Source organism: Schistocerca nitens, chromosome 1 (assembly GCF_023898315.1).
Source record: "Schistocerca nitens isolate TAMUIC-IGC-003100 chromosome 1, iqSchNite1.1, whole genome shotgun sequence".
Taxonomy (NCBI): domain Eukaryota; kingdom Metazoa; phylum Arthropoda; class Insecta; order Orthoptera; family Acrididae; genus Schistocerca; species Schistocerca nitens.
In genome coordinates this window covers 753,120,706-754,274,138 of record NC_064614.1, presented here as the reverse complement: position 1 = coordinate 754,274,138, position 1,153,433 = coordinate 753,120,706, and the positions used below count along the sequence as shown (strand labels likewise).

Genomic DNA, 1,153,433 nt, shown 5'->3' with positions numbered 1-1,153,433 from the left:
CCATTCTGTTCATAGTAGCGCCCCCGCATTCCTATTTTCTTATTCATTGTTAAACCCACTCCGTCCCTTTCGACTTTGTATTTATAACCCTGTATTCACCTGATCAGAAGTACTGTTCCTCCTGTCAACGAACACAATTTTCCACTATATCTGACTTCAACCTCTCCATTTTTCTTCATAAATTTTATAATCTACCTGTCCGATTCGTATAATGCCAGTTTTGTTTCTCCTGATAACGACGTCCTCCTGAATAGACTCCGCCCTGAGATCAGGATGGGGGACTATTTTACCTCCGGAATATTTTATCCAAGAAAATGCCATCATCATTTAACCATACAGCAGAGCTACATGTCCTCGGGAAAAATTGCGGCTGTAGTTTCCCCTTGCTTTCAGCCGTTCACAGTACCAGCACAGCAAGGCCGTTTTGGTTGATCTTACATGGACAGATCAGTCACTCGTCCAGGCTGTTGCCCCTGCAACTACTGAAAAGGCTGCTGCCCCTCTTCAGGAACCACACATTTGTCTGGCCCCTCGACAGATACACCTCCGTTGTGGTTGCACCTGCGGTACAGAGATAGAGTTTTCATTAATCAGCGGGTATAATGCACCCAGGGGCCAAGAGGTTTTCTTGCAGACCTTTTTAATGCGTTGTCTCCAGATCAGTTGGCGACCATGGTTAACTTCTACGTATTTTACTACCTGCGTCCATTGTATAGGTGCACCGAAAGGAGTGGTGTTCCTTAATTGCGATGTTCGTCTCTTCGATAAAAGTAGCGCTTGACGTTTTTCAGCACCGAATTCAATGCGCCAGTCTGCTGCCCATTGACGAAACCTTCTCGGATTTCCAGCCACGAAATTTTACCTTGCCACCCGCGGGACAATGGTTCAAATGGCTCTGAGCACTATGGGACTTAACATCTATGGTCATCAGTCCCCTAGAACTTAGAAATACTTAAACCTAACTAACCTAAGGACATCACACAACACCCAGTCATCACGAGGCAGAGAAAATCCCTGACCCCGCCGGGATTCGAACCCGGGAACCCGGGCGTGGGAAGCGAGAACGCTACCGCACGACCACGAGCTGCGGACCCCGGGGGACAGTCCGGGAAGATTTCATCAGCAAGATACACCAGAAAGTCTACATCACTGCCACCCACTGACGAAACCTTTTCTGACTTCAGCGGAATTTCAAAGCGGCCAGCCGGGCAGATGCCAGAGGAGATTTCTTCAGCAAGATACACTGGGAAGTCTACATTCACCGCTGCCCATTGACGACATCATCCAATAATGACATCCGGAGGGAAGCCCGAGAGAATTTCGTCAGCATGATACACCAGGAAAGTCTACGTTCTCTGCCGCTCATTGTACAGGTAATTGAAGAGACCCTCAAGTCGCCCTATATCTCTTGGAGCCATCTGATTCTGACGAATAGCGCTGTGTCGTCGACGTAAATGTATTCATTGACTTTTGGGGATGTAGCAAGATCAACTGTTAAACGCTGTAGACTACAGGGCACCCGACTGACCTCTGTGGAACTCCACCGCGTACTTCTCTGACTACTGAGTCGATACTGTCGACCCTTTCGATGAAGGTGAGACCACTAAGCTAGTCAGCAAGTAGCTGTCGGCGGCTGTGGCGGGCCATATACGGCCGGCTGGTGGTAGGTTGCTAGCGAGATGCGTAGTACCTCTTGCAGCGCCCCGCTTCTGGCGTTTCGTAGTGCATGCTGAGCGAAATATCAAAATTCCGCCTTGATCGCTGTATCGCTGCATACTACAAGAAATCCTTGTGGTGATGAAACAGTTCTTTAGTTAGACTGTTTTATGTTCAATAAATCAATTGTGCGATTTCTATCGAAACAATGTGGAACGAGTCGGTCTACAATCTGTATTGGTGAGGTGGCGAAGATATACTTCGTTATGTGGTTTTAGGTTTATGATGTGGTCTTGACTCACTGTACCCGTATCAGATGTAAGATAGTGGGTACCAAAGCTGTTCATATGTGATTTAAAGCACATGGTGTTTACGAAAATATTTCTTGACTGGCGATTGTACTGTTTTTACATAAACTTGATTTGTTTGTGCCCTGAAGTGTCTGATTCTTTCTGTAACTGAAGTACATGAGAACATATGACTACAGTAAAATGCTCTGAAAATTTTCCTTTTTATGGAAAATTCTGACTCAAAAAATAATTTGTAATGCTATCTGGCCACGATTTCACAAATATATTCAAGAGCATGGATGCTTACATTATGCAACGGAAAGAATTGGGAAGGGGGGGGGGGGGGGGGGAGAGGCCTACAGGAACATCTGAATGAATTTCTTTTCATGACCTAATTGGTTGAAAGTATAAGTGATCTTCATTATAGGTAGATCAAGTTCTATGAAGATGTCAGCCTCAGTCTGATAGCGTAACACCTGGATGAGGTATAATAACCACATCGCACATAATCTGGTAAACAGTAAGTACTCTCGCAGTCTTACTTTCTGACCTATAACGGCGCAAAAAGAAATTGAAAAAGGCTTCTATTGATCGCGGTTTGATTGCTCACGGATTAATATTTCTGCTGAAGGCATCTTTCACAGGAAAGCTTATGATCAAATTAAATACAGATTCAAGAGTAAAAACACAGACCACAGACATTTGTGCAATCGAATTTTAACATGGATTCCATTAAGTGACTGAGGAAGGAAAATAAATTGTAGATATTTTACTTAAATTCCAGATTACTGAGACTCAGTTTAGATTTAACAACAAAATAAAGATTACACTTGGCCTATGATGGAGCACGTGGTACACGGGGCCATGATATACAAAAAAAAATTGAAGAAAGAAAAATTTTAGACGCGTCAGCAAGTCCTGAACAAATTTAAATTAACGGGAAGCTTATGTAACTAGTACACCTGCAATAGGGATCAGTTGGTGAAAAACCACCAATATTGCACCAACCGAAGTCTGCCTCTTTAAACAATGGAAGTTAATTTAGAATATGGGCGAAGGCACATTTAAAGAGCTGATAACACTGCAAACACAGTGTTGCGCCTAGCTGCAAATGCAAGGCACCAACTCCCCGTAACCCTTGTAACTCGTTGCATGAGAATGGACATCACAGTGTAAACTGAGGGCAAATACACAATATCCATAAGCAAACTGTCACAGCAATCGTCTGTGTTTGCAGTTTATTTCGAAAACAATTATCTATATAGTCCTCATTTCGCTCTCATAGCGCCAGTCCCCGGAAATATACTACATACGAAACATTTAATAGTCATAGAATAAAAAATAATTATCTGTAACTTCAGTTCAACAGAAAACAAGTCACAAATGCACAAGTCATCTCTGAACACAAACACATCGATTTTGCTCCAAACTATTCGTACTTCCTGTCGTAATGCCTGCTATTGATACGTATACAGAGCTTAGCACTCAGTACCGAGGTGACAGCCGCGATACCTCTGAGCAAGAACATCGCAACCGGAGTGGGTCTTCCGCACAACCACGCGTTTTCTGGCTATCCTATAAGACATCTATGAAAGAACTTGGGAGCGAGCATAGGATTTTGTTAGTCAAATCACAACTACTTGTCTGGACCCTATGCGTACGCAGCACATAAATTCTGTAATACCAGGAAGTTACATCAGATTTTCGATATTCTCTGCAGAAATCCTCTGAATGAAATCTTGTTGCTCCTAACAGAATGGTTATGAAATAATCGCAAGAACTTCTATTGGAGAACTTCGGGACATTCTTATTATGTTCCCAGAACTGGTTGAAATTCTACTATGTTCCTCACTCTCTTTTAGTAAACAAAATACGAGCTCACGGAAAACCAGACTCCCTTTTGTGAATTTTTAGCGGACATTATGTCGTTTGTATCGTGGCTATGCCGTCGCATGTAAAAAATTGCTTAGGGAGTACCTGAATGGCGTGTCATGTGCCCGTTTCTGTTATTTACGAGGGGGGCTCAATAAGTAATGCAACACATTATTTTTCTCAGCCATTTTCAATTGAAAAATGTGTAATTTGTTGTGGGACATGGTGGAGTGTTCCCACCAGTCTCTACAGTATCATGAAGTCCCGATAGGTGGTGGCGCCATATGTACCCTTCAGAATAGCGTCTTTAACGGAGTTACGTGCCAAACAGAGAGCTGCCATTGAGTTTCTTTTGGCACAAAACCAGAGCATCGCAGATATTCATAGGCGCTTACAGAATGTCTACGGAGACCTGGCAGTGAACAAAAGAACGGTGAGTCGTTGGGCGAGGCGTGTGCCATCATGGCAACAAGGTCGCGTAAACCCGCCGGATATCCCGCATGCCGGTCGGGCGCACACACCTGTGACTCCTGCAATATCAAAACGTTCGGACACTCTCATTCGACATGATCGAGGATCACAATAAAATACCTCGCTGCTCTCCTGGACGTCTCTATTGGTAGTGCTGACATGGTCGACTACCACTTGAGGTACTAAATGGTGTCTGCCCTCTGGATTCCCCGCCGCCTAACAGAGCAGCGAAGGACCATCTGTGCGCAATTTCTTTGGCGTTACGTGGCTGACCGTGAAAATTTTTTTGTCGCACATCGTCACAGGCGGCGAAGGATGTGTTTATCACTTCGACCGGAAACAAAATGGCAATCCATAGAGTGGCGCCACACTGCCTGACCTCCAAAGGTGTAAAGCCGCACCCTCAGCCAGTACGTCATGACGAATGTCGTCTGGGATTTCGAAGGGGTCCTCCCTCATGGTGATCTGAAGTTTGTTGTGCTACAGTCAGAAAATTGAAGAGACGACTTGAGCGTGTTCGCCCCCAGAAGCGTTGTAAGTTGGCTGCTTCCGTGTTGGCAGCACTGTGTAGCGTTTTGCATTGGATCTCTGACTGCGCTTTCTTTGTAAGAGACTCTGTGGCTGGTTGGACTCGTTGTTGGAAGTTAATCGCCAGTAGTGTTGGACCGTTGGAAGTTAGTCGCCAGCAGTGATGGAAGTACTGTTGGGCTGTTGGAGGTGAACAGCCGGCAGTGATGGATGTTAGATGTGAGAAGTTAGCCTTGATGGAGGGTAGAGGTCTGAAGTGTTAGCGTAGGCTAACGATCTGTACATGTTCGACTTGGCGACTGAATATTGTTCATGATTGTATATCTTTGTACTATATGTCAATGACGATTTGTAGTCGTGTCCGAAGTGGATGTCACATGATTAAGATAAAAAAATACATTATTTGGTTTGCAACAAAATCTTTCCTTTGCTAACCACATGCCTATTAGTAGTTAGTGGCCTTAGTAGTTAGAATATTTTATTTAGCTGGCAGTATTGACGCTCGCTGTATTGCAGTAGTTCGTGTAATGAAGATGTGAGGTAAGTGCTTCAGGAAATGTATAGCTTATTGTTAAGATTTCTTTTTAGTCAGGGCCATTCTTTGGAATTAATTATTTGAAGTCAGGTTGTAATTTTTTTGAGCAGTCAGATTCCGTTGCTCTAGAATATTGTAGGTCAGTGTTGACATGATAAGACAAAGTAAAGAAAAGTAGGTTCACTTGCATTCAATTTCACTCAGCAGTTTAAGTAAAATATTTTAATAAAGTAGTTTCAAAGTGCAAACGAACTTCTTCTTCCCCATGGTAACGGAAGGCCTCACAGGACTCGTCACGTCCGAGAGGGACTCACAACACTTTTTTCTTCCTCATACACCCTAGGGTTCGGATCTCCTATCTTCTGACATTCATTTGTTTGGCTCAATGAATGACGCTCTTTGAGGGAAGCAGTACGGGATGATGGGCAGGTTATTGATGGAGCAAGACGTTAGCTCCGATGTCGACCAGTAGAGTGGTACCACATGGCGATACAGGCCCTCCCAGTAAGACGGCGTAAGAACGTCGCATTGAACGGAGATTATGTTGAAAAAGAGTTCTGTAGCAAAATAATCGTGAATAATGTGGTGTCACCGCCTGACACCACACTTGCTAGGTGGTAGCCTTTAAATCGGCCTCGGTCCGTTAGTATACGTCGGACCCGCGTGTCGCCACTATCAGTGATTGCAGACCGAGCGCCGCCACACGGCAGGTCTAGTCTAGAGAGACTCCCTAGCACTCGCCCCAGTTGTACAGCCGACTTTGCTAATGATGGTTCACTGTCTACATACGCTCTCATGTGCAGAGACAACAGTTTAGCATAGCCTTCAGCTACGTCATTTGCTACAACCTAGCTAGGCGCCATATTCAGTTACTATAATCTTCCAGAATGTATTCTGAACAGATAATATTGTGAATCATGTACCGTCAAGAGCGACGTTCATCATTAATGGATTAAAGTTAAGTATCAAACTAATTACGTCCGCTTTCTGAATTCTCATTCCTTGTCATGTTCCAGACCTCACGTCAGTATAGTTCTTCCCTCCTCACGCTAGCTTGCTTGAGCTAAAACGCGTGCATTTCGGCCTCCACTCGTAACAAGGTGTTGGCTCTTCTGCTAACACAAAATATAATATGGTGTAATGGAACCCTAAATCAAATCAATCCGCGTTCAGAAAAAAATATGTTGCGTTGCATATTGAACGCCCCTCATATAAATGGTCAACCGAAATTTGTGCATATTTCACCTTTTTTCTTCTTTTTCTTGTGCGTTTGTCCCACATCGGCGCAGGATTGGTATTAGTACTTACGGATGGCGATGATGATGAGGTCCCATACTCCGAGGAGCGTAGGGGACAATGCGGAAGACCCCCACCGCCGACTAGGCAAATGGATGTGGCATGGTTAATTTAAAGTGTGGACGTATGCTGTTCCTGTCGATACCCCGTTAGTACCCGGCACAGAATATGTGACTCTGACTATCTGCGAGCAGTGTTAGTCATATCAAGGTGAGAGAAAGTTCTCGAAATATTTGCAAATCGTGTAGCTGAGGAGGGACTTTGGTACCAGACAGGTACTCACCTAGTGGGATGTGGGGAACCATTTAAAAATCACATCCAGGCTGGCCGATACACCGACCCTCCACGTTAAAGCCTCGTCGAGGAAGTGACGCTTTAACACGCAATGCTATCCGGGTGGGTGATTTCTTGCATATTAAGAGTACAAAAATATGTCTAACAAAACTTCGTCCCGTGGATGTATTTGGTGGAAAATGCGCATAAAAGAAAGACGACTTGGCAACACTGTATCACATGTGCAACAGATACCTTTGTTCAGTAGCGCACAGGTGTGGGATACTTAAGGCCGAAAGTAAATTGCACATTGTATGTCACTGCGAAGCAACATAGCTCAAAGAAACTTGGTCCGCACTTGGAAAGAACTGATACAGAATAATGCAGGAGATAACTGAAAAAATTACGCAAAGAGATGAACAGAAATGAGATTTTTGTGTTGCTGAGAAGTTCCTGTGATTCGGCATTCCATTCCTGCACCAGCGCGACTGAGAACTGCTGGATGGTCTTTGCTGCAATACGTTTCCTCACCGCACCCCACACGTGTCCGATCGGATTTAAGTCGGGACAACGACCAGGCCAGTCTATTCGCCGAATATCATGTCGTTCCAAGAGCTCTTCCATCTGCGCTGTTCGATGCGGTCGCGCGCCGTTATCCATAAAAATGAGGTCAGGTCTGAAAGCGCCCCTGAGAAAACGCACGGAGAAGAGTACAGTGTCACAATAACCTTGACTGGTGAGTTTACCGTGTTCAAAGATTAGGAGCTCAGTACGCCCACACCATAACACCTGGACCACCAAAACGATCATGTTCGACAGTACCGGACGTACACTCATGTCGCCAGAGATGGGAGCTCGTTGTGCATCCAGGAAGATTGTCGGACATGATCAGTTTGGTGGTCCAGGTCTTATGGTGTGGGGAAGAGTAATGTTACATGGGCATGATGATGAAGTCCCATACTCTTTGACAGAGCGTAGGGGAACGATGCGGGAGGCCCACACTGCCGTACTGGGCAAGGTCCTAGTGGAGGTGGTTTGCCATTGCCTTCCTCGAACCGCAATCGGGATGGGTGATTATGATGAAGACGACACAACAACACCCAGTCATCTCGAGGCAGGTGAAAACCCCTGACCCCGCCGGGAATCGAACACGGGACCCCGTGCTCGGGGAGCGAGAACGCTACCGCGAGACCACGAGCTGCGGACACATGGGCATACTGGCCTTCTAATCTTTGAACAGGGGACACACACCAGTCAATGTTGTTGTGGCAGCGTACTCCTTCTTTTCGGGGTGCTTGAGGCCACAAGTTTATTTTTATGGATGACGATGTAACATAGAACAGCGCAGTTGGGGGAGCTCTTGGAACAAGAGGATATTTCGCGATTGGACCACAAGAACTGCTTATTAACCTCGAAGCCAGCATGGGAACATGTTGTATAGCACGCATTGCCGTCCGTGGTCATCATCACACATCATAGTAAGGAGAACCGTGCCCCTCCCCTCCCTTCTCTAATGTCTAGGAGAACGTTATAAATGGGGGTGACTTCAAAATAACTACTGTCCTTGAATAAAAGTCTCATTTCTGTCTATCTCATTGCGTGCTCCTTTCAGTTACCTTCTGTTCTGTATTGTACTGTACTGCACTGTAGCAGTTCTTTCTATGTATCGCTCAAGTTTCATCGAGCTTGGCAGTGACAGATTATACGAAATTACTTCCTTCCTTACGTTTTATACACCAGTGTACGTAAAAGGGCTGCATAGTTGCCGGCACGGCATCTCAGCGTGTTCGATCAGGATGAAGCGGTTCAGTTGAATCCGCTTGAACGTTAGCCGTATTTGGCGCCCTGGTATAGTGACAGTGATTAGTCCACTTGATATTTCATTGTGTCGAAGCTACACGTAGCCCCTGGAAAAGATAAGAACTGTCTTGCTTGCTTATTCAACCAATCACAGCCCACTTAATTCCCCCTTTAATCCAGTTAATCCACAAATGTTTGTGAGTGAGTGGAAGGGAGGACGAGAGCATTTGAAATATGCCTCCAAAGCCTTGAGCGTTCATAGAGCCATAGGATAACGTTACCAACTTAACTTTATAAATGGGAAGCACATGGACCAGAGAGTTCCGCTCAGTGACAGAGACTGAAGTTAGACTAGTACTTCACAGGAATGCAGACGGTAATTCGCGTCTCTTCTAATGGGAACTGGAAGGTTCGAGCGGCCGGCCGGAGTGGCAGAGCGGTTCTAGGCGCTACAGTCTGGAACCGCGCGACCGCTACGGTCGCAGGTTCGAATCCTGCCTCGGGCATGGATGTGTGTGATGTCCTTAGGTTAGTTAGGTTTAAGTAGTTCTAAGTTCTAGGGGACTGATGATCTCAGCAGTTAAGTCCCATTGTGCTCAGAGCCATTTGAACGATTCGAACGAGAGCGCCTCCCTCAGTCTTTTGTTGGGCCCTTTATAGGCGACTCTCTGATGGAATCGACAAAGGTATTAGTTTTGCTTCCTCTTACAAGGGAACCTCCCCATCGCACCCCCCTCAGATTTAGTTATAAGTTGGCACAGTGGATAGGCCTTGAAAAACTGAACACAGATCAATCGAGAAAACAGGAAGAAGTTGTGTGGAACTATGTAAAAAATAAGCAAAAATATACAAACTGAGTAGTCTATGCGCAAGATGAGCAACATCAAGGATAGCATGAACTCAGGAGCGCCGTGGTCCCGTGGTTAGCGTAAGCAACTGCGGAACGAGAGGTCCTTGGTTCAATTCTTCCCTCGGTTGAAAAGTTTAATTTCTTTATTTTCGGAAAGTTATGATTTGTCCGTTCGTCCATTGACGTCTCTGTTCACTGTAATAAGTTTAGTGTCTGTGTTTTGCGACCGCACCGCAAAACCGTGCGATTAGTAGACGAAAGGACGTGCCTCTCCAATGGGAACCGAAAACATTTGGTCGCAAGGTCATAGGTCAACCGAATCCTCCACAGGAAAACACGTCTGATATATTCCATACGACACTGGTGAAGGCAAGTGCGTCACATGACAGGAATGTTGTCCACCCACCTAACTTGTACACTTGGCGAATGGGTAAAACGATTCTTCTACCTTGCCCGATTTAGGTTTTCTTGTGGATGTGATAATCACTCCCAAAAAAGTGATGAAAACATAAGAGTCTGTCACATAAACTGCAACAAATGAATGCAACAGTTTCACAGTCGCACAGTTTTCCCTGTGCTCTGTCAAAACATATGTTTTTAACGTTTTCAAATTTTTCCGTGTGTAGACCGTCAAATCCTGCTTATGTCCAAGCAAATGTGAACATGTCCTGGTATTTTGGAGAGCGAAGTTGATTATGTATGAGTGCCGGAACTTTGATAATTGTCTGAAAATAAAAAATTAAACTTTCCATTCCAGGGTAGACTTGAACCAAGGACCTCTCGTTCCGGAGTTGCTCACGCTAACCACGGGACCACGCCGCTCCTGAGTTCACAGTGACCTTGATGTTGCCTATCTTGTGCATAGACTACTCAGTTTGTATATTTTGCTTATTTTTTACATAGTCCCACACAACTTCTTCCTGTTTCCTCGATTGATCTGTGTTCAGTTTTTCAAGGCCTATCCACTGTGCAAACTTATAACTAAATCTGAGGGGGGTGCGATGGGGAGGCTCCCTTGTAAGTAGAGACTATGGTTAATTTCGTTTAGGCTAGTGATTTACTATTCACTTTTTTCTGCTCTAACTAACATTATGCATTTTCTAGTTATACCATTTCTTGATGTTAGCGTAATTTCTGACCTTCAGTCCACCACGTGTCCCATGCTCCGATGCTTTGCATTTTGTAGATATTAAAATAATAAACCCAATGAATACCCATGTGGGTACAGGATTTTTGTCCAATTGTTAATGTAACTTTTGGTTTTCAGTGAACATAGGTCCTGCATTTTCCTGCTATGGTTAAATGGTGTTATTTATATTGTGAAACTCAAACAAACAAAAAACCGAACCTGACGAATAGCAGTACATCTGCGGGCTTTCTGAGTGTTTCTAATTTTACAAATTTTTACTGATAGTATAATGTTTGGTCTTTGGCCCACTATGTGCTTTGAATCCGTTTACTATGGTTGCATGGTCCTAAACACATAATAGAACACAAAATTCTGAGTGTAACATGTAGCTACTCGTGCGGAAAATTTCTCTTAGTTTCTGATTTTTATATTTTTATGCCTTTTTACGCGATGGTCGTCGACACATCACCCCACACCCTACATGCACCTGACGCACGCCCCTGGTATTTCCGATTGCTCTCTAATAAATTCAGTGACAGTAATTTGTAGATATAAATGTTGTTGGGTTCCTGTATGCGTCTGTATGCAAGTGAATTGAGTTACCTCCGCTCCCCCTCCCACACTGCCGCCCACTTCCTGAAACTGGCTGTGTTCGCTTATGTTTCCTCATATTTCTACCGATTGTCCTTGCCTAAGTGCGTGTTAAGGGATTGCATTATGATTAATTTCACATAGAATTCATTTGTTTGTCGGACAGTGCACCTTCCTAGACCATGTGCATGATGAGGTGTAGAGAGGCGTTTTTTCATGTTATATCTATGAGAATCTTCATTCTTGCATAATAAAAATATATTGTGGTAGATGAACCTCATTTCTACTGAAAGGCACAGCATATTGCACGATACCATTTCCCATGCACTATGTGCAAGCCCCAGAATGCTAATCTGTATGACGCTCATGTGCGTTACGTGAATAAAGACAGATTCACGATTAGGAAACGATTTAATGAGGTTTTCCCGTCTCAAGGTTTCAAAAAATCTTTATTTAGCATATTTTGATTCCTTAAAGCCTTAATAACGTGTGATCAAAAGTATTATTTGAACTTCAAAATCGCTCATACGCCCGCTCTAGCCGTTCTCGACGCTTGGGTGGTTTGCGATTACGGCCGATATCTCATTCCCTGTAGAGCTATTGTAATGCTCTAGGTCCAAGAAAATATCGATATCACTGTTGTCCTTGTCCACCATATGTCTAGTATATACGCTTTCGACAAAAGTGAGAGGAAAAAAGCGGTTACGGCGACAATCCGCAACACGATTACTGTTCTGAAAGGTGGTGTAAGTCGAAGAGAGCTGAGATTAGCGGAACAGCGGATACTTTTGATCACAAGCCATCACTGAGGAGTGAAGTTACTGAAACCATTGCTGATGTGTACAAACATCTGACTGACGACAGTCTGATGATGCCTTGAAGCCTATACGCAATGAAGAAGTGAATTCATTAATTTGGACTTATGCTCCAAAACACTTGTTTTCGAGTGTACAAGTCGTCCATATTGCCAACAATTGGGGCCGCGTCAATTTTGAAAACGGATAGAAGGGTGCCCTGTGTAACGTAAAAGTCATGGGAGCCGTTGTCGGCACCACGGCTTGCTCATTCGCCACGAAAAGGGACGAGAAACGCCTCAAGCATTCGGTCTGACGCTCGTTCGACAGCAGCGTAGAGGTTAGAAACGCGGCAGTAGAGACTCCTGCTTTACAAAATGAGGTCTTCTAAGAACTGGAAGGTTTACTGCATGGCCCAGGAATAGCAGATCAATAATAAGATGAATCATTTTAAGTTACATACACAAAAATCGAAGTAAAAATGTTAAAAGCTTATTTCTTGAGACTTCGTTTTTCAAACTGATTCGTATAGTTAAAAAAAAAAAAAAAAAGCTACTCGGTAATACTGGATGCCGTTTTGGATTTAATAAAATAGATACTTGTCATTTTGGCGTGAACCTAAAAAATATACATTTTTCGTAATGTTTGTTGTTTATTGACATTTAAAGACTAAAAAATAGGTCTACTATTTTCAGTACCTACTTTTTCAAGTGGCTGCCGTTGTGAAATTCACTTCAGGAAATTTGATTTTCGACACAGAGAATTTATTTCTGGTAATGTACATATCTTTAATTTTGATTGCAGACCTAATACTTCACCCGCTTAGTTGCGATATCAGCGCAGAGGTATTTTGGCCGACATTTTATGGTACATAAGCTCATCAATTTACCAGCCAAAAATTGTTTACGTAGTATTTAAGATATGTACTGCTGACTGTTGATAAAAATTGGTATGGAAAAATGGTGTTTTGCGGAAAAAAAGTTGAAGGTAAGCATAAAATAAGATTCCCAGACAGAAAAATCCCCTTAATGGGCTTGATATTAACGTGTCGATCATAGTATTACCTTTTTTCTCCACCAACTGCCTGTCGAAGAAGAAGTTTCTTCTTAGTTATGCATTGCGCATAAAGAAAATAAAGTAAACTAAACTCCGTCCGAGCAAGTCTTCAAAGACGCTAACGGTACTGACCGACCGCCGTGTCATCCTCAGATATAGGCTTCTCTAGATGCGGATGTGGAGAGGCATATGGTCATCACACCACCCCCGCGGCCGTTGTTAGTTTTCGTGGCCGGAGCCGCTACTTCTCAATCGAGCAGCTCCTCAATTTGCCTCACAAGGGCTGAGTGCATCCCGGTTGCCAACAGCGCTCGGCAGACCGGAAGGTCACCCATCTAAGTACTAGCCAAGCCCGACAGCGCTTCACTTCGGTGATCTAACAGGAACCGTTGTTACCACTGCGGCAAAGTCGTTGCTTGCATAAAAAATAATAATATTCCCCTTAATTAATGGACCAGTTCAGCAGCTTGAACTTAATTAACCTGAGGTGCCTGTGCGGCTCTGGATGCGACGTAGAAGAACTAAATACTTTACAAAACAATCACAGAGGACCGAGAAAACATAAATAACCACCATCAATAATTAAACATCCCTTTTCCAGTGGACTGGCCGCCGTCTGTAATTACAAAAAAAATACTGGAAACAAAGAATTAGTGCAGTGGGTATAATTTACGTTAAGATACTTCAGTTAGATTCCGGACCTAGGGTTTTTTTTTTCTTTTCTTTCCTAGAGCGTATGCTATCTGGCTTCGTAATTATTATGCAGGAGTTAAAGCAGGTCTTATACAAAATGCATGCAGTTATTTAATACTAACACAGAATAGAGAGAGCGAGGTGGCGCAATGGTTAACTTGCTGGGCTCGCATTCGGGAAGACGACTGTTCAAACCTGCGCCCGGCCTTCCTGATTCAGATTTTCCGTGATTTTCCTCAATCGCTTTAGGCAAATTCTGGGATGGTTCCTTTGAAAGGGCACGGCCGACTTCTTTCTCCATCCTTCCCAAGTCCGATGGGACCGATGACCTCACTGTTTGGTCCCTTCACACAAACCAACCAATAAACCAGAAATAAGAGTACAGTCGCTTTATTATTATTATTATTTCGCATATAAAGGCTTATTTTGAATTCAAATGTTTCTCTGTTGGCTTCCGTGCAGTGTCTTTTGAATGACTGCCGTACGTCCGGTGGAGGATAAATTGGACACTTGCGAAAAGTTAATGAAAATTTTCGTTCTAAACGTAACTGTAAAAAGTACCTCAATCTTGTATGTGCATGCATGAAAAAGACACGGACATCCACTGCTAAATAAGAAACAGTTCTATACTTTTCCCAAGCATTATAACAGCATCTACGAATGGTATTGTACTTTACAAAACCTCTTGTTTTTTTTTTCTTTCTTTTTTCTATGCGGCAGACAAGAGTCTATGGCTAGTTTAGTTATACTGGGCTTGTATACACGAGGGACAAAACAGAGTTTCCTACCCAGCAATGCGCAGCTGGGGCGCTCACTGCACGTCACGTGCATATTTAATGTTGCATCGAGTTTGACGTTGTCGTAGGCGGAAAGTTTCTCATCGAACGCTAGAAACGTCCGGGACAACGTCGGCCGCGACCTCTAACAAAAACTGGTGTAGAAGCTATAGTGTTCATGTTGTGAGTAATTAATCTTACAATAAGAGCCACAAAGAGTGTGGGATGTCAGCAGCTAATCTGACATCCCTACCATGCAGTGTTTCGAGAGCTTGCCTTTTAAGAGCCCAACTCAGTCTAGGACACAGTAGTAGTAGACCCATACTCAGGCGGAGCTGCTTTTAAACTGACATCGAACAAATCTTACTTTATGTTTAACATGGATTTCCTAAACAACTTAAAATGAGCACCATGGTAGTTTCCTTAAGAAGAACAACACGGCCATTCAGATGATGTAGAGGTTCAACTTAAAAGATCAGGGCACCGACAGGAAATTAAACTCCAAAAGAAGCTTGTCCGTTGTAGACAGTGGAGAACTCCATGACTATGTATTAAAGGTCAAACAAGTACTTATAGATAAGACATTCGAGTCACGAAATATTTACCTTATTTTCACACTCTAATGTTCGATAACTTTCAGTCTCATCTCCTGAGTGGCGTGCACAGGTTTTGTTTTTTTTTTTTTTTTTTTTTTTTTTGGCTAGGCAGTAGTGCGAGGTGTCCTTATGAACACTCATCAGCCGACGTGCAGGCAGGAAAATCAGCTATCAAGATATTAGCAGTAAATATTCAGAGTGTTCGGAATGAAGTTCCTGAATTTACTGCCCTCCAGGAAGCGTGTGGCTCGCCAAATTATTCTCGGGACTGAGACCTGGCTGAACCCTGAGATAGGAAGTTCTGAAATACACTCCTGGAAATTGAAATAAGAACACCGTGAATTCATTGTCCCAGGAAGGGGAAACTTTATTGACGCATTCCTGGGGTCAGATACATCACATGATCACACTGACAGAACCACAGGCACATAGACACAGGCAACAGAGCATGCACAATGTCGGCACTAGTACAGTGTATATCCACCTTTCGCAGCAATGCAGGCTGCTATTCTCCCATGGAGACGATCGTAGAGATGCTGGATGTAGTCCTGTGGAACGGCTTGCCATGCCATTTCCACCTGGCGCCTCAGTTGGACCAGCGTTCGTGCTGGACGTGCAGACCGCGTGAGACGACGCTTCATCCAGTCCCAAACATGCTCAATGGGGGACAGATCCGGAGATCTTGCTGGCCAGGGTAGTTGACTTACACCTTCTAGAGCACGTTGGGTGGCACGGGATACATGCGGACGTGCATTGTCCTGTTGGAACAGCAAGTTCCCTTGCCGGTCTAGGAATGGTAGAACGATGGGTTCGATGACGGTTTGGATGTACCGTGCACTATTCAGTGTCCCCTCGACGATCACCAGTGGTGTACGGCCAGTGTAGGAGATCGCTCCCCACACCATGATGCCGGGTGTTGGCCCTGTGTGCCTCGGTCGTATGCAGTCCTGATTGTGGCGCTCACCTGCACGGCGCCAAACACGCATACGACCATCATTGGCACCAAGGCAGAAGCGACTCTCATCGCTGAAGACGACACGTCTCCTTTCGTCCCTCCATTCACGCCTGTCGCGACACCACTGGAGGCGGGCTGCACGATGTTGGGGCGTGAGTGGAAGACGGCCTAACGGTGTGCGGGACCGTAGCCCAGCTTCATGGAGACGGTTGCGAATGGTCCTCGCCGATACCCCAGGAGCAACAGTGTCCCTAATTTGCTGGGAAGTGGCGGTGCGGTCCCCTACGGCACTGCGTAGGATCCTACGGTCTTGGCGTGCATCCGTGCGTCGCTGCGGTCCGGTCCCAGGTCGACGGGCACGTGCACCTTCCGCCGACCACTGGCGACAACATCGATGTACTGTGGAGACCTCACGCCCCACGTGTTGAGCAATTCGGCGGTACGTCCACCCGGCCTCCCGCATGCCCACTATACGCCCTCGCTCAAAGTCCGTCAACTGCACATACGGTTCACGTCCACGCTGTCGCGGCATGCTACCAGTGTTAAAGACTGCGATGGAGCTCCGTATGCCACGGCAAACTGGCTGACACTGACGGCGGCGGTGCACAAATGCTGCGCAGCTAGCGCCATTCGACGGCCAACACCGCGGGTCCTGGTGTGTCCGCTGTGCCGTGCGTGTGATCATTGCTTGTACAGCCCTCTCGCAGTGTCCGGAGCAAGTATGGTGGGTCTGACACACCGGTGTCAATGTGTTCTTTTTTCCATTTCCAGGAGTGTATTTAGTGAGGGTTGGAACATGTATCGGAAAGACAGATTAGACACCGTAGGAGGTGGTGTCTTCATTGCAGTTGACAAAAATACTGCGTCTACTGAGGTCGAAGTAGAGTGTGATTGTGAAGTTATCTGGACACGTTTAACAGGGCTAGGGGAAATAAAGTTAATTGTGGGGTGTTATTATCGGCCACCAGGTTCCACCGTGACAGTTCTAGAATAATTCAAAGGGAGTCTACATTCTGTATCGCAGAAGTACCCGGATCATGCTATATTAGTCGGAGGCGACTTAAACCTACTTGGTTCAAACGGCTCTGAGCACTATGGGACTTAACTTCTGAAGTCATCAGTCCCCTAGAACTTAGAACTACTTAAACCTAACCAACCTATGGACATCACACACATCCATGCCTGAGGCAGGATTCGAACCTGCGACCGTAGCGCTCGCGCGGTTCCAGACTGTAGCGCCTAGAACCGCTCGGCCACCCCGGCCGGCTCAACCTATTTATTATAGACTGGGATGTCTATGGATTCATTACAGGTGGTACAGACAAGCCGTCGTGTGAATTACTTTTGAACACACTATCCGAAAACTGTCTTGAGCAGCTAAATAGACAGCCAACACGTAATGGAAATATTTTAGATCTGGTAGCCACGAACAGACCAGACCTCATCGACGGTGTCAGTGTTGAGACAGGGATTAGTGATCATGATGTTGTCATTACGACTATGGTTACGAAAGTTAAAAAGTCGGTCAAGAAGGCTAGGAGAGTATTCTTACTAGAAAGAGCAGATAAGCAGTTGTTAGCATCCCAATTAGTAAATGAAACGACTTCATTTACTTCCGGTACGATGGACGTGGCAGAATTATGGGCAAATTTTAAACACATTGCAAATCACGCATTGGAGAAGTATGTCCCGAAAAAGTTGGTTACGGACGGAAAAGACCCACCGTGGTTTAACCGCGCAATTCGGAGAATGCTCAGGAAGCAAAGGCAGTTGCACTCGCGGTACAAGAAAGATCGGGAGAATGAGGACAGGCAAAAGTTAGTAGAGATTCGTGCTGCTGGAAAAAGAGCGATGCGCGAAGCATTCAACCAACACCACCGTCATACGAGCATATGGGATTGGTTCCCAAGTATGTGAGGGGCTCGAAGACTTCTTAAGTAATAGAATCCAGTACGTTGTCCTCGATGGTGAGTGTTCATCGGAGGTGAGGGTATCATCTGGAGTGCCCCGGGGAAGTGTGGTAGGTCCGCTGTTGTTTTCTATCTACATAAATGATCTTTTGGATAGGGTGGATAGCAATGTGCGGCTGTTTGCTGATAATGCTGTGGTGTACGGGAAGGTGTCGTCGTTGAGTGACTGTAGGAGGATACAAGATGACTTGGACAGGATTTGTGATTGGTGTAAAGAATGGCAGCTAACTCTAAATATAGATAAATGTAAATTAATGCAGATGAATAGGAAAAAGAATCCCGTAATGTTTGAATATGCCATTAGTAGTGTAGCGCTTGACAGAGTCACGTCGATTAAATATTTGGGCGTAACATTGCAGAGCGATATGAAGTGGGACAAGCATGTAATGGCAGTTGTGGGGAAGGCAGATAGTCGTTTTCGGTTCATTGGTAGAATTTTGGGAAGATGTGATGTGGTTCATCTGTAAAGGAGACCGCTTATAAAACACTAATACGACCTATTCTTGAGTACTGATCGAGCGTTTGGGATCCCTATCAGGTCGGATTGAGGGAGGACATAGAAGCAATTCAGAGGCGGGCTGCTAGATTTGTTACTGGTAGGTTTGATCATCACGCGAGTGTTACGGAAATGCTTCAGGAAGTCGGGTGGGAGTCTCTAGAGGAAAGGAGGCGTTCTTTTCGTGAATCGCTACTGAGGAAATTTAGAGAACCAGCATTTGAGGCTGACTGCAGTACAATTTTACTGCCGCCAACTTACATTTCGCGGAAAGACCACAAAGATAAGATAAGAGAGATTAGGGCTCGTACAGAGGCATATAGATAGTCTTTTTTTTCCCTCGTTCTGTTTGGGAGTGGAACAGGGAGAGAAGATGCTAGTTGTGGTACGAGGTACCCTCCGCCACGCACCGTATGGTGGATTGCGGAGTATGTATGTAGATGTAGATGTAGATGAGTATGCATGCAGAAGTTTACTTACTAATATTTTCAGCGTGACGTTGGTACAAGTGTTTTCTTAACTTCGACAAAGAGACAGGAAACATTTTAAAGAATTACTTTGTGTGTTATATCTGTGGTAAGCTGTGTTGAAAAACACCTGACCGGATAGTAGCCGGCACGGTAGCTCAGCGTGTTCGCTCAGACGGCTGGTTGCCCTCTGTAATTAAAAATCTGAATAAACGAATCGAAGATCAACATGAACGGATGTCAGAAAAAAAAGGCCGATAGTTGTGGGTGTTAACACACGGGACGAATAGGCACCCAGGTCCCGCCCCGGTTACATGATTCGCAATCATTTAGAAAACTTTCGCTCACTTTCACAAGCATAACACTACACGCAGACAGTTGGAGTGCATGTATTACGTCCCAGGGGGTGGGGGTGGAGATGGGGGCGCGGGTAACGGGCTGGGGACAAAAGGGGTATGCGGCCATCCCTTGCACTAACCACGCTACATATGTATATAACCAGGCCAACCTTGCACCGAATCAGAACAAAAGCACAAAACAAAGAAGAAACGAAAAACAAGACTTTGTGTCCAAATCAAATTTCTTTACTTCGTACGGCAGCGTAAATGAAAATGTTGTTAGCATCCAACTGGCAGTATCTATTGTCATTGCGTATCACCACGATCATTCAACATTTCCTACAGCACAACTGGAATCTCGAGGTCTCAAGGTGTTGCCAACTTGCAGGCGCCTCAGACTACGTTACAGGTTTTCTCTGTAAAACTTCATTTTTAAAATTGTCCATAAAGGTGGGAGTGTGTCGTCGAGTGCTTTGCCGAATGTTGGGGTCTTACAGGGGGTTTACTCACGGCTGTGTCTCTTACATACCCACCCACCCCCCCTCCAACCCTCAATCACTATATCGTTCGTTGTAAAGTTTAATGAGTTTCGCTGATCTCATTCATTGGCCACAGTATATTATCCATTCATTGGGTACTACAAACTTGCGGTGAATTAGGTTTGCTAAAGCCCACACTCAAGATAAGTGCCTGAGCCAGCGGTGTTGCAGATTAACTGAAGCATGGTGCAGGGAATGGCAATTGAATCTCAATGTAGACAAGTGTAATGTGCTGCGAATACATAGAAAGATAGATCCCTTATCATTTAGCTACAAAATAGCAGGTCAGCAACTGGAAGCAGTTAACTCCATAAATTATCTGGGAGTACGCATTAGGAGTGATTTAAAATGGAATGATCATATAAAGTTGATCGTCGGTAAAGCAGATGCCAGACTTAGATTCATTGGAAGAATCCTAAGGAAATGCAATCCGAAAACAAAGGAAGTAGGTTACAGTACGCTTGTTCGCCCACTGCTTGAATACTGCTCAGCAGTGTGGGATCCGTACCAGATAGGGTTGATAGAAGAGATAGAGAAGATCCAACGGAGAGCAGCGCGCTTCGCTACAGGATCATTTAGTAATCGCGAAAGCGTTACGGAGATGATAGATAAACTCCAGTGGAAGACTCTGCAGGAGAGACGCTCAGTAGCTCGGTACGGGCTTTTGTTAAAGTTTCGAGAACATAACTTCACCGAAGAGTCAAGCAGTATATTGCTCCCTCCTACGTATATCTCGCGAAGAGACCATGAGGATAAAATCAGAGAGATTAGAGCCCACACAGAAGCATACCGACAATCCTTCTTTCTACGAACAATACGAGACTGGAATAGAAGGGAGAACCGATAGAGGTACTCAGGGTACCTTCCGCCACACACCGTCAGGTGGCTTGCGGAGTATGGATGTAGATGTAGATGTAGAAGCTTCGGCTAGTCCCTATCACGATACAACTTTATAGCTTAACACACGATTTGCAGACGACGTTTCTCAGACTTGCGATCATGATAGGAACAGCATTCAAACAGCACGAATATCAACCTCAAGCGCCAACATTTTAGTGAACACCCGTGTGTCGTAGGGAAAACAAATATCTACGAACTACCTGATCAAGTTTCAAAGAACTTAGTAGGATGACTATGACGACAACGGCCGATATTTCGACAGGTGCACAACCCGTAAATTTCAAGGCAAAACTGTCGGTTATTTATGACATGGTCAAACAAAACGTAATAACAGTTTTAGAAACAAGACCAAAGGAAAGTGGAACGGCTAGGCAAAGTTCAGGAAACAAACTTTCACTCTTTAGTTGACACACTTTATTTAGACAAGACCCAAGATTTTTCAGTTGAAAAAATTCCCACTGTCTTCCAATTCATAAGATGAATTTTAACCACCAAAATTTACACTTTTCTCTCAGTTAATAGCAACAATTTAAAAAAAAGTGTTTTGACCATTTAAAAAAGACAACCTTTTAAGAGTCACCACCAACAAATACTTTTAAGGCAAACTTTGAATTATAGTATGTATGATACTTAAGAAAATCTTACAATTTTTTTCAGTTAAGAAACAAGAAGAAAACTCTTAAAGTATTAATCATTGGAGAGAAAGAGAGAAAAGCCTTTGAGAGCCCCTGACCAAAGTACACATTCAAGGCAAGGTTTCAGTTATGTATAATTGCTTTACGTGACTCTTGATTCGGTGAGTCGCCTCCCAAGCCACCGTCCCTCGGTTGTCGCAGGTGCGGGCGTCCTTCCACCCCGTCAGACCATCGTCGTCTTCTACAGGCCATGGCCCTCACGCTGGCAAAACTAGAACACACTAAGTCACCGGTTAACGGCCAGTTCCTTACCACTAGTCTAGAAGTAATTTCAATAAACACACACGAGAGAGAAATATAAGTCCGGCGAAATAACAAAGTACTTTTGTAAAACCACAGTCAATATTGCAACGCGAAGATAACAGGGGCTCAAAAGCCAAAGGGCAGAAACCAAGGCCCGCAACTCCACGAAGCCGTATCGAACCAAAACACCACAAGGATGTTACAGAGACCAAGATCAACCCAAGAGGAGCCCAACAGATGCAAAGGTTAAAGCAAAGAGCTGCCCAGCGTAGGTCAGTTCGGAGGAGGTAGCAACTCGCACAGTTCACAGGTGGAATTAATGAAATGAAATGTCGTGTGGCTTGCTCCTCCCGTCGGGTAGACCGGTCGGCTGGTGCAAGTCTTTTTTGAGTTGACGCCACTTCGGCGACTTGCTCGTTGATGGGGATGAGATGATGATGATGAAGACAACACAACACCCAGTCCCTGAGCAAAGAAAACCTCCAACCAAGCCGGGAATCGAACCTGGGCCCCTTAGCATGCATTCCGTCTCGCTGACCACTCAGCAATAGATAATTATATACACCCATTATCTCGAATATGTTGGGAAGTATCCAGAATAAATCACCTGTCGGGCCTTCCGATGAATTGGATAATTATAACACAATCGCCAGCAAGGCGACACTATCCAGGCTCAATCTTTCAGGAATTCACATAAGCAGACGGCTAACCGATAAGTCAGAGTTTGTAACTAGGATCAAAATTTGTGTCCGGGATCACAGCACTACAGCGATTCCACCAGATAAAGTTAGAGATGATTGAGTAGTGGAAAAACGACCAGTACGGGCGAAGACCCCCTTCTACCAGATACAAACATCTGTGGGCCTCTTGTTCTGAAAAACGATGGCGCCGTCTCCTGTCTGTTCTGGCGGCCGCTGTCACTTTCGTCCAGCCGGAGCCACTCCATCCGACTGCCGGGCATCGATCGCTCCGTCCGCCGTACCGCCGATTGCGTCCTCCAGCGGCCGCCGTCGCTGAACTCGAGCTGCCGCTGCAAGGCGAGCGTCTCTACCACAACAAAAACATCTCAGAAGCGAACAAACAAAGGACAGACCGAAAATTCTAAGGAAGCTGTGCCGTATGGTACAACCTCCTGTGCCCAAGCCACAGAAACGCCCTCCCCCTTTTGCTGTGTTGTGTGACTAGGGAGGTGGCTAGTTCTCCTTAATATGGGAGACGTGAACCCTGGACAGCCTACCCGATTCAAGATTGCTCACAGTCAACTTGGCTGGACCCTGCACTCGGACGTTCTCAAAGGAATTCAAAAACTGGGGTACTAACTTACTAGAATAGACCTTCCCCTGTTCTGGTTAACATTAGGGATACGTGTAAAAACCCGAGCACTTACCTTTCCCATAAACTCTTTACGTTCCTTATTATAACGATCGGCCAACATCTGATGGTTCCGCTGAATATTTCGTTCCTATTCTCCTGCGTTACCTTAGCGTCGATACGCTCGGGAAGCAGATCGTTAACCGACCACAAGTTGAACAGAATATAATTAACTTGACAGACCAACACAAGATAAGCAGGGGTAGCATTCAATCACTCGTTATGGTCCGTATTAAAGGCAAAATTTAGCCACCCCATGGAGCGGTCCCATTTACTCTGCAAATTACAGCGGAACGCAATAAGATCCATTTTCAAATTGTAGTTGACATGTTTCGCTAAAGATGGTTGAGGATGATAGGGGTAGTTGTGACATGGCGGATAGCCAACTCAAAACAAAATCTCCTGAAGCCCTTAGATTTAGGGCGGCCGGTGTGGCCGAGCGGCTCTAAGCGCCTCAGTCCGGAACCGCGCGACTGCTACAGTCGCAGGTTCGAATCCTGCCTCGGGCATGGATGTGTCTGATGTCCTTAGGTTAGTTAGGTTTAAGTAGTTCTAACTTCTAGGGGACTGATGACCTCAGCTGTTAAGTCCCATAGTGCTCAGAGCCATTTTTAACCTTAGATTAAAAAGCCTGTGAGTTGTAGCTGAATAAACACCTTGGCGGGCCAAAGATGGAAATTATAATTGGGGCCATAAGCCCGCGACTAGGAATTAACCAATAGAAGCGTGAGAGGGCGTCCAGCACCTCAAGCACGTACTGGTTACCATCAGGACCGCATGGCAAAGGACCAATACAGTCTATAAACCACTTATCCATGGGATAAGTTTCCCTATCGGATTTCAGAAGACCTTTACCAGGGCTACAATTAGCTTTTCACACTTACCATCAGCCGAACATCCTTGTATAAGGAAGGCCAAGACACATGGCGCCTAATATTAGCGATAGTTTTGTGGGCACCTAGATGCCCTCCAACCATTATATGATGAAAATATCGGAAACAGTCTGCACAAGCTGATTGGGCAATCAGATCTGAAAACCACCTGACTCCACCCCATGACAACAAACTTGGCCTTTATGGATGAGATGAACAGCCACTTATTCTTAATGGTCTTAATCCTGGTATTACTGCCCTGTCCTTGCCTGAGATCCCCGAAAATTTCTGGGACTTCGAATAGTACCCTGCCTACACAATCCTCCAGACCGGAATATTTCTCCGACTGCAGAACCCCAACCTCAGACATCCTACTCAGCGCGTAGGCCACTTCATTGTCGGTGCCACGAATATGCTTCACCTTGAACTGGAAAGCCGAAATTTGGACGGTCCAGCGAGCTATACCACCCATCTTACATGAGAGCGCCAACGCCCAACTGAGGGACTAATTATTAGTTTCAAGCAAGAATTCGCGATGCTCAAGTAAAACCTAAATTTTCTAAAGCGAAAAGCACTAATAGCGGCTCTCATGCGTAGACAGAACCCTGAAGCTTTGCCGAGGAGAATCTTTTAGACACATAGGCCACTAGTCTACGTTCCCCTTCCTGCTCTCGGAGGAGGACTGCCACTACACCACAAGTAGATGCGTCAGTTTGGACCACAAAGGGCAACTCGAAGTTTGGTATAGCCAGAATGGGCAAGTTGTTACGAGCCTGCTTAATAGCTTCGAAGAATGCCTGGTGAGTGTGATCCCAACGGAAATTAACTCCTTTCCTGCGTGGTTCATTAAGAGGGGCGGCCAATTGTACGAAGTTACTCAGATATTTCCGGGAATAGTTGGCCATCCTAATGAATCTGGCAACCCCGTTTTTACCTACAGGAGGGGAAAATTTTTGGAGATCCTTCGTACGCTCGTGATCTATCCTAACCCCTCCTGCAGAGACTAAATGGCGTATAAAGGTATTCTGTCGGCGCGCTAAGGTGCTCTTAGAAGGTTTCACGGTCAATACTGCCCCCCACCCCACCCTAAAGCTCTTCAAAGATGGGGCTCTAGATAACGAGATCGTTCAAATAGTTGTATACACACTTAAATTTTAAGTCGCCGAGCACCCAGTCCAGCAACCTAGATAAAACAGCAAAAAATGGCTCTGAGCGCTATGGGACTTAACTTCTGAGGTCATCAGTCCCCTAGAACTTAGAACAGCTTAAACCTAACTAAGCTAAGGACATCACAAACATCCATGCCCGAGGCAGGATTCGAACCTGCGACCGTAGCAGCCACGCGATTCCAGACTGTAGCGCCTAGAACTACTCGGCCACCCCGGCCGGCAGATAAAACAGCAACTCTTGTCAACAGACCAAATGGAACTCTGTTAAATTCAAAGAATTTACAATCAGTGCAGAAGGCGGTAACGTGCTTGGAATCCTCCGACAGCGGCAGTTGGTAACAGGCTTGGTTCAAATCCAAAACGGTGGAATACTTTGCTCCAGATATCCATCCGGAATAACGAACTGCAAGATAACCTTTTCGTTCACCAACCTGTAATCAGCTACTGGTTGGTACTCTCCCTTACTAACCTTATGAACCAAGAACACAGGTGGCGCGTAGGGGGAGGTAGAAGGTCTTGTGACCCCTTCACGCAAATTACCGCCTATCAGGGGAAAATTGTGGTTAGAGTTAGTAACAGGTGTAATCTGGGAGGGGTATTTGCAGGAATTTGCATTGGAAAAGGAGGTGGAAGGTATGGAGATGGAGAGAGGGTGGGACACAACGGTTAAGGCATGGCAACATGAAGGGGGTAGAAAGGATAGGAGACACCAGAGGTTGAGGGGAATCGAAGTGAGACAATGTTCGGCATTCAGATGTTTTCAAGGAAAAGGAGAAGATGTGGGAAGGGGATGAGGTCACATACAATCCATGTGGAGGATGGGAGGCAGATATGAAAAGTGAGGCGAAGTGGATGGCATTTAAGGTTTGGAGGGCTTTATAGAATCAGGGTGGGGTGGAAATGCAGGTGATGCTGGCATAGCAAAGGATGGGGTGGATCAAGGATTTGTAGATGTGAAGGATGGTAGCAGGAAGCAGTCCCCATATCCAGCCAGACAGGAGTTTCAGAAGGCAGAGTATACTGTGGGCTTTGTGTTGGATCGTAAGGGGATGGGGAGTCCAGGTGAGATGATGGTTGAGCGTGAGGCCAAGGTGTTTCAGGGTAGCAGTGAGCTTGATAAAATGACTATAAATGGTAAGGTAAAATTAATTGAGCTGGAAAGAGGGGATGCTGCGTCCTATGAGGATTGCCTGGGTCTTGAAATGGTTGATGTTAAGGAGCCACAGGTTTCACCAAGTAGTGAACTGGTCGAGGTGGGCTTGAAGGGTACTTTGGGATCGTTGAAAGAAGAGATAGAGGACCAGGAAGGTGGTGTCATCAGCAAACTGGAGGAGGTGAACAGATGGGGGAGGTTTGGGCATATCTGCAGTATATGGTAGATAGAGTTGATGGGAAAGGACAGAGCCTTGGGGCATGCCCATGGTGGGATAAAATGTATGGAAGTTGGTATTGTGGATAGTGACATAGGAAAGATGACAGGAGAGGAAGGATGCAGCGAGATGGACAAAATTGATAGGAAGGGCGTAGGTTTGGAGATTAAAGAGGAGTCTGGAATGCCATACCCCATCATAGGCGATCTGGAGGTCGAAAGAAACAAAAATTGCAGAACGACCGGAATGAAGTTGGAGGGAAAGAAAACTGATAAATTTAAGGAGCTGTCATTACCAGAGAAGGAGGGCCAGAAGCCACACTGGGTAAGGGGAAGGGGGTGGGGGGTGGTGCTCATTGAGGTGGTCATGAATATGTTGGGAGAGGACAGGCTCGAAGAAATTACTGAACATGGAGGTAATGCAGATGGTATGATAGGAGGGGGTGTCAGAAGAGAGTTTGTTGAGTTGAAAGAACAACAGGAAGCTCAAAGTCTTCCAAAGGTCAGGGTAAAATCCAGTGGAGAGGATGATGTTATACAAGGTAGCAAGGACAGTTAGGAAGGAGGGGGTATTCCTTGAGGTGACAGTAGGTGGTGCAGTCATGACCAAGGGCTGTGTTGCCTTTGGAGAGGAGTATGAGTTTGATGTATGTGCTGTAATGGGAGAAATATCAGGGGATGAGTGGCGGGATATAGGTATCAGGATGGTGGGGAAGAGGTAATAATGAAAGTGAGGATGGAGAAGGCCTCAAAAGGGTAGAAAGCAAAATGGTTAGCCTTACTGAGGTTGTCAGGGAAGGGGTCGCTATGATGGAAAAGGGGGTATGCAGTGTGAGATGACTACCAGTAAGATGGTGGAAGGCAGACCAGTAGTTTGAGGCGTTGACAGGGAGGGTGATGTCAGTCATGTACATGTCTGGCGCCAGTCACAGTGTTTCTTTGCTGTTAATTGCCAGTGGTGGGGGAGTGTATCCTGGTCACAGTTGTGAAGTAAGTAGTGAGGAAGCCTGTGGGATTCACAGAGAAGAAGGATGGGATTTGAAGAAGAGTAGGATGGTGAGGGTGAATAATTTTGGTAGGAATGTGGTCCTTTATCGCGTCAGTGACGATCTTCTTGAGGGAGGATGAGGTATGGGTGACATCAGTACATCAGTGGGATGCTGATAGGTAAGTGGTTGGCTTTCGACCTGGGTGGCTATGGATTCCCAGTAAGTATCCCAGTCAGCTCAGCAGTAGTCATGGATGAAGTTCGTAGTGGCAACATGCAGGGGGAGGAGGTGGGTGATGGGCTGAGGAGCTGATGAGAAGGATCGGGAGGTGGTGGCTCCCAGTAGGGTCTAGGACTTCTGCAGTAGTACGAACAAGGACGTTGGGGGAATCAAGGATGACATCAGGGGTGAAGTCACTCACAGGATGGGTTTGCTGTTGGAGGTGAACAATGTCAATGTAGAGGGTGCCCAGGAACTGATGCCAGCGCCGAAGGGTGTCAGGGACATGGCTGTGGATGCTGAAGTCTGCAGCAATCAAATAGGTAGGAGAGCAGTTGCTGGATGGACATAGATTGCTGCACAGGTGACAGTGAGGGAGGAAAAAAGACGCTGAGGGTGAGGTGTTCGGTCAGGTCATTGAGCAGGGGCTGTGGCCAGATAGAGATATGCTTGAGGTGGCCGTTAGCAACCCACCTTGCACTAGGGGAAGGCGATTATCAGTGCAGTGAAGGAGATAGGGAGAGGTGTGGACAACTTGGTGAAGCTGTAGGAAGATTTCATTAAGGTCGACCTGGTGCTGGACCAGGTATGCAGCAAGAGGTATTTGTTGGCAGGGAAGGGGCTGATGTTTTGATAGAGGTGGCACACCAGAGTGGAGAGGGGGGAAGGGAGTGGAGGGAGGAGGAGAGAGGCTTAAATGAGGGTGTCGAGGTGGGTAAGGTGAAGTGGGCCTGGTTGTGAAAGTAGGTGGCGTAGGTGTTCAAATGGAAGATTGAGCAAGCGGCATGGGCAATCTGCTGAAAGGGGTGGGGACGTTGGAATGGGTGGTTGTTCTGGAGGACAATGGTGAGGAAATGCGTGATGTCTTCAGCCGTACGGTGTGGACAGATGTAATGGGACGAATAGGGCAGTGAGCTTGGGATTGGTAGGTGGGGGTTTTGCCTTGCATTTGTGGGAGTAGCTGGGATGGACTTCGTTGCAGATCATCGTCTGGAAGGGGTATTTGCTGTAATTTGCATTGGTAAAGGAGGTGGAAGGTGTGGAGATGGAGAGAGGGTGTGACACAACCCAACAGGGAAGAAATAGAGAAGATCATCAAAGACCCTAAGAACAAGGCCCAGGGGAAGATGGTACAGTTGTAGAAATATGGAAGTACGTAGATGACCAGTCCCTGCAGAGTATCATCCAGTTCATTCAGAACATTTGGAGAACAGAGGTCTTGCCAGAGGGATGGACCTCAGCCATGATCCATCCACTACACAAGAAAGAAACTAAGAACGACCTCAAAAACTACAGAGGCATCTCCTTGTTGTTTATAACCTACAAGATTTCTAAAGCCCTGCAAAATAGTCACCAAATAGCTAGACTTCCAGCTAGGTGGATACCAGGCTGGTTTCCATGCAAGTCGGTCCTACACAGAACAGATTCAAAAACTCAAGCCCATCCTCTCATATAGGAGCCGAGGGGGACGCCCCTGGGTAGCCATTATAGTAGACTGCCAAAAGGCATATGAATCAATAGATCGACAGACCCTCTTTTCTACTCTGTGAAAACTAGGCCGAGATGGGAACTCTACCAGACTGAACCAAGCTACCCTGAAGAACACCAGCTCCAAAGTCAAGTTCTGGGGTGAACTCTCTGTGAGCTTTCCCATCCAGACAGGAGTCAGGCAGGGGGCCTCTATTGCATCCTCTTCAACTGTGTTCTCGAGAAAATCGTTAGAGGATGGACATCCACATCGTCATCAGAAGTGGGACTGAAGCTTGGGTACAAGAAAGACAACCTCAATGTACCCGGTCTAGCGTTTGCTGACGATCTCACCCTATTCAACAGCTTAGAGGAGGCTACTCACCAACTGCAGAGCCTCTACACTATTGCTGCAAAAACCGGATTGAAGGTCAACATACAGAAGACAGAGTTCATCACCATTATCAAGCAGGCTTCTTCTACAATCCCACTAGGGAACAATACTATCTGTTAAGTTCCTGCAGTCAAGTACTTGGCATCATGGATCTCAGCAAGTGAGAGCGAAACCTTGACCATAGACGCCAGGTGCACCAAGTTAGAAAGGGCCTATCATTCCTGTAAGAACATCTATACTTCCAAGTACCTATCCACGAACATAAACCTGAAGCACTACAACTCGATAGTAAAACCCTCTACACCCCATGCCCCTGAGTGCCTCTTGATGAATCGAAAGGGCCCACTAAAGAAACTACAACTTAAAGGGAGGAAGATCCTGAAGCGAATACTAGGACCCATAAGAGAAGAAGATGGTACCTACAGAATCAGGCACAATAACGAGCTCTACGAACATCAGGAAAACAGTCACATGTATGAGGAAAAGGCGACAGACTTTCTATGGGAACATGACCCGCCTGAATCACTCCAGGCTCACCAACAGGATCCTCACAGAGACAAGTAGGGGAAAGTTGTCCAAAGCCAAGTGGATCACCTCTGTTAAATCAGACTTAGAGGAACTGCAGATCCCATTAAAGACAACCGAGAACAGAACTCAGTACCGACAGGCCATCCTGCAGGGTGTCTTCCCATTGTCTCTCTCAAGCAAGAAGTGTGCAGGCACCACCAGACCTAAGTGGATGGATGAAACGAAGCAGGCTGACGGCCAGAAGATGAAGGCATATCGGGCCAAGAAAAAGAAGAAGATCCTAGTTGAGAGTTAAGACGAGCCCCCTGGTCCCTAGTAGGCCGAAACGAATTGCAAATACTTAACCTTTTGTAGTATTGATATAATCACATTCTTTGTACGTCTGTTGTTACACAGACAGTAGTGTGTGGCAGACAATCTGGCTATGTGCTTGGTTTGAAAAGGATGGAAGCTGGTCTGCCGTGGAGCAACATTATTTACAAGAGGATTTGTAATAATATGTTTCGAAGAAAAATTTTGAGGAAATAAGATGATATGACTGCAAGAATGATAAAGACAATTTTTAAGGTAATGCAGTATTTTTATATCTGTCAGTTTGTAGTGCCTTATTGTAAGACCATTGTGTGTGGTTTAAGTTTGCTGTAGAAATTTTTTAGTGAAGCAAATGGACTTGTCTGATAGTTGAAACAAGTGTCAATGAAAGTACTTGTACACAGGACAGTTGTAAGAAATATTTTTCTAAATTGTCTAGGTGTGATAACTTTTTGAAAAGGAGAATTTTTGTCATGGCTTAGTGAAGCACAGTTAAACTTGGAGCCTTGTTCTCATTTATCAGTCGTTTAGTTCCTCATTTTGAATTTTTTACTTTCATGACTGTTTGCATTCTCGCATTGTACATCGCGAGTTTGTACTGAGAAGTACTTTTATAAATATCGATAAGATACCGTCTTGTACTGCACATAGTATGTACGGAAAATGAAATCTGACTTTTGACAGTCTCGTCATTATCTTAATAGTAACAGTTTGCAGAACAGACGAGCGTTCCGTGCACACAGGTATGCCAATAAACTTAATTACCTTCTCATGTCCACTGTAAAGCACAGTGACTGTCAGAGTGCACTTGTGAAAAAAATATCATATCCGCTCAGAGACTTAATACTAGTAGAAGATTTCAGTAAAGTTCTATCTTTTGAATTTTCAAGCAGCTTTATCAGAAAGTTAGATGCGTTAATTTTTATGTTTATTTGCTCTTAATTACAATAACAGTTCTGGTACAGTGATTGTTTACAAGAAAAAGATAAAGATTTGTAATAGTCAGGGCCACTATTTTAATCCGAGTCATTTGTTTTGCAGTCAGATAGCATACGTAAATTTCATAAAACGGATTGCTTTTCCGCAGACGAGTTGTTCGATGTACCGGCTAGGCTGGATTTCGCATCGTGTAGCGTGAGCTCCGCATATTTCGGTTCAAAATTTAATTTCCACATAGATCTGTTGCCCTGCACCGAAATTTACATATTTGCATACCAAAATAATTTTTTTATATTTTTCAGACAACAACCAGACACTTACAAACATGAGTTTAGAAGTTTAACATTAAACTTTTAACGTTCTCTGCTGAATAGGCGGTGAAAGGATTATGGGGGAAACACCGACCAGAAGAAAATACAGGTTGATCGGACACGCGTTAAGATTTTGGATAAAATAACTTTGGATATTGGGCAGCGTCATGTGTCAAGATATCGGGGAATAACATCCATGAGGGATCCGTAGAGGACAAATTATTAAAAGAGGTAAGATTGTACAAAATTGAGGACGTAAATCATACTCTAATAGTGTAGGTGAGTTTCTTTTATTAGGAATGTGGAATTGAATTAAATTGTATATATTGATCATTTGATTTATTCATCATCCCGCAACTTAAAAATTATGACAAAAATGCATAACTCTCAATTATATTTCATAAAGGCATCCTGTGGCAACACAGTTACTTGATACAACCTGTGCGAACGCAAATCTGTTAATCTGACATGGGGGTCGGGGTGAAAGTTGAAAATATGTCGCTTAAGTATTGAGTGGTCGTCTTGGAATGAGTTAGTAAAGGATAGAATTGCTGAAGGCAGCACTTAGAATTATGGAGAATAGTACCTCGCCACTTTTTCGTAATTTGGAAGCCAACGTTTCCTGGCTTGCAAGATGACTCGTTAGAGTGAAGCTCTAAGATGTTAAAGTTGTAAACTGATTTGACTTTCCCTACACCTCATGCAGAAGCAGTTTGGTTTTACCATATTATAGCTACTGGGGTGGAAGAAATACTGCGACCTCAATCTGCAGCGGCACCAGTGTCCTTCCTTTTAAGTTGACATCAAAGTTGAAGATCTATGATGTAGAAGCCAAGACGAGTAAAAGAGGTCTTACTTTCTTTCTTTTTTCGACGGCATCTGCCAAGGAAGGCTTGCTTTACTGCGTTTTTCGTTACAAGTTAGAAAAGTTGATTGACTGCATTCTATTTCCTACCAGTTCCGAGTGCTAAAAAAGCATCTACGAGAGTGCAGGTCGCCTTCGCTGGGCTATGTTTAACTCGATTAACCAGTGAGATTCTTCCTAACAGTTTCCTTGGAAAGAAGTTGTTCCTCACTGTTTCTGTTTCTTTCTTCGGACAGTAAAGGAGTTTCCTTTCGGCATTGCGGTGCTCTCAGCCGGTCTTGGAAAAGTTCCTGATTAACCAGCATTCATATTTCTTATCTTCTTAGAGAAAGTATTTTTCTTTCTTTTTGCCTAAGAGCCGTGCATTCAGCGACATCCAGCGGTTTTCAAATACCGAGAGCTTTCTTTTCACCTGCCCGATAACGATCTCTGGTGTCCGTGCCAAAGTCGTGCCTGCGTTCGATAGACAATAGTGCTTTCTGCTAAGGTTCCTGTTTACTCCGTATCAAATGTTCTTGCAGGGGATCAATACTGGAAGCTCTCCCTGTTCCGGAATTCATACGGCGGTGCTGCAGGGCGTCAGAGAAAGCTCTGCCGGCCCTCGTCCATTGTGTGACTGCCATCCCTCATGAGGAAGAAGCACAATGGGGTGTTCAGTTGACTGTCCGTTTCGTCTAGTTTGCTTCAAAACGTTTTCTTACTTCCAAACAACATGCAAGATAATTTTTATACTACTGCAAGTAATGATCACTCGTAAAGTTAGGATCAATTAATTTTGCAGATTGAGGGTGGGTCTCTAATTTGAATTTTGTGAATCTGCGTGTGTTGCTGGTCTGTTCTGAAAAATGATGCTGTAACAATATGAAGAGATTGGCTCAGGAGAGAAAATCGTGGCTGGTCTCATCAAACCATTCAGGAGACCACATCGCTGGGTAAGAATGTATAATTATACCACTTGTACCTATTTGAGCACCTCCATCGTCATCGCCCAATTAATATTCTGTGAGTATTGAGAGCATTATAGGTGGAGCACAAGCTCTGACTGGGGAAAGACTAAGAGAGAACCGACTGCAACCTTGCTGGAAGAACAAACCTGTCATTCACCTTACCTGCGTAGAACAACCAAGGGAATCCTAATTCTGGATGGCAAGACGGTGACTACAACTCTGATACATCCATATACGATTTTTTTCCCTTTATTGGATTTCGGTTCCCCCTGAATGGGGCAGGCTGGCAGAAGCTTAGTACGCTGCTCTTCAGCCTACAGAATTTTTAAAACGTATGAAGATAAGAAACAATAAATGCAGGCGATAAAACGGTGACGCATATTGTAAAATGGAGGAAAATTGTGGAAAGTTAAAACATAAAACAAATGGTGGGCGATGGTAATAAAATACAGACAGAGAAAATAGTAGACAGACAATTAAAAAAACACGGTGACAGTCTGGTTTCTGCTCGCAAGAGATATAAAAATCACACCCAGCGATAGTATGATGTCCGTTCGCAACACTTCGGAAAAGGTGCACAACACTTAACAATCACTGGAAACACTGCACTAAAATGTCGGCACGAAGATGACACACCACAGGCAAGGGCAGATTGGGGGGAGGGGACCTGGACGGATGAGCGGGTAAAAAGGGGAGGAGAGGAAAAACGAAGGGGGGGGGGAACCGACGGAGGGAGAGGACTCAGAAAGGGGGGAGCAGGGCAGACACGAGAGGGAATGGGGAAGGGCAGAAGAAGGAAACGCAAAAGGACTCAGGGGAGAGGAGGGAGGCAGAGAGAGGGTAGGTGGGTAAAAAACGGGATGGAAGGGGGGGGGGCAAGAGGGAGCCTGGGAAAAGGGTAGAGGAAAGGAGGGGAAGGTGAGGATCAGAGTTGATAGGAGGGATGAATGGAGGGAGAGAGGACATCATCCGGGAAGGGGAGTTGACGGAAGCCACCTTGGGAAAGTAGATGAAGGGTGTAGAGATGGAGGGTAGGGGGGACACAACAGTGAAGGCGGGGCAGAGGGCGGGGGTTGGAGCGGAGAGGAGCAACCAGGGGGTGAGGGGGATCAAGGCGGCGGGAGGTATAGAGTAGGTGGATATGTTCGAGGAATAGGAGCAGATGGGGGAAAGGAATCAGTTTGTATCCAAATACGACTCCAATAGTTAATAATAAGGCCGTATTTCCCTAAGTTGGAAGTGAGATTTTGGTATTATGCATGATGAATGCAAGGCTGTAGTTGTTAAATTCAATGTTAAAGTGAAAAATCACCCAACTTCCACAAAGCAACAACTATTCATGTGCATGGTCCGTATTCCTTCAGGAAAGAAACTCCCAGATACAAACACATATATAGCGCGACGGAGCGCCTCATGTGCACAGGAGAGTTTCTACACGCCACTACTGGAGAGTGGTTACGTACGTCAGAGCAGAGTGCCGCTCAGCCCACTCTGCCGTGATTGCCGAAGAGAATGCTGTAGCACCGTCTCACTACAAAGCAAGCAGTGCGAGAGTTTTAGTAGACAGACCTACGTAACAAACTTTAGAGTCAATTGTACTTTGAGACAGGAGACTATTATCTTGTACTATATCAAGTGATTTCGATACTTTTTTCTCAGTTTAGTATACCTCCTTTCTGTTTTCATCCTAAGAAGTACACAGACATTCATGTGGACATGAATTATTACAAAGTTAAACAATGGAAAATCTAGATAGGAATATCAACAATGTAGGAAAAGACAGATTACTACTTACCGTAAAGATAACACGCTAAGTTGCAGACAGGCACAATTAAAAGAAACTTACACATAAAATTTCGGCCTGAGCCTTCGTCGGAAAAAGAGAAGTATACACTATTCATTCACACAAGCAAGCACACCTCACGCACATACGACCGCCAGTTGCTGCAGAATCTACATTTTCCTACATTGCTATTACAAAGTTAAGTATTTCATCTTGCTCAAGTTACAATAAAGTGGTCCAATATTTTGTGCGTGTTATAGTATCAACTCGGCCTCCTCCTGAACAAAATCTAAGAGTCCACCACAGTGCCAACAAGTGCTTTTTAGTCTGGACAATAAACAGTATGACTATAATTATAGTAGCCAACCAGAGATCGATTTTATAAGAGATCTGTTATAATACCAGTTGCTATCAAACTGACTACACACACGAACTGCATATGCTGATTTCTTTTATTGTTGTTTACCAAATGGACAAAAGACGTTGAGGCTTGTTTTGGGACGACATGGTCACAAGGGAAGTGACCATGAATTTTTAATATTTTTATACACACAGCTTCACAAAAAAAGGGAATCACTCAAAAGACATGGTAGGATAACGATATAATTTTGTACACATACACACCATTGGCGGGTATGTGCTGTAAATATTAGAATTGCAACCAGAATACGTTAGTGTTATTCATGTTTAGTGTTGTTACCAGGACTGGTAGGGTATATGAAGGGAGTGAGCAGCGTCATATTTTGAGCGATCAAAGTGAAGGACGCGGAGATGCCGCATACTAGCCTGAGACAACGTTACAAGAGACCTGGCACGATTTCAAAGGTACCTCATTGTGAGTCTCCGTTTGACCATATGGTCGAATAGTGCGCTATTCAGCTTCGTGGGGCCTTCGGATGTGACGAGGCCCGATGTTTAATGAACAAAGTAAGAGCATATGGACTATCAGACCAATTTTGTGATTGGATTGAAGAGTTCCTAGATAACAGAACGCAGCATGTCATTCTCAATGGAGAGAAGTCTTCCGAAGTAAGAGTGATTTCAGGTGTGCCGCAGGGGAGTGTCATAGGACCGTTGCTATTCACAATATACATAAATGACCTTGTGGATGACATCGGAAGTTCACTGAGGCTTTTTGCAGATGATGCTGTGGTGTATCGAGGGGTTGTAACAATGGAAAATTGTACTGAAATGCAGGAGGATCTGCAGCGAATTGACGCATGGTGCAGGGAATGGCAATTGAATCTCAATGTAGACAAGTGTAATGTGCTGCGAATACATAGAAAGATAGATCCCGTATCATTTAGCTACAAAATAGCAGGTCAGCAACTGGAAGCAGTTAACTCCATAAATTATCTGGGAGTACGCATTAGGAGTGATTTAAAATGGAATGATCATATAAAGTTTATCGTCGGTAAAGCAGATGCCAGACTGAGATTCGTTGGAAGAATCCTAAGCAAATGCAATCCGAAAACAAAGGAAGTAGGTTACAGTACGCTTGTTCGCCCACTGCTTGAATACTGCTCAGCAGTGTGGGATCCGTACCAGATAGGGTTCATAGAAGAGATAGAGAAGATCCAACGGAGAGCAGCGCGCTTCGTTACAGGATCATTTAGTAATCGCGAAAGCGTTACGGAGATGATAGATAAACTCCAGTGGAAGACTCTGCAGGAGAGACGCTCAGTAGCTTGGTACGGGCTTTTGTTAAAGTTTCGAGAACATACCTTCACCGAAGAGTCAAGCAGTATATTGCTCCCTCCTACGTATATCTCGCGAAGAGACCATGAGGATAAAATCAGAGAGATTAGAGCCCACACAGAAGCATACCGACAATCCTTCTTTCTACGAACAATACGAGACTGGAATAGAAGGGAGAACCGATAGAGGTACTCAGGGTACCCTCCGCCACACACCGTCAGGTGGCTTGCGGAGTATGGATGTGGATGTAGATGTAGACGGGAACGTGACGGCAGGCATACTCGTCAAGTCTCTAGTGGACTACGTCTGATTACTACAAGGGAGGATCGCCATATTGTGCACCAGCTAAATCGTAGCCTCTGCACATTTGCACATGCCATCCGAGAACAAGAAATGGACTCCATGCGACATTTTGTGTCATTTAGCGTCTTTGACCGGAGGCAAGCAGCAGTTGGACTAGGGAATTATCGTGTGTCACTAAAACCACAATACACCGGCTTCGTTTCGAGCGAGTCCCTGACCAAATAACATCGACTGCTGACGAATGGTATCGCATTGTGTTCAGCGATGGACACGCTGCATGACCACTATCAGAGAATATGCTGGCGACGTTGGGAAAGTCCCATCTTCCAATGTTTTGGAGAGGCACGTGCTATTCCTGACGCCGTGGTGTGGGGAGCCATCGGATATGACCTCAGGTCACGGCTGGTAGTGACTGAGGGAACTCTGACGGCACAACGATATGGCACAGACATCCTGCGTCCTTACGTGTTACCTCTCGTGCCGCACTGTCGTGGTGCCATTTTTCAAATGGGCAGTGCTTTTCCACAGATGGAACGTGTCTCTATGAATTGTCTGTGTGATCTTGAGGTACTCCCATCGACAGCAGAATCCCCAGATCCATCCCCCATGGAATATGTGGGACCAGTTCGGACGTCAGCTCTGCGTCAGTGCCGGAATCCAGGATATCAAGGACCATTTACAACAGCTGTGTGCCAGCTTCATTAAGGAGGCTAATCATGATGGGTATCTGCTGTCAACGTCTATTTGATATGTAGTTTTTCAGGACGTGTTCTAGAAGCGTGAGGAGGTGTGGGATTTGAAATGGTCAACACATGTAGGAGGCCTGGAGGAAGTTTGACGTAGTATCAAATACAAGTCACGCGAGGCACTTTGCCTTCGTTAAAAAGTTTGTGAGGCTCGCTAACAACTACAATACTCTTCAAGTTGTTACGCCACCTGTTTTTCTAGTTAGTAGTTGATAGATTAGTATTGATCGTGCAGTTACAGGCTGAACAATGCCGTGACGAAGGCGCAAGAGCAGCAATAATTTTCCAGAATATAGGGTGTAGCATGAATGTATGGTCAAACTTCAGGAAACGTTACTCACGCTCAGAGGAAGAAAATACGTTGTACGGACATGTATCTGGAAACGCTTTCTTTCCAAGCTAGAGCCCAGTTTCAACAGAATAATCATCTGCTTCGAAATGTTGCCTCATCTGTGAACGCCACATTTGCACTATAATGGGGGTTGACACATCGTTGAATTACCCATTCGCAGAAATGCACCCTCATACCGGAGGTTTCGAGTCCTCCCTCGGGCATGGATGTGTGTGTTTTTCTTAGCATAAGCTAGTTTAAGTTAGTTTAAGTAGTGTGTAAATCTAGGGACTGATGACCTAATCACTTTGGTCCATTATGAATTCACAAACATATGAACAGTTTTGTAGAAATGCACTCGTGCAGGAAAACCAGCTTCTGATAGTCCTTGCATACACTGTGCGTGGTACGGATATGGAAGGTTCTCATGTTGCACTCTCCGGACAATCATGTAGTCAATATTATTAGTTGCGCTGACGCGGTAGTGTGCATAAACTGTACTAAGAAGTTTCATCTCCATTTGAGGTACCCTCATCCTTCTAGGCCTCCCCCAATCGTGAGTAGTAAGGTTAAACATCCCAAGCTCCCTAAGAGGATGATTAATTACTTCAAAAGTCCCCTTGTCGGGGCACCGTCGTTCTGGAAATATCTCCGATACAGACGTTGAACGCCACGGCCATTACCGCCTGCTAATAATTACAGAAAATGGTCATCTGCGAACTCAGAGTTTGTGTGCATTTCCATTACACTGTACTGGAAACCAAGACCGTGATGAACGCTATACCGCCTCTGACCTGAGTTTACCGTTCTTTCTTTCCTCATTATCTATTACAGATAATAATATGAATTCCCCTGTACAGGCAGTACCTCATTCCTTGTGGGCCATTTCTCCACACAATCGTCGTCTCGTCTGTCTCCGCTTTATGCGCAGTTGCAAGGCTTGTACAAAAAATTGTAGGCAGTTACAATCAAGTAGCCGGGGCACCAAATTATTAACAGATTACTGGAGAGCGAAATGTTTATAGGGATGCTCGTTTACATTTCTAAATATTGGTTTATGGTGTGCTTGAAGGATTATGGCGGACTAGAGTCCTTCACAGATCAAGATATTCTAGCATGTAAAGTGTTTGGCATTACTGAGGCAACGGAATTAGTACAAAATGAAGCATTTGGAGCAATATCGACAGAGAAACCAGTGTCATTGAGAAGAGGAAGAAAGAGCAAAGTCAATGTAAATGAAACACAACGGGTTATTGAAGTAATGACAGGTGAGTAATAGGAAAAGTACAGGAGTAAAAAGACATTGGTCAGATATCGCTGAAGCTAGTTTGGGGATAATAATGAGTACGAATAACTGCCTTACTGTTTGTCTAAAGACACGGATAAATCAGGAGAAAGAGCTAAGTGTGTAATGAAACCACATTTCTGTAGTTGGGGCCGCCTGTATAGAAAGTTAAGTATAAGGTTTCTTGTGACGTTCGTTCGGTAGTTTCTCGGTCAGCACGTGGCCCTTGAAATGCGCAGCAGGCAGGCCAACGGTGCATGACGGTCGCCGTGGCGACGACACCGCTTACCACCCCACACCGCAGGACGCCACCATCAATCACTCGCCACATTGTCTCCAGTATGTAGAGCAATGCACTTTGCAAAATGAGGAGAAGGCACCCGCCCCACCTCCAGCGGTATCGATCTGTTTACGCGTGGCGAAAGGCGATAGTGCGGCGCGGGCTGTCAAGTGTCAGCGAGTCAGACAATCCGCCAAGAGGATCGGGCTGGACGCAAGGCCCTGCACGGCACCCAGACAACGGGCGCCCCATCAATGACGAACTGACAGCGTGGCTCTCCATTACGCCTGAGAGCGAACTAGCTGCTTCAGTCAAACGGAAGGGGAATATCTGCTCCGGTCTCCAGGAAAGAGTTTAGTTACCTTTGTTACATTGTTCATTCGAAACATTGAAAGGTAACAACAGTTGCTTTCTGGTCATAACGTTTTTAGAAGGAAAGATAAGCAATCGTAGAATTTTTGACTCGCACGCCAATGCGCAGGTGTCATGAATATGTCGTGACGATTTAAAATTTGTAACATATCGGGATTCGAACCCAGATGTGCTTTTCGGGGGCTTCACTATTAGGCTACCTGAGCACACCACCGGGTCTCATTCAAACTTCAATTGTCACTGAAGCTGCCACCTACAATTCGGAACACTACTACCAGAGGATCTCCCATACAATATGTGGAATTGAACAACTGGTGGAATGGATCAAGTAATCATGCCAAAATATATTATAGAGAGAAGGAGGAGAGAAGGGAGAGACACACACACACACAGAGAGAGAGAGAGAGAGAGAGAGAGAGAGAGAGAGAGAGAGAGAGGAGAGAGGAGACGCAGTAGTGGCCCTGGTTGAGAGGCATATATCAAATTCACAATATGTACTGGACGTCACTATTACAGGTGTGAACGAAAGGGGCGAGTAGAACACAGTAAAACAAGCAAATAATCCTAATAAACATACACTGATCTGCCACATACCTAATACCCGGTATGCCCACCTTTGGCATGGATAACTGCAACGACGGCGTCGTGGCATGGAAGCAATGAGACCTTGGTAGGTCGCTAGAGGGAGTTGGTACAACATCTGCACAAACGAGTCACCTAATTCTCGTAAATTATGGGGAGACGGGCGATGAGCTCTGACTCCATGTTCATTCACATACGAAATGTATTACATCAGGAGGGTTGGGGAGCCAGACACCAATTGGAGCTCGCCACTGTGTTCCTCCAATCACTTCATAACACACCTGGCCTTGTGACATGGCGCATTATCATGCTGAAATACGTGACTGCCACAGGGAAACATGATCGTCGTGAAGAGGTGTACGTAGTGCCGCTATATGATACACACTGACCATCATGGTTCCTTCCACGAGCTCCTCTGGACTCATGAATGTCCACATGAATGATGCCCAGAGCACAATGGAGCCACTGGCAGATTGTCTCTGTCGTGCAGTACAGGTGTCAAGGAGATGGTCTCCTGGAATACGATAGATTCTCGCCTCTCATCAGCATGATGATGAAGCTATCGGGATTCATCAATCCACACTACACTCTGGCATTGCGCCAACGTCCAGTGCCAATGGTCACGTGACCATTTCAGTTCATTGCCGATGTCATTGGCAAATGCATGGGTCTTTGGCTGTGGAGGCCCATCGTTAGGAGTGGTTGATGCACTGTGTGTTTAGACACATTTGTACTCTGCCCAGCATTAAAGACTGAGGTCAGTTCAGTCACAGTTCGGTGTCTAGGTTGTCTGTCCAGGCTACGATGTCTGACATCTGTAATTAGAGGTGATTGCCAACCCCACGACATCTGGACGTGGTTTCACAATGGTTACGCCATGTGCTGAAGACACTCACCACAGCACTCCTCGAACACCAGACAAATCGTGCAGTTTCTGAAATGGTCATGCCAAGCCTCTGGGCCCTGACTGTCTGCCCTTGGTCAAACCGAGATAGTCCACACACCTTCCCCATTCTACACACAGACAGTACTCTCACTGATATTACGTTCACCGTGCGTGTGTCTGACAAGCAGTCATTCCTCGCCAGGCGACGCCGCTGTTCCCTGGGCGAGTTTGTGTCGATAATAAGTGTTCATAATGATTTGGCTAATCAGTGCAGGTCCAGAAACCATTTCTGATGATTATGTTCTTTATGGCGAAAGTACACATATGTGGTACTTGCATGATCGTACACTGGCACACTATCATGTGGCTGTTTGGGAATATGTACCACAAATCATCTACAAAATGTGTATTGGTCGTGGCTCACTAGTACCATGGTCGCCCACCCGAGATCCCTATTTGAAATCGTCACATCTTTTAATGTGAGGATATTTAAAACCTTTGGTGTATTACACTCCTGTTACGTCGATGAATTCCAGGAACATATTTTGATGATTGTCAACGCATTCAGAACACGCCTGGGATTTTCGAACATGTCCAGGGATCGTTGAGGAGACGTGCTGAAGCCTGCCCATACATGATCCGTAGCCATGGGAAATAATTCTTGTAATATATTTGTCCTCTAGTGCATATCTGCAGTCCAAATCCTCGGGGATTCTGTTACAATGAGTTCATGAATTCAGCCCTAATATGCTATATTGGGGAAATCAGTGGTTTCGCCACCTACTTCTATTACGATTATTTGCTTGCTTCAGTCTCCTCTATTCGCCAATTTAGTTTGTATCTATAATAGTCAAATACCCTTTATATGCTGAATGTCACATATATCAATGAAATAAATCTGCTGTTGCATATGTATCTACAATCACATATCTGTTCTGTTTTATCTCCAGATGCAATTCATTCTTTCCTACAATAATTTCAATTGATTCCCAGATCTTGACGTATGAGGGTTGAAACTTTAACAGTGGCAACTATTTATTTACAACTGAAACACAATGGATGCATGTTACAAAGTCTTATTGTACTTCAAAACCAGTTACCAGTATTTTGTATAACCTGTTCCCAATGACGTGGAATCGCAATATACCTTTAGCAGATACAGCTGTGTTGGCCGGCCGCTGGTGGCCGAGCGGTTCTGCCGCTACAGTCTGGAACCGCGCGACCGCTACGGTCGCAGGTTCGAATCCTGCCTCGGGCATGGATGTGTGTGTTGTCCGTAGGTTAGTTAGGTTTAAGTAGTTCTAAGTTCTAGGGGACTTATGACCTCAGCAGTTGAGTCCCATAGTGCTCAGAGCCATTTGAACAGCTGTGTTGTCAGTTGGAATGGGCCGGTCTATTGCATGACGAATCTCTGTAATAGTTCTTAAGTAAACGCCAAGAAGCGCTCCCTCTTTCTTAGGAATCAAGTCGAAGTCATAAGGCTTAAGTCCAGGAAGTATGTTGGACGGTCCAGCACGTCCCAGCCCCAGTGATTGAAAAATCACTTTGAGCCTTCACTGTGTCCTGCAAAATGATATGTGGCTTCCGCAGAAAGTAACGTTGCTTATCTGCTTATTCCCAAAACTGGTTGCAAGTTTTGTTTCAAAAATGAACAGTAATACTGTTGTGTATTAGTTGTAAGGAAGAGGTAGGCTACAGGTGGTGTGGCAAGGGTCGTCATAGGAAAGCTGACCAGGAGTAGAAACGATTATTGAACAGGTTAGCACAGTAAACAAAAGATTTACTTAATTTGTATTTCTCCAAGAGAACGAAGACTCATTAGAAATATTGCAGCAAGAAATATCGTCCACATCTCAGTGTCATAAAGCATGAACGACAGTGCCCAAGCCATAACCAGGCAGTGTCTCCGTAATGTCACGAAGCGAAGAGGCTCCAACTGCAAGTGGGGTGAGTGGCTGCCGCTGGCCGTCCTATATTGCGGCGGCCGAGGGCGCCCATGGTACAGAGATGCTGGAGGCGTGGCTCAGTGGCACACAGCATTGGGTCCACCAGACCTCATGCGACTGTTATCTGAGTCTGGTGGAAATTTGCAATTCGCTACGAACTTTGACGCCTGTGCAATGGTATCAATACATGATACCACAAATATAGCACATTGATGGTCTGGTGTTGGGGAGTGGTACGCATTAGAATAACACCATTGTAGTCACTACAAGAATCCTTATAATTTTCACAGTGCTGTTGTTCTGACAAACTTTCCAGTATCGTGGTGATCTGTAATGACGCATTTCTCAAATGATTTGGCTCACATCTAATCCCCCATAATGACAAGGTATCAGAAAACCTCTCGTTCACAGACATAGTGCTCCAAGTGGGTATTGGCAGTGTCGTATCATAACCATTTCTGCATTAAATCGCTAGGAATCCATCGTGGTGGTTTTGTTTCTCATGCCCAGGCATTTCTTCAGAATCTGAGGTATAGTTATAAGCGTTAATCCTGTCTTTCGGCCAGCTCACGAATCGTTTGGTGTAATCAATTTCCAGTTGTCAGGATCTGTCATCGCTCGGCATTCTAAGGGAATTTTTGAGAAAATTTGTACAATTTTGCGCTCTGTGAATGTCTGTATAAAGCAACTCGAGATAAACTGCAGAAAAGAAAGAATAATTATGGTTCACTATGAGGTCAATATAGATGAAGCAACAAAACTACGATTGAAGAGGATAAGAAGTCAAATTGACCGTGACCCTTTCAAGGGAAGCAGCGCAGAATTCGTCTGAATCTGTTTTGGGGTATTACAGAAAATGTAAATCTGTCCCGAGTTGCGGTTTCGAAACGCACTCCTCCTGAATGCTACACTAGTTCGTTAACCTTCGTGCCACCTCCGACGGTAAAATGAACTGTCTTCTAATTTTCTATGACGGATGTTACATCCTCTTCCACGTCGTCTATCCACCGCTTTCGTGGCCTTCCTCTCTGTCTTCTCCCACTTAGCCGGCCGAAGTGGCCGTGCGGTTAGAGGCGCTGCAGTCTGGAACCGCAAGACCGCTACGGTCGCAGGTTCGAATCCTGCCTCGGGCATGGATGTTTGTGATGTCCTTAGGTTAGTTAGGTTGAACTAGTTCTAAGTTCTAGGGGACTAATGACCTCAGAAGTTGAGTCCCATAGTGCTCAGAGCCATTTGAACCATTTTTTTCTCCCACTTATTTGTTTGGAAGCAAACCCAGTATCTACACGCTTATCCGACTATAGTACATTGTGAGCCAATTAACCAACAAGTACAAGCCAGACCAAATCAGTGCCGATGTTTCCTCCAGCAAGAGCAGTCATCTTAGAGCCCCTTATACTCGATCCCAGTTGTAGTGCCACAGTCTCCAGGTGACTTGCTGATGGAAATTGCAGCGACACGCCTCCTACACTGTCACTTCTTAGTGGGTGGATTACATTCCCTTCAAAATCCATGCAAATCAATTTGAGCCTGACTTATTCTTCTGCTTTAGCTCACTGACCTGTCTGTGTTTGGGTTGCCTCCCTTAAGATTCCAGCAGATTAATCTGACCCCCACGTATGCATTCTTCTTCAGTTCACTCCACATGCTTACGGCTAGCGTCGGGTAAGCGTGCAGGTACTGGATTTGCTTCTAAATAAATAACTGCAGTACGCAAATGCGTACTATCATGTGGATGTATTCTGTTCTAGATGGAATACAATATCATGGTCAGTCCACTACCGAAGAGGGCGTGGGTGAAAAAATGATTAAACCCCGAGTGCTTCCCTACTCTTGTAATATCTCTAAGTTGTTCTTCGAGATGTGAGGCTGTTGCACCAACGTAAATGATTCAGTGGATGTTGTATGTGTTGGAAGCTCTGTGATACTGTTAGAACTGTATTATGGAAGTATATCCCAAATGAAAATCTAGTGATGTATTTCTCATGAAACATTATGCTGTAAGTGAAGACTCCGATACCATTATGCCGTCGCATACCTAACGTGGTGATCACTGGAATACTATAAAGGAGATTAGGACAGGTACAGGTACATATTTATAGACAACCATTCGATGTCGATGAATTGCAGATGTATCAGAGTTTCTTTGTGCATTCCTTGTACAGTAAGGGTGCGGTAGTAAGGCTTCCTTGCCCATTAAAAAGCTGTATCTGACAATGTGATCAAGTACCAGCTTTTCTCAGAAACGGGTAGATACATCAAGTTAAAATTTATGTCTCATACTAAGATATACGGTCCCTTAACAGAGTAATCCCCTTAAGCTTCAAAGTCATTGTAATCAAAAGATACGGCCATTTATGTCACAAATTTTGGTATCTGCAAACTCACTCATCAAAACTTACAGGGTACTTACTGTTGACCTAGAAGCACGAAACTTGGCAAGCAGCAAGCTTTCACAGTAAAAGTAAAGGGAAAAAACCGAAAATTATTAATTTGTAATTATATCGCACGTAAAACGTCTTTTTGCTATTTGTTATCCGACTGTCCATCTGTCCGCCGTCTGTTAAGGCACATTCTTCTCATGAAGGACTGGACGTATGAAGCTAAAATTTATGTCACAATCTAAGGTTTAAGGTCCCTTGGCATAAGGTTCCAAGTCAATGCAACCAAAAGGTACCGCCATTTATGTCACACGTTTTGATTCTTACAAACTCACTGATTAAAACCTGTAGTGTATTTCCTGTTAATCTAGAGACATTAAATTTAACAAGAAGCAAGCTTCTAAGTACAAGTAAAGGAAAAGATCTGAAAATTGAGAGTTTGTAATTATACTACTTTTTTTGCCATTTGTTGTCCGTCTGTCTGTCCGTCTGTTAAGAACTCTTTTTCTCAGTATGGATAGACGTATCAAGCTGAAATTTTTGTCAAATACTAAACTTTACGGTCCTTTCACGTTGTAAAAAAATTGAGCTTCTACGTAAATGCAGTTAAAAGATACGGCCATTTACGTCACATATTTTGATATCTTGGCGTTATTGATATCGATAATAGGCTAAAATCGTTGAAAATCTCAATTCCGGGGATGGATGAACTATCTATATAAGTAACTAACTTCGCACAGAACCCCTCGGTGCACGAGTCGAACTCTTACTTCTCCGGATTTTTCTTTTCTTTTCAGGTGCTATTGCCATTGTGGAAGAGGTTTAGTAAATTGAAATAGCAATTTCCCATTAGCTTCGTCACTAACCTCGCATCTTAATATGCTTAAAAAAACAGAATTATCATGTTGTTGTTGTTTTTTTTTTTTTTTTTTTTTTTTTTTTTTTTTTTTTTTTGGAAACGCTACATTTAACTGAGCTTCTGTCGCCGTCCAGAGCTTTTGTACCATAACACGGACTCTCTATCAGGCGATAGTGCACACTTGCTTCTAGCCTAATCTTTAACTTTTCGAAGACACAGTAATAATATAATGCAGCAGCATCACTTTAGAGCAGATTACTTACCCATTTTTTTCTCAGTTCAATAATGGTTCAAATGGCTCTGAGCACTATGGGACTTAACACCTGAGGTCATCTGTCCCCTAGAACTTAGAACTACTTAAACCTAACTAACCTAAGGACATCACACACATCCATGCCCGAGGCAGGATTCGAACCTGCGTCCGTAGCGGTCGCGCGATTCCAGACTGAAGGGCCTAGAACCGCTCGGCCACATCGGCCGGTTTTTTCTCAGTAATCTGAAAGAACTGTATCAGTATTCAATTACCATGACAGGTTATTATGACAGGGTCGGCTACTATACGCTCTGTGTTTACTTACATATATTAGTTTCAGTCATGAGACGTAACGCTCGTGTATTAAAGTGACGAATGCAATGCATGTACCTCAGACGCCACTAAACACTGTTCATTGTTAATATAACGTTGTGATTCGCATACGTACAGGAGAGAGGCCACAGTCTACAATCTCAGTCCGCTTGTGGTTTTTTCTGGAAGATCATCGAGGAGCTTGTAATGCATCCGGAACATCACTTAGGCCAGCTTGAGGCTGGATTAAGGGGCCTTAACTACGACCCGCAGGGCCAGACATTCCGACAGTGACCGTGTGCCTGTCCTCCAAAGTATGGTTTGTGGTTCCGCTTAACATGCCTTTTACCACCTCTATGCCAAATACCGCAACACCTCGAACGCGCGTGACAGTGTTTTGGTTTCTCTGGCGCTGGTAAGGTAAGTATACATTGCGATGTGTGGTTAGCACTTGTAAGCGCGCTGTTGACAAGTTCTCACTTTTCGCGCTGTGCTAACGTTCGTTCAGGGTGGTCGCGGCACTACGTACCAGAAGCCACGAGCCGTGTTTACTGTTTGTTTCTCACGCTTCATATAATGTCCACAAATATGGGCTACGACTCTCTTTTATCCCTTTTTTATTGGCATTTGGTTCTTAAGATCGTACAGCCATTGTATTTACTAATTGATAGCTGCACGTTACAGTCATCGTTCGTGTGTTGAAAATGAGCTACATTTAATTTTGAAGATCAAGTCTTTAGAACACATCTTTTAGTGAACCAGCTACATAACGCTAGAGGAATTAACACAAGTTAAAACACAGATTTATGTAACACATATTACAACAATACAAGATGTCATCACACGAATAATTTCAGTATAAATTAAATACACTTAAATTACTTTTCATTTATATGAATGATTTCTGTTAGAAGTGGCGCATCATTGCCGTTGAAACTGAAATACTTTCTATGCGCACTAGACATGTAATGAACTGAATTGCTGCATTTGCTTTTTTCATGCCAGCTGCAAGATAACAACAGATGGTTTAGATCTCCGACCGACTCCTTGTCACAGTCACAAACGAACGCTACATTGTCTTGATTCTGCACAGGTGATATGGAAAACGCCCATATTATTATCCTTTATGCTAATCGTGACGATGTTTCGTTTTGAAAAATTGTGATCGTTGAACCAGGTCTTGGTATTTTATGGTAATTACTGTTTCCACTGACTTGTCGCCAATTGTGAAATCGGACAGTAGAGTATCTTTTCACCTATTTATGCGCATAATGTTAATCAGCTGTCATCCCTGCATCAAACTTCAATATTTCCGTGAGCTATGGCAACTTTTTAGCACGGTGAAGTAACTTCTGCTAATTTGTTTTATTGAAGACGTAACCATTGTACATATCCATGATCATTTCCGCCATTTAACTGACGTTTAAAATCTATACGCCTTCCCGAGGCGGTTCTGGTACCCTCAGCCTCCACTTTACGATGCAGCGACGTTACCCCGCTTAATAGCACAACATAATCCATTATAAATTACTCACTCTGCCCTAAGGATGCAAGGGCGGAGGAGGGGATCCAGTGTGCCACACGTCCTTCGGTCGCTCAGCCTCGTTGCGTTTTGCACTCCCTTCTTTGTCTATAATTCGTAAATTATGACATAATTCGTCAACAAATTATTTTTTGCTGTAGTCATGTGAACTCTCTAGATCATTTTATCGACTAAAATGGTTTAAAGTGCGTCATACTGAGCTGTTGTTAAAAACAATAACTTTGAATGTTGAATAGTGGACGGTTTGCCACCGCTTTCTAAAAGGCATGGAGGTGCAGCGTAAATGCTTATCTTGTTTTATAAGAGAAGACAAAAACAGTGTGAATAACGCTTGAACGATAGACCTTGCTTCCGTGTCTCAACGATACAGAGAGCCGTACTAAAGGTACAACCGCAACGGAGGGGTGTCCGTGGATCGGCTGACTAACACTTGATTCCTCAAGATGGGCAGCAGCCTTCACAGTAGTTGCAGAGGCAACAGTGTGGATAATTAACTGATCAGGCTTGTGACATTCACTAACATGAACTTGCTGTTCTGGTTCTGCTAATAGTTGAAAGCAAGGAGTAATTACAGTCTTTATTTTCCCGACGGTTTGGAGACAGACTGTATCGCTTAATGATGATGTCATCCACTTGAACAAAATATTCCGGAGGTAAAAATATGCCTCCCATTGGCATATCAGGGCGGGGACTACTCAGGAGGATGTCGTCAGCAAGAAAAATAAAGCTGTCTTTCTATAGAACGGAGAATGAAATGTTCGATCCCGTAATCGGGTAGGTAGGTTAGAAAATTTAAAAAGAGGAAATGCTTAGGTTGAAGTGGGGAATTACTGAAGTGCAGTGACAGAAAGAATAGGACATCTGGTCAGTTCAGTACAGAGTTACCAAAACTAAATCAAATAGGGGTAACGAAGGGATAGGTGTAATAATGAATAAGAAAATAGAAAAGCTGGCAAGCTACTATGAACACCCTGCTGAACGCATTGTCATAGCCAACAGAGGTTCGATACCAGCAGCTACCACAGTAGTACAAGTTTGTATGTCATCTAGCTCCTCAGATAATGGAGAGATAGAAAGAGTGTATGATGAGGTGAAGGAAATTCTTCAGATGGTTTAGGGACCGAAAATTTAATTGCGATGGGTGCCTGGAATTCGATTGCAGGAAAAGTATGAGAAGGAAAAACAGGTGGACTTGGACTGCTGGAAAGGAAGAAACAGAAAGCCGCCTGCTAGAACTTCCGCAGAGCATAATTCAATCATTTCTAACACTTGGTTTGAGAATCATTAAAGAAGAAATCTAAAAAGGAGATTGACAGAAAGTGCAAAATGGCTCAGCAGGAAGTACTAGAGCAGAAAAGCAAGGCTGTGTGTAGAAGCATGCAAGAGAGATAGATGCCACTTGATTATATTATATTACTTTCGGATCATATATATATATATATATATATATATATATATATATATATATATATATATATATATCTGAACAGTCAAAGGTTCTGTGTCTGTGATACAATACACAGAACCTTTGACTGTTCAGAGATATCACTAAACCCGCCGCAAGATACAAACAACCATGCATGAGCAGCGCCTATTAGACGGAGGGGGTCCGACAGCCGATCCTGTTCATTCATCACCAGCAAGGAGGTACAGGGTTCGTGTTGTCTGTAATTCAACAATGCCTAGACGGTCAATACCACAGTTCGATCGTGTCCACATTGTTACTTTGTGCCAAAAAGGGCTCTTAACAAGGGAAGTGTCCACGTGTCTCGGAGTGAACCAAAGCGATGTTGTTCGGACATGGAGGAGGTACAGAGAGACAGGAACTGTCGATGATTTGCCTCGCTCAGACCGCCCAATGGCTAATACTGCAGTAGATGACCGCTACCTACGGATTATGGCTCTGAGGAACCCTGACAACAACGCCACCACGTTGAATAATGGTTTTCGTGCAGCCACAGGACGTCGTGTTACGACTCAAAATGTGCGCAATAGGCTGCATGATGCGCAACTTCACTCCTGACGTCCATGCGAGGTCCTTCGATACAACCACGACACCATGCAGATGGGCCCAACAGAATGACGAATGGACCGCTCAGGATTGGCACCACATTCTCTTCACCGATGTGTGTCGCGTATGCCTTCAACCAGACAATCGTCGGAGACGTGTTTGGAGGCAACCCGGCCAGGTTAACGCCTTAGACACACTTTCCAGCGAGTGCAGCAAGGTGGAGGTTCCTTGCTGTTTTGGGGTGGCATTGTGCGGGGCCGACGTACGCCCCTGGTGGTCATGGAAAGCGCCGTAACGGCTGTATGATACGTAATGCCATCCTCCGACCGATAGTGCAACCATATCGGCAGCATACTGGCGAGGCGTTCGTCTTCTTGGACGATAATTCGCGCCCCCATCGTGCACATCTTGTGAATGACTTCATTCAAGACAACGACATCGCGCGACTAGAGTGGCCAGCATATTCTCCAGACATGGATCACTGGGGTAGATTGAAAAGGGCTGTTTATGGAAGTCGTGGCCCAGCAACCACTCTAAGGATCTACGCCGAATCGCCGTTGAGGAGTGGAAAAATCTGGACCAACAGTGCCTTGATGAAGTTGTGGATAGTATGCCACAACGAATACAGACACGCATCAATGCAAGAGGACGTGCACTGGGTATTGGAGGTACCGGTGTATACAGGAATCTGGACCACCACCTCTGAACGTCTTGCTGTATGGTGGTGCAACATGCAATGTGTGATTTTCATGAGCAAAAAAAGGGCGGAAATGATGTTTATGGCCGGCCAGAGTGGCCGAGCGGTTCTAGGCGCAATAGTCTGGAACCGCGCGACCGCTACGGTTGCAGGCTCGAATCCTGCCTCGGGCATGGATGTGTGTGATGTCCTTAGGTTAGTTAGGTTTAAGTAGTTCTAAGTTCTAGGGGACTGATGACCTTAGAAGTTGAGTCCCATAGTGCTCAGAGCCATTTGAACCAATTTGATGTTTATGTTTATCTCTATTCCAATTTTCTGTGCAGGTTGCGGAACTCTCGGAACCGAGTTGATGGAAAACATGATTCAAAAGTAACATGATTTTTGTTTCTCTTAAAGAATCTTTATTATTCATCAAAATCAACTTTGTCCCTTCAAATTAATCCCCCTCAAATAGAAAATGATCAGTCAGAACATTATGAGAACCTACCTAATAGCTGGTATGTCCCCCTTTGTCACAGATAACTGCGATGACGCGTCGTGGTGTGGAAGCAACAAGGCCTTCGTTATAAGTACCTGGAGGGAGTTGGTACCACGTTTGCACACACAAGTCAACTAATTCCCGTAGATTACAGAGAAAGGGACGATGAGCTCTGACGCGGGGGTTCAGATCTGGCGAGTTGGGAGGGGGGGGGGGGGGGGCAGACATCAATTGGAACTCACCACTGTGTTTCTCGAAACACTCCATCACTTTCCTGGCCTTGTGACATGGCGCATTACCTTTTTGAAAAATGCCGCTCCCGTCGTGAAACTGCTCGTCATGAAGAGGCGTTCGTGGTCTGCAACTAGTGTACCATACTCCTTGGCCGTCATGGTGCCTTGCACGAGATCCACATTGGCATACGCAAGGGTCGTCGGCTGCGGAGGCCCATCGTTAGGTGCACTGTGTGTTCAGGTACACTTGTATTCTGATCATCATTAAAATCTGATGTTAGTTCTGCCACAGTTCGCCGTCTCTCCTATTTTACCAGTCTGCCCAGCCTACGACGTCCGACATCTGTAATGAAGGGTGGCAGCCCAACCCCACGACGTCCGGGTGTGATTCCACCTTGGTTTCACACCAGGTGTTGAGGACACTCACCACAGATCTCCTCGAACACCCGATTAGTCGTGCAGTTTCCAAAATCCTCGTGCCGAGCCGCCGGGTCATGAAAATCTGCCCTCGATCAAACTCAGACAGATCGCGCACCTTTCTCAGTCTACACACGGACAACATCCTCATTGATACTACGCACACGTGTGCCTGACCAGCAGTCATTCCTCGCCAAGTAATGGGTTTATATCGATAGTAGATCGGTAGACATAATGTTTTGTCTGATCAGTGTAATATACTTGCGTCTGGACTTTTTCCAATCTTGGAAGCACTTCTGGAACTCACTTTTCGTTATTATGTTCAGCTCCTTCAGTAAATCTGTTTTTATCTCATCAGTAGTGGCAAATCGACGTCCCTTCATGGTTCTCTTCACTGCTCGGGAGTAGAAAGAAGTTGGTCCGGCGAGTTGGTGGCTGAGGCAACATTACGATTCTCTCTTTTTTTTCCAAAAAATCACGAACAAGCATTGAGGTGTGAGCGGGAGCATTATCATGATGCAGCTTCCGCGAGTGGTTTTTCCACAATTCTTATAGTTTTATTCGGACGGCTTCACGAAAACGGTGCACAACTTCCAGGTAGTATTCCTTAATGACCATACTTCCATAAGGCAGGAACTCATGATCCACTATCTCATTGTAACCGAAGAAAACAGTGAGAAGAACGATTATGGTTCAAATGGCTCTAAGCACTATGAGACTTAAACATCAGAGGTCATCAGTCCCATAGACTTAGAACTACACTCCTGGAAATTGAAATAAGAACACCGTGAATTCATTGTCCCAGGAAGGGGAAACTTTATTGACACATTCCTGGGGTCAGATACATCACATGATCACACTGACAGAACCACAGGCACATAGACACAGGCAACAGAGCATGCACAATGTCGGCACTAGTACAGTGTATATCCACCTTTCGCAGCAATGCAGGCTGCTATTCTCCCATGGAGACGATCGTAGAGATGCTGGATGTAGTCCTGTGGAACGGCTTGCCATGCCATTTCCACCTGGCGCCTCAGTTGGACCAGCGTTCGTGCTGGACGTGCAGACCGCGTGAGACGACGCTTCATCCAGTCCCAAACATGCTCAATGGGGGACAGATCCGGAGATCTTGCTGGCCAGGGTAGTTGACTTACACATTCTAGAGCACGTTGGGTGGCACGGGATACATGCGGACGTGCATTGTCCTGTTGGAACAGCAAGTTCCCTTGCCGGTCTAGGAATGGTAGAACGATGGGCTCGATGACGGTTTGGATGTACCGTGCACTATTCAGTGTCCCCTCGACGATCACCAGTGGTGTACGGCCAGTGTAGGAGATCGCTCCCCACACCATGATGCCGGGTGTTGGCCCTGTGTGCCTCTGTCGTATGCAGTCCTGATTGTGGCGCTCACCTGCACGGCGCCAAACACGCATACGACCATCATTGGCACCAAGGCAGAAGCGACTCTCATCGCTGAAGACGACACGTCTCCATTCGTCCCTCCATTCACGCCTGTCGCGACACCACTGGAGGCGGGCTGCACGATGTTGGGGCGAGAGCGGAAGACAGCCTAACGGTGTGCGGGACCGTAGCCCAGCTTCATGGAGACGGTTGCGAATGGTCCTCGCCGATACCCCAGGAGCAACAGTGTCCCTAATTTGCTGGGAAGTGACGGTGCGGTCCCCTACGGCACTGCGTAGGATCCTACGGTCTTGGCGTGCATCCGTGCGTCGCTGCGGTCCGGTCCCAGGTCGACGGGCACGTGCACCTTCCGCCGACCACTGGCGACAACATCGATGTACTGTGGAGACCTCACGCCCCACGTGTTGAGCAATTCGGCGGTACGTCCACCCGGCCTCCCGCATGCCCACTATACGCCCTCGCTCAAAGTCCGTCAACTGCACATACGGTTCACGTCCACGCTGTCGCGGCATGCTACCAGTGTTAAAGACTGCGATGGAGCTCCGTATGCCACGGCAAACTGGCTGACACTGACGGCGGCGGTGCACAAATGCTGCGCAGCTAGCGCCATTCGACGGCCAACATCGCGGTTCCTGGTGTGTCCGCTGTGCCGTGCGTGTGATCATTGCTTGTACAGCCCTCTCGCAGTGTCCGGAGCAAGTATGGTGGGTCTGACACACCGGTGTCAATGTGTTCTTTTTTCCATTTCCAGGAGTGCACTTAAACCTAACTAACCTACGGATATCACAAACAGCCATGCCCGATGCAGGATTCGAACCTGCGACAGTAGCAGCAGCGCGGTTTCGGACGGAAGCGCCTAGAACGGCCACAACGGCCGGCGCAAGAACGATTACATGTGATCGAATTTGTGGAATTTCTTTCGGTCTTGGCTCGTCAAGCAGTTTCCATTAGGACGATTTTGCCTTGGTTTTGACGTCGTACCCGTACCTCTGTGTTTCGTCACCTGTTATAACCTTCTTTAGAAGTTCTGGATCGTTGTCAACATCTTTCTGCAATTCCTGAGCGATGTCTACGTGACGTTATTTTTGGTCTAACTTTAACAATTTTGGAACAAATTTTGCTGCTACACGTTTCATGCCCCAAGACATCTGACAAAACTTGCTTGGCAAGAGCCAAAGGATATGCCAAAATCATCAGAAACCTCTCACATGGTGACTCGGCGATTTTGCTGAAGCATTTTCTTTAATTTTTCCACACTATCATCAGTAATTGATGTTCTAGGCCGTCCAGGGCGGTCGTCGTCTTCAATGTTCTCTCGACCCTCTTTGAAACGTTTATATCACTCGCAAACTCTTTTCTTAGTAGATTCACCAAAAGCCACAGAAAAGCGGTGTTGCACCTTATTCCATTCTTCAAGCAAAATTAAATGCTAATTTTTTGATTCATCTTTTTCAAAAGTAAAAATTCGTCAAGGACTGGAAAAGTCCTATACCTTTTCAACTATCATCAATAAACTACAAACTCAAAACAGCTGAAAATGCAAGCGTACGTCAGAAACATATGTACCAACAAGATAAAAAATTCTGAATATCAGACATATATAAAGCTCACGATATTAAAAAATTCCCAATACTTTTTGATCACAACTCATATATATACTGTTGTAGGGACTGTAAGAACGAAACAAAATTGAAGACTTCGTTATAGAAAGAAAAGAGAGATGAAGATAAAATGGGAGATATGATACTGTGAGAAGAATTCAAAAGAGCACTGAAAGGCCTAAGTGGAAACAGGGCGCCTGGAGTAGACAACATTCCATTTAGAATTATTGAGGTACTTGGGAGAGCCAGCCATCACAGAACTATTCCACCTGATGTGCAAGATATGTTGAAAGGTGGCTACACTGAGCCACAGCGCCAGAGATCGCTAGAGAGCATTGTTCCGCCGCCTCCACGGGAAGTGATTATTGGGATGTCGTAGTAGTCAGTGCTTGTCCAGGACTCGTAGTAGTCAGTTCGTGTTCAGATGTGCTAGTAGAGAGTGCTTGCTGAGATGTGATACTGAAAAGTTCTTGTTGAGATGTGGTAATAGCGAGTCGGTGTGGAGATATATTGTAATTATGAGAGTGATTTTGGTCAATATATGAAGGTAACGAAACTTGATTTATTTTTCATTATTTCCATGTTTTAAATAATGCGTCATTACAGGTTCAGTCAACAAAGCATCTGGCTTGTGTTCTTGTATTAGAGTGTAATTCTGGTTTTCTTGAGTAATTATGGTATTCTTATTTTCTTTAATTAATTCAGTATAAATGATATTTATAAATTCTTGTGTTATTGAAGAAGAACCGTGCCAGATGCGTACGTTGAGTCATACTTCCACACACAGAACAGTTATACTTGTGCTTTGGTTTCATAGGTTTTATAGTTGCTGGGGACTTAATTAATTAATTGTGTTAATGAAAATTTCCATTTCATTCTTTGTTATTGTTCTATGCAGTCAGATAGCGTAATAATACTAGTCAGGGCCAACCGGTACGAGACTTCGTAATCGGACAGACAGCTACTAAAGCAGAAATTAAAATTATTTGCATTTCATTTTTAATAAAGCCCCCATGCACGTGGCGACCACTGCTTCGGATCGTCCCTTGGAATTCTTCTGATTGTAAAAATAGTAGACAGTAGTATTGTTGTAGTAATTTGTAGTTTAGTAATTGTAGTCTATATTGCATGTGTAGATTTGGTAATTGGCATTCTTCTAATGGTATTTTTTTTTTCTTCTCTGAATTTGATTTGTTGTCTTGTATACGCGTTTGACGATTTAGTGCAATTATTTCAATTGTTCGTTAATCGTGTTTGAGGGAAACATTTCGAGTGAATGGTATTGTTGGAGATAACGAGTCATTGTGTATAATTTCCGTACAGTGACGAGTTTTGTATGTTTTGTAAATGATTACGCGATCGATGAAAAAGGCAAAAATGATGGATAGTGAGAATGACGAAATTGTTAACATGGCGAACTCGCCAACAGAGGAAAACAGTATCATGAATAATGAAGTGGAAAACAATTTAATAAGTCGGGAAAATAGTCCGGAACCATTTCAAAATTTTTCTCAATCAGGAAATTCACAGAATACGAGATTAACGATAGAAGATTCTGAAATAGTATCGAACACAGATAGCATTACAGCTATGACGAAGGAAACTGGTTTTGCGGGAAATGTTAGGGGCGAAAAGAATTTTGAAACACTTAACACGGAGCAGTTGATGAGTGCAATATTAAATTTGGGATCACGGTTCGACTCACTAGACTCACAGATAGGAACAATTAAAACTGAGATGGGAGCAATGGGAACACGGTTAGACTCACAAGGATCTGAATTAAAAACAGAGATAGGAACAATCAAAACTGAGATGGGAACAATGGAAACACGGTTAGATTCACGAATAGGGACATGTTTCAAAAACATGAAAGATGAATTAAAGAAAGAAATCAGAGAAGAAGTACAACCGATTTTGAATTCTCACAATAATAGATTAATTGCAATAGAGATTAGACAAAGGGAACAGGATAGAGAACAGGAAGAAAGAGATCGCGTGATAGTACAAAAATTTTCAGAGTTAAATTTACAACGTGCACACGATAAGGAAGAGATATTTGAGAGAATCGAGGAATCCGTACCAAATGACAGAATAAATAATCTAACACAACAATATGAACAGTTAACTACCAAATGTGACAACACTGAAACCCGAGTCGCGACACTTACGGAAGACGTAGGTAAACAGAAAGAAAGAATAGGTGACTTATCGGAAAGAGTTGAGGAGATTTCAGATAAATTGACAAATCTTAGTTTACATGGGGACAGAGATTCAGATGATACAGCTCCATTACCATTTGCAGAAACCGAAGAGTACCAGGACATAAATAAGCATGTTGAAAATCAGGGAAAATTTAATGAACGCGTTAAAAGGGAAGTTGAGGCATTAAAAAAGCAAGTCAAACAAATTGAAGGCGAAATCGTAGGAAAAGACGGCAAAAGAAATTTAGAATACGGGATGCAACAAGAGAGCGCCAGGCGCGCGAACTTGACAATAATCGACATTGGGACTGGGACAGACGCGGTAGGTCTTTGTCGCCACGAGGCGAAAACTTTGACTATAAACACTTTTTGACTGTTCGGAAATTTAAGATCTTTTGCAATTCTAGGAATGACATACGTCCATGTTCATGGTTGGATCGATTTACGTGCGCACTTCCGCCAGATTTGCCACTGAGTCACAAACTGAAATTTATGTGCAGCTATTAATGTCCTCAGGGGATTCACTACACTAAGTGAATATGTGCCGTAGCGTTCACAGGGCCCCGAGCTGTAGTGGTGCTATTTCCCTTTTAGTTTTCTGCACCGCTGCCTACTCTTTTACTATTCTTTGCAGCTATAAAAACAATTCTTCTACTATCCATCTACCTAGACAGTAGGTAAAGAATAACCAGATTTGACTGTTTTACCCAAACGTGACTTCGGAAATTACTATTTGGACTTACTATATTTTTTGCAGCATTCATTCGTAGTTTAAATGAAATTTTACCTGTTTATCTTCGTGACAATATTACTTCTTATGTTGACGACATTCTTATTGCTAAACGTTCTTGGAGTGAGCACAACAAAATTTTGGATTCAGTATTACGTATTTTTGCACGAGTTGGCATGACATTGAACTTGGAAAAATCAGAATTTGGTCGTTCTCAGGTGAAATTTCTCGGTCACATTATTTCTACAGAAGGTATTCTCCCTGATCCAGAGAAACTAGACGCTATTCGTAATTATGCTGTTCCTACCACAAAACGTGATGTTCGTAGTTTCCTTGGTGTCTGTAATTTTCTTAGACGCTTTGTTAGATTGGACAATTTGGCCACACCTCGTTTATGTGAACTATCTGGAAAGAAATCTAATTGGTGTTGGGATGAGGAAGCTCAATCAGAATTTGAACAACTTCGTGATGCTTTAGTTGCTGCTCCACTTCTTTCACATCCGGATCTATCTAAAGATTTTTGTTTGGCGACGGACTCATCATACAAAGGCCTAGGTGCACATTTATTTCAAGAGATAGAAGAAGACGGCGTTGTAGTACAGAAGACTATTGCATTTGGAAGTCGTGTTCTCTCTAAATCAGAGAAGAATTATTCGATTACGGAACTTGAAGCTTTGGCTGTTGTTTGGGCTTTCACAAAATTTCGCACATTTTTGTTTGGCAGACATACTAAGGTTTACACCGATCATCGAGCTCTGGAATTTCTTATGTCAACAAAATTAACTCATGGAAGATTGTCACGATGGGCGTTGTACCTACAGGAATTTGATTTTAGTATTGTTTACATACAGGGATCTTCAAATATTGTTGCTGATGCTTTATCACGTGCACCTATGGGTTTGAAACAAAGTGCTGAAGAGGACTGCAAAGAAAACCATTATTGTTTGATGTACATTCAAGGTGTTGCGTTTGAGAACTTTATTTCGTCTTCGCTCCAGGACATCGCTAAGGAGCAAATTAAGGATCCAATCTGGAAGGACATTAAGGAGAAGTGGAGGAGAAAGGAAAGCGTAGCGATTAGACAGCATTATTTAGTTCGCAATGACATTCTTTTTAAACGGAAATCGGTCGACAACTCTGTTTGGTTAGTTTGTATTCCTGATGAGTGGGTCAATAAATTGATTTGGTACACACATTTCAGTTATGCGCACTTTGGTCCCAGAAAATGCTTTCATAAATTACGAGAAAATTGCTACTTCAGTAATATGGAAAAACGTATTCGATCTGTTCTTGCCAAATGCAAATTATGTCAAAAGGCTAAGCCGCCAACAGTTTCTCACAGAGCACCGTTGTTTCCTATCATTCCAGCGAAATTAAAGGAGATGGCTGCAGTCGATTTGTTCGGTCCAGTGGTTCGTTCTACTAATGGTTTTGCGTACATTTTCGTAGCAGTGGAATTGACATCAAAATATGTGTGTTTTACACCTTTACGCAAAGCAACAGCTCGTTCAGTATCTAATGCTTTCATCAAACATTTTCTTAAAGAAGTGGGTCATGTTGATAAGGTTATATCAGATAATGGATCACAGTTTCGCTCTAAAATTTGGCTTTGTACTCTACGGCGTCGGAAGATTAAACCAATTTTCATTTCACTTTTCACCCTCAATCTAATGCATCAGAGAGATGGATGAAGGAAATCAATAAATTGTGCCGTCTTTATTGTCATCAGAATCACAGAACTTGGGATCAGTATCTTCATATTTTTCAAAACATTCTGAATGAACTTCCTAATGACTCAACTTCTTTACCGCCTCTATTGATATTAAAAAATAAAGTACCAACAAATCGCATTTCTGAAATCGTTCCTTTTCCGCCTTCACGGAAACTGCGGCATTCTGAAGTTGTCAACCTGGCTCTACGAAATATTGCGTCTGCGGCTGCTAGAAGAGAGAAATCAGCGAAACGTCCTGGTCGTTTAAAAATCTTGTCAGTTGGCCAGAAGGTGTTAATTAAGTCCCACCGTTTGTCTCATAAAGGAAAAGGCTTGTGTCGCAAATTTTTTCTGCTTTATAACGGTCCATATAGAGTTCGCAAAATTATTCATGATAACACTGTTGAAGTAGAAACTCTTAAATCACGACGCTCTAAAGGAATACATCATATATCAAACGTAAAAATTTTTGTGGAATGACCTACTTGTGAGAAACCAACAGTTTACGTAAACATGGAGAGAGTACAAGGATACCGCGCTGTGTTTTGGCGGCGGCACATACTCAAAGCAACAGTCAGTCTGCGCGCCGCACAAGGCAGTCGTTGACCGCAAACAATCACTTCCTACGTCATGCGCCTACAGCTGATCGAGCGCTCAGTGCGAATGCACTGACAGACGTAAATAAATACACAGTTTAATTTCTCCGAATAAATTCTGTATAAAGCTATAAGGACTTCATAAATTATGTTATTAACGTTCAGTATTTTTCAGGATACGGTTGTATAAAGTATTTAAGACCTTCAGGTAAATTCTGTGCGTGTCCGACGTTAAGACGACTTGCTTTGGAGAAAATTTTCAGGAAGAAGGTCATTTCGAAGATGAAACTAATAAACTAAAAAGGGTAACTATTAATTGAGTTTATTTTTCAGGTAACATAATTTCACTTAGGTACGTACTTTAGACGTAATTTGCTGCTCGCGATTACGTGACTCATACTTTGTGCTAAATTTTATGTTCTATGAATTTACTTGTGAAGCGACGTGCTTGTGTACATTTACTGATTTTGACAATTATTGATTAATGAACAGTGTTATTACTTGCGTATATTATGCATCGCTTGGCTGCTATGCTTTTTCACTGACGTCATTTTTTTTTTATTATGTGCCAGCTGTGCTTATTTATTTAAATTATAATTGTCACCTGATTAATTGTGCTGATGTGGTTAGATATGTAAGTTATACTTTGTGATTTATCTGCTTGCGCCTTCATGTGTACTTATTAAGATTACATATGAACATTTATTTGCTTATGTCGATGTGATGCTAATGACCTGTTTATTGTGTAAGGCATGTTTGCTGCTGTGCGTATGGATTGCATATTTACACATTTCTGTTTTGTTGTCATAACTACTCTTCAATCTAGTATATAGAAATGCTGATGTACAGTGTACGAACATAGAGTTTAGGTTACACTGTGGTATTAATAATAGATTGTTCGCTTGGCAGAGCCTCGTTGTAAGAATTGTGCTGCATCCACTTGTTGACATTCTGTTCTCTACTGGTATATTTACTCGATATTGCATGTATTGCTTACGCTCAGTGCCTGATATTTTAAGATAGGAATAAGAACTGCTATAATCCAACGAACGACATTAGTACAAGAAACTTCATAGAAGTCACATGAGCTGGAGGTTTTATGGAAGCTGTATAAATTTATGCTAATAGGAAGGAAGCTAACGACATGACACACCAACATTAGGTTTAGACCATTGACAGTTATTACACTGCATCCTTCGTGAGCAATTGAAATAAGAAGTGACACTTGACACAAAAAATACTCCACATGTTTGTTTCTGCTATGATTCTTGAAGTGGTGTACACACTGTGAAATATTATGATCATTCACACTCCGTAATCGTACTTAATTACTGAGAGTTATTCGAACTAAAGTCTGTTAGAGGTCATGTATGCATTTCTTTTATTTAATGATGGACAAGGAACCAAAATGTATCTTATAATTTATAATGAGTAGAAAATTTGGGTCAGATGGATTACACAGAGGTTGTGTGTGGACACTGAGTCTTCGGATTGTATGGGATGATGAATTGAAGTTGCACTAGGATTTTGTCTGTACTTGTTCGAGGAGACTGACTAGAGGAAAGAGTTGTTATGGAAGTGAAATGATATTGGTGCTGAGGTTTATATGTATCGACGTATTATTGAGGTATTGAGATTATGTGAAGTTGATGATTATTCGAGTTTCGTGGACAAGAGGTAAGGTAAATGAGGTATTATTGAAGTATTAAGATTAAGTGATGATTATTGGAGTTTTGGTGGATAAGAGGTAAAGTAAGTGAGGAGCATATTTTTTTTTTTTTGTTGGTCCATATGGAACAAGGAGGATGAAGATGGCAGACTAGAACACTCAAGTAGAAAGAAGATTGCCTACACACACACTTTGTTAAATCAATAAGCAGTATACACTTTTTTTTTGAAGAGAGGAAGTATTTGCATATCTTGGCTCACTGACAGTTGTTCAGCAACAGTACATTTTGATCTGGCTTGGCAAACATTGGTCTTGACATGATGACTATGACGTTGACTAACTATTATTGACTGTTATACATTGCTGCCACTACTACTTGATACACATGATGAACATTAAATTTTGACAGAATTGCATTTACACAGTTAACACTATTCAATTACACAGTAGCACTAATGTGGATGAAAGATGAGTGAGTGTGTTTTGTGTGTTTTCCTTTTATAATCCCAGAGAAGTGATCCCAACCTATCTCCTAAATATTATTTCACTTGTTTGTTGTGGCTTGCACTGACACCCATAAATATTATAGGTTAACTGTTATTGTGTACTGTAATAGTTAATGTGACAATTAACTGATATCATTTGTGTGTTTATTATGATTTGTATGTTTAGTGTAAGAGCATTGATTATATTTTGTTAAAGAAATTGTATGTGCATTCAAACTATTGTTCATGACTGAACTGTCTCAGTAGTTATGGTGAATAGTATGGACTGTTACTTGCACCTTTTCTACATGATTGGTGCTACAAGGATATGTTTAATTTCTGCTGATGAACTGTGTGATCAGTGATTGTAAAAAAAATTATGGACTGTTACTTGTACCTTTTCTACAATATTGGTGCCACTAGGACATGTTTAATTTCTGCTTATAAACTCTGATGAACAGTGTGATCAGTGACAGTGTATTTTATGGAACTGCTTCTGCTGAGAAATGTGACTTGTTGCTGTGTGTACCTGCTCAACATTGCTGGGTACCACTGATGGACTGCTTCTACTGAAATGGTGTTACTTGTTGATGTCTGCACCTGCTCAACATTGCTGGGTGCCACTGATGGACTGTTTCTACTGAAAAGATGTCACCTGTTGCTGTGTGTACCTGCTCAACATTGCTGGGTACCACTGATGGACTGTTTCTACTGAAAAGATGTCACCTGTTGCTGTGTGTACCTGCTCAACATTGCTGGGTGCCACTGATGGACTGCTTCTACTGAAAAGATGTCACCTGTTGATGTCTGCACCTACTCAACATTGCTGGGTGCCACTGATGGATTGCTTCTACTGAAATGAAGTCACCTGTTGCTGTGTGTACCTGATCAACATTGCTGGTGCCACTAATGGACTGCTTCTACTGAAATGGTGTTACTTGTTGGTGTCTGCACCTACTCAACATTGCTGGGTGCCACTGATGGACTGCTTCTAGTGAAAAGATGTGACCTGTTGATGTCTGCACCTGCTCAACATTGCTGGGTGCCACTGATGGATTGCTTCTACTGAAATGAAGTCACCTGTTGCTGTGTGCACCTGATCAACATTGCGGGTGCCACTGATGGACTGCTTCTATTGAAAAAATGTTACTTGTTGGTATTTGCACCTGTTGACCATTGCTGGGTGCTACTGCTGGAACTGTCAACTGCTTATTCTTGGGCTATGGAAAGCGTTTATGAGAATATTTGTATAAACTGATTTTTTGTGTATTACTGTTTGTGGAAAGTTATGAGACTCTTACCTGCACATATTCGTCATTGCTGACGCTATTGATTGAACTGTTTAACCACATGATACTTGTGTAAACTGTTATGTAAAGTCACATGTATGAAAGAATTTGTATTGCTTACTGTATTTTATATATTAGGTTATTGAAAGGTCAGTGCAAAGCCAAAATTTTATCTAGTTATATGATATTTACGTATTAATATTATCTTTTATTTTTGTCTGTATTTTTTTGACGAATTTGGTGGTATTTTCACCACCAATGCTGGCAAAAATACCATCAAATTCCAGCCGTGGAGGAAGGGCATATGAAAGGTGGCTACACTGAGCCACAGCGCCAGAGATCGCTAGAGAGCATTGTTCCGCCGCCTCCACGGGAAGTGATTATTGGGATGTCGTAGTAGTCAGTGCTTGTCCAGGACTCGTAGTAGTCAGTTCGTGTTCAGATGTGCTAGTAGAGAGTGCTTGCTGAGATGTGATACTGAAAAGTTCTTGTTGAGATGTGGTAATAGCGAGTCGGTGTGGAGATATATTGTAATTATGAGAGTGATTTTGGTCAATATATGAAGGTAACGAAACTTGATTTATTTTTCATTATTTCCATGTTTTAAATAATGCGTCATTACAGGTTCAGTCAACAAAGCATCTGGCTTGTGTTCTTGTATTAGAGTGTAATTCTGGTTTTCTTGAGTAATTATGGTATTCTTATTTTCTTTAATTAATTCAGTATAAATGATATTTATAAATTCTTGTGTTATTGAAGAAGAACCGTGCCAGATGCGTACGTTGAGTCATACTTCCACACACAGAACAGTTATACTTGTGCTTTGGTTTCATAGGTTTTATAGTTGCTGGGGACTTAATTAATTAATTGTGTTAATGAAAATTTCCATTTCATTCTTTGTTATTGTTCTATGCAGTCAGATAGCGTAATAATACTAGTCAGGGCCAACCGGTACGAGACTTCGTAATCGGACAGACAGCTACTAAAGCAGAAATTAAAATTATTTGCATTTCATTTTTAATAAAGCCCCCATGCAATGTGAAGACCTCGGCTGTAAACAATGGTAAGCGACAGTCGATGAGAAACAGTGTTATTGCATGTAAAACATGGTACGTAATATACTTTAGTTGACAGGTCCACAATAAACCGAGAAATGGCAGCTCTGTCTCAAATTTCAGATTCTCGCTAATGACAACGTTGTCAGGATGTGTACATGTAATAGTGGTAGGTGCCAAAACATGACTGCCAGTAGTAATGCGGTATTAGTGCCATGAAAATCATTTTCACAGTTTACGCGAATTTACGTGACAGGGTGATGACAGAAATGTTAAGGGCCATTCTTAACATTGTCTACATGCTGTATTTTTAAGGTGATAGCTAAAATTAATTTTATGTTGTGCTGAATCGTGGATTAGTTTTTGAGATTGTTATACTTCATTACTGCAAAAATGGTTGACGTAAAACTTAGCATCAACAACTGAAACAATTCGGACCTGTTAAATTTGTATTTTTAGAGGTTTCGCGATAATGTTTCGTTAATTCGCCCAGTAAGCAAATAGTGGTAATTCAGTGCTAATCCATGTTAAGCATACTCAGTTCACAAGTAAACAACTACCCATTACAGAATTTTTAAGAATAAAATTTTGGCTATAATTTACCATTTCATAAGCACGTCGTTACTATAAATATATTTGAAAACAATGACTTATCTGAATAAAAAAAGTCATTGCATTTATTTGAAGAGGCGACAAAAGGTGCTGACAAATTTCCGTCCACACCGGTGCCATTAGTGGACGAAATGTCCGATAAAACTACATTGGATGGCTCCAGGGCCAGGCGACTTGTTCATAGATCCAACCTGGATAACATCATGGATTGCGTCCTCCATGACGTAGGCAAGCAGATCCATCTTTGCATCCCCAGGAACCGAGCAAGAGAAGAGTCAGGTGGCGACTGTAATGTTGGCAGCGTGGTGACCTTGTTCAGAGTACAGCATAACATAACGTGTTTGGAGCGCAGGCGCTATATCGCGTTGGGTATCTGAGCGCCATCCATCGTTCTGCTATTTCATAGTACATAGATGGACGTTCCTGCGCTAACCTGACTTGTGAGTGTGCGCCCCGACCATACCTCCTTCAAGGTGACGGCGAGACAGGGACGTGAGCTGTGCCTTGGTACGATTCACCATTGGCTAGAGCTCTAGCGAATGCGGGTACATTCCTGGAGAATGGTGAAATAGTAATACTGGATTCGTCGCCATCACGCCGCGACCTCCCTTCCACAACCCTTCCACAACCTCCCTTCCACAAGGCCTTGAGGAAGAAAGGCATTGCGCAGAACACTCACCACGTCAGGGCAGACGATACGCATCACAGCGCCGACGATAAGCTGTCCATGTGGTCTCCATGATCTGCCGACAGTCGGGTGAAGTAAAATGGATTGTGTTCAGTTTCCATTTTCTGTGGCGGCGCCACACCCTTTAGCAACAGGCTGATGGCACATGGTCAGATGGCACATGATGCGTCATGATCAGCGAACGAAACAGGCCAGAATTCAGGAGCCTGCACCCCACTGACAATATCGCGGGAGATATAAACACGACCGAGGCCGCTGGAAGAATGGCTAGTAAGACGTGTAAACCCCAGACGATCACCAGGAGCATGCTCCCAAGAATCTACAAACTGGAGGTGTTGGAGAGTTGCCACTAGCAACCCGCAGTTGGTCTTTGGGCGCCTGGGTGGCGTTGAAATCGCCTCCCATAATTAATGAATCCTGCCCACCCAGGAAGAGAGGCTTGGCTGCCACGGAGAAGAAAGTGAAACGTTCACGGCGGCGACCCAAACCAGATCTCGCACAGGCACTGATGATCCTGACGCCACTAACGAGGGAGCGATAGCTCTGGCATTAGGGAGACAGGCAACTGTATCAGCGGAGATATCGTCACATAGGAGAATCGACACCCGACTACCAGTAGTGGAAGCAAGGGAGACGCGTGCCATAAAACCAAGGGGAGTACAAAAGGTTGCCACATGCACCTTCTGAAGGAGGGCAACGTCAATGTCTGCAGCACACAGCATTTCACGGAGCAAAGCCACTTTGTGGCCTACTCGAATGGTATTGACATTGACCATGACTATGTGATATGTTTGAAAAGCTGCTATCGTCAGGGGGACAGGCGATTCAAACAATGGGGAAATACAGAGAGCTCCCTGTTAGGCCCCCATGGTAGGGCACAGCACTGTGATGGGGAGGGAGCCGACCCCACCAAGGTAGCTCCAGCGCTCTGTACAGAACGTCCATCCTCAGCATCGATGTCGTCCACCCAGGAAACAGACGTCTCACGGGGCCGGTTCAGTGGAACACTATCAGAGGTGTGTCCACAGGTAGCGTCAAGCACAGGAGGGGAGGCAGCCGCATCAGGGGCAGGCAGGGGAAGATCGGTGTCCATAGGTAGATGCTGACTGGCGTCGGAGGAGTGGAAAGGCGTCGCACCGTCAGGTGCCAGGGCGTTAGAGGACAATGTATCACCGATAGGAGGGTCATCCTGTGCACACATCTAATGGAGGCAGCCTTCAGAAGGGGTACTGCGTTGTCTCTTTCGTTTCCTCCGCGACCGCTTCTACCTAACACGCTGTTCCGTGTCGGATGGCTGGCCGCTGTCGTCCGAAATGTGGCCAGATGGAAGAAAAGCGGAGGTCGGTACTGCTCCATGATCAACAGCCATGGGGCCGGGACAGACGGCTTTTGTCTGTTGATGGCCATCCTCTGCTGGTACTGCCACCGGCGGCAGTGTAGGACAGAGACGCAAAACGTCCATCGCGCTGTCGAGAGGAGTCGATGCCGATGCCGGCTGATTCAGAGTGGGTGCAGCAGGCAGCCCTGCCGCCGGTGCATAAGACAGGGGTAACACAGCGGGCGCCGCTGGGAGGGCGACGTCTCCGATCGGCGTCTGAATCAGTCTACGTAGGAGACATTTGGAACGGACATGGCCTTCCTGGCCACAACTTGAACAAGTGAGCGGCTGGCCATCGTACATGACGATAGAGCTGCAGCCAGCAATTACTAATTAGGAAGGCATGTGTTTCCTAAGTTCACTTTTTATCTGATGGAAACCACTGAGAACACAATATGTTTCGAACATCTGCCACGTTTCAGCATCGTGACTGACGACGTTGCCGAAAGCTTTAAAGTCAGCCACCACAACGTCCAACGGAACCTCAAACGGGAGTTCGAAAACACTCACGTTCGGAGGTCAAAATCAGCGTAATCAACCACGAACGCCCTACATGCCCGTCAGAGTATCGGAACTTGAGATCGTTAAAATGGAGCTGCGCAATGTCGGCGCACAGCTGTTCATCCGCCAGCTATATGTACACAGTGGTACTAAGGGTCGAGAATTTAATTCCGAGAACATCTTGCGGCGGCAGATGTATTTCGTCCCGTATAAACGCGCAACTTCAAACGCTTTTGGTCGTTCATGATCCAAAGGAAACGTTAATTTAATCGTGGCTTGGCGACAGGAAAACGCCATGATGGTCGTTGACTTCGGACACGAAGACAAGCCGCTACGCTGAAGTAAACAAATGTGCGCTCGCTCGCAAGCAGTACAAGAGACGAGACACAAAGAAGGCGTGCTCGCCTCGTCACCGCCGAAAGCAGACTTATCCAGAAACTACTAATGTAGTGCCCGTTAACTTCATTATTTGCGACATGTCGCCGATTCCCGCAAGAGATCATTGGTCGTCTCGTCTTAAATATATATATGTGGTGTCTGTTCTTTCTGACATATCCGAATGAACAGACGAACAAGGCTAAACGGCCAGTGAACTCTTCAGTGCAGACGCACTCAGACACTACATTCGTAGTGTGTGGGTAGGTTGAGAATTTGGGTCTGACGGGAGGAGTGCTAGCGTAGTCCGTGCAGTTGCGATGACCATTGTATCTGGATGGCTCAGTGGCACCGGCAAGGTAGTTCAGCGTGTTCGGTCAGAGAGCTGGCTGATGTCTGCAATAAAAAACTGTGTGAAGAGATGAACAACGAACTTCAACGGATGTCATGTGACGTCTGCTACGACAAAATACAACGATGAAAATGAAAAAAAGAAAAAGGACAGAGCATCTACCTATTAAGCAGCAGACCCGTGTTCGAATTCTCGTCCAGCAGAAATTTTCAAGATTCTCCATTGATATCAATCAATGCGCGCTCGCAGCCAGTGTCTGCAATTCTTTTACCTCTTAAGAGTACTAAATCGAATTGTGGAGAAAAAAAATTATGGGACAACTTGACCTAAAGGAAGGTTTCAGTTGACTGAACCCATCCTGAAGCATCAAGGAGTAGTGAGTTTGGTACAGAGGGAAGTGCGAAGGACTTTTTAAATAAAATATTACTTGAGAGATGTGTTTAGAAAGAGGATATTTAAAAAAACCTCTTTCTTCGTCTTGTAGGACGACCGAGAACCAGCATTATGATTGTAACTTAATCTTCGAGTATAATTCAGGAGATCCGTTTGATTTAATTCTGCTGTCAGGCAGCAGTGGTCGTACTTAGACGGTTATTTGGACCGACATTAACACTTTAATAAATATGGATTACTTCCACTTAAGTCAGTATAAAATACGTTGGTGTGCAAACTTAACGACGAAAGTAACGTCCCATGATGTGTCACTACGAACTATAGCTCGATGAAACTTGGAATAAACATAGAAAGAAGGTAAATGAAAGAAGTAGCCAATGAGACGAAAAGAAGTGACAGTTTTATTCAAGGTCAATAATTAGATTGCAGTCGTCGCGGTTTATGATGTTCTCCTGGACAGAACAAAAGACAACACATACTTCTGAACAGGATGTAGCCACCGTGGACGGTTTAATGCTTGCTCTGCGACGTGCTCGCACGTTGGTCACAAGACTGGTTGAGGGGTTCTTCTGGAAGGGTGTTCCATTGCTCCACCAGCGCTGATTACAGTTGCTGTATGGACGTTAGTGCATGTGGACGTGCTGTAATCTCCCGCACGCGCTCGATGGAATTCAAGTCGGGGGACGACCAGGCCAGTGAATTAGATTTCGAGGCCAGTATGCCCATGCAATATTATGGCTCTCCACACCATAATACCTGGGCAATCGAAACGATCATATTGGACAATGCTAGACGCACCTTCGTATGGCATGAGGTGGGAACACGTAATGCACGTAGAAACATTGTCGAACATGGTCATTTTGGTGGTTCAGGTACTACGTTGTGGGGAGGCATAATATTGCGTGGACGTACGGATGTCGAAATTTTTGAATATGGTCTACTCTACGGTCAACGTTATTATGATAATTACTCCATGGGTGTCTTTTCAGGGGTGCATTCAGCCTTGACTTCATTTTTGGGAATGACAGGGCGTGACCACGTCGAACGGTGCAGGTACAGGAGCTCTGGGCACGAGAAGATACTCGCCGAATTGACTGGCCTGCCCTTTACCCCACCTTAAAGTCCATAGAGCCGTGTGCGATGCTTTCGGCAGACGCGCTGCACCATGTCCACATGCACCAATGATCATGCAGCAGTTGTCAATAGAGATGGGTCGTTCGCGAACTAACGGGTCCAAAGGAACGGTTCACCAATATGAACGGAACGAGCGAGGAACGAATTCTAAGGAACGGTCATTCATAGTTCACTTCGTTCGCGGCTTTCTACTTATAAGTTCCCGGGAACGGGATACGGTCGGCCTCGTTCCCGCAAAGGCACGTCGGCCGGTCTCGTTCCAGCCTCGGTTCCGTTCCCGTCTGTCTCGGTCTCGGTCTCGCTCGGCCGGACTCGTCCTTCACGTGGCCACTCACCGCATTTCCACTGCCGACTGCTCATAGTTAGTTCAGTATCGAGTGGTTGTTCGTTTCGTTCGCTTCTCACGCCCATTCTAGATCCGTTTCAAATCTCTTCTGAACTCTTGGTTCAAATGACTCTGAGCACTATGGGAGTTAACATCTGAGGTCATCAGTCCGCTAGAACTTAGAACTACTTAAACCTAACTAACCTAAGGACATCACACACATCCATGCCCGAGGCAGGATTCGAACCTGCGACCGTAGCGGTCGCGCGGATCCAGTCTGAAGCGCCTAGAACCGCTCGGCCACTCCGGCCGCCTTCTGAATTCTGAACTTCTGGTTCTTTTCGTATTCTATTCAGCGTCCACGACCGGTAATTAAAATGTATTTTATGATTACGTAAATTACATAAAAATTACGTGATATGTAATACATACATCTTTTCAGGTAAAAAAAACGGCGTATCAGCTTACTTCACTATTTCGATAAACAGCAGAAGAAATACTTGTAAAAATGCAAGATTTTTTTTTTATTACACATGCAGAGGACGTCGGCGCGGCACACACAGTATGTTCATTGTTATGGAAGGCAGACAGAATCACAGCCGAATGAAGCCCGCTCTTCGTAATCGAGTGTATGGTGTCACATTTTGTAAAGAGAATATGATAACTCCTCCAATATTTTTTCAGTGGAACAGGGTGGCGCACGAAAAATCGGCTCCGAGTACTAGACTGCTCATTGTCGCTTACCAACCGTCATCTATTGTTTCGAAGTTGTTTGCATTAGCTTATTTGTTATTTCTGCGCTGCCTACTTATAACATGTTTATCTATTCTGCTCGTGGCGGTCAACAAATCGTGCGTAATTGGCGAACAGTCTGTACTCAGAACCGGGTTTTTCGTGTGCCACTTTATATTATTTCACTGCAATCAGCCACATAACACTACAGTTGGCTAAACGAGATGTTTTGCAGAAACACGAAAATTACAAGTGTGTGAGAATCTTGTTTTGAATAAAAACTCTGTACTCCCAGGGGGTAGGCAAGTGCCCCCTCTTGGCGCCTTCCATCTTCTGTCGCCTATGCTACTAATTTTCAGTTTTTCATAAGAACCATATACAGGGTGTTTCAAAAATGACCGGTATATTTGAAACGGCAATAAAAACTAAACGAGCAGCGATAGAAATACACCGTTTGTTGCAATATGCTTGGGACAACAGTACATTTTCAGGCGGATAAATTTTCGAAATTACAGTAGTTACAATTTTCAACAACAGATGGCGCTGCAAGTGATGTGAAAGATATAGAAGACAACGCAGTCTCTGGGTGCACCATTCTGTACGTCGTCTTTCTGCTGTAAGCGTGTGCTGTTCACAACGTGCAAGTGTGCTGTGGACAACATGGTTTATTCCTTAGAACAGAGGATTTTTCTGGTGTTGGAATTCCACCGCCTAGAACACAGTGTTGTTGCAACAAGACGAAGTTTTCAACGGAGGTTTAATGTAACCAAAGGACCGAAAAGCGATACAATAAAGGATCTGTTTGAAAAATTTCAACGGACTGGGAACGTGACGGATGAACGTGCTGGAAAGGTAGGGCGACCGCGTACGGCAACCACAGAGGGCAACGCGCAGCTAGTGCAGCAGGTGATCCAACAGCGGCCTCGGGTTTCCGTTCGCCGTGTTGCAGCTGCGGTCCAAATGACGCCAACGTCCACGTATCGTCTCATGCGCCAGAGTTTACACCTCTATCCATACAAAATTCAAACGCGGCAACCCCTCAGCGCCGCTACCATTGCTGCACGAGAGACATTCGCTAACGATATAGTGCACAGGATTGATGACGGCGATATGCATGTGGGCAGCATTTGGTTTACTGACGAAGCTTATTTTTACCTGGACGGCTTCGTCAATAAACAGAACTGGCGCATATGGGGAACCGAAAAGCCCCATGTTGCAGTCCCATCGTCCCTGCATCCTCAAAAAGTACTGGTCTGGGCCGCCATTTCTTCCAAAGGAATCATTGGCCCATTTTTCAGATCCGAAACGATTACTGCATCACGCTATCTGGACATTCTTCGTGAATTTGTGGCGGTACAAACTGCCTTAGACGACACTGCGAACACCTCGTGGTTTATGCAAGATGGTGCCCGGCCACATCGCACGGCCGACGTCTTTAATTTCCTGAATGAATATTTCGATGATCGTGTGATTGCTTTGGGCTATCCGAAACATACAGGAGGCGGCGTGGATTGGCCTCCCTATTCGCCAGACATGAACCCCTGTGACTTCTTTCTGTGGGGACACTTGAAAGACCAGGTGTACCGCCAGAATCCAGAAACAATTGAACAGCTGAAGCAGTACACCTCATCTGCATGTGAAGCCATTCAGCCAGACACGTTGTCAAAGGTTTCGGGTAATTGCATTCAGAGACTACGCCATATTATTGCTACGCATGGTGGATATGTGGAAAATATCGTACTATAGAGTTTCCCAGACCGCAGCGCCATCTGTTGTTGACAATTGTAACTACTGTAATTTCGAAAGTTTGTCTGGCTGAAAATGTACTGTTGTCCCTAGCATATTGCAACAAACGGTGTATTTCTATCGCTGCTCGTTTAGTTTGTATTGCCGTTTCAAATATACCGGTCATTTTTGAAACACCCTGTACCAAGCACAATGAACGACGAACGAGTAAAAATGGACGGTTCCCAAAAAAGAGCGATCACCAGTGAACTAGTTCCCAAGGATGAACGAGCTTGCCCATCTCTAGTTGTCAACCGCACTGGTGGAAGAATGGAGCGGCCTACCACAGGAACTGCTTACCAACATTGTGGCCAGCAGGGGAGCATGCTCCAGAACACGCAGTGCCGTAGTTGGTGACCACACAGTCTACTAAGAACAATGTTCAGCCTTTTGTAATGTCTAGGGGTCCATCACGAATCGCCATGACTTGTGTGTAATTATTGTCTTTGAATAAAAGTTTCGTTTCTGTTCGTCTCATTACGTACTTCTTTCAGTTACCTTCTGTACTACACTGTAGCAGTTCTGTCTGTGTTTGGTCCAAGTTTCATCAAGCTATGTTACTCGGCAGTTAACGCCATTGCATATTCAAAGCTGAAGTCCTGAGTCAATACTCCAATACATTCTGCTTACAGTAAGAGCAACTCCTGGACCAGCCAGAATTCCCACTGCTCACTGATTCATCAGAACCCAAAAGAGGAAAGACAGTAGACAGAATAACTTCTAAAACAAGCACAGGGAACTGCACTGTTTTGTCCTATATGAGCGGGAAACATATAAATAGATACAAAAATTCTCAAGTAGACAGAATAATTCCTCACTAATCAATTCGATAATTTTTATAAAAATTTAAATGGGTCGTTTTAAGGTGACTAATTTTACGATCGGTGTACTAATGATTATCCCGTTACAGTAATCAAACAGCCCGTTCTTAAAATGTTTCCAATGTAAGAACCAGTCCCGTGTACTTTAATTTGCAGTACGTAGCAGCAGCAGCAGCAGCGTTCGGGCAGCCACAGAATACGATACGCCCACATCTGCCTATGTCGATAACTCGCCAGGGCACGTAAACAAGCAAACCGGAGCAGCTGTGGCCACGTGGCACGGCAGCACAAAATTGCCGTTTCCAGTCTGTGGCGGCCACGGGCGCAGACACTGCCTGCTGTCTCCCAACGCTCAAGCAAAAAGGGGAGTTCCCCATGGGCATACCCTATATGCTCTCCCGTTGCCCTCGAGTATTTTAGCAGTTGTGTTGTATTTCATGTAACATAGAAAGTAGTAGCGTAATTATTTCTAACAGATGCAGTAAATAAAAGTTCCAAGTCCAGACCCTGACAACATTTATCCAGTATTCCGCAGTGTATACCTTAGCAATAGAGCCTTCTTTAACACCTATTATTAATGGCTCGCCCATACTGTGAGGTATATCGAAGATTGCGACGACTCATTCAATGGCTCAGGCGAAAAACTGTGATATTTCAAACAAATTGCCAAATGAAAATTTTATTGTTCAGGTCCTCTGAAGTACTTCTGGTATTCACAATTTTTATCCTTTTTAGGATTCTATACGTCAATCGGAAGTTAAGGAGTTCTGCTACCTAAGCAGAGAAATAGTACACGAGGGACGGAGCAAGGAGGGCGTAAAAAGCAGACTGTCACTGATCAAAAGAGCATTTACACACATTTGAACATTTCAGATCGTCATGGTCGAGTCCAAGCAGTAGCAAAATAGCAAATAAGACTAGACATATTTTCGTAAACATAATTCTGATTTTTCAAAACTCGGGTTTGTGTATTCTGGTGCCTAGGCAGAGCCTGTGCCTCAGTGTGCGATTTGTTTCGAAACGCTATTCAATGGATTTATGAAACTGTCAAAACTTGAAAGGCGTCCTTCAACTAAAAACGCTGAACGTGTAGGAAAGTCTCTTGATTTCTTTCAAGTCATCAAAAAAAAAATTTTCCTTATGAACTATCGTTGTTAATTGCAAAGAAGGGGGTCAGCTTACACTGTGAGAGAAGAATTTAGTGTACCTGCAGCAAAAATAAAAAGTAATGATTTGTTTGATGAGAAATGTACACAAAAAATAACTGAAATTCTGTTATCAAATAAAACCGTGAAGAAAAGGATTAATGAAATGTTGGAAAACACGAGAAAATCTGTCATTACTGCTTTGAAACAAAGCAAATATTTTTCGCTGCAGCTTCATAAGGGTACAGAGTTTGTTCGCCAGGCAAATTTATTAGTTATTGGCCGAAATGATTTGAATGCCAATACCTAAGAAGAACTGTTGTTTCGCTCATATTCTCCGACAAAAACAATTGGCGAAGAGATTCTCAAATTTATTGGCAAATTTACGAAAGAAAGTGTGTAAGTTTGACAACTGATTGGTGCACGTGCTATTTCTGTAATTCGTATCACCTTGGTCTCCATAGTTGGTCAGTTGTTTCCTTGGTTCAGTTGACACATTGCAGCATACACAGAGGCCCTCGGAGTTACACGTCCCAAAACCCCATGACGATGCAGTAGAAATCGTCAACTTTATTAAAGCAAGGCATAAAAACTCGAGACAGATTCGTGTTTTACGTCATGAAATGGACAGTGAACATACAAAGCTTTTACTGCACTATTAAGTTCAACGGCTGTCGAGGCGTGAAGCATTTCCAAGATTTTATTTGTGGGTGGAGACTGGGATGGAAAACTTGACAGTTCCTGCCTAGACTGTGTGACCGAAAAAAGCTGGTTCACAGGTTGACATATCAGGCGGATAATTTCGGTAACCTGAACTCTGCAGAGCAAGGACGTTCACAAGATTTTTGTGCAAGACATAGCAGAAGCAATAATAAAACACTTCCGAGATGGACTCAAAAAGTTAACTAAGATTCTTTAGACGTTTGTTCACTCTTACATGATTTTCTGGAAACTAACGCTTCAAAATTGACAAATCAATATCTACACCAATGATAGTACATTTTTGTACACATAAAATAAGCTTTCTACTTTACAAGAAGCGAAAGGCGCACACTAAAGTGAACAAATTTTGTGCATTCTCAGGAGCCATAACCAAAGTTTATAAATCGACATAGATGTATGATGCCGTACGGTAGAGAATTCAGCCGCTTTCCTTTGCTACCTATAGTGAAAAGCATTGAATTGTCGACCAATTTCGTAATACAAACGTAGGAAGGAAATGGTTTAGTGACGTGTTGTTGCCATATCTTGCACAAAGCTCTACAAAGCAACATCCTGCCCACAATTACTTAAATTGTTCAATTCCAAAATAATAATTCGTATACAGCCTATAAATTTCATACTGAGCTCACTTCCAGGAACGCCCTTTCGATAGTTTGTAGGTGGTGGTGGTGGAGGGGGGGGGGGGGGGGGAGCGGACCTAAACCTGAAGGATGGAGTATTTTTAATATTTTGGAAGACGAACAGCGACCATAAATAATGTTCCAGTTACGACATAGTTAAAAACCTACGTAATACTGACTTAATCATTTTTTAAGCAAATCGCCTGACTACAATATATTTTTCCTTTGAGAGCTAGGGTCCCCTCCCCCTTCTTGCCCCTAGGTAAAGACGCCATTGCTCACTTCAGCGAGTGCGGTGAGTGGGTAAGAAGCGATGTGGAGGGAAGTGTCCCGTGCAGTGCTGGCAACATACTTTCTGTACTGCGTACCGTAGATGGGAAGGATTGCCAGCAGTGGAAGAAGGCACGAAGTATATTGATATCTACCGACGTGTACCGAGGCGACCTTGAACGCTTGCGCTGATTTACAAAATTCGCGAAATTACTCATATTCCGCACTTTTGGCATAATTCATATGAAACAACTTCAGTAAAGGGTGCTATCATGCGATTCACTGTAATACACTCCTGGAAATTGAAATAAGAACACCGTGAATTCATTGTCCCAGGAAGGGGAAACTTTATTGACACATTCCTGGGGTCAGATACATCACATGATCACACTGACAGAACCACAGGCACATAGACACAGGCAACAGAGCATGCACAATGTCGGCACTAGTACAGTGTATATCCACCTTTCGCAGCAATGCAGGCTGCTATTCTCCCATGGAGACGATCGTAGAGATGCTGGATGTAGTCCTGTGACGGCTTGCCATGCCATTTCCACCTGGCGCCTCGGTTGGACCAGCGTTCGTGCTGGACGTGCAGACCGCGTGAGACGACGCTTCATCCAGTCCCAAACATGCTCAATGGGGGACAGATCCGGAGATCTTGCTGGCCAGGGTAGTTGACGTACGCCTTCTAGAGCACGTTGGGTGGCACGGGATACATGCGGACGTGCATTGTCGTGTTGGAACAGCAAGTTCCCTTGCCGGTCTAGGAATGGTAGAACGATGGGTTCGATGACGGTTTGGATGTACCGTGCACTATTCAGTGTCCCCTCGACGATCACCAGTGGTGTACGGCCAGTGTAGGAGATCGCTCCCCACACCATGATGCCGGGTGTTGGCCCTGTGTGCCTCTGTCGTATGCAGTCCTGATTGTGGCGCTCACCTGCACGGCGCCAAACACGCATACGACTATCATTGGCACCAAGGCAGAAGCGACTCTCATCGCTGAAGACGACACGTCTCCATTCGTCCCTCCATTCACGCCTGTCGCGACACCACTGGAGGCGGGCTGCACGATGTTGGGGCGTGAGCGGAAGACGGCCTAACGGTGTGCGGGACCGTAGCCCAGCTTCATGGAGACGGTTGCGAATGGTCCTCGCCGATACCCCAGGAGCAACAGTGTCCCTAATTTGCCGGGAAGTGGCGGTGCGGTCCCCTACGGCACTGCGTAGGATCCTACGGTCTTGGCGTGCATCCGTGCGTCGCTGCGGTCCGGTCCCAGGTCGACGGGCACGTGCACCTTCCGCCGACCACTGGCGACAACATCGATGTACTGTGGAGACCTCACGCCCCACGTGTTGAGCAATTCGGCGGTACGTCCACCCGGCCTCCCGCATGCCCACTATACGCCCTCGCTCAAAGTCCGTCAACTGCACATACGGTTCACGTCCACGCTGTCGCGGCATGCTACCAGTGTTAAAGACTGCGATGGAGCTCCGTATGCCACGGCAAACTGGCTGACACTGAAGGTGGCGGTGCACAAATGCTGCGCAGCTAACGCCATTCGACAGCCAACACCGCGGTTCCTGGTGTGTCCGCTGTGCCGTGCGTGTGATCATTGCTTGTACAGCCCTCTCGCAGTGTCCGGATTAAGTATGGTGGGTCTGACACACCGGTGTCAATGTGTTCTTTTTTCCATTTCCAGGAGTGTATATGCACTGAAGCCAGGAAAAATGGTATAATATGCGCCGTAAATATCTACATACATTCTATTATATAGAAAAACTCATAAAAATATGCATTTGCTCGCCAAAAGATTAAAACATGCAAATATGCATGCAGCATGCATTTGCATAGAAATCTGAGCTCTAGTTATAAGAAACTCCTATCATTGAGACCAGTTAAACACAATGGCGAGCGAAATTTCCAGTTAACTTCATGAGAAGTGTATACCGGCATGTCATGGTGAACTTTAAAACGTAACAGTATCTACTGGTAGCGTGTGAATGAATGATGTGTGCTGTAAGACGATGGTGATACATTCGGTGCTGTAAGGGGGACAATGCCGCCTAGGATGGGCGCCTCATCTGCGTCATCACCTGTCCCGAGTGAGGACAACCATATGGCTGCGTAGAGGCCCACACTGCAACAGACGATCGCCGAGACTTCACTGCCACAAGTCGGCTGAGACAACATGCGTAAGTTGAGACAGGCACGTTGTTTTTATGAGTCGTCTATTAGAATTTGGCATAAGCCTAAGAAGAGCTGAGTCCTCAGCACGACTGACTGCCATTTTTGAGGAACCCAGATGCGGTTCCGGGTACTGTCAGGGAGTTTTCCCTTGTTGGGAGAACTGGTACGGCTCCACTCAGCCCAGTGATACCAAGTGAGGGGCTACTTGAATGAAAAATAGTGGCACCATGTCTGTTAACCTGACAATGGCTGGAAGAGCCCCGTGCTGACGTCACATCCCTACGTACCGCATCTAGATGATGCCATTTCTTGAGGATAACACGGCGGTCGTGTCCAGATTGACCCCTCTGTGGCCAGAACGGAAGTGCTTCCTCGTTCATAGCAGTAGATGGATGTAGTTAATACAGGTTGTAAGTTTGTAAGGGAGTGAAATGTAGTAGATAAACAGTTCAGATAAGAATGATTCCCAAATGTAATGCTGCAAAATAATGATGGGTACATCTGATAACTAATGAGGAGGTACCGAATCCTTAGGAGGATCCTCAGCACTGCTGGCTGCCAAGTGGCGAACCCGAGTTCTACTCTGCATCCAGATAACGCCATTGACTGAGGATGACACGGCGGTCGTTGTGCCCTAGTGACCAGTCTGTGACCATAATGGCAGTGCTTTCATACGCTACTTCAAAGTAGTAGACAGATAAGTTTGTAACGAAGTGAAATATGGGAACGATAAACAGTTCAGAAAAGAAGAGAATATATGCTTCCCAGATGTGATGCTGGAAAAGAGTGATGGGTAGCTATGATAGCTAATGAGGAGGTACTGAATCGAACTGGAGAAAAAAGAAATTTATAATACAATCTGACTTAAAGAAGATATCGGTTGAAAGGACAGATCCTGTGACACCAAGGAATTAATTTGCCAGTGGAGGGAAATGTTTAGGAGGGTGGGGGAGGTTTGAGGGCGGGGGGAATTGGGAATTGTGTAGGGATGTCTGCGCTCGAGTACAGTGAGCAGGTTCAAATGGATGTAGGTTACAGGGAGTCACACCTAGTGATTACGTGGCTGGCGACCACGGGGCCCCGAGCTGAGTCCTGGCATTGCTTCCACTTACTTATGCCAGGCTCCTCACTTTTATCTTTCCTATCTGGCCACCCCCGGCCAGCTCTTGTTCTTTTCCGACCCTGACGCGATTAGGTTCGAGGGCTAGGAGTCTTTCATTTTCCAACCTATACTTCTCATGCAGCGTCTGACCCGGAGCGGGCGGCTGTAAAAGGCGTCTGTATCCCATGTTAGGGGCGGCCTCCAGAACTGCGGAAGGCAACGGAATACCACCGCAGATTATCTTCCCTGCATAATGCAGTCTCCATTTTATGCACAAAAAATGGCTTCCTCTCATGTTAAATCAGTGTCCGGAGGTAAAATAGTCCCCCATTCGGATCTCCGGGGGGGGGGGGGGGGGGGAAACTTGAAAGGAGGCAAAAAATCAAAACGAGAATTGGTACCTGGAATGTCAGAACTCTACTACTAGCAGGAAAACTAGAAAACCTTAAAAGAGAAATGGAAAAGAATCATATGGACCTCGTAGGAGTTGCTGAGGTAAGATGGAATCAACATGGAGAGTTGCAGTCAGATGAATATGTATTGTACTACTCAGGAGGAGAAGTAAAAGGAATTAATGGAGTAGGAATGATTATGACAAAGGAATTGGCTAAATGTGTGGAATATATAGACTAAGCAAATGATCGGGTTATTGGTGTAAGGCTGAAAGGAGCACAAAAAGATTTACTGATTGTTCAGGTGTATGTGCCAACTTCAGAACATGATGACTAAATTGTAGAGGAAACGTACAATGTAATAGAGAGAATAATGGACGAAAATAAAAAATGCTGCATAATAGTAATGGGAGACTGGAACGCCATTGTGGGAGAAGGGAAAGAAGGAAACATAGTAGGCAGTCATGGTCTTAAAAAGAGAAATGACAGAGGTGAATGGTTAATTGACTTCTGCAGGGAAAGGCAGCTGATAGCGGCAAACACATGGTTCAAGAACCACAAGAGGAGGCTCTACACTTGGAAATCACCAGGGGATAAATATAGAAACCAAATCGATTTTATACTGGTAGAAGAAAGATACAGGGATGGAATCAAGAAAGTGCACACATTACCAGGTGCAGATATTAATAGTGACCACAACTTACTTATGGCAGAAATAGAAATAAGAATGAAAAAACTGAAGAAGGCGACCCTGGTGAAGAAGTGGGATTTAGAGAAGATAAGATCCAACAAAGAACAAATTACAGAAATGCTGTCTCGGGACTTTCTAAACACATTACGAGACAAAGAAGCACCTGATAATGCCAACGAGTACTGGAATATGCTGAAAGAAGGAATCATTAAAGCAGGACAGCAAAATATAGGATATGTAAAAGGGAAAAGGTCAAAAAAACCATGGGTCACACAAGAAATGATTTCCAAGATGGAGGAGAGAAGAAAATTGAAAAACAAGAACACTGAAGATGCAAGAAAGATATACCGAAGGTTAAATAATGAAATGCGAAGAGAAACAGAGCAGGCTAGGATAAAATGGCTAAAAGAGGAATGTGATGAAATTGAAGAACTGGACAGGAAGGGAAGATACGACTTAGTATACAACAGAGTAAAGACTATGACATGGGAACAAAACAGAGCAGGAAGTGCTATTATGGAAATTTTGAGTAAAGACGAAGAGGTAGTGTACAAAGATCGTGACGATGTCCTCCAGAGATGGGAAGAATATAAAAAAGAGCTATATGACACAAATAGCAAACCAGAAACTCTGGAACTTGAATCACACAACAGTGTAAGTGATGACGAGATAGGACCGACCATCATAATGGAAGAAGTAAAGTCTGCCATAGCTGCAATGAAAAATGGCAAAGCGAGGGGTACAGATACAATACCGGGAGAAATACTAAAATGCTTGAACCACGATGGAATAAGAGAAATAATGAGGTTATGTAATAAGATATATGACAGTGGTGAATGGCCTGAGGACTTTCTGACAACAGTAATGATTCCATTACCGAAAAAACAAGGAACCAAGAAATACAGCGAGCACAGGACAATAAGTCTCATTTCACATGCAGCCAAAGTAATGTTAAGAATAATGAATAAAAGACCTGAAAAAGTAATGGAGGAGAATGTTGGCGAGGAGCAGTTTGGCTTTAGACGGAATACGGGCACCAGAGATGCAATAGGGCTCCTACGAATCTTGGGAGAAAGGTGTATTGAAAAAGGAAGAGACCTATATATGTGCTTCATCGATCTAGAAAAGGCATTTGACAATGTGGTTTGGGACAAGCTGGCGACTATAATGAGGGAAAAGAGAGTGGACTAGAAAACCAGAAGACTTATAAATTCATTATATCTTAATCAAAAAGTTTCAGTTAAAGTGAGAGGAGAAAGTACAAACTGGATCAGACTAGGGAAAGGAGTAAGACAAGGATGCTGTTTATCACCTACTCTTTTCAACCTCTACTTGGAAAATATGATTGACCAATGCTCATTAGATGACAAAGGAGTAGAAATGGGAGGAAGAAGAGTAGGGTGGTTGAGATTTGCTGATGACATGGTCCTTCTAGCCACAGGGGAAAAAGAATTACAGGATTTGGTGGACACCATTGCAACTAACAGAAAAAAATATGGAATGAAAATTAACACAAATAAAACAAAAGTATTGGCACTAGGAGGAAATAAGGAAATAAAAATTATGCTGGATGGAGAAACACTAGAACAGGTGCAAAATTTTAAGTATCTTGGAAGCAGGATAGACACCGACTGGAAGTGCACCACAGAAATTAAAACAAGGATAGCAATGGCAAAAGAGGCGTTTTATAAGAAAAGGAGAATCTTCTGCAGCGGTCTGGACAGAGAACTCAGAAAGAGACTCATAAAATGTCTTGTATGGAGTGTTCTTCTATATGGCGCTGAAACATGGACTATGAGGAAAAAAGACCGAGAAAGGCTGGAGGCTTTTGAGATCTGGACATGGCGAAAGATGGAAAGAATAAGTTGGATGCACAAAGTAAAAAATGAAGAGGTACTGAGAAGAGTGGGAGAGAAAAGACAGTTACTAGATGTAATAAAGAGAAGAAAAAGAAATTGGATTGGGCATATACAGGGTGTTTCAAAAATGACCGGTATATTTGAAACGGCAATAATAACTAAACAAGCAGCGATAGAAATACGCCGTTTGTTGCAATATGCTTGGGACAACAATACATTTTCAGCCAGACAAACTTTCGAAATTACAGTAGTTACAATTTTCAACAACAGATGGCGCTGCGGTCTGGGAAACTCTATAGTACGATATTTTCCACATATCCACCATGCGTAGCAATAATATGGCGTAGTCTCTGAATGAAATCACCCGAAACCTTTGACAACGTGTCTGGCGGAATGGCTTCACATGCAGATGAGATGTACTGCTTCAGCTGTTCAATTGTTTCTGGATTCTGGCGGTACACCTGGTCTTTCAAGTGTCCCCACAGAAAGAAGTCACAGGGGTTCATGTCTGGCGAATAGGGAGGCCAATCCACGCCGCCTCCTGTATGTTTCGGATAGCCCAAAGCAATCACACGATCATCGAAATATTCATTCAGGAAATTAAAGACGTCGGCCGTGCGATGTGGCCGGGCACCATCTTGCATAAACCACGAGGTGTTCGCAGTGTCGTCTAAGGCAGTTTGTACCGCCACAAATTCACGAAGAATGTCCAGATAGCGTGATGCAGTAATCGTTTCGGATCTGAAAAATGGGCCAATGATTCCTTTGGAAGAAATGGCGGCCCAGACCAGTACTTTTTGAGGATGCAGGGACGATGGGACTGCAACATGGGGCTTTTCGGTTCCCCATATGCGCCAGTTCTGTTTATTGACGAAGCCGTCCAGGTAAAAATAAGCTTCGTCAGTAAACCAAATGCTGCCCACATGCATATCGCCGTCATCAATCCTGTGCACTATATCGTTAGCGAATGTCTCTCGTGCAGCAATGGTAGCGGCGCTGAGGGGTTGCCGCGTTTGAATTTTGTATGGATGAGACGATACGTGGACGTTGGCGTCATTTGGACCGCAGCTGCAACACGGCGAACGGAAACCCGAGGCCGCTGTTGGATCACCTGCTGCACTAGCTGCGCGTTGCCCTCTGTGGTCGCCGTATGCGGTCGCCCTACCTTTCCAGCACGTTCATCCGTCACGTTCCCAGTCCGTTGAAATTTTTCAAACAGATCCTTTATTGTATCGCTTTTCGGTCCTTTGGTTACATTAAACCTCCGTTGAAAACTTCGTCTTGTTGCAACAACACTGTGTTCTAGGCGGTGGAATTCCAACACCAGAAAAATCCTCTGTTCTAAGGAATAAACCATGTTGTCTACAGCACACTTGCACGTTGTGAACAGCACACGCTTACAGCAGAAAGACGACGTACAGAATGGCGCACCCACAGACTGCGTTGTCTACTATATCTTTCACATCACTTGCAGCGCCATCTGTTGTTGAAAATTGTAACTACTGTAATTTCGAAAGTTTGTCCGCCTGAAAATGTACTGTTGTCCCAAGCATATTGCAACAAACGGTGTATTTCTATCGCTGCTCGTTTAGTTTTTATTGCCGTTTCAAATATACCGGTCATTTTTGAAACACCCTGTATTAAGAAAGAATGACGGACTGATAAAAAGAGTTTTAGAAGGTTATGTACAAGGGAAAAGGAAGCGAGGAAGGAAGAGATTCCAGATACTGGATGGACGGTACAACATACAGCAGCCTTAAGAAGGAAGCAATGGATCGCAGAAAATGGAGAGACAAATAATATAGTAGATAACTGATGATGATACAGGAGTGATGCGTGGATGAGGAGGCTTGCACAGAGTAGACTAGCGTGGAGAGCTCCATCTAACCAGTCATAGAATCTGCTCAAAAAGGCCGAACCATAAAAAGCTCGCTACGATGTGGCAATGTTTGATACCAAGACTGCGTAGGCTGTCGCTGGGCTGGGTATGACTCGGAGTTTATTCCTGGAATGAAGACTGTCTTTTCTCATCCTTCTGTCTCCACTGTTTCTTTTCTTTCCTCTTATTGTAATTAGCAAATATTGGTTAGTATTTCAAGTTTGGTTAATTCTTTTGTCTTTATTACTATATTTGCTTATGTGGCTAGGTATCTATGTTTTCCATAACGATAATATCTATATCGTAAATAATTTTAAGGAATCGGCAAATGCAAATGAATTTTACTCACGTTGTAAACACGAACTTTTACAAAACAAAAAAAAGGTGACTGTTCGAAATAAATTCAGATTTCCTAGCGACCTTCGCCGAGGACATAATTTGAGGCATCATTTAGACAAGTATTCTTGGAAAAATTTGTGAGAAAACTGGTCTATAAATAGCTACATTCGGAACGAGGTATATAGGTACCATCTTGGATACTTCTAAATCACTAGAAAAAAATTTTGGAAGAATAACAGTACTTCAAAAATTCAAATATATTGGAGAAATTATAGAAATCAGCAGGTTAAATAAGATGCAAATGGCACACAGCCAGACAGATATAAAATTTCTAAGAATATTTACAGGAAAATATGAATGTCCATAAAGGCAAATTCGGGCATTATATCACTGTAATAAGATCTCAAGCCATATACGCACCGGCATCCATTGCGTTTTTCAGATCGGGAGAGATGGTGAAAATACAGACAAAAAATGAAATAAAAATTCTTCTAAAACCTTTGGGGTCAAAAACTGATCAAAATGGAAAATGCGTAATAACAAACAACAAAGATGTCTATAGCAACATGAAAAAATTTGAATCCATTTAAAAAAAACGTGCCAGTTTCTTCATATGTATAAACAGCATAGAGGAAACAGATTAACTAACAAACATTTCGATACTTCAACAACAAAAAGAAGAAAAACAAGTAGATGAATGAAACAGAAAATCCTAGAAGAAAGGAATGTTTCTGAACAAAACAGTCGAAACAGAAAATTTCAGAACTAAAATTAAGAACGTAGAACCTTCACCGAGGATCAAATGAAACGTAGGTGAGGAAGAATGAAACAAATGTTGGGAAGAAAGCAAAGAAAGCATAAATAATTGTTTTACGTGGTCTACACCCGGTCCGACTCAAAATAAAGAAAAGAAGGAGGAGAAGATGAATCGATCTAGCTTAATTCAAGGTGCCTGAGGGTTCTTGAGTTCCAAATGATGTCGTTATAAACTTCTCCAAGAACGAAAAAGCACATACAACGGACAAGTAATGCCTTGTGGGCCTAATGTACTACTTTTTGTTGCCTTTGAAATACGTGGCTACTGAAGATAGGCTACAATTAATGTCTGTGGAAAAATAGCAGCAAATATTTATACACTCATGCTCATAAATTAAAGATAATTGCAGAATGTGGTGCCACACAACGTGGCACTACACAAAAATGGCGCTAATAGCATAGGCACATAGGGAACACACACGACACAGATCTGAAAGTCCACAGTATTCGTGATAAGTTGAGAAAACCGTCCCGAAACACATGTGCTACAAATCGCCACTGTTTCCTGAACATGTACCCCGACATCAATATGGAATTCGATCACCATACTCACGTACACAGGCCGCACATCGGGTTGGCATACTCTGGATCAGGTGGTCGAGCAGCTGATGGGGTACAGCCCCCCATTCTTGCAACAGTGCCTGTCGGAGCTTTTGAAGTGTCCTAGGGGTTTGAAGACATGCAGCGATACGTCGACCGAGAGCATCCCAGACTTGCTCGATGGGGTTTAGGTCTGGAGAATAGGCAGGCCATTCCATTTACTTGTTATCTTCTGTTTCAAGGTACTCCACGATGGCAGCTCGGTGGGGCTGTGCGTTATCATCCATCAGGAGGAAGGTGCACCCCTGAAAAGGCGGACGTACTGGTGCAAAATGACGTCCCGATACACCTGACCTGTTACAGTTCCTCTGTCAAAGACATGTAGGGGTGTACGTGCATCAATCATAATCGCACCCAACACCATCAAACTACGACCTCCATACAGGTCCCTTTCAAGGATATTAAGGGGTCGGTATCTGGTTCCTGGTTCACGCCAGATGAAAACCCGGCGAGAATCACTGTTCAGACTATACCTGAACTCGTCTGTGAACATAACCTGGGACCACTGTTCCAATGACTATGTACTGTGTTCTTGACAACAGGCTTTACGGGCTCTCCTGTAACCAGGGGTCAGTGGAATACACCTTGCAAGTCTCCGGGCGAATAAACCATGTCTGTTCAGTCGTCTGTAGACTGTGTGTCTGGAGACAATTGTTCCAGTGGCTGTGGTAAGGTCCCGAGCAAAGCTACCTGAGCCGGCCGAAGTGGCCGTGCGGTTAAAGGCGCTGCAGTCTGGAACCGCAAGGCCGCTACGGTCGCAGGTTCGAATCCTGCCTCGGGCATGGGTGTTTGTGATGTCCTTAGGTTAGTTAGGTTTAACTAGTTCTAAGTTCTAGGGGACTAATGACCTCAGCAGTTGAGTCCCATAGTGCTCAGAGCCATTTTTGAAAGCTACCTGCAGTACTCCGTGGCCGTCTGCGGGCACTGACGGTGGGATATCGGTCTTCTTGTGGTGTTGTACATTGTGGACCTCCCGTACTGTAGCGCCTGGACACGTTTCCTGTCTGCTGGAATCGTTGCCATTATCTTGAGATCACACTTTGTGGCACACGGATGGCCCGTAATACGACCTGCTGTGTTTGACCAACCTCCACTCGCACTAGTATTCTACCCCTCACAACGTCATCGGTATGTGTTCTTTGAGCCATTTTTAACACACAGTCACCATTAGCACGTCTGAAAACGTCTGCACACGTACTAGCTGCACCGTACTCTGACATGCACAAACACACCTCTGCGTATGTAGACTGCAGCCAGCACCACCGTGCGACGACCGCAGATCAAATGCACCACATGGCCATACCCCGAGGTGATTTAAACCCGCAAACCGCCGACCAGAGTGTTGTTTCACCATGTATCAGAATTATCCTTAATTTATGAGCATGAGTGTAGTTCGAGGTCTAAGCGGATAAGCAAAAGTATCTGCGTCCAAAGTCCCTTATCTTCTTCCACAAGTTTTTTAATTCATATTGGTGGAAATATAGCAAAATATTAGAACGATTTAAAGTACTTTAGCCCGTTCGTTACGCAGGAACTCTGACGGTAGGCTTGCGCCTGGCCTCAATTTTTGTCACCTGAAGTCGGACCTCGTAATTCACATTCCATAGACTATGAGCGAAAACGCCGAGCATCAAGTCTTCAAGAAAAACATTGACAGCATCACTAATTTCATACCGAACGTGATTTATCTCTTAACTGATAAACAAACCGACTGTCAAGCGCAGATTTCAATGGATAGAGTGTCCTGGAACAACCTTCAACTCGCTCTCTGTTAGCTGACAGTAATAGACATAAATGATTCAACTGCTACTACGATGGAAGTAGACCGTGCAGTGTCTCATCAAAAGTATCCGAGCACCCCTATATAATTTAAAAATGACCAGTAGACGTCACAAGAGACGGGCTAGTCAGCATAAAAGGAGGCGCAGAGTACTGTGTAGTCAGTAGAGAAACAGTAACAGCAGAATTGGTCGGCCAGGACAGCTCATCGACTTCGAACGTGGACTAGTCACCGTAGGTCACATGAGCAAGAGATCCATCAGGGGCCTTTCAGCCCTTTCGCCCAAGGCATAGGTTCCTGATGCGATTGCTAAGGGCGAACGCGAAGGAACAACCACAGCCGAACCGAGACCAGACAGAGCTCACGTATTGAGGGACAGGGACGGTCGAAAACTGCGGAAGGTGGTTGTAAAAGTCGAATGAAACCAGCAGAAGGAATCTCTCGTGGGTTCCATAGTGCTACCAGCAGTTAAGCTAACTCAGGAAGTTAAAATGAATGGGATGCAATGATTCAGCACTTCCTCATAAGCCACACGTTTCTGTAATCAGTACCAAACGACGCTTGAGGTGCCTAAACAGCGATGCCACTGGACAGTAGATGACGGGAACCGAGTCATGAGTCACGCTGTACCCTGTGGCAATCCGACGAAAGGGTTTTATTTTGGGGAATGCCTGGGGAACGTTACGTGCCATCATACACTGAAGAGCCAATGAATCTGTCAACCTGCCTAATAGCGTATAAGGCTCCAGAGAGTACGCAGAAATGCCGCAACACGACGTGGCATGGGATCGACTAACGTCTGAAGTAGTGCTGGAGGGAACTGATCCTATGAATCCTTCAGGGCTGTCCATAAATAGGTAAGAGTACGAGAGGTGGAGATCTCTTCTGAACAGCATGCTGCAAGGCATCCCATTTATGCTCAATAATTTTCATGTCTGAGGAGTTTGGTGGGAAGCGGAAGTGTTTAAACTCAGAAGAGTGTTCCTCAAGCCACTCTGTAGCAATTATGGACCTGTGTGATTTCGCATTGTCCTGCTGGAATTTCCCAAGTCCATCGGAATGCACAATGGACATGAATAGATGCAGGTGATCACACCGGATGCTTACGTATATGTCACCTGCCAGAGTAGTATCTAGACGTATCAGGGGTCCCATATCACTCCAAATGCACATGCCCCACACCATCATAGAGTGTCCACCAGTTTGCACAGTTCCCTGCTGACATGCAGGGTCCATGGATTCATGAAGCTATCCCCATACCCCATACACGTCCATCCACTCGATACAATTTGAAACGAGACTCGGCCGACCAAGCAACGTGTTGCCAGTCATCAACACTCCAATGTCGGTGTTGACAGGCCCAGGCGTGGTGCAAAGCTTTGTGTCGTCACTCATAAAGGACACACGAGGGGTCCATCGGCCCCGAAAGCCCATATCGATGATGTTACGTTGAATGGTTCACACGCTGACACTTTTCGATGGCCCAGCATTGAAATATGCAGCAATTTGAGGAAGGGTTGCACTTCTGTCAAGTTGAACGATTCTCTTCAGTCGTCGTTGGTCCCGTTCTTGCACGATCTTTTTCTGGTTGCAGCGATGTCGGAGATTTGATGTTTTACCGGATTCCTGATATTAACGGTACACTCGTGAAATGGTCGTACGAAAAAATCCCCACTTCATCGCTACCTCGGATATACTGTGTCCCATCGCTCGTGCCTCGACTATAACGTCACGTTCACCCTCACTTAAATCTTGATAACTTGCCATTGCAGCAGCAGTAACCGATCTAACAACTGAGCCAGGTACTAGTTTTCTTATACAGGTATTGCCGACCGCAGCGTCGGATTCTGCATGTTTACATATTCTGTATTTGAATACACATACCTACACCAGTTCGTCTGGCGCTTCATTGTAGTAGCAGCAGTGAATTACAGAGGAGCTGGTGTTAATTCTGTGGGTGTTTTCCTAGTTAGGGTGCGGTCTACGTATTGCGCTTAAAAATGTTTAATGCACACTGTCATAAAGCAGCCTGTATGAGGCAATGTTCGTGGAGAAAAACAGTCCTGAAATAGACTAGCCTGCCCAGAGACGCGGCTTGGGCCTAGTGGAAAACCTTTGCGATGGGTTCTGGTTTGGGCTCCTGAAGGACAATGGGCTGATTTTCCTCCATAGAAATTCAGACATCTCATTGAAAGTTCCCCCAGCACAGTTCAAGCCATAATAAAAGCAAAAGGTGCACGCACTCCACTTTAATGTCCACTAACAGGTGTCCAGATCGATTTGATCAGATATTGTTGCGCAACTGTGCATAAAATCATTAAGGAGACAGAGGAGATCCGTATCAGTTTGGACTTTTACCCTTGAAGTCAGTATTACAGCGTATACCAGTGGGTATATCGGCAGATCCCATGCGCCCATACCTTTGTTTTTAGTGAATTCTCACCTCTTCATTTTCTATTATCCTCCTTATTCGATTCCGATACTAGTATAATTTGTTAATGAAGCCATAAATAGCTAACCGTGAATACGGCAAATGCGTGAGAAAGGACTGGTGACTTTGCCTAACTAAAGTAGTCCCACGCCCATACTTCGAGCAAGAGTAGAATACCTAACTTTGTTAAGTTATACAACAGGTCTAACAGGGGAAAGGAATCAATATGGACACGAAGAGCTCGTACAGACAGATATTTTTACCACAGCGATGGAATGCAACCTACTTCTGTGCACGTCGCCCAGCCATTATAAGTGTAATTTCAAGATTTTCTTTAATACCATATAAGTTTTCCAGTTAACTACGGTCTACGTACCGAGGTAGGACCGTCGTCCCTGCTGAAGTCGTTTGTTCCCCTGAAATGCTGACAAATAATCTATCTCCTGTGTAGCACGAGGGACAGTCATAATGTGTTAATTATCATCCCGAAAAATATAAAGTTACGTAATTAACTTTTGTTTGTCTCTCCAGGCCTTTCATACAGTGGAAATGGGTTGCGTCATTTGTTATGTCGCCTCTAGCGGCGTGATGCGATGCTGTGCGAAGGCCCGCAGATATGTACTTGCAAACAAACAAAAGAGCTCTCATTTTTTGAGCTGATAACTAAAACTTCACGACTACACTCGTAGATGTGTGTAGCCAACGAGGGACTTGGGGGAGGACCACGTTCCTGTTACCAGGAACCAAGGGCGTACCCAGAATCTGAACTGGGGGGGGGGGGGGGAGGTGGTGGTGGTGGTTAGTGTTTAACGTCCCGTCGACAACGAGGTCATTAGAGACGGAGCGCAAGCTCGGGTTAGGGAAGGATTGGAAAGGAAATCGGCCGTGCCCTTTCAAAGGAACCATCCCGGCATTTGCCTGAAACGATTTAGGGAAATCACGGAAAAGCTAAATCAGGATGGCTGGAGACGGAATTGAACCGTCGTCCTCCCGAATGCGAGTCCAGTGTGCTAACCACTGCGCCACCTCGCTCGGTATGGGGGGGGGGAGGGGGAGGGGAGGGGCAGGTCATATTAGTCTCAGGAAACAAGGACTCGAGACAACATACAGCACTTCTTATTAAATAAAACAGTAAACTAGTGAAAAACTGCTTTCAATAAACATTTAAAATATAAGAATGCACTTGTTTAAAAAAAAACTTTTTAGTTCAGTAATATTCTAGGATTTGCCGACAGTAACATGCCGAAGACGAAAAAATTACTCCCGGATCTGCGCGAACGAGTTCAAATATCTTCTAAGGGGGGGGGGGGGGCTGCTGCCCCCCCCCCTGCCCCTCGCTGGGTACGCCCATGCCAGGAACCGTAGAGGAGTATCCTACAGGCCGGCCGCTCTCTCTTCTATGCCACTCAGCTGTGTAGGAAACGCTTCCTTCTTTTCTCCTAGAAGGTTCTGGTCCTGTATGTTTAAAGTCACTCTTCAAATGCGAATAATTCGAAAGCCGTCTGCTATAGACATTGAAAGCTGTGATCCCTGTCTCAAAGATCGTTAGCCGCAGTATCATGAAACAACACAAAGCCAAATTGTAGGTAAAGGGGAAAATGAAACCACCCTCTTTGGTCAATAAACGAATGTATAATCATAGAAGACGAGTGAGTGCAAGCTCGTTCATTTCTCCCAATTTTTAAGTAACTGATCGTCGAGTTAGAGCCCCATGCCCAACGAAAACACTGTCACTTTTTTTTAGTCATGTGGCATGCCATGAATTTCTCTCATATGCCAATCTTTTCATCTCGGAATAGCATTTGCAACCTACATCCTCAACTGAATGGGTGAAAATCATAATAGTATAAGTAGCATAGAGTATATTGTGAGAAAAAGACCTTAAACATTTCAGTGTTTATATAAAGTCACAGGTAATACAAAATGAAACAAAAGATTTATACAAATTTTTACACTTGAGGGACATATACATCATAAGTAGCTGAAGGTCTTACCATAAAGTTCACTTGTACCATTATGGTTTCAAAATGTCTTCATAAAATGTCACTTGTATTACTACGCCTTTAAAGAATAAACTCTTTCCTCTTACTCGCTTTCTTTCACTTCATCACTGTCACAGTTGTTAGGGTAGCACTCTTCATCACCAGGCTGTGCAGTGTACTGTGGAAAGTGTAAAAGATGATGCTGACCTCTGCCACGACCACGAGGACGACAACAAGGGCGACCACGACGTTCTGTTTGGTTTCCTGGTGAGCTCTGAATCGGTATTAGATTGTTATAGAAGTTGTGGTACACTGGAGGGATAAACTGTAACAACGACGTCAAGTCATCAGTTTTTGCTTGCTTTAAACATACTGGCCCATGTCGAAGTAGTGGAAGTTGTTCAGGTATTGTTCCAGACCTACATGGACGTGCAAGATTTACTTTTCGAAATTGTATGTCTTCATTCAGTGCCTTCTTCATGAAAAAAGCTTTTGGTTCAGCTTTTCTGTATTGCATCCATCCCAGTGTCAACCAGTTAACCTTTTGCTTCTCGGTATCTATTTTCCTGTTGATGAGAAGTTTTTCAGTTGGTTCTGTAGACAGGAAATCATCTTGCTTCATTTATTTCACATGAAATATCACCCTGGCATTTTCTACAAGCTTCATCCAATCTTGTGGCACAAATATGAACCGGGTTTGCTGTTTCTTCCTCTCAATGTGAGAAAAATCAGCATCATTTTCAAGGTAACTACGTCCAGGCACGAGGAACTTATGATCAAAAATTTCTATAGAAGTATGAGCAACAATATAGAGCCAAAATCAGGCTATTTTTTGATTTCTCCAGGATAATGACAGTAATTTGTGTTTTTGACCTTTTCCAGTTTTGTTGCCGGCCCTGGTGGTCTAGCGGTTCTAGGCGCGCAGTCCGGAACCGCGTGACTGCTACGGTCGCAGGTTCGAATCCTGCCTCGGGCATGGATGTGTGTGATGTAGTTAGGTTTAAGTAGTTCTAAGTTCTAGGGGACTGATGACCACAAATGTTAAGTCCCATAGTGCTCAGAGCCATTTGAACCCAACCAGTTTTGTTTTCGGTGTCTTGGTTTGGCAGTTGAAATACATTTCACTATGAAGGACGTTTGTTGTTGCCAAGAACCAGTTTTCCAAACCCCTCATGGATAGTTCTTCACCTTTCTTCTGTGAAAGTCTTGCATTCATTTTGCAGATATGTTGAAATGGCTGGATGACTCTTGCATGCATAATTTATCCTGTTGTAGATTATATTCTTGTTCAAAATTTTCAAATGTGTGTGAAATTTTATGGGACTTAACTGCTAAGGTTATCAGTCCCTAAGCTTACACACTACTTAACCTAAATTGTCCTAAGGACGAACACACACACCCATGCCTGAGGGAGAACTCGAACCTCCGCCGGGATCATCCACACAGTCCATGACTGCAGCGCCTTAGAACGCTCGGCTTATATTCTTGTCCAAGGTTTCTTAGTCGTTTTCTTTTATTCACTTTCCATGAATCCCCGTTCCCTTTTCTCTTTTTGAAACAATGTTTTCTTGATTTTTTTTCTTGAGGGGCTTCTCTACCCACGACTTTTCTACTGTGTATACATTTTTTTATTGCTAGGGCTTTTTCTGGCTTGCTATAATCTTTGTTTTCGTTGGAAGATGTGCATCTGGACAGAAAAGAAAATATACCACTGAAGCATCGATATAAAGCAAATATCTATATAAAAATCAGTTTCATGGATAACATTCCCATAATAATCTCGTCGTTTTGGTGTATGTAATTGTGTTAAAGGAATGCTAACGTACCTAAAAAAAGTTAAGCATTTCTGTGACATAATGGTACAAGAGACAATATTTTCATGACTATTTTTCACGTGGAATATAATTTTTTGACAGCAAGGAGAAGTCGTTGTGCTGGTTTTCTGTGTGCTTATCTATTAAAAAATAGTTTAAGAGAGTTCTACTGCCACAAAAGTCATTGAAAATTTCAAAACAAAACCTTACATAGTCACTGAAATGTAACACAAAATGCTTGAACTTCAGTTACCTTGAACAGGAACATAATCTTCGTCTGCGACTGAATCATCATCTGATAAATCTTCATCGGTCGTTTCTGAACGACACTGATACCTTGAAAGGTAGAACTATTCATTTCTGATCGAGATTTCGTCAGTAATTGAGAGCCTACATCGCGATTCTTTGGAGCGTCCGCCATGTTGTTGCTTGTACAGTCCTGACACTACCTATCTATTGTGATTCAATAAATGTAATTATACCATCTTGGGGTTGAAGCTCTTTTTTCCGTGTTTGCTTTAACAATACGTATCATTTTGGATAGGATCCGCCATTAGCAAAACACAATTTTGTTTTTTAACCCAAACATATTTCACTGCAGTTGCAGCATCTTCAGTGGGTTTTTATTTTTCATCTTTCTACCACATGGCGTGGTTTTTCTTATGTGTTGTGTTTCTACAGTGACTGTTTTGTTCCACAGTTTGTCATCTGCAACCACTTATACATTTTCTTTTTCCTCGTCTTCATCACTGTCAAACACTATACAGGGTGATTCAAAAAGAATACCACAACTTTAAAAACGTGTATTTAATGAAAGAAACATAATATAACCTTCTGTTATACATCATTACAAAGAGTATTTAAAAAGGTTTTTTTTTCACTCAAAAACAAGTTCAGAGATGTTCAATATGGCCCCCTCCAGACACACGAGCAATATCAACCCGATACTCCAACTCGTTCCACACTCTCTGTAGCATATCAGGCGTAACAGTTTGGATAGCTGCTGTTATTTCTCGTTTCAAATCATCAATGGTGGCTGGGAGAGGTGGCCGAAACACCATATCCTTAACATACCCCCATAAGAAAAAATCGCAGGGGGTAAGATCAGGGCTTCTTGGAGGCCAGTGATGAAGTGCTCTGTCACGGGCTGCCTGGCGGCCGATCCATAGCCTCGGGTAGTTGACGTTCAGGTAGTTACGGACAGATAAGTGCCAACTTCGTTCGAAATGCACGCTGAACAACTGTTGTCGATTCACTTCTGCCGTACTCAATAACACAAAAAGCTTTCTGTTGAGCGGTCGCCATCTTAGCATCAACTGACGCTGACGCCTAGTCAACAGCGCCTCAAGCGAACAAATGTACAACTAAATGAAACTTTATAACTCCCTTAATTCGCCGACAGATAGTGCTTAGCTCTGTTTTTTGTCGTTGCAGAGTTTTAAATTCCTAAAGTTGTGGTATTCTTTTTGAATCACCCTGTATATTGAGCTGCCACTTTTACGGCTGGTAAACAATGAGACAGTGACAGTGGCAACTCAGTATATAGTGTTCGACAGTGATTGAGCTGAGGAAAACGAAAACGTTAAGTGGTTGCAGATGACAAACTGTGGAACAAAACAGTCACTGTAGAAACACAACACATCAGGAAAACCACACCATGTGGTAAAAAGATGAAAAATAAAAGCCCACTGAAGATGCTGCAACTGCAGTGAAACATGTTTGGGTTAAAAAACAAAACTGTGTTTTGCTAATGGCGGACCCTATCCAAAAACATACGTAATTATACCAGATGCGGATAGATGGCAGACGTTAACAGAAGGCACCTGAATCTTTGTGCCACTGACAAGTATCCCTTCTTTCGTGGTCGAAAGTGCACTTTACTCAGTTTTGCAAAAAATGTCACTTATACCGTTATGGTTCCCACCAGTTCAATTATTTGTTGCATGTATCCCAATCTCGGTCTTCCTCATCGGTTTTTAACTGACACAGTCCACTCTACTACCGTGGAAGTTGTTCCCTGCTGTCTTAACAGACGTCCTATCATTCTGTCCTTCTGTGTTTTCCTCATAGTCCTTTTCCGCCAATTCTCTGCAGAACCTCTTCATTCTTTACCTTATCGGTCCAACCAGTTGTCACAATTCTTCTGTAGCATCACATCTCTAATGCTTCAATTGTCTTTTGTTCTGGTTTTTCCACAGTCCACGTTTTACTACCTTACAATTCTGTGCTCCAAATGTACATTTTCAGAAATTTCTTTCTGAAATTAAGGCTTGCGTTTCATACTAGTACACTTCTCTTGACCAGGAATCCCCCCTTTATCAGAGCTAGCCTGCTTTTCAAGTCCTCCTTGCTCCATGCGTCATTTGCTATTTCACTGCCTAGGTAGCAGAATTTCTTAACTTCGTCTGCTTCGTGAGTCCCAATTCTGATGTCAAGTTTCTCGCTGTTCTCATTTCTGCTACTTCTCATTACTTTCGAGTATGATTTACTCCCAATCCATATTCTGCACTTGATATGCTGTTCACTTCCTTCAACATTTCCTGTCATTCTCCTTCATTTTCACTGAGGATAGCTGTTTCATCAGCGAATCCTACATTGATATCCTTTCACGTTGAATTTTAATCCCGCTCTTGAACTTGTCTTTTATTTCCGTCATTGCTTCTTCAATGTATATGTTGAACGGCAGTGACGAAAGACAACATCCCCATCTTATACCCCTTTTAATCGAGCATTTTGTTCTTGGTGTTCCAGTCATACTGTTACCTCTTGGTTCTTCTACATACTGAATATTACCCGCCTTCCACTAGAGCATATTCATATTTTTCTCTGAACTTCAAACGCTTTTTCCAGGTCAGCAAATTTTATGAAAGTGTCTTTATTTTTCTTCAGTCTTACTTGCATTATCAACGGCAACGTCAGGACTGTTTCTCTGGCACCTCTATCTTTCCTAAAGCCAGACTGATAGTCGTCTAATAGGTCCTCAATTTTATTTTCCATTCTTCTGTATATAATTTTTGTCAGCAACTTGGACGCCTGACCTGTTATGCTTATTTTGCGATAATTCTCGAACTTGTCGGCCCTTGCAATCTTCAGAATAATGTGTATGATGTTTTTCCAAAGGTCTGATCGTATATCGCCAGTCTCACACCAGTGTGAATAATCCTTTTGTTGCCACTTCCTCCAACGATTTTAGAAATCCCGATGGGATGTTATCCAGCCCTTCTGCCTTATTTTATCTTAAGTCTTCCAAAGCTCTTTTAAATTCTGATTCTAATATTGGATTCCCTATCTCTTCCGTACCGACTCCTGTTTCCTCCTCTACAAGTCACCAGTCAAGCCCTCTCCCTCATAGACGCCTTTAATGTACTCTTTTCACTAGTCTGCTCTCTCCTCTGCATTTAACAGTGAAATTCTCGATGCACTCTTAATGTCACAGCCCTTGCTTTTAATTTCACAGAAGGTTGCCTTGACTTTTCTGTATGCTGTATTAGTCCTTCCGACAATCACTTCTTTTTCGTATTTTTGATGCAGACATTTCGCCTTATCTTCCTTGCACTTCCTATTTATTTCATTCCTAAGTGACTAGTATTTCTGTATGCCCGAATTTACTTCTTTCGACGATCAACTAATTTCTTCTCTTACCAATGCTTTCCTCGCAATTAGGCCTACCTTCTGTTTAACCTTGTTTTTCTTTCCAGGTTCTTGGATTGCCATTTTTAGATATGTCTTTTCCTCTTCAACAGAACTACCTACTGTGTTATTCACTATGGTAGTATCTATAGCCTCAGAGAACGTCAAGCGTGTCTCTTCATTCCTTAGTATTTCCGTATCCCAGTTCTTTGCGCATGATTCTTCCTGACTAGTCTCTTAAACTTCAGTCTACTCTTTGTCATTACTAAACTGTGATCTGAGTATATCTGCTGCTGGTTACGCCTTACAATCCAGTATCTCATTTCGGAATCCGTCTGACCACGACGTAATCTAACTTAAATCTTCCTGTATCTCCCGACCTATTCCAATTATACCTCCTCCTCTTGTTATTCTTGAACAGAGTATTCGCTATTACTAGCTGAAATTTGTGCAGAACTCAGTTAGTGTTTCTCCTCTCTCATTCGTACTACCAAGCCCATATTTTCCTGTAACGTTTTCTTCTATTCCTTCCCCTACATCTGCATTCCTATCCTCCATGACTATTAAATTTTCATCTTTTAGGTACTGAATTAACCGTTCAGTATCCTCATATTCTTTCACAAAATAGTGGCAGAAATGAAACAACATTGCGTAGTGGTATGTGGCAGTCATGTCATAATATTTTTGATAGTACGTGATAATATGTGCATCAAATAAGCACTTGCACATTTCACAGGACATATAGTCTCTCTTCTGCCTGCTAGAATATTTTCATCTCTGGCTGAGAAACACAAAGGCTTGTGCTAAGCAAGTCACTTAAACTTTGAAATTATCCATTCAGTGGTATCGTTTGATGCAGAGAATCAGCAAGATCCCGCATGGCTGGAAGGAGACACACTCTCCACTTCCACCTGCTGCCATGAAAACGCTCTGGTTTCGCTGCTGGGACATGCTGCACAATCTGGTGTGTCATTGAAACGTCCAGGATTAGGGTTAGATAGTTGCTTACTTGAACAGCCTTTGTTTACCGGTAATTAGACGTTGTGTGGTTTTTCAGATTTACCCACACAAGGTACTCGGATTTCGCGTGTCTGGCGTTGAAATGTGATTGCGGTATTTCGGAATCAATATTCATTTTATATTCATTCACCCAAGTATGTAAGCAGTTTGTTCCATTGCTTTTCCACTCATTAAATAATATTATGTGCTTGAACATGAATATAGGACTTTTTATTTATTTATTTATTTATTTATTTATTGTCTGTGTGGTCACGTAAAGTCATGTGTCCGTTGAAGGGCATTTGTACCCAAAATATGAGACTTTGTATTCTTTTCTGCATAAACTTAGCAAGCTTATTCACTACTCACACAATTTTCGAATCTTGTGACGTCATTTTCCAATCGTCTGATCTTTGATTTAACTCTTACATGTGCTCACATCTGAATTACATTCAGTTTCATTCTACAGTGTGGTTATAATTAATCTACATGAAAAATGAGTGAGAGTAGGACAATGAAACTTTGTGGAAACATTTTTAAGGACACTCAAAAGAGAAATAACGAATAAATCATTGAAAGATATATACTTTAATTAGTTAAAGTCGAATCTCCGTTGTGTATAGTTCTGTAGTGGTGTTGCTGAAGGGTGACTCTGTCATATAAAATATTACCTGACAGATTGAAGTAAGAAGTGGTATTCCAGGATATGAAAATAGACTCACTGTGCACGTTTTGTACATTCCACGGTTCATTGTTCGAAAGGTGATGTACAATTGTGAAATGGTATATCTAATGGGCTTCCAGTCTGTCGTGGATGCAGATGCTCATCACACTGAGTAACGTTTGTAAACTGGGATGTAAACGAGGTACACAATTAACTAAAGTTACCCTTTGCATGCAAGAATGTTCAAAGGAAGTTTGCGTCGTAATCAGGATAATACAGACACTGCAATATCGTATTACAGAAGAATGTTATACGTACATTTGAGCCAAATTTTAATCTTATGTGTCGCAGTGAGAGGCAGTTGGATAGTTTCGAAAAAGTGATAATTTAATTCTGTTGCGCACTGTGCATTCTAGTAACATATTGAACTTTCTGTAAAGCTGTAATTCGTTAAAATTGCATTAAAATTTTGTTACTAAGTAGGATGGAATGGTTTTGAGTACGATGCTGTTCCTACCTAGAGAGGAAATCTGAATAACAAAACACTGAAATACTATTTTACATAATTTGCCACATTCAATGCTGCGCACACTCAGCGACGCTCAACCAACTCTGCCATGCAATGCACACATTAGAGCGTTGGTATAGGCAGCTCTAGTCGAGTGATACGAAGCTGGAACACAGCTGCGTCGTCTGCAGGGCATTCAGAATAAGGTTCTACCAATCATAAGCCCTCCTCCCCGATGCACATGAATTACCGACATTTACAGTGAACTCGGCCTCTAGCATCACGTGACAGTATTCAGCTATTACGCAACTGTGCAGGAACTTGATACCTTTGAATAATCCCGTCATTCTCAACCTGCAGAGTTATGACCACAGCCATAGTTGGCAACATAAGGGGCCACAAACAAACTTTTTCGTTAGGATAACCTAACCGCTTATGGCAAACTCAAACCTAATAACACAGACAAGGCGACGTCGGCGAGCCACTGTTCATTAGTCAATCTGTCTGAACGTGCCAGCTGCGCTCTAGCATCTGGATGCAACAGGAAAGATGATAACAGGCAAAACACTGACAAAACTCACACACACCAACTGCACTGAGGACCTATTTTATAATTCATTTAACGACTTAGATTATGCCTTTGGCACGTTACAGGAAAGTGGTCACTGCTGTTGCCCCAGGTTCGATTCCTCCCTCGGGCATGGGTGTGTGTGTTTGTCCTTAGGATAATTTAGGTTAGGTAGTGTGTAAGCTTAGGGACTGATGACCTTAGCAGTTAAGTCCCGTAAGATTTCAGAGACATCTGAACATCTGTTGCCCCAGGAAACATCGTCAGTAGTTGCCAACAAGAATAACACAATGCCTGGCAATCAGCGGAAGCACCCAGAAGGAGAGGCTGAAACGAAAAGAAAATTGACAGTTTGAGACGGTAGCTGATGTTGTTTCAATGATTGAAAAATCGAGTCGGATTCATAAGAAACTTGGCAGTGTGAGCCCACGTTGCAAGATTACACTGAACTTGTGATGGGTTTTGGAAGGCGACAGGCGAAGCTGAGTTTACACCCTGACAGCAGTCACTTTCGCTATTAAGCCTTCCACTTGACTACCTGGCCTGTGCATCTGCTAAATTGCTTTTGCCCTTTGACTGTGTTTGTTGGTGATAGCCTACGTTAGGGATTCCCACATTTATCAGAGTCTGAATGAACTTGAATGCTGAAATAACATTAAAGAAGTTGGGGCCCTGTCATTATTTTAGTCACTGTTTGTGAGTGATTAATAGATCTACACAGGACTGATATTTTATAAAAGTTATGGCACTAGTTTATTGATTAAAATAGGACAAAACATACACATTAAGCGTGGTGTCAAATAAACATGAACTGATGGCAGTAAAAATATGCCACAAACAGTTAACACATCCCTGGGCGGAGGCTGGTTGGCAAAGACTAAGGTTTGTCTGATTGAACTATTTACTCTGGCTCAAAACATGGATAACGCAATCTGAAATTACCAACACTGAATAGACTTCGATTGATTTTATTCTAAAAGAAAATGGCTCTGAGCGCTATGGGACTTAACATCTGAGGTCATCAGTCCCCTAGAATTTAGAACTACTTAAATCTAACTAACCTAAGGACACCACATGCCCGAGGCAGGATTCGAACCTGCGACCGTAGCGGTCGCGTGATTCCAGACTGAAGCGCCTAGAACCGCTCCGCCACATCAGCCGGCCGATTTTGTTCTTCACAGGAGTTATACTATGTTGGTGCAGCTGAGGACAAGTAGCGAGACTGTGATGCTGTTTCCTCTAACAAGTCGGAGAAGCAATACAATGCCCCTTTCCTCGATGTGTGGTGCTGTCTCAGGTGACGGTTGTGGTTCAAATGTCTGCAGAGCAGTGATGTGCGGCTCCTGCAATTCTCTATTGTGGGCACGAAATATGCAAAGTCGAGGCTGGCGATCTGTTAGACGGATAGCAATTACTCTCTAATGGAGCTCTGAAATCTCGGCAGATTTCAACGCGTGACCATTTCGCCGATTATACCATGGACCAATCTGACTCGCTTATACGGCAGTGCACACAAGGAGTTAAAATGACAAGGCGACAGACTTGTCATAAATCAGACAGCCCTCGACACAACGAGTTGTCCGAGATGACTGAGGTCTAAACTGTCAGTACAGCTAAGTGCTCATCACAGGCTACCCAGTCAAGACTGGAATCCTCTCCAGGCCGGAGTCCGAATTAGAAGACCCGTTTTTTGCTCTCCTCACCTTCGATCAAACCTCAGTAGACTCCACAAAAGCACTTCCACAACTGTCCCCACAATGGTTTTGTGCCAATCACAAGAATCCACAAGCTCCATGTTTCCCCTCTAAAACGTCTGCTCGTGTGTGTGTGTGTGTGTGTGTGTGTGTGTGTGTGTGTGTGTGTGTCTACCTGTTGTCAATTTTTGACAAAGGCCTTGTCGGCCGAAAGCTTATTGTGTGGCAGTCTTTTTGTTGTGCCTATCTGTGACGTAGTATCTCCGCTATATGCTGAGTAGCAACTTTCCTTTTGATGATATTGTTACAAAATATAAATTGTATTTTATGAGGAATAAAAATTAGTTGACCGCCGTTTTATTTCCTGTTCGAAGTGATGAACCCATGTTTCATCGCCCGTAACGATGTTCGACAAAAAAATTATGACGATCAGCCTCGCAATGTGCAAACAACTCTGCACAGATGGTCCTTGTATGCTCTTTATGCCCGCCCCGAAAGCTGAGTGATCAGCGTGGCGGATTGCCGTCCTACGGGCCCGGGTTCGATTCCCGGCTGGATCGGGGATTTTCTTCGCTCTGGGACTGGGTGTTGTGTTGTCTTCATCATCATTTCATCCCCAACCGGCGCGCAGGTCGCCTAATGTGGCGTCGAATGTAATAAGACCTACACCTAGGCGGCTGGACCTGCCCCGTAAGGGGCCTCCCGGCCAATGGTGCCAAACGCTCATTTATGCTCTTTATGGTCTTTCGTTAGGCGGCGAGGAACCAGCGGGTACACACCCTTGAGCACCCCAAATGGTGGACGAGCGTTTCAGCACTACCAGAAGAGACGTCCAGATGAGCAGCGATGCGTTTGTTTGTGATCCCTCGATCACCTCGAAGGAGAGAATCAGCACGTTCCAACACTGCAGGAGTCACAGCTGTGTGCGGTCGGCCGGCAAGCGGGAGATCATTCTTATTTGCGCGACCTTGTTGCGATGATGACAGACGCCGCGCCCAACGACTCGCCGTGCCTTTGTTAACTGTCAGGTCCAGAGACATTCTACAGGCGTCTATGCATGTCTGGCAGGGTCTAGTTTTCCCCCAAAAGAAACTCAATGACAACTTCCTGCCTTGAATGCACGCCCCTTGCAGACGCCAGTTTGAAGGTTCTTTATAGCTCCACCACCTACCGTAACTTCATGAAACCATAGGGGCTGACTATAGGGGCCGATGCTAGGATGTTCCACAATGTCGCACAACAAATTCTGCATTTTTTAACCGAAAATGGCCGAGAAAAGAAACTGTTACATTGCATATTAAACGCCTCCCGTATTTCATTCACGCAGCTTGTTTCAGGCTTTCTCCTTACCTTCTGCGTAGTATTCCAGTGACCTCCCAATAACAATTTTTGGCACATTCACTGAATTGTCTTTAGGCCGGCACGGTAGCTCAGCGTGTTCGGTCAGAGGGCTTAGCTACCCTCTGCAATTTAAAAAAAAAATAACTGAGTGAACGGATCAATGAATAACGTGAACGGGTGTTATGAGACGTCCGCCACGAACAAGTTCAACGAACAATATAGAACAAAATGAGATCAACAAAAAAAGTGGTCAGCGCGTAGGAATGTCATGCCTAATGACCCGGGTTCGACTCCCGGGTGGGTCGGAGATTTTTTTCCGTGCAGGTTCTGGATTTTTGTTGTCCTTATCATCATCCTTTCATCCCTATCGACACGCAAGTCGCCGAAGTGGCGTCAACTCGAAAGACTTGCACCAGGCGAACGTTCTGCCCGACGGGAGGCCCTAGCCACACGGCATTTCCATTTACCGTATTTCATTCACGCAGCTCGTTTCAGGCTTTCTCCTTACCTTCTGCGTAGTATTCCAGTGGCCTCCCAATAACAATTTTTTACACATTCGCTGGATTGTCTTTGTTGTTAGCTACGGTCTGTCGGGATATCTTTTGCGCGCACAACTCAACAATTGTTTTTGCATTCCCTTCTACCCTATCCATAAAGAAGCCAAGTATCTAGTTTCTCTTGGTTTTTGAAAGACTTTTATTTTTTTTTTTCAAACTAACGAGCACTCGATACACATTAACGACACAAAACAGAATAAAAGCAATACATCGTCTGTGTCCTGCTTATACCGGTATCATGGCGGTGCAGTACTCTGTGTCCTCCATATCCGACGTGGCGTATTTCCTTATATCAGTACGGAAACTGGAAATTTGTGGTAAGTTCCTATGGGACCAAACTGCTAAGTTCATCGGTCCCTAGGCTTACACCTTTCTTAATATAACTTAAACTAACTTAGGTTAAGGACAACACAGACACCCATGCCCGAGAGAGAACTCGAATCTCCGACGGGGGAAGCCGTATATCAGTATGAAGTCACGAACTTCCGCATAAGACGTAGTTGGTCTCATAGTCAAAACAGAAAAATCGTGAATTACGAGTATTTTAATTTCTAACTGGATTTTTAGGGGTGAACCGCCGTTGAATTCAATTTAACTGAATTACCCTTTATGTAAATAAAGGACATCACACACATCCATGCCCGAGGTAGGACTCGAACCTGCGACCTTAGCGGTCGCGCGGTTCCAGACTGAAGTGCCTAGAGCTCCTCGGCCACACCGACCGGCGGAAATCACAGATCCAGTCACATAACTGAGACGATATTCCATAAGCACGTAATTTCACTACAATCCGCTTGTATGGTATAGTGTCAAAAGCCTTCCGGAAATCCAGAAATACGGAATCCATTTGAAATCCCTTGTCAATAGCAGTCAATATTTCGTGTGAGTAAAGAGCTAGTTGTGTTTCACAGGAACGTTATTTTCTAAATCCGTATTGACTGTGTGTCAACAGACCATTATCTTTGAGGTAATTCGTAATGTTCTAACATAGCACATGTTCCAAAATTCTGCTACATATCGATGTTAATGATATGGCCTGTATATTAGTGGATTACTCCTAGTACGTTTCTTGAATATTGGTGTGACCTGTGCAACTTTCCAGTCTCTGGGTACGAATCTTTCGTGGAGCGAACGGTTGTATATGATTGTTAAGTATAGAGTTGTTGCATCAGCATACTCTGAAAGGAACCTAATTGATATACAGTCTGGACCAGAAGACTTGCTGTGTATGAACATTCTCCCAATACTAATTCGTCAAAACTGAGAGAGAAAATAATAAGAACTGTGGTGTTGTGAAAACTTTACGACTGTACAAAGATGAAAAGGTCATTCGAACGATGGAAGTATAAAATCGTGCAACGATGTTATTCGATTAATTTTCCGGTTCATGGATCACTTTACTGCTGACCTTTTGGAAGTGTATGACAGCTGCAGCAAATGTATTCACTGACCGGAAACACACTAATGACAGAATAATTACGCAGGAACGTTTTAATGCACACCACGTTCAGAACCAGGGGAAATAAACAGCGTAGAACTGACAAACAGTCCCATGCGAACGCAATTTCACACTGCGCACGTCCGTTTCAGAAACGGATATCTGCACAAACGGAGAGAGGCGATAAAAGTTCTGTGGTCCACGAACGCAATGTGATCAAATACGGTTCTGTATAGCGTAAGCGGGCTACTGTTCTAGGAGAGTGGACTACCAACTCCGATTTAATGAAACTGTGCCATGATACCCACTGAAGTGACAAAAGTCGAGGGATACGTCCTAATATCGTGCCAGAACTCCTTTTGTCCAGCGTAGTGTATCAGCTCGACGTGGCATGGACTCAACAAGTCGTTTGAAGTCCCCTGCAGAAATATTGAGCCATGCTGCCTCCATAGCCGTCCAGGAATGCTGGTGCAGGATTTTGTGCACGGAGTGATCTCTCGATTTTATCTAATAAATTTTCGATGTGACTCTTGTCGGGCGGTCTGGGTGGCCGAACCATTTGCTCGAATTGTTCATAATGTTGTTCGAGCCAGTCGTAAACAATTGTGTGGCCCGGTGACATGGCGCATTGTCATTCATAAAAATGCCATCGTTGTTTGGGAATATCGAGTTCACCAATACCGAACATAACCATTTACAGTTAATGATTGGTTCAGTAGGACGAGAGCACCAAGTCCGTTCCATGTAAACACATCCCACACCTTTACAGAGCCACCACCAGCTTGCACAGTGCCTTGTTGTCAACTTGGGTCTATGGCTTCGTGGGGTCTGCGCCATACTTGACAGCTACACCATCAGCTCTTATCAACTGCAATCGGGACTCATCTGACCACACCACGTTTCTCCAGTCATCTGGGATCTAACTGATATGGCAAGAGCCCAGAAGATGCCCTACAGGCAATGTCGTGCTATTAGTTTAGGCACGCGCATCAATCGCCTACTAACATAGCCCACTACCGTCTAATTTGGCCGCATTGTCCTAACAGATGCGTACGTCGTTCTTCCCGCATTGATTTCTGCGATTATTTCACGTCTGTTAGCACTGACAACTTTACGCAAACGCCACTGCTCTCAGTCATTAAGGGGGGTTGTACGTCAAACGGACCGACTTATAGCAGGAGAGGCACCACAGGACATTTTAATTTCCACTGTCTATACTTTTACAAATAAATTCATAAAAATTTGTCAGCATGACCAAGACGTATTCAAGATTCAAACTGATAGCAGTGGACGTTGAAAAACATAACAAAAGCAATTTGTTTTATATGTGAAATTCGACCATTTTTTCCGTTATCATTGGCTGCATTAATTGCTTTAGGAACACTTTTCTTCATAAGTAAGAGAAATTCTTCAATGAATTTCCCACAGCATACAAATCATACTTAAAGGAGTATTAAACTCTAGAATTTATTTAATTTATGAAAAATGATTAAGTTATTACATTTTAAACTTCATGTTTAGAAAGCGTAGCTATTAGGGTATAAAGAATCGAGCTTAGGGGCTCAGGCATGCATTGGTGCCGCCATTTTGTCTGCTTCTTGAACCAGAGAACATGACGGGGTCTCGAGTTTCAGAAATGCTGAAGATCGGCTGGCTACGTGCCGCAGATTGACTCACTGAGCTACGGCAAGCCGCACCTACCTGTGACGTAGCGACCGCGGGACTCGCGAAACTTCACCGATGCGGAGAGCTGGTGTGCGACCGCATACACCCTCTGAGGGACTTCGGCCGACGTACTGCAAACGGTCTACGAACCGGCTGCGGGATGCGAGCCCTCCTGGCCTCCTAGCCAGCAAGACGTCTTTCGGCCATCGTCTTGGTCGATCCCTGGCAAAGAGACCGGGGTATGCTGCTCGGCAATGAGCCTCTGGTCTCGGCTACTACACCCAAGCGCACGTCATGTGGAACCACGAGTAAGCGCTAGGATGAGTAGCAAGCAAGACTCCTGAGGACCAGGGCAGACCACGCTTGTTCTTCACCGCTGGCGGAGCGAACGGCAACGCTTGCTTGTGGGCTGCTCGGCATCACTGTAACTGTCGCCCGCGACTCAGGACAAGGGACGTCACTGGTGCATTGGGATGTCGATTCATTCCGTGATCGACAGTGTTAGTAAGCAAACAGTCCGTCCTTGGGGATGGCCTGGAGTGCTGTATAACGCTGCTTGCATAAACACGCCAATACTACCAATGTTTGACTGTACACCCGGGTCTAAATCTGCCCTCTTCCTTACCATTGCTCTGAGCCATCCTGAGACATAGCAGCCCAGAATAGGCCGAGTCGTTACACTTTGGAGTACTTAGGTATGGAAATGACTATCTGCTCATAATTCTTCTCCAAGTTATTTAAATAATGATGTGTTGTGAAAGAACTGAGGATGAGATTAGTGTTAAACGTCCCGTCGATAATGAGGTCATTCGGGAAGGATAGGGAAGGAAATCGGTCGTGGCCCTTTACAGGAACCATCCCGGCATTTCCAGAATGAGATTTTCACTCTGCAGCGGAGTGTGCGCTGATATGAAACTTCCTGGCAGATTAAAACTGTGTGCCCGACCGAGACTCGAACTCGGGACCTATTGCCTTTCACGGGCAAGTGCTCTACCATCTGAGCTACCGAAGCACAACTCACGCCCGGTCCTCACAGCTTTACTTCTGCCAGTATCTCGTCTCCTACCTTCCAAACTTTGCGGAAGCTCTCCTGCGAACCTTTCAGAACTAGCACTCCTGAAAGAAAGGATACTGCGGAGACATGGCTTAGCCACAGCCTGGGGGATGTTTCCAGAATGAGATTTTCACTCTGCAGCGGAGTGTGCGCTGATATGAAACTTCCTGGCAGATTAAAACTGTGTGCCCGACCGAGACTCGAACTCGGGACCCAAGTTCGAGTCTCGGGCGGGCACACAGTTGGAAGTTTCATCCCGGCATTTGCCTGAAGCGATTTAGGGAAATCACGGAAAACCTAAATCAGGATGACCGGATGCGTGATTGAACCGTCGCCCTCCCAAATGCGAGTCCAATGTGCTAAGCGAAAGAACTGAATGTACAAGAAACATTACGGAGTGCTGAGACCAGCGATGCATTGCGTTTTTTAAGTATTTCATGGTAAATATATACACACCGTAGAAAGTCTGCCGCAGTAGTTTTGCATTCATTAACCGACGACAAAATGTACCTTTAAGCTTCAAAATTTCCTTACAAATAACAACAATTACCATTCATATGGGAAAACAAGGTGAAATAAGAATTACTTCATCATCTGTACTATTTGCCATCATTAACAGACAAAAGGAGATGCCTTGCAGCACAGTCTTATTGTGATCCTTGTAACACACTCTTTTTACCAGGTTCTAGCTAAAAATGTGCGATTAACATAGTCGTAGATTACAAGTCTGTGTTACATTCAATCAAATTCTTTGAGTGTGTACTTATCTTGTTGGTTTCGACGACATTTCTGTATCAGTTCAGTGTTAATTGCGGTGCATAATATTAATTGCTTCACTGCATAAACCCTAGGAGTCAATGTGAATAATTTAAACCAACACACAGTTTGCTTTTGTGTTAATGTTTATTCTGTTCCAGAACATTCGTACAATGCACATCTGACTTTACAGATAACGAAGGGGAGACCGGGGCACATTATCCATAGGGGCAAGTTTTCCAACTCGCTTTAGTTTCGAAACAAACCGGTAGATGGTACCACCGGCGATACTGTAGGAAGTAGCAAAAAAGCACGCTTCATTTACGAAAGTTTGAGTGTTGTACCAGCATTCACATTGTCGGCAGGGCTGTTTTCGTCATTTTTTCAAAGGTGAGTAAACTTTCACGTTTTCATTGAAACTTAAAATAAAAATACTAGCTTTTAAACTTATTATTTTGACATTGCACGCACTGAAAGCGGGTTTCTTTCTTTAGGTAACTGTGCATTTGTTTTGTAAATAGCTTACACGGTTACTCATGGTTGTAGTGTTATAGTTCCGAATATGGCGAGAGGGCACGTTTTCGGAGAGCATACGGGGCACATATTCCTGCACGTGTCTCGTTGGAAAACGTGCCCCGGCCTAGAACATTTGGTATTATTATTTTAAATATGTATTTGTTGTATAATAAATTCTGTCAATTAGCCCACTTTCAAATAGTTAATTGCAAATTTTTTTTTACAGACTTAAAATGGTCAGCAATCATAAAAAGAAGATCGACAGAGCCTCGTACACTCCTGAAGCAATAAATGCTGTTCTATTAGCAATTAGAGGCAGGTGCCGTGTCATAAAGGCATCCATGGACTTCAATATTCACGTAGGACTCTGAATAATTACTGGTTGAAATTCCGTCCCTCAGACAATCCCCCTCTACCAGTGCAATCAACAGCTGTGATCCCGCCGCCTCCACTGACAGAACTATCTTATCGGATTGGAATCGCCTGTCCCAGACTTGCCACAAGCAGAAGAAACAGTGCCAGAAATAGACCTACCACTGCCACAAGTAGCACCACTCGCAAGGCCTCCACCAAACACACTGACAATAGGATATGCAAAACCATGGCGTATAAGTACACTTCGCACCCACACTAACGTAGTAAGAAAGCTCACATATATATATATATATATATATATATATATATATATATATATATAAGTTACAATTTCCTTTTTAAATATTAAATTTCTTATACACTTTGGGTTTGTTTATACAGGTTTCCACTCATGAACAAGAGCAAATGCTCGTTCAGTATCTCATGAAGGTTTCTGACATCTATTTTGGGCTTACTCCCAAAGAAGTCAGGCGATTTGCCTATACGTATGCTCTTGCATACAAGCGAAAAGTTCCAGAAAACTGGACAGTAAATGAAATGGCAGGGTCTGACTGGTTCATCTCGTTTTTAAAAGGAAACCGTCAAATTTCAATCAGAACTCCTCAAGCCACCAGCATGTCTCGAGCCACCAGTTTCAACAGGACAAACGTTGATATGTTTTGTAATAATTTGACAAATGTACTGAAGCGCTCAAACTTTGGACATAATGACATATGGAATATGGACGAAACAGGGACAACCATGGTTCAAAAGCCAAACAGAGTAGTTGGACGTCGTGGCTTTAAACAAATAGGTAAATTAACCTCAGCAGAAAGAGGAACATTGGTGACGGCAGCAGTTTCTGTAAACGCTGCAGGAAACGCCATCCCACCATTTCTAATTTTCCTCAGAGTGAAATTTCTTCAACACTTTCTATGTAATGGCCCTTCTGGATGTGACGGTGATGCGAACCCATCTGGCTGGCTGATGGAAAAAAGTTTTGTTAAGTTCGCCTTGCACTTTGTAAATTATGCGCGTTGTTCTGTAACACGACTAAGTCTGCTTCTTCTGGACAATCATGATTCCCATCTGTCAGCAGAAGCACTGGACTATTTCAAAGATAACGGTGTCACATTGTTGTCTTTCCCACCTCACTGCAGCCATAAGCTGCAGCCCTTAGATCGCAGTGTGTTTGGGCCCCTCAAAAAGCAAATTAACACAGCTTGTGATGCATAGGTGTGCACAAACAAAAGACCTATGACAGTTTATGACATCGCATCTATTTTGGCAAGAGCTGCGCCGCAGGCGTTAACACTAGTCAATATAATGGCAGGTTTTAAAGCTTCAGGAATTTTCCCACTTCATCCTGAAATTTTTGCAGACTCAGATTTTATGCCATCCTACTTTACAGACAGACCAGCTCCTACTTTATCAAATTCTGAATGCCCTATCAGTCCTGGACTGGATTCAAACTTGCCAGCCTCCATTCGAACCCACCGAATTCATCAACCCCTACTACACCAACACAGACTAGCATTTCCGAAGAAGCTGTTCCCTTGAGTTCTACAAAGACCTTTCCTCTTGCTTGTCAAGAAGGCGTTCCTTTTACATCCACACAAACTTCACCAACACCAGAAAAAATTAGGCCTTTTGAGAAGGTGGCACCTAGGAAACAAACACGACATGGAAGGAAAAAAAGGAAGTCAGCTGTATTGACTGATACTCCAATTAAAAATCAGCTGAAAATCGAAAACGATTTATCTAAAAAAAGGAAACTGCAAAAGGAAGCAAATAACAGAGATGAGAAAAAACAAAAATGAATCCCAGCCAGGAAACAGTTCGTATCATCCTCTTCAAATGTAAAAGGCAGTAAAACAAAATCTCACAAAGGTATTGAAGGTCTAAACTCCACTGATGATGAAGAAGATGAAGACTGTTTATGCATTTATTGCCTTGAGTCTTGTCTAAAGCAAATGAAAAGTGGGTACAGTACACGAAATGCAAGAAATGGGCGCATGAACACTGTACGAAAGGGAATATTGCATTTTTTGTTTGCTTACATTGTGATTCAGACAATAAGTATTAGTATTGTTAACAAAATGTCTGTATTTGTAAAATATTTAAGTGACATATTCTGTAAAACCTTTACGTAGCATTTGTTTTTGTTTAATGTGGCTACTTTTGCTATCCTTCTTTCATAATGTATTGTAAATTCACAGTAAAAATACATATTCAGTGAAATCAAGATAGTTATCTCTGTTTTACCATTTAAAGTATAGTTGGAAAATTTGCCCCTGTACATTTTAAGTAACCTGGAAATCTTGCCCCGCATACATGGCAAATTTTCCAATGCAACATGGTCAGACAAAATCATTTGCTGCCAAGAAGGATATTTACAATTTTCAAAAATATTTGTACAAGACTGTAGATTAAGGTGTAGGAAATACAATGATCCGCTGTTTACCTCAAAACTTATAAAAATAAAAAGTACAAAAATACAAATGTAAAAAGATGGAAAACGTGCCCCTTTTTCCCCTACTCGAACTAACTGGAAAAAAATGCCACTCAACTTCCATCCCCGAAATCTTATGTTCACTGCTTACATAGTTTCTTAACAATACAAGTTTTTTGAAAGTATTGTTCAACAAAGTCACATTATTTGAGTTACAGCTAAAATCGCCTGTTTCATAAGAAATTAAAACTACAGTTTTAAAGATAATAAATGTCTGGTTATAACAAATGTGATTTCTAAAATTGCTTTCCAAATTTTGTATCAAAACGCTACTAGAGATATGTGAGGAACAATACTTGATACAAAATAGTTAATATGTCGTTAATTACAACAGGAATTTTAATGCTAAGATATTCTGGAGTACTTTTCACAATGTGGAAATAGATTTTGAGACTCAAATTTTACGTAATAATCTCGTTTTGACCAAATGATCGAAATAATAGTGTGTTTATGACAGAAAGTTCTAGAACTCGTAATTACAAAACTAACTACGATGAAGTTGATTTGAGCTTTTATAGAAACATAATCTCTTAAGAGCGAACGTAACTTTCAGTTTATCAGTTAGCCAGAAATCTACTCAAAACATTAATTTTCACGTTTTATGAAATAATGGTATTTTGACAGTTAATTTCCCGTTTAATTAATGAACTGATTTTAACACTAACATTTATTCGTGATTATTGTCTCATAGTTACACAAATGAAATAGTTAGTTTTACTGTAATTTCGTGAAATTGATGGTTACAATAATATATTTTTCTACTAATTAAAGATTCCTGCTAACTGTATTTAAATGAGCTGCAGTTGACTGAATGGGTGTGTTACGTTTTATACATTTCATGTACAATGCTACTTGATACTATGCAGAGCACTGAAAGTTGTATTTTAACATTTCCTGTACTGTAAAATGTGTATTATATAATACATAAAAGCGTGGCATCGAACATAAAAGGCTCCTCATAGTATGTCCTATCACAGTCTCCTGGTGGCTTCCTTCAGAAGAACTGGGCAACGTATTAGAAATGAGATATCAGTAAAGGTCGCATTGCGGGTCTCCTGGAGGTGTCCTAGTGAATAATAGCCCCTACATAATGGAGCTGGTGTTTCAGTAACGTCATATTGTCGTTTTACTGGAGGCTTTCTTCCACAGTATTGACCAAAGTACCGAGAGCGAAGTATTAACACTGTCTTATTGTGGGTTTTCGGGAACATCCGCTATGAAGGATTGCCCAGCATTGTGGAAGTATGGTATCAGCTGTGTATCAGTGATGATGGTCCAAGGTTAGTACACCTACCCATCACTCCAATTTTCGACTCTAGTGGAGTGTACAGTCACCCCCTGATAGTATGATAGACACATCGTAATTTACAGCTAACATAGCAACCAGAGTATCAGCTAGGGCCACCAGATACTGTCTGTTTGGAGCTGGTTTACAAGCAAGACCTCATATTACAGCAGAGCTCTGAGTAGCTCATCGCTCCTGTCTCTGTACAGAAGGCTGTGTTAGAGGTATGAATGGCGCAAAGTTGCATTTAGTGATCACCGCACTTTTTTTTTCTTTTGTGTCTGTAAGAGAGATATTTGTCATTCGACACAGCTGGGAGTTCTACTGGCACATGAACTGCGTGCAGTTGGCTCTTTTCCTTAACACAAAGATTTGTGTGATCCATTTTGTTGTCAGCGGTTCCATAGGCCACATTTCACTGAGGTTGCGTTGCAGAAACTATAATGCCTCTGATGGAAATTGTGCCACCACAGTTAATCCTAGGGATGGTACTAGAGGTTTGCTTCACTGCCTGTTGAAATTCGTCATTGTAATGGTGGTAAATACAAAGTGATCCTTCGCCGTGAGATCGAACGTAATTATTGGAGGATTAACAGAAGTTGGGGCAATTGTAACCGCAATATATTCTTTCCATTACGCAAATTATTCTCTGATGTCTTAACATTTTCCTATCACCTTGCCCATTCTTCTACTTAGTGTTTTCCACATATTCGCTTCCTCGCCGATTCTGTGGCGAATATCCTCACTTACTGTCTGTCAATCCGCTGAATTTCCAACTTCTTTCTACAGCACTGTAAGTCAAATTCTTCGATTCTCTTCTATTCCAGTTTTCCGATAGTATTAATCCTTAAGTATAATACCAGGAAACTTCTTTGACTAAGAAAATCTCTCTTTACGTGTGCTAATCTGCTTCTAATATTTTTGGTTATTCCGCTTCCAAAAGACATCAGAAGTTCTTCTTTTCGTTTTAAAACGCTCCTAACTACTGCCTTCTTCTGACTAACCATCACGGCTGCTACTGGATTAGTTAACTTTGTTTCACAAGATGTAATCAAATTCAAAAATCGCTGATGTGAATACGTGAACGTTCTAGCATAACTAAATAGGATAGCAAAATTCAGTACTCTCCCCACACAGTCTATAACACACTAATAGTAAGACATTGCTTTATCGTGATCAGTACTGATAACTTTAATGCACAATGTATCCACGATAAAACCTTATAATCAAAGGTAACCCAAAGTACAACGGCCGCTTTTGATAGATTCAGCTCAACACAGGATATTTCAAACCTGAATGAATATACCTATGGAGCTACTTTGGAACTAGCTTTCCTCTAACGACTGACTGGGACGAACAAAGCGATAAACTCACACGTTCGCGTACACTCGCATAAATACCTATCACAGACATACACATACACAAATATAAATGCACAAACACATGAGGCTCCATTGGAATAATGATTATTAAGAAATTAATGGTTGATTATTGAAAATGGATACGTGGTTACGTATATCAGTAACATTTGCTATAGCGTTATGCAAGGAGCACGTGAATAGATATGTTTACTGATGGGTATTAGGTGTTCGGTGTTTCGTAAGAACGCAATAACAAAATAATTGTTATTGTAAGTTTTAGTTATGTAAGAATGTGCAAAGCTTAACAAGGTTATAGCAGTGTGGAGTGACACCACAAAGAATGACAAAGCACCTGAACGAATGCTAAGATCAGGATTACTGTCGATTGCATTTTTAATTCCTTATTTGAATCACCTATAGTCCAAACTTCTCGACAGTATCTACAAAATCTATTACAGTAATGACAAGGTCATCGTAAATTATCTATTTTTATATCGACTGTACTAGGAAAACATGATAATATGAACACAATCTTAAGCTGTTCTAGTTATAAGGTACACTTTCAAAATTCTAGCCGCGAGAGAGAATTCAGTGCTGCTAATGTAATAGACGGACTATGAAATATTGTTAATTATTTCTATTAAGAAGAGTTAACGTTGTTTTTCTGATTTAGTCCACACTTACTCAATGATTGGTTAAATATTCTCTTGCCATACGATGTAAAACGAAGATAAAAGCTGGGTGATAAACTCTGAAGCGCAGAAATGGCTCACCACAGGAAGAAAGAAAGAAATTTTGATTGCTGGTGACTTTAATACAGATTTTCTAATGCAATCTTCCAGTAAACATTCACTGCAGTTAGTAATGTTGTCTTTCAATCTAACTCACACTGCAAACTTTCCAACTAGGATCACTAAATCCTCAAGAACAGCCATTGATAACATTTTATAGACAAATCAAAGAAACAAAATCATATCATAAAACCTGTTATAAATGGACTATCAGATCATGACATGCAGCTCCTTGTTTTAGATGTAAATTCTAAGCAGATTATCAAGACTGCTAAATCTGAGTACAGGAGAGTAGTCAATCAACGAAAAAATGAGTGTTTTAGAAAACTGCTCAAACATATGAACTGGAAAGATGTTTATAGTGCTCATGACATGAATGAAAAGTATAACACATTCATCAACAATGTCAGTACCATGTTTGAAAACTGTTTTCCTCTAAAAGTTACTCAAATTAAAGAGAAGTCTATAATAAAACCATGGATTACACAAGGAATAAAGATTTCCTGTAAGACAAAAAGGAAAATGTATCTGTTGACCAAGAATAGCTCCAATGCTGATGATTTAGCTAAATACAAGGAATACTGTAAAACATTAAAAAAAGTAATTCAGATGTCTAAACAAATGCACTACGAGAAGAAGATAGCAATGTCAGGGAACAAAATAAAAACAATATGGGATATAGTGAAAGAGCAGACTGGTAGAACCAGAAACGAACAGGAGCAAATAGCACTAAGGGTAGATGACACATTAGTAACTGATGGGCATAGTGTGGCAAATCTATTTAACAAGCACTTTATATCCGTTACTGATAGAATGGGACTTTCAGGATCAGTAAATAATGCCCTTGAATATCTGAAACTAGCCTTCACAAATAGCTTCAAGTACATGAATATATCACTCACTTCACCAAAAGAAATAACGTCCATAATAAAATCTTTATAAACAAAGCATTCTAGTGGGTACGATGAAATATCAACAAAGTTAATTAAGGCATGTTCTTGTGAGTTTAGTACAATTCTAAGTTACTTGTGTAACCAGTCAATTATAACTGGGACATTTCCTGACTGGCTAAAATATGCAGATGTTAAGTCTCTATTCAAGAAAGGGGATAAAGAGATACCATCAAACTACAGTCTGATTTCACTTTTGCCAGCATTCTCAAAAATTTTAGAAAAAGTAATGTACTGGCAGCTGCTCAACCATCTGACCACAAATAACATATTATCAAGAACACAGTTTGGATTTCTGAAGGGTTCTGATATCGAGAAGGCTATTTACACCTACAGTGAAAATGTACTTAATTCATTAAATAACAAATTACAAGCAGCAGGTATTTTCTGTGATTTGTCAAAGGCATTTGATTGTGTGAACCACAACATCCTTTTAAGTAAATTAGAATTCTATGGTGTCACGGGCAGTGCTGCAAAATGGTTCAAGTCATACCTCACTAACAGGAAACAAAGGGTGTCAGTGCAAGGGACTAGTGAATTAAGTCATGAGTCATCATCAGAATGGGAAGAAATTACATGTGGTGTCCCACAAGGATCCATCTTAGGGCCATTGCTTTTTCTTGTGTACATTAATGATCTCTCATCAGTTACACTGCCAGAAGCAGAGTTCGTTTTGTTTGCAGATGACACAAGTATTGCAATAAATAGTATGATAGTATGTCAAGTGTAGTTCTAGAAAGATCTGCTAATGATATTTTCATGGATATTAATAAATGGTTTAAAGCCAACACACTGACATTAAACTTCGAAAAGACTCACTATATGCAATTCAGAACCTGTAAGAGGTTTCCACCCAGGATATGCATAAAATACGAAGAAGAGCAGATAGAAGAGGTTGACAGTCTTAAATTCCTGGGATTACAACTTGATAATAAATTCAGTTGGGAAGAGCACACCACAGAACTGCAGAAACGCCTTAAGAAATCTGTATTTGCAATTCGAGTGTTAGCAGACACAGGCGACATAAAAATGTAAAAGCTTGCATACTTTGCCTACTTTCATTCCATTATGTCATATGTTATAATATTTTGGGGTAACTCTTCAAGTCAAACAAAAGTTTTCAGAGTCCAAAAGCGTGTAATACGTATTATTTGTGGAGTAAATTCAAGGACGTCCTGTAGAAACCTCTTCAAAGAACTGGGTATACTAACTACTACCTCTCAGTATATTTACTCATTAATGAAATTTGTCCTAAATAATATATCTCTTTTTCCAACAAACAGCTCAGTTCATACATACAATACCAGGAACAAAAATGATCTGCACAAGGACTTAAAAGCAGTTACTTTAGTTCAAAAAGGGGTCCACTACTCAGGAACACTCATCTTCAATAAGTTGCCAGTAAACATAAAAAATTTAGTTACAAATGAAGATCAGTTTAAAAGGAGCCTGCAAGACTTACTAGTGGCCAACTCCTTCTACTCCATTGACGAATTTTTTAGTAGAAACAAATGATGTATTGTATATATTCATACTATTAGTATTGTTATTTAAGCTTTAAAAAAAATTTTGACATGTTCCACATCCACACGAAAACTAATCTAATCTAATCTAATCTAACCTTTTGTTGTACTCATGGAAGTAAAAAGAGAAGGGAGTTGTCATTACGTCACAAACTTGAATCGGACATCTTACATAGCCCAAAACATTTATGCCTCTATGGTTCACCTCGGTGCTATTCCCCGTGATCTTACTCTCACGTGCCCGTGCTCAGTTTCGACCGTCGGGGATCTCTATCGACTTTTGTAGTCGTATCCCAGATAGCATCTGGTGCTTTGATTGAGTGGAGACGTAACTGTTTCATCATGAATGACAGTTCGCGTCGTTTACAGGGTTGACAGTAGATTCGATTGTAATCTAAAATTTAAAGGAATCATATTTCATTATTAAGTGGAATCAGTCAAGCAATATTTTCTTTTATATACATGAATTATGGCTGCACTGTTTGCTTTTATCCTTGCCTGCGTTTTTTATTGCCTTCCAAACCGCAAACGCTCTCGACATCCGAGCCACACTGTATCAACGGCCGCGTCCCCGCTACGTGACTGGTCTGGTTGTCGGTGCAGTATCTCATCACCTAAATTCCTTCCACCGATGATTATTTATTGTTCGCATTTCCACCCTCCTTGGTTAGAATAGCAGGAGACAGAGGTCCTGTGTGTGTGAGTTTTGTGTGTGATTGCATGCAAGTGTGCGTATGTGCGTTTTACTTCTTTTCTGAAAAAGGCTTTGCCGAAAATTTGGGTGGACTCTTCGTTGAGCCCGCCTGCTGCTTGGCGTGTGAATAGTGATCTAACTGCTTCACAGTAGTTATTCTTCGTGAGGTATGTTGTTGATAATCCAACGCACTTCAGCAGAAACAATGACGCACATAATTATAATACCAGAAGAAGAAAAGGACATTCATTACGTCACATTGACGTTTTCTGTAGCACAAACAAGGGTTCACAATGCTGCAACCAAAAGTTTTGATCGCTTAACCAGTGATATAAAATGTCGGACAGACAGAAAGGTAAAAATTGAAATTAAACTGAAAACGACTGTCTTTGACAACCTCTCCTATTGCGCAGAAGACTATCTGTTATTGTAATGTGTAACTGTAGATGACTAGGAATTACTAACACTTGTCCGTCTTCCATTAAAAACAACAAAAACTAATAAGTAATCAGTATGGCGGCATATTTAGAATAAATTTGAAGCTAACGTAAAATCACACGTTACACATCAGTAAGATTTACCGTGCAATTGATACATGGAGCATGAAAATAACTATTGGTATATCACAAAGCATGGTAAGACTTTTATATTTTGAAATCCCCAAAAAGAAATTTAAAAGCAAAATGCGTCAGATTATCAACGTATACATTTCAGTTGTAATATGTTTAATTATTCCTGAAAAACTGACAGTTGCTGTTGAGAAATATTCTGGGGAAAGAAACAAACAGGCTACTGTTGAAAGGTAAGTCTATAGATCACACAGGTTAAGCTATCATAACTAAAAAAATTACTTACATACATGTTAAAGTAAAATATCCATTTTACGGGAACTAAGCGTTTCAGATTATGTCTTAATCACATTTATAATATTACACAATGCTATATTTTGAAAAGTTATATCATTTTTTTGTCCTGTAAACAGTTATTATTGGTCACACACTGAATGACACGTCATAAGTAAGATTTCAACTCTTCTATTCTGCATGGACGTACACTTCTATACAGTTCAGTTTCTTTGATATTTCAATAATCGTTCACTTTGTTGAGAAGCTCAAAATACGATAGCATGCCGTGCCCTTCCCTCACTGCACACGTTTATGGGCTAGCAAAGATCACGCAGGTGATTTTTTTTGCAAACTTGAACATTAAAAACTTTGTGCATACGAGTTGAAAGCTAAAACTATAACGAACAACAAGCAGTACCAGTAAGCAAACAAGCATTGGTTTCGGAGTTCCAGCTTCATTTGCTATCGGTACAAATATAGTAAAAGTCGAATTAAATGGATTACGAAAGCATGCTTTTCACATCACTTTGTTTTCTTCGTGGTTATTGCAAATGTATTAAAAAAAAAACAAGTTACATTAATCAGGTCAAATGTGGCGTATTCAAATGGTTCAAATGGCTCTGAGCACTATGGGACTTAACTGCTGAGGTCATCAGTCCCCTAGAACTTAGAACTACTTAAGCCTAACTAACCTAAGGACATCACACACATCCATGCCCGAGGCAGGATTCGAACCTGCGACCATAGCGGTCACGCGGTTCCAGACTGTAGCGCCTAGAACCGCTCGGCCACTCTGGCCGGCTGTGGCGTATTAATAGAGTAAATACGCCCTTAAAGAACAGAAAAACTAAGAAATTACCTTCCTGACACTATGTTATACAGTAAGCACTGTAACTTTTAGTATTTAAGACTGTCGTTGTGGGTACACGACAGAAATAATGAACAAGAATCAATTGTAAACAGTAGTTTTCTAATGTTTTGGGCTGTGTAAGATGACGGCAGGCCCGGTCCACTCTGGCTTCAGAACAACATACAGCCAAAGTTACACTGTGGTACAGCGTTAAGTCCACAGTGCCATCTCCGTTCTTTTTTTTTTTACATCCCTGGCTCTATACGGTTGTACCACAGTAAAGGAAAACTCTTTGTTGCCATCACAACGCAGCTGTTCTTTGAAATTCGCTGGACTACAGGAAAATAGTAGTTGCTTCATCTTGCCAATAAAGAAATTATTAATTACTATAGTCGAAATAAAATTTCTGCAGCTGTTTTGGAGTGCAACTCTGTCATAAACACTTACTGTAAAAGTTTAAAACTGTTTCTGAGTAGGACGTGGTAATGGTTACCTAGGTGTTAAGTATATTTATTTAGAAAAAGGTAAATTAAAATACCTCTGTCTTCACACAGTGAAAACATTCATGGTACACAACTAACTGACTATTGTTGACCAGTAAAAATATAATAATCATTGTTGGGCTCCCTATCGACACAGTCAGTACCGTCGCCATAAATGTACCACAATCCGCCTTCTTACATTTATATTGTAATCAAATTAAATTGAACAGTCCTCGAAATTTTATAAATTAATCCTTGCTCAAAGATATGGTAAAAATGTCTGCTACGTTGCTTTCTGAATCTATTTTACAAATATCTACAATTCCATTCATATAACATCCATTCACATAATGGTGGTGTACTTCAACATACTTAGGTCTGTTAGACTTTGCATCAAAAACATTCAAAATATCTTGAATTAACATGATATTTTGACAATGTTACATATCCACAAAAAGTAGAAAAATTTGTAACACTTCTTTCTTTCTTACATTTCCAAAATACCACGTTTCAAAGTAATCTGATTGCATAGCCAGATGTGGACTTACGATCTACAGAATCAACTGCCCAATCCGCATCTACAAAATAATCTAAGAAATTAATATTTTCAGCTCTTTCTCATGTTAACTTCAGACCTTTTGTTTAATGCAAATACACTGAGGGAAAAAATCGCAGCATGAAGAAGGGATGGTCGACATAAATGAAAGTTGATAGGCGTGTTTCTACACTTGGAAGATGATGATTACTCAAATTTCGCGCCAGTCGCATATGAATGGTGCTAGTAGCGTCGCTATGAAAATGCAAATCAGGTTTGCTTTGAATACAAGCTGTGACGGTCGTGAGCGTTAGTTAACTTTGAGATTCAACGTGGTAAGGCGACAAAGACGCCATTATCAGCACCTCACTGAGTTTGAGCGAGATCGAGTAACAGGACTACCAGAAGCTGGATGTTCCCTCTACGATATTGCAGAATGACTTGGCAGGAATGCAAAGACTGTACAATATTGCTGGAAGCAGAGTGTCACGGGGATGTACGGTCGCAAGAAGACCTGGCCCCATATGGCCGCGTGGCACTACCAAGAGGAAGACCATAGTGTACGACATATGGCTCTGGCGCATCGTTATGCGTCTGTAGCAGAAATTTGAGCATTACTTGGCACCACAGTCACACAACGAACTGCTACAAATCGTTTACTTCAAGGAAAGCTCCGATTCAGACGCCCTCTACCGTGTATTCCACTGGCCCTAAACCACCGCCATTTGCAGCTTCAGTGGTGTCACCCGACAGCCCATTGGAGGGCAGGGTGGAGGTCTGTTGTATTTTCTGATGAAAGTTTGTTATGCCTCGGTGCCAGAGACGGCTGTCTGTTGGTTACAAGGTCGGTTGAAGGCCAGCGACCATCCTGTTTGCGAGCTGGACGCTCTGGACCTATACCTGGAGTTAAGGTCTGGGATGCGATTTCGTATCACAGCAGGAGCAATCTCCTGATTATCCCACGCACCCTGACTGCAAATTTGTACATTAGTTAGGTGATTCCACATGTGCTGCCATTCACGAACAGCATTCCATGGGGTGTTTTCCAACAGGATAACGCTCGCCTACATACCGCTATTGTAACCCAACATGCTCTACAGGGTGTCGACATATTGCCTTGGCCTCCTTTATCACCATATCTCTCTCTACTCGAGTGCATATGGTACATCATCAGTCGGTATCTGCAGCGTCATCCACGACTAGAACTAACCGTCCCTGCACTGACCAATCAGGTGCAACAGGCGTGGAAATTCATTATACAAAGTGACATCTGGCACCTGCACAAAGGAAAGGTTTATGCTAGCGCTCAACATTCTGGAGGTTACACTGGTTACTAATGTACCAACATTTCACATTTCCAATGGCGTATCTCGCGCTTACGTTAACCTGTGATATTTCAATGTTAAATCACGTAAATATCTTACCTGGACAAATGTATTCCCAAAATTTCATTACTCTACATTAACCATCTTTTGGTGTTACAATTATTCCGTCAGTGTACACCTAAAGCATACTTAAAGTGAGTATCGTTGTAACAGTTAAAAAATCTACTCAATTGGTCCGCACTGTAGCGTATCTAGCCGTGCTCCTGAGCTAATGTACAGGAGAGCACCTATCAGGTTCCTGTAATTTCATATTGTGCTACTTCTAGCTTCAAATTTACTTCCAGTGGAGTACTGTACTTTGATTATTCAATTGATATTTCTTAACTAGAGATTCAATACAGATTTCCTGATTCACAGTCATTACGTTCTTTCCATAACTGTAATTAACATTTATCCCAAGACAGATCTTTACTTCGCCTAAGGCTTCCATATGAAATCGGTTGGATAAGAGATTTTTTTTATTTTTTGTATTTTCCCTTTACTTTTTCAACAGATTAGCAAATCATCATTAAATTAACATTTATCCCAAGACAGATCTTTACTTCGCCTAAGGCTTCCATATGAAATCGGTTGGATAAGAGATTCTTTTTATTTTTTGTATTTTCCCTTTACTTTTTCAACAGATTAGCATATCATCAACACATACAATTATGTAGATCATATAATTTGCCGTCATCAACATAAGTAGGCAGTTATCGTATTCACTTTCTTCAAACAATCGCACCATGCTCTAGGACTTTCTCCTCAAGCCATATAATGCCTCAAATAACTTACAGACTCTGCCTGTTACACCCTTGTATCCAGAAGGTTGCTTCACATAAATTTCTGAGAAAACTTTACCGTTAAGAAATGTAATATGCACATCCATTTTTTCTAAATTTTTAAACCTTTTTGACTAGATAATGACAACAAAACTTCGAATGTTTGTGTCATAACAACTAGCGAATAAATAACATCATAACATCCACAGTTTCTGTTTGTTGAAATTCCTTTACAACTAATCTTGCTTTACAAGTGTTAACCGATAGTGTTGTAAAAACCCACTTTTCATCAAGAACGTTTAAACTCACTGGTTTAGTTACTAGTTTCCATGTTTTATTTTTATTTAAACTTCCGATTTTCTTGTCCATTGCTAGCTTCCAAATTTCTGACTCATTACTGTTCACCGCTTCCTCAGCAAATCATCCCAAGACTTCAGACCAGTTAGCCTTTTGAATCACCTTTATAAACTGTTCGAACGTATGATTGCCGCGCGGGATTAGCCGAGCGGTCTAAGGCGCTGCAGTCATGGACTATGCGGCTGGTCCCGGCAGAGGTTCGAGTCCTCCCTCGGGCATGGGTGTGTGTGTTTGTCCTTAGGATAATTTAGGTTAAGTAGTGTGTAAGCTTAGGGACTGATGACCTTAGCAGTTAAGTCCTATAAGATTTCACACACATTTGAACATTTTTTTGAACGTATGATTCTGAATAGAATCCTACCAGTAATAGACCCTCTTCTCATACCCGAACAAGCAGGATTTCGACCAAACAGAAGCTGCAAGGGCAACTTTTGTATCTCGATCAGTCTATAGAGGATGGCTTTGAGAGCCGACAAGTAACGGTCGTGGTCTTCAGGGGTCTCACAGCAGCGTATGATACTGTCCATCATCGGTTACTCCATGCAAAATTATACAATATGATCAAGAACCTTCACCGAGTTAGACTAATCAGCTCCCTCCCCCAAAACCGTAGGTTTTTTTGTTGAATTTCAAGGACAACGCAGTCGCTGCAGAGTGCAGAAAAATTGTCTACCTCAGGAAAGGGTCTTGGCTCAACTTCTCTTTAACATTTATACCAACGACCAGCTACTGACCCCGCTCATGAGGAGATTCTTACATGCAGATGACCTAGCACTTGCTACGCAGAACTTATGCTTCGAAACAGTCGAAAGAAACATGACAACAGCACTAAGAACACTGTCAAGCTACTACACTCGGAACCAACTCAGACCAAACCCTTCGAAGACACAAGTGTGTGCCTTTCATCTAAGGAACAGGGAAGCTAATCGTGAGCTACATGTTGAATCGTCAGGCATCCAGTTGCAGCATCATCATGCCCCTAAATACTTCGAAGTCACTCTCGATAGAACTCTGACATTCAAAACCCACTGCAAGAACACCAAAATGAAAAATTCCACTCGAAACAACCTAATTCGCAATCTAGCGGGGACACACTAGGGCTCACATCCACAAACTATTCGCTCTTCGGCAATGGCACTGTGATTTTCTACTGCCGAATATGCTTCCCCAGCCTGGTACAGGTCATCTCAAGCCAGACAAGTAGACACTGCCCTCAATGAAACCTGCAGGTTGATCACAGGTTGCTTGTGATCTATCCCAACCGATAAGCTCTACTACCTGGCTGGAACAGCGCCACTATGGGTACGCAGAGCAGTGGCTGCTAAGAAGGAGAGACTGTAAGTGGAACAGGACAGTGCCCATCCACTGCACGGACATAATCCACCACAGCAACGGCTGAGATCGCGAAAGAGCTTCCTGAGGACATCCGAGAAGCCCTCCATTTCACCAGAGAAGGCAAGGCTGCAGTTATGGAAGAAGACGACGCCTCACCTGTGCGAATGGATGACAGAAACTGAAGAACTATCACCTGGACACAACGAGAGCTGGCTGGTGTGGAAATCTTTAAACAGATTACGATCAGGAGTTGGACGATCCAGAGACAACCTGAAGAGATGGGACTTCATAACAAAAGACACGTCCTGTGATTGTGGACAAGGACAAACCACAAGACTCATGTTTCAGTGCCCTTTGTGCCCTACATCCTGCACGAAGAATGATCTCCTGCAAGCCACTCCAAGCGCCTTGGAGGTTGCAAAGTGCTGGGCACTCGTAATATAAATACAATTTGACGTGTATGGCCACTGTAAATTTTTATGTTTCTGACTTGAGAATAATAATAACCGCTTCCTCAAAATTTTCTGGGCTCTCAGCACAACGAAAGCGTATGTAAATGAATTTACACACAACATTATCATTAAATCCATCAGGCATTCAACGTTCTCTAGTTGACCTTCTCAACTCTTGTTACTGTTTTCGTTTTCTTGGGCACCTTTCGATGCCCATTTCTTCCATTTGCTCAATTGCTGATTTATTGTCTATGCTTTTGCACTCAGTATCCTGAAAATGTTCTCTCTCCGAATCAGTCTCTTAATACAATTACTTCTGAAGTCATCTTCCACAATATCAACATGTCTGGCCATGGTAAGTTTGTTGTTAATTAATATTCTGTACCCCATTTCACTGTACCTTATTAAAATTCCCTAGTCTGCTTTACGATCCCACTTTGCCTTTCTCAGCTGCTTTGGCACACGCACAAAAATTCAATTTCTACACAACTTTAAATGTTTAACATTGTGTTTCTTCCCAAACAATATCTCATAAGGAGTCTTCCTTTCAATAGTATTACCTTAAGTTCTGTTTCTAAAGTATGCAGCTGCACAAACAATTTTAGGCCCAAATCTCCCATCTACTTTCATCTCAGCTAACAGACATCTTGACATATCCATAACTGACCTATCGTATCATTGAGATATACCATTTAATTCATCTACATAGGGAGGAAATATATTTAAAATGATTCGTTTCTGTCTTATAGACTGCTACACATCTGAATTTAAATATAGTTTTCCACTGTCACATTTCAGTTGTTTAATAGTTTTAGCAGTTAAATTTTCATTTTGATTAACACATTCAGCAAAACAATCATAAACTTGAGTTTTAGTTTTGACAGTGTAGACTCCAGTTGCTTTGCTATAATCATCAATAAGTAAAAAATTAGCTTTCTCCAAGCAATCCATGAGCGAGACCTAATCAAATCAGTATGAATAATCTCTAATGTTTCTTTTGTTGTGCTTTTATTGTTTTTCAAAGGTAAATTGTGCATTTTGTGTTCAATACAAACTTCAGACACATTTCAACAGCTGGGTCGATAAATATTGCGTAGGCATCTTTATAATCTCAACAATGATGTTTGCACAACTACGTCTTTTTATGGCAGATCGTCTGTTATATTAATTTTAACACTACATGTATCTAACTTTGGTCCTTATGCTGCTAAAGCTCACTTTTGAAATAATTACCAGTTCGACACACAAAACAATGTCGGTTTCTATTTGTATCACAGCTCACATCTACCAAAATGAACACGAAAAATAAGTCAGTATGCTGGTGTATTTACGTCCTCTTGATGAGATTGCTCTGTGTACTAGATTGTTCTAGGTATTGTCAGCTTTTTCTTGCCGATGTCTTCTGCAATGATCTTGAAATTGGTAGATCTTCTCTCTCGTAATTCTAGGTTGCTCTGTTTCTTCTCTTCTTCGTAGTCTTCACCATTTGCGTTATCCTCTTCAGCATTGACATTCGTAATAAAATAATCTCCTGGAAATATTTGTAAGTTAATACAACAATGGCGATATAGTCACTTTCTAGAAGGTTCCCGGTTCTTCTAGTCTCTCCCTGTAAATTAATACACTGTATATGAGATCTCTAATATCCACCATTACTGAAACAGATCTCCCTTCCATCAAAATATGTAGTTTTTCCACTAATTAACTTTATGCTCGCACCTATCCATCCAAGTACATCAGCATCCTGCTATCGACTGTTCTCATCTACTGTTACTTCCATGCTGACAATGTTTTACATACACAAAATATTACAACTGTAATATATAGCAATGAAGAAATGGTGACTAAGTACAAGTTCATTAGTACTGACTGTAAACTAAACCAACAAGTGCACAAAAATCCCCCCAAAACTTCATTTTATCCTGCAGTCCAAATTTAAAGTAGTAACAACTATAATTTCAAGTAGTGAAGATGAGCCCCACACGTTCCTGGAATACGGAGACAATAAAAAAGGTTCAATAGCTGCAGAAACGCTTGCTGACAGACTAAATATAAGAAATAAAAGCACCTAACACGAGCTTAGAAATGATACAATAAGACTTCCAAGGAGGCTAACTTAACAGATAACACTCCATCACATAAGTATATTTCGAGATAGCGTAAACTTGAACTTCCACAATGAGAACCACAGGCCAGGTGCCCAACCGATGTTCCCATCAAACACCACCGTGACGTCTGTCTCTCTCTCTCTCTCTCTCTTCCTGTCTGTCTGTCTGTCTGTCTCTCTCTCTCTCTCTCTCTCTCTCTCTCTCTCTCTCTCTCTCTCGGTACACTGCTGTGAAGGAACCCACACCATGGGTAGAAATCACTTGTGTATAGTCAGTCCAGTCTTCACAGGAAACACGACATAAGGCACCATTTGCCCACTGAGCACAGGAACTGATGTCGCATTCTTATGACCAGACGAAATTGCTACTGACCAGCCATAGCTGTGTGTTCTTTGATTGGTCTGGGAGATGGCTCATTGGAACTACAAGAAATTAAATTTTAGTTCATTTTATTTCATGAATGATAAAAAGATTTACTTAACTTGATGCAGTCCTTGGCCATAGGAGTGCTTGAATATTTACAAGTGTCATTAACTATTAAAGCATCTCTTGTTATTCTGATTAACAAGCCCTTGTCTTGAAGTGCAACGCTCATCGTTTACGAAAGTACATTTCCGTCTGATATTTGACTAACTGTTTAGTTCTACTCGATGATGTTGGCTGCTTCAGCTGACATCACGAACTAGGCACAGCGCTTCCATGCTCGGCTCTGTATTGACCTCAGTGCGAGGATGCTGCTGCACTGAGAAAGGGGGCGTGTCTTCTTTAGCCGCTCCAATCCGTCGCTGCGGATTACAGCGAGACATTGCTAACGTCTCTAGTATCGACGCGTGTTGCCGACTGTGGTGTGGCACCGCAATCTTTGGATGATACCATAGGTGTGCTGACAGCAAATTTCCGCTAGTCGCTAGCTCAGGCCTGGCAATCATACCAGGCTGTCTCGCTGCTAGGTATACATTACATTTTCACACTCTCCGAGTCTGAGTGGCTCCACGCAATGTGAAGGTACTTTTTCATCTGACAATGGCTGCATGATAGTTTTGACAGACACAAATCGCGTCTAATGTAAACAGTCAAGTATTTATATCAGCTATACTGGGTGGAGAAAAATTGTGTCACGAAATTTTAACCCTGGATAGCTGAGGCCAGTAGGAACCAAAATTACTAGTGTTGTGTAGGTCGCCAACGCACAATTTTTAAACTACAGAAACTTGGTGCCACGCTCTCCGATCGGCCACGAGGTTGCCCTGTTTCCGGATGTTCTGGATAACGCAGGACCGCGAATGTTCTGCCTGCCGGAGATCGCGATGTATCCAAGGCGACCCGCACGTTCGGTGGTAGCGCGCCAGCCTTCCACTCTGGAGGCAAATCCGCCGCGGTCCCGACACATCCATTGTAGTTTCATGATAAGTCGTACCGGGAACAAACCAGTCAACAGCTGTTAGTTCGGGTACAGAAAGTCTTCTACGAATTGTGTCGCCCCTGAAAACGGCCTTTTTTTGTAGCTAGGACATTATTTACTTGAAGCAGTTGCTCGAACTGGCGACCCTTGGTAACGTCGAACGATGTTTTGCCGAACTCTTTCAAAGATTCCTGGCACTGCCCTGATGTGATCGACGGCTTGTTGAACGCGATCTATTAATTCCTCTTCGTTTCCAGGTCGTTCGCGTCTGGGTGGTTGAACTAGAACCTTGAAGAATCCCCACAGGAAAAAGTTCGGTGGCTTGAGCTCTGGTGATCGCGGGGGCCATGTCCTACGAGCACCTCTGCCAATTACCCAGCCGTGGAAGAGTTCATTTAAATATTCGCGCACAGCACGGCTGTTATGTGCGGGCGCCCCATCATGCTGCAACCACAGAGGAAACGTATGTTCAAGGGAACATCTTCCAGCAGGCCGGGTAGAGTTTCTTGCAAAAATTGAAGGTAATTTGCCTTGGTAAGTCGAAGAGATAGACGGACCAGCCCAATCAGATGGTCACCTACAATGCCTGCCCAAATGTTGAGCGAGAATCGTTCCTGGTGTCCGTGGACGTACGTGACGTGTTGTAAAGGCCATCCCGATGAAGGTGCATTCATCGGTAAACAACACAACGGCGGGGAAGTCTGGATCTCGTGTAACACATCGCAGAAACCACCGGCAAAAACATAGCCTGTGTTCATAGTACACCACAGGATTTAGGTCTTGGACAGGGTGGTAACTTAATGGAAGCTGGCCGTCATTCCTCTAAACCTCCCAGACTAACCGATGAGTGACCCCCATGTCGTGTCCAACCGCTTGAGTACTTGTCGTAGGTGCTTCCTCGAAGTGCTCGAGAACAGTCTCTTCAAATTCAGCATCCCGTCGTATTCGAGGTCTACCAGAATCACCATGATATCCTGCTAACGAGCGTGCTTCGCCAAGTCACCGGTAATGAAATGCATTGTGAACCGGGAGTCCCCCATTTGTGGAAGTTCGGCCGCCGAGGGCAAGTACTTATTGCATTCGACGCCACATTGGGCGACTTGCGAGTCGGAGATGGGGATGAAATGATGATGAGGACAACACGACACCCAGTCACTGAGCGGAGAAAATCTCCTGCTCCAGCCGGGAATCGAACTCGGGCCGCCGGCCGGAGTGGCCGAGCGGTTCTGGGCGCTTCATTCTGGAACCGCGCGACCGCTGCGGTCGCAGATTCGAGTCCTGCCTCGGGCATGGATGTGTGTGATGTCCTTAGGTTAGTTAGGTTTACGTAGTTCTAAGTTCTAGGGGACTGATGACCTCCGCTGTTAAGTCCCATGGAGCTCAGAGCCATTTGAACCATTTTTGAACCCGGGTCCCTTGGCGTGGCATTCCGCCGCGTTGACTACTCAGCTAATGGGGGCGGACAAGTCGTCGGTGAACTGTAGTAAACGTTTGCGAGTGTGGGTGGCGTCTTGCTGGGTACCGTTCCTCATACAACCGTCGAGCGTCATGCGCATTACCGTCGGCTAGTCCATAAACAAAAACCATATCCCGTCGTTCTTCAAACGAATACTCTGACGCCGTGCTGACTGTATGGCCAAATCGCAGGTAACGTGTGTCTGCTCCGAAGCGAAGTTTACGTGTGAATGCCTCTGACGTGAGGGGGAGACAAACAGCAAGACCTATTCGACACGTGTGCGTATCACGTTGGGGCAGTGACGGGGCGAGGGACGTTTGTATGTGTAAACCGACAACCATAGCGCTGCCGGTCAACGAACGGCAACAGGGCAATCCCACGGCCAATCGGAGCGCGTGGCGCCAAGTTTCTGTAGTTTAAAAATGGTGCATTGTCGACCTACTCAACATTAGTAATTTTGGTTCCTGCTGGCATCAGCTATCCGGGGTTAAAATTTCGTGTCACAGTTTTTCTCCACCCTGCATATAGGACGATCCAGCTGCCCCTATGCATGGAGTTTCCGCAACCTGCAACACCACCATCATGAGGAGGGTGTTTCATATTCACTTGCTTGCTACGTGCAAGAAAACTGAACGGGACATTTTTATATCAAATTTAATGTAGTACTTCGATGCGTTTTCGCTAGAGGCCGTAGTATTCTAAACATTCAAGAAAAACGTGTAAAAGTGGCCTTCAAAGGCGTTTTTTTCGAATAACTCGAAAACGTGGCCTCCAGTACAAAATTTAACTGCATTAAATCTCCTACGAAACGGTCGATTTCTTTTTTTTTTTCTGTAGGACTTACAGTTCACGCGTAGCGAGTGAACGAATATGAAAATCTCGCACGTGGTTCTCGAAGGTACTGCGAGTTGCATAAAATCTATCGGCATGAGGAGCAGAATTACCCTTTATATTTCTATCAACAGCGATATTTTATTTTATTTTTACTTATTACGACTTTTGGTCTTAAGGCCATACAGCCATCTATCAGTGTTATGGAGTTTTACGGAATAAGAGTGCATTTATCAAAGAATTACATAAATATTTTTAAGACTACGATATTATTTTGATGAAGGAGAGTTGGTATAGTAGGTAAGTAATGGTTGATAGTATCGGATTTGGTGTTGTATGAAATCGATTTGCTGACCTGCATACAGTTTACACTGTAAATTATGTGACTGATCTCCCTTATCGTAATTCCATCACATTCGCAATGAGGGTTATCTCAAACGCGTATTTGATGTAAATGGCTATAGAATGATCCACGATTAAATATCATGCGAATTATGGATGGAACTTATAAATTTTTATTCGCCTTAATTGTGTGGGATTGAGGGAATATTTGGCTGTAATTCTCCATAATATTTCCCTTTGATGGATATTAACAAATGATAGCCTTGTCCCCATCGAAGTCTCATTCTTCTATATAGTCTAGGCCTTGGGTCTGATGACGGTAATAAGTTTTTTTTTAAAAGTGTCGTTTTGAGCGGCGGTTTTCGTTGAGCCAGCGACCATTTCATTATTTTCAGGGTTAGCATGTGCTCTGAATCACGTAAATTCTATCTTCTTTCCGAGATATTCGTTTTCTTTGTTAGCTTTCATGACATCCATTACTAATGGATTAGTTTTCCTGAGAGTGGCAGGTGTGTGTATATCTTGGAGTAAGGTTCTGCAATCCGTTAAAATCAAAATGCCTCCAATTAGGGCTTCTGTGAATATTTAACAGCTGCTGGTATAGCTCTAACTTCTGACGAAAACTGAAGTATCAGTTCTTTGTGACCTGTGCTTGGGCATAGGAACCCGTGTCCCACTCTGCCATTATCTGGGGTTTCGGAGGCGTCAGTATAAATACGGAAATATTCCAGGATATTATCAGCAGTGCAGGTTTTTGCTTTCTGCTCCGGTATCCGATTTTTTGGAAAAAACGTATCTACTGATATTGTTTCACTATAATGACAGCCTGAATTAGAATATGTTGATTTTATTGGGAGTTTACATAGAATATCCTTTAAACCTAATGATATTGTACTTAATTCTGCCTGTAGGGCAGCATTTATTTTCTGTCTGTTCATGTCTTCTCCATACGATCCGTTTACTTTCTGTATCAGTGGGTTGTCAATTCCGGAAAGTCTTTTTAACGATATGTATCGGCACATCTATACTAATGGATATGAACATTGCTTTTTTGCAAGTTCTGACCGGCCCAACAGATATCGCAGAATTTGGCTGCTCATCTACTTTTCTGGCACTGACAAGGGAACCTCCCCATCGCACCCCCCTCAGATTTAGTTATAAGTTGGCACAGTGGATAGGCCTTGAAAAACTGAACACAGATCAATCGAGAAAACAGGAAGAAGTTGTATGGAACTATGAAAAAAATAAGCGAAATATACAAACTGAGCAGTCCATGCGCAAGATAGGCAACATCAATGACAATTTGAAATCACGTGCGTCGTGGTCCCGTGGTTAGCGTGAGCAACTACGGAACGAGAGGTCCTTGGTTCTAGTCTTCCCTCGAGTGAAAATTTTACTTTCTCTATTTTCGCAAAGTTATGATCTGTCCGTTCGTTCATTGACGTCTGTGTTCACTGTAATAAGTTTGGTGTCTGTGTTTTGCGACCGCACCGCAAAACCGTACGAATAGTAGACGAAAGGACGTGCCTCTCCAATGCCTCTCTACTAATCGCACGGTTTTGCGGTGCGGTTGCAAAACACAGACATTAAACTTATTACAGTGAACACAGACGTCAATGAACGAACGGACAGATCATAACTTTGCGAAAATAAAGAAAATAAAATTTTCACTCGACGGAAGACTTCAACCAAGGACCTCTCGTTCCGCAGCTGCTCACGCTAACCACGGGACCACGGCGCTCCTGCGCGCACAGTCTCCATAATGTTGGGTATCTACAACATGAACTACTCAGTTTGTATATTTCGCTTATTTTTTTTCATAGTTCCATACAACTTCTTCCTGTTTTCTCGATTTATCTGTGTTCAGTTTTTCAAGGCCTATCCACTGCGCCAAGTTATAACTAAATCTGAGGGGGGTGCGATGGGGAGGTTCCCTTGTGAGTAATAAGTGTAAAGTGAACAGGGGTGACAAAAAAGAGTGGTTAAAAGCTGAAGTTCTACATCTACATCTACATACATACTCCGCAAGCCACCGGACGACGTGTGGCGGAGGGTACCTTGAGTACCTCTATCGGTTCTCCCTTCTATTCCAGTCTCGTATTGTTCGTCGAAAGAAAGACTGTCGGTATGCATCTGTGTGGGCTCTAATCTCTCTGATTTTATTTTCATGGTCTCTTCAAGAGATACACGTAGGAGGGAGCAATATACTGCTTGACTCCTCGGTGAAGGTATGTTCTTGAAACTTCAACAAAAGCCCGTACAGAGCAACTGAGCGTCTCTCCTGCAGAGTCTTCCACTGGAGTTTATCTATCATCTCCGTAACTCTTTCGCGATTAGTAAATGATCCTGTAACGAAGCGCACTGCTCTCTCTTGGATCTTCTCCATCTCTTCTATCAACCCTATCTGGTACGGAAATCACACTCGTGAACAGTATTCAAGCAGTGGGCGAACAAGTGTACTGTAATCTACTTCCTTTCCTTCTACTTTACCGACGATCAACTTTATATGATCATTCCATTTTAAATCACTCCTAATGCGTACTCCCAGATAATTTATGGAATTAACTGCTTCCAGTTGCTGACCTGCTATAATGTAGCTAAAGGATAAGGGATCTTTCTTTCTATGTATCCGCAGCACATTACACTTGTCTACATTGAGATTCAATTGCCATTCCCTGCACCATGCGTCAATTCGCTGCAGATCCTCCTGCATTTCAGTACAATTTACCATTATTACAACCTCTCGTTATACCACAGCATCATCCGCAAAAAGCCTCAGTGAACTTCCGATGTTATCCACAAGGTCATTTATGTATATTGTGAATAGCAACGGTCCTACGACACTCCCCTCCGGCACAACTGAAATCACTGTTACTTCGGAAGACTTCTCTCCATTGAGAATGACATGCTGCGTTCTGTTATCTAGGAACTCTTCAATCCAATCACACAAATGGTCTGATAGTCCATATGCTCTTACTTTGTTCATTAAACGACTGTGGGGAACTGTTTCGAACGCCTTGCGAATGTCAAGAAACACGGCATCTACCTGGGAAACCGTGTCTATGGCCCTCTGAGTCTCGTGGACGAATAGCGCGAGCTGGGTTCACACGATCGTCTTTTTCGAAACCCATGCTGATTCCTGCAGAGCAGATTTCTAGTCTCCAGAAAAGTCATTATACTCGAACATAATACGTGTTCCAAAATTCTACAACTGATTGACGTTAGAGATATAGGTCTATAGTTCTGTACATCTGTTCGACGTCCCTTCTTGAAAACGGGGATGACCTGTGCCGTTTTCCAATCCTTTGGATCCGTACGCTCTTCTAGAGACCTACGGTACACCGCTGCAAGAAGGGGGGCAAGTTCCTTCGCGTACTCTGTGTAAAATCGAACTGGTATCCCATCAGGTCCAGCGGCCTTTCCTCTTTTGAGCGATTTTAATTGTTTCTCTATCCCTCTGTCGTCTATTTCGATATCTACCATTTTGTCATATGTGCGACAATCTAGAGAAGGAACTACAGTGCAGTCTTCCTCTGTGAAACAGCTTTGGAAAAAGACATTTAGTATTTCAGCCTTTAGTCTGTCATCCTCTGTTTCAGTACCATTTTGGTCACAGAGTGTCAGGACATTTTGTTTTGATCCACCTACCGCTTTGACATAAGACCAAAATTTCGTAGGATTTTCTGCCACATAGAACTTTACTTTCGAATTCATTGAACGCCTCTCGCATAGCCCTCCTCACACTACATTTCGCTTCGCGTAATTTTTGTTCGTCTGCAAGGCTTTGGCTATATTTATATTTGCTGTGAAGTTCCCTTCGCTTCCGCAGCAGTTTTCTAACTCGGTTGTTGTACCACTGTGGCTCTTTTCCATCTCTTACGATCTTGCTTGGCACATACTCATCTAATGCATATTGTACGATGGTTTTGAATTTTGTCCATTAATCGTCAACACTATCTGTACTTGAGACAAAACCTTTGTGTTAAGCCGTCAAGTACTCTGAAATCCGATTTTTGTCACTTTTGCTAAACAGAAAAATCTTCCTACCTTTTTTAATATTTCTGTTTACGGCTGAAATCTTCGATGCAGTAACCGCTATATGATCGCTGATTCCTTGTTCTGCGTTAACTGTTTCAAATAGTTCGGCTCTGTTTGTCACCAGAAGGTCTAATATGTTATCGCCACGAGTCGGTTCTCTGTTTAACTGCTCAAGGTAGTTTTCAGGTAAAGCATTTAAAAAAATTTCACTGGAAGTTGAAGAATTAATTAATATGTACCACAGTATACCTGGACTATGAGACGTTACATGCAAGAGTTATAAAGACTCAGTGAAGAAACATAATGTCTTAACTGGAATGGCAAAATAATTTAGTACTATCGTAGACGAGATTCAAACAAAAATTCGTAACTTAAGAAATCAATCTAACAGCAAATTTAAAAACAAAAAATTCAAACACAAAAGCCGTTCAGGATAATGAAGAATTGCATGTAGTTGATTTTTCGAATTGTCAGGCAATTCGGGACAAATCTAGAGCCACCAAAAACCTTAGGATGTTTCAAACTGACTGATGCTGAAAGTACCTTTTCACTTATTCAATAAAATTGTTTTAATGTTATCTACTTTTGATGCTGATATAATTGGCCTCTCTTGCTTCAGGAAGAATGGGGTTTATTGTACTTTTGCTATTCTGAATAAATAACTTAGGCTTGTGTAGCAAACATCTGCAAACGTATAATGCCCAGTCTCAAACAATATGCGTTTAATAAACATTTCATGAAATAAAATTCTATTTTATCAAATAGTGATAGTACCCACATACCTGATGCTAAAAATCGCAAACTTACGAGTTCTTCTGTTACGCTACTAGCTTTTCTGAATTTAGTATCTTGCTTTGATACACGCACACCAATTTTACAAGAAAGCTTTTCGAAATCAGCTGGTTTTATAAATTTAAAAAAAACTGTAAAACTGTACTGTGTCCTCAATACGGACCTCAAACATTTATTGACTGCAGGCACCGAAATTTTCACGTCTTGAAATTCTCTCTCGAACTCACATAGAACGTTGTTTCTTCTTTTCTGACATTTATAGAATAACTAAATAGGCCGTGATTTTGAGTTTTGATACTTTCCACATGGCAAGCAGAATGCAACAGCTTCACGACTTCAGTACACTTTTGTATGCATCATGCAATAACTGTCAGATGTAAATGTACCTGCGACAACGAAATGACGCAAGTCTGTGACAGTTACTGATTTTGCTCAAAACAATGAATATATCGGTACTGCCTGCTGGTAATGAAGACCGAAATATATGAGCATAGGGTCCCGAATCTATTAGATCGGACGACGTTCCAAAAACTAAGCACGGACCCGACACAGCGGATCATACGGAATACGAATCGGTTAATCAAGGCGTCTTCTCTCTCGGCGGACATACAGAGGAACCTGTGCAACACGAAAGCCCAACCTTCTCGGCTGTATGGAGTACCAAATATCCGTAAGAATAATGTCCCAATGCGACCGATTGTTAGCGCTCCTGGCCCACCGACCTATAACTGGAAAAAAACTTGGCCTCTCTGCACCAGCCGCAATTGAGAAGGTCTGACACATACGTAAAGGGCTCAGAAGAAGCTGAAGAAACTAAAACTTGGACCAAACAACATCCTGGTCAGCGTTGATGTTCTTTCTTCATTTACCAAAGTCTCACTCAATGATTCTTTGGAGTATATTGCTTCCATTCTCCTGAAAGGCATCACCCAGCTGTTTCATGCATATCTCACCACGAGCTATTTCATTCGGAATGGTAACTTCAACAAACAGCTGGAAGGCGTCGCCATGGGTAGTCTACATAGTCCAGCGGCGACCAATTTCTTTATGGTACATTTAGAAGCACAGGCGCTGGACTTGGTACCATGTAAACCAACGGTGTGATACAGATACGTCGACGATACCTTCGTTGTGTGGCGCCATGGTGAGGAAAACAACTTGGTGACTTCCTAAGAAACCTGAACCGTCTCCATGCCAAGATAAAATTCACCACGGATGTAGAATATCACCAACAGCTACCCTTTCTAGACGTGCTAGTTTGGGGGGTGATGGTGAAAACAAAGAACATTGCGTATATTGGAAACCAACACACACAAACCAATATTTGCACAAACTGTTAAATCACCGTTTGAACCAGAAAAGAGGCATCGTTAATACGCTAGTAACGCGAGGAAGATGCGTATGTGAGGCGTAGCACCTCAGATATAAGATGCAACGCCTAAAAATGGTTCTGAGGAGCAATGGGTACTCCACTAGTTACACGAGAAATGTCACAGAATCAGACACACGGTGAAGTGACGCATCAGAACAAGAAATGTCAGGTACGGCCTTTCTGCAATGCATTCCCGGAGTGACAGACAAGACTGGCCGTATATTGTGAAAACATGGCGTAAAGACTATTTATAAACCGACAAAAAAGAAGATCAAAAAGTGTCTCAGATCGAAAAAGGAGAAAAGGGATCTATTTGCAATGTCGGGAGTATACCGCATACCATGCAAATGTGGAAAAGTCACTTTAGAATGACTGGACGATCAGTCACTGGACGTAAGTGGCATTGCAGATTAGAACAGGTACAGAAATCGGCCGTGGTGAAGCACACGCTGAGTGAGACCGAACGAGTAGCAAATTTCACCGACACGGAAGATATTGCTATAGAGAATAGCTATCACACCTGCTCATTCAGGGAAGCTACAGAAATACACAGGTATGACAATAGCTTCAACAAGAAAGAAGAAAGACTAAATGTAAACGGATCCTGGATTTCCGTGCTCCAGCGAACGATTGTTGCAGGTAGTAAGGGGAGAACAGCAACGGTAATGACCACCGAAAAGCCCTTGGTTGTTGGCGCCCCATGTACAAACAATCTGCGGCCGCAACCTCGACTCCAGTCCACCACCAGCAATGGAGGGTGAAACTTTGACAATGTTAGCCACTCGTGCTGGAAAAACGTCAGAAAAATATCATCAAACGAACGTCGGCCGAAAAACCCGAGACAGAAGTCAAGAGCCAATTTGTCAAGTGTTGATAGCTCAGCCAACTAAAACACTGAAGAGTGGTTTCAGTTGAAAGAACGAATGCATCGTTCAACCGAATGGGAAATTACAGACTGGCTTCACTTGAAAAGAAAGAATTAGTAATTCAGTCAATATGCAAAAATAAACCAGACTGAAGTGACTGTTTTGGGTTGTTCCCGTGGAATGGTTACATTTAAAATAAATGACTGCATATTTCAACCTACAGGTAAAACTACAATCAAATGAGTTGATTGTTATACAACTAACGACTGAATCTGTTGTTTTCATTCGCATGAATCTGTTGTTTTCATTTGGCTGTTCCCATCACTAGCACTGTCCGGTTGGCCCATTGGTCATTAAATTTGCTCCAAACCTTAGAGGGTCGAATGATGAGAGCAATTAAGTTAGTTAAAGATAGAAGTTTTGTAGTAATTAAGTTAGTTAAAACGTTAAGGAATCGTTGGAGACAGAAGTCGTATGTGTGTTATATTCTGTTGTGAAACTCATGGTATGGTACCGTCATGAGGGTGACTTGGTGGGGGGTCATGTTAAGAACATGAAGGATAACACAGTGCCACCTTCCAGCAGATGACGTGACAAAAAGCAGCTTGCCGCACATTACGATGTCAACGTCGAGGGGAGGAAGAACCGCAAACATCAGTGGCAGTAAGCCGTATTTAAGCACCGGCAGCCAACTAGTCAAAATCGACTATCATGAGACACTGGAGTGACGCAGAGCCTATGTCACTCAGCACTGCTACCATTTCGGAATCGTCTCTGTCATTGCTCATCATAATAGTCACCCTCGTAATGCAGGTCGTCGCCTAGGAGGCACCAGAGTGACGCCGCCGCTGTAATTATCATCCTCACTATCGTCAGACGCCGTCAACAGACAGAATCTTGTAATGGAAGTCATTGCCTGGGGTACGTTGTGGTAACGTAGTGTCACCATAATCCTGGGACGCTGACTCAACAAACGCCGTGACCAGGCCCAGAGCGAGCGACCCTGGCTTGCCGAGCCGGCCGGAGTGGCCGTGCGGTTCTAGGCGCTACAGTCAGGAGCCGAGCGACCGCTACGGTCGCAGGTTCGAATCCTGCCTCGAGCATGGATGTGTGTGATGTCCTTAGGTTAGTTAGGTTTAAGTAGTTCTAAGTTCTAGGCGACTCATGACCTCAGAAGTTAAGTCGCATAGTGCTCAGAGCCATTTGAACCATTTGAGCCTGGCTTGCCGATGTCAGCCAGCCGCCTCCAGGGATGGTCGCAGAGACAGGTCACTGACCTGTCCCACTGCCGCCACCGCCACGCCCCTAAGCCGCTACCATTAAACAGAGGCCCGCAGCGCGTGGCTGCAGCCGTCGTGGCATGACCCTGCAAAGCTGTAGCACTGCAACGGATTCCAGTTGCGCCAGCGCTGCTACAGTCGCAGCAGAGGGCACAAGCTGAGCGTCCATCGTCCACCATTTTCATATTACAAACGGAAGCAAACCTCTCCCAGAGAAACGACAACCAATGTACAGCAGTTGATCAATAAATGTTGACATTCTGTCGTCAGGAGCCATCTGTGGTAACACCTCCACCATCCTCTCCCTCATGCCCAGCAGAGAACCCACGTTCGAATCCGGCGAAGGGTAGTGGAGTCTCTTGCCTGTTTACAGTACCTTTGAGTGTCGTATATCTCACCACTCTGCATGCTGGAGATTTGATTCACTGCAAAATTCCTCTACTAGCTAAGTGTCTTGAGCCCACTTACAGTCCACTAAATGCCCTTTCTTACTACGGAACCTGCGAGACTCACAGTAACACGCGAGATTGTACGGTTTCATGGCTATGGATCAGTCAACTACGTGAGCTAAAGATTATTATTTAATTGCATACACTCTTGTACTCATACAGGAAGGAAATAGGTAGCATCCTGGTTAAAAGAACTATTCGTTTATTTGTCTAGGACGAATTAGGAAAATCGCAGTAAATCTAAATGTAGTTGGTTTGATGGGGATTTCAGCTGCTACCCTCCCAATGAGAGTCCATCGTCTTAAACACCGTGCCACCTCAAGCACAGATCCAGGTAGACTTCAAACTTATGTTCACTCTTCAACAAATGTATTACCTGATATATGCAAAACAAAGCTAAATATTTAATGATTTAATATTGACATACAGCTTTTATGATAATCTGCTTAAGAAGCCCCTGATGATCTTCAGTGCTGTGTCAACGTTTTTGGACAGAGTTCTTTTCCTGCTGAGGAAGTTTGTGGGCCATGTTCGTCTCTGCTTTTTGTTGGATTTAGTTAACAGACTTCTGTCGAAGCAATGCTAATACAACAATACGTTATCTGACAGCTCATCTGTTTCTACACTACTGGCCATTAAAATTGCTACACCAAGAAGAAATTCAGATGATAAACGGGTATTCATTGGACAAATGTGTTATACTAGAACTGACATGTGATTACATGTTCACCCAATTTGGGTGCATAGATCCTGAGAAATGAGTACCCAGAACAACCACCTCTGGCCATAATAACGGCCTTGATACGCCTGGTCAATGAGTCAAACAGAGCTTGGATGGCGTGTACAGGTACAGCTGCCCATGCAGCTTCAACACGATATCACAGTTCATCAAGAGTAGTGACTGGCGTATTGTGACGAGCCAGTTGCTCGGCCACCATTGACCAGACGTTTTCAATTGGTGAGAGATCTTGGGAATGTGCTGGCCAGGGCAGCAATCGAACATTTTCTGTATCCAGAAAGGCCAGTACAGGACCTGCAACATGCGGTCGTGCATTATCCTGCTGAAACGTAGGGTTTCGCAAGGATCGAATGAACGGTAGAGCCACGGGTCGTAACACGTCTGAAATCTAACGCCGAGTGTTCAAAGTGCCGTCAATGTGAACAAGAGGTGATCGAGACATGTAACCAATGGCACCCCATACCATCACGCCGGGTGTTACGCCAGTATGGCGATGACGAATACACGCTTGCAATGTGCGTTCACCGCGATGTCGCCAAACACGGATGCGACCATCATGATGCTGTAAACAGAACCCGGATTCATCCGAAAAAATAACGTTTTGCCATTCGTGCACCCAGGTTCGTCGTTGAGTACACCATCGCAGGCGCTCCTGTCTGTGATGCAGCGTCAAGGGTAACCGCAGCCATGGTCTCCGAGCTGATAGTCCATGCTGCTGCAAACGTCGTCGAACTGCTCGTACAGATGGTTGTTGTCTTGCAAACGTCCCCATCTGTTGACTCAGGGATCGAGATGTGGCTGCACGATCCGTTACAGCCATGCGGATAAATGCCTGTCATCTCGACTGCTAGTGATATGAGGACGTTGGGATCCAGCACGGCGTTCCGTATTACCCTCCCGAACCCACCGATTCCATATTCTGCTAACAGTCATTGGATCTCGACCAACGCGAGCAGGAATGTCGCGATACGATAAACCGCAATCGCCATAGGATACAATCCGACCTTTATCAAAGTCGGAAACGTGATGGTACGCATTTCTCCTCCTTACACGAGGCATCACAACAACGTTTCACCAGGCAACGCCGGTCAACTGTTGTTTGTGTATGAGAAACCGGTTGGAAACTTTCCTCATGTCAGCACGTTGTAGGTGTCGCCACCGGAGCCAACCTTGTGTGAATGCTCTGAAAAGCTAATCATTTGCATATCACAGCATCTTCTTCCTGTCGGTTAAATTTCGTGTCTGTAGCACGTCATCTTCGTGGTGTAGTAATTTTAATGGCCAGTAGTGTACATTTGTCTCACAAAGCTGAAACGCTAACCACTTGAACGCCATGAATTCTAAGATCTGGCACCTACGCACAGATGCAGCAGTTACATAATAAACTCTTAAAACTTCTCTTGCGATTATTTCGGAATTGCCAGAATAGTGCGGCTTACTACTTGCTTATTATGCTGTTTTAATGGCCTTCTAAAGTTGTACAAAGTTTGAAGCAAATCCGTTATCCCAACGATGTGGCCTCACCTTGTGAGTTGCATCGAACTTGGTAATATTGTTCGAGAGAAGTGTTCCCGACTAATGACGAGCCAACAGAAGCTAAATGGCTGACGAGAGAGAAGTTGCAAGTACGAGGGCCGTTCAGAAAGTAACCTCCGGTTGATTTAAAAAAATACACCAAGTTAAATAAAAATATTTTAATATATACATCTTAAAACTACATCTTTGCACTATTTTTCTACATAGTCTCCATAGCGATTGAGGCACTTATCGTATCTCTTCACAAGCTTTGAAATTCCTTCTGCATAAAAATCACCCGCTTGTGCCTGGAGCCAGCCTGTGACCGCATCTTTGAGCTCTTCGTCGTCATCAAACCGCTGTGACCCGAGCCATTTCTTCAAATGCATGAAGAGGTGATAATCACTTGGCGCCAGGTCTGGGCTGTAAGGTGGATGGTTGATAACGTCCCACTTGAAGGACTCAAGAAGGGCCGTTGTTCTGCGAGCAGAGTGAGGACGGGCGTTATCGTGCAAAAAAACGATACCGGAAGTCAGCATACCACGGCGTTTGTTCTGTATAGCCCGTCGTAACTTTTTTATTGTTTCACAGTACACGTCTTGATTAATGGTCGTACCACGTTCCATGAATTCAACCAACAACACCCCTTTGGCATCCCAAAACACCGTTGCCATCAGTTTTCTGGCAGAAAAATCTTGCGAGGCTTTTCTTGGTTTGGTAGGCGAATTTGAATGTGCCCACATCTTTGATTGTTCTTTTGTCTCAGGGTTCACGTACTTAATCCAGGTTTCGTCACCGGTCACGATTCTGTTTAACAATGGTTCTCCTTCGTCCTCATAACGTGACAGAAAGTCTAATGCAGAGGCCATTCTTTGAGTTTTGTGGTGGTCGGTAAGAATTTTGGGCACCCATCGTGCACAGAACTTACGGTAACCCAATCTTGCTGTCACTATCTCGTACAAGAGAGTCTTAGAAATCTGTGGAAAACCAGTAGACAGCTCCGACATTGAGAAACGTCGATTTTCACGAACTTTTGCATCAACTGTCTGAACGAGTTCGTCAGTCACCAATGATGGTCTACCACTCCTCTCTTCATCATGAACATTTTCTCGTCCACTTTTAAATAAACGTACCCATTCACGGACAACTCCTTCACTCATAACTCTTGGTCCGTACACGGCACAAAGCTCACGATGAATAGCTGCTGCAGAATATCCTTTGGCTGTAAAAAACCTTATGACAGCACGCACTTCACATTTGGCGGGGTTTTCTATTGCAGCACACATTTCAAACTGCCACAAAAACTAAACTAGCGCAGGTACGACGTTCACTCGACCACGGCTTGATGCCGACTGACCTGTTGAGTGCGTGAACGCACAGATGGCGTCGCTACTCCCCCCACAACCCGCACTGTGACCAATCGGAGGTTACTTTCTGAACCGCCCTCGTAATAGGGAGATGGTGTTGCTGGTGCAATTTTCATACCAAACTGGTGTGGTTCAAATGGCTCTGAGCACTATGGGACTCAACTGCTGTGGTCATAAGTCCCCTAGAACTTAGAACTACTTAAACCTAACTAACCTAAGGACAGCACACAACACCCAGCCATCACGAGGCAGAGAAAATCCCTGACCCCGCCGGGAATCGAACCCGGGAACCCGGGCGTGGGAAGCGAGAACGCTACCGCACGACCACGAGATGCGGGCCAAACTGGTGTGCAAATTAATTAAACTGACCAATTAATCACCCCATCCAACATCGTCCACCCCAACCCCCTCCCGCGGATGACATCATGTGTTTTCCTCAGCCGACATATGGGTCCCCGCCTACCTGCGGGAATTTCGAATTCTAGCGGGAATTTCGAATTTTAATGGCAGTTTCAGAATTTCCAATTTGGGGGGAATTTCTTTGTCCCAGGGCTGTGCTGTCGTCCCCCGCCCCCTCCCCCCTCATCCGGAGGAATTTGCAGGAAATTAAATATAGTGGTGCCCTTTCTGAGACTCGAGCTCTGGTCCTTCTGGACAGAAATCCCAAGTGCAGCCCCCCCCCCCCCCCCGCCCCCTCCCAACATATGGAACGTATCCAGATGCAAGACAGAAAAGTTATGTTGGTGTAATTTATTTATTTTGTTGTGGAAACTGAAGTAGAGATCGGTCCTAATTACGTAATTTGCCATAAATATCGGTTCTAATTACACAATTATATGCATAACGCATATACACAAGGACTGCCTAAAATAGCAGTACAGCTCAAAAGTTGATGATTTCATACGCTGGGAAAAAAATTTCACAGTACGACTCAAAAGTTGTGGCAGACGTACTCAAACTGTACCCTTCACCTACAAGCTAGCAGGAAAAAGGGTAGGGTGTAAGGTAACGTCTTTATTTTTTTGGTGGGAAATATATTCAACTGATGAGATGCTGGTTTTTGAGAGAGAGTAGTTTAATAACAGTATTACCTGTAAGCATACAGCTGAAGACTGTATCTGTCACTTTTTGACATCAGAGTCTGCTTCAAACGCCTTCCCGACCATCACCCTGCAGCACAGGTAATCGAAGCCAACACACGCTACCACAACTGATGGAAAATGCAGCACTGTTCTAATTACACATCGAAATTGTCGTGAAATAACAAAAGACAAGAGCAAAACGTTTCATGTGATCTGTTAAGCGTATTCTTAGAAAGAATGGACCCTGGAACAATAACGAATTGCCGGAGAACTCTCCTGATCGCTTTTTCAAAAGTCCACTGGTTGTAAAACAGGAAGCCCTCGACTTAAAGGAACCGCAGACCCTGGAGCAGCCTCCCACCTATCTGCTTGCAGTGCCTTCAGTACAATACGTCCCCGACGAGCACGTAGCTGGGTGGTCACCATTATCGACGGCTACAAAAGCTATACATACAGCAGAGCAAGAAAGAAGTACCACAAAATACGGGGAATTGAGGTGAGTTGGGGGTACCCGGACACTCAAGACCGAGAAAAGCTTAAAAATTATCCTTTGGCTGCATTCACGTTTAACCCTCCCCCTTTCCTGTAAACTATGTGCGTTTTCGATACACATACCCAACAAAGGCGACGTAAGTATTATACAGAGATGCCATATTAAAACAGGCAAAACGTATGTATCCCATTCCTTAACTGTCTTTTCACACATGCAATCGAATATGGATATTACCGAATTCTGGCTGGTTCTCACACACAATGTTATTCCTTAAGTATTAAGAAGAAGAATCAATGTGTTAATCATACTTAAGCCATTCCGTATGTGTTCTGTAGGAGAGTGGACCGAGTGTGAAGAGTGTGTAGTCATGAGATGTGATGCTATATTACCCTACACATGAGTATAATTAGCTAACATCAGACCAGGATTTCGTTCTGCAAGAGGAGTGCTAGCAGAGCTATGGCGTTGCTACTGTAAATGGCAATAAGACTGTTACATCTCCTTTGACTATTGATCATGGTTCTTACTCCCTCATAAGACGTTGCTGCTTCTTCACGTGCATATTCTTTCAGCAAGGTGTGGGCGGTACCTCAATGTATCAGCTATATAAAACATTCATGTCGGGTTTTCTTTCCTCTGTTTCTTAGTGAGACATAACCACATCCGGCAAAACCGATACTAGCACGTCCTACATGGGAAGTGTGATTGAGGGTACGTACGTTTCCAACTTAAAACAACGTATAAAATCCATTAACTTCCTAAGAGACAGAACAGCAGTCTCCAGACTTTCTTCTAGTTGGTTTTTAAGCAGCTCGAGCAGTGGATATACACTGACGATGCCTTCCTAGGACACCAGGATAGTGTAGAAGGAAGTAGTTTTATCATTTTAAATGTTGTCACCGTATTTGTTTGGGGTGTGAGGTGGTTGTATGTCTGATGTTGGACAAATATATATGGCATTAGAGTATTAAGAGCGTTGCATTCCACACGACTAATACATTAGAAACCTTATGGCTCTAACAATATAGCATTTTTAGGTGCAGAACCATGTAACCACCAAAGTTTGTGTTTATACTCCACCATCATTTCTCTCATGTCAGTACCTTCCTGATACTGACTGCAAACAGTTGAATAGTGCCTCAGAATTGACAGCACGGTTGATTTACGTAAATTTTTCAAACTCCAGCCATCTGGAGCTCCATCACGTGTAAACCACATGTTTCTTCTTAACCATCCATTCTATCTCCGCAACACTCTCGTGTCTACCATACCCCAATAACGGGTTATACCCTCCTCGATGCACATGCATCTGGAGAGATCTTATGCTTTTGGATGGGTGCTGTGGGTGAGTTTGGTGTTGCAAGGAGGATTAGTCAAGGACAGTGTGGGAGGGGTCTGTCAACCTCCGACTCGATCCTACGAATGTGAGAATACTCTGTGACGCCCATCCACACAGGGAAAGATGGCCAGTCACAATCGTAAATTCTGCACTATGATCAATGAACTGGAAATATGTAGATAACCTAATTGCACCGCTATAGTCGCTGTCTGGTATACTGTGGTGTATATGGCTGAATTGGCATGCTACACAGTCACCTATCTGCATTCGCAATCTAGCATATGATAATTGCACAGTAGTGGAGGGGTAATTTAATGATGATTCAGAAACCGGAAGACATTCTGCTGTGTCAGTGGCTGGCATTGAAATTACGGAACAACTGGTAAAATTGCTAAAACTGATTTCACTGTCAACTGCACTGTGTACTACTGTACATTGCCCCATATCAACAGTGTCTTTCTCATCCGTCCATCCACTGGTACGCTGTTGATTATCACATAATGATTGAGTGACACCACTTAGTAGAGATGGAGGGAGCCTTGGCGGAACACTCGATATCTGCTACTTCTCACTGTGGAGCATGGGATTAAATATAGAGGTCATCACCTTCAGACAGTTGTTTGGAAGTGTTCGCCAATGCTGCAGACTCGTCGTATTTCCATATGCTGCGATGCCTTCCACATGTTTTTATTTGTTCTTTTTCTTTTTTTGTCAATAACATCTTTTTATATCTACTACCTCCTAAGTGTTGTGAACAGCACCTTCCGGCAATGGTCAACATTGGAACGGTAATCATGTACATGACTGCAAAATGAGGAAACAATGCTCTTCAAAATAGAACACTGAACCATCTGCTACCCTGTTGCTGTGAAAGATGAGATTAACTGTATTGGTCATCACCTTTGGATAGTTGTTGGAAATGCTCTACAATGCCGCAAACTCTTCCAGTTTCCATATGTTGCAATGTCTTCCACATTTTTGTCAATGAGAAATATCAACTCTGTGTTTCATTTCTGCTGACCTGTGTATTGAGAGAGCTGCATAGTTTACACTATGTGATGTTCAGCTTTCTGTGAGAACCAATGGATCGAAACGTGTTACTGTCAGTTTAGCAGCTGACACAGACCTTGAAGTCAAGGTAGGAAAACGAAGTGCATGGTGGTGTACAAAGCTGTAGTCGTACACTGCTTGGATGTGTTACAGAAAAAAAACTGATTATGATGGACTAATACACGAACCCTCTCTTATGATTGATAGTCTGTTTGATATGGTCTTGCTCCAGTAGAGTCGACAACATTTGATGCAGATCTGTGCAGGCGACTTCGAGCACTGGCTACATGCTCCAATGGAGCAATATGTAAATATGCAATATGCTTCATGTCAACCAAAAAATAGGTGTTGGCTCAAGTCCCGTGTTATTTCTTACTTCATAACCACTAATTATAAAGTAGACACAACTTGAATTATGGCTTATTATGGAACCTAGAAATGACAGTGTTTCTCCCGACATGTGAGTAGATTGTGTGGAACAGGGGGTGATGATCAAATTGCTTACAAAACTAGGAGACAAGAATCTGTTGTATGATAGAAACTTTATAGACATGTTGTTATAGGGGAATTATGGAGCAAAATCTTCAAATGTAAGCATGCAGACAGTAATTGGTTTCGATGTGATGGAAGAGAGAGGGACACAGTAAAATCTTATAGGGGGTTCTACTACAAGAAACGCTCTCACGATATGTTTCATAAACGACAGTGTGATATAGCATCGCACTGGTAAAATCGGACCTGCCATAGTGTACAAAACAGCAACGTCATCTTGAATCACAGCTTCTTGTTGTTGAATGTAAAATGATTGAGTTTTTTCCGACATGTGAGCAAATGGCGTGAAAGGCTGTATTCTGTAATGTTATTTCACGTGTCTGAACTATTTGTAATACATACGTCCATGGCAGTTTACTTACAGACATTGATTTGAACATGGGAGGTGCTCTCAGGTCGTGTAATTTGTCCATCAGGCAGAAATACATTGCTTAACGTAGATTTTTTTCTTCTGAGTTTAAATTCTCGCTTTTTCTTTACACTGATGACGCTTCCGAAATAACGAGGAAATTCTGTGGTGATTAGTAGTTTTCGCAGTAATATAGTGGAAGCTTTTGCCTGATCTTACACGGGGTGGACATGTCTCTAGAGTCTGGTCATCTGTAATTGATGGTGGTGCACTTTGTTGGATGTTGTCGCAAAATAATGAGATGCGTTTTGCTCATAAAACTAAATGAAAATAGACTGCTCCAATTTCTGGGAAAGATGAGATTTATTATCATCACACTTGTGTTTTCCTTTTTAATAGATACTTGATTATAAGAGACACATTGATGTTAAATACAGATGTTAGGATGCAGTGTTTTTCCCCCTCAGAACGGCGTGCGCTTGCTGGCTGGGCTATCAGAGGTGTGGTGGGCGATTTCCATAGGAGGTCGCCGTTGTTATTTTAGACAAAAAGCATGTGGTCAGGATAGCCCTCATTTATCTCGGTTTTGTTCTGATGGATGCTGGTGTTACGCTCTATTGTATGTGTAGCTTTTGTTAGCGTCGATAATGCTGACCGTCCAGCCATGTGCTCATTGGGGATGTATTGTAGTGAAGACTCTGTAACTAGATTGATAGGAGGTTGGTCTGGAGTCTGCGGTCGCCTTAGGCAGATGGCTTCCTGTTTTCCAACCAATGGACGTTGGAAAAAGCGATCAGAAGAGTTCTCTAGAATTTCGTTGTTGTTCCAGGGGGAGTCCAGCCGTCCCAAGAAATACGTTTAACAGATTGCATGAAAGCCTCATTCTTCCCTTTTGTCTGTCAGTGACTGATTTCCGCAGACTGGAGACAGTATATCAGTGCCACCAAAACGATCTCTCTGTAGACCACCAGCATCAAGATAGAACAGGCCTCTACCCCTACCTGTGGTGAGGAGAGAGAGGAATAGAAGATGCAAGAGGGATGGGGTAAGACTACCTCCAAGCTGGTTATTTATGAGTGCCCATTAAGCAAGACACAGCTGCAACTGCTGCCGCTCTGCAATCTTCTGCCGGCCGGAGTGACCGAGCGGTTATAGTCGCTTCAGTCGGGAACCGCGCGATCGCTACGGTCGCAGGTTCGAATCCTGCCTCGGGCATGGATGTGTGTGATGTCCTTAGGTTAGATAGGTTTAAGTAGTTCTAAGTTCTAGGGGACTGATGACCTCAGATGTTAAGTCCCATAGTGCTCAGAGCCATTTGAACCATTTTTTGCAATCTTCTAGGGTCAGTTATTGCAGCAGATGTGTTATTATGTTCATTTTTTCCCAATCCCCCCCACATGTGTTACATTATGTCCAATTGACTATGAGTGCTGGTGTTTTCACGGCACATTCAATGTGTAATTAGAAAAGCGATGCATTTTCCATCAGTTGTGGTAGCGTGTATTGGCTTCAATTACCTGGGCTGCAGGGTGGTTGTGGAGCAGGCGTTTGTAGCGAACTCTTACGTCAAAAAGTGATAGATACAGTCCTCAGGTGTATACTTACGGGTAATACTCTTATTAAATTCATCTCTGAACAAAACCAACATCTCACCAGTTGAAAATATTTCCCAGCAAAAAAATAAAGGTAGTACCTTACAACCCAGCCTTTTTCCTGCTAGCTTGTAGGTGAAGGGTACAGTTGAGTAAGTCTGCCACTAGTTTCTAGTCGTACTGTGAAATTTTTTCCCAGCAGGATAACTCCAGTTCGAGTGCTCCCTCAGGCATGGGTGTGCGTGTGTTGTTCCTAGTATAAGTTATTTTAAGTAGTGTGTAAGTCTAGGGACCGATGACCTCAGCAGTTTGGTCCATTAAAAATTCACACACATTTGAAAAAAAATTTTAATCTGCAGACACAGGTTTCAAGAACGGGGGATAGGCTTGGAAAGCCCAAGTGAAACGTCGATAAATAATACAGTGAAGTACAATATGAGAGAATATGATAGTAATATAACATTAATCGTTATTTATTGATGACATTATCATTCAGACACGGAAAACAAAACTCAAAAGGTATCTACTAAATCGAATGAATGCAGTTTTCCCGCATGTACAATAAATCTCCAGGGTTTCTAGAGGAAAACAAAGGTCGTTGACAGTTTGAAAAATTTATCTTTCTTCCTTTGATTGTAAACCAAGTGTAACGCAACGTTTTCGTAAATATCGGTGCCGAAAGTTCGTGATGTACATTTGAATGTATTTTAATAGCATCTTCACGAGAAACAGTTCCTCGTTCGTCAATCAAATTTTAAAAAGTTTAAGGCGGTTGATAAAGTTTTGGAGTTGCTACAGAAATAAGAATCGCATAATATTTGTTGCAATAATAAAAATTCAATAAAATTTCATGCCGATACGTGTGTCTTTTCATCACATTACATTTCAAATGTAGTATGTGCGAAACTATAAGACTAGTCTTGAAAAAAATATATAAAAGAACAAGACCCAGCGAAACACCGATTATGGACTTCGAACACTAACCGCATCACCACTGCCAGCTTCCCGTGATCCAAATGTCGTCGCCTCCCCTTGACAATAGACGGTACATTTCGTTCGCCAGGTCCTGTAATTATTTTTCAAAACCTTCTTTAAATTGTGGTCCACAATGTTGATACGTTGTACAGAAGACATTTTATGGCACCAAACTTTGCTATTAAGCAACACCTTCTTTTGTTTGGAGTCGTTTCGGTATAGAAACGTCATTTGACATACGAGTACTTTAGAGCTCAAAATGGTGTAAACCACCTACCCACAACTGGAAGGTACTGCATCGAATCATATATTTCTAACACTGTAGAAGCAAGGTGGTTCATGTCTTGATTACCACATAAACTGGTGTTACTGTGCCATGATTGATGGCAAGTTCAGATTCCTGCCCACTTGCTGGAGTGCCGAATAATATGATGGCACTGCGGTCACGTAGAGGACGTGGCTAGGACACTGCGGCCTGTGGACAGCACCAAGGCGCACAGTGGGCCAACTCGCATCGAAACCTGGACAGAATAGGAAAAAAAAGTGTTGCACGTTCCGACTTTTGCCCGATGCAAACTTGTGTAGAATGCACTGGTGCATACTTCCCCACTGGTACGATGTCATTCCAGTCTCAAATCGTTAAGATACATACCGTGACAGTTAACGGTAAACAGTGAATCGGACAACGACACATTTTTCAGATATTGAAATGAATACCATTAGCTGCATAGAGGCACTGGTATAAGTCAAGGGGGACAGTTGAAAATGTGGGCCCCGACCGAGACTCGAACCCGGGATCTGCTGCTTACATGGCAGACGCTCCATCCATCTTTTTTTTTCATTTTGTTCGTCGTTGATCGTTGTGTTTGGTCATTGCGGACGTCACGTGACATCCGTCGAAGTTCGTTTGTTGATCTTTCCACTCAGTTTTTTTATTACAGTGACCAACCGACTCTCTGACCGAACACGCTGAGCTACCGTGCCGGCTTCCATCTGAGCCACCGAGGACACAGAGGAGAGTGCGACTGCAGGGGCGTATCTCTGGCACGCCTCCCGTGAGACCCACATTCGCAACTTATTGTCCCGCACTATATTCATAGTACCCCTGCCCATTATACTCATTACTCATGGCGTTACAGCCGATTCCCGTAAGAGTTCGGGCACTGTTTGTGCATCCGCACAGAAGAGGATGGTCAAATGGCTAGTGAACCTTAACTATATATGTATGAAGATGGTATCTGTTCTTCCTTTAAAAAGGTCACACAAACAATATCTGAAAATATATATGAAGATGGTATCTGTTCTTTCAGACATGTCCGATCATCTTCTTCTGTGTGGATGCACAAACAGTGCCCGAACTCTTATGGGAATCGGCAGTAACGCCACGAGTAATGAGTATAATGGGCAGGGGCACTATGAATATAGTGCGGGACAATAAGTTGCCAATGTGGGTCTCACGGGAGGCGTGCCAGAGATACGTCCCTGCAGTCTCACGATCCTCTATGTCCTCGGTGGCTCAGCTGGATAGAGCGTCTGCCATGTAAACAGCAGATCTCGGGTTCGAGTCCCGGTCGGCACTCACATTTTCAACTCTCCTCGTTGACTTATATCAACGCCTGTAGGCAGCTAAGGGTATGTAATTTCATTCTAACGAGCTGCATGGTCACCGATGGTATCTGTTCTTCCCGACATATCTGAAAGAACAGATACCATCTTCATATGTATTATCAGATATTGTTGTGTGACCTTTTTAATACATGACAGTGATCCTGCCTAGTTCTCAGGATGAAACGACATGAGTAGCACCCTAGAAGGTATGGTTACAATTTTAACTGGTGTAAGGACATATATCGGCGTAGAACTATCGATATTATCTGAAAACATTGACTACAAAATTTCGTCTGCGTGGCTTCACTTTTGTAAGTGGCTCTCCTCCTACATTAATAGTGTAGTTAAAGAGTTCAGATGTATATGCGTGCGTCTATTTGCACTTTTCTAGTGGACGATCATTTTTCTACAGTGCGGCAGTGCCACACGATATAATGAGTTCCTCCTTATTGCAATTACCACAAAACCGTTATCTGCACATAAAAGGTTATTATAGTTTTCTGTAGAATTCTTAGGTAGCTATTAGAAATTGTGGTCATTATTTCTTTTTCGAAAATAGGCAAATAATTTTTTTTTACAAAATTAAAATCTTTCCGAGTAACAATGTTTTTTTTCGCGAAATGCTGCATAACTATTTAAATTTTGTACAGAGAGCTCTAGAACTAAAACGTATCTATCAAGAACTATGTAAAAGAAGTATATTTCTCGAAAATCGAGTGGCAGTTTCACTGGTCCCACAATGTCCTGCAATAATGCCCGATGCCAACATCAGTCCACATTGTTCTGATGCTCACATATGCCATAATCGAAGCTGCGCCGCTGCCGATTGGTAGGCTGTCTGAAGATTCGCAGGAAGTTCGAATTAAGGACGGTCGGCATTATCAACGAAGTTTTTACGCGCTAATAATCTCATGAGGAAACGATACACGTCATATTCCATCGCCTTCTGGCATCTTCGGATCCATTCACTTCAATAGTCCATAAAATGACAAACGAAGAAAATAAACAGATGCCACCTGAGTTAAAAGATCTGCTTTTTGAACCATCCCCCAGTGGACGATCCGTCAGCGACCCTCTTGCAAGCAATAATGGCACAAGTGACGAATTTAACTATGATTTCGATTGCAAAATGTAAAATATCGAATAAAACATTTCAGCGTGGCAATTTTGACTTATATTTCGTTGTCAGCGACCTCACAATACTTTATACCCGAGATTTACATCGAAGCTGCTAAATTAATAAATTTTTTGCTCCTTCACATTGGCTCCACCATTTTGAATTTTGTAATTCCGACATCTGATTCCTAATCAGCAGTCCAAAGAACATATAAAGAACACTGTTTTGTACGATATTATACCCATTTTGCTGTATGTACAGGTTTTCAAGTGATTTGGCCCACTATGCGCAGAACCAAGCTGGGACCGCATGTGCTGGGGAAGGGAATCTGGGGCCGATCAGCAGGGGAGGTGTCGACAAAAAATTGCAACATTTAAAGATAATTAAAGTAGACCAAACAGATAATTGCAGCATCCAAGAAGAAATCTTGGGAAGACTTTGGAAACAGTTTGGAGACTTTGGGTCAAGCTGCTGGAAAACCATTCTGGAGTGTAATCAGCAGTCTTCGAAAAGGTGGTAAGAAGGAAATGACAAGTATTTTGGACAGGTCAGGAAAACTGCTGGTGAATCCAGTTGATGCCTTGGGCAGATGGAGGGAATATTTTGAAGAGTTGCTAAATGTAGGTGAAAATACGATCAATAATGTTTCAGATTTCGATGTACAATGGGATAGGAATGATGATGGAAATAGGATCACATTTGAGGAAGTGGAGAAAATGGTCAATAGAGTGCAGTGCAATACAAATACAGTGGAATGTCAGGTCTTAAATGGCTACACAGGATAATTGAAATGGCGTGGGAGTCGGGACAGGTTCCATCAGACTGGATGAAAGCAGTAATCACACCAATCTTTAAACATGGAAACAGAAAAGATTGTAATAACTACAGAGGTATTTCTTTAATCAGCGTTGTGGGTAAAACCTTCTCAGGTATTGTTGAAAGGAAAGTGCGAGAATTAGTTGAGGACAAATTGGATGAAAATCAGTGTGGGTTTAGGCATCTTAGAGGTTGTCAGGACCAGATCTTTAGCTTGCGGCAAATAATGGAGAAGTGTTACGAGTGGAACAGGGAATTGTATCTATGCTTTATAGATCTAGAAAAGGCATATGACCGGGTTCCTAGGAGGAAGTTATTGTCTGTTCTACGAGATTATGGAATAGGAGGCAAACATTTGCAAGCAATTAAAGGTCTTTACATAGATAGTCAGGCAGCAGTTAGAGTTGACGGTAAATTGAGTTCATGGTTCAGAGTAGTTTCAGGGGTAAGACAAGGCTGCAACCTGTCTCCACTGTTGTTCATATTATTTATGGATCATATGTTGGAAACTGGCTGGGTGAGATTAAGATATGTGAACACAAAATAAGCAGTCTCGCATATGCGGATGACTTAGTTGTGATGGCAGATTCGATTGAAAGTTTGCAAAGTAATATTTCAGAGCTAGATCAGGAATGTAAGGACTATGGTATGAAGATTAGCATCTCCAAAACGAAAGTAATGTCAGTGGGGAAGAGATATAAACGTATTGAGTGCCAAATAGGAGGAACAAAGTTAGAACAGGTTTCAAGTAGTTAGGATGCATATTCTCACAGGATGGCAACATAGTGAAAGAACTGGAAGCGAGGTGTAGCAAAGCTAATGCAGTGAGCGCTCAACTACGATCTACTCTCTTCTGCAAGAAGGAAGTCAGTACCAAGACCAAGTTATCTGTGCACCGTTCAATCTTTCGACCAACTTTGTTGTATGGGAGCGAAAGCTGGGTGGATTCAGGTTATGATAACAATAAGATTGAGGTTACGATATAAAAGTAGCTAGGATTATTGCAGGTACTAGTAGATGGGAACAATGACAGGAGGGTGTGCACAATGAGGAAATCAAAGAAAAACTGGGAATGAACTCTATATATTTAGCAGTCAGGGCGAACAGGCTTAGATGGTGGGGTCATGTTACACGCATGGGAGAAGCAAGGTTACCCAAGAGACACATGGGTTCAGCAGTAGAGGGTAGGAGGCGTCGGGGTAGACCAAGGAGAAGGTACCTGGATTCGGTTAGGAATGATTTTGAAGTAATAGGCGTAACATCAGAAGAGGCACCCATGTTAGCACAGAATAGGGGATCATGGAGGAATTTTGTAAGGGGGACTATGCTCCAGACTGAACGCTGAAAGGCATAATCAGTCTTAAATGATGATGATAATGATGGTGATGATAAAGTAGAGTAATGAAATTTTGGGAAAACATTTGTCAAAGTAACATATTTAAGTGATTAACATTGCAAGATCACAGGTTAATGTAAGAGTGAGATAAGCAGTTGCAAATGTGAAATATTGGTACATTAATTATCATTACAATCGCCAAAATGTTCAATACGAGCAGGCAGAGGTGCATTCATTGTATTGCACAGATGCCGGATGTCAGTTTGTGGGATGGAGTTGCATGTCTGTTGTACGTGGCCAGTCACTACAAGGACGGTTAAACAGAGTTGCCGTCCGATGACGATTCGTACGTGCTCGATTGGAGAGAGATATGGTGATCAAGCAGGCCAAGGCAACATGTCGACACTCTGTAGAGTAAATTAGGTTACAGCAGCGGTATGTGGGCGAGCGTCATCCACTTGGTAAACACCCACTGGAATACTGTTCGTGAATGGCAGCACAACAGTTCGAATCATCAGAGTGACGTACAAATTTGCAATAAGGATGCGTGGGATAACCAGGAGTGTGCTTCTGCTGTCATACGAAATCGCACCCCACACCCTAACTCCAGGTGCAGGTCCAGAGTGTCTGGCAAACCGACAGGTTGGTTGCAGGCCCTCAGCTGGTCTCCTTCTAACTGACACATGGCCATCACTGGCACCGAGGCAGAACAGCATTCATAAGAAAACACAACAGACATTCATCCTGACTTCGAAAGAGTTCTCGCTTGACACTGTTGAAGTCACGAATAGCGGGGTTTAGGGTCAGTGGAATGCACTCAACAGGGCGTCTGGCTCGGAGCTGTCCTCGAAGTATTGTGTCACTGTGGTGCCAACTGCTGTTCAAATTGCTGCTGGAGATGCAGTATGATACGACAAAGCCATACGCCGAACACGATGGTCTTCCCTGTCTGTAGTGCCACATTGCCACCCGGAGCCCGGTCTTCTTGTGGCCGTACGGTCTCGTAACTACCGATGCCAACATGTACAGTATCGCAGTTCACCACTGACACCTTTCGTCAACAACCTGTGGTACCCGGTCACAGCACCACTCCAAAAGCAGTTGCTTGCATTGTGGTGTTAATGGCTTCCAACGCATTGGGTGGTAACTCCCTAGTCCAGTTGCTCCTTGTCTCCATTCAGTGGTCTGGGAAGACACAGGACGTCGCTATGTGTCCATTATTTGTTCTCAGATGGAGGTGCAGATGTGAATTAGTTATGATGTGCTTGGTGCACAAAATGGTGAGCCTCCTTCGTTGTATGTACAGTATTGCAGTGCCTGTGTTGTTCAAAAGTATGATGCAATGTTCCTTCGGACATGCAGGCATGTCTTCCACGACCATTGGATGGAGACAAGGAGCAAGTGGACTAGGTAGTTACCACCCGATGCGTAGGCTGCCATTAACACCACAATGCAAGCAACTGCTTTTGGAGTGGTGCTGTGTCTGGGTACCACGGACTGTTGACGAAAGGGGTCTGATTGTGTTCAGTGATGAACTGCGGTTCTGCGCTACCCTGGTTGACCACTGCCGACGAGTATGGTGACGATCTGGGTGGAGGTCTCATACTTCCAGTGTTTTGACACAGCAGTGTTACTCCTGGTGCCATGCTGTGGGAAGACATTGGGTATGACTTCAGGTCACAGTTGGTAGTGATTAAGGGAACTCTGATGACACAACAGTGCATGATGGATATCCTGTTAGCTCATTGGCTACCCCTCATGTAACAGCATCTCGATGCCATTTTTCAACGGAATTTCCCGCTTGTAGCGAGCCGTCGCCTTACCATTAAGCCATCGGAGCATACCTCACGGCCAGTCCCAAACTACCGTAAGTCGTCAACCATGTGTCTACAACCTGCACTCATACATCCATTACGTATATTTCCATACAGGAGAGACATTTTCGGGGAGATATTGGGGAGGGGGTGGGGGGTGGGGGGGGTAAGGACGTCAAACGGGCCCACCTGGCGGAGGAGAGGCACCACAGGACATTTTAATTTCCACTCTCTATACTTTTACAAACAAATTCATAAAACTTTGTCAGAATGACCAGGAAGGATTCCGGATTCAGACTCATAGCAGTGGAAGTTCAAAAAAATGACAAAATAATTTTTTTTACACGTGAAATTTATCATTTTTTCACTTACTATTGGCTGCATTTGTTGCTATAGGTACACTTTTCTTCATAAGTAAGCGAGCTTCTTCGATGAATTTTGCACAGCATACAAATCATATTTACAGGTGCATGAAACTCTATAATTTAGTTAATTTATGAAAAATTGAATGAGCTGTTACATTTTAAACTTCATGTTTAGAAAAAAACTCAGACTTTATAGTTAATCATCGCAATTTTTAGCACTGGTTTGAATAGATTCGGAAAATTCTAGAGTTTCATACACCTGTATGTATGGTTTGCATGCTGTCAAAATTCATCGATGAACTCTCTTACTTGATTGTGTGTATGTGTAGGAAGTTACACTGGCTGCTTCACCTCGTTTGTCAGGCAACGTAATTCCTCTGTCAGCCACGCGGGATTAGCCGAACGGTCAGGGGCGCTGCAGTGATGGACTTGCGGCTCGTCCCGGCGGAGGTTCGAGTCCTCCCTCGGGCATGGGTGTGTGTCTTTGTCCTTAGGATAATTTAGGTTAAGTAGTGTGTAAGCTTAGAGACTGATGACCTTAGCAGTTGAGTCCCATAAGATTTCGCACACATTTGGACATTTGAATTCCTCTGTCAGAGAGTTTCCAAGAGTTCCTGGCGATGACTGTTTCGGTGCTGTAGGCCTGTCCGCAGAGGGAAGGAACCACAGATGAATATCTCCGCCCTCCTTACAGATCGCATCTAACATGGTGCGTTGTTGACGATGCGAGATCACTAGTTTGACGACGTAGTACCACTAATATGTAACACAGTCCTGTTCACTGAAGCAAGACCACTTACATTCTCTGGAACTGGCTAGTGGGCTATTCTCGGGAACGATGCACACTCGAGTACATCTCGTTTTTCCTACAGTTTCGCTTCTATTGCCGCAATGTCATAATTATAATGTTCTTGTGCATTTATTCAAGATACATATTTTCATCTAAATACTGTTTTTAACACCACTCTCGCCAACAGCACTCATTGTACAGGGGACCTAATAACAACTTGTTAACACGTAAAAGAACGCATTACATCCGATATTTTTTGGGGCTCTCATATTTTTCTCACTTTAGCCAAAAGCACGCAATGGCCCATCAAAAAAAATCATTTCGCTTTTCTGTTTTGAAGAGTTTCGGCCTTTCTGGGACACATGCTGAATACCGATTTGGCAAAAAAATTTAGCCAAAAAAAGTATTGCAGGAAAATATTTCGAGGCTATTTTTACGACACAAGAACGAAATTAAGGAACGTATCCGTTTATTGGCGCTTACCTTTTACGAAAAATAATCTCCCTTCCCATATTAACGATCCATGTAACGTTTCGGGTGTACTTGTTAATATTTCCGTAGAGCGAGTTCTGCCTCGGCCATGTCGAAGGGCGTTGCATGCATATTGTCTAAAACTGGCAGAAGGAAACGTCAATATCTCATTGATCAGACACCGATATTTACGTAAGAGTACCTTCACCGAACGACGGTGTGTTAGGTTAGTACCCACGAGTTCATGCTGCCCATTTTACGCGTATATCCAACGCCACTTTTACAATGATCTTCTTTCGTGAGTATGAATTTTTTGATAAATCTACTGGTAAGTGGCAGACTAGAAAACCGGAGTTAGCCGTAGCTAGTTAATGTGGACTGCATTCCGGGTTTTAGTTTGAATATGTGAATATACACAGTTGAACCACGACCATACTACTCACTGAACTACAAGCGAGTGGGATTTTTGGACGGATAACCGCAAGTGTACACCATAACTCAGACCAGAGCTGTAAAATTCCTGATTGGTACTTGCTTTACTATTTATTTTTTTAAATCTTCGTTTACTGTTCAACGTTTGATCAGTATAATGGTAGCTGACGAATGATCACTTGTTCTCGTTTAAGGTAGCTCAAAAGAGTAAGAATCCGTGACGCTGACTGAATAACGGTACTGATTTCTGCCTGCTATTGTAAATCGAATAGGGAAAAGGGTATTGACCACTGAGCTTAAACGCAGCCATAACAAAATCATCATTCCACACTCGTATTTAAATCAGTACTTCTCAGAGCATGTAAGAAGGTGTTCGGTTCTCTCTGTATATGCATACCGGGATGTACTGCCATGACGTACCTCTGAGAAGATTCAGAATAGGCTAACAGAATTCCACTTGATACAGAAAAGAATATACTGAATTAACCAAAACACATCTGAAACGTCTTCGAGAGAATGTGAGTCAGTATTACGTAAATATGACTACAGAAATGACTGAAAAAGATAGGAGTGTGATGAAGAGAAACGACATTTATTTTGGGTGGAGATAAATTCTCAACAGTTAAGATGACAAATGTTACTAACAGCGAAAACTAACAAAAGGGTCGAGATTCTGAAAGCATTCGAAGGTTTCCTGGAATGCTTTAACGGTTCAAAAGCAGAATCGGAAAGAAACAGAAATAATGACATTCTGGAGGTAAGCCAGATCAGGTGCATGAAGATAGATGGAACTAAATACGGTTATGTGGAGGCTGCATTTAATAAAACGAAAGAGCACGAAGTACAAGACATCCTAGCTTCGCCGCCAGGCACTGAGAAATACATTTCTATCAACACGCTCTTGTAACGCGCTTGTCGCTGTCTGAAACAAAGCGACTAGAAGAATTCAGCGACCGCACACTGTCCCAACCACTATGGCGTCTTCACACTGTGGCAGGTAAGATATATTGCCCTAAATACACCATCTGATCAAAAGCATTCAGAACTTATTAGTGGACATTAACATGGGGTCCTCCCTTCGCCTTTATGACAGCTAGAACTTCGCTGGGGTCAGTTTCAATGCTTTGTCTGAATGTAAGAGGGGTACGGGAACCAACTCTTCCTCAAAAGCCGAAACGGAAAAGATAGTGATGTTGGACCCTGGAGTCCGGAGCGAGGTAGACGTTCTAACTCATCCCAAAGGTGTTCCATTGGGTTCAGTTCGGGGCTCTGTGCAGGCCACGTTTCGGGAATGTTATGGTCCACAAACCATTGCCTCACAGATACTGTTTCATTTCGGGAATGTTATGGTCCACAAACCATTGCCTCACAGATACTGTTTCATGACAGGATGTAATGTCGTGCTGATAATGTCTCCAAACCGTTCCTCTGCTGGACACAGTACACTACGCGAGTCAATCGGAGACACGCCTGTATGAAAACAAGATAGCTACCGAGAACCTGCGAAGTGTCAATGACGCTAACAAAACATTATTAGAGTTCAATAATTCATTCCCAATGTATACGAGTTGTCGTTCTACTAGACCAGTCTTAGCCGTTGCTCATTAAGATGTTTGTTGGATTGTAGCTGACGTCTGCCGATTAGCTCCGCAGTTGCACACCCAGGTGAAGTTGAGCAACCCCAGTACCACGGCGGGTTGGAGGCGAGCAGCTGCGCCCATTCCCCAGCGTGAAGTGGTCTCAGACTGGCTGTTTGAGAGTCCTCGGTCCCACTCCAAATTCCGCGATGACCCTCGAGAACCCTCCGCGATGTACCTGGTGTATGTAGTTGTGTTGGTCGGTTGACCTCCTTCCTACCCATGGTAGGTTTCAGCACCGGGAGATGCCTGATCATTGAACAGCACCATGGACCCCAAGAGGCCCTGGTGCTGGCTTCAGCACTGAAGTTCAGTTCTGGCAGCACACTGCCATGTGATGCTATTGGAAGACAGTCGGTTTCCCGATCAGTAGAAGGTAAGCAGTGAGCAGCATGCACTTCATCAGATGAAGGTCATCATTTTGATTATGCCTTCAGCTAGTTCACAGACTGTACTGGAGCATCTAGGGTATAGATTCACTACAGCATTGTAATCATGGAATGGTGTGCTATTACTATGAATGCCATTGATCCCAATGATCAACTCACCATAACACCTGGAATGCTGGAGTATTTAAGGGGAGCTAGCGTGAGGCTGTGATGCAAGACTCAGTTCATAATGACTACATGTGTTCTTCTTATTGTGCTATATTCACTTGACAGGCTGTTAACTGTTGTGTCAGTTTAAAACTTTGTGCTATTGTGAAAGAGAGAAATTTTCTTGCATCATGTCATACGAGCTAACCAATATGCTTGTATGTTTGCCCCACTTCCTTCTGCTGAATGCGTACCCTCACTCAACATATGTTGTCACTTGCATGACTTGAGTTTGCCTGTGGCAATGTCAATGAGTTTTAATAAAAGGTTCTAATACACTGAGGAGCAAAAGAAACTGGTACACCTGCCTAATCTCATGTAGGGTCCCGTGAGCACACAGAAGTGCCGCAACATCACGTGGCATGGACTCGATTAATGTCTGAAGTAGTGCGGGGGTGACTGACTGGTGCCACTCTGTAACAACTCTGTACGTGTGGGGTGTCGCACTGTGCATCGGAATGCAAAATGGACATGAATGGATCCAGGAGATCAGACAGGATGCTTATGTACATGTCACCTGTCAGAGTCGTATCTAGGTGTATCAGGGCCGCATATCACTCCAACTGCACCCGCCCCCCCCCCCCCACCCCCCCCCACCCCCCACACACCATTAGAGTCTCCACCAGCTTGAACAGTCCAATGCTCACATGCAGGGTCCATGGATTGATGAGGTTGTCTCCATACCCATACACTTCCATCCACTCAATACAATTTGAAACGAGACTCGTCCAACCAGGCAACATGTTTCCAGTCATCAACAGTCCAGTGTCGGTGTTGACGGACCAGGGCGAGGCATAAAGCTTTGTGTCGTCATCAAGGATACATGAGTGTGTCTTCTGCTCCAGAAGCCCATATCGATGATGTTTCGTTGAATGGTCCGCGCGGTGACACTTGTCGATGGCCCTGAGTTGAAATCTGCAGCAATTTACGTAAGGGTTGCATTTCTGTCACGTTGAACGGTTCTCTCCAGTCGTCGTTGGACCCGTTCTTACAGGATCATTTTTCGGCCGTAGCGATGTCGGAGATGTGATGTTTTGGCGGATTCCTGATATTAACGTTACACTCGTGAAATGGTCGTACGGGAGAATCCCCATTTCATCGCTCTCTCGGAGATGCTATGTCCCATCTCTCGTGTGCCGACTGTAACACCACGTTCAAACCCACTTAAGTCTTTATAAGCTGCCATTGTAGCAGCAGGAACCGATCTAGCAAGTGCGCCAGACGCTTGTTGTCTTATACACGCGTTGCCGATCGCAACACCATATTCTGCCTGTATACATGTCTCTGTGTTAGAATACGCATGCCTATACCAGTTTCTTTGGCCCTTCAGTGTGTCTACCCCTTACTATTCTGTGCTGTACATCATAGCGCTGTAAAATGTGCTCATATCCTTCTGCATTCAGTTTTCTGAAGTAATGGGACCACACCCAACCACAATAAACATGTCCATATCGCAATGCAACCTCCTCTGTATCTGACTCTTGGCACTACACATGATGGTAAGTAAAGTTCTCCAGGAATTCGCCAAGCCCAAACCCTTCCATCGGATTGCATTAGTGTATAGTGTGATTCATCAGTCCAAATCACTCGTTTCTAGTCATTCACTGTCCAGTGGCGCTGCTCTATACATTATCTCACGCATCATTTAGCACTGACTACAGAAAGGAGTGGGTTATGAGGAGCTGCTCGACCACTGCATCCTATACTTTTTAATTCCTTACGAACAGTCACTGTTCTGGCTGGACTGCTGTTAGTACTTTGGGACTCAAAAGTGATTCCTTCCGTTGACATCAGCCGATTTTTTGCAACCATTCTTTGCAACTTTCGACAGTCCCTGTCGGTCAGTGCATGAAGTGTGTCTGGTCTTGGTTTAGCTGTGGTGGTTCCTTCAAAATCACATCACAAACCATCGACTTGGGTAGCTTTAGAAGGTTTTGAAACTCACCTGATTACTCAGATGAACTTGCAATATCTAGTCCACATTTGAAGTCACTGAGCTCTCTTGCTTGACACATTTTGCTGTTACCACTTCTCTGCTGGCAACACAATACTCTACGCTTGCTTTTATACTGGGTGGATCCACTTCACATGACATCTAGTGGTCAATTCCGCGTTACATATGAGTGTCAAGGTACTAATGATTAGACTCTGATCGCTGGTATCACAGAAAATTTGGAGCTTCAGCACAGCAATTTGGATCACTCTGAGACAGGGAAAACGCCACCAGAAATGAGCACCAACTGTGGCGAGTTTCACACTAGACACTCTTCGATTATTCACGAAAGAGCCATCTACCAAACTACAATTCCTCATTCATATCCTATATGTTAATATCTCAGTGGAAGATATTTTTCAATTTCCAGTGCCCACAACAATATGTTCATTATGCCATTTCTCAGGCCTGACCACACTAAATGGCATATCAGAGTGAATTCAGTACAATAACAGCCCTTTCAGCATCCTGCATTGGAAATACCTTGGACCTCTTTACACACAGTATCATCCTGGCCTGCAATATTTCTAAAGGAAGTGTCGCCAAAGTTTTGTAAGCTGGGCTGCAAGATCGTAGTTTAAAATTCGATCTTTTAAGTGCTCTATATTTAGTGTTCCTCGGCGGAATTGTGCAACACATCGAAACCCGCACTGAGGAGTTACCCAGTGACCATTTGAGTGGCTTGAAACGTCTGTCCAAGCTACTCAGAACCTCGTTGTCCACACTGTTACTACAGGTCCGCTCAAAACCAAACGCTGCTCTTCATAATGCGATTTCTCAATACCCCCAGTAAACTTGTCCTTGATTGACGGCAAGACTATTGGCACCAGAATTCACCTTCTTACCTAAAACAGCACTTTTTCATTCCGCTCAGGCATCTGTTTAAGATAAATAAGCTAAACTGCTAGCATGTCACTGAGGAGACTTTGTTCCTCATACACCATTTGTGAAACGAAATCGATATCTGTGTGTGTAATTGGTAGTTTTCATTTAAAAATGTAATATATGTATGGTCCAAGTCATCAAATGAAATTGTTAAGAATGAAAACAAGTCACTCAAGGATATGCAATTAAAACTGACTCGATTTTTAAAAGGGTGCTAGTCAAATAACAATAAGTAATTGTGGTAGCCTACCGGACTACCAGCCACGCGACAGGGGACGGCCGACGCCACCAACAGCGGCCGCTAGGAAGGGACACCGAGGCCGAGTGCGCAGGCGTATTCAGCACCACCTGCCACACGCGTCTTTATAGGAAATCGTCACGCGGTGCTCGTTCTCTTCACTCAGGCTTTGCGTGCATTTCGCTTTATCGTGGAGCTGTTTGTAACTGTCTTGCCACACGACAATCCGAACACTGTACTTGTGAAACTTTGTACTTGTGAACATAGGGTAGTTGCCAACACTGCGCCGACGCGGACTCTTCGAGTATTTGCTGCAATAAATAATTATAAAAGGCGTTGTAATTAAGCTGTTTTTAAACGTTTACAGTTGTCATAACTATAATCTAAGTGTTGTTAAACTAGTGGAAGTGTTAGTGAAGAGTAAAATAAGATTAAACGGGGTAAGAAGCGTATTTTTCTTCTCGCGCCTGTGGCACGAATCCTAGGCCTAATTTCACGCGCGCGAATCGTAAGTAAGCAGTGAATTAAACTTATAGGTAAACGTTTCCAGTTGGTATAAATATAAGTGTTGTTACATTAGCGGAAGTGTTAATGAAGTGTTAAAGAAGATTAAACGGGCCGGCCGCGGTGGCCGTGCGGTTCTGGCGCTGCAGTCCGGAACCGCGGGGCTGCTGCGGTCGCAGGTTAGAATCCTGCCTCGGGCATGGGTGTGTGTGATGTCCTTAGGTTAGTTAGGTTTAAGAAGTTCTAAGTTCTAGGGGACTTATGACCTAAGATGCTGAGTCCCATAGTGCTCAGAGCCATTTGAACCATTTGATTAAACGGGATAAGAAATTTATTTTCCTTCTCGCGCCTATAGCACGGATTTCAGGCTTAATTTCACGCGCGCGTATCGTAAGTAAACAGTGACTTCATACTTATATGTAATCACCAGTTTTTTTAATCAGTACTCTTTCAATTTATTTCCAACCGCCTGAATAGTTTCTAGGGTCCTTTGTTTACGTTTTAGTCACTACTTAAATCAGCTTATACGATTTCTGTTTTTACCATGAGTGAGAAGTGTGTGACATGCCGTAGGATCGTCAGTTCCGGGGTGTGGTGTGATGGGTGCTGTAGTATCTTTCATTGGGGCGAATGTAGTGGCGTAGGAAATGGGGACATAAATTAGGCTCACCAGTGGTATTGTAGCATCTGCAGTAGAGATAGGAAAATACTGGAACAGGAGGGGAAAATTGCAGCTCTTCAAGCTGACTTAGACAAGGAAGGAGAGGATCTGGACAGGTTAAAGAGGGAGAAGGGTGAACAGAGATGGGAAGTGGCAACAGGTAATAGGGAGAACAGGCAAAGGAGAGCATAAGACAGCTTTGCCATAAATCTTGAAAATAGATTTGACCTGTTGCCTCAGTCAGACTCTGATGAGCCTCATGTAGCTGAAGCTGTAGAAAGGGCACAACAAGGACTTGAAAAGGGTAGGGAAATTTGTAAAGAGAAAGAAAGTTCTCTTGTTAGATAGCTCCCATGGTAGAGGTGTTGGCCAACTACTGCAGGAAAATCTAGGTCCAAAGTACCAGGTCACAAACATTTTCAAGCCTAGTGCAGATCTGGGTCAGGTAACACAGGATGTAGGTTCTTTATGCAAGGACTTCACAAAGGAGGATGCCGTGGTTATAGTGGGTGGTCCGGAAAATAGCACTGGCAGAGACTCTGAATATTCCATAGAGAGTCACCTGGTGAAGATAGCATCAACAACGAAGCATACGAGTGTGGGATTTGTGTCTGTGTTGAGACGCCATGATCGGCCTCATTTCAACTCTTCCGTCGGAAGGGTGAACTTGGAGCTGGAGTGGCTGCTTAGGATGGATATAGGGTCCCATATTGGTTTGATTCCTGTTGCTGCTATCGATAGGTGGGACTACACTAGGCATGGCCTTCGCTTCAATAGAAAAGGGAAGGGAAAACTGTCTGGGTTGATTGCAGAAAACTTAAGGGGGGACACTGTCACAAGTGGTAAAATACCAGTGGTCACAGGTGTCAGAGGGATGCCTTTTTTAGGATAGGGAAGGGGGAAAGAAAATGAGTTTTAAGAGAGATTGGCAGACACACTCAGTTTGAGAAAACAAATGAACAGGAGTCAGATTTTAGCATACAGCCTCCATTTAAACAATGTTTAACAGAAAGTAATGAGAACCTGCCAGTTCATCTCCGCCAAAGCAGTTATAATCCCATTAGTATGCAGTGTCAGTTATCTTTATTACACTAGAACATTACGGGACTCAGAAATAATGTTGACGAACTACTCATTTCTTTTTGTTGTTGTTGTTGTTGTGGTCTTCAGTCCTGAGACTGGTTTGATGCAGCTCTCCATGCTACTCTATCCTGTGCCAGCTTCTTCATCTCCTAGGACCTACTGCAACCTACATCCTTGTGAATCTGCTTAGTGTATTCATCTCTTGGTCTCCCTCTACAATTTTTACCCTCCACACTGCCCTCCAATACTAAATTGGTGATCCCTTTATGCATCAGAACGTGTCCTACCAACCGATCCCTTCTTCTGGTCAAGTTGTGCCACAAACTCCTCTTCTCCCCAATCCTATTCAATACTTCCTCATTAGTTATGTGATCTATCCATCTGATCTTCTGGTCGTGCGGTAGCGTTCTCGCTTCCCACGCCCGGGTTCCCGGGTTCGATTCCCGGCGGGGTCAGGGATTTCCTCTGCCTCGTGATGACTGGGTGTTGTGTGCTGTCCTTAGGTTAGTTAGGTTTAAGTAGTTCTAAGTTCTAGGGGACTGATGACCATAGCTGTTAAGTCCCATAGTGCTCCGAGCCATCTGATCTTCAGCATTCTTCTGTAGCACCACATTTCGAAAGCTTCTATTCTCTTCTTGTCCATGCTAGTTATCGTCCATGTTTCACTTCCATACATGGCTACACTCCATACAAATACTTTCAGAAATGACTTCCTGACACTTAAATCTATACTCGATGTTAACAAATTTCTCTTCTTCAGAAATGCTTTCCTTGCCATTGCCAGTCTACATTTTATATCCTCTCTACTTCGACCACCATCAGTTATTTTGCTCCCCAAATAGCAAAACTCCTTTACTACTTTAAGTGTCTCATTTCCTAATCTAATTCCCTCAGCATCACCCGACTTAATTCGACTACATTCCATTATCCTCGTTTTGCTTTTGTAGATGTTCAACTTATATCCTCCTTTCAAGACGCTATCCATTCCATTCAACTGTTCTTCTAAGTCCTTTGCTGTCTCTGACAGAATTACAATGTCATCGGCGAACCTCAAAGTTTTTATTTCTTCTCCATGGATTTTAATACCGCCTCCGAATTTTTCTTTTGTTTCCTTCACTGCTTGCTCAATATACAGATTGAATAACATCGGGGAGAGGTTACAACCCTGTCTCACTCCCTTCCCAATCACTGCTTCCCTTTCATGTCCCTCGACTCTTATAACTGCCATCTGGTTTCTGTACAAATTGTAAATAGCCTTCCGCTCCCTGTATTTTACCCCTGCCACCTTCAGAATTTGAAAGAGAGTATTCCAGTTAACATTGTCAAAAGCTTTCTCTAAGTCTACAAATGCTAGAAACGTAGGTTTGCCTTTCCTTAATCCTTCTTCTAAGATAATTCGTAAGGTCAGTATTGCCTCACGTGTCCCAGTATTTCTACGGAATCCAAACTGATCTTCCCCGAGGTCGGCTTCTACTAGTTTTTCCATTCGTCTGTAAAGAATTCGTGTTAGTATTTTGCAGCTGTGGCTTATTAAACTGATAGTTCGGTAATTTTCACATCTGTCAACACCTGCTTTCTTTGGGATTGGAATTATTATATTCTTCTTGAAGTCTGAGGATATTTCGCCTGTTTCATACATCTTGCTCACCAGATGGTAGAGGTTTGTCAGGACTGGCTCTCCCAAGGCCGTCAGTAGTTCCAATGGAATGTTGTCTACTCCGGGGGCCTTGTTTCGACTCAGGTCTTTCAGTGCTCTCTCAAACTCTTCACTCAGTATCGTATCTTCCATTTCATCTTCATCTATATCCTCTTCCATTTCCATAATATTGTCCTCAAGTACATCGCACTTGTATAGCCTGTATTGATGAAATGAATTCATCTAACCAAATTGATACAATCTGCCTCTCTGAACATCAAGTGACCACTGGTATAGATATGTTAGACATTTCACGATTTAAACTAGCTTCCTACTTCTGCAGAGTAGATATGGATGGAGAGGAGTAGCCACGTTTATTGAAAACTGCCATAAATTCAAGAACATTGCCATTAATAACTTCTGTTTAGAGCAGCATCTAGAAGCATGTGCTACAGAAGTAGAGTTACATAACAGATCCTATATAATAGTAACTATTTACCGAGCACCTACAGGAAATTATTATCTATTCATAAGTCATCTAGAAGCTCTTTTGGGTTATTTAACAGAAAGAAACAAAGAAATTTTGATTGCTGGTGACTTTAATACAGATTTTCTAACGCAATCTTCCAGTAAACATTTACTGCAGTTAGTAATGTTGTCTTTCAATCTAACTCACACCGTAAACTTTCCAACTAGGATCACTAAATCCTCAAGGACAGCCATTGATAACATTTTATAGACAATCAAAGGAATAAAATCATATCATAAAACCTGTAATAAATGGACTATCAGATCATGACATGCAACTCATTGTTTTAGATGTAAATTCTAAGCAGATTACTAAGACTGCTAAATCTGAGTACAGGAGAGTAGTCTATCAACGAAAAATTGAGTGTTTTAGAAAACTGCTCAAACATATGAACTGGAAAGATGTTTATAGTGCTCATGACATGAATGAAAAATATAACACATTCATGAACAATGTCGGTACCATGTTTGAAAACTGTTTTCCTCTAAAAGTTTCTCAAATTAAACAGAAGTCTATAATAAAACCATGGATTACATAAGGAATAAAGATTTCCTGTAAGACAAAAAGGAAAATGTATCTATCGACCAAGAATATCTCCAGTGTTGATGATATAGCTAAATACAAGGAATACTGTAAAATATTTAAAAAAGTAATTCAGGCATCTAAACAAATGCACTATGAGAAGAAGATAGCAATGTCAGGGAACAAAATAAAAACAATATGGGATATAGTGAAAGAGGAGACTGGTAGAACCAGAAAGGAACAGGAGCAAATAGCATTAAGGGTAGATGACACATTAGTAACTGATGGGCATAGTGTGGCAAAACTATTTAACAAGTGCTTTATACCCGTTACTGATAGAATGGGATTGTCAGGATCAATAAATAATGCCCTTGAATATCTGAAACTAGCCTTTACAAGTAGCTTCAGGTACATGAATATGTCACTCACTTCACCAAAAGAAATAACTTCCATAATAAAATCTTTAAAAACAAAGCATTCTAGTGGTTACGATGAAATATCAACAAAGTTAATTAAGGCATGTTCTTGTGATCTAAGTTACTTGTGTAACCAGTCAATTATAAGTGGGACATTTCCTGACTGGCTAAAATATGCAGATGTTGAGCCTCTATTCAAGAAAGGGGATAAAGAGATACCATCAAACTACAGTCTGATTTCACTTTTGCCAGCATTCTCAAAAATTTTAGAAAAAGTAATGTACAGGCAGCTGCTCAACCATATGACCACAAATAACATATTATCAAGAACACAGTTTGGATTTCTGAAGGGTTCTGATATCAAGAAAGCTATTTACACCTACAGTGGAAATGTACTTAATTCATTAAATAACAAGTCACAAGCAGCAGGTATTTTCTGTGATTTGCCAAAGGCATTTGATTGTGTGAACCACAACATCCTTTTAAATAAATTAGAATTCTATGGTGTCACGGGCAGTGCTGCAAAATGGTTCAAGTCATGCCTCTCTAAAAGGAAACAAAGGGTGTCAGTGCAAGGGAGTAGTGAATTAAGTCATCAGTCATCATCAGAATGGGAAGAAATTACATGTGGTGTCCCACAAGGATCCATCTTAGGGCCATTGCTTTTTCTTGTGTACATTAATGTTCTCCCATCAGTTACACTGCCAGAAACAGAGTTCGTTTTGTTCGCAGATGACACAAGTATTGCAATAAATAGTATGTAGAGTGTAGTTCTAGAAAGATCTGCTAATGATATTTTCATGGATATTAATAAATGGTTTTAAGCCAACTCACTGACATTAAATTTCGAAAAGACTCACTATATGCAATTCAGAACCTGTAAGATGTTTCCACCCAGCATATGCATAAAGTATGAAGAAGAGCAGATAGAAGAGGTTGACAGTCTTAAATTCCTGGGATTACAACTTGATAATAAATTCAGTTGGGAGGAGCACACCACAGAACTGCAGAAATGCCTTAACAAATCTGTATTTGCAATTCGAGTGTTAGCAGACATAGGCGACATAAAAAAGTAAAAGCTTGCATACTTTTCCTACTTTCATTCCATAATGTCATATGGAATAATATTTTGGGGTGACTATTCAAACAAAAGTTTTCAGAGCCCAAAATCGTGTAATACGTATTATTTGTGGAGAAAATTCACAGACGCCCTATAGAAACCTCTTCAAAGAACTGGGCATACTAACTACTGACTCTCAGTACATTTACTCCTTAATGAAATTTGTCCTAAGTAATATATCTCTTTTTCCAACAAACAGCTCAGTTCATACATACAATACCAGGAACTAAAATGATCTGCACAAGGACTTAAAAGCACTTACTTTAGTTCAAAAAGGGGTCCACTACTTAGGAACACTCATCTTCAATAATTTGCCAGCAAACATAAAAAATTTAGTTACAAATAAAGATCAGTTTAAAAGGAGCCTGAAAGACTTACTAGTGGCCAACTCCTCCTACTCTATTGACGAATTTTTAATAGAAACAAATGATGTATTGTATACACTCATACTATTAGTATTGTTATTTCAGCTTAAAAAATGATGTATTGTATATACCCATACTATTAGTATTGTTATTTCAGCTGAAAAAAATTGACATGTTCCACATCCACGAGGATCTCCTCATCACGGATGGATGGAACGAAAAACTAATCTAATCTAATCTAGAAAACATACTTGTTCTAGAAGTGACCGTGCGTTTCCTTACCGAGTGTGTCGATGGAAGTCGTGCTCCAACGATTTCTTCAACAGCAGTTAGATGAGCAGAAACAGCAGGAAACTTTGAAGTTAGAGGAGCAGAAACGTCAGGAGGCGTTATTGTCAGCGTCATTTTTCCGGCATTCGGTTGCGAATCCGTCGCCATTTCCTCCGTATGACGAATCGGTGGAGGAGTGACAGACATACGAGACACGTCTCAGACATTTCGTCGCGTTCTAGGTTAGGGATCCAGCCGTGGCAAAATCCTCTTTCCCATCTACATCTCGCCTAATACATACCGGCTTTTCTGCACACTACCTTTCCTCACGGGACCGGTGCAGCAGATTTTTTATGAAATGTGTCATTTGTTATCTACCTCCTTTCACCGCCACTGCCACGTCATTGTATCCCATGTGGAGTCTTATCAGCGTCGTAAACAACCGAACCAACCCTACGGCTCATGGACGGCTGAACTGCAAGGGCTTAGTAGGAAACGTCATTCTGTGGCTCTGCTACAGAAGGGATCGTATGCTGCATTGATGGCTGGCTCTGAGCACTATGGGACTTAACTTCTGAGGTCATCAGTCCCCTAGAACTTAGAACTACTTAAACCTAACTAGCCTAAGGACATCACATACACCCATGCCTGAGGCAGCATTCGAACCTGCGACCGTAGCGGTCGCGCGGTTCCAGACTGTCTGCATTGATGATTTGGGACACAATTATTCGGGGATCTCGAGATAAGGAAGTGCGTCAAAAAGATTTATAACTTGAAGACCCTTCTCTGCGAGCTGTTTTAAAATCAGCTCAATCCTTTGACGCCTCTCACACCTTGAGCTCATGGTTAGATTTTGCGGGCTACATGGTGGCTATTGTTTCAGACCCGGAAAAGGAAGCCGATATAGCTGAAGAAGCAAATGCGCAACCACAGGGTGCAAACACCACCTCCATCTGACTCAGTCTTGCAAACAAACAAAGCAATCTTAGCCCCTCGACTGGCGTTTCTTTCCACCGTGCCTGGGACGTTTTCGAAGACTTGTCAGAGATGACTGCTGCGATAGGTGGGACAGTGCGAGGCAAGCCGGAAGTAAAGACGTATCACGTCAGTCTGTCGTGCTTGGGATAAATAACACACGCCACGTCAGAACCTATTGGACATTAATGTGATTTCGTGGGAATCCTAAAACCCGGGAGTGTCTCCTCAGAAACTGTTCACCACACTCAATTCCTGCGACAATAAGTTCAGACAGAAGTCGACACAGGCTCCTTGCAACCATCTTAAACTTTCAAACATAACTCCAGCTGGGGGCGCCTCTCCTGAAATACAGAGTTCGGTGCCTGGTGACATATGACAAGTAAAACATTCTACATAAACGACAAATCACGATTACGGCATCGCACAAACAGGTCGTACACCACTTCACCTTCACTGTGGTTAACAACATGGATACAGACAACCTTTTCAGCCTCGATGCTTCCTCGGCTTTCAGATTTGTCATCAAAGACTCCACCCACCTAGTCTCAGAGCAAAGGCCACTTCAAGACTTGGATGACCTCAGTAAGCAATACTCTGAGATCTCCTCTGGGGTCTTACCAAAGCGAGGAGGTCTGTGACTCACATCACCTTAAAGCAGTCAGCATGCTCCTACTTTTTGTGCCTGCAACCTGCGGCCCTCACATTGTGGGAGGCTATTACACATAAACTAAACGGTTTGACAGCCTTGGACATCATTGAACCTGTGTCTGCGAGTAAGTGGGTGGCACCATTAGATATCGTAAAACAGCCATTGGGAAAACAGTGCCTGTATGGAGATTTCAGGTCTACAGTCAACACTTACTCCATTCCCTTTTATTGCTTGAAGAAGGGTAGTAAATTTCAAGAATCTATCTCTCTTATGCTTACTTAAAACTACCTTTGTCTGCAGCTCGTGGTCGTGCGGTAGCGTTCTCGCTTCCCACGCCCGGGTTCCCGGGTTCGATTCCCGGCGGGGTCAGGGATTTTCTCTGCCTCGTGATGACTGGGTGTTGTGTTCTGTCCTTAGGTTAGTTAGGTTTAAGTAGTTCTAAGTTCTAGGGGACTGATGACCATAGATGTTAAGTCGCATAGTGCTCAGAGCCATTTGAACCATTTTTTTGGAACTACCTTTGGAAGTACAGTCACAGAAAGACCTCGTAGTCAAGACGCTGCATGGGTCATATAGGTTCAAACGTTTAGTTTCCGAGGTAACTAATGTCCCCGCCATTTTCCAAAGATTCCTTCAACAACAGCTATAGGATGTCCTGGGAGGCATAAATTACCTTGATGACATTGTGACGAAGGGATCTATTAAGGCAAACACTTAGCAAACTTGCTGCAGCTGTTTCACACCCTCCAGTCTGCAGGACTCAAGTGCGATCTTGCGACATCAGTTGTTTTTCAGTCGCCAGTGAAATATCTAGAAGACATTATCTCCGGCAGTGGTATTTAACTAGCACAAAATTTGGTCAGAACCATCACTGCACTTCCTCAACCAAGGAATCTAAAGGAGTTCCAGTCTTTCTTTTGGAAGGCAGCAACAGGGAAGTAACCGACTTTGTGACTTTTACGAGTTCCTAACCAGGAGCAAATTTTATAATGTCATCTGTGTGCTTTAATAGTTTAGTTCCTTGAGTTTCTGCGTGTTAATTTAATACCTAATAGCCACAGTTCCCGCGTTTTCGTTTGCGTCCGAATGTAAATCGATTTTGTGATATATTAAAGTTTCTAATCAGGGACGAATTATCTAGTTTCACCTGAGTGCTTCGGTAGTTAGGTTTTTGTAATCTCCGCGTATTAATCTAATTTATTAGACACAGTTCCTGCGTTTCCGTCAGTGTCTACAATAGAGTTGCACAGCAGTGCCGATAGCCCGTTTATCTGCATAGTTTAGTTTTACACCATCTTTAGTATGGACAAGGACTGCGATTGTTGTGTACGGATGCGAGCCGAGTTGGTGACTCTTCGCTCTCAACTTCAGGCTGTGATGGCTTCGGTTACACAGCTTGAGGCTGCAGTGGATGGACACCATTGTTGTGGGCCGGCCGTGGGAACCCAACGGACGTCCAGCACGTCAGAGTTCTCAGATCGGTCCTCACCGGTGACTAGCCCAGTTACTGCTCGCGCTGATGTTGACCCCTCACCTGTGGTCGAGTGGGAGGCCGCCCCAGGGAGTAGCAGACGGCGAAAAACTTCCCAGGCAGCCGCACGTGACGCCTCCCCAGTTTGTCTCACAAACAGGTTCCAGGTGCTGTCTATGGCTGATACTGTCGCTGAACCAGATGCTGTCGCCTGTCCTGTTTCAGAGGAAACCTCTCAGCCTGCAAGATCCAGTCAAACACTGAGGGTGGGATTATTGACAGCTGGGAGCTCCAACGTTAGGAGCGTTATGGTGTCCCTTAGGGACATGGCTGCCAAGAAGGGAAAGAAAACCAATGTGCACTACGTGTGCATACCATGTGGAGTCATTCCAGATGCAGAACGGGTCCTCTCGGATGCTATGAAGAGCTCACGTCGGTACCAATGATGTGTGGCACATTAGATCAGAAGATACGCAAGAAATGTTCAAATGTGTGTGAATTCCTAAAGGACCATACTGCTTAGGTCATCGGTCCCTAGACTTACACACTACTTAAACTAACTTATACTAAGAACAACACACACACACACACCCATGCCCGAGGGAGGACTCGAACCTCGGGCGGGAGGGGCCGCGCAGTCCGTGATATGACGCCTCAAGCCGCGCGGCCAGAAGAGATTCTTTCTGGTTTCGAGCGGCTAACAGAAGTGGTAAAGGCTGCCAGTCTTGCTTGAGAGATGAAAGCAGAGCTGACCATTTGCAGCATAGTCGACACGACCGATTTCGGACCTCTGCTGCAGAGCCGAGTGGAGGGTCTGAATCAGAGGCTCAGACGGTTCTGCGACAATGTAGGCTGCAGATTCCCTGACTTGCGCCAAAGTTGGATGGGTTTCGGGTTCCGGTGAATAGGTCAGATGTCGACTATACGCAGGAGACGGCTACACGGGTAGCAGGGGCTGTGTGGCGTGGACTGGGCGGTGTTTTAGGTCGGAGGGTCTCGGGAAAACACAAGAAGGGCTTCAGTCACAAAGGGTGCAGGCCGAACACAGGAAGAGCGTAGATACGGGAACCATCGATATAACAGTTGTAAATTGTCGTAGCTGTGTTAGGATTTACCAGAGCTCCAAGCGCTTATAGATAGCACTGATGGTCAAATCGTTATAGGCACTGAAAGATGGCTAAAGCCGGAGATATGCTCAGCGGAAATTTTTGCGAAGAGCCTAACGGTGTTCCGAAAGGATAGGCTAAACACGGTTAGCGGTGGCGTGTTTGTTGCTGTTAGAAGTAATCTTGTCGCGAAATTGAAGTAGATAGTTCCTGTGAGTTAATATGGGCAGAGTTCATTGTTGGCAACAGGAATAAAATAATAACTGAATCCTTTTCGGTAAAAGTATTCAATAATACAGTTGCTGAAAGGTTCAGAGGAAGCTTGAGTTTGATTTCCAACACTTAACCGACTCATACGATTATCGTTGGTGGAAACTTTAATTTACCCTCGATATGTTTGCGAAAATGCATGTTTAATTCCGGAGGTACGCATAAAATATCATCCGAAATTGTGCTAAACGCATTCTCTGAAAATTATTTCGAGCAGTTATTTCATGATCCCACGCGTATAGTAGTGAAAACAGTCAATAACGAGCATCAAATCGGATACAGGGATTCGTGGACGCAGGGTTGTCGTAGCGAGATTTAATATTGTAGGCCCCAAATCCTCCAAAAATAAACGAAAAATATGCCTCTTCAAAAAACCAGATAAAATGGCTCTGAGCACTATGGGACTTAACTTCTAAGGTCATCAGTCCCCTAGAACTTAGAACTACTTAAACCTAACTAACCTAAGGACATCACACACAGCCATGCCCGAGGCAGGATTCGAACCTGCGACCGTAGCAGTCGCGCGGTTCCAGACTGTAGCGCCTTTAACCGCTTGGCCACTCCGGCCGGCAAACCAGATAAAAATTCACTTGACGTCTTCCTGAGAGACAATCTCCTCTCCTTCCAAATTTTAATGTATAAGTGTAGACCAGATGTGGCTTGAATTCAAAGAAATAGTATCAGCAGTAACTGAGAGATTTATATCAAATAAATTAACAAACGACGGAGCTGATCCTCCTTGGTACACAAAACGGGTTAGAACACTGTTGCAGAAACAACGAAACAAACATCCCAAATTTAAACAGACGCAAAATCCCCAAGACTGGACTTCAATGCGAGATGCTTGTAACAGTTTCCACAACAAAACTTTGTCTCGAAACCTGGCAGAAAGTCCAAAGAGATTCTGGTCATATGTAAAGTATGTTAGCGGCAAGAAACAATCAATGCCTCCTCTGCGCGATAGCAATGGAGATACTATAGAAGACAGTGCTGCCAAAACAGTGTTACTGAACACAGCCTTCCGAAATGCCTTCACAAAAGAAGACGAAGTAAATACTCCAGAATTCGAATCAAGAACAAATGTCAACGTTAGTAACGTAGAAGTAAATATCCTCGGAGTAGTGACGCAACTTAACCACTTAATAAAAGCAAGTCTTCTGGTCCAGACTGTATACCAATTATGTTACTTTCAGAGTATGCAGATGCATTAACTCCATACTTAACAATCATATACAAACGTTCACTCGACGAAAAATCCGTACCCAAAGACTGGAAAGTTGCACAGGTCACACACCAGTATTCAAAAAAGGTAGTAAGAGGAATCCACTAAATTACAGGCCCATATCATTAACGTCGATATGCAGCACGATTTTGGAACATATATTGTGTTCGAACATTATGAATTACCTCGAAGAAAACGGTCAGTTGACACACAGTCAGCGTGGGTTTAAAAAACATCTTTCTTGTGAAACACAACTAGCTCTTTATTCGAATGAAGTGTTGAGTGTTACTGATAAGGCACTTCAGATCGATTCCGTATTTCTGGATTTCCGGAAGGCTTTTGACACTGTACCACACAAGCGGCTTCTAGTGAAAATGCGTGCTTATGGAATATCGTCTCAGTTATGTTACTGCATTTGTGATTTCCTGTCAGTGAGGCCACAGTTAGTAGAAATTGATGCACAGTCATCGAGTAAAACAGAAGTGATTTCTGGGGTTCCCCAAGGTAGTGTTATAGGTCCTTTGCTGTTCCTTATCTATGTAAACGATTTGGGAGACAATTTGAGCAGCCGTCTTGGATTGTTTGCAGATGACGCTGTCGTTTATCGACTAATAAAGTCATCAGAAGACCAAAACTAATTGCAAAACGATTTAGGAAAGATATCTGAATGGTGCGAAAATTGACAATTGACCCTAAATTAAGTAAAGTGCGAGGTCATCCACATGAGTGCTAAAAGGAATTCGTTAAACATCGGTTACACGATAAATCAGTCAAATCTAAAGGACGTAAATTCAACTAAATACCTAGGAATTACAGTTACGAACAACTTCAATTGTAACACATAGAAAATGATGTGGCGAAGGCTAACCAAAGACTGCGTTTTATTGGCAGGACACTTAGAAAATATAACAGATCTACTAAGGAGACTGCTACACTACGCTTGTCCGTCCTCGTTTAGAATACTGCTGAGCGGTGTGGAATCCTTACCAGTTAGGACTAACGGAGTTCATTGAAAAAGTTCAAAGCAGGATAGCACGTTTGGTATTATCGCGAAATATAGGAGAGAGTGTCACTGAAATCATACAGGATTTGGGGTGGACATCATTAAAAGAAAAGCGTTTTTCGTTACGACGGAACCTTCTCACGAAATTCCAGTCACCAACTTTCTCCTCAAATGCAAAAATATTTTGTTGACACCGACCTACGTAGGGAGAAACAATCACCACGAAAAAATAAGGAAAACCACAGTTTGCACGGAAAGATATAGGTGTTCGTTCTTTCCGCGCGCTATACGAGACTGGAATCATAGAAAACTGTGAAGGTAGTTCGATGAACCCTCTGCCAGACACATAAATGTAATTTGCAGAGCATCCATGTAGATGTAGATGTACTACGGCAAATTTATCCCATGTGTGCATCTGTTGCACAACCCCTAAACAATCTGTGAAAGAAAGGCATCCCTTTCGTAAGGTCAGGAGCGTTGAAACAGGCTTTCAAATCTTTGAAGCCGGCTCTCACGCTGGACCCTTATTCTGCCACATTTCAACCGGGTAAACAGTTGGTGGTGGTGGCCGAAGCCTCTGAAAATGGCCGGGGGGCCCTTCTGGTTCACAGGGATGTGGGCCATTCAGAAGATCTGATCGTTTTCACATCAGAGACGCTCAATGCCACGCAAATAGGTATTCGCAAAGCGAGAAGGAAGCCTTTGCTGTTATCTTCATACTGAATAAATTCCATGTTTTCCTAGAGAGAACGAAGTTTCTGCTCATTGTGGATCATAAGCAGTGTGGTCCAGCAGTGAAGCTACCTGAGAGGACTACCCACCACCTGCAGCGTTGAGCGCTTTTTCTCACAATTTACCATTACGAAATTCACTTCCACAATACCACACAACATTTCAAAGCAGCCACCCTTTCTCATTTCCCAATGGGACCCTACCAGAGTTCGACCAATACGAGATCTTGTGCTTCCATCTGCTTGCTGAGCCCCAACAGACACTGGAGGCTTTCCCTATCCTGGCGATCCATGTGACAGCAGCATTGGCGAAAAACACCATCTTACAACAGGTGAGGTGGTACATCCAACAGAGCTGACCCAACCACTTTCCAGGTCTGGACTCCAACCCATTCTCCATGTTTTCACCTTCACCACAGGCTCATACCAGTGGATGGAATTATCTTCCTCACCACTCACCAGCGGTCTCCCTGAATCGTCCCACAAGAACCTTTATGCCTGACAGTACTACACCTCCTGCAAAAAGGTCACAGGGGAGCCTCACACACTAAACTGCTCCCCAGCGCCATGTGTACTAGCCAGGCATAGACCAGCAGATCGAGCGTTTGTTCACAGCTGTCCTAAGTGTTAACAACAACAGATGATGCCCCACCAGGCATCCTCTTCCTCTCACACATGGGAACGGATTCATGTCAACTTTGTGGGACCCTTCCTGAATATTACCCAGCTGATTGTCATCGAAGTATACATACATTTTTCGTTCATGGTAAACTATTGGTCCATGAGTGAGGAAGCTACAGTCGCTGTGCTCTGCAGAATCTTCGCTATTGATGGTCTTCCTCAAGCGCTGGTGTCTGATAATGGTACATATTCCATTTCCAGACTTTCAGCAAGCTATGTCACTACAATGATGTTCACCAACTGCTGTCACCGCCTTCTCACTTCTAGTTAAATGGTGAGGCTGAGAGACTCATTTGCACAGATGCAGAAATACATGGCCATTGCTTCTCCAAATGAGGCTCTTACATCTTCTTTGAGTTCAAACAGGTCAACTCTGATAGGGGAGAAGAGACCAGTGGAACTTTTCCTTGGCTGTCAGCTCTGCACACTTTCGATCTTATGCTGCTGTCAACTGTGGGGCCATCTGCGGTGCTATCTCCCCATTTCCAGCTGGGCAACTGTGCGTGGGTGTGGAGGTTTGGACGCCAGGACAGACGTATTCTGGTGATCGTCTGGCCACAGTGGAGCTGTCTTGGGTTCACTCCAGCTACAGAGCACTGGGCACTGATGCACCATCAAAACCAGCTGTGCATGTCGCAGGGAATCTAACCATCCCCTCTTTCGGACCCTACAGTGCTTGCCCGCCATGACATCCTTGTCGCCCGTCATTTCTCCACCATTACACCCTCTGCTCTCTCCCCTCCTGCTTCCAGGTTGTTTCTGCCTTCAAACTGTTCACTCTGCATGACACCCATAATGCTGGGACCCAGTGTAGACATGGTGTAGCCTCCCCTTCCCACAGCAGAGGCACAGTGACCTAACTGCCCTGCTGAGTGTGGACTTTCTGGCCATACACTTCTGTCCACATTGAACGGCAGATGGTGAGACTGGAGAGGCCATCTGACACCCCCATCAGTGTGGTTCAGGACATTGCCAGGACATATGGTCAGACATGGGTCACCACACTGAGATATAGCTTGTTGTTTCCCCAAGGACAAAGGGATGTGGCAAACCAATGTACTGCCATCTAGGCATCAGGCAATACCTAACGTCTCTGACAGTGGCTACTTGGAAGAGGCATGGTGGCCGAGTGGCAGTGCATAATGACTGCGCAAGTGCATCCAGTGCCATTTGCCACATGTGGACATCTGGCAGAAAAAGGACGTTAAAGAGTGGCAAACTGGCAACACTGTAACCAAATGTGTGGTAACTACCTCCGTCAGCACAAATTAGTCGTGCTGTACAGTTGGTGCAGTGAAAAGTGTTTTGGGTTAGTGTGAAGGTCGATGGTTCGATACTGGGTTGAGGCATATGTTTGTTATTTGGTACATGTAGTCCAGGCGGTATGGAAGCTGGCATCTTAATCGTCAACAGCGATTCCAGCGGGTCCTCTAGAATACATTTGCACTTACATATTACAATCGCGGAAATGGAAGATGGGTCAGCTTTGAAAGGAACCCTTTCCACGTCGTGGGCGTGGATTTATTCGTACCATTTCGTCTACTAGATACGAAACCTGTTTTCTTTGTACCATCTTCCAATGGTCCCATAGATTAGTCCCAACTATTTTTATTGCCTCGTTCATGTCCATTACATTTCGTTAGGACCATACGCTACCAGTAAGACTAGCAACGAGCTTTGCAAATAATGTCCAAACTCGATTACTATTTGTATGTGTTATCAGCATTGTCCCACTAATTATGCCTTTCAACACAGTCTGGTGACCGCATGCTGTTTAGTACGTATCTCAATGCATTATTATTATCATCCTTTTCTCAGACGTTATGTCTGGTTAAAAATGGAAAGTGACGCGGACCTTGATCAAGCGTGACTTCCTTTTAACTGTACGGTATATGTTACATTGCATTTAGGAACTTTCGGGTAATGGAACATGTATCAATAATTACAGATTTCTGTAGTTGTATATACAAGTTTGGATGCAGCTGTACTGCGTTGATGTACTGGTGGATATTGCGTGGTATGACTCCTGTAGTTGAAAGTGTAATTGGTATGTCAACTTTATCCTGATGCCACATGTCCTTGACTTCCTCAGACAGTTGGATGTATTTTTCAATTTTTTCTCCTGTTTTCTTCTGTATATTTGTTGTATTGGGTATGGATATTTCTATTAGTTGTGTTAATTTCTTCTTTTTATTGGTGAGTATGATGTCAGGTTTGTTATGTGGTGTTGTTTTATCTGTTATAATGGTTCTGTTCCAGTATAATTTGTATTCACCATTCTCCAGTACATTTTGTAGTGCATACTTGTATGTGGGAACGTGTTGTTTTATTAGTTTATGTTGTATGGCAAGTTGTTGATGTATTATTTTTGCTACATTGTCATGTCTTCTGGGGTATTCTGTATTTGCTAGTATTGTACATCCGCTTGTGATGTGATCTACTGTTTCTACTTGTTGTTTGCAAAGTCTGCATTTATCTGTTGTGGTATTGGGGTCTTTAATAATATGCTTGCTGTAATATCTGGTGTTTATTGTTTGATCCTGTATTCCGATCATGAATCCTTCCGTCTCACTGTATATATTGCCTTTTCTTAGCCAAGTGTTGGATGCGTCATGATCGATGTGTGGCTGTGTTAGATGATACGGGTGCTTGCCATGTAGTGTTTTCTTTTTCCAATTTACTTTCTTCGTATCTGTTGATGTTATGTGATCTAAAGGGTTGTAGAAGTGGTTATGAAATTGCAGTGGTGTGGCAGATGTATTTATATGAGTGATTGCTTTGTGTATTTTGCTAGTGTCTGCTCGTTCTATAAAGAATTTTCTTAAATATTATTATTATTATTATTTCTTTCCTTTCTCAGACCTTAGGTCTGGTTCGAAATGAAAGTGACGCGGACCTTGATCAAGCGTGACTTCCTTTTAACTGTACGGTATATGTTATATTGCGTTTAGGAACTTTCGGGTGATTGAACATGTATCAATAATCACGGATTTCTGTAGTTGTATATATGTGTTTGGATGTAGCTGTATTGCATTGATGTACTGGTGGATATTGTGTGGTATGACTCCTGTAGTTGATACTATAATTGGTATGATGTCAACTTTATCCTGATGCCACATGTCTTTGACTTCCTCAGCCAGTTGGATGTATTTTTCAATTTTTTCTCCTGTTTTCTTTTGTATATTTGTTGTATTGGGTATGGATATTTCGATTAGTTGTGTTAATTTCTTCTTTTTATTGGTGAGTATGATGTCAGGTTTGTTATGTGGCGTTGTTTTATCTGTTATAATGGTTCTGTTCCAGTATAATTTGTATTCATCATTCTCCAGTACATTTTGTGGTGCATACTTGTATGTAGGAACTTGTTGTTTTAAAAGTTTATGTTGTAAGGCAAGCTGTTGATGTATTATTTTTGCGACATTGTCATGTCTTCTGGGGTATTCTGTATTTGCTAGTATTGTACATCCGCTTGTGATGTGATCTACTGTTTCTATTTGTTGTTTACAAAGTCTGCATTTATCTGTTGTGGTATTGGGATCTTTAATAATATGCTTGCTGTAATACCTGGTGTTTATTGTTTGATCCTGTATTGCAATCATGAATCCTTCTGTCTCACTGTATATATTGCCTTTTCTTAGCCATGTGTTGGATGCGTCTTGATCGATGTGTGGCTGTGTTAGATGATACGGGTGCTTGCCATGAAGTGTTTTCTTTTTCCAATTTACTTTCTTCGTATCTGTTGATGTTATGTGGTCTAACGGGTTGTAGAGGTGGTTATGAAATTGTAGTGGTGTAGCCGATGTATTTATATGAGTGATTGCTTTGTGTATTTTGCTAGTTTCTGCTCGTTCTAGAAAGAATTTTCTTAAATTGTCTACCTGTCCATAATGTAGGTTTTTTATATCGATAAATCCCCTTCCTCCTTCCTTTCTGCTTAATGTGAATCTTTCTGTTGCTGAATGTATGTGATGTATTCTATATTTATGGCATTGTGATCGTGTAAGTGTATTGAGTGCTTCTAGGTCTGTGTTACTCCATTTCACTACTCCAAATGAGTAGGTCAATATTGGTATGGCATAAGTATTTATAGCTTTGGTCTTGTTTCTTGCTGTCAATTCTGTTTTCAGTATTTTTGTTAGTCTTTGTCTATATTTTTCTTTTAGTTCTTCTTTAATAATTGTATTATCTATTCCTATTTTTTGTCTGTATCCTAGATATTTATAGGCATCTGTTTTTTCCATCGCTTCTATGCAGTCGCTGTGGTTATCCAATATGTAATCTTCTTGTTTAGTGTGTTTTCCCTTGACTATGCTATTTTTCTTACATTTGTCTGTTCCAAACGCCATACTTATATCATTGCTGAATACTTCTGTTATCTTTAGTAATTGGTTGAGTTGTTGATTTGTTGCTGCCAGTAGTTTTAGATCATCCATGTATAGCAAATGTGTGATTTTGTGTGGGTATGTTCCAGTAATATTGTATCCATAATTTGTATTATTTAGCATGTTGGATAGTGGGTTCAGAGCAAGGCAGAACCAGAAAGGACTTAATGAGTCTCCTTGGTATATTCCACGCTTAATCTGTATTGGCTGTGATGTGATATTATCTGAATTTGTTTGGATATTAAGTGTGGTTTTCCAGTTTTTCATTACTATGTTTAGGAACTGTATCAATTTAGGATCTACTTTGTATATTTCCAAAATTTGTAGTAACCATGAGTGGGGTACACTATCAAAAGCTTTTTGGTAATCAATGTACGCGTAGTGTAGAGACCTTTGTTTAGTTTTAGCTTGATATGTCACCTCTGCATCTATTATCAGTTGCTCTTTACATCCTCGCGCTCCTTTGCAGCAGCCTTTTTGTTCTTCATTTATAATTTTGTTCTGTGTTGTATGTGTCATTAATTTCTGTGTAATGACTGAAGTTAATATTTTGTAGATTGTTGGTAGGCATGTTATGGGGCGATATTTAGCTGGGTTTGCTGTGTCTGCTTGATCTTTAGGTTTCAGATAAGTTATTCCATGTGTAAGTGTATCAGGGAATATGTATGGGTCTGCAATGTAACTGTTAAATAATTTAGTTAGATGTGAATGTGTTGAGGTGAACTTCTTTAGCCAGAAATTTGCTATTTTATCATTTCCAGGGGCTTTCCAATTGTGCATAGAATTAATTGCTCGGGTGACTTCATGTTGCAAAATTATCACTTCAGGCATTTGTGGTATCATCTTGTATGTATCTGTTTCTGCTTGTATCCACCGTGCATGCCTGTTATGTTGTACCGGGTTTGACCATATGCTGCTCCAGAAGTGTTCCATGTCTCTTATGTTTGGTGGATTGTCTATTTTTATGTGTGTGTTATCTATTGTTTGGTAAAATTTCTTTTGGTTTGTGTTGAATGTTTGGTTTTGTTTCCTTCTATTTTCACTTTTTTTGTATCTTCTAAGTCGTTTCGCCAAAGCTTGTAATTTTTGCTTCTTTTCATCTAATTGCTCTATTGCTTCTTGTTGTGAGATTTTACCTAACCTTTTTCGTTTTTTGTCTGATATTTCATTTCTTATAATTGTGTTAACTGTCCGATGTCTTTTCTCAGTTTTTCTATTCTGATCTGTAGCCTGTGTTGCCATGCTGGTTTTGTGGGTTTCTTCTGTGTGTTGGTTGGTTCTGATATCTGCCTAGTGTGTATATTTAGTGTAGTGAGTGCTCCTACATAAACCAGTAGTTGTAACTCTTCCATAGTTGTGTATTCATTTATTTTGTTGTGTATGATTGTGTTGATAGTTTTTATTGTTGTTTCGACTTGTGGGCTATTTGGTGGTCTATGCAAGAATGGTCTAATGTCTGTATTTGTGTCTTTGTATTCTATATATGTCAACTGAAATTTTTCTTCTATATCTAACATGTGTGTCACTTCGTGTTCTATTTGTGCTTGTGCTGGTGGCTGTCTTAAAATTTCATTTTCCTCTGATTGTTTAATTGATGCGTGTTGTTCTTTGTTTGTTTGCTCTGGGATGTTTGAGTCCATTACTGTATTTTCTTCTTCTTCTAATTGCACATTATTTTGTTCCAGTATTTGTTGTACTTGTTGTTTGATGTTTTCTAATTCTGACTGGGGTATCCTGTTATTTTTTATTATTACACGAATCTGATCAGCTAGACGTTGTTCTGTTAAAAATTTTAATTCTGGGTATCTGGTAATAAATGTTGTGTATACTTGTGATCTGTATCCAGTTGTGTTGGTTCCTAGGTTTGTTGCTTGGTAATAACAGAACATGAGGTGTCGATTAACTTCATCTGACCATCTCATCCTCTGTCTTTGTTTTCCTTCTAGGGTGGTTATTTATTATTATTATTATTATTATTATTATTATTATTCTATCAGTGGGACTGTGGAAACATCACGTCAATTGCCGTTAGGGAAACAGTGTAACTCCAAACCGAATATTCCACAATTAGCTGTGTCAGGATGAATCATGCAGAACAATCTCTGTCAGAGGTATAATGCGCGTCAGGTGTAACAGCCCGCAGAACTGATGGCGTTTTTATACAGACAGGGGCTAGTTGCGAGTGGAGCAGCGCGCCTGACAGCCTCCAATATACAAGCATACACGTATCGAATTTTCTCATTGTAAACCTGTAAACCAGCGTGGCAGACGTATGACATACACAAACGATGAATATGTGGATATGATTCTGGTACTTGGTGCATCTGATAACCGGGCTGGTTCAAATGGTTCAAATTGCTCTGAGCACTATGGGACTCAACATCTGTGGTCATAAGTCCCATAGAACTTAGAACTACTTAAACCTAACTAACCTAAGGACATCACACACATCCATGCCCGAGGCAGGATTCGAACCTGCGACCGTAGCAGTCGCGCGGTTCCTGACTGAGCGCCTAGAACCGCTAGACCACCGCGGCCTAACCGGGCTGGTATTGCCACTCGTGAATGTGCTGATAGATATCCTCGTCGACGCCATCCAGATAAAAATGTGTTTCGTCGTCTGGAGCTGCGCCTTCGGGAGTCAGGTTCTCTCCTTCCACCATCGTGTGACAGAGGCCATCCACGGACTTGCCGTACTCCAGCTACTGAGGAAGCTATTCTGCAGGTCATACACCAAGAATCTCAGCAAAATACACGTAACGTAGCAAGGCAGTCGCATGTCTCGCAACGCGCGGTCATTAAGGTGCTGCACGAGCATGGGCTGCACCCCCATCATCATGCTTTCGTGCAACACGTGCAACCTGCAGATCGCCATCGGCGGATGCAATTCTATGAATGGTTCCAACAACAACAGGATGCCAACGATGACTTCGTGAACCCCGTAATACGGCCAGATGAAGCAGCGTTCACTCGTGAGGGTGTCTTCAATATGCACAATGCCCACCATTGGTGTGAGGTTAACCAGCACGTCACCCGCGACCGTGGATACCAAATTCACTTTAGTATCAACGTCTGCGCCGGGATATTGGGCGACAGGTGCCTGATGCGCTGGAAGATGTTCCACTACATGTTCGGCAGAGGATATGGTTCCAAGATGATGGTGCACCTCCACACGCTGGAATTAATGTGCGACAGTATTTGGACAGAACATCTCCAGGAAAATGGCACAGACGTGGAGGGAGCAGTTGTATGGCCACTCCATTTACCTGACCTAAATCCCCTGGATTTGTTCCTGTGGGGACACCTGAAGGAGTTCGTGTACTCTACTCCGCTGACGAATGTGGAAAGATTGGTAGCGCGTATTCATGCTGCTCTTGTTACTGTGGACGCAGCTTTGCTGCGAAGGGTCCAGAGCTGTATGATCCGGCAGGTTGCGTAATGTTTGGACATGCAGCGATGTCGCTTTGGGCATCTGTTGTTCTGAGGACAACGTATTCTGTTGTGGAGGTTATGCGATCATTAATATGAACATTATTACTGTCACTGGTTGCTAATGTGTGACATCTGAGCACTCATATTACATGTAGTATAAATGACAAGTAGATGCTGTGTTATTGTACTGTGCTATCATCTTTAGCATCTCGAAATTGCCACTGTTTTTGTAGCTATTCTGTCCTATGACAGGTCATTTGTTTCAACTGTCTATTTCTTATTTATCTAACCACGCATTTCTCATGCTCAGCGTTACAAAATGTAAATATAGGATACATGTGACCTAAGAACCTAATCAACGGTGTATATTACAGTATGAAATGTCAGATCAAATAAAAAAAATGCGCCCCAATCCAGGATTGAATGCTCGACTTTCTGCATGCTAACGCAAAACTCTGTTCACTGCACCATCTATACAGCACGATTACTATGCGCTGACAGAGGTAGTTACAATGTGGTTACAATGTTGCCTGACTGTCATTCTTTAAAGTTCTTTTTCTGACGGATGTACTCTCCGGACGAAATTTTGTGAGAGACATTTTTTTATTATTGACGGGTGAGGAGTTGCGCTGTGAAGCCCGAGTGAGTGAATTTCGCTTCACTTTGCATATCAAATCGTACGTAAATTCATGGTTGAACATTTAAGCAAGTGTAAAAAAGACAACTTTATTTTGTCGTGTATGCTGGAAAAAACCATTCAAATGTATATTGCAGCGTCTTGCTATCTTGTTGAGCAGTTCTGAGCTATGAAGTGCTATTTCGATGCGATTCCAGTGAAATAGACTGCTGTGCGATGCAGAGTTTCGTCTGCCGTCTTGCCAGCCAAGCTCCGAAGATCCTTACACCAAATGAAAATAAAACCGAGACTGGGAATTTATACTACTGTATGCTCTCGTGCCCTAAGGTAAGGTCATTTCTCTCTTCCCTTTGTTCACCAAGCTGTGCATAATCTAAAACAGTCAAAGAAATCCATGGTTGCGGTTTCTCTATCAACAACTGGCACACAAAATTTTCTTTTAACTGTAATATATTTGTGATCTCCAGCTCAAGGACCCAAACGTACTGGAATGTGTAACCTACGGAATTCACTGCTCTGTTTCAGCTGTCATATGAAATGTGTGGAAGTGACTAGCCAAACTAATACACAGTCAATTAAGAACAATATTTCCCTCAAATATTATCAATTCGTTTACTATTAAACATTATAAAGATTCATGTTTCTGTATTTGCAGCTAACAAAATAAAAATGCTGCTGCTATAGCAGTATCCACAGTCACACAACGAAAAAATATTCATAGTCACACTTATTCACACTACATTCGTAAAACAAAATAAACAAGCACCATCCTCTGTAATCTGAGAGTCATTACAAAAAAGAAAAAACCCTAAATTACTATATTAACAAGACACTAGAACAAGTTCAAACAAACAACCCACATGATACCCCCAAATACCCGTGAACACACCACAGGAATAAAATTTCTCCGCACATTATAACCTACAAATTAGTATTGTTACTTGTCACCTATAAACTTCACCAAACTGTCAATCAGCAACCATACACTGGTATAGCCGCCACCATGCACCAAGACTTTGGTATATTCTGAAGCAAAGTATATATATATATATATATATATATATATATATATATATATATATATATATATATATATATATATATACTCCTGGAAATGGAAAAAAGAACACATTGACACCGGTGTGTCAGACCCACCATACTTACTCCGGACACTGCGAGAGGGCTGTACAAGCAATGATCACACGCACGGCACAGCGGACACACCAGGAACCGTGGTGTTGGCCGTCGAATGGCGCTAGCTGCGCAGCATTTGTGCACCGCCGCCGTCAGTGTCAGCCAGTTTGCCGTGGCATACGGAGCTCCATCGCAGTCTTTAACACTGGTAGCATGCCGCGACAGCGTGGACGTGAACCGTAGGTGCAGTTGACGGACTTTGAGCGAGGGCGTATAGTGGGCATGCGGGAGGCCGGGTGGACGTACCGCCGAATTGCTCAACACGTGGGGCGTGAGGTCTCCACAGTACATCGATGTTGTCGCCAGTGGTCGGCGGAAGGTGCACGTGCCCGTCGACCTGGGACCGGACCGCAGCGACGCACGGATGCACGCCAAGACCGTAGGATCCTACGCAGTGCCGTAGGGGACCGCACCGTCACTTCCCAGCAAATTAGGGACACTGTTGCTCCTGGGGTATCGGCGAGGACCATTCGCAACCGTCTCCATGAAGCTGGGCTACGGTCCCGCACACCGTTAGGCCGTCTTCCGCTCACGCCCCAACATCGTGCAGCCCGCCTCCAGTGGTGTCGCGACAGGCGTGAATGGAGGGACGAATGGAGACGTGTCGTCTTCAGCGATGAGAGTCGCTTCTGCCTTGGTGCCAATGATGGTCGTATGCGTGTTTGGCGCCGTGCAGGTGAGCGCCACAATCAGGACTGCATACGACCGAGGCACACAGGGCCAACACCCGGCATCATGGTGTGGGGAGCGATCTCCTACACTGGCCGTACACCACTGGTGATCGTCGAGGGGACACTGAATAGTGCACGGTACATCCAAACCGTCATCGAACCCATCGTTCTACCATTCCTAGACCGGCAAGGGAACTTGCTGTTCCAACAGGACAATGCACGTCCGCATGTATCCCGTGCCACCCAACGTGCTCTAGAAGGTGTAAGTCAACTACCCTGGCCAGCAAGATCTCCGGATCTGTCCCCCATTGAGCATGTTTGGGACTGGATGAAGCGTCGTCTCACGCGGTCTGCACGTCCAGCACGAACGCTGGTCCAACTGAGGCGCCAGGTGGAAATGGCATGGCAAGCCGTTCCACAGGACTACACATCCAGCATCTCTACGATCGTCTCCATAGGAGAATAGCAGCCTGCATTGCTGCGAAAGGTGGATATACACTGTACTAGTGCCGACATTGTGCATGCTCTGTTGCCTGTGTCTATGTGCCTGTGGTTCTGTCAGTGTGATCATGTGATGTATCTGACCCCAGGAATGCGTCAATAAAGTTTCCCCTTCCTGGGACAATGAATTCACGGTGTTCTTATTTCAATTTCCAGGAGTGTATATTAGGTTAAAGAAGAAGGTATAATATATGTTTATGAACAACCACCTTTTTGCAGATGACTTTACCTTGTTTCTAGATCACGTAGATAAAGTTTGAGAACATATGGAAGAACTTACTAAAGCAAGTTTGAAAGAAGTCCGAAAATCAATTGTAATCAGACTAAAATAAAATACAACCAACACATCGAGAAAAAGTAACCCGAATTAACAATAAATAATAGAACTTGTTGATGATTTTATGTTCTAGGGCAACATAAGACAATGACTGGAAAAGAAACAAACCCAAAAGTGCACATGGCCTGAGGTGCAAATTAAACAGAGTTTTCCAAGTGAAGCTTTCTATGTGTGTGAATGGAAAGCTTAAAATGAGAGTTTACAATCAATACGGATTATCTGTTATGACTCATAGCAGCGAGAAATGAAAACCATTCAAAAACTGTGAATTTCTCGGCGAGAAAGTCCAGAGATGTATACTGAGAATTACTTTAAGAGGCAGAAATACAAATAAATGTATCAGGAAGCAGACTGAAGTGATAGACTTAATTATGGACTGCAATGGAAATAAAGTGAATATTGGTAGGACATGTAGCATGATGAATGGATCATAGGCTAAAGGAGAAACTTCTGCCCTGGTCTCTTAAGAGATAGACACAATCGTGACAATTACCTAATGGGAGTTGGACAGATGGCATTAGAAGAAAACAAGAGTAACATGGATCCATATAAATGTTACTGAATAGAGTAAAAGACATCAACAGTTTTAGGGGGACTAACAATAATTTGGTTTTCTTTGAAGAACTATCATTCAGTCTCCAACACTGATAAATGCACATTGTAACACATTCTACCTCATTACTAAAAACTATCAAATACACACATCAAAAAAAGTTTTGCATCACCTCGTTTCGGAGAGTTCTGGAACCTGTATAGAAAATTGGAATAGAGATCAACATAAATATCATTTTCGCCCTTTTTATTGCTAATGAAAACAACACATTACATGTTGTACCATCATACTGCGACACCTTCAGAGGTGGTATTCCAGGCTGCTGTACACACCGGTACCATATATTCGTCGTGGCATACTATCCACAAGTTCATCAAGGCACTGTCCAGATTTACCCACTCCTCAACGGCGATTCGGCGTAGATCCCTCAGAGTGGTTGGTGGGTCACATCGTCCATAAATAGCCCTTTTCAATTATCCCAGGCATGTTCGATAGTGTTCATGTGTGGAGAAAATGCTGGACACTGTAGTCGAGCGATGTCGTTATGCTGAATGAAATCATTCACAAGATATACACGATTGGGGCGCGAATTGTCGTCCATGAAGACGAATGCCTCGCCAATATTCTGTCGATATGGCTGCACTATCGGTCAGAGGACAGAATTCACGTGTCTTACAGCCGTTCCGGCGCCTTCCATGACCACCAGCAGCGTACGTCGGCCCCAAAACAGCAGGGATCCTCCACCTTGCAGGACAGTGTGTCTAAGGCGTTCAGCCTGACCGGGTTGCCTTCAATCACGTCTCGAACGATTGTCTGGTTGAAGGCATATGTGACACTCACTAGTGAAGAGACCGTGATGCCAATACTGAGCGTTCCGTTCGGCATGTTGTTGGGTCCATCTGTACCGTGCTGCATGATGTCGTGTTTGCAACGATGGACCTCGCCATGGACGTCGGGAATGAAGTTGCGCATCATGCAGGCTACTGCACACAGTTTGAGTCGTAACACGATGTCCTGTGACTACACGAAAAGCATTATTCAACATGGTGGCGTTGCTGTCAGGGTTCCCCCGCGCCATAATCCGTAGGTAACAGTCATCCACTGCAGTAGTAGCCCTTGGACGGTCTGAGCGACGGATGTGATCGATAGTTATTGTCTCTCTGTATCTCCTCCATGTCCGAACAACATCACTTTGGTTCACTCCGAGACGTCTGGACACTTCCCTTGTTGAGACCCCTTCCAAGCACGAAGTAACAATGCGGACGCGATCGAACCGCGGTATTGACCGTCTAAGCATGGTTGAACTACAGACAACACGAGCCATGTACCTCCTTCCTGGTAGAATGACTGGAACTGATCGGCTGTCGGACCCCCTCCGTCTAATGGGCGCTGCTCATCCATGGTTATTTACATATTTGGGCGGATTTAGTGACATCTCTGAACAGTCAAAGGAACCGTGTCTGTGACACAATATCCACATTCAACGTCTATCTTCAGGAGTTCTTGGAGCTGGGGTGATGCAAAACTTCTTTTGATGTGTGTACATAGCCGATATAAGACACCTGTGTCATTTGTCTTATACACAATAGTACACAGGGTGTTGACAATTATGTACAGCTTGTTGCTAATGTTTTTCTAATTTTCATGATTGCTGATTTTTAATTTTTCTAAAAGTTCTGTGTCCACGCAGTATTTGTAGCTGTGGATGATAATCCACATGACGACGCTCTTCTTCATATTCTTCTTCTTCTACTATTACTACTACTACGATACATGTTTTTGTGGTTGAATCGTCTCTGACAGCTTTGTGTACAAAAAATGGTTCAAATGGCTCTGAGCACTATGGGACTTAACATCTAAGGTCATCAGTCCCCTAGAACTTAGAACTACTTACACCTACCTAACCTAAGGACATCACACACATCCATGCCCGAGGCAGGATTCGAACCTGCGACCGTAGCGGTCGCGCGATTGCAGACTAAAGCGCCTAGAACCGCTCGGCCACAACGGCCGGCGCTCTGTGTACACTGATGGAAAAAAATCATAACACCAAGGATAAGTCGTGCGACATTAACGAAAGACGGTGTTTCTACATCTGAAAGACGATTTCTGTTCAAATTTCGCGCCAGTCGCATAAGAGTGGCGCTGATAGCGTCACTATGAAGAAGCTAATCAGATTTGTATTATATACACGCTATAAAGGTCGTCAGCGTTAATTACCTTTGAGACTGGACTTGGTATGGGCGTAACGCACAGCACAAAACGTACCCTTATTATCGTACTTGACAATACTCGAGACAACTTGGCTGCAGTCCCACGTGAAACGGAAATCCGCTCCAGCAAACGCCGAAGAACACATAGTGCAATGTTTACATCAGGTTTATTTTTATGATGGACGCATTATTCGGAAACTTCTAACAAAACAAACTACTGCATACCATGTGTAAAAGAAAGCACAGAGAGGGTGGTATAACGAACAATACTGATGCCCGGGGCACGACACACTATTCCCCCCCGCCCTGCTACTCTGTGATCGGCGTACGAAACTACACTTTATTGGCGATCCCTCCCCTCCCCCCCTCCCGAAACAGTTACAGTAATATAATATATAGAATTTACTCTACCAATAACAATATTTTCCAGGCAATCTCGTTTGTCTTGGAGACCATTTGGCACCCCTCTGCAAGTGCCGCCTGTGCCATGTTTGACCTCCCTTGGCGTCCCCCCCTCCCCACGCTACGTCAGTGCACGGGGATATAGACTGACAGGTGCAGAATGAAACGCTTTTGGCCATGAAGTGACCAATGAGTGAAGCCTTCAATGACTACCGTAACAAGATATTATCGAATGATCCATCACAACATCCAAAGGAATTATGGTCATGTGTAAATGCTGTTGTGGCATCAAGGTCCAGACACTCAAGGTTGACACATGAACTGAAATTAAGAGTATCAAAGCAAAAACAGAAATGCTGAACTCTGTTTTCAAATATTCGTTTATTAACGAAAATCCACTTCACGGCTGAGAGACCTAGATATTAGAGCCAGTGCCACTGAGAAACAGCTAAAATCATTTAAATTGAAAAAAGCTCCAAGCCCTGATGGAAGCTCTGTCATGTTTTATACAGCATTTGTGACTACATTAGCGCCTCTTTTAATCATACAACCCCCCCCCCCCCTAAAAAAAGTGCAAAGTAGTTGGAAGCTAGCGTAGGCCACACTTATCTACAAAAGGTTTAGTGGAAATGGTCCACAAAGTTACTGGCATTGCAGAATCTTAGAACATAATAAGGTAACTCAAACAGAATGACCTCTTCCATCACCATAACGAAAGCTGAAAACATGTCATGGGAAACCAAACTTGCACTTTTCTCACATAACATCCTGAAAGCAGTAAGGTAAATGAAGATATATTTGACTCACATGCATGTTTATGAAAAGATGTACAATTATGGGAGGTATCAAGCAAAATTTGTGGCTGTATTGGGGATTTCTTGTAGGTACGACACAGCATGTTACCTTGGATGGAGAGTTATTGATAGATCTAGCAGTTACTTCAGATGTGCCCCAGGATACAGTTTGAACACCTTCGCTATCACTGTTGTATATTAATGCCCTTACAGACAATATTAACAAGAACCTCAGACTTTTTGAGGATGACGCAATTGTCTGTAATGAAGTATTGCCCTAAAAAATGCTGCTCAAATATGCAGACAGATCTCAATACAAATTCAAAGTGCTGCAAGGATTGGAAACTTACTTTGAATGTTCAGAAATGTAAGACAGTGCACTTCATAAGACAAAAAACCTAATGTTGTATCACTACAATACCATTGAGTCACAACTGGAACCAGTTAACGTATGTAAATATCCCAGTCTAACAACTCACTGGAATATGAAATGAAATGATCACATGGACTAATCCCTAGGTAAAGTGGATGGCAAACTTCAGTTTGCTGGTAGGATACTAGGAAAATGCACTCAGGCTACACAAGACACTAGTTAAAAATACCTGTGCGACCCATACTTTAATATTACTAAAGTGTGAGGGATCCATACCAAAAAGGATTAACAGAAAATGAAACGTTGTGTGGCTAGGGCCTCTTGTCGGGTAAACCGATCGCCTGGTGCAAGTCCTTTGAGCTGACGCCACTTCGGCGACTTGTGCGTTGATGGGGATGATACTGAACATATACAAAGAAGCTCATCATGAATAGTCACATGTATGTTTGATTCATGGGAGAGAATCAGGGCGATACTGGAATGAACTGAACTGGGAGATACGTGAAAATAAACACAAACTACCCCATTAAAGCCTACTTACAAAGTATGAAGCAACATTTTTACGTGAGGGATCTAGGAGTATGCTGCAACCCCCATGTGCAGCTCCCAAAGGTATTGCGAAGTTAACATTACATTAACTTCAGTGTGGTCAGAGACGTTTAAGCAATCATTCTTCCTGCATTTCATACACAAATGGAATGGGAAGAAACCCTAATAAATGGTACAATGGGGAATACCAACTGCCATGCCCTTCACAGCACTTTTGCAGTGTACAGATGTAGAAATATTGACACTTGGCTAGAGTCATGATTCACCTATAGTCAATATGTTGCCACTACTTTTAACATTGAAAAAGCTGTTCAATGACAACTCGAAGAAATTCTTTCTAAGTTCCAAATCAGTATCAAAATCATGAAAAATTTAGCTCTACTGCACTTTCTATGGTAGGATATTAATTTTTCTTTCAATAGCTGTCAGTTATAAGGAACACTGCTAGTGTTGTTTCAGTCCAATCTGTTCTATGTACAGTTAAAAAATAATGCCTATAAGCTTCTGATTCACTTCCTAAATGTAAATCATTAAAGAATAAAATGACTTTAAACAATTACCTTCTCTTGGGCAAGGAGGGGGGGGGAGTAGGAAATGTCTTTCAAGATTTGAGGAGCAGCTCATTAATCCAATACAATTTATATCACACACTGTAGAAGACTCCATTACCTGACTAACAGATTGTTAAGTTATTGGTGGAATGTAAACAATGGAAAGATTTACAGTAATGACTCATCATATAGTTGAGGTATCATGTCTGTAAAGGAGTCTGAGAGATACAGTCATATGCCACAATTTCTTCAAAATTAATTTCTCATGCTATGACATCATTAATGGTTCCCTCTTCATCTTCTGTTGAAAATGTTCCACCTTTCTACAGCAGATGGCAGGACACAACAGTAATTTTATACTCCCCTTAAAGGCAAGGAATTGTAAGTGCCCAAGAAGAGGAGACAGAGGAAGAACCCAGCATTGATAGGTATCATAACAGGCAATTTTGTCCAATACTTGAAGAACAGGAGGAGTAGTTTTATACTCTGCCAGTTGGTGATATTTTCACAGGATACAGTCACAAGCCACAACATGTAGCTCAGGATTGTCTGAAGCGTTTTGCATATTCAATGAATATTTGTTGATGACAATAATGGAAATGAAGAGTACAACCCATTTTGGTACTGACAGTGATGAAGCTTGGCATCCATAGCGGCATAATTCCAGGACAGGTGACATTTCTGTAAGTACACAGAAGTGTTTATTACTGATAACCATTGTTCAGTATGTTTCTCTTAACCTTGCTTACATATTTGAGCATTGTCTTTTGTGTTAATCAGAAAACTTTAATGACTGTTTAATCCTGTAATACAGTTTTAATGATGACAGCCTCGTAAAAGTATTTTTATCATGAATGTCATTTCAAAAGTATGCAACTTTTTGTGTGGCTTACGACTGTATCTCACACAAGTTATGAGACTATTTTGATCTTCATATTACAACTTGAAGCAATCTATTCTCGAAATGTACTTTATTCACATCTGGAGATCCCATTTGTTTCAGTGAAGCCATTTGATTTGAGGGAGTCTGAAGATTCCTTCACAAGGTAACCTTGAAGCACTGTTCTTCAAATAGAAGAGCCCTCGCATCAGTGGATATTCATGGTTAAAAAGGGAAGAAAGGCTTGCTGAATAAGTGCTACACAAAACTATTTGGGTTAGCAGAAACCATTTTCCATTCTTTTTCGGACTGGCATATGAAACTTTAATGCCCAGAATACTTACATGATGAGCTGCATAAAAATGGTGTCGAAAAAGAGGTTTGTTTCAGTTTTTATACATGGATATACTGATGTCTTACAAAGCTGTTTCATTTGGATCTATTTCATCTTTCTTTCATAGCTATCCAAAAACGACTACCAAGAAAAGCCCCTATCATATAATGTGAAAGTATATGGAATGGAAGTCAAGATTTGCAAGGAAACTTTCTTAAGGGTTCATGTTCAACAGACAAATGTGAGAAAAGAGGAATTTACAATAGTAAATAATGATGGGTTCCTCAATGCCAAAAGACGGAGATGTTTGAATACTACACTTTTGTGTACCAATTTGTGTAAAAAAATAATAATAACAATATTAAAATATTTGCATCAGAAACTGAAATATGAATTATAATATTTTCTTTTCTTTCAGCTAAATGTAGGGGGGGGATCAACAAAGATTTCAAGAAGTAGTTGCACAAAGTGTCAGATATTTTCCGATTACTCATTAAAATAGACAAAAAACTTAAAGTGTATCTGGAATATGATCTCATAACTGAATCCTTACTTTGAGGCAAATACTCAAAATACTGGGAAGAAATGCATGTTCCTATTGTATCTGAAACCAAATTCAGAGAAATTTTTGTATGTGAATTTAACTTAGGCTCCAAACTACCAAAAAGTGACACCTGTTCAAAATGTCATTTGTGTCTAATGGCAATGAATAACCAAACTTATATGCACCAGAAGCTATAAAAAAGAAACAATAGATTTAACTACATCTCAGAAAGGCTGTCAGTGAGAAAAATATGATTGCATCTTTAGCTGCTCTGGATGAAGGGAATCCAAAAGACCATGAAGTCTTAGAAATGGACATGTAACATATATTCCCCACACCTAAACTAACAGCTGGTTCAGCATTTTACAAGAGGAAAACATGGACATATAACTATGGTACCCATGACTGTGGATCAAATAAGATATATCTGTGGAGTAAGAGATGAAGGAAGCAGCTCAGAAGTTGGAAGCTGCATGATAAAACACTTTGTGGTAACTTACCTTCAAACATATCACCTCCACGTACTGACAGGTAACTGCAAGGGAAGGCAAAGAATTGGGCTTTTATTGTTTTGGAGAGGTCTTTCATTGTTACCAAATGATTTTAATCTGTTCAGCATTATTCCCCAGTGGTTAGTCACATGAGACACTCTTGCTATTGTGACTTGGCCATCACTGAAGTATATGCAAGAAACAGATGTCCAGAATCATACATGCCAGATGAATGGAGGGGAAGTAGTAAAATGTGCTAGTCCAAAAAAATTCATTATGGCCACAATGGAAAGTAGAAGTCTGCAGAAGTTTGTGATAATTATTAAAGCCACAAATCTCAAAACCTACCTTAGTCACTTCTGGAAATCCCATTCATTTCAGTAAAGCGACTCAGTTTAAGTTTGAATCTGAAAATTCCTTCATGCTGTGTACAAAGAACTGCTTTACAAACACAGGAGCCCACACATTACTGGATACTCAAATCATGAGAAAAGGAATGCCTGTTAACCAGACCAATTTCAGAATGCCATTTCTGATTAACTGTGGGGGGGGGGGGGGGGGGGGACCCTGATGACTATCTCCCATAGTGATCTGTTACAAATATAAAAAGTGTAAAAATTATAAAAACGAATTACTGGTAATTGGTTGCAAATTCACATTTTGTGCTCTAAATTATTTTCAGGGAGACACATTCATAAGCCCCTATTGACTACATCTTAATTACAATGACTCTAAAATTAATATTACATATAAAGAGAGTTAAGTATTTCATAACACATTTTGCAAGATATTAAGATATCATTTAAGACAGGTTCTCATGGGATGTGAATATGGATGTGTGCCATGCTTACATACTTTCTGTTGTGCCACAACTGGAGAGACATCACCATTCACAAATCATGGAGAGTTCACATGGACTGAAGTGCCAACAGAAGCGCGATTCAGTTGCTCGTGCAAAGTCGGCCATGAATGAGCTCCTTAGGTTAGTGTTGTTTAACGTTCCGTCGACAATCAGGTCATTAGAGACGGAGCGCAAGCTCGGGTTAGGGAAAGATGGGGAAGGAAATCGGCCGTGCCTTTTCAAAGGAACCATCCCGGCATTCGCCTGAAACGATTTAGGGAAATCACGGAAAACCTAAATCAGGATGGCTGGAGACGGGATGGAACCGTCGTCCTCCCGAATGTGAGTCCAAATGAGCTCCTTATTGAAAGCTATGCTGCGGTGAGTTTGGTTTTTGCTGTTACTTTGGCACAGTGAATGAAACAGTTGGTGGCACCGCAGGAAAAATGGAAGAAAAGCAATGGTGAGTTAGGAACTGGATACTTCAAAGACACCTGGAAGCACATAAATTGGTTGACATGTAAGTCATTATTACCCTGAAGATTTCAAAAATTTATGACAAATGTCTCAAGCTCAGTTTGATTACCTTTTGGAATGTGTTCTGTCATTGATTTCAAAATCAGATAGGAATATCAGAGAAACAGTAAAAGCAAAAATTATACTTCAAGTAACTCAGTGTTCCAAAAATTGAAATTAGTAAATTTGTAACTGAAACCTGCAACATGGTCAACAAGGCACTTAAGGAATTCATAGGATAATTACAATAATTAACAATAATATAAAAAAGACAACTTTTTAATTTGGGTGCATTTTTATTATTTTATTTGAATTTCCAACATGGTAATGTATTGTAGGTCTAAGCATTTAAAGAACAGAAAGAAATAACAACATGAAAAGGTTGATTAACATAATAATATTGGGCGTTAAAAAAATTACCAGTATTTAAAAGGACAGTAATCTTTCTTCTATTAATAAAAATAAGATCGACCTATAAATTTGTAAATAAATATTCATCTGAGAGATCATCATTCATATTTGACTTTCTTCTATTTGGTAGTGTTTTCTGGTTGGAGGGAGTTGGCGGTGGCAACATTTCGTTTTGTTATTTGTGATGTAATTGCCTTTTGAAGCCTCTTGGCAATTGGAGGTATAATACTGCATAGCACTGACACAACATATTTCCAAAACAGTCGTAGGAGTCTTCTTGGTTGATTATTGCAAAGCAATTTGACTTTTGTCAATCACACCCAGGGGAAAAAGAAAAGAAAAAAGAAAGACTGGGAGGTTCTATGATGCATTTTGCATGGTCTCAACCAAGATCTTCAACGGAACTTAAATCTGCAGATAGGGATTGTGATTGCTCCAGTTGTGATTGTTCATTTGACTTCCTTGGTGACACCTCCAATGAAAACATTTTGTTTCAGGCATTGGTAACTTCAGTCAAAAGGAAAAACACAGAATATGGGTTTAGAGAGTTGTGGAACCAGGCTGTGTAGGAGCTCTGGATGGAGCACACTTCGTCTTTCGTGCTCTTCTCACTACTGGGTCTGATATTACAATTACGAAAGTAGCACCAGTATTTTATTACTAGATTTAGCTGGTTCCAAATACTGTTTCCTGTATGTTGATTTAGGGGATAATGGTAAAAGTTCTGATGGAGGTATATTTCAAAACAGCTCACTGTACAATGCTCTGAGACAGATTCCCTTGCAATGCCAAAAGATTTTGTTACTGTAAGAGATCACACATTTACGATAAAAAGGTACTAGACGAAACTTTACATTCAGCATAAGATGTCTCAACAAGAAAGAGTCTACAGCTATCGAGTTTAAAGCACTCTTAAGAGTTGTAGAAAATACTTTCAGCATACTTGTGAGTAAATTCAGTGTGTTTGAAACACCAATACCTCTAAACATACAGTTGGTGGACAAAGTAGTAATAGCCAGCTGTACAGTGCCTGATTGGCTATGGAAAGCAAATCCCACCTTTATCTCATGGGGTTTAACTGACTGAGGATGAAAGCCATCATATTTTCCCTGAACTGTGGAGTAAACAAGAAATTATGGGCCTATGGAAACTTCCTCAAACTGCCCAAAGACATCAATATTGATAGGCACAACAAATTCTGTATAAATACTGTGATTAATAATGAAGGTACTGTGCCATGGCGAAGTATACTACTCAATGACATTCCAAATAGAGAACTGTAGAGCACATCAGTGTCAGCATTGTGATCAATTAATTTGTACAAGTTCAACTTCAATTTGCATGTGTTGCAAAATAAATGCATTGGTACATATATTTTATAACAATATGAATTTAATGTTTATAGTGCTAACTTCTGTCATATTAAAAAAAAAAGTGGTACAATTTGTCTAGTATACCAACTATTTTGTATGATTATTATAAAACTTCTTGTAAAAAGAAGAAAGTAACAATTTTGAAAACACGTGAAGTTTTAAAAATGAAAACAAACTTTTATTTCATGTAGCCGATCTGATAGTGTGGGCCACTGCTGAATGAATGGGAGAAAGAAAAAATTCATCTTTTCAAATCCAGAAGGCATTTGGTTTATAAACATCGTCAGTGCCAGTTCCAGCTCCAGACCAATCAATTTTGGCTATTTTTTCCAATTCTTGACAATGATAACTACTCAAACTTTTTAAATTTTGCAATTATTCCTTTTGGTCACAATCCTGGAATTTGGAGCCCATCACTCTCGGTCTCTGTATTCTTCACTTCTTACATCATTCAAGACTTGCTCAGCAGTGTTAAATTCCAGAAATGGTCAAGTTTCACATTTTGCAACTTGATCACGATTCTTAATGGCACTAGTCATCATCTTGTTGATAATTTCACTAGATGGTGCAGCCACAGAAGAGGCTAACTCTCAAGTGAAAATTAAATGTCTGATTTGAGGCATTGGCCCCCACACCTGCCTGTGACATCAGAGTCAAACTCCCAGCCCTCTGTTCACACAGTTTCATGACTGTATGCCTCATGCTGGCATTTCACACTCCTTGGGAATGCAGAATTAGAGTACAAAGAAAGTTTCTATTTTGTCTTAAACTGTGGTGTATTGGTATAACACACAAGAAGAGTGTGACAGTTGATACCAGAAGTACCATGGATGACCATCCAGAGCAGGAACATCTGTGTGTGCAAATCAAATACTGCTCGTGAGAATCCCGAGCCCTGGAGCAGCAGTACCACCACCAGGAAGAGAGACGCACGCTTAAGTAACCATGCACGAACACAGGTTTTGAGTTGCAAGTTGCAAGTCATTCTGAGATTTGCTATGGTATTCCTGCAGATCATTTGTCATGTCTTCAAGCTGTCGAGTGAGATACAAGCAGTGGCCAACAAACAGAACAGTGAATAGAATTATCATGTATGGACAGAGACCACCTTCGAAAAGATTTAACAGTGTACTGTTGGTTTGGAACTGTTATTCGAAAAGTACGTCAAGACAGAAGTTTAGTTTTTATCCAACTTAAGTTCAGGGAGCACGATTTAGTTTGTGTTCATGGAACTGCAGTCAATGCAGGACAGATATGCTAAACCTGTGTTCAACAATTGCTATAACCAGTGTTACTTATGTTGAATAATACATTTTACTACTCACTATTATGTGTCATTTTCATTGTGTGTGTGCCGCCCTAGAAACCAAGCATCCATCCTAGCACCTTTATTAATCTTTTCAATTGCAGCAAGATTTTCATCAAAGTGGACACTCCCAGCCCACAACACAGCTAACTTGCTGCATCTCAAAATAGTTACAAGTGGTTATAACTCTCTCTCTCTCTCTCTCTCTCTCTCTCTCTCTCTGTGTCTGTCTGTCTATCTGTGTGTGTGGGGGGGGGGCTGCCTGGTGGAGTGAGCAAAGGTAGAAAGGGGGATGGTTGGGAGGAGGGACCAGGGGGGGGGGGGGTGACAGCTGGGAGGGATAGGCACCAGGTGCAGTGTGCCATTTTTAGTCTATTAACACTGATACACATGTCATGTACAATATTCTCTTCTCTTCAAACATTATGACATTTCATAGGTAACTATGGATACGAAAAAGAACACTACACAAAAATCTTTTATATTGGATGGACCTTTTTTTATTACAAAATTTTAATGCAATTTTTGGCATTCATTATTCAAAAGGCACTTGTACAACAAGACTTATAAAAAATGAACTCACTTAAACATTCCAGTAAAAATAAAATCCACAGGACACTGCTACACAGTCTTTTGAGCATTTATCTTGTGTATAACATCATTATCATAAGTTCTGATACATTTTTACTGCGGGGCAGCAAAGCTACCTACTTAACAACAGGACGGTCTCACTACTTCCTAACTGACATTCTGTTATCAGTGTGACAATATCTTTTACGATAGTGTTTAATGTTTCTTTACAAACAATTACATCACATTTTCACATATCATCCATATTTGAAGAAATACAGTTCACATAGTTTAGCAATTCAAGCATCCCTTAACTAGTTGCACAGATCTGATACAACAACAACATGGTTACTAAAGCAAAAGAAGAGCTAGGACAAATATTAAAATTTTAAATTCTTTCAGGGAACAAAAGCTAAGCATAAAAACATCAACAGTCTACTGAAAGAACAGATTTATCTTTATACCATATAAAATCACATATAAAATATTTACGTTCATAAATATGAAGCCACAGGAAGAACTATAATTCCATTTATTCCCTGAGCCCTCTCTGATCATCATCACATTACATAAATCAATACTGCACAAAATAACCCATATCTTTGAATATCTCTCTATGGTAACATTCTCATCAACATTACACCCAGTCATTCCATGTTTACCTCATTATGCTATCATAACAATGTATCATTTTACATTGGGTAAGTACAATTGAGATAAGGTTGTCTCATTTTCCAAGATTCTCTGACTAGCATTTACAACATATTCTCAGCCTCAAGATTCTCCTCCTGCAGTTATCTTCTACAGCTATGTAAGGTTTCTTTGGCAGATCTTCATTCTGTGCTATCATATAGCAGGTAAGGTGCGTTTTTCTTCCATTGTCAGCTCTGGATGCCACACGTCAACAATAAGCACTAATCTTGTTGTTGTTCCATTATGCCACACTTCATGTTCAAAACTATCATCAAATATAAAAAGCTTCCCCTCTTCCCATGTTCTGCAAAAGAAAAGCACAAGAAATATGCCTCAGGAAGATGCCATAACCATGAAGTCAGAATACTACCTCGACATACATCTCTTGAATTGTTTCAAGAAGTATTATTAAAAATAATCAGTTTCCTAACAGTGGATGGACTGTTTATTACAGGCATGTTCATATGGTCTACAAAATTCTGTTCAAATGCTGCCCCATGGGGAAAGTGCACTCGTGCCCACACCTTATTGCATTTGCAGGCAGGCGCAGACAGTGTAAGTTACCTGCCACATGCCCATATTGCAAGCTCTCTACAGATACACGAGCTGCTTAGCAACCCCTGCCCGATATGCATGGCTAATGGAGTACAGCCACATACTCTAAAGCCTGGCTGCAATACTTCTCACGCATCAGCCATTTGCCCATCCCTCTCCAACTGTGTCTGTGCCCACCAATGGGCTCATGAATTGGTGCAGCCCAGTCTGTAAGAAGGTAAAAACAGCGGACATGGAGAGAACGTATAATAAAACAGAACACCTACAGTTGTCCTTACGATGTTATTTTTATATGACTACCACTTTCAGTGCTTCAGTACACCATCTTCAGGCCTCAACTGTTGCTGAGAGGCTGAATTCCAATCATACACAATTCCATCAGTGTCCAATATCCATGAACTGATTTTTGCAGACTACCTGTAACAACAATGCTGTGTCTCCAACCACCAACTACTTAGTTGTTAGTTGATGGTTGGAGAGACATCATCATTGTCAACATAGTATATGAAAACCAGCTTAAAGATGTTGGCCACCTACTGAATTGTGTATACGATTGGAGTTAACCCCCTCAGTGTTAGTCAAGGCCTGAAGATAGTGTACCGAAGAACTGAAAGTGGTAGTCATACAATAAATAACGTCCTAAGGACAGTTGTAGATGTTCCATTTTATTAGATAAGTGAACGGCCAAAGTCCCTCAAACCTACAATCAAAAAGATGAACATACAAAGGAGACAACAGGTCGATCAATCCCTCGATTCTGATGAATTTCAGCACACTAGTTGGGGTCACTTTAAAGTAATTCCTGTGAAAGGGTTTACGAGGTCTGTTCAAAAAATTCCAGAACTTTGTCCACAAATTTTTTCTACATTTATCTTTTACTTATTGTGCATGATCTCCTTCAAAATACTCGCTTCCACAATTGATAGAACACTCCCAACACTGTGTCCACTTCCGGAAACAGTCTTGTAACGCCTCTTGCTGGATAAGTGAAGTGTTGTCTGTGAATGTTGTTTAAACTCTTCTATTGTCACAAATCTTCGCCCTTTCAATGGGTTATCAACCTTGGAAATAGAAGTCTGTAAGGGCCAGGTCTGGAGAGCAGGAGGATGAGGCAGCACAGTGATTTAGTTTTTATGCTATAGCCGCACAGTGATTTAGTTTTTATGCTATAGCCATGCACCAATAAGGATGAAGGTGCGAGCGAGTTATCGTGATGCAAGAGCCATGAATTGTCTCATCACATTTCAGGACATTTCCTTCTCAAATTTTCTTGCGAGCATTGCAACATGTCCCAATAGTAACATCAATAACAGTTTGTCCCTGTGGCATGAATTCACAGTGAACTAATCCTTCAAAGTCAAAGAAAACTGTCAGCATGGCTTGACATTTCACCTGACCTAATGAGCTATTTTGGTCTTGGAGAACCTTTCCAGACCCATTGTGAAGACTGAATCTTGGACTCGACATCATAACCGTAGACCCATGTCCCATCACCAGTTATCGTTCTCTTGGAACATCTCATTCTCATTCGCGCAATAAAAAAGCTTTTCACAGATTGCGAGGCAAAGATCTTTCTGGTCTTGACTCAAGAGCTGTGGTACATACTTAGTGGCAATACAATGCATTCCAAGACGCCGTGCCAGGATGTCATGACATATATCAACAGAAATGTTACATTCTTCTGCAATCTCTCAGACAGTCTTCGATTGGTACACACAATTTGGTTGATGTTCTTGACAGGAACATCGTTGGTAGATGTCCAAGGGCATCCTGGACAAAGGTCATCTTTAATTTCATCCAGGCATTTTTACAGAAGGTGAATCATTCGTAACACTAAATATGGCTTAAGCACTCATTACCATAGGCTTCCTGCACCAGTTAGTGGGTCTCTGTGAAGATTTTCTCGAGTTTCATGCAAATTTTAATGCAGATGCGTTGCTCTACTAACTCTGCTGTCTCAAAGTTTGCAAAAGGTGCGACAACATTTGACTCAATACAGCACTCAACAATAACTAACAGACATGCAACAATAAAACTTCCAGCACTTACACATTAAACACATGCATGTGCAGGGATGCCAACTGCATTTCACTCCAACACATCTTTTGTGCCAAATTATGAATGTTCCAGAATTTTTTGAACATACTTCCTATGTCAATGTGCTTCTGTTTACAGAAAAATTGTGTCAAAGAAGGATCAGCTTTATGCCACGTGGGAAAGTTAATGCTTCAGACCAGACAGAATGTCAAGAAGACTAAAAAATATGAAATTTTTAATGTACCAGGCCTTTAATCTACTAATCACCAAGAAATCTACGAAATAGTTATTCTGATCCACTGCAGACATATTAGCTGAGAAATGCCCTTATTAACTGGGACAATGGCCAACTAGTTCAGATTTGCCACCTTCCATACACTTGGATTCAAATGACACTTACTCCAATAGTTTTTACATAAAAATCCAGTTTTACAATGATATTAAACATGTTGTACACATGCCGACTCCTTTCAACAACAACACTTTAGTTAATCGAACACTGGATGCATATCAGAATAGTATAGACATTGTGAAACTTACACAATTAGGATCCATGGGAATGCAAATATGAATTACTACGGTGTATAGAAGAGCTAAGCAGTCAAGAGAACTACATACAATGGACAGGCAGAATATCAACATTTATTTCAAATATACCACACACTTTTAATACGACAGGCAATAGTAAAGACATCACACAGAATCTGCTCAGATTGTTAGCACTTACAACAGCAACACAGAGGAAAAATCACAAAAAGACAGGGGCCAGGGGCCATGGGAGATTTGTTTGTATGCTACATAATATTGTTGGGGCAGAAAGAAAATTTAATGGACTAAAGAAAATGAGTGATAATTTCATTATATACCATTCTAATATTACTATGTGCACTTACAATACAGCTACATTTATAAACCTTTCTATCCAATGAGAAATAGTCACAAGTGACAGTATTTTTTGTGATTCACAAAGATATGCAAATATTCTGATATGTTATTGTACAAGCAAAACTAAAGAAAAAAGTTCATGTAAACATAGGTCTGCAAATGTTTAGTTATGGAGTTACAGCTACTAAAAGTTTTTGCCTCAAATTTAGCGACTTTGCTAATATGAAGCCATCACAAAAACTGTATGAGGTTAAAGTAAAGCACGATTTCCATTCATTTTGTTGTTACTGATTTGGGGAATCCAATAAAACATGTCCCAGACGTATATCTGCAGTAGTTTTCCAGAACACCCAGAGAAGCAAAGAAGTAATTTCATAAAAATTTTAATTTATCAATTACTTGGCCCAATTTGTTTTTTAAATTCCAGACAATTGGACACAGATTTCAACAGAACTTTTAGATAATTTAATTTTGGAAAAATGATGGTAATAACGTTAACTGGAACTGTATGAATGCATCAGATAATCTGCTTTTATTAATACCATTCATGTTAAACTGGAGAAAACAAAGCCCAGTGTTAAGAAAGTTGTACAGTGTACATACAATTTCACAACACATTCACAATAAAAGTTCAAAAATGTCTCCACCAAGTTCAATGCATATAGCTGCATGTGTATGAGATTTTGTTGCCCATTTTAGTTTCACAGGGTTGTTCTTAATTCCATCTATTACACTCACAATGTGAGCAAGTAATGACCCATGTGTATTGACTTCATCCGCATAAACTACGTCTTTCATCCATCCCCATACACAAAAATTCATTGGTGTTAAATCAGATGATGTGGGTGGCCACAGACATGTAGCACCACAACCAATCCATTTCTGGGGAAAATGTTCATTTAAATGTGTTGTAACGGTGTTGGTGAAAATGTGGAGCTGCGCCGTCAAGTTGAAAATACATCTGCAATCACGCAGCACGTGTAACATCTTTGAGCAAGTGGGGCATTTCTTCTTGAAGGAATTTTAAGTAAATCTTGTCAGTTCGACATCCTGGGAAAATGAACGATCCAATTAAGTGTGTATTGATTATACCACACCACACATTTATGCTAAATTGCTGCTGGAAATTGTGTTGCACTGTTGCCTGTGGGTTTGCTTCACACCACATGTGTTCATTATGTAAACTGTTTATACCATCCTGAGTAAACTGTGCCTCATCAGTAAATAGCATGTATTTGTGTAACTGTCGATTAGTATTTAATCAGTTGCACAACTTCAAGTGAAAGGGCAGGATCTCCCGGATGTAAATGATGCACTTTTTGTTTATGGTAAGGATACAGATTATTGTACTTCAGTGTACACCATACCTTAGACTGTGAAATGCCTAATCATTGAGAGATACATCGTGTACTGGTACCCGGGCTACGTTGAACAGCACTCATTATATCCTCATCATCGTCTTCACATATCGAGCGCTCATACTGATTATGAACTCTAGGTAGAGCACCTGTCTCCTTTAACATTTGAAATACTCCACTAATGGTTCGTGCATTCGGAATCCTCTGAGTTGGATTACAGCCATTGCATTGCCATCACATTTGCCATAAATAAACACCATATTGGCTTATTCCTCTGTCGTAAATTTGAAAGGCATCCTTATTTCATAAACAAAATACAGCACTTACTATGTGGTTTCACTTAAATACACTGTTGTTACTATGTTCTTTCACTGAACAACACAGGAAACTAACTCTTTTCAACGTTAGGAAACAACTGAAACAACTCACTAATGGTTGCCAACAATGACAAACGTTTCTGCATTCTTAATCGAAAGTAAACAAATGTACTAGTATAATAATCTTTGCTTCTCTGGATGTTCTGTAAAATTACTGCAGATACATGTCTGGGACATGTTTATTAGATTCATCAGATCAATAACAACAAAATATGTGGAAATCGTTCTTTACTTTAACCTCGTACAGCTTTGAAATGGCTTCATATTAGCCAAGTTGCTAAATTTCAGGCAAAAACTTTTATTAGCCCTAACTCCATAAAAACATTTGCAGAACTGTGTTTATATGAACTTTTTTCTTTAGTTTTACTTGGAGGATAACATATTAAAATATTTGCATGAATCACCCTGCATATGGTAGAACAGGAGAGGAAACAGACAGCGGGTATGACATTCACAAATCAAAGAGTATGTAGCATGTGTGGGGCATACGAGCACACACACGCACTCAAACACATACACTGAAGGTGAAAAATTAGAAGAACTAACTGTTCTAAAGTATACTGGAAAGGAATCTACATCTACATATATACTCTGCTAGCCACCAAGTGGTGTGTGGCGGTGGGCACAATTCGCGCCAAAGTCATATCCCCCCCCCCCCTCTGTTCCACTAGCAGATTCTGCGAGGGAAAAAAAGACTGTCTGAACGCCTCAGTACGAGCTCTTATTTCCCTTATCTTTGAATGATGATCATTATGTGATTTAAAAGTTGGTAGTAATAATATATGCTCTACATCCTCGGTGAAGATTGGATTTCGGAATTTAGTGAGCAGCCCTTCTGTTTAGCGCGTTGTCTATCTGCAAGTCCCACTTCAAACTTTCTACGAGATTTGTAATGCTCTCGCGATGGCTAAATGTACGTCACGAATCTTGCCACTCTTCTTTGGACCTTCTCCATCTCTTGAATCAGACCCAAGTGGTAAGGGTCCCACACAGACAAACAATACTCTAAGACTGGACGAACTAACGTATTATAAACTATTTCCCTTGTTGAAGGACTGCATCGGTTCAGGATTCTACCAATAAACCACAACCTAGAGTTCGCCTTACGTGTTACTTGTGTAATCTGATCATTCCATTTGAGAACATTTCGAATAGCCACACCCAAATACTCGACTGATGTTACCGCTTCCAAAGACTGATCATTTATTTTGTACTCGTACAATACTGGGGATTGAAGAATGAGAGCAAGTAAAATACTACAATAGAGTCCCATGACTACGCTAAAAACTGAAGAACCAGCCACCCAGCAACTCACTAAAATGTTTATTTCAGTGCAGTCACCCACAAAATTTTGAAATATGTATCCCACATGTCGCAGATTAGCTCTTCATTGACTGTGAGGTCCAGAAATTAAACTGCGTTATTAAAACTTTCAACTGTCCCGCACCATTTCTGTTCAATAAATAAACATTTGAACGGAACACAGATTGGTGTATCATCCAAAAATTTGAAACTGCTATATTCTGTTCACTGTTTCAGTCTCCCTCCCCACCCCCACCCAAATGCAACGAGTGTGTCACTGTAAGAACAGAGAACGACAAAAAGATGCAGAAAGGATAAACGGGTTTCTCAAATCAAAAAAATTCTGACAAAACTTCACCACAGACATAGGAGTCTACTAAAATTACGATATTTATAAAATGGATTCAGGGTTTTCAAACAAATTATGTATACCTCGTCTCATCAGCAACCCTTATGAATGTATTCTTTGGCACAACAAGTCCAAGATGAGCACGTAGACGGCAATTGGTTGGTCCACAGTGAGGCCACACATGAGTACCTGGGTCCATAACACTGAACTTCACCTGCCCCCGACGACAGTCTCTTGCGGCAGGAAAGTCTTCAATTAATTTGCAAGTCACTGGAGCTTTGGCACAATTTGTTGGAACCTTCCGGCCTGAAACATGTTCCACAAAATCATATTCCAGATCCTGACATCACACAATAAATGTATAACATACACTAGACGGGGTTTGTGAGCATTATGAAAATCAATACAACTTCATTACTGTTTTTAGGTGGCATACAACTGCTTTCTCTTTCTTTCATCAATACAAAAAATGAAGCCCTTTTCTGCCTGGCATAATTATTATTATTGGTAGTCAGCCACAAAAGTGTGTTTTTTTATTTTCAAAGACCAAACATCCCAGACATAAAACTAAGATTGTTGCATCAATAATTATTGTTCAACATTAAGTCCACTTAAACCTGTTTGCAAATTGTAAGTGTTCCAAAGAAGACAAGAAGGTTCACAATTTTGGAAAACACCTTTATGAGATCATTTCTAATAACACTTTTAAATTTTAGGTACTCTACTTCATAAATAATACTTCTAAAACCCCATGTGGTTAGTAACTAAAGAAAAACAAACACTTGTCTTGCACCTATAAACTGCCTCTTGCACTCAGTTTCAATTTATATTCACAAAACCAACATCAATAACTAAGAGATAATAAGTACAAAGTCTTTGTATCGCTCAATAAATTTGCAAAAATCTTCAGCAAATAGATTTCATGTACGTTGACAACTACGATTTAACTAAATCGTCACCTCATCTTCATTTCTTCTGCTTATTCTTTCCTCAGTGCTAATGTCAAAGTTTCAAATCACAGTACGGCTAAGATACTTTTCAATATTTTCACACACCTTACACTAGTATCTGACCTAGTAAGTACTGACAATTTATTTATAAAAATTAAGAGATGGTGTGTGTGTGTGTGTGTGTGTGTGTGTGTGTGTGTGTGTGTGTGCCAGGAAGAAATCATTCGAAAAACATGCTCGCACGCATGCATGCACCTTCAAACGACAGGAGGAAATTAACAATGAAGAAAGAAAGAAGACTAGGGTTTAATGTTCAGTTGACAATGAGGCCACTGAAGATGGAGTATGAAGTTCAAGTTCACCTCTCTCTCTCTCTCTCTCTCTCTCTCTCTCTCTCTCTCAAAAAGGAGAGAGAGAGAGAGAGAGAGAGAGAGAGAGAGAGAGAGAGAGAGAGAGTTCAACAACCTTTATCAAGGTCTGAAAATTTCATTCAATGAATAAATAAATAATAATAGTAATAGGACAGGTTCTCTCTTTTCTACAAAATAAATACTCATTCATCAATTAAAATTCCTTTTAAGTTAACAACTAATTAAAGGAAAACTATGTACAATTAGAGAAATGATGATAATGAGGAACTATTTCCCAATGCAATACAAGCAGCAACAATATCATATCATCTTGAAAGGTTTCTTCTTGCCATTTAACCAACTCTGTTTGGGCCTGTGTTATGCTACATCAACATCTTTAGTAGTGCACAAAGTTGACAAAAGAGCAATCACTAGCAATCTTTCTTCATTTTTTTTCCTAAAACTGTCCAATATAGAGACTACTGAAATAGTTTTGGAATATAGCAACATTTATTTTATATCTGCAGAATAATTAACACAACAATGAACATTTCAATGCTTAAAAGAACGAGACAAAGAAAGAAATCTCTCTTCAAAATATTTTTAAAAACTGACTTTTGGCAGGTACAAACCTCCACTGTGTCCTCGCTTACGTATATAAAGAGGTGCAAGTTTTGTGAGATTCACATTATACATCCTCTTGGCCTGTCAGACATTTCAAAGGGCAGATGTAGCCTCTGACCACAATTTATTGATTATGAACTGCAGCTAAAAACTAAAGAACTTTCAAAGAGGAAGGAAATGGGATGTGGATATATTGGCAGAACCAGAAGTTTTAAAGGAGGCATTAAGCAACAACTGACACACAGGAAACAGGCATACAAGAAGACAATCTGGTAGCTTTGAGAAAAGATATAGAGAAGGGAACAGAGGATTAAATAGGTAAAAAGATAACGACTAGCGGAAATTGTTTGATAACAGAGGTGACATTGCATTTGACTGATGAAATGAGAAAGTATAAAAATATAATAAATGAAGTACGTGAAACGAAATACAGATGTATAAAAAAGTGAGAGAGACAGAAAGGGCAAAATGGCTAAGTAGGAATGGCTAGAGGACATATGCAAGGCTGTAAAAGCGTATGTAACTAAAGGAAAGATACATGCTTCCTACTATGGGGAAATTAAAGAGGCTTTTGGAGAAACGACGCAGCAGTATGATTATCGAGAGCTCATATGGCAAGCCAGTACTAATCAAAGAGGGGAAAAATGAAAGCTGGATGGAATATGTAGAAGGGCATTATTAAAGGAAGGGAAGAGGAAGTAGCTGAAGATGAGATGGGTGATATGATACTGTGAGAAGAATGACAGAACACTGAAGAATCTAAGTCAAAATATGGCCATTATGAAGATGACATGCCCTTGGAAATATTTCGATCCTTGGAAAAGCCAGTCATGACTAAACTATTTCATCTGGTGTGCAAGATGTAAGAGACAGGAAACATACCCTCAGACTGTAATAATAAGAAGAATGTAAGAATTCAAATTCCAAGCAATGCTTGAGCTAACAAAGGTGAATATTACTGACACAAAAGTTTAATACATCTGGGCTGCACAATGGAAAAACTGGTATAAGCAGACCTTGGGGAAGATCAGTTTGGGTTCTGTAGAAATGTAAGAATATGTGAAGCCTTATTGGCCCTATGGTTCGTCTTAGAAGGGCGAATAAAGGAAGGTAAACATACACTTATAGTAATTGCAGATCTATACATAGTTTTTGACAATGTTGACCGGATTACACACCCTCTGAAATTATGAAGGTAGCATGGATAAAATACAGAGGACAAAATTTTGTATACATCATGTAAAGAAGCCAGACTACTGTTATAGAAGTCTAAGGATATGAAAGTGAAGCAGTGGATTCGAAGGGAGTGAGGGTGGTAGACTATCCCAGATGTTATTCAATGCGTACATTGAGCAAGCAGCAATGGAAACCAAGGAGTAATTTGAGAAGAGGATTAAAGTTTAGAGAGAAGAAATAAAAATTTGGAATTTTTTATGATAATGTAATTCTCTCCAAGATGACAAATGACTTGGAAGAGCAGTTGGATGCAGTGGATGGTGTGTAGTTGAAATGAGGGTGTTAAGATAAACAACAACAAAAGTAAAACAACAGGCAAGGAATGTAGTTGAATTAAGGGTACAGGATGCTTATAAATGGAGGAAAAATTGGAATTTTTTAATGACTTAATTACATTCTATAGTCTTTCCTGATTACATTGATATATAAATTATACGGTTTCAAATGAAAAGTAACCTGAATGAGATTTTCACTCTGCAGCGGAGTGTGCGCTGATATGAAACTTCCTGGCAGATTAAAACTGTGTGCCCGACCGAGACTCGAACTCGGGACCTTTGCCTTTCGCGGGCAAGTGCTCTACCAACTGAGCTACCGAAGCACGACTCACGCCCGGTACTCACAGCTTTACTTCTGCCAGTATCTCGTCTCCCACCTTCCAAACTTTACAGAAGCTCTTCTGCGAACCTTGCAGAACTAGCACTCCTGAAAGAAAGGATATAGCGGAGACATGGCTTAGCCACAGCCTGGGGGATGTTTCCAGAATGAGATTTTCACTCTGCAGCGGAGTGTGCGCTGATATGAAACTTCCTGGCAGATTAAAACTGTGTGCCCGACCGAGACTCGAACTCGGGACCTTTGCCTTTCGCGGGCAAGTGCTCTACCAACTGAGCTACCGAAGCACGACTCACGCCCGGTACTCACAGCTTTACTTCTGCCAGTATCTCGTCTCCCACCTTCCAAACTTTACAGAAGCTCTTCTGCGAACCTTGCAGAACTAGCACTCCTGAAAGAAAGGATATAGCGGAGACATGGCTTAGCCACAGCCTGGGGGATGTTTCCAGAATGAGATTGTCACTCTGCAGCGGAGTGTGCGCTGATATGAAACTTCCTGGCAGATTAAAACTGAGTGCCCGACCGAGACTCGAACTCGGGACCCTTGCCTTTCGCGGGCAAGTGCTCTACCAACTCAGCTACCGAAGCACGACTCACGCCCGGTACTCACAGCTTTACTTCTGACAGTACCTCGTCTCCTACCTTCCAAAATTTTCATATCAGCGCACACTCCGCTGCAGAGTGAAAACCTCATTCTGGAAACATCTCCCAGGCTATGGCTAAGCCATGTCTCCGCAATATCCTTTCTTTCATGAGTGCTAGTTCTGCAAGGTTCGCAGGAGCGCTTCTGTAAAGTTTGGAAGGTAGGAGACGAGGTACTGGCAGAAGTAAAGCTGTGAGTACCGGGCGTGAGTCGTGCTTCGGTAGCTCAGTTGGTAGAGCACTTGCCCGCGAAAGGCAAGGGTCCCGAGTTCGAGTCTCCGTCGGGCACACAGTTTTAATCTGCCAGGAAGTTTCATATCAGCGCACATTCCGCTGCAGAGTGACAATCTCATTCTGGAAACATCCCCCAGGCTGTGGCTAAGCCATGTCTCCGCAATATCTTTTCTTTCAGGAGTGCTAGTTCTGCAAGGTTCGCAGGAGAGCTTCTGTAAAGTTTGGAAGGTAGGAGACGAGGTACTGGCAGAAGTAAAGCTGTGAGTACCGGGCGTGAGTCGTGCTTCGGTAGCTCAGTTGGTAGAGCACTTGCCCGCGAAAGGCAAGGGTCCCGAGTTCGAGTCTCCGTCGGGCACACAGTTTTAATCTGCCAGGAAGTTTCCTATCAGCACACACTCCACTGCAGAGTGAAAATCTCATTCTGGAAACATCCCCCAGGCTGTGGCTAAGCCATGTCTCCGCAATATCCTTTCTTTCAGGAGTGCTAGTTCTGCAAGGTTCGCAGGAGAGCTTCTGTAAAGTTTGGAAGGTAGGAGACAAGGTACTGGCAGAAGTAAAGCTGTGAGTACCGGGCGTGAGTCGTGCTTCGGTAGCTCAGTTGGTAGAGCACTTGCCCGCGAAAAGCAAGGGTCCCGAGTTCGAGTCTCGGTCGGGCACACAGTTTTGATCTGCCAGGAAGTTTCATATCAGCGCACACTCCGCTGCAGAGTGAAAATCTCATTCTGGAAACATCCCCCAGGCTGTGGCTAAGCCATGTCTCCGCAATATCCTTTCTTTCAGGAGTGCTAGTTCTGCAAGGTTCGCAGGAGAGCTTCTGTAAAGTTTGGAAGGTAGGAGACGAGGTACTGGCAGAAGTAAAGCTGTGAGTACCGGGCGTGAGTCGTGCTTTGGTAGCTCAGTTGGTAGAGCACTTGCCCGCGAAAGGCAAGGGTCCCGAGTTCGAGTCTCGGTCGGGCACACAGTTTTAATCTGCAAGGAAGTTTCGAAAAGTAACCTATATATACCAAGTTTTAAAGTTACGGTCATGTATGCTGCCACAACCTCTTTACTTCTATTACAGAAACCAGTATTATTTTGAAAAGAACTGTGAACTGTCTGTTTCCAGCGATTATACGTACGATACATTGTATATGTTGGTAACAGTGCAGGTTTCTAGTGTCTGTAAATGATTATCTTTGTTAATATTTACTTCTGTGTCACTGAAGCAGTATGTTCATGTGTTACTGGATGTTGGTTGCCCAAGTGCTACACATACTTGTGGAAGTACATATCCTTTAGTGTGCAACAAATATGAACTATACCATGCATCAAGGAATTCAACAAAAGGAAATTCTGTGGTAACCAGTTCACAAACAAAGCAAGCCACACTGTTGAAAGTAACCTATGTATCAGTTCTTCAGGGAAGAAACTCCCACATGGCACATCTCCTAGTGATTCAAATTTTTGTTTTAACAATGACACTGTTTGTAACGGATTTGTTGTTGTTGATGTGAGCATCTTATCTTCTTTGGTAAAGGAAGTGGCGAAACGTAAACAATGTGATGGTGTACGCTGTCTGAGAATAACTGAACAACAAAGTAGCAGGAAGGGTTTAGTGTCAAAATTAGTTGTCCTGTGTAGATTCTGTAATAAATCTACCTCGAAAATGACTTCAAACATTGTGCATAATCCCTATGATGTGAATTTGAAGTTAGTGTATGCAATGTGCGCAATAGGAAAAGGGGGGAAAAAACTGCTCAAACATTTTGTGGTTGGATGGACCTTCCTCTTACTCCCTGTAGGTTCCAAAAGTACATAAAAATACGTTTAGGTGCCTTAACGGTTGGGTCGAAAGCATCTATGAAACATGCAGTGGAAGAAACTGTAAATATTAGTGGAACCAGGGACATTGCTGTTGTACTTGATGGGACATGCAACGTCGAGGACATCGTTCCTTGAATGGTGTTGTAAGTGCTACTTCTCTGGAGAATGTTGATGTTGAGTGCTTATCTAAATACTGCCACACCTGCCATGGTAACACTGAAGGACATACTGAACATCAGTGTTCTAAGAATTGTGATGGTTGCAGTGGAGGTATGGAGTGTGATGGAGCTCTAAAAATATTTCAGAGGTCGGTGCCAATTTATAATGTTAGATACACGAAGTACTTAGGCGATGGAGACTCTAAAGCTTCCAATAACATTAATGGGTTTAATGTTTATGGTGATACATTGGTAACAAAACTGGAGGGTTGTGGACATGTGCAGAAGAGGATGGGTGCTAGATTGAGGAAGCTACGAAGAGAAATGAAAGGAAAGTTGCTATCTGATAGAAAATCTGTGTCTGGCCAAGGCAGATTGACAGAAACTAAAATAGACCTTCTTCAGAGTTATTATGGACTGGTCAGTAGACAAACTGCATCTCTGAATAACGTTACAGGAATGAGAAAAGTTGTATGGGCCACCTACTTTCATAAGTTGTCCACAGATGACCACCCTGTTCACAGACTTTGCCCTAAAGGAGCAGATTCTTGGTGTAGTTACCAAAAAGCAAAAGAAAGTGGTCAAATATACCATCATATGCATTCTCTTCCTGAGCCTATTATGAATGAAGAAAAACCAATTTTTAGAGACCTGAGTGACCCTGTTTTGCTTTGTAAATGTCTTCATGGGGCACTCAGAATACAAATTCAAGTTTCAACCACTGCATATGGGAAAGATAACCCAAGAATGTTTTTGTAGGACTAAATACATTAAAAGTTGGTGTACTAGATGCAGTGATATATTTCAATGATGGAGTGATAGGAAGGTTGGAAGTCCTGAGAAATTTAGGCATAAAATGTGGCTCTAATATGGAAGATCAATTGCTTGCGTGTGTCAGACAATAGGTGGATGAAGCTGAAAGATTCGCTCTTCAAGTTACCAACGAAGCAAGAGAGTGCTAAAAGGAATGCCAAGAGGAAGCCTGAAGATGAAGGAATGCTGCAGGATGAAGATTTTGCTTCAGGAATGTTCTGAGGCACAATTTAAAGCTTGAAGAATCTTCATTAGCAATTTCCTGCAAGTTGTATTTTTCAGGATTCAGGTACAAATATTTCCAAAAGTTTATAAAGCATTGCTCTGATTTTTTCTGTAACTTGCAATAGTCCATACTTATGTAGTAGACCTACGCTTTATTGCAAAATCAACTAAATCATACAAAAAATAACAGTCTTATTAGATTAAAAAAATTATAAAAATTAAAATGTAAGATGTGATATTTTTAATCCTTATAATATACATAATATGTGGAATCAAACAGGTCTAGTACCTCAGCCATCATGTCATGCATATCTGGTAAAAATTTTATCTCCAAATGTATAACATTGGATTAAATGGTACCTCAATTTGCGAAAGCATTTGGGGGGGGGGGGGGGGGGGAGCATCAATTTCTTTGTAATTTCTTTAATAACACAAAGCAGGTTCAAAAATATTCACAATACTTCTAATTTGTTTAGAAAGTGTGCGTTACCTGATATCAACAAAAAATTCCATAAAACATGTACATTATAAACAGTGCCTGGAAGAAATAGGTGTTGAATTTTACATAATATTGAGCCGGAAAAGTACCCTGTATCCTTAAACCAGGTGATGCTGAATGAATTGCACTATGAAATGAGATAATAAAAGTAAATCACTTTTGCTATTTGGACAGAAAAATAACTGATGATGGCCAAATAAGACAGGATATAAAAATGCGAACTGCCAACAGTAAGAAAAACATTTCTGAAAAAGAAGAATTTGTTAACACTGAATATAAATTAAAGCGTTCAGAAGTATTTTCTGGAGGTATTTGCATGGAGTTTACCAATGTACAAAAGTGAAACATGTATGATAAGCAGTTCAGACGTGAAGAGAATAGAAGCTCCTGAAATGTAGTGCTGTAGAAGAGCTCTGGAGACTAGATGGGTAGACCAAGTAACTAATGAAAAGGTACAGAATCCAATTTAGGAAAAAAGAAATTAAATGCAAGACATGACTAAAAGAAGGGAATGCTTGATAGGACACATCTTAAGACATCACATAATCATCAATCTTGTAATGGTGGGAACTGCGGAGGTACAAATCGTAGAGAAAAACCAAGAGATGAATACAGTAAGTCAGTTGAAATGGATATAGAATGCAGAAAGCAGGTTCAAATGGATGTTGAATACAGTAAGTATGTTCAAGTAGATGCAGAATACAGTAACCAGGATCAAATGGATGTAGAATGCAAAGTTCTTAAAAAATGGAGAGGCTTGCACAGAATAGACCAGTGTGGAGAGCTCTGTCAAACTGATCGTTGGACTGAAGACGACGACAACAACAACATCTACGTACATACTCTGCAAACCACTGTTTACTTACTCACCCTTAAGAGAATGCTCCTGAGGTAGTAAATAAATGGTCTAAAAGCTCGATACCATGATGAAGAATGGCACAACAGACCCTTCTGACAATGTTTACACCACAATAGCAGATTCTAACTACCTTGCCTTTCAATTGTAGGCCACTGTTGTATCACTGTACTCATGATTTCAAGAACTATGAGATCGTTCCTCTACTGGAGTAGCGGAGTATGTGTAGCACGCACATATGGAATTTTTAGGTTAGAGAAATCCCTCCATGGGGCCAATAACATTCCTTCTGGGTCCAGACAAAATAGCATCATCATAGCAGATCGGAGAAAAAAATATTAATATAGTATCAATTAACTGCAGGAGTGTTTATGGAAAGCTTCCAGAACTGATCTCTCTTAAAAACAGTAACAATGCTCATATAGTACGTGGGACAGAAAGATGGCTGAAACCAATGGTTAATAGCAATGGTATTCTAAACCCCAACTGGAATGTTTGTTGCAAAGTTAGGTTGAATGCTAGTGATGGGAGCATGTTGATAACTATAAAAATATGATAATATCTCTTGAGATTAGTACAGACACAGAATATGAAATAATTCGAATGAAGGTAAGAGTTCAAGATGGATCCAACATGGTTGTAGGATGCTTTTATAGACCTTCTGCAACAGTAGTGACAGGACGGTTGAGGGGAAACTTTGAGAATATTTAAGTTTTAGGTCGAGATTTTAACTTGCCTACCATAGATTGGCAGGCTCAAGTGATTACGTTGGGTAGAAGGGACAGAATCGTGAAATTGTTGTAAGTGCTTTATCTGAAAATTACCTTAAGCAGTTAATCAGATAACCAACTTGTGAAGATAACCTCTTAGACCTGCTAGTGACAAATAGATCCAAACTTTTCAACTCCATTAGTAAGATAGGGGATCAGTGATCATAAGACCAGTACAGCATCACTAAATACGGCTGTAAATAAGAATACAAAGAACAGGAAGATCTTCCTGCTTAGCAGAGCATCAAGAGACAGATTTCGGATTACCTGACAGGTCTCTCAAAAATGTCACTCCAGCACTGACAATGTTGAGCACCAATGGACAAAGCTCAAGAGAATCATACAAAACATTTTAGACAAGTATGTCCTGAGCAAAATTTTAAGGGATGGACGACAACAGAGCTTCACTGCAAATTTAAACATAGCCAATGCCTCACAGAAAGTAAAACTCTAGCTATCATCTTGAAAGAAAATCCTTAGAAGTTCTGGTCTTACATTAGATCAGTAAATGGATTGAAGCCTGTCCAGATACACTGTGCCCATAAAGGCACTGAAACAGACAATGACACAGAAAAGCCCACAGAGGAAGACCTCACTGTAGTTCTTCCTTTGAATCTTTGCACAAACGACAAAAATGACCGATATCAAAGTAAGTAATCAAGGGATAGAAAAGCAACTTAAATCGTTCAGCAGGGGAAGGCCAATGAACCTAACTCGATATCAGTTTGGTTCAACACGGAGGTAAGCGAAAGAACTTTAGCTTCTTCTAGTAGTGGCATACTCTAGGTCTCTTGAGGAGCGAAGAACTCCTAATTATTGCAAAAAAAGCACATCGCTCCCATTTTCAAAAAGGGTTGTCAAACAGATGCACAAGTGCATTTGAAAATGAGAATAAACTCTTGTGCTAAGCATGAAAAAATAAATAACTGGTGCAGTTTTTCATTATTTGAACCAATATACTGCTTCCTCCTACATAAAAGTTAGCTCACAAAAAGACCACGAAGATAAAATTAGAGACATTCGAATGGACACTTACAAGCAATCTTTCTTCCCGTGAACCACTGGGAAAAGGAGGATGTGACACTGATACATGATGTACCCTCTACCACAGACCCTGTAAGGTGATTTGAAGTATTGATGTACATATAGCTATACATGCATCTTCAATTTGAAACTCCAATATATTTGTTGGGGTATTATGGTACAGAAGCTATGTTTTACTACCAATAAGAATGCTATTTATCTAATGAAATGAACCATTTTCAGGCTTTTTTAAACAGTTAGTTGTATCACAAAATGATTCACCTGGTCCTCTGCCACAGCATGCAAGACCCAAGAAGAACTATAGTGTGATTTAACAGAACAGTTAATTACAGATGCAGATAGCCAGAAGTATTTGTCTACACTGCCTGCTTTCACAAGTTCCTGAAATGAGGCAACATTTTCTCAAGTGCGGAATGAAGGTTGATCTCACTTGGAGAGGTCTGAAACTGGAACCCACCAATTTCAACGAACTTCAGCGTACTTTCTGAAGACCACTCTGAAGAGACTCCTATTAAAGGTTTCCGATCATTACGCTTACTTAAAGAAAAAGTCAGGGTAAAGTCATGGTGCAGCTTGTGTTTCAGACCAGGTGGAGTAGATAGAATGCAGACAAAAGTAAGGAAACATTATTTTTGCAAATACATTGATAAGCCAGAACATTATGACCACCTAGCTAATATGTAACAGCCACTGTGTCCACTTCCAGCATGGACAACGGCGGCGACGCATTGTGGTACAGAAGCAAAAAGGCCTTAAGGTTGCTGGAGGAAGTTGGCACCATACCTGAAGAGTCAAGTCACCGAACTCCCGTAAATTCTGGAGGGGGGGGGGGGAGGGGGGGGGGGTGACGGGCTCTGACACCACATTCAATCACATCCCAAGTGATTGATTTCGATTGGGTTCAGATTTGGTGAGTTGGGGGGGCCAGCACATCAACTGAAACTCACCATTCTGTTCCTCAAACCACTCCATCGCACCCCTGGCCTTGTGACATGGCTCATTATATTGCTGAAAAATGCCACTGTCATCGGGAAACGTAATCACCAAGAAGGAGTGTATGTGGTCTGCAATCAGTGTACAATACTCCTTGGCTGTCATGGTGCCTTGTACGAGCTCCACTGGACCCATGGATGCCCACATGAATGTCCTACAGAGAATAATGGAGCCACTGCCAGCTTGTCTCCATCCCACAGTACAGGTGTAAAGGAGCTGTTCCTCTGCAAGACAACAATTTGCACCTTCCCATCAGCATAATGAAGAAGATATTGGGACTCATCAGACCATACACTGTTCTCCCACAGCGCCAATGTCCAGTCTGATGGTCATGTGCTCCTTTCAGTCATAGCTGTGAATTTGTGGTGTTAACATTGGCCCACACATGGGTCATCAGCTGCAGAGGTCCATTGTTAGGAGTGTTTGGTGCACTGTGTGTTCAGACAAACTTGAATTCTGCCCAACATTAAAGTCAATGTTAGTTACACCACTGTTCACCAACTGTCCTGTTTTACCAATCTTCCCAGCCTATGACATCTGACACCTTTATTGAAGGATGGCCATCCAACCCCACAACGTCTGGACATGGTTTCACGTCGATTTCGCCATGTGTTGAAAACTCTCACTACAACACTCCTCGAACATCGACACGCAAGTCGCCGAAGTGGCGTCAACTCGAAAGACTTGCACCAGGCGAACGGTCTACCCGATGGGAGGCCCTAGCCACACGGCATTTACATTTACATTTTTACTCCTCGAACACCCAATAAGTTGTGAAGTTTCTGAAATACTTGTGCTAAGCCTCCGGGCCATCATAATCTGACTATTCTACACACAGACAGCACGCTCACACTGACATCACATTCACTGTGTGTGTGTCTTAACTAGCCGCCATTCCTCGTCAAGCAATGTTGTAGTAGTAGTAGTAGTAGTAGTAGTAGTAGTAGCAGCAGCAGCAGCAGCAGCAGCTTTATTCATCCGTAGATCTCTTTTTGCAAGGATACAGGACATGTCAAAATATTTACAAATTTAGATCAATTTAAAATAAGCTAATTCATATACACATATATTTACGGACTTCTAGTTAGAGACAATCAATAGATTTACTCTTGGTAGACAATACTTTTTTTTACAAATAACATATTAAATAATGTAATGCCACATTGTTCACTTATATCTCACAATCAGTCACTGCACACACTATACACACATTGTTTCATAACACTGCACACACTATGCACACACTATACACACATTGTTTCATAACACTTCACTCACTACACACACACACACACACACACACACACACACACACACACACACACACCTGCTGAATGATTAGTATACTGAGCAGGAGAGTATATAAATCATTTTTCAAGATATAACACAGGTCCAGAAATGCACATGAATGCTATTTATTAGGTTGTCTGTGCACTGACTTTACACTCATGGCCAGTCAGTTGTGTAACTAATTAAGATACCAAACTAATTAGGATACCAAATATTGTTTTTTTTCCAGATTTGCCATTTGAAAAATGCAGTCAACTTACATTCCAGAGTAAATTATTGCTATTGATGTCAACAGTTTTATTTTGTGTAACAGATGAACTTTAGCGTTGCTTCAAATTTACAGATGTAGCATTGGCAATTGAGGTCACATGCAGATTTATTCTGGAGAAGTTTGAAGGGTTGGAAAGGTAATAATGACACTATCTTGGCTCAGAACTAGGATGAATGTTGGGAGAGGAATCGTGAGTGGGCAGCAAATTTCTTCGTGCTGCCAACTGTGGGATTGTACACAGAAACTTATGCTTTTTATGAGCATAAACAATGTTTAAATTGCAGTTTGCTTGAATCCCTTAGTAATTGGAATTGAACTGTCTTTAAAACTGGATCAATACTCATCAATAGAATACATTTGTGCAGGAGACGGTAAAATCTATACATGATCAAGTGGCGTGTTTGGTACTGCAATATTGTCAATGTTCACCATGAGGTATGATGGGAATGAAAGAGAGTGTGCAGCTACTGGTTCTTGACAGCCAATGAGAGAGCAGTGGGCAGAAAACATGTGTGGAAGCAAGAGACAAAAGAATACTGTAACATCCTCACTTATGTGCTCGGAAAAATAGGCTGTGTTCTCAGGTCCCACAGTAACTGCATTCTTGAAAATGACAAATTTTTGGGAGATACAGTCAAATATGTGTGACCACCAACATTATAAATTTTACTGATTCCAATTTTACTTGCAGCAATTTAAACTTTGCTATTAGGTCCCACCCTAAACTCCATCTTGGGGCTCTCAGCATATTCGGAAGGGAGAGATAAATATTTGTGACAACTAAAGTGATAAATTTCATTTCATTCCTTCTCATTATATAGAAATAAATTGCCTCCTCCTCCTCTGACCATGTCCCCCAGTGATTTTTATTATTATTGCTGCTATTGTTATTATTATTACTATTATTATTAAAAATGGTGACACCACAGACAGATGGCTCAGATAGTAAGCAAAAAAGGATTAAAGTGAAGATAAAAATTAATGTAAATCATCTATTTTTTTTTATTTCGTTTCTCATTGAATTACCAAAATGTAAACACTAGATTGCATAAGTTTGGAACAGACATAATCTTAACTTTTTTAGGCAGATACTTTATATCAATACAGGACTTGGTAATTTTGATTATCTGCAATACGTTAAACGTAAGATTTTCTCAAGGAGACCCTTATGAAAATGGGTTCGGATCGTCTTATATTCTGGATTCAGGATTGTCTGGTACTTGGGTAGTACAATATTTCTGGATAAGTGCACCTCTTGAAAATTTACCATGCATAAAATTTCCTGCAAAAAATTGTAATATGTTATCACTCTTCTTATATTCTATGGAAAGTTTTACAGTTTCCTTTTTCCATTTCTCATAATCAGTATTTTGCCAGTTATAAAATATACACTGAAGAGCCAAAGAAACTGGTACACATGCCTAATATCGTGTAGGACCCCCCACGAGAATGCAGAAGTGCCACAACGCAGTGTGGGTAGGACTCAACTGATGTCTAAGTAGTGCCGGAGGGAACTGAAGCCATGAATCCTGCAGGGCTGTCCGTAAATCCATAAGAGTACGAGCGGGTGGAGATCTTTTCTGAACAGCACGTTGCAAGGCATCACAGATATACTCAATAATGTTCGTGTCTGGGGAGTTTAGTGGCCAGTGGGAGGGTTTAAATTCAGAAGAGTGTTCCTGGAGCCACCTACACCAATTCTGGATGTGTGGAGTGCCGCATTGTCGTGCTGGAATTGCCCATGTCTGCCTGAATGCACAGTGCACATGAAGGGTTGTGTTGTGTACATAGTTCTGCGTAGTCAGCGTGTACACAACTTTCCCATTAGAGCGCGCCCCGCTAAGCACAACAGCGTAGGCGCAGCGCTCTTCCATCTACGCACTACGAGATGGCGCTGTCTTAGAGACGGACCAAATTCTGCTTCCGCCGATCCGTGTCTTAATATGTAACGCAGCCAACAAGATTGCTGCTAACGTAGAACCTTTTCTCCTCGCGGATCACACTCGCGCAGTGATAACTGAATGCTCGAGGTATTACAACGAATGTACAGACCTCCGATTAGTCAGTCTGCATCAGTCTGCATTAGTCTATAGTCAAGTTTCAGTCTGCACCTAATAAGATTATCATATTCCTGTACATAGCCATGAAGAGAAATGTATAGACACTTTGTCAAGTATCAGAGATATGTGAGAATAAGATTAAAGTACCAAGACCAAAGGGACTTCAGATTGTCAATTGCAAACAGCATCCAGAATCAAGTAACGTAATGTCCATGATTTTTATTATTTTAATAAATGTGTGTGAAAATTAATCAAGTTCTGTTTAAAGTTGGTCACCATCAATCTGCTACTCTAAGCGTGCAAGTGGCATTTCTATCGTCTGACCTAACGGCAGAAGATGAACACGCCACGATAAGACCACGAGACATATTGCTGACACTCGCCTACTTCATTAGAGCGACAAGTCAAATAATCTGATGGTGTGTGTACCGAAGGTCTTACAGTACGCACACCACAGGTTGCAAGTGACCAGAAAGGATGCTTACGTACGTGTCACCTGTCAGTCATATCTGGACATATCAGTGGTCCCATTCCACTCCAACTGCACAAGCCCCAAACCATGACAGAGCCTCCACCAGCTTCAACAGTTCCCTGCTGACATGCAGGGGCCATAGACTCACGAGGTGGTCGCCATACCCATACACATCTATCTGCTCGATAAAATGTGGACTGAGACTCATCCGACCAGGCAACATGTTTCCAGTCATCAACAGACCAATGTCGGTGCTGACAGGCCCAGGCAAGTTGTAAAGCTTTGTGTTGTGCAGTCATCAAGGGTACACGAGTAGCCCTTCGGCTCCAAAAGCCCATACTGATGTTGTTTTGTTGAACTGTTCCCATGCTGACACTTGTTGATGGCCCAGCATTGAAATCTGCAGCAATTTGTGGAAGGGCTGCACTTCTGTCAACGTTGAATGATTCTCTTAAGTTGTTGTTGGTTGCATTCTTGCAAGATATTTTTCCAACTACAGCAATGTCAGAGCAGCTATGTCAGAGATTTGAGTTTTACCAGATCCCTGATATTCACAGTATGCTTGTGAAATGCTCGTACGGGAAATCCCCACTTCATCACGAACTCGGAGACGTTGGGTATCATCGCTCGTGCACCGACTGCAGCACCACTTTCAAGCTTACTGAAATCTTGATAACCTGCCACTTTAGCAGCAGTAACCAATCTACCAACTGCTCCAGCCAATTGTTGCATTATATACAGGATGTATATGCAGACAAGTAAAAAAAATTCCCAGATTCCCCAGTTAAAAATACATTTTCTTCCAGGTGAAAATACACTTTCTCTGTGTGAAGTGACAGTATACTTTTCCTCGAAACTGTAAAACTTATCAATCCTTTGAATGGTTATGGTTATATACACCGGCGTAGAATTTCGTGGCCCTTTACAAAACAAAATGCAGTATGTAAAAAAAAAAATTTGGAAAGATCTTTGATGTGCCGCAACATGTACGTTGCATATTTTCAGGTTACGAAAGTATAAATTTGAATTCCACCAAACAGCGCACGTTACTTTCCAAAGCATTGAAATTGAGATTGCAATGCGCTTTTGTAAGCCAGTCACAGGTCATGTCACGTGAGCTCGCCAGTCGATGACAGCAGATACTCAGAGCATAGGACATGTGATGATGTCAGTAAATAGCATTATCACTTAAGTAGCACGTACACACAAATTGGAAAAGTTAATGGTTTAAATTAATATACATAGTGTTGCTACAAGAAAAGCACAGCTTTCACATATAATACTGCTCTCTAAGATTAATAAGCTGCAAGAGAAGCTAAGCTTTCACACGTAATCATGATCTTTTTTGTGCTTGTTATACTTTCAGATACATCACACAAATGTACCAGTAAAATTTTTAATAATGACATAAATGTCTGATCTTCTGAGCTCAAAATTTTTCTAAATGGTCGTCCTCAAAGATTTGATATTTAAATGAGAGTCAAACGCACTGTGATTTAAGAAATTCATTGTAAATTCTCGCACACAGTTCAGCTTGCATAAAAGGAAACTTACTTTGCAAGTAACACTTTTCAAACAACCATTCACAATACTTGCCCGTGACCTGTTAGAAACAAGTCCGTTTCAGCAGTTGCCAGATAGTACCAGATAACAGGAGTCACCGCGCTTGTGCAGGCTACGTTGATGCAGGAAGCCGGTCTGTTCATACGTGTGAAACATTAAAAGATCTTACATTATGTCGTAAATGAAACAAGACATCAGAGGATACTCCGACAGCATCGGAATTTCACGAACCACAATAAAATGCATAATTTGGCTGACAGTGCACATTCGTATGTCCAGATTCGGATGTAAATTTTCTTGGTGTACAAGTACTGTATTATCTCATGTTTGGTTCTTTATTATGGCATAATGCCATACGTGCTATAGGATGAAAATATGCACTTTTGAAATGCAGTGCACAGTTGAAACTAGCCAATAGTGTCGAATTAAACACTTCGTTTCAAATAAATTAACTGCCTGAGCAGAAAAGATTAATAAAAGCAAAAATTTCTTCTTGGCAAACATAAAATAACTTCATTTCTCTGCAAGGAGGTTAATGCTTGACCGTCAGAAAGGTGGCAATAAAATCTGTATCCAATAACATATTTTAGCATTCCATAATTAAGTGAACGAATTTTAATTCACTTGATAGCTCCCGGCCACAGAAATCCATTTTGTTTTCATTTGACATAAAGAGCACTGAACGAAGAGGAAACAGCAAAATCAGTAAACTTAAACATAGGTCACTTGGAAACTATCCACCTCCCCATTACAATTCAGACCGCTCTGTGCATCAGCCCTGGATCAATGATATTTTCGAAGCGGCTTTATTCCGCTCAGCACGCATAGCCCCGTCCCCTTCTGTCTGCAAGAAAGTTTATTTCTAGATGTGATGGGGATTCCCCTGGCGGAGACATGACATCCACTATGCACACATTCAAAATTCAACTCAAGATTCATTCAGAATTTCAAAAATATTCAAAAACCAACAGGGTTGAGTTTGAAAATCATATAAATAATCAATAGACCAACATGTGCTGAATACTAGGCGCTTTGTGAAACAATGTTTTTTCCCCCCTCAAGAATATGAATTGCCACCCCCCTCCCCCGAAATTGTCGCCCGGGGCAGATACCCCAGTTTGCCCCCAGTGAATCTGGCAGATTTTCCACGCCAGTAAAATTTTTTTGGATAGCATCTTGCTGTTACTGCTTATACAGCTAACAGCCACACTTCAGTAGCCAGAAGCACAGCTCAACTGCGCATGTGCATGAGCCTGATCGTAACTGCTAAAACTAATCTAATGTAAACAGTTGTGATGTCACGCTCACTGGAGGGAATCTCTGTTATGAAGCATTGCACACAGTCTTCCTAAAGCCTTTGACACATTTTGCTGTTGGCAGACGCGTGTATGAGCACTGTGTTTCGTTGTTGTATAAGGCGCATTTCCTTTGCAACTTAAGTTTTATTTTCGTTTTTTTCTCTCGTTCATGTTTTATTTTCTCCCAGATGAAAAAATTTCTGGGTATTTCCCAGGTCTCCCAGTTGTCCCAGGTCGTATACACCCTGTGCATAGGTGTTGCTGACCTCAGTGCCATATTCTGCCTGTTTACATGTCCCTGTATGCAAATACACATGCCTATACCAATTTCTTTGGCGCTGCAGTGTATTTGCTTCAAGAATGCATTTTGTCCTAGGCGCTAAGGAGGAAAAATGAATCTTGTCATTCAGAAAGAAGGTCAAAACACATAGTGGCATTCATTCATTCATTCATTCATCACTAACATACTTTGTAGGTTGTATCTTATAAATTTCAACTTAGATTTTATACTTCAAGGTCTATAATTTGTTTACCTCTGGCAAACAATTCTAACTGCTTCCATTTGCCGGAATCCTTCAGATTTTCTGCTTCATCTCTGAATAAATTTTTATTTTTATCATACAGTGCCTTCACACCTTCATCTTTTATCTGCTTCCAATTCTCCTCCAGTTTCCTGCAAACAAACTTGAAAGCATATTTCTGTGGGAATACAGCTGCATTATTTGTTTACTCCTTAGAACAACGAACATACCTGAAGTATGGTGCATAAGTGGTCTCCTCTCGTGTCCACCAAGGCTGAGCACGAAGCCTGTCTACATTGTAGAGTGACCTCTGATATTTAGACAGAAACAAACCTTCCCTAACACCAAGTTCATTTACCTGAAATCAGAATTTTATGATATAAAATAGGTCGGCTGAATTCTTAGAAATTTTTTTTTTGCAACAACAGAATTAAGAATATTTCACAACTGTTCACATCTTGTGTGTTCGATTAATCATTTAAACTTACTTCCATTGCTTCCTTCCTTCGACCAAGACGCATAAGTGCATCTCCCAACTGAAAGAAAAAACGTCCATCTATAGTTCCAGGTTCCCGGGTGGCAATTCCCTCCTGTAGGTATCTGACAGCTTTTGTCATGTTGTAATTCCCAGTCTTCAAGATAAATCCATAATGTACTTGGGCAAATCCATTCTTTGGCCATTTCTGCAAGACATTCTCTAATACTTGTTTTGCTTCTGGGCTCCTACACAGTATAAAATAAAAATGGTCACTTTGTATGTACAATTAAAAGACGTAGAAAAAGTAAGATTTTTGTGGCTCTTAATACAGTGAAACATGTGGCTTACTGAATGGACAACACTACTCAACGAAAATATGAAACAACATTTACTGGTCTCAGCAAAGCACAAAAACTTCCTGGCAGATTAAAACTGTGTGCCCGACCGAGACTCGAACTCGGGACCTTTGCCTTTCGCGGGCAAGTGCTCTACCATCTGAGCTACCGAAGCACGACTCACGCCCGGTACTCACAGCTTTACTTCTGCCAGTATCTCGTCTCCTACCTTCCAAACTTTCTGGAATGGTTTATATTGTTTGCAAAGTGAGGTTCCAACAATGTGAATGTCCTACTTTTATAGCATACATAATTGTAACACTACATGAAAGTCCAACTGCTTCCAAATTTATAGCCTGTTTTCTCCTACACAATCTTTTACAACCAGTATGGAGACCAATGATAAAACCCATTGCAACACTGGCTACTGGAAGATTTTTGTTTAATGTTTTTCCAGTCTAACCTGCATACGTCAATATCTTGATGCTTTCTTTTCCATTTATACTTCTGAATTTCTCCCTCTTCATCATTCTGGGTATAATACACTATGTCATCAAAGTTTCCGTACACCTGGCTGAAAATGACTTACAAGTCCACAGTGCCCTCCATCGGTAATTCTGGAGTTCAATATGGCGTCGGCCCACCCTTAGCCTTGATGACAGCTTCCACTCTTGCAGGCATATGTTCAATCAGGTACTGGAAGGTTTCTTGGGTGAATGGTAGCCCATTCCTCACGGAGTGCTGCACTGGGGAGAGGTATCGATCAGTCAGTGAGGCCTGGTATGAAGTCAGCGTTCCAAAACATGTTCTACAGGATTCAGGTCAGGACTCTTTGCAGGCCAGTCCATTACAGGGATGTTATTGTCGAGTAACCACTCTGCCACAGGCTGTGCATTATGAACAGCTGCTCGATTGTTTTGAAAGACGCAATCGCCATCCCCGAATTGCTCTTCCACAGTGGGAAGCAAGAAGATGCTTAAAAATGTAGGCCTGTGCTGTGATAGTGCCATGCAAAACAACAAGGGGTGCAAGCCCCCTCCATGTAAAACATGACCACACCACCGCCTTCCAAATTTACTGTTGGCACTACACACACTGGCAGATGACGTTCAACATGCATTTGCCACACCCACATCTTGGCATCAGATCGCCACATTGTGTACTACGATTCATCACTCCACACATTTTTCCACTGTTCAATTGTCTAAAGTTTACTCCTTACACCAAGCGAGGTGTCGTTCGGCATTTACTGGCATGATGTGTGGCTTATGAGCAGCTGCTCAACCATGAAATCCAAGTTTTCTCACCTCCTGCCTAATTGTCATAGTACTTGCAGTGGATCCTTATGCAGTTTGGAATTCCTGTGTGATGGTCTGGATGGATGTCTGCCTATTACACATTACAACCCTCTTCAACTGTCGGCGGTCTCTTGTCAGTCAACAGACGAGTTCGGCCTGTATGGTTTTGTGCTGTACGTGCCCCTTCACTTTTCCACTTCACTATCACACTGGAAACAGTGGACCTAGGGATGTTTAGGAGTGTCGAAATCTCGTGTACAGACATGTGAAACAAGTGACACCCTATCACCTGACCACGTTCTACCAGGTGAACCGGTATGAAATGAGCGTTTTTTTGTGAAAATAAAACACTAATTTTGAATTGAAAAGTGAAAACATTTTATTCAAAGTACTGACCCACACGCCAACAGAAATGTTCGTCTTTTGAAGCAAACCAATCAGACACCCAATTTTCGACTTCTTCATAGGAATCGAAGTGTTCCTCAGCCAATGCGTGTCCCACTGATGAAAACAAATGGTAGTCAGAAGGGGCCAAGTCTGGTGAACATGGCGGGTGGGGTAGCAGCTCCCAGCCAAGTGTTTTGATTGCATCCTGAACCAGTTTTGCTATGTGTGCAGGTGCATTGTCATGTAAAAAAAATACTTTGCCATGTCTTCTGGCCCACTCTGGTCTTTTTTCGATCAATGCATAGTTCAAAATGATCATTTGTTGTCTGTAGCGATTAGTATTCACAGTTTCACCGGGTTTTAGATGCTCATGATACACCACACCTTTCTGATCCTACCAAACACAGAGCATTGTCTTCTTGCCAAATCGATCTGGTTTTGCAGTCGATGTTGATGGTTGTCCCACATTAACCCACAATTTTTCCTGTTTATGCTTCTTAAAATAAATCCATTTTTCATCGCCAGTAACAATTCAATGCAAAATTGATTTTCTTTCATGTCTTTGAAGCAGAATTTGACTAATGGTTTTTCAGTTTTCCATCTGTCTTTCATTCAATTCATGTGGCACCCATTTTCCACACTTTTGGATCTTTCCCATAGCTTTCACACGGTCAGAAATTGTTTGTTGTGCAACATTTAGCATTTCTGCCATTTGCTTCTGACTCAAAGTATCATCTTCATCCAATATTTCTTGCAATTCGGCGTGTTCGAACTTTTTTGGTGGTCTTCCACGTTCTTCATTTCTTACACCTAAATCATTATTTCTGAACCGTTTAAGCCATCTTTTGCATGTTGCTTCTGATAGAGCACGATCATCATATGCCTCGACAAGCATTTGATGCGACTCTGCAGCACTTTTTTTCAAATGAAAACAAAAATTTAATGCTTTCCGCAAATCATCACTTTCTGGTACAAAATTCGACATTGTTAACACGATGAAAACATATGATGTTTTTTGTTCCATGACTTTATGTATATCAAATATAAAAGATAAATAAATAAATAAATAAATTAAGGCTCGTTCACAACAAATTTTCCCTATCGACACATTTGTATCTTAACGCTCATTTCATACCGGTACACCTGCTAAGTCTGTAAGTTTCGCGGAGTGCCCCATTCTGCTCTCTTATGATGTCTAATGAATACTGAGGTTGCTGACATGGAGTACCTGGCAGGAGGTGGCAGCACAATGCACCTAATATAGAAATCGATTGTTTTTGGGGGAGTCCAGATACTTTTGATCACATTGTGTATATTGAAGCAATATGTCCTTGTGTACCTATTCCACTGTCAAAAATTTATTCTACACATCCTTAAAATCTTTATCTTCATCTCTGATATCTAAAACTTCTCCCAATGTGTGAAATCTTTTCCTTTGGGTACACTTCTTGAGATTGTTCCTTCTTTCATGTATTACACTATTCCTATTACCTTCTGCTTTTTTTTGGCCATTTTAGTTTTATGTGAAAGTAAGCTTTCTCAACAAATGTCGCAGCTGAAATCTTTTTGAGTTAGCTGCCAAGTAACAGCATCATTTTGAAGCACTAGTACACGCTCCCTACTTGTCACCCAAAAGCAAAGTTAAACTGTTTGCTAGTTAAATGTGGACTGCAGCTAGTGAACTAGGACAATCAAATTAATTTATTTCAGAGGTAAGCAACATAAAATTTTCACAACTTATGTAAATTTGCAGAAAAACTCAAGCACATGTGAACCCGTTAAAAATTATGGTGTTAAATTTAAAGTGTTCACATAGCAGAAACTCTTACCACACTTCACATACAATAAAACTACAACACCATGATGATCACTGAATACCTGAAAAGGAAACATTACCAACTTCATTTTATATCTTGAGGAGAAAAAAAGGACATATGCAAGATATCACTTCTGACAACTGATCCCACATGTAATTTGTGCCATGATTCTGATAGCATGCAGTTATGATCTTCTGAAAGTACAGCTTATAAACATTCCAAGTGCACCCGTTGTTTTTCAGCTGTGCCACCACACAACAGCCACCTAATGCCCAAGTGTGAAGTGCTGTGCAATGGAGTGGCAACGTTTTACAATTTAATCATGCCAATGATGTTTAAGAGTAGCAGATCTCGTGCACATGTACTTCGTTTTTTCAGTGGCAGCTTGAAAAGCCAAAGCAAAAATGCACAACAGCGAAGTTAATACAGTAATTCAATATCATTAAACTATTACTTTAATGACACGTTCACTTAAACTGCATTTGTAAGTCTCAACACTAACAGAGCTCACGCACTAGCTACAGGTTATGAACTGCACAGTTTGACATAGTAAAAGAAGTATGTTACCGATGTCAAACAGTGTTTCACAAACCTCTTACTCCACTATATGGTACTTCACTCTATGGTATTAGATAGCTGCAGTGGAGCAGGTCAACTGGCAAACAACCATTGTGAATGAAAGTTTGGAAGCTGTACTTTTATGAGAGATAAAGACATTTAAGTCCAATTTCAGTACTTTCAATTTAGCATATTTGTAATACTTAGGGAATTACTCCTTTGTTGAAGAAGAGCAGCAGTCCTGCTGCAGCCCATGGGTGATTTAAGACAGTGTTAAAAAGATGTATGTATATTTAACAGTGCCTAAATCAGCCATAGGCTGGAGCAAGATTGCCATCCTTTTTCCACAAATCTGAGTATTAAAAATACGGTCAACGATTGCAATTGCAGAAATTGGACATACACCATGTAACAAAGCAGGTGGACTCCCACCCTTCCCCTTCCACCCTTCTGCCTGAAGGAGCCACTAGCTCCAAAGCTTGCTCAATTACAATCTTTTATGTGTGCTCTGGCACCGGGTAAGTAGATTTTTTCATCTATACTGTAACAATATATTTATTTTGTTATTCCTAGTTATAGCACATTTATACAGCTAACATTGGAAATATGTTAATAACTTTTGCATTCATTTAGTTTCAGAGTAATTAGCATTATTATCAAAAATATTGTTATTGAAGTTGGATCCCATATTTTGGAAAAATAGATAGCTAATTCAGTAGCTATTATTATTGTTTCTCAAAGTTCACATTCGGAAGACTCTCTCTCCAATAATCAATCAGGAATGTTAATGTTTAATAGTAATTTGTAAAAAGACAATGGACAACAATATCTGAGGGTGCTGTTAATGATTGTAAACTTATAAAAGGAACATATCAGGAGCTATTTTACTCACTGTGTGGAAGGGTATAATGTGAGTAGCATCTGTCTAAAAATGTATCACAGACAAGTTAGCATAAATTACAATTTGTGCTATGTGCAGAGTTTATCTAAATTTTGCATCCAGGAGATATTTCTGTAATTCAGCGACTGTTTGGAGTAACAGACTGTGAACTTGCAATAAATCTCAAAAACCGTGTTAAGCTTCAATAATGCATTCCGCAAACTGTGACAATAGTACTGAACTGTGAACTGTGCTATTTCCAAATTATTCTTACTGAGCACAGCATTTTCATTTTGAAATGACAACATACTGGAAGGAAAGTGTAATTAATAAGTGAATCAATGATAAACTTGCCACAAAAAAACTATTGGGTCACTTGAGTGTCAAATTACTTCACTTGAACAATCATTATTATAGAACATCAGTCGAGTGTAATATGTGGCTACCCTTTATCTGTGCATAAATTATAGTGAATGAGAGACTATCTGGCCATGAACAGTAGTGGACAACAGCATTTGAAATAGCCTACTTTTGACAATCACTTTTCAGCCAGATTCAGTGGATGTACAGCTACTGGACGCAAATTAGCACAGGTAAACAGGGTAATGTTACGACCTCTCTTATTGTCAGGTTCACCATTATGTTTACATACCTACATACTAGAAATATCGATTGTTTAATTTAATCAGGCATGTTGTTTTACGTTAAATGAATTATGCTAGCTCCAAATCAGAAGATACTGCTGATGTCTACTGACACATATGGTTTCATTCATCAACTTTTTATATTCTGACACTGGCTTTGAACTGCACCAAAACCTAAAAAATCTCATACAAGAAATAAATAATGTTTACCTGTTAATCATTAAGTATGTCACAGCAAGCTGATTTTGATAAGCTGGGTCATCTGGAAACCTTGCTATCAACAATTTATGAATTGGGACAGCTCTTGCATGTACACCTGGAAAACTTCCTACATAAGTGATCATTGAAATCATACATTATATTTTTACCTATTAAGCAGTCAACATTTACCTCTGAAACGCATCCTGTCAATGCAGCGTTCAGCAGCTAAAATGAAGAGTTTGTCTTTTACACTGCTCAGTCCCGATGTCACCTTTTTGTAAGCATCAATAGCTTGTTCCAAAATGAAGTTACTCTTCTTCTTTGCAGCAAGCTGATCAAGGGCAGTGGCTTTTCCATACCAGGCTCTGGGTGAATTTGGGTGTGATTTTAGGATTGTATCGTATCTATGAATGGCAACCTCAGGATTCTGGTCTCAGAGAAGTTCAGGGAAAGAGATCAAAATTTTAACATCCAGGAAAGGATAAGACTTAAGTGATTTGAAGTGAACATATCAAATGAAACAAAATCAGAATGTTAGTAATCACACCACTGATATAGCATACAGCAAAAATTAGGAAACAAAACAACATGCATTTGCATTTCTGCTTAAGATCATCCTGATTGTAGCTCTGTAGATAATACTGTTAACAAAGATCATAAAATGCTCTTAAGTTAAAGGAAAAAGCAATATCTGCCAGAGGCTCTTCACAAAATCCCTAAGTAAGTATCCTAGAGCAGTAAACACACCTTAAACAATATATAATATGGTCTTGTTTGTGGGTGCTTAAAAATAAGTTTAAAAAGTGTGTTGACTACAAAAGGTTACTAAAGCAATTTTACCATACAAAAATCATCAAAAAACTTAAACACACATTTTTCCTACTCATATGAGAAATCAATTACAATATTATTGACACACTAAATATTAAAAAATATCCTATAAGTAAATAATTATAATTTAATGAGTGTATCATCAATACAATGTACAAACACTAGCATAAAAAAATATCCGATATCATTTCTTATTCTCTTGACTGCTTCTATCAATGCCACTGACAATCTCACACACACACACACACACACACACACACACACACACACACACACACTAAATGGACATGCAATGGAACTAGTCAACTTTGTATGACTGCGTCTGCAGGATTTGTCTAGCTAATAAGAAAGAAGCAAAGACATTACTGCAAATTTAGTGGCATGCCACACACGTAAATGCCCATGTAAATATGTAAGTAATGATTAAAAACCAACTAAAAAATAAACAAAAACTGCTCCAATTGCACTGACAGCAATGTGTTACTCACACATAATGATACTTTTTGTACAATATTAAGAGGGATTCAACTGTGAATCAAGGTCTTAAACTAATACAAAGCAAATGTTAAAAAGCAAATGGGAGAGGGACAATGTCAGGAAAGAATAAGATAAGAGACGGAAACATTGGGTTAGAAGTTTAGATCCTACAACAAAAGAAAAAAGAAGACTTGTTTTATATCTTGTAAACAACACAGAAACAGAAAAAAACTACTCTTTGAAATTATGGAATCTAAAAATGCTAAATAAAGGTTTACAGCAGAAATATGCTCCATATCAATGCAAACAGATATTGTAAATCAATTTAAACGATAAGCCCTTTCTTCTAATTATGAAATTATCATCCAACATGACAACATTACAAGTGAAGTTGTTCATGCAAGTGGGCCATGATATCACAAATTGAGTCACAGTGACTTCTCGTTTCATCAAAAATGTGTTGAGGTTTTGGGCTTAACGAAAACTATTGGGAATTTCATGAATGGGTGCCACTTCAGACCCAAACTCAAAAGAACTAGAGGTGCATCTTTTTCATGAAAGAAGATGTGACAGTAACTGTGTTCTTGCATGTATATTGCAAACTGCTACACAGTTTCTTCAGCCCAGTCTGGATGAAATTGCCTTAACGTATGGTTTCAGGAGAATATTACCGTCCCACATACTTTTTATTTACTCTCCCTTCTCAAAGACATTACAAATAATTATATGATCCTATGGGGTGACATCGATTGGCTGGTCTGGTCACCTGATTCGAAAACATTAACTGTTTTTTCACTGTGAGAACACCTAAAAGCCTGGTTATCTGACACACAACCCTGCAACTATTACTGTTCATTGCCCCACTGCCACAGAACCCATGGTGATCCAAAAAGCCATTTGTTCTGCTATTTACTTCAATGCTGTGTTATTTGTGATCAATGTCTTTAATCTTTGATATTTGCTAAACAAATGACATGTTTGTTAACAACAAAATGGGTGTGTCATTTTGTTTGATATTTTTAATACACTTCAATATTTCCTGCGGCATGATGCATTATGTTCTGAAGTAAAAAAACAGGTATATAAATAATTAAATATAGCACCATCGACCCAAGTCATGTTCATTCCACTCGCAACTAATCAAGAAGTGAGACACTTGCACAACTATTATAACCTTTGGATACTAACCCAAAAGAAAAGTTTTAGAAACCATAACAGACGTAACACAGAATGTACTGATGTACCTGATCCACAAAAGCTCTTTCTCTGAGGAAGAGGAAGGTATTAAATTAAAGATAAGATGTTTTTACAGTAAAATATAACTGCTTAAAGATAAACGCTGTGTGTGTGTGCATGAGAGAGAGAGAGAGAGAGAGAGAGAGAGAGATAGATATTGATGATAATGATGATGATCGGGTTGTGGGGCGCTCAACTACACGGTCATCAGTGCCCGGTACAAAGTCCCAACAGTCTCACGGTCCAACAGTCTCACGGTCCAACAGTCTCACGGTCCAACAGTCTCACGGTCCAACAGTCTCACGGTCCAACAGTCTCACGGTCCAACAGTCTCACGGTCCAACAGTCTCACGGTCCAACAGTCTCACGGTCCAACAGTCTCACGGTCCAACAGTCTCACAGTCCAACAGTCTCACAGTCCAACAGTCTCACAGTCCAACAGTCTCACAGTCTCACAGTCTCACAGTCTCACAGTCTCACAGTCTCACAGTCCAACAGTCTCACAGTCCAACAGTCTCACAGTCCAACAGTCTCACAGTCCAACAGTCTCACAGTCCAACAGTCTCACAGTCCAACAGTCTCACAGTCCAACAGTCTCACAGTCCAACAGTCTCACAGTCCAACAGTCTCACAGTCCAACAGTCTCACAGTCCAACAGTCTCACAGTCCAACAGTCTCACAGTCCAACAGTCTCACAGTCCAACAGTCTCACAGTCCAACAGTCTCACAGTCCAACAGTCTCACAGTCCAACAGTCTCACAGTCCAACAGTCTCACAGTCCAACAGTCTCACAGTCCAACAGTCTCACAGTCCAACAGTCTCACAGTCCAACAGTCTCACAGTCCAACAGTCTCACAGTCCAACAGTCTCACAGTCCAACAGTCTCACAGTCCAACAGTCTCACAGTCCAACAGTCTCACAGTCCAACAGTCTCACAGTCCAACAGTCTCACAGTCCAACAGTCTCACAGTCCAACAGTCTCACAGTCCAACAGTCTCACAGTCCAACAGTCTCACAGTCCAACAGTCTCACAGTCCAACAGTCTCACAGTCCAACAGTCTCACAGTCCAACAGTCTCACAGTCCAACAGTCTCACAGTCCAACAGTCTCACAGTCCAACAGTCTCACAGTCCAACAGTCTCACAGTCCAACAGTCTCACAGTCCAACAGTCTCACAGTCCAACAGTCTCACAGTCCAACAGTCTCACAGTCCAACAGTCTCACAGTCCAACAGTCTCACAGTCCAACAGTCTCACAGTCCAACAGTCTCACAGTCCAACAGTCTCACAGTCCAACAGTCTCACAGTCCAACAGTCTCACAGTCCAACAGTCTCACAGTCCAACAGTCTCACAGTCCAACAGTCTCACAGTCCAACAGTCTCACAGTCCAACAGTCTCACAGTCCAACAGTCTCACAGTCCAACAGTCTCACAGTCCAACAGTCTCACAGTCCAACAGTCTCACAGTCCAACAGTCTCACAGTCCAACAGTCTCACAGTCCAACAGTCTCACAGTCCAACAGTCTCACAGTCCAACAGTCTCACAGTCCAACAGTCTCACAGTCCAACAGTCTCACAGTCCAACAGTCTCACAGTCCAACAGTCTCACAGTCCAACAGTCTCACAGTCCAACAGTCTCACAGTCCAACAGTCTCACAGTCCAACAGTCTCACAGTCCAACAGTCTCACAGTCCAACAGTCTCACAGTCCAACAGTCTCACAGTCCAACAGTCTCACAGTCCAACAGTCTCACAGTCCAACAGTCTCACAGTCCAACAGTCTCACAGTCCAACAGTCTCACAGTCCAACAGTCTCACAGTCCAACAGTCTCACAGTCCAACAGTCTCACAGTCCAACAGTCTCACAGTCCAACAGTCTCACAGTCCAACAGTCTCACAGTCCAACAGTCTCACAGTCCAACAGTCTCACAGTCCAACAGTCTCACAGTCCAACAGTCTCACAGTCCAACAGTCTCACAGTCCAACAGTCTCACAGTCCAACAGTCTCACAGTCCAACAGTCTCACAGTCCAACAGTCTCACAGTCCAACAGTCTCACAGTCCAACAGTCTCACAGTCCAACAGTCTCACAGTCCAACAGTCTCACAGTCCAACAGTCTCACAGTCCAACAGTCTCACAGTCCAACAGTCTCACAGTCCAACAGTCTCACAGTCCAACAGTCTCACAGTCCAACAGTCTCACAGTCCAACAGTCTCACAGTCCAACAGTCTCACAGTCCAACAGTCTCACAGTCCAACAGTCTCACAGTCCAACAGTCTCACAGTCCAACAGTCTCACAGTCCAACAGTCTCACAGTCCAACAGTCTCACAGTCCAACAGTCTCACAGTCCAACAGTCTCACAGTCCAACAGTCTCACAGTCCAACAGTCTCACAGTCCAACAGTCTCACAGTCCAACAGTCTCACAGTCCAACAGTCTCACAGTCCAACAGTCTCACAGTCCAACAGTCTCACAGTCCAACAGTCTCACAGTCCAACAGTCTCACAGTCCAACAGTCTCACAGTCCAACAGTCTCACAGTCCAACAGTCTCACAGTCCAACAGTCTCACAGTCCAACAGTCTCACAGTCCAACAGTCTCACAGTCCAACAGTCTCACAGTCCAACAGTCTCACAGTCCAACAGTCTCACAGTCCAACAGTCTCACAGTCCAACTGTCTCACAGTCCAACTGTCTCACAGTCCAACTGTCTCACAGTCCAACTGTCTCACAGTCCAACTGTCTCACAGTCCAACTGTCTCACAGTCCAACTGTCTCACAGTCCAACTGTCTCACAGTCCAACTGTCTCACAGTCCAACTGTCTCACAGTCCAACTGTCTCACAGTCCAACTGTCTCACAGTCCAACTGTCTCACAGTCCAACTGTCTCACAGTCCAACTGTCTCACAGTCCAACTGTCTCACAGTCCAACTGTCTCACAGTCCAACTGTCTCACAGTCCAACTGTCTCACAGTCCAACTGTCTCACAGTCCAACTGTCTCACAGTCCAACTGTCTCACAGTCCAACTGTCTCACAGTCCAACTGTCTCACAGTCCAACTGTCTCACAGTCCAACTGTCTCACAGTCCAACTGTCTCACAGTCCAACTGTCTCACAGTCCAACTGTCTCACAGTCCAACTGTCTCACAGTCCAACTGTCTCACAGTCCAACTGTCTCACAGTCCAACTGTCTCACAGTCCAACTGTCTCACAGTCCAACTGTCTCACAGTCCAACTGTCTCACAGTCCAACTGTCTCACAGTCCAACTGTCTCACAGTCCAACTGTCTCACAGTCCAACTGTCTCACAGTCCAACTGTCTCACAGTCCAACTGTCTCACAGTCCAACTGTCTCACAGTCCAACTGTCTCACAGTCCAACTGTCTCACAGTCCAATTTTTTTTTTCACAGTCCACTCTACCCACTGCCACGAGAGCAAAACACAGCGAGATATCTGGACTTTTATTTTTCTTTTACATTGTTTGTAAATGGTGAAGCAGTATTTTATGGGTGGTATCCTCTAGATTTGCAATACTCCTCCTCCTCCTCCTCCACTACTATGTACGAGAGCGGTTCAGAAAGTAACCTCCGATTGGTCACAGTGTGGGTTGTGGGGGGAGTAGCGACGCCATCTGTGCGTTCACGCACTCAACAGGTCAGTCGGCATCAAGCCGTGGTCGAGTGAACGTCGTACCTGCGCTAGTTTAGTTTTTGTGGCAGTTTGAAATGTGTGCTGCAATAGAAAACCCCGCCAAATGTGAAGTGCGTGCTGTCATAAGGTTTTTTACAGCCAAAGGATATTCTGCAGCAGCTATTCATCGTGAGCTTTGTGCCGTGTACGGACCAAGAGTTATGAGTGAAGGAGTTGTCCGTGAATGGGTACGTTTATTTAAAAGTGGACGAGAAAACGTTCATGATGAAGAGAGGAGTGGTAGACCATCATTGGTGACTGACGAACTCGTTCAGACAGTTGATGCAAAAGTTCGTGAAAATCGACGTTTCTCAATGTCGGAGTTGTCTACTGGTTTTCCACAGATTTCTAAGACTCTCTTGTACGAGATAGTGACAGCAAGATTGGGTTACCGTAAGTTCTGTGCACGATGGGTGCCCAAAATTCTTACCGACCACCACAAACTCAAAGAATGGCCTCTGCATTAGACTTTCTGTCACATTATGAGGACGAAGGAGAACCATTGTTAAACAGAATCGTGACCGGTGACGAAACCTGGGTTAAGTACGTGAACCCTGAGACAAAAGAACAATCAAAGATGTGGGCACATTCAAATTCGCCTACCAAACCAAGAAAAGCCTCGCAAGATTTTTCTGCCAAAAAACTGATGGCAACGGTGTTTTGGGATGCCAAAGGGGTGTTGTTGGTTGAATTCATGGAACGTGGTACGACCATTAATCAAGACGTATACTGTGAAACAATAAAAAAGTTACGACGGGCTATACAGAACAAACGCCGTGGTATGCTGACTTCCGGTATCGTTTTTTTGCACGATAACGCCCGTCCTCACTCTGCTCGCAGAACAACGGCCCTTCTTGAGTTCTTCAAGTGGGACGTTATCAACCATCCACCTTACAGCCCAGACCTGGCGCCAAGTGATTATCACCTCTTCATGCATTTGAAGAAATGGCTCGGGTCACAGCGGTTTGATGACGACGAAGAGCTCCAAGATGCGGTCACAGGCTGGCTCCAGGCACAAGCGGGTGATTTTTATGCAGAAGGAATTTCAAAGCTTGTGAAGAGATACGATAAGTGCCTCAATCGCTATGGAGACTATGTAGAAATATAGTGCGAAGATGTAGTTGTAAGATGTATATATTAAAATATTTTTATTTAACTTGGTGTATTTTTTTAAATCAACCGGAGGTTACTTTCTGAACGGCCCTCGTATAACTGCGAAGTTCTTATGACTTCCTACTCTCCCATTCTCAAAAGTTAATCACATTGCAGCTAACATACTTCAGCATAGAGCGACATGTAGATACTGTCTATAGCACCAAAAACTATTTGTTTGCTCTGCAACTCCTATTGATCTAAAGATGTTCAGTAACTGGAAAAACAATTATCACCGGGGAAACTTAAGACCATGAACTGTCATAAAAGAATTTCAGTCCTAAGTACTGTTCTTCCTTACATTCCCCAGAATGATTATCACAAGGCTGAAAATTTCCAAAGGAAACATTACAAGAGCTACAAGATGATTTTGGTCACCACTGTGGGGTGGCTATGCCTTCACTGCATTCAAGTGAACCAATACACGTGATACATGAAATGTATTCGCAGTTGCAAATACGGACAACCATCAGCTGTGTAACTGAATGATATCAATGAAAATTTGTGCCAGTCGAGGACTCTAACCAGGATTTACAATACACAAGATGCTTTTAAGCTGTTGGAGACCACAGGTCACTTATATCAAAAAATAGAAAATATTACTGAATATTCTCTGAAATACTGACATTTGAGATAAGGCTTGCTCTATATTGTGGAAGTGGCAGTAGCTTTGTGAACTTATACAGTAAAATAGGAAAGAATTTAAGCACTATCCTTAAGACACAACTTCATATCTAGTTTTACAGGGTGTACATGCAAAGGAAAAAAAAATTCCCAAATTTTTCCTGGATAAAAATATACTTTTTACCGGATGAAAGTGCACATTTTTCTGGATTAAAATATCCCTCAGAACTGTAAAACTTATCAATTTCTTGAGTGGTAAATGTTTAAACACCACTTCCCGGCACTTTATGAAACCTAGCAAAAAAATAACACATTTTGGAAAATTCTTTGATGCGCAGCAACATGTACGCTGCATATTTTCATATTACGGAAGTATAAATATGAATTCTACAAAACACAGCGTGTTAGTTTCTGAAGCACTGAAATCCAGATTGTGATCTGCTTATGTCACCCAATCATAGATCACATCATCTTATCACAGCAGCAAATGAATGTAGGTATTCAGACCATAGGATACCTGATGTAGTAACCAATAGCTACATCGCTGTTAAGTAGAGCAGATACACTAATAGGAAAATTTTTGGTTTAAATTAATTGACGTGTAGTATAGCTACAAGAAAAGTTTTGCGAATGTTACCCTTTAAGATATATCGAACACAGCCATGCCAGTAAAAGTTTAAATGATGACATAAATTTCTTGTCTTCCGGGTCCGAAATTCTTCTAAGTGGCTGGTCTTCAAAATGTTAAGCTCTGAATGAGAGTCAATCACACTGTGATTTAACAAATTCATTGCACATTCTCACACATAACATAACTCATCTTGCCTAAACGGAAATTTACTTTAAGAGTAACATTTCTCACACCGCCACTTGGAATATTTTCCCACAACCTGTTAGAAGTGTAAACTTTTGTGACATCACACTCATCAAAAGCAGATGTTATGAAGTATTGCATAGTCTTTGTCCCGAAGTCTTGGATACAATTTGCTGTTGGCAAGCACTTATGCACACAACAGCAAGCACTTATGTGCACACAGTGTTTTGTAGTAAGTTTTGCGTTGGTGTTTCTCTATCGTTTTATGTTTTATTGCTGCAGCATTATTGTACAGTAATGGGCTAAAGTAAAATTCTTTGTTAGAATATCAGTTCTTATCAGTCAAAATTACAAAAATTTAAATCAAAAGACAATGAAAAATTCCTGGAATTCTAAAAAATTCCCAGTTTTCTCCCAAATGAAAAATTTCCCAGGTTTTCCCCAGATTTCCCAGGCGTATACACCCTCTTTTATGTTACAGACAAAAGGTCTGTATTTTAATATTTTCCATTATATGGATTAGAGTTAGCAAGTATTAAGTCATCCATTATATTTATTTATCATACAACCACATTAAAACAATGAAAACACACAACAGAGAATTTCAGGAATCACACTCTCACCATCTGACAGTCCATTTTCCAGCATAAGCTGGTTATCCGATTGGCAAGAACAGTCCTCATCCTTCATCCTAATGGATATTCAGATGACATTGCACTTCACAACTACTATCTGGAATGATGGCTTTTTGTCCAAATGGTTTAACTCAGTAACAGCTGTTTCACACGTCAAAGTGCACCTGTTTAAGGATTTGGGTATGTACAATCAGAAGACGTGAATGTGACTCTTGAAACAATTTTCTGTGCATTTTCATTGTTTTAAAATGGTTGGGTGCTAAATAAATGTAATGAAAAATTCTAAAATATGTTTTCCTCTTAATTCAGCACACATGCCAGGTTTAACTTCTAGCTTGAAGGACAGGCGTGTTGGAGTCTCTGCTTACCGACAACTTGAAATGTACTCATGAACTTGCCATATGAAAATGGAAGTGATAGCTCAAAACTGCTCAAGGCGGTAAAATAAAGCTGTTTAAAAGTATTTATGGCTGGTTGCATTATCCATCAAATAACAGCCAAGAAGAACAACAAGATCCAGGATGAATACGGTAACATTTGTTGAAGATTTGTATTCATGTCACACACTGGTTCCCTACCACTGTGTGGTAGAATACTATCACTGGGAAGTGTAGTTTGACTCTCACCATAAGCTTACAGTTATCTAGTTTCAATAATGTTCCGAATGTTATTTTCTACATGTTCATCTGTTGGCATTTGTAATGCACTAGTGACTTGTGCATCACTGTCATAAGGACCACATCAAGATAACAATACCTTCAGAAAACCATCCATCATGCTTGGGATAGGCCTTTATTAGTTGTTCTTCAGAAAGGTGTATAATAGACAATAGTTAAAACTTAGGCCACCAAGAGACTATTCCAAGCATGTAGACTGGGAAGCAATGGCAGAGCCCACATTTATGGAGTGAAGATTCAGTTTAATGATCTGAGGTCATTTAGAGACTGAGCTCAGGCTGGGATTAGGGAAGGAGAGTGACCATGCCCTTAAAAGGTACCACCCTTGCATTCTTCTTAAGTGAATAAGGAAAAAAATACAAAAAAACTATAAATACTGTCAGTATCATAATTTCGACACCTTTCTTACCATATTAGAGCAAGTGCTTATTGAGACCCAGCTGTACACTTCTCCTTGTCTCAAACTGACCAGTGCGTTCTTAATTCAGTCCAACTTATCAACTTCATATGAAAGTGTTCGAAGTTTGTGTTGCTATATACATTGTTATCCAAGCAAAATAGTACCCAATAAAAACTCTGTCTGATAAGTCTTTCATATGTCGGACTTAAGAAAGGTATTAGATGTTAAACTTTTCCCCTATCACTAATTATTCTGTTCCCAGAGGTGGAGCACTGCTCTCTTGTGAAATGGATGCAACACGCAGTCACAAATCTCAGACACACTTCTACCCTTGCACATAATAACAACAATGCAACTCAAGTTCTGAAGAAAGTTGTTTACTGTAGCTTAGAGTTCATTGAACCTTACAGGCAGTTAAAATTGTTGCTTTAAGAGTTATTACTCAAAGCTTGATAGTTAAGTTTACCTCTTCTGCATCATCATCAGCCCCGTCCAAATCTTCAATGATGTGCCAGTCATCATCATTAGTTATATCAGCCTTGGAATAAACCTAGAGACGGGAATAATTATGTAAATGTAGCATAGTAGACATCCAAAAAACGTATTTCTTGACAAAGTATAACTAAAAGAGATTTACATTATTTTATACCTACCACATCTGTACTAAAATCAATTTTCTATGCATAAAGTACACACAAATTTTCTGATAATTCTTTCCCATAACTGTACTTCTCATAACCTTATGTAAATGTGGCATGAAAGCAAACAACAGAAGACTGATACGGCCTCAAAAATAAAATGTAAAGTAGGATGTAACTTTCTGGAAGTTTGCCTTCAACATGTAACTTCAGTTGGCATTAAGGGACTAAACAGTGAGGTCCTCAGACCCCTCTGTCAAAAGAGTTCCTCTGGAATTAGCAGCATCAGGCAGAAATTTGATGCCAGAGCTGAGAAATAACTGAAAGAGAAGTATATGGGTCAGGCCAGTGCATATGTCAGACCAGACGAAGGCTCATACATGGCTCGTCTGTGGCAAGAGAAACTCCATCACATCTGATTCCCCACCAGCCCCATTAAGAGGGGAGACAAATACAGAATAAGGAATGCCTACTAGCTGGGACATTCATAATTGTTAAAGAGAGAAGGCTAAACATGAATCACTTGGGCCAAAAATAACAAAACAAGGTGAGAGAAATAATCAGCTCAGTACATGGGGGGGGGGGGGGGGGCCTCCAGGCAAGTGACAGCCGGGGCTTTGCACGTGATGGGGGTCGTTACTCCCACAATCTTTTATAGTGGAAATGTTGCTATTCAACAGAGCACAATTGCATCTAAAAGCAATTAAAATAAAGGAAAAGAGTGGTGACCATGCCAGCTGGCAAGTGAGGGAGGGGTTAGGAAACCTCAGACCCCACATGTGACAGGAGACGAAACTACCCTAACCACGCCAGCCCACCCTGGAAGTAGTTTCACATGTTTTACCTGAGAACAAAAATCAAAAACATCGTACCTGAGAATAAATATAAAAAACATCATGGGTGAGAATAAAAATCAATTTCAAAGAGAAAAAGGAGAGCCAATTCAACTTCCTGTGAGTTGCCCATAAACATTAGAGGCAAAGAAGGTGGAAGACCATGTCTGGCATAGAGAGTCAGCTCCAGGATGTGAGCTACTGTTGGTAAGGCTCTGCAACAACAACTTGAGTGTGGCTCCAAACATAAACTTGGTATAAGAGGTGACACAGGGTGGTGGATTCCTTCCAGGAGAAATGGAAGGAGTGTTAGATGGCAATAGTCTCCTTGGTAGTGCACAGTTTATCAAAGGAGGCAATAGCCCACCAGATGTTGTTCCATCTCAGAGTTAGAAGTGATCTTCTTTGCAACCAAACAATTGCACCTGGGATGGTCAAAGAAAATGTGAGAGATGTAAAAGCATATGCTGTTCTATCCACAGTTTTAGAATAGTCAGTGCAAACGAATGTAGTGCCTCAATACTCCTGAGGAATAGATAGAAACAGATGCCAAAAGTTCAGGGGGCAACCACCTTTAGGTCCTTGAACATATCAGTCCTGTTTGTAGTCTGTGTACTAAGTAAGAGGGGTTGTGAAGGAAAATATTTTTGAGGCAGGCAGAGATACTGGCAGATGGCCTTGTCAACTGTGGATCGTTACTCCTGGAAACCACAACAATACAGAGACCAAAGGCTCCATGATTCGAGAGCCCATCCTTTCAAGCAAATTGCTTAGCGAGTATATTCCTGAGGCTAGTCACACAGTAGCTATTGATGAACATTGAGTTTTTACCTGGTCTACAGATTGGTACGATGATACTATCTCAAAACTGCAAAGGAAAACCATCTTCTAGCCAAATGTGGTTGAACACTGTAGTGATTTGAGAATTTCTGTGTAAATTCTAGAACCACTCATCAGCCTTGTACTGTCTCAAACACAATATACTAGATACGAGTGTGGGATGGTAAAATACTACCTACTATGCGTACCATGTTTGTGCGTGCAGGTTTAAAATCAGTCGCGGGAAGAAAGTAGATGCAGTGGTCAAACGGCACCGACCATTACCTGACAGGGCAATCCATAGATGTGTTAGTGGGTGTGTGTATGGAAGAACCATGGAATCCATATGCAGCTTTGTGCTTATTGTGTCACTGACTAGTGTTATGTGAAACAAGACCAGTTGAAAAAGTACTCATATAGACTCTTGACTCAGCCTTGTTAAAGGCAAGACTTTTTTTCAGTCTCCTTTTTTGAAAGTCATGGTGTCGAAAAAGACTTTCTTTAGAATGTAAATAAATTTATTTCTAACATACAACTGTACAAGAGACTTACTGAAGTTACATATTATGTTGAAAGTGAGAATTTTTATTGTGCTTGAAAGTCAAATACATCGTTGATTGACGAAACGTAAAGTTTGTATGGCTACTTATTTCACTAGTAGAAAGAGGCTTGGAAGTTCCTGTAACTAGTGTTATTCGACAGAGAAGAAGTCAAGAGAGTTTCCAGCAGCCTGCTATCCAGTGAAGAGGAGTGGCTGCAAACCCCAAGTAAGTCATCTTGTAAAGAAGTGGAATGTGGTTTGGGGAAATAAATCAGTATAACCCAGACCCACACTCACACTAAGTCATCAGAACATTAGAACGTGGCGCCCTGTGTGTGTGTGGGTGGTGGTGGTGGGGGGGGGGGGGGGGGGGGATTTTCAGTCAAAAATGAGAAAAGAAGCTGTTATGTGTTACCTTAGCAACCAAACATAATACGACAAGGGATTTACTATGGAGAAAAATTTGAATGAAAAATGGTGAAGACATGAAAAATTCACAATGATAAAACAGCAAAGAAGAAATACGCATGGAACGTTTCAACCAAGAAGATCCAGTGCGGAGAGTACACAGCTCTCACACAAGTCGCGGGGACGCAGACGCGGAAACCAACGTCCATCCGACACCGGTGGCACCAGCTGCAGTTCACCAGTGCTGACCTGCCTGCACATCCGCTCACCTATGCTACGAGAATTCTACGCCGGGTGAGCATGAAACAAAACTTCATTACTTTAGTACGAACTGGTACAATTGTAGAGTGAACTTTATTTGTGTAGTTCTCTTATTTAAAGTTAGTTTTAAATGCTTACAAACGCTAAAGCATACAAGAGTATGGAAAATATACAACATGTTGGGGAAACTCAAGACCTAGCTATGGCCATGAAAATTAGCAAAGAAGTGCCTGACTGGGCTGAGTTGGTAAATTTAATCACAGCTCAAAGTGTGACTCTAAGTAAAAAATGGAAATAAGCGTTTGGCATCATTGGCCAGGAGACCCCTTGCAGGGTACGTCCGGCCGCCTTGGTGCATGTCTTATTACATTCGACGCCTCATTGGGCAACCTGTGCACCAGATGGGGATGAAATGATGATGAAGACAGCACAACACCAAGTCCCTGAGCAGAGAAAATCCCCGATCCAGCCGGGAATCGAACCTGGGCCCATAGGACGGCAATCCGTCATGCTGACCACTCAGCTATTGGGGCGGACACTCTAAGTAAAGAACTAGGCTTAGTAAATTCTCAATTAAATACCCAGAGTGAAGCTTTAAATGCTCAGAGGGAAACTCTACATATCCAAACGACAAATTTAGGTTTGTTAAGTGCCAAGGTCGACTCTCAAAGCGAAGAATTTAGTAATCCATGCGAAGGAATGGGCACTTTGAAAACAGTTCGATGCTGTAAGTACTAAAGCAGAGAATTCAAAAGCAGATCTAAAGAATGAGTTGACAAACTCTTGGACTACTCACATTTATCATCTGTTTACCGACATTAGTCAGAAACAGAATGATACCTTTCAGGATTTGTCGGAAAGGTTAGAACTTACAATTGAGAACAATTGTAATAGTGTAGAATTAGAACATATTGAAAAGTTAGGAGCCTTTGAAAAAATGTACAATATTAAGTATAATGATGTAAGGCATGGGTTGTATACTTTGCAAGAGTGTGTAGATAAGCAGAATGAGTTAATGCGAGTCATTCAGTCGCAAAGTACAGGTGTCAACCCACGGGTAGATAATGTAGAAAGAAATTTCAAAGAGAAAATAGCTAACTCTGATATTATAAATGTAATTAGTTTGGAGGAACAGTGTGGGGAAATTATAGATTGAAAAGTTGCCGAGAGAATAACATCCAGTAATGTATCGCCTATCCCTTCTTCTGAACTTAATGTTACCATGAAGGGTATAGACGACCTGTAGAAAGAAATTAAGCTTATCCAAGATAAAGTAGAAAAAAGGGTACCTTCACCTAACATTGTGTGAACTATAATCCATTCATCATCAAGAATAAACCTGATGTAAACATTGAACTATGTATTCTTCCGCGTTTGCTGGAACCTCATTGGATTTCTGTTTCACTTGGGACTGCTGGCAAGCTGTCTCGAGTACTTTCAAGTACGATAATAAGGGTACCTTTTGTGCTGTATGTTATGCGCACATCAACTTAGCAATATTATGGGACAACAGCGTGCATTGAACTTTGGACAGCACTGACCGCAGACGAGCAGAGGATCAATACAGCTTCGAATGTCTTCTAATTTTTAAGCAGAATGAAATAATACACTGAAAAGCTCCCACAATACGCAGCTTAGACGACTGGACGAAAACCGCAACACGTTATTGTGTTTAGCTAATGTACTAATTACGTAATTAAACTCAAGAATGATGAAAATTCCTGACCGAACCACAGGGTAATTTTTCTGCATTAAGCTGTGTGTAACGTAAGAGAGTGTTGAAGGATTTCACCATATAGTTAAATATTGAAGCCACTGAAGGTATTACTTATAGCCAGTCGTCTGGTAATCTCTTAGCTCCTTCCTTATCCGAATCCGAGAAATACATTTCATTTCTGGAAGTGTCACATGCTACGTTGTTAATGAGCCTATCAACAACAGAATCCACAAAACCAACCAAGAGCAGCATTTTCTCTTCATTTATGACGAGTCGTTCTATATCCCGCCAGCATTTGGCAGTGACGTGTGAAAAAGCTGTGTGTGTGTTAGTTCCAGTATGCCTGGGAGCATAACAGACTTGTTACTTCTCAGTCCAAATCTCTCAGCTTGGCTCCAGATCAGTTCTGTTGGGTTCATAATGTAATGGTGCAGTAGCAAATGTAAAACTGCAGTATTTGTATGATGTGCTCGATGCTGCGAAAATGATTGTTTTTCGTGTTTCTACGATACTCATCTATCCCTGTGGTATAAAACGATGGACATAGTCCAAACAAAGAGGATTTGGTTATTCATTTTTGCCTTAAAATCGAAATTGTTATGTTTTCTTAATTTAAACAACTTTTATGAACAGTCTTTCATAAAACTTTGATAATTAAGAATTTGTATTTGAAATGCAAACAGAAATTTCGCGTCTAATATGTAATTAGAAACAAGACGACGTACATTACTTATAAAAAATGATGAGTTTTACGAGATGCAGGTATTTCAAACTGAACAAGAAAAAAGAATGACAAGGGATATTGGAACCAACGCACGAATAACCGCCTCGACATCATATCTCGTCACCCTACCGACTGCGCTACACATACAATGTGGATTTATTAGTCAACTGCATTACACCCTTAAATTTATGAAAAACATTAAGAACAGCCTATTTCTCGGTACTTTTTCACCGTGTTCCATGCGCACATTCCACTACGGAACAGAAAGCAGCCTCAGCCATTTTCATACTACGCATTAACAGCGTGACAATAAGAGCACAATGCTGCGGAGGCTGTGACTGTACAAGATTTTTGTAATAAAAACTACATAGCTACAGCATGATTAAGAAAAACGTCTATGGCTGTTAATACATTTGAATATCTTAAAGTTTCATTTAACGTAACTTAGTAATAATATATCTAATACGTAAGTAGGACCTACTTCCAGGGGCATAACACCACCAGTGCAGGTGTGCTACGGCTTCTAACCAATCATCACGTTTGTGTTTGTTTACATTAGGTTTATTCTAATGATGAAAGGGATTATAGTGAAGCTGTGACTGATTTACAATGGAGAGCTAACTCAGGGTTATCGAGACAATTCCCTAAATTTAAGCCGGACAGAGATGTACATCCAACCCATTTCTTAGAAAGGTTTAACCAAGCATTACCAAAAAATTGGGAAGATTCTAAGAAGATCGAATTTTCTGTGGGGTATCTTCTAGGGGATGCCTTAGAATGGGGTACAGTAAATATTGAGAATTTTTCCTCTTGGGAAGACTTTAAAACCAAATTTAAAGAGAAATACTGGTCTTCCAGTGCTCAAGAAAAGTTGGTTATCAGATCCACGGGACCCAAAATATTACAATAATACTTGGGGTACTATGAGGAAATATCTCGATTGGAATTTAACATGAGCAAAGTATTTAGATAAACCCATGGAAGAAGAGGGATTGGTATGTATTTTAATTAGACGATTGCCCATTTATGCGAGAAAAGATTGGAAAATGGTAGAAGAGTTGTTGTCTTTTGTTGATGCACTTGATGCAATAAATAAGGACTGCAACGAAACTTTACACCAAAGTGAAAGTTAGAACTATAAAATGAATAGCGGGAATAATTTTAAAAGGCATGAGGCAAACTTATCAAAAGTACAACAGTGCAATAAGAAAAGTTGTAACGGTAATTATCAAAAGAAGCATCCACATTCAAATTTAGAGCCAGTAACTTCTCAAGAATTTGTACCGAGTAACCAAAAGACACAAAATAGGAATGTAGTACCTAGCGCCCAGGTCGTGGACATATATTAGGAGGCCCTATTCCATATAAGTATGTCAACTTTACGCACAAAATACCCACAAAGGAATGGTTGTTGCTTGAAGAACCAAGCTTAGCTACTAATAACCCACAACCTATAATAGCAGGTACAGTGGAAAATTCAGAGGTTAACATATTTATAGATTTGAGAAGTGAGGTATATTTATCTCAAATGCATTTTATAATTCGAAACAGAATAAACAGTACATACCGTATTGCCAGTGACTGGAGTATACATAATTGGGATAACGGGAACAAAAAGTAAACTTGTAAGATACGAAACTCAGGTGAACTGCAGTATTGGAAATATGTTATTTAGTCAAATGCTGTTGATAGAGAATATTAATAGAGACGTACTGTTTGGTTTGGATTGGTTGTTAGAGTTTAAAGTTATCTCAACCTTTGACGAACATCATCTTTGTTTTGCTAAAGGTGGCAGTAGATGCTGGACACCTTTTGTAACAAATAGTCACTTTGAGGAACAAACAACGGAGCACCAGTGTCCAAGATTAACAGCTACAGCACAATTATCACCAAAAATCGATAATGTTGATCAAGGAACACATCTAACTGATATACAAGACTATCAACAAAGACGAGATTTGTATAAAATTTTAATGGAGTACGAAGTGGTATTTACCAATTGTCCAGGTAATATCAGCGACTATATTTGTATGTTCAAAATCAAAGTTGACACCCCATTCTTTTGCAAACCATATCCAATACCAGTGAGTTTGAAGGAAGCAGTTCGGGACGAGATTAACAAAATCATTGATAATAATATTATAGAAGGAAGTTCCATTGTAATGAATGATCGTCTAGTAGTGGTGAAGAAAGCTACAGGCAGGGTACGATTAGTCTTAGATGCTCATACATTGAATCGACATACAGATACGGAGAGGGACCGGCCAATTAATACTGATGAATTGTTATCCAAATTTGAAAAGGCAAGATTCTTTAGCACGATGGATTTATCCTTTCTGATGAGTAGTTGATTACTACACAGCAGGTTGATGTGCCGGATGCTTTTCCTACAGGAATACAATATCAAGAAACGATACGTAAAAGGTTCCGAAAATATAGTACCTGGTGCATTATTGAGGATACCCACAAGAATGGATGACTTGAAACGTACAGAAGGGCCTGGCGTTATTTTTGCCATTAATTTTATGTCAGCAGAATATCTGAACATCACGGTAAAAAGAGATGGTTCAAAGAATAACAGAGAATATCCATCATGATCCTTATTTCACAGAAATATTTTCTGTGTGTATCCATAACACATTACCTCCTAATCAATTGGTAAAATGGAAAATTGTAGATCATAACTTGTTTTGGAGAGGCAGTGTAACATCACAGCATTGGCGTTTGTGTATTCCGAAGACGAACTTGTATAGTATATTCACACAATATGGACACTTCAGAATCAAAAAATGCATATCTCATATGAATAAATGTTATTATTTCAAGAAACTAGGGCATAAAATAGTGTCTTTGATTAGAACCTGTGAAACTTGCCAGAAAGTAAAAGAGAGTAATACTCACGTGAAATACAGAATGTATCCTATTAGCCCTAAGTCATTAACACAACCTTACAGAAGCAGATTTCTTTGGACCAATTCCACAAGGAAAGGGAGGAGTATCATGCATTTTGGTTATCATAGAATGCTGGACAAAATATGTAAAACCATATCCTATTAAGAGAGCAAATACGCAGTCAGTTGTACACTGTTTACAACAATACTTTCTAGAAGTAGGTAAACCAAAAATGGTTTCTTACAGACCACAGAATGGACCACAATTTGTGAGCAACAAAGTTAGATAATTCCTAGCACGGGTAAGTATTCGGCAAGTGTTAATATCCAGTTATAACCCGCTATCAAATACGTCTGAACGGGCAATGAAGGAAATTGGGAAACTGTCATACATACTGCCTTGAAAAAAACATACTTCGTGGACAACGAAAATTAAGGACTCTGAACTTATCCTAAATGAATTACCCCATTTATCAACTGGGAGGACACCTTTAGATGTTGTAGGAAAACCTTTTGTAGGAGAACCTTTAATTAAGAATTTTAATTGGCCTGAACAACCTAGTGTCAATTAAGAAGTAAATCAGGAAATAATTTCTAAAAATTTGATTGAAAGGGTGATACGAAGAGTAAGCAAGCATAACAGAACCAAGTTGATAACCTGGTTCTTATAAGACATCATCTTCCCACCTCGAATCTGAAGAAAAAGACTCACAAGTTATTCAAAAATATGAAGGACCGTACCAGGTACAAACGGTGACCCATCTTAAGACGTTATTTTTAGTAGACCCCACAACTGGATTAGAAAAGGGGAAATACAATGGAAAGGATGTAAAATTGTATATCCCTCAGGGATGTTAACATTCTGAGTTAACGGGCAGAGTGGCGACCATCAGATCCCAAGTTGTTTTCAGTGTTTCTTCCAAAATAGTTTTCCTGCACTGAATTCCTTTAAAATCTAAAACTATCCTATAATCTTACTGCTAAAAATTAAAAAAAAAAAAAAAGAAACTGGATATGACCATAAACCCCCCCATGAACCATGGACCTTGCCGTTGGTGGGGAGGCTTGCGTGCCTCAGCGATACAGATGGCCGTACCGTAGGTGCAACCACAACGGAGGGGTATCTGTTGAGAGGCCAGACAAACATGTGGTTCCTGAAGAGGGGCAGCAGCCTTTTCAGTAGTTGCAGGGGCAACAGTCTGGATGATTGACTGATCTGGCCCTGTAACAATAACCAAAACAGCCTTGCTGTTGTGGTACTGCGAACGGCTGAAAGCAAGGGGAAACTACAGCCGTATTTTTTCCCGAGGACATGCAGCTTTAATGTATGATTAAATGATGATGGCGTCCTCTTGGGTAAAATATTCCGGAGGTAAAATAGTCCCCCATTCGGATCTCCGGGCGGGGACTACTCAGGAGGACGTCGTTATCAGGAGAAAGAAAACTGGCGTTCTAGGGATCGGAGCGTGGAATGTCAGATCCCTTAATCGGGCAGGTAGGTTAGAAAATTTAAAAAGGGAAATGGATAGGTTAAAGTTAGATATAGTGGGAATTAGTGAAGTTCGGTGGCAGGAGGAACAAGACTTTTGGTCAGCTGAATACAGGGTTATAAATACAAAATCAAATAGAGGTAATGCAGGAGTAGGTTTAATAATGAATAAAAAAATAGGAGTCCGGGTTAGCTACTACAAACAGAATAGTGAACCCATTATTGTGGCCAAGATAGACACGAAGCCCACACCCACTACAGTAGTACAAGTTTATATGCCAACTAGCTCTGCAGATGATGAAGAAATAGATGAAATGTATGACGAGATAAAAGAAATTATTCAGGTAGTGAAGGGAGCCGAAAATTTAATAGTCATGGGTGACTGGAATTCGTCAGTAGGAAAAGGGAGAGAAGGAAACATAGTAGGTGAATATGGATTGGGGGGAAGAAATGAAAGAGGAAGCCGCCTTGTAGAATTTTGCACAGAGCATAACTTAATCATAGCTAACACTTGGTTCAAGAATCATAAAAGAAGGTTGTATACCTGGAAGAATCCTGGAGATACTAAAAGGTATCAGATAGATTATATAATGGTAAGACAGAGATTTAGGAACCAGGTTTTAAATTGTAAGACATTTCCAGGGGCAGATGTGGATGCTGACCACAATCTATTGGTTATGAACTGCAGATTGAAACTGAAGAAACTGCAAAAAGGTGGGAATTTAAGGAGATGGGACCTGGATAAACTGAAAGTACCAGAGGTTGTACAGAGTTTCAGGGAGAGCATAAGGGAACAATTGACAGGAATGGGGGAAAGAAATACAGTAGAAGAAGAATGGGTAGCTCTGAGGGATGAAGTAGTGAAGGCAGCAGACGATCAAGTAGGTAAAAAGACGAGGGCTAATAGAAATCCTTGGGCAACAGAAGCAATATTGAATTTAATTGATGAAAGGAGAAAATATAAAAATGCAGTAAATGAAGCAGGCAAAAAGGAATACAAACGTCTCAAAAATGAGATCGACAGCAAGTGCAAAATGGCTAAGCAGGGATGGCTACAGGACAAATGTAAGGATGTAGAGGCTTGTCTCACTAGGGGTAAGATAGATACTGCCTACAGGAAAATTAAAGAGACCTTTGGAGAACAGAGAACCACTTGTATGAATATCAAGAGCTCAGATGGAAACCCAGTTCTAAGCAAAGAAGGGAAGGCAGAAAGTTGGAAGGAGTATATAGAGGGTTTATACAAGGGCAATGTACTTGAGGACAGTATTATGGAAATGGAAGAGGATGTAGATGAAGACGAAATGGGAGATAAGATACTGCGTGAAGAGTTTGACAGAGCACTGAAAGACCTGAGTCGAAACAAGGCCCCGGGAGTAGACAACATTCCATTAGAACTACTGATGGCCTTGGGAGAGCCAGTCATGACAAAACTCTACCATCTGGTGAGCAAGATGTATGAGACAGGCGAAATACCCTCAGACTTCAAGAAGAATATAATAATTCCAATCCCAAAGAAAGCAGGTGTTGACAGCTGTGAAAATTACCGAACTATCAATTTAATAAGTCACAGCTGCAAAATACTAACGCAAATTCTTTACAGACGAATGGAACAACTGGTAGAAGCCGACCTCGGGGAAGATCAGTTTGGATTCCATAGAAATGTTGGAACACGTGAGGCAATACTAACCGTACGACTTATCTTAGAAGAAAGATTAAGAAAAGGCAAACCTACGTTTCTAGCATTTGTAGACTTAGAGAAAGCTTTTGACAATGTTAACTGGAATACTCTCTTTCAAACTCTGAAGGTGGCAGGGGTAAAATACAGGGAGCGAAAGGCTATTTACAATTTGTACAGAAACCAGATGGCAGTTATAAGAGTCGAGGGGCATGAAAGGGAAGCAGTGGTTGGGAAAGGAGTGAGACAGGGTTGTAGCCTCTCCCCGATGTTATTCAATCTGTATATTGAGCAAGCAGTAAAGGAAACAAAAGAAAAATTTGGAGTAGGTATTAAAATTCATGGAGAAGAAGTAAAAACTTTGAGGTTCGCCGATGACATTGTAATTCTGTCAGAGACAGCAAAGGACTTGGAAGAGCTGTTGAACGGAATGGACAGTGTCTTGAAAGGAGGATATAAGATGAACATCAACAAAAGCAAAACGAGGATAATGGAATGTAGTCAAATTAAATCGGGTGATGCTGAGGGAATTAGATTAGGAAATGAGACACTTAAAGTAGTAAAGGAGTTTTGCTATTTAGGGAGTAAAATAACTGATGATGGTCGAAGTAGAGAGGATATAAAATGTAGACTGGCAATGGCAAGGAAATCGTTTCTGAAGAAGAAAAATTTGTTAACATCGAGTATAGATTTAAGTGTCAGGAAGTCGTTTCTGAAAGTATTTGTATGGAGTGTAGCCATATATGGAAGTGAAACATGGACGATAACTAGTTTGGACAAGAAGAGAATAGAAGCTTTCGAAATGTGGTGCTACAGAAGAATGCTGAAGATAAGGTGGGTAGATCACGTAACTAATGAGGAGGTATTGAATAGGATTGGGGAGAAGAGAAGTTTGTGGCACAACTTGACTGGAAGAAGGGATCGGTTGGTTGGACATGTTTTGAGGCATCAAGGAATCACAAATTTAGCATTGGAGGGCAGCGTGGAGGGTAAAAATCGTAGAGGGAGACCAAGAGATGAATACACTAAGCAGATTCAGAAGGATGTAGGTTGCAGTAGGTACTGGGAGATGAAGAAGCTTGCACAGGATAGAGTAGCATGGAGAGCTGCATCAAACCAGTCTCAGGACTGAAGACCACAACAACAACACAACAACAATGACCATAAAATAGAGAATAACTTAAGAGAATCAAAAAAAGTTATGTGTAGATGAAATACATTGAATGGAATATTATGCTTGTGGAAAATATAATATGATGTGACTAACTGAGCAACTGTTATACCCAAGTGTATAGCTTTTCTATTTTGTATAAAGTATTTTATACCTTATATGAGATGTGATATAGATGGGAGGGTTTGTATAAATTTTGAAAGGGGTGGGTATTGTAGCTAAAAGCGTGATTTACAAGAACAAATAAATCTTCTTTCTCTTCTTCAATCCTAGCAACCACATCTGATTTTCCCTTTCTTACTTCTAATCTTGAGGACCTGTATATCTTTTTATAAACTTCTATCACTGAAGTGCTTCCTCATTTCCGTGGTTACTAATAACCTACATTTCATCTTTAGATAAGAAGGCCAAAGAATCAGACTACATGAACTTACATCCACATATACACAAATATACACTTCTACGCAAACATTAAATTATATAAGACAAAGCCTGTCACGATGTGAGAACCGCCAGGTATTGTAGGCGGAAAAGGTGTGTAGCACATATATGGGGGGTTATGACAGTTCTACATCGAATACACATAAGAAGAGGTGCACATACATAATGAACAACTATAAAGTAGCAATGAGTAATGGGAGTAGAATTAGTCAGGTTGATCACTAACCAATGTCAGTGCAATAAAAACTCTGATGAATTGAAGGATAGTGGAATGTAAGTAGAATATATAGAGGTAATATCTAATGAAAGTGTAGAAGTTGATAAGTAGAGGAGGACTCTAGGGAGTGAATGATATATTAAAGAATGAATGTGAAGTTTAAAATAGATTTATAGCTTTACCAGAAGATACTTAATTATGGTACACATAGAAATGTATATTAGGGTAATGAACCATGAGGTCTACATAGAAAGGATAAGGGGGAGTACCCAGCATTCACTAGGTATAAAGGGCAGACGTACCTGCACGGAGATAGGATGATTTGTGTCCTAAAAAATAGAGATGTTTAGTAAGGGGCGTACCTGCCAGAATGGAAAGAGGAAGTGGTCTCATAAGGTCAATCCACAAGCAAGGAATAGGTGCTGATCCTGGGAGAAAGGGACAGTATCGTGACAAAAGTCATAAATTTTATAGAAATTATTCTGGAAAGTGTAAATTCTATGAACGACTAGCATTATTATGTTTCGTGGAAGTAAATGAGTGTCAAAAGAACACTTTCACTTCTCTCGAGTTCCTCCAAGCTACAAATAATGAAAATAGTACATACTAGGAAAAAGGTAGTACAAAAGATAAGAATAGAAAAAAGATTACTCATGTGTTCTAAACACATGAAGTTTGCGACTGAAAAAAAATTAAAGAAAAGAAATAAAGTCCTCACAATTACTAAATATTAGTAAAGCTGACAAAAACAATGAATAAATGCTCATGTCTTAACAACAAAGTAAAATAAGAAAAGGGTAGAGAAAAAATAAATGAAAGATTGTGTAAGAAAGGACAGAATTGTTACTCAAAGGAAAGATATGTATATAAACATATGTAAGAAATGCATACTGTTATGATATGAATTGTTGTTATGAGTGATGTTATGTGACTAATGATTACATATAAAATATCACGTGTTCAGTCGGGGGGGGGGGGGGGGGGGAATATGTAGTAATTTGAGAATTTTTGTGTAAATTCTAGAACCACTCAGCATTCTACCACCTCAAACACACGATATTCTAGATATGAGTGTGGGATGGTAAAATACTACCTACTGCGCGTCACGTTTGTGTGTGCAGATTTAAAATCAGTCGCAGGAAGAAAGTAGATGCAGTGGTCAAAAAGCACCGACCATTACCTGACAGGGCAATCCATAGATGTGTTAGTGGGTGTATGTATGGAAGAACCATGGAATCCATATGCAGCTTTGTGCTTATTGTGTCACTGACTACTGTTATGTGAAACAAGACCAGTTGAAAAAGTACTCATATAGACTCTTGCTCAGCCTTGTTAGAGGCAAGAGTTTTTTTCAGTCTCCTTTTTTGAAAGTCATGATGTCTAAATAGACTTTCTTTCGAATGTAAATAAATTTTTTTCTAACATACAACTGTACGAGATACTTACTGAAGTTACATACTATGTTGAAAGTGAGAATTTTTACTGTGCATGAAAGTCAAATACATCATTGATTGACAAAACATAAAGTTTGTATGGCTACTTATTTCATTAGTAGAAAGAGGCTTGAACATTCCTGTAACTAGTGTTATTCGACAGAGAAGAAGTCAAGAGAGTTTCCAGCAGCCGACTATCCAGTAAAGAGGAGTGGCTACAAACCCCAAGTAAGTCATCTTGTAAAGAAGTGGAATGTGGTTTGGGGAAATAAATCAGTATAACCCAGACCCACGCTCACACCTTAAGTCGTCAAAACGTTAGACTGTTTACTGCATACAATGGGGGAACATTTCGGGGATGATGATTGTTTGTATTAGCATGAAATGCACCCTGTCATAAAGCAGCATCTGTGAGGCAAAGGTTTGTGGACAGTAAGATTCACAAACTGCACTGGCCTGTCCAGAGTCCCAACCTGAGCCCAATGAAACACCTTTATGATGAGTTAGAACATAGACTTCTGCCCAGACTCCAGGATACCGCATCACTACCTTCTTCGATTTTGGCTCTTTAAGCATGGACTGCCAATCCTCCACAGACATTCAAACAACTCTTTGAAAGTGTCTCCAGCAGGGTTCAAGGTGTCAAAAGTGAAGACTGCACACACCCCATAATAATGTTCATTAATTGGTGTCTGGATACTTTGGATCAGATAGTGTACTTTGTGTCAGTTCTCGTTTATGGTTTGAAGACCTTTACACCACACGGAATTCATGGGACAAATGAGACTCATGAAAACTATGAACCAAATTACTAGAAAGGACAAGATAAAAAATAAGATGAACAGGAATATAGCCAGCTTTGAAATCCCTATTATTATAGTACGGGCAGCGTAAGAAGATCACCAATAGTTGCTGATGGCTGAGCATGGCAGCTATGCGCGTCTGTCTCAACCAATCACATATTGTGTTTTTGTAAACATCTCTATGGTTATTCTGAGAAGCTGACATTCACGCATCTATGATACCTGTTCTGTTCAATGTCACCACCTGCCATCATGGTGCATATGGTCTGAAGATGGTTACTATTTGACTAAAACTGGTTGCCATTTTGTAATAAATGTTCTATTGCAATCTAGACTTACTTCATTTTATTTTAATAGATCATGATGGAGGTGGTATTATTATTATTATTATTATTATTATTATTATTATTATTATTATTATTATTATTTGTAGCTGCAAATTGTAACAAATCGCAATAATCACTGCAAAATTTGTGTGCATACGGACGAAATCCGATGAGTGAAGATATTGCCAATGTTATCATTTATTTATGAGAGAAAGGAAACATGTTCATGATGATGATGATGATGTTTATTATGATGATAACATAAGTTGCCATCCGTCTGTAGTCAAAAAAAGAGATGCTACAGAAAAGTACAAAAAATGTTGTGAAAAACAGCATTTCATGATGTCTCCATCAATCAGTTTTCTGCAGATTTCTGTGAGATGGTGAGTAAACAATTAAGGTACAACAAGTTTTGTGCTCGTTTGATTCCAAAATTTATATGGTAGAATTTTATGTAGAAGAAAATTACCAATCCATCAAGAGATATGATATATGCTTGAATCTAAGCTGCAATTATGTAAAGAAGTACTATAAAAATAGTTTTACTACTTTTAATCCATTGGCTTTAGTTATTCCAGTATTTTATTTCTTTATAGCCTTATGAAGGTTGCTTTTCAGATAGCCCTCATACATAGCAGACAGAATGCATTGGAATCTGCAGCATTTTTAAAATTTGGATAACTAGTATGAAGTTGTTAGCTCTTTGTAATGTACCTTTTTATGTCACTTTGTGCAGAATAGAATAGGTATTTATGCAAACACACTCCTTTTAACGCTTGCATTCACTCTTGCACTAAAATCCAATTCGGCAACTGAACTGAGTGTTCATTCTAATACTTGTTAAATCCTTAAGCAATTTTACATTGTTGATGTTGCACCAAATAATATAATACAATTAGAAAACACTCATATAGCTCAAAATAGCTACGGTAAGCAGGGATGGCTAGAGGACAAATGTAAGGATGTAGAGGCGTATATCACTAGGGGTAAGATAGATACTGCCTACAGGAAAATTAAACAGGTCTATGGAGAAAAGAGAATCACTTGTATGAATATCAAGAGCTCAGATGAAAACCAAGTTCTAAGCAAAGAGGGGAAAGCAGAAAGGTGGAAGGAGTATATAGAGGGTCTATACAAGGGTAAGGTTCTTGAGGACAATATTATGGAAACTGAAGAGGATGAAGATGAAATGGGAGATATGATACTGCGTGAAGAGTTTGACAGAGCACTGAAAGACTTGAGTTGAAACAAGGCCCCGGGAGTACAAAACATTCCATTAAAACTACTGGTAACCTCGGTTGAGCCAGTCCTGACAAAACTTTACCATCTGGTAAGCAAGATGTATGAGACGGGCAAAATAACCTCAGACTTAGAAGAATATAATAATTCCAATCCCAAAGAAAGCAGGTGTTGACAGATGTGAAAATTACCGAAACATCAGTTTAATAAGTCATGGCTGCAAAATACTAACGCAAATTCTTTACAGACGAATGGAAAAACTGGTGGAAGCTGACGTGGGGGAAATCAGTTTGGATTCCGTAGAAATGTTGGAACATGTGAGGCATTACTGACCCTACAACTTATCTTAGAAAATAGATTAAGGAAAGGCAAACCTACGTTTCTAGCATTTGTAGACTTAGAGAAAACTTTTGACAATATTGACTGGAATACTCTCTTTCAAATTCTGAAGGTGGCAGGGGTAAAATACAGGGAGCGAAAGGCTATTTACAATTTGTACCGAAACCAGATGGCAGTTATAAGAGTCTAAGGGCATGAAAGGGAAGCAGTGGTTGAGAAGGGAGTGGGACAGAGTTGTAGCCTATCCCCAATGTTATTCAATCTGTATGCTGAGCAAGCAGTAAAGGAAACAAAAGAAAAATTTGGAGTAGGAATTAAAATCCACAGAGAAGAAATAAAAACTTTGAGGTTTGCCGACGACATTGTAATTCTGTCAGAGACAGCAAAGGACCTGGAAGAGCAGCTGAACGGAATGGACAGTGTCTTGAAAGGAGGATATAAGATGAACATAAATAAATGCAAAATGAGGATAATGGAATGTAGTCGAATTAAATCGGGTGAAGCTGAGGGAATTAGATCAGGAAATGAGATGCTTAAAGTAGTAAAGGAGTTTTGCTATTTGGGAAGCAAAATAACTGATGATGGCTGAAGTAGAGAGGATATAAAATGTAGACTGGCAATGGCAAGGAAAACGTTTCTGAAGAAGAGAAATTTGTTAACATCGAGTATAGATATAAGTGTCAGGAAGTCATTTCTGAAAGTATTTGTATGGAGTGTAACCACGTATGGAAGTGAATCATGGACGATAAATAGTTTAGACAAGAAGAGAATAGAAGCTTTCAAAATGTGGTGCTACAGAAGAATGCTGAAGATTAGATGGGTAGATCACTTAACTAATGAGGAGGTATTGAATAGAATAGGGGAGAAGAGGAGTTTGTGGCACAACTTGACAAGAAGAAGGGACCGGTTGGTAGGACATATTCTGAGGCATCAAGGGATCACCAATTTAGTATTGGAGGGCAGTGTGGAGGGTAAAAATCATAGAGGGAGACCGAGAGTTGAATACACTAAACAGATTCAGGTGGATGTAGTTAGCAGTAGGTACTGGGAGATGAAGAAGCTTGCATAGGATAGAGTAGCATGGAGAGCTGCATCAAACCAGTCTGTGGACTGAACAACAACAACAAAGAAACATATCCACCCCCCCCCCCTCCAACATTAAAATGTATATATTTTGACAGGGTAACACTTATTGTATGTCTTACTGTGAAATAAAGGACTCACCTGTGCATTTTGTCCACCCATGTTCTTTGGTATTTTGCTTTTCACTACAGGAATCTCTTTGTCACTTCCAGATTCATCATCTTCTTCTCTCTGCAATTTCCTTGTCTTTGGAACTATAGAAACAAAATATGTTTACTGAATTTGAAGGTTTTGAAATAAAAAATACAGAAAAATGAAAAGAATGTTAATTTTTAAAATGCTAATTTATGCAGAAACAAGTAGAGCCCTGTTTTATTGATCTATTTAACTAAACAGGAAAACCATTTTAACAATCCTTACGCAACTGTAACTAAAAAAATTAAAGAAAGTACAGTCAATGGTACTGACGCTGGTAGTATTTAAAATTTTCCCCAAGACTGTCATCTTCAGAATCGAGCTCTCCTGCATCTTCCTCTTCAGGTTCCTCCTCTTCCTTTCCTCCAGCAAGCATTTCACCTTCTTCATGATTTCCAGATTCTTGTTCCACAGATGCTATTCTCTGTTCCTTCTGAGTATCTACTACAAATTTTCGGGGTGATGTGTCTTCAGTGTCTGGAGTTGTGGAGATCTTACACAAAATAACCAACACTATGACAAGATGACTAAACTTCACCTAAGTTTACACATAATAGTTAAACAAATGTACATAAGTTTATTTTCATGCTTACAGCAACATACACTTCAGAAATAAGTGATTACTTACAGAGAAGAAAATTTGACAGAAGAAATTTCATCTCCATTAAGATACCATGTACATCACATTGGACAAAAAGTTAGTCCCTCCCCGCAGGAGACTTCACAATAATACTGTTTAACATTGTATCCAGTCTTAATAATAGCCTCATTCAGTGAGGAAGGTATTCCACAAATTTGTTCAGGTATATCACACACAGCTGAAGCCACTCATTGATGATTAAATCTCATAAAGGTATGAGGGTGGTTTGAAAAGTTCTCAGAACAGAATACAAAAAAGTACTAACATCACTGAAACTTGTTTTCATTTTTCAATGTAGTCTCCTTGTAGACTAATGAACTTGGTCAACAATGTTCCATCTCGAAAAAGATTTTCCTCCAGGCCTGCAAAATAGTTGATAACTCCGACTATCAATTCTTCATTTGAAGTGAATCTTCGTCCACCATGAAAAATTTTCAATTTTGGAAAGAGATGGAAGTCTGACGGAGTCATATCAGGTGAATAAGGCGGGTGTTGCATCAATTCATACCTTAGTTAGTGTAATATTGCCATGGAGACGGCACATGCGTGTGGGCGTGCATTGTCTTGATAGAAGATGACTTTCTTCCTTGCTAAACCTGGGCTTTTTTCACGTATCTTTTGTTGCAATTTGTCCAGGAGGTTAGCATAGTACTCTCCAGTAATTGTTTGCCCAGTAGGTAGATAATTTACAAACAGAATCCCCTTCGCATGCCAGAAAACTGATGCCATGACCTTTCCTGCCGAAGGAATTGTCATATGATGGCAGAGAATCAGCACGTTTCCACTGCTTTGACAGTTGTTTTGTCTCTGGGGTATAGTAGTGCACCCAAGTTTCATCTGTGGTCACAAAACAGAGCAAAAAATCTTGTTCGTTTCTCCTGAAACAGGTCAAACATTGTTCTGGTATGTACATTCTCATGCGTTTTTTATCCAGCGACAAGAGTCATGGCACCCATGTTGTAGATAATTTTTTTATTTCTAATTCTTATGTTACAGTGTGATATACCATTCACATGACATCCGGCAAGCGTGAACAATTTCACGCACTTTCAATCAGCGATCATCCATGATCATTTTGTGCACATCTTAGCCTGTCACTGCGCAGATCATCATCTAAGCTCTCCCGACCAAATTTAAATTCATTTGTCCACTTGGCAACAGCTGAATATGAAAAAGCAGAGCACCCAGTGTATTCTGGAAATCGGCATGAATGTCCTTTGCTTTCATACCTTTCTTTATGACGTACTTAATCATTGCTCGAATCTCGATTTTTTCCATCTTCGCAAATCACTATGCAGGAACAACAACAGAACCGTCACTGCCACAGCTCTCTTCTAAGAGCATTGACATGGTACGCGTTTACAGGCAACAGTACAACAAATATCACATGAACAACTTGTTGTGCTAGCACTGACCTCTCATGGTGATTCCGAGAACTTTTCAAACCACACTCATACCAAACTTTGGGGATGTTGATTTTTACATTTCACCCTATGATCCAATTGTCTCAACCAGTTTCTATAGGGTTAAGATCAAACGATTTTGTCGTTCAACTGAGGGGCAGTAGGAAGCCTGAGCATCCATAAAACCAGGAAGGCTTGTGTGAAGTCCTGTGAAAATGACTGTCTTTTATGGGAAGACAGGAGTGTCACAGCATACCCGTCACGAAGATGTAAACGGAAGAGTAACACTTTATCATCATGAAATTGAAATACTCATCCTCATTTCACTATCAAGATACATAAAACAACAGTAAAAATATAATAGGACTATTTCCGGTCTGAGCAACACCCTCCACACACTATGCCTTTTTGGCCAGTCAGTGCATTTGACTCCTTGCGGCCCGTTAAAAAAAAAAAAAAAAAAAAAAAAAAAAAAAATACATTGGCACAGTGTGAAACTAGTGTCTGGTCCCTCAAGCTCTTTTTACGACCACTGTTCTCATAGTGAGTGGCTTGTCTGCAAATGGTACAGTATTCTTTGTAGACATTTTGGAAAGTGTGTTATAACAACAGAAATTTCATTTATGGTCTCTCATAGACACATCCAAATACAATAACTCCTTTCTGCAATTTTACCATGTTGATCCACCTTACTGCACTAATTCGATACAACCAAATGTCACATACATATTGTTTCACTGATGTCGCTTATTTCAGTACTGGAGGGTCAATTGACCACCTAATAGCAGTCCTGTACCATCTACACGTTATTTTAAGAGGAAGATTAATGTTCTGTACAGTGATGTCAGTAATTTTTTCCTTATATTATGTTTCCCTGTTTTTAACTTTTTTTACGGAGCAACTTTTTACCACAGGTCTCAAAAGGAATTTTTATAGAGTTGTCTTATGGAAACAAAAAAACAACAACAACTTAACAGCTCTTGAAATATATCACAAAATTTGCACCTTACAAGCAATGTGATAAATACACAGTACCTTAATGTACCCATGAAAATATTTTACAAAATAAATGTAGGCTATTCCTCCAACCAAAAAACATATAAAGCATAAAATGAAACAGAAGAGATACAGAAACACTCAGTATAACTTTCACAGTACCCAAACCAAAATAAATATGTTAAGTTTTTCTTGTATTAGTTATGCAGTAACACACCAAGCAAGGGCAAAGTTTTTATTACATTACGCAAGGGGGAAATAATAGAAAATACAGAAGAGGAGCTATAATCAGTCTCTACCTCAGCCTACACAGTAATCACTTTTCAACTGACACAGTAAGTATACAGCCATAAGAATGGTATGTTGGCTAACATGATAGTGATAACACAAACAATGAATTAAGGAAATAAATATTTTAAAAAATCCAACAAACACCATGCCATTTCTAATTAAATGTACTGAATGCTTGCTCAATAAGATCACTAACAATCCTTACATTTCCTTTTTTCCAAACCCTGCTGTAATGAATTCATGCACTAATGTGATGGGTTAAATACCAAGTTTCTTACTTGGGTCTTCTGGAAAGAAGCTTAGGACACTGTTTATCATATGAATGAGAATTTAAGTTTATCAAATTCCTAGGTGGTTTTTATATTTAAACAGGTTGCAGCCGCACCCTCCCTTAAATTTTATTTCTATGTTGCTCCCAAACCTTAACAAGAAATACATGTCTTTCCATTTTTATTGATATTACTTTGAATTGGTGCATATGAAAGGTGCCAAATAATATGCTTTAGTTGGCCACAAAACAGCACAGCGCAATGGGTTTACCAAACTTCAATGACTGATAAAAGGTAACTTAGCATTTTTTCAGATGACCAACTACAGAAAAATGCAAAATAAAGAACAGCAGCTGATGAATTTAAATAACAGGAGAAGTGTCTTTTAACAATATATGTACCACCAAATCTTTTCATAAGGATCACTAAGTACTGATTTCAGTAATTTTATCAAAACAGCAAATGTGTGCACACTGATGAGCTGAAACATTATGGCCACCGCCCATTGTAGAACTGAGTGCTGGCTGGTGACATTGTGGGCACGTGACACAGCTAGGAAACTGCTTAAGCAGAGCAGAGCTGAATAGGGAATCACAGGAACAATGACACAGGCTGCAAATGGGGGAACATCAGTGACATAAGTGACTTTGACAAAGGGCAGATTGTTATTTTGCAGTATTTGGGAACAGGGGTCTCTGACATGGTGATGCTGGTGTTTGCAAGCTACTGACATAAGCATCCATTGAAAGTAGCTTAAGGATGGTGAAACCATGAATACCTTACTTTACGGACTATAAGAAGCACCTTAATTTTTAAACAATTTTTTAAAAATTACATTTTTACAATTTTTTTATCAGACTGCAAACCCAGACTAAAAAATATTTTAGTTTATAAAACCAAACTGACATATAAAATCCGTGAAAACCATCATTCGATCTTCCTTCTCCACCTCGTCGTCATCATCTATGTGGTTTTCATATGTAAGATATGCTTCACTGCCATTGAGAGCATTACTTAAGCTCCACTTCTTGAAAGATTTAATGATAATTTCTTGTCTCACTCTAGACCCATGCTTTATCCACTGACGCACTTGTTTGATTGTAGGTCATTTTAAAGCTCCCTTTGGTGTGGATTCATGTTCGGTTTCATCCATCATCCATTTGTTCCATTCCTATCTCACATACACTTCTAATGGTTTATTTGTCGATACATCACAAGGTTGCAATTGTGAAGTAAGTCCTCTCTTAATAACAGAAAGCTCTGTATTTCCCTGCCTCAGTTTCTCTTTCACAGAATTTTTCAGATGACTACTAAACTGATCTACCACAAGAAGAGAACTCTTCTTCAATAAAGCACTTTTCCTTCTCTTCCACACTGTTAATCCATAATTTCACACCAACCTCGTCCATTCAAACCCTTTTCACGTACTAGCAGTATTTCAGACGATTCTGGCATTGTTTTGCGCTTAAAAATGACCATTGGATTAAGTTTAGTACTGTCAGCACAACATGAAAGGGCAAGAGTGTCGTGCATTTTTTCATGTCCATTTCTTTCATGGTTACAGTTTTAGCACCTTTCATGGCAAGTTCTGTAGCTCGGGTTATCAGATGTTAGGAGTTTCGTCCCTATTCGCTGTTTGGCTTCATTCCCCACTGGTTTTCTTTTAATGTTGAATAATAAAGTGATAGAAAGATAACATTTTCTCTTCATATTCTTGTGGCATTTTGCTGATATATTTTGGTTTAGGTTCGCATGCTAAGCACATGGCGCTTCATAAATCTGTAGCACCAACCAAGTTCACCCTTGAAGTCTTATCTTCTACTGTAGTGCTAGCTTATGAGCTTTTAATCAAATCATTTTTGTATTAATTCCAATGCCATTTTGATAGCGTTCTTGAATCCATTTCAATAAGTCATCTAGTTCTGACCGTTTTGCATTCAGTACTCTACATGCACATATAGTCTTCCTGTTTTTGTTTTTAAAGTTGTTCTTCACCAGCCCACTAATGGCGAATGGTTTTTAACTGTTTGGTGAGGTCCAAAATGCCACTCAGCTGCTCTGTTTCCACGCTGTTCTGCATATGTTATTACTTTCAATTTATAGCCCACACCACATGAATACCTTTTATTTTTTCCATTACGAAACTAGCTACTAACAACAATATTGTACTGTTACCAATAATAGAAATCACTTTCAATTCAAGATCACTGGCACTGCAGAATGCAATGAACCATCATAGGCTACACAATTATCTGTGTTTGTGATAGTTGGCCAGGAGGGAGACAGTGTTGGCAAGCTTACAAATCCCTGCAACTCGTGCTCGTTGCATTGCTGCGCTGCTACCGCCAGTTGAATCAATGTTGCCCATTAGAGATACGTTTCCCACGGCATCGAATATATGGCAGTTTTTAAGACTGGCAGGAATTTTAAATAAAATACATTTTTATATTAATTTAGGGTATAATAAGGACCTGAATTTCAGAGGCAATCTTCTGAAGAAAAAAGTGTGTCTTTTAGTCCATAAAATACAGTAAGTGAAAATAAATTCAACAATGGAAAATCCAGGATACAATGTAAGAATATCATGAACGAAGGCCTTGTTGACTGGAAGCTCGTTTTACAACAGTCTTCTTGTTGTGTCTACCTGCGACTCAGCAGATGAGTAGCAATTATCCTTTTCATAATATTGGTACATGAGAAGAGCTGGATGTCCATAGCTCACCACAAACATGGAGGCTGGATGCTTGCTCGCACTGTGAAGGGGATAGGCAACAATCTACAGCAGATATGAGGACAGAGTACAATGCTGATGCAGTAACAAGTGTTTCACAGCACACTGTTCAGCAGAAATCATTAAACGTAAGGCTCCCTTTTTATTTCCATTATGACCCAACATCATCAATTACATTTGCAGTGTGAACAGGATTAATCAAGATTAGACAGTGAAACAGTGGAAATGTGTTGCCTTGCCAGATGACTCACGTTTCTTGTTACACCAGAATAGTTGTGTAGTCCAGATACATTGTCATCCATGCAAGTGGCTGCTCTAAACATGCAACGTGTAATGGACGCAGTCTGCCTGGGCCAGTGTAATGCTGCTGGGAACTTGCACTGGGCTTCAATGGGACCTGCAGAAGTAACTGAAGGCACCATTATGCCTGAGGACTATGTGAACATTATTGCAAACCAACTCCATCCCTTCATGCTTGATGTCTTCTACAACAGCAAGATAACCATCCATGTCGAAAAGCCAGAATCATTCTTTGGTGAACTGAGGAGCACGATGTCTATGTCTTTGTGACCAAATTCAGTTATCTAAATGCAAGAGAACACATCTGGTATGCTACTGGGTGACAGCTCTCCACCCACAAACCACCAGCCCTTAATTTACAGTAATTATGTGACTTGTGCATAGGTATCTGGTGTCACACACTCAGGGAAACGTATCGAGAAACTGTTAAGTGTGTGACACAGAATTGTTACTGTATTGCGTTCTACAGGTGGACCAATGCACTATTAAGAAGGTGGTTACAATGTGTTGGTACATTGGTGTATTTTACAGTACTTCACTCACTGAGTTTTAGGGATGATTACTTGAGTAAATGAACACTGTTATACTCATTTATTCCACATGTATTAAAAGTGAAACAGTAGAACTTTGTACCTCAATACAAACAAAGTGTTGCTATATCCTTGGTAAACAGATATCTGTTGTTGTTATACCACACGACAAATCAAGAGTAGGGCCTATATGTAAGGACAGGAAAACTCAATGAAAACAATAATACAGAAAATTGGAATTTCCTTGCAAAATTACACGAAATCAGTGATTTTTATGAAATATCATGAAATGTGCTTTTCCTGTATTAAAAAAAGTTGTAAACCTGAGAACAAGTTTTTCCAACATTCATAAGTTATCGCTATTGAATGTTGAACTGCTTTTTGCCTCCTTTTTTCCTCTTGGGTGAGGTTTGTGTATAATTTTACAAAGACAGTTCATAATAACAATGACATGATGTCAAAAGTAACACCAAAATTGGCAAAAAAAAAAAAAAATATAATGGCAAAAAAGAAACAGCTAAACTGTAAAAAAAAAAAAAAAAATAACAGCTAAACTGGCAACAAAATACTACCAAATTTGAAAAAAAAAAAAGATAGCACCATATTTGGCACAAGAATAACACCGTATTTGGCACAAAAAACCACCAAATGTGGCCTTACTATAGAACAATTTTTCCTATCCACACCCAAATGTCAAATACCATTATATGAAAGATGTGACCAAGAGATGTCTGTATTTAAACTTTTACAGTAGTAACATACATGACAATCTGTGTACTGTGAGACTCACATGACAATATGTGTACTGTGAGATGAACATCGAATTGAACATCACAAATAATTTACAGTCACTATGCATATCACTGATAAAAAGGTAAACAATATATGCAATGATGATGGATATACACCCAAATACTGGTTTTGCTTTTAAACATTTTAAGTGCAGCTAACAGTCTTCACAAGTGGCATTTAACAAATATTTACAAGCTGCAGAGCACAGAGCATTCTAAATTTTTATGTAAAAAAAAAAAAAAAAAAAAAAAAAAAAAAAAAAAAAAAAAAAAAATACAAATTTAAAACATCTCCCAAATTTGTACGTCATACCAACAGTCCCTAGCCTAAAAAGAAGTTGAGAACTTCTGCAATAGACAATGTTAAATGATCGCGTACACACATTTTTAAGTAAGGAAGAGGAATGAGTGATCATACACAAAAATACCTTAATGTGAAAGATTAAAACAAAAAAAATATGAAAACAACATCAACTGAGAAGATGCAGTGAAACACATCTATACCACCTTTGACAAGCCTCTCATCACTATCTGCAATCGTTACCTTAAATTATCCCAAACCTTCCCATTCATCCCATACTACAAAACACACATGAAGTTCCAATCAGTGATACATGAGCAGTTACGACACTAAACATACGTCAGCTAAAAAAGGGTACATAATTTTGGAGATATGACAGTATGTGTTCCAAAAGTGTGTACAAAAATCATTAACTGAAGGACCCATGTTGCACATGTTTACAACTGTGGTAAATGCATGTCGTCTTGAACTTTTATATAAATTTGGTAGATAAGAAAGAATGCCATTAGCATCTCGATACTCTAATCATGAGAAGAAAGTGGTCTACAGAAACATAAGCCACAGGGAGAGGGTAAAACAATAATATTGTGGTATATTCAAAGTTTTAGAAATTGAGACTGTGTGTCACTAAGTTAACAGCAATACTATTATACGGATCACTTTACAGCTTACAAAAATAAACAGTAGTTCATTGCGAAGAACAGCCAGTTGTGACTGCCAGCAGACACCCTGCAAGCATCTGTCAGCTCATTCTATAATGAACCTTTTAACAAATTTTATAGGTGTTAAAAAGTTTGATGTTTGCAGTGAGAATCTGGAAGTTTTTAGATCTAAATTCCAAGAACTGAGAAAGTTCATTGATTGCCGTTCAAGAACATTTTTCCACAGAAGCAACTTTACATTTGGTGCCACCTCCTCCCCCTTGTCCACCCTTAACCCTTGTACACTTTCACTCACGTCAATTTTCATTTCTAATTGCTGGGCACACTGTAATAGTAACCTTACACTTGGACATCCCTCTCAGCTTGGTACCCCAAGCAGTTGCCACTAATAAATTGTGGTTCTTTACAGAAATCTTACAGCTGCGGCACTTGTGGTGACCCTCTTAGCTTGGTGCCCCAAGTAACAGCTACTGTTGCTTGGGACTTAAACTAGCCCTGATTGCTCGTCAACAGTCCTCAAAGAGTTCACAATTATACTCAATTTCAATTGGCACATCACAGCTGTCAGAATACAACGAAAATTCAATTTGTACAACCATATAACATACCATATCAAATGCACCAATAGTGCTTTGTCCTCCTGGCTGTTTTAAATGATGATGAAAGACTGTAAATGAAATTGTGAATTTACTAATGACTGAATGTAGGAATACGAACAAAGATTTTTCATTGTTTCACTTGTTCACTAAATATTCAAATTCCTACTCCCAATGTGCACAGAAATAATCCAGCGTTTCTAAGAACTATTAACTTGACAATTAAACTGTTTAATTCAAAGAATACTGGTCACAATACTCAAGTCTTTTCACAATTAAGAAGATGATTAAAATGTAAGAGTTTCTAAATTTTAGTGCCATTCAGCACATAAAGAGCAAGCATTTAGTGACATTCCTACCCATGCATAGCACTTCATACAGTGAGCAGCCATTATGATAATGCAGAAGAGATTAGTGTTGAGTGCCTTAACCACATTTTACTAAATACAATGGATTGTTCACGTGTCAAAGAAAATTTCACAATACATTCCTGTAACCTGGCTAGTGCACTCACATATGCCATCTACTTCTTGGTTTCAATGGAGAGATATTTGCAGCACACAACTTTATAATGAGAGAACTCTTTTTTTCAGGCAAGGTTTGGGAACAGAGAGACTTTTTTCTCCCCATAAATACCTCAAGTAATTTAACCGACAGGATGCCAGTAGATAAAGAAGGTAGGCTTTATCCACTTAAAATACTACACCAATAAATAAGAGTTTAAAGTGAAACTGTTCCCTTTTTAAAGGTTTGTTTGGACTCCACAGTGCTCAGCTAGGCACATTCCTGCTGGAGGCAGTGTTTCCTTATTTTACTCTGTGATCACGCAGAAGTGCCGCAGAACGACATGGCATGGATATAACTAATGTCTGACATAGTGGTAGAGGGAACTGATACCATGAATACTGCAGGGCTATCATAATTCTGTAAGAGTGCGAGTGGTTGGAGATTTCTTCTGAACAGCATGTTGCAAGGTATCCCAGATATGCTCAATAACGTTCATGTCTGGGGAGTCTGGTGGCCAGCGGAAGCGTTTAAACTCTGAAGAGTGTTCCTGACGTCACTCTGTAGCAATTCTGGACGTGCTGTCTAGCTGGAATTGCCTAAGTATATCAGAATGTGCAATGGACATGAATGGATATAGGTGATCAGACAGGACACTTATGTACATGTCACCTGTCAAGAGTTGTATCTAGATGTATCAGGGGTCCCATACCACACACTGTTACTACACGCTCATCTGCTCCACACAATCTGAAACGAACCCATCCGACCAAGCAACATGTTTCCAGTCATTAACAGTCCAACATCAGTGTTGACGGGCTCACGCGAGGCGTAAAGCTTTGTGTCATGCAGTCATCAAGGGTAAACAAGTGAACCCACAGCTTTGAAAGCCCATATCACTGATGTTTTGTTGAATGGTTCACACACAGACACTTGTTGATGGCCTAGCATTGAAATCTGCAGCAATTTGCGGAAGGGTTGCACTTCTGTCATGTTGAACGATTCTCCTCAGTCATCGTAGGTCCTGTTCTTGCAGGTTCTTTTTCCAGCTGCAGTGATGTTGGAGATTTAATGTTTTACCAGATTCCCAATATTCATGGTACACTCATGAAATGGTCGTATGGGAAAATCCCTACTTTATTGCTACCTCACTCAGGCGCCTGGTACAACACCACTTTCAAACTCAATCTTGATAACCTGCCACTGTAGTAGCAGTAACCTATGTAACAATTGTGACACACACACTTGTCATCTTATATAGACACTGCTGACCACAGCGCCATATTCTGCCTGTTTACATATCTCTGTACTTGAATACGCATGTATATACCAGTTTCTTTGGAGCAAACCAGGGTGCAACTTGGACATTTTTCAGTATTATAGATCACAGCCAGATATGAAAGAAATAACCACTGACAGTGAAAGGATCCTAGAGTCAACTGAGGATTGAACCCGAAACCTTTTGGTTAGTAACTCACTGTGCACTAAGCCACAGAGTATAACACACTCATATTAACACTGATGTTGGGCTTGGTTTGCACAAGTAAAGTGACCAGCAACAAAATGAAGCCATATCATCTCTATTTATTGCCTCTTTATCTATGTGGCCACTGAGCATGCAGACCACATAAAGTAGGGATTGTCGCGACTTCATTACAGCGCTTTTTGTTTATGCATTACGCAAAGACAAACTTAAGTGTTAAACATATTTGCCTTTTTTACATATTTGTTTCACTGCAACTGCAGTGGTTACTGTTGCTGTTATGGTTGCAAAGACAAATTTGTGAAAAGAGGAACAGCAATTTTTCATAAGAAACTACCACACAGCTCTAGTTATAGCTACCACAGGCACTTTATATATTGAAAGACAATAAGACAGAGCATAATGAAGTCATAGCATTGTGTCTTACGAAATAGAAGACAGATTTAATGGTGAGAGAGAGTACGCTTAAGTCGATTCATTGCATGTACACGCATTTTGAGCAGTGCTACCATGCATGTAAGATTTTTACCCAACAATCTTACGAAGATTCACAAACCAATACATTTATTACAAATTAGTCACAATAGGAAGCTGGACCTAATAAGCAGGTAACATTTAATGAAAAAAGATTTTAAAAATTGTACCAGAAAATTTCAACAGAAGAACTTTGTTTCTAAAAATTTCAAAGTGTGCTCAAAACACTTCATACAAAAATGTTTTGATACAGAGAACTTTGTAAGTGGGTGTAGGGGAAGACTGCAGTAATGAGGCACAGAAATCAGACCAATATAATAAAGAAACCACAATCTCATTTTTGCAACTTTGGTAGCATTCAGATTATTGTCATCACGGTTTCATTAACATCTGTAAAACATTAGTATTAAAATGCCATCTAACTTCTACATATGTATAATTCTGTTCACTCTCCTTGAATGCAGTCACAGTGAACTTTCATTTAATAGATGCTGCTGAAAAGACTTAAATTTTGCAAGGGGCAATGTAATTGTAAAAATGTTTGTGCAAACTAGTTCTATGAGAGTGTGTAGATGAGAATGAAATTTCTTTCTTTTGGTGTTAGTTTCCTATGTTGTAGATTTATTCAACATCACAAATTTTTTACTTGTTATTTACTCTATTATGTAGTCACATTTGTGTACAAAATGCACAAAATAAATACATTAAAATGTTGAATGTTTTTTAAAGAGAAAAATTAATAAAGAAAAATGTCCATAACCAATTCATACGTTTGAATTCTCAAACACTTTCTCACGGAAATCTACAAGATGATTTACCTCTGATTGTCACAGAAATTGTAGTAATTAAAACCTTAAAAAACTATGAAGCTTGTGAAGAAGATTCTATTACAGCAAAATTTTTAAAAATGGTATCTAATGAAATAAAACACGAGCTAAAATTAATATTTAGAGAAATCCTGAAAACAAAAAATCCCAGAAGATGGGAAGGTAGCCTTTATATGCTCACTACAAAAGAAAGGCAATATACAAGACATTAACAACACAGAGGAATTTGTTTTCTACAAGTTGCATACAAAATATTTTGCAAGATTTTACTAAAGAGGGTAGAAACAACACTGGACAGCCATTTAGGTGAATATCAAAATGGTTTCTGGAAGGGTAAATCATGTTCTGAAGCAATATTTAAATTGAAGTCACTCATTCGCCACAGCTTACTGAAGTTTAAAGATACTGTGGTAATGTTTGTCGACTTCAAAATAATATAATCTGAGAATATGGTGTAAAGTCTAAACTAGCAAACTTAATTCCTGACAAACTTACAGACACAAAATCTAAAGTGAAATTTATGGGAGAAATGTTTCATGCCTTTGAAATAAACACAGGTGTACGACAAGGCGATGACCTATCACAAATTCTTTTAAAATCTGTTTGAGGGGGGGGGGGGGGAAGAAGTAAGAATTTTGAATGAAAAACTGACTGAATGTAAGATTTCAACAGTAAGGTTGGGAAGAGGCAACAAAAATATTGGAATAAATTGTCTTGAATTTGCAGATGACTTTCCTATGCTTTCTAAAAATGTGACACCTGCTGTAACAAAATTTAATCTTTCTGAAGGAATAGCCAGTAGGATCGGCTTAAGAATTTCTACAAAGAGAATCAAGTTTCTTTACTAACATTAAAAATGCCGAAATTTCCGGAAACAGATTCACCAAACTGAAAAGGTTAAAATATTTAAATATCTTTGGGAGATAATCCAAGAAAATGGTCTAGAAAAAATAGAAAGAGCATATGTACAACCAAATACTTTTGCAACAAAAAATGCCTGTCTAAAAATGCAAAAAATGGCATTACAATGTAGTAGCAAAGCCAGTATGGGCAGAAACAGTCTGTTACGAGGTTGCATGGTAGCTTGTGCTGAGAAATAATTGCTACGAAAAAATATCAATATGTTGTGCTGTTTCCAAGTTAATTAGCATTTAACTTAGCCCATGAGGCCATTGTGCATGCAAATTTAAGTGGTCAACCAGAAACAATTAATGTCGGTTTTTTCACAGCTAGATGTAGCATTAAACTGTAATTTACATAAATTAGAAACACTGGAAAGGTGAATCACTATGAAAATATTAGGCCCATGGAAAACTGTGAAAGGTTGGAAATTAAGTACTAATGATGAAATTTATCAGAACACAGAAAACATATCAGAAGTAATGAGAAAAAGATAACTAGTATTTTCTAAACCTTTATATCGAATTTCAGATAATAGATTAACCAAGAAGATCTTCATTTATCTGTGGGAAAACACTTCAACAACGAGTTGGATCCATGAAGTAAAAAAATGATTTAGAAAAAAAAATGCTGTACAAACAATTGACAGAAGTGGTCAGGGTAAAAGTATTGAATACGGAAGGATTCCAAGGTAGAAGAGATGGGGGGAAAAACTATGTTTTTCCAAATACTCAATGGCACTGGTATCTTATGTGGCCTTTTTTGCATTGCTACTGTGGCTTAATTCATTAGAACAGAGAATCGGCAATACGATAAATGGCAATACCAATTTTTTAAAACTAGGTTTGCTATACCTTTCTTTCCTATAGCAAAAAACATAACGACATCTCAGTTGTGACACCTATTGTAACAATTAATTGCTCTTGAATTTGCTCTTCAAAGCTCTAAGTCAAGTTCGTTCTAGGTATTTAATGCTAATACCTATCAATGAATGCACAAAGTCCACACTAATTTTGAATGGCATCTCTCTGTAATAGTTATGTAATTATATTCAAAATCTGCAGACCACTTATGGACAAACCTTATGCCATACTGAAGGGCTGTGACCTGAGAGGCAATGTATGTTGATAACAAAAATTCTGTTTTGCAACTCTTAACTCTCACTCCAGGGAGATATTTACTTTGTTCTATACAGTCTGAATCCAAGCAACAGAACAAATTTCCATCATCAGTATTTGGTTGGGGAGGTGAGTGAAGGTGGTGAAGTTCAGTTCCTCATCACCACATTATGTGCCAATGACCTTGATTAAATTCTGAACCTTTCTGTTGTATCTCATGTCTTTTCACAGCTAGTTTTACATTTTGGGTGATAGGCTTTGGGCAAATACTCATATGGACTGAGGGTAAGTACTATTATTGACATTATTCTGTGCACTGGATAGGGGCATTAAGCTTTCCAATCTCCTTGACACTACAACTAATGTGCCATGTGTTAGCACATCACCACCACCACCACCACCACCACCACCACCAGCAGCAGCAGAAGCACAAGCACAACACTAAAGAGTATGAATAATTAATTCTGAGCACTCTCACTTTACAAAGGAAGTGTGTACAATGGCTACAAAGAAGGAACACCAAAGCAGTTAAGGTAGCTGAAATTGGAAAGGGGAGCATAGCTAAGAAAGTCACATAACATCATATTTATTGGCATGTATCACACAATTGTAACTGGCAGATTGATAAGAAACATAAAAGATTTTATTTGTCAAGAAGCTAAACATTTACTTGAAATAATGTGCAGTATGTTATCTTATGAAATACTCTGAAAATAGAAGCTGCTGTGTTTTCATATATTTTTCCCTCATTCATCATTGAAGACCAAGTATGTAGCAGTAATGAAGTACTTAAAATACAGTGGACTGGAACAGCCTGTAGCAAAGGTCTGGATACTGTGACCATTGCAGCTTTTGATATTTAGCTACTGCAGTACTGGTACACTAGAAATTATGTAACATGTTCACACGTTGCCCTTGTAAAGTGTGCATATTGTTTAATTCCACTGTGTTTTGATCACTTCACAGGAACTCCACATTCAATGTCAAGAGAAAGCAAATGTGTGGCTTTCTGTGAAATAATTTCTGATTTCTGATTCTAGTGAATCTGCTGGTCATAACTGTCTGGTAGATGGTACTGTCCATTCAGCAACATGTGGTTCTGGAATCTTTAGATTTGTTAACCTTCAAATAATAATTGTGCACAAATGCAATGTATTACAAATTAATGTCCTTAATGAGTGGTAAAACATACATATCTCTGTTATTTGAAAACATCATTTTCTTCAGTTTTGGCCATTTGAACTGGGTACTTCCCTTATTAGTTGTCATTACATAACTTTAGAAAGTACTCTGTCTAACCCATGGCAAAAAATGTTCTCTCATTCTCTGCCAAACAAATTGTAAATTAATTCATTTTGCACCATTATTTCCCACTGAACAGTGTTAAATAAATAATCTCTGTCAAGACAATTTCAACTTCATCACAATTTGCTTTCAAAGTCACTTATAATTTTTTCAATGTTGCTGATCCTCAGTGAAACCAAGAAATTATAAGGCAAAAATGAGAGTTCACTGCAACTACAGCTGTTTACAGATGACAAAATGGGAATTACATTACAAGCATTGGTTACCAAATTAATTCTTTGCTGTTACACAATCCACTCTAATTGTTCTGGAAATGTTAAAACAAAATTTAGTGTGGGAAAGTCTTATTACTCCCAATTTCAAATAATTCCATTACAGTTGAATAAGGTAGCAAAATTAAAATTCATCAAGTTCTCTGAGAGTAAACACAAGAACTCTTTATGCAAGAAAATGTATAATTTCTGGCAAAGCAACACGATTACATTTAGTTAATCCAACTGTCTGACAATATAAATTCAAGCCAGGGACAGAACAAAAAATAAAAGTCAAATGCAAAGTTCTACATAGCTATACTGAAACCACAGAAATCTGATGGCAAGTTTCTCCTTACTTTGGAACCTTGGCCTTTGTTTCCTAAAATTTCTTCTTCATCTTCTGGATCTTCATTGTCAATGTCATCTTCATCATCAATTGGTTCATCCTCATCATCATCATCATCATCATCATCAAGATCTCTTTCATCATCATCCTCCTCCTCCTCCTCTTCTTCTTCTTCCTGCTCATCTTCATCAGATTCAATGTCACTTCCTTCAGGAGTGTGTTCATGATATTTTTTCAGAAGTTCCTCAAAACTCTGCTGCTTGTAAGGTTTTTCTTCACTGAAAGGCTTTTCATCTCTGTGGGAAGCCTTGAAAGCATTCTCAGCTTTATATACATTTTGTTTGAAAATAAATTCCTCCTGGCCATCATCACTATCTTCTTCACTTGGCACAGAAGATTCCGATTCTAAATAGTCAGTAAAAGATTCTTTTCTTAACTTAAAATTGCCATTCTCCAATACAGCACACTACATTTATATAAGAAAAATTGAATTTCGTTTTCTTCTTAATATGTACCATTACATGGAGAATGAAACCCAAATTTTATGTTAGCTGCTATACATTCAAATTTTTATATTATAGACAGGTTCACAAAATTTACAAATATTATTTCACAACTGTGACTATCAAACCCTTCAGCAGCACATTACCGTGAAATTTATGTTCAATAAATGGGCCGCATGGTAGATGTGGTAACTATTCTCACTTCAACTTTTTTAGTACTGTCTTCCTCAGTTGCATGTAATATTACGGTATATTGATAAATTTTACTTATGGACCGTCTGACAGCAACTGAATAAAACACAATTTTAGTGCCATATGCGTTTCGCCTTTATTTTCTGCAAGTCATCATCATTGGCAGATTGTGTGGACAATTTCTTACATACTACGCTCCTGTTGCATTTTTGGTGTTGTTGTTGTTGTTGTTCTTCTTATGAATGCCAATTTGCGGTTTTTTTCCCACATTCCACAGCACATATAAGTTCATAATCTGTGTAATGTGGGGAAAAACCGCAAACTGGCATTCATAAGAACACCAAAAATGCAACAGGAGCGTAATATGTAAGAAATTGTCCACGCAATCTGCCACTGATGATGCCTTGCAGAAAAATTGGGTTTCATTCAGTTGCTGTCGGACGGCCCATAAGTAAAAATAATCAATATACCGTGCTATTCTCACTATTTTCTATTCCATTATGTGATTACACTAAAAAGTACATGCTTAACTCAAAAATTGCAGCAATTCTCTTCTTAATGATGGATACAGGTATTGTTTGCCCTGAGTTACTATGCCTCCTTTTTGTAAGCCTATGAATACGAACTGAAATTTGATATTGACATTTTCCTGAAAGGCCTGAGCAACAGAATTTTATAAAAAATTGTAGCTCACAGCATTTTTGATTTCTTCCCTTGATTATATTTTCCACCAGTTCATTCCTTGTTATCTCATTCTGCATTAGACACACAAAATTAGGGTTTCACTAAACAAGGTGCAATATTTCAATTAAGCAAAAGAAAGAAAGAAATGAGTCAAGTCAAAAAAGATAAGAGAAAACAATTTTTGACAAGCTGAATTACTTCACTGGAAACGAAGCCAAAGTGAAAATTTCAATGTACAGTGGTACAGCATAAGCTTCAATCATATATTTCAGAAAATAAACAAACATGTTTCACTTTCCAACAGATGTTGCCCATAAAGAATTTTTATTTAAAATGCCCTACAGAACCAGTAAATAATTTTTAATGTTTTGATAAGTTAGAGTAACAATATATTTTTTTAAAAAATTATTTAATTACAGATTACAATACAGAACATAGGGTTTGTTCCCAGAACAATGCAGGTTCTTTATATAGCTGCTAAAGGCACATGAAGTAAACAATGAACTGCAAGGAACTGAAAGATGGGTTCCTTTCTATATAGCAAGAGGGGGAAAATGGAAGGACACAACTCCTAGCAATGGGATGATCACTAAAGAATGCCACACAAATAAGCCAGAAAAGGAAGTAAGAGATGACACAACATGCATCAGTAACAAATATTAGCCTATTTTCATATATGGAAGTTCTGTTGTGTGTACTATGGTCTTTACTCCCTTGTTGTGGGTAAAGGTAAAATTGGAGAAATCTGAGTTGATACAGAGGCTTACCCACAATCCTTCTTACCACAAACCATTGCAACTGGAAAAGGAATAGGTAAGCAACAGTAGTACACAAAGTACCCCAAGCAACACACCATTAGTATGCCTTGCAGACTACAGATGTAGATGATTTTGCATTAATTATAGATATAGCAATTATCAGCCTCCATCCTCTCCGCATGCTACCCTTATTTAATTACAATGGGTATGTATTCAAAATAGTCATTGGAAGTATCAGCTTCTCCACACTGACAAAAATAGATAGTGGATCATTCCTTAGAAACGATTTTGCAGTGACACTGTGGAGTAATTCAGGATTTAACTGAGAGCAGATGGAACAGAGAAGCTCCACATGCCAGGTAAGTTCTGCGTAGACCCAGTCTTGTGGAAGCCAGATAAGAATTGTGATAGATAAATTCACAGCAGAGTGCAGATAAATGGAAAGAGTTAATATTTATTTATTCAACCAATTTAGTCTGAAATGGATTATTTAACAAGTAAGATTCACTCTATGCAGCAACATCATTCACACTGGATGGCAGCAAATGGGATTAAAAACAGGTAAATGGAAGAACTCCAGTTACACATGAATTTAAAAGTGAAATTATTGGTATGACGATTAACCTACACAGCATATATACCATACATGAAAATTACAATTTGCCTCTACTGTGTGAATTAGCACAGTTACGACACAAGGGGGTGGGGTGGGGGGGTGGGAGGGGGGGGTAATGTCATAGGACTACGTGGAAGTTACATAATGAAAGTTGCCAATATAGAGAATCATTTGAAAGACTTCGCTGTATAGAACAGGAAAGGCCACATTAGTCAAAACAGACAAAGTATTGGAGACAGAACACACAACAGAAATAGTAAACGTTTTCAGGAGCTCCAATGCTGTAAATAATATATGTAAGATCTATCATTAAACCCTTTTTCATTGCACTCTCAGACAGAGGTTTTTCAGATGGAAAGTGTTAACAACAAATCACTAGAAAAGTGGATCAATGTCTGGAAACTGGAGGCAAAAGTGTCAACTTCAGAATTTCAAATGGAAAATGACACAAAGAATTGTTGAACACAGCTTCTGCCAGAAACATTTACTGGTTTTTTGCACCAATTCAATGGTACTATTAAAAATTCCAATACAAGTTAAACATTTCCTTTTATGAACAATTAGTGACTCACTCCAGCTTTGCATGGGTAGGACTACGTATCTGCGTCTATACGGCCTGTCTGGCATGGCAGTAATTTTGGCTATGGGCCACTGTATACAGTTACAATTAAAATTCGGAGAACAACATTAGGTAAGTGAATATAAACTCCAAATTTTAGTATAACTTAAATGATTTAAGCAGCATGCACCAGGAAAGTTGTCAGGATAGCTGACTTAATCAACAATCATCATCACAGTTCAGTGAATTTGTGTGTAACAGGTTTTGTCTAAATTGGGCCATCTTCAAATCCAAAATATGTTTTGATGATGTTATGTTGGTGATAGCTATAATACTCTACATATTTTAGATCTGAAAATGGTTTAATTCACACAAACGTGAGTGCAACAATAAAAATGTTTAAGCAAGACTGCACTTTGCTTATAAAATTATAAAACAAGATTACTGTTAGGCGTGGTAACAAAAGAATTAGCTGTTATGCAACAAACTGTCTCCATATGTGTTTGTGATTTTGACATAAAATAAAAAATAATATTTTTTACCTTTATAAAAATGTTCTGATTCATACATTATTACCGGGGGAAACATTTTCTGGTTTCTAACGAAGTTTAACGAATGTTCAAATTGTTTTCTCTACTGTCCTCTGGACAGTACTACGTCTGTAAATTCAGTCAGTCATTACAGTTTGCACTTTTTGATACTGTAGATTAAGTCTTTTATCCACTTCAATAATTTACTGTCAAGCTAAAAAATTGTATTGACTGTGTGTCGCAGCTACAGAAAATTAATCCTGGTATACAGTGGCAAAAACATGAGAATGTTTTTTGTTATAGTTCATAAAGAAAAAAATAATACTACTAAAAAAACTATAAAAACTGCAAAAATATTTAGCTAAAATAGATAGTGGAAGGGGAAAAATGTCTTGCTGCAATATAGAAGGATACTTTAAACAGATCCATTACCCAAAAAAATGTCTGTTTCAATAATATTAGGAAAATGATAGATTGCTACTCACCATAAAGATGATCCGTTGAATTGCGGACAGGCTCAACAAAAAGACTGTTACATATTACAGCTTTCAGCCACAGCCTTGTTCATCAAATAAAATACACACACACACACACACACACACACACACACACTTACACAAGCAATCGTGCCTCAAGCGCACACAACTGCCAACACTGGCAGCTACAACTGGAGCTGCTGGTGGTAGCGGTCATGTGTGATTGAGAAGTGCTGGTCAATGTGGGTGTTTTATTTGATGAGGAAGGCCATGGCTGAAAGCTATAATGTGTAAAAGTCTCTTTGTTAAGCCTGTCTGCAACTCAAGGGTCATATTTACAGTGAGCAGCAATCTATCCTTGTCATAATATTGCTGATACTCCAGCCTGGAATTTCCAGGTTTACAACTTCTATGTCATTCCGTAAGTGTTTATCAGCTCCTCAATGCAAGGAAGATTCTTTCATATTATAAAATCAACTGAATGCACCAAAATACTTTGCAGATCCAAACTGTTCAGTTTTGATAGTTGTATTCATCATCAATACTAATTCTGCACAACCTTTCAACTTGAAATTTGAGCGTGTCTTACCTCAATACCTTTATTTTCCACCCCTTCCTTGTGAGGGAGACAACTGGAAGACAAAGTATACTGACAGTGCACAAATTGCAATGATATTACAAAAGTAAGGACAAGGAGTTAACTATCCCCACCTCCCATACCAGAGTGAGGAAATGTAAGGCTCATGCAGTCTAAACAAGCAATCTGCAGTGCATCTGTCATCATGGAGGAGAATGTTTTGGAAGATAAGCTGTTTTACAACAAACTGTTCTCCACACGTCTGTAAATTGGGTTACATAGAAGACAACCCACATACATGACTATCCACCAAATGAGATGATCAGTTATGATAGCAGAGGACACAGGAACATCTTAAGCAGACCCTGAACTAACTGAAATGAAACATGCCTAAATACACTTACTTATAAGGCAACATCTGATCAACTGAAGGACACATTGTAAGATACAATATGGTATTGCCCTGCCTGTGTTGTTACGCATGATGCAAAGTTGCTTTGGATACACACAAGTCTGAAGGCATTTTGGAGACTATAGCAGTTATGAAGTATATGAAATGTATTCGTAATAGCAAATATGGGCAACCGTTAGTTTATAATAGACAGACCACAATGAAAATCTCGGCCAGACTCTGACCCGAATCTGGCTTTCCCATTTATCATGAAATTTCATCTTATCATTAGGCTACCTGAGCACACTCAACAGTCAGACTCAAAGTTCCGGAAGCTGTCAGCCATGTTTCTACTCAACCTGCACTCTTACGCTCATTATGTATATTCCCATACAGAGGCGAATTTCAATTAAAACATGTCCCCTTTACGGGGAATATGCATAACAACATATTGAAGTTTGGGTCTGGAACATTGCCAAACACATTCTAGCAGTTTGAAATAAGACATTTGCAACTTTTTATCAATTTTTTTACCACGCACAGGAAAAACATTTTCCTCATTTGTATCAAGAAAATGAGCTTTATTCCTCCACAACAAGTCACCTGTAACACGCTACCTACTAGAGATTTCCTTGACGTAATGCATCCTCTTTAAATTGTTCTCTTTTAACTCCTTCAAGTCATCAAACAAACTACAGACAGCTTCAGAAACAGAAAGAAGGGTTGGTTACATTAATCGCTACATGGGTTCAATAAAACGTAGTGGCAATGCTGCCGTAACATGAAGGGTGTGCATCACATGGCATGCCAGCTGTCTGTATCTGATAGCAGAAGGTCAGTTGAAGAAATGCAGTGAGCAGTGACGGCTGTGTTTGAGTCAGTTGCTGTGAGTACTGACTGAAGGTGTGGAATGCCCATCCAAGTGCCCTAACAGTATGTTTAGGAACGTGAAGTATGTGCAAGGATTAATACTGAAGTGGTACGCGCTCTGAGCATGCAACAATGTTTCTTTCTGACATTGCATCCCATTGACATTCAGGACAATGCACGATGCCATACAACAAACTGTGCAGGATCTCCAATGTACGCAGGGGTGGGAACTACTGGAACATTCACCGTATTCACCTGACATGAGTCCGTGCGATTACGACCTGTTTGCCAAAATGAAGTAGCCCTTTCGTGGCACATGCTACAATACAAGAGAAGACATCATCTGTGCAACAGAGATGGATACGCTGATGGTGTATGACACCTTCCATCTATATGGGGGAAGGTGATTGAGATCCAGGCCAATTATATTGGTGGATTTAATACAAAGGACTTCTGTCAGTAACATCTGGTATAAATTATAACTGTGCTGCCACTACTTTTTATCCAATACGTGTACGCATAAACACGCTGAGCATACATTGGCATTTTGCTTCCTGGAGAGATCTATTACAAGAACCTTTTGGTTGGTCCCAATTGTTATGCCCTTAATGTCATTCTGTAATGTTTTTGTTACATCGTCCCTCCTCCTTGTGTACAATGCACTTACTACGACTGAATTATCAGAGATAATTCTGCCCACGTTTGCACAAAAAATTCTAGCTAAAAGTAAGAAGTTTTTACTAACAAGGCTTAAAAAATATAAACCACAAAATAGCACCATTAACAGCAAATTCACCTTCCAATTCTCTTTGGGGCGAATCGTGTACTAAATCATCTGGTAACAACGTTTGTCTGCGAGTTATATATTCACTAGATAAGTAACTGCTTTCCTCAGAATCCTTTTCAGTTTCTGTTTCCAGAAGAATCTGTGGAATCTGTTTTGATATCTGTTGCTGTTCCATCTGTGGTACAGTTTGTGAAGCATCTGAAGTATCGGGTGCTGCAAGATTCTCATCTGTAAAACCACACATTATCTGAACCAGAAAGATACGGCATTAAGACAGCCAAATCATTTTGTGCCATACATTACTAGTACACTAGCTAAAACTTATTCATACATACAAACATCTCACAAATAAAAAATTACATATTATTTGCATGAATAAAATTCCAATTCAACAAAAAAGGAAACCATATGCTGTTATGATAAAAATAAGTTCAAAATTGTACACAGTTTAATGATCAGACCAGCAGTAGTGGAAACAAAATCTGAGGGGCTCAAAGAATGACATTTACCAAATACTCTATGTTCCTGAAGATACCTTTACCTAGCTAACAGTCTTCCAATTACACACTGGTGGTTAGGCTTAAATTTCACATTTCTGCTGGGTCTGCAGTCATTACTGAATATTCCTTTGATTTGCAAAGTAATTTGCATACTTGTTTATGAATTTCTTATTTCAGTTAAATCTGAATGCACAATTTATAAATTAATTACATTCAAGAACTCCCTGTCAACACCAAAATATCATCGTCTTGCTCTCAAGGTGTTTTTTTTCCTCTTGCATACAAATTACAAATAAGCACAGAGATTATGGCCATAAAAATTAGCAGATTAAATGCATTAAAAACAGGCAGACATGCTGAGTGCAATCTCAATTTCTTTTCTCACAAGAACATAATTGTATTGTTAGAAAATATAAATTTGTATGTCAGTATGCACAATAAGATTATCACACAAAACATCATTTACACAAAAATGTAAGATACATTTTCTGACAGTATTCTTTAAACATTATGTTTGTGTGAATGCATACAAAACAGTTTACATTACAGCTAACATGGTAGCTGAAAAACATAAGAATGTAACACTGGTTCCTCACAAACAAACAGGCATTTCTTTTAGGCTTCAACTCATACAAAATGAAGCACCAATGCTAGTACAACAAGTATTTGCATACTTTTCACAGAAATATTCTTGGCGTTCAATTTCTTTTTGTTAGAACAATACTAAGATCTCTACTAACACAAGCTTAGTCTATGCTATTTCAAAAAAGTGCTGGGAAATGCAGTGCAATGTTAGTACATTTAATTGTCATGCTGACAGTGTAAAATACCGACCAGAGTTCCATTTTTTAACAAGTACCACGTGTGCTACAATCACTAGCGCCACTCCCACGCCAAACTTAAGTGCCACTGTGAACATATATATATATATATATATAAGGTTTTGTGAGATTTGTGATTCAATTGTGCAAAAGAGGTTCAATATCATTATCACAATTTTAAGAGCTTTAAGAATCTAAGCTGAAACATACTTAGATAGGGAAATGCTACAATGGCTCTGACAAATTCATTAGATTTTGTTTACATTTATTTTTTATTCATTAAACACTGTCAGCTAGAGGTGTAGTACATTGCATTTCCCCACTTTAACAAAACTTTTCATTAATAACAGTCAAAAGCAATTATTAAAATCTAGCTGTTTTCACACGATGCCCAATTTAAAGTAGAAGTACAAGACTCATTATATTACAACAAATTTTCTTCTCCTAAAAACACATGTAACAAAAACAGATGAACAATAATATTTAGGCAAAGGTGAAATTACCCATTAGCTGTGAAAAAAAAATATTAATAAGTGTGGACACAATATACTCCAATGAAAAGCATTCATTATTGTGGGTGTATGCACTAAAATTCAATATATGTAAAAATATAACACTGTAAAACTAATATGTACAAGGTAAAGTATGCCACATTCGTCAACAACACTCACCAAGCAGTGTTCGTGTCCAGAGGAGGTATAGTGTTTCCCAAGTTACTACACTCTTTCGCTTGGTACACTACTGAAACATTTTGCGCATTTCTCAACCAATATACTTCTTTTAAATGAAGCAGCTCCATGAAGTCTTTATAAAGTGATCATTTAATGTCTGACTTGCTTAGTTTTACCTCATTCAGAATTCTTGTTTGTGAGTAATGAAGTAGAAGCAGTAGCTATGAAAATATTGGTTAGCATGGAAAACGGGACATCATGTTCCATACCTTCCACAATACTCTGCTATTTTATTTTCTGTACATATCAAAAAGTGGTCACATATATGGGGTGAGGCAGCTGTAACAAGAACTCCAAACTATATCCAGAATGAATACACATATCGAAGTATGGTATTCAATGCATTATAGCAGACAATTAGGTGAATTTTCTGATGCATGCATATAATTTTTAATGTTTATGGTTCCTGAATTATGACACCAACTTGGCATTGGGAAAATCCTTCAAACAACAAATCCTTAGCACATGGAAAATAATCAAATAGTGACATCTACTCTGCTGTACCAAACTGAAGCAAAATTGACATCTACTCTGCTGTACCAAACTGAAGCAAACATTTCACTCAGGTACGATCTGTGTTTTTATTACAATATTAAGGAAAGTATAGTTGCTACTCATACAGCGGAGATGCTGAGTCACAGATAGGCATAACAAAAAACTGTCAGAAAATAAGCTTCCGGCCAACAAGGCCTTCATCAGAAACAAACGCACACGCGCCTGCACACGCACACGCAAAACCACAATATTTGGATGTTATTTTGTCTGTGTTGCTAAGATTCGTGAGAATGCAGACCATTGTATGCTTTGCCTACAACTGATCCAACAAACGAATGAACTGTTAAGAAGGTCGGCAACATCTGTGCAGAATGATGATATGCCGAAACTGTTTAGGGAACAAAGATGTGATGCTGTTCAACGAAGTCAGGAGGATCAACACAGAGTGTGGCTTCCATTCTGCAGCGCACCAACTCGTAGAGTCCTAAACAGGCAAGAAATCACGCCACTCTACTAGCAGCCAGGACTATTAAAGAAATGACACAAATTCTTTAAGATAACCTAGAGTACCAGGGATTTACAATATTCTTGTGAGTGTGGCCTCAGTTATGTGGGCTTGTCCACCGGATCTGTGCATGATCACTGTGTTTACCATCAGTGTCATCTTAAATACATGAATCTTGGAAGGGGGGGGGGGGGGGGGAAATCAGCAGTGGCCTACCCTACCACAGCCTGTTAAATGAACACCAGGTTTTATCTGAACAAATGAGAATTCTTGCTCACACACTGAACTACTGGCACTCTGTAATCATGGAAGCAGCTGAAATCTATGTGAAAACAACTTTAGTAGACACACCAGTTACACACTTTACAATGCTTCGGAGTGTGCACTTGATACAGAAAGAGCACATAGAAGACTTCTCATAGTTTACTGCCCAATGTACTGCAAGCAACATTGGACAGACAAAGAGAGAGAGAGAGAGAGAGAGAGAGAGAGAGAGAGAGAGAGAGAGAGAGCATAACCTATGGGTATAGGGGGCACCTCCTGAAGAGGCACCATTTCTTTGATGTCAACATGAGATAAACCAGCCACTCAGACGCCGTCCTCTGCGTACAAAAGTAGGAGCTTCACCATTTTCACAAGTCAGACTTAGCCCCTGAAGACGATGATAGAGGCTATCAGCAAAAGCTAAGTACTTTATCTGAATTTGATGCAGTAAGTCAACAAACACCTTTTTACCCAATGACTCATCACAGAAGACCGGAGATTTTTTTTTTTTTATATGCAGACCACGAAGAATTGGTATAATCAGGATACCTTTGAGCATACAACTACATTGTAAGCCTATGTAGTAAATGAAAACCATATCCATTTTTTTATTGTTTTATACACAGCGAAACTCTGAACTTCAAGAAAAAGTCATCCGGCTCCTACAACAGCAGATTGATGATCTACAGACCCGCAGATAAACACATTAACTGTACCTTAGTTACGTGTTTGATACAGTAAGGTACATTTGTGGTACCTCTTTTCCTAATAGTGGCACAGTAGTTCGTTGTGCTGTTGTCTTGTAACTACAAGATTACATTCCAAAAGCATTACGTCATTAAAATTCCCTTTTGGAAGACCTTGTCAATGTCAGAAGAAAGAACATAGCTACATTCAAATAACAACAACAAAAAACTTGTGTTAAGTCAGAACATTTGCTGCATTGATCATTACAGCTCAGCGAAAACCACACCTTCATTTATTTACTCAGTCTAGATATATTTGGGGTTGTCTGTCTTAGAATACACCCTTAGCTTGTGTTCAACGTCTAAGTTTTTGTGTGTGTATTCGTTCGGTAAATCCCCTCTGTTTCAAGTTTACCTATTTTCATTTCCAATTCACCATATTTATACATACAGCTTCTCCTCATCTCAATATTTTGGCCCATGTTGTGTGTCCTTTGTTATATCATTTTAGTTGCTCACACATTCAGACGAACACACAGTGAAATTACAATCCTTTTTTAAGTTATAAAACAAACATAAAATTACGGATAGAAAGAATATCTGTCTGATATTTACCTTCAGGAGGCAAAATTACAATAATGCAGATACATTTAAACATAAAAACTCTGATCCCAGCTTTTATGAGGATGAGAGCAAGGGCGTAAACACAACCTGTGGGTCCTATCTAACCCTTGGGTTTGAGTGACCTACAGTTTCTTTCTAAACTTTCTCATCCTATCCCTCTTCCCTCCCTCTGGAAGGAATCAACAGTTATAAAAGCTATGTTAGTGTTTTCACTTTAAATGTGTATAAGCAGGTATTGGAAAACCACTTTCTGAAAAGAATTACTGTCCATCCACTCTGTCTCTCTGTAATTTTATACAAGGGTAAATCAAATAGAAATGGGATTTTTGTTCCTGAGTATCACCAGATGGTAGCACCGGATCCCCACTTCAAGTATTGTTGGGTGGGGCAGTTAGGAGAGGGGAGAGTTGGCTGCTACACACTTCCAAAAGATTCATCAGTAATGCTAATAATGCCCAAGCAACCGGTACAACACTTCGCAACACACAATTATAACATTTCTTGCTCGTGATGGAATTCAAGCGACTGAAATTTTCCACAGGCTGACTGCACAGTTCAGTTATCAAATATTGTCAAGGATGCATATGTATGCCTGTCATAAAGAGTTCAAGGGAGGATGAAGATGTGTGGAAAATTAGCAACACGATCGCCGTCCTCAGATCAGCATTACAGACAAAAACATTTGTGCAGTTCTAGACGTTCTTGAAGGTGATCAGTGGACAAGAATATCAGAAATAGCAGAACAGGTCAGAATAATTTATGAAAGCTGTCACGTAATATCACAAATTCCCTACAGTTCTGCAAGTTGTGTTCCAGTAGGGTCTCTCGCCTTTTGACTGAAAATCAATAGCTGAGACATTTTGAGATCTGTCGGAGGCTTACAGAGATGTTTACGAAAGGAGGTCATGCATTCCTGAGCCAGATCGTCATCTGCAACAAACCACGTGCATCCACCATTACACTCCTGAATTTAAACAAGTCAGTAAGGAGTGGAGGAGGAAAGGTGAGAGAGCCCAAGTAAAAGCCAAAACTTGACTCTCAGCTAGTAAAGTACTTTCAACCATATTTTTTTCTCCAACAAGACATTTTGCTCTTTGATTATTTGTATGAGGAATGCACAATCAATGCTGCACATTACTTAGAGCTGTCAAAGAAGGTGAGGGACACATATCAATCATCACAAAAAGAGAAGACCACCCAATTCAACAGGTCATCCTTCTCCACAACAATGCCAGGCATCATACTGCAACCCTGTCTCCAAACTACAGGAAATTCACTGGTCTCATCCTTGCAACAAGGACCAATTGCCCTGCAATTTCCATTCCTTTGGACCACTTAAAGCAACTCTAAAGGGCACTAATTTGAAAATGATGAGGGTGTGGAGGAGTTTGTGTGCAATTGGCTCCTGATGTGACCAATTACAGTCTACAATGGCACGATAAAAAACCTTCTTTCATACTGGGAAAAATGTATTTGTAAAGCAGGAAATTTTGAGGAAAAATACATATTAACGGCCTTTTCACTTTCAATAAATGCTGTTTTTAATCAAATTCCATTTATACATGGTGTTTCATAAGAGCGTGTAAAAATTTAATAGGACATAGAGGATGCTCCACTGCACGATTTGAAGTAGGAAACCAGTGTCGCAGAAGCCAGCTTGAGATAATAGGAATAAAATCTCATTAATGTGTGCTTTTTTATTTACATTAGCTAACTGCAAATATCATCACTGACAACGAATGTACCATTTGTACTGTATCTTACAAAATGTGCTGAAACTGATGGCCATCAGCCTCAGTGCAAGCATGACATCGGCAAACAACATTCTGACGCAGCCTCACAAATATCCCTGGTTTGTTTTGAATCACATCAAAGGCAGCCACAATTCTGGCAAGTAATTCCATCTCCATATCCATTGGGGCCTCATACACAAGTAATTTTAGATATCCTCATTGGAAATAATCAAGGAGATTCAGGTTAGGTGACTTTGCAGGCTGTGGAATAGGACCTCCCCTTTCAATCCAGCAACCAGGAAATACTGTACCGGTACTGCTCCATCGTATTGCACTGCACATCTCTGAAAAGCACTGGGTAATGAATGGGCCAGTCTTTGATTCATAGCACATTCTGTCATGGAACAATGGTATTTACATACAACACAACAGAGCCACCTTATGGACAAGTAAAGTAAACAAAACTTGGGTCAAGACTTCCTAGTAGTCAGGCTTGTCATTCTCCTTTCCTTGCAGGAAATATGGAATGTACATGTCAAACAGCATAGTACATTTTAACTTTTACACATGTTAATTGTAAATCAGCTGGAAAACAGTAATGCTAGACAAAGTAGACAAGTTTACTTCCATATCTCCTTAAGCTGGCTTCTCTGAGCCCAGGTTCCTCATCTCAAATTGTTCAGTGGATCATTCTCTGTGTCCTGTTACATTTTTGCAGGCTCACCCTCAGTTTTCTCACATGAATTTTCCTTATAATAAAAATACAATTCCATATAAGGAAAAAACCTGAGCTCTCAAAAGATAATCATCTTCTGGATTATGTAAATAAGTAACGGAAAATGGAGCAAAATTACTATATATAATACATTCTAAATGCAATACAATGCACACATCAAGAAAGCTATGCACTGATAACCCAAAAAATTATGACCACTGCCAACAGCCTTGCCACAGTTGCAACACCAGTTCCCATCACGCTGTTGGGTTTGGCTAGCACTTGAATGGGTCACCATTGCGATCTGTCTAGTGCTGTTAGCAAGCGGAATCCACTCAACCCTTGTCATGCTAATAGATGAGCTAACTGGTGTAGAAATAGTGACATCGGTTGCAAAAGCTGACAATGGCCAGGAGAGCTGTGTGCTGACCACATGCCACTGCATATCTGCATCCGATGATGTCGGAGGGCTGAGGACGACATGGCGGCCAGTTACTACCATTGGGCCTTCAAGGCCTGTTCGGACGGTATTTGTTTTTTATTATGACCACTGCCCACCACGAAGTTGGATGCTGCCTGGTGGCGTTACGGGCATGCAATGCGGTAACAAAAGTATGTATGCAGATCAGACATGGATGGGGGATCACCCAAGTGAAAGTACGGGCTGCAAATGCAGAAATCCACTGAGATAAGTGACTCTGACAATGGACAGATTATTATTACTATTATTATTACTTCTTTCTTTTCTCAGACGTTATGTCTGGTCAAAAATGGAAAGTGACGCGGACCTTGATCAAGCGTGACTTCCTTTTAACTGTACGGTATATGTTATATTGCATTTAGGAGCTTTCGGGTAATTGAACATGTATCAATAATTACGGATTTCTGTAGTTGTATATATAAGTTTGGATGTAGCTGTATTGCATTGATGTACTGGTGGATATTATGTGGTATGACTTCTGTAGTTGATAGTATAATTTGTATAATGTCAACTTTATCCTGATGCCACATGTCCTTGACTTCCTCAGCCAGTTGAATGTATTTTTCAATTTTTTCTCCTGTTTTCTTTTGTATATTTGTTGTATTGGGTAAGGATATTTCGATTAGTTGTGTCAATTTCTTCTTTTTATTGGTGAGTATGATGTCAGGTTTGTTATGTGGTGGTGTTTTATCTGTTATAATGGTTCTGTTCCAGTATAATTTGTATTCATCATTCTCCAGTACATTTTGTGGTGCATACTTGTATGTGGGAACATGTTGTTTTATAAGTTTATGTTGTAAGGCAAGCTGTTGATGTATTATTTTTGCTACATTGTCATGTCTTCTGGGGTATTCTGTATTTGCTAGTATTGTACATCCGCTTGTGATGTGATCTACTGTTTCTATTTGTTGTTTGCAAAGTCTGCATTTATCTGTTGTGGTATTGGGATCTTTAATAATATGCTTGCTGTAATATCTGGTGTTTATTGTTTGATCCTGTATTGCAATCATGAATCCTTCCGTCTCACTGTATATATTGCCTTTTCTTAGCCAAGTGTTGGATGCGTCATGATCGATGTGTGGGTGTGTTAGATGATACGGGTGCTTGCCATGTAGTGTTTTCTTTTTCCAATTTACTTTCTTCATATCTGTTGATGTTATGTGATCTAAAGGGTTGTAGAAGTGGTTATGAAATTGCAGTGGTGTAGCCGATGTATTTATATGAGTGATTGCTTTGTGTATTTTGCTAGTTTCTGCTCGTTCTAGAAAGAATTTTCTTAAATTGTCTACCTGTCCATAATGTAGGTTTTTTATGTCGATAAATCCCCTTCCTCCTTCCTTTCTGCTTAATGTGAATCTTTCTGTTGCTGAATGTATGTGATGTATTCTATATTTGTGGCATTGTGATCGTGTAAGTGTATTGAGTGCTTCTAGGTCTGTGTTACTCCATTTCACTACTCCAAATGAGTAGGTCAATATTGGTATAGCATAAGTATTTATAGCTTTTGTCTTGTTTCTTGCTGTCAATTCTGTTTTCAGTATTTTTGTTAGTCTTTGTCTATATTTTTCTTTTAGTTCTTCTTTAATAATTGTATTATCTATTCCTATTTTTTGTCTGTATCCTAGATATTTATAGGCATCTGTTTTTTCCATCGCTTCTATGCAGTCGCTGTGGTTATCCAATATGTAATCTTCTTGTTTAGTGTGTTTTCCCTTGACTATGCTATTTTTCTTACATTTGTCTGTTCCAAAAGCCATGTTTATATCATTGCTGAATACTTCTGTTATCTTTAGTAATTGGTCGAGTTGTTGATTTGTTGCTGCCAGTAGTTTTAGATCATCCATGTATAGCAAATGTGTGAGTATGTTCCAGTAATATTGTATCCATAATTTGTATTATTTAGGATGTTGGATAGTGGGTTCAGAGCAAGGCAGAACCAGAAAGGACTTAATGAGTCTCCTTGGTATATTCCATGCTTAATCTGTATTGGCTGTGATGTGATATTATTTGAATTTGTTTGGATATTAAGTGTGGTTTTCCAATTTTTCATTACTATGTTTAGGAACAGTATCAATTTAGGATCTACTTTGTATATTTCCAATATTTGTAGTAACCATGAGTGGGGTACACTATCAAAAGCTTTTTGGTAATCAATGTATGCGTAGTGTAGCGACCTTTGTTTAGTTTTAGCTTGATATGTCACCTCTGTATCTATTATCAGTTGCTCTTTACATCCTCGTGCTCCTTTGCAACAGCCTTTTTGTTCTTCATTTATAATTTTGTTCTGTGTTTTATGTGTCAGTAATTTCTGTGTAATGATTGAAGTTAATATTTTGTATATTGTTGGTAGGCATGTTATGGGGCGATATTTAGCTGGGTTTGCAGTGTCTGCTTGATCTCTAGGTTTCAGATAAGTTATTCCTTGTGTAAGTGTATCAGGGAATGTGTATGGGTCTGCAATGTAACTGTTAAATAATTTGCACCGAGCGAGGTGGCGCAGTGGTTAGACACTGGACTCGCATTCGGGATGACGATGGTTCAATCCCGCGTCCGGCCGTCCTGATTTAGGTTTTCCGTGATTTCCCTAAATCCCTCCAGGCAAATGCCAGGATGGTTCCTCTGAAAGGGCACGGCCGACTTCCTTCCCCATCCTTCCGTAATCCGATGGGACCGATGACCACGCTGTCTGGTCTCCTTCCCCAACCAACCAACCAACCAACCATTAGTTACATAATTTAGTTAGATGTGAATGTGTTGAGGTGAACTTCTTTAGCCAGAAATTTGCTATTTTATCTTTTCCAGGGGCTTTCCAATTGTGAGTAGAATTAATTGCTTGGGTGACTTCATGTTGCAAAATTATCATTTCAGGCATTTGTGGTATCATCTTGTATGTGTCTGTTTCTGCTTGTATCCACCATGCATGCCTATTATGTTGTACCGGGTTTGACCATATGTTGCTCCAGAAGTGTTCCATGTCTGTTATGTTTGGTGGATTGTCTATTTTAATGTGTGTGTTATGTATTGTCTGGTAAAATTTCTTTTGGTTTGTGTTGAATGTTTGGTTTTGTTTCCTTCTATTTTCTCTTTTTTTTTTGTATCTTCTAAGTCGTTTGGCCAATGCTTGTAATTTCTGCTTCTTTACATCTAATTGCTCTATCGCTTCTTGTTGAGAGATTTTACCTAACCTTTTTTGTTATTATTACTATTATTATTATTATGCAAACCCTGTGAAAGATATCTCAAACAATGAAGTAGCTCCAATGTTCACATACTACTGTCGTGAGCATCTATGAAATGAGGTAGGACAGTGAAACTACCATTACGTGCTAAATGGTTGGAAATCTGCTGAAAAAGCACAATGCTGATGCACACATAAGTATTTTAGAGCACGTCATTCATTGCACATTGTTGAACATGGAGCTGCGAAGCAAACAACGACTACATGTTCGGGACTGGGATCATTGGGGTTCGACTGTCAATCAATGGAAACTTGTTGGCTCTTCGGGTGAATCTCATTTTTGCTACACTAGGTCAACGGTCGTCTCCACAAATACGTTCATCGAGGTGAATGACGGCTTGAAACGTGCAGCATGCTACAGACACAGGTTGGTGGGAGCAGTATTATAGTATTGGAGACATTCTCTTGTGCTTGCATGGAACCTGTGGTAGTAATCAAAGACATGCTGACAGCTGAGAACCACCTGTACCTCTTCATGCTTGATGTCTTCCCTGACGGCAACCTCATCTTTCAGCAGTATAATTTTCCATGTCTTAGAGCCAGAGCAGTGCTACAGTGGTTTGAGGAGCATTATAGTGAACTCTCATTTACGTCTTGGTGACCAAATTCACCTGACGTAAACCCTATGGAACCCATCTGGGTTGCTATCTGGCATCATCACTGCGTACGCAAATCAGCAGCCAATTATTTATGCATATTACATGAGCTGTGTGTTGACAACTGATGCTACATACCTCCACAAACCTACCAACAAACTTTCAGATCCCAGATACATGGACTCAGTGATTTATTTCATTCCAAAGACGGACAAACAAGCTATTAAGCAGGTGGCCATAATGTTTTATGTTATCAGTGTATATGGACACATACTCTTCAAAACAACGATGTGACTGTATCTACCATCTTCCCCTCTGTATGTACTGATTGATTTTAAAAAATCTTGAGTTCGCTCTATGAAGTTAAATTTGTCTTTAATTGTATGTGTTTCAAAATGTTACTGATGCAGTGGAGAATTTACATAAATGAGGCACTAATATAAAGTACGACATTACTGATCTCATTTTTGTCTGAAATTGCTACACGCACCTAACCAATACAATATTTTGATAGCTACTACTTTACTGTGTCACTTCTGTATCAGGAAGTTATCTGTGCGATTAACTGGAGCTACTGTGGGCTCACTAGCTATGACCCCATTATATACCTGATAAATTATCACTCTGCATGGTCTTTTCTTTGCCTGCCCTTTCAGAAAATGTTGTGGTTTTCAGTCCAAAGGCTGGTTTGATGCAGCTCTCCATGCTACTCTATCTTGTGCAAGCTTCTTCATTTCCCAGTACCTACTCCAACTTTCATCCTTCTGAATCTGTTCAGTGATTCAACTCTTGGTCTCCCTCTAGGATTTTCACCCTCCATGCTTCCTTCCAATACTAAACTGATGATCCCTTGATGCCCCATGCCCTACCAACCAATCCCTTCTTCTAGTCAGGTTGTACCACAAATTCCTCTTCGCCCCAATACTATTAAGTATCTCCTCATTAGTTATGTGATGTACCCATCTAATCTTCAGCATTCTCCTGTAGCACTACATTTTAAAACCTTCTATTCTCTTCTTGTCTAAACTGTTTATCCTCCATGTTTCACTTCCATATATGGCTACATTCCATACAAATACTTTCAGAAAGGATTCCCTAACACTTAAATCTACACTAGGTGTAAACAAATTTCTCTTCTTCAGAAACGCTTTCCTTGCCATTGCCAGTCTACATTTTATATCCTCTCTACTTCGACCATCATCAGTTATTTTGCTCCCCAAATAGCAAAATTCATCTACTACTAATTCCCTCAGCATCACCTGATTTAATTTGACTACAGTCCGCCCCCGGTAGCTGAGTGGTCAGCGCGACCGACTGTCAATCCAAAGGGCCCGGGTTCGATTCCCGGCTGGGTCGGAGATTTTCTCCGCTCAGGGGCTGGGTGTTGTGTTGTCCTAATCATCATCATTTCATCCCCATCGACGCGCAAGTCGCCGAAGTGGCGTCAAATCGAAAGACTTGCACCAGGCGAACGGTCTACCCGACGGGAGGCCCTCGTCACACGACATTTCATTTCATTTGACTACTTTCCATTATCCTCATTTTGCTTTTGTTGTTGTTCATCTTATCCCCACCTTTCAAGATATTGTCCATTCCATTCAACTGCTGTTCCAAGCCCTTTGCTGTCTGCGACAGGATTACAATGTCATCGGCAAACCTCAACGTCTTTATTTCTTCTCCCTGGATTGTAATTCCTACTCTAAATTTTTCTCGTGGTTCCTATACTGCTTGCTCAATATACAGATTGAATAACATCGGGGATAAGCTACAACCCTGTCTCACTCCCTTCCCAACCACTGCTTCCCTTTTGTGCCTGTTGACTCTTATAACTTCCATCTGGTTTCTGTAGAAATTGTAAATAGCCTTTCACTCCATGTGTATTACCCCTGCCACCGTTAGAAATTTTCAAGTGAGTATTCCAGTCAATATTTAAGAAAATATTTGCAGTATTTTATCAATTGTTTTTACATACAAAATTCGTAGTAACAGCACACACCCACATTGATTTGATAGCGTCTCTCAAAATCTTTCCACGAAAACTATAGAATGATCAAAATAATTTCAATTATTTTTAATTACAAATGATAAAATTTTAATACAACACTCATTCGTCTCAAACAAACAATTTCTTACATCAATCAATACCCATTTTAAATTATAACATTTATCTACAATAGGCGAACAGAAATTGTGGTATGTTCTGTATAAATTAGCATTTTTTTATATTTTTATATTTTTGTGATGTTAGTTCTAATAAAAAAAACAACTTCTGACATTATAGGAAGTGAATTAAACAAGCACATAAATGTACTACTGTTCAGTACCAATGTCTGTAGCAAAATCCAAGATGTTATATTTGCTTTCACTGTAAATTATCAAAAACATCAAAAATAAACTTCTTACATATTTCAATTAATTGGTAACTGATTGTTAGACTGATAAAAAAGTTAATATTTGCAACTATCAAATACCACATGAAGCATTTATTACTCACAAGGACAGTGATACCCGAAGAGAATTAGTGACGTGGAAAAAAAATTAACATAATGAAGAAAATGAGCATTTGCTCACAACAGAATTCAAGGTGCTTAATATTCGAACAGAAATATTTATATCCACAGAAAATATACATAAAAACCATTCGTACACTTTCAAGAATAGCCTTCTCTATCCTCCTAAGCTCCATAACAAGCATGCCAAGTCCTTTATCAACATCTCATGGTATATTACGCCATTCACAATGCAGTCTCCTGTGACTAACATTTTCTGTCTGCCCTTCATACTTTGTCAGTTTGTGACTGTTACAGTTCCATATTTTTGTACTGCTGTGTGTTAATGTTTATTTTCTTCTTTTGTTCTTTATGACCTCCATTTACATTTTATTTCCACTTTTACCCTTCGTCAATGGCTAACTGACTGCCTGTTTCATATTGAAGTGATGTGCGTGTAAGAGGGGGAGTTGTGAGGTACTGTGCAGTAGGAAGGAGTAGTGTAGCATGTGACAACAGCCAACATGTTATTCTGCTACTTTAGAATTAATTCTTGGTGGCATGAAGTTTTATGTTAATAAGTGATAGCACTAGTTTTCCAAGCAAACTGCTCAATATAAATTATGCACCACCCACATTTCTGTTAAAATGTGTAGTCTTAGATCCAAGGTATCGATAATAAAAAATTATTTTCCTGTAAACAAAAGAAAGATAGAACAGAACAGTAATCAAAAATAAAGGCAGTCTGTTCAAAAATACATCTATGTGAAACCAAACCCTGCTGCTGGGTAACAGTCAATACCATTTGTTCCATCCTGCGCACTTCCTTAGCATGCTGATCACATTGTTCATAACTGATATCTAGCAGTCCAAGTTGCCATGTGGAGACAGTTGCGTACTGTCTAGGTCAACACTATCCTCCTAGCGGACAAAAAAATGCCAGCAAACAGTTCTGTTGCATTCTCCTTGGAGTACCTCTCAACTGTAATTAGCAGGCAACAGTCGTTAAACAGTGTTTTTAGCCTCAAGTGACCACTATGAGGCAAATCTTCAATGTTTTGTGGTTCACATTAGTGGTGAAATGTTTGAATAACATCCATGTGATAAACATCATTTCAGCAGGAAACTTTCCATGTTGAGAGCCCTTGTAAACTGACAATGCCTGCTCAGTTTAAGCTACAAATGAAACTTGAAAGAACAATGGCAGACTGAACAGTGCAAAATACCTGTACTGGCCCATCGATAATTGGATAGACAGTCTGATGTACTGAACTGCACTGAGAATAACGTCCTTGTACATGTACCACCATTAAAGAGGTGCCTGTATGTAACTATTTTCTCTTGTTGAAACAGAACTGTGAAAGAAGTTTCAAGTAAAAGAAAAAAACTCAAACTATGGAATTCATGAAGATGGAGCAGATCTATTTTTGATGTAATTGGATAGATAAAAAATCTACTTACCAAACAGCGGCAAGACAACACCACGAATAAAGGTTAAGGAGATTTGTAAGCTTCAGGAGCCAGCGGCTCCTCCACTTGGCAAAAGGGATAAAGAGGGATGAAGAAAAAGTACACGTGAGGTTTAGAAAATGTGGAGTGTCTGGAAAACTCTCCCAGAAACACAAGTCAGAAGAGACTTACCGACTGGGATGTAGGGGGTAGCAGGGAGGGGGAATAGACAAGTCAGGAAATAAAAGATAAAGAAAACTAAAATGAAGTGGAGAGGGAAATAGTACTGAGAAGAAACACCACGCCAAATAAATTGACGTAAATTAATGCCAAGTGGGTGGCGACAACTAAGGACGCGCCATAATGCTGGTTCCTTCCTGAGAGGTTCTAAGAAATTAGTATCTGGATGAAAACCCCACACAGTTTGTGTAGCGAAACATACACCATCATAATTGTCATGTTGTAAAGTATGCTCTGGAACAGGATACTTTGTGTTGCTGGTGTATATCCTCTGTCTATGTCCACTTGATGCAGCTCTCCATACTACTCTATCCTGTGCAAGCCTCTTCATCTCTGAATAACTACTGCTACCTACATCCTTCTGAATCTGCTTAGCGTACTCATCTCGGTCTCCTTTATGACTTTTACCCTACATGCTTCACTCCAGTACTAAATTGGTGATCCCTTGATGCCTCAGAATGTGTCCTACCAACCAATACCTTCTTCTAGTCAGGTTGTACCACAAATTCCTCTTCTCCCCCATTCTATTCAGACTTCCTCATTAGTTACATGGTCTACCCATCTAATCTTCAGCATTCTTCTGTAGCACCACATTTTGAAAGCTTCTATTCTCTTCTTGTCTACACTGTTTATCGTCCATGTTTCACTTCCATACCTTGCTACACTCCATACACATAATTTCAGAAAGGACTTCCTAGCACTTAAATATATACTTGATGTTAACTTAAATATATTCTTGAAATTAACAAATTTCTCTTCTTCAGAAATGCTTTCCTTGACATTGCCAGTCTACATTTTATATCATCCTTACTTCGACCATGATCAGTTATTTTGCTCCCCAAACAGCAATACTCGTTTACTACTTTAATTGTCATTTCCTAACCTAATTCCCTCAGCATCACCTGATTAAATTTGACTACAGTCCATTATCCTTGTTTTGTTTTTGTTTATGTTCATCTTATATCCTCCTTTCAAGACACTGCCCATTCCGTTCAGCTGCTCTTTCAGGTCCTTTGCCGTCTCTGACACGAGTTACAATGTCATCAGCAAACCTCAACGTTTTTATTTCTTCTCCATGGATTTTAACTCTTACTCAATTTTGCTTTTGTTTCCTTTACTGCTTGCTCAATATACAGACTGAATAACATTAGAGGTAGGCTACAGCCCTATCTCAATCCCTTCTCAACCACTACCTCCCTTTCATGCCCCTCGACATTCACAACTGCCATCTGGTTTCTGTACAAATCGTAAATAGCCTTTCGCTCCCTGTATTTCACCCCTGATACCTTCAGAATTTGAAAGAGAGTATTCCAATTAACGTTGTCAAAAGCTTTCTCTATGTCTACAAATGCTAGAAATGTAGGTTTCCCTTTCCTTTACCTATCTTCTAAGATAAGTCGTAGGGCCAGTACAGGCTCGCGTTCAAACATTTCTACGGAATCCAAACCGATCTCCCCAAAGGTCTGCTTCTAACAGTTTTTCTATTCATCTGTAAATAATTCGTATTAGTATTTTGCCACCATGACTTATTAAACTGATAGTTAGGTAATTTTCAGTTTTCTACATCTGCTTTCTTTAGGATTTGAATTATTAAATTCTTCTTGAGATCCAAGGGTATTTCACCTGTCTCATACATCTTGATCACCAGATTGAAAAGTTTCATTATGGCTGGCTCTCCCAAGGTTATCAGTAGTTCTGTAGCCTAAGTCGAAACAAGACCTCAAGAGTAGACAACGTTGTCTACTCTCGAGGTCTTGTTTCGACTTAGGTCTTTCAGTGCTCTGTCAAATTCCTCACACAGTATCATATCTCCCATTTCATCTTCATCTACATCCTTTTCCATTTCCATAATATTGTCCTCAGGTACATCACCCTTGCATAGACCATTTATGTACTCCTTCCACCTTTCTGCTTTCCCTTCTTTGCTTAGGACAGGTTTTCCATCTGAGCTCTTGATATTCATACACGTGGTTCTCTTTTCTCCAAACTTCTCTTTAATTTTCCTCTAGGCAGTATCAATCTTACCCCTAGTGATACATGCTTCTACATCCTTACATTTTTTCTGTAGCCATCTCTGCTTAGCCATTTTGCACTTCCTGTCGATCTCAGAAATGAGACGTTTGTATTGCTTTTCACCTGCTTTATTTCCTACATTTTTATATTTTCTCCTTTCACCAATTAAATTAATTCTCTCTTCTGTTTCCAAAGATTTCTACCAGCCATTGGCTTTTTACCTACTTGATCCTCTGCTGCCTTTACTATTTCATCTCTCAAAGCTACCCATTCTTCTTCTACTGTATTTCTTATCCCTGTTCTTGTCAATCGTTCCCTAATACTCTCTCCGAAACTCTCTACAACCTGTTTCTCTCAGATTGTCCAGGTCCTATACCTTTTTGCAGTTTTAATCTACAGTTCAGAACCAATAAATTGTGGTCAGAGTCCACATCTGCCCCTGGAAATGGTTTACAACGTAAAGCATAGATCCTAAAATCTGTCCTACCATTATATACTCTATCTGAAACATTCCAACGCCTCTAGGCCTCTTCCATGTCCACAACCTTCTTTCATGATTCTTAAACCACGAGTTAGCTATGATAAAGTTATACCCAGTGCAAAATTCTACCTGGCAGCTTCCCCTTTCATTCCTTACCCCCAGTCCATATTTACCTAGTAGTTTTCCTTCTCTTCCTTTTCCTACGGTCGCATTCCAGTCCCCCAGAACTATTAAATTTTCATCTCCCTTAACTATCTGAATAATTTCTTTTATCACGTCATACATTTCTTCAATCTCTTCACTTGCGGAGCTAGTTGGCATATCAACTTGTACTACTGTGGTAGGTGTGGGCTTCGTGTCTACCTTGGCTACAATAATGCGTTCACTACAGTGTTCATAGTATCTTATCCGCACTCTTATTTTTTTATTCATTATTAAACCCACTCCTGCATTACTATTATTTTACCTTGGAAGTCATATCAATGTAAAAGACCAAACAATGTTACGTAACAGCTGGTAAATGACATCAGTTGTTTCACATGTGGATCTGCCTTTGATAGCGCACGTTTTGCCAGTAGCAGGGCTGGTGTTTGTAGTGGTAGGAGGGTGCACAGACAAGCCTTACAATGCGAATGGTCGATCCCAGAGATAACATTTGGGGGAGGGTACATTCCCTACCACATAGCCTTGGCATTCAAGGCAACAGTACTTTTTCAGATGCAGACACGTTACAGCAGTACACCATCATTCTTACCTCTGCTTTTACTGGATGTACTTACCCCACCAGCCTATTTGAGAAACAGACTTACCACACCATCCCATCCAATCCTAGTACTGCTGATCCCTTAAAAAAAAAAACAATGTAGGAGTACACTTCTCAGTCAGTATTATCGTGGTCTTTACTATATTAATCAGCTACTTCGGCGAAGGCTATGGCATTCCTGAAATCATGCCCTGAAGTGAGATCAATTCTGTACAACGTTTAATGTTTTGCCCACGCCTAAAATAGACCCCCTCCCCCCTCCTCAAACAAGAAAAAAAGCCATACAAATCTCTGCAGTATCCTGGTCAGGCACTATGCTCCTTCTGCACCCATTTTCCTACCTTATGGTTCCCAGCCCTGTGACAGTCCCCACTGTAAGACTTGCCCTATGCACCCTCCTACCACCAATGAACCAACCCTGTAACTGGCAGAACATACACATCAAAGGCAGAGCCACATGCAAAACGACAAAGGTCATGTACCAGATGTTAAGTAAACACTTTTTGGCCTTTTATATTGATATGACTACCATCAAATTATCAGTCAGGGTTGTTTTGGGGGAGGAGACCAAACAGCAAGGTCATCAGTCTCACCGGGTTAGGGATGGATGAGGAATGAAGTCTGCCAAGTCCTTTTCAAAGAAACTGTCCCCCGGCATTTGCCTGAATCGATTTAGGGAAATCACGGAAAACCTAAATCAGGATGGCAGGACACGGGATTGAACCGTTGTCCTCCCGAATGCGAGTCCAGTGTGCTAACCACTGTGCCACCTCACTTGGTTTATCAGTCAGGATGAATGGACACAGACAGAGGGTATACTCTGGCAACCCGTAATATCCTGTTGCAGAGTACACTTTACCACATGACAGTCATGACCTCCATCTCTGTTTCACCACATATGCCATTTGGATTTTTTTCCTCCAGACACTGGCTTCTAACAACTTTGCAGGTAGAACTGCAATTAAAACATGTCCTTGCTTCTCGTCACCAACTGGATTTAATTTATGTTAATTTCTTCAGTCTCAGAATTTCTTTTCAGTAACTATTCCTTTGTTCACTCCCTGTTAGTTTTCTATATCTTATCTTCTGAACTGTCTATTTTTGCTCACCTACTATCTGTCTTACTTATTACCTTCTCTTCCATCTCTAAGTTATCAGATTTTCACATCTCAGCCTGTGCAGTCCTTAACAATCAGTATTTCCTTCTCATCCCATCTGGGACAACTTTCTCGAACTCTCCTCATTTCCTAAAGTCTTGCCAGTCCTTTTTCTTCATCTCTTTTCCTTCCACTTCAACTCTTCTGCCAGAGGAAGGAGCCACTGGCTCCAAAAGCCTGAAAATCTCCTTAACCTTCATATGTGAGTGTGTGCTCCTGCCACCGTTTGGTGAGTAGGTTGTTTTATTTACCCTGTCGTCATATTTTTCAAAAACTGAAAACTGATATTTTCGTCGATACATTAAATGTATTTTCAAGAAATTTATGCTTCTTTTGAGAGAGAGAGAGAGAGAGAGAGAGAGAGAGAGAGAGAGCGCTACTTCCAATTTTTGTACCACCAAATGTAGCTGCTTCACAGACCATTTATTTTGATCATTGGTTGGTACAAATTTATGACAAATAAAAAGCTTAAAAAAGAGAAGTTCTATAAAATTTCTGTGCACACAACTCCCCTAAAAAGTATACTACTTCCAGAATGAGATTTTCACTCTGCAGCGGAGTGTGCGCTGATATGAAACTTCCTGGCAGATTAAAACTGTGTGCCCGACCGAGACTCGAACTCGGGACCTTTGCCTTTCGCGGGCAAGTGCTCTACCAACTGCAGGAGAGCTTCTGTAAAGTTTGGAAGGTAGGAGACGAGGTACTGGCAGAAGTAAAGCTGTGAGTACCGGGCGTGAGTCGTGCTTCGGTAGCTCAGTTGGTAGAGCACTTGCCCGCGAAAGGCAAAGGTCCCGAGTTCGAGTCTCGGTCGGGCACACAGTTTTAATCTGCCAGGAAGTTTCAAGTATACTACTATTTAATCAGTGGACAGTTAAGTCCTCAGTTAAGCCTTACATTAAGTCCTCAACACTGAACACCAATGACTAAGAGTAATGCCTTATGTTATGCCAATTATCCCACTACAAACATTTACATCTATGTTAACTCCAGTCCCAATCAAGACTCTGCTTGTTGTGAAGAATTCATGGTACTCAACTTCTGCAGAGTCTACTGCCACACTAATTGCGAATTTTTTTGTCATTTTAGTTATGTTCCAAAATATTACATAAAATATCAGGATTAACACGGTACTCTCACTCATAAGAAAGGTTTATGCAAGGAATATATTCACTTATCAGAATTTCTACATTATCTTGTACTAAGTATCATGAGGTACCACCAAAAGAAGGAAATTAGGAACCACCAATGTACCACACAGGACATCAGCAATCCCTACATATTCACAAAGCATCTGAAACTTACCTCCAGATGGCTCAGGTTCATCTTCTTCCTCCTCTTCCTCCACAGGCTTATCCTGTGTCATTTTGCTTCTTTTAATTTCATCTCCAACCTACAAACACATCAAGGAAATCCTTATGCTACTGATAAATATTTCTGTATCATAAATTCCAACTCATGGATATGCTAATAGAGTAAGTCTTTTCAAAATAAGTAGCACATGGAAAAATTAAAACATGTTATGATTAAATAATGTAATGACTCTGTGCAAAATGGACGATTGTTTTGCTACTTGTCTCATTTACAAGTTTTTTCAGAATTTAGTTCATTAACTAACCACTAAATTTACCTGACAGTCTGATTATGGTATAAAGAGACTCGTTCTCTTAATTACGATTATGAGTGGTTCCTCCCTTTTTGGCATTTCATGTTCCTTTAATATTTAAATTTTCAGTTGACTATATTTGGCTAGAATATACATTCAACTTTGAATCTTGTCCAGTCATATTTGCTCAATTTTCATGGCACTTTTTGAAATGCTATTTGAACATAACTCAGAATGTTCAATATAAGAGACTTCAACTTTTTCCCCAACCTAACTGAAAAACGTGATAGTTTGAAAACACTGTCAGTATCAGTCTGTAAAATATCACAGACACCCTATTACACACAGTGAATCCCATTATCTGTAATACACGAAGCTCACTGGATACAGTGTACTGATCTCATGAAAGAAAATAAACAAAATGTTTGTTTTAAGTACAAGGGTGATTCGGTAAGTCTTGTAAATTTCAACAAAAGAATGGAACATTTTTGTTGCGCTTTCATGATTTGCAACCTTGATTGTTCCAAGGCTCATATAAAGCATTTCAACAATGTACAGCATTGTTGACAGCCATCTGAATTGGTTAGTGTACATCCAGTGCAATTGAAAATGGAGAAAACATAGTTTCAAGTTGTTATTAAACATTATCATTTGAACGGTTGAGCAGTTACACTAACCAAGCCACAGTTGGATGAATTTCAAGCGGAATCTGTACCATCATAATTTATTTTTGTATCAATGAATTTAAACATGGTCAGACAAGCACCAAAGATGAAATGGACTCCGGCATTCTCACCAAGGGCACCACAAAGGAAACCATGAAGTCGTAATGCAAGACTGTCACATAAATGTTCGGGAGAGTGCTGAGACTACAGGCACTTCAGCTGAGCAATTGCATAAAATTCCACATGCAGAACTGGCTACGAAGAAGCTAAGTGCGGGTTGGGAGCCACAATTAATCATAGGCAACCAAATGTGCATGCCGGATGCACAGTTGTATTTGAATGTTGTGCCGACAACATTTAAATACAATGTCTGGCCATGCTTAATCACAATCTGCAAGACTTTTTGCACTGATTTATGACTGTTGATGAAATCTGGATCATAATTACACACCAGAGTCAAAACAATGGACAAAGAATGGTGAAAGTGCACTAAAGAAGGAAAAGACCATTTTGTCAGCTGGTAAGTTGATGGTAACTGTTTTTTGGGTTACCAATGAATTAGCCTCACAGATTTCTTGGATGAAGACAGAGCCACAACTGGACTCTATTATGCTTCATTTTTGGATCATTTGAAACTTGTGTTGGCTGGAAAAAAAAAAGACCAAGGTTGTCACACAAACAAGTGAAATTTCATCTGGATAATGCACCATCCCACACATCAGCGATAACAATGGCTAAAGTGCATGAATTGGGCTTTGAATTGGCTCCTCATCCATCCTATTCACCAAACTTAGCCCCAAAACACTTCTTCCTGTTCTCCAACTTAAAACTTTGGCTTTCTGGGAAGAAATTTTTATTAAATGAAGAAGTGACATTTGCACTCAACAAGTACTTTGTAGAAATTGGCCAATTTCATTTTTCTGATGGGATGAAAATCTTGCAGGATTGTTCCAAGCGCATATCCCTCAAAGGAGACTATGTCAAGAAGTTAAGAGTGTTGTTTTCAAAACAGACATTTTTTCCATGCTTTTTTTACCAGGATTTCATACAAACCTTGCAGGAATGGGAATCTATCTTGCTTGCGTGTCTCAAGAAGAATATGCTTGTTCTCAAAAATCTCTTACAGTATCTAAGGACAAAGTGAATAGTGCTATACTAATGTGAGCATATGCAAATCATAAAATATATTACCATTAGATATTTTCTCCACAGCACAAAGCACTGAGTTTACTTAATACAACCACAGTTTCATTTTCATGAAGTCCACTGAGGGCAGTGTAGCTACTAGGAGTTTTTTTCAGTATTTCTGAAATTTATTCCAGTAACAATGCCTGTTGTTCTAATAATAACAGTTTCTCCATGAAGCTACATACAAAATTTATTTTGTTACTCTGTATACAATCAATTTTGAGGCCATACAGTCTTCCAGCAGGCATCACACACACACACACACAAAAAAAAAAAAGTGCCATAAAAATCACTAGTCCTCCTCCAAAACAGGAGGATGCCAAAGAAAATCAGCCACTGTGATGAAAACAGCATGCTGCAAGTTCCACATGTCGTCGTCATATGCCCAGAAGAGCAATAAGTCAAAATTAATTAGATGTCTTATGCTGTGTTTAGATGATATGAGAAATGAGTGGCACACTGAATTCAATACTTTGTCTGATTGCCTTGGGTGCAGCCCCATTTTGGAGGCACACTCTTATTTGTGGCATTATTTTTTAGTCAACATTATTGGAATAGTCTGTATGTGAACTGCATTTCAAAATATATTTTGTGATAACTGCATGGAGAAACTGACACCATTACTAGAATAAATCACATTTCCTGTTTAGACTTCAGATTTAACCTGAAGAACTGCTTATTTAGAAACAGAAATAACGTACAATCAACCCCAATTTAAATGATCCTCAGAAACAAACTTAATTTAAAGGTTTTAATAAATGAAGTTGTATATTACCCTTTCTTTGAGTCATTCTACGTTTTGTGTTTCTTTCATCCTAAAACTTATTTATAGACATTTAGTCGATGAAGACAAACACACAATTTACAGTACAAATGCAGACCCGAATAAAACCAATATGACTTCAAAGCAACTGAAATTTGTTCTATAAATTTCACTTCTTTCAACATTACAGTTTATTTTCCGAAACCCCAAGGCCCAAAATTTCCTTTAGGTAGTCATCAATATAGGCTAAAAATACTGAACTCAATAAAAATAATTGACACGTCTCCTAGCCTGGTGAAAGCATTTCTGCTAGATACCTAATCAGTGTCATTTCTTCCACATATTTTCATGTTCTCACAAGATAAGAGTGTGCGCCATTCCAGACTTCTCTTGCATCAGATAAATGTAAGGTGGTAAACAAGAACTAAATGTCAGATTTTTGCCTCGGTGAATGACGACATTGAAACGCAGGCAGCCTATAATCCTCTCAGAACTTACCTATTTACACCATTCGCATGATCCGTCTCGAACTAAATTATACAATTTTTTTCTTATGCACTTTATTGCGCTGCAGACCTAAAAGCTTGTACATATATCACTCACTACTAATAGAAGGCAAGATCTCATTGACACTGAGCAATGGGCCAGCTGTCTTTGTGCTGCATAACTGTTATGTAAAAAGAGATCTTACTTTCTCTATAGTATGTAGGTATCTTTTTTGAGGAAAGCATTCAGAATTTCCTGGGCATCGCAATAACTCCACTATCACTTCTCATCACTACTTGGTGCTGAATCAAAATGGTGGACTGTGGGTGTAACTGATATTAAAACTATTTATCTACATCTAGTACAAAAGCCTTTGTACACAGCAGAGCGTACTTCATATCATGACTACATACCCATGTTGTGTTAACATAGAAAGTTAAACATAGCTACTTGGACATCTCTAAGTGCTTAGTGCCTCTTATAGCACTCTAATGTCCCTAACGCAAAATGCAATATTAAAAGTTATTCGTACTTTGCATGAATATTGATTCTCTAAATTTACAGAACAGCTTATTGTTACAGCAAATTTAAAGATACTCTCATCTAAGACCCCTGAGCACTTCCACTGTACTTTTGTAATGACTAAATCAGTTTTAACACTGATGAGTCTTCTACCTGATCATCTTCGCAGATGTGTTGGAGTTCACCATAATCCTCAGAAAAGATCTAAATCTCCCAATCCATATTTGCTATATCCGATTCCAAAGGCTCATTTCAATTTATAAGATAACCCCATATGCCTGACTGTTTTGACAAGTAAGAGATTTGCCCATATCATAATTGGAGACTATGGGATTTGTTTCTCCTGTTTAACATTATTTTGTATCTTATAACACTTAAGTCACACATACAGGTTGAGAAAATAAGCAGTTGTATAATGCCTTCTTGGGATGCACTCAATATTACATAGGTTTATGGTAAGCACTCACTATAAATAGGTATGGATTTTTCAAGTCATTTACAAATTTAGGATTATACTGGGTGCCACTGCATCTTACTTGACAAAATAGAATGGTACTGCATCTAATGCCTTTTTGGAAGTCTAGGAAGGTGCATGTACCTACTAAGCTCACATTCACAGTTTTTTATGATTGCTATGTGAAGAGAGTTATTGAAAAAACAAAGCATCCCATTTCATCACACTACCTGGCCCCAAGCTACAGCACTATTATGTATTCTGAAATGACTGATCGTAACAGCTTTGCTGATACTCCATAAATGAGGTCAACTGTTTGCACAATTTTTGTACATGTCCAGAAAGAACAAAGAATGGTTTTGGATCTCTACTGTTGTTGATGCTGACTGAGCAATGTTTCAATTTGTAGTTCACAGTAATCCATTTTTACAGTTGCTTTTCAGATAAATCCTCTTTCTTCATAGACTATTACTTCCAAGATGCAAAACTGAGTCATCAGTAACAATTAAATTTTGACTTATTTCACTGGGTTTTAGTGTACCATCACAAGTAAACTGATCAGAATCGTACTACACTTACATCTGCATACAAACTTGGCACACACTGCACAGTGTCTTGGAATGGGTATGCTATCGAACTCCATTCTTGCAATGAGCGAGAGGGAAAAGTCAGTCTTTACACTTCTGCATGTACTCTAATCTCTCATATCTTATTCTCATGATCCCTACACAATTTACAAGATGATGGTAGCAGACAAAATAATAAATAGTTAAATTTTCATTTCTTCCAGATATTTCCATTTCAGTTCACTGAGAAACCTGTTACACTTCCACATGAGTTATACAACTAAATTAAAGATTTAAGCAGTGCAATTCTGAATAAGTTTGATGTCTGCTGCCATACTTACTTGGTAAAGGCTCCACAAACATTAAAGAAATGTTCTAGAACCAGATGTACTAGCATGCTGTCTGTTATGTTAGCAATGCACTTTGCCAGAATGCTTCTAATTTTTGTTTTCCATTTCCCTTCACTAATAAATATTTGACATTTTAAAATCATTTCATGATATATTTAAAATATGTGACATTTTCCAAATCTACATCAGTAAAATTGTAATCAAACACTATCACATTATTCCTATTTGTTAGGGACATTATATTGCATTTACCCACATTTAAGTTAGCTGCCACTGATTTACATCAAGCAGAAACTTTGTTCACGTCTCTGCATTTTCTTATGGGTGTCAACAAAAATAAGGTAAACACTGGAGACAGATACTTCTTTGTCTTGTGGAAGAACAATAGTTTTCATGATAACTACAGACAAACCACCTAATAACCAGCCCAGAACACAAATCAATGTCCCTATGAGGACTACACCATTTACAGTTGTGTAAATACTCTCAATAAAAATAATTACATTTCTGGAATGTAGAAAAGAGTCAAAATTCCTTAGAAATCATGTTTCTCCTCTAAGCAAGTAACAACAGACATTGCACTCAATTGTATTCACCTAACTACAAGATGTACTCTGGCACTATGTCAACAAATACATACATGTACTAATCAGCTTCTGTATACTTAGTTCTGTGCCCGTCTTAATACATACAGGGTCACACACTTCTGTATTCAATTTAGATCATCAAACTATGGCCAATGTAACACAAATTACTTGGTCAGATCTACAACATTAGTTCGATATTGGTTATAATTGATTTTTTTTTTCCCAATCTTCATTTAACTTTGGTTGAAAATACGGGAAATTATTTCTATCCATAACACAACTGCTTTCTCTGCTCCTCCTACTAACTGCCTCCTCTTCACATAGGTTTTTGTTTTAAACATTTCATTGCTTGCTACACACACACACACACACACACACACACACACACACACACACACACACAATTTTATGTTTACCTACCTCAATAGTTTTTGAACTGCTTCTAAATACAGCAGGAAACAGAGTAGCTGTTATAGTTCGGCTCGAGTTGACTAAGGTGGAATTCATATACACCACAATTAACAAAATTTTTCTGGTATTTTGCAGCACAAACTAACTTCTCACATATATTTCTGCATACCTCAATTAACACGATCTTTAAATACATTTTGTGATATTTCAATTCCATTTATTATTTTCACTTAGCTTAGTAATATAATAAACGTAGCAAGTGTTACTTTCTACATGCCATCCACGTCTTTTCCCAAACTGGAAAAAGTGAGGACATCTGAAATATTTTTCACTGTCCCCCGTCCATGGAAACTCCTCTCCATTTCCTTTGCATTTTTGAACATGTCATTATTATATCAAATATTTTCAGTATTCCTGCCATGTAAAACTAGAATAGAAATTCAAACGATCTTTCAATGATAACCTAGACAGTCTTTCTTACGAACAACTGACTGTTGTCATGCTGCCACAGCTTGTGTCAGTGTCTGCAATGGTAACTGTAGCCGTTAAAACAAATTTTATCCTAATCTGGTGTGTCAAGAACACCAATAATATTTTATGCAAAAATGCAACTGCAAGGAACTTTTCTGCCCCACATAATTATCAGAGTGTTTAATGGACCAAGAGACATAAGCCACCATTTTACACACCAAACAGGCAACTGCTTGGGGTGTCTAACTGCAAGATTTGTATACAGTGTGTACCACACAATTACTGTAGGAAATTGACATGTGTGAAAGTGTATGAGGGGAAAAGGGAAAGGGGGTGGGGGTGAAGCACCAAATGATAAGTCGGTTGTCGGGAAAAATATTCTCAAACTGGCTTCAATGTTTATGTCTCCATTTCATGCATGTATTGAACTGTGCTTGTATCCAGGCAAAGGACAGAAGATTTGGGTTTAATAAATCACCAATGACACAGCCAGTATAAACCAAACACACTAAGCAAGTCCTCCATCGTGAAACAGAAAACAGGTGGAGGTGGTGGAAAGAGTAGCAATGAGCTGAAAGTAGAGATTCCAAATTCCACAATATGCTTGAAGAGTATAATACATACCATTCTGGGGATGAAGCAATACCAGTAATACCATACAGGCATCCGTATCTGAGTTGTCAGTTAAACTACTACTGAAACTGTCACACCATCAGCAGTGTGAAGGAGCACAGTGTCACTACAGACTGAGTTTAGGACATAAACGCAAACTCTACCTGACAGTCTATTATAGTCGCTACGGTTCCTTTAATATTCCTTATAGCCACGGAGGGCAGGGGTCCACATTGCCGGGAACCAGGTTTCCTGGAGGGTAATGCAGATAGCAGGTGTAAAGCTTAACAGTTGCCGTAGCTCAGCCAGGCAGTGGAAGAAACCGCCGCAATTCCACTGGAGGATGACATCATCGTAAGACTGGGAAGGCATGGAACATTCAATGAGGTAGTTTACACCTCATAAGAGTCACCTGCTGCCACTGACTTATTGCCTGAGCAGTCTATATCCATTGTGTCTGAAGGTCTGGCGAGATACAGGTGCTCAGCGGACGCCAAAATCTCCACCCCATCCTCAGATGCAGAGGTTGTAGGTAGCGGTGGTGTGGGTGCCACCACAATTTCATTGTATCTTAGGGGTTTTCTTTCTGGATTTATCTCCCTGCTCCTTGGGTTTCCCTGGCTGGGAGGACTTCACTGGCTCAGTCTCTGGGACTGAGGATGAGCGTGAAGCCCTATGACCAGCTGCTTTTGGGCTCTTCAGCCACTGGCGGGTGTCATTTTTCTCACTAGCAGAAACCTGGGAAGGGAGTGACCGAAGGAACCCCTTCCTAGCGAAAGAAGTCGAAGAAGACTTATGCTTCTCCAACTTAGAAGTGGGGACGGACGTCCCCCATTAAAAACGAAAGGCATCTAGAAGTATTTTCCAACCAGGATGGCACTGGAACCATTCAGATGGCATTACTGGCAATTTTTGTGCAGTTCCGCCTTTTTATGGGCATTGCCTCTAACGAATAGTACTAAAGAAACTTGACCCTGTGGGACCATTAGATGATGTGCTGTTCCCTTTGTGGCAAACAGGTAACACAAGTGGACTTTGTACATGTTAGAATTCTCTGTAACAATAATTAACTTTACACTGGGTTTTGTCTCTCATTGGTTTTGATTTGGCTTCTTAGACATTATTAAAGTCTATGACAACCCTGCCTTAAGAAGACTGTGTTTATTTCAGTCAACTGCATCCAGAGATTATGTAATGAAGTTATTAAGTAGCGTTAGTGTCAGAGTCAATACTATAAAGCTGCAACAAAAATAAAACTTCATACAACATCCATTTCCATTTCATTTTCATTACACTCTTAACTACGTCTTCCACTCCAGTTCATTATCTAATCTATTTTTTTGTCTGTCTGTCCTAGTAAAGTCCATCATGCAACTCACCAGAGAGACTAATTTTTTAATGGTTCTAACACTAAGTCCATCTATCACTACCGCGCTGTGTTAAGTCAAAGCAGGTAATACACAACACTGTTTCCAACACACTGGAAGCTTAGTTTTGAAAATATTTAGTTTACGAGAAATACTCCGGGCCACTGTTCTTCTTCTGTAAACACATTCTTCTAGTAATCACATTCAGAGGCTTACATAAAAAAATGTCAACTGGTTCTACGACTTAAATGTTAATTTGCACTATTGTCTTTTCACTGGATCTGCTATAAGTTATTTTTGTCTTATTCTAATTTATTTCCCATTAGATTTTCAAATTTGAGGAATTCAGCTGTTCTACCCATTAAGGAAACATCTAAACTTGAGGTAGATAGTACAATGTATTCCACAAAGCGGATTATTCAGGTACATTCTCTTAACACACATTTTCCCCTTTGGTTTCCACAGTTAATAAGGGGCATGTGAACTTCTTTGTCGGCGGCTGAGAATTATTTTGGCAATATGGAATATCCTCCTCTGATTCCCTCTTTACTTCTGAATTCCAAAGGAAATTTGACTTTAAAAATCTACCGTTACAAGGAAATAGCACAAATAGTCATTACTTACCTTCAGGAGTTGATATTCCAAGCACTGCTGATAGCTGTTTACTAAGGGAGGAAAGAGGAATAAGTGGAAAAAAGAGGTAGGGCACTCAATCCAATTGATGGGGACCTATTTGTTGTGAGGATGGGGGACATATGGGGGGAGAGGGGGTGCCTAAATTTATCTGTGTTGCAATTCACTGATTACATAAAACTTTTCTCACTCCACAATACTCACATTAACTTTAATACTGTTGGTACTGCTCAACATACCAGCTGAAGTTAAGTGATCACTTACTCTAAAAAATATAGAAATATGACTAGAGAGGCGAACTGTGGTAGCAAATTATTGACAAAATTGCAAGAACTTAGAGAATAGAGTAAATTCAAGTTAGTAAGTAAGTACTAACTTACAAAACGAATGTAAGCTAGTTGTCTGACTCTTAGGGTGTAAAAGATTATGATCTACAGCATCAGCAATACTGGATGTAAACCACGCAAAAGCAACTTAAATCCCAGGGGTACTGGTTGGGGAAGAAAGCTCATGGTTTTTATCTCACAAATGCCGGTTCAGGCTCATGTGCAAACAACTGTATGAAGATCTAGCCTTTTGTTAGCACTTGATTAAAAAGAAAAAACTCAGGAGGATGGGAGAGGCTGGATGGAAACTGGTCACATCCATTGAGATGTGCTATATAAGTTCAAGGATCACACCCTGCAACCGTTCATCAGAATGGGACCTCATTTGTGAAGAATTAAAAATTGCATGCTTCTCTAAAACTTTAAAAATATTAATGTGATGCAGGGTGGTGGCATAGCATAGTGGTTAAGATATATTCCTCACATGCAGAGGGTTGTGGGTTTGAATCTTATCAGGCACTCTGAATTTTTTTAATTTTTAAATTTCTATTGAAATGATTTTGACCATTATTTTTATTCCATTAATTGGTTTGGATGTAGCTTTTTTTAATTATTACTGTTATTGTTTCTAATACTTTTCTGCATCATTTTCATCATCATAATTTATTTGCTTTCTATTTTTTCCTATAACTCTGTCTTCATTTGGAATCTTTGTGGACACGATTTTAATAATTTTCATTTACCTGTGATAATATTTAAACATTAGACATTCTCTCTATCTGTTAAAAAAAAGGGGGGGGGGGAGGTTGAGTAGCAGACATGCACAAAACTACTGCCGGACATGTGAGCTTTAGGCCAAAAGGTCCTCTAATGCAGGAAACGCGCACGCGCACGCGCACGCGCACGCGCACGCGCACGCGCACGCGCACGCGCACGCGCACGCGCACGCGCACACGCACACGCGCACGCACACACACACACACACACACACACACATGCAAGCACAACTCGAGCCTTTTTGTTGTGACTGATGTGATTCAACACCTATTCTACACTCCTTGAAATTGAAATAAGAACACCGTGAATTCATTGTCCCAGGAAGGGGAAACTTTATTGACACATTCCTGGGGTCAGATACATCACATGATCACACTGACAGAACCACAGGCACATAGACACAGGCAACAGAGCATGCACAATGTCGGCACTAGTACAATGTATATCCACCTTTCGCAGCAATGCAGGCTGCTATTCTCCCATGGAGACGATCGTAGAGATGCTGGATGTAGTCCTGTGGAACGGCTTGCCATGCCATTTCCACCTGGCACCTCAGTTGGACCAGCGTTCATGCTGGACGTGCAGACCGCGTGAGACGACGCTTCATCCAGTCCCAAACATGCTCAATGGGGGACATATCCGGAGATCTTGCTGGCCAGGGTAGTTGACTTACACCTTCTAGAGCACGTTGGGTGGCACGGGATACATGCGGACGTGCATTGTCCTGTTAGAACAGCAAGTTCCCTTGCCGGTCTAGGAATGGTAGAACGATGGGTTCGATGACGGTTTGGATGTACCGTGCACTATTCAGTGTCCCCTCGACGATCACCAGTGGTGTACGGCCAGTGTAGGAGATCGCTCCCCACACCATGATGCCAGGTGTTGGCCCTGTGTGCCTCGGTCGTATGCAGTCCTGATTGTGGCGCTCACCTGCACGGCGCCAAACACGCATACGACCATCATTGGTACCAAGGCAGAAGCGACTCTCATCGCTGAAGACGACACGTCTCCATTCGTCCCTCCATTCACGCCTGTCGCGACACCACTGGAGGCGGGCTGCACGATGTTGGGGCGTGAGCGGAAGACGGCCTAACGGTGTGCGGGACCGTAGCCCAGTTTCATGGAGACGGTTGCGAATGGTCCTCGCCGATACCCCAGGAGCAACAGTGTCCCTAATTTGCTGGGAAGTGGCGGTGCGGTCCCCTACGGCACTGCGTAGGATCCTACGGTCTTGGCGTGCATCCGTGCGTCGCTGCGGTCCGGTCCCAGGTCGACGGGCACGTGCACCTTCCGCCGACCACTGGCGATAACATCGATGTACTGTGGAGACCTCACTCCCCACGTGTTGAGCAATTCGGCGGTACGTCCACCCGGCCTCCCGCATGCCCACTATACGCCCTCGCTCAAAGTCCGTGAACTGCACATACGGTTCACGTCCACGCTGTCGCGGCATGCTACCAGTGTTAAAGACTGCGATGGAGCTCCGTATGCCACGGCAAACTGGCTGACACTGACGGCGGCGGTGCACAAATGCTGCGCAGCTAGCGCCATTCGACGGCCAACACCGCGGGTCCTGGTGTGTCCGCTGTGCCGTGCGTGTGATCATTGCTTGTACAGCCCTCTCGCAGTGTCCGGAGCAAGTATGGTGGGTCTGACACACCGGTGTCAATGTGTTCTTTTTTCCATTTCCAGGAGTGTATATGGCGAACAGCAATCTATCCTTTCATCAATTTTCAATTGTTTGATTAAAAAACAAAATATGAAATAATCTGTTTACATTGGCTCTGGAATGATGTCAAAAATGTATTTTCCATTGCAAGATGTAATTTTTTTTGGATGGTAATTGTTAGTGTAACATTTAAAACAAACTTTTGGTGCACTATGGCCAAAATAATGCAGATGAAGACTTTAATGAAAGAAAAGAGTTACAAATAAAATGAAATTGAGGGAAAATGAGAAACAAATAATGAATGCTATAAAATGGATGAAAAAGTTAAATCATAAAAGTGAAGAAGTTAAATCATAAAAGTGAAGAAGTTAAATCATAAAAGTGAAGAAGTTAAATCATAAAAGTGAAGAAGTTAAATCATAAAAGTGAAGAAGTTAATACATAAAAATACTTAAAATCATATGGACAAACATTAAAAATGAAAAAAGAATGATAAAAAGCACTGTCACTACAATGAAGAAAATGACACTACAAAAGATTAGAAATAAAAAAATTGGAAGCACCTAACGGAATTTGAACATACAACCTTTTGCATGTCAGGAATGTATTTTAACCACTACACTAGGCGGCCATTCTGCGTGACAGTACTTTTTTTAAAAAAAAAGAGCTACAGACCAAGCCGTTCCATCACACACAGGCACCCTGATGTGCATTTCAGTTCACTCATGGGCAAGCGCAGGTATTGTAGGCAACTCATCAGACAGTCCAATTGCTTGTGTTCTGCATGTGCGCAACTTGCTTGGCTGTTAATGCTTACAAATAGATAAAACAATCCTGTAAAATACTAACACAGTAATAGTGGTGAGCCGCTCAGTGTCACATTGATTAAATGTCTAGGCTTGACATTGCAAAGCAGTAAAAATTAGAACGAGAATGTTAAGAGTGATTGTAGGGAAGGCAGGTAGTTGACGTTTGTTTATTGGGAGAATTCTAGGGAAGTGTGGCTTATCTATAAAGCAGACCACATACACAACACTTGTGCAACCTACTCTTAAGTACTGCTTAACTGTTTGTGATCTCCATAAAGGTAACACAAAATGAAGACATTGAAGTAATTCAGAGGTGTGCTGCTAAATTTGTTACCATCAGATTTGATGAACATGGGACTATTACGGAAATGAATATGAATCCCTGAAGAGAAGAAAATGTTCTTTTCGCAAAGCATATTGAAAAATTTTAAAGAACTAGCATTTGCTACATACTGCAGCATGATGCTGCAAAGAGAAGAGAAATCAGAGCTTGTATGGCAAAATGTAGACAGCTGTTTTTCCCCTTTAACAATTTAAGAGAGGAACAGGGAAGAGAATGACAAGCAGTGGTATGGCACCCTCTGCCACGCACCATATACTGGTTGCAGAATAGTTAGATGTATAGATTTAAAAGAAAGGAGGAGGAGAGGAGATGGGAAGGAGGATAAATTTATCTCTAGAAACTGGCCCACCTCTAATTCTAACAAAGATGGTGAGAAAAATTACACAGTTCTGCAATTGTTCAGAAGTGCAGTGCTTGTAATGCATTGTACTATACAGGCAACTGTTAGTTGTATGAGAACGCATAATCACAGTTAATATAGAAGAGATCCGAAACAACTTTTTCACCTCTGTCTGAAACTTCGTGTCTCTTAGGCCAATCAATTAAAATTTTATTGCAAGATAAAAGCACAAAAATGATCAATTTAATAACACAAACAACTTTCTGTTAATCTCTTACCCACTAATCAAAATGGGGGAAAGCATAGTAACAAAATTTAATTTTTCTGATGCAAAGTGTATCAAAATACGATATTCATGCACATGCATTGGTGGAGAAATTTTTCTGCCTAGCATACTGCAATGAAATGATCAAGGTCAGCAAATCAAATGTAATTTTTTTTGCCTCTGGTTAGAAAGTTAACAACATTATTATGGGCATGTTAGGAGTAAGTTCAAAATTTATTGCACAACTTGTTACACACTAAACATGTTAAGTCTCAAATGAGACCAGTCTCAATACATGTATATAAAAAATAACACGTTCAGAGATCCACAACCATTTTTCCATATAAAAAAGTAGAAATACTTCACAGCCTTCCAATGTATCACCAAATACAATATAATAGTTACAAAAGTATCTGTGTGTGTGTGTGTGTGTGTGTGTGTGTGTGTGTGTGTGTGTGTGTGTTTGTTGCACACACTATTACTTTACCATATCTGAATCACGCTGAGATGGAACCGCTTCTTTCTTTGAAGCCCTTTCACTTTCTGGCTGTGTAACTTCATTTTCTATTTGCTTTGGAGCAACTTTCTGACCATGTGAAGGCTGTTTAGTGTTTGAATTCACCGGTTTATTACTGCTATTTTCTATATAATCTGGTCGATTCTCACTTGTTGAGGTGGATCTTACTTCCTTGTCTCTAATGGTTTTGCGACTAGAAGCACTTTGAACATTGGGTTTAAATTCCTGATTCTTGGAACTATCACCTTCATCTCTTACCGAGTGCTTTAATGTTGACTCTGGCACTGCTGCTGACACTTTTGTGTCTGTGGGTTTAGAAGGGTATGCGTTGCTCTCAGGTGGTGTATAATCGTTGCCGCTTCTTTTCCTTGCAGCATTTACGTCACCATTCTTTTCGGGTGTCCTGTTTTTTGTATAGTCAGCACTTGCTTTCTTAGCTTTCACAGTGGAAACTGTCACAGGTACTTCACTATTCCCATCTCTAGATGTTTTCCCAGTGGCTGAGGAACTAGCTTTCTGCTTCTCCACATTCACATTTGACTCCCTAGAATCCTCATGCACTTGAGCTGCATTAGAATCTTTAGCAACAACATGATTTGCTGTTTCAGTATGGTGATCTAATTTTGATGTAAATTGCTCATTTTCCTTTTCTCGATTGGAAGGATGGCCATTTTCATGCAAATTTTCCATTCTCTTCTCCATCAATTTCTTTTCGCTATGGCTAACTTTCACTTGCTTGATCTGGGCATTCAAACTGCCACTTTCCTTTATAGTTGACTCAACTCCTACACTTTCTTTTTCTTTACTATTACTAGCTGCTTTAGCTTTACCAAAAGATTCTGACTTTCCTGCAGCTGCTAATTTACCATGTGCATCTGTTTTCAAATCAGGTAGTTTCACAGAGTCATCAGTAATAGTTTGGGCATCTTTTGCATCAAACTTGCTGTTTTTGACACCAAAAGCTGATGCACTATGCACTGATTTTGAGCGCTGGTTGTCTTTACTTTCCAGTGGCTTTTTTCCTTCTTCAGTTGACTTGTCAACATGAGGAGACTTTGAAACAGAAACTCTGTCATTTGAATCTAGTTTTGTTGGAGATGATTGTTCAGTAACTTTATGCACTGTGCCAGATTTCTCAAGTTTTGAAGAATGCTCTATTTTGTCACCAATCCGAGATGCCTTGGGGGGAGAATGTACTCCATCAGACAGTACATCTTTATCTTTGAAATTCTTCCCTCCTGAAACAGTAGGTTTGGAAGGCTTTGTGGGCAAAGGTTCATGTTTTAAGGTTGGGCCTGCATCATCTTTCTGCTTCTTTGGTAGGGTAGCTTCAGAAGGGCCATCCTTAGTGGCCCCTACACTAACTTTTTGCTTTTTTGATGGTGAGACTTTGGATGTAGTGACATCTTCAGCTTTCTGGCCCTGACCAGTTTCACCAGGTCCTGATGGAAAGCCATTGTTCTTCACTGCAGACTGTTCAGTGGAATGGGTGTGACCTTTACTCTTCAATGCAGGCTGTTCCTGAGAATGTAGTGCCTCACGTTTCTCATGTTTTGCTGCAATTGGTTTTTCCTTCGCCCCTTTCTGCTTCACAGCTGCCTGATGAGCCTTCAATTTTGCTTGACCCTGGTCCTGGCTTTTCTGTTGTTCATGGGGCTTTTGTCCAACTGTAAATGTGCTTGTGCCTTCCACAGGTTTGGTTGTCTCTGACACCTGATCAAAGGAAATGTGCAGTTTTTTTAATAAAGCTTCAAAAACAAAACATTCAAGTTAAATTATCTCTTAATGCCACACAATGACAATACCAATACAATAAGATACACTAAATTAAATAAACATGCGAAAGTATTACAAGAAAATATTAAGTTTCAATATTATTAGGTTCCATACAAGCAATGTCAATGAATTAATAAGTGATATAAAACAATTCTGGCATTAAACATTCAAAAATATAGTAAAACTAACAGCAGCATGCAAGGACGCACTCAGATCTGTCTCAAAAACAAGCACACAAAAACAACAAAAATTAGTTAATTTAATAACTGACAGTACTTAGGATTACTGTCAGCAACCCACATTCATCTAATTTTATACTTTGTTATATGCTGGAACAGTGAATAAAGGGGCAAACAACTGTTAGTAAACATATTTTTAAACTTTTATGTCACATGTTATATGAAGTTGAGCAAACTACACAAGTTGATTCACTTATGACAATATAACAAACAAACCTCGTGTTTTAGAGACGCACTATTATAGAAGGTGTACTCAGAATGGTTGGAACCTTACCCAATAAAAGTCAAGGTCAGGATGACGTCGTCTTCTGTAACTTATTTTTATTACACAATGAAAACTTCATTTTAATCAACAGCAAACTGACACCTACCACAACAAAGCAACGGAAAACCTACTGCTAATATATTTTCCGGCTCAGAATTTGGCAAGTACAAGATTCTTTGTTATTACATACAAGCCACACATGCAAATGCTCAGTTTTTTTTTTTCCCAGTGAGATCATACTATACGATATGCAACTGACTCATAATATGACACAGAAGGAACCTGCACTGGAGATGCGGATAAAAACATAGTTGAAGTATCCTAACTAGGTCATACTGGGACAACAGTAATACAACACCGACAAGTATCTCTGTCGTACCTCCCAACACAACAGGGAGAGCCAATAGCTCCATGAAACAGTCTCGTATGATATGAGCGTCTGCAGCTCGTGGTCTTGCCATAGTGTCCTCACTTCCCACGCACTGGGTCCCGGGTTCGGTTCCTGGCAGGGTCAGAAATTTTTCCCTGCCTCGGGATGACAGGGTGTTTTGTCGTCTTCACCACCACCACCACCACAACCACCACCACCCTGGTCGGAGGAAGGCAATGGCAAACAACCTCCACTAGGACTTTGCCTAGTCAGCGGTGCGGGTTTCCCGCATCGTCCCCTATGCTCTTCGCAGTATGGGACATCATCATCATCATCATCATCATCATCATCATACGAGGGGAGGAGAGAACCAGGTCGAGATAGTTATGAGAGCGAAGGCTGTACTGCAAAGATTCATCCCATCTGCATAGTTGAGAAAAGCTGGTAGTGGAATGGAGCATCCTCGTAGCCCAGGTTGTGAAGCAGCCATAAAAAATTGAGCATGTTGTGCTCAGATGCATGTTGTGTCACTGGTGGTCAACTTGGTTCTTGGGCACAATTTAGCTATGGCCATTCATTCTGGTGAACAGCTAGTTGGTGGTCATGCCCACATAAATGCTTTGCAGAAATTGCAACATGGTTGGTATATGACATGGCTGCTTTCACAGATGCCCTGGCCACTGATGGGATACGGTAAGGCCTACTGCTGTCGACATTGCTCAGAACTGTGTTGTTGTTGTTGTTGTTGTTGTTGTTGTTGACGAGGACACCTGTCTTCTTGTGATTCTGACTGCTTCAGCCCCATTGTATCCCCAACATTTTTCAACTGAAGACAGACAAGGCGATTTAGTCTGCTGGATGGGTAAATCAGGCAGGTCTTGCACTTGGGCCTGCCAAAGGGATAGGATCCCTCTGGCAAAAGGTTAAGAATGAAAGTGGTATAGGTATGGGTGAAGGTGTTGTGTAGGTTGGGTGGGGAACAGAATACCAATTTAGGAGGGATGGGAAGGATCTTGGGTAGGATGTCCCTCACGGCTAGATAATCAATGCCCTGGCGATGGATATGGTTTAGTTGTTCCAGTTCAGAGTGGAATTGGGTGATGCAGGGATGCTCCTTTGTAGCTAATTCTTGAGGGTTTACAAGAAGATTAGGGATGTGTAAGGATATGGCACAGGAAATCTGTTTGTGGACTAGATTTGGTAAGGGGAATGGGAGGAGGAGGGTGCCTGTCTGTGAGTACCTCATGAGACCTTCAGCACACTGGGAAACGGGTTCCTCGTCACTGTATATATGCTTCCAGAATGAGATTTTCACTCTGCAGCGTAGTTGCGCTGATATGAAACTTCTTGGCAGATTAAAACTGTGTGCCGGACCGAGACTTGAACTCAGGACCTTTGCCTTTCACGGGCAAGTGCTCTACCAACTGAACTACCCAAGCACGACTCATGCCCCGTCCTCACAGCTTTACTTCTGCCAGTACCTCATCTCCTACCTTCCAAACTTTACAGAAGCTCTCCTGCGAACCTTGCAGAACTAACACTCCTGAAAGAAAGGATATTGCGGAATTGGTAGAACACTTGCCCGCGAAAGGCAAAGGTCCTGAGTTCAAGTCTCGGTCTGGCACACAGTTTTAATCTGCCAGGAAGTTGCATATATGCTGTTTACTTGTGGTCAGACTTGAACTCAGGACCTTTGCCTTTCACGGGCAAGTGCTCTACCAACTGAACTACCCAAGCACGACTCATGCCCCGTCCTCACAGCTTTACTTCTGCCAGTACCTCATCTCCTACCTTCCAAACTTTACAGAAGCTCTCCTGCGAACCTTGCAGAACTAACACTCCTGAAAGAAAGGATATTGCGGAATTGGTAGAACACTTGCCCGCGAAAGGCAAAGGTCCTGAGTTCAAGTCTCGGTCTGGCACACAGTTTTAATCTGCCAGGAAGTTGCATATATGCTGTTTACTTGTGGTCAGGTGGTATGGGAGCAATTTTTAGGTATGGAAGGGATGACAGCTGCCAAAAGTGCGGTACTCTTTGTTGTCAGTGGGTCTGATATGGACAGAGGTGTGGGTAGTACCATCAAAGACGTGGAGGTTGACATCAAGAAAGGTATATGTAGGGTTGAAGAGGACCAGATGAAGTGGATGGGAGTGAAGATGTTGGACTTGTGGAGAAATGAGGATAAGGTGTCTTAGCCCTGCGTCCAGATAATGTAGAAGGAATGTTGGGAGGTTAAGAAGATTCTCTCTACATGGCCCGTATAAAGTTGCATGTGGATGCCCATGGCTGTGCCCCAGATTTGTTTATATACTTTCCCTTAAAGGAAAAGTAGTTTTGGGTCAGGATATATTATGTAATGTATACGAGGAATGAGAAAGTGGGTTTGGAATTTGAAGGACATTGGTAGAGAGCCTTTGAAAGTGGCAAGGCCATAGGCATGAAGGATACTGGTGTACAGGGAAGAGGCAGCAATGCTGATAGAGCCGGGTAAGGGTGTGGGGAATGGTGGAGAGTTGGTAAAGGAAGAGGCTAGTGTCTTTGATGTGACAGGCAAAGCTTTGGTCAACTGGTTGGATGAGTCATTCTGACTCACTACTTCTCCTTTGAGGGGAAGGTATCAGCACATATGCAACAGCTCATGTTACCAATGTGTTCCGAAATGGCATGAATAAAAATGGTATTTTTGGGGGGTTTATATCTCAGGTTCTGTGGTGATTGGAGGGTAGGGTTAAGTTATCTGGATAACGCTTGGACTCGCAACCATTTGTATATCCAATAGAAGTATTGCATTACTTTAACTAGCCTACAGCACAGGGTCATAATTTGAATAGTATACACTTTCCAGCTATGGCAAATGGAGCAAATTGGTTGACTGTTTCTTGTATGATGCCTCTTAAGGGTCTTATGGAGGCACCATTCAGTCCATGGGCAGTTTCTAAGGGGGATATATAATAGAGGGAAACATTCCACGTGGGAAAAATATATGTAAATATGTCTGCTTGTGTCTGTATATGTGTGGATGGATATGTGCGTGTGTGCGCGAGTGTATACCTGTCCTTTTTTCCCCCCTAAGGTAAGTCTTTCCGCTCCCAGGTTTGGAATGACTCCTTACCCTCTCCCTTAAAACCCACATCCTTTCGTCTTTCCCTCTCCTTCCCCTCTTTCCTGATGAGGCAACAGTTTGTTGCGAAAGCTTGAATTTTGTGTGTATGTTTGTGTGTCTATCGACCTGCCAGCGCTTTCGTTCGTTAAGTCACATCATCTTTGTATATATGGGAAACATTCCACGTGGGAAAAATATATCTAAAAACAAAGATGATGTGACTTACCAAACGAAAGCGCTGGCAGGTCGATAGACACACAAACACACACACAAAATTCAAGCTTTCGCAACAAACTGTTGCCTCATCAGGAAAGAGGGAAAGACTAAAGGATGTGGGTTTTAAGGGAGAGGGTAAGGAGTCATTCCAATCCCGGGAGCGGCAAGACTTACCTTTGGGGGGGGGAAAAAAAAAAATCAGCATTTCCTCTCTCACGTCTCCGTTCTCCACAACAGCCTAAAATATTCCCGTAACTCTGCCACCAACCGTGTTGCAAACCATCTGTTTTTTGTGCCACTTATAACTCATTCAATAACATCAAATGTCAAAAGGAAGAAAATGGGACAAAGTCAGGAACTTAGAATCGAGGTAAAACTTACTAGGAAGAAATATAAAATTGGGGAATTTTTAGCATTGATCTTGTGGGTCTTTCACAGGTGGTACAAATTTTTGGTGTAGAATCATGAAAAATGTAAAATCTGAGAATGCAACATCGAAGTTCCACTGTAAAAGGTGTTTCAAAACGAATGACCTGATTTTGGACGGTAATAATTACAAAACATGGGACCTGTCAGCAAGGAAATGTGTGTTGTTTGAATGGGCATGGCATATAGTTTCTGAAAAATCAGCCGTTAGATGTCAGTCAATGCATCTTCTCAGTTTGCAGTCAGTCAGAAGTAAGATGGCATCCACTTAACAGAACGCGTTTTGTTTGCTGCCGTTTGCAAAGAGTCAGTCAGTGATTTCCGTCCAGGATCCTTTTTGTCAGCATTTTGGCACTGAACTGCCTGCACCTAAAACATCCAGATATAGCCAATATGAAGATACAGGACGCTTGAGCAAAGGTGAGAGTCTAGAGCAACCTCGCACAGCAAAACACAGTGACCAGAATGATTCATCTTTAAATACTGTGGAATTGCCTTTTTTCACAACTTCAGGAAGACTCTGATGACTTCATATTCTAACAGGATGGAGTTCCACCAAAATGGCACAACAAAAGTCAGTTTTTCAATGACACTCTGCCTCAATGCTGGATAGGTGCATGGGACTCAGACACACTGCCCTACATTCTTGGCCTCCAAGTTCTTCAGACATGACCCTATGCAATTTTTTCTTGTGGGGATATGTGAAGGAAAGCGTGTTCATCACCCCTTTACCTCATAACATAGAAGATGTGAACAACAGAATAACAGTCGCCGTAACTTTTGTAAAAGCAGATACATTGTGTCAAGTTTATGACCAATTTAGCTGTCGTCTAAATGTTGTCCGTGATGCTACTGGTGGAGACATAAAAATTTTATAATAGCATAGCATAGCTAAAACTTTAAGATTTCTCGTGTTTTTTGCAGTTCTTCCCATGCTTGTAGTATGTTTTCATCAATAAACATGGAGTCACTCTTTTTGAAACATCCTGTATTTTTGGCACATGTGAACTTTTGTCACTTCAGTATTAGGTTACTGCACTCAATCATTATCATATCATATAATATCAACCGAGCATAGTATCTGACTATCCATTTTACCTGTACTATAATTGAAGTAAATGATACAAGAACTGGCCATAAATTTTAGTTCACACACCAGTCAAAATGTAATCACAACGTGTGACCTTTGAATCTGGTGTAGACCATATTAATGGCATAGCCTATTTTCAACACTCATTTTTCAGCCGTTTCAATGGAGGAGCAGCTATTGAGTGCACATTTGTGCAGGTGAATACAGTTACAATACATATTCTGAAAAAACACTGTTTAACTGTTTAGCAGCAAAGTGTTTAATTTATCCTTTGATGTATTTACAAAAACATAACAACATGTCTGGATGCTGCTTTTAATTTGGCACAACATCAAAAGTACTTGTCAACGGTAGATTGTCGAACAACTTACAAATTCGCCGCTCTGTGAGACAGGGATGTCCGTTATCGACAATACTGTACACTTTAGCATTAGAACCTTTGTTGTTCGGGCTGCAACACCGCCTCACGGGGTTGTCTCTTGGTGGCTTCACTTTTAAATGCACTGTGTATGCTGATGATCTGATGTTAACTCTTTGTGACGAAAATGATGCTCGCAGAGACTTGGATTGGTTAGCCACTTATGGTGAAGCTTCAGGGAGTTGTATAAATGTACATTAATCGATGGCTTTGAATATTGGCACTGGGCTGACACTTCAAGTGTCGTCCCACTTTTGACTGTGCGATAAAATCCGCTGTCTTGGTATCGACTTCACGGGCAACATCTCACGCACGACGACCATTAACTATCGGAGCCTCTTGCAACACATCCAGACTGGACTTGTGGATCGTCATCTTTGAATTTGGTGTCAGGTAATTCTGAACACATCCAAATTTATTTCGAGCATAGAACCGAAATTTACAGAAGTTAACTATTGTTATTCTGAAAGCCTACACAAAATTTCACAGCAATTGGTAAACAGGAAATAACTTCATTAATTCACAGGTTGGTGTGCAATTTAAAAAGCCTGCTATCATGTTGCTTGTTGTATTGCTTCATCAATAACACGAGTGTCACACAGAATTCAGGCGAATTTTATAACAAACTGTCGCATCGTATATCATATCACATCACATCAGTAGGAACACTGCCTTATTTGTTTACCGTATTTACTCGAATCTAAGCCACACCTGAAAAATGACTCGAAATAAAGGAAAAAAGAAATTTCCCGAATGTAAGCTGCACCTGAAATTTGAGACTCGAAATTCAAGAGCAGAGAAAAGTTTTAGGCCGCAGCTCCAAATCGAAACAAAGTTGGTCCATTGGAATATAAGACACAATTTAGGTCGAATGAATGACGATACAGCTACAGTAGTTTGGTTCGAGTCGTAAACTTATCAGTTAAACTTTACCAGGTAGCCATTGCTATGTGTGAGGCACTCCGTCCGTATTTATACGGGTACCCTTCCTTTTTCACGTTCTTCGTCTGGTTTGAATCGATTGCTTATTTTGCTTTGATCTGATAAGTGCCGTTTTCTTTGTTATAGGTGTTTACGTCACTCTAAGCTGTAAATGCATTACTGTACTGTGTCATGCATTGTTTGTCGCATTCTGATAGTGCGTATTATTTACGGCCTGTCGCAGCTCGGGGCATGGTTTGCTTTTGTGCGCGCAAAAAAAAAAAAAAAAAAGGGAAGAAGAAGAAGAAAGAGAGAGAGAGGGGGGGGGGAATCGTCTCATTAGCGAAACAACGGCAAGAGACTGCTATTTGTTGTTACTTACACTGCTGCTTTCTTTGATAATGATCAACAAGAACCAAATAATAGACTGCGGGTGAACGAGAGTTACTCGAAAATTTTTCTCCGTTTGAAAATCTTTGCGGCCGCTTTTTTAGTACATCAAATTCTGCACAGAAATTAGTCATCTTAGATTTAAAAATTTAGTCAGTTGCCGTGCTTCATTTCTGACTGTATCACTATTAGGCATAAGAATAATACGAATATAAACATGACACGATACGTATATTCTTCCGCATTTACTGCTGTCTCACTCTAGTTTCGTAGTTTATTAGGCAGACAGGATTTAAATGAGATAGCAGCAAACACGAAAGAATACATGGCAAAATGTTTATATTCGTATTATTCTTATGGTGAGGAGAATACTGCATGTGATTCACATTTCATTACGTTCCTATTAGCAACCATCTCTTCTCACAGGTAGGAAAAAATTCAGAACATAGAGTTGGCCCTATTGACAAACATCCCAAACAGTCTTGCCAGTCGGATTTTCGTAGCACATTGAAATTCTGCTACATTCGAAGATGAACAATACGGAATTTGTATTTACTTCGTTGGATGAATGAATCATTCATTCGTTGGATAATGTATGAAAATGCAGTGGTCGAAACTCGGGGCGGAAAAAAAAAAAAAGCTCGTCTTCCACCTTTTTTTTTTTTTTTAATTTATTTACTGACGCAGAGGTTTTGGCGCCGGTATTTATCTTTGTGCCTACAAAGCATGCCTGTGTAGCGCTACATATATTCGACGACAGAAGTTAGTTGTGGCGGCACCTACCAACATTTTTCAGAACTTCCGCTTCCTTTGCACTCGATTCTAAGCCGCAGGCGGTTTTTTGGATTACAAAAACCGGAAAAAAGTGCGGCTTAGATTCGAGTAAATACGGTACTGTGGAATGTTATAACTGTACCCACATGAACATACAGACCAGCTTTGCAAGTCTTGACACTGTCTGAATGTATCATGTCCCCATTTCAATTCTGCATTGTGGGACATGACATGAGCACATTTTCATGGTGATTTTGGATGATGAATCTTGTTAAACTAAAAGAAAAAAAAAAAAAAACTACGTAATCCAAATGTCACAGAAGTAGTAGGTGTATACACCACTGTCCAGATCCTCAATTTCTTCCTAGTGTGTTTGATGTAACATATTTCAGGGACTCAGCTATACACATCTTTCCATTACTCAGCACAATATTTCAACAACTAGACACCTATGTCAATACTACAAGCAATGGAAAATCCAGGATGGAATGTAACAATATTATGGAAAGGAAAGTTGCTACTCACCATATGATGGAGATGCAGAGTCGCAGATAAGCACAACAAAAAGACTGACACAAATGAGCTTTCGGCCAGTAAGGCCTTCATCAAAAATAGATCACACACACACACACACACACACACACACACAATTCCAGTCTCTGACAGTGTGGCTTCAGTTGCCAGAGACTGCAGTCATGTGTGTGTGAGTTGAGTGGAGAGAGAGAGAGAGAGAGAGAGAGAGAGAGAGAGAGAGTCTGTGTGTTTTTCACAAAGGTCTTATTGGCCAAAAGCTCATCTGTGATAGTCTTTTTGTTGTGCCTATCTCTGACTCACCATCTCCGCTAAATGGTGAGTAGCAACTTTCCTTTTCATAATATCAGTACTACAAGCTATATTCTAAACACATTCACAGTGAATGGACTCGAGACTAGATGTTTTTGCCAAACATGAGCACAAATTCAGCATCTGGGTACCTCTTTAGGAAGGTCATGCAAGAACAACAAATCATCCAACTATTACCCTGCCTTCCACCTTTAAGCTCTCAGGTTTTCAAATCTCATCCAGCGCAGTCCCCAACAATCAATCTCTCCTCCTCATCCCATCCAGTAAGTCTCCCCTGACACAGGGTTCTGGGTGACTTTTCTAAACTGTATCCCTTTTCCTAAACATCTCCAGTCCTTTTCCTTCACTCCTCTTCCTGCCCCTTCAACTCTTGTGCCAGAAGGAGCCACTGCTTCCGAAACCTTGAAAAAGTTAAACCCTTTTGTGTGTGTGTGTGTGTGTGTGTGTTCCCCTGCCGCCGCTTGGTGAGTGGATTTTTTTATCTATCCCTCTACATCATAAATCATGATTTTATTTCAGACACAGAGCACCTCGACTATGAGATGAATCATCTCACTATGACGTTTAGATGGAACGTGTGTGTGTGTGTGTGTGTAGTTTTTCCATGATATGTGATCGCTTGATCGCTGTCGAGAAAATCAAAACACAATGCCATTCAACAAAGCCAAGAGGACCAACATGCAATGTGGCTTCCATTCTGCAATGCAACAGCTACTAAGATATGTAGAGACCTAAACAGGTGAAGAATCAGAACGTTGTTTCACTCACCCAAGAAAATTATAGAAATGGTGTGACATGTTAAAAATAATTGCAGGCTGGGTGTGTCAAGGATTTATAATATTCCTCACATGTGTGGCAGAAGTTACGGAGGCCAGTCTATACAGACTGTTCCTTTTTGCTATGTTGAACATCTACATCACCTGAAGCACAGGAATACTGAAAAATTGTGTGTGGCTGAACACAGCCTGTTAAATAAAAACAAGATTATGTTTCAACATTTGAGAATTCTGGCCCATGCTTCCAACTATTAGGACTTATTAGAGAAGCAGTAGAAATTAGACTTGAGATGAGAACTTCAAGAGAGACATCAGTTATGAACTTAGCAATGCACAGATGCGCACACTTGAAAGAAAGAGCCAGATGAAGATTTCTTTAGCTTACCACATGATGTGAGTGACGGAGTTGTTAGCAATGCTGGACAGATTGCATAAACCATCATCTATGCAAATTGATGGCGCCACCTCAGTATGCACCATTTATGTGATGTCGACATAACAATCCAGCCAATTGGATACCTTCGCTTGGGTATAAAGTGGGAGCCTCACCAGTTTCATGGCAGTCAGACGTGACCCCTGAATACTATGATGGAGGTAATTATCAAAAGCTTGGGATGTTACCCAAATTTGATGTGGCAAGTTTACCAAGATCTTTTTATCCAAGGATAGCCAAATTAGAAACCAAGTATCTAACTACTACAAACCAAGTTTCTAAATACTACAAACCAAGTATCTTTCTTGCCAGAAAATTTTTTAAGCATTGTAACAATGCTAGTAGATCAGTAATCTTTGGAAAAAGCAGTAGATACTCTGCACAATTAATGGATACAATTTTACAAATTTCCCATCTAAAGTCATAGATTATGTAAAAAGGAAGTCTCTGACAATTTGATGCTCATACCAGGCCCAAAAGCAACCATGTGATAATTTGCAAGGGATGGGGGTAGTGGGGTAAACTGGGAGGCAGATGGGCAGTGTGAAGTATTTTTAATATTTTGGAAGGCAAATGGCAACTTTTAAGTAGCCATAAAGAAGTTCCAGTTCCAACACTGTTATAGACCTGCGTAATAGCGTCTTAAATCATTTTCTTGAAAAAAAAATCTGATTACACTATATATTTCCCTTCCCCTGAGAGTTGGAGGGGGCGAGGGGGAGATTGCCCCACACTTGCCCTCAGATATGGACGACCTTGATCAGACCGTCAGACTGGGGCCTTTATTTTCACATATGGCTGCACAGGAATGTATTTACGAGCTGTCACAAACTACAGCTCATCCATACCCTTTCCTTGCTAAGGATGTAGAGTTGCACTGCTCTTACTCCCACACTCATCTCCCTACTGTATACTGCATTCACCTAATGTAGACTTCTGGTCGAGAGAATACTAAGTTATAAATACAAAATCAAATAAGGATAATGCAGCAGTAGGTTTAATAAAGAATAAAAAACATAACTGCGGATATGCTACTACGAACAGCATAGTGAACGTATTATTGTAGCCAGGATAGACATGAAGCCCACACCTACCACAGTGGTAAAAGTTTGTGCGCCAACTAGCTCTGCAGATAAAAGAGATTGAAGAAATGTATGATTTGATAAAGGAAATTATTCTGATACTTAAAGGAGATGAAAATTTAATAGTCATGGAGGACTGGAATTCGATAGTAGGAAAAAGAAGAGAAGGGAAAGTAGTAGGTGAATATGGATTGGGATAAGGAATAGAAAGGAAACCACGAGGTAGAATTCTGCACAGAGCATAACTTTATCATAGCTAACAGTTGGTTTAAGAATCATGAAAGAAGGCTGTATACATGGAAAAGGCCTGGTAAAAAGACAATGGCTAGTACAAATGCTTGGTAACAGAAGAAATACTGAATTTAATTGATGAAAGGAGAAAATATAAAAATGTAGGAAATGAAGCAGCTGAAAAGGAATACAAACGTCTCAGAAATGAGATCGACAGGAAGTCCAGATGGTTAGAGGGCAAATGTAAGGATGTAGAAGCAGTGATAAGATTGATACTGCCGAAAGTAAAATTAAAGAGACCTTTGGAGAAAAGAGCACCACGTGTATGAATATCAAGAGCTCAGATGGAAAACCTGTCCTAAGCAAACAAGGGAAAGCAGAAAGGTGGAAGGAGTATATAAATGGTATACACAAGGGCGATGTACTTGCAGGCAATATTATGGAAACAGAAGAGGACACACATAAAGATGAAAAGAGAGAGATGATACTGTGTGAAGAATTTGACAGACCACTGAAAGACCTAAGTTGGAATAAGGCCCAGGGAGCAGACAACGTTCCATTAGAACTACCGATAGCATTGGGAGAGCTAGCAGCTTTAACAAAACTCTTCCATCTGGTGAGCAAGATGTATTGAGACACGTGAAATACCCTCAGGCTTCAAGAAGAATATATTAATTCCAATCCCAAAGAAAGCAGGTGTCGACAAGTGTGAAAATTACTGAACTATGATTTTAAAAAGACACAGTTGCAAAATACTAATACGAATACGTTTCTTGCATTTGTAGACATAGAGAAAGTTTTGACAAAGTTGATTGGAATACTCTCTTTCAAATTCTGAAAGTGACAGCGGTGAAACAAAGGGAATGAAAGGATACCTACAATTTGTATAGAAGCCAGATGACAGTTGTGGGAGTGGAGGGGCATGAAAGTGAAGCAGTGATTGGAAACCGAGTGAGACAGGGTTGTAGACTATCTCCAATGTTATTCAATCTGTATATTGAGCAAGCAGTAAAGGAAATAAAAGAAAAATTTAGAGTAGGAATTAAAATCCATGGAGAAGAAATAAAAATGTTGGAGAAACATGGATGATAAACAGTGTAGACAAGAAGAGAATAGAAGCTTTTGAAATGTGGTGCTACAAAAGAATGCTGAAGATTAAATGGGTAGATCGTGTAACTAATGAGGAGGTCTGAATAGAATTGGGGAGAAGAGGAATTTGTGGCACAACTTGACTAGAAGAAGGAATTGGTTGGTAGGTCACATTCTGAGGCATAAAGGGCCCACCAATTTAATAATGGAGGGAAGCTTGGAGGGTAAAAATCATAGAGGGAGACGAAGAGATGAATACATTAAGCAGATTCAGAAGAATGTAGGTTGCAGTAGTTATTCAGAAACTAAGGGGCTTGCAGAGGATAGAGTAGCATGGAGAGCTGCATCAAACTAGTCTCCGGACTGAAGACGACAACCACCACCAGCACAACAACAACAACAACAACAACAACAACAACAGATGTGAGATAGCAGCTGGCATACGTGTCCCCAACAGTGATAAGATCAATTTATAGTACAGCAGGTCACATGGTAATGTTGAGCTGCCACACTGTTGCTGATCTACATGTGATTACTCTTCTCAGAGCTAGTATACATCCACACTGTTGAGCACTGTGGATCAGCCTGGATTGCTGTGGTTTTACCTGAATCAAGGCATTAACTGCAGTGCTGTTAAATAGTGGCATATGACAAAAATATATATAAAAACAAATGTCTGCTTGTGTCTGTATATGTGCGGATGGATATATGTGTGTGTGTGTGGGCGCGAGTGTATACCTGTCCTTTTTCCCCCCCTAAGGTAAGTCTTTCCGCTCCCGGGATTGGAATGACTCCTTACCCTCTCCCTTAAAACCCACATCCTTTCGTCTTTCCCTCTCCTTCCCTCTTTCCTGATGAAGCAGCCGTGGGTTGCGAAAGCTTGAATTTTGTGTGTGTGTGTGTGTGTGTGTGTGTGTGTGTGTGTGTGTGTGTTTGTGTGTGTCTCTATCAACATACCAACACTTTCGACAAACACATTGAGCTCTTATACCTTGCTCTTCCATGTCTGACTTTGCCAATGCAAGATCTGGCAACATTCTTGCAGCCATGCCTAAGATATCATACCAGTTACACCCACAAACATGGTAGCTAGCTCTAAGTTGATCAGCAGTAGACTAGTGATATACTGCACTCAAAAACTATAAATAAAGTACACGGCAGTAGTATAATAAACGCCTTACACATAATATAAAATATAGGACTATCAATTGTTGAGTGTTTTTTTCAAAACTTGATGAACACAACAGATACAGTTTTCGTGATATGAGATTTTTTTCATTTTCACCTAGGTAGATATGTCTGAGCACTTGAATTTTGCATGCCTACTAGATCTCACTGACTTTAATAAACAGCTTTAATGAAATATATTAAAATTTAATTTTTGTAACAATATATTAAGGTGTGATTTTTCCGTTTTTTCAAAAGACGATAAATCCTTGTAATTACTGCTGGTATCAGTTATGTTGCCTTCTTTAATTTCAGCCGGCCGAAGTGGCCGTGCGGTTAAAGGCGCTGCAGTCTGGAATCGCAAGACCGCTACGGTCGCAGGTTCGAATCCTGCCTCGGGCATGGATGTTTGTGATGTCCTTAGGTTAGTTAGGTTTAACTAGTTCTAAGTTCTAGGGGACTAATGACCTCAGCAGTTGAGTCCCATAGTGCTCAGAGCCATTTGAACCTTTAATTTCACGTATTTTTTCCACAACAAATATTTTTATGTGCTTTATATCCCTGCACTGTTGTAATGTGCATAATGTTGCTTATATTATTATATATAGCAATTTTAGTATATAGTTTTTGATGTTATTGAGAACAAAATCAATAAAAATAGAAATACAGAGGCATAATACAATGATATCAGTAATAACTATTTTAACACAATTGTTTAGCTTATATCATTATTGCCAGTACTACACAAAGTATGTTATGAATAACACAATGTTGCAATCACATTGTCATTGTGAAGTTTACCCCCTTACATCTATACATTATTCACCTAAGACATCTTTGTAAAACTCCTTTGCATCCTCTGGAATTTCAAAATACTTTAGCAAGGCAGAAACATCTTTCTTTTTTCTTTTATTTACCATATTTTGTTTTGGCAAAAGGGTTGGATGGCATGGTTTCTTCCATCTCAGGATGTCAATTTGCACTCGATTGCAAGAGTGCATATCACTGACACATTAACAATTTTCTTTGCTTTCTTGTATGAGATGACACACTGGTTGTTCATTTTGCATAATAGCTTGGATTGGAATACAGTCCAATCTATGTTTAGAGCTTTCTGAGTACCATGCTCTTCTAAAATATTGTAATGATCTTTAGGAGACAAGATCCTTTTTCTTTCTGTAAGACTTCCCAATTCTACCAACACTCGATCAGGCGGCATGTAGCTATGGCCACAAATAAGGATGTAGTGAAAAATATTATTGAATTTTGTGCTCTTTTCCAAGAATGCTGTAAGCATCGCTATCAGATTAGGCAGCAAAACCGAAGCAGTTTGAAGGCATCCTCTTGACAATTCTGTCTCCAACCAGGATAATCAAACTTGTCTAGCACAGAAAACCTCACTGACTGAAAGTTTTGGAATAGGATGGTTTTGTTGCATGTCAAAGCAAATCTTAATGACAGTAGGATTATCTTCCTTCATTATGTCATAAAACAACTTTGCACAAATTTTATGTAGTGTGTCTAGTTTGTTTTTCATTCTTCTTCTGCAGACATGTTCCAGCTTTTATTTCCATTAAACCAACCCTACAAGTGTATCAGGTATCGGTATGAAGTGTCCTGAATGATAGACTGTGATCTTTGCAAAATATACAATGGTATTTTGATAAGGAGCATTGTTTCACTTCAAAATATTGTCTTTCTTCACAGAATCTCTTGAGCATTTTATTGACTGTGAGATCTGAAGGCAAATAACCTCTCTTAAGACATCCCTCTTCCATGGTGGCTCGCTCTGCATTTACAGTTGTTTATATCATTCTTAATGTCAATAGTTGCCTCCTTTTGATCCCGTCCTGGTCTGTCACTGCCTCGCCTTTCCTTTGGCAACCTTACTCCTTCATGGAACCTGCTTGCTAGGTAGGATAACCTGTCCTTTGTCATGCCAGGTACTCCTAGGAAAGTGGCAGCACGAACAGGCAATGCTCCACTATTCCTTTTTCTAATGGTATACTTCAGTGTTACTTTTTTCTTCCTTTTTGCATTCTGGGCGTCCACTACTCTGCACTGAGGTGAAGAAATTTTAAAAGAAACTTATGTTGATATATTTTATTTAATGTCATGAGATCAAGAAAGTGGGAAATCTCTTATTAGCAGAGTTCAGCAGCTTTGCATTCTTTCATTCCTGTAGCTTTTTAAGGCAAAACCTCAAGTCCATGTTTGTATTTAATGATAGCTTCCTTTTTACACGTTTTGCTTTGCATTTCAGGCCGATGTAAGCTGTTCTTGAATTGGGATTCTTTCCCATTGGAACATTCTTTGACCTGCATGCCATTTTCTGAAACAAGAATCATGATCAATTCTGCTTCCGCTTGCAATACTTCTTTCAATACTACTTTCAATAGACGTACACTTGAGTGTCAAGTGAATACTTGTCTAAAAGTAAGCTGCAGCTGTTCCAATGACAATGAAATCTGGCTGCAACACTATTCCCACCAGTAAATATTGTTACTAAAATGAGTAACATCGCTTAAGGCAACCAGTATACTCCAATACTGTTAACTGGTTGCTGCAGAGAGAGAGCCGAGACACAAGAGGGTAATTATATTGCATTTGTCAACTTTTGCTATAACAGTAAGAACACATATAACATGTTTTGCTAAAACCTTATGATTTGGAGTGTTCGTATGCACGGCAGTAGTCTACTTTTTCTAAAACTTTGTTCAGGGTTTGATGTAAAAGGACAACATTATGCCGTTACCATATATCAAGCTTTGAAAAAACACTCCTCAATTTTTACACCTATATTTTCATTCCCTAATTTTCCACACAAACACAGCAGATAAAAATTCTACATCTAATCACTTACAAAACTGTAATTAATTGGTGGCAGTGTGAAGAATTAATCCAATCTTAACCACAGTTGAAGGCAAACAAAGTGTTAAGCACACCAACAAAAATTATGTAGTTCTTCAATTGAGACATCATATGTCATTTACGTACACTGACTGTGGTATTTAAAAAAATTTTCACTGAAGGTTTTGTTAAAATTTGTTGGTGTAATTTGTTTCAAAGCTACAGCAAAATTTCTGGTTCAGTGGTAGTACCCTGCATAGTGCTAAGTCAGGTTATGAATTAGATAGTGAAGTCTCTTAATGCTTGCCTATAGTGTTCACTACATGTCTCTCAACCACCACATTGTAGGCATCACAAAACACATCTGCAATTGGCACCAGCATGAACACTGCTACTACTCATGATGTGATGATCTGTGGGAACAAGAGTGCCTCGAAGTGAGGGACAATAACTTACAGTCAATAAACACAATAAGCTCCTTCTGTGATTTCCATTGCATAAGGCAAGGTTTAGTGTTTTGACCCACTTCCTCTGATACATAGATTTCTTTTCAACTGAAATGTAGATTCCTTCTCAGAAGAAGAACCCACTAATGTGCACTGCTTAGGGGATGTATAGGTATTAGCATGCAACATTTTGTAAGAATTTACATTATTTGCAGTGAAACACAGCTGAATTTCAGTGAACATGTGGCACATTCTTCAGGTGGTGACACACGAAGTGTCAAATAACTAGCTTTTTTCGTCTTTCTTCTCATATAAAACTAAACATATTGGGAAGAAACTATTAGCACATTTCTCAAAAATGGTTTTAACATACAGATTTTATAATTACTCAATTTTGTAGCTCTATTTCCTCCTTAATGTCTATGTGTACTCAACTTTTTTTAGCATTTCTGTATCTTACTGTTATTGTGGAGTTTGCTATTGGACTGTGCAATATGGTTCAAATGGCTCTAAGCACTATGGGACTCAACAGCTGCGGTCTCCAGTCCCCTAGACTTACAACTACGTAAACCTAACTAACCTAAAGACATCATACACATCCATGCCCGAAGCAGGATTCGAACCTGCGACCGTAGCAGCCGCGTGGTTCCGGACTGAAGCACCTAGAGCTGCTCGGCCACAGAAGCCGGGTGTGAAATATGTTTGATATGAAGAATTAAATACTGATTTGAGGCTACTAATGACCATTCACATATACACCCTTAGCTTAAAACAACAAAAAATTAACCATCAATGACAGATTAAACACAATGCATAAAGCTACGATGTATTAAGTGATACATACTCCATTGATGACTTTCTTAGTACAACCAACTGATGTGCGTAAGTTACTAAAGTGCGCGTCATTTATGTTGGCGGCCGAGTTTAGGTTTGTTCTGCGCATCTGACGTCAAAAAATACAGTCAGCCAATGAACAGAGAACGACGTTGCCAGATCTTGACTGCAGAGCAGAGCACGGACGAGTGTCTTCAGTTTTAGAAACGTTCAGACATAAAAAAATAAGAGAACAAAAGCAATGTCTTGATAGCAGACTTTGTTTTTTGAAAGTTTGGAAAAACCATTCTTTATACCAATTGCTTCATTTTCTATTAATTAATTAAACCAAACAAGCAATAAGACTCTTAATTCAGGCGATAGCAAGGAAAGGTGTTTGTATCAATTTCACGAACCGCTTTTTCGCAATAAAGAACAGTGGTAATTGTTTATTTCCTATTGTACTTCGACGAAGTGCGAGTAATTCATAGGCATACCAACAGTGTTTGTCAGAATTTTGCGTGAGCTGTTATAGTCCTTACGGAGAGACATACCAGGACGAGCTGCGCTAGCGTAACGGTTAAGGCGTTGGGTTAGTAAGCTAAAGGTAAAGAGTTCAAACCTCGTGTGATGCTAAATATTTTTTTATTTTAAAACAATATCGAAGTGTCTTACTTCATGAATTTTATTCGTTTGAATGCAATTTTTTGAAATTTCTAGTGCTTTGTCTCTTCATTAACCATTTCGCTGCTGCAGTCACGTGCTCCCCGCATTCCGCGCTGTGCGCGATTTTGTCATCACTGCACTGGTCGCCTGTGCAGACACATGGTGTTCCCACTGCTTTGACACACTTTACCTTCCCCCCATAAATGACTTAATTTTGTTTCGATGTTCAACCCAGTTATTGTGCAGCATTAAATGTAGTAAACCATTGCACGAAATTTTGAAGAGTTTGCAGAGGTTAAAGTCCATATGGTATACTTTCCGTATGGTCGATTTTAGTTGCCACAATGTTGAGAATGAAATGTGGACAAGGTACCTAAATTTCATATAAAATTTACTGTATAACAATATCTCATTTAATTTAAGTACCACATAGGTGTCGTATGTAATATTGAGAAATATTCCGTCTTTCGCAACTGTAATAAAAGTTTTTTTTACACCGGGCGCGTTTGGCTTTATTTTAAAGCACTTCAGTCAGTCAAAGGAAGTGGGGGGAAGGTATCAGTCAAGAAGATGTGTAAAAATCTAATTTTTGGGCCAAATAGTTTTTGTGGAATCGAATGATAAGTGTGTCAAAGCAGTCGGAAACACCATGTGTCAGCACAGGCGAGCAGTGCAGTGACAAAATCGCGCACAGCGCGGAATGCGGGGAGCACGTCTCTGTAGCAGCGAAAGGGTTAATGTGGCCGTGGTGGCTTTACTTCATAAACTGCGCGCTCCCCCCTAAACGTAAGCTTGCGAACTATACTATACTATGGCGCTGTTTCTCTTGGCGCGTGCGTCGTGTGCAACTGGCAACGCAGCAATCTCCCGCGTCTGGGCGGGCATGCGCGAGCCGCCAAGATAAAAGAATTCAACTATAATAATATCAAATACTGTATTTGTTCCATATCCATGACGACCATTTCACGAGGGATCTGTGGAAGGTACATTAGCATATTTCTTTTTGTTTGTAAGTATTTATTTTGTATTCTTGTTTTTCCAGCATGTTCTACATCCTGGAGGATCTCCCCACCATCACTCCATTGAAACAAAAGACAACCTATACAAATTTACCTACATACAGGTCTCACATTTGAGTTTAGACCTCTGCCATTTATAGGCAATTTTCTATCAAGTGGAGTATCCTAATTATGTCCATGAGACTCTCCCACACTGTTCCATCTTTAAGTCAATCTATGATCTATGACTGCGTGCTGCAAGTCCTTACTCCAGCTTTCTCAACCTTTCAGTCTTCTCGAACCAATTTTCCATCATACTTTATATATTAATGCATATTATTCTTGTCAGCAGCTTTGATTCATGAGCTATTAAGCCAATTGTGTAATAATTATCACACTTTCTGGCTCTCTCACTATTCGAAATTGTGTGGATGATGTTTTTCCAGACGTCAGAAGGTATATCACCAGATTATATAAACTACACAAGAACGTGAATAGTCGTTTTGTTGCCACTTCACACAATGATTTTAGAAATTCTGATGTAATGTTATACATCACTTCTGCCTTATTCAATCTTAAGTCTTCCCATGCTCTTTTAAATTCTGATTATAATACCGGACCCCCTCTCTCTTCTATACTTACTTCTGTTCCTCCTCCTATGTCATCAGACAAGTCTTTCCCCTAATACAGGCCTTCCACCTATCTGCGCTCTCCTCTGTGTTTAACAGTTGGTCTCCCATTGCACTCTTAATGGTACCACCCTTGTTTTTAATTCCAGGTTATTTTGACTTTTCTGTATGCTGAGTCAGTCCTTCCAACAATCTTTTTTTTCTCGATTTCTTCATGTTTTTCCTGCAAGCATTTCATCTTAGCTTCCTTGCACTTCTGTACTCCTGAATTTCACTGAGCACTTTTGTACTTTCTTCTTTCAACTGAAGTATCTTTCCAACTTCTGTGATTGCCGTTTTTAGAGGTGTCCACCCCTCTTCAACCCAACTGCCTACTGAGCTATTCCTTATCACAGTATCAATTGCCTCTGAGAACTTTGGGCGTATCTCTTAATTCCTTAGTACTTCTGTATTTCACTTCTTTGTGCATTGATTCTTCCTGACTAGTCTCAAACTTCAGCCTACTCTTATCTTTACTAAATTGTAATCTAAGTCTATAATTGCTCCTGGGTATGCCTTACAATCCAGTAACTGATATCAGAATCTCCGCCTAACTGTGACACAATGTAGCTGAAAAATTCCTGTATCTCCTAGCATTTTCAAAGTATATCACACGTCCCCTTGTGATTCACTATTACTAGCTGAAATTTATTTACTATATTACTAGAAAATCAGCAGCAGTTGAAAGATATTCATTTGTCTCTGAATGCTGCCAATATCTCTGCATCTTACATTTGTCACTCCAGCTTTAATATAGCCACAGATAATGGGGCCAGCACAGCAAGAAGCAGTTGATGCTGCCTTCCACTCACTGCTCCTCTCCCCATGGTATCCCTAATGAAGTGTCACGGCATGCTTCCTACTTTCCTGACAACCACCATTAAACAAGAGTTACCATGCTCTAACAGTACAGCCCCTTGAAACAACATGCAGAAGTTTTTAGAGCAATGTAGAAAGAATAATGTGCTTGTATTCAAAATGTTTTAAGTAAACATAACTAATTCAACACATATGGTAAGAACATAAATTCACTGCTCCAGTCTTGTTTCTTTTGTGTTAAACATTTTTCAGTGAGCACAAGAGCAAGCCTGAGCACACTGTTCATTTAAACAGACTTTATCAATTTTGATGCACACCGTCACATGTAAGAATATGGTTCAACTAATGGCAGTTGTCTAGTAATACACAACTACACGTAATTCTTCAGTTAATGGAAGCAGTCTTCTTTGTGTTGTTTCAAATAAGTGCCTTGTTTTTATCATTTACAAAAACATCAACCATCCTAGCAATAACTCGAAATTGTTTGGACAAGTCACTGAAAACTTTGATCAGGATGTCCACAGCGGAGCTAGAACCACATTAATATGCCTCAAATAAAAGTGCTAAGTCACAATTCACTGAGCCACACTGCCACTGCAGAATATGCCCTCAAATTCCAACAGATGATGCATCATGCCTGTATTCAAATACATCATGCAACTGAATCTTAAAACAGACTGACTAAAGAACAAAGTGTTGGAAAATATAAACTGTTCACAAATTTTTTAAAAAAGAAAAATAGACTAAGCAGCTTAAAGCTTTTATCATCACCTTAATGTTAACTGCCATCCAAACAAAGTATTAGTTAATTTGTACACTCTCTTCTTTTAATGTACACTAATCTTCTTTTAACATGATACAAAAGATTCATTTCTCAGTCAAACAAATATACCCACTTTCTGCAGCCAAATTTTAGCACTGCTAACTCTACAATGCTGGGAGATGTTGAGACTGCAATGCTTGTTTTACTCAAACTATCTATGTATCAGAATGCTCCCATATTATGACCTTTATTGCTGGAATGTGACTACTGAATTTTCTGCGAATCCAGACTGGTTCAAACATTTCAAGAATAAGAGTGGCACAGTGTTAAAAAATTACAGCTCTGAAGCTAATCAAGTTTTAACAATCATGACCATAGATTGGTTGCAGTCTATGAAGCCTTCAGCACTAGGAATATGATGTACAAGATGTATTCAACACCAATACTGGTTCATTTCGCTGCTGCTTACCCAATAAATCTTTACTGTTTAAAGAACAGTTGTGTTAATGGAAGAAAAATCTCTAAGGAAAGTACTACGGAATTTTCAGGATGCTGTCGGCATACATCTGAGAAAATACCATTATTTGTCTTGGGGAAATAAATTATAAAAACTAGCTGTCAGGAAAAATCAAACAATGGAAAATCCAGGATGGACTGTAACAACACAATGGAAAGGATGGTTGCTACTCACCATATGGCAGAGATGAGATGCAGAAAAGCACAACAGAAAGACTGTCGGAAAACACACACACACACACACACACACACACACACACAGTCTCTGGCAGCTGGAGTCAGACATGGAGTCAGATTCACTTGGGGTGGAGCTAATTGGTCGAAAGCTAATTTTCCAACAGTCTTTTTTGTTGTGACTTTCTGTGAATCAGCATCTTTGCTATTTGGTGAGTAGCAACTACCCCTTTCATTATACTGATAAAGACAAGCAGAAACAAGGTAAACACAAAATTGTGGATTGTGGCCCCTGTGTTTCCAACTGAATTCATAACATGGACAAGTAATTTTCTTGATAAAATCTTAAACTGCAAATACTGTCTCCAACAGTAAGTTAAAAGATATAAATGTTATACTATTGTCTTCAAACACCTTTGTTTTACAACCATACGATCAAGCCATTATAAAAAGCTTGGAATTTCTTTATCCAAAGAAATTACTCTGAAAATATTCACTTGCAATTGAAGAGAAACAAGATTTGTGTTTCAATCTCTTAGGTGCACTATGTATCTTGGCACTCTGAAAGGAATTTGGTGATATCAAAGGTAAAAAAATTGTTTTTGCCATGCGTGACTTCTATAACCAGATTATTTGGTGCCTCAAGAACAGACTGACACTGAAAAGATGCCAACATATAATGAAAGCTCTGGGAATGCTTCAGTCTTAGAAGGCTTGGCCTACAGTATCACCGGGTGAATTTGTTGCAGTCATAATAATAATGACGACGATGATGACATGTACACAGTACCAACTATGACAAAGACTTTTGGCTACTGTCTGTAACTCAAAACATAGCACGATGAATTTGACACAGAAATAAATTTGGCCATTCTTGTACGAATTACATTAAAAGAAGTGTGACATCACGAAAAGTATGCACAACTTCAAGGAGTATCAAGTATTATCTGATCGGTCACAAAACGGAAACCGCAGTGAAAATCAAAAATGTTTTATATGCAAGAGTTAGCCACAGCTTCGAGCTACTTCTCTACATATATGCCACTGCAACTGAGATATTTGTCATAGCACTGTACCATCTTTCCAATACCCTTGTCATAGATGGCAGCCACCTGTGCTTTCTGCCGATTCTCTCCACTGATCTGCATTTTGTTGTCTGTAACAAAATTTTGTCTCCATAGCCAGCAGTTCATGTGAGTAGAGTTAACACTTGGAGGGGGCAGGAAGGGAGCCAATTACAGGCTGTACTGTGGTTGATCAAACACTTCCCATCAAAAACGTTGCAGGAGTGTCCTCATTGCCTCTGCAGTATTGCAGTCAAAAATAATCATGAACAAGTGCAGTGACGTTATGCGGGCTGAATGAAATCAGGAGCACTCATACTTGGCGGGAGAGATTTTTTTCTAGGAATCTTTATGTCCTCAGAACTGAAATAAGCAAAGCAAAATGACCGAGAAGCATACTAGAGACACTGTCCAACATACCTATGCAAAGCTTCATAGGATTTTTACTGTAGTTTCCATTTCACAACCGATTGGACCTTTCTTTCCAAATTGCCCTGGTATTTAGATAAGCTTTCAAATGACACAATAAATAAAACAATAAACGATACTGAACAATTTATTGAAAATTTGTAGCTGAAAACACTGTAAAACCAAATTATAGAGTTTAACAAACAACAACAACAACAACAACAACAACAACAATAATAATAAAACGGGGTGTTTCCATATTGTGTGTGCAAAAATTTAACAGGACACAGAGGATGCTCCATTGAACCATTTGAGGTAGGGAACCTGGGGGTCAGAGAAGCCAGCTTTCAGGACGAAATAGGAATAAAATCTCATTACTGTGCAGTTTTTTATTTACATTAGCTAACTGCAAATATCATCAACACAATGAACTTACCATTTATACTATATCTTACCAAATATGCTGAAACTGATGGCTATCAATCTCAATGCAAGGATGACATCGGTGAACAAGATTCTGACGCTCCCTGACAAATATCCCTGGTGTGTTTTGAATCACATCATAGGCAGCTTCAATTCTGACAACTAATTCCATCTCCATATCCACTACGGTCTCGTACAGAAGTGGCTCTAGATATCCCCATAGTAAAAAAAGTGATTCAGGTCAGGTGACCTCACAGGCCATGGAATAGGACTGCCCCTTCCAATCCAGTGATCCGAAAATACAGCATTGAGACGGTTCAGGACATCCACACTGAAGTGAGGCGGTGCCCCGACATGTAATATCCACATCCTTTCACGGACAGCAATGGGTACGTCCTCCAAAAACTCAGGTAGAACTCTTTCCACGAACATTAAGTACCAGTGGCATTTCAGATGTCCAGGTAGAATATATGACTATTCCTACTGTTCGAAATACCATCACGATCAAATGAGGTCTCGCCAGTGAAAAGCACGATTTGGAAGAAATCTGGTCGATCAATCCATAATTGGAGTAACCAATGACACAATGAGACCCTTGGTACAAAGTCAGTCACAAGCATTGCATGGACTCATTGTGGGTGGTATGGGTGTAATTGTTGTTTGTGGGGTCGCCACACACTAGCATGTGCAGTGTGTATTTCATGTGCAATACAACAGGTACTTGTAGTGGGGTCCAGTGCAACATGTTCCAGCACCACCACTTTGAAATCTGGTGTGTGAATGGTCCTCATGCAGCCAGGTCCCTCAGTTCTTCTTTCCAATGAACCAGTTTCCCGCATTCATCAATCGAAAGAAATAAACACTCATCATTACAGATGATGCCTGTTAGGAAATCATTCCCTGTACAGCCTTTCAGCAGCAAGAGCACTGCAACATACTTCCCCATACACAAGGTGCATGTCAGCAAATTCTGCAAAACTGCACCAGTACTGCTCCATCATATTGTACTGTAGTTCTTTGATAGCACTGAGTAATGAATGGGTCTGTTATTGATTCACAGCAAATTCTGTCATGGGACAATGAATACAACAGACACCTCACAGGAAAGTAAAGCAAACAAAACCTGCATCATGACTTTTTCTTGTTAACTTGCAGAAAATAAATAATGTACACATATGTGTAAACTTGTATACATGTTAGTTGTAAATAAGCTGGAAAATAGAAATGTTAGACAAAGCAGCAGACAAGTTTACTTCCATATCTCCTTAAGCTGGCTTCTCTGACCCCTGGTTCCCTACCTCAAAACTGTTAAGTGGAGCATTCTCTATGCAATATGTACATACACACAAGTCTAAACTTTAGCAGGAAATTTAATTACCATACTGTAATAAAACTTTGCTTGCTCTAAAAAAACAGTTATCTTCTCCATCAACACATCATCCAACATTAAATTCTTTTAACATGAAAAATATTTCAATCCATTCGTTGTCGTCGTCGTTAGGCCTGTAATCTACCAGGAACACAGAATCCTACATCACAAGAACAATTCTGACGGTATTTGAAACTGATAGCACATATTGCTGCAGATGACAATGTTAACAATACAGTGTTTCACTCCCAGATGATGTAAGTGGTCAATATGAAGGAAAGTTTCTCATTATAACAAGTCAAAATAACAGAAGGGGTGCAAAAATAAATAAAACTTACATCCAATTTTAGTATCCAAGGTGTGAAAAGCTCAGCTGACAGGTTTGGACAATCTCATTACTATTATTGGCACTTCAATTATTGTCCCAAGAAGCTACTGGAAAAATTAACTGATTTTCTATCAAAATATTTCAAAGTTTAGAGCTCAAACTGACAGTTCGTGGAAGCAAGTGACAGGGACATTATTTTTCAGTTTATCAAGAAAGATGTGTTGAAACAGAGCACGTATGAAACATCTCATCATGTAAAATGTTTTGAAAACAGTGTGCCTCTTGTTTCCATGTACAAACTAGATAAAACACTAAAAAGTAATGCGTATGTCTAAGATCAGCATCAAATCAGTTTTTAAGAAATAAGCTTTATCATATTATAGCACTTCAAGGTTAAGTTAACAAACCTCCTCCTCCTGTTTCCGTCTTGGCACATCAGCCTCTTCTTCACTGACTGCTTTGATCTTCTTTTCATGAACACCAGTGACTTTCTGTTGTTTATCTATTATCTCATCTCTTCTTCCTCTATTATCTGCAATAAAATACATATGTAACTTGCATGACATAATTTTTAAAAAAAAAATCATACTGTAACTATTATCTTGCCTCTTCCCAGTTCTCACAGGCAATGACTGTGAACAGCAACTCTAGGTACATATATGCATCTCTTTCAGGGAATCCAAGTTATATGTGGGCAATCAGTAAAGTGGAAGAATAAGAATTATCACTGTACAGGTATAACTCGGTATGAATCTGATCACTGAAAGACACACTATTTCTGAATTCTATATTAAAAACAGGTAAATAAAGGAAATTCATAAGCAAAGCTCTATACTTGTGTCAACAAAAGGTATTGATACTTAATATCATCTAACAATAACAATGAAAATTTCCATCTACAGTACACGTAAAAGAGATATACATTCGCTCTTGAAGATAAACAAGGACTAATAATAACAATTCCTTATTTTGTATCTTCAAGATCATGTGATCAAAAGTCTCCGGACACCCAGAAAAACATATGTTTTTCATATCAGGTGCGCTGTGTTACCACCTACTGCCAGGTACTCCAAATCAGTGACCTCAGTAGTCATTAGACATTGTGAGAGAGCAGAATAGGACGCTCCACGGAACTCACGGACTTCGAATGTGGTCAGGTGATTGGGTGTCACTTGTGTCATGTCTGTACACAAGATTTCCACACTCCTAAACATCCCTAGGTCCACTCTTTCTGATGTGATAGTGTAGCAGAAATGTGAAGGAACACGTACAGCACAAAAGTGTGCAGGCCGATCTCGTCTGTTGAGTGACAGACTGTCAACAGTTGAAGAGGGCCGCAATTTGTAATAGGCAGACATCACATCTATCCAGATCAGCACACAGGAAATCCAAACTGCATCAGTATCCACAGGAAGTACTACGACAGTTAGGCGGAAGGTGAGAAAACTTTGATTTTATGGTCAAGCAGCTGCTCATAAGCCACACATCACGCCGGTAAATGCCAAACACCACCTCGTTTGGTGTAAGGAGCATAAACAATGGACGATTGAACAGTGGCAAAACGTTGCGTGGAGTGACGAATCACGGTACACAATGTGGCGATCCGATGGCAGGGTGTGGGTATGGCGAACACCTGGTGAACGTCATCTGCTTTTGTGTAGTACCAACAGTAAAATTTGGAGGCGGCAGGGTTTATGGTGTGGTCACATCTTTCATGGAGTCAGCTTGCACCCCCTTGTTGTTTTGCATGGCACTATCACAGCACAGACCTACATTGATGTTTTAAGTACCTTCTTGCTTCCCACTGTTGAAGAGCAATTCGGGAATGGCCATTGTATCTTTCAACATGATTGAGCACCTGTTCATAATGCACGGCCTGTGGCGGAGTGGTTACACAACAGTAACATCCCTGTAATGGAATGGCCTGCACGAAGTCCTGACCTGAATCCTATAGAACACCTTTGGAACATTTTGGAACACTGACTTCGTGCCAGGCCTCACCTCTCCTCAGTGCAGCACTCCATACAAAATGGGCTGCCATTTCCGAAAGAAACCTTCCAGCACTTGATTGAACGTATGCCTGCGAGAGCGGAAGCTATCATCAAGGCTAATGGTGGGCCAACACCATACTGAATTCCAGCATTACCAATGGACGGCACCGCGAACTTGAGTCATTTTCACCCAGGTGGCTGGATACTTTTGATCAAATAGTGTAACTTTATCAATGTGATAGTAGTTCCATTTTTGAATGTTCTTTTCTGTACCACAAAATTGTAAATGTTGTATTTTAATGCTAGTGAAAAAAAAATTAAGAAATCCTAATATACGATGTCTTCAGTATTACTCTTGGAATAGGACTCAATAAGCTTGGTATGATGGCAAAAATTAGAGCAAGATCACAGATTCTGCCTTGTGCCTATAAGATAACTTTGATAAATTGTATGTAGGTTAGCATCTTTCATCACAGAAAAAGAAAATGAACAGTCAAAAATATAGCCATGCATTTTTTTTAAAAAATGTAACATTTAGACAATCTTCTTTTTCTTTACAACTGAAAAAATTTTTGTATTTGTTATAATGTGCATGCCCTATAAAAACAATAAACAATTCAACAAAATATCTCTCTCTCTCTCTCTCTCTCTCTCTCTCTCTCTCTCTCTCTCTCTCTCTCTCTCTCTCTCAGAAACTTCCACTTTTCATTAACACTGCACAAATGTGTGTGTTACATTATTAGGATTAGTAAAATAAAAAAAAAAAAGCGCAAAATGGTTTGATGAATGCATTTGTTAGTATTTGTTTGTCTACCTCATTGATGTTCTACTGCCAAAAACAACCAGGAAGTGAGGTGTCATCACAAAATCCAAACAAGCTTACAACTTGAGCATCAATTCAAAATTTGCTCCTTGAGAGGAACTGTGCTGCAAATTTTTGGAAGTAACAACACAAAGTTCTTGTTCTACCTCCAGCTGAAAGCTCCACGAGGGGGAAAAAAAAAAAAAATGAAAGCTGTATACACATGTTAATTTGTTAATCCACTCCTTTATGTAAATTACCTCCCTCGTCATCTTCTTCACTTTCAGTTACTCCTGGAATTTCACTTAAAAGATCATCTATCTCATCTGACTCGTGCTGATAAGCAGGTGTCTTTCTGTCTTCTTCATCTTCATCATCGTCTAGCTGAAATTGCAGCTAATGAAGTATAATGATATAACAGCTATGTATGTTTCCATCAAATTTTTTGACACAGAACAAACCTCTTCCCTTCCAGATTCTTCATCTTCCTCTTCATCCTCCTCTTCCGCATCACCCTTCTCTGCTTCTATATCCTCTTCACTTTTTCCATGTTCATACACATTTTCATCACTTCCCTCCTCCTCCTCCTCCTCCTCCTCCTCCTCCTCCTCTTCTTCTTCTTCTTCATCATCATCATCTCTGTCTTCAATTTCATTTTCATCTGCCTCCTCACTTTCTTCATCCTCTAATTTATCTGCTTCTTCATCCTCATCTTCCTCTTCCTCTTCTGCACTTTTTGTTTCCTCCTCTTCACTTCCCTTTGCTCCTACTTCTTCATCATCATCTTCATGTTGTTGTTCTTTTGAGGCGGCTTCCTCGCTTAAGTGTTCTTCCTCTTCTGCACTTTCGTTTTCGTGTTCTTCAGACTCTGTAGAATACCCTAGTTAAGTATTTTCCTTATCCTTCAATTACGTAGCATAAAATTAGTGAAAAACATGTCACAATTTAAATACAACAGTACTAAACAGCAAAACACAGACAAAAGAAACACAATGAAGTTCTAGATGAAGAAATGCATTCGCAAATTGTGAACACAGATGTACAGATGGTCAACGACACACGAAAATTTGTGCCAGACCAGGACTCGAACCTGGTCTTCCCGCTCAACCCAAGCAGTCATCTAAACCACTCTGGTTATCTGTGCACACCTACCAGAATGATTAATTTTCCAAATGTCAGTGTTCACTTGTAAAAACTATAGAGAGTTTCAGCAAATCAATCATGATGTGCAAATTAACGATATCCATCCAATCCAGGTAACAAGTAAAAGCAAAAATTTTGAGATACGATTACTTTAACCATTGTAATCATGGATTGAATTTTTATTTGCTCACAAATATGGATGTTGCCAAGGTGAACATGACATTTGTATGTCATATAATTACAATACACCACTAGAATTATTATACAATAATATCCTATGCAATAAATGAAATCAATTCTATACTTATCCCATTATTCAGGGAAGAGAAGAGGAAATGTTCATCAGAATTTAACAATTCTTGACTTAGAAACCACACATGCATGCAATGTTGGTACTCGATTATGTCAAGTATCTATGTTAAATATCTTTGAGGACAAGTAGTTGGAGAGAAAGTCTCACTACCAAAACAGCAAATAAAATTAACAGGTGACATTAAACCAACATTTTCAAGAATTTCAGTGAGAATAGTGAACAAATTAGTGGTGTTATCGCCAAAAGGTATTTCACTAATTTTTCTTCTTTTAAACCATGAAACTGCTTTTTAATTTTCTCACTACCTTTCCTCTTCCTTTATTATTATTTAAGAACAAGAACTATCTTCTCCCATTATCTTACATCTCTGGTGAACTCAGATTCTGAAGAACTTAAGACTTCCCTTTTACCTCTACAAACTTCTGAACAACTTAAGATTTTTCTTTTACTTCTATAAAATCTCCTAACTATTCTTTTCTCCATGTTGCCACAGTTACATAGTTTGAAAGCAGGCCTAGAGCTTTTGTAACTTTAAATTCCACGAAAGGATGTCTTTTACATTACAGCAGCATCTGTAACTCTTACGTAATCTGTCCCCTTTCTTTTCTTTATTACTCTGCTTACATAAAGACGAATCATTCAGCTATTGCACGACAATAATGTTTAACACATGATGCAGTTGTAACCAAAACTAAACATTATACCCAACTCAAGGCAAGCTATCAACAGAATCTGAAACAGAATGTCAAACTAAATAATTATTTAAATGCTATCATTGCAAATGCAACTGTTTCACTGAATGTGAAGTATGTACAGCTGTTTTTATTCAACACCCAATAACAAAAGTGACAACTGGGTACTAAGTGGACACTTTAATGTGGTTTTCAGTCTTTCCATGGAATAACTTCTAGTCTGAAGCAGATAAAACAATACTGAGCATGCTGTTCCAGCACCTGATTCAATATTTCTATTGCATTTGTATTCTTGACCTTGAACTTAAAACACACTGTTACAATCAAAACTGAAAGTAAGAGCAAGAAAAAGTCATCAAAAGATCTATTTAGTCTTTTCTTATTACGATTTGAACAACCACTCTATGTAAGAATAGAAATATTTATTCACGGAAACATAACAAAAACTGATGTTACCTCCAAGCTCCTGTTCACCACTTTCTGTTACATCTGCATGTTCATCATGCTTAACAGGCGTTTCCAACCAGCCATCAAACGTAGGAGCCCATTTTGAGACAGGAACTAGTGTTTCGTCTGGAATAAATAACAAAAATGAGAAATATGTGACTTAACTACAACATTTAAGGGTGTGGCTACAGTTGCCTTAGACTGCGGCCGTGTGTGTGTGTGTGTGTGTGTGTTTGATGAAAGATTTATTTGGACAAGTCTTTTTGTTGTGCTTATCTGCGACTCAATTAGTAGCAACTTTCCTTTTCATAATACTGTTACATTCTGTCCCAGATTTTCCATTGTCTGATTAACTTTTAAGAAAGCAATATTTACATTTTAGTTGTGTTAGAAGCATATCCCAATCAGATCTCCAAATCTTAGGCCAAATACAGGTGCTTGAAGATCAGTGAATGGCAATCCTGGGTATAAAACACAGATTTACTTCATCCAATAAGCACACTGCAAAAATTTAACAAATTTGGCCCCTAAACTAGTTCCAATTTTATTTACACATAGTACTGAATTTGCTAGGAACAGTTATTATATTGAGACTTAAGAATCGTTCTCAACTGTGTGCCAGACCACAACTTCAGCCCAGCATCATTCCCTTCACAGGCACTGCAGTCCAAGCAAGACTGTCGACCTGCACTGACTGCATCATTTCTGCTAATACCTGTCTGCTACTGTAAACAACCTTTAGGCTTTGGCTAATCTATTTTTAAACAATATCCTTTCTTCCAGGAGAGCAAGGTACATAGGAGAGCTTCAGTAAAGTATCAGAGGTAGAGGAGAGGTACTGACAGTCTTGAAGCTGCGAGGGCAGGTCATAGGTCACATCCGGATAGTTGTCAGAAAGGGCATTTCTTGCAAAAGGCAAGGTTCTGGGTTTGAATCTCAGTCCAGAACACACTATTTTATGAGGATGATCCCAAAAGTAAGGCCTCCAAAGTTCCTGAGCTGCAGGGAAACTGTTTGATTGCTGTTGGTCACACTGTTTTTCTTGTTCCCTCCACTCACTACAGGAACTGCTGGAGCTTTCAGTCTTGGCTTGTCAGCCAGTTGTAATGGAGCTCCCATTAGCCCCAACTGCCAGGTGGAAGTTCGAGCAGTTATTTGGTATTCAAGTGCAAAGGGCATTAAATCAACTGACATTCATTGACATTTGTTGGAAGTTATGGAGAGTCATGTAAGGATGTCAAAGATGTCTGCAAGTAGTGCAGAGTTTGCAGGTGGTCATATTGAAATTCATGATGAGGAGGCCATCCATTTCCAAGAGACAATCACAAGGCTCAACAAATCGGGCTTCAAGATCAGCAGATCACTCTCGATGAGCTCTGCAATGGTGTTCCTCAGTTTCTTGAGGAAACATTCACTGGACTTTGACTGATGCATTTGAATTTTGGAAGACATACAAAAAATGGGTTCCAAGAATGTTGACAGAAGACCACAAACTTCACCGCTTTGAAACTTCCTGCCAATTTCTTCAATGCTATGAGGATGAAAAAAAGACAACCTTTTGGATTCAATAGTCATGCATGACGAAATCTAGGCTTTCCACTTCAACCTGAGACCAAACAATGGTCACATTAGTGGCAGCATTCCGATTCACCCCAGCCGCGAAAATTCAAAAGAACAGTCTACCAATAAAGTAATGGCAACTGCGTTTTGCAATCAGAAGGGGATATTGTAGATACACTTAATGGTATCTAATACAACAACAAATGCCGACAAGTATTGCCAGACACTAAAAAAACACAGACACGTGACTCAGAACCATAAGCATCTCCAGAGCAACAGTTTGGATGGGACATCATCACTGCCCATTCACCATACAGCCCAGAGTTAGTGCCCTGCGAATACCACTTGTTTCCCAAGTTGAAAGAACACTTTGCTGGAAGGCGCTTCAGTGATGATGATGATGAAATTTATTTGCTTATCCTCTTCTAATATATCGCCTTGAAATGGTTTTATTCAGCAGAGCACAGCGGACGCACCACCAGCAGAAGCAGTTTCTGTTTATACACAGGATTTAGTTTAGTTCTTGTCTCTCATGCTTCTGCAAAGAAGTTAATTGTAATAGGGACTACACCTGTCATGTGTGGATTCAGGAGGAATTTGGCACTGCTCGTAAAAAGCTGCAAGCTTTGTTGGCCACAAGCTGTGTTGGCTTCAGGCTGCTGCCAGTGGCTGTGAATGCTTTGGCATCTCTGGAGCCTACAGTGTCACTTAGCACCCTTGAAGTTGCAGTGTCTTTATTTGCTTACTGTGGCGTATTGATACTTGCCCAACGGTGCATGACCCCCCCACCCATGCATGAGCATCTATGGGATGGTCCTAGAACTAGCCTCGTTTATAAATGGTAACAATGTCCACACAACACTAGGGAGGCAAAGCTGACAAACCAGATAGTAATGACATTCTACATTTAGATTGGAATGTACATTGCAAAGATGGGTTGAACACCAACAGTGAAGATGGGTTTACAGTCATAAAAGGTGTGATAATATCTAGTGAGGTTAGTACAAATCCCAAAATATGGGTGAAACCAAGCATTAAATGTGGATTAAACATGGCCATCGGATGTTTTTATAGACTTCCTGGCTCGGGAGAAGTAGTGGTGGAACATCTGTGGTTAAAATTGTAGGATCTTTCACATCCTAACTAAATGACTTAGTCATGCTAAAATATGAGGTGGTGATTTTCAAGTCACAGATTCAAGTGAATAGAATGGGTAGCAGGGACAGGGAATCACGTGACATTGTTCTAATTGCCCTATCCTTACCCTGAGCATCTAATTACATAAATGACTGGTGAAAACAACATATAAGCTCTCCTGGTCACCAACAGGCCTGAAATTTTCGACTCAGTTCAGTGAAAAATGAAATAGTGATCATACAGCTATTACAGCATCACTGATGTAGTTGTACATAGAAATATAAAGGAAGATACTTCTGCTTCCAATTTCAGACAACCCAAACAATGAACATGAAAATGTCACCTCCAGCACTGACAATGACGAGCATCAATAGACAAAATTTGACAGTGTGGTACAATACTCTTTAGAGATGTATGCGGCAAGCAAAGTTGTGAGGGATAAGAAAGACTCAACACGGTTCGACAGCTGTGTAAGAAATTCGCTACAAAAGCAGAGAGAGCTTCACTGTAAATAGCCAAAACATTTAGACAAAAAATTGATTAACAGATCAAAGCCACCTGTCCCGACACATTGCCACCATAATGGCAGCGAAAGAGACGATGACTGGGAGAAGGCTGAAACACTAAATGTCTTTTTCAAAACTCTTTCACTAAGGTCATGTCCTATGTAAACACGAGAAGGAACCAAAAGCTCGTGGCGGCTGGATACACAACACTCCAGAGCAGTACAGTGAGAAGCTCAGATGTCCTGTGTGCAAGTGACCATCTCCTGCTACAAGATGGCTACCTAAAGCCGTTGTTTCTATAAACGGCACCGCTGAACTGTTTAATACTGTAGCTCAAGAGTAAGGCTACAAAATTAGCTTTACTTAGGAAAATACAGCGAAAAGGAATGCTGTGCATAAAATTTACAAAGGGATGAACCTTCATGGAGAATTTCATTATTTATATAATCTACTATGAAGATCACCAGACAATTTCTTTGAATACACGTGAATGAGCAAAGGAGCATTTGACTACTTCATCAATAAATTAATGTGTAATGTTTTTTACATAATCAAGAACTTTTAGCAGCCAATAAATGCGAAAGAATGACTGACTACCTTAAATACGAAAGAATGAGCACAGCACTTGAGAGCTAGGCATGGTCTAAGAGTACAGCACTCTGTTTGCAATTGCGGTTGATATGAGGGCCTCGGTTCAGTCCCGACTACTTATATTTCAACTGACTCAGCTACACTTCTGTATACTAGTTTTTGTTTTCACTGCATCACTAAGTATCTTTATAAAGTCTTGCCAAAGTACTTGATCTTTAATTGTATACACACCTATCCCAGTATATCACACACATTAAATTCCTAATCAAATACAATGAACAACAATGAAATTTTACGGACATTTGAGTGTTGTGAACGTAATTCATCAGCAGTCAATGTTAAATCCAAGTAATTCATGGAAACTAAATAATCTGTAAAGTAAAGTATCCAAAGTTTTGAAAAGAAAGTCAAACATTTTGTGAAATGGTTTGTCTAAAAGTGTGAAATAAAAAAATTTGGGAATCATTTGATGCACTCCATTTTTTATTCATGACTTCGGCCATCATCCAAAGGCACGTCGAATATTCCTCTAATCTTTTTATTTCTTTTACACAAATCATTTCACAAAATATTTGACTGATTTCTTTCATTTTTTATTTTCAAGTTCTATTCAGAAAGCATGATCTTATTGACAACTCATTTGCCTTCCTAATGTCTTTCGTTCTTGAAACTCCTAACTTTGGTACTTGATTCAAAGGAAGAATTTTTGACATTTAAATATTGCTGCAATGTATCTTTTTATGTGCAAAATAGTTAGCCCTTTAAGAGACGAACTTTCTGACACTTTATTTACATATCTTGCAGCAGCTTTTCATGAAATATTTCAGTTTTCCTTCAACTTAGTAATTAAGTTTTCCTTGATTACTGTGATAACTACCAAGCAATTAAATATTTTCATGCAAAACTAAACCTCACACTGTTTGCTTTGACACCCTGTTGGCCTATTTCTCTCTCTTTGTTTGGCTATGAAAATTTGGGCAAAACCTCACTGTGTAAATTACAGGGAGTTTTCACTCTGCTCACACGTTTGACAAAAACATATCAAGTGCTAACCATACGATAAAATAGTCCTTTCTGCATGCTGTAATTTCCACGAAACATCATTTCAGTATCTCATACTGTTTACAAGATACGATGATTTTTAAGACAACTTGATGATTCACGATACGCAGGAAAGGATTCACAAGCACCATGAGCTACCTGTCTGCTGATGTAACAACCAATATCTCAAAAACGAAAAGAGATATCATTCTGCTCTCAACCTCAAATACAATTTAGATATATTGGTTACATTTCATATGCAATAATGTATGGTCTCAAATGAACTGTACGGAAAGTCTACACAATGTGATTTTATATCTGCAAACACTTAAAAATTTTGTGCAGCCATATACCCCGTTTCGTGCAGCACAGTAACTATGACGAATAACTAAAATAAATTCAGACTTTTATCAAGCAAAGCTATTGAGTTGTAAGAGCGGAAGAATCAAATTTTTTCACCAAATAGTTTTCTTAAAATTGGATGACAAATATTTCATAGCTGCCGGCACATCCACCCCATTGCTTTGCAGAGAAAACTCTTAGCTGTCGCTCTCACTGTCACATGCGCTGCAGCAATGAGATTCAAACACACCTGAATTCAAACACTGCTAGTTTAGCAGAGGACAAGCGGCACCATGGTCATCACCCACATAGGACACTTCTGTGACCATACCTGTGGTGGTGTTATGTCATCTGTCATTTATGTAGGATGCGGTCTAAGGAAGATTGTACTATAGGTTCTCCTAGAAATCGTCTCACGTACATCAAGATGACACATCAAACTAAATGATCATGAGAGAGAAAAGCAATTGAAACTGCTCAAAAGAGGAAAGGCCACTGCACCTGTTGGCATATCAATTCGATTCAACACACTGTATGCAAAAGAACTAGCTCCTCTTCTAGCAGCAGTGTACTGTAGGTCACTGAAGGAGCAAAGCATTCCAAATTATTGGAAAATAGCACGGGTCTCTCTTATTTGCAAGAACGGTTGTTGAACAGACTTTAGTCCTGTATCTCTAAAATCGGTCCACTATAGAATTCTGAAACACTTTATACTTGTTTACTATGAAATATGAGGAGGCCAAAGTTCTCCCATGTGGGACTCAATATGGGTTTTGAAAACAATGATCATGTGAAACTCAGCTCAGTTTATTCGCCCACAAGATCCAAAAAGCTGTATATCATGGCGCCCAGCTTGGTGCCACGTTCCTTGACTTCTGTGAGGTTTCTGAATCAATTCTCCATGTCACCTAATAAACAAAATACAAGTGTACAGAATAAAAGACCATTTGTGCGACTGAATTTTCCAGCAAACAAGAAACATCATGTCTTTCTGAACAGAGATAAATCTTCAGAGGTAAAAGTAACTTCAGGGGTGCCACAAGGGAGTTTCATAAGACCATTACTTTTCATAATATATTTAAATCACCTAACAGATAATGTCTGATGTGTCGTGAAGCTTTTTGAGGATGATGCTGTTGTATATAGAGAAGATTCAATGCCAGATAATTGTAGCAAAATACACAAAGGCCTGTAGAGGATCAAGGCTTGGTGCAGGGGTTGTCAACTGACCCTCCACATAAACAAATGTAACGTATTGTGGTTGTTTTGAGTCATCAGTCTTCTGACTGGTTTGATGCAGTCCGCAACGAATCTCTCTCCTGTGCCAACCTTCTCAACTCAGATAAGTACGCACAATCTACATCCTTACTTATTTGCAGGATGTATCCCCACTCTGTCTTCCTGCTGGATCAGGATTTGAACCCAGATTTCCAGCTTATCATTAGGCTATATTGAAACACGCTTGCCCAGAAAAGCAGCTTTCATTAAAATGTCACCCCTGCAAGGGAAAATACAGAACGGATGTGCGAGTATAGGATGTAGACACGTGGCTGATGACATACGAAGTTTGGATCTGGCCGTGAGTCATGCTCAGATAGCCAAATGGTAAGGTGACCGCTCGCAATAAGTGGAAAATCCAGGTGCAAGTCCAAGTCCAGGACGTATTTTCGGTGTTGTCATTCCATATTCGCAACTTTGAATATGTTTCATGTATTTTGTGACGGCTATAGTCACCACAGTGCCATGAAGAAACTTTACTTCATAATTCGGAACAACACAGGCATTGCACTAACGTACATCTGAAATGCTGCTACTCTCATCTGTTCCGGTTTTCCCACCGTCCACGTTTCACTACCATATGATGCTGCACTCCAAATGCACATTCTCAGAAATTTTTTCCTCAAAGTAAGATATATGTTTGATACCAGTAGACTTCTCCTGGCTACAAATGCCCTTTTTGCCTGTGCTAATCCTCTTTTTATGCCCTCGTTGCTCCATCACGAATTACTTACATTGCTGCCTAGGTAGCAGAATTCCTTAAATTCATCTACTTCATGATTAAAAATTCTCACGTTAAGTTTCTCACTGTTCGTATTTCTGCAACTACTCATTATTTACGTCTTTCTTCAATTTACTCTCAAACCATATTCTGTTCTCATAACGTTGTTCATTCCATTCAACAGATATGGTAATCTTTCACTTTCACTGAGTGATAGCAATATTGTTGCAGAAGAAGATGAGTAGCTCCGTGGCGTAGTGGTTATGATACTAAACTGTTGCATGGAGGGTCGCGATTACAAAACTCAGCTGTATAGTACAATTTCAATTTCCATATTCAGTTCAAGTACATTCTAGAAGTATCCACAAATGTCAAGAAAAATTGTACTGGAATATTCTGTAGCTGTATATATACTGTATGCGTTCTGGCTGGAGGCAGTTCACTCCGCGCTCTTGTATGTGCAAGTGCTGAATAAACCTTCGTTAAGTGAAGTTAATGTTCGTCATTCATCTAATCACACCTTCTTCTAAGTGACATTATTCTGGGAGAGACGCTGCGTATTGGAACTTGTGATAGCGCACATTATCGACGACACAGTGGCTCCCATTAGGCCACGACAGAGTTGCCGTTTACGTGGCCAGCAACCAGAGTTAAAGCCATATTCAACAGATTGCAATCTATCAGAGACAGAAGAAGAAAATGACGTTACGTTACGATGACAGCAACTGTGTGCCGCCACATGAGACATCCTTCCGGGTTCTCTGGTGACGATGCCCAAGAACCAAACATGTGGCTGAAGGTATATGAGCGTATAGCCAAATTTAACAAATGGGATGACACTGTGTGTTTGGCTAACATATTTTTCTACTTGGAGGGCACTGCCAAGCAATGGTATGAGAACAACGAGGAGAAGTTGGGAAGTATGCCAGGTGGAACTGCTGAAATATTTTGGCAACACAGAACGACAGAAGTGCAAGATTGAAGATAAATTAAAGCGCAGGCCACAGCGTCCAGGAGAAACTACAGCATCCTACATTCAAGACATCTTGGAGCTGTGTAGTAAAATAGTGGATCCTAGAATGAAGGAGGAAGATAAGGTAGAACATCTCATGAAGGGTGTTGCTGAGGACGTTTATCAAGCCCTACTCCTGACAGAGGTTTCGACAGCAGACAATTTCATAAAATGGTGCAAGTATATCGAGAAAATGCATCAAAAAAGAATTACACGCAAGAAGTTTGGACGGCCTCCAAGCGTCATATTGATGTCTGTGATGGAAGAAACAACTGATTTCACAAGTGTTTTTCGTCAGATAGTGATCGAGGAAGATCAAAATGCACGGCGGGCAAAAAACCGAGACGCTTCAAGAGGTCAGTGGAACAGACATTGAACCCAATCTCTCGTCCTTCATTTCCCTTTAAAATGGTGAAAAAGTCTAAGCCCAGGCAGAGTTATCTTCCTACAATGACGCACGAGGAACCTGTTTGGGCACCAAGGAAGACTGACGTCTGGAAGATCCAAGATAACCAACCAGTATGTTTCCACTGTGGATGACCAGGACAAGTGGTGCGCTATTGTCGAGAAAGGCAGCGGATATTTGAAGACACCCACGCTAGAAGACAGCAGACCGATCTTAGCCGACGACAACTTCGGGACGGCAAAGATGAACAAGAAGATGTAGGTGCAGGACAACGTAGTTCACCATCGCCGCAAGTTAGCTGCAGGAGAGGACACTCCCCGACACATCGATCAATGTCTCCATTATCGTTTAGAAGCTCCAGCCGATCACCTAGCCAGCGCAACCTGGGAAACTAAAGGGTGCAACCTTCCTTGGAGGTGAGGCCGCCGAAGAGAAAAATCCTCTGCCGCTGATCACTACAAAAATGATAGAAAACTACGTCGATATCCTCATGGATGGCCGACCAGCCCAAGCTCTTATAGACTCTGGAGCATCATATTCAGTCATTTCAGAGAAGTACCATTGCCAGTTGCAGAAAACTGTATTCGTCGACAGCAAAACATCTCTGCTGAAGGTGGCTAATGGGAAATACGTAACACCTACAGGAAGATGTACCATTTGTGTGCGTGTAAGTGGCCATACAGTCCTTAGAATTCATCGTCTTACATGAGTGTAGTCATGACATCATTCTCGGATGGAACTTTTTGAAAGCTTCTCATGCAATTATAGATTGTGGTTGCTCTTAAGATTATGCTAGACGAGATGAGATACTGTGGACAGGAAGCTGCACATCAGAGTGTATGGAGAGTATGTGTTCTGGATGAAGTGATCATTCCTGCAGTCAGCGCTAGAAAAGTAACTGTCACATGTCATGCCATGCATCAACCCATGGATCTTGTAGTGGAATGTAAGAGAAGCATACCACTGAGGAATAACTTTGTCATCCCAGCCTGTGTCGTCTCATTTAAGAACGGATTCAGTAAATTGTGGACACTTAACTGTCGCTGAGAACCGCAGATCCTTCCAAGATGCATGTGCGTAGCAAACGATGAACCGTTAATTGAAGAACAGCTGACCCTCATAGAAACCTCCCATGCCAAGTCTGTGGGCGAAATTAGTGCTACCACTACTAGACAAGATGATCTAGCTCAACTATCACCAGATCTCACTAAGGAACAACAGAAGAAGCTACTCGCCATTCTTCAAGAGTTCTCTGAATGCTTCAATCCACAGGCGAAGACCAAATTAGACAAATCGATGGTGAAGCACCGCATTAGCACTGGAGACCATCAACCAAAAAAGCCAAAGAGCATACCATGTGTCAGCAACGGAACGTCAAATAATTCCATGGTCGTCACTAGTGCTCCCTGTCAGGAAGAAGGATAGCAGTTGGCACTTTTGTGTTGATTACAGGAAGCTTAAAACAATAACTAAAAAGGACGTTTACCCTCTTCCACGAATTGACAATACACTAGATTGTCTGAAGGGGGCTATGTTTTTCTCAACCGTGGACATGTACTCGGGATACTGGCAAATCGAAGTAGATGAGGCTGATCGTGAGAAAACAGCATTCATCACCCCTGAGGGCCTGTACGAGTTTAAGGTAATGCCGTTTGGCTTGTGTAACGCACCAGCAACATTTGAACAGGTGATGGATAATCTTCTATGTCAATAGTATTCTCAGACATTTGACGAACATATACAAAGACTGAGGGCTGTTCTTAAGTGTCTCCAACAAGGCGGACGTAAACTTAATCCAAGAAAGTGTCTCTTTGGAGCAAAAGAAATCAAAATACTTGGACACCTTGTATCAAACGAAGGTGTGCAGCCAGACCCAGAAAAGGTGAGATCTATAACGGAATTTCCTACTCCTAAAAGTATTAGAGGTGTAAGAAGCTTCCTCAGATTATGTTCTTATTACCGTCATTTCCTCAAAGACTTTTGCATCAAAGCCAGGCCACTCGAAGGGTTGTTAAAAGCTGATGCTAAATTTATCTGGGGTGGTGCTCAACACAATTCTTTCGGTGTTCTGCGAAAAGCTCTGACGACTGAACCTGTAGTTTGTCTATAGGATGAGAGAGCATCTACAAACTACACACAATGCCAGCGGGTATGGGATCCATGCTGTTCTGGTGCAAATTTCGGATGGAAAAGAGAAGGTTATAGCCTATGCTTCTAGGACACTAACAAAAGCCGAGAGAAACTACTCAACTACTGAAAGTGAATGTCTTGGTGTGATCTGGGCCATGTGCAAATTTCGACAGTATCTGTATTTGTTACAGACCATCATTCACTTTGTTGGTTGACAGGTATTAAGGATCCAACAGGACGACTCGCCAGGTGGGCACTACGCCTTCAAGAGTATGATATTACCATAATGTACAAAAGTGGAAGAAAACAACAAGATGCCGACTGTCTCTCAAGAAACCCTGTGCAAGACCAAAAAATGGCTCTGAGCACTATGGGATTTAACTACTGAGGTTATCAGTCCCCTAGAACTTTGCCCCGCATCACACACATCCATGACCGAGGCAGGATTCGAACCTGCGACCGTAGTGGTTGCGCAGTTCCAGACTGGAGTGCCTAGAACTGCTTGGCCACACCAGCCGGCTGTGCAAGGCCATCAAGACTTTGATGAAGATAGTGGCTGTATCGCTGCACTCCAAGATCTCTTTGCTGAGCAGGAGGACGATGCCAAGATATCTCAAATTATGCTTGTCTTAAATTGGTCAGAGTATGTGAAAGGACAATTTAAGGTAGTTAATGGATTACTTTGCAAGAAAAACTTTGATCCGTTTGGAAAGAGGTGGCTACCAGTGATTCCTAAACACAAGAAATTCCATGACTCACCTGAGGCCCGACATCTAGGATTTAGTAAGACATATGATAGTACCCGCAATAGATTTTTCTGGCCAGGTTTATTTATGAGTGTCCGTCACTACGTGTCGCACTGTCGAGAGTGCCAGAGGAGAAATGCAGTTCCTCAGAAATCACCTGGCCGATTCATACCAATTACATCAGCCGAAACGCCTTTCCATCGTGTTAGGATTGATCTCCTCAGACGATTTCCTACGTCTGCTAGTGGCAATAGATGGATTACTGTTTGCACTGATTATCTGACATGCTATGCCATTACAAAAGCCGCGCAAACAGCCGAAGCGTCCGAGGTAGCCAAATTCATCATGCCCCCAAGGTCATTAATTACAGATCGAGGGAAAGCTTTTCCAATTGAAGCTTGTAACAGAGATAAACCATCGGTGCAACATTACTCATCACATGATGACTGCCTACCATCCACAAATTAATGGGCTTACTGAACACCTTGGCCGACATGCTATCAATGTTCGTCAGTGTTGAGCAGAGCAACTGGGACAAGGTGCTACCTTTCGTGACGTTTGCCTACAACACCGCCAAACATGACACCACAGGATTTACACCATTTTTCCTGGTGCTTGGTCATAAGGCAACTATGGCGATGGACACTGTATTCCCGTTACATCCTGATGACGTGGACGATGACTACGTCAGCCAGGTGTTAACCAGAGATGAGGGAACTCAGCAGTTAGCTCGACTCCGCATGCTGCAAGCTAAAAAAAACCATCGCCAATGGTATGACGCGAACCACCAGCCTGGTGACCTCGTTTGGATCTTCACTCCTGTTCGGAAGGTTGGTCTCACTGAGAAGCTCCTCAGGCACTACTTTGGACTTTATATGGTTGTAAGACAGTTGTCTGATGTTACTTTTGAAGTTGAAGATTTTGACCCTGACACAAGATAATGAAAGATCAGAGATACGGTTCACGTCCTTCGAATGAAGCCCTATAAGGATCCTGCAACCCAGGGTAGAAGCTCCAGCGACAGGCAACAAGTGGAAAGGTGACCAAGAGCACAGAGGAGGAAAAAAAAAAAATTTCTAAGAGGATCACCGCCAGGGCGAGAATCAGTTATCAGGAGTTGGAGTATGCAGGACCGATGACTCGTTCCCACACTAGGAGGACGTAACACCGAGACCCTGTTCTGTTAAGGAGGGAGCATGTCGCAGAAGAAGCTGAGTAGCTCTGTGGTGTAGATACTAAACTGCTGCGTGGAGGGTCGTGAGTTCAAAACTCAGCTGGATAGTACAATTTTAATTTCTATATTCGGTTTGAGTACATTCTAGAAGTATCCACAAATATGAAGAATCATTTTACTGGAATGTTCTGTAGCTGTATATATACTGTATGCGTTCTGGCTGAGGCAGTTCGCTCTGTGCTCTTGAATGTGCAAATGCTGAATAAACCTTCATTAAGTGAAGTAGTGTTCATCATTCATCTAATTACACCTTCTTCTTCATGACAATATTATCAACGAATCTTAACAATGATATCCTTTCCATCTTCAGTTTTAATCCCACTCTTTAACCTTTTACTTTACTTCCGTCACTGCTTCTTTGATTTAAGGATTGAACACTAGGGGTGAAAGAACACATCCCTAGTCTTAAACCCTTTTTAATCTGAGCACTTCATTCTTTGCCTTCCACCGTTATTATTCCTTCTTGGTTCTTGCACAGATTGTATAATGCCCATCTTTTCCCGTAGCTCAACCCTATTTTTCTCAGAATTTTGAACATCTTACACCATTTTATATTGTCGAACGGTCTATTTTTCTTCAGTCTTGGTTTCATTATCAAACACAAAGTCAGAACTGCCTCTCTGGTGCCTTTACCTTTCCTAAAGCCAAACTGATAATCTAACAGATCCTCAATTTTCTTTTCCATTCTTCTGTGTATTATTCTTGCCAGCAACTTGGACATACGAGCTATTAAGCTGATTGTGCAACAATGCTCACACTTTTTGCCTCTTACAACCTTCGAAATTGTGTGGATGATGTTTTACCAGAGACATGGTCAGTCACAGTAGCCCAGACAAGGAAGATGGAAGTGGCAGAAATGAGGATCCTGAGGTAGATGTGAGGGGTAACAAGGAAGGACAGGATTAGAAATGAATGTGTTAGAGGAGCTGTGAAAATGGGACTCATGGGGAAAAAGATACAAGAGAGCAGACTAAGGTGGTACGCACACTTCAGAGAAAAGGGGAAGAGTATATCGGAAACAGAGTTTAAGACATACTGATTGAAGGAGAGAGAAGGAGAGGAAGACCGAAGATGAGGTGGAAGTACAAGATATCTGGGGACCTAAGGGAGAAAGGATGGAAGAAGGAAGAGGCAATGGATTGAGTAGTATGGAGGAGAAGGATACAGAAGAGCAATGCCGAACCTACGTGACGTGGGACAAGGTCACGAAGAAGAAGAAGAAGAAGAAGAAGAAGAAGATTTTTTACCAAAACTCAGAAGGTAGATCGCCAGATTATATATTCTACACAAGAACATGAATAGTCTTTTGTTGCCACTTCACACAACTATTTTAGAAATTCTGGTGGAATCTAACTTATCACTTCTGCCTTATTCAATCTTAAGTCTTCCGAAGCTCTTTTAAATTCTGATTCTAATACCAGATGGCCTATCTCTTGTATACTGACTCCTGTTTCTTCTTCTATGTCATTAAACTAGTCGTCCCCCTAAGATAGGTCTTGAATGTACGCTTTCCACCTATCCACTCTCTCCTCTATGTTTAACAATTGGACTCCCATCGCACTCTTAACCTGGCGTGAACGAGGTCGGGAATGTCGTATCCGAGGTGTTTTGAAGTGCTGATTATTGAATGTCACTGTTGCCACACACATCTTTCTGTCACGGCAGCTGGAGGTAAGGGAAAAGTGGGCAAGATGCAGTATTGAGATGATTATTGTGCGTCGGAGGCAGATACATGTGTGCAAAAGTGACTACGGTACGTCACACCCTACCTTGTAGTTGGTGTTACATTTCTGAGATATATAGTTATGTATAGTATTCTTTGATTTATTTTTAGATTTTATCTTTTTCAAGATGTCTTATGAAGGAAATGAACATCGGCTACAAGAACTACTAGAAGAAGTTTCAATACTCCAGAATGAGATTTTCACTCTGCAGCGGAGTGTGCGCTGATATGAAACTTCCTGGCAGATTAAAACTGTGTGCCCGACCGAGACTCGAACTCGGGACCTTTGCCTTTCGCGGGCAAGTGCTCTACCAACTGAGCTACCGAAGCACGACTCACGCCCGGTCCCCCAGGCTGTGGCTAAGCCATGTCTCCGCAATATCCTTTCTTTCAGGAGTGCTAGTTCTGCAAGGTTCGCAGGAGAGCTTCTGTAAAGTTTGGAAAGTTAGGAGACGAGATACTGGCAGAAGTAAAGCTGTGAGACCGGGCGTGAGTCGTGCTTCGGTAGCTCAGTTGGCAGAGCACTTGCCCGCGAAAGGCAAAGGTCCCGAGTTCGAGTCTCGGTCGGGCACACAGTTTTAATCTGCCAGGAAGTTTCAGTTTCAATACTGTTCAAATGCTAGTTTCTGTGACTCTGAAGTGAAGAAGAGATTGACAAAGTTTTTCAAAGAACTGAAGACAGTGATTCAGAGCAAGAGGGTATTTTGTATGAATCAGAAAAGCCAAAATCTGATTTCACTGACAATCTGGCTCCTGTAAGATATATTTTTGATAATTTTGTTGAAAATATTTAACAACACTATAAGCCATATGAGAACCTTACTATTGATAAGATACTGTTATCTTTCCAAGGGAGATGTCCCATCCATGTATACATGCCAAACAAACCAGCCAAATAGGGCATAAAAATGCTCTTGTAGATGTGGAGACATTCTATATCCTCAAACTGAAAGTATACTTGGGAAAACAACCATCAGGACGTTACCAGCTTTCTTCAGTAATAAAGCATATGATATTGTAAACTGTTTTGTGGAGCCAATAATGAAAACAAATAGGAATTTGATGTTCGATAATTGGTTTACTAGTTACCCCTTATGAGCCATTTCTTGCCAAACATTCACTGACTTCTGTCGGCACAGTCTGTAAAAAACAAGACAAGTGTACCTGAGATTTGCAAAAAAGTATATAGTTCTTGATTTCCGTTCCAGAATGACATTACATTGGTGTCCAATATATATCTCATTTATGATGTTGTCCGCAACGTCAAACATTGGCCTAAGACAATTTTTTATGGTATACTCAATATGGCTGCCATAAATGCAATCACAGTCTACAGAGAAAATAACAAGTGCCGAGATTTCATTCATAATTAAGGTTTGAATCTGATAAATGACAGTCTTCGCATTTGACCAGAAAACTTACACCTTCCAAGGAAAATTCGAAAGAGGACTGCTGATCAACTGGGAGAAACTTCATCACAAGTTCTTTTTCTTTTATTAAGGAAAAAAAAAAATTTAGATCTACATTTACATTACATATATACTCCACTAGCCACTAAGCGGTGTGTGGCAGAGGGCACAATTTGCGCCAAAGTCTTATTTCCCCCCGTCTGTTCCACTCACGGATAGCGCGAGGGAAAAAAGACTGTCTGAACGCCTCAGTACGGGCTCTAAGACTATGTCAGGTGTAATGACTGTACTGGAAAAAAGAAAGACAGGAAAACAAAACTTTGTTGTTCTAAGTGTGAGAAGCCAATATGTATGGAGCACACGATTTTTATGTGTGGAGAATGTGCTGATTCGTAGGTGCTGAACTAATTGATCGCATAAGACCTTTTATTTTCTTTTTCTGTTTTATAATTAGAAGAAAATATCACAATGTTAATCAAAGAAACTGTAATTTTGTTCGAATTTTGTACAAAAAACGTTAGAACTTCTGAAACTTTTACTTTTTTGAGAAAATATACATACTCCACTATTTCACCACAAAAAAGTTTTTATATCTTAAGCATAGTATTTTACTTACTCATCTTGTTTAAGAGACTCCATTATTAATATCCCAAGTAAATAAAAAATACTTAAAACACGAGTATACTATCAAAAATTCATCATCAGAGTTTCGGATATCTCATACCCACCTCACAGCTGGTGTAACAATTTCTCACCTATTCACACCAGGTTAATGTCACCACCCTTTTTTTTAATTCCACAGGAGGTTGTTTTGACTTTTCTGTATGCTGAGTCGGTCCTTCGAACAATCATTTTTTCCTCAATTTTTTCACATTTTTCCTGCAACAATTTCACCTTAGCTTCCTTGCACTTCCTGTTGATTTCATTCCTAAATAACTTTTATTTCTGTATTCCTAAATTTCCATGAGCATTTTTGTACATCCTTCTTTCACTGATCAACTGAAGTATTTCTTTTATTACCCACAGTTTCTTCATTTACCATCTATGTGCCTATATTTTTCTTTCAAACTTCTGTGACTGCTTTTTTTTTTTTATGTCCACTCATATTCAACGTAACTGCCTACTGAGCTATTCCTTACTGCTTCTGTATCCCACTTCTTTGTGCATTGATTCTTCCCGACTAGTCCCTTAAACATCAGCCTTCTCTTCATCTTTACTAAATTGTGATCTAAGTCTGTATCTGCTCCTGGGTATGTCTTACAATCCAGTATCTGATTTAGTGATCTCTGCATGACTGTGGCATAATCTAACTGAAATCTCATCATATTTTCCAAGCATACCTCCTCCTCCCATTAATCTTAAGTGGAGTACTTGCTATTACTAGCTGAAATTTATTGCAAAACTCAATCTTTCTCCTCTCTCATTCCTAGTAACAAGAGCCCTATTCTCCGGTAACCCTTCCTTCTCTCCTTCCCTCACAACCACATTCAAATCCTCCACGAATTTTAGATTTTCATCTCCCTTTAGGTCCTGAATTATCCATTCTATATCCTCATATACTTTCTCTATCTCTTCATCTTCGTCTTCGTCTTGCAACGTCGGCACGTATACCTGAACTACCACTGTTGGTGTAGCAGGGTGTATACGTGGGCAAAGAAAAAAACTCCCAGATTTCCCGGTTAAAAATACACTTTCTGCCGGGTGACAGGATATTTTCCCTTATCAATCCTATGAATGGTTATGGTCTTATACACAGGCGTACAATTTGCTGGCACTTTAGAAAACAAAACTCAGGGGAAAAAAGACACGTTTTGGAAACATCTTTAATGTGCAGCAATATGTATGCTGCGTATTTTCGTAATATGAAAGTATACACTGGAATTCCACCAAACACCGTATGTTACTTTCTGAATCATTGAAATCGAGATTTTTGTGTGCTTTTGTAGGCCGTTTGTAGCTCATGTCACGTGATCTCGCCAGTCGATGACCGGATATTCAGAGCATAGGACAAGTGATGTAGTCAGCCAACAGCAACATCACTGTTAAGTAGCACGAACACACAAACAGGGAAAGTTAATAGTTTAAATAAATAGACATAGTGTTGCAACAAGAAAAGCAAAGCTTTCACATATAATACTGGTCCTAAGCTGCAAGAGAAGCTAAGCTTTCTTATATACTGCTGATCTTTTCTGCACATATTACACTTTAAGATATATCACACAAATGTGCCAGTAAAATTTTTAACAATGACATAAATGTCTGATCTTCAGGGTTCGAAATTCTTCTAAATGGCACATCATCAAAGAGTTGATTTTTAAATGAGAGTCAAACGCTCAGTGATTCAATAAATTCATGATACATTCTTGCACATAGTCCAACTTATGTAAAAGGATATTTACGTTTAAAGTAACACTTTTCAAACCACTATTCGCAATATTTTCCCGCGACCTGTTAGAAATAGGTTCGTTTCAGCAGTTGCCAGAGAGCGCAAATACCAGGCAACACTGCGCTTCGGTAGCTATCATGACGTAGGAAGCCCGTATGTATGTGAATGTAAAACATTGAGAGATCATATATTATGTCATAAAAGAAATAAGACATCAGAGGATACTGCAAGAACATCGGAATTTCGTGAACAATACTAAAATGTGCACATTTAAAGTGCATACTTAAAGTGCACATTTGTATGTCTGGATTCCCGATGAAGCAGACCTCGACCTGATATTAAGCTTTTCAGTGGGGTTTTCAGGATGTAAATTTTCTTGGAGCACTGGTACTGTATTATATCATGTTTGGTTCTTTATTATGACATAATGCCATGTGTGCTAGAAAATGTAAACGTGCACTTGAAATTATGCGAACAGTTGAAACTAGCCAGTACTGTGGAATTAAACATTTCGTTTCAAATACATTGACTACCTCTGCGGAAAAGTTTAACAAAAGCCAAATTTCTTTAGCAGACAGACAAAAATAACTTCACTGTTCCGCAAGGCGATTAATGCTTGACTGTCAGAATGGTGGAAATAAAATAGAATCTGAAACTAATGACAGATTTAGCCTTCCGTAACTGTAATTATGTGAATGTGTTTTAATTCACTTGATAGCTCCCGGCCACAGATATCCGTTTTGTTTTCATTGACGTGAGAGTAAATAAGGGGAAACAGCAAAATCACTACATGTAAACACGGGTCATGTGGAGACTACCCACTATAAATCAGACTGCTCTGCACATCAGCCCCGGATCTACGACATTTGCGAACCGAGTAAAAAAAAAAAAAAAAAAGAATTTTCAAAATATGTTCATCTTGTAACGCACATCTTTCTGAAAAGTCTGAAACATAACACACATGTATTCGAGTTAATCTAAGACATATTATTTGGTCTTAAGTATGCCAAAGTGCAGTGCCACGCCTCTTCATAAAGCAATTTCTACCGCACGTCCAAACTATATTCAGGTGAGTGGAACTTGAAATGTCCTGTGGTGCCTCTGCTGCTCCCAGACGGCTGCTTGAACAGCCTGCCCCTTTTTTTGAAGAAAAAAAAACAAAAAAAAAAAAAAAAAAAAAAAAAAAAAAAAAAAAAAAAAAAAAAAACAACTCACAAATAATAGCGGATGGGATTATTTGTAATCGAGAGAACAAGAACTCATCAGAAAATTTGACTTGCTGTTTTGTATGACATAAAATTAAATATAGGCTACATAAAATCAATACTGACAAGAGATAAGCAAGAAATTACACATTTCTTCAAACCTTAGCTCCTAGCATTGTTTCTCTCTAATCTTGCTATAGCTTTACATGGCGTGCTTTCCTTTCTGCGAAAGAATCTATTACCTCATCAAAGTTCGTCAAACGTTTTGCTACATGAAAAATCGAAATGTCGTTATCTAATACTGAAAAAGGTGTTAATACAAATAATACCCAAGACCGGTGTGGTTTCTCGACCTTATTACATCTGTTTTGTCACTGTCTGCTAGATAAAACAAAATAGGCCTTTCTAATATGGCAGCAATTTTGTAACACACCAAATAAACGAGACTGTTTTGGCAAAAATGGCCATTTTTATAACACTACAGAATATAATCCACGAAGTACCAATATCAAATACCTATTAGGCCTACTACAAGCAAAAAGCTTTATGTTAGGAAATAGTTTCACATTTCATTCATACGCACCAGCTTCTCAAGCATGAGATCGAAAAGTAATATTACGAAATTTTTGTATAAATTTGGAATCGTCTTATTCTTCCATAATTTGTGTGATGTCCCCGTTTGTTCTCCTTCCTCGTTCTAACAATCTTGCCATCACCAATTCTGTAGTTATTGCTGCCATTGTCAAAAATTGTTCGCTGATTAACTTCACTAACCCTGTCAGAATCCCAGGTTTAGTTTTCCCGCGATTATTTTCCGGTTTGGCGTTATTACGTGTTCGAACAACACGTTTTCCGTGTTACTTCCAGAACAGAACTTACACATCTGCTAGCCGGGGACTGTACAACTGGTCCTTACTAGTGTAGCGATCTGGCCAAAAATTTTGTCAAAATTTCATTTTCTTGGATACACCGAGAAGATAATATGTAATCTTTCTCACCTGTTATTCCTGTTAGTCGTTTATTTCCATTCTGGTAGTCTGAATCTATGGATTTCGCTAGTAACTATAACAATGCTGATTATTCGCAAAACCAATCAACCACATAATCACACAGCGATTGGCATTCATCCTTTCGGCTTTACTCCCTCAGCTCATATTGTCCCGCCCCTTTTGTCTGCGGAAAGTTTATTTATAGATGCGACAAGTATTTTCCTGACAGAGATATCACATACACTATGCATGCATTCAAAAGTCAACTTATGATTCATTCAGAAATCAACTTAAAATGTGTTCAAAAACCAACAGGGAAGTGTTTCAAAATCATATGAATAATCTATAGAGAAGCGTGCGCTGGATGCTATGCGCTTTGTGAAACAAGTTTTTTTTCTTCAAGAATATGAATTTGGTGCCCCCTTTTCCCGGTAGCATCTGGCTGCTTGCTGCGACTGCTTGCACAGCCAACAGCCACTTTCCTGTAGCCAGGAATTACTCCAATGTGACTCAACTGCGCATGCTAATGAGCCCGCGCGTAACTGCTAAAACAAATCGAATGTAAACAGTTGTGACTTCACACTCATTGGAGGCAATTTGTTGTTATGCAGCACTGCATAGTCTTTCTAAAGCCTTTGACACATTTTCAATTGGCAGACGCTTGCATGAGCACTGTGTGTCGTCGTTGTATATGGCGCATTCCTTTGCAATTTAAGTTATTTTCGTTTTTTCTCTCGTTTATGTTTTATTGTTGAAATATTATTCTGCAGTAGTGGGATACAGTAATATCCTTTGTTAGAGTATCGGTTCTTACCAGTCAAAATTACAAAAATTATCTGAAAACTCAAACAATGAAAAATTCCCAGAATTCTAAAAATATCCCAGGTTTTTCCCGGTTTTCTCCTGGATGAAAAAATTCCCGGGATTTTCCCGGATCTCCCAGCTGTCCCGGGTTGTATACGCCGTGTTTGTTTGCTGTCGATTCTGATAACAGCCAACCTATCACTGAACTGTTCACTGTAATTCACTCTGCCCTACTCCCTTTATACCATTTTCTGCTGCTGTTGATACTACCCTATACTCTTCTGACCAGAAATCCTTGTCTTCCTTCCATTTCATTTCACTGACCCCCAATATATCTAGATTGAGCATTAGCATTTCCCTTTTCTGGTTTTCTAGCTTCCCTACAACATTCAAATTTCTGTCATTCCACACCATAACTAGTAGAATGTTATCCTTTTGTTGGTTATTCATTCTTTTTCTCATGGTCACCCCTTCCTTGACAGTCCCCTACAGGAGATCTGAATGGAGGAATAGTCCAAAATCTTTTGGCAATGGAGAGCTCATCAGAAAGTCGTTTCTGAAAGTATTTGTACAGAGTGTAGCCACGTATGGAAGTGAAACATGAACAATAAATAGTTTGGACAAGAAGCAAATAGAAGCTTTTGAAATGTGGTGCTACAGAACAATTGGGGAGAAAGGGAGTTTGTGGCATAACTTGACTACAAGAAGGGATCAGTTGGTAGGACAGGTTCTAAGGCATCAAAGGATCACCAATTTAGTATTAGAGAGCAGCATAGAGGGTAAAAATCATAGAGGGAGACTAAGAGATGAATACACTAAGCAGATTCAGAAGAATGTAGGTTGCAGTAGGTACTGGGAGATGAAGCAGCTTGCACAGGATAGAGTAGCATGGAGAGCTACATCAAACCAGTGTTAAGACTGAATACCACAACAATAACAACATCCAAAGTGACGTGATTTTGACAAGATGTGGTTCATACAAGATGGAGCTCGACCCCGTCGAAGCAGGAGAGGAGCACTGGGGACCGCATTCTGGCTTTGCGGTACCCAGAGGCCACTGGCTTGAGTCTCGACTGGCCGCCATATTCTCCAGATCTGAATATGTGCTACTCCTTTTTGTAGGCTATATTAAAGACAAGGTGTACAGCAATAACGTGAAAACCATTGCTGAGCTGAAAACAGCTATTCAGGAGGTCATCAACAGCATCGATGTTCTGACACTTCAGCAAGTCATGCAGGATTTTGCTATTCATCTGTACCAAATCATTGCCAATGATGGCAGGAATATCGAACATGTCATAACCTAAATCCAAATACCTGTAGTGACATTTACATGTTGAAAGAGTGTATGCATACCATAGTTTGTAACTAATTTACATTTTTTCCTCCATATAGTTCAATAATTGTCACCCTGTATGTACATCAAACCCCAATGGCAGACACTACAAGAGAGACACTGTACATCACGGAGAGGTGTACAGTTGAATTATTGGAATATGTTCCCTGAAGACTTATGCAACTTTACTTCCACCCATATGTCCACACAAAATGACCGTGAGACAATGAGATAAATTCCAACTTATAAGAAGGAAGACAAAGTGTTTCTTCCCATACACCACTCATTACTGGAACAGGAAAGGAGATAAACCACAGTGGTACTGGAAGCACCTTCTGCCACATACTGACAGTTGATTGGCGAGCATAGATGTAGGTGGAATACAAATGTTACTCTTAAACTTTAGCAGAATAGCACCAGCAAGGAGGAGCACTATCAGGAATCTAACAGTGGGGTGTACAGCCCCACACAATGAGGGTATCTGCACCTGGACTGGGTTATTTCACAGGAAATTACACTAGCTCTGACCAGGTAAGAGTCTACACAGCTGAAAGGTGAAAGCCCCCTATAAATTTGATAGCTAGACTTTTCACCATGGAGCTGTACTAAACACCACTGCAAAAGATACACTTCCTCATTGGTACTTTCCAATGATATACTGAAACACTGTAAGAAAAGTTAGATTTCTACTTACCGTAAAGGTAAAACACCATGTTGCAGACAGGCACAATTAAAAAACACTTACACATACAATTTCAGCCATAGCCTTATCAGAAGAAGAGAAACACACATCATTCATTCACAAGCAATCACGCCTCACACACACAACTCGCAACTCCAGCAGCTTGAACCATATATGTAAGATTAAAATATTGGCAACTAACAAATAGATGACAATCAACACTTCACAGACATAAAATTAACGCATCCATAGAGATTTTTATGTATTATTTATTATTAGATACCCAACTGCAATTTGATGAGTAATTTAATCCTCGTTTGAAATATGATAACTCCAAAGTTTAACTCTGTAACTGTTAACAGAAAGCTACATTATGTGATCCCTTTCACATCTACACTGATACCATGCAAAATGTGATACAATAGTTACTCATCTTTGGTCCGAAAATCATAAACTGCTTATTCTGTAGCTCTTTTGTTAAGTGAAATTTTGGTCACTTCAACATAAGTCCCTTTCCCCATTTGCCCTATGCTGATCCGAAGATTGCCGGACTTTTCTTGCTTAAGCTCACGATAGTGACAGTCTCCCTGTCTCCAACAACCTTGTGACTACTGGGACAACCGATTGGAGATACACCCTCTGCCCCACGCAACAGGGAGATGGGGGGTGGGGAAGACAGGGATGGAGGGAGGGAGCAAACTCATTTTAACACTAGAAAGACTTAATCTCAGATTTTTCAGAAACATCCACAACCTGTCACTTAAACAGCAAATTATAAAACAAGAATATCTTCACCACATCTGGAAATTACGTGAAGTCAGCTGCTTGTGCTAAATAATAAAAGCTTTTCAATGGTTCAACACAATGAAGCCTAGTTTTACTTGTGTTTCTCAATACAAGAATGATAGGAGATTTTTATAAAATGAAGAATCTAAAATACCATCTACTGCTTTGTGTCAATGATGGCACTTCAGCTACATTCTGATACTTAGAAAATGTTCCAGAGTAAACTCAAGTGGCAGCACAATGGCCAAGAACATCAGAGCAGAGAAGGCAGTGAGATGACGTCAGTCAATAGTCCGCTGACCAACCCCTCTCTAGGTCGGCAATGAGACATTAGCGCCCTCTGCATGAAGAGGACATTAGTGCCACAGCGCCTGGCCGTGGCCCAGTTGAAGACAAGCTATCCTACAAACACTACAGCAGGACTTAGGAACTATATTGTTTCAGTTGTGTTACAAATTGTATACACTGAAGAGACTGCTTATTTGTCTGCCACCCATTGCTTGCTGTATTTAATGAAAGTTAAGTGTTGACAATTATCGTAATAAAAATTCATTAATATGATTTGCTTGAATTGTTGTCCAGCGATCCAAGAAAGCAGGTTTCCTAGGTACTCTACATTAGACGAGTGGGCAGAACATAACATAAAAAGCATTTTTTTCAAAAATAAGCATATGATTCAAAATGATATACAAGGTGCAACAATAAGTAACGAGACTTTTTTTTTTGCAAGATGTGGCAACCCTGCAGTCTTGCATAGGCACAATATCTTTAACCTTGGTCTATAAGTTGCTTCTAGTCCAAGCGGCACATCAATGCAACTGCTCAGTCGTGAGTTGTCCTGAAATAAGTTAACACGTGTTTGTGTCTAGTCACGGAAATGGAAACGCATAATACTGTGCAACGGTATGCCATTTCTTTTTGCATTAAATTGGGTGAAAACATGACAACAACTTGGTGTAAGCTTCAGAAGGTTTTTGAGAGGAGGTTATATCAACAGCTCAAGTTTTTCATTGGCATAAAATGTTTAGTGAAGGCAGAACGAATGTTGAAGATGAAGATTGCAGTGGACGACCATGCATGCTTATGTGCTTCTTTGATTCCAAGGGAATTGTTCATAAAGAGTGGGTGCCTCCTGGACAAACAGGTAACCGATATTACTACAAAGAGTAAAAAGAGTTCTTCGTGTCCGGGCCAACATTGCTGATAATTGGATTTTGCATCACGATAATGCGTCATCCCATACCGTTCTGTCAGTACAGCAATTTTTAACCTCAAAACAAATTTCAGTTCTACCACAGCCACTTTATTCACCAGATATCGCTCCGTGTGACTTTTTTCTATATCCAAGAGTCAAAACGGCAGTCAAGGGACACCATTTTGAAACAACACAAGATGTCCTAAAAGCTGTGATGGAGGTCTTTGAGGATATTACAGAAGGTGAGTTCCAGAAATGTTACCAGCAATGGCAGAAGTGCTGGAAAAAGTGTGTACAATCAGAAGGGAACTACTTTGAAGGAGACAACACTAAACTTGACTAAAATGGTAAGCAACCTTTCTTTTTTTTTTTTTCCAGATCAGTCTCATTACTTTATTGTCACATCTCGTACATTCAGTGCTATCAGCTATAGATATCGGATACAGATAACAGTTTACATTACTGCTTTCTCAAAAGCATAAAACATACCATCAGCAGATCCACGGTACTCGAACACCACCAATCCAATCATGACAAGTAACACAGAGGAAAGAAGGAAGAAAAGTATCTTGGCACAAATATTTCCTCCTGTGCTGGCATCTTTGTGGACATGCAGCTGCTCATCACTAGAAAAGCTTGTTGGTATTTCTTCAGAATCTTCTGGAACAAAACAAAGACATTGCTCTAATTCTATGAATAGAGAGCAGTGCAGGGGAAACTGTACGAGAAATTCTCCTCAAATTCTGTTTTCAGATCTACTTTAAGTGGATTTTAAGAAACATTTCTTATTAGAGTGTGTCCACCAAATTAAAGCTGGCATAGAAACAAAATGGAACGCACTTCATGGGAATCGCAGCAGCCTCTTCCTACTTTCTACATACTTGTTCATCCACAAAGGAAATTATACAATTCTCTTAGCATGTATATTCAAAATATTTACAGTAAATACAATTCCGCCTCTGCCACAGGGTCCATTACAGCTTTTGAAACATTAATCTGACATCTTCAGTCACTGTAATGCAGAGCTTTGCAACCACACAGGAGAGGATAAGCCAGAAGCCTCCAATTTTATTCAATCACTGAACCATGAAGCTCACAAGGGAACCTCCCCATCGCACCCCCCTCAGATTTAGTTATAAGTTGGCACAGGGATAGGCCTTGAAAAACTGAACACAGATCAATCGAGAAAACAGGAAGAAGTTGTCTGGAACTATGAAAAAAATAAGCAAAATATACAAAATGAGTAGTGCATGCGCAAGGTAGGCAACATCAAGGAATGTGTAAGCTTACGAGCGCCGTGGTCCCATGGTTAGCGTGAGCAGCTGCGGAATGACAGGTCCTTGGTTCAAATCTTCTCTCGAGTGAAAAGTTTAATTTTTTATTTTCAGATAATTATCAAAGTTCAGGCACTCACACATAATCAACTTCGCTCTTCAAAATTCCAGGACATGTTCAGATTTGCTTGGACATATACAGGATTTGACGGTCTACGCACGGAAACATTTGAAAACGTAAAAAACATATGTTTTGACAGAGCACAGGGAAAACTGTGCGACTGTGAAACTGTTGCATTCATTTGATGAAGTTTATGTGACAAACTCCTATGTTTTCCATCACTTTTTTGGGAGTGATTATCACATCCACAAGAAAACCTAAATCGGGTAAGGTAGAAGAATCTTTTTACCCATTCGCCAAGTGTGCAAGTTAGGTAGGTCGACAACATATTCCTGTCATGTGACGCACATGCCGTCACCAGTATCGTAAAGAATATATCAGACATGTTTTCCTGTGGAGGGATCGGTTGACCTATGACCTTGCGATCAAATGTTTTCGGTTCCTATTGGAGAGGCACGTCCTTTCGTCTACTAATCGCACGGTTTTGCGGTGTGGTCGCAAAACACAGACACTAAACTTATTACAGTGAACAGAGGCGTCAATGAATGAACGGACAGATCGTTACTTTGCGAAAATAAAAAAAAGTAAAATTTTCACTCGAGGGAGGACTCGAACCAAGGACCTTCCGTTCCGCAGTTGCTCACTCTAACCACGAGACCACGGTGCTCGTCAGCTAATACTGTCCTTCATGTTGCCTATCTGATACATGGACTACTCAGTTTGTATATTTTGCTTATTTTTTCATAGTTCCACACAACTTCTTCCTGTTTTCTCGATTGATCTGTGTTCAGTTTTTCAAGGCCTATCCACTGTGTCAATTTATAACTAAATCTGAGGGGGGTTCGATGGGGAGGTTCCCTTGTCAGTATCAAAGCCGATACACTGCACACACAGTGCAGCTTGCCGTACTGCCTCCCGAAATCAAACCACTCAACTAAATTGTAGTCTGGCAGCTCACCCTTTTGTCATGTAGTAGTTATTCTTCACATTAAAATGCCTGGAGATTCTCCAAGACTGGCAGTATTTAAAAAAGGACAAATTAGCAGAGATGGAATTGTGTTTATTGTAATTCATAAATATCACAGTGAAGTCACAAATGGATAAGCTTACCAAATATTTATATTAAACAACAGTTTTCCACATTTGCTCTTAAGAGCTTGATACAGTATCCTTATACTTTCAACTGATGTAACTATAATGCTTCCTACACCATTTTTGGAGGTTACTGACCCGTCAACCCATCCCACCCCATATTTTGTATTGGATATAATAGCACTGAATAACTGACAGAGTAATACTTGTAAGGGAAATAGTAAATTTTATATGAAATCCATTTGTAATATTTAATACAATCAGACCATAACTCCACCAAATACAAGCATAGTCCACTATAGACAATTTCAAACAATGTTGTTAATACACCATTTGTTAACAGACTTACGCAGTGTCATTTATCACATGTTCACTATCTACTAATGTATCTCAGCACAGTTTGCAGTCTACTGATAGGGCTAGGAACTTCAAATCCTGTGACCACCAAGAAAAATCTTTACTTTCTGAAAGATATAACCGCCATTTGGCTGTATAACAGGGTTTATTTCACAATCTAGATTTCAGCCTTAGGCCTTTATCAAGTGTTACAAGTATTATAAATCATTAGACTTGAGTAGAACCCAAGTCATTATCAAAACATGTATCTTTGGTTACATAAACCAATATTGTCGAAATAAATGCGAGAACATTTGTGAAATGTGCTAATTTACTGGCAATTAGCATTACTCAGTTGATATGGTCATGGAGAAAAAGACCAAATGACAAGTTCTAAACTTGCCACACTGTGTCCAAGCAGCCACTTACAAACATAAATGAAACTATGATCATTACACAAATGTTCTCGCATTTATTTCAACAAAATTGGTTTATATAACTGAGGGTACATGTTTTCATGGTGTCTTGGGATCTACTCAAGTCTAATGATTATACAGTAAAAAAATGGCAAATCTACAGAGTCGTTTAAGTCCAGTTTGTAGCCCCATCCCATCCTCAACCCCACTCCAGTACAGTTCCCAACAAGGACTGATGGCTATCGAGCAACAGTCATTAACAAATTGTTCTCCAACTAAATATTTTCATGACTTTTATCTAATAGAAACAGGAAATGGCTTAGTTGACCACAGTGATCAATGTCGATATTTAAACCAGGTGAGTGGCTAGGTTCATGTGGTATATCTTTAATAATAATAATAATAATAATAATAATAATTAAAAGTGGATAACGAGAACATAATAAAATCTAATATGGTGTTTAGAGAAGTGTAGTGGAAGAACATAGATCTTCTGGTGAAACATTGAAGTCTTTCTTAAACACACTCCTTTAGTTTTTTTTAATTGTTTCCCTAAAATAAAACAGAGTAAAATTAAACATGAACAGGGGCAAGAAATGGATACAGTATCTTATACTATAGAGAAACTTTGCCCAATTGAGAGGAGACAAATTACTCCAGAGATAAAAAATTACAAAAACATACCATCTATTTTCAATAAAGTGCAACACAAACTATGCACAAACAGTAAAATACGACAAGAATAAAGTAAAGATCATCTGTGGCATTACAAACGAACAAAGAAACCCTATAATAAATACGAAAGTGCTCATGTAAATATTAAGCTAACAATAAATGATGAACAACAGTTATTTACTGTAAAAGAATCTAATTTAGCTTGTGTGAGCATATAATATAAAAGATAATTATTAATGTAGTCTCCTACTGTTCACACACTCTTGAAGACATATAGTCCACTGGCTGATGGGGGGCTAGGTGAAATGAGACAAATAAATGCTCAACCAGTGGTGACCATTTACCTTCACAGTTAACATAACCGGACTTTGTTAGCAGACAGCACCGAGTCTTGCATGTTGTCTGCTTTTGATATGGAAGCATATGTAACATGGGGAGGTAACAATATGCTAACACCTCAGCACAGCAAAGACAACACAGCATGGTAACAACAATGCCAGTGTGCACTACACTGTGTGTTGGGCAAAGATTGGTAGTAACCCAAAATAAGTGAATACTGGTCCAAACTCTTACACTACCTTGCAACTTCTGCCGATTCTGGCACTTCCATTAACTACTGGCATAATTAGTACAACTACTTCACTTGTTAACAAGTATTTTTAATACTTCCATAGTCCAGATGATTCTCCATTTTGAGACCCACAGAAGCCAATGACTGACTGATTCAGTCAATCAATCAATCAATGTGAGCATAGCTATACACGTAAATGCCACCTTTAATGACCAACATACTCCTCCACTGCAAACTTCTGTGTGTCAGGATGATTACTGACCACCACCTCATTTCAAAACTATCTACAGCATAAAGAAGTATTATTAATTTTGAACCACCACAGCATGAATGATTCATTATTGGCAGTATAATAAAATTGTTGTCTTGCAATTACTTCTCATGGGAAGAAGGTGGCTTTGTCAATATAAGTGCCACAGTGCAAATCCAAAAGTATTGGGTTCAATGCTCAGTACTAGGATTTTTCTGTAATTTATTGCATCCTCCAGGTCAGGCAGTGATTTGTCAACATGCAAAATGCCATGATGCACCAGGGTTTGGAGGCCACATTCATCTGTATGTTCTCCCATTAATGGCTGAGTAAGCCAGTTCAAAAGTAGGAGAAGGAAGGCAAAAGCATCTAATAAGATCACACTAGTGAAGCACTGCAGTACTCAAACCAATTCTGTGGTGAGGTTTGCTTCACTGGTTTTACTATCTTTTTCACATTTCCTGACACCACTAAACTGTTACCTTCCTCAGCACCTTGTCTCCTTAAATATCTGAAAATAACAGAAAGACGGAGCAAAATACTGTGTATTAAATGTCAGGTATCACCTTCAAGTAACAAACAGCACACCTCACTCCTACAAAATAAACTATACATGGGCGAGTAATATGTTAAATACTAAAAAAACAAATAAGTAAATAAAGATTACATGGGTTTATGATTTATCACAACTATGTTTTAGTAGACTAATTATTATTGGATTATTTGTGTGAATAACTGCAAACAAATATAACAGCATGTTATTGGTTTTGGGTGTAACTATCTTAGTTCCAGCTTCAACCCCAAACGAAATATGTTTAGCAAGTCTCTTTGCCAGTAAATGCAGATCATTTCTCATCATTATATCAGAAACGTTGGGAAGCCATATGTTGCAACATTCCTAAATTTCATGTACTATTTTCTAATCAGTCTCTTAGGAAGCCTTTGCCCACCACTGCCCCAGGCACATTCTTTCAATGTTCCTGGAGGGTGTCATCTTCCTTTCTTGAGGAGACTGTTTCAATGCTCACTTTGGTTGTCACTAATCCAGGGAGACACCAAAAGCAATCAAAGCAATTGTGAATAAAGGAGTACTTTTTCAAATAGATCATGTGCTTCAATTTGACAATATCAAATTTCACTGTAAATGGATACGTTGTCTCAATCACTCTTCAAGAGAATACAACAATAAGTATGGACTGATATGTTTGATACTGTCCTGCAAAGTTTCCACAAAGTAATTTTGGCAGCAGCGGATGATGGAAGATATAGATGGGATCTTGTTCCAGCAAAACAATTTTTTTGCTCACAGGACAACCAAAACATAAGCACTTACTGACAAGATCTGATTCTACTGACTTTCCGTAATCACTTCACAGCCCTGAATTGTCATGAAGTGCTTGCTTTATTTTCTCAAAAAACATATTGTGCTGGCATACACCTTCACCAGCACACCAGTTGGCAATAGGGAACATTGTATAGCAGGCGCTGAACTGAGTGCGCCAATGGCAAGGGGAGACCACAGCCTGCCCGCAGGCTACACACTGAAAATGCCACCTGGGCAGCATGCATATAGCCTGCCACGGTCAACCGAGCTGCTCAATCTCAGCACATCGCATTGGGACTCAGTTTGCACTGCACCTGAATACACTGCATTGTGCTCTAATCTTCCACAATGACAGTCATTGCCTCACACCGTAGCAGGTTGTGAAGGAACATTAGGCATTGTATATAGTTGTCATAAGGACACGGACAAGATTCAAAATTAGTACATGTTATTTGATTGTTCTTAACCACAGAACTTCAGACTTGGCATCCCTGAAGTTAAGTACTCAATTGGTTCCTGCAATAAAGAGTATTTTAACCACGTGTGCATTTTGTGTTGTGAGAGAGGAAATCAGCCACCCACCATCCTCTCCTCATCCAGCCAGGAACCACAAAACATTACAAGAGGGCACAGCCACAAAATGTGGTGACAAGTCTGATCAACAAGTTTTGTTTGCTTTACCTGTATTCTAGGTTGCTGCAGGGGAGCTGTCATTAAAGTGACTATTTGCTAATTTGTTCTTGTTGTTGCATGTATTACACGAGGGGAGCTGCAGACCTAATCTCGTTCTCTTACTGGAAGCTTTTTACATTGTTTTTCTATTTCTATTTTCATATTTTGCTGTGATTTGTTAGCATTAGAATGGCTACCCCACCGCCTCCTCCTCCACCGCAGCCACAGGACTGCTCTTGCTCTGGAACTCAGATTTTTCAGTTTCAGAACCAGCAAATTGCCACATTGCTGTCTACTGTACAAAAATTGGTTGCCGCAAAAGCTGCGTCGCCTGCCCAACCAACCGATCTAACAAGTGCCACTAAACAACATCTCCCCATTTTGGTACTTTGATGGAAAAAAAGAGGAATGGCTTTAATATCTCGCCCAGTTCCAGGCCCACTGTCAAGTCCATTGAAATCAAGGTACTGTGAAATCTCATTATTTCCTGTCCATTCGCTTAATTCAAAAACTCTTCCCTATGCCCTCTCCTATGAAGAACTAGTAGGTGCATTACGTCAGTATTACGAACAGCAGATTCAGGTTGCAGCAGCCTTAACAAAAAGCCGGTACAGCAAAGTCAGTGGTATACTAATTTACAACAAGGAAGCATAAATTAAAGTGTAGTTGTGGCAACTTTTACAGTGACATGATGATCAGTTACAATGTCCCTGATGGCAGAATTAGAGACGATTCCCAAATTCTCAGATCCTTCGCCCCAACAAGTGTTGCAAATATTACAACAATTTGATTCCAGCACCATAGCCACTGATGAATTTGACCAGGTTCCGATTTGTCGGGTCAAGTCACCTCTTGTCCATGACTGCCCCACTCAGTCACCACGAGTGCGCAGACAACCTAGTAAACAAGTAGCCAGGCCTGTACATCTACTTTTTGCCCTTGCTGTTTTGCTCTCCATAAGTGGCACGACTGTCCATAGTGCAACGCAACATGTTACTCATGTGGAAAGCAAGGCCATGTCCAGGCAGTTTGCTTGCAATGGCAAAAGAATGTCAATTCTGTCCGTTCTCGCAACAACAGGTCTCATGCACATTCTGTGACTGCAATGTTTTCAAAATCTCGCCCAGTGCAATGCGACGCCTTTCCAACAAACTATTTGTAACACCGTAAATTGCTGGCCATCTTGTTGACTTTTAATCGGACACAGGTGTTTCTGTAACTTTGCTTAATTATGCCACTTACAAAGAGTTAGGCTGAGCACACCTGTCAAAATCTAGCATGGACCTCATTGCATAAAAGCGACAGGAAATTCCAGTACTTGAACGGTGTAGTTTGCCTGCAAACTTACAAATTTCACGCTAGGACAGTGAAATTCACTTGTGTTGCAATCATGAGACAGTGAAAATATTTTTGGCTTTGATTCATTTGACTTGTTTGGCCTTAGCATCCAAGACAACATACTTTCAGTGACTGCTTTTAATCCAAAAGGCAGAGTAGCTAGTTTGCTTCAGTAATTTCCTGAACTATTTTCTGACTGACTTGGAAAAACATAATTTTGTAGCACACATTACCCTGAAAGATATGCACTGCGTAAGTTTTTTCCGGTCTCAGCCTGTTTCCATTGCTTTATGAGACAAAGGAGCCAGTGAATTAAAAGAATTGCAAGATAATGGTGTGATTGCTCCAACACAATCTAGTCAGTGGGGAAGCCCATTGGTTTTGATGCCCAAGCCTTCTGTTCAAATTCGCATTTGTCATCTGCCCCATGAGTCTACTGCTTTTCTTCCCCCCCTCACCGATTCATGGCCTCACGGGGCCATGCAGCCTATGTAGCTGCCTGCCGGTGAAGTCAAGGCACCCCACGATGAGCCAATGGTCATCACACCCTCCCCTACATCACCACCTCTCTTTGACCTGGTGGACCTGGACCTGCCATTGTTGGCGTCGTCATCGTCCCAGGAAACATCCTCAGGACTGGATGTGTATCCTGAGCAGTGTTTTCTGGAAGACGTTCCTCTGCTCTTGCAAGTCAGATGGCAGGGTACGGCTGGGAGTACACCTTCCTCCACAGCTACGGCTCCCGGCTCGTATCTATGTGCAGCTTCTTGCCTCCCCCCTTTGTCATTCACATCTGCAATACATGACAACGCTGTGGCATTTTGGAAGGGGGGGGGGGGGGAGGAGGAGGATGTGCTGGTGTATGATTTCACCAGCACACCTGTCAGCAGTAGGAAACATTAACACTGTATAGCCAGCACTGAACTGAGTGCACCTATGACAAAAGAAGACCAAGAGACAACATCAGGATATGCACTGATAACGCCCCTTGGGCAGCGTGCTTATAGGCTGCTGACCTAGCTGCTCAATCTCAGTACCTCAGTATGTCACATTGGGACTCAGTTCGCATTGCACCTCAATATGTCACACTGTGCTCTAGTGTGCCACAGTGATTATATATATATATATATATATATATATATATATATATATATATATATATATATATATATATATATATATATATATATATATATTTTTTTTTTTTTTTTTTTTTTTTTTTTTTTTTTTTTTGTGGTTTTAGGGCGCACAACGTCAACGGTCATTAGCGCCCAGACTACTTTAGGAATGCACCGCGAGTCACAAGTTTAAAACAGCAATGAAACGGAAAACACGATGAGACATACTGACAGGCATAGGATTAAAAAAGAAAACAGCATAATCAAATGTCCTTTGAGAGGGTTGTCAAATTGATAAAATGAAGAACGCGAGCAGCTGCTCGTGGGTCATCCGCTAAAATGTCTTCTACAGTACATGGCAGGCCAAGATCGAGACGCAGGGTGTTAAAATCCGGACACGACGTTAAAATGTGGCGGACCGTCAGCAAGTGCCCACATGGGCAGAACGGCGCCGGCGCAGCCGTCAGCAGATGGCGATGGCTGAACCGGCAGTGGCCAATTCGCAACCGGGCCAAAACTACCTCCTCCCGCCGAGAAGGGCGTGAGGAGGACGTCCAAGCCACGGGAAGAGCTTTCAAGGCCCGAAGCTTGTTGTCTGGAAGTGCAGCCCAATCGGCATGCCACAGCGATACAATGCGCCGACAAATTACCCTGCTACAATCTGACGAAGGGACACAACAAGAAGCTGTCCGAGGCTGGAGGACCGCAGCCTTGGCCGCGGCATCTGCAGCTTCGTTCCCAGGGATACCGACATGGCCAGGAACCCACATAAAGCTAACCGGAGAACCGACGTCCACCAGCTGCTGAAGAGAGCGTTGGATCCGGTGCACGAAAGGGTGAACCGGGTACGGATCACCGAGGCTCTGGATAGCGCTCAGGGAATCGGAGCAGATGACATATGCAGAATGTCGGTGGCGGCAGATGTAAAGGACAGCCTGGTAGAGGGCAAAGAGCTCAGCTGTGAAGACCGAACAATGGCCATGGAGCCGATATTGGAAACTTTGTGCCCCGACAATAAAAGAACACCCGACCCCGTCATTGGTCTTAGAGCCATCTGCATAAATGAAGGTCATATTAATGAACTTCGAACGAAGTTCGACAAAACGGGAGCGGTAGACTGAACCGGGGGTAACCTCCTTCGGGAGCGAGCAGAGGTCAAGGTGGACGCGAACCTGAGCCTAGAGCCAAAGTGGCGTGTGGCTCTCGCCCACTCGAAAGGTTGCAGGGAGTGAAAAATTAAGGTGTTGAAGGAGGCGACGAAAGCGAACTCCAGGGGGTAGCAGGGCGGAGACATACAACCCGTATTGACTGTCGAGAGAGTCATCAAAAAAGGAACGATAAGACGGGTGGTCGGGCATTGCCAGTAGCCGACAGGCATACCGACAAAGCAGTATATCACGCCGGTAGGTGAGTGGCAACTCACCAGCGTCAGCATGAAGACTCTCGACGGGACTAGTATAAAACGCTCCGATCGCAAGACGTAAACCCCGATGTTGTATGGAGTTGAGGCGGCGTAAGATGGATGGCCGTGCAGAGGAGTATACGAAGCTCCCATAATCCAGCTTGGAGCGGACGATCGACCGATATAGGCGAAGTAGGACGGTTCGATCCGCTCCTCACGACATACCACTGAGAACACGGAGGACATTGAGAGAACGGGTACAACGGGCAGCCAAATAAGACACATGTGGAGACCAACTAAGTTTCCTGTCAAATGTAAGACCTAAAAATTTTGTTGTCTCCACGAATGGGAGAGCAACGGGACCGAGTCGTAAGGACGGTGGGAGAAACTCTTTGTAGCGCCAGAAGTTAATACAGACCGTCTTCTCGGCAGAAAAATGGAAGCCATTGGCGACACTCCATGAGTAAAGACGGTCAAGAGAACGCTGAAGACAGCGCTCCAGGAAACACGTACGCTGCGCGCTGCAATAGATGGTAAAATCGTCCACGAAAAGGGAGCCTGATACATCAGCTGGGAGGCAATCCATTATTGGACTGATCGCTATGGCGAAGAGAGCGACGCTCAAAACTGAGCCCTGTGGCACCCCATTCTCCTGGCGAAAGGTGTCTGACAGGACAGAACCCACACGTACCCTGAACTGTCGATCCATTAAAAAGGAACGAATAAAAAGAGGGAGGCGACCGCGAAGGCCCCATGTATACATGGTGCGGAGAATGCCCGCCCTCCAACAGGTGTCGTAAGCCTTCTCCAAATCAAAGAACACAGCCGCGGTCGGGCACTTCCGCAAGAAGTTATTCATAATGAAGGTCGACAAGGTAACCAGATGGTCAACAGCACACCGGCACCTACGACATCCACATTGTACATTGGTAAGGAGGCGTCGAGACTCGAGCAGCCAAACCAATCGAGAGTTAACCATTCGCTCCATCACTTTACAGACACAGCTGGTAAGCGAGATGCTCCCTGCCGCCGTTGGATAAGCAGCTGCAGCAGCAAGTCGTATACTCCTAGCTCACTCATTTCTTACATAGTTTAATTCTTAATTTCTTTGAGTGTTTTTGGTACTTGCATTGTTTGATACATAAATTTCGGGCGTATTATAGTATTTGCGAGTTGTAGCATCGCGTTTTAGTACCTGAATAGTGTAAAATCGCGTAGTCTCCTTCCGCTGCCGAGCAGTGTGTCAGCAGTGCGTTAGTAGCAGCATTACTGCATTTACTAGGCAAGCTTGTATTTTAATAACCGTTTAAATTTTGTCGATTTGTTTGCGCTCTCTGTAGATTAGTTCAGACGTTCTTTGCAAAACAGTTTTTAGCATGGATAGGGACTGCAACTGCTGTGTTCGGATGCAGGCTGAGTTGGCATCCCTTCACTCCCAGCTTCAGGCAGTGTTGGCTTCGGTCACACAGCTTGAGGCTGTTGCCAATGGGCATCACTGTGGGGGTCCGGATGGGGGTTTGTCGGGGATGGCCAGCTCGTCCCACGCATCCCCCGATCGGACTAAGACTGTGGTTACCCGGGATACTGCCCGCATTGAGGCTGATCCCTCACCTGTGGTAGAGTGGGAGGTCGTCTCAAGGTGTGGCAGGGGGCGAAAGACATTCCGGAGGGCTGAACGGAAGGCCTCTCCCGTTTGTCTGACGAACCGGTTTCAGGTTCTGTCTCAGGCTGATACTGATCTTCGGCCTGACATGGCTGCTTGTCCTGTTCCAGAGGTTGCCCCTCAGTCTGCAAGATCCGGGCGGTCGCAGAGGGTGGGCTTACTGGTAGTTGGGAGCTCCAACGTCAGGCGCGTAATGGGGCCCCTTAGAGAAATGGCAGCAAGAGAGGGGAAGAAAACCAATGTGCACTCCGTGTGCATACCGGGGGGAGTCATTCCAGATGTGGAAAGGATCCTTCCGGATGCCATGAAGGGTACAGGGTGCACCCATCTGCAGGTGGTCGCTCATGTCGGCACCAATGATGTGTGTCGCTATGGATCGGAGGAAATCCTCTCTGGCTTCCGACGGCTATCTGATTTGGTGAAGACTGCCAGTCTCGCTAGCGGGATGAAAGCAGAGCTCACCATCTGCAGCATCGTCGACAGGACTGACTGCGGACCTTTGGTACAGAGCCGAGTGGAGGGTCTGAATCAGAGGCTGAGACGGTTCTGCGACAGTGTGGGCTGCAGATTCCTCGACTTGCGCCATAGGGTGGTGGGGTTTCGGGTTCCGCTGGATAGGTCAGGAGTCCACTACACGCAGCAAGCGGCTACACGGGTAGCAGGGGTTGTGTGGCGTGGACTGGGCGGTTTTTTAGGTTAGATGGCCTCGGGCAAGTACAGAAAGGGAAACAGCCTCAAAGGGTGCGGAGCAAAGTCAGGACATGCGGGGACCAAGCAGCAATCGGTATTGTAATTGTAAACTGTCGAAGCTGCGTTGGTAAAGTACCGGAACTTCAAGCGCTGATAGAAAGCACCGAAGCTGAAATCGTTATAGGTACAGAGAGCTGGCTTAAGCCAGAGATAAATTCTGCCGAAATTTTTACAGAGGTACAGACGGTGTTTAGGAAGGATAGATTGCATGCAACCGGTGGTGGAGTGTTTGTCGCTGTTAGTAGTAGTTTATCCTGTAGTGAAGTAGAAGTGGATAGTTCCTGTGAATTATTATGGGTGGAGGTTACACTCAACAACCGAGCTGGGTTAATAATTGGCTCCTTTTACCGACCTCCCGACTCAGCAGCGTTAGTGGCAGAACAACTGAGAGAAAATTTGGAATACATTTCGCATAAATTTCCTCAGCATGTTATAGTCTTAGGTGGAGATTTCAATTTACCAGATATAGACTGGGACACTCAGATGTTTAGGACAGGTGGTAGGGACAGAGCATCGAGTGACATTATACTGAGTGCACTATCCGAAAATTACCTCGAGCAATTAAACAGAGAACCGACTCGTGGAGATAACATCTTGGACCTACTGATAACAAACAGACCCGAACTTCTCGACTCTGTAAGTGCAGAACAGGGAATCAGTGATCATAAGGCCGTTGTAGCATCCCTGAATATGGAAGTTAATAGGAATATAAAAAAAGGGAGGAAGGTTTATCTGTTTAGCAAGAGTAATAGAAGGCAGATTTCAGACCACCTAACAGATCAAAACGAAAATTTCTGTTCCGACACTGATAATGTTGAGTGTTTATGGAAAAAGTTCAAGGCAATCGTAAAATGCGTTTTAGACAGGTACGTGCCGAGTAAAACTGTGAGGGACGGGAAAAACCCACCGTGGTACAACAACAAAGTTAGGAAACTACTGCGAAAGCAAAGAGAGCTTCACTCCAAGTTTAAACGCAGCCAAAACCTCTCAGACAAACAGAAGCTAAGCGATGTCAAAGTTAGCGTAAGGAGGGCTATGCGAGAAGCGTTCAGTGAATTCGAAAGTAAAATTCTATGTACAGACTTGACAGAAAATCCTAGGAAGTTCTGGTCTTACGTTAAATCAGTAAGTGGCTCGAAACAGCATATCCAGACACTCCGGGATGATGATGGCATTGAAACAGAGGATGACACGCGTAAAGCTGAAATACTAAACACCTTTTTCCAAAGCTGTTTCACAGAGGAAGACCGCACTGCAGTTCCTTCTCTAAATCCTCGCACAAACGAAAAAATGGCTGACATCGAAATAAGTGTCCAAGGAATAGAAAAGCAACTGGAATCACTCAACAGAGGAAAGTCCACTGGACCTGACGGGATACCAATTCGATTCTACACAGAGTACGCGAAAGAACTTGCCCCCCTTCTAACAGCCGTGTACCGCAAGTCTCTAGAGGAACGGAGGGTTCCAAATGATTGGAAAAGAGCACAGGTAGTCCCAGTCTTCAAGAAGGGTCGTCGAGAAGATGCGCGAAACTATAGACCTATATCTCTGACGTCGATCTGTTGTAGAATTTTAGAACATGTTTTTTGCTCGAGTATCATGTCGTTTTTGGAAACCCAGAATCTACTATGTAGGAATCAACATGGATTCCGGAAACAGCGATCGTGTGAGACCCAACTCGCGTTATTTGTTCATGAGACCCAGAAAATATTAGATACAGGCTCCCAGGTAGATGCTGTTTTTCTTGACTTCCGGAAGGCGTTCGATACAGTTCCGCACTGTCGCCTGATAAACAAAGTAAGAGCCTACGGAATATCAGACCAGCTGTGTGGCTGGATTGAAGAGTTTTTAGCAAACAGAACACAGCATGCTGTTATCAATGGAGAGACGTCTACAGACGTTAAGGTAACCTCTGGCGCGCCACAGGGAAGTGTTATGGGACCATTGCTTTTCACAATATATATAAATGACCTAGTAGATAGTGTCGGAAGTTCCATGCGGCTTTTCGCGGATGATGCTGTAGTATACAGAGAAGTTGTAGCATTAGAAAATTGTAGCGAAATGCAGGAAGATCTGCAGCGGATAGGCACTTGGTGCAGGGAGTGGCAACTGTCCCTTAACATACACAAATGTAATGTATTGCGAATACATAGAAAGAAGGATCCTTTATTGTATGATTATATGATAGCGGAACAAACACTGGTAGCAGTTACTTCTGTAAAATATCTGGGAGTATGCGTGCGGAACGATTTGAAGTGGAATGATCATATAAAATTAATTGTTGGTAAGGCGGGTACCAGGTTGAGATTCATTGGGAGAGTGCTTAGAAAATGTAGTCCAGCAACAAAGGAGGTGGCTTACAAAACACTCGTTCGACCTATACTTGAGTATTGCTCATCAGTGTGGGATCCGTACCAGATCGGGTTGACGGAGGAGATAGAGAAGATCCAAAGAAGAGCGGCGCGTTTCGTCACAGGGTTATTTGGTAACCGTGATAGCGTTACGGAGATGTTTAATAAACTCAAGTGGCAGACTCTGCAAGAGAGGCGCTCTGCATCGCGGTGTAGCTTGCTCGCCAGGTTTCGAGAGGGTGCGTTTCTGGATGAGGTATCGAGTATATTGCTTCCCCCTACTTATACCTCCCGAGGAGATCACGAATGTAAAATTAGAGAGATTAGAGCGCGCACGGAGGCTTTCAGACAGTCGTTCTTCCCGCGAACCATACACGACTGGAACAGGAAAGGGAGGTAATGACAGTGGCACGTAAAGTGCCCTCCGCCACACACCGTTGGGTGGCTTGCGGAGTATGAATGTAGATGTAGATGTAGAGTCGATAACTGAAAGGCAAGTGCTTGTCCTTCCCCGGCTTAGGAATCGCGACAACAATAGACTCGCGCCAGCATGCGGGAACATGTCCCTCAATCCAGATGCGATTGTAAGTACGAAGAAGAAAACCTTTACCCGCAGGAGAAAGGTTCTTCAGCATCTGAATATGAATAGAATCAGGCCCTGGATCGGAGGACCGTGATCGGCCAAGTGCGTTTTCGAGTTCCCGCATGGTGAATGGGGCATTATAACTTTCACGATTCGAGGAGCGGAAGTTAGGTGGCCTAGCCTCCTCTGCCTGTTTGCGGGGGAGGAAGGCAGGGTGGTAATGAGCGGAGCTCGAAACCTCTGCGAAAAAGCGGCCGAAGGCATTGGAGACAGCCTCAGGGGCCACAAGGACGTCATTCGCGACCGTCAAGCCAGAAACTCGTGAGTGGACCTTAGTGCCAGATAGCCGGCGCAGGCTACCCCAGACCACAGAAGAAGGAGTAAAACTGTTGAAGGTGCTTGTGAAAGCAGCCCAGCTGGCTTTCTTGCTTTCTTTAATAATACGACGACACTGTGCACGTAATCGTTTATAATTGATACAATTCGCCACTGTAGGGTGGCGTTTAAAGGTGCGTAAAGCACGTCGACGAGCACATAAAGCGTCTCTACATGCTGCGGTCCACCAGGGGACCGGTACGCGACGTGGAGAAGAAGTAGAGTGAGGGATGGAATATTCAGCAGCGGTGAGAATGACTTCCGTGAGGTGTGCGACCTGACTATCGCAGCTTGGGAATGTTTGATCCTGAAAGGTCGCCCTGGAAGAGAAGAGCCCCCAGTCTGCTTTGGAGATGTTCCAACTAGATGAGCACGGAGAGGGGGTATGCTGCAGGAGATGGATAACACACGGGAAGTGGTCGCTCGAATATGTATCAGAAAGTGCATACCACTCGAACCGGCGTGCAAGTTGGGGAGTACATATAGAGAGATCTAAATGGGAATAGGTGTGAGATGTGTCCGAAAGAAAAGTAGGGGCGCCAGTATTGAGGCAGACAAGATTGAGCTGGTTGAAAAGGTCTGCTAACAGGGAGCCCCTCGGGCAGGATGCTGGAGAGCCCCAAGGGGATGGTGGGCATTGAAGTCTCCAGTTAACAAAAATGGTGCAGGTAGCTGAGCAGTAAGTTGCATCATGTCTGCCCTGGTAACGGCAGACGACGATGGAGTGTAAACGGTACAAATGGAAAATGTAAAAGTGGGGAGAGTAATGCGGATAGCAACTGCCTGCAGGCCGGTATGCAACGTGATGGGATCGTAGTAAATATCATCCCGGACCAGCAACATAACCCCTCCATGAGCTGGGATACCTACCGCAGGGGGTAGGTCAAAACGCACAGAGGTGTAGTGTGCCAAGGCAATTTGATCGCATGGGCGTAGCTTCGTTTCCTGGAGGGCTACGACGAGCGGACGGTGCAAGCGGAGCAGCAACTTCAAGTCCTCTCGGTTGGAGTGAATGCTGCGAATATTCCAGTGAATAAGTGCCATCGTAAGAAAAAAAAAAGGGAAGATGAAAAAGGGGTCACCTCGAAGGCCGCTGAGGGCCTGGCTTCGAGCGAGCACTGCCGCCGCTATCAGTAGAGAGAGAGAGAGAGAGAGAGAGAGAGAGAGAGAGAGAGAGAGAGAGAGAGAGAGGACAGTGTCTCAAACGCCGAGGCGGAGACCAGAGAAGGCAAGGAGAAGAAGGCAATGAGAAGGCAAGGAGAAGAAGGCAATGAGAAGGCAAGGAGAAGAAGGCAATGAGAAGGCAAGGAGATTATGCAGGGGAAAGAGTAAGGAAGACAGTGAGGTGGAGAAGAGCAAAGAAAGGAACCAACCAAAGGAAGGAAGAAACGAGAAGTGAAAAAGCAAAATGACCGCAAATAGAGGTCGTGGAACCGTCCGTCTCCGGACGCAGGCGCTAACTACCCCCTTGAGGGGGAGGGACTCCTTTTAGTCGCCTCTTACGACAGGCAGGAATACCTCGGGCCTATTCTTACCCCGGACCCGCAGGGGGGCCCACAGTGATAATCGTCGCCTCGCACCTTAGCAAGGTGTGAGGGAACATCAGTCATTGTATGTAGTTGTGATATGGACAAAGACAAGATTCAAGCATTAGTACATTTTATTTGATTGCTCTTAACCAGAGAACTTCAAACTGGACATCACTGAAGTTAAGTACTCAAGTGGTTCCTGTAATGAAATGTATTTTTTCCATATGTGCATTTTGTTTTGTAGTGAGATGAAACTGGCCACCCACCTGTCACACCACCCTCTCCGCATCCACCCAGCAAACAAAACTTTACAAGTGGGCACAGCCACAACACACATAACTTCTTTAGTCAGTTATTTGCACACAAATTTAAGCCATGTCCATTGAGAAAAGGTGTAAGTAAGATTTTGTAAAAGCAAGAGTTTGTACAACTACCTTAAAACTTACAAAGTGGGTCTCCTGCTACGTAAAACAACACAATTGGAGAGGATCTTACTACAGAAATTCCACTCATTCACACAACATGTAAGTAAAACTAGTGTCAGTGGCTCAAACAACCCAGATCTACATCCCTGTATATACATTACAAACATGATCGGTTCAAATGGCTCTGAACACTATGGGACTTAACATCAGTCCCCTAGAACTTAGAACTAATTAAACCTAACAAACCTAAGGACATCACACACATCCATGCCCGAGGCAGGATTTGAACCTGTGACCGTAGCGGTAGCACGGTTCCAGAGTGAAGTGCCTAGAACCGCTCGGCCACACTGGCTGGCACAAACATGATCGACAGTGCTTTGCACCATTAAGTCATTTCCTTTCTTGGCCACTCGTAAATGGAGCGAGAGAATAACTGCATTCGATATGCTCCTGTTACAAACTCCAACTTCTCTTATCCTGTCTTCACAATCCTGAAGCGAGATGTGCGTTGGTGGCAACAGAACAGTTGAAGGATGTCAATGATAAAATTCGCTGATGACACAGCCATTCTCACAAGGAGAGGTCCCCAGCAGAGATAAAAACTTTTTAAACAATCTACACGGTGATGTAGGTTAAGGTACAAGTAATCACACCGTGCAATCATTCACCTTGGTGGGCCCTTGTTTGCAAGTAATCGATGAGAAAAAAAAAAATGGGTTGTGTGTCATGTTCTACAGCTTTAAAAATAGTAACAATTTACGAACTAGTTATATAGTATAATGGTTAAGGTACTGACCCCACATGCAAAACGTTTCCAGTTCGAATCTTGTCATGTACAGTCTTAGACATAAAAACTGACCGCCGGCCGGCCGCCACAGATGCAAAGTGTGAGTCGTTCACTTAAGGTGGCCAATAAAACTGTCCGCCCCTGACAACTCCAAGTCCAGCCATCTGCACAACCTGGCAACACTGTAAGACGCAGAAGTGTTGTCTACTTCCGAGATGTTGTCGGGTTGTGTGAGCCCACAGTCTAGTGATAATTGTTGTGCATTCTAAACTTATAGTCGCCTGTTCGCGTCCAACTGTATTTTATTTTTATTTTTTTACCACACTTCGGTCCTCGTATAAAGCTATGAGTCTGATTGCAGGACAGCTCGTGGCTGCGTCGCGATCAGAACAGCTTACGCTTGAGCGTTTCCTCATGCTGCAGCGGCTACCGGCCACCATCCAGACGCCACCCGCCGCCTGAAATTCGGCGCCGCCCATGTGAAAGCAGCGCGACACTGTCAGTGTATGTATCAACTGTCATTTTCGAATTTGAGGTTCTAGTTATATAGCAGTTAAGCATTGGATTTTGCATACTTGAAAACCATGAACTACAGTTAAGCACTGTAAAACTGAGTCGCAAATGGAAATAGGTGTAACATCTGCAACACAATAGTTACTTTTGGTATAACAGAGGGATGAATGCAGAGGAGGCAGCTAGAAAGATTTGAACTGTGTGTAGAGCGAGTGCTTTTGGGAGAAATACACCAGATTGTTCTGGCATGAATGATTTTCCACATTAAGGAAATCTCAACTACTGATATATGTGATGGATTACCATTTAACCTTTGCATTCAACAGGCAAAGTGCAGAAGTCTGGTATAGGAGTACTGCATGCTCTAATTCGAGGGGGAGGGGGGGGATCAATGGAGTGACTATTATTGAATGTTATCAGGTCGCTCATTGAGCATTCCTATGCAGTACTGTTACTGGTGACGTGTTATGATGCCTTTATCGTTAACTTCTTAAGAAGAAATGAAACGCTGAACCCCACCAAAAGATGTAAACTCGAGCAAAGAGTAGTGTGAACATTATATTTTACATCTTATAGCTCCAAAAGTGTGGTTTGGGCTACGAATTCCATCCCAAGGGGTGTGTGCATCACAGCTGGAATTTGTTGCCAACAGTTGACACCTTTCGGTCGCAGTGTAAGAAAATCGAGCAACAAAACTACATCACCTGTGCTACTGCATGATAACGCACTCTACTGATTTGAGAAACAAAACTATCCAGGAGATTGATAGGAAAGTCGTCTCTCAGGCACTTGTATTGATAGGGAAGTCCTCTCTCAAGCACTTGTCTCTCTCACCATATACTTGTAAAATTTTACCTTTCCCGCTCTTGATCGATCAACCGTCAAGGCAATTCATTTCTGGATGAAAATACCCTTAAAACTACACTGGTTTAATGACATCGTTAGAACCATTAGGTTTCTACGGGCGTAGAATTTGTAAACTGCTTTAGCATTGTCAGATTGTTTTAGATATCGTGAAAGAAAATTCTGCTGCTGATTAATTTCTCTTTGATGATTACTGTTCCGTTCAGTAAACTAATGAAAAACACAATTAAAATATTCACTATACTAATATAAATTAAATTCAGCTTACTACAGAAACATCACGACGGCAGTCTATCTTAAGAAAGCAATGAGTATCTGTAAGACGATTGAGCCTATTTTATGACGAATTAGTAGGATATTACCGACTTTTGACTTCGAAAAGATCTGTATTTACTTCATTTCCTGTGTCATTCGCAAGTATTATGAAAATGTGGCAGTTCATAGATAAAATTACGTATTAACAACAACAACAAATATGTCAGCAGAAAACAAAAGTGCCATTATGAATTTCGCAGTACAGTAAGGTTTTCGCTCTGACGCTTAAGGGTTACTGAAAGCAGCAAGACGAATTTTGCTCGAGCGTTGTCTTAAGATTCCCTCACTGAGTTTTTATCTGCCTGCTTGTAGCTCTGCTAAAAAAGAATTAAAAATCTGGTTTTCAGCGAGTCTCGAAAGGCGAACGAAAGCAGTTTGCATCAACCAGATAGAGAATATGTGGGCGGAGGTAACAAGGTCATTGCCATGTGGACCTACAAATGCAAGCGACCTTTGGACAAATATAGAAAACGTGTAGTGGGAAGCAAACCATCATGCTACACTATCGACAACTTAATGAAATCAATGCCCCTATGCCTTCGAGAAATCTTGCGTAATGATGGTGCGTGGGTTGGTTACTAAAAGTATACTCGTCGACAAAACCCATGTGGACAATTATCTGATAATCGGTCAACTTTTGCTTTGTCGCAGCTCTTTAGCATAAGCTGGCCGCGGTGGCCATGCGGTTCTAGGCGCTTCAGTCCGGAACCGCGGGCCTGCTACGGTCGCAGGTTCGAATCCTGCCTCAGGCATGGATGTGTGTGATGTCCTTAGGTTAGTAAGGTTTAAGTAGTTCTAAGTCCTAGGGGACTGATGACCTCAGAAGTTAAGTCCCATAGTGCTCCGAGCCATTTATTTTCTTTAGCATACAAGTCCATTTACTTTCAGTCTCCTCCTTACAAATCTTGCAATGCAAAGTATTGAAAAATCTCACCCACTCGACTCCAACTGAGGAATTGATTGGTGCATGTGTCGTTCAACACACAGTATTCGTCACCCTCACTGGAATCAATGACTGTGTGTGTGTGTGTGTGTGTGTGTGTGTGTGTGTGTGTGTGTGTGTGTGTGTGTGTGTGTGTGTGTTTTCGTGTTCATGCACAATCTGAATCAATACTATTAACATTAGAGAGACAACCAACAATAAATATTGCATCAAATATGACTGTAAAGTGTTTTAATGTGACGGAAAGTTACAAACTGAATTTTTACCCAACCCACATCCTGCATATCACGTTGATTAAGTAAGATGTATTAACTGCATAGTATCGTTAGCAGAGACAGTGCGCTCTTGTTGTCAAGGCTCGCGACAAGTGCAGCGATTAGCAGTATCCAATGCTGCCACAATTTGTTTATGTTGGTTGAGCGTGGACACTGCAGCAGACGCTTCGCCATGAGCAGAAAGAAATCACCTTGGCTCTGACTGCAGTGAACGGACATCACTGCCTGCGTGTTCTTATAGTAACCAACGTTAGACTCTACTCACAGGTGCCATTGAGCAATTGCAATGGGTATCATGTCATTGGTCATCAGAATATTAACCAGTGATGAAATGTCCACTCTATTTGAATCCCAAGAAAAAAGGAACCTTCTCACAAAGGAGTGTGAGGTGATATCAAAATTTATCCAACATACAAAAATTAACTGCAGAGCTTCCTTGTACACAGTAGTAGCACACATGGAAATATGTCTTGGGATCATATATTTCATTTCCTCTTCTCGTATCAACATCCTTGTTTTAGTATGAAGTGAGTAAATAAACACGAAATAGTTCCTGAGAAGCAGCTCTTTAGCATAAGCTGGCCGCGGTGGCCATGCGGTTCTAGGCGCTTCAGTCCGGAACCGCGGGCCTGCTACGGTCGCAGGTTCGAATCCTGCCTCGGGCATGGATGTGTCGGGACACAGCAGCCAACCACTCTAACACCTATCTACACACGCTCCTCGTCAGAAGCGAATTCCCATCTTTGCCGCATACCACATGCACGGCACCTCCACCCCCTCCCCCCTCGTCTGTCATTATTATTCCACTCGCTCGCGGCCACACTGTATTCCCGCGAGGGATGACGTGTGCCTAGCACTGAAAACTTTTGATGACCCGTCGAGACCCGAATAATTATACTGGATGGTTCAGAAATAATAGTAAATATTGTAGGAGGTAGCAGTATAGACAAATTGCAGAAAAAATGCCATATAACATACGTCCAATTTTTATGGCGTACATATAGCTGGGTTCAATGCATTTTCGTTTCGTATGTTGGTCCTTACAGGACCCAGTTGTCTACACTTCCTTGAAAATGAGCTTCCAGCGTTATTGGAAGATGTTCATTTGGCTACAAGAATGTGTGTGTTCCTCCAGCATGACGGGGCTCCTGCACAATCAAGTCCTCAGGTGACACATCATCCAAACCTAACATTTCCCGAAGATGGATCAGTAGATGTGGGCACTTTTCTTGGCCTTCAAGGTCCCCAGACCTTATCTCTTTGGATTTTTGCCTGCGGGGATGGTTAAAGGCAAAGTCTACAAAGAAAAAGGAAACCCATGAGCCAATTTGATCGTTTGGATTATGAATAATGCAGCCCTCATAAAAGAACGTAAAGACGACCTCAGAAGAGCTACACATGGTGTTATCAAGAGAAGTGAAATGTGCATTGAAGTTGGTGGGGGAATTTTTAAAAATCAACTTTGAACGTCCTCATTCGCCCTTGCTTTGAGTTTGTTAGGATTACGTACTAACAGTTGTATCTCTGTACTCAAAAAGTGGACGCATCTATATGGAATTTTTTTATGCAATTTGTCTGTACTACCACCTGCTAAAACATGTACCATTCCTCCTGAAACACCCTTAATATGGATATATGTGTGGTGTCTGTTCTTTCGGACATGTCTGAAAGAAAACACACTATGAATCCGGGCTTGAACCTGGTCGGGTGCAAATTTTTGTCTGACGCCGTTGTTCTATTTTAACGCCAATGACAGCCTGGACATCTGTCCTTCGATATTTAATTGATTAACAAGGCTGTCTATTTTGATTCGTAATGTCTGTTCTTTTGGAAATGTCAGAAAGAAACCTGCTTCTTTCTGCCCCAGCCTATGCTACAGCAATGATTGATTGCTCACATTCTTGATACCTCACTGGACGTTCTACTGCAACTGTAGCCAAACATTCAAATCCCGTTGAAAAATTATGTTTCAAGTAGATGGTTTTGGTCCTCCCCTACTCTCATTGAAAACGATCACAACGAAATTAAGTATAGGAATCCCATGACCCCTTGAGTTCATACTGCGGTGCTGTGCAGATGGAATTTGTCAGATTCCACTAATTATGACTGCATTATTAATTCTTGGTTTGCAGGCACTTTTCTGCCGCATACGTAACTGTTTTCTGAATGTTACAGCTGGAAGAATAGAAACATCAAATTTTCACCACATGGAATGTTCTAATTCCCCTCAAGTCTTCATGTTTCAAGCAAAGGCAGAATATCCGTCAGAAAAGCTGACAACAATAAGCCAGGCCATGCCTGTCTTCTGGAGGATGTGCAAATGACAGTGATCTCAATAACAATACTGTACATCGAAGATATGTTGCCAACTCAAACACTGGAGAAGCTCCAAAATTGCGAATCGTGTCTGGTGAATACACTTTCAAGGTTTCGGTCCGATTAAGACAGGAAAACACAAATAACTGGTTCAAATGGTTCAAATGGCTCTGAGCACTATGGGACTTAACATCTATGGTCATCAGTCCCCTAGAACTTAGAACTACTTAAACCTAACTAACCTAAGGACAGCACACAACACCCAGCCATCACGAGGCAGAGAAAATCCCTGACCCCGCCAGGAATCGAACCCGGGAACCCGGGCGTGGGAAGCGAGAACGCTACCGCACGACCACGAGATGCGGGCCACAAATAACTGTTGCAGTTATTAATTTATGACATTTAGTTTGCTTTCAGTGCATCGATGTATTACAAGTAACTGCACTCTAGCCCCTAAACCTAGTTACAGAAATGCGAATAAGACTCACTGAAATATAATGAGGATCTTGCGGCCCTTGCCACCAGCAACTTTGAGACGCAGCTATAATCACTTCCGAGTTCACTCACACAACACATCAGCTGGTATCCTTCCTGGCAGTATAACTGAAACTTGGGAACAGCGCAGAATGTGTTTGGCAACTCTGTGACTGACAAGTTACTTCCTTGATGGCACAGAACTATCCTGCTAAATTCACTTGACATTATCGTGTCATTTCAATTGAATACTGTAGGTGAATTTCTCTTGAGATGTGGCATAAAGATATCAGTTAATGCATCTGAGTCAACGAAAGTCGTTCCACACGGGAAATACAACTACTCTTGTCTCTTATGTTGCGATTTATCTGCCATAGCAGCTACTGAGCCAACAAGTTCACCAAATACACCGCATGTGTTCGCTAGCTCCTAGGTAACGTTCTTGCCTCTCAGGTGCACGCTGCTGCTGTTTGCCCTTCGAGACTCGCTGATAGCTACGTTTTTTTATTATTTTGTAGCAGAGCTACAAGCAGGCAGATACAAACTCAATAAGGGAATCTTAAAAAAGGAAGATATAAGATGAACATCAACAAAAGCAAAACGAGGATAATGGAATGTAGTCGAATTAAGTCGGGTGATGCTGAGGGAATTAGATTAGGAAATGAGACACTTAAAGTAGTAAAGGATATATATATATATATATATATATATATATATATATATATATATATATATATATATATATATATATATATTTATTTTTTTTTTAAGGGCGCAAAACTGGTATGGTCATTAGCGCCCAGCCTGTGACTTAGGAAATAGTAAAAAAAAAACGAAACTGAAAAGCAGCAGCAATGGGAACAAAGTCATAAAATTGGAGAAACTAAAAGCAGAAGGAAGGCTTAAAAATCCACTACAGAAAAGGGGTTGGTTGTCCCCAAAAAAAGCTTCAAATGACTGACGTCATTTCACTAGCACTAATAAACTGGAGAACGCGGTCGGCTGAGCGTGTGTCATCTGCTAAAATCGACGATAGATCAGGCAATAGCTGTAGACGGGCGCGTAACGGATTAAAATAGGGGCATTCAATTAAAAGGTGTCTTACCGTCCACAGCTGAGAGCAGTGGGGACAGAGTGGGGGAGGATCGCCGCTTAAAAGATGTCGATGGCTAAAAAGACAGTGCCCTATCCGGAGTCGAGTTAAAATTACCTCCTCCCGACGACGCGTTCGGGAGGAAGAAGTCCAAGCGCAAGGAAGAGCTTTCACTTCCCGCAATTTATTATTGGGAAGTGTTGACCAATGCGCATGCCATAAATGAGCAACTTTGCGACATAAACCGCTCCGTAGATCGGTGAAGGGAAGCGACTGAATAGCTGGCCGAGGAAGAGAGACTGCAGCCTTGGCCGCTATATCGGCCGCCTCATTCCCACAGATACCAGCGTGTCCCGGGAGCCAGAGGAACGCCACCGAGACGCCCCCCAGATGGAGCAAGCGCAGACAGTCCTGAATCTGGTGGACCAGAGGGTGCACAGGGTAAAGAGCTTGGAGACTCAGGAGAGAGCTGAGAGAATCTGAGCAGATAACGTACTGTATCCGCCGATGGCGGCGGATGTAGTGGACAGCCTGGAGAACAGCGTAAAGCTCCGCAGTATACACCGAACACTGGTCGGGAAGCCGAAATTGATTTGGGGTGTCGCCAACAATATAGGCACTCCCTACACCTAACGATGTTTTCGAGCCGTCGGTGTAAATAAATGTGGCGTCCGTCATTTGTGCACATAGAGCAGCAAATGCCCGACGACAAACAAGTGTAGGGGTACCATCCTTGGGAAATCGACAAAGGTCACGGAGCAGGCAGATCCGGGGACGGAGCCAAGGCGGTGCTGTACCCGAAGTTGTCAAAAAGGTTTTAGGAAAGCGGAAGGAAAGAGAATGGAGCAGTTGACGGAAGCGGACTCCCGGGGGTAGTAGGGAGGAGGAGCGGCCAGCATACCCTACATCAAATGAGGCGTCGAAAAAAAGGGCATGGGCTGGATTAGCAGGCATGGAAGACAGATGGCTAGCATAACGACTTAGAAGGACCGCTCGCCGATTGGGCAACGGAGGTTCAGCAGTCTCAGCATAAAGGCTTTCCACAGGGCTAGTGTAAAAAGCTCCAGACACTAAACTTAATCCACGGTGGTGGATAGAGTCGAGACGCCGAAGAATAGACGGCCGAGCAGAGGAGTAGACTATGCTTCCATAATCCAATTTCGAGCGCACTAAGGCGCGATAGAGGCGGAGAAGGACCACTCGGTCCGCTCCCCAGGAGGTACCATTCAGGACACGGAGGGTGTTAAGCGATCGCAGACAGCGAGCCGAAAGATAGGAAACGTGGGAGGACCAGCACAGTTTTCTGTCAAACGTAAGACCCAAGAATTTAGCGACGTCTGAAAACGGAAGGTTGACAAGTCCTAGATGTAAGGAGGGCGGAAGAAACTCCTTACGTCGCCAAAAATTAACACAAACGGTCTTACTGGGAGAGAAACGGAAGCCTGTTTCGATGCTCCAAGAGTGGAGGCGATCGAGACATCCTTGAAGACGTCGTTCAAGAAGGCTGGTCCGTTGAGAGCTGTAGTAGATCGCAAAATCATCCACAAAGAGGGAGCCCGAGACATCGGGAAGGAGACAATCCATAATTGGATTTATAGCGATGGCAAACAGTACAACACTCAGCACGGAGCCCTGGGGTACCCCGTTTTCTTGGGAGGAAGTGCGGGAGAGAGTAGTGTTCACCTGCACCCTAAATGTGCACTCTGCCATAAATTCGCGAAGAAAAAGGGGCAGCCGGCCTCGAAAGCCCCAAGAGAACAGTGTGCGGAGGATGCCTGTCCTCCAACAGGTATCGTATGCTCGCTCCAGATCAAAAAATATTGCTACCGTTTGGCGTTTCCGGAGAAAAATGTTCATGATATAAGTGGAGAGAGCAACAAGATGGTCAACTGCAGAACGATGCTTTCGGAATCCGCATTGGGCAGGTGTTAAAAGACTGCGGGATTCCAGCCACCACGCTAAACGGTAATTCACCATACGCTCCAAAACCTTACAGACACTACTCGTGAGAGAAATGGGGCGATAGCTAGAGGGGAGATGTTTGTCCTTTCCAGGTTTCGGAACAGGAACGACGATAGCTTCCCGCCATCGTCTGGGAAAAGTACTGTCGGTCCAAATTCGATTATAAAGGCAAAGGAGGTAACGCAGACTATGGGTTGATAAATGCAGCAACATTTGGACGTGGATACCATCTGGTCCTGGGGCGGAGGAGCGAGAAGAAGAGAGTGCATGTTGGAGTTCCCGCAAGGAGAAAACTGTATTGTAGCTTTCGCGATTTTGAGAGGAGAAAGCAAGGGGTCGCACTTCCGCTGCACGTTTCTTCGGGAGAAACGCTGGCGGGTAATTTGAAGAGCTCGAAATCTCGGCAAAGTGCTGACCCAACGAGTTAGAAATGGCGACGGGGTCCACTAGTGTATCATGCGCGACAGTGAGCCCAGAGACCGGGGAGAAACTAGGCGCGCCTGAGAAACGTCGAAGCCGACTCCAAACTTCCAAGGAGGGAGTGAAGGTGTTAAATGAGCTAATAAAGAATTTCCAGCTTGCCTTCTTGCTATCGCGGATGACACGACGGCATCGCGCTTGTAGCTGCTTATAGCGGATACAGTTGGCCAAAGTAGGATGGTGGCGGAAAACGCGGAGAGCATGTCGCCGCTCACGTAGTGCATCACGGCATGCCTCGTTCCACCAAGGAACTGGGGGGCGCCGGGGCAATTCGGAGGTGCGAGGTATTGAATGTTCCGCAGCTGTAAGAATAACGTCGGTAATATGTGTGACCTCATCGTCGACGCTGGGAAAGTGACGGTCATCGAATGTCGCTAGAGACGAAAAAAGTGTCCAATCGGCTTGAGCAAACTTCCAGCGTCGCGGGCGCATATATGGCCGTTGAGGCTGCAGTCTAAGGACACATGGAAAGTGGTCACTCGAGTGTGTATCATCAAGGGCGAACCATTCGAAGCGCCGAGCTAGCGGAACAGTACCGACCGCAAGGTCCAAATGAGATAAATTTGCCGTGGAGGCAAACCAAAACGTAGGGACCCCAGTGTTGAGGCAAACTAGATCTGCTTGGTGGAAGACGTCTAGCAATAGTGAGCCACGTGGACAAGGATGTGGAGATCCCCAAAGCGGGTGGTGGGCATTGAAGTCCCCAACCAGCAAATATGGGGGTGGAAGCTGACCAAGAAGATGAAGGAGATCAGCTCGTGCCATTGGTGTGGACGATGGAATGTATACAGTACAAAGAGAGAACGTGTATCCGGAAAGGGAAAGACGGACGGCGACAGCTTGGAAGGAAGTGTTTAAATGGATTGGGTGATAATGGACAGTTTCATGGAGAAGAATCATGAGTCCTCCATGTGCTGGAGTGCCTTCAACAGAGGGGAGATCATATCGGACAGACTGAAAATGAGGGAGAACAAAGCGGTCATGGGGACGCAGCTTTGTTTCCTGAAGACAGAAGATGACCGGCGAGTAGGATTGTAAGAGGATCGACAATTCATCCCGATTGGCTCGAATACCGCGGATATTCCAGTGGATAATGGACATAGGGTGAACAGAAAATGGAGGAATGTGACCAAGGTCGCTGTCAACTCAACGACTGCTCTGAGCTTGCGACCGACAGCATGGAATGGCAGTCAGCCGAAGGCAGAAGATCCTAATCCATAGGTTGGTCAGGAGCAGCTCCTGCCACCAGCGACCGGCCGGTTGATCGGCCGCCAGCAGTGCGCCTCGGCGACACAGAAGACGGCCGAGGGCGACTTCCGCCAGGTGGTGCTGTAGATGGGACACCCCTTGGCGGAGAAGGAGAGGAACTGGGTTTCTTTGTAGCCTTCTTGGAAGTATAATGTTTAGAGGAAGGAGGAACCGATGGTTGGGAAGTTGCCGTACGTAAAAACTCTTCACGAGTATGCTCTTTTTTCGAAGTCTTGGTGTCTGACTTTTGGGCTCGAGATTTAGCAGAACTCGACAAAGGGTGAGCCAGGGAGTGGGCAGGCGAAAGTGGTGAGGTTGAACGGGCGATCTTTGCGCTGGCCGATCTGACGACCGTGGCACTAAAGGTAAGGTCGCAAGTCTGCGTGGCCGCCTCCTTTGTTGGCCGAGGAGAAGCAAGGACAGTGCTGTAGTTTCCTTTCTGAGGCACGGTGGGCTGTCGACTGGCGAATAATTTTCGAGCAGCAAAGGTCGACACCTTTTCCTTTACTCTAATTTCCTGGATGAGCTTTTCGTCCTTAAAAACGGGACAATCTCGAGAGGAAGCGGCGTGGTCACCCATACAGTTGATGCAGCGAGGGGATGGAGGTGGACAAGCACCCTCATGGGCATCCCAGCCACACGTAACACATTTGGCCGGATTGGAACAGGACTGGCTGGTGTGATTGAACCGCTGGCACCGATAGCAACGCGTAGGGTTCGGGATGTAAGGGCGAACGGAAATTATCTCATAGCCTGCTTTGATTTTCGATGGTAGTTGAACTTTGTCAAATGTCAAGAAGACAGTGCGGGTTGGAATGATGTTCGTGTCAACCCTTTTCATAACCCAATGAACAGCCGTTACGCCCTGGTCAGACAGGTAGTGCTGAATTTCTTCGTCAGACAGTCCATCGAGGGAGCATGTATAAACGACTCCACGCGAGAAATTTAAGGTACGGTGCGGTTCCACCCGGACAGGGAAGGTATATAGTAGTGACGTACGCAGCAATTTTTGTGCCTGGAGGGCACTGACTGTTTCTAACAACAGGGTGCCATTCCGTAATCTGGAACAAGACTTTACAGGACCTGCAATTGCGTCGACACCTTTCTGAATAATGAAAGGGTTGACCGTGGAGAAGTCGTGACCTTCGTCAGACCGAGAAACAACAAGGAACTGTGGCAACGATGGAAGAACTGACTGTGGTTGAGACTCGGTGAACTTACGTTTGTGAGCAGACATAGTGGAAGGTGAGGAAACCATTGCGGAAGAATCCCCCATGATTACCAGCGTCTCCGATGGCGCGCTCCTCCCTTGTGGGGGCCCTCTCTGAGGGCACTCCCGCCTTAGGTGATTGTTCACACCGCAGGTCACACCTCCCGACAAACGGACGGAGGGACCAATCGGCACTTTCGGAAGGTATCAGCTCGGGTAATCACCCCTCCCTGGGCCTGGCCGTTACCAGGGGCTACGTACGTGTCCTACCTGTCTACCCGGGGCGGGGAATTACGCGTTACCCCGTCACCGGCTACGCATGGAAGTGCGTGGGTTGGCCTTCAGACACGCACAGGGAAGAAGAGAAAGGGAAAGGAAAGGAAAGAAGAGAGGTCTCAAACGCCGCAGCGGAGAAGGTAGAGAGAAGAGGTAAGGAAAAGAGAAGGACAAAGGAAGGATGAAGACTTACAAGCAAGGAAGGAAGGCGAAGAATGTAGTATATGTACAAGCGTCCGTCTCCGGACGTAGGCACAAACCATAACCCCAGAGAAAGGGAAAGAAAGAGCCAGAGGTGAAGGGGAGGGGGGGTGGCGAAGATGGGGGATGGGGAAGGAAGCGGAAAGGGAAGGTATGCAGCCCGGAAAGGAAGGAAGGCCACATCAGCTCGGGGTCCCGTGCTCGCTACGCACGTATCCACAAAAGAGTTGTGGATCCCCTGGGGGGCTGAAAGTATTTGTATGGAGTGTAGCCATGTATGGAAGTGAAACATGGACGATAAATAGTTTGGACAAGAAGAGAATAGAAGCTTTCGAAATGTGGTGCTACAGAAGAATGCTGAAGATTAAATGGGTAGATCACATAACAAATGAGGAAGTATTAAATAGGATTGGGGAGAAGAGAAGTTTGTGGCACAGCTTGACGAGAAGAAGGGATCAGTTGGTAGGACATGTTCTGAGGCATCAAGGGATCACCAATTTAGCATTGGATGGCAGCGTGGAGGATAAAAATCGTAGAGGGAGACCAAGAGATGAATATACTAAGCAGATTCAGAAGGATGTAGGTTGCAGTAGGTACTGGGAGATGAAGAAGCTTGCACAGGATAGAGTAGCATGGAGAGCTGCATCAAACCAGTATCAGGACTGAAGACCACAACAACAACAAGATAACGCTCGAGCAAAATTCATCTTGCTACTTTTAGTAACCCTTAGTGTCGAAGCGAAAACCTTACTGTACTGCGAAATTCATACTGCCACTTTTGTTTTCTGCCGACATTTTTTCTTGTAGTTAATACGTAATTTTATCTATGAACTGCCACATTTTCATAATACTTACGAATGACACAGGAAATGAAGTAAATACAGATCTTTTCGAAGTCAAAAGTCTGTAATATCCTACTAATTCGTTTTAAAATAGGCTCAATCGTCTTACAGATACTTATTGCTTTATTAAGATAGACTGCCGTCGTGATGTTTCTGTAGTAAGCTGAATTTAATTTATATTAGTATAGTGAATATTTTAATTAAGTTTTTCATTAGTTTACTGAACGCAACAGTAATCATCAAAGAGAAATTAATTAGCAGCAGAATTTTCTTTCACGATATCTAAAACAATCTGACAATGCTAAAGCAGTTTACAAATTCTACGCCCGTAGAAACCTAATGGTTCTAATGATGTCATTAAACCAGTGTAGTTTTAAGGGTATTTTCATCCAGAAATGAATTGCCTTGACGGTTGATCGATCAAGAGCGGGAAAGGTAAAATTTTACAAGTATATGATGCGAGAGACAAGTGCTTGAGAGAGGACTTCCCTATCAATACAAGTGCCTGAGAGACGACTTTCCTATCAATCTCCTGGATAGTTTTGTTTCTCAAATCAGTAGAGTGCGTTATCATGCAGTAGCACAGGTGATGTAGTTTTGTTGCTCTATTTTCTTACACTGCGACCGAAAGGTGTCAACTGTTGGCAACAAATTCCAGCTGTGATGCACACACCCCTTGGGATGGAATTTGTAGCCCAAAACACAGTTTTGGAGCTGTAACATGTAAAATATAATGTTCACACTACTCTTTGCTCGAGTTTACGTCTTTTGGTGGGGTTCAGCCTTTCATTTCTTCTTAAGAAGTTAACGATAAAGGCATCATAACACGTCAACAGTAACAGTACTGCATAGGAATGCTCAATGAGCGACCTGATAACATTCAATAATAGTCACTCCACCGATTTTTGTTGTTTTGAATTAGAGCATGCAGTACTTGCACACCAGATTTCTGAACTTTGCCTGTTGAATACAAATGTCACATGATGGTTAAATGGTAATCCATCACATATATCAGCAGTCGAGACTTCCTCAGGGTGTATACGTGGACAAGGAAAAAAAAATCCTGGATTTTTCCTGGATTTCCCGGTTAAAAATACACTTTCTCCCAGGTAACAGTATATTTTCCCTTATCAATCGTTTGAATGGTTATGGTTTTATACACGGGCGTACATTTTCCCGGCCAACAGCAAAATCGCTTGTTAAGTAGCACGAACACACAAACAGGAAAAGTTAATAATTTAAATTAATATACATACTGTTGCAACAAGAAAAGCAAAGCTTTCACATATAATATTGGTCCTAAGCTGCAAGAGAAGCTAAGCTTTCTTATATACTGCTGATCTTTTCTGCACATATTGCACTTTAAGAGATATCACACAAATGTGCCAGTAAAATTTTTAATAATGTCATAAATTTCTGATCTTCAGGGTTTGAAATTCTTCTAAATGGTTCTTCATCAAAGAGTTGATTTTTAAATGAGAGTCAAACGCTCTGTGATTTAATAAATTCATGGTACATTCTTGCACATAGTCCAACTTATGTAAAAGGATATTTACTTTGAAATTAACGCTTTTCAAACCACTATTCGCAATATTTTCCCATGACCTGTTAGAAATAGGTTCGTTTCTGCAGTTGCCAGAGAGCGCAAATACCAGGCGACATCGCGCTTCGGTAGCTATCATGACGTAGGAAGCCCGTATGTATTGTACGTGTAAAATATTAAAAGATCGTACATTATTTCATAAAAGAAACAAGACATCAGAGGATACTCCAAGAGCATCTGAATTTCGTTAACCATACTAAAATGTACACATTTAAAGTGCATACTTAAAGTGCACATTTTTAAGTCCAGATTCCCAATGAAGTAGACCTCGACCTGATAATAAGCTTTTCAGTGTGGTTTTCGGGATGTAAATTTTCTTGGAGCACCAGTACTGTATTATATCATGTCTGGTTCTTTATCATGGCATAATGCCATACATGCTAGAAAATTAAAACTGGCACTTGAAATGCAGTGAACAGTTGAAACTAATCAGTACTGTGGAATTAAACATTTCTTTTCAAATACTGTTCCGCAAGGCGATTAATGCTTGCCTGTCAGAAAGGTGGAAATAAAATAAAATCTGGAACTAATGACATCATTCAGCCTTCTGTAATTATGTGAAAGTGTTTTAATTCACATGATAGTTCGAGGCCACAGATATCCACGTTTTGTTTTCATTTGATGTGAGAGTAAACGAAGGGGAAACAGCAAAATCACTAATGTAAACACGGGTCACGTGGAGACTACCCACTATAACTCAGACTGCTCTGCGCATCAGCCACGGATCTACGACATTTGCGAACCGGATCAATACTAAAAAAAAAAAAATCGAACTTTCAAAATATGTTCATCTTGTAGCGCACTTCTTTCTGAAAAGTATGAAACATAAAACATATGTATTCGAGGAAATGTAATCATTATTTGGTCATTTGCAACAAATGACTAGAAAAGATTACATTTAAACCAATTAACTGAACAAAAGTAATGATCAAAGTCATTTTGATGTTGTTGTTGTTGTTGTTGTCGTCTTCAGTCCTGAGACTGGTTTGATGCAGCTCTCCATGCTACTCTATCCTGTGCAAGCTTCTTCATCTCCCAGTACCTACTGCAACCTACATCCTTCTTAATCTGCTTAGTGTATTCATGTCTTGGTCTCCCTCTATGATTTTTACCCTCCACGCTGCCCTCCAATGCTAAATTTTTGATCCCTTGATGCCTCAGAACATGTCCTACAAACCGGTCCCTTCTTTTTGTCAAGTTGTGCCACAAGCTCCTCATCTCCCCAATTCTATTCAATACTTCATCATTAGTTATGTGATCTACCCATTTAATCTTCAGCATTCTTCTGTAGTACCACATTTCGAAAGCTTCTATTCTCTTCTTGTCTAAACTATTTATCGTCCATGTTTCACTTCCATACATGGCTACACTCCATACAAATACTTTCAGAAATGACTTCCTGACACTTAAATCTATACTCGATGTTAACAAATTTCTCTTCTTCAGAAACGCTTTCCTTGCCATTGCCAGTCTACATTTTATATCCTCTCTACTTCGACCATCATCAGTTATTTTGCTCCCCAAATAGCAAAACTCCTTTACTACTTTAAGTGTCTAATATCCTAATCTAATTCCCTCAGCATCACCCGACTTAATTCGACTACATTCCATTATCCTCGTTTTGCTTTTGTTGATGTTCATCTTATATCCTCCTTTCAACACCCTATCCATTCCGTTCAATTGCTCTTCCAAGTCCTTTGCTGTCTCTGATAGAATTACAATGTCATCGGCGAATATCAAAGTTTTTATTTCTTCTCCCTGGATTTTAATACCTACCCCGAATTTTTCTTTTGTTTCCTTTACTGCTTGCTCAATGTACAGATTGAATAACATCGGGGAGAGACTACAAGCCTGTCTCACTCCCTTCCCAACCACTGCTTCCCTTTCATACCCCTCGACTCTTATAACTGCCATCTGGTTTCTGTACAAATTGTAAATAGCCTTTCGCTCCCTGTATTTTACCCCTGCCACCTTCAGAATTTGAAAGAGTGTATTCCAGTCAACATTGTCAAAAGCTTTCTACAAATGCTAGAAACGTAGGTTTGCCCTTCCTTAATCTAGCTTCTAAGATATGTCGTAGGGTCAGTATTGCCTCACGTGTTCCGATATTTCTACGGAATCCAAACTGATCTTCCCCGAGGTCAGCTGCTACTAGTTTTTCCATTCGTCTGTAAAGAATTCATGTTAGTATTTTGCACCTGTGACTTATTAAACTGATAGTTTGGTAATTTTCACATCTGTCAACACCTGCTTTCTTTGGGATTGGAATTATTATATTCTTCTTGAAGTCTGAGGGTATTTCGCCTGTTTCATACATCTTTCTCACCAGATGGTAGAGTTTTGTCAGGACTGGCTCTCCCAAGGCCGTCAGTAGTTCCAATGGAATGTTGTCTACTCCCGGGGCCTTGTTTCGACTCAGGTCTTTCACTGCTCTGTCAAACTCTTCACGCAATATCGTATCTACCATTTCATCTTCATCTACATCCTCTTCATTTCCATAATATTGTCCTGAAGTACATCACCCTTGTACAGACCCTCTATATACTCCTTCCACTTTTCTGCTTTCCCTTCTTTGCTACGAACTGGGTTTCCATCTGAGCTCTTGATATTCGTACAAGTGGCTCTCTTTTCTTCAAAGGTCTCTTTAATTTTCCTGTAGGCAGTATCTATCTTGCCCCTAGTGAGATAAGCCTCTACATCCTTACATTTGTCCTCTAGCCATCCCTGCTTAGCCATTTTGCATTTCCTGTCGATCTCATTTCTGAGACGTTTGTATTCCTTTTTGCTTGCTTCATTTACTGCGTTTTTATGTTTTCTCCTTTCATCAATTAAATTCAATATTTCTTCTGTTACCCAAGGATTTCTACTAGCCCTCGTCTTTTTACCTACTTGATCCTCTGCTGCCTTCACTACTTCATCCCTCAGAGCTACCCATTCTTCTTCTACTGTATTTCTTTTCCCCATTCCTGTCAATTGATCCCTTATGCTCTCCCTGTAACTCTGTACAACCTCTGGTTTAGTCAGTTTACCCAGGTCCCATCTCCTTAAATTCCCACCTTTTAGCAGTTTCTTCAGTTTTAATCTACAGTTCATAACCAATAGATTGTGGTCAGAGTCCACATCTGCCCCTGGAAATGTCTTACAACTTCAAACCTGGTTCCTGAATCTCTGCCTTACCATTATATAATCTATCTGATGCCTTCTAGTATCTCCAGGATTCTTCCATGTATACAACCTTCTTTTATGATTCTTGAACCAAGTGTTAGCTATGATTAAGTTGTGCTCTGTGCAAAATTCCACCAGGCGGCTTCCTCTCATTTCTCTACCCCAATCCATATTCACCCACTATGTTTCCCTCTCTCCCTTGTCCTACTGTCGAATTCCAGTCACCCATGACAAATTTTCGTCTCCCTTCACTACCTGAATAATTTCTTTTATCTTTTATCTTGCAGTAGCCACCAGAAAGATCGCGGGAGAGGGCACGCGAGAATTCGGACACGACCTCTGCCGGCATAACAACAACAACAACAACAACAACAACAACAACAACTCCGGCAGCACGGGCCGTGCCCAGTCCATTAACATCGGGCATGCCTAGGACACAGTCCCGGTCTACGCTAAGTGGAGTGCGACGTAAACGTGAACAGTGTTACTACACAATTGGCGACGAGTAGGGTCGTTCTTTCGCGTGTTGCGTCGTCGTTCCGGTTTCGCAGCTTCTCCACAGCATGGAGGATTTGGTGTGGGTTTTGGTTGCGCAGCAGACGGAGCTCATGGCCACCATGAAACAAGTGCTTCCGGCGTTGCTCTCCACGCCGTCTGCTCCGGCGCAGTTCCCTCCTCCCTTACCCCGTATGATGAGACGGCGGAGGATTGGGACGCATATGAACATCGCCTTCGGCAGCATTTCCAGGCGTTTCATGTTGCCGATGCGGAGGTATGTCGTGCTCTCTTCTTGTCTTGGATATCTCCCTCGCTGTATCAAGTTTTGCGGCAGCTAGCGCCATTGCAGGAACCCTCGTCCTTGTCTTTTGACGCCTTGTGTTCATTGCTGTCTTCATATTATCGCCGCCGCACGCATGTTGTGGCGGCTAGGGTCGAGTTCTATCAATGCAAGAAACAGCCCTATCAGTCTTACCGGGCGTGGGCCGCTACCCTGCACGGTCTTAGTCACAAGTGTCATTTTGTCACGGAGCAGTCGCGAGAGTCGTATGCCCACGTTATGGTAAGCGATGTCATTGTTCGTTCGGCCCCTGATAGGGAGGTCCGGCACCGGGCCCTGCAGTTAGAAGACCCTTCCCTCGAGGAAGTCCTGTCCATTGCTCAATCGTATGAAGTCTCTCAAGCCGCAGGTCAACAGCTGGAAGCGTGGTGCGACGTCGCGGAGGTCCTCACGTTATTACATGTGGGGCACTGGGGTGTTTCCCATACTAAAACCTTGGCTCGCAGACATGTGTACTGGCCCGGTATTGACAGAGAAATTGAGCACTTGGTGGCCGCCTGTTCCCAGTGTGCGAGCCAACAAGCATCTCCCAGGGCAGCGTTCTCTTCATGGCCGCCGGCAACCCAGGCATGGGAACGTGTTCACATCGATTTTGCGGGCCTGTTTCTCAATGGCTTTTGGCTCATTGTCATTGATGCTTATTCCCGATTCCCATATGTGGTTCGCTGCTCCTCAACCACTTCGGAAGTTGCAGTCCAGGCTCTAGCAAAAATCTTTTCTGTGGAAGGTCTGCCAATCACCCTGGTCTCGGACAATGGACCGCATTTTATTTCGCCGACCTTCCAGGATCTTTGTAGGTGCTTCGGTATTCGGCACGTTTGCTCTCCCCCCTTCCATCCACAATCGAATGGGGAAGCCGAGCGCATGGTGCGCACATTTAAGACGCAGATGAAAAAGTATGTGCAAGAATTTCCTGCCGAGGAAGCATTGAAGTTTTTCTTGACGGCATACCGGACCACACCAATGGGAGAACGCAGCCCCGCAGAGCTCCTCCATGGGTGTCAACCTAGGACTCTGCTGCACCTCCTCCGGCCTGGTCCTCGCCAGTCTTCACAAAACGGAGTACCTGGCTTTCCACTGGGTATGTCGGTCTGGGCCCGTGGGTTTGGTCGCAATCCACGTTGGATACCGGCGGTGGTCCTGCGCCGAAATGGCCGCCGGCTCTATACCTTGCAGGCGGGGGACCGGGTGGTATGTCGTCACCAAAATCAGCTACGTCCACATTCGGGCACCCACCCTCCTTCCTCTCGGACACCGGCTTCCCCATTACCGGCGCCTGTGTTGGTTTCACAAGTGACGTTACCTCCTCTCCCCGCTGTGACTCTGCCACACTGCGATGGTTCTCAGCCTTGGCAGCCTCCAGTAGCTCCAGCACCGGCATCGCCATCATTCAAGATGCCTCAGCGAGAGCCGGCCCCCCTAGCAGGCTCGGTTTCTCAGGAGGCTGGTTCACCTGTGGTCGTCCCATCCCCTTCGTCCCCGCCACTGGGTCTTGCCCCTCCCAAGGTGGAACAGGATCCGGAGTTCGACAGCTTGTCGCCCGTTCTGTCCCAGGCTCCGGTTGTGGGACGACGGGGGCCTCTTCGTATGGGTCACTTCCAGCCGTATTCGAAGGTTCCGGCTCGAGGGTTGGCAGATCCCCTCGACTCCGGCCATCCAATGGATGTGGAGGTCATCGCTCCTGCCCGACGCTCCATCTTCCGACGCAGTGGATCACAGTGGCTTCACCCCCCGAAGGAGGAGGAGTGCAGTAGCCACCAGAAAGATCGCGGGAGGCGCACATTGGCACGGCGCGTCATGGACGGTAGTTGCCGCAAGTAGAGTCCCGTCCACCAGAGGGCACGCGAGAATTCGGACGCGACCTCTGCCGGCATAACAACAACAACAACAACAACAACTCCGGCAGCACGGGCCGTGCCCAGTCAGTTAACATCGGGCATGCCTAGGACACAGTCCCGGTCTACGCTAAGTGGAGAGCGACGTAAACGTGAACAGTGTTACTACATATCTCGTCATACATTTCATCAATTTCTTCATCATCTGCAGAGCTAGTTGGCATATAAACTTGTACTACTGTGGTAGGCATGGGCTTCGTATCTATCTTGGCCACAATAATGCGTTCACTATGCTGTTTGTAGTAGCTTACCCGCACTCCAATTTTATTATTCATTATTAAACCTACTCCTGCATTACGCCTATTTGATTTTGCATTTATAACCCTGTATTCACCTGAGCAAAAGTATTGTTCCTCCTGCCACCGAACTTCACTAATTCCCACTATATCTAACTTTAACCTATCCATTTCCCTTTTTAAATTTTCTAACCTACCTGCCCGATTAAGGGATCTGACATTCCACGCTCCGATTCGTAGAACGTCCTCTTGAGTAGTCCCCGCCCGGAGATCCAAATGGGGGACTATTTTACATCCGGAATATTTTACCCAAGAGGACGCCATCATCATTTAACCATACAGTAAAGCTGCATGCCCTCGGGAAAAATTACGGCTGTAGTTTCCCCTTGCTTTCAGCCGTTCACAGTACCAGCACAGGAAGACCGTTTTGGTTAGTGTTACAAGGCCAGATCAGTCAATCATCCAGACTGTTGCTCCTGCAACTACTAAAAAGGCTGCTGCCCCTCTTCAGGAACCAGATGTTTGTCTGGCCTCTCAACAGATACCTCTCCGTTGTGGTTGCACCTACGGTACGGCCATCTGTATTTGAGGCTAATGTCTTTCAGTGAGTTGGTTGCATTTCTTATAATTGAGAAGGCTATTATTTCTAACTTGGCTTTTGTTATTTTTAGATGTAAACAGTGGGTTATTTGTAGTAGGAGGGCATATCTTGACAAAATATTTAGAAAAGATGGGCCAGAGCATTTAAATAGGGGTCATGTAGCATGCTCCGATCATTTTGTAGATAAGGATTTCAGGAACAAGAATTTACTAAACCATGGGTAAGAAATGCTTGTAAAGCAATAAAATGGCTATATTTAATACCTGCCCAATGATTTGTTACATTACTACTCTTACATATAACATTTTTTCTCCTCGTTTCAGTATTTGTCCTGGCCCTGTTCCTTCAGTTTTGACTGATAGAAAGGAAAGTAATTTCAGACTAAGAGGAAGTGGAGAGACAATAATCAATTGCGGATATTCAAGCTGAAGTGGACGATGGTGTCATCTCCAAAGTGAAAAATAGTGCGAAAAATGTTTCCCACTAATTTTAAAGTGCAGAATGTTACAGAAAAGAGTATCACGACAGAAAGGAGTCATAACCTAACCTAACCTAACCTAGTGCTCCGGAATCCGAGCTGAGTATTTGAAAATGCAAAGCAATGAAGTGCAACACTGGTAAAAGCAATGTTTCTCATGATGTGGCAGGCAAGTATATCAACCTACAGGAAATTATGAAAAATTGGAAACCTAATGGAAGAAGGTATACAGAACAAGAAAGGAGCTTTGCTTTGGTTCTTCATTTCTGTTCACCGAAATTGTACAGGTTTTTGCAGGAATATTTTGTTTACCTACTCCAAGAACACTGAGGAGCAAGTTGCACAATTCAGAGATTAAGCCAGTAGCTTATTGCTTGATTTGTTACGACTAAAAGCTGAAAAAATGAAACCAGAGGAAAAATATTGTGCCAGTAGTATTTGATGAAATGTTACTTAAGTCACTGTTGACTTACAGAGCACAAATGACTTATTCAAAAGTTCTGAGGACACTGATGTAGAACATTTTGGTTCAGATTCAGAATAATGCTCTAATATCTAAAACTTTAGTTTGTGATCAAGGTATAAACAATGTAAAAATGAGAAAACTCTTGGCAATTAAGTCATAAAATCCATTTATTGAAGTGAATGGAGAAAAAGTAGTATTTTTTTCTGTGATGCTCTTCACTTACTCAAGTCAGTGAGTAATAATCTCAAGAAATAGGACTTTCAGTGGAAAGGAAAAGTCTATAGTTGGACTCACATTGAAGAATTTTATAAGAAAGACTGAGTAGTTGTACCTAGACTTGCCCCCAAGCTCACAAAACTATGCATCACACTCCCTCCATTCTCACCACATGAGAATGTGTTTAGCAGTGAGAACACTAAGCCACTATGTTGCTTGTGGTATTCGAGTACATGTGAGATTTGGGTCTTTCCCACCCTCAGCTGCTGTTATAGCTGATTTCACTGAAATGTGTGATAGCCTATTTGACATTTTCAATTTATCAAAATGTAGCAATCTCAAACAGTATACAAAACCACTTTGCAGAGATTCTAAACATTTATAGAAACTGTTGGAAATTCGGGAAAATTTAAAGCGACTATTTGTTCTTAATAATGGAAAAATCCACAGTGGATTCAAGGTTGGATTGGTAATATCACTGCTCTAAAGTCCTTGTGGTCAGAATTAAATTAATGGTTTAATTTTAAACTTCTTTTTACCAGAAGAGTGACACAGGATTGTATTGAAAATTTATTTGCCATAGGGGCAACAATGTTACCCTGGATGCATCAAAATTTCGCAGTGCTCTTAGGACAGTTATGATAAACAGCTTGTTATCTCCACAAACTAGTAACTGTGAATTCAATGTTGCAGCATTTCTTATTACACAGAAAGATCTGCAGATGAGGAACCTCACAGTTTGTGTGAATAGTAAGTCTATCTGTAATGTAGCCACTGATGGAGTTAAAGATGCCGTAGATGCTGCACAAAGAAACTGCAAATAATTATTTTATTTGTTGGGCCATAAGTAGAATTGAACACAATGAGTGTAAAATTGCTCTAATATCAACTGAACAAAATTATCATGACCCAGACACCTATCATGAAACAAGCAAAATGTTTTTCCCGATGAATGTGTAGAATTCTTGCCTTATACAATGTCTGGCATTTTCAGGAGTCATTTAGCAAATTTTTATTGGAATGCACTTGTGAAATAGAAACAAAGTGGTCCATAGACTGATGAGTCAATGTGCTGCTGTAGAGGGTGTTTGCAAAAATTGTTTCCTCTTAATGGTCAACAAATACCTTTCAGTGGTAATTAAAGCATATGTAAATAAAATAAAAGACTCTTCTGTATCACAGTCATCGAAAAATAATGTCAAAGTGCAGAAAATTGTGCATGTGTGATGAGATAACTTTTGTAAGATGTCATTTGTAAGTAGTGATATAGTCTCACATTCCGTTCTCTGGCGAATAAAATTGTTTATTCCGCAGCAAACATATTTCCTTTATGCCAAGAGTCCCAACTTAAGATTCATTAAATGCCTTATTGTGCCCATTACTTTACTTATGAGAGCCAAATCCAACACATCTCATACTTCATTTCATGCATGTATTACGTGCTAGCAAGCGATCGAAATATAGTTATCATTTCGAGCCACTAGATGTCACCACTGTACGCTGTCTCATGCGAAACTAATGCATTATTGCAAAAGTATCCACTATTATATTTACAGGCTATTTGGTTATACTTAAATATACTAATTTGATAACCTTCCATCAGTGGCAATGAAACAGACAGTGGATGCACTTACTTAACATGACCCTTTCCCATCACAGCAAAATGTATTTTGGTTTCAGGTGCGCGTGTCAATTAGCAGAAGACTCATTAAAGTTTTTATTTTATTAGAAAGCTTACAATCTTTGGGATTATTTAAGACCAAAATCAGGCTGCCGGCAGTTGGAGAAATGTGATATAACCATTTTTCCATAACCTCGCAATTTTTTTGAAATCGAACATTGACGTACATTAAGCTTTTCTAAAAATTTTCGTTGTAGCTTTCCTGCTTCAAGAATTGGATATCTGATAAGTATATGCCTTACTTAAATTCTGAAAAAAATTCCAGATCAAAAGCTTGATAAACACCAGAGTTATGGGCATTTATGCAAATAAGTACCATTTTGCATTGACATTCTTGCAGAGCCCAGTTATCAAAATATCACTACATTTAAAATTCAATATAAAATAAAGTTGTAGTCTGACACCAAAAAGATTTTGCAGAAGTTCCTATGTTATAAGTAAAAGCAAATGTGCAAAGTTTTGTGAAAATCTGAGATAGGTTACAAACCATTTAATTATTTTGTATTTTACCATGGAATTGTAGCATATTCCTACCGTCATTACTTAAAGTTGGTTCTTGAAGCTCTGATAGTAGAATCTCTCTTGATAGTCCATCTTCAACAGTCTGCCAGTTCAGTTTCTTCAGCATCACTGTAACTCTCTCCCACATGTCCAACAAACCAGTGACTATTCATACTGTCCTCTGTAAACGTTCATATCCCCCATTAGTCCTATCTGGCACAGGTCCCAGACATTTGTGCAATATTCTATAACTGGTTGCCTAAATGATCGTAAGCAATCTCCCTTGTAGATTGAGTGTACTTCCCCAGTATTCCAGGAATAAATCAAAGTCTACCATTTGTCTTAACTACAACTGAGCCTCTATGATCATTCAATTTAATATCCCTACAGACTGTTACACCAAGGTATTTGAGTTGGCCAATTCCAACCGTGACCCACTAATATTATGGTCATAGTGTAATATGTATTTTTCGGTTTGTGAAGTGCACAATTTTACATTTCTTAATGTTTAAAGCAAGTTTCCAATCTCTGCACCACTTTGATATCTTATCAAGATTTGACAGTATTTATGCACCTTCTATCAGATAGTACTTCATTACACACAAATGCATCATCTGCAAGAAGTCTGAGGTTACTATTAATATTGTCCACAACATCAATAATGTACAACATGAATACTAAGGATCCCAACACTCTTTCCTGGGACATACCCGAAGTTTATTTTACATTTGATGATGACTCTCCATCCAAGATAACATGCTATGTCCTCTCCATCAAAAAATCCTCGATCCAGTCACAAATTTCACTTGGTACCCCATATGAAAGAACTTTTGACAAACAACGTAAGTGTGGTACTGACTCAAATGCCTCCCAATATCAAGAAATACTGCATCTACCTGACTACCTCGATCCAAAGCTTTCAGTATGTCATGTGAGAAAAGTGTGAGTTATGTTTCACATGACCGATGTTTTTAGAAAACATGCTGGTTGGCTGGGAAGAGCTCACTCTGTTCAAGGCACCTCTATGTTTCAGCTCAGAATATGTTCGAAGATTCTACAACAAACCAATGTCAAGGATATTTGACAGTAGTTTTGTGGATTACTTCTACTACCTTTCGTGTAGATGTGTGTGACTTGTGCTTTTTTCCAAGAACTGGGCACAGTTTTTTGTTTAAGGGATCTACGATAGATTATAGTTACAAGATGGGCTAACTCAGCCACAAATTCAGTATAGAATCTGACAGGGATTCCACTGGGCCCTGGAGCTTTGCTCAAATTTTAACAATTTCAGCTGTTTCTCAACAACACTAATTTCACTAATCTTTTCAGTGGTTCAAGGATTCAATAGTGGCAATTTTCCTGGGTTTTTCTTTATAAAAGAACATTTGAAATTAGAGTTAAGCATTTCATCTTTTCCTTTGCTACCCTCCAGTTCAGTTCCTGTCTCATTCGCTAGGCACAGGACACTAACTTTCATGCCACTGATAGCCTTTACATGTGATCAGAATTTCTTTGGGTTTTGTGAAAGATCATTCGACAATATTCTGCTACTGCAGTCACTCAAGTCTGCACGCATTGCTCTCTTGACAGCCTAACGTGTTTCATTCAGTAGCTCTATCTATAGTCCTATGGTTTGTTTAGTGGTCTCTGTTTCTCTAGAAGTTTCTTTATGGCGACTGTATACTATGGAGGGTCCCTCCCATTAGGAACTATTCTACTGGGTACGTATCTACCCAGTGCATTGTCAACTATTCTTTTACTCTTGAGCCATAGTTCCTCTACATGCTCCTGCCCTGTGCCGAAAGTTTCAAGTTCCTAATTGAGATATGACACCACTGTGGTCCCCCCCCCCCCAAGTTTACTGAGCACATACATCTTTCGGCTTGTTTTAGTTGCCCTTTGTACTATGGTAATTATTGCTGCCACAACTGCATCACAATCAGTAATATCAGCTTCGATGTGGACATCCTCAAAGAGCTCAGGTCCATTTGTTGCCATTAGATCCAACATATTTCCATCATGAGAGGTATTTGAACTATTTGTTCTGCATACTTTTGAGAGAATGCATTTACTAATGTTGCACAGGATGTCTCATCAAGCTATCCACTTACATGACATAACCTATTATATTCTAATAAATTTAATTGTACTCTGCACCTGTCCAATAGCCAACATGGAGGCCTAATAAGACCCTGCATAAAACCTATGTACTTGTAAGTCAAGTCCATCAGATGCTGGTTTGCGCGAATCACAAACTACCTCGCTGCTCTTGGGCCTGTCATTTACAAACATCCCTTATCTAGATAGAACTAATTTCTGTCCCATGGCTGCAGAATGGAACAAAACTCGTATCCATGTCACATATAAGAAGCAAGTTCCTCAAGGAGAGTGACAGTTCTGTAGCCTCAGCCCGGAGGCTTAACTTGTCAGCTTTATGTCTTCAAATACCTTCAGGTATTAAGAATTCTGTAAATACTGAAAATGTTTGAGAGGAGACGCCAAATTACCAAATGAAAGTTTTACAAGACTGTGACAGACAGAAGGGCTCTGTGAGTCCCTTAACACCCCCCCCCCCCCCCCCCCCAAAGACCACACTGTTTCATTCACGCATTTAGAGTGCTTCAAGTGATCTTGTTTACCTAATTACGTTAAATAATATTTACTAAAGTAAATTATTTCTTTGTTTTCCATTTGGCCAGTAGCAACTACAACTAAGTGTTTCATTTTCTATTTGCCTTTATATGTGTGTGGAGGAAACCTGTACAAAATACTGGCAATGTACAGTAAGTCTCTGCAAGGTTTGTGTGCCATCTCTTAAAAAAACAATAAAATGCATTTTGTTCTACCATGCGATTAATGCTCAGAGATATCAAATCCAATGCAATTACATTATGAAAAGTACTTCAGCAAGTTCACAATTAAATTGTTCAGATTTTCCTTATCCTAATTTATACCAATGATCTGTGTATCTTTATAAGATGAATAACAGAAGATGCATTGATTCATAAAATCAAGGTCAGAGAGTCATGAGGATTTGCTTACTCATGTTGGGGTCACCAAACCATTAACATTTAGAGAAATAGCAGTTTGCAGAAAAAAAAGCTGTTTGCAGCTGACAGTACTCAAGGGAAAATTGGGGCAGTGGAGACTCAATGATCCTCAGCATCACTGATATTCACCAAAGTATGTTTGAGTTTTTTTTTTATCTTTACATATGTAATGCTCTCACAAGCAGGCAATACAACAATACTCAGATAAAATAATATACCACATACCATAATGGTATGGCAACCCGTTTCAAAAACTTTCACACAGTTAATGGAGGAACACCATATCTCTCAATGACAAAATGTTCAATTATCTTTTCTGGAACTCGTTCATACAACTCTGTAATTCACTTCCATGCAAAATTCGTAGAAAGTGGAGTGGAGTGTACCATGTTTCCCACTAGCCATAGACAGAAGACCCGCCAGAATAATGTAAACCACCAGGCTATCACTGTGCAAACAACGTCCATTCGTTCGCATGAGAGAGAGATCTTTTTATTTCTGATTAGGCTACTTTTGTAACCTATTATGTGGTTTTTTCCCTCTTAAAATATCGTTTATGTACACGCAGAAAAGACATCCAATGTAAAAAAAATATATACCTTACGAAAGACATCAGCGCAGAAACACACTCACCATAACTATCATTATCAGCGATTCAGATGATAAGGAACCTAAAGTGGGTGACAATGATGCAATTTATGAAATACTTTGGATTTTTGGGAAATTACCTTAAAATTAAAAGAGCATGTGTACTATTTTACTTAAATGACAAGAATCTACAAAATGTAACAACACACGTGCATCAATACACAATGCTTACATTTACATTGAATGTAAATAAGTTACAATTGCAAATTTCTGCAAACTGTCTCTTCTCTTCAATATAGAACACAGTACAGATGGCAAGATAAAAATATTACATATTGACTATCTCCTATTGTATTATGACCATCACTGGCAATGGAAACAGAAGCAGCAGCAGCAGCTTCGCAACTATCACATACAAAACGAATGTTTTTTCCTAGTTTCAATTTTTTATGAATCATTTATTTTCTTCAAGAATTAGTTAAGATATTGCAGAGGGGAAAAAACTTTCCTCGCAGTCAAATGAACATTAACTTCAGCTGACTGTGGAAAGTCTGTAGCAGAAATAATACCTTCATAATGAACTACTTCATGTGCTGCCACTCAAGAATTAATCTGATACATTGTGTATGTGTACCATATATTACCACATGCTGACCCACATCCATCCTTCAATGTGACACCCCAAATGTTCAGCCATAATTTACAAAGGACTGGATTTAGGACTTTTTAGAAGGAAATAGCAACTGACACAGCTAACACTTATGTACTGTAAGCAAAAGGGTATAGCCACATTCTTTCAAATCAAACCTGCGTCAGCTGTTTGTGTTAGATAAATATCAGCATACTATCAAACTGTAGAATAGAATGCATTACAATTTACAATATAAAACTTAATCCCAAGCAGACTAAACTTTAAAATAACAAGATGATTTTTGCAAATTACTCAACTCTAAAGAAATTTCTGACGGTAGTTTATTACAGAGTTAGTGTATCATAACCGAAAAGAACTATACATATTCTCATTGGTTTTCCAGCCATATTTTTTTATTCGTACTAGAGAGTATTTTAAATTTTACACACTCTGCTTCATCCTTTAAAGAAACAGGGCACCAGGTTTTCACTGTTTACTATGAAACATTTCTCCAAACTACATGGAATTGCACTTGAGATTCATGAATGACAAAGTTAAATAAATGTACCAATATATGCATTTAAATTCACACTTCACTTCATAGCTTCATAGTGTAGAACAGGAAATTTAAGTAGGCCAACCCCATGGTCACTTTTTGTGTGCACCAACAAGCTGGATATATGCCAAGTGTTACATGACAATTAACATTTATCTATGCTAATAAATATGAATTTCTTCTTTAGTATAATTCCTACATTGCTTCAAGTAGCATACTTCCCACTTTTTGTTAAGGGCAAAAATAGATCTTTTCCCCCCTCCACCAGGACAGTAAAACGTAGCCAAGCCTTGGCCCAGCTGAAGAGCTGGGTTGCCTGGCTCAGCTCTATTGCCTCACAATCAGGTGTTTATTAATAGCTCACATACTACTACAACTTTCTCCATATTAAAAGCCCAATGTATTATACCCCAGTGAAAATTAAAAAATGTTTATCTGACTTATAAGACATTCATGTAAGTTGTATGAGCCCAATAACTCCTCTAGGTTATGAATATCAGTAGGTATGATCTCTCTCAATAAAGTAATATAATACATGGTAATTAATAATGACCAACAAGGCCAGTAAAGTGAAGCATCTTAAGATTAACAAAAATCAGTGTTACTGTGGTTCCAGAAATATTTAATTTCGTAGAAACATTTATTACATTATATTGCACAGACAAATTTCAGGACAATCTTTCATATCAAATTTTATGAAATGGCATTATAAAATAGTTATTTTGAATGGTTTTCTTCCTACAGTTCACGAAATTGTGAGCGAGAAGAAAGAGCAAAGACGAAGATTATTTCGAGATTACTAATTCTTCCCTTCAAAGGAAATTCCCATAATAAAAGTTTTGCTAATCAATTGAACACATGGGAAATGTTTATGATCCCGTAGCCGCATAACTCGGCCAAGTATATAAGCCGAAAAGTAACTATGTCGCGATGGCGTCAGTAGTAATATAAAGGAAACATACAAGGTAGAAACCACACAGGCGACAACAGCTGCAACGATTTGAGGAATTCCGAATGCATTAAATATCGTTTGGAGTGTCAATAAAACACGGGTACACTTAGAAAACATTCAGCTGCTGCAAATACAAAAGCAATGTGGTGACGCTGAGGGGTCATTAGACTACCCCGGCATCTAAGGCAGTAATCAATCTGGTACAGAAAAAACTCTTTTCCCAGATGAAGCTGGTCTATTTTGTCAATTACATACTATTACGTACTGAACAAAACAGAGAAGTACGGCACGTGTCGAAATTCTATCAAGTTCAAGGTATTTTTAGCAAGCCAACATAATGTGCTTGTCTCTCGCACATGTAAAACAATGCCGGTGGACATGCTGCGTGCTCTGCTCTGACGCGCAACATATCTCCTGATAGCTCTCGTAACGCATAGTAGTATTGCTGCAAGTTTTTAAATGTTGTTGAGGTGTACTAGCATCTGTCACCACTGATTAAAGCGAAATTCCGTTCATTAAATCGCACCATACTCGCTGATACCAGATGGCACGTTCTCACCTTTTTTTCTTCTTTTCTCCTTCCGCTTCCTTGGTTGCACATCCCCTGACATTATTAACTGCTACTAACGCAATTGTTTCACTAGGGCTGAAACACTATGCCAACAATCCTCACTTCGTCATTTCTTTCGCTTTTGGCGTTCGCCGAGCATGTAGCCAAAGATTACTATTTATAGAGCAAGGATAGTTGTACGAATAGTAAACTGCATTTTCATGAACACTTCGACTGATAGCAATTGGTGCTCTTTAATATTAAATAGAGGAATGTGCATAAATTTCAGAATCCATTTAAATTGGTCTGTTTACATAAAATTGAGATTTGAATTTGCTATCAAACATTTTTTTGCAAAAATTGGATTTATCGCAAGTAACTTTCTTTCTGCAATGCTATTTCTTCCAATTTTGTAATCAGTTAGAGCTTTTACAGTAATTCGTATTCACTTAAACTTACAAACGACGTTTTCATGATCGGCAAACGGAAGAAAGACTTAAAACAAAGATCATCTATGCACGGACAGCAGGAGTCAGGTTGTAGGGGGATAATGTTGTGTTTATATTTCCATTGTGTGACAAGATAATGTGTGGGGTGGATGCAACAGGTGAAATGAGAGTATTTCGCATGGGGATGTTTATTCACGAATTTGACTGATTAGTGTCATGGGAATTTGTACGCGGAGATATTTTCTACTGACAATATGCATTTTACAATTGGTGAGTGAAAGTATGTAATAACCGTAGCTCTGTTAAGTGCTAAATACATGTTGCGTAATTAATAAAATATTGCTAGAGCCGTATCTGTTAAAGTAATTGCAAGATAACGCACAGCTATTAGAAAAGCTTGTGGCTATATAGTTTGTTGACCGTAACATTTTGATAAAGTGTTTTGTCCCTTTTCTCATCTAATACCTATTAAAACACTTGGGTTATGATTATGCGTCCTTTGTACAGAGTTTTTCTGGTTCATATTTCTAATGTTTTATTTCTTAACTACTATGCTAGGTGAAATTAATAGTAGTCTGTCCTTTTCCTTCGAGCTAAGTTATGGGCACCCAAAATTTCAAGTTTTTATTTCTCCTGTGGTTCAAATCAATACAATCACTTGCACATTTGATATGATATTTCATTACAACGTACACATACAAGTAAAATGCAGTACACGTAACAAACAGTATTTCTGTATTTGGTATATGAAACGATAATGAAAATATTACTTTAAACATGACAGCTTTACTTAGAAAGCTAACACATAAGAAGACCACAGCTGTGTAATCGGAAACCATGTGCAGTGAGAAAGAACATATGTCAAGAGAAATACAATTTTGTTTCCAGAAATTCAGCAACAGAATAGAAACTGCGGTTTCGTAGAAGCATCTCCACCTTGAGTGCAAGTTTCCTGTGAGCCCCTATGGAGATGTCCACATAAAGTAATATCAATATCAGTTTCATTGTCCATTTTCAGTAAATGTTAAACATGCCAACGCCGTCTCCCTGCTTTGACCCACGACAACATTAAAATAAATCACTCATTGAAATCTAGCTTTTGTTAAATATTTGCCACATTCTCGTGGCACACCTTTTCTGTTTGCAACCAAGTTGTAATCTTCTAAATGAGTCTGTTTGTTCATGCTTTTGCAGCCATCAAATGACTGTTATCCAAAGGATGGTGGTACATGGATTTTCTTAGCTTCATAAGATAGCCTAATAATTCTTTGGCACCAGTGGCCAGCCTTCTGGAAAGCTAATGTCTACCAATAGAAACTGGTTGTTATAGTATCTTTGATAATGCTAGCCACAGTCACCAAACAAACATTATAAGTGAAAACACTAAAAATAGTGAATAATAATCTGGGCTCATTGTACATTTGGTCACAACTCGATTCTGCGATATATTTGTGTAAAATATTTGATACTTCCTCTCCATTTAGTTTACTGGCAAATAAATCTTAAGTCTACGTCTACATGCAGTGGACAATTATGTTTGTTGAATGTGTTGTGATCTTGGTGGTCGTAATTTTGCCTCTAAACAATGTAGTCAGCATCACTAGCATAGTAGGCTTAGGTTTTAATTAACCCGAGTTTCTCCTGGCATATACAGTGTTCAAAATACTTATGGGAATGCGGCCAGGTGATGTCATAGACAACTGCCCATATTGAATAGGTGACCCTCCTGTCATTTTCAAGACAAAACTGTGAACTTGTGTAAGTTGCTTGAAGGAAGGTTTTAACATATTATATAGTTTTCTCATTATCATGGATATTGTACTGTATTCCTTCTGTGAACAATACTATCCACTCTTCCAATTCTCATTAAGTAAGTGGAAATTATTTTCCATAAACTCACAGAAAAATTATATATTAGTCAGTCACCATCATCAGTTTCCACTCCAGAGCTTGGATGTGGTTCTCAAATACTCTCCACTTGTTTGTGCACATACCGTTCTACGCTGGGGCTATATCCCAGCTGTGATTTCTCTCCCTTCTATATCCTCGCCCATTTGGTCCAGCCATCTACTCCTTGGTGTTCCTACCAGTCATCCAGTAATCACTCTGGTATGTAGCCATTGTTTTGCTATCCTTCCCTCATCCAATTATTTGACTTAGGCTAACCATCTCAAACGGGCATATTTTTGCCAAGGATGTGTGAACTCTACCTTTTTTCCCTTATTTTTCATTTCTTACCATGTTCTTCCTACCTTCCTGGAGCATAGTTTGTAGGAAATCCATTTCTGCACTCGCGGTTTGTTGCCTACCTATTTGGTTGTTGTGCAGGTTTCTAGGCCATATGTTATTATGGGGATAAATAATGACTGAAGGAGAGTCTGTGTTTTGATCTTAAGGGGACTAGTTTATTCCAGAGCAGATTCCAAACTCGAATAATGCACACAAGATATTTTTAGCTGTACGCTGTTTCCAGCTGCGTATCTTCAAACTTTATTTTTCCTTTCCCATTCTGCCAGACAGTTGGCATTTCAACAGCTCTTGATCTAAATCTGCACTTATTCTGTGCAAACCACCGTGAGGCACATGGAAAGGGGTACGTCCCATTGTACCAGTTATTTTCTTCCTGTTGCATTCACATATGGAGTGAGGAAGAATTAATAACCTTTCTTGGGATGGTTTACATAGAGTTTAAAGAGTCTTCCAGTTCATTTCCTTCAGTATATCTGTGACAGTCTCCCACAGATTAAACAAACCTGTGAACATTCGTGCTGCCCTTCTCTGTATACGCTCAATATCCCCCGTTAGTCCCATACACTTGAGCAATATTCTAGGATGGGCCACAAGAATGATTTGTAAGCAATCTCATTAGTAGCTGATTGTGCTTCCTCAGTATTCTACTAATAAACCAAACCTGCTTCACCCACAACTGAACCTATGTGATCGTTTCATTTCATATCCCTACAAGGTGTTAAACACAGGTATGTGTAAAGTGCAAAATATTACATCCCTGAATATTTAAAGGAAGTTGTCAATCTGTGCAACACTTTGAAATATTACCAAGATCTGATTGAATATTTATGCAGCTTCTTTCAGACTGTATTTCATGATAGATAACTGCATCATCTGCAAAATGCCTGATTTTTACTATTAATATTGTCTGCAAGTTCATTCATATACAACATAAACAGCAAGGGTCTCAACACACTTCCCTGGGGCACACCCGAAGTTACTTCTAGACCTGATGACTCTCCATCCAAGATAACATGCTGAGTCCTCCATACCAAAAAGTCCTCAATCCAGTCGCACATTTCACTTGATTTTACTATTAACATTGTCAGCAAGGTCATTAATGTAAAACATAAACAGCAAGGGTCCCAACACACTTCCTTCGGACTCACCCGAAGTTACTTCTACATCTGATGACCCTCCATCCAAGGTAACATGCTGCATCCTCCCTACCAAAAAGTCACAAATCCAGTCACAAATTTCACTAAATCCAGTTACAAATTTCACTTGATACCCCATACGATCCTACTTTTGATTATGTAAACCTTGGTGTGGTACTTAGTCAAATGCTTTTTAGAAATTGAGAAATACTGCATATACCTGACTGCTGTGATCCACGGCTTTCAGGGTGTCATGTGAGAAAAGTGAGAGCTGGGTTTCACATCTTTTATGTTTCAAAAATCCATGCTGGTTGGCATGGAGGAGGTCATTCTGTTTGAGATACCTTATGTTTGAGCTGAGAATATGCTCTAAGATTCTACAACAATGTCAAGGATAATGGATGCTAGATTAGATTAGATTAATACTAGTTCCATGGATCATGAATACGATATTTCGTAATGATGTGGAACGAGTCAAATTTTCCAATATGTGACATAATAAAGTTAATTTAACAACATACTTAGGTTAATATAACAACTTTTTTATTTTTGTATTTTTTTTTACTATATATTTTTTAATTTATATCTAAAAATTCCTCTATGGAGTAGAAGCAGTTGTCATTCAGAAATTCTTTTAATTTCTTCTTAAATACTTGTTGGTTATCTGCCAGACTTTTGATACTATTTGGTAAGTGACCAAAGACTTTAGTGGCAGTATAATTCACCCCTTTCTGTGCCAAAGTTAGATTTAATCTTGAATAGTGAAGATCATCCTTTCTCCTAGTATTGTAGTTATGCACACTGCTATTACTTTTGAATTGGGTTTGGTTGTTAATAACGAATTTCATAAGAGAGTATATATACTGAGAAGCTACTGTGAATATCCCTAGATCCTTAAATAAATGTCTGCAGGATGATCTTGGGTGGACTCCGGCTATTATTCTGATTACACGCTTTTGTGCAATAAATACTTTATTCCTCAGTGATGAATTACCCCAAAATATGATACCATATGAAAGCAATGAGTAAAAATAGTCGTAGTAAGCTAATTTACTAAGATGTTTATCACCAATCTCTTTTTGTATTGCTTCTACTACCCTTCTTGTAGATAGGTGTGATCTGTGCTTTTTCCCCTTCTTGTAGATAGGTGTGATCTGTGCTTTTTCCAAGAACTGGGTATGGTTTTTTTGTTCGAGGGATCTATGATTGATTATAGTTAGAAAAGGGGCTAACTCGGTGACAAATTCAGTAAAGACTGTAACAAGGCTTACATGGCACCTTGGAGCTGTGTTCAGTTTTAACAATGTCAGCTGTTTCTCAACACCACTGACACTGATACTTATTTCATTCATCTTTTCAGTGGTACAAGGATTAAATTGGGCCATTTCTACTGGGATTTCCTTTGTAAAGGAACAGCATTGCAGCTTGTGCTTTGCTACCCTCAATTTCAGTTTCTGTCTCATTCACTAGGGACTGTACACTAACTTTGGTGCCACAAACTTGGTTTAGTTATTGTTAATCTGTGCTCTTTGAGGTGCCCATTCCATATTTGTGAGTAACCACATTTAAAACTTCCTGCATTTATCTTTCTATTGATGATAATTTGTGGTTGTAGAACCATTGTTTCATGTTTTGAATTTATTACTTCAGCCCTTGTAAGCCACAAGCTTGTGTCTTTTCGTTGTGTAACATTATTTCTGATGAATAATAATAGGTATAAACTAATTATATTATGTTTACATTAAAAACAAAGTTCCTCTTGGCCAAAACTTTATGCTTGTGCTGTGTTATTGTTTCAGGTTTCAACAGTTGAACGTCAAGTTTTCGACTTCTTGGGTTACATGTGGGCACCAATTCTTGCAAATTTTTTTCATATAATATTTGTCATATTTGGATTTTTTGGTGCTTTTCAGTACAGATCAAAGTATCTTATAACGGTAAGTCACATTGTTAAATTTTTGCTTTCTGCCCTCTCTCTCACACACACACACACACACACACACACACACACACACACACACACACACACACACACACATTCTGCCGTTTTCTTAAATTAATTAGGAAAGACGTTGTAATGCTGCCTGTGGAAAGGACATTGCTGATTTTCTTCACCTCAGCTTTTACTCTTCTCTAATGACAACAGTGTTGACATTAAATACTTATATTAATTACAACAGTGCAGGTTTAAATTGCTTTGTAGGCTTCAGAAATTGAGATTTAGCTGGACAGACATTATGGTGAACATTGCCACCAGAGAGATTCATCAGCTTGATGCAGATGGTTATTACTCCATGAAACGGTAACATGTGGCTACAGAACCTCATCTCTGGACATATGAGCATCTACAGTTTTGCTGTGACATCTACTAAAGGTGTTGAGAACAGCACATCTGTTCAGCATACCACTTTCCGAAAGCAGGATACTATCACAAGCATACTGTACTGTTTCCACAATGTGTCTGTTATTATAGTAAACACTACTTTTCTTCCAGTTGCCACCCCATCTCCCCTATCCCCTCATAGGTCTCACAGTTTTTTTGAGAATACAGAACTGGAAAACATAAGGTCCTAACCTTTCCCATGTCACAAATCTAATGTTCAACTATTCTTTTACTCCCCCATGCAGTGTTATGCGATGGATAGGTTGGTATTCCCACATAGAGGAGGCAATGGGTTGCAGACAAGATTGTTAAAATAGTTAGTTACAAGAATGTAAGTGAAGTCTTCCTTCTGGGGTAGGGAAAAAAAACACACACTCATAAGGTCACTGTATGTGGGTACTGGGGACCGACTGCAGGCTTCCTCATTGTGCCCATCTGTGACTCAGTGCCTCATCTATGTGGCAAGGTGCAGTCTAGCCTTTTCATAATATCATCAGAAAGAAAACTATACCCGGGCCGCTGAAACATGTCACTTCAAGGTCACTCCCTAAGCGCTGTAGAGTTGGTAGTACAACTAACAAACAAGTGAGGAACCGGAGGCGCCATGTCTTCTGAACCAATAACAGCACCGAACAAAAGCCGGTTCCGGCGTCGGCGCTACCACGTTGCCGGTTTCCGTGTAAACATGGTATGTTAGTGCATGAATGCCTGCTGTTGTTGTGTTACCGCCATGATTGCAGTTTTTGTTTGTTAAACAATGTCACGGACGCGTGAGTTTTACAAGCAAGAAGAAGAATTTGTTTCTGTTCATGGGCATGCGTCGATTCCTGTCGATAAAGTTTTAGAGCGTACCATGAAAACTCTAGGACTCGGTGGAAGAACAGTTATAAGGATGTAAACAGTGTGGAAGAAAGCCCCTGTGGAAGAAACAGTGTGTTTTTAAGTACTCTGGGCAAGAAAAAAAGCTGCCTTGTCCTGTTACAGATATTGATTCTTTCCAATCCAATGCAATTCATCACACATATACAGATACTATAAAAGGAAAGAATACCCACAATAGCGAAGTTGCTAATTTCATTAAAGAAAGTGAACTTTTCTCAGGGGGAAAACGTCACTTAAGATGATATTAAAAAGTATTGGCTTCCGTTTTAAAAAGTTAGATGGACGAAAACTGTTACTAGAAAAAGCTCATGTCGTTGCAGCTTGTACCATTTTCTTACACAAAATTGTAGGAAAGGCCATACACTCAGTCATTTGGTTAGGCGAAACCTGGGTCAACGCTGGAGAATCAGTTGAGAAATGCAGGATTTTCAAACGGCTTTGTGTCTGAAGGACTTCTAGTTTTTCCATCGAAAAAAACTGGTGACTATCATGAGGATATGGACTACCCACGGTTTCTACAGTGGTTTAAAAATTTGTTTCTCCAGTTTAATGTTCCAACAGTTTTGTGATGGACAATGCACGATACCATTCCATGATTTTAGATAAAACTCCAACCACTAGTGACCGTAAAAGAAACTATGGTGCACTGATTGCAGGCGAGAGACATTGCTGTGGATATGAGCATGACAAAGCTGCTGTTATACCCGCTCGTGAAACAAAATAAGCCTGTGACACCTAAATACATTGTAGATGAAATTGCCAGCAAACAGGGTCACTTGGTAATTAGGCTATTGCCTTATCACTGCCATTTTAATCCAATTTAATTGGTTTGGAGCGAAGTGAAGGCATACATTAGAAGTAACAACAAGACTTTTAGTATAACAAAAGTGGAGAGACTGCTATGTGAAGGTCTTGCTACTGTAGACGCCACCTCAAGGAGGAAAAAAGTAGACCATGTTGCTAAACTGATACGAGAAGCACGTACTATAGATGGTATTATAAATGAAAACGAACAATTAATGATTTCTCTTGATGATGATGATGATGATGACAAAGAAAACAGATTTGGTGCCGATTCCGATGATAGTGAAGAAGAACTGGATGGAATTGCGCCATTGACATCGTAAACTGGTGAGTGTAAATGTATACAGAATTAATTCTTTTTCTTTCTGAGTGTGGATAGCGTGTTATTTGGTATGCTTAGATTTACATTATTATACAATGTCTTACATGCAGCTTTACTGTAACAATTTGGAACGACTTTTCATTGATATTGTCTTTAACTTCTGGTGTTTTTATTTCCCAGTTTCATATACCATCAACCGCTTGGTCTCCGTCTTCATTCTCTCCTTGGTAGGAAAATGTACTTTGTTGCACTTATGTATAAAGTTTGATTGTTTCTTACATTTACAAAACATACTTCAGAGTTGTGGGCGTGTGTGGTGGCAGCTGCAGCTATTGCAACCTCGCAGTTGCAGTGTAGCCAACCACACGTGAGCTATCAAGTGACATGTTTCACCGGCCCGGGTATAGATTTCAATGCAAAGACCTAAAACCTGACAGCATCCCCCTCAAATCATGCCATGGGGATGAGAGCCAGACAAGAAGAAATGGAACAGACAATTTTCACAGTTCATGATATATTCCGGAACTGATAGACAGTCTTCTGCAACAAAAAAGCCATCGTTTTCCACTGAAAATATTGAGAGTATGTTTGGAGAGGCCACTGAAATTGAGAATATGAGAAGTGGATCATTGATGGTAAAAACTTTGAAAGCTAACCAGTCACATGCACTTCAGGCTTGTCACAAGCTTGCAAATACATCAGTCACCATCAGTCCTCATAACAAAATTGAAGGAATTGATGGTATTAACTTCCATCGGGACCTAACATCACAAACGGATGAAGAACTGCATGCAAACTTCGAGCTGTGCTGAAAACATTTTGTTCACCACATTCAGAACAAACTCGAGGAGAATAGGTTGTACACTGGTCCATTTATCCCAGTCATCAGTTGAAATGTTCTACTTGAGAAGGTTAAGGCTACATTGATAGGTGTGATGTCAAACCCTGTTTTCTGTCACCTGAGAGAGAAATTAGTTGCCTGAGGTTGAGTTGTGTGTCCACCCAGTGTACTGTGGGCATGCTGTAAGGCATCAAATGCAAGAGCAACCATGTGAGCAACTGCTTTCATGTGTAAACTGCCCCAGAAAGTCACACCTTTACCTCCTTTTCACTGGAATGTCCACTGTAAAAGAGATAGAAGATCCATAAATACAAAGTACTATGTAGCCTGTTACAGAAAGATTGTAGGAAGAAATATGAAGAACTGCACCCTATCAACACAGCAACTTTGCGAACGTAGACAATTCATACCTATTGACTTTTTAAAATTACTTAATAGTTGACGTCTGTCACTTTCGTGTTACGGTGTTTTGCCATGTCGGCTGCCGGCTACCCCGCTCACTCGTAGGTGACAGACAAACACAGCAAGTCACTTCACAAATGCTGTTAATGTGTAACACAGGGTAATGTTGGAAGTGGCCGCCACAAGGCATGTTAGAAATGCGAAATGCCCTGTTAACAGCTGATTTGAAGTGATCAGTGATTGAACAGTGGTAGGAGACACATTTTATAGCCCTGAATTTAAACTCGTGTCATAAGTTAACCACAGCCTTGTGATGTGAAATGTATCCGAGAAAGTGGTGTATGTGGCAGAACTAAATTCACGATCTCTTTCTTCATATCTGTTAAAGCTAACCTCTAAAAGCAAACTCAAGACACAAAAGTTAAGTTTCAGCGCTAAAAGCCAACTATAAGCTCTCGTTATCATTTGTTACTTGAAACTATCCACTCGCTGGCTATGTGAGCTGCCACATTACAAACCATTGAGCAGTCGTCGTTGGTACTTGGCTACAGATTATACGAGGATGAGTCAAATGAAAACCTTAAATTTGTAATTACAAATTGAAATATCACGCCGTTATCCTGAAGGTTGGTAAGCGTGCAGAATGGCCTGTAGGTGGCAGCATAGTGCAGATGCACACATACCGTCTTAGTGTCAGTATAAAGATGGCCGCCCCACTTGTGACTTGCACCAGGGAAGAACAACATTCTGTTATTCAGTTTTTGCGTAGTGAAGGTGTGAAACCTATTGAAATCCATCGATGAATGAAGGTTCAGTACTGTGATGCATGTTTGTCACAGAAGCAGGTCTACAAATGGAGTAGGAAGTTAGCAGATGATGCTCCTCGTCCAGGTGAGGCACAATGAGTTGTGACTCCACAGAACATTGCAGCAGTTGAAGCCATAGTGAAGGAAAACTACCGAGTGACAGTGAATGACATGTTTACAGATTAGTCATGGGTCAGCACACCACATTGTGCATGATGTGCTCCAGTTTCACAAAGTGTCTGCAAGTTGGGTGTCACTGCAGCTGACTCCTGAAATGAGAGAACAACATGTTGATGCTTGTGAAGAACTACTTCGGCACTTTGAACGAGAAGGTGATGGCTTCCTTGCAAGAATCGTTACTGGGTACGAAACCCGGGTTCACTTCCACCAACCAGAAATGAGAGCGAGCAAGGAATGGCGCCATTCCTCATCACCTAAACCAAAGAAGTTTCGAACAGAACCATCAGCAGGGAAGGTTATGCTGACACTCTTTTGGGATGAAAAAGGCGTCATTTTGGAACATTACATGCCTAGAGGAACCACTGTCACCAGTGCATCATACACAGATCTCCTAAAAAATCATCTGCGGCCTGCAATCAAATCAAAGCGACGTAGATTGCTGTCAGCAGGTGTCCTTTTGCAACATGACAATGCAAGGCCCCACACTGCCTGTAAAACAGTTGCAACAATCACAGACCTGCATTCTGAGTGTCTTCCTCATCCACCACACTCACCAGACCTTGCCCCAAGTGATTTCCATATGTTTGGACCACTCAGACGCAATGGGAGGAAAGAAGTTCCATTCTGATGAAGAGGTATGCCACGCAGTTCATGAGTGGTTGTGCGGACTACCAAAAGAATTTTTTTCTAAAGGAATTTATCCACTTTGTAAGCACTGGAGGACTTGCATTGAGCGTGGGGGAGATTTTGTTGAAAAGTGATACAGCTTAGTACCACTTCTGCACAATAAATAATATTTAAAAAAATATTTGAAGTTTCATTTGACTCACCCTCGTAGATGACACAGGTAGATTCCTAAAAAAAGAGTGATGTGTAGAAAAATAAGAGCAAATAAAAAAAGTCAGTACAATGATGAAAATGACATAGTAAAGGATTATAACTAAAAAATACATTTAAACCAATTACTTCAGTAAAAATGATCAAACTCTTTTGATTCAATTCAGAAATAAAAAAATTTCACAGTGTTTGATCAGCTTTGAACTTATGACTTTCAACGTGGCAGATTAATATGCTAACAATTCTGCTAAAGTACAACACTGACAGAGTCAATATATATTTACTGTGACCACTCATTTGCAATGAAGAATTGCAGCCTTCAAAAACTTGATTTCCCACAATGTCTTAACAAAGCTTATCCAATGTAAGCCGATCCTTGTAATTATAACAACAGCGTATGTGAAACTGAATCATATCTTGTACAAAAGTATCCAATAGTGTTTAGTTACTGCTGTGTGTATGAAATGTGTGTTTCATTAGCGTCGTTAGGTGTATATGTTGTGTGGGTGTGGTCATCATGTAAGATGAAATTTGAAGTGAAGGTGCCAGACCCATGATTTGGGATCCAAACACATCAAGAAAGAATGCCAGACAGGGAATTGGAAGTGAACCGACCAATTGTTGTGACAGTTCGGCAGCAGTGAATGGTTTGGGTGTGTCATTGAATGCTGTGACTGTAGGAAACCAGTTCCAATGCATGAAGTGTCAATTATCAAGCAATTTATATCAGACTACAGTATGATGATAAGGTCTCAAACAAATTATTAACCCTAGCAACATGCTAAAGCCCATTTTCTGGTTCAGAGAAATGATGTAGCTTCCTCGCCCCCCCAAATCCTTATTACTCTTGGTGACCACCTCACTGGCGCAGCTGGACATGCCTCGATTTCCTCCAGCGTCACCAGACATAATGCCTGCCACAGTGTCCCATCCAAGAAGGAAACAGATGCACATCCTAATCCCAACCACTGGCTGAAAGAGCCAGAAGTCATGAGTCATAGACAGAAATGTCCTCTTCTGTCCCAGAAGAAAAGTCTCATTAACCAAAACCTCAAAGTGTCAAAAAGGAAAACTCAGAAGTGAACCTGGATTGGGCAGTACCAGTGGATCCAGTCCTCATTCCTCTATGAATACTGATGTAGGACAACACTCTAAAGTGGAACTTTAACCACTAGAAAAGTAAGCTGTACTTCCTTTACCATTTGATGCTATTCTGGACCGAAATCTGACGTTCTTAAAATGGAATTGTAATATATACCATCACCACCTGACTGAATCCTGCAAGCTCATATTAAAAACTGTAATGCGTACTGTAAAAATTGTGCTAATATTGATAGAGTATCTGGAGGCATATACATGCTCATACATTTGGATATCTTCAGCAAGCAAGTGTCCCTCAGTACTGCATTTAGCTGTGATAGGCAGTGTTCATCTGTCTGTTACAATATCTTCTTTCCCACAAACAGTATGTATCTTTGACAAACTGATGGACAAGTGGATCATCTGCCTCCACACCTCAATCTACAACAGACTTAAATGCCCTCAGTCCTCTGAGGATCAGCAGAAATATTTAACAATGTCCAAGTAACAGATTAATTACATTCTGAACTTTAACTCAGCCAGTTTAACTGTGGAAATCTACCACTCTTTAGTACAGCCCTTAGGACATACTTGCGATAGATATTAAACTATGCAATCCGGGCATCTCAACTTTGATCCAGTGGAACACCCACAAGGTCATCTGTGACAGTGACCACTCCATCCCAAACCACAGATCCTTTTAGATTGCAAGCTCATGATGAAATCTTCCAACATATCATTTTCCACTCAGCAAGTTCAGCAGTAGAATTCAGCTAATCAGAGCTAGTTAGTGCACTATCTCAGTGCCGAGGTACATTACCATGGCTGGACAGAATCCACAATCAGGTGATAAAACAACATAAAGGAGAGAGCTAAACACACATCATTGAAACTTTTAACCATATATGCAAGAGGGGGTTTTCTCCTACCAGTGGCAAGAAAGTACCATAGTACTCCCTCTGAAGAAAGGGAAGAACTCGCACCTATTACACAGCTGTAGACCAATAAGCCTGACAAACAGATTGTGCAAGCCATTTGAAATAATGATAAACCAGCAATTTGTGTGGTGCCTTGAGTCACACAGGCTCCCATTCCCATAATAATGAGACTTCTGTGAATTCTGATCCACCACTGGTCATCTGGTGTGCTTGGTCTTTGCAATTAGAGATGCATTTGCACATTTCTACCCATTAATCACTGTGCTCTGTGGACTACACCTAGCATCTGACACCACCGTCATATCCTTTCCACATTCCGCAGATGGGCTTTCTGTGGCCACTAGCTGATAGTTACCAAGACATTCATATTTCTGCTACTCTCCAGTGTCTGGACTGGAGCAAACCAGAGCAAATGACATATACAAGATAAGTGTTTCACAGGAATTGCACCAGAGTATCGCAATCTTCGTCATCACAGTCAATGGGCTAGCATGTGTTGTGGGCACCATGGTCTCACCAGCTCTATAAATAGGCTATTTCTACCTACACTACAGTGCCACATTAATGCATGCTGCTGAACGCCAGCTCCAGAGAGCTATTCAAAAGGAACAAGACTGGGTCCAGAAACATGACCATGAATTCTCTCCATCAAAAACTCGAATCATGTATTTCTGTAGGCTTAGAACAGCCAATCCTCATCTTGTGGTCTAACTGAATAATCAGGTACCACAACTGGCTGAATAACACCACCTCCAGGGTCTTCTCATGAAAAGCAAACTGACACTGTTGTCACATGTATACCAACTGAAAATAACTGCATGATGCCCAACATGCTATGGTTCCTCAGTAGCATCAACTGGTAACAGATCACACAGTTCTCAAAAGATTTTACATGTCACTAGTGCCCTCATATTTGAACTTAGTGTCTTGCATATGGATCCACAGCTCCATCAGTATTACACTTGCTCAACCCTGTCCACCAGAGTAGCATGAGGCAGTGACTGGAGTTTTTTGCAAGAGCTGCATCAAAGTCTTCTAGCAGAGGCTAGTGTCCCACTACGGAGAGTCCGGCACAAACTTCTACTCTCAGATTACACAGTAACAGTTCTCCAGATGCCCAATCACCTGTGTCACTCATTTATTTTTCGCCATCAACTGTAAAGGCTCTTTACAATCCAACCCGGAGCAGGCAACCAGCATGGATGTGATTGAATGCTCTGAGGAACAACTTCTAACTTTCTGTGCTGGTATGTGCAAGATTCTCTCTTCCTGATGTACTTCCATGGTGAGTAATGCAGCCTGTAATATGTCTAGACCTGACCCAGAAGTCATAGGAGAACACCAATCTATTAGCTGTTTCACTCAGTTCTCAATGACTACCCCAACTCTCAAACTATCTGCACTGAGGCTCCAGAATTAACCGCTGAGTGGCTTTTGGTTTTGTTTACAGCTGTGGCTCTGAAAAATTCTCTACCGAACATGTGTAGTGGCTTTCTGTGCAACTTACTGCAGTCAGCCAGGTCCAGTGCCACACACAAACTTGGTAGAGTGAGAGCTTCCTACTATGCTGCAATTCAATGAGCTGTTCACAAACTGTTGACCAATGTTACATGCACAATTTACTTGTATACAACCTTCAAGATTAGTTAGCAGAGTTTCACAATGCTCTCACCCACATCACATTCATTTGATCACCAAACTATGTGGGCATTTCAGGAAATGAATTGGCTGATCAGAAGGCCAAGCAAGCAACATCAGAAAAACTGCTAGACCTTAGAATCCCCACCACAGATGTATGATCCCAACTAAGAAACCTAATCCTAAAAGGATGGGAAGAGGAGTGGCAAACTGTAATAGCTTTTATATGTATTACGTCCAGTTAAGGGAACCAAAGCCACATAGAGGATCCCTCAAAGAGCTTCTTGGAAAGAATTAGTCTTCCTATGCAGACTATGCATTGACAACTCCCAGCCAAGCATAATATTATTCTGAAAGCAACAGACTCGCCCTGAGGTATATGTGGTGCTCTGCTGACAGAAGTCCATATATTTGGGGCATGCTCTGCTCATGCCAACGTGAGTGAGTATTAATGAAATTGGACTCCTCCTTAAATTTCTTCTCACAGAAAATGAGACAGCCGTCAAATGAACCCTGCATTTTATAAGAAAATGCTGTTGTTATAATAAACTATGCTGGTATAATAGGGGACGGGCATAAAGCGACCCCCCCCCCCCCCGCCCCCTCCCCTGGAGTTTCAGCCTGTAGGGGCCACCAACCTGGCTCCCCACCCCCAAACCCAGATATTAACATAATATCTGATGGCCAGGCATCCTACTTGTCACCCTACACATTGGATCTGCTCTGACATTGCCACAGCAATTTGTGGTGTCATGAACAGAAAACCATCATCTCTTTCCTTAGCATCATTGACAACTTTTAAACATTTGGTCAATGAAGGGACTGTTGACATTGCAGTTTGGTCCCATAAAACAACAACAACAATAATAAGACTGCTGACCAGTGGAATATGTACCATATTGCTTTGCCAGGAAGAACAACTGGCAAGCTCTTACCGCCAAAGCAATGTTTTAAGTTAATCCCAAGGAGTGGTGAAAGATGTTATTGCCAGTATTATATATCCCCATTTCTTCACCCCCTCCCAACACCACCTCCCTCACACTGGAAACCTGTGCCATATCTGTCAGAAGAAATAGCTGCAACTCTCAAGAGTGTGCAGAAGACGCTAAAATGACAGAAATGATATCCTTCTACAGGACATTTAATTACATTTAAAGGACTTTGAGTGAAGGTGTGGTTTTTGATAAAGAACCAAAAGTAATTGTGTTGGGAACAGTCTGTATTATCTATGAGAGTGTGCATCCTTTTGTCTAGAGTATTTGCAGCCACAACAGTTACCAGCACCTTTGTCAACAGTGATACTCATAGTGATACCTCTGCAATGACTGAACATTTTATGACAAACTTTGTCAAAGATTCTGCATGCAGCAACTACCATTTCCTGACTCATAAATTCCTGGTGGCATAAAACGATCTATCTTTCCATGTGCAACACCTGCAATTGTACATTTAGTGAATGGAAGCTCTGGAGAGCTTTTAGCAGGGTGTAGATATCTCCTGGACCCAATAAAATACACAACCAAGACCTTTAACATCTTTTAATGACATATTTAAAACACACACACACACACACACACACACACAAATATATTTTCAGCCGTATACAGCAAGAAAGGGAAGTGAATTTCCTTCAGTGGTGTAGAATGGTCAGTCGAAGACTGTGTTGGTGCCTGAAAGCCAGAGCACATCCATTGCTATTCATATTCAAACCAGCTTTTGGGTTTTCTATTCCACCAGAGATCATCTGATGCATCTGGAATCTGCAGTGCAGAGTGCTTTCATGCACCATCAACACCTGATCACCATATTTTTGATTTACAAAAGATGTGTGATACTGTCTTGTGCCATCACATTCTGTCTACACTACACGGGTATTTTTCAGCATTGCTTACCAGTTTTTCTGCAGAAGGTTTTTATTGCTTCAACTATTCCAGGTTAGTTTAACTCTTGGGAACTTGTTTGTACAAGAGAATAGGATCCCTCAGGGTTTGATTTTGAGGGTTCCCTCTTTGCAGTTAATAATATAGTGGCCACCATGGTTCCCAGTTTCACCCTCACTGTACACAGTTGACTTTTGTTTACACACAGTTCCACATCATTGTGCACCACAGTATATCAACATTTCTTGTACATAAACTCTGATCGTACACTTTTGACAGCTCAGGACTGTGCATCCTCAACCAGAACTGTACCTAGGTAATCAGTTACCTGAAATAGCTGAAAATTTTAGAGTTTTACTGCTTTTATTTGATGATAATGTAACATTATCACCCCACATGCTAGCTAAAGGCAACTTGCTGGAGGAAACTTGACACCCTCTGATCCTCAGCAACACTGCTCGGAGAGATGACCACACAGTTCTTCCGTGATTCCTCAAAGGTTTTATTTTATCCTTCTTGATTTATGGATTGGCAGTATCACCAGTGCTAAACTTGTTAGTCTTTGTCCTCCATAGTGGTGTGCGGTTAGCTTCTGTCCAAGCTCAAAGACCCCTGGAGAGCCTCCTGGTGGAAATGGGTACTCTACCATTGAGGATCTGACATCAGCAACTCTAAGCAAACTGTGTACTCACAGTTTGTCAGGTCTCTATCCTCCCATGAAGCTCCCCCCTGCGGGTCCGGGGTTTAGAATAGGCCCAAGGTATTCCTGCCTGTCGTAAGAGGCGACTGAAAGGAGTTTCACGCGTTTTGGCCTTTATGTGATGGTCCCCTGTAGGGTCTGACCACCATTCTTCAAAAATTTCCTGAAGAGCGAGCCAATTGGGGAAGGGCTCCTTACATGGTGCATTGTGTCCATCGTGCATTGAAATCTTTAGCCCACTTTCTCGTCATCACATTTTAGTCCCATTGATTCTCCATCTCTTGGGCGAGGACACTTTGGTACGTTTTCTACCATGCACTAGGCAGTGTTGCTTTCTGTGTCACCGAAGACCATGGACGTCCTTGAACTTGATATCCAGCACGATAGCCAGTCCATTGTGGTGGGGCCGCCATGTACCCTGTTGGTTGTAGCCCCTTACCACACAGAGGTTAACTCCCCACATATGATGTATGCCGAGGGGTAGATGCCCATCCCCCTGGGGCATCGAGACTCCCAGCAATGGTCATCCTGCCAGGTGGCTTTTGCTGCGACTGGATGACGGCCATGGGGAGGTCCCCTGGTCGGAGTGGGTGGCATCAGGGCGGATGACATGCGATGAAGCATACTCCATCATCACTTGCTGGTGGCAAAACACCAGCAGTCTCTAAGCGTTCACAAGCTCAATTCAACGCACAGAAGTATAACCCCAAATCGTTCCCCTCTCTGGCCACACCATGGCAGGAACGTCAGGCTAAGGATGGCAGCGGATCTTACTCGCCGCGGTACCTGGTATGTTGGGGAGTCTTTCACAATGATGAAACCTCAGTTTTTTGTTGAGCATTTAGAGGAAAAGTATGGGGAGGTGGAGGGATTGTCCAAAATGAGGTCCGGGTCAGTCTTGATCAGAACGGCATCATCTGCCCAGTCACGGATGTTACTCGCTTGTAACAAGCTGGGGGATGTTTCTGTAACCATCACACCCCATAAGAGCTTAAGTATGGTCCAGGGTATCATATTTCACAGGGACCTTCTTTTGCAGTCTGACGATGAGCTGCACGCCAATTTAGAGTGGCGAGGTGTACATTTTGTCTGGCGTCTCCACTGGGGTCCAAGGGATAACCAGGTTGCCACCAGTGCCCTTCGTCTTGGCCTGCGAGGGTGATTCATTGCCCGAGAAGGTCAAAGTGATGGTCTACCGCTGTGATTTAAAGCCCTATATCCCTCCCCCAATGCAGTGCTTTAAGTGCTGGAAGTTTGGCCATATGTCTTCCCACTGTACTTCCAGCGTCACATGTCGAGATTGCGGATGCCCATCACACCCCAATACTCCATGTGCCCTGCCTCCCATCTGTGTCAACTGTGTAGAGCACCATTCACCTTGCTCACCAGACTGCAGGATTCTCCAGAAAGAAAGAAAGAAAAATCGTGGAGTACAAGACCCTGGACTGATTGACCTACACTGAGGCTAAGAGAAAATTGGAATACCTGCATCCTGTACCTATGATATGGTCTTACGCCGTCACTACGACAGTCTGGCCCCATCAGCTCCGTCAACCTCAGTCACCTCTCATAGCTGGAAGACAACACCTGCCCCCTAAATGGTGGAGGGCATTTCCCTCCCTGTTGCTCCTGCACCATCTACTTTGGAAGTAACACCCCCCTCCCCCCCCCCCCAACCATAGGGAACGTCTGTCCCCACTTATAAGCCAGGGAAGTGTTAAGTCTTTTTCGGCTTCTCTCACTAGGAAATGGTCCCTTGGGTCACTCACTTCCCAGATTTCTGCTAGTGGGAAAGATGATACCTGCCAGTGGCTGAAGAGCCCAAATGCAGCTGGTTGTAGGGCTTCACGCTCATCCTCAGTCCCAGAGACTGAGTCAGTGAAGTCCTCCCAGCCAGTGAAACCCAAGGAGCAGCGAGAGAAATCCAAAAAAAGACCCCTAAGACCAAGGGAATTGTGGTGGCACCCACACCACTGCTACCTGCAAGCTCTGTGACTGAGGATGAGGAGGAGATTCTGGTGTCCGCTGAGGACCTAGATCTCGACAGACCCTCGGACACAATGGATATAGACTGCTCAGGCAATAAGTCGGTGGCAGCAGCTTACTCTGAGGCATAAACTGACTCTTGAATGAATGTTCCATGACTTCCCAGTCTCACGATGACGTCATCCTCCAGTTGAATTACGGCGGTTTCTTCCACCGCCGCCTGAGTTATGGCAGCTTTACACCTGATATCTGCATTGCCCTCCAGGAAACCTGGTTCCCAGCAGTGCGGACCTCTGCCCTCTGTGACTATAAGGGATATTACAGGAACCATAGTGACTATAATAGTGTCAGGTGGATTTGCGTTCATGTCCTAAACTCGGTCTGTAGTGAAACTGTGCCCCTTCAAACCCCTCTTGGAGTTGTGGCTGTCAGAATAAGGACGACGCAGGAAATAAATATCTGCAATGTATATCTTCCTCCAGATGGTGCAGTACCCCCGATTGTATTAGCTGCACTGATTGATCAACTCCCTAAACCTTTCCTACTTTGGGAGACTTTAACGCCCGTAACCCCTTGTGGGGTGGCACTGTGCTTACTGGCCGAGGCACAGATATCAAAATTTTACTGTCTCAGTTCGACCTCTGGTTCTTAAATACTGGGGCTTCCACACATTTCAGTGTGGCTCATGGTAGTTACTCGGCCATTGATTTATCAATTTGCAGCCCAGGACTTCTCCCATCTATCCACTGGAGAGCACATGACTACGTTTGGGGTAGTGACCACTTCCCCATCTTCCTGTCACTGCCCCAGCATCAAGTCCGGACCGGGAAACTTTCACCACTGCTGTCGCCTTTGAATCTCCCCGCACAGGAACATAAATGTGGTGGTTTAGCAGATGACTACAACAATTGTTTCTGAGGCAGAAAATGCGATCCCTCATTCTTTAAGGTGTCCCCGGCATAAGGCAGGCCCTTGGTGGTCGCCGGAACTCGCTGAAGCAATTAAGGAGTGTCGGTGAGCTCTACAGTGGCATAAGTGGCACCCTTCCCTGGAGCACCTCATAGCCTTCAAACGGCTCTGTACCCGCCTTTGCCAACTTATCAAATGATGGAAGCAGCATGTTGGGAGAATACTTCTTGACCATTGGGTGGCATACGTCACCTTCTCAAGTCTGAGAAAAGATAGTCTTTTTGAGTACCAGATCCCAACAGGTGTTCCCAGTGTTATCATAAATGGCGTGTTGTCTACCGATGCACGACTGCCGAGCACTTTGCTCAAGCCTCTGCGTCGGGGAATTACCCCCAGCCTTTCGCACTCTCAAACGGCGGCTGGAAGGGAAAGTCCTCTCATTCACTACACACCACAGTTAATCCTGTAATGCCACATTTATAGAGAGGGAGCACCTCAGTGCCCTTGCACATTGCCCCAACACAGCTCCTGGGCAAGATCGGATCCACAGTCAGATGATAAAACGTCTCTCATCTGACTACCAGTGACATCGGCTCATCATCTTCAAACGGATCTGGTGCGATGGCATCTTTCCATCGCAATGGCGGGAGAGCACCATCATAACGGTGCTCAAACCTGGTAAAAACTCGCTTGATGTGGATAGCTATCGGCCCATCAACTTCACAAATGTTCTTCGTAAGCTGCTGGAACGTATAGTGTGTCGGCGGTTGGATTGGGTCCTGGAGTCAGCTGGCCTAATGGCTCCATGTCAGGGTGGCTTCTGCCAGGGTTGCTCTACCACTGATAATCTTGTGTCCCTTGAGTCTGCCATCTGAACAGCCTTTTCCAGACGCCAACACCTGGTTGCCGCCTTTTTTGACTTACGTAAAGCATACGACGTGACCTGGCGACATCATATCCTTGCCACATTATACAAGTCGGGTCTCCGGAACCGCTCCCAATTTTATCCAAAACTTCCTGTCATTCCTTGTCCAAGTTGTTGCCTCCCATAGTTCCATCCATATCCAGGAGAATGGAGTCCCGCAGGGCTCTGTATTGAGTGTTTCTCTATTTTTAGCGGCCATTAACGGTCTAGCAGCAGCTGTCAGACTCTCTGTCTCTCCTTGTCCATATGCAGACGACTTCTGCATTTCGTACTGCTACTCCAGTACTGTTGTTGCTGAGCAGCGCCTCCAGGGAGCCATCCCCAAGGTGCAGTCATGGGCTCTAGCCCGTGGCTTCCAGTTTTCTGCCATGATGACTTGTGTCATGCATTTCTGTCGGCATTGTACCGTTCATCTGGAACCAGCACTTTACCTTAATGATGACCCACTCACTGTAGTGGAGACGTGCCGATTCTGAGGTCTGGTTTTTCATGTCGTTGGGTTTGGCTTCCTCATCTTTGTCAGCTTAAACTGAAATGTTGGCAGCACCTCAATGCCCTTCACTGCCTGAGCAACACCAATTGGAGTGCAGATCACTGTACACTGCTGCAGCTCTACAGAGCCCTTTTTTGACAATGGGAGTGTGATTCATTTTTCGGTGGTGCCCTCAGCATTGCGTTTCCTCGACCCATTGCACCATTGCAGAGTTCGACTATTGACGGGAGCTTTTAGGACGAGTCCGGTGACAAGCGTACTGGTGGAGGCTGGAGCCCCTCCATTGAAGATCAGACACAACTGCTTGCCAGTTACGTTGCACACATTCATAGCTCTTCTGAACTTCCTAATTACAGTTTTCTTTTCCCAACCATGGTGGTTCACCTCCTGCATAGGCAGCCCAGGTCATGGCTAGTGATTGCGGTTTGTGTGCGATCGCTTCAGTCTGAACTGGAGTCCTTCCCTTTACCACTTCTCCTCGAGGTCCATTCATGTACACCTCCATGTGGTAACTGTAGCTTGAAGCTTTGCCTGGACCTTTTGCGTGGCCCTAAGGACTCCGTTAAACCAGCGGCTTTCCGCTGTCACTTAGTCTCGATTGTTGAAGTGTTCCGGGGCTCTGAAGTGGTTTACACTGACTGCTCGATGGCTGATGGTAATGTTTGCTTCGTCCGTGTCCACAGAGGCCGTATTGAACAGCATTCCTTGCCCGATGGCTGCAGTGTATTCACTGCAGAGCTGGTGGCCATATCTCGTGCACTTCAGTATATCCGTTCATGCCCCGAGGAATCGTTTCTTCTGTGTACTGACTCCATGAGCAGCCTGCAAGCTATCGACCAGTGCTATCTTTGCCTTCCTTTGGTGGCGTCCGTCCAGGAGTCCATCTATGCCCAGGACTGGTCCCCTCTTTCAGTGGTGTTTGTGTGGACTTCAGGACACTTCGGAATCCCAGACAATGAACTTGCTGGCCAAACAGGCTATACGGAAACCGCTTCTGGAGATGGGCACCTCTGAACCTGACCTGTGTTCTGGCTTACGCCGCAGGGTTTTTCGGCATTTGGAGGCGAAATGGCATAACAATACGCACAACAAACTGCGTGTCATTAAGGAGACTATGAATGTGTGGAAGTCTTCCATGCGGGCCTCTTGCAGGGAATCAGTTGTCCTCTGCCGTCTCTGCATTGTCCACTCTTGGGTGACCCACGGTTACTTCCTGCACCGTGAAGACCCGCCTCAATGTCGGTGCGGCGCCCAGTTGACAGTGGCTCATATTCTGGTGCACAGTCCCACTTTGACTGCCCAGCGATGAAATTTTGGGTTACCGGATTCATTGCCACTCATTTTATCTAACACCACCTCCTTGGCTGATTTAGTTTTATGTTTCATTCGTAAGGGTAAGTTTTATCATTAAATCTAAGTTTTAGCATATGTCATTTGTCCCTCTGTGTCCTCCACCCTAGTGCTTTTGGGGTGGAGGTTTTAATGTGTTGCAGTGTTGCTGGCTTCTCCTTTTTATTCTCGTGGTCGGCCAGCCATTGTAATCTGCTTTCTTGGTTTACACTCTTCTGTTTCTAGCATCTCTCTGTTTTCTTGTCCTCTTTTGTTACTGTTCATTGCCTTTTCTTCATTCTTGTGGTTTTTCCTTTCTTTCTGTTTTGTGTTATATGTCTCGTCTGTTCTATTCTCACACTTGTGGCGTTGTTTTATAAGGAAAAAGGGGCCGATGACCTCGTAGTTTGATCCCTGCCTCCCTCCTTTAAACCAACCAACCAACCAACCACCCATGAAGCTAGCCTCTGTTTCGCAGCCAAGAGTTGAGCTTATTTGACCAGTTGGGATGTGACCATAGGCTCTACGCAAGGACCTCCATTTACCCTGTCTAGTCTGTATAGAGACACACTTTCTAGGTATCCCTTGTGGTTGGTATGGCCTGTTTCCATAAGCTTAAGGAAATACTAGAATCGGCAGTTCTCAACCTCCTCGTCTTTTCTTTGTTCATTCTTAACCTAGTGTTTCTAGTTACCTAAGTATTACAGTTTTTAGCCACAACAACCAAGTCAAAGATCTTGGAACAGTTTATCCTTCTTTTCTCATTTCACACCATCGTTTTATGTGAATTTTCTGTGGAAGAAGGGACTAAAAATCTGTTTAGTCCTATTAAACCTACTGCCATCATGTAATCAACTTTCCACACAAATGTGTGATCAGAAAATATGGCAGAAACTCTGTTTTGGTCATTCCATCTCTGCACTGGGTGGAATTCATTGCCATACATCTGATATACCCACCAGCTATAGGGGTGGCTCTGCTGACGTTTAACTGTGAAGTTCATTGCGTGGTTTAATTGGTTTCAGAGTGTCAGTTATGTTCAATAGCCTTACAAAAAATTAATTATAAAGTGCATTACAAGTAAATACACTCTGCTGAAAACTATAAAAATATGTTGCTAACTTATGTACAGTATAATATGAAAGTGATACCATGGAATTTACCTTGGCCTAGTGGAATGTTTCTTGGCCTGCGGCTGTGGTGTAATGTGTTGCAGAGTTTTCTTAATTTTTGGTAGGACTTTTGAAAATGATAGGTAAATTCAAACTAGTTTAGCTGCTAAAACATTTTGTGCAAGTCTTTGCTGCTTGGATCCTTACAGAAATTTGCTCATTGCTGCTCTTTGCCAGTAATATGCCACACACAAACAGCATTGAATTTCATTGCTGAGATAAGATTAGATACCTGGCTAGTGGAGGGATTATTCTTAATCAATCATCCACTTCCTTATTGATAAACATTTCTTGTGTCTGGGGTCCATCTCCAAACCCTGGAAATGACGCTTAGTGTCTCATTCAAAACTCCAGATTGTGGTTCTGTGTCTGGCCTCCTTGAAGATCTGCTAAAATGGTGCACTGCAAAACAAGATCCAAATGGAATTACGTTTAAAACTTCAATAGATTGCACTTAGCTCACAGTAACATAAGTACACAAGAAAATCTTATCTAGTGACTGACTTGCGCATGTACAGATTTGTCCATGTTGCCACTGTGCAATCCCTGGTGGTTAAGCATATTTTCATTGCATTCAGTGGAATCTACATACAGTAGCTAATGGTGTTTTATGTATAAGTACTTTTCTGTGTATTTGTATATAGGCAAATGCTATCTAACTACACTTCCCGGACAACAGTTGAAGCACACAGAAGATGGGGTCTATGCCAGAATAATTTTGTACACGTTCATACCATCAGCAGACATACATGATTAGAGTTGCAATTCTCTGTTACAGGTAGAGTGGTTAACAGAATGCAGTGTTGCTGCTACTACAAGGCCCATTAGGGTCATGAACAGTGTCAGATGAGTGATCACACTGAAGGACACAGATGTCACATATCGTGTGAGACAACAATATCAGCACCTGACAAAGTTTGGAAGGGGCATCATTGTGGTTCTCCATTTGGCCAGGTAGTCGAATAATGCAATATCCAATTTTTGGAGCATTCAGATGTGGCAGTGGGCCCAGTTTCCTATTTCATAGGAACACGAGGACAGGCAAACTCGTTTTAAAGGTTCCATCTACCAAGTCTGACAGCCACAAGGGAAGATTGTCATGTTGTTCATAAAGTACATCATAAGCCCCTTCATATCTGCACCTACCACCCGAGAAAAAATAATGTACTCCATACGACAATCTGTACTATCCTGCATAACCCTCTGCGAGTCCAGGGGTTAGAATAGGCCCAAGGTATTCCTGCCGGTTGTAAGTGGCAACTAAAAGGAGTCTCACAAGTTTCGGCCTTTGTTATGGTCCTCTGTAGGGTTTGACCTCTATTTTTCAAAATGTTTTCGAAGAGCGAGCCAATTGGGGGAGGGCACCTTACATGGTGCATCATGTCCATCATGCATTGAGATCTTTAGCGTCACATTGCAGTCCCACTCATTTTCCATCTCTTCGGTGAGGACACCTTTCTGGGTGTGTTTTCCACCATGCACTATGCAATGTCGCTTTCCGCGCCGACGATGACCATGGACTTCTTTACACCTCATATCCAGCATGGTAGCCAGTCTGTTGTGGTGGGGCCGCCATGTACCCTGTTGGTTGTAGCCCCCTGACAACACAGGGATCGCTCTGCTGATGCCAGCACAGTTAGTTCCCCATGTATGCCATGGAGTAGATGCTCGTCTCCCTGGGGCCCTGACAATGACCGTCCTGCCAGGTGGACGTTGCTGAGGTAGGGTGGTGCCAGTGGGGAGGGCCCCTGGTTGGAGTGGATGGCATGAAGGCGGATGACACACCTTGAAACGTAGTATGTCATCTCTTGCTGGTGGTCCACCACCAGCAGTCTCTAAGCGGGCAAAGTCTAACTTCAATGCTAAGAAATATGACCCCAAATCATTCCACTCCCTGGCCACACCGTGGGAGGAATGCCAGGCTAAGGATGGCAGCAAAGCTTATTCGCCACGGTGCCTTATATGTACGAGAGTTCATGGGGACGCTTTCATGTCCATGAAGCCTCAGTTTTTTGTGGAGCATTTGAAGGACAAGTTCGGGGAGATGGAGGGATTGTCCAAAATGCACTCTGGGTCGATCTTGATAAAAACAGCATCCTCTTCCCTGTCATGGGCATTATTCACGTGTGACAAGTTGGGGGATGTTTCTATTACCATCACGCCCCATAAGAACTTAAAATGGTCCAGGGTATTATATTGTTTCGCAGTCTGACAATAAGCTGTGCGCAAGTTTAGAGTGACGAGGTGTTCACTTTGTCCATCGGGGTCCGAGGGATAATCAGGTTGCCACAGGTGCCTTCATATTGGCCTTTCATGGTGACACATTGCCCGAGAACGTCAAGATGATGGTCTACCGCTGTGATTTAAAACCATATATCTCTCCCCCAATTCGGTGCTTTAAGTGCTAGTAGTTCGGCCATATGTCTTCCCGTTGTACTTTCAGCATGACATGTCGAGAATGTGGATGTCCACCACATCCCAATACTCCATATGCCCCACCTCCCATCTATGTCAACTGCAGAGAGCATCATTCATCTTGCTCGCCAGACTGCAGGATTTTACAGAAAGAGAGGAAAATCGTGGAATATAAGACCCTGGACTGACTGATCTACACTGAGGCTAAGAGGAATCCTGTGGATGTGATCTCCTCTTATGCCGCTGCTAAGAGAACAGTTGTTGCCCCATCAGTTCTTCGAATACCTGTCACCCCTCAGAACCGGAAGTCTACACCTGCTTCAGGAGCAACACCCCCTCAGCGATTGGGGATATCAGTTCCCACCTCTGAGCCAGAGCAGCGTAAGTCTTCTTCGGCTACTCTCGCTAGGACCTCCCAGGTATCCGCTTGCAAGAAAGATGACAACCACCAGTGGCTGAAGAGCCCAAAAGCAGTTGGTTGTAGGGCTTCATGCTCATCCTCTGTCCCATAGACGGAATCAGTGAAGTCCGCCCAGCCAGGGAAACAAAGAGCAGCGAGAGAAATCCAGAAAGGTCACCAAGACCAAGGGAATTGCAGTGGCACCCACACCACCGCTACCTCAAGCTTTGCGTCTGAGGATGAGGTGGAGATTCTGGCGTCCGCTGAGGACCTAGATCTCACCGGACCCCCAGATACAATGGCTATAGACTGCTCAGGCATAAGTCGGTGGCAGCAGGTGACCCTGAAGCATAAACTGCCTCATTGAATGTTCCATGCCTTCTCAGTCTCACAATGATGTCATGCTCAAGTTGAGTTGCGGCGGTTATTTCCATTGCCTGGCTGAGCCACAGCAACTGTTAAGCTTTACACATGCTTTCTGCATTGCCCACCAGTAATCCTGGTTCCTGGCAATGCGGACCTCTGCCCTCCACAGCTGTAAGGGATATTACGGGAACCATAGTGACCATAAGCGAGTGGAGTTTGCGTTCATGTCCTAAACTCAGCCTGTAGTGAAACTGTGCCCCTTCAAACCCCTCTTCAAGCTGTCGCTGTCAGAATAAGGATGACACAGGAAATAACTGTCTGCAGTGTATATCTTCCTCCAGATGGTGCAGTACTCCTGAATGTATTAGCTGCACTGATTAATCAACTCCCTAAACCTTTCCTACTTTTGGGTGGTTTTAAGGCCCATAACCCCTTGTAGGGTGGCACCGTGCTTACTGGCCAAGCATAGATGTCGAAACTTCACTGTTTGAGTTTGACCTCTGCCTCTTAAATACTGGGGCTGCTACACATTTCAGTGTGGCTCATGGTAGTCACTCAGCCCTTGATTTATCAATTTGCAGCCCACGACTTTTCCCATCTATCCACTGGAGAGCACATGACGACCTGTGTGGTAATGACCACTTCCCCATCTTTCCGTCACTGCCCTGGTGTCAGGCTCATGGACCTGCCCAGATGGGCTGTAAACAAGGCAGACTGGGAAACTTTCACCTCTGCTGTCACTGTTGACTCTCTCCCACATGGTAACATTGACATGATGGTTGAGTAGGTGACAACAATCATTTCTACGGCAGAAAACGCGATCCCTCACTCTCTATGGATCCCCCGGCAAAAGGAAGTCCCTTGGCGGTCGCTGGAAGTCGCTGAAGCAATTAAGGAGCATCAGCGAGCTCTACAGTGGCCTAAGCGGCACCCATCCCTGGAGCACCTCATAGCCTTTAAACGGCTCCATTCCCACATGCGCAAACTTATCAAACGACGTCAGCAGGAGTGGGGAGAGAGATTTCTTGACCATTGGGTGGCATAGGTCACCTTCCCGAGTCTGGGCAAAGATCAAACGTGTTTTCAGATACCAGACCCCAACAGGTGTTCCTGGTGTTAGTATAAATGGCATGTTATCTACCGACGCAAACACGATTGCCAAGCACTTTGCTGAACACTATGCTTGAGCCTCTGTGTCGGTGAACTAACCCCCGCCCCCCAGCTTTTCGTACCCTAAAATGGTGGATGGAAGAGACTCCTCTCATTCACTGCACATCACAGTGAACCCTATACCGCTTCATTTACAGGGTAGGAGTTTGTCAGTGCCCTTGTACATTCCCCATCACAGCTCCTGGGCCAGATCGGATCCACAGTCAGGTGCTTAAACATCTCTCATCTGACTACCAGCGACATCTCCTCGTCATCTTCAACTGGATCTTTCCATCGCAATGGCGGGATAGCACCATCATACCAGTGCTCAAACCTGGCAAATACCCACTTGATGTGGATAGCTACCGGCCCATCAACCTCGCAAACATTCTTTGTAAGCTGCTAGAATGTATGGTGTGTCGATGGTTATTATGGTCCTGGAGTCAGGTGGCCTACTGGCTCCATTCCAGGGTGGTTTGCACCAGGGTCACTCTACCACTGATAACCTTGTGTCCCTTGAGTCTGCCACCCGAACAACCTTTTCCAGATGCCTACACCTTGTTACAGTCTTTTTCAATGTACAGAAAGCATACGACACGACCTGGCAACATCATACCCTTGCCACATTGTATGAGTGGGGTCTCAGAGGCCCGCTCCCAATTTTTATCCAAAATTTCCTGTCACTCTAGACTTTTGATGTCCAAGTTGGTGCCTCCCATAGTCTCCCCCCCCCCCCCCCCCCCCCCTCCCCATACCCAGGAGAATGGGGTCCCGCAGTGCTCTGTTTTGAATGTTTCTCTATTTTTAGTGGCCATTAATTGCCTAGCAGCAGCTATAGGGCCGTCTGTCTAACCTTCTCTGTATGCAAACTACTTCTGCATTTCATACTGCACCACCAGTACTGATGTTGCTGAGTGGTGCCTACAGGGAGCCATCCACAAGGCGCAGTCATGGACTATAGCCCACAGTTTCCAGTTTTCATCCACAAAGTATTGTGTTATGCACTTCTATCAGCATCATACGGTTCATCTGGAACCACCCCTTTACCTTAATGATGATTCACTCACTGTAGCAGAGACAAATCGATTCTTAGGACAGGTTTTCGCCGCCCGATTGACTTAGGTTCTTCACCATCTTCAGCTTAAGTGGAAGTGCTGGGAGCACCTCAATGCCATCCGCTGGCTGAGCAACACCAGTTGTGGTGCAGATTGCTCTACGCTGATTCAGCTCTACAGAGCCGTTGTTCAATCCCACCTTGACTATGGGACTGTGGTTTATTGTTCGGCGGTGCACTCAGCATTGCTTTTACTCGACCCAGTGCACCACAGTGGTGTTTGACTAGCTTCGGGAGATTTTAGGACGAGTCCAGTGACTAGCATCCTGGTTGAGGCTGAAGTCCCTCCATTGAAGGTTCAGTGTGCACAACTGCTCACCAGTTACGTTGCACACATTTGTAGTTCTCCTGCACATCTGAATTACTGTCTCCTTTTCCCACCCATCTCCCGCATCGGTGGCCCTTATCAGGGCTTACAATTGCAGTTTGTGTCCGATCCCTTCTATCCAAACTGGAGTCCTTGCCTTTACCACCTATACTTGAGGTCCATTCAAGTACACCTCCATGGCGCATACATAGGCTGCGGCTTTGTCTGGACCTTTCACATGGCCCTAATGACTCTGTTAACCCATTCCTTGCCCAATGGCTGCTGTGTTCACACTGCAGGGCTGGTGGCTAAATCTCATGCTCTTGAGCACATCCGTTCATGCCATGGGGAGTCGTTTCTTCTGTGTAATGACTCCTTGAGCAGCCTACAAGCTATCGACCAGTGCTACCCTGGTCATCCTTTGGTTGTGACCATCCAGGAGTCCATCTATGCCCTGGAATGGTCCAGTCATCCAGTAGTGTTTGTCTGGACCCCAGGCCATGTTGGCATCCCACACAACGAATTTGCCAACAAGTTGGCCAAACAGGCTACGCGGAAACTGCTTATGGAGACTGGCTTCCCTGCAACTGACCTGCGTTCAGTACTACACCGCAAGGTTTTGCGTCTTTTGGAGACAGAATGGCATAACCTTATACGCACAACAAATTGCATGCCATTAAGGAGACCAAGAATGTGTGGAAGACCTCCATGCGGCCTCTTGCAGGGACTTTGTAGTTCTCTGTCGGCTCTGCATTGGCCACGCTTGCATGATACATGGATACCTCCAGCGCCATGATGACCCACCCCAGTGTCAGTGCGGCGCCCAGCTGACAGTGACCCATATCTTGGTGAGCTATCCTTCTTTGGCTGGCCTGCGATGGACTCTTCAGTTACTGGACTCGTTGCCATTAATTTTAGCTGACAACAACTCATCGTCTAATTTAGTTTTATGTTTTATACATGATGGTGAGTTTTATCATTCTCTATAAGTTTTAGCGTATGTTGTTTGGCCCTTTGTCGCCTCCACTCTGATGCTTTTAGGCTGTATGTTTTAATGTGTTGCAGAGTGGCTGGCTTTTCCTATTTATTCTTGTGATCGGCCAGCCAAGGTCATCTGCTCTCTTGTTTTTATCCCTTCTACCTGTTTCTTGCTTCTCTGTGGTTTTCCTTTCCTGTTTTGTCCATAGTAGTGTTGGTTGTCCTACTCGTGTTCTTCTGGTTTTTAGTTTCTCTTATTGTGCTGTACATCTCCTTTCTATTCTTCTTTCTCTTGTGTAATTATTTTTCTGGGAACAAGGGACCGTTGACCTCGCAGTTTGGTCCCTCCCCCTTTTTTTACACCAACCAACCTATCCTTCATAATTGATCAAAGACTAGCAGCAGCTGGACTGTGGAATTTCTGTCCTGTGCACAGGCTGTCACTAACACCAAAACATAAACAGCTGTGTTTGGAATAGTGACGTGACTGGAAAGCATGGACTTCTCGTGAAAGCACCAGGTTTAAATCCTGCCTTGGGCATGGATGTGTGTGATGTCCTTAGATTAGTTAGGTTTAAGTAGTTATAAGTTCTAGGGGACTGATGAGCTCAGATGTTAAGTCCCATAGTGCCCAGAGCCTTTGAACCATTTTTGAAAGCACAACATAGTGTTCAGTGAATAATCACGGTTCTGCACTATCCCTGATAACCATTGTCAATGAACATGGTGGCATCCTGGGAAGATGTCCCATTCATTCAACATTTTGGAAAGGCAGAGTGTTACCCGTGGCATCATTGTGTGGCGAGCCATCGGGTGCGACTTCATGTCGCTACTGATAGTGATTGAGGAAATCTTGATGGCACATTGTTACGTCATGAACATCCTCCGTACTCGTGTTTTACCACTCGTGCAACAGTATCGTGATACCGTTTTGCATCAGGACAGTGCTCATGAGTGTTGGCATGAGTCTCTCTCAACTGCCTGTATGAAGTTGAGGTACTCCAGTGGCCAGCAAAATCCTCAGATCCCTCCCTAATAGAACATGCGTAGGACCATCTCGGACAGAACTTGCGTTGAACCATCTCGGTCATCAACTCCATCCCAGTGCCAGTATCCCAGTTGTGGGCTAGCTGGCCTCAGGAGAAGATACAATGGCTTTGACACCCTTCCTGACTGAATCAGTGCGTGATGCACTCAGGCCAGAGTAGATGCAATGTTATACTGTTAAGTGAGCTCATACTGCCAATTTCTTTACAAATTTGAACAGATTTTGACTCGTTGATCTAACATAACATACCTTCTCAATGCATGAAGTTTGTTTGTTTTCTGGTTCACTTCTGAGTGCTTCGCATTTTTGTCAGGCAGTGTACTTTCACTGCAACACAACTTTCTCAATTAATAAAAAAGTCCAATAAATTAAAAACCATAAATGTACTCTTTTTCAGTATACTGTTTGGAATATAGTGTGGATTGGCTGGAATGTATTCATCATCTGCTTCTACCTTGGCATTGGCATATTGGACAAAGTGAGTATATATTCTTATTAAAGAAACACATCCAGCTTTATTCTTGAAGCTCAGTTAGTCAGATTCAGATAAGTTGCATATTTTATGGCTTATGGTTGCTATTGTGTTGCCAAACAGACCAGTAACATTCCTGCTTGAATTACCATATTACTTCCATGTTTCTTAGCGTTGGCAACAGACTCTTAATCTATTTATATGTATGACCACCTTTCATCTCCATTGTTTGTTAATGTTATAAATGATTGTATTTTCCTGGTTTTTCCTTTGTCATATTCAGTACTTCAGTTACATCAGTTTACCCAGCACATTTGAGATGCTTCAGCTGCACAGTTCACCCACCTTCTCATATTTGTTTCTGTTTTTGTGTTTTTTGTGGACATAATCTTTTCACTCATTCTTTTTACCAAATTCTGAATGGCACTATGCTTTAGATTCTACAGAATACTATAGTTAACAGAACAAATTGAGTAGAACCACTTGTTATTTCACATTTGTTACATGATGCCAGCACTCGCAGAATGTGTTTTTGCCTGCTGTTTTCAGCAACTATTAATTAGGCTACCAGCAGTGCCTGGTAATCATAATCATGTTTACATTCCACATTGCAAGTGTAGTGACACTTTGTTGTGTTGGGTTAGCAGTGGTGGACAGTCTTCGTGTAACTTTGAGAAGTCTGACTGAAGGAACTAAGTTCCAAGGCATGAAGTGTCAACTAAATAAAAGTTTAAGTAGTTTGAATCATACAAAAGAATTTGCTGAGTCATTAATTCACTGCCTAGAGTACTATCAGCTTCCATAGGATCTTACCTGGCAAAGCGATCTGTTTAAATGCAAGTTTTAAGTTGAGATGCCAAACAAGGTGGTACAGAGGTTGACACCAAACTTGTATGTGGGAGGAAAAGGCTTAAACCTCTATCCATCCATATTTAGATTTGTGTGTTGCTTAACTCTGTTAAGGCAAATACTGGGATGGTTTCATTGATGATGCCACAGCTGATCTTGCTTTCATGGATCTTGCTTTTCCACATAAATATAGAAATAGCACAGCAGCTGGCTGGTATGTTAGTTTATTGGCTTTTAAGTGATAGACACAAAAAATGTTTTCCATAAGTAAATTTAAAATTAGGCAAAATAACAGATATTATGATTTTTAAGAACAACAACAGTTTTCATGAATCTGTGTTCTTAAGTTTTTCCCAGTTTTTTACACAAACTGGGAAATAAATTATGGTGTTTTTGAGTAATAAATAAATTCTGTGAACATGTTTTCAGGTAAGAAGTTGTAAAGAAAGCATGTAATTATGTTGATAACAGGAATCAGAATGAATGTTAAATTTTTATTGCAATCTGTAATGCCATGTTACATTTGAATCTTTTACACTCAGTGATATTTTACTTTTCGAAGTGTCAGTCATTTTCTGTGTACATTGGTTTGGAAATATGTTCATGCCCCCTCCCCCACATTATCAAAAACTTTAGCACATAACTAAACTGTAGAATGAAAGACTTTCCTTGGAACACTTATTTTAAAATGATGAAAGATGTATCATATTTGTGTGTGTGTGTGTGTGTGTGTGTGTGTGTGTGTGTGTGTGTGTGTGTGTGTGTGTGTTTGAATGGTGAAGGAATTCATGGTGCATCGATCACTAGTGCGACCCACAATCCCTTCTCAAATAAAAAAGCAAACTATCCACAGTGGGGTAGACACTAGTTACAAAACATACTTCCCCTGCATGACTCCTCTCCATTGTGGCACTTGCTTAGCCTGCACACTGCAACCCCATTTAAAATCAGCCAAGCTGGAATGTGTGCACTATACTTACTGTTAGTAACCCACTTGATTGCTGCTCTCCTTACTTCTGAACTGGGAAAAATCGGAAGTGCTTCATGTCTAACCACAGCCATTAGATTAGATTAAATTCACTTTCATTCCAATTGATCCGTAGTGAATAGGTCCTCCAGGATGTGGAACATGTCAGAAAAACAATAATACGTGACAAATATTTACAACTGAAACAAATAAGCTAATGTACCTTCCACAGGTCCCAAGTGGAATGATCGTCATTCTTTTAATGAACACTATATGAAAGAATCATTTTACAAACACTAATGCACTGAATTTAAAATAAAAAAGGGATTTTTTTATTCATGAGGTAGTAAACATGTAATAGAACTACTACAGTACTTATTTACAATGAACACATTACTGCACTGAAATGGTGCAGAAGTTATATTGTGCTACACACACACACACACACACACACACACACACACACACACACACACACCAGCGCGCGCGCGCGCAAATCAGTTGGTTCTACTGAGAAATTCATCAATGGAGTTGAAGGAGTTGGCCACCAATAAATCCTTTAGGCTTCTCTCAGACTGAATTTCATTGGTTGGTAAGCTTTTTGTGGCTGCTGGCAAGTTATTTAAAATGTGTGTTCCTGAATAATGCACACCTTTTTGTACAAGAGTAAGTGACTTTAAATTCTTGTGAAGATTATTCTTATTTCTAGTATTGATTCGATGAATTGAGGTGTTAGTTTGAAAAAGTGATATATATTTTAATGACAAATTTCATTAAGGAATAAATGTATTGGGAAGCAGTAGTTAGTATCCCTAGTTCCCTAGATAGGCTTCTGCAGGATGTTCTCAAGTTCACACCACATATAACCCTTACTGCATGTTTTTGTGCCTGGAAAACTTTAGCTTGGCTTGATGAACTACCCCAAAAAATAATTCCATATGACATTATGGAATGAAAGTAAGCATAGTATGCCAGCATTTTCTTTTTTGTATCTTCTATGTCTGACACAATTCGCATTGCAAATAGAGATTTCTTAAGATGCTTCAGCAGTTCTGTGGTGTGCTCCTCCCACTTGAATTTATTATCAAGCTGTAACCCCAAGAATTTAACACTGTCCAGTTCTTCTATCTGATTGTCATCGTATGTTAGGCACATACTCGTGGGACACCCTTTACAAGTTCTGAACTGCATGTAGAGTGTGTTTTTTTTTTTTTTTCTCCAAATTTTAGTGACAAAGAATTTGCTAGGAACCAGTGATTAATGCCCACAAATATTTTATATTTTATTAGCCTATCTTTCTAAGACTACACTTGATTTGCTATTTATTGCAATGTTTGTATCATTGGCAAACAAAACAAACTTGGCATCTGATAATGTTACTGATGAAAGGTCATTGATATACACAAGAAAAAGTAAGGGCCCTAACTTGGAACCTTGTGGGACCCCACATGTAATTAGTTCCCAGTTGGATGATGCCTGATAGTTTCATACATGTCTCTTTCCTAATAAACGCCCCCTTGATGGTGGGGGGGGGGGGGGGGCATTTCCTTCCATGTTGCTCCTGCACCAACTGCTTCGGGAGCAACACCCCCCCCCCCCCCCCCAACCATCGGGGACGTCTGTCCCCACTTCTAAGCTGGAGAAGCATAAGTCTTCTTCGGCTTCTCTCACTAGGAATGGGTCCCTTGTGTCACTCCCTTCCCAAGTTTTCCTCTAGTGGGAAAGATGACACCCGCTAGTGCCTGAAGAGTCCAAAAACAGCTGGTTATAGGGCTTCACACTCATCCTCAGTCCCGGAGGCTGAGTCAGTGAAGTCCTCCCAGCCAGGGAAACCCAAAGAGCAGCAAGAGAAATCCAGAAAGAAAACCCCCTAAGGCCAATGAAATTGTGGTAGCACCCACACCACCGCTACCTACAACCTCTGCATCTGAGGATGGGGTGGAGATGTTGGCATCTGCTGAGCACCTATATCTTGCCATACCCTCAGACACAATGGATATAGACTGTTCAGGCAATAAATTGGTGGCAGCAGGTGACTCCGAGGCGTAAACTGCCTCATTGAATGTTCATGCCTTCCCAGTCTCACGATGTCATCCTCCAGTGTAATTGCGGCGGTTTTTTCCACCACCTGGCTGAGCTGCGGCAGCTGTTAACCTTTACACCTGCTATCTGCATTGCCCTCCAGGAAACCTGGTTCCCAGCAATGCGGACCCCTGCCCTCTGCGGCTATAAGGGATATTACAGAAACCATAGAGACTATAATATAGTGTCAGGTGGAGTTTGTGTTTATGTCCTAAACTCGGTCTTCAGTGAACATGTGCCCCTTCAAACACCTCTTTAAGCTGTGGCTGTCAGAATAAGGATGACACAGGAAATAACTGTCTGCAATTTATATTTTCCTCCAGATGGTGCAGTACTCCTGAAAGTATTAGCTGCACTGATTGATCAACTCCCTAAACCTTTCCTACTTTTGGGAGATTTTAACGCTCATAACCCCTTGTAGGGTGGTACCATGCTTACTGGCAGAGGCAGAGATGTCGAAACTTCACTGTCACAATTCAACCTCTGCCACTTAAATACTGGGACCGCCACACATTTCAGTGTGGCTCATGGTAGTCACTCGGCCCTTGATTTATCAATTTGCAGCCCACGACTTTTCCCATCTATCCACTGGAGAGCACATGATGACCTGTGTGGTAGTGACCACTTCCCCATCTTCCTGTCACTGCCCCGGCATCAGGCAGATGGGCTTTGAACAAGGTGGACTGGGAACTTTCACCTCTGCTGTCACCGCTGAATCTCCCCAACACGGTAACATTGATGTGATGGTTGAGCAGGTGACTAGCACAATTGTTGCTGCAGCAGAAAACGTGATCCCTCGCTCTTTAGGGTGCCCGAGGTGTAAGGCAGACCCTTGGTAGTCGCCGGAAGTCACTGAAGCAATTAAGGAGTGTCAGCGAGCTCTACAGCGGCCTAAGCAGCACCCTTTCCTGGAGCACCTCATAGCCTTTAAACGGCTCTGTGCCCGTGGGCATTACCTTATCAAACAATGGAAGGAGGAGTGTTGGGAGAGATAAGTCTCCACCATTGGGTGCCACACGTCACCTTCCCAAGTCTGGGCAAAGATCAAATGTCTTTTTGGGTACCAGGCCCCAACAGCTGTCCCCAGTGTTACCATAAATGGCGAGTTATGTACCGACGCAAACGCGATTGGCAAGCACTTTGCCGAGCACTTTGCTCGAGCCTCTGCGTTGGAGAATTACCCCACAGCCTTTCGCACACTCAAACGGCAGCTGGAAGGGAATGTCCTCTCATTCACTACACTCTGCCCAATTTACAGAGTGGGAGCTCCTCAGTGCCCCTGCGCATTGCCCCGACACAGCTCCTGGGCCTGATCGCATCCACAGCCAGATGATTAAACATCTCTCACCTGGCTACAAGCAACAACTTCTCATCATCTTCAACCGGATCTGGTGTGATGGCGTCTTTCCATCACAATGGCGGGAGAGCACCATCGTTGTGGTGCTGAAACGCTGTAAAAACCTGCTTGAAGTGGATAGCTATCGGTCCATGAGCCTCGCCAACGTTCTTTATAAGCTGCTGGAACATATGGTATGCCGGCGGTTGGGTTGGGTCCTGGAGTCACGTGGCCTGCTGGCTCCATGTCAGGGCTGCTTCTGCCAGGGTTGCTCTACCACTGATAATCTTATGTCCATCGAGTCTGCCATCCGAACAGCCTTTTCCAGACGGAAACACCTGATTGCAGTCTTTTTTACTTATGTAAAGCATACAAAAAACACGACCTGGTAACGACATATCCTTGCCACATTGTATGAGTGGGGTCTCTGGGGAGAACTCCCAATTTTTATCCAAAGCTTCCTGTTGCTCGTACTTTCCGTCTCCAAGTTGGTGACTCCCATAGTTTCATCCATATCCAGGAGAATGGAGTCCCGCAGGGCTCTGTATTGAGTGTCACTCTATTTTTAGTGGCCATTAACAATCTAGTAGCAGCTGTCGGACCTCTGCGTCTCACCTTCTCTGTATGCAGGCGACTTCTGCATTTCGTACTGTTGCTCCAGTACTGTTGTTGCTGAGCGGCGCCTCCAGGGAGCCATCCACAAGGCGCAGTCGTGGGCTCTAACCCACAGCTTCCAGTTTTCAGCCACAAAGTTGTGTGTCATGCACTTCTGTTGGCGTCATACCGTTCATCCGGAACCCACACTTTACCTTAATGACGATCCACTCTCCTGAGACTCGATTGACTTGGCTCCCTCATCTTCGTCAGCTTAAGCGTAAGTGCTGGCAGCACCTCAATGCCCTCCATTGCCTGAGCAACACCAATTGGGGTGCAGATCGCTATATGCTGCTGCAGCTCTACAGATCCCTTGTCCAATCCTGAATTTACTATGGGAATGTGGTTTATGGTTCGGCAGTGCCTTCAGCATTACATTTACTCGACCCTGTGCACCACTGTGGGGTTCGATTAGCAACAGGAGCTTTTAGGACAAGTCCAGTGATGAGCTTACTGGTGGAGGCTGGTGTCCCTCCACTGCAGATCAGATGTGCACAACTGCTTGCCAGTTACGCAGCACACATTCATAGTTCACCTGAGCATCCGAATTACCATCTCCTTTTCCTGCCTGCAGCAGTCCATCGGCGGCCCAGATCAAGGCTAACGATTGCAGTTCACTTGTGGTCCCTTCCCTCCAAACTGCAGTCCTTCCCTTTACCACCTCTACTTGCAGTCCGTTCACATACGCCTTCATGGTGTACGCCTCGGCCGCAGCTTCGTCTGGACCTTTTGCATGGCTCTAAGGACCCCGTTAACATCGCCGCTCTCCGGTGTCCCTTCCTCTCGATTCTTGACGTGTACTGGGGCTCTGAAGTGGTTTACACAGGCGGCTCAGTGAGTGATGGTCATGTAGGCTTCGCATATGTTCATGGAGGACATATTCAGCAGCACTCCTTGCCAGTTGGCTGCAGTGTTTTTGCTGCAGAGCTGGCAGCCACTTCTCGTGCTCTTGGATACATCTGCCCGTGCCCTGGTGAGTCGTTTCTCCTGTGTACTGACTCATTGAGCAGCCTACAAGCTATCGACCAGTGCTACCCTCGCCACCCTCTGGTAGCGTCCATTCAGGAGTCCATCTATACCTGGGAACAGGCCCGCCGTTCTGTGGTGTTTGTGTGGACACCAGCACACATCAGAATCCCTGACAACGAACTCGCAGACAGGCTGGCCAAACATGCAACACAGAGTCCGCTTCTGGAGATACGCATCTCCGAAGCTGACCTGCGTTCTGTCTTTCTTACACCGCAGGGTTTTCCGGTTTTGGGAGACAGAATGGCATAACAGCACGCACAACAAACTGCGTGTCATTAAGGAGACTATGAATGTGTGGAAGTCTTACATGCAGGCCTCTCGCAGGAATCAGTTGTTCTCTGCCAGCTCCGCATTGGCCGTACGTGGCTGACACATTGTTACCTACTCCGTCACGAGGACCCAGCTCAGTGTCGCCGTAGCTCCCAAATGACAGTCGTCCACCTCTTGCTGGACTGCCCACTTCTAGCCACTCTGCAGCAGTATTTTAACTTTCCCAGTGCCCTGCCTTTGGTGTTGGGTGACAATGCCTCCACAGCAGCTTTAGTTTTATGTTTTATCCATGAGAGTGGGTTTTATACTACTATGTAGGTTTTAATGCATGTCCTTTGTCCCTCTGTGTCCTCCACCATAGTGCTTTTAGGGTGGAGGTTTTAATGTGTTGCAGAGTGGCTGGCTTTCCCTTTTTATTCTGGTGATTGGCCAGCCACTGTAACCTGCTTTCATGTTTTACTCTCTTCTGTTTCTAACGTCTCTCTGTTGTTTTCTTGTCCTCTTTTTGTTCCTATTAGTGTTTGTTGGCTTCCCTTAGTTCTTGTGGCTTTTCCTTTCTTTTCGTTTTGTATTATATGTCTCATCCGGGGTTTTTTTATTTTTATTTTTTTTATTTTTTTCCACGCTTGTGGCATTGTTTTATTAGGAACAAGGGACCCATGACCTGGTAGTTCGGTCACTTCTCCCACCTTTAAACCAACCAACCTTCTGGTCCCTCCACTACACCCACTTTGGGAGCATTTGCTCCCCACCTGCAGGGAACACTGTTCCCCTTCCCCCAGCCAGACACACCTCATCTTCCTCCGGGCTGATGCCAGCTGGTGGCTGAAGGAACCACAGATTGCTGGCTGTCGGACTTCTCATTCCTCCTCCTATACCTGAAACCATGGAATGTAGTCGAATTAAGTCAGGTGATGCTGAGGGAATTAGATTAGGAAATGAGAAAGTAGTAAAGGAGTTTTGCTATTTGGGGAGCAAAATAACTGATGAGGGTCGAAGAAGAGTGGATGTAAAATGTAGACTGGCAATGGCAAGTAAAGCGTTTCTGAAGAAGAGGAATTTGTTAACATCGAGTATAGATTTAAGTGTCAGGAAGTCGTTTCTGAAAGTATTTGCAGGGAGTGTAGCCATGTATGGAAGTGAAACATGGGCGATAAATAGTTTATACAAGAAGAGAATAGAAGCTTTCGAAATGTGGTGCTACAGAAGAATGCTGAAGATTAGATGGGTAGATCACGTAACTAATGAGGAGGTATTGAATAGAATAGGGGAGAAGAGGAGTTTGTGGCACAACTTGACAAGAAGAAGGGACCCGTTGGCAGGGCATGTTCTGAGGCATCAAGGGATCATAAATTTAGCATTGGAGGGCAGCGTGGAGGGTAAAAATCGTAGAGGGAGACAAAGAGATGAATACACTAAGCAGATTCAGAAGGGTGTAGGTTGCAGTAAGTACTGGGAGATGAAGAAGCTTGCACAGGATAGAGTAGCATGGAGAGCTGCATCAAACCAGTCTCAGGACTGAAGACCACAACAACAACAAACCTGAAACCATTTCAGGGAAACCTTCTCAGTCCTCTTCTTCTAAGGAGAAGAGGGACAAGAAGTACAGAAAGAAGTCCTCTTAAGACAAAGGAAACTTCAGTGACCCCCATGCCACTGAACTCTGCGTGTACCCCTTCCTTGCCCAATGTGGAGATCCCGGTGGTTCCTGAGGCACCAGATCTCCCCAGACAATCTGTCACAGAACCTGAGTCAGTGAATTCCCTGACATCTCAACCGGTGGCAGTACAAGAGTGTGGGTCATAATACCCCCCTCCCCCCCCCCCCCCCCCACACACACACCACTGCCAGTTGCTTCATGCCCCCACAGTATTCAGTCTCATCCTTCAGTGGAATTGTAACTGACCTTTCCACCACCTGGCTGAGCTATGGCAGCTTTTAAGCACATACGCTGCATTCTGTATTGCCAACCAGGAAACATGAATTCTGGTGCCCCGCACACAGTTCTGTGGGACACACGGGACTCATTTAGTCATCGATCTCTCCTTTTGTAGTCCTGGTCTTCTCCACTGGAGGGCACATGATGATCTGTATGGTGGTAATAAGTTCGCGATCTTCCTGTGCTTCCCTCATCGTTGCTCCCCTGGAGACCCACCCAGATGGGTTCTCCATAATAGGTTCACCTCTGCTTTTGTCTTTAGCTACCTATCGCAAGATAGTATTGATGCGGCTGTTCATCTTAAAACAGCAGTCAACCAAACCATCTGCTCTTTCTTGGGATCCCCCTGTTGGAAGACTGTAATCTGGTGGACCCCAGAGATCACAGCAGCCATTAGAGATTATAGGTGAATTCTCCAGGGTCCTTCACTGGAGCACATCATTGGCTTTACATGACTCTGTGCTTGTGTTCGCTACCTCATAAAACAGCAAAAGCAATGGTACATTTCCGCTATTGGATCACGTACCTCTGCATCACAGAGTCACAACCATCCATAGATGATGCCATTTATGTTGATCCAAAGGCTGTTGCCAAGCATTTTGCTCGACATAACCCTCGCGCATCTGCATCTTGAGAACTACCAGCCCTCCTTTCAGATCAGGAAACAGCCAGAGGAGTGAATGTGGTTAACTTTTATTACTCATCACCTAGAGCTATATAATCCTCCTTTCAGTGAAGCTCTTCATTGTCCTAGTCCATTGCCCTGATATGGCCCCAGGGCCGGACCACATTCACAACCAAATGCTGAAACATCTGTCAGTGGCACAAGCCGCGACATTGTCGCGAATAAAACAGTGACCCGTATGTACAGTAAGTTTCCTTTAATTTATGTCTAAGGTCACAAACTTTTTCTTAACAGTTTACCGGTTTCAGTCTATAATTACCATCATCAGATCTGCAGCAAAAAATGGGAAAAAACGCAAATACACTTGCAGATTGTCTACAGCTTAAAAACAATAAATAGACCATGCAAAATCAGCACCAGCATCGTCAAATATATATAAATAACATCATATGCACGAGTCATGTTGTCAGTAGCTCTACTGTTCAAAACAAGCTGCCATACAGTAGCCACAAGATGTTTGTGTTGTAAGTTCAACAGATGTCGCTAATGTAGGCATACACTAGTTTTCAGTCATTAATGGAACAGCGTAAAATAAAGGGGGATACAATAGTTGAAGTCTGTAATGAGCATATAAAGTATAAAAGGCATTACAGTAATAAAAAACAATGGAATAGAACACAACAAAAGTCAGATTGTTAAAAAGAGGAAGAGGTAAGAGACAGTAGTTGACATATGCTCAAGTACCAATATTCTAGATAATGACATAAGTAATAAACACCTTTGATAATGCACAGAATTAATATTAAAAAACTATAAAACAAATTGCTTAAGAAGCCACAATAAAACAAAACATAGTGATGCACATAATCAGCAACCTCTGTTAACACTAACGCCAGAATTTCACATAGGTGAGAAGTGGTTGGAGGAACGTGACTGCCAGAGAGAGGGTCCCTCATATCCTGTGGCACTCCGTTTCAAGAAAAGAATGATAAAGCTCCGTAACAGTACATGACCAACATTATCTAGTTAATGTAGTATATGAAAAGAACAGAGAAGGAACAAGAAAATACTAGAGTCATGCGTAAAACGTATGAAAACGAAGTAAACATGTGAGACACTCGATACTAGGTGAAACTATCAACAACTATATATAACAGAGGTGTTCAGTGATTAAAGTAAAACATTGTCAAACAAAGCAAAGCAGGTATTGTGCACAAAGTTACTCTGCCAGTTAAGCATTTTTGTTGGTTCTTTCTTTTTGCTTTATAGATTTCAAGCTCCTCTAACAAATTAAGAGCACGCTCTTGATAGTTTCCCCTAACTATCGTGTCCTTTTCCTTCCCACAACGGTGACCCAGAACTGGGTTTACAATTGCTCAATGCCTCCAGTGTCTCTGTTCAGAACTGCAACTTCCTCTGCTGTTGCCTCTGGTCAGGGAGACATCATATCTGCCCCCATGGCTTGTGCCCCAATGTCGGATTTACCTCGAAGTCTCCATTAGTCCAAAAGATTCCGTTGAGCCCATAAATTTTCACCATCTGTTCTTGGCTGTCCTTGAGAAGCATCCATGTTCGGAAGCAGTATTCACCGATGCCTCAGCAGTCAATGGATGAACAGGCTTTGTATAAACACATGCATAGTTTAGTAAACTCCATTCTCTGCAGCATGGCTGCAGTGTCTTCAGAGCTGAATAGACTTCCATTAAATTAGCCCTTAGCTGTGTTCACTTTTGCACTGGCAGGAGTATCCTACTATGTAGTGAATATAATAGAGGGAAACATTCCACGTGGGAAAAATATATCTAAAAACAAAGATGATGTGACTTACCAAACGAAAGCGCTGGCACGTCGATAGACACACAAACATCCGCACAAAATTCTAGCTTTCGCAACCAATGTTTGCTTCGTCAGGAAAGAGGGAAGGAGAGGGAAAGACGAAAGGATGTGGGTTTTAAGGGAGAGGGTAAGGAGTCATTCCAATCCCGGGAGCGGAAAGACTTACCTTGGGGGGGGGGGGGGGGGGGGGAAGAACGTGTATACACTCGCGCGCCCACACACACACACACACACACACACACACACACACACACACACACACATATTAAAGGGCAAAAATGCGCGCGCGCGAGTGTATACCAGTCCTTTTTTCCCCCTAAGGTAAGTCTTTCCGCTCCCGGGATTGGAATGACTCCTTACCCTCTCCCTTAAAACCCACATCCTTTAGTCTTTCCCTCTTTCCTGATGAAGCAACCATCGGTTGCGAAAGCTAGAATTTTGTGTGTATGTTTGTGTTTGTTTGTGTGTCTATCGATGTGCCAGCGCTTTCGTTTGGTAAGTCATATCATCTTTGTTTCTACTATGTAGTGACTTCCTTAGCAGCCTTCAGGCTATAAATACGTGCTATTCTCCTCACCCATTGGTTACCTCTATCCAGGATCTTGTCTCAGACCACTTTCAATCTGGGCAGCCAGTCGTTTTCGTTTAGACCCCCGGTCATGTTGGGATTTTGGAAAATTAATGAGCTGACTGATTGGGTTGGGCAAGCAGGGCACAAGGATGCTGATTCTGGAAATGGGGATCCCACAACCAAACCTTCGATTTGTTTATATGCCATCAATGTCTGGAACTCCCCAAACAAACTAACTGAGAACAATTAAGGAGACCACAACAATGTGGCAGTCTTCCCTGCATGCTTCTCAGAGGGGGTGCGAAGTCCACCTGATAGTGGCCCGCTTACTCATAGACTACCCTAATTTGGCTGCTTTGAGGCAGCATCTTAATTTTCCTGACACTCTCCTTCTGGTGCTAGCAGAGGACGCCAACTCGACTGGACTGGTGGGAAGTTTTGCCCGCGATAGTGGTTTCTATTCATCTCTGTAAGGCAGGGCTTTTTGTTGCCTTGGATGCCTATGGAGTTGCTGGGGCACCCCTCTTTGTGTGCCCCCGCCTTCCCCTGGGGTCTCTTGGCAGCCCTTGGTGGGTGGCCCAGCCTGGTATATGCCCTTTCCACTTTTTTACTGTCTTTATTTTTTCATTTCTTGGTTGTAATGCCTTGTCTTGACTGATCTTTTAACGACTTGCCTGTGCTGTATTTTTTTATCTGTTTTTTATTGTGTTAGCTACACTTAGACTTTCCAGGATTTGCCTTTCGCTTCCTTCCTTTGATGACTGCTCGTGGTTTGCCACTTACTGGGTGAAGGGACTGATGATCTTGCAGTTTAGTTCCTTTCATTCGAAACAAACAAACCAGCCAACCAACCAAGTATGCCTAAGAACCTGCTCAACAATAGATTATTGGTGTTAACTTGCATATTGCAACTACATTGACAAAATGTACAGTGCTTTTGGAATGGAATGAAACATTTGCAGTGCCCGTGCATCACACTTCTGACCCCTCGTGACCCTCCCACATTCTTATCTTTGTTCATTATTCTTTGTTTAATTTAGTAGCTATTCTGGACTATTATATTTCAATTTAGGAATTTCTGGCAGTTGATTGTTGCAGTGAGATAGCATTCTCTTGTAAATTTTTAACAAAGAGCAACTGTAGCTATACTAGGGAGCAGCGAAACTGGTGGATGGAGGGGCAAATGTAAAAGATATCCCCCTTTATCTTGCACACTTCCCTCATTACTGTTCTCTCCTTACACATCAGTCATCGCAAGTTGGAAGCCTCGGGGTGCTCTTGTCGAGACAAACCTGCCAACGTATTGCCAAGCTACAGCAGCGTGAATGAAGCACAGTGTTTCCATATTAACCATGTTAACAATATATTTTCTTTCAGTAATTGTTGCTTCCTGCAGTGTGGCCTGGATGGCACCTGTGGCAGAAATGACACTGTGGTACTAGAGTACTTGTCAAGCCAATCTAAGCCAAAGGCTTCTAATTGTCACTTCAAAATGAAGGGAAGGTGTAGTGTGGGAGAATGGACATGTGCATCCAGTTACCACTGTTGCTGCTGCCTAGTACAATATCATTTCGAACTTTAAATAGTTCTGGTTTCCTGTAGGTAACATAAATCCTCCATAATTAATATAAATATCCTTATGCTGCTTAAGCATACTGTAATCACTTAATGGGATAAAATAATTGTAGATATCTTTCTCGTGCATTCGTTTTGTCTTAGTTTAATATTTTACCCTCTGTTTAGAAAATTTGATGATTATTTGGAAAAGTAGTAAATATGTTCAAAAGTATACATAATTTTGCTCAGAATTTATTACTAGAAATCTTCCCTCTAGCTGTTCTGAAGTGCATGCATTGAAACTCCCTATGTAACAACACTCCAAACCCTTCATCATTCATGTATAGTCACTTCTTTTGTTTAGTGAATTGCAAGCTGAATTGTTTGTTTCAGGCACATCATAAAAATACATCAATTTCTGGAAACTGCCATCAGTCTGCATGATTGTAAATTTTTATTTCAACATAGTATTGAAATTGTGTGAAGGAAAATCATCAAAGAAAATATAGAGATGAAATTTAAGATAAAAATGTGGCCTTGGTATCATATAAAGTAACTGCTTACACATGTTTAGAAGATAAAATTAGTAATAGTGTAGATAATTCTTTCTTTTGTTATTTCATTCTTTTCTCTCTTCCATCATTTTAAATGCTTTCTTTCGCTATTTCTTCATTTTCTTATCCAGTGAACTTTTAAACTTCTCTTTGTTGTGTAAAAGATTTTTTCAAAACCTGTGAATCATTTACTCTAGGTGGCATGGGTTCTCAGCCAAATTTGAAAACTGCAGATGAGATAATGTTCTTATTTTAAGTTTTCATTTACTACTGTTGTTAGTGTGCCAAAGTTGTTAAGTGGACCCTGCTCAAGAAAAGATTATTTCAGTGCACTGTATACACTAAAGTGCCAAAGAAACTGGTATAGGCATGCTTATTCAAATACAGATATATGTAAAGAGGCAGAATATGGTGCTGCAGTCGGCAACATCTATATAAAGCAAAGAGTGTCTGGCACAGTTGTTAGATCAGTTACTGCTGCTACAATGGCAGGTTATCAAGATTAAATGAGTCTGAACGCGGATTTATAGTCGGCGCATGAGCGATGCGACACAGCATCTCCGAGGTAGCGATGAAGTGGGGATTTTCCCATATGACTATTTCATGAGTGTACTGTGAATATCAGGAATCCACTAAAACATCTAATCTCCGACATCACTGCAATCGGAAAATATCCTGCAATAATGGTACCAATGAGTACTGAATAGAATCGTTCAGTGTGATAGAAGTGCAGCCCTTCCACAAATTGCTGCAGATTTCAATGCTGGGTCATCAGCAAGTGTCAGTGTCCAAACCATTCAACAAAACAACATTGATATGGGCTTTCAGAGCCGAAGGCCCACTTGTGTTCTCTTGATGACTGCACGACACAAACCTTTACAAATTGCCTGGGCCCGTCAACACTGACATTGGACTGTTGATGACTGGAAACACGTTGCCTGGTTGGATGAGTCTCATTTCAAATTATTTCGAGCAGATGGATGTGTACGGGTATGGAGACAACCTGATGAATCCATGGACTCTGCACGACAGCAGGGGACTGTTCAAAGTGGTGGAGGCTCTGTAATGGTGTGGGGCAGTTGGAGTGATATGGAACCCCTAATATGTCTAGATATGACTCTGACAGGTGGCACGTACATAAGCATCGTGTTTGATCACCTGCATCCATTCATGTCCATAGTGCGTTCCGACGAATTTGCAACAGGACAGTGTGACATCCCACTTGTCTAGAATTGCTACGGAATGTCTTCAAGAACAGTCTTCTAAGTTTAAACACTTCTGCTGGCCACCATACTCCCCAAACATGAACATTATTGAGCATATCTGGGATGCCTTGCAAAATGCTGTTCAGAGGAGATCTCCACCCCATAGTACTCTTACAGATTTACGGACAGCCCTGCACAATTCATGGGAACAGTTCCCTCCAGAACTACTTCAGTCATTAGTCGAGTCCATGCCACATTGTGTTGCGGCACTTCTGCATGCTTGCTAGGGCCCTACACGATATTAGGCAGGTGTACAAATTTCTTTGGCTCCTCAGTGTATTTCTTACATATTACGTCTGGAAACCAGGACTGCTACCATTGACACCAACAAAAGCTGTTGGAGTAAAAATTTTTGGGTATCATGACAATTAGGGAAAAAGAGAGAATAAAGCACTCAGACTGCAGGTGCAAGTGAATGAAATCAAGTGCAACAGAAGAAACAAATTCAAACAGCATAATGATGTTGTTGCTAGCTGTGTAGATACTCTTAGTGGATAACGTAAAGAAAAAAACGAACAAATTTAGTAATATAACTGCTTACTTAATATACTCTTTTGCTATTAAATTGTAGTTAAGCTGCTGATTAATAAGTTTGGCATTCTTCCAGGATAGTGATGTGTTAAATCTTGGAACTGGCAGTGTTAGCTGGTGGGAGGTAAATGGAGCTGGTTGCAAACCTGTTTATCCCACAAATCTTACTGCTGAGGACACTGATGTATTTCGACCTCTAAGACCAGAATATGTTCCTGGTTGTTTCCTTGACTATCAGTATGTAGAAATCTTGCATGCTTCGGTGCAGTGTTTATTAGCGGTAAGTAGTTTAACAGTTGACAATGAGCTACTCATAAAATGAAAGAAAGAAATTTTGAAAAGAAGGTCCTGGAAGAGAATTAAATGATATTTTTAGTAGCATATAACTAACTCCACAACACATATTGTAGAATTGTTGAAAACCATTTCATTCTCTATCTTTTAAATAAATATTGTTATTCCTATTATGTTGAATTGCATAGTCAAAGTAATTCTGACCTTGCCAATTGTTGACACATTGAGAAGCAATGAGTACTGCTTGCCTCTTTGTGTGTCTGACATAATCTTTAATATAACCAGCTGGTGCACTTTGTTTAAAACTTCAGTAAATTGCAGATGTCATTACCTATTAAGTTATAGACTATTAACGTAGTCTGTTATTATGGAATCCACAGATTCGGTGCATATCCAAACAATAAAGAAAGTGATTTATTTGGTATGTGTGTGTCTCAAACGTTTTATCAATTTAAAATTGTAAATGAGTTCTTGACATACTCAGTTATGTAATTTTATTCAGTTGCACTATTTTAATGATAAATCCGTGTCAGTTCTAACCTTTCTTTCCCCTCCAGTCAGTCTTCTGGCTTTGTTTTATGCAGCCCACCTTGAACTCCCACACCAACCTCTTTATCTCATAGTAGCATTTGCACCCACTATTCTCAGGCCCATATGTCTTCCTGTGTTACCCTCTACAGCCTGTAAGCTACTACCTATTAACCTCTAACCAGGTGTTATTTTGGTCCACCTTCAAATGTGTGGGCTGTATCGAGAGCGAGTTCACAAACTTTAAGTGATAGTTGTAGGGTAACAGATAAGTTGTCAAGTACAAAAGAAATTTGAGTTTATTTTGTTGGTACCATAAAACATCCATTGTGACAGTTAATACCTTAAATGACATTGTGCCACTACCAAAGCCAGCCCTGCATCTAATATAATAAACACCTCAGGCCAGTGCAGCTTGCTAAACACGCATTCACTTTAAACATTGTTCTATACAATCACACCCCAAGTACCTCAGTTCTTTTTTTCTAGTTTTCTCATAATGGTTCACTACCTTATGTTGTTCTACTCCAAATGTATATTCTCAGAAATTTATTCTTCAAATTAAGGGTGATCTTTGTTACCTAGTAGACTTGTTTTGGCCAGAAATCCTTTCCTTGCTTGTGCTAGTCTGCTTTTTATTTCCTTCTTGCTTTATCCATCATTTTCATACAATCTTTGCGTGTGCTGCTTTGCTTTTTATGTCCTTGTGTTTGGTCTGTCCTGTATTATTTTGCCTCCAAGGGAACAGAATTCCTTCACTCCATATATTAAATGGCCCCAAATTTTGATATTAACTTCATCACTAATCTCATTTCTGCTATTCTTCATTATTTTAATCTATTTTCAGGTTACACTCAGCCCACAATATATTGGCGTTATACTTTTCATTCAATTTTACAGACCCTGCAGTTTTTCATTTTGACTGAGGATAGCTATGTCAGCAGTAACTCTTATCAATTGTATCCTTTCAATCTGAATTTTAATCCCACTCCTGGATGTTTGTTTTATTTCTATCATAACTTTTCTGAAGTAAAGAATGTACAGACGTATCCCTGTCTTCCACCATTTCTAATCCAAGCACTTAAAAAATCTTGGAAAACCACAGGAGTATTTTAAATTCTGGGAATTGTTCATTGTTTTCATTTTGAGTTAAATTTTTATAATTTGGCTGGTAAGAACTCATACTCTAACAAAGAATTTTGCTTTATCCCACTACTGCAGCATTAAAACATAAATGAGAGAATAACACCAATATACAACTTTAGATGCAAAAGAACACAATGCTTTCACAAACATCTGTGGACAGCAAAGTCAAAGGCTTCGTAAGTTGCATATATGTGGGCAGATAAAAGCAGTCGGTCACTGATAGTTGGTGGCATGGAAATCCCAAGCAGTCTGATGGATCGTAATGATTCGCGCGTGCAATATGGCTGACTGTCTGGTTAACAGCGGAGTGTGGCAGTATGGCAGAGACTCGTTTCTGTATTTATTAGGCATGATTGTGCAGTTTTGTTTCATTTTTCTTCACCCACATTGGGTAAGAAATTTACATTAGAATTTAAATTATCCAGAGAACACAAAGTGCTCTGAGAAGTGAAATGGAAGCCAGAGTTGCCATTTATATTGAAAAGTAATACAAAATACAGTCTCTGATTTTGCAGTGATTAGCATTTTGAAGCTTTTGCTACAGAAGTAAAAATGATGGGAAGTTTATAGTTTTGATACAATGGGCTCCCTCTTGTGATTCTGAGTTATTTATGAAATAATTATATGCATTATTAAAGTTATTAACTTCTGAAGAGAATGTCATATGTTCCTACTGAAATGATAAGGTGACATTTTAATTTAAATGTGCAGGACACATCTATTACACAGTTATACTCAGATCTCTTATCATTTCATGTAATCTAACTCTTTTACACAATTTATAACAAGAGATACAGTAATCAGTAGTGCTGCTATTGAAGACATCTCTACAGACACTGAGTAAATTGTGTAACTACAAGACTAATGAATAAAAAGAAATTCAGGACTGATATACGTAAAATGAATTGTATTGACACACTGGAAAGATGTATGTTTAATAAATTATAGTTCTCATGTATTTTAAATTTGTTTTCCAAGTATTCCTGGGAAACGGAAATCAGCTGCAACTGCTGCTAAACATAGCTGTTTATTTTCCATAGCAGAATATCTCAATACAGTGACATTCATAATACTTATTGAAATTGCTTGGCAAATCGCTCATGTGTGGGGTGTCAGGCCAAGCGATTGGTTACAAGATACATTGCATTCGATGGATCACTTGATCCATTACTTGTTTGTGGAAACTTAACAGGTTGCAGAAAATATTACAAATGGTAGTATGAAAATGCAAATATCCTTTTACACAAGATGAATTGTGTTATGTGTGAGAATGTAAAATGAATTTCTTAAATCCCAGATCATTTGGCCCTCATTCAGAGCTTAACATTTTGAGGACGAGCCACATCGAAAAATTTCAGACCCAGAAGACAAAAAATACATATCTTTCAGACAACACCACATACAAAGTTTGCCAAGGTAATCCCATTCCTGATGTCCAGGCGGAGCTCCAAGGAATCCTCAGAACCTTAGGCCCCCTACAAAACCTTTCAGCTGACTCCATCAACCTCCTGACCCCACCGACACCCCGCACCCCTACCTTCTACCTTCTTCCTAAAATTCACAAACCCAATCATCCCGGCCGCCCCATTGTAGCTGGTTACCAAGCCCCCACAGAACGTATCTCTGCCTACGTAGATCAACACCTTCAACCCATTACATGCAGTCTCCCATCCTTCATCAAAGACACCAACCACTTTCTCGAACGCCTGGAATCCTTACCCAATCTATTACCCCCGGAAACCATCCTTGTAACCATTGATGCCACTTCTTTATACACAAATATTCCGCACGTCCAGGGCCTCGCTGCAATGGAGCACTTCCTTTCACGCCGATCACCTGCCACCCTACCTAAAACCTCCCCCCTGCAGGTTCGGGGGTTAGAATAGGCCCGCGGTATTCCTGCCTGTTGTAAGAGGCGACTAAAAGGAGTTTCAACCGTTTCGGCCTTCCATGTGATGGTCCCCCTTGGGGTTTGACCTCCATTTTTCAAAATTCTACAGAAGTACGAGCCTTTTGGGGAAGGACGCCTTATGTGGTGTACCACTGGTCCTCAGTGCACTAAGACCTTGGCACTCAGCATTGTACCGGCGTTGTAACCATACCCATTATTCCTCAAATTAGGCCTAAACGCCTGATGGGTTGTACAAGTTGCGCCCATAGTGCATCCCCATCTGCACCTACGATCATGATGGACTTTCCATGGCACCAGAAATCCAGCACAGTAGCCAGCCCGTTGTGGTGGGGTCGTCATGTACCCTCTAGGTTGTAGCCCCCTGACAACACAGGGATCGTACTGCCGATACCTGAGCTGCACCCTCCCCACGTCGGCCAAGGAGTAGATGCCCGTCTCCTTGGGGCATCAGGACTCCCGGCAACGGTCATCCTGCCAGGTGGCCCTTGCTGAGGCTGGGTGGCACCCGTGGGGAGAGCCCCTGGTCGGAGTGGGTGGTATCGGGGCGGGCGTTTCGCAGATGAAACGTCAACACGTATCAGGTCGCTCTGTGGCCGAGTCTTTCAAAAGGAAAGGTACTGTTTCTAGTTCTGGTTCTCCTGCCCTTTCCCCCTTGGCCACTCCCTGGGAGGAGGGACAGGCCTGCCGGCTTGGGGCGAAGTACTTCCCCCGCTATTTGGTCTGTTCTCGAACCGATGGGGGGACGTTCGCCACCTCCAAGCCCATGTTCTTTGTTCAGCACATTGAGGACATCTTCGGGGAAATCGAGGCTCTCAGTAAGATGCGTTAGGGGTCCGTTCTTATAAAGACCACCTCTGCCACACAGTCGGCGGCGCTTCAGGCGTGCGACCGCCTAGGGGACATCCCAGTGTCCATTGTCCCACATCTGGCACTAAATAGGACGCAGGGGGGTTATTTTTCATCGGGACCTCCTGCTGCAATCTGATGAGGAGCTCAGGGCCAACCTGGAGCGCCGAGGCGTGCATTTCGTCCGGCGAGTCCAGCGCGGCCCCAAAGACCGTCGCATCGACACTGGGGCCTTTATCCTCGCCTTCGAGGGGGACGTTCTCCCGGAGAAGGTAAAGGTGATGTGCTACCGGTGCGACGTGCGACCTTATGTCCCGCCTCCTATGCGCTGTTTTCGGTGTTTGCGCTTTGGGCACATGTCGTCACGGTGTGAGGCTGAGCCCCTTTGTGGCGATTGTGGACGTCCTCTTCGTGAGGAACATACATGCGCCCCACCACCTCGGTGCGTTAATTGTCCTGGCATCCACTCACCTATCCTCAGACTGCCCCGCATATCAGAAGGAGAAGAAGATACAAAAACTCAAAACTTTGGATCGTCCCTCTTATTCCGAGGCCAGGAGGAAGTATGACCGCCTCCATCCCGTGCCGTTGACCACTTCGTTTGCCTCAGTTGTGTCCACTCCTTCCGCGGTATCCTCACCCCTATCCTGTCCCCCCTCCGCCTCCTCCCTCCATCCGGGGTCTCTGCCTCCGCCTCCCAAATCCCTCCCTTCCCAATCCTCCTCCCCCGTGGCCCCTGCCCCCTCTGCCCCAGGGGCCACCCTTCCCCCACCCCCCCCGTCCCCCCCCTCCCCCCGCCTGAGAAGCGATCCTCTTCTCAGGCGTCCATCGGGGAAACGTTCCGGACCCCAGCTTCCGAGGTCCGGCATTCCAAAACGGACCCCGCACGTGAGGACCTTCTTCGGGTCCAGCCCACCATCCCTGCGCCTTCTCGGACTTCCAAGAAGGCCTCCAAGAAGAAGTCTCTATCCCCCTCTCCACACCGGCACGTTTCGTCTGACGCTCCATCCGTGAGTCGCTGCTCCCGGCCGTCCTCAGTTTCGCCGGGACGCTCTGCTGCCAGGCGCCCAGCTGGCCTCTCGTCGGCAAATGATGCTGCCCCTCCTACACAACCAGGGACAGCGGCCGCAGCTGGCGACGACTCGATGGAACAGGATCCGCCTCCCGCCGGTTTTAGCGTTGTTCCCTCGAAACCTGGCCCTTTTTTGACTAGCGATGGCCTTGTTACATTGGAACATAAGAGGTATTCAATCTAATCGGGAGGAATTACAACTGCTCCTCTGCCTGCACTGTCCGCTCGTCCTTGGTCTCCAGGAAACCAAGTTGCGCCCGACTGATCGTATTGCCTTTACCCACTATACCTCGGAGCCGTATGACCTCACCCCTGTGGACGGTATCCCAGCTCATGGTGGGGTCATGTTGCTCGTTCGGGACGATGTCTATTACCATCCCATCCCATTGACCACCCCAATCCAAGCAATAGCTGTCCGTATTACTCTTTCTGCTTTTACTTTTTCAGTTTGTACCATCTACACTCCATCGTCATCTGCTGTTAGTCGGGCTGACATGATGCACCTGATTGTTCAGCTTCCCCCGCCGTTTTTATTGTTTGGCGACTTCAGTGCCCATCATCCCCTTTGGGGCTCTCCTGCATCCTCTCGGACTCTACTCATACCTACTCCCACTTGGACCTTTCGATCTGTTCTACCACTCTTGCCCGTCGGTTCGAGTGGTATGTCCTTTCTGACACCTATTCGAGCGACCACTTCCCGTGTGTCGTTCGTCTCCTGCACCACACCCCATCCCCACGTCCTTCGAGCTGGAACATACCGAAAGCTGACTGGGGACTTTACTCCTCCTTGGCGACCTTTCCGGACCACGATTTTCTCAGTTGTGACTGTCAGGTCGAATACCTCACGGCTGTTATCATCAATGCTGCCGAACGTTCCATTCCTCGTACTACCTCTTCTTCACGTCGCATTTCCGTCCCCTGGTGGAACGAGGCTTGTAGAGACGCTATCCGTGTTCGACGACATGCTTTACGCACCTTTCGCCGCCGTCCTACGTTGGCGAATTGTATTGGATACAAACGACTCCGAGCGCAATGCCGTAGAGTTATCAAAGACAGCAAAAAAGCTTGTTGGGCCTCTTTCACCAGCTCCTTTAACAGTTTTACTCCCTCTTCTGTCGTATGGGGTGGCCTGCGCCGGCTGTCGGGCATTAAGGCCCACTCCTCGGTACCTGGCCTGACCTCAGGTAATGAGGTCCTCATTGATCCTGTGGCTGTCTCCAACGCCTTCGGCCGGTTTTTCGCGGAGGTTTCAAGCTCCGCCCATTACCACCCTGCCTTCCTTCCCAGGAAAGAGGCAGAAGAGGCTCGGCGACCTTCCTTCCACTCACTGAATCTGGAAACTTATAATGCCCCCTTTACTATGCGGGAACTCGAACGTGCGCTTGCACTGTCCCGGTCCTCTGCTCCGGGGCCAGATGCCATTCACGTTCAGATGCTGGCACACCTTTCTCCGGCGGGCAAAAGCTTCCTTCTTCGTACCTACAATCGCGTCTGGACCGAAGGTCAGGTCCCCATGCGTTGGTGTGACGCCGTCGTTGTTCCTATACCCAAACCCGGGAAGGATAGACACCTTCCTTGTAGTTACCGCCCCATTTCTCTTACAAGCTGTGTCTGTAAGGTGATGGAGCGCATGGTTAATGCTCGGTTAGTTTGGATTCTTGAATCTCGACGGCTACTTACCAATGTCCAATGCAGTTTTTGTCGCCGCCGCTCCGCTGTTGACCACCTTGTGACCTTGTCGACATTCATCATGAACGACTTTTTGCGAAGGCGCCAAACGGTAGCCGTGTTCTTCGATTTGGAGAAGGCTTATGATACCTGTTGGAGAGGAGGTATCCTCCGCACTATGCACAGGTGGGGCCTACGCGGTCGACTGCCCCTTTTTATTGATTCCTTTTTAATGGATCGAAAGTTTAGGGTACGTGTGGGTTCCGTATTGTCAGACGTCTTCCTCCAGGAGAACGGAGTGCCTCAGGGCTCAGTCTTGAGCGTAGCCCTTTTTGCCATCGCAATCAATCCAATTATGGATTGCATTCCACCTAATGTCTCAGGCTCTCTCTTTGTCAATGACTTCGCGATCTACTGCAGTGCCCAGAGACCAAGCCTCCTGGAGCGCTGCCTTCAGCGTTGTCTAGACAGCCTATACTCATGGAGTGTGGCAAATGGCTTCCGGTTCTCTGAAGAGAAGACGGTTTGTATCAACTTTTGGCGATATAAAGCGTTCCTTCCGCCATCCTTACATCTCGGTCCCGTTGTTCTCCCATTCGTGTAAACAACTAAGTTTCTAGGGCTCATGTTGGACAGGAAACTGTGTTGGTCTCCGCATGTCTCTTATTTGGCAGCCCGTTGTACACGTTCCCTTAATGTCCTCAGAGTTCTTAGTGGTTCATCTTGGGGAGCGGATCGCACTGTACTGCTTCGCTTGTATCGGTCCATAGATTGAAGCTGGATTATGGGAGCTTCGTCTACTCGTCTGCTCGGCCATCCCTCTTACGCCGTCTCAACTCCATCCACCATCAGGGGTTACGTCTTGCGACCGGAGCCTTCTACACTAGTCCTGTCGAGAGTCTTTATGCTGAAGCTGCTGAATTACCATTGACCTACCGGCGCGACATACTGCTGTGTCGGTATGCCTGCCGGCTGTTGTCTACGCCCGACCACCCCTCTTAAGAGTCCTTCTTCGCCGATTCTCTCAACCGTCAGTACGGGTTGTATGTGTCTGCCCTGCTGCCCCCCGGAGTCCGCTTCCGTCGCCTGCTTCGACAATTGGATTTTGCCCTCCTTACCACCTTCAGAGAGGGTGAGAGCCCGACACCACCTTGGCTCCAGGCTCTGGTTCATATTTATCTCGACCTCAGCTCACTCCCGATGGAGGGAACTCCGGCTGCAGTGTATTGCTCACGGTTTGTCGAACTTCGTGCTCGACTTGCCGGTCACACCTTTATTTATACCGATGGCTCCAAAACTGTCGATGGTGTCGGCTGTGCCTTTGTCGTCGGGGCCGCCAACTTTAAATACCGGCTCCTTGACCAATGTTCCAGCTTTACGGCTGAGCTTTTTGCTCTCCATCAGGCCGTTCAGTATGCCCGCCGCCACCGCCATTCATCGTATGTACTCTGTTCTGACTCACTCAGTGCTCTTCAGAGCCTTGGAGCTCCCTATCCGATCCATCCCTTGGCTCAAAGGATACAGCAGTCCCTCCATTCTTTCGCTGATAATGGTTCTCCTGTCAGCTTTCTGTGGGTTCCCGGACATGTAGGAGTGCCTGGGAATGAGGCTGCGGATGCTGCAGCCAAGGCTGCAGTCCTCCTGCCTCGGCCAGCCTCCCATTGTGTCCCGTCATCTGACGTTCGTGGGGATGTTTGTAAGAGGCTTGTGTCATTGTGGTGGGATGCTTGGTCATCCCTCCAAGGAAACAAGCTCCGGGTGGTAAAACCGCTCCCAACTGCTTGGACAACCTCCTCCCGACCATCTCGGCGAGAGGAGGTCCTTCTGACCAGGTTGCGGATTGGGCATTGCCGGTTTAGCCACTGCTACCTGCTCTCCGGTGACGCAGCCCCGCAGTGCCCTTGTGGTCAGGCATTAACAGTGCGCCATGTTTTATTGTCGTGTCCCCGCTTTAGTCAATCTCGTGTTGTCCTGTCCCTGCCATCTACTTTACCGGATATTTTAGCTGATGACGCTTGAGCAGCTGCTCGTGTTCTGCGTTTTATAACTTTGACTGGCTTGTCCAAAGACATCTAACCTTTTTACTTATTTTATCTACATCTTTGTTAGTTCTTTCTGGTGTCCCCCCCTCCCCATGAGTTTTACTAGATTCCCTGTGCTCTAACAACAGTGACTGGGCGCTAATGACCTCAGTAGTTGAGCGCCCTTAAACCCCACAAAAAAAAAAATAAATAAATAAATAAATTACCTAAAACCTCTTTCCTCATTACCTTAGCCGGCTTCATCTTGACCCTCAACTTCTTCACTTTCAAAGGCCAGACATACCAACAATTAAAGGGAACAGCCATGGGTACCAGGATGGCCCCCCTCGTACGCCAACCTATTCATGGGTCACTTAGAGGAAGCCTTCTTGGTTACCCAGGCCTGCCAACCCAAAGTTTGGTACAGATTTATTGGTGACATCTTCATGATCTGGACCCACAGTGAAGAAGAACTCCAGAATTTCCTCTCCAACCTCAACTCCTTTGGTTCCATCAGATTCACCTGGTCCTACTCCAAATCCCATGCCACTTTCCTTGACGTTGACCTCCATCTGTGCAATGGCCAGCTTCACACGTCCATCCACATCAAACCCACCAACAAGCAACAGTACCTCCATTATGACAGCTGCCACCCATTCCACAAGAAACGGTCCCTTCCCTACAGCCTAGGTCTTCGTGGCAAACGAATCTGCTCCAGTCCGGAATCCCTGAACCATTACACCAACAACCTGACAACAGCCTTCACATCCCGCAACTACCCTCCCGACCTGGTACAGAAGCAAATAACCAGAGCCACTTCCTCATCCCCTCAAACCCAGAACCTCCCACAGAAGAACCACAAAAGTGCCCCACTTGTGACAGGATACTTTCCGGGACTGGACCAGACTCTGAATGTGGCTCTCCAGCAGGGATACGACTTCCTCAAATCCTGCCCTGAAATGAGATCCATCCTTCATGAAATCCTCCCCACTCCACCAAGAGTGTCTTTCCGCCGTCCACCTAACCTTCGTAACCTCTTAGTTCATCCCTATGAAATCCCCAAACCACCTTCCTTACCCTCTGGCTCCTACCCTTGTAACCACCCCCGGTGTAAAACCTGTCCAATGCACCCTCCCACCACCACCTACTCCAGTCCTGTAACCCAGAAGGTGTACACGATCAAAGGCAGAGCCACGTGTGAAAGCACCCACGTGATTTACCAACTGACCTGCCTACACTGTGAAGCTTTCTATGTGGGAATGACCAGCAACAAACTGTCCATTCGCATGAATGGACACAGGCAGACAGTGTTTGTTGGTAATGAGGATCACCCTGTGGCTAAACATGCCTTGGTGCACGGCCAGCACATCTTGGCACAGTGTTACACCGTCCGGGTTATCTGGATACTTCCCACTAACACCAACCTATCCGAACTCCGGAGATGGGAACTTGCTCTTCAATATATCCTCTCTTCCCGTTACCCACCAGGCCTCAATCTCCGCTAATTTCAAGTTGCCGCCACTCATGCCTCACCTGTCAGTCAACATCATCTTTGCCTCTTCACTTCTGCCTCGACTGACATCTCTGCCCAAACTCTTTGTCTTTAAATATGTCTGCTTGTGTCTGTATATGTGTGGATGGATATGTGTGTGTGTGCGAGTGTATACCTGTCCTTTTTTCCCCCTAAGGTAAGTCTTTCCGCTCCCGGGATTGGAATGACTCCTTACCCTCCCCCTAAAACCCACATCCTTTCGTCTTTGCCTCTTTCCTGATGAAGCAACAGTTTGTTGCGAGAGCTTGAATGTCTTGTGTATGTTTGTGTTTGTTTGTGTGTCTATCGACCTGCCAGCACTTTCGTTTGGTGATTTAAAATTTTGCTGGCACATTTATGTTTGATAGATCTTAAAGTGGGAGACACGGTAAAAATGATCAATATCATATGTGAAAGCTTAGTTTTTCTTGTACTTATACTGTATGTATATTAATGTAAACCATTAACTTTTAACTGTATGCAAGTTTGCGCTACTTATCAGTGATGTTGCTATTGGCTGACTACATCACATGTCCTATGCATCATTTGATGACACTCATATTTATACTTTCATAATACAAAAATGGAACTCATTACTGTGCATCAAATATTTTATGCTGTTGGATAATACTTTACCATTCATTCAAAGGATCGATGTTTTACAGTCCCGAGGGAAAGTAGGTTGTTGCTTAACATGAAAGGGTTTTTTTTCACCTAGGGATAAGGCGCTTTTTTCACCCAGGGAGAAAGTGCTTTTTTAACTGTTAAATCAAGAGAGAGACCGGGAATTTTGTTTTCTTGTCTGTGTATATCCCCAATTATTTTTCTACCTAGTTTTATACATATGATCTGTTATTCATCTTTCTCTGTAATTTACACACATTTTCCTAAGAATTTCAAACATCTTGCACCATTTTACATTGTCAAACATTTCTTTTAGGTCCGCAAATCCTTTGAACATTTCTTTTTTTATGGTGCTGCTTACATTATCAAGTGTAACGTTAAAACTAACTTCCTGTTCCCTTTGCCTTTCCTAAAGCCAGAGTGTAGTCATCAAATATATCTTCAAATTTTCTTTTCCTTTTTTTCTGTTTATTATTCTTCTGTGACATGTTACTGAGTCTGGAAGTTAGATTTTTTATAAATATTATCTATGTAATGTCATTATGATAAATGCATATTGCAAAAAATCTAATATTTTCCATGGAAATTTTATTTTATTTTTTATTTGCAGGTTCTTGGCACAGTTGGTGGCATATTTGTTTGCCATATTCTCTATGAAGATGATGATAGTTGTAAGTACAAACTAGAATTGCTATTTTTTAGACATTGTTGGTATGTGTATGTATTGATAGTAGTGTAAGTTACTGCATTGTATGTGGTTTTAAAAAAAAAAAAAAAAAAAAAAAAAAGCTGCAAAACATTTTAAAGTTATTTGTAAGTGTTCTGTTGATACTAGCACCACTTTAATGTCCAAGTTACACAAGCTGCCACTTGGGGCGCTAAGGTGACAGTGCCACCAGAGGTGCCACTACTGAAAGATTTCCATACAGGACATATCGCAAATAGTAGCGACCACTTGGGACATCAGACTGAAAGGGGCATCTAAGTGGAAGATTTGTATACAGTGTGTATCACAATTAACTGGAAACAGACACAGGTGAAAGTGTAAGAAAGATTTTTTTTAGGGGGGGGGGGGGGTTTGCTGAATGAGAAATTGCTGGTGTGGGGAAAATGTTGTCAAACTGGTCATGGTTGACATAGAAAGTTTTGTTCTGGATTACCAAAAGTAACTGTTAATAAGGGGACCTGTAGAATTTTTTTGTAATAAGCCACATGGGCTTATAAACTAATACAATGAAATTTTATTACAATCATCAGAAACAATTTAGTACCTGCAAACATTCATGTCACCCACTTACAGTTCACATTGCAAAGGCACTGCACCATCTTGTGTCAAAGGGAACATGAACACCTCGATGACTTCTGGAGTTCAGTAATATCAGTAATAAGCCTGGTAATCAGTCATGTGTATTAAACTGTCTCTACAGGGAGAGAAGTCTTGTTCTTTTTCCAGTAACTTATCATTTCTTTTACATGTGATAATGATTTCTGTATGTGAAAAGTACAGAGTTGCACCTTGTTTCAGAGTCCATGTTAAATTGTAGATTCGCCAATAGTTGACTGTCGGCCAATTCAAAGGCCAGAGGAAGGCAAGGGCTTGCCACATCTGACAAGACCATGTCTAGTAAGGAACTGCAGTGTTCCAAACCAACCTTCATATTGTGTGAAGACAACTGTAAGAGCTCCTTTTTACAAAAATCAGGCTGAAATTGATTAAAACTGCATTAATCTAATTTGCGTATTTATATGGGTGACCACATACAATATTTTTCAAAGTTGGATTTGATAGGGGAGACAATATCACTATAATGTTGGCACTCAGCCGTACATATTTGTTAGTTGATGTCTTCATCTTACTTCATTTAGGCCATAAGCCCAAGTGTGTGCTTGTACACCACGAGTCTTCACTGTTGATAACCCAAGACTTAGTCAGCAACAAAGCAGTTATTCTTCTTTTGCAGTGCATGAATACTTTGTGTAATAGTAAAAACTGTAGGAGAGCTTGTAGTAAATGTTCACTGATAGTGATTTCAGCAGGAGGGTTTGGAGTGAAGGTGTTTGACCTTTGATAACTTTTTGTTTGATTTCGTGATTTAGAACATCTGGCTTCAGTTTTTATATTAGTTAGAAAATCACAGCTGGCTGAGATAGGATATCAAAATGGTAGTAAGACTAGCCAAGAATAATTGTTCCTGAAATGGATCACAAAAGGGGAAATGCTTGTATTGACCGTGATTATGATGATGGTGAAATTTATTATTATTATTATTATTATTATTATTATTATTGTGGTGGTGGTGGTGGTGGTGGTGGTGGTGGTGGTGGTGACAATAATAGTGGTGAGAGGTGACAGGGTGGTATTAATTATAACAGTTAAGTGGAATATCAGAAATAGTTACAGAAAAATAGGGGAAACTTTGGCAACAGAGTTGTTATCACTCTGTGTGATATGTATTTGCACCAACACGAAGCATAAATACACAATCACAGTGTATCAAAGGTAAGTTTGAAGCTGATCAGTGGAATTTGATTACATATGCCATCTAGCAGAAAAGTTTATGTGCTTGTTAAACAGCAAAAAATGCATATGGGAATCTGGATGTTGAGCTTCTCATGAAATATCAGTCTAAAGGTGCAGTGACACAAATTTTTGTGGCAGAGTTGCATTATGTCATATAGGAAAGGGATGTGTTGGGATTCAGTCTATAAGTAGAGTTAGTCATCAAAACCAGTGTAAGTTTTGTACAGAGTTCACAGAAATCGGTGCGGTTTCTGACCCAATACTTGTAATAATTAAAATCAAGTGATAAGTATTCTGTGGAAGCAAAAACCCTAAATCATACATCTGAGAAGACACATTAAGGCAATCACCAAAAAATGTCATATAGTACCTGCTTATGCTTGCTGAGAATGAGGCTACTGGTTGGACATCTGTTGTTTTGCATATGGCCAGTGTATGAGGTGCATTGAAGTTCTAAGGCCTCCGATTTTTTTTCTAATTAACTACTCACCCGAAATCGATGAATCTGGCATTACTTCTCGACGTAATCGCCCTGCAGACGTACACATTTTTCAAAACGCTGACGCCATGATTCCATGGCAGTGGCGAAGGCTTCTTTAGGAGTCTGTTTTGACCACTGGAAAATCGCTGAGGCAATAGCAGCACCGCTGGTAAATGTGCGGCCACGGAGAGTGTCTTTCATTGTTGGAAAAGCCAAAAGTCACTAGGAGCCAGGTCAGGTGAGTAGGGAGCATGAGGAATCACTTCAAAGTTGTTATCACGAAGAAACTGTTACGTAATGTTAGCTCGATGTGCAGGTGCGTTGTCTTGGTGAAACAGCACACGCGCAGCCATTCCCGGACGTTTTTGTTGCAGTGCAGGAAGGAATTTGTTCTTCAAAACATTTTTGTAGGATGCACCTGTTACCGTAATGCCCTTTGGAACGCAATGGGTAAGGATTACGCCCTCGCTGTCCCAGAACATGGACAACATCATTTTTTCAGCACTGGCGGTTTCCCGAAATTTTTTTGGTGGCGGTGAATCTGTGTGCTTCCATTGAGCTGACTGGTGCTTTGTTTCTGGATTGAAAAATGGCATCCACGTCTCATCCATTGTCACAACCGATGAAAAGAAAGTCCCATTCATGCTGTCGTTGCGCGTCAACATTGCTTGGCAACATGCCACACGGGCAGCCATGTGGTCATCCATCAGCATTCATGGCACCCACCTGGATGACACTTTTCGCATTTTCAGGTCGTCATGCAGGATTGTGTGCACAGAACCCACAGAAATGCCAACTCTGGTGGCGATCCCCCAAAACAATTCTCTCCAGTTTCTCGATCATGTCGTCAGACCGGCTTGTGCGAGCGCGAGGTTGTTTTGGTTTGTTGTCACACGATGTTCTGCCTTCATTAAACTGTCGCACCCACGAACACACTTTCGACACATCCATAACTCCATCACCACATGTCTCCTTCAACTGTTGATGAATTTCAATTGGTTTCACACCACTCAAATTCAGAAAACGGATGATTGCACGCTGTTCAAGTAAGGAAAACTTCGCCATTTTAAGTATTTAAAACAGTTCTCATTCTCGCCGCTGGCGGTAAAATTCCATCTGCCGTATGGTGCTGCCATCTCTAGGACGTATTGACAATGAACGCGGCCTCATTTTAAAACAATGCGCATGTTTCTATCTCTTTCCAGTCCTGAGAAAAAAAATCGGAGGCCTTAGAACTTGAATGTACCTCGTAGAACTTCAAAGTTCACACTTTGATTTTATTATAAGCTCCTGTATCTGTGGTCACAGTTGAAAAATTTGTAGCCTTAAATAACACTTAATAATTGTAATCACTTTGTACATCAATATATGAACATTTGCAATCTGATAGAGCTTTGATAAATAATCATGCAATAGAACCATCAGTGAGTTTTTCAGGCACCAACTCTTCAGTACCAATATATTGCTACAGCTTTATTGTTATTTTTTATTTATTTTTTACAGCAGTTATCACTACTTTTTAAACAGTGTGCAGACCTTCAGTCTCAAGGATGCCCCTTGTGTAGGTCTCATCATTTCTACATGTAATCATTTCAGCCTTCACTAATTTGTAGCCTCACAGTGTTAACAATTCATTTTCTTTAATCACACTGTTATGAGTGATAAAATCATATTGTAAACTAGGCATTTGAACACATTCATGGTTTCATTATGCTTCTGTAGTACAGAAGGTCATTCACCATTACCTTTTCCTTTCTTCTTCTGAAAATATAGTGATTTTGTCATAATGCGTCATTAGTTACACCTGGAAAATTATTTCAGTTTGCTAATTTGGGTATAAGGAAGTATAACTAATTAATATTACAAAATAGGAAGAGCCAGAACAGGATTAACAAAATCAGATAACAGGCACTGAATACTTTGCTTCCCAAGATAAAGAAGAATTCCTTTGAAGGATTTAAGGAGTAAGAAGGAACTATAAATCACTCTAAAGTTATGAATGGTGGTATTGTCATGTCAGTTTTTCATTTGTCTGCACCACCTCAGTTGTTTTTGCAAACAGTTGGCAAGCAATCACTCCTCTTCCATTACTAATAAAATGGGCTACATTTTTATTTCTTTTAATTTAACTGTTATTTTAAAATTACTTCCTCTTTTTGTGACTGTTTTATCTTAAATTATTAATGATTTATTTAAAGTTTGCTAACTAAATGCAGTGACCCAGTTAAGTCCGTGTTGCCCCCTTTTCTTTTGCTGTTGGTATTTGTGTTCATACAAAATGAATTTAAGTTTTGGTATTTAGCCTGTTTCAGATAATTTTGTATTGTTTCCATCTTTCATTTTATATATTTGTTTTCAGTTGATTTTCTGGGTGCTTTTGAGAACAAGAGTCCCCAGCACTTGGCCCTGAGGCCCATGTACGTAAGCCCTGACTACGAGCCTGTCCCAGTGCACTACTTACAACACCCTGCCACACTGTCCTGGCAACTAATGCACAAAAAGACAAAAACTGTTCTGCAGCAAGGTCCTGATAGGATACGTGTTTGTAGATCTCTCTCTTCTGTTCATAACAAAAATGTGGAAACAAATAAATCTGCAGAAAAACTGAGACCAAAGTCAGTTCATGTGCCAATGCACAACTCTGACTACTAACAAAATTTTGTTACATTTTGCTTCAGATTTAACTGTCTTAGTCACTGCTGTTTACATGTTTTTATCGCATCTCTGAAAGAGTGGCACTTGTTTAGTGGAACATATATTGTGTGGAAGTGTGATTACAACAGCTAAATTTAAGAATGTTGACAACTGCTTTAAATTTTAAGCAGTATGATATGTTACATCAGAAAATTGTGTGGGTATAGATAATAATTGTGCAACTTCCTTGTCATATTAGGACAACTCTATAACAGCATGCTTCAGAAAAAAATCCTTTGAAATGGAATAAAAGTTTTAAAGTAAAATTTGTTGTCTCTGTCTTGAGCTTTGTGTTAAATAATATTAGTTGGCTGTTTGTTGCCTGGTCTTAATTATCTTATGGTACAGTTTAGAGACATTGAGAGTTTTCTGTGTTGTGGAAGATGTATCTTCTAGAATATTCGTAAAGTGACTAAATAACAAAATGCCTGTAAGGAGGAAAATTACTTTATGATCTTTTGGGTTGTATGGTGCCATTTGTATAAATATCAGAAACAAAAATGTTATCTTCCATTATTCTGCTCATGCAGATTAATGTCAAGTATTATCCTTTACAGTACAAAAATTTAGAAAAAAGTTACAAAAGCATCATTTTGGGGCACTTGCATTGATGAAATAATGAGGATTTCCTAGTTCAGGTAGATGTGTTCTGTGTTTTTTGTGTTATATAGTTTTTGGTGCTTATTAGTAATATTGTACATTTACTGCATCAGAATGTTTCCTTTTTTTGCTCCCTCTCCTGGAAAGTTGATGGATCATTTCTGCTTTTAATGTGACACAGAAGCAATTGTCTTCTACATTAAACTATATTCTATTTTTTTCAAAAACTTCTCTCTGTACATGTCACAGTTCAGTCATAATGGTGCTCTTATCATTCCAGATGAAGTATTCTTCTATTCAGAAATAAAAGAATAGAAAATTGTCAATTATTTGTTTTATATATTAAGAGAATATAAGTGTAAATAAGAAAGAAAGAAAGGAAAACTTGCTTTTACTCCTAATTGCCTTTCAGATAAGTAACTATTTTTATAGAGTTTTGCTCACAGCAGGACTATATTATACATGCCTTGTGCCTCAAGCATAGTTTTGGCAGATATCATCGTGAAACATTTCTTTATGGGGCTTCTGTTTGGTATTATTATAGCTATAGAGATTGGTGATACATGAAAGGTACCACCTGTCTGTAATTAACTCAGTTCTGGAGAGAGAGAGAAAAAAACTCTTATTTCTACTGTTACAACTATAAATATTTTTGTGCAGTGGTAGCAGAGAAAGCTTATGGTATAATGTATTAACTTTAGTAGTTAGTGTTTAACCTAACACCTGTTGAATGTTTGTTCAATACATGATTAGTAGTTCCATAGTTAATAGTTTCCATTATAGTGATCTGATTAACTGGCAGGCATGGAATTGTATCTTCATTGCAAAATGCTTATGCACTTTGTCTCTGTGAATCACAGTTTTGCATTGCTCTGTTTTACTAGTGTGCTAGCTCTAAATTCCCATTTGTAAACTTTATTGTATAAAGTTCAAGGAAAATTTGAATTTTCAGCCCATATCCTATGTGTTTAACAAATGCTGTTACAGATTTGCACCTGCTGTACAAGATAACAAAATTTCTAAATATTTTTCCTGCAGCAACTTATGTACTGATTAGAGTTCTACATTTTATGTTACAGTTTAATAAATTCAAAAATTTTCTGTGATAATCGTACATTACAGAAATATAGCATTATGTACTGAATAATGTATGGATTTCATTTTAAAATAATTCGTTAAACAGAGACCTGAGAAATGTGGAAGCTGTTTGTATAACTGTTAAGTCAGTACTGGATATTCAGATGCAAAACCAGTTATAATCAGGTGTATGTATTATTAGGTCTATGCTATGCCAAAAGTCTTTGCACACAATAAGTTACTCTTCCATTAAAATGTTTACTACAATTCATGTGTCATTTCAGTTTTAATATTATGTGCTTTGACTGCAAGGAACAAGCACTTTAAAATTGTTGAGGCATTTCAGTATCCATAAAATCTGGAGATCTTTCTCCAAACAATATCTTTTACATTACAGAACAGTATAATCATATATATTGTATTGTAAGTGTTATTTGATGTGTATGTCAGAAATTACTAATACTTGAAGTTTGCAGTAGATAGTTCCTAATTTTCATGCATGTCCTGCTGTACATATTAGGCATGTTATATAATTTTTCCCCCCTTCAGTATGGCTGCAATGAGTTATGTAGCATGAATTCTTTCCATCGTGATCCGGCAGTCCATACTGTGCTGCTGTAGAGTAGTGTGGCGTTTTAGTCATTTATATTTTCAATATATACTGCACAATGAAGTTTCATTATAGTAAACCTTTTCTTATACTTTCTACTACTTCTGTTGTACAAAGCTGTAAGAAATTTCCTACATAACTGGTTAATAAAATGACTTACTGGTGCTACATTCTTGTCTTATTATTCTAACCCTTTTTTTCCATCACACACTAATTTTCAGTTCTTGTTTGTGATTGTTCTTCAATGTGCAGCCAGCATTTTTATTTTAGCTTCTGATAGCATGGTAACTATTACGGAATCAGTGTGCTTAATGCTTGCTTCTTTACTAATATGCTGATTAATGTCTCTTTCATATAGGAGAAGAGCTGTTAATTTTTACTTATGTGGTGTAAACGACTTCTGACCGCCCCCTCCCATATCTCTCTCTCTCTCTCTCTCTCTCTCTCTCTCTCTCTCTCTCTCTCTCTCTCTCTCTCTCCCCCTCTCTCCCCCCCCCCCCTCCCTCTCTCCCTCCCCTCCCCCTCACCCACCCACCCACTCACTCACTCACTCACTCCCCCTCCTTAAAATGTGATGACTATTGGCCTTCATCATTGATTTATGGCTGATTATTTCGATAGTTTATGTTATGTGAATCTGTTAAGTGGTAAATCTTTGCAGTTACAAATTCTGCTGTGTCGTTCACTTTAAAATGTCAGTAGTAGATATTATTCAAATCTGTAAAATAGGAAATCCTTGTAGTTACAGATTCTGCTATTGTCATTCACTTAAAAAAAGAACACACAATAATCTTTGTGTACATGGTTATTTCACTTCAGTGACTTATGTTTTTGTTTCCATTTTTCAGCCCAAGTTAACAGTTCCTATGGAAAGAAAGCAAATAATGGAAACCGAAACTCTCTTTATTCAATTGAATTTAGTTCTCCAGATAATAATGCAGATGACAGTGTAGAATATGATGAAACAGGTCAGAATGGTAACTCACACTTATCAGCTCCACAACTCTCTCCACGTCCCATGACCCCACGCAGAGTGAAACGCCGTAGTGTAATTTCGCGTGGTTCCACCGGCCGTAACTCACAGCAAGATAAACGGGGTAGTGTGAGGCATGGAAACACAGTGCGCTCCTCAGTTAGATCTTCAGGACGGCGGCCAAAACTGCAACACCAGAACCCTGTGACTCGTTTAATAGAGCAGCAGCAGAGTCTGCAGCAACAACAGGCTCTGGGAGACTCATCCACATCAAATGATTCTCATCGATTGAACATGTTCGACCCTGCATCCTCTCAAGCAGACTTGTTAAACAGCTCACAGTGGCGGAAGACTGCTGGTCACACAAACCCCTTGTATCAGCAGAGTTCTATGCAGTCATTAAATGAGGAAGAAGATTCATTCAACAGACCACCTTCAGCAAGATCGAGTTACTCAAACTATCATGGAACACGTCCCATCAGTTGTTATGTAGGTTCAAGTGGAATGAATTCTTATTATGTGCCAGGACAAGCAACAGCTCAAGTACCTGTCATAAATACACACCGCCGTAGCAATCGGTCAATACCAAAAAGTAGCAGACCAAGTACTGAATTTTTGAGTTGTGGTCCACCAGCGTATCAGTTGCAAGGTGCCATAGACTCTGAAACTGTTATATAATTTTTTTCTTTTAGCACAAAAAATGTAAAGCAAGCCTTCACTGCCAGAAACAAATGTGCCTCTTGTAACTGGATGTTGTGAAAAGTTAAAATTTTATTTCTCTATGGAACTGTGTACTGCAATTATTCACACAAAGTGCTCTTGTATGTGATTGATTTGTATATGCTGTGTGTACAGTTTGATAAATATTTGGCTCATCATACATATATTTTGGAGCATTATTTGAAGATTTGTGGTTTATTTAAAATAACTGAATCACATATAACACAACAGTGCTGAGTAATATTTTGTGCCTTTCTAGTCAGCTATTGAATGTAGTGTTTTGTACGTGAGCATACCATCATATGTTATATGTGATGGCTAACCCTCATTAGGCTGTTGCTGGTAAATTCTAGTTTTCACGCGTCTCGGGAAAACTCCTTCATGTAAAATGTTACGTTTGGGAATCATTTTACAAGGTATGAAGGTGGAACTGTTAAATATGTAATTTGCTTTGGAAGCAATAAATTCAAAAACTTACTTTTAATACATTTTTCAGACATTGTTATTGAAGCTGTAAATATGCCATAAAGCACCAGGTTTGAGTAACTTCTGTTCATTGGCAGTGTCAAATTCAACTTGGCCAGCAGTGTCAGCAAATGTAGAAGTAAATTTTGAGGTCACACTTGCAACATAATTTTCAGGAATGTATAGTTGGACCGTTCTTTTCTAGCTGTTGTTTACAAATTTTTATTAAATGCTTCCATCCGTCATATTCCCCAAATCCAAGAAGCAGCTCGCTGTATGTTCTGCAAGTTGGATTCAACCGACAGTGATCCCTTATGATCTGACTACTTACTAATGAATGCGACAGAACCCGACAAACCACAATTTTTTTATGTTTGTTTTAATTTTTCTTCTGGGTATTTTATTTTTAACATATTACTGCACTCTCAACAAACAATGAGAAAATAGCTTTCAGTTTATCCTTAACACTGATATTACAGGCTATAATTTTGACTGTTAAAGATTTCCACTTCCTTGTGAATGGATGTTACTGCTCTTCAAACCAAGTCTCTGCTCCCGGGATTTTTATATCGTTACTGGAGATGGTGCTGCAAGGACTGTCAATTAGTGTCGGACCCAATTTCTGCTTTTTTTCATTCATCAAATGTTTCTGTTCATCTGTCACAGTATCAATTTAGAATCCACATTATCTTCTTAACAACAAAGGCCTAATACTTTTAAAAGGTCCATAAAATGCATTTCTTACATCTGAAGCAATTTTTATACATTTTGACAGCCTGAAACACTGATAGTTGGTTCTGGTGAGAAGAAAGCAACTTAATAAATAGTTAGTAGTAATAAGGCTGAAAAGATTTATTTTCATAACCAGCTTTGAAACTTTCTGACAACTTTGGATGACGCATATATTTATTATAACATCACTTTACATAACACAGACAAATATAACAATTTCTAGAATTGGGAAAATTTTACAATGGCCTTGATCATATTAAAAGACTGATTTTTCAAAATATGATTGAAAACTATTATTGCGATTGTGAGAAGTTGAATGAAAAATTTGATCAGTTTTTGTATTAGTTGTACAAATATCAGAAATAAAACGTATTTGTGGAAACTGTTACTATAACTGCATCAGTCCCTCAGAGGTTTTTATCTATCTTTCCAAAACTTCTTTCAAACCACTTCAGCTCATCACCCTACAAAGTTTATTAAGTAATCATAAGTTTGTTATTCTACACATCTTATATCACATGGTGCATGTAATTTGTGGATCAGATACGTTGCGCTGTTTATTTTTATTCATCTAAGGATGACATGTTGTGTTAGTAGAATGAAACACAGCAACACAAAATATAAATGCACACAGAATTCATAAATGTACCCCATGAATATGAAAGGTGATAGGCCTAGCCTTGAAGGAACCATCCTGGAATTTACGTGAAATGATTTAGGAAAACCACAGAAAACCCAAATCAGTACGGCCGGACAGAATAAACTCCATCCTCCCGAATATGGAGGTCAGTATCTTAATAGCTGCACCACCTTACTCGTTACTCCATATTATACAATGTTCTTTGATTTACATCCAATTTGTGTCACCACACACACTAAAGACACCTGATGATGACTTCTGAATTATGAAGGTGGCGCTGTGCCCCTTGTGCTAACTCCAGTCTGTTTGACTCCAGGACCAGAAACATTCAACTATGCTCCATGTTTGTCTTCCTGTCCTCCCCTCTGTCTACCTAAAAAACTGAGTCAGCATTCCCCCCACCCGACGAGTGGGATACTGAACTCTGGAGAAGACAAGACATTACTATCATGCACCTTGTATCTTGATATAAGATTTTCTTTTAAAAACAGTAAACTGTGATAATGTATTTAAATGTGACAAGATGTTGTAGTTATCTCCTTTCATCATTAATCATTACATTGAGTCCTGCAAGTGATCTTTGATTGTGTAATATACGCATTACTTATGAAGAAAGTTTTAGCTGCCTTTTTGAACAGATGTATTTTAGTAATCTCTTTCATTTCCTTGGACAGTTTATTATACTATTTTATTCTCTGAGGGAATGTGCTTCTTAGTCTGTTTTTCCCTGGTAAATATAATTCCTAACTAGCTATTATTCCATGATGATGTATGGAACTAATTACTGATATATCCCCTAATTTGCTTAACAGATTGGTAGATGTTCTCACTTGGTGCAGTAAGGATGCCATATTTTTTTAAACAGCCCCTTACAATGAGCCCTACTACTACTACTACTACTACTACTACTACTAGCTAAAAATTAAGTGTACATAGTAGTAAAGTCTTTCTTTCTCATCGCAGCTGATAAATCTCTTCTGATCCGAGGTTCTGGGCTACTTTTCTGTAACTCTTCCCATTTCCTAAATCTGGTCAGTCCAGATCTTTCCTTCCCCTGCAATCGTTCTGTCAGGAGGAGGAACCACTGGCTACTTAAGCTTGCACATTTCCTTAACTTTTCACCTAACGCTGCTTGAAGGGTAGACTCTTTTGTCCATCCATTCAAAAAATGATTATTTCCGTTGATGTATTATTTCAAGATACTCAGTTATTCTTGAGAATGAACACACAAGTGAAATTGGCCTGTAGTTTCCTATACTTGACCTATTACCTCACGTATAGGGACAATTTGTGCATGCTTTAGGTACGTGGAAAAAATACTTGAATTGAAGGAGTCATTTATTATGTTTGTTCATAGGGCTTGTGTGTTGTCCATGCACTCTTTCAGAACAGACTCTGGAACCTTATCTATACCTGCTGACCGATTTTTTTAGTTACTGTTTTGTCTTCATGATTTTAAGTTCTGTTGTGAGAAATATCATCACTGTGCCTGCTGTGACATTGTGTGCACTACACGTGTTTTAAGAAGATTTTGCTGCAACTTTTCTGCAGTGCTAGATAAATAGTCACAAAATTTGCCCGATGATTTTACTACTATTCTACACCCGTGTTTGACTTTTGTGTTGTTATGCTTGTCTACCTTTTCCAGTTCCTTGATTTGTGACATATTATACTACTTTGCTTTTATTTTATGCATCATATATTATTTTGTCATTGGGTGATTTTCTTCAGAGCAATCAGTACACCAACCGAGTATTTTCTTCATTTTACTCAGTATTACAAAAGAGCTAAAGAATGATACTTTTTTTAACTTGGATGGAAAACCACAAGAGGATGCACAGACTAAAGTTACAGATGAGACGTAGGAAAATGAGCTATAAGTTAAAAAGATCTATTCGGAGATGAGCAATACTGATTTGAAACCAGTTACGGACTGATCAATAAAAATCATAATTTTACTGGTGCAATTTTATTAACATATTCCACTTTGAAAATGTCACGGCATCCCACTGTGTAAAAATTAAATCTAAAGATGTACGTACCAGGTCACATAATGTGACTACACTGCGTCATCCTTTGAAATAAGTGTAAAATAATGATCTGTGCGCAAAAAGGAAAAGAATTATTTGGTTGTAAGACAATGCTGACATATCTCTCTAACTCTACACATAATCACTTAAGATACTGGAACTCACTCTGTAGTTAGGCCTAATGATATGTCTCAGAGATACATATGAAAACTAGGCAGTTAAATATATGTACTAACTAAGAAACATGTAAGTAAGGCTGTGATTTCCAAATGAAATTTCATATACTGAATATAGTTATTCGAATTTATCTGCCAATGAGTATATTTACAACATGCAGCTCGTAGTATGAAGTATCAAATCTTGTTAGTAGGTCTTATTATTTTCATTGAATAATGAACATGTACCATTGTATTTGACAGTGATTGTTCACTACATTTTTTGTCTGTCTTCCATAAATAGAAAGCTATGTGCCTATTATTAAAAAAAAAAAAAAAAAGATTTTTGAACTGTACTTGCCACTTAATTTGTAACTGAGTAGTGAGAATATATTTGTGGCATTTTTGTTGTGAAAAAGTGTTTAAACCTTGTATCATGAAAGTGTGTTAAGTGTTCCTGTACACACCAAAATTCTACAAATAGCATTTTGTATCTGTATTAATGTACATACAGTAAAAGTTGTGTAATAATATGTGATGACTCGCAGGAGAAATGTTCTCTGTAAATGGAATGTGTGCAGTTATTTTTGTTGTGTGAGTGGGTACTGTTTTGGCAGAAAGTTCTAAGTTTTTTGGAGACATTTCTAGGAAATAATTAAAGTGTTTTAAATTCAGAATATAATTAATAAAGTACAGTGACAGTGGTTTCAATACCAACACCTTTGCTTGCAAAATTTTACGTCAGTAATTTTTGGTACCCAGGGAAGATATTAAAACATTCCATACAAGATATGATTTGTTGATTGTTTTTTAAATTGTAGAAATGAGATTGTGTAATACCTTAAGCTGTTTCATAGCTTATTCTTTACTGTGAGTTCATTGAAAGACTATTATCTAGCACAATTTTTTTAATTAAACAATGGACAATCCAGGAAGGAATGTAACCGTATTATGAAAAGAAAAGTTGCTACTCACCAAATAGTGGAGATGCTGAGTTGCAGATAGGCACAACAAAAAGACTCTTACAATATAAGCTTTTGGCTAACTAGACCAGAGGCTGCAGAGAGAGAGAGAGAGAGAGAGAGAGAGAGAGAGAGAGTGTGTGTGTGTGTGTGTGTGTGTGTGTGTGTGTGTGTGTGTGTGTGTGTGTGTCTCGCCTATTTTCAACAAAGGCCTTATTGGCCAAAATTGTGTACTGTGACAGTCTTTTTGTTGTGCCTATCTGTGACTCGGCATCTCTGCGATAAGGTGAGTAGCAAATTTTCTTTACAAATTTTTACTAACATGTTAATTTCCTAAAGGCAATTGGTGGACATAGCAGAATTTCATGCCTGATGCCGTGTGCCTGTTGGCGACCACATTTTTTTCGCAGAAACCAGTACACACCCTGAGTATTTATTTTACTTTAATTAATATTGCAGCAGGGCTAAAGAATGACACTTTTTTTAACTTGGTCGCAAAACCATGAGAGGGTGGACAGACTAAAGTTACAGATGACACGCAGGAAAATAAGCTATAAGTTAAACAGATCGGTTTGAAGATGAACAGTATTGATGTGAAACCAATTATGGATCAGTAAATAAAAATCATAATGTTACTACTGCATTTTATTTACTATTCCACTCTGAACATGTCATTGAGTCTCACTGTGGAAAAAATAAATCTAAAGATGTACTTGTCATGTCACATAGTGTGTCAGTCTTTGAGATAAGTGCATAACGACGTTCTGCAAGCAAAAGAATTATTATTTTGTTGTAAGACAGTGCTAATGGTATCTCTGTATCTGTACACATAATCACTTATGATACTGAAACTGACTCTGTAGTTAGGCTTAATGATAAGTCTCAGAGGTAAATAGGAAAACTGGTCAGTTATGTATATGTACTAAATGAGACACATCTAAGTTAGGCTGCAATTTCTCGATGAAATTTCATATACTGAATTTAGCTATTCGAATGTTTCTGCCAATGAGCATATTTATATGCAGCTCTGTTAGTATGAAATGTCAAATCTTGTGTGTAGTTCTTACTAGTTTCATTGAATAATCAGCGTGTACTGTGAAATTTGACAGCGATTGTTGTTCATCACACTGTTTAGTACAGCATTTCTCTTGATGCCATGTAAAGTGTAAAGTTGCAAAAAATTAACTACAAAACAATGAACAGGATATTATTCCCAACTCTGCCCAGAAATACAAATTAATGAACTGTATTGCACTATATACTATCCTAAACATAGTGTAGCATTTCGTCACCTGTGGGTGCTGGGCGTCAGATGCGAATCTTTGCAGTGTCTGCCAGCAGCCTTAATGCAGACAGTATGTTAATAGCAAGAGTGACAAATATATAACATGTTGACAAAAATATATTATTTACAGCTGTGTGACTAAACATCAATTATAAATATTATATGCACTTTTTATATTTTTATGTAACTGTTGTTATTAACAGAAATCAATCTTCTTGAAATCAGGTGCACAATAAGGAATAAATTAAAGAGCAACCTAAGGTATTACATTATGCCATATCTACAAATCTATGCAAGTGTTCCTTTAGCCACCATTACAGAGTAAAGTTAATGGCACAAACTAACAGTGTACAAGAAATACTTAGATTCAGTTACTTTTTTCTCTTTCTGCTGATTTAATGAGGTGTTGACGCACTGCTTAGCTCAGTTTCACTCAAATCACTGATCTGAGATTGTGCCCTTACTTCCACAGACACAAAACTCAATATATCTCTCTCTCTCTCTCTCTCTCTCTCTCTCTCTCTCTCTCACACACACACACACACACACACACACACACACACACACATATATATTCATCCTTAATGTGAGGAAAGCAGAAAACATAGCACATCTCAGCAATTTATCTCTTATTATGACAGATATTTTCTTTAAAATATGCACAAGTTAAAATATAGCTTCAGCGTTACTGGACATCCTCTTCTGACGGCTACAGTTGAGACCTGTTGATGCCAGTTCATTTTATTCTTGAGAAATTTTGTGTAATGCTACAATGACCATAGCAAAATGTGCACTCTTCCCCCTGCTCCCAAAGGAAGTCTGTTTTTCATTCAGTAGCACACATCAAAGCAGGTATTAATCTATAGAATATAGGAATTTTGTTTCCTCACTGAATATTGATTGTTGCATTATTCGAATGGTATACTGCAGCTGCAATTGCTCTAGTACCATAAACAAAAAACTCCTATAATTCAATGTATTTGTTACTTGTGACTACATTTGTTCTTAATATCATTTATCACGACTACCGTGAGGCCTCTGGCTTCTTTACAGTCAACATATCAAAGTAATTATATTGAGAACATGAAACTGGACGTCTTGCCTGGTGCATAAAAAAGCTAGTTGCAACTGGTAACCAAGGTATGTGAGAACAGTGCAAAAGTTCAAAAGAACTGATAATATTTACACAGACGTGGCAAGTCAGATTGTTGTTTACAACAACGACAAAAGTTATACACTAGTACGACAAAAAAGTTTCTGTAAGTTCAGAATTTGTAAGGTAATGTTCTTTGACACTGTAAGAAGAAAACTTGTAATCTAGCACACATGAAGTGGTTCACCATATGTCAAACACGTAGGCAGTCTGTGGCCTTTGGCATTATGTTTCAGTGCATGACTCTTTATTTGAATGTTAGAACATCTGAATTATTCTAAGTTCTTTGCTTTTTTCAATGTTGACTGTGATAATCAAAGTGGCTGCATGCTGTGCTTGATTAATTGCATTATATAACATGTGCATGTCTAAACATTATCTTTGATTTAGGAAGTCTTAAAAGGCACAAAAAGTACAGAACTGTGATTTGAGTAACACAGTGAGTGTAAGCATTAATATTACAATCTCATCCTGCTTTAATTTCAATATTTGTACATAGCAAAAAGACACTGCTCATTTAATAACCAAAGTAGTGTACCAGGAATATACATATTTTCCAGCAATTACTGAAAATTTATAACATCCTGTTTTGTAGCATATTTATTTCTCTGTGTACTATGTGAATTTTATTTGCATGAGCCAGCATGAATATTCTTTATATTCATTGGTGCAGTAAACACATTGTTACAGCTTTTCACTATTTTTGGGCTTTATTGATGGAAATAATACTGTTTAGTCATTGTGGTGAAATCTGTATCTTGTCCCTAAAAAAAATCTACTTTGAATGTTACTTATTTCTTCAGTAGAGTTTGTGTCGGTAATTGGTAGTTTTTAATAGTGCTTTGTCAAAGAGTATGATGGTTCAGTATGTTTGTGAATGGCAAATAAAACTTTTTAGGCTAATTTTGTACCATGAGTACTATTGTTGTTTTGTTCTTTGCTCACATAAGTTTTCTGCATATCAGTATACATTACATTAAATAAGATGCCCACCAAACTTTCTTTTTCTCTGATGAGAATTGAACTGTTCATATTAGAGACCATTACCTCAATACCGATACATAATTTTTTCTCAGGCTGTTAAATGTTTAACATTAGTACATTTAGTTATAGAAGAATATTATTATTATTTTTACTTCAATGTTTTTATTAATACTGGGAATGGCCTTACAATGAGAGCTGGTAATTACTCACCTAATTTATTTTTCTAGCAGGCAATGATGGTTGATCTCATTGGTTTTATATATATAATAGAGGGAAATATTCCACGTAGGAAAAATATATCTAAAAACAAAGATGATGTGATTTACCAAATGAAAGTGCTGGCAGGTCGACAGACACACAAACGAACACAAACATACACACAAAATTCAAGCTTTCGCAACAAACTGTTGCCTCATCAGGAAAGAGGGAAGGAGAGGGAAAGACGAAAGGATGTGGGTTTTAAGGGAGAGGGTAAGGAGTCATTCCAATCCCGGGAGCGGAAAGACTTACCTTAGGGGGAAAAAGGACAGGTATACACTCGCACACACACACATATCCATCCACACATATACAGACACAAGCAGACATATTTAAAGTTTGGGCAGAGATGTCAGTCGAGGTGGAAGTGAAGAGGCAAAGATGATGTTGAATGACAGGTGAGGTATGAGTGGCGGCAACTTGAAATTAGTGGAGATTGAGGCCTGGTGGGTAACGGGAAGAGAGGATATATTGAAGAGCAAGTTCCCATCTCCAGAGTTCGGATAGGTTGGTGTTGGTGGGAAGTATCCAGATAACCCGGACGGTGTAACACTGTGCCAAGATGTGCTGGCCGTGCACCAAGGCATGTTTAGCCACAGGGTGATCCTCATTACCAACAAACACTGTCTGCCTGTGTCCATTCATGCGAATGGACAGTTTGTTGCTGGTCATTCCCACATAGAATGCATCACAGTGTAGGCAGGTCAGTTGGTAGATCACGTGGGTGCTTTCACACGTGGCTCTGCCTTTGATCGTGTACACCCTCCGGGTTACAGGACTGGAGTAGGTGGTGGTGGGAGGGTGCATGGGACAGGTTTTACACCGGGGGCGGTTACAAGGGTAGGAGCCAGAGGGTAGGGAAGGTGGTTTGGGGATTTCATAGGGATGAACTAAGAGGTTACGAAGGTTAGGTGGACGGCGGAAAGACTCTTGGTGGAGTGGGGAGGATTTCATGAAGGATGGATCTCATTTCAGGGCAGGATTTGAGGAAGTCGTATCCCTGCTGGAGAGCCACATTCAGAATCTGATCCAGTCCCGGAAAGTATCCTGTCACAAGTGGGGCACTTTTGTGGTTCTTCTGTGGGAGGTTCTGGATTTGAGAGGATGAGGAAGTGGCTCTGGTTATTTGCTTCTGTACCAGGTCAGGAGGGTAGTTGCGGGATACGAAAGCTGTTGTCAGGTTGTTGGTGTAATGGTTCAGGGATTCCGGACTGGAGCAGATTCGTTTGCCACGAAGACCTAGGCTGTAGGGAAGGGACCGTTTGACGTGGAATGGGTGGCAGCTGTCGTAATGGAGGTACTGTTGCTCGTTGGTGGGTTTGATGTGGACGGACGTGTGAAGCTGGCCATTGGACAGGTGGAGGTCAACATCAAGGAAAGTGGCATGGGATTTGGAGTAGGACCAGGTGAATCTGATGGAACCAACAACTCCTTTGGTTCCATCAGATTCACCTGGTCCTACTCCAAATCCCATGCCACTTTCCTTGATGTTGACCTCCACCTGTCCAATGGCCAGCTTCACACGTCCGTCCACATCAAACCCACCAACAAGCAACAGTACCTCCATTACGACAGCTGCCACCCATTCCACGTCAAACGGTCCCTTCCCTACAGCCTAGGTCTTCGTGGCAAACGAATCTGCTCCAGTCCGGAATCCCTGAACCATTACACCAACAACCTGACAACAGCTTTCGTATCCCGCAACTACCCTCCTGACCTGGTACAGAAGCAAATAACCAGAGCCACTTCCTCATCCTCTCAAATCCAGAACCTCCCACAGAAGAACCACAAAAGTGCCCCACTTGTGACAGGATACTTTCCGGGACTGGATCAGATTCTGAATGTGGCTCTCCAGCAGGGATACGACTTCCTCAAATCCTGCCCTGAAATGAGATCCATCCTTCATGAAATCCTCCCCACTCCACCAAGAGTGTCTTTCCGCCGTCCACCTAACCTTCGTAACCTCTTAGTTCATCCCTATGAAATCCCCAAACCACCTTCCCTACCCTCTGGCTCCTACCCTTGTAACCGCCCCCGGTGTAAAACCTGTCCCATGCACCCTCCCACCACCACCTACTCCAGTCCTGTAACCCGGAGGGTGTACACGATCAAAGGCAGAGCCACCTGTGAAAGCACCCACGTGATCTACTAACTGACCTGCCTACACTGTGATGCATTCTATGTGGGAATGACCAGCAACAAACTGTCCATTCACATGAATGGACACAGGCAGACAGTGTTTGTTGGTAATGAGGATCACCCTGTGGCTAAACATGCCTTGGTGCACGGCCAGCACATCTTGGCACAGTGTTACACCGTCCGGGTTATCTGGATACTTCCCACCAACACCAACCTATCCGAACTCTGGAGATGGGAACTTGCTCTTCAATATATCCTCTCTTCCCGTTACCCACCAGGCCTCAATCTCCGCTAATTTCAAGTTGCCGCCACTCATACCTCACCTGTCATTCAACATCATCTTTGCCTCTTCACTTCCACCTCGACTGACATCTCTGCCCAAACTTTAAATATGTCTGCTTGTGTCTGTATATGTGTGGATGGATATGTGTGTGTGTGCGAGTGTATACCTGTCCTTTTTCCCCCTAAGGTAAGTCTTTCCGCTCCCGGGATTGGAATGACTCCTTACCCTCTCCCTTAAAACCCACATCCTTTCGTCTTTCCCTCTCCTTCCCTCTTTCCTGATGAGGCAACAGTTTGTTGCGAAAGCTTGAATTTTGTGTGTATGTTTGTGTTCGTTTGTGTGTCTGTCGACCTGCCAGCAGTTTCATTTGGTAAGTCACATCATCTTGTTATAGTTTTTGTGTGCAAATTGCATATGAAAAGTAACTGCTTGTCTGTTGTACAAAATAGTTATCAATAATGTGTAACAGATATATTGCCTGTTGGCTTTCATTTCAGAATCTTCAGAAGGCATTTGTTTAATGAATTTTCTGGAATTTCGCCATCATGACTAGCTGACAGTGTCAAACATTCACCCTCTATTGCAGGTGGCAAACTGAAGTAGAGCCTGTGTCCAGTGGTTATATACACTAGCCCTGCCAATGTCTGAGGACCTTTTCCTAGTAATTACGACTGGTTTCCTCTTGTCATCTGTAACATTCATTTGCTGCAATGCAAGGATGCAGAATCTGTTTATTTTGAGGATTTGTTAAAATGTTGTGATGGTTATGAATTTCAAAGGTTTCCCTGAACAGACAGACATGTTAGCTCTTCTCCACAATATAAAATTACATATCAATCAATTTTATTCCACGGTTGGTCTCTCACAGCATGTGCTCCACCTGTATCAACCTCCATTACCATGGCTCACTGTATGACATCGACTATGAAATAAAATCTGCTGACACATGGGCTCCCATTATGGAGAACAGCTACCATGCCAGTTTGTCCAGAGAAGCCATTGAAATTAATAAGTATGTCATTAGTTAAGAAAGGAGGCGTCCTCAAGATAAATGGATCCAAGATTTCTGTGGTGCAGCAAACAACAATTGCAGCTAACGTGGTCAGAACTATAGCAGTAATCACCAGGTAAAGGCTATCAGACATTCTTGCAGGAAGTGTATGTAAGTATTGGCCGTACCTTTGCCTCCAGTCTGCCATCAGCAATGGAGGGTGGATCTTCGCTAATGCCAGCCATTTGTGTTGGCGATACATCACTTTTACTTAAACTTATGGACTGACTTTTTACAGTTTCATAAACATTTTATTTTTATCTGTTATTATTTTTATGTTGTAATTTGATTTACTGACACATTCCATGACCTTGGGGATTTGCTCCTCAGTTTGGTCCTACGGAACTTGAGACATGTAAATAAAAAAAATAAGAAAAACGATAAATCAGAAAAGTGATTAAACACAACTCTGCCTAAGATCCGGAAACTAAATCAACAGACAATATGTCAAAAAGTGGCCACTGAAGCCTCAATAATTTTGTAATTCTTTAACTGTTAGATTATCTCAGGCTCTTGTACTCCTCACAGTGTGGTAGCCACACACTGTTCATCGGCACGCTCTGTATTTGCTTAATCCTTTTGGAGACAGAGGTGCACATATCAAGTCCCTTGCATTATATTTTTATGGTTCGTAGGAAGGTATTATTTATCTGCTAATTCTGAAAGCTTTTTTTGTCATTTCTCTCTGATAAATATTTTTAGTTTATGACTTGTCATGGTGGAATTTGTTCAGTTCAATAATTGTACATCATTAGAAATGGGAATATCTACCGCAAAAATTAGGTAAGGGCAACTCGTGAACCTCATATGGTATTAAGTAAAATTGGAAATAATATTTGTTGTGTTATTTATTTTACTTATCACTATAATTCTCCACAATCAGTCTTAAAATTACTGATAAATATCTTCTCTCAAAAGCCAAAGAAATTACTGTCATTCTGATACTGAAGATTTAGCCAAAGGAATGTGTATGAAGCTTAATGCTGTACAGCTGGGGAAGTCAAGAAGAAAAATTGTGTTTTAATCTCTCGAGAGGCTCTATTGCAGTCACTGAAACCATAAAACTGACAATGTGAACATGGTTGCGTGTAATTAGTGACACTTTATACATTCACATGTATGCCATCAGACATTTTCATCTTGTGATAATCGTTGACATGGCTCCAGTGATGTACTGAATTATAATAGTGTCGTACACAATTCCTAAGTTAAGGCATTGTTTCTGTATTGGTTAAAATTTAAATTGAAGGGAAAAGGTCGGAGTTATATGGTGCATTGGTACTGGGATTCTGAGAGATGGATTCAGATTAATTTTTTGCAACATATGAGAGTTTGTCATAGCAAGATTTACTGTGAATATGGCATAGAAATTTGATCTCAGGAATTTTAGTCTCAGCTAAATGACATCCATCATAGCTGAATAAATACAGTGTTTGTTTATTTTCATTATGTGTAGGTTCTATTTATGCTAAATTTGTGTGTCTCTGTAATAATACTGTTATTTTATATTATTTTTAATCCCTGGAACTGTGAAAATATATGACACACATTTGTTAAATTACAGTTGTTATCCAATCATTAAAAGATCATAGATTTACAAAGATGTAGTATTATTTTAAAAGATACCATAAAAATATTCAAAAGTCAGCTGAAATTTGTGATTCTGATCTTGATCGCTGTTGCTGACTTTGACAATTCTAAAGTAAATAAGAGGTTCACTTTTTCATAGTGCATTTGTAGTCAGTCTGCATTAATGTTATGGTAATTACTCAAAATATAATGCCTTCATAAAAGAAAGACTGCATTTATTCACTTGAATATTTTGTATTTGGGATGAATCACATAAGATGTAACCTGCCTTTTATTTAATGAACATTTTAAGATATTTAAATATTTGCAGCAAATGATACCACAAAAATGGCAGACAATTTTGTTGCATGGTTGATACTCCTAATTCATTTATCAGCCAAGATTTGAAGGAAGTGTGTTTTTTAATGGAAATATGTACTTTTAAACAGCATTAAGAAATTCTTGAATAAGACAGTTTTAGTGATGTAATGTTTGTTAATATTGATGCTGAAACTTTTTGCAAAAATATGCAAGAAATGCACTAAAATTGAAAGGCAAGGGGCCAGAAATGGCTTTGCGATGTAAACACTGTTTAATGGGGCTATACAAGGTGTCTAACCAACTTGTATATGTGCTCTCCTCGTGGCAAATGCAGTATCTAGTCGGTGTTCTGGTTCGGTCAAAATCCATCCTAACATGTCAATATAAACTGTTTCAATAACTGCCGTTATTGTTGCCCACCAGATGCAGTATGTTTTGGCTTGTCATCTGGTTTGATTCACTGTAGCAATTGCAGTTTGTACAGAAAAAGGTGACTACACTTTCAGAGTACCTGGTGCAGTCCCTTTGTGCCATTTGAACTGACTTCTGTGTTGAATGCTGGAAAACCTGTTGAAATCTCTATGTATCTTTGTCACTTTCTCCTTGACTTGCCTACTGGGTGCTTCAAATCCACACCCCCTGTTTCTTATGGATGGCCAAGACATTGGTGGTTGCACATAACACATTCCAAAATTTCTCTGAATTTGGATGTCTGACTGTGTTTCAATAAGCCTAACCACACCCTGTTCCTTTTCCTATGCATACTTCATTCTTCAATTCCTTTGTGGTGGTCCTACCTCCCTGCAACAACAAAGAAAAATCTTTTTTCAGTTATGTTGCTTATGTCATGCAGAAAGGCAAAATATATTTTATTCATTACTTTATATTTAAAAAAACTTTGTATAAGCGATGCTGAACAGCTTTTAGAAAGGTCAGAAACTGCATTGCAAAATATAATGCTATACTTCTGTTTTATTGACAATCAATTTCGACCCAACATCGGACCACCTTCGGGTCTCCTGCACCATAAGGAGAAAATTTATTTTCTCCTTTTGGCGCAGGGTACTCAAAGGTGGTCCAATGTTGGATCAAAGTCTATTGTCTTCAATAAAAATAGTAGCAGAGCTGTATATTTTACAATTCAATTCATAACTTTACTTTTTTCTCTAAGTTAATCACAAGTCGAGTTATATGATGCTGGAGTTGTAAAGTACGTTTCAAAACAGCCTGTATTTCTTCTTGGCCCTGCTTTATAGAACATAGATATAGAATCATTTAAGATTGTCGTAAATGGAACTATGTGCTGATTTCTAGCATGTTGGAAGGAGCTTAGGAATGTGTGCACAAATTCATGTTTAAGTGAACAGGTTTCGTGGAAACAAGTAAACAGCCAAAAGGCTTGATACAACAGCAGTACTTGGTATGAGAGACTCGCTTGGCAGAGTTTACATCAAAGCAGCCAATTCTGGCTGCCTTTCCTTTCAATTTGAGCACATTTCTTATATATTTTGTGCAAAACATTTCAATGTCAAAATAAACAACCTTTACATAGCTGTATTTGTCTTTTCAAGAGCTTTTGAATGCCATTAAAACCTAGGAGTATTAACAATACAACAAAGTTATGTGTCTCTGCATACTATCTTTTGGCAAAAACTCAATTTTGTGTTCTGTGTGTGTGTGTGTGTGTGTGTGTGTGTGGAGAGAGAGAGAGAGAGAGAGAGAGAGCGAGCGAGATTTCCAATAATTGCTGTTACCCAGATTTCTTCCCACAACAATGTAAACAGTGAGTGAATTCCATGTGATTTGTTGTTGAATGGTATGAAGAGATAAGAAGATACATCTTCTGCTCTCTCCAGGAGGCCCTGGTGGAGGTAGCTACCAGTAGATATATCTTCTTTTGTAACAGTATATTTTGGATTACTGGAAGGAGTGCTTGTACAGTACAGTTTTTGTTTGTGTTGTGGGGTAAATACAGGAAAGGAAAGATTGGAAGCAGGCAGCCTCATACAGCCCTCCTCTTGAAGAACCTTAAACTTAATGTCCATGTCTGATGGACATATTACCGTAACAATTGTTCTGTATTCTCATGACATGGGCAGTGATGGAGAGCTGTGAATTTTAATTCAGACAGTTGGCAAACTTTTTAAAAATGTCAGGAAATTTTAGTAGATAATCCGTTTTTAAGAGTTTTGTATTGTTCGGAATTGTTTCCTGTCATTGAAGGCCTAATTTGAAAGATATCAAGAACTACTAGCTTTAAAATTCCCATATGCAACTGTACCACATTGTGTTAGATACTGATACTGATGCAGACCATTCCATGTATCAGAACACAGTTGAAATCACACTAGGTCGTCTTTGACAGGATCTCACTACACTTGAGATAGGTTTGTTGAGTCTTTCTGCTTTCAAATACTTGAGTGTCTCATGTCCAAGAAATATGCAAGAAGTCTAAATCTGGAAAATCAAAGCAGGTTAGTGTAGTCTTGTTGCCATTTAATAGTGTGATGGTGCACACACAACTGTGGAGATACCCTCACATTCATTTATCCCAATGTTGTTTTTAAACAAAGTGTGTTTCTCGCAGTCACTTTTGTGTGAGTGCTGCATAGGTAAAATGTAAGATATGCTTATTGGTCTGCACTATGTATCTTATTGCTAAGTTTCAACAAAATGTCTGACAGTGTCTTATATCAATTGAAGAAATAGTCTTTCTGGAAAAATTAGTCTTTGAAATAATCCTGATATACCTTCAGAATATAGGCTTTATATCTGCCCCCACAGTGTGGTACTTGCACTGTTGCATGTTTTATGTGAGGTACAGATTTTGTTGTGGTCATAAAGTTCAAGCCCAGAATATGCACAGTAAGCTCCTACTATAAAGACATGTATTGTTTCTTTGTTTCGGTGTCATAAGACAACCACTATGTACCAAAATATGTTTATTTCACTTTAATGAATAACAACTATACTTCACAAGATCTATAGCATAATAAAATTCATAGATCTGTCATTCAAACTCATAAATCTTAATTTAATAGAGAGAAGTATTTCTAGCTTGCAGTGAAATAGGCTACAGATATTTGTGGTGACACTTCCTGCTTAACATGCTGTCACTCTCCTACTCATTGACTAATACTCAGTAATGTCTTTCATTATAGTTTGTGCAAAGGTTGTTCACATCATTTTTAGTTAGAGAAATGTACAATATGAACACCCTTCCCCTTTCTTCACAGACTATGGAACTTCACATTTGGAGTGATTGCATGCCTCGGCAGTACAGATTTCCTGGTAACATGCTACTCTACTGTTTCATTTTATGATGATGCCATTTTCTGAGGTAAAATATTCCAGATGTAAAACAGTCCCCCTAATTGGATATCCAGGTCAGGATTATTCAGGAGGAAGTTGTCATAAGAAAAAAATCAAGTATTGTGTTCTATTGATCGGAAAGTGACAATTCTGTTATGAGTATAAGATACAGAAAAAATCTGGTTATCAATTCGATGTTTAATATGAGCCAGCATTCCATTTTCTTGTATATTAATCCAACACTATTTTTGTCCTCCTCTCCTCAGTATATTACCTCTGTTCAAAATCTTTTTTTCCTCTAAACTTCGCATAGTCCTAAAACATTAATGTGTGTGGCTTCATTTCTCTTATCTAATTTTCCAGTTTTATCCATCTGTACATCATTCTTAAATGCCACAGTCCTAGTCTCAATCACCGAGCGAGGTGGCGCAGTGGTTAGATACTGGACTCGCATTCGGGAGGACGACGGTTCAATCCCGCGTCCGGCCATCCTGATTTAGGTTTTCCGTGATTTCCCTAAATCGCTCCAGGCAAATGCCGGGATGGTTCCTTTCAAAGGGCACGGCCGACTTCCTTCCCCATCCTTCCCTAATCCGATGAGACCGATGACCTCGCTGTCTGGTCTCCTTCCCCAAACCAACCAACCAACCAATCCTAGTCTCAATCCAGATAAAAAAAAAAAAGCACTCCGTCTTCAGGCCACGAGTGGCCTACCGGGACCATCCGACTGCCGTGTCATCCTCAGAGGAGGATGCAGATAGGAGGGGCGTGGGGTCAGCACACCGCTCTCCCGGTCGTTATGATGGTATTCTTCACTGAAGCCGCTACTATTCGGTCGAGTAGCTCCTCAATTGGCATCACGAGACTGAGTGCACCCCGAAAAATGGCAACAGCACATGGCGGCTGGATGGTCACCCATCCAAGTGCCGGCCACGCCCAACAGCACTTAACTTCGCTGATCTCACGGGAACCGGTGTACCCACTGCGGCAGGGCCGTTGCACCTCAATCCAGATGCTCTCTTTTATTTCCTTCATTATTTTCAAAGACATGACACTGTACTCCTGAAAAAGTACCCACTTACAGGTAGGGAGTATGTTTATAATTGTAGTATTAGTCTTCTCAGAACCTGCCCTGATTATGAGATTCCTCTAGGGGGAAAAAGGATTCCAGCAGGCTTTTCAACGCAATTGTTACCTATTGCTTTCCACACCATATGCTGTTGATCTTGGTAAGTCCATGTGCCCTTAGAAATGATCACCGCACATCATTGGCTGCTAGTACAATATTTGCACAGGTTTTGTCACCCCGCCTCTCTACTACATGGATATGGCATAAGAATTTTCCCTTCTTTGAATCTAGGACTGTTCCACCATTTCGTACACACACTAGAACTTCTCAGTGACAGTGCAGTCAGCTGTTTTTGCACCGTGTGCAGCAGATTCAAGATTAAAAACTCCGCCCTTGGCGTAGTCATTGACATCTCTGTGGTCTGGTTGCCCTGACTTACACACAAGCTAATGACATACACTAACAATGAGTAGTTGATTTTGACTAGAAAGTCACTCGTGTCAAACAGGCTTAAAAATGAGTTAGTGGGTAGTCTTCAACGGAGTGAGCTACTCAGCTGTGATCTACTGGACATAGGCGACAGTATGAAGGTGTAAACTTAAAACTGCCTTGTGCCTGTGGAACTAGGCTGTGTCTCGTTGCCTCATGCATAGTTGTCACTGTGCGGCACCAATGACAGCTAGATGGACTGTGGAGGTCAGCAGTTTCCTTGGAGTCGACTGCTGGCAGCACTCAGGCTTGCTGTTGTGGTTGATGTTGCCCTTTGCAGAAACGTGAGTGACTTCCAAGATGGACAAGTTTATTGAGAAGGAACTTTCTGGACCTAAGAAGAGAGCTAAGGCAGATGAAATAAAATAGTTGTCAACCTGCTGTAATGAGAATACCACAACCTGAGTAGAAAATGAGCCACTGAAGTTAGAACTATAGAAAATTACGCCATTTTAATGCCTAGGCATGGGCAGTGTAGTTGAGAAACAAATGAATAATGCCAACAAAATTAATATAGCAAGTAAAAAATGAGCAATACTTTTTTTTCTTGTAGTGTAAAATCAGTGATGATGTGAAATGGTGCAACAGATATTAACTGCTGTCGCCAGTTGTCACCCCAAAAAAAGGGAAAATCTGCCTGACACAGACACACGAAACTAAAAATATAGTTACTGGGAATAGCTTCAATAGATGACACTGCAAATTAACTAAACTGCAGCACCCCCTAACTTTTGATCTTCCCAATGAGAGGAATCACCTCAAAATAATGTAGAAATGGCATTCATAAAGTTTTAGTTATCTCCATTCTGAAATTTAAGTATGCAGTTAATTTGCAGCACATGCTTGTACTACAGGTACATAATGAAATCCCCACAACAAATTGCTGTAGCACACCGCTGGAGGGTCAAAAGCAAAATAAACAGCCCACTGACAAAGTGCAATAAAATAAAAACTGGCCAGGTACGAGTAAGACTCACGCACTGTGGCTTCTGTACAAACTTAATTAAGTATACAGGGTGTTCATTTTAAGTAAAGACATTGAAATATCTTGGAAACTACACATCAGATAAAAAAAAGTTATAATTGCAATTTCTGTGTCTCAGAGGGGGACATACAATGGTTCCACACTCGACCCGCCACCCCATCCCATGTGTGGGTGGTGAGCAGCTGTGAAATCTTCAATGGCAATCCCCATTTTTTATTGCAAATTACTATTCTACAGCAGAACCTGCATACATTTTGTCTGAAATATTTTCTTTGCTTCGTCACAGAAGGTGGGAAATGGGTGCACAATCATAATTTACAACATGCTACTCAATGGGCCTTGAAACTCGAATAGCACATGGGACCCCACCTCCAGGCCAGTATTTTATAACTTCTAATAGGAAACCCCATTTGCAACATTGTATTCCTGTAACATATTGTACAGGGGACTAGATGCACCATTGTGGCCATGTAGCAAACAACAACACAGATAGTACACTGCAAAAAATTGTGGCTCTAAACATTACAATACTTGTGCAGTGTTTATTTCATGCACACATACCTATAATCTGAAGAGCCAACGTGCAAGTGAATGTAGAATTTTGCAACCACAGAAGGAAACATTTAAATTATCCTGATTTATAGTGCTCTCATTCGTTCTTTTACAAGGTTGTGGACGCCTTTATGTCTGATGGCAGTGCACAGACTGGTAAAAGGAAATGAAGCAAACATGTTACAGGAGAAGCTAATGAAATAGCTGTACTAGATGTAAGGCACCACAACCCACGGGTAAGCGCGCAGCAATTGCACCGCAATTTCAGTATGTCTACAGGTAGTATAGTCACAATGCTGCATCGTTGTAAGTACCACCCATACCGCATGTCACTACTTCAAGAACTTCATGATGCCAATTTCCATAACCAGGTAGTGCTTTGTGAAAGAGCACATTAACAATCACAAATTATCCTGAGGTTCTTCACCAAGGTAGTGTTTTCTAATGAGTACATTCACAAACATGTTAGTGTTAATGTCAGTTCACACTGGTTGTCATGTTGCATCCCGTCTCGTCCCATCAAAACTTTCTACAATGCATTTCAAATGGTGGCATCCACACTGGCTGTCCTGTCTCATCATGTCATGGCACCATCAAGGTTTCTCGGCAAGAAAGTTTTGACATCTGACGTCATCCATCTGTTGTTGATCACGATTCCCAAGCTCATTTCCTCCCAATATACAGCCATTCACAAATCTCCATATTTCATTTCGTTGTGGCTTTAGTGTTTAATTTCTTATTTCTTTTGTTAAAATGTATAATAAATGATGGAAGATTAATTGAGGCAGTGAAGCAGCAGTCTGAATTGTATGATGTGAACATACTAAATTACTTGTCCTCTAACACATTTATAAAGTGGATTTTTATACATACCAGTATGGTAGTTAATATTTTACAATGAAATGCATGAAGTTTACCTGCAACTTGAGGTGAAAAAAGTACTGTGGGTAGAATCAGATTGATTAGAAGGTGGAATTTATTGTATTGTATTAATTGATCCAAGTAATCGTAATGGTGTACAATTTGCACATATGGAATTGGACAAGTCAGCAAACATTTTTAAAAGTAATCAATTTTTACAATTTTAATCATTTCATGAAAATTTGTTCAATATAACGAAAAGGTAATAGACATCACAAGGTACTTCCATTTGTTAGGTGGGTTGTAACTTCTTATTATTATATGATTAAATGCAATGGAACATAGTGAGAAAAAATTGAATAAATACAGTCCAGTATATTATCTACTTGAAGGAAACATGCACTATAATCAGGCCTAAGTGATCAGTTATTAATAAATTAGATATCATTTCATACCTTTTTCAAAAAAATCATTTACTGTGTAAAGTTTTGCCCCAAAAGAATTTTTTTTAATGTACATGTGTAAACTTGATTTTTTTATTTGTTTATTTTTATTATTATTATTATTTTTTCGACTACTAAGTTGTTATACATCTGAATCCCAACATGTTGGACACTTTTTTGGTAACAAGTTGTTCTGGTCTTAATCATATGTAGGTCAGACTGCTGTCTTGTTTCATAACTACGAATGTGTTCATTTAATATTAATGGGCTGTCTTTGCTTAATAGGTAGGTTTTAACAAGTGATATAATACTATAAATGTAAACAGATGGTAGTGGCATAATGCCAAGTTTCTTGAAATGTTGCCTGCATGATTCATTACATCCATCTCAGATGACATATTATGTGTATTGTCTTAAAAAAAAAAAAAGGAAAAGAAAGGAAAAAGGGGGGTGGGGGTATCTCTGTTGCAGTGTGAGTTCTCCCAGAATATGATCCCATACTGTAGTATGGATTGAAAGTAAAAATAATATATTTGTGTAAGGACTTATTTGGTGACTGATTTGCTGAATATAACATACTGTTGGCAGAGTATTTGAGATATAAGTGAAATGACTGTTCCATTTAAGATTTTCTTCAAGCCATATACCAAGAAACTTAATGGAGTTCACAGTGGATAGCTCTTGGTTGTTTAGGAGCAAGTCAGATATTTCTCATTTTTGAGATGAGAGGCTGAAACTTATGTATGTTGTTTTTTGCACATTTATGATGAGATTGTTCTCGTTGAACCATTCACTCAGTGATGACATAAGTGGTGTAATCTTTTGATCATGGCCAGTTTTGTCTGTGCCTGCTACCAGCATACTTTTGCCATCTGCAAATAGTGTAGCATTCCCTGAAGTAAGGTTTTTGTTTATGTCATCAATATATAGCAAAAACAGTATGGCCCCCAGAATTGAGCCTTGTGGTATACTATATTTAGAGGCATTTTCTCAGAGCAGTGCACAGTGCACTGATGAACATGAGTACTCTTTTTTTCAAATTTCATTTCAACTTTTACACTCCATTTGACAGACATGATTCTAACTGTTGGTTTGTGGTTCCTCTCACACCTTTATTAGCTGACTTTCTAAGGAGTATGGTGTGATCAATAATGTCAAAAGCTTTAGACACAAAAAAAATTACCAGTGGTAATTTCTTTATCATCTAATGATTTTAAGGTTCTGTTGAGATATTCATACACTGCTGATGTTGTTGTTTTAGCTTTTCTAAATCCATGCTGGTACTCCAGTATTAAAGAGAATCTGTTAATAAAACATTCTAATCTGGTGTAAAACGATTTCTCAAATATTTTTGAAAATGTGCTGAGCTGTGCTATTGGACTATAATTAGCTACATCATTTTCTGGTCCCTTTTTGTGGAGTGGGTAACTTTAGCAATCTTTAGGGGGTCAGGGAAAAGTCCATTATTAAAGGATGCATTAATTATAAGAGTTAAGGGTTCTACAATGTATTCCCCACAATTCTTTACAATAAAATCTGGTAAGGCATCACTGCCACTGGATTATTTATTTTTTAGTCTTTTTATAACAGTGAGCACTTTAGTGTTTGAGGCAATCTGTATATTTTCAGGCCTTTGTAGCATTTCACATAGGAATGGTCTGTATGAAACCTTCAGACACTGAAGTTGTTAGTTTAAATATGTATTTGTGACAGGCTTATTTATTGTTAATTAGCTATCTCTGTTGTATGTGAAACTCTTTTGCAGGCCAAATACGGGATGCAAAGAAAACCAATAAATCTTGAAGGGAAAGGTATTGAGGGAGACATAACTATTGCACAAATATTTGCATCAGACTCATGAAACTTAACCTTGACAAACCAATTTTTCACAGGACATGATGGCAGCTCATAACACTGCATTTCTTTTAGTAATTTTGGGTGCAATTTGACATAATAAACAAAAAAAATGATGCTTCGAATTTCTAAAATGTAAAATGCAGATTCCTCTTCCTCGACTTCATTGTATAGGGTGCGAAATTCCCTTTCTGAACCAAGTAATGATATTTCTCAGATTGACACTCTTTTTTGAGTTGTTTTGCACATCTGTCTTCCTTTTTTAATATACAAGCGATCCCTGCAAGCTGCAAACAATTTGAGTCCAATAAATGTCATTTTTGTACAAACATGGACTCAGATATCCGTCTATATAGGCTACCATGCACTTCACACATAAAAAACAGTTGAAAATCATCTTGCGAAGATAGCTGTTCCCTCAAAAAGAATAAAAAAAACAGTTAAGGACAACCAAATGAGTTGAGATCATGTGACTTGAATTGACTTGACATGTCATGACATGATGGGCAGCAGCATGAATACACGTTGATGTGATGGTGCTGTGATGGGACGGTGCTGTGATGGCCAGTGTGAATTGGTCTTCAACTGGCATAACAGGCATTATTAGAAGGTAGTCAATCCCCATTGATTATGGCAAGTTGACTATCAATATCCTTGGTTGGTTAATGCATGGTATGGCAGCATGGAGAACAGACTCACTGATTTGTATTTTATCAATGTCATTTTGAATGGACACAAATATTGAACATTTTTGAAACAAGAACTACTGGTACTACCACAGGATGTTGTGCTGGATGTTCGACAACATATGTGGTTTCAACATGACGATTGCCCAACACATTATGCAATTGAAGCACTGAAAGTGTTAGACCATGCTTAATTAGTTGGTAGATTGACAGAAGTGGCCCTATTGATTGGCTCGCTGTGTCACCAGATTTGTCATCACCAGATTTCTTTCTGTGAGGGTATTTAAAAGATAAGGCACACCAGCAAGTGCAAACAGGCTGTGAAGACATGGTCGACTGCATCGGAAAGAACTGTGCTGACAGTCTTGCAGATATGCTTTTGTTCTATGTACAGCCATTAGAAAAGGGGATCACTAAATGTTTTGTCTGCAGGTTGTGGTCTAGTGGCTAGCATTGCCGCCTCTGGATCACAGGATCCTGGGTTCGATTCCTGGTCGGGTTGAGGATTTTTTCTGCTCAGGGACTGGGAGTTTGTGTTGTCCTCATCATTTCATCATCATTCATGAATGTGGCGAGATTGGACTGTGTAAAGATTGAGACTTTGTACAGACACTGTTAATCACGCAGGTGAGTGCCCCACAAACCAAACATTGTCATCTCTAAGTGTATTGAAGTTGGCAGTACTATGTTTGAATACTTACTCTAATTGTAAAAGCAGAGTAGCGTTCATCTCAAGCCACAGGCACAGTGACATGTCAATTAGTCCCTTGTTCAATATTTTGGAGGAACGCAATGTTGCAAATGAGGTTTCCAATTAGAAGTTATGAAATATTGGCCTGTCCTATCCTTGCAGTATGGAGGTGGGACCCAACATGCCATTGGATATTCAAGGGCCAATGAGGAGCATGTCATAAGTTACGATTGTGTGCCAGTTTTATTCCTCCTGTTACAGTGCCATCTGTGGCAAAACAAAGAAAACGCTTCAGACAAAATACATGTAGATTTTGCTGTAGAACTTCAATATGCAGAAAAAACGGGGTTAACACTGAAGATTTCAAAGTACCCCCTGCTACCCATGGATGGGATGGGATGGGAGGGGGTGGGGGATGTAAAATGGTAAAATAGTGTAAGTGTGGTATCATTGGATGTCCTTTTCGAGACAAACAAATTGGAATTATAACTATTTTGATATGGTGCATAGTTTTCAAGATATTTCAATTGCCTCAGTTAAAATGAACGGCCTGTGTAACAGGTCATTCATTCTGGGAATTAAGTATGTTGACAATTTTTGCCTGCTATCAACACTGATACTGGAAATATATCAGTCTCATGGATTCCAAGACTTTCAAGAATGTTTTGACCTCAAGTTTGAAGTCAGATTGCAAGCAAAAAAGAACTATGCCTATTTTTGTTTTACATGATTACAAATCAACATTTTTCTGATTTTTTTAGTTTATTTGTCTGTGATACCTTGCTTTTTGCCAAATTTCATGATTTTAGGTCAACAGGAAGTACATGATTGGCTTTGATAAGTGATTTTGTGAGTTTCAAAATATGTGACACAAGTGGCCATATCTTTTGATTGCATTGACTTGGGAGCTTCACTTTTTTCACTGCCAGTGGACTGTGACCCTTAATATGCAACATAAATTTCAATTTCATAAGTCTATCCATTCCTGAGAAAAAGAGTGTACTGAGTGAGGTGGCACAGTGGTTAGTACACTGGACTTGCATTCCATGTCCAGTCATTCTGATTTAGGTTTTCTGTACTTTCCCTAAATTGCTTCAGGTAAATGCCAGGATGGTTCCTTTGATAGGGCATGGGCAACTTACTTCCCCTTCCTTCCCTAAACCAATGGGACTGCTTACCTTGCTGTTTGGTTTCCTCCCCTGAATCAATCAACGAACCAAAAAGGTTTTTGAACAGTCAGATAGATGTGTATAACAAACAATGCCAGAGGTGAAATAAGTTACAAGTGACAGATAAAAACTCTAGGACTGACCTGGGAGTGTTGTTTGCTAATTTGTTAATTGCATTTGAAAAGTAACAATCAATGCTGATTTGGTGGCAGTGTGCAGCAACAATGACAGGGCATAGGTGGTGCACACGCTTCCAGTGTAGTGAAACAAGTCAGAATGAAGCGGAAAACAATATCTTTGTGGAGAACCACGACTCGCTAGAGAAGTGGTAATCAAAGGTGTAGTACTAACGGGTTATGGCAGTAAGGAGCAGGCTGTTGCAGGAGCAAAGCTGCCAAAATCTCACGATAACGTTACAGGAAGCTAACTAAATAAAATGTTGCGGGAAGCTGTTCATGGGGATGTTTCTGCTTTGCATCAGCATCCCACCTCATTCTGCACATAATGTATTCAGACATGCCGTTTCTCTGAGCTTCCAAATTTTGCTTCAACCCCTGCAGTCTCATGATAAGGCACCCGGTAACTGTTTCCTCTTTTCTCACATGAAGAAACCATTGGTTGGAAGGCATTTCTGGAATGACAGTGAGATCATTTTCAGGGTGGAATATTTCCTGAGCAACTTATTTATAAGGTCAAATACTTTGGAAAGGACCAAAAACAACCCACAGATCAGTTCCTTGTCCTCAATAGCTTTGTAAACAAGTTTTAGGAAATTGAAGAGAGTCATTTGTGTAGAACCATGGACCTTGCCGTTGGTGGGGAGGCTTGCGTGCCTCAACGATACAGATAGCCGTACCGTAGGTGCAACCACAACGGAGGGGTATCTGTTGAGAGGCCAGACAAACATGTGGTTCCTGAAGAGGGGCAGCAGCCTTTTCAGTAGTTGCAGGGGCAACAGTCTCGATGATTGACTGATCTGGCCTTGTAACACTAACCAAAACGGCCTTGCTGTGCTGGTACTGCGAACGGCTGAAAGCAAGGGGAAACTACAGCCGTAATTTTTCCCGAGGGCATGCAGCTTTACTGTATGGTTAAATGATGATGGCGTCCTCTTGGGTAAAATATTCCGGAGGTAAAATAGTCCCCCATTCGGATCTCCGGGCGGGGACTACTCAAGAGGACGTCATTATCGGGAAAAAGAAAACTGGCATTCTACGGATCGGAGCGTGGAATGTCAGATCCCTTAATCAGGCAGGTAGGTTAGAAAATTTAAAAAGGGAAATGGATAGGTTAAAGTTAGATATAGTTGGAATTAGTGAAGTTCGGTGCCAGGAGGAACAAGACTTATGGCCAGGTGAATACAGGGTTATAAATACAAAATCAAATAGGGGTAATGCAGGAGTAGGTTTAATAATGAATAAAAAAATAGGAGTGCAGGTAAGCTACTACAAACAGCATAGTGAACGTATTATAGTGGCCAAGATAGACACGAAGCCCATGCCTACTACAGTAGTACAAGTTTATATGCCAACTGGCTCTGCAGATGATGAAGAAATTGAAGAAATGTATGATGAGATAAAAGAAATTATTCAGGTAGTGAAGGGAGACGAAAATTTAATAGTCATGGGTGACTGGAATTCGACAGTAGGAAATGGAGAGAAGGAAACATAGGTGAATATGGATTGGGGCTAAGAAATGAAAGAGGAAGCCGTCTGGTAGAATTTTGCACAGAGCATAACTTAATCATAGCTAACACTTGGTTCAAGAATCATAAAAGAAGGTTGTAGACATGGAAGAATCCTGGAGATACTAAAAGGTATCAGATAGATTATATAATGGTAAGACAGAGATTTAGGAACCAGGTTTTAAATTGTAGGACATTTCCAGGGGCAGATGGTGACTCTGACCACAATCTATTGGTTATGAACTGTAGATTAAAACTGAAGAAATTGCAAAAAGGTGGGAATTTAAGGAGATGGGACCTGAATAAACTGATTAAACCAGAGGTTGTACAGAGTTTCAGGGACAGCATAAGGGAACAATTGACAGGAATGGGGGAAAGAAATACAGTAGAAGACGAATGGGCAGCTCTGAGGGATGAAGTAGTGAAGGCAGCAGAGGATCAAGTAGGTAAAAAGACGAGGGCTAGTAGAAATCCTTGGGTAACAGAAGAAATATTGAATTTAATTGATAAAAGGAGAAAATATAAAAATGCAGTAAATGAAGCAGGCAAAAAGGAATACAAAGTCTCAAAAATGAGATCGACAGGAAGTGCAAAATGGCTAATCAGGCATGGCTAGAGGACAAATGTAAGGATGTAGAGGCTTATCTCACTAGGGGTAAGATAGATACAGCCTACAGGAAAATTAAACAGACTTTTGGAGAAAAGAGAGCCACTTGTATGAATATCAAGAGCTCAGATGGAAACCCAGTTCTAAGCAAAGAGGGGAAAGCAGAAAGGTGGAAGGAGTATATAGAGGGTCTATACAAGGGCGATGTACTTGAGGACAATATTATGGAAATGGAAGAGGATGTAGATGAAGACGAAATGGGAGATAAGATACTGCGTGAAGAGTTTGACAGAGCAGTGAAAGACCTGAGACGAAACAAGGCCCCGGGAATAGAACACATTTCATTAGAACTACTTATGGCCTTGAGAGAGCCAGTCCTGACAAAACTCTACCATCTGGTGAGCAAGATGTACGAGACATGCGAAATACCCTCAGACTTCAAGAAGAATATAATAATTCCAATCCCAAAGAAAGCAGGTGTTGACAGATGTGAAAATTACCGAACTATCAGTTTAATAAGTCACAGCTACAAAATACTAACATGAATTATTTACAGACAAATGGAAAAACTGGTAGAAGCCAACCTCGGGGAAAATCAGTTTGGATTCCGTAGAAATGTTGGAACACGTGAGGCAATACTGACCTTACGACTTATCTTAGAAGACAGATTAAGGAAAGGCAAACCTACATTTCTAGCATTTGTAGACTTAGAGAAAGATTTTGAAAATGTTGACTGGAATACTCTCTTTCAAATTCTAAAGGTGGCAGGGGTAAAATACAGGGAGCGAAAGGCTATTTAGAATTTGTACAGAAAGCAGATGGCAGTTATAATAGTGGAGGGGCATGAAAGGGAAGCAATGGTTGGGAAGGGAGTGAGACAGGGTTGTAGTCTCTCCCCGATGTTGTATATTGAGCAAGCAGTAAAGGAAACAAAAGAAAAATTTGGAGTAGGTATTAAAATCCAGGGAGAAGAAATAAAAACTTTGAGGTTCGCCGATGACATTGCAATTCTGTCAGAGACAGCAAAGGACTTGGAAGAGCAGTTGAAAGGAATGGACAGTGTCTTGAAAGGAGGATATAAGATGAACATCAACAAAAGCAAAACAAGGATAATGGAATGTAGCCGAATTAAGTCAGGTGATGCTGAAGGAATTAGATTAGGAAATGAGACACTTTAAGCAGTAAAGGAGTTTTGCTATTTGGGGAGCAAAATAACTGATGATGGTCGAAGTAGAGAGGATATAAAATGTAGACTGGCAATGGCAAGGAAAGCGTTTCTGAAGAAGAGAAGTTTGTTAACATTGAGTATAGATTTAAGTGTCAGGAAGTCGTTTCTGAAAGTATTTGTATGGAGTGTAGCCATGTATGGAAGTGAAACATGGACAATAAATAGTTTGGACAAGAAGAGAATAGAAGCTTTCGAAATGTGGTGCTACAGAAGAATGCTGAAGATTAGGTGGGTAGATCACGTAACTAATGAGGAGGTATTGAATAGGATTGGGGAGAAGAGAATTTTGTGGCACAACTTGACTAGAAGAAGGGATCGGTTGGTAGGACATGTTTTGAGGCATCAAGGGATCACAAATTTAGCATTGGAGGGCAGCGTGGAGGGTAAAAATCGTAGAGGGAGACCAATAGATGAATACACTAAGCAGATTTAGAAGGATGTAGGTTGCAGTAGGTACTGGGAGATGAAGGAGCTTGCACAGGATAGATTAGCATGGAGAGCTGCATCAAACCAGTCTCAGGACTGAAGACCACAACAACAACAAGATTTGTGTAGACTTGCATTTTCTGAAATCATTCTATGCATTTACAAGAATTTTATTTATGTTTGGGAAGTCTAGCAATCTGTCATATATTATTCTTTCAATTATTTTTGAAAATACAGATAATAATGATAGTGGTCTGACATTTTTGATGTCAAACTTGTCACCACTTTTATAAACTGGTATTACTGTTGACTGCTTAAGTTTACTTGGAAACACGCCAGTTGCAATGGATTCATTGATTATGTCCAAAAGTTGAGAGACAACATTATCAGTACTATATTTAATAATTTTGTCAGAGATACCGTCAAATCCGCAGGTCATTTTACTCTTTAGTTTGCTGACAGCCATTTGTACTTCTTTGGGTGTTACAGGATATAGGTAAATTGTCCTTTCATTTACTGGAGTTATTACCTTTGTCTTTGGATTATATTTAGTGATTATCAGGTTTTGGGTCACATTAATATAATGATTATTAAATATATTAGCTATTAGAAGTGGATCATCAACAATTTCATTTCTGTGTTTTATAGTGATTTTATTACTTGCATTTTCATGTTTGCCTGTATGATTATTAATAACTTTCCACATAGATTTCATTTTGTTGTTAACCCTTCTGATATATGAATCATTGTGCTTCTTTGTTGCAGCAACTATAGCTTTCCTGTGCCTTTTCCTATAACACTTTACATATGGATTCAAGGTAGTATTTTGATTTGCACACTTATATAGCATTCTAAGACTTTTTGATGACTCTTTGATTTCACTTGTTATCCATGAATTTGATTTTTTTCTTTATTTTAATTCTCTTCAGATCATAGCAGTATCTCTAATTTGACAAGAACTTGTTGAATTTTATATCTACAGAACTATTGGTTTCCATGTTCCAGTTTACATTTTTTAACATTAGATGAAAGACCCTAATGCTGTCATCATTAATTAATGTTCTCTCAATATGCTGCCTGTTGTCACTTTTCTCATGAGATTTACCTAAAGTCAATTTAATTGTCTGATGATCAGAGTAACCTGTATCCAATATCTCAGATTTAAAGCCACATTTTGATTTGTCAGTGAATATTTGGTCTATAATGCTTTCACTTTTACTGACGTATCTGGCGGTGTTGTCTACACACACGTCCATATTGTATGTTTTTGTAGATTAACCAGTTTCTGCCCCTTTTTACAGTTGTCCTCGAAATTAACATTGAAATCCCCAAGCACAGTTATGTATTTTGACTGACTATTTAGATAGTTCAGAAGGTTTTCCAAATTTTCAGACAACAATTCAAAATTGCCAGATGGGGACCTATATATACATGCAATTATAATTCTACTATCTGTTAGTTCACATAAACAACATTCAAAATATTTTTCAATATAGCAGACATTTTTAAATCTAATTTCCTTTGATTTAATGTCTGTTCTTACATATATACATGTTCCACCCCCTCTGTATGTTTCCCTGCAAAAGCTGCTGGTCAACTGGGAGTCTGAAATCCCAAGTGTTGCTTTTCCAAACTACATACAGGTACTGCAGTCCAAAGGATCTATGTGTCTCTCACAGTGCATTCATGTCTGTCACCCAGAGATTCTCTCTATCCTCCTTATTTTGTACCATCCAACAGAGAAGGTTCCTGTGTTGTTATGTGATACATTATTTTTCTGCTTTTTTTTTTTTTTTTTTTTTTTTTGCCCCCACTACGACTTCGAGGTTAGTGTCAAGTGCTGAACCAATATTAACATGTCTCAATCCATTGGCTCTCACAGAAAGCTGGACATCACATAGTGTAAACTATGCTGCTGCTACCACAACACACGTGATGACTGAAATAAAAGAGAGAGGCAGTGTTTCTTATTCACAAAAATGTAGAAGACATCACAACATATGGAAACTGGAAAGTTTGTGGCATTGTGGAGCGTTTCCAAACAGCTATCCAAAGGTAATTGATGACTTGTACTTTTAAACTCATCTTTCACAGTGATGTGGTAGCAGATGTCACAGTGTTCTGCTTTTATTGATTCCTCATATTGCAGTCATGTACGTGATCACTGTTTCATGCAGGCCGTCCCCAGAAGATGTTGCTCTCACCAAGACTTTCTCTCTATGTCAAACAAGTGATATCAACCAATCATTACATGGTAATCAACAGTATACTAATGGACGGATGGGATGGAGAAGACACTGTGCTGTAAGAAGCACCACAGTTGATAGTGCGATCATTTGTAGGACTTTTATCAGTTTTCCTGTAATTTCAATGCAGACCAATGATGCAGCAGCATGCTTCCAAATTTCTGTATCATTTCTAAACCACTCCTCCACTTCTTTGTGAGTACCATATAGTAGATTGTGAATGTAGATAGATGACTGTACAATACGCCCATTCACGGTTAATTCTCGAACATATCTAAAATGTATACCAGAGAGTGTTCTATACCTATCTACATACTTCCAGCACTGCAATCACAGTCCATAATTTATGATTATGATTACCCATCTTCCCCATGTGGATGGGAATTACAGAGTATTCTCACATTCATAGAATAAATTTGGAGCCCGAAAGATCTCCCTGCATTGTCTTTGACCAATCCTCCGTGCAGCACTGCCACCACTTTAATTTGCAGCTGATCAAAAGTAGGAGGATACTATATGCACTACATTCCGTATCTCGTGAAGGAGTAGAGCGAGCTGAGTCTGTAAGTGCTGTTCAGCGAAGATTGTTCTGCACCAGTCTTACTCACGGTGTCCATCTAAGTGCATAAGATTTCTCCAGATTTGTGCATGTCGAGGATGTTAGCACCCCTTACAATGTATAATAGATGTGAGAGCATTGTGATGATATACCAGATGGTTAAGAAGAAACATGTGGTTTTATGCATGATGAAGCTCCAACGGATAGAGTTTGAAACATTTTACGTAAATCAACTATGCTATCAGTTTTAAAACATTGTTCTGGTATTTGGTGCCCATGCCAAGAAGATATGAAAAGACAGAAATAATCGTAGAAGATAAACACAATTCAAAGGCTAATCAGTTCTGCTCTTATACACATTATAACACTAGAGCATTGCACTTTCCAACCTGTTGGTCGTATGAAATGCAATGCTGTCACTATGCCAATGTAAGAAATATAGCTCTAGCACATGACATACATGCTCCCTGCAAGTCTCTCTATGATAAACTATGGTGGAAAACTGTAAAGTGATAAAATTACTACCGTTCACACCAAAGAAAACATGGATTCCTTGTAACACAAACACTACATAGGTTTCCAGAAGTGTATGACGCCTGCTGTTTATGAAGTTCACGCCAATTACGGTTCAGAAATTATGATATGTTGACAATAGTCCCTTAAAATGATCGTCGACAGTCGAAAATGCATACGAAGAAAGAGCAACATCTTACAAGGAAATAAACATCACGATCAGTAGCCAGAGGAGATGTAACAGTCTTATTGCAGTTTTACCACCGCCCCTGGTAACCTTCCTCTTTCTCACAGAAGTCGTGTTTTGATTCTAGGTTGTACTCTTCATGTGTCGGATAACATTGTGGCAGAAAAAGCTGAGTAGCACCGTGGTGTAGTGGTTGTGATACTAAACTGTGGCATGGAGGGTTGTGAGTTCAAAACTCACCTGGACTGTACAGTTTTAATTTCTATACTCGGTTCGAGTACGTTCTAGAAGTACCCACAAATTGAAGAATCATTGTACTAGAATATTCTGTAGCTGTATATATAAAGTATGTGTTCTGGCTGGAAGCAATGCGCTCTGCTCTCTTGTATGTGCAAGTGCAGAATAAACTTTCGTCATTCATCTAATTACACCTTCTTCTAAGTGACATTATTCTGGTGGAGACGCTGGGTATTGGAACTTGTGATAGCGCACATTATCGACGGTGGCTCCCATCAGGCCACTTCAGAGCTGCCATTTACGTGGCGAGAAACACTAGTTCGGGCCATATTCAACAGATAGCAATCTACCGGAGACAGAAGAAGAAGAGGACGTTACGATGACAGAAACTGTGTGCCACCACATGAGACAGCCTTCCAGGTTCTCTGGTGACAATGGCCAAGATCCAAACAAGTGGATAAAGGTATATGAGCGTACAGTCAAATTTAACAAATGGGATGACACCGTCTGTTTAGGTAATGTATTTTTCTATTTGGAGGGCACTACCAAGCAATGGTATGAGAACAACGAGGAGACGTTAACAAGCTGGGAGGTTTTCTAGGCGGAACTGCGCAAGTATTTTGGCGACACACAACGACAGAAGTGCAAGGCTGAAGATAAATTAAAGTGCAGGGCACAGCGTCCAGGAGAAACTACAGCGTCCTACATTCAAGACGTCTTGGAGCTGTGTGAAATAGTGGATCCTAGAATGAAGGAGGAAGATAAGGCTGAATACCTCATGAAGGGTGTTGCTGAGGACATGTATCAAGCCCTACTCCTGAAGGAGGCTTCAACAGCAGACGACTTCATAAAATGTTGCCAGTATATCGAGAAAATGCATCAAAAAAGAAATACACACAAGAAGTTTGAATGGCTTCCAAACGTCGTATCGATGTCTGTGATAGAGGAAGCAACTTATTTCACAAGTGTTCTTCGTCAGATAGTGAGAGAGGAAGTTCAGAAGGCACTTGTACTGCATGGCGAGCAAGAAACCGAGACGCTTCAAGAGGTCATAAGGGAGGAAGTGGAACAGACATTGAACCCAATCTCTCGTCCTTCATTTCCCTTTAAAACGGTGAAAAGTCGAGACCCAGGCGGAGTTACGTCCCTACAATGTCACATGAGGAACTTGTTTGGGCACCAAGGAAGACTGACGTCTGGAAGACCCAGGATAACCAGCCAGTATGTTTCCACTGTGGACGACCGGGACATGTGGTGCACTATTGTCCAGAAAGGCGGCGGATATTTGATGACGCCCGCGCCAGAAGACAGCAGACCAACCTTAGCCGACATCAACTCTGGGATGACGAAGATGAACAAGATGATATGGGTGTAGGACGACGTAGGTCACCATTGCCGCAAGCTAGCACCTGGAGAGGACGCTCCCCAACACGCCGATCAAGGTCTCCATCACCCTTTAGAAGCTCCAGCCGATCACCTAGCCACCCCAAGAAGTACCGTTGCCAGTTGCAGAAAACTGTATTCGTCGACAACAAAAGATCTCTGCTGAAGGTGGCTAATGGGAAATACGTAAAACCTACAGGAAGATATACCATTTGTGTGCGTATAAGTGGCCAAACACAGCCCTTAGAATTCATCGTCTTACATGAGTGTAATCATGACATCATTCTCGGATGGGACTTTTTGAAAGCTTCTCAGGCAATTATAGATTGTGGTCGCTCTTAAGATTATGCTAGACGAGATGAGATACTGTGGACAGGAAGATGCGCATCAGAGTGTATGAAGAGTGTGTGTTCTGGATGAAGTGATCATTCCTGCAGTCAGCGCTAGAAAAGTAACTGTCACGTGTCATGCCATGCATCAACCCATGGATCTTGTAGTGGAATGTAAGAGAAGCATACCACTGAAGAATAACTTGGTCATCCCAGCCTGTGTCGTCTCGTTTAAGAACGGATTCAGTAAATTGTGGACACTTAACTGTCGCAGAGAACAGAAGATCCTTCCAAGACGCATGTGCGTCGCAAACGCTGAACCGTTAATTGAAGAACAGCTGACCCTCATAGAAACCTCCCATGCCGAGTCTGTGCACGAAATTGGCGCTACCACTTCTAGACAAGATCTTCTAGCTGGACTATCACCAGATCTCACTAAGGAACAACAGAAGAAGCTACTCGCCATTCTTCAAGAGTTCTCTGAATGCTTCAATCCGCAGGTGAAGACCAAATTAGACAAATAGACGGTGAAGCACCGGATTAGCACTGGAGACCATCAACCAATAAGCCAGAGAGCATACCATGTGTCAGCAACGGAACGTCGAATAATTCGCGACGAGGTAGAGAAAATTATGAAGAATGACATCAATTAGCCTTCGCAGAGCCCATGGTCGTCACCAGTGGTCTTTGTCAGGAAGAAGGATGGCAGTTGGTGCTTTTGTGTTGATTACAGGAAACTTAATAAGATAACTAAAAAGGACGTTTACCCTATTCCACGAATTTACAATAGGCTACACTAGATTATCTGAAGAGGGCTAAGTTTTCCTCAACCATGGACATGTACTCAGGATAGTGGCAAATCGAAGTAGATGAGGCTGATCGTGAGAAAACTGCATTCATCACCCCTGAGGGCCTGTATGAGTTTAAGATAAGGCCGTTTAGTTTGTGCAATGTACCAGCAACTTTGAACGGATGATGGATAATCTTCTACGTCACCTGAAGTGGACGATGTGTCTTCGTTATTTAGATGACATTACAGTGTTCTCAGAGATATCTGATGAACATATACAATGACTGAGGGCCGTTCTTAAGTGTCTCCAACAAAGCGGACTGAAACTTAATCCAAGAAAGTGTCTCTTTGGAGCAAAAGAAATCGAAATACTTGGACACCTTGTGTCAAACGAAGGTGTGCGGCCAGACCCGGAAAAGGTGAGATCTATAACGGAATATCCTATTCCTAAAAGTATTACAGGTGTGAGAACCTTCCTCGGATTATGTTCTTATTACTGTCATATTATCAAAGACTTTTGCATCAAAGCCAGGCCACTCCAAGAGTTTTTAAAAGCTGATGCTAAATTTATCTGGGGTGGTGCTCAACAAGATTCTGATGACTGACCCTAAAATTGATCTGTATGATGAGAGAACACCTTCAGAACTACACACAGATGCCAATGGGTATGGGATCGGTGTTGTTCTGGGGCAAATTTCGGATGGAAAAGAGAAGATTATAGACTATGCTTCTAGGACACTTACAAAAGCTGAGAGAAACTACTCATCTAGAAGAGAATATCTTGCTGTGATCTGGGCCATGTGCAAATTTCGACAGTATCTCTATGGAAGGCCACTCACAGTTGTTACAGACCTTCATTCACTTTGTTGGTTGACAGGTCTTAAGGATCCAACAGGACGACTCGCCAGTGGGCACTACATATTCAAGATTATGACATTACCATAGTGTACACAAGTGGAAGAAAACAACAAGTTGCCGACTGCCTCTCGAGAAACCCTGCGCAAGACCATCAAGACTTTGATGAAGATAGTGACTGTCTCGCTGCTCTCCAGGATCTCTTTGTTGAGCAGAAGAAGGACGCCAAGATATCTCAAATTATGCTTGCCTTAAATCGGTCAGAGGATGTGAAAGAACAATTTAAGGTAGTTAATGGATTACTTTGCAAGTTAAACTTTGATCCGTTTGGAAAGAGGTGGCTACCAGTGATTCCTAAACACATGCGCATAGATGTTCTACAGAAATTCCATGACACACCTGAGACCGGATATTTAGGATTTATTAAGACATACGATAGACTCCACAATAGATTTTTCTGGCCAGGTTTATTTAGGAGTGACCGTTATTATGTGTCGCACTGTAGAGAGTGCCAGAGGAGAAAGGCAGTTCCTCAGAAACCACCTAGCCGAGTCATAACAATTCCACCGGCCGAAACGCCTTCCCGGGGGGTTGGGACTGACCTCCTAGGACGAATTCCAACGTCTGCTAGTGGCTATAGATGGATTATTGTTTGTACTGATTATCTGACACAAAAGCCGTGAAAACAGCCGAAGCATTCGAGGTAGCCAGATTCATCGTGGAAGACATTGTATTAAAACACGGTGCCCCAAGGTCGTTAATTATGGATCGGGGGAAAGTTTTTCAATCGAATCTTGTGACAGAGATAAACCGTCGGTGCAACATTACTCATCACATGACGACTGCCTACCATCCACAAACTAACGGGCTTACTGAATGCCTTGATAAGATCTTGGTTGACATGCTATCAATGTTCTACAACACCGCCAAACAAGACACCACAGGATTTACGCCATTTTTCCTGGTGCATGGGCGTGCGGCAACTACGATGATGGACACTGTTTCCGTTACATCCTGATGACGTGGACGATGACTACATCGGGCAGGTGTTAACCAGAATTGAGGAAGCTCGGCAGTAAGCTCGACTCCGCACACTGCAGGCTCAAGAAAACGATCGCCGAAGGTATGACGCGAGCCACCGCCCTGTTGTCTACCAGCCTGGTGACGTCGTCTGGATCTTCACTCCCGTTCGGAAGGTTGGTCTCTCTGAGAAGCTCCTCAGGCTCTGCTTTGGACCTTATAAGGTTATAAAACAGTTGTCTGATGTTACTTATGAAGTGAAGATTTCGACCCTGACACAAGATGAAAAAAGATCAGAGATACGGTCCACATCCTTTGAATGAAGCCCTGTAAGGATCCTGCAACCCAGGGTAAATTCAAAGCTCTAGCGACACGTAACAAGCGGAAAGGTGACGAAGAGCGTAGCGGAAAAGGAAGTTCTAAGAAGATCACCGTCGGGGCGAACATCAGTCATCAGGAGTCGGAGTATGCAGGACCAATGACTTCGTTCCCGGACTAGGACGACGTAACACCGAGACGCTGTTCTCTTAAGGAGGGAGCAATGTCGCAGAAGAAGCTGAGTAGTACCATGATGTAGTAGTTATGATACTAAACTGTTGCGTGGAGAGTTGTGAGTTCAAAACTCACCTGGACTGTACAATTTTAATTGCTATATTCGGTTCAAGTACATTCTAGACGCATATGTAAATGTCAAGAATCATTGTACTGGAATGTTCTGTAGCTATATATATATATATATATATATATATATATATATATATATATATATATATATATATATATATATATATCCACTATTAAGGCGTATATATGTAGCATCAGTCTATTCTCCTCCTCCTGAACATCAATTTTATCGATTTTGCTCAGTACTCATTTCATGCTGTTTTCCTCTTATTTTATGTATACTCAGTTAGTTTCTGTAATTGTACTAGGTTTTCGCAATTTTACATATTTCATCAAATTTCCCTTAATGTTCGCATATTTCACGTCAATGTTTCGTGATTATACCAGGTTTTCCTCGAATTTTGCCCGTTTTATGTCATTTTTCACATTTTCCATAGTTTTCCACATGTATATGGGCAGATTGCTGATGTACCGATGTGCTGTTTCATTTTTTATGAGAATATTTAAGCGTCTTATACACCAACCTAATAACAAATCGTAAGGCTTGCCCTCTTCCCGATGATCCACATGCATGCATTTTGGACAAGACGAACATGAAAAGTATAGTAACAGTCACTTTGTAACGATATGAAACTGAAGACGCGATTTATGTCCAAGATGTGATAGAGAAATGGAGTACTTCACATACATCTTCTTTCGTCTAGAGGTGGGTGTTGAAATAGGTTTTCCATCGTTGAACATGATTCATCACATATGCCTTAAAACCCCTGTGCTGACTGTGGTGTGAAGACGTTCGCTGTTAACGACTGCAGGTAGATAGCGCTCAAAGTCACACACAGAACAGAATTGTATACAAGTTGATCGCAAGTTATACCACACAACTGATGCGTCCCGAGAGAACAACAGAAAGAATGGTTAAATGCGCGATAAATGACTGGCAGCAACGTCTCTATCTTTCTAGAATGCATTGTCGAACTACCAATTAAATCATACCTCGCTTTAAAGACAGCAGTCAACTCGCATGTATCATTATTACCTCAATAGTCGTACAGTAGACTGTTGTTAAAAAACCACACAGTAACTGTTCTGCAAGGTATTTGTTAGCTGACACCGCATAGTTGTGATTGGTGGAGAGTATCAAGAAACACATTGTAAATACTGATTGCTACTGTTTAAAAAACCTAAGTAGTCTTCCACAGGGTCAAACCCGTGGTCCATTCTGTAGCTGTATATTGCAGTCACCACAGCTGGTAATACAGTGCTCTGCAGGTATGGACACTATAAAAATTTAATTGGTAGTTGCCGATAACTTTGAAGTCACACCTAGGATTGTGATACGACATATATAAATTCATTTCTCTTCATTTGGTGATCATCCACGTTAAACATTCTATTCCAACCGTCTTATTGCTGTCGACGAAAAGTAACTGTTTCCCTGGGTCCCAGTGTTTGCATGTGAACTTTTTCTCATATTTCTGTCGTATACTTGTTGCTATGTACAAGAACTTTCCTGTACCAAGCAGAAAACATGCAATACTACCTCATTCCACCTCAATTTCCACCGCATTTTGGCGTGTTTTCCCTTTTATACGTATTTTCCGTCATTTTTCGTAATTTTATCGATTTTATTTCTCTTTTGCCAATGCGATCATCACATCACTTCTCGCCACATATTCTAAAATTGCTTGTAAATTTAGTACATTTGTCAACACCCAGAGCAAATGCACTATTTTTCTGGTCAGATGGGATTGTATAGCACTGTACTCGAATGCATCCAGTCACCTCCAACCACATATTCTACAATTGCAGTGTGTTTGCTCTGTTTTCAGTATGTCTGTGCCTGTGCCATGAATGGCGCCCACAACAGTACATTGTCCCATATTGATGGTGTCTTTTCCATTACATCCATCCACTGGTATGCTGTTGATTACCACGTAATGATTAACTGATAGCACTTGCTGGAGATGGAGAAACAGTCTTGGTGGGAGCAACACCTTCCAAGGATGGTTTGCATGAAACAATGATCCCATAAATGACTGCAATATTAGGAATCAATCAAAACGGAACACTGAGACGTCTGCTACCACGTCACTGTGACAGATAAGTTTAAATGTAGATGTTATCAGTCACCTTTGGGTAGCTGTTTGAAAGCGTTCCACAATGCCACAAACTTTCCAGTTTCAATCTGTTGTTATGTCTTCTACATTTTAGTTAATAAGAACCACCCTCATATCATGGAGATTAAAATTCAAGGTGAAAGGATATCAATGACATGATTTGCTGATGACATTGCTATCCTGAGTGAAGATGAAGAAGAATTACATGATATGCTGAATAGAATGAACAATCTAATAAGTACAGAATACGGACTGAGAGTACACTGAAGAAAGTCAAAAGTTATGAGAAGTAGAAGAAATGAGAACTGCGAGAAACTCAAGGATTGATAGTCACAAAGTAGATGAAGTTAATTAATTCTGTTACCTAGGCAGCAAAATAACCAATGATGGATGGAGCAAAGAGGGTATCAAAAGCAGACTAGCACTTGCAGAAGGGCATTCCTGGCCAAGAGAAGTCTACTAGTATCAAACATAGGACTTAATTCGAGGAAGAAATTTCTGAAAATGTACGTCTGGAGCACAGCATTGTATGGTAGTGAAACATGGACAGTGAGTAAACGGGAACAGGAGAGAATCAAAGCATTTGAGATATGGTGCTACAGGCAAATCTTGAAAATTAGGTGGACTGATAAGCTAAGGAATGAGAAGGTTTCGCACAGAATCAGAGAGGAAAGGAATATGTGGAAAACGCTGAGAAGGAGAAGGGACAGGATGAAGATAGATGACCTAAAAAAAAAGCCACCTCCATCTTTTATTTTAGTCATCGTGTGTGTTGTGGGAACAGCAGCTTAGTTACACCGTGTGATCTCCAGCTTTCTGTGAGAGCCAAAGGATCGAGAAATGTTAATATTGGTTTAGCACTTGACACAGACCTCGAAGCCGTGGTGGAAACAAAATGTATGGTGGTGTGCAAAGCTGTAATCATACACTGATTGGATGTGTTACAACAGAAAAAATAATGTATCAAATGACGATGCAGGAACCCTGTCTTGCAACTGATAGTCTGTGACATATGGTCCTCCTACAGTACAGGTGATGAAATTTTACACTTGTCTGTGCAAGCGACTTAAATCACTGGCCACCTGCTCCAATGGACCAAAACATGTATATTTAATGGGACCATCATTTACTGTCAGTGTCAACATGCAAGCTTTGTTTCCCAACAATCAGGAGAGGGAGAATGTGTGGGTGACGCACATGAATGTACTGTGAGAGACACAGGGTTCCTTCAGACTGCAGTAACTGTAAGCAGTTTGGAGAGGCAACACAATGCAGTAGCAAAATCCTCATCCTTTTCCCAGTTCCTGTATGATGTGGAATCTTACTAATCTTCCTGATAACTGCTCGTACTGTCTTTTCTACTGCCTGGTGTTGCAGGAGAAACCTTCATTTGGTGCTGGCATTACACATTGTAGACGGTTGGCGGAGCTACGACATGTTCTCATTTCCACTGGGTGGTTAAAACATGGTACTGTCACATAAACTCACCTCACCCAGTTTCTTCACGGGTTGCAGAAGGTGGTAGATATAGTACTTTCTGACATCTGCTCAATTTCAACTTAAATTGGAATGATCACATGGACAAAGCTATAGGGAGGACAGGGCAAAGACTACGGAACAGTTACAAGATGCAGAGGGACTGTATAAAACACTATGCTGGAGTTTTGCTGTGTGGGGTCCTAAGCAGATGGATTCGAAAAGGGGAATACGGTAAACTCGTCTGGTGCTGTTCAATCCACGCACATGCGAGTACACTGCAAACTGTGTGCACATTGCCTTGTCCTGTTGGTAGATGCTGTTGTGCTAATGAAAAACAAACTGCGTGTAGGGGTGGGTGGACATGGCCCCCTGGATAGATGTGTACTTGTGTTGATCCAGTGTGCCTTCCAGAATGACGAGATTACACAGAGAATGCCACAAGAACATTCCTCAGACCATAATGCTCCCTCCTTGTTTTCTTTCAGTTGTTTCGCGCTGCCACGCCAGTGGCCATGTCTGATGGAGCACGGATTCATCTGAAGATCCCACTTGTTGCCACTCAGCCTTTGTCATCAATGAACAGTAGTCAGTACGGGTGCATGAAGAAGGTGCCTGCTGCAGATGCCCATACTCAGCAGTGTTCATTGAACAGTCGTTGAGCAGACACTGTTGTCCCTTGGTTCATCCAAGCGGTCAGTTGCTCAACAATTGGACGTCTATTCGCCTGTATACATTTCCGCTGCCATCTTTCACCCCTGTCACCTATATGGTCCATTATGCACCACAGTTGCCTCGTCGTCAGTTTTGGATAGCACCATTTTGCCATGCATGTTATACTTTAACCAAGGCAGCAAGTGAACAGTTAACAAACTTGGCCGTTTCGGAAATGCTGCCATCTTGGCCTGAAAGCAATCTTCATGCCCTTTTGGACGTCACAAAAATCGTTCCATTTCCGCATTACAACAACTGCACTGTTCTCCGTGTCACCCCAGAGACGCTTTATATACCCTCGACTGCTGGTGCTGCCACCTGCCGGCTGTGAGCGGTTATTGCATGCTGACGTCGAACATAGGCGGTGGCCTCATTAATGTGACTTAACTGTGTAATATTAATAATATAATTAATTTTTTGCCAAATAAAAAAAGAACACAAAGTTACACCAAAGAAAGATTTGTCACTGTTGCATTGTCACTGTGGCGCCAAAACAGTCTGCACTTTTATTCTTTTCCTTTGTGGCTTAAAATTATTTTCACAATGATCTTATTCCATCAGGATAATAGTTACTGACTAATGCGTACTCTTCATTTTCGTCTTCTATATTTAACCTTGTGGTTAACTGTGCACATAAGGTTCCACGTCTCCAATGGGCCTAACAACACAGAAACTGGACGGTGGTGAATGGAGTTGTGTACTGTTGACCGACAAATCATGAGTTTCACCCTTTTTAAATGATGCCAGGCGGTGAGTGCATTCATGGCCCAGTGAGGTATTTAACGCGCACTATCTTGAGATTTTAGTTCAGGTCAGAGATGGTTCTGGTGTTTTGAGGTGATTTTCTTGGCATAACTTGGCCCTACTAATTCATGTTACGATCAACGTGAACCGGGATGTATATTTCAACATTTTCGATGACCAAGGTTTGCCCTTTCTTCTACATCTTCACTGTGAGCATTCTGTTGACGCTCTCGAGATGACATCAGCTGTGTTCTCAGAGCTGCGTGCATACATTCTTGGTTTGACGAACGTTTATCTCTCTATCCCAGATCGCTTAGACCGATAAGTCACCCGACGTTAATACCATGAAACATGTCTGCGACTTTCTGGAACAGCGAGTGACAAACAGCAACCAACTTTCCAACCATTTGGTACCTCTGAGGCATATAAGAGGTCTGTTCAAAAAATTTCTGAACTTTGTCCACAAAATTTTTCTGATCTTATATTTTACTTATTGCGAATAGTCTTCTTCGAAATACTCCCCTCTACAACTGATATGCCACTCCAACGTTGTTTCTACTTCTGGAAGCAGTCTTGGTACTGCTCCTGCCGGATCGCGCAAAGCGACGTCTGCGAATTTTCTCTCATCTCGTCTATCTTTCCAAATCTTCGTCCTTTCAACGGGTTTGCACTTTGGAAATAAAAGAGTCCGCAGGGGCCAGGTCTGGAGAATACGGAGGATGAGGCAGCATAGTGATTTAGCCTTCTGTGCAGTAGTCACGCGCCAACAGGGATGAATGTGCGGTTGCATTGTCGTGACAAGAGCCATGAATTGTCTCGCCATATTTCACACCGTTCCCTTCTCACATTTTCCCGCAGGCGTCGCAACACGTCCCGATAGTACCATCCATTAACAGTTTGTCTCTGTGGCACGAGTTCATGACATCCCTCAAAGTCAAAGAAAGCTATCAGCATGGCTCTGACATTTGATCTGACCTGACGAGCTTTTTTGGATCTTGTAGAAACTTTCCCGACCTATTGTGAAGACTGAACCTTGGTTTCAACATCGTAAACGTAGACCCACGTCTCATCACCAGTTATGATATTCTTAAGGAACATTTCGTTCTCATCTGGGCGATCCAAAAGCTCTTCACAGAGTGCAAGCAAAGGTCATTCTCGTCTTGACTCATGAGCTGTGGAACGAACTTGGCGGCAACACGATGCATTCCAAGATGCTGTGTTAGGAAATGTTACATTCTTTTGCAATCTCTCGGGGATTTCGTTCCTGACGTCGACGGTAGAGGTCGAAGGGCGTCCTAAACGAGGGTCATATTTAACTTCCATCCGGCCATTTTTAAACCGTGTGAACCAATCATAACACCGAGTACAGCTTAAGCACTCATCACCGTAGGATTCCTGCATCCTTTGGTGTGTGTCTGTAAAGGTTTCCTTGAGTTTCACGCAAAATTTAATGCAGACGTGTTTCTCCTCTAACTCGGCCACCTCGAAATTCGCAAACTGTGTGACAACCTTCTACTCAATACAGCACTGAACATTGACTAACAGACGTACAACACTGAAACTTCCGACAGTTACACATTAAACAGAGGCATGTGCAGGGATGCGAACAGCATTTCGCTCAAACAAACCATTGGCGGGAAATTACGATTGTTCCGGAATTTTTGAACAGACCTCGGATATATATCTGCGAGTTGTTTACAGATCTTGCTCCCATTTCTCGTAAACCAAGCCTCTTGAGCGTTGTATAATTCTTCTTTCTAATTTCTTCGTTGCGTATCCTCTTTTACTTGATTTTTCCGTTCTGCTCAAGGTCTTTTTCTTTTGTATGGAGCTTGCCACTACGTTTTTCGGCCATCGTTCGTCCTCTAATCTCGTCACATGCGCGTACCATTTTAAAAGCCTTTTTCCATCTCTTTGGTGCTGTACGTGGAAGCTTTGATTCACTTCCTGATTTCTTAATTTGTGGTCTTATCTCGGCTTGAAACTTTACAACTTCTCAGAAAATCCATTTGCATTGCTTCAAGTCTTCTGTCTTGTACTGCTTTGTTCTATTGATTCGTATAACCTTTCTTAGTCTTTTTCTTAATTTTATCTGACCAGAAGATGGAATTCAGCTCACTGACTGCTTATTTGGCTTGTGTTGTCCTCTGCCTTTTTTCCTGTTTACTAGAACCGTGATCCGAGATTATAGCTCCCAGATATTTATACTTTTGGCATGCCTCAATAGTATGGCCATCTATGAAGACATCATGATGTTTACTTGCTATAGAAAGATATTTTATTTTGGAAAAATTTATTGTTAGTCCAACTTGATTGTTTGTTTCTAAGATTTTCTTCGTTATCTACTCAATCATAGTCATTTGCAGCAAATATACACCGAAGCGCCAAAGAAACTGGTATAGGCATGCATATTCAGATACAGACGCATACATATGACAACAAGTGTCTGGCGTAGTCGTTAGATCGGTTACTGCTGCTACTATGGCAGATTATCAATATTTAAGTGCCAATGATTTTTTTGTGGTAAGTTACTATGGGATCAAATTGCTGAGGTCACCGGCCTCTAGGTTTACACACTACTTACGCTAAGGGCAACACACACACACACACACACACACACACCCATGCCCGAGAGAGGACTCGAACCTCCGACGGGGGAAGCCGCGCGAACTGTGGCAAGACGCCTTGGACTAAACTTCTACCCCGCGCGGCTAGAGTTTCTACGTGGTGTTATAGTCGGCGCATGAGCGATGGGACACAGCACCTTCGAGGTAGTAATGAAGTGGGGATTTTCCCGTACGATAGTTTCACGAGTGTACCATGCATCTCAGGAATTCGCTAAAATATCAAATCCCAACATCGCTGCGGCCGGGGAAAAAAAAAAAAAAAATCCTGCAAGGACGGGGCTAACAACGACTGAAGAGAATCGTTCAGGGCCATCAACAAGTGTCAGCGTGCGCACCATTCAACGAAACATTATCGATATGGGCTTTCGGAGCCGAAGGCCCAATCATGTACCCTTGATGACTGCACAACGCAAAGCTTTATGCCTCGCCTGGGCCCGTCAACACCGACAGTGGACTGTTGATGACTGGAAACATGTTGCCTGGCCAGACGAGTCTCGTTTCAAATTGTATCGAGCGGACGAAGGTATATGGGTATGGTGACAACCTCATGAATCCAGGGACCCTGCACGTTCAAGCTGGTGGAGGCTCTGTAATGGTGTGGGGCGTATGCAGTGTTGGGGTGATATGGAGCCCCCGATACATCTAGATATAACTCTGACAGATGACACGTACATAAGCATCCTATCTGATCTGCCACATCCATTTGTGCCCATTGTGATTCCGCCCGACTTGGGCAATTCCTGCAGGACAATGCAACATCACACACGACCAGAATTGAACATATCTGGGATGCCTTGCAAAGTGCTATTCAGAAGATATCTCCACTACCTCGTACTCTTACGGATTTATGGACACCTCTGCAGGATATATGGTGTCAGTTCCCTCCAGCATTACTTCAGACATTAATCGTGTCCATGCCACGTCGTATTACGGCACTTCTGCGCCCAGGCGGGGGGCCTAATCGATATTATGCAGGTGTATCACTTTCTTTGGTTCTTCAGTGTAATTTGATCATCGGTGAATAGTAAATTTGATATTAAATCCCCATCTATGTCTAGACCCATTCCTCCACACTTTTTCATTCTTTCTTGAAGAAGTTTCTTCAGATAAAACTTAAACAGTGTAGGTCCTATACAGCATCCTTGTCTATGGCCTCTGGGTAATCGTATTACTTGGAAGATATCTTTTCCTATTTTTAATTCTTGTCTGTAATCCCTGTAAACTTTTTTAACTGGAGCAACTTTTATCTTATTTACTGCGGTCTCGTCGAGATTTTAATGCAACGCTGCCATATGCTTTTTGTAAAGCTATGAAAATCACTCATGTATCACCTCTTCCCCTCCTCTTCTTTTTTTTCTCTTTTATAGTAAATACATTATCTACACACATCGGCCTACGCTGGAGTTACTCCGTTCTTCTCCTATTATGATTTCATTCTCCAGAAGTCCTTTTATAATTCGACCATACTTCCCTCTGATGCAGTAATGCTAATGCCTCTTAGTTGTTGCAATCTTTGTTTTATCCTTTCTTATTAAGTAGTATCGAGTAGGCGTTTTTCATTCTTTTGGGGTTCTTCTTGTTTAATCAGACACTTGTTAAAGATCAAGTCAATTGTTTTTTGTGTGTCTTCTGCTGTGTTCTTTATCACCTCAATGGAAATTTCTCCTGGACATATAGATTTTCCATTTTCCGTTTTTTTTAAAGTGATTGTGTAGTTCCTTTAGACACACCAGGCACTATCCCCTCCTTAAATGTTGGTATTCTGCCAATAGGATCTCTTCCTCTAGCTTCTGTTAACAAATTTTCATAGTACTTCACACATTATTTGTATTGTTCTTCTTCTCTTTTCTTGCCGGCCGTGGTGGCCGAGCGGTTCTAGTCGCTTCAGTCTGGAACAGCGAGACCACTACGGTCGCAGGTTCAAATCCTGCCTCGGGTATGGATGTGTGTGATGTCCTTAGGTTAGTTAGGTTTAAGTAGTTCTAAGTTCTAGGGGACTGATGACCCTAGATGTGAAGTCCCATAGTGCTCAGAGCCATTTTTTCTCTTTTCTTGGTTGTACACTATCTTCCAGGCGCTTTTTGATTTCATTCTTCCTATATGTCTCTCTGCTTCCTCACATTTACTTTTCCAGAATTAATTTTTCGCTTTTATTATCATTTTTTCACCTCTCTTCTGACTATAACCTACAGTTTCCAATGGCTAACTTTCTTCAATATGCCTTCCATTTCAAGCCTGCTGCTCGATACCCTAATGCCACCAGTTGTTGTGGTACCTGAATTTAGGTATCAAACCCCTTGAGGAATTCTGGATTATACTTTCGTTCTTCAACGGCACTGTTAGCGTTTCGAGTGTTCTCTGTTTCTTTGTTTCGATGTTTTTTTTTAATATTTAAAGAAAATTTCCGTGTAGCAGCGAATGATCAGTATTACATTCGTTCCTCTATACACTCTTACATCCGTAGTCTGAAGTTGGAATCTTTGCCTTAATATAATGTAGTACACACTAACACAAAAAAGACGCCCCACGAAGGAATTATTCGAATGGGACAGAAAGCAGTAGGTGTATGTACATGTACAGGCAAACTAATGATTTCAATTTCAGAAAAAACTGGGTGATTTATTCCAGAGAAAGAGCTTCGAAATTGAGCTAGTCAGTAATGCACTGGTCAGCTCTGTCCCTTATGCAAGAAGTTATCCGACTTGGCATTGATTGATGGAATTGCTGGATGTCCTCTTGAGAGAAATCGTACCAAATTTTATCCAACTGGCGCGTTTGATCGTCAAAACCCCGAAGTGGTTGTATGGCTGTGCCTGTAGTGTTCTGAACGTTCTCAGTTGGGGAGAGATCCGATTACTGGTGACCTATGTGGGTGGGCATTACCTTGCTGAAATTTAAATCCAGGATGTCCTACCGTGAAGGGCGGCAAAACGGGGCGCAGAAAACGCCAACGGACCGCACACTGCGCTGTAAGGGTGCTGCAGATGTCAAGCAAAGGGATCCTGCAATGAAGAGAAATGGCACCCCAGACGATCACTCCTGATTGTCAGGTCATATGGCGAGCGACAGCCAGGTCTGTATCCCACTGCCTCCTGGTGCGTCTTCAGACACATCTTCGGCCAGCTGTCTCATCAACTGCAGTAGAATTCTCCTTACTGATGACTCCCACTTCGAATTGAGCCTCGATGACGAATGAGCACGTGTCCGAAGACGCCCCGGATAGCATCGTGATACCAACCTGCCTGGAATTAGATTTCCTCAAGATAACTCCTAATCACACGTGGCGAGAGTCCCTATTGCTTGCCTTCGTGCTTGCCAAACTCTACCTTGGCCAGCAAGCTCATCGGATCTCTCCCCAATTGAGAACGTTCAGAGCATTAAGAGCAGGGACCTCCAACCATCTCGAGATTTTGACGATTAAACGTGCCAACTGGACAAAATTTGGTACTATAACCCTGAAGATGACATTCAACAAGTCTATCAAGCAGTGTCAAGTGGAATAACTGCTTGCGTAATGTCCAGAGGTGGAACGATGTGTTATTAACTTGCTCAATTTGTGTAGCTCTTTCTCTTGAATAAATCATCCTATTTTTCTGAAACTGTGATCATTTGTTTGCTGTACATGTACATCACAGATAACGAATCCCATCCCATTCAGATAATTCCTTCGTGGTCAGTTTTTTTTCCTTCCTTTTTTCTAAGAATGTATTATGGTCCTAAGATGACATGTAGGTTGTGGATCTAATCGGAAAAGAGTGGCTTAACTGTATATCGCAGTAGTCTAGTATCCTCAGTTGCTTCAGTCACATTGTTCTCAGTAATCAGCACCTTCTTTACACACAGCCTTCTGGGCGATTTCGGTTGGTCGAGATTCGACTAAATTTGGATTAAAACGTCATTGGCCACCATCCAGCCCAATGACACCGAATACTGCGCTAATACAAGCGTTTTCAGTTATTTTTGCATGTCATTCTTTTCCCACCTTCAGCTCCACACCTATGGGTGCTAGGGATGTAATAAGCCCACAGTTGTTATTTCGAGGTTGCAAGTCATATGAATATCAAGTTTCGATTGGAACTGTTCCAGTCACTATTTTTTATTGTCAACCTCTTTCTTCCGATACACACTTTCATGCGTTGCTAACTGTGTCTCACCCCAAGAGTATTTATTTAATGTGTACCTCGTTTGGGTGAAGTTACACCAGAGGCTCCAGAGGTATGCTACAGAACACACACACACACACACACACACACACACACATACAGGTTACGGGCGATTTCCTATCCTGTCCTTCCTTGTTCAAATCGAGGTTGTGCTTCGTCCATAATGACCTTCGTGGATGGCATAACGATTTTACTGAAATTCTATCCCTGAAGCCGGAACTTCGCACCAGTTGCAGCGTAGGGGCAACAAAAAACCGATTTTCAATATTTCCCGTAATTGTTGACCGAATTTTAAACTTTATAATGCTGTCATTGGCTGCTCATTAAGATTTATATAATTATGTTAAAGATTTAACACAAGAACACACGTGTTACAGATATAAACCGTGAGTTTGTCTTAAGGCAGAGTAACTGATGATGCGAGAATAGACGGACTTCATTCTCCCAGAATTTGAGAATGAGACCACTTAGTGATTTCCAGAAAAGATTACACATAGTTCAAGCCATTACGAAATTCTTTTACGCCGGCACCTCCACAAATTGATGAAAAGAAAGACGTTTATCGCTTACTACAGTTTCGCTGTTCATGTAGTAAACTTCAGTATCGGGCACTTCTTTACTACTAAGTCTATTTGCAACATAATTAGCAGACAGTATCCACATACAAAGCTCAATGTGCGTATATGATTGTACGACACGTATTTCAGGATATATGACATCATAAACATTTAGATGCGTGAGAAACCAGCTTTTGCGTAAAATGGAGCGCAAATTGCCCAGTTTACATTCATCTAGCGTTTCATAATGAGAGCACTTACCGACTTCCAACAACTTTAAGCATAATTTCAAATCTTTCCTAAACTTTTTCTCGCTTACATGCTTAAACGCAAATATTCAACATATTAACTCATTTGTAAAGTAATCAGACGTTTAAAGCTGTTTTATAGATGGGAGTTCAATTCCTTTAAAGGATCTGGGGTTTACTGGTTGAACCCTAATCTCCGTCTTTTTACATCTATTTTCATACATATGTGTTACATGCGTTGTTAAATGCCTTACGTAGAGAAAGGAGTAAAGGAAACTAAGGATAAATTTGAGAAATAACCGTACAGAGAGGAAAAGTAAAATTTTTAAGGTGTGCCGATGGATAGAGAATTCTGTTGGAGACGGCAAAGAACATGGAAGACGAGTTGAATGGGGTAGATAGTGTCCCTAAAAAGGGCTTAAGATGAATATCAACAAAAGTAAAAAGAGGGTACTGAATTGATGCTGAGGGACGGCCAGTTTACATAGGATATAAAAAGCGAAATGACAACAGCCAGGAAAGCTTTCCTGAAAAAGGGAGTTATCGAATGTAAACTTAACTTTCAGGAAGTTTTTTTCTGAAATAGTTGTCTGGAGTGTGGCCTTACGCGGAAATGAAATGTGGACGATGAGCAGTACAGGTAGGAAGAGACTAGAAGCTTTTGAAATGTGGTGCTACGGAAGTGTGCTGAAGATTAGACGGGTAAATTGGATAACGAATGAAATTGGGCAGAATCGAGTCTTGGAGGAAAGATATTTACGGCAAAAGGTGACAAAAGGAAGGGGCAGGTCGACGGGACACATCCTAACGTATCAAGGAATAGTTAAGTCGATAATGGAGAGAAGGGTGAAGGTTAAAAGCTGTAGAGGGAGCCGATAGCTCGACTATTGTAACCAGGTTCAGACGGATGAATGTTGCAGTAACTGTACAGACATGAAGCAAACCAGTCTTCAGAATGAAGACCGCAATACAATATCGACAAGTGTTTGCCTACTGCAGTATCGTTGTTCTAATAGCTTTCGCCTTTGGCAAGACGAAAATAAAACGATGAGATGTTCTCGCAGCTGCAGAGCAGCAGCCAAATAAACTCGGAATGCTTGATTCCGCGGAGAGCCTCACAGCTTTTTAGAGAACTTAGCACGGCTGTGATAAAGTTCACCGGCGTCTGCTAACTGCTTCAGCCTGAACACGAAACTCGCTTTCAATTTCGATATTTCCACTGTCTTCCCGCGAGGCTGATATCAGTCAAATTGATGGAATACAGTTTTTTGAAACGATCGGGAGACTAATGTTACCAATTCCTAAGACCTTTGATGATGTGGGCCTAACCAAGGTTTTGAAATTTTAGTTGCACCGTGAGGCGTTCTACACTTCCAGGTGACCATAGATCAGTTCAAAAAAATGGCTCTGAGCAGTATGGGACTTAACTTCTGAGGTCATCAGTCCCCTAGAACTTAGAACTACTTAAACCTAACTAACCTAAGGACAGCACACACATTCATGCCCGAGGCAAGATTCGAACCTGCGACCGTAGCGGTCGCGCGGCTCCGGACTGTAGCGCCTAGAACCGCTCGGCCACTCGGCCGGTCATAGATCAGTTCAAAACATTTTTTTTTTTTTAGATAACTGTCAACACCATCGATATGCTTGGAGAAATGCAAGATAAACTCTGTGCTGTCTTACAATACATTTATTCACTTCCAGTTTCGATCATGGACCATCTCCAAAGTGAAAAAATATCTACTGTAGCAACTTCACATGGCATACATGCTATTTAACCAACCAGAAAAGTATACGCTATTCCCGACTCGAAAACATAAGAAAACTGATGCTTAACTCCATAACACAGGCTTAACCAAGCCGAAAACAATGTTGATAACATGAAAACCTCTAAGAGCAGTAAGTGCGCAACACCATTGCTCAGGCACGTCCCTCGAAATCACTGTAATAAATGTCGCACGCTATCTGATCTGCATAACGCAGTAGTTCACTATCATGGACATCCTATAAATTGTATCGAGCATCCTTGAAACGCTCAAACACCAGTTTTAGCAGCAACTGCGCCTTATTCTCTCTTGAATATCAGGAGTTTTCCTTATGAACTACACGGTCTTATTGCTCCGAACTTATTCGAAATCTGTTCATAATATATATATATTTTTTTTTATTATGCTGTGGATGATCTTCCATGCTTCCATGTACGTAATTATATTTAGTATCCGCTTTTTGGACAACGATTGTCTTTTACTACGTTTCACTGGAGACGGGATTTGTGGCTTCCTGTCCGACGAGGACTACATGACTCGACACTTGTTTCAATATCACTTATTAAGCACGTATCGTCGACACTGTACTCCTCATGTACATTGTCCGCACAGTCGGGCGTATACGACACCACACATTCCACTGGCTCATCTTGCAGAAACGCTAATATTTCACATGGCATACTTTCTCACTCTGAGAAATTCCTTGGGTTCCTTTCTGGCGAAACATCAACTTCGGCAACTGTTGTTGTAGATATAATGCAATGTTTGCTTTGTTTATTTTTGCCACTGCTCTGCCTTGTATCATCACCATTAGCGCTGTAGCACTGTTGCGAGTTACTCGTCGACTAAGCAGTTCAACTATGCTCCTTAGTCTGATGCTGTGCTCACCATTGGGTACCTCCAGTCCCGCCCCTGTAACCATGAACAGCCTATACTGCGGTTGCTCGGTAGACAAAATGTGGAGCATCGAATGGCGCAAACATCATTGGCCTTATGCGACCTCGCACTGAAGAGGTTCCTTGTTAGTTGTTGACAATAAATGTCAGTGATGATGGTTACACCTCGGGGAAGCAATTGGTAGTACAGCACACCGACGCTCTTCCAGCAGATTCATACCATTATCTTCTGTGGATGTCCGCAGTTCTTTGAACGGGGAGTTGCTGCTTTTTTTTGTGCTCAACCATTCCTTTGTTTTCCGTGTTGTTGTTGTTGTGGTCTTCAGTTCTGAGACTGGTTTGATGCAGCTCTCCATGCTACTCTATCCTGTGCAAGCTTCTTCATCTCCCAGTACCTACTGCAACCTACATCCTTCTGAATCTGCTTGGTGTATTCATGTCCTCGTCTCCCTCTACGATTTTTACCCTCCACGCTGCCCTCCAATGCTAAATTGGTGATCCCTTGATGCCTCAGAACATGTCCTACCAACCGATCCCTTCTTCTAGTCAAGTTGTGCCACAAACTTCTCTTCTCCCCAATCCTATTCAATACTTCCTCATTAGTTATGTGATCTACCCATCTAATCTTCAGCCTTCTTCTGTAGCACCACATTTCGAAAGCTTCTATTCTCTTCTTGTCCAAACTATTTATCGTCCATGTTTCACTTCCATACATGGCTACACTCCATACAAATACTTTCAGAAATGACTTCCTGACACTTAAATCTATACTCGATGTTAACAAATTTCTCTTCTTCAGAAACGCTTTCCTTGCCATTGCGAGTCTACATTTTATTACCTCTCTACTTCGATCAGCATCAGTTATTTTGCTCCCCAAATAGCAAAACTCCTTTACTACTTTAAGTGTCTCATTTCCTAATCAAATACCCTCAGCATCTCCCGACTTAATTCGACTACATTCCCTTATCCTCGTTTACTTTTGTTGATGTTCATCTTATATCCTCCTTTCAAGACACTATCCATTCCTTTCAACTGCTCTTCCAAGTCCTTTGCTGTCTCTGACAGAATTACAATGTCATCGGCGAACCTCAAAGTTTTTATTTCTTCTCCATGGATTTTAATATCTACTCCGAATTTTTCTTTTGTTTCCTTCACTGCTTGCTCAATATACAGATTGAATAACATCGGAGAGAAGCTACAACCCTGTCTCACTCCCTTCCCAACCATTGCTTCCCTTTCATGCCCCTCAACTCTTATAACTGCCATTTGGTTTCTGTACAAATTGTAAATAGCCTTTCGTTCCCTGTATTTTACCCCTGCCACCTTCAGAATCTGAAAGAGAGTATTCCAGTCAACATTGTCAAAAGCTTTCTCTAAGTCTACAAATGCTAGAAACGTAGGTTTGTCTTTTCTTAATCTTTCTTCTAAGATAAGTCTTAAGGTCAGTATTGCCTCACGTGTTCCAACATTTCTACGGAATCCAAACTGATTTTCCCCGAGGTCGGCTTCTACCAGTTTTTCCATTTGTCTGTAAATAATTCAAGTTAGTATTTTGCAGCTGTGACTTATTAAACTGATAGTTCGGTAATTTTCACATCTGTCAACACCTGATTTCTTTGGGATTGGAATTATTATATTCTTCTTGAAGTCTGAGGGTGTTTTCCGTATGTTGGCATAAAGACACCATTTCTCGTCACCAGTAGTGCTACAGTATAGGAACAGTCGGCGTTGTTCACGAGCCAACTGATGACGTACAATCAGAAATGTACATAAGGCAAACCGCTTGTTTCTGTAATTTTGGTTTATAGAATGCATTACTCGTACACCCGATTTTTGACCCTGCCCCAGTGCATACAATTGTCGCACGATGGTGGAATAATCACTGTTCGTCACATCTGCCATTTCTCGAGTACGCTGACTTAGATCATTGTGGATTAATGCATTTAAACGACCTTCATCAAACCCCAAGGTCTTCCTGAACGTGTAGAGTCACTAATGTCAAAAAGATCGTACTTAAGCGACAAAACAATTTTTTGCAGTAATCTGTCCAATCGAATTATCGGCATACACGTTGCAAATGTTTCTGGCTGCCTCAACTGCCGTCACCCCTATATTAAACTCAAACAAAAGATGTCGGAAATGTTCCGATTTCTCCACTTGTAACTTTAGTTTCTAGCGTTCACAGCTCCACTGATATGTAAACTCAAATTGCAACAGTGAACTACAAATAAAAAATGGAAATCGATGAATAAATACATAACAACCGGAGTATCAACATGCAAAACAAATATGCTACGAACATGTGCCCCAATCTAATATTACATTAAAAAACTAACTGTGGTTGGTTTGCTTTTGAGATCATTTGCTGCTGAGCCACAAGAACCGCTGTTTTGCTTTCAAAACCATTTGCAACGTACTAAAGAGTTTGGGAAGCGATTAATACACCAGATGATTTGGAGATAGAGATACTCTCTCTGCCTACTTGCTTTGAATTAAAGTAACGCCGTTTTCAATAAATAGATAATGCACGACAAGTCAAATGCAGGACTGTGATTCGTGAACTCAATTTTTGGCAGAAAGTGATATTTTTTTTAGGCGTGCATGGCGATCACCCTCTGTTCATTCCTCTCGGTAGCATCTTTTACAAAAAGTAGCTCCAGATCTTGAGTTCGCATGTCTGCACTTAACCGGTACTTTCAATTCCTGAACTGGTGTCCGCGCCATGTTTGACAGTCACTTGATTTATTAGAACTTGTCTGTTTTGTACGAGTTTCTTTCCGTCACAAGCTGGAGAGGACATGCGACGCAACAGGCGCGTCCTGAAATGTGGAAACATCCGGTAGGAACTGGCTGCGTGGATGAAGCAAGAGTCTTGCAGTCTTGTGCGAAGGTCGCCATATTTTTTTCTCAGCGGGCCGGATAAGTGACAAAATGACGAGTGCAGGGCGTATCTTCATTCTATACAATACTTGAATGCTACAACGAAATCTCTGGGAGGAGAGACGAAAAAGTAAGTTCAGCATTCCGTGTTAATCGTGGGTGCGTGTCACCCAGTACACAAAAAACAAACACAGGAAACACATTTATTAACTAGACAGTTATCAAAGGAGGCAACATTAACAAATACACTACGGAAAAAAATCACAACACAGGAAGGAGTTGTGCGATAATCATCTTGGGGTTGAAGCTCTTTTTTCCATGTTTGCTTTAACAATACATATGTTTTTGTATAGGGTCCGCTCAGCTCTCTGCAATGGAACTCTGTTCTCCGCCCTCAAAGAATTATTAGACAAGTCCAACCTCCACACACCCACACACAAAAAAATCCTCAAACATACTGTCACTCTCTCTCTCTCTCTCTCTCTCTCTCTCTCTCTCTCTCTCTCTCTCTTTCCCTTCTTTTCACACACAACACACACACACAAAAAGTACTTGTAATAATGATAATAATAAAAATAATAATAATGAAAAATCCTCGAACCTGCTCTCTCTCTCTCTCTCTCTCTCTCTCTCACACACACACACACACACACACACACACGCGCGCAAATGCACAGACACCTCTCAAAAATTCAGAACAACTGCCAGGAACACCGCCAACTGTTCCACCATCAGCCATCTTGTTTTTACACTTTCAACTGTTCCACTGTACGCCATGTTTCATTTTACAGCTAGTAAACAGTGACAGTGACAGCTCAATATATAGTGTTTGACAGTGATCAAGATGAGGGAAAAGAAAATGTAAGTGAAACATAATGTAAACAGACACACGCACATAGAACTACTTAATTTCAGGTGTAGAAATAAAAATTTTCAAATCGTAATTTTGGCTTAAACAATTTATCTACTTTAATGTGTAAGTGGTTGCAGATGACAAACTGTGAAACAAAACAATCACTGTAGGAACACAATACATCAGAAAGACCACACTGTGTGGTAAAAAGGTATGAATTCATAATTTTATGTGTTTTTTCAAATATCTGTAATTACGATTTAAAAACTAATAGTTACATGTATACAAACAGTAAAGAACATTCTTTATCTTCAACACCCATAAAATAAAAGCCCACTGAAGATGCTGCAACTGCAGTGAAACATGTTTGGGTTAAAAAACAAAATTGTGTTTTGCTAAAGATGGACCCTATCCAAACACATATGTAGAGTTGTGCGATATTAACGAAACTTGGTACGGGTGCTTCTACATCTGAAAGATATGTCTATTCCAATTTCGCACCAGCCGCTAAGAGTGGCGCTAGTAACGTCACTATGAGGATTCAATTCAGGTTTGCATTAAAGACACGCTGTAACGGTAGTGAGCGTTAGTTTCCTTTGAGATTGGATATGGTCAGTTGATGTTAGTCACGAATGCCTTTAAGGCGACAAAGACGCCTCACTGAGTTTGAACGAGGTCATGTGATAGGGCTATGAAAAACTGGATGTTCCTTCTACGATAATGCAGAAAAACTTGATAGGAATGTAGGCACTGCACATGATTGCTGGCAGTGGTGGTCACGAGAGTGTACGGTCGCAAGAAGATGACTTGCAGTTAAAAATTGAGGACGATTGTCTTATAACAACACTCATCTTCTCCAATGTAACCATTTTCTGTCTGTTTCAAGGTCAACACAAACGATGTTCATATCTGGGGAAGGAAGAAGCCACATACGCTGACGGAAAATCAGCTTGTTTCTCCATAAGTGAACGTTTCAGTACGGTGTCGGTCGAGAAAGTGTGCGGTCCGTTTTTCTTCGAACGAATGGTGATGGGTAACTCATTTCGAGACATGTTGGAAACCTGGCTGTTATCCCAGCCGAATAATATTTATGATGATTACGTTTTGCAACTGGATGGTGCTTCATCCCATTTTAACATCTGTGCACGAGAACTTCTTAATCGTGTTCTTCACCAACGCTGTATTGGACACACTGCAATGACAGACATTAGCCTGCCCCCAGGTCACTCCATTCGCTATATGTAACACCCCTGCTATTTCTCTCTGCGGAGGCTTGTGAAAGGCCGAGTTTATGTACCGCCAGTGCCTACGTCCCTTGAGGAAGTGAGTAAGCGGATACAGCATGCACTCCAGACCATCATGGAAGACACGCTACATCGTGAGACCAAGGGTGCACATATTGAAGGATTGTGATTAATGCACTACTAAGAGGGAAGATCATGGTGTTGGGCGTATGACTCTGGCGCATCGTACTGCGTCTGCAGCAGAAACCTGAACAGCAGCTGGCATCACAGTGACGCAATGAACTGTTACTTCAAGGACAGCTCCGAACCAGACGCTCTTTAGCGTGCATTCCACTGTCCCAAACCACCGTCATTTGCAACGTCAGTGGTGCCAAACTAGACCTCACTGGAGGGCCAAATGGAAGTCTTTTTGCCTTTTCTGATGAAAGCTGTTTCTGCCTCGGTGCCAGTGATGGCCTTGTGTTGGTTAGAAAGAGGCCACTTAAGGGCCTGCAACCAACCTGCCTTCGTGCAAGGCTCACTGGACTGACACCTGGCGTTATGGACTGGGGTGTGATTTCGCATGACAGCAAGAGCACTCTCGTGGTTATCCCACGCACCCTGAGTGCAGATTTGTATGTCAGTCTGGTGGTTCGACCTGTTGTGCTGCCAGTCAAGTATAGCCTTCCAGGGAGTTTACGAACACGATAGCGGTCGCCCGCATACCACCTTCGTAGCCGAACATGCTACGCAGTGTGTCGACATGTTGCCTTGGCCTGCTCAGTCACCAGATCCGTCTCCAGCTGATCACATCGTGGGATGACAACTCCGGCATCATCCACAAACGGCATTAACCGTCCCTGTACTGACCAACGAATACAACAGGTGTGGAACTCCATTCCACAAAAACTGACTCCAGCACCTGTACATCACAATGCCTGCACGTTTGGATGCTTACGTTCAACATTCTGGCGGTTACACCGGTTGTAATGTGCCATCATTTTACAGTTGCAATGGCTTACCTCGCGCTTACATTAAACTGTCATCTTGCAATATCACTTAAATATGTTACCTAGACAAATGTATTCTCGAAATTTCAGTACTCTACATAAATTATTTTTTAGTATTGCGATTTTTTCCGTCAGTGAAGATATTTACATCAGACCTAGTGTGCACACATCCGAATCTCACAAACTAAGTAGCAAAAAACGTTAATGATAGCTGTGAAACTGACGCTTGGCTACCAAGATGTTTTCAATGCTTGGTTTGGTATTGTAGCATCCAATCAAAATAATTGCTTTCAAATATTCATCAGTCAGTGTCTGTTGATTTGCTCTGTTCACATTTTATGTCTCAAAATGTTTACTATCAGACATAAGTTGTTCCAAACACTGACGTCATACCAGCGACAAATTTCTTTAGTTTCTAAAACTCAGCATCATACGAGTATAAGAACTTAGGAAATTCAACAATTTCTCATTCTCTTTCTTCTCTTTCAACAAGTCAGTTGCTTCCAAATCAATGAGCTCCAACTGTAGTTACAATCAAATGGATTTTGGAACAGAAGGATGTCAAAAATGGTTCAAATGGCTATAAGCACTGTGGGACTTAACATCTGAGGTCATCAGTCCCCTAGACTTAGAACTACTTAAACCTAACTAACCTAAGGACATCACACACAACCATGCTCGAGACAGGATTCGAGCATGCGACCGTAGCAGCAGCGCGGTTCCGTAGGATCTCACAGCTGTGGATCAGCGGTATCTGTTTCCGTGAAAAAAATCTACATGTTTCGTTTAAAGCTAGTGAAAACGAAACAGAAATTTGATCGCAGCTGAGCACCTCACTTCCGTGTGACAAGGCAGGCCACATAATTCAGAAACAATTTCTTCGAGAAAAACATGGAAATGAAGGCTACTGAGTGCATGTCCGTGAATTAAGTTTACACCAGAAACGACTGGTTTCAGTACGTTGGTGATGTACGATGCAGTGGATGAACAGAGCGCCCGGAACTTGCGAATCTTCCAACAGAGTCATCATCTGCTCCACCAGACCCTTCCTCATTCCAGCCACATTTATTGCTGCATCAACTCTAACACCACGAAGCTCGTTCCACTGAACGTTATAGTCTGACAAATTCGTTTGCATTTCCATGAAAATGTCTTCTCCAATTGTTGTTCCACGCATGCTGAAAACGCATAGCAACTCTTCCATTATCTTAAAGTCTAATTTGACATCACGAATGAACACATAAAGTTCTAACGAACCCGGGATATCAGTAGACTCATCAAGAAACAGAAAGTACCACGGGGAGTTCCCAGCTTTCTCGCGAATCTGCAACACTATGTTCTCTCCAATTTTTTTTTCCTGTTCTCCGCACAACTGAACTTGCCGAAAGGCTGATACTTGCAAACAAATCGACTTTATTAGGACACAAGTCATTTGCTGCTCCCATCATATACTCTTTGATGAAGCTGCCATCGGTAAACGGTTATTCTTGTTCAGCCATGATGCGCTCTGTTTTGTAACTTATTCGAGTGACAGAATCATTTACAGCAAACTTTCTCGTGAAAAGATTTCTTTGGGTTTTTAAATTACGTTTCATGATCTCATATTTCTCAGAGCATAACTTTCCAGAAGACTTTGAATATATTGACAGATGTTTAGTTTCATAGTGATGCCGAAGACTACATTCTTTCAAAATGACATCACTTTCGCTGCATGTTACATAAGTAGTTTTCTAGTCCTTTGTTTACACAAAGAAGTAGTTTACTGGTTACCTATTCTGCATATGAAAAGGCGACACACGACATCCATTTTCCACTTCTTAGTAGTCAACAATGAAACGTGACGTTAACGGGGTCTGAAAATGAAAGACATGGACTCATAAACATTGTTAAAACCTTGGGATCGCGCGAAATAAACAATCATTATGGTAAACAAAAATATCTAGATACAATAATTTAAAATTAAACATGGTAAATTTAAGGCACGTAGCAGCCAGGAGGTGTCTGCTCATGTGAAGATCTCCTAGTATTCTAAATATGATATTTAAATTTAAGTTGTATTACGGGGTCTCGTATTCCCTATGTTTCATCAACGAAAATCAGGTATCAGGTATCTGCCGGGCACCAGATTATCGATATTACCGAGAGTTCCACCAACGAAATTTTCTCCAGGGATCAATCGAGTGACATCGTCGTTGTAAGGAAAGAGTAGAAGGAAAAATTACGATTAGGAAACTCGGTTGATTCAGTTGACGCAGTCGCTCGACTGATCACACGACAAGATTTCTTCGAGAGACCGTCTTTTTCACGTAGAGGCAAGAAGACGAAGAAATCTACCATCTGTGGGGTTAAAATCGAGAGCAGGTTGCATCTTTGAAACTAGGATAGCAAAACGACATACCTGGAAGTTGTTTGTCGATGGGAGAAAGTTATTTTACGTTCAGAAGCTGGGAAGCGAGGAGAACTGCATCCCGTCTCGATCAAGACAGTCTGTAACAAAAAGAGGAACAATCTTTCAGCAATGTTCCCAGACTGCTTCGTTACAGGAATCTGAAAAGGCATCTTTAGAATAATCTTGATTGAGTGTGAAACAAACAAGAGTTAGAAATGAGATACATCAGGCCTTAAGTTTGTGCCAAAGAAACGTTGTGAGCCTGAGCAATATTCCAGCACTACTACGTAAAGAGCAACGTGACTTCCCGTAGTAATGACACTTTAGACTTTGACACAAGTGATGTGATCGTGTGACATTGTTGAAAGAGAGGCCCCAATCGGTGAAATTCAGCCGCCGGGTTGCAAGTCTTATTTCAATTGATATCAAATTGGTCGACTTGGGTCTCGATGGTGTTGAGATGATGATGACAACACAACACCTTACCACTCAGCTACGCAGGTGGACTTCGAAACAAGTGTTTGGCTATTAAAACCCGGTAAAGCGAACTGAAGACCTGGTCAGGGTTGCAGCATCGTCACGTTTATGCCCGAGATGCACGGAGGTAAGGTACTATATAGTAACCGAGTAGACTCTAGTATTTGTCCAAGTGCTGCCAGGTGCTACACGCCTATCTGCGCCACAGAATTAATCGTCCAGTTAGAAGAAAAAGAAGCGAGTTGTTCAGCATATTTATGTTACCCTAGCTTCTCGCGACAGTATCTGTAAAACTATACTATCTGATCAAAAGTATCCGGACGCCTATTAGTGGACGTTAATATACGGTGTTTCCACCCTTCGCTTTTACGGCGGCTTGAACTCCTCTTCCAGGGACATCTTCAGTGAGCGGACAAAAACGCCAGCCCTTTCTTCCTCAAGAGCCGAAACAAAAGAAGTTACTGATGTTGGACGCTGGTATCTAGAGGAAAGTCGAAGTTCTAACTCATCCGAAAAGTGTTCCACTGGATTCGGGTCTGTACTCCAGGCAAGCCAGCACATTTCCACAAACCTTTGCGTCGCAGATGCTGCTTTATGAAAGGTTATATTGTCATACTAATACAAATAATCACAGTCTCCGGACTGTTCCCCTACTGTCCGCAGCACACAATGGTGTGAAAATGTGTTTATAACCTTCTGCGTTTCAAATTGTCTTAAGCGGAATAAAGGTGACCACACCCCAACTGCAAAAATCAACCTTATACCGCAATACTACCTCCTCCGTACTTCACTTCTGGCTCCACACATGATGGCAGGCAACGTTCTCCAAGCATTCGTCAAACTCAAGCCTTTCCATCCGATTTCATCAGGGTACAGCGTGATTCATCAATCCAAATCACTCATTCCCAGTGACGTTGCTCTTTATGCCACACCATGCGTCGCTTAGCATTAATTGCATTGAAGAGCCAGAGACACTGGTACACTTCCCTATATCGTGTAGGGCCCCAGCGAGCACGCAGAAGTGCCGCAACACGACGTGGCATGGACTCGACTAACGTCCAAAGTAGTGCTGGAGGGAACTGACACCATGAACCCTGCAGGGCTGTCCATAAATCCGTAAGAGCACGAAGGGGTGGAGATCTCTTCTGAACAGCACGTTGCAAGGCATCCCAGGTATGCTCAATAATCTTCGTGTCTGGGGAGTTTGGTGGCCAGCGAAAGTGTTTAAACTCCGAAGATTGTTCCTGGAGCCACTCTGAAGCAATTCTGGACGGGGGGGGGGGGGGGGGGGGGTCGCATTGTGCTGCTGGAATTGCCCAAGTCCGTCGGAATGCACAATGGACATAAATGGATGCAGGTGATCAGACTGGATGCTTACGTATGTGTCACCTGTCAGAGTCGTATCTAGACGTATCAGGGGTCCCATATCACTTCAACTGCACACACCTCGTACTATTACAGATCCTTCACCAGCTTGAACAGTCCCCTGCTGACGTGCAGGGTCCATGGATTCATGAGGTTGTCACCATACCCGTACACGTCCATTTGCTCGATACAATTTGGAATGAGACTTGTTCAACCAGGTAACATGTTTCCAGTCATCAACAGTCCAATGTCGGTGGTGAAGGGGCCAATGGGAGGCTTTAAGCTTCGTGTCGTGCAGTCATCAAGGGTACACGAGTGGGCCTTCGGTTCCGAAACCCCATTTCGAAGGTGTTTCGTTGAATGGCTCGCACGCTGACACTGGTTGATGGCCCAGCGTTGAAATCTGCAGCAATTTGAGGAAGGGCTGCACTTCTGTCAAGTTTGACACGTATCTTCAGTCGTCATTGGTCCCGTTCTTGCTGGATCTTTTCCCGGACGCAGCTATGTCGGAGAGTTGATGTTTTAGCTGATTCCTGATATTCAGCGTACACTTGTGAAACGGTCGTACGGGAAAATCCCCACTACATGGCTGCCTTGGAGATGCTGTGTCCCATCGATCATGCGCCGACTATAATACCACGTTCAAACTCACTTAAATCTTGATAAACTGCCATTGTAGCAGCAGTAACCGATCTAACAACTACGCCAGACACTTGTAGTCTTACGTAGGCGTTGCCGCAGAGCCGTATTCTGCCTGTTTACATGTATCTGTATTTGAATGCGCATGCCTATACCAGCTCTTTGGCGCTTTAGTGTATTTACTAAGAGCTGCTCGACCATAGTAGCCCGTTCCTTTTAACTTCCTATGCACAAGTCATGGTTCTAGCTGGACCGCTGGTAGCACTTTGGAAGTCACGAGTGATTCCTTCCGCTGATTTAATGCGATTTTTGACAACTACCAATCTGCAATGCTGGTCGGTCCCCGTCCACCAGTAAATGAGGTCTTTTCCGCTGATGGTTTAGCTGTGGTTGTTCCGTTGTGTTTCCACTCCATAAATACACCTGAAACTGTCGACCTGGACAGCTTTAGAATGATTTAAATGTCCGTGATGGATCTGTTACGCAGGTGACATCCAACGACTAGTCCACGTCCAAAGTCACTAAGCTCACCTGACCAACTCACTCTGCTGTTACAGCTTCTCTACTGACAACACGATATTCCTCATCTCCTTACAGTGATCAGTTCCGCAGTAGTGTCCGGATATTTTAGAGTGAACTCCCACGGCAATGTTGATATCTTCCTCAGATGGACCTGTCGATTTGTCGTCTGTCGTTCCAGACACAGATGATGACAAAGAGCCTCACGCCACGGCCCGCATATACAGTAATTAAACATTGATCGGTTCATTGTTTGACAATGCTTCTGGCACTCAGCAAGTACTTATTCAGATGTAATGCATATGAATCCACGATTCGTCTAAGTAAAACAATGGCTGATTTAATTCAGATGCTTCAGTTTTTCGTAATATTCTAATGTCGTCTTGTTTGCACATGATAATTGGTTGAATCTGACACGCTTCAAAACCAAAATCCCGCACATAGAACAAATTTTCTCAGAGCTTCCTTGCTAGCCTAGAAGTCCATCTCCAAGTGATAAAAGCCATGAAATTTCTGCAAAGTTGGTATAGCCTTGTATTGCTCATATCATAGAAATTGACACGTAATAAAACATTTTATCCATATCGTCAATGAAATACACCGACGAAAAAAAATGGCAGCACCAAAAAATAATTAATGTAGAGTAATCAAATTTTGGAAATACATTTCACTAGGTAAGATATTTAAGTGATTACCATCGCAAAATCATGGGTTAACGTAAACCCGAGATAAGTCATTGCAAATGTGAAATGGTGGTACATTAATAACGGGTGTAACCGTCAGAATGTTGAATGGAAACAGGCAAACGTGATGCATTGTGTTGTACAGGTGCCGGATGTCAGTGTGTGGGATGGAGTTCCATGCCATTTGCACTTGATTGGTCCGTACAAGGACAGTGAATTCTCTTTACGGGTGACGGTGGAGTTGTCATCCAACGATGTCCGATAGGTATACTCGAATGGAGACAGATCTGCTGATCAAGTAGGCCAAGGTAATATGTTGATGCTCTGTAGAGCATGTTGGGTTACAACAGCAGTATGTGGGCGAACGCTTTCATATTGGAAAACGCCTCCTGGTATGTTGCCCATGAATGGCAGCATAACAGGTCGAACCACCAGACTAACGTACAAATTTGCAATCAGGGTGGGTGGATAACCACGAGAGAACTCCTACTGTCATACGAAATCACACCCTACACCATAACTCCAGGTGCAGGTTCAGTTTGTCTAGCAAGCAAACAGTGTAGTTGCAGGCTCTCAACGGGCCTGTTCCTAATTAAGACACAGTCATTATGGTACCGAGGCAGAACCAGCTTTCATCAGAAAACACAACAGACCTCCACCCTGCCCTCCAATGGGCTGTCGCTTGACACCACTTGACTCGAAAAGGGCGGTGGTTTGGGGTCAGCGGACCGCACGCTACATGGCGACTGGTTCTGAGTTGTCATTCAAGTAACCGATTTGTAACAGTTCATTGTGTCACATTGGTACAAACGTTGCTCGAATTGCTGCTGCAGATGCAGTATAATGTGCCAGAGCCGTACACCGAACACGGTCGTCTATCCTCTCGGCAGCACTACATAGCTGACCAGAACCCAGTCTTATTGCGCCCGTACATTCTCGTGGCCACTGCTATCAGCCGTCATGTACAGTGGTTACATTCCTGCCAAGTCTTTCTGCCGTACCGCAGAAGCTAGATACAGCTTTTCGTAGCTCTGTTACACGACCTCGTTCAAACTCAGTGAGGTACTGATACCTGTCGCCTTAAAGGCATTCTTGATTAACATCACCTCACCACACTCACTCTCAAAGGTAACAAAGACTCACGACCGTTACAGCGTGTATTTAATGCAAACCTGATTTGCGTCCTCACTGTGGCACTACTAGCGCCACTCCTATGTGACCGGCTTGAGTGTTGAATAAACATCACATTTCAGATATAAAAACACGCCTTGCAACTTTCGTTTATGTCGCACAACTCCTCTTGGTGTTGAGATTTTTTCCCGTCGGTATATTTTATTGTGTGCACTTCACTTGTTTGTCTTTGGGCTGGGTACTTGAATTCCACTCACCTCGGAATTGTGTCCATCCTTCTACAATTTACGTACTACCTGATAACTTGGCTCCTTGCACTCTCTGTCGTCGGCTGTGTCTGCACTGTTCTCCATCCTCATCACCAATAAATGTATGTAATTTCATTAAGAGCAACCTCTTACGCCTTTTTGTGAAAACTTTGTCTGCGAATACTTTCTGTACTGGTACTGCGAGGTGTAAACGTGTAGCCGGCCGTTGTAGCCGAGCGGTTCTAGGCGCTTCAGTCTGGAACAGCGCGACCGCTACGGTCGCAGGTTCGAATCCTGCCTCGGGCATGGATGTGCGTGATATCCTTAGATTAGTTAGGTTTAAGTATTTCAAGTTCTAGGGGACTGAAAACCTCAAATATTAAGTCCCACAGTGCTCAGAGCCATTTGAACCATTTGTAAACATGTACCACTTTGAACTGGCATATCTCTGTACCTAGGCACATGGGCAAGTACGTTCCCACTACGGTCTGGTCTTCGCCTCACTTTGCCGAGTAAAATATACTGGGTGACTCAACTGTCCGTACCTGTGGGTTTTATGCAATCTGCAACATTTTCAGAATCCACGTGCAAGATTTTCATATTCTCTCGCTGGTTACGTGCAACCTATTAGTCCTATAGGGGAAATGAACAGTATCTTTGTGTAGGATATTTAATGTTGTTAAATTTTGTAATGGGATACGTTTTCCCTGGAGGCCACGGTTTACGAGTTATTCGAGAAAAACTAGTTTGAGGGTCACTTTTATACGTCTTCCTCGAATAATTCGAAAACTACGGACTCTAGGAAAACGTATCACACTACAAATTTTACTACATTACATTTCCTATATAAAGGCCCTGTACATTTTTTCGGTAGGACTAGTAGTTTGCGTGTAGCGAGCAAAAGAATATAAAAATCTTGCGCCTGTTATTAGCTGATGTTGCAGGTTGCATAAAACCCATATGTAGCGAATGCTGAATTACACTGTGTGCACGATGTTTCAAACATACTTTTTATAAATTTTGGGGAAATGTTCTTTATACCAACCCAGGAAAAAAGCTCATAGAAACGTATGTCCGGAAATACTTCATTTTTGAGTCATTAATCAAAGTTTACAATTTATGGGACTGGAGCTCGTAAAGACATAAATTCATAATAATTACTCGAAATGTCTTCATCTTGCTTCTAAGGACACATGGAATCGTCGAATAATGGACTGTCACATACTTCCAAATACTCCCTGGCGTTTTCGAATGGCTTCCGAGGCTTCCATGTCGATGAAGAGTTCTGCATCTGTTTGGTCTGCGGCATAGAGCAGTTGTTTAAGTGGCACCCGACGATAATAATCCAGAGGACTGAGGTCAGAAGAACATGCAGGCTACGGAACTGATCCTCCTCTGCCTATCCATCTGTCGTGATAGATACCAGCCTGTGCATCCAGAACAACGGGACTCAAATGTGCTGGAGTTCCATCATGCATAAAACACATGTTTCTCTTTATGTGCAGCTGTACATCTTCTAGAAAGTCATGGAGGGTGCCCTGAATGAAGTCCTTGTAGACAGCACCTGTACTGTGTACTGGGGTAACATATGGCCCTACCAGACAGTCACCTAAAATTCCAGCCCAAATGTTAATCTTAAACTGATGTCGATGTCAAGCCTGCACTGTAGCATGGCGATTTCGATCGGCTCATACGTGTTGATTGTGGAAATTTGTTATTTCATCTCTTCCAAACGTTGTGTCATCTGTAAACAAAAATGAGGAGACAAACGACGGATTGGCATTGACCGGCGGGCGTAAGATCCTGCTCCCGTTGAAAATGATACAGATGCATGAATTGCTCGTGAACTATCCTCCATGCTGAATTTGGAGATTTACCATACGGCAGAGCCACTTGTCTTACATTGATACCTGGCTCTTCCTCGACAACCCGTAGGACATGCTTTTCCTGGTCAGGCATACGAGCGACACGTGATCTTCCGTGGTCAATAGTCTGTGGTGCTACAGATCCTGTGTCACCGGTGCGATGGCACACGATAGCAAAGTCTGAATGACTCAGCTATCTTTGGTGTGGGAATACCGTCTGATACATGCTCGGAGCCCCATGTCCATTAACATTCAAGTGATTGCACATGAAAAATATATCTGTCTGCTTATGAAATGAAACTCTGCCATGTCTGAATGGAGCACTTCCAGTTAACTCATTACCTGTAGTACATGTACACAAGGACACGTTGAAGACAGATGCGTGAGAGAATGTAAACAACTCTCCCTGGCAACAAAACGCCGTCTAGGACACAATGAATAAAATGGGTGCATAAATAAGTGAAGTTGCTGGGTTGTACCTGGAAAGCCGTTGAACGCCGATTTTCATCAATAACTCGAAAACCAAGGATTTTTGGAAATATGTTTATATGAACTTTTTCTCTTGTTTTGGTGTAAGGAATAAGTTCTTAAAGTCTGTAAAAGTATTTGTTGCGACAAATTTAGCGGGATTGTAGAGGGTGTCTTGAGCAACAAATTAAAGGTAGGAATCCATGCCCGAAAATGTCATCCAACAATGCCACATGAATGCGCTGTTCTGTTCTTGGCTGAATGATGACTTCAGACATGGGTTTCCATCTGTAGTTTATTTTTCTCCTGTATACCGATAAACATTGGAGATTTTAAAGATGTTCCAGGAGAAAAATAAACTGTGATTTGAAACCCATGTCCAAAACTGTCATCCACCAAGGCAACAGAGAATCACATTCATAGGAATCAAAACCTTTCTACACAGCAGCTATCTCCATCTTCCCCACTGGCTATCGTGGCAATCAGCCACGATCACTGAATAACAAACAACACTGCGAAACGCTCTAGCTACAGTCGGTTAGCGGACATGTCACATTTACTGCCAAAGGGGTGGCCTAGTAGTAGGCGCTGGCGCCTATAACTTCGGCGCTCCCTAGCGCTGTTGAATGACGTTCTGGATACAGATTTCGCTCCTCGATTTTTTCTTCAAGAAGGTCTCTACGAGCCCTCGAAATTTGTCACAACATTTCTGGGACACCTCGTATATATTGTTATTGTTTGTGTAGCAGTGGTCTTAATCCAAAGACTGGATTGATGATGTTTTCCATTTGGGCCTTTCCCATGCAAGCCTCTTCATCTCTCTATGGCTATTGCAACCTACATCCTGTTGAACCTGCTTGCAGTAGTAATGCCTTGGTCTCCATTTATGAATTTCACCCACTCACTTCTTTCCATTACCAAATTGACTCTTGCTTGATGCCTCAGTGTGTATCCTATCAACCGATCCCTTCTTTTAGTCACATTGTACCATAACGAACTTTTTTCGCCAGTTCAGTTTGGTAAATCGTCGTTAGTTGTTTGATCTATCACTGTTACTCTGTAGTGCCACTTTTGAAAAGTTTATATTCTCTTGCTGTTTATCCTGCTTTTCATTTCCACATAAGTCTACATTCCAAACAACTTAAGAAAAGACTTCCTAATATTTACATTTGTATTAGATTTTAACAAATTTCTCTGTATCAGGAACAGTTTCCTTGCTTTTTCCCTCTATATTTTCTATCCTCCGCTGCAGAGTGAAAATCTCATTCTGGAAACGTCCCCCAGGCTGTGGCTAAGCCATGTCTCCGCAGTATCCTTTCTTTCAGGAGTGCTAGTTCTGCAAGGTTCGCAGGAGAGCTTCTGTAAAGTTTGGAAGGTAGGAGACGAGATACTGGCAGAAGTAAAGCTGTGAGGACAGGGCGTGAGTCGTGCTTCGGTAGCTCAGATGGTAGAGCACTTGCCCGCGAAAGGCAAAGGTCCCGAGTTCGAGTCTCGGTCGGGCACACAGTGTTAATCTGCCATGAAGTTTCATATCAGCGCACACTCTGCTGCAGAGTGAAAATCTCATTCTAGAATAGATGCTTCTGAAAACTTGTGTTTTTGCTTGTACATTAGGTGGACAGATTGTGTAACTAATGAAAAGTTACCGAAATGAATCAGGAAGAAAAGATCTTCATGGTATAATTTGACTACAAGAGGGGATAGACAGCTTGAATGGTATTATTTGCAATGGAGGGAATTAGAGGGCTAGAAATTGGATAGGGAGACGAAGGCTTGAATATACTAAACAGGTTCAAGTGGATGTATGTTGCAGTAGTTTTTCGGAAATGAAGAAGCCTGCACAGATCTGGAGAGCTGCAGCAAAGCAATCTTCCGACTGAAGACTACATCTTCAGAGTGCAAGTGCCAGAAGGAGTCAAATCAAAAAGTGAAGATCAATTCCTGGACCTCCTGGAAACAGCGGCAAAACATTCACACGCTGTTTACTGCGTTTGACGCAGAGGAGAGCTGAGTTAAGGTGCAAGACACGTACGCGTTGGTGACGGTCGTTGCTTCACTAGTTAGTACTCGTCCAGTGCCGGCCGGAGTGGCTGTGCGGTTCTAGGCGCTGCAGTCTGGAGCCGAGCGACCGCTACGGTCGCAGGTTCGAATCCTGCCTCGGGCATGGCTGTGTGTGATGTCCTTAGGTTAGTTAGGTTTAATTAGTTCTACGTTCTAGGCGACTGATGACCTCAGAAGTTAAGTCGCATAGTGCTCAGAGCCATTTGAACCATTTTTACTCGTCCAGTACTCCGAAGCAGCAGTCTATGGCGGAAAGGAGTGACACATGGAATTTCCAGTTACAGATGTTTTAAAAGTTATTGAATCAGTAAACAGAGAGAAGTGAAACATAGAATGGCCACAAACCTGCAAATACAAAGGCAAAGATTATGCCAAAGTGAATCCAGTGCTGATTACTAACTTCTAACAAGAGAAACATCGCTGTTACAAAAGACTCACGAACACTATAAGGCGCCCACATTCAACAACGGCTGTTACTGGAAGCATCTACATCGCCTTGGTCTGGTCGCATCCCAATTCTGCGACTGTGGTGAAGAACCGGATGTCAGTCATATCTTTTACGGCTGCACCAACAGATACAGCCCTACAAGTAACCTCCTGTGGTCTCTGGCCACCATCAGTTACTGTTTGCCGACATGGGTCATCGTAGTGGTCTGTTGAAAGATTTTAGAATGTATTGCATTTTATATTGCTTTTTCTTGGAAGAGCAGGTTGTCATGATTAGACGAAACCAGAAACGTCCAACCATAGCTGTGGGTTCTGTGATTGTTCTCGGAGGGGGCTCATGGGAACTACAACATACGAAATATTAGTTCTCTTTATTACGAAAATGATAAAAAGATTTACTGAACTTGATACAATCCTTTGCACAGGAGAACTTGATTATTTACAACCGTTACAGACTATTAAAGCATCACCAGGTGCACTAATTACCAAACTGTTCTATTGAGGTACAATGTTCAACTTTTACAAAAGTACATTTCCATCTGAGGTATGAATAACTTAGTAGTGCTACACGATAATGATGACTGCTTCAACTGAGGTCACGAACTGGGCAGAGCGCTTCTATGTTCGGCTTTGTATTGACCTCTGTGCGAGGGAGCTGCTATGCTCAGCGAGAGCCTCTCCCATTTGTCACTGCGGATTGCAGCGAGACATCGCTAATGTCTGTAATATCGATGTACGTTGCCGTCTTTGATGTGGCACAGCGATCTTTGGACGATACCTCAAGGTCAACCTTCAGTATGATTTTATGTTTGTGTAGATATACAACGTGTTAAATCCAGTGTGTACATTGCTCTTCAATGTGTTAAACTTTACTTGTATGATAATGGTTGTATGAGTCCTGCTCAGACGCCAAAACGAAAAAAAAATTTAAAAAATATACAGTATTCCCCCAGCAGCAAGTACAGTTGTATTCGGAGTCAAGTAGTATCAACATGAAACGTCGTTCCACAAGGAAACATTAAAAGCCTGTATTGTGGAGGCAATTCTGACGTTGGAAACAAGACTAAAGAAAAATCAAGACATGATCACATGATTTGTAGACCTGGAAAAAGCGTTAGACGATATAAAATGGTGCAAGATGTTCGAAATTCTGAAAAAAGTAGGGGTAAGCTATAGGGAGAGACGGGTCAAATACAATATGTACAACAGCCAAGAGGGAATAATAAGTGTGGACAACTAAGAACGAAGTGCTCGTATTAAAAAAGTGTAAGACAAGAATGTAGCTACAATGTTCAATCTGTACATCGAGGAAGCAATGATGGAAAAAAATGAAATGTTCAGGACTGGAATTAAAATGCAAGGTGAAAGGATATCAATGATACGATTCGCTGATGACATTGCTATCTTGAGTGAAAGTGCAGAAGAACTACATGATCTGCTGAACGCAATGAACAGTCTAATGAGTACGGAGTATGGACTGAGAGTAAATCGAAGAGAGACGAAGGTAATGAGAAGTAGTAGAAATGTGAACATGTGAACAGCTGGAAACTTAACGTCAGGATTGATGGTCACAAAGTAGATGAAGTTAGGGAACTCTGCTACCTAGGCAGTAAAATAACCAGTGACGGACGGAGCAAGGAGGACATCAAAAGCAGACTGGCAACGGCAAAAAGGGCATTCCTGGTTAAGATAAGTCTACTAATATCAAATATCCGCCTTACTTTGAGGAAGAAATTTCTGAGAATGTACGCCTGGAGTGCGGCATTGCATGGTAGTGAAACATGCAGTGTGGGAAAACCGGAATAGAAGAGAATCGAAGCATTAGAAATGTGGTGATACAGACGAATGTTGAAAATTAGGTGAACTGCTAAGGTAAAGAATGAGAAGGTTCTGCACAAAATCAGAGAGGAAAGGAACATGTGGAAAACACTGATAAGGAGAAGGGACAGGATGATAGGACATCTGTTAAGACATGAGGGAATGACTTCCATGGTACTAAAGGGAGCTGTAGACGGCAAAAACTGCAGAGGAAGACAGATATTGGAATACCTCCATTTAACATACCTCTTCCTAAAATTTCCACAGTCTATAAGTTGTCCTACCCCTTTGTCTACATGGTGACTTCAGGAACTACAGGAGATTCAAATTTATAGTCCGAGGTCGTTAACAAGTACGAACAGTCTGGTACTTAACTCATATCGATGGTTGCGTTGTTGTCTTCGTGAAGTCTAGAGATGATTCCACTGCGAAATTCCCGCGGTTTTCTTTGTATTTGGATGAGCTTAACTGGTTTGTAGGGCGACGAGGTATTTTGATTTTTAGAGAGCAAGCGTTACATTAGTTTTGCACATCGCTATTTAATTCATTTATTCAAATTTAACACTTCTACACTAATATGAAATAAGACATTATATTCCACAATCCATGCATGCCATGCATGGATTGTGTGTCACTGTGGAATAAATTATATCTAATGCACACATCATAATAAAATTTCCAGTTCTGAAATTTAGTAATAAAATTGGTTTCCCAAGTGATCTTAGTTATATATATACTCCCCATAATATACAATTTGAAGGTTACTTTGGCTGTATTGAGTAATAAGTGTAATGGACTTATAGCTAACTGGCACCTTATATTTAATGCAGAGCCGTGTTAAGATGGTAGATAATTATATAGTATATGTATAAACTCAAGTTTACTTTAGTAGTACTGACTTAATGCATCTTAGTTAAACTCACTCTTATGATGGCAGAAAACATTGTCAGCGGTATCTTTAGAATACAGGGTGATTCAAAAAGAATACCACAACTTTAAAAATGTGTATTTAATGAAAGAAACATAATATAACCTTCTGTTATACATCATTACAAAGAGTATTTAAAAAGGTTTTTTTTTCACTCAAAAACAAGTTCAGAGATGTTCAATATGGCCCCCTCCAGACACACGAGCAATATCAACCCGATACTCCAACTCGTTCCACACTCTCTGTAGCATATCAGGCGTAACAGTTTGGATAGCTGCTGTTATTTCTCGTTTCAAATCATCAATGGTGGCTGGGAGAGGTGGCCGAAACACCATATACTTAACATACCCCCATAAGAAAAAATCGCAGGGGGTAAGATCAGGGCCTCTTGGAGGCCAGTGATGAAGTGCTCTGTCACGGGCTGCCTGGCGGCCGATCCATCGCCTCGGGTAGTTGACGTTCAGGTAGTTACGGACAGATAAGTGCCAATGTGGTGGCGCTCCATCCTGCTGAAATATGAATTGTTGTGCTTCTTGTTCGAGCTGAGGGAACAGCCAATTCTCTAACATCTCCAGATACTGTAGTCCAGTTACAGTAGCACCTTCGAAGAAAAAGGGACCAAAAACTTTATTGGCTGAAATGGCACAGAAAACGTTCACCTTAGGCGAGTCACGTTCATACTGAGTTGTTTCCCGCGGATTCTCAGTGCCCCATATACAGACATTGTGACGGTTGACTTTCCCATTAGTGTGGAAAGTTGCTTCATCACTAAACACAATCTTTGAAACGAAAGATTCATCTGTTTCCAATTGAGCAAGGATAAAATCACAGAAATCGATTCTTTTAATCTTATCAGCTGCAGACAGTGCTTGAACCAATTTCAGACGATAAGGTTTCATAACTAACCTTTTTCGTAGGACTCTCCATACAGTTGATTGTGGAATTTGCAGCTCTCTGCTAGCTCTGCGAGTCGATTTTCCTGGGCTGCGAACAAATGCTTGCTGGATGCGTGCTACATTTTCATCACTCGTTCTCGGCCGTCCAGAACTTTTCCCTTTGCGCAAACACCCATTCTCTGTAAACTGTTTATACCAACGTTTAATACACCACCTATCACGAGGTTTAACACCATACTTCGTTCGAAATGCACGCTGAACAACTGTCGTCGATTCACTTCTGCCGTACTCAATAACACAAAAAGCTTTCTGTTGGGCAGTCGCCATCTTAGCATCAACTGATGCTGACGCCTAGTCAACAGCGCCTCAAGCGAACAAATGTACAACTAAATGAAACTTTATAGCTCCCTTAATTCGCCGACAGATAGTGCTTAGCTCTGCCTTTTGTCGTTGCAGAGTTTTAAATTCCTAAAGTTGTGGTATTCTTTTTGAATCACCCTGTATATTAAGTGAACTGTGGAATGAAGGCATCTCTCACAATCTTTTAATATAAGTTTTTCAGTAAAATACCTTATGGCATGGCTTGTGCCCAAAACAACCATTAGATCTAAAGAAATCATTTTAATCTTTAGATTATCAGACATACCAGGAACAAGATTGTCAGAGCACTGTTGTAAGAAGCCTACAGGGTGTAAATTATCACAAGGAAAACTTTTTACAGGTGAATTACTCCACACACTTCCACCATTCATAAATAAATTTCTAGACACAAAATTATCTTGCATTTCAGTGAATCTCTTGTCTATTGTCCTTAAATTACGTGTTACAGACTCTTGTATCTTATTTTATTCAGCATCTAAGGAATTAACTTTTGATTCTGTATCTAGAATTAATTTGTCTACCATCTCCTCCACAGTTCTTTGAGCTGAGGTTACCCTTTCAATCTCTTTCCCTTGACTTGAGCTAACTGTGGCTAATTTATTTTCTAATATCACAAACTTATTTTCTATAGCCTCAATTTTGGAGTTCACGCCCTTCAAACTTTCTTCTAATTGAAGTTTTAAATTTGAGATCTCTTCTTTCAGTACATCACCGTTGCTTTTAATTTTTGCTTCCAGCGATTCACTAGCTAAGTTTAATTTCGCTTCTAGCGATTCACTGGATGCATTTATTTTCGATTCTAGGAATTCACTATTTGAATTCATTGCCATTGTTAATTCTGACTGCATTTGTCCCATTCTGGCAAAGAGTAACCTTACCCAGTCCTGTTGATCCGGTTTTCTTTCGGTTTGTGAGTCATCTGGATCGTTACTTACACCACACACGTTCGAATCTAACATTTCTCCCACTTCCTTTTTAATTTCTTCTGATAGCGTCATTATGACACCACGTGTTTGGACACAGTCTTGACGAAAAGTTTAAAACAAAGAAGAATTGTACTTATCTTTTCACACCACGACGTCGATCACAGGTCCACCTCTCCGATAAGCCAGCATTTTGTTGGTTCTCACACTACTTTTTCTGGTCCAGGAAACGTGTTCAATGTTATTCATGTTTTACGAATTATAAAGTTTGTGATGTCCTGCAAACAAAGCACAATTAGTCTCATCGCACTTAACTGTAATATCCCGGACGAGCCTCCAAGTTTCACAGACCTCTTCCTAAAATTTCCACAGTCTATAAGTTGTCCTACTCCTTTGTTCACATGGTGACTTCAGGAACTACAGGAGATTCAAATTTATAGTCCGAGGTCGTTAACAAGTACGAACAGTCTGGTACTTAACTCATCGATGGCTGCGTTGTTGTCTTCGTGAAGTCTAGAGGTGATTCCACTGCGAAGTTCCCGCGGTTTTCTTTGTATTTGGATGAGACTAACTGGTTTGTAGGGCGACGAGGTATTTTGATTTTTAGAGAGCAAGCGTTACATTAGTTTTGCACATCGCTATTTAATTCATTTATTCAAATTTAACACTTCTACACTAATATGATAAGACATTGTTTTCCACCACATCTGTATCATCCCTCCAACCCCCGCTCCAGATCAAAAGACCGCCAACCACCTCTTCCAAAGATCCACCTCCTTCCTGCGTGACCAAACATAACAGTCTCTTAGTTGCTAAACTCGCAGTCAAAGGCTATATTTACATAAAACATTACACGTAAAGAAATTACAGACATACATGATTTTACGTTCTGTTATATCCAGCAAATAATTGAGGACGTAGGTTGCAAGTGCTACTCTGAGATGAAGAGGTTAGCACAGTAGAGAAATTTGTGGCGGGCCGCATCAAACCAGTCAGAAGACTGATGACAAAAAAAAAAAAAAAAAAAAATGTGGATGTTACAAGGTATAAGTCTCGTGTCACAGGCTGTGTGTAAGCCTTACCAGTTCTTGGCACGTACTGATGCTGTATTGCTCCGCATATTTAATCCTTTGCATCAGATGGGACATATACCGACGGGATCTCCTTCCTTCGTAAAGACACTTTTACGGTATCCTTATATTTCATAAAGTGTAGATAATAATTACGTATTTAGTAGCTTGTATTTATTTACAGTTTATGATATCTATCTAAAAAAATTAGCAGCCTATGTGATTTTCACACGATTCAGACGGAAAGTACATATCACCAACAAACAGATATCGCTTCCTTTCATTCCTTTGAACCGTCTAACACATCATATGCGCTTTCTGCCATAAAACAGCATAGATATAAAACCATCTGTTGTACTCTGGAGAGAATAAATAGTTATTCGAAAGTGCAGTCACCAACAGATTATTACTTTTACCTCTCTGTATCCAAACCTGTATCATAGGTTTCATAGGTGTTAGGCTAATACGGTGACACTCACTGCACATAAACATTTTCTACTTTCTCCGCAGTTTTAGAGTTCTATTTTGGTCGCTACTGGCTGCAAGGATCTCCACTTGGTCCATTGCGTCAGTCCGACCTCACATTCCATTATTGTATTTTATGTTCTATTTTTGCCACTTACGCTGTTCCTGTAATGATATCATCACTCGGTCTGTATTCCTCTGATTCTCCACATGTCAATCAGAGTATTCATTTCATTCCCGCGACGGATGAGGTTTGGATGTCATACTTATACAAAGATTAATACTCATTTCTCTGTATTATTGACATCCTCATGATAGTTTTGTAAACACATTCATTTATTGTGAGAGTTTGTTCTTCGTAGCAAAATATTCCGAACATTCATCCACCCATTCGAAACTGCTTATAATTTTTCATCCTATGGCATAGTTTTCACCCATTAAAGATCAATAGAAAATGTATTGTTCCTGTAAGTTATGAACTTAAATTTCCAAGCCTTCGCTCAAGCGATTCCTCTTACTCCCATGTTGTGTAGTTGGAATTATTTATGTCGATTGTCCGTTCTCTATTTGAAAGTTTTTCTCAGTCTTCTAATTTTTTTCCAAGGCAATTGCTTTATCTTCCACATAACAAAATTTCATCATCAGGTACATCCTCTCTTATATTTTCTGTTATGCAGGCATCGCTATATTAAATACGATGTGTCTGGTAGGATAGATCATTAAAGGCAATTTTCACTTTGCAGCATTTTTTTTTCAAAACCATCTTCTATAACAAATCTGGACTGTTTCTCCTTTTGTACGAGGGTGTGATGAAAAGTAACGCCTCCAAATTTTTTACATAAAAACTCTTAAGGCTATTTAAATGAAACAAAATTTATTAACATTCTACATCTTTATTCTTCATGCCTACATAGTTATTTCTCAACATAGTCAACTTGGCAACAAACACATTTCTCCCAATAAGGGACCAGTTTGTTGATGTCGTCACTGTAGAATGTTTGATTTCGTTGATGGAGCCACAACTTCACCTCTGTTCGTACCACTTCTTCACTAGTGAAGTCCTCCAAGGCGTTCTTTAAGTTATGGAAACACATGGAAATCGGATAGAGCCACGTCGGAACTGTATGGCGAATGACCACTGTAGATGTCGCGGCGCTCGTGTGTGATCTTGCATTATCACGCTAAAGGAGACGATACTCCATGTGGGTTGGAAACGCAATTACAGCACGATGTTTCTCAAGCCTGATATAGTTATGTTACTCAGCGCCATGTTACACGCTACAATTCGGAGTCCTCTAGCGTCAGAGGGCTTGAAATATGTAGACATCAACAATAAAGTAGAATGTTAATAACGTTTCTTTTATTTAAAAAGCTGTTAGAATTTTCACATAAAAACGCAGGATTTCTTTTCAGCACGCCCTCGTATTTCTTGTACCACTTAGACGCTGTGATAGTTTTGTTATTTTATATATCTTTCAATTTTTGTCTGCAGAATATAGTCATATGCCTTATTCTATCAAATCTATGAAAATAAACTTTTTTTAACATATTCTGTCAGCATGTCTAAAACTATACTAAAACGATGAGAACCATCTCCGAGGGAGTACACAGTAAGATCTGTATCGCAAAGGTGATCAGCCATCGTGTTTTACCTTCACAGAGAATGTCAGACGAACGAAATTCGGTAGTTATGGAAGATACTGTAATCTAATAAAAAGTCATCAGGGACGTTAATTATGTGGATAACCTAGTACTGCTCAAAAGCCAGCAAAAAAGTTTGCAATGCATTGTCTTGTGAACAAAAGCTTACTTGGGCAAATCATAAGCAACGATAACATCAGGCCATAAAGATACCTGCAAACTTCATAGGGAGGTAAGCAACAGAAAATACTGACCACTCCAAAGACTTAGGTACCCTGTTTGCGGAAGATATCGCATTGCAAAGGCTGTATTAATAAGGAAGAGGCAACTGATGACTACCAGGCTGGATCTGGAAGTACAAAAGCTATTACTAAAGAGCTTTATTTGCAGTATTGTTCGTATGGTTCGGAAACAATGAGTGAAAGGGAAGGGGGTATATGGAAAATTTCGAAATCTGATGTTAGAAAAATGGAAAAGGTAATATGGACAAATAATATCTCAAATGAGGAGATGGTGAAGAAAGTTGATAAAGGAAAGTCGACTTTGTTATTTTTCATTTAATAAAATGTTCAAATGTGTGTGACTCCCTAAGGGACCAAACTGCTGAGGTCATCAGTCCCTAGATTTACACACTACTTAAACTAACTTAGCAGAACAACACACACACCCATGACCGAGGGAGGACTCTACCCTCCGCCGGGAGGGGCCGCACAATCTGTGACATGGCGCCTCAAACCTCGCAGCTTCATTTAATATAAGTGAACTGGAAACATAACGGAAAGGATATTAGCTGAAGGAAGACTGAATGAGACTTGCAGTACTATGTGATTAACGAGGAAATGAATTTAAACGAAGCTTAGGCTTGTTGACAAACAAAGCCCGAACAAAGATCAAATGCGAGTAGAAATAGGAATGCGAGAACCGTTCTCTGAATTCTAAAAATGGTTCAAATGGCTCTGAGCACTATGGGACTCAACTGCTGTGGTCATAAGTCCCCTAGAACTTAGAACTACTTAAACCTAACTAACCTAAGGACAGCACACAACACCCAGCCATCACGAGGCAGAGAAAATCCCTGACCCCGCCGGGAATCGAACCCGGGAACCCGGGCGTGGGAAGCGAGAACGCTACGGCACGACCACGAGATGCGGGCTCTGAATTCTAAAGTGAAATTTTGACCAGGGATCAGCTGACACTTTATTTGTTGCTGTCTTATGTAAAGTCAGTAATTCGATGGAAATAAAATACTCAGACATTCAGTGATAATACTGACGCTCAAATCTAGACTAAAAGGAAGAACGCCAAAATACTGATTTCTATCGTCCATGTTTGTTCCATCGTGCAAGATCTCACTAAGGTTTCTGCTGACAGTCGCCGCTTGAGTGACACATATTGAGATAAATGATCGCGAAACAAAAATTCAATACTAACCGTTCAGCAGAGGAAAGACGATTGGACCTGATGCGACGCGTATACAGTTCTGTATACATTAAGCGAAAGAATTTGTTCCCCTTCTAATAGCAATTTATCGTAGGGCATTGGAGCAATGAAGTGTTCTAAGCGATCAGAAAGAGACACAGATCGTTCCCGTTTTCAAAAAGGGTCGTTGCACAAATGCGAATCACGTAAGACAAATATGACCCACATAAATCAGTTTTGGAATTACAGAACACATTTTACGATCGTATGTTATGATACTTTCGTAGACCGAAAATCTCCTCTGTGGGAATCAACACTGATTCCACAAACAGCGATTTTGTGAAATCACCGCCCTCTGTTCGTCTAAGAAACCCAAAAGGCAGCAATAACCAGCGCTTAGGTTCTTCGCTTCCGGAAGGCATCGACACAGCTCTGTCCTGTTACATAGGGACGAAAAAGGAAGTTATGAAATGTTGGATCAGCTTGTCGTTTAGTTGAGGAACTTGTAGATAACAGAATGTGGCATGTCGTTCTTAATGGGGACAAACTGTCAAATGTTAAAGTAACTCCAAGGGAGTTCTATAAGGCCGTCCGTTACGTTCACAATATTTATAAATGATGTAAGCGAGAAATGGATCTGTTAGATCTCTTTCATATAATTTGCCTCGTTATCGAGTTGTTTCACTGCCTTTGGCTATATGTTTGAGACAGTAGCCAGCCTCGAGGAAGGAAAAGAGTTTTGTTCCTATATCCAAATCCTGTTTGTGAAAGCGAATCGATGATAAATTTGTGTGCATGGTTTAACTTACAGGTGACAGGAATTAGTAGCCTTCTAGGCCACGTTCGCCAGTCTTTGGGGTGTAGCAAATAAGCAGAGAAGTTAAACTGTGCCAGCAGGGCGGGTTGCATTGATCAAGTGTATACTGATAAATTGGGGAGGGCGCATAAGTTCTCTTTGAATCTCATTTCCTCCCACCTCACCCTCCTCCGCCACTGCTTCTTGGACGGCATACTCTCTTCTTGCTGACGCGAGGTGAGGCAGAGTTTTTACGATTCACTCTGCAATGGTACAGTGAAGGTATTGGAATGTTATTTAAGCTCTGGTATCATAGATCGATACCATCCTCACCAGCGTCTCACAGCTGGCAATGCAAAACAGAGTGCGATTTGTGCTTTTACCAGTAAGGGGGGATGTCTTGGGGGTTAGTATAATTACGTATGTTACTAGCTTGGACCGTGGCGTTACCCATGGTTAAACAGTTATTTATAAATAGATGTTAATGCCGAAACTCACTATTCACGCGTATGCACTGTCAGAAAAGCTATCCCTTGTTATATCTTTAAAAGTACATTATTGGTAAAGTTTATTTACAAAATCATCTACATACAGCTATACGATGGGAATTCAAAAAGTAAAGCACATTTGTGAAAAGCTGTACTTATTCTGATGATATAAAACTGAAACATGCGTTATTTTTCTATGAAACCTCCCTAGACTTCAATGCAGTTTTCCCGACGTTTTATGAGTTTTTTTTTTTCATCAGAAAATACGTTTTTCGGTTGCATCTGTAACCAATTTTGCACCGCAGCAGTGACGTCTTCATCACTTTCTAATCTTCTTCCCTGTAGTGCTTCCATTAAAGGTCCAAACATGTGAAAATCACTTGGGGCCAGGTCTGTACTGTATGGTGGATGTTCCAGCACCTCGAATCTCAACTCCTTTATTGCGTCGGCTGTCCGTTTGGCAGAATGTGGGCGAGCGTTATCTTGCTGCAGGGTGACACCTCTTTACAGTTTTCTACGTCGTTTGGATCTGATTGCAGGTTTTAGTTTCGTACGCAACACATCACAGCCACCATAAAATACAGACCTAGCTCTAAAGCCTCGTTTACGCTGGGGCGATGTCTTGCAACATTGTGGCATGCTACGGAAATGTGGCGTGCGTCGTCTTGTAGCATGCTACAACAGGCAACATCTGGTGGCGTATGTTGCATGCGGCAGGTTAATTTATACCAAAGCAACAGAATTTGTGCCACACGTGTGTCGGTCTTGCAGTATAAAGGATGATAAAGTATCGCAGCGGCGACCTACTTGGTACTTGCACGTGCAGCTAACAACGGAAATGAAAACCAAAGGAAAATAAAACGATGGTGGAAGAGAAGAGCATTTAAAGAAGGTCCACAGTATCCTAGGAATTAGAAGTAGACGATGGTGCGTTATTTAGTAATATGTGCTTTCGTCCCAGGCGCGTTAGTCCGTGCCATACCGTTGCCAAAAGGTGGCCTAACGGTGAATGTTCGCACAGATACCGGGCCGGTCACCACCCTGTGTCAGGGCCCGGGGTGGGTCTTTCAGCCAGCAGCTCACCCAACTCTGCGGTACGACTGCTGCGGTATGACTGCCACACAACTTCCCTCGCAAGCTAGCAAGTAAACGGATTACGACGCACCTTAGACGAAAGCAATAATGACAACATGAGAATGATGATTTGGTTCTAAATGTTTTGAAATGCTTAACTACTACATAACACTTTTTCAAAATTAATAAGCAAACATATTAATAGTATTAATAGTAAGACTATATTAAAAACTTTCAGTGTTCGGCTCCACAAATTTAATTTATATGTAAAGTTTTACTCCAGTGCGTGAGAAATAAACATCCCAGGTTGGGATGCATAAACTAAAGCCAGAGGAGGGGATGGTCTGATGCAGAGGGGGGGAAATCCCCCCATCCCCCCCCCCCTTGCAAATCGCACACTGATGGAAATGCACGTTTCCGACAGACGCCGATAGCGTTCGCGCGGGGACCCGGCGGATCCAGTGGTGAGCGCCCGCTGCGCCACACCCTCAGCAGTTCCAACCACGGGTGCCCTCTGCCGCCACGATGTAGGACGGCCTGCAGCTGCTATACGGCCCATCTCAGACGCGAGCTTCACCCACTGACTGTTCGCTCGTGCATTAGTAGCGGGAGACTCACACTACACGATGCTCTTATTTTGTTTCTTGTAATAGCTGGACTTTATTGCCGTTTGTTCTTTTGCAAAGTTTCTTCACAAAACTTGGAGAAAGCCACAAATTAAGTAAAACTCCTGTTTACTGTGTTTACATGTTCATTAATCATTTCTGCTCATGTCCATCTTCCCTATGACTATAGCTGCTGTGCCACTCTATAATGTTAATCGATCTTTATTTAATATTATCGGTTACTTACTGTTTTCATTTTTGTTTATTGTGTATGATTTAACTGCTTACACGCCTCATGAGAGTTTTCCGAATGTTTCAGTTGCCATGTATTGTCAGTTTAAATCTTTGGAAAAATTGCAGAATCGCATCGCCTTACCAGGCGGTCTGCATACCAAGACTGCTTATTGTAAACTGGGTCCATTAACGAAGATTCTTTTAGTACCTGTAGAGTACGTGATTCTAATTCGCTTACGTTAATCCTGACGGGTAAAAACTTCAGTAAATTTTGTTTTCTGTAAAGAGCAGCACTGACGTCATGTCAAATAATTTTTTTTGAGGGGTGGTGGGGGTGGGGGTGGTGGAGGTAAATGGGTTTTTACTGGCAGTTTCCACTCCTAGCTCCTCGCTTTCTGCCTTACCATTTACGAAGTGAAGACAAAATTATTCCACTCTAATGCCAGTAGCAAGTAGTAAATCGTGTGGAAAATAGCCGCATGATTCGTTAGCAATCAAAAGGGGAAATGCGCCTTCCGGTTCTTCGACGGAAGTGGCGTGTGTGTATCTTTTGTGAGTGTGTATTTTTGCTTTCGTAGTCGTTCATCTTCGAAATTCGTCTCGTAGTACTCTCCTCAAGTCTCCCCTCTCTGCTTCAATGCTTCAACCTTCTTGTCGTTAATCTTCTCGCCCCCTTTCTTCCTCTACCCCCCCTTTCCCCCCCCCCCCCCCTCCTCGCTACTAACACTGGAGCTCATTACAGGCTAACAGGGAGCTCTTTGAGTCTGTGACGAGGCACGGTGCCGTTGCTCAACTAATTAGCGACTGATTGCCGATAGCGGATCCTGTACAACGTTAAGGACGTCGCTGATGGAATCGGCGCGCTGCCGGGCTGCCACCTATCCGAAAATAAACCAGCGGGTTCGTTCTGGTAGTGTTTCTCCCCTTAGACAAGGAAAACGATCTAGGTTCGTTTAAATGCATCTGAGTGTAATGAACATCTAGAACAATAACACTGGCAACAAAAACTAAGAAATTTAGCCTGCATATAATTTTTTTGTCGTCGGCAAAGGAAAGAAAGCAAATCAATAATTGTAATATGTTTCAGTGCCGTTTATCTTGTACGTAAGAACTGCTATTACTTGTATTTTGTACTGAACTATTATTATTTTTTAAATGTTTCGCCTAATAGTTTTACACATCTTCAGTGGTCTACAAGCTGAAGACGCCTAAAACACTAAGTGAAATATTTATGCCTAAAGGAAATAGTAAAAATTTAGTGTAAAAGACGAGTAATTGAGACACTGAGAAACATAAGGGCCCAAAGCACAGACACAAAGTTCTGGGAAAAATACATGTTCCTGAAAATCAAATTTACTGGCACATCAACTTGTTTTTTACCCAAGTCTACACATCTTATATTTCCTACAAAAACTATGTACCCACTTCATGTTACGAAACTTCAATTAATATTTAGGATTATTAATGTTAATGCATAAAATTTTCATATATTGACTAGTGGCAATAGTTTATTTTTGACAGTTGTTTAGTTTGTAATTAATCTGAAATTATAACCACAGCATAAAGAACCTTTGCATTAACCACATTCTCTGGTTTGAGGTTAAGGCAAAAATGTCTGTTTCGCCAAGCATGCAGTAGTAAATTTGTTAAGTCGTGTGTTTCACGATTGATGTAGTAGTTTTGTTAAGTCTTTGTGTTTCATGGTTGATATTTCCCTTCAATCTACGTACCTGGGCGCTAGATTTCGCAAGCCATCTGCAAACTGAGGTGAAATAACAAATTATGCTCTTTCTCTATGTGGCCTGCCACGACTCCATTGAAGAATATATTACTTTAAACAGCATTTCATGGCAACTTGCTGAAAACGTCTTCATTGTAAAATTTCTGAAATGTACATTGTTACCATGAACATCACCTTTTTGTTTGGTAGTGAGGTCGGCAATCCTCGGCGTCCATTTTACAAACTGGAATGCTGAAACCATGGAACGTGAGGTTACGTTGGAGCATAACTTCAAGAACTTCCAGTTTTTATGAAGAAATGGGTGTCGGTGCAGCCAGTGGACATTCCTACGGTAATGACAATTTGTGCATTAGTCCCACATGGAAGTGAACATCAGAGAAATGGGTGGACAGCTTTCGGCAAATGATCATGAATAGAGTGTAGGAGTACGGCACTGATAAAGCTGGTTCATCCTAAGATCAAGAGATGTCAGAAGCATGCATTCGTGCTACAATCTCAAAACCGACAACGGTGCGCTTTAGGACCTTATGGTTACCAGCTCCGCAATTTTATTCTTGTCTGTAAGATAAACAGCATTGACACAGCAACTGAGAATGAAATTCTGCAAATATCAGTAGTGTAATATATGTCATGTCGGTCCAGTTTACATCAAATACAATACTGGAAACACAATGACCGCTCATGACAATGGTGGTCTTCAAAAGACAGATGTGAATGTGGAGATGTGGATACATCACATCATATTGTTTATAGTGTCCTCTAAACGGTGATATTAGGGGCATCAATGTTGTAGATGTGGACCTTCGCTGTGCATTAAGAGTCCCTGCTTTCTGGGCAGCTGTACACAACATTGCTACCACCGACGTCAGCAAGGGATGAGGATGCGGGAAGGGGACAAGAGGATCACTTGCCTGTGTTGTAAGCTGGACTGCAGACTTATTCACTATAGCATTCTTACGCATTTCAAAAACAATTGTCTACGATGCCACGAAACCGCAGATAAGCATTTCTGAATGGATTGGGAAACTTTGTGTCTTCAGTAGCACTAAATAGCTTGTGGTTGTTTGATTGGCAGCTAATTCATGGCATACCATACCGTTTCTCTGGCATGGTGGCAGGGTTTGCACTGTTTTTCAGTCACAAGCTAATGCAAAGCTATACACAACACTGTCGAAATACTTACAGAGTGCTCGTAAAATCCTTATCGAGCTTCAGAAAGAGGCAGTTCTTACCACCCAACAGAAAGTAAAATTGGCTGCAGTGTATCTGCCCGAAATCCATATCCAGTCTCCAAATGGTCTCTTTTCCTTGCTGCATATCTCAATCATAACAATAGTTTATTATTTGTGTATGAACAAACAGCCGGACAACAAACTTATCCTATAAAGGTTCCGTTTTTACCGATGATGATACGGAACCTTAAAAATGAAAAAAAGTGAAGGATACTGTCGTGGTGAAAAAATGGGATGTAGAGAATACAGATTAGGGAAACTGAGATTTATGGACTGCTTCACTTGAGCTTACTAACAAATTACGAGATTAAGAACCACCTAATAATGTCAACGAGTATTGGAATATGCAATGAAGATGGAAGAAAGGTTTACCGAAGGGTGAATAACGTACTGCTTAGTGCAACAGAGCGGGCTAGGTAAAAAAATCGCTTAAGGGAGAATGCGACGCAACTAAAAAAAAAAAGAAAATGGAGAGGAAAGAAAGATGTGATTTATTGTACAACTTCAAACAAAACAGACCGGGAAATGTTACTACGGAGATTCTCAGTTAAGACGAAAATATAGTGTACAAAAATCTCTAGCGCGCCCTCCAGAGAAGGAAGGACTGTTTAAAAGGCCTATGTGACACGAATTACAATCCAACAACTTGGAAGTTAGGTCCTTGAACATTGTGGATGATGATGAGAAAGAACAAACAGCCACAGTGTAAGAACTAGAGTGCAATAGCTGCAATGAAAAATTGGGAAAGCAGTAGGTATACTTATGATACCAAGAGAAACAGTAAAATATTTGAACCAAGGAGTACGAGAAATATTGACGCTATATAACAAAATATATGACAGTAATGAATGGTCAGAGGGCTTACAACAACAGCAATAAAAAAAAAAATGTCGTGTTACTAGGGCCTCCCGTCGGGTAGACCGTTCGCTGGGTGCAAGTCTTTCGATGTGACGCCACTTCGGCGACTTGCGTGTCGATGGGGATGAAATGATGATGATTAGGACAACACAACACCCAGTCCCTGAGCAGAGAATATCTCCGTCCCAGCCGGGAATCGAACCCGGGCCCTTAGGATTGACATTCTGTCGCGCTGATCATTCAGCTACCAGGGACGGACAACAGCAGTGATTCAGTACCAATGGAACAAGGAACCAAGAAATGCAGTGAGCACAGAACAAATGGCTCTGAGCACTATGGGACTTAACATCTGAGGTCATCAGTCCCCTAGAACTTAGAACTACTTAAACATAACTAACCCAAGGACATCACACACATCCATGCCCGAGGCAGGATTCGAACCTGCGACCGTAGCAGTCGCGCGGTTCCGGACAACAGCGCCTAGAACCGCATGGCCACCGAGGCCGGCTAGCACAGAACAACTAGCCTCAAAAAATGTTCAAATGTGTGTGAATTTCTAAGGGATCAAACTGCTGAGGTCATCGGTCCCTAGACTTACACACTACTTAAACTAACTTATGCTGAACAACGCACACACCCATACCCGAGGGAGGACTCGAACCTCCGACGGGAGGGGCCGCGCAGTCAGTGACATGAAAACTAGCCTTATTTCACATGTAGCCAAAGTTACGTTAAGAACCGTTAACGAAAGACTAGAGAAGCTAATGGAGGAGAATATGGCTGAGGATAAACTTGATTTTGGATGGAATACAGGCACAAGAGATGCAGGTGGACTCATGCGATTTTTCGGAGAGAGATTATTGAAATGGGAAGGAATCTATAATATACAGGACGGTCACAAACAGACTGGAAAGCTTGTGAAGATGTTGCAGGGCAGGCTGTGCTGAGAATAACTGTTAAGAAAAAAATTCGATACGTTACGCCCTTTCAGAGTTAATTATCACTGAAGGTAGCCAATCAGGCCGTCGCGTGCACAATTCAAGTGGCCCGCCAATTACAATTATTGTCATTTGTTCTCAGAGTGTAGATGATAGCGCACGAGAGTGTTCAGCCTTTGGTTCGATTTCGATCCTTACTACTATCCCACGTCCGACTCTTTCATCGCTTTCTTGTTCCGTTTTACGAAACCGAACGAAAAACACGTTTGGCGACCGCTTGAATTTGCGCGCGCAACGGACTGATTGGCTAAATTCAACGTTAATTCGGAAATGGCGCAACGTATCAGATTTTTCTTAACAAGGCAGTCGATAAAGCGACTTGCCATAAGCTTGCAATTATGATGAGGGAAAAGAGAATGGACTGAAATATCAGAAGACTTATAAGATCATTATATTTAAATAAAAATAGTGAAAGTGAGTGGAGAGACTGCTGTCTGTCTCTTATCTTTTTCCATTTGTACGTAGAAAATATGATTGACCACTGCCCACTGGAAGACAAGCGGGTAAATCCTGGGGGAAAAGGGGGGGGGGGGGGGAGGGAAGAAGAATATGATGTTTGAGGTTTGCAGACAACGTGATCCTTCTAGCAATAGATGAAAAAGAAAAATTTGTAGTCAGGGCAGCCAAACCCTGGATATATCACTTTGAAGATAAAACAGCTTCAGCCGGAAGTGTTATATTAATAAGCGCGATCGGTTCCGCAGCAGTTTAGCTGCGTCATCAGGTGCAATAAAATTGTCACGCTCTGTTCAGAAAAGAGAATGGGATAATCCAGTGTTCATCGTTAGCTTACCATGAACGCTGCGTTATCCCATTCTCTTTTCTGATCAAAGCATGACTTGATTTTATTGCACCTGATAATGACGCTAAAATGCTGCTGAACGTGTCGTGATAATAAATAAAGTGCTTACAGCGGAAGCTGTTTTATCTTCGAGATGAAAAAGAATTACAGGATACAGTGGATACACTGAAGCCAAAGGAAAGTGTTATGGCGTGAAAATCAGTACGAAGAATAATGGCTCTAAGAAGAGATAAAAGATCAAAGATAATACTGAATGGAGAAATATTGGAACTTGTGCAAAACTGTAAATACCTCGGAAGCAGGACAGAAATCGAGTGGAAGAGATGCTCAGGAATTAAAACCTGGACAACAATGGCGAGAAAGGCGTTTTGTAAGAAAAGGAGAATTTTCTGCAGCAACATAGACAAAGGTTTGGAGAAAAGGAGGTTCTTAAGGAGGTTCTTAAGATGTGCATATGGCGGAGAGGATGGAAAGAATAATTTGGAACGATAGGGTGAAAAATGAGGAGGCACTGAGAAGAGTGGGAGAGTAAAAACAAGTCCTGAATGTAATAAAAAAAAAGGAGAAGAAACTGGATTGGGCACACAGAGACATGGACGTTTATAAAAAAAATTGTCTTAGTTGGATGTGTGGAAGGGAACAGAAGGCGAGCGCGAGCGCGAGTTTCTCAACCTAGGTGATGTAACGGAGGCAGCTTGTACAGCAACGTTAAGAAGGAATCAATAGATCATAGGATATGGAGACAGAAAGTTCCTGCTAATATAGCAGAAAATTGACTACGATGATGAACATTTGTGAATATTGTTTAGATACATTTTCTATTCTGCCCCCTATGAACTATAAACCTCGCCGTCGGTAAGGAGGCTTTCGTGCCTCAGCCGTACCGTAGGTACAACCACAACGGAGGGGTGTCTGTTGAGAGGCCAGACAAACGTGTGGTTCCTGAAGATGGGCAGCAGCCTTTCCAGAAGTTTCAGGAGCAACAGTCTGGATGACTGATTGAGCTGGCTTTGTAACATTAACCAAAATGGCGTTGCTGCGCTGGTACTGCGAACGGCTGAAAACAAGGGGAAACTACAGTCGTAATTTTTCCCGAGGACATGCAGCTCTGCTGTATAGTTAAATGATTATGGCATCCTCTTGGGTAAAATATTCCAGAGGTAAAATAGTCCCCCATTCGGATCTCCGGGCGGGGAATACTCAGGAGGACGTCGTTATCATGAAAAACAAAACTAGCGTTCTACGGATCGGAGCGAGCAATGTCAGATCGCTTAATCGGGCAGGTAGGTTAGAAAATTTAAAAAGGGAAATGGATAGATTAAAGTTAGATACAGTGGGAATTAGAGAAGTTCGGTGGCAGAGGAAACAAGTCTTCTGGTCAGGTTTTAAATACAAAATCAAATAGGGATAATGCTGCAGTAGGTTTAATAATGAACAGAAAACAGGAACGCGGATAAACTACTATGAACAGCATAGTTGACGTATTATTGTAGCCAAGATAGACACGAAGTCCGCACGCACCGCAGTAGTACAAGTTTATATGCCAACTAGCTCCGAAGATGAGGAGGAGATTGAGGAAATGTATGATGAGATAAAAGAAATTATTCAGATAGTTAAGGGAGACAAAAATTTAATAGTCATGGAGACTGGAATTTGATAGTAGGGAAAGGAAGAAAGGAAAAGTAGTAGATGAATACGGACTGGGGGGACAGATTAAAAGAGGAAGCTGCATGGTAGAATTTTGCACAGAGCATAATTTAATCATAATAACACTTGGCTTAAGAATCACGAAAGAAGGTTGTATACGTGTAAAAGACCTGGAGACACCGGAAGGTTTTGGAAATTGTAAGACATTTCCAGGGGCAGATGTGGACTCTGATAACAATTTATTAGTTATGAATTTCAGATTTAAACTGAGGAAACTGCAGAAAGGCAAGAATTTAAAGAGATGGGACATGGATAAACTGAAGAAACCACAGGTTATAGAGAATTTCAGAGGAAGCATTAGCGAGTGACTGAGAGGAACAGGGAAAGAAATGCAGTAGAAAAAGAATGGGTAGCATTGAGAGATGAAATAATGAAGGCAGCAGAGGATCAAGTAGGTAAAAAGACAGGGGATAGTAGAAATCCTTGGGTAACCCAAGAGATACTGAATTTAATCGATGGAAGGAGAAAATATAAAAATGCAATAAATGAAGCAGGCGAAACGGAATACAAAAGACTAAAAAATGAGATCTATAGGAAGTGCAAAATTGATATGCAAGAATGGTTCAAATGGCTCTGAGCACTATGGGACTCAACTGCTGAGGTCATTAGTCCCCTAGAACTTAGAACTAGTTAAACCTAACTAACCTAAGGACATCACAAACATCCATGCCCGAGGCAGGATTCGAACCTGCGACCGTAGCGGTCTTGCGGTTCCAGACTGCAGCGCCTTTAACCGCACGGCCACTTCGGCCGGCTGCAAGAATGGCTAGAGGACAAATGTAAGTATGTAGAAGCAAATATCACTAGGGGTAAGATAGATGATGCCTACAGGGAAATTAAAGAGGCCTTTGGACAAAAGAGAACCACCTGTATGAATATTAAGAGCTCAGATGGAAAACCAGTTCTAAGCAAAGAAGGGTAAGCAGAAAGGTAGAGGGAGTATGCAGAGGGTCTATAAAACGGAGATATACTTGAGGGCAATATTATGGAAATGGAAGAGAACGCAGACGAAGATGAGAAGAGAGATATGATACTGCACAAGAGTTTGACAAAGCACAGAAACCCATAACTCGAAACAAGGTCCTGGGAGTAGACAACAGTCCATTAGAGCTACTTATAGCCTTGCGAGAGGCACCTATGACAAAATTCTTCCTTCTGGTGAGTAAGATGTAAGATACAGGCAAAATATCCTCAGACTTCAAGAAGAATATGATAATTCCAATTCCAAAGAAAGTAGGTGCTGATAGCTGTGAAAATTACCGAACTGTACAGGTATAAGTCGACCTCGGAAGGGATCAGTTTTCATTCCGGAGAAATTTAGGAACACACGAGGAAATACTCACCCTACTGCTTCTCATGGAAGATAGATTAACGAAAGGCAAACCTACTTTTGTAGCATTTGTAGACTTAGAGAGGGCTTTTGACAGTGACGACTGCAACACTCTCTTTCAAATTCTAAGGGTGGCAGGGGTAAAACACTGGAAGCGAAAAGCTATTTAGAATTTGTACAGAAACCAGATGGCAGTTATAAGAGCCGAGGGGCACGAAAGGAAAGCAGTGGTTGAGAAGGGAGTGAGACAGGATTGTAGCCTCCCCCCATTGTTATACAATCTGTATATTGAGAAAGCAGTAAAGTAAACTCAAGAAAAATTTGGAGACGGAATTAGAGCCCAGGGAGGAGAAATAAAAACTCTGAGGTTTGCCGATGACATTGTAATTCTGTCAGAAACAGCAAACGACCTGGAAGAGCAACTGAACGGAGTGGACTGCGTCTTGGAAGGAGGATATAAGATGAACATCAAGAAAAGCAAAACGAGGATAATGGAATGTAGTCGAATTGAGACCCTTAACGTAGTATAAGGGGCGTTCAAAAAGAAACGAGCCGGAGGAATAACAGAAACCAGTACCTGTATGTTAGAAGTATTGACCCTGGCTGTTGAGACACTTGTCCCACTGTGGCACAAGACGGTGAATGACTGTCTCATAAAATTCCCGGGGCTGCGATATTAACCAGTTCCGCACGTACAGCTGTACGTCGACGTCCAAGGTAAAACGTTTGCCCCTATACTGACGTTCTTCATTGACCGAGATGGCCTCTTCTGATTCACTTCCTACAGCACGGGACAACAGTGAATGCCCAGCGTTACTCGCAAATCTTGACCAACCTTCGCCATGTGATCCAATGAAAACGAGCAGACAATCTCGCCCGTGGGGTCATTCTGCTCCATGAGAATGCAAAGCCTCATACGGCCAACACAGTCGCGGCACTCCTGCAGAAATTCAAATGGGAGGCTCTCAACCACCCTCCATACAGTCCGGACTTATCTCCTTCTGATTATGCCATTTTTGGTCCCCCTAAAAAGGCTCTGAGGGGCAAACGATTCACCTCGAACGACAACGTCCAGCTGTAAGTGCGGAATTGGCTAACATCGCAGATACGAGAGTTTTATGGGCCAGCCATTCACCGCCTTGTGTCACAGTGGGACAATTATCTTAACATCCACAGTCAATACTTCTAACATGCAGGTAGTGGTTTCTGTAATTATGCCTCCAGCCTGTTTCTTTTTGAACGCCCCTTATAGATTAGTTTTGATCTTTGGGAAGCAAAATACACACATCAAAACAAGTTTTGCATCACCTCGGTTCCGATAGTTCCAAAACTTGTACAGAAAATTGGAATAGAGATCAACATAAACATCATTTCCGCCCTTTCTATTGCTCATGAAAACCACGCATTGCATGTTGTACTACCATACAGCGAGACCTTCAGAGGTGGTGGTCCAGACTGCGATACAACCAGTACTTCTAATACCCAGTAGCACGTCCTCTTGCATTGTTGCATGCCAGTATTCGCAATGGCGAACTTAGATACCCAAGGGTCCTGAGCCGGCCATCATAGAACTCGAGTCGCCGCGTTGCCAGTTGTTTTATTATGCACTAAGTTTTAGTCTAGAATTAATCTCAGAACTGGTGAAGACTTATGTGTACTTTACACATGAGTCGTGACTGTACGATTTGATGTTATTGTATTTTATTTTACTTGTAATCGGGTTGCATTGAAGGTGCCTCCCCGAAAATTGCGACAGCAAGACACAAACGAGGACCGCAATCGGGCGCACCCCGGGCAACGCTGATCTATCAGCGGCTAATCCTTCAACAACCGGAACGGACTTCTGAGAAAATGAAGACCAATAAGACCCTACCCAAACGGTCTTTACTATGGCCACTTGTGATGATGTCGGTCAGTACCTTGGAAGCTCTCTCCCAGTATTATGAGGCAAACCACCTAAGGCCGAACCCTTCCAAGACGCAGGTCTGTGCATTCCACTTAAAGAACAGGGAGGCAAATCGTGCATTAAATGTAATAGGGAGAGGTGAACGTCTCGAGCATTGTAAAACGCCCAAATATCTTGGTGTCACGTTGGATCGCACACTGACCTATAAATATCATTGTAATGCCACAAGGGAAAAAGTCACATCTAGAAACAACATCATCAGGAAACTAACCAGCGGATCCTGGGGTGCAAACCCAAAAGTCCTGAGAACTTCAGCCCTTGCGCTCAGTGTGTCAGATGCGGAATACGCCGCTCCATTATGGTCTGCATCAACACAAGCGAGAAAAGTTGATGTCGCGGTGAATGAAATGGCACGGATTGTTACCGGATGCTTGAGGCCAACCCCAGTGCACAAGATGTACTTAATCATGGGAATCGCACCGCCCAACATACGACGTGACATCGCTGCCGAAGCCGAAAAAACCAAGCAAGAAAAGGACATGCGTCACCCTTTATATGGACACCAGCCTGCTCACCGACGGCTTTGTTCGAGGAAGAGTTTCCTGTCACGTACCCGAGCCCTGGAAGGGGCGGCTGCAGAGAATCGTTTGAAAAGGTGGGAAATCGACCTGAGAAACCCTCATAAAAAATGTAAAAGAAGAACTGGCGCCTGGTGGAGACCTACCATACACAGTCTGGAGAACTCTAAACCGTATGAGGGTAGAAGTGCCAAAGTGCAAGACAAACCTGCAGCAATGGGGTTTCCTAAAAGAGAATGAGAACACTCTCTGTCTGTGTGGCTCTTTCCAGGATCCTCTACACCTGCTTATCTGTCCGTATTTAGACCAGCCCTGCACAATGAATGACTTATGGGAGGCAAATGACAAGGCCATATTGGCTGCTGATTTTTGGAAGTCTGAAGTATAGTTCCGGACACGGAAGGTAAGTAAGTTAGACTAGTAATCAGGAAGGCTGAAAAACACGAAGAGAGAAACGAAGAGCCATAAAACGATGTGATACGTTTAAGTGCAGTTAGACACGGTGAAATGAGACGTGAAGACGTCGCAATCCATTACTCAGGTGAAAGGGGGCGGCATTGTCATTAGCGTTGTAGTTCGAAATGCAGGGCAGATCGAGTACAGAAAGAAATGTATTAGGAAGATAAATTAATTGTTCTCAGAACAGGAATAATACCGAAGGATCTATTAATAGTCCAGGCGTGCAAACCAATATCCTCTTACAACGAGGAAGTACAAGAGCGAACGTGAGAACGCACCGAAGGTCTACTAGCGGAAGACTGGTGCCGGATTATAATGCAGCTTGGAATGCTGCGATAGGAGAAGACAGCAAAGGAAGTATTGTAGGAAAATATGGATCGGAAAGACGAAACGAGAGTGGAGAAAGGTTAATTGAATCGGGAAACAGAAACGTTGGTCGCTAATACAGGGTTTGCAAACCACATATGGCGGCGCTATATATGGATTTCACCAGGAGATGGTACTTGATGCCAAACAGATTATATTTTGGTGAATAATAGATGCAGGAACGCAATGAAAAACTCTCATGGGTTACCAGAAGCTGCCGGCCGTTGTGGCCGAGCGGTTCTCGGCGCTTCAGTCCGGAACCGCGCTGCTGCTACGGTCGCAGCTCCGAATCCTGCCTCGGGCATGGGTGTGTGTGATGTCCTTAGGTTAATTGGCTCTGAGCACTATGGGACTCAACTGCTGAGGTTATTAGTCCCCTAGAACTTAGAACTAGTTAAACCTAACTAACCTAAGGACATCACAAACATCCATGCCCGAGGCAGGATTCGAACCTGCGACCGTAGCGGTCTTGCGGTTCCAGACCCTTAGGTTAATTAGGCTTAAGTAGGTGACTGATGACCTCAGATGTTAAGTCCCATAGTGCTTAGAGCCATTTGAACATTTTTTGTTACCAGAAGCTGACATTAAAAGCTATCGCGTGGTAATCATGATGCAAATGAGCATAACATCGAAGAAAGTGAAAGAGGCATACAAAATGAAGACACGGAACTTAGAAAGAATAAGAGAACAAAGAATGATAGCACTGGGAGAGAAGACAGACCGAACCATAAAAGAAGGAAGAAAGAAGTTTAGGAAATATGGACTAAAATCAAAATTGTTACAACGAAAATGGCTGACGAAGAAATAGGATATTTCCGAGGGACAGAGCAAAGGGATGGACATCACACACATCCATGCCCGAGGCAGGATTCGAACCTGCGACCGTAGCAGTTCCGCGGTTCCGGACTGCAGCACCTAGAACCGCACGGCCACCGCGGCCGGCAAGGGATCATTAGTAACAACAGAAATGGTAAAGAAAATATTAAAAAAAGAAGTCGCGAATAGTCTGAAAATGTACGAAAGACTGAATAATTAGTTGAGAAGTGAGACATAAAAAGCCACAGAATGCTTATTCTTAGAAATTTATTTACTTTTTTATTTATATTTATTTTTATACAATAGATCTTACCAACTAAAAGGTCGTGGTAGCGAAATTACTGGCTGAAAGGGCAAGCAAACTAAGAATCCCATCCACTGTTTTGATTGCTTCAACCATCGTCATGTCTCACTCTAGTCGGCAGATATCGGAAGCTTTAGCTCACATGTCATACTTTTTGCTTCAGCAGCCGTTCGCCGATCTTTGAGCTTCTTAAAACCGTGGCAAAATTGCATATGAGTTTGAACATAAGCGAGCTGCGTAGGCGACATGCTGCGTGAACCGAGTGCACTGTTGCTGTGTAGCCCATTGTGTGTTCGGTAGTTGTAATTGCTGTAATGCTACCAGGACGAGATGACGCCGTGACAACAGCAAGTGTTTAGAATCGTCAGCCAAGACAGAGGCAACTTTCTCCTTGTCAGAGAATAGATCACGAGGAATAGGTCCGCAGTTCGTGGTCCAATGGCCCAATCGGCCTTTGGAAGTGGTGAGGTGCACACGCTTTGTTTGCGTCTCGGCTGTTGTGCTGCTTGCGAGTGAGTGCGCGTTTGTTTACTTCCGCCGGCCGAAGTGGCCGCGCGGTTCTGGCGCTGCAGTCCGGAACCGCGAGACCGCTACGGTTGCAGGTTCGAATCCTGCCTCGGGCATGGATGTGTGTGATGTCCTTAGGTTAGTTAGGTTTAACTAGTTCTAAGTTCTAGGGGACTAATGACCTCAGCAGTTGAGTCCCATAGTGCTCAGAGCCATTTTTTTTTTTTTTTTTTTTTTTTTTTGTTTACTTCCGTGTAGTAGCTTGTTTCAGGGTCCGACTTCATTGACCGTCGTGGCGTTTTCTTACCGCCAAGCCACGATCAAATTAACTTTTCCATTAGATCACGAACGACCGAAGGCGTATGAAGTTGAACGTTTTATACGGGATGAAATGCGTCTCCCACCACAAGACGTTCTCGGAACACATTTTTCGATCCTCAGTACTACTGTGAATATAAAGCTGGCAAATGACGAGCTGTGCGCCGACGCTGTTTAGATACTCTGACGGACATACAGGGACTGAAGTGGTTGATCACGCTCGTGTTGGCCTCCGACGGTTGCGGGTTTTCGAGCTCCCCGTTCGAAGTACCGTCGGACGCTATGGTGGCCACTTTTAAACCTTACGATAACGTCGTCAGTCACGTGGCTGAAACGTGGAAGACGCTCGAAACGTAGCTTCTACATCTGCATCTACATTTATACTCCGCAAGCCACCCAACGGTGTGTGGCGGAGGGCACTTTACGTGCCACTGTCATTACCTCCCTTTTCTGTTCCAGTCGCGTACTGTCTGAAAGCCTCCGTGCGCGCTCGAATCTCTCTAATTTTACATTCGTGATCTCCTCGGGAGGTATAAGTAGGGGGAAGCAATATATTCGATACCTCATCCAGAAACGCACCCTCTCGAAACCTGGCGAGCAAGCTACATCGCGATGCAGAGCGCCTCTCTTGCAGAGTTTTGCCACTTGAGTTTGCTAAACAACTCCGTAACGCTATCACGGTTACCAAATAACCCTGTGACGAAACGCGCCGCTCTTCTTTGGATCTTCTCTATCTCCTCCGTCAACCCGATCTGGTACGGATCCCACACTGATGAGCAATACTCAAGTATACGTCGAACGAGTGTTTTGTAAGCCACCTCCTTTGTTGATGGACTACATTTTCTAAGGACTCCCCCAATGAATCTCAACCTGGTACCCGCCTTACCAACAATTAATTTTATATGATCGTTCCACTTCAAATTGTTCCGCACACATACTCCCAGATATTTTACAGAAGTAACTGCTACCAGTGTTTGTTCCGCTATCATATAATCATACAATAAAGGATCCTTCTTTCTATGTATTCGCAATACATTACATTTGTCTATGTTAAGGGTCAGTTGCCACTCCCTGCACCAAGTGCATAGCCGGCCGAAGTGGCCGTGCGGTTAAAGGCGCTGCAGTCTGGAACCGCAAGTCCGCTACGGTCGCAGGTTCGAATCCTGCCTCGGGCATGGATGTTTGTGATGTCCTTAGGTTAGTTAGGTTTAACTAGTTCTAAGTTCTAGGGGACTAATGACCTCAGCAGTTGAGTCCCATAGTGCTCAGAGCCATTTGAACCATTTGAACCAAGTGCATATCCGCTGCAGATCTTCCTGCATTTCGCTGCAATTTTCTAATGCTGCAACTTCTCTGTATACTACAGCATCATCCGCGAAAAGCCGCATGGAACTTCCGACACTATCTACTAGGTCATTTATATATATTGTGAAAAGCAATGGTCCCATAACACTCCCCTGTGGCACGCCAGAGGTTACTTTAACGTCTGTCGACGTCTCTCCATTGATAACAACATGCTGTGTTCTCTTTGCTAAAAACTCTTCAATCCAGCCACACAGCTGGTCTGATATTCCGTAGGCTCTTACTTTGTTTATCAGGCGACAGTGCGGCACTGTATCGAACGCCTTCCGGAAGTCAAGGAAAATAGCATCTACCTGGGAGCCTGTATCTAATATTTTCTGGGTCTCATGAACAAATAAAGCGAATTGAGTCTCACATGATCGCTGTTTCTGGAATCTATGTTGATTCCTACAGAGTAGATTCTGGGTTTCCAAAAACGACATGATACTCGAGCAAAAAACATGTCCTAAAATTCTACAACAGATCGACGTCAGAGATATAGGTCTATAGTTTTGCGCATCTGCTCGACGACCCTTCTTGAAGACTGGGACTACCTGTGCTCTTTTCCAATCATTTGGAACCTTCCGTTCCTCTAGAGACTTGCGGTACACGGCTGTTAGAAGGGGGTCAAGTTCTTTCGCGTACTCTGTGTAGAATCGAATTGGTATCCCGTCAGGTCCAGTGGACTTTCCTCTGTTGAGTGATTCCAGTTGCTTTTCTATTCCTTGGACACTTATTTCAATGTCAACTATTTTTTCGTTTGTGCGAGGATTTAGGGAAGGAACTGCAGTGCGGTCTTCCTCTGTGAAACAGCTTTGGAAAAAGGTGTTTAGTATTTCAGCTTTACGCGTGTCATCCTCTGTTTCAATGCCATCATCATCCCGGAGTGTCTGGATATGCTGTTTCGAGCCACTTACTGGTTTAACGTAAGACCAGAACTTCCTAGGATTTTCTGTCAAGTCGGTACATAGAATTTTACTTTCTAATTCACTGAACTCTTCACGCATAGCCCTCCTTACGCTAACTTTGACATCGTTTAGCTTCTGTTTGTCTGAGAGGTTTTGGCTGCGTTTAAACTTGGAGTGAAGCTCTCTTTGCTTTCGCAGTAGTTTCCTAACTTTGTTGTTGAACCACGGTGGGTTTTTCCCGTCCCTCACAGTTTTACTCGGCACGTACCTGTCTAAAACGAATTTTACGATTGCCTTAAACTTTTTCCATAAACACTCAACATTGTCAGTGCCGGAACGGAAATTTTCATTTTGATCTGTTAGGTAGTCTGAAATCTGCCTTCTATTACTCTTGGTAAACAGATAAACCTTCCTCCTATTTCTTATATTCCTATTAACTTCCATATTCAGGGATGCTGCAACGGCCTTATGATCACTGATTCCCTGTTCTGCACTTACAGAGTCCAAAAGTTCGGGTCTGTTTGTTATCTCGAGGTAATTTTCGGATAGTGCACTCAGTATAATGTCACTCGATGCTCTGTCCCTACCACCCGCCCTAAACATCTGAGTGACCCAGTCTATATCTGGTAAATTGAAATCTCCACCTAAGACTATAACATGCTGAGAAAATTTATGTGAAATGTATTCCAGATTTTCCCTCAGTTGTTCTGCCACTAATGCTGCTGAGTCGGGAGGTCGGTAAAAGGAGCCAATTATTAACCTAGCTCGGTTGTTGAGTGTAACCTCCACCCATAATAATTCGCAGGAACTATCCACTTCTACTTCACTACAGGATAAACTACTACTAACAGCGACAAACACGCCACCACCGGTTGCATGCAATCTATCCTTTCTAAACACCGTCCGTGCCTTTGTAAAAATTTCGGCAGAATTTATCTCTGGCTTCAGCCAGCTTTCTGTACCTATAAAGATTTCAGCTTCGGTGCTTTCTATCAGCGCTTGAAGTTCCGGTACTTTACCAATGCAGCTTCGACAGTTTACAATTACAATACCGATTGCTGCTTGGTCCCCGCATGTCCTGACTTTGCCCCGCACCCTTTGAGGCTGTCGCCCTTTCTGTACTTGCCCGAGGCCATCTAACCTAAAAAACCGCCCAGTCCACTCCACACAACCCCTGCTACCCGTGTAGCCGCTTGCTGTGTGTAGTGGACTCCTGACCTATCCAGCGGAACCCGAAACCCCACCACCCTATGGCGCAAGTCGAGGAATCTGCAGCCCACACGGTCGCAGAACCGTCTCAGCCTCTGATTCAGACCCTCCACTCGGCTCTGTACCAAAGGTCCGCAGTCAGTCCTGTCGACGATGCTGCAGATGGTGAGCTCTGCTTTCATCCCGCTAGCGAGACTGGCAGTCTTCACCAAATCAGATAGCCGCCGGAAGCCAGAGAGGATTTCCTCTGATCCATAGCGACACACATCATTGGTGCCAACATGAGCGACCACCTGCAGATGGGTGCACCCTGTACCCTTCATGGCATCCGGAAGGACCCTTTCCACATCTGGAATGACTCCCCCCGGTATGCACACGGAGTGCACATTGGTTTTCTTCCCCTCTCTTGCTTGTCCTCAATGGTGTCCGTAAGTCACGCATTGAACTACGGAAATACGTGCCTTCCTACTTGGTTATTGCCGGCTGCAGGGCTGTCGTCACGTACGATGGCCAGCCGCGCACCTGTTCAGGTTTTGGCCAGGAAGGCCGAGTTCGTTCTGAGTGTCTCCGACGTAGAGTGGTTCAGACGCCGATCGGAGACGCCGCATCTCCAGCAACGCCCAGTGTGTTACCTCTGTCTTACGTGTCTGCGGCGGCGCTGCCCGCTACACCCCCTCTGAATCAGTCGGTACCGGAGTCGGCTCCCCTCGACGACGCGATGGACGTTTCGCCTGTCTCTCCTACACCCCTGCCGGAGGCAATACGAATGAACGACGACCGTCAGCAGGTACAAGCTGTCTGTCCCGACCCCATGGTTGTTGACCATGGAACCGTACCTACCTCCGCCTTTCTGACATCTGGCCACATGTTGGATGATAGCCGCCCGCCATCCGACACGCAACAGCATGTTAGGAAGTAACGGTCGCCGAGGAAACGGAAGAAACAACGCTGTATCCCTTCTGATGACTGCGTCAATCGGATGTGTGCACAGGATGACGAGCCTGCTACTGATGGTGCAAGTCCTCTGGCGCCCTGACACTTGACGACGCGACGTCCTTCCCTGCCTCCATCTCCAGTCAGCGTCCACCTCCGCACACCGACCTTCCCCTGCCTGCGTCGGATGCGGTTGCCTCCCTTTCTGTGTCTGACGCTACCTGTGGTCCACCTCTGCTAATGTTCCACTGAACCGGCCCGATGAGACGTGTGTCTTCTGGGCGCACGACATCGATGCTGAGGATGAACATTCTGGAGGTGAACAGAACGATGGACCCCCCTTAGTGAGATCCGCTCCCTACCCATCACAGCGATGCGCCCTTCCGTGGGGGCCTAACAGGGAGTTCCCTGTTCTTCCCCCGTGTTTGAATCATCTGTACTCCTGGCGATGGCTGCTTTCCAGACTTATCGCATAGCAACGGCCAATGTCAACATAATTCTCGTACGCCACGAACTGGCTTTACTCCATTACATGCTGTATGCCGCGGACATTGACGCAGCTCTCCTTCAGGAGGTGCATGTGGTAGTGGGGGGGGGGGGGGGGGCGATCCTATTACTTGAAGGTAACTTCGCTGAGGCAGTTGCCTATCTCCGTAATGCCAGAGGTTTGATGGCTCTCACGTTTAGTGGCTTCAGGATCGTCAACATCTATGGGCCATGTGGTTCTGGTCGCCACCTCAGCCTAATAGATTCTTGGCAGCATGTTCATGGCGATCGTCCGGGGTTTACGCATTTCACTAGCCATTCTTCCAACCTATTCTATCGTGTTTACATCTCTCGCGATATTATCAGTGCGGTGCAGGCTGCTGAAGTCTGGCCCATTGCGTTCTCTGACCATAACGCATATATCTGCGTCATCAGTCTCTGCCGCCAAAGGATATGGCATGACCGCGGACCACGGAAACCGAACACGATCCACCTTACTTCACTCGACTGCCGTGGCTGCTTGTCGTCGACGCCGTGATGCTTATCAGTCTGTTCTGTAATGGTGGGTGCTCTGTGCGAAGCCTGCTCTCCGCAAGACCTTGGTTGGTTACGGAAGGGAGATTGCGGTGTGGCGGCGACGGACTCAGGAAATGTACTATGATGCCGTATTCGCAAGAGCAACAGGCGATGGAGAATCGCGCCAAGGCACAGCTCACGTCCCTCTCTCGCCGCCACCTTGAAGGAGGTATGGTCAGGGCGTGCACGCACGATGGGTTAGTGCAAGAGCGTCCATCTACGTATTACGACATAGCGGAACGACGTCACCGTCTGAGAAATTTGATTAATGTTCGTACGACTGATGATGGGCAGCGTTTTGATATCGGGTCTGCCTTCCATGCACATTATGATACGCTGTACTCTGAACAACGTCACTGCCCCGCCAACATTACGGCGGTTCCAGACTCTCCTTTCCCTTGCTTCCCGTGGATGCGACGTTTGATCTGACTGCTAACGTCACGGAGGACGAAGTCCATGACGCTATCCAGGTGGGTTACGCAGAGGTCACCTGGCCCTGACGGCCTCCCAATGGAGTTTTATCGGACATTCCCTCCCCTTGTGGTGCCAGTGTGGACGGAAATTTGTCAGGACCCTATGTCACCTTTCGTGCTAATTCCAGACGGTTTCTTCGATGGTTTCCTCATTCTCATCCACAAGCCTCGGGGTACCTCACGGATATGCGCTTACTGCCCGTTGACGTTACTCAACAGCGATACAAAGATCTTCACCCGTCTGTTGGCTGCGCGACTTAAACGGACAGCTCGATACGTGGTTTCCCCCAATCAAACCTCTTTGGGAAGTACCAGTAACATCTGCATTGCCCTCTGCTGCTATCAGGACAAAATCGCTCTTGCTCACGCTCGTCGTATGCCTGGGCGTTTGGCAGCTCTTCAGCCAGGCGTTCGATCGAGTCGATCACGACTTCTTGGAAGGGATGTTCCGCAATATGCGCTGTCCTGATACTATCATCTACATAGTAATGCGTGTCTTTTGCAAAGCTACTACTCAGGTACTCTACAATGGCTGTTTAGTCCTCCCATCTCGATCCGTCGATCAGTGCGTCAAGGCTGCCCGCTCTCTGCCCTGTTGTACGCATTCGCCATGAAACCGTTGCTATGCGGCCTCCGTCAACGTCTCTCTCGGATGTCTCTCGGTGACCATGTATTCAGTTGCACTGCATATGCAGACGATCTCGTCATCGTTCTTCGTAGCCGTGCTGAGGTCAGGGAGTCACTGGCAAGCTTCTGGTAGCTGTCTTAACGTCTGCAAATCGAGCGCCATGGCTACAGGTGCGGGAATTCCTGCAGACAGCGCTCCTCCTTTGCGTGTAGCTGATACTCTCCGGTGCTTAGGACTCGATTTCGCAAGTGATCTCAGGGGACAATTGCCCTCAGCTGCCGACGTCTATTTCCACAACTACGAGCTGGCTTAGATCACCGTTTACGAGCACTCGATTTGCAACGCACACAATACGTAAATGTATATTTGGCGTCACATATTCGCCATGTCAGAAGCTTGAACGTGGTAGGGAAACTAGAAAATCTGAAAAGGAAAATGCAAAGGCTCAATCTAGATATAGTAGGGGTCAGTTAAGTGAAAATAAGACAATGATTTCTAGTCAGATGAGCATAGGGTAATATCAACAGCAGCAGAAAATGGTATAACAGGAGTAGGATTCGCTATGAATAGGAAGGTGGGGCAGAGAGTGTGTTACTGTGAACAGTTCAGTGACAGGGTTGTTCTTATCAGAATCTACAGCTAACCAACACCGACAACGATAGTTTAGGTATACATGCCGACGTCGCAAGCTGAAGATGAAGAGATAGAGAAAGTGAAACAGTAATACAGTATGTAACGGGGGATGAAAATCTAATAGCCATAGGGGACTGGAATGCAGTTGTAGGGGAACGAGTAGGAGAACATGTGCTTGGGACAAGAAATGAGAGAGGAGAAAGACTAATTGAGTTCTGTAACATGTTTCAGCTAGTAACAGCGAATACCTTGCTGAAGAATCACAGGAGGAGGAGCTATACTTGGAAAAGGCCGGGTGATATGTCAAGATTTCAGTTACATTACATCATGGTCAGACAGAGATTCCGAAATCAGATGCTGGATTGCAAGGCGTACACAGGAGCAGATATAGACTCTCTGCCCCACCTTCCTATTCATAGCGAATCCTACTCCTGTTATACCTTTTTCTGCTGCTGTTGATATTACCCTATGCTCATCTGACTAGAAGGCGTACACAGGAGCAGATATAGACTCAGATCACAATCTAGTAGTGATGAAGAGTAGGCTGAAGTTCAAGACATTAGTCAGAAAGAATCAATACGCAAAGAAGTGAAATACGGAAGTACTAAAGAAGAACGAGATACGCCTGAAGTTCTCTAAGGCTATAGATACAGCAATAAGGAATAGCTCAGTAGGCATTACAGTTGAAGAGGAATGGACATCTCTAAAAAGAGCCATCACAGACGTTGGGAAGGAAAACTTAGGTACAAAGAAGGTAGCTGCAAAGAAACCATGGGTAAAAGAAGAAATACTTCAGTTGATTGATGAAAGGAGGAAGTACAAAAATGTTCCAGGAAACTCAGGAATACAGAAATACAAGTCGCTGAGGAATGAAATAAATAGGAAGTGCAGAGAAGCTAAGATGAAATGGCTGCAGGAAAAATGTGAAGACATCGAAAAAGAAATGGTTCTCGGAAGGACAGACTCAGCATACAGGAAATTCAAAACAACCTTTGGTGACATTAAAAGCAAGGGTGGTAACATTAAGAGTGCATCGGGAATTCCACTGTTAAATGCAGTGGAAAGAGCGGATAAGTGGAGAGAATACCTTGAAAGCCTCTATGAGCGGGAAGATTTGTCTCATGTGATAGAAGAAGAAACAGGAGTCGATTTAGAAGAGATAGGGGATTCAGTATTAGAATCAGTATTTTAAAAAAGCTTTGGCGGACTTAAGGTCGCCGGCCGCGGTGGTCTCGCGGTTCTAGGAACGCAGTCCGGAACCGTGCGACTGCTACGGTCGTAGGTTCGAATCCTGCCTCGGGCATGGATGTGTGTGATGTCCTTAGGTTAGGTTTAAGTAGTTCTAAGTTCTAGGGGACTGATAACCATAGCAGTTGAGTCCCATAGTGCTCAGAGCCATTTGAACCATTTTTTTGACTTAAGGTCAAATAAGGCAGAACGGATAGATAACATTCCATCAGAATTTCTAAAATCATTGAGGGAAGTGGCAACTATTCACGTTGGTGTGTAGAATGTATGAGTCTGGCGACATACCATCTGACTTTCGGAGAAGCATCATCCACACAATTCCGAAGACGGCAAGAGCTGACAAGTGCGAGAATTATCGCACTATCAGCTTAACAGCTCATGCATCAAAATTGCTTACAAGAATAATGTACAGAAGAATTGAAAAGAAAATTGAGGATGCGCTAGATGACGATTAGTTTGGTTTTAGGAAAAGTAAAGACACGAGAGAGGCAATTCTGACGTTGCAGTATTAACTGCAACAACTGAAACAAGCCAAAGAAAAATCAAGACACGTTCATAGGATTTGTCGACCCGGAAAAAAGGAATGTAAAGTAGTGCAAGATGTTCGAAATTCTGAAGAAGTAGGGGTAAGTTATAGGAAGAGACGGGTCATATACAATATGTACAACAGCCAAGAGAATAAAATGAGTGCTAAAAGGAATCCGTTAAACCTCGATTACACGATAAATCAGTCGAATCGAAAGGCCGTAAATTCAACTAAATACCTAGGAATTACAGTTATAAACAGTTTACAGAAGACAAAGAAAATGTTGTGGGGAAGGCTAACCAAAGACTGCGTTTTAATAGCAGGACACTTAGAAAATGTAACAATTCTACTAAAGAGACTGCCTGCACTACACTTTTCCCTCCTCTCTTTAGAGTACTGCTGCGCTGTATGAGATCCTTACCAGATAGGACTGACGAAGTACATCGAGAAAGTTCAAAGAAGGACGGCACGTTTTGTATTATCGCGAAATAAGGGAGAGAATGTCACGGAAATGATACCGGATTTGTGGTGGGCATCATTAAAACGAAGGCGTTTCTCATTACGCTGGGAACTTCTCACGAAATTTCAATTACCAACCTTCTCCTCCGAATGTGGAAGTATTTTTTTGACGCCAGCTTACATAGGGAGAAACTATCATCATAATCGTAGAATAAGGGAAATCAGAACCCGCACGGAAAGATATAGGTGTTCGTTTCTTCCGCGCGCTGTTCGAGATTGAAATAACGGAGAAATATTGGGAAGTTGGTTCGATGAACCCTCTGCCAGGCACGTAAGTGTGATTTGCGGAGTATCCATGAAGATGTGAATATAGGTCTGACGGTTTGTTCCACTTCGTACTGCTCGTGGAAAGACAAGAGACGTAATTGTAAAATGTGTGTTGCCTCTAATTGTCCAAGCAAGTGTTTCTCTGTCCCTTTGGTAGTCACCACTTTCCTCTTTATCATGAATATACGCACCTACCTACCAGCCACTGACTTTCAGAAATATCGCTTGCATAAACAGCAGCCGTTACGATTCTGATAGTCTTTCTACACACCTACCTCTCTTTGCGCACAGCCCATTAGTACGTTCAACAACGATATACTCCCAGGCAAACGTGGAACATTTGTAAAATACTTGCACAAAAGAAAACTGCATCACAACACTTTTTTCTGAGTTAAACAGGATATACTAAAAAGGACGTACGTCGTTATGCTGTTTCTATCAAATTTTATCAGTATAATTTTAATCTTAAAGAGTAGTTCTACAAAGCGAAATCAAAATAACATTACAACCCATCGAAGTACTAAGGCAACGGCGTGCATTGGAACTAATGGGAGAAGCAGTACAAAACTTTTTACTGAGTTCTTGGCTCCCTGTTTCTGAATGGACAAGCCTTTTGACAGTTCCAACTCTGACGATCAGACAGTAATGTATGCATTACTCATGTAAGTAGTTGTTGAGGGATGCGTTACATTTTGCCGTGCTGAGTTCGAGCTGTGGTCTGAATGTACCACAACGCCTGTAGGAAAAGAAAGGCCTCTATCCAGAATGAAGGAAGAAGTTTGACGCAAACGAAAGACACGCGAACTTGTAACATTCACATCCCCCCCCGCCCGCCCCCCCCGCCCCCCCCCCCCCCCCCCCCATACACAACCCGCCTCTCTGGCAGTTTTGTGTTGGGTAGAACTTGCTACCCTCAGTCCCCATAAACTTGCCTGACAGGACTGAACGAAAATTTCACACGCATTATATCAACGACCCTTTATTGATGGAGAGTGTTGAGGCCCCCTTTGTGAAGCTAATTAATGTTAATTAAACTCAAACTGAAATTAAAGTACTAACAGCCTAGACAACCAGTTGGCGCTGTTTTAGCTCTGCGGCGAATATAACAGACGGGCCTGCAAAGCAGCGCAGATCATGTTCTCAGCAGGTCTCATGGGTATTCTGGGAACAGTGACGTTATGGACCTGCCTCCCGCCGACGAGAGTGTAGCCGAATCGCTAATGGATATTGTATTGATCAGAAGGGGCGTGCAGAGGTCTCGCCAGCGACAGCACAAGGGCCTTACTACCGAATCGTTCCGTTAATACTGGGGCTAGCACGCCAAGGTTATCTCGTGTGTATGTCAAGGTTATATGCTGCACACGCCAGTTTGCGACACAAATTGCATTCTACCCGTAGTACTAAACTACTGGCCATTAAAATTGCTACACCATGAAGATGACGTGCTACAGACGCGAAATTTAACGGACAGGAAGAAGATGCTGTGATATGCAAATGATTAGCTTTTCAGAGCATTCACACAAGGTTGGCGCTGATGGCGACACCTACAACGTGCTGACATGAGGAAAGTTTCCAACCGATTTCTCATACACAAACAACAGTTGACAGGCGTTGCCTGGTGAAACGATGTTGTGATGCCTCGTGTAAGGAGGACAAATGCGTACCATCACGTTTCTGACTTTGATAAAGGTTGGATTGTAGCCTATCGCGATTGCGGTTTATCGTATCGCGACATTGCTGCTCGCGTTGGTCGAGATCCAATGACTGTTAGCAGAATATGGAATCGGTGGGTTCAGGAGGGTAATACAGAACGCCGTGCTGGATCCCAACGGCCTCGTATCACTAGCAGTCGAGATGACAGGCATCTTATCCGCATGGCTATAACGGATCGTACAGACACGTCTCGATTCCTTAGTCAACAGATGGGGACGTTTGCAAGACAACAACCATCTGCACGAACAGTTCGACAACGTTTGCAGCAACATGGACTATCAGCTCGGAGACCATGGCTGCGGTTATCCTTGACGCTGCATCACAGACAGAAGCGCCTGCGATGGTGTACTCAACGACGAACCTGTGTGCACGAACGGCAAAACGCTATTTTTTCGGATGAATCCAGGTTATGTTTACAGCATCATGATGGTCGCATCCGTGTTTGGCGACATCGCGGTGAACGCACATTGGAAGCGTGTATTCGTCATCGTCATACTGGCGTTATCACCCGGCGTGATGGTATGGGGTGCCATTGGTTACACGTCTCGGTCACCTCTTGTTCGCATTGACGGCACTTTGAACAGTGGACGTTACATTTCAGACGTGTTACGACCCGTGGCTCTACCATTCATTCGATCCCTGCAAAACCCTACATTTCAGCAGGATAATGCACGACCGCATGTTGCAGGTCCTGTACGGGCCTTTCTGGATACGGAAAATGTTCGACTTTTGCCCTGGCCAGCACATTCTCCAGATCTCTCACCAACTGAAAACGTCTGGTCAATGGTGGCCGAGCAACTGGCTCGTCACAATATGCCAGTCACTACTCTTGATGAACTGTGGCGTCGTGTTGAAGCTGCATGGACAGCTGTACCTGTACATGCCATCCAAGCTCTGTTTGAGTCAATATCCAGGCGTATAAAAACCGTTATTATGGCCTGAGGTGGTTGTTCTGGGTACTGATTTCTCAGGATCTATGCACCCAAATTGCGTGAAAATGTAATCAAATGGTTCAAATGACTCTGAGCACTATGGGACTTAACATCTGTGGTCATCAGTCCCCTAGAACGTAGAACTACTTAAACCTAACTAACCTAAGGACATCACACACATCCATGCCCGAGGCAGGATTCGAACCTGCGACCGTAGCAGTCGCGCGGTTCCGGACTGGGCGCCTAGAACCGCTAGACCACCGCGGCCGGCAAAATGTAATCACATGTCAGTTCTAGTATAATATATTTGTCCAATGAATACCCGTTTATCATCTGCATTTCTTCTAGGTGTAGCAATTTTAATGGCCAGTAGTGTATTTAGGAGTCAAGATGTGGCTAGGTTAGTGTACGTACCAAACGAACACGTGCAAGACAGGAATAAATGGCGGGGAGTGTTAGGAAAATGGAGGCTCGAGGTAAGCAACAGGTGAAAGGTCTGAAAATATCAGAGAAAAAAATCAGAGAAGAAAAGTAGAAGCAGGGAAAAAAAGAGAGGACTGTAAATACATGTGCCTCCCATAAGCCACATTAAATGTTGAAAACATTTTGTAATCATTTAAACATTGAATAATTGTAATTAGTCCGCAGCTCGTGGTCGTGCGGTAGCGTTCTCGCTTCCCATGCCCGGGTTCCCTGGTTCGATTCCCGGCGGGGTCAGGAATTTTCTCTGCCTCGTGATGACTGGGTGTTGTGTGCTGTCCTTAGGTTAGTTAGGTTTAAGTAGTTCTAAGTTCTAGGGGACTGATGACCATAGATGTTAAGTCCCATAGTGCTCAGAGCCATTTGAACCATTTTTTTTTTTAATTGTAATTCTTATACCAGTGATAATGTTTGTGCCGGCTGCCATGTGTGTAGACTTTTGTCTCTCTGAATAAACAGAGCCGTTGCCGAGAGTGCGCCAGCTTGAAGGGTGTCTAGACTTCGGAGTAACATGTTAAGGGACCTGACTGGTGCTTGTTGGGGATCTAATGCAAACGCCTTGAGAACTACAGCACAAGCACTTGTGTACCCTGACGAATCCTGTTCTCCTCTCTTGAGTAGAAATCGCCATGTCAAAAAAATAGATAACATTAATGATGCAATGAAGATCGTGCCACCATACTCGCTGACGATCATCATACGAAGAAGTGCAGGACTGTGATTTCTCACTGAAGAAAACGCATAGTCATTCGTCAGCACATCCTGCACACGGCACTACTCTAAACGCCGCCATTTGTGTTGTGGTGTTAACGGCAACCTGTACATTGAACGGCAATTCTCCAAGTACGCCTGTTACTGGTCTCCAAACAATGTGAAGGATGACACATAATGTTGCAAGGATCCTTCACCTGTTCTCGAATGGCAGGCGCGGATATGAACAGTTTACGATGCGCTTGGTGCACAATATCCCGATTCTCCCTTCTAGTGGTCAGACATGGTCGACCGTAATCTTGAGGACGAGTATGCCTGCCGTCACATTTCCAGTGCATTCCAGCATCAGGCCATTGTCACATCCGAATGCTTCACAAAACTGGATATTGCGCGGTTCGGCCAGCCGGCCAAATGGAGACCCACTACGAGGCCCCTGTCAAACTCTGTCAGGTGCTGATAATTCCATGGGCGGCATTCCCGTGATATTCACAGTGATCACTCGTTGTCTGACGCAGTTCACGCCAGTTATATACCCTACCAAGCCTGGTAATAATACTTAGCATGAACAATACTAATGCATTATGGTGGCCATTCTAATTGTCGCGGAGAACTGCAACTCTTATTCATTTATATAACCATCAAAGGTGGGTAAATATACGAAGTTACATTGACATCTGACCATGTCTTCTGGGTGCTTCAGATTTTTTTGTCAGACAACGTATATGAAGGGCTTATTTCAATAGTGGTACAAGTCCATTTTTGTTCACTCTGAGATACAGAGTCCTAAAGTTAAATGAGCCCTGAAAGATCTGCAGTTGAGATACCAGAAACATATGGCTTCTTGCTAGAGATGAACCTTTCTTTCTGTTGGTTTGGATCATGGATTTCAGAAGCATTATAGGCAGAAAAGTGGAGGTAATGGACATGTACCACTATTGAAATAAGCCCTTCATATATTCTTGTGGCAGGATAAGCTAAACCCGTTCTCGCAGTGGTGCTGTTCTCAAATACCCCAATTCGGGTTGAAGTGTTCGGAAGTCATTAGTGGAAATATTGTTAGCAATGAAAGTTTGAGTCAAGCTCGGATACAGAATCAAACAGCCTCATGGCTGGATTGGTTCATGTTCCTGGGCGCCAAATGTCAGTCGTAATAATTTTTTTTCTGGGTTTGTGACGGCGTTGTCAATATACAGGGTGAGTCACCTAAAGTTACCGCTGGATATATTTCGTAAACCACATCAAATACTGACGAACCGATTCCACAGACCGAACGTGAGGAGAGGGGCTAGTGTAATTGTTTAATACAAACCATACAAAAATGCACGGATGTATGTTTTTTAACACAAACCTACGTTTTTTTAAATGGAACCCCGTTAGTTTTGTTAGCGCATCTGAACATATAAACAATTACGTAATCAGTGCCGTTTGTTGCATTGTAAAATGTTAATTACATCCGGAGATATTGTAACCTAAAGTTGACGCTTGAGTACCACTCCTCCGCTGTTCGAGCGTGTGATCGAAGAGCACCGAATTACGTAGGGATCCAAAGGGAACGGTGATGGACCTTAGGTACAGAAGAGACTGGAACAGCACATTACGTCCACATGCTAACACCTTTTTATTGGTCTTTTTCACTGACGCACATGTACATTACCATGAGGGGTGAGGTACACGTACACACGTGGTTTCCGTTTTCAATTACGGAGTGGAATAGAGTGTGTCCCGACATGTCAGGCCAATAGATGTTCAATGTGGTGGCCATCATTTGCTGCACACAATTACAATCTCTGGCGTAATGAATGTCGTACACGCCGCAGTACATCTGGTGTAATGTCGCCGCAGGCTGCCACAATACGTTGTTTCATATCCTCTGGGGTTGTAGGCACATCACGGTACACATTCTCCTTTAACGTACCCCACAGAAAGAAGTCCAGAGGTGTAAGATCAGGAGAACGGGCTGGCCAATTTATGCGTCCTCCACGTCCTATGAAACGCCCGTCGACCATCCTGTCAAGGGTCAGCCTAGTGTTAATTGCGGAATGTGCAGGTGCACCATCATGCTGATACCACATACGTCGACGCGTTTCCAGTGGGACATTTTCGAGCAACGTTGGCAGATCATTCTGTAGAAACGCGATGTATGTTGCAGTGCTCTCCGATACACACGATCGAACAGCGGAGGAGTGGTACTCAAGCGTCAACTTTAGGTTACAATATCTCCGGATGTAATTAACATTTTACAATGCAACAAACGGCACTGATTACGTATTTGTTTATATGTTCAGATGTGCTAACAAAACTAACGTGGATCCATTTTTAAAAACGTAGGTTTGTGTTAAAAAACATACTTCCGTGCATTTTTGTATGGTTTGAATTAAACAATTACACTAGCCTCTCTCCTTACGTTCGGTCTGTGGAATCGGTTCGTCAGTATTTGATGTGGTTTACGAAATATATCCAGCGGTAACGTTAGGCGACTCACCCTGTACAACGGCCGCGAAAGCCTACTTTATTGTCAGTCGTTTAATTTGTATGTGGCTTTATTTCATTCAGTATTTTATATTCTTTATAATAACAACTCTGGATGTATTGAACTTTCAGACTCATCTGCAGCAGCAACAGTGGATCATACAACTATGTGACAGAAAATACGTTGAACTGTACCAAACTTTATAATAATCTTCCTTGGTATGCATAAACGGGTAATTTAAGGTATAACCTTACAGCGCAAACAAATATTTTAATCCCTAAGACAGAACATTTTTTAAATTTTTTAGGTATTACGAATATTATTTCTACGAACTAAGTTCTTTAAGTTTGATTAATGAACCACCTGCTTGATTTGCAATGAACAAGAATTTTAATTTATTTTTGGAAACACATGATTCTGTTTTCACACTGAACAACTCAAGATAGAAGAACGTTCCAGTTTTCCAGGGAAAAAGCCTTACAAACCATAAATGCCTCAGAGTATACGCCTGTGAGGCCAGAAATTTTGCAAAAATGTGAGAAAATAGTAGTAAAAAGCAAGAAACCTCGGTTTGCGTCCTCGCCTGACACACGTTTTCAGTTGCCACTAAATCTTCATTACAGTAATTCTGAACGGTTTTCACTAAATTTCATGTCATTTATTTATTTCATTCTCATTGACTCTACAGTCATTTCATTACACGGAGTTTAAATTCAATTTGTCCACTGTGTTACCTACATCATGAAGCTCAGCAATGGGAGAGGGCCAGTCTGCATCGAGGGTTCGAAAGGAGGGATGGAAGAATAAGATGTAATACCTTGTCTACGATGACGTCATTAGTGACTGGGCACAAGTTCGGATTCGGGAAGGACAACGAAGGAAATCGGCCATTTCCTTTCTGATTTAGGGAAATCGTGGAACTCCTGAATTTGGATGGCTACGCGGGTATCTGACCTGTTGTTTTCCAAAATATGAGCATAGTGTCCTATCACCTTGCCACCTCGGTCGATCTCCATTGTTTGACCCCATCAGAAGAGGGATAATCACGCCACTGCGTCGGCTCAAACTCTGCGGAAAGCACAAATGTCTCAGACTGAAATGGCAAGACGTATGGTAGAGCACTGCAGGTGCCCTGAAAAGCGGTGCGCTCTTCGCTTGGCTGCAATTTGCGAGAAACAGGGTAAATCAGCTTCAAATAGATCGGCAGAAGTTGCCGGTACTCCCGCCCCTAATGGTCACCTGGCACTCATTCGGCTGAGTATGCTGGCGCATAGGTTGTACATCCACAGTGCGATGGACTGCTTTCCTTATTCACCACTAGCTCTCGCACTTTCCCGCCTCTGTAGCTGAGTGTCAGCGCGGCTGATTGTTATGCGGAGGACCCTGATTCAATTCCCGGTACTGCCTGAGGTGCTACTCTACCGATATATAGCGGTTGCAGGGTCAAGGAGCCCGACAACCCGACAACGACCGAGACAGCAGTGTGCTCACCGCATGCCCCTTCATGTCGCATCCGAAAACGCCATTGTCAGACACGGAGACGGTGGTCGGTCGTTCCAAATTGGTCCGACTAGGACCAGAACGCGGAACTTTACCTTATCTTACCTCACTCCTCGCGCTTGTTGTGACTTAGTTATCTGTCACGTTTCCTCATCCGTGTGGTAGACCACAAGCTAGTTGCGTCGCACTCGTCTAATGGTCTCCCAGGTGAACACGAGTGAGGAAACTACGGGCCGAGTCAAGTCTAGCTGCTGCAGAAGCTAATGACGGAAAAGGAGTGTCACTCACACACAGAGATGGTGCTCTAATGGATGTTGTCTTTCTGCTTCCCATCATGCTTCAGCTCGTTATACCGTAATGGCGCTGACAAAAGCCTGATAGATTGCCTTGGGGACGAGTACGGCAGGCAAAGTGTTTCCCGTCTAGATACATCTGCTATTACACATCCTATCTATTTTGGAAATTTGAACAGCAATCGCTTCATCAGGGAGATTTTTTTACCGCTCGAATAAGTGTCTCTCCTTGAGGGTGGTCAAATGCGTTGAGGAATGTGCTCCTCGAGAAATGACGCGTACCATTACCTCACCTGCCCACACATTCGGCTGACACTAAGTCCATTAAAGATCTGTGGTACATGGTTAATGGGATATTTGTTCTGACAGCATCTGCGTCCGTAGACTAGCTCACTAGTGGTCATTGCATGGAGGCTCTCAGTTTGAAAAAAAAAATTGGTTCAAATGGCTCTGAGCACTATGGGACTTAACTTCTGAGGTCATCAGTCCCCTAGAACTTAGAACTACTTAAACCTAACTAACCTAAGGACATCACACACATCCATTCCCGAGGCAGGATTCGAACGTGCGACCGTAGCAGCAGCGCGGTTCCGGACTGAAGCGCCTAGAACCGCTCGACCACCGCGACCGGCTCAGTTTGAAGGTAGATGGTTCAAACACTGGGGACCACCAGTAAAAGACTGATTACATGGTTGGTGTAACGTTCCTGGTCAACAAATTTTGTGCCAATATTCTCGACTAAAATCCAGAGACCTTTCTCCGCAGAATCTCATGATGTGAGGACATATGACACTGTTTATGATGATCTGCACTTACAATAGCGACATTAAGCTCGGCAGTTCCCTTAGTGCCATTTGAGAGGAGTAGGCTATCTGCTGACAACAGGTTTCACCTTCACCCTTTTTTCATCATCATACAACACAAACATGACCCCACACTACACATACACCCAATAGCATCACCTAAACTCAATAAATACTCGTAAGGTACAACTCTTGTACATTGTGTAAAAAGGGGCAGTTGTGCATAGGAAGATAACCGTTTCTAATTAGGTGGGTGAACTCCTCGGAATCTTCCACCAACGTCACACGATTCTTTCCTTTATTGTTCTCACAGTTCTGCAGCACTCTCTATTGTTGTTTCTAGACGTGAGTACCATGGATGCAGATTCCTCAAGAATGTATACAGATTCTCTTAGATTCCATACTTCGACATTCACAGGCTTTGATTGCAGCACACGAGGACTTTGCACAATATTTTAGCAAGTATCTATCTGCATTTCCGTAATCCTAATAGTTTGTCTATTATCATGTACGTAATTCACGATGTGAAATTCATTTCAGCGGCATGTATTTTCTTGGTGTTGCAATTTTCATAAATGTTGTACAATAAATGCAGCATTTTTTGTGTACGTCAAAAGTTTTTGACATTAATGACTGGTCTCCTGAAACTGTCAAGGGTAAACTTCAGGGAGTGACGGGTTATCAATGACGTCTACAGAAACAAGACTGCAGTTCTAAGAGTCGAAGGATACGAAGTAACCGCGCGACCGCTACGGTCGCAGGTTCGAATCCTGCCTCGGGCATGGATGTGTGTGATGTCCTTAGGTTAGTTAGGTTTAAGTAGTTCTAAGTTCTAGGGAACTGATGACCTTAGAAGTTAAGTCCCATAGTGCTCAGAGCCATTTTTTTTTGACACGAAGTATGCAATAATTGAGGAGAGACAGAGGTGTGGTTACCGCCTACGTCCCTTCCTATGCTGTTCAGTCAGTATTTAGAACAAACAAACAAAAGAGAAACTAAGAAGAAACTTGCAATGGAATTTATAACCCAGGGAGAAGAAATAAAAACTCTTACGCTTGCCATTGATATTGTAATTCTGTCGGAGTCGGCAAAGGACTAGGAAAATCGGTTGAACGAAATGGACATAAATAAAAGGAAAACATGGATAATCGAGTGTAGTCGAATCAAGTCGGGCAATGCTGAGACAGATTGTGGATCGAGACGCTCAGAGTGGTAGACGAGTTCTGTTATTTGTGCAGCAAAATAACAGATGACGGCAGAAGTAACGTTGAAATAATGAACTGTAGAATGTACAAGAAGAGGTTGCCTGATAAAGAGGAATATGTTAATATCGAATATAAATTCTGGTTTCAGAAAACCATTTCTGAAACCATCTCTTTTCTTTGTAGTATAGCCTTGTAAGGAAGTGAAATGTGGATGTTAAACAGTACAGTCAAGAAGAGGATACAAGTTTTGAAATCTGGTGTTACAGTACAGTAAGGTTGAAGGTTTTTTATACAAATATAAACACAATTATTTAATGATAGAATGGATAAGTACAATCAGTTGTTATATTCCTGAACGTTTATCTTTTTCATCTGCTACGTCCAAACTGGACTTGGAAGAGCAGTTGAACAAAATGGATAATATCTCGAAAAGAGGTTGCAAGATGAACGTCCTAAGTCGAATCAGATCACATGTTTCTGAGGAATTTAAATTAGGCCAATAAACACGAAAAGTATTACACAAGTTTTGATATTTGGACAGCAAAATAACTGACGATAGCAGAAATAACAGGATATAAAATGCAGACAAGCAGAAGCAAGAAAAGGAAGTCTAGAAAACAGAAACATGTTCCATCAAATATAAACTGAAGTATTAGGTACTCTTTTCTGAAAGATCTTACTTGAAATTCAGCCATTTATAGAAGTGAAATGTGGACAATAAACTCTACATAAAAGAAGATAGTAGAAACTTTTGAAGTATGGTGCTACAGAAGATTACTGGTGATTAAATACAGTAGATACACGGAGAAACTGAGGAAGTGAGTCTGTATCGAGGGGCGGGGGAAGTGGGAGGGGGAGCTTGACTAAAATAAGGGATAGGATACATTGCGAGGCGTCAAGTGATAGTTTGGTAATGAAAGGAAGTGGTGGGATTCAAACTGCAAAGGGAGGCCAAGGTTTCAATAACACTGTGGAGTATCGCCTCAGCTGTACGACTGAATTCGTGATTTCCTTTCAGGAACCTCACAGTTCGTAGTAATTGACCGAAAGTGGTCGAATAAAACAGAAGTGACATCCGGCGACCCCAATGAAGTGTTATAGGCCCTCTGCCGCTCATAATCTATAAAAATAATTTAAGAGATAATCGAGAAGCCATCTTAGATTTTTTGGAGATTATGCTCTCGTATATCATCTAGTAAAGTCATCCAAAGATAAAAACTAATTGCAAAATGATTCAGACAAGCTACCTGTATGGTACGAGCAGTGGCAAGTGACCTAAATAATGGAAAGTGTGAGGTCATCCACATGAGTAGTAAATGGAATCTGTTACATTCTTGTTACATTATAAATCACACAGATATAAAAACTGTCAGTTCAGCTAAATAGCTAGGGATTACGATTATAAACAACTTAAACTGAAACGATCATATATATAATGTTGTGGGGAAGGCGAACCAAAGACTGTGTTTTTAGAACACCCAACAAGTCCAGTAGACTGCTACAACACGATTGTCCATCTGCTAGAGTCTTGTTGTGCGGTATGGGATTCTATCAGATAATAAGACTGTGTTTTTAGAACATCCAACAAATCCAGTAGACTGCCTACAACACGATTGTCCATCTGCTAGAGTCTTGTTGTGCGGTATGGGATTCTATCAGATAATATTGACAGAGAACATAGAAAAAGTTCAAAGTCTGGCAGCTCGTTTTATATCATCGCGAAATAGAGGAGAGAATGTCACGTGCATGGTACACGAGATGATGTGGCGATCATTAAAGCAAAGGCGTTTATCGTTGCGGCGATATCTTTTCACGAAATTTCGATTCACAACTTTCTCCCTCCGAATGGGAAAATATGCTGTTGTCGTCCACATGCATAGGGAGAAATGATCATTTTAAGAAAATAAGAGAAATCAAAGCTCGTACGGAAAGCTCTCAGTGTCCGTTTTTCGCGCGCGTCGTTCTAAGAGTGGAACAGTAAAGATATAGTGTGAAAGTGGTTCGATGAAGCCTTTGCCAGGCATTTGAGCGTGAATTGCAGAGTAGTCATTTAGATGTAGATGTAGAATACAACATGCAGATACAGATGGACGTGAAGTGCAGTAGTGATGCAGATATGAAGAGACTAGTACAACTAACGTGGATAACAGCATCACAACAGCCTTCGGACTGAAGGCCCCAATAACATAGTTATTCACCTTGCCACTACTTAACCGTTCAATTACAAAAAAAAGGCTGCTCTCTATTCTTCAATAAGTCCACTCATGTTGTAGAAAATTTTCTCAGCATCAGAATCTCTAGGGGCAAAGCATCTCCCACGAAGACAAAAGAATATCGCGCCCTTGTAATTAGCAAACTTTTCTGTTTTTATGAGACTTTTTCACTTTTTAACTACGTAAATCAGCGAAGCGCCACGTTTACCTCCGAGCGACATCTACATCTACATGGATACTCTGCAAATGACATTTAAGTGTCTGGCGGAGGGTTCATCGAACCACCTTCACAATTCTCTATTATTCCAATCTCGTATAGCGCGCGGAAAGAACGAACACTTATATATTTCCGTACGAGCTCTGATTTCGCTTATTTTATCATGGCGATCGTTTCTCCCTATGTAGGTCGGTGTCAACAAAATATTTTCGCATTCGGAGAAGAAAGTCGGTGATTGGAATTTCGTTAGAATATTCCGTCGCAACGAAAACACCTTTCTTTTAATGATGTCCAGTCCAAATCTTCTATCATTTCAGTGTCACACTCTCCCATATTTCCCGATAATACAAAACGCGGTGCCCCTCTCTGAACTTTTTCGATGTACTCCGTCAGTCCTACCTGGTGAGGATCCCACACCGCGCAGCAGTATTCTAAAAGAGGACGGACAGGCGTAGTGTAGGCAGTCTCTTTAGTAGATCTGTTACATTTTCTAAGTGTCCTGCCAATAAAACGCAGCCTTTGCTAAGCCGTCCCCATAACATTTGCTATGTGTTCCTTACAATTTAAGTTGTTCGTAGCTGCAATTCCTATGTATTTAGTTGAATTTTCGGCCTTTAGATATGACTGATTTATCGGGTAACCGAAGTTTAACGAATTCCTTTTAGCACTCTTATGGATGACCTCACACTTTTCTTTATTTAGGATCAACTGCCAATTTTCGTACCATTCAGATATCTTTTCTAAATCGTTTTGCAATTTGTTTTGATCTACTGATAACTTTATTAGCGAGGTGGTGCTAATTTTAAAGAGTCTAAGGGATTTGACAAGAGCAAGGAATTTTCCTTCCAAAACTCTCCTTTAACTGATAAGCTCTCCTCTAACTGTCAGAATGTTCCGACTTTAACGGCTTCCGTGGTGGAGGTGTTACTTTTAAACTGTATTCCTTCATTCATTTCTAAGCATTTCCAAAACTAGGTGAAGTGTATAAAGATTTCAGTGTTCTAGCTGTTGGCATCGCTCTGCTCACTTTGAAGCAACATCGTTGATTCCATTTTAATCTTATATTACAGTAAACAAAATTAGTATCCGATTCGACTACGTCAGATACATTCCGCCTGACTCCCTGAGTCAATTTAGACGTGTGTCTATTTACAGAAGTACATGAGTTCACACTCAGTTCCCCCGTCGTCGTGAAGACAGAGATAGTGCTATATCTTTAATCATTTCACCGTCGTAGCTGACGAAGGAACACTGGAGATACACGCAGTACCCTGTTATGCTTATCAAGCTCAGTTTCATCGTGAGTTTCTTGCGCAGCAAATAGGCCCGCGTGGCTTGGAAAGCACTTGTCAGTCCTACTCAGAAAGGGGGTGAGGAGGCGGATGGCCAGAATTAGAGACCAACACCGCTGACGTCAATCTCTTGCAGGATCACAGAGCACGCAGTGACGTTCCTGGAGGAAAACATAATTCTCTTGAAGAATCAACTCAGGTTCAGGAAAACCCACTCGTGTACAACACAGCTTCCTTTATTCACAAATGATGGCTTCCAAACAGGTGAAGAGGAAAATTCGGTCTTCTTAGAGTTTCAAAAGGAGTTCCACACTGTAGAATATTGCCCAAGAGACGATCAGGCGACTATCTCGATGAATTTTTAACAGACAGAAGCCAGTATGCTGTACTGGATGGTGAATGTTGAATAGAAACCGAGAAACCGAGGTAACATCTTGTGAGGTGCCCCACACGAAGCATAACAGGACTTCTAATGTTCTCAATGCACGCAAATTATTTGTCATATATGGTAAGCAGCACTACTCAGTTAATTGGTTAGTTTTACGTTCTATGGATCACTTAACACGATAAATTGCAATGACGTGGAACAAGTCGTTTTACATTCACATCGCAAATTGATTTGTAAATATGGCTACATGCTGAACACTTATAAGCTCTTTTTACTTTGTGTACTTTAATATACAGTATAGATGTGAGTTAGTAATTCCTACCCACCGCGTTTTACACGCTTCAATAATAGAAATTCTCTTACGGGATAGAAGGAATTGTCAAGGAGAAATTTTTTCAGTTTGTTTTCAGATTTTACTTTCCTGTCTGTTAGACATTTTATATCACGGGGTAAGTGATCAAAAATTCTTGTGGCAGTATTTGTGCATCCCTTTTTGTTCTAAAGACAAATTTAATGTGGAGTAATGAATGTCATTTTTCCTTCTGGTACTGAACTTATGTGCGTCATTGTTACTTTTGAATTTTAGTGTATTATTTATAACAAACTTCACAAGGGAATAAATATACTATGAAGCAGTAGCCAGAATCCCTAACTCCTTGAACAGATGTCTAATAAGATGATAGTGTGTGAGCACCACATATTATTCTTACAACACGTTTTGAGTAGTGAAGACTTTCTTTCTTAAAAATGACTTATTCCAGAAAATTATTCCGTATGACATTATTGAATAAAAATGTGCAAAAAATGCCAGTTAACTGATTTGTTCTCCACAAGATTTGCAACATTGTCTTAATTGCAAATGTGTCTGATTGGTTGGTTGGTTTGGGGAAGGAGACCAGACAGAGAGGTCATCGGTCTCATCGGATTAGGGAAGGACGGGGAAGGAAGTCGGCCGTGCCCTTTGAAAGGAACCATCCCGGCATTTGCCTGGAGTGATTTAGGGAAATCACGGAAAACCTAAATCAGGATGGCCGGACGCGGGATTGAACCGTCGTCCTCCCGAATGCGAGTCCAGTGTCTAACCACTGCGCCACCTCGCTCGGTAAATGTGTCTGAACTAAGTCGTTTTAGGAGTTCCAAAATGTGCTTTTTTCCAGTTTAAATTCTCATCATTATAAACACCTAAGAATTTTGAAGTTTTTATCAAATTTATTACTTACTCACCATGTGTTTTACTTATCGTTGGTGAAGTACCTCTAGATGTGCAGAACTGAATATGTTGTCTTTTTAAAATTGAGGATAAGACCATTCGCAGAAAACCAGTCAATGGTACATTTAAGAACATTGTTTACCATTTCTTCTCTTTCTTTATGTACGCTTGGTTTGATTATAATACTAGCGTCATCTGAAAAAAGAACTAATTCTGTTTATTGTGTATTAGATGGAAGATAGTTTACATATATGAGGAACGATAGTGGACCTGAGATTGAGCCTTGTGGAACCCCATACGTGATCTCTCCACAGTCAGAATTACGTCCCCAAACTATATTCGTTTAATTACTAAGTAAAACTTCCTGCAATTTTTTGTAGGTCATACATAACATTATCCATTCGTTGCCTGCCCACCAATCCCATAAAACTTCAATTTGCCTAGGAGAGCACTGTGATTAAAACTGTCAAATGTCTTAGATAAGTCGCAGGCAAAACCAGTCGGCGTTATTTTATTATTTAATGTTCGTAAAATTTGGTGAGTGATGAAATAAATGACATTCTCAGTAGAGAAACTCTTCCGAAACCCAAACTGTGATTTGCTGAGGATATTATGTTGCTAAGGCGCGCTGCTACTCTAGAATATACAACCTTCTGAAAAATGTTGGAAAGTGAAACTGTTCGGTACAAGATTGCATGGTGAAAGAAAATTGACAAAGACTGCCAAAATATTTCTAATTGGTCTAATGGATGGCAGCGCCCTTTAAATATGGAATAATGCTTGATAACATCTATAGCTAAGAGGGAAAAAAATCATGCTATCCGATTATTGAGAGTGCAGGGTGGAATCAACTTCCAGATGTGCCTCATGTCAGCAGCTTGTGTTCTGAGACCAACCTCAGTTCCTACAGGCGGCTGTTGGAACTGGTGACACTGCTGGGCTCGCTCGCGGAGTGCAAACGGAGCTTACGATTTGCTGAATCGTACCCAGAGCCGATTGAGGTCTTTTAGTTTGGTGCCGAATGGAGGGCCTCAAACGTAGGCTCTTCGATTCTGTGATAGCTGCAGATTTCTGGAGCTGCCAATACGCAACAAGCAAAATCAGATAGCGTACAAGTTAGCTACATTTCCAATGGTAGGATTTTAACAGTAAATTGGCAAGGCATTCATTACGAAATTCCTGAATCCACTATCCTACAGGAAAACTGGCGCAGTCAAATTGGACTCCAACCGAGAAGATTGGAACCCGATGTAGATAGCTCCAAAATATTTTACGAGGTGTCGAACGTATATCGAAAAGCCGTGTTAGACATCAAAGGAAAGTGACTGTTCACCGTAATCGACAAAAATATTTCTGCTAGAGAGGTCGAAATTCTATCTGACTAAAGTTATCAGGACGCGAGTAACCGTCCTAGGTGAACTCAATCATCGTATGTTTTCACTGCCCACTCGACTCCATTAACAGTTATGAAATCGTTCAAAGAAAATATTCGCGAAGTGGCGTGGGAGTACTTTGAATGTGCAGTTGGAGACGACTTGAAGTAACCTAGTATACACGGCTCAGCCAAAACATCATGGCCACCTGCTTAACAGATTGTTTGTCTATCTCTGGAACGAAATACATCACTGATTCTGCGTATCAGGGAACCTACAGTTTGTCGGTAGGTTTGCGGAGGTATATGGGGTTAGATTTCTATGCACAAGTCATGTAATTCGCATAAATAACAGGCCGCTGATTTGTGTACGCGGTGATGATCCCCGATAGCTACCGAGATGGGTTCCAAAGGATTTACATCAGGCGAATTTGGTCGCCGAGACATCAACGTGAGTTCATTATAATGCTCCTCAAACCACTGTAACATCCTGGCTCCGATACACCGACAGTTATACTGCAGAAAGATGACATCGCCAACGGGGAAGACATCAGTCATGAAGGGAACCAGGTGGTTCGAAGATGGCAGCGTGTCTTTGATTATTACCACAGGTCCCATGCATACGCAGGAGAATGTCTCCCACAGCATACTACTGCTACCACCATCCTACGTCTGTGGGGCGCTGCACTTTTCGAGCCGCTGTTCACTTCGATGACGGCGTTTGTCGAGATGTCCAGCGACCTAATGCAACAAAAATGTGATTAACCCAAAGATCCAAAGGGTTTCCATTCATCGATGGTTGAATCCTGATGGTACCGTGCCCACTGTAATAGTAATTGACGATGTCGTTGGGTTATCATGTGAATACACAGGAGTAGTCTGCTGCAGAGCTCCATACTCAACACTGCACGATGAATAGTGTGCTCAGAAACACTTTTGCATGTATCAGCAGTGTGCTCTTTCAGTAGAGATGCCATAGATCACCATCTGTCTTACTTTACAGAGCAGATAAGCCTCTGAACCCAACATTCTGTGGAGATAGATATCCAACCATTTAGCACTTAGTTGTAGTTGCACTATCCTTCTACCTCTTTCCATAGATGGTCACGACAGTAGCAAGTTAACGTTCGACCAGCTTCTCCGTTTTCGAGATATTCCTTCACAGACTCTGTGTAATAATAACCTGCCCTTTATCAAAGTCGCTTACCCATACGGATTTCCCCATTTGCAGCGCATATTTCCACTAGGGTTATCCCCTCTCTGTGTCTGCTCCACTTGCATACTTTTGTTACTGCGTCATGTGCCCACATCGCCATGAAGCAGCATTCATTGTCGTGATGGGCAGTGAATGGTAGGACAAAGGAGATTCTGCTGGATTTTGTTTGTGGGGTTGTGTACATTCAGGGACAAGCATACAATCAGGAGCAAACCCATTGCTCTGATAACTGATTTCTGATCCCCTGGGGATAATCAGTCCTTCTGAGAAACCCCCATCCATCATCTCTTCCCCTACCCCTCTGCAAAGTCCCCAACTTTCCCCCTCTCCCTCGCTGAGCAGAGGACGCTGGGAGAAGCAAGAAGGAATGGGGAGGTTGCTTCTCCCAGCGTCCTCTACTGATGGTATTGTGAACTAACTTAGTCAGTATCTGCACAGCATCACGAGCATGTAGAGCATCTGCTTTCATTGACCTGGTGAGCAAAGCATGTGTTTTGGAGCAAAATAGGAAGTGAGTCTGGTATCAAATTTTAAAGGGAGCTGACATCCAGTATCATACATTCCTCAGTAGGTGACAGGCACCTCCCAGTCCAGCGCTCGACACTTGAAGTGTTGCCACTGGTTCGGCACATGTGATGTGATATGGTCACAAAAAGACGCATTTGAGAGGTTTTTTTTTTTTTTGCCAGATATGTTTAGCGCGAACTGTAAAAGTGTAATTATGTGCGTTGAGTGTTTTACTCGTATGTTGATGTCGATTTAATGATAGTATTCCTTGTGCGATTGGAAAAAAGCGATCTATTTACATACTTAATTACTTCTTTTCGATGTATTTTACAAGACTTGCATCTTCCAAAATTTAATAAACAGTAGAGAATAATGAGCTTTTCTCGTCAAATAAAAAGCTCCAACCTCTGCAAATTGGTATGCAAATTTAATTTTATAAGACAACAATATATTATTATTATACTCTCTGCAGTGTAACTACACTGTCGCGGGATATTTCCAGTCCAGCGCAAACTGAGCGATTTTTCCTGCCAGCTTTTTCTGAGTAGGTGGGGAGGGAGAGGGAGAGGGGTGGGGTGGTGGGGGAGAAGGGAGAGGTGCAACGTCTTCTGGTGGTGGTATTGTGTACTAGCTCAGTCGATCTCTGTATGTCAAGATGAGCACATGCAAGAAAATTTTCCTACAGCTCCAATCTACAACACTGTAACTATGTAATTATGACATTTAGTTGCTGGACGTGAGCTTTTCACTGACCAACTCCTGAAAATCGAATTTAATAAATGAACAGTATATCGTCCGCTATACAACTGACATTGATTTCAATTTTGTATCATGAGATTCATCCTCTGCAGCATTGACTGTGCCTTTTTACCAGCAGTTTCCAGATGGGGAAGGGACTGGGAGTGGGAGGAGAGGAGAGCTGAGGATTTACACATGGGGAGGGGTTCATTAATTTATCAATTTAATTAGTCAGTTAATGTGATATCAAAAATGTGCTTGTATAGGTGAGGGGGAGGGGGGAGGTTGGGGATTTTGCTGGGGTATGGGGAGGAGGGGAAGGGGTAAGTGGTTTTTCAGAGGGATTCATTATCCACAGGGGTCATAAATCAACCCCCAGGGGGTCATAAATGAGTTACCAGAACAATAGGTTTGCTCCTGAATGTATGCTTGCCTCTGAATATATGTAACCCACAAAAAAAAAGTACCAGAACCCCTTTGTCTTACCACTGTAGTGGTCATAATGTTTTGACTTACCAGTGTAGACTGGGAGATCGTTAGTCACGTTGGAGGTGGTACGGATAGTCCTGTGAAGTAGTTCTGAAAGCTTTCACGGAAATCTGTCTTGAGCAACTAGAGTGACTACCTATGCACAATGGAAATATTTAATACTTCGTAACTTCAGATATGTCTGACCTTATCTAACCTGTCAGTACAGGGACAGGAATTGACGATCAAGTTGTCACGATGGCTACTAAAATTAATACGTCCATAATGAAGACTAGGACAGCCTTTAAGCTGGAAAAAACAGCTAAGCAGTTGTCAGCATCCTACGTAGAATGTGAATGAATGCTATTTAGATCCATTTAAACTGATTATAAATTGCGCTCTGGAGAAGTATGTGCCGATTAAGTGGATTAAGGATGGTAAATGCTGAGATAAAAGAGATTGTTGTACTCTCGATTCGATTAGGGTTGCCAAAGTATCGACAGGCTAAAGGTATTAGATATTCGCCCATCTACAAAACAGTCGAGGCGCAAAGCATATACGTTAACCAAACATCTTCCGAGAATCCTTCAAAATTCTGGTCTTACATAAAATCACTAACCGGATTGAAGGCTTCTAATAAGTCACTCGCAGATCAGTATGGTTTGGCAATAGACGACAGAATAGGGATTAACTTGCATTCATCGCGTATCTCTCACCCTGCTGAAAGTCCCGAGAGACTGACAAAACGCGCAGGTGACTCCTGTATATAAGAAAGGTGAAACAACGGACCCGCAAAATCCAGTACCTTAACGACGGTTTGCTGCAGAATTCTTGAACATATTCTAAGTTCGAATATAATAAATTTCCTTGAGGGAGAAGAGCTTGCATCCACAAAATAACGGGGGTTTAGATTGCATCGCTCGTGCAAAACTCAACCTGCCCTTTTCTTGCACGATTCCTGCGAACCATTGGCGAAGGTCAACCAGTAGATTCCACGTTTCTATATTTCCGAAAAGCGTTACACACAGTGCCATAGTGCAGAATGTTAACGAAGGTCCGAGCATAAAGAATAGATTATAAGACATGTGGCCCAGAGACTTTTTGAATAATCGGTCCCAGTACGTTGACCTGGACCGCTAGTGTTCGTAGGAGATAAAGGTACCGTCAGGAGTGCCAGGAAAGTGTGATACGACCTCTCTTGTGTATACACACGGTAAACGATCTGAAGGATCTGGGATGGTAAAACAGTTAAGATCCTTAGACACCAGGAAGGCATCTGGCCCAGACGGTATCCCCATAATATTATATGTTGACTATGCTATAAATATGGCATCATTCTTATCCCCTGAATGGGGTGACTTCAACAGAAACAAGCGTAACTTCAGGCATGCCCCAGGGCAGCGTAATAGCTCCGCTGCTTTTTACGATTTACATAAACGATCTGGTTGATGGTATTCACAGCTGCATTAGACTGTTTGCCGATGATGCTGTGGTCTACAGGAAACTAGTATCACACGGAAGTTGTGAACAAATCAATGAGGATTTGCAGAAAATAAATGCGTAGTGTAATGACAGGCAGTTATCTCTCAATATTAGTAAGTGTAACCCGCTGCGTATAACAAGGCGAAAATCCCCATTAATGTACGAGTACAAAATAAATGCCCAGTCTTTGGAAGCGGTAACATCCGTCAAGTACCTGGGTGTAACTATTCGAAGTGATCTCAAATGGAATGATCAGATTACACAAGTAGCGGGCAAGGTGAAGTATAGATTGCTGTTTATTGGTAGAATCCTGAAGCGATGCAATCCTTCAACAAAGGAAATTGCTTACAATACGTTAGTTCGTCCAGTTTTAGAGTATTGTTCGTCTGTATGGAACCCTTACCTGTTGGGTCTGATTCAACAGATTGAGAAGGTCCAGAGACGAACAGCAAGATCCGTGACTGGTACATTTAGCCATCGCAAGAGCGTTACAAATCTCATAGAAAGTTTGAAGTGGGATACACCTGCAGATAGACGACGCACTAAACGGAAGGGGCTGCTCACTAAATTCCGAAATCCGATCTTCGCCGAGGATGTAGAGCATATATTATTACCACCAACTTTCAATTCGCGCAATGATTGACATTCAAAGATAATGGCAATTAGAGCTCGTACTGAGGCGTTCAGACAGTCGTTTTTCCCTCGTGCGATTTGCGAGTGGAACAGAGGGGGGTAAATTTGACTTTGGCGCAAATTGTGCACTCCGCCACACACCGCTTGGTGGCTACCGGAGTATATATGTAGATGTAGATGTAGATATAGAAGGATAGAGTGAGCAGCAATGTGCGGCTGTTTCCTCATGACGCTTGCGCGTACGGCAAGATGTCGTCGAGTGACTCTAGGAGGATCACAGATTTTGCCAAAATTTTTAGTTGGTGCCAAGAATGACGACTTGCTCTAAATGTGGGAAAATGTAAGTTAATGAAGATGAGTGGGAGAAACAACCTTGTAATGTTAGAATACACTATTAGAGGTGTTCTGCTTGACACAGTCAATCGATTAAATACCCAGGCGTAAAGTTGCAAAGCAACGTGAAGTGGAACTAACATGAAAGGTTGGGCGTAGGGATGGTCGACTTTGGTTCATCGGGAGAACCTTAGGAAAATACAGTTCATCTATAAAAGAGACCGCGTACAGAGTAGTTGTGCGGCGCATTCTTGAGTACTGCTCGAGTGTTTGGACCCCCATTAGGTTGGATTAAAGGAAGACGTCGAAGCAGGTCTGAGGAGTGTTGCTAGATTTGTTGTCGGTATGTTCGATCAACACGCGAGTATTACGGAAATGGTCTGTGAACTCAAATGGGAATTCCTGGAAGGAAGACCTTTTCGCCGAACACTCTTCAACAAATTTAGAGAACCGGCATTTCCGACAGACTGCATAATTAGCCGACTGCCACCAACAAACGTATCGCGTAATTACCCCAAAGAAAAGATAAGAGAAATGAAGGGTCATACGAGACATGTAGACAGTCGTTTTCTTCTCGCCCCAATTGCGAGTGAAACCGGAATGGAAATGACTAGCTGTGATACAGTGTGTTCTCTGATCTTGATTTATTCAATGGTAATACTAAGAAGCGATATGGAATGGGACGGATAGGTAAAATTTCTAGTAGGCAAAGCGAACAGAAGAAATGTGTTGAAAAACTTCTTGGAAAGGGCGTTAAATTTGTATAAACGGCGTACAAGATGCTACTGCGATCAATTCTGGGGTATTGCTCTAGCGTTTGGACTCCTTATCGAGGATGTGTGACAACATACGCCGGAAGAATCCAGAAAGGCGCTGCATGGATTCTAACAGGTCGGTAGTTCATACAAAAAATGTAGCAATGATACTCGGGAAACGTTAAGTGGGAATCTCTGGAAGAAACGTGTCGTTGTTCTCGCGGTATGCTGCTGGGTAAAGTTGGGGAACCTGTATACAAATAAAACCTGCTCCAACAACACTGCTGTTTGCACCGTTAATCTCACGTACGAATTACCAGAATAATATAACAAGAGATTAGGACGTTTACACAAGCATATAGGAATTAATTTTTCTCTCGATGAATACGAGAATAAAATGAGACGGAAAAGCAGTAAAATATTGAATCGAAGTATCCTTGCTATGCCTGACGTTTTGCGGAGAATATCTGAAGATTGAGTAGATGCGTGTGTGTGTGTGACCTTTCCCCCCCCCCCCCCCCCCCCCGCTCCACCCCCTAGCTGGATTTGTATCGGGAAAATGAATGTGGTCTCTCTTTGTGTGGACGTGCAGGGATATGTGATGGGATGGTCAATAGTCGTCTCGTATCGAGCGGCCGTGTCGCTAGGGACTGTTGCGCCGTGCCAAGCACGCCCGCCCTGCACTGCGACTTAGGGAAACGAACGTACGACTGACCGGCATAATCTCATTTCCACCTTCAAGAAATGAATCACAATATGAAATAAATCGCGACGTCGCAACCCATTCGTTTCCGTATTAATCGGGACTATCGATCGTCCTGCATTACGGTAAAATAAACACTGAAGTGACAAAAGTCTTGGGATACGTCCTAATATCGTGTCGGGCCACTTTTGTCACACGTAGTGCAGCGACACGACGTGGCATGGACTCAACAAGTCGTTGGAAGACCCATGCAGAAAGGAGCCACGCTGCCACAATAGCCGTCCATGACAGCGAATATGTTTCCGGTGCATGGTTTTGTGCCCGAACTGACCTCTCGATTATGTCTCATAAATGTTCGATAGGATTCATGTCAGTTGATCTGGGTGGCCAAATCAATGCAGAATGTTTTTCAGACCAATCACGAACTATTGTGGCCCAGTGATATGGCGCATTGTCATCCCTAAAAAAATCCTTCTTTGTTTGGGAACATGAAGTCTATGAATGGTTACAAATGGTCTCCAAGCAGTCAAACATAACCGAGAACCCAGTCGATTCCACGTAAACACAGCCCACGCCATTATGGAGCTACCACCAGCTAGTACAGAGCCATATTGACAACTTGTGCCCATAGCTTCGTGGGGTCTGCGCCACAGTCGAACTCTATCATTAGCTCTTACCAACAGAGATCGGGACTCATCTGACCAAATCACGGTTTTCCACTCTTCTAATGTCCAATCAACATCGCCACGAGCCCAGGAGAGGCGCTGCAAGGGATATCGTGCTGTTAGCAAAGGACTCGCATCGGTCGTCTGCTGCCACAGCCCATTACGCTAAATGTCGTCACACTGTCCTCGCGGACACGTCCATCGTATGTCCCACATTGATTTCTGCTGTTATTTCACGCAGTGTCGCTTGTGTGTTAACACTGATAACTCTCTACAAAGGCCACTGCTCCCAGTCTGTAAGGGTAAGCCGCCGGCCACTGTGGTGTCTATGGTGAGAGGTAATGCCTGAAATTTGGTATTCTCGGCACATTCTTGACGCTGTGAATCTCGGAGTATTGAATTCAAAAAATGGTTCAAATGGCTCTGAGCACTATGGGACTTAACATCTATGGTCATCAGTCCCCTAGAACTTAGAACTACTTAAACCTAACTAACCTAAGGACATCACACAACACCCAGTCATCACGAGGCAGGGAAAATCCCTGACCCCGCCGGGAATCGAACCCGGGAACCCGGACGTGGGAAGCAAGAACGCTACCGCACGACTACGAGCTGCGGACAGTATTGAATTCCCTAACGCTTTTCCGCAATGGAATGTCCCATGCGTCTAGCTCCAATTACCTATCCCGTTCAAAGTCTGTTAATTACCGTCGTGCGGCGATAATCACGTCGGAAATCTGTTTACATGATTGAACTGCGAACAAATGATAGCTCCGCCAATGCACAGCTCTTTTACACCTCCTCGTGTGCGCGGTACTAGCGCCATCTGTATATGTGCATATTGCTATACCATGACTTTTTGTCACCTCAGTGTAATTTCTCAAGGATGTCCGATTCGAAATTTAACCAACAGATACCTTAATGTAGAGGTAAAAAAAAATGATGCCAAAAAACTAGATGTTCCCGTTACTAATCATAAAAATTAGAATTGTTTTGTTTCGTTAATTCATCGGAAATGGCATCAAAATTGGTGTTCTGACACACTTGGATGACAACAGACCTGAAGCTAAGGATTGAAAAAATATCAGAAATGCTTAATCCCGGTGACATATGTTACCATAATTCTCGCACCACTGTAAAGTTGAGTAGCATGTATATACATATTAGTATCAGTGGCAGAAACGACTGAAATTGATAGACTTGAACAAGGCGCCAGAGGATGACGGTATCCCTACCACATTCTTTACAGAATACGTAAATGAGTAGGTTCATATCTAAGCCAAAATATATTGTAGGTCCTTAGAAGGAAATCGCAGATCAGTCTAGGGATGGGAAAAACTGACCATTTAAAATCGATAGCGCTATTTTAGTTCTGATCAACCTGTATTTTTCGGTATTTGTTTGGTCTCGGTTATAACAGGTATTTTTTATTTATTGCTAATGGCCGAATAAAGAAAACTAAGTATCAATAACCCATAGCAGCAGTGCTATGGTCTACATCAGGGAAGCGTCTTGGCTCCACTTCTCTTCAACATTTATACCAACGACCGGCCATTGACCCCAGACACAAGGAAATTCTTATATGCAGATGACGTAGCCCTTGCTACGCAGAGCTCATGCTTTGAAAGAGTGGAAAGAAACCTGACAACAGCACTTAGAACACTGTCAAGCTACTACAATCGGAACCAACTCAGACCAAACCCTTCGAAGACAAAAGTGTGTGCCTTTCATCTAAGGAACAGGGAAGCTAATCGTGAGCTACATATTGCATGGTCAGGCATCCAACTCCAGCATCATCACGAACGTAAATACTTGGGAGTCACTCTCCATAGAACTCTGACATTCAAAACTCACTGAAAGAATACCAAAATGAAAATCTCCGCTCGAAACAACTTAATTCGCAAACTAGTGGGGACACAGTGGGGATCACATCCCCAAACTACTCGCTGTTCTGCAATGGCACTGTGCATTTTCTACTGCCGAATATGCTTCTTCAGACTGGTACAGGTCATCTCATGCCAGACAAGTAGACATTGCTCTCACCGAAACCTGCAGGTTGATCACAGGTTGCTTAAGAGCTACACCAACTGACAAGCTCTACTGCCTGGCTGGAATAGCGCCACCATGGGTACGCAGAACAGTGGCTGCCAACAAGGAGAGACTGAAAGTGGAGCAGGACAGTGGCCATCCACTGCACGGGCATAAATCCACCACAGCAACGGCTGAGATCGCGAAAGAGCTTCCTGACAACACCCGAGAAGCTCACCATTTCACCAGAGAAGGCAAGGCTGGAGTTACGGAAGAAGTCGACGCCTCACCTGCAGACGCCAGAAGCTGAAGAACTACCACCTGGACACAACGAGAGCTGGCTGGTGTGGAAATCTTTAAACCGATTACGATCAGGAGTTGGACGATCCAGAGACAACCCGAAGAGATGGGGCTTCATAACAGAAGGATACATCCTGTGATTGTGGACAAGAACAAACCACAAGCCACATGCTCCAGTGCCTTTTGTGCCCTACATCCTGCACGAAGATTGATCTCCTGCAAGCCACTCCAAACGCCTTGGAGGTTGCAAAGTACTGGGCACATGTAATATAAATACAATATATATATATATATATATATATATATATATATATATATATATATATATATATATATATATATATATATATTGATGTGTATGGCTACTGTAAATTTGTATGTTTCTGACTTGAAAATAAAAGTGCTATAATGTTACGTTTCTAAATAAACATTTAAAAAAAAGGAGTAATTTTCATTTGCAAAATTTGCGTTGATTTGAAATACTGCTTTATTATCGAAACTAGGAAGACAAATAGAAACATGGCATAAGACTTGGTACAGCATTGCTGAGCCAATAATGTCCCTGTTGCCGTGTGTCTTGGCTTAAGATGCTGTTGTACGTGCGGTTTGCAAGACTTGTCCCCGCCTGGTGGTCTATACGGTAGTTTCTTGCTGTGTTTACCGGACATAAGTTGTATGGCGGAATGGCAGCAACCCTAGTCTGGAGATACTTTTACGAAGTGACGTAGCAGTGAAGTACAATACTTCATTTCCTTTAAAAGATTAAAGATTTGTCTGTCATTTCTATGATATAGTAAAAGAGAAAGGAAATTATGGTAACAGTAATAAATAAAAAACTTAACAACAGTTCATTCATACTATACAATCAAAATAGAAGGTAGCTGATCTGCCGCCGATGTCCACACAACATGCCCTTATCTGCGTTTAGCTCTCGTAAACGGGTAAGTGGCTATTAGTAATTCCTGAACAGTAGTACGATCCACGAATCCAACATGATTTTTGAGCAGTGTTTCAAAGAACTGGATTCAATAGGAGAGTACGGGTAATTTTTTGTAGTATTCAGCCACTTCGAGAAAAGCAGCAAACAGTGGACGGACTACATTTTCTTTTAATTCTCTATTTAATTTAATATTTTGAATCTATGTTTCCTGAAACTGGGTGGGTCAAAATTTTTCATTATATCTTCAATTTCTACCTTTGTTACAGGAAATAATAGGAACAAAACACCGAAAATCGGTAATTTCAGAAACCGGTTATTTTGAGCGGTTTTAACAGTCAAGTTAAAATGGCAAGTAAACGACCGATATAATTGAAAACCGTTTGTTTCAGCGATAACTGCCCAGTCTGAAGAAAGGTAGCAGTTTCCTACTTATATTGTTGAGTGATGGCAACGTAAATGACAACTCTTCGATTTCAATCGAGGATCTACATCTACATCTACATGATTACTTCGTTATTCACAATAAAGTGCATGGTAGAGGGTTCAATGAACCACCTTCAAGCTGTCTCTCTACGGTTCCACTCTCGAACGGAGCGCGAAAAAAACGAGCACTTAAATTTTTCGGTGCGACCCCTGATTGCTCTTATTTTATCGTGATGATCATTTCTCCCTATGTAGGTGGGTGCCAACAGAATGTATCCGCAATCGGAGGAGAAAACTGGTGATTGAAATTTCATGAGAAGATCCTGTCGCAACCAAAAACGCCTTTGTTTTAATGATTGCCACTCTAATTCACGTATCATGTCTGTGGCACTATCTCCCCTATTTCGCGTTAGTATAAAACGAACCTCCCTTCTTTGTACTTTCTCGATGGCATCCGTCACTCCTAACTGGTGCGGACCCCACACCGCACAGCAATACTCCAGAATAGGGCGGACAAGCGGGGTGTAAGCAGTCTCTTTAGTAGACCTGTTGCACGTTGTAAGTGTTCTGCCGATGAATCGCAGTTTTGGTTTGCTCTACCCACAACATTATCTATGTGATCGTTCCAATGTAGGTTATTTGTAATTGTAATCCCTAAGTATTTAGTTGAATTTACAGCATTCAAATTTGTGTGACTTATCGCGTAATCGAAATTTAGTGGATTTCGTTTAGTACTCATGTGAATAACTTCACACTTTTCTTTATTCAGGGTCAATTGCCACTTTTCGCAACATACAGATATCTTATCTAAATCATTTTGTAATTCATTTTGGTCATCTGGTAACTTTACAAGACGGTAAATGACAGCATCATGTGCAAACAATCTGAGACTGTCTCCTACAGTATATCGTTAATATAGATCAGGAACAATAAAGGGCCTATAATACTTCCGTGGGAACGCCGGATATTATTTCTGTTTTACTCGATGACTTTCCGTCTATTACTACGAACTGCGACCTTTCTGACGGGAAATCACGAATTCAATCGCACAACTGAGGCGATATTTCCTAGGTACGCAGTTTGGTTAGAAGACACTTGTGAGGGACGGTGTCGAAAGCCTTCTGGAAATCTAACAATATGGAATCAATTTTACATCCCCTGTCGATATAACTCATTACATCATGAATATAAAGAGCTAGTTGTGTTTCACAAGAACGATGTTTTCTGAATCCGTGCTATGTGTCAATAAATGGTTTTCTTCGAGGTAATTCGTAACGTTCGAACACGGTATATGTTCCAAAATCCTACTGCAAATCGACGTTAGTGATATGGGCCTGTAATTCAGAGGATTACTCCTATTTCCCTTTTTGGGTATTAGTGTGACTTGAGCAATTTTCCAGTTTTTAGGTACGGATCTTCCTGTGAGCGAACGGTTGTATATAATTGCTAAATGTGGAGCTATTGTATCAGCATACCCTGAGAGGAACCTGACTGGTATACAATCTGGACCAGAAGCCTTGCCTTTATTAAGTGATTTAAGCTGCTTTGCGATACCAAGGATATCTACTTCTATGTTTCTCATCATGGCAGTTGTTTTTGATTGGAATTCAGGAATATTTACTTCCTTTTCTTTGGTGTGGGAGTTTCGGAAAACGGTGTTTAATAATTCTGTTTTAGTAGCACTGTCCTCAGTGACTTCACCGTTGTTATTGCGCACTGAAGGTGTTGATTGCGACTTGTCACTGGTGTGATCTATGTATGACCAGAATCTCTTTGGGTTTCCTGCCAGATTTCGAGACAGAGTCTCGTTGTGGAAATTATTAAAAGCATCTCGCATTGAAGTATGCGCTATATTTCGAACTTCTGTAAAACTTTGCCAGTCTTCGGGATTTTGCGTTATTTTAAATTTGGCATGCTTTTTTTCGCTGCTTCTGCAACAGCGATCTGACCCGTTTGTGTACCATGGGGGATCAGTACCATCACTTATTAATTTAAGTGGTATACATCTCTCAATTGCTGTCGATACTATCTCTTTGAAATCATTCCACAACTTTTCTACCCTCACATGGCCAGATCGGAAGGAGTGAAGACTGTCTCTTACAACGGCGTTAAGAGCATTTTTATCAACTTTTTTAAAATAGATAGACTTTGCGTTTCTTTTTGATGGTTGTAGGTGTTGCAGCATTCATCCTAGCGGCAACTGCCTTGTGATCCGCTAATCCCCGTATTCGTCACGATACTCACTATTTGTCCAGGGTTATTTGTTGCTAAGAGGTCAAGTATGCTTTCCCAACCATTTACGCTTCGAGTGGGCTCATGAACTAATTGTTCAAAATAATTTCCTGAGAAAGCATTCAGTACAATTTCGGATGACTTTTATGCCTGCCGCCGACTTTAAACGTGTAATTTTTCCAGCATATCGAGGGTAGATTGAAGTCACCACCGCCTATATCTGTATTTAAGTGGTATACATCTCTCAATTGCTGTCGATACTATCTCTTTGAAATCATTCCACGACTTTTCTACCCTCACATGGCCAGATCGGAAGGAGTGAAGACTGTCTCTTACAACGGCGTTAAGAGCATTTTTATCAACTTTTTTTAAATAGGTACTATTTGAAATGAGACTCAAATTGTCTTTGAACTTTTCAGCAACTATATCTTCTGAGTCGGAGGGTCGGTAAAACGATCCAATTTTAGTCCGATTGTCAAGTATAACCTCTACCCACACTATTCTAGTGCTACATAAGTAATGAGAAGAATTTGTGATGTGTACGGGGATGAAGCATTTGCTGAAAGAACTGCACGAACGTGTTTCTTTTCGTTTCCGACAAGAAAAATTTGACTTGTGTGATGAGCCACCTTCTGGAAGACCTCTTTTTGGTGAAAACTGCCAAAACCAGTTGGTTCACAATAATCCTCGACAAGCAACGCGAGAATTGGCACAAATTATGGAACGCGACCGGACAACCATTGTGAGTCATTTACATCCATTGGGTAAGGTGCAAAAATTGGCTGTTTATTTAACACACGTGTTAAGTGACACCAACAAAGATATGCAAATAACCAAATGTTCATGTTACTGGCTCTTTGCCGTTTGGGTTGCCGTAACCAACGCCATTCATTGGGAATATAGCAACAGGTAACGAGAAATAGCGTCAGTATTTGAACTTAAAGAGGAGGAAAGAATGTCTCAGCCCATCTAAAAAAACAACGCCCAGTGCGAAGGATTGTGCATATCCTCAGATGATCAAATTGTCCGCTTGGTGGAACCAAACTGGCATTCTTCATTATGAACTGCTACCAAAAAATAAAACGGTAAAAGCTGCTTATACTGAACTGCTAAGACAAGTCGCTGATGCCATTGAAAACAAAACACCGAGTAAACCTGCGTTGGTACTTGACATTAATGCACTCCCACTTGCAGCCAGAATCACCGGAGATGCGACTGCTGAACTTTGGGAACCGCTTCGTCACCCTCTATATTCACCAGGCTTAGTCTCTTCCATGGGCGGCCATATGAATAGTATGCAGGGGGGGGGGCGACAAGACATGGAGTATGGAGTATTTTTAATATTTTGGAAGACAAATGGTGACTTGTAAGTAGCCATAAAAAGTTCCAGTTCCGATCCCGTTTAAAACCTGCGTAATACCTAATTTTTCGTTTCAAATGGCTCTGAGCACCATGGGACTTAACTTCTGAGGTCATCAGTCCCCTAGAACTTAGAACTACTTAAACCTAACTAACCTAAGGACATCACACACATCCATGCCCGAGGCAGAATTCGAACCTGCGAACGTAACGGTCGCACGATTCAAGACTGAAGCGCCTAGAACCGCTCGGCCACCCCGGCCGGGTTTTTCATTTCTCTGATAGATAGTGGGGGGGGGGGGGGGGGAGGGGTGTCCCCCTTGCCACGGAATGACGAAATGTGGGTCCCCTTTTCCCCTTCTGATTATCATCTTTTCCAGTCTCTCTCCAATAACATTCAGCGACAAGCGTTTCATGATGAAGCATCTCTTAGTAACTGGATAACATATTTTTTCAATTCTAATCCGCAGTAGTTCTACAGGAGAAGCATAAATCTCATATCTCAACGACGGCAGGCAGTCATTGACAAAGATAGCGATTACGTCACTGAGTAGTGTATCAGTCTTGTTATTTGTATTGTATTATGATATAATTGAGTGTATTTGTACTAATGAAATGATATCATGACTGTAAAAACGGTGCCACCGAATATACTTCTTTTAATTGAAGCGATAACGCCTAGAAACTGAAGTATATCCAGAACAAAAAAAAATGGCTCTGAGCACTATGGGACTTAACACTTAGGTCATCAATCCCCTAGAACTTAGAACTAGTTAAACCTAACTAACACATAACCATGCCCGAGGCAGGATTCGAACCTGCGACCGTAGCAGTCGCGCGGTTCCGGACTGCGCGCCTAGAACCGCGAGACCACCGCGGCCTGCTATCCAGAACAGGTGCAAGGTTAGTGGAAAACTAGAAGCTCCTCCTCCAGTCGTCAGTGCCAGTTATCTGGTTGAGTTGATCAACGATTCAGATTGTGACGTGCACAAACATCGATTACTGCTCAGATACTAGCTTCTAGTTGTTCTGTGTTTTCTAGCTCCTTCGCACTCCGCCTGCGGGCCTGCTGGATCAATAGGTCTGGCGATAGCAACGCCGCTGTTACGAGAGCTTCAGTAATATGCAACTATTAGTCTTTAACGAGTGGGTTATCGCAGATAGGATACGTTTCTCATAATACCTATTTAGCTCACAGTGTAAGATATACTTACCGTGAGGATAAGTAAATAAAATCAAAATATGTTCAAGAAATGTTTCAAATGAATTGACCTGATTGTATAGAAAACCAAACCACACGATGGTGCCGACTCAACAATCATATCTCAAAATGTAGTATAGCACAGCAGCAATGAGGTCTCGCTATTGCTACCAGGTGAACGAAGTACTTGATAGTTCGAAACGTCTTAGACAACATATCTTCAGTAGCTCTATTTACTGGGGAGTAACTCCATGGCTTTCGCACTCTGAAATTACGGTAGTATAACTTTCATGTCCATACAGTGGACAAACACTTCGGTTACCTGAACTTCCTGGAAGATGAAAACTCTGTGCCAGGCCGGGACTCGAACCCGGAAATTTGACTTCCGCGGGCAGTGCTCTTACCAAGTGACCTATTCAAGTACAACTGTGGACCTGCTCTCACAGCCGATCTTCCCCAGTATCGCTGCTCCTGTGCGAAATTTGGAAGGTAGGAGAAAGGTATTAGTGGAAGTAAGGTTGCGAGGGCAGGTAGTTAGCCGCTTCTGGATAGCTCAGTGGGTAAGTGTATTGCCCGAGGAAGTCAATGTTCCGGATTGGAGCCTCGCTCCGGCACACGGTTTGTCTGCCAGGATGCTTCGAGACTGCGCGGTGGAAGATTCATTCTGTATGTTGCCTACCTTTCAGTGAGAAGCTCCGGCGGAATCTGCACATTAAAACGCTACTAAAAAGTGTGCAAGAGTACTAAATTACGTTCGGCGAACCGTGGCAAGGCGCCTAAGACAGCACGGATACCCCGCGCGGCGAATTGTTACGCCAACCACTCGCGGTAAGCGAGAAATCCGGATTCGAGTCCCATTCCGGTACAAATTTTCAATATCGTCATTCAGTTCTACAGTTGGAGGTTGCCTGTATTCGCAACTGCAGATACACTTCCTGTAATAGCTTTGCTCTCGCTCTGCCATCTACTGGGTGTAAATGAATGAACCACTTCCTCATGTACGACGGTCAGTATCGCAGTACGAAATTCTTATAAAGCGAGAGCAGCTTACGGGAGAAAAGCTTTTAGTGAATCTTCAAAAGCTAACCAAAGGTTGTTTTAGCTCCACTCTCTCGCAGCTTATCTTTTACAAACATACTACATTTAGTTCTACACAGCAATTACAATTACACCAACAATTAGTGTAGCTTATTAACAAGTGTCAATAAATGTGGCAGATCGTGACCTATTGTAGTGTGTACATACTGATGAAAACTTGAAGTGGAAGAAAAGTGTTCAAAAGTATCCGGACAGCCTTATGTCAAACGGAAGGCACGCGAGGAGTACTGTGTTGTCAATAGAGGTACAGTAACAGCAGAATGGGTCGGTCAGCAGAGTTCGGACGTGAATTAGTCATTGGGTGTCACCTGAGAAACAGTGCCATTAGGAACATTTCAACCCTTCTGAAGTTGCCCAGGTCGACTATGGGCTTTGTGATTGTAAAGTAGAGACGCGAAGAAACAACCACAACTAAACCAAGACCAGACAGTCCACATGTATTGACAGGCAGGCGGCGCCTTCGAGCGTTAAGGAAGGTGGTTGTAAAAAATCGCATAAAATCAGCAAAAGGAATCACTCGTCAGCTCGAAAGTGCTACCGGCAATCCAGCTAGCACAGTGACTGTGCGTAAGGACTTAAAAGGAATGAGTTGCAATGGTCGAGCTTCTCCTAATAAGCCAGACATTTTTGTAGTCAGTGCTAACCGACGCTTGAAGTTGGAGTAAACAGTGACGCCACTGGACAGTGGATGACTGGAAACGAGTGATTTGAAGTAATGAAGTGCGCTATACCCTGTGGCAACCCGACGGAAGGGTTTGGGTTTGGCGACTGCCTGGAGAACGTTACCTGCCGACTTGTGTAGTGCCAACAGCGAAGCATGGAGAAGGTGGTGTTACGGTCTGGGTGTGGTTTTCGAGGTTAGTGTTTGGCCCCTTACTGCGATTAAGAAAACGCTAAATGCGAACATTACATTTCACAACACTGTGTACTGGGTAGAATAGAAGGACACTTAAGAGGGATCAATTGTTTTTAACAGCATGACAGTGCACCCTGTCGTAAAGCAGCATCTGCCAGGCAACTGTTGGTGGACAATAACGTTCTTGAAGTGGATTGGCCTGCCCAGAATCCCGCCCTGAACCTAATGGAACACTTTTGGGGCGAATTAGAATATCGACTTCGCTTCATACCTCAGCATTTAACATCACTACTTTCTCTCTCGTCCGCAGCTCGTGGTTCAGTGGCTAGCATTGCTGCCTCTGTATCATGGAACATAGATCTTGGAACATACTTTGTGTTCAGACATAATGACTTTTCTAGACTCTGAGAAGCTCATCTGCAGAAACCAGCACGGTTTTAGGAAGCACCGGTCATGCGAGACACAGTTGGCCCTCTGTGCCATGATATACAACAGGCTCTAGATACTGCCTCCGAGGTCGATGCCATATTTCTCGACTTTCGAAAGGCGTTCGACTCAGTTCCGCACTGCCGGCCGAAGTGGCCGTGCGGTTAAAGGCGCTGCAGTCTGGAACCGCAAGACCGCTACGGTCGCAGGTTCGAATCCTGCCTCGGGCATGGATGTTTGTGATGTCCTTAGGTTAGTTAGGTTTAACTAGTTCTAAGTTCTAGGGGACTAATGACCTCAGCAGTTGAGTCCCATAGTGCTCAGAGCCATTTGAACCATTTAGTTCCGCACTGTCGCTTGCTCCAAAAAGTGCGCGCTTACGGTCTATCTGATGACATATACCGTTGGATAGAAAATTTTCTGACACACAGGGAGCAGTGTGTCGTCTTGAACGGGGTGACTTCAACAGATACAAGCGTAACTTCAGGTGTGCCCCGGGGCAGCGTAATAGTTCCGTTGCTTTTTACGATTTACACATACGGTCTGGTTGATGGTATTGGCAGCGGCCTGAGACTGTTTGCCGATGATGCTGTAGTCTACAGGAAATTAGTGTCACATGAAAGTTGTGAACAAATCAATGAGGATTTGCAGAAAATAAATGCCTGGTGTAATGACTGGAGCCGGCCGGAGTGGCCGAGCGGTTTTGGGCGCTACAGTCTGGAACCGCGCGACCGCTACGGCCGCAGGTTCGAATCCTGCCTCGGGCACTGATGTGTGTGATGTCCTTATGTTAGTTAGGTTTAAGTAATTCTAAGTTCTAGGGGACTGATGATCTCAGAAGTTAAGTCCCATAGTGCTCAGAGCCAATCTGTAATGACTGGCAATTATCTCTCAATATTAGTAAGTGTAAACTACTGCGCATAACAAGGCAAAAAACCCCATTAATTTACGAGTAAAAAATAAATGCTCAGTCTTTGGAAGCGGTAACGTCCGTCAAGTATCTGGGTGTGACCATTCGAAATGATATCAAATGGAATGATCATACACAAGTAACGGGTAAGGCGAACTCTAGATCGCGGTTTATTGGTAGAATCCTGAAGCGATGCAGTCCTTCAACAAAGGAAGTAGCTTACAATGCGTTAGTTCGTCCAGTCTTGGAGTGTTGTTCGTCTGTATGGGACCCTTACCAGTTGGGTATAATTCAAGAGATTGAGAAGGTCCAGAGAAGAGCGGCAAGAATCGTGACTGGTACCTTTAGCCATCGCGAGAGCGTTACAAATCTCATAGAAAGTTTGAAGTGGGACAAACTTGCAGATAGACGGCGCGCTAAACAGAAGGGGCTACTCACTAAATTTCGAAATCCGATCTTCACCGAGGATGTAGAGCATATATTATTACCACAAACTTTAAAATGTGCAATGGATACCATTCAAAGATAAGGGAAATAAGAGCTCGCACTGAGGCGTTCAGACAGTCGTTTTTCCCTCGCGCGATCCGTGAGTGGAAAAGAGGGAGGGAAATATGATTTTGGCGCGAATTGTGCCGTCCGCCACACAACACTTGGTGGCTAGCGGAGTATATATGTAGATGTAGATGGGGTCCCGGTTTCGATTCCCGGCAGGGTTGAGGATTTTCTCTGCGCGGGGACTGGATGTTAGTGTTGTCCGCAGCTCGTGGTCGTGCGGTAGCGTTCTCGCTTCCCACGCCCGGGTTCCCGGATTCGATTCCCGGCGGGGTCAGGGATTTTCTCTGCCTCGTGATGACTGGGTGTTGTGTGATGTCCTTAGGTTAGTTAGGTTTAAGTAGTTCTAAGTTCTAGGGGACTGATGACCATAGCTGTTAAGTCCCATAGTGCTCAGAGTCATTTGAACCATTTGAACCAAGTGTTGTCCTCATCATTTCAGCATCACCGTCATTCCTGACAGTGGCTAGATTGGACTGTGTAAAAATTGGGAATTTGTACGGGCGCTGATGACGGCGCAGTTGAGCGCCCACAAACCAATCATCATCATCATCATTATTATCACTACCTCCTCTAGTTTCGGCTCTCGAGAAAGAGTAGTTTGCCATTCCTCCACAGATATTCTGACATGTTATTGAATCGGTCTCCAGTAGAGTCCAAGCTGTTGTAAAGACGAATGGTGGATACACACATGTTAACATTCATTAATAGGTGTCCATATACTTTTGAGTAAATAGCGTATTATTGAGCTACTCAATCAACTAAGTTGAGCAATTTGTGCTCTTCATATATTTAATAGTTTTATAAACTAAAAAAAAAGTCAGAGCATATTTTCATGTGCGCCCATGTTCAGAAAACACAGCTTGAACGACTAAATGTAGAACGTTCGTATTCAGAGAAAATATACATCGGTATGTTCTGCGAAAATGATTAGCCATTGAGTCACCTCGTTTCAGCATGTGTCCTGTTGCCTAGTAGGCGCAGGGTCCTCCATGGGCCTTGATAACTCGTTCCAAACGTGATGTTGTTGTTGTGGTCTTCAGTCCAGAGACTGGTTTGATGCAGCTCTCCATGTTACTCTATCCTGTGCAGGCTTCTTCATCTCCCAGTACTTACTGCAACCTGTAACCTCCCCACACAATAATATTAATGAAAATGGACCATGAACCAAGCGTAAACTCCCCACAAAATTAATAATTAAATCAATTTCTAAAGTATTGTAACCTCTGAACAAAATTAGCTCCCATTTATAATCTGTGTGCAAAAATACATTCACATTTAATGTAACCTCAAAATTCAATTCGTAAATCCGCAAATAATAATAAAAAATTAGTAACCTGGTAAATTTTATGAGGACAGCAGCGCTGCCCTTCGGCCCTGTATTCTGAATAAAAAAGCAAAAATTCTTACCTCAAAAAAAAAAACTGCAAATATATCTGCTCTTATGTAGAAATTTATTGACACAGCTTCGTGCAATGATGGCGTATATTTTTGTTTGATTCTTGGAAGGAATGATCATGCATTGGAAATATTCTTTAAATTGAAATGAATGCTTTTCTTTAATAAAGTTACTTTATATTGTAAAAATTATTATTGGGGCATTTTTTTGGAACAAATTAAATGACAATTAATATACATTACTAGATATGCGCAAGGCTGCTTCTTTACCTTCTACAATAATACCCATCCTGCAGAGTCCTGACCAGAGTCCCGAGCAGAGCAGACAGCCGACACGCGCCGACTCCCGCAGACTCAAGACTACTGCTTACTAGCACGGACAGAAGACTACAGCCGACTCGCGACAAGCAACAACTAACGACATACTACTCTCTGGTCAGAGACTCTGTCATGCCTCGCCCATCGCCGGAAACGCATACGTCTTACATAACCCTCCACTGGGGGGGGGGGGGGGGGGGCAAAAATTTGGCAGCGATGGTGAATCAATTGGACTTCCCATGAGCAACAAATTTTTCTTAATTAACTAAGTTTACAATCACAGAATAGGAAAAAAGAACACATTGACACCGGTGTGTCAGACCCATCATACTTGCTCCGGACACTGCGAGAGGGCTGTACAAGCAATGATCACACGCACGGCACAGCGGACACACCAGGAACCGCGGTGTTGGCCGTCGAATGGCGCTAGCTGCGCAGCATTTGTGCACCGCCGCCGTCAGTGTCAGCCAGTTTGCCGTGGCATACGGAGCTCCATCGCAGTCTTTAACACTGGTAGCATGCCGCGACAGCGTGGACGTGAACCGTATGTGCAGTTGACGGACTTTGAGCGAGGGCGTATAGTGGGCATGCGGGAGGTCGGGTGGACGTACCGCAGAATTGCTCAACACGTGGGGCGTGAGGCCTCCACAGTACATCGATGTTGTCGCCAGTGGTCGGCGGAAGGTGCACGTGCCCGTCGACCTGGGACCGGACCGCAGCGACGCACGGATGCACGCCAAGACCGTAGGATCCTACGCAGTGCCGTAGGGGACCGCACCGCCACTTCCCAGCAAATTAGGGACACTGTTGCTCCTGGGGTATCGGCGAGGACCATTCGCAACCGTCTCCATGAAGCTGGGCTACGGTCCCGCACACCGTTAGGCCGTCTTCCGCTCACGCCCCAACATCGTGCAGCCCGCCTCCAGTGGTGTCGCGACAGGCGTGAATGGAGGGATGAATGGAGACGTGTCGTCTTCAGCGATGAGAGTCGCTTCTGCCTTGGTGCCAATGATGGTCGTATGCGTGTTTGGCGCCGTGCAGGTGAGCGCCACAATCAGGACTGCATACGACCGAGGCACACAGGGCCAACACCCGGCATCATGGTGTGGGGAGCGATCTCCTACACTGGCCGTACACCACTGGTGATCGTCGAGGGGACACTGAATAGTGCACGGTACATCCAAACCGTCATCGAACCCATCGTTCTACCATTCCTAGACCGGCAAGGGAACTTGCTGTTCCAACAGGACAATGCACGTCCGCATGTATCCCGTGCCACCCAACGTGCTCTAGAAAGTGTAAGTCAACTACCCTGGCCAGCAAGATCTCCGGATTTGTCCCCCATTGTGCATGTTTGGGACTGGATGAAGCGTCGTCTCACGCGGTCTGCACGTCCGGCACGAACGCTGGTCCAACTGAGGCGCCAGGTGGAAATGGCATGGCAAGCCGTTCCACAGGACTACATCCAGCATCTCTACGATCGTCTCCATGGGAGAATAGCAGCCTGCATTGCTGCGAAAGGTGGATATACACTGTACTAGTGCCGACATTGTGCATGCTCTGTTGCCTGTGTCTATGTGCCTGTGGTTCTGTCAGTGTGATGATGTGATGTATCTGACCCCAGGAATGTGTCAATAAAGTTTCCCCTTCCTGGGACAATGAATTCACGGTGTTCTTATTTCAATTTCCAGGAGTGTATATATGCAGAACATGAAATAAAATATAGTGCACATGCACAGAGTACAGAACATAATGAGTACAAATCATATTAACAAATGACAAAAGTGCACACGCACTGTAATTCACAACATATCAGCAAATCACAAAATGTATATGCAATGAATACAAATCATGTTAACAAAATGACAAAAGTGCACACGCACTGTAGTACAGAACATACCAGGAAATCACAAAATGTATACATAATGAGTACAAATCATATTAACAAATGGCATAAAGTGCACACGCACTGTAAAACTCTTTAGCATTTTTACAACAAATAAACATATCAAGGAGTGAAATAAAGTGCACACGCACTATAGAAGTCTTTAGCATTTTTACATAACATATCATGGAGTGAAATAAAGTGCACACGCACTGTATAAGTCTTTATCATTTTACAAGAATTTAAACGAATTGTATAAGTGTTTACCATTTTACAATAACTAGGAAAGGAATGGGAAGGATTGCGTCATGGTTGTAGCACTGTAGGTTGCACGCAGCTGCATTGAAAGTCCATATCTTTCTACAGAAGCACAACACCAAGTGAGACAATCTGAAGTTCTTTTCCTTGAAGTATTAATCAGTGTAGCCAAGACACTGAAATGTCGTAATAATATTCCATGTTATCCTTTTGGTAGTACATTAGGTACACCAAACAGTGGGACCATAATAACATCTCCATCGCTCAAGGTGGTGGACAGCATGTCGTGTCAACACCACGTTCTTGTAAAGTACACCAACGTAGAATTAGTGCAAAAACCAAATATAGTGCTCCATGATCATGAGGATAGACAGGACAAACGGATATTGCAGTAATTTCTGGTAATTAGGTCAGAAGGTGAAGGACATTAAGTCACATACTAGTCTTCATTGAGAATTACACTAGTCTAACAACTGATTTGAGTAATTGGTGGTACTCATCGCCCAGTTACTGAACATTTCTGTACCATGTATGAAGTATTACAGAATAATGTTCATAAATTATCTGTTTACAGAGAACATTGGCACTCATTGGCCAGTTACAAAACATATAGCAAGTATTGAATAGTACAAAACATTTTTCATCATTCAAGTGACATACGACATATTAAAAAATAATTATTGGCACTCATTGGCCAGTTACAAGGTATTCATATAGTTTTACAAAACATTATTCAGTATTATTCAGAAGTTACCATTCAAAATGAGAGTCAATTATTGGCATAGCATTTATAGAGTATAACAAAATATTATTTACAGAAATTATGGGCATAGTATTTATGCATTATTACAAAGCATCATTCAGTATTACTCAGAACTGATCATTCCAGTGACATAGGACATATTGAAAATGTAACATACTATAACTATTATTCAAGGTCTGTGACTAGAAAACATTATTCAGTATTACTCAGAATTCATCATTCAAATGACATATTACTCAGAACTGATCATTCCAGTGACATAGGACATATTGGAAATGTAACATACTGTAACTATTATTCAACGTCTGTGACTAGAAACATTACTCAGAATTACTCAGAACTCTCCTTTCTTTTGTGCTAGCATTGCATTGCGTTGAGATCGATAATTAATTACTGGGGCATAACAATATTTGCTTTTGAGTTATTGCTGCAAATGAAGATGTGTAACGTCATTCGTCATGAGTCAGCTGTAGCAAGGTTATGAAACAAATAGAGTATATGTGATCACATTCATAAATGGCACAGGTTTAATGACCAACTGCTTATAGCACATTAATTTCATGAACAATTTCTCCTGCAAAAAATACAAAAATGAATTATTAAACTGAAAGAAGAAACGCATTTTATGCTGAAAAGTAGTGAACTTCGAATTAACAGGTAGTGAAATGTGTAAAAAATATATATGTTCTCTAGCTGTCCTTTCCAAAACCTTCAGTCATCATACCATGCGACATAAGACATACTGTCAAAACGAACTGCAACAAATACTTAAATAACTACATAGCATAAATACATAAACTTCAACATTATCCTCATCTGCAAAGAAAAACTTCATTATCCATATCATCATAACTCCATTATTATCATCACCTGTAAAGAAAAACTTCATTATCCATATTAGCATATTCCTCATCATTATTCATCACCATTCATTATCATCTGCAAAAAAGTCACTTCATTATTCATTATGCAACTATTCCTTATTTCTAGCATATTTCATCACTAAAACTAAGATGTGTAGTTCTGTCTGACAGCCTGCATCAATCGCCTCGTATTCTGAAAGAAAAAATTAGTTAAGACTGCTATTCTACGATGTGTATAGTATATTCTTGTTAATGCTTGTTAATTCTGATCTATTTACTCTTCGTCACGAGGTATTGCATCTTCTTTCGTTCATTCCGAAGGTGAAATTCCCATTTCTGTTTAATTTTATTTCTTTTACACGTTATTGCTTTCTGAAAATGATGAACAAAGATTAATGTCTTGCATTTAAATCATATACCCACTAAATAAAAACTGGTTTATAGTAACATAATTGAGCATACAGCATAGCATGACAGAAAACGTAATATGTCAAAAAAATAGATAGTGTGCAGGTGCAAAAAATGTACACAGAGTATCACAATGTAGCAGCAAAAAAAAAAAAAAAAAATGTAAAATAGTCACGATGTTGAGCTATCATAAGGCAAAAATGTCAAAGTCAACTGGTGTTTGTTATATCTTAAATATTTCATAGTGCATACAAACAAAACAGGAAAACAATCATACATACATGAAAAATGGAAAATATGCACGGTCTGATATATAATGACAAGAAATGTGACCTTCTTTGTGTTCAGCTTGTATGTTGTGTAGTTAATAGAGGCGAGAATTGTAGACTTTAATGGAGAGAGAATTTAATAAAATTAATATGTCACTATATAGAATTCCATAATTATTCATAAGATACGTAAGTTTATCTGGAAAAATGTGCACGGTCTGATGTGTAACGACAAGAAAAGCGACCTGCTAACCTTACCTTACTGGGCACTTGCCAAGAAGCAATACGATAATCATCAGTAAGTGTTCATGTGAATATAATTGCATAAGTGGTCATAAAAAAATTAGGAAATGGCATTACAGTGTGATAAATCATAAAGTATGTTCATTCAATAAAAGGTTTGATGTTGGAGACGTGGTGGTTCCCTTTGGTTTTTCTGGTTCTCAAAGTTTCGATGTGTACTACATTGGGGTGAGGAATGCTGCGAATTCGATATGGACCTGCGTATAGAAGCTCAAATATACTGCATCTACTCTTTCCTCTGTTGGATAAATAGTGTGTACGTACTAATATTTTCTGTCCAATGTGAAAGTCACGGCGTGTACAAACCTGTTTTTGCTGTCTTCTCCGGCGCTCTGCGGCACGTTTGATGTTGTTCAGCGCAATGTCAATTATTTCATGGTATCGTAGTCGACGAGATGTAGGAAAGGTTACTAATTCTTTAATTTTGTTAGGTGGTTCAACATTTTTCAGTATAATAGACGGAGATAGCATAGTAGATTCATTTGGTATGGAATTAATTACATCCTGGAATGAATGTATGTGTCCCAATCAATATGTTTTTTATGGCAGTATATTCTACACAGTTTACCAATTTCTTTCATTAATCGTTCACAAGGGTTCGAAGAAGCATGGTACCTGGATATATAGATCGGAGAAATGTTTCTAACTCGCAACATACGTGTCCATATAGCAGATCGAAACTGTGATCCATTGTCGGAAATTACTTTCAACACATGCCCTACATGAAATAAAAAATGTTTTACAAATGCTTTCGAAACAGTTTTAGCAGTAGCTTTGCGTAACGGAGTGAAGGTAACAAATTTTGAACTGAGTTCAACAGCGACAAAGATGTAGCAAAAACCTCTATTAGTTCTGGGAATCGGACCAAAAATGTCTACAGCGGCCATATGTCTCAATTTAACAGGTACAATGGGATGTAACGGAGGAACATGTGAAGTCGTGTCTGATTTAGCTTTCTGGCAGATTTTACATGACGCTAAAACTCGTCGTATACGTTTCTCCATGTTGGCAAAATAACAGTTCTGTCTCAGTATAAGAAAACATTTTCTGGCTCCGTAATGTGCGTAACTTAAATGAGTATACCAGATTAATTTGTTAACAAGTTCGTCAGGAATGCAGAATAACCAATTGTTGCTGTCAGGATGAGAGCGGCGAAACAGAATATTATTGCATACAGTGTAATGGTTTCTAATGGTAACATTATTCCTATCTTGCCAAAGGTGTTTAATTTCTTTCCACACGTTGTCTTTACTCTGCTCGTGTGCTATGTCTTGTAATGACGACGAAATGAAATTTTCAAATGCAACTTGTTGAATGTACATGACGCTGAAATTTGTTTTGCAGAAGTTGGTTGCGATGTCTTGCTGATTGTTGCTGAGAGAACGGGATAGTGCGTCTGCTACAATATTTTGTGTACCGGGAATGTGAACAATTGTAAAATTAAATTCCAGCAAATAAAGTTTCCATCTACTTAATCTGTCGTGTGTAAATTTAGCCGAAAGTAAAAATTGTATCGCTCTATGATCTGTGTAAACGGTAGTGTCTTCCATAAAGAAAATGCCGAAATCTCGTAAAAGCCCATACAACACATAATGTTTCAAGTTCTGTAACAGAATAATTGCGTTCAGCAAGTGACAGAATGCGACTTGCAAAAGCGATGTTTTTAATTACTGTACAACCATCATCTTCAATTTCCTGAAAAATATGTACGCCTACAGCGGTGTTAGAACTGTCGGTGGCAATGGAAAAATTTCTGGTAAGATCTGGGTGCGATAAAAGTGGTGCATTCAACAAGGCTTGTTTCAAATAACATTTTCGTGAACAAGATTCTGTGTATCTGAAGTATTCCTTACGTTGCTGGAAGATGCAACCTGTACTTGTATCTAGTCAAATTCTATCTGATGCGCTATTATTTTCAGGAGGATGCTGTGGCATTTCCACTATTTGTACTGTTCTGTTATTTCTTCCTGACTTATTACGTTCGGGATGATATCTACTGTCTGGTTCATTCATGATAATATGTTGTTGCTGATGTTCTTGCTGCTGGTAAGACCGACTGTTATTAAATGTACGCTGAAAATTGTGCTAATTATTTTTACGTCTGTCATGATAGTGATTTCTATACGGCGCGTTGCGATACGAGTTAAAATGATGTGTTTTCTGTACGTAGTTATTTCCTTGTTGCTGTGCGTTACTATTTGTTGGAGCTGACGCTATACGTGCAGGCGGCGAAACATTAAAGCTTGGTTGACCTTGTACGCTACATTGTTGGTTAGGTATGCTAACCGGTTGGCTTTCATGCTGTTGCGGAGAAAAACGTCTATTGTTACCAAAATGTGTTTGCGACTGCTGAAAATTTTGTACATGCTGATGATTACACTTCTTTCATTAAAATTACGGTGGTAGTTCTGGAGTCTCTAATGAAAATTGTCACTTTCGGTAAAATTTGTCATATCGGGTTTTCTTTACACGTTTCTTAATTCTAGATAGAGCAATAGTTGAAGAGTTGTTTTAATACACTCCTGGAAATGGAAAAAAGAACACATTGACACCGGTGTGTCAGACCCACCATACTTGCTCCGGACACTGTGAGAGGGCTGTACAAGCAATGATCACACGCACGGCACAGCGGACACACCAGGAACCGCGGTGTTGGCCGTCGAATGGCGCTAGCTGCGCAGCATTTGTGCACCGCCGCCGTCAGTGTCAGCCAGTTTGCCGTGGCATACGGAGCTCCATCGCAGTCTTTAACACTGGTAGCATGCCGCGACAGCGTGGACGTGAACCGTATGTGCAGTTGACGGACTTTGAGCGAGGGCGTATAGTGGGCATGCGGGAGGCCGGGTGGACGTACCGCCGAATTGCTCAACACGTGGGGCGTGAGGTCTCCACAGTACATCGATGTTGTCGCCAGTGATCGACGGAAGGTGCACGTGCCCGTCGACCTGGGACCGGACCGCAGCGACGCACGGATGCACGCCAAGACCGTAGGATCCTACGCAGTGCCGTAGGGGACCGCACCGCCACTTCCCAGCAAATTAGGGACACTGTTGCTCCTGGGGTATCGGCGAGGAACATTCGCAACCGTCTCCATGAAGCTGGGCTACGGTCCCGCACACCGTTAGGCCGTCTTCCGCTCACGCCCCAACATCGTGCAGCCCACCTCCAGTGGTGTCGCGACAGGCGTGAATGGAGGGACGAATGGAGACGTGTCGTCTTCAGCGATGAGAGTCGCTTCTGCCTTGGTGCCAATGATGGTCGTATGCGTGTTTGGCGCCGTGCAGGTGAGCGCCACAATCAGGACTGCATACGACCGAGGCACACAGGGCCAACACCCGGCATCATGGTGTGGGGAGCGATCTCCTACACTGGCCGTACACCACTGGTGATCGTCGAGGGGACACTGAATAGTGCACGGTACATCCAAACCGTCATCGAACCCATCGTTCTACCATTCCTAGATCGGCAAGGGAACTTGCTGTTCCAACAGGACAATGCACGTCCGCATGTATCCCGTGCCACCCAACGTGCTCTAGAAGGTGTAAGTCAACTACCCTGGCCAGCAAGATCTCCGGATCTGTCCCCCATTGTGCATGTTTGGGACTGGATGAAGCGTCGTCTCACGCGGTCTGCACGTCCAGCACGAACACTGGTCCAACTGAGGCGCCAGGTGGAAATGGCATGGCAAGCCGTTCCACAGGACTACATCCAGCATCTCTACGATCGTCTCCATGGGAGAATAGCAGCCTGCATTGCTGCGAAAGGTGGATATACACTGTACTAGTGCTGACATTGTGCATGCTCTGTTGCCTGTGTCTATGTGCCTGTGGTTCTGTCAGTGTGATGATGTGATGTATCTGGCCCCAGGAATGTGTCAATAAAGTTTCCCCTTCCTGGGACAATGAATTCACGGTGTTCTTATTTCAATTTCCAGGAGTGTAGATATAAAGGATAGTAGAAGAGGAGGCAGCAGTGCAGAAAACTAAAGACGAAATAGCACTACTACGGCTCGGGTCCCTGTGCACGCTACGGCACATATTCTTTAAAGCGTAATTAATACCCTGAGGTCAATTACGCGCTGCAAATAAATTTTAGTTTTTTGCGTTACAGGCAATGGCGGTGAAAGTACAAAAATAAATTGACGTGTCCAGTTCAAAGTGTGTACCTGTGCTCTGTCATTTTTAAATATCTTAAATTTTCTCACTGATAGAAAATGTTTCTAATCAAAATTATCGTCTCTGTATGTCTGAACAGGTTCACGATTGTATGAGAATCTATTTGTCTGTGACTGTTCGGAATCTAAGTCACGTACTCTCTGTAAATTACCTAAATTATACTGGCTGTGTGAGTGTGACAAATGTTCAGAAAGTGGCGTCTGCTGTGATGTGTTAAACGCTGAAACATTTTTCATCTCTGTTACCTCTTGCTGTAAAGTTGACAATTTTCTACGTAATGTATTATTGGACGAATCTATCTCACTGATCGTCTGCTGTAAATTTTGGAATTCAGGTGTCTGATTAAACGAAATCGGTGAAGTATCGTCTGATTTGCTGTCATTATTACTTTCAATAACGTCAATACGACTGGCCAATTCATCATTTTTTTCAGTCAGTATTTTTACCTGATCATCATTTTTAGTGTCACACACATTAGTTTGTTTTTGTATTTTACGTGTGGTTTCGTTCAATTTTTTAACGTCTGCTTTGATGGCATCGGAATCATGTATTAGTTCTAATTGTTCAAGTCTGTCGGTCATTGTCTGAAAATCTACTGTGTGTGTGTGTCTGTTTTTGTTTTAAGATCGGAAATTTCATCACGCAATTCAGTTTTCAACTGTTTGATAATATTAATTTCGTCCGATACTGTAGCAATATTGTTGTCTACGTATGTTTTTGCTTTCGTAAACAATTTACGTTTATCTTCCTGTCTCTGTGCGGTAATTGTTTCCATGACTTGTCGCTTTACTTTATTCTGTTCCGGTATGAATTTACGGTAACGCGTTTCACTGTTTTGTAGGTGGTGATTAAAACGTTCATCAATTTGACTGTTCTGTTGGTCGAATTTCGCGTCTACTTTTACATCCAGTGTGCGTGAAAGTTCTGCTGACATTAATTTAAACTCGTCGCGTAACTGTGTTGCGTTTTCAGAGCATTGTTTACCGACTGCACTAATTTCGTCTCTAAGTGATTCTGTTGTAGCTGTTTGCATATTCCTTAATTCTTGAGCAACAGATCTAATTTCTTCACTACTTTTCCTAGCACAAGCCTCAATTTCCACACGTAATTGTTCTTTAGTATCATGACATTGCACGGCAACGGCTGTAATCTGTTCGCTAAGCTGTCTGGAATTGTTGTCTAATTTTTCATTAAGGGTGTCATGTTTTTCATTAAGTTGTTTGAAATTTTCATTCTTAAACTGTAGCAATACTGCCATAATTTGATCCAAGCCAAAATTAGCAACTCTATTTTCTATGCTGTGTGCTGGTGTATCTGCATTTGTCACGTTTTCTGTAACCATTTGGTCATTCTGTGATTCTCGAAAAGGGTTCCCAATCGGATGTGCACTGTTAGTCACTACCTCGGAATCAAATAAATCTGTCGTATTTTGAGTACACTGTTCATTTTCGTTAGAAAAATTCATCTGTTCACTATGCAAATTTTGCAAACTGGGTGTGTTAAGCTGGGCAGCGTTCATTGTAACAGAACGTCCCGCGTCATCCATTGTCATTAAATTAACAGACGACACAATTGAATTTATTTGCTCATCACTAGGATCAAAATCAATATTAGTGGTCGGTACGCACTGATTGTCTGTAAATGGAGGATTGTCATCATTACACTGAGTGTCGCAAGTACTATCGGACAAATTATTCGAGTCGGCTATTTCACTTATTACACATCGCGATGTACTGTTAACAGTTTTTCGCGGCATTTTCACTAATCAAAATTAAGCACAAATGAAACAAGCACAATGCAAAATGCAACAAACACAATTACAACAAAGAGCAACAAATTGCCGATGATCTGTGAAAGAAAGAGTGACAAATTAGTAAATGCGTTGCGCCAGATGCAAACTACATTTAAGTAAATAAGAGCAGATATATGACTACTTCTCAGAAGATTCACAAAGAAATACGATCCTGGCCGGATGTCGCCAAGTGTAACCTCCCCACACAATAATATTAATGAAAATGGACCATGAACCAAGCGTAAACTCCCCACAAAATTAATAATTAAATCAATTTTTAAAGTATTGTAACCTCTGAACAAAATTAGCTCCCATTTATAATCTGTGTGCAAAAATACATTCACATTTAATGTAACCTCAAAATTCAATTCGTAAATCCGCAAATAATAATAAAAAATTAGTAACCTGGTAAATTTTATGAGGACAGCAGCGCTGCCCTTCGGCCCTGTATTCTGAATAAAAAAGCAAAAATTCTTACCTCAAAAAAAAAACTGCAAATATATCTGCTCTTATGTAGAAATTTATTGACACAGCTTCGTGCAATGCTGGCGTATATTTTTGTTTGATTCTTGGAAGGAATGATCATGCATTGGAAATATTCTTTAAATTGAAATGAATGCTTTTCTTTAATAAAGTTACTTTATATTGTAAAAATTATTATTGGGGCATTTTTTTGGAACAAATTAAATGACAATTAATATACATTACTAGATATGCGCAAGGCTGCTTCTTTACCTTCTACAATAATACCCATCCTGCAGAGTCCTGACCAGAGTCCCGAGCAGAGCAGACAGCCGACACGCGCCGACTCACGCAGACTCAAGACTACTGCTTACTAGCACGGACAGAAGACTAAAGCCGACTCGCGACAAGCAACAACTAACGACATACTACTCTCTGGTCAGAGACTCTGTCATGCCTCGCCCATCGCCGGCAACGCACACGTCTTACAAACCTATAACCTTCTGAATCTGCTTAGTGTATTCATCTCTTGGTCTCCCTCTACGAGTTTTACCCTCCACGCTGCCCTCCAATACTAAATTGGTGATCCCCTGAAGCCTCAGAATGTGTCCTACCAACTGATTCCTTCTTCTAGTCAAGTTGTGCCACAAACTCCTCTTCTCCCCAATTCTGTTTAGTACCTCCTCATTAGTTACATGATCTACCCATCTAATCTTCAGCATTCTTCTGTAGCACCACATTTCGAAAGCTTCTATTCTCTTCTTGTCCAAACTATTTACCATCCATGTTTCACTTCCATACGTGGCTACACTCCACACAAATGTAATATAAGGCACGAATGGCGTCCTGTGGTATAGCCATCCATCATATCATTCACATAGGGCACACTGGCCACAGTGCCCTGGACACCCACCAACTGTGCTTTGTGGTTGTACCCAACAGCACCCCACGCCATAAAACCTTGAGCTGGCGCCGTATATCTTGTGCTAACGCAGTCACTACGATGCCGCTAATAGGATTGGGGAGAAGAGAAGTTTGTGGCACAACTTGACTAGAAGAAGGGACCGGTTGGTAGGACATGTTCTGAGGCATCAAGGGATCACAAATTTAGCATTGGAGGGCAGCGTGGAAGGTAAAAATTGTAGAGGGAGACCAAGAGATGAATACACTAAACAGGTTCAGAAGGATGTAGGTTGCAGTAGGTACTGGGAGATGAAGAGGCTTGCACAGGATAGAGTAGCATGGAGACGACGATGCCGCTACCCCTGATTGTGGTGAACCAAAATGCGGCCATCATTTTCAAACAAACAGAAACTGGGTTCGCCCGAAAACAATATCTAACGCCTTTCCAGTCCCCAGTGACGTCATTCCACACACCATTGCAGTCTAGCACGTTTCTGCACACTCGTCAAAGGTAGGCGGAGATGTGGACGAACACACGTAACCCACGCTGTAATAAACGGCGACGTACTGTCACCCCGATAGTGTACGATGTGTTACGCTGTTCCATTGTTGCGCAAGAGCCGAGGAGAACGCAGATCTGTCCTGCAATGCCATTCGGATGAGGTTTAGATCTTCTCGTCACGCTCTACGGCCTTCGGTGAACCATTATGCACAAACCCGTTGCGCTCCCGAAACACTTTGTCCCACACGAGCAGCAGCTTCCCGGATGGATGCATCACGTTCTCTCATGCCAATAATGGGCCCTCTTTCAAACTCACTATTTGACGATACGGTTCGCGCATGCGTCTGCGCGGCATCCTTTGGTTTATAACGACAGCGAGAGCCGCAGTCATATTTTGCCGGTATGGGGTGTTGCGCCGCGATATCGATGTTGACTTCATATACAACCGTTCGCTCGACGAAAGATCCGTACCCAAAGACTGGAAAGTTGCACAGGTCACACCAATATTCAAGAAAGGTAGTAGAAGTAATCCACTAAATTACAGGCCCATATCGTTAACGTCGATATGCAGCAGGATTTTGGAACATACATTGTGTTCGAACATTATCAATTACCTCGAAGAAAACGGTCTATTGACACGCAGTCAACATGGGTTTAGAAAACATCGTTCCTATGAAACACAGCTAGCTCTTTAATCACATGAAATGTTGAGTGCTACTGACAAGGGATTTCAGATCGATTCAGTATTTCTGCATTTCCGGAAGGCTTTTGACACTACTACACAAGCGGCTCGTAGTGAAATTGCGTGCTTATGGAATATCACCTCAGTTATGTGACTGGATTTGTGATTTCCTGTCAGAGAGGTCATAGTTCGTAGTAATTGATGGAAAGTCATCGAGTAAAACAGAAGTGATTTTTGGCGTTTCCCAAGGTAGTGTTATAGCCCCTTTGCTGTTACTTATCTATACAAACGATTTTGGAGACAATCTGAGCAACCGTCTCTCGTTGTTTGCAGATGACGCTGTTGTTTATTGACTAATAAAGTCATCAGAAGATCAAAACAAACTGCAAAACGATTTAGAAAAGATATGTGAATGGTGCGAAAAGTAGCAGTTGACCCTAAATAACGAAAAGTGTGAGGTCATCCACATTAGTGCTAAAAGGAATTCGTTAAACTTCGGTTACCCGATAAATCAGTCTAATCTAAAGGCCGAAAATTCAACCAAATAACTAGGTATTACAATTACGAACAACTAAAATTGGATGGAACACATAGAAAATGTTGTGGGGAAGGCTAACCAAAGACTGCGTTTTATCGGCAGGACACTTAGAAAATGTAACAGACCTACTAAGGAGACTGCCTACACTACGCTTGTCCGTCCTCTTTTAGAATACTGCTGCGCGGTGTGGGATCCTTACCAGATAGGACTGACGGAGTACATCGAAAAAGTTCAAAGAAAGGCAGCATGTTTTATAATATCGCGAAATATGGGAGAGAGAGTAACAGAAATAATGCGGGATTTGGGCTGGAAATCATTAAAAGAAAGGCGTTTTTCGTTGCGACGGAATATTCTCACGAAATTCCAGTCGCCAACTCTCTCTCCGAATGCGAAAATATTTTGTTATCACCGACCTACATAGGGAGGGACGATCACCACGATAAAATAAGGGAAATCGGAGCTCGTACGGAAAGATATAGATGTTCATTCTTTCCGCTCGCTATACGAGATTGTAATAATAGAGAACTGTGAAGGTGGTTCGATGAACCCTCTGCCAGGCACTTAAATGTGATTTGCAGAGTATCCATGTAGATGTAGATGTAAACCTTCATCTCGTGGGCCGACACGGTTCAAATGCTGATCATTTCTGCAGAACATACTAATGTTCCTGTGCTGTGAATCTGAGTGCCCTATCTTTAGTCGTTCAAGGTGTTCTGTTTTTTTTCTGAACAGGGGTGTATTTACGTCTTACCCGTATTAGAGGACTTCAAAAAGTAAGTTACACGTTATTATGGCAAGCCAAGTATATTGAAGGCCAGCATATTGAGCGCTTCACTACACTACGCAGGACACAGATACATGGATGGCACTGTTTTCCAGTATAATCACAAAGTGTCTGTAAACAAAGGTCAGAACGTTCTACCTTTCGTTCAATTTCTTGACGACGGAAATCCGCCTCTCGGTCACGGAGCCATTCGAATACTGCTGTATGGGCGTCCTCATTGTCAGGAAATCTGCGATTACTGCGAATCAGTTCCTCGATTGCCTGCTTATTGTGGTTTGTAGCCGATGTCGATGATATTCTTTCCCGATTATCATCACCCAAGTTTGTGCGGTCTTGGTCAATTGCGGCTGGATGCAAAATTTCACGGTGGATCGGTTTGCAGTCTTTTGGCCACAAGAATCATACTGTCACGCGTACTTCGAGTTCGGAGTACGTTTCCAGTTGCCGTACCATTTCACTCCCACACTGTGAATCATCTGTTATCCGTGTTGCAGCGCAAGTGTGTCTGCGATAAACGCAGAAGGTGTATTCTCTTCTGAGAGTGCGCCACTCTTCTTGCGTAATAGACTTTGCGTGGGAGGAAATGTGTAACTTACTTCTTGAAGGGCCCTCGTAGTCGTCTGGATTAACTTATCACGTAGAAAGAAAATACTGTCTGCACAAAAGTTAGCAGTGAGAATAATAGACGGTGTTCACCGGCACTCGTCTCGTAGACAGCACGCATAAACTATGGCAGTTCTCGTGTGCACCCAATATGAAGGCCAAATATTCAGCAACAGCAGTTTCATGCCTGCCCGACGAAAGAGGGACCGTCCCGAGTTTTATTCTAAGCGATTAAATCTTGATTAGCCAGAGGGGATTTGAATTCCCGTTCTCTCGAATGCGATTCCACTGTCTTGCCGCTGTGCCACCTGGCTCGATGCATCTGCTGAGGAAAAAATCAGACATCTTGAATAATTTGCTAGTGATTGATGGATCCCGTTTCCACGCGACGGATATCTCAGAACGCGTAACATACGATAAAGGCTTCCGATAAACTGAATGAATCGCCGTTGTATAATCTGAAAGTGGAATATTACTGGAGATCCTGCATCTTAGAGACTGTAAGCTTGTATTACTTTGGAAACAATCATTACAAAACTGTGACTGGGAACTCAGAACGTGTTCCGAAGTTTTGTTGATCTAAACTTAACGGTGGCTTCATTGTATAACAACAAGTAAAGTGTACCAGTTTCATGAGGATCACATAGTTGCAGGTATCAGAATTTGAAGCAATCAGATAAGGTGTACCTCAAGGCTGTGTTTTGTGTCATCTGTTGTTGCTGATACAAATAAATACTATACCATACATACATAGTCGAAGGTGCAAATTATATTCTTTTTGAAGATGATAGAAACACAGAAATAAAAAGTTGTACCAGTCCTCTTGCTGGAAAGCCAGCTAACGAAATATCTGAAAACTGACAGATAGTTCAAGGCGAACCGATTACCATTAAATTTTGAGAAGACTTATTACATTCAATTCAACAACTCTAATGGAACTCCACGAGCTATAAACAATGAACTACAAGAAGTTGAAAACTTTACGTTTTGGGTATCCACATAGATTACAACCTAAATTATAAGATGCACAAACTCTTATAATTAAGGAAACATCTTACTTGGATTACATTTGCAGTATACGTGATTGCACCTATAGATAATTTAAAAATGGAAGTAGTTTATTCTGCAAATTTTCATTCATTTTTTGGGGAAAGTTATTTTACAAGGATTGTATTTTGCAGATATAAAAATGGTTCAAATGGCTCTGAGCACTATGGGACTTAACATCTATGGTCATCATTCCCCTAGAACTTAGAGCTACTTAAACCTAACTAACCTAAGGACACCACACACATCCATGCCCGAGGCAGGATTCGAACTTGCGACCGTAGCGGTCACGCGGTTCCAGACTGAAGCGCCTAGAACCGCACGGCCACACCGGCCGGCCTTGTAGATATAGACCCGTGCTACAAAAATTATATCCAGCGTTGGTTCTAGAATATCCTGCAGATACATCTTTAAAGAAGCTCAGTATTTAGACAAATGCTTCACAGCACTTTTATTCATTGATCTCATTTTCTGTTACCAATATCAAACTTTTCTCAAAAAACAGTGTAATGCACGATTACGACACTAGGGCCAAAAAAAATCTACAAAATTTCAAGGACTGACATTAGTACAGGAAAGAGACGGAGACATGGGTAAACATATATTCAACACCGTGTCAGACAAAGTAAATGCTGTGCAGATAATGGTCTGTTTCAGACTGAATTAAAGAACTTACTGTTGGGCAGGTCCTTCTATTCATATGCATAGTACCTTTACAGAAATTCGTAAGTATTCATGCATGGGTTATTTCCTAGTTAGCTACAGTACTTTAATATATCTTCCTGTTTTGTCGTTTTAGAGTATTTCACTTAGATACGCATCCTCGGCTTCTTTCCATATCCCAGAGACCACTCTATGCAGAATCCTTTCAATACGACTAAATTCAATGTCTAAGTTGTCCGTTACTCATAGAATGAGCGTAGATGAGCAGATGCAGGAATTCTGCATAGAAGTTCTAGGCAATGTCCTAGTGGAGGAGGTTTGCCGTTACCTTCCTCTGGCCCTTTATGAAATGCCAGGTGTGTATCTGTGTGTCAAGTGTGTGTGCAATGTTGGCTTTGTGTTGTTATGGAGGGAAGCGAAGGGAGAGGGTCAAACATGGTGCCGGCACATAGCTTACGCCTCTCGAAAAGCACCAAAGGGGCTGCCGAGCTTACCTTCCCCACCAGACGGACGGATTGCTGTCAACAGTGCCACATACCCTGACTTCACGAGACACTCCGAAGTGGTTTGTAATTTAATCCATGTCACTGGCGCGGAGACTGGTTATCAGGAACTTTACGCCACCACCTCTCCTCCTCATGTTGGCCAAAACCTGGCAGTGAAAATTTTGCACCATCAAGATTCGACGTAGGGACGGCGGTTATCGCTGAAACAACCGGGTTTCGGTTATATCTGTTTTCTTCCGCTCTAGTTTAACATAACAGTTAAAATAGCTCAAAATAACTTGTTTCTGAAATAGCCGAATTTCGTTTTTTCGTTGTTCCAGTAATAGTCGTAGGCTTCTTCTTCTTCTGTAGTGGTCAATCCAAGGATTGGTTTGCAACAGCTACAATGGCAGCTTGTCTCCTTTCTGTGCGTCTTTCAGCTTTTCTCTTCATTTCTTTATAGGTGTTACATCCCACATCTTTCACGATTTGATCCATGTACCTCAGTCGTGGTCTTTTTTCTTGGTATTTTTCCCTCGACATATCCCTCTATGATTGTGTTCAGGAGTCGTAGGCACCGAAGAGAAAAATTCTATGACTCCCTCGGCCTTTTTCCTTGTCAGTTTCAAAAATAGCTCTGAGCACTATGGGACCTACCTTCTGAGGTCATCAGTTCCCTAGAACTTAGAACTACTTAACACTAACTAACCTAAGGAACTCACACACATCCATGCCCGAGGCAGGATTCAAACCTGCGACCGTAGCGGTCGCGCGGTTCCGGACTGTAGCGCCTAGAACCGCTCGGCCACTCCTGCCGGCTTTGTCAGTTTCAAGATACCTTGAAGCATAACATCAAATAAAACAGGTAAGTAAAAGAAAACTGTTCGTTCTTTTCTGGAAAAATAATGAGAGGTTAAACTCCGCCGCGCGGGATTAGCCGAGCGGTCTCTCGGTTTCTCCCATTCCTAATTCGGAGCGGCGTACTTCCAAATCGCGTGACATCGCACAAGCGTGCGTTTACCGACTTCGGCTACGGAGGACAAACGCACGTCATTTTCAGCAGTGTGGAGAAATAGATCGTATGAAATGAATCTTTCTACTGAAAAAAAAGTTTGCTAATTTGAACTAAATGCTGAAATTTGTGCCCTCATAGTTTGTACCTGGCTTTTTAAGTTCTTATGCCATTCGCAGTGAGTGTATGCCGAGCGTGACAGATGTACGGGTTACAAAGCTAAAAAATTTATTTTATAATTTGTGAATGTAGACTTGCCCAGCGTAAATTGCTGATCGAAATCGCTCGAGTTTCCAACTGGGTGGCGGATTTGCAAATCCTCGAGGTTTCGACTAGTGTCATTTTCATCTACTTCCAGCAAGATGCCGAGAATTTGAGAGGGCTCCTTATTTGAGGGTGGCCATCATCAGTGAAAGGAGTTCGACACTGGTACAGCGATATATTGTATCTTCACAGATCTACATCTACATCAATATTCCGCAAGCTGCCTGATGGTCTGTGGTGGAGAATACTTCTCGTGCCACTAAACTGTTCCCCCTTCCCTGTTCGATGCGCGAATGGGCAGGTAAGAAGAATGATTGTCGATAAGCCTCTATATTAGCTCTAATTTCTCGAATTCTTCACAACCTGGTCAGTTCGCTAGAAGTTAATTAAGTTAATGTTGAACCTTTGTCGTCCAGTACAAATTTCTGAGTTCTGTTAGTAAAAAATTAATCGAACAAGTGGCATGACGAATTGCTGGAAACAGTGTCACCGTAAAATATCTAGCAGGAACTATCCAGAGCGACGGCAAGTGGAATGACCACATAAAACAAATGGTAGGAGAAACAGATGAGATTCGTAGGAAGAAAAAAAAATTGGTTCAAATGGCTCTGAGCACTATGGGACTTAACATCTATGGCCATCAGTCCCCTAGAAGTTAGAACTACTTAAACCTTACTAACCTAAGGACATCACATAACACCCAGTCATCACGAGGCAGAGAAAATCCCTGACCCCGCCGGCAATCGAACCCGGGAACCCGGGCGCGGGAAGCGAGAACGCTACCGCACGACCAAGAGCTGCGGACGATTCGTAGGAAGAATCTTAAGGAAATGTAACTCTTACACGAAGGAAGTTGCTTATAAGGCGATTATTTGACCGATTCGTGAGTATTGCTTTTCAATATGGGATCTTTAGCAGGTAGGAGTGGAAAAAGAGAGAGAAGATCCAACGAAGAGCGGCACGTTTCGTCACGGGGTCGTTTAGTCGGCGCTCGAGCGTTACCGCGATCCTCAACAAACGTTACAAAAGAGGTGTTGAGCATCACGGAGAAGTGAAACTTTCAGACACTACTTTCCGGGAATAGTCGGACAACATATAATTTTCTCCCACATCTAGTTTACCAGATTAATCTGGTGAACTACGCTCCCCCACACCCTCCAGGAAAGTATGCTATCACTAAATATAAACGAGCTATCAGGAAGGGTCAGCAGATCTATGAAATTGTTCTCTGACGACATTGTCTACACCAGTGGTCGTCAAACTGCTGCCCGGATCAAGTATTTGACCTGCACGCGGTTAAAGCCGTATGTTATTAAAAAAATGCACCTAGCATCTAACATCCGAATACAAAAACATCAACTAACGTTAAAAGCTTCTTGAGGGTATAGTCTTTCTGCTCAGCGACAAACAAAATTGTTGTTTTAATTGACGTTAATGAATTGGGCCTTGAGTTTAGTGCAGTTGCTCACTTACCTCAGGGGCAGAGAGGTAAGTAACGCGACCACTTGAAGGTTAGAGGATGTGATGGGGGCAGGGGGAATGTTTTATTGTTTTTCTTCCAGTGCTGATAACGCACGGGCGTGAGCGGCACATACCGATAAGCTGCTATGATACAAATCTCAAACAGTCGTAACAGGGATTTGTGAATGTGCGTTACAGAGACGTTCATCTTCAGATGTGGTACATATTTGTAGCAAGTGGAATGAAATTAAGTTAAGGCTGTCGTAATACAGCGCAATGAGTAGAAGAAAATATGCGTTCAAAGCATTTAGCAAATATTTGTGATGGAGTCTGATGCTGCATAATGCATTTAAGTATAAGTACACTGACGGAAAAAAACTGCAACACCAGGAAGGAGTCGTGCGACGTAAACGAAAGGTGATGACTATTCAAATTTCGCACCATCGATAGGAATGGCGGTAGTAGCGCCACTATGTGGATGCAAATCAAGTTTGCTTTAAGTACAAGCTGTAGTGATCGTGAGCGTTAGTTACCTTTGATTCTGGACGTGGTGAGTTTGTCAGTCAAGAATGCCTTTAAGGCGACAAAAACACCCTTATCAACACCTCACGAGGTCGTGTAATAGGGCTGCGAGGAGCTGGATGTTCCTTCTGTGATACTGCAGAAATATTTTGCAGTAATGTAGCTACTGTACGTGATTGCTGGCAGCGGTGGTCACGAGAATGTACGGTCGCGAGATGACCGAGCTACGGATGGCCACGTGGCATTACCGGGAGGGAAGACCATCGTGTTCGGCGCATGGCTCTGGCGCGTAGCACAGCATCTGCAGCAGCAGTCTGAGCACCAATTGGTATCACAGTGACAAACTGTACTGCTACAAATCTGTTATTTCGAGGTCAGCCCCGAGACAAACGATCTGTGGCGTGCATTCCACTGATTCAAATCACTACTATCTCCAACTTCAGTGGTGTCAAGCGAGAGATTGCTGGAGGACAGTATGGAGGTCTGTTGCGTTTTCTGATGAAAGCTGGTTCTGTCTCGCTGCCAGTGATGACCATGTGCAGAGAAAATAACCCTATAGTATCCGATTACAACTTAGTGGTAATTCTGGAGCACATCGCATTGTTTAAATATCCGAGGGTAAATCTAAGAAGCGACATGAAATTGGACGAACACGTAAAATTGGTAATCACCAAGGCGAATGGAGAAACTGACAGGTTGGAAGCGTGCTAGGAAAGTGCAATGCTCCACTGAAGTAAATCGAATGCAATACGCTGCTGCCGCGCGGGATTAGCCGAGCGGTCTAAGGCGCTGCAGTCATGGACTGTGCGGCTGGTCCCGGCGGAGGTTAGAGTCCTCCCTTGGGCAGGGGTGTGTGTGTTTTTCCTTGGGATAATTTAGGTTAAGTAGTGTGTAAGCTTAGGGACTGATGACCTTAGCAGTTAAGTCCCATAAGATGTCACACACATTTGAACATTTTTGAACAATACGCTGCTGCGACTAATCTACTCGTAGTTCAGCGTATTGCTCCTGAGTTTGATAAGTCCTTGTCAAATTTACATGACAGCAGACTTGGTATGAATTCAGAGACGCAGTACTGGAGTCGTGACAGGTCAGTGTAACGCATACGAAAATTAAAACAGGCATGCTCGAGGAACTTAAATGAGAAACTTTGGAAGATAAGTAACGTTGCTCTCGCGGTATCGTTTTATCTAAATGTAGAGAACCTGTGTCCGAAGGGGATGTTGCGAGAATTATGCAGCCATTATCATACGAGGGTGATTTGATAAGTTTGCTAAATTTCCATGAATATAGGAACATTTTTGCTTCATGGTTGGTAAGCTTGATTATTCCAAAGATCGTACAAAGAATTTCAACAAGGCACAGCGTACAGTTGATTGTTGACGGCAGTCTGAATTGTTAGTGTGTCGACTGCGATTGAAAATGGAGAAAATCGAGTTTCGTGATGTTATTAAACATTTTCATTCGAAGGGATGAAATGCTTCACAAATCAAGACAGACTTGGATGCAGTTCACGCGTACTCAACACTATCAATGAAAACCATTTACTTTTGGATTAATACATTTAAACGTGATCGGACAGACAATGAAGACGAAGCGCGCTCCAGGCGTCCATCTGAGATCACCACAAAGGAAACCACTGACAGAATCCATGAGATGGTAATGGAAGACTGCCGAATAAAAATTCACGAGACTGCTAAGACTATAGGCATCTCAACTGAGCGAGTGCATAATGAAATGATCGTATGGCATTGTTGGCCAGGATGTCCCAGTCAGGTTCGGCCGCCAAGTGCAAGTATTTCTTCAGTTGCCGCCACACTGGGTAACTTGCGGCCGGTGATGAGGATGTGATGACGAGAACAACACAACACCTAGTCGCCGAGTGGAGAAAATCTCCAACCCGGCCGAAAATCGAACCCGGGCCCTGTGCATGGGGGCAAGCACGTTACCACCTAGCTAAGCAAGCGGACAGCGAGTGTATAATACCCTGGCAAAGAACTGGCTGTGAAGATGATGTGTGCAAGGTGGGTGAAGCGACTGCTCACCGTCGACCAAAAGCGCATTCGGCACAACATTTCAGCACAGTGTCTGGCGATGTTTAGTCTCAATCCGTAAGACTTTTTGCCGGATTTGCGACTGTTGATGAAACCGGGATCCATATTTGCACACTAGAGTCCAAACGGCAGTCAAAACAATGGACAAAAGCTGATGAAAGTGTACTGAAAAGGAGAAGATCGTCTTGTCGACTGATAAGATGATGGCCGCCTCCTTCTTATTTTTATTTTATTTATTTATTCATTTATTTTGAGATTCGCAAGTAATAATTCTCATAGAGTACTTGAAAACAGGCAGAACCTTAACTGGACCCAGCAATGCTTACTTGTTGGATCGTTCAAAACTTGCGTTTGCTCAAAAAATACCAAAGTTGGCAATCAACAAAAATGCTTTTTCACCAGAATACTGCACCATCCCACACATCAGCGATAATAACGGCGAAAGTGCATAAACTGTGCTTTGAAGTGATTCCTCTTCCACCCTGTGGTGGTCTGGTGAACACCAGACTTAGCCCTAGGTGACTTCTTTCTGTTCCCTAATTTGAAACTTTAGCTTGCTGGGAAGAAATTTTCATCAAATGAGGAAGTGATAGTAACAGTAAACGAGTATTTTTAGGACTTGACAGATTCTTTTTTTCCGATGGGATGTAAAAGCTGGAGGAGCGCTGTACCAATTGTATGTCCCTCAAAGGAGACTATGTCGAGAATTAAGGAGAGTTGTTTGTGACACAAACATTTTTTCATGCTTTTTTACCAGACTTACCTAACTATCCTCGTATATCTTGTCCAGGGACCAAGAGAAAAAGGTAAAGAGAACGCAAGGGCACATACAGGTGAGTCTAAACAGTCATTTTACTTCTCTCAATATGCGACTGGGATGGGACAGATATGAAGTGCTTGCTCTTCCCCACGCACTCTACACTAGTTTGCCGAGCGTATATACAGGTGCACATTTAGGTATAGGAGAGACATCCTTCATGCATAGACACTTAGACAGCAGACGAGTACAGGTCATCCAGATGAAACCTCCCTCATTTCCAGATGCAACTAAAAAAAGAAACTGAGATTTTGAGACTTATGATTTTATTCGCATGTGTTATTTTCTCGGCAGATGTGGTACATATTTCAGAATAAAATTCAGTCGTCAGTTGCACGACTAGGAAATTAATTTCGCTCTACCGGTTTCAACAGATTAATCTGTCACCTTTACAAGTTTAATACTGTTTAGTACAACTTGACTGTACATAAATGTGATTCAATTTGTGTGCATCATTACCACATATAATATGTACATTTTTGGATACGTGTGGCATTGTGCTTCTTTGAAGAAGATATTCACTTCTGTTAAACCAATATTAAGCTTCTGAAGATGACAGATTAATCTGTTGAAACCGTTAAAGCGAAATAAATTTTCTAATTGTGTAACTGACGACTGAATTTTATTTTGACACATAGGTACTTGCGGTCTGCGACATCGTGTAAAGCATGTTGAAAAGTATTGTGCAGAATTTTTCTACACAATTCCTTTGTTTTCTTCCGCGTGCTAAGTGTTTGCCAGAAATGACTTCACCTCAGCAGATAACCCAACGCTTGGTGTGGTAAGCGGAAACGAAATCACTCGTTGCTGTCCAAAGAATTTCCGACCTGGACTTCAAAGGCGATTAAGGCTTCGTACCCCACAAGTTTCTACGCTGGGAAAAATTGTGCGTTTGGAGAGGAAAAATTTAAGTATTTCGTAGGGTAGTAGGGTGTGACTGCATTTATCGGTCCCTATGGGAAGTACGCATGGAGAATATGTCGGAATGGATGTTGGGGAGGTGGGAAGGAAGCAGGAGTTTGGGCTGTTAGTACGACTATAATGTGAAGGAGAAAATGGGTAGGTAAAAGTGGGGATGTAAGGAGAATGGTTTGAGCCCTCATGAGATGGAATAGGCAGAACGATATGAAATGCAACCAGCCTGTAAGTAGTGTAGTAGGGAAGACGAATGGTCGACTTTGATTTATTGGTAGAATTTTAGGAAACTGTGGTTCATCAGTAAATGAGACCGCATATAGGACACTAGTGCGACTTATTCTTGAGTACTGCTATAGTGTTTGGGATCCCCAGCAGGTTGGCTTAAAGGAAGACATCGAAGCAATTCAGAAGCCGGCTGCTAGATTTGTTACTGGTAGGTTCAACCAACACGCAAGTGATACGGTGATGCTTCGGAACTTAAATGGATATCGCTGGAGGGGGTGGGGGGGGGGGAGGGGGGGGGACGGCGACGTTCTTTTCGAGGAACGCTATTGAGAAAATTTAAAGAACAGGCATCGGAAGCAGATGTAGATGGGGAGTTGGTATAGTTGGTAGGCTGGGTAAACAGCGGTGCGAATATTATTGCCTTGGAGAGGAAGACGATCGAATTTTCGTCGGGAGAGGATGTGCGATTCCATGTAGGTGCCGGTACAGAAGCGGCAGTCTACTAAGATTGGAAATTAGAAGAGAAACAAGTGTGCGGGTCGTGTGGGCTGTTCAGAGGTGTCCAGTGTGAGTGAGGAAAGGTGGGAATTTTAAGATATGGTAGAGAACACATGTGTAGAAAGGTGAAAGGATGCCGAAACAGACGCGGAGTGTATGGCATTCAAGGCTTTGAAGGGAATGACAGTGCGGTTGCATAATGTAGACACTTTTTGTGTAGATTTGAGTGATAACTGAGAACAAGAAAATACACTCCTGGAAATGGAAAAAAGAACACATTGACACCGGTGTGTCAGACCCACCATACTTGCTCCGGACACTGCGAGAGGGCTGTACAAGCAATGATCACACGCACGGCACAGCGGACACACCAGGACCCGCGGTGTTGGCCGTCGAATGGCGCTAGCTGCGCAGCATTTGTGCACCGCCGCCGTCAGTGTCAGCCAGTTTGCCGTGGCATACGGAGCTCCATCGCAGTCTTTAACACTGGTAGCATGCCGCGACAGCGTGGACGTGAACCGTATGTGCAGTTGACGGACTTTGAGCGAGGGCGTATAGTGGGCATGCGGGAGGCCGGGTGGACGTACCGCCGAATTGCTCAACACGTGGGGCGTGAGGTCTCCACAGTACATCGATGTTGTCGCCAGTGGTCGGCGGAAGGTGCACGTGCCCGTCGACCTGAGACCGGACCGCAGCGACGCACGGATGCACGCCAAGACCGTAGGATCCTACGCAGTGCCGTAGGGGACCGCACCGCCACTTCCCAGCAAATTAGAGACACTGTTGCTCCTGGGGTATCGGCGAGGACCATTCGCAACCGTCTCCATGAAGCTGGGCTACGGTCCCGCACACCGTTAGGCCGTCTTCCGCTCACGCCCCAACATCGTGCAGCCCGCCTCCAGTGGTGTCGCGACAGGCGTGAATGGAGGGACGAATGGAGACGTGTCGTCTTCAGCGATGAGAGTCGCTTCTGCCTTGGTGCCAATGATGGTCGTATGCGTGTTTGGCGCCGTGCAGGTGAGCGCCACAATCAGGACTGCATACGACCGAGGCACACAGGGCCAACACCCGGCATCATGGTGTGGGGAGCGATCTTCTACACTGGCCGTACACCACTGGTGATCGTCGAGGGGACACTGAATAGTGCACGGTACATCCAAACCGTCATCGAACCCATCGTTCTACCATTCCTAGACCGGCAAGGGAACTTGCTGTTCCAACAGGACAATGCACGTCCGCATGTATCCCGTGCCACCCAACGTGCTCTAGAAGGTGTAAGTCAACTACCCTGGCCAGCAAGATCTCCGGATCTGTCCCCCATTGAGCATGTTTGGGACTGGATGAAGCGTCGTCTCACGCGGTCTGCACGTCCAGCACGAACGCTGGTCCAACTGAGGCGCCAGGTGGAAATGGCATGGCAAGCCGTTCCACAGGACTACATCCAGCATCTCTACGATCGTCTCCATGGGAGAATAGCAGCCTGCATTGCTGCGAAAGGTGGATATACACTGTACTAGTGCCGACATTGTGCATGCTCTGTTGCCTGTGTCTATGTGCCTGTGGTTCTGTCAGTGTGATCATGTGATGTATCTGACCCCAGGAATGTGTCAATAAAGTTTCCCCTTCCTGGGACAATGAATTCACGGTGTTCTTATTTCAATTTCCAGGAGTGTATTTCAGTTATAAATCAGAGAATTATACTCAGCCTTTATGTAGACTATAATCATTGTGAAGAAAGAAAAGGGAAATAGTATGTTGAACATAGCTGTTCTCGTCGCCTGCGAATAAAATGTATCGATGTTTCTTTTTCCCGCGGCGTTTAATACGTTTTGTACGAGCTCGCCCATGATACAAATTCTTGGTACCCAGAGAACAAGTGCCTCAAAATCGGCTTTGCAACAGGCAACGTTAAATCTTCTTCGTCCTGCGAAATGACTGTCCTCGCTCTCTTATTCAGCTTCTTTTTTTTTCCTAGGCTTGTCGCATTTCATCTATACAAGGACTAGCTAGCCGCCCGGGTGGCAGAGCGTTTCTAGGCGCTACAGTCTGGAACCGCGCGATCGCTACGGTCGCAGGTTCGAATCCTGCCTCGAGCATGGATGTGTGTGATGTCCTTAGGTTAGTTAGGTTTAAGTAGTTCTAAGTTCTGGGGGACTGATGACCTCAAAAGTTAAGTCCCATAGTGCTCAGAGCCATTTAAAAAGGACGTAAGTCTTCTTTTTAAATGTAAAAGTAAACATCACTCCTTACAAATTGTTACACACCGATATTTGTAAAAAATGGTTCAAATGGTTCTGAGCACTATGGGACTTAACTGCTGAGGTCATCAGTCCCCTAGAACTTAGAACTACTTAAATCTAACTAACCTAAGGACATCACACACATCCATGCCCGAGGCAGGATTCGAACCTGCGACCGTAGCGGAAGCGCGGTTCCAGACTGTAGCGCCTAGAACCGCTCGGCCACCCCGGCCGGCACCGATATTTTTATTTTGTATTTTCGGTTATGACTCTCAGATATTTCAGCCATTATGTACCCATTTAGTCAAATGTACAATCTTTAGTTTCTTAATATTTAATTCTTTGACTATGAATTTTCTTTCAAAAACATTAATTTATGGTTATTTTAATTAATGTCTTAGTTGTAGGTAACGCGTGAAAAGAATATTTGCCGTCATTTCATTTCCCAAGAGTGTTCGGGGGTACTGGGGCATGCAGGGTTATTCATAAGTACAGCCAGGGATTCAGAAGACGAAAGCGCATCAGTGTCAGAGAACCTCTCCAACTTTGTAACGCACACTACACGTGCTCATTACGGGCTTCATTTGTAATGCAAGCGTCATTTGTGGGTGCATGTCGTTGACGCAATGTGTCCGGGAAGGTGCGAAGGCAGCCCGCTTTGTGAATCTGCTAATTGCGTTGCCTATCTGCTGGTGAGAACTAATTCGATGTGACACTGCGGAGACGAAGATTAACAACGAAACACCCTGTGGGTGCGAGCTGCAATTATAAGAATTCTTCTAACCCTTAGTAGGCTTCCCTTTACCAGCGGGACATTGACCATTGATACATAGCAATAACATGCGACACATTCCAACTGTTTGGCTGATAACCTATCGTGGGACACATGAGTCCCATTGGTAGTCTAAAGGTTAAAGCGAAGCCCTTTACTTTTAAATCTTATCAAGATATGACTGAATATTTGGACAGCTTTTTACGGATAGTATTTCTTATAAGTGCGCTGCCTGTGAAAATATGAAGCTAGAAAAACGTAAACGTGGACACCACTCGGGCTTTAGGCCTTAGCGCTGTTCCGAATGGCCGACTGCTGCCTTCAAGGCAGTACGCCGAGAGGACGATCGTGATACCTGCGATCAGCACGTCGCCAGTTCCTTCAGCCGTTATTGCCAGTAGGTGAATTCTGATGATGTCGATGCTCCTTTATTCAAGCAGCTTCCCATTTGGCTTCACAAGGCTGAATGGATCCGTTCCATACCTTGCTATCTCAGAAGACATCTGAGAAAGTCCTGGGAATCAAACCAAGTCCTTAGCCAAAAGAGAGGGGGGGAGTCCACACGGTCCGGACCCACCTCCCTATCATCTAAATGAAATTATACACAAGCTGGCTGCCGTGTCGTGAAATTGATAGATATTTTGATTTTCAGACATACGACAAGAAAGGGATACGCACTATAGTTAATAAGCAAGGCCAATGTTAGATTTAAGGTGGGGGGGGGGGGGAAGTAACGAAAATGTAAACATTTATTTAAAAAATCATTACAGCCATATTTATTAATGTACAAATCTAAAATTTTGCATGTGTAAAGCAAACGAGTTGTGTTTTAACGGAAAAATATAATAAAATATGCAGCATTAATATTTTGCCAGAAGTTTGAAATTTTAATTTCTTATTGTGTTTTTCATAAAAAGACATAACTCAAATTCTAATCATGCAATTAATCTGAAAATTTTATTGTAGTGTCCTGAGAAGGTTATAAGACCACTGAACTACAAAAAAATGGCTCTGAGCACTATGGGACTCAACTGCTGTGGTCATAAGTCCACTGAACTACATTTATTAATTCATGATACAAACTGAATCATTAACAGAGTTTTTAATTTTGCACATTCAAAATTAACTTTTTTTCTACATGCAATCATCTACAAATCAGATTGTAAGGGCAGGATATCGTATTTTTTTTAGTTCCAGGGAGACAGCAACACGTTGCGAACAGTTCCTGAAAATTTCATAGCATTAGCGCATATACTTTTTGAGAAAAGGCTTCTAATAACGTAAAAATGTAAAACAGAGAAAATAAGGTTCAAAGATTTTCTTCTCATATTTCTACATGTAATAAGCTTACCTCAATTTTAAAATCCTCCGTGCTGATACTTCTCATACTCCAAGTTTCTCTTCTCTCCTCTTCGAATCTGCCTGGCCTGCATTTGCAGGTAAGACACTGATCTGTTAGCTTTCTTCAATGGTGTAAAATACTTTTGTTGTAAACATACGAGGATCTATACCAGCTCTCTTCAGCACTTCAATTCTGCCATTATTTCCGTTATTGTATCATAAAACTGCAGCACAGACACCTATTTTGAGTACTTCAAGTCCACAGAATGTCCTTTTTGAGCATCCAATCCAAATTAAATTATTGAGGCTTTCATTTGCATTTTGTGTCTTTCTGTGAAGACATTTCCTCAGTAAATCAGGGTTTGCAAGACACCTGAATGTGGGTTTAATTGCGTTCATAACAGGTTCTGGTAATAATAATGGCTTGTGACGAGGGCCTTCCGTTTAGATTAGATTAGATTAGTTTTTCGTTCCATAGATCCATGCTGAGGAGATCCTCGTAGATGTGGAACATGTCAACTTTTTTTTTTTTAGCTGAAATAACAATACTAATAGAATGAATATATACAATACATTATTTGTTTCTATTAAAAAATTCGTCTATGGAGTAGAAGGAGTTGGCCGCTAGAAAGTCTTTCAGGCTCCTTTTAAATTGATCTTTATTTCTCACTAACTTTTTTATGTTTGCTGGCAAATTATTGAAGATGAGTGTTCCTGAGTAGTGGACCCCTTTTTGAACTAAAGTAAGTGCTTTTAAGTCTTTGTGCAGATCATTTTTGTTCCTGGTATTTTATGTATGAACTGAGCTGTTTGTTGGAAAAAGAGATATATTATTTAGGACAAATTTCATTAAGGAGTAAATATACTGAGAGGCAGTGGTTAGTATACCCAGTTCTTTGAAGAGGTTTCTACATGACGTCCGTGAATTTACTCCACAAATAATACGTATTACACGCTTTTGGACTCTGAAAACTTTTGTTTGACTTGAAGAGTTACCCCAAAATATTATACCGAATGACATTATGGAATGAAAGTAGGCAAAGTATGCAAGCTTTTTCATTTTTATGTCGCCTGTGTCTGCTAACACTCGAATTGCAAATACAGATTTGTTAAGGCGTTTCTGCAGTTCTGTGGTGTGCTCCTCCCAACTGAATTTATTATCAAGTTGTAATCCCAGGAATTTAAGACTGTCAACCTCTTCTATCTGCTCTTCTTCATACTTTATGCATATGCTGGGTGGAAACCTCTTACAGGTTCTGAATTGCATGTAGTGAGTCTTTTCAAAGTTTAATGTCAATGAGTTGGCTTTAAACCATTTATTAATATCCATGAAAATATCATTGGCACATCTTTCTAGAACTACACTCGACATACTATTTATTGCAATACTTGTGTCATCTGCAAACAAAACGAACTCTGCTTCTGGCAGTGTAACTGATGATAGATCATTAATGTACACAAGTAAAAGCAATGGCCCTAAGATGGATCCTTGTGGGACACCACATGTAATTTCTTCCCATTCTCATGATGACTGATGACTTAATTCACTAGTCCCTTGTACTGACACCCTTTGTTTCCTGTTAGCTAGGTATGACTTGAACCATTTTGCAGCACTGCCCGTGACACCATAGAATTCTAATTTATTTAAAAGGATGTTGTGGTTCACACAATCAAATGCCTTTGACAAATCACAGAAAATACCTGCTGTTTGTAATTTGTTGTTTAATGAATTAAGTACATTTTCACTGTAGGTGTAAATAGCCTTCTCAATATCAGAACCCTTCAGAAATCCAAACTGTGTTCTTGATAATATGTTGTTTGTGGTCAGATGGTTGAGAAGCTGCCTGTACATTACTTTTTCTAAAATTTTTGAGAATGCTGGCAAAAGTGAAATGCCTTAATTAACTTTGTTGATATTTCATCATAACCACTAGAATGCTTTGTTTTCAAATATTTTATTATGGAAGTTATTTCTTTTGGTGAAGTGAGTGACATATTCATGTAGCTGAAGCTATTTGTAAAGGCTAGTTTCAGATATTCAAGGGCATTATTTACTGATCCTGACAATCCTATTCTATCAGTAACGGATATAAAGTACTTGTTAAATAGATTTGCCACACTATGCCCATCGGTTACTAATGTGTCATCTACCCTTAATGCTATTTGCTCCTGTTCCTTTCTGGTTCTACCAGTCTGCTCTTTCGCTATATCCCATATTGTTTTTATTTTGTTCCCTGACATTGCTATCTTCTTCTCGTAGTGCATTTGCTTAGATGTCTGAATTACTTTTTTTAAATATTTTACAGTATTCCTTGTATTTAGCTAAATCATCAGTATTGGAGCTATTCTTGGTTGACAGATACATTTTCCTTTTTGTCTTACAGGAAATCTTTATTCCTTGTGTAATCCATGGTTTTATTATAGACTTCTGTTTAATTTGAGTAACTTATAGAGGAAAACAGTTTTCAAACATGGTACTGACATTGTTCATGAATGTATTATATTTTTCATTCATGTCATGGGCACTATAACATCTTTCCAGTTCATATCTTTGAGCAGTTTTCTAAAACACTCAATTTTTGGTTGACTGACTACTCTCCTGTACTCAGATTTAGCAGTCTTGATAATCTGCTCAGAATTTACATCTAAAACAAGGAGCTGCATGTTATGATCTGATAGTCCATTTATTACAGGTTTTATGATATGATTTTGTTCCTTTGATTTGTCTATAAAAATGTTATCAATGGCTGTCCTTGAGGATTTTGTGATCCTAGTTGGAAAGTTTACAGTGTGAGTTAGATCGAAAGACAACATTACTAACTGCAGTAAATGTTTACTGGAAGATTGCATTAGAAAATCTGTATTAAAGTCACCAGCAATCAAAATTTCTTTGTTTCTTCCTGTTAAGCAACCCAAAAGAGCTTCTAGATGATTTATGAATAGATTATAATATGCTGCAGGTGCTCGGTAAATAGTTACTATTATATAGGATCTGTTATGGAACTCTACTTCTGTTGCACATGCTTCTAGATGCTGGTCTAAACAGAATTTATTAATGTCAATGTTCTTGAATTTATGGCAGTTTTTAATAAATGTGGCAACTCCTCCTCCATCCATATCTACTCTGCAGAAGTAGGAAGCTAGCTTAAATCCTGAAATGTCTAACATATCTATGCCAGTGGTCACTTGATGTTCAGAGAGGCAGATTATGTCAATTTGGTTAGATGAATTCATTTCATCAATACAAATGAGTAGTTCATCAATTTTATTTCTGAGTCCCGGAATGTTCTGGTGTAATAAAGATAACTGATACTGCATACTAATGGGATTATAACTATTTTGGTGAAGATGAACTGGCAGTTTCTGATTACTTTCTGTTAAACATTGTTTAAATGGAATCTGTATGCTAAAATCTGACTCCTGTTCATCTGTTTCCTCAAACTGAGTGTGTCTGCCAACCTCTCTTAAAACTCGTTTTCTTTCTCCCTTCCCTATCCTAAAAAAGGCATCCCTTTGACACCTGTGACCACTGGTATTTTACCACTTGTGACAGTGCCCCCCCCTTACGTTTTCTGCAATCAACCCAGACAGTCTAGTAGACCGCTCGCCTGGTGCAAGTCTATCGATTTGACGCCACATCGGCGAGCTGCGCGTCGATGGGGATGAAATGATGATGATTAGGACAACACAACACCCAGTCCCTGAGCGGAGAAAATCTCCGACCCAGCTGGGAATCGAACACGGGCCGTTAGGATTGACAGTCTGTCGCGCTGACCAATCAGCTACCGGGGGCGGACGGTTCTGGTAAAGAGTGTTTATGTGAATACGTCTCATTTCTGTTGTTGAACTTACGCCAATCGTCTTTCGGACACAGATTGTGCAATGGTGTCTGGTCACTGGATAATTTGTGGAATAAAAATTGCCCACACAGCACGCCTCATTGCCTCTAAATTATGTGCGTTTTTCCTGATAGCTCTCCCATAAGATAAGTGAAGAGAATCAATTTATTTCAGAGTCAGCCTGCCTTTTCCTCCCAGTGGTTTTCCATCCTCAAGTACTTCACCTTTCTTCTCTTTCAGCAAGCGACGAAGCCTACCCCCATGCCTCTTTTGGATGTGGGCAACACATTCCAACTTTTCTATTGTAGTATTATACGGATTATTATCTGTTACAGCTTTGAACGAAGAGGAGTCCCCTTCACCAAGGTATTTAGTATATCTAACACCATACTGGTCCTCAGAGCTGGAGGACATCCTCACAACTGCAGCAGCCTCCATGCCCCCACTTGAGCCACTATATTTTCTAGAGCATGCTTCTGGATGCTTTTCTTGTGCAGTTTCCCACTGTTTTCATTGTTGGACATTTCCCTTGGTCCACACTGGTGACAGTATGTAGACATAATTTCTACATCTTAAACTGTAACTGAGTCAATACCATTAACAGATGCAACTCCATAAAGAGATGTGTGACCCCTTTTCATCCAGGTCCCATCTACAGACACACACAGGCCAGTAACAGTTGTAGGTGATTCACTGTCATGTATATCTGCCCCAGGATCAATTTCGTTTTGGTTTATTTCCACCAATTCCTCCACTGCTTTCTTCATAGAAACTTTGGCAGTATCACATACAGCATCAGACATTTCTTTAATTACTTTTTCAAACCTTGAACATAGTGGAGGCATTTTCAGAAAACCACGCAATAAATTACCTCCTTCCTTGCCCTGTCCAAGACATCTCAGAGCATATGCTAACCTAAAATTACTTTCATAGGTACCAGTGTCAGTTTTTATGGAGGAGAAAAACAAAAATTCATAGCCACACGAACTACAAATTCATCATTAAGTCCCACATCCGAGGAGTTAAAGATGCAAGGAGAATGAGGTGTGACCATGACGGAAGTACCACAGTCTAAAAATTGTATCTCAAGTCAAAAAACTAACAATTCTTAATCTATAGAACATTGCACACGGAGTAATAGCACAGGTTTTTTGAACATGAAAAACAAATAGAGTGCTTGAGACAAAAATGCAGTTTTGTCGTGTGTTTTGGGCACGTTTTTGTAGTTACTAATGAATAAGAGTAGTTCAGCCAAATTTCAGAAAGACGTCTTAATCGGTGTGTCCACAATCCATTTCGTCAGCCAGAGACACAGTGTATCTCACACACGACAAAACGACATGTCTGTTTCAAATGTCCGCCACTTCATTATTTTTTTCAGATTTCAAAAACCCTTCTATTACTCGATACGCAATATCCTACAGCTCAAAAAAAGTTTTTTGTTTTTTGATTCCACATAAGATTTGCAGAGTGCAAGACTTCCGTCATGGACACACCTCATTTTGGACAGGGGAATTTTAACTCCTTAGATAGCGGGCTTAATGATGACTGAATTTCTTTTAAAAAATGCGAAAATATTGTCCAAGAATCAATAAATAATGTACAAAAAATTTCCGTTGATTGCTTCGTAAAAATCCCTGATTTTATAGGATGACTGAGAAGAACGGATCCTTCAAGTTAATTTGAATACTACGATTCCAAAGAGATTCGAAAAACGTCTTCCTTATTCTTAAACTCAGGACGAAAATTTTATTGAGTTTTTTTTTTGTTTTTGTTTTTTGAAACAGAAGAGTTCAGCTGATGAAAACAAGGCAGCAATTTTTTTTCAGCATGTCTCTCGCAGCTGAAATGCTCTCAGCGTTTTTAGGTGACTGTGAAGTAATAACACTTGAGTACAGAGACAGAATATGTCATGACATTTTATAGAACTCATTGGATCCTTACAACACTGTTCCAGTTGTTATCTTGCTTTGTCCTCTCTTATTTTTTATTTATTCAGACCTTTTTTCAGTACTAAAAATTGGTCGTTTATGCACTTTCTCCTCTGTGTTACCTAACACCGTTTTAGTTGTGTCCATTGGTTCTCTGTAATAGTATTTCTCTTCAGTCAATGTTATTTGTGATATTTAAATGGCGTTAGAGCCCTCCTTGTCGGTGTTAACAGCATAATAGCCTTAATCGGCTATTAAAATTGCATATCCCTCTGGGTACTATCAAATACCGAAACCTCGTGTCAATACGTTGAACGGTTCACGAAATAAAAGGGGTACAAGTTGTAGGTGATTCACCGTGCATATGTAGATGTGGAGGCTAGATACGCAAAAAGTAAAGCTAAATGCGACAATTGGAGAAGACGACGGCGTACTCCCGTCACCCCAGCCGAATTCCAGGACTTCGCCTGGAATGACGCTGCCCTGTCTAGCACCCGTCTGTCTCCAGACCCGCCCCCGACAACCGCCAATCGATGTCCGCCAGCGGCGCGTGCGCCCTGGGCGCAGCGCCAGGCCGTCTGCTCGCAAAGATGGAGCCGCGCACTCCCTAAGGGCGGTCGTCGCTGCCGGCACCTGTTCCTGTTCCCCCACAGACAAGACAATAAGAGCTCAGGGTCACCCACGCCACGCACTAGATCGCTGTGCCTACGACGCATCCCACGTTCTTGCGATGTATGGCATGAGCGGCGCGTGCCATTCGGGAGTACTTCGGGCCACCGCGAGGAACGTCGTCTGCGGCTGTACCGACTACTTTTGGCTTTGCCCCCCGCAGCTCGCCGCACGCCGGCACATCGCCTCCCTCCCAGCAAGCGACCGCCCGGGATACGAACCGCGGCTTTTGTCGAGGAAGACCTGCGCGGCGAGAATAAACGGACTGTTGCAGTACCACACTACGCCGGTGAGTGTGCCAATTGGCCGCCGTTTGCATAGCGTTCTACTTCCCCCGCATGCCGATTTCATATGTGCGTGTAATTACTATATATATATATATATATAGTGTGTGTGTTTCTCTGTTTGTCTGTGCGTGTCAGTGCTCTCTGCTGCTTCGTAGTTGCCAGCAGCACTGACCGAGCCGAACTGCTGCCGTAACATCGTCCTCGCCTCGCGTGTTGATCTCGTCAACCTGCGCAAATCGTCCCACCCGGGAGCTGAGATTTATAAATAGCACCGAGGTTAATATAGTCGGCGCCAGCCGGTCATTTGCAGGAGGACAGGGCAGGAGTACGACTGCCCCGCCGCGTTTCGCAACGGTGGTTTCGAAACGGCTACACAGCATCCGTTTTCTGCTAAAAATTCTTCACTGCCAACTACAGCTCTACAGTACAGTCCCTTTAACATGTGTGTCTTCGCCTCTGTCTTCCTCTATCACGCGCTGATAAGGGCACCGTGAGACCTGCTATAAATTTTACGAGATAGCGTTATTCGTATTCCGCGAAATGTGCTGCGGTCCGATTTTCTCTGTAATGTAAGTTTAAATGCGATAAAAAGTCTTCAGATTTTATTCTTTTGTTAGAATATTTCTTTTAATTTCTTTAGTGTCTCATCAGCTACAAAGTCCTTTGAGACATACGAGTAATTATTTAATCACGATGGAATAAATAAAAATTTAAAACAATAAGTTTACGGTGCGTAAAGTGTTTAGGCGTACTAATTGCGCAAGTTCGTTGAAACATATATAATATAGGCCTGCACAGCCTAGTCCCCCATTCTTTATCTTTTCAGGACATTTCCTGAGACCACTCAGCATCTTTTGATCTTTCCGAACGCCGAATTTAAAGAAGGTAAATTTTATGCAGGCAGACCTTAAGGTCTCAGTGACATCGAAGTGGTCGTGGTGACCTCACTGTTGCAAAGAAAGTTACCTGGTAGTAAGAAAAGACTAATTTCGTCACTGAAGAAATGTAAGCAGTCTTTCCTAACAATTTTTGTTGCTTCACCCTTACATTTCTTTAGCTCTCAATTACCGTCTTTGTAATGAAGTATCATATTTTGTCACGGTATACGCAAATATGTTTAAAAAGCGTCTTATCCTGTCACTACGGTTATCATCGTACTACCATTACTACGACGCGAACACAGTCTGGTCTGTATAATAGAATTCACAAGCTCTGTGCAGCTTAAAAGAGAGATCAAATTGTTTTGTCCGGGCGCTATGTATACGATAGTCACGAATTGTATCGATTAAGGGTGCCACTATTGATTAGCCGCTCGAGGCGTCGATTAAACTTGTTGCAGCGTTAGGCTTGCGCTGTTTCATTCGTGAAAAATGGACAGACATGCTACGAACTTCCATGTAAATGTCAGCATAGCGTTCAGCAGTACTAATTGTGGCATTCCGCATGGCGTTGCAGCCGCATAGGGCAATGCTTGGAATATATTCCAGGTTGTGCCTTCATTTTATGAATTAATTTTTCCCTGAGTCACCCGCATGATAGATTCTTGTCGAGTGGCACTTAGCCTGTTATAAACAACAGCAAACACTTTTAAGAGTTTATGATTGTCGTTTCCATCCCAGCTTCACAATTTTTCATTTTCGTATGTAGTAACACGAACGGTAGCATTCACTAGGGCAACAATTGTAACGAATCACAGAACGAAGAAGTCTTCGTTTCTTCATAATTTTTGTCGTTCTGTGAATATTATACTATACATGTTATATATACTAATGTATGAGGAAGACGATGTATTACCATATACATCCATGCAAGAAGAGATCTACCGATGAATAAAGCTACTACTACTACTGCGCGATCAGACTGTTGAGTTGTGTAATAATGCCTGGTAATTCGTGCTTTTCTTATAGAGTTGCTTTGAATATTGAGCTTTGCCTATATAGTTCGCAAAAATCCGTTATCATTTTTTGCATATTCTCATGTTCGTTTACATACGGAATGTTTATTGGTTCGTGCCCCCAGCCCCCCCCCCCTCCCCCTCCCTCCTCAAAGATGATTTTAAATTTGTTTTGTAATATGACACAGTATTATCTGTACAACTTCTGTACTGTTGAATTTTAAATCGTTCATATCACTTAGCTCGCCCTCAGAAGTAAATAAGAAACGCATATTAGTATTTGCAGTAACCAAATGCAAGCAGGAACAGTAACAGAAGTTTTTCTTGTTGTCTACTTATGAAGTGGGAATGTGTCATGTCGCTATAGTACATGAAAATGCAATGCATTGTTTTCCATTCTGTCACATAGCATAATTTACTTTAGCAGTGAGTCTTCTTCAGCTCTACCTCCCATCTTTTATTAAGATAGAGACTTGCATGTATCCTTGTGGTTATTTCTCTTGAATTCTTACAGTTATGAAGAAGCCTTATCTACCCTGCAATTTCATAAAAGTTTGTATTATCAATATCCAGACTTTTACTAATGCAGTATCCAGAGTTTGAATAATGTGGTCAAGGTATTGGCCTTCTTCATACATAAAATTATTAAGTAATTCGAATGAATTCCGTGTTTCTTTATAAACTCAATGCTTTATAGACTCACAAAGAGCAATTTTTAATTGCAACAGAATTAACATACTAAACATTTTCCTGTCCCAGTGCACAATAAGTCAAGCAGCTCACATAGTTACAACAGCACTATTTCTTAATGGTAAACTGGATAGCAAAATTAAATGATCCAAGCATAAGGTGGATAAATCTGAACAAAGCTGTTGTTATTCTCATGTAAAACACCAACTGTACACATTGAATAATTTATAAGTGTTATTTACACAGTTTTTGCTCCAGAATAAGCTCCTTGAAAACCAGTTTGCAAGACAACTCTGTACAAGTACAAAACTTTGACAATGAGGATGGCAGAAGTGAGACATTAATCTTCTCTATACCATATTGATAGAAGGTACAGGGGTATTAGCTGGTCAGCATTGATGAAAGACAACTTTTTCCCATCTGCTGCACTTGATGGTGTTACTTTTATATGTTACTGATTGTAAAGCTAGATAACTTCATCTTCAGGCGGTTGGATGCTTGAATCAGTCAAGATCAGAAACTCATGCTGTCTCCTACAAACACAAGGTATTCTAATTCAGTCTTCATGTACCTGTACAAGCCTAATTTGAGGATATACTGCAACTGTATAGTTATACATAATATGAGGTAAGACAGAGCTCTCAAAACCAGATTTTAAACAGAAGTACATTTCCAGGGGCAGATATGGACTCTGACCATAATTTATTAGTTATGAACTTCATATGAAAAGCAAAGTAACTACAGAAAGTTGGACCCAGATATACTGAAAGAACCAAAGATCGTTGAGAGCATTAAAGGGGCATTAAATAATGGTTGACATAAATGCTGGAAAGGAATACAATGAAAGGTGAATTGGTAACTTTGAGAGATAAAATAGTAAAGACAGGGAAGGATCAAGTAGCAAGAAAGACAAGGCCCATTAGAAATAGTTGGATGACATACAAGATATTCAATTTAACTGATGAAGCAGGAAAGTATGAACATGCAGCAATTGAAGTGTGGTAGATGGTATACAGATATTTGTAAACTAATATTGACAATAAGTGCTAAATGGATAGGCAGGAATGGCTAGCAGCATGTATGACCAGGAGAAAGATAGATATTGCCTATGAGAAAATTAAAGAGCCCATTGAAGGAAAGAGAAACAAATGTATTGGCAGCAATAGCTCAGATAGAAAGGCAGTAATAAGCAAAGAAGAAAAAGCTGAGAGGTGGAAGGAGTCTATTGCACTACACAAGAGAAAAGAAACTTCAGGACAGTATTACAGAAAAAGAACAGTTAGTAGATGAGATGATAGATATGATACTGCAAGAAGAGTTTAACAGAGACCTAACTCAAAACAAAGCCCTTGAAGCAGAACACATTCCATCAGAATTACTGACATCATTGGAAGAGCAAGAAAAATGTAAGTTTTTGAAAACAGCCGCAAGTCGCCCTTTGCATTTTTTGTTTACCGGTTTTGCTCTTGAAATGAACAACAGCATCATCAAAATATACAGTTTAAAGTTGGCTGACAGAATTAAAGGTTGCATTTAAAGTTGGCTGACAGCTCTGAAGATTAAACTGGCTGTACTATCGTACTTAAACGTAACGTTTAAAGTATAGTAATGAAAGAAGTATTCATCCTGTTGTGCAAAGAATATAAGTTCCAATTCCAAAGATAGTAGGTCTGACAAGTGTGGATATTATAGAACCAGTGATTTACTCAGCTGTAGTTGCAAAATATTGATATAAATTATTACCAGAGCAGTGGAAAAACTGATAGAAGCTAGCATCGAGGAGATCAACTTGAGTTCCAGAGAAGTGTAAGAACCTATGAGACAGTACTGACATTACAGCTTACATTAGAAGATAGATTAATGAAAGTCAAACCTATGTTTATGACACTTGTAGATTGAGAAAAAGCTCTTGACAATGTTGACTAGTATGCACTTTTAAATTCTGAAGGTAGCAGAGGTAAAATATAGGAAGTTAAAGGTTATTTACAGCTTGTAGTAGAACTAGACTGGAGTTACAAGATTTAAAGGACTTGGAGGGGGAGCAGTTGTTGAGAGAGAATGGACATTGTTGAGTCTGTACATTAATCAAGCATTAAATCAAACCAAGGAGAAATGTGGAAAGCAAATTAAAGTACAGGGAAAAGAAATAAAAACTTCACAGCCTTTGCTGAGGCAGCAAAGGGCTTGGGTGAGCAGTTGAATGGAATGTATAGTGTCATGGAAAGAGGTTATGAGAACATAAATAAAAGTAAAATGGGATGTAGTTTAATTAAATTGGGTGCTGCTGAGGAAATATAGATTAGGAAATTAGACACTGAAAGCAGTAGCTTAGTTTTTCTATTTGGGGAGCAGAATAACTGATGATGGCCAAATGGAATGTGGTTTAATTGAATCAGGTGTTACTGAGGAAATCGTCAGATACTAAAAGCAGTAGATTAGTTTTGCTGTTTGGGGCAGGAAAACAGCTGATGATGGTTGAACTTGAGAGGATATACAATGTAGACCAGCGACAGCATTTCTGAAAAAGAGAAATCTGTCAATATGTAGAATAAATTTAAGTATTAAGAAGCCTTTTCTGAAAGTATTTGTGTGGAGTGTAGCCACATATGGAACTGTAACATGGACAGTGAAAAGTTCACACAAGAAGAAAATTGAAGCTTTTTAAATTCAGTACTACTTAAGAATGCTGAAGATTAGATAGATAGATTGAATAATTAATGAAGAGGTATCAAATCGGATTGGCAAAAACAGAAATTTATGGTAACGCATGACTAAAAAGAAGGGATTGGTTAATAAGAAACATCATGAGGCATTAGAGAATCACCGATTTCGTAATGGAGGGAGTGTATCATTAATTGTAGAGGGAGACCAAAACTTGAATACAGTAAGCAGGTTCTGATGAACAGAGGTTGCACTAGTTATGTAGATGAATGGGCGCTCACAGGGCAGATTGCTACAGTCAACTAGACTTCAGATTGCAGACCACAACAGGTGTTGTAACTATGTAATTTTTCAAGTTAAGATAGTACACATGTATTAGAAAACCAAACCTTGGATTTGTATGAGACAGTACAAGTTTCCAGCTCATGAGTGATCCATGCACCCAGTCAAGGTATCTGCAAATTAAGCTATCTAGCTTTGAAATCAGTCAATGTAAAACTTAAGTCCAATATATACAATTGAAGGAAAATAATAAGAAATGTGGGTTATCAGAAATGATTAAAAACCTTGAAAATATCCAAAGAGACTGTTGAAGGTAGTATTGATTTGAGCAAGGCAGGAATGTAGGTATCCTACCAGCAAGTCAATTAAAAAAAGGCGTAATTAAGAATATGATTCAAAGAGGTGGAATAGGCACATAATACAACAACAGTTGTTGCTGAAAACTATAGATGAAGGTTTGGTGGAAGGAAAAACATCTTTCAGGGGCAGACCTAGATGTGTATATAAAGCATGTAAGGCAGATTCTAGATTAAGTAGGGTGCAGCAGTTACACTGAAAACAAGAGGCTAGCCGGCTAGCAACAGGTACATAGAACTGCATCAAACCAACCTTAGGGCCAATGACTGAAATGATTCCAGTTTGTAGGACCTACTAGTTCTCAACTGTAGTAGCGTTCTCATTCCACAGAGTTGTTGAAACTGAGATCTGTGAAAAATTTTTACTGTTATACCATATTTTTAACTTTGTTTGCATGAAGTGCTTTTTTATAAAGCTCTCTTAATTGTAAGTTAGGTTATAGGTACGATCCATCCATATCTAGTGTTTAGTATGGAATTTTCTAAGCTGGTCTGGAAGTTTGCAACAGGTTGTCAGTAAACATTAAGCAGGGAACTGAAAATCCCAATATGTTAAAAAAAGTAAAAGAATACCTCATTAGCCACTACTTATACAATTTATGAGAATGTTTAGACTCATTATGTAAATTTCACATAACTCTAGTATCTGTATTGGCTGCATCCTGGCATTGTCAGTACATATATATATATATATAGTTGATTGTGGTTCATGTAAAGTAAATGCTTCGTGTGAGTATTATATAAAAACAGCACATAAGTAGTTTAAGAGGAGAAACAGCAGCTTTTTTCAAAGTATCTGTTTTACTCACAGTACACAGTTATGAAGTACTCAAATTGTGAGTCCCGTAATTGTCAGTGTGAGTTGATTAGCACTAGGCATAATTTGCTGTTAGTATACTTTAAAGAAATAGCTAGCAGTAGTTGCTCCTACCTGTTAGTTTATAAATAATTCTTGCACCAGTGAAAAGATGAATGAAATAGATAATATTGTCAGCGGTAATGAGAAACAGCTGGGCTCAATGGAATCCCTGTTAAATTCTATACCCAATTCATCGCTGAGTTAGCCCCTCTGTCAACTGTAATCTATCGTAGATCCCTCAACAGTAAACTGTGCCCAGTAGTGTGAAGAAATCACAGGTCACACTTGTCTACAAGAAGGGTAGCAGGCGTGATCCACCAAACTACTATCCAAAATCCATGACACCTATTTGTCGCAGAATCCTAGAACGTATTCTGAGCTCAAACATAATGAGGTATCTCAAACAAAATGAACTCCTCCATGCCAAGCACCTGGGATTTTGGAAACATAGATCATGGGAAACTCAACTCACACTTTTGTCAACTGATATCCTGAAAGCCATGTATCAAGGCAGCATTTGACTCTGTATCACACCAACTCTTTTTATCCAAAGTACAATTATATGAGGTATCAGATGAAACATGACTGGATTGAGGATTTATTGGTAGGGAGGATTCAGCATGTTATCTTGGATGGAGACTCATTGACAGATGTAGAAGTAACTTTGGATGTACCCCAGGGAAGTGTGTTGGGTCCCTTGCTGTTCTATTTGTGTATTAATGACCTTGCATACAATATTAATAGTAACCTCAGACTCTTCGCAGATGATGCAGTTATCTACAATGAAGTGCAGTCTGAACAAAGCTGCAAAAATATCCAGTCAGACTTTGATAAGATTTCAAAGTGGTGCAGAGATCTTCTGTTATGTTCTCTAGGTACTTGAAATTTTCCTCTTTCTTTAGTAATTGCCCTCTTTTATTTGTATCCATTTGTACTCTTCTCTTATTCCCCACTGTCACCATCACTTCAAACTGCTATACAGTAAATTTCAATCCATATTATCCTACCACTTCCTCCCAAACACTTAGCCTATCTTGTATATCTCTTTTCCATTTCCCCACACATTAAACCATCTTCAAATACCGTTGCTTCCATATTTTCATCTCCTATTCACACTGCAACTCTTGTCATTCTCTCATTCCCAATGGTCATGAAAAGTAGGGGGGTAGTGCACTCCCTTCATCCAGCATATTTTTCTGTTCAAACCAGTCTGTCACTCTCCTCCTACTTTCACACAACTCAGAATTCCTTCATAAATTTCCTTCATTTTTATCGTAGACAGCCTTCCAATTTCTCTTTTGGAATGGTTTGTGTTTACATCTGTGACCACAAGGGGAACAGCACACCTATTAATATGCCACCAATCATGATGAATACCACCAATCATGATGAATAGTGCTTTATTAAGTCACTGAACATGGAGCATGAATCACAAGAAAATGACTGTCTCTGTTTGATAATAAGAACTAAATAAAGAGTCACTTTTGACGATGAGAAATTAGGTTGGCACTGTATCTGCTAATAGGAACCTTATCTCATTGTCAAGAAGTGAATCTTTATGTAGTTCTTATCATCAAGCAGTGACTTGTCATTTTCTCGTTATTTATGCTCCATGTTCAGTGACACAATAAAGCACTACTCATCACAATCGATGGCATATCAATAAGCATCACGGATGTAAATGGAAACCATTCATAAATCAGGAATTGAAAGGGTGTCTAAGATAAGAATGAAGGAAATGTGTGGAAGAAGTCTGAGTTGTGTAAAAGTAGGAGCAGAGAAGACAGACTGGTTTGAACAGAAAAATGTGTTGAAGCAAGGGAGTGCACTATCCTCCCTACTTTTTATGTCCATTATGGATGAGATAATGACAAGAGTGGGTGTGTGAATAGGAGATGAAAATATGGTGTTTGCAGGTGATTTGATGTCCTTTCACGAATGGTTTCTGTTTACATCCGTGACCACAAGGGGAACAACACACTTATTGATGTACCACTGGTTGTGATGAATAGTGCTTTATTATTCATTGAATATGGAGCATGAATAACAAGAAAATGACAGTCTTTGTTTGATGATAAGAATTAATAAAGAGCCACTTCTTGACAATGAGAAATAAGGTTAGCACTGTCTCTGCTAATAGGAAGTTCGCACAGATTATATGTTTGATCACTGAAATAGGAAATTTCTCCTAATGTCCATGAATGCTAAGTACCACAAGGCAACCATCAGTAATAAGCAGTGACTCCACCTGTTGGTGGCTGAGGGGACCAAAGAACATAAGGTAGGCAATGCCAGCAAGGCCGCAGTTGGCAGGTGAGCAGTGGCTGCACAGTGATGGTCTAGTGGCTCGTGGAACACATGGAGTTGGACCCGTGAGGCTGGGGCCAATGGCAGGCAACAACCACTTGATGCAATGGTGAGGTGACTCAGGGGCATGCTGTAGGTAGAGTCCTTCAAGACTGTGATCATTGGTACTACTGCATGGCTTCTTGTGGAGACAGGTGGTGTCCAGGATGAGAGCTCGGCGAGGACTGTGTAGCTATATGTTTGGCGGCTGGTTATACATGTTTGGTTTCCAGGAGGCCCTTGACTGGTGTAGAAAAACATTTCCATGATTTTGGCACTGCCTGGAGTGATGCTGGTGTCACTACATTGTACATAAATTTCCACAAGTCTGTCGGTAAATATGCCTGTATTTACAGACAGTAGATGTGGAGCCTCTAGTTTTTATTACAAGTGGTCAGGTTGTACTGAGACAATTGGTGGCAGACTGAATGTGTTGTACATTTGAATTTTGATGGGATACCACACCAGGATACCACATTTCCCAGATCATGCTTCTTTCCACATTATTATTCACCTTCCCTATGTTCAGAAAAACCATTACTAAATTATTTCTGTATTCATAGTGTCTCTCTTGAAGTTGCCTTACACTAAAAATTAGATCAGCTGTTCACTTTCCTAGTATAAACTCATAATTTTCCTTGGTCGGCTCTCCTACTATTGTCTGTACTCCCTTTTCCAGAATATTCTCAAATACCTCAGCAACATGACACATCAATGTCATTTCCCTATAATTTTAGTGTAGTTTCCTGCATCCCTTCATAAAATTGGCACTACGATTCCTTCTTTCCAATCTTCAGGTGTCCATCTTCCGTTTCACCATCTCCACAGTTACTTCATCCAGCCCAGGTGCTTTTCCCCCTTTCATGGTCTTTATTGCTTCCTCTACTTATGTGTAGGTTAGGTCCATCTCAACATTCTCTACTTTTCCTGGCTCCTAATTTTTCTCTTCTACATTTCCATTGTGGCTTAAGAACCCTTCAAACTGTTCCATCCACATCTACTTTGATTTCCTGCACATTCTCAACTTTGTTTCCTTCTTTATTGATCATCCTGGAATTTTTTATTCTGCCCCTATTCTTAGCCTTAACCATCTTATAGAGGGCCTTCTTAGTCCCCTTAGTGTTCTCTTCCCTCACTTTTGTCCACTCTTCCATGCTTTTCATCTCCTGCTACGAATCTCTTAGCCTCCATTTTCTTCACACTGTGTTCTTTTATTACTTCCTATGTTCTCTCCTGAAACCATATGTGGAATACTTCATTTTTCTTTGGAAGTTCCTCCCTTACTCTATCACTCCACGAGAGTTTTGCTTTCTGCCCAGATACTTGTCCTCTTTTTGTGGTCTTAAGGGAAATTATTATTATTATTATTATTATTATTACTGTTATCATTATTACTGAAGCAGGATGAATGTGAAACAAATTATTCATTGAATTGAGACACTTTCACAGACTCCAGTTTAATAATATGTTGTAATACATATGGCATTCAGTATGTTTATCAGTTAAACAATTATTCAAACCAGACCTGACAGCAACAAAATATAAATCAAAGAAGAAAAATAAGTGATATCAACATTATTTTTAAAATACTTTGCCATTCCAGTCCAGTTTAAAATTTAATTTCCATAACATTGTATCCTGATGTATCTTCTTTTCCCTAGTTCTGTAGTCTCAAGTCAGACAGTCCATAGTCAGGCAATGAACATTAGGATAATTAGTTTCCAATGAAGGTTGATTGCTGTTATTGCTGTTACCTTCCTGAGAGCTGCTGCAAAATATAAGTCCTGTATCTCTATAGTGTGTGGATGATTGCAATAAGTGTTTGTGCATTCTAGTATTCTGTTATGCATGAGTATGTCATCAAAGTTTTGTGATAATGAAACTTTGTTTTGGCATGGAGCCTGTTCTTCCTAAATAGTACCAAGAGGAATACTGAGCAATGTCCACAACATATGTATGGATCCCGATGAATGGTATCAACATGCTCTTATTCCATGAAACACTGTGGAAAAATGTGGGAATTAACTTAGGATATTGGCACAAAGTTTAGTGACCCGGAGTTTTATATGACTACATCTTCTCTTGCTGGCCAAACATTTTGTGAGTCTGCAACTACTATGAATCAAGGCACAAAGGAATTAAAGACTTAGCTGCCAGTGGGCACTGATCAATTGAAAATTTGCACCAGATTGGATTCGAAGCTGGGTCTCCTGCTTACTATACAGATGCAATGACCGCCATGCCATCTGGACATAGTGGTCATTGCAACTCCACAGACTACCCCAGCACACCTCCCATCAGACCCAAATTCTCCATTTATCCACACACTTCTGATGTAGTGCCCCTAGCATATTATCCTCATTACTCATGGCATTACGTCAGTTCACAGCTTGGTGTGCATCTGCACTGAAGGGATCATTGATTGTCCTCACCTTAATTATGTATATGGTGTCTGTCCTTTCAGACAGTCCAAAAGAACAGAAGGTGAGGATGACACATCTGCCTAATAAGCAGAAGATCTGAGTTCAAACACCAGTCTGCTAAAAATTTTCATCTTTCTCCATTGATTTAAATCAATGCCCACTGACAGCTAATATCTTTAATTCCTTTGTGTCTAAGTTTATTTCCATCACCACAATTTGAACAGGCTACCTCTGAGTCATATCCAACAACACTAACATTCATCAGCAGTTTCATCTATGTAGATTGTAACAAAGATTTAGGTTAACAAATATTTCCATTCTTGCCCTCTAGTTTTAAAATAGGAATATAAGCATTAAAATCTGAAAGTTAAGCTGGTGTTTATTTGTTCAGATTTCTGGAACTGTACAAATGTTAACTGTTTGCAAGCAGGCTTGGAATTTTAACTCTCCCAAAATAAAACAAATATGTGACATATAAATTAAAAACTATTGCATGGGCTCCACCGTTTCCTGTTAGGATTTGCTGCTACGTCATGACGTTTGTAACGAATAGAAACTACATTCATTCTAAATTTAATCAAACAATGGAAATTCCAGTAGGAATATCAGCAATGTAGAAAACTACAGATTGCTACTTACCGTAAGAAGGTATGTAAAGTTGCAAACAGGTACAATTGAAAGACACTGTTTTAATTGTGCCTGTCTGCAACTTGACTTGTCTCCTTTGTGGTAAGTAGCAATCTGTTTTTCCTACATTGTTCATTCTCAATTTATTTTTCAGTTGTAGCCTATATTACATAAAAATAAAATGTTTTCCAAGTTCAGTGTAACGTAACTAAGACAGGACACCCGAAATATATCCAGAATGATAAAACGTATTAATGTGCAGTTTTCACTATGTTATAGAGCTGACAATGTTTTGAACTTTGTGATTGACATTAGTAATTTTTAACTTTTGTAGATACCATATGACCACAATGAGAAAATTTGAAAAATTAGAGCTGATTCAGAGGTTTATTGACAATCATTCCCCTCACATGCCATTCACAAATGGAAGAGCACAGGGTCATCCATTAGTGGTATCAGAACTACCCTCCACCACACACCTTCAGGTAGCTTGTGGAGTATTGTTACATATACAGACATCTACACTGATTTTTATTTTTATGAACTATATGTATGTTTTTTCTGTGTTATTGGAATGAACCTTCAAAGAGGACTACAGGGAGGTAATATGTGGAGAGCTTTATCAAATAATAATAACATTACAGTGCAAGAAAGCTTTGTGCCACCAGCAAGAGAAGAGGCCTACTGTACCAAATTTAAGCAAACCCCATAGCTCACATGTAGTTTATGTGTTTACCTGTGCACTTGAAGACTATCAGACTGTGCTCTGGTGTGACAGTGATCAGACAACTTGCTTGTGAAACTATTCAAACTTTCATAATGTATAGTCCAGTAGATGACACCAAACTGTTACGATGGCAGTGCAGTTGTGTACTGAAAGATATCCTCATCATGCCCAGCCTGCCCAACTGGTCTTTGCAAACATCATTTTTAAAAATTCAGGTAAATGGAAGTGTGAAGAATAAAATATGCCAAAGATAAAGAACAGCAACCAAAGATGTCATTTTAGAAGCAGAAACAAACAATCCACTTGTAACTACAAAGCATCTTGAATGTGCGAGTGGAATCAGCAAAAAAGGACTGTTCTGTTAATACTACGATTCAACATATTTCATGCTTTTCACATTTGGCTCCTTGTCAGTGATTTTCAAAATCGGTTCTAGTTCTCTATTTAGTGCTATGGAAACTAAAAAGAGATGTGATGTTTCTACACAAGGTTCTGTTTATGGATGAAAAGTACACACATCAAACAAAGTTTTGTATCACCTCAGTTCCGAGAGTTCTGGAACCCGTACAGAAAATTGGAGTGGAGATCAACGTAAACATCATTTCCACCCTTTTTATTGCTCATGAAAACCACACATTGCATGTTGTACCACCATACAGTGAGACCTTCAGAGGTGGTGGTCCAGATTGCTGTACACACCAGTACCTCTAATACCCAGTGGCACATCCTCTCACATTGATGGATGCCTGTATTCGTCTTGACATGCTATCCACAAGTTCATCAAGGCACTGCTGGTCCAGATTGTTTCACTCCTCAATGGCGATTCAGAGTAGATCCCTCAGAGTGGTTGGTGGGTCATGTCGTCCATAAACAGCCCTTTTCAATCTATCCCAGGCATGTTCAATAGTGTTCATGTCTGGAGAAATTGCTGGCCACTCTAGTCGAGCAGTGTTGTTATCCTGAAGGAAGTCATTCACAAGGTGCATGATGGGGACGCAGATTGTCATCCATCAAGACGAATGCCTCACCAATATGCTGCCAATATGGTTGCACTATCAGTCATAGGATGGCATTCACATATCATACAGCCATTACATTGCCTTCCTTGACCACCAGCAGTGTACGTTGGCCTCACCTAATTCCACCCCAAAACAGCAGGGAATCTCCACATTGCTGTACTTGGTGGACAGTGTATCTAAGGCATTCAGCCTGACCAGGTTGCCTCCAAACACATCTTCGATGATTGTCTGGTTGACGGCATATGCAACACTCAATGGTGAAGAGAACATGATGCCAGTCCTGAGCAGTCCAATTGGCATGTGATGGGCCCATCTATATCATGCTGCATGGTGTTGTGGTTGCAAAGATGGACTGGGGCATGGACATTGGGAGTGAAGTTGTGCATCATGAAGCCTATTGCACACAGTCTGAGTCGTAACACGACATCCTGTGGCTGCACAAAAAGCATTATGCAACATGGTGGCGTTGCTGTCAGGGTTCCTCTGAGCCATAATCTGTAAGTAGCAGTCATCCACTGCAGTAGTAGCCCTTGGGGGGTGGGGGGGGGGCTCGGGGGGGGGGGGGGGGGGCTGAGCATCAACAGTTCCTGCCTCTCTGTATCTCCTCCATGTCCGAACGGCATCATTTTGGTTCACTATGAGACGCCTGGACACTTCACTTGTTGAGAGCCCTTCCTGGCACATAGTAACAATGCAGACATGATAGAACCACAGAATTGACCATCTAGACATGGTTGAACTACAGACAACATGAGCCGTGTTCCTCTTTCCTGGTGGAATGACTGAAACTGATTGGCTGTTGGACCCCCTCCATCTAATAGGAGCTGCTCATGCATGGTTGTTTACATCTTTGGGTGGGTTTAGTGATATCTCTGAAAAGTCAAAGGGACTGTGTCTGTGATACAATATCCACAGTTAATGTCTATCTTCAGGAGTTCTAGCCGGCCGAAGTGGCCGTGCGGTTAAAGGCGCTGCAGTCTGGAACCGCAAGACCGCTACGGTCGCAGGTTCGAATCCTGCCTCGGGCATGGATGTTTGTGATGTCCTTAGGTTAGTTAGGTTTAACTAGTTCTAAGTTCTAGGGGACTAATGACCTCAGCAGTTGAGTCCCATAGTGCTCAGAGCCATTTCATTTTCAGGAGTTCTAGGAACTGGGCTAATGCAAAACTATTTTTCATGTGTGTAGTGTACAAATTACGGGCTAGTCATTCATCACAACATACACTACTGCTGGTTGAAAGAAATGGATAAACAACAATCTTGGTCTCTTACCACATGGTTTGGGCTTTTTAGAATCATTTCATTGGCCCCCATTTTGTTGATGGAGCTCAAAATAGGCATACATGTCTTCAGTTCAAGAGGTGTGGTCCCAGCTGAAGGAGAAGCTATCCACTCTGGGATGAAACAGTGAGCTGCAGAGCTCTGCGAGCCATGTTCATCAGATACACAGGGGCAGTGGCATGCATAACCAGCATCACCTGCTGCAGTCAGCAGGATGGCTGTAGCTGGCAGGGACTGCACACTGTGGTAGATGTATGACTGCCCCTTCGAGGCTGTTGGCACAACTCAGGCCATGGAATACAGCACAGGGAAGGGCAGTACTCTAACTGTATCCTCCAGCATGATCGATGTTGTAGGCTTGTGCCCATTCTGGATGATGATCAGCATTCATGGAAGCTTCCAGGAACTGGTGCACAGCAACTGAGAGACCGGGATGCCTCAAGCCTGGCCTTGAACATGTGTACCACTAGAGAGGTGGCTGCCAGCAGGAGGTAGTCACCCTGAAGGAGACCCAGCAGTTCAAAGGTATTAAGTTGTCCGCATGTGATCCCCAGACAGGCCTGCTGCTACTGAAGATGAATTCCCTGGTTGGCTAGATACCTCATCAAGCACTGCAGTAGTCTCTATCTTGAACTCAGCAGGTGGAGACAGCAGTGGTTGGCATCATGTACACCTCGATATGGTCATGTACACAGTACATCAACAAGCACCTAAGAACAACTGAGTACATCTGAGAATGAGGGTCTGATTTGTGGGAGTATTTGTCAAAGTCTGCTGGCCAGTACTTCTCTGGTAGCAGCATCCCACTTTGGAAGAGATAACGGGTCATAGTAGCCGGGTACTGCCCCTGAGTGGTGATGACTATTGTTGTTTAATCAGCTCCTGAATTAGCCTAGCTAAAGCTGCAGTGTTGTCCAGCTTCACCCTTCAGAGGCACAGGCTAGCTTCTTCCACTTCATCAGCTTCCTGAAGCAGTGCTCTTGCGCTCTGAATACATCATCTTACTTCGTGGTGTGTGCTCATCACAGTGACAGAAAGTGTCTCCCTATGTCATTTTGCTGCATTGGCGGTAGACAGTTCAATGCATCTGACTAGGATATGGTGCAACAGTATGTACCAAAGCTCAAAGCCACCATTTTCATTACTTGATACATCAATGACAATAATAAATACATGAACTTTACCTAAGTCACATGTTTGCTTGTGGTTTTTTTACGACCTCTTCTCATTATAGTGGGAAAGTGACATTGTTGCCTTGTTACTGTCTGATCAAGTTCCACACATGTTGTTTCACTGAAGTTCTCGTTCAAGGCATTTTCCAGTCATGTGAAAGAGTATATAGTTAAGAAAGTAAAGATTGGTGTCATAACTTGGTATCTATAAACGTTAAAAATTACACATGTGCACTAGAAAATTGGATGCATTGTCTGTTATTACTTAGCAAACACAGCAGATTGAAGAAATTAATCATTTAAAATATATTTGGGGTGGCCTGTTTTAGCTGGCTCACTCTATATACTCCATAAGCATTCAACACACATTTCCTTAGTTTGAGATTTGGGTATGCTATGATCATGTTAACAGATGTTTGCAGTGAACAACATAAAACAAATTCTTCAATTACAACAATTTCAAACAGCTGAAAAATTAACAGAACAAATGGCAATAGGTATGATGATACTGATGAGAATCTTGAAACTGAGTGGCAGCAGTCTGAGTTAGTTTGTTTTGGTTGTGTAACTATGATTTGTGGCTTCTGAATTTTAGAAACTATGAAATGTGTCATTGTGTTCACATGCTGCCTGTAATCTCCCTTCCCCAATATTTTTTGCTCATCGTTCATTTCATCTGTTTAGTTTATGATGATTGGACATGGGTAAGGGATGGTTAACAGGAACACATTTCACACAGAATCTGACTGTATTCCCTAAACAGAAACATATCTTTTTCATTTATGAATATTAAAATTCCTAAAATTTAGGTGCAAAAATGTTACTTTTAAAGGGTAACAGTACATAACATTTCACTTCTTTTATTGGCAAGTAACACACTTCCTAACAATGCCTAAGTCCAACCATCCTCATATTAACTGTTATATTTATTCCATATTCATAAGTTTTCCATTACAGTACTGCTTTTCCAAATTAATCCTTCATGCTATGACAGCCAACCATAGACTTTATAACTGTTAAAAAAAAATTATTTAAAAAAATAAAAAAAGCGTGTTTTGCCAACAGATTCTAACGACTAAGAATAATGATACTGATTTATCCACTGATTTCATAGGTAATGACATGCATTCTCTGTGAATAAAATGAATAATCCCTCACTGTTGCTCTACCATTTGATGGACAACTTCCAAGCTCATATTTTATCACATCAGCAAACTGTTCAAACATTTTTTGGTGCAACTAAACTGCACGTGGTCATTGGTTGTATGTAATAGCAAAACAATGCCCCTGCTGGAAAAAAGGCATGCTCAGCTGTGAAAGTTCCATAGAACAGGTGATGCTACTATCAATATAATGAAATAATTATGCAATGAGCATGAAATATGAAAGGAATACATTCCACTACCAGTACAAGAAAATTACTGATTGCATTGTTACATGCTGTTTTCAGTTGGAAAAAATAAAAAAATAAAAAAAATAAAAATCTATGCTGGTGAAGAATTAACTGCACAGTACACCGAGGTGATGAAAGTCATGGGATACCTCCTAATATCATGTTGGACATCATTTTGCCCAACATAATGCAGCAACTCGATGTGACATGGACTCAAGAAGTTGTTGGAAGTCCCCTGCAGAAATATTGGGCCAAGCTGCTCTTATTTGCGAAATTGTTGTCAGTGCAGGATTGTGTGCATGAGCAGACCTCTCAATTATGTCCCATAAATGTTCAATGGGATTCATGTTGGGTGGTTTGGGTGGCCAAATTGTACAGAATGTTCTTCAAACCAGTCGCAAACAATTGTGGCCCAGTGACATGGCACATTGTCATCTATAAAAATTCCATTGTTCTTTGGGAACATGTAGACCATGAATGGCTGCAAATGGTCTACAAATAGCTGAACATAGTCATTACCAGTCAATAATCAATTCAGTTAGAGCAGAGGATTCAGTCCATTCCATGTAAAACTGGCCACACCATTATGGAACCACCACCAGCTTGCACAGTGCCTTGTTGAAAACCTGGGTCCATGGCTCTGTGGGGTCTAGACCACACTCAAACTCTACCATCAGCTCTTAGCAACTGAAATAGGGACTCATCTGACCAGACCATGGTTTTACAATCATCTGTGGTTCGTCCGATATGATCATGAGCTCAGAAGAGGCACTGCAGGCAATGTTGTACTGTTAGCAAAGGCACTCGGGTCGGTTGTCTGCTGCCATTGCCCATTTACACCAAATTTTGCCACACTGACCTAACAGATATGTTCATTGTATGTCCCACAATGATTTCTGCAATTATTTCATGCAGTCTTGCTAGTCTTTCAGCACTGACAACTCTATACAAATGCCGCAGCTTTAAGTCATTAAGTAAAGGCCATTGGTCACTGTGTTGTCTGTGGTGAGAGGTAAGGCCTGAAATTTGGTATTCTTGGCACACTCTTGACACTGTGGATCTCAGAATATTGAATTTACTGACAATTTCTGAAATGGAATGTCCCATACATCTAGTGTCAATTACCATTCAGTGTTCAGAGTCTCTTACTTTACATTTTGCAACCATGATCATGTCAGAAACCTTTTCACATGAATCATCTAAATAAAAATGAGAGCTCCGCCAGTGCAATTCCCTTTTTTACCTTGTTTGCTTGGTACCACTACCATTTATAGAAGTGTATGTTGCTACCACATGACATTTGTCACCTCAGTGTTTGATATAATCTTTTGAAAAAATGCTTTTAAACAATACCTCGGAAAGAGAATTTAATGAGTAATGTAAAAATAGGGTACAATAAGGGGTTTGAACAATGGAGCATATCAAAATTATGTGCTGCCTTTCATACACTGGCACATATTTAGCCCAGTGTGGTGTGTTATGTTGAATGAGATACTGAGGAAGTCAGCAAACCATCTTCGGCATTTTCTTTCCTGCACAGAAAGGTTACAAAAGTGAATAGGGTCACCTCAGACAAACTGGAATTTCCATTTTGTGGTAGTTTCCTTGTAGAAGCAGACATTATGCTAAAGATGGTGGCAGTATTCCACTGGGTAAACTGGCAGCCAGAGTGGTTAATTGTATCTGTAAACACATCATTAGTTATGTGGTTGCCAATGACTCTACAGTTCAAGATAATGTACATGTACCACCTTACTCTGAGCCCAGCCTCTTTTTTCACATCTGTGTCTCACCGTCAATAGACCAACTGTGGCATGTGGCAACCATTGCTTTTATGGAGGAAGAAAATTTTAAGTACTGTAGATTGGCACACTGTAATATTCATGGATAACGTGTGCTGGTGAATAAAATGATATAGAGAAAGTGAAGAATCCAGTAGATGGATAAAATACAGTTTTAAACATGATGATTTTAGGAACTAAAACAGTGATGGCTGTTTTAAGTAAACTATTTTGTTAAAAAACAGCTCAAACAATAATTGCTTGTGATCACCTATTGGCTTCATTAAAATCATCATGACATTGCTTTACACTGAAAAAAGGAAAGTGTTGGCAGATGAACAAAACCAAATTTGAACTTACTTTTTCAAAACATTGACTTTAAAAGAAATATGAAAATGCATGATGTATAAAACAGCATTACATTGTTAACTGTCTGCCACCATTGCTGAGTGATCAGTTTGTCTGATTGCCAATTGGAGGACCTGGTTTCAATTCCCATTACTGCCAGCAATTTTTTCTTGGTTGAGGGCTTAGAATAGGGTGCACTCAATCTCCTCTGCACGTACTCAATGAATTAGTTTTAGACTGTGGTCCAGCAAAGTTACACCTGCATCTAAAGATCATTCTAGAGGTATCTATCACTTGCTGAGGTGACATGAGACAACTGCTGATACAGTAGAAGCCACAGTTACTAATAGCTATTGTGGCTGGGAAGATGTGCCCACTTTGGATAACCGGATGGTAATTGAATACTGTAGTTTAAAGGTGCAGTCATTAAGAATTAATATATGCAGTTTAATATAATTTGCTGTTTGGTTTTGCTCATTTGGCCCATATTTTTGTTGTAATAAAACCCTCCAAGGACACGTTTCAGCAGATGAACAGGAACTGAAATTTGCTATGTTCTAACAACAGTCCAGGATAATGAATTAATGAACACATTGTAACAATATATTAGTTTAGGTGCATTGCAATGAAACACTATATAACATATGCCAGAACTGCATATGCAGCTTTATGCTGGCTACAGGAGGCTGAAGAGAAAAGCTGACATGCAACAGTTAAGAAGAGGTTCTTTGATGAACATTGAGACTACTGATTATGTTTACTAAGGACAGTATCAATCATAACTGACAAAATGTAAAACGTTCTGATGATTCAGTGCTTTCTCCAGTAAATAAAGATTCAGTATGAGAATACTGGTCATAAGGAGTCTGTTTTGGCCTGAAATATAATGAAGAATAGTTCTTCAATGGCAGTGTGGGGCTGATTGTAATTCCTTGGAGTTGTAATGCTTCACAGGATGAACTGTTGCCTTGGTACTGCATAATATGCTCATATAATGAGTAATGCTACTATCCCATCTGTGTGACAACTGCACATTGTTGTGGCCTCTCTCTGGGCTCAATGGCTTTGTGTGTATAAGTGCTGATATGGATGCAGTTATGTTGTGTATGACACGTGGATTCATAAGAAAAGAAATGAGGAGGTTAGCTGCAGAACTGGTGAAGAACAGACTATGTGGAAAACACTAACTAAAAGAAGGGATAGTGTGACAGGTTATGTATGAAGATATCAGGAAATAACTCCAATGATTTTAGAGGAAGTTATAGAGTGCAAAAATTATAGTGGAAGAGTGAGATTGGAATAGATAATTGAGGACATTAGGTGTGACCTGAAGAGACTGGCTCAGGAGAGGGAATCATGGCAAGCATCATCAAAACATTCAAAGAACTGATAAGGGGGGAGGGGAGAGCTATTATATCTGTGGACACTATATTGATACTTCTAACACCCTGGGATCCTTTGACATACTTTTTCAATCAATTTTATTCCCTCCACCCCCTCCCCCACACTCCCCCCCCCCCACCTCCACTTAGAACTAGTTGAAAGTCTACCTGTTTTCTGTAGTTGCATCAGTGAAATTGCATGACTCAGTGTGTAATGTATCAGCTACGAAAGCAACCTCTCCACTGCTGCAATGAATGACAGTGGCAGTGTTAACATGATCAGTGTTATTTTGTCACAAAGAAGCAACATTCCAGAACATAATTGTTTTAATTAATTTTATAAATATGTCTATTTTGCCTGTTTTCTTCACTGTTAACAAAAAATTCCTGAGGAAACATAATTGCATGAGATGTCCATATATAGCATAAATTTAGTGGGACTAATGATAAAGAAGTGCAAAAAATAAATGATTAAGTGAAAAAGTATTACACAAGATACTGTACCTTAAATCTCAGCTATTAGGAACATCTTCTTCCACAACTAAATAGGAAAAGAGTGGAAAGTAGTATGGAAAGAGGTAAAAATCTCAAGTTGCTCATTATAAGACATTAAATGGGAAATATACAGTATTTATTTCCCTTTTGTTTATTTATTACTCAGTCAGTCTTCGACTGTTCTTGACTTGTTGGCCTGTTTTCTGTTCCAGAATGTTAGTTTGGGTTTTTATGATTCTGTTTTGTCTTTGCTGTAACAGTCATTGCACTTTATTTGTGAGGCACATACTGGGAGAAGCATTTGAGGCATAGGTGCTGTTTGTTATCGATATACATAGTTTATTATTAGATCATCTGAAATTTTAACATGATTTTGTAAATGCATCCAGCTTTTCTATAATTTAATTTGCTGTCTTGTTTTTAAATCTTGTTTCCAAATTATACACAGAAATCTTCTATTTTATTGCCTGTGTAAATTGTTTCAGAAATTACAAAGACATCACATTGCAAAAGTTTTTACCCCAGTTGAAGAATTTCAAAAGTATAACCCAGAGACAGGGCAACTTCAATCCAGGTAACTAATGTATATAGCTCAATACCTTTGAAGTTTTTGAGGAAATTATTATTGTGTAGTAGTGTTGTAGAAGTATTCCTTTATATTTAGTTTTATGGTGCATGAGAAAGAGCTGGTATTGGTATTGATAACATTTCAAATGATGAGAGAGAAATGTCTCATCCATAGCAACTGACAAATTACAGCTGTTCTGATTCTGTATACATGATTGACTGCGTAACAATCAACTAAAATTCCTCAGGGAAGAGCCTTCTACTGAAAATTGCAGGTGCCTGTGATACTGAAAAATTAAGAAAGTGTGTGGAAACCATTACTGAGAATGATGTGTAAAAGTTTTTTGCATTTTAATATTTTGCTAGAGTGATCTCACCACATTATTACAGAGATTAGCAAATCTGATTGAAGAAAGCATCTTCAAGACTGAAGAGTTTGCAATCTACCTGCTCTAATGAAAACAATTCACAGATAAAGTTATAGATTAAACACATTATCAGCGAGTATGGTGGTGATGTGGAGAGAGGCCCCATTCTTCCATTATTCTGGAGAAGCACAGTAGTGTTACTCCTGGCATGGCTTTATGGTGTGGAGAGGTATGACTTCTAGTGGCAGCTGGTAGTGATTGAGGGAACTGTGGCAACACAACAGTAGGACACAGACCTCCTGCATCCTTGTGTGTTTTCCTCTCAGCTGACAGCATCTTGGAGCAGTTTTTCAAGAGGATGATGCTCATCCACATGTGACACATGTCTCTGTGAACTGCCTGTGTGATTTTGAGCTATTTCCATGCCCAGCAAGATCCACAGATCTTTCCCTGATAGAACCTGAGTTGGACCAGCTCCGATGTCAACTCCATCATAGTACCAATATCCAGGATATCAAGGACCAGTTACAGTAGTTGTGCACCAGCTTACCTCAGGAGAGGATACAACACAGGGTGACAATTCTGCTGGAAAACCTGAAATTTTTAGGGAATTACATTTTACCTGGAAAAAACAGGAAATTTCAGCTAATTTCTGGATTTTCATGAAATCTCAGGGAATACTGTATCTTTAATCTGGCACTGAAATTTAATTTTATTGAGTTTTATAAATCACAAATTTTATAAGACTTAATATTTCAAAGTGTGTTAATTGTATGATAATATTACCACATAAATTATCGATGTTTAAAAACTGTGGTTAAACTACCTTTTATGGGTAGTATATCTCATCTGAGAGGAAAGAAACATCATTATTGTTTTTGTATCCCCTCCTGCCCCCCGGCTCTCCATTAATTTATCAGGAGCTTCTTGACATCATCTTTCTCCTCACACCTCGAATTCTGAGGGATCCTGTAACAGCTTTATGACACCCGCTGTAACCAAATCAGTGCATGCATCCTGGCCAGATGCAATGAAACATCATACTGAAAAGAGGGCTTACTCTGTCAAGTTCTCTGAAAATTTGACTTGATTTAGTAATAAATGACATAATATCACATACCCTCTCAACCCATAAAGTTTCATTTTGTTTCCTCCTTCCCTTCTGGTGCTTCACTTTTTTATGTAGGGCAGTGTACATCTGAGGGAGAGCTAGAGGAAACTGTACATACATCTGTGTGTCAACAACTGTGAATACATCTTAGTTGCCAGATGCAACCAAAATGCCTTGTGGCTTCAAAATTGATAGGTGTGAAATGGGAAACAATAAATACAGCTGAATGAATGAAAAAATAGAAAGAATCAGAAAATAACATCCAGTATTTGCATGATCACTGCACTCTGCATCAAAGTAATTTCTTATTTCAGACTGTGCACAACTACAGTCAAATTCACAACCTCCTTCTCAGATTGTACTACGAGGCTAGTGTGAAAAGTTCTCAGGGTGGAATGGAAAAAAGACTTACCTCAGTGAAACTTTTTTATTTTTCAGTGTAGTCTCCTGGTACACTAATGCACTTCATCCAGTGATATTCCAATGCCTTGATCCCATCTTCAAAATTAGATTCCCCCAGGCCTGTAAAATACCTGTCAACTTCAGCTGTCAATTCTTCATTTAAAATGAATCTTCATCCATGAAGAAGAACTTTGAGTTTGAGGAAGAGATGCAAGTCTGATGCAGCCAATCCAGGCAAATTAAGTAGTTGTGACAACAAGTTGTATCTTAGTTCATGTATTTTTTTCATGGCAGTTACACTTCTGTGTAGGCCTTACTTTCTTCCTTGCTAAATCTGCCCTTTTTTCATGTGTCTGTTTCTGTAGTTGGTTCAGGAGGCTAGCATAGTATTGTGCCACAACAGTTTGACTAGTGAGAAGATAATTTATCATTAGAACCAATTTTCCATTCCAGAAAACTGACACCATCCAAGATGACTGACTGGCACAGAAAGCATTGTTCGTTGTTCTGACAATGAGTCGAACACTGGGCAGACATTTACATTTTGATGCACTTCTGATCCTGCGTTAAGAATTGTGCACCCATCCAGAAGATCATTTTATAATCTCTGACTCCACTGTTAAAATGTGATATGGGCATTCAGACGACATCCATCAGCTTCAGGAATTTCTTGTAATTTCAGTTGGCAATTCTTCATGACCATTTTAAGCACTTTTGCAATAATTTCTGGGTAGTGTCACGTCTTAGGCGACCACTATGCAGATCACCATCTAACTTGTCCTGAGTAAATTTAAACTCATTTGTTCACTTCGCAACAGTTGAATTTGAAAGAAAAGCAGATTCCCTTGCTTTCATACTACTATTTATGAAGTACATAGTCACTGCTCAAATCTCAGTTTCTTTCATCATCACAAATCACTACACAGGAACAACAGAGAGATGTCTGCACCACAGATCTCTCCTCAGAGCACTGACACATCAGATGCTTACTCAAGAAGAATGACCTTTTTTTTGTGTGGGAACCTCATTTCACTAGTGCTGATAGCTGATGGTGATTCTGCATACTTTTAAAAGTGCCCTTGTATTTTGGTAAATGTTTCACAGATACAAGCATTTATCTCCTCTTCCAGAGTTACCAACTGACACTTTTTTATGTTGCTTTACCACTACTTTTTAACTACTGTTGCACCTGTTTCCTGCATTCTGTTCAGATGTATTCAGTAATCCTCCCAAGTCAGCAAAGTGTTCACAAGATCACTTTAATTTCTTTATTGTTTTGACAGTATTCTCTTCCTAGCTGGGTGGGCATATTTTTAATTTCAATCTACTTCAGTCCAAGTTGGCATGTCTTTTCTTGTTTGCAATCATATTCTTAAGTTTTGGCTTTCATCACTACTTATTTTCTTTTCATCCTTTTTGTACATGTTTACTGAATTAGATGTGATTTTTGCTGTGATAAAAGGAAAAGTTATATTGAACTGTAATTGTTCCTCATTTTTATTTTTCCAGTATCTTTAATGAATTCAGATAATTATCCTAGCTTTTATCTTTGGCTTATTTGACAATCTGAGGTACATTATAAGATTTGTTGTCATTACTTATGTCTGAATTGAATACACAACAGTTTTTGCTCATATCACCACTTAAATTTGAAATGGAACCGAAACAGTGTCCACTTCAGTACTTTAATTTGCTGTGAGGATGGTAAATGAGTTGCAGCAGATTGTGTAAGTGATCTTAATCTACAATGAGAAATAGAAACAGCCACCCAGTAGAAACATGTGTTAAGGAAATGGGAAACAGAATGGGGAAGAAGGAAGTTGAGGACAAAGATAAATTTTAAAAAAAGATAGATAGATAGATACATACATACATACAAGGACAAAGAAAGATGTATGAATGAAAGAATACACAGCCATAAATAAATGTATATGGATATGGAAAATAAGAAAAGGTGGAGCTCAGTGGCAGTGAAAGAAGGAGGATATATGAATATTTAAAATTATGAGTTAAATACTGAAGACAGAATTGATAAACGGGACTAGGAAAAAACTGAGCCTTAATGAGCATCAGAAGACAATTTTGTGGGAGAAAGCATATGATGATTTTTCAAACACTGATGCTGAGCTGTGGCATAGCATGTCATATGACATGATATTTTCTTTATTTTGTCTGTTATGCTGATTGCAGAACTGGCAGACTGAAACTTGTAGCTGTGCCATTAATTGTATCTGGGTAGTAAGAGCATTGCCTGGAAATACATGAATCTGGGTTTGAGTCCTGCAACAGTTTTTTTTAATTTCCCAAAACATTTCAGTTTGTCAAACATTCCACTTCAGAGCATAAAATTCATTCTAGGAACAACTCTTAGGCTGTGACTAAGTCATCCTCTGCCATACCTTTTGTCTCAAGGATTAATTCAGCGGAATGTGGAATGTAGGAGAAAACTACCAGCAGACTGAAACTTTGAGCCAGGCTTATACTATTGTATAGCGGAGTCAGTTAACTGCTTCTATTCCATTGATGAATTTCTCCTTAAAAATGGTAGCCAGAACAAAGTGTAGTAGCTTGAGAAGGACTAAAAAGAATGCTAACACTAATCATGTATATATATCCTATAAACTGACTCATTCCATATCATTTTGATAAAAGAATCATTCAAATGATCTATGTAACATGTGCCTGATGACTAGCAGACTAGGCTATTCATTTATGTGACAGCATGTTTGAACATTTGTAGTGGGAAACTGCCAGAGATACCTGTAACATCAGCATGCAAATTTATATTACAGAAAATGTGACAAATGAAATTAACTTTTGTGACTCTTCTTTTATACACTCTTGATTCAAAAATGTATGGTATTACTAATGAAAGTAGCCTGATTCTAGAAGACTTCAGAATTATTCATTCTGTGGGGAGAAGGGTAGGGGGGAAGTGGGAGAGAGAGAGCAGGGGGAGGAAAGGAGGAATGTTCGGGGAATTGAAGCTGTAGAAATAGATTTGAAGCTATGAAGATGGAATACCTGTAACATAAGATTCTGTACAGAATTTGCAACTGAGTTAGCCCCTCTCTTAGCCAGTACTGATTCCTAGAACAAAAGACTGTTCTCTGTGTTTGGAAGAAATATAGGCCACACCGGTCTACAAGAAGGGGAGCAAAAGGTGATCTACAAAACTACCATGCAATGTCCTTGACATCCATTTGTTGTAGAATCATAGAAGATATTCTGAGATGGAACATAATGAGATTTCTAAAACAGAGCAACCTCCTCCATGCCAACCAACATGGCTTCCAAAAAAAAAAGTGCTTGTATGAAACTCAACTCACACTTTTCTCACATACTGTATCCATAGATCAAGGCAGTCACGTAGATGCAGTATTTATTGACTTCCAAAAACCACTGCTCATTTAAAAAAGTACAATCCTGTGGTGTACCTAAAGCAATTTGTATCTAGAATGGGCTCTGAGAGAAGCAATGAAGATTATGGTGCCAATACTACTTGGCAAATTTTTGCAACAGTGGTTTATTTTTAAAATTATACTGGGTTTCAGTGTTATATCTGGTATCATGACTGTGAACTTTTTTGACTTGTTTTCATAGAGATTCAATTTTTTACTAATAAAATGTGTGGGAGAGAATACGTATTGGGGAGCAAGTGTAAGTATTTCAACTGCCTCGACAGTCTGTAGCAAAGCATTGCTTACTCTACATATGATTATTATTATGGTTTTCTTGAACAATGAGTAAGCAGTTTTCCCAGAAAAGATTCCATATGACATTACAGAGTGAAAACATTGTATTTTTCCTTTTGTGCCACAAGCAAAACAGAATGCTATGAAATAAATGACAGAAATATGCACTTCATCATCCAAGAGATGACACAGTGTTTCGCTATCCTCACAAATACATTTCATTATTTTCTCCCACTATAGCTACAGCACAATAATGCTTGCACCTTCTTGGACAATACGTGAGTTTCTGTTTCTCTTTACAAGTCAGAACAGTATTCTGCAGACTAGGAGCTGCCTGATACCAAAAGAAATGTTTTTGTGTGCTAGACTCATTATATGAGCTTGTGCCAACAATGTCCTTCAGCTGACGTGTGGTGCCATCCTGTACTGAAGCTCTCTCACTGAACCAACAAAAACATGTTTATTCTATGTGTTCTTAAGTGTTCATGGCCAAAGGTAATCCATATTATACTTCACAGGAAATCCATCATTATTTTAAGAGGTAGCAAGAGCTGAAATAATGTACGCCTGTATCACAACTACAATATTTGACAAAATAAATAGAACTAAAAATTTGTCAACAGATATCATAACAGTGCTTTATTGTGCACAGTCAAACAAATAAGGACTGTCATGAACAGTCATTAAACCATGTAACACACATGTGTGTGAATAACTAACTGAATTATTATCTTTAGCTCTTGAAACAAATATATAAATCTTTCAGTCATAGAAAATATTTGAGTATATTACTTTTTGTATACGTAGTATGTGAACAATATAAATTAATGTATCATATTTTGTAATATAGAATCTCCTGTACCACATACAAGTTGGAGAACATTCCATAAGTTCAAATAAGATATAAGGGGCACAAGCTGTGTGGAGTCAGATGCTCTAAAAACGTGGACAAACATGTTTGTTTACTGGCATTTTAGCAGGAGCAAAACAGATATTTCCAGACATACTCGAGTCAGTATCTTTAAAGCCTTACTCCAGCTAGCAACTACAGCTTGCCAGTTCCATAAGTTACAACCATCTGGTGTGGGCATAATAATCTGAAATAGAATATTTGTGGAGGGCATTTGAATAAACCATGGGCGGGCACACTAATGGATCAGACCGCTTTGTGAAATTACTTGCTCGGTTTCTTAGGTAATGAAAGACTTTTGGTAGTTGTAAGAAACAGGTTTGTAGTTAATAAGGTGTATTTCACTATGTACCATTTTAACCATGCATTTCCCACCAAACAAAGTAAGTACAAAGGCATTTTGGTGAGAATGGAAGTATGTTTTTGACCTTATATGATGTGTGCTGTCAGGTTTGGTTTACAGTCCTATTTCAGTAGACAATAATCATAGCACTTGAGTGACAGCAGTAACTAATTATATATCAAGGCCAACCCCTGTGTTCTGTTCTGTCCTGTTTAGAACACTGATCAATTCTTAGAATGCATCATTGCAAAAAATACTAGCTTTTAAACAGATTACTGGTTCTCTATCACTGTTAAAATTTCCTTAAAGTTAATAACACAGTAATGTTAAAACATAATTGTATCTTTTTATGCTTCTATTAATAATAATATTTTGTTTCCCATGTATCTAACACTCTCTAGAGGATTGTCTTTCATCCATGATACCAGTTACATCTATATGTAAGTAAAAAAATAATTGTAAAAGAAATGTGTTGGCATAAAAATGAGCCTTTCTAGACAGCTTCCAGCATGTTTTAAATAGCATTCAAAATATTAACTCTTCCACATATAGTGTCAGTTGCAGTAGAAGTCTGTGTGTACGTAAAAAGTTGATGACACAGAAACAAAAACAGGTGTTGGTGTTAGAGTCTCTAGACATTTTTCAGCATGTTAGACTGTTGTAACAGAACATTAGCAATTGTACATAGATTTTCAGTTTCAGTCACCTTCTGAGTGACAAGTAAATTATTAAAAATGTATTAAGATGTTTGACGATGACTTTCTGGCCAGTTCTCTGCATGTTAGATCGTAGTCACTATATTAAATGTTATACATAGATTTTTAGTCGCAAGAGATAACTCTAAGTAAAGAATAAGAACAGCCTTTAGACATACAACTTTATGCATGTTATATTACTTATGTAAAAAATCAGCTGTGTGTGATGATCTTTTAATTTCCAGTAGACATAGCATTTGAGAAACTGAGAGTACTGTACAAAGTTATTGCTAATTCAGTTTTTGGCACCAGAATAAAAGAACCAAAACAATTTAATGTCAGTGTTTTAATTTCAGAAGTTTAATATTTTTGGTTCTTCACCTTGAAATAATTTATTACAAACGCAAACAGTGTTAGTGGCAATTTATTTCCTGTGCTGTTATCTGTTTCTTTATAGCAGATAATTTTTTTGTAGCCAGCATGTCTTAGATGTTTCAAGCTAAGTAATGCTTGTACACATGTTACTGCTATTTTAATTATACTTTTAAAAGACAAGAACAATATCTAAAATTATTCACAGGGAGTGGTCAGTAATGCAGTTATCATTTCTTATGATATTAGCCTAAAGAATATGAATATTTTAAAATTAAAAATTTCTTGTGTAAAGTGTAATCAGTCAACTATATTATTTAGTGAACATTTAAATCTTTTTAATGACTCTGTGATTTATTATGATATAGTGTACAATTGTCCTCAACTTAAAAGATCAGTTGAAACACTGCATGGTTTTACAGGGCAAAGTCTCACTGAACATGGTATGCTATTACCTTTTTCCAACACTGGAAATGACTGACACAACTGGTTATAGGGAACCTAAAGCTTAATTTCACCCCAAACCACAAAACCACATCTATGATACAACTGTACTTTATCCTTAATTTTTCACTGGGAATCTGTTGGCATATTTTAGAAATACAATGATTTTGGAAACATAGAAAAATTTTTATTTAGAAAACCTTAAAACAACTTGATAGTGACTTCTCACAGATACTTCAGGTTTTCAAACAATGGAAAATCCAGGATGGCCATATAGTGAGATGCTGAGTCGCAGATAGGCACAACAAAAAGACAAATAAATAAAGCTCTCGGCCATTAAGGCCTTCGTCAACAGCAGATGTTGATACATAAAAAAAAGAAAAAAAAACACACACACACACAAAAATGCAACTCACACACATGACCGCAGTCTCAGACAACTGAAACCACACTTTCAGTTGCCTGAGACTGCAGTCCTGCGTGGGAGTAGCGTTTTCACACACACGTGCACGCACCGCGTCTATTGTTGACGAAGGCCTTAATGGCCGAAAGCCTTATTTATTTGTGGCAGTCTTTTTGTTGTGCCTACCTGCGACTGAGCATCTCCACTATACTGTGAGTAGCAACTTTTCTTTTCATAATATCAATACTTCTGATTTTGTTCTTTACCTTTTTTGTTTTTGTTTCGTCACCTATTTTCTGTTATTCCTCTTGAGTTATGTTAAACATAAAGTGCACTTGTGAGATAAGTTTATTTATTATCATTTCCATTACTTGTGCTACATGTTAGCATCTTCTGCAACTATGACCTTGACCTGCTTCTCCAAACTACAGGTATTTATGTTGATCCTGTTTTATGCAACTTCACATAGTAAATTGGAAAAAAACCCTCTTTCAATGACCAGTTAAATCAGTTCCTCATTGATTTAAAAAACAAAAAAACATGTAATTGTTGCATATGTGAAATACCTATATTTCACCTGTAATCATTCTTATGCCATAGTCAGAGACATTAGGCATAACATGCAAAAAGCACTAGAACTTCTCAATGTATCATTCTAAGACAGTCCTACTGTCACAGCATTTAATTAATGAAACATGGCTGTTTCAGCTAATTCAGACATTTAAGCAGACCTGCATTCTGAATGGTGTGGATGTTAGGAAAGCTCTTTATTGCCAGTGATCTCTTTTGTGTCAATCTTTCTATGTTTCAGAAATAATACAGAGGCAGCAGGAATGTTACAATAGATTTTTTTTTGGGGGGGGGGGGGGGGGCAAAAAATCTATTGAACCTTCCTGCTGCCTCTGTATTATTTTTTGTACTGTATTTTTTGGAGTAAAAAATCTATTGTAGCCTTCCTGCTGCCTTAAAACCATGGCCATATCTACTTGGTTTGAAACTTCCCACTCCTATTGTTAATACATTCTTCCTCAATTTTACTGTTATGTGCTACACAGAAAATATAACATTGAATGTTAATTTATTTTCAGTTTTCAACATTTTTCCTCAGTTTATATGAATCTTACTAATCCATTTTGTTGCTGAGATTTCTACATGTTCATATTTTCCATTCCTTTCATTTCTTTGTGAGGTAATGGAGGAAAATAATGTATAAATTAGATTTTTAAGAAAATAAAGTACCAGTAGACGTAATTTTTTGAAATCTTGTTAGCAGACGAATTCACAACATGTGTCTATTCATTATTAAAGCTATACAATACAAAGATTGTATCCATAACAGTTTCTCAGTTTTAGAATAGGTTCATAATTTGAGTTTTATGAGTAAAATATGTTAAAAATCCATTTTACCATTCTTGCACTCTGCAGGAAGACAGACAGACAGAGAGGGTGGGGAGAATGTCAGGATATTGTGATTCAATTTCATTGGCTTTATTTATAGCGCCAGAGCTCTCTGGAGTCAGATGCATTATGCATCTTTGATTGGTGTCAAGTGAGTAGTGGTGTAACAGACAGATATGAAAGCTATTGGTTTAAGTTAATATGAACTTGTTCATGGCCTATATTAGATGTGACATGATCAATATAAGATGACATGCTTGTAAGTTACATAATTCAGGATGATGGACAAGGTATCACTCAGTCTCTGAGTTGTTGCTGTAGAGGACACATGGATATACGTGATTTCATACAGGACTGTCTTTGCAGTGCTCGTGACCAGGATCAAGCAAAGAATGCTGAAGATGTTCTCTTTGACATGTTCAAGAGTGAAGAAAATGACCTGCTTCCAATTGGAAAATTCCTTGCTGTAAGTGCTGAAAACGTGGCATATTCTTCACCCATATTGTTTTACATCTCTTAAAGAAGGCTTTTAGTGTTTATTTTTCACAGACAAAAATGAAAGAAAAATGCTGCCACTTTTGTGACTCTTAAATATAAGTTTGTGTGTTGCTTTTTGCCAAAAATAATGATATAGTGCCTGGTGGGATACTATATGTTAGCAAGAATACGTTATTCTTATTGAAAATAAATTTAATTACACTATTTAACTTTTTATGGTTTGCTCATATGTAAAGCACGCTAAATGTGTTTAACTTCACCATCTTAAATTTAATTTTATACATACAAGACTATTCTTTTTCTCAGTTGAAATCACTGCTGATATTGGTCATGGACTAAATATAAAAGTACAAGACATAATAAAAGACACGTTTCAATTTCAGTTTGATGATACTGGAAAAGTTCTACTATTTCTCATTGTACGACGAATAATACACATCTGTGGAATTAAAATATTTTGACTTGATTACCACAGACTTCAGATAGCAACACTACACCTTTAGATGAATCTTTCACCTATTAGTGCAATGTACTCTGATAATGAATAAACCGTGATGACATATACAAACTATCTGCTACATGAGGATTTGAACATAGGTTCTTGACTTTTCCAATGTGATTCAATTGTTGGCATGAGGTGCTTTAATATGGGTAATAAACAAATAATGTAGACTTTAATATTGTTATCCATTTTCAGTAAATTGTATTGAATGCTACTGAGTTATAACAAAAAATAGTCCTGTACCAATTTAGCACCTAATTCTGCAACTGTTTCTTTTCTAAAGTTCAAGTACACCCAGTTAATAGTTTGAACTGAGCTGCTGTTTGTATAGGTAATTTCATCTGCAGCAGAGCAGTACCCCTAGCTGCCACTATTACCCAGTATGATTACTGTGTGCATTGGCAGTTAATTGTCTGGTAACAGACATATTATTATCAGATATCTACTCAAAGCAGCAAAAATAATTAACAGATACTGAATAAACATCAGTTGGAGCAAACTTGACTGACCTACAACTTTTTTCAAGAAATGGGGTACAAGTAAATAAGACTCAAATGAAACGGCAATTGCGAATAAGGACTACTGTCAGCTGCCACTGAAAATTTGTGCCAGACCAGGATTCAAACCTGATTTTCTGCGGGTGGTCGCCTTTCCATTTGGCTATCCATGCATGACTCATGGCCAGACCCAAACTTCCATATGTTGTCAGCCATGCATCGACGACCCGAACTCATACATCCATTATATTTTATTCCCATACAGGTCAGACATTGTACTTGAAAGTTGCTTCCCCAGTATTGGCAGATAAATATGATATTGCAGTGCTTGTGTTATTCTGATTACAGTGCATGCATGCCAAAAGGATCTTTGCATCGTAACCAGAATAACGCAGGCATCATAATATCATATTTAACTGCCGATACTGAGCAAGTGACATTCAACTCCAATGTCTGACCTGTATGGGAAGATAGGTAATGGATGTACAAGTTCAGGTTGTAGACGCATGGTTGACGATATATGAAAGTTTGGGTCCAGCCATGAGTTGTTCATAGATAGCCAAATGGCAAGGTGACCGCTTGTGCTAAGAAGAAAATCAAGGTTCAAGTCCTGGTCCAGCAAAAATTTTCATTGTTGTCATTCCATTCTACAACTGACAGTAGTCCTTATTCACAAATTCATTTGATGTATTTCATAATGGCTGTGGTCACTGCAATGCCTGTTCCTTTGGACATGCATTCATCATAATCAGAATACACAGCATGCATGCATGTCCAAAGAAACTTTGCATTGTAAGCAGAATACATGGCCACTGCTAGCGTATAAATAAGATAGAAGTAAGTGAGAGGTACAATAGTGTTATACATGGTGGAGGGGGAAAATCACACAAACTGTAAGAAAACCTTAGTAAATAACATTATTGCTTCTGAGATTCAGCTCTGTTTTGTTAACTTAACTCAGTCCCAGTTGTGGTTTGGTATATAAAGACTTATTTTTTTCTCTCATATGTTAGTATCATCATATATGTGACATACTATGGCTTTAATTTTTATGTGTACTGTCAACAAATTTTGCTCACATCACTGAAATCTGGTAATGAATAATATACGCCTTTTTAAAAATAAGATTTTGCATTTCAAATGACACCATTCATTAACAGGTTTGAAAAAGACACCATTTTCTTCTATATATGTGTGTTACTAATCCATACTTAAAGCTGCAGCACCCCACAAAAAAAAAAAAAAAAAAAAAAAAAAAAAAAAAAAAAAACACTTTTAAATTTAATTAAGTTTTTTGATGTCTGGATGGATAATAGGATAAAACAGAATGAATATGTTGGTAATATAACATAGAAACTTAAAGATAGTTGTACATAGAGGACTTTCTCAACCCTTTCTCAATCTCTCATTGCATTCAAGAGTGTAACCAGGATTGGACTTGAGTTAAGGGTTGGCGAATAACGGAACAGTTTTGAGATTTCACAATGAATGGTTCTAGGAACACTTGCTGATAGCTGGTAATCTTTACCTATTTCGCCTTTTTGCAAAATGAAATTGAATTGATACATTTGTCTATGTTGTGGAGCAGGATTTGTGTTCAGTTTGTGAATATCATGATTGTGTTGATCTATATATGAAAATGCTAGCCTATTTTGTATACCTCCATGCCCTGTTCCCATGCAGGATGATTTTCTGTGATAATCCAGTTATGACCAGTAAAAATATTTATTCAGCAATTCTCCCAGCGCTTAGTGCAGGTACTCAGGGTAATGGAACACACCCATGTGCTGACATTGACAGAGGACAAATGTAAACATAAGCAGAATGCACACCCATCATTCCATCAACCATCGTCAGTTGAAGAGTTGTGTGAGTAGAATGTACACCAACGAAAAGAAGGTAGAAATGCTACTCATCTATGGGGAATGTAAGTTGGCAGAACAGTAACTGCATACTGTTTTCTTATGTATGAGTACATTTAGAACAGTAGTTTAGTCCTTTTAAATACTGTTGTGTAGATTAGGCATACAGTAAAGGCTGTCATTCCTACAAACTGCATCGACATAATGTTTCTTTTATTGTTGTTGTTGAAGGTAAGCAAAATGTTATGCAGGCAGTGGAACTGTACAGAGAGTGATATCCTGACAAGAACCCACCTTCCCGATAGATGTTTTCTCATGTTGTTGTGATGCTTCAGGAAATGGGAAGTTTCAACCCACGACAACACAGTCGTTGTAGCACTCGCACAGACGAAGCTGCCACAGTTACTGTTCTCACTTCCATTGCTATGAATCCACATGTGAGCACACAAGAGCTTGAACACAAGGTTGGCATTCTTAAAACCAGTGTACATCATATTCTTACACGTCACCAGTTCCATCCTTACGATGTATATCTACATCAAGAATTGCATGGGAATGGTTTCCAGAATCATCTACAGTTCTCTCAGTTGGCACAGCAGCAAATCCTCGCCAACCCAAACTTCTTCTCCAATGTTCTATTTACTGATGAATTTTCTTTCTCAAACAGAGGACAGGTAAATACAAGGACAACCCAAGATGGCTTAGACAGGTGGAACATCAGCGTCAATGGAGAGTTAACATCTGGTGTGGGATGCTTGGTACTACAATTGTTGGCCCTTATTTCATCAATGGTAGTCTAAATGGCACAGTGTATGTCAACTTCCTCAGGCAAATTCTTCCTCCTCTTCTGTATGAAGTGCCGCTAAGAACCAGAATGCTTATGTGGTATCAACACGATGGCTGTCCAACACATAATGCCTCGCGTGCACGTTGTGTTCTGTACTGAAGGTATCCTACCAGGTCTCCTGCTAGGTCTCCTGATTTAAATCCTCTGGACTTTTTACTTTAGGGATGCATTAAAGACGTTGTCTATCGCGATATTCTAACAACTCCGGAGGACATGCAGGAACGTATCGCGCTTGCTTGTAATTCTCTTCAGCAGGCAACACTGGAAGCAGTAAATAATTCTTTCATCCAATGAGTGCAGCAGTGTATTGGTGTCCTGTGTCACCACTTTCAGCACCTTTGAATGTTCTACTCCTGGGAAATGGTGCAGGAGAGTCAAAGTCAAATGATTTTACTTGGTTTTCATTTGTTTTCTGACAACTCCAGCAAATGGACGAGTTTGTGCTCCTTGGCTCCAAGTCAATGTTGTGTTATGTAATTAATAACATTGTGTTTCAGTGAATGGTAAACTGTGATACATTTTTGAATGTGTCTTTAGGAGAGGAAATGAATTCCAAATAACAAATACAGGGTTCCATTTAAAAAAGTCATACCGCTGTTCATATCTTCGTAAAAAACAAAGCTACAATGAAGGCAGTCATGCTGATTGATGTCCCCCTGATGGCTAAAGAACATTTGCTTGAAACATTTTGCAATTTGCATCTGGAAAAACAGTTATTTAGGGTGGTCAAGATAAATGGGACACCCTGTATATACACTTTACATCAATATTAACCACTCCCTGTCCTATTCCATTCATATTCCATTCAAAAGATTATATGACATCATTCATAACTTCAGGTCTTTAATCTTTTTCTTGCGATTCTTAGTTACAATGGAGACAGTAGAATTATTGCACTGTCTAACTTGAATATTGTTTTTCTATTGTTTGTACACCAAGGCATCATGAGAACAATGTCACCCTCCTTCCAGTGATTCCCTCATAATTTACCTGAGTATTCATGTTGCATTTTGACATAGGCTCTGCTAATCAGTCATAATCCCAGTAGCATACATCTGAATTCTCTCACTATATATTGTGAGCCATACTTGTTAGATGCCAATTTTTGAAGCAGCAGTCCACTATAGACCACACTAATTTCTCATCTACAGTTTCCTTAATACATGCGCTACACTTTACCAGTATCCTTCAATAAATGTAATTTTCCATTCAGTGTCCCCCACTACTGATTCCACTTGTTTATTCCATTTTGCATCATTTTGTAGTATTTCCTCAAGGTTTTAGAGCAATGTGATGAGCTCTTGACGATTACAGCTTATGTTGTAATGAGATTATTTCTTTTTTGCGAGCATTGCCTTTCATTTATCCATCTTTCAAGAGAGCTGCCAAGCAGTAGACCAAGTGGAAATACCTTGTAAGTCAGTATGTATTTCTTTTTTGATTATCTACTGACAAAAGCTGTCTGTAGACAACAATGGACAATCTAAGAATGCTACTCACCATATCTGATAATTTATTTTATGTATGTTGAGAACACTGGTGCTCTTATTACACTTTCATCGACACATCAGGTATTACTTTTGTTTCTGTTGAATATTTGTCCTCCAGTTTAGTTACCAGTCTACAATGTGGAATATCTTATAGAAATTGAAGAAGACTGAATCCAATTCTTCACCTGAATGCTACTGTATGTATGTGATGTCACGTGTCTAACAAATGAATTGTGTTTCACATAAGTAGTATTTCATGAAACCACTATGCTTCTTTGAACGAAGCTACTTCTTGTGAGTAATTACATTATATTAGACTTTAGAATGACCTCTAGGACTCTGCAATGGGTGAATGTTAGGAATATTGGTCTGCAATTCTGTGCATCCATTCCTTTATGTCTCTTATAAACACAGGTTACAGACACTTTACCGCTTTTGGGACTGTTTTCTTCACAAGAGATTTTTTGGAAAAATAAACTAATAAAGTATTTAATTCCTCAGTGTATACAATTTTCAATTTAAGGACCATCAAGTATGACTGAGTTTTTAAAGCGTAATATATTATTTCAGACTTCTGTATGTTGTCTTGTGTTTCATCACCAATATAATCAAAGATAGACTGGATGAAAAGATTGAATGTATTCAACAACTCTACATGAGATATAAGTTCCTGGAACTTCCTGAAAGATATTTTGCCAATGAGTTTACACCTAACTCTTCTTAAAGATATATGTGTTGCTGTTAAGTCTTCTCTGTCAGTCTCGTGATGTTTTCTTTTGAAGTGAGAGTGTAGCTTTCTCTGTATGATACTGATATACAAAAGTAAGCATTATCATATTTCATTACCTCACTTGATATATATAGTGCAATTTATTAAATATTTGAGCTTTGACCATAACTTGTCAGAATTGACCTAAATATTCCCATTTTGTCTTTTAAGTAGGGTACTACCAATTATCAAACACAAGTACTCTCCCAACCTTCCTCAAATACTCCTCATTAAGTGCTTTCTCCAAGGTGATTTTGTTGATTAGATATGTTTGCAGCTGTAAGATCTAAAATATTTGTCTCATAGGTAGGCTGTCTGAATAGTTGTTCTAGTTGCCCTTATTGCCAATGAAGTGTGTGTTGTGTTCCACTCAGTACTAGACAAATTAAAATGACCCTTACTACTACCATATATTTGAAGTCTTCCCACGGTATTGAAATTAGGCTGTTTAAAAATGAAACTATACCAACATGTCTGAATCTGCATTGAAAATCAAAACCTACCTTTCTATTTCCTATCATTACTAAAAATTCTGATTTTTTAAAACAATGGCATGTCAGCTATGTAAACTGTTTTAGACATCAGCAAAGTACAATAAATTATCCCAAAAACAGGCTAATGTTAGTTAGTTTTTTAATGTAATACATAGACGCAGTTTATAACTACTTTGTTTTCCAATTGTAGTTCTTGAACCATCTTGCATCCTCAAAAGTTCTCCTCTTGGTGAAATTTGAAGAACATAGCAAATGTAGGAGTAAAACCCAAGATACTGTAGTTGGTGGTCATGTTTGCGTGAGATGTGATTGCTTGTGTGTGTGTGTGTGTGTGTGTGTGTGTGTGTGTGTGTGTGTGTGTGTGTGTGTAGGAGTAAATCAGGCAGTCTCTAACAATTGTAAGCAAATTGAAGATGACTATTAGAAGTCATTAATATTGACTTTTCTTTGTTTTGTCTTAATCATCGATTACATATTTATTTACAGTTGGAAACATCTAAATTTACAGGTGACGTATGATGTAGTACATATAAATTTATTGGCAAAATGCAACATATGAGATAATAATAATAATTCCATGTGGCTTAACTGTCTGGTGCAAGTCTTTCAATTGGACACCACTTCAGTGACTTGCATGTCCCTAACCTACAGTTTGATGTGGAATCTGAACCACGTCATTCCTGGTAAATCTTCATATCATTGAGAGGAGTTGGCTGGGTTAAAGACTGACTAAAATGTTCTATGGCCTGATTGGGATTCAGTGCTGTGACTATTCAATTTCCAGGCACCTCTAGACCACAAGCCTCAACAATGCATGAGATGCAATAGAGAAATACACATGCCCAGAACTTCCCAGTAAGTTTCAGGGTAGCTTGCAAGAGACCATTCTTTATACAAAATGTTTGCAACAGAGGGCACTGGTCATGTGACTTGCAGTTTATTGTTGTCCAAAATCACAATTTTCTTTGTCCATATAGAAGCCCAATTTTGTAGTGCTCTCCTTGCATCTTCCTGCATGTGATCATAGCCTAGCTAGCATTTTCAACATAAGACAGGTTTCATTGTATCCACTACAATTGGACCTTGTGGTAAAGCACATGCATGGAAACCAAGAGGTCGAAAGATCGAATTCTGGTTAAAACATGGAAAATTTTCAGTGTGCCTTTAATGTAACCTTCACTTTTAAATTATGTGAAGATTCATCAGGAACAAAGTATGGTTCCGTTTCCATGTTAGAGTGTAGGTCCGTTTTCCACAGGAGGATTGCTGGGGGAGTTAGAGGCACACAACTTACCAAAGATACATCAAACTGAAAGACTGCATTGGTCCATTGAGCAATATGAAATTATTATTGTTATTATTATTATTATTCTGTCCACTGGGTAGCTGTGTCACTGCTGTCAACCATCAATGGAAGTGCCGTTCCTTCTCCACACTTGTAGTATTGCACACTCACATGATGTGGCAAGCTTCTTAAATGATTCCAAAATGCTGTTCTGGAAAGTGAACTATTACTGAGGAGGAATGTGTCTATGCAACAAAAGGGTACTGTTCATTTTTTACTCTAATTCTTTGCTTACTGTTAGCTGCTTCTCTTTGTACAAGGAGAAGTGGTTACACTCTTTGAGAGGTCATGTGGTTTTATTTGATTCCAAAATCCAGTTAAATGAACAACAGAATTAGCAGTGTGAGCAAAATACTGGCCCCTTCTTTTGATATTTTCTAATGTTGAGTGGGAGTCTGCTGTAAAGTTTAACACCAATATGGCTCACTGCCTTTGTGTTGGATCTTTTTGTTCTTTGCATTGCTGTGCTATTTTTGATGTTGCAACTATGAAAGTTTGCATTTTTCTGAAAATAAAACATATTTGTGTGTGATCATTTCAACTCTAATAATTTACATATGTGTGCTAATATGTATATTAAGCTGTGTCTACAGTGGAACATTGCTCCTGGATGCTTAACATTTTGGTTACTCATTGTAGCCATTTTTCTGCTTCACTGCAACAATGATATATATTTACACATTTGATAAAAAAATATACTGACAGATGTTATTTTGTACAGTTTCACTTGAAAATCTGTCAACTTGTCACCTACTCTGAGTCACTTAAAAACGTTTGCAAAGAGTATGGCATCCATCCCATAAAAAAGTTCTGAGTCATGAGTCGATATTTAGTTATGCAGATCTGTGTTACAATGGAAGAAGCATTAATCTTACATTTAATGTGCCAGTACAGTAACATCTCCACTTATTCTGTAATATAAAACAACTTGTACTTATTGCTTGTTTTATTTAATTGGATAGATAAAATAATCTACTCACCAAGTGGTGGCGGAACACACACATAAAAGATTGTTGCGACTGACAAGCTACAGTCTGACTGAATCAGTCTTTCCTTCTCATCCTATATGGTAATCCTCCCTTGACCCGCAGTTCTGGATGACTTTCCCAAAATTTACCTCTTTTCCTAGACCTGTCCGTCCTTTTCCTTCACTCTTCTTCCTTCTCCTTCAACCCCTCTACCTGAAGAAGGAGCCACTGGCTCTGAAAGCTTGCCAATTACAACAGTTTTTTATGTGTGTGTTCTGCCGCCGCTTGGTGAGTAGAGTCTTTAACTATCCAATTAAATAATTTTATCAATAATTGATTGTTTTTATTGCTTGTTTTGTAAGAAAGACAATTATAAATGATTGTATGGTGAAAGACAGATTTAATGATACACTGAGGTGACAAAAGCCATAGGATACCTCCTGATATGTCGGACCTCCTTTTGCCCAGCGTAATGCAGCAGCTTGAAGTGTCATGGACTCAACTAGCCACTGGATCTCTCTTGCAGAAATATTGAGCTATGCTACCTCTGTATTGCAATATTGTTGGCAGCACGGGATTTTTGTGCACTGTTTCAAGGGATTCATGTTGGGCAATCTGGGAGGCCAAATTGTTCATTTGAATTGTCCAGAATGTTTTCCAAATCAATCGTGAACAATTGTGGCCCATTAATATGGCTCTGTCATCCATAAAAATTCCATGGTTGTTTTGGGAACATGGAGTCATGAATCATGTCAAAGTCCCAAATATAACTGAGGATCTAGTCCATTCCATGTAAACACAGCCTACACCATTATGGAGCCACCACCAGTTTGAACAGTGCTTTTTTGACAAGCTCGGTCTATGGCTCTGTGCCACACTCAAACCCTACTGCCATGCTCGAACCTCAGCATCAACTCTTACCAACTGAAATCAGGATTCATATGACTAGGCCACGGATTTCCAGTCATCTAGGATCCAACCGATATGGTCACAAGCCAGGAGAGGCACTGCAGGCAAAGTCGTGCTCTTAACAAAGGCTCTCATGATGGGTCACCTGCTGCCATAACCCATTAATTCCAAATATTGCCACAATATTCTAACAGCTACATTCACCATACATCCCACACTGATTTGCATGGTTGTTTCTTGCAGCATTGCTTGTCTGTTAGCACTGACAACTCTATGCAAATGCCATAGCTCTTGGTCTTTAAGTGAAGGCCATCGGCCACTGCATTGTTGTCGTGAGAGGTAATGCCTGAAATTTGGCGTTCTCAGCGCACTCTTGATACTGTGGATCTCAGAATATTGAATTCTCTAACAATTTCAAAAATTGAATGTTCCATTCACCTAGCTCCAACTACCATTCAGCACCCAAAGAGTGTTAATTCCCACTGTGCAGCCATAATCATGTTGGAAACCTTTTCACATGAATCACCTGAGTACAAACAACAGCCCCAGCAAATCACTGTGTATGCAATATAGACACCATGTGTACATGTTCGTATCGCTATCCCATGAATTTTGTCACCTCAGTATAAAATACAAAGCAATAACCAAACAAATTAAAGAAATCTCAAACATTCATAAATTTGTAGGCACTGCGAAGTACAGGCCTGCGGAAGACTGATCCTCGACTATCAGAGCTTATGGATAACTTGAAACAAGTACACAGGAAATCAGGAATGGAAGGAGGATCACCAGAAACTTTAAAACTTGATAGAGAGACTTTTAGGAGGTATGAAATCATCAGATTTACAATATTATAGAAAACAGAAATTAAGGGAGATATTTATGAATGAATGCGTTGTAGACACTTTATCTTAAATTATTACTTTTTTGCAGTGTCATCTCGGCAAACATAGTGCTTATTTCAAGAGCTTTCAGGCATCAGTTTGTTATACCAGATTTTCAAGGATATACAAAATATATTGAAGATTTTTACTGGAAATGCAAAACAAACACAGAAGGGAAGGTAAGCTCATGTCAGATAAATTAAATGAGTTCTCAATTAGTATGATGTGTATACTTCTGTCCCACTCATCAAGGTTTTTTTGAAAAATGCAAGGGAATTGGCGAAAATGGCCTTATGTTTCATTGTGGTTGTACTAGCTACTGCATCCTTTGGCTTTTTAATGTGCTTTTAGAAGCACAAATTATTGTGAACTAAGTTGCTGAAAAGATTTGAGTTGTACAAATTATTTGCAGTTGTATATAAGCTTGCAATTCTCTTCCCTTCATTACAGTTTGTGTGTTCTACCTGGATCAGAAATCCATATCACTCTTACGCTCTTCATTGTATCTATAATTGATGTTACACTCCTTGTGTACACACAGCTCTTGTTTTGTGTGTACTGTACTTACGTTTATCTCACTTCACAAAATTGTCAGAAACAACATAAAAATTTGTGATGCAATATGGTCTGATCACTATGATTTTTTTGAAGATGTAGTAGCATTGATTGCAATTTTATAAAGAAATTATGTTGAAAATTAATGTCAGAATATAGTTAGTTATGTGTTCAGTGAATCATAAATGTGACTTTTTGTCATGATATTCTCTCTCTCCCTCTCTTAAACACACACACTCATATTACAATACTTTTAGAAACTCTTCTATGGAGCAGAAAGAGTTGTCAAGTAGATGTGGTTTCAGTTTGTGTTTGAGGTTAATTTTATTAAATGTCAATGATAGAAAATTTGCCATCATCTTAGAAGCAAACAATAAGTAGATTGCAGAAAACTAGGTCCATGGTTTTTTCAGCTTTTGAATTAAACATTTGTTATCTGATAGCAGGGATGAGTGTAGAATGACATACAGTAAGATCAATTCTACAGTAAGATCAGTTGTACAGTAAATTTTGTGTGCATCACTCTCTCAGTTATTGGAAAAAGAATGCTTAATTTAAAAGTTAAAATAAATGTCACTTCTATTAATTATACATTTTATAACATTAGACATTGCATCTGTGGGATATGCATTACCAATTTTATAATATACATAATGTGCAATTTGTCAGAAATATAGGCACATTTAGGTGTGTTACTTCTAAAATGATAAAATTGTAATGCTTGGATATGTAAAACAAGATTTATCAAAAATTTTCATACTTAGATGCCTAGGACATGATTTATGAAAAACTCCAATGAATGAAAAATGTCAGGACTAGGTACTTATTTCTCTTACTGAGGATGAATAAATTTGTGACTGTGAGCATAAGGAAATCCCATAGCCACTGGTTCCATGCTAGGCTTCACCTCCATGTTAAAACAAGAGCTTACATATTTCTGCAGGACAGCCAACAAATTGAGCACAGGCCGTCAGAATTGCTGTTATGGAGAAAAGAATAAATTACTTCCTATTTGATGAAGAAAATAAGGAAGTGCTACCATTTCTTATTAAATTGATGATAAATATCGTTATATAGAAATGAGCATTTGTTGTAACAAATTTTCTATTTCTTAGAGGATGTCTACAATAATGACAAACAGAAGTAACTTCTCTTGCTTTTAATGCTGTTTTGACTCCCTTCATGTCGTTTCCACACCTTAGTGAAGTAAGTTTTTTGAACACTGGAAACACAACTGAGACCAAGCTAAAACAAAAAGAATGTGCAAAAGCTACTGAACACTAGAGAAAGCCCACTTAGATTATCTTATATTTTTGGAAAGCATTTGACACTGTGCTCCACTGCAGGCTGTTAATGAAGGTCCAAGCATATGGAAAAGGTTCCCACATATGACTGCCTTCTGGCCTGAAGACTTCTTAATCAGTAGAACCCAGTATGTTGGCCTTGGCAGCGAGTGTTCATCAGAGACAAGGGTATTGTCAGGAGTGCCTGAGGGAAATGTGATAGGATCCCTCTTGTTCTCAATAGACAATAAATGACTTGACATAGTGTGAGCTGTGCCCTACAACTGTTTGCTGATGACTCTGTGGTATACAGGAAAGTATCATTTTTAAGTGACTGTAGAAGGATAAAACAGTTATGAAAAGAATGGACTGCTACTCACTAAAAAGATGAGACACTACAGACAGTTGCAACAAAAACATAGTTACACACCGAGCTTTGGGCCAGAGCCTTCTTCAGGAAAGAAAGGAAAACACACACCTTCACACAAGAAGGCAAACTTCATGCACACATGACCACTATCTCTGACTGCTCTGGCCAGACAGCAACTGTTGCACTGAATGAAACCAGCAGTCAGGGAAGGGGGAGGGATCACAGGGTTCAGGTCAGCACAGGGGGCAGGGGAGTGGGGGTTTGGGGGGGGAGGGGGGGGGGGGAAGAGCACTGTCTGCCACAGACAGTGGTTCAGGCCAAGATAATATCAGAAGCAGAGAATATGTCATAAGGATAACTTCCATCTGTGCAGTTCCAAAAATCTGGTGGTAGAGTGGAGGATCCAGATAGCATGGCTTGTGAAGAAGCCATTAAAATAGAGCATGTTGTGTTCTGCTGCATGTTGTGCCACAGGGTAGTCTCCTTTGCTCTTGGATATAGCATGTGGGTGGCTATTCATCCTGGTGGCATCTGGTTGGTGGTAATATTAATATAAAAAGCTGTGATTTGATTCCACAAGAGCTGATATATAGCATGACTGATTTCACAGGTGGCCCAGCCTCTGATGGGATAGGATAATCCTGTGACAGAATTGGAATAGGGAGTGCTGGGTGGGTGGATTGGGCAGGTCTTACACCTCAGACTTCTACAGGGTTATGATCCCTGTGGCAAGGTGCTGGGATTGGAGTGGCATAGGGATGGATGAGGATGTTGTAGAGGTTGAGTGGGGTCTTGCATAGAATGTCTCTCATTTCAGGACATGATGAAGAATGTGGTTCAGTTGTTCTAGTCCAGGGTGGTATTGGGTGACAAAGGGGCACGCCTCTTCGTGGGGTTGGTGAGAGTATTAGGGGTGGGGGGGGGATATGACACAGGAACTCTATTTATAGACTAATTCTGTGTGATAGTATCTGCCTGTGAAGGCCTTTGTGAGTGAGACCTTTAGCATGCTGGGCAAGGGAGTTCTTGTTACAGCAGATACACAATTCTCAAGTAACCAGGCTGCATGGGAGAGATTTTTGGTGTGGAAGGGGTAGCAGCTGTTGGAATGCAGGCACTGTTGGTGCTTGGTGGGTTTAATGTGGACAGAAATTGACATCCGGCAAGGTGACATACCAGGTTGAGGGGGACTGGGTGAAACAGACAAGAGAGAAGGTGTTGAAGGTGTGAAAGAATGAGGACGGGGTGTCTTGGCCCTGAGTCCAGATCATGAAGATCTCATCAATGAACCTGAGGCGTTTGAGGTTTTGAGAGACTAGGAAGGTTTCCTCTAGATGGCCATAAGCAGGTTGACATGGGAGTGTGCCATGGAGGTGCCCATGGCTGTGCTGAGGATTTGTTTGTATATATTCCCTTCAAAGGAGAAGTAGTGGCATATTAGGATAAAGATGTTGTTGTTGTTGTGGTCTTCAGTCCTGAGACTGGTTTGATGCAGCTCTCCATGCTAATCTATCCTGTGCAAGCTCCTTCATCTCCCAGTACCTACTGCAACCTACATCCTTCTGAATCTGCTTAGTGTATTCATCTCTTGGTCTCCCTCTACGATTTTTATCCTCCACGCTGCCCTCCAATGCTAAATTTGTGATCCCTTGTGCCTCAGGACATGTCCTACCAACCGATCCCTTCTTCTAGTCAAGTTGTACCACAAGCATCTCTTCTCCCCAATCCTATTCATTACCTCCTCATTAGTTACATGATCTACCCACCTAATCTTCAACATTCTTCTGTAGCACCACATTTCGAAAGCTTCTATTCTCTTCTTGTCCAAACTATTTATTGTCCATGTTTCACTTCCATACATGGCTACACTCCATACAAATACTTTCAGAAACGACTTCTTGACACTTAAATCTATACTCGATGTTAACAAACTTCTCTTCTTCAGAAACGCTTTCCTTGCCATTGCCAGTCTACATTTTATATCCTCTCTACTTCGACCATCATCAGTTATTTTGCTCCCCAAATAGCAGAACTCCTTTACTACTTTAAGTGACTCATTTCTTAATCTAATTCCCTCAGTATCACCCGACTTAATTCGACTACGTTCCATTATCCTCGTTTTACTTTTGTTGATGTTCATCTTATATCCTCCTTTCAAGACACTGTCCATTCCGTTCAACTGCTCTTCCAAGTTCTTAGCTGTCTCTGACAGAATTACAATGTCATCGGCGAACCTCAAAGTTTTTATTTCTTCTCCCTGGATTTTAATACCTACTCCAAATTTTTCTTTTGTTTCCTTTACTGCTTGCTCAATATACAGATTGAATACATTGGGGAGAGGCTACAACCCTGTCTCACTCCCTTCCCAACCACTGTTTCCCTTTCATGCCCCTCGACTCTTATAACTGCCATCTGGTTTCTGTATAAATTGTAAATAGCCTTTCACTCCCTGTATTTTACCCCTGCCACCTTTAGAATTTGAAAGAGAGTATTCCAGTCAACATTGTCAAAAGCTTTCTCTAAGTCTACAAATGCTAGAAATGTAGGTTTGCCTTTCCTTAATCTTTCTTCTAAGTTAAGTCGTAAGGTCAGTATTGCCTCACGTGTTCCAACATTTCTACGGAATCCAAACTGATCTTCCCCGAGGTCCGCTTCTACCAGTTTTTCCATTCGTCTGTAAATAATTCGCATTAGTATTTTGCAGCTGTGGCTTATTAAACTGATAGTTTGGTAATTTTCACATCTGTCAACACCGGCTTTCTTTGGGATTGGAATTATTATATTCTTCTTGAAGTCTGAGGGTATTTTGCATGTCTCATACATGTTGCTCACCAGATGGTAGAGTTTTGTCAGGACTGGCTCTCCCAAGGCCGTCAGTAGTTCTAATGGAATGTTGTCTACTCCCGGGGCCTTGTTTCAACTCAGGTCTTTTAGTGCTCTGTCAAACTCTTCATGTAGTATCTTACCTCCCATTTCATCTTCATCTACATCCTCTTCCATTTCCATAATATTGTCCTCAAGAACATCGCCCCTGTATAGACCTTCTACATACTCCTTCCACCTAGAACTGGGTTTCCATCTGAGCTCTTGATATTCATGCAAGTGGTTCTCTTTTCTCCAAAGGTCTCTTTAATTTTCCTGTAGGCAGTATCTATCTTACCCCTAGTGAGATAAGCCTCTACATCCTTACATTTGTCCTCTAGCCATGCCTGCTTAGCCATTTTGCACTTCCTGTCGATCTCATTTTTGAGACGTTTGTATTCCTTTTTGCCTGCTTCATTTACTGCATTTTTATATTTTCTCCTTTCATCAATTAAATTCAATATTTCTTCTGTTACCCAAGGATTTCTACTAGCCCTCGTCTTTTTACCTACTTGATCCTCTGCTGCCTTCACTACTTCCTCCCTCAGAGTTACCCATTCATCTTCTACTGTATTTCTTTCCCCCATTCCTGTCAATTGTTCCCCTATGCTGACCCTGAAACTCTGTACAACCTCTGGTTTAGTCAGTTTATCCAAGTCCCATCTTCTTAAATTCCCACCTTTTTGCAATTTCTTCAGTTTTAATCTAGAGTTCATAACCAATAGATTGTGGTCAGAGTCCACATCTGCCCCTGGAAATGTCCTACAATTTAAAACCTGGTTCCTAAATCTCTGTCTTACCATTATATAATCTATCTGATACCTTTTAGTATCTCCAGGATTCTTCCATGTATACAACCTTCTTTTATTATTCTTGAACCAAGTGTTCGCTATGATTAAGTTATGCTGTGTGCAAAATTCTACCAGGCGGCTTCCTCTTTCATTTCTTACCCCCAATCCATATTCACCTACTATGTTTCCTTCTCTCCCTTTTCCTACTGTCGAATTCCAGTCACCCATGACTATTAAATTTTTGTCTCTCTTCACTACCTGAATAATTTCTTTTATCTCATCATACATTTCTTCAATTTCTTCATCATCTGCAGAGCTAGTTGGCATATAAACTTATACTACTGTAGTAGGCATGGGCTTCGTGTCTATCTTGGCCACAATAATACGTTCACTATGCTGTTTGTAGTAGCTTACCCGCACTCCTATTTTTTTATTCACTATTAAACCTACTCCTGCGTTACCCCTATTTGATTTTGTATTTATAACCCTGTATTCACCTGACCAGAAGTCTTGTACCTCCTGCCACCGAACTTCAATAATTCCCACTATATCTAACTTTAACCTATCCATTTCCCTTTTTAAATTTTCTAACCTACCTGCCTGATTGAGGGATCTGACATTCCACGCTCCGATCCGTAGAATGCCAGTTTTCTTTCTCCTGATAACGACGTCCTCTTAAGTAGTCCCTGCCCGGAGATCTGAATGGGGGACTATTTTACCTCTGGAATATTTTACCCAAGAGGACACCATCATCATTTAACCATACAGTAAAGCTGCATGCCCTTGGGAAAAATTACGGCTGTAGTTTCCCCTTGCTTTCAGCCGTTCGCAGTACCACAACAGCAAGGATAAAGATAGTAAGGTATATATGGCATGAAGTTGTGGGCATGGAATCAGAGGGGCATTGGGAGAGGTAGTGTTCCATAGTGGCAAGACCATGGGCATGAGGGATGTTGGTGTGTAAGGAGTGCTGTCAACAGTGACGAGTAGGGATTCAGGAGGTAAAGGGGTGGGAGTGGTGGAGAATTGGTGAAGGAAGTGGTTGATATCTTTGACATAGGAAGCTAGATTTTGGGCATTTGGCTGAAGGAGCTGGTCAATGTGGGAAAAAATTCTTTTAGTGGAGGTGCAATAATCAGCTACAATGAGGCATCCAGGATTTTCACATTTGTGGATTTTGGGGAGCATGGAGAACGTCAGCGTACAGGTGTCATAAGGGTTAGAAGGGAAAGGGATTCAGGGTAGAGGTTCTGGAAAGGTCCTAAGGCTTTAAGCAAGGACTGTAGGTTATGTTGGACATCAGGGGTGGGATACAGGATGGGATCGCTCTGTCAGAATTTTCAGGTGGACGAGTCAGACAATTGGCTGAGGCCTTCTGCCAGGGAGTCACTGTGATTCATAATGACAGTGGTAGAACCCTTGTCTGCAAGTAGAATTATTAGGTGAGCATCTCTTTTGAGGCTGTGAATGGCAATTCTTCCTTCTGCTGAAAGGTTAGTGTTCTTAGGAATGGACTTGGGGAAGGATGGTGAGGCCAGGTTGGAGGCAAAGAATTTCGGGAAGGTGACCAGGGAGTGGTTAGGTGGGAGAGGAGGAGGTTCACAGTTGGATGGTGTAATGAACTTGGAGAGGCAGGGTTCAATTCTGAGATTAGATTGGCTTTGGATGGAGGAATTGGTGGCAAAGAAGTGTTTACATTCCAGAGATTGGAAAGAGAATAAGTCTTTGACAAGTTCAGCTTGGTTAAATTTGGGTGTAGGGTTGAAAGTGAGGCCTTTGGATAGGACTGAAACTTCTGTGGGGCTGAGGACTTTGGGGCGAATGTTATCATTTTGTTCAGGGATTGTTTCAGCTCTGGATTTAGTGAAATGTTGGTAGGGAGTTTTGCAGGATGCGACAAGTTGAAAAGGTCTACCAGGCAGGGTCTGGGGCTATGAGAGATTGGTGAGGAGAAACACTGTGGGTAGGATAAGGGTTAATAGGACATCGAGGTGGCAGTAGGATGTCAGCATGTTGGATAACGTATGGAGATGGTGTCTGGAATGCTCTTCCAGTTGCTGGAGAGCAAGGGATTCCATTTCAGAGGTGTGATGTATGTATTAGGGATTTCACTGTAGAGGCATCTTGTGAAGGGAGTGGAGATGGTGCTGAGATGACTGTGCCATGGAAGTGTGTTTTTGAAGTACCAGGTTTGTGCGGGACAGGGACTGGCAGAATCTGAAAAGGAGAAGGTCATTCTGAAAGGAAGGGAGGGATCCAGGGAAAGGAATGTTTTTGGTTAGGCCATATGGAGGGATTACATGGTTTAGGCAGCATTTAAGGTACAGGTTATGGGATTGTGTCTTAGCCGGGGAAAGGGATACTTTTCTGAACTGCTGCAGAAAGTTGGAGCAAGGGTTCATTCTTGCAAGGTCATCACCATATGCTGATCCATACATGCCAATGACGTCTGTATTTGTGTACACTTGTGTTGTAATGTACCAGAAAACAATTGTGCAATTAACATTAATAAACAGTTATGAGCTCACCAAGTGCCTAATGATAATTTGAACAGTTAATGCAAGTGAGCAATGAAGTGAGTTTAATATCAATAAAAGCAATAATTTGAGTCACATATCAACATCATTGTTGTTGTAATGGAAGACCAAAGACTGGCATTTAACCTCAAAAGTGAGGGGGCATTCAGAACATTTCGTGTAAGAAATTATTTCATGTGGCATGCAAGTATGTTCTGTTTCTGTCTGTGTCTTTTCCCCGTGATTAATGTGTTATGAAGAGTATTATAAAATGAGATCTAACATGGAAATGAAGTGTTTCCAGACTAATGGTGATGTAACATTTCATCCTATTCTCTGTTTGAGGAATATGTTCTGAAAGTCTAACCATACCTCTCCATTACAGTAGCTCAAAAATAATGACACCTCTGTGTTGTTATATGTATCTCTGTTTCATGCATCATTCAGCTACATGTGGATAGTTGCCTTCCCTCTCTTTTATTTATATAAACAGAAGAAAGAGAGAGAACTGAAATTAACTTGTACAGTATTTGCAGAAATTACCTGCCACCATTAACAGATAACTCTAGGTGTGATTCTGTTGCAGAGGCAAATATATATGTATTTCTTATTAAAGTATGATTAAAACATTAAAAAGCAGACATTCAATGAAAGTGATATTAATATTATTTGTCCTGTAGTAACATAATGGAAATTTTTTTATAATTCATCTTTTATTTTTAAATCTTGTGTGAAAATTTTGTATGCTTTTACTGCCATTAATGTACTTTTGTGTCATATTTCTTGAAAAATTATGTTGTGATACAGTTAAACAGAAGTTAATTACAATGATATACATATTTTTAAAAAGGTGGCCAGCTATATTCCACAGTTAGCAAGAATGAATCCTGATTATTGGGGAGTCAGTGTGTGCACAATAGATGGACAGAGATTCTCAATAGGTGATGTCAATATACCATTCACTTTACAGTCTTGTAGGTAAGTTGAAAGTATATTTTACAAACGGTAGCATAAGGTCCAATCACCTTAATGTGACCACCACCTATATTCGATATCAGTGTGCAATAACCATTCACAGATGACAGGTGGCAGCACTAGTGTGGAGGGCATATGAAGCTTGCCAGGAGCTTACAGGAAACAGTGCAATCATGGTCATAATGTGGAAACAGAATGATTTATCTGACATTCAAATTCAAGCCAAGAGTGGAAGTATTTCCTAAATTGTCTAAGGTTGTAAACAGTTTGTGTGCTGCCTTGGTTAAAGTATACCATGCATGGCAAAAAGGCACTATCCAAAACTGGCAGTGAGGCAAAGGCCACAGATGACAGGGTGTGAACAACGGCTGTGGAAATGTGTACGGGCAAACAGGCATGCAACTGTTGAGCGGATGACCACCCAAACGAACCTGGGAGCTATCAACAGTGTCTCTTCAATAACCATTCAGTGAATGCTGCTGAATATGGGCCACCACACCTGGTTCATGCAGCCATGGTGACTGCTGTTCATCAGTGGCAAAGGCTGGAATTTGCATTCCAGTACTACAACTGGACATCCACTTAATGGGAGCGTGCAACTTTTTCAGGTGACAGATGGTTGTTTACATGTACAATTTCAAACATCTGAAAGCAAACACCCTTCAGCAATTGTCATAAGGGTTCAGGTTGGAGGAGGGAGTGCTATAGTCTGGGGAATGTTTTTGTGGGATTCCCTGGGTGGCCTCATCATTCTGGAAGGCACAATGGATCAACACAAGTATACATCATCTTTAGGGACCATGATGTCCACCCCTGCATGCACTTTATTTTTCCTGGGCATGATGGCATTAATCAGCAGGCCAATGCAATGTGTCACACAGCTCACAGTCTACATGTGTGGTTCTACATGTGTGGTTCAAAGAGCACCAGGATGAGTTTACTGTGATTTCCTGCCAGCAAACTCCCCAAATTTAAACCCATTCGGGAATCTGTGGGACCACCTTGATCGAGCTGTTCCTGACATGGATCCTCAACTGAGAAACCCAACCCATCTGGCCATGATACTGCAGTTGGCTTGGCTCCATGTTCCTGGCAGTACCTTCCAGAACCTCATTGATTCTCTTTCTGCATGTCTCACAGTGATCCTGGTGGCAAAAGGTGGTTATTCAAGCTTTTGACGGGTGGTCGCATTAATTTGACTGGATAGTCTATCTGTGAATATTTTGTAAGTGAAAATATTATCTGCTTTTGTTCATAAAGCAATGATGCTTCTAGTGTAAAAGTATTTGATGCAATTTATGTTAGCCATATATATTACAATGGTAGTTAATTAATTAATTCATACTTCATGTTCCATTCAGGTATGTGGAAAAAGTTAAATTATATGTTAACAGGCAGAAGTGGCTAATGTACACAACTTCTGTTAAGTATGGTATAAGGGGCAGTCAAATGAAAATGAGACGGATTGAAAAAAATGTTAAGTTAACTGTTCATTATTTCATAAGTATTTGCCATAACCACTAAAACAGTTATCCAACTGTGAGACAAAAGGTAGTCAATGCCTTCATTAAAAAATGATTATGGCTGCCAACAGGACCACAATTGAACCTAGGTGTGCACCTCTTCATCTCAAGCAAATTGACGGCCATGAATGTTTTTATTCAGGCTCTAAAAATATGGAAACTGTTTGGGGAGAGATTGGTACTCCATGGAGGTTGTGTGAGGGCTTCCCAAAAAAAGCTGCTGCCGCATCTTCAAAACAATATTTTGAGTATGCTGCAGAAGTTTTTTGGAAAGCCCTTCCACGTCCTCCATACCATATTAATCTCTCCCCATGTAGTTTCTGTATTTTTGGGGCACTGAAGAAATACATTCACAGCCATCAATTTGCTTCAGACAAAGAAGTGCACACATGGGTACAATCGTGGTTCTCCAGGCAACTGCAAACATTTTCCCATGAAGGCATTGACCATTTTATCTCACAGTGGATAAATGTATTAACAGTTAAGTGATTACTTTTGAAATAATAGTTTACTTACTTTTTCGCTCTGTTTCATTTTCATTTGACTGTGCCTTATAACAACAGATAGTGACAACTGCTTAATCTTCTTGCACTAGTAATTATGGAAATTATCTCTATATTACTTTGTAGATGTATATTTAGAAAAAAAGGAACTCCTCCAAAAAAAAATTGCTGCTTCTCCTCCTCTTACACTTACACTAAATTACACTAGGTTGCTGCTTTCAGCTTCTGTTTCATACTATGCATTTATGTAACTTTACTGATCTGAGGACCCACTATAACTGTCTATATACTGCAAAATTTAAAAATCTGTATTAACTAAAATCTATTTCCCCCAACTACAAGTATTCTAATAAATTATAGAAGGAATTTCTAAAAAGATACTCATGTACTTTGTTTCTGAATATCTGAGGATTTTCAGTATCCTGTCTGATGTTTACAGTAGGCAACCTGCAAAAAAATTACTTTTGAATCCTAGTCAAGGATGCAAAATCTACACAGAAACTTATCTGTATTTCTGGTAGTGTGGTTGTGAATTGAACAGTGCTTCCTAAATTCACTCTTGCTATTGGTCTCAAATACCACTGAGGAGTAAATGTGTTGGTATGTTTATGTAAGAATCACCAGGTGCCAAAGTATTTAGTAAGAGCTTAATAACAATATTCATTTACAGTGACAGAAGACGAGACATGATATTGTGCCACTGTTCTGTACATCTTTGTGGCACCACTAAAAAAATTTCTGAGATGTTTTCATTGTAAGCACTAATATGCAGTTAATGATGCCACAGTACTTTTAATTCCTATAGACTTAGTGGCATGCTGTATGCTTCTAAATTGTGGCTAATCTAATAAATTCAACAGCTGATACAGGGATGAATTCATAATCAGTAATCATCATCTATGGTTACCTCCAGTGATCAGTACGCCACTCACTGATTTCCTTGAATAAATGAGTCAGTGGTCTGACAGAAGCTGTAAAGTTCTTTACAGTAGAGACACTAAAATTATTAGCTAAATCTTAGTGTTTCCCACTCAGATATGGGACAGATGTATAAGTGAGTTGCATCATATAATATCATATAATTTAATCCCTTAATGGCACTACTGAAACAAATGCAGCCAAAGAGTGTAGTTTTGACAGGTCCCAAGTACAAACACTGAACAAAGCTAAAGGGGCAAATTTCTTTTGTCTCAGAACATGTAATAGGCTAACAAGCAAATGCGTCCACAGGTAACACAAATGTTATGTACAGAAATATTAATTGCAGTTGCACTGCTCTTTGGAATGTGTCGGGATTTCATCAGAGTCTTAAGGGCTTAGTGCCTGAAGTAATGAAGCTAATATTATAGTAGATTTAGCTCATGAAAATCAATAAAAACTTTGAGAAAATTGCAACTGAGGCCAGATGAAAATATGGGAGACAACTGACGCCAGATGAAAATATGGGAGACAATATACACTACAAAATAAGTTATATGTAAATTTATTAGTCATGTTAAAAAGCCATAAACTGGTAAGGCATGGTCCGGAACAATTTCATTGTGCCTAAACAGAGTTCTGGCAATAAAAACTTTGACAAAATTCCAGCTGACACCAGATGAAAATACAGGAATCAACATACGTTACAAAATAAGTTATAAGTAAATGTTATTAGTCTTGCTAAAAAAAATTACCAAGACTCTGGATTCTAGAGTTGCATATAGGGTGGGCGGGGAAGTAAGTGTCTATTGGCAACTGCTAATATTTCCCAAAATAAGTGGTTTATTTTATTGAAAGAAGATTTATTATGCACAGCAGAATGGTACAAATTATTTTTACAGTGCAAATTCTACACAGGAATGTTGATTTTCCAGTAGTTTCTCCATTTATTTGGGAATGTTCTCAACTGACATCAACATGATTTCCTGTGGTACTTGGGTGAGAACACACCAGATTGAAGCTTCCAAATCTTCCAGTATATGTGAGTTTTTGGTCTGATATACTTTTTCTTTCGTCCAAGAAGAAGTTGAATCACGTGAGATAAGAGCTCCATGCTGGCTACTTGTGAGGACTATGGTGATCCAACGTATGTCCTGGAAAATGATTTTCAAGCAATTTCCTTCCACTGACTGCAAAACATGGTAGAACAGCATCCTACACAAACATGAGGTCATTGATATTGTCGTGCATGGAACAACTGGCCAAACCTGGTTTTCCAGCACAGATAAGTACAGGTGTGACTCCATTGTGTTGTGAAAAAGGGACAGACTGATAAGTTCTTTTGCTCTCATACCAAGCCAACCAAACTACACTGGTCCCATAAGATGATGCATTTTATCAACACTGGCATGTGGAGTATCTTTCACTCAGTAATGGGAATTATGGGAGGTTGCAAATCTTCCCCATGAAACACAACTTTATCAATCCAGATTATGTTTGAAAACAACTTTGGAAAGTGTCTAAACCAGCTAGCATGATTTCTCCATATTCCATCCAACAGTCACAATTTTCTGCAAACAATAATGTGATTTCCACAAATAAAATTCTAATTCCTTATAAGTGACATTTTGGATTGTCTATTGTGTTAGCCCATTTTCATGGGCTGACTGACAGGTTGATTTTTTGGGGCTTCAGGTGAACACTTTCTGCATCAATTGTACATTTTCCTCTAACATGGATGTCCTGGGATGGCAACATCTAGCAACATTCATGAAAGATCTCATAGTCATCAGTTTTGTACGGCAATTCCTCATGGTCCTTAGATGCAAAATAGTGTGAGGCCCATGCATAGCTCCTCACTCTTCTTGTACCACTATCACAGAGTACCATATTTCATATCAGGAGTCCACCTGATTCCATTCATACACTGACAGACATTTGCCCATGAATGTCAATTTCTACCACTGCAGAGAAAGAGACACAATTGTTTTTAAACAATGTACTAATATTTTTTTAACGCTACAATGTATTTATATCAGGCACCTACTTCCTGTCCAGCCAGTATATTCTCAGCTAAATTATCTCAGACACAATTATTTCACACATAATAGGTAGGATTACATTAGGCTTCAAATGAGAGCAACATTTTTTCCAGTGATTGATACGACTTTCAATATGATATGCTTATTACCTAAACTAGACTTGTCAACTAGTAAAGAAAACAAGAAATTGGAAGAATGTAATTTTAACAAAGAAAATTATTAGATAAAAGGAAGACATTTAAAAAAAAAGGGTCAATCTTTCTTCACTGGTCCATATTACAGCAAATGCAGTGGAATGAGTTTAATAGCAACACTGTTATGTATAGTTGTATGTGTTATAAAAAAGTTTTATCTTTCTAAAACACACTATCAGTTTCCCTCCACAGTTCGTTGCAGATGATGTGTAATGGAGGCTGTCATAAAATCATTTTCAAGATTTTTTCTTGTACAAACTATGGGTATAAAAACATGTGAAACTGACCCAGTTTTTCTTTTCCTCAGCAAACCACTTACATATGGAATAGCACTTGAGCAACTTGGAGCAAATGTTGTTCACCAGTATGTAGGCCAGGAACCTAGTGGCCGAAATTTCAATGAACTAGTGCTGGATTACAATAGTGAGTACCACACATTAAAGAATAAGGCATTGTGAACTCAGAAACTTGTATTTTAAAATTATCCTCTGTTCTGAAGATATTTTGCAAGCAGTGTGGGATGTCATCTTATAGTATTCTAAATGAATTACCAAGGAGTTTATTAGGGAATAAATTGATTCTTCCTTCCTTCAGACTGAGTTAGACAATGCCAGGGGAGATCTTGACAGGTTAAGGAGGGAGAAGGGTAAAGAGAGGTGGGAAGTGGCAACAGGCAACAGGAGGAACAGGCCAAGAACTTTGACAGTTTTGTGGTGGATGAACTAGGATCAGAATACCAGGTCACCAATGTTTTTAAACCCAGTGCTGGTCTGGAGCAGGTGACAGAGGATTTAGGATCACTTTATAAAGATTTCACTAAGGAAGACACCGTGGTTATAGCGGGTGGGCCAGGTAATAGTATTGACAGAGATCCTGGGTACAGTATAGAGTGTGACCTGGCAAAGATTGCATCAGCATCGAAGCATACTAGTATTGAGTTTGTATCTGTTCTTGAGAATGGCTGCTTATGTCAGGTGCAGGGTCACACATTGGTGTGGTTCCTGTTGATTCCCTCAATAGGTGGCCTTCACCTCATCAGGAAAGGGAAGGGTAAACTGGCTGGGAAAGCAGGAAAGTTAAAGGGGGGAGGCACTGTCATGAGCGATAAAATACCAGAGGTTATAGGGTTCAGATAAGACCCTCTTTTAGGGTAGAGAGAACAGAAAGAAACCAAGTTTTAAGAGAGGGTAGGATTGAGACAAGCCTTCAGTTTGAGAAAAAAAGAACAAAAAAACATAATTCTAGCTTATTACATCAGCACAAACAGCTGACAACAATTAACAGAAATTTCAACTCTACTCGATTCTAACTCAGTCAATGTGAAATGTCAGCTATCTTTATTGCATCAAAATATTTGAGGACTGAGAAATAAAATTAAAGAAACTAACTATCTGCATAGATGAATTAGAGTCCTCAAACCCAGCTGACATAATCTGCCTCTCTGAACTGCTTCCCAATATATTTATTCCTTAATGAAATTTGTCATTAAAAATATATCACTTTTTCAAACCAACAGCTCAGTTCATGGAATCAATACTAGAAATAAGAATAATCTTCTCAAGGATTTAAAGTCACTTATTCTTGTACAAAAAGGTGTGCATAATTCAAGAACACACATTTTCAATAACTTGCCAGCAGCCATAAAAAGCTTACCAACCAATGAAATTCAGTTTGAGAGAAGCCTAAAGGATTTATTGGTGGCCAACTCCTTCTACTCCATTGATGAATTTCTCAGTAGAACCAACTGATTTTTGTGTGTGTGTGTGTGTGTGTGTGTGTGTGTGTGTGTGTGTGTGTGTGTGTGTCTATATATAGCACAATCTAACTTCTGCGCCATTTCAGTGCAGTAATGTGTTCATTGTAAATAAGTATTGTAGTAGTTCTCTTATAAGTTTATATGTTTGTTACCTTATAAATAACAAACATTTTTTTTTAATTTTAAATTCAGTACACTAATGCAATCTTAGTAAATGAGTGTTTAAAATGATCTTTTCATATAGTGTTCATTAAAAAAAATAAAATAAAAGGGGGGGGGGGGGGGGGGCGATCATTCCACTTGGGACCTGTGGAAGGTACATTAGCTTATTTGTTTTAGTTGTAAATATTTGTCATGTATTATTGTTTTTCTGACATGTTATACATCCTGGAGGACCTCCTCACTATGGATCAATTGGAATGAAAGTAAATCTAATCTTCTGTGTTCCTCCAGTGCTCTTGTCAGCATTTATTTACATTGTTCGCATGCTAGTTTTCTCCTTTCAGTCCATGGACATTCATTCATTCATTTTTTGTGTTCTGTGCATACCATCAATGAGGGAAAACCTTCAGGGATGGAGAATGTGAAAGAAGTATAAATTAACAAAAGATGAGCAAATTGAAGAATTTTAATTTGTATACTGTAGTAACAGTTAACTATCATTATATTGCTTAATACTATTTCTGCTCATGGCAGTGGTGGATACAGAAAAACATCAAGGATGGGGAGTAAAGATATCTTGAGCTACCTTTATCTTTTACCATTATAAAAAATAATCAAGTCACATGCAAAGTTTAAGGAAGCTTTATTTAAACTGATTATACGCATATACAAGACAATGCCATCTTATGATATAAAAAAGTTACAATTGTGGTTCTCTTCCTTAAATGATGAATTCTGTGCACCTGTTCTTCCTGGCAAATTGGTTAATTACATTGTCAGTAGGACAATCAATGTCAAGGTGAGTTTTCAACAGAGCTAAGCCCTGAAGTCGATCCCTATGTGCCAGACAGAAACGTACAAAATACGATGATGCGGATGCGCATGCTACATAGGAAAGTACAAGTATGAGGTGCGACAATAAAGTAATGAGACTGATGTGAAAAAAATGTTACTTACTGTTTTAGTCAAGTTTAGTGTTGTCTCCTTCAAAGTAGTTCCCTGCTGACTGCACACACTTTTTCCAGCACTTCTGCCATTCATGGTAACATTTCTGGAACTCATCTTCTGTAATATCCTCCAAGACCCTCGTCACAGCTTTTTGGACATCTCGTGTTTTTTGAAAATGGTGTCCCTTGACTGCCATTTTGACTCTTGGAAATAGAAAAAAGTCACACGGAGTGATATCTGGTGAATAAGGTGGCTGTGATAGTACTGAAATTTGTTTTGAGGTTAAAAATTGTTGTACTGACAGAGCAGTATGGGATGGCGCATTATCATGATGCAGAATCCAATTATCAGCAATGTTGGCACGAACATGAAGAACTCTTTTACAAAGTCTTTCTAAAATTTCTTTGTAGTAATGTTGGTTAAATGTTTGTCCAGGAGGCACCCACTCTTTATGAACGATTCCCTTGGAATCAAAGAAGCACACAAGCATGCATTTCACTTTTGACTTTGACATGCAAGCTTTTTTTGGTCTGGGTGATCCCTTTGAACACCATTGTGAACTTTGGTGTTTTGTCTCTGGATCATACTCAAAAAACCAACTTTCATCACCAGTGATAACATGGCTCAACAATACTGGATTGATTTCTGTTGGCTCTAACAGATCGGCTGCCACATTTTTCTGTGTTTCTCGCTGTTGTGGTGTGAGATCTTTGGGGACCATTTTTGCACAAATCTTTCTCATACCAAGATCTTCAGTTATTATTAGATGAACCATTTCTCGATTGATGTTCAGTTCTTCTGCAATCATTTTCATGGTAATCTTCAATCAGATTGTACGAGTTCATGCACCCTGGCCAAGTTGACATCTGTCCATGAGGTTGATGGTCGTCCACTGCGGTCTTTATCTTCAACATTCGTTCTGCCTTCACTAAACATTTTATGCCAACGAAAAGCTTGAGCTCTTGACATAATCTCCTCTTCAAACGCCTTCTGAAGCTTACTGTAAGTTGTCATCACGTTTTCACCCAATTTAACACAAAACGAAATAGCATACCGTTGCACAATATTATGCACTTCCATTTCCGTGATGAGAGACACAAACACGTGTAAACTTATTACAGCACGACTCACAACTGAGCAGTTTCATCGATGTGCCGCTTGGACTAGAAGCAGCTTATAGACCAAGGTCAAAGATATTGTGCCTATGCTAGCCTGCAGGGTTGCCACATCTTGCAAAGAAAATCAGTCTCAATACTTTATCGTCGCACCTCGTACTCGATAATTCGATTCAGTTGAGCTGACTGATGGAAGAAATGAATGAATGAATGAATAGTGTGCATGCTGACTGGCAGGGGCAGCGCAGCGCGGGTAGCAGTGAAATTCCCAATGAGTACTGAATGGCGTAGTGCAACAGCCACAGACAATTTGTTTTTAGCCCAAACAACCTGCAGTGTTTTAACTGTAAAATCAACAGTGAGCATATTATTAACAGACTTTTGTCAAGGTCTGTCCAGGACTGTAGCTTATAGGCCAGGAATGGGGGGGGGGGGGGGGGGAGGGGGGCACCTCCCATATGTATCCGCCACCATCTGAAATTTAATGAATGAAATTAGAAAGAAATATAACACTTTGAAACTGAGCTGCTGGCTCCTCAGCTGTACTAAATATCAAATATTTTCCTGCTATTGGTAGCTTAATATTTACTTGATTTTATGTTGTTTTTTTCAAAGAAAGTAATTACGTACATCAATACACAGTATAATGAGTCCTGTTTACAGCACATCACTACTTTAAAAGGAACATTTTCAATGTTTCACTCTATATATTCAGATAAATTGCAGAAAGAGTGACAAATTAAATAATTTCTAATTTTATTTTGAATTTGTAGGAATTCTCTATTTCTTGCTTTATGTTAGATAGGATCTTATTGAACCTTTGTACCAGAGTGAACTCCACTCCGAATTCTAAACAAGGCGGCAAAGCCTACATAAAAATTATTTTTGTGTCTTGCAGTGTGATTGTGATCAAGTGAAACTGATTTTAATTATCAGGACCATTAAGGAGTTATCATATGGAGTAATTTGTGTAAGAATCCCAAGAACCTAGAAAAGGCTTTCGCTTGATGTACAGTTATCTAAAAGCTGGACTATAAGTCAGTCATCAAAAATGTATTTGAGTTTTGTGAGAACTCTTTCAATGATATTTTGTTATGGTAGCTGTTTAACGCTTCACACACTTCCCTCTTGATAGCCAAACACATTTCATTCAGCAGCTCTCTGTCTATAGTAGTCCTATGTTTCATTTTACACAATTAGGCAGTAGTATCCACTTTTTTAGAAGTTTCTTTACAGTGACAGTGCACCACAGAGGGTCCCTACCACCATGTACTGTTCTGTAGGTACATGTCTATCTATAGGTACATATCTATCAAGGGTGTGGTCAACTACTCTTTTAAATTTGGGCCACAGTTCTCCTACATTCAACCATCCAGAGATAAATGTTTTAGGTTTCTCACTAAGAAACGACACTACTGCCATTTGTTTAGTTTGCTGAAAACATAAATCTATTTGTTTTAGTTGTCCTTTGTCCTTGGGTAATCATTGTTGCTACAACTGCCTCATTGTCACTGAGAGCAGTTTCACTGTGGACATCATCAAAGAGGTCAGGTCTATTTTTAAACTAACATTGTTGCAAGTGTCTGTACAAGTAAATCTAATGCATCTCCATTTGTTTGCAAAACTTAAGGATGAAAGGACATTTTGCACGACGTGTCACTGCCAAGTAACATAGCTTGATGAAACTTGTATCACACATGGAAAGAAATCCTGTAGTATAGTGTAAAAGGTAACTGAAAGAAATACACAATAAGACAAACAGAAATGACACTTTTATTCAAAAACAATACATTTATTGAAGTCAATGTGATTTAGGATGGGCTGCTGAACATTACAAAAGATGGGATATTTTTCTTCTTAGGGAAAGTGATCACCATGGACTTCACTGCATGCTCTGCAGTGTGCTTCCATGCTTACCATAAGGTTGGTAAGAAGTTCTTGTGGTAAGACTTTCCATTCCCCCGCCAGTGTGATTGACAACTGCTGCATGGCCGTTGGTGCATGTGGACATGCTGCAGTACATCTCTCCACTGCATCCCACACATGCTCAATGGAATTTAAGCTGGTGAAATGTGCAGGTCACTCCACTTGCCACATATCCTCCTGTTCCAAGAGCTCCTCCATGAGCTGCTGTTTGATATGGTTGCGCATTGCCATCCATAAAAATTGGACAAGTGTGAGTAGAACTCGCCTCTGTAGGTTCCATACAAACTTAATTATGTATATAGACAGTTCATTGATCTTGGGAATCAAGAATCTCAGTTATTTTTGCCTGTTATTGACATTGGTTCTGGCAAAATATTGATACCCGCAATTCCAAGACTTTTGAGACTAGTTCAGGTTTGAAATATTTTTGTGTGATAATTACTAATTAACAATTTCAATTTTTTCCTTTACTTGTACCTTGAAACCTTGCTTCTTGCCAAATGTAATGAGTCTAGATCAATAAGAAGTACCCTATAGTTTTAATGAGTGAATTTGTGAGTATCACATATGTGTCATAAATGACTGTATCATTTGATTGCATTGACTTAAATGCTTAACTTTTTTACACCATCAAGGGACTATAAACATTAGCATGTGACAAAATTTCAACTTCATATGTCTACCTGTTCTTGAGAAAAAGAAGTCTTAACAGATGCACAGACAGACAATTGGATAACGAATGACCTTTTTTTTGTGTGATATAATTACAAATTTCAGATTTTTTTTCTTTTACTTGTGCTGTGAAATTTTGCTTCTTGCCAAAAATTCATGATTCCAGTCAACTGATTTCATTGACTTAGAAGCCTACATTTATTATATTGCCAATAGGCCATAGACCTTAGTATATGACATCAATTTCAACTTGATACACCTACTCATTCTTGAGAAAAATGAATCTTAACAGATATGACAATTTTTTCCTGCAGGACACTTACAAATTATAAGTTTTCATATTTTTTCCTTTACTTTTACTGTTAAAACTTGCTTCTTCCCAAATTTCATAATTCTAGGTTAATGGAAGTACTCCATAGGATTTGATGGTTGAGTTTGTGAGTATTAAAATACATGACAATCTTTTGATTGCATTAACTTAGAAGTTTAAAAGTTTTACATCACCAAGGGACCATAGGCCTTAGTATATGACATAAATTTTAACTTGAGTAGCTACCCTTTCCTGATGAAAAGGGGTTTTAACAGACAGATGGACGGACAGACAGACAGTCAGTAATCAAATGACAAAAAAAAGTTTTTTTCATGTGATATAATTACAGATTAACAATTTTCATAGCTTTTTCCTTTAGTTGTGCAGTGAAGCTCTGTTTCTTGCCAAGATTCATAATCCCAAGTCAGTGGGTGGTACATTACAAGTTTTAAGGGGTGAGTTTGCAAGTAGCAAAATGTGTGACATATACAACCATATCTTTTGATTTCATTGCAGTAGAAGCTTCAGTTTTTTACTCTGCCAAGGGACTTTAGTATGTTGCATCAATATCAACTTGATACACCTATCCATTCCTGAGAAAAAGGTTGTTTAGTAGTGAGTCAGTCAGACAGACAGACAGACAGACAACTAAGTGATCCAATAGGAGTACTGTTTTTACCGATTGAGTGGTGGAACCCTAAAAAAGAAATCAGGGCCAAATGCATCCCTGAAAAGACACACATGGGGATGGAGTACATTATTACAATCTTGTTGACCACTGAGTCAACTGTGTTCAAATATATTTGCAGGTCAGTACGCCTATGCAACATTATACCACCCCACACCACGACAACTGGATCACAGAAACAATCATGTTCAACATGACATATGAGGATATGTCCAGATTCAGTGATCAGACTGATCTGTTCTCATCCTAAGAGAGCACGCAACCCCACTCCTTGTTGGTCCTGTCCCTCATTACAAGCAGTACCGCCAGTGCACAGGTGTGACTGGAACATAACATGCTGGTCATGGAGTAAAGAGACAACTGTAGTAGCCACCAGAAAGATCGCGGGAGGCGCACATTGGCACGGCGCGTCACAGGCGGTAGTTGCCGCAAGTAGAGTCCCGTCCACCAGAGGGCACGCGAGAATTCGGACGCGACCTCTGCCGGCGTAACAACAAGAACAACGACAACAACTCCGGCAGCACGGGCCGTGCCCAGTCAGTTAACATCGGGCATGCCTAGAACACAGTCCCGGTCTACACTAAGTGAAGTGCGACGTAATGTGAACAGTGTTACTACACAATTGGCGACGAGTAGGGTGGTTCTTTCGCGTGTTGCGACGTTGTTCCGGTTTCGCAGCTTCTCCACGGCATGGAGGATTTGGTACGGGTTTTGGTGGTGCAGCAGACGGAGCTCATGGCCACCATGAAACAAGTGCTTCCGGCGTTGCTCTCCACGCCGTCTGCTCCGGCGCAGTTCCCTCCTCCCTTTCGCCCGTATGACGAGACGGCGGAGGATTGGGACGCATATGAACATCGCCTTCGGCAGCATTTCCAGGCATTTCATGTTGCCGATGCGGAGGTATGTCTTGCTCTCTTCTTGTCTTGGATATCTCCCTCGCTGTATCAAGTTTTGCGGCAGCTAGCGCCGTTGCAGGAACCCTCGTCCTTGTCTTTTGACGCATTGTGTTCATTCCTGTCTTCATATTATCGCCGCCGCACGCATGTTGTGGCGGCTAGGGTCGAGTTCTATCAATGCAAGAAACAGCCCCATCAGTCTTACCGGGCGTGGGCCGCTACCCTGCACGGTCTTAGTCGCAAGTGTCATTTTGTCACGGAGCAGTCGCGAGAGTCGTATGCCCACGTTATGGTCCGCGACGTCATTGTTCGTTCGGCCCCTGATAGGGAGGTCCGGCAACGGGCCCTGCAGTTAGAAGACCCTTCCCTAGAGGAAGTCCTGTCCATTGCTCAATCGTATGAAGTCTCTCACGCAGCAGGTCAACAGCTGGAAGCGTGGTGCGACGTCGCGGAGGTTCAGGGCGGCGCGGCCACGTCCACTGTGTCCGGGATGGACGACGTGCGAGCGGTACAATCCGGCCGTTACGGCCGCTCCCGCACGGCGCGTAAACAGAATTCCGGCCGCCGGCCCCTGTTGCCGTCGTGTGCGTCGTGCTATATACATCATGATAGGTCAGAGTGCCCCCGGCGTTGGGCCGTTTGTCGCAAATGTAATAAAAAAGGTCACATTGCTAAAGTTTGCCGCTCAGCCTCGAAAGAATCGAAGGAAGCACGTACAGAGGACATGGACGTTGACATTCAGGAAGTTTCATTGGGCCAGGCTCCCGACGCATCGGCACGCAAACTCTTTATCGAGGTGTCGGTTTGGTCGCACCGGTTACAACTGCAAGTAGATACGGGCGCAGCAGTTTCGTTGTTGAATGCACAAACTTATTCCGACCTTGGATCGCCCCCGTTGGCGCCAGTTTACCGGCGTCTACGCGGTTATGGTAAACAGTTCATTCCCCTACTGGGTCAATTCACTACCGACGTGACTTACAAATCAGTCACTCGGGCTATTACTTTTATTGTTGTCAGTGATGCGAGCTCCGCTAACCTTTTTGGCCTGGATGCCTTTCAAGCTTTCGGTTTTTCTATTGCTGACACCATACAGTTGGTCTCCGAAGACGTTTCCTATCACTCATTGGAATCTTTGATCTGAGACTTTCCAGATATTTTTGAGGAGGGCCTGGGGCGTGTTTCCAATTTTGAAGCTCACTTAACATTGAAGGCGTCGGCTCGCCCACGTTTTCTACGCGCGAGACAGACCCCCTTGGCTCTCCGCCCTCAGGTAAAGGAAGAGCTAGACCGGCTGACAGCCCTAGGGGTCGTTCTTCCCGTTTCTTCTAGTAAGTGGGCTTTGCCCCTCGTTATTGTCAAGAAGCCCTCGGGAAACTTACGTCTTTGTGGCGATTTCAAGGCCACCATTAATTCCCAATTGGTGGTGGACACCTATCCTTTGCCTCGTGCTGATGAATTGTTCTCCGCCGTAGCGGGAGGCCAATATTTTTCGAAAATCGATCTTTCAGAGGCTTATCATCAGATACCACTTGATGAGGACTCCAAACGGCTGGCGGTCGTCAACACCCCGTTTGGCCTTTACCAATACCAGCGGTTGGCTTTTGGAATATCCAGTGCCCCAGCGATATTCCAGCGTTATCTTGAGCATGTCACGTCGACAATCCCTCATTGCATTAATTACCTGGATGACATAATTGTCACAGGCCGCAGCACGAAGGAACACTTGCACAACCTTCGCACCCTCTTTCTCAAATTCAGGTCTGTGGGCTTGCGTTGCAACCTGCACAAGTCAACCTTCTTCCAACCGTCCATTGAGTATGTGGGCTACACCATATCTCGGCATGGCATCCAGCCACTAGGAAGTTTGGTCCAAGGTATCGTCAACCTTCCTCGGCCCACTTCGCTGAAAGAGTTACAAGCTTTTTTAGGCAAGATAGCCTATTACCACCGGTTCATTCCCAGGGCTTCCACTATAGCCCACCCCCTGTACTGCCTTCTGCACAAGGGTGTTCCTTTTGATTGGTCACCTGCATGCGAGCGAGCGTTCACCTTGTTGAAGGGCCTCCTCACTTCAGCCCCTTGTTTGGCTACTTTTGATCCCCATAAGCCGTTGGTCCTGGCTACAGATGCTGCGCAGTATGGGGTGGGGGCGGTCCTGGCCCATCGCAACGCAGATGGTTCCGAGCAATCACTGGCGTTTGCGTCTAAAACGCTTAGTTCCGCGCAGGCCCATTACTCCCAGGTGGAAAAAGAGGCTTTGGCCATTGTCTACGCTGTTACCAAGTTTCACCCTTTCTTGTATGGCACGAAGTTTCAGTTAATCACTGACCATAAGCCGTTAATATCGTTATTTGGCCCCGCCTCTCAGATTCCGGATAGGGCGGCCCACAGACTACAGCGCTGGGCCTTGTTCCTCTCTAAGTACCATTATGACATTCATTTTCGCCCTACAGGAGAGCATGCCAACGCTGACGCTCTTTCCCGTCTTCCGATGGGCCCGGATCCTACGTTCGATCGAGAGGAGATTATGTGTTTTCATTTGGATGTGGCGTCCCGCCAAGCAGTTGATGGCTTCCCGATCACTAGTTCTCGAGTCGCCAGGGAAACGGCGGCTGACCCGGTTCTCCGGCAAGTAGTTCGCCTCATTCAGCAGGGGTGGTCCTCCCGCCCTCCGGGCCGGGCCTCGGACCCTCTTCGTAATTATTTTCTTCTACGAGACCGCCTCTCGGTCTTGGAAGGAGTTCTCCTTCTGGCTACCGATGATACAGCTCCTCGCGTGGTTGTTCCTGCAGGTTTACGAAGGGAGGTCCTCACGTTATTACATGCGGGGCACTGGGGTGTTTCCCGTACTAAAACCTTGGCTCGCAGACATGTGTACTGGCCCGGTATTGACAGAGAAATTGAGCACTTAGTGGCCGCCTGTTCCCAGTGTGCGAGCCAACAAGCATCTCCCAGGGCAGCGTTCTCTTCATGGCCGCCGGCAACCCAAGCATGGGAATGTGTTCACATAGATTTTGCAGGCCCGTTTCTCAATGGCTTTTGTCTCATTGTCATTGATGCTTATTCCCGATTCCCATATGTGGTTCGCTGCTCCTCAACCACTTCAGAAGTTGCAATCCAGGCACTAGCAAAAATCTTTTCTGTGGAAGGTCTGCCAATCACCCTGGTCTCAGACAATGGACCGCAGTTTATTTCGCAGACCTTCCAGGATTTTTGTAGGCGCTTCGGTATTCGGCACGTTTGCTCTCCCCCCTTCCATCCACAATCGAATGGGGAAGCCGAGCGCATGGTGCGCACATTTAAGACGCAGATGAAAAAGCATGTGCACGAATTTCCTGCAGAGGAAGCCTTGACGTTTTTCTTGACGGCATACCGGACCACACCAATGGGCGAACGCAGCCCCGCAGAGCTCCTCCATGGGCGTCAACCTAGGACTCTGCTGCACCTCCTCCGGCCTGGTCCTCGCCAGTCTTCACAAAACAGAGTACCTGGCTTTCCACTGGGTATGTCGGTCTGGGCCCGTGGGTTTGGTCGCAATCCACATTGGATACCGGCGGTGGTCCTGCGCCGAAATGGCCGCCGGCTCTATACCTTGCAGGCGGGGGATCGGGTGGTACGTCGTCACCAAAATCAGCTACGTCCACATTCGGGCACCCACCCTCCGACCTCTCGGACGCCGGCTTCCCCATTGCCGGCACCTGTATTGGTTTCACAGGGGACGTTACCTCCTCTCCCTGCTGTGACTCTGCCGCACTGCAATGGTTCTCAGCCTTGGCAGCCTCCAGTAGCTCCAGCACCGGCATCGCCATCATTCGAGATGCCCCAGCGAGAGCCGGCCCCCCTAGCAGGCCCGGTTTCTCAGGGGGCTAGTTCACCTGTGGTCGTCCCTTCCCCTTCGTCCCCGCCACTGGGTCTTGCCCCTCCCGAGGTGGAACAGGATCCGGAGTTCGACAGCTTGTCACCTGTTCTGTCCCGAGCTCCGGTTGGGGGACGACGGGGGCCTCTTCGTGTGGGTCACTTCCAGCCGTATTCGAAGGTTCCGGCTCGAGGGTTGGCAGCTCCCCTCGACTCCGGCCATCCAATGGATGTGGAGGTCATCGCTCCTGCCCAACGCTCCACCTTCCGACGCAGTGGATCACAGTGGCTTCACCCCCCAAAGGAGGAGGAGTGTAGTAGCCACCAGAAAGATCGTGGGAGGCGCACATTGGCACGGCGCGTCACAGGCGGTAGTTGCCGCAAGTAGAGTCCCGTCCACCAGAGGTCACGCGAGAATTCGGACGTGACCTCTGCCAGCGTAACAACAAGAACAACAACAACAACTCCGGCAGCACGGGCTGTGCCCAGTCAGTTAACATCGGGCATGCCTAGAACACAGTCCCGGTCTACGCTAAGTGAAGTGCGACGTAACGTGAACAGTGTTACTACAATGACCTTCCTGCAGTTTCTGTGCCACTGTGGAGTGTGAGATGGTGTTCCTTGTGGTCACATTAAATGTGCCTACAATTGCACCCACTGTTTGATGTGGGTCCCTTCTTGCCTGTTGCACAAAGCGATCATCTGCTGCTGTAGCTGACAGTTGCCAACCACCTCCTCTCCTTTGGGCACTAGTGCCTGTGGTTCAGAATGCTCTCCGTGCTCATAGGTCAATGCCACTTATCATACTTCATCCTTCTTCCTGTTTCCCAATGATTCTTCCCCACATGAAGTCATTCAAAGGCTGTCTCTGGTCTATGTTGTTATGAAGAACAGCAGCACTGCTCACTAATTGACAAGCACCAACTCATATGGCGTTTGGGGATATAGTCTTGCTGACCTCAAGCCATGCAACATCCAACTCTCAGTGCATGACTGGGAGATCTCTGGCAATATGCTCCTGCACTTTCATTCATTTCCACCAAGTAATAGCAAATAAATAAATGATCACAACAAAATAAATGATTATTTGCAATCTTGACTGTTTTAATAAGTTTCAAGATACTCTAATCCAAAGAGTTATCCATTCATTCATTATCCTTGCTTCTGTTCAGTTTTATAATCATTGGTTTTAGGGCAAATTAAGACCAAAAGTGCTGTAGGAATACGTTTAGGAGAGTGAAATTTTCCATCTCTACTGTCAGCTTTATACATTTCTCCCCACCATTGTTATCATGACATTGTGATCAAGTCATTAGTTATGATTCTGCAATACAATCTGTACCTAACTGATCATTATATCTTAGAATTAACATTTAGCCATCGTAGACAGACCACTGACACATTGATTTAGAATATTTTTGTTAATAATATGCTTCACACAATATTTTACTTTCCTGTTTTAGTCCAACATGTATTGCAGTTGCAACTCCATTTTCATGGACCATATTAATGATTTTGGATATTTAATTTGTTTCAGTTTATCAGAGAGCAGAAATGAATGACATAGTTGTTAGTTTTACATGGAAAATAAGAATGTTAAAATAATCATAATTTGAAAAAAAATTATTTTATTTCATTGGTTTATGTGATAATAATATGATGGTTGCTTCTTTAGTACATTCTAGTATCACAATTTAAAGTGTGTTATTCGAATAATGTAGGCCGGCCATAAAAAAGTTACATTATTTGTTGTGTAATTGCAAATGTGGAAGTTTTTCACTGATATACAAGATGAACATTTCTTAGCCAAATGAAGGTAATCATTAATAATAGTTTTATTTCATGTGCCTTCCCTGAGACATTTTTCACATAAAAATAATACTTATGTAATTCATTTACTGCTAACAATAAGTGATAAACTAAAGCAGATGTACTACCCAGGAAAGTAAGTGTGGTTTTTGAAAATTGAGTTATAATTCCAAAATTCCCTGGTCTAAAATAAAAAATTAAATGAGGTGCCTGAAGATGATTTCTTATTAACAAAACTATTCCTGGCCTATAAGCTACAGTCCTGGACGGACCTTGACAAAAGTCTGTTAATAATTTAATGATTTTACAGTTAAATCACTGCAGGTTGTTTGGGCTAAAAACAAATTGTCTGTGGCTGTTGCACTACACCATTCAGTCCTCATTGGGAATTTCACTGTGTACAGTAATACAAAGCTGGACATCAATAACACTAGGTCTATTTGTGAGTATTATCTGATGGAAAATCAACATTAAAGGCTCCACAAACAATATTTAACCAGTTAAGTCTACATAACATTATTAAAACTGTTTGTAATTGCTTTATGAAGCTCAGCATATTTCCTGCTGGTGACCTGTAAAGTGTCAGTGTTACACTTTTGCGTGTTTTCTGATCCACTACTGTGGCACAGTGTTAAAAGAGCTTTTTAACACAGAATTCACTAACCTGATGGTGTTGGAACTTGAATTCATTTTTTGCAGGTACAGTTGCTCTCCTTCTTCTTACGAGTTGTACAACAGGGCAATAGAAGCTTGTATCCATCAAGGTGAATGTGTTCAATTTTAGTGATTTCCTTGCAATACTCTGACATGCACAACAAGTCTGTTGATATTCCATGTGTCCCTTCATTTGCTGCTATGTATTTGAGAAGCTTATCTTTTTATTAATGAGGCTTTGTCTAAGATGGAGTGTTTTGCATTATTAGCAGTTGCCACAACTGATACTACATATATTCTGCACCCTGTCTTACGAATGAAGTTACCCTGTAAAAGGGCTAGGGAACACATCTGAAACCACTGCTTTGGTCATACTGGATGCTTCTGCAATTAGCAATGCAAATAACTCTAGCCTCTAACCAGAAGCAACCGAATGCAAACTGTGTTATGTAGGTGTGACGCGCGAACATCCCTCTCCCCTGAGCATTTTTCCAAGTTTTGTCTTAACACATTTGACAGAATGTGCCATCCAGGGCATATCATACAGCTCAAAAAGTGACAGTCTTTATGTTAGTGTGAACTGCTTTTCCAGGAATGTTCCTCAAAAACCCTAAATTACAAATGACATCACTGAGCCCTGCACTTGATTTAAAAACACTAGTTACACAGTAATCAGTTACCAAAGAAACTTCCTGGCAGATTAAAACTGTGTGCCCGACCGAGACTCGAACTCCCGAGATCGAGTCTCGGTCGGGCACACAGTTTTAATCTGCCAGGAAGTTTCATGTCAGCGCACACTCCGCTGCAGAGTGAAAATCTCATTCTGGAGTTACCAAAGAGTTCTGCACCAGTTCTGATATTCTGATTCCATGACCACTACCCAGGAATAGAACCTTTATGATATCTTTAAAACTTTTCTTGCTAGACTTTGCTTGCATATTATGCCATGTACTGTCAGATTGCTATGGAACTTCTTGGGTTACCTGAAGACTTTTCACTTCAGTCTCCACACATTAAATCTATTGTAGACAACAAGATTGAAGCAATCAGATTTTTTATTTCTTCTGAGCTGTTTCATGCTACAGAAGTGAGGCTACTGCACATTTATGGTGAATTCTCTCTCTAATATCTGAATTCATTCATTTATTCATACACCTAGTTCCAAAAGTCACTTCTTCAAGGAAAGGCTTCAGATATATGGAATGAATCAAGTTGTACATTAATAAGTAGGAGCAGCATGTTCTGTAAAGGATAAGCATGAAATTATGACTAATGCTAGTTTACTCATGCTGATAATTATGGAAATTATTTCTAATTTACATTATACGCTTCTGTGTGTCTATGTATATTAGGAGAAAACCAACTAAAAAAGTTGCTGCTCCTCCTTTGTACTACTCAGCAGCCATTTCACTCTAATATATTAAACAAAGTATTTATGTAACTTTACATGCTCAAATGATTTTTTTGGGCTCTTTGTTTTGCACAGATGGAAATGTTTTTCATTAACAATGTAACTTCACTCGGAAGCAACCCTTGGTATGTTCTTCTTTAATGCTTGTAAAAGCCATGATAGCAGAGAGGGTGAAAGAAAAAATGTGATTCACTTATATTGTCTTACCACTTTTTTTCAGAGAAGCCTCATAATCCTATGATAAATGCTGGAGCTATTCTTGTGTGTGCGTTATTAAAGACACTTGTGAAACCAGAAATGACATTAGCTGAGAAGTTTGATTTCACAATGAACTATTTCAAGGTAAATTGTCACATTGATATTAGTCTGAAAATATTTCATTACGTTATTAATGGTACCAAAGAAATAAATTTGAGGTGTTTGTGTTGTCTGTATGCAGAGAATGTCAGGAGGTGAACCATTAGGTTTCAACAATGCAGTTTTCCTGTCAGAACGTGAAGCTGCAGATAGAAATTATGCATTGGGCTTCTATATGAGAGAACACAAGTGCTATCCAGAGAAAACCAATCTCCGAGAATGTATGGACTTTTATTTTCAGGTATATTTGATAAGATATTACTTTTTGCCATGATTCTTGCATGTTTTTTCATAGTTTAATTGAAGTAGTTTCTCCCTTTAATGTTGTACTTCTTCAATAAAAAATCTGTGACACACTCAAAATTTTTGTCTTTTACACACAAATATACATTCACAAATTTCAAACAGCATTTTTAATTAGTCAGAAAGAAAGCACTGAGTTTAAAGATGCACTAGTTGCCATCATGCCTGCTCCATCAAAAACACCATTTAAAAGAAAATGCAGAAAAAGGAAAGGCTAAAAATAATTCTTTTATCAGGTGCAGATCTAGTGTGCGGGTTCTGCATGGGGGGATCACAGTGTGCTACTGTCACCCTCCTCTCCCAACCCCCTCCCCACCCGCACCTCCCAACCCCCCAAATTTTACTTGCAGGCACCAGGCTCCCACAGTTTTAACATGCCACAGATCCCTATTATTTTAATAATTCTAACAATAAAAAATATAAAATGTTTTAATATAATAAGAGTGTAGATAAGAATAATAATGCTTACATCAGTACTTAGTACATACCTTCTTCCAAGGAATTACATTCATCTGAAAATTTGAGATGAATATATATCATGCAGTTAATTTAAGAATTGCAAGTGCAGTGGCACACTAGTGCGGCCATGATCACAGCCAGACATGCAGCTGGTCAAATGCAACCAAGTTTACATGGAAGGCGAACGTGCAACACACAATGCAGCTGACTGCCAGATGGCCAGTGTGTGGTCAGCCATCAACACAGTTTCAACTGCATGGGTTTTTTACATTTGATTATTTATTTAGTGACACATTTCTGCACAATAATGTTTCTTCACCATGGTCTTTGATAAGGAAAAATTTATTATAACATTTAGGAAGAAACCTACTCTGTGGGACTTGTCATCCAAATACCCTGTTAAAAACATAAAAAAGAAAATGTAGGATTTAATGACTTTGGTGTTCAGTGGCAGCAAATGAACAACACCATAGAACCTCTAAGTTTTTGTCCCTATTTTATATTTCATTAACACAACATGTACATATAACTTGATGAATGTAATCCAACTACCATGGCAGAGTGCCTTCATCAGCAAAATAATTTGTAAATACATTTCTATACTGTGAATTGAATCTCAGTGTCCATATTCATTGTTTAATATCCTCATGAATCTAAGAAAATCCATGCAGTGGATCTATAAATAGTACACCATCTCTGTTTCATACACAGTTATTAGAATACAACATGCCTTAACAATGTCTACAGGAAAATCAACATTTACATTGTGGGGCTTGTGAAAGATCCTGCACTTATTTGCCATTATTCACAATGTCCACTCTGAAAAACTTCTAGCTTGAGAATAGTGACAGTAAAAACAATAAAAAAATAAAGAAAACACTCCACTTGTAGAGCATGATTGCAACATAGGCTGTACCCACTCTGTTTTCTTCTTTTTCTTCATCTTAAGATTCCAGAGGTACACAGCTGTAGATATTTCTGCAATCCCCATCATGCGACTGAACTGCAGCCAGTCGACTGCCAGCCATGCCGGCCAGCTGTAGCCCTGGGTGTAGTAGCTGTGGCCGTGGTCAGCTGTTGGTCATGGCCTTGGCCACATTAGTGTGTAATTGCCTTAACAGTAACAAATTCTCACAACTTTGATAATGATATAATTTAGGCAGCATGAAATCGGAATATGCATCCACAATTATCAGTATTTCATTATGCTTGGGAAGTCACGTTTCTGTTTTTCTCCCCCCCCCCCCCCTCCCCACCCCCCTTATTCAGCTTCCTGTAGGTTGTTAGTTCTACCGGTGAACCTATGAATCACATCAGATCTGTTGTTTATAGCTGGTACAATCAGCCAGTGAATGTGCACCTTTAGCTAGCTAGAATGTTTCTGGTCCAATTATAAGCCCATCCACATGGACAGTTGCCCATGCAAGCAACTGAGAAGTATCCTTTTTCTGAGACTTGTAGTTGTCGCACTACTTATTCTCTGAAAGTTGTGTGTGAAATTGAAAGCTGGTATACGAAAATATATAAATGCTTCTACTCAAATGTTTTTTGGGAGGAGTAATGAACCTCATGATACCTGCCTACCTCCTCCCCCCACTCCTCCCACCTTTAGATTTAAAGCTGAGCTTGATACCATTGGTAAAAGTTTACTGACAGAAATACATCTGAATTTTTACATCCAGACACTACTTTCACAGTGATCTAAGATACATAAGGAAGAATTTTTTAGGCTTTTTCCCTTTCTTTCTTCTAAGAAGCAACTATGCTAATGGTGAATATATTATATGTTTTAACACTATCTCTCTTTATTCATCAGTAGTGGTCAGAAAGAGAATTTACGTGCAGGGAGTGGTACCACAGGTAGTAGGGGCTGTGTGGAAGGGATCGGGTGGTTTTTTTAAGGACCTCAGGAAAGTGCAGAAAGAGCATCAGTTTTCATAGGGCACAGGACAAACATGGGAAGTAGGTAGACACAGAAACAATCCTAGCACGCCTGGAAGGGAGGATACTGCGGAGACATGGCTTAGCCACAGCCTGGGGGTGTGATGTTACTGATGGCTGTGTCATGAAATCAGACTTACTAAACACAGTTTTCCAAAATCCCTTCACAAAAGAAGATGAAGTAAATATTCCAGAATTCAGATCTAGAACAACTGCTAACATGAGTAACTTAGATGTAGATATCCTCAGTGTAGCAAAGCAGCTTAAATCACTTAAGAAAGGCAAGGCTCCTGGTGCAGATCGTATACCTGTGCGGTTCCTTTGAGAATATGCTGATAAAATAGCTCCATACTTAGTAATCATATACAGCCACTTGCTCATAGAAAGATCCACACCAAAAGACAGGAAAGTTGCAAAATTCACATCAATACCCAGGAAGGAAATAGGGGTAATCCACCCTGAATTACAGACACATATCACTACTGTCAATTTCCAGTAGGATTTTGGATCATATACTGTACTCAAACATTATGAATCACCACAAAGAAAACAATATGTTGATAAATAGCTAACATGGATTCAGAAAATGTCTATCTTATGAAACACAATTATTCTCACAAATAACGAATACTGTTGACCAAGGATGTCAAATTGATTCCATATTTTTAGAATTCAAGAAAGCTTTTGACACAATTCCTTACAAGCGACTTCTAATTAAACTGCATACCTATACAGTATCATCTCAGTTGTGTGACAGGATTTTAATTTCCTATTAGAAATATCACAGTTCATAATAACTGATTGCAGGCTTAAAGTAAAATAGATCTGACTTTCCCCAAGGAAGTGTTATAGACCCTCTATTATTCCTGATCTACATAAATGATTTAGAGGACAACAATGGAAACTCCAGGTAGGAATATCAACAATGTAGAAAAACACAGACTGCTATCTGCTGTAAAGAACACATCTCAAGTTTCACAGACACAATAAAAAGACACTCACATATAGCTTTCAGCCACAGCCTCCATCAGTAAAAGAGACATACACTCGCACAATTCACACACAATGCACAAGCAAGCACACCTCATGCACACGTGACTGCCAACTCCAGCATCTCGGGCCGGAGTGCAACTTGATGTGAAATGCAAACAGAAATCTGGAGGGTGTGGGGAAAGGAAAGGGGGAGGAATAGTAGTGTGTGGGTGGGGACAGAGAAATGAATGCTGTCATGTGGAGTGTGCAGGGACTAGACTGCCAACATGTGCTGTGTAAGGAGGTTGTGGGGCATGGAGGTGGGGAAAAAGGGAGCAAACAAGCAGAGGAGCCGGAAAGACAGTGGTGTTCCATCACCAACCCAACCTCCGCAGCATTCTAGTCCATCCCTATGCCACTCCCAATCTCAACTCCTTTCCACAAGGATCATACCCCTGTTGAAGATCCAGGTGCAACACATGCCCAATCCACCCACACAGCATTTCCTACTCCAGTCCTGCCACAGGTTTATCCTACTCCATCAGGGACAGGGACACCTGTGTAAGCACCATTATCTTTTATGAGCTCTGCTGCAATCTTTGCACAGCTTTTAATATTGGTATGGCTACCAACCAGCTATCCACCGTGATGAACGGCCATCGCCAAACCATGACCAAGAGCAAAGCAGACCACCCTGTGGCACAGCATGCAGCTGAACATAGCACACTTGATTTCAGTGGCAGTATCACTACCCAAGCCAACTGGGTCCTTCCCTCCACTGCCAATTTTTCTGAACTCCGTAGATGGGAGTTATCCTTACAACACATTGTCCGCTCCCATAATTATCCTGATCTCAGCCTACAGTACCATAATGTTCCCTCACCCTCTGTCCAACAGTTTCCACCCCCCCCCCACCCCCCACCCCCCACCCCACCCCCTGTCTGATTGTCTCCTCCCCATTCTCATCTCCCACCCTGTTTATTTACAGCCCTCTGCCAATGCATCCACCCATCTTTTCCTTCTCCTATCCTTTTTTTCTCCTTTTTATCCCCATCACCCTGCCCCACGACCTCCTTACACTGTGCCTGTTGGCAGTCTAGTCACTACACACTCCAACAGACAGCATTCGTTACTCTCTCCCCACCCATACACTACTATCCCTTCCCCTTCCCTTTCCCCACCCCCTCCAAATTGCTGATTGCATCACATGTGATGTTGCAGTCCTGCCAGAGATGCTGGAGCTGGCATTCATGTGTGCGTGAGGTATGCTTGCTTGTGTGTGTGTGGGGGGGGGGGGGGGTTGCACGCGCACATGCACATATAAGTGTGTTTCGCTGATTAAGGCGGTGGCCAAAAGCTATATGTGTCTTTTAATTGTGCCTGTCTGCAACTTGACATGTCTTCTTTACAGTAGGTAGCAATCTGTTTTTTCCTACATTGTTGATTTAGGAGACAGTCCAAGCAGCCTTCTTAGATCGTGAGCAGAGGATGGTCTCATTTACCATCACATTAAGTCATCAGGTGATCAAAAGGAATTGCAAAATTATTAGACAATATATCCTTATTGTGCATAAAGTGTCACTTGACTCTAAATCACAGAAAGTGTGAGGTCATTGGCATGAGCACTAAAAAGAATCCACTAAATTACAGTTACATGATAAATCACACAGGGCTAAAGGCTGTAAACTCAACTATGAATCAATTACATTGGAATGATCACATAAACAATGTGGTGGGGAAAACAAACCAAAGACTGCAATTTATTGGCAGAACACTTAGGAAACGTAACAGGGCTACTAAAGAGACTGCTTACACTATGCTTGTCCACCCTCTTCTGGAGTAGTGCTGTGCATTGTGGGGTCCACATCAGGTGGGATTGATGGAGGACATCAAAAGAGTTCAAAGATGGAGCAACTCATGTTGAATTATTGTGAAATATAGGAGACAGTGCTATGGATAAGATACATAAATTGGAATGGCAGTCATTAAAACAATGGCATTTTTCACTGCAGCTGTCTTCTCATGAAATTTCAATCACCAACTTTCTCCTCAGAGCGTAAAAATGTTTTGTTGGCACCCACCTACATAGACAGAAATGATCATCATCATCATCATTTAAGACTGATTATGCCTTTCAGCGTTCAGTCTGGAGCATAGCCCCCCTTATAAAATTCCTCCATGATCCCCTATTCAGTGCTAACATTGGTGCCTCTTCTGATGTTAAACCTATTACTTCAAAATCATTCTTAACCGAATACAGGTACCTTCTCCTTGGTCTGCACCGACTCCTCCTACCCTCTACTGCTGAACCCATGAGTCTCTTGGGTAACCTTGCTTCTCCCATGCGTGTAACATGACCCCACCATCTAAGCTTGTTCACCCTGACTGCTACATCTATAGAGTTCATTCCCAGTTTTTCTTTGATTTCCTCATTGAGGACACCCTTCTGCCATTGTTCCCATCTACTAGTACCTGCAATCATCCTAGCTACTTTCATATCCGTAACATCAACCTTGTTGATAAGGTAACCTGAATCCACCCAGCTTTCGCTCCCATACAACAAAGTTGGTCGAAAGATTGAACGGTGCACAGATAACTTAGTCTTGGTACTGACTTCCTTCTTGCAGAAGAGAGTAGATCATAGCTGAGCACTCACTGCATTAGCTTTGCTACACCTCGCTTCCAGTTCTTTCACTATGTTGCCATCCTGTGAGAATATGCATCCTAAGTACTTGAAACCGTCCACCTGTTCTAACTTTGTTCCTCCTATTTGGCACTCAATCGGTTAATATTTCTTTCCCACTGATATTACTTTCGTTTTGGAGATGCTAATCTTCATACCATAGTCCTTACATTTCTGATCTAGCTCTGAAATATTACTTTGCAAACTTTCAATCGAATCTGCCATCACAACTAAGTCATCCGCATACGCAAGACTGCTTATTTTGTGTTCACATATCTTAATCTCACCCAGTCAGTCTATTGTTTTTAATATATGATCCATAAATAATATGAACAACAGTGGAGACAGGTTGCAGCCATGTCTTAACCCTGAAACTACTCTGAACCATGAACTCAATTTACCGTCAACTCTAACTGCTGCCTGACTATCCATGTAAAGACCTTTAATTGCTTGCAAAAGTTTACCTCCTATTCCATAATCTCGTAGAACAGACAATAACTTCCTCCTAGGAACCCGGTCATATGCCTTTTCTAGATCCCTGTATCACTCATAACACTTCTCCATTATTTGCCGTAAGCTAAAGATCTGGTTCTGACAACCTCTAAGAGGCCTAAACCCACACTGATTTTCATCCAATTGGTCCTCAACTAATACTCGCACTTTCCTTTCAACAATACCTGAGAAGATTTTACCCACAACGCTGATTAAAGAGATACCTCTGTAGTTGTAGAAATGATCATCAAAATAAAATAAGAGAAATCAGAGCTCGTGCTGCTCGAGAGTGGAACAATAGTGAATTAGCTTAAAAGTGGTCCAATGAATATTCTGCCAGTCAGTTACTTGTGAAATGCAGACAGATCATTTAAATGTAGATCTAGATGTAGATGTTGATTACCAGCAAGGAATGCAAACTCAGAGTAACAGCAGTGTGAGTCATTGTTTTCATTTTAAAGAGCGGTATTCATATAACTGATGAGAAGTAAAAGAGAGAGGTTCAGTAGGTAACACAGTAAGAGCTAAGATGGGTGAGTAAATACCCATGCAAAACTGTATAGACAGAAGATGCAATCAAGACTTTCGGATACTGTTGGTAAATGGAGGTAGTTGTTTTTGGTTTTGTTTTGCATTAGGGCACAAAAATAACTGGGGTCATACATGCCCAAGTCAAAACTATGAAACATTAAGACGGAGAGGAGTTAAAAAACAACTATACGTCAGCCCCAATTGACAGAATAGAAGACAGCTAAAAACAGGGCTAAAAGAGACACCATAGAGAAACAAGGTAGTTGTGCCACATGGAGATCTTGACAGATCAGATACATGGTTGGCAATTGAATTGCAAAGTGTAGTAAGTGTCTGTGTTTAAAGAAAATGTCCCCAGCTGCAGTTTATCACCAACTATTGGAACTTTTTTGAGCAGTTATAATGCCAGGAAAATAGGTGTGATTTTGACGCCAGAAGCTTGATAAAAGCAAAATAAATGTGTGAGACAAGTGAAAGTCAGGGCAGCTAAGCACCTCCATCTCAGATGACAATGTGTACCTTGTCAAAGGGTTGATTTAAGAACTACTGAAAGATGTGTTCTTGATAGGTACCATGGAAACTTTCAGATAAGAATAAAGTCAAGAGAAGGGAATTCTCTTTCCAGCACTTAAGATGCTATTGATCAGAGGTTGTTCCATTCTTGCACCATTTCATCACAGGGGGTAAAAAGAGGATGCATCATGTGATACCTAAAATAAAGAAAGTGTCAATGTGATTGAGATAACCCCTCCCCCAATACTGTGTCAATAATAAGTTAAAAGCAACAGTATGTATGAAGAAAGTTAGGGCTACAGTGTTTTGGGACCCACTGGATTTGATGCTGGTTGATTTCCTCACAAATGGAAAAATAGTGAATTCTGTCAGTTGCAATACCAGGCTGGAATGAATAAAGGTGTTTCAGAGGAAATAACTGGTATTACTTTTGAAAGGTGGCTTGCTCGTTGCACAACAGTGCTCATTTGCATATGGCCTCAGTTATGTATGATGGTCCAGCATTTCCAGGTGACTGTATTGACATACAATCCCTACTGCCTGGATCTCACACCAAATGATTTTCATCTCTTCAAATCATTATAGAATCACCTGAATTATTGTCACTTCTGAACTGATGTTGATGTTCAGAAATCTGTTTTTAAGTGGCTTCTAATCATGCACTCTCATTTCTTTTATGCTGGTTTTCTTCAGAGTGGTTTACTGATACAGTAAATGGTTTGACAATGATGATGGTTACATGTAAAACTAATAAGTACCAGAGCCCAAGTATTGTTGTGTATATCTTTGATTTCCAGAATACATATTTCCTCACTGAGGACTTGTTTCCTCACTTTTCGAACCACCCTCATACTTTACAGCTTTTTGAAAGGTTTATATAATTCCTAAATTGCACAGGCTTTGGAGTGATCTCTCCCCATCCCCTCTCATATCCTCCCTTCCTTCACCTGTGATATTGCACACTTCACTGCAATACATTTCCTGTTATATTTGTGAACATGTTATTCATTTTAATAGAGGTAAAATGTTCATTCAAACTCCAAAGTCAGTGCATACATTTTCTTGATAGGAATTAACCATTCATTCTATAAGCAAAAGTATTCCTAATGCCTACCATGCACCCATTTGTTGGGTGTGAAATGTGCTTATTAAACCAAATATAAGAACATTATTACAAGAAAAAACATAATAAAATATGATACAGATGGTAAGCAGGCATCACATTTTTTTTTTCAAATGCTATTCCTGTTCATTTACTCTGTCATACCCAGTAAAATGAAGCCCAAGATTCTCAGTGCATTCTGCTCAGTTCACTCACACAATATGGTGGCACCATATATTTCTTAGTGATTTATTTATAATGTGACACTGAATTTCTGTAGTGGTATATTTATAAGCTAGTGGTTTCTCATTTATTATTTGGGATGGTGTATGAGACACAAACATTAACTAGAGAATGAATAGATGTACCAGTATTTACATTTGATGTGTCCAAAAGTTACACTGTAATATTTCAGAAGTCATGCTTTTTAAAAAATAAAAATAACTGCAAGATGTCACATACACAGACTAAGATTCTTGTAACTTAATAGAACATTAATTTCATTAAACTCTACTGCTGGTTCATGGTTTTGACAATAATGGATAATCCAACAAGTAAAAACATTTGTTATAAATCTCCTTTGCATGAATTTTCACAGGAATTTATCAAATGGGGGATGAAGATACTAAAAAGGTTGTTTCATTATATAGCTGCAACAGTTAATTTGAAATACCTTATATTACAAGAAAAAATTTTGCAGGAGATACACGAAACTTTACATTGCATATCAGTGGTACTTATCCACTCTCTATTTATTGTCAGTAGATCACTATTTTATCCAAAAGGTACAAATAAATCACTAGTATGTATTAAGTATATAGTTCTTTACTATTATTACCTTCTTACCTCAATGATATCAAATTATGTTCTTATTATTTTTTTACGTTATTAAAGCTTGCAATTATCCAACAATGTAAGCATAAAATATTCACACATCAAACTTTTGTTGATGTATCAGTAATATTAGGTTCTTTTATTCACACAACAATTGAATATTCAAAAACATCACAGCAATTGCGATAATCTTGCCAAATAATCTACAGAGTGTTCAGGAAAAACATTTACAAACCTTCAGGAATATTAGAAATGAGAAAAACATGTGTCAAGTTTTCCCTTATTTAGAGTCATAATGAAACTTCAATATCACTGTGTTCTAAGTGAAAATCAATAATTAAAATAATGATGTGTTGCCATGGAGACATGTTTAGATTTGAAATTTGGTTACATTTGAGGTCAGTCCACCTTGAATGTTTCATATGTGAAATGGTGAGTCACTTGATAAGTTGACATGATTACTAGCTGAGGTCACACAAATGGGAGGGGGGGCTCACTTGGCAACTTAATGTTAGAATAGACTAAACCTGCACTTCTATAAATAAATGTTAATTTTACAATGAATAAAAATTCTGTATTCTAGATTCAAGTAGGGGGGGGGGGGACAAGTGCCTCTTATTGCTCCCCCCACCCTTCTCAACAATGTTGTCCATAGACATTATTTATATCTCAAGAAATCTGTTTATTAAATGTATATTAGATATGACTGCAATGTCATTTTCAGTGTTGTGCCATGGAAGCCAACTGTGACAGCATGTCAGTTATGGCTGCTACACTAGCTAATGGTGGTATCTGCCCAATCACCGAAGAAAAAGTACTGAAACCTGAGTCTGTGCGAGATGTCCTCTCTTTAATGCACAGCTGTGGAATGTATGATTACTCAGGACAATTTGCATTCAAGGTAATACAAAATTAAAATGACATAGCACAGTTGTTGTCACTGTGAATCATACATTTTTGCTTGCACTTAGCTGACATTAATGTGTATAATAGTTCCTTATTTTAATTCTTCCTGGAAATGATTTTATGTAATATTAAGTTGTTAAAATATACAGATAGGAAATTTATTCTCTTGTTTTGTCAGCACTTAATACTACATTTGTTTACTGATAAAACTTGAAAAAACCTTTACAGGTAGGCCTACCAGCAAAATCTGGTGTCTGTGGTGGAATGTTGGTTGTAATACCAAATGTTATGGGCATTTGTACATGGTCTCCACCATTGGACCCTTTAGGAAACAGCTGTCGTGGTGTGCAGTTCTGTGAGGCAAGTAATTGTACTTCAAGGATCCTAGAAACTGATATGGTGTCTGTCAATATTGTTATGCATTTGGGAAATAACATACAATGTGTGAGTAAAGGCTGTAGACATGTACACTTCACAGTCTCCTACAATATTCTATATCTTACATAAATTTCTTGGATATTCCAAGCTGCACTTCAGTATTCAGAAACAATGTAAATCTCATACTGCAATGGCAAGAAGCACATCAGTCAAGCAACTTACAAACCCAACTTAGTAAATATAATGAAAGAACAAAGGGCATGTTTATCCACCAATCTGGGAATAAAACATTTCAGATTTTTTAATTTCTCAATGAAACTGGAGTATGAAATTTACAAAATTCAAAGAAATAAACAGAAGACTATAAGTCAAATCAGTTACAAAAGTGTCATTCCAGAGAGAAACAGAGTAATATTTCAAACTAAATAGACTACAAACATCCTGATCCACCCCACCCAAGCACAAGACCTGCCTGATTGACCCACTCAGTACATCATACTCTAGTCTTGTCACAGGCTTATCCTTTCTTATCAGAGTAGGTCTACCTGTGAAAGCAGCCGTGTCATATAAAACTTCTACTGCACAACATTTTATGTGGCCAAGAACAAATTTGATCACCCAGTGGTGGAACACGCTGCTGAGCACAATGTGCTCAAGTTCAATGGCTGCTACACAACCTGTGCTATTTGGATCCTATCCCTGAGCACCAGCTTATCTGAGCTATGCAGTTAGGAGTTACCCGTGCAACACATCCTTCATTTCTATAATTGTCATAGCCTCAGTCTTCACCAACCCACAGCACTTGTACCCTCTACCCAACAGACAACCATTCCTCTGTCCTGTCACCCTATCTCAACCCACACCTCCATGTCATGACCACCACACACTGTACAAACTCACTGAGTCCAGTGCGTGTGTCACATTCATATCCCATCACCTGCAGTCTCTCCCTCCTGCATTCCTATCTCAAAAACCTGCTCTCTCTCTGAACTGACAGCTATACCTTCCTAACCCTACTTTCTGCTCCCTCTACCCACTCCACCTGATGCAACATGTCAACCGATTCTACCTGCCAAACTGCAGTCCTGGCAACATTTAAATTCAAAATTTCAAGGAAAAGAATGGCTGACCATTTCTTACTTTCAGGATGCAAAATTCCCTTTACTTACCAAAAGAAACAGCTAAAAGTAGATAAAACTGAAACTAGTTCTTTGGAACTAGTGTGTTCCGTTCTCAGGGAGGGAACAGGGATAGGTTAGAAGAAGTAAAAAAATTAGGAGCAGACCGCTCACATCCCACTTTGAATGGGACCTGACTACTGTGAGGATTACTGGGGGAACAGAGAAAGATGAATGACAGGGTTTCAGAGACACTGGGATGTCAAATATTAGTTTCATTTTTTCTGATTTTAAGTGTTTGTTTTGCAAGTACTTTGAATTGAACCTCCTGGAGATAAATCCTGACTAGCCATTATATCTTCTATCTTTACAGCTGTCTTTCTCAAATGGATTTTTATTTTGGAAAAGTATATTTTTCTGTTAAGTTCATTAACTATATTTCAAGATTAAAGTAGTAAATAAATTTGTGTGGTTGTGACAATGGTTGAAGAGTTATCACTGACTATCCTATGACTATAATAACAATGAGTTACTGTTGGAATTGGCAGGCTCTTACAAATACCTGGGTATAACACTTGGTAGGGATATGAAATGGAATGATCACATAAGTTCAGTTGTGGGTAAAGCAGGTGGTAGACTTTGGTTTATTGGTAGAATTCTCGGGAAGTGCAATCAGTCTACAAGAGAGACTGCTTACATATAACTTGTGATTCCCACACTAGAATATTGCTCAAGTGTGTGGAACCCATACCAGATAGGACCAACAGGGGATATTGAACATAAACAGAGAAGGGCAGCACAAAGGGTCACAGGTTTGTTAAATCAATGTGAGACTGTCACAGAGATACTGAAGGAACTGAAAGACTCTTGAAGAAGATGGATGTAAACTATCCCAAGAAAGTCTATTAACAAAGTTTCAAGAACCAGCTTTAAATGATGACTCTGGGAATACCCTGTATGTATCACTCACATAGGGACCATGAAGATAAGATTAGAATAATTGCTGATTCAAACAATTGTTCTTCCCACACTCCATATGTGAGTGGGACACTAATAACTGGTACAATGGATGTACCCTTTGCCATGCACCTCACAGTGGTTTGCAAAGTATAGATATAGATGTAGTCTCTAATAGCACATTACTAAGCTTCAGTATAACATGAAGAGATATTTTTATACTCATGAAATTTTTAGTTTGTTTTATATCCAATAGTTGCTACACAGAAATTGTGGTGTTTGCTATATTTTAACACTAATCTGTTTTTGACTCTGCACATTTGGTTGTCATACAAAGAATATCAAATTATTTCTCATATTTATATTCAGTCACTTCAGTTGAGCTTGTTACTTAATTTCAAATACCGATATTTGAATTTTACAGCTGCTTGTGGAAGAATTTAATTTCCATCGATATGACAACTTAAAACACGCAACAAACAAGAAAGATCCACGAAGGCACAAGTATGAAACAAAAGGCCTGAGCATTGTCAACCTTTTGTTCTCTGCAGCCAGTGGCGATGTAACTGCCATGAGAAGGTTAGTTATTGTTGTATTACAATAATGGAAAATTCTGCATGGGAAAATATATAAAATAAGGGAAAAGCAACCACTTACCAATAGAGGGCTATGCATGGCACACAGAAATACGTAATACAAAACACTTAACACTAGCTTTCAAGCCCTTGCTCTTGCTTTTGCTCACACAAACACAGGTGTGTACAATTGGGTGTGTGTGTGTTTTTGAGTATGTATCATGCACTCTTACTAAATAAGAACAAGAGCTCAAAAGCTAGTGTTAACTTTTTCTATTAAATTTTTCTATGCATTTCAGTCTGCTATAGGTAATTGGTTGCCTTTCCCTTTTTAGTATTTTTTTCATGTTTTAAGAAGCACCAAATAAAAAATAGTAAAACTTATTAAAAGGACATGTTCTGGAATACTGGTAAGAATGTTGTTTATCTGCAGTGTGTAATAGATTAAACAAAGCATGCTAAACAAAACAGTTGTCAGATTTTAACTTTTTTCTCATATATTTTTTCTGTAATAATTGTAACCATACCCTCAAATAAGTGAACTGTAAAATATCAAACATTAAGTTGTTTGTACATTCCACTCACATTAAAACTTCCGTGACAGTGTAACAGCACATGACAGAGGAAAGGATCTTGCTAACAACAAGATCGCTAGAGATACAACACAACCTTAGGTAGGACAAGGATGGAGAAAGAAGAAGGAGATGGCAGCTAAAATGAAAACTAAATCCTAGGATGTGCAAGCCGCTGGACCAGAGGCACAGACATGCCATACCTTGCATCTGTAGACACATAAGATGCAACAGTTAACAAATGCCATACATTTTTATTATGCGGTTATCAAAAGTCTATAAATAGTCAATAAAATTTTTCTGGGTTTGTGACCGCATTTTCAATATTTAAAACTACTGACGTTTTGGTCACTGTTGCAAGTGACCTTCTTCAGGATGTTTTTGGTTACTGCTGAGTGAGAAAACAAACAGTAAACAAAAACACACTGAAGAAGATCACTTGCAACAGTGACCAAAATGTCGGTAGTTTTACATATTGATAATGTGCTCACAAACAAAGAAAAATTTTATTGATTGTCACAATGGCCGTGGAAGCCTACATTTATAGTCAATAAATACTTTTTTAAGTTCATGGTGCAGAGGCTGTCCAGAAATACATCTTTATGTCACAGTTCATTTTAATCTCAGATCATGATCACAATGCTGACACTGTCTATTTTGGGAGGGTCTCAAAATAAGGATATACTTTCAGACAGCTTCTGTACAAAGAATTTTATAAAAATCACAAATAGGAATGGTTCCTTTCAATGCAAATCTCTTCCGTCTTTACATCTACATGCTAAAATGCATTATAAGATGTAGATGGTACTTTTTATCCCACATTAAGCATTCTTTTAGTTCTGTTCAAGAACGAAAGTAAAAGTAATGACTGCATTTATAGCCTTTACAAATTGTACAGACATAGTATGTAGGGCCTTGAAGAGTTTCCAAAATTCTACCATAAAAATGTTTCTGGAAACATTGTAACACATTTTCTGATGAAAATTTAGCTTTTAAAACTTTTGTAATTTAAAACTTTTTAAAAATTCTGTTTCATCCTCCAATCTTCAATGAGTTAACCTTTGGCTCTCCATGAGCCACCTTGGACTCTCACTGGCAGCCTTAATTTAGCTCAGATTCGTGTACAACATCTCTTTTGTCTTAAAATCAAGCTGAACTTCACATTAACTTACCAGAGCAGCTCAGATATTTATTTGCTATAAATTTACATTATCTCCTTTTCAGTCTTGTTGCATTTTTCTTTATTTTGAATGCAGGCTATAAAACAGCCACCTACACACTTCTGTACATTATAAGTCCACTATCAGATACTTATCAGACTGATGTCACATCTTCTATGTTAAACTTTATCTGCCTAATGACTGCAGAATTGGAAAGAAATGGATTTGTTCTACAGCATTCTTTTTCATTAAATACACCAACAATTTTGTAAGTACTTTTGAAGCTGAAACTATCCAGGTGATCTAGTGTTCAGAAGCAATTGCAGTGGCCATCATGGTATGCACAAGTTAAATTATCCCACATTAAAAATGATAAAAAATGTTCCCATATCACACAATACCACAATGAGCTTTTTTAAGTAACCAGACATGATTCCCCCTTGTGTGCCAGTCTCTTCTTCTTGGAGTACCTCTTGCACTCAAAATGATTAATTATTTATTGTCACATCTAGAGGCTTCAAGGGATAATTAATTTTGTAACTGAGAATAGTGCTAGTAAAAATTGTAGTGAGTGACCAAAGACTGACTACATTAAATGGCTGAAGGTTTCAGCAACTATGTGTAGATGAGGATATTTGAACAGAAATGACCAGTATGAAGAGCTGCATCAAATGGCTCTTCAGACTGAAGACCTCAACGAGATATCCTAGTCTCTGTCTTCTCCTACAATTTTTGCCCTCAGTTGCTCCTCACTAGTACAATAGAAGTTATTCTACTATGTATTAACACATGACTTGTCGTCCCATCCATTGTTCTTGTTAGTAGTTTCCATGTATTTCTTTCTTCAATAGTTGTGTGAAGAAACTTCTCATTATTATTTTATGAGTCCCCTTCAGTTTTCAGCATCCTGTTGTGACATCACATTTCATGTGCTTTGGTCCTCATCTTTTCCAGTGTTCTCACAATCTGTGATTTACTTCCTTTCAAGTTGTGCTGTCGATGTAATCTCAGAAAAATTATTTCTCAACTTAAGATCTATATTTGATACAGGTACTTGTAAAATTATTTTGATGTGGAATGCTCTCTTGGACACTGCTAGGATGCTTCTTTTGTCCTCTTTGCTGTGTCTGTTGTGCAATGATGGAGTGAAACTGTTAATTAGCTCCCATATATGGGCTACTTAATTTATACCATAAAAGGAAAACAATGCTACCTAATGCATCTGATACCTTTAACTGGACCTCCTTACGCTATAGTTCTTAACCCTGTAACAATATTCATTGCAAAACCAACTGTACACACCAAATCAAGTCTTTGTTGTTATGTCACCTTCATCATACAATCACACATTGTGACATAGGTGACTTGTCAATTGTAAGATTATAAACAGACCAACAAATGTAATGTTAAGTTACAATATGTACTTGATTATGTAGACTAATTGTTGTCGTAAGTCATCTGTGTGATAAAAAATCTGAATAATTGAATGTGAGAGGAAGCAATTTTTGTACATTAACTCTAGAAAGAAGAAAGATAGGTTGCTACTCACCATAAAGGTGACACATTAAGTTATAGACAAGCACAAAGAAAAGACTCTTACATATTTAGTTCTTTGCCAAAGCCTGCTTCAGAAAAGGAAACACACACACATTCATTTACACAAGCAAACATACCTCATGCACACTTGACAGCCATCTCCAGTAGCTCAGAATGCATTCTCATCCAAGCTGCTGGAGGTAGCAGCCATGTGTACATGAGGTGTGCTTGCTTGTGTGAATGAATGTGTGTAGTGCATATGTTTCCTTTCCTGAAGACAGCTTTGGGCAAAAGCTAAATGTGTAATAGAGTTTTTGTTGTGCCAATTTGCAACTCAACGTTTCATCTTTACAGTGGGTAGCAACCTTTCTTTTTCCATGTATTGTTGATATTCCAACCTGCAACTTCCATTGTTTGTTTAACTCTAGAAAGATAACTTATATCGCATCTGCATGGTTATTTTTGTAGGTTTGTTGTCATATGGTTATCTTTCTAGGATTAATACAAAGTGTTAAATGTTTATTAAACTAAACTCAACAAAAATCAATGTTTATTAAGAGTTTTCCATACATGCATAGATATTTTCTTAAAATTATTAACATACTACAATGTTAATTATGAAATACCTAACAAAAGTCATATAGGACACTCACTATAGTTTAATTTTGTTTAAATGTTTGGTAGGTGTCATTTGATGTAAACAATGTTTTATCTTCATTGCCGGTGCATCATGAATTTGTTATAATTGTAGTAAATTCATTGTACACACTGGTTGTTTTTCAAACCATTTGAAAGCTGCTTCCAGGGCTCGAAACGCTTCTGCATGAAATGTTCCTGCATCATTTTTTGTTTCTATATTTTCTTCTGTTTCGTCTTCTTCCATATGATATGCTTTCAACAATTTCTTCATCCAGCACAATCTGAAAACCTTGATCATTATTGTCACAAGTGAGCCAATCTTCCATATCATCGGTATCACATTCCTGGCGCATTTGTAAATTTATCATTAGTTTACTTATATCCTCCAAAATTTAATAATCCATATCAGTTATTGAATTTTTGCAGGCTTGTTTCAGTATTCTTTTCAAAGTCTTCATCTCAATCAAATCCATGCATCTACAACAATGTACAGTGCTCCTTTAAATTCTTTTGCTGGAGAAATGGTGAAACGACTTCTACATTATCTTCCTCAACAGTTAACAATCTACATAACAGTTGTTTTATGTAAAGTCATTTTAATATTTCAGTAACATTTTGAGCCATTGGATATAGCAAAGATGTCACATTAGGAAGCAAAAATTTTGCTGTAAACATTCCATTTACTCTCTAATATAAGGGGCGTTCAAAAGAAATGAGACAGAGTCTGGAATGCGCAAACCAGTGACAGGAGGGTAATATCATAGCATGTGTAACAAGGTGTGGTTCCAACCAGAGCGTGGAAGTTCACAGCTAGATGGCACGCGTGCATGTCAAAAAACTATACAGAGCTAGCAGCAGCATGGATCAATCGTCCAACGCTGCCAGTCGCATTCAAAACAGTGACATGGAGGCATCAAAAGAAGAGCAAAGAGGTGTTGTTTGTTTTCTGACAGCAGAAGGAGTAGGAGAAACGGACATTCATCGACGAATGTGATAAGTGTACGGTGAACAATGCATGTCTCTTGCAAGGTTCAAGGCATGGCACAAGTGCTTCAGGGAAGAATGGGTGTCGTTAGCTGAAGAAGCATGGTCTGGAGCACCACACTAAATTACAAATGACATCGTCCAGCTGGTGGATGCACTCGTAACCCAGGACAGCTGAGTGATAGTGAAAGCCATGGTCAGATTCAGCATCGGAAGTGTTCACAACATCACGAAGGAACAACTGCACAAGCGCAAAGTGTGTGCCCAGTGGGTGGCCGACAGTCTTCAACACACCAGGATGCATGTCGAATGGCCCACTGTCTTGCTCATCTGCAGCGCTATGCTTGGGAAGGGAATGCGTTCCTGGCATGAGTGGTTGTTGGTGATGAGTCAAGGTATCATCACTTTGAACCAGAATCAAAACAACAAAGTCTCCAGTGGAAGCATCTAGGGTCACCACCACCAAAAAAATCCAAGACCATCCACACGAGTGGAGGAAACGTTAAGCTGATGTTCTTCTTTGACCAAGATGGCCCCCTTCTGATTCACTTCCTGCAGCATGGGACAGCAGTGAATGCTCAGTGCTATTCACAAACCTTAACCTCCTTTCGCCGAGTGATCAAACCAAAACGACCAGACAATCTCACCCATGGGGTCATTCTGCTCCACGACAATGCAAAGCCTCATACGGCCAACACAGTTGGGGCTCTCCTGCAGAAATTCAAATGGGAGGTTCTCAGCCACCCTCCCTACAGTCCAGATCCCTCTCCCTGTGATTGTGCCATTTTTGGTCCCCTTAAGAAGGCTGTGAGGGACAAACTGTAGTAACACTAGTAACATGATTCACATTTCCGTCGCACTTCACCTAGTGTAGACCGGGAACTGTCTGCTAGGCATGTCCGATGTGAACTGGCTGGGCATGGCCCATACTGCCTGAGTTGTTTTTGTTCCACCGGCAGACGACGCGGCCAAATTCTCGCGTGCCCTCTGGTGGGCGGGACTTTAATTGTGGCAACTACTGTCCATGATGCACCATGCTGATGTGCGCCTCCTGCGATCTTTCTGGTGGCTACTGCACTCCTCCTCCTTCGGGGGGTGAAGCCACTGTGATCCACTGCATCGGAAGGTGGAGCGTCATGCAGTAGCGATGACCTCCACGTCCATTGGAAGGCTGGAGTCAGGGGGATCTGACAACCCTCGTGCCGGAACCTTCGAATACGGTTGGAAGTGACCCACACGAAGAGGCCCCTGTCGTCCCACCACCAGAGCCCGGGACAGAACAGACGACAAGCCGTCGAATGCCGGATCCCGGTCCACCTCGGGAGGGGCAAGACCCAGTGGTGGGGACGATGGGGAAGGGACGACCACAGGTGAACCAGCCTCCTGAGAAACCGGGCCTGCGAGGGGGCCGGCTCTCGCTGGGGCATCTCTAACGATAGCGATGCCGGTGCTGGAGCTACTGGAGGCTGCCAAGGCTGAGAACCATCGCAGTGTGGTGGAGTAACAGATGGGAGGGGCGGTAGCATTCCCTGAGAAAACAACGTAGGTGCCGGCAATGGGGAAGCCGGCGCCCAAGGGTAGGAGGGCAGGTGCCCGAACGTGAACATAGCTGATTTTGGTGATGACGTACCTCCCGGTCCCCCGCCTGCAAAGTATAGAGCCGGCGGCCATTGCGGCGCAGGACCACTGCCAGTATCCAATGTGGATTGTGACCAAACCCATGTGCCCAGACTGACATACGCGGTGGAAAGCCAGGTACCCCGTTTTGCAAAGACTGGCATGGACCAGGCCGGAGGAGGTGCAGCAGAGTCCTAGATTGGCGCCCGTGGAGGAGCTCTGCGGGGCTGCATTCTCCCATTGGTGTGGTCCGGTACACTGTCAGGAAAAACGTCAATGCCTCCTCCACAGGAAATTCGTGCACATACTTTTTCATCTGCGTCTTAAATGTGCGCACCATGCGCTCGGCTTCCCCATTCGATTGTGGATGAAAGGGGGGAGAGTAAACATGCCAAATACCGAAGCGCCTACAAAAATCCTGGAAGGTCTGCGAAAGAAACTGAGGTGCATTGTCTGATACCAGGGTGACTGGCAGGCCTTCTACAGAAAAGATTTTTGCTAGTGCCTGGATTGCAACTTCTGAAATGGTTGAGGAGCAGGAACCACATATGGGAATCGGGAATAAGCATCAATGCCTGGGTTGCAGGCGGCCATGAAGAGAACGCTGACCTGGGAGACGCCTGTTGGCTCACACACTGGGAACAGGCGGCCACCAAGTGCTCAATTTCTCTGTCAATACCGGGACAGTACACATGTCTGCGAGCCAAGGTTTTAGTATGGGAAACACCCCAGTGCCCTTCATGTAATAACGTGAGGACCTCCCTTCGCAAAGTGGCAGGAACAACCACACGAGGAGCTGTATCATCGGTGGCCAGAAGGAGAACTCCTTCCAAGACTGAGAGGCGGTCTCGTAGAACAAAATAATTACAAACAGGGTCCGAGGCCCAACCTGGAGGTCGGGACGACCACCCGTGCTGAACGAGGCAAACTACTTGCCAGAGAACCGGGTCAGCTGCCGTTTCCCTGGTGACTCTAGAACTAGTGATCGGGAAGCCATCAACCGCTTGGTGGGATGCCACATCCAAATGAAAACACATAATCTCCTCCCGATCGAACTTAGGATCCGGGCCCACCGGAAGACGGGAAAGAGTGTCGGCATTGGCATGCTGTCCGGTAGGGCGAAAATGAATGTCATAATGGTACTTAGAGAGGAACAAGGCCCAGCGCTGCAGTCTGTGGGCCGCCCTATCCGGAATCTGAGAGGCGGGGCCAAATAACGATATTAATGGCTTATGGTCAGTGATTAACTGAAACTTCATGCCATACAAGAAAGAGTGAAACTTGGTAACAGCATAGACAATGGCCAAAGCCTCTTTTTTGACCTGGGAGTAATGGGCCTGCGCGGGACTAAGAGTTTTAGACACAAGCGCCAGTGGCTGCACCTGTCAAAATGACACTTGCGTCTAAGACCATGCAGTGCAGCGGCCCACGCCCAGTGCGACTGATGGGGCTGTTTCTTGCATTGATAGAACTTGACCCTAGCCACCACAACATGCATGCGGCAGCGATAATATGAAGACAGCAATAAACACAATGCGTCAAAAGACAAGGATGAGGGTTCCTGCAACAGCGCTAGCTGCCGCAAAACTTGATACAGCGAGGGAGATATCCAAGACAAGAAAAGAGCATGACATACCTCTGCATCGGCAACATGAAACGCCTGGAAATGCAATGTTCATATGCGTCCCAATCCTCCACCGTCTCGTCATATGGGGGAAAGGGAGGAGGGAATGGAGCTGGAGCACACTGCGTGGAGAGCAACGCTGGAAGCACTTGTTTCATGGTTGCTATGAGCTCCGTCTGCTGCTCAACCAAAACCCACACTAAATCCTTCATGCCGTGGATAAGCTGCAAAACCGGAACAATGACGCAACACACGAAAGAATGACCCTACTCATTGCCAGTTGTGTAGTAACACGATTCACGATTCCATTGCACTTCACCTGGTGTAGACCGGGAACTGTCTGCTAGGCATTCCCGATGTGAACTGGCTGGGCACGGCCCATGCTGCCTGAGTTATTGTTGTTCCACTGGCAGACAACGTGGCCGAATTCTCGTATACCCTCTGGTGGGTGGGACTTTACTTGCGGCAACTACTGTCCATGATGCACCATGCTGATGTGCGCCTCCCGCGATCTTTCTGGTGGCTACTGCATAAACGATTCACCTCGGACCACGACATCCAGCTATATGTGCGGAACTGGTTAACATCACAGCCCTGGGAATTTTATGAGACATGCATTCACTGTCTTGTGTCACAGTGGGACAAGTGTCTCAACAGCCAGGGTCAATACTTCTAACATACAGATACTGGTTTCTGTAATTATGCTTCCAGCTTCTTTCTTTTTGAATACCTCTTTTAGTACTGCTGAAGGATGGGTTGACATATTAATCTAGTAAAAGAAGGAAGTTTCCTTGTTTACCTTTTTTTTTAAGTTTTAATTTTTTTTTAATGTTTTTACTTCGGGGATAAAAGTGTTGTCTTGCCAGTCAATGAATATTTCAGTGTTTATCCATGCCCTTTCTTGGTTTTTATAAATGAAGGGAACTCTGTTATTTTTGAAGCACCTGGGGTTTTTGGATTTTTTGATGAGGAGCAAAGACATTTTAAGGGTCCTGGCAGCATTTGCACAAACTAACATTGTTATTTACTCTTTTCTTCTTTTATGTCCTGGAGCTGAACTCTTTCACTGAGATGCTAAAGATTTTTCTGGTAATTATTTTCAATTTAATCTGGTTTCAGCTGCTTTGTAAACAAAGTCCAAGTCAGTCATTTTCGTCCAGTTCCTTTGAAGAACTAGCTTTCAGAGGTTTTGCTGCATTTACAAAGGTTGTGCTGCATTTGTATCAGCTGACATTTTTTTCACTTTGTATTTCCAATTCACAAATTCCATAACGAGATTTAAATCTATACAACCATCCATTACTTGCCACAGATGATACATCACCAGCATTTTTTTTTTATTTGACTGTAATGCCTTCTCACAGAGCTATTGGCTGCCCAGTTGATCATTTTTGTAAAAACCAACAATACAAAGCTTCTTCCAGATATTCATTTTCTTGGTTTCTTCATCAATTTTCAATGTTTATCTAGTCTACACTATCAAGTTTGCGGGTGTATTTCAAAATTGAATCAGTATTCTACCTTAATGTTGCTTATCATAGAAATACCTACACATTGCTTACCAGCTAACTTAAGACCAATTTCTTCATTTATTAATAATCAATAATGTTTACTTTATGTTTAAGAGATAACATCACTTCTTGCACTTGTAGCATAGCAATTGACAACTATGTTATTCAAACAATAATGCAGCGCATATTGTCTAACTCGAACAATAATGAAATATGCAGGGCAGAGATCTTGCTGGATGCAGGTAGGTAGTGCCAGTGCAACATGTCTGTGCACGTGTGGACTGAACTACAAAGATATTGACTATCAGTTCAGAAGTCTTCTATACTGTGACAGCATTTACTTTTGAGGCATTTTTCCTGGTCCACTTCAGTATTTTTTAGATCTGTGTTACTTTTCTGTGTTTACCACTGAGTCAACACCACAGGTGTTTACTCCATCAATGGTGTGGTGAATGACAGACCTAGACAATTGAATGGAATAACATTGCTTTTACCAATAAATCCCAATGAATGTTGATGGTCAGATTAGAGTCTAAGACACCGTGGTGAGAGACTTTTGAACTATTGCCTTATGTGTCACCATACTGGTCCTGCATTGAGTATTATGTTTTAGGGTGGTATGGGATTCCACTCCCACCCCCCTTTATTATGCATTGCTGGTACACAAACCAGCCAGCATTGTACCTCTGAAGTGTTGGAGCCTGTTATCTTCCCATACCTTCAGAGCTTTCCGACAGCCATACTGCAACAGGATAATGATGATGATGATGATGATGATGATGATGATGATGAATGGTTTGTGGGGCACTCAACTGTGTGGTTATCAGTGCCCGTACAAATTCTGAACCTTTGTTTAGCCCAATCTAACCACTTTCATGATGATGATGAAATGATGAGGAAAACACAAACACCCAGTTATCTCGAGGTAGATGAAAATCCCTGACCCCGCTGGGAATCGAACCTGGGACCCCATGCTCGGCAAGCGAGAACGCGACCACTAGACCACGAGCTGCAGACTGCAACAGGATAATGTGTGACCACACGTGACACGCAATTTTCAAAACTTCTTTATCATCCACCAGATTACATTGCTCCCTTGGTCTCACTGTCCTCCTGTTCTATTACCAATCAAAAACATCTGGTCAATGACTAGCATGGGATATGCCATCCACTGCTACATAAGATCTACTTTGGCATAAAGTGGAAGCAGCATGGATAGCTATACCCCACAAGCCTCTTTGATTCAATGCCAAGACATGTAGTAATGGTTATAGCCAGCACTGGTCGCAGCACTCTACACTGATTTCATCGTCTTCCTCAGTTCACATTGGGCTGTATTTTCAATCACCTTCAGTGTGTAATCTTCCAAATCAATTTGGCTGTAATATCTCCAGTCCTTCTTGCTGCTGCATTTTGGATGGCCAGCAGAGTATCTACATAGAGAATGGTACCAGAGTGACTCTGGCATGGCATGGCATGGCATGGCATGGCATGTCATTTATAATACAAAAAGAGTAGTGGCTGTTATATTGTGCTTTGTGATACACCTAGTTGTATATGTTTCCAGTCAGAGGAATTTCTTGCCACTCTTATGTATAAGTACTCTTTGTTTTGTTCCCTAAACACAATGACATCCAGCTTTTTTCTTGAAAACCATAGATTATCAATTTATAGAGAGGTAGGCCACAGTCTAAAGTATCAAAAGTTTTTGTATGCTCAAAAACGATACCAGACACACACATTCTATTATAAAGGCATCTGCTAACTTTGGTGAACAATTCATTGATAACATGAGCTGTGCTGTAGTATTTCCTGAAACCATACTGATTATGTAGAATTGCGTTGTGATATGAATTATAATTTTCTATTGGACACTGAGTAAATGGAATCCACTTGCAAAGGAAATTGTATGACACATTTTAGAATATTTCTTTAATGCATGATACCTGTACCAAATAGGACTAACCAGGGATGTTGAATGTATACAAAAAAGGGCAGCACAAATGGTCACAGGTTTGTTTGACCTACTCAAGATTGTCATGGAAATGCTTACCAATCAAAACTGGCTAAAACTTGAAGGTAGACTCCAACTATCCTGCCGAAGCTTAAGTTTAAAAAATGAGTGTTGACCGGGGAATCTATGACTACATTTACCCCAGACATACAACTTCCATAGGGATTACAAAGACAAGGTTAGACAATTCCAGCATGCACTGAGGCACTTAAGCTGTCATTCTTCCCACACTGCATTAAAAAATGGAAAGCGAAAAAATGCTAATACATATTACAATGGGAGGCACCCTTTACTATGCACTTTTCAGTGGGTGACAGAGTGTGAATGTAGCTGTAAGGCATACCTTCTACTCCAATCAGCTGACTTACAATGCCTAAAGAAGAGTTCAGCACTTGTTACTAGCTTGTGAAAGTCAAGCAGAAACTCAAAGTAGTTTAAACAAAGGAAAAGGCACAGCAGAAAATTAAAAGTGCAGAACACTAGGAAGGATAGAAAATAACAAAATTCTGCTGATTGTGTATGTACAGTATAGTACAAAGCATACATGGTCAAATTAATCATTTGCTTAGCAGACTACAGGGTGCAAAATTTAGCATACGAAGCTGACACCTCTGGCAGCAATGATGCCTCTAACCCAGTTGGGCCTAAAGTTGAACTGAGCTTGGATGACAGATACATGTGCATTTTCTATTTTGCTTCAACTCTTTGCAAGATGTGATCAATTGTAGTGGCTGACAATTTGTGGCATGCCAGTCCTTCAACAACATGTGCACTCTCCTACAACATGGAATCACTGTGACATACGAGGTGGAATCCAAAATTTTCAGGACTGGTGCTGCCATCTGGAAAGTAGTAGTAGTAGATCTGTGCACTGCTAGGTGGCGAGAGCTGCATATCTGACGAGTCAGTGTGCGGAGTGGCATTCAGCTGGGAGGACATGTTGTGTGTCCACAGTGATTTCCGTAATACTCTGTGTTTGGTGTGTGGCGATTTTATGATGGATCCGCGAACAGAACAGTGCATATGTATTAAATTCACTGGTGAAGAGAGCTGGATTTATGGTTATGACCCAGAGACAAAGCAACAATCATCCCAGTGGAAGAGCCCGGGCTCTCCAAGACCCAAAAAAGTGAGACAGGTGAAGAGCAAAGTGAAGAACATGGTCATCATTTCCTTTGATACCAAGGCAATTGTGCACAAAGAATTCATCCCACCCATCCAAGCAGTGAATTCCGCATACTACTGTGACATTTTGCGATGGCTCCATGAAAAAGGGAGGCAACGACAGCCCAAACTTTAGCGTCAATGGAACTGGCTACTGCATCATGTCACGACAACGTGCCCTGTCACACGTCCTCGCTCACCAGGACCTTTTTGGCAAAAAAACAACATGGCGGTTGTACTCCACCCACTGTACTCACCACATTTGGCACCTTGTGACTTCACACTATTTGACTTCACACTATTCCCAAAACTGAAACTCAAGTTGAAAGGCCATTGGTTCAACACTCTACAGAGGATTCAAGAAGCATTGCTGGTGGTGATGAACACCCTAAAAGAACAGGACTTCCAGAAAACATTTGACCAGGGGCAGAAGCGCTGGGACTGGTGTATACGTGTGGATGGGAACTACTTCAAGGGTGATGGTGACCATTACTCCAAAGGTAAGGTTTTCAATACATGGCAGCACCAGTCCCGAAAATTTGGATAGCACCTCATATGCCATCATTGTCTAAAGTTACGGTCTTTGTTATACACAATATTTGCAGACCACAGTAGTTGCAAGTTATAAAGGGTGGTCAGAAACTGCATGAAAAGCTCATAAGGGGTCACAGGGTAGGTTGTGCTGTTAAATAAATGTCAACAAAAAAATTCAATATGCTGCACAATTTCTTGGTTAATTAGCTTTGAAGTTTGCCCATCAGGTTGTTGGACATGCAAATTTAGGCTACCTGCTAGAGATAGTATCACCAAACATGTTTTTCATTTGGTTTCCTAAACCAAACAAGAGAGAGATACAAAAATTGGACATGGGAGAGTAGAAAGGATTGAGCCTGAGTCAAAAGCTAAACAGTCTCGAAAACCGTCATTTATACTTTGAGAAAAACTGACATTAGTTCTACCTGTTAGGCCACTTGAAATTGTGTATCTGATTGGCTAACATCAATGCTAATTAACTCAGAAATGGTCTAATGTATTGAATTTTTTTTCATAACAAATATTTCTCAGCATAACATGTCGTATAACACCCTTATGAGCTTTCCAGACTGTTTCTGACCACCATGTATAAGCAGTGCATGCAAGCAGTCACTGAAATGACTGAACATCAAGTACATGACACAATACCAGTACAAAATAAAAAAAACATCATTGGTTCAAAATACTTAACACAATCACTGCTTGATTAAAAAACCTGATAATCCACCCTCACATGTTGGTCATATATTCACCATGCAATAGTTTTCACAGAAATGTTAAATGTGAACTTAGTAGTATGACTGTCAAAATGATAAATCATCAACATAGTAGAGATAGAAAACAAAATGCCAAAATCAACTTTAAACGCTACTCACACTAGCCTCAGTTTCTCAAAATCTCGCAGAGGTATTGCATGAGTGCTAGCATTTCCCAGAACCTTTTGACATAGATGTTGCTCATTTACTCACTCGACTGGGACTGACTATTTTGGGCATAATCATTTGAAGACTGACTAGGTTAGATTTACCCATTCAGGATGGACTGTAAGTATAAAAAGTAATTTTGTTTATGAAATATCTGGTGATCTAGGAAATCAGAAAAGTTCATGAAATCATTTTATGCATCACTACATTTACAGGTACATGTGTCATTTGAAAACTACAGTAAACTATGCAAAATTATTAATTAATGACTTAATCATTTAGTGAAGCATGTTATCTTGTGCATAAAAACTAGGTCAACTGAGTATAATGGTAAAGGTCTGAATCAAACAAACATGTGTGCAAAATCTGCAATGAAACCTGTAGCTACTCCTGAATTTTAATGTTAATTGTCTGGTAACTTGTGTTATTTTAGGTTTTTCTGGCATAGGAAAAATTTTAATATTTCTTTGATATTCAGTCAGATGGAGTCATCCAGGAGGGATGAAATTTTGGCAGGCTGACTTCTTGACATCTCCAGAAGTTCCTGACGACTGATTGTTCTTTGCTGAGTGCTGCCTTTCTGTACTCTCCCTGCCCCATCTGCCACAGCCTACAGTTGGCCAGTTTTGGGTGTGGACCTGGAGTGGTGGTGGGGGAAGCATGACATCAGAGCTCACTCAGGGTATTTAGTTGCACTGCAGCTGGCGCAAGTCACAGCTCTCTGCCAGCAAGGTGACAATACATGCTTGTTTTCTTCAAGTGCCACAATGGGAGCAGGTTTCCACATAGACCACACCCAAGGCAGTGTCCTAGGCCTTGTTTAATTGAAAGCCTTTGTCTTTATTTATTAGCCTGTCATGTAGTCCATTGTCTGCAACCTGTATCAGAATACAATCCCAGAATGTTGGATTGTTACAACAACTTGATGCCATTGAAATTCGTGGCATTAACATGTTGTAATTCATGGCATTACCATGGGAGATGTAGTGCTCTGCCATAGTGGGCTTTGTCAGCTGTTCATTGTCTGTGTGGTATTTATGCTCAGTGCATCTCTCCTGCACTATATGGATTGTCTGGCCTACATACATTTTCCTGCAGTGGTAAGGATGCAGCAGTTCCTGGAGTCCTAGGTCATCTTTGACTGGTCCCAACAAGGCCTTCATCTTCACTGGTGGGCAGTAAATGCTCTTGATGTAATGTTTCTGGGGCACTCTTCCAATTTTTGCTGATGTGTTCCTGATATAAGGGATAACCACCAATGCAACAGGATTCTCTTCATCCTCAGCAGGCTGTGGTCTTGGCTTCTTCAGTCTTAAGGTGAGTTGTATCTGGTGGTTGCTGTATTCATTTGTATAAAACATGGCCTGCAGGAGCTGCAGTTCGACTGCCAGACTGTCATGGTCCAAGATTTTGCATGCTCTGTGGACTAGTATGCTTACGACATTTTCTCTTTTTAAAGGGGCTTGACAGCTGAAGATGTGGAAGTACAAATCTGCATGTATTGATTTGTATTGATTTACGGTAGACACTGTGTCCTAGAGCACCATCTGGTCTTCACTTGAGAAGCACATCCAGAAATGGAAGTTGGTTGTTTCCTTCTATCTCCATCATGAATTTGATAATCTGGTGCACCAAATTCAGATGTTGCAGGAAATTTTGAAGGCAATGTCATCTGTGTGCACTGAAATACTAATCATTTGCATATCCATGTGTGTAGTACATTTTATGCCAATTTGATGCTTGTTGTAAGCTACTTTCATGGTGTTGCAATTTTAAAGGCCAGCAATTCATATATAAAAGGCATAAAAACTAACTTTATGTCAGGTGCGAGTGCAGCTCTTAGTTAAAGGCTCTGAGATGGAGTTCCCCGAAAGATATATTAAAAAATATTTCTCAGTAATGGGTTACAAAATTCAAACTAGTACAAATCCTCCTGAATATTTCTCATGTGGATTTAAATAATGACAGTCAATGTTTTTGGAACTGTTGATACTGAGTGACACTTTTTGAACACGCAGTAGCTAGTCTTAAGGTTATGCCCTGTGATGCTGGTTGGCACCATGCAGAAAAGGCTTTGGGGGCATGGTTTCTATAGTGCATAGCTCTTATGGGCTTCCTGAGGCCCTGTTCAGCCTACATGTGTCCTACCAGTCTCCACAAGATTTTTACATGCTGCTGCTTACAACAGAGGGAAATCAATAGAGTGGCTGACCTCCGCTATCAGATCCCTGTCTCTGTATATCTCTGTTATGCTTTGAAGAGTCATTAATTAACACTTAATATTAAATTCTTAAGCAGCAACTGTGCAGACGTAATGTTATTACATTTTACATTATGATCATGATGTGCTCCCAATACGTTTAGTCATAATTAAAATTGACAATCATAAAACCAGCTGCTTGGCTTTGTCAGACATAAAATAATACACATATTAGGTGTGGCATATATGACAAGTAATGGATAAACACACAACCCTTGCATACAAGTTTGGTACTGCAAACATAGAAAATACTAAGCATCCAGTGAAGTTAATGTACACTACATTAAAGATCTCTCCAAAATCTGTAATTTTTAACATGAGTTGCTAAGATAAAATGTGGGGTAATGTTACAATGGCAGCTTAATATCCTACCTATAGATCTTATCTTGGAGTTAGCATTTGGTGTTATTTAGTAAGTGATTATCAAAAGGAAGGGTGCTGCAGTCTGTAAACTTCTTAGTCACAATTTGCCACAGTATGGAAACCACGAGCTATGCCCCATCAGTAGCAGCCACGCACAATAATGCTTATTCAAATAAATATGAAATTACAGTTAATGTACAGTCTGTAACAAAAATAAAATGTCATCTGCACATGGGTGAGAAACACTAGTGACTTCACGTACATAAAGAAGGAGAAAGTTAGTTCCGGTGTGTCACAGTAATACACCATCATTTTTAATGATTGAAAGATGTTTCTTCTATGACCATGGCTGATGAATAATACTCTCTGATGGACAATATATATATAAGAAAATCAAGCCTGAAAAATCATAATAAAAGCTGTCATTTTAATTTTGGCTTGATACTTGAAAGGTTTACAAACATCATAATCAGGTCTCCTTAATTACAGAAAGGAGCACTTAATTGTAATATTAGTGGTGGTGGTGGTTAGTGTTTAACGTCCCGTCGACAACGAGGTCATTAGAGACGGAGCGCAAGCTCGGGTTAGGGAAGGATTGAGAAGGAAATCGGCCGTGCCCTTTCAAAGGAACCATCCCGGCATTTGCCTGAAACGATTTAGGGAAATCACGGAAAACCTAAATCAGGATGGCCGGAGACGGGATTGAACCGTCGTCCTCCCGGTAATATTAGTGTGTACTGCTTATCGGCCTGTGTCGTAATGTTATGTGCAAGAGTGTTAATGATTGCAGTAGAAGAAACATGGAGATACTTCCACTATTAACACAGTATTACTTGAACGATGGGTGTTTCAGTGCTGAATACAGTCTTTTTGAATACTTGTATTAGGATGACAGTCATTGTTATAGTGACAGTGTCTAATCTAAAGATGTAGAAGCTCTTAACAAAAGAAAGAAGGAAGTTTTTAGTTGCAGAGAAATTTCTTTGACATGCCATACTTCGATCTGGTATGCATGTCATATATACAACTTGTTGTCTATGATCCAGACTATTGTGAACACAGATTTACGAAACATCACAACATTAAAACTGATAATAACTTGCAGAACATGAAAAACTGATGTGAAATATTTTCAAAGTCATTTAGTGATAAACAATAAAGTTCTTCATATATTTGTTATTTGAAAACTGAACTAACTTTTATCATATATCATAACCAATATTTCTTGTGTGATTTGAAATATTTATCTTACATTTGTTTTCTTTAACAGGCACCGTTTATCTGGCATGGATATGACATTATCAGATTATGATGGCAGAACAGCTCTACATCTTGCATGTGCAGAGGGCCACCTAGATTGTGTGGTTTTCCTGTTGGAGCATTGTAGAGTGCCACATGATCCAAAAGACAGGCAAGTTTGTCCATTATCATTTCCATGGTATCAACTTTTCAATGCATTGCACACATCATGTTTCTAAATTTCCTCTAATGTTACCTACCTATCTTCCTCTAGATCATTGCCTCAATATTTTCTTGCCTCTTCAAATCCAGCAGAGAACTTCTCTGGCCCACCAACCATCCATGCACCTGACTACATGTCCCTATTCACATTTGTTTTCTGTTCATTGTCGTCATAATTACATCTTCCACGCAACTCTGTTTTATGATTTGTTTGTTCATTTTTCTCTTACAGCTAGTCATCTCCAGCATGCATCTTGCTGTTACGTACCAAACAGCCCTCAATTTTAAATAGTTTTTGCATTATTGTATAAAAAGTCAATATTTCACTGTCATCAGTCAAGATTGATACACACTGATTATAAAACTTCCTTTTTAATCACATCAGAAGTTTGGTTTTGAAAACTGTATTTAGTCTGCCAAAACAACTACAGACCGTTTTTGCTCTTCATTTTATTTCTTTCTCTGTCCATCCGGTCGCTGTCTTCAACTAATACAAATACAAAAACTGTTCAACTGGTTCTATGACTTCATTGTTAATTTGAACTTACTTTTAATATGTTTTAATATAGTATTTTAGTCATATTATAAATGATTTTCAGGTCAAATTCCAAACTTGCTTCTTTAACTTCTTTTGTTAGGTTTGAAGGTTATCTGTACTAGAGATAATTAGGACAACTTTATTTATTACTTTATGGGAAATGGGAATATGGCTAACTGTATACAGAACAAACTGTTCCCATAAATGTCTATACATACATATATTTCAGCACAAAGAAAGATACACGTGTACACTGTACAAGATACAAAGGCTGACTGGAACATGAACATGGCGGCTCATCAGAGCAGTTAGAGATCAAAGATTATGCATTACATGGTCTATGTGACCTATCAACACCACACAGGACCACACTCCCCCCCCCTCCCCCCGTCAGTACGGAGTACGGCCTGTGAGGCCTGAGGGGAGGTCGTGTGGGTGTCGGTATCGGAGTGAGTAATGCAAGGTGGCAGACGCACAACTGGAAGCTCCGTCTCTGTCAGAGCGGCATGTGAAGGTGCGGTGACAGGCTGCTGGTCCACATCGTAATCAGACAGCCAGCCAGCGGGGGTGGATTATGCATCGGCCAGCCCAGGAGTAGACGTGTGGGGAGGGGTGCAGCGTGCGAGTGTGCCTGCCCCTAATGCAGATCAAGCTGTCTGAGGAGATGAACGCATGAACTCTTGATGGATCGCACTCTCGGGGGAGAGACAGGCTATGCACTATCTTGACATCCAGTTCCTCGTTGAGTGTCGAGTCTGCAGTGTCTGTACGGAGCACGAGCACACGGTTGTCAAAAGCAACAATCGACACATCGTCGACATGGTTAGATGGTACATTGCAGCGCAAGTTGGAAGTCGGGGAGCAAGTCTCTCCAGTAGATGAAACATCATCAAAACCTGCGCATGGGGTTGACGACGACATGCTTGGGAAACCTGCGAACTGTGGTGACGAATCATCAGAAGGAGAAGACCCTAACATGGGATGAGCTAACTCATTATCGAGCTCGGTAATGGAAAATTCGTCCAAATGGTCCGATTGCGATGGCAGAGGTCACGTCAGAGTCCACGAAAGCAGGCTTGAGCGTGTGTTGCGAAACGATCTGCAGGCGATCTTTAACCATAATGTTGAATGTCATCTCGCCCCTCCAGAGTACTTCAAAGGGACTGAAGTATGGGGATTGCAGGGGTTGTCTAACAGAATCATCCCTGAGCATAACGTGGGAGCATGTGTTGAGTGAGGCTGGCACGTAAGTGTCCGGCGAGGAATGACTGACAGGCGGGTGTAGCCGTGCATGTCTGAAGTGGGTGCATATTCTACTAATAAAGTCTGGGGAGGTGGGGAAATCCTCGGGTGCTTGAGGCAGGATAAGTTCCCCAGGTAGAACCGGGTTCTCACAGAAAACGAATTCGGAGATGGTTCCCAGTAAGTCAGGTTTAAAGGTCGAACAGAGACTGAGTAATACCCAAGGAAGTGCCTCAGACCAGAGGCAGTCATGGCACCTGAGTGCTGTTTTAAGGGTGTGGTGCCATCGTTCCACCAAACCATTACTTTGCGGTTAGTAGGTTGTTGCATGAATTTTTTTAATACCGCAAAGGTAACATAGAATTGTGAAAAGTGCAGACTTGAACTGTCGACCCTGATCAGTGGTGATGGTGGACGGGCAACCAAACCTAGCGATCCATCGATCCATGATGAGACGAAACCCTTGGCCACAGTTCAGGTTCTGCTGTGATGTGGAGAGGATATATCTGTGGCCCTCTGATGGTGGCAGAGGGCCAATAAGGTCTATATGTACATGATAAAAATGTCCTCGCAGAATGTCAAACTTGCCCGGGAGGGGGGGGGGGGGGGGGCTGTGTGGTGTCCGATTTTTTTGATTGGCAGGAAATGCAGCTGTGTGCCCAGGTTTGACAGTCCTGCTTAACATTTTTCCATACAAAACGCTCAATGATGAGGCATGTGGTGGCGCGGACACCAAGGTGGGCGAGGTTTTGCAAGGTATCGAAGGCTTGTCGGCACAACGTGGGAGGGAGCAATGCCCACAGAGTGCCAGTAGAAGAGTTGCACCACACTTCGTCCGAAACGCCAGGGAACTTGGCTTTGGTAAACACAAGCTATGTCCGCGGATCTGTGAGGAGAGCTTGAGATTGCTCGCCAGAGGCCTGGAGAGCAGCGAGGTCGGATAAATCAACGATGCATGAGACAGTACTGATCCGCAAAAAGAAATCAGCAGGGATGTTTTCTGTGCCTTTGATGTAGCGTTCTTCCATAGTAAATTGAGAGACCAGGTCGAAGAGGGGGAAACGCCGAGGGGGTGAGTCCTTGGGAGGGTTGCAGAAGGTGTCCGCCAATGGTTTGTGGTCAGTAAGAATGAAGAAAGAACGGCCCTCGCTGTCAGGGCGAAAGTGTTTGATGGCTTCATAGACTGCCAGAAGTTCTCTTGTCGCCTTTGCGTTGCTGTAATACTGCCCCGACCGCGATGTCACTGGCGTCCGTAGTGATGAACAACTCGGCAGACGGATCGGGCTGGGCGGGTACGACGGCGTTAGTTAACACTATCTTTAGAGCCCTGAAGGCCTTTAGCATAGGTTCAGTCCAAAGGACTGGCTTAAGGCCCAAAGTCTGTTTGCTGAGCAGTGAGACCGTCAGCGGAGCCTACACAGCAGCGGCAGAAGGTAGATGTCGGCAGTAGTAATTTATAGTACCCATGAAACGTCGGAGTTCTTTGTACATAGCCAGGGGTGGCAATGATGTTATAGCCTGCACGCAGGATTTGGGAGGCTGTATTCTGGCTGCAGAGATGGTGTAACCCAAAAATGTCACACAAGACTGGCGCAATTGGAATTTATCTTTGTTGACCTCGACACCGTTGGAGTTCAAGGTCTGGAGGACCTGGGATAAATGATCTTCGTGGCCCTCAGTCGACTTGCTGAAAATGAGGATGTCATCCAGGTATGCAAAGCAGAACTCGAACTGTCATAAGATCAAGTCAATGAAATGTTGCCACATTTGTGCCGCATTCTTTAAGCTGAATGGCATGAAGTTGTATTGGAACAAACCAAGTGGCATGATGATAGCAGTCTTTGGAATGTCTTCTGTCGCTACAGGAATCTGGTGATAGGCATGTTTACAGTCAATCACACTGAATATTGTGGCGCCCAATAACGTATGGGTGAAATTGTTTATGTTCGGCACTGGGTAATTGTCGATGACAGTATGAGCATTTAAGCATCTGTAATCATCACACATTTGAAAAGTCCATCATGTTTGGTGACGAGGTGAGTCGGTGAAGACCAATTGCTGTCTGATGGTGTAGAATGCCGGCCTCCAGAAGTTCGTTAATTTGCTGCCGAGCCACACGCAACTTAATGGGGTTGAGGCGTCTAACCTTGTGCCTAATAGGAGGGTTGGCAGTGGTAATTATCTTGTGTGTCATTCTGTCAGTGATGGAAGAGACTGAGAACTGCACATGATGCTGACGTGAAGTTTTGGGATGAGTGGGGTGCAATGCGGCATAGCCATTAGCGCGAGTGGGAAAAGGCAGCACGAAAGTCACATGCCTATTACATGAGCGCAGCATGCGCTTGTTTGGAGAGGTCAGCAGCACGTGCAGCATAGAGCGGATTAGGGTGTGCAGCGACTGTCTGTTATTAGCTTTGCCTTGAGTAACCAGCGTGGGTGAGAGAGGTGTTGGCATTGTGCGGGGAATGGCAATGGCCGCCGAATCATGTGGCTGGTGGACAAGAGAGGGGGAATGTTTACCAACATGCGGGGCGGCTGCCTGCGCGGTGGGCACGTTTGCATCGTGCGCGCAACTGTCATTAGAAGCACTGTTTGAAACACATGGCACAACACGTAGCAGGTGTGTGGTGAGTGCAGAGATCACTCAACGTGAATTGTCACATGCAGTGAATGTTTTTGAACTAATCTGATGAGTGTCTGTGCTGGTGTCTGCTGATGAAGGTCAGTCAGGTGAAGGAACTGTGGATTGCAGTTGCAGCAGCAAGGTACAAGCTGTGGTGAGCTCATCGAAAGTGTGAGCAATGCGTCGTTTCAACTCATCATTTTGCTGACAGAGTTGCGCCGCTGCATTGTACTCTGACAGTAGATTAGTGATGCAGGTCACAATTTTGTCTGTGAGCACTTGTGAACCAAATCACATGTCGCGATGGAAACGGAACGATGAGCATAAGTGCCTGAGTACGGTATCTGAGTGTCAGAAGGGTGGTGTAGCACTGAACCTTGGACTATGTTCGGGGAGAGTTTGTAATGGGACAAAAAATCCATACCGAGAATTGGTTCATTAATGTCGGTGATGTAAAAAGTCCACGGGAGACATAGAGAAGGAGATAGATGCACCCTAACTTTAGCAGAGCCGACAGTTTGTAATGTTGATTCGTTGACAGCATGTAGAAGCATCTTCATTGGGGAAAAAAATGGGAGGAGGCAATGATGTAGGTATGATGGACATGTCAGCACCTGTTTCGTCTAGGAAAAACAAGCTGTGATGAAATGTCAGTCACGTATAAACGAACGCTCAGCCAAGAGGATGAGTGGATGGAGTGCAATGTTTGAAAAAGCCTGTGAAGTTCCCCGCAGGACTCGGCATCTTTTAGATCCTGCGGTCAGCGTTTGGGTGCTGGCATGCCTGTTATTAAATTGTGAGGAAGGTAAAACTGGCATAGCTTGATAGCAGTTGACCGCATGTACATTTTCCACGAATGGCGGCATTGCACACGGCACTACCATAACCACATTGTGGCGTGTAGAGGATCAAAGCACATGTGCATATTTGGGTCCCTTTAAACACTACATGAGCGATCAATTGTTACACGATTCTGGAAATTGTCCACTTTACCTTTCACATGTTGGCGTGCACAGTCCAGCGACATGAAACATGAGTCTATTGTTTGAGGTAACAGCGTAAAACTCGGCCGTTGCAGACTGCAAGGTTTGAGGTTAACTTCATTGGAGATCTCAAATCACTGTCCATTAGAAGTGAAACAACCATTGGCAGGGGATTGGAGTGGCCTGGTTGTAGTAGCTGAGCCTCCAAATCCTGATATAAAACATTGGGTGAGGCAGTCATGGCATCGAATGTAAAACCTATTAATTCCACACAGCTGGCGCAGAAGACATAGAAACTTTGGGGTCACCAATATGGGAAACGGGAATATGGATAACTGTATACACAACAAACTGTTCCCATAAATGTCTATACATACATATATTTCAGCACAAAGAAAGATACACGTGTACACTGTACAAGGTACAAAGGCTGACTGGAACATGAACATGGCGGCTCATCAGAGCAGTTAGAGTTCAAAGATCATGCTTTACATGGTCGATGTGGCCTATGGACGCCACAACTTTATTACTACGTCAGCATCATTTACCAGTCATGACTGGACAGACTGCATCAGCATTACATACGTAAGATTTGGATACAATTTTATACAACATACAGAAACGTATTCACAATAAGGGCAGATATAACATATTAAGACAATATTATTTTGTCCATTCACTTTGGTCAGTATTGAAAAATTCCCCAACAGAATATAATGGGTGTTCTTTCAAGTCCTGTGCAATTGTCTATTTGAACAGTCCTAGTGGCAGAGACTGCACTTCTTGGTCCAGTGCATTGAACATTTTTAGGGCTACCATTGGAAAACTGTCTTGTGTTCCAGTCAGTTGACAACTTGGGACTTCAATGTTCCTCTTGTTGTGGGTGACCTGATTATGAATGTCTTTCCTCATGCTGAAATCATCTTGGTTTTACTTTACAGGCATAGAAATACATTTTGGCTGAATACTGTCATTATCCCTAACCTGGTAAATATAGGTTTTGCAGTGCTCCTGTTTTTTACTTGATGTAATAATCCTGACAGCTTTTTTTTGGACATTAACACCTTACAACCTGCAGTGTGTCGCCATAACAGCAGACCATAATTAATATGGCTATGAAAGAGTGCATAATAAACTGTTAATTGGTACTGGTCAGGTAATACACCTTTTAGTTTTTTAGCAGGTATATAACACGAGAGAGCTTGGAACACACACACTCTGTGTGAATGTTCATTGTCAGTTTGCTGTCTGTCATGAAGCCTAGTAGTTTGACAGCCTCCATGTTATCCTGGCAGCCGACATTGCTGAGACTGCATATCATGTGTTGTGTTTTTTCCTGATTAATTTTTATTTTATTTTCGATGAACCACTCTTTAATGCTTTCAAAGAGTACATATGCTGCCAACAGAGCTTGTTCAGCCATTTTCCCTTTGGCAAAGAGTGTGGTATCATCAGCAAACTGTAGAATATCATAGGTACAACTTATATTATTGACATAGATAAGAAACAGGAGAGGTCCCATGACGGATCCCTGAGGTACACCATGCTCCAATTTTTGCGCTTGGGAGATTACTCAATGCACTGATACTATTTGTCTTCAGTGCTTCCTGTGCTCCCCATTTCTGCATCTTCAGTACCATAAAGCTTGAGCTTATTAATCAGTATCTTGTGTGAGATGCAATCAAATGCCTAGCTCAGGTCGCAGAATGTCAATGCCACACTCTCTCTATCTTCAAACCCCTCCCTTATCTTTGTGATTAAGTCCAGTGCTGCTGTAACTGTTGACTTTCCCTTGCGAAAACCATGCTGTGCATCCTGAAAGAGTTTATTGTTTTCAAAGTAATTTTGTATCTTTAGCAAGAATGGCTATTATTGAAATAGGTCTGAAGCTGGACGCTTTGCATGGGCCGCATTTTTTGTAGATTGGTACTGTCCGTGCCACCTTCAGGAAATCTGGGAGTATACCAAAGATAAACAGTTGTTAATTACTGTGACTAGTGGCTGAGCAAGCTCTGGTATTATTTTCTTTAGTACTGTGCAGGGCACACCATAGATATCTGGACACTCTGAACACTTATAGGACCTCTCTATTTTTGCAAGGTCCTCACGGTGTATTTCCTCCCAGTTTTTGAATGTGCAGCTTACACTTTTTATATTGCCTGTGGGATCTAAGCCTGAAACTGGAATTTCATTTAAAGTAATTTCCACTACGCTCACAATGTACTGGTTGAAGACATCAGGACTACCGGACTTTAAGATGGAAGTAGGTTTCTTCCTGTGCTCATTTACTATTCCATGCTGCTTTACATGGATTATGAGCCTCTTTAATGAACTTATCATTGTGTTTCTTTTTTTGCATCCTCCACTCTCTTTCTGTAGATGTTTTTGGCTCTTAAATAGTTACAGTGAAGAAGGTCTTTAGCTGGAAGATCTACGGCTGTTTTCATATGGTCTCTGAATATTTTGGTGATGCATTGTAATTTCTTTAGCTCAGATGTATACCATATCTTCCCTTTAATGGTTTTTTCCCTTCCTTGTGACTTGCTTGCAGGGTTCTTCTTGGAGATTTCTGGGAAAATGTCATCAAATTTTGTTTTTAAGGTTTGGAACAGACCTTCAAATGAGTCATTGGACCCCGTTTCTGCAAGTTTCTGTTGTCAGTTTACACTAGACAGTGCTCCTTTAAGGCCATTAAATCTTTCTTATTTGATAACCCTTTTACTGAATGTGTAACTTGAGTGCCAAGTGACTGGTTGCAATTTACTTTTTCTCTCCATACTAAGCTCCTGTGGTCTGCAATCATTGGTTCAGTTACATTGATATTATATTCCCAAGTACTGAGGTCGGTGACAACTGTGTCTAGACATGCAACACCTCTTGTTGGGAATTGCTTTGCTACAAACAACCCATAGCTGTTCATTAAATTCATGAGAACCCCTCTTTAGTATTTCCACTTCCTATGTGTATGTTGAAGTCACCACACAATGTGAGTTTAAACTTAAGGCGTGTAAGGTAAGATAACAGTTATCCATGAGTTCAATAAAGTTTTCAAAGTTACTATCAGTTGAATGATATACAGAGATAACAGTGAGCTCTATGTTTGGTAACATTAATGGTAACATTAATGCAGCTAGTTCAAGATCCACATCTGTACAAAAAGTTTTTTAAATCAATTTCCTTTAGACTAAGATTTTTGTTTCCATATATGGACACACCACCATGAGTTGGAGTAGTTCTATATCATGCATTTTCCGTATCCAAATACTCAACAGATTTGTAATAGTCACCCTCTGCTTCAGTCAACCAGTGTTCACAGATACATAAAACATCTGGTTTCACTTCTTCTACAAAGAATGATGAAAGGTCCACCTTGGTTCTTAAGCACTGTAGGTTTGCACTTGCTATAACTAATGGATATTACTGTTATCACTAATGTTCTTTTTATCTGATAGTCCATGGTCCCGATTTTTGATTTCAGGTTTATTTTACTGGGGCATTGGTTGATCTCTGGGATAAAAAACACCTTATTACAACATTCTTGGGTCATATGGCAGTGCCCATTAGCTTATCTTTTAGATGGAAGTCGACGTCAATTTTGAAGCTGTTGTTCACACCCTTAGTTTCTAGTTTCTATACTTGAAAGTTGTTGTAACCTGGACAGATTTTCTCCAGAAATCTGATTACATTTTGAGTTGTTGTGCCATTTTTCACTTATCCTAAATCAAATCATGCCCTTTTCTCTCCAAATAGCACTCCTTGTTCTTCACCTGTGCCTATTATCAGATTTTTGGTGTCCCTGACACTTGTACTTCTGACTGAACCTATGGAAGAGGATTGGTGTGTAGGTCTTCCTTTCTCTACATGTTTCTTAAGTGCCATATTATATAGTATTTTTGGGTTTTCATGTACATTCTGAGTCATTTCATACATGTTGATGGTTTGTTGTTCTGCTGTAGCAGACTAGAATTGCTTATCTATCAGTTCTTTTCCTGTAATGAACCTCACCAGTCTGTATTTGTATTGGGTGTCACAATGCTATTTTCTTGTTTAGCTTTCATTTTGTCAAGGGAAGTATTGTTCACACATCGATGTTGCGTTGCTCCATGGATTCTTGACTGTATATTATCACTATTTATGTGTTTTGACCCTCCTAGAATTACAGCAGTGTTGTTTACTTGTCCATCCTCGGTTTGTTTTCGAATACATGTGGAAGGTTGTGCTGTACTCTTATTTGATTTTTGAATATTTGAATGATAGCTTTGTGTTACAAACTCAATAATCAGTTCTTGATTTGCATGTAAGCATTTAGTGTGGGCCATTTTTAGCATTAAATACAATGTTTTTCTGCACCTTTAAAAAAAAATGATGACCGTATCAGGCATGACGCTAGGTTTTCTAATCTATAATTTGTGATCATCAAAATGAAGATGGTTCATATATGTTCCATTAATATAGATTCCTTCTTTATTTTTCCAGTGTAAGGATTTGAAAACTTCCTCTAGAATTAACGAGAATAGTTTATGTTGCGATGTGGTTTGAACATTATAGGCAAAATGTATAATTACTGAACAACTGTATTCATAGCTCACTGTACAGAAAATAATGCACAACTAGGAACAACAGACTTGGAAACATATGCATTGCAACATCTTTGGCACCAAAGATGTTACATGTCACTAAAATTTTGGTCTCAACATGCCCCTTAATTTTTACAGACAACTGTAAATTAAAAACTGAGGGTTACATTCTTGGTTCCAGGACTGAAGTCCTTCAACATATTTCTCATGCTTTAGTGCAGAAAGAGCCATCACTAGTACATCTACCATCATAACTTCTGATGGCTGATATACTTGTCGAACTTGATATATCAAGTCCCACAGTCAGTTTCCCTTTCATTTGTTGTTCTGACTACAATGTTCCAGATATAATTTTTCATTTTCACAAGTGATCTGTTTTCATCATATATTGTCTCAAATCATTCTTGATGTTATGTACCATGTAATGCATCACTGACAATTGACCTCTGTTACATTTGCAGTGAAGTTCATATTATGAATTGAAACATCTGGCACAAACTGTTGAGCAAGTGTGATGCTTGAAGAATTATTGTCTTCATCTCATGATAATTCATCAACAGAGATGAATATTTGGTCTGTAGTGATTGGAAGACTTTCTTCTTTAAAGCCATAGAATGATTCATCATCTGACGATGGATCTGATTCAATGTGTGTATTAACATTGAAATCCGCTCAAATGGAATTCATGTTAATGCCTCCTTTTCGGTGATGAACTGGTTTGTCTTCATAGAAGTCCACATACATTTGTTTGGCTCACAAGTGTCATGACCAAGGTACTTCACATCTATTGACATGTGAATCCTGTGATCTCTCAGTACCTACACTTGATAGGCTTTTGAACAGTTGGAATAGCCTACCAAAATCCCTCCTTTGCCTTTAGGATGAAACTTTCCTTGGTTTGGCAGTTTATCCAGGATGACTGCCTTTTGACCAAATGTATGAACATGAGATACGTCAGGTTATCCCTTTAGTCACCACTCATATGGAGTGCCACCAGAGAGTCCTTTAGTTAAGCAATGATTTCAGATTAGTTAGCTGTGTAGATTGCTTTGGCTTAAAATGATATTGGTAGTCCTGATTCAAGCAGCATGCAATGAGCCCCTTTAACCAACGAATGGTATTTTCATTTGGTGACACCATTTTGCTGCAGTGTATATGGAACCGTTAGACATTACTGTATTCCTGATATTCTGAGGATGGAGTCCATTCTTTCATTGCAGTACTCAACTAGGTTTCTCAATTCAAAAAAATTGTTGACAACTTCTCCTTGATGTTGAAGGAAATAGATTTGAAACCATCTGCTATGGTAATCTATAAACATCTCAAAATCTCTTGCACCAACTTGAGATGTTTCATCCAATGGCCCACCCACATCTGAATGGATTAATTCCAGAAGACCATTTGAGTTCCCTGCTCATTTAGTGATGAGAATGGACATGATTTTTCCTTCAAGAAACATAGTTTATCTAGTGAGATCGACATGACTGAATATCACATCTATCACATACTCATTTTTGAGCATCTTCATTGTATCTCATGAGTTCAAGTGGCCTAATTGACAATGCAGATGTAGATATCACTTTTGTGTAACTTTTGGCACAGCAGTAATACACCCCTTTTGATGATTTTCTTGTAAATAAAGCAAGTTACCAGCTCTGCTTGCAATCCATTTGACTTTACCTTTAGTATCTCATGCAACTGCATGAGTTTTGTCAAACGTCACTGTGTAGTTGTTATCCACAACCTTTGCCACTGAAATGAGATTGGCTACAAGTTTTGGCATGTATAAAGTATTTTTCAGGGTTATAGGGCTGGCACCACTGGCTGTGTTTGCAATGTGTGTCATCACCTTTAGCTGTTACTTGTGTAGCACTGTTGTCTGTAAACACTGAATTCTCTTCCGTTTCTGCCACATGTGTGAACCCTTTTGAATTGTTGCACATGTCTGATGTGCAACCATTGTCTTTGTGCCAAAAAATGTTGGAATCACAAAACTTTTGAGCTAGCCATTCGTAGTGGAACATCAATGAGCTTTGTTGACAATGCTTGCAGCTTGCACACTTAATTTCTTTTTGGGAGAAAATAAACACTCATCTCCTTCGTGTTGCTTCATTTTACAAAAACTGCATTTGTACACTGATTTTTCATTTTTTTATTTTTGTTTGAATTTGTCACTGTATTCACAAAACTTTTTGACTTGCTCATGAAATGTTTACTCAGTTTAATGAACATTGCGACGACACACTTTTACTGTGTTTCTGAATACTTGCATTGTGCTCTTTCAAGATTTTTACTTTTAGCATTTTGGCATCTGGTGAACTGTCACAGGATTCAGTAGAACATCTAAAATTGTTGTAGCTATCTGGTAGACTGAAGAGCAGTGTTATTGGCAATAGAGCACCGGTTATTGACAATAGAGCACCATTTATGTCAACATACATTGCTTGTAACTTGTCCACAGCATCGAAGTATTCAGTAAGATGTTGTGTCACATCATTACTAGGTTCCTTTTTGTGAAGTATGAGGCATTTGAGCAGGGTTGTTTGGTGAGCAGGTCATTTGGATGTATAAACTGATTCTAGTTTAAGTCATACCTGATGTGATGTAGTGCAATTCCTTCCTTACTTCAACACTGTGGGATGGATGGATAAAATCAAGTCTGCTTTTGCTTTGCTGCTGTCACTAGCCATGCTTTGTAAGCAACTTCCACAGCAGAGAGCCTTTCACTCTCACCAGTAACTGCATGTTGTGGAATGTCTCCAGAGGTGGATCCCCATGTGTCATTTTTGACGAGAAATGCTTTGATTTGTATTTGACATGTGTTGTAATTATCACTTGACTTTTTTTCTAGTCAAACTCTGTGTTCAGCTGTCATGTGTGCCGTATTCATCGTGTTAATCAACTTTTTTAAAGGCTCTGAGCACTATGGGACTTAGAACTTTTTTATTTCTGCACTTTTCTGGTTGCGAATTTAAGTGTTCCTCTAATGGCAAAATGTCACCTTTTCCCATTGCATAAGCTGGGCCCATAACCTGTTGGGATGTGGTTTGGAAATACAGGCACGACATGTAATTACTGAACAACTGCATTTATAACTCACTGTATGCAGAATAACGTAGAAATATATTGGGCTGGTTCCCACATCCTGCCTCAGATACACGATGTGTAAACACTTTAAAAAATGTTGTCATATTTGACCATGCAATTTACACTAAACACAGACAGATATACAGATCACTCCATTGGGAGGGGGGGGGGGGGGGATGGTAGGGGGAGTTGCAAGTAGCTTTAAAATGCCCCTGTGAGTGGCAACCTCATTGTATTAATAGCCTATATAAGGGTATGGTGGGTTCTCTGTGGAATGGGAGAAGAACCATACCAGTCATGGGCCTGTTTTGGCTGGATAAAGGGCACTGAAAATGAAGGTAGGATTTCTAGAAATCAACTTTAGAAATGAGTGTTCAAATATGTACACATTACCCATGTGCCATCCTGTTCTGTGTTCTCTAGTTCTCTTGTCCCCCCTAACCCCTTTTGCTGGCTGATTTTGGTTTGTAGGATTAGTGAACTTAGCATAATGATCAGTACACTCTTTATTGATATTTCCAGTCTTATATCCATGCTTCTGCATACTGATGGAGCTAACTCTGATCAGGGAACTGGTATGTTTCAAACAAGGCATTCTGTTATAGTTTGCCCACAGAGTCCTTTTGAAATCAATATTGAGTCTCTACAGATTAGAACAGTTTTATTAAGTTTTTTGATGAAGTGAAGGCCCTTTGCCAGTTTCTAAGGAAAGTGCTTGTGTTTCTTTCAGGACTTTTGTATATAAGAACAGTAGGTATTTTTAAAAGTGTAAGATCTATCACAGATACTTCGAAGACATGCTCTATAGGTAGACTTTCAATGAATAGTTCAATTCTTATCAAACAAATACACCTGTTACTTCAATAGCAATAGTTTTTCTACATAAATATATTGTCAAATTAGAACCATAAAGTTAGAACCATATAGTTTCTTTGGTTGACAAGTGCTCACTGAAGCTCATTATAGATACATGTTTCATCTCATTGGACAACAATATTCAAATAATGGAAAATCCAGGATGGAATGTAACAATATTATGAAAAAGAAAGTTGCTACTCACTACATAGTGGAGATGCTGAGTCACAGATAGGCACAGCAAAAAGACTGACACAAATAAAGCTTTCAGACACTAACACCTTTGTCAAAAATAGACGACAGACACTTACACACACACTCAAGCAAATGCAGCTCTCACACATTGTGTGATGGCCTTACTGGCTGAAAGCTTTATTTGTGAAAGTCTTTTTGCTGTGCCTAACTGCGACTCAGCATCCTCACTATATGGGCAGCAATATTTCAATTTCATTTATCTTATTTGACATGGACTGAAATATTTGATGAATTAGGGTGAAATTTGACTGCTTTGGACTGGCACATTTAACTGGACACTTACCTTCATGCAGGCAAGACTATGAGGGAACTATCTTCTTCTGTGGCCAGTAAAAATCATGACTTCTTACTTGAACAGAAAGGCTGATATCTCTTTGATGTTTTTGACTCTTGTAAATTTGAATGGATCATGATTTTATTTGAGCTCAATTTCAGTTCTATTGTCACTGGCTGATTTGTTGTATCTGTGAGTCCGCCAACACAAACTCAGTTTGAGGCTACTTCCTTGTTTGCAATAGGCATCTCTGATCTTGTTATTGACACCACATTTGGTGCTTTGTCCTCAAATTTTGGAGAAGCTGTGAAATTGTTTGGGGACAGCAGGTTTTGGCTTCATGCAGACTTGATATTTCCCAGATAGCTGCTAGGTTATAATGTTCTGGGCCCCAGCTGGATAATAGTTCTCTTCTTTTAGCAATCTTATTTTCCTTTCTGCCGTCATGGTGATGATTTGATACTGCTGCTTGTTTTCTGCTATTACTATTAAATTTTAATTTCAATGAGTTGCTTTCAGTTATATTGGGAGTGTTGTTTCAGTGCAATTCACAATTTTTAAAATTCTTGTGTGTGATGAAATATGAAGACTATTTTTAATTGGTGAACACTGAATAAAAAAGAACACTTTTGCAGGTGGGGGAATCTCCCAATTGATGAAGCTGAAACATTTGGTCATGCAGAGATTGTCCAGTATCTAAAAGACTGGGAAGCAAATCATGCAAGTAAAACTCAAGACGAGAAACCAGATGCTGTGGCTGCTCCTCCATTGCCACAGTAAATATGTCCATTCCACACATCTCTTCTGTAGAAAGACATAATGGGAAAGTACATTTCTCTAAGAAAATGTATTTAACACTTAAGCTATTGACAATACTATTTAAGAACAAATGTAGATTATAATATATGTGAATTGTTAAGCAACATTGTTTTAAAGGAAGTCTGAAATTTACATGTGTTGTGATTTTCTTCTGCACATTCATATCTGTCAAATATTCTTACAGAATTTCTGTAAGAATAAGAAAGTTTCAGTCCATTGTTGGAAAGCTACACATAGAAAAGTTTAAAAATCTTGGCTTTAGTTTCTGAGTCTATATTAAGCATAACTGGAGCACATCCAAACAGCTTCCTTCCTCTACTGTCTCAAAATTTCGTCTAAAAAAATGATATATGTTTGTTAACATTTGCTGAACGAAAGTTATAATGCTTATAAAGTACAACTGTTAAAAGGAGTGGTTGCTTCTGTGATATAAAATATAAATTTGGGATTAATGAAGTTTTAAACCGAATTAATAGAATTTGTTTGTAGAGCAGTGAACAGCTGTTAAAATACTTATGCCAGAAGAGGTGCTATTCATTTGATGTGCAGCTTTAATGAAACAGATATAATAATGATTTCATTTTACTTTCTATTTTCATTGAAATATTTGAAACAAATGGCTGTGTTAAGAGAATAACTGACATAACATTAGTATGGTTATGTAATAAGCTAAATGATATTTTATTTTATTTATTTTGTAAGGAGCACAATATTTTGACAAATTCCATGGTTAGAATATGCTTACTTTTATCTGGTCAAAGATAGCAATAAGAAGTCAATTTATGTGATACCATTGAACCCTTTAATTTTATAATTGTTACCAGTGCCGAACTGTCAAGATATTTTATAGAAATGTATGTAACTAATGAAAATTTTTAAATCATCAATAATGTTTCAGCACAAACTAATGAAGCTGAAAATGATGATTGTGAAAGTGAAAATAAAATATTTCTGTGTACTTTATTTATTTATTACAAAATATCCATCTTATCCAATGATGCTTTTACTATGAAAACAGCTATTTATTTTCACAGTATGCAAAACATAATTATGCTTTGAAAGCTATGAAACTATTTCTATGATCAAAAAATTAGTGAATAACCTCTCTTTTGAGATACAAATGTGTATTTTAAATATCAACCTAATACATTTTTGACAATATAATGTAATTGGATAGATAAAAAATCTACTTATCAGGCAGCAGTCTAGTGGCTAGCATTGCTACCCCTGCATCACGGGGTCCCGGGTTCAATTTCCGGCCGGGTTGGGGATTTTCTCTGCCCAGGGACTGGGTGTTATCTTCATCATTTCATCATCATCCTCATCATTTGTGACAGTGGCTAGATTTGACTGTGAAAAAAATTGGACTGTCAATAAATTGGGACTTTGTACGGGCGCTGATGACCATGCAGATGAGCGCCCCACAAATCAAACATCATCATCATCATCATCATCATCATCATCATCATCAGGCAGTAGTAGAACACACACATAAAAAGAGGAGGTTATAATTATGCAAGCTTTTGGAGCCAGTGGCTCCTTCTTCCAGCAGAAGGGTTGACGGGGAAGGAAGAGGGGTGAAGGAAAAGGACTGTAGAGATCTAGGAAAAGGGGTGGATTTCAGAAAAGTCACCCAGAACCATGGGAGACTTGCCGTAGGGGATAAGAAGGAAAGACTGATTCTTGGGGACTGCACCAGACAAGATTTGAAAACCTGAGAGCTTAAAGATGGAAGAGAAGATAATATGCAAAACAGATATCACTGCTAAAATGCCGTGTATGAGTTAATAAGAGTGAAAAGCTATGTGCATTGTATGTAACAACAGAGGTGGGACAGTGAAAAATAGACAGGTAAGAAAATGAAAGATGCAGAAAACTAAAACAGGGGTAAGAAAGGAGTAGTTACAGTGAAGAAATGCTGAGATGGAAGGAATTAACATAAATTAAGGCCAGGTGGGTCGCTAGAACCAAGAACATGTTGCAGTGCTAGCTCCCATGTGTGAATTTCTGAGAAACTGGTGTCTAGTGGAAGAATCCAGATGGCATGTGTGGTAAAACAGGCACCAAGGTCACTACTGTCATGTTACAGAGCATGCTCCGCAACAGGATATTGTATGTTGGCAGAATACACTCATCCTAACTGATAATTTGGTGGCAGTCACGCCATTGTAAAAGGCAGAACAGTTTTTATGTAACACCTGGTAAATGAAGTGTTATTGTACAGGCAGCTCTCCCTTTAATAGCATATGCTTTGCCAGTTAGAGGAATGGTAAGGTGATACGGCAAGTCTTGCAGTGGGGACTGTCACAGGGGTAGGAGTCAAAGGATAGGGAGATGGGTGCAGAATGAGCATAGGGTCTGACAAGGAAATTGCAGAGATTAAGAGGGCGATGAAAAGCTATTCTAAGTGTGGTAGGCAAAATCTCAGACAGTATGGATCTCATTTCAGGGCATGATTTTAGGAAGTCATGGCCTTGTATGATTTTAGGAAGTCATGGCCTTGTCAAAATAGCTGAATAGTACATTCCAGACCAGGGTAATGTTGAGTGACAAGTGGTGCGCTCCGAAGTTGGTTGTTGGAGGGATCAAGGGATCAACCACACCAGGACTGGATGTGATGGCCTAGTAAATGTGCCTTTGAACTAGATTGGTGGTATAATTACATCCAGTGAAGGCTGAGTTGAGAATGGTGGTGTATTGCTATAAAGAGTCTGCATGTGAACAAATATATTTGCTTCAAATGCCAAGGCTGTGTATGGGAGGGAATGTTTGACATTGAAAGGATGGCAACTGTCAAAATATAAGTACTGTTGTCTGTTAAGAGATTTAATGTAGACAGAAGTGTGTAGCTGGCCTTTGATGAGGATGAGATGAACATCAAGTAAAGTGGTATGGGATTCAGAATTGGATCAAGTGAAATTTAATTGGGAGAAGGTATTCAGAGATTCCAGGAATTTTAACAGGTCAGCCTCACCATGAGTCCATATGGTGAAGATGTAATCAATGTATCTAAACCAAATCAGGGGCTGTATGGACCCCAGGAAAGCCACTTCCAAGCAACCCATGAAAAGGCTGGCATAGCAAGGAGCCATCCTGGTTCCCATTACTATACGCCTGATCTGTTTGTACGTTTGCCCCTCAGAGGTGAAGTAGTTTTTGGTGAGTATAAAGTTAATTAAGCTGACCAGTACAGATCTTATAGGTTTGGGATCAGGTGGGCACTGTCTGAGGAAATGTTCAGCAGCAAACAGACCATGTGTGTAGGGGATGTTTGTACAGACGGAGGTGGCATCAATGGTGACAAGAAGGTGTGTGATGGGAGTGGGATGGGCACCGATTTCAGACAATGTAGGAAATGGTTGGTGTCTTTGATATAGGAGGAACATCTTTGCACTATGGGTTGCAGGTGCTGATCAACTAATGCAGAAGATATATGTTCAATGGGTGCTTTGAAGCCAGCAACTATAGGATGGCCGGGATGATTGGGTTTGTGAATCTTAATAAGAAGGTAAAATGTGGGGTGCGTGGTTTGGATGGAGTAAAAAGTTTCTTGGATTGAGGTATTAGTGCTTGTGAGGGGCCTGAGGTTTTTAGGAGGGACTGCAGGTCATCTTGAATCACACAGATGGGATCTTGATGGCAGATGCTGTATGCAGAGGTGTCAGACAGCTGGCGTAGACCTTCACTAACATACTCCTTTTGGTCAAGTACCACAGTGGCAGATCCTTTGTCTGTTGGGAGGATAATGATGGAGTCATCAGTTTTTAGGGACTGCAGAGCCCGGAATTTTGCAGAGGGTAGGTTAGAGTCATGTGTAGGAGCCTGGAGAAAGGTTGTGAAGCAATGCTGGATGTGAGAAATTCTTGGACGGCTTGGAAGAGGTGATTTTGAAGTAGTGGTGGTGGACCAAGTTGGGATAGTGGTCGGAACTGTTCAAGGCAGGGTTCAATGACAGGTTTGCTGTTGGAAAGGTTTTGGGATTGGGTTGCAAAGTGATATTTCCAGTTGACACTGCATGTGAAGGGAAGTAGGTCCTTCACCAAAGCATCAGGATCAAATGCAGGTTTAGGCTGAAACATGAGACCCTTGGATAATACAGATAATTCCGGAGGGGAGATTGCTTTAGACAAGAAGTTGAGAACACTATACTGTTGTGATTGGTTCTTGTGATTATGAGTTATTATTGATATGGGGGCAGTGGTGAAAGCTGTGGGATGTTAAGGAGGTGGCCAAGCTTGGTTTGAAGGAGGGAAGTGATGGTTGATAATGTGGCTGTTTAGGGAGCTGCAGAGGGACAGGAGCAGAAACACACTTGTCAGGTAGCTTAGGAGAAAGTGGAATAGTTTTTTGAAGTGAAGTCTGGCATGTTGTTGCAGTTTGAAGTTGGCTTGGCAGATGAGGGGCAGATAACTGCAGGATTTTATAGAAGGAGAGTAGTCTGGAGGAGTGGAAACTGAAAGATGAGGCATATAAGTCACAGATTAGCTGGGTAAGAGCAAGAGATTGATGTATTTGAAACTGTAAAAGAGCCTGTGTAGAGTAGGAGTAGAGTAGTATTACATCCTTTTATCATTGTAAATACTGATTAATATATCTGACAACAGCAAGATACTTGTATAGCAACAGATGGCACGAAAATGTAGGAGTATAGAACTGAACAAGGAAAAATCAGATCACATACAATGTGTACCATAAAGTCTCTTTAGAAATGAAAAAAATTCTTTGCTTACAGCATGCTGGGAGGCATTAAGCAGCAATTTACCATGAGTCATTGAAATTATGAAACCTCCAAAGTTTCACAGTAGTTTGTTGTTATTTAAATGGTGACATGTTTCAGATATTAGTCCGTTATCAAGGTATCCACATAAGTGCTACCATAATGTGTGTACATTGACCAAATTGCTTGTGTGAGTGGCTAATTGCAAGGCATTATTTGTATATGACAGTCCAGCACTGCATGCAGTGGAACAAACCAGCTACATGCAGCACTGGACTGTTGTATGCAAATAGTACCTCACATTTAGCCTTTCACAAAAGCAATGTGGCCAGTGTACACATATTATTGTAGCACTTATGTGGATGGCTTGATAATGGACTAAGGTCCAAAACTGGTTGCCTTTAAAATAAAAACAAACTTCTGTGCAACTTTGACAGTTTCATAATTTCACTGAATCAAAAATTTGTAGTCAATGAAAAGACATATGTGTAATTTAGTACCAAATGAGACACATATCTTTAAGTTTTTGTCCCAATTAATCCATCCCTGTATGGGCGCAGTGATCTGGACAAAGCACATCAAGTTGGTACTCAGTTCCTTGACAAGTTCATAGTAACAGATCCTCCTTAGTGGTGGTAATGTCAACAGTAAATCTCTGTTTAAGATCAGTGATCTACCACACTTTTGTTCCATAGTTATATCTTTTAACATCACCCCACAGAAATAAGCCTAGATGAGTGATGCCTAGTGAATGAGGTGGCCAGGGAATTGGGCCACCCATTCCAATCCACTGGTCTGAAAATGTTCCATTTTGGAACTCAGAAACATGCATCATCTTACTGGAAAACTACGGTGGGTTGATGGTCATGTAGTTGTAGTGCCATCTATTCTATCAAATGATTCAGGTAAACATGTGCACAGTCTTACAGACTAAAAGTAGACCAATGATGTAATTACATGTGATCCCAAACCACTAATTCTCCTTAGTTCCATAGTCACGTCAGGGTTTTCTGGTCTCCAGATACTGATATTGTCTATGTTCAGTTGCACTGAAAGACACCAACACAAGTGAAGAATGTTTCCTCCACAAACATTTGCTCTAACATATTAACTGCAAACTCATTCCATCATGGTTTATCATTTTATTGCATGTGTTTTTATTTGGTCTGTAAATCTTACAAGTGCATTATGAGACATTAGATAATGGACAAGTATCTGTAACAACTGCATAAGAGTTGCAAATTCTGGTGTACAACTTGATGCACTGTTGAACATGGTAATCATAATTGTCTGACAGCAATACAGATGGACTTTTTTGGAGAATGATTGAAGGGTTGTCTTACACAATTGATGATTTCCTAATATATTCGTGGTTGTCCACTTGTCCCGTTGTTGAACAAAGTCCCTGTCTCCGTAAATGTCTTGTGCCATGCACAAATTGATGGAAGTGATGGTGGATTTCTCCCATGCTTACTTCTGAAATTTTGCTGGGTCTGCAGGTCTGATTTTGTTTAGTAAACATGACACACACTGTGCCTTCTTTTGAGAAGAAGCCATTTAGTGTGGAATTCATTTTATGATATCTCATCCATGAGAAGGTTACCTGAAAGATGAAAATGCAATGGTATTAAAAACTTTATAACCACTGAATGCATAATACAAATCAGATGAAGATGTCTCACCAGTTGCCTTTGTAATAATTTTTTGAAATTTATAAAGGGATTTTATCATCAACGTGTACAGTAAACTTTGCACAGAAGTATACAAATAAAGCAAAATGAATGGATAGGAGATACATGTAGTTAGAATTTGAGGTAGCACATACAGAAAAAAAGTGAAAAAATAAAATGGAAAATATATAATGAATGTTCAGATAATGATTTACAGAGAACATGGATGATAGGGAGAAATACATATAGCACTGGAAGAGTTATCATAATTTTGTTCTAAAAGAAGGGAAGTGAACCAGCAGAAATGAAATTTGTTAAAAAAGTGAAGTGTTTGCAAGGATACACAGTATAATGTTTTTTTTTTTTAAAGTGTCATTTTCACCTTATATATGAACACTATTTATTAACTAAAGCTACTAACAAGGCTGTTCAGCAATTTTCAGATGAAGTAGAGTCCTTTACTTCCCATGTGCCATCATACTGATGCAATCTAGTTTCTCCAGACAGATTCTGCATTTGCATTTTATCTATCTTCTTTCAATTTCTGCATGGTTCTGAATTTGATTTAGTGTTTTCTCTTTCTGAAAAGCTATATTTACATGTCCTTTTATTATTCCCCAAAATTATAAACAAAGAACAAATCAAAAATTGGTTAAATATATACTGTATTCCACAAAGATAATCAACAATAATGCTGGGCATTATTAATAGCTGAGTATCATGTAGGAGCTTTTTAGATAACCTTGTCGTGTTTATTCTTAAGCACATAAATTCAGTCTTAATGCATTTCTCTGATTTAGGAAAGCTTTCGTTGCTATTGTCAACCTACATCATATTCCTGTATCATCTTCACTTCTCTCACTGACAGTTATTTTGTTGCTGGAATAATAAGTTGCACCTACTACTGTTGTACATAAAACATGGTTGAAACTTCCAAACAGATTAAAACTGTGTGTTGAACTGAAACTGAAACCTGGGAACACTGCCTTTCACAAGAAAGTGCACTACCAACTAAGCTATCTAATCACAAATCACAATCCAACCTCAAAGTTTTACTTCCACTTCTATCCCTTCTACCTTTCAAACTTCACAGAAGTTCTCCTGCATACTTTGTGGAAGTAGCAGTCTTACAGTACACAATTATTCTCTAATGGTGTTTGTGGGTTACAACAAGAGTGAATTTAGGATGAACTTTGCAGTTCACAAGCACAATACCAGAAATAAAAATAATTCCCATACAGATTAACTATATATGTATAGGTTTAAAAATGGAGTTTTATGTTCTAGAATTGTAAGCTGCAGCAGACATCTGGCAGGAAACAGAAAATACCCTGATATTCAAAAATAAAGTTAAAGAGTCCTTTATTAACCATCCATTTTATTATTTATGAGAATACTTGGTCTTAATGAGATGCATTCTGCTTAACACCAATGATCTATTAAACAGATTTTGACTTTGTCAGTACATAGACAGCTAATAATGTTTCATGTAAAGTTACTTATGTGCTTGGTAGTATTAGTTAAACAGTAATTAAGTAGCATCTGGGGAGGAGCATTGGCTCTTTTCCAAAGTGGTCACTTTGTTTTGTCTATAAAGCAATCCAGAAGTGATTCCTATGTTTCTCGATGCAATTAGATTAGCACTATAACTTGTCGGCGTAACTTGATCCCTGACAGTTGCAGTGGGATGAGCACTACATCTACATCTACATCTACATTTATACTCCGCAAACCACCCAACGGTGTGTGGCGGAGGGCACTTTACCTGCCACTGTGATTACCTCCCTTTCCTGTTCCAGTCGCGTATCGTTCACGGGAAGAACGACTGCTGGAAAGCCTCCATGTGCGCTCGAATCTCTATCTAATTTTACATTCGTGATCTCCTCGGGAGGTATAAGTAGGGGGAAGCAATATATTCGATACCTCATCCAGAAACGCGCCCTCTCGAAACCCAGACAGCAAGCTATACTGCGATGCAGAGTGCCTCTCTTGCATACCTGCCACTTGAGTTTGCTAAACATCTCCATAACGCTATCACGCTTACCAAATAACCCTGTGACGAAACATGCCACTCTTCTTTGTATCTTCTCTATCTCCTCTGTCAACCCGACCTGGTACAGATCCCACACTGATGAGCAATACTCAAGTTTGGTAGAACGAGTGTTTTGTAAGCCACCTCCTTTGTTGATGGACTACATTTTCTAAGGACTCTCCCAATGAATCTCAACCTGGCACCCGCCTTACCAACTATTAATTTTATATGATCATTCCACTTCAAATCCTTCCACATGCATACTCCCAGATATTTTACAGAAGTAACTACTACCAGTGTTTGTTCCGCTATCATGTAATCATACAATAAAGGATCCTTCTTTCTATATATTCGCAATACATTACATTTGTCTTTGTTAAGGGTCAGTTGCCACTCCTTGCACCAAGTGCCTACCTGCTGCAGATCTTCCTGCATTTCGCTGCAATTTTCTAATGCTGCAACTTCTCTGTATACTATAGCATCATCCACAAAAAGTGGCATGGAACTTCTGACACTATCTACTAGGTCATTTATATATATTGTGAAAAGCAATGGTCCCATAACACTCCCCTGTGGCACGCCAGAGGTTACTTTAATGTCTGTAGACGTCTCTCCATTGAGAACAACATGCTGTGTTCTGTTTGCTAAAAACTCTTCAATCCAGCCACACAGCTGGTCTGATACTCCGTAGGCTCTTACTTTGTTTATCAGGCGACAGTGAGGAACTGTATGGAATGTCTTCCGGAAGTCAAGGAAAATGGCATGTACCTGGGAGCCTGTATCTAATATTTTCTGGGTCTCATGAACAAATAAAGCGAATTGAGTCTCACATGATCGCTGTTTCTGGAATCTATGTTGATTCCTACAGAGTAGATTCTGGGTTTCCAAAAATGACATGATACTCGAGCAAAAAACATGTTCTAAAATTCTACAACAGATCGACATCAGAGATATAGGTCTATAGTTTTGCGCATCTGCTCGACGACCCTTCTTGAAGACTGGGACTACCTGTGCTCTTTTCCAATCATTTGGAACCTTACGTTCCTCTAGAGACTTGCGGTACACGGCTGTTAGAAGGGGGGCAAGTTCTTTCGCGTACTCTGTGTAGAATCGAATTGGCATCCTGTCAGGTCCAGTCCAGTGGACTTTCCTCTGTTGAGTGGTTTCAGTTGCTTTTCTATTCCTTGGACACTTATTTTGATGTCAGCCATTTTTTCGTTTGTGTGAGGATTTAGAGAAGGAACTGCAATGCGGTCTTCATCTGTGAAACAGCTTTGAAAAAGGTGTTTAGTATTTCAGCTTTACACGTGTCATCCTCTGTTTCAATGCCATCATCATCCCAGAGTGTCTGGATATGCTGTTTCGAGCCACTTACTGATTTAACGTAAGACCAGAACTTCCTAGGATTTTCTGTCAAGTCGGTAGATAGAATTTTACTTTCGAATTCACTGAACGCTTCATGCATACCCCTCCTTACACTGACTTTGACATCATTTAGCTTCTGTTTGTCTGAGAGGTTTTGGCTGCATTTAAACTTGCAGTGAAGCTCTCTTTGCTTTCGCAGTAGTTTCCTAACTTTGTTGTTGAACCACGGTGGGTTTTTCCCGTCCCTCAGTTTTACTCAGCATGCACCTGTCTAAAACACATTTTACGATTGCCTTGAACTTTTTCCATAAACACTCAACATTGTCAGTGTCAGAACAGAAATTTTTATTTTGATCTGTTAGGTAGTCTGAAAACTGCCTTCTATTACTCTTGCTAAACAGATAAACCTTCCTCCCTTTTTTTATATCCTATTTACTTCCATATTCAGGGATGCTGCAATGGCCTTATGATCACTGATTCCCTGTTCTGCGCTTATAGAGACAAAAAGTTCGGGTCTGTTTGTTATCAGTAGGTCCAAGATGTTATCTCCACAAGTCAGTTCTCTGTTTAACTGCTCGAGGTAATTTTCGGATAGTGCACTCAGTATAATGTCACTCGATGCTCTGTCCCTACCACCCGTCCTAAAGATCTGAGTGTCCCAGTCTATATCTGGTAAATTGAAATCTCCACCTAAGACGATAACATGCTGAGAAAATTTATGTGAAATGTAGTCCAGATTTTCTCTCAGTTGTTCTGCCACTAATGCTGCTGAGTCGGGAGGTCAGTTGTTGAGTGTAACCTCCACCCATAATAATTCACAGGAACTATCCACTTCTATTTCACTACAGGATAAACTACTACTAACAGCGACAAACACACCACCACCGGTTGCATGCAATCTATTGTTTCTAAACACCGTCTGTGACTTTGTAAAAATTTCGGCAGAATTTATCTCTGGCTTCAGCCAGCTTTCCGTACCTATAATGATTTCAGCTTCGGTGCTTTCTATCAGCGCTTGAAGTTCTGGTACTTTACCAACGCAGCTTTGACAGTTTACAATTACAGTACCGATTGCTGCTTGGTCCCCGCATGTCCTTACTTTGCCCTGCACCCTTTGAGGCTGTTGCCCTTTCTGCACTTGCCCGAGGCCATCTAACCTAAAAAACACACCTCCTACTCCACCATGTGTGAGGAGTCAGCCTCAATGTGGGCAGTATCCCAGGCAGCCACAGCCGTAGTCCGATCGGGGGATGCATGAGACGAGCTGGCGGTCCCCAACAAACCCCCATCTGGATCTCCACAGTGATGCCCATTGGCAACTGCCTCAAGCTGTGTGACCGAAGCCAACACTGCCTGAAGCTGGGAGCAAAGGGATGCCAACTCAGCCCGCATCCGAACACAGCAGTTGCAGTCCCTATCCATGCTAAATACTGTTGTGCAAAGAACGTCTGAACTAATCTACAGAGAGCACAAACAATTTGACACAAAATTTAAACGGTTATTAAAATACAAGATTGCCTAGTAAATGCAGTAATGCTGCTACTTGCGCACTGCTGACACAATGCTTGGCGGCAGAAGGAGACTACACGATTTTACACTATTCAGGTACTAAAACGTGATGCTACAACTCTCAAATACTATAATACGCCCAAAATTTATGAATTAAATGATGCACGTACCCAAAAACACGCAAAGAAATTAAGAATTAAACTATGTAACAAATAAGTGAGCTAAGAGTATACGACTTGCTGCTGGCAGCTGCTTATCCAACGGTGGCAGAGAGCACCACAGCTTTAAGCAGCTACCTCTACCAATAAAATACAGCAATTTTGAAGATGTCTGTATGGAAATGCCTCTGTGCTGTCACATCTCTGTAGGCAACTACTGTTTTCACCTGCAGCTATTAGTCCTTCAGAGCTGAAAGCTGGCGATGAGCTGCAAGCTGTCAGCGATTTCTTAAGCCATCTTGACTGTAGCCATAATTTGTTGTTAATATATTTCTCAGAAATAGCATGCAGTGACTGCTTGTAACCGTTAATGTATAAATTGACTCATCCCTCATCCCTAAAGTCACTTCTGCATGATGGAATTTACGGAACATGACATGCAAATGAATAAATGAATGAATAGGCCTACAGATGAGTTGAAGCCAACAGTTTAAGTCAGTGATCTCTATACAACCTGGATGTTGAACTTCAGCTATCTGATCATGCCAGCCATAGATGCTCACATTTCATTTCTTGCCAAACTACAACAAGGCTGCTAGGAAATGTCACTAGAACACGAAAAGAAAATACTTTTCAATTCCTCTCCCTCATCAACCTATTACATCATATGTTGACATGAAGTTCAAAACAAGAAATCAGTCTGCAATTCTTTGTCACATGCAGAACGATGGAAATTTGTTTGCCAAACTACAATATGGCAGACGACGCAAAGCACGTGTATTTGCACACATGCTGCAGTTCTACACTCAGAGACCAGACTTCTACATCCAGGTTGTATAGAGATCACTGGTTTAAGTCTTTATCTCTCAAAGATTCATGTTATGCAGTTTCATATGTAAAAATGATGTGCTGGTGTCCCATTCACACACTGAATGAAATTCTATGTATAATATTCCTTGGGGTCCATTTGCATAACAAGCTAAATTGTGGAAACTCTTAGACAAGCTCCTCTAGAAGCTCAGTTCATAATTTCTTGCACTTAAAAGTATCTTTTGCTGTGTCAACTTGAAAACCAGTGTGCTGCTTAATATGCATACTTTCACTCCTATCTTCTGAGTCAATTCAACCAAAGTAAACAAAATATTTGAGAAGTAGAACTAAACAGTGGGAATACTAAGCAGAGAAGAGTATCTTCTTCAAAAGTGTGGTTATTAAATTAACTTCTCAATGCAGTTATTCCATAACAGAATTGTTTCTGATAATAAAAGTCTTTTTCAGTTGATTTGTGATTTACAGAACAATAATAATACAACACACAAAAATAATTTCCATCTCAACTCACCCTTCTTATAAAGAGTTCAGAGTGAGGGTTCATTGTCATGATACAGTTTACAACAAGCTCCAGTCTAACAGTACAATAAATTTAGAATCCTTTTGAATTTAAAAGAAAATTACACAAACATACATAATTAGCCACTCCTTTTACATAGTAATAACAACATGAAAAGACAGACACTACTCACCACACAGAAAAGGCATTGAGTGGCAGACTCAGCTTTCAGACTCAGCCCTTCATCAGATATAGACAACAAAACTCACACACATTCAGACAACCACAACTCAGATGAGGAAGGGGAAAGATGCAGGAGGTGCAGCATCAGAAGGCTGTGCTGATGGAGTGGGGGTTAGGGCGAACAGGAGAGGTGAGAAGTAGGGGAGGAAAACAGACTACATAGGTATGCTTGCAGGTGGAGGACAAGGCTGCCAAAGGTCGAAGCAACAGTGGTTATGGGAACAATGGACATGTGTAGGGACGGTTCCCATTTGTGCAGTTTATAAAAGCTGGTATTTGTGGGAAGAACCCAGATGATGCAGGCTGTGAAGCTGTCACTGAAGTCAGTGTCACTGCATGCCCTCATAGGCAGCACTGGCATCTCGGCATCTCCTTTCACCCCTGCCCTCCGTCCCTACCCTTCTTCTGTAATGTAATGCCACTACCAACCTCGGCACAATTGCTGCTCACCTCACATGCAGTCGCAGTCAGGCCTTGGCACCTATAGAAAACAATGTGTGTGTGTGTGTGTGTGTGTGTGTGTGTGTGTGTGTGTGTGCAGACTTTCTCACTGTGCCTGTCAACCAGTCAACGGGTAAGTGGCAAGTAGCATCTATCCTTCCATATTCTTGTTTGATAAATAAAAATATGGTCTTGTGATAAACTAGCTACAGGAGTTAAACAGCAGATGTTTAATATAACTGAAGAAGTATCCTTTTTTTTCCAAGTAGCAACAGCCTCATTAATTTTAATATGTTAAAATTAGCTTGTATGAGTACAAAAATTGATAGCAATTAAGTGAAACTATTCTTCTATGGTAAATGTCACTATGGCAAAAAGTTAACAAGAGGAGATTAACAACAGATATTTAATAGAGCTGAGAAAACTTTTTTCTTTCATAGTAGTGGCATTCCTGTTTATTTTAATGTGTTAAAATCAACTTGTGTGAGCACAAAAATTAATAGAAGTTTAATTAATTAATAGAAGTAGCTGTAGATGTAAGAAGTATGCAGCAGACCTCAGCAGTTACGGTGGCTAGGACAGTTGCAAAGTCGAAGAGGAAGAAGAAGGTTCTGCTGTTAGGTAGTTCTCATGGCAGAGGTGTAGGCCAGCAGTTGCAGGAAGTGTTGGGGAGTGAGTACCAGGTCACCAGCATTGTGAAGCCTAATGCAGGATTGGCTCAGGTGACTGTTAACTTACGGGGGTTATGTAGGGATTTTACTAAATAGGATCAGGTAGTGATTGTGGGTGGGGCTGGTAATAGTATTGATAGGGATGGGGAGTATGACATAGATGGTGACCTGGAAAAGATAGCCACTCAGACTGGCAACACGAATGTGCATTTCGTGGAACTGTTTCAGCGTCACGATCGGCCTCATCTTAATACAGGCGTAATAACATGAGACTTGGGGGTGCACTGATGACAGAAAGCATGGGTCACATTTCAGTGGTGTCGGTGAAGTCTATCAGCAGGATGGGGTTCACTAGACATGGCCTGCACCTCAACAGGTATGGGAAGGGGAGGTTGGCAAAGCTTATAGGTGACAGCATAGGTGGGGGTGGTGGGATCACTCATGGGAAAATTCCTGCAGTAGTGGGTGTCAGAGCTGCACCTTTTTTAGATTGAAGTCAGCTGATAGGTTTTCCTGCTTAAGGGAAGTCTCTCTAACAAAGGAACCACTTTTGACAAAGCTTAGGTATCCGAGTAATGAGGGAATTAGTATATTTCATCAAAATATACAAGGTATTAGAGATAAAGTTAGTGAACTGCTTATAGATGTTGACTGAAATTATTGGTATATCTGAACACTTCTTAAATAAGGAGATAATTCAGAGGCTTCCTTTACCAGGATACAGGTTGGCTGGCAGCTTTTCTAGGAGCTCTTTGCGGTGTGGGGGAGTAGCCATGCATGTGAAAAACGGCATCCCATTTGAGTCAATTGATGTTTCAAAGTACTGCACTGAAAAGGTGTTTGAATGTTGTGCAGGTGTGGTTAAATTTAATGGAGCTAAACTTCTAACTGTTGTTATTTATAAATCCCCAGACTCCGATTTCACAACATTTTTGCTAAATCTAGAGGAGGTTCTTGGTTCACTTTATAGGAAATACAAAAAGTTAGTTATATGTGGTGACTTCAACATTAATTGCATAAGTGATTGTGCAAGGAAAAGGATGCTGGTAGACCTCCTTAATTCATACAATCTTATGCAAACCGTATTCTTTCCAACGAGAGTGCAAGGGAACAGTAGAAAAACCATAGACAACATTTTTGTTCATTCCTCATTACTAGAAGGGCATTCTGTTAGCAAAAAGGTGAATGGACTTTCAGATCATGATGCACAAGTTTTAACTCTAAAAGATTTTTGTGCTGCAACACATGTTAAATATAGTTATCAACTGTTTGGGAAAGCTGATCCAGTTGCTGTAGAGACCTTTGTAAACCTTATCAAGGAACAAGAGTGGCAAGATGTTTATAGTGCTGATACAGTAGATGATAAATATAATGCTTTTCTCAAGACTTTTCTCGTGCTCTTTGAAAGTTGCTTTCCATTAGAACGTTCAAAACAGGGTACTAGCACAAACAGGCAGCCCGGGTGGCTGACTAGAGGGATAAGAATATCTTGCAGAACAAAGTGGAAATTATATCAAAACGTTAGAAACAGTCAAAATCTAAATGCAGCAGCCCATTACAAACAGTATTGTACGGTGCTTAAAAATGTTATTAGGAAGGCAAAAAGTATGTGGTATGCAGATAGAATAGCTACTAAGTCTCAGGATAAAATTAAAACCATATGGTCAGTCGTAAAGGAAGTGGCTGGTCTGCAGAGACAGGTCAAAGATATAGAATCAGTGAGTAGTGGGAATGTCCGTGTTACTGATAAGTCGCATATATGTATAGTATTTAATAATCACTTTCTGAATATAGCAGGTGAACTAAATAGAAACCTAGTCCCAACAGGGAATCATATAGCGCTCTTAGAAAAAAGTGTTCCGAGACTGTTACCTGAAATGCTCCTCCATGATACTGACAAGAGGGAGATTGAGTTAATAATCAAATCACTAAAGACCAAGAACTCTCATGGATATGACGGGGTATCTAGCAGAATACTGAAGTATTGTTCTATGTATGTTAGCCCAGTACTTAGCCATATCTGTAACTTTTCCTTTAGGAGTGGTCGGTTTCCTGACCAATTAAAGTACTCGGTAGTGAAGCCCCTTTATAAAAATGGAGACAGGGATAATGTTGACAATTATAGACCTATTTCTATGCCATCAGTGTTTGCTAAAGTTATCGAGAAGGTTGTATATACAAGGTTACTGGAGCATGTAAATTCACATAACTTGCTGTCAAATGTACAGTTTGGTTTTAGAAATGGTTTAACAACTGAAAATGCTATATTCTCTTTTCTCTGTGAGGTTTTGGATGGATTAAATAAAAGGTTGCGAACGCTAGGCGTTTTCTTTGATTTAACGAAGGCTTTTGTCTGTGTTGACCACAAAATATTACTGCAGAAGCTGGACCATTATGGAGTAAGGGGAGTAGCTTACAATTGGTTCGCCTGTTACTTTAAGAACAGAAAGCAGAAGGTAATTCTCCGCAATATTGAGAGTGGCAGTGATGCTCAGTCCCAATGGGGCACTGTTCAGTGGGGCGTTCCCCAAGGATCGGTGCTGGGGCCACTGCTGTTTCTTATTTATATAAATGATATGCCTTCTAGTATTACAGGTGATTCAAAAATATTTCTGTTTGCTGATGACACCAGCTTGGTAGTGAAGGATATTGTGTGTAATATTGAAACAGTATCAAATAATGTAGTTCATGAAATAAGTTCGTGGCTTGTGGAAAATAATTTGATGCTAAATCACAGTAAGACTCAGTTTTTACAGTTTCTAACTCACAATTCAACAAGAACCGATATTTTGATCAGACAGAATGGGCATGTTATAAGCGAGACGGAACAGTTCAAGTTCCTAGGCATTCGGATAGATAGTAAGCTGTTGTGGAAAGCCCATGTCCAGGATCTTGTTCAGAAACTAAATGCTGCTTTATTTACCATTAAAACAGTATCTGAAATAAGTGACAGTTCAACACGAAAAGTAGTCTACTTCGCATATTTTCATTCGCTTATGTCGTATGGTATTATTTTTTGGGGTAATTCTTCTGATTCAAAAAGGGTATTTTTGGCTCAAAAATGGGCTGTTCAAGCTATATGTGGTGTAAGTTCGAGAATGTCTTGTCGACCCCTATTCAATAGTTTGGGAATTTTGACATTGCCCTCACAGTATATATTTTCTTTAATGTCGTTTGTTGTTAGCAATATTAGCCTATTCCCAAGAGTTAGCAGCTTTCACTCAGTTAATACTAGGCAGAAATCAAATCTGCATGTGGAATGCACTTCCTTGACTCTTGTGCAGAAAGGAGTGCACTATTCTGCTGCATCCATTTTCAATAAGCTACCACAAGAACTCAAAAATCTTAGCAGTAGCCCAAACTCTTTTAAGTCTAAACTGAAGAGGTTCCTCATGGCTCACTCCTTCTATTCTGTCGAGGAGCTCCTGGAAGAGCTGAAAAATTAAGCAAATTCCAGTGTTACATTGTTGATTTTCTTTATTTAAACTTACGTCTTGTCACCTGAATATGTTTTTTATATTTCATTTTATCTGTTTCTACTATCGTGTTATAATTTCATGTATTGACTCGTTCCATGACCATGGAGACTTCTCCTTAATTTGGTCCCACGGAACAATAAATAAATAAATAAATAAAAATAAATAAAAATGAAAGTTAATTAGTAATGCACTTTCTAAAAGCTGTTTCACTTAATTTATGTGTATCTTGACTTGTTTCCCATCCTTGAATGTTCTCTTTTATGGTACAGGTCACATAAAACAAGGGATGAATTAATTAATAAGTTGGTGAACTTTAAGCTATCTACCATAAGTGAATAGAATTGATGGCGAGAAAGAATAAACCCCGCACTTGCAACATAACTTAATACATTTACACTAAAGCACAAATTACAAACATGATGAATTAGTGCCAAAACATGTCGAGAAGGAGCACCAGAACAAAAGAACAAAGAAGTACATACATAAAGATAAAACACATTGAAACATATCACTGCTGGCTATATCCACTGAATGATATCACTTGGCACTACACCGGCCTCCTTTCTGAAATTCTGTGTGATCACTGTAGCAATAGGTGGAGGGTCTGTAGGTGGTATGGTATGGTCTACAGCCCCCGAGGGTCATGGTTTTGTAGTGGCCACACTTGCAGTCTCGTTGTCCTGTAGATTGAGGTGAGCACGTTTTGGGTGCTCTATGGAGACTGTTTCATGCTTTCCATTCGAGTCTATCGTGAAGTCGTTTGGCAATTTGCACACTACTCGTATATGGTACATTACCTGTATATTGTCGGCAGAGAGGGGGACGTACAGTGTCATCCTGCAGATAGATGTGCGTTGATGTGGCCAGTCCTTGCGTACAAAAACTATTTTGTTGCCGTGATGTTGTGGAGGATGCATGTGGATCCATGACATTCTCTCTTCTAATTGTCTACCAAAATTGGACATGGGTTCCTCAGATGGAAGGATTGTAGATTTGTTGGCTAGTAGTCAGCAGGTAGACATACTCGTTCACCAAATACCAACTCTGCCAGTGAACAAACTAGATCTTCCTTCACTGCTAATCAAAGGCCTAACAACACCAGAGCTGTGTGCCATTAGCGCAACATTCAGAGATACGTGAAGTCTTTCAACTAGCTCACTACTTTCTGAGTGGTAACTAGTTCAAATCTGATAATAGAGGGAAACATTCCACGTAGGAAAAATATATCTAAAAACAAAGATGATGTGACTTACCAAATGAAAGTGCTGGCAGGTCGACAGACACACAAACAAACGCAAACATACACACAAAATTCAAGCTTTCGCAACAAACAGTTGCCTCATCAGGAAAGAGGGAAGGAGAGGGAAAGACGAAAGGATGTGGGTTTTAAGGGAGAGGGTAAGGAGTCATTCCAATCCCGGGAGCGGAAAGACTTACCTTAGGGGGAAAAAACGACGGGTATACACTCGCACACACACACACACATATCCATCCACACATATACAGACACAAGCAGACATATTTAAAGACAAAGAGTTTGGGCAGAGATGTCAGTCGAGGCAGAAGTGCAGAGGCAAAGATGTTGTTGAATGACAGGTGAGGTATGAGTGGCGGCAACTTGAAATTAGCGGAGATTGAGGCCTGGTGGATAACGGGAAGAGAGGATATATTGAAGAGCAAGTTCCCATCTCCGGAGTTCGGATAGGTTGGTGTTAGTGGGAAGTATCCAGATAACCCGGACGGTGTAACACTGTGCCAAGATGTGCTGGCCGTGCACCAAGGCATGTTTAGCCACAGGGTGATCCTCATTACCAACAAACACTGTCTGCCTGTGTCCATTCATGCGAATGGACAGTTTGTTGCTGGTCATTCCCACATAGAATGCGTCACAGTGTAGGCAGGTCAGTTGGTAGATCACGTGGTTGCTTTCACACGTGGCTCTGCCTTTGATTGTGTACACCTTCCGGGTTACAGGACTGGAGTAGGTGGTGGTGGGAGGGTGCATGGGACAGGTTTTACACCGGGGGCGGTTACAAGGGTAGGAGCCAGAGGGTAGGGAAGGTGGTTTGGGGATTTCATAGGGATGAACTAAGAGGTTACGAAGGTTAGGTGGACGGCGGAAAGACACTCTTGGTGGAGTGGGGAGGATTTCATGAAGGATGGATCTCATTTCAGGGCAGGATTTGAGGAAGTCGTATCCCTGCTGGAGAGCCACATTCAGAATCTGATCCAGTCCCAGAAAGTATCCTGTCACAAGTGGGGCACTTTTGTGGTTCTTCTGTGGGAGGTTCTGGGTTTGAGATGATGAGGAAGTGGCTCTGGTTATTTGCTTCTGTACCAGGTCGGGAGGGTAGTTGCGGGATGCGAAAGCTGTTGTCAGGTTGTTGGTGTAATGCTTCAGGGATTCCGGACTGGAGCAGATTCGTTTGCCACGAAGACCTAGGCTGTAGGGAAGGGACCGTTTGATGTGGAATGGGTGGCAGCTTTCGTAATGGAGGTACTGTTGCTTGTTGGTGGGTTTGATGTGGACGGACGTGTGAAGCTGGCCATTGGACAGGTGGAGGTCAACATCAAGGAAAGTGGCATGGGATTTGGAGTAGGACCAGGTGAATCTGATGGAACCAAAGGAGTTGAGGTTGGAGAGGAAATTCTGGAGTTCTTCTTCACTGTGAGTCCAGATCATGAAGATGTCATCAATAAATCTGTACCAAACTTTGGGTTGGCAGGCCTGGGTAACCAAGAAGGCTTCCTCTATGCGACCCATGAATAGGTTGGCGTACGAAGGGGCCATCCTGGTACCCATGGCTGTTCCCTTCAATTGTTGGTATGTCTGGTCTTCAAAAGTGAAGAAGTTGTGGGTCAGGATGAAGCTGGCTAAGGTAATGAGGAAAGAGGTTTTAGGTAGGGTGGCAGGTGATCGGCGTGAAAGGAAGTGCTCCATCGCAGCGAGGCCCTGGACGTGCGGGATATTTGTGTATAAGGAAGTGGCATCAATGGTTACAAGGATGGTTTCTGGGGGTAACAGATTGGGTAAGGATTGCAGGCGTTCGAGGAAGTGGTTGGTGTCTTTGATGAAGGATGGGAGACTGCATGTAATACGAGGTGTGGCTAGAAAAAAACCGGACTAGTACTGGTGAAACAATAAAACGAATGCAATAAGGCTGAAAGTCGCGTGGCCTGTCACGTGACTCTCGCTCCACCTACTGCTCGAGTTTCATCTGCCTCCTGCACTCAGTCTGCCTGTGGCGTCTGTTTTAAGTAGTTGACGTTTTGTCTGTGCGCCGGAAAATGTTGAGTGTACAGAAAGAACAGCGTGTTAACATCAAATTTTGTTTCAAACTAGGAAAATCTGCAAGTGAAACGTTTGTAATGTTACAACAAGTGTACGGCGATGATTGTTTATCGCGAACACAAGTGTTTGAGTGGTTTAAATGATTTAAAGATGGCCGCGAAGACACCAGTGATGACACTCGCACTGGCAGACCATTGTCAGCAAAAACTGATGCAAACATTGTAAAAATCGGTAAACTTGTTCGACAAGATCGCCGTTTAACAATCAGAGCAGTGTCTGAGTTAACAGGAGTTGACAAGGAAAGTGTTAGGTAGATTCTTCATGAAAGTTTCAACATGAACAAAGTGTGTTCAAAAATGGTTCCAAAGTGTCTCACAATTGAACAGAAGGAACGCCGAAGAATGATTTGTTCTGACATCCTGGAAAACATTGAAAGTGATCCCACCTTCTTACAAAATGTTATTACTTGCGATGAATCGTGGTTTTTTACTTATGATCCCGAAACTAAACGCCAATCGATGCATTGGAAAACTCCTGGTTCTCCACGACAAAAAAAAGCACGAATGTCAAAATCGAAATTCAAGGCAATGATGATTGTTTTTTTTGACATCAAAGGGATTGTGCACATTGATTGGGTACCAGACGGACAAACAGTGAATCAGCATTACTACATTAGCGTCCTGGCTACCCTACGTGAGCGAGTACGGAGAAAACGGAAGGATTTGTCGAGAAAAAAGTCATGGATCCTTCACCAAGACAATGCCCCAGCTCACAGTGCGTTGTCAGTGAAGACGTTTTTGGCAAAACACAACATTCCCATCTTAGATCATCCACCCTACTCACCTGATTTGGCCCCCTGTGACTTTTTTCTTTTCCCTAAAGTCAAGTCAGCTTTGAAAGGAACTAGATTTGAGACTGTTGAAGCAGTAAAAGAAAAAGCGACGGAAATAATGTATGGACTTACCGAAAATGATCTGCAGCATTGCTATGAACAGTGGAAAATTCGTATGGAGCGGTGTAGAGACCGAGGAGGAGAGTACATTGAAGGAGATAACATGAAATTGTAAATAATTGTAAATAAATGTTTTTTCCAGCATTAGTCCGGTTTTTTTCTAGCCGCACCTCGTATATATATATATATATATATATATATATATATATATATATATATATATAATAGAGGGAAACATTCCACGTAGGAAAAATATATCTAAAAACAAAGATGATGTGACTTACCAAATGAAAGTTCTGGCAGGTTTATATATATATATATATATATATATATATATATATATATATATATATATATATATATATATATATATATATATATATATATATCAGCTCTTGAAAAAGAAAACCACATATTCTCTTCCATAGTGAGACGTGATTGCTTGCAGTACATCATAGTGAGCAAACCAGCCTCCCAGTAGTTGTCGTAGACACAGTGTCTGTCAAAATATTGGAAATAGAGAATGCTTCTCGCCAATGGGCAAACCAATCCACCACCAACACATAGCTATAATTTTCAGAATACAGAAGAGGTCCCAGCAAATCAACATGTAGGTGCATAAAACAGGCTATAGGTTCAGCAAATGTTTCCATAGGCACATGCACATGTCTACCAACCTTACTCTTCTGACACTGTAACCAACATTGGGTCCAATGGTCGGAATCTTTTCTTATTCTGGGCCATATGGTGTATTGTGCCAGCAGTTTAGTTGAAGCACTGACTCCTGGGTGTGCTAAATTATGAAAGATGCAGAAAACCTCTTTCCTGTGTCCCGGTGGAATGTAAGGACACACTCTACCCTATGATGTATGACACCATAAGGCAAGTCCCAGCTCTTTCACCCCTACTTTATTCAAACACCAAACCATGAGATTGATTAGCCAACAACTGAACCAATTCTGAGTCTTCCTTTTGATCAACTACAATATTCTCCCAGCAAACTGCATTGACACTGGCACAGCCGTGTGATAAATAATCAGCTGCAACATTGTACATGCTGCTTATGTGTCTAAAGTCATGGAGTACTGTGCTATGAAGTCCACTATGCAATCACTGATGGAGCGATGCTAGGTCTGTTGTCTTGGAAAAGAATGCTGTGAGCGGTGCATGATCTGTATCAATTGTAAAGCGCTTGTCTTCCAGGTATTCTTTTAAGAATTTAACCTCCACATGAATGGCTTATAATTCAGAGTCTGTAGTGCTCCATTTGCACTGTGCTTCTGTCAAGAGACAGGAAAAAGTGATAAGTGTCCCAATCATCATTGATCCTCTGTTGTAATGATGGTAATGATGTGCTGGCTGTCTCCAGGCTGGTGTTGACCATGATTGCTGGTTTGGCATCATGGATACGATGATGTAATAGCACAGCCTCCACCATAGTATTCTTAACATCCTTAAAAGCCTCCAGCAGATTCTTGTTCCATGGTACCTTCTTGTTCCCTGAGATGAGCTTTCCCTTCGGAAGTGCAGTCAAAGGAGACTGTTTCACAGCTTCCTGTGGATGATGGTGTCAGTAGAAAGTAATTGCTCCTATGAATATTCATAATTCCTTGAAAGTCCTTGGAACCGGAAAGTCACCGATGAGCTGTACACTTTCATTGTTTGGAGATAGACATTTTGTGAAACCAATGAACCTGAGAAACTGTACACTCTCTCACACAAAAATGCATTTGTCTTTGTTGATTACCATTCCAAAGTCCTTAAGCTTCTGGAAAATGGTTCGTAGGTGCTCCTTATATTGTTCCATATTGTCGGAGAAGACAAGAATGTCATCCATGTAACAAAACAAGGAATGAAAGCCCTCTATGAACTTGCTGAATAAACCTTTGCCATGGTTGTGCAGCATTTAGGCCACAGGGTTTTAAATGAAATGGAACAAACCAAATGGAGTTGTGATAGCAGTCTTCTACCCATCACTCTTTGCGACTGGAATCTGTGCATACGCCTTGTGGCAGTCAATAATGCTGAAAACTCTTGGTCCTTCTACAGTGTTTACAGTGTTCTTGGAGCTCTCAAAATCAGTTCCATCACATTTGTCCTGAGAAATGGCCATCTGAATGTGTGTTGCAGCCCAAGATCGAGTGTCGAAATTTTCATTCTGTGATCTCAATTGTGGAATTATTTGTCACTGCTAGAGTTATTGGAACATTGGAACCACTGCCTGTGAAACTTACAGCTGGTAACACACTGCAATCAGAACCTGGATTTACAAAAATGTTGTTCCAGGCATGTTGTCCCCCACAAATAACCGGCGAGACTGCTCTCAGTTGCACATGCTAGGCCAATCTGTTTTGTCTGTAGCAAAACTATAGTTTTTGAATCCCTCCATAAATGTTATGCACTGTCTACTCACAGACCTCTGAGTTGTATAGCAGTCAGTGCCTTGCGGGAGCGTAAAAACAGTCCTGTGTGTACTTTTACATGTCAGAAGTACGTGACCTGCTGATTGATGCTCATCAAATGGTGCGCCTGTGGAAATCTTCATGTGTGAATACCCAGGTATGTTCCACATTGCCTATGTATGGCAGTGATCGGCTCCTTAACCTTGGCGCAGTAGATGCGGGAGGTAAAGAAGTAGTAAGGCAATTTTTTTGTCAACAACCACCTACACCCTTCCAGGTTCATCAAATTAATTTGGAAAATTGCACAGACTGATGGAGTGGCATGCATTTTTGCTGAAATGCCAATGGTACCAACACCACAAAGTTTGAACTGGTGGTTTTTTTATCTATGTTTACTTTTGCTTATGGAGTGGCTATTTGCTCTTGTTTCACAGCTGCCCCTGCGGCTTGTAATTCCTTCACACTCTCAGTTGTCCGCTATGCTTAGGGACATGTTTGGCACTACACCTGAATTGGGACTGCCTTTCCTGCCTTTATTGGTGATGTTTGGTTCAGGGCATCAACCATGCCAGTCTGTTTGACAGTGCTATAACCTTTATGCTCTGAATATTCAGCCATCATCTCAGTTTTCTTGACCAAGACTGCCAAGCATAATTTGGCATGTGCTGCTAAGAGATTGCTGATCGTTGGTGGTAGCTGCCTAAGGCATAACTGAAGGGAAGCCTCGGGCAACAATCTTTGCCAGATAACGATTTTTAGTGCCAACATTTGTTTCGGCAACATCTCACTCTCCTGTAACAGTTTATGCAATCTGCTCTCCAGAGTTAATGCACACTGTCTGATTAAACGCTCTTTTAGAATCTCATAACTCTGTGAACTTAAACAAGTTCTCTGCTTGTACACTTCGTGCCTTTTCAAAATGTGCCGACACACAATGAAACCTGTTGATTGAAGCTATGACACCATGTTGCAAAAATATGCTCTCTACCTGCATGAATCATAGGTGTGGTTGTTTCGTCCAGAAGGTAGGAAGTTTTAACATTTCCAAAGTTCCTGCCTTGAACTGTAGGTTCATTTGAAGAGCTTGCCTTTGCTGTGGTGTCCTGTGTAACTGCATTCTGAGGTTGCCGCTGTGGCTCTGACTTGACTGTAGCGCCATCGGTATTCTTAATCTAGATTCTAGCTTTTTGTCTACTTTAAGTGAATAGAATTAATAGCGAGAAAGAATAAGCTCCACACTTGCAAGATAACTTAGTATATTTACACTGAAGCACAAATTACAAACATGGTGAGTTAGCACCAAAACATACCAAGATCAAGCACCAGAACAGTAGGACAAAGAAGTATGTAATAAAGAGAAAACAGACTGAAACAGATCACTGCCATCTATGTCCACTGATGGATATCATTTGCCGCTACAAACTCCTTGATATAGTTCTACTTGATTTCAGCCTCAAATAGCATATATAATGAGTCAATATTTAACATTCTTGTATTGTGTAAAGTGATAGCATATGCTGCCAGTGACGTGAAGACTTAGTAACAGCCAACCCCCACTAGTCCTGCTAAATAAAACTGATGATATCTTTCTGATAAGCTGATCAACACCACACAACAGGTAATATTTTCCTTAATTGTGTGTCTCATTACAAGCTGTGATTGAATTTCAAGTAGAGTGAGGTACACAAAGAGATTTTGATGAATCAAAAGTTTTGGAAGGTATCTGGAATACTAGGGTAAGCTACAGACATTAGATGGCCAACAGTAGGCTACTGAAATAAAGGTGGAAGAATTTTTAGTAGTGCAGTTGTTCTAATAACATTACAGGTTTCACAGTCAAATTAACACATCATCATTAGCATGGTTACAAGATCAATGTCTCTCCGAGCTGCCGGAGATGTGCGCGAGGTTTACTTGCTTTTATGAATGTGTGTGTGTTTTTCTTTTCTGAAGAAGGCTTTGGCCAAAAGATAAATGTGTAACAGTGTTTTTGTTGTGCCTGCCTGCAACTCAAAATGTCATCTTGATGGAGATTAGTAATCTATCCTTTTCCTAATATTGTTGGAACTCCAGTGTGGAGTTTCCACTGATATAAGATAGAGGCAGTAAAGAAACTGAGCTGAGCCAAAAAAACTGACAAGACATATGGATATAACTATTGGCATTTTACTACTTTACAACTGTTTGCACTAAAAAAGTCACACATACAAAAAGACAACAGAATTCTTGTGAGTGATTTATTAGTCAAATAGAACACGACATACACAACATGCATAATTGCATATATAAATCTCTAACACTTCTTAACAGAACACAGATGGATACATTAAAATTAGACACAATAAAGCAGCACAGAAAGTTTTTAGGATTGTAGATATCTATGGTACAATGAGGAACAAAATAACCTACTTGAAAAGGAGAAGGAATGTCACAAAACTGACACAGTCAACACAGATGAATTTTAGGCACCTTTAAAAGGAGATTAAAAATATCAAAATTCTTGAAAAATACCGTAAGTAATATTCTCAATCACAAAAGGAGGTTGCAGAAGCTACATACACATATGCCTCCTAAATTCAGTATATAAATTGTATGAACAACAATAAACAAAAACCTCCAAATATTTCAGAAATGTTGACTCAAGAAGAGCAAAGCTGTTACAGAAAAGCAAGATGAACTGCTGATGCCACATCTATTTTACAACAAATAACAAATTAAAGAAGAGAACTCAGCTGACAGACACATATAACCTATATAGACTTTCCCAAAGCTTTTGATAGTACTACCACAAGCAAGCTCTGTTGAATTATGGCACAAGTGGCTATGTCAGCAAGTTAAAGAGTTATAAAAAGTCTATACATAGGCTCAGAAATTAATACAAACACAGGGGATATAACGACTGAATAAAGAAGGATGGCTAATATCGTCTACATTAAGCATTAGTGCATACAGGGTGTATACGCAGGAAAGAAAAATTCCCGGGTTCTCCCAGGTTAAAATACACTTTTTCTGTGTTAAGTGACAGTATACTTCACTCAGGATCGTAAAACTTATCAGTCCTTTAAATGGTTAAGGTTTTATAAATTGGCTTAGAACCTCCTGCAACTTTAGGAAACGAACCACAGGGAAGGGGGAAAAAAAATAAAAATAAAAATAAAAAATGCGCTTTGGAAAGATCTTTGATTTGCAGCAAAATGTAAGCTGCATATTTTCGTATTACGGAAGTATATAGTGAAATTCCACCAAACACAAAACATTTGTTTCCGAAGCAGACTGCCACAAAAAATAAAATATGCAAATGATCCCCACACCTTTAAGCAAAGCCTAAAAAAATATTTACTACAACTGTATTTACTGTAAGTGAATATTTAAAATAACTTTAGATTGTAATTTAATGTTCATAAACATTGCACTAGGTAATAATTTTGTGATATGATTAGAAAAGTAGAACTAATTAAAACACTGTGTTTATATGAAGAAGAAATATGGTACAACTATTTGATGACATCCATAAAATGTATATTGTTCTAGAGATGAATAAATCAATCAGTCAATCATATAATGAAATAATAAGCAACCAGTTGCATAAAAGAAATTTCTTTACCAGTTTCGGGCACTTGGTGCCCTTCTCCAGAAGGTTATGCCTATCACATTGTTTGTGAGTGTCAATAATACAGTCCATTCAGCAAAACTGCTATGGTCCTAAAAATATATTCAGGAGCAATAAGTGACGCAATACTGAATACATTGATACAATAAGAGCTCTCAGATGCCTACATTTAGTCACAGTGTCTGCATAAAACTTTTAGGCAACTGTGAGCTCTCTTATTGTATTAATGGGTTCAGTATTGCATTACTTATTGCTCCTACATCTATTTCTTTTATGCAACTGGTTGCTTATTCCATTACATAATTCCTTCCTGCAACTAGGAGTTGAGAAAATTAGTAAGAGACTATTAATTTTGCAATGAAAAATAATATGGTCAAATAATTTTGCAGATTTTTCCTTACCAGAAGATGATTTGCAGAAAATGTAAACAAACTGTAATTCAATTATATTAAGCTGTTTTCATAGAATTTTATAATGAAAGTCACAAACATTATTGTATGACCTAACCATTCCGAGATCCATTGCCATAGCATTTATTTGTTCTTATCAGGAGGTACAAGAAGAAAATGAAACATATATAGGTACCAAAACTAGGAAATAAACATAAAACGACAGAAGACAGATACTACAAACAAATGGGAAAAACAAAGACATTGAACATCTTTAAATGCAACAAAAGAGCAGGGAAAAAGGTTGTGTGTTATGATGGCAAAACACATAAAATAATAAAGACAAAAGATTTTCTTCACTTCTTTCATGCTTTATTTTTTTACGCTCTTCTCATGTGCACAGAAATTTGGTCCTGTCAGAAACATTTTATATAAAAATGCAATTTTGGAAAACCACGTTGGCCAGATCACATATATACCAAGATGTGTCTTAATCACTATGCAATAATTTAACTCTTATGTTCTACAATTACACACAGTTTTCTGCAGATCAGTAGGTTACTACAGTAATATTGATACTGTAATATGCCTTTTGGGTAAATTGAGAAGAAGAGTAACTGTTCAGAACATAAGAGCACAAGTAAAGAAAGTGAAAAAAATAAAAACAATACAACTCTTGGCCATACTGACAGGCATTAATACTTAATTTAATACACAAGAAGACATACACAACTATTCAGTGCTACTATTACCACCTAACACAGATAATAGTAGTCTACAGTATATAGTGATGTAAGGGCAATTGAAGGTGTTTTTTAATGCTCTTATCATAATATTAGTGTTGTGCAGCATTGCCAATTAACTTTTTAATGCTGTAGATCATTACTAACATTCACAAACTCTGAAGACAAAACATACATACATACATATCTGCAAATAATGTGTAGTCACTGTATCTTACAAAATGGCAGGAACATAAAATTTAAAATCTTGCATCAAAATTAGTTGTAAAAAATCACTAATAATGTTCTTGTACCAAGACAGCCAGCCAGAATGAACTACAAATATACCTGAAACTTCAAAGCAAGACTACTGAAAGCATTCCATAATGCAGACAGTTATTGAAATTAGTGAAGTAATGTGACAAGAAAAAATCTCTGTCAGTAGTAAGCATAAATTTGTGCAACATCCACACAGAATGTTGTGCAATGTACAAACAGAATGTCTTACAAAAATTAAAATAAAACATTGGCATTAATGAGAACAGCTGGACAGAGATGGAAATGAATGATTATCGAAATGGGCAAGACAGACAAGGTCTCAAGAAAATGCGACAGAATGGCTAAGACAGTGTTTTATAGTAGACATAATTATGTTACATATATTTTAGATAATACTGCAGCAAACAAAGTAGTTCACTTTGATTTAACATCACACATCTTTACAAAATTCACAAACAATCTTTCTGTTAGAAACTAATCTTGCATCTGGAGCTTTTATGCAATAGGTCTATGTATATTTACACACACACACACACACACACACACACACACACACGGATGCAAGAGGTTAGTTATGTAAGTGGAAGAGCATCTACAGCCAACATCAGCTTTTTATCATACATTGTGCAATGGTATTTCCACAACGTAGCACCAATACAACCACAGCTCAGGATCAGTCACATTATAACTGCTCAATGTAAAATGTGTGTCATCAAGTGAGGCACATCAACAGTTTGGAGGTGGACAGATAAAATCATTACTTGCTAATACTGCTCTTACACACATTTGACACAACCAATCTGATCCCTAATTCCAATGCAAATGTCTTCTCCACTGTTCAACAATTGAAACTACAATTTTATGACTTTCATGTGAACCATAACTAACAATTACATGAGTACACAAAAAACACCAGACAAAAATGTCATCTAAAACACATTGTACAAGCCCTGATAAAAAAAAAAAAAAATCCATGCTTAAACTATCACAGAAAGGAGAGGGGGAATGCATACAATGCAGCACATGTCATATGCCTCTGTATATTTTCATAAACTACAAAAGTACAAAATAGTATTTAAAATTATTTCTTTTAAAATTAATTCTTTAGTCATAAAGCCATAGTGTGGAAGAAACGAGATTAAACCTCCAAATGAAGTGTGCTATGTAATCACATTTCTTCTGAAATCATGAATGTAAAACCAAATGCTACATTTCAATATTTTAGCTCAAGTTATAAATTACTATCTCTAGTAAATGCATTTTATAGACTTTCAAATAACAACAAGAAAGCAGCCATAGAATTACGTGATTTTTATCAACATATCTTTGGTGGTAATATAACATGATCAGTCAGCTTTGTCCAATAAATTAAAAAATCCTGTCTCTTCCCTGAACACAGCACTAAAATACTGTGAAAACAAACGGCTCATGTACTGTGTCTCAGTCTGGTAAGCTGGCATAATTCCTTCCAAAAAGCCAATGTGTCCACCCCGTGCAGTTATAACCATAGCAACATTCTTGGAATTATTTGCTGCCTCCACTGGAATGGCTGGTATAAAAAAGAATACAAGATGAACTATGATGCAGTAAAGCTATAAACTATTGTAACACATAAAGACAGTGATGAAACAGAGTTATGGTCTGAATTGTTTAACATTAAAAATGCATGCACAAAATTGTATAATAAATCACAAATTATGTTCTAAAAGTATACCAGTCACATGTACTTCAGCATTTCAGAAACAGTCAATGCTATTTCTTTACACCATGTCAATTTAATTTTATTTAGTAAAAAAATTCTCAATGGTCTGAAGATTACACATCCCTCATAATTTTATTTTACTGAAGGCGCAAAAGCATCTGTTAAAATACTGCAGCCTATAATTGGATAGATAAAAACATCTACTCACCAAGTTATTAAGTTAAGGAAATTTTCTTAATTTTTGTGCAGGTTTGTTCCTGCTGCCACTTGGTGGGGAGCTTTTGTATCTATCCAATTATGTTATGTTTTTGAAAACTGGTTATATTTGTTGATAAACTACTGCAATAAGTTTCATTTAGTTATTGTGATTTCTTCACCCATTTCTCACAGACATAGGGCATGCTGCCAGCAATTCACATTCATAGGCATTTTTATCTTGGCATTAATTTCCATGCATTAGCATACACATTTTAATATCATTTAATTTTACAGATTTAATGTTTCCTGTTTTGATTTAGATTTCCTCTTTTACTCAGGAATTCAGCAAAATTTAGTGTTTGCTCTATTCATGATCTTTTCATCTTTCGCCTTAAAAAATTCAAAATGAATAAAGCAGTTACAAATAAATGGAACTATTTTCAATGCGTAGTGTTACATCAATAAAATTTACACAGAAAGTGAAAGTTCAGATTGCATTTTACATACTTTATAGGTGTTCTATTTTCTACATGACTCTTCTCAGCCACACAGATATTGTCTAAGTAATAATCCAATAATGCATTTCAAACCATTCATTCTGAAGCATATGTAGAGTCACTGACAAGGTATCATTAGAGATGTGTATTTTAAGTTCTGAAAAGGCTTCCAAAAAAAGAGGCACATAAACAAGGTCCTTTACGTAACCCCACAAAAAGAAATCTGCTGGTGATTGGTCTGGAGATCTAAGGTGACCAAGATAATAAAGCACTGTCATAACAACAGAAATTTTGAACTTTATTTTACAATCTGTGTAGCTATTTTTGACATACTGCTATGCATAAAATAGGTACATTATCACATAACAGCTGGGCTACAGTTTCAGGACAATATATATGTGTGATTACATATTGTGCAAGGTGGCATAGTGTTAAGACATTGGACTCCCATTAGGGAAGACAAAGGTTCAAATTCCCGTCAGACATTCAGACTCAAATTCTCTGCGATTTCTGTATATCGATTATGGTAAATGTCAAGATGGTCCCAGTGAAAAGGGCTCAGCTGACTGTCCTCCTCATCTTTCCACAATCTGAGCTCATTCTACGTCTGTAATAAGCTCATCATCAACAGGACGCTGTATCCTCATCTTACTTCCTTTACAAGTGCATACATGGATTTCAATAAGCTCTGATAAAGAATGCAAGTTTTTAAGCTGAGCTGCCATGTTACAGTTCTCATTTATGTGTATATCTACTGCTCAATGCTTCCTGTATCTGTTAAGTGATTATGTTTTCCTCTTTTCAGCAGTGAATTGTATGCATTATTTTCTAGTACTTTTTTAAATTTTGTATGTTGTTGTTGTTGTCGTCGTCGTCTTCAGTCCTGAGACTGGTTTGATGCAGCTCTCCAGGCTAATCTATCCTGTGGAAGCTTCTTCATCTCCCAGTACGTACTGCAACCTACATCCTTCTGAATATGCTAAGTGTATTCATCTCTTTGTCTCCCTCTACGATTTTTAACCTCCACGCTGCCCTCCACTACTAAACTGGTGATCCCTTGATGCCTCAGAACATGTCCTACCAACCGATCCCTTCTTCTAGTCAAGTTGTGCCACAAACTCCTCTTCTCCCCAATTCTGTTCAATACCTCCTCATTAGTTATGTGATCTACCCACCTTATCTTCAGCATTCTTCAGTAGAACCACATTTCCAAAGCTTCTATTCTCTTCTTGTCCAAACTATTTATCATCCATGTTTCACTTCCATACATGGCTACACTCCATACAAATACTTTCAGAAACGACTTCCTGACACTTAAATCAATACTCAATGTTAACAAATTTCTCTTCTTCACAAACGCTTTCCTTGCCATTGCCAGTCTACATTTTACATATTCTCCACTTCGACCATCATCAGTTATTTTGCTCCCCAAATAGCAAAACTCCTCTACTACTTTAAGTGTCTCATTTCCTAATCTAATTCCCTCAGCATCACCCAACTTAATTTGACTACATTCCATTATCCTCGTTTTGCTTTTGTTGATGTTCACCTTATATCCTCCTTTCAAGACACTATCCATTCCATTCAACTGATATTCCAAGTCCTTTGGTATCTCTGACAGAATAACAATGTCATCAGCGAACCTCAAAGTTTTTATTTCTTCTCCATGGATTTTAATACCTACTCCGAATTTTTCTTTTGTTTCCTTCACTGCTTGCTCAATATACAGATTGAATAACATCGGGGATAGGCTACAACCCTGTCTCACTCCCTTCCCAACCACTGCTTCCCTTTCATGCCCCTCGACTCTTATAACTGCCATCTGGTTTCTGTACAAATTGTAAATAGCTTTTTGCTCCTTGTATTTTACCCCTGCCACCTTCAGAATTTGAAAGAGAGTATTCCAGTCAACATTGTCAAAAGCTTTCTCTAAGTCTACAAATGCTAGAAACATAGGTTTGCCTTTCCTTAATCTTTCTTCTAAGATAAGTCGTAGGGTCTGTATTGCCTCACGTGTTCCGATATTTCTATGGAATTCAAACTGATCTTCCCCGAGGTCGGCTTCTACTAGTTTTTCCATTCGTCTGTAAAGAATTCGCATTAGTATTTTGCAGCCATGACTTATTAAACTGATAGTTCGGTAATTTTCACATCTGTCAACACCTGCTTTCTTTGGGATTGGAATTATTATATTCTTCTTGAAGTCTGAGTGTATTTCGCCTGTCTCATACATCTTGCTCACCAGATGGTAGAGTTTTGTCAGGACTGGCTCTCCCAAGGCCATCAGTAGTTCTAATGGAATGTTGTCTACTCCCGGGGCCTTGTTTCGACTCAGGTCTTTCAGTGCTCTGTCAAACTCTTCACGCAGTATCATATCTCCCATTTCATCTTCATCTACATCCTCTTCCATTTCCATAATATTGTCCTCAAGTACATCGCCCTTGTATAGACCCTCTATATACTCCTTCCACCTTTCTGCTTTCCCTTCTTTGCTTAGAACGGGGTTTCCATCTGAGCTCTTGATATTCATACAAGTGGTTCTCTTTTCTCCAAAGGTCTCTAATTTTCCTGTAGGAAATTTTGTATATGCTTTCATAAATGCTGATGTGAGGAGGGACTCATTGGTGGGGAAAGACAGCGGTTGGGGCAGGTGGCAGTAAATTATGAATGAAACTGAGGGGGTATTGAGAAGGGGGTTTATGAAAAACAAGGATATCTACATCTCCATGGAGTACACATGCAGGCAACTAATCCTTATCTATGCAGGAAACTGGAAAATCCATTATGTACAAGAACCTCCCTTTAGCAGTTCCAAAAAAGGTTTTTTTTGTTTTGGCTATACAACAAGACACTTCTAAAAAATCATACATTTTTTAGAGTACTGACACTTCATGGAATATAGTAAAATATATAAAATGCAAAAAAGTAGCTTCACATTTTAGTTTACTCATTTTGAGAAGCAAAGAGTGATCTGTGGTAATACATTAGAGAAAATAAACTTATTTTCCAAGGCCTCTAATAACTGGTTTCAGTAATCAATGTTACCATCTGCAGACCTAGAAAGCACTTATACAGTGGGACTATATACAAAGCAATTGTAATATACAGTGTAACACCATGCCTCAATGAACTGGTTATGGCATATGACCTAAAATAGCAGTAAAAGCACTCTTTCCCATGAACTGGCAGGTACGTAACAGAATAGAAGACTGATGCATCAACATGTCAAAACTAAAACAACTATAAATACAGTCATTCACCATATACAACGGTCTTATGTCAATCACAACGGAGTACATCATTGCATCCAGGTCACTGCTAAATTGGGAGGCAGCAGCCAGTAAAGGGTAGGTGTTGAAAATTGGACCAACTTGTGTTGCTAGTTTAACATGTATTTCTTACTTGAAACCACATATGTGATTATATTACAGTGCAATGGCGACAACATGGATGAAAATAAATCTAAAACCATGTGCATAAAATCAGAAATTGAAAGCTCAGAAAATAAAATTAAAACTATATGGAATGTAATAAAGAGGGAAACTCGCAGGACAACAGGGAACATGTCTCGGGTAGAGATTAAAACAGGGGACAGTATCATAAAGAAACCTGAGTTGGTTGCAGAAATATTTAATAACCACTTTTTGAGAGCAGCAGAGAAGACAGGCTGTAATGGTTCTATGGAAGAATCATTGTCCCTCCTACAGAAAGCTATTAGCAACAGAATCCCACAGTTATCTTTACCTCCAGTTACTGTAAGCGAAGTCATAAGAGTAATTAGATCATTAAAAAATAAAAATTCTGCTGGTGTGGAAAATATTTCTAGTAAAATACTGAAACACTGTTATAAATTTGTTAGTCCTGTCTTATGCAACATATACAATACATCCCTACAAGCTGACAGACTAAAATTGGCTGTAGTGATTCCTCTCTTTAAAAAAGGTGATAAAAGCATTGTTACAAACTGTCGCCCAATATCCCTATTAACTACCTTCTCATTGATGTCATATGCTATCATATTCCGGGGGAACCAACCACTTGCAAAAAAAGTTTTCACCATCCAAAAAAAAGCAATCAGAATAATGTGTGGGGTCCATCAAAGACACTCTTGCAGGCACTTGTTTCGGAAGATAGGTTTCCTAACAACTGCCTCACAGTATATTTTTTCCTTGCTGACCTTTGTGTGCAAAAATTATTCTATCTACCAAGACGAAAGTAAATTCCATGGCTATAACACCAGGCCTAGTTTGGACAAGAAGAGAATAGAAGCTTTCGAAATGTGGTGCTACAGAAGAGTGCTGAAGATTAGATGGGTAGATCACATAACCAATGAGGAGGTGTTGAATAGGATTGGGGAGAAGAGAAGTTTGTGGCACAACTTGACTAGAAGAAGGGATCGGTTGGTAGGACATGTTCTGAGGCATCAAGGGATCACAAATTTAGCATTGGAGGGCAGCGTCGAGGGTAAAAATCGTAGAGGGAGACCAAGAGATGAATACACTAAGCAGATTTAGAAGGATGTAGGTTGCAGTAGGTACTAGGAGATGAAGAAGATTGCACAGGATAGAGTAGCATGGAGAGCTGCATCAAACCAGTCTCAGGACTGAAGACCACAACAACAACAACAACACCAGAAACAAAAACAATCTACATTTCGAAATGAAACATCTCACTCTGGTACAAAAAGGAGTTTACTACTCCAGCATTAAGCTGTTCAATGCTCTACCACTACATATCAAATGTGTTCATACAGAACTGCCAAAATTTAAACAAGTTCTCAAAGATTACCTGACAGAGAAATCTTTTTATACTGTGGATGAATATTTGAAAGAAAATGTATACCATCACTAAACTTATCATGTCTAGAAGTAGTTCAATTCATTTTATTGTGCATTTGAGCATTAGCACACTTTTTGTAACAACAGATTGGCTGTACCTGTATTTACTCTTGTAGGCCTAATATCGGATTTAACTTTGTGCTCTTATTTTTAACCTTTATTTGAAACTCCTTTTTCTGTTAATGGTTGTTATGTTATCTAGCTGCCATTGTATCTATTACTGTATTTATAGTATGTCTTACTTAAACTATGTACAATTTGGCATTGAATTGCCTTTGTATTTATTGTAAGTTTAAATTGAAACCTGTACAATTTGACACGTTCCATATCCTTGTGATTGACTCACTAACTGGGTCTACGGAACACGAAATAAATTAATAAGAAATAAATAAATAAATACATACAAAATAACTGCCCATTAATAATTAAGGCAGACCCTCAAAAATATTCTTATGGTGTTAATTACACAATGTACCTATGTAGAAGCTGAATTTAGATTTGATACAGTTACTGCAAACTCATATACAACAGATTACTTAACACAGGATTTAACAATTCATAAAAAACATAACTGAAACCAGTTATCGAGAATAAGGGTTATTATTAGCAATCTTGGCAGATTAGTTTATCTTCTCTAATGGAATAATTTAGCAGTTGCATACAGAATACTTGAAATAAACAAACCCCCTACATCTCCCCCCGTGTTGTGTTGTTGTGGTCTTCAGTCCTGAGACTGGTTTGATGCAGCTCTCCATGCCACTCTATCCTGTGCAAGCCTCTTCATCTCCCAGTACCTACTGCAACCTACATCCTTCTGAATCTGCTTGGTGTATTGATCTCTTGGTCTCCCTCTACGATTTTTACCCTCCACGCTGCCCTCCAATGCTAAATTTGTGATCCCTTGATGCCTCAAAACATGCCCTACCAACCGATCCCTTCTTCTAGTCAAGTTGTGCCACAAACTTCTCTTCTCCCCAATCCTATTCAATACCTCCTCATTAGTTACGTGATCTACCCACCTTATCTTCAGCATTCTTCTGTAGCACCACATTTCGAAAGCTTCTATTCTCTTCTTGTCCAAACTATTTATCGTCCATGTTTCACTTCCATACATGGCTACACTCCATACAAATACTTTCAGAAACGACTTCCTGACACTTAAATCTATACTCGATGTTAACAAATTTCTCTTCTTCAGAAACGATTTCCTTGCCATTGCCAGTCTACATTTTATATCTCCTCTGCTTCGACCATCATCAGTTATTTTATTCCCTAAATAGCAAAACTCCTTTACTACTTTAAGTGTCTCATTTCCTAATCTAATCCCCTCAGCATCACCCGATTTAATTTGACTACATTCCATTATCCTCGTTTTGCTTTTGTTGATGTTCATCTTATATCCTCCTTTCAAGACACTGTCCATTCCGTTCAACTGCTCTTCCAAGTCCTTTGCTGTCTCTGACAGAATAACAATGTCATCAGCGAACCTCAAAGTTTTTACTTCTTCTCCATGAATTTTAATACCTACTCCGAATTTTTCTTTTGTTTCCTTTACTGCTTGCTCAATATACAGATTGAATAACATCGGGGATAGGCTACAACCCTGTCTCACTCCTTTCCCAACCACTGCTTCCCTTTCATGCCCCTCGACTCTTATAACTGCCATCTGGTTTCTGTACAAATTGTAAATAGCTTTTTGCTCCTTGTATTTTACCCCTGCCACCTTCAGAATTTGAAAGAGGGTATTCCAGTTAACGTTGTCAAAAGCTTTCTCTAAGTCTACAAATGCTAGAAACGTAAGTTTGCCTTTTCTTAATCTTTCTTCTAAGATAAGTCGTAAGGTTAGTATTGCCTCACGTGTTCCAAAATTTCTACGGAATCCAAACTGATCTTCCCCGAGGTCGGCTTCTACCAGTTTTTCCATTCGTCTGTAAAGAATTCGCGTTAGTATTTTGCAGCTGTGACTTATTAAACTGATAGTTCGGTAATTTTCACATCTGTCAACACTTGCTTTCTTTGGGTTTGGAATTATTATATTCTTCTTGAAGTCTGTGGGTATTTCGCCTGTCTCATACATCTTGCTCACCAGATGGTAGAGTTTTGTCATGACTGGCTCTCCCAAGGCCATCAGTAGTTCTAATGGAATGTTGTCTACTCCCGGGGCCTTGTTTCGACTCAGATCTTTCAGTGCTCTGTCAAACTCTTCACGCAGTATCTTATCTCCCGTTTCATCTTCATCTACATCCTCTTCCATTTCCATAATATTGTCCTCAAGTGCAGCGCCCTTGTATAAACCCTCTATATACTCCTTCCACCTTTCTGCCTTCCCTTCTTTGCTTAGAACTGGGTTGCCATCTGAGCTCTTGATATTCATACAAGTGGTTCTCTTCTCTCCAAAGGTCTCTCTAATTTTCCTGTGGGCAGTATCTATCTTACCCCTAGTGAGACAAGCCTCTACATCCTTACATTTGTCCTCTAGCCATCCCTGCTTAGCCATTTTGCACTTCCTGTCGATCTCATTTTTGAGACGTATGTATTCCTTTTTGCCTGATTCATTTACTGCATTTTTATATTTTCTCCTTTCATCAATTAAATTCAATATTTCTTCTGTTACCCAAGGATTTCTATTAGCCCTCGTCTTTTTACCTACTTGATCCTCTGCTGCCTTCACTACTTCATCCCTCAGAGCTACCCATTCTTCTTGTACTGTATTTCTGTCCCCCATTCCTGTCAATTGTTCCCTTATGCTCTCCCTGAAACTCTCTACAACCTCTGGTTCTTTCAGTTTATCCAGGTCCATCTCCTTAAATTCTCACCTTTTTGCAGTTTCTTCAGTTTCAATCTGCAGTTCATAACCAATAGATTGTGGTCAGAATCCACATCTGCCCCTGGAAATGTCTTACAATTTAAAACCTGGTTCCTAAATCTCTGTCTTACCATTATATAATCTATCTGATACCTTTTAGTATCTCCAGGATTCTTCCAGGTATACAACCTTCTTTTATGATTCTTGAACCAAGTGTTAGCTATGATTAAGTTATGCTCTGTGCAAAATTCTACAAGGCGGCTTCCTCTTTCATTTCTTCCCCCCAATCCATATTCACCTACTATGTTTCCTTCTTTCCCTTTTCCTACTGAGGAATTCCAGTCACCCATGACTATTAAATTTTCGTCTCCCTTCACTACCTGAATAATTTCTTTTATCTCGTCATACATTTCATCAATTTCTCCATCATCTGCAGAGCTAGTTGGCATATAAACCTGTACTACTGTAGTAGGCATGGGCTTTGTGTCTATCTTGGCCACAATAATGCGTTCACTATGCTGTTTGTAGTAGCTAACCTGCACTCCTATTTTTTTATTCATTATTAAACCTACTCCTGCATTACCCCTATTTGATTTTGTATTTATAACCCTGTAATCACCTGACATCTCCCCCCATGCCATCATATAATTTGTGTATGTTCTCCCAACCCCCCCCCCCCTTGCCACTCTTTTACCTCCTCATTATATTTCCTCATTTTCCCTCTACTTCAGGCAATACTGTAACCAATAAGTTTGGTCCTAAGCTACCTTTGATCTAAATCCTTAATATTATTAAAGTAGTAAGGATTCCAAATTTCGTTGCCAGCAGTATCAGTCTCTCTTCTGACCCCAGTGCAATTTTTCTATTTATTCTTTGACAGTTTAGCTTTCTGTCCTTTATTCACTATCTGTTATTAATTTCTAATATTAAATCATCATTAAAACTTTCAAAAGCACAACAGCCAATGTTTCTTAACTTCCATTTCTAGGTGTCAGCCATGTTCTAGTTGCCTTGTACAAGGAATTATGGATGAATCCTGCATGCCAGTGGTCTTTTCACTTTTCCACAAGCAAACTGCATTTATACTTCAAACAAGGCTACAAGTTAATAGCATGCTGTTCAGCTCAGTATGGCCACTTTTGATACTTCATAACCTATATCATCTGGACTCCTCTCTCCTCCTATCTCCAGCTTCTCTGAATTGCACATATGAGAATTGTTCATACAGTCCATTGCATGGTCTTACAGCCCTCTTTGCTTCAATATCTCCCTTCTAGTCTTTGTCCTCCACTTGTCTCTGTGACCCACCAGTCTCTCTCTCTCTCTCTCTCTCTCTCTCTCTCTCTCACACACACACACACACACACACACACACACACACACACACACCTGTGAAGCACCTTTATCTTGAGAGTGATTATCTCTACGCTGTTTGTTGAAAGGCACACATAAAAAAAAAGACAGAATTTTGCAAGCTTTCAGAAAAGCTACAAAGCACACCAAATATTGCAGTTGTTGGCAGTCAGGTTGATGCCATGTTCCTTGACTTAGGGAAGGCATTTGACACTGTCCCACACTCTTGATTAGTGAAGAGAAAAGAAGAAGAAGAAGAAGAAGAAGAAGAAGGAAAAAAAAAGAGACTAGCAAATATTGAACCAGATTTTAGACTGAATTCAAGACTTCCTTGAAGACAGAACTCAATATGTTGATCTTAAGGAAATAAAACTGACAGATATTTCAGGGGTCCCCTAGGAAGTGTGAAAGGGGCTGTCATTGTTTACAATGTATATAAATGGCCTAGCAGAAAGCATCAAAAGCTCCTTTAAGACTGTGTGCAGATGATATGGATGCCTAAAAGAAAGCGTCAATGCCAGAAGATAGTACTCTTGAGCAGAACAACCGGCAGAGGACTGATGAACGGTACAGGCCCTGCAGGCCCTGAATGTAAATAAATGTAGATAAGAAAAGAAATCCACTACTGTATAACTACACTAGTGATGACACTTGCTGGAAACAGTATAATATCTAGGATTATCTATCCACTGTGACCTTTAAGTGGAATGATCACATAAAACAAATAGGGGGAAAAGCATGTGCAAGACAGATTCATACGAAGAATCTTAAGGAGATGTAATTTGTCCACTATGAAGTGGCTTACAAGGTGCTTGCTTGACTGGTTCTTGAGTACTGTTCATCAATCTGGGACCCTTAACAGGTAGGGTTGATAGGGAGAGAGAGAGGGGGAGAGAGAGAGAGAGAGAGAGAGAGAGAGAGAGAGAGAGAATAAAATGATGGGCTGTGTGTTTCATCACGAGATCATTTGTTGAATGCGAGGGCATTAGAGATGCATAAAAAAGTCCAGTGACAGATGCCACAAGACAGGTATTGTTCATCATGTACAGGTTCCATTCATGAATGGAACGGGGAAGTTGGGATCAGTTAGTGGCACTACAAGTATCCTCCACCACACAATATCAAGGGGCTTGCAGAGTACTGATGTAGATGCGGGTGTAGATGTATGAACATATAACAGTCTAGTGCAATGTAGTTAGCAAGGATGTTTTAGCTCAAGCGAGAGAGAGAGAGAGAGAGAGAGAGAGAGAGAGAGAGAGAGAGAGAGAGAGAGAGAGAGAGAGAACACTCAGTAGCCAGGATTTGTATGAAATGTCTTGAGTAAAAATCTCTCGGTGTACATGCCGCGTCAAATCAGGATAAAACTCCAAGCTTTCGACCACTACCTCCATGGTCGTCGTCAGGGCTAAAACTGACTGTCGTGAACTAGCGAGGTTTCCACTTTTATATGCAAAGGACGGCTTCTGATTGGCTGGAATACGTCAGCGATATGGCGCGTAGCGAAGTGGTGCCCTCTACTTCCATAGATGTAGTTGCTAACCCGCGTTGCTTGCAGCGCCATCCCTTGAATCAGGAGGTAAAGTGCGAGAAGTTTTTCTCTGTGATTTTTCTTTATCCAGTGCACTCTTCCAAGTGTTGCTACGTGCATAGCCGTTGTCTCTATTAAAGTTATTATCACTAAGTCTAATTTCGACTGCTTCCCGGATCACAGAGTCCCAGTAATTCGATGTGTGGGCTATTACACTGGTTTCTTCAAATAAAATCTTATGCTTGTTAAGCAGGCTATGTTCAGCCACCGCTGATTTTTCCAAAATACCTGTATTTCAGGTGGCGTTGGTGCTCGATGCAGCGGTCGGCAACGGTTCTTACAGACTGGCCCATGTAATTCTTGCCGCATTCGCAAGGAATAGTATAAATTCCCGGCACTCTTAAGCCGAGACTATCTTTGACTGGTCTCAACATTTCCTTAATTTTCCTAGGTGGTCGGAAAACTGGTTTTATTCCTTGCCTCTTCAGGACTCTGGCTATCTTGCTCGTTGTAGCACCGCAAAAAGGAAGCCGCGCTATGTGTTGGTCCTCTTCTTGTATGTGGCCGGCATCGTGTCTTACTTTCTTGGACAATACTGATTTAATTTCACTGGCAGAATAACCATTCCTCTTGAAAACAGTCGTCAAATGGTTAATCTCGGGACCGAGGTGGTCCTTGTCGGAAATAGTCCTGGCTGTGTGTACTAAAGTATTCAGCATAGCTCTCTTCTGAGACGGATGATGGAAGCTATGGCTATGCAGATATAAGTCTGTATGGGTTGGCTTCCTGTACACAGAATGGCCCAGTCGTCCATCCGGCTTTCGCTCTACCAACACATCTAAAAAAGGTAACTTCCCTTCCTTCTCTACCTCCAATGTAAATTTTATGTTTGGATGTACACCATTCAGATGTTCGACGAACTGCTGCAGCGTGTCGCTGCCGTGTGGCCAGATTAAAAAAGTATCGTCGACGTATCTGTAGAAGCATGATGGGCGGAGGTGAGCACTGCTCAGGGCTCATTCTTCGAAGTCCTCCATGAAAAAATTCGCTATTGCTGGTGACAGTGGCGAACCCATGGCTGTTCCATCCGTCATTTCATAATAATTTCCACTGTATAAAAAATAAGTGGTCGTCAAGGTATGCCAGAACAACTTCAAAATTTCTGAGGAGAAATGAGCAGCCAACAGTTGTAATGTGTCATCCACAGGTACTTTGGTGAACAGAGAAACCACGTCGAGGCTGACCATGATATCACTTGGGCCTATCTTCATCTGTTTTATGATATCAACAAACATTTTTGAATTTTTAATATGATGTGGGCAGTGACCAACTATAGGCGCCAACAATTTAGTTAAGTGCTTTGCAAGCTTGTACGTAGGAGAGCCAATAGCGCTAACAATCGGTCTCAATGGGACGTTCTCCTTATGAACCTTTGGCAAACCGTACAGTCTTGGTGGCCTAGGTGCTCTCGGCCGTAAGTTCTTCACCAGTTCGTCGGAGAGGCCAGAGTTTTTTAGTAGCTCCCTTGTCTTCCTGCTGAGCGCCGATGTGGGATCCCGTCTGAGAACCCGGTATGTGCTGTCCTCCAGTAATAATCCAACTTTCTTATGGTACTCTGTGGCATTGAGGATTACCGTGGCGTTCCCCTTGTCAGCAGGTAAAACAACTAGATCTTCATCCTTCTGCAACAATTTCAGTCCTTGTCTCTCCTCTCTGCTGATGTTTGACTTAGGCGGCTTGGATGTCGCTAAAATCCGGCTAGTAGCAAGCCTTACGTTATCCGCTGCTTCTTGAGGAAGATGACGAACTGCTTGTTCCACTCCACTAATGATCTCAACCACCGGTAACTTACGTGGAGCTGGGGCAAAGTTCAATCCTTTACTGAGAGCCGAGATGGTAGCTTCATCAAGTTCCTTGTCAGAGAAGTTGATAACAGTGCGGTGAATGCCGTTGGACCCAGTAGTTCCTTGATCACGGTTAAGCCGCTCAAATTTATCGGCCTGTTTCACCGTAGTCCTGCTTAAATTGGCTCGTTGGTGTGCCGCCAAAGTCATATCCATCCATTCCCAGTCCAATGGTGAGAGGACTTCGGCCAGAAATAAATGGCAACTAAATAACAGGCGAGCGTTCATGTCTAGTTCATACCTGGTATGACGTATCCTCTCCTTCACAATAGCATGGCTGGTCTTTCGTAAAATTCTGTTTACTGCAGCGCTTCTGATGTGGTGTTTGATGACTGCAAACTTCGGTACTACCTCCTTGTCACGACAGCGTTGTAAAAAAGCCAGATTGCTCAGCAACTGAGACTGTTTCAGGCACAGCTTCTCCAGGTGACGAACGCTGCGCGCTATGTCCTCCCCGTAGAGGAAACTAATATGGCTACGAAGTCTTTCGCGACGTATTTCTTGAGTAAAAATCTCTCAGTGTACATGCCGCGTCAAATCAGGATAAAACTCCAAGCTTTCGACCACTACCTCCATGGTCGTCATCAGGGCTATGAAATGTCTTGTTTGTGCACCTTTCAACGAATTTGCACCTCCATTAATTAGTGAGCTGTTACCTTTAATCCTTAAATTATTTACTCTGCACCAAGACTTTATCAATATTAAACCAGGCACAAATGATTTTCACATTAAAAAAACACTATATTTTATTGAAGTTTTCCTAGTGACAGCTTCAACTTTAAGCTTACAATTGATGTAGCCTCTATAATCAAATAACACTTACCATCTAATGGCTGAAAGGGATCATCTGCCGCATTCAGGCAAAGTAAAGGTACTGCTATCTTGTGCAATTTGTTGTGGAGTGTTGCCTGACTGTAGTAGTCAAATACATCTTTGAAACCAAACTGCTTCACAGTGAAGTTTGCATCAAACTCCCTTATTGTTCTGCTCTGTTAAAGAAAGAGTGTCATCAGGAAAACTTTAGATTTTTTTTGAGTACATTCTAAGATACACATTTCAAAAAGTTACAAACTTCATGCCACAGTTCACAAGTAAAAAAAATTTGGTCCTCATCAAAATTTTAAAGTACAGTATACATTGCTGTGCAGATTACTTTCACATGATGTGTCACTGCCAAGTAACATAGCTTGATGAAACTTGGACCACACGTAGAGAGAACTGGTACAGTACAGAAGATACCTGAAAGAAATATACAAAAAAATGAACAGGAATAGCACTTTTATTCATAGACAATTTTTACCTGAAGTCACCACAATTATGATGGTCTCCCAGACATTACAAAATGTGGGATACGATTCTTAATAGGGTGGACAGCAATGCCTGCTCTGCAACATGCTCCCTTGATGTTCACAATGTTAGAGTTCTTGTGGTAGGGAATGGTAGTGTGGTTGATAACTGCTCGATGGTCATTGTTGCCTGTCAACATGCTGCAGTAGATCTCCCTACCACATCCCACAAGTATTCGATGGAATTTAAGTCAGGGGAACAGGCAGGCCAGTCCATTCACCAAATACCCTCTCATTCTAAGAACTTGTCCCCCTATGCTGTTTGATGTGGTCATGTAGCATCATCCATAAAAATAACATTAGGACCCAATACATCTGTGAAAAATACTTCTGGAGAAGGAGTACACTGTCACAATAACACTGACTGGTGAGTGTACCATGTTCAAAGATTTGGAAGTCAGTATGCCTATGCAACATTAAGCCTCTCCACATCATAACACCTGGACCACCAAAGCAATCATGTTCGACAATGTTCCAGGGTGCATCTCTTGCCATATGAAGGTATGTTCAGAATCACAACTCAGACTGAACCAGCTCTCATGCAAGAAATGCACACAACCCCACTCCTTGTTGGTCCAGTCCCTTTGCTTTTGGGACCATCCACAAATGGTGCCACTTATGTGTGGGTATCAACGGAACACAACTTGGTTGCATCGGACAAAGAGACCACACCCATCCCACTGTGGAGTGCAGGACTGCATGCCTTGCAGTACTGTCAAATGTGATGGCAATTGCACCTGCTGTCTAACATTTGCCTCTTCTTGCCTATTGCACAATGTCACCTGCTGCTGTAGATGAATATGGTAAACCACCTCCTCTCCTTTGGGCAGCAGTGCCTGTGATCTGGAATGCTCCCTATGCACAAGAGATACCAAACTCCTGGGCTAAATTTCCTGCAACTACTTCGTGTTGAGGTGCCAACCCCCTTTCGCACTACAGTCAAGCTGATCTCGTGCCACGTAACATCCAACTTTGTGCACAACTAAAGACCTCTGGCAACATGATCCCACACTTTCATTCATTTAAACTGAGTGGTTAATATGCTATATTATCTCATCTATCTCATACTTAAGTTTTGCAAAGCAGTACATACTGCTTCAAATTTCTCACTCACCTTGTCGCAGAATTTATTCAAAATTTTATTATATAATATTGCAATGTAATATTTAATCATTCCTAATTACATATTTATCTTTGAAAAGAATGGAATGTCAACATATTGCTCTTGAATATAACAATTTATGCATAAAATAATTCAGATTTTACTATGACATTTACATTGCTTTACATTTGCTTTAAGCATTATGTTTCTGTATATGAACAGAAATCCATATAGTTTTGTTCAGTCCTAGCAGAATAAATGTTATTAAGGGTTGCCCCATTTGAGATGAAAACTGTACTTGCTCTTGGTTGCATAGCATGCAGAAACAATAGGATTACAGAAACCAACTTAACTGTTATTTTTTTTAAAAAAAAAGAAAGAAAGAAAGAAAACCACAGGGAGCCCTCCACTCAGCATAAGCTGATGTACTATCCAGTACTGAACTGTGTTATTTCATTATGAAGCTTGACCTGTGCAATCTTGCAGTCCCTTTATTCCAGACTGATTATTTCTCCATAAAGAGTCTTCTGCCAAGTTTCCTTAATTGTGATTTCTTAATCTCAAATGGTAAATTTTAAATAAGTTGGTTCAGGTAAGGAGAAGCCCCATGTATAATCTTCTGGCCACTCATCCTTTGCACAGCAGAGCAGCTACAGCACTCCAATAAACTACACAATTGTCTGATCTCATGGCAAATATTTTCAAGAGTGAAGATCTAGCCTGTGGCTGGTTATGCATTTGTAAGCTGTCAGGAAAGGTTTACAGAAGGTGGTGCATACTGGGTTAATGAACATAATTCCTGAGAGAATCAATATTATGGTCATTAGTCCTTCTATCCTTATAGCCAACCAACAAATAGTAAAACTTTCCTGGTAATGTGGGGTAGAGTTGGTCTAAGGGCTGTGATGGTGCCACACAAATGGTTGTAAATCAAGTGGCAATATCCAATTTTCCTTAGGAAGGTTAAAACAAGGACTACCTTCCTTGTGTTGTCAGCCGTGACCTGTGGCAAGGAGTGACGGAGATTGTTTTGTTTGTTTTGCTTTAGGGTGCAAAAAACAACTGGGGTCATACGCGCCCAAGTCAGAACTATAAACATGAACACAGAGAGGAGTTAAACCACTATGCGTCAATCCCAATTTGACAGAAGAGAAGATAGCTATAAACAAGCACTTGGGAAAAAGAGCCAGAAAAGACACCATACAGAAATGGAGGTCCAAAATAAAATTGAATGGCCTTCACTATTCTGCTTCAGGGGATAAAAAGTAAAACACAGTCAACAGCCCACGCGTCATTCACTAAAATGGCTGATAAATGAGATGGCAAACCCAAGCTGGAATGTAAATGGTTAAAAAAAAAAGGGCATTCCATCAGGAGGTGGCGGACAGTTAAAATTTGGACACAATGTGTACAAAGTGGTGGGGTGGCGCCACTTAGCAAAAAAGGCAGTGCCCAATATGCAACTGAGTTAAAATAATCTCCTCCTGGCGGGAAGACCGAGAGGTGGTCATCCAAGACACTGGGAGAGGCTCAATAAGCCAAAGCTTACTCACGTGAAGGGAGGACCACTGGCGACGCCAAAGGGACACCATCTCCTGACAGATGGCAATGCAGAGATCATCGGAGGGAATACAGGTACTCGTGGGCTGGGTACAAGTACTGCAGCCTTGGCAGCAGTGTCAGCAGCCTCATTTCCTGGCAGACTGGCATGACCAGGAACCCACAGAAGCACGACACTGGCTCCACCAAGAGTGAGCAAGTGACAGTTTTCCTGGACCCGCTGCACTAAGGGATGGGCAGTGTACTGCGCACATAGATTTTGAAGCACACTGAGTGTGTTTGAGTAGAGGGCACAATTGAAAAGCCTGTGTCGCTGGATGTACTCTGTGACCTGATACAGGGTGAAGAACGCAGCTGTAAATACGGAGGAGTGTGCTTGAAGCCAATATCAAAAGACACGGGTGCCAATGATGAAGGCACACTCGACCCCACAGTCGGTCCGAGAGCCACCAGTGTATGCAAAGGTACTATCGTCAAGTTCCATGCGGAGGTCATGAAACTGAAGGCAATAGACTGACGCTGGAGTAGTGTCCTTAGGAAGTGAATGAAGGCCTAGGTTAAAATGGGTCACTTCACAAAACCAAGGGTTCACCACCACTGTGAAAGTTGCAGGTAGTGTAAAGTTAAGCTGCCGAAGCAAGGGCCAAAAGTGGACTCCAGGAGGTAACAGAGAAGAGGAACAAGCCCCATACTGACGATGGCTCTGAGCACTATGGGACTCAACTGCTGTAGTCATAAGTTCCATACTGACGATCAAAGGAATCATCCAATTAGGAGGCATAGGAGTGGTGGCCACGCATGGCAGACAAATGGCATTCATACTGGCTGAGGAGAAAGTCACAGCAGTAGGACAGTGGTAGTTCAGCAGCTTCAGCATACAAACTCTCAACTGGGCTAGTGTAAAAGGCACCCGTGGCTAAACGGACGCCATGATGGTGGATAGTGTTGAGACGGCGTAACAGGGACGGTCATGCAGACGCATAAACAAAGCACCTATAGTGAAATTTCGAACGGGACCGGTACAAATGGAGGAGTGTGGTTCGATTGTCACCCCACGAAGTACCACTGAGGACACGTAGGACATCGAGGGACTGTGTGCAGTGGGCTGCCAGGTAAGAGACATGGGAGGACCAAGAGTGTTTCCTATCGAGCATGAGCCCCCAGGAATTTTGTTGTTTCCATGAACAGAAGGGCAACAGGCCCATGATTTAGAGATGGTTGGAGAAACCATTTGCGCCACCAAAAATTCACATAGACGGTTTTGTCAGTGGAAACGCGAAAGCCATTGTCGATGCTCCTGGTGTAAAAATGATCAAGACAGCACTGAAGACACCGCTCAGCGAGACATGTCTGTGGACAACTGCAATAGATAGCAAAATCATCAACAAAAAGGGAATGGACAGTGCAGATGCCCAGTGGGAGACAGGCCATTATAGGGTTAAGGGTTCATGGCGATAGCGAAGAGGATGACACTCAGGATGGAACCCTGAGGCACATCATTTTCCTGGATAAATGTTTCTGAACAGGCGGAACCCACACAAATCTTGAAAACTCAGTCTTGTAAAAATGCCCGAAGAAAACAGGGCAGGCACCTGCGGAAGCCCCATGTGTAAAGAGTATGGAGGATACCAATTCTCCAGCAGGTGTCGTAGGCCTTCTCCAAATCGAAAACCACGGCCACAGTCTGGGACTTCTGCAGAAAACCATTCATTATATGGGTGGACAAAGTAATGAGATGGTCAACTGCAGAATGCCGCACTCTAAATCCACATTGTCCATTCGTTAGTAAATGGCGACACTCGACCCACCACTCTAGCCGGGCATGAATCATATGTTCCATCACCTGGTAAATGCAGCTGGAAATAGAGATGGGACAGTAGCTAGAAGGAAGGTTTTTGTCCTTACCGGGCTAAGGTATGGGTACAATGGTGGCTTCATGCTTACATCCAGGAAATGTGCCCTCTGCCCAGATGTGGTTGTATGAGTTAAGCAGAAAGTACTTGCCCGCAAGGTCCAAATGGTTCAAATGGCTCTGAGCACTATGCGACTTAACTTCTGAGGTCATCAGTCGCCTAGAACTTAGAAATAATTAAACTTGACTAACCTAAGGACATCACACACATCCATGCCCGAGGCAGGATTCGAACCTGCGACCGTAGCAGTCGCTTGGCTCCAGACTGTAGCGCCTAGAACCGCACGGCCACTCCGGCCGGCTTGCCCGCAAGGGAAAGGTGATGCAACATCTGAATGTGGATGGCGTCTGGCCCTGGGGCAGAGGATCAGCATGAACTGAGAACATGATCTAGCTCCCTCATAGTAAAGGTGGCATTGTAGCATTCACGATTAGGAGAAGAGGAGGGTATCACTCGAGCTGCCTCCTCTTGTTTCCGACGGAGGAAGGCAGGGTGATAGTGGGAAGAGCTCGAAACTTCTGCAAAATGGTGGCCCAAGGTGTTGGAGATAGCAATAGGGTCCACAATAACATCATCAGCTACTGTCAGGCCGGAAATTGGTGAATGGATCTTGGTTCCAGATAGCTGTCAGAGGTTGGCCCACATGATGGAGGAAAGTGTGGAACTATCAAAAGAACTAGTGAATGAAATCCAGCTACCTCTTTTGCACTAAAAGCAGCCATAAATCCTCTTTGTGGGATCGAAGGACGTGAATGTTCCATTGCAGGAGAATCAGAGTGAGGACGAGATGTAGGGGCGTCACCTTGGCGGCTGCCGAGTAACAGCTGGGGAAGAGGCGCTACTACAGGACACAGAAGCAGGAAGATCCTGCTCCATGGAATCCACAGAAGCATCAGCTTACTTGTGTGGTTGGTCTGTGGAGTCCAATGCTGAAAAATGGTTGTTGGTGCGCACTGGCAACACGGAGGCTGCCAGGCTAAGGTATCACGTGGCGACACCATTGATGAGGATCTTCGAGATGGTGAAGGAGAGGACCATTTGCCTTTGGTGGACTTCTTTGAGCCTTTCTGGTTAGAAGAAGACTCGGGTGTTGTTTGGCTGGAGGGATGGAGGAAGTCTCCACAGGAGTACTCCTCATGTCCTTTCCAGCCTACCGGGGTGTAGCTGGTGGCTTTGCCACTTGAGGTGAGAGTTTGATGGCTTGTTGCACAGCTGGACAGGGGGATGGCGAAGTTACCATGACACTGGGTGTTTTCACAACCTCAGAGGTGAATTTGAGGTCACATGTCCGCATAGTGATGTCCTTCATTAAGCGAAGGGAAACAAGAACAGAACTATAGGTACCAAACGGGAGAACGCAGGGTTTGTGACTAGCCAGTAACTTGCGAGTGACTTGATAAGGTACCTTTTTCTTTACCCAGACCTCCTGAACAGCTCACTGGACAATCCGAACAGGTGGCGGCATGGCCACCACTGCAGTTGATACAGTGGGGAGAAGAAGGTGGACAATGGCCCTCGTGCACATCCCTACCACAGGTGACACATGTGGCTGGGTGTCGACAAGATGTTCAAGTGTGGTTTAAACGATGACACTGGTAGCAGTGCATCGGGTTCGGAATGTCTGGCCAGATGGTGATAATTTCATAGCCTGCTTTGAGCTTGGACAGAAGCATCATTCTATCAAAGGTGAGAAAGAGAGTGCAGATGGGCACTAAGGAGGCATCTACCTTTTTCATTACACGATGGACAGCAATGACACCCTGATCAGAGACGTAAGATTGGATTTCGGTCGAGCAGGCTGGTGTAAATTACACCACAGGAAGAATTCACAGTTCTATGGGCCTCAACATGAACAGGTAACCATGGAGGAGCAAAGCAGCAAGCAGCTGTTGTGCTTGAGAATCAGAAGTGGTTTCCAAAAGCAAAGTGCCATTCCGTAAACAAGAGCAGTGCCAGCAATTTCAGCTACACCTTTCTGAATAATAAACGGATTTACCGTGGCGAAGGACTGACCATCTACAGTATGTGAAACCACGAGGAACTGTGGTACAGCAGGAATGGTCTTTGAATTATTAGCCTCATTATGTTTATGTTTTGTAGGTGTTCGAGTGGGAAGTAGATTTACTAATCACGAGGAAATCCCCAATGATTGTCAGCATCTCTGATGGTGTGCTCCTTCCAACTGGGAGCCCTTCAGAAGGGGGCGCACCCACCTTAGGTGATCGTTCACACCTCAGGTTACACTTCCCGAACACCTGTCAGAGGGACTAATCTTCAATTTGGGAAGGTGGGAAGGTTGCAGCTCAGGCAGTCACCCCTTTCTGGGCGCGGCCTGTACTAGGAGGTACGTGCGAACCCTACCTGTTGACCCAGGGCTGGGAATTATACGTTACCCAGTCACCTGTTATGCGTCAGATGCGTGGGCGGGCCTTCAGGAGCACACAGGGAGGAAGAAGAAAAAGAGAATCCTCAAACACCAAAGTGGAGGAACAAGAAAAGAAAGGAAAGAAAGAAAGGAAAATGGAGTGAAAGACAAAGGTGAGACTGAAATGATAATTAAATAGACACCCTAGCTGCAAACAGGCGTTGATATACTTCACTGGGGACATGTTGAAAATGTGTGCCCCGACCGGGACTCGAACCCGGGATCTACTGCTTACATGGCAGACGCTCTATCCATCTGAGCCCTCGGGCTCAGATGGATAGAGCGTCTGCCATGTAAGCAGGAGATCCCGGGTTCAAGTCCCGGTCGGGGCACACATTTTCAACTATCCTCTGTGCCCTCGGTGGCTCAGATGGATAGAGCGTCTGCCATGTAAGCAGGAAATCCCGGGTTCGAGTCCCGGTCAGGGCACACATTTTCAACTATCCTCTGTGCCCTCGGTGGCTCAGATGGATAGAGCGTCTGCCATGTAAGCAGGAGATCCCGGATTCGAGTCCCGGTCGGGGCACACATTTTCAACATGTCCCCAGTGAAGTATATCAACGCCTGTTTGCAGCTAGGGTGTCTATTTAATTATCATTTCATTTCTAGCAAAGCTGCATGCTCATCCACGGTATGTGTTCTTTCGGGAACAGATACTACCGTCATATATAGTTAAAGGCGAGACTGTTTGCTCGTCAGTGAAAGAATGCAGAACATTCCCGATAACACCCCAGACATGTTCCCCATGGGAGGGGAAAAAGAATAGCAATGGACCAAGTTCTCTTGCTGTATTATGTAGTGATGCAACATAAAACTGTAGTGTCCATCTGAGAACAGTGAAGAAATGACCTCTACTTTGTAAAGGAAGTTTAAATGATTAAAAGTTCATTGAGGTGGACAGTAGTATCCCAGTTTTGTGAGATATGACATCCGAGTTGCTCCTATAAGTCATCTTTCAGGATGTGTGTTGACAGTGGATCCATTATGGCGATTTCCTTACTTGTCTCAACACAAGTGCCACGGACACCTAACTGGTTCAGAGTCCAGAGGTATATAATGGAGGTTCTTGAACAACAGATACTAATTAATGAATTGAACAGTAATTGTCAATTTCATTTGAATTACTGTGGGAATAATTGGACGTGAGAATACTGCATACTGGGACAGACATGACTTACAGCAGATGTTGAATAAATACAAATAGTTCATATGAAGGGAATAGCATTTTCCATGTAAAAAATGTTACTGAGAAAATCTAAGCAACAGAAGTATCTAGCACAGCAACTAAGTCTCCATAGACAAGTCTCTGCATATTCCAGTAGTGCAAAAGTATGAGGCATGAAAGTTTTCTAGAAGGTTCATACTAATATATAAACACACCAGAGAAAAACTGAGTTGCTCCCAGGAATCATACTGCTAATAATGGTCTCAATTCAGCAAGGAAGAGAACCCAAAAATTTCTTCAGGTTTGCCATATCCAGCTCAAACCAGTGATCAATGACTAGATCCCACACATTTTCTATGGAATTAAGGTCAGGTGACTTAGTAGGGCAGTCACAGTATGATAGGGTGGTTTGACTGCTTTTCCAAGAGGGAATATAAGCATGCAGTCCTATAAACGTGACTGCTGTCATCTTGGACGACGGGAGTGTTCACAGCACACGCATTACGAAGATGTCGAAGACAGACATGTCCAAAAGAACAGACACCATTTTGACCCTGCAGCCATTTTGAATCAAGACAGAGAGGAATTAAAGAAATAAGCTGGGAAGGCTAGCCAAAGACTGAGTTTTACTGGCAGGACACTTAGAAAATGTAAGTCTACTAAATAGATTGCCTACACTACACTTGTCAGCCCTCTTTTAGAATACTGCTGCGCAATGTGGGATCCTTACCAGAGAGGATTGACGGAGTACACCGAGAAAGTTCAAAGAAGGGCAGCACATTTTGTATTATTCCGAAATAGGGGAGAGAGAGTGTCACTGAAATGATACAGGATTTGGGGTGGACATAATTAAAACAAGGCGTTTTTCATTGCAGTGGAATCTGCTCATGAAATTTCAATCACAAACTTTCTCCTCTGAATGCAAAAATATTTCGTTGATGTTGATCTACATAGGGAGAAACAATCACCCTAATAAAATAAGGGAAATCAGAACTCGCACTGAAAGATATAGGTGTTCGTTTTTTCCGAGCACGGTACAAGATTGGAATAATAGAATTATTATGAAGATGGTTCAATGAACCCTCTGCCAGGCACTTAAATATGATTTGCAGAGTATCCATGTAGATGAAGATGTAGATGCCAGTGGTTATTGATTTGTATATATGGAGCAAGTGGAAAATTTGTGCAGAACCAGGATTCAAACCTGGGTCTCCCTCTTGGGTTCATAGTGGCTGCAGGACCAAAATGGCGTCTGTTCTTTCAGACATGTCTGTCAGGGAATCAGTGAGATGCCACAATAATGAGGCTAACGGGCAGGGCCACTACATCAGTAGTGTGTGGAAGAAGTTGAGAATTTGGGTCTGACAGGAGGCATGCTAGGATAGTCGGTGCAGTTGTGGTAATCACCAAGTCCAAATGCCATGGTGTCAGTGCATCTGCCTAGTAAGCAAGAGACCAGGGTTCAAATCCCAGTCTGGCATAAATTTTCAATTGGCTCACTGTTATAAATCAGTGCCCACTGGCAGCTAATGGCTTTAATTCCTTTGTGTCTTGAACCCGGTTCATGTTCATGGTAACCTGAATCAGTGGGCCTAAGTTATGGCCCGGGGGAAAGGGGATTCAAAAAACATTACAATACCACCTTCAGTGCATTTAACACCATCAATGATTTGAAAATGAAGCAAAATCATACTCATTGGACCATGCTACATGGCTGCATTCCTTGTAGACACAATGGATTGTTAGCTTTGATGCACAACAAATTTGCCAATTCCTTTCATCGTATGGTAACCGATTCATCCAAAAATGATACCTGCTTTCTGCCATTCAGCATATTTCCATTGTGACTCAGCTTACACTGCTGATGCCCTACAACCAACTAGTACACACACACACACACACACACACACACACACACACACACACACACACACCACTTCACTGACACGACTTATGTCAGTAGTTGAAGGGGTAACGGGACTGTCAAGTACCAGTTCTATACCACCTACATTGCTCCAAAGTGACAAGTGTGTTCTTGTACTGGGGTGAGTAACATTTTGTCTGGTGAGCTTATATGAAATACAGTCAGAAGTTAAATGAATGAAAATGACTGCTTTGAGAGGAAGGCAGTATACCATCTTCTATACAGAAAATATTATTGAGAAAGAAGAGGAGCCATATTCAGCAAACACACCAGATGTGCACATTGGTGATACACCCGTGTGAACATGTGCAATGTTGCACACATCTGGCATGGGCACCTGTGGTGAGGCGGAGGCCAATGTCACATGAGAGTCATACGAGCATCCAGAGCAAGTCAAATGTAAGGTCAACTGGCAGCCATCTGTGCCTCTGTTGCTGTTATCCATCTCACCTCTACCTGTGGACACTGCAACGCTCCAATTGTTTACTGCGTATTGAGTGCTACAAATCATGAGTTTGTGGTTTATTTTGCCACAAATCATTCCTACTTGGTTCATGGACTAAATGACCATTTATGTTGTTGTTAGAGAAGTTATTTATTTTCCATATATGTTGCAGCTTGAAGTGAGGATTATAACACCACTGCTGGCTGTAGATTATTGCCGTTTTAAAATGACAGTAGGATCCCAGAGAAAAATTGTACTGAGAAATTAAAAGAATCTTAATCTACTGATTCACATGACATGGAGGGCTGATACAGTGTGTACTCCAGTTTTGCAAAACACTTATTTACATTACCTCCATTCACCTGCAGTGACAAAATCAATCTCATTTTGGGGACCTCTGTTATTGTTACCAGTGTCCAGTAGCATCTGTATAAGTACTTATGGTTTTGCAATCAGTGACACAGAAAGGAACTTGTATAAAGTCTGGAACACATCAACACCAACACCCCAATCTGTGTTATTAGACAGAGTTGCCCATGTCTCAACAACTCTTTTTCTAGGGTTATATTCATCATTTTTATGAATAAATCAAGACAAAGTGATAATAGTATACATACATCTACACTGCCTGACAGAAAAGTGAAACACCCAGAAGGGGAGAAGGGGATAAAATGAAGCTTCATGGATTGAGAGAGTATGTGATATTATTTCAGCGATTACAAACTAGAGTCAAATTTACAAAGAACTTTGCAGTACGAGTTCACTTATCAATATGATGTTGCACCCTCTCTGGCCTGGATGCATGTGCTGATTTGCTTGGGAAGCATCTCATAAAGCTGTTGAATCCTCTTCTGAGGCAAGCTGGCCCACAACAGTCATAACTGATCCTCGATACCCTGGGTTGGAGTTGATGCCCGAACTGGTCTCACACATTCTATCAGGGACAGATCTGGGGATCTTGCTGGACACAGGAGTACCTCAACATCATACAGTCAGTTCACAGAGATGTGTGCTGTACATGGATGATCATTGTCCTGTTGAAGAAACACACCATGATACTGTTGCCAGAGAGGTAACACACAGGACACCCACAACGTACTGTTGTGGAATCAGTGTATCAGCCATGCACTGGTATTGTACCAAATGACTTCCCACACCACAATGTCAGGAGTAACACATCTATGCCTCTGCAAAACATTGGAAGAATGAGACTTCTCCTCAGGTCATCGGCATACTCACTGATGATAGATCCGGTTCATACAAAATCACAATTCATTGCTGAACATAATGTGACACTTCATCAGTAGTCCATGCTTCCTGGCAAAGGCACCACACTAACCACAGTCCTTTGTGATGTGCTGTTAAGGTCTCCAACCAATGCTGCAGGATGACACACAGTGTTGCAGAGAGTCCATTACTTATTCTAGGGGGACACATACAGATATGAAGTGGTTATGATGTGCTTGGCAATCTTCCTTTATGGTGGCCAAAAATAGTCAATTGGAAATTCGATGATGATTATGCCAGCCCATACGATCCAACATCCAACCACTGTCACATCCGAATGCCTCACAAATCTGGATATTGCACGATTCCACTAGTCAGACAAATTGAGAACCACAACGAGGCCTCTTTCAAACTGTGAAAGGTGCTGATAGCGTAGTCTCATAAGAGATGGGACATCTCTGTGTCCACAGTAATTACTTGACAGCTGATAATGTTCACGGCTCATAGACCTTACAAAGCCAGGTAATAACACTAACCATAAACAACACTAATGCACTCTGGTGGTGATTGTATCTGTCGGAGAGAATTTCAACTCTAATCAATCCAGTGGTGTGTATGTGTATGACATTAAATGGACATCCAACCATTTCTTCTTGTTGCTTCACTTTTTGTCAGGCAGTGTACGAAAATTCAGAGCTCATCAAAAGTATTAGAAAATTTTCTGAATGCCATTATAAAGATGGTCTCCCTTGTCATTACACTTTTACATACCTTTCGAATTTCATTCATGTCCCAAGGAACATCAATACCAAGTTCTTCTGCCCTACAAAAAGGAAAAAAGATAAGATTATGGTGAAATAAAACCCTATAAAAATTTTGCTTAAGAGAATCTGATTATTATAAATGGCCCTTACCCTTCAATCAGTTTACAAAGTCCCTCACACAAATGCCGGTTGAGCATGAGATTCAGAAAGGGTTTTTCAATGCTTTCAGACCCTTTAAAAACATTCCATGGTACTGAGATAACCATAGCAGCTACAAACTTCTTCCGCGCTGCCAATTCTTCTGCAGCCAAGTAATTTCCAAGGATTAATCTGTATTATGAACAAAACATGATATCAATTGAATAATTTATGTCTGTCTGAAAACTTTGAAGCAATACATATTAATGATAAGAATTAGGTTGAAACAACAAATCTTTCATGAGAATTGTGAACAAAAGGTTGCACTAAAGATAATTGTTATTTTGATGGATTTTGTGTTAAGTCACAGTAATCATACTACAACAATACTGGAAAAATCAATGACTTCTGAACATTCACATTACCTCCAAAGTAACATTATCATTGGATTGGAATCAACTCAAGTTTTACTCTCCTTTTAGAATGCTAATACACTGACTGCATGGACATAAAAAAAAATGTAACTACGAAGGTTGTTCAGTAATTACATGGACAAATATATACAGTGAAAGCAACACCTAATGCACAGAATTTAAAGTTTGTACATGTTACTTGGCAATCTCAAAAAGAGTGTTAGTCATTTGTTCAATTAATATTTATGTAAACCTAATGTCTAATGTTACAGATATAATGACATGTCTCCTTGAAGAAAGTAATTTGAAGAACAGCATTCTAAAATCCAATTTTTATCCTTCAGAAATTGTAGTCATCAACAATTCTCACTCAGATTAATAAACAATGTGGAAGTTGTTGCATTAGTTGTGCGAGTTTTTAGGTTTGGATGGAAAAGCTCAAAAGGGGCTGCAATAGTGTAACTGACAAGCACCACTCTGTCCATCTGGTACAAGCATAGGCTTTGACATTGCAAGTTCTTATTGATTCACTTATCCAAGAAGACCAATGAGTTACAGTTGAAAAAATTACCCCAAAATATCAAGCGAATGTTAGCACAACTCATTCCATTAGTCAAAACAAATTGAACTACATTAAGATTTGTACAAAGCAGGTTTCCAGAGAACTTATTACTGATCAAAAAGAAGAGAGATTTCACTTGTGCATTGAACTCTAAGACCATTTCAGTACTGAAGGTTATGCATTTTCGTACAGGATTTTAACTTGTCATTAAACTTGGATACATAATTTTCAGCCAGAGTCCACACATCAAAGTATATAGTGGAAGCACCCTGAATTATCTGCCCATAAGAAATTCAAAATGTGACTGATCAGCTGGTAAGATCTTGTTAATCATTTTTTGTAGTGCACATGGTCCAATTTTCTGCGATTTTTTGGAGGAACAATCCACTATCAACAGCTTATACTGCTCAAGCATGATAGAGAACAAAGTCAAGCCCTCACTGAAGAGGAAATGTATGGGATGGCAGAAGAAAACTGCTTCTTCTTCATCTACATCTAAACTCTGCAGTAACCATGAGATGCATGGCAGATGGTACGCCCCATTGTACCAGTCATTAGGGTTTCTTCCAGTTCCATTCACATGACACTGGAAACTGGACACTGGACACTGGAAACTATTGGCACTAATGGAAAACCTGTGTTGAAGCTAATATCCCAAAGACAAGAAATTAGGTTGGATAGCAATATGGAAAAATAAAACTTTGTCATGTTCTACAATCTACTATATGGTCACTTTGGGAATAATCGTATTTAAATTAATATGTAAGATGAAAGATTGTGTGTATAACAGAACATGCAGTTTATGATGGGAAGTTAGAACACTGACTTGTGTTACAACCATTGTTTTAATGGCTATTTTTCATTGACGTTGGAGAGTATATATTATACTGTCCTGAGGGGCCCCAGTACTCTATCTTCCCCATTCCGTTCCCTCCCTCACAACCCTCCCCCACACATCACTCCTCTTCTCCTAGTATTTACAATGAGTTTGTCTATTTTTTAAAATTATGAAAGCAGAAAAACTCAATGACAACTGTAAAATGTGAACGTTCACGACTGGAAATGTCACAGTTAATAAAATGTTCTGGGCTATTATGCCATGGTCGAATGGATTTCACTACAACAAAAGTGAGGCATCATAAGAATATTAATGGACAGAGCAAAGGAAATCTGTGAACCAGAGCTGCTTGATGCAGAATTAAAACATCTCATCAATGCATTCCTCAAGAATGATTATTTGTTCACTGAGGTGAAAGGAGCATTTAAGACTACTGCGTAGAAATTACAGCGAAGCTCAAGAGCTGGTGAAATTAAAAGTTTTTCTGCCATTTATTAAGGACGTGACTGACCGCATAGGAATAATCCTGAAAAAGAGGAACATCGCAGTAATCTACACACCTACATGGAAGATACAAGATCACCTAAAATCGGCCAAGGATGCTAGCCAACCACTGGAAAAAGCTGGAATTTATAGGATTCCATGTAGCTGTGGGGAGGTTTACATGGTACTACAAAAAGAACTGTCAAAAAATGACTTGAAGAGCACAAGCGTGACTGCAGAAGAGGGGAGACTGACAGATCAGCTGCTGTGCAACATGCCTTACAGCCAGGAGACCACAACTTTCATTTTGATAGGACTCAGGTACTGGCAGCCACAAGTGGATACCATGAAAGGCCATAGAGATTGCAAAACACCCCAGAAATTTCAATAGGAAGGAGGAGGGCATGAAATTGAATGACATTTGGATTCCGGTGTTGAAGAAGATGTGTACCAGTCTTCCACCACGGGATGATAGCAACAGCTGATGATGGCAGTCAATAATGGCCAATTATGCTTACATATTCAAAACATGTGATGTCACGCCACTGCGCGGAACCTCAGGATGTGGAATTTTGCTGTAGTCAGCAGCAAGCAAGAGTGTGAATCGGACAGCCAACAAAGCTTTGATCCCCCTTGAAAATGTCCTCTGCCAATGGGGATGAAATACCGGGTTTTAAGGTGAAATCCATTAGACTGTGGCATAACGGCCGGAAACATTTTATTAATTGTGACAATGACAACTGCATATTTCATGATATTTTCAATGTCTGTATAATAATGTAATCTCTATTAACTCTGAGTGTGGTGAACTATCACGGCAGTTGAAGTGTGCCACCCCTACATTACTGTTTGCTGTTAGAGCAGTTCAGTGGTGATGCACCTTTGGTGTGACTGAATGCTGAAGAAGTTTGGCACAGACAATTTTGGTTAATTACAGACTTCGTTTGATTGGAGCACCACTGCTCTAAACCCAACAGAAGGTGTTTCAATGTACATTAAACAGCACAGTTGTCTCAGTGTTGGCATTTTTGGTGGACCTGCCCCAACCTTTATAGTTTTTTATAAATCCAACAGATGCCGGTTTAGCATACAGTACAGGGATTCATTGTCAGTTTGATGACAGCACCTTCAGCAGCATTTTACAACAGTTTGTAGTTTGCCATAAGTATAATGGATGATGTTTCAAAATACATCTTGTGATTTCTGTCAATTCTACATCTTCCTATTATGCTGCAGTGTTGTTATACACTGCAGTAAATAAATAGTGTAAATGGATACTTCTTACTCCCAGTCTCAGTCCCAAACTCAGAACAAAACACAAAGCCAAGAAAAGGCAAGCACTTTGGAAGAACAAAGAACTCAATGCATGGTGAGAAATGTGATGAAGTAGCACTTGAGACATGGCCACCAAGCCTTGCGGATGACAGTCAAAGGGTTAAATATCATTCAATTTACAGCAAGTTTAATGATAGCTGAGTACAACAGTTTTGTAATATCAGACTACACCCATAATTATATAATCCTATCAACCAATTACAGATTAACTTCACCCTCAGGTTGAAAACACAGGATGAGAATAAAAAAGATATATGTATGTAATCCCCTGATATTTTGAAATATATTGAAAACCTTGCCACAGTCATTATTCACAGACAGTATCCGAGTCATCTCTTCTACAAACTGATCTTCCACACCATTGCTTCTTCTATCCAACAAACCTGTTAACCAGCCACCTACTAGCACTCCACTGATCACCTTGTATCACCCCGACCTTAAGATGCTCTACCACTTCCTTCACCAGGACTTCAGCTACCTCTTGTCATAACTCAAGGTAAGGGATATCCTACCCACATCATATAAAGTACTTTTCCACTGCCCACCCAATTTACAGAGTTGTCCACCCCTACTCCAGTCCTGCACCCCGTGACTCTCTCTCTTGTGGTCAAACCATGTGCAAAACCAGTCTCATACACTCATCCGCCATCTCTATAACAGTCCAGTCGCAGGCATTTCCTACCCTTTAAAAGGCAGGGCCACATGTGAAAACAGCCACATTATATAGTAGCTATTCTGCAACTTGTGCAGCATTTTATGCATGCTTGACAAGCAATCAACTGTCTACTCACATGAATGACCACTGCCAAACAGTGGAAAACTAGAAACTGACCATTCAGTCACCAAACATGCTATGAACCACAATACAAATGAGTTCAACAGCTGCTTCATTGTGTGAGCAACATGGATACTCTCTTCCAGCACAAGTTGTTCTGAACTACGCACGTGGAAATTGTCTCTCCAGCATATACAACACTCTTGCAGTCCCTCTGGCACAACCATCTGCTAACATGTTTCCCACTGCCTCACCTAACCTTTTCCCTTCACTCTTTTGTCCCCACCAATCCTTCACTATCCAGATTGTATAATGCATTTTTCTACTGCTCTTCCCCTCCCCCCTCCTCTCCATGCAGGCATATTCTTTCTACCCACTTTTCCACCCCTTCCCTTTCTCTTTTCCTTCCCTACCTCCCACTTCATCTCCACCCTTGTATCCTTTCCTTCCCTCCCCCTCCCCTCCACCCTCCGTCCCTGTCTCTACCTATTACATGCTCTACCCTCTGAACTCCTGCAATCTTGTTGTGCAGCCATTGGTTTGTTTGTTTAAATACCTGCCTCACACCATCTTAGTACTCCTTCCTTCTCTAGTACATCCTTCCTTACCCCCACCCCATCTCCATCTGCTCAGGCAACTATCCTCAATAATCTACATCTATACTCTGCAAATCACCATGAAATGCATGGCAGAGGGTACATCCCACTCTACTAGTTATCAGGGTTTCTTCCCATTCCATTCATGTGTGGAGCACAAGAAGAATGATTCTTTGAATGTCTCTGTGCATGCAGAATTACCGTATAGTAATCTTATCCTCACGATCCCTATGCGAGTGATGTGTAGGGGGTCATAGTATATTCCTAAGAGTTATCATTTAAAGCTGGTTCTTGAAACTTTGTTAACAGACTTTCTCAGGATAGTTTACATCTATCTTCTACAGTCTCCAAGTTCAGTTCCTTCAGCATCTCTGTGACACTTCCCATGGATCAAACAAACTTGTGACCATTTATGCTGCCCTTCTCGGTATACATTCAATATCCCCTGTTAGTGCTATTTGGTATGGGTTCCACACACTTAAGCGATATTCTAGAACTGGTTGCACAAGTGATTTGCACGCAATCGCCTTTGTAGACTGATTGCAGGTCCCCAGTATTCTACCGATCAACAGTCAACCTTGCCATGGCCCCTGATGCAAACATTTGGATGTCTGTGTGGTCGTGTGTTCACTTTTGCTAGAGAAAGAGCAAGTCCTCAAAAGCTAGTGTAAATACTATATTTTGTTGAGTATTCCTATGCACCACACATCAGTCAGCTGTGTGTAAGTGGTTGCCTTTCCTTTAGTTTACATATTAATCAACTAATAAGATGTATATTAACAGATACTCTGCCTTAATAAGTACACCCATCTCAATTCAATATACAATAGAATTAAAATGTTTGCAAGTAGAGTGATGCTTGTATTCCACAAATCCTTTCACAATGCAACCATAAATTTTGTGTCTGACAACATTTCTCCCTTGACACCTGATGAATTTCAGAAGGGGTTATGTAGCCAAAGACAATCACAGCACCTGGTGCATTTTTGTCCCCTTACAATTGTCACCAACAATGCAGACACAAAATAATAGCCCACCTGCCCATATTCACAACTTTATGGAGTCAATGCCAGTCGGATGCATTCCTTATCCTCTTACAATACTTTGCTAATAACTACAAGATTACTAATGCAGAAACAATGGCTGAACCCACAACAGGTAGCCCATGTTTGTCCGTGTTTGTTGCACAGTATTTGTTTTGTCTGTGATGTCATTGTACCAGTTTAGGCACATGTGTGTGATTTTTATTAATTACAAAAAATACGGGAAAGGCAACCACTCACCTACAGTGGATCAGTGCATGGAGCACAGAAACCCATACCAGAAAACAGCATTCACACTAGCTCTTTTTCTAACAACAGTACATGCATTCACACACACAATCACATAGACACCCAAATGCACATTGCCATGGTCGTGATATGAAAAAGAGCTAGAGCTCAAAAGCTAGTGAAAATTCTATTTTCTGTGATGTATTTCTGTGCTCCACGCATCAATCCACTACATGTGAGTGATTCCCTTTCCTTTATTTTGCATACTGCTCCATCCAGGAATTTTCATTATTGTTATAAATTAGCTTTGTATAAATTTATAAATTGGTATAGTATGGAAATGATTGTAGTCAGGACATTGATTCATGTGTCATTGTAAAGAAGTTGTGGAGCAGTATTAGGACCCAAAGTAAAACAATAATAATACTTGCCAAAATATAAGTGAAAATCTGGTATTAAATTGAAAATTACAAAATGATTAAAGATATTGTCCCAGTTAACTGGTAAATAAGTTCCAAATTACAGAAAAATCAAGTCAAAGGAATGCTTACATCAAACAGAATCCAAAGAGCTTAAAAAGTCCAGTCCCGAGTGAGTGCAAGAACTAGGGCCGTGTCGAAAATGAAATGAAAAAATGCCACAAAGTGATTACGTGACTGGATCATTGGGCATACTGCAACAGTCCGAACCTGTGGTTTATCTATTCTGGATAATCACTGTATTACACAGATAATTAAATTACTAATACCAAACGCATGTTTGATTTTATCCTGAACTTTACATGAAAATTCTACTGTGGACCCAAAATATGCAAACAGACTCTTTTCACACAGATGAAATATAACAAACAGTGGAGGCAGAAGGGAATTGCCAATAAACGGAGGAAGCAATAAATTCCAGTGATCAATAACAGCATTTATTATTAACGGAAAAACTTACTGATTCTGACTAGTGGCACAAAATATATCTTCAAAGGAACAAATGAGAGGAGTGTGAAAAATTAAAACATAATGCACACACAAGAAGATATGTACAAAATGTTCAACATCCTACATCACTAATGTGTCCAGTCTGCGATCACAACCACATGAAATGTCTACATGCATCCTCACCCATTAATCGCAATACATTAGCATCCAGACACTTTAAGGCCAGCAGCCCATTGTCTGACATGTATGTCCTTAGCAAAGAGGATGATGCTGTCTGCTGGCATGATAAGGAGAGAACTGTATCTTTTCACTGGAGCTGCCACCTCCAGAGTAATTAACATAGAACTAATCTTTCATGCTTGCTAAACACTTTCAAATGTACCAGTCAATGAGTTTACCTCCTCGTCCCATTAAAAAAGAAAAGTATATTTTTGCAGTAGTGGTTTCCTAATAGCTGCTTTTCCTTCAAGCAATCTTTTCTTCACTCTCTAATTATGGTGGTTGTTGGTTTGCCTTCAGTGGTCTAACACCTGTCAATAATCAAACTGGTTAATAGAACAGGAGGGCCACTATACAATTAGTGACCAGAATGGTGTTAGTAACAAAGAATACCACAACAGTAGCAACAACAAAAGAGGCTCCATTTATGATAAGTGCTTAAGAACAGTGAAGCATCAATGAAGGAAGGAAACCATTACATTATAGCAGGTAGAGGAAATTAAGTTTACAGGGTAAAAGTAGGCAAGCCACAAGGGTACTAACAGAGGTTTTAGAGAAAGTGACAAAAGCAAGGATGTTTCTCATTTGCATTCTATGTAGGCGTTCTTTTATAGAGGACTTTTAGGTGTATAAAGAAATATGTCAATAAACAGAAAATTTAATATGATTTTCAGCAGTTTCCATTATGCCAATCTTATAGGAACAAGGAGTTCTACAACAGTCCATTTCACCAGGAACGTGCTGCACAGAATTTATAATATATGCAAATGATATATCTGTAGCAGTTAGTGATAATAAAGTCACATATGCATACAAATTCAAGAGAAGAGCTGGAAGAGAGAGTTTCTCAAAACACAACTCTACCAAAACATGATTCAGTCATACCAACTTAATTATAAAACCTAAAAAAATACTTGCAGTTTAATACAAACAAAACACCTAAATCAAATGATGTCACTCTTGAGGTTGGGAACGCATTTTTAGGTGGTGTGCACTGTAATAAATACTGGGGTGGCATTGTCAACAGGTTCATTATTGGGGAGAACCATAAAAATAAAATCTGCTAATAAGTTAAGTCCTAGTACATTCCTAATAAGGGAAATGTCAAAAGCTGTAAATGCAGGTGCACTAGGGATGGTGTACTGTGGCTTGATCTACCAACACCTATCATATCGCATTCTAATAAGGGGATATGTTGCAGATACTAATATTCTAAAATTGGTGAAACTATAGAAGAAAGTAGTTAGGTGCATGGCTAATTTACCAACAAAACAAGCCTGCAAAAAATCATTCAGAGAACTAAATGTATAAACTGTTCTTGCCCATATATGTTAAAATAGACTGTATTGCTTTGTTGAACTGGGATACACATAATTACAACACAAGATGCAGGAATGTTTATCACCTGCAAGAAGTAGTCTTCATATAACGGAGAAGATTTGGTGAACAGTGGTCACTTTTTCACAATCAACTTTCAGACAGCATAAAAAACAAAGAGGACAGTAAGCAAATGCTGCTGAGTACATGTTTAAGGAGACCAAACATCAAAGGCCATAAGTCTCCCATTGATCCCCAGGACAGAAGCAGTGTACTCAATCTGCCTGTGTATAAAGTAAATTATATGTGCAAGAATGTCTGAGGTGGAACATGGGAACCAGTCTAGTATTCACTTTGTGGGATGTGGGAAACCATCTAAAAATCACATCCAGGCTGGCTGTCACACTGACCCCTCATCATTAATCCACCAGACAGATTTGATCCTGGGACTGGCATACCTCTTCATCCATGAAGCGGTGTTAACAATCTTCCTGATAGGTCTTTACAAACATAGATGGTGGAATTGCTTGTCAGTGAGAACAATTTTAGGTGGGTGATGGAGCCCCTAAGGGAAATAGTGGGCAGGTCAGGAAAGAAGGCCGATATCCACTCTGCTTGCCAGGGGGTCTCGTTCAAGATGTGGAGGAGGCTCTGCCAAAAATGCACCCAGCTGCAAATTGTGCCTCATGCTGGGTTCAGAAGCCATCCTCAATTCCTACAAGCAAGTGGTGGATTTGATGAAGGCAGCTAGCCTTGTCCATGGGGTAGAAGCACAGTTATTGTGTTATAGCATTGTTCCCAGAACCAGTCATGATCCTTTGGTTTTGAGCGGAGTGGAAGGTCTAAATAAGAGACTCAGATAATTGTACAATCATATTAGATGCAAATTTTTTCAATCATCACTATCAATTGGAGAAATGTAGACCCCACTTAAGAGGTCAAGCATGTGCAATGCACAGGAAGAGGTTACCTGGGTAACAAAATGTGTGTGGCATGCACATTTGGGTTTTTTTGGAACAGAGAAATCCCTCCACAGGCCCAATAAGATGTGTTCTGAGTCCAAAGAAGGTATCAGTCATCATAGCAGATTGGAAAAAGAAAATATTAAGAGTGTATTAGTTAACTGCAGGAGCATCTATAGAAAGTTCCCAGAAATATTCTCATTTATAAATGGTAACAAAGCTCACATAGTAGTAGGGATAGAAAGCTGGCTTAAAACAGATGTCACTAGCATTGAAATTTTAAACTGTGGCTGGAATGTGTATAGCAAAGAGGAGGTGAATGTTGGTGGTGGAGGTGAGTAAAATTCGTACAGATTCAGAACACAAAATAATTTGGGTGAAGATTAAGAGTTAAAGGTGGATAAAATATGTTCATCAGATGCTTTTGTAGATCCTCTGCCTCAAGAGCAGAAGTGGTGGAACATCTGAGGGGAAACCTGGAAAATATTTTATGTAAATTTCCTGGTCATGCCGTAATAACAGGTTCTAACTTAGGTATAAACTGGGAGGCTCAAGTCATTAGAATGGGTAGTAGGGACAGGGAATAATGTGAAATTGTTCTAAGTGCCTTATCCAAAAATTACCTTGAGCAGTTTATCAGAGAACTGACTCATGAAGACATCATCTTACACCAGCTGGTGGCAAAACGGCCTGAATTTTTCAACTCAGTTAGTGCAGAACGGAGTCAGTGATCATAAGACCATTACTGTGTCACTGAACGTGGCTGTAAATAGGAAAACAAAGGAAGGTTGAAAGCTCTTTCTGTTTAGAAAGAGTGACAAAAGAGAGATTTCTGATTACCTGATATGTCAACATGAAAATTTCATCTCCAGGACTGACAATAATCTGCATCAATGGAAAAAGTTCAAGAGAATCATAGAACAGGCTTTAGACAATTATGTGCTGAAAACATTGTGAGGAATGGAAAAGATCCACTGTGTTTTGCCAACTATGTTATAAAGCTGCTACAAAAGCAAAGAGAGCTTAATCACAAATTTAAATGTAACCAAAAAACACCACAGTAAATGGATCAAAGCCATCAGTCCAGACTCTCTGTAACCATCATGGCATTGAAACATAGAATGACACAGAAAAGGCCAAAATACTACATGTATTGTTCTAAAACTGTTTCACATAGGTAGAGTGCACTGTATTTCCTCCTTTAAATAGTCACAGATATGACAAAACAACTGATGCCGAACTCAGTTATGAAGGGATAGAAACACCACTGAAATTGCTCAAAAAAGAAAAGGCATTTAGAGCTGAAAGGATACCAATTCGATTCTACACAGAGTATGCGAAAGAACTTGCCCTCTTCTGGCAGCAGTGTACCCATCTCCAGAGAAGTGAAGAGTTCGTAGTTGGGGTTGGGTTGATGCGGAGGAGGAGACCAAACAGCGAGGTCATCTGTCTCATCGGATTAGGGAAGGACGGGGATGGAAGTCGGCCATGACCTTTCAAAGGAACCATCCCGGCATTTGCCTGAAATGATTTAGGGAAATCAGGATGGCCGGATGTGGGGTTGAACCTTCATCCTCCTGAATGTGAGTCCATTGTGCTAACCACTGCACCATTCTCATTTTCAAGATTGGTTGTCGAACAGATGCACAAAACAATAAGCCTATATCTGACATCAATCTGTTGTAGAATTTTGAAACATGTGGTATGCTTACCTATACTTTTTTTTAAAAAAAATCTCACCAGATAGATAAGGATGGTTCGCAACTTTAAACTGAACAATAAAATAAACAATGACACAGAGAGCATCCCAGAGTGCCCCAGAGAGCATCCCAGAGTGCCCCAGAGAGCATAAACACCAAGAAGAATCGCTTCTCGGCTTTTGGCAAGATCAATGTGTAGGATTCTATATCAAAAAATATGGCTGTCTTGAGTTAGACGCATCAGCTACAGAAGGCGGGTGACCTTGAACGGGACTTAGCCGCTGCACGAGGCGCCAGGCAGATCACGCTAGAGTTTTAACTAAGTGCGATCCGCTGGAAAACTCTGCTTCCGGTGCCGCCATTGCGGTTTATCAGCGCACCACTTCCTGCCGCGCCCATCTGGGTTCTAATTATCTGCAGGAAGTGTGACGTATGGCGCTGCTCTTATCAGTACTTGCAGGCAGCTACACATGTAGCATGAGCATCCCATGCTCTCTGGGGCATTGTCTGATTATCCCAGAGTGCCCCAGAGAGATTTATTTTATTTTTTGGTATACACTCCTACACATTGATCTTGCCAAAAGCCGAGAAGCGATTCTTCTTGCTGTTTTAGCTTCTCGGCTGCACTCCTACAAATAATCAGATAATGCCCCAGAGAGCATCCCAGAGAGCATCCCAGAGTGCCCCAGAGAGCTAAAACACCAAGAAGAATCGCTTCTTGGCTTTTGGCAAGATCAATGTGTAGGAGTGCATATCAAAAAATAAAATAAATATAGTGCTTTTGGAGACAGAAAATGTCTTCTGGAGAAACCAACATAGGTTCTAGAAACAATGGCTTTGTGAAACCCAGCTCACTCTGTTCATCCACAAGATTGAGAAAGCTGTAGATAACAACACCCAGATAGTTGACATGTTCTTTGACCTCTGGAAGATGTTCAATACAGTTCTACAAGCCACCAAATGTACACAATAAAAGCATACAGAATATCAGATCAGCAACATGATTGGATTGAAGAGTTTTCTAGCGACCAGAACACAGCATGTCTTTCTGAATGGCAAGAAGTCTTCAGGAGTAAAAGGAACTTCATGCATGCCCCAAGGGAATGTTATAGGATCATTACTATTCACAATATATGTAAATGACCTGACAGATAACATCAGATATTCCATGAGGCTATCCATGGATGATGCTGTTGTATACACAGAAGTTGAAATGCTAGAAAATAGTAGCAAAATGCAGGAGGAACTGCAGAGGGTCAGCACTTTGTGCAGGGAGTGACAGTTGACAACCAGCCGCTGTGGCTGAGCAGTTCTAGGCACTTCAGTCCGGAACCGCGCTGCTGCTATGGTTGCAGGTTCGAATCCTGCCTCAGGCTTGGTTGTGTGTGATGTCCTTAGGTTAGTTAGGTTTAAGTAGTTCTAAGTCTAGGGGACTGATGACCTCAGATGTTAAGTCCCATAGTGCTTAGAGCCATTTGAACCATTTTTGACAGTTGACACCCCCCCCCCCCCCCCCCAACAAAAACAAATGTAACATTTTATGAATACACAGACTGCAAGACCCTTCACTGTATTATTACATGGCTGTTCTGCAATCAATGGAAGCAGTTACTTTCAAAATGTATCTAAGAGTGTGCATACGGAATGATTTGAAGTGGAACAACCACAAAAAATTGATCCTTGGTCAGGCACATGCCAGACAGACATTCTATGGAAGAGTCCTCAGGAAATGTAGTCCATCAAGGAAGGAAGTAGCACATAAAAGATTAATTTGACCAATACGTGAATATTGCTCACCACTCTAGTATCCGCACCAGATAGGATTAATAAAGGCAAGAGAGAAGATCCAAAGAAGAGCAGCATGTTTCATTCCAGGTTCATGAGTACCTGACTGCCTCCATGGGCAGACACTGCAAGATGAGTATCCTGCATCATGGTGTGGTCTACTGTTAAGTTCCAAGAGTGTATTTTCTTAATGAATGAACCAATACATTGGTTCCTCCTATGTATATCTTGTGGAAAGACCATGAAGATAAAAATTAGACACATTTGAGACCACACGGAGGCTCATCAGCAATTGTTCTTCCTGCAAACCATAGCGAATGGAACAGGAAATGTTGGAAGTTACACTGGTACCTAAAGTACCCTTGCCACACACTGAAAAGTGGCTTGCAGAGTATAGATGCAAGTGTAGAAAACTTGCGTTCCTGGTGCTGTGTGTTAGCTAATTCATTTACAAAATGAGCACCGACATTTCAATAGTGTTTCTTTAATTTTGCATGCCTGTTTAACTTCTTGTATACTTTGTTTTTATCTGTAAAACTGGGCCTATATCTACAGTCAATTTGCAAAAAAAACCTCCATATTTTTATTTAAAGCTGTATGAACATGACTGTCTAATACCAACAAGATGACGAGGACATCTGCCGCTGCCACCACCGCCACCACCTTCTGTGATACACATTATGTTGATGTTTTCTTTATTTTTCTTTGAGTTTCATACCTGATATTCTTTTCCTTAAATTTTATACCCAATGCTCAATCATTCATTATACAAAATCACTCACTCATACAAATCACCAACAAATGAGATGTGAACTGATTTCTAGTGGCTAAGAAAAAACATGTCAGCAGAAATTGAGGGTGAATTTAGAGACACTTGAAAATTTATTTAACAGGTGGGTTAATACATAAACCAAGTTCCTCTTGAATTTAATCCTACATTTCAATACTTGGACAACTGGACGATTATTTCACATGAATAAAAATAACCTCCGGTAGTATACACAGAACTACAGATTTAAGAAATTGCCTTATTATCTATGTAAATTTTTTTGCTATGAGAATTTGAAGACACTGCTCTTACCCGCCCATTGATATACCCGTAGCTGCTAAAGGAACATTTGGATTGAGAGTCTGCACATGATGAATAACAGCTGACAGATCTTCACAGTTCGCAGCACAGTATGTTCGAGGTGTCTGGAAGATACAAACATAACTGAACTATGAGAGAATTTTTAAAAGTTCAGACTATATACTCATGATTCGGGGAACTGAAAGCAAACACTTGACTATTTCAAGAACTCTTGTCCAGTGATTAGAATAATAGTTAGATTGTATGGCCAAGAGGCAATATTTAAGCAGATTTTATAGCAACCATCATTCCCTTATTTTCCCTTGACAAATAAGGAATCTATTGTATAAATAGCTCTAATCTTGGAAATCCAGAATCATGATACTTGCTAAATATCTTTAATTACATCTACAAAAAACTACATTTGGTCTGGTTATTTATGGAAATGGAGAAAAAATATCTGAGCATTTACATATATTTGTACGTTACCTGTGCTTGGGCCACATTAAACTTTATTGTTATTTGGTATTCGTACCTATCTGTGCAACATTTGGCAACAGAAACATAATCATCAGTGTCAGGTGACTATGAGAAAAGCTGTGTGAATATGCTCTACAGTGCATGTTCAGTATAATTATGCAGAATTCTTGACCAACTACATTTATTAAATTAATAGAATAATATTCCAAATTTGTTACAAACACTGTTTACACACTGTTTTGCACACAGTTAATATATGTAACGATTATTTTTGCTAAGAGTTAAGCTCCTACAGGCACATTGTCTATTTCAAAGCTCGCAGTACAGATTTTTAGAACTGTAATCACTTACATTTTCTTCCCCAAAAACCTCAATTGTTCGCTACAGAAAAGTCTGTATTTCACTGAGCATGATAATTTTGATACAGAATTTCTCAACTTCTCTGGCAGCAAGGTTCGTTCAAACACTGTATCAAATAGCAATTAGTTTTCAACAGTACTACAACAGCCCATCAGGGGAAACCAGAGTGTCATCCCAAAATTTTGCCAGAAAATGAACATACTGACCAGAAACAAGTGCATTAGTCAGAGGTGGTTTCACAACTGGATCCTGGTGACGACTGTCCTGTTAACAGGTTGAGGCACAAGGCTGACCATATCAGGAAATACATATGCTGGTTTGACCTTGTTTAAACATAATGTTGTGGTCTTGTCATGTAATAACACTGTGCTCTGTCTCTTCTTTTCACTAACTGGTGAGAGCCAATATATGGTGGCTAAAATGCTGGTTAGACACCATCTGCTCAAAACACTACAAAGGGCACAATTTTGCAAGTCCTGATGAGTGAATATAAGTGTGGAACTATGTCTGGAGATCAGTTAAGAACAAATGTAAGCAATATGGACATGCAGATGTGCAACAAATTCTGACAGGTTAACAACAATGGCTGTGTGGCAATCACATTGACAAATTCACCAGGCAAGCGCAGTGGCTCATCACAAAATCAGTTCAGCTGCAAAAGCACTGAAACTGACTTTATACATTGCACAAAGGCAAACAGAACCATCCGAAGTACAGTTGTACAATGAGTCATACAGCAGCTTAAAGCAGTCACAAGTGTACAATGACATTGCTGAATCATGCCATGGCTTGATTGTCGCTTGTGGTACAATGATGGTTGGTACCACAAAACTCGAGAAATACCTCTGAATCAAACTGCCGACCATGGCAGCTGAAGTGAGAAAACCAATTTGACATAAAAGGTACGGACAGTTTCTCTACTGTAATGTCTGCAACTGGCTCATTTCTGACCAGCATGTGACATGGTCTGTCATTGTCAATAAAATAATAGGAATTGCTCATCAGAGGGTGGCAGTGGACTGAATACATCTATGAATACATGAGCAAAACCCATAATAGTATTTGGAAAATTGCCTACATGCACATGTATGTGGTGCACTACTTTGTGTTGACAGGCAAAGCCTGCATGGGCCCTCATGTCGGACCTTCTGAACACCAGGCAGCACAAAATGCTCAGTGACCAAATGTGTTGATTCTCTACCTTTAGAGTGAATATGAGTATGCAGGCTGCCAAAGGTATCACATCAAAATTTGGTTAAAGGGAACAGTTGAGGCTTTCCAGTGGATATATCACAATGGAGCTGCACTGTTAGGACCCCACACAGAAGACATGCTTTGTTGGCGGTCCACAATTTTTGCATTTTTTACCGTGATAAATTGATGGTGCATTGTTCATCTTTGGCGCGTTAGAGTAGAAGTTGTCTCACATTCAACTAAGAAAGAAATCCAAATTGTCTTTTGTGAGATACTGCATGTGCCAGGTAGCTTAAATCGAAATCCTAAGATTCTAATATTTTACTGTTTGTATCGCTTTTGCATAATATTTTATTGTGTAAGTCCTGATTATATAGTGTGCTTTTTCAAATATTTGTTAGTGCTACAAGAACTTCATATTATGTCATCAATTCCAAATTTAATTTTTGTTTTTTAGAAAATTTTGGCCACATTGTCCTTAGTTGTGGAGAGTTTTTCCCTAATTTAATTGTACAGCGTACATTTAAAGTATATCTTCAAGATTTATCGATGCTGCCGAGTGCGTGTGCTTTTGTACAGTCTGATAACAATGAAAATAATCAGTTACTGACAAAATAAACAGATTGATTGTAAACAGATTGATTTAAAAAAATCTACTCACCAAGCACTGGCAGGGGAACATGACATACAAAAGGGTTTATTTAACTTTTACAGGCTTTCGAAGCCAGTGGCTCCTCCTCCTTGCACAAGAGTTAAAGGGGATGGAAGAGGAGGGAAGGAAAATGACTCTAGAGGTTTAGGAAAGGGATACGGTTCAGAAAAGTCACCCAGAACACTGGGTCAGGGGAGACTAACCAGACAGGATGAGAAGGAAAGACTGATGCTTTACTCTCCTGAACTGGGGTTCTGGGTGACTTTTCAGAACTATACCTCTTTCCCTGAACCTTTCCAGTCCTTTTCCTTCATCCAACTCTTCTGCCAGAAGGAGCCACTGGCTCTGAAAGCTTATAAAAGTTAAAACATTTTGTGTGTGTGTTTCCTTGCCACCGCTTGCTGGGTAGATTTTTTATCCATGCATTTGTACAGTTTTAGTAGTTGTCTCTCTGTACAAAAAAATCTTTCTCTCAAAATTTCAGTGAATATCTATACAAATAAACATAAATTTCTGAGAATTTTTGAAAGTTATGAGTATTATGCATAGCATATTTCTTAGTAAAAGAGACTTTGTGATATACGGTTACCATAGCATATATTATAACTAACATATCAGGGTTACATTCAGATTTCTTTTAATGGGGTACACTTTCTGCATTTTTTGTACATTAATGCTATTTTCAAGTTTGTTGATGACCATAACCTGTGAAATGGTTCAGGAAATTAGCAAATTTTATGCCAAATTTTTCTATTGTCATAAAATATCTCTTTTCTGTTGTTAATCATTTCTGTCCTTATAGGCAACTGGTGATGTTAGTAGTATATAGGACCATGTATTCAAATAAAATCAGCAAGCTTAGTTTTCTGTTCTGTAAAATATTGCACCATACACAATGCAGTCCCATTGCATATGCTGTTCTCGGGCATGGGATGAGTTAGTCTACGTTTGTAAGCAGCTGGAAATTTTCTGGACTACTTTCAAGCATTTGTACACTTCTAAGAAAGGATATGTTGGGAGGGTTACCAAGAATCATGTATGAGAGGTAGCAAAGGTACCTCAAGTACTGTGGATGCTGTCTATATAGCAAATTCAGGAAGGCGTGCCTTTGACTTGCATGCCAATGGTAGGTCTCTGGTGCCCTACGCATTGGAGACAGGGACCAGGGAGAACTCTAGGTGTTAAACCCATTCCCCTCAAGTCAACGAATCTGAGGTGCTGCCTTCCACTGAAACTGAGGCAGTGAGAATCACTTCACCTGATGGGGAACATGTTAACTCCCATGTCAAGGGGAGGCAAAAGCTAGAGGGTAGGGATCTATTTATTGCCTTCAGCTTAAACATCCTGTGAATAATGGAACCTCTTAGAGAAATGGCAGCAAGGGACAGAAAGGAACACATTGTGCACTCAGTGTGTATACCTCGTGGCCCCATTCAAATAGTCAAAGAGTGTGTTCCAGCTGCCATTGAGGTAACAGGATGTAACCTACTATGAATTGTGGCAGACACTGTAAAAAAGGTTGTCAACTGTCTGGGCTCTGATGTCACAGTTGGATCATTCCAGTGGTAAGAAGAAAAGCCTAGACTTGCTCATGGAGTTTCAATAAAGCACACAGTCTGCACTCTTGCTTCCAGAACTGATTGTGGCCCCCTGGTTCTGAATCTAGTGGAAGGCTCGAACCAGAGACATGATTTTAAGGTGCGCTTGCATCCACAGCATAGTTGATACACATTAAAAATATTCTTTAAAAAATTGTGAAAATCTTCTAAGAAAACTTCTGGAAACAACATTACCTGTTGATAATCCTTTATTCTGAGATTACACATGACTGGTTTTGTTAGGTTAGTGTTGTTTAACGTCCCGTCGACAACGAGGTCATTAGAGACGGAGCGCAAGCTCAGGTTAGGGAAGGATGGGGAAGGAAATCGGCCGTGCCCTTTCAAAGGAACCATCCCGGCATTTGCCTGAAACGATTTAGGGAAATCACGGAAAACCTAAATCAGGATGGCTGGAGACGGGATTGAACCGTCGTCCTCCCGAATGCGAGTCCAGTGTGCTAACCACTGCGCCACCTCGCTCGGTGACTGGTTTTGTGATATTGTAATTGTACGTTCAGGTGAAAAATATAGCTAATTTAACATTAGGCATGCCAATGTTTGGATGGCATTTGACATGAGTATGGACAGTTAAAATCGATGCTAAGTAACCCAGAAAAAGAAAACCAAAATTAGTAGTTGTAGGCCATGTAAGTGAACTCTTAGAGTTGTGTTTGTAGACCAGTGCTGCAGATCTGGTGAAAACAATAAGCCACATTTTGTGACCTGGCTATGCCTGTAGCAGAAAGGTCGACCTTCCTGCTGCATGCATAGTCATGGGCACTACATGTTGCTTCTTGGTGTTTTCACTGGTTTTTCGGCACTGTTCTACAAAAGTGACTTGCAGAGCTCAGTTACCCAGCCTACAACAAATAATTTTGATTGTCTTTTTGTGGGTTTCCACTGATTTTAACTGGCAATGCTAATGTCAAGTGCCATCTGAAATTTTGGAAACAATACCAATTCAATGGCCTAATGGTAAATTAGCTAAATTTTTCAACTTCAAATGCAATTAAAATATCATGAAATGGGCAGTGAATAATCTTAGAATGAAGGATTATTGACATCTAATGCAGTTGAATGAAAGACTTTTGAAGTGTCGTCGAGAAGCTCAAATCCCCTGAGACAGAAGTTACAAGCAAGACTGAGCACAACCCAGTATCAAGAGTGAGCACTGACTTACAACTGGATCCTTTTATCAACCACCAGACACATCCCCAGTTGTGACTGAAAACTTTTAGAAGACAACTTCAGTTCACTGATGCACGAGTTCCTCTAACGTACTTCTGTTACCATCATACTGTTGTGATCAATGGAGGAGACTTTAACCATCCATAATTCAATTTGAAGAATTACTGTTTCTTATATGAGAGAGGTCTGCCTCTGTAGCCAAGTGGTCAACACGACAGACCCTCATGTGGGGGGGCTTGGGTTCAATTCCCAATACTACTAGCGATTTTTCCCTGGTGGGAGAAGTGCACCAGGGAGCAGTCTGACTTGTGGTGCCAACTGAGGAGCTACCTAATTGAGAGGTAGCAATTCCAAGGTCAGAACATGGACAATGACCGGGAGTGTGGTGTGCTGATCTCATGCGCCTCCATACCACATCTGATGATGAGCTACTGAGGATGACAGGCTTGTTAGTTGACTACTACTTGTCTTCAGAGCCTGATCAAGGGGTTCCCTTTTTTCCTTTATGTGAGAGGGCAATACAAACAGCTTCTTTGAAAACTCCCTAGAATACATACTTTGAAACACCACTCACAATGGAAATATCTTAGATCTAAAGACAGGAAACAGACTTGATGGCACTGAGGATGGCTACACTGAAACTAGTATCAGTAACCATGAGTGGTTGTTACAACAATGATTACCAAAGTGCAAAGGAAATTAAAACAAGCTGGAAGATTTATATGTTCAGTAAACTACATAAAGAGGCAGTGGCATTATATCTCAGCGAGGAACTTGAAACATTTAGCTCTAACAGAAGCATGTAGAAGAACTATGGCTCAAGTTTAAAATATTAGTTAATTATGCTATCAATAGACCTGTACCTAGAAAGTCAGTTAATGATGGAGGGACCCTCCATGGGATGCTGTCATTATAAAGCAAGGAGACTACTGCATATTATATATAAAACAAAGCACGCAGTTATAGACAGGGAGATGCTGAAGGAAACATGTTTGGTTGTCAAGAGGGCAATGCATGAAGACTTCAAAATCTACTGTAGCAGTATATTATCAAAAAATTTCTCATAAAACCTGAATAAATCCTGTTCATATGCAAACGTTCTTAGTGGCTCACATGTCAGTGTACAGACATTCACAGACAAGATGGGAACTGAAACTGAGGTTTGCAAAATGCTAAACTCTATTTTCAAATGTGCTCTTACAAAGGAAAATTCTGGAGTACTGCCTCGGTTTAATTCTAGTACCACTGCAAAGATGAGTGAAATAGACATTAGTGTCAGTGGCATTGAGGAGCAGTTAAAACAGTTTAAACTGAACAAAGCCCCAATGCCTCATGGAATTTCTATCACATTCTGTAGCACACTTGAAGCCAAGTTAGCTCCCCTTTTAACCATAATATATCATACATACTTTGAACAAAAAGTCATGTTCAGTGGTTGTAAGAAAGTACAGGTCACAACCATCTACAAGAAGGGCAAACTATTATTGACATCCATTTGTTGCAGAATCTTAGAACACATTCAGAGTTCAAATGTGATGAAGTATCTTGAACAGAATGATGTCCTCCATGCCTATCAGCAAGGATTCCAAAATAATGGATCAACTGAAACCCGTTTGCACTTTTCTCACATGAAATCCTGAAAGCCACAGATTAAGGCAGTGAGGGAGATGCAGTATTTCTTGATTTTCAAAAGGCATCCAACTCAGCATGACACATACGCTTATTATCGAAAGTACAGTTATGTGTGTAAAGCAAAATTTGTGTCTGGATTGTTGAGTTTTGGTGCAGTTCACATAGTAGGTTCTCTTAGATGGGGAGTCACCGACAGATGTATAAGTAACTTCACTTGTGCCCCGGGGAAGTGTGATGGGACCCTTGCAGTTCATGTTATATATTAATGACCTTGCAGACAACATTAATAGTAACCTCAGACTTTTTGTGGATGATGCATTTATCTTCAGTGACACACTGTCTGCAAAAAGCTGCTCAAATATTCATTCAAATCTTGATTCGATTTCAAAGTGGCAATTTGCCTTTAATGTTCACAAATGCAAAATTTTGCACTGTACAAAACAAGAAAGCTGTAGCACCCAGTGACTACAATATCAACAAGTCTCAGTTGGAATCATACAAATATATGAGTGTAACAAAATGTAGGAATATGAAATGGAACAATAACAAGCTGAGTCATAGGTAAATGAGATGGCAGAGTTATAACCACTTGTAAAATACCAGGGAAAAGCGATCAGTCTACAAAAGAGATTGCTTACAAAGTACAAATGCAATCTATCTTAGAATACTGCTCAAAAGTGTGGGAGCCGTATCAAATAGGTCTAACAGGACATAATGAAATTATACAAAGAAGAGCAGCAAGTCTCTGACAGCACTGCCATCTCATCGGCAAACCTGAGAGTTTTTATTTCTTCTCTCTGAATTTAATTCCCATTCCAAATTAATCTTTGATTTTTGTTACTGCTTATTCAGGGGACAGACTGAATTACATTAGCGAAAGGCTAAAACCCTGCTCCCTGCTCAAATACTACTTCCCTTTCATGTCCTTCAACTTATTTCTGCAGCACTCACACTGATTTTCCCAGAGATCAGATTTCTTCCAACTTTTCCATTCTCCTGTAAACAATTCATGTCAGTATTTTGCAACCATGATTTAAACTGATGGTTTCATAGTATTTACTATAGTCAGCACCTGCCTTCTTTGTTCCTGAAGTCTTATGGTATATCATGTGTCTCATATTTTGCACACAGTTACAATAACTTTGTCTTGGCTGGCCCTTCTAAGTATCACAATAATTCTGAGGGAATGTCATCTACTCCAGGGGTACTGTTTTCACTTTGAGCTTTCAGTGCTCTGTCAAATCCTCCTCGCAGTAACATATCTCCCATCTCATCTTTACCTAATTCTCCTTTCTTTTCTATGATGTTGTCATTATGTTCTTTTCCTTACACAGGCCCTCAACACATTCTTCCATCTTTCAACTTTCCCTTCATAGCTTAGTATTGACTTGCCATCTGAGCTGCAGCTATTCGTACAGCTGCATCTCTCTCCTTCAAATGTCTCTAATTTATCTATAGTTGGTGTCTATCTTTCCCCTAGTTATGCATGCTTCTACAGCCTTGTCTTTTTCCTATGGCCATTCCTGCTTAGCCATTTTGCACTTTCTTTGAGAATCATTTTTCTAGACATCCATACTCCCTGCTGTCTGCTTCATTAGTTCCATTTTTATATTTTCTCCTTTCATCAATTAAATTCAATTATCTCCTGTGTAGTCCAACGATTTCTATTATGTTTTGTCTTTTCATCAATAGGAACTTTGGCTATCTTCTGTATTTCATCTCTCAAAGTAACTCATTAGTCTTTTATTGCATCTCTTTCCCTCATTTCAGTTCAATGAGCAAATTATGACCAGAATCCACACCTATCCCAGAAAATGTCTTACAGTTAAAATCTGATTTTGAAATCTCTGTCTTACCTCTAAAAAATCAATCTAAAAACCTTCGAGGGTCTCCAGTTCTCTTCCATGAATACAACCAACCTCCATTCATGAGTTTTCTTAAGCAAAGTGTTCACAATCATTAAATTATGCCTTCATTTATTACTATTCTTAAACCAAGTGTTAGTGATGATTAAAATTACGCCCTCTGTAAAAGTTTCCCATGTTCACAGACTAAATAATCTTGTCGGAGATTGCCTCCCACAAATTAGCAGCATCTTGTGCTGCACTTATTTTGCAGAGCTTGCCAATACACAGAAAACTGATGAAGAAATTCTTGCACTATACCTCTTACAGGCTTACAGATATGATCATTAACATTCCTTGATTTGTCATTCAACTCTGTCTATATCTACATCCATACATCAACTTTATCTACATCTACATCCATACACTACCAACCACCGTTAAATACATGGCAGAAGGTACTTCCTATTATAGCTTTTCCATTCAAGTATGGAGTGCAGGAAGAATAATTGCTTAAATACCTCTGTGCGCTATGTAACTAATCTAGTCCTGTTTTCAGGATTCCTACGGGAGCAATATATTGGGGTTTTTACTGTATTCCTAGATTCATCATTTAAAGTTGGTTCTTGAAAAGTTACTAAATTGGCTTTCATGGGACAGTTTGTCTCCATCATCAAGTGTTTATCAGTTCAAGTCTTTCCACATCTCCGTGACACTCTCCCATGGGTCAAACAAACCTGTGACTATTTGTACAAGTTTGGTATCCTCTTAAGTCCTATTTGGTATGGGTCCCACACATTTGAGCAATATTCTAGCATGACTCATTTGTTTACAAAACATCCAATCCCCAGACTGCATTTCCCTAATATTCAGCCAATTTACTGAAGTCTGCCACCTGCTTACCTACCACTGAGCAAATGTTATCATTCCATTTTATACCTCTACAAACTATTACATGAAGGTATTTGTATGAGTTGACTAATTCCAGATGTGACACTTAGAGTTTGTCCCAGGAAACTAATTTGACTTGCTTTGTGAAGTGCATGATTTCACATCTATAAACATTTAAAGCAACTTTCCAATCCTTGCAGCCTGTGAAATGTTACTGAGGCCTGTCTGAAAATTTGTGCCGCTTATTTCAGATAATAGTTCTTCACATAAAATTGCATCATCTGAGAAAAATCTGGCATTATTATTACTAATGTCTGCAAGGTAATTAATATACTACATGAACAGAAAAAATATCCAACAAATTCCTTGGAGCACACATGAAGTTACTTCAACATCTGGGTACGACTTTTCATCCAAGATAACATGATATGTGATCCCTACCAAGACATCTTCAATCCAGTCATGAACTTTTCTTGACACTCCATACGATCATACTTTTGATAATAGGCTTACGTGTGGTATTAACTCAAATGCTTTTCGGAAGTCAGAAAATACTGCAGTTATCTGACAGCCTTGATCCATGTTTTCAGGATGTCACCACAGAAAAGAGCTAGTTCACTTTAACACATGCGGTGATTTTGGAATCTATGCTGGTTGGTCATTCTGTTCAAGTTACCTCATTACATTTGAGCACGTAATATGCTCTAAGACTCACCAACAACATTTTATTTTGTAGGTGCTGCCTTGCCTCCTGCCACTCAACCACCTTCCTGCTTGTAGCGTGGTTCCGCTATCCCCTTCATTTTAAGTAAGGACTATAACTTTTAGTGTGCAGTTTGTTTACAATATGACGCAAATGATGGGGAGAGGATCTAAGGCAGTTGCCTTTCAGTGATAAAAATAATCTTTTTCAGCTGAGGATGTCTCTTCTAGTGGAGCGAAACAGCTCGCGACTTTTATTAACAGTATTCTACAGCCATTGAGGATTTATCTGTCACAATCACCAAAAACAAATGAATGCCAGAAATATTGGCTTTCAGGACCACTTCTACTGTCCATCTTGTAGATGAGAGCAATCTATGCTTACTTCCAAGCACTGGGCATGATTTTTGATTGAGAAATTTACAGCATATTATTGTTAAAAGAGCAGCTACCTCAGCTGCAAGTTCAGTATAGAATCTGACAGGAATTCCATCAGGTCTTGAAACTTCGTTCACTTTTAATGATTTCAGCTGCTTTTCATAGCACCTGACACTAATACCTGCAGTGGTATGAGAATTAAACTGGGGCAATACTTCTGGATTTTCCTTTGTAAAGAACATTTGACATTCACCACATTTTTTTCTGTAGACCTAGGCTTTGTTTTTCACCTATTACTCTGTAGTGTCTTTATCTTTACAGTAACTGTATACTTTAAAGGGTCCCTCCCACTGTGAGTTTTCTAGGAGATACACATCTCTCAAGAACATGGTCAACTATTGTTTTAAAGTTGAGCCACAGTTCTTATACATGCTCCTCTCCAGATCAAAATGTTTCAAGTTCCTCAGAAAGATAAGACACCACTGCCTTGTTATCTAGCTTTCTGAACATATAAATCCTTCAATATGTATCTTTGTCCTTTTAGTAGTTTCAACATGGGCATCCTCAGTGAGGTAAGATCTATTTGTTGGGTTCCAAACTATCTGTTCTTCAGAGGAGACATATAGTAATGTTTTGCAGGCTGACTTGTCATGCCAATCACTAACAAAATTATAATCATACCAATTGATTGATAGATGACTAAAGTCTTTTTCAATGATTGCTGTATGATAGGGGAATGTGTGTACTGCTGGTGTGATATTTCTCTAAAGCTTCCATTTGCACCTGGGGGCGAATCTGAGGATCAATAAAAGGATCCAACCATAAGGTTATACACATAGCCAATTTGTACTGAGTTTTGCACAAAAAATCTTGCATGCAGCTTCCATTTATATCTCAAGGGATTTTAGTTCCTTGTCTACTGCAACAAGTACAGCATCTCCAGTTTACATTAGTCAATTCTTTGAACATATGATTAAATTTTCCTCAGAAATCTCAATGCTATCAATTTGGTTTTTAAAGCCTTTCTTTGCCTAGTATTATGTGAGTCCAAATGCTTTTTAGGATGGCTTTAAACTATGGCACTTCATTGTGAATGCTTTGATCGTTTACTACTAGAATTTTAATATTCTCACCTGCGGGAGGGGGCTGGGGGAGGGAGGGGATGGCAGGGGGGCATTTCAATGCATCTACACAGATATTTTAGTGTATCCTACAGCTATTGTTGTCTTGACTGGACACAAAGTCATCTAATCCAAAAAAACTCTTGTGTACACACTGTCGGCCTCTGATATGTAGTGCACACCATCTGATTTAGAAGGACTGTACAAGTTTAGGTCGTTGCAGCCTAGGTAGTAACAGAATCTTCAGAGTCTCTGATGGAAACCTTCCACTTAATTCAGAACTGTGGGGACATGATCACTGCTGGGAACAATGATGCAGATTATGAGCAATATCTTCTCAACCTCCTCTGCGTGTCGCTGGAATAACTGAAGTATGACCTCAGAGCCCAGACAACAAGCACCAATTGTTCCAAAAAGGTGTCACAATATGCAACTGATTTGTATCTTGTTTTCTCAATGGGTACCATTATTCTCTGAACATCTGAACTGCCGATGATTAACAGACCACTATCCTTTCCTGCTCATCTCCCCATGAAACAGGGCACAGTCTGTTTCCCAACAACTGATGTTTGTCTCTCTGGCTCAGTTTCAGTTTCAGTGGAAGACATCACATGGAACTTGTTCATTAGGGGGCCGGCTGTGACAGCCTGAGTTCTCCTTGGTTCCTGTTTCCCTTGTACGGGGGTGGGGGGCTTGGCCTGTTACTGACATAGCACTCACATCCAAGTGGACAAGTACTGATAAACCCTGTGCTTCCTGCAGAGGAGAAAGCATCTGAGAGGACAGTACTTGAGGTACCTCTTGTGTCTATGGTACATGATCCTTGGTGGCCTTCGCAAAAAAAAAAAAAAAAAAAAAAAAAAAAAAAAAAAAAAAAAAAAAATAATAATAATAATTTGTAGCAGCTTCCAATTGTTTGACAGTAGTCAGGGCAATTTCCAGCTACTTGGGAACATCAAATAACTCATCCTCAGCCTGACAAAAGCAAACAGAGTGGGAATGCATTGTGGCTGGTGCTATATTTTACAGAACAGTAAACAAATGGTTTTAAAGTCAGCTTGTTGATCCTATTTTAATTTGTTGTTCCAATATGCAAGTGTTACCAACTACCTTGAAGCCCTAAAGTGATTAACAGCCACTTTCGTAACTAATATTGTTGTTCAATTTATATTTCCTGAGTTAGCTCAGCTATGTATTAAAGGCTTCTTCTGCACTTTACACTGACCCATTAAAAGAAATTACTTCTTAACTGGCATTCATCCAATTACAAAAATTATACATGTTGCCAAAATAATGTTGCTATAATTATAATAATAAAGTGGTAAAGTAATGAAAAATGTCAAGGAACATAAGGATCACTTTCACCTTATATCATAGCAAGAAGATTAAAATCAAAGTCAATGAAGACCTAAATTCTTGTTTAAAAAATTTATATAGTGACATCACCAAATAAAGATGATATCTTTGACAATGCCACACCTGCCTGTGCATGTGTTTTCCCATTTACTTTTTACAAAAAAAAGCCTTACACATAAATATTTATTCTCTACAATGCCAATTACCAACAATTCTTTTTATAAAATAAAATATTTCTTTGCTAACGTTGTATGTTGGTAACAACTGTCTTATTTGATGGTAAAACTGAGAAATGGATGTGTGCCACATCAGTGGTTACAACTGAAACCTACCTTCAGTGATATACCTCCAAGACCACGGTTATTGAACACAACTACACGCAACCCAAGTTTGTTTGCGGCTCTAACAAGTGTTTTGACATAATCTGCTTGGCTAGCTCCGGTTAAACCAGGAAGGATAATAACAATTGGTGACTTAGGGGCACAGCCATCCTCCAGCCAGTCCAAGGCCACTTGTCCACCATCACTAAGCCTCAATATTTCTCTGCAAAGAGAAACAAATCCAATAATACAACATTGTGATGTGTGTAAATTATTTAAAATCAATTCTTATTTTTCATGGTGTGTGTCTTATCATCAAGAGAACAAGAAATACAATTATAATGCTTAAACTGAAGCTTGTGAACTGCAGGTGTTTATAGTAACTAGTAAAAACTAACCAAGTAAAAATTAAGTTTGAGAATACAAACTGTCAATCTCTAAAGTCTCTTCAACAAATAAGCCAGAAGGAATTTGATTCACAAGTTCGAAATGACGATTCAATTCAAATTTTTTTACTATGTGAAAAAGGAGGTGGTTGTTAAATGAAAATTAATGACACCCTAAAAGATTAGTTATTGAACTCAAAAGGAATACGTCTGAAATAATCTAATTCTGTGTGTGATCCGACAATCATACCATTTCAAATTTATATGTACTGAGCAGTCAGTCTAAATGAACTGCTTTGAATCTACAAATAGCCCATTTTCTTCATGTTTTATCACACATATGTCCATTTATCAATCACGACACTTTTAATACCTATGGAATGAATGATATGTTAAGTATCAGTTAGGCTCAGGCTCAAGCGGTCTTCATTGAAACAATCCTTCCAATAACAGTTGAGAGACCTCAAGATGTTAATGGCTGAAGTTGGCAGCATGACAGCTGAATCATTAGTGCATCTAGTCTTGTACAGCGTGGTCATAAAACCTCTGTAGACTTTTAAGACTACAGAGTGAACCCACTTGCACTGTTCATAGTTTATGTATGATATATGTGCATAACAGGTCTATGTATCAAAACACTCATCAGAGATGGGTCCATTATTTATCACACATTTTCTGAATTTATCTTGAAGTTTTGTTTTTATGACACATGCATAAAATACAGCAAAGAGCAATTAACTATGGTGTGAATGTAAAAGTTATGCCGTGCTACATGTCAAACTGCTGACATAGTCTATATAGCATTCACATTCATTGGCTGCACCAACTAACACCCTTCCCTTTAAACTTAAAACCTAGATGTTGGGCTGCATCACTGATCAGTTTGTTGCCACACTCAAGATTTAAGCTGGGTGGGGGCGGCAGTATCACACTTAGGTCAGAAATAGGATAGAGCACACCATGGATGACAAATATGTATAATTTATACAATAAACTCGAAGTTACACACAAAAATTGTACATAAAAAGTCACTTTCAGTCTTTGTACATATGATTAGCGTTAAGAAGCACCAAACTTTATGATCAAAACTCCACTCAACATCTCTTCAATGGTTCGGTAGTTTCAAAAATTTTATACCATGCGATTTTTACTAATGACACTACAAAAAATTATCTTCACTCTAAACTGTGCGCGCTCTTATGACTGTATCGAAACGGTCAAATTATCTGCTTTTCCCGTGGGTAATCGTCAGTCTTTAGGACCTACGCCAAGACAATGTCTCGCTTCGCAACAATGTAGGTCATTCTATGCAATAACTTCAGCCCAACAGCTAAAGCGTTAAATAAAGTATATAAGTTACAAAACGTTTAAAGTAGCCCTAAACTCTGTTGGTGTTAATGACATGATATATAATGGAATTACGATCAGCTGTGAGATCGGAAAAACTGAAATATTGGCTCACCTTCTGTAGAGAATTTCGGGAAGAAGTTGTGAGCGCAGTAGGCTAGCCAAAACAGTTTGCGCTCGCGATTCGAAACACCATAATGTAGGCCAGAATTTTTCCTTCAATATAGGAACGTTATCTTCCAAAAATTGTCTGAACTTGCCGGGAGCACACGCTATGGTTGGTAGCTATATTTAAAAAAAAAAAATCAGAATTCTTTTAAAACTACACTTCTTTTCGAAAAATCGCTAGTACATCTTTCATTAAACTTACTTTCACGGCATCGCGCAAGTAATATAAGAAGAACACTGTGCCAAAGCAGGCGCCCACATACCACCTTGGGACAACAGACAAGATATCTAACGGTGTCAGCATCCACTCCATATCAAATGTTACGACCGCCAATCGCCAACTAACACCGGTCTGTAGAGCGTCTCTCCACTAAATTACGACGCTGTTGCTGACACCGCGCGTGGCGGCTGAGTGGAACTAGATAAAACGTCGCTGCTATCGCCGATGTGTAAAGCGTCCTGTTTTATTATTTTGTGAATGGGGTGTCCTTGGCAGTTAATACATTCGGACGGGAAATTGATGTCATCATGCCGTTCAATGCTTGGATTCAAGAATAAAGTGCCAGACCATTATTTTGCTCTTTGTGCGATTCCATGGCGAATTACATCTCGTTAATTTCACTCAATGAATTTGTCGATGATTCATCAATTGCGTAATGTGGACAGGTTACGCCCCTACTTGACATATCCGACAAAGAGAATAGAAACACATGCCAAAGATATACAAGTCAATCCGACAGACTGGAGACTCCAAAGAGATAACACCACCTGTTTGCCATTTATGTAAATGCTTGGTTCGACATCAAAAGAAAATAGGTATTAAGAAAACTGATTTCGGAAAAGTGGTTCCAATGGACTGTTTACATTTGTGATAAATGAACAGAAAAAATACCATTAAAATAATAATATGCAGAACTGATTTTTCGTGAACTTATTGATGTTATCATCTAAAAAACACAGGTTTCTGATTGCCAAAATGTAAATGTACAGAAACAGTTATTTGAATTCTAATAGAAACTATTATAAACGCATTACAAAAAAGATGTCTAAAGTTTTCGACACAACCACCACAACCAGCACTAATTGAAAATCTTGGAAGCTATGACATGCACGGGCACGCAGCGTAATAAATACAATCAATAGGCAATAGAAAGCAGTGTATGGCTATAGAGTCTGGAGGCAGAACTCAAATCCAAGCCATTACGTATTTTGTATCTCAAGGGATCTGTACTAGGTCCACTATTGTTGTCCACTACTGACGTCAGTGAGAAGGAACAAAAAATACTGTATGCTGATGAAATGACATTAGTAAATATAGAAAATATCTAAACACACTGGAAAGAAGCGTGTTTGCTTCTATAAATAACACTGTGCAGTAGCTCTTATAGAATGACTTCATTAAAAATAATTGAGTCGATCACAAGGCAAAGGCCATGATGTACACAAAGAGAGAAAAGGGGGTTCACATAGATACATTCATATTTGAAACAAAACTGAAAGACGTTATCTCTTGGTAATTATATTTGGCAATAAGCTCCAATGGAGACCAAACACATATGATGTCTCCTATAAATTAATCATTATACTTTTTATTATGTAATACTTTGCACATTATGTCTACAAACAAGTTCGATGCACTTTCTGAACCATACTTTCGCTATGAAATTGCTGTTTGGGCAATCCTAGCAGCAATTATAGAAGTAGAATTTTTGTACTGCACAAAGAGGCCACTAGGACCGTCGTGAATAAACAAAATAAATGGATTCAAGCCTATCATAATTAAAAATATTGACATTTCCTTCTACCTGCATATACTGTACAGAACAATAATTTAATTAATTAGGCGCAACATATTACTAGAAAAAACTGAAGCTGTTCATTATTACTATACAAGGAACAGAAGCCAGCAGAGAAGCATACTACATAGATAGAGAGCTGCTGAAAAATGTCCTCAATACCAAGATATGCAACTGATGATGTAACGTTCTAAGAGTCTGCAGACAGAAAGAGTGAAAAGATATTCCATTAACTTCTTAAGGATTATACAACATAAAAAATTTTATGCTTATAAATTGTACGTGTACCATAATAATAAATGATTTTATTACTTGTATGTATATATTTTTATCACCTGAATATAAGTTGCGATCAAAACGTAACAAGAAACTTTTAATTTGAGAGGTTTTGTAAATCCGATTTCCAATTTTTTCTATCTTGTTGGTACACACGTACCCGATGTATGTTTACTTTTTCAGCAGTTTTGAATATTTAATTTATTGTTGATAATCGAAAATATTGTGCATGTTTTCGATTATTTCGTGAATTTTTACTTTCGAGCAATATGGATCGAAGAATTTCTATTAAATAATGTTTGAAAAATGAAATAAAGTGCAACACCGTTTTTGAAGTAGTGAGTCGAACGAATGAACTGGAGAGTATACTTTGTATTCGAAATTTCGAAGAAAATCCCCAGGTTCTCTTGAATAAAGCGAGTTAGAGAACCCAAGAAAGCTCTCAGTGTGAGTAAGAGGGTGAGGAAGTTACTCAAAACAAAGAACATTCTCCGATTTTGTATAAATTAAATTAGAGGAGCTTCTCACAAACAGAGAACATTCTCTGCTTTTATAATCGAACTCTGTACCATACTTTGAGCTGAGTAAGTTCTGTTGGTGTCTAAGTTATACCAAGTTATTTTAGTAAAAATGACAGAAATTATCTTGCTTGGAAGGCAAAAAGAGTACATGTGGCCCAAAGAAATTCTTAAGAGGAAACTATAGGATTTTATTTGTGTTTAATAATAAAACTTTTATTTGCCTGGTAAAGTTCCCACAGAAAGCCATGAAAGAAGAGGGGGGAGGGGGCGATCTTTCAAATGAAGTGAAAATTAAAACATTTTTGTTGCTATTTAGCACACCCAAGTTTTCAGATTGATGTAGGTGAAGACTTACATTAAACAGCTGTGTCACTGAGATTTTCAGACATTCATCACCATGTTTTTTCACAGCATGATGCATCATATATTTTGTTATGTTAGAAATAAGTAGGTGAATCAGAAAAATTTTACTGAGCAAAATGGCGCAGTTGTTAGCACACTGGATTTGAATTAGGGATTACAAGGGTTCAAACCCGTGGATGGACATCCTGATTCAGATTTTCCCAAATTTCCCTAAATTGCTTCAGGCAAATGCCAGAATGGTTCCTTTGCTAGGGCATGACCGAATACCTTCCCTAATCTGATGGGACTGATGACCTTGCTGTTTGGTCCCGTCCCCCACATCAACTAATAGACCAGAAAAATTAACAACTGGTTTATGATAAACCTAGCGATCTGTTACTTGTAACAAACTGTACGGGTGGCCACTTACATACATGATAAGCAAGCAGACCATTATGAATCATATTTAACCAAAATTGCCTCGTGTTAGAAAACTCTGGCAGAGGTCCAATTTGGAAGTATATGAAAATGTTATGTAATCTTAAGATTTCGTTTGTATAATGTGTTCACCAAACTTTAATAACAAAAAAGTTTGTGGCATATCGGTAACATCGCGAGAAAATGTATTTTCGTAATCTGTAATCGTCTTAATAATTTTTGCCAAACATAACAGTAAAATCGAAATGCAGTGCAGCTCTTCTAGAACATACTGATGCCGGTTCCTTGTATATACACAGCAGACAACACACACCAAGAACCTTCTGAAGAAGGATAGGAGGTAGTGAGAAGGAACTCCCTCATCAGAGAATATGCTCTGAATTTTTTATTCATATGAAACTGAGAACTTTCTCAGAGGATGTTCTTTTGCTCTGAGAATCTTCTCTGGAGAATGTCCTCTTTTTTTTTTAATTATATGACCCACTGACTGTAGCATTTAGCTAATCTGCTATAAGTAAGACAAGAGTTTACGATTGGTATAAACGTTTCAAAGAAGGGTCGAGAAGACGTTGAAGATGACTGCCACACTGGACACTCTAGCACATCAATTACTGACGACAATGTGGAAGAAGTAAAGAAAATGATTCTGGAAAAACGGCGAATCACTATCAGCGAGGTTGCTGATGATTATGGCATATCCTTCGGTTCATACCAAGCAATTTTTTCGAATATTTTGGGCATGAAACGTGTAGCACCAAAGTTCGTTCCGAAGTTGTTGCATTACAACAAAAATTAAGTCGCATAGACATTGCTCAGGAATTGCTAAATTAAGTCGACAATGATTCAGAACTTCTAAAGAAGGTTATAACAGGTGATGTAAGATGGGGATATGGATATAGCGTCGAAACCAAGGCTCAAGTGTCCCAATGGAAATTGCTTGAAGAGTCAAGCCAGAAAAGAAATTCGGCAAGTTCGACCACTTGTGAAAGTTCTTCTCACTGTTTTCTTCGATTACAGTGCGTTAGTGCACCATGAGTTCTTGCCTTGTGGTTATATGGTCAATATGGAATACCACCTGGAAGTTATGCGCCGTTTACGTTAAGGAATGCAAAGGAAACGACTAAAATTGTGGCTTATCCACTTTTAGAAACTGGATCACAACAACGCTCCTGTTCTCACATCAATGCTTGTTCGTGATTTTTTGGCAAAAAACAAAACAGTTTTGTTGCCTCAACCACTGTATTTCCTGACATGGCCCCTTGCGTCTCCTTTCTATTCCCAAGGCTAAAGAGAACCCTGAAAAACATCATTTTGCCATCACTGGTGAGACAGAAACAGAATCTCTGAAGGAGCTGAACACAGTAACGAAAAGCGAGTTCCAGAAGTGCTTCCAAGATTGGAAAAAGCCCGAAACCTAAACTCCATCCGAACAGGCCATGAAGGCCGAACACTACCAATTAACCATCATGTTATCCTCAGCCCATAGGCGTCACTCGATGGGGTATGGAGGTGTATGAGGTCAGCACACCACTGTCCCGGCCATAGGTCAGTTTATGAGACCAGAGGCGCTACTTCTCAATCAAGTAGCTCCTCAGTTTACCTCACAGGCCTGAGTGCACCCCGCTTCCAACATTGCTCGGCAGACTGAATGGTTACCCGTCCAAGTGCTAGCACAGTTCGACAGCATTTAACTTCAATGATCTGACAGGAACTGATGATACCACTGCAGTAAGGCTGTTGGAATGGAAAAAGCGCTGGCAAAAGTATATTATATCTGAGGAGGATTACTTTGAAGGGGCAAAGTTGATGTTGATGAATAAATAAAGATTCTTTAAGAAAAACAAAAATTCCCATTTCTTTTTGATCACACATTGTATACTGTATGCATGCTTGTTTATGTGTGTCTGTTCTGTAGTCACCTGAGCTAAATAGTATGTAAATAACTTTATAACTTAAATAAAATTCAAGAGAAAAAAGTTTGTGACGGTACAATCACATTTGACAATTTGATGTTCTATACTGTGCTGTGTAAGCAAAATATAAAGTAATGAAATGAGACCAAACAAAAATGAATGAATCAAACTTTAAAGTCAGTAGTAAATAATATGGTAGACTGTTCTGAAACTTGTGTATGTATTATGGACATGAAAACTGTTTAGAAGTAAGTAATATAGTACAAGGTTTAAAAATTAATAAGTCTCTATAAAAATAGTAAATATGAAGTTTTGAGCTCAAAAGAGTAATCAAGACTCAACTACATCAGTATTCAGTTTTATGATAATCATCGTTCCTAAAAATGCATATTTATAATGAATTTGATTGGTTTCCTGTCGAATTTGTAACAGTAATTGAGTGTTCGAACAAGATAACGCACTGAAAATTACTGAGGTTCCTGTCCACACTTAAGTTTTTTGGGTACAATCAAATTAAAGCTGAATTAGAGAAGATCACTTAATATTGTGTTACTTTTTGGCTAGTTGAATGACAACTTATTCAACAGTCATACCAGATGTACTAGTTAGAAAGATTTCAATTATTGTTTTACAGCAAAATTTATCGCAGTCATTTATATTTCAGATATGAGCAGTCATCTCCAGTTTAAGTCATCTATCTATACATAAGAGTACGTTTGTAAGTTTAAAGCATTCAGTGTCAACACATCTGACCATGAAATGGGTTTTGCTTTGTTAGAAAAATAGAAATTATAAATTTGCCACTGAGCTGGACTGAAAATTTTTAATTTTCTGGTGAGGTTATTTTTAATAGTTTTTGACTGTACTAAACTATCTGCATCATTATCTCACTCATATATGGTATGTAAGTCGATTTTATTTGTTGCTTTGTTTGGGAATATTCGATTTCACACAATCAAATTAATTTTGTGTGATGATATCGACCTGTCATACATATTCTTGCAATATGTCAAAATTTCTGAAGGCAATAGAGCAATTTTTAAAAACAATGGCAGTAAAACAACATAGCTGAGCAAGCCATGTTATAAAAAAATCGACACATTAAGAACATTACGCTATTGTAATAATGTATACTCAATTCACAGAGTCTGGTATGAAAGTGGATTTCTCATAGAAATACACTCCTGGAAATTGAAATAAGAACACCGTGAATTCATTGTCCCAGGAAGGGGAAAATTTATTGACACATTCCTGGGGTCAGATACATCACATGATCACACTGACAGAACCACAGGCACATAGGCACAGGCAACAGAGCATGCACAATTTCGGCGCTAGTACAGTGTATATCCACCTTTCGCAGCAATGCAGGCTGCTATTCTCCCATGGAGATGATCGTAGAGATGCTGGATGTAGTCCTGTGGAACGGCTTGCCATGCCATTTCCACCTGGCGCCTCAGTTGGACCAGCGTTCGTGCTGGACGTGCAGACCGCGTGAGACGACGCTTCATCCAGTCCCAAACATGCTCAATGGGGGACAGATCCGGAGATCGTGCTGGCCAGGGTAGTTGACTTACACCTTCTAGAGCACGTCGGGTGGCACGGGATACATGCGGACGTGCATTGTCCTGTTGGAACAGCAAGTTCCCTTGCCGGTCTAGGAATGGTAGAACGATGGGTTCGATGACGGTTTGGATGTACCGTGCACTATTCAGTGTCCCCTCGACGATCACCAGTGGTGTACGGCCAGTGTAGGAGATCGCTCCCCACACCATGATGCCGGGTGTTGGCCCTGTGTGCCTCGGTCGTATGCAGTCCTGATTGTGGCGCTCACCTGCACGGCGCCAAACACGCATACGACCATCATTGGCACCAAGGCAGAAGCGACTCTCATCGCTGAAGACGACACGTCTCCATTCGTCCCTCCATTCACGCCTGTCGCGACACCACTGGAGGCGGGCTGCACGATGTTGGGGCGTGAGCGGAAGACGGCCTAACGGTGTGCGGGACCGTAGCCCAGCCTCATGGAGACGGTTGCGAATGGTCCTCGCCGATACCCCAGGAGCAACAGTGTCCCTAATTTGCTGGGAAGTGGCGGTGCGGTCCCCTACGGCACTGCGTAGGATCCTACGGTCTTGGCGTGCATCCATGCGTCGCTGCGGTCCGGTCCCAGGTCGACGGGCACGTGCACCTTCCGCCAACCACTGGCGACAATATCGATGTACTGTGGAGACCTCACGCCCCACGTGTTGAGCAATTCGGCGGTACATCCACCCGGCCTCCCGCATGCCCACTATACGCCCTCGCTCAAAGTCCGTCAACTGCACATACGGTTCACGTCCACGCTGTCGCGGCATGCTACCAGTGTTAAAGACTGCGATGGAGCTCCGTATTCCACGGCAAACTGGCTGACACTGACGGCGGCGGTGCACAAATGCTGCGCAGCTAGCGCCATTCGACGGCCAACACCGCGGTTCCTGGTGTGTCCGCTGTGCCGTGCGTGTGATCATTGCTTGTACAGCCCTCTCGCAGTGTCCGGAGCAAGTATGGTGGGTCTGACACACCGGTGTCAATGTGTTCTTTTTTCCATTTCCAGGAGTGTATGTAGGGATCCTTTGAATATTATACTCGAGGATTATATTCTGATGCCACTGAATTATTTCCAAATTGTTTTCTGTATAGGAAAATAATTTTTAATACATTTTGGTGCTTTCTCTTTCATAAAATTTGCGTTTTGTTCAGGAGCTTAATATTTCTTATATTATGGTGCCCATAATTGTCTCAAGACTCCTACGTTAACAATAGAAAACAGAGGTTTACATGACCAGGGATAATGCTAAGCTAAGTCTAAAGAAATATTTAGAAAGTAATATGATGACCTACAAGACTCAGTTCTTGACCTACTCCTAGTCTTTACTTATATAAAAGATCTGCAATGACATTGTTGGGTTTTAATGTTTGTAAATGACACATCGATAACCAACACATTCAGGAGAGAATAATGCAATAGCCTTACAGCTAGTTTATAAGAAACAGTTTAACACCTAATCTTATGATTAGTGATATTGTACAATTCTAAATAAAGTAAATTAACTTACAGGTATCAGAATTAGAGATCTGTGGGTACACGTTGGATGAGGCTTCTTAAGTGAAGTTCATAGGTATCAGACTGGTAATAAAGTGGGAGGGGAGACAACACTCATTTGTGGGTAAATTTTATATAAAGGACAGTTCCATCTGTTTTCCATTTAGAAATTTCTCTCATTTCACTGACCAGCATACAGAATTGTCAGAATATTTCCTCAGTACTTTCCTATAGTGTCTCTTCTGGAGCAATGCAACTAAGGTTAAAAAAGTTCTCCACGTACATGTACACCACCATTACTCTACCATGCAAACATAGGGGTTACACTCGTCTGGTGTGAGATGTTCCCTGGGGGATCCACCAGGGGCTGAACCGCACAATAACCCTGAAAGAGTTGTTCGGTGTGGGGCGGCGGAGGGCTGAAGTGGACTGCAGTAGTTATCATGGGATTGTGGATCACTGCGGCTGCAGCAGGGACGGAGCCTCTCCGTCGTTTCTAGGTGGCCAGTTAACATACAATACAATTCATACAAGGTTAAAAAAGTAATTATTCTACAGCAGCATGGTGTATATTGATAATAAAACATGTTACAGAAACCTCTTAAGTTTAGTGCGAAATGAATAGTTTGCAGTTATAGTGCTAGGAATAAAAATAATTTCCATATGTATTTTGCATCCTAATTTGAGTTTCACAATGTAGTTTTATATTGTGATACAACCACCTATAACTGATAACTTCCAGATATCAGTTAGGAAACTGAAAAATCCTTATATATTCAAAACAAAGTAAAAGAATAAATCAGTAACCACACCTTCTACAATCTATCATAGTATTTGGAATGAGGGATGTAAAGTCCACACAATGTAAATGTTTATTTATTTTTATTTATTTTTTTATTTGTTCTCCACAGACAATTACAGGATTTTTTGATTCTGAACATATTTTACACTTCCTGTCATAACTTTGTGTGAATAAATACAAACAATAAAAGAACATATGTAACTTGCTTTCTGGTACACTAAAATAATGTTTGTGTAGGTGAAAGTCTTCCGCTCCTCTGAAAGGAATTTATTAACACTATAAAAACTTTTATTCATAAGGAGCACCTTAGGGCCATTTCAAATCAGTTTCCACTTGAGCTTTTTAATTTTTTTGGAAGTTTGTTATTAAATTTGATCCCCATGTAATAGGGACTGTTTTCTGCACCTTTTGTTTTAAGCCTTTCCAGATGATAATCATAGTTTCCCCTAGTGTTATAAATGCGTAGATCATTATTTAGACTTGTTCTACTTGTATTTTAAACTTTATAGAACAGTTTTGCCTAAACATTTATTGATAGCAGTGTTAGTAGATTCTTAGTTATGAACATCCTTTTGCATGACTCATTATAACTAAGCTTAAATAGAATCCTTACTGGCTTTTTTCAAGGATCAATACTGTATTAATGTGTTAGGCATCAGCATACCACTGTACTTTAATTCCACATGTAACGTATGGTTACACTAAAGATTTTTGAATAATACTCATTTTCTCAAAAGTCAGTAAATTAAGTTTCTTAATTTTTGGCATAAGAGATGAATGTGATGTTCCCAAGAGAGATGCATATCTAACATTACACAAAAAAGCAGTTTTATCAAACAGTTTTAATTCTAAACCATCGTCAGACAGAACAGTCCAGCATGATGATATATTTGAAAGTCCATTACACTTGTCTTAGTAATATTTATGCTTAAGTGATTGTTCTGCAAGTTATTTTCAATTCAAGGAATACACCAGAACAATTTTGGGTCAGATCATTCTTGTTAGGTCTGCAGTTAACAATTGTTGTGTGATCTGCATAGTGATCTGTGGACAGATTATTAAATATAATGATGCACAATAAAGAACCCAGAACTGGCCCTTGAGGCACGCCTCACTTTGCTTTTGCTAGACTGGAGCTGTACTTCTGAATAGTATTCCCCACTTTGTGTGTGATTTGAGTGACTTGCAATCTGTCTTATAAGTTTGACTGAAGGAGACAGTTTGTTATTCATCTAATATAAGTTTCCAATACATCGAGCAGCACCTCGTGATATATTGTCTCAAATACACATGATAGATCTAGCAACAAACATACCACCCTTTCTTTCCTATCTAATTTCATCTGTATTTGTAGGCACTGGCTCATATATAGCTGATGATGCTCAGTAGCCTTTCTTAATCATGTTGAGCTTCTGATAATACATTTCTTTGAGAAGAAAGTTTTCTAATCTTGGTGCAATAGTTTTTTTCAAATACTCCAGTTAGGATCAGAATTAACTGATTAATTGGTAGTTCTCAACTTTGTTGGTAGTGCTCTTTTTATGCACGGGCTTGACTATTATACATCATAATTTAGATGGAAATACGCCTAAATTCAGACTTTAATTGAAAATATAAATCAGGCATGGATGTGTGAGTGTTTGCATCTTTTTAAAATAATAGAAATAATTTCATCCTATCAAGTAGAGACTTAATAAATCATAATTTAGATGGAAACACACCTAAATTCAAACCTTAATTGAAGAAATGAAGCAGGAGAGGAATGAGTGAGTGTTCACATTTTTTTAAGATAACGGAGATAATTTCACATGCTTTTCTGGCACACCAAATGAGGCTTACAAAAAATATTTCAAATGTGCATGCGTTTCCAGAGATTTGTGGAAACAACTGCATTTTCATCAGGTAGTTCTCCTAATATACTCAAACATATATAAAGGAGTTTAGAAGTTGTTTGCAAAATTATCAGTATGTTACATAAGCTTTAGTCATAATTCATTGTTAGTGTACATTACAGAAGTAGCATGTAGTGGCTACTTTTGCCTATTAATGTGAAACATGACTTGTTCCCTATCCTGGAGGCTCTCCTGCATTATGGGATTCCTGGAGCATGATGTATGAATGAATTAATAAATGTGAGTGAAGGGACATTTTTACACAAATAGATTTCCAATATTACTATATTATCTTATTTAAATTCAATGCCCAAAGCAACAACGTATGATTATTGAATGGATAACATAGTCCTTTCAAATAACTGTCATCTTTGCAGTAATGTGATACTCTAGACACCTTTGAAAAGTTTTTAGAATAAGTTAGTTCACTATAAACGACGTTAGAATCATACCAGCCAGTGAGACAAATATAATTATTATTGGCTAGAACAAAAATTATATCACTTTCACACTTATGTAAATTTTGACACTTTACAAAGTGTTAAGTCTCATTTCATACACACTGAAGATGAGATGGTAATATAGAGAAAGCTGCTACTTTATTACCATTCCCTATTAACATTTGCTTGCATGGCAAACACAATCCTTTCTAATCCTTATTATATTTATATTCTTGTAAAACTCATTTCTTAAAACAGCCCAACCACAAAGGAAGGTATCAAACAAAGCCTGTAACTGGACTGAGGTTCGCTGATAGGGAGAATGCTATGTGTTATCTTGTATGCAAGATCATCAACAGATGTAAAAGTAACTTCAGTGGTTCCTCAGGGAAGTTTGTTGAGTCCCTAGCTGTTCATGTTGGATATTACTAACCTGGGCAGGCTTTTACAGGTGATTCAGTTATTTACACTGCTCTGCAAAACAGAAGGACGAGACGGATAAAGTAATACAAAATATTAACTAATGAATGGAAATTAATGAAATGGTGAAAGCATGTTGCCAGAGGTCTCCCAGCCATGCACAAATAGTTGGAAGTCACATGGCGTCAGGTCAGCGTGACTACACATCTACATACATGAATAGATCTCGATATGGCGAGTGGCAGTGGATATGCTGTACCACTACGAATAATTTCCTTTCCTGTTCCACTCACAAATAGACAGAGGTAAACACGCCTGTCTATATGCTCCATGCGAGCCCTAATTTCTCTTATCTTGTCTTTGTGATCCTTACAGGAGATGCGCATTTGTGGCAGCAGAATCATTCTGCTGTCAGCTTCAAATGCCAGTTATCTAAATTTTCTCAGTAGTGTTCCTCAAAAAGAACGTCACCTTCCCTCCAGGAATTCATATTTGAGTTTCCAAAGCATCTCCTTAATACTAGCATGATGAGCGAACCTACTGATAACAAACTTAGCAGTCTGCCTTTGAAATGCGTTGATGTTTTCCTTTAATCTAACCTGGTGGGGATCTCAAGTATTCGAGAAGCACTGAAAAAGGGGTAGCACTAGTGCTCTGTACTTAGCTCCCAATAAACTAAAGTCGACCATTCACCTTCCCTACCATAATCCTCAGGCCTAAATATTTAATGGACGTGACTGTGTCAAGATGAGTATATGCTGTAAACGAACATTATAGAATTATTTTTCCTGCCTATCTGCTATATAGTTGGTTGGTTGGTTTGGGGAAGGAGACCAGACAGCGTGGTCATCGGTCTCATCGGAGTAGGGAAGGATGGGGAAGGAAGTCGGCCGTGCCCTTTCAGAGGAACCATCCCGGCATTTGCCTGGAGTGATTTAGGGAAATCACGGAAAACCTAAATCAGGATGGCCGGACGCGGGATTGAACCGTCGTCCTCCCGAATGCGAGTCCAGTGTCTTACCACTGCGCCACCTCGCTCGGTGCTATATAGTTGTTGGGGCATGCGGAAATTTGAGAAAATTCCATATGGGCATATACTTGCTCTGGACAGGAATTCCCTCCCATGTAAAATGTCTGGTTGACTGCTTCTACACAATTCCCATCTTTATTCAGTGGAAAGGAGATCGATTTTAGTGTGTGCTGCATGCATCTATTTGGTGAAAGACAGGCGGAAGAGATGTTTGCTAGTTCTCTAGACATGAGAAACACCTTAGTTGATTTTGTAAAGTAGATGGATGATTTGGAATCTGTTATATCATTGACTTCGGTATTCATTAAAAAATACGAGTGGAACTACTAGTGTCTTCTATTTTTCCGAGTTTTCATATAAAGATCTTCGCAGATGAGATAAGTTTCTAGTTACTCAGTGGCTTGCAGCATGATCCACCATGCGCCACCTCGCTAAAGTTTCGGGTATCTAGAGACATGAATTCCACTTTCTATCTTCAGGATTATACCGTGTAAGCGATCGATAGCATAGTGATATGTGCTTTATATCGAGCACTACAGCGTAAATGGTATGATATTCTGGCAAGTCAGGAAAAATACATATATTCTTGTAATACTAGAATCTGGAGATGTCTGTAGAAAGCATGGCAGCAAGCAAGCGGGTCGGGGCCAGAAACAGTAATGCCTTTGTGCCGAGAGACTCCAGCCCAACCTTTGTACACCAGTTCGGAGAGTGACTGGGGTCCACTGAAGGTGCTCTGATTGCGCATCAGAGCAATGAGTGTAGGGCAGTTGACTTGTGATTGTTGGCCACGGTGGATGGCCGGCCTACCTCGTGGGAAATATCTAGTGCAGCGAGGATTATATATGTTGTATGTGCTTATGTCTGTCTGTCTTCGCAGTATATGTACGAGTGTCTAGTGGTCGTTAGCTGTATGCAGTATGCAGAAGCGATGATTTTGTATATTGCAAGATACGAATTGTGTTTACTACATCCACATGGTATGTAGTGATATAGCCAAGTTGGAGATCGGTTTCACGCAGAAAAATTCAAGCTTTCCACAACAACAACTGAGCTGTGTAATTGAGGAAGTGTCTTTGGCGATAGTTTCCGTATTACATGATCTGTAGGCCACTTTTGCAGGGTTTAACTGTGAGTGCAAAATGAGATCTGTATCTTTCTTTCGATCTGTACAAAATAGTTTTGCCACTGAAAGTCTCGTAATTTGTCTGTCTGCAGAAAATGGCGGACAGTGCTTCCACACTGGCAGCAGTAGCAGTTCAGTGGGCAAATTCAGTAATCATCAATCAATGTGCTCCATTTACAAGATGTTCCATGACATCAGAGAGTCACAGGACATCCTTTGTGTCGGACATAGGAACTTCTACAGACTGGTTCAAACAAGACAGAGGCAAGGCATCTGAGGAAATTTCTGTGACATCTGAGAGTCACGGGATGTCTTATTTGTTTGAGTGTTCAGAGACAGGTCCAAACAGACCATCCTCCTCTGGTTCGAACAGGCTGGATGCTGTTTGTCACTCACCATTGTGGCAGCTGTACGACATCGAAAATTCACCGAACGTTCCAGCCATTTTTCTCTTTTGTAGGACAGTGCTTCGAATTCTGTTTGATTTTCCCGTCTGTGCTTCTTAGACACCAGTGTGTGCTCCAAGAAGTGAGGAATATAATATCCCTGATTCCAGCAGAAAATATAGACTAAGCCCACTCAATGAAATTTTATTAATCCATATCGCCGGGAAACCATGCATTCATACAAGCCTACTCCCTGTTTCAGAAAAGTGATGATCACCACAGCAGTTGTGAGACTCAGAAATTTTTCTCTCTCTGGCAGTGCCTCCAAACAAGCAGCTAAAACTCGAAAAGCAGTATGCATCCTATTTTTAGAGTAACAGACATATTTACTTCGATTTCGAAATATCGTCGTTGTGGCGTGTATACCAGATATTGCAGCAGATATCGGCTTCGGGATCTATTTCCACCTAAAGCGTGTGTAGTGTCTCAGGGAGATTTCTTAAGTGTGCAGCGATCTTTTTAGAGTCTATGTTCGAGGGTGGCGGTACACATTACAAAACTGAAGCAAACTAGTGTGCAGTGATCTTTTTGAAGGTGTATTTAGAGATTTATTCAGTGGGATTTAGCAAGTCCTGAAGCAGCTCATGCTCAAAGACAAGGGTATTTCCTACAAAAGCTTGCGAAGTGTGTCAGGGATGGTTTGACAAGTGTGTCACGATTCTTTTAGAGTTTTTGTTCAAGTGCGGTGGTGGTATTCCCCGGAATAAAACGCGTAATTATATCGAAAATTGTTAAAATTTCTTGCATCATCAGAAAAACTCTCTCACTCTCTTTGTGCAGTGGTACACTTAGTTTCTGCGACAACTTCAACTTATGTATGTGACAATGTTCTGCATAATGCTTAAACACCAGATGTAATAACTCCTGAAGCAGTTCACGTTCAGTGACAAAGGGTATCCATGGGCCACGGGTGGGAAGGAGGAAGACTGCGGGTATTTCCAACGTGACAGGGAGTGCTTAGGGTGCGGGCCTGCAGCTGCCGCGTGGCGTGCCATGAGCCCAACGTGGTCCCTGCCCTAGTCTCTGCACCCGTTCAAAGACGTCACACACCTAAGTGATGTCTTGCCTCTTGCCCGTCGGACGACTGACTGGACTTTTATTAACTGGACTTATTTATTTGACTCCTGCCTCTCCTGCAGTTATTTCATCTATTGAACACAGTAAACAATTATGTCCCTGCTGCCAGTCCAGCAGCTAGGAACAGACTTAGCGAATTTCCCGTCATTGTTTCCTCAGACTGTCGTCTTGGATTACGTCACGGAAGGGTAGAGGGGGCCAAACTTCGTGGTGAACACACTGGATGGTGCTACTATCTATGACAACTCAAAATGTTTAAATAAACAGTGCATATAATACAAAGACTTACGTCCATCCGTTCTGGTGGCCCAGTACATACTGAGTCCTTTTCCTGTCAATTTCCATATGGGTGAGGCTGGTGTGGGGAGGGGCGTGGGGGAAAGGGGAGGGCTGCTGGGGTTAGGTTAGTAGAGGTAGCCAAATTGACCTAATTTCCCACCAAAATTTGATCTTCCCTCCGTGACGTCGCTACGGTGTTGCCACGTATGTGAATACCAACTTGGTTGCGCCATCTTGAAGAAATTTGGTAACAACGCAGCATTGGGTGGCTTCCTTATTGCCCTACTACGTAGGGGATCGTCACGGAAATGGTGAAATACTTTAACCTGTCTGACACTTGGTTGTAGCTAGCTATAGCGTCTAAGACTGCTTACAGAGTTTCTAGAACGAGTATTTAATGAGAAATCCAGGAACGTACTGGAATGTCGTTTGTATCGGTCTGGTACAGACTGTGAAGACAATATTAGATTAATTACAGTGCGTTCAGACGGATTTCAGCAGTTATTTTTCCAAACGCAAATAGAACGGAACACTCCCTGATTCGTGTTACAATGCAATATATTCTCAAATGGTTCAAATGGCTCTAAGCACTATGGGACTTAACATCTAAGGTCATCAGTCCCCTAGACTTAGAACTACTTAAACCTAACTAACCTACGGACATCACACACAACCATGCCCGAGGCAGGGTTCGAACCTGCGACCATAGCGGCAGCGCGGTTCCGGAGTGAAGTGCCTAGAACTGCTCGGCCACAGCGGCTGGTTGTCAACTGTCACTCCCTGCACCAAGCGCTGACCCTCTGCAGTTCCTCCTGCATTTCGCTACTATTTTCTAGCATTTCAACTTCTGTGTATACAACAGCATCGTCCATGGATAGCCTCATGGAACATCTGATGTTATCTGTCAGGTCATTTACATATATTGTGAATAGTAATGATCCTATAACATTCCCTTGGGGCATTCATGAAGTTCCTTTTACTCCTGAAGACTTCTTGCCATTCAGAAAGACATGCTGTGTTCTGGTCGCTAGAAAACTCTTCAATCCAATCATGTTGCTGATCTGATATTCTGTATGCTTTTATTGTGTACATTTGGTGGCTTGCAGAACTGTATTGAACATCTTCCAGAGGTCAAAGAACATGTCAACTATCTGGGTGTTGTTATCTACAGCTTTCTCAATCTTGTGGATGAACAGAGTGAGCTGGGTTTCACAAAGTCATTGTTTCTAGAACCTATGTTGGTTTCTCCAGAAGACATTTTCTGTCTCCAAAAGCACTATAATATGTGAGCATAAAATATGTTTCAAAATTCTACAACAGATTGATGTCAGATATAGGCTTGTTGTTTAGTGCATCTGTTCGACAACCCTTCTTGAAAATGAGAATGACCTGAGCTTTTTCCTGAGGATTCTTCCATAGAATGTCAGTCTGGCATCTGCCTGACCAAGGCTCAATTTTTTGTGGTTGTCCCACTTCAAATCTTTCCGTATGCACACTCTTTGATACTTTTTGAAAGTAACTGCTTCCATTGATTGCAGAACAATCATGTAATCATACAGTAAAGGGTCTTGCAGTCTATGTATTCATAAAACGTTACATTTGTTTTTGTTGGGAGGGGGTGTCAACTGTCAAAAATGTTTCAAATGGCTCTATGCACTATGGAACTTAACATCTGAGGTCGTCAGTCCCCTAGACCTAGAACTACTTAAACCTAACTAACCTAAGGACATCACACACATCCATGCTCGAGGCAGGATTCGAAGCTGCGACCATAGCAGCAGCGCGGTTCCAGACTTGAAGCGCCTAGAACCGCTCGGCCACACCGGCCGGCACAATATATTCTCAATGTGCGCTGCAGTGTGATTTGTAGATCATAGCTGTAGGAACACACTTATCTTACAAGATAGGTTAAGAAAAGGTAAACCTACGTTTATAGCTTTTGTAGATTTTGAGAAAGCTTTTGACAATGTCGACTAGAATACTCTCAAATTCTGAAAGTGGCAGAGGTAAAATACAAGGAGCGAAAGGTTGATATACAACTTGTAGAGAAACCATACGGCAGTTATGAGAGTCGATGGATATGAAGGTGGAGCAGTGGCTGAAAAGGGAGTAAAACAGGGTTGTAACCTATCCCCAACGTTATTCCAACCTGTACATTGAGCAGACAGTAAAGGAAACCAAAGAAATATTTGGAGAAGGAACTGAAGTTTAGAGAGAAGAAATAAAAAACTTCGAGACTTGACAATTGCATTTAAATTCTGTAAAAGACATCAAACGGCTTGGAAGAGCAGCTGCACGGTATGGACGTCATCTTTAAAGGAGGATATAAGATGAACATCAATAAAATCAAAACAAGGGTAATGGAAATAGTCGAATTAAATCAGGCGATGCTGAGGCAATTAGTTTAGGAGACGAGACACTTACAGTAGTTGATGAGTTTTGCTATTTGGGCAGCAAAATAGCTAGCGATGGCTGAAGTAGAGAGGACATAAAACGTGGACTGGCCATGGCAAGATACAGCAGAGGGGGGCTGTGAGACGATGTCAGCCATTAGCACAGTGACTAGGGCGTCACCACGACAGGTGCGGCATCTACACGAAGAGAATAAAAGCGACGCGCCACCTAGCTTCGACCGCACTAGTAGACCCAGACTAGAAGAGAGCACTACAAGAGCCGCAGTGATATTAACGATAGCCGTGACTTGTGATCCATATAAATTACCTGCATGGACATTGTATATAGCGAAAGACTTGGTTATTTGCATGTCGCCATTTGCTTGCGACCTAAAGTTAAGTATTGTCAATGCAATTACTGTAATAAACCCCATTAATATTATTTGCTTGTGTGTTGTTTAGGTATCCCAGAAAACAGCTTCCTAGGCACCCACAAGATATGAGTGGTTCAAATGGTTCAAATGGCTCTGAGCACTATGGGACTTAACATCTGAGGTCATCAGTCCCCTAGAACACAGAACTACTTAAACCTAACTAACCTAAGAACATCTCACACATCCATGCCCGAGGCAGGATTCGAACCTGCGACCGTAGCGGTTGCGCGGTTCCAGACTGAAGCGCCTAGAACCGCACGGCCACACCGGCCGGCGACATGAGTGCGCAGGATACCACAATGTAGCCACCACCAGCTTGCATAGTGCGTTGTTGACAACTTGGGTCCATGGTTTCATGGTGTCTGCGTCACACTCGAAACCTACCATCAGCTCTTACCAACTGAAATCGGGACTCATCTGATCAGGCCATTATTTTCCAGTCGTCTGGGATCCAGCCGATATGGTCAAGAGCCCAGGAGAGGCGCTGCAGGCGATATCATACCATCAGTAAAGGCACTCGCGTCGGTCGTCTGCTGCCATAGCCCATTAAGGCCAAATTTCGCCGCACTGTCGTATCAGATACGTGTTACTTCTGGCTGTGGGACTGTCTAAAAAATGTTATGTTCAGTGTTCCGATTGCAAACTTAGCTGCATTGAAGGCACGCATTGCGCAATACATTCTGAAGGCGACCCCGGAAGCACTTCGATCAGTTGTGGAACATGTTTCTCGATTTCAATTTATTACAGAAAACGGTGGACAGCATATTGAATACGTTTTCCACCAATCACATGGAAATTATTAATCCGATGATTTTGATTGCTGCTTTTTATGTGGTTGTTGGCCTCAGGACAATTAAAAACCGATTTTTCCCATCCGATGCGATATGACCTTGCCGTGGAGGATGGGCTTACATAATTAACATTATCACACCTGTACGCGCATGCACAATGAGTAATACAGTTTGTTTAAAGTCAAGCGTACACCTTAGGCATTGTTGTATGATTCATTTGTCATTTGTAGTCGACCACTGATAACCTATGATGCTTACAGCGTCATTTATTTGCTACATTTTGTAACCATTTATTTTTCTTTTGCCATACGTTTTCCCCCTTCTCCTATATTATTTTGTTGCAATTTGACGTCATTCTGACCATTGGTGTTATTTCTACAGCATTTTGAAAATTTAACTCTAATTATAATCACCCTGTACATGACAGTGTGGGCTGTGCTTACATGGAATGGACTGGGTCCTCAGTTATGTTTGGGACTTGGAGATCATTTGCAGTCATTCATGACTTCATGTTCACAAACAACGATGCGCCATGTCACCGGGCCTCAGCCGTTCGCGATTCGTTTGAAGGACATTCTGGACAATTCGCCCGACATGAACGCTAATGAACATTTAAAGGACATAATCGAGAGGTCTGTTCGCATACAAAATCCTGCACCGGCAACACTTTCGCAATTGTGGACGACTATAGAGGCAGCATGGCGCAATGTTTCTACAGGGGCCTTCCAACGACTTGTTGAGTGCATGCCACGTCGAGTTGGTGCACTACATCGGGAAAAAAAGGTCCAACATGATATTACGAGGTATCTCTTGACTTTTGTCACCTCGGTGTAAGATCAGCGGACAAAATATTGCTCAACCCTTTAAAAGAACACACAAGTTGCCTTGGAGCGCTGTTGATGGTGTGGAGTTTGTCCCGGGCGGCCATGTGACCCTTCACTAGCGGTGCAAGTAATGGCAGTGGAGTGGTACGTGCGTGCCAGTTGGTTGCGTAGAATCTGTGCAGTAAGATGGGTCGACGTGGAGATGTTCATATGACAGAAAGGAGCTACCGTTTTTGCACGTGCCCATGACCACACCGTGGTTGAAGTTGGCAGAATTTTTGGGCTATCAGTTCGGACTTTCTGTCCAACAGGTCCACAACGAATGATGTACTTCTCGGAGCACTGTGGTGTAAAAAAGTAGCTACAAAAAGATCCCAACCGACAGGAAAAGGAAACGATTGTCACGGCTTATCAATGATGGTCGGTTTAAAACGAGACAAATTGTCGCTGTGAAGGTGTGTAGGTCCATTTCGAACATTGTGAAGAGAACTGTATGGAGTGGCATTTGGAGTTGGATACTTCGCAAAGGTCTACTCGTTACAGCTTATCATCTTCAATATATGGAACAATAGAGAAAGTGGACAGCAGTTGACTGAAAAGGAGTATTGCTGTCTGACAAGTCACAGATTTGCTTCTTTTGAAACGCTACTAGGCACCGAATGTTTCGTCGTCCGAACAAGGCGTTTAGCCATCAGTGTGTGCGGCGTTTAGTTCAGCCCGAAGGTGGTGGCATATTGTGTGTGTTTTTCGTACCACCACTTAGACCCACACATTGCTGTACGAGCATGGAATAGGTTCATAGATATGTGAGTAGTTCGAAGATTACCTGAGTTATAGAACCCAGTATGTTGTCCTCGACGGCGAGTTTTCATCACAGACAATGGTATCGTCAGGAGTGCTCCAGGGAAGTGTGATAGGACCGCTGTCATTGAGATACACGTAAATGATTTGGCGGACAGGATGGGCAGCAATATGTGGTTGTTTGGTGATTATGCTGCTGGGTACGGTATGGTGTCGAAGTTGAGTGACTGCAGGAGGATACAAGATGACTTAGACAAAATTTGTACTTGGTATGATGAATGGCAGCTAGCTTTAAATGTAGAAAATGGTTCAAATGGTTCTAAGCTCTATGGGACTTAACATCTGAGGTCATCAGTCCTCTCGAGTTAGAACTACTTAAACCTAACTGACCTAAGGACGTCACACAGATCCATGCCCGAGGCAGGATTTGAACCTGAGACCGTAGCAACAGCGCGGTTCCGGACTGAAGCGCCTAGAACCGCTCGGCCACAGCTGCCGGCTTTAAATGTAGTAAAATGTAAGTTAATGCGGATGAGTAGGAAAAACAAACCCCTAATGTTCGGATCAGCACTAGTAGTGTCCTGCTTTGGCACAGTCACGTCCTTTAAGTATCTGGGCGTTGCAAAGCTATATGAAATGGAACGAGCGTGGGAGGATAGTGGTAGGGAAAGCGAATGGTCGACTTCCGTTTATTGGGAGAATTCTAGGAAAGTATGGTTAATCTACAATGGAGACCGCATGTAGGACGCTAGTGCGGCCTATTATTTAGTACTTTTCTAGTGTTTGGGATCCGTACGATATCAGCTTAAAGGAAGACATCGAAGCAATGCAGAGGCGGCCTGCTAGATTTGTTACTGACAGGTTCGAACAACACGCAAGTGTTACGGACGTGATTCGGGAACTCAAATGGGAATCCCTGGAGGGAAGGCTACATTCTTTTCGAGGAACACTACTGTGAAAATTTAGAAATCTGGCATTTGAAACTGAATGTAGAACTATTCTATTGCCTCCAACATACATGGCCCGTATGGACCACGAAGATAAGACACGAGAAATTAGGGCTGATATCGAGGCATATAAACAGTCATTTTTCCCTCGTCCTATTTGCGATGGAACAGGAAAGGAAACGAGTGGTAGTGGTATAGGGTACCCTCCACTACGCGCCATAAGGTGGACTGCAGAGTATCGATATAGATGCAGATTCAGGTCAACACAAGGTAGCATGTTCATTTCAACATTGTCGGTAACCAAGTGGTCAGCATTCTTTTAAATATTCGTGATGAGTATGCCGCGGAGGCTCCTGTCATCCAAAATGACAACAGTTGTTTCAGTAGAACTGTACTCCTACATTTCTGGTTTGACGTACAATTAGGCACCCTATCACTGGTCTGCTGTATCAGCCAATCCTACAGGAAACGTTCTGACTATGTGGAACAGCAGGTGAAACGTAGGAGTCATCATTCCTGCAATTTATTACCTCTACGAGATCTAATCATCAACGAGTGGCTTCAGCTCGAAATAACTTACCTTGTGGACTCTCTTCCTCGCCGGACCGAGGCCATTAGCAACGTTAGAGTCGGGTTGAAAAGCTTTGGCGTTATGTCCTGTAGGGTTTTTATCTGGCGTGTTTTTCTCTTCCATCAGCTATAGTTAATTTTGTGATTTTCTCTTGATGTGAGCAAACACGACATTTTACCAAATGGATGTCTTCAACCTGGCGCGTCAATGGGATGATTGCTTCAATGCTGAAGGCGATTTTACCCGATTGGCATTCAGAATCTGGACTGTACGAACTTCTGACCGAATATGTTTGATCACCCCATATAACGTCGGCTGATCGAATCCTATCCGTGAGGCTTGCTCCTAGCATCTGTTGCGCCACCATTCGTTGCGTGCGCTGTAGCTTACGAGAACTTGCGTTAGTCATAATTTCCAAGTCGTAATTTGTAACTGATAGAATGCAATATCATAGTCCTTAGCCTTCAAATTATTTGGGACATCCTTGTTGGTCAGGATAAATCTTAGTTTCTGTAGTGCTGCCCTGTTCTGTGCTATTTTGCGAGGAATTTCAGCATTTTGATTGTTTTTGCCTAGTTTAATTTTGTGACCAAGGTATATGTACGCATCATAAGCTTCTATAGACTGGTTTCCGACTGCAAGTGGTTTATTGTCTGGGCTTCGTATAAGGGCAATCGAGAAGTTCCCGTTCTAAGCCCGTACAGTACAGAATGGGTACGCCAATCAGACTAAATCGCCCTTAGCATTGAGGCAGGCACCAGTTCGAAGATACCCGTTTGGTAAAACAACGTGTCCTGCTGCAAGAAGAGATGGTAACTGCCTGGTGCACATCCTCATCCGACAGAAATCGTCGACCCTTCAAGGCCTTTTTTGAGGGACCGAAGGCGTGACAATCGTCTGGGGAGACAGCGGGACAAAAGGGTGGGTGCTCTCGAGTGTCTCACACTTGAGTTGACGTAGCTTCTGCTTTACGACCTGTGCGATGTGGGGACGTGCGTTGTCATGAAGCAGCAGCACGCCTTGTCAGTTTTCCTGGACGTGGTTTTCGACAGGCATGCTGCCCCATACACATTCTTCATTCTCCAATGGATGTCTACCGGTGCAGGAAAGAATAACAGGATGTTGGTCCTGTTTTGACGCATTTGGTAATCAGGTTTCCATAGTTCACATTTCCCCCTTTACCGCACGCACATCGGAAAGACACGAATGTCACATTAATCCCTTACCTCATGTCGGCGCTTATGTTCCAGTACCGAAGCTGCGCAAAATTGCGTATACGCTGCAACAGCACCCACAAACGGAAACTTTCTGATCGTCCCTTATATTTTTGTTTCGTTGATGTTCATTTCCAAGACGATCTTTGCAGAGGCAAGTTTTAGTTCTTCGATTATACTCTTTAGTTCTTCCGAATCTTCACCTATGAGCTCAACATTACTGGCAAAGCGCAGATGGTTCAGATGTAAGGCATTGATTTTTATTTCTCTTTTATTCCAGTCTATTGATCTGAATACATCTTCCAATGCAAGGATGAAAAGTTTCGGAGAGGTAGTGTCATCTCGGCGAACTCCTTTGCGAGTGGGATCTTACTGGGAACGAGGTCTTCATACAAACTGTCATTATTGCCTGTTCATAGATATATAACTTGAATTTATCTAGGAATTTTGAAGAGCCTTCATGACTGTCCCCATCTCCAAGGAGTCGAAAGCTTTTCGATAATCGATAAATGCCAGTTGAATCCTAATGTTATACTCACTTGTTTTCTCAAGAAGAAGGCGAATAGACTGGATGTGATCCATAGTTGCAAAACATCTCCGCCATCCCGCTTGTTCAACAGGCTGATGTAAACCTAGTTCTCTTGTTAGGTGGTTTGTTACAATTTTAGTCATGGGTTTGTGAAGTTGTGATAAAGTAACCAGACGATAGTTCTCCCAATTTTCCTTAGTGACCTTTTTGAAGAGTAGTACTACTTCAGCATTTTTCTATTTTTCTGGTAATCTTCCAGAGCCGATGCATTTGCTGATTAGTATCCTCACAGTTTGCAGCGGATTACTTCCACCTTGTTGAGTAGTTTATGAAATGTGGTAAATGTGGAGTTCATAACCGTACTTCCGCACAGGGAACCCTAGCAAACAGGTTAGGATCAGAACTCGGCTGCCAGTGAAAGCGCTAGAAGTTCACATAAAGCACTCGCTCGGTTCAGGAGGCTAAGCTAACCTCGCGCTAGTGAGGTGAACAGCACATCCGTGACACTAAGTGACTAGCCCAGCGCATGGTTCATGGTTCACATTGCCAGTTGCCCGTTGCCTATCAAACGGCTTCTTGGGGCAAACAAAAATTTCCTTTTCAATATTTCATATAATTATCATTGAACGGATTTAAAGACTTAAAATGTTGTCATAATCTACTCACTAATAGCTATAATCTTACGTTAAAGTTTTAACACGGTAATGCAATTACTACATTAGAAACTGTATTTGTCTTGAGGCGCTCCCACTATATTTATCGACAATTTCAGAATGAGAGCAGTCAGCGACGTCCGACAAGCTTCAAACGTAATTTCAAACCTTTATGAAATTTTTTCTCGCTGATGCCCCCAAAAAGATGATGAAAGGAAAAAAGTTTATCGCTTACTACATTTACGCTGTTCTCGCAGTAAAACTTCAGTATCAGGCATAACATTTTGATATATTACTTCTCTGCTACTAATTCTATTCGCAACACACGTTGCAGACAGCCGGCCGAAGTGGCCGTGCGGTTAAAGGCGCTGCAGTCTGGAACCGCAAGACCGCTACGGTCGCAGGTTCGAATCCTGCCTCGGGCATGGATGTTTGTGATGTCCTTAGGTTAGTTAGGTTTAACTAGTTCTAAGTTCTAGGGGACTAATGACCTCAGCAGTTGAGTCCCATAGTGCTCAGAGTCATTTCAACCATTTTGAACACGTTGCAGACAGTATCCACATGCACCACTGAATGTACCTACAAAATTATATAATTTGCGACTCATAGTTCAGGAGGTATGACATCACAAACATTCAGAGGCATGAAACACTTGTTTTGCTTAAAATTGAGTGCAAGTTACACAGATTATATTAATCCAGAGTTTCATAATGAGAGCGCTTACCGACCTGCAACAAAATTTAAACAAAATTTCAAACCATCTCTGAACTTTTTCTCGATTACACTCTTAACGTCAAATATGTAACACATTATCTCATTTGTAAAATAATTAGAAGATGGAAGCTGTTTTATACGCAAGACTTTTGAGTCTTTAAAAAGAAATGTTTGCTGGTAACCAGCGAACTGGGGCGTGGGTCTAGTGCTCAACGAGCAGAAAGGAAGCAGCATTACCGTCACTCCGCACGTGCCGCAGTTAACGATTTAGTCGTAAATTTTGTGACGTGCGGTGCAGGAATAAGTCAGTGAGTCAGCGGAAGAGTGAGGTGTTTCGTGGACAGAAGTTGTCACGGACCACTTATCACTATGAGATTAAGCACAGAGGCGATGATTACGCAGTATACGTACATTGCCCACGTGTTGTTTTATACTTGTGTAGAAACTCTACGCAATAGTCTACTGTATGCATTACACGAAAATGCCACACCCGAGACTGATGTTGGTAAACATGATGGCGAGTTTACCCTCGGCTGGAAAGCGGCGCTCCGCGTTCCTTTTTGTGGGAGAATACGAAAGGGCTGCCGGTTCGTATAGCAGGAGAAGTTGTGCGGGGAACAAGATATGGTTTAACAACGCCGCCAAACGCAAGAACTGTTGTGTTATAACAGGTTATAGTAGGGCCAAAGTTCTGGGCAGGATATCTAGCTGCAGCCTATAGACACGCACTACAAAAAAATTAAAACAGAAATAACGTTTTAGTGCTAATACTGTGGTGCAGGCCGTCTTATAATGGTGAAAGATGTAGACATAGTTATTTTTTATGGGTTATTCGACTGAATTTTCCAGAAGACAGCTAGTATGAATCAGTCAAATTCCCAGAGGTGCCCGCTCAAATGCGGGCACTTCAGCTGGAAAATTCGCTACGGCTTTTAAGGAAACTTTTCACGGAATCTTGACGGTTTAACGTGAGTTCGATTTCGCGGAAAGTCTATTGTTTCCATAACTAATTTCATCCCGACTAGGACGCAATTTTGTCTTTTACTTCTTGTCACCAGACGCGGATTCTTGAGCTCTTGAAGCTGGAGAAAACGTATGAAATGTGTTTGTAGTATAATACAGAAAAAAAATTTATTTCCATGTATTCGCAAAGATACCTTTGAAATTATGAAGTAGACTCGGTGTGAGATAATAACGGAGAGTTTCTGCACGCTAGGTGCATCTGTTTGGCGTGTCTACAACGCGCTTTTGCAAATGTCTCTATGGCAACGTCTCTTCATAGCTCTATAGACGGTTACTGTTTTCGTCTACACCCGTTTGCGCTCTGCAGTTGAAAGCTGTCAAAACCGCTGCAGGTGTCTGAGGTTTCCTAAAGTTGACGCGACTGTATGAATGTCTTAGTGGTAAAGAATAAATGTATTAAAACTTCGAGCATGATGCTTCATTTTTTCACCCATCTCAGTGTTTATGACGTGATATCTCTTGAACTATGTTTCGTACAATGATATATTTGTGTAGGTATATTCAGCGGAGTATGCGGATAACGCCTGTAAAATGTGTTGCGAATAGAAATCGTAGCAAAGAAGTAATAAACTTAAACATCATGCACAATGCCGCACTTTTTCACGCAACGTATTGTCCATGACGTGTCTCCTGAACTAAGATAGCTAGGTGGTCCCTACTCCCACAGCAATTATTTCCTGAGAGCAAGGGATATTTGTACCAAGTTTGGTCTGAATTGGTCCAGTGGTTTAGGACAAGATGTGGAACCACACACACACACACACACACACACACACACACACACACACTTTTTCTGTTGAGTTATTATTCTAATTAGACAAGATATCTGTTAAAGCGCTATTTTTAAAAATGTGTTATTTTTTTAAAATATAACTGTTCAAAGCATCCTTAACAAATCCTGTCAAAAACCTTGTTAATTGTAGTTGTTTACTTTTTTAAACCTTAGGAGTTCATTAGATCAAAAAGTGTGTCATAAAATTCAATTAAATAATAAAAATTAAATGCTGCGTCATAGGTGATTTAGTGGGAGCGCCACCGACAGTCGAATGATTTAACGTGCCGCTCTGGGTCGAATGCACTCGGTGGATTAACGGCAAGAGCTGATGCAGCGGCCATCCTGGATGTTGTTTTTAGGCGGTTTACCATACACCACTATGTGAATACTGGGCTGATACCCACATTGTGCCTCAGATATGCTCCTCGTTAACATTTATAAAACGTTTCCACACTTGGACATTAAATTTACTCGAGTTACTCAGAGATGGAGGTCTACCGACTCCGTGGGGAGTAGTGGCCATAGTAAGGCATCCGACCGTCGACTGTCACTAATATTGCCAAAACCCATATAACAATGGCGACCCCGCAGAGAACGGCAAAAGTCAAGGAAGAAGAGATAAATGACTTAATGGTACAGTACCAAATTACAGCTCCAAAAGTCACGGATTCGATCCCCTGTCAGTCTTAGGAATTTCATCTGTCAATATGAAAAAATCGTACTGCAGCGTAGTTCGGAGTCCATATTAAACTGTAAGTTCCTTGTAACTTAGTCAAATGGTCGGAGGAAGGCAACAGCATATTACCTCCATGACGACCAGCCTTGTAAAACAGTGTGATGATCAACCGACCATTTGGGTGGATAACAGCTTTACCATCACACGATTCTAGTTCGAAAATTCCTCTAAAATGCTATTTGTTGCTGGCCAACTATCGCAAAATTTACCCTGGTACGATAGACACCACATGTTAACCCTATGCAGGATGTCCCAGAAATGTGGCGACAAACTTCGAGGCGTTCTAGAGGGTGTCATGAGGAACAAATCGGGAAAGGAACAGGTGTGTGGAAATGTCATCCAAAGACGCTACAGAGCGTCGAAGCAGACGTCAACACCTGCCACTAGCCCACCCCTTCAGCAGCAAACGTGACTTTGTGCGCTGATGGCCTGCAGGCGAAACGTCTCGGAATATTGTTTGCTGTTAAGTGATCGCGAGTGATTGCTGCGATCGCTAGTGGAGAAGATGGAGCTAGCTTCTGCGTAGCCAGGCCTTCTCTCTTACGAATGCGATGGTCTTTGACTTGGTGGATGACGACTTCGGACAAAAGATTCCATGTGCAGTTTATTTTTCTCCTGTGGACTGAAAAAGATTGATATGAGAAGAACCTATTCTGAAATCATTAAAACGTTGAGAATAGTCATTTAGAACAAGCGACGCCGTTTTTTAACTACCGGCCTCGTGTTTTTGCATGACAGTGCTCGCAGTGAATCTGCCAGAGAAAAATTGTTGCGTCGGCGCACAACAGTACAGATTTGTCTGTAACTGATTTCCAATTCTTCATGTACAGTACATGAGAAAATGGATTCGCTCCCAACACTTCGAATCGAAAAACTTCAGTATACTGTCAGGGGCTGGCTGCAACATCAAGCGTCAAAATTTCGTGCAGAGGGAATGTGGCAATTCGTTAAAACACACGATAAACGCTCAAGTATGAACGGTGATTTTGTGGCTTTCAAGTTTTTGTAAGGAATTTGCTTTCAGTGTTCGATTATTTTATTTTTAGCCTGTCAGAAGCAGCTCTCGTACTTTGTCAGTAGGTTTGATGCAGGAGGATAGGTGACAGCATTCACTGACGCTTGTAATAATTGCAACACCAAGAAATAATCATCAGAAGGAAATGAAATTCGATTCATACCATACAAAGAAACGATTAAAGAGTGAAATAATTTGTAGCCACCAGCGACGCCTCAACTAACTGTGACGAGAGCCTTTCCAAATCGAATGTAAATGCATGTGACGCTAAGGAGTGGTCGCAGAAACTGTTAGGGGAGGATCTAGAGCGAAATGGTGACTTCCAAAATCCTAGGCATTTTCAGCTGACGACATACCGGCCGTGATCGAGCTGGAAGAGCCAGGGACGTAAGTACATAAGACGGTGCCATCAACATGTCTGTCCCTCACCCTATCCCAGTCTCAAGTTAACAACACGTCGCGGACACATTCTCTCGTCAGTCGCCCCCATCCCCCACCGCTCTCTCCCCTATACACTACACTATTACAGCAGTCCCTGGTCGCTGTCCTCCCACTTGTGTCAAATAGTGAAATAAGGAAGACAAAACAACTATATACGTTATTTTAAATGCTTTGTCGAAACGAGATATAGTCCATACGTGATACAGCCATTCGTCCCTGCATCACTGCACTCAACAAATCCCGCACACTAACCGAGGTACATTTTAATTAAATACAGGTTGGGTCAGATTCACTACCCATCGTAACCCGTTGAAAACAGTAAGGTAATCTTGATCGTTTGTGATAATTATAAATACAAACTCCACGTTGCGCTGCTATATTTTTTCAGATAAGTATTGTCAAGAACACCAGGGTGCACTGCTATTAAATTAAACATCTCTGACAACATTCATTGTTGATTCTAATCTGTTATAAAGATAGATCCTAATGGGGAAAGAGTTTTTGCTTTGAAAACGTGATACAACGGTGGTTATAATTTAATAATAAGTGAGTGGAGAGAGTACCTGGAAATGTCAACAAGCTATGCCACTCCGGGACTACAAATAACCTAAAATGACTTTAACTCACTTTACTCTCAACATGATGCAGCACCTACGAACTACGCAACAGCTGTGTGAAACTACGTTGATGAAGTATTTAGTGGGAAAGTTGTTGAGCAGCGAGGGGCAATAGACATGCCACCCAGATCTCCTGACATTACACCAATGGATATCTTCTCTTGTGGTTATGTTAAAGATAAAGTGTATGCTACACAAGCGCAAGCAATTGAAGATTTGAAAGAAGCTCTTTACAACACTTTGAAGACATTCATTCTAATAAACGACTCTGTAAACAAGTATACTGAAGCGCCCAAGCTCTTCTGTCGAAATGTATTAACAAAGATGGAAAAAAATCAAGAATGATTGCTATAATTAATCCTTCAGTTTCAGTAAAGTGTTCAGTTACTTCAGAATTCCAATTGTTTGTTTTGTATTCAGTTAGGTTACGACGGGTAGTGACTTTTGGTCCACCATGTACAAAAACAGACTGTTACCTATGATACTGTATTTAACTAGTAAGCCAATCTTTCTACGTTCAGAATAAAGAAATGTTAAATACTAATTAATCGCAGCTGTGAATAATGTCACAATAAGTGAAAAATATCTCAACTGCACGGTAAGGAAAGCAAGAACTGATAGATAATTTCAAAGAAGTATATACGTTTGAGTATCCTCGCAGACATGTAAACAGTTTATGAAGTGTATTTGCTAAATGGTCTCGATTCTTGTCTTTCGGTCGTTCAACTATCTTACGGTCGGCATTTGTATCCTTTATGATTTTTGTTTTGTGGACATTAGGCTGTGTCCAAGCGGTATTTCTGTGCCTAACGTTAATTTGCTAAGAAGCTACACAGAGTCAGATAGCAGAAGCAAACTGACCCCTTCGCTGCTACAGACGTGCTCGCCATATCCCGTGCTGAGGGCGGCTTCTGTAACGGCTGTTCAAATGTTCAAATGTGTGTGAAATCTTATGAGACTTAACTGCTATGGTCATCAGTCCCTAAGCTTACACACTACTTAACCTAAACTATCCTAAGTACAAACACACACACCCATGCCCGAGGGAGGACTCGAACCTCCGCCGGGACCAGCCGCTCAGTCCTTGACTGCTGCGCCCTGAGACCGCTCGGCTAATCCCGCGCGGCTGTAACGGCTGTTCTGCTCGCCAAACGCTGATGCCTGCTCTGAGAGACGGGGTTCCGGCAAATATGAAATACTTATCGTCTGATTTTAAGAAAACTTTTTGGTGAAAAAAATTGATTTTTGCACATCTTTCAGTCTGATATCTTCACCCGATAAAGAACTGAATTTCTTTTCCTTATCCATCATACTTACTGCGCTGCATCAAAGTAAGTAAAACATTGCACAAAATTTTGAAGAGTTTGCAGAGGTAGAAACGCACTGCGTAAACATTGCGTATGGTTGATTCTAGCTCATACATTGCCATGAATGAAATGTAGATAAGATATCGACAATTTATATAACAGTGAGAGCAGAGCACTATCTCATTTCGTTCTCGAGTTATTGGGTTTTATATCCGACTGACGGTCGCCCATGATGTGCTCAGTTCTGTCCGTGCGGTTCCCGGGTTCGATTCCCGGCGGGGTCAGAGATTTTCTCTGCCTCGTGATGGCTGGGTGTTGTGTGCTGTCCTTAGGTTAGTTAGGTTTAAGTAGTTCTAAGTCCTAGGGGACTGATGACCATAGATGTTAAGTCCGATAGTGCTCAGAGCCATTTGAACCATTTGAATCTGTCCGTGCGGACTTGCAGCTGATATGAGATACTTATCATCGGATTTTAAGAAAATTATTAGGTGAAAAAAAAATTATTTCTGCACATTTTTCAGTCTGATGTCTTCACACGATAAAGGACTGATTTTTTTAAAGATATATGCCGTAGTTGTTGTGCTGCATCAAATTAAGTATAGCATGATGCAAAATTTTAAACATTTAATCATTTCTGCAGAAGTAAAACCGCATTGCATAAACTTCGTGTATAATTGATTTTAGTGCATATATTGCTGTGAATGAAACTTAATCAAGATATGATGTTTTATTTAAAATTGAGGGTGGAATGATATCTCATTTCGCTCTCTAGTTATTCGGTGTTATGTCCGATGGACGGTCGCGCAAGATGAGTCCGTGCACGTCTTAACGCCTTGCGAATCATGTGGTCATAAAACTCGTATATCTTATAAACGATTCAAGTAATCGAAACGAGGTTTTTTGCAAATGATTTTTATTTATTCATTTTTATTTATTTATTTGGTTTTAAATGTTATCTTGTGTGTCTACTTTATTGTAATGTTCATCCCAAGTTCGGCAGAGACTGCAATATTGGGTTACAAGGCGATTTGTCGAAAAGTGTCCCGGTGCGCAAAGCAAGCGTCCGAGCGCTCTCGACTGATATACCGACGAAACTGACGATCCTTTTCAGCGCGGGATTAGCCGAGCGGTCAAAGGTGCTGCAGTCGTGGGCTGTGCGACTGGTCCCGGCGGAGGTTCGAGTCCTCCCTCGGACATGGGTGTGTGTGTTTGTCCTCAGCAGTTAAGTCCCATAAGATTTCACACACATTTTTTTGATCATTTTCAGTTCGGCATGTTATCGCATGACTCGCTGGAACGATGCCTGAGGTTACACTGAAAATGGCAACGGAAATTTTAACGCTTGCGTCTGGTCAATGTCTCTGAAAACCATTCACATAGGTAAAAAAAAAAAAATAGTAGACATCGCGGCGAATGTGGCAACATATAATTTTACCGCCGAGCTAGCAGGCATTATGGAAATATGAAACCTCTCGATCTTGAGATTAGACCAGCCCGTTACAACTTCTTCACAAAAGCGGACGAAAAGTGTGTCGAGTGAACAGAGCAGTGGATGACATAAGCTGCCATAGAGGTCTGCAGGACAACCATGGCTCCAAAGAAGATGGAAGCTGACCTCCTCTTGTATGGTCCAGGGATCGCCGACTAGAGTTATGTTTAACTTAACTACAAAAAGAAAAAAAAAGATAACCTAAAACTTTAAACACCTTTTTCGAGAAAACGTATTATTTTACATTGTTGGGAAATATTACTTGAGAACAGTATATACGGTCTTGGTCGGAATTTGATACTAGCATTCTAAATTCAGTTCTCTATCAGCGTACTTATCCGTTTTCCGATATCTTCAAAAGTCCATTTTCAATGCTCGCTTTTGTCTCAACGTTTTGGCTGACGAAAATGACATTAGTTTCAACATGTCACTTTTTTTTAGAAGTTTTATATTTTCAATTACCCTACGTACGTCGATAGAAATACATTGTGCAGCCAAAGAAACTGATACATCTTAATATCGTGTAGGGCCCCCAAGAGCACTCAGAAGTGCCGCAACACGACGTGGAATGTACTCGACTAATGTTTGAAGTAGAACTGGAGGCAACAGACACTATGAATCCTGCAGAGCTGTCCATAAATTCGTAAGAGTACGAGGGCGTGGAGATCTCTTCTGAACAGCACGTTGCAAGGCATCTCTAATATGCTCAATAATGTTCTTGTCTGGGACCAGCGGAAGTGTTTAAACTCAGAAGAGTGCTCCTGGAGCCACTCTGTAGCAATTCTGGACGTGTGTGGTGTCGCATTGTCCTGTTGGTTCAATTGGTACAAATGGCTCCAAGCATTATGAGACTTAACATCTGAGGGCATCAGTCCCCTAGACTTAGAACTACTTAAACATAACTAACCTAGGGATATCACTCACATTTATGTCCGAGGCAGGATTCGAACCTGTGACCGTAGCAGCAGCGCAGTTCCGGACTGAAGCGCCTAGAACCGCTCGTCCAGAGCGGCCGATCAAACAGAGATGATCTGTGACTTTGTTCTTCGTCATTGACTTGTTGACCACACTGGAAGGGTCTGCGTCACTTGAACATTTTGCCATGTGATGGTGCCTTGTTGATGTACATTTCGTACAACGCTGTACTAATTGTTGCAGCGTTGTCTCCTTCAAATGCAGCAAATGCAACAAAACCGCGGAGCCACGTCACCGCCACAGCTCTGATCCGAGCGCATGGACGTGGCACGTTTTTACAAGCAACGGTCCAATGAATATCACTCGAACAACTCGTTACGCTAGCGCTGATCTCTCGTAGTGATTCCGAGAACTTTCCAAACCACCTTCGTAATTAAATACTTAGATATATTACTTTCACTTGAAGAATGCTTTTCGCATCTAACATTTTTTTTTTTTTTTTTTTTTTTTTTGTGAAAAGAAAAATTCAGAACAGCAAAGAGACTATCGAAATTGTTTTCCTTGCAGCAGCTCCTGAATGTTTGAAGTCAAATTAGTTAAAGCACTTCGGAGTAACTCTCCACATTCATGCGACAGCGGTGTTTTGTTTTTGTGATTGACAGTCCAGTTTCATGCTATTTAAAGAATTTTTCTAACAAAAAACTTTTGGTTTATTCATGCGACAGCGGTGTTTTGTTTTTGTGATTGACAGTCCAGTTTCATGCTATTTAAAGAATTTTTTCTGACAAAAAACTTTTTGTTTATTTTTCAGTGCCGGGTGAACTGTTGTTAGACGACGTTCCAGACGCACAGATCGAAAAGAGTCGTTACTGAGGACATGATGCACAACACACTATCCGTTTGACATTGTCTTCTTCAATACATGCGAATTCACAGTTAATATATTATTTATTATACAATCTTCTTTCAGGAAACATTTTCATTCGACGCACGAAAACAATAAAATACCGTTTACTTCTAGAGAGTACAAGAGGCGAAATACTGAGTTAAGAATGCAGTACGAAGAATGTGGCTTATCAACAATAACTTGGTTAAGCGTGACGGAAAGCTTACGCTGCCAGCTCTGCAAAAATGCACTCACTAACTGTAACAAGAATACAAAATATTTTATTTGTCTGACGGCATGTTTGATTTATTCTGAGCGACAGAAGATGGGCGCGCGCCGCGTAGGTTGAGAACTACTGCTCTAGGCGTGAAGATTTCAGTGTGTACCCAGACTGAAAATACACTATGTGATCAAAAGTATCCGGACACCTGGATCAAAATGACTTACAAGTTCGTGGCACCCTCGATCGGTAATGCTGGAGTTCATTATGGCGTTGGTCCACTCTTAGCTTTGATGTCAGCTTCCACTCTCGCAGGCATACGTTCAGTCAGGTGCTGGAAGGTTTCTTGGGGAATGGCAGCCCATTCTTCATGGAGTGATGCACTGAGGAGAGGTATCGATGTCGGTCGGTGATGCCTGGCATAAAGTCAGGGTTCCAAAACATCCCAAAGGTATTCTATATTATTCAGGTCAGGACTCTGTGCAGGCCAGTCCATTACAAGGATGTTATTGTCGTGTAACCACTCGGCCGAAGGCCGTGCATTATGAACAGGTCCTCGATCGTGTTGAAAGATGCAATCGCCATCGTCGAATTGCTCTTCAACAATGGGAAGCAAGTGCTTAAAACATCAATGTAGGCCTGTGCTGTGACAGTGCCACGCAAAACAACAAGGGGTGCAAGCCCCCTCCATGAAAAACACGACCACACCATAGCACCACCGCCTCCGAATTTACTGTTGGCACTCCACACGCTGGCAGACGACGTTCACCGGGCATTCGCCATACCCACACCCTGCCATTGGATCGCCAGATTGTGTACCGTGATTCGTCACTCCACTGTTCAGTCGTCCAATGTTTACGCTTCTTTCACCAAGCGAGGCGTCGTTTGGCATTTACCAGCGTGATGTGCGGCTTATGAATAGCCACTCGATCATGAAATCCAAGTTTTCTCACCTCCCGCCTAACTGTCATAGTACTTGCAGTGGATCCTGATGCAGTTTGTAATTCCTGTGTGATGGTCTGGACAGATGTCTACCTATTACACATTACGACCCTCTTCAACTGTCGGCGGTCTCTGTCAGTCAACACACGAGGTCCACCTTTACGCTTTTGTGCTGTAGGTGTCCCTTCACGTTTCCACTTCAGTATCACATCGGAAACAGTGGACCTAGGGATGTTTAGGAGTGAAGAAATCTCGCATGCAGACGTATGACACAAGTGACACCCAATCACCTGACCGCGTTCGAAGTCCGTGAGTTCTGCTAAGTGGCCGCGGTGGTCTAGCGGTTCTGGCGCTGCAGTCCGGAGCCGCGGGACTGCTACGGTCGCGGGTTCGAATCCCGCCTCGGGCATGGGTGTGTGTGATGTCCTTAGGTTAGTTAGGTTTAAGTAGTTCTAAGTTCTAGGGGACTTATGACCTAAGATGTTGAGTCCCATAGTGCTCAGAGCCATTTGAGCCATAGTTCTGCTAAGCGCCCCATTCTGCTCTATCACGATGTCTAATGACTACTGAGGTCGTTGATATGGAGTACCTGGCAGTAGGTGGCAGCACAATGCACCTAATATGAAAAACGTAAGTTTTTAGGGGTGTCTAGATACTTTTGATCACATAGTGTATATACAAGCAAGCCCCCAAAAGTACACTACTGGCTATTAAAATTGCTACACCAAGAAGAAATGCAGATGATAAACGGGTATTCATTGGACAAATATATTAAACTAGAACTGACATGTGATTACATTTTCACGCAATTTGGGTGCATAGATCCTGAGAAATCACTACCCAGAACAACCACTTCTGGCCGTAATAACGGCCTTGATACGCCTGGGCATTGAGTCAAACAGAGCTTGGATGGTGTGTACAGGTACAGCTGCCCATGCAGCTTCAACACGATACCACAGTTCATCAAGAGTAGTGACTGGCGTATTGCGACGAGCCAGTTGCTCGGCCACCATTGACCAGACGTTTTCAATTTGTGAGAGATCTGGAGAATGTGCTGGCCAGAGCAGCAGTCGAACATTTTCTGTATCCAGAAAGGCCCATACAGGACTTGCAACATGCGGTCGCGCATTGTCCTGCTGAAATGTAGGGTTTCGCAGGGATCGAATGAAGGGCAGAGTCACGGGTCGTAACACATCTGAAATGTAACGTCCACTGTTCAAAGTGCCGTCAATGCGAACAAGAGGTGACCGAGACGTGTATCCAATGGCACCCCATACCATCACGCCGGGTGATACGCCAGTATGGCGATGACGAATACACGCTTCCAATGTGTGTTCATCGCGATGTCGCCAAACACGGATGCGACCATCATGATGCTGTAAACAGAACCTGGATTCATCCGAAAAAATGACGTTTTGTCATTCGTGCACCCAGGTTCGTCGTTGAGTACACCATCGCAGGCGCTCCTGTCTGTGATGCAGCGTCAAGGGTAACCACAGCCAGGGTCTCCGAGCTGATAGTCCATGCTGCTGCAAACGTCGTCGAACTGTTCGTGCAGATGGTTGTTGTCTTGCAAACGTCCCCATCTGTTGACTCAGGGATCGAGACGTGGCTGCACGATCCGTTACAGTCATGCGGATAAGATGCCTGTCATTTCGACTGCTAGTGATACGAGGCAGCTGGGATCCAGCACGGCATTCATTATTACCCTCCTGAACCCACCGATTCCATATTCTGCTAACAGTCATTGGATCTCAACCAGCGCGAGCCGCAATGTCGCGATACGATAAACCGCAATAGCGATAGGCTACAACCCGACCTGTATCAAAGTCGGAAACGTTATGGTACGCATTTATCCTCCTTACACTAGGCATCACAACAACGTTTTACCAGGCAACGCCGGTTAACTGCTGTTTGTGTATGAGAAATCGGTTGGAAACTTTCCTCATGTCAGCACGTTGTAGGTGTCGCCATCAGCGCCAACCTTGTGTGAATGCTCTGAAAAGCTAATCATTTGCATATTACAGCATCTTCTTCCTGTCGGTTAAATTTCGTGTCTGTAGCACGGCATCTTCGTGGTGTAGCAATTTTAATGGCCAGTAGTGTAGTTACTTTTTCCTTCTCTCGCGGTGATCTTGTAAGACAGGATCGGATGAGGGTCCTGTACGTACAGGCAATGGTCCTGGGATTCGACAAACCACCACAGTATTTTATTTATGATACTGATATATCGTTCAGAGGTGATATCCCATCCTAAGTATACGTAACCGCTTTGTAATTTTAACCATATGCATATCATATTCTACTTGGAATTTCTTGTGAGTCTGACGCAACGTGCACTTCACCTCGATAATGCTGAAATTCTCTATATTAGCTGCTTTAAATTCGTAACCGCCAGTCAGTTCGCCTCTACGTTCCATGACCTATGAAACAGGAATGTATTGACACTGACCTGACCTTCAATGGCCTACTTGGCACCTTCGAAGAGGAATTGCCTTTCCGTTGGCGCACGTATTCACTCTGCTCTTTCCTTTCGTTCTCGTGGTCAACCAGAAATAAAACACAGGTAAGGACACTACATTACGTTCTCTAACATTCATAACGCACTTCCCTTCACATGACTACATATCTTAAATCAATATACGCATGTGTGAGGGGGCATCGACAAATTTTTCGATATCTCGGTAAATGGAAAGTTAAATACTGCTCGGTAGATGAACAACCTAGTAACGGCCAGTTTCGTTTTCGACGTTAATTTTCCTTGATGTTCAGTTTCAACTGCCTAAAGTTTTATATTTCACATCTACACAACTAAGGCTTGCATATCAACCGAACAGATAACGAGAAAATAATCTAAAAGAATTATCTGTAATATTCAGTCCTCTTCTTGACATTTCAGTTCTGTTTGCTGAAAAACGCCGCCTGAGCTATGATAATGAATAGTATGCTGTGACTTTTGGGAAACAAGATAGATTTGAATCTGATAAAACTGATGTAAATTGAATTTTGAAAGTTCACATCGAAAGCAAGCCCTTTTACACTACAAACAAGGAGCACCAGACCCGCTTCCAATTTAAAAGTATGAGAATGTTCCAATGTTTGACTCTGTTAATTGAAATAATTGTTGGCCGGTTAGCTCAACAGTAAATCTGCTCGCTCTAAAAACTGAAACTTCTAATATTCCTCCTGCCACGCGATATGTTACGCAGACGACACACAAAAACTTTTTCGAAGTCTGAGATACATTTAATTGCAAGTCACATACAGTCTAATTATAAAAATGTCACTCGAAGCAGTTACTTCCCTAAAATTCTATAAAACACTTGCACTGCCCATTCGACTAACGACCCTTATCAAAAAATTACCACCCGAGGTACGTCTTTATAACTTCTATAACGATAACTTCGCGCAAACCGGCCCGGGCCGACTACAAAAGTTGCTCTGCATAGATTGACCGCCAGTCAGCTTGACATTGAATGATAGCAGCGGGGCGATGTATGAGGTCGGAATTTTGGAGCGCCACTAGTCTATGACCGTCGACTTCAGAATGCGGTAGTGTGGTCGAGAAAATGAGTGTTTGTGGTTCTAACTGTTTGTTTTTAATGTTTGCGAGTGCTTTTGATCTCTAAAGTGGCGGGTTAGGATAAGTTTTGGATATTTATCTGAAGCTTCAGGGGTTCGATTTCTAAAATTTGAATGAAAACGTGGGACAATGTTTCTGTTTGTTCATAGGATTTTACTAATTTGTTTTGAATGGAGGTGTAAATGATGGGCTGTCGTAAAAGACTCTGATATGTGAGTTTGGGGCTTACGTCAGCATCTGAGATAATCCTAAAAGTTTTTTTGAATGATTTGGAGAAGTTTAAGAGTGTCGTCGGCGCATACTTCGTCGCATACAGGTCGACTGCGAATAGCGGCTACCAGCCCCATTAACTTCTGGAGATCACCTGATCTCGTTTGCTTGTAGTACTGGCACTCGTGTTGCCTTTCTTATTTAATGCTTGTTAGTTCGTTTGTTTTTCTTTTCGTTTGGTATGTCAGCTCTCGTTGTCACCCATATTTATTTTAACTGTTCTTACTAGGTGTTTTTATACAACTAGTAGCTCCGACCAGCATGCGGTCGGACACCAATGTAGCTGGTTACCCAGATGGGCGATGAGTGGATTCCCCGACCGCTGCGCCAATTCATAGAATTGGCGAGCGGTCTGTTTGATGCGATCCCTCAGCAGGGGGGACGCCTGCCTGTTCAGCTCGTGAAGCTCCCTAGCCAGAATGGTCTGAATATCACTGAAGATAAAACAACTTCAGCTGTAAGTACTTTGTTTATAAGCGCGACCGATTTCGCAGAATTTTAGGTGTATCATCACATGCAATAAAATCAAGTCATGTTATGACCAGAAAAGACAATGGATTCATAGTCAGAAATTTTTCGTTAAGCAGCGGACGTCAATTATAAAAAAGCATAAAACCACATGGAATGCTCCCGTGATACCATGAGTATCATTTTCTGGTGAGCTAACGGCCTCTGATCACTTTTTCGGTATATGGTGACCCTTTAGCTCATCGTATACCGTACTCATGTATCACGGGAGCATTTATGTTGTATGCTCTTTCCGCTGCTTAGCTAAAAGTTGCTGACTATGAACGCTGTGTTACCCCATTCTCTTTTCTGACCAGAACATGATTTTATTACACCTTATGATGCAACTCAAATGCTGCTAAACCGATTGTGCTTATAAAGAAAGTACTTTCAGCTGAAGAGGTGTTATCTTCACAACTCCTGTTAACACAGAAGCTGTAATTTCTCAATTACTGCAGACTTACACTTCTAGTGCCGATTCAGGACTCTCTGTGCCTTGAACTATTGCGAGTGTAATTACATACCTAAAAATTGGTACAGTGTTATTATATTATGAACTAAATATATTGCTGATACTTTTAAGTGGTACTTAAGCCAAAAGATTGGTAATCTGACATGATTAATTGTTTTGTGTTTTAACACAAATATACACTCATTACTTGGAAAATACTGTAAATGACTAAACAAGGATCTCAAGATGATGTTTCCTTACTAAAATACATATACTAATAAATTTGTAGCTTCTGGTTTTGTGTTTAAGTGGAACGAAAAAATTAAGAAAAAAACTCGATTTTCTGGTAAAACATTAATCATACTGCAAAAATGTCATGTTATCGCTTTGAGAAGCTGATAAAGTTCTTTATTTACACAGTCAGTATCGGTCGACTGACGATCACCAGGTTCATAAAAGTATTCACAAAATCATGTTACGCGAATCATTAAAATCATTAAAGTCAGATGTTAAAACCATGAATTAGATACTGTCATCACATAATAATACAAATTACATGGCCAAACCATAAAATCCGTGATAGGTATCGCACATGTGGTATGAATCCGTTCACAGCGTTAACACAGATTACTGTTATAACATGAATGAGTGCACTAGGTAGCACAGATTGCGTAGACTGTCGATGTAATTTATGTTACGAAATTATAAAAGTGTTTAATTCATAGTTTTATCACCTGACGTTAATGATTTTACATTTTGCCTAAATGATGCTGTGAACACTTTTATGAAACTGATGGTCAATCAATCGAAACTGGTTACATAAAATAAAGAACTTTATCAGCAGCTCAAGGCAGCAACATGACATTTTCAAATATTTACGAGCAATGGGACACTACCCCCTGGAAATTAAGTGTACTGACATCAAACCCGGGATCTTTACATTGTATATGCCTGAGCATGTTACACTACTTATACAAATATGTTAATGAACAATAAGTTTAACGGCTTGGTGTTTTGCAATAGTTTAAAAGTTGTATGTCTATTCGTTGTGTGGGCAGCATGTCATGGGCCGGCGTTATGATACTAGGTTGCTATAAAAATATTGTTGCTTATTGCGACTGAATGCTGGTAGGTCGCAGCCAAATTACGAGGGTAATCCCAAAAGTAAGGTCTTCTATTTTTTTATAAGTACAGAACTCTGTGTGGCAGTTGGTCACACTGTTGTGAAGAGTGCTTCACGCGCTCTGCGTAAACGTGCGCACGCCGCGCTGAGGCGCTGTCTTGGCTTGGCAGCCATTGAGAATGGAGCTCCCGTTGGATGCCAAGTGCGAATTGCGCGCAGCTATTCGGTTTTTGAACGCAAAGGGCACGGCGCCGATTGAAATCCATCGCCAATTGACGGAAGTGTATGGTGAGTCGTGCATGGATGTCAAAAATGTTCGTAAGTGGTGTAGAGAGTTTGCAGCTGATCGGACCGAAATTCAGGACGAGCGAAGGAGCGGGAGACCGTCAATTTCTGAGGAGACAGTGTTGAAGGTTGAGCAAAGCATGCGTGAAGATTTGCGGATCACCCTGGATGAGGTTTCCCGAAGCACCTCTCACAGAATTTTAACGGAAACATTGAACTACCGGAAGGTGTGCGCAAGATGGGTGCCACGCATGCTGACCGAGGACCACATACGGCAACGAGTTGGTGATTCCCGCGCATTTCTTCGCCGCCTTGCAGCCGAACAGGGCAGCTTTCTGGACTCAATTGTCACGAGTGACGAAACCTGTGCATACCTCTTTACACCTGAGACCAAGCGACAATCACGCCAGTGGCGGCATCCTTCTTCGCCAAGGCCGCGGAGATACAAACACAGTGTGCCGGTAAAGTCATGACATCCGTTTTTTTGGTATCGGAAAGGGGTATTGTTGGTCGTCTTTATGCCCACTGGGACCACAATTAAGGCTGACAGGTACTGTGAGGCTCTAAAAGAACTCAAACGGGCAATTCACGACCGGAGAAGAGGGATGTTGAGCAAGGGCGTACACGTTCTCCATGACAACGCTCACCCACACATCGCTCGGCAAACCGTTGCTCTCCTGCAACAGTTTCAGTGGAACATAATCACCCACCCACACTATAGTCCTGACTTGACACCCAGTGACTGTCACCAGTTCCCTAGGTTAAAAGAACATTTGACAGGAAAGCGATTCAGATCCGACGACGAGGTGAAAGAAGAGGTTCACAACTTTCTGAATAGCATGGCGGCGAGCTGGTATGACATGGGCATACAAAAACTGCCACAGCGTCTGCAAAAATGTATCGACATAAAGAATGATGATGTCGAAAAATAGCTAAATGTTCAAGCTGTAAACTGATGTAAACCATTGTAGAAATAAGCAGGTCTATGTACTTATAAATAGGAGACCTTACTTTTGGGATTACCCTCGTATCGTGAAACAACGTACGTAAAACTTGTAATCGTGGAGTAAATTGACACAGTTATTCCTAGACAATAAACAGAGAAGACGAGCGAGTACAATGCTCCTTACCATCTTTGAACAATAAATAACAGTTGAGTTGGCCACTGCGCACAATGTAACGCCCAAGGTACACAGGCTAGAAGGCAACATCATACGAGTGCGAAAACAAAATTTGGTGTATAACAGGTTATATTTCTTATTAGTCGGTCGCCTTAACGCTGAAAAATTTGTGGAACAAGTAAAGGATCTTGAAATTAAAATCAAGTCTAACAGACTTTTATGTGGTCTAAATGTTAACACGATTCACGAAAAACTGACAAAGAGAAAAGTTCTCTAAAATGACGCTTACGCTGGGGGGCGGTAATAAATTATCTGGAAAACAGCAACACGAAAACGAAACAGGATATTCCTATCTCGGCAGCTCGCGAATTGAAATGTTAATGACACAAAATCATAAATCATAATCAAACAGGCAACTCAGTTTGCAAGTAAGAACAATTAAGTAGCGAGCTGCGCAGAATGTGGATTGCACTACTTCAGAATGCTACACTCAAAACCTCAAAAAAGCCTCCTCAAAAACAGCAAAGCATGTAGTGTGCCCACCTGCACCAGACAGTGAGCGGGAGACGCAAAAGTATGGCGGCAAGGAGACGGAACTCACCAATCTTCCGTCTCCGTCCTCAGCTCTCTTCTTCTTCTTCAAAAAAAAAAAAAAAAAAAAAAAAAAAAAGTATGTGGAGAGGACGACTCAATGCTGTTGCAAACACACAGATCAGAATATCGCTTATTTCACGGAAAACAGGGGAACGCAACGGAAACTTCCCGCCTTTGGTGTACACAGCACACTTCAATAACCACGAAGTTGGTACCGCCTCGGGCAGTGACTCCTTAATTGGTCAACTTTTTCGCATCAAGCCCGTGGCAGAACGACACATTTGATTGGATAAACAACTCTCTTTTTTTTTTCGAAGTGAAAACAACTGATTTTCTCACACTGGCCGTGGCGACTCGTTGTTTGATGTTCGTGCAGAAAAAAACAAAAATGTCTTGCTGAGCTATTTTCTGGGGACGGCAGTGGCGTCCCGCCACCCCGTGTCCTCTGCCAGAGATAGGCGCCGTCTCTCCGCACAACAGCTTAAAGCAGGCCACAGCCCAACTTCTGTGAAAACAGCTATCTTCCTGGAGACAAGTGCCTCTTCTAATGAGATTCACTTACTGCCTTTTGCTGACAAAGAACAGCCTGAGATAACACTGTGAGCCCATCCTCCCAGTGAGAAAAACACAAAGTTTGTCTTCCGAGCTCGAAAATCCAATACTGTGAATAAAATGACGAAATAGTAGCAGAAAACCGAAATATTATCGTTTTGCAATATGTGAAATAACATCACACTACTCCTTTATCCCACTTTTAAAAAGAACAGAAACATGGCTTGAGGATAAATATGGTACCCCAAGCTTGGGTTCAAATGGCTCTAAGCACTATGGGACTTAACATCTGAGGTCATCAGTCCCCTAGACTTAGAACTATGTAGATCTAACTAACCCAAGAACATCACACACATCCATGCCCAAGGCAGGATTAGAACTTGCGACCGTAGCAGCAGCGCGGTTCCGGACTGAAGCGCCTATAACCGCTCGGCCACAGCGGCCGGCTCCAAGCTTGGGCATAGATCCGTGTGTTGACAATATTAACATAATATTAGAAATCTCCCTACCACATAAGCAATCCTAAAGTGACATTCTAGCAAGGGTTGACGGTGCAGTCTTGATACAAAGAGCTTGCCTCGATCGGCCTAATAGATGAAGTTTTCATGTTACATTATACAAAATCTCTCTGAAATTTACGAAAATGCAAGAGAATTACTTTTGTTTGACGTAATAAACAAGAGTCACAACATACTTTTCTTCCATAACAGGATGCCCTCAATGTAACAATGTCTCTTACATTAGCAAAAGACACAAAATACTCTCTAAGAAAAAAAAAAAAAAAGACGCACCGCGGAAGGAATTGTCTGAATGAGATGGGAATCAGTAGCTGTGATGTACATCTACAGATAAACAAATAATTATAATTTTATAAAATTGGATGGATTATTCAAAAAAATGGCTCTGAGCACTATAGGACTTCACATCGGAGGTTCAAAAATTGTTCAAATGGCTCTGAGCACTATGGGACTTAACTTCTGAGGTCATCAGTCCCCTAGAACTTGGAACTACTTAAACCTAACTAACCTAAGGACATCACACACACCCATGCCCGAGGCAGGATTCGAACCTGCGACCGTAGCGGTCGTGCGGTTCCAGACTGTAGCGCCATGTCGTGCACAGCTGTGCTCCTCTGAAACGATGGTCATTTGTGCGGCTTACAGTTCCCTGAAACCTCGATGTCTGGCGACACATGAAAGCGCTGGCCAACTCGACGCTAACAACGTTAATAACAGCTGCACGCAAGCAATCCTTTCATGGCTTAGCGTGTGGGGCGGCCGATGACCTGCGCAGTCCCAAAGGGAAGGAAAGCCCCCTGCTCCAGTTGCTTCCCGAGTATCTCCTCACGTCTGCACGCAGCCCATCCGCTTCTGGAAGAAAGACTCAGTTAGCAAGTTTTGCGACTGTACACAACATTTCCAAAGCGTATGATAATCCTCGTGTGAATCATGCCATGAATGAATATTAGAATGAAAGTAAATGTGTAACCGTGAAACATTTAAAAAAGGAACTTTAGCTTGATGTCTATAATTAATTTATTTAATCACAAATCTAGGCAAAAATACCGTTCCCACCGTTAAGTTCAAATCTTGACTCAGACGATCTAGTTGAAAATATGTTACACAAACCACGTTACAATTAAAAACATTAAATTTAACAATCTACGGGTGCATTGCCTTAGGTGCTATGGTCAAATTGAGATATGCACTATGCATAGAAAGTTCAGAGTGTGGCATAATCCAAACCAGACAACACATTCCAACAATAGAGGCTCGTCAACGTACGAAAATAACATAGAGGAAAACACAGTTCCTAACAGAATCATGGTCAAGATCTCTCAGCGCTCTACTGGCAAAATCTGGCTTATGATAAATCCTCAAAACATTTCTGCAAGTACCCCAGGGCATAATTTGCAGCTGGCAGTAGGCCTGGAACTCATAATAACGTCTGCAATGGGTTCAGTGACCATGCAGAACATAAAATACACAAATCCTCCTCAGCACACACACGAAAGTCACCTCTCAAGTCCCAGTACGACTGGCTACACCCTTCAGCACTCTAAAACTAACAGAAACGAATGGTTTCAGCAAAGAAAATTTACCGACACACTAGAAAACGTGTTTCATATGACATTTGGACAGAATGCCAAAAGAAAATGAGTTGAGGCACAGTGGGGAAAAAAGAGCAGTGATACATCATATTTTATTATCTTACTTGTCGTTGGCGCATCTGAAACAGAGCAAAAACACGTTTCGTCAGGATGCACTAACGATTCTCGCTGATTAAACCTACATTTAACTATTTAAAACATTTGCAAAATAGGCATTATACTCATACGTTACGGGATTATCACGCGATGCTATGGCGAGACCAGTAAAAGTGGGCACACAGAAACGTTCAACAAAAAATTATTTGCAAGGTGCATGTAGCTCCAATGTCAAAAAAATGGTTCAACTGGCTCTAAACGCTATCGGACTTAAAATCTGAGGTCATCAGTCCCGTAGACTTAGAACTACATAAACCTAACTAACCTAAGGACATCACACACATCCATCCCCCAAGGCAGGATTCGAACCTGCCCCGACAGTAGCAGCAGCGCGGTTCCAGACTGAAGCGCCTAGAACCGCTCGGCCACAGCGGCCGGCCTCAAATGTCCTACACACAATTTTACGCCTCACTTTCCCCCAAAAGACAGAAAGCTATAGAGACTGTAGTAGCTACAAGCGTCATAAAAACAGTAACACGAAAACTTACAGCTCAACAGAAATACATATTATTAACAATTTTACCAGCTGTGATGGCACACACTGCTCCATCGATGCTGTCCATTTCGGCTATCAGGTCATTTCTGACCTCGTCATGCCTTAGCATGTATCCAATCGTTTTCTGCTCGTCATTTAGTCAAGCTTCTTGCCCACCGTCTGGAACTGGGTTCCGTATATCAACTATTTCCACTGCTCCACTTTCCCGCTCTCTCGGCTGACTTCGCACACCATTTCCCGGACAGAATCTCTCCTCGTAAAGTGTGGGTCTCTGATTTCGTCAGTTATTACTCCGATTTTGAGACCGGCTGCCATTGCTACTTTCACCTCCATTGCTACTTCTGCATTCATTTTCCTGTGAGTTTCAGTACTGATATCTTTCCGTTGTATAACTTGTTCTCCTAACTTTTCGCAACTATTCATCGACACCGTTGCAATTGATTTAAATGCCTCCAGATAATTCTATTCAAAAGAGAGCAAAGATCTCTTGTGTTCTGTTAGCATCTTGTTAATGAACAATTGAATCAGCTCACCACTACAATATGGACGACTCAGGTGCTGATTCCGTTATAGGATCTTATCAAGATACGATGAATAAGGCTGAAAGTAGGTCGCTGCCAATGACAGGGCTTCTGTGATGCTTAGGTACATCCTATTTTGTACTGTACACCTTAATAATTTCGAATTCATATTCTGCGAAGGTTGTGGAGTGTCTTGTGGCTGGTAAAATTTTTGCTGTGATGTCTCCACTCACGTGGCTGTTCACGAACTCAAACTTTCTAGAAATTAGCCACGAATTTGGTAGGTTCTCCTTAAACTGCCCAATCGACTACTTAGTTTGCAAGTCTCCACCTGTGGTGTGGATGAGGGTATTAGTCAGTGAGAAGTAGTATTTGTCACGGAAGTCCTGTCAGTTGGCGGGTACAGACCCTGGCTCCATACAAGACCCCTCGGAACGACCCTGCCGGGTATCACTGACGGCACAATCACACTACTAGCCTCTGTGGTCTCACAAATATGTCATTCATTACCGACATCAACCTACTGTCTACTTGGGCTGTTGAAATAATTATCAGAAATAATTAATGTTGTTATTGTGGTCTTCAGTCCTGAGACTGGTTTGATGCAGCTCTCCATGCTACTCTATCCTGTGCAAGCTTCTTCATCTCCCAGTACCTACTGCAACCTACATCCTTCTGAATCTGCTTAGTGTATTCATCTTTTGGTCTCCCTCTACGATTTTTACCCTCCACGCTGCCCTCCAATGCTAAATTGGTGATCCCTTGATGCCACAGAACATATCCTACCAATCGATCCCTTCTTCTAGTCAAGTTGTGCCACAAACTTCTCTTCTCCCCAATCCTATTCAGTACCTCCTCATTACTTATGTGATCTACCCATCTAATCTTCAGCATTCTTCTGTAGCACCACATTTCGAAAGCTTCTATTCTCTTCTTGTCTAAGCTATTTATCGTCCATGTTTCACTTCCATACATGGCTACACTCCATACAAATACTTTCAGAAACGACTTCCTGACACTTAAATCTATACTCGATGTTAACAAATTTCTCTTTTTCAGAAACGTTTTCCTTGCCATTGCCAGTCTACATTTTATATCCTCTCTACTTCGACCATCATCAGTTATTTTGCTCCCCAAATAGCAAAACTCCTTTACTACTTTAAGTGTCTCATTTCCTAATCTAATACCCTCAGCATCTCCCGACTTAATTCGACTACATTCCATTACCATCGTTTTGCTTTTGTTGATGTTCATCTTATATCCTCCTTTCAAGACGCTATCCATTCCGTTCAACTGCTCTTCCAAGTCCTTTGCTGTCTCTGACAGAATTACAATGTCATCGGCGAACCTCACGGTTTTTATTTCTTCTCCATGGATTTTGATACCTACTCCGGATTTTTCTTTTGTTTCCTTCACTGCTTGCTCAATATACATATTGAATAACATCGGGGAGAGGCTACAACCCTGTCTCACTCCCTTCCCAAACACAGCTCCCCTTTCATGTCCCTCGACTCTTATAACTGCCATTTGGTTTCTGTACAAATTGTAAATAGCCTTTCGCTCCCTGTATTTTACTCCTGCCACCTTCAGAATCTGAAAGAGAGTATTCCAGTCAAATAATTAATAAATAATTTATTATTTTCCAAGGAAATGTGATTCATATGGGTTATTCTAGCTTTTCAGACAATAGGCTGTAATTATGAAGAACGAATAAATGTCTACTAGGGCTATTAATGGCTCTGCGACCCAGTCTCTCTCGTTAACTTCTGTAGATCTCGTTTGAGCGAGGCAAACTCCTCAGTTTATGAGAACTGAACCGTTTTTGTATCCTCAGATTCAGTTCGCCCCCTCCGGAAATTGCATTCTTTGTTTACTGGCGATGCTGAAAATTTGTTTGCTGGCTGATTATTGAGAAATGCAGAATGACATAAACAGTATTTTCATTTGGCGTACTGTATGATATTTCCTTTTAAACGTTAATTACAGTAAGACAATGTCCATATTAAAGATAACTAATCCAAGCTTATATGGCTCTGAGCACTATGGGACTTTACTTCTGAGGTCTTCAGTCCCCTAGAACTTAGAACTACTTAAACCTAACTAACCTAAGGACATCACACACATCCATGCCCGAGGCAGGATTCGAACCTGCGACCGTAGCGGTCGCCAAGCGTATACCATTAAAATTTAGCGATAGACTTATGGATCCCGTCACCCTGTTTAAAATATGAGGGGTAAAACTCAGAAGCTGCATGAAATAAGTTCGTGAAGTTAGTTATCTTTCAAAGAAACTGAAATCAAGAGAGTAAGACTACCTGTGCTGTTCCAGTGCTAGCGTTCTTATCATGTCAGCAGGGCAACAATACTGAAATAATACAGAGATGAATGCCTGGATCGTAGTAGGGCATTGTAGCTCATATGAAAGTATGAGAGCGATGCACGGGTAATTTAAATGTGGATATTTGGAAGAAACTTTGATGAGTAGCTTTCGAGAAATGGTGTTCTAGGAATGCTGTTCCACTGTTCTGCTGCTTTCATTTTCGCTTAGGGATCATAACAGAAGGATTATAAGAATTATATGAAAATGTTACAGCTTTTAAGGAAGAAATTAGTCATTTTTCCCTTTGGAATTCAAAGCCGGTCTGAGCGTTTTGTATTAAAAAAGGGACTATTCGCTCTTGATTTTGCGCCGTTTAATATCTTTACTATTATTGTCGAAATAAGTGTGCAGGTTAATTTCGTGAGGCATTTATAGTATCAAATTAATTTTCAAATTTCGTTTCGGGTAAATTCACAGTGCTAGTTTTTGTTGAATCATCCAGTATGTAAAAGCCAGCCTTCATAGCGTTCAGCGAAGCTTTCGCTAAGAGAGACTGGTCAGTGTTTTGAGTCGTCCATCACTGCTGGTTAGAAACGTGGTTTGCGCCACTCACCATTGTTATTTATTTAACTGTATCTTAGGCGTTTTTGTGAACGCTTTGTTTTTGACTTTACAGAAACAACAAGTACATGGTTTCGAAATTTTCACAACATGAGGTACTGATACCGTTAACTTTTCTCGTAACAAATTAAACATGGTAGTGTAGACATGTGTAATTATTTCAAAGAGAAGAAGGTTAGTGCAGGACATTACACGTGTGGTCTTGACTTGACGGCTGTGCCCTCTCCAGGTGGCTGACCTGACGCTCGGACGCTGCCGGTGCTTTGGAGACATGTGGGTCAAAGCTTTCACAGTGACCTTGGGAGCGGCGCCGAATATCAAGTTTCACATTTTCTAGGCACCCGCCAGTGTGCGTGTTGAGGCGCGCCAGGGTTGCCGGCTTGGTACAGCCCGCTACACTCGACGAATAGACGACCGATAGCCATATGAATTTAAAGTGTTGACTGTTACGACGAGTTCTTTCCCTTTCGTAATCAGAGTGCTACCGAAGAATGCTGAAGTTGGATGGATAGCGGTGTAAATAGTGAAGAAGTGCTGGATCGAAAGGGAAAAAAAAAAGACTTTATGACTAGACCGCGGATTTTAGGTAAAAACCTATTTTGTTCCTGAGTTCCTATTTGCATAAAAATTGGTACTTATGCATTTCATGACTATATACACTTAATAGCGTTAATTCTATAGGACCTAAACAATCCTATTTCGACGTTAGTGCCTATTTCGGCTTTAATATCCTAAAAAGTGCCTATTTCATCATATAAGACAGTGGCTCCAAGTTTTTCCACACTACACGACAGATGGAAAAAAATATTTTCTGCCCAACGTGCAGCAAGGTGGCTAGTTGATATGCGCTCATGCTTCGTATTTGCCTAACACTTTGGCCTTTTTTTATTTTTTTATATCGCTATCCCTGTTAATGCCAAATACTCTTTATAGGTGTTTTATTATTCGTATGTAAAAAATAGATCACGGATCTTTAGGTTAAAACCTGTTTTGTTTCCTAAGCTCCAATTTGGATATAAGTTGGTACTTATGCGTTTCTTGACTAACTAAACTGAATACCGATAGTTCTATAGGACCTAAAATTGCGTATTTCGACGTTGACGCCTAATTTTGCCTATTTCGATATCAAAATCCTAAAAAGTACCTATTTCGTTAACCTGAATGGTCATCCATCCAAGTACGCGCCGAGAGCGACAGTGCTTAACTTCGGTGAGCGAATGGGAACCGGTCAAAGATTTGAGTTACACATTAGAATCGAATGTGGGAGTACTAAATGTTATATCTGAAAATATTTCGTTCGTAGGATTCTGGCCAGCTGTGTATTTTCGCAAAGAAACGGATTAAAAAATCAAAGTGCTAATCGTAGACGCCCTCTATAGCTAAATTACTGCCCTTCGCGCATTTTCTCGCTGCTGTCTACAGGCAGTCCTATCAAACTACTCTGTTTCGTGAAAGGTATTGTACGTGAATTTTCTGGTTCGAAAAATAATTTGCCAGTAGTGAGATGTTTTCATCTGAAGCACCGGTAGATTCCATTCGCTTGTTCAGAAGGGGCGGCCATCTGTCAGATGCCATATGTCCAGCAACGAGTACGTTACTTCCACTACCGCTCCCATGCAAAAAAGAAAAAAAAAAGAAGGTCATCGTTCACTTTTTCCCAGCGAAAACGAATCAGTACATTGTGTAGCGACCAACGTGTTAAGTGTTGCTGACGTTCTAAGTGCAAAGTAAATTCAAGTTTCTATGTGAGAATACTACGCCATGCCGAAAACAGCTAGTTCAAAGTCTACTCATATAAGGCATTGGCTGCAAGATTTTCCGCATTATACAACAGATGGGGAAATTATTTTCTGGCAAGCATGCAATAAGGAGGTTAGTTGATGTTTTTCTTAGACTTCTTATTTTCCTGTCACTTAGGATTCTTTTTTATCGCTATACTTTAGTAACACAAAATACTCTTTATATGCGATTCTAAACTGCATTTCCCTTTTCTCTCGTATTAGGTTTCGAGTGTTAAGAAATCTCAATTAACTCAACATGCAGATGGAATCGCACATAAAGCTAATGTTGAACGAAAGTCAAAATTGAAGCAAACTCTTTTAACCAATAAATCTGGTGAATCCTCCGAAAACAACAAGTTCTGCAGTAATTTGTGTCATGCACTTGTGGCAGCAAACATCCCCTTTCGGAAACTAGAAAACCTTATTTTCAGAGGTTTTCTTGAGAAGTACTGCCATCAGTCTATTCCTGCAGAGTCAACTTTACGTAAGAATTATGTGGATTCAGCTTACAATGCTGCATTGCAAAGAATCCGAGATGTTGAAGAATCTTGTATATGGATTTCTGTGGATGAAACTACTGACAGTCTTGGCCGTTACATTGCAAACTTGATTATTGGCAAGCTAGATCCAGATGCTCCATCCAGGGCTCATTTGATTTACTCAAAACAGCTTGCAAAAACTAACCAACAAACAATAGAACAGTTTGTGAACAATGGGCTTAAGGTGCTATACCCAAACGGATTGGATGAGAATAAGGTGCTTCTGGCCGTCACTGATGCTGCTGCATATATGATAGCAGCTTTTCAACTATTAAAAGTATTCTACCCATTGATGCTGCACGTAACTTGTGTAGTGCATGGGATCAACCGCATAGCAGAGCAAGTAAGGCTACAATTTCCTAAAGTAAATAAAGTAATATCTATGGTGAAGAAAATTTTTGTTATGGCACCATCAAGAATACAGGCATTCAAAGAACAGCTTCCAGATGTCCCATTGCCGCCAGAGCCTGTTGTCACCCGTTGGGGCACGTGGCTGATAACAGCAGAATACTATAGTACGCATCTCTCAGCTGTCCAGAAGGTGGCTGAAACTATACCGGAGGATGCTGCATCCGTAACTGCAGCAATGGAGTTACTCAAAGATTCTTCTTTAAAACGGACTTATCTTACACTAGGGCCCACTACACATTTATGGCAAGAATAATTTCACACTTAGAAGGCTCAGGGAGACCTATCTACGACAATGTTTCTTTGGTTGAAGAAGTCAAAATGAAAATTAATGAAGCGCCAGGTGAAGTAGGGGAAAAAGAACGGCCAAAAATGCAAACGGTTTTGCAGAAGAACACTGGCCTGAAGGAGTTGTGTGCAGCTGCCGACATACTTCGTAGAAAATCCAGCACTCCTGACTGCAGCATTCCTGTCCAACATGTGCCGAAAATGAAGTACGCCCCTGTCACATCTGTTGATGTAGAACGTTCTATTTCAGCGTATAAATTGATTCTGACTGAGAAGCGCCACAGTTTTTCACTAGAAAACCTAGAAGAGATTTTGGTTATTTATTGTGAGCTGCGATAGGCCTAGCAAGCCAGTAGTGGATAAATCAACTGCTTTCAAAAAGGGAACATGCCTCGGATCACGGAACGGATTTAAAGGAAACCGACCAAGCAATGGAAAAGGATTACGAGATGGTTTACGACTGGGCACCTTAAACGTAAGGACTCTAACTGGGAAGTTAGAAGAAATTGTAGAAATGATGGAAAGGAGGAAATTGAACATCTTGGGACTTGCTGAGACTAGGTGGAGAGGAGTTGTTGAAAAACCACTAAGTAAAGGATGTATGTAAACTGTACTGGATAGGGAATGAGAGGGGAAGAAATGGAGTGGCAATAGTGGTCAGAGAGGGTCTGCAGGAGGAGGTGGAAGGTATCAATGATCGAATGATAAAAGCCAGAGTACGAGTGAAAGGAAAAAGCATTGAAATCATCCAAGCATATGCCCCACAGGTGGGGTGTACAAAAAAGGAGAAGGAGGAATTTGAAGATGACATGCAAAAGCAGCTAACTGGAGGTAATCAGATTATAATAGGGGACCTCAATGCACGTGTTGGCACAGACAGGAAAGGATTCGAGGAGATAATGGGACCAGAGGGCTGGGGGAACCGAAATAGAGAAGGAAAATTGTTGCTGGAATTCTGCAAGAGGAATGGGCTGGCGATCGCAAATTCCTGGTACAAGAAGAGAAGTAGCCACAAAATAACTTGGTACATTGGAGACTGGTCCCAAACTTCAGTAGTAGACTATGTACTAGTGGATAGGCAGATGATGAGCAGCCTCACAGATGTTAAGGTCATTCCATCTGAGGCCTTAGACAGTGACCATCGGCTGTTGGTAGCCACCCTGAGAGAGAAAAAAGATAGGAGGGCAACAGATATATAGGAGAAAAGGTTGAAGACATGGATGCTGAAAGAGGATGAACGGAGGACCCAGTACCAGACACTCATCAGGAAGAAGCTGCCAAAGGAAGATCAGAGAACAGTGGAAGAAGAATGGGGAGATTTTAAGATGGCTCTGGCTGAGGCAGCTGAGACTGTGTGCGGAAGAACTAGCACAAAGAGGAGAAGTAAGGAAACCTCATGGTGGAACAACATATGTAAAGAGGCAGTACTTCGAAAGAACAAAGCCTTCAGAGAATGGTTCCAGACCCGAACAGAGGAAGCTAGGGTAAAATATAAGGAAAGCAAGAAAGCGGCACAGACCATAGTAAGGGCGGAGAAGAAGAAGTGGATGGAAAAATGGACAAGAATGTTAGAAGAGGACAGTGAAGGGAACAAAAAAGTACTTTACACCATGGTAAGAAATAAGAGGAACGACAGAAAAAAATGGTTCAAATGGCTCTGAGCACTATGGGACTCAACTGCTGTGGTTATCAGTCCCCTAGAACTTAGAACTACTTAAACCTAACTAACCTAAGGACATCACACACATCCATGCCCGAGGCAGGATTCGAACCTGCGACCGTAGCAGTCCCACGGTTCCGGACTGCGCGCCCAGAACCGCGAGACCACCGCGGCCGGCAGGAACGACAGAAGCGAGTGCCTGAGGATCATGGATAATAATGGAAGAGTTGTGGAGGAAATGCATGAGCTCAAAAAGATTTGGAAGGAGTACTTTGAAGATCTGTTGAATGCCGCCAAGCGGGTAACTAACAGCGATGGAGAGCCTAAGGCAGCAGACGATTATAATAGTGAGGAAATTGATGATCTAACTTGGAATGAAGTGGAAGAAGCCATAAAGAGGATGAAAGGGGGCAAGGCACCAGGTTGGGACGAAGTAACAGTGGATATGATACGAGCAGCAGGAGAAGTAGGAACCCAGTGGCTATACAGAGTGCTGAGGGTGGTGTGGAAGGAGAACAGAATTCCTGAGGATTGGAAGAAAGGAATTATAGTCCCGATCTTCAAGAAAGGGGATAAAAGGAGATGTGAGAACTACAGAGGAATCACCCTGCTATGCCACTGTGGAAAAATCTATGAAAAGATCCTGGAGAAGAGAATAAGAAGCAGTATTGAAAGTAGACTGCAAGAGGAGCAGTACGGTTTCAGACCGGGAAGATCAACAACGGACCTCATATTTGCGGTAAGGCAACTGCAGGAAAGGCACTATGAGTACGGGAAGGACTTAATCATGGCCTTTTTAGATATTGAGAAGGCGTATGACAGTATCTGTAGGGACAAGCTCTGGGATGTGCTGAACGCAAAAGGGATAGATGAAGAGATAACACGAAAAGTCAGAAAAATGTATGAGGGAAGTGAGAGTTGTGTGAAAGTGGGGAGGGAACGTACTGCATGGTTCAAGCTGGAAAATGGGCTGCGACAGGGAAGTGCACTTTCGCCTTTATTGTTTATTATTGTTATGGATGAAATCCTACAGCAAGTATCAGATGCAATTGGAGATCATAAAATGAAAGCAGCGCTTTTTGCCGATGACCTGATGTTATGGGGAAATTGCGAGAAGGAGGTGCAAGAGCAGTTAGATGCATGGGAGGCAACGGCAGCACAATATGGAATGCATTTCTCTGCAAAGAAAAGTGATATAATTGTCACAACGAGGAAGAAGAATAGGCCAAATGTGGATATAACTTGTGGAGGGGAAAAATTACAGGTGGTAGAGAACTTCAAGTACCTGGGAAGCATGATTGAAAGTAAGGGGGGAAACGCAATGGAAATAAATGAAAGGTACAGAAAAGCAGGGCTGTTCTACAAATGCATTAGGGGGCTTATTTGGAGCAAGGAGGTGCCACAGAAATCCAAGAGAATTATATACCGAACCTACTTTGTCCCCATATTGGCATACGGATGTGAGACATGGGTAATGCACAAAAGCGACAAAAGTAGAATACAGGCTAGTGAAATGAAGTTCCAGAGGAGCAGGTTGAGTGTAACAAGACGAGACAGATTGCGAAATGTGTATGTGAGGGAAAGACTAAAGGAGGAACCAGTACAGGACAGGATAGAAAAATCAAGACTGCAGTGGTATGGACACATGAAGAGAATGGATGAGGGAAGAATTCCAAAGAGGATGTTTGATCTGCAACTGGAGGGGAAGAGGCCCAGAGGAAGACCAAGAGATAGATGGGTGAAGGGAGTGAAGGAATGTGTGACGAGAAGAGGAGAGAACTGGACGAAGGTGGAAGAGGGGGAATGGTGGAAAGACAGAACACGATGGAGAGGCTTGTGTTCCCGACAGACCCAGCCAGTGGCTGGAAACTGTCCAAGATGATGGTGATTGTGAAGCCAACTATGGTCAGAATATGTGAAACTACGAATGTATTAATTAAACCATTGCCACATCTTTTTTACGGAGATATCTTGCAGGAACTCAAAAATATTTGTAGTTATGTTCAACATCAATGTTGTAGATTGCTGTGCTCTGTAACTGTGTAAATATTCATTATCCTTGTTTTAATGACTAATAAAATGTTCATACTGTCAACACTGTGTGTTTTAATTTATTTTTATTTCCTTTGCATCATTTTTATTAGAGCCTATTTTAGGTTTTATATAGCCTAAATGAACTACTGAAGGAGCCTATTTTAGGTGCCTAAAACACACTTTTTTACTACCTAAAAATCCGTGGTCTATTTATGACATAACTTGACTAAAAAAAGGGATAGGTTGACGGGACTAGTCTTGAGGCTCCAAGGAATTGTTAATTTGGTAATGGAGGGAAGTGCGGGGATTTAATTTTGCAGAGGGTGACCAGGTTCAAATGAATGCAGGATACAGCAGATACGCAGATCTCAAAAGACCTGCAGAACATAAACTACCACACAGTGCTCCATCAAAACCGTTCTCTTTCTGATGCCTGGAACCACAATAACAACAACAGTAAAATCACATATTAAAGATCTGGAACATGTAAGAAAGTATTTATCTTACTACATTACAAGAGCATTGTTTACAGTTTAGTTTTATCCACGCGACTGGCGGCATTCCTCAGTGCTTATTTACCCAATCACGGTAGTTCGGAAAGGCACGAAAACAGAGAAAAAACTCGTTTATTTACTTGTTTGTAAAAGCATAAATACATTATAAAAATTATAAGGTAAAATCATTTACAAATTCATTGTAATATTAATTCATATAAAACAGCATTACATGCACTACCTTTCGTTTCAGATCCAGATGCAGGAATAACTAAATTCTTGGATGAACCCACTCACTAATAAGCACCCCTCCCCACGTACAAACAATTCTTAAAATATCTCCTATGTGACTGACCGTGATCGAGAACGCTAATAGAAATTGCAGTACCTTACATGTAAAATGAAGATCCTTGGAATCAGTAGTACTCATAGTATAAAGACTATTTCTTCCTCCCGCTTTCCAGGTAATACCGTCACTTCAACTTCTTCACTCTGTCTTGTGCAATAGTATAGTACGAGTGGGTCGAGGTTCATTAGCAACCCCCCCCCCCTCCCAATTAAGCAAAAAGACAACGTGGGTTTAGACATTTGCTGGGAAACATATAGACATATTCTGTGATTACATCTGTCAACACAGTAAGAAGGGAAACAACCAGCAGATGTATATGTAAGGATGTGCTGTGCACGAGTTAAGAACAGCTGAAATGTTTTCACTCAGAAGAACTGTAAGCGGGGGCTCGTGAAACAAACAGAAACGTGTTCTCATAACTTCATTAATAACCGAGATACAGATGTAATCTTTTAATCTTTTTAATTTTTTTTTATTCCGTCAGATCAGCAGATCTCGTTGAGACAGTGTCAGTGATATAACTTTTTTCCATCTATAAGAATTTTGGATTAAAAATACGTCGAATATATGAATATTAATACGTTTTTATTAGGTTTCTTTCTTGTCACTCTGTCTGTTTGCTACAAATCTTGCAGTTCATTTTAAACTAAGTTCCCGATGAAGAGCTAGATACTTGAAACTTGCAACATAGCTGAGAAGTGACTGGTGTGTGGCTGAAAATACTTTATGTACCACGGCTGTTTCCCCCTTTTCCCATTCCAGTCGCGAATATTTCACGGGAAGGACGATTGCTGGTAGGCCTCCGTTATGAGCTCGAATCTCTCTTATTTTTACCTTCACGGTCTTTTCGCGAGATATACGTAGGAAGAAGCAATATGTTGGTTGACTCAGATGAAGACAAACTGAAATGAAGTGCAATTTACCAAATGACTGTTGAAATCTCATCACCATGTTTGAAATCGACTGTAAAATTTCACTCACACTATAAAATAATTATTTAAATAAAAACTTTTCAAAACAACTCGTTTTTTAAAACGGACTTCTTCTTGTCCGAGGCAGATTCCTAACCCTATACAGATAGTCATGAAAATTTGTTCTTTTGAATTTTTTATACCTATCACAATAATTGCAAAATTTAAGACGAGAAACCGGGGCGCATACAGTAGACAGTTGTAACGATAGTATAGACTAGTTACGTTGCGAAAAATCATGGAACAGTTAATACGATTTGCAGTGCAAAAAAATTGTTAGCGACTTAGGTAATTTATTCACGCATTAAATATTTACTACATGCGCCCCATGTTTTTCGTTCTAGGTTTTACAGGTATTGTCACGGCTATTATCGCACGAATGCCACTTCTCAATGGTCTGCGCTATTTTATTTTTGCTTCTACAGCGATCTGCCGCCGTGCTGTGGTGCAGGGATTTCAGTGTGTACCAGTAACGTGGAAATGTACCTGGCAAACAATAAAAGTTAATTACGTAACTTCGTTTTTTGAGGTGACACTTAAAACTTCATGGCTATCCCTCATCTATCGAAATATGATCACATAAACAAAGACAAAAGAAGAACTATTTCAATGGAGTTATTCAAATTTAAAAATCTGAAACTGAAAGTAAATTACGTAGTTTTTCTTTTTACGTGAGGAGCACAAATCCTCATTTTCAAGAACAGTTATAGGTCAATGGATGGTAGGAGTTCGTTAGTTTTAAAACGATCTCCACCATCCCGCATTTAGTTAAGTCTTTCAGGGATGGGGGAAGAGTGATCTACAAATATGCTGACATCGCCTGATGCTCACCGATAGTGAGTGTTTTCCTCTGAATCCTTCCTAGATTAAACTTCAGCCAATTCTCCCACTCCACCCGAAATAGCCAAATACCTTCTTCCTCTTTGTGCTGTGGTAACAACGCAATTTCCTGAGTAACGATTGTTATCAGTTCTCTATAAAGACAATCACTTCCGTCGTTTCAATATAAAACTTCTTCGTCGCATAATATCACCAACTTATTCTCTTTGCCAGCTAGCACGTACTGGGAGACAGAATACTATGCATGCTTCGATGACGGAACATAATTGATTGTTTTTTGTAGGCCTGCGCGCGCGCGCACACACACACACACACACACACAAACGCACTTCTGTAGCTTACACAAATGGATTCTCGACACTGGCGGCTGAAATGTATCGATCTTGGTTCCTGGTAGTTGCTATTATGGCAAATACTAACATCTTATTCCCCTCTACCTATCGTTAACTCTTTATTCACAGTTTCGCTAGTTTGCAAATTACATTGTCGCCACGGCTACAAAGTGGAAGGATAAACTTGGCTGTCTGGTGTTGGATCTCTGCAGCTGAAATGCGAGAACTTTTGAACTTCCATACAGTTGTTTCTCAGATACGAGCGATAGGGCGACCGCATTTCCACATACAGACAAAGGCGTTTGTTGTTATCTCAGATAACTAAGACTAGTTGCAGAGCGGACTCTTTTTGCGTTATTTTTGTTATTACAGTTTATCGCGAGAGGACGGTCTGGCAGCAGTTAAAAACGCTCTTTGATCAAAGGTTTTTCATTTTTAACGCAATTTTTAATATGCATAAAACAGATGGAACTAAATTATGTTTTTAAAAATCCACGGACGTCAGTTAATTTGTTTTTTAACCATTTTAGATTATTTTACATAACAGTTAAAATTTAATCAGTGAGAGTGATGTTGATGATGCTACAGGTAATGATGATGACTGAAAGTAATCATTTTCATAACAGAAGGGGAATGATGACTGCTACAACAAGTTCCTGTGAATCCACACGAAGGAACTAACAGTTATCGAGGGGTTGGATGGAGATGGAGGAAGACGAAAGGGTGAGGCGAGACGGAACGTTATTGACTAGGGCTGGAAAGATAGATATATCTCAGGACGGATTTCACCGTTGGGCAGAGGAATATGGTTGAAGTTCTAGTGGGAAAGAGTGTATTAGGCACGGAAGTACATGGAGGGGTATGGATATAGAGGCGTAATCTCCTAGATTGGTGACTAATAGGTGGGGTAGCGGGTACTGGGACTGAGTTTTCCGATTAATGTATTGGGTCTCTAGGTATACCAAGAAAAGCAGAAGGCGTGGAAGTGGATGAGTTGATAAAGGATACGAGTTGGAAAAGGTAGGCCGATGTGGAAGACGGGGTGGAGTGCATGTCTTTTTACTGTTTCAAGAGATTTCTAGAATTTAGGCGAGACGGAGACACAGGCAATACTGACGTAACTAGAGTTGTAGCTGAAGCTAATAGTAGAGGGATGTAGCCTTGAGGTGCGGACTTTTGTTGGTTTCGGATTTCGTATTGGAAGGTAATGAGGTATATATTCCATGTTAGTTTTCTGTAAAGGATTGGTTCTAAATACTGTAATGTGTACAGATGCGTTGGAGGAAGGCACGTGAGAGTTTAACGGTGTGTTGGGTAGTTAGGCAGGTGCTGTAGCTTTTTCCTCCTCTTTGTATCAAATGACGCAACTTCCAGGAAGCAGCTGAGGAAATACGTAACTGCAAAGCCAGAGCGCGAGGAACTCGCCTCTATTCACAGGATCGAAGAAGAAGAAGAAATATCCGCACCTGCAATCACAGTCAGAAGGCATTCGAAGACACTTTTGATCGCAGCTCTGCGTAAGAAATGTTTCACGCAGGCTCTCTGTAAGAGCATCAAGGGCACCGCCGAATTTAACACAAGTCCTAAGTACTGATCACCATCGTCGGTTCCTTACGCTCTCACTCCTCGAAATACTATGGAAAAGATTTTTGTCAAGACTTTGGCGCAGTTTTGATACTCAGGAGTTTTATGGCTACATTTCGCCTCCTCTTGCCGTTCAAGCATCGTCAGTGAAAATTTCTGCTACCGCCCGATTTCGAAACGGCTGCATCCGAGTCGAGGACCAGTGCGCAGGCGTACATTATCGACGAAACGAAGGTTTTTTTTTTTTTTACAACATAAAACTCAAAACATTTAAGAACTGTGTTTATCGACTACCAAGCATATTAATGCTATAACGCTACCCCCTTAAAATAGGTATCTGAACCAACAAAATATTTCATTGAGAAGGTATAATTTGTATGAGGTTAAGCCGGCCGGTGTGGCCGTGCGGTTCTAGGCGCTTCAGTCTGGAACCGCGTGCCGCTACGGTCGCAGGTTCGAATCCTGCCTCGGTCATGGATGTGTGTGATGTCCTTAGGTTAGTTAGGTTTAAGTAGTTCTAAGTTCTAGGGGACTGATGACCACAGATGTTAAGTCCCATAGCGCTCAGAGCCATTTGAACCAATTGTATGAGGTAAACACGTACGCTGCCTTGTAAAAAAAGTGAAGCTCGAAGATGACATTGCCAGCTGTCAATGTAGCTTCGTAGAGGTACACACCACTGGCAAGTATGTGTACTATTAATGCTGCAATTCTCTTTGACACGTAGAACGGCCACCAGGGTGCATTTGTGTTCTTCGTGTTTAGTGGTGTTACCAGGCCTGGTAGGATGTATAAGGGGCGTAAACAGCGCCAGAAGTTTAACGAACGCTGTGAAGGACGTTGTTGGTGTCCATTTGACCGGCTGGTCAAATCATACAGTATTCTGATTTGTGGTGCATCAGAATTTGAGAGTGACCCGATGTTGGTCTGCATGGGAACGTGAGGGCAAGCATAAGCATCGCCACTTCTGTCGATCAAGTCGGACCACAGAAAGTAAGGATTGCCGTACTTTGGACAAAGCACATCGCAACCCTTTCACATCTGCGCCTGCCATCCGAGAAAATGTGATGGGCCGGCCGCTGTGGTCGAGCGGTTCTCGACGCTTCAGTCCGGAACCGCGGTGCTGCTGGGGTCGCAGGTTCGAATCCTGCCTCGGGCATGGATGTGTATGATGTCCTTAGGCTAGTTAGGTTTAAGTAGTCCTAAGTCCCATAGTCCCATGAGAGAAAGTGTCGTTTATGTCCAAACTAAAATTAAGAGTACATCCAAGAAACACACATGGTCCATCGACGAGAGCGTGGGCTGCAACACTCTTCATTGGAATGCGATTTTTCTTGTCGCCTGATGTTGTTAGTTCGATGTTTTCTATATTTTTGTAAACAGTTTTCGCAGTGGCCAGCGGAACGTTATCCCGTACGCGCACACTGGGTGTGACTTGTCACGGGTACGTCTCCGTCCAAGGTTAAAGGTGTAGTTCCCATGGATATCAAATAAAGTGGTAACAACTTTATTACTTGTCTGGCCATATATTTGTGCGATGCGGCTTTTCCTTCTTACAGTTATATAAAAAATTAATGCAAAACAGACTTCTTCAAAAAAGTAATTTGACGCTGACTAACTTCTGTGGTTGCTGACTTGAAGGTTACTAGTATGTGCCAAGCAAAGCTGGCAGATACTTCTGATCAAATTCCAAGACAGGGTTGAGGCAACGGGCAAGTGTAAAATACTTAAATATTGCGTACTATTCACGTTCACTGTGAAAAAGCCTTTATCAGCCCTTTTGATGTGATAGAAGTAGAATGTAAACCTTTAGCTTGGAATTCAGTTCTCGCATGTTATAGTAAGTACGTCGCTTTGATGAGGCGGTGATGCGCACATATAAGATTTTTGTGAAACGGGGTCACAGGTCGAAAAAGTTTCGGAACCCCTGCTCTTAGGCATCTGCATAATCATGTACATGGCATTACAGTTGTACGATACAGGCACTAAATTATCTGTTGGTGCAAATACATTTGTTAAAACTGAAAGTTAAAGTAATAAGGAACACCAAATGCAGACAAGAAATTATTGAAAATTCGCGTGCTACAAGTGACTAAAGAAACAGTTTTCTTGTCGTAGCGCTATAACGACCTCTTCTATTAATTTATTCCTGAAACAAACAACAAAGATCTTAGAGATTTATGATAACGAAAATAGAATGTATTAGAAATTTACAGTGGTATTTCAATGAACCGTAATCAAGTCATTTACATTTTCCGTAGATATTCCATTACGTTTATCAATAATGACAAGCCTACCTGTACTAAATACCCTCTCGCAAGAGGCAATAAGGGCAGGTATACATAGACAGTGTGGGATAAGTTGTCGCTCTTGACTTCTATCACTCCAGAAGTGACTGCCCTTCATCTGATTTTCCCGTCAGCAGACACATGAAACTTCATCGACAGTTTCCTCGTCTTCCGTTCCCGATGCACGTTTGAAGGCATCGATGCTGAGACTTCGTCCCCTGTACGACATTCTGCAAATAACACAATGTCACAGCAAGCAGAATAAATGTCATATCACGTACCTGCTATTAAATTTGGTGCATTGTTCACATAAATTAACGTATTTTGTCTATTGTACGATCAACGTATGGGGAAATCAGTACTGATAAAATATTTATGTAGTACACCCACATAACATTGAGTTTTCCTTGAAGTACACCGCATCCGCAACGTGCTGCGGCATAAATTTCCGCTCTCAGATATCAAGAGTTGCTTCACATGACGTGCCTGTGATACTAGAAATAATGCATGCAAACGCACTGGCTTTATTTCAGTTTCTCGCTTAAGGGGCTCCGGAAAGGCTCAAAATCATGAGAAGTTCAATTTTTACTTTTTTGCGTTTTCTGAATCTGTAGACTATTACCTTTTAATAGATATATAATTTATTCAATTCCGAAGACTACAACTATTTTTAATTTTTTTTTGAAATGTGTTCTACATGGGCGTGACCCACTGTGGCGCTGTTAAACTGCTGTCAAATGGTGTTGTTATTAACGTCCGTGTTCATCAGGTACATTTTAGTGATGTGAGATAAAGTATGTGTTGTGGCTAACCTGTGATGGTTCAATATATATCGCTGGTGTGATTGTCGATTGTTTCATGTTTATTTACTCTGTCGTTATCTCGAAAATATTCGTAATTAATTCTGTTTCTTGAGTCTCTGTTTTGTTGAAGTATAATAATGAGTAAAAGTAAAGTTATTAGAAATCCTCTGAAGGCTTTTAAGAAAAGGAGAAATGTTGGAAAGCCAAAGGTATGTGTTATTACTGTAAACAATAAAGACGATAACCAAGTGAGTGAACCTAACCTCTCAAGTACACCTGCCCATAGCAGTCAAAGTGGAAAGAAAATACTTGCTAACTGGTGAAGTGTACACTCATAAGCATAGTCTGCCTCATGCAATAATGGAGGTGATAAAACCTATTTTCAGAGACTTATCAGCACCTGAACTGTTGAAAAAGTGTATTCACGGAAAAACTCAAAACCCCAATGAAAGTGTAAATAGTGTTATATGGTCGAGAATCCCCAAGACTGTATTTGTTGGAATAGAAACACTTCACTTTGGTGTGTATGATGCTGTTGCGACTTTCAATGATGGCAACATTGTAAGGTGCAAGGTATTTAGAAATATGGGAATGAAGATAGGTTCTAACATGGTACGAGCGATGCTTGCTTTAGACAAGGAACGCCTTCGGGCTGCAGACAGGGCTGTAAAGAGTCTAGAAATACAAGCAAGAGTAAACAGGAGGAGGAACAAGAGGAAGCTGGAGGAGGAGCTTGCAGAGGATGAAGATAATCCATCCTATGGACCTGGAATGCACTAAAAAGTTAATCCAATCTTTGTTACTCGATTCCCAAAACTTTTATTTTCTCATACTAATTACATGTTTTCTAAGGATCTTCCAAACATATTTGTTTCAAACTTTCAGTAAATGTTACACAGTACCTTCTGCATAATTTAACACAGCCTTTTTCCAAAAAACTGTATATTTTTGAATATATAAATAAAAAATTGCAAAAAAATGTTGTGAATTTTCATTACAATTGAAAACAGAATCATCTTTAATAACTGAACTAAAATTTTGTAAAATCCCTGTGTTAAGTTGTAGCCCATATTCCAATAAATAATCTGTAAAAAGTTCAACTTCCTACCTCAAATACTTTGTGAGGAAAGATGTAATTTATAAGCGTTATTTTAACATTGCAAGTATAGGGCGTTCCGGAGCCCCTTAAAAGATTGAGAGTACGTGCTTTTAGCAATGCTACTTCCTGCAAATGACTGGCTATATTGAGGCTCACCGTCATCTTTAAATGCGATCTCTTACCTAGTTCTGGGTGTTTAATTCATATAATCGAAAGTTTGAGTTTGTTTATAAATGCATCGTTTTGCGTATATGGGAGTGTTTACCTCATTGTCTACCGCATTCTCAGCATCGTGTTCCCGTACGTCCCTGACACAAGCAATTGCAACGTCAGACCAGAGTCAGCGTCCACAGCCTTGGTAGCCTCTTGAAAAACCTCGAGAAACTGAGTTAACTGGTGAACTACAGGATAATTCCAGTTCTCGGAGACGTGTATCTTGTCAAATTCAAATAACGCTTCAGCAATTCGTTCATGCTGCATAAACATGAATTTTAGCATGGCACAAGTGTTTCAGCGAGTCTCAGCGTCCTGCTTTACGATAAACTGCGACCACGAGTCTTTCACATGACCAATATTAAAAAAAAAAAAAGTTACGACATTTTTCGTTGCTTCCGACGACTAGTAAACATCAGGACAACAATCTTGCAAGCATTTACCCTCAAGGGTGTGGCGTAGAACAGTGTTAAGGGAGTGTATCCTACACGGAAGGCGACAGTAGTTCGCAAGTGCTTTTTTCACAATTGCCTCCTATTGGTAGCGAGCGTAACCCTCGAAAGATGGCTTGTAAACATTCCTAACTTGCTTAGTTTCAGTTTCCTCCTGTATATTTGTAGCACTTCTTTCCGAATCAGATGCGAACTCTACAACAAACAGGACCTAATTTTTCCGCCGCAAATTCCGCGATATTGAATGACGCGTCCGTCCACATGTCAGTTCGCATGCATCATCCTGCACACAACAACTGGGGAACTATAGCCACACTGTATTCGTCCGCTCTTCGTCTGGCACTGCGAGAAAGTGTTGACGGATAAGGAAGCACGTTTCTTCCGGGTCAAATCTTGAAAGCCTTCTCCAGCAACTGTGCACAACGGCCGTAGATCTCTTGCAAACATTCTTACACACTTCTCCAGGAAAGGATTCTGCTGACGCAGGAAGGAGGTGTTAAAGTCTCGCAATAGGCTACTGCTACTGCCAATACGGAAGCTAATAACTTACGACAGCCACTACACTTCGAAAACCTACAGATTTATTTTATCTACAACGTGTGTAAAATTTTTCTATACCATGCTGTCCTCTGAGTTCTTGAGACAAGTGTAGGTTCCCTTCTCCATTTTTTTCTCTCTCACATATTTTCTTATCCTTCTGACGTTGGGAGGACCTTCGCAGTTCGATGTGTATTTCAGACACAATTGATCCGTGCAGAACAATGCACTGTACCAATATGTACCAAAAAGCGAGCACGAAATTGCGTTTTTTCAGATGGTCGTATGTCGGTTTCAGTTGATCACAGATATGAGGTGTCAAGTGTTTTGGATAGCCCTTGGCTTAGCGGCCATTTGTATACCTATCGGAAGAATGGACATACTGTAGCTGTACTATAGTACAGGGTCAAAATTTTGAAGTTACACGCTTCCTACAGCCTAGACAAAATTGAGAAAATTGGTTGGTTCTTTTGCATTGCGTGTCGTCTAGGGTGGACCATAGGAGGCTTATAAAAGCACCATTGCTTTGTCAGTGATCGCTAAGTAACCCCAAAAAACCATAATCGTTGAGTACCAGAAGTACCAGTTGTGGGGAAGGCTACATCTATAATTTCTATTCATGGTTAATTGTTGAAGTTTTTACCATATGTTCTTGAGATTATGTTCTCTGGGAGCTTCGAAACGTTTTTCGTTATCATTATCAGAGATCCAGCGGTTCAAATTTACTGACTAATCATGTAAAATATGCCCATAATATCCGGTCTGAGGCGTTGTCTCAGTGTAATAGGCACTTTACGCCTGTACAGGCTATCTTGAGCTGGAAATTATTCGATGGTACAGCCTCGCGGTGTAAGTCCTTACAAAAAAATTACTTTGTCATTCTAAATTCTTTATACTTGCAATTAAAAAGGGCATTTTTTTTAGTTTACTGTGGGTAAAGCCTAAAAATGTTGGTGCATTTTTATATAAAGTAGTGTAAAGCGAACTCTAATTGGATGGGAAACGATTTTGTGTTAACCTTATATTACGTGTATTTGTTTGTTGCGTATATGCGTCTAAGTACGTAAAATGTGTCGGGATAAGTGAAACGAACTTCAAATGGCTCTGAGCACTATGGGACTTAACATCTGAGGTCATCAGTTCCCTAGAATTTAGAACTACTTAAACCTAACTAACCTAAGGACATCACACACATCCATGAAAGAGGCAAGATTCGAACGTGCGACCGTAGCAGTCGCGCGGTTCCGGACTGAAGCGCCTAGAACCGCTCGTCCACCGCGGCCGGCTTGAAACGAACTGTCCGAACTTTACTGACCTACAGAATTCGTTTTATATAGGCAGCAAGGTCTGCTGTAACACGGAAAAGAAGGTAACCAGGTGAAAAATGCTCCATTCGAGCACAAAAATGCGAATATGCTTTCTTTAAAAGACTCTCACATAAAAGTGGGGAACCAGCAGCCTCAATCCTCATTCCGCCTTCCACACAAAAAATTTGGTATGCGAGCATATTTGCACATTTTTGTGCTGAAAGAGAGCAGCAGAGAGACAATGGGACAGAAGAAGAGAGGAGACAGTGATGGTGGGAGAGAGAAAGTGGTAGTGAAAGAGAAATGAATGAAGACAGTAGCAGTGAGAGCCAAAGAGATATGAGATAGTGATGGTAAGAGACAGTGGCATTAAAAGAGAAAGAGAGATGGATGGAGACAGTAGTAGTGGGAGCAAAAGAGAGAGGAGACAGTAGAAAGAGAACTACAAAGGATGGATTGAAAGGGGAAGTTTTGTCCCATTTACAGCGCAACCACCAGATCTTTTCGCGTGGAGATGCATGAGGTCGCTGGTGTATGAGATCCCAGTAGAAACTACAGAGAAACTGTTCACTTAAAACTTACGGACAGAGGGGTGGTAGTCGATACTACTACCTGATGTTTCTTCTTCGATTGCGGGAGACATCTTCGGAGATGAAACGGCAACTGCATCAAGCGCTCGAGGGCCCCGATTTAGAGAGATTGCGCGATTTTTTTTACTGGTAGGTGCCATCGTTCTCGATTAAAAGTAATAGATGATTATCTGTTGGTGAGAAGTCAAAATCCACGTTTTAGCTAACTTAACACTTTCTTCTTTTCCTTTAAAATTACACCGAAGAGCCAAAGAAACTGGTATATCTGCCTAATATCGTTTAGGGCCCCCGCGAACACGTAGAAGTGCCGCAACACGACGTGGCATGGACTCGACTAATGTCTGAAGTAGTGCTGGAGGGAACTGACACCATGAATCCTGCAGAGCTGCCATAAATCCATAAGAGTACAAGGGGGTGGAGGTCTCTCCAGAACAGTTCGTTGCAAGGCATCACAGATATGCTCAATAATGTTCATGTCTTTGGAGTTTTGTGGCCAGCCGAAGTGTTTGAACTCAGAAGAGTGTTCCTGGAGCCACTCTGTAGCAATTCTGGACGTGTAGGTGTCTCATTGTGCTGCTGGAATTGCCCAATTCCGTAGAAATTTTCGAGCTCCACTATTTTTTCTGTACACTGGTTTACTTTGGTTAATTGTATGTTGCGAACAAGTGAGATTAATTATTATTATACTGGAACTGGCTTCTTATTAAATGAATAGTTTTGTTACTGTAACTCAGTATAATGCACAACATATCCATCTCTGCTGCAACTAACGTAAATATGTTCTGTCAAAAATAATGAAGTTGTCGTACGCAATGCTGAAAGAACCTCAAACCCTGCAGTGGATTTTTCGTCAACATTAATTATTTAGTGCCACGGCTAACACTAGAGCATGAGACTATCATTATTAACCAGCAAATGATTTTTCTATAACTTTTACCAGTCCATAATTTTTCATAGCAAGATTTCCTTTTGAAACATGAAAGTATTTTAAAACTTTGACACTGTTAAAGTTTACAATATTAGCAGCCCGTGTCCGCCTGTGAAACACAACGTGAAATCTGCTGCTTTGTACCCAGATCTCGAACTGCTGTAAGAAATAATTTTAAATTCACTTTTTACCTGGCCGCTTATTGCGGTATGATTGCCCTTATTATCAGATTTGAATCTGCCGTGGCGCCGGCTCGTTCAGCCATGTCGCAGCTCTGCACCACGAACACTACTTAAAAAGCTGAAAATGTCTTAAATAAATGGGTAAGATACCAGGCAAGCTTTCTAATAATAACATGCGAGTTCTCATTAAATAACTATATTTAAAACTCGGATAATAACAAGTTCACACACCTTTCTTTATAATCAGCGCCTAATGGCATCCAGCTTACAATCTTGACAAATGAAAACTGCCTATGCGTTAAACATAGCGTCACAGGTTTCTCCTCTCTACGTGACTCCAAGAAGACGACAACGACATCATTATTCTTACACTACTATTTATACTATGGCTGATTGTCATGAAATATTTGAGTTTTTCTTTATTAATTCTTTTCTGTGGCGGTTTCAGAACTCACCGACACAGATATTATTTCACAAATCTACTACTGAATCCTTTATAAATACAAAATATAGCATAATTGTCTGTATTCTATTATTATTCAGAGTCCACAGACGTAATCAGTGCATACATATAAATAAAATTGTAATTGCATAGTTATAAAGCGTGTTTTACCAGGAAACGTTACAGAATGCACAATGGACATGAATGGATGCAAGTAATCAGACAGGATGCTTACGTACGCGTAACCTGTCAGAGTCGTATTTAGATGTATCGGGAGTTCCATATCACTCCAACTGCACACGCTCCACACCATTACAGAGCCTCCACCAGCTTGAACAGTCCCTGCTGACATGCAGGGTCCATGGATTCATGAGGTTGTCTCCCTAAATCCGAGACGAGACGTCAGGGAATGGTTTTATATATCGTCCTAGGTCTCTCTGCCCGGGAATTTTTAATAGAGTAAATATCGACCGTGAAAGTCTACATTTTACGACTGGTGCAGAGGAAATGATTGCAGGGCCCTAAATTACGCGGCTAGTAGCACAACAGACAACGGGGATATTTGATTGTGCGGCAACATTTTGTGCATAGTCGTAATGGATGAATCGTTGCTGTGACCTAAAGTTGTTGCTATAACACGTCAATAATTAAGAAAACTACATCTATTTGCCACTGTTAGTCTCTATCTCGAATTAATCAGTTTCTAGTCTTCCACTATCTGTATGATTTAGACTCCAAAGGTTTGACACGCCCTGTATAAGTAACTAACGTCTTCAGTCAGCATTGTGTAGGGTGCCTACATAGAAATACTCTGTTTTTTGAGACGGTTTAAAAGTAATAAATCTTTCTTTGTTTCAGGTCTGGCTTGTCCGTTGGGAGCAGAAAGACCGAAATTTGCTGCCAAATTTTTGTCAACGTATGGCGCGTTTTCATTGTCCGTCCAAGCAAATATGGCGTCAGTTCAGTGGAAGGCACAAAAGTGTGTCTTTGTATACGGAACTTAAATCCACTGTTTTAGTGCTAAGGCAGTTTCGTTCTGTTTACAAGAAAGTAGCACCGGACGCTAAGAATATAGAAGCATGGCATAGGCAGGTTCTTGACACGAGCAGCATTCTGAAGCGGCATGCAGGGGGTCGATGTGTCTCAGAACAATAATTTGAAAATATCCGCCAAGCGTTCCAACGAACTACAGTTTAGATGCCAAGTTAAACTATTAATAAGATCTTCAAAACTCCATTGCGTCAGTGCTCATACAAGGTGCAGATTCTGCAGGCCGTATAGCCCGATGACACTCAACGGCCACATGGATTTGCATGTGAAATGCTTAACTGAATCGAACGGAATCCTTATTTCTTGTTAAGTGTAATGTTTTCTGATGAGGCCACATTCCATACCTCTAGAAATATGAGTAAGCATAACGTTCACATTTAGGGGTCACAGAATCCGAGCAGTATCAGGGGAAAGGTCCGAGATACTCCGAAAGTGAACGTTTGGGGTAGCCTCATGTGCGACAAGGTAACTGGACCGTTTTTCTTTACTGTGGAGACTGTCACAGGAACGACATACCTAGACATGTTGGAGATGTTTGCTTTTCTCCTGATTGAAAACTTGCAACTAAATCTTTGGCTTCAACAAGATAACGCACTACCCCACTGATCGTTGGACGTTCGGACAACTCTGAATGGAACATTTCCAGGGCGCTGTTTTGGACGAGGTGGACCCGTGAATGGGTTCTCTTGACGTCATACCATTTGATTTATTTTTTGTTCCGTTGGGTATCTGAAGGACGGCTGTTCATCACTGCAGTGCAGGACCTTCAAAACCTCCGTACTCGGCTTGAGAAAGTCATCCCTCCGGACATGCTGCAGAGGACCTAGATGGAAGTTGATCAGGCGAGACGTTTTTCGCATTACCGCAGGGGCTCACGTGGAAGTGCTTTGATTTCATGTTATAATGTTTTTTGAAAACTTGAAATACAACGTATTTTTTGAGAAGGAAATAAATTTATTTATTTTAATTTTGTCTTGGGAGCAAACTGAAAATAGGGCATTTCAGTGTAGATACCCTATTCCTTAAAGCTGAAACATTCCTAGGCGGTATGGATTTTTTTTGTGTGTATTATCAGACAATACAAAGAGTGAGAGGAAATTTACAGAAAAAATCCCACATACTCGTTTCGAGCATTATTCAGTGCTGCTCTGCACGAGTTTCAATGAGGACAGAAAAATAATGTTGCATGTTCCGAAACTAAGTATGCATTCAGTTCATTTCCGGTCTCGTGTGCCAGCGAAGCGTCCGCATGACGAGGTAAGCGACCTTGGTTTCTGCCAATGCACACTGAAAACGTGGTCATAAGCATAGAAAATTGTTCTAGCTGTAATACGTGGTACATGGCAGGCTACAAGACGATGAATAGCGATACATGTAGTCTTTGCAGGTGCAGTGCTCATTGACAGAATGCGAAAGCATTTGTTGATTGCAGCTGTGTATCGGTATTATGCAGTTTTAATCAAATGCGATGCGAAAGCACTTGTTGATTGCAGCTGTGTATCAGTATTATGCAGTTTTAATCAACTGCGACTACTAGATTTCGAGTTAGAAATACATTTTTTTTCTGTTGATTCCATATTTCATGAAAGTTTCTATAAATTAAGATACTTAGAAATGTTTTTGGTAGTGATTTCATTATCTGAGGACTCACCAGTAACGTTAAGTATACCAAATTAGCGTAGGGTCCCGTAGAATAAAACTTGGAATGCCATTGATAACTAATTTCCAGATGCACTAAACGAACGCTTAGATATTGTTTGTTTCTACAATTGGGACCTTTTATAATATTACACTCAGCTCGAATAAACTGTTGAAACATTTCTGATTATGCTTACATATTTATTTATTTATCTACGTATTTATACCTGGAAAGACTAGCGTCACAGTGCCCTTTGTTACACGTAACTGAATTCTTCACAATTCTGGTAAACATAAAGTATGTTAACAGATGCTTCTTAACACAAACAATTAAATTTACAATAAGAAAAGAGTCTTGCCAAATTAGTGTTTTAGAGAGAAAATAACTGTAACGATAAAAATAATAAAAAGAAAGAAAAATGGCAGCACAGCAGTGGATAGATTTGGGTTGTGGCAAAATATGGTATGAAGGATGACAGAAGAGACAGCAGAGAGAACAAGACATGGGGTTACAAGCAGTGAGAAAGGAAAGTGAACTCTTAGGATAGTACGAATTACTTTAAGAGGAAATGGAGTGACAGAGATAAAGTAAAGAAAAGAACGAAAAGTTTAATGATAGCAGAAATGAAGATTAATGATCGTTTCAGAAATTGTTGGAGAGAAATATTTCTTGTGGCATCATGACTCTAACTGACTATAGTCTATTCACCGAGAGCTGGGAAGAAACATAAACAGTGTCACGTGAGCGACTACGCTCGTTTCCAGAGAAAGCATTCGGTGTTCACGTAATACGTAGGGGTGTGGAAAATCCTTGGCGCACGTTTTGCAGCTGGCGGCGTTCGGCTGGCTGCCGAGCAGTCACAGCGGACCGTGAGAAACCTGGGCAACAATGTACGAAATAAATTTAACAATAATGTTAAAATAATGTTAAACTGAGTTCATTCTGTCGAAGCAGATTTCTTTCATTCAGGTTGCTAACAAAACGCTCCATTGAAACATAATTAGCTGTTAATTTTAACAATAATACCAGTACCGAGCGGGGTGGCGCAGTGGTTAGACACTGGACTCGCATTCGGGAGGACGACGGTTCAATCCCGCGTCCGGCCATCCTGATTTAGGTTTTCCGTGATTTCCCTAAATCACTCCAGGCAAATGCTGGGATGGTTCCTCTGAAAGGGCACGGCCGCCTTCCTTCCCAATCCTTCCCTAATCCGATGAGACCGATGACCGCGCTGTCTGGTCTCCTTCCCCAAACCAACCAACCAACCAATAATACCAGTAATAATAATAATGATAAAGGACGAAACAAGTTCACTCTGTCGAACTTGAACTGTTTTCATTGAGGTTTATAACAAACCGCTCCTCTCTCTCCTCTATAATGCAGTCTAATTTCCACATTTGAGTTTCCACTTTTTCTACGACGTGGAGGATGCACTTGTTCCAATCCTCTGCAGTCACTGTTCTTACTGCTTCTTCTAGCAGTACTTCCGGCATTTTGTATGTTTTGTTTTTCGCTGCAACATAGCCTTTGATTCTGGCCCACACTAACTCGATGGCGTTTAATTTATAGTGGTACGGAGGAATTCTGAGAACAGTTTTCCCTGCATTCTTCGCCATTACATCTATTGCGTATTCGTTGTGCGCTGTTCTGTGATTTTTAACTATATCTTAAAGTTCTTTCTTCGACATACCGTCTTCGAAATCAATGTTTTTAAATTTTAGCCACTCTGATATTTCGTGCTTATTGGAATTCGCATTGGGAACTTTTTCTTTTCTCCGAGAATGGTACGGCGCGTTATCAAGAACAATAACTGCATTTTCCTGAAGCCGAGGAAGAACATTTTGAAACCACTTCTCGAAGGTTTCGGCGCACATCTCCTCATGATAATCTCCACTTTTCTTGGATTCGAAAGTCCACAAACATCCTTCAACGAACCCTGCTTTGCTGCCAATGTGTGCGATAATCAGACGTTTCCCTTTACCTGATGGGCCCTTGCTTCCGGTGGATAATCCGTACAGAAACGCTTGTTTTGAGGAATTTATAGTCATTTACCCAGACGTAACTTCGGGTATGTCCTGCGTTCACCCACGTCTCGTCCAAATAGTAAATGGGTGTGCCTTTATCTCTCAACCGTTTAATGGTTCGAAGATAACACCGCCTCCATAAAATGATGTCATCCCTGTCTATTAGCATTCTATCGCGCCCACGCCGGACATATTTGAAATTTATTTCTCTCAGTTACTTGTAAAATGTAGTTCTAGGAAAATTGCCCAGATCTGCATCTTCGTTCACGACTATAAGCACTTTGTCAATTGTTGGCAATTCATTACGAAAAAAAAATCGTGTACTTTCCTTCGTATCGCATTTCTATCGAAGTCATCAACACTTTCAGAAAGTTTCTGTCGTAATATTCCTTTCTTGGGAGACTTCAAAGAGTATGTGGCCTTGTACTCACTTATCACACGATACACTGAAGAACGTCCAACACCTGTAGCTGCAGCTGTTTTCGAAAGAATGTCACTCATCGACTGCTCTGGATGTAACAGTTCCGTTTCATACACATTAAGCACCATGTGCTTCTCAGAAGAACATAATGATTTCTTCTTTGCTCGCTTCTTTGGTGGACTCAGAACTGACACGTCGACCTCGCTCGCTGAATCCGTGGCTGACATAATGAGCACAGCTGTATGTGATGCTAATGAAATAAGTGAATATATAAAATAAGAAACCATGCGATGCTATTGGATGCGCGCATAAACAGTGAATGCTCAGCGTAACTACAAACACATATACTTACTCTAATAATCAACAACTAGTCTTTCAAGCGTCTTTACAGATTAACTTAAGATATCGCGAAATCGCCGCTGTACAACACCCGCTAACGAGCTCACACCTGCAACTGAGACGGCCACACTGACTGAGCGCCGCGCCTGGTAACCGCACAATGCATCCCTCATAAAGGACAAACGGTTGCACCCATCGCATTCGAACAAACTACAAAATTAAATTCAAACCTTTCTGAAACTTTTCTCGCGTACACCCCCACAAAAAAATTTAAAGGGGAAAAGTTTGTCGCTTACTATATTTCGGATGATGATTTGGTAAAAGTTCTGCATCAGACGTGAGATTTTAATTTATTACTTCACTATTACTGACTCTATTGGGCAGAAAATTTGCAGACGTCATCAACATATAGTACTGAAGGCAATTATAAAATCATTTTGCTGTGCGACACACAGTTTAGGAGTTGTGGCGTGATAAATATAGAGTAACGCGAAAAACCACTTTTCCTGAAAGCTTAAATATTTCTCTTTTTAAGTGACAATAAATTTTAATGTAATGAAGAAAAGGTGTCGGAAGGTAGTTCTCGGATCACTTTATCATGTTCAGGTGCCAAATTATCAAAAACACTACTTTCATTTTTTAATTTGTGACGCCCCTGCCTTGTACACCCCTCGACGGCAGCGCTGTGGTCACGCGCCTTGCCGTGTTTACAGTATGTCTCTTGTTTCGGAGAATGGAGTATAGTTACGGGCATCACAGTGATTTAATTGTGTCGACAATCGAGATAGCGAGGAAAATCTTCACCACTGAGTTGACAGAAAGAGTCGAAATGAATGGCTGAATCCAAACAAAAATTACTCTCCTGAAGATAATTTATGTCTACGGATTTGGTATAGTGCATCTGATGGCATCACCTTGTGCTACCAATCGGTTTCTTGCAGTCATCTCATTAGCGCTAAGGGTTACTGTGGATGCAATGGGGAAAAAACCGTGTGAATGTTTCGGGGGTCTCTTCTTGATACGAGTAATATACTGTGGTATTAAAGTAGTTATATTGTGTTCTTCCATTTGTACTTGTTCATATAAATCATTCCTCTCTCTCTCTCTCTCTCTGCCGGAGATCTTCAACAATGAAAGATTCGTACTGCTCAAGGTGGAAAGGGTATAAAGACATTAAGCTCGCTTTTGGGAGGAAAGGGTCAACATCCGTGTGCGACTAATGTTTTGACGTTGTTGCTTGATTACTTTCGGATAGTTCTAGGGTGAATTTTTCAACAACAATATCTATTCGTTTCGCCACCACTCTTTAACTGAATTGGAACCGTGTCTAAAGTGACATTACCGTTGGCGAAACTCAAAAATCTAATCTTGCTTCTTTCTTCGTTACCCATCACAAAAATCTAAAATGGTTCCTTTAACAAATCACTATAAAACCTAATCAAAACAGGTGATGATGAATTACTAGTTGATAATACGGGCAGGGTGAGATCTTGGATGAAATATGCGTGACTGATTCCGATTTGTGAATATTAACGTCAGGCGTGTTATTAAGTATATACTGCATATGAGTGTCATGACTGACTTAGAACCTAAGGTAGTCACTGGTTTGCGTTTTTGTTGCAGATGAGCACGAAAACGAGAGGAAAGGAGAGAGTGAATGGTAATTACAAGACAAAAGCCATCCTTCTTCGAAGGTGCCAAGTAGGTCGTGGAAGGTCGCATCATTGTCAAGAGATTCCTGTGCCCTCCTTACATGGGAAATGACATCGAGCACTGGACTGAAGCGGCTTTTTGCGAGTTACACACTTCTGATGTTGAGAAGTGCAATATTATGAAGCAAATGCATCAGTGAATAGAAATTACTGGATAGGGTGAGACCCGTGACTGGTTAGTACTTTTGAGCGTAACCGATTCCTACTACGAACGTAACCCGTTCGAGTTACTACCCGTTCGCTAATGATATAGGTCTGATGATACCCTTAATGACATCCTCTTCACACGTTCCTAGGACTATTCTCAAACTACACTATTGGTAAATGAAAAATGTGCCCCTCAAAAGCGTGATGTGGTAACGCAAAGGTAAAACACTGGACCGGCATTTGGGTGGGTTTCGGTTCAAAAAACCGTCCGGCCATCCGGAATTAGGCTTTGCATGTATACCTTAAATCTCTTGCAGTCAATGTCAGGATCCTTGTTTTTGTTTGGGAAAAAAAAGAATGACCCAACCGATTTCCTTCCCTACCATACCTGCGCCTAGCTAGGTCTCCGTCTCTAACGACCTCGGCAATGACGAGTCGTTAAATGCTGAACTTCTTTCCTTCATTTCATTGATCGGTTCAGTATATAGCCCAAACATTAATGGGTCAACTACCCTTAAATCAAGCTCATGTGGGAATTCCTGCTGCCCAGTAATGTGCATTTTGTATGCTCGTAATGCCTTTCTCATTAAATGAAGCTTCACCAATTCAAAGAATGTTCGCAAGGGAGACTGACTATTCCAGTGTGAAGTTACAGAATTCCAGTCTATAATTGGGGGTCATCTTGGTGAAAAACGTGCACTCACAGGCACTTCTGAGAGTAAAGGCTTCCCTTACTGCAACACCGAATGGGCAATCGCCTGTGGGATATCTGTTGTTGTTGTTGTTGTGGTCTTCAGTCCTCAGACCGGTTTGATGCAGCTCTCCATGCTACTCTATCCTGTGCAAACTACTTCATCTCCCAGTACGTAGTGCAGCCTACATCCATCTGAATCTGCTTAGTGTATTCATCTCTTGGTCTCCCTCTACGATTTTTACCCTCCACACTGCCCTCCAGTACAAAATTCGTGATCCCTTGATGCCTCAGAACACGTCCTCTATCCTGCTACTCTATCCACATGCTACTCTATCCTGTGCAAGCTACTTCATCTCCCAGTACGTAGTCCAGCCTACATCCATCTGAATCTGCTTAGTGTATTCATCTCTTGGTCTCCCTCTACGATTTTTACCCTCCACGCTGCCCTCCAGTACAACATTCGTGATCCCTTGATGCCACAGAACATGTCCTACCAACCGATCCCTTCTTCTAGTCAAGTTGTGCCACAAACTCCTCTTCTCCCCAATTCTATTCATTACCTCCTCATTAGTTATATGATCTACCCATCTAATCTTCAGCATTCTTCTGTAGCACCACATTTCGAAAGATTCTATTCTCTTCTTGTCTAAACTATTTATCGTCCATGTTTCACTTACATACATGGCTACACTCCATACAAATACTCTCAGAAACGCCTTCCTGACATTTAAATCTATACTCGATGTTAACAAATTTCCCTTCTCCAGAAACGCTTTACTTGCCATTGCCAGTCTACATTTTATATCCTCTCTACTTCGACCATCATCAGTTATTTTGCTCCCCAAATAGCAAAACTCATTTACTACTTTAAGTGTCTCATTCCCTAATCTAATTCCCTCAGCATCACCCGAGTTAACTCGACTACATTCCATTATCCTCGTTTTGCTTTTGTTGATGTTAATCTTATACCCTCCTTTCAAGACACTGTCCATTCCGTTCAACTGCTCTTCCAGGTCCTTTGCTGTCTCTGACAGAATTACAATGTCATTGGCGAACCTCAAAGTTTTTATTTCTTCTCCATGGATTTTAATGCCTACTCCGAATTTTTCTTTTGTTTCCTTTGTTGTTGCTCAATATACAGTTTGAATAACATCGGGGAGAGGCTACAACCCTGTCTCACTCCCTTCCCAACCACTGCTTCCCTTTCATGTCCCTCGACTCTTACAACTGCCATCTGGTTTCTGTACAAATTGTAAATAGCCTTTCGCTCCCTGTATTTTACGCCTGCCACCTTCCGAATTTGAAAGAGAGTATTACAGTCAACATTGTCAAAAGCTTTCTCTAAGTCTACAAATGCTATAAACGTAGGTTTACCTTTCCTTAATCTTTCTTCTAAGATAAGTCGTAAGGTTAGTATTGCCTCACGTGTTCCAATATTTCTACGAAATCAAAAGTGATCTTCCCCGAGGTCGGCTTCTACTAGTTTTTCCATTCGTCTGTAAAGAATTCGTGTTAGTATTTTGCAGCCGTGACTTATTAAACCGATAGTTCGGTAATTTTCACATCTGTCAACACCTGCTTTCTTTGGGATTGGAATTATTATGTTCTTCTTGAAGTCTGAGGGTATTTCGCCTATCTCATACATCTTGTTCACTAGATGGTAGAGTTTTGTCAGGGCTGGCTCTCCCAAGGCTATCAGTAGTTCTAATGGAATGTTGTCTACTCCCGGGGCCTTGTTTCGACTCAGGTCTTTCAGTGCTCTGTCAAACTCTTCACGCAGTATCATATCTCCAATTTCATCTTCATCTACATCCTCTTCCATTTCCATAATATTGCCCTCAAGTACCTCGCCCTTGTATTGACCCTCTATATACTCCTTCCACCTTTCTGCTTTCCCTTCTTTGCTTTACCTACTTGATCCTCTGCTGTCTTCACTACTTCATCCTTCAAAGCTACCTATTCTTCTTCTACTGTATTTCTTTCCCCCATTCTTGTCAATTGTTCCCTTATGCTCTCCCTGAAACTCTGTACAACCTCTGGTTTAGTCAGTTTATCCAGGTCCCATCTCCTTAAATTCCCACCTTTTTGCAGTTTCTTCAGTTTTAACTGTATGACGTGCTGTTTTACTCGTAGATGAACGAGGAATTTCATGTGTAGTGGCGAGCGCATGATTTTCATTTGTAGTATTTGTGTGCATCGATGAGTCCTGTGTTAATACAGCAGGAGCTATCTGCCCCATTTGCCGAAGTCGTTGTTAAATTCGTAAAAAGGCTTTGTGGGCTTGGTTTCGTTGTCGCGGGAAACGTCGCGGAAAGAGTTAAACAGTTGCGTTTGCGACACCTCGTCATTCTCCAAATCTCCAGCACGTGTCTGCAAATTCACTGGTCATACTCCTTGTTTGCAGGATGACATGAAAGTACCTAATGGGTTATAACCTCACAGCGGTCCAGCACAGGTGAGTTACTATTAGCTTTACTGCCGTTTCGTTCTTACTGCTTCTGTGGGAAAGACCTATGTAGCCGACACGCCATGCGTCATCAGCGTCAGGCGACCAAAAGCAACAGAGCTGGAGGCGCTGCACAAATATTTGTGTTTTGAGTCACGAGCCCGACTGACCTGTGGCAGTTCTCGGGCACGTGCCAAGAAAAACAATCGTGAACTGTCCGTTTTTTACTCAATTACATCAAAAACAGAGGATTGTTACCATATTTGTATGCTTCAAACGTGGTGAGAGACTAATTACGAAAAGATTAGGCAGCATGTGAATATTAAAAATATATGACTCGTTTTAGAATGCCAGTTTTGCTTATCTACACAATTTTTCTTCACTGCACATGATTCCTCGACGTTGTCTCGACCACTTCCAGCAAGAACGGCCTTACTCCATCTACCATCTATTTACAAGGCTCCGATTCCATTTAATTTTTATTACAGCAGTCCTCTTACATTGTTTGGAAATGATGCTGTCATTTACCGTTTAGTTAAGTCAGCGGAAGATCAAAACCAATTCCAAAATTATTTAGATCTTATATTTATCCCTGAGACATTTAAATTACTTCTTTAATTCATTTCTTCTGCTTCGATCATTTTCGTATATAAAATCATTTAGATATCTGCATAGTGCGAGAAGTGGCAATTGATCCCAAATAATGAAAAACGTAAGGTCATTCACTTGAGTACTAAAAGGAATCCTTTAAATTTAGGTTACACGACAAATCATACAAATGTAAACACGTAAAGGCTGTCAAATCAATTAATTATCTGGGGATAACAAATACGAAAAACTTAAATTGTAATGGTGAAATTTATGCTGTCGTGGATAAACTCAACCAAAGACCGCGTTTCACTAGCAGAACACTTAGAAGGTGCAGCAAATCCATTAAAGTTTCTGCCTACACCTACACTTGACCGTCCTCTTCTGGAGTACTGTTGCGCGGTATGGTGTCCTTACCAGGTGGGAATGACGGAGAACAGTGTAAAGTTCAAAGATGGGCAGCTGGTTTTGTACTATCACGAATTAGGGGAGAGAGTGTCACGAATATGATATGCGACTTAGGATGGCAATCACTAAAACAAAACCATTTTTCGTTGCAGCACATCTCTTCATGAAATTTCAATCTGCAACTTTCCACTATGAAAGCGCAAATTTTTGGTTCACACCCACTTACGTAGGGAGAAATGATCACCGTAATAAAATAAGAAGAATCAAAGCTCACATAGTAAGACTAAGTGTTCGTTTTTCTCGCGCAGTACTTGAGAGTGTAACAGTAGAGAAATAGTGTGAAAGTGGTTCGACAAACCCTCCGCCAGTCACTTAAGTGCAGAGTAGTCATGTAGGTATAGATAAAGAACAGTCACAACAGAATATTATACTAGAGAAAGGACATTAAATGCAATAATGCATTTTTTTTAGAAAATCGGTATACGGCGTCAGGTTCGAACCGACAATAAAAGTGTGGAGTCACAGGTAGCTATTGATAGACATGATTTAATAATTCAAAGTGTAACATACCTATAAATTATGGGGCTATACTCCACATTGTTTAAAATTAAACCTTCTGAAACAGTTACACACCACCAGATCTTCAAGATTATGATAAAATTTTGAGAGCTACCAATGCTCGTAAACAGAAATATCTCCCCTACAGACAAGTAAATTCCATCAGTAGTTATAAATATACCCACATTCTTAAGCTTGCATTAGATAAAAGTTGTGGTGATTAATTATTGAAAGATGATGACATGTATATAGATATGGGAAAGAACGAGAATGCACTTGACATTTGCAATTGGCAGACAGTTTCCAATGAATTATCAGCGTATATCGATTTTTTTCACAGGAATAATCCGAATGAAATGGTGGAGTGATTAGTTTCTTCGCTGGCTTCGAAAGGTAGGAAGCAATAATTCACTTGATAATGAAATAATATCTTTTGAAGAGGAGCTTCAGGAAGCATCGAGTATTGCTTGAAGTTTACAATAGCTGACGAAAATAATAAAGTGACAGACTGTAAAATTGCATATGAGAACGAATACAGCTCCAATTCAAGTGAAGTATTTAGCCGAGCAGTCTAAGGCGCTGCAGTCATGGACTGTGCGGCTGGTCCCGGCGGAGGTACGAGTCCTCCCTCGGGCGTGGGTGTGTGTGTTTGTCCTTAGGATAATTTAGGTTAAGTAGTGTGTAAGCTTAGGGACTGATAACCTTAGCAGTTAAGTCCCATAAGATTTCACACACATTTGATTTGAACATTTGATCTGAACATTCAAGTGAAGTATAGGCCTACATATTTTTTCAACATGGAAATATTGTAGTACTGATCAATATTTTTCAACATGACGCCATTTTACACAATTCAGAGGCAGGTATCTTTGAACATGGTGTCATTATTACCCAATTCAAGTGAACATTACATAATTTTGCAGCTACGTGCTGATTGGCTGTGTCATTATAAAGGCTGCTAAAATCCTAGGCTGTGATTGGCTGCTTCATTTTAATGCCTGCTAAAATACTACGCTGTGATTGGCTGGAGAGAGGAAGGGAGGGGTGGGAAGGAGAGGGAAGGAGGGGTGGGAATGGGCATGATGACGTGATAGGAAGGGGAAGTGGCTCACACCTGATTACGACGATGAAATCGTAGATAAGGGGCATGACTTGTGACGTCAGTGGTGGGGCAGATGTAAGACCTTTCAGAGATGGTTGAAGGTCGAAGTGCACCACCTTCGCCATAGATATACAACTCACGAGAAAAGTGAAAACTCATTGACACATGCCTAGAAACAAATACGAGATACACGCCTTGTTATTCACGTCGAGAACTGTCAGCACTCTGTGATTTAGTTCGCCATTGCACATTTCTTATTGGCTGTGCTTGTCTCTCTCCTTACTGTCAGTCCTGTGTAATGATGGACGATGAAAAGACTGACTGAACATTAGCGACTTACACTATTAGGATAAAGTTTTCATGCGTCCACATTGCCATTACTAAAGGAAATAGAAATTGATAAATAATTAAGACAAAATTTATCCTAGTCCAGCGAGAGTTTTAAACGCGTTAAGAAACGATATAGAGTTCGTCGAGTTGCGAAAGACCTTGCGTTATCTCCAGAGTTGCCCATCCTGCGAGACTGCTTAAATGTCAGCAGGTGAGCCGACAAAATGATAACGAAGGCGCGATTTCCAGTGTCTCACGAAGATCTTATGACATCAGCTCGGAAAAAATGCATCTCCTCTGAGATAGCGAGGGCCGACAATGCTGAGTCATCTGCTTTGACGGGCTGTAATTATCTTACTGTTGAAATATTAAATAACAAGATAATTCCAGACGTGTGTTGCCGGTATCTTCAGTGTTTCGTAGATAAACAAGTGCGCAGTCACAAGTTTCCTCCTCAGGTGAGTGACGAGGGGCGTTCGATAAGTAATGCAACATTTTTCTTTTCTTTCTGAAAGCAGATTGGTTTTACTCATCATTCAAGTACACCATATTATTTCCCACTCCTTTGGCTGAAAATCCTATTTTGCAACATAATCTTCGTCCAATGTGACGGTCTTACGTCACTTTACTAGGAGAGCCTGTATGCCCAAATGGTTCCACCTCTACTAATCGACGTCGGAGCAGACGTCTTGCTGCATCAATAACCTCCCCATCATCCACCTTGCTGCTTCCCGCGGAGTGCATCCCTCATTGGGCCAAACAGATGCAAACCGGAAAGTGCGAGATTCGAGTAGTAGGGTAGGTTAGGAAGAACAATCCCATGAAGTTTTGTGAGCTCCTCTCGGCTGCGCAGATTTCTCTGAGGCCTTGCGTTGTCATTGAGTAGGAGAAGTTCGTTTGCGTTTTTGTGGCAACGAACACGCTGAAATCGTTGCTTCAGTTTCCCGAGGGTAGCACAATAATACATTTTACAGTTGATCGTTGTACCATGAGGGAGGACATCAAATTAATACCCCCTTCAGAGTCCCAGAACATCGTCGCAATGACTTTACGGCCGAGTGTGCGACTTTGAACTTTCTCTTGAGAGGTGGTCTGGCGCCTCTCCATCGAATGCCGTTTTGTTTCTGGTTCGAAGTGATGAGCACATGTTTCATCGCCTGTGACGATGTCTGACAAAAACTCGTCACGATCAGCCTCGCAACGCGCAAGCAATTCCGCACAGATTGTCCTTCGTTGTTCTTTATGGTCTTCTGTTAGGCGTCGAGCAACCCAGCAGGCACACACCTCTGAGTACCCCAACTGGTGGACGAGTGTGTCAGCACTACCAGTAGAGGTGTTCAGTTGAGCAGCGAAGTGTTTGATTGTGTTACACCTATGAGGCCGAATGAGAGTGACCGCATGTTCCATATTGACAGGAGTGTCGGCCGGCACGAGGGTCATCGGACACGTTTGCGCGGACATGTTACGATGATGACAGAAGCCTCGCCCAACGGCTCACCGTGCTTTTGTTCACTGCCATCCAGGTCTCTGTAGACATTCTGCAAGTGCCAAAAGAAACTATAGCTTGGAACACACCACCGTTACAGATGGAATTTTTGTAGGCTACGTAGAGTGCCGCCAACTATCGGAACTTCATGAAACTATATTGGTTGAAGTGGGAATATTCCAGGCACTTTTTTTAACCGAAACCGGCAAAGAAAAAAACTTGTTGCGTTACTTATTGACCGCCGCTCGTATTATGTCTGTCTAACGGAAAAGTGAAAACAACTGACGGTTAAATTATTAATGTGAAATACGTTGCGCACTTACGTTGTAGTAGTTCCGTTCATCAACAAAAACAAAGAAGGCCTCATTACAGACTCAAGGGAAGTTGAAATACACAGTGTAGCTGAAGGAATAAAATTTGACGTTGAGAAAAGCAATAAGAGAAGCGTTCAATGAAATCAGAAGTAAAATCTTGCCGACCGATTTGAATTAAAATTCTGTACATTTTTGCTCTTACTTTAAATCGATAAATGAATAAAATTCCTAAAATTAATCATTCAGTGACCATAGTGAAATCGAAACCGAAGGTAAAAGACAAAAGAGAAAAGATGTCCTCAGAAAATATTTCACTGCCGAAGATTGTAATGCAGCTCCTCCTAATACATGTTGAGATAAGAGATCACAGAAAAAAAAAAAATCAACTGAAATCACTCAACTGAGAACGGCATCTGCACCGGATGAGTTACCTGTACTTTTCTAAAGAGGTTATGGAAAAGAACTTGTTTCGCTTCTAGCAACAGTATGTCGTAGGTCACTGGAGCAACGGAACATTCCAAGCCATTGAAAAAGAAGCGCCATCATTCCTGTTTTCAGGAAGGATCTCCGGTCAAATGTACGTGATTACTGAGCTACATTGTTAATGTTAGTCTGTCGAAGAACTATGAGACAAATCTCATGCTCGCATTTAATTCCCTGTTTGGAGTAAGCAAATTGTTCACTATCGGAGTCAGCAAAAAAGCCTGCAAAAAAGACATCTTGTGAAACTCCGCTTACTGCCCGTTCATATAGAGATGCAGATAATGGTGTCCATGTTGCTGTCGTGTCTCTTGATATCCGGAAGGTACAAGGGAGTGTTATAGAAGTGTACGGGTTCACTATATTTTAAAGTGATTTTGCGGATAACGTCGGAAACTCACATCGCAATTAATTTGTACATACGGTTACATTCTGAAATTCTGAACATTTTTTTTTTTTACAAAAAGGAAAAGAGATACACAGACGTGAGGTAATAATTCCTATCCACCACCATTTACACATTACAATAACAGAAATTCTTCTACAGACTAGAAAGAATTGTCAAGCAAAAACTATGTATGTATGTATTGAACTGGGGACCTAGAGCCGGCCGCTGTAGCCGAGCGCCTCCAGGCGCTTCAGTCCGGAACCGCGCTGCTGCTACGGTCGCAGGTTCGAATCCTCCTTCGGTCATGGATGTGTGATGTCCTTAGGTTAGTTAGGTTTAATTAGTTCTAAGTGTAGGGGACTGATGACCTCAGATGTTAAGTCCCATAGTGCTTAGAGACATTTTTTTGGGGGGACCTAGAAACGACGGAGAGGCTCCGCCCCTGCCGTAGCCCTCAGTGGTACACAACCCCACAACAGACTACAGCAGTCCACTCACCCCACCGCCGCCCCACACGGAACCTTGGGTTATTGTGCGGTAGTGTTTGCGCAGCAATCGCCGACATAGTGTAACTGAGGCGGAATAAAAGGGGATGCAGCCCGCATTCGCCGAGGCAGATGGAATACCGCCTTCAAAATCATCCACTGGCTCGACGGCACCTCGGACCTCGACATTAATCCGTGGGGCGGATTCGTGCCGGGGACCGGCACACCTTCCCGCTCGGAAAGCAGTGGGTTAGACCACACGGCTAGCCGGACGGGCATAGGAAAAACTAACTCCGTTTGTTATCAAATTTTACTTTGCAGTCTTTCAGACATTTTATATCACTGGGTAAACGATCAAAAAAGTTTATTGCAGCATTGTGCACCGAATTTTTGTGCTACAGACAACCTTAATGTGGAGTAATGTCATTTTTCCTTCTGGTATTGTAATTATGTATCCCATTATTCCTATATATAACTATATAACTATATTCCTATATTCCTATATATAACTATAACTATAGTGGATTATTTCATGAGCGAATAAATGTGCCGCAGTCAGAATGCCCAACTCCTCGAACACATGTCTGTAAAACGATCGTGGGTGTGTGCCACATATTATTCTCACAGCACGTTTTTGCGCAATGATGACTTTCTTTCTTAAAGATGAGTTACCCCAGAATATTATTCTATATGACATTATTGAATGAAAATACGAAAAATGTGTCAACTTATTGATTCGCCTCCCCCAACACCTGCAATGATTCTAAGCGCAAATGTGGCTGAACTTAGTTGGAGGAGTTCCAAATTGTGGGTTTTTTTTCCAATTTGAAGTCGCGTCAAATGAACCCCAAATAATTTTGATGTTTCCACCCTACTTATTATTTCCTCGCCATGTGTTACACTTATCATTGGCATACTACCTCTAGATGAGCGGTACTGAATATGCTGGGTCTTTTTTAAAATTGACGGTGAGACCATTCGCAGAAAGCCAGTTCATGATACTTTTCAGAACTACGTTTACCATTTATTCTGTTTCTGTAAGTATGGTTTGTTTGTTGGTTGCCATCGGATTAGGGAGGGATGGGGAAGGAAGACGGCCGTTCCCGTTTACAGGAAAACCATCCCTGCATTTTCCTGAAGCGATTTAGGGAAATCACGGAAACCTGAATAAGGGATTCAGCCGTCATCCTCCCGAATGTGACTCCAGTGTGCTAACCAATGCGCCACCTCCCTCACTGTATGTGTGCTTGGAGTGATTACAATACTGCTGCCATCTGCAGAAAGAGCTAATTCTTCTTGTTATATACTAGACGGAAGATAGTTTGCTATGGATACTATTGTTGCTAAGGTGTGATACTATTCTAGAATACATCACCTTCTCAGAAATTCTCCGCTAGTGTTCCGTTTTTAATAATACACGAATGCCGGCGTGTTTCCTTAAAAATACGTCCGGTCTCTCTTCTTCCTAATTCCGAGGTAATGTTCTGATTGTTAAAGACTTCGTTCCTTCGGTATTTCAACCACAGGAATTAAGAGAGTGAAACAGAGCATATTACTGAAAACTTTACCGTCACTGGGAGTGAACTGATAGTACGATTAAGGCAGAGCTGCTTGGAACATGTCGCAAGAAGTCGTCGTTCTACTTTTTTTTTTATTTACATTGCCAGTCTTCCGACTGGTTTGACGCCGTCTAGATATAGTCCTATTCTGTGAAAATCTTTTCATCTCCGTCTAACAACTACATTTAATATCTTCTATAACGTGTTTTGCATATTCTAGAAGAGTCTACAAATGCTAGGAAAAAATCCTGGTTTTTCTTCAGTCTGCATTCATTTACTAAGCTCAATGTCTTAATTGCTTCTCTGGCTCCTTTTCTCTTTGTGAAATTAAACTCATCTTCGCCCAGTACGTTGCAGATTTTTTTCCTAGAGTTAGCAATTTATATGCGTGAGTTGTCAGTATAATTGTTTTTATATTTATACTATGAAAACTATTTACGACATAAAAATTAATCTCACATTCACGCCTCAAATCAAAAAGATCATCACGACTCTCAGAAGTAAAAGTTCATATGGGGTGACTAATATCTTGAATGCAACACCAAAAGTTACTGCCCTATAATGTGCAATGATCTTAGTCACTTATTTAGAACGTCTTCAGTACTGGTTTTCTCTGAAAGATTAAAATACGCCAATGTTAGGTCTCTCTATAACAAAGGCAACTACACATACGTCAACAACTACCGTCCAGTGTCATTCCCTGCATCATTTTCTAAGATTTTTGAGAAGGCAATATACTTCAGAGTTGTCATCCAACTGTGTCGCAATGAGATACTTAGCGAACCATAGCAGATTTAAGAAGTGCTTCTCGACTGAGTCACGTAGTTGTACAGACCAGAATGAAACATGCTCCTATCACAGCACAAAAAAGGCGATTATGTCGTGTGCTGAATTATTGCAGTAAAAAAAGGAAACTAGCTTTTTGAATTACCTGGCAGCTTCAAAGACATTTAAATCAAAACTTCCTGACATATTCGTGCTTTTTTACTGTTAGTAATAGTACTCATGTCATGTAATATAATGCATCGTGTCAAGTAAAACAACATGATGTATCATGCCGGATCGTGCAGCCACGTCTCGATCCCTGAGTCAACAGATGGGGAAGTTTGCAAGACAACAACCATCTGCACGAACAGTTCGACGACGTTTGCAGCAGCATGGACTATCAGCTCGGAGACCATGACTGCGGTTACCCTTGACAGTGCTTCACAGACAGGAGCGCCTGCGATGGTGTACTCAACGACGAACCTGGGTGCACGAAAGGCAAAACGACATTTTTTCGGACGAATCCAGATTCTGTTTACAGCATCATGATGGTCGCACCCGTGTTTGGCGTCATCGCGGTGAACGCACACTGGAAGCGTGTATTCGTCATCGCCATACTGGCGTATCACCCGGCGTGATGGTATGGGGTGCTATTGGTTACACGTCTCGGTCACCTCTTGTTCGCATTGACGGCACTTTGAACAGTGGACATTACATTTCAGATGTGTTACGTCCCGTGGCTCTACCCTTCAGTCGATCCCTGCGATACCCTACATTTCAGCAGTATAATGCACGACCGCATGTTGCAGGTCCTGTACGGGCCTTTCTGGATACAGAAAATGTTCGACTGCTGCTCTGGCCAGCACATTCTCCAGATCTCTCACAAATTGAAAACGTCTGGTCAATGGTGGCCGAGCAACTGGCTCGTCACAATACGCCAGTCACTACTCTTGATGAACTGTGGTATCGTGTTTAAGCTGCATGGGCAGCTGTACCTGTACACACCATCCAAGCTCTGTTTGACTCAATGCCCAGGCATATCAAGGCCGTTATTACGGCCAGAGGTGGTTGTTCTGGGCACTGATTTCTCAGGATCCATGACGGCATTGATGGCACTTTGAACAGTGGACGTTACATTTCAGATATGTTACGACCCGTGGCTCTACCCTTCATTCGATCCCTGCGAAACCCTACATTTCAGCAGGATAATGCACGACCGCATGTTGGAGGTCCTGTACGGGTCTTTCTGGATACAGAAAAGATTCTACAGATGCCCTGGCCAGGACATTCTCCAGATCTCTCACCAACTGAAAACGTCTGGTCAATGGTGACCGAGCAACTGGCTCGTCATGATACGCCAGTCACTACTCTTGATGAACTGTGGTATCGTGTTTAAGCTGCATGGGCAGCTGTACCTGTACACGTTGTCCAAGCTCTGTTTGACTCAACGCCCAGGCGTATCAAGGCCGTTATTACGGCCAGAGGTGGTTGTTCTGGGTACTGATTTCTCAGGATCTATGCACCCAAATTGCGTGAAAATGTAATCACATGTCAGTTCTAGTATAATATATTTGTCCAATGAATACCCGTTTATCATCTGCATTTCTTCTTGGTGTAGCAATTTTAATAGCCAGTGGTGTATAAACCGCTCCGACTCGGCCGTTCTCTAGTCTCATCGCACAGGGCGCATTGTGGCTCGTTCACAGAAACCGAAGCGAGCTGAATTATTTGCATCTGCTACAAAATTTGCTATTTGTGTAAAACGCGACATTTAATTAGCACTTGGTTACCCCCAGGTGAAAATATCTACAAATATTCAGAATGATTCCTCGAAACCATATGCAATTGGCGTAAATGTGTACTGAAAATGTAAGGTGGGCTGCGACGTGGGCCTTGCACTCATTGTGAACGGGTCAGATTGCAGTTTAATGGTTATGAGCTGCATATTAAAACTGACGAAACTGCCAAAATGTAGGAAATTAAGGAGATGGGGCCCGGATAAATTGAAGGAACGCGGGGTTGTTGAGAATTTAAGAAGGAGGATTAGGCGATGTGGACTGAAACAGGGAAAAGGGATACAACAGAAGACGAATGAATACCTTTGAGATATGAAATAAGGAAAGAAACAGATTACAACATAGGTAAAAAGAAAAGGCCAGTTGAAAGCCCTGGATAGCACAGGATACATTGTATTTCACTGATAGAAAGATGAACTAAAAAACGCAGTAAATGTAGCAAGTGAAACGCAATGCAGGTGTCTAAAGGATGAGACTGACAAAAAGTGGATGATGGTTACACAGGAATGGCTAGCAGACAAATACAAATCTATAGAAGCACATATAAGTGGGGGAAACATAGATACCTCCTACAGGAAAATGAAACAGGCCTTTGGAGAATAGAGAAGCAGCTGCATGAATATAATAAGCTGAGATCGAAACCAGTACTAAGCGAAGAATGGCAAGCTGAAACAAGGAAGGTATATATAAAGGGGTTAAACAAGGGAAATGAACTTGAAGGCGAAATTATAGGAAGGGAAGAAGAAGTAGATGAAGATGAGATGATAGATATCACACTGAGAGAAAAATTTGACGGAGCATTGAAGGACCTAACCCGAAACATGGCTCCTGGTGTGGACAACTCCTCAGAACTGCTGATATCCTTGGGAGAGCCAATCATGGCAGAACTATTCCACCTAGTGTGAAAGTTATATGAAACAGGGGAAGTACCCTCAGACTTCAAGAAGAATCTAATAATTCCGATTCCAAAGAAAGCAGGTGTTGACAGGTGTGAATACTACCGTAATATCAGTTTAAATAAGTCACAGGTGCAAAATACTCGAGGTGGCCAAGCGGTTCTAGGCGCTACAGTCTGGAACCGCGCGACCGCTACGGTCGCAGGTTCGAATCCTGCCTCTGGCATGGATGTGTGTGATGTCCTTAGGTTAGTTAGGTTTAAGTAGTTCTAAGTTCTAGGGGACTGATGACCTGAGAAGTTAAGTCCCATAGTGCTCAGAGCGCTTTGAACCTTTTTTTTTTTGCGAAATACTGTCATAAATTATTTACGGAGGAAGGGAAAAATTGGTAGAAGCCGATCACAGGGAAGACCAGTATGGGTTCTGGAGAAATGGAACACATGGGGCAATATCGACTCTAAAAGAAATATTAGAAGATAGGTTAAGGAAAGGTAAGCTTACGTTCGTTGCAGTTGTAGGTTTGGAGAAAGCTTTTGACAATGTTAATTGGAAGTCTTTGAAATTCTGAATGTAACAGGAGTAAAACAGAGCGAGCACAATTTTATCTATACCTAGTACAGAAATCAAACCGCAGTTACAAGAATCGAGAAGCAGCTGTTGAGAAGAGAGTAAGGCACTGTTGTAGTTTATACCTGACATTACTCAGTCTGTACGTTAAGCAGGCAGTAAAGAAAACCAAGGAGAAATATCGAAATGGAACTTACGTGCAAGGAGCGGAAATAAAAAGCTTTGAGGTTTGCTAATGACATCTTAATTCTGTCAGAGACAGAAAATGACTTAGAACAGTGTAAGTAGGCTGTTTAGGTTTTTTTATTGGTAACGCCACCTCTGTATGAAAATCACTGGCTGTGCTGTGTGCAGTCTGTGGCTGCTTTGCATTGTTGTAATACTCGCCATTGTAGTGTTAGGCAGCTGGCTGTGAACAGCGCGTAGCGTTGCACAGTTGGAGGTGAGCCGCCAGCAGTGGTGGATGTGGAGAGAGGGGTGGAGTTTTGAAATTTGTCATGAACTGCTATATATATTATGACTATTGAGGTAAATACATTGGTTGTTCTCTATCAAAATCTTTCATTTGCTAACTATGCCTATCAGTAGTTAGTGCCTTCAGTACTTTGAATCTTTTATTTAGCTGCCAGTAGTGGCGCCAGCAGTATTGCAGTAGTTCGAGTAACCAAGATTTTTGTGAGGTAAGTGATTTGTGAAAGGTATTGTTTAATGTTAATCAGGGCCATTCTTTTATAGGGAATTTTGAAAGTCAGATTGCGTTGCGCTAAAAAAATATTGTGTGTCAGTTTAAGCACAGTCATTATTAATTTTTCTAAGGGGACGTTTCATATGTCGACCCTTAGCCAAGGATACCTCACTGGAATCTTCTGATTTTTTCTTGTAGTTTGTGTAATTAGTGTAGATTTTGTTTATTGTTAGCGCGTAATTGTAGAGAGAATCTCCTTTGTAGTTGCAGTCTCTCATTGTTGTTCAGTAAAACAGGTGTGGCACGCATGTAGATTTGCACCAAGTATTTCGCAGCTGCAATTAACTAGATATTATTTTCAGTGCTATGTTAATGTGTTCTCTTGTTTTTGCTCTTCAAATTGTGCTTTTCTGTGTTGTCGTGTGAAATATTGTGACAACAATGGCGCGTGAAAAACGTAACACTAGGCTCCAAAGTAAATTGAGAAATGACAGCGAAGACGAAAGCAGTGTGTTAGCGCCACCATGTAATGAATTAACTAATATTCAAAGTAGTAATTTGGTAACTGTGCATAGGGAAATGGAGCGGGTGGCAAACAATGGCTTGGACAGTGAAACAATTAGTGAAGAGGGAAGCATTATCGATCGATCGGTCGGCAACAGCTCGCCTCAAGAATCGGGAATGACAGGACACAATTTTGCAAATATTGTAGATTCAGGTTTTGGATCCTCACCGTTTTCTCAAATAAGTCAAGACACATTTTCTGCTTGTCAAAATGTGAATGTTTCCGGTGCAAATTCACTGCCGAAAAGCACTGAGCAACATGTTCCACACACCAATGCATTGTTATTACAATTAATACAACAAATGGGACAAACACAGCAAAAGCTTCAAAAGTTAGACACAATGGAACAAAATCTTCGAAAGTTAGACACAATGGAACAAAATCTTCGTAAGTTAGACACCACACTTGAACAAACACGTGAAGATTTAACTACTGAGTTACATAACATTGAATCGAAATGTCAAAAAGTCTGTAATGACGTAAAAACACAAATTTGTGAGCATTTTCAACATATTTTTTCGGGGCATGAAAATGCATTACAGAATCACGAAGCAGCCATAAAAGAACTGCAAATTATTGTTCATGAAAATCATGAGACCTTGCAAGCTAAAATTGACTCAGTTGCATCTACCGATACGGTTACGCAACTTGCAATAACTCAGGAAAATTTAAAGGACACAGTAAATACTCTGAAACTTGGTTCAGAAAAACACACTGAGGAAATAAGTACACTATCGGAGAAAGTAGCCGAACTTTCGGATCAGTTCACTAACTTATCTACAAAGGTAGATGATGATCTGAATGACACAAGACCGGTAGTCTTTAACGACACAGAAGAGAGCGAACAAATTAGGAAATTCAAACAAAATCAGAATCAAATAAATACGCAACACCAAAGAGAAATCCGGGAAGTACAAGATCAGCTGACACAGGTAATACAAGAATTACGTATTTCAGAGGACACTCGCGCCCCAACACGGGAAGAGGGACTTAGAAATACGGAAAAGCCACAAGATAATAACACAGCGCATTTCGGAAATTATGAAAGAAATTGGCAAGGTGCACCGAATTTTGAGATGGAACTGCCGACACGACGTAACAATGACAGATATGCTACTCGCCGACACGATGATTTTGACTATAAGCTGTTTATTACTACACGTAAATTCAAAACATTTAAGAATTCTGCCAACGACATTCATCCACAAGCGTGGCTCCATCAATTCTCTCATTGTTTTCCTCCCAAATGGTCATTGGAGCACAGGTTAGAATTTATGTGTGGCTACTTGGAGAATGAACCAGCTGTAAGAATGCGGTCGGTCATTCACGATTGCCACAGTGAAGGAGAATTTTATCATGCCTTCCTCTCAACGTATTGGTCTCAAGCTACACAAGACCGAGTAAAACATAGCATCATAATGATGAAACGTTCGAACGATCTGAATTTTCCAGTCTTATGAAATATTTTGAAGACATGTTGCATAAGAATCAGTATCCTTCAAACCCATACAGCCCCTCAGGACTCATCCGCATTTGCTTAATCAAATTACCTGAACATTTACGGAATATTATTTTAGCAGGACGTTGCAAAGACGACATTGAAGCTTTTCAGGGACTGTTACAAGAACTAGAAATTGACACTGATAATCGCGGAACGCGAAAACAAGAATACAACAATTACAGGTCACATCCGTCGCAATTCCGCGATGAAAGAAATAACTGGACACGACAAGGCTATTCTCACAACACAAATCGTGACCAAAACAGACACCACCCGTATGACAACCGTTGGCAGAGTAGTAATAATTACAGGGAAAGATCACCTCGCCGCGGTAATGAATATCACAGAGACAATCAGAGAAACAGACAATATGGGAACCAAAATAATTATTATCAAGGGAGACAGAATAACTTTAGACGCAATGGTCCAGCGCGCAGTTACGACTCAGGGAGAAATTCTCCACCACGTGACGGACAAGGAAGAAACTACGGAATCTACCGACATGACGACAGACGATATAATCATAACGACAGACGTCAATTTCATCAGAACTGGCGGGAGTCTAACAGAGCTGGGCCCTCTCGGCAAGGCGAATTTGTAGAAGTTAGGTCTCCTAATCCCAATAACGACGCGCGCCAACAAGGGGACAGACAATGACTCGCACCGCAGGCAGCCGCATGCGCCAGCTGGTTCAGAGAAAAATAACATAGACGCTAACCTTGAGAAAAATTCCAGTATTCTTTAGCGACGTATACCGCATGATAATTGCATTGAAGTTGAAACTCTGCGTACTAGGAAGAGTAAAGGTTTACACCACATTTCACATATAAAACCGTTTATTGAAAGATATCTGTTTTTTAACTTAGTCTTTGCCATAATACTTTCACTTCACGCATTAGTACAATTTGTCACACTGAGAAACTGTTAACATGCAACAATGTTTTGAAGTTAACTATCCAGTCTAGAACCTAGGGAACATTTTGAAACAGAAATTACGAATGCATTGTTGTAGTGAACAGACTACACAGTGTTGTATTTGTACATTCTTGCTTGTTAGTTGCACGATTACGTAACGACTATAAGGCTTACATACTTAGGACACATACTGGTACTGGTAATGAGATTTTAATGCAACATTTTGGTTTACTTGAAAATACATTCTGGATTTAAATTACTTTCAGTGAGATACCAGATGACATAGTGGTTAGTTTATGTGACAACTACACGGTTTTATCACGACGCTACTAATGAGTGACAATTTACAATGTTGCTTTTGCAGTGTTTCTGTTTTATATCTGCACAGTTTTTCTGAATTATTCTGGAAAGTAAAACATGTTTTAGTGGTAACTTTTGTGGTATAGCAACAATGAGGCAGCCTTTTTCGTGGCACAACAATACGTTACTGTACAGTACTTTCTTCATCACGCCAATAAGCATTATAACTAAGATATCTATACGCAAAGCATTTCACTTTTGTTTATCATGAGGTAAGTACATTGACTTCTGCAGAACTTAGCTTTCGGAGGACGATAACTACGACACTTCCACAGAGATTATCTTACAACAAGACGCACAGTTTAGCGCTACAGTACATGTATTTGAGTGATTAATTTTATACTTAAAACATTTATTTTTAAAGGTTTTTGAATTACAAAGAAAGTTTTCCGTGATACATTTTATTCCATTGCAATAATCTGTAACACCAGAGGGTATAATTATATTAATCCTCATGGGGGTACACGCCTACTTTGTGTACCATGTGTTTGGCAAGCACAAGGAACCCTAGCTAATATGATATTTGCTTATACAACTTTACACATCGGTACCATATTTCTCCAACACAGAATTACACAGCTATCTGATTATTTAACAGAGAAACAAAAATTTTTTTTATGTCAGTGACAGATGTTTATGTAATTACACAGTTGGATAACTTCATACTTATGAAACTGTATTTTGTCTGTACTTTGTAAACTGTTCATATTTTTTCGGAACCATTGTGATACTATGAGAGCTTTGAATGATGTATTTGGTAAGGGAGCATGATCTTTAAAGTATGTTTGAGGCAGACGACACTTTTGACATGAACAGAGAATTTTTTTTAGGTTTTGAAATTATTGGAGTAAGCTACGACGATTTTGAGATTTGACTGAGGTGTTATGATGTTATTATTATGATTACCATGTGTATTTTGCTGTTGAGGGATGTTTATGATCAATAAGCTGATGCTATATGAGGAATGTTTATTATGATATCCATTTATTATGATGAAATATTGAAGAAGAGTCGACGAATAAGGTAATAATGAGTAGTGGTTAGGGACGCTGATTTGTGAAAAAGGTTGTTGGAAACCAAGAATCGTACTTTAAGAGTTATGAAATGTGTGTAAATGCATGAATGTATCACAATGCCGACGAAAACGTTTTGAACACTGTTATATTCATAGGATTTTGTTTCTACAAATTTGTAACCCAAATTCTTGACCTGTGAAATATTTTTATATGAGACTGTCACTGTAGCGGAAACTGGTGTCGTAAATATTTCGGCAAGAAAGTTAAGTGACCACCTGCACGTAATGCGTCGTGGGCACCCAGCTGGGCGACAGTCGCCTGAGAAAAAAAAAAAGCCATTAGCGTGTGTCTTTCAGAGGTACAGGTGGAGAAAAAAAAAGGAAGGCCATTATCCTCGCTATTGCCATTCCTTTGTAGAAAGCATCGCAAAAACGACATGGTCGAACTTGAAAACATATGATTACACTGTGGAGCTCTTAATTTATGATATTTACTGAAATGCCTAATGAAATGACGAGAAATATTTTTATGTCTATACGCCTGATTATGACTACTGTCTCTCTAGTTGAGAGATTTTTCTACTAACTTATGAAATGCCATATGGCTAATGAATGATGTTTCATGCCGTCCTTTGTACATATTTGCTAATTTTCTTTAATATCTAGTTTCTAGCTGCACTGCAGCATTGGTTAAAATAAAATTTAATATATGTACTAATATAGTTATTTTATGCCTACAGATCCAGTCAATAAGAAATTTATGATCTACTTCCAAGAAAACGAGGGCACATAAATAGACATTTCCCTTCACAGGAATTGCATAAATAATTTCTTTACGATTTAGTAACTTATCTGCTAGTGTAAGTTCTCGTGATGCATCACTCTAGTGTTAAGATGTGACATAGGTATTAGACATGGCCATTTTTAGTGTACTACTTTTTCTGCTTGAGCTATGTCATGTTTAGGTATAAGATATTTCATTTTCTGCTTCTGCTTGCCAGGCATAGTGCTATTAAATTTCACTTTGCCTTACTCTGTTAATCTAGTTATGCTACTGATTTATTTTTCTTGTTTGCTGCTCATTGCCTTATATTAGTTGTCATTTATGCTGCTTGCTTCGCCATTTGTATTTTTGATCATTGGTGTTTGTGTTAATTGTTTTGTGCTGCTGCATTGGCTCGTCCCTTAGTTTAGCATCTGAGCTCAGTAGATTTAAGTTAGCTTAAGAGGGGTAGACTATATAAGAAACTGACTATGAAGAATAGGGAAAGAATGCATTGAGAAGTTATATGAAAAAGATTTGGGCCAAAATGAGTATTGTACAATGAGAAATAATTATTTTGAAAGAAATATGAATAGAATACAGGAAGGAGGTATAGATAGGACTTTTTGGGAATAATGATGAATGAAGGGAGATCTCCAAGAAGTAAAGAAAGTTTTGTTTGCAAAATACTGCAGTAAAACAAACCCTGTCCTTTCCCCCTGTGTTATTCTGGTATGTGTTTGTGTACTCTTGTGTACTTGTGTTTTTCCTGTCTTTATGTGTTTAGCTAATAAGAGTTATGTTGTAGAATTTTTCTGATAATATGTTATTTTCTTTGTAAAGATGTTTAGACATTATTTATTCTGTTTTTTTTAATGCTCATGTGTGAAGTTGATGTTTCGAAAGTTATTCTGATCTTTTATGTATGTACTCATGTCATAATTCCTGTAACACTGACGTATATGTTATTTCGATTCTTTTGTAAAGCCTGTATTACAAATGTTCTCTGTATTGTTATGTTCTTTAATGATGTATTTTGTACCTTTGTAATTGTATTCTTATGTTATAAAATTGTAATTGACACCAGGTCATCAAATTACTAACTTGTAAGTTACATTTCACTGCACACGTTTCTGTTGGTCATAGTATATGGACAATATGTGAGAAGTAGGGACTGTTAGTGTTTGCACGTGTGTTAATAATTCAGCAACGGACTGGATAACAGCATTGCTGGTTCTAAGGACAATTCCAAAAACTTTGTGAGTGCACAAGTGGTAGTTTATGGACTTGCTATATTGTCCGCAAGACTCTTCAATGGTGATTGTGCACCTGCACAGTCACAACAGATGGCTGCTGGCCATTTCTACAAGGACTACAGTGGGTCTACAACTTTGCTGACTCACCAGTACCATTATTTCTACAAGGACTGCAGTGGCTCTGCACCTCTGGTGGTCCACCAGTACCGTAATCTCTACCAGGACTACAGTGGGTCTGTTCTGTGATGATCTACCTACCAATACTCTTCAAAACTTCGACTGACTCTGCTGTGGGTTTGCTCTGTTGTGGCCCATTACCTGTCAGCATGTCAAGAGTCAGCACTGTCTTTCCGTTGGAAGGACAACACTACTTCTTCAAGACTGCATGGAAATCCACTACTTCTGTGTGCAATTTCTTTTACTAATGAGACTTTGTGAAAAAAACTGTTATTACTATTATGATGAATGATCAGGACTATCTTTATGGACTGTGAGAAAATTTTAGCTTTTGACCAACATTGTATCAATAAGTGTGTGCATTTGATTTCTTTGTTATTGTAATTACAATTATGAAAAATTTTAACAAATATGTATTGCCCAGTGCCCAAAACAATTTGTAAAATTTTTTGTGGGGAGCATGGGGGCTATGTAAGTAGGCTGTTTAGGTTTTTTTATTGGTAACGCCACCTCTGTATGAAAATCACTGGCTGTGCTGTGTGCAGTCTGTGGCTGCTTTGCATTGTTGTAATACTCGCCATTGTAGTGTTAGGCAGCTGGCTGTGAACAGCACGTAGCGTTGCGCAGTTGGAGGTGAGCCGCCAGCAGTGGTGGATGTGGGGAGAGAGATGGCGGAGTTTTGAAATTTGTCATGAACTGCTATATATATTATGACTATTGAGGTAAATACATTGGTTGTTCTCTATCAAAATCTTTCATTTGCTAACTATGCCTATCAGTAGTTAGTGCCTTCAGTACTTTGAATCTTTTATTTAGCTGCCAGTAGTGGCGCCAGCAGTATTGCAGTAGTTCGAGTAACCAAGATTTTTGTGCGGTAAGTGATTTGTGAAAGGTATTGTTTAATGTCAGTCAGGGCCATTCTTTTGTAGGGAATTTTGAAAGTCAGATTGCGTTGCGGTAAAAAAATATTGTGTGTCAGTTTAAGCACAGTCATTATTAATTTTTCTAAGGGGACGTTTCATAGACAGAAAATGACTTAGAACAGTAGTTGAATGGAATGGACAGTTTCTTGAAAAGAGGTTATAAGATGGATATAAATAAAAATAAAGCAAGGTTACTGGCACCTAACCGAATTAAACGATCTGATGCTGACAGAATTAGACTAGGAAATGAAACTTTAAAAGTAGTAATTCAGTTTTGTTATTTGGACATTAAATTGAAGACCTTGTCTATGAATATTGGTAAGGGACAATTTGGTTCTTTAGAGTAGTCACACAGCGAAGTTGTAGTGCAGAAAGTTCTTTGGGCTAGCCTTTCCGCTGTTCGAGTCGATGTAGAGGCGCACTGGTGGCAGTGTTGGAGACCCCTGCAGGTTTATGGTAAGTATTTTGATGCTCTGGTGCATTTGAAACCTTTAAGGTGAATCTTCAGTATCAGTGGCATGCTCGTTTAAACGGCAGCAGTCACTGTTCAATTTACGCATATCGTGGTAGCTTATGGCTTTGCACTTCACAATCATTGTCAACTGAAAGAGATTCAGTCAGATTGCGTTATTCAGTTTTAAAATCCGAGAGGTACTTAATTTTCCACCCACTCCCCTACTTTGTCAACCGAACATCAGTACGTACTTTTATTTCATTACACAGATGGTTGAATGTAATCAATGTGGTTTCTGTTGTTCTTTTGTAATAAATCTATAGTTATCTTTAATATTATCTCTTATTCCAGAGTATACAATTGCTTGATCGTTTATTAACCTTGTTCGCTAATGTGGGAGGTTATATTAGTATTTTGGAGTGTAATACATCGAATCAAAATCAGCTTCGCTGCTCAGAGTCTAAAATCAGTCTTTTGCGTATAAATATTCAGTTGCATTTGTTTTAACAGTAGAGTAGCTGATGGGTGGGTCTGTGCCGTAGAATATTCCAGGGCAAAAGTTATTTATTTATTATTATAGGATTAATCAATACAAAGATTAATTAATAACAACATCTTGTTGTATTCCTGTTATCCTCCGTCGAGCCTCTTTATCCAGCGCATCTTCCTTGTCGATGCTGCGATGTTCCATAACTCCATTTATGTGGTCTGTCCAAGGACGTCGTGGTCTTCCACGCTTACGCCTGCCGGGTGGTTTCCAATCATATACCTTCTTTGGCCACCGATGATCTGGCATTCTCATCATATGCCCGTACCATTTTAATGATCTTCTTTCAATTCTATCTATCACTGTATCATTTGCCTTCATTCTAGCTCTTACTTCATCATTAATTTTCTTTTCAATTCTTGACATTCTGGCACTCCTACGCAAATAATCCATTTCCACAGTTATTAGTCTTCTTTTGAGATCCTCATTTAAGATCCATAGTTCTGATGCATAGCATAGCACTGATTCAATCATTATCTTACCCACTCTTTTTTTATTGCTGTTGGAAATATTCTTGTCCCACCAAAAAGAATTCATACACCTTAACACTTTTCTACTTTGCTGTATTCTATATTCTACTTCTGTATGGCCCAATCCATTTTTATCAGTATGTGCCCCGAGATAGTTAAATTTCTCTACCTGTCTCGTAACTGCTTTGTCCTTGATGTGTACTTCAAATTTAGCATCACTATTCACTACCAGATACTCTGTTTTTGTTGGACTCATTTGTTGTCCCCATCTGCTGTATTTCTGATAAAATCGTCGTATCATGAACTGAAGGTCATAATCATCTTGTGCTATAATAGCTTGATCGTCAGCAAAACTTAATGAAAATGTCTGTATGTCGTTGACAGTGACTCCCATTCCTCTGTAGCTGTTCTTACAATTTCGGAGAGCCACTCCTACATATAAGTTGAACAAGATGGGTGACTTACTGCAACATTATTGCAAACCTTTAGTGACATTAATACTTTCTGATAACTTCGAATCGCGTTTAATTTGTACCACATTATCTCTGTACATTTCAATAATAATTTGTAAAAGGTGATCATCGATACCTATATCTTTCATAGCTTCCCACAGCTTAGATCTAGGGACTGTATCGTAAGCTTTTGCTAATTCTACAAAAGCAATGTGTAGCTCCTTCCTTATTGCTATAATTTTCTCCATTAGTTGTTGTAAAATAAATAGGTTGTCTGTTCATGATCTGTTCTGCCTAAACCCACCCTGGTCTTCCCCAATACGGTGGCCAACATTTTGTCTAATTTTTTGTCTTGCCAAATAAGTGGCTCATTGTACAGTTGACACTAATGCCTCTATAGCAGTTTGTGTCTGTTCTATTCCCTTTCTTGAAAATAGAGACCATAAATGACTTTTTCCGTTCTTAGGGAATTTCAGTCCTTATACAACAGTTGTTAATCAGAGAGGTTATTTGTTTCTTCAGATATCTTCCTCCAGTCTTTTCTAATCTACGTTGAAATAAATCCTTGATGGTGAACCGCTTCAGGAGAGAGAGGGGCAAAAGTTCATCACAGGTATTCCTACATTGCCTTCCCACCAAACACGTTGTAAAGTTTCAATAAAATCTCGCAAATAAGATATGTCAAGTGGAGCCATTGTGATATATTTGTTCAGATAAGATATTGTCTTCAAATATTTCTAGAGTAACGACATATTTTTTTTTTAAATTCATTAATTGTATTGATTTTCAAAAATACGTTAATGGGTACTTAACACACTTTACTTGCAAACTGAGTGCTGATCATTGTTTAGCACTGACGTTCCACTGTTTATCTGCTGGGAAACTTAACGAAACATTACTGTGGAACTTCTCAAAAATACTAATTCAAGAGTGTAATCAAGTGTAAAGCATAATAAAACACAACAACTTCGAAAATCAATCTATGATTGAGTACATTACAAAATTAATTTTATTGTCAGCTTACTGCAACCTGTAAAATAAATCAAGGATTGCCAACACTGCTTACTTACTTAAATAATTATTGACATTTATACGATTAGCAACAACGTCTGAGAATGATGATGATGTATGGTTTGTGGGCGCTCAACTGTGCGGTCATCAGCGCCCGTACCAAGTCCCAATTGTTACACAGTCCAGTTTTTTCGCAGTCTTCTCTAACCACTGCCACAAATGATGATAATGATGATGAAATGATGAGGAGAACACAAACACCCAGTCCCCGGGCAGAGAAAATCCCCAACCCTGCCGGGAATCGAGCCCAGAACCCAGTGATCCAGACGCACCAACGTTAGCCACTGGACCGCGAGCTGCGGACGACGTCTGAGGAGCATTTGCGTTCAGAAACATATTCAGAAGCTTTATCTAAGTCACAGTTAGCCACGTCCTTGAAAAATACGTTCCTGGTACGAACACCCCACGTGTCACTACTACTGGAAGCCATGTTTCTGGCACTTATCACTCTTTATATACACACCTCCTGCCAAGGTGCAGTTAGTGAGAATCTGAAATTAGAGATAGACCTGCTATTTCTTGTTTTATCATGGAACGGCCACCTAATATGAATAAAGCATACCAGTAACCATGTATTATATGCAATAACTCCTTTTCTCATCGAGTGTGTTTTACTACCATAAGCAGCCGAGGTCTTCAAATAACAGGTGATGACTGAAGTACAGATGACACAAAATGCGGAGACTAGCTACAGGAACACAAAAGCACGTCTTGAAAAGAAGAAACTGTCAAAATCTAATGCCAGATCAAGCGTCATAATTTTTTTTATGAAGGTATTTGGCTGGAATGTACCCTTGTACTGAAGTGATACGTGGACGATAATCAGTTCAGACAAGAAGAGATTAGATGTTTTAGAAATATGGCGCAAGATAAGAATACTGAGGCTTAGATGGATAGATAAAATGGCTCTGAGCACTATGGGACTTAACTACTGAGGTCATCAGTCCCCTAGAAGTTGTTGTTGTTGTTGTGGTCTTCAGTCCTGAGACTGGTTTGATGCAGCTCTCCATGCTACTCTATCCTGTGCAAGCTTCTTCATCTCCCAGTACCTCCTGCAACCTACATCCTTCTGAATCTGCTTAGTATATTCGTCTCTGGGCCTCCCTCTACGATTTTTACCCTCCACACTGCCCTCCAATATTAAACTGGTGATCCCTTGATTCCTCAGAACATGTCCTACCAACCGATCCCTTCTTCTAGTCAAGTTGTGCCACAAACTTCTCTTCTCCCCAATCCTATTCAACACTTCCTCATTAGTTGTGTGATCTACCAATCTAATCTTCAGCATTCTTCTGTAGCACCACATTTCGAAAGATTCTATTCTCTTCTTGTCCAAACTATTTATCGTCCATGTTTCAATTCCATACATGGCTACACTCCATACATATACTTTCAGAAACGACTTCCTGACATTTAAATCTATACTCGATGTTAACAAATTTCTCTTCTTCAGAAATGCTTTCCTTGCCATTGCCAGTCTACATTTTATATCCTCTCTACTTCGACCATCATCAGTTATTTTGCTCCCCAAATAGCAGAACTCCTTTACTACTTTAAGTGTCTCATTTCCTAATCTAATTCCCTCAGTATCACCTGACTTAATTCGACTACATTCCATTATCCTCGTTTTGCTTTTGTTGATGTTCATCTTATATCCTCCTTTCAAGACACTATCCATTCCGTTCAACTGCTCTTCCAAGTCCTTTGCTGTCTCTGACAGAATTACGATGTCATCGGCGAACCTCAAAGTTTTTATTTCTTCTCCATGGATTTTAATGTCTACTCCGAATTTTTCTTTTGTTTCCTTCACTGCTTGCTCAATATAGAGATTTAATAACATCGGGGAGAGGCTAAAACCCTGTCTCACTCCCTTCCCAACCACTGCTTCCCTTTCATGTCCCTCGACTCTTATAACTGCCATCTGGTTTCTGTACAAATTGTAAATAGCTTTTCGCTCCCTGTATTTTACCCCTGTCACCTTCAGAATTTGAAAGAGAGTATTCCAGTCAACATTGTCAAAAGCTTTCTCTAAGTCTACAAATGCTAGAAACGTAGGTTTGCCTTTCCTTAATCTAGCTTCCAAGATAAGTCGTAAGGTCAGTATTGCCTCATGTATTCCGATATTTCTACGGAATCCAAACTGATCTTCCCCGAGGTCGGCTTCTACTAGTTTTTCCATTCGTCTGTAAAGAATTCGCGTTAGTATTTTAGTATTTTGCAGCTGTGACTTATTAAACTCATCCACGCTCCAATCCGTAGAACGCCAGTTTTCTTTCTCCTGGTAACGACGTCCTCTTGAGTAGTCCCCGCCCGGAGATCCGAATGGGGGACTATTTCACATCCGGAATATTTTACCCAAGAGGACGCCATCATCATTTACCCATACAGTAAAGCTGCATGCCCTCGGGAAAAATTACGGCTGTAGTTTCCCCTTGCTTTCAGCCGTCCCTAGAACTTAGAACTTAGAACTACTTAAATCTAACTAACCTAAGGACATCACACACATCCATTCCCGTGGCAGGATTCGAACCTGCGACCGTAGCGGTCGTGCGGTTCCAGACTGCAGCGGCTAGGACCGCTCGGCCACCCTGGCTGGCTAGATGGATAGATAGAGCAAACTAATGAGAATGTACTGAATCCAAAGTGGGAGAAAGAAATTAATTCCGCGACTTAATTAAAAGAAGGGATCGATTGATAGGACCTCCCTTAAGGAATCAACGAATAGTCAATTTGGTTACAGACAGAAACGTCTGTGGTAAAAATTGTGGAGGGAGAGCAAGGGATGAATATACCAGACGGGTTGAAAAGGATGTAGGTTGCAGTAGTTACTCAGAGATGAAGAGGCCTATACGGGATAGAGTAGCGTGGAGTGCTGCGTGAAACTACTCTTCGGACTAAAGACCACAACAAAATCAACATGTTTGTTTAATTGTCATGTTCCTTATCAAAACGTTCCCGAAAATAAAATCTATGGAACATGAACGAATTATCCACTCGCGCTTTCTTTGGTAATTCGACGATTCTCCTATTCTAGAAATCTTATAAGTCATCCGTTTCATATATTTTATACCAACTCAAGTAATCTAGTTCCTACACCTCTTACTGATCTCAGTAATTTGGAAAGTCCATGATAGACATCTGCTGAAATTTGCAGTTTGTCTGCCCTTTTCATTGGATTTAAAATTTTTGTCCTTCTATGCATCATAGGTTAGTACCAGCACGTTTAACTTCTCCGAAGTTACAATTAATCTTCTTCTATCCCCTTTCGTTTTTCCTAAAAACATATCTTTCTCGTATCTTCATATATTTCTCACATCAACTAGGGATTAGCTCATACGCTGCTCCTATTAATTTCATTCCTAAGCAACCTATATCACTACTTTCTTAACTTATTTTTAAAAATCTTATATTTTATCCTTTATACAGTTATTAATTCTTTATTCTAGTTTAAGCCAGTTTTACAAAAGCTTGATCTCCGTAATCCTTTTCACTGCTTTATCATCTTCTCCTTACGCAACTAGCTGAAACTACTCTACTTATCTCAATCTCTCAATGCGTGCAGCTAAGATAACCACTTGAAGAGTCCATCCAGCCACTCTCGACTCATTGCAGCTGTTGCCTCCTGTCGCAAAATTATCGAGACACAAATTATCGCTTAGATAGAACTACGTACACCGTACGTTCAGATACTGAAAGGTTAAAAGGTTTTGGAAGTCAGGAGACGCAGGAAATAGGGGAGGAGAAGATAAACAGTAACGTGTTCAGAAGATAAAGAGTAACGTATTCACCATCTCTTTTCTCCCCCTTCCTTTCCTGTTATGCTGTTGCTCTTGTTCAACATTGCCAACACCTATAGAATCGTTTCTGGTCCGTCCAGATGTCTTAATTCGCAGTATATAATCTTGAATGCCGCAGTAATAGCAGGATCCCGATTTATCCTCAAGTAGTCCTTCTAGATTCTCTAAATATGAAGGGGCGTTCAAGAAGTAATGCAACACATTTTTCCCTGAAAGGAGCTTGGCTGAACAAAACCCAGAAGACCGTCGCCATGACCTTACCTACTGAGGATGTGGTTTTCAACTTCAGCTTCGGAGGAGAGGTGGCGTGGCGGCACTTCATGGATTGTCGTTTGTTTCCGGTTCGAATTGATGGACCCATGTTTAAACGCCTGTGATGATGTTCGATAAAAATTTTCACGATCACCCTCGTAAGGCGCAAGCAACTCCGCACAGATGGTCCATCGTTGCTCTTTATGGCCTTCTGTTAAGCAGTGAGGAACTGAGATGGCACATACCTTTGAGTACCGCAACTGGTGGATAAGTGTGTCAGCACTACCAACAGAGACGTCCAGTTGTGTTTCATCGATCACCTCGTATGAGAGGGTCCACATGTTCCAACAATGCAGCAGTCACAGCTGTCTGTAGCCAGCTGGCACACGACAGATCGGACAGGTTTACACGACTTCTTAGTGATAATGAAATACACTTCGCCCATCAACTCATTGTGATTTTGTTCACTGCCAGATCTCCAGAGACATTTTGCAAGTGCCTATGAATATATGTGGCGCACTGCTTTTCCGACAAAATAAACTCAATGACGGTTCTCTACTTGGAGCACACCTCAGTTACAAACGCCATTTTGAAGCTGCTTATAGCGTCGCCACCTGTTGGAACTTCATGAAGGTGTAGGTGCTGAAGCAGGTATATTCCACGATATCCCACGACATACTCCGCATTTTTTCAACCAAAACTGGCCACATTACTTATTGAATGCCAATCGTAGGTGAAATTATCATCAACGTGCAGTACCTTAGTAGTTTATCGGCAGTAGTACAGTAAGGGAGCTATGAGCGCATATTGTTTGTGTGGGTTGTTTACATTAAGGGGCATGCATCCACTCAGCTGCCAATTATCTCCTTCCATTCTGCTTAACGTACTTCTGCATCTCATTTAGCACAACGACTACGGGAGTCGCCGAACGCAGGCTGCAAGTAGCCGTTCGCAAGGCAGCATCATGGGCTCTGACTCATGGTTTTCAGTTCTCTGCAGCCAAGACTCGAGTTATGCACTTCTGCAGGCGTCAGACGGTCCACCCTCATCCTGAACTTTACCTCGACGGCCACCTACTTGAAGTGGTGGACACTAGCCGCTTCTTAGGACTCGTCTTTGATGGCCGGCTCACATGGGTTCCTCATATTACTCAGCTGAAGCAAAAGTGCTGGCGGCACCTCAACGCCCTCCGCTGCCTGAGTCACACGTCTTGGGGTGCGGATCGCTGCACGCTGTTGCGATTGTACAGAGCCCTTGTGCAGTCCAGGCTTGATTATGGGAGTCTGGCCTATGGGTCTGCATCACCCTCAGTGTTGACGTTGTTGGACCCCATACACCACTGTGGGGTTCGGCTTGCAACTGGCGCTTTCCGTACGAGCCCCGTGGATAGTCTACTGGTGGAGGCCGGGGTTCCCCCGCTGCGGATTCGCCGCCATCGACTGCTCGCCGACTATGCTGTCCACGTGCATTGCTCGCTGGGCCATCCCAATCGTCGCCTGCTTTTCCCTGCCATGATCCTCCATCTGCCCGAACGGCGACCTAGGTCTGGGCTTTCCATTGCTGTCCGCGTCCAGTCCCTGCTGTCGGAACTGGGGTCATTCCCTCGTCTGCCTCCCTTCCGGGTCTGTGCACCTATGCCTCCCTGGTGTCTGCCCCGGCCGTCCGTCCGTCTGGACTTGGCACCGGGAACCAAGGACTCGGTCCCGTCTGTGGCCCTCCGTCGCCGTTTTCTTGCGCTCCTCGCCTCATTTTCGGGCTTTGAGACTGTCTACACTGATGGTTCCCTGGTTGATGGTTGTACTGCCTACGCTTTTGCTCACGCTGCCCATGTTGAACAGCGCTCCTTGCCGGCTGGCTGCAGTATTTTTACTGCAGAGCTGGTGGCCATATTGCGCGCTCTTGAGCATATGCGTTCCTGCTCAGGTACGTCCATCGTCATCTGCAGTGACTCCCTGAGCAGCCTCCAGGCTATCGACCGCTGCTATACCTCTTCTCCCCTGGTATCATTTATTCAGGATCTGTTTCTGCCATTACCCGCTCTGGTCGTTCGGTGGTCTTTGTTTGGACGCCAGGTCACGTTGGCATCCCGGGGAACGAACGTGTCGACAGGCTGGCCAAAGGGGCGATCGACGCCCCAGCTTTGGAGATCGGCCTCCCGGCTCGTGATCTGCAGTTGGTGTTGGGCCGTAAGGTGCTTGGGATGTGGACTGATGAGTGGCATGGCCTGACATCCCCGAATAAACTGCGGGCTGTTAAGGAGACGACCGATGTGTGGCGGTCCTCCCTGCGGGCTTCTCGCAGGGACTCTGTTGTCCTGTGTCGGCTCTGCATCGGCCATACCTATCTGACGCACGGCCATCTTTTGCGTCAGGAGGATCCCCCCCTGTGTCGGTGTGGGTCCTGGCTGACGGTCGCCCACATTTTGTTGGAGTGTCCCCAACTGCGCACCCTCCGGCAGTCTTTTTATCTCCTGGGCACTTTGCTTTTGGTTTTATGCGACGATGCCTCCGTGGCTGACGACGTTTTAAATTTTATCCGTGGTAGTCCTTTTTATGGTTCCATTTAGGGAGGCCCTGCACCTTTCCCTTTCTGTGTCTCTTGTCCTCGAGTCTCTCATAATTGGTTGTTGTTTTGGTGTGTAGTCAGATGGTTGACTCTTTCCCTTTTTTTTGTTCTCGTGGTCAGTCAACCAGTCTCCGGCCATCTTCTTTTCTTCTGTTTCATCCTGTCTGGTGTTCATCTGTACTCTTCTTGACTGTAGTGTTTGTTGCCACATTTGTGTTCTTTTAGTGCCTGGGGGGAGTCTCCTTCCCCCCCGGGGTTTTAACTGCTCCACAAATTTTCGGCTCGCCTGTTTTTGGAATGGGGGACTGATGACCTTCGCTGTTTAGTCCCCCTTAAACATCCCAACAACCACCACCACCATCCATTATTGCAAAGTTTATTCAAGATGGCGGATCCAAGATAGCTCCCTCCAATATCCTAACCACCCTCCCCACCCCATCTGGAAATTGGTGGGAAGAGGACTCAGTCTGTGCCAGGCTGCCAGATAGGATGGATCTAAGTTTTTATTTTGCATGCATTGCTCCCCTCTGCTCCTCTCCCCCATCCAGAAATTAGCCTACTGGATTGGATGGATATAAGTCTATTTTGTATGCATTGCTCCCCTCCCCCATCTGGAAATTGGCGGAAAAATGACTCAGTCTGTGCTGGGCTTCAGTTTCGGATGAACATAGGCCTTTATCTTGTATGCATTGCTTATTTCAACAGTTTGATTTGTCACAGACTGTACCTCCATCCAGTGTGTTCACCATGAGGTCCAGAGTCCAACTGACCTAGTTCACAACACTGGCACCAGAGGGCGCTGTTGAACCTATGTATATTAGCTGTAATCATGCAGCAGGCCTATGCCAATAGCAATGATATTTGGTGAAGACAAATACACTTCATCAAATAATGAAGATGTAGCAGAATGGGACTAAATTACACTTTGTAACTCATGCTGATAAACGCATATGCTGTAACTGTAGATCATTTGATAAGACTAGTCAGTCTTCTGAAGTGGAAGAGGCAAGACATTCACCCGTCTCTGCACCCCGCTATAAGAGAGGCCATGCGCCGGGCTCACGGAGGGCCATGTGGCAGCATTCTGCATGACAGTTGTTACTACACTTATCACTTACAGCGTATGCAGGGCTTAGCAGTGACAGACTTTCTACATCTGGAGCAGTTTTGTCACTGGTTTCTTCACCAGGCAACCACGATCCTGGGATCTGTGTCATCCATCCTATTCACAGATAAGGCTACCTTTACATGGAGAAGATTCAATATGAACGTGTGTTTGCGCTTAACACCCATGTATGTTGACCGGTTGTCTGCTTCTACACGTTTCCTGGTTTTATTTGGTTGAGAGAACATCGGTTGTGATGTGTGTTGTGTGCATCTATATGGTGAAAAACATGTGGAAGAGACATTTTCTGATTCTCCAGACATGAGAAACATCTCAGATGACTTTGTAAAGTACAAGGATGATTTGATATGTGTTGCATCATTGACATAGGTATTCGTTAGAAAAATACGAGTGGAGCTGCCAGTTTCCTCTAATTTTTTGAGTTTTCACATAAAAATCTTCGCAGACGAAATAAATTTCTAGCTACTCGTTGGTCTGCAGCACGTTCCACCTCGCTGCACCTCGCTAAAGTTTCGGAATCCAGAGATGACGTTTCTGCTCTTTATATTTGGAATTATACTGTACAAGCGGTCGGTAGCAAGTCACTATGTGGTTGATATCGAGCACTACTCTGTAAATGGTATGATATTCTGGCAAGCCATGTGAAAATACGTGTGTTCTTGTAATCCCAGAGTCTGGAGATGGCTGTAGAAAGCATGCTAGCACGCAAGCAAGCAAGCAGGTGAGGTGGGACAGTAACGCCTTTGTGCCTAGGGCAACAAGCCCATCCTTTGAACACCAATTCTGAGAGTGACCGCAGTCCGCTGAGGGCGCTGAGATCGCGCGTCAGGGCAGCAAGTGTGGGGCAGTTGATTTGTGACCGTTGGCCGTGGTGGATGTCCGGCAGACCTCGCGGGGAATAATTAGTGCTGCAAGGACTATATAAGGTGCATGTGCTTGTGTCTGTCTTCCTTTGCGGTATATGTACGAGTGTCTGGTGGTTATTAGCTATGCGCAGGATGCAGAAGATTTTATATGGTCCAGGATACGAATTGTGTGTTTACTATATCGATATGGTATGTGGTGCTATAGCCTGCTTGGAGATGGTTGAGGTGATAGTTCCCATATTTCATTATCTGTAGACCACTCTTGCAGGGTTTAACTGTCAGTGCAGCATGACTGCTGTATATTTTTGTTCGATGTGTTCAAAATAGTTTTGCTGCTGAAAATGCTGTTATTTGTATGTCTGCAGAAAATGGCGGGCAGTGCTCCCACACCAGCAGCAGCAGCAGTTTGGTGGGTAAATTCAGTAAGAACCAATCAGAATGCTCCATTCATAAGAAGTTCCAAGACGTCAGAGAGAATTAAAATATCCTTTGTGTGGAGCGTAGGAGTTTGTACAGAATGGTTTGAGCAAGACGGCGGGCAAGGTATCTACGGAAAGTTCTGTGACGTGTGAGAGTCATATGATTCCTTCTTTGTTCGAGTGTTCAGAGACATACCCAAGCTGACCATCGTCCTATGCTCCGGTCAGGTGGGTTGCTGTCCCTCACCCGCCATTATGGATTTACAGCATCTCCAGACCAGCAGCTGTAGGACATCGAAAATTCACCGAAAAAATTCTAGCCATTATTCTCGTTTGTAGGAGAGTGCTTCGAATTCTCTTTGTGTAATTGTTCCGATTTTCCCTTCTGTGCTTAGACACCACTGTGTGCTTCGAGAAGCGGGGAAAATAACGTCCCTGACTCCAGCAGATACAAATATAAACTACGCCCACGCACCATTTCAGAAAAACGATGAACATCACAGCAGCTGTAGGACTCAAAACTTTCTATCTCTCTGGCAGTGCCTTCAAACAAGCAGCTAAAATTCAAAAATTGGACAGCGTCCTGTTTAGACTTACAGAGATATTTATTTAGACTTCCAAATATAATCGTTTTGGCATGTAAAATCAGACATTGCAGCTGATACCGGTTTTGGAATCTGTTTCCCACAAAAGCGCGTGAAGTGTTTCACGGAGGTTTCATAAGTGTGCAGAGTTCTTTATTTAGAGCCCACGTTCGAGTATGGCGGTATATATCGCAGAATTGACGCAAACTACTGTGCAGTGATCTTTTAGAAACTGCATTTAGAGTCAGTTTCAGTTGGATTTAGTAACCTTTTCTTTTAGAGTCTGTGTTCAAGTGCGGCGGCATTCCTCGGAATGAAATGTGTAATTGTTTAAACATTCTTGTCTCATCTGCAGAGCTCTGTGTCTCTCTCTGTGCAGTGGTACATTTAGTTCCTGTGACAGCTTCGAGTTATGTATGTGAGAATATTCTGCACATTGTTTAAACACCAAATGTAATAACTCCAGAAGCAGTTCATGTTCAACAACAAAGGGTATCCGCGCGCCGGAGATGGGAAGGAGGACGGCTGTTGAAATTTCCAACGCGACAGGAAGTACGCGGGCGCTCCTGCGGCTGACTTAAGCTGTCCGTGAGCCCGACGTGCGGTCTCCCTTCCAGTGGAGTGCGAAGTCTCTGGGGTGATTGTCTTGCCTCTTCCGCTTCGGAAGATTCACTCGAATTTTATCGAATGATCTACAGTTACAGCACATGCATTTATCAGTATGAATTATGAAGTGTAACTTAACCCTATCCTGCTGCATCTTCATTATTTGATGAAGCGTATTCGTCTCCAATAAATATCATTGCTGTCAACATAGTCCTCAGCTGCATGATTACAGTTAATATATTCGTTAAATTGCTCCTCCTCCAGCACAGAGCTCCACTGAACACAGTAAACTAGTACAGCTTTCGTCTGCCCAGTCCAGCAGCTGGACACAGACTAAATCCTTTTCCCGAAATTTTCCCCAGACCGACATCTTGGATTATGTCATAGGAGGCGATGGCAAGAGGGCCAACAGCGCCCTCTGGTTGTGGTGTTGTGAACTAGGTCAGTTGGAGTTCAGACCTCATGGTAAACACACTGGATGGAGCTACTGTCTATGACAACTCAAAATGTTTAAAAAAAGCAATGTATACAAGATGAAGACTTATGTCTATCCTAAACGGAAGCCCGGCATGGACTGAGTCCTTTTCCCGCCAATTTGCAGATGGCCGAGGGAAGAGGAGCAATGCATACAAAATAAAGGCTTACATCCATCCTACCCAGCAGCTCACTACAGACTGAGTCGTTTTCCCATAAATTCCCAGATGGGGGAGGGGGGTTAAGTTAGTGGAGGTTGCTAATTGACCTACAGACAAAATTTGAACTTCCCACCATGACATCACTGTGATGTTGCCGTATCTATGGCCGCCACCTTGGACCCTCCATCTTGAATAAATATGGCAACAACGCAGTGAGGGGTGACATAGGCGTTGTCTCCCTCCTAACATGGGTTCTTAGTTTGGGTGCTACCCTTTTCGAAATTTGTAGGAAAAGCTCAGGCACTTGCCTCCACAATCCTCCTCCACCTGGAAGAATGGCGGGGAACGCTGTCTGTGCTGAGCTGTTGGACTGGAAGGTGCAAATATTACCTTGTCCAGCAACTTCATGTTATAATTATGTAGTTCCACTGCTGCAAATTGGAGGTATTATCTTGCTCGAAAATTATCATGTGTGTGTTCACCTCGATGTGCAGGAGACGACTGAACCAGTGCAGAATGAGACCACCCTGGGACATCCCTCCCACAAAAAATGGCTGGAGAAAGACACTATCTGTGCTGGACTGGAAGGCTCTCACGACAGGAATTTAATTATACAGCAGAGGATATAATAACATATTGTTTATTTATGAAATTTAGTTTGGATACCAATAGGCAGGGGTTGGATTTTTCTTTTATTTGCCAGGAAATGCTTATCATTCTCTCCGGTTTATTTAATTTTGGAAAATGCATTTCTTGTAAAATACACCAAAAAGAAGTAATTAAGTACAGAAATAGTTCCCTTTTTTGCGACCACACTAGGAGTGTTGTTGTGGTCTTCAGTCCTGAGACTGGTTTGATGCAGCTCTCCATGCTACTCTATCCTGTGCAAGCTTCTTCATCTCCCAGTTCTTACTGCAACCTACATCCTTCTGAAACTGCAAAGTGTATTGGTTGGTTAGTTGGTTTTTTTGGGGAAGGAGACCAGACAGCGTGGTCATCGGTCTCATCGGATTAGGGATTGCCCGCATCTCGTGGTCGTGCGGTAGCGTTCTCGCTTCCCACGCCCGGGTTCCCGGGTTCGATTCCCGGCGGGGTCAGGGATTTTCTCTGCCTCGTGATGGCTGGGTGTTGTGTGCTGTCCTTAGGTTAGTTAGGTTTAAGTAGTTCTAAGTTCTAGGGGACTGATGACCATAGATGTTAAGTCCCATAGTGCTCAGAGCCATTTTGGATTAGGGAAGGATGGGGAAGGAAGTCGGCCGTGCCCTTTCAGAGGAACCATCCCGGCATTTGCCTGGAGTGATTTAGGGAAATCACGGAAAACCTAAATCAGGATGGCCGGACGCGGGATTGAACCGTCGTCCTCCCGAATGCGAGTCCAGTGTCTAACCACTGCGCCACCTCGCTCGGTGCAAAGTGTATTCATCTCTTGGTCTCCCTCTACGATTTTTACCCTCCACGCTGCCCTCCAATGCTAAATTTGTGATCCCTTGATGCTTCAGAACATGTCCTACCAACCGGTCCCTTCTTCTTGTCAAGTTGTGCCACAAACTTCTCTTCTCCCCGATTCTATTCAATACCTCCTCATTAGTTATGTGATCTACCCATCTAATCTTCAGCATTCTTCTGTAGCACCACATTTCGAAAGCTTCTATTCTCTTCTTGTCAAAACTATTTATCGTCCATGTTTCACTTCCATACATGGCTACACTCCATACAAATACTTTCAGAAACGACTTCCTGACACTTAAATCTATACTCGATGTTACCAAATTTTTCTTCTTCAAAAACGCTTTCCTTGCCATTGCCAGTCTACATTTTATATCCTCTCTACTTCGACCATCATCAGTTATTTTGCTCCCCAAATAGCAAAACTCATTTACTTCTTTAAGTGTCTCATTTCCTAATCTAATTCCCTCAACATCACCCGACGTAATGTGACTACATTCCATTATCCTCGTTTTGCTTTTGTTGATGTTCATCTTATATCCTCCTTTCAAGACACTATCCATTCCGTTCAACTGCTCTTCCAAGTCCTTTGCTGTCTCTGACAGAATTACGATGTCATCGGCGAACCTCAAAGTTTTTATTTCTTCTCCATGGATTTTAATGCCTACTCCGAATTTTTCTTTTGTTTCCTTCACTGCTTGCTCAATATAGAGATTGAATAACATCGGGGAGAGGCTAAAACCCTGTCTCACTCCCTTCCCAACCACTGCTTCCCTTTCATGTCCCTTGACTCTTATAACTGCCATCTGGTTTCTGTACAAATTGTAAATAGCTTTTCGCTCCCTGTATTTTACCCCTGTCACCTTCAGAATTTGAAAGAGAGTATTCCAGTCAACATTGTCAAAAGCTTTCTCTAAGTCTACAAATGCTAGAAACATAGGTTTGCCTTTCCTTAATCTTTCTTCTAAGATAAGTCGTAAGGTCAGTATTGCCTCACGTGTTCCGATATTTCTACGGAATCCAAACTGATCTTCCCCAAGGTCGGCTTCTACTAGTTTTTCCATTCGTCTGTAAAGAATTCGCGTTAGTATTTTGCAGCTGTGGCTTATTAAACTGATTGTTCGGTAATTTTCACATCTGTCAACACCTGCTTTCTTTGGGATTGGAATTATTATATTCTTCTTGAAGTCTGAGGGTATTTCGCCTGTCTCATACATCTTGCTCACCAGATGGTAGAGTTTTGTCAGGACTGGCTCTCCCAAGGCCATCAGTAGTTCTAATGGAATGTTGTCTACTCCTGGGGCCTTGTTTCGACTCAGGTCTTTCAGTGCTCTGTCAAACTCTTCACGCAGTATCTTATCTCCCATTTCATCTTCATCTACATCCTCTTCCATTTCCATAATATTGTCCTCAAGTGCAGCACCCTTGTATAAACCCTCTATATACTCCTTCCACCTTTCTGCCTTCCCTTCTTTGCTTAGAACTGGGTTGCCATCTGAGCTCTTGATATTCATACAAGTGGTTCTCTTCTCTCCAAAGGTCTCTCTAATTTTCCTGTAGGCAGTATCTATCTTACCCCTAGTGAGACAAGCCTCTACATCCTTACATTTGTCCTCTAGCCATCCCTGCTTAGCCATTTTGCACTTCCTGTTGATCTCATTTTTGAGACGTTTGTATTCCTTTTTGCCTGCTTCATTTACTGCATTTTTATATTTTCTCCTTTCATCCATTAAATTCAATATTTCTTCTGTTACCCAGGGATTTCTACTAGCCTTCGTCTTTTTACCTACTTCTACTGTATTTCTTTCCCCCATTTGTGACAATTGTTCCCTTATGCTCTCCCTGAAACTCTGTACAATCAGTTTGGCCAGGTCCCATCTCCTTTAATTCCCACCTTTTTGCAGTTTCTTCAGTTTTAATCTACACACTAGGAGTACCATCACAAAATTTCTGCCAACATAAAACACTCATCGCATGTAATTATACTGTTACAATTCGCCCTGCTGTGCAGATACTGACTGAGCTAGTTCTTAAAGCAACCTTCCCTTCCCTCCTCCCTCAAATTCCCACCTCCCCTCCCCACTCCCATTCCTTTTGTAGAACAAACCGACAGGTGGTGGCAACTCTGTGATATTAATGCCTGGGAAATTCCTTTCCAACTCATGCTCTCTCTCTCTTTCTCTTTCTCTCTCTCTGTCTCCCCCCCCCCCCCCCTCTCTCTCTCAAGAGGTTACTTCATGACTGGTGAGCGTCTGTCGCATGCCACTGGTAACCACACTAACCCTTCTTTTGTCATGAACGAAGTAGTGGATGCCTGGTAATCCCCAGCCCACTCCTAAATATTTGGTTGTGGATGTCTTGGAAATAGACCATTGATGCTACCCTCACTCAATCAAAGTGACTGACCAATTAATTACGTTGACACCCTCTGTACATGGCAGTTTTGCCTTGCTTCATATTGCTGACCAGTAGGACTGGCATATTTGGTGGGGAATTCTGGGTTCAAAAATGATGGTTCAAATGGCTCTAAGCACTATGGGACAACATCTGAGGTCATTAGTCCCCTAGACTTAGAACTACTTAAACTTAACTAACCGAAGGACATCACACACATCCATGACCGAGGCAGGATTCGAACCTGCGACTGCAGCAGCAGCACGGTTCCGGACTGAAGCGCCTAGGACCACTCGGTCACAGCGGCCGGCGGAATTCTGGGACTATCTTGGATTTGGTCCCGCATCTACCCAGCTTTCAAAACCCTACTCTTCCCCCTTCTGTATTTTCCTTGTCTCCTGTTGTTGGATACTGACACAGTCAGCTCATTTGGCGGGAAATCCATAACGTTGGAGGTAGATGCAAATGGCAGTGAGAATTTCATATTTCAGCTCAATTGCGCCATGTCCTTAAATAGTTTGTGGGAGACAGGGCAGAGGCTTGACTGGAGTGTGCTTGCAATACCACTAACGGAAACAATAAATAGATCAAGAGGGAATCTGACATCATGAGTGGAAATGTTTCTGTATAGAATGATAGTTGTAATTTCAAATTTCGACAGGAATTTTTACCATCATGGTTGAGTAATTCCCAACCACGTAAAGGTATGCCGAATGTATTTTTTAAAGCACTATAGAATTCCAAAGTTGGTTCTCTCTGCTACACCAGAAAGAAGAAGGATGGGAGACCATCTGTTGCATGATAGGGTAGTAACAGGAACAAATCCACCTTTTTTAAACAAATACCACTTCACCTTTCTGCTGCAAAACAAAGTCCTCTGGCATGTATTGAAAAGCAGTCAACACCACACACAGCAGCTGTCACCACAGGGAGAGGGCACTTTGGAAACACGTACACTAAACCCACAATCCATTCTGTAGTAGCTGTCGCAGATAGATGTCGGAGATCGCGGAAAATTCCGTAGGACGCCGCCACGCCTTGACCACGCTGGCGGCTGCATGCTCACCTCCCAGCAGGTAAACTGATTGAGGAGGGTTTGGAGAAATCGTTGGGATTTCTGGAGAATGTGACAGAGGGTGAGGAAAGCGGTGTTATCAGCATACTTAAGGACACGGACTGGTGTGCGTGGTTTGGGCATATCAGCAGTGTAGAGGAGATAAAGGAGAGGAGGGAGAACAGAGCCTTGAAGCACTGCTGCAGTCGGATGGAAGGCACGAAAACTGGTATTGTTAACAGTGACAAAGGATGGGTGATTAGATAGGAAGGATGCAATAAGGCAGACATAATTAACAGGAAGTGCGTATGTATCGCTTGAGACATTTCTCTTCCCTTTCATTGCCGAATGAGCAAGCAATCGTGGCGATAACGACTCCCATAACTACCATGTTATACAGCACACTCTCCATACCCGCTATTAAAAATGACGTACATTCGATGTTAAGCAATTTGGACGTCTTTTACACTAGAAAACACTAGTTTTAGAGCATAAGTCCAAATTAATGAATTCAGTTTTCGGTGTTGTTCTGCATATAGGCTCTAAGGCATCTCTCAATCAAAATGTCGTCAGTCAGTTGTTTGTACAGATCAGCAATAGCTTCAGTAACTCCACTTCTCAGTGGTGGTTTATGATCAAAATTATCGTGTCCCATTCATCTCAGCTTCCTTTCATTTACATCAAAATGGCTCTGAGCACTATGGGACTTAACATCTATGGTCATCAGTCTCATTTACATCAACTTTTAGAACAGTAATCGTGCTCCGGATTGTCGTTCGTTGAAGTCCTGTGATAACTGTCACCATAATCGATTTTTCCATCTCACTTTTGTCGAAAGTATATGCCTGAGACATCTCGTGGGCTAGTGTGGGCGTATCTGCGCTTTCACTGAAACGTTATAGTCAGGTATAATGAAAAATTTTCTGACAAAATCTTTTTGAGCACATATTCTTGAACTACAAGGAATCAAAACATGAAAAAAAAACGATTAATTGAAACCTCGAGACCGGAAAACCACCTTACGAGCTCGTAAGCTTCCTTTTCCGCCTTTCCCACTGCCACCGCCACGCACCCCCCCCCCCCCCTTTCCCTCCTTATTCTCCTCTCACTGGATAAAATGTTGATTTTCCTCACAACGTACGGGATGTATAGGGAGCGAGCTCACAAAATTTATTTGATGGTAGGGTCCTATTCTGCCAGATTCAGGAAAGGTCTGAGTGAGTTCGCAGATTAGCAGCGGCGTAGCGTGAGGGGAGGCTTTGAGACTTAGTCTCCCCTGTATTCGTGCTTAAAAAAGACGCAATAGTAATTCATAACCAAAATATAAACAACTTTCTACTAAGAGCACTAAATGTCCGAAGACACCAGCTTTGTAGCCCGCGCCGCCGCACCCTGAGTATTGGTGTGAAATGAAATGTCGTGTGACGAGGGCCTCCAGTCGGGTAGACCGTTCGCCTGGTGCAAGTCTTTCGATTTGACTCCACTTCGGCGACTTGCGCGTCGATGGGGATGAAATGATGGTGATTAGGACAACACAACACGCAGTCCCTGAGCAGAGGAAATCTCCGACCCAGCCGGGAATCGAACCCGGGCCCTTTGGATTGACAGTCTGTCGCGCTGACCACTCAGCTACTGGGGGCGGACGAGTATTGGTGTGTCTGCCTGCTTGAGACTCGACTGCTCTCAGTCTTTACCTCCCTACCCTTACCTGGCTGTGAGCGCCTGAGCTTTACTTTCGTGGCGTTCTCGGCTCCCCACCACTTCCCCTTTCACGAAGGCCGGTGCGCTGCACTTGCTGGCAGGTATCTCGACTAGTCTCTGCCGCTTCTATGCTGGCTTTTAACACGGAAGTGAACAGTCGCGCGGTTTGTGTTCATAGTCATTCTTGTGTGGTTTTAGTGCATATTTTCGTTGTGTCGCCAACATGAGTGAGCCAGCAACTGAACACCTTATAGAATTTTTATTAAAAACGCCTTTTTCTACATTAGCGTAAGAAGAAAGTGCGAATTGAATGACGAACGACCTACTCCTATACTAAGTGTAGTTTTAAGTGAAGCCAAACAAAAACGCACTTTTCAGACTGCTTGGTACGAAAAGTATTCTTGGCTGACTGCGAATGCATTTAATAACAGGTTATATTATTATATATCTCTTCTGTTTGGTGGTTAAAAGGAATGATGCAATGAGGGCATTTGCACAATAAAGAGCTTTGACAGGAAAGCGCAAAAGCATCAGATATCAAATCGTCACCTTGCAGAACAAAGGATCATTTCAGTTATTGGGCAAAAGTAGAATGAGCACGCCATTTCTGAAGCCGCTTGTCTGTCAGCAATAAAATACAACAAACAAGTAGCATCCAGCAGGAGAGTATTGGCAATTGTATTTCTTTGTAAACAATAACTAGCCTTTCGCGGCCATCGAGAAGACGAATCCTCCAGCAACAAAGGTAACTATCTGGAATTGTTGTATTTACTAGCTCAAGGAGAGCAGTTAATCCGAGACCATCTCTCATCATCTTCAACTTTTTAAGGAACTTCTCCAAATATACAGAATGATGTAATAGAAATGATAACTCTGGCAGTTAATGACAAAATAAAATCTGAAATTCAGAACTGCAATTTCATTTCGACTCAGGCTGATGAAACGTTAGACGTGTCATGCAAGAGTCAAATGAGTATAATATTCAGGTATTGTATTGCAGACCAAATTGAGGAAAGATTCGTTGGATTTTACGATCTTTCTGTAGATAAAACTGCTGAAGGTTTGTCAAACATTATTCATGCAGTACTGAAAAAATGAAATGTGGAAGGAAAAGTGGTTAGTCAAACATATGATGGCGCGTCAGTAATGGCGGGCAGAGAAAGAGGACTACAACAATTGGTGAAGCAGTTCTGTGCCTATGCACTGTTTATTCATTGTTACGCACACCAACTGAATTTTGTACTGTTACATGCCTCCAAGATCATACGACAAGTACGCATGTTTGTAAGTGAGCTTACTGTATTCCATTCGTTTTTCGTCAAATCATCAAAACGAACTGTGTTGCTAACTGAGAAAGGATTTAAACTGATACATGAAAACAACACTCGCTGGAACTTTTGATCCAGGGCAGTTTCAACATCTAATCATTTCTCAGGGCTATATAGTGTTTTTAATTATATATTTGATGATACAGACTCTCAGTGGGACCCAGAATCTTTGAGCTGTGCTATGAGAACGAAACGAAGGTTCCTACGTTTGTCTACTTGCTTTGCTTCTATTGACAGCGCTTTGTTTATGTTGATCATCTCTTTAATGTTCTTCAGTCAAAATCTGTCAGTATAACTGCTTGCCACGACCAAATAAGAATTGTTTTGAGAAACGTATGACAATAAAGAACGGAAAACGGAAACATTCGTTGTTGAATGCATTAAATGCAGCTTGCGTTTGAATGGCAACTTATCATTCTTTTTTGACAGTCAAAAGACATCTCTCAGGGCACTAACTTACGAGATACTGGATTTGCAAATTGTTCAGATGGAAAGAAGGTTTCAAGGCTTTCCCCAGATTCAGTTTGTTGAACTTTTGAACGAAAAAGAATTCCCAAAGTTGAAACTGCTTCAATTATTAAAACAGTACCCTTTTTTAAAACAAGAACAACTTGAAAATGAACTGTGTAACATATACGCTGATGAGAAAAAGCACTTATCTCCAAGAACCCTTTTAAAGTACATTGTCAACAATAATTTAGATTCCGTTTATGAAGAAACAACGAAGTTCCTGCGTATGGTTTTGACCCTACCTGCAACTGCAGCAAGCAGTGAACGAAGCATGAGTACTCTTAAACGAGTGAAGAATTATTTAAGGAATTCAATCTCCAACATCCGGCTGTCGTGTTTGAGCACGTTAGCAATAGAAAAGACACTACTTGGAGAGCTATCCAGTGATCAGATCTTTGTAGACCGAGTTATAGACTTATTCGTGGAAAGAAAAGGCAGGCGCATTGCACTTCTGTACAAGAAAATGTAAGTGCTTCTTCTCTTGCTGCTGGAGTTTTTTGTCAGCATTTCTTGAACAAGTTATTTTTATTATTATTATTAGTGGCGGTGGTAGTAGTAGTAGTAGTAGTAGCAGTTGTTGTTATTGTTGTTGTTTTATTTGATGCATTTTGTTTCCTTTGTTTAAATTATTGTTTATTGTACTATTTTCTCTCTCTATTATAATTGTAGAGTCTCCCCAACCTTTCCAACCACGCTACGTCACTGCAGATTAACCAAAAAAGTCGTTAAATACGGAACAAGGGGTACGTTTATTTTAAGGGTTCCGTCTAATTGCACAAAAAATCGGTCTTCACAGGTATTAATTTCTAGAGACCAAGTGCCATTCATTATTTGCTTATAACCCTTCAGGTAGTGCGAAAAGAAATAAACGTTGCCGGACTAATGCGGTCTGATACCAATTGCGAACAAACCCCTAGACACGTGTCCAGACAGCGATTCCCTCACACACACACACCAGCACATCACTCACTTGCGAGTTGGTGCGCGCCAAATCACAGATAATGCTGTGGCCAGAAACAAATAGTAAGGCACTCTTAAAGTTACAGACAATATACTATTTGGGAAAAGAATCGAATTTTTGCATCTATACGGCGGGTGGTAAAAATATGAAACACCAAAAACACAACACATTACCAATCCTAAAACGTTGTAGGAATCACGTTGGACTTCAAAACAGCTTCGAGTCGTCTCGCAGTTGATAAACGTAGGCCCTGTATGGTTTTGATGGAATCATATACCACGATCCTGCAAAATGTGGCAAGTCCAGATAACATCTGCGTCTGCATGACTAATATGCAATTAACATTTAAATGCCTAGCAGAGGGTTCATCGGATCACTTTCATTCTAATATTGTACCGTTCCGCTCTCGAACAGGTAGCGGAAAAAATGAACATTTAAATCTTTCCATGCGATCTCCGATTTTTCTTATTTTATTACAATGAACATTTCGTCCTATGTAATTGTAAGTCAACAAAACATTTTCACATTCGGAGGAGGAAATTGGAGATTGAAATTTCGTGAAGAGATCTCGCCGCAGTGAAAATCTTGCAGCCACAACCCTCGTCCCTCTTAGTCTCACGCCTGGCCCCGTCGTTTCCAAGGTGTTTCACGGTGGTTTGAGCATATCTGTGTATTTGCGTAGTCCACCAGCTCACTGGACCTCATTTCAGTACAAGGTCCGTACGCCATGGATCGTGTCTAACGAATCTCTGAGATCTGCAGGCGCCAGTTTAACAGTCACGGATCAGCATGGTTGTCCAGTGTTTTCGGTGGCTCCTGAAGTCTTTGTCGCGTCGTAGGCCTCTATTGTCTGGAATTAAAAATAAATAAATAAAATGCAGTTGCTCTAGACTACTTTTTCACAATCGCGCTACTCCCACTTCTCACTGTACCAAGAGCTAGCTCCCTCTTTCGATCAAATTCCACATTAGGCGGAGCTGTAGAATAGCCTGCCCTTGCTACCTCCGGTCGCAGGTTCGAATCCTGCCTCGGGCATGGATGTGTGTGATGTCCTTAGGTTAGTTAGGTTTAAGTAGTTCTAAGTTCTAGGGGACTGATGACCACAGATGTTAAGTCCCATAGTGCTCAGAGCCTTGCTACCTCGACAGGGAGTGAAGATAACATGTAGAAGGAATATATAAGATAAGAGTTAAGATTACAGTGCCAATGATAGTGACTGTTGAGAATGAGGGAAGCTGAAAGACGGTTTCAGTGAAGCACTCTGCGAAAACAGGGAGGGAAGGTGAGGTGAACCCTTGCTCCATCTCTAATGACCTCGATGTCGGCAAGGAATTAAACTCTACTCTTACCTTTGTAGCGGGACTTTGAATTTCGCCGCGCTACATTCGTTCCCTCAGATATAAATATCCCGTCGCAGCAGTATGAGCGCTCGACGGCAGAGAGAAAATACCAAAATTGTAACCTTTTTTTGTTTTTTCTATCCGTTTTCAATTGTCTCTTGATAGCCGTAGCTTAAGGCAGACGTGAGCTGATTAAGACGAATAAACTTATTAATGTGTAGACATTGTGGAAGTTGTTATGAAATTCGGAGGATGGAGAGAAGCAACTAAAATAAATTGTATTTAAGAGCAAGACGGTTTTGTGCACATTATAAATTAGTGATTCCTGGACTATTGCAAGATTTCGGAGCAGATTTTTTCACGCTGAAATGAAGGAGATTTTTGAAGACGTGGACGCCGCCCGAAAGAAGATAAGTTAATCTGGTAAAGGATGATCTCTCGTCTACGCCACTTCCCCTGTCAGTTACATTCTGTTATTCTCTGTTCCTTTTCAAAAATTTTGTAGTGGAAATTGGTTTAACTTTTGCTCAAAAACGCCACAAGGACCACCCCAACAATAGATTTTCTGTAATACGAAGTCCGATTAGCTTTTCATTCTTTCCCTTTTTCACGGTCTCTCTTCTTCTCACATTTATCTTTTTTTATTATTAAACCACTACAACTGGCTCCCGCGACAGGACGCAATTTTCGGATGTGTCGTTTTTGAGCAAATTTGAAACTTTACTTTGTATTTTTTCCCAACAGAGAATAACAAAAAATCCTGAAGTTTAAATGGTAACGAAAACACCAACTTTATTGTACCTAAGCAGATGATTATACAACAATATTGTAAAGAATTTTTGTAACTAATTCAATCTGTTTTTCTTTTCATGGCATATATTGATGCAAAACTGTTATTTTGAGACCTTTTGGTGATTATCCGATGGAGATGTATTAAGAAAATCCATATTTTGACGAGTACGATTTACGCAGAAGTGATTGACCAGCCGCTGCAAGACAGAAAATTTAATGGTGAGTCACACAATTATGTTTCATTCCAGCATTCAATAGCCAACTGCAGAATCCATTTTTCTCTTTCCACGCATCCTGTAGTTTTCTTCTAGATTTTTCCAAAATTATCTATCTCTATTGTAGTTTGTGGTAATTATAGTATTGTTGTAACTGCATATGAAGATCGTGAATTTGACCGCCAAACAGTCATTTGTTATGAAAAATTTTGTCCGCCCTGCTGCATCTTTCTCATCCATTGTTTGCAATAGAGCAATCATTTACATTGACGAGAAAATATTTCAACCTAAATTTGAGTCAAATCTTTATTAGTCAGACTTATATTATTCCCTTTTTGACTTACGATTATACATCCTATTACAATGGAACGCGGTAAGGTAGAGATAGTTTCGGCAGATGAGTTAAGTGAAGTAGATTCATCTTTCAACCAACAAGAAAGTCCGCGTTTCCCTCCATGGACGAGTTCACAGATCAATGCAATGATTTTGCCTCAAACTCGCAACATTTGTGATAATACACAGATGGCGACTTTAAATGACGAAATGTGGAATGGACGCGAGACTAGACCGTCAGCGCCATTGTTAACATCAATGTCAGAACCGAATATGAGACAAATTCAGCAATGTGACACAAACCGGACACAGGAAACTGACAAACTGGACCGACTATTAGAGTTATTTGCAGACATGAAACGAGACGTCAGTCAGAAAATTGACATATTAAACCATACTATGACCGAAAATTTTGAACGGACGACAAAACAGATGACAGAATTAAATAACACCACTCAACAGCTCAGCCAGCGATTTGAGACATTGTCCGATCGAGTCACTAAACAGGAAGAAACCTTGGTTACATTCACACACGAAACAAAAAACAATATCACCCGATGTGAGAATCAGTTAACACAAATAGTTAATGTGCAGCAGGAAGTGAACACTCGTGTGGAAGAGTTAGCTCAGGCCCACACTTCAGCTAGCTCCACCCAAGAAAAGCTGACTGAAGAAGTGGGAAATATTACCCAACAACTCACAATGGTAGTTCTCGAACAAACCCACCTCAAAGAAAAGATAGAAAAATTAGAAGACCGAGCGGACCTCGCGTCACTAAACAACGACACCAACATGGCCGAGAGAATTGTACATGAATGTAAATTGTGTGACGACTATCTGGACAAAAAACTTGAAACAATTACACAGGACATTCTTTCAAAAACAAAGACACATGTTAAAGACGAGACAAAACACACAGAAGACGAAGTGACAAAATTACGAGACAATGTTGTGCCGTGTTTGGCGATTGGTGCAAACGCATCGCTAGGAAACGACAAAACAGCTAAAACCATGGCTAATGACACAGACAGAACACCTATTGTGAAATCACCTATTTCCAATCAAAATTACAATGTGCCGCCTTCTTTTCCACCAAAAAAGCAATATTACGACACGACACCTAGAGTAGCAAGTGACACAAACTACGTCAATACAGTTATGCCAACCGGCATGGCCGATGACACGTTTGTAAGACATGGGCATTTCCAGACATTTTCCAGTGAGGACAAGCACAAAGTCCACCCTATTGTGTTTATTAGATCATTTGACGGTGTTTTTCCACGTAGTTGGTCAGAAGTCGATAAAATCAGATACGTCACCAATCTCATGAGAGGACGAGCAGCTAAGTGGGGTGCCGCTATGAAACGGCGGTGCCTTACGTTTGATCAGTTCGAACAAGCCTTCTTGGACGAATTCTGGTCCGAGAATGAGCAACAGAGTCTAAGGAGAGAAGTGTGCAACCCCGAGACCTATGACCCTAAAAAAGAGACATTAAGACAATACTTTGAGAGGTACCTAGACAAGACACTGTACTGGTCCAAACCAGCCGACTTGCCAGCGATAATTGACACTTTAAAGAGCCACTTACCCTTTCCATACCGAGACAGATTAATAGGAGTACCGGAGAATGACGTTAAGACTTTCTTAAACTTCTTAGATCAAATGGACGTAGTTTACAGAGGCGATTCACGCCATTCAAATTTTATTCATATTAGTAACCAAAATCAGCACCCACCCCAAAGGAACCGTAGTGACGGTGGTTGGTGGAACCATCCGTCCGCGCCGCGACACAATACGATGCCTGCGCGCGAAACATATTCAAATGGAAACGTGTATGACGGTAGGAACAACCGCAGAAATTCGTGGAATAATAATAACAATAATTATCACCCATATCAAAATGGTAACTACAAGCAAAATGAAAATTACAGGCAGTACAACAACAACAATAGGAGACGTGAGAATAACCGGTACAACCCGGGCTACTTTGACAGGAACATGACATATAACAGACATAATTACCACCAAAACAATAGCAATCCCAACAATCACCGAAAGAATATGTGGAACACACAAAATTCACGCATGACAAATCATAACCCTCCACGGAATCCGCCCCCGTTCCCTAGTACAGTTATGCACTCCCCGCCACGAAGTAGCAATAACAATTGCGGCGCGCCATCAGCTGACGCGTGGGCGCCAACCGGCCGGAATGTAAACATAGTGGAGCTTGTCAATGAACCCGGCCAAACACAGCAGACGACGGAAAACAGTCGACGACCGAGCTAAGCGCTCGTGCTTCGGTCGTGAGGTGTTGTAAGAGCGCAACGGCTGAGACGGTTTGTTTCCTCAGGTACGACGACAAAATGACAGCAGAACAGGAATTAATAAACCTGTCAGGTTGATGACCTTGTTCTTTTGCGTTCACGTCCCAAGTCTACAACATTAAAACAACTGAACAGAAAATGACAGCTATTATATTCAGGTCCCTTCAGAATAGCAAGCATACCTCACCCAGGTTGTTACTCCCTAGAATACCCGTTATCTCACAAGCCGAGGGGGCTGCATCCCCACAGACATTTGAAACCCTTTGTGCACTAAAACAACAATATAATGATAACTAAGTTGAACATGAGCAAGTTGCTGTGAAAACGAGATCATAAATATTTGTATTGAATATATGAACATTAAGTTATACAGCCTAAGAACACAAACATTCATTTATGGAAATTATATACTGCAGTTACACTTGTACACATAATTATGAAGAGAAGGTAAACCCAGGTGAGTACACTTACTAAATGAGAAAAGATATTCATATAGGAATGAGACCTACGCAGGTTACATTGGTTGTTAATTGTAAATTATAAGGTGAATCAACAACTAGTTAGTTATTTCAAGGCACTACAATGAGAGGAAATAATAGCTATTGAGATCAGTAATGACATATGTATGTAGCAGAATGAATGAGGACATAAGAATGAATGATCAGTATGAATGAGTTAATATTTAGGTTAATATAAGAAGGTAAGTTACTGTGAAGTAGTTGATGGAGACAAGAGATTATTTGAGGAAGATGATATTGGAGTTTTAAGAGAATGGAAGTGCCAAATGGCCCCACGTATGTGATATATTAATGTTTGATGAGGAATATGTTTAATGTATAAGAATATATATATATTATGATGAATATGTGAGTAAGGAATGAGTGAGAATGTTTTGGTAATATTGTGCTACATGGAGAAGTGAGTAAACAGTCTACATCTTTAAGATTACATAAGAATTTGAAAGAAAACATTTGTAATGAGTTAGAACATGTGAGTACAAGGCATTAAAGGTGAATCTCTTTACAGTGCCCTCGAAAATGAACGAATGCAAGAAAAGCAGAGTGAACATAATGATGATTACAGCTGTGGAAAGAAGTGTAATAAGAATGTAACTTGGAAACACGTTAGCCTTAATTTATTTCAGAAGTGTAACTCAGTAAGCTTCCGTTAAGTTTTGTTAAGCCATAGTGTGGAAGAAAAACATTTATAGTTCGTGTTCAGACAGGAGAATGATATTTTAAGGAACTTAAGCTGAAATATAGTTTTTACACAGCCCTCATGTGAATACATTTGTATAGAATTTTTTTTTTTTACACAAGACAGAAAACCCTGAGGAAGCAAAAGATAGAGTTATTAAGGCCGTTTTGCGATTCGTACAACACCTCCACCTTTTCAGGCAATGCAAGGTAAGTAAAAAGGAGCAGTGGCCACCCGTGCAGCCGACATCAAGCAACGGACACTGAGAAAGAGACATTTTACTGTCAATTATAATACTATGTTCTTTATTTATGTTTTATACAAAGAAATGATATATATATATATACCACATACATGATGTTTAACCTTCACTAAAGTAGAAGAAAGTTCATGGTTGAACTCTTGAGAGGAAATTTGGTATGTTATTATATAATACACATTATGAGAGAGACAATCTCTGTGAGATATATTTTCCATTTGTATAGACGGTATCCACAAGAAGTGGAGATATCGAGGAAGTACTGAGCAGATATGTGATTTACTCATGCAAGGATTTGTTAAGGTATAATACACTTAGTCATATGAACAGTCAGAACACAAACAGAGAATCTATCATGACGTTACACTACACAGACTTGACGTAAGGACACTTACATTTACCCATGATTTGGTAAATTGTAAGCACCTCCTTTCACACACCCCTTGAAGGCGATGCAAACGTTATAATGTATTGTGTTCTCTTTTTATGTATTAGCTGTAGGATTTGGTAGTTTATAGGTAGTGAATAGTTTCTTCCAGTCCATCTTTCTTTCTTTCTCCATTACCCTACCACCTCCTGCAGCTGGGTATTGTTTGTTTATGGAATGTAAGAATATATTGCGTGACAGTAAACTTTCAGGTATGAATTAAAAGAAATGAAGAAAATTGAGAATGGCATTACAAGCCTGGTCAACCACTAGCCAAGATATGGAATAAAAAAAAAAAGAGAGATAAATAATAAATGAAGGAAAGCCCGTGCTTTTAAATATTAAGTCTTATATCCCTTGGCACACCCAAACCTGAATAAAAAATTAATACCCCAATAAAAGAAAGCCAATGGGACTTAGTATAATTTTTTTTAGTGTAAATATTACACGTGTATATTCTTGTAAATTTATATGTATCTGTATATGTGTTAAAACTTTGCATATTGTCAACATATTTTGAAACGTGACCACGAAATGTAAGCTTTCAGAATTAACGATGTAAACATGCTTGAACAAAGTGAACTTAGTTAAAATGAAAATATGGCAAAAAAAGTGTTGTAAACTGTGTTAAACAGTGAACGTTATAAACGACGAATTTTGTGTTGTTTGTGAAACTTATGGCGCATAAACCAAATAACTGTTTGTAAATCGATATAAACTGCAATTTACTTCGACGATAATGAGGATTTTCACACTGCAAATGAACGTTTGTTGGCAAGTGTAAACAATGTGGTGAAACACCTACCTTTGCGAACATTGACGCCGTTGTTCCTGGCCGGCCTTCAGATGCTTTGGAGACAATAAGCTCAGCACCTGTCGTAGGCGATGTGGAGGCTAAAAACTACATCGACCATATATGCCCCGGGAACAATAGTCATGAAAACGCACAAGGACCTGGAGTGTTGTGTCGTAACAGAAGACATGGACGTTGCTTCAGATCACGCACAGGCTCAATCTTATGGTGTCACCGGACTTAACACGCCATTTATGCTGGAATAACAACTTGTAATGAACACTATGTGAAAGTGAATACTGTTCAGGACTGTCATAACACAGCAATTTTGAAACTGCCGCACGCGAAATTCAGTGATGCTACTGCGCGTGCGCAAAGACTACGTGCTGCCAGAGATGCATTGGGAAACCAACGCTGGGAGCACACAACATTAACTGCGCTGGCGAGCAGCTTTTTCAAACAAACTGTATGTAAATATATTTATTAAGTGTGTACAAAGGATCCAAACTGTAATAATTGTATTTAGTATATAGATTTAGAAAGTAAGATAATCCCCTATGAATGCACGTGGCCTTTCCTAAGAAAATATGTATAATTGACATTTAGGTATATCTATTCTATTGTTTGCTAGCCTGCCACGCTAAATGTTTTAGCGTGACAGTCGAGGGGGCGATGTAGCGGGACTTTGAATTTCGCCGCGCTACATTCGTTCCCTCAGATATAAATATCCCGTCGCAGCAGTATGAGCGCTCGACGGCAGAGAGAAAATACCAAAATTGTAACCTTTTTTTGTTTTTCTATCCGTTTTCAATTGTCTCTTGATAGCCGTAGCTTAAGGCAGACGTGAGCTGATTAAGACGAATAAACTTATTAATGTGTAGACATTGTGGAAGTTGTTATGAAATTCGGAGGATGGAGAGAAGCAACTAAAATAAATTGTATTTAAGAGCAAGACGGTTTTGTGCACATTATAAATTAGTGATTCCTGGACTATTGCAAGATTTCGGAGCAGATTTTTTCACGCTGAAATGAAGGAGATTTTTGAAGACGTGGACGCCGCCCGAAAGAAGATAAGTTAATCTGGTAAAGGATGATCTCTCGTCTACGCCACTTCCCCTGTCAGTTACATTCTGTTATTCTCTGTTCCTTTTCAAAAATTTTGTAGTGGAAATTGGTTTAACTTTTGCTCAAAAACGCCACAAGGACCACCCCAACAATAGATTTTCTGTAATACGAAGTCCGATTAGCTTTTCATTCTTTCCCTTTTTCACGGTCTCTCTTCTTCTCACATTTATCTTTTTTTATTATTAAACCACTACACCTTCCTTCTCCTAGCGGTATAGTTGCACAAGCGTCAAGCAAGCAGCATTTGATGACCAGTAGCTACTCAGCGTAATTGGGAAAGCAGTAGAATCTTTCAGCTCGACAGATTTTCTGGTAATTACATAACATAATCAGTTACAGACTTTTTAAACACAAACTGAACAGAGAAAATTAATTTCAGTGGTAGGTAAATGCTAAGAAAAGGTGAACACAGTTCCTTAATGCTGCTTTTGCGTGCACCTTCAGCATCGACTCGTTGCACATTACCGGCACTCTTCCTTCATTACGGTATTAACGAAGAACGACACTCGAATGAATGACTGAATGAATGGGAGGAGATGTAAAATGGCGAAGTGCGGAATTTTCATCGGTACGATCAGCAACCAAAATGATCAGGTAGGTCTAGTCAAGTATGTCTGTTAAGGGTCGACTGTCTTTAGATTCACATTATGCAGCCCGTCACGATTTCCACTCCTGTCTTCAACTCAGAGCAGTTCTTACATCCAAAGTCCTCAATTACGAGGAGGTAGTCCGGTCTCTTTCTTCTCCTACAATTTTCGCCCTCTACATCCCTCTCTAGAATTATGGAAGTTGTTCTCTGATATCTTAACAGACGTCCTATCATCGTGTCTGTAGTTTTAGTTATTTTTGTCACATATTGCTTTCCTCGCCGGTTGTGCAGCGTTTATAGTGTCGTAAACATGAGAGCTATCACCGCCTAGAGATTCCCGGCCAGGTTGGGGATTTTCTCTGCCCGGGGACTGGGTGTTTGTGTTGTCCTCATCATTTCATCATCATCATCATTCCTGAGAGTGATTGGATTGGATTGTGAAAATAAAATGGACTGTGTAAAAATTGGGACTTTGTACGGGCGCTGATGACTGCGCAGCTGAGCGCTCCACAAACCAAACATCATCGTCACCGCCTACATACTATGGAAATATAGCCAGCGTCCATCAAGGATATGCAATGTAAGGGTAATACATTTGTTTAGCACTAACATGCTCTTCCGCAACCGCCTCACTGACATAGGTTGCGTATTGGTGAGACAATGGACTTGCATCCGGGAGGACAGAGGTTCAGATCCCTATCCGGTCATTCATTATTTATGTTTTCCGTGGTTTCCCTAAATCGCTTCAGGTAAATTTCGGGATGACTACTTTTTAAGGGCACATCCGACTTCTTTGGCCATCCTTTCCCAATCCGAACTTGTATTCGGTCTCTAATGACATCGTCGTCGACGGAACGTTAAACACTAATCTCCACAGGAACCGTCTTCATTCGACATGCGCCGTATTCTCCGTTTGACATTGGCTTGTCAGTGTAGCGCCACAGCCCACCGCGAATGTTCCTTGGTACGTGTACGCATCCTTCAGTCTGTTTAGAACATTTTGCCTCGCCAAACAGGAAAATGCTATTTTCGGCGCAACCTGTTAGACGTCATACTCTCGCACTCACGACGGCTCGATACTTTTATACGTCCACAAACTAAGCGGATGAAGGCAGTTTTACTGCGTTAAATCAGATGCATGTAGTGGTATCATTGCGAGAGGATTAGCTCTGCTTGTAATGTACAAATTTTGTGGAAAATGTTTACTGTCTTACCTTACATTTATTTCCTGTGTATTCAAGACAGAAACGAGTAATAAGCTCACCTTTTACGCTGACGGAGCTGGAAAACGTGTTCTGATATTGCAGCGAGAGGAGTAAATACTGGGATCAAGGTCAATGGAGACTGAGTACTAAGCCATTTCGACAAGAATGAAAGAACAAAATGATTTATTGTCTCGTTCGAAATATCATCCTAGAGTATGATTAAAGGCAACCTGAAAAATCATATTCTATGCGATCGGAGGAGATTTAAATGCTATTCTCCCTGCACAACAGTCCAACTTAACCACCGCGTCATTCACCAGCGAAGGCGAGCAGATTTTAAACTAGTAGTCGTTAGGTGTGAACTTCTATCCCTGTCTTGTCAATTTTATGTAGTTTTTCCTCGACTTTACTCAGTTACTTGAGACGAATTCTGGTGTCTTCTCGCTTTCTCGTCTACTCGTGCTCTGTTTCTAATGACCTCGTCGTGGGACGAGTACCAATAATCTAACCCTCGTTCCCTCACTGCGTGACTTCACTGAAGTTGGTAGAATTACTGTATGAATTTAGTCTATAGTTGAAATTTCGTAAAAGAGCATTATGTACGGATGACATTTATACACCTAGTCATATGATTATAGAATCGAAAGCATTCTGCAAAGACACCTCCAAAGATATGTTGACTAAAAAGAAGTTTGGGCTTTCCTTTATACCTCACAAAAGTAATAAAAAGAATCCAGAATCAGTCTTTCTCTCTGCAGCGGAATACGTGTTGTTTTCGAATGTTGCTGTCACATTAAAGCTCTGCCGGCCGGGGACTCGGAACCTTCCTCGTTCTGTGTCCTTAAAAACTGAGCTATCAAAGCAGCCCACACAGCCAGACCTACCCATATTTGCCAAACATCACAGAAGTTCTCTTGAATACCTTTCTAAACTCTCACTACTGGAATAAAAGATGTCGCGGCGAAATAGCTTAGCCACAGGCTAAGCGTTGTTTCCGTCTAAAGGCAGTGAAAAGCTTGCTCATTGAATGGTCTCTCCTCCTCGTCCTCGCAAGGCTATTGGTCGTCGATGGCATATCGCTTATTTCATTGTCCCTCAGTATGTGATAGCCAGTGTCATCGACATCATATTCAAGCCAGTCTTGGGTATTTTGCTCATCGCACTCTTCATGTCTTCAAGATTCTTTAGTCAGACCAGCCAATTAGGATACAAACTGGCTGATTGGTGGCTCTTCAGGTGCAGACACTGATTCATCTTAAAAGAGCTATTGAAATGTCTAAATCCGGAGTTTCTGACATTTTCATAATTTTTCTGTGCGACCTTTCACATTCACCGTCAAGTGCACTCGCAAATTTTGTAATGATATCACCGTTCTTTTCAATGTCCGGTATTGTTGCATTTCTACTTCCATATTCGTGAGCTTATGTTGACACGTTAGTGCCTTCCGTCAACTGATCCATTATTTTAAGTTAGTCTGAGAGACTAAGAACAACATGTTTGCACTTAATCGCCATCGCAAATGGCACAGCGACACGTCCTGACACAAGCGAAGTTTTACGAAAGGAAAGACAAACGCAGCAAAAGAAAAAGTAGCTTCACAAAAGTCTAAAAGTCGCAAAGGATGAAAGTGAAATCAAGTTTTACGAGCTCCTCTGGACAACGAGGGAAAAAAAGAGAGTGGACTTGAAGACATGAAAAAGGAGGAAAAACACCGTAAGTAAACATTACGTGAAATATATAAAGGCGAGTGGTTTTTAAACTCCGAGAGAACTTCTAAAACAGTCATGGATAGTGTGGCTGGTCGCGGCGGAGGTTCGAGTCCTCCCTTGGGCATGGGTGTGTGTGTTTGTCCTTAGGATAACTTAGGTTAAGTAGTGTGTAGGCTTAGGGACTGATGACCTTAGCAGTTAAGTCCTATAAGGTTTCACACACACACACTTCAAAAAGAAATTTAAACATTTTTATGGCAGGCCAAGTTACTTTTATTCAATGCTGCATTATAATTCAAAGTGATGCAATACTTGGCACCATTTTTCAACATAGTCACCAAAACTCGCGTGCTATGTTGCGCTGCCGTGCAGGAAAACAATGCCTTTGCGTTATTTTCCACTCCACTTGTTCTTTACAATGTTGCGCAACGAAGTCATAATCCACAGTATGAATCAGCATTAATGATAGTGCCCTTTACCATAATCTCTGAGTATACAACTTCTCACAATCGAATAAAACAGTGGTCATGACCTTACCTGAGATGGAGTAACTTTGCATCTCATCCCATAGACGCCTTCTTTGTTGGAGACATAAAATGAGGGACTCATGTCTCATCGCCCTTAATCATGCGCCTTAGGAAATCGTTGCGTTCCACGCCAAGTAAGCCCAGAGGCGCCTTAAAATTTGCGCCCTTGTGTGCAGGTGACGATCGCAGAACCCAGCGTGAGCAAAAATTTCGATTCTACTGACGATTTCGGACGATGGAATGAGCACTGCCTATTGAGAAGCACATCTGCTGGGCTATGCCCGCGATAGTCACTATGTGATTACTGCGAATCAGTCCTTCGATTACCTGGACATTGTCGTCTGTGGTCGATATGGACGGCCTTCCTTCCCTGTCAGCATAACCCACCGTTGTGCAACCTAAGTCAAATTGTTGGCACAATTTCGCTACGGCTGAACGTGATATTTCATTTGGCCCGAATACCGCCAGAATTTCACGGTGGATCTGAGTGCAGTTTAGGTGTTTTGTCCAAAAGAATCGTACTGTCCCTCGTACTTCAACTTTGGAATACACTGCAGAACTGTCTCTGCAGGAGGCCCCGAACATGCACTGTCTCCAGACGAGGCGCCATTCGCGTTGCGCAATGCTCTTAGCGTCGGACGACATGTGTAACGTACTTGCTGAAGACCCTACAAGTGAGTAGCAAAATGTAGGAAGGTATTGTCGGTACCATATTTTCAGAATGACATCAGAAGATGCTTCATAAATAAAAGCAAAAAGCATGTGATGAAAAAAAAAAAATCTTAAACTGCAGTAAGTTTAAGATGTAAAATAATTATCAACTGTTCAATGTAGTTAATAAAAAGAAAAACTAGGAAATCATGGGATACACTTCTTAGAGTAACTATTTCAAGGAACGATCGGTTGCGAAATGGAAACCACATTGGAAATCAAAACTGTTTTCTTTGCAACGGTTAGCTACACCTTCCAGCTGCTCCTTTACGTAGTCGCCGGTCCGACTTCCAGACGTCTTTCATAGTGTTGTACCAACTTCCCAATACCCTCAACGTAGAAGGCACCTTCCTGCTTTCCGACAATTTTCTACGCTGGACTGCAGCTCGTGGTCTGTGCCAAAATTTTGTCTTCCTCGACAGTGGTTCATGTGAGCAGAGAGAGCCAAATCCGGTCAATATGGGGGGTGATGAAGCACTTACCATCGAAAACTCAGCAGGTGCGTCCACATTGCCCTGTAGTGTGCGGCCGAGAACTATCGAAGAACGAAACGCATTAGAGGTACATTATGTGGGGTTGCACGTAATCCATGCGAAACCTCACGGCTGGCACCAATACCTGGCGGGAGGCCCTTTTTTCTAGGCATCTTTGCGCGCCCACTACGCGCTTAGAACTGAAAAAGCGGCATGACGCTATCTTTGGACGTGCTGGAGAAATTGCCCAACATATCGGCGCAAAGCTTCATCGGATTTTCACTGTGGGCTGGCCGGAGTGGCCGTGCGGTTCTGGGCGCTACAGTCTGGAGTCGAGTGACCGCTCCGGTCGCAGGTTCGAATCCTGCCTCGGGCATGGATGTGTGTGATGTCCTTAGGTTAGTTAGGTTTAATTAGTTCTAAACGTTCTAGGCGACGCATAGTGCCAGAGCCATTCGAGCCATTTTCACTGTGGTTTCCATTTTGCGAATCATTCCTTACTTCCCGAATAACTCTCCTATTCTAACAGTGCTAATCTGGAGGATTTTTATCGACGCAGGTGGCATAATGATGAGAAACTGGAGGACTTGATTCACGTTCTGGAGGAGGATGGTTCAGATCTCCATCCGGCCATCCTGTTTCAGGTTTTCCGTTGTATTCCTAAGTCGTTTAAGGCAAATGTCAGAATGGTTCTTTAGAAAAAGATTTACTTCTCTATTCTTCCCCATTTGGAGTTCGTGCTTCGCTTCTGTTGACCTCGTAGTTGATGGGACGTTAAACCGTAATCCTCCTTTCCTTCTCGTTTCCGAAGACTTTCGACTCACTGCAAACGTTTTCAGACCTTAGGCAATATTATAGCTACCATCTGACAGTAAGAGGCTACACAGTAGTTAAATACTTCTAAAAACTTTGGTTCTTTGCACCTACGGAATGAAAAGGTGTCACATCGGCCACAAAAGGATAGTACACGGAACAGACTTCACAGGCCAAGTTCACATGTGTTGTGTGGAACTTTGCATCTCGGAAACAAAGACTGTTTGGCAGATTTTCATAATAAGTCGTAAAATAAAAATTGTGTCGTGTTTCAATTGTGAAATCACATGAAAAATGGACACTGTGATAAAGTAACTCACAAGTACGCCGCACTCATACGCAAAACCAACGCAGACAGACAACAAATGAAAATTCATTTTTTTAGCATTTTTAGTATTTTGTGTCAACGCTATTTTTCTTCAGCTGGAATGGACTGGCTCTAAGCAGTACGGGACTTAGCTTCTGAGGTCATCAGTTCCCTAGACTTAGAACTACTTAAACCTAACCAACCTAAGGCCATCACACACATCCATGCCCGAGGCAGGATTCGAACCTGCGACCGTAGTAGCAGCGCGGCTCGGTACTGAAGCGCCTAGAACCGCTCGGTCACAGCGGCCAACTTTTCTTCAGCGCTATTACGAAATTTTTGCAGTTTGCATATAAGGTGCGCTGGTTCATCATAGCTTTAGGATTGGCTAAATGGCTCTGAGCACTATGCGACTTAACTTCTGAGGTCATCAGTCGCCTAGAACTTAGAACTAATTAAACCTAACTAACCTAAGGACATCACACACATCCATGCCCGAGGCAGGATTCGAACCTGCGACCGTAGCGGTCACTCGGCTCCAGACTGTAGCGTAGCTTTAGGATTTTTTCCTTTCTCAGTAATATCATTTTACGATACTGCAGTGTCTGTGTTGTTCATAAGTACGATGCAATGTTCGACTGGCCATGCATGCATGTCCGAAGTGACTTTGCTTCGTATTTCTGAATAACATAGGCAACGCAATATCGTATTTATCCGCCATTATCGGGCAAGCGACTTACACTTAAAATGTGTCCCCTGTACAGGAATATACATAATTAATGTGCCAGTGCAGTTTGTAGATGCATGGCTGGCGACATACGGAAGTTTGCGTCTGGCTGTGAAGCGCAGTCGGATAGCTTAATGGTAACGTGACCGCTGGCGATAAGAGGGATAACCGTGTTCGAGTCTCGGTCTGGCACAAATTTTCATTGTCGTTGGCCGGCCGAAGTGGCCGTGCGGTTAAAGGCGCTGCAGTCTGGAACCGCAAGACCGCTACGGTCGCAGGTTCGAATCCTGCCTCGGGCATGGATGTTTGTGATGTCCTTAGGTTAGTTAGGTTTAACTAGTTCTAAGTTCTAGGGGACTAATGACCTCAGCAGTTGAGTCCCATAGTGCTCAGAGCCATTTGAACCATTTTTGAACCATTGTCGTCATTCCATTATACGTTTGACTGTTGTCTGTATTCGCAACCTCGAATACATTTCATGAATATCATTATCACCAGCGGAGTTTTGACTGCTAGCACAGCACGTTACACTGGACGGTGAATTTTGTTGCAGAAAACAAGAAAAAGTTGGTTGTGTCCCACGAAAGCGTATCACGACGGCCAGCATTGAGACTATACATAAACGATTTATGAAATGGGGGTGTTAACTGGTGTTTGCACTTAGCTACTGAACGACAGCTCTCTTTAAGGGTGCATAAATGAGGAGCACACGAAAAGTATCCGATTTTACGATCAATGATTGACGTCTGGAGGCTATCACATCTATGACGCGATGTGAACAGCAGTAAGGAAAGGAAATGGAAGACATAGCTTTATTGGAATGTACGGTGCATTTGTAATGAAGTCGCATACTACATGCTCGTCCAACCCATCCTTAAGTACTGTTCCAGTGTTTAGAGCCCTTCTCCACATCATATGACGCCTCGAGAGAATTCAGAGACCTGCTGTTACGATCGTAACAGACCTATATAGCGACATGAAAGTGTGCCAGACCTGAAAGGGGTACTTAAATGTGAAGCTCGGGAAGAAATTCTGCTGATTAAATTTAGAAAACAGGTCTTCTAGGAAGACTGTGTAACATTTCTCTTGTTCTATCGTATATCGCAAGTAGGGACCACAAAAATAAGATACGAAAGATTAGAACGCGAACTGAGGCATGTTTCGCCCTCGTTCCATACGTGATTCTTGTCACACGGAAACTCGCAAATATAAACCAAAGCGCCAAAGAAACAGGTATGGGCATGCGTATTCAAATACAGAGATATGCAAACAGGCAGAATACGGCGCTGCGGTCGGCAACGCCTACAAGTGTCTGGCGCAATTGTTAGATCGGTTACTGCTGCTACAGTGGAGGATTAACAGGATTTAAGTGAGTTTGAATGTTGTGTTATAGTCGGCACAAGAACGATGGGACACAGCATCTCCGAGGTAGCGATGAAGTAGCGATTTTCCCGTGCGACGATTTCACGAGAGTACAGTGAATATCAGGAATCCGATAAAACATCAGATCTCCGGCATCGCTGCTGTCGGAAAAAAATCCTGCAAGAACAGGACCAACGACGACAGAACAGAATCGTTCAACGTGACAGAAGTCCAACTCTTCCGCAAATTGCTGCAGATTTTAATGCTGGACCATCAACAAGTGTCAGTGTGCGAACTATTCAACGAAACATCATCGATATGGGCTTTCGGAGCCGAAACACCACTCGTGTACCCTTGATGACTGCACGACACAAAGCTTTACGCCTCGCCTGGGCCAGTCGACACCGACATTCGACTAATGATGACTGGAAACATGTTGGCTGGTCGGCAACATGGAGACAACCTCATGAATCCATGGACAGTGCATGTCAGCAGGGGACTGTTCGAGCTGGTGGAGGCTCTGTAACGGTGTGGGGAACGTGCAGTTGGAGTAATATGGGACCCCTGATACGTCTAGATACGACTCTCGATCACCTGCATCCATTCATGTCCGTTGTGCATTCCGGCGGACTTGGGCAATTCCAGAATGAAAATGCGACGCCCCACACGTTCATAATTACTACAGAGTGGCTCCAGCAACACTCTTCTGAGTTTAAACACTTACACCGGCTACCAAACACCGCAGACACGAACATTATTGAGCATGTTTGGGATTCCTTGCAACGTGCTGTTCAGAAGAGATCGCCACCCCGTAATACTCTTACGGACTTACGGACAGCTCTGCAGGATTCATGATGTCAGTTCCCTCCAGCACAACTTCAGACATTAGTCGAGTCCATGCCACGTCGTCTTGCGGCAGTTCTGCGTGTTCTCGGGGGCCCTACACGATATTAGGCAGGTGTACTAGTCTCTTTGGCTCTTCAGCCTATATACGAAACATTCTTCACTATGCAGCTAACTGTGAATTGCAGAGTATACTTGCGGATGTAGATGGGTTGCAGAGCGATGTACGATGGGTGTCTTCGTATCTTGGAAGCGTAGTACTATATTCATCTGCTTTTAACTGACTCAATATTTAGTATTGCAGACAGAAGAAAGGAACCGATAAGGAAACACACTCATTTCACCAGTTGTCCTAAAACAACGGCAGTTACTGCAGTGCTTGATACGGTTTTTGTTCACGTACCCATCTATCGAGTTACGATCCGTACACTCTGACTGACAAAACAAGTGAAGCACTCGGAAGACATGTTCGGATGTCAATGTAACTTCATAAACGTACGCATTATCTTCGGGTATGTAAATGATTCTAGTTTCAATTCTCTGTGTCAGGTAGAACGGCCACCATAGTTCAAAATGGCTCAAATGGCTCTGAGCACTTTGGGACTTAACATCTGAGTTCATCAGTCCCCTAGAACTTAATACTACTTAAACCTAACTACCCTAAGGACATCACACACATCGATGCCCGAGGCAGGATTCGAACCTGCGACCGTAGCGGTCGCGCGGTTCCAGACTGAAGCGCCTAGAACCCGTCGGTCACTACGGCCGGCTATATTTTGGGAGCCACCATAGTGCATAAGATTTTTTCGTGTTTATTGTTGTTACCAAGCCTGGTAGAGTATATAAGGGGCATGACCAGCGTCAAGTGTCGAGTGTTCAATGTCAAGGAGACGAATACGCCCCCTAGTCGTTGTGAGACAACGTTATTAGCGCCTGACAGAGTTTGAAAGGGCCCCGTTGTGGGTGTCAATTTGGTTGGCTGGCCGAATCGACAATATCGGCATTTGTGGGGCATTTCGATGTGGCAGAGGCCCGATGTTGGTTGATTCGGGGGAGGTGACCAAACAGTGAGGTCATCAGTCCCATTGGATTAGGGAAGGATGGTGAAGGAAGTCGGCCGTATCCTTTCAAAGGAAACATCCCGGATTTGCCTGAAGCGATTCAGGGAAATCACGGAAAACCTAAATCAGGATGGCTGGACGCGGGTTTGAACCGTCGTCCTCCAGAATGCGAGACCAGTATGCTAAACACTGCACCATCTCGCACGATCGAGTGCCTACGGTATACTCTGTCTGGCAAAACAAGTGAAGCACTTAGAAGACATGGTCGGATGTCAATGTAACTTCATAAACGTACACCTCATCTGCGGGCATGTAAATGATTCTAGTCTCAATTCTCTGTGACAGGTAAAAAGGCCACCAGAAGTCCAATGTTGGTCTGTATGGGAACGCGATTGATGGCATACACGTCATCGAGGCTTCAGTCGACAACGTCTGACCATCACAAGGAAGGATCGCCGTATTGTGTGCCATATCATAACCCCTTCACATTTCCGCCTGCAATTCGTGAAAATTAATGGATTCAAGCGGTTAACACCATAAAACAAACGGCTTCTTTGCAATGGTGCCGTGATCAGGAAGCGTGGACTGTTGATGAATTGTGTCACCTCGTGTTAAGCGATGAAACGCGGTTGTGCGCTACCCTAGATGACCAGCGTGAGCGGGTATGGCGGCACCCTGTGGAAAAGTCCCACTTTCCAGTGTTTTCGAGAAGCGCACCGTTGTTCCTCCTAGCGTCATAGTGCGGGAAGCCATCGGGTATGATTTCAGGTCAAAGCTTATTGTGACTGAGGGAAGTCTGACAGCACAACAGTACGTCGTGGACATCCTGTGTCCTCATGCGCTACCATTCACCCAACAGTATCGTATTGCTATTTCTCAACAGGGCGATGCTCCTCAACTCACGGCATCTTTCCTTATGAAATGTCTCCGTGATTATGAGTTACTCCCGTGGCCAGCAAGATCCCCAGGTCTGTTCCCGACGGAACATGTGTGGGAGCAGGTCGAATATCAACTCTGTCCCAGAGCCAGGATCCACGATATCGCGCACCAGTTACAACAGTTGTGGACCAGCTTGCTTCAGCAGGGTATACAAAAGTTTATTTGATACCCTTTTCAACCGAATCAGTGCATGATTCCAGGCCATCATACTCGTAAGTGGGCTCGTACTGCCAATTTCTTGGTAAATATGAATCGACTGAAATAACATCACATAGCCTCTCAACCAGTGAAGTTCCGTTTTCTGCTCGGCGGTTCCCCTTTTGTTGTCAAGCAGTGTGTGTAAAATAATTGGTATGATAACGCACTTGCTTACTTACTCCTTGGCGCTACAGCTACATCCTGGACAATCTCCGCCCGCTCTTCTGTGCTGGCTACCTTGGCTCTCCATCTTCTAACTCCCGTTCAACTCAAGTTCTCCCCCACTTGTCTAGCCATCTGGTCCTTGGTCTGCCCCTTACACCGCGTCTACCTGGTTTTCCTTTGAAAATTTTCTTGACTGTGCTGTTCTCCACCATTCCTTCTACATGTTCCAACCAATGTAGTCTATTACTTTTTATTTGTGTCACCATATCTAGTTTGCTATAAAACTCTCTCATCTTATTATTTCTGATTCGCCAAAACCCTCTATCATTCATTAGCCCGTAGATTTTCCTAAGTATCTTCCTTCGAGCAACCTTCTGTTGAGAAAGTGTGTGTTGTAGTACGTGAGAACCAACATCTAATATGTGAAAAATTAGATTCGAGAATAAGGTAGCTGTTAGTCAGCACCATCGATCAGATATCGGTTGAGTGCTTTTTACCGATTTCTGAAGTCGAGAGGGTTGGATTCATGTTAATTCTGACACACGACAGATCATCACACGCGTTGTCTGCAAATCTCGAGCCAACGCTTCGTTGCATATTCTCTCTGCAAACGCGATTGCTTAGTCATGGGCGAATAAGAGATAAAGTATTTTTTTTTTTTTGTTATGTCATCTGAGACGGAACTACCGATGACCCGAAACACACTTTTGATATATCCGAGATGTCTGTTTATTTTTACACTGCGCTGAATTCGAGGCAGTAAGACTGCCGTCTTTCCCCACTTTTGCGCTCCTGTACTGCTCTTACTATTTGTTTTGATCCAACATATTTATGTCGGTATGGTCTGTCCTTCTTTAGCTACATACAGTGACGAAAAGGTAAATGACCTCTGTTCGCACATACGTCGAGAATGTAAACACTTTAAGTGTAATAATATTCGGCCTAGACATTGGCCTTTACAGCTCTTATATGATTTTTGGTTAAATGTAAGTTAATGCGGATGCTTTGGAGAACATTCCTGTAATGTATGAATTCAGTTTTGATGAAATGTTGACTGACTCAATCATGCGACGTTATGAAACAATACGAAATGGAACGGGCAGATAAGGTCAGTTAATGCGAGAGAACAGAAATTGTAGCTCAAGCGCAACTATAAAAAAAAAAAAAACCAGTAGCAGAACGCTTCTTCGACTCATTTTTTAGTACTGTTCGAATGTTCTGGATCCCCAACAGATTGGGTTAAAGGAAAACATCGAAGCAGTTCAGAAGCATGCTGCTAGGTTTGTTGTTACCGGTCTCTTCGATCAGAAGCAGAGTGTTACAGAATTTTCTTGAGCCTTCATGGGAATCCTCGGAGGGAAGGAGACATTCTAAAAAAGTTACTGAAGAAAATCAGATAACCAGCATTTACGACGAAGGCAAAACGATTCAGCTCTCTCAGACATTCATTTCGCGTAAGGACTGAAAAAACAAAATAAGAGATTAGAGCTCGTACAGAAAGCATACGTGCGATGACATTTACTTCGCTCCATTTGCTAGTACATGAATTACAAACTGAGACACAGTACTCCCCGCGTACACTGTACAGTGACTTGTGGACCATGTACCTCGATAAGGTGTATTCGGATTCTTGTTTGCTGGTTTTTAATTTTACTGACACGGATATATGTGTTTGCGATAAAAAAAAAGAAAGTGCTGTGGCGCATGAGCCGAGAAGCTGCATGACATATGGTTGGTTTAAGCCATGGCTGCAACATGGCATTGCCACCACCCAGTGAATGTAAGTCTGCTTCCTCAAATGATTATCATCATAAGATGAATAATCTCGTTCTCTGCACACACATAAAAACAACTGAGACCAGTAATTAATAATAAACAGAGCAGGATACAGCCATGAAGTATTGAAATTTATAATGATAAACTTATTATTCTATTGCATTGTGACTGGAGCGAATCCTGATTACATCTGCCATTCTTCGTTTTACCGCTGCAGTATGGACTGAAACTTTAAAAGGTCGAAACTAATATTTTGTTTGACATGGCATGTTCATTGATAGACGTATTTTCATATACATATAGCAATGTCATTTCGCTTACTTATTTCTTATGTTAATATAGTCTGGTTTTCTTTTCAACTGTTATTCTTATCTGGTATTTTATATTATTCTTTCAAGCAATCAGATACTGGTACATAAGCCCCTACACGTTAAACTGTGATACACATGTACTGGGCAACTCAGGGAAATTGGCATCTTAGAAAATAAGAACTAACTCTAAATATGCATTAAGAAAAGATTTTTTATATTTTGTTTTAACTTGAATTATAAAACAAATACTAAAATATCGTGTAACCTCGACCCATTATACAAACATAGGGTAAAAGTCTGTAGGTAACTATAGCAAATAGGTTCCTCTCGCTAAAGACTGATTTTGAAAATTACAGACCGACAGCACTCCACGGCGAGTAGTAACAGCTCTAGTGAATAAATATTAAGAAGAGAAACCTACTACAGTGAGGCTGCGTTTGTGTTTGTGTTCCATCGTTTGACTGGAGGAACGACCACATAAGGAATGCCAAACGTAGCCATCCCAAAATATAATGCTATAACGTAATCTGGGAGACGCATCGCGATGGCCAGGCTGAGGTGCACAACCAGGTCCCATGCTTCGCCATTGTACCACTTCACTCCGTAAATATACGTAAGTAGTACGTCATATTTATATCGTGGCAGATTATAAGAGGTGTAACAGATAATAGGAATTTTGTGATAAGGCGAAGTCGACATGAGCACGTGTAGTTTTCTGTGCTGGAGATAAGATTCAAGGGTAAGATAGCACTATCTCATTTGCATGACGAAACACTACATACGTCAAAGAAAAGTGTGTTACATGGAACGAAATTTGTTCGAAGAACGCAAACATTAACTGCTTTAAATGGAGTCTTCGCGACTGCAATCCTTCTAAAACGAAAATAAATTTTCTGCGGAAATAAATGACAAATTTACTGGAGTGAGATTCAAAGAGAAATTGATAAGGAAGATTAAAGAGGTATCTGGGTTTTAAGAGGAAGATAGATGCAGTCTGGTATGGGTCCCAAGAGCTGAACTTGCCTTATTAAGACTGAGCCTGTGTGATCGTTCCACTTTATATCCCTACAAACTGTTACACCCAGGTAATTCTACGAGTGCACGGATTGCAACTGTGATTCATTGAAGCTGTAGTCCTGCGTTTTGCGAAGTGCAAAGTTTACATTTCTCAACATTTCAAACGAGTCAGTCTTTGCACCACTCTGAAATCTTATCAAGACCTGATTGCTTGATATTTGCGCAGGTATTTCCAGACTGCCCTTCATTATAGACAACAGCATCATCTGCAAAATCTCGGGTTACTGTTAATATTGTGTTGTCTGCCGTGTCATTAACATACAACGTGAACAACAGTTCGAACACACTTCCCTTGGGTGCACTTAGTTCTACTTATGTCGATGACTCTCCATCTAAGATAACATGCTGCGTCCCCTGTACCAAGAAATTCTCAATCCTGTCACAAATTTTGTTGTTTGATAACCCTAAATAAACGAACGTTGGTATGATACGGAGTCAGATGCTTTTCGGAAGTCAAGAAATACTGCTTCCTAATTTCTTTGACCCATGGCTTTCAGCATATCATGTGAGAAAAGGGCGAATTGGGGGACACATGAACGATGAACATCGGTAGAAGTATTTAGAAATCTTGTGATTCATTCGCAAGAAATTTCTGAATCCCTTTTCCTTATATACACTCCTGGAAATTGAAATAAGAACACCGTGAATTCATTGTCCCAGGAAGGGGAAACTTTATTGACACATTCCTGGGGTGAGATACATCACATGATCACACTGACAGAACCACAGGCACATAGACACAGGCAACAGAGCATGCACAATGTCGGCACTAGTACAGTGTATATCCACCTTTCGCAGCAATGCAGGCTGCTATTCTCCCATGGAGACGATCGTAGAGATGCTGGATGTAGTCCTGTGGAATGGCTTGCCATGCCATTTCCACCTGGCGCCTCAGTTGGACCAGCGTTCGTGCTGGACGTGCAGACCGCGTGAGACGACGCTTCATCCAGTCCCAAACATGCTCAATGGGGGACAGATCCGGAGATCTTGCTGGCCAGGGTAGTTGACTTACACCTTCTAGAGCACGTTGGGTGGCACGGGATACATGCGGACGTGCATTGTCCTGTTGGAACAGCAAGTTCCCTTGCCGGTCTAGGAATGGTAGAACGATGGGTTCGATGACGGTTTGGATGTACCATGCACTATTCAGTGTCCCCTCGACGATCACCAGTGGTGTACGGCCAGTGTAGGAGTCGCTCCCCACACCATGATGCCGGGTGTTGGCCCTGTGTGCCTCGGTCGTATGCAGTCCTGATTGTGGCGCTCACCTGCACGGCGCCAAACACGCATACGACCATCATTGGCACCAAGGCAGAAGCGACTCTCATCGCTGAAGACGACACGTCTCCATTCGTCCCTCCATTCACGCCTGTCGCGACACCACTGGAGGCGGGCTGCACGATGTTGGGGCGTGAGCGGAAGACGGCCTAACGGTGTGCGGGACCGTAGCCCAGCTTCATGGAGACGGTTGCGAATGGTCCTCGCCGATACCCCAGGAGCAACAAATTTGCTGGGAAGTGGCGGTGCGGTCCCCTACGGCACTGTGTAGGATCCTACGGTCTTGGCGTGCATCCGTGCGTCGCTGCGGTCCGGTCCCAGGTCGACGGGCACGTGCACCTTCCGTCGATCACTGGCGACAACATCGATGTACTGTGGAGACCTCACGCCCCACGTGTTGAGCAATTCGGCGGTACGTCCACCCGGCCTCCCGCATGCCCACTATACGCCCTCGCTCAAAGTCCGTCAACTGCACATACGGTTCACGTCCACGCTGTCGCGGCATGCTACCAGTGTTAAAGACTGCGATGGAGCTCCGTATGCCACGGCAAACTGGCTGACACTGATGGCGGCGGTGCACAAATGCTGCGCAGCTAGCGCCATTCGACGGCCAACACCGCGGTTCCTGGTGTGTCCGCTGTGCCGTGCGTGTGATCATTGCTTGTACAGCCCTCTCGCAGTGTCCGGAGCAAGTATGGTGGGTCTGACACACCGGTGTCAATGTGTTCTTTTTTCCATTTCCAGGAGTGTAGTATTCAGAAGTTTCTTGCGCATGAATCACAAGATTTCGAAATCTATCGATGTTTGAGGGACCCATTTCGAAATATGACAACAATTTCAGGCTGCCAATTTCTGCTTCTCTCACTTCAGCAGCCGCAATTCACACTCTTAATTCAGTGCAGATTCTTCGAGCAACTGGTAGTGAGTCAGTTACTCAACTTTGATGTATTCTAAGAGATATGACCAATAACGAAAATAATTTAAAATAATTAAATATTTTAACATTTAGTTTCCTTGCTTAGGGAAAAACATGCGAATCCAAAATATGTTGTGTTTTTTTATCCTTCAAGTGAAACGTTTTCCTAAAAACTACTTTAGCAAGTTTGCTTTGTTTACTTACAGTCTGTTCTTTCAATCAAACCTAGATGTGGACGTGATTCTTTGCGTGACGTGGCAAGGACGTCTGCCATAAAGAGTCCACGTCAATAATTATGGCAAAAAGTCTCAGCAACGCATCACAATGCATACTACTAAGCTCCACAAGATGTGTGCTGCAACTTGATCTAAACATTTACATCATGCGTCGATTTCATTCTTTTTTCTTTTATTAGTCACGTCTCAGCCAGCCTTTGATACATAGTGAATCACTTACACACACATACCTCCGTGTATTGGTTCCAAACACATTACTGACATATTACAAACACGCTACTTACTCCCATCGTTGCCATATGTCAGTCCAAACGCCAGTTCTATATGCAACACATACCATTCATGCCTCCACACAACTTTCCTGCTCTGTGTTGATTACATCGCGTAAGTAATGAACTCACATACTGAATTTTATTCGTGGCCGCAAACAAAACGCTACGCAAAGTCAGTCATGTAGCCATAGATACTTAATGCTGCCCATATGAAGCCGGGCTGTGTCGCTAGTAAATATACACACTGAAGAGCCAACAGAAACTGGTACACCTGCCTAATATCACGTAAGCCGCGGTGAGCACACGGAAGTGCCGCAACACGACTTGGCATGGACTCGACTAACGTCTGAAGTTGCGCGGGGCGGAATTTCACCATGAATCCTGCAGGGCTGTCTGAACAGCACATTACAAGGCATCCCAGATATGCTCAATAATGTTCGTGTCTGGGGAGTAGTGGCCAGTGGAAGTGTTTAAACTCAAAAGAGTGTTCCTGGAACCACTCTGTAGCAATTCTGGACGTGTGGGGTGTCGCATTGTCCTGCTGGAGTTGTCCAAGTCCGTCGGAATGCACAATGGACATGAATGGATGCAGGTTGTAAGACAGGATGCTTACGTACGTACCACCTGTGAGACACGTATCTAGACGTATCAGAGGTCCCATATCACTCCAACTGCACATGCCCCACGCCGTTACAGAGCATCCAACAGCTTGAACAGTCCTCTGCTGACCTGCAGGTTCCATGGATTCGTGAGGTTGTCTCCGTACCCGTACACGTCCAACCGCTCGATACGATTTGAAACGAGACTCGTCCGACCAGAGAACATGTTTCCAATCTTCAATAATCCAATGTCGGTGTTGACGGGCCCTGGCGAAGCGTAAGGCTTTGTGTCAGACAGTCATCAAAGGTGCACGAGGGGGCCTTCGGCTCCGAAAGCCCATATCGAAGATGTTTCGTGGAATAGTTCTCACGCTGACACTTGCTGATAGCCCAGTATTGAAATCTGCAGCAATTTGTGGAGCGGTTGACGACACAACAACACCCAGTCAACTCGAGGCAGGTGAAAATCCCTGACCCGCCGGGAATCGAACCCGGGATCCCGTCCTCGGGAAGCGAGAACGCTACCGCGAGTCCACGAACTGCGGACTAAGTGACGACAGAAGAAGGGAAATTAATGTTCTTGGTGCTGTTGCAGTTGATCCGCACGTTAGCTCCCGCGCAATTGCTGGACGAAGTAGCAAGAGTCAGCCAAAAGACAGGGTACTACAGATGTATCATGTATATTGTCTAGTGATAAAGGCACATTTACCAATCCTGGCTAGGTAAACCGCCGAAACATGCATTATTGGTCTGTCGACAATCCCCTCGGCTTCTTCAGGTGGGACGTCAGCGTCCATGGAATGTAAATGTGTGGTGTGGGATGATGAACCATCAGCTCATGGGCCCGTTTTTCATGGACGGAACACTGAATGTGCGCAAGTATCACAACCGCCTAACAGACCACAGTGCACGAAGCACTACAGCATGGCTTCACGAACTATTTTCAAATCGTTGGATTGGACTCAGAGGTTCTGTACCTTGGCTGGCTCGTTCCCCCGATTTGACGCTTATAGACTTATTCCTGTGAGGAAAAATTCTGTCTAAAATGACATAACAACTACATCCGATGATATCCAATGACATATTACTGCAGCCTGTTCGGGCATATCCACTGAAATGCTAGCAAGTGTACAGCAGTTATTCCATACCAGACTGGAACCGTGTATTGCCGCTACCGGTGATCATTTTGAACACAATCTGTGATAGCCAGCCTCGTGATGACTGGGTGTTGTGTGCTGTCCTTAGGTTAGTTAGGTTTAAGTAGTTCTAAGTTCTAGGGGACTGATGACCATAGGTGTTGAGTCCCATAGTGCTCAGAGCCATTTGAACCATTTGTGATAGCCAATTGTCTCGTTACTGGTCAGAATACACATAACCAATGTTGCATTTGTGTTGTTCTTTAGTTGTGTGCCAGTCGCTGTGGCCGAGCGGTTCTAGGCTCTTCAGTCCGGAACCGCGCTGCTGCTGCGGTCGCAGGTTCGAATCCTGCCTCGGGCATGGATGTGTATGATGTCCTTAGGTTAGTTAGGTTTAAGTAGTTCTAAGTCTAGAGGACTGATGACACAGATGTTAAGTCCCATAGTGCTTAGAGCCATTTGAACCAAGCCTTTAGTTGTGTGCTACCACAGGTATTGTACAACGCTCGGTGTGGGAACTGTTCAAAATACGATATCTCGTAAACGAATCGCAGTAGAATTCTGCAACAAACACCACTGACATTCCAATTTATCCCATTTTTGGTCTGTTAATGTCAATAGGCTTTTTGCACAAAAAATACACTTTCTAAGTGTTATTGACCAACAACACGGGCCCCTCACTACTAATCCATTCTGTGAAAACCACACATCAGTAGCACTTTCCATTTCCGTAATATTTGCGGTGCAAGTTTTAGGTGATTCTTCACCCTGTACATTAAAATATTAACTTTAGGTATGTTCTAGAGGTAATCTTGTGTAAGTTAAAGACTATAACGACATTCGGTTTCTGTATTATTAACAATTTTATTTATATTTATATTTTTTCACTCTAGCAAAAATAAAGGAAGAAAATAACGGCAAAAGTTATTTTATAAAGTTGCAAAACAGAAATTTTGCGATTCTAAAATATGTTACGTGTAAAGGACAAAATATTGAATGATTCACGATAAAGATAAAAGTACTTTTAGAACATAACTATGGTTTCCTGTTTAGTGAACAAGAAATTTCGATGAAATATTACGCAAATTACATTTGGAAAAATATTCGAACCATATGGCACTTGCTATGACAAATTTTTATGACCAAAACCTTTTACACTGAAAGATGAAATAATTCGAAAAAGTATAAGATTTTCCTAAAGACTTTAGTATAAAGTGTTAGTCCAATAGACATAAGTCTTGTACTTTATAACTGCAGTTAGAATGAACATTGCCGAAAACTAGGTAGTTTCACAGTTTTCGATAAACTGACTATGGCATCACAAACTCTATTTGACATCTTAATCCATAACTTTGGTTAGTTATAACACCTCATCATGTATGGGCCCATAATATCTTGGGATTCAGCAACAGATGGACGTCAATGTAGCTCGAGGGTAGTTTTGTATATCACTTTTACCATCCTTCTGTTAAGCGGATGTGATATGTGCTTTCTTCCAATTGCTGCCAATATTTTTTTCCTCAATGGATCTACGGTATATTATGGTTAAATTGGGATCTAACTCAGCTACAAATTCTGTATAAAATCTGGCAAGGGTTCCGTCGAATCCAGAAGCCCTGTTTAATTTTAGCGAGTTTAGCTTTATCTGAACTCAATTGACACTCGTCTTGGTCGGAAGGATAATTCCTCGGCAGTAGCAGAGATTGAACCTGGGACATGTGTAGTTTATGATACTTTTACCGCTGGGTTACGAAGAAGAAGGGCAAATGGAAAACATGTTTCAGCTTTGCGTTGCTGAAGTATTTTTTTTATTTTATTTTTTATTTTTTAGTTGCGTCTAGAAGAAATTGGGTTACCTTACCTGTTGAAATTACTGGCATCTTTGAGAAGACAGTCACATTCCTGGAATTGCTTCTGAATTCCAAGCCTTTTTCTTAGAAAAATGTAAAACCGGGAACTACTACCGCATATAAGGAGTGTTTTATTCATTATATTACTAAAAATCGAAAAAGAAATTTCCACGACATATTCGAGTTTAAAATTTCTCTGATGCCTAAAACATTCCCTCAAAAATGTTCCAGTTTTTTGCATATAATACGACTAACAGTACAGACCAGCAGTCGAATTATAAGCAGAGGAAATGCATGTATCAACAGAGATTATAGTCTCTCTGTGCACTGTTCAGACTATAGCTGCTACTTGTTCACATTCCAAGAAAGCAAAATACATTGTAGACAGTGAAAATTACGATAATGTGTCAATCTTCACCGTTTTAAGTTATGCATGCAACAGTTTTTTCTTATTGTTGCATGGTATACTGAAGCATGTATTTCATCTTCAGTGTACAGTAAAGACCAGTCTGAAATTTCGTACGCTTACTTATGTAAACCATCGTCGCCAGTTTAGTAAAGCTCTTGTCGATACTGCTGCGGAGACCGAGTGGCCACCGTTGTTACGGCCGGTCGAATTTGTGAGTTCGTAAAACGGTTTCTGGTGCAGTACGCCACTAAAACAATTTCTCTCTGCCACTATTACACAGCTATACCCCAAGGTCTGGTAACAGGGTAAAAGAACGAAGGTTCTGCAACACTCCAACAAATTAGTAACGAAGTCACACAGATGAATTAAAAAGGTTTACTTATCTTTGTGCCTTTTTAAATAATGAAGTCTGCAACATAGTGTGCAATATAACACAAAAAGACCCTCAATGGCTAAGTGCAAATAATCGTAGGTAAACTTCACAGTACATAGGAAATGCAATTTACAATAACTGTCTGTTCACTTCCAAGCGTTCACTAAATGACGTTCCCTGTCCAAGTCAGCCGTGGGCGATGATCTATGACCAAGTGGGCGAGAGCTGCTCTTCTCTCTTCCGAGTAGGCTTCTCCATTGTCGTTCGGTCATTGGCGGATTGTACTCGGCCGGCAATTGGTCGAGGCGAAGTCGATATCTTCATCCTCAGCGCCGCCCGTGGCGCTGGTGGAACTCGCGCAAGTGGCGAGTCTGTGGGGCATCTTTTGCCCTGCCTGTGTCTTGTTCGGACGACACAGCACTTCACACAAAGTGCAAGATGAATCTCATGTGCCGTTATTGACAGAGAGGATGTAGTCTTTCACTCCTGCTTGGACTGTTCACTTGAATGAATATTCGCGTCGCGGATGAAAATAGCTGTCCACTGTGGTGCACAGATGGATGCGCTACCGTTGAGGATGTATGCTATCCGATTAGAATCATCCGGACACCCCAGCGTAATGTGGAATTGACCTCTTGATGTCTCGAGCTGCAGAGTCGCCTGTGTAAAAGGAGGCGTTGTGTTGTCAGTAGAGAAGCAGTAACAGCAGGAGATCTCAGAGATTTCGAACCTGGACTGTCTAACAACCCTGCCACAACAAAGGTCAAAAATTAATTATGATTGTAGTGTTGCTCACGCTACTGAATATTGCATTTTCGGGCAACAACAAAGTTATATTATGTGGCAGGTGTCATTAGAGCACAATTAATGTCATTTCTTGAAATAGTGGATAAACTAGATACTCATGTTTTCGTGTTTCCCACGCTGGTCTCGTTGTGAACTCATGGCTCAATCGTCGAAAATCTAGGTAGTGATGATTCCAAGCTCAGATGCAAAGAGGCCTAGGTGTTATTCTGCGATATTCAAAAGTTTTATAGATGTGTTTCATAAACCATTCTTGAAGATTAAACTTTTGCAAGTTAGGACAATGGTGATGTAAAAAAGTAATCAGCACTCCGAATTTAAGTTACACTTTTGTTGCAATATAAAACATACTTGAAAATATCTTCCTCACTGTTAAAGTTCACATTTCACAAACTGACTACAATTTGTGTCTTTTTAACATGACGACCAAAGCTTGACTCTCTAATAACCGCTTATGCGCCTAAAAATCAGAGTTACGTCAAAGATCATAGTGACAAAAGAAAGAATACACATAAGAATAATATCATTGCAATATATACATATCGATATATCGAAGTACCTCTACATTAATGAAATCAAATGTGAATGTTGTCACAGAAATATATTAACTACTTTACAGAAACACAGTAGAATATTGCTGGTATCGAGAGGTTGAGTGTGAGGTGCCGTAATGGTTACATAATTCAAGTACCATTACAACTGGTCGCCAGATGTCACCTCAGTAACAAATCCATTGGAGACATTTCAATCCTTCTACAGCTGCCCAAGTCAACTGATGGTGATGTGATTGTGAAGTGGAAACAAAAAGGAACAACCGTAGCTAAACCAAGACAAGACAGACCTCATGTAACAACGAGCAGGAATCGTCGAGCGTTTGTAAATAATGGCATGAAATCTGCGGCAGGAATCACTCGTGAGTTCCAGAGTGCTACCAGCAGTCCAGTTCGCACAATGACTGTGCACAGGGAGTTATAAAGAATAGGGTACCATGATCGAGCGATACCATAAGCTACATATCTCTGTAGTCATTGTTAAGTGACGTTTGATATGGCACAAAGAGCGACGCCACCGAACAGTGGACGACTGGAAACGATTGATTTGGCATGAAGAATCACGCTATGCTCTGCAGCTTTGCCTGGGGACTGGGTGTTTATGTTGTCCCCATCATTTCATATCATCATCATTTGTGAACGTGGCTAAAAATGGGATGTGTAAAGATTGGGACATGGTACGGGCGCTGAAGACCGCGAAGTTGAGCGCCCCACAAACCAAACATCATCATTATACGCTCTGCTACAATGCTATGTGAAATTTTGGATTTGCCGAATGCCTGGAGAACGTTAGCTGCCACCATGTGTAGTGCCAGCAGTGAAGTAGTGGGGAGGCGTGTTAGAGTATGGAGATATTTTTCGTGGCTAGGATGTGGTCCCACCACTGCGCTTAAAAATACGCGAAATGCGGAAGTATATGGTTACATTTTTAACGTTGTGTGCTGCAGACAAGACAGAAACAGTTTGGAGACAATGACTGTATCAACATGACAATGCACCCTGTTATAAAGCAGTCTCTGCGAGGCAATGGTGACATTCCTGTAACCGACTGGTCTGCTCAGAGTCCCGATCTGAACCCAATGGAGCTCCAGACGCCAGCGCCCCACATCACTACTTTCTCTTGTTGGGCTCCTGAAGAAGAACCCACCTCCATTTGTCAACAGATATGCAGACACCTCATTGAAAGTATCTCCAGGAAACTTCAGGCCGTCATAAAGGGGAACGGTGGAAACACTCCATATCAATGTGCAGTAATTGACGTCCGCATACTTTTGATCAGATAGTATATCTAGTTGACTGCAACTTGGTGTAAAGTTCACTTCAAGGGGTATTCGATGGAACCGGGCAGAGAAAGTTAATACTATCATCCAACGAAGGACGAAACCGATTTTAATTAGATTATCGACTCAAAAACATTCCGTTCGTTTCTGAAAAGCTTTAGATTTATTATTGAACAGGTATCCTAGATTAAGTACCTGAATAAGTAAGGTGAATTGAACTTGCAGATTAAAAATCCTCTTCGTGGATATCCGATGATTTTATATGGATACAGTAAAGACTTATGTATCTGAGAAAATACACCTACCAACCACGCTCTACCTTGCAGTATTTATAAACAAAATGCGTTTAGAGCCTGACGAGATAGCGCTACACGTGGTTTATTTCACGCGCTTACTGCTCTTCATATTTAGTAAATGCAAATGTTAGTGTCTTCAGTGATAGCAGCGTCAGTTAATCAGGTGATGGAGTTGCGATGTCCCATCACCCGCGTGCTAAGTGAATCATAGCAATTCATTTACCACTTTCATCATTCACTACAGTTGGTCAGGATTGACCCCACTGAAGACATCGACAAATTTCATTCTCCCTGTTAAGTTCCATTTGACTCAATGTTCTCGCTATGAGAACTGCTATAAGTAGCTGTAACGGCTTAAATGGTATCCGATAAGCACGTTACGCCTGCACAGGCCGCAAGTTTAGTCGGTAAAATATAAGGATACTGCATCTCCGTGACGTGCTTTTTAAGTAGCTTTTTCCGTCGCGCAGTTAAAATCGAGCCTGCAGCTTGCAGCGCACTCTCGCGGTGCAAAATTGAACTCCAGCAGTAGCTTATCTTCAAACACCTCCGCTAGATGGCTCTTCTAACGTGACTCATCTAGAGAGCCTGTATCGGCTCTCTTAGACTCATCCGGGGAACGCAAATCCGCATAAATACGTTTCTTATGTGATGAGTATCACATTGAGGACGCAAGCATCTCACTACATATGGTTAGCTTCTTTGTCTAGATCCATGAGTAAAACTGACATTTTTAATTGAACTGGAACATTTACCAACAAAGAAATGACCATATTTTGACGCGAACTTGGATTGCCACTGCAAGGTACCACTGCCGATGGGATACCGGCGGTTGTACTCAGCACAAAAAAGGGTAAAATCGAGAGTACTGCATAATGAATGTATCAATTTCTTCTCTCTTCTCTCAGATACTGAGCTTCCAATACCTTGATACCAACTACCTCAGCGCCAAATGTTAATCCTCGTGCTCTGCCGTTATAATATTACTGCTGAAAACCGGAAAATAATTTGTGGTGGTGCAAGTTATGTTCAATTTTTCTTAACAATGTGTAAATTAAACCACGACAAGAGCATCATCTCTCCAGGTTCCCCCCGTCTGCCTATGGCTGTGGTGTGTCATATTTGTGCCAACTTTTTTTATGCAGTGTTCAAGTGAGTGTTTAGTGTTGTGCGTCTTTCCAAAGTGTTGCGAACAGAAATCATGCTGTCGCTGGGTGTGATTTTTATATCTCTTGCGAACAGAAACCAGACTGTCGCCATGTTTTATAATTGTCTATTATTTTACGTGTCTGCTTCCTGTGTATTTTATTAGCATCACCAACCCTTTGTTTTATGTTTTAAGTTCCACAATTTTCCGCCATTTTACCATTTAAGTCACCGATTTTATCGCCTGCTTTTATTATTTACTATCTTCATTTTTTTAAAACAAATTCTGTTGGCTGAAGAACGGCGCACTAAGCTGCTGCCAGCGCGCCCCCCTTCTGAGGGGGGGGGGGGGGGAGGGAATAAAAGAAATTGCTATAATGAGAAAAAGTGAAACAGCTCTCAAGGGCTGCGAACTGCGAATTGTTATGAGAACTTAAAGGTTATAAAAAATGCACCAGACGGCATCTATTAATAATCGTGAAATTAGAAGTAAAAACTTCAAACAGCGAGGATCGCTATAGCACAGCATTTATTATGAGTACCGGTTTCAGCAAGCTAAGTTGCCATGTCTTCGGGTCTTCTGCAAAACATTTCAATGGATCTCGACCGTGTCCAACTTATACCGAGTCACATCACAATACCACATCGCAAGGACGTGAAAACCGTAGTATATCGGCATGGTAACTATAAAACAATTATAACATAAAATGCCATGCTTATTGCACCAATTACACACGCTCATGTCCGTGCCATAGATGAATGAAGTCTTCACTCATGATTGTTTTACATTTAACATGCCGATATACTACGGTTTTCATGTCCTTGCGATGTCGTTTTGTGACGTGGCTCAGTATGAGGCGGGCACGGTCCAGATACATTGAAATGTATTGCATAAGATTCAAAGATGGGAATGTAGCTTGCTCAAACTGGTAATCAAAATAAATGCTGTAATATAACGATCTTTGTTGTTTGAAGATTTTATTTCTAATTTCATTTTAATCTAGATCGCACCTGTAGTGGAAGAATGTCAAGCACAAACATTAATAATTATGTCAGCAATGGTGCAGCTTTCCAACTGCTGCACCTGTAATGCTATAAAAGCTGGACACTTTGAATGCGATGGAAATGTGACTTTTTAAAAGGCTAATAATGACCAACAGGACAGAAGAAAAATCCAATGAATGTCTTTTAAAAGACATCAGCGAGCGAAGAAATCTCATAGCAATTTCCCAGAAAAGGTAAGCGAAACGTTTCTGGTGTTTATTTGGAGATAGTAAGTACTTTAAAATAAATTAGGAAAGAAGACAAAGGAGAGGAAAATTCTGGGCAAAACAAAAGAAAGTGGTAAAAGATCTATTGGAAGCAACAAAAGTCAGAATTACAAAGAAATATAGACGACATCGCAAAACAGAAAAGTGTGTTTACTGCGACTTTTCAAAGTTGATCCACTGAGTGTTATTTGCGTTTACCTGTTACGGAGCAAGAACTGAAATAAACATCACAGTATAGGACTCGTGGAGAGTAAAGCTTAGCTGAAACTTGTCTTTTTACAGATTTATACGTGATGACAGTGATATTGGGGGAAGTTGGAAGTATCCAAGCTGATTCTCTTCAGAATTTGATTAACAGATAAAAATCAATATAAAAATATTGAGACTGTAGTAAAGTGTAGACGTAAATGATCAGATGTTGGTAATTTGTGCTTTTCTCTGTGACAATGATGATGGTCGTGGTGGCGGGGTCTCGCTGTAACAGTGGATAAGGAATACAATTATTTTAAAGTTCTGGTGTTCGACTTAACGTCATTGGCCTTGTGGGTAAGGAATTAATATATGAAAAATGATGTAAGATGTACGTAAGGGAAGGAACTGATTGTCAGCATGTAGAAGTCAGGGTACTGTGGTATTTCAGTTATACAGGAAGACGGTGGATTGGAGTCTACATTTGGGCTGGAGCCCGTATTTGGGATGAGATAAGTAGAATAGTTTACAATTGGTAAGACGGATGGATCTCAATGAGAGTCCTTATGTTCTGGGAGAGGATGCTGGTAAAAACTTCCCAGGAAAAAGGTGTAATATGTGCTAATATAGGCACAGTAATAGGCGTGGGTAATCAACGATGGGCCATACAGTTGGGAATTGGGAGCCTAGTTTATGGGATACATAGGACAAGACAACATCTTCTAAATATTTAAGGGGTTTGAAACACTTCGGCTATGCACAGTGACTTGTTGAGAGACTTGTTCCGTACGCGCACTAGCGTGCTGCATGCCAGTCTTCTGTTTTCTTCCAAAGTATAGTAGCTCTGCCGGCCGGAATGGCCGATCGGTTCTAGGCGCTACAGTCTGGAACCGCGCTACCGCTACGGTCGCTGGTTCGAATCCTGTCTCTGGCATGGATGTGTGTAATGTCTTTAGGTTAGTTAGGTTTAAGTAGTTCGAAGTTCTAGGGGACTGATGACCTCAAAAGGTAAGTCCCATAGTGCTCAGAGTCATTTTTATAGTAGCTCTGGCAGGTTGCACTACCTGCATGTCTGCGTCAATATCTCAGTGTAGGCGCACTTGCTATGTCTTGTGAGCTTAAGCACTTTGATTTATGTTAGCCAATCAGAAGCCTTAGTGTGAATTTAAAAATGGTTCAAATGGCTCTGAGCACTATTGGACTTAACTTCTGAGGTCACCAGTCCCCTAGAACTTAGAACTACTTAAACCTAACTAACCTAAGGACATCACACACATCCATGCCCGAGGCAGGATTCGAACCTGCGACCGTAGCAGTCGCTCGGTTCCAGACTGTAGCGCCTAGAACCGCTCGGCCACCCCGGCCGGCTATGAATTTACATTAGAGTGTGGTTCAAATGGCTCTGAGCACTATGGGACTTAGCATCGATGGTCATCAGTCCCCTAGAACTTAGAACTACGTAAACCTAACTAACCTAAGGACATCACACAACACCCAGCCATCACGAGACAGAGAAAATCCCTGACCCCGCCGGGAATCGAACCCGGGAACCCGTGCGTGGGAAGCGAGAACGCTACCGCACGACCACGAGATGCGGGCATTAGAGGGTGTATGACCTCTGGAATGGACACCATTCTGGTTGGAGTTGGTACCGAATGGCTGCTCATTTGCTGCTTCATAGTGCTGCTGTGCTTATGTGGGGCGGGGGGGGGGGGGGGGGGGAGAAGGGGACAAAAATATGGAAACACAACACATTAACATGCCTAATACAGTGTAATAAACCTGTCTGACATTCAAAGCAGCTTCCAATCGTCTCGGAATGGATAAGTACAGTTCGTGTAAGTTTTCAGGAGAGTCTTATACCATTTTTCCTGCAAAATAGTGGCGAGTTCAGATAACGATGAGATGGAGGTGGATAGCGATCATGCACCCTTCTCTCCAAAGTAGACCACAAATAGACAAAATACTATTGAGATCTAGTGACTGTGATGCACAGTGGAGATGCGACAAAGTACATCCTTGTGCCCACAAAACCAGTACTGGATGATGCAAGCTGTGTGAAAAAGGCACTGTCATCTTGGAACACATCACCATTGGGCAAAACATTGTACCTTGGGATGGATATGTTCAGCCAAAATGGTTGCATGATACTTGACAGTAACACGACCATGCAGGGTAACCATGGATCCATGGAATACAACGATACGGCTGCTGTAATGGTACACGAAGGGTTTCTTGTCATCTCATAATGGTGGATAAAACATATCCTGGTTTCGTACTGTAATGTGCAAAGTCAAGTATTATAAACAGGAGTGAGTTATGTTTTATCATTATGAAAAATACGTCCCTTCTTGCCAATACAGATAGTCGCTAAATGCTCGTACAAACGATCTTGAAACAAGGCATCTAACGCGGTATTCTAATCAGTGATTCCAGGTCTAATGTTTTAAAGATTGTTAGCAGGTGAATCAGTTCACTCAGTAAATATCAACTAGTCTTTTAATGGTATTCGGTTAACTTATGCAACTTCATAACTTCGACTAAGTGACTCTATGAGTCAGAGATTAGACTTTTAAATGACTTGACAACACAACTGTCTTGTCTTAAGTAAATCTCACTATTCATCATTTATTAATGCTGGTTAGTTCTTGTGCCGATCGCGTAAAATCACTATAACAGAAAATTATTTATGTTAATAAAGATGCCAAATCCGCCGGCCGAGGTGGCCGAGCGGTTCTAGGCGCTACAGTCTGGAACCGCACGATCGCTACGTTCGCAGGTTCGAATCCTGCCTCGGGCATGGATGTATGTGATGTCCTTGGGTTAGTTAGGTTTAAGTAGTTCTAAGTTCTAGGGGACTGATGACCTCAGAAGTTAAATCCCATAGTGCTCAGAGCCATTTGAACCATTTTTGAAGATGCCAAATCGTGGATACGCTTCACGAATCCTGAACTACTTTTCTAGCCCTGACTCTGAATATAAACTGAGCACAATAACCGCCGCGTTACGAAACTTGAAAAACATACTCATTAACTTATGATAAAATACAAAGCGTTAGCAAAATTGCCGATTTAGCTGCTTATTCCTGTTTCCGCAAAACTGGAGAAACTTACTCTGTCTTTTGTTGATTTAACTTTCTCGACAAGAAAACAAAGACATATGTTACCTCAATCAGTGATAGACTGATATTCTGGTAAAGTTAATTGTGCAATGATATTTCTTTCGACAGTCTTTATCTGAATAGAAGCTAGTATGTCACATACTTATTATACGTAATTGCTCTTATAGTATCCTCTCGATCTCTTTTCGTTAATGGAATTATAATTATTCTTATGTAAAACCAACTTCTCAACAGTAGAGTTCAACACTTTCTCAGCAAAACTGTTTCTCATAACAAAGCGGGGTTGCCCAACCCTTTGGCTTACCTGGGCCACAGTGAAAGAAGAAGAGTATTTTAGAGCCGCACATAATATACTTAACACTAACGGCTGGACCAAGCATGGTGTGGCGGGAGTTTCAGAATCAAAATATTCACTGTGCCAATAGTTTTATATAAACGGTATTTTATGGAATTTGTTTTTCATTCACCAATCGTGTGATAGATGCTCACTTCTTGGGCCGCATTGATATTTGCTTCAGGCCGCATGCAGCTTGAGGATTGCGGATGGGACGGAGTGCCAGAGAGATTAATACGTAGGTTGGAACTTAAATAGTGGCAACACTGCTGTGGAGACACTGTGCAACGGAATCTACTATTGTCGCTGACATCACACGTTGTTGACATACCTACCCTACCTCCGAGCAAATGGAGTCGCCCGTCCCACGTCACCGGCGTGCGCACAATCGTGGGAAACAGTCACTTGTAAGCGAGCGGTCTAACGTAACGGTGTTACTGTGTTTCCGAAACAGGAGCAACGGAGTTGGATCAAGACTGAATGTGCCAGAGGTCGTACAGTACGACAGTGTCAGCAAGGTCTTCAAGACGCATTGCCGTACAGAACGGTGGCACTTTAGGTAAAAGCCTTCAAAAAAATGTTCAAATGTGTGTGAATTCCTAAGGGACCAAACTGCTGAAGCCATCGGTCCCTAGACTTACACACTACTTAAACTAACTTACACTAACAACAACACGTACACCCATGCCCGAGGGAGGACTCGAACGTCCGGCGGGAGGGGCCGTGCAATCCGTGACATGTAAAAGGCTTCAACGAAGGTCGGCAAACTGTAGCAGACATGCACCGGGCAAGTCGTCCAAGCGTCTCTAAAGGAGAAGTGCATGCTGTTGCCGCGTTGGTGGTCAGTGATCGACGCCATACGATTCGTGAGCTCGCCCACGAAACCGGATTAGCGCATACGACCTGAAGAAACGCCTGGGTATGCGAAAAATTGCATCACGATGGGTTCCGCATGACTTGACGGAAATGCAGAAATGAATGCGTTACGACGCTGCTCAGATGCACTTGGAACGCTATGAGCGCGAAGGAGAGGCTTTCTTACGCCGTATCGTAACACTGGATGAGACATGGGCCACATCGTACGAGCCAAACTGAAACGCCAATCCAATGAATGGCGTCATTATGGGTCGCAGCGAAAGTCGAAAGTGCCTCAGGGCCCCAATATGGTGAAAGGTATGGTGATTCTCGTGTATGACTGTGATGGTGTTATCCTAACGCATTAAGTTCCTCCAAGGCAGACCGTCAATGCCCAGTATTACTGTTCGTTTTTGGAGCATCACCTGCGACCATCTTCGCGAAAGAAGCGGCGACTATTTCTGCGCAAGAAACCCTTCATTTTGCACGACGATGCGCGGGCGCATACAGCGCAAGCTGTGGATGCTCTGTTCGGTCGATGGGACTGGGAAGTACTGTACCATCCACCATACTCCCCGGACTTAAGTCCTTGTGACTTTGATTTGATTCTGAAGATGAAGGGACCACTTCGTGGTAATCGCTTCAGAACTGTTCCAGAGATTCGACAGGCAGTAGACCGTTCCATTCGCACCATCAACAGAACAGGTTCTGCTAACGGTATACTATGCGTTCCACATCGCAGGCAACGGGTTCTACACAACGCTGGTGACTACTCTGAAGAACAGTAACAGGTACAAACATGTAACTCTTTTGTATCGGTTGTGAATAAATAGTTGCCACTATCTATGTTCCAACCCTCATATTTCTTTCTTATTAACTGAAGTTCAGACTATTTCCCAGACTCTTTTAATTCTTTTTCTTTTCTTTTCCTTTCATGATCTCTTTTAACAGCTTGCGTGGATATTCAATTATTGATAATGAAATTGTTCTCTAACTATTTTATGGGGTAAAATGACGAGATCTGGAAATCTGGATTTTATTTACTTTTTAATAACGAATTGTTTATTTCTTAGAGTGCGAGTACAATTATTCGATGACGTGCACAACTGTAGAGTATGTGTACCTCAAAAGAACTAATCAGATTCTAAATGACCACAAAAGAGTCGCCACCGCCACTTAGGCTCTACATTTTACGTTGGTAAAACTTTCAGCCTCTTCAGGCATTGGCTTCTGACTGACTCTTTATATCATGAGTTGTTCAGCACGTATGACATTCGCCACAGATTTCTGCACTGTTCGTGGCTCGTCTTAATGGTTCCTTTACTATTCCAAACTATGTAGCAAACTCAGGGAAAAACCTTTACACGTTTTCGAGCCAGTTATGTTGTGCTATTAACCTATAGTTGTGCAACCATAAGGAATAGTGTAGGCCACTAGTATAACACGCCATTGCGTCGCCACTATACGACTCACTGCAATTTCAATACAATATTGGAACTATAAATCGGATTAATAATTACACCAATCCAAATCCACTAACAACAATTAATATTTTAATGTACAAACAGTAAACGGCGGAATCCCAAAGGATTCAATTACGTATTTATCGGCAACCTCTAATCGCCAATGAACTCTGTAAAACCTCAACTGCGGTTTAATATCGATTTAAAATCGAAACTGCACAACACAACTTACATTCGGAACCCAGACTAATCTACATATAATTAGCACACAGTGTCTCTGCTGCCATTACTTTGATGAACGTTCAGCAGCCTCACGTACTTCGACTTCAAATACGGTCAGATAATTTATCTCCGACCTGATCTGTTGATTGACTATTAAAACCATCAAAACCATTGGGCAACGAATAAAAAGGAATGACTAACAATTTCAAATTGTCGTGACGTGCCGTCGTGACTTCAAGGCAGCTACAGCTGCAACTTAAAATACCTCTTTCGCTCAGCACGCTCCTTGACTTGAACACTCGCCCCCACAGAATTAGCGACGTCCTTTTCACCCTCGAAATTTCGGAATACTGATTCCACGAGCTGTGTACAAAGCCAGACTAACAGGCATTACACGCATTGACCAAAAAAAGGATAGTGCATTGGGAATGGCTAGTTGCTAGCCGAAATCTAGATCTGCCAATAAATATTCCAAAGGACGGCTGATAGCTGAAATCTATTATTTACAAATCGTAACCGTTCATGTTGTGGTTTTAACGGCAACCTTCGCATGCGACGATAATTCCTTAGTCTAGCTGTTGCTGGTCTCCGACCAATGCTGCGGATGACACATACTGTTGCAAGGAGTCCGTTATTTCTTCTCGGGTGGCAGGTGCAGATATTAAGTGTTGCGATGTGCTTGGCACACAATAAGGCGATAATCCTTTATGGTGGCCAGACATATTCGGTACAGTTATTGTGAACGACGTTGCAGAAAGAGACTCATTCAAGATTATTTTAACGTACAAACGTACACAAAAGACATAATTGTGAAACAGTTTGTTTTACAGATTATTACTGAAGAACGTAAACAATACTGAACGGCTCCCACGTATTCTGTTAAGAAAAGAAATAATATTTAATTTATGTATGCTCTCATGTTTTAAATCCAAAGAACCTGCAAATAAAAGTGCGCTTTTCTTATAGAAATTACCTCTATTATTGATAAACACCTATTTCTTCATATATTTTTCGCTTTTTTGTAGCTATTTATACAAACTTTCGTTCAGAACATTTTCAAAGAAGTGCTCGTGTGGCTCCATCAATTTCTTTTAGAATTGAAAGGAAAATGGTGGGGAAGCAGAAGATGTAACATTTTTGAACGGAATTAACAGTTACGTACACTATTCGTATTTCGAATTTCAAGCTGTCTGAATATCGCCTAGCAACTGCGTGCCTGTGCAGAATTTTGGATAACATTTTTCTTTTATTTTTCTTAATCATTTCTTTCATTGGTGCAGTATTAGAGGGTGGTTAAAGCAAAATTTTATCTCTCGGAAAACTAGCTGTGGCTAAGGGCCACCCTAACGTACACTTGAAATGGACCAATAGGTTGAAACTGATCAATAGTTAACGAATAAAGCATCTTTTTCGATTCATACAGTGGTAGAAATCAGTGTAAATGCAAAGTTCCTACGTAAAATAATAGTACAATGTCTTTAACATGCTGTAGCGAATTTATTATGAAAGTGGTAGATATACAGTGAAGCGCCAAAGAAGCTTTAGCAAGCCATGCGAATTCAGATACAGAGGTATGTAAACAGCCAGAATACGGCGCTGCGGTCGGCAGCGGCTATGTTATGTGTGTTTGAACGTCGGCGCTCGAGCAATGGGACACATCATCTCCGACGTAGCGATGAAGTGGGGATTTTTCCCGAGTGTACCGTGAATATCAGGAATCCGGTAAAACATCAAATCTCCGACATCACTGCGGCCGGAAAAAGATCTTGCAAGAACGGGATCAACGACGACTGAACAAAAGTGCAACCCCTGCGCAAATTGCTACAGATTTCAATGCTGGGCCATTAACAAGTGTCAGCGTGCGAACAATTCAATGAAACATAATAGATATGGGCTGTTGGAGCTGAAGGCCCTCTCGTGTACCCTTGATGACTGAACGACACAAAGCTGTACGCCTCGCCAGGGCCCGTCAACACCGGCATTGGACTGTTGATGACTGGAAACATCTTGCCTGGTCCGACGCGCCTGGCTTCAAATTGTATCGTGTGCATGAACGTGTACGGGTACGGAGACAACCTCATGAACCTATGGACCCTGCGTGTCAGCAGGGGATTGTTAAAGCTTTTGGAGATTCTGTAATGGTGTGGAGCGTGTGCAGTTGGAGTGATATGGGACCTCTGATACGTCTAGATACATCTCTGACAGGTGATACCTACGTAAGCATCCTGTCTGATCAGCTGCATCCATTCATGTCCATTGTGCATTCCGACGGACTTGGGCAATTTCAGCAGGACAATGCGACACCCTAAACGTCCAGAATTGCTACAGAGTGGCTCGAGGAACGCTCTTCTGAGTTTAAACACTACCGTTGGCCCCCAAACTCCCCAGACATGAACATTATTGAACACATCTGGAATGCCTTGCAACGTGCTGTTCAGAAGAGATCCCCACCCCATCGTGCTCTTACGGATTTATGGACAGCCCTGCAGTATTCATGGTGTCAGTTCCCCCCAGCACTACTTCAGACATTATCGAGTTCATGCCACGTCGTGTTTCGGAACTTCTGCGTGCTCGCGGGGGCCCTACACGATATTAGGCAGGTGTACCATTTTCATTGGCTCTTCAGTGTATATAAAACATAAACAATCATGATTGAATTATAGTTTCTTTCATAATACGAGTAACAAAATAAGGCGTTTGCATTTCCTGGGTGGAAACTGATATGTAGGCACTCACTGTCTACATCTACATCTACATTTACAATCCGCAAGCCACCCAACGGTGTGTGGCGGAGGGCACTTTACGTGCCACTGTCATTACCTCCCTTTCCTGTTCCAGTCGCGTATGGTTCGCGGGAAGAACGACTGCCGGAAAGCCTCCGTGCGCGCTCGAATCTCTCTAATTTTACATTCGTGATCTCCTCGGGAGGTATAAGTAGGGAGAAGCAATATATTCGATACCTCATCCAGAAACGCACCCCCTCGAAAACTGGACAGCAAGCTATACCGCGATGCAGAGCGCCTCTCTTGCAGAGTCTGCCTCTTGAGTTTGCTAAACATCTCCGTAACGCTATCACGCTTACCAAATAACCCTGTGGCGAAACGTGCCGCTCTTCATTGGATCTTCTCTATCTCCTCCATCAACCTAACCTGGTACGGATCCCACACTGATGAGCAATACTCAAGTATAGGTCGAACGAGTGTTTTGTAAGCCACCTCCGTTGTTGATGGACTACATTTTCTACGGACTCTCCCAATGATTCTCAACCTGGCACCCGCCTTACCAACAATTAATTTTATATGATCATTCCACTTCAAATCGTTCCGTACGCATACTCCCAGATATTTTACAGAAGTAACTGCTACCTGTGTTTGTTCCGCTATCATTTAATCATACAATAAAGGATCCTTCTTTTCCCTGTTGTGTTATTGCATTGTCAGTACTTTGTCCAACGTCTGCTCTTCCTAATTAGCTCAAAAATCCTCTTCGGCATTTATTTTTTTAGGGTGTGTAGTTCTTGCAGTGAAACTGTCGCCGTCGCTCCCCGTGTCACACTTTTTACCTCACTTTCGCCCTCAAATTGCCTTCCGTTGCGATAAACATGCCTTGCAAGTATTCCCCAAAGGTTTTCATATCCGGACTACGTGCAAGCCAGGGCAAGACATCGATGTCTTTATCTTCAATACGGTTTTTGGTTGCAGCACAAACTTACACAGATGCAGTATCTAAAAAATGGCTCTGAGCACTATGGGACTTAACTTCTGAGGTCATCAGTCCCCTAGAACTTAGAACTACTTAAACCTAACTAACCTAAGGACATCACACACATCCATGCCCGAAGCAGGATTCGAACCTGCGACCATAGCGGTCGCGCGGTTCCAGACTGAAGCGCCTAGAACCGCTCAGCCACTTCGGCCGGCGATGCAGTATCTTGTTGAAACATTAGACTTTCGTCCCTAGGTGCTCATACATTCTTATCAATTCTGTCTCTGACATCTCAGTGTACATATTAGAGTTCATTCTAGTGTTCATCAAAGCAATGTGTGATTTACCTTTAGCGCAAAACGCTGCCAAAATCATAAAACTTCCACCACCAAAACATCTGCTCATTCTTACATGCTGCTCTGTTCTCAGATTGTGCTAATAACAATGAAATCTATGCAACCCATCTAAGTTAAAGTTCTTCTCATTACTGGAGATCACTTTAACCCATTCTGTAGTCCATGAGATCCATTTTTCAGCAAATTCCAACCTAGCCTGTTTATGTCTGGGTGTTATAGAAGGTATCTGCAGTCGTTTCTTGAATACCAGATGTTTGTCAGTTGACAAAATTTGTTGTACAGGTGTAGCAGAAACTGACAACTGTAAATCAGCAACAAGTTGAGAAGAATAATGGTTTGTGGCCCTTGCTTTGCAGAAAAGGAACCGCTTCGATGCCTCAAATAATTTTCTGCTTAGTATTTTCAGTTTTGCCCATATCGTGCGCCCAGTTCAACGAAATTATCAATAACTGTACTTCGATTTTTCATTTTCTTGGCGCTTTGACGATTAGAGTCCCATTTCCTTGTACGCACGGGTTTTTGCTGTGTCCATCTCAAAAATGGTTCAAATGGCTCTGAGCACTATGGGACTTAACTGCTGTGGTCATCAGTCCCCTAGAACTTAGAACTACTTAAACCTAAGGACATCACACACATCCATGCCCGAGGCAGGATTCGAACCTGCGACCGGAGCGGTCACGCGGTTCCAGACTGAAGCGCCTAGACCGCACGGCCACACCGGCCGGCGTGTCCATCTCATCGTAACTGTTTTCTGCGTCGCAGTGTCACAGTTGTGGTCTGTGTACACAACATGCACTGCATTCAGATCATTCACACAAGGTTGGCGCCGGTGGCGACACCTACAACGTGCTGACATGAGGAAAGTTTCCAACCGATTTCACATACACAAACAGCAGTTGACCGGCGTTGCCTGGTGAAACGTTGTTGTGATGCCTCGTGTAAGGAGAAGAAATGCGTACCATCACGTTTCCGACTTTGATAAAGTTCGGATTGTAGCCTACCGCGATTGCAGTTTATCGTATCGCGACATTCCTGCTCGTGTTGGTCGAGATACAATGACTGTTAACAGAATATGGAATCAGTGGGTTCAGGAGGGTAACACGGAACACCGTGCTGGATCCCATCGGCCTCGTATCACTAGCAGTCGAGATGACAGGCATCTTATCCGCGTGGGTGTAGCGGATCGTGCAGTCACGTCTCGATCCCTGAGTCAACAGATGGGGACGTTTGCAAGACAACAACCATCTGCACGAACAGTTCGACGACGTTTGCAACAGCATGGACTATCAGCTCTGAGACCACGGCTGCGGTTACCCTTGAAGCTGCATCACAGACAGGAGCGCCTGCGATGGTGTACTCGACGACGAACCTGGGTGCACGAATGGCAAAACGGCATTTTTTCGGATGAATCCAGGTTCTGTTTATAGCATCATGATGGTCGCATCCGTGTTTGGCGACATCGCGGTGAACGCACATTGGAAGCGTGTATTCGTCATCGCCGTACTGGCGTATCACCCGGCGTGATGGTATGGGGTGCCATTGGTTACATGTCTCGGTCACCTCTTGTTCTCATTGACGGCACTTTGAACAGTGGACGTTACATTTCAGATGTGTTACTACCCGTGGCTCTACCCTTCTTTCGTGCGCTGCGAAATCCTCCATTTCATCAGAATAATGCACGACCGCATGTTGCAGGTCCTGTACGGGCCTTACTGGATACAGAAAATGTTCGACTGCTGCCCTGGGCAGCACATTCTCCAGATCTCTCACCAACTGAAAACGTATGGTCAATGGTGGCCGAGCAACTGGCTCGTCACAATACGCCAGTCACTACTCTTGATGAACTGTGGTATCGTGTTGAAGCTGCATGGGCAACTGTACTTGTACACGCCATACAACTTCTGTTTGACTCAAGCCCAGGCGTATCAAGGCCGTTATTACGGCCAGAGGTGGTTGTTCTGGGTACTCATTTCTCAGGATCTATGCACCCAAATTGCGTGAAAATGTAATCACATGTCAGTTCTAGTATAATATATTTGTCCAATGAATACCCATTTATCATCTGCATTTCTTCTTGGTGTAGCAATTTTAGTGGCCAGTAGTGTATTAGATTCTGAAGCGGCCCAGCAGCAACAGCAAGGCGGACTGCTACAGGCTCCAGTCGTCGTGGTGTCCAACTACCACAGTACGTCAGGCCGCGCATAGTCCGCTGGTAGCAGTCGCGTCATACTCTGCCGTAATCGTCTGAATAAAACGCGCTGCCAAAGGTTGAGTTATATTGTCAAGAATACCAGAAAAAAAACACGGCCCCGATAAGCATTCCACCTATTCACAGTGGGTCGCCAGTTTTCAACAAGCTCTGAAATACACGAATAACATCCTGCATATCACCTCCCTCTCTCCGTTACTTTACTCTATAGATCAGTGTAATACAGGGCGATTGAAAAACAAAGAATACATTTCAGTTGTTTGTTACAGATTAACTAACTGTAAAAGAAAAACATTGTGCATGTCACTGGATAGAGAAAGGTTCAACGTTTTATGTTCGCACTGACATTATACCATAAATTCAACATGAGCACCATGCATTGCTCGAGAAACATCGAAGCGGTGGCGCATTTCATTCTGTACACGAATTAACAATTCCCTGTTTATTTAATTGAAACTTTCAACATTTCTGTTTGTCAGCTCTTGAAGAGTATTTGCCATAGATGGGACAAAGACTCTGTCTTTTGTGTACCCCACAGAAAAAAAAAATAGTAAGGTTTGACGTCGGGTGGCCTTGAAGGTCAAAAGCAATGAACAAGATCTTGTTGTTCACGTCTTGCAAAAACAACATCCTGGGATGGTGGTGTTAGTGTTCTGGCGTAACCACAAGCGCTGGAACGAATATGAAGAACGTGGTGAAACGACATCGGCCAGTGGTGTGCTGATTAGGACTGCACCACGACAGGAGCAGCCTCTACATGAGTAAAATATACAAGGGTTATTCAGAAAGTAAGGAACGATCGGTTGCGAAATGGAAAACACAGTAAAAATCTGATGAAGCTTTGCACAGATCCGTTGGGCACTATGACTAGTGTGCCTGTCGATCGCATCGTGTCGCTCTTTTCAGTTCTGAGCTCACAGTGAGAACTTATAGATGGCTAGAAATTAGCGTCTCCCGCCAAGTATGAGAGCCTGGCGAAAGATTTCGCCTGAAGCTATGCAATCCACATAACATAACTGTCATGCGGTTCGTTCTACACGACAATTCTCGGCCGCACTCTGCAGGGGCAATGAAGATGCTCCTGCAGCGTTTTCGATGGGACGTGTTTGATCACCCACAATCAGCCTGTAATTGGCTACCCCTGAGGTTCACCTCTGCTCAGATGAATCGCTGGCTATGCAGACAATATTTTGACACAGACAACGAGCTGCAGTCCAGAATTGTCGAAAAGCACTGGCGGCTTGTCTTCTACAACGAGGGAATTAAAAAAATGGCACAAAGCTACGACAGATGTCTAATTCTGAGCGGCGACTGTGTAGAGAAGTAGCTGGAAGGTGTAGCTAACTGTTGCAAATAAAACAGGTTTGATTTTCACTGTGGTTTCCATTTCGCGACCTATCGTTCCTTACTTTCCGAATAGCCCTCGTAAGCGCCGCTTCTGCCAGCCTCGGCCGCTCAGTATCGGCTTAGTATTCGGACAGGATTAGGACACTATGCGGACAGGCCTAGCAGATAAATCCACAGGCTGTGTGTCAAACTTTCATGAACATCGTGTATAGCAAAGGACTCGGATTTATGTTGCATGTCGCCAGTCGCTTGCAACATCCTTGTAAATTCCAAGTTAAGTATTTTCAGTCTTCCTATTTGTAGTAAAAACTGTTAACGTTATTTGCTTGAATTGTTGTATAGCATTCCGAGAACGCATCATCCTTTAGGCACCCTATACGAGACGAGTGAGCAGGGCCCCACAGTTAAGATAACGCCGCACTTCAAGGTGATAGTAAGACGGGGTGCCATCAAAAATGAAAACATTGAAATCTTTGTGGATTTGAGGAAACAACCAAGTTTGCAGCGTGTCCAGGTATGACATTCCTCTCAGTTTCCTCCGCAAAAAATAAGGGCCCATATACCTCGTGGACAGAAACGGCACAATACACATTCAGTGTCTGTGAGTCTCTTTCATGCTCGACGACAACTCCAGGATTTTTTTAACCCCAAATTCTTACATTATGGCAGTTTGCTTTATCCGATAGATGAAACGTACATTCGTCCGAAAAGATGAGTCGTTCAGAAAAAGTGTCCTCTGCCATATCCTGAGGAACTGAAATGCAAAATTCGGACCTTATGTTACCGTCACCGGGGCGCAATTGCTACAGTAACTGCAACTTGTAAGGGGTCGTTCCACAGCAAGCCGCATCGTTGTTTGAGGAGACTGAAGTTCCTGGCCTGTCCGTCTTGAGGATTTCCAAGGGCGGCGACTTCTTGCTGAAACGGCGGTGGAATGCTCGTTGCATTTAAATAGTGGATTGACTTCGTGCAATTCCAGCACACAACATGATTTCTCTTGTGGTGTAATCGTCATGTTGCTACAACAAAACAACAGCGCAGTTGTCAAAACATTGAACCTTCCTCCGTCCAGCGACATGCGCAGTGTTTCTATCTTTTGTATTTTGTAATGAACAACTGAAATCTGTTCTTTCTTTTTGAATCACCCGGTATTATAGCTAGTCTTCTTACTGATACGATGTGACCCACCCTGATTCTCTTTGCTGTGACAGTGTCTTTATGTCAGAGTAGCATCCGCATCCTACTTAGTGTACCGGTATATAACATCTGTCTTCCCCTACAGTTTTTGCCCTCTATGGCACCATACCTTAACACACGTCATATCATCGTATCCCTTATAACATTCCTTCTTTCTTTCTTTACTTTGTTTATTACTATATGATTCTTTTAATGTTTTTTATTCTTTTATGACCATGTAGCCTTAATTTTTATGTTTTGGGATGAAGAATATTGTAAACACATCAACATAGTCGAGGGTAGGAGTCTGACAACAAAAATGTGAATATGGATTAATAACGTAGACAAGACACTGAATAGATTTTATATATTACCTTTTTGTTTATAATTTATCATTTTTCGCAGGTAAATGTCTGGATATTAATAACTTCTTCTAAATATTAATATTTACACATGCTGCTGTATCAGTAAGTTTGTACGTAATAATGGGTTAGAGTTTCCATTCATTAAATTACTACTAATGTCGGGCGAGTAGGCGAATCTTCTTAACTGTTTGGTTTTAGTTCTTGAGCTACACTACTGGCCATTAAAATTGCTACACCACGAAGATGACGTGTTACAGACGCGAAATTTAACCAACAGGAAGAAGATGCTGTGATATGCAAATTATTAGCTTTTCAAAGCATTCACACAAGGTTGGCACTGGTGGTGACACCTACAACATGCTGACATGAGGAAAGTTTCCAACCGATTTCTCATACACAAACAGCAGTTGACCGGCGTTGCCAGGTGAAACGTTGTTGTGATGCCTAGTGTAAGGAGGAGAAATGCGTACCATAACGTTTCCGACTTTGATACAGGTCGGGTTGTAGCCTATCGCGATTGCGGTTTATCGTATCGCGACATTGCTGCTCGCGTTGGTCGAGATACAATGACTGTTAGCAGAATATGGAATTGGTGGTTTCAGGAGGGTAACACGGAACGCCGTGCTGGGTCCCAACGGCCTCGTATCACTAGCAGTCGAGATGACAGGCATCTTATTCGCATGGGTGTAGCGGATCGTGCAGTCACGTCTCGATCCCTGAGTCAACAGATGGGGACGTTTGCAAGACAACAACCATCTGCACGAACAGTTCGACGACGTTTGCAGCAGCATGGACTATCAGCTCTGAGACCACGGCTGCGGTTACCCTTGAAGCTGCATCACAGACAGGAGCGCCTGCGATGGTGTACTCGACGACGAACCTGGGTGCACGAATGGCAAAACGGCATTTTTTCGGATGAATCCAGGTTCTGTTTATAGCATCATGATGGTCGCATCCGTGTTTGGCGACATCGCGGTGAACGCACATTGGAAGCGTGTATTCGTCATCGCCGTACTGGCGTATCACCCGGCGTGATGGTATGGGGTGCCATTGGTTACACGTCTCGGTCACCTCTTGTTCTCATTGACGGCACTTTGAACAGTGGACGTTACATTTCAGATGTGTTACTACCCGTGGCTCTACCCTTCTTTCGAGCGCTGCGAAATCCTCCATTTCATCAGAATAATGCACGACCGCATGTTGCAGGTCCTGTACGGGCCTTACTGGATACAGAAAATGTTCGACTGCTGCCCTGGGCAGCACATTCTCCAGATCTCTCACCAACTGAAAACGTATGGTCAATGGTGGCCGAGCAACTGGCTCGTCACAATACGCCAGTCACTACTCTTGATGAACTGTGGTATCGTGTTGAAGCTGCATGGGCAACTGTACTTGTACACGCCATACAACTTCTGTTTGACTCAAGCCCAGGCGTATCAAGGCCGTTATTACGGCCAGAGGTGGTTGTTCTGGGTACTCATTTCTCAGGATCTATGCACCCAAATTGCGTGAAAATGTAATCACATGTCAGTTCTAGTATAATATATTTGTCCAATGAATACCCATTTATCATCTGCATTTCTTCTTGGTGTAGCAATTGTAGTGGCCAGTAGTGTATTAGATTCTGAAGCGGCCCAGCAGCAACAGCAAGGCGGACTGCTACAGGCTCCAGTCGTCGTGGTGTCCAACTACCACAGTACGTCAGGCCGCGCATAGTCCGCTGGTAGCAGTCGCGTCATACTCTGCCGTAATCGTCTGAATAAAACGCGCTGCCAAAGGTTGAGTTATATTGTCAAGAATACCAGAAAAAAAACACGGCCCCGATAAGCATTCCACCTATTCACAGTGGGTCGCCAGTTTTCAACAAGCTCTGAAATACACGAATAACATCCTGCATATCACCTCCCTCTCTCCGTTACTTTACTCTATAGATCAGTGTAATACAGGGCGATTGAAAAACAAAGAATACATTTCAGTTGTTTGTTACAGATTAACTAACTGTAAAAGAAAAACATTGTGCATGTCACTGGATAGAGAAAGGTTCAACGTTTTATGTTCGCACTGACATTATACCATAAATTCAACATGAGCACCATGCATTGCTCGAGAAACATCGAAGCGGTGGCGCATTTCATTCTGTACACGAATTAACAATTCCCTGTTTATTTAATTGAAACTTTCAACATTTCTGTTTGTCAGCTCTTGAAGAGTATTTGCCATAGATGGGACAAAGACTCTGTCTTTTGTGTACCCCACAGAAAAAAAAAATAGTAAGGTTTGACGTCGGGTGGCCTTGAAGGTCAAAAGCAATGAACAAGATCTTGTTGTTCACGTCTTGCAAAAACAACATCCTGGGATGGTGGTGTTAGTGTTCTGGCGTAACCACAAGCGCTGGAACGAATATGAAGAACGTGGTGAAATGACATCGGCCAGTGGTGTGCTGATTAGGACTGCACCACGACAGGAGCAGCCTCTACATGAGTAAAATATACAAGGGTTATTCAGAAAGTAAGGAACGATCGGTTGCGAAATGGAAAACACAGTAAAAATCTGATGAAGCTTTGCACAGATCCGTTGGGCACTATGACTAGTGTGCCTGTCGATCGCATCGTGTCGCTCTTTTCAGTTCTGAGCTCACAGTGAGAACTTATAGATGGCTAGAAATTAGCGTCTCCCGCCAAGTATGAGAGCCTGGCGAAAGATTTCGCCTGAAGCTATGCAATCCACATAACATAACTGTCATGCGGTTCGTTCTACACGACAATTCTCGGCCGCACTCTGCAGGGGCAATGAAGATGCTCCTGCAGCGTTTTCGATGGGACGTGTTTGATCACCCACAATCAGCCTGTAATTGGCTACCCCTGAGGTTCACCTCTGCTCAGATGAATCGCTGGCTATGCAGACAATATTTTGACACAGACAACGAGCTGCAGTCCAGAATTGTCGAAAAGCACTGGCGGCTTGTCTTCTACAACGAGGGAATTAAAAAAATGGCACAAAGCTACGACAGATGTCTAATTCTGAGCGGCGACTGTGTAGAGAAGTAGCTGGAAGGTGTAGCTAACTGTTGCAAATAAAACAGGTTTGATTTTCACTGTGGTTTCCATTTCGCGACCTATCGTTCCTTACTTTCCGAATAGCCCTCGTAAGCGCCGCTTCTGCCAGCCTCGGCCGCTCAGTATCGGCTTAGTATTCGGACAGGATTAGGACACTATGCGGACAGGCCTAGCAGATAAATCCACAGGCTGTGTGTCAAACTTTCATGAACATCGTGTATAGCAAAGGACTCGGATTTATGTTGCATGTCGCCAGTCGCTTGCAACATCCTTGTAAATTCCAAGTTAAGTATTTTCAGTCTTCCTATTTGTAGTAAAAACTGTTAACGTTATTTGCTTGAATTGTTGTATAGCATTCCGAGAACGCATCATCCTTTAGGCACCCTATACGAGACGAGTGAGCAGGGCCCCACAGTTAAGATAACGCCGCACTTCAAGGTGATAGTAAGACGGGGTGCCATCAAAAATGAAAACATTGAAATCTTTGTGGATTTGAGGAAACAACCAAGTTTGCAGCGTGTCCAGGTATGACATTCCTCTCAGTTTCCTCCGCAAAAAATAAGGGCCCATATACCTCGTGGACAGAAACGGCACAATACACATTCAGTGTCTGTGAGTCTCTTTCATGCTCGACGACAACTCCAGGATTTTTTTAACCCCAAATTCTTACATTATGGCAGTTTGCTTTATCCGATAGATGAAACGTACATTCGTCCGAAAAGATGAGTCGTTCAGAAAAAGTGTCCTCTGCCATATCCTGAGGAACTGAAATGCAAAATTCGGACCTTATGTTACCGTCACCGGGGCGCAATTGCTACAGTAACTGCAACTTGTAAGGGGTCGTTCCACAGCAAGCCGCATCGTTGTTTGAGGAGACTGAAGTTCCTGGCCTGTCCGTCTTGAGGATTTCCAAGGGCGGCGACTTCTTGCTGAAACGGCGGTGGAATGCTCGTTGCATTTAAATAGTGGATTGACTTCGTGCAATTCCAGCACACAACATGATTTCTCTTGTGGTGTAATCGTCATGTTGCTACAACAAAACAACAGCGCAGTTGTCAAAACATTGAACCTTCCTCCGTCCAGCGACATGCGCAGTGTTTCTATCTTTTGTATTTTGTAATGAACAACTGAAATCTGTTCTTTCTTTTTGAATCACCCGGTATTATAGCTAGTCTTCTTACTGATACGATGTGACCCACCCTGATTCTCTTTGCTGTGACAGTGTCTTTATGTCAGAGTAGCATCCGCATCCTACTTAGTGTACCGGTATATAACATCTGTCTTCCCCTACAGTTTTTGCCCTCTATGGCACCATACCTTAACACACGTCATATCATCGTATCCCTTATAACATTCCTTCTTTCTTTCTTTACTTTGTTTATTACTATATGATTCTTTTAATGTTTTTTATTCTTTTATGACCATGTAGCCTTAATTTTTATGTTTTGGGATGAAGAATATTGTAAACACATCAACATAGTCGAGGGTAGGAGTCTGACAACAAAAATGTGAATATGGATTAATAACGTAGACAAGACACTGAATAGATTTTATATATTACCTTTTTGTTTATTATTTATCATTTTTCGCAGGTAAATGTCTGGATATTAATAACTTCTTCTAAATATTAATATTTACACATGCTGCTGTATCAGTAAGTTTGTACGTAATAATGGGTTAGAGTTTCCATTCATTAAATTACTACTAATGTCGGGCGAGTAGGCGAATCTTCTTAACTGTTTGGTTTTAGTTCTTGAGCTACACTACTGGCCATTAAAATTGCTACACCACGAAGATGACGTGTTACAGACGCGAAATTTAACCAACAGGAAGAAGATGCTGTGATATGCAAATTATTAGCTTTTCAAAGCATTCACACAAGGTTGGCACTGGTGGTGACACCTACAACATGCTGACATGAGGAAAGTTTCCAACCGATTTCTCATACACAAACAGCAGTTGACCGGCGTTGCCAGGTGAAACGTTGTTGTGATGCCTAGTGTAAGGAGGAGAAATGCGTACCATAACGTTTCCGACTTTGATACAGGTCGGGTTGTAGCCTATCGCGATTGCGGTTTATCGTATCGCGACATTGCTGCTCGCGTTGGTCGAGATACAATGACTGTTAGCAGAATATGGAATTGGTGGTTTCAGGAGGGTAACACGGAACGCCGTGCTGGGTCCCAACGGCCTCGTATCACTAGCAGTCGAGATGACAGGCATCTTATCCGCATGGGTGTAGCGGATCGTGCAGTCACGTCTCGATCCCTGAGTCAACAGATGGGGACGTTTGCAAGACAACAACCATCTGCACGAACAGTTCGACGACGTTTGCAGCAGCATGGACTATCAGCTCTGAGACCACGGCTGCGGTTACCCTTGAAGCTGCATCACAGACAGGAGCGCCTGCGATGGTGTACCCGACGACGAACCTGGGTGCACGAATGGCAAAACGGCATTTTTTCGGATGAATCCAGGTTCTGTTTATAGCATCATGATGGTCGCATCCGTGTTTGGCGACATCGCGGTGAACGCACATTGGAAGCGTGTATTCGTCATCGCCGTACTGGCGTATCACCCGGCGTGATGGTATGGGGTGCCATTGGTTACACGTCTCGGTCACCTCTTGTTCTCATTGACGGCACTTTGAACAGTGGACGTTACATTTCAGATGTGTTACTACCCGTGGCTCTACCCTTCTTTCGAGCGCTGCGAAATCCTCCATTTCATCAGAATAATGCACGACCGCATGTTGCAGGTCCTGTACGGGCCTTACTGGATACAGAAAATGTTCGACTGCTGCTCTGGGCAGCACATTCTCCAGATCTCTCACCAACTGAAAACGTCTGGTCAATGGTGGCCGAGCAACTGGCTCGTCACAATACGCCAGTCACTACTCTTGATGAACTGTGGTATCGTGTTGAAGCTGCATGGGCAACTGTACTTGTACACGCCATACAACTTCTGTTTGACTCAATGCCCAGGCGTATCAAGGCCGTTATTACGGCCAGAGGTGGTTGTTCTGGGTACTCATTTCTCAGGATCTATGCACTCAAACTGCGGGAAAATGTAATCACATGTCAGTTCTAGTATAATATATTTGTCCAATGAATACCCATTTATCATCTGCATTTCTTCTTGGTATAGCAATTTTAGTAGCCAGTAGTGTATGTATATTCTTTGCTCCCGTCTTCGGAAAGAGGGAGACAAAAGAAAAGGAATCCGCAGATGAATTATTATTATTTTGAAATGTGGCCTGTGGTAATCGTAGGCTGTATCTACCCACTGCTATTATCTTTATTTACTTCAAAATTACGTAACTGATGTGATTCATAATGACGTCGGAGTTGGAAGAAAAGAGGTATATTCCCTTCCTCTGGTTAGCGTTTTCCTAGTATTTCTTTTGTTTTGGAGCACACTGACTATTTTCATACTAATTTTCCATTCAGTTGTGTTTGTTGTTTACTTTGTTTGCAATCGATTTTGAAGCATTTTATGGTATTTTTGGGCGCTTACGTACAGTAATCGAAATGCAACACACCCGCAAGTGTATCTTGTTGCTGTATCACAACACCTTCTGCTGTAGTAAATACAAGTCTTATATTTTCTACATTGCGGGATGCTGTGAAACACCAATAATATCTGGCCATCGGCTGGTGCATATTAATATACAATGATTCCACCCTTCGCCTTTATAACAGCTAGAATTCTGCTGGGGACACTTTCATTGAGACGCCTGAATGTCTGTGTAGAAATTACAGGCTGCTCATTCATTCTTCCTCAAGAGCCGAAACCAGAGATAGTATTGATAATGGACGCTGGAGTTTACTCGGGACTTTCCGCAGTCCAGTGCATTTCAAGAGAGTTATTATCCACATATCATTTCCTCATATGTGCTGCTTTGTTAGCGGGTGCATTACCTTGCTGATACAAACACTCATCGTCTCCAAATTGCTCCTCTACTATACGTAGTACACAGTGCTGTGGAGTATTCGTATGCTTCAACATATAGCGTGTTATTAAGCGATGTAAGAGGACTACACACTAACCACTAAAAACACCGCGTACCATAAGACTACCTCCTCCGTGCATGACTGTTGGCACTGCACAGGATGACAGATAACATTCTCTAGGTATTCGCCAAACCCAAACCCTTCCATCGGTTACCGGCAGGGTTGTTGTGGTCTTCAGTTCAGAGATTGGTTTGATGCAGCTCTCTATGCTACCCTATCCTGTGCAAGTTTCTTCATCTCCCAGTACCTACTACCACCTACATCCTTCTGAATCTGCTTAGTGTATTCATCTCTTGGTCTCCCTCTACGATTTTTACCCTACACGCTGCCCTCCAATACTAAATTGGTGATCCCTTGATGCCTCAGAACATGTCCTTCTAGTCAAGTTGTGCCACAAATTCTTCTTCCCCCAATTCTGTTCAGTACCTCCTCATTAGTTACGTGATCTACCCATATAATCTTCATCATTCTTCTGTAGCACCACATTTTGAAAGCCTCTATTCTCTACATGTCTAAACTATTCATTTCCATGTTTCACTTCTAAACTTGGCAATACTCCATACAAATTCTTTCAGAAAAAACACTTGCCACTATACTCACAGGGTATAGCGTGAGTTATCACTGTTTTCCAGTAATCATCCATTGTCCACTGGTGTTGCTCTTTACACACTCAAGCGTCTCTTAACACCGACTACAGAAATGCATAGCTTATGAGGAGCTGCTTGACCATTCTACTCCACTCTTTTTAACTCCCGACGCATAGTCATTGTGCTAGCTGGACTGGTGCTAGCACTTTGGAACTCACGAGTGTTTCCTCCGTCTGATTTCATGTGATTTTTTACAATCACCCTCCGCAATACTTAACGGTCCCTGTCTGTCAGTACACGAGATCTGCCTGGTCTTAGTATGTCTGGTATTTTTGGGCGCTTACGAACAGTTATCGAAATGCAGTACACCCGTAACTTCATAAAGGTTGAGCTGTCCCTGGTAGGGTTTTTACTCAGCTGACATCCATGTTGAAGTCATCGAATTCTCCTGACCGATCCATTCCGCTGTCACTACTTCTCTGCTGACAACACAAAACTCCCCGCCACCTTTCATAGTGCCGGGATCGCCTCTCGTGACATCTAGTGGTCAATTCTACGCCACGTAGGTGTGTACGGATACTTTGGATCTAATAGTGTATACTTGCGAGTGTATTTCATTACGATAACTGTGCTTAAGTTTCAGAGGATAGAGCCATATAAGGCTTCGAAACAGAGTGTAAGTAAAGCAAACAACAAACGCAGATGATTCAGAATTAGTGTGACAATGTCCGCCCCTATAGCTGAATGGTCAGCGTGATTGATTGCCGTCCTACGGGCCTGGGTCGGAGATTTTCTCCGCTCAGGGTAGAGATGGGGGATCCGCTCTTGAACTAATTCATAGAGTTGAATCTTTCAAAGGAGTGAACAATCAGTGATTCTGAAAAAAAGAACGGTAGCTCCAAACGTTTCCCACAGCAGAGAGAGAGAGAGAGAGAGAGAGAGACGGAACATATCAGCGGAACATATCAGCGGGGCCTCTGCTGGTCAGAGCACGCTGCACGCCACACAACACAGCCAGCGCCGGCCTCTGCCCTGCTTCTACCTTGGCTGCCTGCATTGTGCAGTGCCCCATTGGATTTTGTGTTTCACATATGCCGTGCCGTCTCTGTGCGTCCTCTGCCGCGCGCAGTGTCTGGCGCAGCTTAACTTCGCATCGCACTCTGTCGGCGATCGTTTCAGTCGCACGTCCTGCCCTCTGGGCAGTTGATGCGAGCAACAGGACAGAGAGCCACCTAGCGGATAACATAGGAACTACTTGCAAAAACCTGCTCGCAAGGGAGCGGACGATTTGTCTCGGAGCGGGTGAGTTCACCGCTTCCCCCACCCTCGGAACTCGCCCGCTCAATGCTCACCCCACCGTCTCGACTCTAGCCAGAGCGTAGAGCAAAGCGACTCACGTGTCACTCTGGTCTCTGCGGCCTCAGCTCACGCAGCAATACAGCTCGCAGCTCGACCTGCTCGACTCAGCGCCTCTGCATCGGAGTTCGTCCCTACTGGATATTGTTCTTCGTAGTAATACCGCTATGTATATTACATTATTATGTTATGTATACATCAATTGTTTTTATTTTATTTTTATTTGGTTAAACTGATTAGATTAGGTTCCTGATGACTCCTCTTACTATAGGATTTTTATTATGGACACTCGAATTTACGCTTTAATTACGAGCGAACCGATAAACGTATCGCAAAATGTGATACACCAATATTTTCCTTGTTTTATTCTGCGTAAGGCTATATGCAGCACTTTCGTTTTACAGTCAAATTTATATTTTTTTTTTTCTTATTCTGGTACGGATTTTGCGATTTTAGGCGTCTTCGGAAGGAAACGTTCACTTTAAAAATATATGGCTTGCAATGTATTTGTATGAGGTTAATGAAATTTTAATACATTATAGCCAAATATATTGTTAATGTAAATCTCAAGTTACAACATTTTCCGATCACCCAAAAAACCACGATAGTGCAAAATAAATCAATAATCAAAAACTTTGTCATATCGTGGAAATTTCAATAAACAATACAAAATTCTTACTCATTATCTGTGTTACTTCAAAATAGGATCAAATAAGATCAAAATACAGGTATAGTACTGGAATAAAACAAGTTTAAAGGGCAATGTGCCTTCCATTTATTTTCTATTGTAAATGAGTGGTGAGTCATGAAAAAGAGCTAATTCATTTCACAGAGTGAACAGTTCTGATCCAATCTCTGAAAAGAACAGTTTTGCCCATCTCTAGCTCAGGGACGGGGTGTTGTGTTGTCTTCATCATTTCATCCCCATCCGGCGCGCAGGTCGCCCAATGGGGCGTCGAATGTAATAAGACCTGCACCCAGGCGGCCGGACCTGCCCCGCAAGGGGCCTCCCAGCCAATGACGCCATACGCTCATTTCATTTCAGTGTGAAAATATCCTGCGCGTGTAATGGTGCTCAGCGGAACTGTTGATTTCGTTTTTATGGACGACCCACCCCGTTAACTTTCTTCAGGAGATACAATCTGCGGTGTTTTATCCGCTGTTTGTCTGCTTGCAGTCGAAACAGCCACTGCATGAAACAACACAGCTCGTACACCTAAAGAAGACGACCGGTTCAGTCGTGAAATCTATATACAAACGGCTTGTGTGTGTGTGTGCTGACAGGCAGTTTTCCGTGACTGCCCACTGCCACTCACTGGTGGTTGTGGTGGTAGGTAGCCCTTGGTCTCATTTAGCAAGAGAGTTTGGTCGCGGTGCGTAACTGTCGGTGAGTATGGCAAGCAAAAGTTCGTGTAATACTCTTAGGAAAAGCTAAACACTCCGTGACTTACGAACTTTACTGGGTGGCTGATTTGGTGGAGGAGACCAAACAGCGAGGTCAACGGTCTCATTGGATGAGGGAAGGAAGTCGGCCGTGCCCTTTCAAAGGAACCATCGCGGCATTTGCCTGAACCGATTTAGGGAAATCACGGAAAACCTATATCAGGATGGCCGGACGCGGGATTGAACCGTCGTCCTCCCGAATGCGAGTCCAGTATGCTAACCACTGCGCCACCTCGCTCGGTGACCTTTACTACACATCTGATAATGCCCTTACTGTTTCAGTCCCTCGACATAATACGAGGCTTGTGATATCAAATAGATCAGTTTTTAATCTCTAAGCGCGTTTTCGTCCATCACACTTTACCAACGATCAACAGAGACAAAAGAAAGAATGCAGATAAAGTCAAAGATAAAAATACTCGCAAAAAAACAAATGAATAATCGAACGGTACACTAAAGTGATTTCGGATAAACATTTTGGTTAAATATATCTCCGTAACGTAATTCTGATACCATATTTATGGAACAGGGTGAGGATTGAATAAGAGAGTATATTCACTAATACGGAAGGGTTCAAAAGTCATAGAGAATATAGCTTTTTCTAAAGGAACTGAGGTATCTGCAATCACAATCACACACTTCCACCTGCCACTGTATACATGAAACACCTTGAGGGCTCTAACACCATTACATTGCACGTAAATGAAACAATAAAAACATTTTCACATACGCGGCAAAATTCTAAGACATATATTTTTTTATCTTTACCTAAGAATCTTTGTTGTTGTTGTTGTTGTTGTGGTCTTCAGTCCTGAGACTGGTTTGATGCAGATCTCCATGCTACTCTACCCTGTGCAAGCTTCTTCATCTCCCAGTACCTACTGCAACCTACATCCTTCTGAATCTGATTAGTGTATACATCTCTTGGTCTCCCTCTACGATTTTTACCCTCCACGCTGCCCTCCAATGCTAAATTTGTGATCCCTTGATGCCTCAAAACATGTCCTACCAACCGATCCCTTCTTCTAGTCAAGTTGTGCCACAAAATTCTCTTCTCCCCAATCCTATTCAATACCTCCTCATTAGTTACGTGATCTACCCACCTTATCTTCAGCATTCTTCTGTAGCACCACATTTCGAAAGCTTCTATTCTCTTCTTGTCCACACTAATTATCGTCCATGTTTCACTTCCATACATGGCTACACTCCATACAAATACTTTCAGAAACGACTTCCTGACACTTAAATCTATACTCGATGTTAACAAATTTCTCTTCTTCAGAAACGCTTTCCTTGCCAGTGCCAGTCTACATTTTATATCCTCTCTACTTCGACCATCATTAGTTATTTTACTCCCTAAATAGCAAAACTCCTTTACTACTTTAAGTGTCTCATTTCCTAATCTAATTCCCTCAGCATCACCCGATTTAATTTGACTACATTCCATTATCCTCGTTTTGCTTTTGTTGATGTTCATCTTATATCCTCGTTTCAAGACACTGTCCATTCCGTTCAACTGCTCTTCCAAGTCTTTTGCTGTCTCTGACAGAATTACAATGTCATCGGCGAACCTCAAAGTGTTTCTTCTCCATGAATTTTAATGCCTACTCCGAATTTTTCTTTTGTTTCCTTTACTGCTTGCTCAATATACAGATTGAATAACATCGCAGAGAGGCTACAACCCTGTCGCACTCCGTTCCCAACAACTGCTTCCATTTCATTGCCCTCGACTCTTATAACTGCCATCTGGTTTCTGTGCAAATTGTAAATAGCCTTTCGCTCCCTGTATTTGACCCCTGCCACCTTCAGAATTTGAAAGAGAGTATTCCAGTTAACATTGTCAAAAGCTTTCTCTAAGTCTACAAATGCTAGAAACGTAGGTTTGCCTTTTCTTAATCTTTCTTCTAAGATAAGTCGTAAGGTTAGTATTGCCTCACGTGTTCCAACATTTCTACGGAATCCAAACTGATCTTTCCCGAGGCCAGCTTCTACCAGTTTTTCCATTCGTCTGTAAAGAATTTTCGTTAATATTTTGCAGCCGTGACTTATTAAACTGATAGTTCGGTAATTTTCACATCTGTCAACACCTGCTTTCTTTGGGATTGGAATTATTATATTTTTCTTGAAGTCTGAAGGTATTTCGCCTGTCTCATACATTTTGCTCACCAGATGGTAGAGTTTTGTCAGGACTGGCTCTCCCAAGGCTGTCAGTAGTTCTAATGGAATGTTGTCTACTCCAGGGGCCTTGTTTTGACTCAGGTCTTTCAGTGCTCTGTCAAACTCTTCACGCAGTATCAGATCTCCCATTTCAAATGGCTCTGAGCACTATGGGACTTAACATCTATGGTCATCAGTCCCCTAGAACTTAGAACTACTTAAACCTAACTAACCTAAGGACAGCACACAACACCCAGCCATCACGAGGCAGAGAAAATCCCTGACCCCGCCGGGAATCGAACCCGGGAACCCGGGCGTGGGAAGCGAGAACGCTACCGCACGACCACGAGATGCGGGCTCTCCCATTTCATCTTCATCTACATCCTCTTCCATTTCCATAATATTGCCCTGAAGTACTTCGCCCTTGTATAGACCCTCAATATACTCCTTCCACCTTTCTGCTTTCCCTTCTTTGCTTAGAACTGGGTTTCCATCTGAGCTCTTGATGTTGATACAAGTGGTTCTCCTTTCTCCAAAGGTCTCTTTAATTTTCCTGTAGGCAGTATCTATTTTACCCCTAGTGAGATAAGCCTCTACATCCTTACATTTGTCCTCAAGCCATCCCTGCTTAGCCATTTTGCACTTCCTGTCGATCTCATTTTTGAGACGTTTGTATTCCTTTTTGCCTGCTTCATTTACTGCATTTTTATATTTTCTCCTTTCATCAATTATAAATATCTTCTGTTACCCAAGGATTTCTACTAGCCCTCGTCATTTTACCTACTTCACGCTCTGCTGCCTTCACTACTTCATCCCTCAGAGCTACCCATTCTTCTTCTACTGTATTTCTTTCCCCCATTCCTGTCAATTGTTCCCTTTTGCTCTCCCTGAAACTCTCTACAACCTCTCGTTCTTTCAGTTTATCCAGGTCCCATATCCTTAGATTCCCACCTTTTTGCAGTTTCTTCAGTTTCAATCTGTAGATCATAACCAATAGATTGTGGTCAGAATCCACATCTGCCCCTGGAAATGTCTTACAATTTAAAACCTGGTTCCTAAATCTCTGTCCCCATTATATAATCTATCTGATACCTTTAAGTATCTCCAGGATTCTTCCAGGTGTACAACCTTCTTTTATGATTCTTGAGCCAAGTGTTAGCTATGATTAGGTTATGCTCTGTGCAAAATTCTACAAGGCGGCTTCCTCTTTCATTTCTACTATGTTTCCTTCTCTCCCTTTCCCTACTAGCCGGCCGCTGGTGGCCGAGCGGTTCTGGCGCTACAGTCTGGAACCGCGCGACTGCTACGGTCGCAGGTTCGAATCCTGCCTCGGGCATGGATGTGTGTGTTGTCCTTAGGTTAGTTAGGTTTAAGTAGTTCTAAGTTCTAGGGGACTTATGACCTCAGCAGTTGAGTCCCATAGTGCTCAGAGCCATTTGAACCATTTGAACCTTTTCCTACTGACGAATTCCAGTCACCCATGACTATTAAATTTTCGTCTCCCTTCACTACCTGAATAATTTCTTTTATCTCGTCATACATTTCATCAATTTCTTCAAGAGTCTTTATTGCTCCATATTTCGCGTATTTTTTTTTCCACCATACTCTCCCACTACCCGGCACCACGACCAGACAACCTTACTAACAGGATGAGTGCATTCGTAATATCCTTAATGAGATATACAGGGTGTTTCAAAAATGACCGGTATATTTGAAACGGCAATAAAAACTAAACGAGCAGCGATAGAAATATACCGTTTGTTGCAATATGCTTGGGACAACAGTACATTTTCAGGCGGACAAACTTTCGAAATTACAGTAGTTACAATTTTCAACAACAGATGGCGCTGCGGTCTGGGAAACTCTATAGTACGATATTTTCCACATATCCACCATGCGTAGCAGTAATATGGCGTAGTCTCTGAATGGAATTACCCGAAACCTTTGACAACGTGTCTGGCGGAATGGCTTCACATGCAGATGAGATGTACTGCTTCAGCTGTTCAATTGTTTCTGGATTCTGGCGGTACACCTGGTCTTTCAAGTGTCCCCACAGAAAGAAGTCACAGGGGTTCATGTCTGGCGAATAGGGAGGCCAATCCACGCCGCCTCCTGTATGTTTCGGATAGCCCAAAGCAATCACACGATCATCGAAATATTCATTCAGGAAATTAAAGACGTCGGCCGTGCGATGTGGCCGGGCACCATCTTGCATAAACCACGAGGTGTTCGCAGTGTCGTCTAAGGCAGTTTGGCCGGCCGAAGTGGCCGTGCGGTTAAAGGCGCTGCAGTCTGGAACCGCAAGACCGCTACGGTCGCAGGTTCGAATCCTGCCTCGGGCATGGATGTTTGTGATGTCCTTAGGTTAGTTAGGTTTAACTAGTTCTAAGTTCTAGGGGACTAATGACCTCAGCAGTTGAGTCCCATAGTGCTCAGATCCATCTGAACCATTTTTTAAGGCAATTTGTACCGCCACAAATTCACAAAGAATGTCCAGATAGCGTGATGCGGTAATCGTTTCGGATCTGAAAAATGGGCCAATGATTCCTTTGGAAGACATGGCGGCCCAGACCAGTACTTTTTGAGGATGCAGGGACGATGGGACTGCAACATGGGGCTTTTCGGTTCCCCATATGCGCCAGTTCTGTTTATTGACGAAGCCGTCCAGGTAAAAATAAGCTTCGTCAGTAAACCAAATGCTGCCCACATGCATATCGCCGTCATCAATCCTGTGCACTATATCGTTAGCGAATGTCTCTCGTGCAGCAATGGTCGCGGCGCTGAGGGGTTGCCGCGTTTGAATTTTGTATGGATAGAGGTGTAAACTCTGCCACATGAGACGATACGTGGACGTTGGCGTCATTTGGACCGCAGCTGCAACACGGCGAACGGAAACCCGAGGCCGCTGTTGGATCACCTGCTGCACTAGCTGCGCGTTGCCCTCTGTGGTTGCCGTACGCGGTCGCCCTACCTTTCCAGCACGTTCATCCGTCACGTTCCCAGTCCGTTGAAATTTTTCAAACAGATCCTTTATTGTATCGCTTTTCCGTCCTTTGGTTACATTAAACCTCCGTTGAAAACTTCGTCTTGTTGCAACAACACTGTGTTCTAGGCGGTGGAATTCCAACACCAGAAAAATCCTCTGTTCTAAGGAATAAACCATGTTGTCTACAGCACACTTGCACGTTGTGAACAGCACACGCTTACAGCAGAAAGACGACGTACAGAATGGCGCACCCACAGACTGCGTTGTCTTCTATATCTTTCACATCACTTGCAGCGCCATCTGTTGTTGAAAATTGTAACTACTGTAATTTCGAAAGTTTGTCCGCCTGAAAATGTACTGTTGTCCCAAGCATATTGCAACAAACGGTGTATTTCTATCGCTGCTCGTTTAGTTTTTATTGCCGTTTCAAATATACCGGTCATTTTTGAAACACCCTGTACGTCTGTATGCATCTTATATCTATTAATGGTATTTACGCCTACTCCCAGGCCATCTATTCTGACCCGGGCAACACCGTATTTCTCAGCTAATATTGTGCACAAAAACGGAATCAACCACACCTGACATCACACCATTAATCAGTTATGCCTGGAAAACGTGAGCGATCACGTAGTCCACGTGCTCCAAAGAATAATAATAATAATAATAATAATTTGCAGCTGAAGTCCTCATCATTCAGCGCCGTGGAAACAACAACGGCCGGCCGTGGTGGCCGAGCGGTTCTAGGCGCTTCAGTCTGGAACCGCGCGAACGTTACGGTCGCAGGTTCGAATCCTGCCTCGGGGATGGATGTGTGTGATGTCCTTAGGTTAGGTAGGTTTAAGTAGTTCTAAGTTCTAGGGGACTGATGACCTCAGATGTTAAGTCCCATAGTGCTCAGAGCCATTTGAAACAACAACGTATTCCTTTCCTCGCCGATTTTGCAGAGAAACTCTTCATTCGGTATGTATCAGTCCACATAATTTTCAGCGTGCTGCTGTAAGATCGTATCTCCAACACTTTCGATCCTCTTTTTGTCCACCCTTTCCACCACAGTCCTTGATTCACTTGCTTGTAATGCTGTGCTCCGTGTGAACATCTTCAAAAATTTCTTTTTCAAGTTAAGGCCTATATTTGATACTAATAGCCTTCTTTCCTGTGTTAATCAGCATCTGACGTTTTCCTTGCTTCGTCTAACTTTAGCTGTTTTCCTTCCAAGAAACCAGAATTCCTTCGCTTCGTCTGCTATGTGAACCCTAATTTTGATATTACGCTTGGCGCTGATCGCATTACACTTAGACCTACCGACTTCCAGCAAAAGCAATCTCTGCCCTGAAGACATGACTGAAACGTTTGTTATTTTAGTGTTTGATTTTATTACGAAAAGTAAGCTTAGAAGGAGTTTGGTAAATATTTTTAATTGTTAAAATCTTTAATCTACTTCTTGTTTGGTGTCTGTAAATCTTTGTTGGTGATGGAATTAGAGCAGTACATCCAATTTCATTTGATGGCGAATGACAGAATTTATTTGAATCAAAAGTTTGAAGTTTATTTGAATTAAACCATTGGCTTACTAAGGTTTTCCCTTATAGCCGACCTGTATTTATTATTTAAATTTTCAAAAACCAGCGTTTTTGTCTTACAGATATTCTCGAAATTATATATTTTTTGGTAGAAATTCTTTATAAAATTTCTCCTTAATGTTTATTGAGGAGATGAGGAATGAAGATAACACAGTTCTAGAAGTTTTTGTTGGTGTGGTATATACGAAAAATAGTCATGTGCCACACCACTAGACATTTCTCACACTCATGTCATATAACACGTATCTTCTTCCTTGCTTCGCACACTACACAATTTCTTGTGGGTGTTTTCATTATTGGATTGGAGGGGATAAATCTGACAAAACCTGAAAACCGTTGCTTATAACTCGCAAAATGTCGAAAGAAATCGAATGTGTTATACACCACGATTTCTCAGGTTTCCAATGGTAAATAACATGCCAAGCCATCTGTTAACAGAGAAGAAGAAACACTATGAAGAAGATATAGCTGCTCGGCCCGTCTCACAGCTGGCAGTGTAATAACGGACTTGAAACCTGCGGCCGGCTGTGAGCCGGCTGTATAATCTAATGGGTTAAAATATTTTACATCAGTTTGGCGCTCCAGGAGTGAGCAAGCCTCGCAGATTACGTGCTAATAAGAAGAGACAACATGGTAGTTTACATGTAGTGGGAAACTGAAATAATTTTGACTCATACATAATTAAGTTGATAAACTTCTAGTAAGATTAAAACTGTGTTCCGGACTGGAAATCGAAGCCACACCTTGCCATCCGTGTAGGATGTCATGCCCACTAAATGGGCCGTACAATGAAAGGCATTTCTTTTGGAAGGCAAGAGAGAGAAAACAATATTGTGTAGGGAAGTTGATAAGGGCTATGTATTTAAAGACATCGCATCAGTGATATGGGCTGCAGTCTACTAGTGTTCATTAATTAATACTGGAGGTTTCGAAAGCGATAAGGGGAGTTGCGCGATGACCTTGTACGCAGCTGTGAATGTTTGACGCTCTGCGAAGCACTCGAGGAGTATCTTACTCCGGTCTTCCCGAAGACTATGTCGCATTGTTGTTTGCGCCCGTTGTATCAAAACTTTATCATTCTATCGTCTGCCGATACTGAAATATTGCCATCGCCAGCTGCTCAGGGACGACTCTTGAACGAATGACGAACGAAAGCTTTGTGTTGCTTGCCGAATCGTAGAATTTCATTTCTAGCTTCCAGTGCCGAGCCGTTCAAAACCTCACGGATGAAGTCCTGGCAGAGCCAGACAAGGAAAATGTTCCTGTTCGAATATTCCGTGACCTTCCATAACTTTTCGCCGTTTGGGCCACAAAAACTTGATATCTTCAAATATTATACAGAGAGTTACAGTACATTGGCAGATTGCGTCACAGGATAGGAACTAACCTTATAATGTGGAGTCCCACAAGAAAAGGTACAGAGTTCACTCTGATTCTTATCCTACGTAATCTCCCTTCCAATAGGTTTAGAGTACGGCTCAAAAACTATAATATTTACTAATGGCACAAGCTTATAAGTCTAGAGTCCAAACTCAGTCATACCATACACATCTAAACGAGTTACCGTGCCTGCCTCTTGTCCACAAAGATCAAAGCTGCAAAAAATATCTGCTAGTATCAAATACAAATGTTAATGGCTATACATCAATCAAAACACCAATAAAATAACGAAGCTGCTTGGTTAGGAACGTTTTCCTTTTAGAAATATCTCTTATTGTTTCCACCAAAGAACAAGTGTGTTGACTTATTTTACATGCAGTGTGTCCCAGGGCCGGCCGCTTGTGGCCGAGCGGTTCTGGCGCTACAGTCTGGAACCGCGCGACCGCTACGGTCGCAGGTTCGAATCCTGCCTCGGGCATGGATGTGTGTGTTGTCCTTAGGTTAGTTAGGTTTAAGTAGTTCTAAGTTCTAGGGGACTTATGACCTCAGCAGTTGAGTCCCATAGTGCTCAGAGCCATTTGAACCATTTTTTTGTGTCCCAGGAAAAATGGTAAATGTTCAGAGATATGACAGGAACGATCATTCGAAATAAAAAAGTCTAGTGAACATGAGTTCTAACCTTAAGAGCTATGAGCACTTCTTTATCTTCGGCACTGTGAACCAAATCTCTTCTACAGCAACCTCTTTGCTTTGCATATTTTGGGAGGAGGTAGTACGGACCAAAACAAGGAAATATTGTCTAGTAAACATGGGCTCTAAAATGCATTCATTACGAGCAATGAGTTCTTACACATTCGAAGTGATGTGTTTCACAGTAGCAAAGATTCAATTCAGTTCAATTTATTATCATCCATTTTATCATATACATGATATAGGAATTGTCATATAGAAAGAGAGAGAAAGAGAGAGAGCATGATTTATATTTTTAACCATTAAGGGAAATAACATTTTGTTGGTTACACTTTATGTATTTTGTCTTCTTTTTACATGAAAGATGAGAAAAAATTTACAAGGTTTATACAAAGAAAAATCCATTAAGGGGAATAACATTTTCTTAATTACTCTTTAATATTTGACAGCCTTGGGAGAGCCAGTCCTGACAAAACTCTACCATCTGGTGAGCAAAATGTATGAGACAGGCGAAATACCTTCAGACTTCAAGAAGAATATAATAATTCCAATCCCAAAGAAAGCAGGCGTTGACACATGTGAAAATTACCGAACTATCAGTTTAATAAGTCACGGCTGCAAAATACTAACGCGAATTCTTTACAGACAAATGGAAAAACTGGTAGAAACCGACCTCGGGGAAGATCAGTTTGGATTCCATAGAAATATGGGGATATGTGAGGCAATACTGACCCTACGACTTATTTTAGAAGCTAGATTAAGAAAAGGCAAACCTACGTTTCTAGCATTTGTAGACTTAGAGAAAGCTTTTGACAATGTTGACTGGAATACTCTCTTTCAAATTCTGAAGGTGGCAGGAGTAAAATGCAGGGAACGAAAGGCTATTTACAATTTGTACAGAAACCAGATGGCAGTTATAAGAGTCGAGGGACAGGAAAGGGAACCAGTGGTTGGGAAGGGAGTGAGGCAGGGTTGTAGCCTCTCCCCGATGTTATTCAATCTGTATATTGAGCAAGCAGTAAAGGAAACAAAAGAAAAATTCGGAGTAGGTATTAAAATCCATGGAGAAGAAACAAAAACTTTAAGGTTCGCTGATGTCATTGTAATTTTGTCAGAGACAGCAAAGGACTTGGAAGAGCAGTTGAACAGAATGGACAGTGTCTTGAAAGGAGGCTATAAGATGAAAATCAACAAAAGCAAAACGAGGATAATGGAATGTAGTCGAATTAAGTCGGGTGATGCTGAGGGAATTAGATTAGGAAATGAGACACTTAAAGCAGTAAAGGAGTTTTGCTATTTGGGGAGCAAAATAACTGATGATGGTCGAAGTAGAGAGAATATAAAATGTAGACTGGCAATGGCAAGGAAAGCGTTTCTGAAGAAGAGAAATTTGTTAACATCGTATATAGATTTAAGTGTCAGGAAGTCGTTTCTGAAAGTATATGTATGGAGTGTAGCCATGTATGGAAGTGAAACATGGACGATAACTAGTTTGGACAAGAAGAGAATAGAAGCTTTCGAAATGTGGTGCTACAGAAGAATGCTGAAGATTAGATGGGTAGATCACGTAACTAATGAGGAGGTGCTGAATAGGATTGGGGAGAAGAGAAGTTTGTGGCACAACTTGACTAGAAGAAGGGATCGGTTGGTAGGACATGTTCTGAGGCATCAAGGGATCACAAATTTAGTATTGGAGGGCAGCGTGGAGGGTAAAAATCGTAGAGGGAGACCAAGAGATGAATACACTAAGCAGATTCAGAAGGATGTAGGTTGCAGGAGGTACTGTGAGATGAAGAAGCTTGCACAGGATAGAGTAGCATGGAGAGCTGCATCAAACCAGTCTCAGGACTGAAGACCACAACAACAACAACAATAATTTTCTTAATTAAACTTCACATATTTTGTCTTCTATTTACATGCAAGTTGGCAAAAAACGAAGGATTATGCAGAAGAATCAAAAGATGAGCACTATCTGTTTAGACAGTAAAGAAATTCATCAAAGTTATAGAAACTGTGACCTAATAGTAGCCTCTTTAATTCTTGTTTGAATATATGTAAGTTTTGTACGTTTTTTATTTCTTTTGACAAAGCATTGAACATTATTTTGGGTAGATACATCACACTATTTTGGTACAGCGATTTTGAATGTATGTTTCTATGGAAATCGTTCCTGTTTCTGGTCTGATAGGCATGTACTTCACTATTTAGAGAAGAGAATTCTTGACTTGACTTTAGGAAACATATTGATTCATAGACGAATAAACTAGGGAGGGTAAACTCCAACAAGTGCTCATAGCTATTAAGGTATGCACTTCGGAGCCCATGTTTTTCTGGACATTTTTTCTTGTTTTGGTCCACACAACCACCTTTCAATATATGGAAAGCAGTGAACTTGCAGTAGAAGAGATTTGATTCACAGAATCGAAGATGAAGAAGTGTTCATAGCTGTTGAGGTGTGCGTTTTAGAGCCCATGTTTTCTAGACCTTTTTGCATCGACTCGGCCTTCCCGTCATATCCCTGAATGTTGACCATTCCTCCTGAAACACCCTGTATTTTCACTCTGTCATGAGATTATCATCTTGATTAATATACCTAAGTCAAATATTTATTCAACAGAAGCTAGATGTAAGAACACTGTGAAGTAGGCCACTGCATATCTTACAGAAAGGTCTCTTCAAGATTCTTAAACTCACTTCCCAGTACATTTGCTCGTTAATGGCTTATCTCTTTGATAATTAAAACCAGTTTCAGCTGAACTGCAATTTGCACAATCTTAATATAAAACACAAAAATAATTTTCATGTAAACTTTGCTTCCTTGTGTATGGATCAGAGTTTATGCGCTCTAGTATAAAGTATTCAACAATGTGCCATCTTAGACATGCAAGAAACTGGGAATCCTGACCGATACAAAAGAAAAGTAACCACATGGATCCTTAGATACCCCTTGTACAAATTAACTTACTATGTACACTGTCCATTACAGTAGCAACACTATAAAGGTGGCATGCAACAAAACTCAAATTTTATTGAAGTGTTCTACATGTTTGGATATTTAGAGCGTGAATGAAATCGATGAGAGCAGATTGGTGAGTACAATTATTTACATTAGGTGTCCTATCTGTTACCACTTCCCTACCAGCTGATAAAACATATCTTACCAATGGATCTTCTGGCTCCTGACTATGGCAGTATCGGATGTCGAACCTACAGTAAGTATTCCCACCAGAAGTTATATAGCAAGGGAGAGGAGGAAGGCCATAAACACGCAACATACAAGCAGTAAATCAATGGAAAAATTGTATACTGACCAGTTAGATACACATTTGAATGTGAAATGTCCTTGTTACTGCGCGCGACGACATGAATACGCAATTGCGAATTAATCATCGGATAGCCAGTCATCCTCAGGAATAAAAAGTTCCAAGAGAAAATCAGCCCCTAACTAGTAGAACCTGGCACATCTGAAATCACCACTGACTGGAAGTGGTTTGGTAGTCTACTTGGACACCATTTGCAACCACGCAACGATGGAATTTTTATGGAATACAATGCACCTTATTTCCAGCCCACAATTTTTCGCATTCTGGACATTTCGAGTGAATGATTTGTTCACCCAGATCGCTCCACATGAAGCCCATCGAACATTTATGGGGCATAATCGAGAGGCCAGGTCGTGCACAAATTCATGCACCGGCGACACTTTCTGAATTATGGACGGCTATAGAGGCATCATTGCTCAGTATTTCTGCAAGGGACTTTCAACGACTTGGTGAGACTGCGGCACGTCGAGTTTCTGCACTGTACCTGGCAAAAGGAGGTTCAACACGATATTAGAACGTATCCCACGACTTTAGTCAACACAGAGTACAGTGCGATAGCCCTGATCCCCCCTAGTGACCGAGGCGAGCTGTCATCACAAAGTCAGCCAGGCCCTATAGGAACCTAGGATGGCCTGTACATCCAGGAGTCAGATGTCATTTATGGCGATATGAACCACAATTTGGAGCTGGGCATACCTGGATCATTCAGTCGCTGCCAGCAGAGCCTCCTCCAAATCTTTGACAGGGCCCCACAACAAGCAAACACAGCGCACACCGACCTTCTTTCCCGATTTGCCCCCTATTTCCCCCAGGAGCTCCATCATCCACTTGACACAGAAGTTCCCAGTGACAGGCAACCTCATCCTCTGAATTTGTCCAGGCCTCTCAGGAAGGTCGGCCATGGTCCTAGTGGGGTGATGCATCTCATGCTACTGCGTGGGATAGCCGCGAGGTCTGGGGTACCTTGCCACAATTCGCGTAGCTCCCCTGTCGGAGGTCCGAGTCCTCTCTCGGGCATGGATGTGTGTGTTGTCCTTAGCGTAAGTTAATTTAAGTTAGATTAAGTAGTGTGTAAGCCTAGGGACCGATGACCTCAGCAGTTTGGTCCCATAGGAATTTACCACCATCATCTCATGCTGGCTCAGATATGCTTTAAGCAGAGAGCAAAATCTCAAACGTATTTTTGAGGAGAAAGGGGCAGCAGTGCAGCTGGTACCCACTTTCGTCTTCTGCCCAGAGATCCACAGTCCTGACACTGTTCATCAATCACCGACAGGAAGGCAAACGTCGATCGGCAGGGACATGTGAATCAGTAGGTGCAGCGGCAACAGGAACCCCAGGTATCGTTATAGGGTCCAGAGCTGCCAAGGCAATCGTCTCAGGTGCCACAACGCCACCACAGCCCACTGCAGGAGCCTGAAGTCTGTCGACTGTGGCCAAACCAGATGTTTACAGACAGAGGTCAGCCCCCTTTGCATCCATATACAACAGGCCCAGTGCTTATTCATCTTTAACCAATTTTTGTCTTTATCACACACAAAGAAACACTAACACAAAAAGTCGCTGGTTGCAATCTAAGTTCTGGTGCTACACTACCACAACTCTATATCACCCAGAAAGCCGCCTCTCACAAAGCGCACTAAAATTTACGCAAAATAACTGAGAGGAACGTACGTAGTAAGCGCTAGTCTGTACTGTAAAATCTACAGCCACAGTTCACTTCGTCACAGAAGTATGTGAAAAACAGAAACTAAACTAAATTACTGTGTATCTGGCAAACACCTACAGCTACAGGTGTATCCTCTCGGCTCCTTGACTTCCGCTACACATCTTTGCAATTATATGAAAATTAAATTGGGGAAATACTTACGGATTTTCGTTTGATATTTGAAAACGGAGTTTAGCATTTCCTGTTTTTGCTGTGTGTTTCTCAATTACAGTTGTAGTTCCGTCCATGACCATCTGGATAGTAACTTTGGTGCCTCTAATAGCCTTCACATATGATCAGAATTTCTTCGGATTTTGTGAAAGCTCTTTCGATAATATTACACTACTGTAGTCGTTAAAGACTTCATACTTCACTTTTTCATTCAGCACCTCTGTATCTTAGCCCTTTGTTCTTTATTTTAATTGTTCACCTATTGTTCTTTAGAAGATATTTTACAGTGATGGTATACCTCAGAGGATCCTTCACATCGAGAACTTCTCTACTAGGTACACATGTATCCAGTTTACTGTCGACTATTCTTTTAAACTTGATTTATAGTTCTTCTATGAGCTCCTATCCAGAGCTCCTAAATGTTTCACATTCCTCGTTGAGATATGACGCTAATGTCTCTCCACACAGTTTGCTGACCACATAAATATTAAACTTGTTTTATTTGTCTTTTGTGCTTCGGTAATCATTGTTGCTACAACTGTCTCATGGTCACTGGTTTCAGTTAGACACTCTCAAAGAGGTCATGTCTATTTATTGTCATTAGACCCAATATACTTCAGTCATTAGTATGTTTCCGAATTATATGTTTTCTCTACATCTACGTCTAAATCTGTACTCTGCAAACACCGTGAGCTGCGAGGCAGAGGGTACGCCGCATTGTACCAGTTATTAGGGTTCCATCCTGCTCCATTCAAGAATGGAGCGTGGGAAGAATGACTGTTTGAATGCCTCTGTGCGTGCAGTATTATTCTAATCTTAGCCTCACGCCCCTATGTAAGTGATACGTAGGGGATTGTAGTATATTCCTAAAGTAATCATTCAAAGTCGGTTTACGTCTATCTTCAAGCGTCTTTTCCTTCAGTGTCTCTGTGACACTCTTCCATCGATTAAACAAACCTGTGACCATTCCTGCTGCCCTTCTCTGTACACGTTCAGTATCGCACGTCGGTCCTATCTGGTATGGGTCACACACACTTGAGCAACATTCTAAAAACGGATGTACAAATGATTTGTAAGCAATCTCCTTTGTAAACTGATTGCACTTCCCCAGTATTCTACGATTAAACCGAAGTGTACCGCCTCCTTTACCCACGACTGAACCTAGTAATCGTTCCATTTCCTACAAATTTATATGAGTTGGCCGATTCCAACAGTGACCCATTGATGTTATTGTCATAGGATACAAAGTTTTTTTTTCTTTTTGTGAAGTGTAAAATTTTACATTTCTGAACATTTAAAGCAAGTTACCAATCTCTGCACCACTTTGAAATCTTATAAAGATATGATCGAATTTTTATGCAGCTTCTTTCAGATAGTATGTCATTAAATATAACTGCATCATTTGCAAAAAGCCTGATTTTACTGATAATATTGTCTGCAAGGTCATTCATATGCAATATGAACAACAAGGGTCCCAACACACTTCCGTGGGGCACAACCGAAGTTACTTCTACATCTGATGATGCCTCTCCACAGAGATAACATGTTGCATCCTCCCTACCAAAAAGTGTTCAATCCAGCCACAAATTTCCCGTGATATCCCCTATGATCGTACTTTTGACAACAAGCGTAAACGTTCCTCACTGAGTCCAATGCTTTTCGGAAATCAAGAAATACAGCAACTACCTGACTACCTTGATCCAAAGCTTTCAGTATGTCATGTGACAAAAGTGCGAGTTAGGTTTCATTCACATGATGGATGCTTTCGAAATCCATGCTGGTTGCCATTGAGGAGGTCATTCTGTTCAAGACACCTCCTTATGTCTGGGATCAGAATATGATGTAAGGTTCTACAACAAATCGATGTCAAGGATATAGGACGTTAGTTTTGTGGATCACTTCTACTACCCTTTTTGTAGACAGGCGTGATCTGTCCTTTTTCCAAGAGCTGGGCACGGTTTTTTGTTCGAGGGGTCTGTGGTAGAGTATAGTTAGAAGGATGGCTAACTCAGCCACGAATTCAGTGTAGAAGAAACAGGGATTCCGTCAGGCCCTGAAGCTTTGTTCAGTTTTAACGAATTCAGCTGTTTCTCGACACCACTGACACCAATACTTATTTCATTCATCTTTTCAGTGGTAAAGGATTAAATTGGGGCAACCCTCTTTGTTTTTCCTTTGTAAAGGAACATTTGAAATTGGAGATAAGCATCTCAGTTTTTGCTTTGCTGCCCTCAGTATCAATTCCTGTCTCATTCGCTAGGGACTGGACACTAATATTGGTGTCACTAACAGCCTTTACATACGACCAGAACTTCCTTGGGTTCTGTGAAAGGTCGCTTGACAATATTCTGCTATTGTAGTCATTGAAGGCATCACCCATTGCCCTCTTGACACCCAAACGCCTTTCATTCAGCATCTCTCTAACTATAATCCTACACTTTTTTTTACAACTATTATTTTAGGTAGTTATCAGTGAAGTCCTTTAGTAATGTTTACAGAATGTCTTGTCACACCCACCTCCAACAAAACTTAACCATCCCAATTGTTTGTGGCTGATTAAAGATTCCTCAAAGAAATACAATATCATTGAGGAACTCATGTACTGCTGAACTGAGCTTTTGTGTATTCCTTTCAGTCCAGAGTGATGAAATTAGACATTTTAAATGTCAGAAAAAAAACTGTTTAAGTGTTCATGATTTTTATGGATAATAATTGAACACTGATCTGCAACTTATTACGTAACTAATTACGCTTTTTAAGTTACAGTTCCAACTCTGTGGATATACATACATAGATGCCAGTAGAAGGAAACTGTAGCTTCGAGTCCAGGCTGCATTGTTGACCGATTCCCAATGACGACTTCACTGACATTATACAACACCGCCAAATTTCTCCCACACTCCTCCCCACTGACACTCTGACGTCATAATCCAAACTGGCGAACACAGGCCAATTGCCATATTTATAAAACGGCAGGAAACTGCAAAGAGCCCATTGTGCTGTATATAAAACCGAATTTCCTATATCTCTCTGCCATCATGGTGGAAGTAGGTAACTTATGCCGAGTATAAAATGTCAGGAAATTTAAAAAAAATACAAAATGGGCAAGTGTATTATTGGTGGGGAATTCAAAAATTCCATGGTGGCCAACTTCTCAAATCTAAGATAGTGGATCTGAGCACAGCCTGCATGGTGGGCTATCCAAGATTGTGGAAGTAGAGAATCCAAGATGGCTGACACAGGCCACTTCTCCTACTGGGTTTTTCCTAGCCCTATGACATCAGCATCCAAGAGTGCCACTTGCGAAATCCAAGATGGCTGACCTGGGGATACTGGTGCAGCTTTGCGATGAGTATAGGATCCAAAACACCCAAGGGCGCTAATGGAGGGAAAATCAGTATGCTTTATGTCCACCTGTGCTAAATATAAACCGGCAGGAAATTCCGGTTCGAAATAGTAAGGAAGTCTCCTCCACACAGCCCCCCCATAACACCTCTGCTTTCTCTGCACTGCTACAGAAAACGAGCACTAAGTCACAAGTTTAGAATCCAAAAGCCGCTTCCCCTGAGTTAAAATGTGGAGGAAATTTAAAAAATCTGAGAAAGTAGCTCTGATTTCCAGCACTAGTATGTTATCCATGGTGGTGCTGCAGTCGCTCCCACCATTCCTCTGACAACGCAACCCACTTGACCAAAGTGGTGCAGAAATTTGTAAATGCAAGAAACATACTTACACTTCAGCCCACTGTCGTCTATGTTGAAAAATGGTGGGAAATTCAAAATTGTCTTTGAGTTTAAAATGACGTTAGTTGCACATTAGTCCACACTTACATCACACTTACATTACACCACTGCCACTCCATGTTATTTAAACAATTTGAATTGTCCTGGTGAGAAATTAAAAAATACAAGACATCTACTTATCCTTTGGCGAGAACATGTGCTATGCCTCTGGTGGCAAAAGCGTGAGATACTATGTTTTTAAAATTCACCACAAAAATTAACGTGTGGAAGTGGTAGCAACTATTAAACAACCACTAGCCGGTCTTGTTCATAGCCATCCCCCAGGTCCATGAAAGCACTTAAAACTTATATGCATCCAACATGTACTTTCTGCATCTGAGAGCTAAATCTATCCATACAAAGTGTCCAGACAAGTCACAATCATCAAAAACATTACAATTATAGGTGACAAGAAATAACAATATGATAGGAGAGTAGTGGCTAAGAACCTAGTTGTGCATGGCATTTCAAGAAGAAGAACTTTTCTATCATCAGAAACTGAACTCAATGGAAGTTTAAGACTGTGGCCAAGTCCTACTGGCAAGCTAATGGTACCTCTCGTGGCTTACTGCCCTGCTTCACGACCGCAGGGATGTGTTCCAGGTTGGCACATGCTCAAGAAGCAACATCATGTTATGGCAGGCACGACTCAAGCCCCCCCCCCCTCTTTTCGACACGTTTTTGCTGTTATAATCATCTGATGGAGAGTGGGACATCTTTTTTCCAGTAAAGTGTGTTTTTGATGAGTTTATATGCCAAGTACATATGTAAACCTTTCTTGACTGTCTAACAAGCACACAAAATTCCTCTCACAGTTCGGATCTGACAGTGCATGAAAAAAAAAGTAGCCAAGCAATGAAATCGAGTTCGTGTGTGCATGATTAGTACCTATACAAATCGGTGCTGCCAATCAACCAGTATTGGATAACGAATGTTGCCTGGAAGCTCAGTGCAATGGAGGTACTCTACATCTCTGATAAGGGTATACTGGAGAAAGGGACTGAAATATGTGATTTTTGAAACTATAAGCCGTTCTTCATTTATGTTTGGTGAAATCTCTTCCAATGAAAACATTTTGTGTTGAATCTAACATATGCATAGAAGACGATAATGTTGCATTGCTACTAGATATTGGCAAAACCGTTCTTTTCAGGGGCTGGATCAGAACCACTCACTCAATGGAATGAACTGCCTGTTTTTCATGACTCACCACTTACCATTCACTTACTTAACTAAGTTAGAGGAATTCGCTTTGTCTTTTAATTGAAGGTCAATGTCCATGTACCTTTGACTTATTTTAACCTGTTGAGAAAGAACTTATAAGACAATTAATAATTTTTTGTTATGTCCCTTCTAGTTTTAAAATGTCCAAAAAGTCCTACACTTTGTCCTCAGTAAAAATTAGAAATGTGACAACAGAGTTCTGAATATTTTTATGAAGTTGGGATTTATGGAAAAACTAATTCTTGTGACTTTTTCACTGTTTTATTGAAAACAATATGTTTATAAAAACAACAACATAATTTAAGACAATTTTCTACCTGCTGAAATTACCTACTGTTGTCATATACAATCATCATGACAATATATATATCTAAGAGGAAGGAACCAAACAGTGTTAAGGTTTGTAAATATAATTTGATCAATGATACACAAAGTGGGCCAGTTTATTTTCTATGCATACCTGTCCTCTTTGGAAAAGCAACTTTCACAATGCACAAATGTAGCTGCAATACATAATCCTTTTGCAGCCATCTGGTGAATAGTTGAGTACGTCAGTTTCTGAAATCTCCCGAATTTAACGGGTTACTACTTCTAGACAAATATACCTCAGATACAGATTTGTCTTGTTTGACAAATGTCTTAAGTCCTGGGTCATGGCTTCCTTGGAGCTGACTGATGGTATCACTGAACTACTCATGAATTTAAGAATTTCCACCCATTATGGTGATAATTGGTTGGTGTTGGTTCTTTCTTAATTTTCTTGTATTTCAGTAAGTTTTCTTAAGATAAATCTACTCGTTTTTGAAAAGTGTAACTAACTGCTGCTTTGACCTTGTAAGCGATTCTCTGTATTGAGTTATGTATTGTTTCTTGCACTTTGAGAGCTAAGGAATTCACATTTGAATTATTGTCCATCTGTAGGGCTGTGATTTTAAACTTCATATTATGTTTGATGATAACAGTCTTTACCTAATTTGAAGTATATCCTGTATTGTAGCTGTCTTGAGAGTGGAAACATGTACTAACAACCCTATCACAAACTTTCCTACTTTTAAATATTGTCTATTATGAGTGGATGATTGCACCTGTTAAAATGTGTGACCTAGTGTGATTGTCATAGCATTTATCTACAAACTCATAAAGGTTAATAAAATTTACACTTCACGAACTAGTTTTATTTAAACTGGTCTCTTTTACAAATTTTAACTGTCTGCAAACATGTTTTATGATCGTTAAGGCCATTATAATTATTTTGGGGCATTTAGTGGAAATTTAGGGCCAGGAATCATGACAAACTCACCTTGAGTATTTTCCTTCTGAAATAAATAATGCTGCCTACCAATATCGGTTGCCAGTACTGTAGAAAAAAATTTTGAATGTAGTTCTGTACACTGAACTTAAAATAGTTTATGAATTTATCTTTGAATAAATACAGCTTTCATTTTTAACAAGTACATTATTAAAAATAATGAAATGATAATGACGTTACTTATTATTTCTGAAGATTTTTCATTTTCTTGGGAAAATAAGAAAATTAATTTAATGTAGTACTATTCCAATGTGACCCATCAAATTTGCATTTCTCCACTCTTTTATGTTAATTTACCACATAAATTTTAAGTGAACTACACTCTCCATTTTAGTCAACAAATTGTATTTTTATTGGTTTTAATAAAGTGTAATTATAAGATAGTTGAAATAGAATGGAGTACCATAGACAATGAATGGTTACTGTTTTGTTTTAAAAAAACAATCATTAACCTTCTTTCTAAAATGTCTGTCTCTCTTGTCACAATCCTAAGCACAAATGAAATGTCAATAGCTTGCCCTTTCAGACACTGTGCTGTTGAGAGTATGGTGGAAATGTGCTTCACAGTATCTTCATGTCTCATCTTATATAGACAGACAAACTTTCCACATTGTATACATTTTGGAACCATTCTTGATGTAATGAACGTGCAATTTCTTGCAGCACCATATTTTGGCTTGAAACATCTTGCATCCATGGCTACAGTTTATATGAGATGAGTTATTACTGCAAAAGTGTTAATCATCACCTTCCTCCATAACTTGCATCATTATAAGTACAAGATATGAAAATCTCATAGAGACCACTACTACATGAAGCTTACTCTACCACTGTTTATTAATTACTAGTCCACTACTGGCTACCATGAATATTCTTCACTCAAAGAATCAAACATTACATATCAATATACAAATTCTCGCCATTATTTTCGTCATAATATTCATCAACTGCACCAGTAGCCATTTCTATAATTAAAGGACATGGTCTCTCCAATTACTGAGTGCAGGTACATATGGAACTTCTGTTTCCATGAGCTACAGACTTGGGTGATATTCAGCCAGTTACGTCCAATGATCTTCTGCAGATCTATGTCCCATCAGTCTGGTACACTATGTCTCTTGGACTCCATTCCAGCACTGCCTTTGTCCACTGGTCATCATTTCTTCTGGAAACATCGCCAGCCCATTGCCATTTCACAATGGCTATTCTCTCCAGCATGTGTTTAACACTCGTAATTAATATTCTGCCATTTTTGTCTTTCCACGTAAATCCTGAGGTACACTTTTCCATGCCTCACTGTGCAAATCTAAGTTTTTTTTTTTAATGTTAATGAAGTGTACCGGTCTCACAGCTGTAAGTCAACACAGGGAGGAAATACTGATTAAAAACTATATTTTTAGTTTTACTGCCATAGTTTACTTGAAAGTAGTTGAATGTCTTCCAAATGCTTGCCACCCTAACTTGCTGTATCGAAAGATTCCAGATCTTATGTCTCCAGTCATATTTACAAAGTTATATAGATAGATGTATTTTGTGACAGTGTCCAGTAGTACATTTTTGAGTTGTATGTTTTCCACTGTGGGGTGCCAGTTGAACTGTTTAGTATACTACTAAGATGCAGTAAGTCTGATACCCAGTGCCCTACAGAAAAGGGAAGCTGTCTATAAGATCATGCAAATTTAAGAGAAACAAGTCGCAAAATGGATAATGTCTCATTGAGGGAAAGCTACTAGGGATGGCAGAGTTAAGCATGAAAGTATAGGTACCACATCCCATGTTGTTGCTGTGGTCTTCAGTCCAGAGACTGGTTTGATGCAGCTCTCCATGCTACTCTATCCTGTACAAGCCTCTTCATCTCCCAGCCTACATCCTTCTGAATCTGCTTAGTGTATTCATCTCTTGGTCTCCCTCTACAATTTTTACCATCCACGCTTCCCTCCAGTACTAAATTCGTGACCCCTTGATGCCTCAGAACATGTCCTACCAACCGATCCCTTCTTCTAGTCAAGTTGTGCCACAAACTCCTCTTCTCCCCAATTCTGCTCAATGCCTCCTCATTAGTTATGTGATCTGCCCATCTAATCTTCACCATTCGCCTGTAGCACCACATTTCGAAAGGTTCTATTCTCTTCTTGTCTAAACTATTTATCGTCCATGTTTCACTTCCATACATGGCTACACTCCATACAAATACTTTCAGAAACGACTTCCTGACACTTAAATCTATACTCGATGTTAACAAGTTCCTCTTCTTCAGAAACGCTATCCTTGCCATTGCCAGTCTACATTTTATATCCTCTCTACTTCGACCATCATCAGTTATTTTGCTCCCCAAATAGCAAAACTCCTTTACTACTTTAAGCGTCTCATTTCCTGATCTAATTCCCTCAGCATCACCCGACTTAATTCGACTACATTCCATTATCCTCGTTTTGCTATTGTGCATGTTTATCTTATACCCTCCTTTCATGACACTGTCCATTCCATTCAACAGCTCTTCTAAGTCCTTTGCTGTCTCTGACAGAATGTCATCGGCGAACCTCAAAGTTTTTTTTCTTCTCCATGGATTTTAATACCTACTCCGAATTTTTCTTTTGTTTCCTTCACTGCTTGCTCAATATACAGATTGAATAACATCGGGGATAGGCTACAGCCTTGTCTCACTTCCTTCCCAACCATTGCTTACCTTTCATGCCCCTAGATTCTTATAACTGCCATCTGGTTTCTGTACAAATTGTAAATAGCGTTTCACTCCCTGTATTTTACCACTGCCACCTTCAGAATTTGAAAGAGAGTATTCCAGTCAACGTTGTCAAAAGCTTTCTCTAAGTCTACAAATGCTAGAAATGTTAGTTTGCCTTTCCTTAATCTACCTTCTAAGATAAGCCATAGAGTCAGTATTATGTGTTCCAATATTTCTACGGAATCCAAATTGATCTTCCCCGAGGTCGGCTTCTACTCGTTTTTCCATTTCTCTGTAAATAATTCGCGTTAGTATTTTGCAGCCGTGACTTACTAAGCTGGTAGTTCGGTAATTTTCACATCTGTCAACACCTGCTTTCTTTGAGATTGGAATTATTATATTCTTCTTGAAGTCTGAAGGTATTTCTCCTGTCTCGTACATCTTGCTCACCAGATGGTAGAGTTCTGTCAGGACTGGCGCTCCCAAGGCTGTCAGTAGTTCTAATGGAATTTTATCTACTACTCCTGGGGCCTTGTTTCGACTTAGGTCGTTCAGTGCTCTGTCAAACTCTTCACGCAGTATCATATCTCCCATTTCATCTTCATCTACATCCTCTTCCATTTCCATAATATTGTTCTCAAGAACATCGCCCCTGTACAGACCCTCTATATACGCATTCCAGCTTTCTGCTTTCCCTTCTTTGCTTAGAACTGGGTTTCCATCTGAGCTCTTGATATTCATGCGTGTGGTTCTCTTTTCTCGAAAGGTCTCTTTAATTTTCCTGTAGGCAGTATTTATCTTACCCCTCATGAGAGAAGGCTCTACATCCTTACATTTGTCCTCTAGCCATCCCTGCTTTGCCATTTTGGACTTCCTGCCGATCTCGTTTTTGAGATGTTTGTATTCCTTTTTGCTTGCTTCACTTGCTGCATTTTTGTATTTTCTCCTTTCATCAGTTAAATTCAGTATCTCTTCTGTTACCCAAGGATTTCTACTAGCCCTCGTCTTTTTACCTACTTGATCGTCTGCTGCCTTCACTATTTCATTCCTCAAAGCTACCCATTCGTCTTCTACTGTATTTCTTTTCCCTATTCCTGTTAATTGTTCCCTTATGCTCTCCCTGAAACTCTGTACAACCTCTGGTTCTTTCAGTTTATCCAGGTCTCATCTCCTTAAATTCCCACCTTTTTGCAGTTTCTTCAGTTTTAATCTACAGTTCATAACCAATAGATTGTAGTCAGAGTCTACATCCCCTGGAAATGTCTTACAATTTAAAATGTGGTTCCTAAATCTCCGTCTTATCATTATATAATCTATCTGAAACATTGTAGTACTCCAGGGTTCTTTCATGTATACAACCTTCTTTGAACGTGTGTTAGCTATGATTAAGATATGCTCTTTGATTTCTTAGCCCCAATCCACATTCACCTACTACGTTTCCTTTTCTTCCTTTTCCTACTGTCGAATTCCAGTCACCCATGACTATTAAATTTTCATCTCCCTTCACTACCAGAATAATTTCTTTTATCTCATTATACATTTCATCAATTTCTTCGTCATCTGCAGAGCTAGTTGGCATATAAACTTGTACTACTGTAGTAGGCATGGGCTTCGTGTCTATCTTGACCACAATAATGCGTTCACTATGCTGTTTGTAGTAGCTTACCCGCACTTCTATTTTTTATTCATTAATAGACCTACTCCAGCATTACCCCTATTTGATTTTGTATTTATAACCCTGTATTCACCTGACCAAAATCTTGTTCCTCCTGCCACCGAACTTCACTAATTCCCACTATATCTAACTTTAACCTATCCATTTCCCTTTTTAAATTTTCTAACCTACCTGCCCGATTAAGGGATCTGACATTCCACGACGCTCCGATCCGTAGAATGTCAGTTTTCTTTCTCCTGATAAAGATGTCCTCTTGAGTAGTTCCCGCCCGGAGATCCGAATGGGGGACTATTTTACCTCCGAAATATGTTACCCAAGAGGACGCCATCATCATTTAATCATACAGTAAAGCTGCATGCCCTCGGGAAAAATTAGGGCTGTAGTTTCCCCTTGCTTTCAGCTGTTCGCAGTACCAAAACAGCAAGACCGTTTTGGTTAGTGTTACAAGGCCAGACCAGTCAATCATCCAGACTGTTGCCCCTCCAACTACTGAAAAGGCTGCTGCCCCTCGTCAGGAACCGCACGTTTGTCTGGCCTCTCAACAGATACCCCTTCGTTGTGGTTGCACCTATGAGCGGCTATCTGTATCATTGAGGCACACAAGCCTCCCCACCAACGGCAAGGTACATGGTTCATGGGGGGGGGGGCACATTCCATATAGATATATTAATAAAGGTCTCATCTAGCTAGAAAGGAAACTAGTGATCACTATAACAATTTGATGCATTACCATAAGAATTCAAACAAATGATTTACCCTCTGAATTAAATATGTAAACTTTTAATAAGTGGACAAAAGTCTGTAATTAAGAAATATAACACTGGCACCCGTGTGCAGACATATGAATGCATTATGTGAAACTATATAATGGATATGACCAATGACTGTAAAAATGGTTAATGATTCACGGACAGAACCTGGGAAAACAAAATATGAACACGAGTAAAACTGTCAAAGTGCCTGATGGTAGTGACCAACTGCCTGTGAAAGTTAAATCTGCGCAAATGAAACTTGATGTAGCCTCACGTGAGTCTTGGTAACTGTTTTTGCGGCTTAAGCTTACCACTCTTCAACAGTGTGAATGTGGAAGGTGGTGGCAGTAACCCAACCTATATACTCTGTACTAAGATGGAGACATCTCTCTGTGCAGTTCTCTGCAGCGATCTGAAGCAAGTGTTGTCTCTGGAATCCCCAAATCCAGTGTTCCCTTTGACATTCCAGCAGTAAGTATGTACTCATCGATCTATTGGCAACAAGTGTCCTCTGACTTTTCTCTTTGGAACTCAGCTGGTTCTGCCAGCCAGCTGCGAGTTCTAATGGATAACAATTTTATAAACAAGTTTAACAAATTCTTACTCTCACAGATTTTTGATGGTTAACCAACAGTAGTGGGTGATGGGAATGAAGGCAGAAAATCTCTCCCTCTACATGATAGCTATCTAATCCCAGTCAACCGAAAGAGATGCATGTTGACATGTGTGGAAAAATGTGCCTTCTATTAAAATAGTTATTGTGAGCTAATCTCAGTCCCTATTATTAAGGTTTAAACGAAGATTCCTTTTCAGTGTGGGCACGGACAATGGCCGATCCCACAGTCTAAAGTTCCGAGTACTACACCTGGCTTCCAGGTTTATATCTCTCCAAAAAGGATTACTTCTAGGATCTCGCACAGTGCAGTTTAACAGTAAACAGGCCCTCATCCTACGCGCCTGATGTATAGAAATGGAACAGAACGAATTTCTTGTCCTGTAGATGCTCGGGGACTGCTTTTGACCCTGTGCAAGTTTGTGAAACTCTACTCCTTCTAAGTTAACTTTCATGTCATGAGCCAGCTAAAGAAAACCCCCAAGGCTGCAGAAAATAACAGGTCCTTCTCACCATAAGAAACGGAAAGGAGAAGAAAAATAATTAGCTGTGCAATCATTAGCAGTAATGAATATTGTCTGCAGTTATCATGCAGTGTTAAAGAATCGACTAAATAGCCTATTGGCATGTACATATTACATAGCTTTATGGGAAAATGTAAGAAAAAGTAATGAAATGAAATGTCATGTGACTAGGGCCTCCAGTCGGGTATACCGGTCACCTGGTGCAAGTCTTTTGAGATGACGCTACTTCGGTGACTTACGCGTCAATGGGGATGATATGATGAAGAAAGGCAACACAACACCCAGTCCCAGAGCGGAGAAAATCTCAGACCCAGCCGGGAATCAAACCTGGGCCCTTTGCACAGCATTCGGCCGTGCTGACCACTCAGCTATTGAAGTGGACAGAAAATGTAATGCCTATCCCACACTATCTGTTTACATTTTCTCAGCATTTATTGAAACATCCATGAATTACATCCTATTTCGATCAGTTTTTTAATTCATACAGCTTCTCTTTCACTTCCATTACCTGAATACAGCAAGTATTAGACATTTTTAACTTTTTTAAACATAAGTAACAGTTTCTAAATTTATGTAATTCATGTTAGTGAATGATACACAGCTCTTTCACATATGTATAAATCATTCATTTTAGTATGTTTATAAAATATTAATCGTGATAGTATTTAACATTAATATAATAGACTTCAGTATGTCAGCTTTTTATATTTACTAATTGTTATCAAAAGTATCCATTCTATTTTTACACAATTTTAGATCACATATGCTTCCCACATCTAACTTTTTTCCTATCTTAGGAAATTAAAAGTAATAATCATTTGTATATGATGTGTCCATAATTGTGTGCTATGGCCAAAATTCCATTGTCACAAACTTGAATTTAATAATCTCATGGCTCATTTCACTTGAATTTACGTGCTTCTTTACCAGCATTAAGTTACCAAATTTATTAGTCCTCAAGTTTTTATCATGTCTACAAATTTGCATTTCTGCTAGCTGTTGCATTCTGTCTTTAAGCTTTTCTCCTTTTTGTCTAATGAAATTCCCTTCTGTGATGGAAAATCAATCAGTTCTTTGACTGAACTTTTATTCTTTCTATGCATTAAAATTTCACCTGGAGTAAAACCGGCAATCTCACTCTCACCAGATGGTAGAGTTCTGTCAGGACTGGCGCTCCCAATGCTGTCAGTAGTTCTAATGGAATTTTATCTACTACTCCTGGGGCCTTGTTTCGACTTAGGTCGTTCTGTGCTCTATCAAACTCTTCACGCAGTATCATATCTCCCATTTCATCTTCATCTACATCCTCTTCCATTTCCATAATATTGTTCTCAAGAACATCGCCCCTGTACAGACCCTCTATATACGCATTCCAGCTTTCTGCTTTCCCTTCTTTGCTTAGAACTGGGTTTCCATCTGAGCTCTTGATATTCATGCGTGTGGTTCTCTTTTCTCGAAAGGTCTCTTTAATTTTCCTGTAGGCAGTATTTATCTTACCCCTCATGAGAGAAGGCTCTACATCCTTACATTTGTCCTCTAGCCATCCCTGCTTTGCCATTTTGGACTTCCTGCCGATCTCATTTTTGAGATGTTTGTATTCCTTTTTGCTTGCTTCACTTGCTGCATTTTTGTATTTTCTCCTTTCATCAGTTAAATTCAGTATCTCTTCTGTTACCCAAGGATTTCTACTAGCCCTCGTCTTTTTACCTACTTGATCGTCTGCTGCCTTCACTATTTCATTCCTCAAAGCTACCCATTCGTCTTCTACTGTATTTCTTTTCCCTATTCCTGTTAATTGTTCCCTTATGCTCTCCCTGAAACTCTGTACAACCTCTGGTTCTTTCAGTTTATCCAGGTCTCATCTCCTTAAATTCCCACCTTTTTGCAGTTTCTTCAGTTTTAATCTACAGTTCATAACCAATAGATTGTAGTCAGAGTCTACATCCCCTGGAAATGTCTTACAATTTAAAATGTGGTTCCTAAATCTCCGTCTTATCATTATATAATCTATCTGAAACATTGTAGTACTCCAGGGTTCTTTCATGTATACAACCTTCTTTGAACGTGTGTTAGCTATGATTAAGATATGCTCTTTGATTTCTTAGCCCCAATCCACATTCACCTACTACGTTTCCTTTTCTTCCTTTTCCTACTGTCGAATTTCAGTCACCCATGACTATTAAATTTTCATCTCCCTTCACTACCAGAATAATTTCTTTTATCTCATTATACATTTCATCAATTTCTTCGTCATCTGCAGAGCTAGTTGGCATATAAACTTGTACTACTGTAGTAGGCATGGGCTTCGTGTCTATCTTGACCACAATAATGCATTCACTATGCTGTTTGTAGTAGCTTACCCGCACTTCTATTTTTTATTCATTAATAGACCTACTCCAGCATTACCCCTATTTGATTTTGTATTTATAACCCTGTATTCACCTGACCAAAAGTCTTGTTCCTTCTGCCACCGAACTTCACTAATTCCCACTATATCTAACTTTAACCTATCCATTTCCCTTTTTAAATTTTCTAACCTACCTGCCCGATTAAGGGATCTGACATTCCACGACGCTCCGATCCGTAGAATGTCAGTTTTCTTTCTCCTGATAAAGATGTCCTCTTGAGTAGTTCCTGCCCGGAGATCCGAATGGGGGACTATTTTACCTCCGAAATATGTTACCCAAGAGGACGCCATCATCATTTAATCATACAGTAAAGCTGCATGCCCTCGGGAAAAATTAGGGCTGTAGTTTCCCCTTGCTTTCAGCTGTTCGCAGTACCAAAACAGCAAGACCGTTTTGGTTAGTGTTACAAGGCCAGACCAGTCAATCATCCAGACTGTTGCCCCTCCAACTACTGAAAAGGCTGCTGCCCCTCGTCAGGAACCGCACGTTTGTCTGGCCTCTCAACAGATACCCCTTCGTTGTGGTTGCACCTATGAGCGGCTATCTGTATCATTGAGGCACACAAGCCTCCCCACCAACGGCAAGGTACATGGTTCATGGGGGGGGGGGGCACATTCCATATAGATATATTAATAAAGGTCTCATCTAGCTAGAAAGGAAACTAGTGATCACTATAACAATTTGATGCATTACCATAAGAATTCAAACAAATGATTTACCCTCTGAATTAAATATGTAAACTTTTAATAAGTGGACAAAAGTCTGTAATTAAGAAATATAACACTGGCACCCGTGTGCAGACATATGAATGCATTATGTGAAACTATATAATGGATATGACCAATGACTGTAAAAATGGTTAATGATTCACGGACAGAACCTGGGAAAACAAAATATGAACACGAGTAAAACTGTCAAAGTGCCTGATGGTAGTGACCAACTGCCTGTGAAAGTTAAATCTGCGCAAATGAAACTTGATGTAGCCTCACGTGAGTCTTGGTAACTGTTTTTGCGGCTTAAGCTTACCACTCTTCAACAGTGTGAATGTGGAAGGTGGTGGCAGTAACCCAACCTATATACTCTGTACTAAGATGGAGACATCTCTCTGTGCAGTTCTCTGCAGCGATCTGAAGCAAGTGTTGTCTCTGGAATCCCCAAATCCAGTGTTCCCTTTGACATTCCAGCAGTAAGTATGTACTCATCGATCTATTGGCAACAAGTGTCCTCTGACTTTTCTCTTTGGAACTCAGCTGGTTCTGCCAGCCAGCTGCGAGTTCTAATGGATAACAATTTTATAAACAAGTTTAACAAATTCTTACTCTCACAGATTTTTGATGGTTAACCAACAGTAGTGGGTGATGGGAATGAAGGCAGAAAATCTCTCCCTCTACATGATAGCTATCTAACCCCAGTCAACCGAAAGAGATGCATGTTGACATGTGTGGAAAAATGTGCCTTCTATTAAAATAGTTATTGTGAGCTAATCTCAGTCCCTATTATTAAGGTTTAAACGAAGATTCCTCTTCAGTGTGGGCACGGACAATGGCCGATCCCACAGTCTAAAGTTCCGAGTACTACACCTGGCTTCCAGGTTTATATCTCTCCAAAAAGGATTACTTCTAGGATCTCGCACAGTGCAGTTTAACAGTAAACAGGCCCTCATCCTACGCGCCTGATGTATAGAAATGGAACAGAACGAATTTCTTGTCCTGTAGATGCTCGGGGACTGCTTTTGACCCTGTGCAAGTTTGTGAAACTCTACTCCTTCTAAGTTAACTTTCATGTCATGAGCCAGCTAAAGAAAACCCCCAAGGCTGCAGAAAATAACAGGTCCTTCTCACCATAAGAAACGGAAAGGAGAAGAAAAATAATTAGCTGTGCAATCATTAGCAGTAATGAATATTGTCTGCAGTTATCATGCAGTGTTAAAGAATCGACTAAATAGCCTATTGGCATGTACATATTACATAGCTTTATGGGAAAATGTAAGAAAAAGTAATGAAATGAAATGTCATGTGACTAGGGCCTCCAGTCGGGTATACCGGTCACCTGGTGCAAGTCTTTTGAGATGACGCTACTTCGGTGACTTACGCGTCAATGGGGATGATATGATGAAGAAAGGCAACACAACACCCAGTCCCAGAGCGGAGAAAATCTCAGACCCAGCCGGGAATCAAACCTGGGCCCTTTGCACAGCATTCGGCCGTGCTGACCACTCAGCTATTGAAGTGGACAGAAAATGTAATGCCTATCCCACACTATCTGTTTACATTTTCTCAGCATTTATTGAAACATCCATGAATTACATCCTATTTCGATCAGTTTTTTAATTCATACAGCTTCTCTTTCACTTCCATTACCTGAATACAGCAAGTATTAGACATTTTTAACTTTTTTAAACATAAGTAACAGTTTCTAAATTTATGTAATTCATGTTAGTGAATGATACACAGCTCTTTCACATATGTATAAATCATTCATTTTAGTATGTTTATAAAATATTAATCGTGATAGTATTTAACATTAATATAATAGACTTCAGTATGTCAGCTTTTTATATTTACTAATTGTTATCAAAAGTATCCATTCTATTTTTACACAATTTTAGATCACATATGCTTCCCACATCTAACTTTTTTCCTATCTTAGGAAATTAAAAGTAATAATCATTTGTATATGATGTGTCCATAATTGTGTGCTATGGCCAAAATTCCATTGTCACAAACTTGAATTTAATAATCTCATGGCTCATTTCACTTGAATTTACGTGCTTCTTTACCAGCATTAAGTTACCAAATTTATTAGTCCTCAAGTTTTTATCATGTCTACAAATTTGCATTTCTGCTAGCTGTTGCATTCTGTCTTTAAGCTTTTCTCCTTTTTGTCTAATGAAATTCCCTTCTGTGATGGAAAATCAATCAGTTCTTTGACTGAACTTTTATTCTTTCTATGCATTAAAATTTCACCTGGAGTAAAACCGGCACTCTCACGATTCAAAGATTTCATTATCTCTTAAAAACAATTACTTACTTCTCCTATTACTTATTGTTATTATGGCAGTATGTATCTGCCTATTTTACTTGTACTTGTTTCTGCCAGATTACTGGCAGAATTGATAACTTCACCCTTTTGGAACAAATCACAAAACTTCATTGGTTCTGCTACCTTCCTTTCGAACTTATTAATAGTAACACTTTCAAACATCTTATCAGTGCATTTCCTAGCTCCACAGTGAACGTATGCTAAATTAAAATAGTCAGTTAGCACGTTAATGTATTTCGAATGCCAATATACTCCCCATATATCGAACTTTTTGCCTTTCCACAAATACAAAACTCCTTAATAAACTTTGTGAAAGTTCTTTTTGACTTTTCAAACTTATCAACAAATTTTGTCTTCACCAACCTGAGACAATCGTCTTCACTTTCATAAATTCTCATATTTTTACCAGTATCTGCTATCTTTTACCTCCCTTCAGAAACTTTAAACATTTGACTGTTGGAGGCGCACCATCTGCTTGGCTCATGAGGTGCCGTGGGCTGCGGCATAATCCGGCTATCCGTGCTGAGTGCCTGTCCCTCAGAACCACCGCTGGGGCTGGAGCAGCCCGCGCTCCCCAACCCGCCCTGTACGACTTACCATTGCAGGCCCAGCTAAAAGGTTCTCAATGTTATATTGATGCCACATAGCTATGTAAATAAGAGTCAGTCTTCCTCTCAGAGATCGTAAAGTGCCATAGAAGCAGTGAATGGTCGCTTTTGTAGGAGCTTTCGTGATGTCTCAGCTTGTCTGCATGGAAATTCTTGTCCTAGCAGAACCTGTTTACGAAAATAGCCCAGAATAACGCCGAATGCATTCTTCCTGATGGTCCTAACGTGGAACCCTGTCCATCATGCGTTACGCTTCCTGGAAATCGTTAAGTCCTGCTTTCAATAAACATCTCTGGAATGCAACCGTTCTACCCGCTATATAGAGTCTCCTATGTCCCAGCACAAAGGATGTCTTGCGAATGAATGGAGCATTCTGATCGGCTCTTACTGAATTTACTCGCCAAATTACTGATGCCGCCGGTGTGGAAGCACTCTCTGCCTTTTTCTTTCTGCAGACAAGACTTTCAGTGGCAAAACTACTTTGTACAGATCGCCATATTGCACTGACAGTTAAACCCTGTAACAGTGGGTTACAGATCGTCAAATATGGAAAGACTCTTGCTCAATTACACTGCTCTGCCACGGAGTACGGAAGCTTGAATATTTTAGGGTGAAACCGATCTCCACGTACCATATCGATGTAGTAAACACATAATTCGTATCCTGCGCCATATAAAATCGCCCCTTTTGCATCATGCATATAGCGCTCGACTACCAGACACTCGTACATATACCCTGAAGACAAACAGCATGAGCACATGCACCGTATATATCCCTCGCAGTTCTAGATGAATTTCACGAAGTCGGGTGGTCATCAACCACAGCCAATGGTCACACGTCGTGCTCCATAGTGATCATAGGGCCCTCAGTGGGCCGAAGTCACTCTCCCAACTGTTGAACAAATCTGGCACATTTCCACTTGGCACAAAGACGTTACTGCTTCTGCTCCGACCTACTTGCTTGCTTGCTTTCTACACCCATCTCCAGACTCTGGGATTACAAGAACGCTATTTTCACATGGTTTGCTAGAATATTATACCATTTACGCGATACTTCTCGATATCAAGCACACAGCAATATCGCTTGCATAGCAGTATCGCTTGCACTGTATAATTCCGAAGATACAAACTCGAAATTATTTCTCCAGAAACTCGAAACTTTAACTAAGTGGAGTAAGCTGTAAACCACTATCTAGAAACTTGTCCCGTCTGCAACGACCTTTCTGTCAAAGCTCAAAAAAAAATTGAGGAAACTGATATGTCCAATCGCGAATACCGATGTCGGTGATGTACCAGATTCCAAATCATTCTTATAATTTACAAAGTCAACTAAAGTGTTTCTCATGTCTAGAGAACCAGCAAACGTCTCTTCCAACCATCTTTCATTTGCTACATGCACACACCACCATCGATGTCCCCTCAACTAAATAAAGGCGCGAAATGCGTAGAAGCAGTCAACTGAACAATTTACATGGGAGGGAATAATGGCCCAGCCCAAACACACGTCCATATTGTATCTTCTCAAATTTTCACACGACCACGAAAGCTATCCAACACGTACTAAGTATTAGTTCGCTATTCGGCCGTCTAGAGGACGACACGGTTAAGTCGGCTACATTCCTGCATCCAAACAGGCCTCTCCTTTCAGACAGCTCCTACTGTTAGCCAGAAACGTGAATCATTCCCACCACAGGCCACTGGCACAGACAGAATCATCCTAGGAAACCAGCCATATACATATTTTATCACTGTACTTACAGTTAAATATTACGATCGCAGTCTCAATTGGACGACATTCGATAATGAGTGAAGTATCGGAAATACACCCTTCTGATGGCTGTGGCTCTGGAAATAGAAACATCTGTATCATTCTTATGACTTGACATACTTTTTTCCCCTTGCTATCACAGTATTCCATGTCAAATCCATATCTTCCTTATGACTGGACATATTCATTCCTTTCTGGACGTGTTGGAACACACACACGTACTTTATAAGCCTGATTCTCAAGGCGAACCTATCACACATCCCCTACTACTGATTACTGGCGATACGAAATAATACTGACCGAAAATCAGCGATGGGTAGACATGTCTCATAAGTTCTTCTTGCAAGTGGTACCACTATGTCCTAGGAAGAGAAACATAATCGTCTTACAAATTGCCAGATGTTAAAAAACACGACCATATTACTATCACAAGCGGTTTTAGTTCTACTGGTGCACACGACTATCCACTTTAAAAGCTATACTGGCTTTATAAATCGAGGTATGGCATTAACTCTGAATGAAGTGGTTTTTCCAGACAAATAGCGCGACACTGAATATGGACCACGATCGCCGGAGTGTATATTATCTGACCAACAGTGCGATTACACATCGCCGATGGTGCAAACATGTAATAAAATTACGTAATTTAGAATGTGATTCGGCTGAGGAACGTGGTATGAAGCCGGCATTTGAAACTCCCTCATGCTGCTGCTAGATATTTCTCCGGTATTTGTAACGTATTCTGTCTTGATGCCACATCAGAGGTTCGGTGATATATCCACTGTGTTATAGGCGATGGTTGATTGAGAAGGATCACAAACAGTAGATTGAGGTCGTAAGAAAGGGACACTAACTTTTCAGATCGCTAGTGCTACGCTTTCTGGTAGAAATGATTGTGATCTGTAATCAAGTCTTTCCATTCAACCACATACCTTTGTCATATCCTATGGATAAGTCTTTTAAAAATTATAGCCACTAGTGAATCATATTTCTGGCACTCTCATATCTCGAAACGAGACACCTTTTTCGAACCTATCTGCTGCAGTAAAATTTTAGAAAGTCCCTATGACTCTTGCAACTGCTGCCATTTCTGCAGCTTTGCGCATGTGATCATTCCAGTCGGAACTGAGCAGAAGTCGAATAGAGCTATATCCACCGCCTTCTGCAACCCGTGTAGAAACAGAGTGACCTGAGTTAGTGTGACAGGACCGTCTTTGACCATTTCGTGGAAATGGGAACAAGTTGTCATACCTCCACCAAACGTGCACGAGGTGTAAGGTCAGCGCCAAACGAAGCCTGCTCCTGCAACAAGAGATAGTATAAAAGACAGTACAGGAACTGGGAGAAGAACAAGGACTTTGCTACTGCACTATGGTGCTTCCCCAAACTACATAGAGATACTGCAGTCCAAAGCAGATCCGCACCCTCAGCGCCCATTCACTTCTATCACCCCAATATGATATCATCATTATTCAATACCATCCAACAGCGAAAAATTACAAATTATAAAAGCTCCACTAACTCCATCCGATAGAAAACTCCATAAGATTTTTACTGCATCTCTCTCCTCCCATATATCGAAATTAAAAACCATTTTTCCGCTGGCGTCCAACAATGTGACGGTCCTATTAAATATACAGCTATTTATCCATTGCAGAGCCATCCACAGGGCTTAACTGTCAGTCCAATATGGCGGTTTTTACAAAATATTTTTGCCACTGAAAGTCTTGTCTGCAGAAAGGAAAAGGCGGACAGTGCTTCCACACCGGCACCATCAGTAATTTAGCAGGTAAATTCAGTAAGAGTCGATCAGAATGCTCCATTCATTCCCAAGACATCCTTTGTGCCGGGACATAGGAGCCTCTATATAGTGGTGAGAACGTTTGCGTTTTGGAGTTGTTTGTTGAAAGCACGACTTAACAATATCCAGGAAGAGTAACATATAATGGACAGGTTCCACGTTAGGACCATCAGGAGGAATGAATTCGGCGTTATTATGGGCTATTTTCGTAAACAGGTTATGTTAGGACAAGAATTTCCATGCAGACAAACTTAGACATCATGAAAGCTCCAACAAAAGCGACCATTAACTACTTCTATGGACTTTACGATCTCTGAGAGGAAGACTGGGCTCTTATTTACATAGCTATATGCTGTCATTATAACACTGAGAACCTCTTAGCTTCACCTGCCATGGTCAGTCGCTACATGAACATATCACGGCAGTGCATTAGCCATGCTGGGCAGGTGTACACATGCACGAATAGATACATCTTGCATATCCCATTATGACTGCTAGGAAAATTGCGCCCTATGCTATTCTGGGAAGCATTGCAACACATTTCTATAGCGTTTTCAGAAAGGAGCTCTTATTTACATAGACCTGTGATGTCAGTATAACATTAAGAACCTTTTAGCTGCACCTGAGAGGGTGAGCCGCTATGCAAACATCTCGGTGCTCAACCGGCAGGTACGACTCTGCCACGGTGGTTACATGAACACATGTGTGTTCAGAGTGTGACTTGGCTCTTATTTACATAGAGATGTGATATCAGTATAACACTCAAAGAACTCTAACTGTATACCCGGGAATAGACGCGACTTTCACCTGCTGCCTGCAAGTGGGAGTGGCGTCAGAGCAATGGCTCTTGCCCCTGCGTTCGCCCCTGGCGTTAACTCGCATCTGGCTGGCGTTGCCATGTGCACGCATTACAACTGTTCGCTGTCGGAACAGTTTGCGTTGGAACAGTTTGCGGTCAAACGTCTTAATGACAGTTCGACAGCGTTTTTTACGTGCAATCTGCGTTTGAGCAGTGCATTATTTTAGGTTGTGCATTGTGAGCATGTTGGCAGAGCATTAAACATGCGTTATTTTTTGACAATTTCATGAGTAGTGGATGGCTGCATTAATTTGTGAACAGATCTGTAGGCTCTGCAATGCATTATTTCGACAGTTTACAAATAGTGAGCGTGTTGACAGAGCGTTAAATATGCATTATTTTGTCAATTTACGAGTTTGTCTGTCTGTACATCAGTGTACTGCATTATTTCGGTGATTTACGAGTAGTTTGCAGATCTGTATCCTGTGTACTGCACTATTTCAGCAGTTTACAATTAGTGAACGTATCTGCAGAGCGTTTTACATACATTATTTTGACAATTTACAAGTTGTTCTCGTGTCTGCACATCAGTGTGAGAGGCACCCACATGCCTTGCTCATACTGTGGCATCAAGGAGTCAGGCCTGCAAGATGAGTGGTCTGCCAAGCGAGTGGATTCATTCTTATTTATCGAGTAACATGAACTCTAGTACTCACACTTAAATTACAAGTTATCCTCCTATATGATTAATACGCAACGGAAACACGCATCTGACTATCAGTAATTTACAGAACTCTGACTGTACACTACGCACTGGCAATACCACATTTTCTTTCTTTTTTATTTAACGGCTTTTGTCAACACGTGGCCACCGCACTGAATATGAATGGCGCACACATTATAAATTCGGGACATTATGACAACATACAATTCGAAGGAAAAGTCCACCAATCTTTTTCTTTTCACTATCTTATTTATTCCGATAAATTCTCTAACCTAAACACACAAATTCTATAACCTACAACAATAACACATGAGAAATTCCGCCCAGTGGGCATGGCTTTACATTGGTGAATCTCTATATTATGGTCTCGTAATTATTTAATGCTACAGTGCACTTTCAGGATAGGATGGTGGATCTTTTATTATTTCTCACAGCCGGCCGAAGTGGCCGCGCGGTTCTGGCGCTGCAGTCTGGAGCCGCGAGACCGCTACGGTCGCAGGTTCGAATCCTGCCTCGGGCATGGATGTGTGTGATGTCCTTAGGTTAGTTAGGTTTAACTAGTTCTAAGTTCTAGGGGACTAATGACCTCAGCAGTTGAGTCCCATAGTGCTCAGAGCCATTTGAACCAATTATTTCTCACACTTCGACTGTCACAATCATCATCACGAAACTATCCTCCAGACCGAGCAGTACAGAAGGAACAAGCATAACCCACTAATCTTTTGAAACTACCTTGCTACTCTCCCATGCAAACCACACATACCCAAATTACATGACATACATCACACTACAATATGAAATAGAAAACACTAAATAGTCACAACACTATCACTTTCAGCTTTCCCGCTTCAATTAATATTTATCCCGGTTTCACACGACACTGCCCCACTTCGTAATTCTACTTTCCTACTATGAACTCTGGAGATATTTGCACGTCTTCCTGTGCAATGCAAGCCAAGTGGCGTTGCTGGATAGACGGCCGACTCACCTTGCTTCTCTCTCAGAGTTTGAATCTAGCGTCACACGGAATCATATCACGCAAAGTAATATTAAGAACATATTCATCACACACGCGAGTCCTCAACTGATACCATGGACGAGTACTTCTCTTTATCCTTTGTCTCGTACACAGATTGAGACTCACACAGTACTCACCACGTGGAAGTACCCATCTCTAATTTCAAGTCCTGCACACGCCATTTCTTAAATATTTCAACTTATGGTACACACGCTATTTCTTAAATATTTCAACTTATTGTACACACGCTAGTAATTCAGCTTAACTTAAGCACACGGAAGTATTTCAACTTATTGCTACATGTGGTTTCATTGTGACCATTGGTCACTTCCGAAGATTACTACAATCCCATTAATATTACCTGCCTGACATTTAATTCTCCCCACAAAAGTTCCTGAAATAGAGAAATTATTATTTCAAACTACTCTTAAATATTCCACATGCATACCATGTCTCCACTCTTTTGTCATTACCGAGCACAACTAAAAAAAGGTCTTAACAGCACAAGATCCAGCGGCAGAGTGCTGAAACATGGCCGTTCTCGAGGTCCTATCGCACCTTTGTCGAAGTGGGGGAGCACCTTGCTACCGTATTGGTCAGCCACATTTCAGGCGCTCCAAGCTCAGGTAAATTTCATCTCTTTGGTCCCACGAAAGGTGGCCAAAGGGTCGTCTCAAACATGGTCATATATTCACATTCACTATCTGCGGTTAGCAGACGACCATACATTCATTCATTTCACAGATCTCACCAAACTGGATGTAGGGATTTATTTTGTGGGAGTGCACATGTGATCAATTAAATAAATAAATTGTCATTCTATCTGTATTAATTGAAATTGAGTTAGTTTTACAAAAAAATGTGTTGTTCTGACAAGAATAATGAAGTAAGTTGTACCTGTTTTCAATGTCGGGGAGTACTGTACCCTTTCACCACCGGCTACCCATGCAGAAAAAAATGGCATGGTACTATCCTTGCAATGCGAGGGTAGTTCCGAACATTTTTTTAAGAAAACTGTATTAGAACAAACGTAGCAAGTCATCAAAATAACCAGGAGGAGACCTTAGCCCCTGGTGACCTCAAATAGACGACCAAATGCTGTTACTTTAGCAAATTATTGACACAGTTGTTGCATTATTGTACTCTCCACAATCCGGAGTAACGTACACATACAAATTTACATCAATCCAAATGACAAATAAAACATTTCATCATACAAATAAAAAATAATGGTGAGATAAAAATTTGCTTAGTTACCGGGATCTCCGTTATTTTTAGGAGTAATCCAAACTTCACTAATTCTATGACAACTAAGAAAAATACTAATTGTACTCATGAAATTTTAAATAGCTCACCGTCCAAACACAGAACAAGTAATCTGACATTCATAAATTGCGTTGTAAAAACCTTTACACAGCAAAGTCTAAATACAAAACAAAATCAACAAAAGAAAGAACTGCGTACACTAGTTACATGTAGAATGTCAGGCTCCATACCATTACTCTAAAATATACATCAAACCTACAGAGAAATAAAACTGAGAAGAAAAACAATGAAATATACCACAAGTTACATACTGGTTACGTAATATAGTTCGTCTAAGACATCATGTTATACCTCATTAACTATCATCACCTAAGCAATTGCCACAACTACTCGACAGTGAGTTTAACCTTATCCTTATCCACCAGTACAAATACCTGCTGCTGAGCCAGTCAGTCCATCAACTCTGATCAATACACACAGTAAATAGTTTAGCAATAAGTGCTTGAATCCACCAGTAGCTCTCGTATCTTACTCTACTGCTCATTTCTCTGTTGTTACACATTTGGACGACAAGAACTTGCATTCCGACTAGCCTTCGTTACACTTTAATGTGAAATATCACCACTGTGATAATGCAAATAAGTGGCTTCAGTCAACACACCAACAAGATTATTACTGTCCACGACATCAAAATACATCAGTTAATTCCGATATTTGTTGTGCAATGCAAACTCTTGTCCCCTGTGACAACCTTACTGACCAATGCAACAAGAGCCGCTACATTAGTATTACGCCGCTGGCTAATAATTAAAGCATCATTGTACCAAATATTCTAATAAACATGCTACGTGAACTTGATAACCCAGAACAAACAAAAAACAAAACACTAACTATTCTAAACACAAATGTTAATGAAATGCAATTACACTTGCTGTCCCTTCAGGAATGAAACATATAAAAAAACATTTACACAATTACAAATACATTATTCCCTATCTTGCGAGTCACACGGAAACATTTCATTCTGTGATTTTCTTGGGGTCAAAAAGTTGCTGATAGTTTCCTAGAAACACTGTCTCGGTGTCAAAGCTCTCCCATGGTTACCCGGACGAAAGTCTTTAAGTCACTCAAATCGGCATTTCGAACACATTAAACACAAATGTCATACTCACTCTCAGAGTACCATCCACACGAATCTGGTCGTCCAAAAATGGCCCTACAACTACTATTACCCACGGTTCTGTCCTTTCAGTTCATGGTGTAATTAAAAGTCGTAAGTTCCAACAAACAGCACTTATTCCCACACCAATTAAAGAAATGTCTCCTACTACAAATGCAAATGTCAATGTCCCACTTTAGTTTCTTGCGTTCATACAATAATTAGTCACCAAACGACAACTGTCCTCTTTAAGTATACCAAGCGTCCCACATGCAATTCACAAAGCACACTTAACAAGTCACTGCCAAAAGTTTATGGATCCCACCATTCAGTGGTCAAGACAAAACAAAACGATCGTCCTGTCTGCTAAAGACAAAATCTTTTTCACCACTCACAACGTGGAAACACCAGTCCTTCATTTTCCAACTTATGGAGACATACGAGCAGTCATCTTGTTTCACGGCTCCACAGTTCAGTACTAGTTAATAGCTGCTGGTAAAAAATGCCCGCCGGACTCTGCCGTGCGTCGTTCATTCTGCTGTCGCTCCGCCGTTGAACAGAAGAAACCACCCGCTGTTGCCTCCGCGGGATACTTTCCCCAGTCGTAAGGGTGGCGGAACTTATGAATGGCCAGTGGTACGTGCATGTCGCCCCAGGCCGTTGACCTGCTGTAGCGGGCGCGTGGAGTGTACCCCGACCGGCAGTGGAGTGGGGAGTGCACCGGCTCTGTTGCCGACGTCTGCTTGGCTTATGTGGTACGGGCGCGTTCGGCGTAGCCCCTCAGCGCTACGACACCCAATCAGTCAGACCCTCCCATGCATCTCGCAACATTACAGACAAAAGGATATTCTTACAGTATTTAAATACTCATTGATTACATGTATGATCTATTAGATACATTGGTAATAAAAGAATCTTTGTTCTAAATAAAACATAAAATCATACACCCTAGTTTTCTACACATACAACATCAACACTTATCCCTTTTCTATATACAGCCCACACTTTTGCTATTGATTGCACCTGTCGTCCCTCATACAAAACATAGAAACTATAAAAAAAACAAAAGGAATAATAAACAATCTATACAGCTCATAATTACAATATCAAATAGTAGGCTACTCTAACATCCTATCACAGTGAAAATATTAGAAACTGTTTATTCTAAAACTACAATATACAGTGAACCTTTGTGCTTGTGACAGACTGAAATTACTACCCCTTGAAAGTGTTCTAACAAAAAAATAAGAAATAATCTACACAGCTCACAATTACCTACCACATGTTATTAAATATTAAACTACTTTAACATCCTAACACAATAAACATTTTAGAAACTGATGACTCTAAATCTACAACATACAATGCACCTTTGTGCTTGTGACAGACTGAAATTAGTATCTCTTTACATATTTTACCTTTTTGTTATATATAACAACATTTCTAGGACATGTGTGTACCATCCACACGATGCCAGATCCTGACCTGCCATCGAGGTTCATCCAAATCAATCAATAACACAATAGTGTTTCAGTTATGGATCGGTAGCATCCCCTTTACAGGAGTGTGCGCATTGATCACACTACTCTGCGACTCTCACTCACCAGACATCACATTTTCCTTCTCATTCAATCCATTAATACACTAACAGAATAGGTCTAGAAGTCAGCTAACCTTAACACCACCACACTCTCGACAACATACCATACCTTTGCTCCCTTATACTCAACCACATAACATATAAAGCTGTTTCGGAGATAGCTTTCCAGTCTCTGAATTCGTCCTTTCACTCTGGCACCTCTCTCCATCGGCTTACCTCTGCATTCACTTTACCGATTATTCATCCTGCTAAATATCAACTTAGAATTGCGACATTTCATCTAAGAACAAAAAATACACAAATTATTCGTCCTGCAAAATAACTGTACACATTCTTGGTACCGTTTTGATTAGTTATACTGGTACCAGGCTTCAACAACAATAACAACAAAAATTATTTTTTTCATATAGCAATTGTTATGGTAAGAATTAGATTTACACTTATATTACATCTTACGTCAGTATTCCACAACGTTCACCATCTGGATCTCATACTCCCTTTATGTCCTTTCACGTTGTGCAGTTGTCCTCATCTCTTCATTCGTATTTCGGCTCTCCGTCCGTCGATTACTCCATCATTTCCTGGTCTTCCTTCGCCATTCGCATCAATCTCGATTGCAGCATACACAGGCCTCTCTGTAACATACCTCTAAGACATCTCCACATTATTAGTTCCACTCACCTTTATTTACCACTGTTTCATCACGTCGAATCTCTCTTTATTAATCACACTGCTTCACGTCGCTTCTCTCCTTAAATATCACCTTTATCAACTACTATTTATTACGTCGCTTCTCTCATTATCTACCATCTTTATCCACTGATTAATCATCACGTCGTTTCTGCTTGATCTTTATTCATATGACAAAAAATACGTACATACACCACTCTGTCGACTCCTGTTCATGACTCATTCGACCAGTCTATTCCGTCATACTTCCTGACATCCCGCCTGAAAATTCTTATGTTCGATTTGCCCCTGCACAACGTTACACACCACAAATAAATACACTGACTATCTACCATAAATTGCCTACTTTCGATCTATCCTTAACTTTTCCATAATTTGATGTTAGAAATGTGATGAAGCCCACGAGATTGTTTTCTCTTGATCATCTCAATCAGTACAGCATTTTCCTGGACAATCCGCCTCACTCTGAATGGTCCACTATACACAGTAAAGAATTTGCTAGTTAGGAATCTAAGCTTACATGAAAATTAAATGTGTGCAGAGAATATACAAACTGGGAGAAATGGGCAGCCCAAGTGTTAGAAACTTTGGTGCTAGTGGCCTCTTTCACTAACACCAGATTCCGAACAACCATACGCAGCACCTCATAACTGTCACTATGACAATGACATACTACCGATCAGATGGCAGCTAATCTAAAAACTTCGGTCACAATGTTGACCTTTTACATTACGTGTTAAGCACCTGCCATAGTCAAATCGCACTAATTAAACTGGACTCATTGGCACTATTACATAACATTTTTTTTAGCAACTGGTCTTTGAGGAAACAGCCCTTTTACTTTAGTGTTCCAAATAAAAATTTGCAAATTTTGCTCTGAGAGACCAGCCTAACAGATGCCATTACTGGTGTTTTATTCTCTGCTAAGAAGTATGGTATTTGCATTCCTACATATTAGTAGAGTATGTCTGTTACATAGACAATTTTCAGTGCCAGCGGCATGTGTTTTAAGGCAAGATGCTAAGGGCTGATATGTTGGATTAGTTTCTCCTATTCTTCAATCCATTATGACAAGAATGAAATGCCAGGATTCCATGCTCTCCTGTCATTCTGATAGTTTCTGCCGTTCCTATCCTCGACTCTGTCTGACCTATGAGTCGTGGCTCCGTTTACGATGTTGCTCTCATTTCCAAGTTCCTGTAACAAGTGCTGAAATGACGAAGAATCGTCTAAGCCTCTGCCTGCTATCACTATATCTCTGCGCAATTTCACTGGCAACTTCGTTATACAGATCCTAATGAGCTCCCCAGTTTCGTATGGCACATCCAAATACCTATTTCGTCTCTGCATTTCCTGATAGCACGACACTGAATCCCTTATACCACCTTCGTTACAATTTGGCATCATCAATATGCTTTGCTTAACCTGGACCTGCTTACTTTTCGACCAGAATTCATTCAAATAGCTACTACAGTCTTTAATAACTTCCTGCATTTTCGCTTTAGCCTCGTCCCTCAAATGGTTACACACAAACTTGATTTTGAGGAGCGGTCCCCACGATGAAGGTAATGAATCTTGAAATTGAGACAGCCTTGGACTATACCCAGTTGGGTCTGCCACCTGTTTTATCCGACACAACCGTTCTTCTGACTCTGTGAATTCGTCTTCCTCTTTCTGCCTATTTTCGTTTTTTGAATTTATCTCACTCTCCCTCTGCAGTCTACCTGGTGGTGTTTCACCTTCGCTTCTGCACGCAAATTGCAACTGTGCTAGTTCTTCCCTATGTTTCCTATTGGTTTCTAATTGTGCCTCTTTAAACTGTAATAGTGATTGTATCTCCTCCTGGTCGGCATAAACCTCTCGCTGCGTACTGTCAGAACCTGTCTCGCCTCTTATACTGAGCTTTTCTACATCTGCACTAATCGTATTCATTCTGACCACTACCACTTTGATTCGCTCGTCCGACAACACGTCCCTACGTTCAGTAGTATCACTCTCTATTGCAAATATTCATACCTCCAAATTATTAGCTTTTTCTTTCACAGCGTCACATACTTGCTTCAACGCACCCAGATTCTTCTCCCCCCCATCTAACCAATTATTAACTGCGGGCAGACGCTCATCGATAACTGTGTGTAGCTTCCTCATTGCCTCTTTATTTCCCTTATCCATTGCCTCCAGTCTTTCCTTATTTGCTTCCAATCTTTCCTTAGTTGCTTCAAAACTTTCCTTATTCTCCCTATCTCTCTCCTTATTATCTCTACTCATCGCTTCTAATCATTCCTTATTATCTCTATCCATCCTCTGTAAAAACTGCAGTAGCACATTGTCATTTGCTACTCTCGGTGCGCTCACCTCGTTCGCCTGAGAAACCGCAGCACCGCTAAGGGTAGCTGCACTTTCACTGCATACCTGACCTAGTCCCGGCTCGCCCGCGTCGTCGGGAAAAGCCCCTGATTGTGAACAAAACCCGCCGCTCAAAGGATCACCTAGCAGCGGTCCACTGAACAATTCAGCCCCTTCCGAGTGTTTGCCGTTCCCGCTCATTAGCCCATGGTCGACACCTACTTCCTGCTGCACTGCTACGTTCACCCCAGAATCGCTATTCTCCATGGTGACTACACTTTTCGACTGCGACCTAGTTACTACGGACATTACGCAAAAAAAAAAATTATACAACGATCTTCCAGCCTTGGACGATATAGCAATCCAGAAAGAAATTGCAAACAGAAAAAATTTTTACTTCTTAGCGCTACCACAATATATTCCATCAAAAAATAAAAAAAATCTTAACATCAAACCCTAACAGCAAAATATCCTGGCAAAATATCCTGGCAGGGTCGACGGCCGAAGTGGCCGTGCGGTTAAAGGCGCTGCAGTCTGGAACCGCAAGACAGCTACGGTCGCAGGTTCGAATCCTGCCTCGGGCATGGATGTTTGTGATGTCCTTAGGTTAGTTAGGTTTAACTAGTTCTAAGTTCTAGGGGACTAATGACCTCAGCAGTTGAGTCCCATAGTGCTCAGAGCCATTTGAACCATTTTTTTGGCAGGGTCGAAATTATGAGAGGCACCCACATGCCTTGCTCATACTGTGGCATCAAGGAGTCAGGCCTGCAAGATGAGTGGTCTGCCAAGCGAGTGGATTCATTCTTATTTATCGAGTAACATGAACTCTAGTACTCACACTTAAATTACAAGTTATCCTCCTATATGATTAATACGCAACGGAAACACGCATCTGACTATCAGTAATTTACAGAACTCTGACTGTACACTACGCACTGGCAATACCACATTTTCTTTCTTTTTTATTTAACGGCTTTTGTCAACACGTGGCCACCGCACTGAATATGAAGGGCGCACACATTATAAATTCGGGACATTATGACAACATACAATTCGAAGGAAAAGTCCACCAATCTTTTTCTTTTCACTATCTTATTTATTCCGATAAATTCTCTAACCTAAACACACAAATTCTATAACCTACAACAATAACACATGAGAAATTCCGCCCAGTGGGCATGGCTTTACATTGGTGAATCTCTATATTATGGTCTCGTAATTATTTAATGCTACAGTGCACTTTCAGGATAGGATGGTGGATCTTTTATTATTTCTCACACTTCGACTGTCACAATCATCATCACGAAACTATCCTCCAGACCGAGCAGTACAGAAGGAACAAGCATAACCCACTAATCTTTTGAAACTACCTTGCTACTCTCCCATGCAAACCACACATACCCAAATTACATGACATACATCACACTACAATATGAAATAGAAAACACTAAATAGTCACAACACTATCACTTTCAGCTTTCCCGCTTCAATTAATATTTATCCCGGTTTCACACGACACTGCCCCACTTCGTAATTCTACTTTCCTACTATGAACTCTGGAGATATTTGCACGTCTTCCTGTGCAATGCAAGCCAAGTGGCGTTGCTGGATAGACGGCCGACTCACCTTGCTTCTCTCTCAGAGTTTGAATCTAGCGTCACACGGAATCATATCACGCAAAGTAATATTAAGAACATATTCATCACACACGCGAGTCCTCAACTGATACCATGGACGAGTACTTCTCTTTATCCTTTGTCTCGTACACAGATTGAGACTCACACAGTACTCACCACGTGGAAGTACCCATCTCTAATTTCAAGTCCTGCACACGCCATTTCTTAAATATTTCAACTTATGGTACACACGCTATTTCTTAAATATTTCAACTTATTGTACACACGCTAGTAATTCAGCTTAACTTAAGCACACGGAAGTATTTCAACTTATTGCTACATGTGGTTTCATTGTGACCATTGGTCACTTCCGAAGATTACTACAATCCCATTAATATTACCTGCCTGACATTTAATTCTCCCCACAAAAGTTCCTGAAATAGAGAAATTATTATTTCAAACTACTCTTAAATATTCCACATGCATACCATGTCTCCACTCTTTTGTCATTACCGAGCACAACTAAAAAAAGGTCTTAACAGCACAAGATCCAGCGGCAGAGTGCTGAAACATGGCCGTTCTCGAGGTCCTATCGCACCTTTGTCGAAGTGGGGGAGCACCTTGCTACCGTATTGGTCAGCCACATTTCAGGCGCTCAAAGCTCAGGTAAATTTCATCTCTTTGGTCCCACCAAAGGTGGCCAAAGGATCGTCTCAAAGATGATCATATATTTACATTCACTATCTGCGGTTAGCAGACGACCATACATTCATTCATTTCACAGATCTCACCAAACTGGATGTAGGGATTTATTTGTGAGAGTGCACATGTGATCAATTAAATAAATAAATTGTCATTCTATCCCACACTGGTATCCGGCTTCGCTGTATTAATTGAAATTGAGTTAGTTTTACAAAAAAATGTGTTGTTCTGACAAGAATAATGAAGTAAGTTGTACCTATTTTCAATGTCGGGCGGTACTGTACCCTTTCAAGTGTGGTGCATTATTTCGGTGATTTTAGTGTGCAGGTCTGTAGGCTATGCAGTGTGACCCCAAGCAAGTCATAGTGAGTGTTTTGTATCAATGTAATAAATAAACTATGCGAAATCCATCCCTAAATAAGCTGTTCCAAAGTAAATAACGTACACTCCTTCCTCTCTCCAGCAGCCCAGAACAGGCTGAGTCCTTTTCACCTCCATTTTCCCCACAGACCGCCATCTTGGATTATGTCACAGATGGGATGACAGCGGTCTCTGGTGGCAGTACTGTGTACTAGGTCAGTTGGCCTCCGCACCTCATGGTGAACACACTGGATGGAGCTACTGCCTCAAATTGTTTAAATAAGACTACCAACCAAATAAAGACTTACGGCCATCCTATCCAGCAGCCCAGCACAGGCTGAGTCCTTTTCCCGCCAATTCCAAGGAAGAGGTGACAGTAGGACACAAGGACCTTTTCCCGCCATTTTCTTAGGTTAGTAGAGGTAGCCCAAGTGACCTTTTTTCTGCCAAAATTTGAACTTCCTGGCATTTTCTGATGGATGGGAGGGGCTAGGGGAGGGGAGGAGGTTAGATGAGTGGATGTAGCCCATTAATCTATTTTCCCACAAATTTTGAACCTCCCACCATGACGTCATGGTGATGGTGACATATCTATCGCCGCCATCTTCGATCCGTCATCTTGAATAAATCTGGCAACTATGCAATGTGGGGTGGTGGCGGGTTTGTCCCACTACTGATGAGGACTACGGCTTCGAGATTCAGTTGAAGACTCACCACTGCTAGCAATATCAGATTAGTCACACTCACCGTCACATCTAGAAAGCATATCTAGGATCTCTTTATCTGTGCAAGCATGGCGACGTGACATTTCTCCAATAGAAAACAAGAAAACTGACGAAAACATGGGAAGCGAAGTCGACTCTGCAAGGAGAGAACACAGCAATAAATATATTCGCACAGTCAAACTATACAGTCAAACCCTGAACAGCTACTGGAAAGCAGGGTGGAAAGACAGCTCTGCATGTTCACACATATATCGCTCTCAGGTTGCTGTGACTCAGCACGCCTAAATTCGTCCCTAGCATTGAAAAGGCTGATGGCACAATAGTAGTCAACATGTCCTTAGCGCTGTAGGGAAACCCAAAGGGATGCGCTTAAACACGTTGGGCGCATCAGGGGAATGGCGAGGCATGATGAGTTAACACATCCCCAGCAGTCAAAGAGTTAAAATAATTAATTGAGAACGTTCCTTCGTTTTCCTCTTTCCTTTCCTGTTTCTCTGCATCTTCAGACAGCGTAGAAAAAGCATCAGGAATGCAGTTATACTTGTCTTTTGCATATTTGATTTTCATGTCGAATATGCAAAAACAGTGACCATCAGGTTAGTTGATTATGTAATAAACGACAATCTTTAAGGGAAGTCGCAGCTGTATGTTCTGTATGAATCATGGTTTTTTGTTTCCATAAAAAATTTCAAAGCTTTTTATTTCCCCATACTACTGCTAATGCTTCTTTTTTTAGAAATTATAATACTTTCTTTCATATTTACTAAATGTCCTACTGTTGAAAGCAATCAGTTTATGAATAACCTGCCCTTCCTTCTCCTGATAAATTGAGTCCTGGACCAAAATATGATTTCTCAGTTTTCAAATGAAATGGTTCATACAGATAGGGCTGATATAATATTATTTGTTTCGTAAGACTTTCCTTTAACTTTTAGCAAACTGATTTCCATTCTTGTGTTCAAACAAATGCAGTATTCTTTTTCAGTAAGTTAGACAAATGAAGGTCATTAATTGCTTGTTATCTAACGTACTATGATGAAATCCTGACATGCCAATGAATGCCTTCAATTGATTGCTGGAATTGGGTATTATACAATTTATTATTGTGTTAATTCTGGATGGATCTTTTTCTATTCCTTCAGTGATTACAATTAGAACACATTCATTGAGTTCAGTGTGGATCACAATGCAATTTGTCATTTTTCACATGCAGGAAAGATTTCCAATCTCACAGTGAGTTTGAACACAGGACATTTAGATCGATGAGAATACTCTTAACGACTAGAGCCATGATGCAATGATGAAGTACATTCCATTAAACCATTAACGTAATAATAACATTGGAGGAGCATATTACTTTCTCTAATATGTATCTGAATAACAAGTATGAAGTTGGCAGATTCGAACTTTCAAAGAAAGAAGAAGCAGCAGTCGCTTCTAAAATTGGTGTGAATGTACCCTTTGAGAATGTAATGAGCTACTTCTTTACTTCATCTGTTAGAATGAGGACCAATATGTAGGGACCATGATGCCAGGATAATAGAAATATCTATTGGTGTCTTCAGTAGTCCAGTGAGTTCATTTCTGCTGGTACTAGACACTTGTAGAACAATCTTTGTACAGAGCCATCTCTGATTTTAGATCTGTTTAAATAGCTGCCACTGAGCTCAAACACAAATGGCTTGCTAAAGTCACATTTAAGAAGCGCCTTGTTTCCTTTCTGGCTGCTTATAACGTGGTTGTAAATTATTTAAGCAGCGAGAAGCAAGTAGCAAGAAGCACGCAGAATCTGCCTGGAGCAATTTTTCTGGTGCTCCCAAGCTGCAAGATTCGCATGTGTACATAGTTGTATAAGTTGTAGTTGGGGTACTCTCCAGTTAACTCAAGTTATATCGTTATTTTGCTTTGTTCTGTATTTATTTCGTTAGGCCTATAGGTCACACATCAAATGCAAACACATTTATGTGTCTGGGAGCAATCAAGTGGATTAAAATATATTCACATAACTGCTGAAGACTAAAATAATTTATTTTTGTTTCAGTTTTCGCATTTTATTTTATTTCCTCGTTATTAGTAGACCAAGCATTACTCATTTTGCAGAACATTGAAACTATTTTTATTAATCAACTAAATTAACTGAGGGAGTCAATTTATTTGCAACTAAATATTTCATTTCGCATTGTTTGCCTGTTTCAACAGCTCACTCAATTTCAAGGGCACATTTTCATTTCTTTGTACATACAGCATTAACAGATCACATACTATACCACTATAAAGAACCAAACATGAGAGAATACTCCACAAATATTGGCATCTACAACGTTACACTGAAGTACCATAGATGACCAAGTAATGAACTTCCAAACAGAAATGGGATGAGAAGTGTTTGAGCAATGCAGACACTGTGCATAGGCTTCATACATCATTGTACCTTCATATGCACTGCAAAGCTGAAGGTGCTTGAAAGCAGCTTTCTAGTAGCTGCTTAAATGAACTTGTGTGGATTGGGTGTTTAGTCTTAGTTGCTCGATGATGACTTAGAAGGTCGAAAGCCTGTTTTCTACGAAATATAAGATAAATATTGTAGTACATTAATGCTGCGTATTTCAGTTTTTAATATTTCTGTGTTTCTCCAAGTGCCAATGGTATACACCATAAACGTTTCACATGATCTATTAAAAATAATGTGTTGAATTATAATATAATTAATATTAGCACTCCAATACTGTGACCCAGTGGTCATCAAGCTTTTTTTTTTTTTTTGCTTAGGATACAATACTGACATTGTGGGACAGCACCTCAGGCCACATATGTACAGCTTCTATTATTGATTATTAGTGACTTACATACATTAGTATGTTATGAGTTCCCAGCAGACTAGCTGCAGTAAGGACACAATAAGTTGGCAGCTAACCACCAAGTGCCGATTGTTGATAGTCGAATCTATTCAAAATGCTTCGTTTCGATTGTTCTCTGGCTAAGATTTCTGCCACACTCATCAGCCCCAGAGTTGCAATACGGTAATTATCTGACGAAGAGCTGCTGCATTGTCTGTGTGAATGGATGATTAATTGATTAATAGCGATAATTGTACTTATACCTAAATGTATTGTGCAATATGAGACACAATCACAGATGTTTGCTAAAGATTTCGAATGTCATTTTTTCTACTTATTGCATTGTATTCGAGTGGTCTAAGGCACTGCAGTCATGGGCTGTGCGGCTGGTCCCGGCAGTGGTTCGAGTCCTCCCTCGGGCATGGGTGTGTTGTGTTTGTCCTTAGGATAATTTAGGTTAAGTAGTGTGTAAGCTTAGGGACTGAGGCCCTTAGCAGTTAAGTCCCATAAGATTTCACACAGAACATTTTTTTGCATTGTATTACAAAAGCCTTTATCTAATTTCATATTCCTTCATGCAAATATGTACCACATTTCAAGATGGCCTTCTCCGTAAAGCAAATTCACAAAACTGTGTTACCTCTGCCCAAAATTTATAATGCAGTAACTGTTTGATACAACTCATACATGGCCCTCTGACTCAGCAGTGGCCACATTAATTATCCCTCTGCCCATTAATTAAGCGGCTAGCTTCACTTAACTCACAGACAGATTTACGGGTTTCAGTTACAATACTAAACTGAACTTATATCTACATCTATACTCTCAAAACCGCTGTGAGATGCATGGAAGAGGGTGCCTCCCATTATACCAGTTATTAGGGTTTCCTCCTGCCCCATTCACGTATGGAGCATGGGAAGATGATTGTTTGAATGCCTCTGTGTGTGCAGTAATTATTCTAATCTTATCCTCATGATCCCAACATGAGCGTTACATAAGGGATTGTAGTATATTCATAGAGTAATTATTTAAAGCTGATTCTTGAAACTTTGTTAACAGACTTTCTTGGGATAGTCTTTCAGTTCAGTTCCTCCAATATCTCTGTAACACTCTCCCACAGATTAAGCAAACCTGTGACCATACCTGCTGCCCTTCTCTGTCTATGTCAAATATCCCCTGTTACACCTATCTGGTATGGGTCCCACACACTTGAACAATATTCCAGAACAAGTTGCATGAGTGATTTGTAAGCAATCTTGTTTGTAGACTGATTGCACTTCTCCAGAATTCTACCAATAAACCGAAATCTACCACCCACTTTACCCACAACTGAACCTATGTGATCAATCCGTTTCATATCCCTCCAAAGTGTTACACCCAGGTATTTGTATGAGTTGTAAGATTCCAACATTCGCTCATTGATGTTATAATCATAGGATACTACATGTTTTCGTTTTGTGAAGTGTAAAATTTTACATTTCTGAACATTTAAAGTAAGTTGCTAGTCTCTGCACAAGTTGAAATCTTAGATTTGACTGAATATTTATGCAGCTTCTTTCAGATAGTACTTCATTAAAGAAAACTGCATCACCTGCAAGAAACCTAATTTTGCTATTGATATTGTCTTTGAGGTCATTAATATACAACATGAACAGCAAGGGTCCCACACACCTCTGTGGGGCACACCTGAATTTACTTCTATGTCTGATGACGACTCTCCATCCAAGATAATATGCTGTCTCTTCTCAACTAAAATGTCCTCAATCCACTCACAAATTTCGCTTGATACCCCATGTGACATTACTTTTGACAATAAGCATAGGTGCAGTACTAACTCAAATGCTTTTTGGAAATCAAGAAGTATTGCACACAACTGGTTGCCTTGATCCAGAGTTTTCAGTATGTCATGTGAGAAAAGTGCGAGTTTGGTTTCACATGAATGATGTTTTCTAAATCCATGCTGGTTGGCATTGAGGAGGTAATTCTGTTCAAGAAATCTCATTATGTTTGATCTCAGAATATCTTTTAAGATCCTACAACGAATCTGTGTCACAGATATTGAATGCTAGTTCTTGTAGATGGGTGTGACCTGTGCCTCTTTCCAAGAACTGTGCACAGTTTTTCTTCGAGGGATGTTATTATAATTAGAAGAGGGGCTAGCTCAGTCGCAAATTCAATATAGAATCTGACAGAGATTCGGCTGGCCCTGGAGCTTCGTTCAGTTTTAACCATTTTAGCTGTTTCTCAACACCGCTGACACTAATCCTTATTTCATTCATATTTTGAGTGGTACAAAAATTAAATTGTGACAGTTCTCCTGGGTTTTCCTTGTAAAGAAAATTTGAAAACGGAGTGAAGCATTTCAGCTTTTGCTTCCCTATCCTCAGTTTCAATTCCTGTCTCATTCGCTAGGAACTGGACACTAACTTGGTGCCACATACGACCAGATTTTATTTGTGTTCTGTGAAAGATCATTTGACAATATTCTGTTACAGTATTCACTGAAGGAATCATGCATTTCTGTCTTGATAGTCACAAGTGTTTTAGTCAGCATTCCTCTATCTATAACCCTACTCATTATTTTACACCTATCATGTAGTAATCTCTGTTTTTCTACACTGACTGTGTACTGTGGAGGTTCCCTCCCATTATGAAATGTTCGACTGGGTACATATATATCCAGTACATGGTCAACTATTCCTTTAAACTTGAGCCAGAGTTCCTCTACATACTCCTGCCCTGTGCTGAAAGTTTCAAGTTCCTCACTGAAATATGACATTACTGATTTTTTATCTAGTTTACTGAACATATATATGTTTCTGCTTGTTTAAGCTGTCCTTTCTCATATGGCAATCATTGTTGCCCCAACAGTGTCATGTTCACTGACATCAGTTTCAATGTGAACATCCTCAAAGAGGTCAGGGCTATTTCTTGCTATTAGATCTAATATATTTCCATCATGAGTGAGGTTCCTGTGTTCTACACAGTTTTCACAGAAGGTTCACAGAATATCTTATAATGCTCACTGCTAGCAAAACTTTAATTTTCCCAATTAATTGTGGATAATTAAAGTCAAGCTCCACTGGGGAATTTACATGCAAGTGACCCGAGGTTTGGTTGACTCAGGAGATAAGCCTGACGGGCGATAGAAGCATCCAACTATCATTTTATGCCCACCCCTGATACTGTCTTGCCCAAACAATTTCACCTGCAGCTTAAATTTCTGCCTCGGTAGATCTGAGATTCTCATCTACTGCTGCAAATACACCACCACTATTTCCCATTTGCTCATCCTTTCGATATACACTTAAATTTTCCCAAAAAATCTCACTTCTATCAATTTCAGGTTTCAACCAGCTTTCTGTGCCTAGTATCATGTGAGCTTCATTGCTTTTCATGAATGCCTCAAACTCTGGCACTTTGTTGTAAGTGCTTCAGCAGTTTATCATTAAGATTTTAATACTCACATCAGAGGGAGACTTTTCTCTTGATCTTACGCTGATACTTCTGGGTTTCCTACAGCTTCGTTATTTGGAATTGATGGAGAGTCGCCTAATCTAAAAAGCCCTTGTGTGCACCCTTTATACAGTCAGCTACCTGAGCAGCAGCTTCTGATATGTGGTGCAGACCTGATTTATGTAGTGGGGCCCTCCAGTTCTCAATCATGTGGCGCAAGTCCAGGAAGTCGCAGCCTAGCTTGTCGCAGAACATTCGAAGTCTCTGGTTCAGTCCTTCCACTCGACTAAGAACCAAAAGCCCACGATCAGTTCTGGGGACTGTGTTGCAAATTGGGAGAATCATTGAAACACCAAGCACAAGGTTGGTCTTCTCAACCTTCTCTGCCAGTCACTGGCATGACTCACAATGACCTCAGGGCCCAGGTGACAGGCATCATTTGTTCCAACGTGCATCACAATCTGGAGTTGGTTGCAAAATGTTCCTTCAGTGGCTGCTGTAGTAGCCTCTTCCAAATGTTGAATGAAGCCCACAGGCATACACACTGAGTGTATTTGGTGTCCTTTTCTGTCCCTTTCTGTCATTTCCCTAAGAAGTACCATCATTCGCCATACATTGCAACTGATAATGTTTAATAGACCCTTTTTCTTTTGTTTTTGCCTCCTACTGACACTGGAAAAAACAGGTTTCTCCAAAACAGGTGGAATGAATACCACTGGCTCAGTTTCAATATCAGTGAAAGACAACATCTCAAACTTGTTGGTTAGAGGGATCGCTACAACAGCCTGAATCCTCCCTCATCCCTGACCACCCTGTACAGGACGCCTGGATCTACAATTGACACGCCACTCGTAGCCAAGTGGACGGATAATGACAGATCCTGTGCTTTCTGCAGAGGTGACAGGATCCACAGGAGAGAATAGTTGCTGAAGTATCTCTGGTACAGGTATCACAGTTACACAAGTCTCGGGTGCTTTCCCAAGACATCAATTTGCAGCAGCTCCCAATCGTTTGGCAGTAGTCACGGCGATTTCCATGTCAACCACCTCATCCTGTGTTTTCGGACTGCATTTGCAGTGCTGCATTTTGGCTGGTGAAATGTATTACAAGGCAGTGAACAAAAAACTTTAAATTAAGCCCACTTTAACCTAACCTAACCTAACCTGATTATCTTTTAATCTGTCGAGCTAAAAAGTTACCAGATTCCTATACGAACTGAAGCAGAGAGACAAAACGAGATTTCTATTAAGGCAACAAAAAAACCTGTGTCAAAAATTTCTAGTTTCCTAAAACGTTTTTATGTTAATTACAGTAGTTAGCAAACTCGAAAATAGAGTTAATTACGATTAATGCAGATAATATATAGGGCTACTCCTCTCTAATGGAAAACTAGATTTAACAAATATGTTAGTTATAAAATCTGCTGCTGTAAGTAAATAACAAACGTCGATTTGCTGCAGATTGCTCATAGGTTACGCAAAGGATAAAGGTAGCTTCCGAAAATTCTCAAAAACGCACGTTTATTTCCGTTAATATGCAATGAAATTCAGGGGTGGTGTAATATTCGACTGAACTGTGAACCACAAGCTCTCATTTGCTACGAAATAAATCGCGTATCCAAAATACTCCTACAGGTAATTCACGAAAATATGGTTTTGTAAGCGTCCGAAAATTCTCAAATTAGCCTATTTCTCACGAATTGTACAGCGATATTTGAGAAAAATTGTTTTTAACGAGGATACGCCTACTGTTCTCAAAAATTTTAAAACAGCGCAATTTAGTTTAACCCTACAATTGACAATAACAGTCCTACTTTACCACCACACTCGCAAGTGTTCGATATTTCACAATACAAACAGGAATTGATACACTCAATGAAAGATTACGCATAAGCGATGTAAACAGTAAAATATGCGAATCTAGTTAAAACAATATTATGATTGTGGTTTTTTTGTGTGTTTCTGAGCAGGATTACTAGAGTCATAAGAAGGCCTTTACATTAGTTGACACTTTTGAATTCACAGTTCATTGCTAGATGAATGTTATAAAATACTTGATCCATGCAGCACATGGACTGCAGGCCACGGTTTGATGACGACGGCTATACCCTTTTTAAGTCTTCTCATTGTATCGCTCTTAAATAAAATGTACAACCTTCCCACATAGGAAGGACCCTTCTCCGTAGTATCCATGGAATATACTCATAGAATCTAAGACATTAAGCGATTTTTATTTGGTCCCACCTGCAAGCGATACTACACAAAGAAATATGCATTTTGATAAATGACAAATTCTCATTACTTTTTCCAACCACTGAGATTTCAAGTAACTCTTTTTAATGAGATGGAGTGCAAATTATATTCACGTGATCTTTGTTGTGGTTTTCAGTGTCACATTTTGCAAAAATTGGTGGGGAATGTGCCATATACGAAGGACAAGATAGGAAACATAGCACAGTGTCATCCATTATACCACTTGAACCTCAGGTAAAGAAGCGGAATAGGCATTATGCTGTCAGTATGTCACTGATATAACCACAGAATGTGTTAATTTAAGTGACATGGTTACTTGTCAAATGTGTGTTATCAGAAACGTTTGCATCGTTTACTAATTCTATCTGTCAATATCTTCTTTCTTACTCATTTACAACTGAAACACATTATGCACTTTTAGTTTTAGTCCGTTCCACGAACTTTTACCGACATTCGTAATATGTACATCAGAAAGTTTTATAAATCATTGAGAGGCAAGAAAACAGGATAAGTAGTCTGGAAACTACTGCTGAGCTCAGTAGTTATGTGATAATAGCTGATCTAATTTCCTGTAGTTGTATTCCTGAATTCACCTGAAATGTTGCAGCTTTAAGGGCCAAAGATTGATATTTGTTATTCATCACAACAGTTGCAGCAAGCCACAACAAAAGAAGCAAGCCTGCCTATAATATCCGCATGTCTGTCTTAAACAGTATTGTATAAAAAAAGATGTTTTGCACAAAACAGTTTAATTTTATAGGCATATGAAATGGCAGTGATATTGAATTGAATTTTATTTGATCCTGTAGGATTACATGGTGTACAGTGAATGCCCATGTATTGTAGGACACATCGAAAATAGAAAACATTCGTTATGCTACACTTCCTAACCAATTTTCTTACATTCTGAAGTGATTATAAGTAATAATATATACAAATTTAATATGTGAAGTACTCTTAAACACTGTAAAATTCCTTTTCCACCAGATAGTCTTTGAGGTTCTTTGAAAGCTTAGTGTCAAGTACATTGTCACACAGGTTTTTAGGTAGGTTTTTTAGTAATTTGATACCTGAGTACTGGGGTCCATTCCAAACATTGTAAGTCAGTGGGGTGTGCTTCATATGCATTCTTCCTCTGTGTGTTGTGGGAGTATACACTAGCATTTGTAGTCCACTCAGAACTATCTTTTGCGACATATATTATAGTTTTATGTGTGCAGGGAAGTAAAAATTAAGATGCCTAGTCTTTTGAAGTAGTTTCTGCACATTTCAGAAGTCTTTCTACTTAATATGATCCTGATTGCTATTTTTTGTAACGTGAACACCCTTTTTATTTGTTTGAACAGTCCACGGGTGTACTGCCGGTCCATAGTGTCCAACGGGCACAATATTACGGCGATCAGACATGTCACCATTGTCAGGTGTGGTGACGAACTGAGCTCCTGAGGGCGGGCGGCCGTCCTAAATCCCCTTGGACTGGCAGTACACCTGTGGACTGTTCAAGCAAGAAATATGCCAGGAGAAGTTGAAGAATCACACCATTTTTATTTCTTGAATGTTTGATTACGCCCCACTATCTCTTTGTATTGCATTTATGGTTCGAAGACTCCATGGTATACTGTGGATGAAAACTGTTTGTGTGCATAATGTGTTAGCTGCCTCATTATGAATGTGATGGACCTGAGTTACTTACAGACAAAGATAATATTTTTTTTTCATTTCAGCTCGTTATCCACAGTAATACCTACAAATCTAATGGATTCTACTTTTTCTAGTATTGTTTCACCCACCTCTAAATCTATGAGCACAACCTTCTCCTTATTATTGAACATTGCATAAATAGTCTTTTTTAGTTTTATAGAAGACCATTTTCCAGGACCCACTGAGCTATAGTATTTGCTGATATGTATGCTCTTCTCTCAAGCTGTCCCACATTTTGGTCACTGTTCAGTATTGTCATGTCATCTGCATACAATATTTTCTTCTCCTTCTCTTCAACGCCTAAATCATTAACAAACAGATTAAACAGTGGTGGCCCACTTATGGATTCCTCGAAATTTGATGGCTTTGGTTTCTGACTGATATGCAATCTCCATTCATCCATACTTTGTCCTGTTACATCAATATGATTCTATCCATTCGCCTGCTTGCCCTCGATTACCATAGCTTTTCCATTTTGTTATCAGCATTTCATGGTCAATAATTTTGAATGCTTTCGAGAGATCGAGAAACTTTGTAGATACAACCCGTTTTTCGTCTATGGACTATATAATATATTCTGACAGACTGCCAACCAATGACTCCATAGATTTATTCTTTCTGAAACCATGTGTTGGTATAAGAATGTTGTATTTGTCCTGGTAATCAACTAATCTATTATATAGAAGCATTTCCAGGGTTTTTGAGAAATCTGATATCAGTGAAACTGGCCTTTCGTTGTTGGGGGTCATCCTTATCCCCTGTCTTGGACACTGGTACCACCCTGCTGATATTCAACTTTTCTGGAAAAATTCCATCTCTGGAAGATTTTTTAGATTAGATTAGATTTACTTTCATTCCAATTGATCCGTAGTGGGGAGGTCCTCCAGGATGTGGAATATGTCAGAAAAACAATAATACATGACAAATATTTACAACTAAAACAAATAAGCTAATGTACCATTCCACAGGTCCCAAGTGGAATGATCGTCATTTTTTAATGAACACTATATGAAAGTCATTTTACAAATACTAATGCACTGAATCTAAAATAAAAAAGTTTTTATTTATTTATAAAGTAAAAACATGTAATACAACTACTATAATACTTATTTACAATGAACACATTACTGCACTGAAATGGTGCAGAAGTTAGATTGTACTTACACACACACACACACACACACACACACACACACATATATATATATATATATATATATATATATATATATATATATATACAGTGGCGGTCGAAATAATAGAGCCACCTCTATTGACGAGATTAAGAACTAGGATATCTATTAGTTCGCGAAATCGCCACGAGTGCCGTGTTGTCAGTCCCTTGTAGACAACATCAGGGAAGACGTTGCTGCTATCTTTAGTCGTCCGAAAGGAAGCGTTTGAGCTAGACGTGTGAAAAGAGGCATAAAGGTAAGAATCTTATGGGTCAAAATAATAGAGCCGCTTTACACATGTGCCTTTAAATTGATTTTTATGCAGTTGTTTTGTATGTAAATTGACGTGTGGTTTTGTTTACATTCGTCTAGATGGGCAGAGCAAAGCATACCAGTGAAGATGAGCGTATAGTAATGTTCCGGATGTTCAAAAGTGGGATGTCCATGAATAAAATAGCCAATGTCTTGCACGTTTCGCGAAAACGAGTCCAGAACGCCATGAGACGGTCAAAACAAACAAAGCCGCAGGTGGAGAACAGGGGGCGACCTCGTGTAACTACTCCTCGCGTAGACAGACTCATCACTAGGGAAGTGAAGAAAGACCCATTTTTGTCAACACCACGACTGAAAGCCATTTTGTTTAGCGACGAACATGATGTTCAACCATCAACCTCAACGATTCAAAGACGACTGAGATCTGCAAAATTGAATGGGCGCATTGCAAGAAAGAAGCCACATGTTTCACAAGCTAATGTTCGGAAAAGGTTAGCCTTTGCCCGGAGAAATGAACAAAAACCTAATACTTGGTGGAGGAACATCCTTTGGTCCGATGAATCCAGGTTTAATAGGTTTGCCTCAGACGGAAAAGTCTATGTGCGCCGCCCACCAAACCAGGAATTTAATCCCAAGTACACTTTAAAAACTGTGAAATACGGTGGCGGAAGTGTTATGGTATGGGGATGTTTTTCGTGGTATGGCATTGGTCCAATACACCGTATCAACGGCATAATGAACGCAGAAATGTACAAAGACATCTTGGCAAATGTGATGCTGCCTTATGCTGAAGAGGAAATGCCGCTGAAATGGAAATTTCAGCACGATAACGATCCAAAGCATACTGCAAGGATCATAAGGCAGTTTGTTCAAGAGCACAATATCGAAGTATTAGAGTGGCCATCTCAGTCCCCTGACGCATCACCCATTGAGAACTTATGGGAGATCTTAGACAAGAGAATTGACCGCTCAAAAGCTACATCTTCAGAAAAACTGTGGGAAGAAATCCAGAGAGCCTGGTATGCGATCAGTAGTGACGAATGCAGGCGTTTAGTAGACTCTATGGGTAAGAGGTGCAGGGCAATCCTCAAAAATAAGGGTTACCCCACGAAGTACTAATGCAGTCCTATGCAAAAAAGACTGTTCCTGTACGTTTCATAAGACTGAGATCAAGTACAATATATTTGTTTCAATTGGCTCTATTTTTTTGACCCTGTGGTCTGGTATTATTTTGAATATTATTGATTATTACTGATTATTTTGTGTTGTGTTATCTATATAACTGACTATAGTACAATGTGACTCGGTTGTAATGGTTTCCATCATAGTTCCAACATGTCTAGTAATAAATGTGCACTTTATTCCAAACCTTTGCCAGGTGGCTCTATTATTTTGACCGCCACTGTATATATATATATATATATATATATATATATATATATATATATATATATATATATATATATATATATATATATATATATATATATATAAGTACAATATAACTTCTGCGCAATTTCAGTGCAGTAATGTGTTCATTGTATATGTGTGTGTGTGTGTGTGTGTGTGTGTGTGTGTAAGTACAATCTAACTTCTGCACCATTTCAGTGCAGTAATGTGTTCATTGTAAATGAGTATTATAGTAGTTGTATTACATGTTTATTACCTTATAAATAAATAAAAACTTCTATATATAAATAATAGAGGGAAACATTCCACGTGGGAAAAATATATCTAAAAACAAAGATGATATGACTTACTGAACGAAAGTGCTGGCAGGTCGATAGACACACAAACAAACACAAACATACACACGAAATTCAAGCTTTCGCAACAAACTGTTGCTTCATCAGGAAAGAGGGAATGAGAGGGAAAGACGAAAGGATGTGGGTTTTAGGGAGAGGGTAAGGAGTCATTCCAATCCCGGGAGCGAAAAGACTTACCTTGGGGGAAAAAAGGACAGGTATACACTCGCACACACACACTTATCCATCCGCACATACACAGACACAAGCAGACATTTGTAAAGGCAAAGAGTTTGGGCAGAGATGTCAGTCGAGGCGGAAGTAGAGGCAAAGATGTTGTTGAAAGACAGGTTGGTTGGTTGGTTGTTTGGGGAAGGAGACCAGACAGCGTGGTCATCGGTCTCATCGGATTAGGGAAGGAAGTCGGCCGTGCCCTTTCAGAGGAACCATCCCGGCATTTGCCTGGAGCGGTTTAGGGAAATCACGGAAAACCTAAATCAGGATGGCCAGACGTGGGATTGAACCATCGTCCTCCTGAATGTGAGTCCAGTGTCTAACCACAGGAAAGACAGGTGAGGTATGAGCGGCGGCAAATTGAAATTAGCGGATATTGAGCCCTGGCAGATAACGAGAAGAGAGGATATACTGAAGGGCAAGTTCCCATCTCCGAAGTTCTGACGGGTTGATGTTAGTGGGAAGTATCCAGATAACCCGGACGGTGTAACACTGTGCCAAGATGTGCTGGCCGTGCACCAAGGCATGTTTAGCCACAGGGTGATCCTCATTACCAACAAACACTGTCTGCCTGTGTCCATTCATGAGAATGGACAGTTTGTTGCTGGTCATTCCCACATAGAAAGCTTCACAGTGTAGGCAGGTCAGTTGGTGAATCACGTGGGTGCTTTCACACGTGGCTCTGCCTTTGATCGTGTACACCTTCCAGGTTACAGGACTGGAGTAGGTGGTGGTGGGAGGGTGCATGGGACAGGTTTTACACCGGGGGCGGTTACAAGGGTAGGAGCCAGAAGGTAGGGAAGGTGGTTTGGGGATTTCATAGGGATGAACTAAGAGGTTACGAAGGTTAGGTGGACGGCGAAAAGACACTCTTGGTGGAGTGGGGAGGATTTCATGAAGGATGGATCTCATTTCAGGGCAGGATTTGAGGAAGTCGTATCCCTGCTGGAGAGCCACATTCAGAGTCTGATCCAGTCCCGGAAAGTATCCTGTCACAAGTGGGGCACTTTTGGGGTTCTTCTGTGCGAGGTTCTGGGTTTGAGGAGAAGTGGGAGTGGCTCTGGTTATTTGCTTCTGTACCAGGTCGGGAGGATAGATGCGGGATGCAAAAGCTATTTTCAGGTTGTTGGTGTAATGGTTCAGGGATTCCGGACTGGAGCAGATTCGTTTGCCACGAAGACCTAGGCTGTAGGGAAGGGACCGTTTGATGTGGAATGGGTGGCAGCTGTCATAATGGAGGTATTGTTGCTTGTTGGTTGGTTTGATGTGGACAGACGTGTGAAGCTGGCCATTGGACAGGTGGAGGTCAATGTCAAGGAAAGTGGCATGGGATTTGGAGTAGGACCAGGTGAATCTGATGGAACCAAAGGAGTTGAGGTTGGAGAGGAAATTCTGGAGCTCTTCTTCACTGTGAGTCCAGATCACGAAGATGTCATCAATAAATCTGTACCAAACTTGTGTATATATACACAAATCAGTTGGTTTTGGTTTTACTGAGAAATTCATCAATGGAGTAGGAGTTGGCCACCAATAAATCCTTTAGGCTTCTCTATGTCTAGCAATGATGAGATTATTTGCTGAGAGTAATTGCTCACTTACTTCCTTTATTACATGATTAGATATTTTTCATCACCAGTTGATTTCTTGGACTTCAGTTTTAGTATAATTTTCCCCAGCTCATCTTCTGTGACTGGTTTCAAGTACATGCTTCTGCTTGATGTTTTTGATAACTTAGTAACCTTCTTTTGTGGACTATTTATTTCCAGTTTTAAGTTCTGTGCCACATTTATATAGTTATCATTAAGAATGTCAGCTATTTCTCTACTATCTACTTTCATTGACTTGATGTATGTGTCTTTGTTCGATCATGCCTGTTCCTTTCTTTCACCATTAATTGCATTCCAAGCTGCCTTTATTTTATTTTTTGAGTTCACTATGGTGGCATAATTTGCTCTCACTTTTGCTCCTTTATTAGTTTGTATACTTCTTTGATAGCATTTTATAATTCTCAGCTTCACCCCTCTGTCACAGGTCCTGCAGTATCCTCTGCAGTTCTACTATTTCACTAGTAATCCGCTTTATCTGATCCTGAGGCTTTTCTTGTCTCTTTATTTTGGGGAATATTGTTGTAATACATGATTAATACTTTTCCTTTACATTCTGAAGCTGTAGGCTTTCATTCCAGGTTTCCCTGCTTAGCATTGTTCTAAAGATGTTGATATTTTTTACACTGATATTCCTGATTTCTTTGGTTGTTTGATTTGGTTCTGACATTGTGTCCTTACTTTTGTGGAAGCAGATCAGCTGTCCACGATGGTCAGATATTTCTATTTGGACTACATGCAGCTCATGGTTACACATACTAATATTATTAATGATGTTGTCAATAACTGTGTGTCTTCGAGAAGTCACTCTTGTTGGTGCAGATATTGTTGCTACCATATTGTAATGTATTAATGATTCTTCAAAATCTTGTCTTGGTTTTGATTCTGTTTCCATGTCAGTATTGAAGTCTCCACATATAACGATGTTTTTCTCCTGTTCATTTTTAGTTAATTAGAATTTTTTTAGAAAGATGCTTATCTTACCAATTGGTGATCTGTACACAGAAAACAATCTAGTCACCAGTCACTACACCAGTAATTTCAAAATCGGTTTCTCTAGCTGTGGGTAGTCTCACATCTTTTCTGTTTACAGTTTTTAGGGGCTTTCCTGTTTTAATATATAACTCCACCACTTTTATGTTTAGATACACAGAAATAACTGTAAAAGATGTAGTCCTTTATTGTCAAGTTAACTATCTGACTTTCAGTTAGACCTTGTTCACTGATACATACTATGTCTGGTTGTACTTCACTTAGAACTACTTCTGCATCTAGTTTCTTGTTACCAATGTATTGAATATTCTGAGGTAGTACTTTTATGCAACTTTTCTTTTGCCGGATTACATGTTGTGGGCTGCCTTCTGAGAGTGTATTCCATAGTCCCACCTTTTTTGTGTGGTGCTTGTATTTTGCTTTTTTAGCTGCAGCAATTGATTTTTCACCTCCATCAGGCCATATTAGCTTCCCTTGCTTCTGGTTATTTTGCAGACATCTGCAAATATTCTGCTGAGTGCCTCAGACCATAATCTGTTTAAATGCATGCCATCATCTCTTAGGCTGTTTTCACATAGGAATTTGTTTGGGTCCGTGAAAACTGTCCCAAGATGATCAAACTGTTCTTTGACAGCATATTTTATTTGGAAGATATATTTGCCTTTCACTG

General features: G+C 41.3%; 4 protein-coding genes and 1 non-coding gene across 21 annotated transcripts; 3 read left to right on the top strand and 2 right to left on the bottom strand.

Moving 5' to 3' along the window:
- Positions 1 to 206,379: 206,379 nt before the first annotated feature.
- On the bottom strand, positions 206,380 to 437,830 carry LOC126260787 (aspartyl/asparaginyl beta-hydroxylase-like). 12 transcript variants are annotated; one of them, XM_049958127.1, is made up of 21 exons: positions 437,660 to 437,828; positions 388,069 to 388,239; positions 362,370 to 362,486; positions 360,227 to 360,633; positions 360,026 to 360,149; positions 357,380 to 357,504; positions 329,028 to 330,770; positions 314,636 to 314,723; positions 294,687 to 294,761; positions 293,362 to 293,580; positions 286,420 to 286,814; positions 269,962 to 270,181; positions 269,635 to 269,747; positions 250,909 to 250,992; positions 240,100 to 240,337; positions 239,920 to 240,025; positions 233,801 to 234,035; positions 233,543 to 233,670; positions 233,325 to 233,464; positions 214,112 to 214,334; positions 206,380 to 207,469 (listed from the first exon to the last, which is right to left on the bottom strand). In XM_049958127.1, exons 1-21 carry the CDS (start codon positions 437,709 to 437,711, stop codon positions 207,319 to 207,321), a joined length of 5,154 nt encoding a protein of 1,717 aa, XP_049814084.1. In that variant the 5' UTR covers positions 437,712 to 437,828; the 3' UTR covers positions 206,380 to 207,318. The 12 variants fall into 12 exon arrangements, with proteins under 12 accessions (XP_049814084.1, XP_049814122.1, XP_049814092.1 ...); XM_049958165.1 differs by having other exon boundaries at positions 329,316 to 330,770; XM_049958135.1 differs by having other exon boundaries at positions 388,069 to 388,236.
- On the top strand, positions 219,259 to 219,333 carry Trnar-gcg (transfer RNA arginine (anticodon GCG)). Its single transcript has one exon. It is a non-coding gene; the product is annotated as a tRNA-Arg (tRNA).
- LOC126260869 (phospholipase ABHD3) lies at positions 353,433 to 901,629 on the bottom strand. 2 transcript variants are annotated; one of them, XR_007546654.1, is made up of 9 exons: positions 901,147 to 901,629; positions 900,892 to 901,061; positions 899,056 to 899,266; positions 885,340 to 885,452; positions 871,086 to 871,265; positions 870,943 to 870,994; positions 857,888 to 858,053; positions 842,795 to 843,787; positions 353,433 to 353,469 (listed from the first exon to the last, which is right to left on the bottom strand). XR_007546654.1 is itself a non-coding variant. In XM_049958300.1 (8 exons), the coding sequence occupies exons 1-8, from the start codon at positions 901,255 to 901,257 to the stop codon at positions 843,585 to 843,587; spliced, it is 1,206 nt and encodes a 401-aa protein (XP_049814257.1). In that variant the 5' UTR covers positions 901,258 to 901,629; the 3' UTR covers positions 841,588 to 843,584. The 2 variants fall into 2 exon arrangements, 1 of the variants encoding a protein (XP_049814257.1); XM_049958300.1 differs by lacking the exon at positions 353,433 to 353,469 and having other exon boundaries at positions 841,588 to 843,787.
- LOC126260853 (uncharacterized) lies at positions 438,078 to 514,798 on the top strand. 3 transcript variants are annotated; one of them, XM_049958268.1, is made up of 6 exons: positions 438,088 to 438,369; positions 443,285 to 443,422; positions 470,167 to 470,247; positions 486,383 to 486,586; positions 498,559 to 498,619; positions 506,780 to 514,798. In XM_049958268.1, the coding sequence occupies exons 1-6, from the start codon at positions 438,316 to 438,318 to the stop codon at positions 507,580 to 507,582; spliced, it is 1,341 nt and encodes a 446-aa protein (XP_049814225.1). In that variant the 5' UTR covers positions 438,088 to 438,315; the 3' UTR covers positions 507,583 to 514,798. The 3 variants fall into 3 exon arrangements, with proteins under 3 accessions (XP_049814233.1, XP_049814225.1, XP_049814244.1); XM_049958276.1 differs by lacking the exon at positions 470,167 to 470,247 and having other exon boundaries at positions 438,078 to 438,369; XM_049958287.1 differs by lacking the exons at positions 438,088 to 438,369; positions 443,285 to 443,422 and adding an exon at positions 462,796 to 462,946.
- On the top strand, positions 690,632 to 813,829 carry LOC126260837 (glutaminase liver isoform, mitochondrial). 3 transcript variants are annotated; one of them, XM_049958239.1, is made up of 15 exons: positions 690,632 to 691,000; positions 713,220 to 713,308; positions 720,532 to 720,570; positions 723,809 to 723,908; positions 734,310 to 734,449; positions 734,557 to 734,686; positions 743,735 to 743,862; positions 749,347 to 749,462; positions 765,462 to 765,583; positions 765,681 to 765,839; positions 776,153 to 776,329; positions 776,563 to 776,694; positions 779,212 to 779,366; positions 797,534 to 797,674; positions 812,794 to 813,829. In XM_049958239.1, the coding sequence occupies exons 1-15, from the start codon at positions 690,773 to 690,775 to the stop codon at positions 812,936 to 812,938; spliced, it is 2,001 nt and encodes a 666-aa protein (XP_049814196.1). In that variant the 5' UTR covers positions 690,632 to 690,772; the 3' UTR covers positions 812,939 to 813,829. The 3 variants fall into 3 exon arrangements, with proteins under 3 accessions (XP_049814196.1, XP_049814204.1, XP_049814214.1); XM_049958257.1 differs by lacking the exon at positions 690,632 to 691,000 and adding an exon at positions 692,354 to 692,395; XM_049958247.1 differs by lacking the exon at positions 720,532 to 720,570.
- Positions 901,630 to 1,153,433: the final 251,804 nt, after the last annotated feature.

Excerpts from the sequence above, each read along its gene's own strand:
- LOC126260853 (XM_049958268.1), top strand. The coding sequence starts at position 438,316 with ATGGGAATTTGTACGCGGAGATATTTTCTACTGACAATATGCATTTTA. Across the intron at positions 438,370-443,284 it reads CAATATGCATTTTACAATTG|GTTTCAACAGTTGAACGTCA; the intron begins GTGAGTGAAAGT and ends TTATTGTTTCAG. Across the intron at positions 443,423-470,166 it reads GATCAAAGTATCTTATAACG|TATACTGTTTGGAATATAGT; the intron begins GTAAGTCACATT and ends ACTCTTTTTCAG.
- LOC126260869 (XM_049958300.1), bottom strand. The coding sequence starts at position 901,257 with ATGGAGTGGATGCTGACACCGTTAGATATCTTGTCTGTTGTCCCAAGG. Across the intron at positions 885,453-899,055 it reads TTGGAGGTATATCACTGAAG|ACACCTCGAACATACTGTGC; the intron begins GTAGGTTTCAGT and ends TGTATCTTCCAG. Across the intron at positions 858,054-870,942 it reads ACATGAATGAAATTCGAAAG|AGCAGAACAATAAGGGAGTT; the intron begins GTATGTAAAAGT and ends TTTCTTTAACAG.
- LOC126260837 (XM_049958239.1), top strand. The coding sequence starts at position 690,773 with ATGTATGGCATGAGCGGCGCGTGCCATTCGGGAGTACTTCGGGCCACC. Across the intron at positions 776,330-776,562 it reads CAGGACAATTTGCATTCAAG|GTAGGCCTACCAGCAAAATC; the intron begins GTAATACAAAAT and ends AAACCTTTACAG. Across the intron at positions 797,675-812,793 it reads CCACATGATCCAAAAGACAG|GTGGGGGAATCTCCCAATTG; the intron begins GCAAGTTTGTCC and ends ACACTTTTGCAG.
- LOC126260787 (XM_049958127.1), bottom strand. The coding sequence starts at position 437,711 with ATGTCAGGGGATGTGCAACCAAGGAAGCGGAAGGAGAAAAGAAGAAAA. Across the intron at positions 293,581-294,686 it reads TGTTAAAAAATGGAACTCTG|ATGAGAATCTTGCAGCACCC; the intron begins GTCGGTATTTTA and ends GTGGTTTTACAG. Across the intron at positions 240,338-250,908 it reads CTGATGATGATGCAGAAGAG|AATCCTGAGGTTGCCATTCA; the intron begins GTAAACTTAACT and ends CTCTGAGACCAG.